At 45.2% G+C, this 1,153,433-nt stretch overlaps 8 protein-coding genes across 15 annotated transcripts; 4 read left to right on the top strand and 4 right to left on the bottom strand.

The window, feature by feature from the left end:
- Positions 1–70,743: 70,743 nt before the first annotated feature.
- On the top strand, positions 70,744–239,262 carry LOC140197502 (growth hormone receptor-like). Of its 2 annotated transcripts, XM_072257511.1 has the most exons (13): positions 70,744–71,132; positions 101,087–101,174; positions 178,593–178,710; positions 184,088–184,242; positions 190,040–190,218; positions 192,170–192,332; positions 197,224–197,353; positions 201,473–201,642; positions 210,593–210,771; positions 213,212–213,365; positions 222,277–222,367; positions 229,036–229,105; positions 231,118–239,262. In XM_072257511.1, exons 2-13 carry the CDS (start codon positions 101,105–101,107, stop codon positions 232,081–232,083), a joined length of 2,445 nt encoding a protein of 814 aa, XP_072113612.1. In that variant the 5' UTR covers positions 70,744–71,132; positions 101,087–101,104; the 3' UTR covers positions 232,084–239,262. The 2 variants fall into 2 exon arrangements, with proteins under 2 accessions (XP_072113612.1, XP_072113613.1); XM_072257512.1 differs by lacking the exons at positions 210,593–210,771; positions 213,212–213,365.
- A 115,973-nt stretch (positions 239,263–355,235) lies between these two features.
- LOC140197471 (coiled-coil domain-containing protein 152-like) lies at positions 355,236–384,630 on the top strand. Its single transcript, XM_072257431.1, has 5 exons — positions 355,236–355,310; positions 357,321–357,423; positions 358,929–359,056; positions 378,977–379,066; positions 384,508–384,630. The coding sequence occupies exons 1-5, from the start codon at positions 355,236–355,238 to the stop codon at positions 384,628–384,630; spliced, it is 519 nt and encodes a 172-aa protein (XP_072113532.1).
- Positions 384,631–393,791: 9,161 nt separating this feature from the next.
- Positions 393,792–409,437, bottom strand: LOC140197501 (selenoprotein P-like). The gene is made up of 5 exons (XM_072257510.1): positions 409,329–409,437; positions 405,746–405,957; positions 398,982–399,194; positions 396,600–396,717; positions 393,792–395,107 (listed from the first exon to the last, which is right to left on the bottom strand). The coding sequence occupies exons 2-5, from the start codon at positions 405,937–405,939 to the stop codon at positions 394,889–394,891; spliced, it is 744 nt and encodes a 247-aa protein (XP_072113611.1). The 5' UTR covers positions 405,940–405,957; positions 409,329–409,437; the 3' UTR covers positions 393,792–394,888.
- A 219,953-nt stretch (positions 409,438–629,390) lies between these two features.
- Positions 629,391–678,038, top strand: LOC140197170 (intestinal mucin-like protein). Its single transcript, XM_072257083.1, has 8 exons — positions 629,391–629,724; positions 637,490–637,604; positions 640,863–641,026; positions 651,675–651,782; positions 654,197–654,319; positions 657,740–657,791; positions 669,460–669,533; positions 676,706–678,038. The coding sequence occupies exons 1-8, from the start codon at positions 629,455–629,457 to the stop codon at positions 676,979–676,981; spliced, it is 1,182 nt and encodes a 393-aa protein (XP_072113184.1). The 5' UTR covers positions 629,391–629,454; the 3' UTR covers positions 676,982–678,038.
- Positions 678,039–687,726: 9,688 nt separating this feature from the next.
- Positions 687,727–745,948, bottom strand: LOC140197500 (UDP-glucuronosyltransferase 3A1-like). Its single transcript, XM_072257508.1, has 8 exons — positions 745,807–745,948; positions 744,873–745,007; positions 721,227–721,328; positions 717,711–717,831; positions 712,232–712,763; positions 706,448–706,679; positions 698,059–698,278; positions 687,727–693,874 (listed from the first exon to the last, which is right to left on the bottom strand). Exons 2-8 carry the CDS (start codon positions 744,964–744,966, stop codon positions 693,610–693,612), a joined length of 1,566 nt encoding a protein of 521 aa, XP_072113609.1. The 5' UTR covers positions 744,967–745,007; positions 745,807–745,948; the 3' UTR covers positions 687,727–693,609.
- Positions 745,949–748,759: 2,811 nt separating this feature from the next.
- Positions 748,760–779,487, top strand: capslb (calcyphosine-like b). 6 transcript variants are annotated; one of them, XM_072257505.1, is made up of 7 exons: positions 748,770–748,804; positions 750,594–750,773; positions 751,948–752,135; positions 759,151–759,328; positions 762,995–763,204; positions 765,674–765,796; positions 770,380–770,452. In XM_072257505.1, exons 3-6 carry the CDS (start codon positions 751,999–752,001, stop codon positions 765,773–765,775), a joined length of 627 nt encoding a protein of 208 aa, XP_072113606.1. In that variant the 5' UTR covers positions 748,770–748,804; positions 750,594–750,773; positions 751,948–751,998; the 3' UTR covers positions 765,776–765,796; positions 770,380–770,452. The 6 variants fall into 6 exon arrangements, with proteins under 6 accessions (XP_072113608.1, XP_072113603.1, XP_072113607.1 ...); XM_072257503.1 differs by having other exon boundaries at positions 751,945–752,135; XM_072257507.1 differs by lacking the exon at positions 750,594–750,773 and having other exon boundaries at positions 748,760–748,804; positions 751,945–752,081.
- Positions 779,488–780,445: 958 nt separating this feature from the next.
- On the bottom strand, positions 780,446–1,091,482 carry cplane1 (ciliogenesis and planar polarity effector 1). Of its 2 annotated transcripts, XM_072257500.1 has the most exons (52): positions 1,091,417–1,091,482; positions 1,083,432–1,083,540; positions 1,075,446–1,075,581; positions 1,074,739–1,074,858; positions 1,066,173–1,066,405; positions 1,059,092–1,059,198; positions 1,042,840–1,042,996; positions 1,023,887–1,023,990; positions 1,020,479–1,020,661; positions 1,012,600–1,012,849; positions 1,003,528–1,003,662; positions 1,002,518–1,003,230; positions 1,001,351–1,001,562; positions 998,179–998,259; positions 997,879–998,028; positions 973,594–973,734; positions 964,007–964,235; positions 956,644–956,798; positions 954,903–955,120; positions 950,659–950,823; positions 946,927–947,065; positions 940,581–940,690; positions 933,769–933,933; positions 932,989–933,097; positions 928,365–928,686; positions 924,939–925,842; positions 921,945–922,078; positions 921,293–921,438; positions 910,986–911,116; positions 895,827–896,704; positions 890,838–891,018; positions 889,748–890,002; positions 879,548–880,105; positions 877,911–878,086; positions 875,659–875,767; positions 875,096–875,156; positions 873,624–873,788; positions 858,968–859,042; positions 853,189–853,263; positions 831,571–831,689; positions 829,855–830,044; positions 828,936–829,174; positions 812,403–812,484; positions 806,457–806,873; positions 801,008–801,038; positions 800,773–800,895; positions 792,980–793,133; positions 790,250–790,308; positions 789,419–789,595; positions 782,738–782,853; positions 782,107–782,231; positions 780,446–781,691 (listed from the first exon to the last, which is right to left on the bottom strand). In XM_072257500.1, the coding sequence occupies exons 2-52, from the start codon at positions 1,083,510–1,083,512 to the stop codon at positions 781,554–781,556; spliced, it is 10,233 nt and encodes a 3,410-aa protein (XP_072113601.1). In that variant the 5' UTR covers positions 1,083,513–1,083,540; positions 1,091,417–1,091,482; the 3' UTR covers positions 780,446–781,553. The 2 variants fall into 2 exon arrangements, with proteins under 2 accessions (XP_072113601.1, XP_072113602.1); XM_072257501.1 differs by lacking the exons at positions 780,446–781,691; positions 782,107–782,231; positions 782,738–782,853; ... (2 more) ...; positions 792,980–793,133; positions 801,008–801,038 and having other exon boundaries at positions 800,779–800,895.
- Positions 1,091,483–1,093,941: 2,459 nt separating this feature from the next.
- il7r (interleukin 7 receptor) lies at positions 1,093,942–1,141,627 on the bottom strand. Its single transcript, XM_072257498.1, has 8 exons — positions 1,141,513–1,141,627; positions 1,128,745–1,128,877; positions 1,124,856–1,125,019; positions 1,123,171–1,123,325; positions 1,107,577–1,107,754; positions 1,102,899–1,102,977; positions 1,100,573–1,100,648; positions 1,093,942–1,095,446 (listed from the first exon to the last, which is right to left on the bottom strand). Exons 1-8 carry the CDS (start codon positions 1,141,583–1,141,585, stop codon positions 1,095,003–1,095,005), a joined length of 1,302 nt encoding a protein of 433 aa, XP_072113599.1. The 5' UTR covers positions 1,141,586–1,141,627; the 3' UTR covers positions 1,093,942–1,095,002.
- Between the last annotated feature and the right edge of the window lie 11,806 nt (positions 1,141,628–1,153,433).

Raw genomic sequence — 1,153,433 nt, 5'->3', positions numbered from 1 at the left:
AGAGAGAGAGAAAGGGGAAAAATAAAAAATAATAAATAAATAACAGATGGGGTAAGAAGGGGAGGAGGGGCATTAACATAAGCTAGAGAAGTCAATGTTCATGCCATCAGGTTGGAGGCTACCCAGATGGAATATAAGGCGTTCTTCCTCCAACCTGAGTGTGGCTTCATCTTGACAGTAGAGGAGGCCGTGGATAGACATAGCAGAATGGGAATGGGATGTGGAATTAAAATGCGTGGCCACTGGGAGATCCTGCTTTCTCTGGCAGACAGAGTGTAGGTGTTCAGCGAAACGATCTCCCAGTCTGCGTCGGGTCTCACCAATATATAGAAGGCCGCATTGGGAGCACCGGACACAGTATATCACCCCAGCTGACTCACAGGTGAATTGTCGCCTCACCTGGAAGGACTGTCTGGGGCCCTGAATGGTGGTAAGGGAGGAAGTGTAAGGGCATGTGTAGCACTTGTTCCACTTACAAGGATAAATGCCAGGAGGGAGATAGGTGGGAAGGGATGGGGGAGACAAATGGACAAGGGAGTCGCGTAGGGAGCAATCCCTGTGAAAAGTAGAAAGTGGGGGGGGGGGGGGAGGAAAGATGTGCTTAGTGGTGGGATCCAGTTGGAGGTGGCGAAAGTTACGGAGAATTATATGTTGGACCTGGAGGCTGGTGGGGTGGTAGGTGAGGACCCTACCTCTAGCAATTCCTCCAGCTCTGCCGCAACTGCCCTCAGGATGAGGCTTTTCATTCCAGGACAAAGGAGATGTCTTCCTTTTTTAGTCTAGCATGACTCACCACTCTCAGTGTAAAGAATCTACTGCACCTCTGATACTCCCCCCCCCCCCCCCCATACTTTCCTCCAAACACTTTAAATGGATGTCCTCTGGTATGGCCATTCTGTTCTGTGTAAAAGGCACTGGCTGTCCACCTGATCTATGCCTCTTATCATTTTGCACATCTCTCATCCTCCTTCACCCCTAAGACAAAAGCACTACTTGCTCAATCCATATTCACAAGAAACACTCTCCAATCCAGGCACCATCCTGGTAAATCTCATCTGCACCCTCTCTAAAGCTTCCACATCCTTCCTATATTTACTGAACACAACATAAGTGTAGTGTTATCAGAGTTTTATAGAGGTGTAACATTACCTCATGGCCCAGTTGGTTAAATTCTTGCTCTATGACTGTGTCATTCTGAACATTATAGCTGAATAAAGGTTGTAATTAATAACTAAAATCAGGCATAAATTAGAGAATATAAAGTTGTGTTTCCTGTTTTTTGGTAACATAGCCCCAAGAATATTGTCATTACTGCAGTTTCAGCTGTCATTTCAGTCTAAAGATGGAGACATGCAATTTAGAGTAAAACCAGTATTTTGTGATTTCAACTCAGAAAGACACAAGCTCTCCTCCACCCTATCCTCAGTTATTAGCTTCAGTATCCCTGGATTAGGAACATTAAAATTAGCCAGGGTTTGTCATGCAGTAATTTCTTAAACTCAATGTAGATTTGCATAATGATAGGAGAAATGAGGATAAATATTCAAAAACTCAACTTTATAATTTTCAATGGACTTCTAGAACAGCTAAATCCAGAGAATGTTAAACCCAAATTTTAGAAAGCTGTACGACAGGTTGATGATCATACATTAGTGAAAATAATTCTTAGCTTTATTAATAAAGTTATATGACACAACAACAAACAAGTTAAACTTTTATTTATCAATAATTAGGACTCAGTTTTAAAATACTCTTCCAACTTTAGACACCAATCTTTAAGAAGAAAGAGGGTTGAAAAGGATAAGGTGAAGATGGTACTTAATAGAGAGGGCTTCAGCAAAGTGTAGACTGCAGAAGCTTAGGTTACCTGCTTTAAAGTAATGAAAGTTGAGGGAAGATAATCGATGGGAGAGTATTAAGGGGCTGTAGGAAGATGCCCATAGATTGTTAAATGTAAAACAGATTCATTGCTTAATACGGCCTTTGGATTGTCTGTTTTATTATCAGCTGCAGAATATTGTTGCACCCAGAGATGGTAGGGGTTTGGGCAGAAATATAAAGTGAGGTAGAAACCCCCATCACATTATTAAAGAGTACTTGAAGAGCTTTGATCTCCAGGGTCACAAACTAATTGTTGGAAAGCAGAATTAGCCTGGCTCCATAGAACCATAGAACTATAGAACATTACAGCACAGAAAACAGACTATTCGGCCCTTCTAGTCTGTGCCAAAACTTTATTCTGCTAGTCCCATTGACTTGCACCCAGTCCATAACCCTCCAGATTATTCCCATCCATGTATCTATCCAACTTATTCTTAAAACTTAAGAGTGAGCCCGCATTTACCATGTCAGATGGTAGCTCGTTCCACACTCCCACCACTCTGTGAGTGAAGAAGTTCCCCCTAATGTTCCCCCTAAACCTTTCCCCTTTCACTCTAAAGCCATGTCCTCTCGTATTTATCTCTCCTAATCTAAGTGGAAAGAGCCTACTTGCATTTACTCTGTCTATACCCCTCATAATTTTGTAAACCTCTATCAAATCCCCCCTCATTCTAATACGCTCCAAGGAATAAAGTCTTAACCTGTTCAATCTTTCCCTGTAACTCAACTCCTGAAGACCCAGCAACATCCTAGTAAATCTTCTCTGCACTCTTTCAATCTTACTGATATCCTTCCAGAACTGCACTCTATACTCCAAATTTGGCCTCACCAATGTCTTGTACAACCTCACCATAACGTCCCAACTCCTATACTCAATACTTTGATTTATGAATGCCAGGATGCCAAAAGCCTTCTTTACAACCCTGTCTACCTGCGACGCCACTTTCAGGGAATTATGTATCTGAACTCCCAGATCCCTTTGTTCCTCCGCACTCCTCAGTGCCCTACCATTTACTGTGTATGTCCTACCTTGGTTTGTCTTTCCAAAATGCAACACCTTACACTTGTCTGCATTAAATTCCACCTGCCAATTTCTGGCCCATTTTTCCAGTTGGCCCAGATCCCTCTGCAAGCTTTGAAAGCCTTCCTCGCTGTCCACAACGCCTCCAATCTTAGTGTCATCAGCAAACTTGCTGATACAATTTACCACATTATCATCTAGATCATTGATATAGACAACAAACAACAATAGTCCCAGCACGGATCCCTGAGGCACACCACTAGTCACAGGCCTCCAGTCTGAGAAGCAATCATCCACTACCACTCTCTGTCTTCTCCCATGCAGCCAATTACGAATTCAGTTTACAACCTCTCCATGGATATCTAGTGACTGAACCTTCTGAACTAACCTCCCATGTTGGACCTTGTCAAAGGCCTTACTAAAGTCCATGTAGACAACATCCACAGCCTTTCCTTCATCTACTTTCTTGGCAACCTCCTCGAAAAACTCTACGAGATTCGTTAAGCACAATCTACCAGGCACAAAGCCATGCTGACTATCCTTAATCAGCCCTTGGCTGTCCAAATACTTGTATATCCGATCTCTCCGAACACCTTCCAATAATTTACCTACTACTGATGTCAGGCACACCGGCCTGTAATTACCTGGTTTACTTTTGGAGCTTTTTTTAAACAACGGAACAACATGAGCTACCCTCCAATCCTCCGGCACCACACCTGTGGCTAAGGACATTTTAAATATTTCTGCCAGGGCCCCTGCAATTTCTACACTAGTCTCTCTCAAGGTCCGAGGAAATATCATGTCAGGCCGGGGGTTTATCTACCTTTATTTGCTGTAAGGCAGCAAGCACCTCGTCCTCTTTAATCTCTATATGTTCAATGACACTGCTGCTTGTTTCCCTTCCTTCCATACACGCTATGCCAGTGTCCTGAGTAAATACTGATGCAAAAAAACTGTTTAAGATCTCCCCCATCTCGTGAGGCTCCACACAAAGATGACCACTCTGATCTTCTAGGGCACTAATTTTGTCCCTTACTATCCTTTTACTCTTAATATACTTGTAGAAACCTTTCAGGTTTACCTGCACATTATCTGCCAAAGCAACCTCATGTCTTCTTTTTGCCTTCCTGATTTCCTTCTTTAGTATTTTCTTACATTTTCTGTACTCTTCAAGTACCTCATTTGTTCTTTGTTGCCTATACCTGCTATACACCTCTCTCATTTTCTTAACCAGATCACCAATATCCCTTGAAAACCAAGGTTCCCTATGCCTGTTAACTTTGCCTTTAATCCTGGCAGGAACATGCAAACTCTGCACTCTCAAAATTTCACCTTTGAAGGCCTTCCACTTACTGAACACATCCTTGCCAGAAAACAACTTATCCCAATCCACTCTTCCTAGATCCTTTCTAATTTCCACAAAATTGACCCTTCTCCAATTTAGAACCTCAGCTTGAGGACCAGACCTATCCTTATCCATAATTAACTTGAAACTAATGACATTATGGTCACTGGACCCAAAATGTTCGACAGAAAGTGACTTCCGTCACCTGACCTGTCTGGTTCCCTAATAGGAGATCAAGTATTGCATCCTCTCTTGTTAGTACTTCTATATATTGCTTTAGAAAACTTTCCTGAACATATTTGACAAACTCCTCGCCATCTAGCCCTTTCACAGTGTGGGAGTCCCAGTCAATATGTGGAAAGTTAAAATCCCCTACTATTACAACTTTCTGTTTCTTACATTGGTCTGCTATCTCTCTGCAGATTTGCTCCTCCAATTCTCTCTGACTATTGGGCGGTCTATAATACAACCCTATTAGTGTGGTCACACCTTTCCCATTCCTCAGCTCCACCCATGTGGACTCTGTAGACAAGCCCTCCGGGATGTCCTGTCTACACACAGCTGTGATATTCTCCCTGACTAGTAATGCCACTTCCTCCCCTTTCATCCCTCCCCCTCTGTCACGTCTGAATCAACGGAACCCTGGAATATTAAGCTGCCAGTACTGTCTCACTAATGGCAATAATGTTGTAATCCCATGTGTCAATCCATGCCCTTAGCTCTTCTGCCTTACCTACAATACTCCTTGCATTGAAATAGATGCACCTGAGAACATTTCTATCACGTATAAACCTTTGATTTCTATCTATACATGCACTCCTCGCATGACCTTTATCCTCCTCCACCTCACTATCTGCTCTAACACTTTGGTTCCCCTCCCCCTGCAAATCTAGTTTAAACCCCCCCGAGCAGCACATGCAAACCTTCCCACAAGGATGTTAGTCCCCCCCCCCCCCACCCCAGTTCAGGTGCAAACCGTCCCGTCGGAACAGGTCCCACCTTCTCTGGAACAAGGCCCAATTGTCCAGAAACATGAAGCCCTCCCTCCTGCACCATCTCCTTAGCCACGTATTTAGCTGCATTACCTTCCTGTTTCTAGCCTCACTAGCACGTGGCATGGGTAGCAATCCTGAGATTGCAACCCTGGAGGTCCTTCAACTTTGCACCTAACTCCCTAAACTCTCTTTGCAGGACCTCCTCCTCCTTCTTATCCACGTCATTGGTCCCTACATGGACCACGAAATCTGGCTGCTCACCCTCCCTCCTGAGAATACCAAGAATTTGACCCGAGATATCGCGGACCCTGGCACCAGGGAGGCAACAGACCATCCGGGATTCTCGATCTCTCCCACAGAACCTCTTATCTGTCCCCCTAACTATCGAATCCCCTATCACTACTGCTCTCCTCTTTTCCCTCCTTCCTTTCTGAGCTGAGGGTCCAGTCTCGGTGCCAAAGACGTGACCACTACAACTTGTCCCTGGTAGGTCGTCCTCACCAACAGTATCCAAAAGGGTATACTTATTATTGATGGGAACGGCCACAGGGGTGCCCTGCTCATTGTGTCTATTCCCCTTCCCTCTCCTGACAGTCACCTGCCTCCTGACACGTGACTTTTAGTGTTGACTATCTCCCTGAAACTCCAGTCTATTTCTGCCTCTGCCTCACGAATGATCCGAAGTTCATCCAGCTCCAGCTCCAGTTCCCTATCTCGGTTTGTCAGGAGCTGCAGCTGGATGCACCTTTTACAGGTGTAGTCATCAGGGACAATTGTGCTGTCCCTGACTTCCCACATACTGCATACAGACCACTCAACTGCCCTAACTGCTGCCTCCATTACCAACTCCTAAGTTAATTAAATTAATTAAAGGAACTTACTGGGCCTGACCTCACTGGGAGCAGGCTCGTCCTCAGCATCTGCTCACCGAAGCCTCTCGAACCAAAGCCTCAAAGCTCCACTCCTACCCTGAGCCACTCACACATTGGCCGCTCCTCTTCAGTTACCCCTCCTTTTATTTGTCCCTGCCAATTATCTCAATTACTCACTCCCTCCAATCAACAGTCTGTTTAACCCTTCGGTTGCCCTCCACGCTCCTTTTTAAAGCACACTCACCTGAGCAGCTTCCCAGCACTGAGCACTCTCCCGAGCCCCTCTCTCCTCCTCCTGCTGCGACCCTTCCTCGATCACACTGTCCCACTTTATGACCTGGCAATGACACAATAAGCTAAATGACTTCATTCTTTGTAACAGGTTTTCTAAGAGTCATTAGGCACCACAGCGTAGCGATTAGCATGACGTTATTACAGCTCTGGGTGTTGGAGGTTTGGAGTCCAATCTGGTGTGATCTGTGTGTATGTTCTTCCCGCGAGCACATGGGTTTCCTCTGGGTTCTCCGGATTCCTCCCGGGTTCCAAAGATGTAGAGGTGAGGAGGTTAACTGATCTTTGTAAGTGGGTCACTCAGCTAGGGTTAAGTTGCTGGGTTGCTGTGTGGTGCAGCTGGAAGACTCTGTTTTGCACTGTCTCGCCAAATAAATAACATTTTAAAAATGAACATAGTTCATCGGTATGCAGCCAAGAAGGGAACAGATGACACAAAATAATCCTTCATTTTCTTCTTTATAGAATCACCTACGTTTGTCATAAGACATCAGTGATCACTGATCCAACGAGCAGAATAGGTGACTGCTCTTACTTTCACTGGTCCATAATTCTGAGCAGAGCTGGCTGATTCCAAGTGTGAAGACTTCATTTATTAGTTTTATTTCATTTAGTGATACAATGTGGAGTGGGCCTTTCCAGCCTTTTGAGCTGTGCGACTCCAGCAGCCCCCGACAAACCCGATTAAACCTAACCTAATCATGAGACGATTTACAATAACTAATTAACCTAGCCAGTAGGTCTTTGGACTGTGGGAGGGAACTGAGGCACCCGGAGAAAACCCATGCATTCCACAGGGGGGGACTTACAGAGGACTCCAGAACTGAATTCTGAGCTCTGATGCCCCGAGCTGTAAAAGCGTTGCAGTAAACACTATGATACCGTGATACTGGACTTTGGCTTGGACTGTCAGAGAGAGACTATAGAGCGGTATAGCAAGGATTGAGACCCTTTGGCCCAATAGGTTATCCTCACCACAGTGCCGACACAGTTAGTTCCCATATCCCTCTAAGGCACACTTATCCAAGTGCTTCCAAGGCATCATGTCTCAGAGGGCCTCTGCTCACTGATACCATCACACATCAGCAGCTATGCTTCGTTAGGAGGTTGGGGAGATTTGACGTGTCACCAAAGACTTGTAGGTTTCTACAGTGGAGACCATTCTGACCGGGTGCATCACTGTCTGATACGGAGGCTCCATTGTGCAGGATCAAGAGAAGCTGCAGAGGATTGTAAACTCAGCCAGCTGCATCACAGGCATAACCCTCCCCACCATCGATGACGTCTTCAAAAGGTGGTGCCTCAAAAAGGTGGCATCCATCTTTAAAGAACCTTGGCATTTAGGACATGCCCTCTTCTCGTTACTACCATCAGGGAGGAGGTACAGGAGCCCGAAGCCACACGCTCAATAATTCAGAAACAGCTTCTTCCCTTCCACCATCAGATTTCATGAACCCATGAACACTAACTCACAAATGCTTTTTTGAAATATTGATTTATTTACATTTTGTATCTTATAGAAATTATGCCTTGCTTTGTACTGCTGCTACAAAACAACAGATTTCGTGTCAGTGGTGATAAACCTGATTCTGGTTCTGATGTTTGGATTGTACTATTGCACCTGCCTCAACTACTCACTCTGGCAGCTTCTTCCATACGCTCACCCAGCTCTGTGTGAAAAGGTTGTCCCTCACATTCCTTTCAAGTCTTTCCTCGCTCACCTTAAATCGTTGCCTTCTGGTCTTCCCTAGCCTGGAAACAACATAGAATTAAGTTCTAAATAGTATCGAATACTTCGGCACGTGGATGGCAAACTGTGACAGAGTTTTATTTCAGGACAGTCTGAAAGAGGGTGAACTTTTAGCTGCTATTACACTGTCGTGTCACCTCTCAGCTTCCTTTGCTCAAGTGAAAGCAAATCCAACATGTCCAATCCCTTATAACCTGAAGGCTGCAATCTAGGCAATGCGAATCCTATTTGTCCCAGTCAAACTTCGTCACATCTTCCCTTTTGTGTGGTGACCAGATTGCATCTAATATTCTGTGTGCCCTAACCAAGCTCTTGTAAAAACTGCAAAATGACATGGCAACTCTTATACTCCATGCCTCAGCCAATTAAGGCAAGAAGAGAGAGAGACAGAGAGAAAGAGAGAGAGGGAGAGAGGGGAAGAGAGAGAGAGAGATGGACAGAGAGAGAAAGTTGGAGGGTGAGAGAGAGAGACGGAGAGAGAGGTAGAGATAAAGAGAGAGAGGACACGTGGCATTTGGGAATACACTGACGGTGAAAGGCATGGTCTGTATTCGGGTTGACAATCAGCAGAGAAATCGCAAGAGCTCGATGTTGAAATAAGTAAACTGCGCATTGAAAATGTGGCACTGGGAAGAGTGCCAGTCAGGAGGACTGTTAATTAATCTGCTGAATCAGGGACATGGATCTGGAATTGGGCAGCCTTCCCTGTGTATGTCTTTCCCTCGAGCAGATAGTACAGAGGGTGAGAGAGATAATATCATTCTTTTGGACTCATCTTGTGATTTATAACATGCCAGTTTTTGTTAGCAATCACCATTATTTCTCATTTCATGAGGACTACAGATGCATTATCAGCTTAAAGCAGCTTCCATTCAGGAAGGGATTTAACGTTCCCCACTGATTGAGTATTTTCCTTTATTTTGGCCGATGCACCCCTCATGACATCACACTGACTTTTGCCCCACTCCATTCATAGCACAGCTTGTTTGATTCACATACTAACACACCCAACCTCCTTGACACCCTCTACTCATCCTCAACAAGAATCATTTTACCTGACCTCCACTTCACTCCTCGGGCTTCTCAGATTGTTTGATCCCTTTATATTTTTGGCTGCTAATTTTATTGGTTTCTTCAATCTCTTTCCAATCTTAGCTCAGCTAAGTCTCCTATACTTACACAGTACGAACTATTAACTGTTTGTCCTCCTTTATACAATTAATTAACCCTGAAATACAATTATAGTTTTCACAATTTCATCTTCCTAAGGCAATGACTCTTATTAATGTTTTGTCTACTGGTACCTACATGAAGAAAAGAGATTGAAAGACTTTGGGTAAGTGTGATTCGGACATTTTGCTTATGTAAAGGGCAAATGAACAGTTCTATGGATCTCATCTACACTCTTGGAGATACAAAATACTGAATGCCTGACTCTTGAAGCTGAGGTGAGCTAAGATTAAGTTGTCACTGACTGGCTACCCAATTTTACCCTTCTTTTCCCTTTCAACACATTTAGATTAGATTATGAGAACACTCAGTCCTCTTTTATTGTCAATTAGAAATGCATACATGTATTAAGAAATGATACAATGTTTTTCCGGAGTGATATCACAGAAAACAGGACAAACTAAAGACTAACACTGACAGAGCCACATAATTATAACATATAGTTACAGCACTGCAAAGCAATTCCATAATTTGATGAAGAACAAACCATGGGCACGGTAAAAAGAGTCTCAAAAGTCCCCAAGTCGATCGACCCGAGTCCCCGATAGCAGGCGGCAAAAAGGAGAAACTCCCTGCCATAAACCTCCAGGCACCGTCAACATTGGAGCATAAACCAGAGAAACAACGTAAAGCACCTCTCACATTTTTCCTCTCTGCCTGAAACAGTAACTCACACAGAAAAAATCACGTCACTTTAGGTTAAAGGTACATCCTTCCTAGCCTGGGCCCCTCAGACCAGCATTCCATTCTATCTTAAAGGAATGTCACTACATTTCTAACTTCTTTAACATATTGGCTTTGAGTGAGAAGCCAGAGTGGGAGTAGATGGTAGCCTCTGTGACGAGTGGAGTTCGACAGGGATTGGTGCTGGGTCTATTGTTGTTTGTCATCTATATCCATGGTCTGGATGGTAATGTGGTTAACTGGTCAGCAAACTTGCGCACGACACCAAGTTCAGGGGTGCGGTGGACAACGAGGGAGGCTATCATGGCTTGCAGAGGGATCTGGACCAGCTGGGAAAATGGGCTGAAATAGAAGATGGAATTTACTGCAGATAAGAATGGTGTTGCACTTCAGTACGACCAACCAGGGTGAGTTTTAGATATGAACAGTATAGCACTGCGGAGTGTTGTAGAACAATGGGATCTGAGAATACAGGTCCATAATTTGTTGAAAGTGCCATCACGGTTAGGGAAGATCGTAAAGAAATCTTTTGGTACATTGGTACTTTTGGTGCATACCTCCATAAATCAAAGTATCGAGTATAGGAGATGGGATGTTATGTTGAAGTTGGTTTAGATGTTGGTGAGGCCTAATTTGGAGTACTGTATGCAGTTTTGGTCACCTAACTACAGGAAAGATGTAAATAAATTTGATAGAGTAAAGAAGTAAAGAGTAATTAGGTTTGAGGCTGTGACTAAACACATTGATGAAGGTAGAGCAGTAGATGTAGTGTATATGGAGTTCAGCAAGGGATTTGATAAGGTACCCCATGCAAGGCTTATTGAGAAAGTACGGAGGCATGGGATCCAAGGAGACATTGTTTTGTGGATCCAGAACTGGCTTGCCCACAGAAGGCAAAGAGTGGTTGTAGACGGGTCATATTCTGCATGGAAGCCAGTGACCAGTAGTGTGCCTCAGGGATCTGTTCTGGGACCCCTTCTCTTTGTGACTTTTATAAATGACTTGGATGAGGAAGTGGAGGGATGGGTTAGTAAATTTTCTGATGACACAAAGGTTGGGGTATTGTGGATAGTGTGGAGGACTGTTAGAGGTTACAACGGGACATCGATAGGATGCAAAACTGGGCTGAGAAATGGCAAATGGAGTTCAAACCAGATAAGTGTGTGGTGATTCATTTTGGTAGGTCAAATATGATGGCAAAATATAGCATTAATGGTAAGACTCTTGGCAGTGTGGAGGATCAGAGAAATCTTGGGGACCGAGTCCATAGGACACTCAAAGCTGCAACGCAGATTGACTCTGTGGTTAAGAAGGCGTATGGTGCATTGGCCTTCATCAACCATGGGATTGAGTTTAAGAATTGAGAGGTAATGTTGCAGCTATATGGGACCCTGGTCAGACCCCACTTGGAGTACTGTGCTCAATTCTGGTCATCTCACTACAGGAAGGACGTGGAAACTGTAGAAAGGGTGCAGAGGAGACTTACAAGGATTGGGGAGCATGCCTTATGAGAATAGGTTGAGTGAACTTGGCCTTTTCTCCTTGGAGCGACGGAGGATGAGAGGTGACCTGATAGAGTTGTACAAGATAATGAGAGGCATTGATCGTGTGGATAGTCAGAGGCTTTCTCCCAGGGCTGAAATGGCTAGCATGAGAGGGTGTAGTTTTAAGGTGCTTGGAAGTAGGTACAGAGGAGATGTTGGGGTATGTTTTTTTTTACACAGAGAGTGGTGAGTGGGTGGAATGGGCTGCCGGAGGCGGTGGTGGAGGCGGAAACGATAGGGTCTTTTAAGAGACTCCTGGATGGCTACATGGAGCTTAGAAAAATAGAGGGCTATGGGTAAAGCCTAGGTAGTTCTAAGATAGGGACATGTTCAGCACAGCTTTGTGGGCCGAAGAGCCTGTATTGTGCTGTAGGTTTTCTATGTTTCTATGTTTCTAAAAAATTCACAAGGATGTTGTCGAGATTGGAGGGCCTGAGTTATGAGGAAGGATTGGATAGGATTGTTAGGATTGTATTCCTTGGAATGTGGAAGAATGAGGGGAGATTTGATATAGGTATACAAAATTATGAAGAGTATAGATAAGGTAAATGCAAGTAGGCTTTTTCCACTAAGGTTGGGTGGAACTCCAATTAGAGGTCATGGGTTAAGGGTGAAAGGTGAAAGTTTAAGGGAAACATAGAACATAGAACATAGAAATTCTACAGCACGTTACAGGCCCTTTGGCCCACAATATTGTGCCAACCATGTAACCTACTCTAGAAACTGCCTAGAATTTCCCTACCGCATAGCCCTCTATTTTTCTAAGCTCCATGTACCTATCCAAGAGTCTCTTAAAAGACCCCGTTGTATCCGCCTCCACCACCATCACTGGCAGTGCATCCTACGCACTCATCTGTCTCCGTGTGAAAAACCTTCCTCTAACATTCCCTTGTACCTACTTCCAAGCACTTTAAAAATATGCCCCCTCATATTAGCCATTTCTACCTTGGGAGAAAGCCTCTGGCTATCCACATGATCAATGACTGCCATCATCTTATACTCACATCAGGTCACTCACATCCACCATCACTCCAAGGAGAAAAGGCCAAGTTCACTCGACCTATTCTCATAAGGCATGCTCTCCAATCCAGACAACATCCTCGTAAGTCTCCTCTGCACTCTCTCTACAGTATCCACATCCTGCCTGTATTGAGGTGACTAGAACTGAGCACAGTACACCAAGTGGGGTCTGACCATGGTCTTATATAGCTGTAACATTACTTCATGGCTCTTGAACTCAATCCCATGGTTGATGAAGGCCAACCTGCACGGTAGCTTTGAGTGTCCTATGGACACAGACCCCAAGATCTCACTGATCCTCCATATTGCCAAGAGTCTTACCGTTAGTATTATATTCTAACTTCAAATTTGACCTATTGAAATGAACCACTTCACATTTATCTGGGTTGAACTCCATCTGCCACTTCTCAGCCCAGTTCTGCATCCTATTGATGTCCTGCTGTAACTTCTGATAGTCCTCCAGACTATCGACAACACCCCCAACCTTTGTGTCATCAGCAGTCTTACTCACCCACCCTTCTACTTCTTTATCCAGGTCATTTATAAAAATCGCAAAGAGGAGGATTCCCAAAACAGTCCCCTGCAAAACTCAACTGGTCTCCAACCTCCATGCAGGATATGGACCATCTACAACTACCCTTTGCCTTCTGTGGGCAAGCCAATTCTGGATCCACAAAGCAAGGTCTCCTTGGATCCCATGCCTCTTTACTTTCTGAATGAGACTTGCATGGGGAACCTTATCAAATGCCTTACTGAAATCCATATGCACTACATCCACTGCGCTACCTTCATCAGTGTGTTTTGTTGCATCCTCAAAGAATTCAATCAGGCTTGTAAGGCACAACCTGCCCTTAACAAAGTCATGCTGATTATCTCTAATCAGATTATGTCTTGCCAAATGCTCATAAATTCTGCCTCTCAGGATCTTCTCCAATAACTTGCCCACCATTGAAGTCAGACTCACCAGTCTATAATTTCCTAGGTTATCTCTACTCCCTTTCTTAAACAAGGGGACAACTTTGCAACCTTTCAACCCTTTGGTACTTCTTCCATCCCTATTGATGATGCAAAGATCATCACTAGAGGCTCAGCAATCTCTTCTCTCACTTCCCACAGTAGCCTGGATATATCACTTTCAGATCCGGCAACTTATCTAACTTAATACCCTTCAAAATCTACTGCATATCCTGTCTCTTAATGTCTAAACACTAAACGTGAGGGAAAACGTCTTCACTCAGAGGACTGTGAGAGTGTGGAATGAGCTGCCAGCACAACTGGTACACGCAAGCTCGATTTCAATGTTTAAGGGAGGTTTGGATAGGTACATGGATGGTGGAGATATGGAGGGCTATGGTCACGTGCAGGTTAATGGGAGTAAGCAGTTTAAATGGTTCAGCATGGACTAGATGGGTTGAAGGGCCTGTTTCTGTGCTGTACTTTTCTATGACTCATTTCAATGTCTACTTTTTCAAAAAGGAGGAATGATGTTATTGCTCCTTGTATATGATAATCAATTGCATTTATATCTCGAGTTTCCTATACTTGTTTACGTGCCCCCTTTCTTTAAACGGAAGGCCCACATTTATATGCCACAGAACTTATTATTTTTTTCCTTGATCCTCTTGCTTATCTCCTTCATCTATCACCTCTGATCAATTCTGCCTATTTCCCAGTCTCACCTCCAATCCATTCTGCCCATTTCCCAATCCCACCTCTCACCTGTCCAGCATCTAGTCTCATCTCTCACCTGTCCATTTCCCAGTCTCAGCTCTGATTCATTCTGTCAATTTTTGAGTTTCACCTCTCACCTGACATTCCTCAGTCTCACATCTCACCTGCCCATTTCCCAGTCTCAGCTCTGATTCATCCTGTCTATTTCCCAGTTTCACCACTCACCTGTCCATTTCCCAGTCTCACCTGACATTTCCCAGTCTCACCACTCACCTAACATTTCCCAGTCTCACCTCTCACCTGTCTATTTCCCGGTCTCACCTTTCACCTATCCATTTCCTAGTTTCACCTCTCACCTGACATTTCCCAGTCTCAGCCTTGATCCATTCTGTCAATTTTTCAGTTTCACCTCTCAGCTGATATTTCCCAGTCTCACCTCTCACCTGCCCATTTCCCAGTCTGACCTCTCACCTGCCCATTTCCCAGTCTCACCTTCAATCAGTTCTGCCTATTTCCCAGTCTCACCTTCAATCAGTTCTGCCTATTTCCCAGTCTCACCTCTCACATTCCCATTTCTCAGTTTCACCTCTGATCTATTCTACTTATTTCCCAGTCCCATTACGACTATTTCCAGCATTGACATCAGTCCCTCCACACCTCCATTTGACATCAGGTTGGTCCAAGGCTTTAACCAGTCATCCACCAGTAACAACTTTTTCACCCAGCCAAACTTATTCTTACTATAAGAAACTTCTCCTTTAACTCAACATATTTTCTCCAAATCAAAGATGTGGCTACAGATACCCCATGGGATTTGGAGATACGTGGAGCAGTGATCGATTTATGGTCTTCTGAATATCTCCCCTGCCACTGTTGTAAAGCCATACAGCACAGAAACATACACTTGCATGACAATGGCTCTGCTGTCTATCAAATACTTACCTACACTAACTCCATTTACCAATACTTGGTCCATTGCCTTCTATGCCTTCGTAGTTCAGAGACTCACACAAATTACTTTTAAATATTATGCAAGTTTCTTCTCAGAGAGTGTGTTCCAGGTTGGAACCTACACCTGGGTTAAAAAAGAACAATCCTGATCTGATCAAACCTTCTCACTCCTCACCTGAAAGCTATGCTCTCTGGTTTTTGAATCCTCTTTATGGAGAAAAGTTTCTCACTATACAACCTACCTTTGTCTCTCATTAATTGTGTAAACTTTTATTGGGTCTCCTGTCAACTTCCTCTGAGCAAAACAAACACAATATATCCAATCTCTCTCCACAAGAACTCTTACAGGATAGTGATCATAGTAAGATAGAAATCACCCAGTAGTTCGAGAGGGAGAAGCTAAAGTCAGCTGGATCAGTATTACAGTGCAGTAAAGGGAATTACAGAGGCATGAGAGAGGAGCTGGCCAAAGCTGATTGAAAGGGGACACTAGTAGGGATGATGACAGAACAGCAGTGGCTGGAGTTTCTGGGGGCAATTTAGGAGGTGCAGGATAGATACTGTACATTCCAAAGGTGACTAAGTATTCTAAAGTGTGGCTGACAAGGGAAGTCAAAGACAGCGTAAGAGGAAAAAAGAGGGCATATAATATATCAGAAATTAGGGAGAAGTTAGAGGATTGGGAAACTTTTAAAAACCAACAGAAGGCAGCTTAAAAAACCATATGAAGGCAAACTAGCCAATAATATAAAAGAGGATACTAAAAGTTTTTCAGATATACACAGAGTAAAAGAGAGGCGAGAGTGGGTGATGATGCTGGAGAGGTAGTAATGGGGGTAAAGAAAAGGCAGATGAACTTAATAAGTATTTTAAGTCAGTCTTCACTACCGATCAAGGTTGTACCTGCGCAGATCACTCCCACTGTCAACATCTTCTGGATAGACCATGAAAATATATCTCTTTACTCTTTGGAGAAAAGGAGGATGAGAGGAGACATGATAGAGGTGTACAAGATAATAAGAGGAATAGATAGAGTGGATAGCCAGCGCCTCTTCCCCAGGGCACCACTGCTCAATACAAGAGGACATGGCTTTAAGGTAAGGGGTGGGAAGTTCAAGGGGGATATTAGAGGAAGGTTTTTTACTCAGAGAGTGGTTGGTGCGTGGAATGCACTGCCTGAGTCAGTGGTGGAGGCAGATACACTAGTGAAGTTTAAGAGACTACTAGACAGGTATATGGAGGAATTTAAAGTGGGGGCTTATATGGGAGGCAGGGTTTGAGGGTCGGCACAACAATGTGGGCCAAAGGGCCTGTACTGCGCTGTACTGTTCTATGTCTATATATATATATTTCACTTCTTTTATGTCTTTTACGTTTGTTTTCATCTTGAATGTGATCCTGGAACTGTTGGAGCCTGTAAATTTAGAGTTTGGAGATGGTTTGAGTGTTTCAGCGCTCTGCGGTCTCTGAGGGGATTCTGGGAGGCAGAGGCAGCATGCGTGAACCTTGTGGTGGTAAGGCTGCAAGCCGATGTTCGACTTGATTTCGCCGATTAAAGCAATGAGGGAGATTGAAGCATCGAGGCAAAGCCGGTCTTTTGTTTGCTGAGGGATCTCTCTGCTATGGAGAGAGAAGACTGCATTTTGATCGCAAGTGGGAACATTCTGCTGCCAGAGAGGGGAGAGGTTCCCGTTGTCCCGGGAGAATGTTACTCAGATTTTCAGTGTTTTGGATATAGCCTTGACTATGGACGTTTTTCATTAGACCATAAGACCACAAGATATTGGAGCAGAATTCGGCCATTTGGCCCATTGAGTCTGCTCCACCATTTCATCATGGCTGATCCATTTTCCCTCTCAGTCCCAATCTCCTGCCTTCTCTCTGTATCCCTTCAAGCCCTGACTAATCAAGAACCTATCAACATCTGCCTTAAATATACATAAAGACTTAACTTCCACAGCTGCCTGTGGCAAAGAATTCCACAGATTCACCACTCTCTGGCTAAAGAAATTCCTCTTCATCTTTGTTCCAAAAGGATGCCCCTCTATTCTGAGTCTGTGTCCTCTGGTCTTAGACTCTCCCATCATAGGAAACATCCCCTCCACATCCACTCTATCAAGGCCTTCTTCTCCATGGATTGTCACCTTGTCATGGTGGAGAAGCTTGTGTGGTCCTGAGATCCTGAGAGCAATGCTGTCTGGAACTATGCTCCTGGTAGGGTCACCCATGGTGGTAAGGTCGAGAGTAAGGTCCCTGACAAAGAACAATCCAACCAAGACCTCAACAGTGGAACAGGTGGACGAAGTTACTTCGAACTCAACGGCTGTGAAGGTGGATGAAGGCTGCAACAAATCCATCAGCTCCAATCGTCCTGGTTTCCATGCCATTGGAATCAGTTGGTTGATTTGTGAAGTATCCTGTGCTTCTTGGAGTGCAACATCAAGTACACATTAAACAAATACACGCACAGGCATCTTCACTCTGTGGGCCACTTCTTCAGAACAAAGACCATCACCCTCAACCTCAAGGGATAGCCACGACGATCAAGGCCTTCACCACTTGATAGGTTTCAATGAGGTCTCCCTCATTCTTCTGAATTCTAGTGAATACAGGCCCAGAGCCATCAAATTCTCATCATATGACAAGCCATTCAATACTGGAATGATTTTCAGTCTTATAATTTTTTCATATTCTGTGCTTTTTGCCTGATCTTTCTCATTTTTCATGCACAGAGAAGGGGGATTTGGCAGTTGATATTCCTGTTCCGATTTAATTCGTTTTGAGGGGCTTTGGGGGTTGAGAATTAAATACTTTGATAATAAATGAACCGTTGAGCCTTTGGACTGTGGAAGACAGTAGCAGTATTTCAGGGGGCAGAAATGAATGTAGTCGCTATTACTAAAAAGAAATTTCTGGGGAAGTTGAAAAGTCTGAAGGTCGACAGGTCACGTGGATCAGATGGACTAATCCCCAGGGTTCTGGAAGAGGTCACTGAAGAGATTGTGGAAGCATTAGTAATGATCTTTCAAAAATCATAAGTTTCTGGAATGGTTCTAGAAGACTGGAAAATTGCAAATTTCATTCCACTCTTCAAGCAGGGATAGAGACAGAAGAAAGGAAACTATAGGCTAGTTAACCTGGCCACAGTAATTGGAAAGATGTTGGAGTCTTTTACTAAGGATGAAGCTACAGTGTACTTAGAAGCACGATAAAATAGGCCAAAGTTAGTACGGTTTCCTTAAAGGGAAATCTTGCCTGACAAATCTACTGGAATTCTTTGAGAAAATAACAGGCGGGGTAGAGAAGGACAGTCAGTGGATGTTGTTCATGTAATTGGATCTTTGGAAGGCCTTTGACAAGGTAGCACCGCTGCTTAACAAAATAAGAGCCTGCGATATTACAGGAAACATACTAGCACGGTTAAAAGATTGGCTGATTGACAGGAGGCTCTTTCTTGTTGGCTGCCGGAGGCTAGTGCTGTTCCACAGCAAGTGGATTTGGAACTGCTTCTTTTCACATGGTAGGTAGGTGATTTGGATGAAGAGGTCGATGGCTTTGTGGCCAAGTTTTCGGATGACAAAGATAGATGGAGGGGCAGGTAATGGTCAGGAAGCAGGAAGTCTGCAGAAGGACTTGAACAGATTGGGAGAATGTGCAAAGAAGTGGCAGATGGAATACAGTGTCGCTAGGTATATGGTCATGCACTACGGTAGAATGAATAAATGTGTAGACTATTTTCTATACAGGAAGAAAGTTCAAAAATCAGAAGTGTAAAGAGACTGGGAGTTCTTAGCAGGATTCCGTAAAGGCTAACTTGCACGTTGAGTCAGTGGTGAGGAAGGCAAATGCAATGTTAGCATTCACATTGAAAGGACTAGAATATTAAAGCAGTGATGTGATGCTGAGGCATAAGGCATTGGTCACACTTGGAGTATTGTGAACAGTTTTGGGCCCTTTATCTAAGAAAAGATGTGTTAATATTTTCCAGAGAAGGTTCATGAGAATTATTCTGGGAATGAAAGGGTTAACATATGATGGCTCTGGGCCTGTACTTGCTGGAGTTTAGAAAAATGAGCGGGGATCTCACTGAAACCTATCAAATATTGAAAGGCCTAGATAGAGTGGATGTGGAGAGGATGTTTCCTAAAGTGGATCAGTCTCGGACCAAAGAGCATAACTTCAGAACAGTCCATTTAAAACAGACATGAGAAGGAATTTCTTTAGCCAGAGGGTAGTGAATCTGTGGAATTCATTGCACAGACAGCTACGGAGGCTAAGCCATTTGGTTTATTTAAAGTGGAGATTGATAGGTTCTTGATTAGTCGGGGTGTCAAAGGTTCCGGGGAAAAGACAGAAGATTGGAGAGTTAATAAATCAGCCATGACAGAATAGAGGAGAAGACTTGATGGGCCAAGTGACCTAATTTTGCTCTTATGTCTTAGGATCTTATCAAAAAGAAGGAAAACTGATTGCAAACCTCCGCTGCTTTGAGACTACTCACACATGGGGAAGGCTTCGGGAGTAAACCCTGAGGAAAAATCTGAAGTTGGAGTCCCTAAGGCAGTCTCACGTTGAGTTCAATGCTGACTGGCAAATCTTGAGATGCGCTGGTGCCAAACTGTATTGGTCTCTGCCATTCCTTTGGATTGAATAGACAGCTGCGTAGAGAGGAGGAACCTGCTGCATGGGCTATAGGTCACTCTCCATATTGTACTGCCTTGGCTTGCGTATTGACTTTGATGTAAACAGCTGGGACGCAACATCCATGGTCAACCCCGTCCAATACAGGCCACACTTCACAGCATCATCAGACACAGGAGCAGAAGTAAGCCATTTGGCACATCGAGTCTGCTCCACCATTCAATCATGGGCTGATCTAATTCTTCCAGTCATCCCCACTCCCCTGCCTTCTCCCCATACCCTCTGATGCCCTGGCTAATCAAGAACCTTATCTATCTCTGCCTTAAATACACCCAATGACTTGGCCTCCACAGCTGCTCGTAGCAACTGCCTAAAGTAATTTCTCTGTATCTAAATGAACGTCCTTTAATCCTGAAGTTGTGTCCTCTTGTTCTAGGCTCCCCTACCATGGGAAATAACTTTGCCATATCTAATCTGTTCAGGCCTTTTAATGTTCAGAATGTTTCTATGAGATCCCCCGTCTTTCTCCTGAGCTCTAGGGAATACAGCCCAAGAGCTACCAGACGTTCCTTATATGGTAACTCTTTCATTCCTGGAATCATTCTCTTGGATCTTCTCTGAACACTCTCCAACGTCAGTATATCCTTTCTAAAATAAGGCCCCAAAACTGCATACAATACTACAAGTGTGGTCTTGCGAGTGCCTTATACAGCCTCAACATCACGTCCCTGCTCTTATATTCCATACCTCTAGAAATGAATGCCAACATTGCATTTGCCTTCTTCACCACCGACTCAACCTGGATGCTCAGAAAGAGCAGTGTTTTTGGCTATTAAAACAGCATAACTGTATCACACCATTTGTAAGCTCATGTCCTGGCATATCGCTCTGCCAATAAAGCCAAACCAGGAGATGAGCTAGTGGGTGCTGAGCACGGGAGAGTATTCTGTAATAGCACCAGGAAAACTACAAAATGAGGTGCTATCCTCGTGAAAGTAATAACTCTTTAGGGACTGTGTTCATATGCACAAAGGAGGCTAATTGTGGTTGGAAGGCAATCACCAAATTAGTGCCAGAGGAAGAAAGTTCCAGCCTAATAAGTTCTGTGTTGGATTAGCAGGTCTGAGCCTGGGTATCTAGCAGTGAGTGATTCATCTCCTAATTCTCCAAATTCTTTCCACTATTTACAAGGCAAAATTCATGAGTGTGTCTTGCCTAGAGGAAAGCAACACAACTAACATTAAAATAGACTGAAATCATCCAGGATAATGCAGTTCATTCGAATTTTTTTCCACCAACCTGATGCTTACTTCCTCCTCAAAAGGCATCCCCTTCCAACCTCATTTACAATGCACACAAAATGCTGGAGGAACTCAGCAGGCCAGGCAGCATCTACGGAAAGGAGTACAGTCCACATTTCCAGTGGAAACCCTTCAGCAGGACTGGAGAGAAAAAGCTGAGTAGTAGGTTTGAAAGATGGGGCGAGAGAAGGAAGAAAAAAGGGGATGGCGGGGGGGGGAACACCAGAGGGGGGGCAAAGAGATAACATGTGAGAGGGGAAAGGGGATGGGAAATGGTGAAGTGGGGGAGTGGGGAAGTCATTACTGGAAGTTTGAGAAATCGATGTTCATGCCATCAGGTTGCAGGCTACCCAAAAGGAATATAAGGTATTGTTCCTCCAACCTAAGCGTGGCCTTATCCCAACAGTGGAGGAGGGAATGGGAGCAGGAAGTGAAATTAAAATGGGTGGCTGCTAGGAGATCCCGCTTGTTCTGGCAGTTTGGAGGAACAACACCTTATATTCCATTTGGGTAGCCTCCAACCTGATGGCATGATCACCCATTTCTCAAACTTCTAGTAATGTCCCCCAACCTCCCCCCCTTCACCATTTCCCATCCCCTTGTCTCTCTCTCTCTCATGTTATCTCCTTGCCTGCCCATCGCCTCCCTCTGATGCTCCTCCCCCACTTCCTTTCTTTCTTCCCTGGTCTTCTGTCTCTTTCACCAATCAACTTCCTAGCACTTTACTTAATCCCTCCCCCCTCCTAGTTTCACCTATCACCTGGCGTTTCTCTCTCGTCTCCCCCCCACCTTTCAAATCTACTCCTCAGTCTTTTTCTCCAGTCCTGCTGAAGGGCTTTGGCCTGAAAGGTCGACTATACTTTTTTCCCTAGATGCTGCCTGGCCTGCTGGGTTCCTCCAGCAGTTTGTGTGTGTTGCTCGGATTTCCAGCATCTGCAGATTTTCTTTTGTTTGCAATCCTCATTTAGAATATGAAATACTGTTACTTCCTAGGGCTAGTCTTGCCTGAAGTGTTCACCTCCAGTCCAGAGACAGTATAGTGGACACATGGGAATCACAACTATTGTTCACACCTACCATACGGAAATGGAATATCATCATCATTTTTACACCATTGAGCGATTTTATTGTTTTGGATGCCCTTAGAAGAATGGAGGGGGGCGGAACGGGGAATGTGTTCTATCAGATATTGAAAGGTCTAGACAGAGTGGACGTGGAGAGGATGTTTCCTACAGTGGATGAGTCTAAAACCAGAGGGCACAGAGTCAGAATAGAACATTTCTTTAGAACGGAGATGAGGAGGAATTTCTTTCGCAAGAAGGTGGTGAATCTGTGAATACATTGAGTATATTTAAAGAGGAAATTGATAGGTTCTTGATTAGTTAGGGTGTCAAAGGTTACAGGGAGAAGGCGGAAGAATGGCATTGAGTGGGATAATAAATCAGACATGATGGAATGGCAGAGAAGACTCAATGGGCCAAATAGCGCGATTCTACTCTTACGTCTTATGGTCTTATTTCACCTGCTTTTCTTCCTAATTCCTTTTAAAGAATCAGAATCATGGACCTACTTTATGTGGCATGAAATCTAATCTGTCTAAGTCCTTCTGTAGCCCCTCTACTTCCTCAAAACTATCTACTCCGACACCTATCTTCATATCATCTGCAGACTTTGCAACAAAGCCATCAATTCCATCATCCAAATCATTGACGTATAATGTAAAAAAAATTGGTCCCAAAACTGACCCCTGTGGAACACCAATGGTCAACCAGAAAAGGCTCCCTGTATTCCCAGTCTTTGCTCCTGCCAATCAGCCACTGGTTTTTCCATGCTAGAATCTTTGCTGTAAATACCATGGGCTCTTAACTTGTTCACTAGTCTCATGTGTGGCATCTTGTCAAAGTCCATCTGAAAATCCAAGCACACAACATCAACTGATCCTCCTTTGTCTATGCTGCTTGTTACTTCTTCAAAGAATTCCAAACGATTTGTCAGACAAGATTTTCCCTTGAGGAAACCGTGTTGACTATGGTCTGTTTTATCATGTGCCTCCAAGTACCCTGAGACCTCATCCTTAATAATAGACTCCAACATCTTCCCAACCACTGAGGTCAGACTAACTGGCTTATAGTTTCCTTTCTTCTGCCTCTCTCTCTTCTTAAAGAGCGGAGTGACATTTGCAATTTTCCAGCCTTCTGGAACCAATCCAGAATCTAGTGATTCTTGAAAGATCATTATTAATCTGTGCACACAAAATACTCTGCAGATGCTGGGGTCAAAGCAACACGCACAACACGCTGGAAGAATTCAGCAGGTCGGGCAGCATCCGTGGAAACGAACAGTCAATGTTTCGGGCAGAGACCCTTCATCAGGACTGAAGAGGGAGGGGGCAGGGGCCCTATAAAGAAGGTGGGGGGAGGGTGGGAAGGAGAAGGCTGGTACTCCACCACAATAGACAGGATCTCCTGGTTGACACTCACTTCAACTCTGCTTCACATTCCCATTTGGATATGTGCATACATGGCCTACTCTACTGCCATGATGAGGCCAAACTCAGGTTGGAGGAGCAACATCTCATATACCGTCTGGGTAGTCTCCAGCCCCTTGGTATGAACATAGAATTTTCCAGCTTCCGGTTATTCCCTCCCCCTCCCTTCTCCTATCCCTATTTCACTCTACCCCCTCCCCCAGCTGCCTATCACCTCCCTCATGGTTCCACCTTCTTCTACTACCCATTGTGTTTTCCCCTATTCCTTCTTCACCTTTCCTGCCTATCACCTCCCTGCTTCCCCTCCCCTCCCCACCCCTTTATCTTTCCCCTTACTGGTTTTTCACCTGGAACCTACCAGCCTTCTCCTTCCCACCCTCCCCCCACCTTCCTTATAGGGCCTCTGCCCCTTCCCTCTTCAGTCCTGACGAAGGGTTGCAGCCCGAAACGTTGACTGTTTATTTCCATGGATGTTGCCTGACCTGCTGAGTTCCTCCAGCGTGTTGTGCGTGTTGTTTTGACCCCAGCATCCGCAGAGTATTTTGTGTTTACGATTCGCTACTCCGCTGCAAAGTCTCTTTGAGGTATGCTTACTCTGAAGAAATTTAAATCTTCCTTTCGACGGGAGTTCAGTGAGACCCTCTCTCACTGCTCCCCCTCTGCGATCTCCGTCTCTCTCTGACTCTTCGACTAGATCCTGACTCAGACCTGCTACCACAGCCATGTCTCCTTCCTGGGAACGTACCTCCGCTGCCATCTTGTACCGCAAGATTCCAGCTTTGGTTCCAGGACTCCCAGTTCGGGCCCAGCATGGATCCCAGGTACCTCCGTTTCATTGACCGCTGCTCCCGCCGGATTTTCCTCGCCATGCTCACTGCCATGTGGAGATACCTACGGGCCCTGTCCCTCTCTCTCTGCCACCACTCCGGGCCTCGCTCTCCACTGTCTGCCATGGACCACTCCTACACTTCATTCTCTGCCAGATTCACGCCTCCAACTGCCGTTTCTTCTCCTTCCTCACATCCAAGAAGGACCACAATCTCCAGCCCGGACCCCGACCCCTCGGACCTCGACTTCTCAGGCCTTCGGCAGGCCGAGGACCCATCCACCTCTGATTCTGAACCCGACTGGAACCACGGCCTCCCGGACATGGGCACCAGCCCCGGCGGGCCATGGACTCACTCGCCTCCGACTCCAACCTCAGTTCTGGGGCCCTGCAGGCCACAGGCTCTGCCACCCCCAGCTCCGGATCCAGTTCGGACCGAGGTCCCGACCCTCTCTGGACCGGGACCTCTCTTACTGCCGCTGGGTCCTACCGCCCGTCTGATTTCCCCCACTACCCTCTATCCTCCTTGCGACTCCCAACCTTCCCTCTACCCCTCATCACCCCTCCATTCCTCTGATCCCTCATCCTCCCCTAACCCCGCTCTCCCTGAACATCCTAACCCCCCCTCTCCCTGCTGAGACCTCCCACTCTTCACCCTCTTCCGATCCCAGCCCCAACCCTTGCCGTGTCTTCACCATCCCCTCTCTGAGGCAGAACGTTCTGTCCTTAGCAAGGGCCTCACTTTTGTCCCCCTCTGTCCACACCTCAATGAGTTCCGTGCCCGCCATGACACTGAACTCTTCTTCCGTTGCCTACATCTCCGAGCCTACTTCTTTGGCAAGGATTCCCCTCCCCTCCCTACTGATGACCCCTTTCTCCCATCTTCAAACCTCCTCCTCCTCCTGGACACTCTGCCCGGGCCTTCTACCTGCACTCGATCTTTTCATCTCCAACTATCGCCGAGACATCAACTGTCTCAACTTCACCACTCCTCTCTCCTGTTCCAACCTCACTCCCTCTGAACGCACTGCCCTCCACTCTCTCCGCACTAATCCCAACCTCACCATCAAACCCGCTGACAAAGGTGGTACCGTAGTAGTCTGGCGGATGGACCTCTACCTCACTGAGACCAAACGGCAGCTCTCTGACACTTCCTCTTACTTACCCCTGGAACAGGACCCCACCAAAAAACATCAAACCATTGTCTCCCGTACCGTCACCGCCCTTATCAACTCCGGAGACCTTCCATCCTCAGCCGCTAAACTCATTATTCCCACACCCCGCACCGTTCGGTTTTACCTCCTCCCCAAGATACAGAAGCCTGACTGTCCCAATAGACCCATAGTTTCTGCCTGCTCCTGCCCCACTGTACTTGTATCTGCCTACCTGGACTCCATTTTCTCACCCATCGTTCAGTCCCTCCCCACCTACATCCAGGATACATCCCATGCCCTCCAACTCTTCAATGACTTCCAGTTACCCGGTCCAGGCCGCTTCATTTTCACTATGGATGTCCAATCCTTATACACTTCCATTCCCCATCAAGATGGCCTCAAAGCTCTCCATTACTTTCTGGACAATAGACCTCACCAGTTCCCCACCACCACTACCCTCCACCGGTTGGCGGAACTGGTTCTCACTCTTAATAACTTCTCTTTTGGCTCTTCCCACTTTCTTCAGACCAAGGGTGTAGCTGTGGGCACCGCATGGTCCTGAGCTATGCCTGCCTCTTTGTTGGTTATGTGGAACAGTCTGTGCTCCAAACCTATACTGGTACTGCTCCCCAACTTTTCCTTCGGTACATTGACGACTACATTGGTGCTGCTTCCTGCACCCATGCTGAGCTCGCCAATTTCATCGACTTTACTTCTAACTTCCACCCAGCCCTCAAATTCACTTGGTCTATCTCGGACACTTCTCTCCCTTTTCTCGATCTCTCGGTCTCCATCTCTGGAGACAGACTGTCCACTGACATCTTCTATAAGCCCACTGACTCTCATAACTACCTCGACTATACCTCTTCCCACCCCGCCACATGCAAAAATGCCATTCCCTATTCCCAGTTCCTCCGTCTCCGCCGCACCTGCTCCCAGGATGAGGCTTTCCGTTCCAGGACATCTCAAATGTCCTCTTTCTTTAAAGATCGTGGTTTCCCTTCTGCTGTCATCAATGATGTCCTCACCCGTATCTCCTCCATTTCCCACACTTCGGCCCTCACTCCATCCTCCCATCACCACAACAGGGACAGAGTTCCCCTTGTCCTCACCTATCACCTCACCAGCCTCCGGATCCAACACATTATCCTCTGCAACTTCCACCACCTTCAACAGGACTCCACCACTAAGCACATCATTCCCTCTCTATCCCTTTCCCCTTTCCTCAGGGATCATTCCCTCCGCGACTCCCTGGTCCACACGTCCCTCCCCACGGATCTTCAAGTCATCAACCTGACATCCGAATATGATATTTCACTTTCACCAAGTTTAAGTCCTGGAACTCATTTCAACAACACCATGGGAACATCTTCACTGGAAGGACTGCAGCCATTCAAAAGTCAGTTCAGCACCATGTTCTCCCAACAATTAGGTACAGGCATGACGTTCTGCTGTTTCCTCTGTCCTGAAAGTGAATATTAAAAAAAGATCTCCTTGCCTTATTTTATCTACTTCCCTTTCTAACTCCTTAAAAGTTGCCAGGAAAACTTTATTTTATTGATCTTGGAAGTTGGCTCTGGGTGGGCACCATGGTCCATATGGACTGGTTGGCCAAGAGACTTGTATCTGTGCTGAATGGCTTTATGCCTGTATCTTAACAAGTACGCCCGCCACCACCTTTCTCACACAGAATAGTCTGCAAATACTGCATTAGTAGCAGTGGAAGAACAGATTTAGGGGCCTAAGGGTGTTGTGGAATAGGACTGCAGATGTATTGTGGCACACTAGAAAGAGCGGCTGGCACATTTCCAGCGATCTGGGTTTGATTGCCACGGCTGCCTCTGCGGAGTTTGTGCACTTGCCCTGCAACCCATGCATTTCCTCTGGTTCTTCAATTTCTTCACGCCTCATAAAGAGGTGTGAAGTTAACTTGCTGCCATAAGTTATCCCTGGTGTCTAGGCGCATGGCTGAATCAGAAGGAATGTGGTTATAATGAAGTTAGTTCAGGGTTGGTGGAGAAGTAGATGTTTGATGGGCTGAAGGGCCCGTGTAACTCTAATGATACATGACTGGATGAGTGCCCTCCACTTGTGTACAGACAACCCCTGCGTTACGGGGCAGTTACATTCTGAGAAAATGGTTCATATCACAACTTTCTCAGCTGAAACAAAGCACAGGAACAAGCCATTCATCCCAGCTTATCCATGCTGACCATAGTGCCCGCCAAGTTAGTCCCATTGGATCACTATCACTCTAAGCCTTTCTTATCCATGTTGGTTGAGGCACTCTGTTGGTCAGGGTTGACCATAGATGTAGCAACCTCGCTGTCTACACGATATACAAGCCAGGGGAGTACAATATGGAGTAGGCAGATGATGGGTCCAAGGGAACAGCATAGACTGTTACAGATTGGCACCAGCGGCGTTGAGGAATTACCAGTCAGCATTGAACTCAATGTAGGACTGCCAGCTCTAGATTTCCCTGGGGGTTTACTCCTGAAGCCTTCCACAAAGCAGCAGAGGTTTGAGATCAGAGTTTTCCTCCTCCTAGATCAGCTGCCAACCACGGCTGATGAGCCTCATCTACCCGAAGCGACTGGTTTCCTTTTCCTGTCAGTCAGAATGGTTCTGTCAGGCTTAGAAACTAAGCCACACACGAAGACCAGGAGTTGGACATGTTTGTCAGAGGCTATTTGAGATGCATGCAATTGGGAGCTTATATCCATTACCACCTTGGGCTGTAACAACCTGTATCTATGTGCCCGTATAAATATATTTTAAACATTATAACTGTAATTAGGTTCACCACATTTTTGGCAGCATATTCCATATGCCCACCATCTTCTGTGTGAAAAATGTGCTCCTTATGGCCCCTCTCCTCTGATCCCTCTTGTTTTCCTGGGGTACAGTCTGTGACCATCAGCTGGTCAATGGAGAATGGGCTCTGAATGCAACTGGGATGAATCGCTTCAAATCGAGGCTCACCACTTTATCAGGGGTAATTAGAGCAGGCAATAAGTACTGGTTTTGTCAGAGACCCCAGACCCCGACCATAAATAAAACGAAATCCAGACCACCCCCACCCAATCACGCCACCTCACACTTCGCCACGAATCGACTTTAGACAAGCTGCACATGCTCCGTACCCGCCGTCTGCGCCTCCACCCGTGCACATGCGCACTGGTGCTCCGTCGGCGCGGGAAGACGACGGGACGTGGCGGCGGCGATTTTTGGTGCGCGTGCAACTGTGCACATGCGCACTGGCGCCCCGTCGGCGCGGGAAGACGACGGCAGGTGGCGGCGGCGGTGTTCGGTGCACCGTGGACGAGGGAGTTTGGCGCCGTTAACAACAGGCCGCGGTGTGCTTTGGTGCCCCTTGTCCTGGCAGACTGGGGAGGGGCTCCACTGCGCTACGTTATCCAGTACTGTACCGGACCTCCGGGGTAAGAGAAAAATTGCACGGCGTACACTCAGGCAGACGACACCGAACTCTCCCCATGTGGCGAGCGCACACGGCACGCGGTTCATGGCGGTAGCCGGCTGAGCAGCCCGTTGGGAAGCTGATATGGACAAAGTGAAGCGCTGCACTAGGGAGATCGACTATAAGGATACGCTTGGTAGTGTTGCTGTGCAAATGGACCTTGGAGTCCAAGCCCATAGCTCCCTGAAAATGGCTGTACTGGATGATAAGGTGGTAAAGAAGGTCAAAGAATTGGGTTTAAGGCAGAAAGAATTGGTTTGATTGGCCTTTTGATTACATATAAATTATTTTCTTTAGTTTGGCACAATATTGTGAGTTGTAGGGCATGTGGCTGTGCCTGGTAGTGGAAGGGTCAAAGGTTGGGGGTAGCAGGCATAAGGAGTGACACCAGCAATGATTTTTTCTGCTGCATGTGTTTTCAATCTGGATTGAATGTCTGGAGGCAGCCTTGATTGAAAATTTCAGGAAGTCAATGGACTTGATTAATCAGGACATATTGGCACCTGTACATTTTGGCCTAATGAGCCAAAGTTTCATGAAAATAGTTAAAATGTATTAAAAAAAAGAAACAACCATTTAACTAAGTAATAAATTGTGTATTTAACTGAAATACAGAACAAATTAGAACACCAACCATGTCACTACAGTACTATAAAACTGTGTATCAGTTCCTAATAGTTATTGACAGAAGAATTCATCCAGTGTATGCAGCTGTGTTTTCTTGATAGACTTTAAATGAACAAAATCAGTGTAGACATTGAGTGCAGGTAACGAACTGCCTTCATCAGTGTCCTGCAAAATGTCAAAATAAATAACCAAAATGATCAAAAATCATTACTTTTTGAATCAGTATCTGTCAGCCCAAATGGATAATGTAACACACGAACTCACAACTGACCCTATTTAAAAATTGTTCTGTCCGTAGTGTCTAATGGTCAAAAATGTGTACTTGACTGATGCTAATCCCCTATCCCAGTTAAGTGGCACACTGTTTCACTTAAACAGAGGAAATCTCAGCCATTTACTCAATGAGTTCTTTGTTATTTAAAAGTTGTCCCAAATAAATGGCTGCTCTGACTACCCAGTGACGCTATTAACCGAAGTTATTGGTGCTGGAATCCATCCAGTGTATACTGTCGTGTTCCTTTGATTGATTCATTGAAGAAAATCTGCACAGACACCTAGTTCAGACAATGGACTGCAGGCAAACAATGCTTTTGGCAATTGCATCTTCTAAGTCTTCATTTTCTTTGTAACATTTAAGATGATTTTGATACCTTCAAATTCTAACTTGTTGAAGTAGTGAAATTGTTTTGTTTCATTTCTGGCCTTTTCTGGCATCTCCAAATCTGAATGCTTGAAACCACAGTGAACAAAATAATTTTTAATACAAACACATGCAACTGACACTATTTTAAAACTGTTCACTCTGAGCACAGTGTAGTGTCTAACGGTCTCACAATTAAACTGTTTGGCAACAGCCTCCTGTCCAAATTAAGCCATACAGTTTCCTAAATAAACCAAGAGAATCCCGGTTGTTTTCTCTATTTTTGTTCTATAAGATTTTTCCCAAATAAGTGGCTGCCCTGATTAACTGAAGGTGCTATTAACTGGAAGCCATTGCATTTAGTGATGAAAATATTACAGGGCTATGAAGAAGCGGTCATGTGGACACATTGATGAAGGTAGAGCAGTGGATGTAGTGTATATGGATTTCAGAAAGGCATTTGATAAGGTTCCCCATGCAAGGCTCCTTCAGAAAGTAAGGAGGCATGGGATCCAAGGGGACATTGCTTTGTGGAACCAGGATTGGCTTACCACAGAAGGCAAAGAGTGGTTGTAGATGGTTTGTATTCTGCATGGAGGTCGGTGACCAGTGGTGTCCTGCAGGGATCTGATCTGGGACCCCTCCTCTTTGTGATTTTTATAAATGACCTGGATGAAGAAATAGAAGGGTGGGTTAGTAAGTTTGCTGATGACACAAAGGTTGGGGGTATTGTGGATAGTCTGGATGGTTGTCAGAGGTTACACCGGAACATTGATAGGATGCAGAACTGGGCTGAGATGTGGCAGACGGACTTCAACCCAGATAATTGTGAAGTGGTTCATTTTGGTAGGTTAAATTTGAAGACAGAATATAATATGAATGGAAGGACTCTTGACAGTGTGGAGAATCTGAGAGATCTTGGGGTACGTCTCCATAGGACACTCAAAGCTGCTGCGCAAATTGACAGTGTTGTTAAGAAGGTGTATGGTGTGTTGGCATTCATCAACCATGGGATTGAGTTCAAGAGTGTGAGATAATATTACAGCTATATAAGACTTAGTCACTCGGAGTACTGTGTTCAGTTCTGGTCACCTCACTACATGAAGGATATGGATACTATAGGGAGATTGCAGAAAAGATTTACAAGGATGTTGCTTGGTTTGGAGGGCGTACCTTAGAATAGGTTGAGTGAACTCGGCCTTTTCTCCTTGGAGTGACGGAAGATGAGAGGTGACCTGATATAGGTGTATAAGATGATGAGGGGAATTGATCATGTAGATAGCCAGATGCTTTTTCCCTGGGCTGAAATGGCCGACACAAGGGGGCATAGTTTTAAGGTGCTTAGAAATAGGTACAGAGGAGATGTCAGGGGTAAGTTTTTCACACAGAGAGTGGTGGGTGTGTGGAATGCACTGTCAGTAAAGGCGGCAGAGGTGGATACAATACGGTCTTTTAAGAGCCCCTTAGGTACATGGAGCTTAGAAAAATAGAGGGCTATGTGCTAGGGAAATTCTAAGCAGTTTCTAGAGTAGGTTACGTGGTCGGCACAACATTGTGAGCTGTAGGGCCTGGAATGTGTTGTAGATTTCTATGTTCTATGTGTTTTGTAGGGGTGGTGCCAGTTGGAATCAATGACTTCTTCAGGTAGAGGGGTAATTGCAACATAGTGGGCCAGATGGCCTCCTTCAATGGTGTGGTTGATTCAATGACTAGAACATAGCATGATTCTTGAAGGATGGAGGCAGCCTTTCTAGGATCTGAGAAGACAAAGTACTTATAGAATTTTAAAAATTGTGGCTGTGTTTTTTTTGTTAATTTAGTTATACAGCACGATAGCCGGCCTTTCTGGCCCAACAAGACCGCAGTGCCCAACTGCACCCATGTGACCAATTACCCACACGTCTTCGGAATGTGGGAGGGAACTGGAGCAACCAGAGGAAACCGATGTGGCCAAAGGGAGAACGTACAGACAGCAGCAAGATTGAACCCAAGTCCCTGGTGCTGTCAACATGAGAAAATCTGTAGATGCTGGAAATCCAAGCAACACACACAAAATCACAAGCAAGAGAAAATCTCAAGATTGTGCTTGAACACACACAAAATGCTAGAGAAACTCAGCAGGCCAGGCAGCATCTATGGAAGAGAGTACACAGTTGACATTTTGGGCTGAGACCCTTCATCAGGACTCTTAACTCTAACTACTAGGTTATCATGCCATGGCTTGTGTCAGAATATCAACCCAGCTGTTAACAGAGCAGTAAAACTTCAGCTTTTTGCTCTTGGGTTGTGAGGCCATTTGATAAGATTCTTGTAACCAGCTCTGCTGAAACAGTGAGCTGTACTGAGGAAAGATTACTTAGTAGTCACTTAATATAAAATGGTCATTGTATTCCTGTATCTTTGTCAAACTAGTTCTGAATATCGTATTCCTACTAGCAGTGGAAACATTATTCAGATATAATTCCTAGAGCCACAAATCTATGATCCGTTACAGTTTTGTCAATCTGTTTAATTACACATTCCCTGTCAGAAACAGCCTGCCCTGGGGTTGGAGGACTGTGTGTGTTAGGGAGGAACAGAGCTTGTTTCGCCGTTGTTGAGCATAGATGAGGTGATGGGTTGCAGTCTCCCATGGTTGGGGAGTCTAAAGCTAGAGGGTATAGGTTAAAGGTGAGGGAAAAGCTAGAGGGTATAGGTTAAAGGTGAGGGAAAAGCTAGAGGGTATAGGTTAAAGGTGAGGGAAAAGCTAGAGGGTATAGGTTAAAGATGAGGGAAAGCTACAGGGAACAACAGGAATTCTGCAGATGCTGGAAATTCAAGCAACACACATAAAAGTTGCTGGTCCTGACGAAGGGTCTCGGCCTGAAACGTCGACTGCACCTCTTCCTAGAGATGCTGCCTGGCCTGCTGCGTTCACCAGCAACTTTTATGTGGAAAGCTACAGGGTATAGGTTTAAGGTGAGGGAAAGCTGAAGGGTATAGGTTTAAGGTGAGGGAAAGCTGAAGGGTATAGGTTTAAGGTGAGGGGGTAAAGCAACAGAGACTGAGATAACAAGTGGCAACCCCATCACCAGAGCAATGGAGTGTACTACCTAGTTTATTCCCAGAGCATAGAATCGATATGGTCACAGTACAATAGACATGGTCCAACCAGGGCTTGGCTTAGTGTTGTGGAAGTTTTTAGCCCAGGAAGTTCAAACACTTTAGATTAAGCCACCATTTGATCAGTCTTATTTCCTGTACCTGGTCAAGGTATTTTAATGATCCAGCCTTTCGACTGAGGTGAAAAGTATAAATATTCTAATTGATCTTTTTTTGGTTAGCATTGTCTTAGTAGTCAAATGACATTCATCTGTTTTTATTATGATTTTATATATTGGCCTTGCCATCTCATTAGATGTAGTTAATATTGGTCTCCTAAGGGCCTGTATTGTGCTGTAGGTTTTTCTCTGTTTCTAACTCAATTTTGTCTGGTCAATAGTTGTTGGAGGCGATGGATTTGTTTGCATGGCCCTCAGTATAATGAACTAGAAAGACAAATATGTAGAGAACACGGTGTGCAGACTCAATGTAAATAACAAAGCAACCAAAGTGACAGGCAATTCTGTTGTCTTAACTGTCTGAAAACGTGTGTAACAGCAACAGTAACCTCATGCTGAAATCCAATAAATTGATCTTTTGATTTTTTTTTGTTCTATAAAAGTAGAAAATGTTGGCCGGTTATTTCTAGCTTTAATGGCTGATTCCCTGTCATTTTTCTCTTCCATATGATCACCCTTGGCTCCCTATCCTCTTTATTATCTCTCTGTGCCAACTCCCCCATCTCACTTGCTCCCTTTCCACTCCTGGTCCCTTAAATCTTGCCTCAGTCAACTCCCTATCCATACCTGTGAGTGCAATAACTATTTTTAAAAGAAGTAAAGTTCTTTTCTGGGATCTGGCTATTGCCAGCAAGGCCAACATGTTTGCTCATTGCTTGAGAAGGTGGAGGTGAGTTATCGGCTTGAGGCATTGCACCCCTTTCTAAGTGAAGATGCTGGCATGATGCCATTCAGCAGGAAGTCCAGGTTGCAGATCAAGCAACAAACAAGGAATGTGGGTCAGGGTGGAATGTGACTTCGAGGGCAACATACACGGGTGACTTTCCCAGGCTCCTGTCCTTGCTAGTGGAGATTGTAGACGCTGGAGGTGCCTGTGATGAGCTACAGTGCATTTTTCAAGGTGGTACACCCCGAAGCCATTATGAGCTAGTGGCAGAGTGTGAACATTTAGGGTGCTTGGTAGGTTGTTTTATCCTGGATGGCCGTGAGCTAATCTGCAGATCTGCACACTCACAGCCAGCCTCTACCCCATCTCCAATTTTGCATCTGTTCAGAGATTTTAAATTAAAAGGCACCTCCAAAAGATTAAGAAAGTGGACAAATCTATTCCTCCACACATGTGTATGTGGTTTCAATAGGTACATTTAATGTCAGAGAAATGTATACAATATACATTCTGAAATTCCTTTTCTTTGCAAACATCCACAAAAACAGAGGAGTGCCCCAAAGAACGAATGACTGTTAACTCCCCCCAGCTCCCTCCTCCCACGCACAAAGAGCAGCAAGGCAATGACCCACCCCACCAGCAAAAAGCATCTACACCCACCACTGAACACTCAAGCATGCAGCATATCACCAATAAAGACATAGACTTGCGGTACCCCAAAGACCACTCGTTCACTTGGTAATTCAACAAACCACAGGCTCTCCCTCTCTCTCTAATAAGGGAAAAAGAGGTGTCCCTGTTTCACAGTGACAGGGGAAACATAAAAAAGCAACTGGCTGATTTATGATGTTAAAAGTCTGCTGCACTGTTTTTTCCAGGCTCTGCACCCAGAGAGTTGGCACCAAAGAGCTGCAGCTCTCCGGGCGCACAACCCACGGCAGCTAACTTGCTGCTCCCATTGTTCCATGTTCTCCCACAGTGATTCAGTCAGGGTCACTGACCTAGAATCAGCTCGTCTCCAGAGGCACGAAAATCCAGCGTCCTGAAGGCATGCTTGTCTTCCAGGCCGCATCCTTGAGGTATCAAAAAGCAGCCAGTCGTGAAGCCCTGAGAGCGGCTCCATTCCCACAAAGAACCGAAGTCAGAGTGTAACTCCGGGTCAGGGTCTTCAAAAGATCCTTGAAAAGGAAAAAAAGAGATATGAACGATAGAAATAGAGCTGTTTCTGAAGATGCAAGCAAAGGAGTTGCCATTTAGCGCCATCATAACTTGGCAGCATGTTCCTCACAGTGTGACTTCAGCATTTTAAAGTGTTGATTTGTCATTCAATGTTCCCCAAAGCGTTAAACACCAGAAAGACAAACAAAATCTGGTGTTATAAGTCCAAAATGGAGCTTTCTTGGGTAGTGATTTAAGTGGAGGTGTAATCAGTGTAAGAGATTTGTCTCTAGCCTTCGGGGTTTTCAAAAGTGGTGTGTGTGGTGAGAGAGGCAATGGTGAAAATGGAAAGAATAATGTTCACGTGGATAACGAGCATGAATGAGAATAATGCTCTTGTGCACCTCACATCAATTCAAGCCAAGACTATGGAAGTGTATGGTGTGGTGAGGGAACAGCCACAAACTAAGGAACATTTACAGCTTGCAGAAGGTGGTTCAATAACTTTGGGAAAGGTTTCTCTTTTAATTATGTGAGTTTACAGGGGAGGCAGCATTTACATACCATGTGGTTGCTAGAGGCTTTCTGAAGCAGGTACAGAAACCTATTGAGGTAAGAGGGCATAAATGTTATCAAGTGTTCAATGCTGAACAGTCTGCATTCATGTGCAAGTGAATGGCAACTCAAAACATGTCTCAAGTTGGCAATGAACCTCAGGTCTCAAGTCCAGAATGGACCATTTGAATATGTGGTGATGATAAAAGCCATGCTTCTTGGTCATTCCAACAACCGTCATGTTTAAGGGGAAAAGGCAAGATATGTTGCTTGTGTGAAGTGGCAATGCCTATGTTTTTTTGATGCTTCATAAAGGAGATAGAGAAATATTTACAAGATACGTCTTCCTTTTTTAAACATCTGCTCCCAGGATGAGGCTTTTCATTCTAGGACGAGGGAGATGTCTTCCTTTTTTAAACATCTGCTCTCAGGATGAGGCTTTTCATTCTAGGATGAGGGAGATGTCTTCCTTTTTTAAACTTCTCGCAATTCCTCTGTCTCCGCCGCATCTGCTCTCAGGATGAGGCTTTTCATTCTAGGACGAGGGAGGTGTCTTCTTTTTTTAAAGAAAGGGGCTTCCCTTCCTCCACTATCAACTCTGCTCTTAAACGCATCTCCCCCATTTCACGTACATCTGCTCTCACTCCATCCTCTCGCCACCCCACTAGGAATAGGGTTCCCCTGGTCCTTACCTACCACCCCACCAGCCTCCGGGTCCAACATATTATTCTCTGTAACTTCCGCCACCTCCAACGGGATCCCACCACTAAGCACATCTTTCCCTCACCCCTCTCTCTGCATTCCGCAGGGATCGCTCCCTACACAACTCCCTTGTCCATTCGTCCCCCCCATCCCTCCCCACTGATCTCCCTCCTGGCACTTATCCGTGTAAGCGGAACAAGTGCTACACATGCTCTTACACTTCCTCCCTTACCACCATTCAGGGCCCCAAACGGTCCTTCCAGGTGAGGCGACACTTCACCTGTGAGTTGACTGGGGTGATATATTGTGTCCGGTGCTCCCGATGTGGCCTTTTATATATTGGTGAGACCCGACGCAGACTGGGAGACCGCTTTGCTGAACATCTACGCTATGTCCGCCAGAGAAAGCAGGATCTCCCAGTGGCCACACATTTTAATTCCACATCCCATTCCCACTCTGACATGTCCATCCACGGCCTCCTCTACTGTAAAGATGAAGCCACACTCAGGTTGGAGGAACAACACCTTATATTCCGTCTGGGTAGCCTCCAACCTGATGGCATGAACATCGACTTCTCTAACTTCTGCTAAGGCCCCACCTCCCCCTCGTATCCCATCTGTTACTCATTTTTATGCACACATTCTTTCTCTCACTCTCCTTTTTCTCCCTCTGTCCCTCTGAATATACCTCTTGCCCATCCTCTGGGTCTCCCCCCCCCCTTGTCTTTCTTCCCTGACCTGTCCCATGATCCTCTCGTATCCCCTTTTGCCTATCACCTGTCCAGCTCTTGGCTCTATCCCTCCCCCTCCTGTCTTCTATCATTTTGGATCTCCCCCTCCTCCTCCAACTTTCAAATCCCTTACTCACTCTTCCTTCAGTTAGTCCTGACGAAGGGTCTTGGCCTGAAACGTCGACTGCACCTCTTCCTACAGATGCTGCCTGGCCTGCTGTGTTCACCAGCAACTTTGATGTGTGTTGCTTGAATTTCCAGCATCTGCAGAATTCCTGTTGTTTGATAATATTTTATGTCTTGCACTGTACTGCTGCCACAAAACAACAAATCTTATGACAAGTGTCGGTGATAATAAACCTGACTCTGACTATGAACACAGGCAGACGGGTTAGCTCGGGTAGACGTGTGTCGGCGGTGATAAACCTGACTCTGACTGTGAACACAGGCAGACGGGTTAGCTCTGGTAGACGTGTGTCAGTGATAAACCTGACTCTGACTGTGAACACAGGCAGACGGGTAAGCTCGGGTAGACGTGTGTTGGTGATAAACCTGACTGACTGTGAACACAGGCAGACGGGTTAGCTCGGGTAGACGTGTGTCGGCGGTGATATTGACTGTGAACACAGGCAGACGGGTTAGCTCGGGTAGACGTGTGTCAGTGATAAACCTGACTCTGACTGTGAACACAGGCAGACGGGTAAGTTCGGGTAGATGTGTGTCAGTGATAATAAACCTGACTCTGACCGTGAACACAGGCAGACGGGGTTAGCTCGGGTAGACGTGTGTCGGTGGTGATAAACCTGACTCTGACTGTGAACACAGGCAGACGGGTTAGCTCGGGTAGACGTGTGTCGGCGGTGATAAACCTGACTCTGACTGTGAACACAGGCAGACAGGTTAGCTCGGGTAGACGTGTGTCAGTGATAATAAACCTGACTGACTGAACACAGGCAGACGGGTTAGCTCGGGTAGACGTGTGTCAGTGATAAACCTGACTCTGACTGTGAACACAGGCAGACGGGTTAGCTTGGGTAGATGTGTGTCGGTGATAATAAACCTGACTATGACAGTGAACACAGACAGACGGGTTAGCTCGGGTAGACGTGTGTTGGTGATAATAAACCTGACTCTGACTGTGAACACAGGCAGACGGGTTAGCTCGGGTAGCCAACTTGGACGGCACTGACACGGTCTGTTTCTGAGCTGTACTCTGAAGTCTTTCACCCTGAGCTTCAGTAATGTTGGAAAGGAATGAGTGCAGATCAACTTTCTTTTTAATTACATATATTCCGCTCTTGGTCGCCATGTTCCAGAGGACAATCCCTTTCTGATCTCTGTTAATGTAGCAGAACCATGAATCTGGAGTTCTGAGGAAAGCCAGCGAAGAGCAGGAAACAGTTCTCATTCTAATTCCACCTTTCCATCCATTTGAGAAGAGCCTAGTCCTTGTTTGGCAATTCTGAACGTCTGCGGAAGTGGATAAAATGTTCGTTAAAGTTCAAAGTAAATTTATTATCAATGTACGTGTAGTTACAAAGATAAACAAAAGTTTATCATTTTGCCGGCATTCACAGTAAATACAAGAAGTACGATAGAATCAATGGAGGGCCACGCCCAACAGAACAACTAGTGTGCAAAGCGCAATAAACTGTCCAAATACAAAAAGAAATAATGATAATAATAAATAAATATAGGAATGCGAGATGAAGGATCTTTGAAAGTGAGTCCATAAGTCGTGGGCAAATCACGAACAGAAGAAAATCTGCAGATGCTGGAAATCCGAGCAACACACACAAACTATTGGAGGAACTCAGTAGACCAGGCAGCATCAGTGGAAATAAGTACAGTTGGGGTTTCAGGCTGAAACCCTTCAGCAAGACTCACTGGAGAGGGTTCAAAGGAGGTTCACGAAAATAAATCCAGGATTGAATGGATTGTCATATGAAGACCGTCTGACTATCTGAGTCCTGCCAAAGGGTTTCTGTCTGAAACACCAACTTTACTTTTTTCCATTAATGCTGCCTGGCCTGCTGAGTTCCTCTAATAGTTTGTGTGTGTTGCATATGTAACTCTCGTTTCGGCTAGTGGCTTAATATAGGAGGTGATAGCCCCTTGCCCAGCCAAACTTAAGAAATCTTGTTTGGGTGGATGCTGCGCAGTATGTCCCGTTACAAATCAGTACCCTGAAATAACAAACAATACACAATATGCGATTAAGCTTTATAATTCTTACTTTGACTATATGTTTAGTAAAGAAACAGAAAAAAGGGCCCAATCTTATTAAACAGTCTGTGCGCAATGTTGGAGCTCACTGATAAGCCAGTTGTTCACCGTCGACCTCCTCCGATCGTTGCTGCCCTTCGGACCCTCGCTCCAAGTCCACCCCTTCCGCCAGTCTACCAATTCTCTCCATTCACGTCTTCTCTCCTCATCTCTCCCTGGCAAAAGAGCAAAAATCTCTCTTCCAGACTCACAAGAAAGAACACAGCATTCCAAACCCTGTTATCACTAGTCATAACCCAAACATTGCTGCTACAGAGAAACCATTACATTATCAGTGAAACCTTACGACATGTTACACAGCAGTGAAACCCTACAGCTGTGGGAGCAGTTCAGTATTGGGGCAAGACCCTGATGGCTGGGGGTAATAACTGTTCCTGAACCTGGTAGTATGAGTCCTGAGTTTCCTGTACCTTCTTCCTGAAGGTAGCAGTGAGAAGAGAGAATGACCTGGGTGGTAGGGGTCCCTGATGATGGATGCTGCTTTCCTGTGACAGTGCTACATGTAGATGTGCTCAATGGTGGGGAGGGCTTTACCCATGAAGGACTGGGCCACATCTACTACTTTTTGTAGGAATTTCCACTCAAGGGTAGTGTGTTTCCATACCAGGCTGTGATGTAACAGGTCAGTATACTCTCCACCACACATCTATAGAAGTTTGTCAAAGCTTTAGATGATATGCTTAATCTTTACAAACTTCTAAGAAAGTGTAGGTAACATACAAAATGCTGGAAGAACTCAGCAGGCCAGGCAGCATCTATGGAAAAGAGTAATTAGTCAGTGTTTTGGGCTGAGACCCTTCAGCAGAACTTTCTTGGTAACGACACTTAGATGTTGCAATGAGAACAGATCCTCTAAATGAAGGAATTTAAAATTTCTGACCCTCTCTGTCTCTGTTCTCCCAATGAAGACTGCATTGAGCACACTGCTGGATTGGAAAGCAATGAGGAAGAAATTCACAGAGTATATTCCCTGGCAGCTATTCTCTATTACTTAAGGATAGTTTAGTTAAGTAGACAGCTTTGTGTCAGAAAATTGTATGCTCAAACACAATATGGGCATTTTGAGCTCATAATATAGCCTGACAGTCTGACCATGAATGTAGTCTTATTGTATGAGCTAAATTTTGGATAGTTTTGCACTGATAGTTCATGTGAATGTTAAAAATCAAATAGTACTATAACAAAACGCTGTTAAACAGAATGCTGGCCAACATTTCTTCCATCACCAAAAACAGATTTATTCTATTTCTATTAATCATAGGTAAACACTGGCACAGGTTCAGGAGTGGGAAACAATTTCACTCCCTGGACTATGAAGAAGAAATGTGACAACATGAAACAAACACCATCAGACATGGCAAAGACAAACACTGTCAAACTAATGGTGCCTCTAGCTCATTTTGAGCCTCTCATACTGTGCTTCAGTAATCCCGTGAAACTACGTACTGTCATTTTCACAGAACTGTTGTGGAGGCCACATTATTGATAAATTCATCAATTATTTACCATGGAACATTGCACAGAATTACAGAATGAAATAGTTCATCAAAATATAATTTCTTTGTCTTTACTTCTCCCATTATAGAAACAAATGAGAGAATCAAATAAATACCTAGCCAGCAATGAAGAGAAAATGTTGGATAAATTATGGGACTGCTTTTGTAAACTAAATTCATACCACCATCGTAAGACCATAAGACAAAGGAGCAGAAGTAGGCCATTCGGCCCATCGAGTCTGCTCTGCCATTTTATCATCAGCTGATCCAATTCTCCCATTTAGTCCCACTCCCCCGCCTTCTCACCATAACCTTTGATGCCCTAGCTACTCAGATACCTATCAATCTCTGCCTTAAATACACCGAATTACTTGGCCTCCACTGCTGCCCGTGGCAAGAAATTCCATAGATTCATCACCCTCTGGCTAGTTTCTTCGCATCTCTGTTCTGAATAGGTGGCCTTCAATCCTTAAGTCATGCCCTCTCGTACTAGACTTGTACTAGATTGTATGGGAAACAATTTTGCGACATCCACTCTGTCCATGCCTTTCAATATTGGAAATATTTCTATGACATCCTCCCTCATTCTTCTAAACTCCAAGGAATACAGTCCAAGAGCGGACAAACGTTCCTCATATGTCAACCCTCTCATTCCCAGAATCATTCTAGTGAATCTTCTCTGAACCCTCTCCAACGTCAGACATTCTTTCTTAAAAAAGCAGCCCAAAACTACCCATAGTACTCCAAGTGAGGTCTTACCAGTGCCTTATGGAGCCTAAACATCACATCCCTGCTCCTATACTCTATTCCTCTAGAAATGAATGCTTACATTGCATTCGCCTTCTTCACCACCAACTCAACCTGGAGGTTAACCTTAAGGGTATCCTGCACGAGGACTCCCAAGTCCCGTTGCATCTCAGAACTTTGAATTCTCTCCCCATTTAAATAATAGTCTAATAGTTTATTTCTTCTGCCAAAGTGCATAAGCATACACTTTCCAACATTGTATTTCATTTGCCACTTCTTTGTCCATTCTCCCAATCTATCCAAGTCTCTCTGCAGACTCTCTGTTTCCTCAGCACTACAGGCCCCTCCACCTATCTTTGTATCATCAGCAAACTTAGCCACAAAGCCATCTATTCCATAATCCAAATCGTTGATGTGCAACGTAAAAAGAAGCAGCCCCAACACGGACCCCTGTGGAACACTACTGGTAACCGGCAGCCAACCAGAATAGGATCCCTTTATTCCCACTCTCTGTTTCCTGCCAATCAGCCAACGCTCTATCCAAGTATGTAACTTTCCCGTAATTCCATGGGCTCTTGTTAAGCAGCCTCATGTGTGGCACCTTGTCAAAGGCCTTCTGAAAATCCAAATATACAACATCCACTACTTTTCCCTTGTCTAGCCTACTTGTAATTTCCTCAAAAAATTGCAATAGGTTTGTCAGGCAGGATTTTCCTTTAAGGAAACCATGCTGAGTTCTGCCTATCTTGTCATATGCTTCCAGGTACTCCGTAACCTCATCCTTGACAATCGACTCCAACAACTTCCCAACCACGGATGTCAAGCTAACAGATCTATAATTTCCTTTTTGCTTCCTTGCCCCCTTCTTAAATAGCAGAGTGACATTTGCAATCTTCCAGTCCTCCGGAACCATGCCAGAATCTATTGACTTCTGAAAGGTCATCGCTAATGCCTCTGCAATCTCCACAGCTACTTCCTTCAGAACAGGAGGGTGCATTCCATCTGTTCTGGGAGATTTATCTACCCTTAGACTATTCAGCTTCCTGAGTATTTTTTCTCTCGTAATTGTGACGACGCACACTTCTCTTCCCAGACGCCCTGGAGTGTCCGGTATACTGCTGATGTCTTCCTCAGTGAAGACTGATGCAAAATACTCGTTCAGTTCCTCCGGCATCTCCTTACCTCTCATTACAATTTCTCCAGCATCATTTTCTATCAGTCCTATATCTACTCTCACCTGTCTTTTACTCTTTATATACTTGAAAAAGCTTTTAGTATCCTCTTTGATATTATTTTCTAGCTTCCTTTCATAGTTAAACTTTTCCCTCTTAATGACCTTCTTGGTTTCCTTTTGTAAGCTTTTAAAAACTTCCCAATCCTCTGTCTTCCCACTAATTTTTGCTTCCTTGTATGCCCTCTCCTTTGCTTTAACTTTGGCTTTGACTTCTCTTGTCAGCCACGGTTGCATCCTTTTTCTATTCGAAAATTTCTTCTTTTTTGGAACATATCTGTCTTGCACCTTCCTCACTTCTGGCATCCACTCCAGCCACTGCTGCTCTGCCGTCCTTCCTGCCAGTGTCCCTTTCCAGTCAACTCTGGCCAGTTCCTCTCTCATGCCACTGTAATTTCCTTTACTCCACTGAAATACCGACACATCGGATTTTGGCTTCTCTTTCTCAAACTTCACAGTGAACTCAATCATGTTATGATCACTGCCCCCCAAGGGTTCCTTCACCTCAATCTCTCTGATCACCTCTGGTTCATTACACAACACCCAATCCAGTACAGCTGATCCCCTAGTGGGCTCAACAACATCATTTTGTAGATCAAGTATTATGAGCTCCAGTTTATGGAAGCAGCCAAGTCTGCTATGGAAACACCAATGCCCTTGAATGGAATGTCCTACAAAAAATTGTGGATAAAGCCCAGTGCATCACAGGTAAAGCCCTCACCACTATCAACATGGAACGCTATCACAGGTAAAGCCCTCCCCTCTATCAACACAGAGTGCTGTCACAGGAAAGCAGCATCCATCATAGAACATAGAATAGTACAGCACGTTACAGGCCCTTCGGCCCACAATGTTGTGCCGACCCTCAAACCCTGCCTCCCATCTAACCTGTCTAGTAGTCTCATCAGGGGCCCCCGCCACTCAGGCCATTCTCTCTTCTCACTGTTGCCATCAGGAAGAAGGTACAGGAGCTTCAGGACTCACACCACCAGGTTCCTCCCACACAAAAATGAACAAAAATGGAACCGGCACATTGACTGCCGAATCCCCCTCCCCTGCACACAAAAAATGAGGAAGATTGGGTGGGTAACACAGAATATAAAAAACTATAACACTGAAACAAAAGTCTATAGTCCAAGTCCATAACTAAATGCTGAAAACCTGGATAACATTCTCAGGGCACAGCGGCAGGCTTTTCCCTCTCCATAGCAGAGTGATCTCACCAGGATCAAAAAGCAGTCTCCACTCGCCATTACAGAACAATCCTACCAGGATCAAAAGGCAGCCTCCACTCTCTGTAGCAAAGTGATCCCACCAGCGATCAAAAGGCAGTCTCCACTGTCCATTACAGTGCAATCCTACCAGGATCAAAAGGCAGTCTCCACTCTCCATTACAGTGCAATCCTACCAGGATCAAAAGGCAGTCTCCACTCTCCATAGCAGAGTGATCCCACCAGCATCAAAAGGCAGTCTCCACTCTCCATAGCAGAGTGATCCCATGTATGTTTCAATCTCCCTCGTTGCTCTAATTGGTGAAAAATGGAAGCTTTAATAGGCAAAATGGAGTGGAATATTGGCTTACGCCCCGACTGCAGCCTTCTCGCCACAAGGTTCACACACACTGCCTCTGCCTCCCGGAATCCTCTCAGAGACTGTAGAACGCTGAAACACCCAAATGATCTCCAAACTACAAATCACAGGCTCCAACAGTTCCAGAATCACATTCAAGATGGAAAAACAAATGTGAAGGATGAAAAAGAAGTGAAGTATATGGTTTCATGATCTATCCAGAAGATGTTGACTGAAGGAGTGTTGTACACAGGCGCCATCTTGACTCAACTTCACTCACCCCATCACTGAACTGTTCTCGCAACCTGTAGACTCACTTTCAAGAACTCTTCAAAGTTCAAAGTAAAATTTATGATTAGAGTACATACGTGTCACCACATACAAACCTGAGATTCCTTTTCCTGTGGGCATACTCAGCAAATCTATCTAAAGAATAGTAACTGTAAACAGGATCAATGAACAATAAACTATGCAAATACAAATATAAATAAATAGCAATAAATATTGAGAGCATGAAATAACAAGATAAAGAATCTTTAAAGTGAGATCTTTGGTTGTGGGAACATCTCAATAGAATGACTATAGTTAACCTATTTTGTTCATGAACCTGATGGTTGAGGGGTAGTAACCGTCCTTGAACCTGATGGTGGGAGTCCTGTACCTTCTACCTGATGGCAGCTGCAAGAAAAGAGCATGGCCTGGGTGACGAGGATCTCTGATGATGGATGCTGCTTTTCTATGGCAATGTTTCAAGTAGGTGTGTTCTATGGTTGAGAGGGCTTTACCCATGATGTACTAGGCCAAATATACTATCTTTTGTAGGATTTTCTGCTCAAAGTCATTGGGGTTCCTATACTAGGCCATAATGCAGCCAGTCAGCACACTTTCCACCACACACCTATAGACGTTTGCCAAGGTTTTTGATGACATACTGCATCTCCGCAGAATCCTGAGGAAGTAGAGTCACTGTCGTGCTTTCTCTGCAATAAAATTTGTGTGGTGTGTCTGGGTCAGGTCCTCTGAGATAGTGACACCACAGAATTTAAAGTTACTCCTCGATTTTTATTGCTTATTTATTTATTATTATTGAATCTTTATTTTTTCTCAGCTCAAGCTGGTAAACCCTGAGATATGGGTGTAGCCAAGCACATTCATTTATCAATTGCTGGTAACTTTCGGACTATTCTAGTGATGTTTGGTATTGTGGCTTTCTGGAGATTTACATAGATAATACTGTGTAAGTTTAATTGTTTACTGTAATGCTATTGTGAGTGATTTGGGATGATGCCAGTTATAGATGTTACTGTCGGGATAATGTATACCCTGTTCATGTTCCCCAGTCTTTCAATTTCCTCTTTTAATTCAGCATATTTCTGGTGTTTTTCACTGAGTGATTTCTGTATGTTGTGAGTGTTTGGAGTGGCTTAATCTATTAAGTAAGTTGTCCTTGCTTGTTTATCCTGTAATATTATCTCCGGCTGGTTATTATGGAATGCCCTATCTGTAAAAACCGGTTAGTCATAAGTATAATTTGTGGGATTCTGGCTCTAAAACCGGATCAGGTTTGTATTTATAGTAAGGTATGGTGCCTTTTATGAGTTTATATTTTAAAGCAGGATTTTGTGAATGATGTTTTGCCACTTGACTGTGCCTGTGTAAATGATCAGATTGAGTTAAACTGCTACGGGATCCTGTAATGTGGTGGATTGCTTCTGGAATATCTTGACATTTTCTACATTTATCATCTTCACTTTGTTGGTCTTTTATTGTGTAGTTTTGACATCATCTGACCACAGATGTCCTTTCATTACACATTCACGTCGTTTTACAAATCTCAACAAGATCTCCTCATTCTTCAATATTCCAGTTGGTCTAAGTCCAAATGCTCAACATCTCTTCTATTTCAGAAAAGAACCCAGTAAATCTTCTCTGAACTGCCTCCAATAAAAGTATGTCCTTTCTTTAATAAAGTCCAAAACTGTACACAGTATCCCAAGTCTGATCCTACCAGTGTGCTCTGCAATTGTAGCAAGTCTTCCCTACTTTGAAAATCGATCTGCTTTGCTCTGAAGGCCAATGTTCCTTTTGGCTTCTGAATTACATAACCTCACTATTTTGCACTCCTTTTAGATTATTTATGTAGTTTTATATATTATTGTAATTTATAGTATTTTTATAAATTATATGTGTACTGCTGCCACGAAACCACAAATTTCACGACATATGTCAGTGATAATAAACCTCATTTTTATTCTGATTGTGTTACAAGAATGCTAAGGTTCCACACCAATTAAATCTCCCTCAACATATTCCATTTCAAAGGAAACAATTTTGCTTCAGTTAATATTCTCTAGTTCTGACAACAAGCTCATAAATCTTCAATTGAAGACAAATAATAAAATTAGGCCTAGATACAATGGATACAAAGGATCTATTTTTCTTAGTTTGTCAATAACGGGAGTTCATTTACCTGTACCATCCCATTCTTTGCATAACCACAACTTGAATTTTGAATCTATTTGCCAGGATTTCTCATTACTTTTAGTCCTGATCTTCTGTAACTATCTTGCAAACTCTGTAGAGCCATCAGCAAATCAAACAAGCTGATAAGTTATTTCAATGCTCCGATCATTTGTCTGGTTCAGAAACACAAACTGCACATACTAATCTTTGACAAACTTAGCATTCATTCCTTGAGTTGATTCATTCATAGTTCAGAGAAATTTATCTCCCAGAGGACAGGGTAAGGATAGTTTCATTATTGTGTGGAGGAAAACCTACTAAAAGCTACAATGTCAATGTAGATAAGGGTTTAATACCTAGAAATGTATTGGATATATTTAGAAATTATATTTGGACTTAAATTTCGCTTATCACTCAGATCAATCCACTGACCATGCAATAGCCTCTGCCCTCCACTCCAGAAACATAGAACATAGAAATTTACAGCACATTACAGGACCTTTGGCCCAAAATACTGTGCTGACCATGTAACCTACTCTAGAAACTGCCTAGAATTACCCTACCTCATAGCATAGCCTCTATTTTTCAAAGCTCCATGTATCTAAGAGCCTCTCTAAAGGCCCTATTGTATCTGCCTTTACCACTGTCACTGGCGGTTCATCACTCACTCCTCTGTGTGAAAAGCTTACCTCTGACATCCCCTTGTAACTATGCCCCCTCATGTTAGCCATTTCAGCCCTGGGAAAAAGTCTCTGGCTATCCACACAATCAATACCCCTCTGTCCTGTCCCACCTGGAAAATGGGTCTCATGTGCCAGACTGCTGTTTATAGACTTCATTTCAGCCTTTAACACCATCATGCCCCCAAAACTGGTAGGGAAACTGTCCTCATTGGATCTCGACACCTCCTTCTGTAAGTGGGTACTGGAATTTGTAACAAAAAGGCCACACAGTCAGTCTGGGCAGCAACGTCTCTAATCCCAACGCACTGAGCACTGGCACTCCCCAAGGATGTGTGCTCAGCCCGCAGCGGATGCATGACTGTATCGCAGGATCCAACTCAAACCGTGTCATCAAGTTTGTGGATGACCCAACAGTGTCAACAAAAATGATGAGATGGAGTACAGAGAGGAAGTGGAGCAGCTGGTGGGTTGGTGTGAGAAGAGCAACCTAAGTCAGAACGTGGAGAAGACTAAGGAAATCATTGAGGACTTCAGGAGGGTGTAGACAAACCATCCCCCTCTGCGAATACATGGCTCCTCCGTAGAGTGAGTTAAATGTACCAAGTATCTGGTGTTCACATCATGGATGACCTCACCTGCCCCCTTAATATCATGTCTCTAAACGAGAAGACACTGAAGAGCCTCCACTTCCTATAGAGAGTGTGGAAAATGAGGTTCCCACACCCCCATCTTAACTCAGCTTCTTCCACCAGGCCAGCAGACTGCTTAATGTATCTACGTTGATATGCTGACGTTGGAGAGGGTACAGAGAAGATTCACTAGAATGATTCCGGGAATGAGAGGGTTAACATATGAGGAACGTTTGTCCGCTCTTGGACTGTATTCCTTGGAGTTTAGAAGAATGAGGGGAGACCTCATAGAAACATTTCGAATATTGAAAGGCATGGACAGAGTGGATGTGGCAAAGTTGTTTCCCATAATGGGGGAGTCTAGTACGAGAGGGCATGACTTAAGGATTGAAGGGCGCCCATTCAGAACAGAAATGCAAAGAAATTTTTTTAGCCAGAGGGTGGTGAATCTGTGGAATTTGTTGCCATGGGCAGCAGTGGAGGCCAAGTCATTGGGTGTATTTAAGGCAGAGATTGATAGGTATCTGAGTAGCCAGGGCATTAAAGATTATGGTGAGAAGGCGGGGGAGTGGGACTAAATGGGAGAATGGATCAGCTCATGATAAAATGGCAGAGTAGACTCGATGGGCTGAATGGCTGACTTCTGCTCCTTTGTCTTATGGTCTTATGGTCTTAATTCATACTGACACAACTATGTTTCTGTGTATACCAACTATCCTGTTGTACATTCTATTTATTATAAATTACTATAAATTGCATATTGCACATTTAGATGGAGATGTAATGTAAAGATTTTTACTCCTCTGTATATGGAGGATGTAAGTAATAAAGTCAATACAATGCAATTCAATTCTTTGCCCATTCTCCCAAACTGTTCTAGACCTTCTGCCGACTCCCTGCTTCCTCAACGCTACTTGCCACAAAGCCATCCATTCCATCATCCAAATCATTGATATACAATGTGAAAACATTAGAAGTAGGAGGCAGAGTAGGCCACCTGGCCCACCAAAGAATCGGTCCCAACACCGACCCCTGCAGAACTGCACTAGTTACCGGCACTCATAGAAATCTACAGCACATTACAGGCCCTTCAGCCCACTCTACTCTAGAGACTACCTAGAATTACCCTCTCTATTCTTCTAAACTCCATGTACCTATCTAAGATTCTATTAAAGGAACCTATTGTACCCGCCTCTACCACCGTCACTGGCAGCGCATTCCTCGCACCCACCATTCTCTATGTGAAAAACTTACCCCTGAAATCCCCTTGTATCTACTTCCAAGCACCTTAAAACTGTGCCCTCTCATGCTAGCCATTTCAGCCCTGAGAACAAGCCTCTGACTATCCACATGATCAATGCCTCTCATTATCTTATACATCTCTATCAGGTCATCTCTCATCCTCCGTTGCTCGAAGGAGAAAAGGCCAAGTTCACTCAACCTATACTCATAAGGCATGCTGCCCAATCCAGGCAACATCCTTGTAAATCTCCCTTTATTCCCACTCTTTGCCTCCTGCCAATCAGCCAATCTTCTGTATTTGATCCTGATGAAGGGTCTCGGCTCGAAATGTCAATTGTTTAATCCCTCCATAGATGCTACCCGAGCTGTTGAGTTCCACCAGCATTTTGTGGGTGTTGCTCAAGGTTTCCTGTATCTGCAGAATCTCTCGTGTTTCTAACAATACCAACATCTATCTGGTAATACTCTCGTTGGACAGAGTTGTAGGGAGATCGGATGCCCATGATGAAATGAGCTGGTTAATATCAGGACATTGGAAACTGAATGTGAGTATGACAGTGAACATGATATTCCTGATGGGGTCACGTGCAAAGGAAGGTATGAGGAAGTGCTGTGGTGCAGCCAGTAGGACCACTGCAGTTCCATCTGCTTTATTCAACACTCTCCTGTGCTGGTATTAGCGCAGTGGTTAGTGCAGCACTTTATAGTGTCAGCGATCACCGATCAGGGATCGATTCCCGTCACTGTCTGTGCCTCGGGGATCTGCTCTGGGACCCTTGCTCTGTGATTTTTATAAATGACCTGGATGAGGAAGTGGAGGGATAGATTAAGTTTGCTGATGACACATAGGTTGGGGGTGTTGTGGATAGTGTGGAGGGCTGTCAGAAGTTACAGCGGGACATTGATAGGATGCAAAACTGGGCTGAGAAGTGGCAGATGGAGTTCAACCCAGATAAGTGTGAAGTGGTTCATTTTGGTAGGTTAAATACGATAGCAGAATATACAGTATTAATGGTAAGACTCTTGGCAGTGTGGAGGAGTAGAGGGATCTTGGGGTCTGAGTCCATAGGACACTCAAAGCAGCTGCGCAGGTTGACTCTGTGGTTAAGAAGGCATACAAAGGTGTATTGGCCTTCATCAATAGTGGAATTGAATTTAGGAGCCAAGAGGTAATGTTGCAGCTATATAGGACCCTGGTCAGACTCCACTTGGAGTACTATGCTTAGTTCTGGTCGCCTCACTACAGGAAGCATGTGGAAGCCATAGAAAAGGTGCAGAGGAGGTTTACAAGGATGTTGCCTGGATTGGGGAGCATGCCTTATGAAAACAGATTGAGTGAACTTGGCCTTTTCTCCTTGGAGCGACGAAGGATGAGAGGTGACCTGATAGAGGTGTATAAGATGATGAGAGGCGTTGATCATGTGGATAGTCAGAGGCTTTTTCCCAGGGCTGAAGTGGTTGCCATAAGAGGAAACAGGTTTAAGGTGCTGGGGAGCAGGTACAGGGGAGATGTCAGGGGTAAGTTTTTTACTGAGAGAGTGATGAGTGCGTGGAATGGGCTGCCGGCAATGGTGGTGGAGGCGGATACGATAGGGTCTTTTAAGAGACTTTTGGATAGGTACATGGAGCTTAGAAAAATAGAGGGCTGTGGGTAAGTATGGTAATTTCTAAGGTAGGGACATGTTCGGCACAACTTTGTGGGCTGAAGGGCCTGTATTGTGCTGTGGGTTTTCTATGTTTCTATGTTCCTAAATGTTTGTATTTTTTGGTAATATTATGTCTCGGCACTGTGCTGCTGTTGAAGTCAATAAATTTCACATCATCCTAGGTCAGTGAAAAAGTAATACACGCAAAATGCTGGAGACATTTTGCAGGCCAGGCAGCATCTGTGGAAATGATTAAACAGTCGACATTTCATCCAAGACCCTTCATCAGGACTAATGACTAATGAGTCCTGATGAAGTGTCTTGGCCCAAGACATTGACTGTTTACTCTTTTCCGTAGTTGCTGCCTGTCCTGCTGAGTTCCTCTAGTATTTTGCGTTATTTTGATTTCCAGCATCTGTGGATTTTCTCTTGCCAGTGACAGTGAACATGATTCTGAGGTCCCAGCAGTGTTAAAGTCCCTCTATTGTGGCTGAAGACAACAGAGAGCAGATTAGCTTGGCACTCTGATGGAATTAGAATATGTCTGGGCCTGCCAATTTTCCCTGAGCTTCCTTTGTGTAAGAATGTAAAAGGCATAATGTTCTGAAATTTAACGCGTCCTCTTTTCCTCAGAGCACAATTGTAGAGAGGAAATCCTCCAGCTCTTGGTCCCCCAGTAACTGCATCTGGTAACATGTTCTACACACTGTGTGTAAAAAATCTATCTCTGACAGTACCCCCAATACTTCCCTCTAGTCACCTTAAAATTCTGCCCTTCCATGGTAATGCCTGCAAGAAATTTAATCTGAAGGTACTACAGTATATTGTGAGATAGAACCATAGCAACTACAGCACAGAAACAGGCCCTTTGGCCCTTCTTGGCTGTACCGAACCATTTTCTGCCTAGTCCCACTGACCTGCACACGGACCATATCCCTCCATACACCTCCCATCCATGTATCTGTCCAATTTATTCTTAAATGTTAAAAAAAGAACCTGCATTTACCACCTCGTCTGGCAGCTCATTCCATACTCCCACCACTCTCTGTGTGAAGAAGCCCCCCCTAATGTTCCCTTTAAACTTTTCCCCCTTCATCCTTAACCCATCTCCTCTGGTTTTTTTCTCCCCTTGCCTCAGTGGAAAAAGCCTGCTTGCATTCACTCTATCTATACCCATCATAATTTTATATACCTCTATCAAATCTCCCCTCATTCTTCTACGCTCCAGGGAATAAAGTCCTAAACTATTCAACCTTTCTCTGTAACTGAGTTTCTCAAGTCCCGGCAACATGCTTGTAAACCTTCTCTGCACTCTTTCAACCTTACTTATATCCTTCCTGTAATTTGGTGACCAAAACTGAACACAATACTCCAGATTCGGCCTCACCAATGCCTTATACAACCTCATCATAACATTCCAGCTCTTATACTCAATACTTCGATTAATAAAGGCCAATGTACCAAAAGCTCTCTTTACGACCCTATCTACCTGTGATGACACTTTTAGGGAATTTTGTATTTGTATTCCCAGATCCCTCTGTTCCACTGTACTCCTCAGTGCCTTACCATTAACCCTGTATGTTCTACGTTGGTTTGTCCTTCCAGCGTGCAATACCTCACACTTGTCAGTATTAAACTCCATCTGCCATTTTTCAGCCCATTTTTCCAGCTGGTCCAAGTCCCTCTGCAGGCTCTGAAAACCTTCCTCACTGTCTACTACACCTCCAATCTTTGTATCATCAGCAAACTTGCTGATCCAATTTACCACATTATCATCCAGATCATTGATATAGATGACAAATAACAATGGACCCAGCACTGATCCCTGTGGCACACCACTAGTCACAGGCCTCCACTCAGAGAAGCAATTCTCTACTACCACTCTCTGGCTTCTTCCATTCAGCCAATGTCTAATCCAATTTACCACCTCTCCATGTATACCTAGCGACTGAATTTTCCTCACTAACCTCCCATGCGGGACCTTGTCAAAGGCCTTACTGAAGTCCATGTAGACAATATCCACTGCCTTCCCTTCATCCACTTTCCTGGTAACCTCCTCGAAAAACTCCAACAGATTGGTCAAACATGACCTACCACGCACAAAGCCATGTTGACTCTCCCTAATAAGCCCCTGTCTATCCAAATGCTTGTAGATTCTGTCTCTTAGTACTCCCTCCAATAACTTACCTACTAATGACGTTAAACTCACTGGCCTATAATTTCCCGGATTACTTTTCGATCCTTTTTTAAATAATGGAACAACATGAGCCACTCTCCAATCCTCCGGCACTTCACCCGCAGACAGCGACATTTTAAATATTTCTGCCAGGGCCCCCGCAATTTCAACACTAGTCTCCTTCAAGGTCCGAGGGAACACTCTGTCAGGTATATACACTTCAATGATAAATTTACTGTGACCCTGATTTGACTTCCATCCGGGGGAAAAGTTGCTGGCTACCCACTTGATTCAAAGATTCAAGGTATATTTATTATCAAAGTATGCATAAATTATACAATCTTGAGATTTGTTTGCTTACAGAACCTAATGAAAAATAGACCAACATCCAATGTGCTGCAAAAGTGAAAAAAAACACAAATCATGCAAATAAAAGAAACATTCTGAACCAAACAGACCAAAATCTCGGAACAGCCGGAGGCCAGAGCAAGCTGCACCAGGAGCCCCGGCCTCTCGTTCAGCACACAGCGGGGCAAGCTGCAGCAAAGTAGCTATGGGGGAAGACTCACAGTCTCAGCGCCTCTGAGAGAGGAGTGAACATGGTGGGAGAGCCAGCAAAATCAGCCCGACCCTCACCTCCGGTCCAGGCACCCTGCCTAATCTGGGCCGGCATTTAAATCATCCAAACACCAGACCATGCCCCGCTGGGCCCCGGCCACCCAGCCTGAAGCCACTCTCAACCACTCCAAATCAGCTCAATGCTTAGAGCAAGCAACTTCTTTTCTCCAGCCCTGTCTCGACCCGAATCGTCGGCTGTACTCTTTTCTATACGCGCTGCCTCTCCTGCTGAATTCCTCCAGCATTTTGTGCATGTTACTTCAACTCCAGCTCTGTCTCTGAAACCACCTCAACCGCGTTGTGCCCTGACTTCGCAACACACCAGCACAGCTCATCCCTCAAGTCAGCTTCATCTCCCTTCGCCTCTTCGTTGTTGGCAGTGATAGTTTACCTCAAAAAATATTCTTAATGATGTTTTTAGTTGTATTTCTTGCCTTCTGAACTGCCAGTGAGCTGTTGTGCAACTTCAGTAGCCATCTTAAACCTGAATCTATGCCAGAGGTCAATGCCTTGTATCATCTGATACAGCTCAATCAAATTACCTCTTCATTCCAAACAGAAAAGCTCTCACTTGCTCAATCTCTCCTCATAAAACATGTTCTCCACTCCAGGCAGCATCTCCGCTGGATCCTCTCTAAAGCTTCCACATCCTTCCTATAATGAGATGCCCAGAACTGAGCAGCTGGGCATGTGGACAAAGTGGCAGGAGCCCAGCATAATGCTGGGCCCAGATTGACTGAGATTTCATAGGGTTCCTGCCTTCCACAGTCACACATATCATAACATGCCCCAACCTATCAAAATAAGCTATAGATATGCAGAATAAACTGCTGGAGGAACTCAGCAGATCACACAGCAACACGTTGATGCTGTAAGACTTGGTAACTTCCAGCAGTTTTTGATCCTGGTTCCAGCATCAACATGAACACAAGAGATTCTGCAGATGCTGTAAAGTCCGGAGTAACACACACAAGAGGTGTTGGAGAGTATGGGGTATCCAGAGTAACACACACAAGAAGTGTTGGAGAGTATGGGGTATCCAGAGTAACACACACAAGAAGTGTTGGAGAGTATGGGGTATCCAGAGTAACACACACAAGAAGTGTTGGAGAGCATGGGGTATCCGGAGTAACACACACAAGAAGTGTTGGAGAGCATGGGGTATCCGGAGTAACACACACAAGAGGTGTTGGAGAGTATGGGGTATCCAGAGGAACACACACAAGAAGTGTTGGAGAGCATGGGGTATCTGGAGTAACACACACAAGAGGTGTTGGAGAGCATGGGGTATCCAGGGAGGGGCAGCACCTCTGGTGGTGAGCGTGTCATGCTTCGCCCTGGGGCATCTTGTTCCCACCGGACACTCAGCTCTCACCTGTGGCTCTAAGTAACTGCTTACACGTGTCAGTGGCCATACGCCGGTACACTGCTTCAACAGGCAGGCTAAACCAAGTGAGAGTAGCTGGGAAACACCAACCCCGGTGAGATAGGGAGATGATTACCCCAGCATGTGAAGCCAGTTCCGGTAGACTGGGCATATTAGATCAACATTAATCCCATTTCCCCAATATATTCTCCTTGCCTTGCCGATTTAGGTCTAAATGCCTCCTATAGGAAGGATGTGGAAGCATTGGAAAGGGTACAGAGGAGATTTAACAGGATGCTGCCTGGTTTAGAAAGTATGCATTATGATCAGAGATTAAGGGAGCTAGGGCTTTACTCTTTGGAGAGAAGGAGGATGAGAGGAGACATGATAGAGGTGTACAAGATAATAAGAGGAATAGATAGAGTGGATAGCCAGCGCCGCTTCCCAGGGCATCACTGCTCAATACAAGAGGACATGGCTTTAAGGTAAGGGGTGGGAAGTTCAAGGGGGATATTAGAGGAAGGTTTTTTTACTCAGAGAGTGGTTGGTGCGTGGAATGCACTGCCTGAGTCAGTGGTGGAGGTAGATACACTGGTGAAGTTTAAGGGACTACTAGACAGGTATATGGAGGAATTTAAGGTGGGGGGTTATATGAGAGGCAGGGTTTGAGGGTCGGCACAACATTGTGGGCCGAGGGGCCTGTAATGTGCTGTACTATTCTCTGTTCTATAACTACTAACTGTATCTGATTTCACCCCCTCTTCTGTCAACACGTTCCAGATAACACCACTCCCTGTGTGTAAAAGAAAAATCCCTCCTATCTCCTTTAGCACTTCTTCCTCGTACCTTATCTCTATGCCCGAGCAAACTTAACCCTAGGAAATATGTATTCTGCTGAAGGGTTTCAGCCTGAAACGTTGACTGTACTTTTTTCCTTAGATGCTGCCTGGCCTGCTGAGTTTCTCCAGCACTTTGTGTGAGTTTCTTGGATTTCCAGCATCTGCAGATTTTCTGTTGTTTGCCATAGGACATATTTATTGTATGTTTCCCTTTCTATGCCTCTCAATCTTGTACATCCCACCAGGTCTCCCTTCTGCTACCTTCACTGCTTGGAAAAGGAACAACACCAGTCCTGTTCCTCCACATAACTAAAGTCTTCACAAACCAGGCAGCATCGTGGAGTGTCTACAGTAATCTGCTGGAGGAGCTCCTCTGGTTGGATAAGAATCAGATTCAATATCACCAGCACGTTGCGAAATTTGTTAACTTCACAGCGAGAGAGAGAGAGAGGGAGAGAGAGAGACTGAATTACAGTTAAAGATGTGTGTGTGTGTGTGTGTGTGTGTGTGTGTGTGTGTGTGTATATGTATATATTAAATAGTTAAGCAAAAATAAGTAGTGGAAAAAACAGAAATTAAAAGTAATGAGGTAATGTTCATAGATTTAATGTTCATAGAAATCGAATGGCAAAGGGAAGATGCTGTCCCTGAGTCACTGAGTGTGTGTCTTCAGGCTTCTATACCTCCTCTCTACGGTAACAATGAGAAGAGGGCATGTTCTGGGTGATGGGTGTCCTTAATGATGGACACCACCTTCCTAAGGCACCACTCTTTGAAGATGTCTTGAATACTCCGGAGGCTGGTACCGATGATGGAGCTGACTGACTTTACAAGTTTCTGCAACTAACTCTGATCTTGTGTAGTAGCTCCCACCCCCTATCCCCATACCACAGACAGTGATGCAGCCAGTCAGAATGCTCTCTATGGTACATTTGTAAACCTTTTCAAGTGACAAAAGAAATCTCCTCAAATATAGCTGCTGTCTTGCCTTCTTTATAGCTGCATCAATATATTGTGCTCCGGTTCGGTCATCTGAGATAGTGACACCCGGGAAGTTGAAGCTGCTCACTCTCTCCACTTCTGATCCCTCTATGAGGACAGGTGTGTGTTCCCTCGTCTTACCCTTCCTGAAGTCCACAATCAGCTCTTTGGTCTTACTGATGTTGAATGCCAGCTTGTTGCTGCAACACCACTCAACTAACAGGCATATCTTACTCCTGTATGCCCCCTCATCTGAGATTCTACCAACAATCAGCAAATGTACAGATGCTATTTAAGCTATGCCTATCCACACAGTCAAGGATATAGAGAGAGTGGGGCAGTGGGCTAAGCACACATCCCTGTGATGTGCCAGTGTTGATAACAGGATGGAGATGCTATTTCCAATCCACCCAGATGGTGGTTTTCCAGTTAGTCAAGGATCCAATTGCAGAGGAAGGTATGGACGCCCAGGTTCTGTAGCCGCTTGATCAGGACTGTATGAGTGATGATGTTAAATGCTGAACTGTAGTCAGAATCAGAATCAGGTTTATTATCACCGGCATGTGACGTGAAATTTGTAAACTTAGCAGCAGCAGTTCAATGCACTACATAATCTAACAGAGAAAAAAATAATAAGTAAAATGAAAATAATAATAAATAAACAAGTAAATCAATTACAGTATACATATATTGAATAGATTTTTAAAAAGTGCAAAAACAGCAATACTGTATATTAAAAAAAAGTGAGGTAGTGTCCAAAGATTCAATGTCAATTTAGGAATTGGATGGCAGAGGGGAAGAAGCTGTTCCTGAGTCGTTGAGTGTGTGCCTTCAGGCTTCTGTACCTCTGTCCTGATGGTAACAGTGAGAAAAGGGCATGCCCTGGGTGCTGGAGGTCCTCAATAATGGACGCTGCCTTTTTGAGACACCGCTCCCTAAAGATGTCCTGGGTACTTTGTAGGTTAGTGCCCAAGATGGAGCTGACTGGATTTACAACCTTTTGCAGCTTCTTTCGGTCCTGTGCATGTCACAAGGTGGGCTCTGGGAACGGACCCAAATGCAAGACACAGACACTGAAGTACTAGGGACAGGACTTGACTAGAGAACTAGAGTTAGGGATGGGACAGGATGGAGACAAGGAGTTGGGACAGGAACACAGACTAGGCTAGGGAAGCAGGACCAGGACGAGGGACTGGGAACAAGGAGCCTGAGTGTGGACTCCAAGCCAGAGACTGGACAAGGACCCAGAACCTGGGTCTTGACTTGGGCTCGGACCCCAAAACTAAGCGAAGACATGGCGAGGCTTGAGTTCCTGGAGGCTGGGGTCTTGAGGCTTGAGTTCCTGGAGGCTGGGGTCTTGGAATGCGGAGGCTGATAACTCGGAGGCTGGAGTTTGGAGACAGACTGGGAACTGTACATCGACATAGAGCAGGGACTTATCCTTCGAAAAGCCGGGACTCATCTTTAACATGATGCTAACATGAGACTGGACAGTACATAGACACGGAGCTGGGACTTATCCTTAGACAAGCCAGGACTCAACTTTATTTCCACACCAAGATGGGACAGGTCCATCTGTCGGGTAACGGTAGAATGGCCTGACTTACCCAGAGGCAAAGACAAGACAGATCCCCCTGCAGGGCAACGGCAGAATGGCCTGACTTACCCCATGGAGGCGAGGACAAGAAGAGACAGACACCGAAGACCAACAGACAGTTCCATCTCTGCTCTGAGTCGCAGTTACGGCCAGCAACCTCGGCTGGCTACGGAAACAGCCAGATCCCTACCTAGCTTGGAGTGCTGATGGCCACTCAGCTGGCCCGGGTAGCGGCTGAACCCACACCGCAAAGACAGCTCTGACTACCGACAGCAAGGCTCCATGAAGCGATGGTTCTCTAACGTGGCCTAAAGATGGCAAGTGGCCGCTCTAGCCTTCCACCGGCAGGTTGCTCCCAGGGAATCTTGACAAGGTGAACCAGCAGCCCACACTCAACCCCAAGGCTACTTATATTCCAAGCCTCAAGTTGGGAATCAGGTGCCTATGATTAACCCAGCCAAAACAAAGGACAGCTGGAAGACCTGGAGTCCTGAGTCCACGGACTGGACCATGAACCGGAATACGATCTTCACAGACCCGACCATGAACCGGAATACGGTCTTCACAGACCGGACCATGACAGTGCAGTTGCCCCTCCATACCAGACTGTGATGCAGCCTGTCAGAATGCTCTCCACGGTATAACTATAGAAGTTCTCGAGTGTATTTGTTGACATGCCAAATCTCTTCAAACTCCTAATGAAGTATAGCCGCTGTCTTGCCTTCTTTATAACTACATCAATATGTTGGGACCAGTTTAGATCATCAGAGATCTTGACACCCAGGAACTTGAAGCTGCTCACTCTCTCTACTTCTGATCCCTCTATGAGGATTGGTATGTGTTCCTTCGTCTTACCCTTCCTGAAGTCCACAATCAGCTCTTTAATCTTACTGATGAAAAACAGCATCCTGATATAGGTATTTGTATTGTCCAGGTGATCCAAGGTTGCTTGGAGAGCCATTGAGATCACACCAGCTGCAGACCTATTGTGGTGATAGGCAAAATGCAGTGGGTCCAGGTCATTCCTGAGACCAGTGTTAATTCTAACCATGACCAGCCTCTAAAAGCATTTCATTTCATTACCATAGATGTGACTGCTACTGGACTCACGATGCTCTTCTTGAGCTCTGGTATAATTGTTGCCCTTTTGAAGCAGGTGGGAACTTCTGACCATAGCAATGAGAGATTGAAGATGTCTTTGCATACCCCCACCAGTCGGTTGTCACAGTTTTCCAGTGCTTTACCAGGTACTCCATTGGGTCCTGCCGTCTTGCGAGGGTTGACCTTCTTGAAAAACAGCCTGACATTGCCCTGTGAGACAGAGATAAAAGGGTCACTGGATAGTGCAGGTATCCTCATAGCTGTAGTTTTGTCCTCCCTTTCAAAGTAAGCATAAAAGGCATTGATGTTGTCTTGTAGTGAAGCATCGCTGCCATTTATGACGCTGGGTTTTGCTTTGGAGGAAGTAATGGCCTGCAAACCCTGCGAGAGTTGACATGCATCTGATGTCTCCTCCGATGTCTCCGGGAATTGTTTATTAGCTCTGGGATTAGCCCAGAACAAGTTATACCTTTTGTTGTTGTACAGATCTGGGTTGCCAGGCTTAAGTGCCACAGGTCCTGAAGAGTGAATTCAGGGAGTTGGGCAGGGTAGTAATCTCAGGAGTGCTGCCTGTGCCACATGCTAACGAGCACAAGAATAGCATGATCAGGCATATTAATGTGTGGCTGAGAGACTGGTGTAGGGGGCAGGGCTTCAGGTTTCTGGATCACTGGGGCCTCTTCTGGGGGAGATACAACCTGTACAAAAAGGATGGTTTACATCTGAACCCAAAGGGGTCCAATATCCTAGCAGGCAGTTTTAATAGAGCTGTTAAGGAGGGCTGTGCTGGATTGGGTGTTATGCAATGATCCAGAGGTGATAAGAGAGCTTAAGGTTAAGAAACCCTTAGGGAATGGTGATAATATGATCGAGTTCCCTTTGAAATTTGAGAAGGAGAAACTAAATTCCAGTGTGTTGGCATTTCAATGGAATAAAGGAAATTACAATGGCATGAGAGAGGAACTGGCCAAAGGTGACTGGAAAGGGACACTAGCAGGAAGGACAGCAGAACAGCAATGGCTGGAGTATCTGTAGAAAATGAGGGGAGTGCAAGACAGATGTATTCCAAATAAGAAGAAATTTTCTACTGGAAGGATACTACTGTGGCTGACAAGTGAAGTCAGAGCCAAAGTAAAAGCAAAAGAGAGGGTATACAAGGAAACCAAAGCTAGTGGGAGGATGGAGGATTGGGAAGCTTTTAAAAACTTGCAGAAGGAAACTAAGAAGGTTATTAGGAAGGAAACGATGAATTATGAAAGGAAGCTGGTGACTAATATCAAAGAAGATACCAAAAGCTTTTTTAAGTATATAAAGGGTAAAAGAGAGCCGAGGTAGATACAGGACCAATACAAACTGACACTGGAGATATTGCAATGAGAGACGCAGAGATGGCAGAAGAACTGAATATGTATTTTGCATCAGTCTTCACAGTGGAAGACGTCTGCAGTATACCAGACATTCAAGAGTGTCAGGGAAGTGAAGTATGTGCAGTGAAAATTACGAATAAGAAGCCCAGGAAGCGTAATGGTCTTAAATCTCCTGGACCTGATTGAATGCACCCTCGGGTTCTGAAGGAAGTAGCTGGAGAGATTGCAGAGGCATTAACAATGATCTTTCAAGAATCGATAGATTCGGATATTGTACTGATGACTGGAAAATTGCAAACGTTACTCTGCTATTTAAGAAGCGTGGGAGGCAGCAGAAAGGAATCTACAGACCTGTCAGCCTGACATCAGTGGTTGGGAAGTTGTTGGAATCGATTGTTAAGGATGAGATTACGAAGTACCTGGAGGCACATGACAAGATAGGCCAAAGCCAGCATGTTTTCCTGAAAGGAAAATCCTGCCTGAGAAACCTACTGCAATTCTTTGAGGAAATTACAAGCAGGGTAGATAAAGGAGATGCAGTAGATGTGGTGTACTTGGATTTTCAGAAGGCCTTTGACAAGGTGCCGCACATGAGGCTGCTTAGCAAGAGAGACCCCGTGGAATTACAGGGAAGTTACTAGCATAGGTGGAGCATTGGCTGATCGGCAGAAAACAGAGAGTGGGAATAAAGGGATCCTATTCTGGCTGGCTGCCGGTTACCAGTGGAGCTCTACAGGATTTAGTGTTGGGATTGCTGCTTTTTACAATGTATGTCAATGATTTGGACTATGGGATTGATGGATTTGTGGCTAAATTTGCCGATGATACAAAGATGGGTGGAGGAGCGGGTAGTGTTGAGGAAACAGAGAGCCTGCAGAGAGACTTATAGATAGTTTAGAGGAATGGGCAAAGAAGGGGCAAATGAAATACAATGTTGGAAAGTGTATGGTCAAGCACTTTGGTGGAAGAAATAAACGGGCAGACTATTATTTCGATGGGGAGAGAATTCAAAAAGCAGAGATGCAAAGGGACTTGGGAGTCCTTGTGCAAGATACCCTAAAGGTTAACCTCCAGGTTGAGTTGGTGGTGAAGAAGGCGAATGCAATGTTGGCATTCATTTCTAGAGGTATAGAATATAAGAGCAGGGATGTGATGTTGAAGCTCTATAAGGCACTCGTGAGACCACACTTGGGGTATTGTGTGCAGTTTTGGGCAAAGGATATACTGACATTGGAGAGGGTTCAGAGAAGATTCACAAGAATGATTCCAGGAATGAAAGGGTATGAGGAATGTCTGGCAGCTCTTGGGCTGTATTCCCTGGAGTTCAAGAGAATGAGGGGGGATCTCGTCGTAACATTCAGAGTGTTGAAAGGCCTGAACAGATTAGATATGGCAAAGTTATTTCCCATGGTAGGGGATTCTAGGACAAGAGGGCACGACTTCAGGATTGAAGGATGTCCATTTAGAATGGAGATGCAGGGAAATTACTTTAGTCAGAGGGTGGTAAATCTGTAGAATTTGTTGCCGCAAGTCATTGGGTTCATTTAAGGCAGAGATAGATAGGTTTTTGATTAGCCAGGGCATCAAAGGGTATGGGAAGAAGGCAGAGGAGTGGGGATGACTGGAAGAATTGGATCAGCCCATGATTGAACGGTGAAGCAGACTCGATGGACCGAATGGCCTATTTCTGCTCCTATATCTTCTGGTTTTATGGTCTTATATCTAGTCCTCAGCTGTATACGAACTTCCTGGTTCACCATGGCTATTTGTTTGGGAATGTACAGTAGGTTTTTGTAGGCTCCCACTCATCCACACAGAGTTTAATGAAGTCAGTGACAACTGTGGTATGCTCATCCAGACTCAAAGATTACTCCCTGAATACTGTCCAGTGGTTGAGTAGTATCAGGGTCTGTGGGAGGAAAGGAATTGTTGAAGTTTTGCGTTGAAATTTGGTGCAGGGTTTTGATCTGAAACTCAGTAACTAACTCTTTTCCTCCCACAGATGCTCCTTGACCTTTCACCACGATTATCCGCAACACTGGAGGCCCTCTTGTCTATTTATTCCTTGTACACCCAAAAACTATGTGGGTAGGTTTTGCTCCTAATCCACCTACAAATCTGCAGAAATGCAACTATAGAAGGCTGGATGAGTTGGAGAACAGGCAGGAGACAGAGAGCTGAGTGACACAGTGTCAAGGCAACAACCTTTCCCCAGATATTATTCATTTGCTATGTGCATGTCATATGACATCGTCATTTGTGCCGTGTCTTATGACATCATCATTATGTGCCATGTCGTATGACGTGGGCAATCATGACCATGATTCTTTTTGACAATTTTTTCTGCAGAAGTAGTTTGCTAATGCCTTCCCCTGAGCAGTGTCTTTACAAGACGAGTGACACCAGCCATTATCAATACTCTTCAGAGATTGGCTGCCTGATATCAGTGATCACATAACCAGGAATTGTGATATACACCAGCTCCTCATACGACCACCCACCACCTGCTGCATGTGACCCTGATATGGGGACGGTGGGGGTTTTGTAGGTGTTACACCTTGCCCAAGGGTGACCTGCAGGCTTGCTGAGGGGAACGCCTTATACCCATTTGGTAGAGACATACCTCCCACCTCCACCCTGTGAAAGGCCTTGACAGAGTGGATGTGGACAGGGTGTTTCCTATGGTGGGAGAGTCTAAGACCAGAGGACACAGACTCAGAATAGAGGGGCGACCTTTTGGAACTGAGATGCGGAGGAATTTTTTTAGCCAGAGAAAGGTGAATCTGTGGAATTCTTTGCCACAGGCAGCTGTGGAAGTCAAGTCTTTATGTATATTTAAGGCAGAGGTTGATAGATTCTTGATTAGTCAGGGCATGAAGGGATACATGGGGAAGGCAGGAGATTGGGGGTGAGATGAAAAATGGATCAGCCATGATGAAATGGTGGAGCAGATTCTATAGGCCAAATGGCCTAATTATTGATTCAGGAACAGCTTTTTCCCCTCTGCCATCCGATTCCTAAATGGACATTGAACCATCGAGCACTACCTCACTTTTTGATATATATTATTTCTGTTTTTGCATGGTGTTTAACCTATTCAATATATATATATATATATATATATATATATATATACTGTAATTATTTGATTTATTTTATTATTTTCTCTTCTATATTATGTATTGCATTGAACTGTTGCTACTAAGTTAACAAATTTCACGACACATACTGGTGATAATAAACCTGATTCTGATTCTGCTCCTACATCTTACGGTCTTCCGGCAATTCATCAATATCAGCGAAACAAAAAAGCTGGTCATTACGTTCTGAAAGTGGGGCAGAACACATATCAATGATGCTGTGGTCGAGATTATTGAGGGCTTCGAGTTCTTACGAGTAAATATCAGTTACAGCTTGTCCTGGTTTAACCACTTAGACACTGTGGACCAGAAAGCTTGCCAGCGTCTTGAGTTCCTCATGGAAATGGTGATACTGTCTGCCTTCCTGAAGCAACGTACTGTGAAGATGGATGGAATGGAAGGATGCGATGGACTGGGCAGTGCTTACCCCTTTCTGAGGAGAGCAGTTGCCACCCCAGGCTGAGAAGATCCAAACTGTCACAATAACTTCTATGGCGTTCAAGAGAATCCTTGTGGATAAGCCATATCTTCTCAGGTGCCCAAGAATGTACTTTTTTGCATTGCGTCAACATGGAGAGAGCTGGTGAGGTTGTCAGCGTCGACCATCAGTAAGACAGCACTGTTGATGAGGATAGGGTTCTGTCCACTCTCCACTCCCCACTCCCCACTCCCCACCCTGCTAGCACTTCCATTTTATTTCCTTATAACCCTCTCAGACTTCAAATCTGTAAAGAGGCCTAGACGTGTCATTTCTCCTCTGCCACTCTTGGGACTGCTTCAGTGAATCCTGGCTTCTCTCTTCTGTCACGTGCATGTACTGTTTTAAGGCAGGATGGCCAAAGCCGTAGGCAGTTACTTCAGCTGCAGTTGTACCAATTGTTTCTCTCATACTGTACCCAAATCCTCTGGCAGGAACGGTAGGCCTACTGTTTGCCTACGTAATTGATTGTGACACCTGCCCAGTACCTTTTGGTGATTTGCATACAAGGACACTTTGGTGCTTGTGAACATCAACGTTGCCCAGTCTGACACCACTTGGCAAACTGTCAGTGTTTCTGCTTAGTGGATTCACACTCTTCCACGCCTGCCCATCTCACTGACACACTCAGCTTGTCTCCATCCCCTGAGCTGCTGCTCCTCACTGATAAGCCAGCAGGTTTTATATCATTGGCAAGCTTGGAACCACAAGATAGAGTCACTAACCTTCATTAATGTAAATTTCTTTTCCAGAAGATCAGGAATTGCTCCAGTTCATCATATTCTGCCAATCTGTCAAAGATCCCTCGTTACAGCACATTTGGAAAGTGGTGAAATCATCGGACAAAATCAGCATGGATTTGTGAAAGGAAAATCATGTCTGACGAATCTCATAGAATTTTTTGAGGATGTAGCTAGTAGAGTGGATAGGGGAGAACCCCAGTGGATGTGGTATATTTGGATTTTCAAAAGGCTTTTGACAAGGTCCCACACAGGAGATTAGTGTGCAAACTTAAAGCACACGGTATTGGGGGTAAGGTATTGATGTGGATAGAGAATTGGTTGGCAGACAGGAAGCAAAGAGTGGGAATAAACGGGACCTTTTCAGAATGGCAGGCAGTGACTAGTGGGGTACCGCAAGGCTCAGTGCTGGGACCCCAGTTGTTTACAATATATATTAATGACTTAGATGAGGGAATTAAATGCAGCATCTCCAAGTTTGCGGATGACACGAAGCTGGGCGGCAGTGTTAGCTGTGAGGAGGATGCTAAGAGGATGCAGGCTGACTTGGATAGGTTAGGTGAGTGGGCAAATTCATGGCAGATGCAATTTAATGTGGATAAATGTGAAGTTATCCACTTTGGTGGCAAAAACAGGAAAACAGATTATTATCTGAATGGTGGCCGATTAGGAAAAGGGGAGGTGCAATGAGACCTGGGTGTCGTTATACACTAGTCATTGAAAGTGGGCATGCAGGTACAGCAGGCGGTGAAAAAGGCGAATGATATGCTGGCATTCATAGCAAGAGGATTCAAGTACAGGAGCAGGGAGGTACCACTGCAGTTGTACAAGGCCTTGGTGAGACCACACCTGGAGTATTGTGTGCAGTTTTGGTCCCCTAATCTGAGGAAAGACATCCTTGCATAGAGGGAGTACAAAGAAGATTCACCAGATTGATTCCTGGGATGGCAGGACTTTCATATGATGAAAGACTGGATCGACTAGGCTTATACTCGTTGGAATTTAGAAGATTGAGGGAGGGATCTTATTGAAATGTATAAAATCCTAAAGAGATTGGACAGGCTAGATGCAGGAAGATTGTTCCTGATGTTGGGGAAGTCCAGAATGAGGGGTCGCAGTTTGAGGATAAAGGGGAAGCCTTTTAGGACCGAGATGAGGAAAAACTTCTTCACACAGAGAGTGGTGAATCTGTGGAATTCTCTGCCACAGGAAACAGTTGAGGCCAGTTCATTGGCTATATTTAAGAGGGAGTTAGATGTGGCCCTTGTGGCTAAAGGGATCGGGGGTATGGAGGGAAGGCAGGTACAGGGTTCTGAGTTGGATGATCAGCCATGATCATACTGAATGGCGGTGCAGGCTCGAAGGGCCGAATGGCCTACTCCTGCACCTATTTTCTATGTTTCTATGTTTGCATTGGGGAGGCTCTGACGAGTCACAAACATTGTGGCTCTGGGGTAGCTGATAGCTCAGATCAGTAGGATGGCAGATTTCTTCCTGTTGGGCAATAAGGAACAAAAGATTACCTTTGTTTGTCACATGAACATTGAAACATACCTTGTTTGTGTTTATGATTAACACAGTCAGAGGTTGTGCTGGGGACAGCCCGCAAGTGCCACCATCAACACAGCATGTCCACAACCACAACTTACTAACCCTAACCCGTACGTCTTTGAAACTGTACTCAGAGGAAACCCACACGGTCACAGCGCGAACGTACAAACTCCTTACAGACAGCAGCGGAAACTGAAGCCTGAGTGCTGGTGCTGCAAAGCTTTACGGTAATCGCCATGGTGAACAAGATGAGGCAAACACGATAGGGATATTTAAATTAGAACATAGAATAGTACAGCACAGTACAGGCCCTTCAGCCCACAATGTTGTGCCGACCCTTAAACCCTGCCTCCCATATAACCCCCCACCTTAAATTCCTCCAAATACCTGTCCAGTAGTCTCTTAAACTTCACTGGTGTATCTGCCTCCACCACTGACTCAGGGAGTGCATTCCACGCACCAACCATTCTCTGAGTAAAAAACCTTCCTCTAATATCCCCCTTGAACTTCCCACCCCTTACCTTAAAGCCATGTCCTCTTGTATTGAGCAGTGGCGCCCTGGGAAAGAGGCACTGGCTGTCGACTTTATCTGTTCCTCTTAATATCTTGTATACCTCTATCATGTCTCCTCTCATCCTCCTTCTCTCCAAAGAGTAAAGCCCTAGCTCCCTTAATCTCTGATCGTAATGCATACTCTCTAAACCAGGCAGCATCCTGGTAAATCTCCTCTACCCTTTCCAATGCTTCTATATCCTTCCTATAGTGAGGCGACCAGAACTGGACACAGTAGTTCAAGTGTGGCCTAACCAGAGTTTTATAGAGCTGCATCATTACCCTGCGACTCTTAAACTCTATCCCTCGATTTATGAAAGCTGATGCTCCATAAGCTTTCTTAACTACCCTATCCACCTGTGAGGCAACTTTCAGGGATCTGTGGACATGTACCCCCAGATCCCTCTGCTCCTCCATATTACCAAGTATCCTGCCATTTACTTTGTACTCTGCCTTGGAGTTTGCCCTTCCAAATTGTACCACCGCACACTTCTCCGGGTTGAACTCCATCTGCCACTTCTCAGCCCACCTCTGCATCCTATCAATGTCTCTCTGCAATCTTTGACAATCCTCTACACTATCCACAACACCACCAACCTTTGTGTCGTCTGCAAACTTGCCAACCCACCCTTCTACCCCCACATCCATGTCGTTAATAAAAATCACGAAAAGTAGAGGTCCCAGAACCGATCCTTGTGGGACACCACTAGTCACAACCCTCCAATCCAAATGTACTCCCTCCACCACGACCCTGTGCTTCTGCAGGCAAGCCAATTTTGAATCCACCTGGCCAAACTTCCCTGGATCCCATACCTTCTGACTTTCTGAATAAGCCTACTGTGTGGAACCTTGTCAAATGCCTTACTAAAATCCATATAGATCACATCCATTGCACTACCCTCATCTATATGCCTGGTCACCTCCTCAAAGAACTCTATCAGGCTTGTTAGACACGATCTGCCCTTCACAAAGCCATGCTGACTGTCCCTGATCAGTCCCTGATTCTCTAAATGCCCATAGATCCTATCTCTAAGAATCTTTTCCAACAGCTTTCCCACCACAGACGTAAGGCTCACTGGTCTATAATTACCTGGACTATCCCTACTACCTGTTTTGAACAAAGGGACAACATTCACCTCCCTCCAATCCTCCGGTACCATTCCCGTGGACAACAAGGAGATAAAGATCCTAGCCAGAGGCTCTTTAATCTCTTCCCTCACCTTCTGGAGCAGCCTGGGGAATATTCTGTTGGGCCCCGGGGACTTAGCCATCCTAATGTATTTTAACAACTCCAACACCTCTTCTCCCTTAATATCAACATGCTCCAGAACATCAACCTCACTCATACTGTCCTCACCGTCATCAAGTTTCCTATCATTGGTGAATACTGAAGAGAAGTATTCATTGAGGACCTTGCTCACTTCCACAGCCTCCAGGCACATCTTCCCATCTTTATCCCTGATCGGTCCTACCTTCACTCCTGTCATCCTTTTGCTCTTCACATAATTGAAGAATGCCTTGGGGTTTCCCTTTACCCTACTTGCCAAGGCCTTCTCATGCCCCGTTCTTGCTCTCCTCAGCCCCTTCTTAAGAAATATAAATGAATAAATGGTGCGAAAAGAGGGCAAGATAATGAGGTTGTCTTCATGGGTTCACCGACTGTTACTGAGTACCCTCGCCCTCATTTACGGTAAAGTTTTTATAAATGGGGGCAGATCATGGGAATCTGGACATGAAGGGATTTGGGAGCACACAGTCTGTGTATTCACTATCGTATCAGGGGTTTTTAGTCAAACTACCTCATGGTTGGCAAATGGTATATAGGCAAAATATGATTTAGATCAGATTAGTAGACACCTGGGTTCATTGAGATCCCTTGCTGACAAGAAGCTGAGAAGGAAAATAGTGTGGATAAAAGTAAGAATGTGACAGTGACGAGTGCACAACGGAACGTGCAAAGATTGGAGTGCTTTCTGAAGTGCGCAAAACAAAACGCTAAAGGGACAGACCGAGCGTCACTTTATACATTTAACCTGAGTGTATATAACTTATGTATTTATATTTATTGTGTTTCTTTAATTATTGTGTTCTTAATGTTACTTTTACTGTGTCCGGAGTTACAATTATTTCTTTCTCCTTTACACTGGAAGTGGCATTAAATAATGTTGAATACAACAACAGACGAACACACACACCTCGGGTGCTGCCCGAGGTGCGGAGATCCCCCGATTTTTGTGTGTCTCCCTCGGGATATCCAGCATCTGTACAATCTCTTGGGTTCGTGAATGACAGATGAGGAGCAGTTAAGGGTTGGATGACGGGAAGGGGTTGAGAGAGAGGTGGTTGGTTTAGCAGCGGCGAAAAAAACTGTTCTTGAATCTCAAGTAAGAGAAAATCTGCAGATGCTTTTCGTCTGGGCTTTCAGGTTCCTGTATCTTCTCCCAGAAGGTAGAGGAGAGGGAAGCGAATGCCCAGGTCGGCGGGCAGCAGACTCAGACTGTGTCTGGAGTCACTGGCAGTGATCATTTTTGTGCGCCTCTCATTTACGTCTCTATTTCCAAATGGGAGCGGCTTGCTGGTGTTTGAAGTGGCGGTGTGTATGTGTGTTATCAGAAGTGGCCGTGTTACCGTCTGCAAGCTCCGCGTTGTGCACAGAGGGCGCAGTTCCGCAGACTGTGCAGCGCAGGCTGGGAGGGAGGGCTTCAAGTTTCTGACTTGCTGCTGACTCGCAGTTTTGCTTGCGGGCTGACAGAGGGTTCGTAGGGTTCAGTGCGGAATCGCATAACGCTCTCCGGCGTGCCTGCGGCCAGTTCGGCCCCACTGCGGTCTCCCCGCCCATGGACGCCGTCCCTCGGGGAGAGGCGAGGGACAGCCAACCTCGGCAGCAGATCGGCGCCTGATACCGAGCTTGCCCACTGCCCCCGGGAAGAACTCCGATCGGGGTTGGGGGGTGGGGGGTAGAGCACACGGATCGCTGTGGATACACAGAGGGAAAGGAAGACGGGAGAAACAGTGGACAGAGTCGACCATCCCGCCGAGGCCAGCACGGCACGGCTCAGCTCGGCCTGGCTTAGCCCGGCCACCGCCAGGTAACAACACATCAGCCCGGAATCCGAGTTTGCCACGGTGTTTGTGTACTAAACCTGATCCATACAGATTGAAGCTCACACCACCGACGTCCACATAGCGCCTTGTGTTCAATAAGTTCAGCCTTATCCTGCCGTATTATTTCGAATTGAAATCACAGCCTTCGGCTCCCCAGTTCTTTTCCACATCTGTTAGCAATTTTTGAACGTTTTGACCCTTCCGTCCCCAAACAATTCATGTTTTGTTTGTAACTTTTGGCGAACTTGTGGGCCCTCAGAGAGAGAGAGCGAGTGCGCCAGTTTTAAGGGGGATGGGGGAGTGCCGCCTTGGAAATATTAGAATCAGGTTTTTATCACAGGCTTAGATGACGTGAAATTAATTGTATTGCAGCAACAGTACAGTGGAAAAAACATAAAATTACCATAAATAAAATAAAATACCAATAACTAGTGCAAATATAGCGGAAGAGTCTGTTCTCGAACCCTTGAGTGTGGATCTTCAGGCTTCTGTACCTCCTCCTTGATGGTAACAATGAGAAGAGGGTATGTCCTGGGTGGGGAGGGCTGTTAGAGATGGATGCTGCCTTCTTGACCATGTCCTCATGGTAAAGAAAGAGTTAAACCATGTGCTGGTCTACTCTTTATTCTCCTCCATAGACGCTGCCTGACCTGCTGAGTTCCTCCAGCATTTTGTGGTGCTGCTCTGGATTTCCATCATCTGCAAAATCTGTGGTGTTTGGTGTTTAGTGTTGGTGAAATGTCTTTTTGGCAGGGAAGAGAGAAGGATGGTTCTTTAACCAAAGTGGTTGTGATGTGGTTTATTCTTTCATAACTGAATAAACAGTGAAAATTGAAGCTTTATTTTCTACCAATATGATAACTATCTCTTAGTGAATCACCCGTCCGTTCTAATCACCGCTCAGAATGGACAGATTATATTGAGGCCCATGGAGGGCTATAGCTTAGCGGTTAGCACGACGCTATTACAGCCAGAGTTGGGAGTTCAATTCCCACCGCTGTCTGTAAGGAGTTTGTGTGTTATCCCTATCAGCGCATGGGTTTCCCCTGGGTTCTCTGGCTTCCTTCCACAGCCCAAAGATGCACTGGTTAGTCGGTGAATTGGGCATTGTATAATTAGGCTCAGGTTAAATGGGCAGATTGATGGGTGGTGTGGTTCATTGGAATGGCTTGTTCTGCACTGTATCTCTAAATAACAAAAAATAAACAGAACCAATGTAGGGAGTGAGCCAGCACGACTCCCCTTGGGGATAATTAAAGGGTACATTTTTGAATAATCCGTTAGCTTTTTATATTTAATGATTGAGAGTGAGAGAGAAGGTTTCCAAAGTTAGGACGAATGTAAAGGTTTTCACACATTGGTAAAGGAACAGTGTATTAGATGCCATGGTTTATTGTGGTATCCCTGGCTGTGATTAACACACCACCATAACACAAACCTTGAATTAGAAACCCGGAGATTTCTTTCAGAAAAATCTTGTCATATAGTGTGAACAACCAGAGTGGGGAGCCTGAAGTTGGAGGAATTATAATGGCAAACTTTTTATTACAGCCTGTACACTAAAAAAAGTACTTCATTGGTTCAGAGCAATTTGGCCAATCATCGCTGGTGTTATACAATTGTCAGGCTGTTACCTTTCCAAAGTAAAATGCATTAACTAGTTGGTGGTTTTGATATTTGAATGCAAGTAAAACAAAACCTGCAGATGCTGGAAATTTGAAACCAAAGCAGAAGCTGCTGGAAGAAGTCAGCAAGTTGTGCAGCATCTGTGACAATAGAAACAGTCAAGGTTTCAGTTTGTAACGGGGAAAGAAAGAGATACACATAGGTTTCAAGTAGGAGGGACGATGGGACAGGGATGTGTTACAACAAAGGGAATGGTTGTGATAGGCTAAGTTGAAGTGGTTTAATGAGGACAGGTATCTGCTCATTAAGCTACTAGGCAAGTGTTATGAGTTTTCAGATTTGCCCTGCAGGCAAAGTTTCTGCATGTAGTGTAGGATAAGAAAAACAAAACAGGAAGCATCTGTGGAAAGGGAAACAGTTAGTGCTTCGGATGACGGATCCTTCTTCATACCTGGATGGGGTATGTTCACTTTCCCCAGACACAGGAGGATGAGATTTAATTAGACAGAATGATGGTGATGAATTTGTTTTAAATATTTGGTTGAAGTTGTTAATGTTAGTTTTGTTTAAAATTCATTCCTGATACAGCCCTATTGATTTTTAATTCTCAAATTTTTTTTTAAAATACTGAGAGCTGCCACTTTGCATGGCCCATTGAGCGGGGGCATGAAGCTTATACTTTAACCCCACCAGGGATTAAGAAGCAAGAGTTTGCAGATGTGTGGGATCTACCACCATGAGTTGTCTTGAGATATCTAACTGTATTCGAGTTAATACTGTCATTATGTTAGTGTGCTTCATGCACAGGAGAAGTATTATGAAGTTGCTTTATCTGGAAATATTTCAGCAAGCGGGAGTAATCATGTTTTGGACAGATGCCAAGGTACAGACTATAAACTGTTTTTCCAAAAGGTCACAGGAATAAAATGAGAATCAGGTAAGTCAGGCTTCTCTTGAACGCTTCAGAAATGTAAAGTGCACCCTAGGTCATTAATGCGTTCCTCTGAAACTGACAAGATGAAAATGAGGTAGAGTGCTTAGGTGGTCAAGATGATGGCAAACATGAGGAAATCTGCAGAGGCTGGAATGTCAAGCAACACACATAAAAGTTGCTCGTGAACACAGCAGGCCAGGCGGCATCTCTAGGAAGCGGTACAGTCGACGTTACGGGCCGAGACCCTTCGTCCTGATGAAGGTCTCGGCCCAAGATGATGAAAGTTGACTTTGTTACTTGTCTCAATCTTAACTGAGGCAATTTTGCTTGAGTTAAAACTTTAAACATCATTGCAGAATTTGATTGCGGGCAGGCTCTGTGAGAGGAGGCTTTCCAGAGGAACACTAACTGCCTTTCCATTTGAAGAGGAGAACAGCATTTGAGGTCTCTGTCTTTGGCTTATGCATTTGATGAAGTTGATTTCAGGAGCTGGACTTCTCTGTAGACTTTCACTTGAACAACTCAGCTGCTAAGATATTAGCATAGATTATGTCCAACTATTTCTATTGTACAAGTATCTTAAGATGGACAAAATGCCCACCTTGCCGGCATCCAACAAACCTGGAGAGGAATTGCAATGAGAAAGCTATGAGGTACTGAAGAAACCGTCCATAATGGGTGTAGTCCTGAGAGTGTTGTTGTCTATGTGGGGCCATTTGGCCTGGTGAACCAAAACCAGTTTAATATAAGAATTCCATCAATCCTATCTCCCTTTACTGATTTACAAATACTTTCCTTTTTGATACTTTATCCAGCTCTTTTCCTAACTCCATATCTACTCCTGACAGTGTACAAATTGTGCATTTTTTTTTACTGTTGATTTCCCTCCATGGATGCTGCCTGACCTGCTGAGTTCCTCCAGCATTTTGTGTGAGTTATTCTGCATTTCTAACCTCTGCAGAATCTCTTGTGTTTATGCTTTTTTTTCTTGGGTTACTTTTGATTCTCCTGCAGGTCCTGGTTCCTGACCCCTCTGGCAATGTGGACTGTTTCTCACCATTTATGATTTTTAAAACCTCTACCACATTTGTTGCTGGGTACCAATCCAACTTCCCCCTCTACCCCATTCCCTTTGTTCCTGAGTATCAATCCAACTTCCCCTCTACCCCATTCCCTTTGTTCCTGAGTATCAATCTAACTTTCCCCCCTACCCCATTCCCATTGTTCCTGAGTATCAATCGAACTTTACCTCTACCCAATTCCCTTTGTTCCTGGGACTCAGCGATTCAGCAACACCTTCTTCCCCTCTGCCATCTGATTTCTAAATGGACGTTGAATCTTCGGACACTAACTCACTTCTTAATGTACAGTACTTCTGTTTTGCATTTAAAAAAAAATCTATCAATAAACATAATTGATTTACTTGTTTATTATTATTTTTATTTTTTTCTCTCTGCTGGATTATGTATTTCACTGAACTGCTGCTGCTAAGTTAATGGATTTCACGTCACATGCTGGTGATAATATAGCTGATTCTGATTCTGATTCTAACTTGGTTCTGTGGATTCAGAATTGCCTTGCCCACAGAGGCAGAGGATGGTAGCAGATGGAGTGAATTCTGTCTGGAAGGCGGTGACCAGTGGAGTTCTGCTCAGTTCTGTTCTGGGTCCCCTGCTCTGTGATTTTTAAAAGATAAGTGAATAAGATGAGGAAATGGAAGGGTGGGTTATCAAGTTTGCAGATGCATGAAGGTTTGTGGTGCTGTGTATAGTTTAGAAGGTTGTCATAGGCTACAATGAGACTGACACAATGCAGAGCTGGACTGTGGAGTTTAATCCAGAAACGTGTGATGTGATTCACTTTGGAAGGTTGAATTTGATGGCAGAATACAGGATTAATAGCAAAATTCTTAGCAGTGTGGAGGACCAGAGAAATCCACCTTCATAGATTGCTCAACGTTGCTGCGCAAGGTGATAGGGTGGTTAAGAAGGCGAATGGTGTGTTGGCTTTCATTAGTCAGGAGACTGAGTTCAAGAGTCACAAAGTAATATGCAGCTTTATAAAACCCTGTTAGACCATGCTTGGACATGCGTGTCAGTTCCTGAAAGGACATAGAAGTTTTAGAGATGGTGCACAGGATGTCAGAATCAGGTTTAGTATCACCGGCATGTGACGTGAAAGCAGCAGCAGTTTAATGCAATACATAAATTAAAAGAGAAAAAAAATAATAAAATTAAAAAATAAATAAGTAAACCAATTGCAGTATACGTATATTGAATAGATTTTAAAAAGTGCAAAAAACAGAAATACTGTATATTTAAAAAAAAGTGAGTTAGTGTCCAAGGGTTCAATGTCCATTTAGGAATCGGATGGCAGAGGGGAAGAAGCTGTTCCTGTTGCTTGGATTAGAGAGTATGTCTTATGAGTGTAGGTTGAGTGACCTTGGGCTTTTTGCCTTGGAGTGAAGGAGGATGAAAGGCGACTTGATAGAAGTGTAAAAGATGATAAGAGATATAGATTGAGTGGACAGCCAGAGACTTTTTTTACAGAGCAAAAATGGCTAACACGAGGGAGCATAATTTTGAGCAGATTGAAGGACAGTATGGGGGGGGGGGGGTGTCAGAGTTAGTCTTTTTTTACATGGAGAGTGGCAGGTGTTTGGAGCGCCCTACCAGGGGTGGTGATAGAGCTATCGGGGGTATATAAGAGACTCTTAGATAGGCACATTGATGATGGGAAAATGGAGGTGTATGTGGGAAGGAAGGATTAGATTGATCTTGCAACAGGCTATAAAGCTGGCACCTCACTGTGGGCCAAATGGCCTGTACTGTTCCATGATGTTCTATGTTCTACAAGTTGACACACTCAGTGATTCATGTTGAGTTATCATGATGCTTTCATCCTGGAATACCATGTTCTTACATTATAAGGTCCGGTATCCCATATACTTTTTTATCAACCTTCTGAATGCACCTGCCACATTCAGTGAATTGTGCAGGTCCCTCTGATCTTGTACTTATTTTAGAATTGTGTTCTCTTAATTAAAATTGCCATTGTCATTCTGCCAATCAAAACGCAGTGCTTAACACTTCTCAGGAGTAAATTTCATTTGCCACCTGTCCGCCCATTGCACCAGTCTGTCTCTGTCTCTGTCTCCTTGGATTCTAATAATGCCCTTACAGCTGACTCTGACTCCAATCCAGCAGGAGCTCCTGGATTGACCCGACGGACAGCTGACTCTGGCTCCAATCCAGCAGGAGCTCCTGGATTGTCCGGACGGACAGCTGACTCTGACTCCAATCCAGCAGGAGTTCTGGATTGTCCAGAGGGCTGACTCTGACTCCAATCCCGCAGGAGCTCCTGGATTGTCCGGACAGACAGCTGACTCTGACTCCAATCCAGGACAGGTTTCCCTTCCTGAGAACTATCCCTAAATTAGAAATGAACAGCAACAGCATGTGGGAGAGGGTCACAGACCAGCTGACAGGAGAATGAGCAGGAGTGGGGAGAGCCTCTGTCAGTCAATGAGTCTCCCCAGAGCTCCCAGCTCAGCCAGGCTCCCCTCAGCCCTCAATGTTGTGGCTGGTCGGAGTGACAGAACATGGAAATGTCTCGCTGTCACTCGGCAGACACGTGCAGCACCCCAGCTACTGGTGAATCTGTCCCCATCCATCACGCCATGTTCTCAAATGTAGATTTGTACGTACCATTAGCTTTATTTGTCACCTGTACATTGAAACACAGTGAAATGCATCATTTGCGTCAGTGACGACACAGTCCGTGATTGTGCTGGGGGCAGCCCGCAAGTGTCTCCACAATTCACTAACCCGAACCTGGAGCACCCAGGGGAAACCCACACAGTCACAGAGAGAACATACAAACTCCTTACAGACAGCCATGTCACTAGCTAGCATTACACTAGCTAGTAAGCAAGTTGGGCACCTGTGGCCCTTCACTACTTTCCAGTGCAACTATATTCAAAGATTCAAAGCACGTTTATGATCAAAGAATGTATAAGTTGAACGTCTTGAAATTTGTCTGCTTACAGGCAGCCACAAAGCAAGAAACTCGAATATACCCAAGTTAAAAAAAGACCTAAAACCACCGCACAGAGAGAGAGAGAGAGAGAGAGAGAGAGAGAGAGAGAGAGAAAGAGAGAGAGAAAAGGAAAAAAAAACACACACACATTGTACAAACAATAGAAGCAAGCCAACAGCATTCGGAACCAGACTGAATCCCAGATCCACTCCTGGAGCAGCTAGAGTAGGCCGGAGCCGGATCAGTTTGGCACCACGGAGAAAGGAATGAACATTCGCAGGAGAGCAGGTGGAATTAGCCTGACCCTCGCCTCTACACCTGACACTCGGGGTTCCAGTCTATCTGGGCCAGCATTTAAATTGTCCAGCCACCAAGTAGTGCCATGTTCCACGATCCAAATCCAGGTTCCTCGATACGCCTGGGCCACCTGCCCGAAGCCGTTCTTGATCTCACGCAACAGGCTCAGCGTTTAGAGTGATCCAACCTCGCAGGCTCGTACATGAACACGTCGTACCTCGCAATGCGCCAGTACAGCTTATCTCCTGAACCGGCCTTGCCTCTGCCTGTGGCGATAGTTCACCACAGTTTGCTTCATGAAAGATGTTATAAGTAATGTTTTTAGCTGATTCTCTTGCCTTATGATTTACCAGTAAGCTATTGCACATCTTCGGTAGTGCCTTCTTAATCTGATCTTTGCCTTCGACCCACTTTCCTGCTTACACTTGGTGGTCCTTAACTTCCTTATCATTGGAAATCTTCCTTGATCTGAATCTATTTCATGACTCCGTCTCTATAGGTTTTGGGTAAATAATTCCAAAAATTCATGCCTTCACAGAACATATTCTTCACCTGAGTGGGAAATATTTTCTCTGTCAAGACCCCCCTGAATTTGATATTTCAGAAGATTAGCTCTCACTCCCTTTGGAGTCGGAGGGAGATGTAACGGAGGAGCCCTCTAGGTTCACACTGACCATCAGCCACACATTTACTCTGATCCAGTGATAGACATCCAGCCCCCTCAAGATTTCCTTGGAAGACAACAATCCTTTCATAAGCACAGGAGAATCTGCAGATGCTGGAAATCTGGAGCAACACACACAAAAAGCTGGAGGAACCCAGCAGGCCAGGCAGCATCTGTGGAAGAGTACAGTCAACGTTTCAGGCCGTGACCCTTCATCAAGACTGGAAAGGAAGGGGGAGGAGGCCAGAATCAGAAGGTGGTGGTAGGAGGTGAAGGAGTACAAGCTGGCAGGTAATAGTTGAGACCAGGTGAGGGGAAGTTGGTGAGGGGGTGGAGAGAGAAGCTGGGAGGAGACAGGTTGAAGAAGAAGGAACAACGAAGACTTTCTTGCCTTCCTCATGCTTTGCTGCACCCCGTATGAGGACGCCTTGGTCCTTCTGTTCAGTAGGGTGGCATGGTAACATTACAGTTAGCACAATCCCTTCATAGTGCCAGCAATCACCGATTGGACTTTGTTTTCTGCTCCTCTCTGTAAGGCGTTTGTACATTGTCCCCGGGACCATGTGGGTTTCCTCCCACGTTCCAAAGACACTCGGGTTAGGATTAGTAAGTTGTCGGCTTGTTATGTTGGCACTGGAAGCATGGCAACACTTGCAGGCTGCCCCAGCATATCCTCACTGATTTGATTTAACTTGAGTGACACATTTCACTGTACATGTGACAAATAAAGCTAATCTTTAATTAATTAATTAAGTTATTCAGAGCTAAAGCACGGAATAGGCCCTCCAGCCCTTTGAGCCGCATAGCCTAGCAATCTGATCTAACCCTAACTCAATCACGGGACAGTTTCTACTGATCAATGAACTTACCCGGTACGTCTTTGGACTGTAGCGTGCTGGGAAAATCCGTGCATCCCACAGTGTCGCCTCACCTGGGGGGACTGTTTGGAGCCCTCAGTGGTGGCGAGAGAAGAGGTGCCGGGGCAGGTCTTGCAGATTTAAATGGCAGGAGGGAGATCAAGGGTGTCACATATAGCACGTCCCTACAGAAAATGGAGAGTGGGGGGGAGTAGAAAGATGTAGGATCCTGTTGTAGATGGTGGAAGTTATGGAGAATTCTGTGCTGGATGCAGAGGCTCATGGTGTGGATACTATGTCATCCACAACCTGTGAACCTTTCGAGGACCTTTCATCTCATGTTCTCAGTGTTTTTGCTTTAATTTTTTCTCACTCTTTTTGTAGTGCACATTTTTGTTGTCCTTTGCACATTGGTTATTTGTCCACCTTGTGTGCAGTTTTTCATTGATTCTGTTGTGTTCCCAGGTTGTATATGGTGACGTGTACTTTGAAAATAAATGTACTTTGAACTTTGAGTAATGTGCTGGATAAGGAGGCTTCTGTTGACCTTAATTATGTGCTACAATCTCTGTGCCTGTCCTGTTTTCAGATATTGTGGAATTTTCCCTTTGACCCACATGACCTTTTAATGGGCACCATACTCAACTCTAATTTTGAGGGAAAGTCCTCTGCCCTCCCTTCCTGACATTTACCTCTTAAAGGTGTCTCTAGCTCAAAGACTGAGTGTGACTAAGAACAGAGAGGCTGTGCTTTTGTTGATGATGTGTGAATAGTTATTACAGGTTAAGCACTCTTTATTCAAAATGCTTCGAGCCGGAAGTGCTCTGGATTTTGGAATAGTTTGGGAATGGGACCCATGTCTAAACACAAAATCCATTTGCATTACATATATAGCTTTTACATTTACCCTGAGGGTGGTTTTAGATAATATTTTCATAATTTTATACAAAAAACCAATAATGCATGCATTGAACCATCAGTAAGTATCACTACTTCGGACCCGTGGGTTAACAGTCAGTGGCTTTTTGTTATCCTGGCTCTGAATTTATTTGCTACTGCTAAGCAGTCAGTGTCTTACATGCGTTCATCAGACATATGCACTTGACAATAAAAATTATTACATATCATTAATGTAACACGTGCATGGTAACAAAAGCAGCACCATTTGTATAAGTGTTCAAAACAGTTTGGATTTTGGAGGTTTTTGGATAAGGGGTGCTCAACCTGTTCTTGTAGTGCTGCTTATAATTTTCAAACAACTAGTAAACTACTGAAAGGTCTCTGATTTGAAACATAAACTGCTTCTCATTTCCACAGATGCTATTAGATTAAAGAGTGTTTACAGCATTTGGTTTCCACCTTGTAGATTTCTTTGACATTTACGGTTACTTTCTACGTACACCGTCAGTTGTTATTATTATTTGAAAGTTTTGGTTAAATGACTCCTAAATTTAATGCCAGGGAATGTGTCCATCAGGAGTTAGTAAATTCTTCCGTGACCATGTTGGTTTCCCCTGGGTTCTCTGCTTTCCTCCCATAACGCAAAGACATCTGAGTTAGCAGGTTTATTGCTCATGTGGGAGCATTTGGGCAGCATGGGCTTGTTTGCCCAGAAGGGTCTATTACCTATCTCTAAATTAAAAATTAAATGAAACCTCTAGTTTGTGTAACATCTCCTGTAACTGGATTGTTTGGTCTGTTGGATCGCACTCGCTCCAAGGCCAGTGTGTTTTCCCGATAGTCTGTAGTTATGCATTGCTGCTGACTCTCCTGACCTCTGCGCCATAATTTCTATTCCCATATCCTTTAAATATAAATAACAGAATATCATTGTTTTCTGTCCCTGTCCATTATATTTGTATTGATCTACAGTATGTACAATAACCTTCCGATCTCTGTGGGCATTCAGCACTACTAGCTTTTAAATACTTAATAAAATTGCACTGGATGAGGACAGATCAACTTTACCTGAAGTAAAATCTCTTTTATGAAGACACAATTGCATGGAGGATATCAACAACTCCATTTACTCCACCGATACCACTTGAAAACTGTTTACTGCAGTTTTGACTATGTGTTCAATCTGTTATTATCTTAATGGTGTAAGATTCCTTCTGCAATCTCAGTAAATTTTGTAATCTTGGAAATGTGGTTTTAAAGTCATAGAACACTACAGCACAGAAACAGGCCCTTCAGCCCTTCTGGTCTGTGTTAAACCATTAGTCCGCCTTGTCCCATTGACCTACACCCACACCATAGCCTTCCATTTTTTAATTTTTGTGTGCTATACTCTGCCAAAGCCTCGGCAACCACTTTTCAAGTGGTTGTCTTGGAGGAAAGATTCTGTGAGTGGTCCCCCACATCCTTCTCACAGCCGCGCAGATTTTTTTAACGAGGCCGAGTTGCGAGCTTGACACTCAACCCGGCATGGATGGAAAGCGTGCCTGGGAGCGGCCCGACTGGATTTGAACTCGGGAACCTTCGCTCCGGAGTCCGGCGCTGATGTCACTGCGCCACCAGCCAGCCCTCCATACCCCCCCTCTAATCCATTTACCTGTCCATATTTCTCTTAAATGTTGAAAATGAACCCACATCCACCTCTCGCTGGTAACTTGCTCCACATTCTCATCACCCTCTGAGTGAAGAAGTTTCCCCTCATGTTCCTCTTAAATATTTCATCTTTCAACCTTAACCCATGAGTTCTAGTTGTAGTGGAGAAAGCCTGCTCGCATTTACCCGATCTATAGCCCTCATAATTTTGTATACCCCTATCAAATCTCCCCTCATTCTCCTACGCTCCAGAGAATAAAGTCCGAACCTATTCAACCTCTCCCTATAACTCATGTCAAGTCCCGGCAACATCCTTGTAAATTTTCTCTGCACTCTTTCAATCTCATTTACATATTTCCTGTAGGTAGGTGATCAAAACTGCACATCAAATTAGGCCTTGCCAATATACCTTCTACATAACATCCCATCTCCTGTACTCATTGATTTATGAAGGCCTATGTGCCAAAAGCTTTCTTTACAAACCCATCCACCTGTGATGCCACTTTCAAGGAATTATGGACCTGTATTCCCAGATCCCTTTGTTCTTCTGCAGTCCTCAATGCCCAAACTGGTCACTCCCAAAGTCTAATACCTCACATTTGTCTGCATTTCCAGCTGGTCCAAATCCTGCTGTAAGCTTTGAAAATCGTTCTCGCTGTCCAGTATACCTGTAATCTTGGTATCTTCCACAGTTAACTGCATTATCATCCAAATCATTGATACAGATGACAAACAACAAAATACCCAGCACGGATCCCTGTGGCACACCACTGGTCACTTGCCTTCAGTCAGAGAGGCAACCATTTACTACCACTCTCTGGCTTCTCCCGCAAATCCAATGTCTAATCCAGTTTGCCTCATCCTGAATGCTGAGCAACTGAATATTCTTGACCAGCCTCCTATGTGGGACTTTGTCAAAGGCCTTGCTAAAGTCCATGTAGCCTTCCATTATCAACTTCTGTGATAACTTTCTCGAAAAACTCTATAAAATTGGTTAGACACGACTTACTACGCATTAAACCATGTTGACTATGCCTATTCAGTCCTTGTCTATCCAAATTACTGATATATTTGGTCTTTAGAATACCTTCCAATAATTTCCCCACTACTGACTCACCAGCCCTGGCTTATTGTTAGATCCTTTCTTAAACAACAGGCAAACATTGGCCAACTTCCAATCTTCCAGCACCTTACCATGGCTAAGGATGATTTAAATATCTCTGCAATTTCTGCATTAGTCTCCCGCAGGGTCCGAGGGAACACCTCGTCAGGCGCTGGGGATTTATCCAACAAAATTTGCATCCAGCCAGCAAACACCTCCTCCTCTGTAATCTGTACAGGGTCTATGACTTCTCTGCTGCTTTGCCTCACTTTTATAGACTCTGTGTCCATCTCCTGAGTAAATACAGATACAAAAAATTAATTTAAGATCTCCCCCATCTCTTTTCACCCCACACATAGATTAACATTCTGACCTTTCAGAGGACCAGTTTCTTCCCTGCAATCCTTTTGCTCTTAATATTTTTGTAGAATCCCTTAGGATTCTCCTTCACCTTGTCTGCTAGAGCAACTTCATGCCTTCTTACAGCCCTACTGATTTCTTTTTTAACTTTTCTCTTGCATTTCTTATACCCAAGTACCTCACTTGTTCCTGCCTCTCTTCACCTGCTATGCACTCCTTCTGTTTATAATCTTGTCAAATATCTCAATATCTGTCAAAAACCAAGGATCCCGAAACGCGTAATTCTTGCCTTTGATTCTAACAGGAACATACAAACTCTGTACGCTGTACCATGAAATTAGTGGCGTTATGATTACTGGATGCAAAGTGTTCCCCTAGACAAACCTCTGTCATCTGCCCTGTCTCATTCCCTCATAACAGATCCAGTATTGCACACACTCCAGTTGGGACTTCCATGTACTGATTCAGGAAACTTTCCTGAACGCATCTGACAAACTCTTTCCCATCCAGCCTTTTACAGTATGGATGTCCCAGTCAATATGTGGAAAGGTAAAATCACCTACCATCACAACTTTATGTTTCTTACAGCAGTCTGCGATCTCTCTGCAAATTTGTTCCTCTAAATCCTGCAGACTGTTGTATGGTCTATAATATAATCCCATTAACATGGTCATCCTTTTCTTATCCCTCATTTCTACCCGTAAAGCCTCACTAGACGAGCTCTCTAGTCTACCGTGTCTGAGCATTGCTGTGACATTTTTCTTAACTAGTAACGCAGCCCCTCCCCTTTAACCCCTCCCACTCTGCAACTCTCATTTAACCCCTCCCCCCAGCAAATCTTCCTGCTAGTAGTCTTCTACTTTATGGCAACAGAGCATTGTAAACTCAGCCAGCTCCAGCTCCAGCTCCATCATGGGCACTAGCCTGTCCAGCATTGAGGATACCTGCAATAGATGATGCCGTAAGAAGGCAGCATCCATCATTAAGGACCCAGCTCGTTTTTCTCAAGGAGGAGGTACAGGAGCAGGAGCCTGAGCAAACACACTCACCGTTTGATGAACATCATCTTCCCTTCTGTCATCAAATTTCTGAATGCCCCACGAACACTACCTCACTATTTTGCTCTCTTTTTGAAATTCTTATTTACTTATTCCTTCTTGTAACTTACATTATTTTTTATGTATTGGACCATACCATAAGACCATAAGACATATGAGCGGAATTAGGCCGTCTGGTCCATCAAGTCTGCTCCGCCATTCAATCATGGCTGATCCTTTTTTTCTCTCCTGCTCAACCCCAGTTCCCAGCCTTCTAACGGTAACTTTTGATGCCATGACCAATCACGAACCTATCATTCTTTGCCTTAAATACACCCAATGACCTGGTCTCCACAGCTGCATGTGGCAACAAATTCCACAAATTCACCACCCTTTGGCTAAAGAAAGTTCTCCGCATCTCTGTTTTGAAAGGGCACCCCTCTACCCTGAGGCTGCGCCCTCTTGTCCTGGACTCTCCCACTATGGGAACCATCCTTTCCACATCTACTGTGTCTAGGCCTTTCAACATTCGGAAGGTTTCAATGAGATCCCCCTTCATCCTTCTGAATTCCAGCGAATACAGACCCAGAGCCATCAAACGGTCCTCATATGATAACCCTTTCATTCCTGGAATCATCCTTGTAAACCTCCTCTGGACCTTCTCCAACACCAGCACATCTTTTCTAAGATGAGGGGCCCAAACTGTTCACAATACTCAAAGTGAGGCCTAACCAGTGCCTTATAAAGCCTCAGCATCACATCCTTGTTCTTGTATTCAAGACCTCTTAAAATGAATGCTAACATTGCATTTGCGTTCCTCACCATCGACTCAACCTGCAGGTTACCCTTCAGGGTGTTCTGCACAAGAACTCCCAAGTCCCTCTGCATCTCAGATTCCTGGATTTTCTCCTCATTTAGAAAATAGTCCACACATTTATTTCTACTACCAAAGTGCATGACCATGCATTTTCCAACATTGTAATTCATTTGCCACTCTCTTGCCCATTCTCCTAATATATCTGTGTCCTTCTGTATCCTACCTGTCTCCTTCTCACTGTCTGCCCCTCCAACAATCTTCATACCATCTGCAAACTTGGCAACAAAGGGTCTATTTCGTCATCTAAATCATTGATATACAGCATAAAAAGAAGTGGTCCCAACACCAACCCCTGCGGAGCACCACTAGTAACTGGCAGCCAACCAGAAAAGGATCCTTTTATTCCCACTCGCTGCCTCCTACCAATCAGCCAATGCTCTAACCATGTTAGTAATTTTCCTGTAATACCATGGGCTCTTAACTTGGTAAGCAGCCTCATGAGTAGCACCTTGTCAAAAGCCTTCTGAAAGTCCAAATATACAACATTCACTCCATCCCCTTTATCTATCCTACTTGTAATCTCTAAGAATTCCAACAGGTTCATCAGGCAGGATTTTCCCTGAAGGAAACCATGCTGACTTTGCACTATTTTGTCCTGTGTCACCTCATCCTTAACAATTGACTATTAACATCTTCTCAACCACTGAGGTCATGCTAACTGGTCTATAATTTCCTTCTGCTGCCTTCCTCCTTTCTTAAAGAGTGGAGTAACATTTGCAATTTTTCAGTCCTCTGGCACCATGCCAGGGTCCATTGATTTTTGAAAGATCATTTCTAATGCCACCACAATCTCTAACGTGACCTCTTTCGGAACCCTAGGGTGCAGTTTATCTTGGTCCGGGTGACTTATGTACCTTTAGATCTTTCAGCTTTTTGAGCACCTTCTCTGTTGTAACAGTAACCGCACCCACTTCTCTTCCTTCACACACTACAACATCTGGCACACTGCTAGTGTCCTCCACAGTGAAGACTGACGCAAAATACTCATTTAGTTCATCAGGCCTCTCCTTGTCCCCTGCTATTATTTCTCTTGCCTCATTTTCTAGTGGTCCTATATCCACTCTCATTTCTCTTTTATTTTTAACATACTTGAAAAAACTTTTACTCTCCACTTTGATATTATTTGCTAGCTTGTTTTCATATTCCATTTTTTCCCTTCTAATGATTTTTTTAGTTGCTTTCTGTAGGGTTTTAAAAACTCCCCAATCCTCTGTCTTACCACTAATTTTTGCTTTGTTGTATGCCCTTTCTTTTGCTTTTACAATAGCTTTGACTTCCCTTGTCAGCCATGGTTGTACTATTTTACCATTTGAGTATTTCTTTATTTTTGGAATACACATGTCCTGCACCTTCTTCATTTTTTCCAGAAATGCACACCGTTGCTGCTCTGCTGACATCCCTGCCAGCAGCTCCTTCCAATTTACTTTGGCCAACTCCTCTCTCATACCACTGTAATTTCCCTTACTCCACTGAAATACTGCTACATCAGACTTTACTTCCTTCATATCAAATTTCAAGTTGAACTCAATCATATGGTGATCACTGGTTCCTAAGGGTTATTTTACCTTAAGCTCCCTAATCGCCTCTGGTTTATTTACATAACGCCCAGTGCAGTGTAGCTGATCTCCTAGTAGGCTCAACGACAAACTGCTCTAAAAAGCCATCTCTTGAAGGCATTCGACAAATTCACTCTCTTGAGATCCATTACCAACCCGATTTTCCCAATCGACTGGCATGTTAAAATTTCCCATGGCTACCATAACATTGCCCTTTTGACTCGCCTTTTCTATTTCCTGTTGTAACTTGTGGTCCACCTCCCTGCCACTGTTGGGAGGCCTGTATATAACTGCCATCAACGTCCTTTTACCTTTGCAGTTTCTTAAGTCGACCCACAAAGATTTAACATCTTCCGATCCTATCTTTCTACTGATTTGATGCAATTCTTTACCAGTAGATACACCACCCCGTCTTGTCTACATTCCTATCCCTCCGATACAATGTGTAACCTGGGACATTCAGCCCCCAACTACAACCATCCTTCAGCCAGGATTCAGTGATGGCCACAACATCATACCTGGCAATCTGTAATATTGTACTGCTGCCACAAAACAAGAAATATCTCAGTGACTGTCAGTGATAGAAAACCTGATTCTGATTCTAGTTACCTTTGAAGTGGATTAGGAACTGTCCCTATTACAGATTCCTGTGGGACCATAGTTGGCATAATACCATCTACTTCATGCTGTTCGGCCAGATTACTAACTAGTTTGGTACCTTGCATTTGTTTTCATCACACAATTCCTATGAAAGATTTCACCAATTTTTCTTCTGGAAGTTTTAGATAATGCCTTTAATATCCACAACCTGGATACTTCCTCACCTTTCCAAAGCTACTTCATCAAATGTGATGTACTGCTTGCATTCACGGTGAAGAATTAAAAATTATCAATTTATCCTTAATGATGGACTCCAAATGTCAGCCAACAGCTTACTTTTAAGCGCTCTACGACTCATGTTCATGATATTTATTGCTTGCTTGTTTATTTATTTATTTGTTGTTTGTTTTGTATTTGCACAGTGTGTTGCCTTTTCACACTGGTTGTTAACTGATTCTATTGTGTTTTTGTGAATACCCACAAGAAAGTTAACCTCAGGATGGTATATGGTGATGTATATGTGTTTATGTATATGTACATACATTTACTTTGGACTTTGAAATAGCTTCCAAGGTGATATTTTAGTGACAGATGTGTGATACCCTTCCACTCGTCCTGGCCAACGCTGAATTTTCAGCCTTTAAAGGATGGTTCTCAGGTGGGGTTGAAAGTGATACTGTGGCCATTTGTGGTGTGTGGGTAAATTATTGTGCTGCCAATATTATAGCAGTTTTTGCAATTTCAATAAATTGTTCATTGGCTGGGAGTGTTATGGGAATCCAGAGCTCAGGGAGTGCACCGTAATTCTGAACTGGGATAGGAAGAAGGAAGTGATTCTCTTGATTTTTAAGCATTCTCTGAGTGCTGTGTTTGAAAGCAGGTCCCAAGTACAAGAAGGCTTCGTGCTGAGTTTGACTTTGGGAGAATTGAGTAGTTCTAAGGTCAGCTGTTAAATGTAAGTCAATAGTGTAATAAATCAACTCATTGCTGGCAATTCTGTGTGTAAACAGCACAGCCATTTTGCATTTCACTTGGCTTGTGAATCCAGGCCAGACACATTCTGTTTTGTGAAGTCTTTTTACTGAAAACCTAAATAACAATACGAGACCTCAAGGACAACACTGCGCTGGGGATAAAACAACTGGTGCATACTAGTCAGTCTAGTTGCTGTGAAGACTTGTGAGCCATTGTAGGAGTAATTGAGAACTGAGGGAGGTGATTGAGCCGTGGTTTTGAAGTGTGGTTCGACGTACACCCCTTCTGGTGGTGCTGCGGCTATTTTGAAATGGTGGATTATTTCCAGCTCAGATGTAAAAACGTTATGGGCCGTATATTACAGATTGTGGATCTTTATTGTAGAGTAATTCTTTATTGGAGCCACAGAACATTACAGCACGGATACACGCCCTTTGGTCCAACCAATTCATGCTGGCCACAGTGCCCACCCAGCTAATCCTAATTCCTGCATTCAGCCCAAATCCCTCCACGTACTTGTGCAAGTCCTCCTTAAATGATGCTCTTGTACCTGCCTTGTCCATTTCCTTGGGCAGCTTATTCCATACACTCTGTGTGGAAAAAATTCTCCTGGGTACACTTTAAACCTTTCCCCTCTCACCCTAAACCTGTGCTTCCTAGTCTTGGACACTCTTACTCTCAGGAAAAGACAACCTTCCGCCCATCATGATTGTAAGTATTTCTATAAGGTCGCCCCCTTATACTCGGATATTCTGAGGAGTAAACCTAGCCTGGCCATTCTCTTCTTGTCATTCAGACCCTTGAGTCCTGGCGACATCCTCATAAACCATCTCTGCACAGTACAGACTGACCACACCGTTTCTATAACAGGGTGACCAGACTGTACACTGTACTCAACTACAGACTGACCACACCGTTTCTATAACAGGGTGACCAGACTGTACACTGTACTCAACTACAGACTGACCACACCGTTTCTATAACAGGGTGACCAGACTGTACACTGTACTCAACTACAGACTGACCACACCGTTTCTATAACAGGGTGACCAGACTGTACACTGTACTCAACTACAGACTGACCACACCGTTTCTATAACAGGGTGACCAGACTGTACACTGTACTCAACTACAGACTGACCACACCGTTTCTATTACAGGGTGACCAGACTGTACACTGTACTCTAGTACTCAAAGACATACACAACTGCAACATGTTGTCCCAGCTCCTATATTCAGTGCACTGACTGATGAAGCCAACATGCTAAATGTCTTTTGCATCACGTTGACTGCTTATGGTTCTGCTTTCAACAAACTATGCACTAGTACTCCTTTGTCCCTCTGTCTCATTACATATCAGAGCATAACTCCTATGCTGGTTGAACTATCGAAGGGACTGAGGAGGGGTTCCTTTTTCCAGAGGGTGGCGAACCTGTGGAATACTTTGCCACAAGTGGCTATGGAGGCCAGGTCCATAAGGCAAAGGAGCAGGAGTCAGCCATTCAGCCCATCGAGTCTGCTCTGCCATTTTATCATGAACTGATCCATTCTCCCATTTAGTCCCACTCCCCTGCCTTCTCACCATAACCTTTGATGCCCTGGCTACTCAGATACCTATCAATCTCTGCTTTAAATACACCCAATGACCTGGCTTCCACTGCCGCCCATGACAACAAATTCCACAGATTCACCACCCTCTGACTAAAAAAAATTTCTTTGCATCTCTGTTCTGAATGGGCGCCCTTCAATCCTTAAGTCATGCCCTCTCGTACTAGACTTCCCCATCATGGGAAACAACTTTGCCACATCCACTCTGTCCATGCCTTTCAACATTCGAAATGTTTCTATGAGGTCTCCCCTCATTCTCCTAAACTCCAAGGAATACAGTCCAAGAGCGGACAAACGTTCCTCATATGTTAACCCTCTCATTCCCGGAATCATTCTAGTGAATCTTCTCTGTACATCCTATCAGCACATCCTATCTTAAATAAGGAGACCAAAACTGCCCACAGTACTCCAAGTGAGGTCTCACCAGTGCCTTATAGAGCCTCAACATCACATCCCTGCTCCTTTACTCTATTCCTGTAGAAATGAATGCCAACATTGCATTCGTCTTCTTCACCACCGACTCAACCTGGAGGTTAACCTTAAGGGTATCCTGTACGCGGACTCCCAAGTCCCATTGCATCTCAGAACCTTGAATTCTCTCCCCATTTAAATAATAGTCTGTCTGTTTATTTCTTCTGCCAAAGTGCATAACCATACACTTTCCAACATTGTATTTCATTTGCCACTTCTTTGGCCACTCTTCCAATCTATCCAAGTCTCTCTGCAGACTCTCTGTTTCCTCAGCGCTACCGGCCCCTCCACCTATCTTTGTATCATCAGCAAACTTAGCCACAGAGCCATCTATTCCATAATCCAAATCGTTGATGTACAATGTAAAACGAAGCGGCCCCAACACGGACCCCTGTGGAACACCACTGGTAACTGGCAGCCAACCAGAATAGGATCCCTTTATTCCCACTCTCTGTTTCCTGCCAATCAGCCAACGCTCTATCCAGGTATGTAACTTGCCCGTAATTCCATGGGCTCTTGTTAAGCAGCCCCATGTGTGGCACCTTGTCAAAGGCCTTCTGAAAATCCAAATATACAACATGCACTGCATCTCCCTTGTATAGCCTACTCGTAATTTCCTCAAAAAATTGCAATAGGTTTGTCAGGCTGGATTTTCCGTTAAGGAATCGATGCTGAGTTGTGCCTATCTTGTCATATGCCTCCAGGTACTCCGTAACCTCATCCTTGACAATCGACTCCAACAACTTCCCAACCACCGATGTCAAGCTAACAGGTCATTGGGTATATTTAAAGCAGAGGTTGATATGTAACTCACCCAAAATGCCGGAGGAACTCAACAGATCAGGCAGTGGCTATGGACATGAATAAACAGTCAATGTTTTGGGCTGTGACCCTTTTGATTAGTAAGTTTGTCAGAGGTTACAGGGAGAAGGCAGAAAATGGGGTTGACAGGGAAAATAAATCAGCCCTGATTGAATAGTGGGGCAAACCTCATGGGCCAAGTGGCCTAATTCTACTCCCATGATTTATGGTCTTATAGTCTGTGCATTGCTGTTGAGGAGAGTGCTCCTATTTGGCAGAAAGATCGTGAGAATATGAAGAAATGTTAACTCCCAATACCTGTGGTTAAGTTAGCTCAGACTTGACTTGCACTCAGTGACCTTTTATTTTTCCTGTGACTGAGTTTCAATCTGTGTCGGCAGGTACACAAGCATATTAATTTGCACAAGACAGGTTTGGCTGAGTACAACTTACAAGTTAGAAGAGGGGACTCAAGTTTGCAAAGCAGTTTGCATGAATTTATAAAATCATAGAAAAGTACAGCACAGAAACAGGCCCTTCAGCACATTTAATCTGTGCTAACCCATTTAAACAGCCTACTCTAATCAACCTGCACCGAGACCGTAAGCCTTCATACCCTTCCCATCCATGTATGTATCTAAACTTCTCTTGAATTTTGAAATCGAGCTCACATGCATCACTTGTGTTGGCAATTTGTTCCACACTGTCACCATCCTTTGAGTGAAGATATTCCCCTCATGTTCCCCTTAAATATTTCACTTTCACCCTTAACCCATGACTCCGAGTTCTAATCTAAAGAATGAATAATCTATGCTTCTCATAATTTTAAACACTTCTATAAGGCAGCCCTTAACACTGCAGAAAGATTTGAAGACAGGAGATGATCCTAACGTGAAGGTGTTGCTGGATCAGAGTGTACTGGATAATAGACAGACAGTAAGCTGAGGCACAGTCAAGGCTGAGTTGCGGACATGATCTCCTCTCAATCTTCTACATTCCAACCTATTCAATCTTTCCTTATAACTCAGGTCCTCCAGTCCCAGCAACATCCTTGTAAATATTTTCTGTAAACTTTCAACCTTAAATTGACATCTTTCCTGTAGGCTGGTGACCAAAACTGCACATAATACTCCGAATTAGGCCTCACCAATGTTCAGTGGTTCAATATCAGATAATGTATACAGTGTACAACCTGAAATTCTTGCTCTTCGCATACATCCATGAAGGAGAGGAAAAACCCAAAGAATGAATGACAGAAAGCATTAGAACTCCAAACCCCCTCCCACTTACAAGCAGCAGCAAACGGATTAACCCTCCTGTTTCCCCCTCCCCCCACTTTCTCCAGTCCCCCCCCACCACACACCATGCAAGCAATAGCAAAACCACCAGAGACCATGATCTCACGTCCCATCGAGGTACTGTCCATCCCAACACTTTGACATCTCAACAGGCCCTCTCTCTCACTAACAAGGGGGGGAAAGAGATATCGCTCCTGCCACAGTGAGAGGGAAGGTCAACAGCTCGCTCTTCTGGTGTTACAGTCTGCAGTGTCACTTATTCGAGTTCCCCAATCTCGAGAACCAAACTCTCACTCACCGTTGTGAGAGAGAGAGATACTGCTCGAATGCAGAGGCCTCTGACAGCTGTGCCCGCTGTCTCAGTGTTTCGATCAGCCATGACAGTTCCGTCAGTGACATCGGTGAGGAATTGGGTTGTCCACAGGGCCACATTCCCAAGGTGCATGTTTACAAGGCCGCTCCTGGGGATCCCAAAGTGCAGGCTGCTCGGCGAGTTCCGAAAGCCACTGCTCATGAACAACGCAGTTTGAACACAGCTGTAGATCATGGACTCCGACAGGACCCCAGCCAGCCTGAAAATGTAAGATAAAAATATGAGAAAAGGAGATTTAAACTGTTTCACAGACAAACAGGAAGAAGTCACTCAGGTCCCCAAAGACCTTTGGCTCCATCTTTAGTTCCTCCCGTTCCACATTTTGTGTAATATCTTATACAACTTCAACATGACATCCCATTTCCTCTACTCAGTACTTTGAGATATGAAGACCATGTGCTAAAAGCTTTCTTTATGATGCCATTTTCAACAAATTATTCCCAGATCCCTTTGTCCTACCACACTCCTCAGTGCCCTACCTTTCACTGTGTAAGACCTGGTTGGTCCTACCGAAGTGCAAAACCTCGCACTTGTCTGCATTAAATTCCATCTGACATTTTTCAGCCCATTTTTCGAGCTGATGCAGATGTCTCTGCAAGCCATGATAGCTTCCTCACTGTCCACTACACCCCTAGTCTTGGTGTCATTCGCAAATTTGCTGGTCCAGATAACCACATTATTATCCAGATCATTGACATAGATGACAAACAACAGACCCAGCATTGATCCCTTTGGCACATCACTAGTCACAGGTCTCCAGTCAGAAAGGCAACCATCTGCTACCACTCTGTGGCTTCTAACACAAAGCCAATGTCTAATCCAATTTACTACCTCATCCTGAATGCCGACCAACTGAACCTTTTTGACCAACCTCCCATGTGGGACCTTGTCAAATGCCTTACAAAGGTCCACGTTGGAACAACTTCCACAGTCTTACCTTCATCCGCTTTCCTAGTAAACTATAAAATTGGTTTGACACGACCTACCACACATGAAGCCATGTTGACTATCCTTAATGAATCCATCTCTATCCAAGTACTTATAAATCTGGTTCCTTGGATACCTTCCAATAGCTTACCCACAATTGATGTCAGACTCCCTGGTTTATGTTTAGAGCCTTTTTTAAACAGCAGAAAAACATTGGCTATTCTCCAATCCTTTGGTACCTCTCCTGTTGCTAAGGGCATTTTAAATACCTCTGCTAGGGCCCCAGCAATTTCTGCACTTGCCTCCCACAGGGTCCAAGGGAATACCTTGTCAGTCCCTGAGGATTTATCCACCCTGATTTGCCTGAAGACAGAAAAACATCTTTTCCTCTGTAATCTGTGCAGGGCCCATGAAGTCAATGCTGCTTTGCCTCACTTCTAAGATTCAGGAGAGTAAATACAGTTGCAGAAAATTATCTGAAGATCTCCCTAGTCTCTTTTGGCTCCACACATAGATTACCATTCTGATTTTCCAGAGGACCAATTTTGTCCCTTGTAATCCTTTTCCTCTCTATCTCAGTTTTGTCAGCAAGGATAGTTTAACCATGCCAGAGGGCGTAAGTAAGGAAAATAATAAAGAAAATATCAAAAGTGAAGACACTGTACTTGAATGCATGGCACATTCATAAATGTTGTTCTAATAGGTTGTTTCTTCTGAAGGTAAGTATTTACCAGATCCTCTGACATGGAGCTCAGTATCTTGTTGGGCAATTTCAGAGTGCACCCTGTTCTGGTCGCATTACTGCGGGACTAGAATCAGCTGGGAAGAACACTTCCTTCCCTTAGGATTTCCCATTACTATTTGTGAGCCAATGGTTTTGTGATCATCGGTATTGATGCTAGATCTTAAAGATGAAAGATTCGCTTTTATTTGTCAAATGCATATTGAAACATCAAAACATACAGTTTGCGTCAATGACCAACCTTGTCTGAGGATGTGTTGAGACCAGTGTGTAAGTGTCACCACCAAAATAACATGCGTGCAGCTTATAACCCTAACCCGTATGGAATGCTATAACCCTAACCTGTATGGAATGTTGGAGCACCCGGGGAACCCACGCGATCACAGGCAGAACGTGCAAACTCCTTGCAGGCAGTGATGGGAACTGAACCTGATCGTCGGTGCTGTAAAGCTTTGTGTTAGCTACTATGTTACCATGCTGCTTTTTAATTAAATTTTTATTTTAATTATCGGGAGGGCGGGGAGGAGTACAAGCTGTTTGGGGATAGGTGAAACCAGGTGAAGGGGAAGGTAGGTGGGTATGGGGGAAGGGAGGATGAAGTTAGATTCTAGGAGGGGATAGGTGAGACCAGGTGAGGGGGAAGGTAGGTAGGGTTGGGGGAGGAGGATGAAGTTAGATTCTAGGAGGGGATAGGTGAGACCAGGTGAGGGGGAAGGTAGGTGGGTATGGGGGAAGGGAGGATGAAGTTAGATTCTAGGAGGGGATAGGTGAGACCAGGTGAGGGAGAAGGTAGGTAGGGTTGGGGGAGGAGGATGAAGTTAGATTCTAGGAGGGGATAGGTGAGACCAGGTGAGGGGGAAGGTAGGTGGGTATGGGAGAAGGGAGGATGAAGTTAGATTCTAGGAGGGGATAGGTGAGACCAGGTGAGGGGAAAGGTAGGTGGGGTTGGGGGAAGGGAGATGAAGTGAGATGTTGGGAGGGGATAGGTGAGACCAGGTGAGGGGGAAGGTAGGTAGGGTTGGGGGAGGAGGATGAAGTTAGATTCTAGGAGGGGATAGGTGAGACCAGGTGAGGGGGAAGGTAGGTGTGGTTGGGGGAAGGGAGATGAAGTGAGATGTTGGGAGGGGATAGATGAGACCAAGTGAGGGGGCAGGTAGGTGGGTGTGGGGGAAGGGAGGATGAAGTGAGATGTTGGGAGGGGATAGGTGAGACCAGGTGAGGGGGAAGTTAGGTGGGTGTGGGGGAAGGAATGAAGTGAGAAGCTAGGAGGAGATAAGGAGATAAAATGTAGAGCTGATGAAGAAGGAATGTGATTGGAGAGGAGAGTGGACCATGGGAGTAAGGGAAGGAGGAGAGACACTACAGGGAGTTGATGGACAAGTGAAGAGAAGGGGTGAGAGGGGAACCAGAATGGGGAACTGAAAAAGACAGAAAGAGGAGGGGGACAACTCCTTCCCCTCCACCCATCTCTTATTCTGACATCTCTCCCTTCTTTTCCATTCCTGAAGAAGGGTCTTGGCCCAAAGTGTTGACTGTTCATTTCCATAGTTGCTGCCTGATCTGCTGAGTTCCACCAGCATTTTGTGTTTATTGCAGTACTTGGGTAGAATATACAGAGTACAGGCAGAAACGGGCTCTTTGGCCCATGATGGTTGTGCTGACCATGATGACTTTGCAAATGCAATTAAATTCTGTCTCTCATAATCCCCTCCAGTAAGTTTTCCACACTGATATTCCCAGCAGGCTCACAGACTGTAGTTTTCACTAACCTGTCCTCCACACTGATATTCCCACAAGTCTGTAGTTTTCCTAGCTAAACCCCACTCAACTTGTCAGGCAGCATCTATGGAGAGGAATAAACAGTGGATATTCTGAGCTAACTGAAATGTCAACTGTTTGTTCCTTTCCACAGGTGCTGCCTGACATGTTGAGTTCCTCCAGTATTTTGTGAGTGCCACTGGATTTCAGCTGCCCATTCCTGATACCCCTCCTGTTTGCTGACCGGACCTTAATTATGTATTTTCAACCAAGGATGGTAATCTTGCAGGCCTTGCTGTTTACTGTAACTAGAACATGCTGGTTTAGGCTCCTGAAAACATCCCACTTTTTGGATGTCCCTTTGCATGCCAACTCTACCTCCCAAGCAACTTTTGCAAATGCTGTCCAACACCATCCTAATGAGCCTTTAGGGCTTTTGTCTGAAGTACCAGCCCTGTGTCTTTCCATCACTCAGCTGGCAAACTGGTTCGTCATTGTCACAGACACCGAGTTACACTGGAAAAACTTGTCTTGCATACTGTTCATACCTATCAGTTGATCACTGCAGTGCATAGAGGTTATTCAGCTTCAGGTTCTGGTGTTATTGAACCATTCACATGAAAACAGTCAAACAAAACAGCGTTCCATAAGATTTAGGAGCGGAATTAGGACATTTGGCCCATTGAGTCTGCTCCACCATTTCATCATGGCTGATCCATTTTCCGTCTCGGCACAAGTCTCCAGCCCTCTCCGTATCCCTTCATGCCCTGACCAATCAAAGATCCATCACCCTCTGCCTTAAATACACATAAAGGCTTGGCTTTCACTACTGCCTGTGGCAAAGAATTCCACAGATTCACTACACTGGCTGAAGAACTTCCTCTTCTCTGTTCTAAAAGCATGTCTCTCTATTCAGAGGCTGTGCACTCTGATCTTAAGACTTTCCCACTATAGGAAACATCCTCTCCATATTGACTCTATCAAGGCCTTTCAACATCCGATGGGTTTCAATGAAGTCCCTCCTCATTTTTCTGAATTCTAGTGAATACAGGCCCAGGGCCATCATATGACAAGCCGTTTAATGCTGGAATCATTTTTGTGAACAAGAGAAAATCTGCAGATGCTGGACCCCCTGCAGTTTCAACACATCCTTTCTGAGATAAGGGGCCCAAAAGTGCTCTCAGTACTCCAAGTGAGGCCTCACCAGTACTTTATAAAATCTCACTATTACATGCTTGCTTTTATATTCTTCTCCATTCTATCACAAAGTTCCTCTGGGGCCAAGGTACAAAACGCAGTACCTACAGTCATATACAGCACGTAGCACATATAGCTCATATAATTATGACAACAGTAAAACATACATGTACAAAAGTTTAACAAATAATAATAATATAGCCCAATCTGTGAGTGACATGGCCTTCAGACTGAAGTTCTCTTGGAGACACGTCAGTTGCAGCAGTTGCTCATCTTGCGCGAGCGTAGCTGCAGACCAACACAACGCAGCTTGTCATCCCAGGAGCAAACACTGGAGAGCAGCACTGACAGGAGGGGCAGTCCCCAACCCATCCCGATTCCAGTGGCACACAGCCAGCCCTTCCCTCAGGCGACCCCCGAGGCCTTGCAGCTCCCCAACTGTCCGTCTCACCAATGAACCATGAATCATACTCTCAGTATTCCACATTACCAATGTCCATCAGGATCTGGTGATCACAATAAGAAGTCCAAACCAGTCATCTTCACTGTTTTGTTGGACCGTGTGCTGCCGCGGCACATTTTTTTTTTACCTTGTCCAAGATTAAACAACGACAGTATGCAGAATATAGTGTTAACAGTTCCAGAGAAAGAGCAAAGCAGGCAGACAATTAGATGCAAAATTATAACCAGGTAGATTGTGAGGCCAAGGATCCATTTTATTCTCCTGGGGAACTGTCCAATAGTCTTTATGATAGCAGGGTAGAATCTGTCCTTGAACCTGGTGGTACATGCTTTCAGGTTTTTGTAACTTTTGCCTGATGGAAAAGAGGAGGTAAGAGAGAATGTCCAAGATGGGTGGGTTTTTTAATTATGCTGGCTGCTTTACCGAGGCAACAAGAAGTGTAGACAGAGTCTGTGGAGGGGTTGCTGGTTTCTGATGGGCTGACCTGTGTCAGGGTGAGTGTGTGTTAGGGTGGAGGTGTAGATGAGTCCGTGAAGGGGAGGCTGGTTTCTGATGTGCTGAGCTGTGTCAGGGTGAGAGTGTGTTAGGGTCAGGAAGTACAGACAGAGTCCGTGGAGGGGAGGCTGGTTTCTGATGTGCTGAGCTGTGTCAGGGTGAGAGTGTGTTAGGGTCAGGAAGTACAGACAGAGTCCGTGGAGGGGAGGCTGGTTTCTGATGTGCTGAGCTGTGTCAGGGTGAGAGTGTGTTAGGGTCAGGAAGTACAGACAGAGTCCGTGAAGGGGAGGCTGGTTTCTGATGTGCTGAGCTGTGTCAGGGTGAGCGTGTGTTAGGGTCGAGGTGTAGACGAGTCCGTGGAGGGGAGGCTGGTTTCTGATGTGCTGAGCTGTGTCAGGGTGAGAGTGTGTTAGGGTCAGGAAGTACAGACAGAGTCCGTGAAGGGGAGGCTGGTTTCTGATGTGCTGAGCTGTGTCAGGGTGAGCGTGTGTTAGGGTCGAGGTGTAGACAGAGTCCGTGAAGGGGAGGCTGGTTTCTGATGGGCTGACCTGTGTCAGGGTGAGAGTGTGTTAGGGTCAGGAAGTACAGACAGAGTCCGTGGAGGGGAGGCTGGTTTCTGATGTGCTGAGCTGTGTCAGGGTGAGCGTGTGTTAGGGTCAACGTCCGTGGAGGGGACGTAAACTGAAGTATGTGCAACACTCCCCTTCCTGTAGTTAACGACCAGCTATTTTTATTTATGTCTTGCGCTGTGCTGCCACCACAAAACAACAAATTTCATGACACAACCCTCCCAACCATCGAGGATATTTTCAAAAGGCGATGCCTCAGAAAAGCAGCATCTATCATTAGGGATTCCTATCACCCAGGACATGCCCTCTTCTCATCACTACCATCAGGGAGGAGGTACAGGAGCCTGAAGACACACACTCAATGATTTAGGTACAGCTTGTTCGCTTCTGCCGTCAAATTTACGAATGGTCCACGAATCCATGAATACTACCTCACAGTTATGCTTTTTCTTTGCGCTGCTGATTGATACTTTTGTATTTCTCACTGTTACACAGTAACTTTCTATGTATTGGAATGTACTGCTGGAACAAAACAACAAATCTCACAACATAGGCCTGTGATATTAAACCTGATTCTGACTATTGAGTCCCCCTTTCGTTACTGCTCACCACGACTTTGGCCTTCTCGCTGTATAACAGAGCCAGTTGTTGTCCAAGTGATTGGCTGCTGTTGTTTTCTCTTGAGAGGTCACCTACCCGCCACCCTGAGGCTGTATCTACTGGCCTCCCCTCCTGGCAACACCAGTGCCCTTGAACGGAGGATCCTACAAAACGTACTGGATGTGGCACAGTCCATCATGGATAAATCCCTCCCCACCATTGAGCACATCTACATGGAGCGATGTTGCAGTAAAGCAGCATCCATCATCAAGGACCCCCACCACCCTGTTCACGCTTTCTTCTTGTTACCATCATGAAGAAGGTGCAGGAGCCTCAGGACCCACACCACCAGGTTCAGGAGCAGTTAATACCCCTCAACCACCAGGCTCCTGAACTGCAGGGGATAACTTCACCGACCTCATCACTGAACTGTTGCCACAACCAATGGACTCACTTTCAAGGACTTTTCATCTCATGTTCTCCATATTTATTGCTTATTTATTATTATTTTTATTTTCTTTTTGTATTTGCACAGTTTGTTGTCCTTTGCACTTTGGTTGTTTGTCCACCTTGTAGTGTGTGGTTTTTCACTCAGTGGCCACTTTGTTAAGCACACCTGTTGGTTAATGTAAATATCTGATCAGCCAATCATGTGGCAGCAACTCAGTGCATTAAAGCATGCAGACGTGGTCAAGAGGTTCAGTTGTTGTTCAGATCAAACATCAGAATGGGGAAGAAATGTGATCTAAGTGACTTTGGCCGGGGAATGATTGTTGATGCCAGCTGGGGTGATTTGAGTATCGCAGAAACTGCTGATCTCCTGGGATTTTCACACACAACAGTCTCTAGAGTTTACAGAGAATGGTGTGAAAAACAAAAAGAAAATCCAGTAAGTGGCAGTTCTGTGCCTTGTTATTGAGAGAGTTCAGAGGAGAATGGCCTGACTGGTTCAAGCTAATGGGAAGGTGACTGTAACTCAGATAACCACACGTTACAACAGCGGTGTGTAGAAGAGTATCTCTGAACACACAACACATGAACATTGAATTGGATGGGCTACAGCTGCAGAGACCACGAGCATGTACTCCTGTACTTAATAAAGAATCTAATGCATGAAAGGGACATGACAGTAGAATATTTAATGTAGGTCTTCCTCTTTGCAGGTCAATCTGGATTGAAAAATGGCTGCACCATGGTTAATCTGGTACTTGCTGGCTGTGGCTTTCATTGACTCTGCTCACTCCTCTGATGGTAAGTTAATTGTTGAGATTTTCTCAGTTATATGATTAAAATCAGGAAATCATCTTGTAACATTGTGCGTGAGTTAGATGCCCAATTTTGTCTGTGTGGAGTTTGCACTTTCTCCCTGCGACCTTGTGGGTTTCCTGTGGATCCTCTGATTTAGCCCGACGTCCCACAGAATAATTGACTGACATAAATAGAATCATGTGTAGAATCTGGAGGCAGTTGTTGGGAATGCAGGGAGCGTTAAATGGGATTAATCTCGGATTAAATAGGTGGCTGATAAACTCAGTTGTACCCACATAGTATCTCACCCTAATCTCCAGGCAACCTGGCGGTCATAAAGCAAATGGGAGGCAGAGTCTGGGTTGGACCAGGAATACCATTAAGGATCAGGTAACGTGGGAAACGGGTATAAAAATGAACAATTAATATGGGATCTCTAAAAAAAATGGTTGTGTTGGAGGCATTGTGTGCGAGAGGGGACAGATATAACAAGGATTACTGGAGTCTGGAGAGGTGAGGGAAAGTGGGCATGTTCTCCTTGAGTTGTGCTGCAGAACAACTGCAGCCCTTGCGAGCTGCGGCAGGTATAATGAACATGTCATTGACTCTGTGGATGTAACGTTTATCATCAACATAAACCTATTAGTTTGCATGGTGATTTTTGTACTGTAAATTAACTCAAATCTTTGCAAGATCCAAACAATTAATAGGCTTGACAATGATCCAATTGGGTATGGTAATTTTACCTTTCTGTCGATAGTATCAGAACGTTGGCAATCTGTCAGTGTCCAGTGTCTCCAGTATTTACTGTGCCCATAAAATCTATTGTATGGATATCTGTCTGCTAATGAGATTGGAAGGCTTAAGATAGATGAGGGCAGATGTGCTCAAGTACTCCACCAGACAATTGGCTCCTTTACTGCTCCAACATAGATCGCATTGTCAGCCTGAGTCGCTGCAATTTGGATCATTTGTATTGCCGTGTGATGCTGACTTGTACACTGGTATGATGCTTTTTTCCATCTGTATTTATTGAAATGAAGAAGTTCTGATGCACTCAGGGGCCATTACTCTCTGACTGATGACACTCTGATGTTCTCAGCACTCTAATCTAATTATCTGGCTGAAGACTGAGAGACCAGAAACAAAATGTCCAGAGGAATAACAGTGGTCTGTGAATGCAAGTTAGTGAAGGATAGCTGAGCCAGGTCGTTGTTTGTAACATCGGTGTGCAGTCATTACTTTGTCATGTCCACTTCGCAGTTTCCTGGTTTAAAAATCTCAAGGCTTTAATGTGATTCATTTATGCATAGAACACAGAACACTCAACACAGTACAGGCCCTTCAGCCCATTGTGTTGTGCTGACTCTTTTAACCTGCTCTAAAATAAATCCAACACTTCCCTCCTATATATCCTTCCACTATTCTTTCATCCACGTGCCTATCTGAGAGTCTATTAAATGTCCCTAATGCTTCTACCATCTCCCCTGGCATTGTGTTCCACGTAATCTCCACTTCTGTGTCAAAAAAAAACTATTTCTTAACACCCTTAAAAAAATGTGGCTAATGTGAACGTTGGTCCCTTGGAGGATGAGAAGGGGGAATTGATATTAGGTAATGAGGAAATGACAGAGGCTTTGAATGACTATTTGGTGTCGGTCTCCATGGTGGAGGACACGTCTAACATGCCAAAGAGAAATGTTATGGATGCGATGGGAGGTGAGGACCTCGATATAAGAGCTATCACTGAAGAGGTAGCGCTGAGCAAACTTGCGGACCCGAAGATAGACAAGTCCCTTGGTCCTGATGGAATGCATCCCAGATACTGAAAGAAATGGCAGAGGTTATAAAAGAGGCTTTGGTGATAATTTACCAAAATTCTCTGGACTCTGGGCAGGTCCTAGCGGATTAGAAGACAGCGAATTTCACACCACTGTTCAAAAGAGGATGTAGGCAAAAGGCAGATAACTATAGGCCAGTAAGTTTAACATCTGTAGATGGGAAAATGCTTGAAGCTGTCATTAAAGAAGAAATAGTGAGGCAAACTCAGCAGGATTCAGCAAAGGAAGGTTCTGTTTGACAAACTTACTGGAGTTCTTTGAGGATGTAACAAGCGCAGTGGATAGAGGAGAACAGATGGATGTTATTTACTTGGATTTCCGGATCTCCGGATTTCCAGAAGGCGTTTGATAAAGGTGCTGAGTAAAATCCATAAGGTTAGGATGCATAGAGTTGGGGATGATGTATTTGCATGGATAGAGGATTGATTAACTAACAGAAAGCAGAGGGTTGGGATACATGGGTGTTACTCTGGTTGGCAATCAGTGGTGAGTGGTGTGCCACAAGGGTCAGTGCTGGGCCTGTAACTGTTCACAATATACACTAACGATTGGATGAGGGGACCGAATGTAGTGTATCTAAGTTTGCTGATGACACTAAATTGAGTGGAAAAGCAAATTGTGCAGAAGGTACCAAGAGTCTGCAGAGAGATATAGAGAGGTTATGTGAGTGGGCAAGGGTCTGGCAGATGGAGTACAATGTTGGTAAATGCGAGGTCACCCACTTTGGAAGGAAAAATGGAAGAGCAGATTATTATTTAAATGGTAAACATTTGCAGCATGCTGCTGTGCAGAGGGACTTGGGAGTGCTTGTGCATAAATTGCAAAAGGTTGGTTTGCAGGTGCAGCAGCAGGCAATCATGAGGGCAAGTGGAATGTTGACCCCCATTGCTAGAGGGATTGAATTTAAGAGTAGGGAGGTTATGCTGCAACTGTACAGGGTACTGGTGAGGCTGCAGCTGGAGTGCTGCATGCAGTTCTGGTCTCCTTACTTGAGGAAGGATATACTGGCTTTGGAAGTGGTGCAGAGGAGGTTCACCAGGTTGATTCCAGAGATGTGGGGTTTAGACTATGAGGAGAGATTGAGTTGCCTGGGACTGTACTCGCTAGAATTCAGAAGAATGAGAGGAGATCTTATAGAAACCTATAAAATTATGAAAGGGATAGATAAGATAGAGGAAGGAAAATTGTTTCCACTGGTAGGTGAGACTAGAACTAGGGGACGTAGCCTCAAGATTTGGGGGAGTGTATTTAGGATGGAGATGAGGAACTGCTTTTCCCAGAAGGTGGTGAATCTGTGGAATTCTCTGCCCAATGAAGCAGTGGAAGCTATCTCAGTAAATATATTTAAGACAAGGTTGGATAGATTTTTGCATAGTAGGGGAATTAAGGGTTATGGGGGAAAAGGCAGTTAGGTGGAGGTGAGTCCATGATCAGCCATGATCTTATTGAATGGCGGTGCAGGCTCGACGGGCCAAATGGTCGACTCCTGCTCCTATTTCTTATGCTCTTAGGTTTTTATGTTCTGACATTCCCCCCTGTGCATTATTCCAAACACCCTAAACTGATGCCCCCTTGTTTTACTAATTTCTGCTCTGGAAGCTAGTCTCTGGCTGTCCACTCTATCAACGTGCCTCTCATCACCTTGTGCACCTCTGTTAAGTTGCCTTTCATCCTCCTGCGCCCCAAAGATAAAAGCCTTAGCTCTCGCAACCAACCCTCACAAGGCATGCTCTCTAATCCAGGCAGCATCCTGGCAAATCTCTTCTGCACCCTCTGTAAAACTTCCACGTCCTTCCGATAAGTAGGCGACCAGAATTGTACACAAGTGTGTTCTAACGTGGTTGGTGGTGTTGTGGAAAGTGCAGAAGATTATCATGGCAAATGTCGCCGTGCTTCCGGTGCCAATTTAGCGTGCCCACAACTCACTAGCCTGTAGGTCTTGGGATCGTGGGTGGGAAGCAGAGTACCCAGAAGAAGTCCGAGCAGTCACAGAGAGAATGTACAGAGAGAGAGAGCGAGAGCAGTGGGAATTGAACTGGGTTGCTAGTGCTGTAATGGTGGTGTGCTGGCAGTTACAATACTGTGCTCCCCCATGGTTAAATAAAAGATCACCTCATCTGCTTTAAATGGATGATTCCTGGCGGTTGAAACAGTCACCCTCTACCACCCTTCCTCCTCTGCTTGTGTCACCCACAGGAGGAAATCTCCTTTCCATATCTTGTTTGTGAAGATCAGTCTAGATGCCTTCATCCTTCCGATCTCCAGCAGTTAGGAGCCTAGACAGCTTTTCCTCATAAGTCAGTCTGCCAATGCTAGGTATTGGTCTTGCTCAATCTTGTGTGCCTGCTTCTGTGATGTGCTTCTGTTTTAGAACAGGCCGACCCGACCCAGCATCCAAGGCGTGAACCACGGTGCCTCTGATCCCGGGAATCCTGGTTTAAGGTTTCCCGTTCCCGTAGGTACAGGTGCTGAACTCCTGACTGCAGAGCAATTCACGTGAGACCCCGAGCTCCACCTTTACCTCTGAAAACTTCACTTTCGCAAATATTGCCTGTTGCTGAGATTAATTTAGCTGCAGTCGCTAATAGAACAGCTCACAGCCCGTAGCTACCTAGACAATAAGCTCCAAATTTCAAATATGTTATTTGTTTACTGGCCGTTAATGGTGGTTAATTTGACAGTCAGCAAGCCGGCTGTGTGAGGCTTTATCCACCGTCCGCATTTACAGGGAATTTCCTGTGGTGTGTTGGTGTGACATGCAAGAAAAACACCCTTCATCAATTATAACAAATAAACAAATCTATAAAAAATAAAGAAAGCTAATAATGTTGGGGGTTAATGGACAGATAAAGAATAAAATGTGCATAAATAAATAAATCCCAGCATGTAAACGGCATTGTAAAAGGTGATTAAATGTATTTACAGCACAGTGCAGTGGCGGGGGTAATAGACAGAGTGGAGTGGAGAACTAGAATGGTTGATCAGATTAACTGCCCAGGAGAAGAAACTTTTAGGGTGGTGTGTAGTTTTTGATTTAATAGCCCGATAGCACTTTTCAGAGGGAGTTTTTGGAAAAGGCAGTTGGCAGGGTGGGTAGTGCCTGCAATGGTTTTTCCTGCCGCTTCTCGCCCTGGGTTACATACAAGCCCTGCGGGACAGTGGGCTGCAGACAGTGACCTGACAGTTTACTGTCGTTTTGTGTGTCGCGAGAGGATGTTGCAGCAAACCAGACAGTCAATGTTGATGTGAGGATGCTGTCTCTGATGGCAGTGTGGGATTGCGCCAGTACTGTACCAGCTGCAAGACGGACATCCTCTGCCGAGCCTTTTTGTTAATGGTTCTCCCACACGAGATCCTGGGAAGCAATGTTGCCCAGGAAGCTGAACGTTGAAACAGGGCTGACTGTAGAGTTGTTGATGGATGTGTCTCTAACTGTTAGAAAGGCCCTCCTCTCGGAAGCCCTCGGAGCACGCTGGGGAAAATCCAAGTACTTCCATTGATGTCAACGAACAGGCTTCATCTGACTTTGGAGATGTCGTCGTGTCCCTGTGTCCTGGTCATTGTGGCCTTCTGTACTTTGCATGCAGATCACTGTGTGCGTTTGCTCTGACTGAGTGGGTGTGCCCAGTATTGATCTAGGTGTGCGCTGATTGCCATGGTGAAGTGATCCACACCGCCGAGGCACCTGAGCAGACGTTTGTTGGCAGAGTTGATGTGGTAATTCAGGAATGTAATCTACTTACTAAGTAACTGTTCAGTATTGTTCACTGTGACCTTCCTCTGGCTGTCCCTTGTGAAGCTTAGACCTGAGCGTTTATAACTACGGCAGATTAAAGCAAAGAACATGACATGAATCGAATGGAAATACCGATGTTGGAAAATTGACCTAACACTGTATTGACATCCCTCCAGGAAATTAGGAGATATTATTTGTCTTAATTATTTGCACAGGAGGTAATAATGTCCCCATCAGGTTCATGGAAATGTTAAAGGCAGATTTCCTTAGGAGAGATTTTCAAGATTCAAGATTGTTTAATGTCATTTTTAGGACACAAGTCAAAGGAGAACAAAATAGTTGTAAACATGAGAAAGTCTGCAGATGCTGGAAATCCAGAGCAGCACACAGAATGCTGGAGGAACTCAGCAGGTCAGGCAGCATCTACAGAGAGGAATAAACGGTTACCTGCCAAGACCCTTCCTCAGGACTGGAAAGGAAGGCGGAAGGTGCCAGAATAAGAAGTTAGGGGAGGGGAAGGAGGCTAGCTAGAAGGTGACAGGTGAAGCCAGGTGGGTGGGAAAGATAAAAGGCTGGAGAGGAAGGAATCTGATAGAACCATGGGTGAAAGGGAGGGAGGAGGGGACACAGAGGGGGTTGATAGGCAGGTGAGAAGAGGTAAGAGGCCATAGTGGGAATCAGAACAAGAGGGGAGAGAATTTTTTTTGCCAGAGGGAGGAATTGATATTCATGCCATCAAGTTGGAGACTACCCAGATGTATACAAGGTGTTGCTCCCCCACACTGATGGTGGTCTCATCTTGGCACAAGAGGAGGCCGTGGATGGACATGTCAGAACAGGAATGGGAATTAGAATGAAAGTGTTTGGCCACTAGGAAGTTCTGCTTGTGGTGGATGGAGTGGAGGTGCTCGACGAAGCGGCCCCCAATTTAGTTTGCGGTGAAGTATTACCTCACTTATAAGGACTGTTTGGGGCCCTGAATGGAAGTGAGGGAAGAGGTGAATGGAGGTGAGGGAAGAGGTGAATGGCAGGTGAGGGAAGAGGTGAATGGAGGTGAGGGAAGAGGTGAATGCAGGTGAGGGAAGAGGTGAATGGAGGTGAGGGAAGAGGTGAATGGAGGTGAGGGAAGAGGGAGGTGAATGGAGGTGAGGGAAGAGGTGAATGGAGGTGAGGGAAGAGGGAGGTGAATGGAGGTGAGGGAAGAGGTGAATGGAGGTGAGGGAAGAGGGAGGTGAATGGAGGTGAGGGAAGAGGTGAATGGAGGTGTAGCACTCAGGCCACTTGCAGTAGAGAATGATGCGTTGGATGCGGAGGCTGACGAGGTGGTAAATAAGGAACTCTATCACTGTTAAGGCGGCAAGAAGATGACGTGAAGGCAGATGTTTCTGAAATGGAAGCATTGGAGTGAGATCAGCAGCAATGGTGGAGGGAAGGAAACCCTGTTCTTTGAAGAAGGAGGACATGTCTGATATGCTGGAAAGGAAAGCCTCATCCTGGGAACAGATGCGATGGAGAAAAGGGCACAATGCTTTTATGGGAGACAGAGTGGGAAGAGGTATAGTCAAGAAAACTGAGAGAATCAATAGCTTTATAAAAGATGTCTGCCAACAGTTTGTCTCCAGAGATGGAGACAGAGAGAGGTCAAGAAGGGGGGGGGGAGTGTCAGAAATAGATGGACCAAGTAAATTTAAGGGTAGGGTGGAAGTTAGAGGCAGTTGATAAAATTGACAAGCTCAGTATGGACGCATGAAGCAGCATCAATGCAGAAGTCAGTGTAGCAGAGGAAGAGTTGCAGAGCATTACCGGGGAAATAATTGTTACTCTAGGTCCAATGCAAGGTAAAAAAACACAATACGACAAAGAACACAATAATAAAAACACAAAATAAATATGAATACATAAGTAACACACATCAAAGTTGCTGGTGAACACAGCAAGTCAGGCAGCATCTCTAGGAAGAGGTACAGTCGACGTTTCAGGTCAAGACCCTTCGTCAGGACTAACTGAAGGAAGAACTAGTAAGAGATTTGAAAGTGGGAGGGGGAGGGGGAGATCCAAAATGATAGGAGAAGACAGGAGGGGGAGGGATGGAGCCAAGAGCTGGACAGGTGATTGGCAAAAGGGATATGAGAGGATCATGGGACAGGAGGCCCAGGGAGAAAGAAAAGGGGGAGGGGGGGAAAACCCAGAGGATGGACAAGGGGTATAGTCAGAGGGACAGAGGGAGAAAAAGGAGAGAGAGAAAAAGAATGTGTGTATATAAATAAATAACGGATGGGGTATGAAGGGGACGTGGGGCATTAGCGGAAGTTAGAGAAGTCAGTGTTCATGCCATCAGGTTGGAGACTACCCAGACGGAATATAAGGTGTTGTTCCTCCAACCTGAATGTGGCTTCATCTTGACAGTAGAAGAGGCCGTGGGTAGACATAGCAGAATGGGAATAGGACGTGGAATTAAAATATGTGGCCACTGGGAGATCCATAATATAGTGTATATACAGTATGTCCATAAAGTGACACTAGACACAGGAGTGTCTGTACATAAGGTGACTAACAGGAAATGATAAAGTAGTGGTGGTTGGGGGTGTGGAGGGGTGGGTTAGTGGGTGGAGGTGTTGATCAGCCTCACTGCTGGTCTGCCCAAAATATTTCAGATTATTTGGAAGTTAACTCAGTTTACAACTCTCAGTTAAAGCTAGGTGCAGGAGTTATTTCAGGGTGAAAGTACAGCACAGAAACGGGCTGTTCAGCCCATGTAGTCCATGGCAAACCTCCCATCGACCTGCACCAGGACCATAGTCCTCCAGACGGTCCATGTACCATGCACCAATCCAAACTTCTCTTAAATGTTGAAATCGAGCTCATGTGGAGGGCTATAGGTAATTGTAGGTAATTTCTAAAGTTAGTACATGTTCGGCACAGCATTGTGGGCTGAAGGTTTTGTGCTGTAGGTTTTCTTCTGTGTTTCTACATGCATCACTTGCACTGGCAGTTTGTTCCTCACTCTCACAACCATCTGAGTGAAGAAGAGAGGTGAGTACAGATGGGTAGGATGTTACGTGGTGCTGGGTTTAACCTCCACAGGCAGAATCTAAATGATAATCATTGAAGCTGTTTTCAGCGCGCAATGTGGCTGTACACAAGGACTGTTCTGGCCAGTGATAACCTCAGTCCAGATCAGAATATTTACAAAAAATGACTTTGAAACAGAGTAAAATTATCTTTTTTGTCCCAATCGATACCACAATCAATACCTCAATCTGTCTATCCTCAATCAATTTATCCTAAGTCATTACTACAGAGACGGATGATCTGATTGGCAGTGTAGTGATTACTGTCACGCTGGTACAGAAATGGATGATCTGATTGGTGGTGTAGTGATTACTGTCACGCTGGTACAGAGACGGATGATCTGATTGGTAGTGTAGTGATTACTGTCACGCTGGTACAGAGTCAGACGATCTGATTGGTAGTGTAGTGATTACTGTCACGCTGGTACAGATTTGGACGATCTGATTGGTAGTGTAGTGATTACTGTCACGCTGGTACAGAGACGGACGATCTGATTGGTGGTGTAGTGATTACTGTCATGCTGGTACAGAGTCAGACGATCTGATTGGTGGTGTAGTGATTACTGTCACGCTGGTACAGATTTGGACGATCTGATTGGTAGTGTAGTGATTACTGTCACGCTGGTACAGAGTCAGACGATCTGATTGGTAGTGTAGTGATTACTGTCACGCTGGTACAGATTTGGACGATCTGATTGGTAGTGTAGTGATTACTGTCACGCTGGTACAGAGTCAGACGATCTGATTGGTAGTGTAGTGATTACTGTCATGCTGGTACAGCAACAGCAACATGGCTTCAACTTCTGCCATAAACACAGGAGATTCTGCAGATGCTGGAAATCCAGAGCAACATGCACAAAGTGCTGGAGGAACTCAGCAGGTCTGGCAGCGTCTATGGAAAGGAATAAACAGTTAATGTTTCAGGCAGAGACTCTTCATCAGGAATGATAAATGGTCTCAGCCCAAAACATTGACTGTTTATTCACTTCCAGCCACTGTCAGTTGGGAGTTTGTTTGTTCTCCCTGTGACTGCATGGGTTTTCTTCGAGTGCTCGGGTTTCCTCCCACATTCCAAAGATGTATGGGTTTGGGGTGGTAAGTTATGGGCGTGCTGTGTTGGCACCGGAAGTGTGGCGACATCCTCAGACCACGTTGGTCATTAACGCAAACCACACATTTCACCATATGTTTCGATGTACATGTGACAAGTTAAGCTAATGTTCAATAGTAATAGATCGCTGAATGTAAACTGCCTTGCTGCAATGTTTGCAATTCACAAGGTACCTGCTTGTGAATTGTAGGTGTGTGTGACCTAATTGTGTGTGTGGTGACACCACGTCACACAGAGGATAACATTATTGATAGATTAAAGAGACATTTTAGATCAAGGTAAATCTAGTCTTTGAATTGGTTGGTGCAAGAGTACTTGAGATACCAAAACATGCCTTACAACATTATTGTTTACCAAGGACATTCATAGCAACACCATTTCTCAGTGATGTGGCAGCTGTTGAACTTTGGATTCTACTGTTTCTGCCGTACAGAGTGTGTGTAAATGATGCATAACATCTTGTCTCCTCTTCTCTCTTGTATTGAAATCACAATTCCTCTCACACTACCTCTGGCTCATTCAAAAGAGATAGCAGATAAATGGTCATAGAAGCATACTCTTTGGCCCTCCTCCTCCATGCAGACCTTAGCCAGTCCCATTTGCCAGCATTTGGTCTATATTCCGCTAATCTTTCCTATCCATGTACCTGTCTAAATTCCTTTTAAATCAAATCATTAGCAAGAGGTGACATAGGTTAGGAAGGTGTTGATTTATTGTGGATAGAGCTAAGGAACTGCAAGGCAAAAGGACCCTGATTGGAGTTGTATACAGGCCCTTAAACAGTAGTAAAGATCTGGTCTACAAATTACAATGGGAGATAGAAAATGTATGCCAAAAGGGCAATGTTACAATAGTCATGGGGGATTTCAATATGCAGGTGGTTCGGAAAAATCAGGTTGGTGCTGGATTTCAGGAGGGGGAATTTCTAGTGTGCCAACGAAATGACTCTTTAGAACAGCTCATGGTTGAGCCCACTAGGGGGTCAGTTATTCTGGATTGGGTGTTGTGCAATGAACCGGGCAGCATGGGCTTGTTGGGAAGGGCATGATACTGTGCTCTCCTCTCCTTTCTCTGGTAGCTCATTCCATACTCACATCCACCGCATGAAGAAGTGGCATCTCAGGACCTTTTAAATCTCTCATGTTCTGATTTCTCAACCATTGGAGATAGACCGTGCACAGTTTCCCTATCTGTACTTTACATAATTTTATTCCTATCTATTTGGTCATCTGCCTGTCTCCTACATTCCAAAGGAATAACGTCCAACCACTCACAATTTGGGCCCTTTGGTCACATTCCAGAGGAATAAATATTAAATTCTTACGTACCTATACTCACCTGCCTTAAAGGTTAAATCAGCGGTCCCCAACCACCGGGCTGCAAAGCATGTTACCGGGCCGGGAGGAAACGATATGAGTCAGCTGCACCTTTCCTCATTCCCTGTCACGCACTGTTGAACTTGAACATAGGGTTGCCAACTGTCCCATATATGCCGGGACATCCCGTATATTGGGCTAAATTGGTTTGTCTCATACGGGACCGCCCTTGTCCCGTATTTCCCCCACTAAGGTGGAACGTTCCTATGAAACCTTTCATGCCGAAATTAACTTATATGGGAAAAATTTTTAAGCGTTTCCAGACCCAAAAGATAACCTACCAAATCATACCAAATAACACATTAAACCTAAAATAACTCTTAACATATAGTAAAAGCAGGAACGATATGATAAATACACAGCCTATATAAAGTAGAAATAATGTATGTACAGTGTAGTCGGGAAGATTAAGCCAAAACCCATTTGTGGAAAAAAACATGCACGTATGCACATGCGCACGTCACGCATGCGCACACAGGTGCCTGTGCAAGCCTTCATGGTCATGGTAGCCTTTCTCAGGGTAAACACAAGTGTCCCGTCAACACATACAAAAAGTGCTGGTGAACTCAGCAGGTCAGGCAGCATCTATAGGAAGAGGTACAGTCGATGTTTTGGGCCAGGACCCTTCGTCAGGATTTGACTGCTACTTTTGTCCCTTATTTGAGAGTGAGAAATTTTGCCACCGTAACTGTAAAAGACATGTTAAGGTGAGTTTAGCCCTACTTGAACACCGCCCCCCCCGGGTTGGCCGGTCTGCAAGAATATTGTCAATATTAAACCAGTCCGCGGTGCAGAAAAGGTTGGGGACCCCTGGGTTAAATGCTGAAAAAAACTTACAGTTTTGCGAGCTATGTCCTGATGCTGGGCTTTGATGGCTGGATGTCTTGATGTCTCCTTTCCCCCTCCACAGATGCTACTCGACCCTCTGAAATCCTCCAGCAGATTGTTGTTGATCTCTGTTCCTGCATTTGCGATCTGTCTTTTGTCAATGTGATTTTCTTTTCAGAAATCTGTGTTAATTTTGTACAGTTCCATTAATCATTTCTGAGAGTCCTGCTTCGCCATCCTTTATAATAGCTTCATGCTGTTCATTATTGCTGACTTTGGGCTAACTGACCTGTGGTTTCTAATTTTAAAGTTAAAGATTAGACACATGTATATTGAAATATTGTAACATACAGTGAAATCTGTCATTCTGTGTCAACAACCACCGCAGTCCAAGGATGTACTGGGCACAGCCCGTAGGTGTTGCCATGCTTCGTGCCAGCATGCCCACAACTTACTCCCCTAACGGTGTGTCTTTGGACTGTGGGAGGGATCCCGTGCGGTCACGGGGAGAACGTACACACTGCTTACAGGCAGTGGCGGGAATTGAACCCTGGTCGCTGGTTCTGTGACGGATCGCGCTAACTGCTGGGTGACAGTGGTGCCTTATTTTTTAAAAAATTGCAGCATTCCATTTGCCAGCTTTCAATTTGCAGGAATTATTTGATAATTTATACAACTGTGGAAAATGCTAACTGGTTTACCCACTATTTCAATGACTATCTCTTGTACCGTTTATGGATGTAAATTGCAGTGCCCAACAGCAGGAGTTCCCAACCTTTTTTATTCCATGGACCCCTACCATTAGCCAAGGGGTCCGTGGACCCCAGATTGGGAACCCCTGCCCAGCAGGTTAGATCATAAGACCATAAGATGTAGGAGCAGAATTAGGCCATTCGGCCCTTTGAGTCTCCCCTAGTATTCCATCATGGCTGATTTAATTTCTCTCTCAGCCCCAGTCTTCTGCCTTCTCTCCGTATCCCGTCATGCCCTTATTGATTTATTGATTGTCAATTCCATTATTTTCCTTCTGTTGCCAAGTTCCATTAGTTCATTAGTTTCTTGGTTTCCTAATGTCTCAGGGAAGGTGCTTGGGTTTCTCATGACACAGAACAGTACAGCAGAGCAGCAGGCCATTCTGCCCATAATGCTGTGCTGGCTCTGTGCGGCTAGACATAGCTCAAATGCCATCTATAAAGTCGCCGATGATGTGACTGTTGTTGGCAGAATCTCAGATGGTGATGTGGAGGTGTACAGGAGTGAGAAAGATCAACAACCACAACAGCCACCTTGGACTCAATGTCAGGAAGACCAAGGAATTGATTGTGGACTTCAGGAAGGGGAAGTTGCGGGAATACACACTAGTTTCAAGTTCGTGAGTGAGAACATCTCTGAAGAGCTATCTTGGGTCCGGCATATGATGCAGTCCTAAAGAAGGCACAGCAGCAGCTACTTTTCATGAGGAGTTTGAGGAGCTTTGGCGTGTCACCAGAAACTTCAGCAAATTGCTGGAGACGTACGGTGGAGAGCGTTCTAACTGATCGCATCATCAGCTGGTATGGAGGCTGCGATGAACAGGATTCGGAAAAAGCTGCAGAAGGCTATAAACTTAGCCAGCTCTATCACGAGTACCAGCTTCCCCACCATCACGGATATCTTCAAAAGGTGATGCCTCAAAAAGGTGGCATCCATCATTAAGGACCCCCCCCCCCGCCAAATCACCCAGAACATGCCCTTTGTGAGCTGTCTATCTATGGTGAGCATATGGAATCTGTCAGAGGAAATGGCTGAGGCAGGTACAATATTATCATTTAAGAAGCACTTAGACAGGTACACAGAGGGCTGGGATTTGGACGGATATGGACCGGACACAGGAAACTGGGACTAGCTCAGTAGGCACTGTGGTCGGCAGGAACTGGTTGGGCCGAAAGGCCTGTATTGCATTGCTCTATGACTCTACATGTAAAAGAAATCATCTAAGCATGCAGCTAGTGGCCTGTAATACTGTGTGCAGTGTCCCTAACTCAGCCAAGCAGGCAGGCGTGTCGTGGAGCAGAGACTAGCATCTTCGAGGAGAAGTTATACCTATTTGTGGAGTCTCGGCAGAGTTGCTTACAGTGATGAAGTATTCAGTCCCTGGCTGCAGACCCTGTAACTCAAGCATGAAGCCAAAAATAAACTTCCATATGAAGTTTGGAAAATCGGCTGGGGTAGCTGGTGTGGTGATCACTTTCAACACTGCTGTTAGTACTTCAGTGCTACAGGTCTCAGCTGCAGAGACACCCCAGGATTTTGTTAGGAATATAAATTTTGTAAAATGGCTGTTCCTGGGATAGCCTGGCTCTCGATTATTTCACTTTATTTTGGATTGTGGGTTTTGTTGTGTCTTATTTATTACCACCGTAGCAAGGGAAGTTGATGTGTGGAAGAGATGTGTTTTAAGATTTGTCATTAAGTGTGATAGGAAGAGTCATTATTTAGTGGCATATCAGACAAAGGGAGGCACCTGGTAGGTCATCCTCCCAGCCTCCAAAGGTTCTGCACAAAAATGCTATTTCAGATAGTCCTAGGGTCATAGAACACTACAGCAGCGATACAGGCCTTCTGGCCAATCCAGTCTGTGCTGAGCTCGTCCCACTCACCCACACCTGGACCATCGCCCTCCATAACCCTCCCATCCATGTAACTATCCAAATTTCTATCAGATGCTGAAATTGAATCTGCATCCACCACTTCTGCCCTCACATCACCCTCCAATACTGCAAATTCGACCTCATCGTTGTCTTATACAACTTCAGCATTACCTCCCAACTCTTGCAGTCAGTGCTCTGATTTATTCGCTGTTTCTCTCTATTGAATGTAATGAATTGATGCTCATAAGACCATAAGATATAGGAGCAGAAGTAGGCCATTTGGCCCATCGAGTCTGCTCCACCATTCAATCATGGGCTGATCCAATTCTTCCAGTCATCCCCACTCCCCTGCCTTCTCCCCATACCTTTGATGCCCTAGCTAATCAAGAACCTTATTTCTCTGTCTTAAATACACCCAATGACTTGGCCTCCACAACCGCTTGCGGCAACAAATTCCACAGATTTACCACCCTCTGATTAAAGTAATTTCTCCGCATTTCAGTTCAAAGAACGTGCCCTTCAATCCTGAAGTTGTGCCCTCTTGTTCTAGAATCCCCTACCATGTGAAATAACTTTGCAATATCTAATCTGTTCAGGCCTTTTAACATTTGGAATGTTTCTATGAGATCCCTGCTCATTCTCCTGAACTCCAGGGAATACAGCCCAAGAGCTGCCAGACATTCCTCATACAGTAACTCTTTCATTCCTGGAATCATTCTCGTGAATCTTCTCTGAGCCCTCTCCAATGTCAGTATATCCTTTCTAAAATAAGGAGCCCAAAACTGCACGCAATACTCCAAGTGTGGTCTCACGAGTGCCTTATAGAGCCTCAACATCATATCCCTGCTCTTACATTCTATACCTCTAGAAATGAATGCCAACATTCCATTTGCCTTCTTCACTACCAACTCAATCTGGAGGTTAACCTTCAGGGTATCTTGCACAAGGACTCCCAAGTCCCTTTGCATCTCTGCATTTTCAATTCTCTCTCCATCTAAATAATTGTCTGACTGTTTATTTCTTCCACCAAAGTGCATGACCATACATTTTCCAACATTGTATTTCATTTGCCACTTCTTTGCACATTCCCCTAAACTATCTAAGTCTCTGCAGGCTCTGTTTCCTCAACACTACCCGCTCCTTCTCCTATATAACATATAAGCATATAACAATTACAGCACAGAAACAGGCCATCTTGGCCCTTCTAGTCCGTGCCGAACTCTTACTCTCATCTAGTCTCACTGACCTGCACTCGGCCTACAACCCTCCATTCCTTTCCTGTCCATATATCTATCCAATTTAACTTTAAACGACAACATCGAACCTGCCTCAACCACTTCTGCTGGAAGCTCGTTCCACACAGCTACCACTCTCTGAGTAAAGAAGTTCCCCCTCGTGTTACCCCTAAACTTTTGCCCTTTAACTCTCAAGTCATGTCCTCTTGTTTGAATCTCCCCCTTTCTCATGGAAAAAAGCCTATCAACGTCAACTCTTATCAATCCCCCTCATAATTTTAAACACCTCTATCAAGTCCTCCCTCAACCTTCTACGCTCCAAAGAATAAAGACCTAACTTGTTCAACCTTCCTCTGTAACTTAGGAGATGAAGCCCAGGCAACATTTTAGTAAATCTCCTCTGTACTCTCTCAATTTTATTGACATCTTTCCTATAATTTGGTGACCAGAACTGTACACAATACTCCAAATTTGGCCTTATCAATGCCTTATACAATTTCAGCATTACATCCCAACTCCTATACTCAATGCTCTGATTAATAAAGGCCACCATACCAAAAGCTTTCTTCACCACCCTATCCACATGAGATTCCACCTTCAGGGAACTATGCACCATTATTCCTAGATCCCTCTGTTCTACAGCATTCTTCAGTGCCCTACCATTTACCATGTATGTCCTATTTTGATCAGTCCTACCAAAATGTAGCACCTCACATTTTTCAGCATTAAACTCCATCTACCATCTTTCAGCCCACTCTTCTAACTGTCCTAAATCTCTCTGCAAGCTTTGAAAACCTACTTCATTATCCACAACGCCACCTATCTTAGTATCATCTGCATACTTACTAATCCAATTTACCACCCCATCATCCAGATCATTAATATATATGACAAACAACATTGGACCCAGTACAGATCCCTGAGGCACACTGCTACACACTGTCCTCCAATCTGACACACAGTTATCCACCACTACTCTCTGGCATCTCCCATCCAGCCACTGTTGAATCCATTTTACAACTTCGATATTAATGCTAGCGATTGAACCTTCCTAACTAACCTTCCGTGTGGAACCTTGTCAAAGGCCTTACTGAAGTTCATATAGACAACATCCACCGCTTTACCCTCGTCAACTTTCCTAGTAACCTCATCAAAAAATTCAGTATGATTTGTCAAACATGACCTTCCACGCACAAATCCATGTTGACTGTTCCTAATCAGACTCTCTCTATCTAGATAATTATATATACCATCTCTCAGAATACTTTCCGTCAACTTACCCACCACTGACGTCAAACTCAGAGGCCGATAATTGCTAGGTTTACTCTTAGAACCTTTTTTAAACAATGGAACCACATGAGCAATACGCCAATCCTCTGGCACCATCTCCGTTTCTAATGACATTTGAAATATTTCTGTCAGAGCCCCTGGTATTTCCACACTAACTTCCCTCAAGGTCCTAGGGAATATCTTGTCCGGACCTGGAGACTTATCCTCTTTTATATTCCTTAAAAGTGCCAGTACTTCCTCTTCTTTAATCGTCATACTCTCTATAACTACCCTTCTTGTTTCCTTTACCTTACACAATTCAATATCCTTCTCCTTTGTGAATACCGAAGAAAAGAAATTGTTCAAAATCTCCCCCATCTCTTTTGGCTCTGCACATAGCTGTCCACTCTGATTCTCTAAGGGACCAATTTTATCCCTCACTATCCTTTTGCTATTAATATAACTGTAGAAACCCTTTGGATTTATTTTCACCTTACTTGCTAAAGCAGCCTTGTATCTTCTTTTAGCTTTTCTAATTTCTTTCTTAAGATTCTTTTTACATTCTTTATATTCCTTGAGCACCTCATTAACTACAAGCTGCCTATATTTATTGTAGATCCCTCTCTTTTTCGGAACCAAGTTTCCTAACTCTTGGTATCATCGACAAATTTAGCCACAAATCTATTAATGCCGTAGTCCAAATCATTGACATACATCGTAAAAAGCAGTGGTCGCAACGCCGACCCCTGTGGAACTCCACTGGTAACCGGCAGCCACCCAGAATAGGATCCTTTTATTCCCACTCTTTGTTTTCTGCTGACCAGCTAATGCTTCATCCATGCTTGTAACTTTCCTGAAATTCTCTTAGCTCTTATCTTGCTAAGCAGCCTCATGTGCGGTACTTTGTCAAAGGCCTTCTGAAAACCCAAGTACACCATGTCTACTGCATCTCCTTTGTCTACCCTGCTTGTAATTTCCTCAAAGAATTGCAGTAGGTTTGTCAGACAGGATCTTCCTTTCAGGAAACCATGCTGGTTTTAGCCTATCTTGTCATGTGCCTCCAGGTACTCTGTAATCTCATCCCTAACAATCGATTCCAGCAATTTCCCAACCACTGATGTCAGGCTAGCAGGTCTATAGTTTCCTTTCTGCTGCCTCTCACCCTTCTTAAATAGCGGAGTAACATTTGCAATTTTCCAGTCATCTGGTACAATGCCACTGTGTACATACATCTGTTGATGCTTCTGGACACATCTTCAGTGATGTTCCTGGAATCATCGGGTGTTTTGGGTCTTTCAACATTCTTGAAAGATCATCATTAATGCCTCCACAATCTCTCCAGCTACTTCCTTTAGAAACTGAGGTGAGGGTTATCAGGTCCAGGAAATTTATCCACCCTCACATCATTAAGCTTCCTGAGCACCTTCTCAGTCGTAATTTTCAGTGCACAAACTTCACTTTCCTGACACTCTTGAGTGTCCGGTATACTTCAGCTGTCTTCCACTGTGAAGACTGATGCAAAATATACATTCAGTTCCTCTGCCAATCTCTGCATCTCTCATTACATTATCTCCAGCATCATTTTGTATTTGTCCTATACCTACCCTTGACTCTCTTTTACCCTTTATATACTTAAAAAAGCTTTTAGTATTTTCATTGATATTAGTCACCAGCTTTCTCTCTTAATTCATCTTTTCCTTCGAAATGACCTTCTTAGTTTCCTTCTGCAAGTTTTTAAAAGCTTCCCAATCCTCTATCTTCCCACTAGCTCTGGCTTCCTTTTATGCCTCTCTTTTGCTTTTACTTTGGCTCTGACTTCACTTGTCAGCCACAGTAGTGTCCTCCTTCCCTTTGAAAATTTCTTCTTATTTGTAATATATCTGTCTTGCACTTCCCTCATTTTTCACAGAAACTCCAGCCATTGCTGCTCTGTTGTTCTTCCTGCAAATATCCCCTTGTAGTCAACTTCAGCCAGTTCCCCTCTCATGCCATTGTAGTTTCCTTTATTCCACTGAAACACATTGGATTTTAGTTTTTTCCCCTCTCAAATTTCAGTGTGAGCTTGATCATATTGTGATCACTGTTCCCTAAGGGTTCCTTAATCTCAAGCCCCCTTATCACCTCCGGATCATTGCACAACACCCAATCCAGTACAGCCGATCCCCTAGTGGGCTCAACAACAAGCTGTTCTAAAAAGCCATCCCTTAGACATTCTAGAAATTCTCTCTCTTGAGGTCCATTACTGGCCTGGTTTTCCCAATCCACTTTCATGTTAAAATCCCCAATGATTATCATGACATTGTCTTTCTGACACGCCTTTTCTATGTCCAGCTGTAATTTGTATCTTCTGTGAGGAGTGGCTGTTGTCTTGTACTTTTGGCCTATTGAATGTTCTCTGCCATTCAAGCATGCCTGATTTCTATTTCAACGCCATTTTCCAACCTTTCCCCTATAACCCTTAATCCTGTTACCAGTCATTCTCTGTCTTAAATCCAGCCACTGACTTGGCCTCCACAGCCATCTGTGGGAACAGTTGCCTCGGATTCACTATCTTCTGGCTGAAGAGATTCCCCCTCACCTCAGTCTTCAAGGAACAATCCTTTATTCTGAGGCTGTGCCCTTGCATCCTAGACTTCCGTACTATTCTCTCCACTTTCACTCTATCACAGCCTTTCAATATGCTTTAGGTTACATAGAACATAGAACAGTACAGCACAGTACAGGCCCTTCGGCCCACAATGTTGTGCCGACCCTCAAACCCTGCCTCCCATATAAGCCCCCACCTTAGATTCCTCCATATACCTGTCTAGTTGTCTCTTAAACTTCACTAGTGTATCTGCCTCCACCACTGACTCAGGCAGTGCATTCCATGCACCAACCACTCTCTGAGTAAAAAACTTTCTTCTAATATCCCCGTTGAACTTCCCACCCCTTACCTTAAAGCCATGTCCTCTTGTATTGAGCAGTGGTGCCCTGGGGAAGAGGTGCTGGCTATCCACTCTATTTATTCCTCTTATTATCTTGTACACCTCTATCATGTCTCCTCTCATCCTCCTTCTCTCCAAAGAGTAAAGCCCTAGCTCCCTTAATCTCTGATCATAATGCATACTTTCTAAACCAGGCAGATCCTGGTAAATCTCCTCTGTACCCTTTCCAATGCTTCCACATCCTTCCTATAGTGAGGTGACCAGAACTGGACACAGTACTCCAAGTGTGGCCTAACCAGAGTTTTATAGAGCTGCATCATTACATCCCGACTCTTAAACTCTATCCCTTGACTTATGAAAGCTAACACCCCATAAGCTTTCTTAACTACCCTATCCACCTGTGAGGCAACTTTAAGGGATCTGTGGACATGTACCCCAAGATCCCTCTGCTCCTCCACACTACCAAGTATCCTGCCATTTACTTTGTACTCTGCCTTGGAGTTTGTCCTTCCAAAGTGTCCCACCTCACACTTCTCCAGATTGAACTCCATCTGCCACTTCTCAGCCCACTTCTGCGACCTATCAATGTCTCTCTGCAATCTTTGACAATCCTCAACATTATCTACAACACCACCAACCTTTGGGTTGTCTGCAAACTTGCCAACCCACCCTTCTACCCCCACATCCAGGTCGTTGATAAAATCACAAAAAGTAGAGGTCCCAGAACAGATCCTTGTGGGACACCACTAGTCACAATCCTCCAATCTGAATGTACTCCCTCCACCACCACCCTCTGCCTTCTGCAGGCAAGCCAATTCTGAATCCACCTGGCCAAACTTCCCTGGATCCCATGCCTTCTGACTTTCCTGAATAAGCCTACCGTGTGGAACTTTGTCAAATGCCTTACTAAAATCCATTAAGATCACATCCACTGCACTACCCTCATCTATATGCCTGGTCACCTCCTCAAAGAACTCTTATCAGGCTTGTTAGACACGATCTGCCCTTCACAAAGCCATGCTGACTATCCCTCATCAGACCATGATTCTCTAAATGCCTATAGATCCTATCTCTAAGAATCTTTTCCAACAGCTTTCCCACCACAGACGTAATGCTCACTGTTCTATAATTACCCGGACTATCCCTACTACCTTTTTTGAACAAGGGAACAACATTCGCCTCCCTCCAATCCTCCGGTACCATTCCCGTGGACAACGATGACATAAAGATCCTAGCCAGAGGCTCAGCAATCTCTTCCCTCGCCTCGTGGAGCAGCCTGGGGAATATTCCGTCAGGCCCCAGGGACTTATCTGTCCTAATGTATTTTAACAACTCCAACACCTCCTCTCCCTTAATATCAGCATGCTCCAGAACATCAACCTCACTCATATTGTCCTCACCATCATCAAGTTCCCTCTCATTGGTGAATACCGAAGAGAAGTATTCATTGAGGACCTCGCTCACTTCCACAGCCTCCAGGCACATCTTCCCACCTTTATCTCTAATCAGTCCTACTTTCACTCCTGTCATCCTTTTTTTCTTCACATAATTGAAGAATGCCTTGGGGTTTTCCTTTACCCTACTCGCCAAGGCCTTCTCATGCTCCCTTCTTACTTTTCTCAGCCCCTTCTTAAACTCCTTTCTTGCTTCCCTATATTCCTCAATAGACCCATCTGATCCTTGCTTCCTAAACCTCATGTATGCTGCCTTCTTCCACCTGACTAGATTTTCCACCTCACTTGTCACCCATGGTTCCTTCACCCTACCATTCTTTATCTTCCTCACCGGGACCAATTTATCCCTTACATCCCGCAAGAGATCTCTAAACATCGACCACATGTCCATAGTACATTTCCCTGCAAAAACATCATCCCAGTTCACACCCGCAAGTTCTAGCCTTATAGCCTCATAATTTGCCTTTCCCCAGTTAAAAATTTTCCTGTCCTCTTTGATTCTATCCTTTTCCATAATAATTATAAAGGCCAGGGAGCAATGGTCACTGTCCCCCAGATGCTCACCCACTGAGCGATCTGTGACCTGACCCGGTTCATTACCTAGTACTAGATCTAGTATGGCATTGATAACAACCCTGTTATTTTTGCACCTTTCCAAAATCTGCCTCCCAATCTGCTCCCCTGTATCTCTGCTGTTACCAGGGGTCCTATAGAATACCCCCAGTAGAGTAACTGCTCCCTTCCTGTTCCTGACTTCCACCCATATTGACTCAAAAGAGAATCCTGCTACATTACCCACCCTTTCTGTAGCTGTAATAGTATCCCTGACCAGTAATGCCACCCCTCCTCCCCTTTTTCCGCCCTCTCTATCCCTTTTAAAGCACTGAAATCCAGGGATATTGAGAATCCATTCCTGCCCTGGTGCCAGCCAAGTCTCTGTAATGGCCACTACATCATAATTCCATGTATGTATCCAAGCTCTCAGTTCATCACCTTTGTTCCTGATGCTTCTTGCATTGAGGTACACACATTTCAGCCCTTCTGCCTTACTGTCTTTACACCGTTTATTCTGCTTCTCTTTCCTCAAAGCCTCTCTGTATGTTAGATCTGGCTTTACTCCATGCACTTCTTTCACCGCTCTATCGCTCTGGGTCTCATCCCCCTCACAAATTAGTTAAAACCCTCCCGAACCATGCTAGCAAACCTACCTGCAAGGATATTGCTCCCCCTCGAGTTCAGGTGCAATGCATCCAATCTGTACAGGTCCCACCTTCCCCAGAAGAGATCCCAATGATCTAAAAATCTAAAACCCTGCTCCCTGCACCAACTTCTCAGCCACGCATTCAACTGCCATCTCCTCCAATTCTTACCATCTGTCACGTAGCACCGGCAGCAATCCTGAGAATGTCACCCTTGAGGTCCTGTTCTTCAGCCTTCTGCCTAATTCTCGAAACTCACACTTCAGGACCTCATCCCTCTTCCTGCCTATGTTGTTGATCCCAACATGTATCACGACTTCTGGTTGCTTTCCCTCTCGTACCAGGATGTCGTGCACCCGGTCAGAGACATCCCGGACCCTGGCACCCGGGAGGCAACAAACCATGCGGGTGTCCTTCTCACGTCGACAAAATCTCCTGTCTGCTCCCCTGACTATAGAGTCTCCAATGACGACAGCTCTCCTCTTCTCCATCCCACCTGTCTGCACCACAGGGTCAGACTCAGTGCCGGAGAACCTGCCACCATGGCTCACACCTGGTCGGTCGTCCCCGCCAACAGTATCCAGGATGGTAAACTTATTATTCACGGGAATGGCTACAGGGGTGTTACAGTGAGATTCACCCCCCCACCATCCTACTGAACTCTACTGCTCACAGACCAGAGATGGCAAATGCTCCCCACACATTCAGCGCATCAAAGACCCGTTGTATGTTATGAAATTATAAATGGCAGGCAAGAGTACAGTCCTGGAAACGGAGGACGCATGTGGAAACAGTCCTGGTGAAGGGTCTCTTGCAAAACAGCGACTGTTCATCTTCCTCCTGTCTGACCTAGAGAGCAACACAATAGAGCAGTGATGAGCTGTAAGATGAGGGTTCAATTCCCGCTGCGGCCTGTGTGTTCTCCCCGTGACTGTGCTCCCGTTTCCTCTCACGTACAGGTTAAGGTTAGTACGTCGTGGATGCTGGAAGTGTGGTAACACTTGAAGGCTTCCTCAGCAGGTTCTTGGGCTTGGCATTCCAGTTTAAGATTCCGCTGGAGATGGCCGGAGATGGCCAGAGATGACTTACAGGTGGCAAACAAAACAAAGAAAACAAAGTGGAGGCTAAGCTGTGGTTGAAACAGAGTCGAGGTGTCCCTGAGAGCTAGGAAAGACTTGATGTTTGATCGCTCTTGTTTTGTGGCTGCCTATAAGGAGACGAATTTCCAGGTTGTATAACATACACGTACTTTGACATAAATAAACTTTGAAGTTTGGACTAAGTTGGCCATTGACGCAAACGACACGTTTTATTGTGTTTTGATGTATGAGTGACAGGTAGGAGTTGTTGAGGAACACTGCTCTGTGCTGTCTTGACTTTGGGATGTAGCAGGCATCTTACTTCATCAGATGATGCAAATGCAAATATTTGTCTGACAGTAATTGAGTCCATTGATTTATTTTCAAAGGTAGATGTGGATAACTATATGCCTTTTTAATTATGAATGAATATTTACTTCCAACAGTGAAATGAGTTGTTAATTACCTCAATATCTCAGAGCAAAAGTACCATATTAGTATTGTTGATGGTACTGAATTAGTGACAGTCCTGTGGGAAATGTAGAAATTTGTCTGGACAGGTTTAAAACAAGTCCTTGACAAAGAAAGGACGATCTAATTTCTGAAAGCAGTAGAAATTTGCAATAATGCTTGTAAGTATAGAAGAAGCAGGAGGCAGTCTGGCGAGTGATATCAATGGTGTGAAGTTTCAAATGGAGAATTACAGTCAGTCTTTCCATGATAGCCGCACACTTCTTCCAACATGATCTGCTGGAGTGATAGAACACTACGGCACAGAAATAGGCCCTTCAGCCCATTTCGTGTGTGCCAAACTATTAGCTTGCACCCAGACCATAGTCCTCCATTCCCCTCTCATCCATGTACCCATCCAAATTTCGCTTAAATGCTAAAATCGAACCCGCATGCACCTCTGTCGCTGGCAGGTTCATCCAGACTGTCGCCACCCTCTGAGGGAAGAAGCTCTCCCTCATGTTCCCCTTAATCATTTCACCTTTCACCCTTAACCAATGACCTCTAGTTCTAGTCTCGCCCAACCTGAGTGGAAAGAGCCTGCTTGCATTCACCTTATCTATACCCCTCATCATTCTGCACACCTATTACTGTGTGCCCTCAGTTTAAAATCAAAGTTGGTATGTTCCGTAGATCAATTGTTCCGGTTAATATCAGAGAATTTATACAATATACAACCTGAAATTCTTGTTCTTTGCGGACATCCATGAATACAGATGTGCGGCAAAGAATGACAGTAAAAACGTGAGGACCCCAAGCCCCCCCCATGCACAAGCAGCAGCAAAGCAACAACTTTCCCCCTCCCCCATTTACCTCAGCAAAAAAATTCCATCCACCAAGCAAGCAAAGGCAAAGACTATCATTTGCAGTACAACACAATTCAGTACCCAACAATTCGACATACCACAGGTGCGTGTTCTCTCTCTCCCCCTCTCCCCCTCTCCCCCTCTCCCCATCTCCCCATCTCCCCATCTCCCCATCTCCCCCTCCATCTCCCTCCCTCTCTCTCTTTCCCCCTCAATGTCCCTCCCTCCCTCTCTCTCTCTTTCCCTCTTCCCCCTCCATCTTCCTCCCTCCCTCTCTCTCTCTCTCTTCCCCCTTCCATCTCCCTCCCTCTCTTCTGATCCCCCTCCATCTCCCTCCTTCCCTCCCCCCTCTCTGTCTCTGTTCCCCCTCCATCTCCTTCCCTCTCTCTCCCTCTCTCTCCCTCTCTCTTCCCCACTCCATCTCTCTCCCTCTCTCCCTCTCTCCCCCAATAACAGGCATGGAGGTGTCACCCATCCACAGTGAGAGAGGGGATACCAATAAAGACAAACAGCTCGCTGACTTATGATGTTAAAGTCTGAGGTGTCGCATTTTATCTGAGTTCTCTGACTCAAGAATCAGCAACAAACTCTCCTCCACAAACAAGAGGGAGAGAGGAGGCGCGATCTGAGTACAGAGTACCCAACAGCTGATCCGCTGTTCCCAGTATTCTGTTTTCTCCCACGATGCTTCAGTCAGTGGCACTGGAGTAATGTTGCTTTCTCATTATTCCAGTTAGTTCAATACAACCATCCCTATCTTTTCCTCGATTGTGAATCAACCTGTTAACCCTCTGTCCTCTAATACTATTCCTGGAGAGTCTTCAAAACTCGATGATACCTCTTCAATGGGTGCGGTGATCGAAGAGCTAGTCCTGACGGTTCGGTAATTGAAGTGTTGGTCCTGATGGTTTGGTAATTGAAGTGTTGGTTCTGATGATTTGGTAATTGAAGTGTTGGTCCTGATGGTTGGGTAATTGAAGTGTTGGTCCTGCTGGTTCGGTAATTGAAGTGTTGGTCCTGCTGGTTCGGTAATTGAAGTGTTGGTCCTGCTGGTTCGGTAATTGAAGTGTTGGTCCTGCTGGTGTTGATCCTGATGGTTGGGTAATTGTAGAGCTGGTGCTGGTGGTGTGGTAACTGAAGTGACAGTCCTGATGGTTCGGTAATTGAAGAGCTGGTGCTGGTGGTGTGGTAACTGAAGTGACAGTCCTGATGGTTCGGTAATTGAAGAGCTGGTGCTGGTGGTGTGGTAATTGAAGTGTTGGTCCTGCTGGTCGGGTAATTGAAGAGCTGGTGCTGGTGGTGTGGTAACTGAAGTGACAGTCCTGATGGTTCGGCTACTCAAGTGCTGTGGTCACGGAAGTGCCAGTTCTGAGGAGTTAGAAAGGAAGAAACCATCCAGTGAGCCACTTCTGTCTACTGTGGAATGATTCACTGAGTGTTATGGTAAGGCGAGGGTTAAAGATAATATCTGCGACTGTGTGTAGTTAACTCAGGCAAGGCAGACCACATTGCCAGAGACAGCCTTGCTTACAGTAGACACAGTAAGAGAGGATGACTGGCCGTGTGTAGTCAAACTAGGCTAGTGGGGCCTCTGAAGTGAGATCTTTTCTAGAAAGACCCAGGAAGGACATAAGTTCCTTTTACATGGTTCAGGAGTGCTGGAGACAGATATGATAGGAATAACGGAAGGAGGTGAATGATATGTATTTCACATCCTTCTGTTATTCAGATGTCTCATCTGTCTCCAGCACTTAACAACTAAGTTACAATTGTTTTACTATCCTCAAAATTTCATCGGTTGTCAATTTGCAGTTTCTACTGACTTTTAACAGCTGTATTGTGAATGGCAATTGATCATGCAATCAGGAGTCAAACATATACATCTACCAAATGATCAATTTCCATAACTGATAAGCCAATACTGTATAAAAATGGCAGTTTTATGTCCTGGCTTCAGTACAACATAGTGACAGGGGCCTCGATGATCTCATTGTGCACAAGTAAAGTAAAGTGTGGTTGAGTCATAAAAGAGTGTGTGTTCTGGGTCCAGTTTGATTATTGATAACTTAATGATTATATTATTATCAGCGATGACAGTTCCTCTGGAGAAGTACACAGGTGTGAATGTCACTTAAGAAGAGTAATGCTTATATCTAATAGATGGATATACTTTATTGATCCCGAGGGAAATTGGGTTTTGTTACAGCTGTCCAACCAAGAATGGAGCATAAATATAGCAATACAAAAACCACAAACAATCAAACAACAAAATGCAAACTATGCCAGATGGAAATAAGTCCAGGACCAGCCTACTGGCTCAGGGTGTCTGACCCTCCACGGGAGGAGCTGCAAAGTTTGATGGCCACAGGCAGGAACAACCTCCTGTGACGCCCAGTGTTGTATCTCGGTGGAATAGGGCTGGAGTCCAACAGTAAAAAGTTCAATATCCGGTCTACAAACACGTTCCTCGATCGTAATATGACCCGGATTGCACCATCCGTTGTTAACCAGTTACCGCTCTCAGTGCACTTCCGGTCAGCCCAAACGGTCTGGAAGCCGTCCATGGAAAAGTTTTGATTGGGTATGTCGGTAATGTATCGGTAATGTATGCAAGTCACGCATGCTATGGACAATTTCTACAGCAGACGCTGTAGTTTCAAGTATGTTTAGGTTAAACTTGCTACAAGTGGGATGGAAGGTTGCACAATGATAAAAAAACCATAAAATCTGAGTGGTTAAAAATGACAAAGTTCATCTCCAGATTGATAAGCAAGTATCACTTCTTCGGCACGCCTTCCCCACCAGTTTGGGGCAGCAGTCAGCATGATGCTATTACAGCTTTGGGGCAAGGGTGTTCAAGGTTCAATTCTGGCAAGGAGTTTATACATCCTCCCTGTGACCGCGTGCGTTTCCTCCGCACTTTCTAGTTTCCACCACCGTCCAGAGATGCACCAGTTAGTAGGTTAATTGGTCATTGTACATTGTCCTGTGATTAGGCGAGGGTTAAATAGATAGGTTGCTGGGCAGTGCGGCTTGTTGAGCCAGAAGGGCCTGATTGACACTGTATCTCGAAATAATAAAAGTAAATAATAAATATTATTGCTTCCCATTTGCAGCTAGATAAAAAGGTTGATTTACTGATCTGTGATATATGCATATACTTCCCCAACTTGGATGTTTCTCAGCAAACTCATCACTATCTTATCACTTAATGTCAAATTGGAGACTGTTTACAGATAGACTGAAACAAGCCAGAGAATCACCACAGGCAGATGCACACAATGTTTGTTTAACGTCTCTCATGACTCAGTCTGCAACTTCATTTGTACTTAAAGACCCCACTTATCATTCTACTTTCACATGATAATCTGAAGTATTATTCCCAGCTAATTTTGTTTCCTATACTATTTGCAGTCTTCATATCCTCAATCCCATCATTGTAGTTGGAAACCCCCAAGATTCTGCTGTGAGTGTGAGTGTGTAGAGCTTGAAGATAAAAAGATGAGCTTTCTTTGCCATTGTTTGTGTCCGTGAACACGGTCCAAGGATGTGCCGAGGGAAGCTTGGAAGTGTCAGAATGCTCCCGGCACCAGCATAGCATACTGCAACTTACTAATGCGACATCTGTGGAATGTGGGAGGAAACTGGGGCACCAGGGAGAAACCCACACGGTCACAGAGGGAACGTACAAATTTCTTCATCTGGAAAATGCTGTATTCTAGAAAGATATTACCAAATCAGAAAACTGAGCAGCTTTATGGTCATGACTATAAAGATGAAGAATATTTATTTTTAAGTTAAATTATTGATCTCAATTTGAATTCCATAAAGATTAAAAGTTAGCTTTATTTGTCATATGCAAGCAAAACATACAGTCAGAGCTGCATTAACCCCATACACTTGGAACACTGACCAAGAGACGTGGTCCGATTAGAACGGAGATGGTGAACCCCATACACTCAGAATACTGACCAGAGAGGCACGGTCTGATCAGAACACAGCCTAAAGTTGAAAGAGCAGTTTAATCGGAACGAAACCCGGCACTTGCAGTGGGCATGAACAGCGCTGGCAAATGATTAAGGGTCGTTTAGCCTTGGTTCTCGGCAACCACTGATGGTGCCTCATTCGGAACCTCAGAGCAACTGCACTTGCTTATGTAGTCAGGTTTTAGTTTAGGACTTGCTGACTGTGAGTTGTGGTTGTTAGCATCAGAGAAAGGGTTGTGATTTACAGCAGCAACTGCTACTTATGTAAGTTTGTAGGCCACATGGCAGCAACGCTCGCCTTCTGCTCTGATGATAATCTGATAGCAGCAGTGGCTGCCATTGGAGGTGCTGGCTGTTAGGATCATCGACTGATTATTTGTTGGGCTCTGATCGGTGAGAGTAAGGGCTGAGTTTTCTTCCCCTTGTAGATGGGATGACAATTCACGATTAAATATCAGATTCGCTTTGTCTGTCACTGCATGTTACATCGAAACACTGTCAGAAGTGCATCCATGGCCAACACAATCCGAGGACGGGCAAGTGTCGTCACACTTCCGGTGCCAATATAGCATTCCAGAGTCAGAACCGGGTTTAATATCACCAGCAGATGTCGTGAAGTTTGTTAACTTAGCAGCAGCAGTGCAATGCAATAGCTGAAATGGAGAGAAAACCTGTGAATTACAGCAAGTCAGACTCAGACTCAGGTTTAATATCACCCGTGTTAACTGTGCAGCTATACATGGTAATATAGAGGGAAAAAATAAATAAGTAAATCAATTACGGTATACGTATGTTAAGTAGTGACATCAAAAATAGTGCAAAATTAGAAAAACTAAAAGCGAGCTGGTGTGCAAGGGTTCAGTGTTCATTCAGAAATCGGATGGCAGAGGGAAGGAAGCTGTTCCTGAATCGCTGAGTGTGTGCCTTCAGGCTTCTGTACCTCCTCCCTGATGGTAGCAATGAGAAGAGGACGTGCCCTGGGTGGTGGGGTCCTTAATGATGGACGTTGCCTTTGTGAGGTGTTGCTCCTTAAAATTGTTTTGGATTCTATGGAGGTCAGTGCCCAAGATGGAGCTGACTAACTTTACAACTTTCTGTAGCTTCTTCCGATGTTATGCAGTAGCCCTCTCCCATTTCCAGAGAGTGATACAGCCAGTCAGAATGCTGTACATGGTACATGTGTAGAAGTTTTCGAGTGTCTTAGGTGACAAACCAAATCTCCTCAAACCCCTAACGAAATACAGCTGCTGTCTTGCCTTTTTCATAGCTGCATCAATATGTTGGGACAACACACATAAAAGTTGCTGGTGAACGCAGCAGGCCAGGCAGCATCTCTAGGAAGAGGTGCAGTCGACGTTTCAGGCCGAGACCCTTCGTCAGGGTCTCGTTAGTCCTGACGAAGGGTCTCGGCCTGAAACGTCGACTGCACCTCTTCCTAGAGATGCTGCCTGGCCTGCTGCGTTCACCAGCAACTTTTATGTGTGTTGCTTGAATTTCCAGCATCTGCAGAATTCCTGTTGTTTTTCAATATGTTGGGACCAGATTAGATCCTCCGAAATCCTGACACCGAGGAACTTGAAATTGCTCGCTCTCTCCACTTCTGATCCCCTATGAGGATTGGTTCGTGAACCCTTGTCCTACCCTTTCAGAAGTCCACAATCAACTCTTTGGTCTTACTGATGTGGAATGCAAGGTTGGTGCTGCGACACCACTCAACTAGCTGGTATATCTCGCTCCTGTACGTCCTCTCATCTCCATCTGAAATTCTGCCTACAATGGTTGTGTCATCAGCAAATTTACACTACCTCATTACTTTTTTATTTCTGTTATTTTGCGCTACTTGTTTAATTTAACTATTACGTATGTTCACGGGCTCAATGTCCATTCGAAATTGGATGGTAGAGGGGAAGAAGCTGTTTCCGCAATCAACTTAACCTAGCCTATAGGTCTTTGGAATGTGGGAGGAAACTGGAGCACCTGGAAGAAACCTACACAAGTTCTTTAGAGACAGTAGTGGGTATTGAACTCCAGTCTTACAGATGGCACCGTCAAGTGTTAGGCTAATCGCTACACTGCCATGTAACCCTTCTGTGTACAGAATCTGAATCACGCTTTATATCACTGGCATATGCCATGAAATTTATTGTTTTGCGGCAGCAGTACAATACAATACAATAAAAAACTATGTTACAATAAGATATGTATATAAATTAAATTATGCAGTGCAAAAAGAGAGCAAAGAAGTAGTGAGGTAAAGTTCGCAAACACAAGGAATTTTGCAGATGCTGGAAATTCAAGCAACACACATAAGAGTTGCTGGTGAATGCAGCAGGCCAGGCAGCATCTCTAGGAAGAGGTACAATCGACGTTTCAGGCCGAGATCCTTCATCAGGACTAACTGAAGGAAGAGTTAGTAAGAGATTTGAGAGGGGGAGGGGGAGATCCAAAATGATAGGAGAAGACAGGAGGGGGAGGGATGGAGTCAAGAACTGGACAGGTGATTGGCAAAATGGATACGAGAGGATCATGCGACAGGAGGCCCAGGGAGAAGGAAAAGGGGGAGGGGGGGAACCCAGAGGATGGGCAAGGGATATAGTCAGAGGGACAGAGGGAGAAAAAGGAGAGTGAAAAAAAGAATGTCAGGATGAGGCTTTTCATTCCAGGACGAGGGAGATGTCCTTTTTTAAAGAAAGGGGCTTCCCTTCCTCCACTATCAACTCTGCTCTCAAACGCATCTCCCCCATTTCACGCACATCTGCTCTCACTCCATCCTCCCACCACCCCACTAGGAATGGGGTTCCCCTGGTCCTCACCTACCACCCCACCAGCCTCCGGGTCCAACATATTATTCTTCCTAACTTCCGCCACCTCCAACGGGATCCCACCACTAAGCACATCTTTCCCTTCCCCCCACCTCTGCTTTCCGCAGGGATCGCTCCCTACGTGACTCCCTTGTCCATTCGTCCCCCGCCCCCCATCCCTCCCCACTGATCTCCCTCCTGGCACTTATCCTTGTAAGCGGAACAAGTGCTACACATGCCCTTCCTCCCTTACCACCATTCAAGGCCCCAGACAGTCCTTCCAGGTGAGGCGACACTTCACCTGTGAGTTGGCTGGGGTGATATACTGCGTCCGGTGCTCCCGATGTGACCTTCTATATATTGGCGAGACCCGACGCAGACTGGGAGACCGCTTTGCTGGATCTCCCAGTGGCCACACATTTTAATTCCACGTCCCATTCCCATTCTGACATTCTATCCACGGCCTCCTCTACTGTAAAGATGAAACCACACTCAAGTTGGAGGAACAACACCTTATATTCCGTCTGGGTAGCCTCCAACCTGATGGCATGAACATCGACTTCTCTAACTTCTGCTAATGCCCCACCTCCCCCTCGTACCCCATCCGTTATTTATTTTTATGCACACATTCTTTCTCTCTCTCTCCTTTTTCTCCCTCTGTCCCTCTGACTATACCCCTTGCCCATCTTCTGGGTCCGCCCCCCCACCTTGTCTTTCTCCCCGGACCTCCTGTCCCATGATCCTCTCATATCCCCTTTGCCAATCACCTGTCCAGCTCTTGGCTCCATCCCTCCCCCCCCCCCCCCCCACTTCTCCTATCATTTTGTATCTCCTCCTCCCCCTTTCAAATCTCTTACTAACTCTTCCTTCAGTTAGTCCTGACGAAGGGTCTCGGCCTGAAACGTCGACTGTACCTCTTCCTAGAGATGCTGCCTGGCCTGCTGCGTTCACCAGCAACTTTGATGTGTGTTGAGTGAGGTAAAGTTCATGGGTTCATTGTCCATTCAGAAATTTGACGTTGGAGGGGAAGGAGCTGTTCCTGAAAGAGGTTGAGTGTGTGTCTTTGGGCTCCTGTACTTCATCTCCTCCCTGATGTTTCAATGAGAGGCGGCTTCAGCATTCTTGGGCTCTCGCTCTTAAAGACAGCTGTTTACCAATTCATAGAGCTAACCATTTGCAAGTGAAGAACTTGGGTTTAGAAAGGACTAGGGTAACATGGTTGTAGGCTCAACTGACCCAAATTATGCTGCAGGCCATCTACTCAGAAAGTACGTCTATGAAGATGGATTGAGTGAGCTAGGGGTTTTCCCTCCTCAGCAGAGAGGTGACTTGATAGAGGTGGATAAGATGATAAGATCAATAGATAAAGTGATCCCCCAGGGACTTTATAAGATCAATAGATAAAGTGGTCTCCCAGGGACTTTATAAGAGCAATAGATAAAGTGGACAGCCAGGGACTTCATGAGATCAATAGATAAAGTGGACAGCCAGGGACTTTATGAGATCAATAGATAAAGTGGACAGCCAGGGACGTTTTTTTCCCGGGTGGAAATGCTAATACGAGGGGACATAATTTTAAGGTGATTGGAAGAAAGTCTGGGGGAGATCTCAGAGGTAGGTTTTATGCAGAGAGAGTAGTGGCTACCAGGGCTGGTAGTAATCATTTGGGGTACTTTGGAGACAGTATATTTGGTACAGAGTAATGGAGCCAACTACTGGTCGTGTTCCACCATCAGGAATCAATGCAGCCACCCATAGCGGTGGCTGCTTCGAAGATATCTGCACTCTTTGCTCGGCGGAATCCTCCAGATCACCAAAGTGGCATATCATTTAGTCAGCTCAAAAGTATATCCTTAAAAAAGGAAATTGTAGGCTGCAATCGATCGTGTTCAGAAGAAGTATATTTAGAAAAAGAGCTATCACTGGTGCCATCTTGCCACTGAAGAGCTGCCTGCCTGCAAAAAGAGAGATTTGTATGTATCCTCTACACATTCTTTGATAAATACACTTTGAACTTTGAAACTCTTGTGGCATGTGGATAATAGAAAATAGAGGGCTATGTGTGAGGGGAGGGTTAGATTTATCTTGGAGCAGGTTAAAAGGTTGGCACAACATCATGGGCCCTGTACTGTGCTGTAGAGTTCTACGTTCTACTTTCTGACCTGCTATACATCTCACTGTTTGGTAATTGATGATTTCATTGCAGGTCGTTTCTTTTCCTTTAATAAGGTCAGAAATGGTAAGATCTGGCCGCTCCATTTAGAGGAGTGGGGGGGGGATCAAGGCAGAGCTGAACACCGTTCAGGCTTTGCCTTACTGCACACTGTGCCATTTACCATTTTACTGCCAAATTGTGGCTATAGCTTTGCAAAATCCAAATGTTGCAAAACTATCCCAGCAAAAAGTCAAGAGGTTTTGCAGATGCTGGAAATCCAGAGCAACACACATGAAATGCTGGAGAAACTCAACAAGTCAGGCAGTGTCTATGGAGAGAAACAGAGCCTACTCCCATTTGGATAAAGAGGGCAGCACTGTTGAGGGTCATGTGTTTTGATTTCCCAATTGTCTTCAATACCATACAGTCCTCATTGTTGAGGAAAAAGCTCCATGCAGTGCAGGTTGGCACTTCCATTGTATCCTGGATAATGGACCACCTGACTGACAGACCATAGTTTGTCGGGTTTCAGAGCTGTGTGTCAGACATAGGTGTAAGTAGCACTGGGGCCCCACAGGAAACTGTATTGGCTTCCTTCCTGTTTACCCTGTATACTTCCAACTTCAGATACAACACTGTCATGTCATCTGCAGAAATTCTCTAATGACTCAGCAGTAGTTGGGGGTATGAAGGGAGGATGGGAGGATGAATACAGGGTCCTGGTGAAGGACTTTGTCAAATGGTACAAGCTGAAACATCTGCAGCTCAACATCAGTGAGACAAAGGAGATGGTGATGGACTTTAGGAAGACCAAGCCTGCACTGCTCCCTGTTACTGTTGATGGCGAGGACGTGGATGTGGTGAGGACCTACAAGTGGTGAGGGAGGAAGCACGAAGTAAGAAGCTGGGAGGTGATAGGTGGGAAAGGAAAGGGGCTGGAGAAGAAGGAATCTGATTGGAGAGTGTAGTTAAAGCCCAACAGATAGATTGACACTCTCTCTGGAGACAAGACCACAGACCAATTAGCTCTTCCAAATCTTTTGGGGTTGGGGGGAATGTTGAAATCAGTAAAAAGTGATTTGTTCTTTGGGATTGAATATTCAGATTCAGGGTTGTTTATTGTCAATAAACAATAAAATTCCATGTTTGCATGAGTTAAGAGTATACTGGGCACTGGGAGGAGGGGGGAGGGAGGATAGACACTAGGAGGAGGGAGAAGGACTAGGAGGAGAGAGGAGGGAGGAAAGACGGAGGAAAAAGAAGGGCACTGGGGGAGAGAGGAGGGAAGATGGAGACTGGGGTGAAGGAGGATGGAGGATACACACTGGGAGGAGGGAGAAGGACAGTGGGATGAGGAAGAAGGGTGTTTTTAAGCTCTCTCCTTCCCAAGTTGCACCTTTTATTTTTGTTTAGGTATCTAATCCTGTCACTGAAAACACATTCTGTGGGCAGCACTTCTTTCTGTGTGAGTTCAGCCTGTGCAAATACATAAAAGATGAAAGATCAATACATGCAGTGAAATGTGTCATTCTGTGTCAACACAGTACAATACAGCCCAAAGGTGTGTGTGTGTGTGTGTGTGTGTGTGTGTGTGTGTGTGGTGGGGGGAGAGACAGCCCACAAGTGTCACCACCTTTACAGTGTCAATGTAGCATGCCCACAACTCCCTAGCCTGCCTTTGGAATGTGAGAGGAAAGCAGAGGATCCAGGAGAAGCCTACAGGGACATGGGGAAACGTACAAACTGCTTACATTGTCTGCCCAGGCCAACATGGTGCTGGAAATCAAGGTGCTCTCCCATTCCACCTCATTCTCCACCTAATAGGTCAGCTTCTCTCTAACTGTCCCAATAAAAAAAACTATACTCAGAACTGATGTTGCAATCAGGTTATTTGAGCCTCTGTAAACAAGCAGGCCGGGGCTGGGTGCCTGATATGAATCCAGTGAGACTGCCCAGCTGCAGAATTATCAGCGTGCACTCCCAGCTTTGACATCTCACAGTCTTTAACCACTCATTCATAAGCTGTGCATTTACACAAACCTCTGACATGACGTATCTTGTAACTGATATCAACGTTCAAAGTAAGTTTATTATCAAAGTACAAACCCCATTTCCAGAAAAGTCAGTATATTTTCCAAAATGCAATAAAAACAAAAATCTGTGATATGTTAATTCACGTGAACCTTTATTTAACTGACAAAAATACAAAGAAAAGATTTTCAATAGTTTTACTGACCAACTTAATTGTATTTTGTAAATATACACAAATTTAGAAATTGATGGCTGCAACACACTCAACAAAAGTTGGGGCAGAGGCATGTTTACCATTGTGTTACATCACCTTTCCTTTCAATAACACTTTTTAATCGTTTTGGAACCGAGGATACTAATTGTAGTAGATTTGCAATTGGAAATTTTGTCTGTTCTTGCTTGATATAAGACTTAAGCTGCTCAACTGTCCGTGGTCTCCGTTGTCTGATTCTCCTCTTCATGATGCGCCATACATTTTCAATAGGAGATAGATTTGTACTGGCAACAGGCCAGTCAAGCACATGCACTCTGTGTCTACAAAGCCACGCTGTTGTAGCCCGTACAGAATGTGGTCTGGCATTGTCCTGCTGAAATAAGCATGGATGTCCCGAGAAGAGACATTGCCTTGATGGCAACATATGTCTCTCTGAAATCCTAATATACGCCTCAGGGTCAATGGTACCTTCACATACACGCAACTCACCCATGCCGTGGGCACTGATGCACCCCCATACCATCACAGATGCTGGCTTTTGCACCTTTCACTGACAACAATCTGGATGGTTGTTTTCATCTTTGGCACGGAGAAGTCGATGCCCGTTTTTTCTGAAAACTAGCTGAAATGTGGACTCATCTGACCACAGCACACAGTTCCACAGACTTTCGGTCCATCTGAGATGAGCTCGGGCCCAGAGAACTTGCCGGCGTTTCTGCATAGAGTTGATGTATGGCTTCCTCCTTGCGTAATACAGTTTCAAGTTGCATTTCTGGATGCAGCGACAGACTGTGTTGAGTGACAATGGTTTTCCGAAGTACTCCCGAACCCAGGTGGCTATAATTGTCACAGTAGCATGACGGTTTCTTAGGCAGTGCCGCCTGAGGGCTCGAAGATCACGTGCATTCAACAGTGGTTTCCGACTTTGCCCTTTACGCACTGAGGTGTCTCTGAATTCTCTGAATCTTTTCACAATATTATGTACTGTAGATGTTGAAAGACCTAAATTCTCTGTAATCTTGCATTGAGGAATGTTCCTTTTGAACTGACTAACAATTCTCTCACGAGTTTTGGCACAAAGGGGTGAGCCACGACCCATCCTTGCTTGCAAAGACTGAGCCTTTGATGGACGCTACTTTTATACCCAGTCATGATACCTCACCTGCTACCAATTAGCCTGCTTAATGTGGAGTCTTCCAAACCGGTGTTACTTGAATATTTTGTGCACTTTTCAATCTCATTTTAACTCTGTCCCAACTTTTGTTGAGTGTGTTGCAGCCATCAAATTCTAAGTTTGTGTATATTTACAAAATACAATTAAGTTGGTCAGTAAAACTATTGAAAATCTTTTCTTTGTACTTTTGTCAGTTAAATAAAGGTTCACGTGAATTAACATATCACAGATTTTTGTTTTTATTGCATTTTGGAAAATATCCCAACTTTTCTGGAAATGGGATTTGTACATACATGTCACCATATACACCCCTGAGATTCATTTTCCTTGCTGGCACTCATTGTAAATACAAGAAGCACAATCGAATCAGTGAAAGTCCACATCAGCAGGACAGACAAACATTCAATGTGTAAAAGATAACAGACTGTGCAAATGCAAAAAGAATAAAATAAGAATTGATAATAAAGAAGCAATAAATATCGAGAGCATGAGATGAAGTGCCCATGAATAAGTTGTGGGAGCAGTTCAGTAATGGGGCGAGTGAAGTTACCTCCTTTGGTTCAAGAATCTGATGTTTGAGGGGTAATAACTGTTCTTCAACCCGGTGGTATGGGCCCTGAAGCTCCTGTACTTTCTTCCTGTTGGCAGCAGCGAGAAGAGAGCATGTCCTGAGTGGTGGGGGTCCCTGATGACGGGAAGCACTGGTTTGTTTGATGACAAGATGTTTGAAGTTTCTTGGTGAAGGCATTTCATTGAAAGATCTCATGTTCTGTGCCTACGCTCTTCAACATGACTGAAGGAAATCTGCCTTCCCTGAAGGATATGAAGGTTTGTGAAAGGTAGAGAAGGGGGCTTTGATGTGACCTTGTGTATTGTACACTTGCTGTGCTGTCCACAGAACGGACAGTTCCACATAGTTGGTGTATTGACGCAACACGTTGATGCAATCATTGGGAAGGGATGGCAGCAGCTCTACTTCATGAGGAGTTTGACGAGATTTGGTATGTCCGCCAATGTTTAGGTGTACGGTACTGTAGAGAGAATTCTGACTGGCAGTATCAAATTTCAAAGTAATTTTTTATATCATAGTACATGATACTTAATACATATTTATCATATACGTCCCTGAGATCCATTTTCTTGTAGGCATACTCAGTAAATCCAAGAAACACAATAGATTCAATGAGAGACTGCATCCAATAGGACAAACAGCCAATGCGCGAAAAGCAACAAACTACAAATACTAAAGACAGAATAAATAAGCTATAAATATGGAGCACATGAGACGTAGAGTGGGAACAGTTCAGTGAAAGGGCAAGTGAAGTTAAGTGAAGTTATTCCCTTTGGCTCGAGAGCCTGATGGTTGAGGGGTAATAATTCTTTCTGAACCTGGTGGTATGGGTCCTGAGGCTCTTGTACATTCTTCCTGGTGGCAGCAGTGAGAAGAGAACATGTCCTGGGTGGTCTTGATGATGGGGGCTCCAATGCAGAGGGTCACAAAAGGGGCAGCAGAGGGTTGTAGACTAAGCTAGCTCCATCACGGGCACCACCCTCCTCACCATTGAGGGTATCTTCAACGGACAATAACTCATGAAGGCACCATCCTGCACTCAGGACGCTCACCATCTGGGGCATGCCCTCATCTCATTACCACCGTCGGGGGGAGGTTCAGGGAGCTTGAAGACCCACACTCAACAATTCAGGAACAGCTTCTTCCCCTCCGCCATCGGGTTTCTGAACAGTCCATGAAGGCTATATGTTGGAATTATTTATTTCTTTTGTGTTTAGAGTAATTTTATGTTGTACTGCTGCCACAAAACAAATTTCACACAAGATGTCTGTGATAATCATCCTGATTCTGATCTCCATATCTAATGGACACCCTAACTGCAGCCAAGTTTTACACTCAGCGGGGACATTTGCGCAGTTGCTCAGTGGGTTAAAGAACAATCCCAGAGCTTGGTGACGAAGGAGGGGTGCTGGCACAGACAAGAAACAATTATCTGCAAGATAAAATCTGGCCACCCACTGTTAAATTGCAATGGCCCAGAAGCAAGTGGGTCTGTCCTTTGAGTGCCTGCTGTGCAGACTTGGTGATAGCAGGACAAGTAGAAGCCATACAGAAGGAGGCAAGGTTCTGACCCCTGCAGCTGGTTTGATGCTGAAAGTGTGCATTGTGCAGACCATTCTGCCCAACCCATATCCATCAGCCGCTGGGCACCCACTTGGATCAATCCGAGATTCAAAGTTCATTTATTATCAAAGTATGTGTACAGGATACAACTGTGAGATCTATCCTCCCAGGGGCAGCCTTGAAATAAAGAAGCACCATGGAACATCAAACACCCAACACGCACAAAAGAACAAACTGTGCAAACAACACAAAGGGAGGAAGACTGGTCAAACGCAGGCACTTGGTGCTGAACGCCTGCCCATCCTCCGCTTTTGTCTTCGTCGACTTCAATCTTGCTCAACGCCTCAGTCGGAGAGAAGTAATAGAGTCGATCATGGGCTCGCAGGCCTACAGGCTTCGAGGACGCATACTCTGCACCAAACCTCACTGAACTCCTTTGGAAACAGCAATTGCTCAACTGGCCCAAAAAAAGCACCAGCAAAATGTAACTGGTAACATATGTCAATATCACTGACAGGTCATGACATTTCTTATTTTGTGACAGCAGTACAGTGCGTTACATAAAAAATACCACAAGTAGATATTTACTGTGGATTCTGAGTAATTGGGCCATCGGTTAATTGGGGCAGCTACTTATTTGGGACAACTCTTAAAGAACAAAAACTAACTGAGAGAATTGCCAGTATTCCATTTCTATGAGGCACTATACCACTTAATTGGTGCAAGAGTTCTAATTAGTGTCAGTTACTGTTGTGTGGCTGTTAGGGGAGTGTGGTGGAACAACGAGATCTGGGAATACAGGTCCATGGTTTATTGGAAATGGCATCAGGTGGATAAGGTCGTAAAGAAAGCTTTTGGAACATTGGCCTTCTTAAATCGAAGTACTGAGTACAAAGTCATTTGTAAGGCCAGTGATGTTGTGGGGATGGAACTGGACTCTCTGACGGTGGTGTCTGAAAAGAGGATGCTGTCCAAGTTGCATGCCATCTTGGACAATGTCTCCCATCCACTACATAGTGTACTGGTTGGGCACAGGAGTACATTCAGCCAGAGACTCATTCCACCGAGATGCAACACAGAGCGTCATAGGAGGTCATTCCTGCCTGTGGCCATCAAACTTTACAACTCCTCCCTTGGAGGGTCAGACATCCTGAGCCAATAGGCTGGTCCTGGACTTATTTCCTGGCATAATTTACATATTACTATTTAACTATTTATGGTTTTATTACTATTTAATTATTTATGGTGCAACTGTAATGAAAACCAATTTCCCCTGGGATCAATAAAGTATGACTATGACTACAGAAGATAGGATGTTATGTTGAAGTTGTATAAGACAATGTAAGTTGTTACATTGGTGAGGCCGAATTTGGAGTATTGTGTGTCGTTTTGATCATCTACCTACAGGAAAGATGTAAATAAGATTGACAAAGTACAGAGAAAATGTACAAGGATGTTACTGGGTCTGGGTGACCTGAGTTATAAGGAAAGATTGAATAGGTTAGGAGATTATTCCTTGGAACGTCAAAGATTGAGGGGAGATTTGATAGAAGTATACAGAATTATGAGGGATATAGATAGGGTAAATTCAAGCAGGCTTTTTCCACTGAGGTTGGGTGAGACTACAACTAGAGGACATGGGTTAAGGGTGAATTGAAAAGTTTAAAGAAAACTTGAGGAGAAACTTATTTACTCAGGGTCATGAGAGTGCAGAACAAGCTGCCAGCACAAGTGGTGCATACAAGCTCGATTTTGACATTAAAGAGAAGTTTGGATAGGCACATGGATGGTAGGGGTATGGAGAGCCATGGCCCTGGTGCTGATTGATGAGGGTAGGGCAGTTTTAATGGTTCGGCATGGACTGGATGGGCTGAAGTACTTTTCTATAACTCTCAATGGCTGGGAGTGAAAATGAAACAAATTCACTGCTTCAACAAGTTGGAAACTGCAAAGAATTTAAAGGTATTGACAATCATTTTGAATATTACAATGAAAATGAAGATTTGGAGGATGTAGTCACTGATAGTATTGTATAAAGCAGTCCATTATCTACACTAGGTGTCTGTGTTGATTTTGTTTATTTTGTACACTGGATGAATTCCTCTGTTGATTAATTTTAGGTACTAATACACAGTTTTATTGTACTGCAGTAGTATTGACGGTGTTCTACTTCGTTCTGTATTTCATTTAAATAATTTGTGGCTCAGAATTATCTTTTTTATACCATTTTAACTATTTCATAGAGACTTCAGTGAATTGGGGCAGCCACTTAATTTTTCCTGCCATTTACAGGAAAAATAAGGAGACACAATAGAATTTACAAAAAACTTTATGTAAACAAAGACTGACAAACAACTAATGTGCAAAGAAGACAAATTAAACCACAAGACATAGGAACAGAATTAGGCCATTCAGCCCATCGAGTCTGCTCAGCTATTCATTATGGCTAATGCTGGATCCCTCTCGACCACATACACCTGCCTTCTCACCTTATAGTTTGATACCCTGACCGATCAGGAAACAATCAACTTTCGTCTTAAATATACCCACGGACTTGGCCTCCACTGCAGTCTGTGGCAGAACATTCCACAGATTTACTATTCTCTGGCTAAAAAAATTCGTCCTTACCACTGTTCTAAAAGTTGCCCCTCAATTTTGAGGTTGTGCTTTTCAGTTCTGGATGCCCCCACCAGAGGAAACATCCTTTCCACATCCACCCTTTATAGTCCTTTCAACATTTGGTAGGTTTCAATGAGAACCCCCAGCGTTCTTCTAAATTCCAGTGACTACAGGCCCAAAGCTGCTAAATGCTCCTCATATGTTAACTCCTTCATTCCTGGAATCATTGTTGTGAACATCCCCTGGGCTCTCTCTAATGACAACACATCCTTTCTGAGATATAGGGCCCAAAACTGTTGACAATATTGCAAGTGCGGCCTGACTAGTAAAGTCTCAGCATTATCTCCTTGCTTTTATATTTTATTCTCCTTGAAATAAATGCCAACATTGTATTTACCTTACTTACCACAGACCCAACCTGTAAATTAACCTGCAAACAACAGGAATTCTGCAGATGCTGGAAATTCAAGCAACACACATCAAAGTTGTTGGTGAACGCAGCAGGCCAGGCAGCATCTATAGGAAGAAGTACAGTCGACGTTTCAGGCCGAGACCTGAAACGTCGACTGTACCTCTTCCTATAGGTGCTGCCTGGCCTGCTGCGTTCACCAGCAGCTTTGATGTGTATGTTGTAAATTAACCTCTTGCATGAGGATTCCTAAGTCCTTCTGCACCTCTGATGTTTGAATCTTCTGCCCATTGAGATAGTACTGTGCACTATTGTTCCTTTTACCAAAATGCATTATCATACATTTCCCAACACTGTATTCCATCTGCCACTTTTTTACCCATTCTTCCAATTTGTCTAAGTCCTGCTGCAATCACATTGCTTCCTCAGCACTACCTGCCCCCCCACCTATCTTCGTATCGTCCACAAACTTTGCCACAAAGCCATCAATTCCATTATGTAAATCATTGACAAACAATGTGAAAAGTAGCAGTCCCAATACTGACCCCTGAGGAACATCACTAGTCACTGGCAGCCAACCAGAAAAGGCCCCCTTTATTCCCACTCGCTGCCTCCTGCCTGTCAGCCACACATCTATCCATGCCAGTATCTTTCCTGTAACGCCATAGGATTTTATCTTGTTAAGCAGCCCCATGTGTGGCACCTTATGAAATGCCTTCTGAAAATCCGAGTAAGTGACATCCACTGCCTCTCCTTTGTCCACCTTGCTTGTTACTTCCTCAAAGAACACTAACAGATTTGTCAGGCAAGATTTCCCTTCACAAAAACCATGCTGACTTTGACTTATTTTATCATTAGTCTCCAAGTACCCCGAAAAACTCATCTTAATAATAGACTCCAACAATTTTCCTGCCACTGAGGTTAGACTAACTGGCCTATAATTTCCATTCTTTTGCCTTCCTCTCTTCTTAAAGTGGAGTTACATTTGCAATGTTCTAGTTCTCCAGGACCATGCCAGGATCAAGTGATTCTTGAAAGTTCCTGGCCAATGCATCTGTTATCTCTTCAGCAACCTCTCTCAGGACTCAAGGATGTAGTCCATCTGGTCCAGGTGACTTGTCCACCTTAAGACCTTTCAGTTTGCCTAGTACTTTTACATTCTAGTCCTCTTGAAATGAATGCTAACTTTGCATTTGCCTTCCTTACCACAGACTCAACCTCCAAAGTAACTAACGGAATCCTGCACAAGGACTCCCAAGTCCACTTGGGACTCATTTTTTTTGTATTTTCTCTTCATTTAGAAAACAGTCAACACTTTCACTTCTGACAAATTGCATGGCCATACATTTCCTGAAACTGCATTCCATCTGTCCCTTCTTTGCCCATGCTCCAAATCTCTCAGTCCTTCTGTAGCCTCTCTACTTTCTCAAAACTACTTGTTCCTCTACTTATCTTTGTATCATCTGCAAACTTTGTAAAAAAGCCATTAATTTTATCATCCAAATCGTTGACATATAACATAAAAAGAATTGGTCCCAACATAGACCCCTGTGGAACACCACTATTCACCGGCAGCCAAACGGAAAAGGCCCCCTTTATTCCCACTCTTTGCCTCTTGAACATGAGGAAATCTGCAGATGCTGGAAGTTCAAGCAACACACACAAAATGCTGGTGGAACGCAGCAGGCCAGGCAGCATCCATAGGAAGAAGTACAGTCGACGTTTCGGGCTGAAGATCTCAGCCCGAAATGTCGACTGTACTTCTTCCTATGGATGCTACCTGGCCTGCTGCGTTCCACCAGCATTTTGTGTCTTACTTTGCCTCCTGAATTCAGTCACTGATTTATCCATGCCTGAGTCTTTCCTGTAATACCATAGGCTCGTAGCTTGTTAAGCAGCTTTATGCGTGGCACCTTGTCAAAGGCCTTCTGAAAAACCAAATACACATCAGCTAATTCTCTTTTGTCTATCCGTCTATCCTGCTTGTTATTTCTTCAAATAGTTTCAACAGATTCGCTAGGCAAGGTATTCCCTTGAGGAAACCATGCTGATTATGGCCTATTTTATCATGTGTCTCCAAATACCCCATAACCAAATCCTTAACATTCAACTCCAATATCTTTCCAGCCACTGAGAACAGACTAACTGGCCTATAATTTCCTTTCTTCTGCCTCTCTTCCTTCTCAAAGAGTAGAATGACATTTGCAATTTTCCAGTCTTTTGGAACCATTCCATAATCTGGTGATTCTTGAAAGATCATTACTACCACAATTCTTCAGCCACCTCTTTCAGAAGCCTGGAGTATACATCGTCTGGTCCAGGTGACTTATCTACCTTCAGACCTTTCAGTTTCCCAAGAACCCTCTCTCTAGTTATAGTAACTTCACAATTTCATGACCCCTGACATCTGGAACTTCCACCGTACTGCTAGTATCTTTCACAGTGAAGACTGATGCAAAAACTTATTCAATTCGTCCGCTAATTTGTCCCCATTACTTCCTCTCCAACATCATTTTTCGGCGATCCAATATCCACTCTTCCCTCTCTTTTACACTTTATGTATCCGAAAAAACTTTTGGTATTTTCTTTAATATTATTGGCCAACTTACTTCTGTGTTCCATCTTTACCTTCTAAATGACCTACAACTTAATAACCTACAGCTTATTATGGAAAGTGAGCAGGAGGTAGATAGGAACTACAGGGAGTTAGTCACCCCTAGGTTGCAGGAGTTAGATGTGGGTGACTGTCAGGGAAGGGATTGGAAGAGCTCAGATAGGAGAGAGCTCCCCTGTGGCCATCCCCCTCAGTAATCGTTATCTCGTTTTGGATGCTGTTGAGGGAGGTGACCTGACAGAGGACGACCACGGCGATTAGGTCTCTGGCACTGAGCCTGGTTCTGTGGTGCAGAAGAGAGAGAAGAAAATGAGGAATATGGTAGTCATAGGAGATTCCATAGTGAGGGGAACAGAGAGGAGGTTCTGTCAGTCTGATAGAGATATCTGCATGGTGTGTTGCCTTCCAGGTGCCAGGGTACGGGATGTCTCGGATTGGGTGCAGAGTATTTTGAAGAGAGAGGGTGATCAGCCAGAAGTTTTGGTACACGTTGGTACCAATGACATAGGTAGGAAAAGGGAGGAGGTCCTGAAGAGAGAATTCAGGGAGTTGGGTAAGAAGCTGAAAACCAGGACCTCCAGGGTAGTTATCCCAGGATTGCTGCCTGTGCCACATGCTAATGAGCTCAAGGATAGCATGATCAGGCATATTAGTGCGTGGCTGAGAGACTGGTGTAGGGGGCAGGGCTTCGGGTTCCTGGATCATTGGGGCCTTTTCTTGGGGAGGTACGACCCGTACAAAAAGGACGGGTTACCCTTGAACCCAAAGGGGTCTGATATCCTAGCAGGCAGGTTTACTAGAGCTGTTAGGGAGGGTTAAACTAACTTGACAGGGGGATGGGAACCAGAGTGATTGGGCTGAGGAAGGGGAAAACAGAAATAAATCAAAGATAGCGTACACCAGAGATGATAGGAAGGACAGGCAGAAGATGAGGCATAATCACAGTCAGTGGGATGATTTTCAACAGAAAGCAAGAAATACTGGACTGAAAGTGTTATATCTGAATGCACACAGCATAAGAAATAAATTGGACGATCTTGAAATTCAGCTACTGATTGACAAGTATGACGTGGCCATCTCTGAAACTTGGCTAAAGGATGGCTGCCATTGGGAACTGAACGTCCAAGGTGTCTTGGAAAGATAGGTTAGTAGGCAGAGGGGGTGGTGTGGCCTTGTGTTTAAGAAATGCTGCCGCTACTGTGTGATCCGAAATCTCCGGAGGGGAAAGCCCCGAATCCTTGGCTTTGTTTGTTGCTTAGTGGCCGGGGCCAGGGTCGAAGCGCTCGGCAGAGATGGTGCTCAGTGCTCGGTGTCGGAGGGCTGGTTAGAGGCTCGAAGTTTTCAGACGGACTCGGAGTCGGACTGTGGTCGGGTACTTCCAGGGTGCTGCATCGGCAAGTTTGCGGAGCTAGAAGCTCATGGCAGGGAGAGTTTCTCCCTTCTACCGTCTGCGTGAGATGTTGGGGCTATCAGGACTTCGAGACCTTTTTTTTTAACCATGCCCATGGTCTGCTCTTATCAAATTACCGTATTGCTTTGCACTGTTGTAACTATATGTTATAATTATGTGGTTTTTGTCAGTTTCAGTCTTGGTCTGTCTTGTGTTTCTGTGATATCATACTGGAGGAACATTGTGTCATTTTTTAATGCATGCATTTCTAAGTGACAATAAATGAGGACTGAGTGTCCTCATAATCTAACCTAATCTAATATTAAATCATTAGAAAGGGATGACATAGGATTGGAAGGTGTAGAGTCTCTGTGGGTTGAGTTAAGAAATGGCAAGGGTAAAAGGACCCTAATGGCAGTTGTATACAGGCTTCCAAACAGCAGCCCGGATGTGGATTACAAATTACGGCAGGAGATAGAAAAGGCGTGTCAGAACGGTGATGTCATGATAATCGTTGGGGATTTTAACATGAAAGTGGATTGAGAAACCATGCCAGCACTGAACCTCAAGAGAGAGAATTTGTAGAATGTCTAAGGGATGGCTTTTTTGAACAAATTGTTGTTGGGCCCACTAGGGGATCGATTGTGCTGGATTGGATGTTGTGCAAAGATCCGGAGGTGATAAGAGAGCTTAAGGTTAAAGAACACTTAGGGAACAGTGATCACAATATGATCGAGGAAATTACAATGGCATGAGAGGGAAATTGGCCAAAGTTGACTGGAAAGGGGCACCAGCGGGAAGGACAGCAGAACAGTGATGGCTGGAAAAATGAGGGAAGTGCAAGACAGATATATTTCTAGTAAGAAATTTTCAGATGGAAATAGGACACTACCGTGGCTGACAAGTGAAATCAGAGCCAAAATAAAAGCAAAAGAAAAAGTACAAGGAAGCCAAAGCTAGTGGGAAGATAGAGGATTGGGAAGCTTTTAAAAACTTGCAGAAGGAAACTAAGAAGGTCATTAGGAAGGAAAAGATAAATTATGAGAGAAAGCTGGTGACTAATATCAAAGAAGGTATGAAGAGCTGTTTTAAATATATAAAGAGTAAAAGAGAGTCAAGGGTAGATATAGGACCAATAGAAAATGATGCTGGAGATATTGTAATGAGCAACCCAGAGGAACTGAATGCGTATTTTGCATCAGTCTTCACAGTGGAAGACATCTGCAGTATGCTGGACATTCAAGAGTGTTGGGGAAGTGAAGCTTGTGCAGTGAAAATTATGATTGAGAAAGTGCTCAGGAAGCTTAGCGGTCTGAGGGTTAATAAATCAACTGGACCTGATGGAATGCATCCTCGGGTTCCGAAGGAAGTGGGTGAGCATCTGGGGGACAGTGACCACCGTTCCCTGGCCTTCAGCATTATCATGGAAAAGGATAGAATCAGAGAGGACAGGAACATTTTTAATTGGGGAAGGGCAAATTATGAGGCTATAAGACTAGAACTTGTGGGTGTGAATTGGGTTGATGTTTTTGCAGGGAAATGTACTATGGACATGTGGTCGATGTTTAGAGATCTCTTGCAGGATGTTGGGGATAAATTTGTCCCGGTGAGGAAGCTAAAGAATGGTAGGGTGAAGGAACCATGGGTGACAAGTGAGGTGGAAAATCTAGTCAGGTGGAAGAAGGCGGCATACGTGAGATTTAGGAAGCAAGGATCAGATGGGTCTATTGAGGAATATTGGGTAGCAAGAAAGGAGCTTAAGAAGGGGCTGAGAAGAGCAAGAAGGGGGCATGAGAAGGCCTTGGCGAGTAGGGTAAATGAAAACCCCAAGGCATTCTTCAATTATGTGAAGAACAAAAGGATGACAGGAGTGAAGGTAGGACCGACTAGAGATAAAGGTGGGAAGATGTGCCTGGAGGCTGTGGAAGTGAGCAAGGTCCTCAATGAATACTTCTCTTTGGTATTCATCAATGAGAGGGAACTTGATGATGGTGAGGACAATATGAGTGACATTGATGTTCTGGAGCATGTTGATATTAAGGCAGAGGGGGTGTTGGAGTTATTAAAATACATTAGGACGGATAAGTCCCGGGGCCTGACGGAATATTCCGCAGGCTGCTCCATGAGGCGAGGGAAGAGAATGCTGAGCCTCTGGCTAGGATCTTTATGGCCTTGTTGTCTACGGGAATGGTACCTGAGGATTGGAGGGAGGCGAATGTTGTCCCCTTGTTCAAAAAAGGTAGTAGGGATAGTCCGGGTAATTATAGACCAGTGAGCCTTACGTCTGTGGTGGGAAAGCTGTTGGAAAAGATTCTTAGAGATAGGATCTACGGGTATTTAGAGATCAGGGTCTGATCAGGGACAGTCAGCATGGCTTTGTGAAGGGCAGATCGTGTCTAACAAGCCTGATAGAGTTCTTTGAGGAGATGACCAGGCATATAGATGAGGGTAGTGCAGTGGATGTGATCTATATGGATTTTAGTAAGGCATTTGACAAGGTTCCACACGGTAGGCTTATTCAGAAAATCAGAAGACATGGGATCCAGGGAAGGTTGGCCAGGTGGATTCAGAATTGGCTTGCCTGCAGAAGGCAGAGGGTTGTGGTGGAGGGAGTACATTCAGATTGGAGGGTTGTGACTAGTGGTGTCCCACAAGGATCGGTGCTGGGAACTCTACTTTTCGTGATTTTTATTAACGACCTGGATGTGGGGGTAGAAGGGTGGGTTGGCGAGTTTGCAGACGACACAAAGGTTGGTGGTGTTGTAGATAGTGTAGAGGATTGTCGAAGATTGCAGAGAGACATTGATAGGTTGCAGAAGTGGGCTGAGAAGTGGCAGATGGAGTTCAACCTGGAGAAGTGTGAGGTGGTACACTTTGGAAGGACAAACTCCAAGGCAGAGTACAAAGTAAATCGCAGAATACTTGGTAGTGTGGAGGAGCAGAGGGATCTCGGGGTACATGTCCACAGATCCCTGAAAGTCGCCTCACAGGTGATAGGGTAGTTAAGAAAGCTTATGGAGTGTTAGCTTTCATAAATCGAGGGATAGAGTTTAAGAGTCGCGAGGTAATGATGCAGCTCTATAAAACTCTGGTTAGGCCACACTTGGAGTACTGTGTCCAGTTCTGGTCGTCTCACTATAGGAAGGATGTGGAAGCATTGTAAAGGGTACAGAGGAGATTTACCAGGATGCTGCCTGGTTTAGAGAGTATGGATTATGATCAGAGAATAAGGGAGCTAGGGCTTTACTCTTTGGAGAGAAGGAGAATGAGAGGAGACATGATAGAAGTGTACACGATATTAAGAGGAATAGATAGAGTGAATAGCCAGTGCCTCTTCCCCAGGGCACCATTGCTCAATACAAGGGGACATGGCTTTAAAGTAAGGGGTGGAAAATTCAAGGGAGATATTAGAGGAAGGTTTTTTATTCAGAGAGTTGTTGATGCATGGAATACACTGCCTGAGTCAGTGGTGGAGGCAGATACACTAGTGAAGTTTAAGAGACTACTAGACAGGTATATGGAGGAATTTAAGATGAGGTGTTATATGGGAGGCAGGGTTTGAGGGTCGTCACAACAATGTGGGCCGAAGGGCCTGTACTGTGCGGTACTATTCTATGTTCTATGTTCTAGCTGGAGAGATTACGGAGGCATTAATAATGATCTTTCAAGAATAGACAGATTCTGGCATTGTACCGGATGACTGGAAAATTGCAAATGTTACTCCGCTATTTAAGAAGGGTGGGAGGCAGTAGAAAGGAAACTATAGACCTGATAGCCTGACATCAGTGGTTGGGAAATTGTTGGAATCGATTGTTAGGGACGAGATAATGAAGTACCTGGAGGCACATGACAAGATAGGCCAAAGCCAGCATGGTTTCCTGAAAGGAAAACCCTGCCTGACAAACCTACTGCAATTCTTTGAGGAAGTTGCAAGCAGGGTATGCAAAGGAGATACAGTAGACATGGTGTACTTGGATTTTTGAGAAGGCCTTTGACAAGGTGCCACACATGAGGCTGCTTAGCAAGATAAGAGCCCATGGAATTACAGGGCAGTTACTGGCATAGGTGGAAGATTGGCTGGTCAGCAGAACCAGAGAGTGGGAATAAAGGGATCTTATTCTGGCTGGCTGCCGGTTACCAGTGGAGTTCCACAGGGGTCATTGTTAGGACTGCTGCTTTGTACGATGTATGTCAGTGATTTGGAGTATGAAATTAATGGATTTGTGGCTAAATTTGGTGATGATACAAAGATAGGTGCTGGAGCGGCTAGTGTTGAGGAAACAGAGAGCCTGCAGGGAGACTCATGAGACCACACTGTGTGCAGTTTTGGGCTCCTTATTTTAGAAAGGATATACTGACATTGGAAAGTGTTCAAAGAAGATTCACGAGAATGATTCCAGGAATGAAAGGGTTACCGTATGAGGAATATCTGGCAACTCTTGGGCTGTATTACCTGGAGTTCAGGAGAATGAGGGGGGATCTCATCGAAACATTCCGAATATTAAAAGGCCTGAACAGATTAGATATGGCAAAGTTATTTCCCATGGTCAGTGAGTCTAGGACAAGAGGGCATGACTTCAGGATTGAAGGACATCCATTTAGAAAAGAGATGCGGAGAAGTCAGAGCGTGGTAAATGTGTGGAATTTGTTGCCATGAACAGCTGTGCAGGTCAAGTCATCAAACGGTATGGGGAGAAGACGGGAGTGGGGATGACTGGATCAGCCCATGATTGAATGGTGGAGCCCATTCGATGGGCCAAATGGCCTTCTGCTACAAATCTTAAGGTCTTACGACTTTTTTAGTTGCTTTCTGTTGGTTTTTAAAAGCTCCCAGCCTCTAACTTCCCAATATTTTTTGCTCTATTATATTCCCTCTCTTTGGCTTTTATGTTGGCTTTGATTCCTCTTGTTAACCACGGTTGTGTCATCTTGACTTTAGAATACTTCTTCCTCTTTGTGCCTTCCAAATTGCTTCCAAAAATTGCAGCCATTGCTACTCTGCCATCGTCCTTGCCAGTGTTCTTTTCCAGTCAATTCAGGCCAACTCCTCTCTCATGCCTCTCTAATTCCCTTTATTCCATGCTAATAGTAATATATCTGACTATCTGTAATTGTATAAATAAAATTAATAATACTGCGAACACGTGTTCCTGTTGGTTGTGGAATAATTTCAGAACTGAGTTATTTACTTTTGATTTGTGTATTTGGTTTCTCCCTCATCACCAGGGATACCATTGGTTATCAAAACTCCATTCTTCATAACTGTTTACTTTTGAGGAACTATTACATTTTTACCGCTTTCCTAACTTAGGAACAGCCTATTCTACAACTAAGAAAGATAGTAGCCTAACTCGGCAGACCCACTTTCTTTTTGTTACAAATCTCCTTGTTTCAGAATTGATTCGGTATTAGTTGCAATTCACTCTGTGCTGTGTTCCTTAGACTATGCTTTAGTCAGCGTACTGTCAAGATGGGAATATTTTCCTTCTGGATACACTGCAGATGTTGGAATCTTGATCAACAAACACATTTTTGGAGGAATTCAGTAGGTCAGGCAGTGTCCATGGAGGTGAAGGGTTGTCTGATGTTTAAGGTTGAGACCCTGTACCAGGACTGAGAATGTAGAGGGGTGGTCACCAGTATAAGAAGGTGGAAGAGAGGAGTGAGAACAGAGCAGGGGCTGGTGATGGGCAGGTGGAACCTGGTTGGGGAAGGGTCAAAAAACCCATAAATGTGAGAGATTTTGCCGATGCTGGAAATGCATCGCAATCTGAGCAGGTCAGGCATGCTGTTTCTGTCTTGTGTCCTCTCCTCAGTGTCCTGGTACAGATCCCACTGGGCACTGTGGACTTTTCCACAGAACACCCAACATCTCCTCCACCTGACCTCCCCTTCATCCATGTCCTTTCCACAATTTATGCTTTCTTCCTTTAATTTGTAGGAATTTGTCAATGGCTTGAATTGCAGGCAGTTGTTTGGTACCTGGTGTATCATGTGATTCTGCGCAGTTCCATGCTTCATGTCCATGTGGAATATATGACTTTTCTCCGGGTGTTCCGGTCTCTTCCCACACTCCAAAGTTCAAAGTACACTTATCAAAGTATGTGTACATTATATAACCTTGAGATTCATCTCCTAACAGGTAGCCATGAAACAAAGAAACCCAGAAGAACCTATTAAAAAAAAGACCATCAAACACCTAATGTGCTGAGAGAAAAAAAACAAATCATGCAAACAGTAAACAAGCAAATAACTTTCTGAACTGAAGTCCACCAAGAGAGTCTGTCCACAGAGCCTTAGTTCAGTGCAGAGCAGAGCAGTGAGCTGATCCGGCCTGCCACTCACCTCAGGCCCCGGCACCCTGACCTTTTCAATCTGGCCGGGTGCCTAAATGGTCATCTAAACATCGGGTTCAGTTGCTTTCATATGCTCTGGGACCTGGACCCCACCACCTCGACTTGATCTGTATCTGACCTTTCCAATTCGGCCTGGTACTTTAATCTCGGGTCTTCCTCACTCTTGGGGACAGGCCTGCTGCCTCACCTCGCCTCGGTTCTGCCTCCAAGTCCACAGGGAAGTTAAAGGTGCTGATCATTTACAACCAGCCAGAAGTTGCTGAGATTCTCCAGCACTATCTTGAACTGGAAGCCCATTTTAAACCGTAAGACGTTTTGGTGAATAAACTAATTGTTCTGTGATGTGAATGAGGCTGGGATTAAACCAGAAACAGAGGAGAATCAGGTTTAATATCATGTGCATATGCCACGAAATTGTTTTGTGGCACCAGTACATTGCAATACATTAAAAAAACAATCTATGCATTACAATATGACAATAAGTGTAAATATATAGTTAAATAAGGGGGGAAACAATAGTGAGGGTAGTGTTCATGGGTTCATTTGCAGATGACACAAAGCTGGGTGGCAGTGTGAAATGTGAGGAGGATGTTATGAGAATGCAGGGTGACTTGGACAAGTTAGGTGAGTGGGCAGATGCAGTTTAATGTGGATAAATGTGAGGTTTGGTGGCAAGAACAGGAAGGCAGATTACTACCTGAATGGTGTCAAGTTAGGAAAAGGGGAAGTACAGCGAGATCTGGAAGTCCTTGTTCATCAGTCACTGAAAGTAAGCATACAGGTATGGCAGACAGTGAAGAAAGGTAATGGCATGTTGGCCTTCATAACAAGGGGAGTTAAGTATAGGGGCAAAGAGGTCCTTCTGCAGTTGTACAAGGCCCTGTTAAGACCCCACCTGCAGTATTGTGTGCAGTTTTGGTCTCCAAATTTGAAGAAGGACATTCTTGCTATGGAGGGAGTTCAGTGTAGGCTCACTGGGTTAATTCCAGGGATGGCGGGAATGTCATATGTTGAAAGATTGGAGCGACTGGGCTTGTATACACTGGAATTTAGAAGAATGAGAGGGGATCTGATTGAAACATATAAGATTATTAAGGGAGGGGGGAGTCCAGAACCAGAGGCCACAGTTTAAGAATAAGGGGTAGACCATTTAGAACAGAGTTAAGGAAAAACTTTTTCACACAGAGGGTTGTGAATCTGTGGAATGCTCTGCCTCAGAAAGCAGTGGAGGCCAATTCTCTGGATTCTTTCAAGAAAGAGTTAGATAGAGCTCTTAAAGATAGAGGAGTCAAGGGATATGGGGAGAAGGCAGGAACAGGGTACTGATTGTGGATGATCAGCCATGATCACAGTGAATGGCGGTGCTGGCTCGAAGGGCGGAATAGCCTACTCCTGCACCTATTGTCTATTGTCCATTCAGAAATCTGATGGCGGAGGGGAAGAAGTTGTTCCTGAATCATTGAGTGTGGGTCTTCAGGCTCCTGTACCTCTTCCCCAATGGTAGTGAGGAGAAGAGGGCATGTCCTGGGTGATAGGGGTCTTAATGATGGACAGCACATTTTGAAGGTGTCCTTGATGCTGGGGAGGCTAGTGCCAATGGTGGAGCTGGCTATGTTTACAACTTCCTGTGGCTTTTTCTGATCCTGTGCTGTGGTCTCCCTCATACCAGACAGTGATGCAACTGGTTGGAATGCTCTCCACAGTACACCTGTAAACACTTGTGAGTGTCTTTGGTGACGTACTAAATCTCAAGCTCCCGGTAAAGTGTAGCTACCATCATTTTAATTGCATCAATATTTTGGAGCTTAGCAGGTCAGGCAGCATCTATGGAAAAGAGTATATTCGACATTTCGGGCCGAGACCCTTCACAGGATCCTGCTGTTATCTGGGGTATCAACTGCTCATGAGTTAAGAGAGCCAGGTCAGTTGGGTATGAAATGAAACTGAACATTGTGAAAAGCTGGTTAATGATTTGTGCTATGTGTCAGGCTGGACGTGAGGACTGCAGTTTTCTGTTTGTTGTTCTGTGCAGAAGCTTGATAAAGATACAATGGCTTTCGAAAGAAAGGCTGAATGGAGCAAAATTTTACAAGGACACAGGATAAAGGGTAGTGGGACAAACCAAATAGTTTTTTCAAGAGATATGTGCCGACTTAAAAGACTAGGATAAGGAAGAACAGAACACAAATTTTAAAGCAAATTTATTATCAGTCCATATGTGTTACCATATACAACGCCGAGATTCATTATCTTGTGGATATGTACAGGAGAATTTAGAAATAATTTTAGAAATAAAGCAATACATAAACAAAGACTGACAAATAACCAACATGGAAAAGACATATTGTACAAATAAAAAGGGATAAATCCTGAGATCGAGTTGCAGGTTGTAGAATCCGTCCAGTGTTGAGATGAGTGAAGTTATCCACACTGGATCAGGAGCCTGATGGTTGAGTGGTAATAACTGCTCCTGAACCTGGTAGTGTGAGACCCAAGGCTCCTGTACCTCCTGCCCGATGGTAATAGTGAGAAGAGAGCATGGTCTGGGTGGTGGGGATCTTTGATGATGGATGCTGCTTTCTTGTGGCAGTGCGCCGTGTAAATGTTCGCAATGGTGGGGGAGACTTTTCCTGTGATGGGCCAGGGTGTGTCCACCACTTTCTGTACATTTATAGTATATTCACAGGAACAATGATCATACAGTGGTGGGTAAGTGTGTGTGTGTGTGTGTGTGTGTGTGTGTGCACGCGCACGCGCATCCAGAGGAGCCTTTAAAACTTTTTACATCTAACATGTAAACATGTGACCCTCTAGAACCAGAGAAAGCGATTTTAGTAGATCTTATGTGATCTACCAACATCAGGGAAATTAACAAACACACACACACTCAATCCCAGAGTGCCAAGACCTTGAGTCAGAGGTGTAAGAAAAATGGACCTTGAATATCTAGGGCCTGAAGTGATCCCAGTAAAGACCAGAGGGGTTGGCGAAAGGTTAGATCTCCAGGAACTGAACATTTATCAATGAACAGAGCAGAAAATTTACAGGGCAGCAAACAAGAACACAAGATCTCTTTAAAAACATTTACAATCTGAACCAAAACGTCTGTCTGATTGTACATATGATGGGCCTCCAGGACCTTGCCCAATGATAAAACTAGCATTCATTAACAAAGTACAAAGGGGAAAGTAGTGGTAGATCAGTGGTCTGTATTGTCAGTCTCCTGGCCAGCAGTATCTGTGAATAAGCACCCTATATAATGCATTCCATAATAAGCATGGTTACTTAGCAACCTGCCAGACTTTGACACCGCGTAACGGAAGAACGTGAAACCAGTGTTTAAAATATGCTTAATGATCATTCCTTCAAGCACAGACCTTCACAGCAAGTTTCTTGACAAAGCAGCATTTCAGATTTCTTCGTAAACAATTTCTTCGTAAATGCCTTTGACTTCCAACACCAGCACATGAATCAGAGAGTGGATAGGCCGAGCTCAAAGCTAAACAAATAAAAAGATGACCAAGTAAACAGAGTTTGTACTTCTGCCACACTGCTGATAACCTGAGGGTGTACATTATTTATTGATCTAGTTTGACTTTAATAACCATATGCTGTTTAACTTGAATGTAAGGTGGGAGGACCTGCCGCGTCCTCATTGCTACCCTCAAGGAGGAGGTAGAGGAGCCTGAAGACAAACACGAGATGGTCAGAGACAGCTTCTTCCCCTCCACCATCAGATTCCTGAGTGGTTCATGAATTTATCAGAATCAGGTTTACTATCACTGGCATATATCGTGAAATTTGTTGTTTGGGGCAGCAGCACATTGCAATGTATAATAATAAAAATCTATAAATTACAATAAGAAATATAGATGAAGATTAAATTAAATAAGCAGTACAAAAATGAGAGCAAAGAAGAAGGAAAACAGTAGTAAGATGATGTCCTTGGTTTCACTGTCCATTCCGAAATTGGAGGTGGAGGGGAAGAAGCTGTTCCTGAAACATTGGGTGTGTGTCTTCAGGCTCCTGTACCTCCTCCCTGATGGTAGCAATGAGAGGAGGACATGTCCTGCGTGATGGGGGTCTTTAGTGATGGATGCCTCCTGTTGAGGCATCGCCTATTGAAGGTGTCCTCGATGCTGGAGAGGTGAATGCCCATGATGGGACCATTTATTTACTTACAGCACAAAATAGACCCTCCCAACCCTTTGAGCTATGCTGCTCATCAATCCCTCAATTCAATCCCAGCCTAATTACGGGACAATTTACAATGACCAATTAAAATACCAACTGGCACGTCTTTAGACTGTGGGAGGAAACGAGCACACAGAGAAAATCCTCGTGGTCACAGGGAGAACAAACAAAGCCCTTAAAAAAGCAGAGCAACACATACAATGTGCTGGAAGAACTCAGCAGGCCAGGCAGTATCTATGGTGTTTCGGGCCAAAGCCCTTCAGAAGGACTGGATTTCAGTCCAAATTGTCGACTGTACTCTTTTCCAAAGATGCTGCCTGGCCTGCTGAACTCCTCCAGCATTTTGTGTGTGTTGCTTGAATTTCCAGCACCTGCAGATTTTCTTTCGCCTGTCCTCAGGCTGTGGAAGGAATTGAAGCCAGGTCATCTGTACTGTAAAGTGTTATGCTAACCTCTATACTACCGACTGGTGTACTCCAGTGGTCCTGGGTTTTGTCAATTTCTGCAGTGGCCCCTCCTTACCAGAGAGCAAGGCAACCAAGTAGAATGTTCCCCGGGTTACATCTATGTGACTATTTCCCTTTTTCATTTTAAAAAAATTTTTGCAACTCATAGTAGTTTTATGTCTTGCTTGGAAGGGATGTACACGGACACTGGTGTGGAAGGGGTGTACACAGTTATCTAATTAAACTAACAAAGAAATACATTTTACATGCAGCAAAGTTGAAAATGCTGAGAATACTTGATTTGAAGTGGTTGATCTTGCCGGTGGGTTTGGAAGCCTGTAAGACGCCTCATCTGTAATGATGGATGAGGCTGGGGAAGGGTTCTGTTTTCCCTCTGCTGCAGGTGTAGTTTGACCTGTGCTGTGCCAAGAGTGGATGGAATTGGAGGAAGATTATTGGGAAGAATTATACTGAGATTCAGCCAGCATTGTCTGTCTAAAGATGTGAGTGCTGGTGAGAGAAGGCATTGTGGGTATTGGATAGGGATTGGCATTTGTTGTTCAATGGGGGATTTAGGATTGGGATAATCAGCATAGTAACATATTGCTATGGCAGCACCTGTGACCTGGACTATATGTTTTGCCACTGGTCTATAAGGAGTTTGTACTTTCTCTCCGTAACTGTGTGGGTTTCCTCAGTGTGCTCTGATTTCTTCCCACATTCCAAAAATGTACGGGTTATGGTGAATGAGTTGTGGGAATGCTTTATTGGCCCAGAAACACGTTGACACTTGTGCTCTGCCCCTGACTCATCGTTGGCCATTGATGGAAACAACACATTTCACTGTATATTTTGTTGTTTCAATGTATGGGTGACAAATAAAGCTCATCTTTAATCTTTGTGTCCATTCGATTCATGAGGATAGGGATTATCAGTGGAGGTGTGCTGAAGTTGGGGTTTGAGAGGAGGTGAGTAGATGTTTTCACACCGTGGGCTGGAGGTGGGAAGAAAGGATTGAGGGGAAGTATCTTCTTCACAAGAAAATATTCCAGCCTGGTGTACTCCAGTGGTCCTGGGTTTTGTCAAGCGACAGGCTTCACAGGGCCAGCCTGGCCTTGGCCCAAGATCCCTCTGTAGTATTCCAGAAGGAGCATTACATAGATAATGAAGTCAACCCCACGAGCACTGACGTGGATATAGCTTTGGAAACATGAGGCTGATGGATGACTAAATGTGCCTGGTCACATTTCACTTCACAGTCAAAAGCATTGCATCACAGCCTGGCATGGAATGTGATGCACCAGAGACTACAGAGAGTGGTGGAGAGTACCCCAGGGTACAACTCTTGCCCACCTCAAGGACATCTACAAAAGTCAGTATCTCAGGAAGGCAATATCCATCATCAGGGACCCCTACCATCTGGACCATGCCCTCATCGTGATGCTGCTATCAGGCAGGGGGTAGAGGAGCCTGAAGTCCCCCCCATCTATCCCTATCCCCAAGCCTATCCCCATCCCCCCTTCCCTCCATCCCCCCCATCCCCAATCGTTCTGCTTAGCATTGCTCTAGATCACTGCAATTGATTTTTTTTTTCCATTGCCATCCCCATGACAGAGGGCAGTGTGGTGCAGCAAGGCAGCTTGGTGGATGTTGAGTATGAGATCCACTTTCCTGTTTGTTCTGGCGAAAGCACTGGCAATAACTGAGAGCACAGTCTCTAAACGTGTTCATACAGGTGCCATCTGTACCTTGCAACTCAACCTGCTGAAGGGTCTCAGCCCGAATCGTCAACTGTTTCTTCCTCCTCATGGATGCTGCCTGACCTGCAGACCCATCACCTATCACCTGCCACCTAGTACTCCCTGAACCCCCCCCCCCAACCTTCTTATTCTAGCTTCTGCTCCCTTCCTTTCCAATCCTGGTGAAGGGTTTCAGCTGGAAATGTCAACTGTTTATTTATTACTTATTTCCATAGACACTGCCTGACCTGCTGAGTTCCTCCAGCATTTTGTGTGTATTGCTCTGGATTTGCAGCATTTTCAGACTTCCCCGTGTTTGTGATTGCAGTTCAAAGTGCAAGAACTCAGATTTAATTGTGTTTATTTTGCCACCTCTGCTTTCTGCAGCAATCATTGCAATCGTGGTCACACCATGATTTACTCAGGACTGCCATCGGTTTCTCTGGCCCACAATTCCGATTGATCTCACACTGCCTTCATCTGTATTCATTGCTCTTGTACCTATTGATCACATTGGGGTACAGAGTGTTTGAGATCTCTGCAGCACCAACTGCAAAGCAGTCAAATCTAACTCAATGCCTGCATTAATTGGGAGTAAGTTAGACTCAGCTAAGCTCTGCATTCCTATCACAACTACTCGTCCTTCTGTAGCACCTTTTCTTTAAAGGTAAAGATTAGTTTCATTTGTCACATAGAAAACATAGAAAATAGGTGCAGGAGTAGGCCATTCGGCCCTTCGAGCCTGCACCGCCATTCAGTATGATCATGGCTGATAACCAACTCAGAACCCTGCACCAGGCTTCCCTCCATACCCTCTGATCCCCCTAGCCACGGGGGCCATATCTAACTCCCTCTTAAATATAGCTAATGAACTGGCCTCAACTGTTTCCTGTGGCAGAGAATTCCACAGATTCACCACTCTCTGTGTGAAGAAGTTTTTCCTAATCTCAGTCCTAAAAGGCTTCGCCTTTATCCTCAAACTGTGACCCCTTGTTCTGGACTTCCCCAATATCGGGAACAATCTTTCTGCATCTAGCCTGTCCAATCCCTTTAGGATTTTATACGTTTCAATCAGATCCCCCCTCAATCTTCTAAATTCCAACGAGTACAAGCCCAGTTCATCTAGTCTTTCTTCATATGAAAGTCCTGCCATCCCAGGAATCAATTTGGTGAACCTTCTCTGTACTCCCTCTATGGCAAGGATGTCTTTCCTCAGATTAGGGGACCAAAACTGCACACAATACTCCAGGTGTGGTCTCACCAAGGCCTTGTACAACTGCAGTAGTACCTCCCTGCTCCTGTACTCAAATCCTCTCGCTATAAATGCCAGCATACCATTCGCCTTTTTCACCGCCTTCTGTACCTGCATGCCCACTTTCAATGTCTGGTGTATAATGACACCCAGGTCTCGTTGCACCTCCCCTTTTCCTAATCGGCCACCATTCAGATAATAATCTGTTTTCCTATTTTTGCCACCAAAGTGGATAACTTCACATTTATCCACATCAAGTTGCATCTGCCATGAATTTGCCCACTCACCCAACCTATCCAAGTCAGCCTGCATCCCCTTAGCATCCTCCTCACAGCTAACACTGCCGCCCAGCTTCGTGTCATCCGCAAACTTGGAGGTGCTGCATTTAATTCCCTCATCCAAGTCATTAATATATATTGTAAACAACTGGGGTCCCAGCACTGAGCCTTGCGGTACCCCACTAGTCACTGCCTGCCATTCTGAAAAGGTTCCGTTTATTCCCACTCTTTGCTTCCTGTCTGCTAACTAATTCTCTATCCACATCAATACCTTACCCCCAATACCGTGTGCTTTAAGTTTGCACACTAATCTCCTGTGTGGGACCTTGTCAAAAGCCTTTTGAAAATCCAAATATACCACATCCACTGGTTCTCCCCTATCCACTCTACTAGTTACATCCTCAAAAAATTCTATGAGATTCGTCAGACATGATTTTCCTTTCACAAATCCATGCTGACTTTGTCCGATGATTTCACTGCTTTCCAAATGTGCTGTTATCACATCCTTGATAACTGACTCCAGCAGTTTCCCCACCACCGACGTTAGGCTAACCGGTCTATAATTCCCCGGTTTCTCTCTCCCTCCTTTTTTAAAAAGTGCGGTTACATTAGCCACCCTCCAATCCTCAGGAACTAGTCCAGAATCTAACGAGTTTTGAAAAATTATCACTAATGCATCCACTATTTCTTGGGCTACTTCCTTAAGCACTCTGGGATGCAGATCATCTGGCCCTGGGGATTTATCTGCCTTTAATCCCTTCAATTTACCTAACACCACTTCCCTACTAACATGTATTTCGCTCAGTTCCTCCATCTCACTGGACCCTCTGTCCCCTACTATTTCTGGAAGATTATTTATGTCCTCCTTAGTGAAGACAGAACCAAAGTAATTATTCAATTGGTCTGCCATGTCCTTGCTCCCCATAATCAATTCACCTGTTTCTGTCTGTAGGGGACCTACATTTGTCTTTACCAGTCTTTTCCTTTTTACATATCTATAAAAGCTTTTACAGTTAGTTTTTATGTTCCCTGCCAGTTTTCTCTCATAATCTTTTTTCCCCTTCCTAATTAAGCCCTTTGTCCTCCTCTGCTGAACTCTGAATTTCTCCCAGTCCTCAGGTGAGCCACTTTTTCTGGCTGATTTGTATGCTTCTTCTTTGGAATTGATACTATCCCTAATTTCTCTTGTCAGCCATGGGTGCACTACATGTGTATCAAAGCATACAGTGATGAGCATACGTGATGAGCTGGGGACAGCCCATTAGTGTCACCGCGCTCCTGGTACCAACAGAGCATGCTCACAACTTACTAACCCTAACCAGACCGTCTTTGGGTTGTGGGAGGAAACGAGAGCACCCACAGGAAGCCCATGCGGTCATGGGGAGAGCACTAATTGAACAGCAATCACTGGCACTGTAACACGTCATGCTAACTGCTACGCTACGCTACACTACCGGGCCGTCATTTCAGAGAAGGAAAATAACCTTGGCAACGATCATTTACATTCACCTGGGGCCTTTAATGTGGTTAAAACCATGAAAGTAAAAGTGGAATATGGCCAATCAGCCCATCGAATAAGCTCTGCCATTTCATCATGGCTGATCCATTTTCCCTCTCAAATCCTTTCTCCTATCTTCTCCCCATAACCCTTGCACCCTGACTAATCAAGAACCTACCACTTCAGAGTAGCTAAGATCAATACTGAGTGAGAGGCTCCAGGACGGGGAATGAAATCTCACCACAAAATTACAGGAACTGGTTTGTCAGGATTTTTGCTCAGTGTAACTATTGTATCAGTTAATCTGCCCAAATGTAGACTGTGCAATTAAAGACCTGAAAGTATATCCCCTGAGAGAATTCAATGCTATTTAAAGAATTCTTCATTTTCTTTAATTTTTCACTTTCTGTTTGTGTCCTATTTCTCTAATTATTGAATGATTAGCGCAGGGGTTCAGCTCTGTCGTAGCTTACATGATACTGTGTAGGTGAGAAGTGGGAGGGGTGCTTCAGACTGAAGGATGCAGGTGTACAACAAGAACTATTGAAAGGAATTTGTGTAGCTGCAGCAGGGTACGTAGGAATGGAAATCAGAAACTACACATGGTGAACACGAGATCCTGCAGATCCAGATGCTGGAAATCTAGAGCAACACACACAAAATGTTGGAGAAGCTCGGCAAGTCAGGTAGTGTCAATGGAGAGGAATAAACAGTCAAGTTTTGGGCTGAGACCATCAGAACCGGAAAGGAAAGGGGAAGAAGCCAGAAGAAGAAGGTGGTTGGAAAGGGAAGGAGTTCAAACAGGAGATGTAATAGGTGAACAGTACTCCAAGTGAGGCCTCACCAGTGCTTATGAAGCCTCAACATTATATCCTTCCTTTTATATTCTAGTCCTCTCAAAATGAATGCTAACATTGCATTTGCCTTCCTCTCCACTGACTGAACCTGCAAGTTAACCTTTAGGGAATCCTGTATGTAGATTCCCAAGTCACTTTGCACCTCAGTTTTTAAAATTTTCTGCCTGTTTAGAAATAGTTGACGCTTTTGTACCATCTACCAAAGTGCATGGCATTTGATAAGGTAGCCCATGCAAGGCTTATTGAGAAAGTAAGGAGGCATGGGATCCAAGGGGACATTGCTTTGTAGATCCAGAACTGGCTTGCCCACAGAAGGCAAAGAGTGGTTATAGATGGGTCATATTCTGCATGGAGGTCGGTGACCATGATTGCCTCAGGGATCTGTTTTGGGACCCCTTCTTTTCCTGATTTTTATAAATGACCTGGATGAGGAAATGGAGGGATGGGTTAGTAAATTTGCTGATGACACAAAGGTTGGGGGTGTTGTGGATAGTGTGGAGGGCTGTCAGAGGTTACAGCGCGACATTGATAGGATGCACAACTGGGCTGAGAAGTGGTAGATCGAGTTCAACCCAGCTAAATGTGAGGTGGTTCATTTTGGTAGGTCAAATATGATGGCAGAATATAGTATTAATAGTAAGACTCTTGGCAACCAAGGCCTCAACGGTGGAACAGGCAGATGAAGTTACTTCGAACTCAACAGCTGTGAAGGTGGATGAAGGCTGCAACAAATCCATCAGCTCCAATCATCGTGGTTTCCATGCCATTGGAATCAGTTGGTTGATTTGTGAAGTATCGTGTGCTTCTTGGAGTGCAACATCAAGTACACGTTAAACAAATACACGCACAGGCGTCTTCACTCTGTGGGCCACTTCTTCAGAAAGAAGACCATCATCCTGGACCTCAAGGGATAGCCACGACGAGGACGACTTGGCAGTGTGGAGGATCAGAGGGATATTAGGGTCTGAGTCCATAGGATGCTCAAGGCTGCTGTGCAGGTTGACTCTGTGGTTAAGAAGGCACATGGTGCATTGGCATTCATCAATCGTGGGATTGAGTTTAGGAGCCAAGAGGTAATATTGCAGCTATATAGGACCCTGGTCAGACCCCACTTGGAGTACTGTGCTCAGTTCTGGTTTCCTCACTATAGGAAGGATGTGGAAGCCATAGAAAGGGTGCAGAGGAGATTTACAAGGATGATGCCTGGATTGGGGAGCATGCCTTATGAGAATAGGTTGAGTGAACTCGGCCTTTTCTCCTTGGAGCGACGGAGGATAGAAGTGACTTGATAGAGGTGTGTAAAATGTTGAGCAGTGTTGATCGTGTGGATAGTCAGAGGTTTTTTCCCAGGGCTGAACTGGCTAACATGAAAGGGCACAGTTTTAAGGTGCTTAGAAGTAGGTACAGTGGAGATATCAGGGATAAGTGTTTTATGCAGAGAGTGGTGAGTGCGTGGAATGGGCTGCTGGCGACGGTGGTGGAGGCAGGTACAATAGCATCATGACCAATTGAATAATTACTTTGGTTCTGTCTTCACTAAGGAGGACATAAATAATCTTCCAGAAATAGTAGGGGACAGAGGGTCCAGTGAGATGGAGGAACTGAGCGAAATACATGTTAGTAGGGAAGTGGTGTTAGGTAAATTGAAGGGATTGAAGGCAGATAAATCCCCAGGGCCAGATGGTCTGCATCCCAGGGTGCTTAAGGAAGTAGCCCAAGAAATAGTGGATGCATTAGTGATAATTTTTCAAAACTCGTTAGATTCTGGACTAGTTCCTGAGGATTGGAGGGTGGCTAATGTAACTCCATTTTTTAAAAAAGGAGGGAGAGAGAAACCGGGGAATTATAGACGGGTTAGCCTAACGTCGGTGGTGGGGAAACTGCTGGAGTCAGTTATCAAGGATGTGATAACAGCACATTTGGAAAACGGTGAAATGATCGGACAAAGTCAGCATGGATTTGTGAAAGGAAAATCATGTCTGACGAATCTCATAGAATTTTTTGAGGATGTAACTAGTAGAGTGGATAGGGGAGAACCAGTGGATGTGATATATTTGGATTTTCAGAAGGCTTTTGACAAGGTCCCACACAGGAGATTAAAGTGCAAACTTAAAGCACACGGTATTGGGGGTAAGGTATTGGTGTGGGTGGAGAGTTGGTTAGCAGATAGGAAGCAAAGAGTGGGAATAAACGGGACCTTTTCAGAATGGCAGGCGGTGACTAGTGGGGTACCGCAAGGCTCAGTGCTGGGACCCCAGTTGTTTACAATATATATTAATGACTTGGATGAGGGAATTAAATGCAGCATCTCCAAGTTTGCGGATGACACGAAGCTGGGCGGCAGTGTTAGCTGTGAGGAGGATGCTAAGGGGATGCAGGGTGACTTGGATAGGTTGGGTGAGTGGGCAAATTCATGGCAGATGCAATTTAATGTGGATAAATGTGAAGTTATCCACTTTGGTGGCAAAAATAGGAAAACAGATTATTATCTGAATGGTGGCCGATTAGGAAAAGGGGAGGTGCAACGAGACCTGGGTGTCATTATACACCAGTCATTGAAAGTGGGCATGCAGGTACAGCAGGCGGTGAAAAAGGCGAATGGTATGCTGGCATTTATAGCGAGAGGATTTGAGTACAGGAGCAGGGAGGTACTACTGCAGTTGTACAAGGCCTTGGTGAGACCACACCTGGAGTATTGTGTGCAGTTTTGGTCCCCTAATCTGAGGAAAGACATCCTTGCCATAGAGGGAGTACAGAGAAGGTTCACCAAATTGATTCCTGGGATGGCAGGACTTTCATATGAAGAAAGACTGGATGAACTGGGCTTGTACTCGTTGGAATTTAGAAGATTGAGGGGGGATCTGATTGAAACGTAAAAGATCCTAAAGGGATTGGACAGGCTAGATGCAGGAAGATTGTTCCCGATGTTGGGGAAGTCCAGAACGAGGGGTCACAGTTTGAGGATAGAGGGGAAGCCTTTTAGGACCGAGATTAGGAAAAACTTCTTCACACAGAGAGTGGTGAATCTGTGGAATTCTCTGCCACAGGAAACAGTTGAGGCCAGTTCATTGGCTATATTTAAGAGGGAGTTAGATATGGCCCTTGTGGCTACGGGGGTCAGGGGGTATGGAGGGAAAGCTGGGGCGGTGTTCTGAGTTGGATGATCAGCCATGATCATAATAAATGGTGGTGCAGGCTCGAAGGGCTGAATGGCCTACTCCTGCACCTATTTTCTATGTTTAAGAGACTCCTGGAAAGGTACATGGAGCTCAGAAAAATAGAGGACTGCGGGTAACCCTAGGTGATTTCTCAGGTAAGGACATGTTTGGCACAGCTTTGTGGCTGAAGGGCCTGTATTTTGCTGTAGGTCTTCTATGTTTCTATGTTCGAATTCCCTTTACTCCACTCTAATACAGATAGATATGAGTTTAGCTTCTGTCTTTCAAATTGCAGGGTGAATTCTATCATATTATAATTACTTGCAGTGGACAGTGAGGAATGCTATCAAACTTGCAGTGGTATATGGGTCAGTTGGAAAGATGGCAGATAGAATTTAATGTAGGTAAGTGAAAGGTGTTGCAGTTTGGAAGGACCAACCAGGATAGGGCTTACATGGTGAGCATTAGGACACTGAGGAGTATGGTGGAACAAAGGGGTCTGGGAATACAGGTCCACAATTCCTTGAAAGTCACGTCACATACAGATAGGGTCATAAAGAAAGCTTTTGGCACATTGGCCTTCATAAATCTATGTATTGAGTGCAGGAGTTGGGATATTATGTTGAAATTGTATAAGATGTAGTGAGCCCTAATCTGAAGAATTATGTGCAGTTTTGGTCACCTTGCAGAGTAAATTTCGAAGGATGTTGCTGGTACATGAGGACATGAGTTATATGGAAAGGTTGAATAGGTTAGCACTTTATTCCTGAGAACATAGAAGATTGAGGGGAGATTTTATAGAGGTATACAAAATTGTGAGGGGTATGGATAGGGTTGGTGGGATGGAGATATGTCTCTGCCAAAGGAGGTTTAAGGTGCTCCTTCCCACCGCTGGTCTACAAGTCACTCTTAGGCAAGGTGTAGCATCTGTTTTGGTCCCTGATCAGGGTCTCGTGAAGCCATTGGCACAGTTGGTGGATGGTTGAATGAGCAGTTGGTGCATATGGCAAGTCCTGGTTATGCGACCACTGATGCCAGGCAGACAATCTCTAATGAGTATTGATGATAGCTGGGGTCACCCATCTTGTAAAGATGCTGCCCAGAAGAAGGCAATAGCAAACCACTTCTGTAGAAAATTTTGCCAAGAACAATCATGGTCGTGGAAAGACCATGATCGCCCATGTCATATGACATGGTACGGAATGATGATTATAGATAGGGTTAATGCAAACAGGCTTTTTCCACTGAGGTTGGGTGAGACTACAACTAGGGGTCATGGGTGAAAGGTAAAATGTTTAAAGGGAACATGAGGGGGTCTGTTTCTGTGCTATAGTGTTCTATGAAAAAGAAACAAAATAACAAGAAAGAGATTGCAGGTTCATAGATCATTCAGTATTGTTTTGATGGAGGGGAAGATAGTATTTCTCAATGTGCATCTGATACTTCCTCGCCAATCGTATTAACGAGAAGAAAGCATGTCCTAAATAATGAGGGTTCTTCGTGATAGATGCCACCTTCTTGATGCATGGCCTTTTGAAGGTGCCCTCAATGGTGGGGAGGGTTGTGCCCATGTGGGAGCTGGCTGAGTCTATAGTCCTCTGCAGGCTCTTGCAATCCTGTGCATTGGACCCTCCGTGCCAGGTGGTGATGCAACCAGTCAGCTGTGTACATACATCTATTGATGCTTCTGGACATATCTTCAGTGATGTTCCTGGAATCATCGGGTGTTTCGGGTCTTTCAACATCATACAACCTCCTCCAGGTGACCCAGCCGGGGCTGATCAGACCCCAGCTTATGTCCAGATGGCTAGCTACTTATGACTCCATGGCTCCCCTCTTTTGAGCCACAGCCATCTTGAGGCCCTCTCTGCTGCATCGGTGGTACTGCGGGTGGCTCTCCTGTTCCTCTCTCCCTCGATGCCCAAAATGCTGAAGGCTCTAAAGAATGGGCTACGAATCCCCTACAGCCAGCCTTCACTGGGAGACACCTGGCTCTCAATCCAGCCTGCTGACAGTTGCTGACCAGTCCTGCGTACTTGGAGAGCTTCCTTTCAAAAGCCTCCTCCAAGCTATCTTCCCATGGGACTGTCAGCTCCAGCAGCACCACTACTTGCTTAGTTGAATGCTCTCCACTGTACATCTGCACAAATTTGGAAGTGCCTTGTGACATCAAATCTCTTCAACCTCAATGAGATTTCTAATTCTTGTTGAGTGACTCAATAATTTATGGAGGATCAGTTTACATTATGATGTAGTGTTTATGTACAGATAAGAATTTGTTCAGCAATCAGAATTTTGATTATATTAGCAATTAGATCTAAAGAAGACCACAGACTGCTCCATGTTGCAGATATATAATTTTGGTGTGTATATAGCAATCTGTCTGGTAAAGAAAACCATTCAAATAAAACTAGAGGAAAAGAATTTTAACGACGTTAAAGGTCTCACTCTAAGTAAGAACTGGAATTCAATTGTAAACAAAGTGGGAGAGCGGAAACCTGATTGGATGAGGACTAACCAATCAGGAGGGGTAGACGACGGGGTATGAATACCACCAGACTAGACAGGCCCAGGCATCACCCCTGAAGAAGATGGCAGAGCGTGTCATCAAAATGTTGGTTATAATCGATATCTGTACCCAGCTGGAAGCCCGAGAAGAGTTTGTTCATCGATATGGCAACATCGTTTGCGTAGCTGGAGAATACCATTCACCACAGTATTGTAGACACTACCCCTGCCACCCTCCTGGCAACTTCGTTTGACTCCTTCTCAATTTCAGCGAAGGGTCTTTACCTGGAAATGTTGTCTCTGTTTCTGTTCCAAAAGGTGTGGCCTCCTTTGAGCATCGTGCCTTTTCTTCTGATACAGTATACGAATGCTTCAGCATTGTTTTTAGCACTCACTCGCTGAACCCTGCCAAAACTCAGAACGTTACCTTGTTAACTGTATCATCATCCTCCAACATTAGATTAGATTAGATTAGATTATGAGGACACACAGTCCTTTTTTATTGTCATTTAGTAATGCGTGCATTAAGAGATGATACAATGTTCCTCCAGTATGATATCACAGAAACACGAGACAAACCAAGACTGGAAAAACTGACAAAAACCACATAATTATAACATATAGTTACAACAGTGCAAAGCAATACTGTAATTTGATAAAGAACAGACCATGGGCACGGTGAAAAAAAGTCTCAAAGTCTCTTGAAAGTCCCATCATCTCACGCAGACGGTAGAAGGGAGAAACTCCCTGCCATGAACCTCCAGCGTTGCAAATTTGCCGATGCAGCATCCTGGAAGCATCCAACCACAGCTGATTCTTGGGTCCCTCCGAAAACTTCGAGCCTCCGACCAGCCCTCCAACACTGAGCACCGACCACCATCCCTGCCGAATGCTTCGACCCTGGCCCTGGCAATAGGCAAAGCCGGGGATTTGGGGCCTTCCCCACCACAGATTCTCAATCACACAGTAGCAGTGGCAGCGAAGCAGGCATTTCAGAAGTTTCTCCAGATGTTCCTCCGTGCTTCTCACGCCTGTCTCCATCAAGTCAGGATTGTGCACGGCCCCTACTTAACAAATACGATATCATTTCGGAGCAGCCGCGCGCACTGCGTCGTGCTGCCATCTTCTCCTCCCCCTCTTAGTTATCCCACATGTGGTAACATGTGGTAAGGGATGAGTTTTCTTTGTCAAATATCCATCAAAACATCCAGTGAAGTGCTTTGCTTGTGTAGGGGATGTGCTGGGGCAGCCTGCAAGTGTTGCCTTGCTTCCAACATTACATAGCATGCCCACAGCTTACTAACCCTAAGCTGTACGTCTTTAGAATGTGGGAGGAAACTAGAGCGTCTGGAGGAAATCCTTGCAGACAGCAGCGGGTATTGAACCGCGAATGGTGATGGCTGCCATTGTGCTAACTGCTACACTGGATGGAAAAGTTCAGATCTGATCCATGGGTTGTGGGTTTGGTTAGCAGAGGTAGTCCTTATTGCAGTTTCATCGGGTCATACAGTACAGAAATGGTTCTTCAACCCAAATCATCTGTGCTAACCAAGGTGATCCCATTTACCCCGTGTTTAGTCCATGTTCCTCTAAACATTTACCATCCGCGTATCTGTCTAACACACACGAAATGCCAGAACAACTCAGCCAGTCAGGCAGCATCTATGGAGAAGAATAAACAGTTGACGTTTCAGGCTAAGACCCTTCATCAGGGCTGGAAAGGAAGGGAGTGGAAGCCAGAATAAGAAGGTGGGGAGGGGGAGGAGTACACACTGGCAGGTGACAGGTGAGGGGGAAGGTGGGAGAGTGAGGATTGAGTAAGAAGATGGGAGGGGGTAGGATGAAGAGTCTCAGCACGATACAGCAACTCCATAGATGCTGCTTGACTAGTGTTTCTCCAGCATTTTGAGTGTATTGCTTAAGATTTCCAGCAACTACAGAATCTCTTGTATTAATGTACTTACTAAATGTCTTTTAAACGTTGCAATTGGGCCAACCTCTGTGACTTCCTGTGACAGCTCATGCCATATTCCTAGCACGCTTGGTACAAAAAATGTTGCCCCTCAGGTCCATAAGACCATAAGACACAGGAGCAGAATTAGGCTATTTGGCCCGTCAAGTCTGCACTGCCACTCATTCATGGCTGATCCTTTTCCCCCTCCTCAGCCTCACTCCCCAGCTTTCTTCCCATAACCTTTGATGCCTTGTCCAGTCAAGAACCTATCACTCTCTGCCTTAAATACACCCAAACAACCTGGCCTCCACAGCTGCCTGTGGTAACAAATTCCACAAATTCACTACCCTCTGGCTAAAGAAATTTCTCCCCATCTCTGTATTAAATGGATGCCCCCCTATCCTGAGGCTGTGCCCTCTTGTTCTAGACTCTCCCACCATGGGGAAGCTTCCTTTCTACGTCTACTCTGTCTAGGCCTTTCAACATTCGAAAGGTTTCAGTGAGATTCCCCCCCCCCCCCCATCCTTCTGTGTTCCAGCGAGTACAGACCCAGAGCCGTCAAATATTCCTCATATAACCCTTTCATTCCCAGAATCATCCTCGTGAACCTCATCTGGACCCTCTCCAATGTCAGCACATCCTTTCTACAATACTCTAAGTGAGGCCTCATCAGTGCCTTATAAATCCCCAACATGGACTGAACCTGCAAGTTAACCTTTAGGGTGTTCCGCACAAGGACTCCCAAGTCTCTTTGCATCTCAGAGTTTTGGATTTTCTCCCCATTTGGAAAATAGTCCGCACATTTATTTCTACTACCAAAGTGCATGACCATGCATTTTCCAACATTGTATTTCATTTGCCACTTTCTTGCCCAATCTCCTAAGCTGTTTAACTCCTTCTGCAGCCTTCCTGTTTCCTCAACACTGCCTGCTCCTCCACCAATCTTTGTATCATCTGCAAACTTGGCAACAAAGGCATCTATTTAACTTTAAATGTTACCCCTCTCACCTCTTGCCTGCACTCTCTAATGTCAGACTCCCCTACCCTGTGACCGTCCACCTTATCTGTGCCCCTAGTGATTTAAACTAAGAAAGCAGTCACATCGCGTCAATAACTGAAGCCTTGGATTCCTGACAATATCTTTGTTACCCTCTCTAGCTTCTCACATGGTAACCTGGGTGTGCAGTTCTGGGTACAGTGACCATAAGTTCACTCAGTAGTCCAAGTGCAGTCTCATCAATCAATGCCTTGTGCAGCTGTAATGTGATGTCCCAACTTTTCTGCTCAAAGCCCCAGACAATGAGGCAAGCATGCCATTTAAACACGAGGAATTCTGCAGATGCTGGAAATTCAATCAAGCCAAGAGCTGGACAGGTGATTGGCATATCTCTCATATCCCTTTTGCCAATCACTTGTCCAGCTCTTGGCTCCATCCCTTCCCCACCTGTCTTCTCCTATCATTTCAGATCTCTCCTTCCCCCTCCCACTTTCAAATCTCTTACTAGCTCTTCCTTCAGTTAGTCCTGACGAAGGGTCTCGGCCTGAAACGTCGACTGTACCTCTTCCTAGAGATGCTGCCTGGCCTCCTGCATTCACCAGCCACTTTGATGTGTGAAGCATGCCATGTACCTTCTTTCCATCACTGTGTGTGTTGCCACTTTCAGCAAACTATGTACTTGTACCCTGAGGTCTCGCTGTGTGCTGGCAAGTGGTTAAGGCGTTGGACTAGTGATCTGAAGGTCGTGAGTTCGAACCTTCTGCTGAGGCAGTGTGTTGTGTCCTTGAGCAAGGCACTTAACCACACGTTTCCCCCAGTGGCGGCGGTTGGTGCAGTATGGACAGCACAAGAGTGGCACGGTAGCGTAGTGGTTATCACAACGCTTTACAGTATCGCTGACCTGGGTTCGATTTCCGCTGCTGTCTGTAAGGAGTTCTCCCCGTGACCACGTGGGTTTCCTCCATGTGCTCCGGTTTGCTCCCAGGCCGAAGACATACTGGTTGGTAGATAAATGGGTCTTTGTGAATTGTCCTCTGATAAGGCCAGGGTTAAATAGGGGGCTGCTGGGCGGTGCAGCTCGGTGGCCTGAGATACCTGGTCTGTTCGGTATCTCAATCAGCTCGGTGGGCCGGAAGGTCCTGAGATACCTGGTCCGCTCGGTATCTCAATCAGCTCGGTGGGCCGGAAGGGCCTGAGATACCTGGTCCGTTCGGTATCGCAATCAGCTCGGTGGGCCGGAAGGGCCTGAGATACCTGGTCCGCTCGGTATCGCAATCAGCTCGGTGGGCCGGAAGGGCCTGAGATACCTGGTCCGCTCGGTATCGCAATCAGCTCGGTGGGCCGGAAGGGCCTGAGATACTTGGTCCGCTCGGTATCGCAATCAGCTCGGTGGGCCGGAAGGGCCTGAGATACCTGGTCCGCTCGGTATCTCAATCAGCTCGGTGGGCTGGAAGGGCCTGAGATACCTGGTCCGTTCGGTACCGCAATCAGCTCGGTGGGCCGGAAGGGCCTGAGATACCTGGTCCGCTCGGTATCGCAATCAGCTCGGTAGGCCGGAAGGGCTTGTGATACCTGGTCCGCTTGGTATCGCAATCAGCTCGGTGGGCCGGAAGGGCCTGAGATACCTGGTCTGCTCGGTATCGCAATCAGCTCGGTAGGCCGGAAGGGCCTGGTCCGTTCAGTATCTCAATCAATCAAAGACAAGAGAAAGTAAGGAAAGGTAAAACTGTATCTCAGGTATTTCTAGAGTTGCTGAGCTTTTCATCAAAAGTAAGACAGCCAGGTTGTGGACAGCTGTTGTGCTGATGGGCACAGATTTCAGTTACACGTGACATTTGTAGGTGCTGGTATGGCTTGTTCTGCCTTGCTGAGAAAGACTCCGACAATTCCTGGAAGCATTTACTGTGAGAACACGCCAAGGTAATTTTCAATTAATCCAATCAGTGACCAGTGAGAAGTGTTTGTTGCTGATTGAATAATTCTCTGCTTTTGTACCTGTCAAATGGTTTAAAATGTGTGTCTGTAGTGATCAGAAGCACAGCGATTTTGCAGATGCTGGGATTGATAACTGCTGGAGGACTGCAGCAGACCGAGCAGCATCCACGGAGAGGAATAGGTAGTCAATATCTTGTTTAGTCAGCATTGGGCAGGAAGGTGGAAGAAGCCATTAACTGAGGGAGAGGAAGGATTGCAGGCTGGCAGGTGATCAGTGATGGTGGGAGGATGAAGTGAGAAGCTGGGGGGGTGGTAGCTGGAAAACGTAAAGAGCTAAAGAAGAAGGCATCTGATAGGCGAGGACAAAGAAAGGGAAGGAGGAGGGGATCCAGAGGAAGGTGTAGGGCAGGTGAGGAGGAGAGAAGGGGTAAGGGGGAGACTGACTGGGGAATGGAAAAGAAGAGAATGGAGGGGGGGGGTAGAAATTACTGAAATTAGAGAAATCAGTGTTGATGCCATCAGGTTGGAGGCCACTCGGATGGAATATGAGTTGTTGCTCCTCTGACCTGAGTGTGGCCTCATCTTGGCTCTAGAGTCTCTGTAGTGATGTGGGAACAGACATTTTCCATTTAAGTACAAGGTATCCTGGTCAATGCCTGACCACTTGTTTAAACTATCTGTATGTTTTCTGTGGTTCAGCAATTGATGGCTTTCAGTATTTCCTTCCCTTCCTCTTCAGCAATCCAGTAACTGTCCACACATCTCACTCTCTGTTCGTGTTTATAGCAAAAGGTCTCTTGGCTTTCCCTTAGGAAAGGTATAGCTCCCCCCGCCCCCGACCTACTTCCATTTTGTACTGTGCTGGCATTGGAGTGTATCCAGAGAAAGTTCCCAGGAACAAAAGAGTTAACATCTGAGTAGTGTACTTGTGGGAGTTTAGAAGAATGAGGATTGATTTAATTGAAACCTATCAAATATTGAAAGGTCCAGATAGAGTGGATGTGAGGAGGATATTTTGTATTTCGATTAGTGGGTGGGTCTAGAAGCAAAGGGCACAGCTTCAGAATAGAGGGAAGTCCAATTAGGACAGAAGTAAAGAGGAATTTCTTCAGCCAGAGGGTAGGGAATCTGTAGAATTCATTGCCACAGGTGAGGCGGCTGTGGAGATCAGGTCATTAGATGTCTTTAAAGCAGAGAAGCTTACTGTTCATCTGGATGGACTCTTATTGACAACAGCTCAGCATTCAGTAATATCATCCCCTAAGAACTAATCAAAAAGCTTCAATACCTCCTTGTGCAATTAGATCCTCAACACTTTAAATTCCTCAGTGTTACTTTTTTGGCGGATACGTCCTGGCCCAGCACATAAGTGCAATTATGAAGAAGACAATTCCTGAGGAGTTTGCAAAGATTTTGCATTACATCTAAAACTTTGACAAACATCTATAGATATGTGGTGGAGAGTATATTGACTGGTTGCATCACAGCTTGGTATGGGAACACCAATGCCCTTGAATGGAAAATCCGACAAAAAATAGTGGATTCAGCCCAGTATATCCCAGGTAAAGCCTCCCCACCATTGAGCACATCTACACAAAGCATTGTCACAGGAGAGCAGCATCCATCATCGGGGACCCCCACCGCCCAGCCTATGCTCTCTTCTCACTGCTGCCATCTGGAAGGAGGTACAGGAGGCTCAGGACCCCCACCACAAGGTTCAGGAACAGTTATTGCCCCTCAACCATCAGGCTTCACTCACCCCATCACTGAACAGTTCTCACAACCTGTGGGCTCTTCATCTCATGTTCTTGGTGTATATTGCTTATTTATTTATTAGTTTTTTTCCCTTTTGTATTGACACTGTTTGTTGTCTTTTGCACACTAGTTGTCTGCCCTGATGGTGCAGTCTTTCATTGATTCTGTAATGGTTATTGGATTTACTGAATATACCCGTGAGAAAGTAAATCTCAGGATTATATATGGTTTATTTTGAACTTTGAACATGCATCTTGAGAGGTTCTTGATTAGTCATCAGGGCATCAAGGGTCATGGGGAGAAGGCGGGAGAATGGGGTTGAGAGGGATAATGAATCAGTCTTGATAGAATTGCAGATCAGGCTCAAAGGGCTGAATGACCTAATTCTGCTCTTGTGGTCTTACGGTATTGAAGGCTCGCTGCCGTAGCTCTCCCACAGAGCTTGGGGTAGTGGATCTGGGGCTTTGGCCTTAAAATAGTTGAAAAGTTCATAAATAAATAAATAAATAAATAAGGATCTTTGAAAAAAAATTTAAGGTAAATCTGTTGAAAGTTGAATTCATATTGAAAAATCTCAGCATGAATTAATGTGAAAATAAGAACTGGATGGGATTATGCTGGAAATGCCAGTCATGATTAGCATACAGCTAACGGGCAAGATCCTCATACACAATATGTGGTGACACTTGCGGGCTGCCCTCAGCACATCCTCAGACTGTTGATCATTAATGCAAACGACCCATGTTTCAATGTACACATGATAAATAAATCTGAATCAATCAGATACAGAAAACTCTGTGAGATATTTCCTCAGGAGATTGACTGTGATTTATGTTCATATTCCATGGAAGTACCATCCTTTGGGACTCTTGATTCTATTCATCAGTAATTTAGCAAATAACCATGTACTATTGTGTTGATTGTGTTGAGAATGGTGGTGGCATATAGTGTTTAAGCTGCTGTGCTCATCATAGAGTAGAAATAGCCCATTCAGCCCAGCAAGCTTTGCTATTCCATCATGGGTGATTTATTATCATACTCAACCCCATTCTCCTGACTTCTCCCTGTAACCTTTGACGCCCTTTCTAATTGGGATGAGCCCTGAACTAAGGAACTATATGTAAGGTTTTGAAAGCTGGAATCGGTTGGGTGGGGGGAGGGCCCTAGCGGAATAGAAATGAAGCAGGAGGGAAATCAACAGGGTAGCTGGGGAAAGGGTAGGAGCACTCTATGACAAAGGAAGAGTTATGCCTCCTACCAGGGGAAGTGGGTAATGTACTAAATCAGTATTAACCGACGAGAAGGAAATGGGTGGTAGTGAGATTATGGAGGGGTGTATTGAATTCTAGGGCGTGCTGATATCAAGATGGAGGAGGTGTGTTATTGAGATGAATAAGTCCCAGGCACTGGTGGGATCTATTCCATGTTATTGAGGGAGGCAAAAGAGGTGATTGTTGAGACCTTGACAGAGATCCTTGTGTCCTCATTGGTCTCAGATGACATCCCAAAACCTGGAGAAGAGCCGTTGTTTGTTTGTTTAAGGTGAATGGGACAAACCAGGAGATAATGGGTAGGTGAGCCTATCAGTAGCAGGGCAATTATTATAGAAGGTGTGTAGGGATAGGATCTACTAACATTTGGAAAAGAACAGGGATTAATGATGAGAATAGAGAGGCTTTGTTCTAGGAATGTCATGTTTTAGGAACTTGGTTGAGTTTTTTGAGGAGGTAACAAAGATGATTGGTGAAGGTTAGGGAAGTGGATGGTGTCTACATCCATGTAATCCTTGAGCGCACTCGGAATCTGTTTTTTCTATAATAATTTGGGATCAAAAACAGGAGAGGAAATTTGTCTCTTGCCTCATGATAACCCTTCTTTCTCATCTTCTTCAAAAGGACCTAGCATCACAGAATGCCGCTCACCAGAACAGGAGACCTTCACGTGCAGTTGGAGTGCTGGAAGCATCCAGAATCTGACTGAACATGGCCAGCTGAAGTTCTTTTATGCAGAAGGGTGGGTATTGATTTGCTTTTTCTCCCCATGTTTGGATGATTATTTTATGCCATAACTGAGTCAGTGTCTACGGTTGATACTCACCAGCACAATTAACCAGTCATGTTGCTTGTAAAATAAGTGGATTAATTCAGTGAAGCAGCTCTTCCTTTTCAGACTCGTGTTGGCAGTCCATTGTTGAGCAAAGTGTGAGAATCTTGAGAATTTCTCCCCATGTGAGAAATAGAAACTTCAACACATGAAATAAAAACCAGCACAGCTCCATTTTCTACATGTGGGGTTTTCTGATTTTACACAAATCCAAGTGCCGCACTACCAGAAAAGGAAAGCACTGCCTTCATCTCTCTCTGGGTCCCCTCCTCTACCCCTTCTTCCCATGGTCTACTCTCCTCTCCTATCAGGTTCCTTCTTCTCCAGCTCTTCACCTCTTCCACCTATTGCCTCCCAGCTTCTGACTTCATCCCCCCTTCCCTCACCCACCCACCTTGCCCCTCACCTGGCCTCACCTATCACCTGCCAGCTTGTACTCCTTCCCCTTCCCCCTCCCCCAACCTCTTATTCTGGCTTCTGACACTGTTTGTTCCAGTCTTCATGAAGGGTCTCAGTCTGAAAAGTCAACTGTTTATCCCCCTCCACAGACACTGTTTGTCCTGCTGAGTTCCTCCAGCATCTTACGTGTGTTCCTGTGGAGGGCAAATGCCAGATTGGCACCTGAGGAATGGAACTAGAATTTGTGTAGAGACTGGAAAAGCTGATTGAGGTGCTGATAGTCATGAAAGTGTTTTGTAGTTAGCATTTAGAGTTTTAAATTCACTTAAATCTTGTAGGTTTTTCACAGCGTAAGTCAGCAGTGCACAAGATGTTGGTTACACGGTGGAAGAGGTGGTAATCCCAACTGCAGGCCCTTCAAAATGGAATTGTGCTTTTACATAACACCGCTTACGCAGAGTACAAACTTTTGATTTCTGTCAGTGGGAGGATTTATTGAAGTGGAGAAGTCAGAAGTTTATTGTCCTCTGCACGGGTACATGCATGGATGCAGTGAGAATCTGATGCAAGGCACAAATTGTAGCATTTACAAGAAAAACATACACTAAGTTTTACATGAGTGAAGATGATTAGAACAAAAAAAAACAAGTCTATTTTAGTGCAAAGTGATCTAAATGGGCATAGTGCTGCTAAATTGTAGTGATAAGGGTTGTGTCAGTTGGTTCAAGAACAGAATGGTTGAAGGGAAGTAGCTGTTCCTGAACTTGGAGCTGTGGGACTTCAGGCTTCTGTACCTCCTGCTCATTGGCAGGTATAAGAGAAGGCATGGCCTGGATGGTGGGGATCTTTGACGATGGATGTTTTCTACCTCGATATAGAACATAGACTATTACAGCACAGTACAGGACCTTTTGGCCTCTGATCTTGTGCCAATCTGAGATCAACTTAACCCTTCCCTCCCACATAGCCCTCCATTTCTCTTTCATCCATCTGCCTATTTAAGAGTCTCTTAAATGACCCTAATTTATCAGCATCTACCAACACCCCTGGCAGGGCACTCCATGCATCCCCATTCTCTGAGTAATGAACTTTCCTCTGCCAACCCACTATAATTTTCTCCAATCACCTTAAAATTATACCCACTGGTGTTAGCCATTTCTGCCCTGGGAAAAAGTCTCTAGCAGTCCACTCGATCTATTACTGAGGGAGTGCCTCCTGTAAGATGGTGGAGAGGGATGTGCTGTAATGTATTGGGCTGTGTTCTCTACTCTCTACAGCTTCTCGTGTTCCTACTCTACCGAACTGCGATGCTCTTGTACTTCCATTGAGAACGAGGGACAACTCGAAGGGAGAGATTAGAAAACAGAAAAGACTAGAATGAGGAAGAGGAATTTGTTTTTACAAAAAGGTAGCAAAAGGAAAAGGAGAAGTTTAGGTAGTGTGCAGTGTTAGAGGAAGTAAAGTCAAGGAGTTAGTTGACTGATTCAGCTCACCGCAGGGGACTGAGCAGGTTGAGAGAGTACTGTTAAATTCCTTTTCCTAAAAGCCCTTTCTTTCACCTATATATTACCCATTAACCACTGGCTGTTGCTTTTGGATACAGTGACTTGTTCTTTTTCAACTACAAGTTCAATTGTTGTTCAACCATACATCAATAAACATGAATACAGCCAAATGAAACAGCATTCTTCCAGGGCCACGATGCAAAACACAGTACCAGCAGTCTCACACAGCACAAGGCACGTATACTATATATAGAACATAGAACTCTACAGCACATTACAGGCCCTTCGGCCCACAATGTTGTGCGGACCATGTAACCTACTCTAGAGACTGCCTAGAATTTCCCTAGTGCACAGCTCTCTATTTTTCTAAGCTCCATGTATCTATCTAAGAGTCTGTTAAAAGACCCTATTGTATCCGCTTCCACCACAGTCACTGGCAGTGCATTCCACGCACCCAACACTCTGTGTGGAAAAACTTACCCCTGACATCCCCCTTGTACCTACTTCCAACCACCTTAAAACTGTGCTCCGTCGTGTTTGCTATTTCAGCCCTGGGGAACAGCCTCTGGTCAATGCCCTCATCATCTTGTACACCTCTATCAGGTCACCTCTCATCCTTCGTCGCTCCAAGGAGAAAAGGCCGAGTTCACTCAACCTATTCTCATAAGGCAAGCTCTTCAATCCAGGCAACATCCTTATAAATCTCCTCTGAACTTTCTCTATGGTTTCTACATCTTTCCTGTGGTCAGGTGATCAGAACTGAACACTCCAAGTGGGGTCTGACCAAGGTCTTATATGGCTGTAACATTACTTCACAGCTCTTGAACTCAATCCCACGGTTGATGAAGACCAACACACGCTCCGCCTTCTTAACAACACCGTCAGCCTGCGCAGCAGCATTTGGACATGGACCCCAATATCTCCCTGATCCTCTCATCTCTGATTTTCTGGCATAATTACAATGGCAGTAAAAATAGCGTCAAAAAGTTAATAGTAATAATGAAGCCCAAGTCCCTGAGTGTCACGTCCTGTAGATTGATGGTGCTTGAGATGTTGTTGGCAGGAACAAGCCTGCAGCAGTCCAATCATCATGTGCTAGTGCAGCCGCAGACGATTGCATTGCAGCTTGTCTTCCACCAAGTGAATACTGGAGGGCGGTACTGATGATAGGGGTTAGCCCCTAACCAGCATTGACACTGTACCACATCACCTTCGGCACGGGTGAGCTGCAACAGACCACCCCGCGGCATGAGGGCCTGGTCCATGCTACATCCGAGCTCAGACAGCTCCCCTGCCATCGGCCTCACCAATGAACCACTGAAGGGGTTTTGCAGTATAAAGTAATAGAGTATAAAGTATAAAAAGTACTATCCTACGTATCAAGTAATTCTGTAAAATGTTGCAACACACATCAAAGTTGCTGGTGAATGCAGCAGGCCAGGCAGCATCTGTAGGAAGATGTCCTGACGAAGGGTCTGGGCCTGAAACGTCGACTGCACCTCTTCCTACAGATGCTGCCTGGCCTGCTGCGTTCACCAGCAACTTTGATGTGTGTTGCTTGAATTTCCAGCATCTGCAGAATTCCTGTTGTTTGCTGTAAAATGTTGCCTTCTTTTTGAATCAGCTCCAGTGTAGTTTTACTTTACATATTCACAAATCCATCCAATTTACTGCAGACCAGAAAATCCATGGCCATTTTAGTTATTCTTTCTTTAATATTCGCCTCCAGAGTAGTATTGGGTGAATGAATGCACCTTGTTAATTAAATCTGGCTGCAAGCTGTAAGAGCCATAGTCCCATGCATGTGAACACTCTACCAACTCCTCCTGACTCCTCATGATGACAGAGAGCCACTAAAAGAGGCAGCTTACTTATTTGGCACCACAACTATCCCTATAACTGTTTCCAGTTTAGCAGTTAAATTGTTAAACTGACTGGTTGGTATATCTATGCTGCTTTAATTTCCATAAGACATAGGAGCAGAATTAGGCCATTTAGCCCATCGAGTCTTCACCAGTCCATCATGGCTGATTTATTATCCCTCACAACCCCATTCTCCTGTCTCTCTATGTAATCTTTGACCTCCTGATTAATCAAGAACTTATCAAACTCCGCTTTAAATATACCCAATGACTTGGCCTCCAGAGCCATCTGTGGCAATGAATTCCACAGATTCACCACCGCCTGGCTTAAGAAATTCCTTCTCATCTCTGTTCTAAATGGATGTCTCTCTGTTCTGAGGCTGTGCTCTCTTGTCCTAGATTCTCCCACTATAGGAAATATCCTCTCCACGTCCGTTCTGTGGGGACCTTTTAGTATTTGATAGGTTTCAGTGAGATCCCCCTCATTCTTTGAAGCTCCAGTGAGTCCAGGCCTGGAGCTATCAGATGCTGCTCATACATTAACCTTTCATTGCCGGGGTCATCCTTGTGAACCTCCTCTGGACCTTCTCCAATGCTAGCACATCTTTTCATCAAATACTTTAAAATAATTCTTAAATATAATTATATTATTTTCCTGTTGCTGCCTCCTCTGCAATGGAGAGACCCATCGTAAACTGGTGGACTACTTCGTCCAGCACCTCTGCTCCATCCGCCAAAAGCGGAACTTCCCAGTGGCCAAACATTTTAATTCTGATTCCCATTCCCATTGCTACATGCCTGTCCGTGGCCTCCCCTTGTGCTAAGAAGAGGCCACCCTCAGGACTGAGGAGCAACACTCTATATTCTATTTGCGTAGCCGCCAACGATTTCTCCTTCTGGTAAAAATCAATTCCCTCTCTCTCCCCTCTTTTTTCCTTCTCCACTTAGGTCTCTTACCTCTCCTCACCTGTCTTATCACCTCCCCCTGGGTCTCCTCTTTCCCTTTCTCCCATGTTCCACTCTCCTTGTTATCAGATTCCTTCCTCTCCAGCCCTTTACCTCTCCCGCACATCTGGCTTCACCTATAACCTTCTAGCTATTCTCCTCCTTCCCCCCACCTTCTTATTCTGGCATCTTCCCCCTTCCTTCTCAGTCCTGAAGAATGTTCTCAGTCCAAAACGTTGACCGTTTATTCATTTCCATAAATGCTGCCTGAGCTGCTGGGTTCCTCTAGTACTTTGTGTGTGTTGCTCTGGATTTCCAGCATCTGCAGAATCCCTTGCATTTAAAATTATGATCAATGCTTCTACCATTGCTATCTTTGCTTCTTTCAGCTATCTAAGATTAATTCCATGTGGGCCAGGTGAGATTACCAACCACACTGTTGTGTTATTTATTAAATACTGGCAATAGTTGTTATATCCACACTGACTCTTATCCAACGTATCTAACTTGCGTTGTACTTAACACAGGGAACAGTTATATGTCAGATTGTGTAATTGATTGTTATTTTCTGTCCAGGGATGATCCCAACTGGAGAGAATGCCCAAAGTATATTGCTAGAGAAAATAGCTGTTACTTCAATCAGACCCATACTTCAGAGACTGAGTACTGTGTCCAACTAAAGTCCGGTAACATCACACACGACCAGCGATGTTTCGTACTTGCTGAAATTGGTAAGTAAGCAAGACATGACAAGATTCAACATTGTTTAATGTCACTTCCAGTGCACAAGGTTAAAGGAGAACAGAATAATTGTTACTCTGGACCTGATGCAGCACAAAAAACATAAAAATAAAAACACAATAAATATAAATACATAAGATTGATTGATTGTGTATCCACAAAGTGACGCTAAGGACAGGAGTGTCTGTACGTAAGGAGATTGATAAGAAACGGTAAAGTAGTGGTGGTTGGGGGTGTGGAGGGGTGGTTTAATGGGTGGACGTGTTGATCAGCCTTACTTCTTGGGGAAAATAACTGTTTTTGAGTCTGGTGGTCCTGTGGATGCTACGTAGCCTCGTTCCTGATGAGAGTGGGACAAATAGTCCATGAGCAGGATCCTTTGTGATGTAACTGGCCCTTGTCCAGCATCTTTCTGTATTATGTCCTTGATGGTGGGAAAGATGGTGATGGGGAAGTGTTGAATAGTTTTGAATACTGTTGTAGAGCCTTCCTATCCAGCAACAGAAGAGGACTGCATTTATTGTTGCAACTTACAAGTACTGCCTGTGGTGTATATGTTTCAGTTTTACTGTCCCGACGGGAAACTGAGTTTGAAACTTGTTCTGTTACTGTTGTCATCCACCAGCGCCCCATAACACATGTAAAACGTTCTTGTTACATCGAGGTGCCAATGACTCAAGCAAAGCCACCGATTCTAAATCCTATCCTCATATTGTAGAACAGTACAGCACAGGCCCTTTGGCCCATGACGTTGTGCTAGCTACTGAACCTGCTCTCAGTCAATCCAACCCCTCCTACATAGCTGCTGTTTTTCTATCATCCATGTCTCCAATGTATGTAAGAAAGGAAGTTTTTTAATGACCTACGTAGGAGACCATTGAGTTGATTTTTATTTTATTTATATCAAGGTGTAGCTTGGCAACAGGCCCTTCCGGCCCGAGTCTGTGCTGCCCAGTTACACCCTGTGACCAATTAACCTACAACCCGCCCCGAGTCGGTGCTGTCCAGTTATACCGTGTGACCAATTAACCTACAACCCGCAAGCGTCTGGACTGTGGGAGCAAACCAGAGCACCCAGAGGAAACTTGCATGCCCACAGGGAGAACACACTAACTCCTACACACAGCGGTGGGAATTGAACCTGGGTCACTGGCGCTGTAATAGAGTTATACTAATCGCGCTGCAACTGTGCCACCCCACTCTCAGACTGTCCCATTATAATAATAATTTATTATTAGAAATAAAGTATTATTTATTTATTTGCTCAGTTTGTCCGTCTTTGTGTAGTTTCTCGTTGATCCTATTGTATTTCTCTGTTCCGCTGTGAATGCCTGAAAGAAAATTAATCTCAAGGTGACATGGTATATGGTGACATATACATACTTGCATAATAAATTTACTTTGAACACTTATATCCTGGCAAACTTTCTCTTACATATATCCATCAACTCTCCTGATACCCCTACACTATGCACAACCCACAGTGGCCAGTTAACCTCCCAGCATAGCCCTGCAGTGTGGGAGGAAATAAAAGCACCTGCCAGAAGTCCACACATTCATAAGCAGAGTCCCCGAACTCCACACTGAACTCGATAATGAGCCCAGGCTGCTGGAGCTGTGTTATAGCAGAGTCACAGAGCCGTAAAAAGAAAAAAAAGAACACAGCGAGTTAGGAACGAAGCTGAGAAGCAGGACCACAAGGGTAGTAGCCTCGGGATTGTTGCCTGTGCCATGCGACACTGAGGACAGGAATAGACTGAGGTGGCAGATAAATGCGTGGCTGAAGAACTGGAGCAGGGGGCAGGGATTCAGATTTCTGGATAATTGGGACCTCTTCTGGGGCGGGTGGGACCTGCACAAAAGGGACAGGTTGCACTTAAAATTCAATATTCTTGTGGGCAGGTTTACCAGAGCTGCTGGCAATGGTTTAAACTAATATGGCAGGTGGATGGGAACCAGGATGATAGAGCTGAGGATGAGCCAGCAGGGTTACAAGTAGATGATGGGTGTAACATGAATGTCAGGAAGGGCAAGCCAGTGATTGGGTACAAATACAGACAGAGCAAAGAGTTAAATTGTTTCACAGAGGCAAAATTCAAAAGGGCGAAGAATGCGGGACTGAGATGCTAACTGCACATAGCATTCGAAATAAGGTGGACGAACTTGTGGCACAATTAGAGATTGCGTTGTGGGCATCACTGAGTCGTGGCTGAAAGAACGCCATAGTTGGGAGCTTAACTTCAAAGGATATACTTAGTATCGAAAGGATAGGCGGTGGTGTAGTTCTGTTGGGAGGAGATGGAATCTCTTACATCTTGAGAAAGAGGTGACATAGGATCAGATAATGTCGAATTTTTGTGGGTGGAATTAAGAAACCTTAAAGGGTAAAAAACCATTATGGAAATCGTATATAGGCTTGCAAATAGCAGCTAAGATGTGAGGTTGAGATTGCAAAGGGAGCTGGAAGGGGCATGTAATAAGGGTAATGACACAATTGTAATGGGTGCTTCAATATGCAAGGAGATGGGAAAATCAAGTTGGTGTTGGATCGCAATGGAGGGAATTTGTTGAATGCCCACGAGATGGCTTTTTAGAGCAGCTTGAGCCTACTCAGGGAAAAGGTATCTTAGATTGGGTGTTGTGTAATAATCCAGATTTTATTAGGGAGCTTAATGTAAAGGAACCCTTAGGAGGTAGTGATCATAAAATGATTGCATTCATACTGCAGTTTGAGAGGGAGAAGCATGTTATATGTATCAGTATTGCAATGGACTAAAGGGAATTACAGAGGCATGAGAGAGGAGCTTGCCCAGGTGAATTGCAGGAGGATACTAACGGGAATGACAGCAGAGCAGAGATGGCTGAAGTTTCTAAGAGTAGTTCACAAGGCACAGGATAGATATGTCCCACAGAGGAAGAAATTCTCAAATGCAGGCGTAGGCAGCTGTGCTGGACAAGAGAAATTAAGGACTGCATAAGTGCCAAGGAAAGGATCATATAAGTTAGCAAAAGTGAATGGGAAGTTGGATGATTGGGAAGCTTTTAAAATCCAGTTAAAGGCAACTGGGAAAGCTATAAGAAGGGAAAAGATGAAATTTGAGGGCAAACTAACCAATAATGTAAAGCAGGATACTAAGAGTTTTTTTCCTATATAAAGAGTGAAAAGGAGGTGAGAGTTGATATTGGAGTTCTGGAAAATGATGCTGGTGAGGTAGTAATGGGGGACAAAGAAATGGCAGGTGTACATAATGTGTACTTTGCATCGTTCTTCACTGTGAAAGACACTAACAGTGTGCCAGAGGTCCGTGAGTATCAGGGAGCAGGAGTGAGTGCCTTTGCTATTACAAAGGAAAATATTTAGGCAAGCTCAGAGTACTTAAGGTGGGTAAGTCACCTGGACCAGATGGACAACATCCCACAGTCCTGAGAGAGGTTGCTGAAGAGATGACAGATTTATTGGTCATGATCTTCCAAGAATCAGTTGATTCTGGCATAGTCCCTGAGGACTGGAAGATTGAAAATGTCACTCCACTCTTTAAGAAAAGAAGAAGGCAAAAAAAAGAAATTATGGGCCAGTTAGGCTAACCTCAGTGGTCGGGAAAATGTTGGAGTCTATTGTTAAGGATGAGGTTTCGGGGTATTTGGAGACTACTGATAAAATAAGACTAAGTCAGCATGGTTTCTGTGAGGGGAAATCTTGTCTGACAAATCTGTTAGATGTCTTCAAGGAAGTAACAAGCAGGGTGGACAAAGGAAAGGCAGTGGATGTCATTTATTTGGATTTTCAGAAGGCATTTGTTAAGGTGCCACACATGAGGCTGTTTAACAAGATAAAATTCGATGGAATTACAGGAAAGATACAGGCATGGATAGAGGAATGGCTGACAGACAGGAGGCAATGACTGGGAATAAAGGGGGCTTCTTTTTTTTGGCTGCTGGTGACTTGTGGTGTTCCTCAGGGGTCAGTATTTGGACCACTGAGGTATCCAGAACTCAAGGGCATAGGCTCAAAATTGAGAGGAGACCTTTTAGATTAGAGGTACGGAGGAATTTTTTTAGCTAGAGAGTAGTGAATCTGTGGAATGCTCTGCCACACACTGAGGTGGAGGCCAAGTTTGTGGGTATATTTAAGACAGAAATTGATTGCTTTCAGATCAGTGAGGGCATCAGAGGATATTATGAGAAGGCAGGTGTATGGGGTTGAGTGGGATCCCAGGATCAGCCATGACAGAATGGCGGAGCAGACTCAATGGGTTGAATGGCTTAATTCTGCTCCTACATCTTATGGTCTTGTAAGGAGAGTATCCAAACTCCACGCTGAACTCTATAATGAAGCCAGGTCGCTGGAGTCATGTTACAGCACAGAGAAAGGACCTTCATACAACCACATCCATGAGAATAGTTTTGCCCATCAATAGTTGTCCTGAGAATATTCAAGATTCAAGACTGGTTATTACAGGAAAGATTCTAGTTTGGATAAAGCTGACTGGCAGGAGGCAAAGAGTGGGAATAAAGGGAGACTTTTCTGGTTGGCTGGTGGTGACTAGTGGTGTTCCACAGGGGTCTGTGTTGGGACTGATTCTTTTTATGTTGTATGTCACTGATTTGGATGATGGGATTGATGGTTTATGTTGCAATGTTTGCAGATGATATGAAGATAGTTGGAGTAGCAGATAGTTCTGAGGAAGTAGAGAGGCTACTGAAGGACTTAGATTAGGAAAATGGTCAAAGGACTGGCAGATAGAATACAGTGTCGGGAAGTGCATGGTCATCCACTTTGGTGGAAGAAATGGAAGGGTTGACTATTTTCTAAATGGAGAGGAAATACAAAAAAACTGAGGCACAAAGGGACTTGGGAGTCCTTGTGCAGGATTCCCTAAAGATTAATCTTCAGGTTAATTTGGAAGTTATAGGAAGTCATTCCTCCCTGTGGCCATCAAACTTTACAACTCCTCCCTTGGAGGGTCAGACACCCTGAGTCAATAGGCTGGTCCTGGACTTATTTCCTGGCATAATTTACATATTACAATTTAACTGTTTATGGTTTTATTACTATTTATTATTTATGGTGCAACTGTAACGAAAACCAATTTCCCCCGGGATCAATAAAGTATGACTATGACCTGCATTGGGACCATAGCTCTCCACACCCCTACCATCCATGTACCTATCCAAACTTCTCGTGAACCTTGAAATTGAGCTTGCATGCACCACTTGTGATGGAAGCTCATTCCACACTCTCACCACCCTTTGAGTGAAGAAGTTCCCTCTCATGTTAAACCTCACCTTTTACCCTTAACTCATGACCTCTAGTTGTAGTCCTACTCAACCTCAGTGGAAAACGCTTGTTTGTATTTACATGGAGCAGTTCAGCAGGTCAGGCAGCTTCTGTGGATGAAGGGTCTCGGCCCGAAACATCGACTGTACTCTGTTCCATAGATGCTGCCTGGCCTGCTGGGTTCCTCCAGCATTGTGTGTGTGTTGCTCGGATTTCTAGCATCTGCAGATTTTCTCTTGTTTGTGTCCAGTACTCAGTACTTTGATTTATGAAGGCCTTTGTGTCAAAAGCTTTCTTTACGACCCTGCCTACTTGTGATACCACTTTGAATGAATTAAGGACTTGTATTATAGTAGACAGATCTCTTTGTTGTACCACACTCTTCAGGGTCTATGTAAGATCTACCCACACCAGTTAGTGTTGCCTGCCCTTGTGTCTCACTATGTGTCTTTTGCTCTATCCTTGACTTCCATTGTAACTGACTGTACTCTTTTCTCTCATTGTGCCAGTGAAACCAGATGCTCCAATCTCATTGAACTGGTCGTTGTTGAACATTAGCCAGTCGGGATTGATCATGGACATACAGCTGTGGTGGGCAGTGTCAGTGAATGCCGATGCCAGCTCTGGACGGATCCCACGTAAATTTGGAATCCACTATAAGCTCAGCCAGGCTGAGCACTGGAGTGTGGTAGGTATTTCAATTACTAGAGACAAAGTTAACAGATGCTTTACTCTCAGTCAAGATCTGCATCTTGGTCATTCTCACAATGGTGAAAACCATCTCTTTCATCAGGTTATTAAATTTTCCACTTGTCACCACCAAAACCAAGCAGAAACAAGAGATCCCAACATCCCTGACTTGATTGATCAGAGATGTTCTGCAAAGGACTCTCCCAATCTGTGTTTGGTTTCTGCAATGTACAAACACAGACAGGATCAGGCAGAGGAGGGTTAGTATCATCAGCCTTAATGTACAAACACAGACAGGATCAGGCAGAGGAGGGTTAGTATCATCAGCCTTAATGTACAAACACAGACAGGATCAGACAGAGGAGGGTTAGTATCATCAGCCTTAATGTACAAACACAGACAGGATCAGGCAGAGGAGGGTTAGTATCACCAGCCTTAATGTACAAACACAGACAGGATCAGACAGAGGAGGGTTAGTATCATCAGCCTTAATGTACGAACACGGACAGGACCAGACAAAGGAGGGTTAGTATCATCAGCCTTAATTACGAACACAGACAGGATCAGGCAGAGGAGGGTTAGTATCATCAGCCTTAATGTACGAACACGGACAGGACCAGGCAGAGGGGGTTGACACCATCAGATGAACACATAGACAATGTTAGAGTGTCACAGTAGCTCAGGGGTTAGCACGACACTATTACAGTTAGGAGTTCAATTCCGTACCATTCTGTAAAGAGTCTCTGTACATCTTCCCCATGGAATGTCTGCGGTTTTCCCAGGTGCTCCAGTTTCCTCCCACGTACTGGGTTGGTTAATTGGTCGTTGTAAATTGTTCTATGCTTAGGTTAGAGTAATATGAGCTGGGAGTTTGCTGGGGTGGTGGGGCTCAAAGGGCTGGAAGGCCCTACTCGATGTTTAATTGCTAAATAAATAGATAAATAACGCTGGGGGGATTCAGCAGGTCAGGAGAGGGATGAACAGTCGACACTTTAATTTCAAGTTTAATTGTCATTCAACCATGTACATAGCCAAATGAAACAGCACTCTTTTAGGGCCAAGGTACAAAACACAGTACCAACAGTCACACACAGCACAAGGCAAATAGAGCACATATAAGGTAGCAGTAAGCATGCAGTCACACAAAGAAAATCTAGCCCATGTCCTATAGATTGATGGTGCATGGATAGTGTTGGCACCAACAAGGCCGCAGCAGCCCACAGACAGACACAATCCAGATTGTCTTCCATTGAGTGAACATTGAAGAGCAGCACTAACCGGAGGGGCCAACCAGACCCCAGCCAACACGGGCACTGCGCCACTGCGTCACACCGTCACTGGTGTTTCCTCTCGTGGCCAGCCCAGCACGGGCCCTGCGTCACTGCGTCACACCATCACCAGTGCTGCTTCTTGTGGCCAGCCCAGCACGGGCACCGCGTCACTGCATCACACCATCACCAGTGTTTCCTCTCGTGGCCAGCTGCAACAGGCGATCCCACGGCAGGAGGGCCTAGTCCGTGACACAACCGAGGCCAGGCCGCTCCCTCGCCATCAGTCTTGCTAATGAACCTGTGAACCAGACTTGCAGTATTGGAGTTGAGACCCTTTATCAAGACCGGAAAGGAAGGGGGCAGAAGCCAGGAGGTGAGGGGAGGGAAAGGAGTACAGGCTGGCAGGTGATAGGTGAAGCCAGGTGAGGGGTGGCTGGAGGAGGGGCTGAAAAAGGAATCTGATAGGAAAGGAGACTGGGCCATAGGAGAAAGGGAAGGGACAGGGCGCCAGAGGGGGGTGCTGTGTTTTAAATGTTTCACTGTTGAGAAAAAACCATGTAGTCAGATGATGGCAGAGGTTTTTCAGAAAATCTAATGCTGTCTTTTTCTAATTCTGCTCCTGCAGCCTTGTTGTTTCAACGACTAATACAAAACTTTCTAAACTCTCTGTCTTCACAGATTGAAACCTTACCTGGCCTGCGTCCACCTCAACCTCTTTACGGCCTTGCGACAGGGAAAGAGTACGCTATCCGACTGAAGTGCAGTTACCACAACGTTGGCAATTTCAGTGAATTCAGCGACATTTTATACGTCTACCTTCCAACTCCGCACTCGGTAGAAGGTGAAGGAAACTTTACCACCGTGTATAGCTAAGTGTGAAAGTGTGTACATACAAATTGTTTTGAGATGTTATTTAACGATTGCATGATTAACTGATAACTCTCAGTGCCAACCTCCAAGAGGATCGCAACCTTGTCGTAGAGTTTGGAGGCTTGCGTGCCTGAATGACCTGGAGAGGTCATTGTTGGCTGGAATCAGGGCCTTGTGTATTGGCTGTTGGTAGGGTCACCCATGCCAAACAGGTCAAAGTGCAGAGGCCAAACTAAGAGTGGTCCACCAGGTACTAGGGTCCAGCTCTGGGCCAACAATCCTGACGGGTTGTTATCGGAAACAGCAATGAAGAATCCTTCTATACAAAGATGGAGGACCTTCATTGCTGCCCTAAATAGCAGCGGTGGAACGGGCAGTAAGGGAGACTTAGTGCTAGCTGATAGATCAGGAAATATTGTAATATCGTGGTTGTGCTCGTTGTTAGGACATGCCACTCTCACCTGGTCCCTCAACACCACCTCCTTAGGAAGTAAGCTCATCAGTGTCTACTTCCTGAGGAGATTGAAGTGAGTGAGATCCTTCCACCCATCCCATTCTCACCATGGAGAGTGCCCTGAGCAGCTGCATCACGTCTGGTATGGGAATTGCAAGGCATCTGGCCGTAAATCCCTATAAAGCAGTCTGAGGACTGCTGAGAGAACAGTCAGGGTCTCTCCTCCACTCATCAGAGATACTTATCAAGAGCACTCTATATGCAAGGCCCTTAGCATCAGTGATCCCTCCCATCTGTCCATCAATCTCTTTGAATCCCCCCCCCCCACCCATCTACCATCAGGCAGGAGGTTCCATTAGCATTAGGACAACTGTTAGGATGGGAAAAATCTTCTGTCCTCAGGCAATGAGATTAATGAACTTACTGCTAACACCCAGGTCTCATCATGTACTGTTTTTTTTTTAACTTGTGTCATAAATGCACCTTATTATTTGTTCACTTATTTGTGGTGATGTTACTTTCTGTGTTGTGTGTGAGTTATACGTACTGTGTTGTGTGTAAGTTATATGTACTGTGTGTGTGAGTTACACGTACTGTGTTGTGTGTGAGTTACACGTACTGTGTTGTGTGTGAGTTATACGTACTGTGTTGTGTGTGAGTTATACGTACTGTGTTGTGTGTGAGTTATACCTACTGTGTTGTGTGAGTTGTACGTACCGTGTTGTGTGTGAGTTATACCTACTGTGTTGTGTGTGAGTTATACGTACTGTGTTGTGTGAGTTACATGTACTGTGTTGTGTGTGAGTTACACGTACTGTGTTGTGTGTGAGTTACACGTACCGTGTTGTGTGTGAGTTATACCTACTGTGTTGTGTGTGAGTTATGCGTACTGTGTTGTGTCTGAGTTATACGTACTGTGTTGTGTGAGTTATATGTACTGTGTTGTGTGTGAGTTACACGTACTGTGTTGTGTGTGAGTTACACGTACTGTTGTGTGTGAGCTATACCTACTGTGCCGTGTGTGAGTTATACCTATTGTGTTGTGTGTGAGTTATACGTACCGTGTTGTGTGTGAGTTACACGTACTGTGTTGTGTGTGAGTTATACGTACTGTGTTGTGTGTGAGTTATACGTACTGTGTTGTGTGAGTTATATGTACTGTGTTGTGTGTGAGCTACATGTACTGTGTTGTGTGTGAGTTACATGTACTGTGTTGTGTGTGAGTTACCTGTACTGTGTTGTGTGTGAGTTATACCTACTGTGCTGTGTGTGAGTTATACGTACTGTGTTGTGTATGAGTTACACGTACTGTGTTTGTGAGTTACACGTACTGTGTTGTGTGTGAGTTATACCTACTGTGTTGTGTGAGTTATACCTACTGTGTTGTGTGTGAGTTACACGTACTGTGTTGTGTGTGAGTTATACGTACTGTGTTGTGTGAGTTATATGTACTGTGTTGTGTGTGAGTTACACGTACTGTGTTGTGTGTGAGTTACACGTACTGTGTTGTGTGTGAGTTATACCTACTGTGCTGTGTGTGAGTTATACGTACTGTGTTGTGTGTGAGTTATACGTACTGTGTTGTGTGAGTTATATGTACTGTGTTGTGTGTGAGTTACACGTACTGTGTTGTGTGTGAGTTATACCTACTGTGCTGTGTGTGAGTTATACGTACTGTGTTGTGTGTGAGTTACACGTACTGTGTTGTGTGTGAGTTACACGTACTGTGTTGTGTGTGAGTTATACCTACTGTGTTGTGTGAGTTATACGTACTGTGTTGTGTGAGTTATATGTACTGTGTTGTGTGTGTGTTACACGTACTGTGTTGTGTGTGAGTTACCTGTACTGTGTTGTGTGTGAGTTATACCTACTGTGCTGTGTGTGAGTTACACGTACTGTGTTGTGTGTGAGTTACACGTACTGTGTTGTGTGTGAGTTACTTGTACTGTGTTGTGTGTGAGTTACACGTACTGTGTGTGTGAGTTACACGTAATGTGTTGTGTGTGAGTTATACCTACTGTGTTGTGTGTGAGTTACACGTACTGTGTTGTGTGTGAGTTACACGTACTGTGTTGTGTGTGAGTTACACGTACTGTGTTGTGCACCTTGGTCCAGGGCGACGTTGTTTCATTTGGTGGTATACATGTATATGGCTGAATGACAATAAACTGAACTTGAAATTGGTCAAGTTGAAAGAAACTGGATCTGTAAAGAGGAAGATTGCTAGATTTGCTATACGTATCCTTACTAGAAAATGCATTGCCCATCCCAGGCTGGTGAGAACACAATGGGTCTTTCAGGCTGGTGAGGACACAATGTGTCTTCCAGGCTGGTGAGAACACGACGGGTCTTCCAGGCTGGTGAGAACACGACGGGTCTTCCAGGCTGGTCAGAACACGACGGGTCTTCCAGGCTGGTGAGAACACGACGGGTCTTCCAGGTTGGTCAGAACACGACGGGTCTTCCAGGCTGGTCAGAACACGACGGGTTTTCCAGGCTGGTCAGAACACGACGGGTCTTCCAGGCTGGTCAGAACACGACGGGTCTTCCAGGCTGGTCAGAACACGACAGGTGTTTCTGGCACAGGAAAGTCCATCTCTGGGTTATCTTATGAATAAAATCCACGGTTTTTGTCTTAATATGTTGTTTTTCCTCTTGCATACTTCAACACATAGCTCAGTATAGTTCCCCAGGGATTGGTGACAAATAGCCTTTTGCTATTTGTCATCTACACTTTGTGGCCACTTTATTAGGTACAGCTGTACTTCTGCTTGTTAAGGAATATATCTAATCAGCTAATCATATGGTAACATAACAGCATGAAGGCATGGTCAGTTGTTGTTCAGAATGGGGTAGAAATGTGATCTGAGTGATTTTGACCATGGAATGATTGTTGGCTCAGGCAGAGTGGTTTGAGTAGCTCAGAAACTGCTAATCGCCTTGGATTTTCATGCACAACAATCTCTAGAGTTTACAGAAAATGGTACAAAAAACATCCAGTGAGTGGCAGTTCTGTGGGCGAAAAAGCCTTGTTAATGAGAGAGGTCAGAGAAAAACGGCCAGACTGGATCAAGCTGACAGGAAGATGACAGTATCTCAAGTAACCACACATTACAATAGTGGTGCGCAGAAGAGCATCTCTAAACATACAATGCATCGAACCTTGTAGTGAAAGGGCTACAGCAGCAGAAAGGTACACCGGGTTCCACTCTTGTACCTAATAAAATGGCCACTGTGTGTATATCAATGGTTTGGATGACAATGTACAAAACATGGTTAACAAGTTTGCATATAACACTAAAAGAAGTGACGTCAGGCAGTGAAGATGACTATCAGGATATACAGAAAGATCTTGATCAGATGGGTAAGAGGAATGGCAAATGGGGTTTAACTTGGATAAATGTGAGGTTTTACATTTTGTGGAGACAAGAGAAGGTAGAAATTTTACAGTGACCCTGGGGTATGTTGTAGGACAGAGGGACCTACGCTTACATGGTTCCTGAAAGTGGAGTCATAGGAACACAGGGTGGTGAAGAAGGCTTTTGGCACACAGGAGTACATCTTCTAGGGCATTGAATTCAGAAATAGGGATATTATTTTGCAGTTGGGAAGGACTCATTTGGAATATTGTGTTCAGTTCTGTCACCAGTTGGAACAGTGCCATGAATCTAGAAAAAACAACAGAGGTTTACAAGAATGTTGCTGGGACTCAATGGAGTGAGTTATGGAGAGAGTTTCAGAAGGTTGGCATTTTGTTCATTGGAGCCGAGGGGTGGTCATTTCAAGGTGTATAAAATCATGAAGGGCACGGATAGGGTAAATGTACAGTTGGGTTGGGGAATCGGGTGCTAAAGGGCACAGGTTTAGGGTAAGGGGGAGAAATTTAATGGGAAACTGAGGGGGATATTTTTCACCAAGAGATTGGCCAGAGGAAGTGGCTGAGGCAGGTACATTAACAACACTTAAAAGGTGCTTTGACAGATACAGGGATGTGGGCAAACAATGGCACATGGGACTGGTGAAAATGTGAACGTGAGTTGCCATGGACCAGATGTGCTGTATGTCTCCATGACTCTATTATTGTTCACTGTCTGTGACTGATGCCAGTCTTCTGGCTGAAAGGGCCTTTCAGGAGTCTGTAAGAAAACCATCAGGTAAGGCCAGTGTTCTTTCTTCTCCCATCAGTGTCAAGGTCGACACCTAAAGAACGTGCCAGGATCCTTGGTCAAAAGGGGGCACTGAAGCGAAAGGCAGGGCCATGGTGCTGAAGATTCTTGTATGGCCATTGTCATGTGACTGACCGATCCAGGTGATACAGTGGCAGGGTTGTCCAGGTCTGAGAAGACCAGCGGTATGGCCCCCTGGAGCTTGGTGATGGTTTCTGACTTGTACTGCTGTTCTCTTGCAGATCCGTTAGAAAGGCCCAGCATTATCGAGTGTCGCTCACCCGAGCAAGAAACTTTCACATGCAGGTGGAGCAGTGGAACTTACCAAAACCTGACAGAACACAGGCAGCTGAGATTCTTTTATACAAAGGGGTAAGATATGTTCACAAGAATAATTCCAGTAGGAGCATTTGATGGCTGTAGGCCTATACTCACTGGAATTCAGATGAATGAGGGGGGGGATCTCATTGAAACCTATCGACTATTCCAAGGTTTCGATAAGAGTGAATGTGGAGAGGATGTTTCCTATGGTGGAGGGAGTCTAGGACTGGAGGGCATAGCCTCAGAATAGAGGGACATCCAGTTAGAACAGAGATGAAGAGGAATTTCTTTAACCTGGAATTCATTGCCACAGATGGCTATGGAGGGCAGGTCATTGAATATATTTAATGTGGAGGTTGATAGATTCTTGATTAGTAAGGGGATCAAAGGTTATCGAAGCAGGAGAATGGGGTTAAGAGGGATAATAAGTCAGTCATACTGAAATTACAGAGCAGACTCAGTGGGCTGAATGGCCTAATTTTGCTCCTATGTCTTATGGATTGTTGAAGTGCATTTTGCAGTATTCATTTTCCTGCACCTGTGATTTTTCTTTGTAAGAGAGAATGAATCTTCCTGTTTGAGAACATTCCCAGCTACTTCCAACTCTCCATGCCATTCAGGTTTAGATGGCACCAAACTGGGCTCTCAGCTGAGGTTGTAGTTCAGACTGAGTTGATTTTTAAGCAATACATAATTAATTGAATCACACCCTTTCAAAATCAATCTTTCCTCTCATTGTCCTTCAGATGACTATTGAATGATTTATTTTAAAATACCAAATAAATGTTTGTACACTTTAATTCAAATAAAAATCAAGAATTCTGTTAGATTTTTGCAGAAGTTTTATTAGAGTCAAAGGCCTTACTAAAGTCCATGTAGACAAAATCCACTGCTTTGCCTTCATCCACTGTCCTGGCAACTTCCTTGAAAAACGCTATAAGATTGGTTAGATGCCACTTACCACACACAAATCCATGCTGACTATTCCTAATTAGTCCCTGTCTCTCCAAATATTTATATATCAGGACCTTTAGAATACCTTCCAATAACTTTCCCACTACTGATGTCAGGCTCACCAGCCTATAATTTCATGGTTTAATTGTAGAGCCTTTCTTATTCCTTTACTCCTCAGCTATCCTCCGATCCTCCAGTACCTCACCTGTTGCTAAGGATGATTTAAATATATCTGCGAGAGCCCTTGCAATTTCTGCACTTGCCTCCCACAGGGTCCGTGGAAACACCTTGTCAGGACCTGGGGATTTGTCCTCAAAGGTAGCAAACACCTCCTCCTCTGTAATCTGTACAGGGTGCATGGCCTTGCTGCTGCTTTGCCTCACAGCTGGAAAGTCTGTGTCCGTCTCCCAGTGAATACAGATGTAAAATTATCCATTTCAAATCTCCCTTATCTGTTTATCTTCACAAACAGATTGCCATTCTGATCTTCCCAAGGACTAATTTTGACCCTTGCAACTCTTTTGCTCTTAACATATCTATAGAATCCCTTAAGATTCTCCTTCACCTTGTCCACTAGGGCAACCTCATGCCTTCCTACAGCCCTACTGATTTCTTTCTCGTGTGTCCTCTTGTATTTCTTATACTCCTAAAGTACCTCATTTGTTCCTGCCTGCCTATACCTTCTATGCATCTCATTGTTTTCCTTAACCAGGTTCTCAATATTACTTGAAACCAATGCTCCCTAAACCTGATATCCTTGCCTTTTATTTTGACAGGAACATACGAACTCTAAACAGAAAACAGCCTATCCCAATCCATTCTTGCCAGATTCTTTCTAATACCATCAAAATGGTCTTTCTCCAATTTAGAATCTCAACCTGAGGGCAAGACCTATCCATTTCCATAATTACCTTGAAACTAATGTCATTATGATCACTAGATACAAAGAGTTGCCCTGCACAAACTTCTGTCATCTGCCTGTCTCATTCCCTAATAGGAGATCAAGTATCGCACTCTCTCTAATTGGGACTTCTGTGTACTGATGAAGGAAACTTTCATAAGCACATTTGACACTCTTTCCCATCCAGCCTTTTTACAGTATGGGAGTCCCAGTCAATATGTGGAAAGTTAAAATCACCTACCATCACAATGTTATGTTTCCTGCAATAGTCTGCGATCTCTCCACAAATTTGTTCCTTTAAATCCCGTACACTGTTCTATGGTCTATAATATAATCCCATTAACATGGTCATACTTTTCTTACTCCTCAGTTCTATCCAAAAGCCTCCCTAGATGAGCTCTCCAGTCTGTGACTGAACACGGCCGTGACATTTTCCTTGTCTAGTAATGCCACCTCTCCTCTTTTAATCCCTCCAGCTCTATCACGTCTAAAACAACGGAACCCCAGAACACTGAGCTGCCAGTCCTGCCCGTCCTGCAAACAAGTCTCACTAATGGCTCCAACGTCATAATTCCATGTGTTGATCCATACCCTGAGATCATCCACTTTTCCTACGATGCTTACTACATTAAAATATACGCAGCTTATTCCCACAATGCTCAACTTTTTAGGCCATAATACATAGGAGCAGAATTAAGCCATTTGGCCCATTGATTCCTGACTTTGTATGCAGGCTTAACATCTTTCTCCACAACCACTGTCTGCTCTGGCGCTCTGGTTCCCATGCCCCTAATATTATTGCTGTTATAGTTGTGGGATAAGGGGTATTAAACATGCTTTCACGCGCCGACCATCAAACACCTATTTCATACTAATGCTACCGCACATTCAACTCTGGCTGTGTTCCATCAGCTCCCTGCCCCTTCCCACACTCACCCATGCGGTGGGGGAATTTACACTGACCAATGGGCGTCTCCCCCACTCCCCGTACATTTTCAGATGTGAGAGGAGACTGGAGCATCTTCAGAATGAGTTGTGGATTGAATGGGCTTTCCTCAAACATGATTTCTAGTGTATATCTGAGACATCTTTTCCTCCTTTACTTAATTTTTAAAAAAACGCCACTAAAGCAACTAGCTGGAGGTTTAGGCTTCTAATTATGGATCTGCACTGAGCCACAATTATTGTAAATTGTCACTGTAAATGGCATCTGATTGGATCATTTGTAATTTCTTTCTCCTTGGAGACGGTTTCTGGCAGTCAGTGACTCCCTGCAGTTTCTCATCACAACAGAGGAAGGAGGAGTTAAGGCTGATGTTTACACCAGCAATTTCGAGTTCTGTAGGCTTAAGCAAAGATGAGGTTTGGGTCTGTCTGTTCGCTGTATTATATTGATTTGTGTGAACCAGTAACGTTCTGCTACTGATGCAGTCACTGACATCCAGAAGGTAGTTTCCAACAGAATGTCAATGAGCAGTCTGAACCTCACCTGCCTTACTCAGTCCTCTCACCTGGATTCACCTGTCACCCTCCCTCACCTGCCTTTCTCAGCCCTCTCACCTGGATCCACCTGCCTTACTCAGCCCTCTCACCTGGATCCACCTGCCACCCTCCCTCACCTGCCTTTATCAGCCCTCTCACCTGGATCCACCTGTCACCCTCCTTCACCTGCCTTTCTCAGCCCTCTCACCTGGATCCACCTGTCACCCTCCCTCACCTGCCTTTCTCAGCCCTCTCACCTGGATCCACCTGCCTTACTCAGCCCTCTCACCTGGATCCACCTGTCACCCTCCCTCACCTGCCTTTCTCAGCCTTCTCACCTGGATCCACCTGTCACCCTCCCTCACCTGCCTTTCTCAGCCCTCTCATCTGGATCCACCTGTCACCCTCCCTCACCTGCCTTTCTCAGCCCTCTCACCTGGATCCACCTGTCACCTTCCCTCACCTGCCTTTATCAGCCCTCTCACCTGGATCACCTGTCACCCTACCTCACCTGCCTTTATCAGCCCTCTCACCTGGATCCACCTGTCACCCTACCTCACCTGCCTTTATCAGCCCTCTCACCTGAAACCACATAGAGAATGAAAGCTTTCGCTTCATCTCTTTATTCCTCCCCTCTTATTTATTCTGGCTACCTCCACACTTCCCAGGAGATCTGAAACTGTGACCATGCATTTACTTCCATAGATGCTGCCTAATCTGCTGAGTTCCTGCGGCATTTTGCACGTTGCTTGTGACCACGGGATATTGAGTTGTTTCCCGTTTTGGAATAACTGCTGTTTTCGGAAGATCCTAACAAACTCGTGTCTCTTCAGGAATAATGCTGACTGGAAGGAATGTCCAAAATACTTGCACAACAAAAGCTCCTGCTACTTCAACCAGACCTACACCTCCATCTGGGTTTCTTACTGCGTACAGTTGAAGTCCGAACTTCAGGGTCAGGACATCACTTTCGATAAACGCTGCTTCTCCATAGACAACATAGGTAAGATGTCGGCTTGGGTGAGGTAAATTGTCTTGTCAGTGGTTCTCTCTCTATCCTTATTTGTTCATTCCTCATCTGTTAGGGCATAGCAGATTAGTGAGACTGCCTCCAGGGGCATTGTTTTGTACTCTGTTTAGGATGTGGGAAGTCTGGGAGACTGAAGGCGAGAATTGGGGGTGATGAAATGTGTGAGGTAATCTCCCATTACTTAGGGAGAAGGTTCTTGGGAAACTGAAAGGTCTTAAGGTAGATAAGTCACCTGGACCTGATGGTGTACATAGAATAGTACAGCACAGTACAGGCCCTTTGGCCCACAATGTTGTGCCAACCCTCAACCCCTGCCTCCCATATAACCCCCCACCTAAAATTCCTCCATATACTTGAATGTGTATAGCCAAGGTTTCTAAAAGAAGTGGTTGAAGGAATAGTAGAGACATTAGTAATGATCTTTCAAGAATCACAAGGTTCTGGAGTGGCTCCAGAAGACTGGAAAATTGCAAATGTCAATCCACTCTTCAAGAATGGAGAGAGGCAGAAGAAAGGAAGTTATAGGCCAGTTAGTCTGATCTCAGTTGTTGGGAAGATATTGGAGGCGATCGTTAAGGATGTAGTTTCAGGGTACTTGGGGGCACATGATAAAATAGGCAGTAGTCAGCATGGTATTCTCAAAGGAAAATCTTGCCTGACAATTCTGTTGGAGTTCTTTGAAGAAATAACAAGCAAGCTAGACAAAGGGGAATCGGTTGATGTTGTGTATTTGGTTTTTCAGAAGGCTTTCGTGCCACACATGAGGATGCTTAAGCTACGAGCCATGGTATTACAGGGAAGATTCTAGCATGGATAAAACAGTGGCTGATTGGCAGGAAACAAAGAGTGGGAATAAAAGGGGGCTTTTTCTGGTTGGCTGCTGGTGACTAGTGTTCTATAATTGTCTGTGTTGGGACCGCTTCTTATTATATGTCAATGATTTGGATGATGGAATTGATATTGCAAAGCTTGCAGATGATATGAAGGTAGGAGGAGAGGCAGGTAATTTTAAGGATGTAGAAGAGTACAGAAGGACTTAGATTAGGAGAATGGGCAAAGAAGTGGCAGATGGAATACAGTGTCGGGAGGTATGTGGTCATGTACTTTGATAGCAGAAATGAAAGGGTTGACTATTTTCTGAATGGAGACAAAATACAGAAAAATGAGGCACAAAGGGACTTGGGAGTCCTTGTGCAGGATTCCCGAAAGGTTAATTTGCAGGTTGAGTCTGTGGTGAGGAAGGCAAGTGCAGTGTTAGCATTCATTTCAAGAGGACTAGAATGTAAAAGCAAGGATGTAATGTTGAAACTTTATAAAGCTCTGGTGAGGCCTCATTTGGAGTATTGTGAGCAGGTCTGGGTCCCTTGTATTTGAAAGGATGTGCTGAAACTGGAGATTGGTCAAAGGAGGTTCATGAAAATCATTCCAAGTTTGAATTGCTTGTCGTAGGAAGAGTGTTTGATGGCTGTGGGCCTGTATTCACTAAAATTCAGAATAAGGGGTGACCTCATTGCAAGCTTGAAGGGCCTTGATTGAGTGGATGTGATGAGGCTGTTTCCGTGGTGGGAGAGTCTAAGAGTGTTTAGCCCGAGAGTGGTGAATCTGCTGAATTCTTTGCCTCAGGCAGCTGTGGAGGCCAAGTCTTTACGTATTTTTAAGGCAGAGGTTGACAGATTCTTGACTGGTCAGGGCATGAAGGGATACGAGGAGAAGGCAGGGAATCCAACGGGATCCCACCACTAAGCACATCTTTCCCTCCCCCCCTCTCTTTGCATTCCGCAGGGATCGCTCCCTACACAACTCCCTTGTCCATTCGTCCCCCCCATCCCTCCCCACTGATCTCCCTCCTGGCACTTACCCGTGTAAGCGGAACAAGTGCTACACATGCCCTTACACTTCCTCCCTTACCACCATTCAGGGCCCCAAACAGTCCTTCCAGGTGAGGCAACACTTCACCTGTGAGTCGACTGGGGTGATATACTGCGTCCGGTGCTCCTGATGTGGCCTTTTATATATTGGCGAGACCCGACGCAGACTGGGAGACCGCTTTGCTGAACATCTACGCTCTGTCCGCCAGAGAAAGCAGGATCTCCCAGTGGCCACACATTTTAATTCCACATCCCATTCCCATTCTGACATGTCTATCCACGGCCTCCTCTACTGTAAAGATGAGGAGGCTCAGGTTGGAGGAACAACACCTTATATTCCGTCTGGGTAGCCTCCAACCTGCTGGCATGAACATCGACTTCTCTAACTTCCGCTAGGCCCCACCTCCCCCTCGTACCCCATCTGTTATTTATTTTTATGCACACATTCTTTCTCTCACTCTCCTTTTTCTCCCTCTGTCCCTCTGAATATACCTCTTGCCCATTCTCTGGGTCCCCCCCCCCCCTTGTCTTTCTTCCCGGACCTCCTGTCCTATGATCCTCTCATATCCCCTTTTGCCAATCACCTGTCCAGCTCTTGGCTCCATCCCTCCCCCTCCTGTCTTCTCCTATCATTTTGGATCTCCCCCTCCCCCTCCAACTTTCATATCCCTTACTCACTCTTCCTTCAGTTAGTCCTGACAAAGGGTTTCGGCCTGAAACGTCAACTGTACCTCTTCCTAGAGATGCTGCCTGGCCTGCTGCGTTCACCAGCAACTTTGATGTGTGTTGCTTGAATTTCCAGCATCTGCAGAATTCCTGTTGTTCAGCAATGATGAAATGGCAGAGTAGACTTGATGGGCCAAATGGTCTAATTCTGCCCCTATGTCTTATGGTCTTCCTCTGAGGGTCTGGTAGGGCAGAGATTGGAGTAATTACATCAGAAGAGTTTGTACCTGTCACCTGCCAGCTCCCCCTCCCCCACTTTCCTATTCTGGCATCTCTCCCCTTCCTTTGCAGTCTTGATAAAGGGCATAGGCTTGAAAGTGTTGACTAGTTCATTACCTTCCATAGACGCTGCCTAACCTGCTGGGCTCCATCTGCATTTTGTGCGCGTGAAGGAGCAGAAGTATTTGGGACCTTGTATATTTACACTCCTCGTCTCTGTTAAGTTGTGTTTTTCCTCTTGTCAGAGGTATTTCCAGTCGGAATCAGAATCAGGTTTACTATCACTGACATGTTGTGAAGTCTGTTGTTTTGCTGCAGCAACAAGACGTAACGTTACTAAAAATTACAAAAGGAATATATGAGAAATAACCATGTGGGCTGAATGAGAGCAGAATGCTGAGGTAGAGTTCATTAGTTCATGGTCCATTCAGGAATCTGACGGTGGAGGGAAGAAATTATTCCTAAAATGCGGAGTGTGTGTTTTCAGACTCCTACTCCTTACCTCTGATGGCAAGAATGAAAAGAGAGTATGTCCTTGGTGGTGGGGGCTGCATTTTTAAGGCATTGCCTTTTGAAGATGTCCTTGATAGTGGAGAAGCTGGCGCCCGTGATGAAGCTGTCTTGAGTCTCCACCCTCTGCAGCTTTTTCTGATCCATTGCATTGGTGCCAGCAAACCAACCAGTCTCTATGCAGAGGGTTCTCCGCAGTGCAGCTGTAGAAATTTGCCAGAGTCTTTGGTGATTTACCAATTCTTCTCAAACTCTGATTGAAATAGAGCCACTGGTATGCCTCCTTTGCAATTGCATCAGTATGTTGGGCCCAAGACAGAACTTCAGAGATGTTGACACCAAGGAACTGTTCACCCTTTTCTCTGCTAACCCCTCGATGAGGACTGGTGTGTTCCCTCAATTTCCCCTTCCTGAAGTCCACAATCAGTTCCTTGGATTGCTGATATTGAGTGTGAGGTTGGGTCTTAGACTGATCATTATTGTTCACTACAATAGTCAAATGGAGGATTTCATATGCAAGTAGATTGTGAAAATCAGATTGGTGCTGAATTACCGAGATACAACAGTGGGCGTCACGGGAGGTTGTTCCTGCCTGTGGCAACTCTGCAGCTCTCCTCCTCCCGTGGAGGGTCAGACACCCTGAGCCAATAGGCTGGTCCTGGACTTATTTCCATCTGGCATAGTTTGCATATGGTTGTTGTTTGATTGTTGATTGTTTGATTGTTTGTGGTTTTTGTATTGCTATATTTATGCTCTATTCTTGGTTGGTGCAGCTGTAATGAAACCCAATTTCCCTCGGGATCAATAAAGTATATCTATCTCTCTATATATCTATCTATCTAATTACATTGGAGGAGTTTCTAGAGTGCCTACAAGAGGAGCCCGTGGTTGAGTAGAAGATCAGATATTCTGGATTGGGTGTTGAACAATGAAACAGAATTGATTAGAGAGCTTTATTCAATATAATGTATCTGGTATTATTATATTTTTTCTTTTGTTTTATAATATGTATTTTCTTGGACTCTGTATTCTGCTATATAGAAATTAATAAAAATATTGAAAAAGAAAAAGAGAGCTTAAAGTAAAAGAATCCTCTGGGGAAAGTGTTCACAATATGATCAATATTCACCCTGAAATTTGAGAAGGAGAAGCTAATGTCAGATCTACCAGTATTACAGTGGATTAAAGGGAATTACAGAGGCATGAAAGAGGAGTTGGCCAAAATTGATTGGCAAGGATGACAGCAGAGCAGCAATAGTTGGAATTTCTGGAAGCCATCTGGAAGGCACAGGATATATACGTCCCAAAGAGGAAGAAGTATTCTAAAAGAAAGATGACACTGCCGTGGCTAACAAGAGAAGTCAAAGCCAACATAAAAGCCAAAGAGAGGGTATATAATAGAGTAAAAAGTAGTGAGAAGTTAGAGGATTTTAAAAGCCAGAAGGCAACTAAAAAAGTTATTAAGAAGGTAAAGATGGAATGTGAAAGTAAGCTAGCCAATAATATCAAGAAGTTACCAAAAATTTCTTCAGATACATAAAGTGTAAAAGAGAGGCGAGAGTGAATAAAACAATGCTGGGGAGGCAGTAATGGGGGACAACAAAATGTTGGATGAACTGAATAAGTATTTTGCATCACTCTTCACTGTGGAAGACACTAGTCAGGTCACTCGTCTGAGTGCTACTGGTACCATGTAACCCAGTACTGCATGGTCGGGTGGTCAGCGACTAAACCGGCTCCCCCACCAGGCTTGCCTGCTGAGGAGGGTGGCTAGACACCCTGCAGGATGAAAAACAAGACCTGTCAAAGGGCAGATGAACCCTCTCGTAGGGTCAATGGCCATCTAGCAAACACATGCCGTGAAGTGTGGAAAGGGCATCCCTTGCATCGAAGCTTGGTCTGGCCATTCGCTGCAACAGAACATCCCCCAGCCGTCTTGGACCCTACCATGCCACTGGATCTGGGAGGGGATGTCGAGAGGTGGGTCTGGACCCGTGCAACCCCCTACTCATCCATTCATGCACACGCTGTTCCTTTCTGAGGAGTGGAGTACCACCCCACTAACTGACTGAAAGGAACCATCATCATCCTATGGGATGGATAGCCAGAGAGAGAGAGAGAGAGAGAGCAATATGGTGAAAGTTCCAAATGTCAGAGGCAATGAAGTGTGTGAAGTTACCATAACTAGAGACAAAGTTCTTGGGAAACTGACAGGTCTAATGGTAGGTAAGTCACCTGGACCAGATGGTGTACACACCAGAGTTCTGAAAGAGGTGGCTGAAGGGATCATGGAGGCATTAGTTATGATCTTTCCAGAATCTCTAGATTCTGGAATGGTTCTGGAAGTCTGGAAAATTGTAAATTTCACTCCACTTTTCAAGAAGAGAGAGAGGCAGAAGAAAGGTAGTTATAGGCCAGTTTGTCTGATGTCAGTGGTTGGTAAGATGTTGGAGTCAATTGTTAAGGATGTATTTTCAGGATACTTGAAGGCACTTGATAAAATAGACCATAGTCAGCATGGTTTCCTCACGGGAAAATCTTGTCTGACAAACCTGTTGGAATTCTTTGAAGAAATAACAAGCAGAATAGACAAAGGAGAATCAGTTGATGTTGTATACTTGGATTTTCAGGCCTTTGACAAGGTGCCACACGTGAGGCTGCTTAACCAGCCTCAAACCCAAGGTATTCCAGGAAAGATTCTGGCATGGATAAAGCAGTGGCTGATTGGCACATGGTAAAGAGTGGGAATAAAGGGAGCCTTTCTGGCTGGCTGCCCTTGACTAATGGTGCTCCACTGGGATCTGTGTTGGGATGGATTCTTTTTATGTTATATGTCAATGACTTGGATGATGGAAATGATGGCTTTGTTGCAAAGTTTGCAGATGATATAAAAATGGATGGGGTGCAGGTAATTTTGAGGAAGAAGAGAGGCTACAGAAGGGCAGAGACAGATTAGAAGAACGGGCAAAGAAATAGCAGATGGAATATTGTGTTGAGAAGTGTATGGTCATGCACTTTGGTAGAAGAAATGAAAGAGTTGACTATTTTCTAAATGGAAAGAAAATACAAAAAACTGAGGTGCAAAGGGACTTGGGAGTCCTTATGCAGAATTCCCTTAAGGTTAATTTGCAAGTTGAGTCTGTGGTGAGGAAGGCAAATGCAATGTGAGCATTCATTTCAAGAGGACTCGAATATTAAAGCAAGGATGTAATGTTGAGACTTTATAAAGCACTGGTGAAGCCTCAAATCAAGTATAGTGAGCAGGTTTGGGCCTTTTATCTTAGAAAGGATGTGCTGAAAGTGGAGAGAGTTCAAAGGAGGTTCATGAAAATGATTCCAGGATTGAATAGCTTGTCATATGAGGAGTGTTTGATGGCTCTGGGCCTGTATTCACTAGAGTTCAGAAGAATGAGGGTTGACTTCATTGAGACCTATCAAACAGTGAAAGCCTTGATAGAAGATGTTTCCTAGGAGAGAATGCTTCCAATGGTGCAAGAGTCTAATACCAGAGAACACAGCTTCAGAATAGAGGGGCGTCCTCTTAGGACAGAAATGAAGAGGAATTTCTTTAGCCCACGAGTGGTGAATCTGCTGAATTCCTTGCCTCAGACAGCTGTGGAGTCCAAGTCTTTATGTATATTTAAGGCAGAGGTTGATAGATTCTTGATTGGTCAGGGCATGAAAGGATATGGGGAGAAGGCAGGAGGTTGAGGTTGAGAGGAAAAATAGATCAGTCATGATGAAATGGTGGAGCAGACTCGATGGGCCAGATGGCCTAATTTTGGTCCTGTATCTTATGGTCTAAACTCTCATTGGTTCAGATTCACGTTTATTTATCATGTGTACTTGGAAATATACTGGTTAATGTGTCATTTGCATTCACAAATAACATAGCCAAGGGGTTGTGCTGGGTGCCACACAATGCTATGCCAACATAGCATGTCCACAGTGCTCAACAGAACAACACAGAACACAACAAGCTACTAAATCACAATAGCAAAATGGGTTCTATTTCTCCCAGACCCCCAAACATATGAGGGTCGTCCAACTCCAGGACTGGCTTCCAGCCTTTGGTCATCAAGTTTTGACTTTCAGACTCCTGATCAACCTTCAGGCTCCGATTTTTGTTACTGACCCCAGACTAGCTGATGAGAGGGCCCTGACCTCTAGGCTCAAACGCTCATGCCTCCTGCTCACATGGACATTGATCTCAGGCACACCTACTGGAAATCCTGATAACCTTGGATGTCCTGTGTCAGCCACCCACACCGCTGGACTTCAGATACGGAGTGGGAGCCTGGACTGCGGATGTCCTGTGTCAGCCACCCACACCGCTGGACTTGGAGTGCAGAGCACGGAGCAGAGACTCCTCCACATCCCTGTCTCTAAACCCTAACCTGACCTCCAACTTCACTCTCTGTCCCCAAAACATTCCTGCACACTTCCCTCATGACTTGTATTGCCCCTGAGTGAAAAGTTCTCCTGACAACTTACTCTTTCCCATTTCAATTTGTGTTGTCTAGGATTTGCACCCTTCACACCAAGAAACAATTTACTTAATTGGGCTGTTGAAGACAAAGGCAGAACAACAGAATTGTTTGATTTGCTTTCACAGTGGTTTGGTTTATCTAGAGCTATTTCAGTTCCCATGTTAGATTCCTGGAACTTCCAATTAACAAGACCTTTCAAAGAATACTGCAAATATCTGATTTCATTTGTTTGTGGATGTACAATATGACAGATGCTGGTATATATTAGAGAAGGATATGTCAGGAAATTGTCTAAAGGTGCAAATAGATAGATACATAGATAGGTAGATACAGTGAGTAGAGAAAAAGAAGGGGAAGTGTTCATGGGTTCACGGTCTGTTCAGAAATCTGATGATGGAGGGGCAGGAGCTCTTGGTAAAACATTGAGTGTGGGTTTTCAGCTCCTGTAACTCCTCCCTAATGATACTGCAGAAAAAAGGTGAGGTAGTGTTATTGGCTTCATGGACATGGATACAGCAATGTAATTAATCACTAACATATCAACTCGATACACTTCTGCAAACCACAATGTTCACTCATCAATGACACCTGGCTTTCCAATCCCTTAACAGTGAGCTGTTTGTCCACGTCCTCACCCATCTCACTATCAGAGACACGTGGTGAGCTGTTTGTCCACGTCCTCACCCATCTCACTATCAGAGACACGTGGTGAGCTGTTTGTCCACGTCCTCACCCATCTCACTATCAGAGACACGTGGTGAGCTGTTTGTCCACGTCCTCACCCATCTCACTATCACAGACACGTGGTGAGCTGTTTGTCCACGTTTTCACCCATCTCACTATCACGGACACGTGGTGAGCTGTTTGTCCACGTCCTCACCCATCTCACTATCACAGACACGTGGTGAGCAGTTTAACCATGTCCTCACCCATCTCACTATCACAGACACGTGTTGAGCTGTTGAGCATATGTTACTGTCTTGTCCGGTCTCTTGGTGTGTGTTACTTGGTGTTCTGTGCTGTAATTGGTACTTGGTTTCTCATTTATGTTCTCACTGTCATTAAAATGAATATTTTTATTGACCTTAGTTTCTGCTCTGACCTTTACAGTGAAGCCGGATCCACCAATTTCACTGAACTGGACGCTGCTGAATATCAGCCAGTCGGGCCTGCTTGCTGACATCCAGATGTGGTGGGAGCCTCCACCCACAGCTGATATTAAAAACGGATGGATTTCTCTCAAGTATGAAATCCAGTATAAAACCAGCAAAAGTAACCACTGGGACTCGGTATGTTCAAGTTAATTCCACGTGTTCTTATTTACTTAGAGATACAGGCCCATCCAGCCCAGTGAGCTACACTACCAGCAACCTACCTTTTTAACACTAGCTCAGTTTACAATGGCCAATTAACCTACTAATCAGTACGTCTTTGAAGCACCCAGAGGAAAACCACGTGGTCTTGGGGAGAACGTTCAAACTGTTTACAGATGGCGCCAGGACTGAACTCTGAAAGCCCTGCGCTATAGTCGTGTCACACTAACCACTACAATATGGTCTTGCATTTTCTTTGTTGCTGGTGTGAGTATAAGAGAAACGAATAGCAAATGTGAACCACTGAGCGAACATGCACTTTGGATCTAAAAGGTATAGAACAGGAAACTTTCTGAATGCTAACACATCAGAAATACTAAAGGGCCTGGTAGCCCAAACACAATATCTATAAGATATCAAGTTCAAGTTTAATTGTCGTTCAGGCATACATGAGAATACCCATGTGTCTAGCCAAATAGAACAGCGTTACTCTGGGGCCGAAGTACAAAACACTGTACTAACAGTCGTACACAGCACAAGGCACATACAGCAGCTTACAGTCACACAAAAAATATACATGTAGCCCAAGTCCCTGAGTGACATGTCCTGTAAGTTGATAGTGCATGGGTGTTGCCGTCAAGAACAAGCAGTTATCAATAGTCCTCAGACGAATGTATGCACGCAATCCAGCTTGTCTTCCCTTGAGCAATCACTGGAGGGCAGCACCAATGGAGTCGCCAGCACGGACGCCGCACTACAGTGCCTCTAAGGCCTCCACTCATGGACTGCTAAAATAGGTATGCCCGCAGCTTGAGACCTAGTCCTTACTACAACCAAGGCCACGCAGCCTCCCCACTATCAAGGGAAAGGGAAACAAACTTACAGCATTTTGCATTACCAATATTGAACAGGGTCTTGCAATTGCAAGACAAATGTACAAGACAATCACTTGTTGGTCTGCACACCCTTCGCTCACTGACTAAATGCATTTCCGTAGCAGGCAGTAATATGATCTGCACCATCCAACTTCTCTGCCAATGAACAAATCACTGATGGGGTAGACCTGCAGTACTTGAAGTTTTTAATATCCAGCCTTGTCCTATAATCATAAAAAAGATGTTTAAAATAACCAAAACACTGTTGGATGGCTCCCGAGAGGCTGCTGCATCCGAACACACTGCCATCTTACTGGACAAGTATAGAAAATAATCACAAACAGTAGAAGTTCTGCAGTTGCTGGAAGTCCAAAGCAGTGTACAGAATGCTGGAGGAACTCAGCAGGTCAGGCAGCGCCTATGGAAATGAGGGAACAGTCTATCTTACAGGCTAAAACCCTTCTTCAGGATGGGGAAGGAATAGGAAGGATGCCAGAATAAAAAGTTGGGGGGAGGGGAAAGAGGCTGGCCGGAGGTGATAGGTGAAGCCAATAAGTGAGAAAGGTCAGGGCTGGAGAAGAAAGACTCTGATAGGAGAAGAGAGTGGACAGTAAGAGAATGGGGAAGGACGAGGAGACGCAGGAGAGGTCATAGCAGGTAAGAAGAAGTGAAAGGTCAGAGTGGGAAATGGATGGGGGTGTGGAATTTGTTCAGCAGAAGGAGAAATCAATATTCATGCCATCAGATTTGGAGGCTACCCAGAGGGAATATAAGGTGTTGCTCCTCCACCCTGAGGGTAGCCTCATCTTGGTACAAGAGGAGGCCATGGATTGACACGTCGGAATGGGAACGGGAATCAGTATTAAAATGTTTGACTACTGAGAAGGCCCGCTTGTGGCGGACATTGCAGAGGTGTTCGATGAAGTGGTCTCCAATTTACAACTGGCTTCACTAATATGGAGGAGGCTGCATTGGGAACACTGGGCAACCTAATCATCATAGGCTGTCAAACCTCGTGGTTTGAAGTTACACATGTTACTGCCTCATTATATCACACCTGGGCAACTGAGGTTTCTAAGGGCCACGCCATGTGGAGAGGGGCCAGGTACAGAGATTAACAGAATAGCACATCTGAAAGTTAATCTGTTTTACTGGGAACTTTAAAGAAGAAGATTAGCTTTATTTCTCACTTGTACAATGAAACATTGTAACGTACAATGAAATAGATCATTTGCATCAACAGCCAACATAGTCCAAGGATGTTCTGGGGGCCAACTGCAAGTGTCGCCATGCTTCAACATCATTAACCCTAACATGTACAACTTTGGACTGTGGGAGGAAACCGGAGCACCTGGAGGAAACCCACGCGATCACAGGAAAAATGTACGGACTCCTTACAGACAGCGGTGGGAATTGAACCCTGATCACTGGCTCTGTAAACCGCTACTCTACCATACCTGTATCAACATGCCACTCTTCCTACCCTTTCTGGTTTCTCATTTGAAGATCAGTAACTAATTTATTTATCCCACCTATCGCAGATTGAAGCTTTCTCCACCACCCATCCGGTGTATGCTCTTGGTACTGGCAAGAGTTATGACGTCAGGCTCAGATGTAAGCAGATTGCCAATGGGGAATTCAGCGAGTTCAGTGACACCTTGCGGATCTTTATTCCAGCACCTCAGTCTGTGGAAGGTAAGCGGAATGATAGTCTCCGACAGCCTATGGTGTCTTTGAAGGCTTGGCTACCACTAATGGAATGCCCATCAGTCACGACACTGAGTACAGGATTTGGGACATTCCGTTGTAGTTGTGTAAGCCATTGGCGAAGCTGCACTTGGAGAACCGTGTACAATTTTGGTCACCCTGTTGTAGGAAAGATGTGATTAAACTGGAAAGAGTGAGTAAAAAATTTTCTGAGCATTGTCAGTTGCCAGTACTAGAAGGTCTAAGTTATATGGAGACGTTAGTCAGGCTGGGCCTTCATTTCTTGGAACTAGGAGAATGTTTAAAATTATGAGAGTCTTGGGTAAGGTGGGCAATAATATAATTTTCCCTGGTGTTGTGCATGTGGTATTTGAGTAATCTGGTACAGTACATCTACTGGTTGATGAAGTATTCTTGGTCACTTAAGCAATTCATTACGAGTTATACATGTAAGTACGTGAATTGCAAACGTCATGACGCTACCATGTGATATATGCACACCTCGCTTAAGTTAAAGAATGGTGTTAGACTCGCATTCTCCACCGTCTTGCTTTTCTTCCAATTAATTTAATGTTTTGAAGTTACAAAATATAACAGTGGCAAAGAGGTATTTTTAAAATGAACCCAAGATGGCTAGCGACCCATTGAAATGCAGTGAGGTGTTTGAACTAAAAAATATATGCAGGAGGAACGATGAGTAAAAAATGCAGTCCAACATGTGTATAGACCATCGAGTTAAAAAAAAAAGCATGTATTCTTCAGAAGCGAAGACACAATTGAATTTATTTTTAAATAAGGAAACAGAAGAAATCATGGGTTCATGAAGAGTGAGTACCAGGTGATAATAATCATTTAAAAAATCAGCAGAAATGTTTGGCTACATCAGAAAGATAGACACATTTGACTCCACAAGAGATAGCTGGCTCATGTATACTGAGCTAATTGAACAGTATTTTGAAGTAAGTGAAATAGGCAATGAGAAATGAGTACCAATTTTGCTGAGTGCATTGGGTTTAAAGACATACAGTTGGCTTTGCAGTTTAAATGTTCCAACCAAACCATCCAAAATAAGCTTTGCTGCTATTGTGAAAGTAATACAGGAACATTTAGAAACAAAACCATTGTTGATTGCAGAATGCTTTAGGTTTCATAAGCTGAATCAAAAAGAAGGGGAATCCATTTCAGCGTACACAGCTGAATTGAAAAAGTTGAGCATTGTGAGTTCAGTGATGCACTGAGGGGTTGGTTAGTTTATGGAATCTTACCAGAAAGCATTCAAAAACAGCTGCTAACCAAAGCACAACTTACACTTAAAAAAGCAGTCAAAATTACTGTATCAATGGAAACGGTAGACAGAGACACAACAGAGTTGCAGTCAGGAATGAAAGGCACTGTGAACAAAATTGCAACAGGGGCTCACATGTACCAGATCAGTGCAGGTTTAAGGATGAACTTGCAGAAAATACACAAAGCAGGACAGATACAAAGAGCATGTTGGACAGAAAAAAATAAACAGACTGCACAGAGAAAAAGATAAGTCAAGTTGCAGTTTCAAAAAGAGCACTAATCTGCATGGTGTTGCTGAAAAATCTGATAATGATGAGAATGACACAGGACTGAGTAGCTTTGAGATTTACAATATGAAAACCAACAACAGACCATTAATATGGCTCACAGCAGAGGTGAATGGCAAATTAAAATGGAATTGGATACTGGCTCGGCTGTGTCAGTCATTCGACAAAATGAGTTTGAATGACATTTCAAAGATATCAAATAAGCCTGCAGAACTATACTGGAGAAAAGTTAACCCCTGTGGGAATGGCATTTTTAACAGTGAACCACACTGGGCTTCTATATGATAAAAGCAGGAGGGCCAGCATTGTGGGGATGGGAGAGTGTGAGACAACTACAATTTGATTGGAGATCCATTCTCCATTTACATACCACATCCCCTGTAATAAAGTAAACTAAAAATGAATTAAGAAAGGAACTGGATGATCCCTCAGCTGTCTCCATGCCGAATGCCATGAACAGTTGCCCCACAGAGGACAAACAGGTGTTGGTGCAAACCGCTGTGCCTCTGGTTGGAAAGCATATTGGACCAAAGATGGACCATGCTGCTCAGAGGAATGGTGAAAGTGATGAAAGCAGTGATCCGACTGCAACAGTTTTTGCAGGCAACATATCTAGGAAAGCTTCTGATATGTTAATCAGACAGTTACTTGTGAAATGTGGCCTGGTTTTGCTGGAAGAGAGTTCAAGGAGCTTCAGAAAAGTTGCAAGAATTCGGCTTTTGTGCGTAGAAAGAACCAGAATCTACAGTACTCTGTGAGCTTTAAGGAGACTAAAAGTTGCTTGTAAAAGTAGATGCAAAGATGCAAAACCCAGCTGGATGAATGGAAGGCCAAAATGAAAGGAGTCAATGGAGACACAAAAACAGAGGATTTGTCAGATAATGTTGTGGATGAGGAAACCAAAAGGAGAGATCAGATCATAAAGGGAGCAATAGAAGGATTAATAAGAGAATAGTTCAGTGAGCTAAATGGATCTTCCCAAGTAAAGCTGCACAAGCTAGAAGAAGAAAAAGAAAGGAGAAGAAATGTGTCTTGAACTAGCAGAACAATTTCTTGCAGTCCCAGAGTCAACTCCTGCAACCACCACGGAGGAGGCCTCAGGACCTGAAATTGTTTCACAGCCACAAGTCTCACCTGTTAAGCAGAGTGACACCCTTGTCAGGAAAAAACATATCCAACAAGAATAAGAAAGCCTCCACAGCGATTAAATCTTTATGCCTGATGGGACAATTTAAAATTTACTATGCTGTGCAAGTCTGTACAGTAGTTGTAGCATATAATATACTGTGGATTTAGTTGAGATGCATTCTATGCTAAGTTTGTGATAGCTCAGCAGAGATGAGTGTTGTGTATTTAATATTTAAACAATATTTGAGTAATCTTGTTTAATTAAGCATTCTTGTTTGTTTATATAATTCATTATGAGCTCCATGTATAAATACATGAATTACATACATCATGACGCTACCACATGATATACACGCACCTCACTTAAAATAAAGAATGGAGTTAGACTCGCATTCTCTGCTCCCTTGTTTTTCTTCCAATTAATTTAATGTTTTGAAGTTACAGAACATAACACCTAGGGGGTGTAGATTTAGGCTGAGAGGGGTAAGATTTAAAAGGGACCCGAGAGATAACTTTTTCACCCAGAGCATGGTGAGGATATGGAGCGACCTGCCAGAGGAAGTGGTTGAGGCAGGTACAATATTATCATTTAGGAAGCACTTGGACAGGTACTGGGGCTGGGGCTTGGACGGATATGGGCTGAACACAGGAAACTGGGATGAGCTGAGTGGCCAGTATGGACTTATTGGGCCAAGAGGCTTGATCCATGCTGTATTGATCTGTGACTCTGTGATGAAATCTGGAAATTCCTGCAACACGGATTGTGGATGAGTCTAGAGCTGGAATGGGTTACAGAGGTGGAATTGGGTGAGTCCAGAGGGGAGTTCAACTCCATTCCAAAATTACTTTCTTGCCCAGTTTTTGATGGGTGCAAATCTTTGGATAGTTCTGCAGTGGGAATGTGATTGGAGAATTGTGAGCAGTTTGGGGTCCCTTATCTGAAAAAGATATGCTGGCATTGGAGAGGGTCCAGAGGAAGTTCATAAGAATGATTCTGGGAACTAAAGGGTTAATGTATGAAGAGCATTTGATGGCTCTGGGCCTGTACCCGCTGGAGTTTAACAGAATGAGGGGGGAATCTTACTGAAACCTATCAAATATTGAAAGATCTGGATAGAGCAGATGGGGAGAGGATGTTTCATGTAGTGGGGGAGTCTAGGACCAGAAAGCATAGCCTCAGATTAGATGGACCTCCATTTAGAACAGAGATAAGGAGGAACTTCTTTAGCCAGAGGGTGGTGAATCTGTGGAATTCATTGCCACTTCTGGCTATGGGGGCCAAACTGAGTATATTTAAAGCAGAAGTTGATAGGTTCTTGATTAGTCAGGATATCAAAGGTTATGGGGAGATAGCAGGAGAATGAGGTTGAGGGGGATGATAAATCAGCCATGATGGAATGGCTGAGCAGGTTGGATGGATTGAATGGCTTAATTCTGCTCCTATATCTTATGATCTTATGGAACATGTGACAACTCGTAAAAGAGCCCTTCAGCTCACTGGCCCATGGTTTCAGACCAAAGTAGACAGTTTGGATTCGCCAGCGTGTCCTTAGAGTTAAAGCATGTGGCCATAGCACCATCAATGTCTTTCAGAAAGTTAAAGGAGAGACCATTTGTTTAATGCTGTGTATATGAAACATTAAAATAATTGTACACTTGGCTTGCTGATTCCAGGGTTACTGTTGGAGATTTATTATCTCAGTTTATGGAAGAAGCTTGAGTCCAGTAAATTATTATGTGGAGTGCATTATTCACATAGCATGACAGCTGGATCAACAAAATAATTCACAAGCTGCACGGCTCAGACTACCTCCCTTTCTATATCATTGCAAGTTGTCAGTAGCTGGCAAGGGAAGCATGACAAGAGTGAGAGTGAGAGTGATTGCTACTTTCCTCATGCCTCCTGGCTGTGTCAGAACTACTTTACCACATATGGCAATGCTGGCGCCTTCAGAATCAGGTTTAATATTACTGTATGTTGTGAAATTTACTGTTTTGCAGTTGCCGTACCGTGCAGTACATGATCACTTAAAGACTATAAATTACAATAAGAAATATATTTTAAAATTAAATTAAATTAATAGTGCAAAAAGAGAGCAAAAAAAGAAGAAAAAATATTGAGGTAGGGTCCATGGGTTCATTGTCCATTCAGAAATCTGATAGCAGAGGAGAAGCTGCTGCTCGTGAAACGTTCCTGTACCTCCTCTGCGATGGTAGTAAAGAGGGCACGTCCTGGGTGATGAGGGTTCTTTTTGAAGCATCACCCTTTGAAGATGTCCTCAGTGCTGGAGAGGCTGGTGTCTGTGCCTCTCCAGATTCACTGAAAACAAAGAGTTCCCAGCCTGGGTCCACAGACCCCTTGCTTGACGATATTGGTCCATAACATAAAAAAGCATTTACAGTGTAAACCCTGGGTGCAAGTTCCATTTCTCATTAAATCCCAAAGTCTAGCTGTCACTTTCGAACTAATTTGAAGCTTTTGTTTTTATTGCCACACCTTACTGGGATGAGAGCCACCGCACATTTCATTCAGGCTTCCACAGAAGCTGGACAAGAATGAAACAAAACCAGTTTTCTACAGGGCCATCCTTGTGATAAAGCAACATTATTAGTAATTAGTTCTACTCTGCCATACACAGAGCAGTCTTAGAACATAGAACAATGTAGACTTTCAGCCCACGATGTTGTACCAACCCTTTAAGCTACTCGAAGATCAATCTAACCCTTTGCTTCCACATATCCCTCCATTTTCCCATCATTCACGTGCCTAAATGCCCTTAATGTATCTGTCTCTACCACCACCCTTGGCAGTTCCACGTACCCACTACTCCCTGTGTAAAAAAGCTTACCTCTGACATTGCCCTATATTTTCTTCCAATCACCTTAAAATTATGCCCCCTCATATTAGCCATTGCCTCCCTGATAACTGGATCTCCACTCTTATCAATGCCCCTTATAATTTTGTACAAGGTTATCAAGTTTTCTCTCATCCTCCTTCCAGAGCTCTAAGTTGCTCAGCCTAACCTCATAAGACATGCATCCTGGAGAATCTCCCCTGCACCTTCTCTAAAGCTTCCACATCCCTCCAGAGGTGCCCAGGACAACACACAATATTCTAGGTGTGTCTAGTTGAACCAGAGTTTTAAAGAGCTGTACCATTTCCTTGAGGCTGGTGAACTCAATCCCCTGACTAATGAAGAGCAACACACTGTATGTCTTCACCACCAACTTTGAGGGACCTGTCATTCCTTTGACCATCTGGAGAAGGGGTTTTCTTGCTGCAAGCAGTAAGCCACCAAAAGGTTACCTCATTCGAAGATAACTTTATTGTGTTGGATAAACTTTATAGTGTTAAGCTTTTGGATACTGTAGAGCGCAGAGGGGATTTACAAGGATGTTGCCTGGATTGGGGAGCATGCCTTATGAGAATAGGTTGAGTGAACTTGGCCTTTTCTCCTTGGACTGACGGAGGATGAGAGATGTACAAGATAATGAGGGGCATTGATAGTGTGGATAGCCAGAGGCTTTTTCCCAGGGCTGAGATGGCTAACTCGAGGGGCATAGTTTAAAGGTGGTTGGAAGTAGGTAGAGGGGGATTGTCAGAGGTAGGTTTTTCACACAAGAGTGGTGAGTGTGTGGAATGCACTGTCGGCAGCGGTGGTGGAAGCTGATACAATGGAGTCTTTTAAGAACCTCTTAGGTAGGTACGTGGAGCTTACAAAAATAGAAGGCTATGCAGTAGGGAAATTCTCGGCAGTTACATGGTCAGCACGACGTTATGGGCTGAAGGACCTGTATTATGCTCTATGTTCTATGTGTAATTGGATGCACAGCAGCCAGAGTTCAGACAACTTATTCTGGAAGAACAGCACTCACTGCATCTTCCTGGGCTCCTCGTTCCTCCTTATTCCATTCCTGGAGGGATTTCTTGGTTGTGCATTCACTGCGGAATTCAACCTCCATTGCTCACAGCAAAGCAGTCAAAAGATGTACGTTATCATTTTCTTGCAGGCATTTACAGAAAAATAAAGAAATACAATAGAGTTTATGTAAGACTGTAAACAAAGGCTGACAAACAACCAATGTGCAGAAGACAAACTGCAAAAATTAAAAAGAATGCTGAGAACATGAGTTGTGAGGAATTGGTGACAGTGAGTCTGTAGCTCAGTGTTGAGGTGAGTGAACATGTCCCTCAGGTTCAGGAGCCTGATGGTTGGAGGTTAATAACTGTTCCTGAATATGGTGGTGTGGAACCGAATGCTCCTGCACCTCCTGCCCGACGGTGGTAGTGAGAAGAGAGCACGGCCTGGATGGTATGGATGCTGCTTTCCTGTGGCAGCGTTCCATGTAAATATGCTCAGTAGTGGGGAGGGCATCTCCTGTGATGGACTGGGCTGTACCCATCACTTTCTGTATCCCTTTTCTGATCCTGAGTGTTGGTATTTCCATACCTGGCCATGATGCAACCAGGTAGGATACGCTCCACTGTGCACCTAAAGACATTTGTCAATGTTTTTGGTGATAAGCCACATCTACACAAACTTCTAAGAAAGTAGAGGCATATTCTATATAATCAAACAACTAGAAACAGTTTAAGTGACTATCTTGTTTAGTCCTCAGAGATCCTTGGCTTCAGAGGGCTGCAGTGGCTAGCTGTCACTGTCTGGAGAACAACTAGAGATGGCCATAAGGGCTGGCCTTACCAATGACACCCACCTCCCAAACAATAAATAAATAAATACAATCCCTGTCATCTATTTAAATGTTTCACAAGAAATTATTCTTGCTTCAGATCCCAGTTCCCTTTCGGGCTGCACTGGCAGTGTTTGACACTACCTCTTTGCCGTGAGTTGTGTCCATTATGCTATTTGCTGTCACTATATCAAACTACAGTCAGTACTTCCTGTACCTTATAAAGTGGCCACTGAATGAATGCTTGTGGTCTTAGCTTCTGTAGCCCATCCACTTCAAGGTTTAGTGTGTTAGGCATTCAGAGATGTTCTTCTGCACACCACTGTTACAATGCATGCTCACTTGAGTTTCTGTTGCCTTCCTGTCAGCTTGAACTAGTCTGGCCGTTCTTCTCTGACCTCTCATTAGCAAGGTGCTTTCGCCCACAGAACTGCAGCTGACTGGATGTTTTGTTTGCTTTCTGTACCATTCTCTGTAAACTCTAAAGACTGTTGTGTGTGAAAATCTCAAGGAGATCGGCAGTTTTTGATGCTCACGTCAATTTGACTGCTGTGAGCAATGAAGGTTGAATTCTGCAGTGAATGCACAACAAAGAAATCCCTCCAGGAATGGAATAAGGAGAAATGAGGAGCCCAGGAAGATGCAGTGAGCGCTGATCTTCCAGAATAAGTTGTCTGAAGTCTGGCTGCTGTGCATCCAATTACATATAGAACATAGAAATCTACAGCATAATACCGTGATTAACCAACTATCACTCCATGGTTAAAATTACTTAGGTCACATTTTTCCCCATTCTGATGTTTGGTCTGAATTACAACTGAACCTCTTGATCATGTCTGCATGCTTTTATGCATTCAGTTGCTGGCACATGATTGGCTGATTGGATATTTTCATTAAAGAGCAGGTGCACAGGAGTAACTAATAAAGTGGCCTCTGAGTGTATTGTGCAACATGATGAGGAACTGAATGCTTCGATGAGACGAAGAGAAGGATTTCATTTGGTTATTTGGGTATGTGTATAGTCATAGTCATAGTCATACTTTATTGATCCTGGGGGAAATTGGTTTTTGCTACAGTTGCACCATAAATAATTAAATAGTAATATGTAAATTATGCCAGGAAATAAGTCCAGGACCAGCCTATTGGCTCAGGGTGTCTGACCCTCCAAGGCAGGAGTTGTAAAGTTTGATGGCCACAGGCAGGAATGACTTCCTATGACGCTCTGTGTTGCATCTCGGTGGAATGAGTCTCTGGCTGAAAGTACTCCTGTGCCCAACCAGTACATTATGTAGTGGATGGGAGACATTGTCCAAGATGGCATGCAACTTGGACAGCATATGTGTATGTTCCTGCCTGTACACAATCTGTGTTGTATGACAGATTATCAAACCGAAGGCTAACTTGGTGTCTCTCTCCAAAGACAGTAACTGACACGCTTAGTACTTCTAACATTTTCTTGTTTCAATCTTTAAGGCTGTTTTTTTTTCTGTGTTTGTTTCTGACAGAAGCCGGACTGTTGTTCAGGTTAATCCTGGCCTTTGCTTCACTGGGCATAGCCCTGATAGTATTCTTGTTCCTGTACACCAAGAACCAAAGGTATGTATGACACAAGCATAGTGATCGGTGCAGTTACTAGACATGAGTGCCAAGAAGCACATAGTGCGACATGTTAGATTCAGATTCATGTAAATCAAAACATACTTTGAAATAGGCTGTTTGTGTTAACAACCAACACAACATTAGCATGTTCTGGGGCAGCCAACAGTGTCGTCACACTTTCCAGTACAAACATAGGATTGCCACAGTGTTCAGCTGAACACAGCAAGCAGCAACATGATAAGAGCAAAACGAGCCCCTTTCTTATAGTTTCAAATACCAACTACATTTCCCCATGGATATCTGCATTCACTGTTTCTCAGGCTGGAAATTATAACTGATTCATGTCATTGAATCTGCAGTAAATTACCCAAAATTTTACTACACAACCTTTGCTAGTGGGAACACTTTCTCTATTTAATGTTGGTGAGATAAATTGCCATGTCTTGAGTTCCAAATCCCAGTTATATGAAGCTATTGAGAGGCCACTAAGTGCTATCTGTCTGTCTGCCAGAGCATTTATATGGTGTAGATAAAATCCCGAGTGAATGCTATCCACTCATTCTGCACACTGTTAGAGTTATAGCATAGACCTCACTTGGAGTACTGTGGGCAGTTTTGGTCTCCTTATTTAAGAAAGGATGTGCTGACGTTGGAGAGGGTACAGAGAAGACTCACTAGGTTCGTAAGTGTCAGGGAGCAGGAGTGAGTGCCATTGCTATTACAAAGGAAAAAGTGCAAGGCAAACTCAAAGGTCTTAAGGTGGTCTTAATGTTGAAAGGCATGGACAGAGTGGATGTGGCAAAGTTGTTTCCCATGATGGGGGAGTCTAGTACGAGAGGGCATGACTTAAGGATTGAAGGGCGCCCATTCAGAACAGAGATGTGAAGAAATTTTTTTAGCCAGAGGGTAGTGAATCTATGGAATTTGTTGCCACGGGCGGCAGTGGAGGCCAAGTCATTGGGTGTATTTAAGGCAGAGATTGATAGGTATTTGAGTAGCCAGGGCATCAAAGGTTATGGTGAGAAGGTGGGGGAGTGGGACTAAATGGGGGCATGGATCAGCTGATGATAAAATGACGGAGCAGACTCGATGGGCCGAATGGCCGACTTCTGCTCCTTTGTCTTATGGTCTAATACAGCGCAGAAACAGGGCTCCATGCTGCCCACACCATCCTCCCTGCTAGCCTCACCTGCCTGTGTTTAGCCCATAACCCTCTAAGCCCCTCCCCTCCATGTACTTATCCAAATGCCTCTTAAACATTACACTTGTACCCACCTTAACCAATTTGTCTGGCAGCTCATTCCAGGTGGTCACTACCCTCTGTGTAAAGAAGAGACCTCTCAGGTCGATTTTAAATCTCATTTCTCTTATAAAAGTCAAGCGTGGCCACACTCTCCCTATAACTCAGGCTTTCTAGCCCAGGCAGCATCATTCACTAAGGAGAAGGATATTGAATTGTGTAAGGTAAGGGAAACAAGTAGGGTAGTTATGGAAATTATGATGATTAAAGACAAGGAAGTACTGGTGCTTTTAAGGAACATAAAAGTCGATAAGTCTCCTGGTCCTGACAGGATATTCCCTAGGACCTTGAGGGAATTTAGTGTGGAAATAGCAGGGGCTCTGACAGAAATATTTCAAATGTCATTAGAAAGAGGGAAGGTGCCGGAGGATTGGTGTATTACTCATGTTGTTCCATTGTTTAAAAAGGGTTCTAAGGAGTAAACCTAGCAATTATCCGCCTGTGAGTCTGATGTCAGTGGTGGGTAAATTGATGGAAAGTATTCTTAGAGATGGTATATATAATTATCTGGATAGACAGGGTCTGATTAGGAACAGTCAGCATGGATTTGTGCATGGAAGGTCATGTTTGACAAATCTTATTGAAGTTTTTGACGAGGGTAAAGCGGTGGATGTCTGTATGGACTTCAGTAAGGCCTTTGACAAGGTTCCACACGGAAGGTTAGTTAGGAAGGTTCAATCGTTAGGTATTAATACTGAAGTAGTAAAATGGATTCAACAGTGGCTGGATGGGAGATGCCAGAGAGTAGTGGTGGATAACTGTTTGTCATGTTGGAGGCCGGTGACTAGTGGTGTGCCTCAGGGATCTGTAATGGGTCCAATGTTGTTTGTCATATACATTAATGATCTGGATGATGGGGTGGTAAATTGGATTAGTAAGTATGCAGGTGATATTAAGATAGGTGGAGTTGTGGATAACGAAGTAGGTTTTCAAAGCTTGCAGAGAGATTTAGGCCAGTTAGAAGAGTGAGCTGAAAGATGGCAGATGAGGTTAATGCTGATAAATGTGAGGTGCTACATTTTGGTAGGACTAATCAAAGTAGGACATACATGGTAAATGGTAGGGCATTGAGGAATGCGGTGGAACAGAGGGATCTAGGAATAATGGTGCATAGTTCCCTGAAGGTGGAATCTCATGTGGATAGGGTGGTGAAGAAAGCTTTTGGTATGCTGGCCTTTACAAATCAGAGCATTGAGTATAGGAGTTGAGATGTAATGTTGAAATTGTACAAGGCATTGGTGAGGCCAAATTTGGAATATTATGTGCAGTTCTGGTCACCGAATTAGAGGAAAGATGTCAACAAAATTGAGAGAGTACAGAGGAGATTTACTAGAGTGTTACCTGGGTTTCATCACCTAAGTTACAGAGAAAGGTTGAACAAGTTAGGTCTTTATTCTTTGGAGCGTAGAAGGTTGAGGGGGGACTTGATAGAGATATTTAAAATTATGAGGGGGATAGATAGAGTTGACGTGGATAGGCTTTTTTCATTGAGAGTAGGGGAGATTCAAACGAGGACATGAGAGTTTAGGGGTAATATGAGGGGGAACTTCTTTACTCAGAGAGTGGTAGCTGTGTGGAACGAGCTTCCAGTAGAAGTGGTAGAGGCAGGTTCGATGTTGTCATTTAAAAAAAAAATTGGATAGGTATATGGACAGGAAAGGAATGGAGGGTTATGGACTGAGTGCAGATAGATGGGACTAGGTGAAGGTAAGCATTTGGCACGGACTAGAAGGGCCGAGATGGCCTGTTTCCGTGCTGTAATTGTTATATGGTTATAGCTCTTCTACACCCCTTCAAGTTTGACAAAGTCTTTCCTATATCTAGATGACCAAAACTATACACAACGCTCCAAGTGTGGTCTCAGCAATGATTTATATAGCTGCAAGATAATGCTTAAGCTTGATGCCCTGAGTGACGAAGGACAGCACGTAACCCCTTCTTCACCACCCTGCCTGTTGGCATGGCTGCGTTCAGCAAACTGTGATTTGTGTTTTCAGGTCCCTCTGTTCCACAACACTTGTCAGTGCCCTACCATTCGTCGTTCAGGTCTGACTCTGGGTTGACTGTCCAAAATGCATCACCTCACATGTATCTATGTTGAATTCCATGTTTGCCATCTCCATAACTGATCAAAATGTTTTTGCAATTTTACTACCAGGAAACTTATTAATAACACCATAAGACATAGGAGCAGAATTAGGCCATTTGGCCCATCTGTTCCACCACTCAATCATGGCTGATTCTTTTTTCCCCTCCTCAGTCCCAATCCCAGGCATTCTCCCTGTAACCTTTTGATACCATGGTCAATCAAGAACCTGTCAATCTCTGCCTTAAATACACCCAACAACATGACTTCCACAGCTGCCTGTGGTAATGAATTCACCGCCCTCTAGCTAAAGAAATTTCTCCTCATCTCTATTTTAAATGGACACCCCTCTATCCTGAGGCTGTGCCCTCTTGTCCTAGACTCCCCCACCATGGGAAACTTCTTTTCCACACCTACTCTATCTAGGACTCCCAAGCCACTTTGCATCTCAGATTTTTGGATTTTCTCCCAGTTTAGAAAATAGTCTGCACATTTATTTCTACTACCAAAGTGCATGACAACCATGTTGACTATTCTTATTCAGGCCTTGCCTACCCAAATGATGGTAGATCTTTTTCCCTCAGAATTCCCTTCAGTACTTTCCCTAAAACTGAAGTTAGTTTCACCGGCCTGTACTTCCCTGGCCTGTTCTTGCTACCCTTTATGAATGATCTAAAACAGAACAATTTTTTTTAACCAAATTAACCAAAACATTAGCTACCTTCCAGTCTTCCGCAACTTTACCTGTTATCACACTTGATATTAGAGGATTGTCTAAGAAATGTATCCATCTATGTTCTACTATAACATCTAGGAGCAGAATTCGACCATTTGGCCATCAAGTCTGCTCTACCATTACATCATGGTGGATCCAATTTTTCTCTCAACCCCAATCTGCTGCCTTCTCCCCGTATCCCTTTATGTGCTGACTAATCAAGAATTTATCAACCTCTGCCTTAAATATACGCAATGAGTTGCTATCCACAGCTGCCTGTGGCAATGAGTTCCACAGATTCACCACTTTCCTCTCTGCTAGCCTGCAGGTCACCCTTGGGCAAGGTGTAGCGCCTGCTTAGACCCCCTGTCAGGGATCAAAGCCACAGGAGCAGGTGGTCGATGTTCGAATGAGCAGCTGGTCCTGGCTATGCGAGCACTGACACCAAGTAGACCATTTCTGAAGAGCCAGTGTTCTGTTCTTGGTGTCAGATGTGGGATGTCCAGGAAACTTCCAGCCTCCCTGATGGCCACATCTGCACCAGGTGCATTGAGATGCAGCTCATGAGAGACTGTGTTAGGGAACTGGAGCTGCAGCTCAATGACCTTTAGCTTGTTAAAGAAAGTGAAGAAGTGATAGACAGGAGCTACAGGGAGGTAGTCACCCCAAGACTACAGGAGATAGACAAATGGGTGACTTGTCAAGAGAGGGATGGGAGAATGTCAGTTCGTGGAGAGCACACCTGTGGCTGTTGCCCTCAACAATAAGTACTCCATTTTGAGAACTGTTGGAGGGGTCAAACTTCCTGGGGGAAGCAACAGTGGCCGTGCCTCTGTCACTGGCCCTGTGGCTCAGAAGGGTGGGGAACTGAAAAGGATGGCAGCAGTAATAGGGGACTCTATAGTCAGGGGAACAGACAGGTGATTCCGTGGACACGAAAAGGAAACACGGATGGCAGTTGTTCTGACAGGTCCCAGGGTCTGCGTTGCTTCTGAATGTGTCCACAATATCCTGAAGAGGGAGGGTGAGCATATTGGCATCAATGACAGAGGTAGAAAAAGGGAGGAGGTCCTGGACACAGAATACAGGAAGTTAGGAAAGAAGTTGAGAAACAGGACCTCAAGGGTAGTAATCTTGGAATTGCTACCTGTGCCACGTGACTGTGAGGATAGGAATAGAATGAGGTGGCAAATAAATGCGTGGCTGAAGAATTGGAGCAGAGACAGGGATTCAGATTCCTGGATAATTGGGACCACTTCAGGGGGCAGGTGGGACCTGTACAAAAGGGACGAGTTGCACTTGAATCCGAGGGAGACCAATATTCTTGAGGGCAGGTTTACAAGAACTGTGGGGAGTAATTTAAACTAATATGGCGGCGGGGGGGGGGTGTTGGAAACCAGTATGATAGAGCTGAGGATGAGCTAGCAAGTTTACAAGGAGATGATGGGTGTAACATGAATGTAAGGAAGGACAAGCCAATGATTGGGTACAAATGCAGACAGAGCAAAGAGTTAAATTGTACCACAGAGGAAAAATTCAAAAGGGCGAAGAATGTGGGACTGAAGGTGCTGTATTTAAATGCATGGAGCATTCAGAATAAGGTGGATGAATTCATGGCAGAATTAGAGATTGGTTGGTATAACATTGTGGGCATCACTGAGTCATAGCTGAAAGAAGGTTGAAAATGATGCTAGTGAGGTAGTAATGGGGGACATAGAAATGGCAGATGAAATTAATGGGTATTTTACATCTGTCTTTACTGTGGAAGACACCAGCAGTGTGCTAGAGATCTGTGATTGTCAGAGAGGAGTGAGTGCCATTGCTATTACAAAGGAAAAAATGCCTGGGAAGCTAAAAGGTCTGAAGGTGGATAAGTCACCTGGCCCAGTTGGACTACATCCCAGAGTCCTGAGAGAGGTTGCTGAAGAGATAACAGATGTATTGGTCATAATCTTTCAAGAATCACTTGATTCTGGCAGGGTCTCAGAGGACTGGAAGATTGCAAATGCCACTCCACTGTTTAAGAAAAGTGGAAGTCGAAAGAAAGGAAATTATAGGCCAGTTAGCCTAGCCTCAGTGTTTAGGAAAATGGAGTCTATTATTAAGGATGAGGATTTGGGGTACTTCGAGACTAAGGATAAAATAAGTCAAAGGCAGCATGGTTTCTGTAAAATCTGTTAGAGTTCTTCAAGTAAGTAACAAGCTGAATGGACAAGGGAGAGGCAGTGGATGTCATTAACTTGGATTTTTAGAAGGCATTTGATAAGGTGCCACATATGAGGCTGCTTAGCAAGATAAAATCCTGTAGTATTACAGGAAAGATGCTGGCATGGGTAGAGGAATGGCTGACAGGCAGGAGGCAGTGAGTGGGCAGTGATCTTATAATGCTGGGCTCACCCATCTTGTAAAGTCACTGCCTAGAAGAAGTCAATGGCAAACCACTTCTGCAGAGAAATTTGCCAAGAACAATCATGGTCAAAGACCATGATCATTTACATCATACAACACAGCACATAATGATGTATTTTAATAGGGATCTAACATTCTGCAATACTGCTTTTCAGACTGAAGCTGTTTTTTCTGCCTCCTGTGCCTGTGCCCAAAATCAAAGGAATTGATTCAGATCTTCTCAAGGTAATTGAAATCTTGGCAAGCTACGTCATTTCTGTAAACTAAGGACAAGCCTAAAACCTGAATCAGATTTGCTATCACTGACATCTGTCATGAAATGTATTGTTTTGCAGCCACAGTACATTGCAATACAATATAATAAACAAAAGCTGTAAATACCTGGGTGATGAGGGTCCTTCATAATGGATTCCGCCTTTTTGAGGCATCGCTTTTTGAAAATGTTCTCGATGCCCATTTCTACTTGCGCTTAAGTAGTTTGGGATGAACTCCTTTCTTGAACCACTGAAGTAGTATTGGACTGGGAGTCCCAGGATTCAGGATAAGCAGTGTGATTCTTAGTTAGGATGGAAGGGTGCAATTTGGGAGGTGCTTTCAGAATAGCCTGGGGTTGACCGCACTGGGTCATTCAGATATTATTGTTGGTCAAGTGCTAGGCTGGTGCATCAGAACATTGTGGATCTCTCACAGAGAAACATAGATAACAATCAGGTTTATTATCACTGATTTATATGTTAAGATATTTGTGTTTTTGAGGCAATACAGTACACAGTTCTAAAATACATTGTGTAAAACACAGAATAACAAAATAGTATTCATGGGTTCAGGGACCATTCAGAAATCTTCTAGTGGAGGGTAAGAAGCTGTTCCTAAAACACTGAGTATGTGTCTTCAGGCTCCTGTATCTCCCCTTAATAGTAACAATGAGAAGAGGGCATGCCCTGGGTGATGGGAGTCTTAATAATGGATGCCTCCTTTTTTGAGGCACCGCCTTTTGAAGGTGTCCTTGATGCTGGGGAATCCAGTGACCGTGATGGAGCTGACCGAGTTTGCAACTTTCTGCAGCTGTTTTCAATTCTGCTGATACCAGGCAGTGATGCAAACAGTCAGAATGCTTGCCATGTGTACATTTGCAATAATCTTTGATGACATACTAAATGTCCTCAATTCCCAATGAAGTATAGCTGCTGGCATGTGTTTATCAAAGGAAGGTGGTTAGATCCTTCAAGAGAGTGCCATTGCTGTCACTTTTGAGGCTTGAATGTTACTTTAAGTTAGGAGCCCATCCTGAGTGTTGTCTGGGTTAGGGTGTGTACAGCTTCATTGCCTGAGGAGTTATGAAGGGATCATCAGAAAACATCCCTACTTCTGAAGTTAAAATAAGTAGAACAAAAAGAGAATGAAATAACAAAAAAAAATAGTGAGGTAGTATACATGAATTCATTGTCTATTCAGAAACTGGAGGGGAAGAAGCTGTTCCTGAAACGTTGAGTATGTGTCTTCAGGCTCCTGTACCTCCTCCAGTAAAAAGCTTGTCTTGCATACTGTTCATACAGATCAAATCATAACACAATTCATTGAGGGACAACAATAACAATACAGAAAACATACAGCCTAGAGTCAAATATGCCAGCTGATTGTACAACAGCATTTTGGGACTGATTTTAACGGATTCATTGACATTTGATAGTGGAAAGGAGACATTAATTAATTCCTCAGCAGTCCTCTTTCCGCTGCCTCAGGAAAGCAGGCGGCATAATTAAAGACCCCTCCTACTCTGGACCCTTTCCTGTTGGGCAGGAAATACAAAAGCTGGGAAACACAAACCACCAGGCTTAAGGTCAGTGCTACCCTACTGTCATAAGACTGTTGATTGGTCTTTAGTACAATAAAATATCCTCTTGGCCTCACAATCAACAGTATCTTGTTACAACCTTGCACCTTATTGCCTGCATTTTTCTCTGTAGCTCTTACACTTTATTCTGCATTGTTATTGTTTTACCTTGTTCTCTCTCAATGCACTGTGTAATGATTTGATCTGTTTGCAGTTTGCAAGACAAGTTTTTCACTGTACCTGTGACAATAATATTCCAATTCCAGTTCCAAAAAGCATCTATTCTAAAGATAAATTTGTCCTGTGTATTTCCACCATTTTCTGCGAACTTTTCAACGTGTAGTATTTTGATGCTAATGATACTCCTTTAACTCCTTATCAACATTTGATATTTTTGTTACAGAAAGGTAAAATGGATGAAGTGAACTCAATCTTTGCAAACCACCTGAGCTACAAATCTGACGTGTATATCGACGATCCCTGGATCGAATTCATTGATACTGACTTTGATGATGTGGATGAAAAGACGGAAGTGTTGGATACAGACCGACTCCTGGGGTCTGCCCACCCCAAGACCGACAATTGCCTCAATGTCAAGGATGATGATTCTGGCCGCGACAGTTGTTATGAACCAGACGTTTCTGAAGCAGAAGGTGCTGGATGTAGGCCGAGTGCCAACGAGTTAACCAGCTTTCAACTGAAAGCCAGTGATGAGATAGAAGACGCGAAGGATGCGACGGGGATTCCTGTGGGCACATCAGATGCAGATGATCAAAGGAGCCTGCAGGCAAGCGATGAGGAATGTGACTGTAGCCAAGTGCAACAGGGTATCACAGCCTCCACCAAAACTGAGGTCACTCATCCACCTGTTCATAGCCAGCTCAGCAACCAGAGCTCCTTCGGGAAGATGGACTTTTACGCACAGGTAAGCGACATCACACCTGCAGGTGGTGTCCTCCTTTCCCCAGGGCAGCAGAACAAAGCGGAGGTAGCGCCAACCAAAGAAACCTCAGCTGTTCCAAAGGCAAGTCAGAAAGGCACGCACCCAGACAGTGCCTACACTTCAGAAGGCGACATGAGGCAGTTCTGTGCCAGCAGCGTGAGCAAAGAAAACCTATTGGGCACAGAGAAAAACCTGAATCAAAGCAACTACTTCACCACAGAGAGCCTCGCAACTACCACGATCGGGTCTTGTAAAGAAGCAGAAAACGCCAGGCAGCCAAAGTTACCTGTGCCAGACTATACCTCGATACACATGGTGGACTCCCAGCAGAGCCTATTGTTGAACCCAAATGTGCTGCCCAGCAAGAGCCAGCCCACCCTTGCTGGGTATCTGATGCCTGAACAACTTGGCAGTGTTGTCCCCTAGTTAGTTCACTGCACTGTTACAAGAGTGTTCAGATAAACTCTGTATAATATCATGAAAGTATTAGCTCGCAAAAAAAAATACACACAACGGTACCACCATAAAGAAATATTATAACTGATAAATCAAGAATATGAATTATTTTTAAATGTCAGCTATATTTGTTAGTGAGAAAAGACTGTATTTTTATAAAGCTAAAACAGTTCCCATATAAAGAAGCTGGAAGAAAGTTCTCTGCCAATTGGACTAGGAATACTGTTTCTTAGTAAGCCATTTTTCTAATTCTTGGAAATATCTGCTGCAAATGGATTGTAATGTTCCAAAAGAATTTGGGGGTCAAGGATAGGCACAATGCCCTACAATCTTGCATCCCTCAAACATCAACCCCCTATAATCGGTGGAACTGAACCTGGAGGCAGGAGTACAATGCAAATCCCCCTCTGCTTTGTGATGAATTCTCAGTCGGAACTTGGTCAAGCCCCCAACTCATCCCTGTGCTTGTGACAGCCCTCATTACACCTCTGCTCACTTTAGATGGACAACTGGCAGGAATATCTAACCGAAGCTTTACCGTACAGTGGATCTCAGGAACAAAGTCAATATTGCTAATGAAGGAACTCAGACATTAGTCACCTTCCCCATAGAGGTCACTTAGCTCTTTAAAGGAGAACTCCCTGGGCAAACACACTCTACGTTTTCACTCTGTTTTGTCTCAAATTACTGTGGATGTAAGAGCCATGCTGAGGTGGATCTCAGTTGTAACACCAGTTCAATTCTGAAACATCTCAGTGCGGACTTATCTGTTAACTTAAAATCTCAGTCCTCCAGACAATCAAGGCCCAAAGTAATCTGTTGAAACTTCTTTTAAATGGAAACCATATACACAAGAGATTCTGCAGGTGCTGGAAATCCAGAGAAACACACAGATAATGCTGGAGGAACTCAGCAGTGTAAATTACTCCCATCCATAGATGGTACGGTGTGGCGCGACACGGCACCATAGCAGTTAGCGCGACACTTTACTGCGCCAGCTGTCAAGATCAGTGTTCAATTCCCACTCCGCTGGTGTACACTCTCCCTGTAACCACGTGGATTCCTTTCAGCTCTTCCCATTTCCTCCCACATTCCAAAGACATATGGTTAAAGTTACTGAGTTGTGGGCGTGCTGCATTGTCACCTGAAGCATGGCAACGCTTGTGGGCTGCTCCAGCACATCCTCACTGATTTGATTTGATGCAAACGTCATTTTTCACTGTATGTTTCTATGTACATGTGACAAGTAAGGCTCCTCTTTAGATCTTTATCTTTACTCCCTCCATAGATGCTGCCTGACTTGCTGAGTTCCTCCAGCATTTTGTGTGTATTGGTTTAAGTGAAAACCCTCTCTTACATCAGCCATGAAGCTCCGTCACTGTTCATAGAGAATAACTGGGAAGTTTACCTGGAGAGAATGGATCCTTCCAGCGTACCAACCCCCGAATAACCCTAGTCTAATCACAATGAATAATTAACCTATGAAATGGTATACTTTTAGACTGTGGGAGGAAACCAGATCACCCAGAGGAAACGCACATTTTCTGCGCGGAGGACTTACAAGCCCCTTACCAACGGTACCGGGATTGAACTCCAAGCTCCAACACCCCGAGCCGTAATAGCGCCACATGAACCATTACACTGTCATGGTGTCCCGCGGATAAACTCCTGCCACCCTATCGACATGTGATTCAGGTAAAGCAATCAGAAAAAAAGTCTTCAACTGACTTCTCGATATTAGTTTAGCGAGTAAGAGTTCTGTCCATTCACCCTGCGTTTAATGTGTTGGCCTGTTTAAATAGCTGAAGAAACTCCAGTACATAGTTGTGGGCAGTGGGATTAGAGTCATCGATGGAACGTTCTGCAGTGGCTCTCCCACCCTGCCAGTTGAACGCATTGCAACTAAGAAATCCAACTCTTTGCAAATAAGAAATTTGATCCTATTACTAAACTGTGAAAATAGTATTGCTCAGATATGCATTTATAAATTCAGAGTATACTTTCAACCAAATATTCCATAGCTTCATAGAATTACATAGCATGAAAATAGGCCCTTTGGCCAACTGATCCATACTGACCAAGATTCGTATCAATACTAGTCCCATATCCCTAAACCTCCCTTGTCCAAATGCCTTTTAAATGGGGCACTATGGTAGTGTAGCCTTTAGCTCGATACAAGTACAGTCAGGAATCGGAGTTCAGAGTCCAATTCCAACTCCATCTTTAAGAAGTTTGTACATCCTTCCCATAAGCACGTGGGTTTCTTCCAAGTTCTCCAGTTTCCTCATATAGTCTAAGGAAGTACTAGTTAGTGGGTTAATTGTCCTGTCGTTAGGCTAGGGTTAAGTCGGTGGGTTGCTGGGTGGAGTGGGCTCATTGGACCGGAAGAGCCTGTTCCGTGCAGGGTCTCTAAATAAATAAAATGAAAAATGTAGTTACTGTAGCTGCCTTTACCATTTCCTCAGACAGCTCGTTCCATATACACACCACCCACTTTACCTCAGATCTCATTTCATTCCCTCCTCTCACCATAAATCTAGCTTTACATTCGCTGCCCTGGCAGAAGGACTGTGACTGTTACTCTGACTGTCTATTCTGTCTATGCTCCTCAGATTCTATAAAGTTATCCCTCAGTCTCCTTTGCTCGAAGGGAATCAATCCTCCAAAGCAAGCCCTCCTGTACCAGTAGCATCCATATGAATCTTTTCTTCACCTTCTCTACATCCTGAGGTGCCCAGAACTGCACTGTATACTCCATGTGTGGTTTCTAGGAGCATAGGTTTAGGGTGAGGGGCAACATTTCACACAGAGGGTGGTGTCTGTATGGAACGAGGTGCCAGGTTGAGGCAGGTACATGGAAGGATATGGGCCAAACTCAAGAAGTTGGGACTAGGTAGGGCCGCACTGTGGTTGGCATTGACTGGTTAGGCCGAAGGGCCGGTATTCAATCTGTAATGCTCCATGACCCTTGCCTGTAGTGAAAGAAGATACAAAGCTATCTGTCAATGGCAGGTGGGGCTCATCAGCTGAGGTTAGCAGCTCATTTAGGATAAGGAAACACTGATCTCAAACCTCTACTGCCTTGCGTCTACACCCACTCAAGGGGAAGGCTTCAGGAGTAAAGCCAGAGGAAAAATCCAGAGTTGGATTTCTTAAGGTAGTCCTATGTTGAGTTCAGTGGTGACTGGCAACTTCTGCCAGCTGTATGGAGAGGGGAAGCCTGCTACATGGGCAACAGCTTGCTCTCCATATCATACTGCCCTAATGTGTGTATCCACCCAGCTTGGACGCAACATCCATGGTCGACCCCGACTTCAAAAAGGCCCCAGTTGTTGGCCTAAAACGTTAATGTCTGTTTCCCCTATGTAAATGCTGTTCAATCCTTGTTATACACAAGACCGTCAGTCATCAACAGTACAGTTTTATATTTCTCTGATTTGTGTCAGTAGATTTAAGCATGTAGTTAAGAGCTACAGTCACTGTGAGAACATTCCTAACCAATTTGCTACTCCATTTCCACCCCTAGCTCTTCCCCAGGGTGTGGTGCTGCTACTGTTTTCTCAGTAAGATACATGGGAAAATATTATGTCTGTAGGAGCTCCCGAGTTCCACTTGCCAACGAGTGTAGAGTTATCCTTCGATCTTCACAAAGCCATTCACCTACAGCCCACCCTGTCCCAGTAATGTTGGCGTAGGCCCCAGCCATTCAGTTGTATTACATGTTCGTTCCAGGATGCAGTCATAGATCCATCCCACAATCGGGCGCCACAAATTCCAGCGTAGGGAATCTGCTGGGCCGGCCCAACTTGTCCATGCAGACTGTGTTGTCCAGTGAGCTTGTCCCATCTGCCTGAGTTTGGCCTATAGCCCTCTAAACCTCTCCTACCCATGTACTTATCGAGAAAGCTTTTAAATGTTGCTCGTGTTGTCTGCCCCAAGAGCTGTTTCTGGCAGTTCATTCCATATCCGCACCACCTTTTGTGTGAAGAAGTGCCATGGTGTCCCCTTTAAACCTGTGCTCCTCCCTGGGTAAAAATGCTGCGCGCTTTCACACTCTTGGCTCCTTACCACTTTATGTGCCTCTGTCAGGTCACACTTCAATCTCCTACGTTCTGGGAAATAAAGTCCTGGTGTACACCATTGTACACGATATACTTCGAGTCATAGAAACAGGCCCTTTGGCCCCTCTAGTCTGTGCCAAACCATTAATCTGCCTAGTGCCATCAACCTGCGTCTTTACTTTAGCCCTCCATACCCCTTCGATCTATAGTATGTACCCGTCCAAACTTCTCAAATGTTGAAATCAAACCCACATCCACCACTTCTGCTGGCAGCTTGTTCCACACTCGCACCATCCTCTGAGTGAAGAAGTTTCCCCTTGTGTTCCCCTTAAATATTTCATCCTTCACCCTTAACCGATGATTCTCGCCTGCTCTCAATAGAAAATGCGTGAAGAGGCCTTTGGATGCATCTAGTCCGCTTGTGATCGCCGACCCTTTCACAGGCCTGTTAGCAGTTGCATTGCACTAGCTTCCTTACTCCCGTTTATAAATTGATTATATGTTAGTCAGTCCTTGATTAACTTTCTAGCTGTTTCAGACAAGTGCGTTGAGTTGCTGACTGAATAGCTGAAGGGCAGATAAGCTATTGAAATTTCTGGCTGACACCAGGCCTCACTCAGGGACTGTAATGGTGCCTTGCCATTGCTCTATTTTATTGAATTTTTTTTAAACAAGTGCTCATTACCTCCCTGGATAAAATGTGAATCCCACAAAGTTCAAACCAAATCAGTAAATGGGCATATTATTGTCACATGTGCTGAGGTACAGTGAAAAACGAGTCTTACATACTGTTCAGACAGATCAATCCATTACAACGATGTAGTGACGGAGTACAAAGTAAAACAATAGCAGAGTGCAGAATAAAGTGTCACAGAAAGGACGGCTCTGGCAGATGTTAAGGTGCAAGGCCATAACGAGGTAGGATATGAGTTCAAGAGTTCATCTTATTGTACTAGGGGACTGTTCAATAGTCTTACAACAGTGGGTGTACATTTCTAGAACAGAACACTACAGTGCAGAAACAGGTCCTTTGACACATTCTGAACTATTAATCTGCCCTGTGCCAGTAACCTGCACCCGGACCATAGCCCAACATACCCTCCCATCCATGTACCTCTCCAAATCTCACTGAAATGGTGAAATGGAACCAGCACCCACCACTTGCACTGGCAGCTCACTCCACACTCTCAACACCCTCTGAGTGAAGATAGTCCCCTTTCGCCCTTCGCCTATGACCTCTAGTGGAAAAAGCCTGCTTGTATTTACCCTATCTGTACCCCAAAATTTTCCTCATTCTCCTACACTCCTGGGAATAAAGTCCAAACCTATTCAACCTTTCCCTGTCACTCAGGCCAAGTCTGGGCAACATCCTTGTAAATTTTCCCCGTACTCTTTCAATCTTATTTACATAGTTCCTGTAGGTAAGTGACCGAAACTACACACACTACTCCAGATTAGATCTCACCAATGTCTTAGAACTTCAACACAACATCCCACCTTCTGTGCTCAATAATTTGATGTATGAAGGCCAATATGCCAAAAGCTTTCTGTATGACCCTATCTACCTGTGCACCACTTTCAAGGAACTCTACGAGACATACTCCTGTAAACCACCTTACTCTGCAGACGGGAGGGTAAATCTGGGGGAGGAGACTCAAACAGCCTCTTATCCTTGTTCCACATTCACTTCACCTTAACTTGTCTCCATTAACTTGCTTCCCATTCTCAGTGGAGTATTGTTATCCTAAGGGTCACATCCTAGCTAAAGGTTTAATGTAGCCACCACAAGGTTGGGTAATTGTTGCTGCAAACTGAACGAATATAAAAGTCAATTATAAAATAATGGTTCTTTTAAAAATTGCCTCAGTAAAGAACAGTGTTCCTTCAACGTAGTTTACAGTGGGACTGGTTTTGGAGGCCTCCTTTAATCCATCACAGTAATGACACCACGGTAAGTGTGGCAGTTAGCATGATGCTATACAGCTCAGGGTGTAAAGTTCGGAGTTCAATTCTGGCACCGCCTGTAAACAAGTTTGTATGTCCTTCCCGTGAGCGCGTGGGTTCCCTCCCATAGTCCAAAGACCTATGGGTTAGTAGGTTAATTGGTCAATGTAAGTTGTCCTGTGACTAGGCTAATGCTGAATAGGTGGTTTGCATGGTAGGCAAGGGCCTATTCTGCTCTGTATCTCTGAATAAATAGATCAAAAGCTGTTCTTTCTGTAAGGAAATGTCACCTATCTGAGCACTGCTGATTTGACTTCAGGCTCTCTATAGAGGTCTTACGGGAGTTACCCCATTTGATCTGTATGCTGGTATATTTGCTTTTCTATCTATGGATGAACTGAGATTTGGACCTGACCTTGTAACCTCCTTAAAACATGCCACCATTTCTCAGTGTTTCCGAAAGACCTGTAATTTCAGAAGCAGCAATCTGTATCACAGAATGATCACAGCTTGTCATGTTCCAGATCTCCTCCAGAGCAATCACCAGTTCCACACCACCCCTGCCTCGCCCCACCTTTTCTCCATAGCTTAGAAAAATTTCCCCCACCCTATATTTGTCCAGTGCCCTCAAAGTGGAACCTGTCTCTCCCACATTTGGAGGCAATACATTCCAGATTCCAACCACATGCTGTGAAAAATCATCTCTCCTTATATCACATTTGATTCTCACCTCCCTCGACAATGATTTCTGTGACCACTACTCAACTTCTCCAACAGTTCACCCCTTACCACTTCATATACATCTCCCAGATCTCTCTGCATCCCGCTCTCAAAACAGAGTCAGTTCCTCCAAACTATCTTTGTGTCTCATCTCCTGGTCTTTTCTGAACTCTCTCCAATGCCTTCTCGCCCTCTCTACAATGAGATAACCAGACTCAAGTTCAACTTTAATTGTCATTCAACCATGTGCATGAATACAGGCAAATGAAACCGTGTTCCTCTGGGACTAAGGTGCCAACAGTCAGGCACAGCACGCATATTGTACGTATGATTATGATAGCAGAAAAACGTACAGTTACAAAGATAATAATAATAATAGACTGAAGGCAATATTCCAGCACTCACAATGCGCTGGAGGAACTCAGCAGGTCAGTCAGCATCAGTTGAAAAGATTAGTCGACGTTTCAGGCCGAAACCCTTCGTCAGGACTGAAGGAAGAACTTTGGGGAGGGTTTGAAGAATGCTGGTAGTTGAAAAAAAACAGTAATTTGAAAGACAAAGGGGTGGGGGAGGGGAAGCAGGGAGGTGATTGGCAGGAGAACAATTGTAGAAGGAGGCGGAACTATGAGGGAGGTGATGTGAAATAGGGATAGAGGAAGGGAGGGGGAGGGAATTACCAGAAGTTGGAGAATTCTATGTTCATACCAAGGGGCTGGAGACTACCTAGACGGTATATGAGGTGTTGCTCCTCCAACCTGAGTTTAGCCTCATCATGGCAGTAGAGGAGGCCATGTATGGACATATCTGAATGGGAATGGGAAACTGGGTAGTCTCCAGCCACTTGGTATGAACATAGAATTCTCCAACTTCCGGTAATTCCCTCTCCCTCCCTTCCTCTATCCCTATTTCACATCACCTCCCTCATAGTTCCGCCTCCTTCTACTACTTTGCATTGTTCTCCTGCCAATCACCTCCCTGCTTCCCCTCCCCCACTCCTTTGTTTTTCAAATTACTGTTTTTTTTCAACTACCAGCATTCTTCAAACCCTCCCCAAAGTTCTTCCTTCAGTCCTGACGAAGGGTTTCGGCCCGAAACGTCGACTAATCTTTTCAACTGATGCTGACTGACCTGCTGAGGTCCTCCAGCGCATTGTGAGTGTTCCTTTGACAACAGCATCTGCAGATTATTTTGTGTTTAATATTCCAGTACAGCTTGGAGCAGTGCTTTTTAAAGACAGAATATAAATTCCTTGTGTTTTCAGTCTGTGCCAAAGTTGTAACTGCCTTACTAACCCCTGTCATAACCTGCCCTGACCCTTCAGTGATGTGTATTCATTTTGTCCGGACACACTAGTCCTGCACCCCTTTTGGAACAACAGTTTCTATATTGCCCTCTTCTTCCTACCAAGGTGCATCACTTCACACTTCTTCACACTGCCCAGTCCACCAGCCTGTCTATCTTGCTGTAGCTTGCCATCACCCTCTTTGCGATTGCTAGGTATTCCTTGCCACTTTTCACAGACTTGGCATTTAAAAAAAAATTTATTTGGAGATACAGCGCGGAACAGGCTCCCCCCGGCAACCCGCCAACTTCATCCCAGCCTAATCACAGGACAATTTACAGTGACCAATTCTCTTACTAACTGATAGGCCTTTGGACTGTGGGAGGAAGCTGGAGCACCTGGAGGAAACCCACACGTTCAGTAGTTCCATTTTATATCAGACAATGTATACAATATACAACCTGAAATTCATACTCTACACAGACATCCATGACACTAAAAAAAAAGAATGAATGACAGAAAATGTTAGATCCCCAAAGTTTCATGGGGAAACTTTGTATAAATGGCGTTGGAATTGAACTCCAAACTCCAATGCCTCAAACTGTAACAGTGTCACTCTAACCATGGTATGGCGCCAATGTTGGCACTTTGTTGGAAATGGTTCAGGTGGCCACAGGGTCAGATCATACACAGGGGTATACAAGCATCCTGTGCCATCATTGTGTACCTGTACTGCTTAAGTAAGCAACATGCTCAAGCTGCTTCATGTCAATGACGGGAGCAGCCGACAGCAAGTTTCTTTCTCCCTCAGCTCAGATAAAAACAACACCATTAAATAATCTTAACTTGAGAGGTTTGTCTGAATGAGGACAGGTGTGTATGATAGTGCAGAACATCTCTCGTCAGCCCACTCCCTGTTTTACCACACACACACACACACACACACACACACACACACACACACACACACACACACACACACACACACACACACACACACACACACACACACACACACACACACACACACACACACACACACACACACGTTTCTGAGCAGAACAGAAGCTGGATGTCCAGAGTTCACTTTCCTCTTCTCTCTGAGTATTCAAGTCCTCACACCCAGGAACACACAGATATTCATTCTTAAAATCAAATGGCTAAAGAATTCTTAAGGGTCCAGGCTTGGTACACTGAATTAGTGGGAGGAGGATTTATTTTGAAGGCATATTGTCATGAAATACTCATCTGTTCCAAAAGATTGTACGCAAATGAGCTAACATACAGATAAGGGCCGTCTCTGTGCCACTGTGGAGTATACACTGCTGTACTGGAAATGACAATGAAAGGTGAAAGAGCTTGAGCCTTGTCTACGTAGGACAGGGTGTATTGTGGCTGCTGCTCCCGTTGGGGTCTGTTTAGTACATGAACCAAATTATTTGTGTTTAGTAAGCGATTGATTTCTACATTATGTGTGGGTACCATGACCCTCCAACTTCGACAGTGTTTTTTAGGTTATAAATAAGGTTAAACAAATATCTTATATGAAGTTTGCTGCTATGAGCGTGTGACCCTAACAGTAACACACAAAGCCACTCTTCACCCCGCTGACTGTGTTCATATAGCCAGCTCAATCAGATTTTACGCACCGGTATTATGCATTAACTATACTAAATGTACACACTAACTAAGGCAGCACGATATTAACTGGTGCAGCAGCAAGCTCTTTCAAGAATCTAAAACATTTCACATTCATTATTTTCAAAAACAAAGATTTATTTAAATGAATGCATTCTCAGTGTTATCCTTTGTGAAGATGGATGAGTTTTCCCTGTTAACGACAACACGTTGTATCCACATTCCCACCGTCCCTGGGTGATACGATTACCAGGGTGGCAGGCTGAACTGACCTCACTTCATAACCTCTATTAGCTTTGTTCTTCCCATAAACCCAAAGCAAAAACTAGTAAATGTACATGGATGATGCCAGGACTTGAGGGCCTGAGTTATAGGGAAAGGTTGAATAGGTTAATACTTTATTCCCTGGAGTGTAGGGGAATGAGCAGAGAGTTGACAGAGGTATACAAAATTATGAGGGGTATTGATAGGGTAAATGCAAGTTGGCTTCTTCCACTGAGACTAAAACTAGAGGTCATAGCTTCAGGGTGAAATGGGGAAAATGAGGGGGAGCTTCTTCACTCAGAGTGTGGAACAAGCTGCCAGCAGAAGTGATAGATGTGGGTTTCATTACGACACGAGAAGTTTGGAGAAATCATGGATGGTAGGGCTATGGTCTGGGTGCAGGCTGATAGGACGAGGTAGGCAGGTTAATAGTTCGGTCTAGTTTCAGTGCGGTAGTGCTCTTTGACTCAAGCTCAGCAGGCTAAGACAATTAAACATACAGTACATTACAGGAACAAAATATGAAATGCTGCACCACGTTCTTAATGCAAGAACTGAGCCCTAAACACGGACTTTCCTCCCACTATGAGTGTCTCTGAATTCTGCCACCACCATTAAGTCCAGCAACAGTTCAACTTTCATTGGATTGTAGTTAACGAAATACAGATACAAAGTCAAGGTGGCCAACCACATCCCTCTGTTGTCTAGTAACAGAAAGTGCTCTTGTTTTTCCAGCAGTGAAGAGTACTGTTTATGCTGCGAATGTTCACTGTCTTAAAAGCACTTTATAAAATTAATTCAACTATTATCAGCACTTTTGAAATCTTTGCTATCATTTGTAGATAAAATGATTAAAGATAGAAATATATCCCTCAGTTACAAGGAGTATATTCATGCAACATGAATTAAGGGGATCATATTTTGGTTTAATGTTTTCTATAGCAAACTATTCCTTGTGGGCCCAGTCCAAGGCCCTGCAGAATGTAAGCATCAGTCTGTTTTCAGGATCTGATAGGGCTACACAGGGGAATTAACCAACTTGTCCACAACTCATCCACTCCAGAGAAAAATACAGTGAATAGCACTGTAGTCAGACTAGTCCCCTGGCTTAAATCCAGTGCACGTGAAGCTCCCAAGGTTGGAGATTTAACACAGCACAAACCCTTTGTGCTCGGCCCGGTGATGACAAATAATTCTGGTACCATGACTGGAAGTGATTAACATTGTACCAGCTGATCACCAGAACTAACAACCTTCACCTTTATAAAGAAAATGAGTTTGAATGCTTGAGGATTATAACTGGTCTTGGGCATAAAACAGTACAAGCCCTTCTGCCCACCATATTGTGCTGTCCCCATAACCTGCTCCAAGATCATTTTAACCCTTTCCCCAAAACATCTGTGCTGTCCCCATAACCTGCTCCAAGATCATTTTAACCCTTTCCCCAAAACATCTTCAAGCTATGCCCCGTATCAAACAAATCCTAGAGATTTGATTACAGCTGATAGGAATTTAACTGATGTTTTAAAATTAGTAAAACATATTGAGACAGTTAAGGGGATGGGTTATGAGCAAGTATGGAAGATCTCTAAGCCTCACACAATAACATCAGCCTCTCTGGGGTTGTGTTCCTGTGATCCTGCCCTCTGGATTCTGGTTAACTTGCTGCTGCAACAACACACAAACCATTTCAGAAATAGAACGGACTTGCCTCATCGACAGTGTTCTTTCAATGTGAAAAGTCTAAGACAGGTGTCAAAGAACCACTGTCCCTGCTCAACTATCCAAAGCTGTGAGAGATGGTACTGCCTCACAAGGTGCCCCCCCACCTTTGTCATTGCCTACCCCATTAACTGCCTTTTCCCATGCACCTTGTCCATTGACTTCACCTCCATCTTCCTCTGTGCCAGTGAAATATTTAAAGCCTTTGCAGAAGGCAACATCTGATTTTTGGAAGTTGGAGGTGGAATTTAACCCTGGCTGAACAGTCAGTGCATCACCTGCTCAGAAGGAATAACTTAGAAATTTTTTTTTTCTCTCTGCCCTAGATTTGTATTTTAAGTATTAAATTTTGAAAGGTGCAAAAGTACAGAAATCAACATTTGTGAAGTATATTGTGGGTTATATATTATTTTTAATCCAGAAAAACTGCATGTTCTATTTTTGAGAAGTGCTTTGCCTTTTGTCTATGTATAGCTTAAAGTTTTGTAAACTGATTGCATTGCTCTGATTTATTGATTAAAAACTAAAACTCACCTCAAAAAACAATGACTGGGCCATTTGTAATCCAACTCTGACGTGACGTGTCACTGAGAAAGAACTGCTTGAATCCATTATTAAACATGTACGTATAGTAGGAGGACATTTACAGTAGAAAATAGTTAAACATGAGGGATTCTGCAGATGTTAGAAATCCAGAGTAATAGACAAAATTGCTCAGCAAGCCAGGCAACATCTATTGGAGGGGAGTGGAATAAACAGTCAATGTTTTGGACTGAGACCCTTCATCAGGACTGGAAAGGAAGCCAGAATAAGAAGTTAGGGGAGTGAAAAGAAGACAAGCTAGAAGGTGAGAGGTGAAGTCGGGTGGGTGGGGGAGGAAGGATGAAATAAGAAGCTGGGAATTGATAGGTGAAGAGGAAGGAATCTGATAGGAGAGGAGAGTGGATCATGGGAGAAAGGGAAGGAGCAGGGGCACCAGAGGGAGGTGATAGGCAGGTGAGAAGATGAGGAAACGAGAGAGGGGAGATAGAGTGGGAAATGGAGGGAGTAAGAGAAATTGATGTTCATGTCGTCTGGTTGAGGTTGCTCCTTCAAGCTGAGAGTGGCCTCATCATGGCTGAAGAGGAGGTCATAGACCAACATGTCAGAATGGGAATTGGAATTAAAATGGTTAGCCACAGGGAAGTTCCACCTTTTGTGTTAAATACTGGTCAAATACCTGAGCAGATTGAGCATTGTTTTATGAATGAGAAATCAGGTTTGCCATGGGGTGACATGCACCTCCCCAAAAAAGTAACTGACGTGTCGTGGTGACACAGACCACAACTGTGATTGGTCTGCTTGGTAGCATCGCATTTCTGGTTGCTTTTCTCCGCGTCTTTACACTGATGAGAAATAAATGGTTGGAGATGATGAACAAAATCGTCAAATCTACCTGCGGACATCCGAAAATATTTGAAATGCATTTCCTCATCATGAAGAAACCAAACACAGTGGTATAGAAACCCCATTGCCAACTAGCATTTTGTCGGTGAATTGCAGAGTGACACAGACACAACAACGTATGCTTGCTATGGCATAGGGCTACACAGAAGTATAAATCAGGCATAAGAGGTCTATAGTTTCCATTCTGCTGACTCCCACCCTTCTTAAATAGTGGAGTAACATTTGCAATCTTCCAGTCATTGATTCGTGAAAGATCATCATTAATGCCTCCGCAATCTCTCTAGCTACTTCCTTCAAAACCCAAGGGTGCATTCCATCAGGTCCAGGATATTTATCCACACTCAGAGTATTAAGCTTCCTGAGCACCTTCTCAGTTGTAATTTTCACTGCACAAACTTCACTTCCCTGACACTCTCGAATGTCTGGTATACTGCAGACGCCTTCCACTGTGAAGACTGATGCAAAATATGCATTCAGTTCCTCTGTCACCTCTGAGTCGCTCATTACAATATCTCCAGCATCATTTTCTATTGGTCCTTACCTACCCTCAGCTCTCTTTTAACCTTCATATACTTAAAAAAAAAACTTTTAGTATCTTCTTTGATATTAGTCACAAGCTTCCTTTCATAATTCATCTTTTCCTTCCTAATGGCCTTAGCTTCCTTCTGCAACTTTTTAAAAGCTTCCCAATCCACTATCTTGCCACTAGCCGTGGCTTCATTGTATGCCGTCTCTTTTGCTTTTACTTTGGCTCTGACTTCACTTGTCAGCCACAGTAGTGACCTTCTTCCATTCAAAAATTTATTTTTATTTGGGATATATCTGTTTTGCACTCCCCTCATTTATCGCAGAAACTCAGCCATTGCTGCTCTGCTGTCCTTCCTGCAAATGTCCCTTTCCAGTCAACCTTGGCCAGTTCCCCTCTAATGCCACTGTAATTTTCTTTATTCCACTGAAATACTGACACATTGGAATTTAGTTTCTCATTCTCAAATTTCATAGTGAACTCGAACATATTCTGACCACTGTTCCCTAAGGGTTCCTCAACCTTAAGCTCTCTTGTCACCTCTGAATCATTGCACAACACCCAGTCCAGCTCAGCCAATCCCCTAGTGGGCTCAACAACAAGCTGTTCTGTAAAGCCATCCCTTAGATATTCTACAAATTCTCTCTCTTGAGGTCTAGTACTGACCTGGTTTTCCCAATCCACTTTCATGTTAAAATCCTCAACAATTATCATAACATTGCCTTCTGACATGCCTTTTCTATCTCCTGCTCTAATTTGTAATCCACATGCCAGCTGCTGTTTGGAGGCCTGTATACAACTGCCATTAGGGTCCCTTTACCCTTGCCATTTCTTAACTCAATCCAAAGAGACTCTACATTTCCCGATCCTACGTCATCCCTTTCTAATGATATAAATATATACACAGGACCACACCACCCCCTCTGCCTACTAACCTATCTTTCCGATATACTGTATAGCCTTGGACATTCAGCTCCCAATGGCAGCCATCCTTTAGCCAAGTTTCAGAGATGGCCACAATGTCATACATGTCAATCTGTAGCTGAATTTCAAGATTGTCCATTTTATTTCTTATGCTGCATGCATTCAAATACAACACTCTCAGTCCAGTATTTGTTGCTTTCTGTTGAAAATCATCCCACTGGCTGTGATTATGCCTCATCTCCTGCCTGTCCTTGCTATCATCTCTATTGCACACTATCTTTGATTATTTCTGTTTTCCCCTTCCTCAGCCCTATCACTCCGGTTCCCATCCCCCTGTCAAATTAGTTTAAATCCTCCGTAACAGCTCTAGTAAACCTGCCTGCCAGGATATTGGACCCCTTTGGGTTCAGGTGTAACCCATCCTTTTTGTATGGGTCGTACTTCCCCCAGAAGAGGCCCCAATGATCCAGGAACCCGAAGCCCTGCCCCCTACACCAGTCTCTCAGCCACGCATTAATATGCCTGATCATGCTATTCTTGCACTCGTTAGCACGTGGCACAGGCAGCAATCCTGAGATTACTACCCTGGAGGTCCTGGTTTTCAGCTTCTTACCCATCTCCCTGAATTCTCTCTCTAGGACCTCCTCCCTTTTTTTTACCTATGTCATTGGTACCAATGTGTACCAAGACTTCAGAATACTCTGCACCCGATCCGAGACATCCCGTACCCTGGCACCTGGGAGGCAACACACCATGCGGATATCTCTATCAGGCTGACAGAACCTCCTCTCTGTTCCCCTGACTATGGAATCCCCTATGACAACCACATTCCTCATCTTCTTCTCTCCCTTCTGCACTATGGAACCAGGCTCAGTGTCAAAGACCCAGTCACCGTGGTCATCCTCTGTCAGGTCACCCCCCCCTCCCACAACAGCATGCAAAACAAAACAGCGTTTACTGATGGGGATGGCCACATGGGGTGTTCTGCACTATCTGAGTTCTTCCCTTCCCTTCCCTGACAGTCACCCACTTATCTAACTCCTGCATCCTCGGGGTGACCAACTCCTTGTAGCTCCTGTCTATCTCCTGCTCACTGTCCCTAATAAGCAGTAGGTCATCAAGCCGCAGCTCCAGATCCCTAACACGGTCTCTCAGGAGCTGCATCTCGGTGCACCTGGCACAGATGTGACCATCTGGAGGACTGGAATATTCACAGAATTCCCACATCTGACACCCAGAGCAAAGTACTAATCCTGCAGACATGCTCTCTATTCCTCAAAAAATGCAAGGAAAAATGAAGTCCACTTACTCATTATCGCCGAAGCCCGAATGAGCCAACGCCCTCCCACTCTGTCTCAGACCACTCCATCAATGACCGCTCCACTAGGCAGTGTCTTCCTTTTATGCCTGAACCTTCCCTGCTCTCCAACTCACAATTGGTGTGCCGGTTATAGCCGAGTTCCCGCGAAGCTTTCCCCTTCTAAACTTCGCTCCCGGACCCGTGTGCCACCTCCTCACTCATAGCTATCCAAATTACGATTGGGGCACCAGTTATGGCTAAATGTGTTAAGTGTGGAACCCAACAATATGGTGTATTATATTTTCAGAAGATATTTTAATAGGTGCAGCATAAAATTAATGGTACAAGAAATAAATGAGCACAAACTAACAGCCACCAGAGAGATGTGGTTATAAGGTGAGCAAATTTCACAGATAAATTTGGAATTAAACTTTCAGAAATAAATTAGGATCCGGACATGGATGATAGGGGCCTATGTGAGAGGGAAGGGTTAGGCTGATCTTCGAGTTGGCTAAAAGGTCGGCACAAAGTGATGGGCTGAAGGGCCTGTACTATAGTGTTCTGTGTTTGACGCTTCAGGAAATACTCAGCATCTCGCTCCAGCTGCAAAAGTGTTGCTCAGTGCCAAGATTTCAGAATCAGGTTTATTATCATTGACATACGTCAAGGAATTTGTTATTTTGCGGCAGAAATACATTGTAAGCCATAAAAAAGTTACTGTAAGTAACAAGGATGTCACATTATTAAGGCATCCGTTAGTCTTGCGAGACCATGGATCTGCGCCTGGAAAGTCTTCGCTCTCCAGGGTGCAGGCCTGGGCAAGGTTGTGTGGAAGACCAGCAGTTGCCCATGCTGCAAGTCTCCCCTCTCCATGACACCGATGTTGTCCAAGGGAAGGGTATTAGGACCCATACAGCTTGGCACCAGTGTCATCGCAGAGCAATGTGTGATTAAGTGCCTTGCTCAAGGACACAACACATTCCCTTGGTTGGGGCTCGAACTCACGACCTTCAGGTCACTAGTCCAATGCCTTAACTACTTGGCCACGTGCCTACATAGCGTAGATGTCACATTAGCGTAGCAGTTAACACGACGTTTTACAGTATCAGTGACCCAGGTTCAATTCCTGCCACTGCCTGTATGTAAGCTGTTTGTCCACCTGTGTTTCTTCCAAGTGTTTTGGTTCCCTCCCACAATCCAAAGACATACCAGGTGGAAGTCTAACTGGTCAATGAAAATACCCCGTGATTAGAATAGGGTTCAATCGGGGGATTGCTAGCGGTGCAGCTTAAAACGCCAGAAGGGCTTATCCCATGCTGTATCTCAATAAATAAATAAATAAATAAATAAATGTGTTTTTTAAATAAATAAATCGAGCAAAATGGTGAGGTAGTGTTCATGGACCATTCAGAAATCTGATGGCAGCAGGGAAGAAGTTGCTTCTAAAACATTGAGTATGTCTTCGGACTCCTGTACCTCCTCCTTGCTGAGGTGAGGGCATGTCCCGGGTGGTGGGGTTCTGCAGCTACTCAGGCAACTTTGATGGCCGTTGTTACTGATGGAGCTTCACATTCAGGAAGGAACGTTCCTACCTGATGGTCCCTCAGCCCGTTCTGGAGGGATAGCAGAGAAAGAAGAGGCAGCTCGATGGGGAGTGCACATGAGAGTCTGCGATTAAGGTCAAGACGTGAGGCTCGGAGGGAAGCCTGCAGCCCTCCCTGGGAGAATGCATGGGTCTGTGAGGTGTTCTGAAGAATTATGCAGGTGGTTCACTCTGCAGCCACGGTCTGGAAGTAATGGAGAGAATACAGGTTGTTAGAGATAAAGAATAGCTTTATTTGTAATATCCACATCGAAACATAAAGTGAAATGTGCCATTTGCTTCAATGCCCAGCGCAGTTCAAATAGTGCTGGTGAGTCAACCTGCAAGTGTTGCCATGCTTCCTCTGCCAACAAAATACACCAGGTAACGTGGTGGCTAGCCTAAAAATTTACAGCACCAGTGACTGGGGTTCAATTCCCACCGCTGACTGTAAGGAGCCTGTACATTTATTTTTATTTATTTACTGAGACACAGCACAGAACTGGCCCTTCAAATCTCTCTGCTCAGCAACCCCTGATTTAATCCTAGTCTAATCAGAGGACAATTTACATTGACCAATTAACCTACTAACCGGTACATCTTTGGACTGTGGAAGGAAACTGGAGCACCCAGAGGAGAACGTATCAGCTCTGTTCTCCCCATGACTGCGTGAGGTTCCTCCACATTTCAAAGACGTACAGGTTAGGGTTAGTGAGTTATAGGCACATGATGGTGGTGCAAAGCGTGCCAACACTTGCAAGCCAACAAATCCTTAGACCATGTTGGTCATTGATGCAAACAACGCATTTCACTGTATGCTTTGATGTTTCAATATATGTGTGTCAAATAAAACTCACCTTTAACCTTTTCCCTTTCTGATGCACGCATTCTGACTCCCTCCTGCCCCTCACGTTCTTTGGTACTGCAAAATCTTGTTGTCTCATTCAACAGAACAAATCATACTTTGTTTATAAGTCTTCCTTCCAGTATGGATAACCTCACAATTCCCAATTCCCAGCATTATGCTCCATCTGCTAGCTCCTTGCCTGCTCACTTAGCTTGTTGATAGTTCTCTGCCAACTCTTGGTATCCGCCTCTTGCTAACCCACCTCTCTTGGTATCTGCAGTGAGTCTGGCTACAGTGCACTCAGTCAGCGTAGGCTGTAGATAATTGTGTCTAGCACCGATCCCCATGGCACCCACTAGTTCCTGACTGCCTGTCTAAAGGTTGTTATGTTCTTGTGATTTCAAAACATTAAACTAATTCAAAGGAAGACACAGGTGTCCAAAATGTGAAACTTAGTCTGTTCTTTAAAGCGAGGCACGCAGGTATCACATGGTAGTGTGATAACGCATGTAATTTATGTATTTATACATATAACCTCTAATGAATTTATGATATGGTTATGAGGACACGCAGTCCCCTTTTATTGTCATTTAGTAATACATGCATTAAGAAATGGTAAAATGTTTTTCCAGAATGATATCACGAAAACATATGACAAACCGACTTAAAAACTAACAAAAACCACATAATTGTAACATATAGTTACAACAGTGCAAAGCAATACCGTAATTTGATAAGAACAGACCATGGCACAGTAAAAGTCTCAGAGTCTCTCGAAAGTCCCATCATCTCACGCAGACGGTAAACCTCCAGCGCCGCCAACTTGCCGATGCAGCATCCTGGAAGAATCCGACCACAGTCCGACTCTCAGTCTGTCCAAAAAACTCCGAGCCTCCGACCAGCTCTTTGACACTGAGCACCATCTCTGCCGAGCGCTTTGACCCCGACCCTGGCAACAGGCGATATGCAAAGCCGAGAATTTGGGGCCTTCGTCTCCGGAGATTCTCGATTGCACAGTAGCAGTGGCAGTGAAGCAGGCGGAATTATTTAAACAAACAAGAGTGCTTAATCAATGTATGGATATCTATATAGTATTATTCAAATATTACTGAAATATTAAACACACAACACTCCTCCCTGCTGAGCTATAAACGCCAGCACAATGGAGACTGTATCTCCACTATAAACACAGTATACTCTACAACTACTGTATACAGACATCCATAGCTTACTAAATTTTAAATTGTCCCTTTCAGCAAATGGGAAATTTCTTACCCTTGAGCGATAGCATCTTTCCTGGGGATCACTCTGCTTGGCAGGTGAAACTTGTGGCTGTGAAACAATCTCAGGTTCGGGAGCCTCTCATTGGTGGTTGTAGGAGTTGATCCTCAGACTGCAGGAAGTGGCTGACAGCTCTGGGCACCTTTCTTCTGCTCACTTCAACTGATCGATGTGTTGTCTTGAGGTGATATCAGACGCAATCTCCACTGTGTAGGAGAGTGGTCCAGTTCTGTCCTTAATCTTTCCAAGTACCCATAACACATTAAAACAAAGGAGCAGAAATTAGGCCATTCAGCCCATCGAGTCTGCTCCGCCATTCCGTGATGGCTGATCCCAGATCCCACTCATGCCACACACCTGCCTCCTCGCCATATCCTTTGATGCCCTGACCGATCAGGAAACGATCAGCTTCTGCCTTAAATATACCCACGAACTTGGCCTCCACCGCAGTCTGTGGCAGAGCATTCCATGGATTCACTACTCCCTGGCTAAGAAAAAATTCCTCTTTCCCTCTGTTCTGACTGGTCACTCCTCAATTTTGATGTTGTGACCTCTAATTCTAGGTACCCCCATCATAGGAAACATCCATATCTGCCCTGTCTAGTCCTTTCAACATTCAGTCGGTTTCAATGAGATCTCCCGCATTCTCCTAACTTACAGTGAGTACAGGCCCAAAACTGCCAATCGTTCCTCATATGCCAACCCCTTCATTCCAAGAATCATCCCCATGAACCTCCACTGGACTCTCTCCAATGACAGAACATCCTTTCTGAGATGTGGCGCTCAAAACTGTTGACAATACTTGAAGTGCAACGTGACCCGTGTCTTATAAAGGCTCAGCATTATCTCCCAGCTTTTATATTCGATTCCCCTTGAAATAAATACCAACATTGCATTTGCCTTCTTTACCACAGACTCAACCAGTAAATTATCCTTCTGGGGTCTCGCACAAGGACTCCCAAGTCCCTCTGCACCTCTGATGTTTGAACCTTCTATCCACTTCAATAATAGTCTGCACAGGGTTGTCGTGATGGGAGGTTTTAATTTTCCCAATATTGATTGGCATCTCCCTAGAGTGAAGGGTTTAAATGGGGTGGAGTGTGTTAGGTATGTTCAGGAAGGTTTCCTGACACAGTATGTAGATAAGCCTACAAGAGGAGAGGCTGTACTTGATCTGGTATTGGGAAATGAACTTGGTCACGTGTCAGATCTCTCAGTGGGACAGCATTTTGGAGATAGTGATCACAATTCTATCTCCTTTACCATAGCATTGGAGAAGGATAGGAACAGACAAGTTTAAAAAGCGTTTAATTGGAGTAAGGGGAAATATGAAGTTATCTGGCAGGAACTTGGAAGCATAAATTGAGAACAGATGTTCTCAGGGAAATGTATGGCAGAAATGTGGCAAATGTTCAGGGGATATTTGTGTGGCGTTCTGCATAGGTACGTTCCAATGAGACAGGGAAAGGATGGTAGGGTACAGGAACCATGCTGTATAAAGGTTGTTGAAAATCTAGTCAAGAAGAAAAGAAAAGCTTACAAAAGGTTCAAAAAACTAGGTAATGATAGAGATCTAGAAGATTATAAGGCTAGCAGGAAGGAGCTTAAGAATGAAATTAGGAGAGCCAGAAGGGGCCATGAGAAGGCCTTGGTGAGCAGGATTATGTAAAATTCCAGGACATTCTACAGTTATGTGAAGAGTAAGAGGATAAGACGTGTGAGAATAGTACCAATCAAGTGTGACAGCAGAAAAGTGTGTATGGAACCAGAGGAGATAGTGGAAGTACTTAATGAAAAGGACTTTGGCAATTGTAGCGATGACTTACAGCGGACTGAAAAGCTTGAGCATACAGACATTAAGAAAGAGGATGTGCTGGAGCTTTTGGAAAGCATCAAGTTGGATAAGTCACCGAGACTGGACGAGATATACCGCAGGCTACTGTGGGAGGTGAGGGACGAGATTGCTGAGCCTCTGGCAATGATCTTTGCATCAATGGGGATGGGAGATTCTGGAGTATTGGAGGGTTGCAGATGTTGTTCCTTTATTTGAGAAAGGGAGTAGGGATAGCCCAGGAAATTATAGACCAGCGAGTCTTACTTCAGTGGTTGGTAAGTTGATGGAGAAGATCCTAAGAGGTAGGATTTATGAACATTTGAAGAGGCTAAATATGATTAGGAATACAGTAGTCAGTATGGCTTTATCAAAGGCAGGTTGTGCCTTATGAGCCTGATTGATTTTTTTGAGGGTGTGACTAAACACATTGATGAAAGTAGAGTAATTGATGTAGTGTATATGGATTTCAGCAAGGCATTTGATAAGATACCCCATGCAAGGCTTATTGAGAAAGTAAGGAGACATGGGATCCAAGGGGACATTGCTTTGTGGATCCAGAACTGGCTTGCCCACAGAAGGTAAAGGGTGGTTGTAGGCAGGTCATATTCTTCATGGAGGTCCGTGACCAGTGGTGTGCCTCAGGGATCTGTTCTGGGACCCCTCCTCTTCATGATTTTTATAAATGACCTGGATGAGGAAGTGGAGGGATGGGTTAGTAAATTTGCTGATGACACAAAGGTTGGAGGTATTGTGGATAGTGTGGAGGGCTGTCAGAAGTTACAGCGCGACATCAATAGGATGCAAAACTGGGCTGAGAAGTGGCAGACGGAGTTCAACCCAGATAAGTGTGAGGTGGTTCATTTTGGTAGGTCAAATATGATGGCAGAATGTAGTATTAATGGTAAGGCTCTTGGCAGTGTGGAGGATCAGAGGGATCTTGGGATCTGAGTCCATAGGACACTCAAAGCTGCTGTGCAAGTTGAATCTGTGGTTAAGAAAGCATATGGTGCATTGGCCTTCGTCAATCGTAGGATTGAGTTTAGGAGCCAAGAGGCAATATTGCAGCTATATAGGACCCTGGTCAGGACCCACTTAGAGTACTGTGCTCAATTTCCATCACCTTACTACAGGAAGGATGTGGAAACCATTGAAAGGGTGCAGAGGAGATTTACAAGGACGTTGCCTGGATTGGGGAGCATGCCTTATGAAAATAGGTTGAGTGAACTCGCCTTTTCTCCTTGGAGCGACGGAGGATGAGAGGTGACCTGATAGAGGCATTGATTGTGTGGATAGTCAGAGGCTTTTTCCCAGTGCTGAAACAGCTAGCACGAGGGGGCACAACTTTAAGGTGCTTGGAAGTAGGTACAGAGGAGATATCAGGGTTAAGTTTTTTTCAAAACGCGGAGAGTGGTGAGTGCGGGGAATGGGCTGCCGGTGACGGTGGTGGAGGCGGATATGATAGCATCGTTCAAGAGACTCCTGGATAGGTACATGGAGCTTCAAAAAATAGAGGGCTATGGGTAACCTTAGGTAATTTCAAAGTAAGTACATGTTTGGCACAGCATCGTGGGCCGAAGGGCCTGTATTGTACTGTAGGTTTTTATGTACCTATGTTTCTATTGTTCCACAATACATTATCGTGCATTTTCCAACTATGTATTCCATCTGTCAATTTTTTGTCCATTCTTACAATTTGTCTAAGTCCTGCTGCAATCACATTGCTTCCTCAGCACTACCTACCCCTCCACCCATCTTCATATCATCCGCAAACTTTGCCATAAAGCCATCAATTCCATTATCTAAATCATTGAAAAACAATGTGAAAAGTAGCGGTCCCAATACTGACCCCTGAGGAACACCACTATCCAAACAGAAGAGGCCCCTTTCATTCCCATTCGCTGCTTCCTGCCTGTCAGCCATTCCTCTATCCATGCCAGTATCTTTCCTGTAACATCATAGGATTTTATCTTGTTAAACAGCCTCATGTGTGGCACCTTATCAAACACCTCCAGTAAATCGAAGAAAATAACATCCACTGCCTCTCCTTTGTCTACCCTGCTTGTTACTTCCTCAAAAAACTCTAACAAATTTATCAGGCAGGATTTCCCCTTACAGACACCATGCTGACTTTGACTTATTTTATTATTAGTCTCCAAGTACCCTGAAACCTCATCCTTATAACAGACTCCTACACTTTCCCAGCCACTGAAGTTAGACTAACTGGACTATAACTCCCTTTCTTTTGCCCACTAAATTCATCTGCCATTTCTTTGTCCCCAATTACTACCTCACCAGCATCATTTTCCAGAGGTCCAATATCAACTCTCACCTCCCTTTTACTATTCATATAACTGAAAAAACTTTCAATATCCTGTTTTATATTATTAGCTAGTCAGCCCTTATATTTTGCCTCCCTGGTGCCAGGGTCCGGGATATTTCTGATCGTGTCCAAGATATCCTGAAGTGGGAGGGTGGGGAGCCAGAGGTCGTGGTACATATAGATACCAATGAGATAGGTAGGAAAAGGGAAGAGGTCCTGAAAGGAGAATATAGGGAGTTAGGAAGGGAGTTGAGAAAAAGGACCGCAAAGGTAATAATCTCGGGATTACTGCCTGTGCCACGTGACAGTGCGAGTAGGAATGCAATGAGGTGGAGGATAAATGCGTGGCTGAGGGATTGGAGCAGGGGGCAGGGATTCAAGTTCTTGGATCGAGACCTCTTTTGGCGCAGATGTGACCTGTACAAAAAGGACGGGTTACACTTGAATCCTAGGGGGACCAATATCCTGGCAGGGAGATTTGCGAGGGCTACTGAGGTGACTTTAAACTAGAATGGTTGGGGAGTGGGAATCAAATTAAAGAGACTAGGAGAGAGGAGGTTAGTTCGCAACAGGGGGATGGGAACAAGTGCAGAGAGACAGAGGGGTGTAAAACGAGAGTAGAAGCAAAAAGTAGTAAGGTGAAAAGTAAAAGTGGCAGGCCGACAAATCCAGGGCAAAAATCAAAAAGGGCCACTTTTCAACATAATTGTATAAGGGCTAAGAGAGTTGTAAAAGCGAGCCTGAAGGCTTTGTGTGTCAATGCAAGGAACATTTGTAACAAGGTGGGTGAATTGAGAGTGCAGATTGTTATTAATGAATATGATATAGTTGGGATCACAGAGACATGGCTCCAGGGTGACCAAGGATGGGAGCTCAACATTCAGGGGTATTCAATATTCAGGAGGGATAGACATGAAAGAAAAGGAGGTGGGGTAGCATTGCTGGTTAGAGAGGAGATTAACGCAATAGAAAGGAAGGACATTAGCCGGGAGGATGTGGAATCAATATGGGTAGAGCTGCATAACACTAAGGGGCAGAAAACGCTGGTGGGAGTTGTGTACAGACCACCTAACAGTAGTAGTGAGGTTGGGGATGGTATTAAACAGGAAGTTAGAAATGCGTGCAATAAAGGAACAGCAGTTATAATGGGTGACTTCAATCCACATATAGATTGGGTGAACGAAATTGGTAAGGGTGCTGAGGAAGAGGATTTCTTGGAATGTATGCGGGATGGTTTTTTGAACCAACATGTCGAGGAACCAACTAGAGAGCAGGCTATTCTAGACTGTGTATTGAGCAATGAGGAAGGGTTAATTAGCAATCTTGTTGTGAGAGGCCCCTTAGGTAAGAGTGACCATAATATGGTGGAATTCTTCATTAAGATGAAGAGTAACATAGTTAATTCAGAAACAAAGGTTCTGAACTTAAAGAAGGGTAACTTTGAAGGTATGAGACGTGAATTAGGTAAGATAGACTGGCAAATGACACTTAAAAGGTTGACGGTGGATATGCAATGGCAAGCATTTAAAGATCACATGGCTGAACTACAACAATTGTTCATCCCAGTTTGGCAAAAGAATAAATCAAGGAAGGTAGTGCACCCGTGGCTGACAAGCGAAATTAGGGATAGTATCAATTCCAAAGAAGAAGCATACAAATTAGCCAGAAAAAGTGGCTCACCTGAGGACTGGGAGAAATTCAGAGTCCAGCAGAGTAGGACAAAGGGCTTAATTAGGAAGGGGAAAAAAGATTATGACAGAAAACTGGCAGGGAACATAAAAACTGACTGTAAAAGCTTTTATAGATATGTGAAAAGAAAAAGATTGGTTAAGACAAATGTAGGTCCCCTACAGACAGAAACAGGTGAATTGATTATGGGGAGCAAGGACATGACAGACCAATTGAATAACTACTTTGGTTCTGTCTTCACTAAGGAGGACATAAATAATCTTCCGTAAATAGTAGGGGACAGGGTGTCTAGTGAGATGGAGGAACTGAGGGAAATACATGTTAGTGGGGAAGTGGTGTTAGGTAAATTGAAGGGATTAAAGGCAGATAAATCCCCACGGCCAGATGGTCTGCATCCCAGAGTGCTTAAGGAAGTAGCCCAAGAAATAGTAGATGCATTAGTGATAATTTTTCAAAACTCTTTAGATTCTGGACTAGTTCCTGAGGATTGGAGGGTGGCTAATGTAACCTCACTTTTCAAAAAAGGAGGGAGAGAGAAACCAGGGAATTATAGACTGGTTAGCCTAACATCGGTGGTGGGGAAACTGCTGGAGTCAGTTATCAAAGATGTGATAACAGCGCATTTGGAAAGCGGTGAAATCATCGGACCAAGTCAGCATGGATTTGTGAAAGGAAAATCATTTCTGACGAATCTCATAGAATTTTTTGAGGATGTAACTAGTAGAATGGATAGGGGAGAACCAGTGACTTTTGACAAGGTCCCACACAGGAGATTAGTGTGCAAACTTAAAGCACACGGTATTTGGGGTAAGGTATTGATGTGGATAGAGAAGTGGTTAGCAGACAGGAAGCAAAGAGTGGGAATAAACGGGACCTCTTCAGAATGGCAGGCAGTGACTGGTGGGGTACCGCAAGGCTCAGTGCTGGGACCCCAGTTGTTTACAATATATATTAATGACTTAGACGAGGGAATTAAATGCAGCATCTCCAAGATGACACGAAGCTGGGCGGCAGTGTTCGCTGTGAGGAGAATGCTAAGAGGATGCAGGGTGACTTGGATAGGTTAGGTGAGTGGGCAAATTCATGGCAGATGCAATTTAATGTGGATAAATGTGAGGTTATCCACTTTGGTGGCAAAAACAGGAAAACAGATTATTATCTGAATGGTGGCCGATTAGGAAAAGGGGAGGTGCAACGAGACCTGGGTGTCATTATACACCAGTCATCGAAAGTGGGCGTGCAGGTACAGCAGGCGGTGAAAAAGGCGAATGGTATGCTGGCATTCGTAGCAAGAGGATTCAAGTACAGGAGCAGGGAGGTACTACTGCAGTTGTACAAGGCCTTGGTGAGACCACACCTGGAGTATTGTGTGCAGTCTTGGTCCCCTAATCTGAGGAAAGACATCCTTGCCATAGAGGGAGTACAAAGAAGGTTCACCAGATTGATTCCTGGGATGGCAGGACTTTCATATGATGAAGGACTGGATCAACTAGGCTTATACTTGTTGGAATTTAGAAGATTGAGGGGGGGATCTTATTGAAGCGTATAAAATCCTAAAGGGATTGGACAGGCTAGATACAAGAAGATTGTTCCTGATGTTGGGGAAGTCCAGAACCAGGGGTCACAGTTTGAGGATAAAGGGGAAGCCTTTTAGGACCGAGATGAGGAAAAACTTCTTCACACAGAGTGGTGAATCTGTGGAATTCTCTGCCACAGGAAACAGTTGAGGCCAGTTCATTGGCTATATTTAAGAGGGAGTTAGATATGGCCCTTGTGGCTAAAGGGATCGGGGGTATGGAGAGAAGGCAGGTACAGGGTTCTGAGTTGGATGATCAGCCATGATCATACTGAATGGTGGTGCAGGCTCAAAGGGCCGAATGGCCTCCTCCCGCACCTATTTTCTATGTTTCTATGTTTTCGCTTTTTAAATTGCCCTTTGTTGAATTTTAAAAGCTCCCCAATCATCCAAATTCCCACTCACTTTTGCTAACTTATATGCCCTTTCCTTGGCTTTATACATCCTTCACTTCCTTTGTCAGCCATGGTTGCCCCTGCCATCTGAGAACAACTTCTTCTGTGGAACACATCTATCCTGCACCTTGTGAACTATTCTCAGAAACTTCAGGCACCTCTGCTCTGTCATCATCCCTGTTAGTATCCTCCCTCAATCCACTTTGGCAAGCTCCTCTCTCATGCCTCTGTAATTCCATTGCCATACTGATACACGTGAGTTATGCTTCTCCCTCTCAAATTGCAGTATGAATTCAATCATATTATGATCACTGCCTCCTCAGGGTTCCTTCACGTTAAGCACCCTAATAAGATCTGGGTTATTACACAACACCCAATCTAAGATAGCCCTTCCCCTAGTAAGCTCAAGCAATTCTAAAAGCTCATAGGCATTCAACAATTCCCTCTCTTGCGATCCGACACCAACCTGATTTTCTCAATCCCCTTGCATAGTGAAGTCTCCCATTACAATTGTGTCATTACTCTTATTACATGCCTTTTACAGCTCCCTTTGCAATCTCAACCCCACAACCCCACATCTTGGCTACTACTTGGAGGCCTATATATGATTTCCATAGTGTTTTTTTTTTACCTTTGCAGTTTCTTAGCTCCACCCACAAAGATCCAACATTCTCTGACCCTATGTCACCTCTTCCTAAAGATGCAATGCCATCTCTTACTAACAGGGCCACAGTACTGCCAACGCTTTCCTGCCTGTCCTTTTGATACAAAGTACATCCTTAGATGTTAAGCTCCCAACTATGACCTTCTTTCAGCCAGAACTCAGTGATGCCCAATGTCATACTGACCAATCTGTAACTGCGCCGCAAGTTCATCCACCTTATTCGGAATTCAACACCTTCTATGCCCGCTTTGAAAGGGAGAATATAACTACAGCTGTGAAGATCCCTTCTGCACCCGGTGACTCTGTGATCTATGTCTCGGAGGCCGATGTTAGGCTGTCCTTAAAGAGAGTGAACCCTCGCAAGGCTGAAGGTCCCGATGGAGTACCTGGTAAGGCTCTGAAAACCTGTGCCAACCAACTGACGGGAGTATTCAAGGACATTTTCTACCTCTCACTGCTACGGGCAGAAGTTCCCACTTGCTTCAAAAAGACAACAATTATAACAGTGCCTAAGAAGAACAATGTGAGCTGCCTTAACGACTATCACCCAGTAGCACTCACGTTTACAGTGATGAAATGCTTTGAGAGGTTGGTCATGACTAGACTGAACTTCTGCCTCAGCAAGGACCTGAACGCTTTCCAATTTGCCTATTGCCACAATAGGTCAATAGCAGATGCAATCTCAATGGCTCTCCACATGACCTTAGACCACCTGGACAATACAAACACCTAGGTCAGGATGCTGTTCATCGACTATAGCTCTGCATTTAACACCATCATTCCTACAATCCTGATTGAGAAGTTACAGAACCTTTGTCTGTACCTTCCTCTGCAATTGGATCCTTGACTTCCTAACAGAAGGACCACAATCTGCGGATTGCCAATATCTCCTCCCCACCGACGATCAACACTGGTGCACCTCAGGGGTGTGTGCTTAGCCTACTGCTCTTCTCTCTCTATACCCATGACTGTGTGGCTAGGCATAGCTCAAATACCATCTATAAATCTGCCGGTAGAATCTCAGATGGAGACAGGAGCAAGATATACCAACTAGTGGAGTGATGTCACAGCAACAACCTTAAACTCAATGTCAATAGATGAAAGAACTGATTGTGGACTTCAGGAAGGGTAAGACGAAGGAACACATACCAATCCTCATAGAGGGATCAGAAGTAGAGAGAGTGCGCAGTTTCGAGTTCCTGGGTGTCAAGATTTCTGAGGACCTAACCTGGTCCCAACATATTAATGCAGCTATAACGAAGGCAAGACAGCGACTATACTTCATTAAGAGTTTGAAGAGATTTGGTATGTCAACAAATACACTCAAAAACTTCTATAGATGTACTGTGGAGAGCATTCTGACAGGCTGCATCACTCCCCCGGCATGGGAGGGGTTTACTGCACAGGTTCGTAAATTTAGTCGGCTCCATCTTGGGTACCAGCCTGCAAAGTACCCAAGACATCTTCAAGGAACGGTGTTTCAGAAAGGCAGCGTCCATTGTTAAGGACACTTCCCCCCCCGCCCCCCAGCACCCAGGGCATGCCTTTTTCTCATTATTACCATCAGGTAGGAGGTACAGAAGCCTGAAGGCACACACTTAGCGATTCAGGAACAACTTCTTCCCCTCTGCCATCTGATTCCTAAATGGACATTGAACCCATGAGCACTGTCAGAGTCAAAGTCTGTCCCGAGCCTTTGTGGCCCATCAGGTCAGTGCTTATGCCCTTTTCTCATGAACATTGCCTCACTTTTTCTAATATATATTATTTCTGTTTTTGCACAATTTTTAATCTATTCAATATGCATATATATATAATGCATCTATAATGGACTATAATCTATAATGGCATGGTGTCAGGATAGAGGGGTGCCCTTTCAAAACAGAGATGCAGAGAAATTTCTTTAGCCAAAGGGTGGTGAATTTGTGGAATTTGTTGCCACGTGCAGCTGTGGAGGCCAGGTCACTGGGTGTATTTAAGGCAGAGATTGATAGGTTCTGGATTGGACACAGCATCAAACGTTACAGGGAGAAGGCCGGGAAATAGGGTTGAGGAGGAGATAGGAAAAAAGGATCAGCCATGATTGAATGGCGGAGCAGACTCGATGGGCCAGATGGCCTAATCCTGCTCCTATGTCTTATGGTAATCTATTTATTTATTTACTTATTTATTTTCTTCTATATTAGGTATTGCATTCTACTGCTGCTGCTAAATCAGCAAATTTCACGACATGTGCCAGTGATAATAAACCTAATTCTGAGTCGGTGGTAAAGAAGGTAAAGGGAAAGTTGGCACTTATTTTGGGTGGACTATAAACGCAAGGATGTAGTGCTGAGGCTTTATAAGGCATTGGTCAGATCGCACTTGGAATACATTGAGCACCTGGATGTGCTGGTGTTGGAGGGGGTCTGGAGGGGGTTCACAAGAACGATCCCAGGAAGAGGAGTGTTTGATGGCTCTGGGCCTGTACTCGCTGGAGTCTAGAAGAATTTAGGGGGAATATCACTGAAACCTCTCCAATACTGAAAGGTTCAGACAGAGTGGATGTGGAGAGGATGTTTCCAAGAGTGGGGGAAATCAAAGACCAGTGGGCACAGCTTAAGAATATCAGGACATTCCTTTAGAACAGCGATGAGGAGAAATTTCTTTCACCAGAGGCCAGTGAATCGGTGGAATTCATTGCCACATTCGGTTGTGGAGGTCAAAGCATTAGGTATATCTAAAGTGGAGGTTGATAGGTTTTTGACAATACGTGGGTATGTCAGAGGTTACAGGGAGGAGGAAGGAAAATATGGTGGAAAGGGATAATGAATCAGTCATGCTGGAATGGCAGAGCGGACTCAATGGGCTGAATGTGCTAATTCTGCTCCTATGTTTTATTTCTTTATTGTCATATGAAGAAATGCATACACTGTACGCACAAATGCAATGAAAATTTTAACTGTGATAACATCAATTGCACAGAGCATCAGATGAACAATATTCACAAAATAACAGAAAACCTACAGCACAATACAGCCTCTTCGGCCCACAAAGCTGTGCCGCACATGTCCTTACCTGAGAAATTACCTAGGTTACCCATAGCACTCTATTTTTCTAAGGTCCATGTACCTATCTAGGAGTCTCTTAAAATACCCTATTGTATCCGCCTCCACCACCGTCGCTGGCAGCCCATTCCACGCACTCACCATTCTCCGCGTAAAAATCTTACCCCTGACATCTCCTCTGTAGCTACTTACAAGCACCTTAAACCTATGCCCTCTCGTGCTTGCCATTTCAGCCCTGGGGAAAAGCCTCTGACTATCCACACGATCAATGCCTCTCATCATCTTATACACCTCTATCAGGTCACCTCTCATTCTCCATCGCTCCAAGGAGAAAAGGCCGAGTTCACTCAACCTATTCTCATAAGGCATGCTCCCCAATCCAGGCAACATCCTTGTAAATCTCCTCTGCACCCTTTCTATAGCTTCCACATCCTTCCTCTAGTGAGGCGACCAGAACTGAGCACAGTACTCCAAGTGGGGTTTGACTAGGGTCCTATATAGCTGCAACATTACCTCTCAGCTCCTAAACTCAATCCCACGATTGATGAAGGCCAATACACTGTACGCTTTCTTAACCACAGAGTCAACCTGAGCAGCAGCTTTGAGTGTCCTATGGACTCGGACCCCAAGATCCCTCTGATCCTCCACACTGCCAAGAGTCTTACCATTAACACTATATTTGGCCATCACATTTGAACTACCAAAATGAACCACCTCAGACTTATCTGGTTGAACTCCATCTTCCACTTCTCCACCCAGTTTTGCATCCTATCGATGTCCTGCTGTAACCTCTGACAGCCCTCCACACTATCCACAACACCCCCATCAGCAAATTTACTAACCCATCCCTCCACTTCCTCATCCAGGTCACTTATAAAAATCGTGAAGAGTAGGGGTCCCAGAACAGATTCCTGAGGCACACCACTGGTCACTGACCTCCATGCAGAATATGATCCATCTCTTTGCCTTCTGTGGGCAGCCATTTCTGGATCCACTAAGCAATGTCCCCTTGGATACCGTGCCTCCTTACTTTCTCAATAAGCTTTGCACGGGGTACCTTGCTGAAATCCATATACACTACATCTACTGCTCTACCTTGATCAATGTGTTTAGTCACATCCTCAAAAAATTCAGTCAGGCTTGTAAGGCACGACCTGCCTTTGACAAAGCCATTCTGACTATTCCCAATCATAATTATGTCTCTCCAAATGTTCATAAATCCTGCCTCTCAGGATCTTCTCCATCAACTTACTAATCACTGAAGTAAGACTCTCTGGTCTATAATTTTCTGGGCTATCTCTACTCTCGTTCTTGAATAAGGGAACAACATCTGCAACCCGCCAATCTTCCGGAACCTCTCCCGTCCCCATTGATGATGCAAAGATCATTGCCAGAGACTCAGCGATCTCCTCCCTCACCTCCCACAGTAGCCTGGGGTACATTTTGCTCGGTACCAGTGACTTATCCAACTTGATGCTTTCTGAAAGCTACAGCACATCCACTCTCTTAATATCTACATGCTGAAGCTTTTCAGTCCACTGCAAGTCATCCCTGCAATCGCCAAGATCCTTTTCCATAGTGAATACTGAAGCAAAGTATTCATTAAGTACCTTTGCTATCTCCTTTGGTTTCATACACACTTTTCCACTGTCACACTTGATTGGTCCTATTCTCTCACATCTTATCCTCTTGCTCTTCACATACTTGTAGAATGCCTTGGGGTTTTCCCTAATCCTGTTGGCCAAGGCCTTCTCATGGCCCCTTCTGGCTCTCCTAATTTCATTCTTAAGCCCCTTCCTGCTAGCCTTATAATCTTCTAGATCTCTATCATTACGTATTTTTTGGAACCTTTCATAATCTCTTTTTTCCTTCTTGACTAGATTTACAACAGCCTTTGTACACCATGGTTCCTGTACCCTATCATCCTTTCCCTGACTCATTAGAACGTACCTATGCAGAACTCCATGCAAATATCCCCTGAACATTTGCCACATTTCTTCCATACATTTCCCTGAGAAAATCTGTTCCCAAGTTCCTGCCTGATAGCCTCATATTTCCCTTTACTCCAATTAAATACTTTCCTAACTTGTCTGTTCCTATCTCTCTCCAATGCTATGGCAGAGGAGATAGAATCGTGATCACCATCTCCAAAATGCTCTCCCACTGACACCTGACCAGGTTCATTTCCCAATACCAGATCGAGTACAGCCTCTCCTCTTGCAGGCTTAACTCCATATTGTGTCAAGAAACCTTCCTGAACACACCTAACAAACTCTACCCCATCTAAACCCTTTGCTCTAGGGAGCTGCCAATCGATATTTCGGAAATTAAAATCTCCCACCACAACAACCCTGTTATTATTACTCCTTTCTAGAATCTGTCTCCCTATCTGCTCCTTGATGTCCTTGTTACTATTGGGTGGTCTATAAAAAACACTCAGTAGAGGTATTGACCACTTCCTGTTCCTAACCTTCACCCACAGAGACTCCATAGACAATCCCTCCATGACTTCTTCCTTTTCTACAGCCATGACACTATCTCTGATCAACAGTGCCATGCCCCCACCTCTTTTGCTTCCCTCCCTGTCCTTTCTGAAACATCTAAAGCCTGGCACTCGAAGTAACCATTCCTGCCCCTGAGCCATCCAAGTCTCTGTAATGGCCACAACATCATAGCTCCAAGTACTGATCCACGCTCTAAGCTCATCCACTTTGTTCCTAATACTCCTTGCATTAAAATAGACACCTCTCAAACTATCGGTCTGAGCGCGTCCCTTCTCTATCACCTGCCTGTCCTCCCTCTCACACTGTCTCCAAGTTTTCTCCATTTGTGAGCCAACCACCTCTTTCCCAGTCTCTTCCGTTCGGTTCCCACCCCCCAACAATTCTAGTTTAAACTCTCCCCAATAGCCTTTGCACAACTCCCCGCCAGGATATTTGTCCCCTTGGGGTTCAAGTGCAACCCATCATTTTTGTACAGGTCATGCCTGCCCCGAAAGAGGTCCCAATGATCCAGAAATCTGAATCCCTGCCCCCTGCTCCAATCCCTCAGCCACACATTTATCCTCCACCTCATTCTATTCCTATACTCACTGTCACGTGGCACAGGCAGTAATCCCGAGATTACTTCCTTTGTGGTCCTGGTTCTCAACTTCCTTCCTAGCTCCCTGTAGTCTGTTTTCAGGACCTCCTCCCTTTTCCTACCTATGTCATTGGTACTAATATGTACCACGACCTCTGGCTGTTCTCCTTCCCACTTCAAGATATCGTGGACGCGATCAGAAACATCCTGGACCCTGGCACCTGGGAGGCAAACTACCATCCGTGTTTCTTTCCTGCATCCACAGAACCACCTGTCTGACCCCCTAACTATAGAGTCCCCTATCACTGCTGCCATCCTCTTCCTTTCCCTATCCATCTGAACCACAGGGCCAGACTCTGTGCCAGAGACACGACCACTGTTGCTTCCCCCAGGTAGGTCGTTCCCCCCAACAGTACTCAAACAGGAGTACTTATTGTTAAGTGGGACAGCCATTGGGGTGCTCTCTAGTATCTGACTCTTGCCCTTCCCTCTCCTGTTACCCACTTATCCCTCTCACGAGGCCCCGGTGCGACTACCTGCCTATAGCTCCTCTCGATCACCTCCTCACTCTCCCTGACCAGACAAAGGTCAATGAGCTGCACCTCCAGTTCCCTAACGTGGTCCCTAAGGAACTGCAGCTCGATGCAATCTAAACATAAATGACCTACAGTTTTTACAAGAAAAAATACTACAAAGCGATAAACTACAGTGATTGGGGTTGTGCTAGTTGAAGGGAGGTAGCTATTTCTGGGCCTGGTGATGTGGGACTTGTGTACCTCCTGCCCGATGGGAGCTGTGTAGGCCGGATGGCAGGGATCTTTGATGACAGATGTTGAGGCAGTGTCTCCTGTAGATGGTGGGGAGGGATGTGCCCGTGATATGTTGAGGTGAGTTGACTACTCTCTGCAGATTCTTACATACCTGTGTATTCAAACTTCCATACTAGACCATAACAATACTTCCAACAGAACATCTGCAGCAATTCGTTAGCGTGTGTGGTGACAAACCGAAGCCCTTTAACCCAATCTCCATTTCCATGTCCCCAACCCATGCACATTTATTACCCCCAGCCCCACATGCTCTTACCAATGTAAACATTCTTGCTTATTGTAGTTTCCCCAAGTTGCCAATGGCCAGATCAGAGTCATTCAGCTCTGACGACCAAGTAAAGTACAAGTGGTCCAGGTGCAATCTCTGGAAAGCCACCTCACATGTGAAGTGGCAATTCTGGACCAAACTAGATGCTCAACAGCTGCGGAAGGGCTTGAATGCATCACCTCTTATAAAATAAGAACCGAGCGACATAGTGAAAACAAGGTTTCGCTCCCACGTAGCTCAATGCCTCTTATGCTCGCTTTGACTGTCAAAACATGAAGGAACCTTCACAAACCCACAGCCCCCAACGACCCTGTGATTTCAGTCTCTGAGGCCGATATGAAAGCATCCCTCAGGAGGGTGAACTCAGAAATCATCTGGCCAAGATGGGGTACCTGACCAAGTACTAAAGACCCATGCAGATCAGCTGGCTGTAATGTTCACTGATACCTTTAACCTCTTGCGTCAGCAGCCTGAGGAATCCTCTTACTTCAAGCAGGTTTCATTTAAACCAGTGCACAAGAAGAATGTGGTAACCTGCCTGTATGGCTATCGCCCAATCGCACTTACATCCACTGTGATGAAGTGTTTTGAGAGGTTGGTGATGAAACATATCAACTCCTGCCTGAGAAATGACTTGGATCCACTCCAATTTGCCTACTGGCTCAACAGGTCAACAGCAGATACTATCTCATTGGCTCTTCACTCAACCCGGGAGCACCTGGACAGTGAAGATGCATACATCAATATGCTCTTTCTGGACTACAGGTCAGCATTCAATACTCTCATCTCCTTAAAACTAATCAATAAGCTTTAAGACCTTAGCTTCAACACCTCCTTGTGCAAATGGATCCTCGATTTCCTCACTTGCAGACCCCAGTCAGTTCAGATTGGCAGCATCTCCTCCTCAATCTCCAGCAGCACAGGTGAAACACAAGGCTGTGCTTAAGCCCCCTGCTCTACTTGCTTTAAGCTCATGACTCTGAGGCTAGGCACAGCTCCAATGCCATACTTTAAGCTTGCTGATGACACCACGGTTATTGGGCAAATTAAAGGCGGTGATGAATCAGCACATCGGAGGGAGATTGAAAATCTGGTTGAGTGGTGCCACAACAACTCATTGTCAGCAAGACCAAGGAGCTGATTAGTGACTTGAGGAGGAGGGAACAAGAGATCGATGAGCCAGTCCTCATCAGGGTATCAGAGGTGGAAAGGACAAGCAACTTCAAATTCTTTGGTGTTATCATTTCATGAGATCTGTTCTGGGTACAGCACGTAAGTCAAGTGATAAAGAAAGCATGACTGTGCTTCTACTTTCTTGAGAGTTTGTGAAGATTTGGTATGAGATCTAAAGCTTTGGCAAACCTCTATAGATATGTGGTGGGGAGCATATTGATTGGCTGCATCACAGCCTGGTATGGAAACATCAGTGCCCTTTGAGAGAAAAACGCACAAAAAGTGGTGGATACGCCCCAGTCCATCTCGGGTAAAGCCCTGAGCACATCTACATGGAGTGCTATTGCAGGAAAGCAGCATCCAATATCAGGGAATCCCACCACCCAGGTCATGCTGTCTTCTCACTACTGCCATCAGGAAGGTACAGGAGTCTCAGGTTCCACACCACCGAAGTTCAGGAACAGTTATTACTCCTCAACAATCTGGATCTTGAACCAAAGGGGATAACTTGATAACTGTTACTGAACAGTTCCCACAACTGATGGACTCCGTTTCAAGGCCTCTTCATCTCATGCTCAATATTTATTTATTATTATTATTGTGTTTTCTTTTTGTGTTTGCACCATTTGTCTTTTGCAGATTAGTTGTTTCTTTGTCTTGTTGGGAGTGGTCTTCCATTGGTTCTTGAGAAACGTAATAGAATTGATGAAAGACTACGACTGCCCACAAGAAAATGAATCTCAGGGTTGTATATGGTGACATATATGTTCTTTGATAATAAATTTACTTTGAACTATAATATCTAAAGTTTATTATTTGAATTTTACGGGTTTAATCTGATTCAGGCTCTGGATAAATGAAGTTCTTGATGACAAACAGATAAGACAAGCGTCATGTCAAGGGTATGCTCAATGTTCAATGTGGCAGGAAGGCAAAGGGGCTCCGTCTGTGGACTGAAGAATACGGGGTGAACGTATACTGTACGGCGAGGCAGCAAACAGCTGATGGAAGATGCACCACCTTACTCAGTGTACACTGTCTCACTGCCCTCAGGCTCAGAAGGTACAAAAGTTGAGTTATGCAAGGCTAACAACGATAGAATCAGAATCGGATTTAACATCACTGACACGTCATGAAATTTGCCGATTTGCTTAAGCAGTATAGTGCAATACATAAAAAAACTATAAATTACAATAAGAAATACATGTAAAAATTAAGTTATATAAGTAATGCAAAAAGAAAGCAAAAGTAGTGAGGTAGTGTTCATGGGTTGGTTCATCGTTCATTCAGAAATCTAATGGCAGAGGGGAAGAAGCTGTTTTTAAAACATTGGGTGTGTGTCTTCAGGTTCCTGACCCTCCTCCTGAATGTTCCCCAATGAGAACAGGGCATGTCCTGGGTGATGAGGGCCCTTAATTATCAATGCTGCCTTTTAGAGGATCGTCTCTCCAAGGTGTTCTTCGTGACGGGGACGCTGGTGCCTGTAACAGAACTGCCTGAGTTTACAACTTTCTGCAGCTTTTTCCGATCCTCTCCATACCATATACCAGGCAGGTAGCCTCTGAACAGAGAGCACAGATGTTACGGAGGAAGGAGGCTACCTGATCCTTCGACCCCACTCCTCCATTGGTCGAGAATGTAAAGCTCCCCTCATCACTCTTCTGAACTGCACCGACTGGGAGTGAATCACTTCACAGTATCATTTTGGAACATTTTGAGTCCAATAACACAAATAATTATCAATAATTAATGGCTAATAATGAAGCACAGAACTGAGCCTGTTGTATTGTGGTGGACCACAATCGTTTTACCCCCAGAGTGATGTTTTCCAACAAGATACAAGGAATAATTAAGCATAGAATGTCCAATTCTAAGTCGAGTCAATATGATTCCTTCCCTTCTTGTTTTATCACATTCTCCCATCAACAAAACACTTAAATATTCTGTAAAGTTGTGTGGTCTTTTGCCTATTATCTCACAGGTCTTGCTATAATCTCCTAATTCTTAGCCCCACCAACCCCTTAGCTTCTTATTTGCTGAGTGGAAGGTCTATATCCATAGATGAACTTTTAACAGCTTTTTAAGCCAAATTAACCCGCTCATTCCCCTCAACACCTCCATGTGCAGGGTTCTATAAGAAACGGACATGTAAATCAATACTTTGAATAAGAAATAAGTTTGAAGAGCTTCCAGCAGTAAACCTGATCTACTGCTGGAATAGTCTGTTTTAAGACTAGTCAAAACCAAAAAAGAATCTGAACAAATTATAACTTTGTAGACAGATTTTCCCTGCCCACTGTAAGCCCAAAATGATGGCAACCAGCTCTGTAGTATGCAATGATAAATGGTTAGTACGATGTTTCTTTATTGTTACCTGTAATTCAGGCACAAAAACAGCCACACCAACATTTATATCACAATAATTTTCCTTAACATACTGACGAACAATCGGACTCTCGGGCATATGAGGATCCTTGGGATTCATTAAATCATGCAACCTAAAATCACTGGCAAAAACCACGGCGGGGTTACCAATAAAGCTACAGTGGGACATATTGCATAATCCAGCAAACCCATATTCCTAGCATGATGAGAACACCAGCCACCCAAAACTAAAAACACTCTTCTTGTGATGTTGCCAAGGTCTTCCAACACACTTTTAACCAGGTGATCATTCCTCTGCCCCCTCAGATTAATCCAGAATGTTAACAACTTCAAGCTCCACAACTGTAAAGGTAATTGTCCCATTTCAACCAGTAGAAGGACGACCTTACTGCACCACAACTCATTCTGAAAGCCTGTGCATGTATCACATCCAAACATTTTAAATTTGAAGATGAAGCTGATCCATAAGCCACATAGCCATAATCATGTGCAAATCTAATGAAACAAACATAAATAGTCAACAGAGATTTTTGTGTAGCACTCCAAGAATACCCACATAGACACCCAAGGATATTTAATGCCCCTTTATATTGGTCAACTATCTTACTGATACGGTGCTTCCATGTCAGCTTATTATCCAGCCACGTGCCAAGAGATCTTCCCACTGACACTTCTTCAAGAGTTTGACTATACAATATCAAATTGAGTGCAGGTCTATTGATCCTCTTTGTAAAACATATAACTTGTGTTTTAGCTACTGAAATCTTAAAACCTCATCTATTTGCCCAATGTTTGACCTTATCGCTAATTGCATCCTATATAACCATATAACAATTACAGCACAGAAACAGGCTATCTCGGCCCTTCTAGTCCGTGCCGAACTCTTAATCTCTCCTAGTCCCACCAACCTGCACTCAGCTCATAACCCTCCATTCCTCTCCTGTCCATTTATCTATCCAATTTAACTTTAAACAACAACATAGAACTTGCCTCAACCACTTCTGCTGGAAGCTCGTTCCACACAGCCACCACTCTCTGAGTAAGGAAGTTCCCCCTCATGTTACCCCTAAACTTCTGTCCTCTCTCAACTCATGTCCTCTTGTTTGAATCTTCCCCACTCTCAATGGAAAAAGCCTAACCACGTCAACTCTATCTATCCCCCTCATAATTTTAAATACCTCTATCAAGTCCCCCCTCAACCTTCTACGCTCCAAAGAAATATCAATTCAATATCCTTCTCTTTAGTGAATACTGAAGAAAAGAAATTGTTCAAAATCTCCCCCATCTCTTCTGGCTCCACACATAGCTGTCCACTCTGATTCTCCAAGGGACCAATTTTATCCCTCACTATCCTTTTGCCACTAACATAACTGTAGAAACCCTTTGGATTTATTTTCACCTTACTTGCCAAAGCAGCCCCGTATCTTCTTTTAGCTTTTCTAATTTCTTTCTTAAGATTCTATTTACATTCTTTATATTCCTCAAGTACCTCATTAACTCCAAGCTGCCTATATTTATTGAAGATCCCTCTCTTTTTCTGAACCAAGTTCATAACACCTCTTTAAAACCATGGCTCTCTCAAACTTTTAAACTTTCCTTTCAACCTAACAGGAACATAAAGATTCTGAACCTTGTCCCCTATATACAATTAAATTGAAATTTCTACCTCTGATCGTTAAAGCCCTATCAGCTGCAAAAAGTGATTTACCCAACCCAGTACCTATCTCAGAGAAAAGATCATTAATCATAATATTAAACAATTAAGGGCTACAAATACTGCCTTGTGGGGTCCCATTCCCTATCTCATAGAAACTCGAATATACGTTATCTACCCTTACCTGCATAAACCCTAACCTAATGATGGGGCAAATTACAAGGACCAGTTAACCTACCTGGTATATTTTGAATGTGGGAGGACCTGATAATCATGGGTTTCACCTTCGAGCCTTGACTTCTGGGGTGGTACAGAACATTTCGTAACACAGAGCATTGAGGTGTAACACAGAGCAATAACAGAACGCAGAAGAAAGAGTCAGAGGAAGTGCAGTGCAGGTAGCTTTTCTCTGGTATTGACAAAGGGTCTTTGACATGAAACAAAACCCTGTTTCTGCCTCCACAGATGCTGCCTGACCTGCTGAGGATCCCCAGTATCTTTTTACTTCGACTTTGGATATTGGTCAAGAAGCTGAACTTGCTATGTTGGCACAAGAGATTCTGCAGATGCTGGAAACCTACAGCAACACACACAGAATGTTGGAGCAACTCAACAGGTCAGGCAATGTGTACGGAGAGGAATAAACAATCCTTTTGGGCTGAGAACCTTCATCAGGACTGGGAAAAAGGGGGTAGAAGTCAGAAAAAGGTGGAGGGAGGGGGAGGAATACTACAGGGAGGTGATGGACATGGGTGAGAGAAGGGGGGCAAGGGAAGGTGTGGGGGGGCAAGGGAAGGGAAGGGGCCTCCCTGTGCCCAGGATGAGGCTTTCCTTTCCAGGATATCAGAGATGTCCTCCTTCTTCAAAGAACAGGGGTTCCCTCCCTCCACCATTGATGCTACCCTCACCCACATCTCCTCCATTTTCTGAACATCTGCACTCAGTGCATCTTCCCACCACCTTAACATTGATAGTTGCCTTTGCCTTACCTACCAGCCTATGAGCCTCCACATCCAACACATCACCCCCCACAATGTCTGCCATCTCCAAAGGATGGATTAGCTTTATTTCCATCCCCAGCCAACATAGCATTACCTCCCCTGCCCCACTTTCTGCAGGGAATCACTCCCTCTGTGATCCCCTTGTTCATTCTATACACCCCCCCCCCCCACAGACTAATCTCCCTCCCGGCACTTATTTCTGCTAGCAACCCAAGTGCTACACCTGCCCATTCACCATCCCCCTCACCTCCACTCTAGGCCACAACCAGTCCTTCCAGGCAAGGCAACACTTAATCTGCAAATCTGCTGCGGTCATCTATTGTGTCCGGTGCCTCCTCTACACTTGTGAGACCCATCGTAAATTGGAGTTCTGCTTCGTCGAGCATCTCCGCTCTGTCCAAAGCGGAAATTCCTGGGATCCAGACTTACTAATTCTGATTCTCATTCCGACACGTCAGTCCATGGCCTCCTCTTGTACCACGACCAGGGCACCCTCAGGGCAACACCTTATATTCCACCTGGTTAGCCTCCAACCTGATGGCATGAATATCAATTACTCTTTCTGGTAAAAACAAATCCCTCCCTGCCCCTTCCTCTTCTATTCCCCACTCTGGCTACCACCTGCCTATCACATCCCCTCCCCTCCCCTCCCCTCCCCTCCCCTTCCTTTCCTTTCCCACCCTCCCCTCCCCTCCCCTCCCCTCCCCTTCCCTTCCCATGTGATTCCTTCCTCCCCAGCCCTTTATCTTTCCCACCCTCCTGGCTTCACCTATTTCCTTCCCCTTCTCCCTACTTTTTTATTCTGCCTTCTGCCCCTGTCTCTCTACTTCTGAAGAAAGGTCAACTCTATATTCATATCCGTAAAAGCTGCCCGACCTGCAGAGTTCCTCCAGAGATCGTGGGCGTAACCGTGGCAACGTTTCTGATTGATGGGAGGGCGTGATCCCTGAAGCGGAGCTGTTGCTGATTGGCAGGGCTGGGAAAGTAATGGGCGGGGCACGCAGGTGATGGACAGGTTCGGGAAAAAGTTTTTTTCCGTTGTGGCCGGTCAGCTGGTCACGCGACGGACGAGACGCCAAGAGCTTGCAAAGGCGGGATGTGATTGGTGGGAGTGCCGAAGGGGCGGAGTCAATCCAAACAAGGCATTGTGGAACCGCTGGCGATCGTGTGGGCGGGAAAGCCGAAGTGAGAGGCCGGTCTTGCTTCGCCGCCCTGCGGCTTGCGGTACGGCGCAGCCGGCGGGAAGGGTCGTGTGAGGAAAAAACCGGGAGAAAGACGGGAACGTGTCGGGAATTGGACCAGGAGAAGGAGGGGAAAATAACGGAGTAGGGGGTGGGAACGCTTGAATAAAGAGGGAAATCTGGTCCAGGGGAGAATATCGGGATGGGGTGGGGGATGTGGACACTGGGGTAAGGAGGGAAAACAGGGAGTGGGTGGATAGAGACACAGAAATGGTAAGGAAAACCGGGAGAGGGACTACTAGGTTAGAGATATGGAATACTAGGATAGGGAAAACTGAGTGTGATGGAATACCAGGGATGGAAAGGGAATACTGGGATAGAGAGAGCAGATACTGGTACAGTATATGGAGAGAGAAACCCTAGGAATGCGATCCCCTAAGGTAAAGGAAGAAATAACCCATTTTAGTGGGTGGAAAAACATGTAATTGGGGAGAAGGAACGTGTGTATAATTAAAACGTTATTAAGATAGGCTCATTGCAAAATGGGTGGTTGATGGTCAGGATCTTTTTTTTCCCCAGTCTTGATGAAGAGTCACTGCCCAAAATCTCAGTTGTTTACTCTTCCCTACATGCTGCCTGACCAGTTGAGTTCCTCCAGGATTTTGTGTGTATTGGTTGATGGTCAGAGTTGGTGTGCATTTCGTTGACCAAAGTGTGTGGTATCTATGACTATGAAAATACCCAGGAGAGAGTGAATCCCCAGGATAAATAAAGAGGAATTGAAATTCAGAAGAAAATTAAGTCTGGGATTGAGGAAATCAGAAATAGTGACAGTAATAAAAACCAAGATTGAGAAAGAGAATCGGGAATGGGCAGCGACAGAGGAAACAAAGGAGAGGAAATTTGAAATGGAGGAGAGAAATCTAGGAAAGGGAGGGAGGGTGAAAGAATTTGGGATAGAAAGAGAAATGGAATTTGACAAGAAGAATCTGAGGTAAAGAGGAAAGTTAGGATAGAAAGGGTGGGGAAAATCCATGCTTGAGAAAGAAATGAAGGATAGATGGGATGTGAATTTGGATTAGAGAAAAGCCATGACAAAAGGGGACCCAAAATTGGGAAAGACGATGAGAGGGAAATGTCCAGGAAAATGTTGTATAATGGAGAAACATACAGTATCTATAAAAAATATTCAGTCCTGCCCCCCCCCCCCCCCAGAATTTTTCATATTTTATTGTTTTACAACATTGGAATCACAGTGGATTTAATTTGGCTTTTTTGACACTGATCAACAGAAAAGACTCATGTCAAAGTGAAAATGAGTTTCTACAACTTGGTCTAAATTTATTACAGTTATTAAACACAAAATAATTGATTGCATGATTACTCACCCCCTTGAAGTCAGTATTTAGTGGATGCACCTTTGGCAGCAATTACAGCCTTGAGTCTGTGTGGATAGGTCTCTTATCAGCTTTGCACATCTGGACATTGGCAATTTTTCCCCATTCCTAACAAAACTACTCAGGCTCTGTCAGATTGCATGAGGATTGTGAGTGAACAGCCCTTTTCAAGTCCAGCCACAAATTCTCAATTAGATTGACTCTGACTTGGCCACTCCGGGACATTAACTTTGTTGTATTTAAGCCATTTCTGTGTAGCGGAACCCTAACCCTAACGTGACTGTATTGAGGTCATTGTCTTGCTGGAAAGCAAACCTCCCAAGTCGCAGTTCTCTTGCAGGCTGCATCAAGTTTTCGTCCAGAATTTCCCTGTATTTTGCTGCATTCATTTTACCCTCTACCTTCACAAACCTTCCAGGACCTGCTACAGAGAAGCATTGCCGCAGCATGATGCAGCCACCACTATGCTTTATGGTAGAGATGGTGTGTTTTTGATGATATGTGGTGTTAGCTTACACCAAACATACCATTGAGCCTGATGGCCAAAAAGATCAATTTTTGTGTCACCAGACCACATAACCCTCTTCCAGCTGACTTCAGGGTCTCTCACTTGCCTTCTAACAAACTCTAGCCAAGATTTCATGTGGGTTTTTTTCAACAGTGACTTTCGTTTTTGCCACACTCCCATTAAGCTGCAACCGGTGAAGCACCCAGCCAACAATTGTATGCCCAGTCTCTCCCATCTCAGCCACAGAAACTTGTAATTTCTCCAGAGTCATCATAAGTCTCCTGGTGGCCTCTCTCACTAGTTTTTTCCCTGAATGTTTACTACATTTCTGCCATGCATTTCCCTGAGAACATCTGCTCCCAAGTTCCTGCATAATAGCATCATATTTGCCCTACCTCAAATATTTTCCCAAATTGTCTGCTCCTATCCCTCTCCAGCACTATGGTGAAGGAGACAGAGTTGTGATCATTACCTCCAAAATGCTCTCCCACAGAGAGATCTGAGACCTGACCAGGTTCATTTCCCAATACCAGATCAAGTACAGCCTCACTTCTAGTTGGCTTATCTACATATTGCGTCAGTAGACCTTCCTGAACACACCTAATAAACTCCACCCCATCTAAACCCCTTGCTCAAGTGAATAGCCAGAGGCTTTTTCCTAGGGCTGAAATGGCTAACACAAGGGGGCATAGTTTTAAGGTACTTGGAAGTAGGTACAGATGGATGTCGGGGGTAAGTTTTTCACACGGTGATGGGTGCGTGGAATGCACTGTTGGTGACGATGATGGAGGTAGATCAAAAGGGTCCTTTAAGAGACCTGGATAGGTACACGGAGCTTAGAAAAATAGAGGGCTCTGTGGTAGGGTAATTCTAGATGTTACATGTTTGGCACAACATTGTGGGCCGAAGGGCCTGTAAAATGCTGTAGATTTCTATGTTCTATGTCCTCTTCTTGCACAGTCACTCTCAGTTTTTGAGGACAGCCTGCTCTAGGCAGATTTACAGCTGTGCCATATTCTTTCAATTTCTTGATGATTGAACTGTACTCTGTTATTTAGTGGCTTGGAAATTTTCTCGTATCCATCTCCTGAATTGTGGTTTTCAATAACTTTTTCGAGGCGTTGCTTGGAGTGTTCTTTTCTTTTTTCCACAGTTTTCTGTCCTCTCCAATTAGATGTCCCCCTTCTCCAGCCCTGTATCTCTTTCTCCAATCAACTTCCCAGCTCCTTACTTCACCCTCCTGGTTTTCCCTATCATCTCCAGCATTTTGTGGTGTTGCAGTGAAATGTACAATTTGGTTGAGTGGTGTCACAGCAATAACCTTGCACTAAAGGTCAGCAAGACCAAAGAGCTGATTGTGGGCTTCATAAAGGGTAAGCTGAGGGAACACAAATCAATCCTCAACATCATCATCATCAGGTGCCATGCCCAGTTTGAGCTTTGACTGCCATGGCCCACACACTCCTGTTTCGGGTCAAGTGCCTGTGACTAGTGGTGTGCCACAGGGATCAGTGCTGGGTCCATTGTTATTTGTCATCTATATCAATGATCTGGATGATAATGTGGTAAATTGGAACAGCAAGTTTGCTGATGATACAAAGATTGGAGGTGTAGTAGACAGTGAGGAAGGTTTTCAGAGCCTGCAGAGGGACTTGGACCAGCTGGAAAAATGGGCTGAGAAATGGCAGATGGAGTTTAATACTGACAAGTGTGAGGTATTGCACGTTGGAAGGACAAACCAATGTAGAATGTACAGGGTTAATGGTAAGGCACTGAGGAGTGCAGTGGAACAGAGGGATCTGGGAATACAGATACAAAATTCCCTAAAAGTGTCGTCACAGGTAGATAGGGTCGTAAAGAGAGCTTTTGGTATATTGGCCTTTATTAATCGAAGTATTGAGTATAAGAGCTGGAATGTTATGATGAGGTTGTATAAGGCATTGGTGAGGCCGAATCTGGAGTATTGTGTTCAGTTTTGGTCACCAAATTACAGGAAGGATATAAATAAGGTTGAAAGAGTGTAGAGAAGGTTTACAAGGATGTTGCCGGGGCTTGAGAAACTCAGTTACAGGGAAAGGTTGAATAGGTTAGGACTTTATTCCCTGGAGCATAGAAGAATGAGGGGAGATTTGATAGAGGTATATAAAATTATGATGGGTATAGATAGAGTGAATGCAAGCAGGCTTTTTCCACTGAGGCAAGGGGAGAAAAAAACCAGAGGACATGGGTTAAGGGTGAGGGGGGAAAAGTTTAAAGGGAACATTAGGGGAGGCTTCTTCACACAGAGAGTGGCGGGAGTATGGAATGAGCTGCCAGATGAGGTGGTAAATGCGGGTTCTTTTTTAACATTTAAGAATAAATTGGACAGATACATGGATGGGAGGTGTATGGAGGGATATGGTCCGTGTGCAGGTCAGTGGGACTAGGCAGAAAATGGTTCGGCACAGCCAAGAAGGGCCAAAGGGCCTGTTTTTGTGCTGTAGTTTCTATGGTTCTATGGTAGGTGGATCAATTCATTGGTATTCACTTCCAGTTTTCTGGCTGCTGTCTCCATCATCATTTGTCTTTGTCTTCCTCTTGCTTTCTTCCCTTCAATCTTTCCCATAATTACCGTGCATTTTAACTCCTCTTTCCTAATCACATGTCCAATGAAGTTACGTTGCCTTTTCATGATCTCATACATTATTTCTCTTTTTGTGTTTGCTCTGTTCATGACATCCTTGTTAGATATTTGTTTCATCCATGATATTCTTTGCATCCTCCTCAAAAACCACATCTCTGCTGCTACAATTCGTTTCCTCATGTTACTAGATATTGCCTAACATTCTGAGCCATATAACATTACTGGATAAACGTAACGTTTCAGTACTCTGAGGTGGGTTGTTATGCCTAGTTTAGTATTGGTCAATATACTCTTCATTCTCGTAAAGGTGTCTTTTGCCGTCCCTATTCTTCTGATGTCCAAGTTGCACCTGCTATCTGATGTCACCCAGCTTCCTAAGTAGCAAAAGTTCTGTACTTGTTTTATGTCTTCCCCATTTATTCTCAGCCTGCAGATAGGATTCTCCTTCTTTTTGGATATCACCATGCTGTCTGTCTTTTTGCAATTGATAGATAGACCCATTTTTGCACTTTCTTCAACAATTATATCAATTAAGTTTTGTAGTGCTTCCTCCGTACTTGCAATTAACACAGTGTCATCTGCATATCTGAAATTATTGATGTTTTCATTGCCAACTTTGATTCCCAAGATGTCTCTTATTTCTTGTAATATTGTTTCACTGTACACATTAAATAAATCAGGGGAGAAAACACACCTTTGTCCTGACGAAGGGTCTCGGCCTGAAATGTCGACTGCACCTCTTCCTACAGATGCTGCTTGGCCTGCTGCGTTCACCAGCAACTTTGATGTGTGTTGCTTGAATTTCCAGCATCTGCAGAATTCCTGTTGTTTTTGTCTAATACCTCTCTTGATTTTCGTAAACTGACTCACTTCTCCATCTGTTCTTACAGCGGCAGTTTGTTTCCAGTACAGATTTCTGATTAGGCAGAGGTCTTTCGAATCTAGATCTAGAGTTTTCTGTAATATTTCAAATAACTTATTGTGCTTCACTTTATCAAATGCTTTTGTGTAGTCGATAAAACAAACAAACAAATCTTTTTGCACTTGAATAGCTTGCTCTGATAGTATCCTTAACATCAATATTGCGTTTCTTGTACCTTTGTCTTTCACAAAACCACATTGTTCTTTGCCTATTTCAGCTTTTATCTTACTTTTAGCTCTTGTCATCAAAATTCTTAGAAGTGTCTTGGTGATATGACTCATTAAACTTATAGTCCTATGTAATTCACAATTCTGTTGCTCCAGCTTTCTTAGGAAGAGTGATAAATACTGATTTTTTTCATCTCTTCTGGTGTTATTCCAGTCTCATAAATGTCATTGATTAAATCAGTAAGTTTTTCAATTTCATAATCTTCAAGGGCGATAATTTGTTCTATTACTAATTCATCAGGACCTGCTGCCCTTCCCTTCTTCATCTTATTTATTGCATTACAAACTTCGGATTTTAAAATCCTTGAACCTTCAATGTTTTTCTTAATTTCTGGTTTTTCGCCTGGATTGTCTTCAAACAATTCCTGAATATACTCAGTCCATCTGTTGATAATCTCATCTTTTTCCATGATAATGGTACTGTCCTTTGCTTTCAAACATCCACCTGAAGAACAGAGGAGCTTTTTACCAGTGATATTCTTGATTTGTTGATGTAACCTTTTTGGATCAGTAATAGGGATTCTTTCTATTTGCTCACATTCCTGGTTTAACTATTCTTCTTTGGCTTTTTGACATAAGCTTTTAATTTTTTTTTAATCTAAGGGCTTATGTTCTATAGGATTTGCTTTCTTCCTTCTCCTTTCTTCCATTAGATTTCTGATTTCATCTGCCATCCATTTATTCTTTGTGCTTTTTTCTTTTTTTGGAATCACTGACTTTGCTGATTCTACCAAGGCATCCTTTAGAGAGTTAAATTTCATTTCTACGTGATTGCTATCATCTTCAACAGATTCTATTTCTAGACTTTGAAATCTATTCCTTACTTCAATTGTAAATTTTTGTCTTAAGTTTTCTTCTTTAATTAATTGCAAGTAGTCAAAGGATTGTTCAGCTTTTTGCTTCTTTAGTGTTTTAAGTTTTACTTTTACATGATACTATTGGGTTATGGTCACTATTACAGTCAGCACTTGGATATGTTTTGCATTGAGTCACTGAGTTTCTAAATCTTTGGTTTATAGTAATAAAGTCAATTTGATTTCTAGTGTTATCACCTGGACTTTTCCAGGTCCACAAGCATCTCGGGTGGTTTTTAAAATAGGTATTCATAATGACCTGATTATTCATCTTGCACCATCCTACCCATTTCTCACCTCTTTCATTTCTTTCCCCTAGTCCAAATTTTTCTATTGTGGCAGCTTGCCCACGCGGCAAGCGAACCGGCTCCAGCAGTCGCGAGCGAGTCAGCAGCCAGCAGCAACCGAGAGGGCTCTGAGTGCGGGGCAGACCTCGGCCTGGAAGGTGACGTGACTTCTGCCCCACAAGGAGTGGGGGATGCTGGGAGCGGGCACTTAAGCGCACGCGGATTGAAACAGTAAACAGTTTGACCAGACCCTGCTCGAGTCAGTGTGTTGTTTTCACTCGTTGCACATCAGCGCAACTACATTGGTGACTCCGACGGTCCAATAGCATTTGGACCCAGCATGAACGACTCAGCTCTGTAGAATGCAGTTTCCCTTAAACTGCCGACCTTCTGGATCACTCAGCCCCTGGTCTGGTTCGAAGAAGCAGAGGCCCAGTTCCAGGTCAGGCAAATTGTCTCAGACGCCACCAGGTATTACTACATGGTGGGCGCCCTCGACCAGGAGACAGCGGGCCATGTTATCGATTTTATGCATCAGCACCCGGCAACAGACAGGTACGAGGCACTCAAGGCCCTGTTAATCCGCACATTTGGCCTCTCCCGCCACGAACGGGCCACACGGTTACTGTATATGGACGGCCTGGGCGACCGCGTGCCATCAACCCTGATGAGCGACATGCTAGCACTGGCAGACGGCCATAAGCCTTGCCTGCTTTTTGAACAGATCTTCTTGGAGCAAATGCCACAAGACATCTGCCTCCTGCTAGCAGATGAAGACTTCAGAGACCCGTGCAGGGTGGCTGCCTGCGTGGACGACTTTGGTGCGCCAAACAAAATGGCGGAACCACCATCGAAATTAGTGCCGCGGCACGGCCGAAAGCCCAGCCCTCCCACACCCCAGCCCAGCGGATCACGTAACACCCACACCAAGAGACGGCACCACTTCTGGCTCTTGGTGTTTTTATCATCAAAGGTGGGGTTCCGGGGCCTGCCGCTGCCGACGGCCATGCTCGTTCCAGGGAAACGCTGGGACCAGCTGTCGCTGATGGCTACAGCAGCTGGTCTACGTTTGGGACAAGCACTCCAGGCGTAGGTTCCTGGTGGACACGGGCGGAAATCAGTGTCCTACCTCCCTCGAGCCACGATACCCCAACTAGAAGAACAGGACCGGAACTTACGGCAGTCAACAGCAGCACCGTCCGCACCCACGGCATAAGAGCCATCCCCTTGCAGTTCGGTTCCAGCTGCTTTACATGGACATTTATGCTGTCCGCAGTATCACAGCCATTGCTGGGTGCGGACTTCCTCTGCGCTCACTGCCTGCTTGTGGATTTGAAGGAACGACAATTGGTCGATGCGAAGACGTTCCAGATTTTCTCCCTTGATGAGGCCAGGTTACTGGCCCCGCAGCTGGACTCCGTCACTTATTCCGACAATGACAGCTGGACTCTGTCACTTTTTTCGCCAGAGTGTTATCGGAGTTCCCATCTATTATCACGCTGCAGCTTTCCTCAACAGACCCCAAGCATGGCGTGATGCACCACATCCCCACACAGGGACCTCCCCTTCATGCCCGGGCCTGCAGGCTACCGACTGACAAACACTGCCTCGTGAAAGAGGAATTCAAGAAGATGGGGATTGTGCGGCATTCCGACAGCCCGTGGGCCTCCCTACTCCATATGGTGCCCAAGTCCACGGGAGGCTGGAGACCGTGTGGCGACTATAGGAGGCTGAACGACGCCACCACGTCCAATTGCTATCCGGTACCACACATCCAGGACTTTACGGCCAACCTGCACGGGTCGCGCATCTTTTCGAAGATTGACCTTGTCCGAGGGTATCATCAGATCCCAGTCCACCCGGACGATGTACCCAAGATGGCCCTCATTACCCCCTTTGGCCTGGTTGTGTATCAGTGCGACTACACTATAATATTTCCATCAACACCTTGTCCTACTTTAGCATTTAGATCTCCCATGACAATAACAATATCTTGAAATTTGTATCCATTCTTTGCTTGTTCAAGCTCTTCATAGAAGTTATCTATATCCCCATTTGCTCCATCTGTTGTTGGTGTATATACCTGTATAATTGCTAAATCAAATAGTTGTCCTCTGAATCTAACAAGGAGCACTCTTTCTGATATTGCCCAATGTCCTAAAACACTTTTTGCCATGTTTTCATCCATAAGAATTCCTACGTCATTAGTATGGGATGTTCCACAAGAATAAACTAGTGTTTTATTTCTAAACTGACATGTTCCAGCATCTATCCAATGAACTTCGCTAATTCCCATGATGTTAATCTTTAGTCTTTCCATTTCATTTATCACCTTGTCTAATCTTCCCGCTTGATATGGGGTTCTTACATTCCAAGTGGCAATAATTTTGTTTTGTGTTACTTGAATTTTATGAGCAGTAGCTTGATGACGGTTGGGGATCCCCCGCTGGCCAGAATCAACTACTGAGCGAAGCATCATCAGAGTTGTCTTGAAGAAAGAGTGGATCTCTCTGGGTGGTAAACTGCTTGAAGAAAGAGTGGATCTCTCAGGGTGGTAAATTGCTTGAAGAAAGTGGATCTCTCAGGGTAGTAAACTGCTTGAAGAAAGAGTGGATCTCTTAGGATGGTAAAATGCTTGAAAGAGTGGATCTCTCAGTGGTAAAATGCTTGAAGAAAGTGGATCTCCCAGGGCAGTAAACTGTTTGAAGAAAGTGGATCTCTCAGGGGGTGGTAAACTGCTTGAGAAAGAGTGGATCTCAGGCTGGTAACTGCTTGAAAAAAGAATGGATCTCTCCATGTGGTAAACTGCTTGAAGAAAGAGTGGATCTCTTGGGGCGGTAAACTGATTGAAGAAAGTGTGGATCTCTCGGGGCAGTAAACTGCTTGAAGAAAGAGTGGTTCTCTTTAGGAGGTAAAATGCTTGAAGAAAGAGTGAATCTCTCAGGGAGGTAAACTGATTGAAGAAAGTATGGATCACTCGGTGGTAAAATGCTTGAAGAAAGAGTGGATCTCAGGGTGGTAAACTGAAGAAATTGTAGATCTCTCGGGGTGGTAAAATGCTTGAAGAAACAATGGATCTCTTAGGGTGGTAAACTGCTTGAAGAAAGAATGGATCCCTCGGGGTGGTAAACAGCTTGTAGAAAGAGTGGATCTCTCGGGGTGGTAAACAGCTTGAAGAAAGAGTGGATCATCAGAGTGGAAAACAGCTTGAAGAAAAAGTGGATCTTGGGCTGGTAAGCAGCTTGAAGAAAGAGTGGATCGTAGGGTGGTAAAATGCTTGAAGAAAGAGTGGATCTCATGGTGGTAAAATGCTTGAAAGAGTAGATCTGTCAGGGTTGTAAACTGCTTGAAGAAAGAGTGGATCTGTCAGGGTGGTAAACTGCTTGAAGAAAGAGTGGATCTCTCGAGCTGGTACACAGCTTGAAGACAGAGTGGATCTCTTGGGGTAGTAAACGGCTTGAAGAAAAGATGGATCTCACAGTGGTAAACTGCTTGAAGAAATTGTGGATTTCTCAGGGTGGTAAACTGATTGAAGAAAGTGTGGATCTCTCGGGGCAGTAAACTGCTTGAAGAAAAAGTGGATGTCTCGGGGTGGTAAACTGATTGAAGAAAGTGTGGATCTCTCGGGGCAGAAAACTGCTTGAAGAAAGAGTGGATCTCTTGGGGTTGTAAACTGCTTGAAGAAAGTAGATCTCGGGGCAGAAAACTGCTTGAAGAAAGAGTGGATCTCTTGGGGTTGTAAACTGCTTGAAGAAAGTAGATCTCGGGGCAGTAAACTGCTTGGAGAAAGATTGGATCTCGGGGTGGTAAACTGCTTGAAGAAAGTGGATCTCTCAGGGTGGTAAACTGCTTGAAACAGTGGATCTCAGGGCGGTAAACTGAAGAAAGAATAGATCTGTCAGGGTGGTAAACTGCTTGAAGAAAAAGTGGATCTCTCAGGGTGGTAACATGCTTAGAGCGGATCTCTCGGTGGTAAAATGCCCGAAGAAAGAGTGGATCTCGGTGGTAAACTGCTTGAAGGAGTAGATCTCTCGGGGCAGTAAACTGCTTGAAGAAAGAGTGGATCTCTGGGGGTGGTAAACTGCTTGAAGAAAGAGTGGTTCTCTCGGTGCTAAACTGCTTGAAGAAAGAGTGATTCTCTCAGGGTGGTAAACTACTTGAAGAAAGAGTGGATTTCTCATGGTAGTAAACGGCTTGAAGAAAGAGTGTTTGTCTCGGGTGGTAAACAGCAAGAAGAAAGAGTGGATCTTTCCGGGTGGTAAACTGCTTGAAGAAAGAGTGGATCTCTCGGGGTGGTAAACTGCTTCAAGAAAGAGTGGATCTCTTGGCGTGGTAAACAGCTTTGAGAAAGAGTGGATCTCACGGGGTGGTAAAGTGCTTGAAGAAAGAATGGTTCTCTCAGGGTGCTAAACTGCTTGAAGAAAGAGTGATTCTCTCAGTATGGTAAACTGCTTGAAGAAAGAGTGGATCTCTCAGGGTGGTAAACTGCTTGAAGGAGAGTGGTTCTCTCAGGTGGTAAACAGCATGAAGAAAGAGTGGATCGTCGGGGTGGTAAACTGCTTGAAGAAAGAGTGGATCTCTCAGGGTGGTAAACATAGTTCCCTCTACACAGTGCGCGTGTGTGTGCAAACACGTTTTTCAACCAGTGCGCAAAGGAAATTAATGTGCGCACAGAAGGTTAGTTACCTAAAATAATGTAGTAGTTAATAATTATACTTATTGAAAATAATCTTTTAGCTAACTTTCTGTTAACTAATTAGTTGGTTTTTCAAATACCACAAAACACGTCACTAATTTACGTCATGTCACCTATCCTGTTCCGGTTTGTCCAGCTGCATCACGGTGACAGCCATGTTTGGCGCACAGTGTTCTGTTTCAAATCCTGTAGATAGCTTACTAAGTTTTTATTGGAAAAAATATTGATTCACTATGTCAAATTCAAAAGAAGCAAAGGGCGTGAAGCTTAAAAGAACTGCAAGTTTGTTTAAAGTTGAATGGCTTAACAAAATAGTAGAAACTGCTACACCGAAAGCTCATGAGGTCATGAACCTTCAGCTACGAGAAATATTTATGTATGATTTGGAAACTGGAGTTATCTATATTGTCGTGATGCGAAAGTTGTTGGAGAATTTGCTAGTGGAAAGAAATGGGATGATATTTGGAAACTTGACTTTTTGAAGCATCATTTGGCAAGTAAATCGCATTTGGATAGTGTACAAAAGCTCAGGCAACAGAACCCATCATTACCCATTACAGGAGTGCTATGCATGTTACGGTTGAGTGCAGATGAGCGAGAGCGAAAACGATCAAACCCAGAGGAAATCAAAATTGAGGTACAAGAATGGTCAACTTTTGATTTCTCTGCAATTTCAGATTATGACTTCACATTTGGCGATGAACAAGTTAATGCCTCATGTCTAAAATATCATGAATTTCTAGCTGAAAATATTGTAATAGACAGTTTAATGATTTCAAATGTTCCGTGCAAGAAAAAATTAAATCCAACTGATTTCAAACTTTGCTCAAATGGTGGCGTTTGTACTTCAAAATGAACAGTTTTGCGACCATGCACAGTTGATGGACATTGGGGGAACCTTTCTTGCGTCTAGTGCAGACTGTGAGCGAGGTTTTAGCCTAATGAATCAACTCAAAAACAAGCTGAGAAACCGTTAAGGTGAATGTCATTTGGATATGTTAATGAGAATCAAAAGCTATCAATGGGATGGAAGTTCTATTAGTTGAAATAGTTTACAAAGAATGGGTAAATGCCAAAGACAGGAGAGAGAAAAAAATAACTGACTTAAATATGATAAAAATTAAGTATCTCCAACCTGATGGCATGAACATTGACTTCTCCAACTTCCATTAATGCCCCTTCTCCCTTTTGTATCCCATCCCTTATCTATCTATTTATCATTAATTTTTTCTTTCTCCTTTTTTATCTCTCTTTTTTCTCCCTCTGTCCCCCTCACTATAACTTGTTGCCCATCCTCTGGGCTTCCCCCTCCCCTTTCTTTCTCCCTAGGCCTCCTGTCCCATGATCCTCTCATATCCCTGTTGTCAATCACCTGTCCAGCTGTTAGCTCCATCCCTCCCCCTACTGTCTTCTCCTATAATTTCGGATCTCCCCCTCCCCCTCCCACTTTCAAATCTCTTACTATCTCTTCTTTCAGTTAGTCTTGATGAAGGGTCTTGGCCTGAAACGTCAGCTGTACCTCTTCCTATAGATGCTACCTGGCCTGCTGTGTTCACCAGCATTTTTTGTGTGTGTGACTTAAGTTTTATGTCAAATATTTTGTAAACCTACATAAACTGTCCCATGTGTGCATTCAGTGCGCACATACTTTTGTCACAGAAAAAAAATTTGTACAACATAAGATTTTTGTGCACACTGACTCCTATAGAGGGAACATTGGTGGTAAACTGCTTGAAGTAAGAGTGGATCTCTCGGTGGTAAACAGCTTGAAGAAAGAATGGATCTCTTGGGGTGGTATACTGTTTGAAGAAAAAGTGGATCTCGGAGTGGTAAATTGCTTGAAGAAAGAGTGGATCTCTCAGGATGGTAAACTGCTTGAAGAAAGTGGATCTCAGGGTGGTAAACTGCGTGAAGAAAGAGTGGATCTCTACATGGCAAACTGAAGGAAGAGTGAATATCTTGGGGTGGCAAACTGAAGACAATGAATCTCAAAATGTTTGAAGAAAGAGTGGATTTACAGAGATGAAAGGGAAGATAAAATAGACTACCCTCAAAATTGTTAGAAAATATACATTCCCCCTGCGTAATGTGCAAAGGAAATCTAGAATGTGGGGTACTATATCTTGACTAAGTTAATTGAGTGGAAAAATTGAAAAACATTCTTAGGAAATATTGCTTTCAAAACATACATCTGAGTTAAGATGTGGAGATATTGTTAAACATTTAAAAACAAAATCAAAAATACGGGTACACTGGTTCATACTATTTAAGATTCAGGATGTTAATGTATTTAAAAGAAATATTAAGATATTTGATAAGACTAAGTAATATTTTTGTTAACACTAAATTTAGCAGCAAAATGGAGGAGAAGATGAAGAAGATAACACATGCATCAAATCTGGACAAATTTGTTGAAGACTATGGGCTTTTGGAACAGGTATGCAGAATGTGCCCGTGAGTAGCTTAGCAATAGGGTGTACTAATGGTGACTAAGACGATCAACGTTTCTCCCCATTGTGCAGAAGTTAGATTTAAAAAAAATTGAACTTCAAAACCTTTAGCAATACATGTGTAATTGGATATAGATAAACACAATGGACTTGATGGGGTTTTAAAATGTGCGAGTATAAAGCATTTTTGGCAAAAATGGTGTTGCCAGTTTCGCAGTCAAAACTGGACATCTACTGATCATCTGAACAGTGAGTAAAAGACTATTGTGGAATGGATGGGTCAGGTCACAGGTCACAGGCAACACCTCTGCAAGTTGTGCAGTACCAGACTCAACATGAATGAAATAAAATCAATGCTTTCAAATGACAAAGCTCTGAGTGTGTGAATGCAGGGGTGGAAGTTGGTTTTATTATCACTGGCATGTATCATGCAATTTGTTAACTTAGCAGAAGCAGTTCAATGCAATACATAATAGATAAGTAGAAAAAAATTAATAATAGTAAATAAATAAGTCAGTTCCAGTATATGTATATTGAATAGATTAAAAATTGTGCAAAAAAAACAGAAATAAAATATATTAAAAATAGTGAGGTGTGCTTACAGGTTCAACATCCATTTAGGAATTGGATGGCAGAGGGGAAGAAGCTGTTCCTGAATTGCTGAGTGTGTGCCTTCAGGCTTCTGTACCTCCTGCCTGATGGTAACAGTGAGAAAAGGGCATGCCCTGGGTGCTGGAGGTCCTTAGTAATGGACGCTGCCTTTCTGAGACACCGCTCCTTGAAGATGTCCTGGGTACTTTGTAGGCTAGTACCCAAGATGGAGCCAACTAAATTTACAACCCTCTGCAGCTTCTTTCGGTCCTGTGCAGTAGCCCCCCCCCCCCACCCCCGTACCAGACAGTGATGCAGCCTGTCAGAATGCTCTCCACGGTACATCTATAGAAGTTTTTGAGTGTGTAGTCAAGCTCCTAATTAAGTATAGTTGCTGTCTTGCCTCCTTTATAACTGCATCGATATGTTCGGACCAGGTTAGGTCCTCAAAGATCTTGACACCCAGGAACTTGAAACTGCTTACTCTCTCCACTTCTGATCCCTTTATGAGGATTGGTATGTGTTCCTTCGTCTTACCCTTCCCGAAGTCCACAATCAGCTCTTTCGTCTTACTGATGTCAAGTGCCAGGTTGTTGCTGTGACACCACTGCACTAGTTGGCATATCTTGCTCTTATATGCCCTCTTGTCACCACCTGAGATGCTACCAACAATGGTTATTTATCAGCAAATTTACAGATGGTATCTTAGCTACACCCAGCCATACAGTCATGTATATATAGAGAGCAGAGCAGTGGGCTAAGCACACACCCCTGAGGTGCACCAGTGTTGGTCGTCAGCGAGGAGGAGATGTTATCACCAATCCACACAGATTGTGGTCTTCCGGTTAGGAAGTCGAGGATCCAATTGCAGAAAGAGGTACAGAGGCCTAATCAATCAGGATTGTGGGAACGATGGTATTAAATGCTGAGCTATAGTCGATGAACAGCATCCTGAGATAGGTGCTTGAATTGTCCAAGTGGTCTAAAGCTGTGTGGAGAGCCATGGAGATTGCATCTGCCATTGACCAAATGCGGCAATAGGCAAATTGCAGTGGATTCAGGTCCTTCCTGAGGCAGGAGTTCAGTTTAGTCATGACCAACCTCTCAAAGCATTTCATCACTGTAGATGTGGGTGCTACCTGGTGTTAGTCATTAACGTAGCTCAAGGGGGGGTGGGTGGGAGGGTGAGCAAAATTGAAAAGGTGAAGCTGTTATATTTGAATGCAGGCAGTATACAGAATAAGGTGGCGCAGTTAATTGGCAGCTATGGCGTTATGGCCATTACTGAGATGTGGCTGAAAGAACATAGTTGGGAGCTTAACATCGAAGGGTACACATTGCATTGAAAGAACAGCCAGGTAGGCAGAGGATGGGTTGCCTCTGTTGGTTAAAAAAATGAAATCAAATCCTTAGAAAGAAACAGAACACCTACGGCACAATACAGGACTTTCGGCCCACAATGCTGTTCCAGACATGTACTTATTTTAGAAATTACCTAGGTTTACTCATGGCCCTCTATATTTCTAAGCTCCATGTAGCTATCCAGGAGTCTCTTAAAAGACCCTATCGTTTCCGCCTCCGGCAGCCCATTCCACGCACTCACCACCCTCTGTGTAAAAAAACTTGCCCCTGACATCTCCTCTGTACCTACTTCCAAGTGCCTTAAAACTGTGCCCTCTCTTGCCTGCCATTTCAGCCCTGGGAAAAAGCCTCTGACTATCCACACGATCAATGCCTCTCATCATCTTATACTCCTCTATCAGGTCACCTCTCATCCTCCGTCGCTCCGAGGAGAAAAGGCTAAGTTCACTCAACCTATTCTCATAGGGCATGCTCCCCAATCCAGGCAACTTCCTTGTAAATCTCCTATGGACCCTTTCTATAGTTACCACATCCTTCCTGTAGTGAGGTGACCAGAACTGAACACAGTACCTCAAGTGGGGTCTCACCAGGGTCCTATAAAGCTGTAACATTACCTCTCGGCTCTTAAACTCAATCCCACGGTGGATGAAGGCCAATGCACTGTATACCTTCTTAACCACACAGTCAACCTCGGCAGCAGTTTTGAGTGTCCTATGGACTCGAATCCCAAGATTCCTCTGATCCTCCACACTGCCAAGGGTCTTACCATTAATACTATATTCTGCCATCATATTTGACCTACCAAAATAAATCACCTCACACTTTTCTGGGTTGAACTCCATCTGCCACTTCTCAGCCCAGTTTTGCATCCTATTGATGCCCCGCTGTAACCTCTGACAGCCCTTCACACTATCCACAACACCCCCAACCTTTGTGTCATCAGCAAATTTACGAACCCATCCCTCCACTTCCTCATCCAGGTCATTTATAAAAATCACGAAGAGAAGGGGTCCCAGAACAGATCACCGACCTCCACGCAGAATATGACCCAACTACAACCAGTCTTTGCCCTCTGTTGGCAAGCCAATTCTGGATCCACAAAGCAAGGTCCCCTTGGATCCCATACCTGCTTACTTTCTCAATAAGTTTGGCATGGGGTACCTTATCAAATGCCTTGCTAAAATCCATATACGCTACATCTGCTGCTCTATCTTCATCAATGTGTTTAGTAACATCCTGAAAAAATTTAATCAGGCTCGTAAGGCACAACCTGCCTTTGACAAAGCCCTGCTGACTATTCCTAATCATATTATGCCTCTCCAAATGTTCATAAATCCTGCCTGTCAGGATCTTCTCCATCAAATTACCAACCATTGAGGTTAGACTCACTGGTCTATAATTTCCTGAGCTATCTCTGCTCTCTTTCTTGAATAAGGGAACAACATCCACAACCCTCCAATCCTCCGGAATCTCTCCCGTCCCCATTGATGATGCAAAGATCATTGCCAGAAGCTCAGCAATCTCCTCCCTCACTTCCCACAGTAGCCTAGGTTATATCTCGTCCGGTCCCGGTGATTTATCCAACTTGATGCTTTTCAAAAGCTCCAGCACATCCTCTTTCTTAATGTCTATATGCTCAAGCTTTTCAGCCCGCTGTAAGTCATCCCTACAATCGCCAGGGCCTTTCCTGTGGTGAATACTGAAGCAAAGTATTCATTAGGTACCTCTGCTATCTCCTCCGGTTCCATACACACCTTTTTCTACTATCACACTTGATTGGTCCTATTCTCTTATGTCTTATCCTCTTGCTCTTCACATACTTGTAGAATGCCTTGGGGTTTTCCTTAATCCTGCCCGCCAAGACCTTCTCATGGCCCCTTCTGGCTTTCCTAATTTCATTCTTAAACTCCTTCCTGCTAGCCTTATAATCTTCTAGGTATCTGTCATTACCTAGTTTTTTGAACCTTTCTTAAGCTTTTCTTCTTGACCAGATTTTCGACAACGGTTGTGCGGCATGGTTCCTGTACCCTACCATCCTTTCCCTGTCTCATTGGAGCATACCAATGCAGAACATCATGCAAATATCCCCTGGACATTTGCCACATTTTTGACTTACATTTCCCTGAGAACATCTGTTCCTAATTTATACTTCAAGTTCCTACCTGTTAGCTTCATATTTCCCCTTACTCCAATTAAACACTTTCCTAACTTATCTGTTCCTATCATTCTCCAATGCTATGGTAAAGGAGATAGAATTGTGATCACCATCTCCAAAATGCTCTCCCACTGAGAGACCTGACACCTGACCAGGTTCATTTCCCAATACCAGATCAAGTACAGCCTCTCCTCTTGTAGGCTTATCTTCACATTGTGTCAGGTAACCTTCCAGAACACACCTAATAAACTCCACCTCATCTAAACCCTTTGCTCTAGGAAGATGCCATTCAATATTTGGGAAATTAAAATCTCCCACCACGACAACTCTGTTATAGAACATAGAATAGTACAGCACAGTACAGGCCCTTCAGCCCACAATGTTGTGCCGACCCTCAAACCGTGCCTTCCATATAACCGCCCACCTTAAATTCCTCCAAATACCTGTCCAGTAGTCTCTTAAGTTTCAGTAGTGTATCTGCCTCCTCCACTGACTCAGGTAGTGCATTCCACGCACCAACCACTCTCTGAGTAAAAAACCTTCCTCTGATATCCCCCTTGAACTTCCCACCCTTTACCTTAAAGCCATGTCGTCTTGTATTGAGCAGTGGTGCCCTGGGGAAGAGGCGCTGGCTATCCACTCTATCTATTCCTCTTAATATCTTGTATACCTGTATCATGTCTCCTCTCATCCTCCTTCTCTCCAAAGAGTAAAGCCCTAGCTCCCTTAATCTCTGATCATAATGCATACTCTCTAAACCAGGCAGCATCCTAATAAATCTCCTCTGTACCCTTTCCACATCCTTCCAATAGTGAGGCGACCAGAACTGTACACGGTACTCCAAGTGTGGCCTAACCAGAGTTTTATAGAGCTGCATCATTACCTTGCGACTCTTAACCTCTATCCCTTGACTTATGAAAGCTAACACCCTATAAGCTTTCTTAACTAACCTGTCTACCTGTGAGGCAACTTTCAGGGATCTGTGAACATGTACCCCCAGATTACTCTGCTCCTCCACACTACCAAGTATCCTCCCATTTACTTTGTACTCTGCCTTGGAGTTTGTCCTTCCAAAGTGTACCACCTCTGACTTTCTGAATAAGCCTGCAGTGTGGAATCTTTATTACTAAAATCCATGTAGATCACATCTACTGCACTACCCTCATCTATATGCCTGGTCACCTCCTCACTATTACACCTTTCCAAAATCTGTCTCCCTATCTGCTCTTCGATGTCCCTGTTACTATTGGGAGGTCTATAAAAAACACCCAGTAGAGTTATTGACCCCCCTTCCTGTTCCTAACTTCCACCTGCAGAGACTCAGTAGACAATCCCTCCATGACTTCCTCCTTTTCTGCAGCCGTGACACTATCTCTGATCAACAGTGCCACACCCCCACCTCTTTTGCCTCCCTCCCTATCCTTTCTGAAACATCTAAAACCTGGCACTTGAAGTAACCATTCCTGCCCCTGAGCCATCCAAGCCTCTGTAATGGCCACAACATAGTATCTCCAAGTACTGATCCACGCTGTAAGCTCATCCGCTTTGTTCATGATGCTTGACATAACATGACATATGATCAGAAGATATAGAATCCATGTGAGTAGAGTTAAATTGGAAGGGTAAAAAGATGCAGATGGGAGATATATACAGGGCCCTGAATAGCAGCAAGGATATGGGGTACAAATTAGAACATGAGATAGAAAACGCATGTCAAAAGGGCAGTGTTATGATAGTCATGGGGATTTCAATATCAGAACCAGGTTTATTAACACGGCATGTGATGTGAAATTAGTTAACTTAGCAGCAGCAGTTCAATACAATACATAATATAGAAGGAAAAAACCCATAATAATCAATCAATCAATTACAGTATATGTGTATTGAATAGTATAAAAATCATGCAAAAACAGAAATACTGTATATATTAAAAAAAAGTGAGGTGGTGTCCAAGGGTTCAATGTCCATTTAGGAATCAGATGGCAGACTCTATAGATCTATACTGACAGTATATAGTAAACCCATTGATCTGAATCGCTGCATCCGGTATGGAAGGGGTTAACCAGAATTCCATTAAAAAAAGAACACACGTGGTCCTAATGTCCCTCTGATTCAGCACCCTAGCTCTGAGATCATCGATTTTATCACCAGAGACTGCACGTAGAGGAGATCAGGAAAACCAGGTTGCAGGACCCCAAGAGAGGAAATTTGTAGAATGGCTGCAGGATGACTTTTGAGAGCAGCTTATGATTGAACTCTTTAGGGAAAAGGCAGTTCTGGATTGGGTGTTGCGTAATGAATCAAATTTGATTAGGGAGCTCAAGGTAAAGGAACCTAAAGAGGTAGTGATCATTATATGATAGAATTCACCCTGCAGTTTGAGAGGGAAATGGTAAAGTCAGATTTATCAGTATTACGGTGGAGTAAAGGGAATTACAGAGGCATGAGAGAGGAGCTGGCCAAAGTTGATCGGAAGGGTTGATCAGAATCAGGGTTAATACCACCGGTATATGTTGTGAAACTTGTTGTTATATGGCAGCAGTACATCACAATACATAATAATAAAAACTGTGAATTACAGTAAGTATATGTATAATAGTTGAAATTAAAATAAATACTGCATAAAAATTGAAGAAGAAGAAGAAAGCCCTTAATTTGGCGTGGAGTCATCAAGACAGGCTTTCTTATTTTTACGAGGCCGAGTTGCTAGCTCGACACTCAACCCAGTACGGATGGAAAACTTGCAAGGGAGCCGGCTGGATTCGAACTCAGGAGCCTTCACTCCAAAGTCCAATGCTGATGCCGCTATGCCACCAGCCGGCTGCATAAAAATTAGTGAGGTAGTATTCATGGATTCAATGTCCAATCTGATGGCAGAGGGGAAGAAGCTATTCCTGAATTGTTGAGTGTGTGCCTTCAGGCTCCTGCACCTCCTTCCTGATAGTGGCAATGAGAAGAGGGCACCTTCTGGGTGATGGGGGTCCTTAATGATGGATGCTGTCTTTTTGAGGTATCACTCCTTGAAGATGTCCTGAATGGTATGGAGGTTAATGCCCATAATGAAGCTGACTGAGTTCACAACTATCCTGAGCAGTAGCTTCCCCCACCCCCCACAACCCATATCAGATGGTGTTGCAGCCAGATAGAATGCTCCCCAGCAGATATTTGTAGAAATTTGCAAGTGTCATTGGTGACATACCAACCCTCCTAATAAAATATAGCTACTCTTGCGCCTTCTTTGTAACTGCATCAATCTGCAGAGATAGTGGCACCCAGCAACTTGAAATTGCTCTTTCCACTTCTGACCCCTCTATGAGGACTGGTGGGTGTTCCCTTGACTTACCCTTTCTGAACCATAATTAGTTCTTTGGTCTTACTGGTACTGAGTGCAAGGTTGTTGCTGTGACACCACTAGCTGATATATCTCACTCCTGCATGCCTTCTTTCACCATCTGAAATTCTGCCAACAATAGTTGTGTCATCAGCAAATTTACAGATGGCATTTGAGCTGTGCCTAGCCACAGTCATGGGTGTAGTAGAGATGACAGCAGAACAGCGATGGCTGGAGTTTCTGAGAGCCATGTGGAATTCTGAGAGCGGGAGAGATACATCACAAAGAAGAAGTATTGTAAAGGGAGGATGAGGCAATTGTGGCTGACGAAAGGGAAGTCAAGGACAGCATAAAAGTAAAAAGAGGGCATATATTATAGCAAAAATTAGTGGGAAGTTAGAGGACTGGGAAAATTTTAAAAGTGAGCAGATGGCAACAAAAAGCCATAAAGAGAAGAAAGATGAAGATAAGCTAGTCACTAATATCAAAGAGGATACAAAGGGTTTTTCAGATATACAAAGAATAAAGGAGGCAAGGCTGGACCTCTGAAAAATGACCCTGCAGAGTTAGTAAGGGAGATAAAGAAATGGCGGGTGAATTTAATAAATATTTTGTGTCTTCACTGTGGAAGAAACTGGCAGCATGCCAGAAATTCAAGAGTGTCAGGGGACGAAAGTGAGTGAAGTTACTATTACTAAGGAGAAGCTGCTTGAGAAGCTGAAAGGTCTGTAGGTAGGTAAGTCACATGGACCAGATGGACTTCCCGTAGGGTTCTGTAAGAGGTAGCTGAAAAGTCTTTGGAGGCATTAGTACTAATCTTTGAAGAATCACTAGATTCTGGAATGGAAAATTACAAATGTCAGACCGCCCTTTTAGAAGGGAGGAAGGCAGGAAAAAAGATAATTATGGATACAAGAGGTACTGCAGATGCTGAACGCTGGAAATCTAGAGCTCAGCAGGTCAGGCAGCATCCAGTAAACAGTTGACATTTTGGGCTGAGACCCTTCACCGGGACTTGGCGGAATTATACGCCAGATAGCCTGACTTAAGTGGTTGGGATGATGTTGGAGTTCATCATTAGGGATGACATTTCAAGGTCCTTGGAGGCACATGATAAAATAGGCCAAAGTTAGCATGGTTTCCTTGAGGGGAAATCTTGCCTGACAAATTTTATAGAATTCTTTGAGGAAGTAACAAGTAGGATGGGCAAAGTAGAATCAGTTGATGTTGTGTTCTTGTATTTTCAGAAGGCCTTTGACAAGGTGCTACACATGAGGCTGCTTAACAAGATTAAAGCCCCAGGGTATTACAAGAAAGATACATGCACGGATAGAAAATTGGCAGTTATTTATTGCTTATTTATTTATTTTTGTATTGTATTTGCACAGTATGTTACCTTTTGTGCACTGGTTGGTTGTCCGTCTTTGTCATGTATGGTTTTTCCGTGATTTTATTGTGTTCCTTTGTATGTACTGTGAATGCCTGAGTAGTATATAGTGACATATATGTACTTGAATAATAAATTTACTTTGAACTTTTGAACTTTGGCAGGAGGCAAAGAGTAGGATTAAAGGGAGCCTTTTCTGGTTGGTTGTTGATGGCTAGTGGTGTTCGACAGGTGTTGGTGTTGAGAATGCTTTCCTTCAAGTTATATGCCAATGATTTTGATAACGGAATTGATGGCTTTGTAGCCATGGTTATGGATGATATGAAAATAGTTGAGGTGGTAGGCAGGGACTATGCAGAAGGACTTAGACAGATTAGGAGAATGGACAAAGAAGAGGCAGATGGAATATAGTGAAGAGAAGTTTGTGGTTATGCATTTTAGTAGAACGAATAAAGATTTTCCAAATGGGGAGAACATTTTAAAAATCAGAGGTATGAAGGGACTTGGGGGTCCCTATTGGCTAACTTGAAGATTGAGTCAGTGGTAAGGAAGGCAAATGCAATGTTAGCATTCACTTCAAGAGGTCTAGAACATAAGAGCAAAGATCTAATGCTGAGAGAGATTTCAGGCATTGGTCAGACCAGTTTTGGGTCCCTTATCTAAGAAAATATGTACTGGTGTTGGAGAGGTCAGAGGAGGTTCACGAGAATTATTCTGGGAATGAAAGAGTTAACGTATAAGGAGAATTTGATGGATCTGGGCCTGTACTCACTGGAGTTTAGAAGAATGAAGGGGATATCTCACCCTCTACCGTACGATTCCTAAATGGGCACTGAACCCATGAACACTATCTCACTTTTTAAATTATTATTTCTGTTTTTCTATCATTTTTAATTTAACTATTAATGTTCATATATAGATATACTTACTGTAATTAATTTACTTATTTAACTTGTTCCCTATATTATGTATTGCATTGTGCAAGGGGTGATTGATAAGTTTGTGGCCTAAGGTAGAAGGAGTCAATTTTAGAAAACATAGCACATTTATTTTTCAACATAGTCCCCTCCTACACTTACACACTTAGTCCAGCAGTCGTGGAGCATACGGATCTTGGACCTCCAGAAAATGTCCACAGCAGGGGGGATTGATAAGTTTGTGGCCTAAGGTAGAAGGAGATGCACATGCAGTTCAACTCTTTGAGTGATTATGCAGAAAGTTTGAAGTTAATAACTCATCAGGGGTGACAGATATGTTTGTGGCCTAAGGTAGAAGGAGATGAATTATTAACTTCAAACTTTCTGCATAATCACTCAAAGAGTTGACCTGTAAGTGCATGTAACGAGAGATGTATAACTCATCTGGTTCTGCAGCTTTCTGGATCAGGACTGGAGCTTGTTGATTAGAACTAAGGGCATGATTGTGTTGAATGCTGAGCTGTAATCAATAACCGTCATCTTGATGTAGCTAATGCTTTTGTCCAGGGGATCCAAGGCTGAGTGGAGAGCCAGTGAGATTGTATGCATCGTAGACCTATTGTGGCAATAGGCGTATTGTAGTGGGTCCGGCTTCTTTCTTTGACAGGAGTTGATTCTGGCAATGACCAAACTCTCAAAGCACTTCATCAAAGTGGATGTGAGTGTAACTGGAGAATTGTTTGTGAGACTGTACACCCTGCTCCTCTTGGTATGATTGTCATCCTTTTGAAGCAGGTGGGAACTGCCAATAGCAACAGTGAGAGATTTAAGATGCCTTTGAAAACTTGGCATGGGTTTTCAGAGCCCTACCAGCTACATCTTCAGGGCCTGAGCATGCGGGGGTTCACCCTCTTGAAAGATATTCTGACATTGGTCTCCAAGACAGAGATCCCAGGGTCACCAGATGCAGTTTAATTCTCCCTTTCGAAGCATGCATAAAAGATGTTGTTCTCATCTGGGAGTGAAGCATCATATCCATTCATGATGTGATGATGAATGTAAACCCTGGATAAAGGCCTGAACTCCAGGTCTTGAACGCCAGACTCACCGATGATGGGACTTGGGAACCAAACTCCTGTCTTGACAATGATGGAACCCCAAATGTCCTCACCAGTCTCTCTGTCATTTAATTCCCCCACATCTCTGTTGCTATGACCACAAGAGATTTGAGCAGAATTAGACCATTCAACCCATTGAGTCTGCTCCGCCATTTCATCATGACTGATTCATTTTCCTTCTCAACCCCATTACTTACCTTTTCCCCGTAACCTTTCACGTCCTGTCTAATCAAGAACCTATCAACCTCAGCCTTAAATATACTGTGATAAACCATATATATGTTGTAACTGGGTTACCTGTCTGGACACGCCCCTCTGCTGACTGCCCCTGTGGCTCCTCCCACAGAATTCTGTATAAAGGTGTTTCGCCTTGCCCCACCCCTCAGTCCGGGGGCAGACACGCAGCATGGAAGTCGTATTGTACAGCGAATAAAAGCCTTTCAGTATTTTACCCAACCTCAGTCTTTTGGAGTTATTGAAGGTGCTTCAATTTTATTCGCTGTACATTTTAAAGCATGGAACACACGCTGAGACCCGACAAGTTAGACCTAAATCCGCAAACGCCTGAAGCTGGAAACGCTTTCGAACTCTGGCTGGCCTGCTTCGAAGCGTACCTAGAGGAGATTAAAGCGACCGATCCCGTTGCGAAGCGCAGAGTTCTACTCTCCAGGGTCAGTCCACGGGTCTATTCGCTGATCAGAGACCAGCTGAGCTACGATGGTGTGATGAACGCCCTCAAAAGACAATACCTGTGGCCGATAAACAGCGTCTATGCTTGGCACCGCTTAGCGACATGGCAACAATGGCCTGGCGAATCAAGTGCTGAGTTCGTCCAGGCCCTACGGACACTTGTGCGAGCATGCAATTGCCAGGAGCTGACGACGGTGCAGCATGCAGAGCTCCTAGTAAGAGATGTCTTCATCATGGGGACCAGATTAGTGTATGTGCGCCAGCGGCTGTTGGAAAAAGCCGATCTTACGTTAAGTTCGGCGATCAAACTGGCCGACATGCTGGAGGCTGCTCTGCATAACTCCGAGGCTCTCCAGGCACATGAACCCCCAATGGTCTCGTGGGCGCCGCAGACCCCTCAACCCGCTGGCAAATCGACCTTGGCTGCCGCCAGTCACAAGTCTCTGCAACCCACCGGCGAATCGATCTCGGCTGAGAGGGGGAATATGGTGGATTTGACCAGGGGGCTGGCCTTGTCTGCGTAGTTAGAGACCCATTGGGCGTAATATGAAAAGAAGCCCAGGCACCTTTCGAGGGCTCTGAGGGTGTTGGGAAGAGGGAGTTCCAACAGGGGGTGCATACGGTTGGGGTCAGGGCCAATGACTCCATTCTCCACAACACACCCAAGAATAGCAAGTTAGGTGGTCCTGATTACACACTTGTTCTTGTTATAGGTGAGATTGAAAGCTTTGGCCGCTTGGGGAAATTTTTGGAGGTTGTTGTGATCCTGCCGGTCGTGACCACAGATGGTGATGTTATCCAGATATGGGAACGTGGTCTTCTTGAAGAATGGAAGGACACTTTTATGCTGCCTTTGACTTCCTTTGTCAGCCACATTTGCCTCATCTTTCCTTTAGAATGCGTCATCTTTGGTATACATTTACCTTGCTCCCAGAATTTTGAATTACTCCAAGAAACTCTAGCCATTGCTGTTCCACCATCATCCATGCTAGTGTCCCCCTCAAATCAACTTTGGCCAGCTCCTCTCTAAAATTCCCTTTACTCTACTGTATACTAATACATCTGACTTTAGCTTCTCCATCTCAAATTACAGGGTGAAATCTATCATTTTATGATCACATCCTCCTAAGAATCCTTTACCTTAAACTCCCTGAACAAACCTGGTTCACTACACAATACCCAGTCTAGAAAAGCAAATCCACTAGTGGGCTCAAGCGCAATCTACTCTAAAAAATATCTCATTGGCATTCCACAAGTTCCCTCTCTTGGGATCCAAAATCATCACCAATCTGTTTTTCCCAATCTACCTGGATATTGATATCTCCATGACTGTTATTTTATTTTGGTGGGAACCGAACTGAAGAGACAGAGGAAGAGATGGTTGGCTCACAAATAGAGGAAGCTTGGAGACAGTGCAAGTGGGAGGATAGGCAGGTGATAGAGAAGGGACGTGCACAGACCGATGGTTTGAGATGTGTCTATTTTAATGCGAGGAGTATAATGAACAAAGCGGATGAGCTGAGGGTGTGGATCAGTATTTGGAGCTATGATGTTGTGGCCATTACAGGGAATTGGATGGCTCAGGGGCCAGAATGGTTACTTCGAGTGACAGGTTTTAGATGTTTCAGAAAGGACAGGGAGGGAGGCAAAAGAGGTGGGGGCATGGCACTGTTGATCAGAGATAGTGTCACGGCTGCAGAAGGGAGGAAGTCATGGAGGGATTGTCTACTGAGTATCTGTGGGTGGAAGTTAGGAATAGGAAGGGGTCAATAACTCAATTGGGTGTTTTTTATAGACCACCCAATAATGACGGGGACATTGAGGAGCAGATATGGAGACAGATTCTGGGAAGGTGTAATAATAACAATGTTGTTGTGGTGGGAGATTTTAATTTCCCAAATATTGATTGGCATCTCCCTAGAGTGAGGGGCTTAGATGGGGTAGAATTTGTTAGGTGTGTTCAGGATGGTTTCTTGACACAATATGTAGATAAGCCTACAAGAAGAGAGGCTGTACTCGATCTGGTATTGGGAAATGAACCTGGTCAGATGTTGGATCTCTCAGTGGGAGAGCATTTTGGAGATAGAGAACATAATTCTGTCTCCTTTATCAAGGCATTGGAGAGGGATAGGAAAAGACAAATTAGGGAAGTGTTTAATTGGAGTAAGGGCAAATATGAGGCTATCAGGCAGGAACTTGGAAACATAAATCGGGAACAGATGTTCTCAGGGAAATGTACAGAAGAAATGTAGCAAATGTTCAGGGGATATTTGCTGGAGTTCTGCATAGGTACGTTCCAATGAGACAGGGAAAGGATGGAAGGGTTACAGGGACTGTGGTGTACAAAGGCTATTGATAAGCGGGTTAAGAAGAAAAGAAAAGCTTACAAAAGGTTCAAAAAACTAGGAAATGATAGAGATCTAGATTATAAGGCTGGCAGGAGGGAGCTTAAGAATGAAATTAGGAGAGCCAGAGGGGTCCGTGAGAAGGCTTTGGCAGACAGGGTTAAGGAAGACCTCAAGGTATTTTACAAGTATGTGAAGAGCAAGAGGTTAAGACATAATAGAATATGACTAATCAAGTGTGACAGTGGAAAAGTATGTATGGAGCCAGAGGACATAGCATAAGTACTTAATGAATACTTGGCTTCAGTATTCACTACAGAAAAGGATCTTGGCGATTGTAGGGATGACTTACAGTGGACTGAAAAGCTTGAGCATGTAGATATTAAAAAAGAGGGTGTGCTGGAGCTTTTGGAAAGCATCAAGTTGGACAAGTCACCGGGACTGGACGAGATGTACTCCAGGCTACTGTGGGAGGTGAGGGAGGAGATTGCTGAGCCTCCGGCAGTGATCTTTGCATTACCAATGGGGACGGAAGAGGTTCCAGAGGATTGGAGGGTTGGGGATGTTGTTCCATTATTCCAGAAAAGGAGTAGAGATAGCCCAGGAAATTATAGACCAGTGAGTCTTACTTCAGTGGTTGGTAAGTTGATGGAGGAGATCCTGAGAAGCAGGATTTATGAACATTTGGAGAGGCATAATATGATTAGAAATAGCCAACATGGCTTTGTCAAAGGCAGGTCGTGCCTTATGAGCCTGATTGAAATTTTTGAGGATGTGACTAAACACATTGTTGAGGGTAGAGCAGTAGATGTAGTGTATATGGATTTCAGCAAGGGGTTTGATAAGGTACCCCATGCAAGGCTTATTGAGAAAGTAAGGAGGCATGGGATCCAAGGGGACCTTGCTTTGTGCCCACATAGAAGGCAAAGAGTCGTTGTAGCCGGGTCATATTCTGCATGTAGATTGGTGACCAGTGGTGTGCCTCAGGGATTTGTTCTGGGACCCCTACTCTTCGTGATTTTTATAAATGATGTGGATGAGGAATTGGATCGGTTAGTAAATTTGCTGATGACACAAAGGTTGGGGGTGTTGTGGATAGTGTGGAGGGCTGTGAGAGGTTACAGCGGGACATTGATGGGATGCAAAACTGGGCTGAGAAGTGGCAGATGGAGCTCAACCCAGATAAGTGTGAAGTGGTTGATTTTGGTAGGTCAAATTGATCGTAGAATATAGTATTAATGGTAAGACTCATGGTAGCGTAGAGGATCAGAGGGATCTTGGGGTCCGAGTCCATAAGACACTCAAAGCTGCTGCGCAGGTTGACTCTGTGGATAAGAAGGCATATGGTGTATTGGCCTTTATCAATCGTGGGATTGAATTTAGGAGCTGAGAGGTAATGTTGCAGCTATATAGGACCCTAGTCAGACCCCACTTGGAGTACTCAGTTCTGACTACAGGAAGGATGTGGAAGCCATAGAAAGGGTGCAAAGGAGAATTGCAAGAATGTTGCCTGGATTGGGGAGCATGCCTTATGAGAATAGGTTGAGTGACCTCCGCCTTTTCTCCTTGGAGATACGGAGGATGAGACGTGACTTGATAGAGGTGTATAAGATGATGAGAGGCATTGATCGCGTGGATAGAGGATTTTTCGCAGGGCTGAAATGGCTAGCACAAGAGGAGACAGTTTTAAGGTGCTTGGGAGTAGGTAGAGAGAGGTTGTCAGGGGTAAGTTTTTTACACAGAGAGTGGCGAGTGTGTGGAATGGGCTGCCGGCGATGGCGGATAAGATAGGGTCTTTTAAGAGACTCCTTGATAGTTGCATGGAGCTTAGAAAAATAGAGGGCTTAGGTAATTTCTCAGGTAAGGACATGTTCGACACAGCTTTGTGGGCTGAAGGGCCTGTATTGTGCCGTAGGGTTTCTATGTTTCTATTTCCCTTTTGACATGCCTTTTGTAATTTGTAGCCCACAGTCACCGCTCCCTAGCATACTCCTGGCTAACGTTCAGTCCCTGGATAACAAGCTTTGTGAACTGAGAGCCAGAATCTCCTATCAGCGGGAAACAAAGGAGTGCAATGTTTTGTGCTTAGTGGAGACCTGGCTGACGGAGGAGATACCAGATCATTCCATCGAGCCCTCTGAGTTCTCCCTGTTCTGGGCAGACAGGTTGAGGAACCTCTCTGGGAAGAGTAAAGGAGGAGGGGTGTGCTTTATGGTCCACAATGCTTGGTGCGACCCCCAGAATGTGCATGCCCTCAAATCCTTTTGTTCCCCTAATCTGGAATACCTGGTGCTGTTGTGCAGACCCTTCTGGCTGCCTTGGGAGTTCACGGCTGTTATCATCACATAATCCGTGAGCCAGGATCCCAAATTTGGGCCACCGGTACCATCTGGGGGGAATAATTCTTATTGTGATTTTTGGCAAAGTATACGGCTAGAAAATATGTGATGGCATTGCAGTGGTAGCTTTCTTGCCTGCAAACAGAACCTGGTGTGGACACTTGCAAGGCAAACAGATCCAGAGAATCAGATAATTCCAAGCTGGACTAGTTTTAATATCAGCACCAGGGACCAAGAACCAATCTCACAAGATATTGTTGGGTATCTGCCAACCATCAATTCACCAGCCACAGAGTTGACCACAGTATTTGAAATCCTAAACCAATCAGAGCTAATCAGGAAGGAACTTCATCTAGAAACAATTGTGGTAGTCATGGATCAAGCACTCTATGCAAAAGCCACTGAAGTTGCATGGAAGCACAAAGAGTGCTTCTCCAACATTCTTCTCAGATCAGGACATTCCATACCATATGTAATGCCTTAGCCATCCTAGGAAAGTGATTTCAGGATGCTGGTCTGAAGGACGTGTGCATTGAGGCTGGAATCATCGCAGAGGGGTCCATCAATGGAGTCCTTGATGGTAAACACTACAACCGTGGTGTCAGGGTCCACAAGTATATCTATGAAGCACTGATGAGACTCGCATGGGCAGAGTTCACACCATGGGTTGAAGACAACGCTCCAGAGAGGAGTGGGATGATCAGATCATTCTTAGACCATGTGAACGACATGGCCAGTGACTTGAACCAACAGAAGATGAACAGATGGGTCTTTGTTTGGACGCATCATAGTGATGGCACAAGGGCGCAGTCTACGTATGGAGGATGTCCTTTCTCATCCCCTTGGACCATTGCCCTAGGCCCTGTCCACACCAGAAGGATTGCTGAGAAAGAAAAATAAAGCTACTTTAGCCACAACCTTGCAGGAAAAATGTAGCAGTAGAAGAGAAACTCCCAGGAAACTCTGCTACATTGGTTGATGGAATGAACTGGCTGTGGTGAGGTGATGGAACATAATTTGCAGGACTATGAGGGAACTGAGCTGGATTACTGGACAAGGAGCTGATACAGACTCAGTGAGCTAAATAGCCTCTATATGTAAACAACCACATGCTTTTAAGATTCCATCAGAAATTTACTCAGTTTGCTAACTGTTTTTAGCTAAATCAGATTCAGGATTATTATCACTGACTGAGAGTAAAGAACACTAAGTTCCTGGACCCACAAAACCACCTCAATCTGGTAAAATGGTGGCCTGCTCTACAGGGCTAACCAAAGGTGATTTTGTCTCTTTAAAACATCTTTTGCAATCACAAGACCCTGCTGGACATTAAGGACATAAAGTATTACAGGTCTACCCCATTAGCGAGTTGCTTGTTGACGAATAAACTGCAGGAGCTGGGCGGTGCAGACCATGTTGTTGCCTGAGTCATTGGGTTTTTGGAGGAGTTGGTGTGTGAAAGCGGTGTGCGGTCTGACAGCGAGTGATCGTCTTAGTTGCTTTTCTTGTGATCACAAGATCCTGTTGGACATTGTTAATGTGGACTGCTGCAAATCTGATTCACTGATTTCCTGACGAACGGTGGGGGAGGGGGAAAGCCGTATGGCCTCAGTCGTAGCAAGGTCTCGGCCTTAAGCTGTGGTGTTGCCTGTTTACAACTGCCCAGGAGAGAGGGATTGGAATCGGTGTACCCCACTAGAGTGCCGGGGGTGGTGTGGCATGGCACCCAAGGTGAGTTGGTGCTGTCCCCCAGTGTTTGCTCAGCAGAAGACAAACCATTTTGTGTTCGGCTGCAGACTGTTGCAACATTCATGGTCTCAGGGTCTTAGGCTATTATTTTTTGTTTGACTGTATTTTTCTGATAGATGTGGTTGTTGTCTTGTATGTGCCTTGTGCTGTTGGTACTGTGTTTTGCACTTCGGCCCCAGAGCAACACTATTTCGTTTCGCTGTATTCATAAGTATTCATGTATGGTTGAACAACAATTAAACTTGAACTTGATTATTCAAGAAGGTACAGCAGCGTCTACACTTTCTGAGGAGATTGAGTTGTGCAAGGCTCCTGCCGCCATTCTAACAACTTTTACAGGAGGACTATCGAGCATGTCCTGTCTGGTTGCATCTTTATGTGGTACAAAAGCTGAAAGGTATCAGACTGCAAGACCCTACAGTGGATAGTGAAAACCACTATGAGGGTCACTGGAATCTCCCTCCCCCATATTTGTGACATTTACCAGGAGCATTGTATGTAAAGTGCCCAAGGCATTGTTGAGAATGCCCACCACTATCCTACAATCTCTTTGACTCACTACCATCAGAAGGGAGTTACAGCAGCATCAGGATGAGGACTGCCGACTGGGTAACAGTGTCTTCCCTCGGGCTGTGCAGCTAATGAATACCCTGTCACCACTGAGATCTTGTCACTAGGACAGTGAGCTGTTTACTGTACTTCTGCTGAATACCTCACATGCATTTTGAATTATATTTTGTTAATTTATTATGGTAATATTTTGTTTTATATGCTGTGTGGAATATATGTATTGTGGGTACACCTTGGTCCTGAGGTATGTTGTTTTCTGTGGTGGTATATATGTATAGTCAGATGATGATAAACTTGAACTTGAGATATAGAAACATAAAAAACCTACAGCACAATACAGGCCCTTCAACCCACAATGCTGTGCTGAACGTGTACTTATTTTCAGAATTGCCTAGGGTTACCTATAGCCCTCTATTTTTCTAAGCTCCATGTAACTATCCAGGAGTCTCTTGAAAGAGACTCCACCACAGTCGCTAGCAATCCATTCCACGCACTCACCACTCTCTGCGTAAAAAAACTTACCCCTGACATCTCCTCTGTACCTACGTCCAAGCACCTTAAAATTGTGCACTCTCATGTTAGCCATTTCAGTCCTGGGAAAAAGCTTCTGACTATCCACATGATCAACGCCTCTCATCATCTTATACACCTCTATCAGATCACCTCTCATCCTCCGTTGCTCCAAGGAGAAAAGGCCAAGTTCACTCAACCTATTCTCATAAGGCATGCACTCCACTCCAGGCAACATCCTAGTAAATCTCCTCTGTACCCTTTCTATAGCTTCCACATCCTTCCTGCAGGAAAGCGATCAGAACTGAGCACAGTACTCCAAGTGGGGTCTGACCAGGGTCCTATACAGCTGTAACATTACCTCTCGGCTCCTAAATTCAATCCCACGGGAAGGCCAATGCACCGTATGCCTTCTTAACCACAGTCAACCTGCGCAACAGCTTTGAGTGTCTTATGGACACGGACCCCAAGATCCCTCTGATCCTCCGCACTACCAAGAGTCTTACCATTAATACTATATTCTGCCATCATATTTGACCTACCAAAATGAACCACCTCACACTTATCTGGGTTGAACTCCATCTGCCATAGCTCAGCCCAGTTTTGCATCGTATCAATGTACTGCTGTAACCTCTGACAGCCCTCCACACTATCCACAACACTCCCAACCTTTGTGTCATCAGCAAATTTACTAACCCCATCCCTCCACTTCATCATCCAGGTCATTTATAAAATTACAAAGAGAAAGGGTCCAGAACAGATCCCTGAGGCACACCACTGGTCACCAACCTCCAAGCAGAATATGATCTGTCTACAACCACTCTTTGCCTTCTGTGGGTAAGCCAATTCTGGATCCACAAAACAATGTCCCCTTGCATCCCATGCCTCCGTACTTTCTCAATAAGCCTTGCAAAGGGCACCTTATCAAATGCCTTGCTGAAATCCATATACATTACATTTACCACTCTATCTTCATCACTGTGTTTAGTCACATACTCAAAAAATTCAATCAGGCTCATAAGGCACAACCTGCCTTTGACAAAGCCATGCTGACTATTCTTAATCATATTATGCCTCTCCAAATGTTCATAAATCCTGCCTCTCAGGACCTTCTCCATCAGCTTACCATCTACTGAAATCAGACTCACTAGTCTATAATTTCCTGGGCTATCTCTACTCCCTTTCTTGAATACGGGAACAATATCTGCAACCCTCCAATCTTCCAAAACCTTTCCCATCCCCATTGATGATGCAAAGATCATTGCCAGAGGCTCAGCAATCTCCTCCCTCGCCTCCCACAGTAGTCTGGAGCCCCAACTCTTATGTCAGAATGCTGTTCATTGACTTTAGTTCGGCATTCAATACTGTGATCTCCTCCAAGCTGATTGCCAAACTTCGCCAGCTTAGTATCAGCTCATCCCTCTGCAATTGGACTTTAGACTTTCTGACTAACAGACCCCAATCAGTTAAGTTAGACAACCTCTTCTACTCCACTCTCACCCTAAACACTGGCGTGCCTCAAGGCTGTGTGCTGAGCCCTCTTCTGTACTCCCTTTTCACTTATGATTGCGTTCCTGTACATGGTTCTAACTCCATAATCAAGTTTGCAGACGACACCACGCTGGTTGGCCTGATCAGAGGGGATGACAAGACGGCCTACAGAGACGAGGTCCAGCACCTGGCTGCGTGGTGTGCCGATAACAAATTGGCCCTTAACACCGAGAAGACCAAGGAGATCATTGTGGACTTCAGGCATGCTAAGAGTCACACTCACTTCCTCATCTACATAAACGGAGCTGTAGTGGAGCGTGTATCAAGCTTCAAGTTCCTTGGTGTCCACATTTCCGAGGATCTCACCTGGTCCCTGAACTCCTCCATCCTGGTCGAAAAGGTGCAACAGCGCCTTTATTTCCTGTGGAGCATGAAGAAAGCTCACCTCTGTCCCAGGATACTGACGGACTTTAACTGCTGTACCATTGAGAGCATACTCACCAACAGCATCTCAGTGTGGTATGGCAATTGTCCCGTATTGGACCGCAAAGCACTCCAGTGTGTAGTGAAAACTGCCCAGAGGATTATTGGCACACAATTGCCCACCATTGAGAACATCTACCGTAAACACTGCCTGGGCAGGGTGAAAAGCATTATCAAGGATACATCTCACCCTAACCATGGACTTTTTATTCTCCTCACATCCGGTAGGCTCTACAGGAGCCTCCGCTCCTGCACCAGCAGGCTCAGGAAGAGCTTCTTCCCTGAGGCTGTGACCCTGCTGAACCTCACATCACAGTGCTAAGCAGTATTGCACCCATATTGGACTGTCTCAGTACTTTTATATTTGTGTGCTGTAGAACTTTTTCTTCGCAGTTACTTTGTAAATAACACTATTCTTTGCATTTCTGGTCAGATGCTAATTGCATTTCATTGGCTTTGTATCTGTACTCGGCATAATGACAATAAAGTTGAATGTAATGTAATCTAATGTTGTCTGGTCCTGGTGACTTATCCAACTTGATGCTTTCCAAAAGCTCCAGTAATCCTCTTTTTTAATGTCTATATGCTCAAGCTTTTCAGTCTGCTGTAAGTCATCCCTACAATTGCCAAAGTCCTTTTCTGTAGTGAATACTGAAGCCAAGTACACATTAAGTACCTCCGATATCTCCGGTTCCATGCACACTTTTCCACTGTCACACTTGATTGGTTCTATTGTGTCACATCTTATCCTCTTGCTCTTTACATACTTATGGAATGCCTTGGGGTTTTCCTTAATCGTGCTTGCCAAGGCCTCCTCATGGCCCCTTCTGGCTCGCCTAGTTTCATTCTTAAGCTCCTTCCTGCTAACCTTATAATTTTCTAGATCTCTATCATTACCGAGAGTTTTGAAACTTTTGTAAGCTTTTCTTTTCTTCTTGACTAGATTTTCAACAGCCTTTGTACACCATGGTTCCTGTACCCTACCATTCATTCCCTTTCTCATTGAAATGCCACACAAATATCCCCTGAACATTTGCCACATTTCTGCCGTACATTTCCCTGAGAACATCAGTTCCCAATTTATGCTTCCAAGTTCCTGCCTGATAGCTTCATATTTCCCTTTACTCCAATTATACGCTTTCCTAACTTGCGTGTTCCTATCCCTCTCCAATGCTATGGTAAAGGAGATAGAATTGCGATCATGACAAAATAGATTGATAGATTAGATTTGATTGGATTAGATTGATAGATAGTTGGTGCAAAAAGAGCAAATTAGTGAGGTCGTGTTTATAGAGAGTTAAATCTAGTGGCAGACGGGAGGAAATGTTGAGTGTGTGTCTTCAGGCTCCTTTACCTCCTCCTCGATGATAGTAATCAGAAGAGAGCATATCTTGGGTGGTGTGTATCCTTAATGTCTTATATTTAAGCTCCTGTTTTATGAAATAATTAATTATTACAAGCTTAGTACTTTTAATTGTGCAGTAGGGGAACACTTTCATTCAAGGTTTGTTAATTTTGGAGCTGACTTTAAACTCACAGATGGCTACGTCTATGTTCTTCTTGCCTGTTAAAGTTAGTCTTGTGCCTGAGTCAACAAGTCAACTACTCTTCATTTATTTAGAACTTAGAAGAGTTCCTATTACTTATCTCGCAAGCAAAGTATCGTTAGCCAGTTTGTGCATAGGACCTACACTCAGTTGCTACTTTATTAGGTACACCTGTATTCCTGCTTGCTAATTCAAATATCTAATCATATGGCAGCAACTCAGTGCATAAGAACATCCACACATGGTTAAGATGTACAGTTGTTGTTCAGACCAAACATCAGAATGGGGAAGAAATGTAATCTAAGTCAGGTTGACTGTGGAATGATTCTTGGTGACTGTCAGGGTTGTTTGAGTATCTTTTCAGGCACAACAGTCTCCTAGAGATTGCAGAGAAGGTACAGAAAAAACACAAATAGCATCCAGTGAGTGGCAGTTCTGTGGGCAAAAACGCTCTGTTAATGAGAAAGGTCAGAGGAGAATGGCCAGACTGGTTCAAGCTGACATGAGGGTGACAGTAACTCACATAGCCATGTGGTACGGTTTTTCCGCCAGCCTAATCGAATTGGGTGCAAGAGAGGAGGGAGCTCACAGGTTCTTGAGTAAGTTTTTAAAAAGGAGCACATGTGGAGTTTTGGTGTTTTCCGGCAGTCCAATCAAATAGCAATTCATTAGCAAGGAGAAATAAAAATAAGGTAGGTACAAGTAGAGTGGCCATTGTTGGAGTGCACCAATGTTAGAATGGGGAGGCTTTGGCTTATTAGGCTTCAGTGAATACAGGGGTGGGTGAGTTACACATCTGGTAAGTTCCTTCTTTTTCATTCTTAATTCTTTATCTGTTAGTACGTAGCTAAAGCACTGAAAGTGGCTCCAGGGGCTGTGTTGTGTTCTTTCTGTGAGATGTGGGAATTCTGGAAGACCTCTAACCTCCTGGATAACCACTTCTGTACTGGGTGCACTGAGCTGCAGCTCATCAGAGAACATATTGAGAAACTGCAGCTGCAGCTGGTGACCTTTGACTCATATGGGAAAATAAGGAAGTGATAAATAGGATCTACAGGAAGGAAGTCACCCCAAGGTTGCAGAAGGCAGGTAACTGGGTGTCTGTCAGGATAAAGAAGGCAAATGAGCAGCTGATGCAGAGTACCCCAGTGGCTGTTCCCCTCAATAATAAGTATACCTTTGGATATTGTTGTGGGGGGGGGCGGTAACAACCTACCAAGGGAAGACAACTGGGTTATTGGCACTCAGTTTGGCGCTGTGGCTCAGAAATGAAGTAGGAAGAAGAGGACTACAGTAGTGATAATGGATTTCATAGTTAGAGGAGTAGATAGCAGAGTCTGTGGACACGATAAAGACACCAGGATAGTATGTTGCCTCGCAGGTGCCAGGGTCAGGACATCTCAGATTGAGTCCACAGCAGTCTAAAGGGGAAGCGTGAGCAGGGAGAAGTCTTGCTACATATTAGCACCAATGATATTGGTAGGAAAACGGAAGAGGTCCTGAAGAGAGAATTTAGAGAGCTGAAAAGCAGGACCTGCAGAGTAGTAACCTCTGGATTGCTGACTGTGCCTTGTGCCTGTGAGGGTAAGAATAGGATGATTTGGTAGATGAACACATGGCTGAGGAACTGGTGCAGGGGGCAGGAGTTCAGGTTTCTTTATCATTGGTATCTCTTCTGGGAAGGTATGAGCTGTACAAGAGAGGCAGCTGGAGGTTAGCTGGAGCTGTTCAGGGGGGTTTAAACTAATTTGGCAGGGGGATGGGAACTGGAGTGATAGGGCTGAGGATGGGGTAGATAGTTTACAAGCAGAGGCAGTGTGCAGTGAGACTGCAAGAGAGGAGAGACTAATGATAGGGCAAGACTTGCAGTCACTGGGATGAGTTGCAGTGTAATAGTAGGAGAAAATTGAAAAGGGTGATGAATACAGGACCAAAGGTATTATATTGAATGCATGCAATATATTGAATAAGGGAGATAAACTTGAAGCAAAATTACAGATTAGCGTGTATGATATTGTTGGCATCACTGAATTGTGGCTGAAAGAAGATTATAGCTGGGAGCTTAACATCCAAGGATACCCATTGTATCAAAAGAACAGGCAGGTAGGCAGAAGGTGTGGGGTGGCTCTGTTAGTAAAAAAAAAATGAAATCAAATCATTAGCAACAGGTGACATGGGATTGGAAAGTGTAGAATTTTTGTGGGTAGAGCTAAGAAACAGCAAGGATAAAAAGATCCTGATGGGAGTTATGTACAGGCGTCCAAAGAATAGCAAAGATATGATCTACAAATTACAATGGGAAATGGAAAATGCATGTCAAAAGAGCATTGTAAAAAAGATGGACAGCAGAAACCTGATTGGATGAGGATTAACCAGTCAGGTGGGATGGATGATGGGGCTATAAATACCATCGGACTAGACATGCCCAGGCATCATCCACGGTGATGGCAGAGCTTGTTATCGAAATGTCGATTAAAATCGGTACCTGTACCTGGCTGGAAGCCGGAGAAGAGTTTATTTGTTATAAAGTCAGATGTATCTGTTTTACAATGGAGTAAAGGGAACTACAGAGCCATGAGAAGTGAGCTGGCCAAAATTGATTGGAAGGGAACATTAGCAGGGTTGATGGCAGAGCAGCAATGGCTGGAGTTTCTGGAGCAATTTGTTAGGCGCAGGAAAGGTACATCCTAAAGAAGAAGAAATATTCTAAATGCAGAATGTTGCTACTGTGCCTGACAAGAGAAATCAAAGCCAACATAAAAGCTAAAGAGAGGGCTTATAATAGACCACAAATTGGTGGGAAGTTAGAAAATTGGGAAGCTTTTAAAAACCAATAGAAACAACTGAACAGTCATAAAGAAGCAGATGGAATACAAAGGTATGCTAGCAAATAATATTAAAGAGGATATCAGAAGTTTCTTCAGATATAAAGAAGTTTAAAAGAGAGGCGAAGAGATATTGGACTGCTGGAAAATTATGCTGGAAAGGTAGTAAGGAAATAGTAATTGCAGGCAAACTGAATGAGGTAATTTGCATTAGTCTTCACTGTGGAAGACTCCGGCAGCATGCCGAAAGTTCAAGAGTGTCAGGGCAGAAGTGAGTGAAGTTGCCATTACTAGTGACAAGGTGCTTAGGAAACTGAAAGGTCTGAAGGTAGATAAGTCACCTGGACCAGATAGCCTACACTCCAGGGTCTGAAGGAGGTGGCTGAAAAGATTATTGAGATATTAGTAATGATCTTTCAAGAATCAATGGATTCTAGCCTGGTTCTGGAGGACTGGACATTTGCAAATGTCACTCCACTATTCAAGAAGGGATCGAGGTAGCAAGGAAATTATAGACCAGTTAGTCTGACCTCAGTAGTTGGGAAGGTGTTGGAGTCGATTGTTAAGAACATGGTTTTTGGGGTACTTGGAGGCACATGATACAATAGGTTGAAGTCAGCATGGTTTCCTTAAGGGAAATTCTTGCCTGACAAATCTGTTGGAATTCTTAGAAGAACTAACAAAGCAGGAGAGACAAAGGAAAATGGTAGATGTTGTGTACTTGGGAATAAATTAGTGGGAATAAAGGGAGCCTTTTCTGATTGGCTGCCGGTGTTCCACGGGATTCTGTGTTGTGACCGCTTCTTTTTACGTTATATGTCAATGATTTGGATAACTGATCTGATGGTTTTGTGACCAGTTCTATGGATAATATGAAGATGGATGGAGGGGCATATTTCTTCCACCAAAGTGGTCATGCACTTTGGTGGAAGAAATAAAAGGATAGACTAATTTCTAAATGGAGAGAAAATTTAAAAATCTGAGATGCAAAGGGACCTGGGACTCCTCATGCAGCATTCCCTAAAGGTTAATTTGCAGGTTCAGTTGGTGGTGAGGAAGGCAAATGCAATGTTAGCATTTATTTCAAGAAGTCTAGAATATAAAAGCAAGGATATCATGTTGAGGCTTTGTAAGACACTTGGAATATTGTGAGCAGTTTTGGACCTATTATCTAAGAAAGGATGCACTGAAACTGGACAGGGTTCAAAGGAGGTTCATGAAAATGATTCTAGGATTGAAAGGCTTATCAGTTGAGTAACGTTTGATTGCACTGGGCTTGTACTCACTGGAACTGTAAAGAATGAGGGAGGGGGCCTTTTTGAAGCCTATCAAATGTTGAAAGGCCTTGATAGAGTGGATGTGGAGACTTTCAGTAAGATGGTGTGTGTGCAAGCTCGGCAGCCTGTCAGGGGACAACCAAAGGTACTTACTTCTTTGTAAAATAGTTCGTTATGATCCAGAGATAATTCTACTCTGAGAACACCGGGTACTGCATGGCTACTCCATCAGTAAGCTGCTCGTAGATCGGAGTAGCAGGACTGGTGTTGGTGGCCGAGCCGGTCAGGATGTTGGAGGAGCTGGTTGGGATATTGAAGGAGTTGGTCAGGATATCAAATGAGTCAGTCAGGATATCGGAGCAGCCCATCATGATATTGGAGGAACCCATCGTGATATTGGAGCATCCATCGGGATATCGGAGGAACCCATTGGGATATTGGGGCAGCTGTCGGGATATTGGAGCAGCCATTGGGGTATCAGAGTAGCTCGTCGTGATATCGGAGGAGCCCGTCGGGATATCAGAGTAGCTGGTTGGAGTGTTGGAGGAGCCATTTTGGGGTCGGAGAAGCTGAGCTGGCTGCAAGCAGTGTTGCTGCCCACTACTCGGAAATGTCGGAGTTGGTGCAGTATAACCATGGGAGATTATCTTGGACATTTCACTTGCAATTACAAGACTCTTTTGGACAGTGATAATGTAAGTTGCCACAGGGTTGTTATTCTTGTCTCGTGGAGGGGCAGTCAACATGGGAGCTGTGTAGCCTCGGGCTTGCCTGTCGCTGCAGATCAGGTGAGAGACGTGGAAACGCTACATGTGGTTGAGCTCAGTTGGGGCCTGGCCTCGTCTGTCAGTGTTGCCCTCCCATGTTCGTGTGGTGGAATGACAGGCTGGAATGCATGCATCTGTACACTGCCGAAAGACTCTACCATTGATCGCTGGACTTTGTCACTCAGGGTCTTGGACTATATATGATTTTTTTTTTAGAATGGATTTGCTTCTTTGCCCAATATCTTGAATTGTGTTACCCACTACTTTTGAATGTTTGCTTGCTGTTTTGAATGCTTTTCACCTTCGCCCCAGAAGCATGCTGTCTCATTCAGCTGTGTCTAAGTTTGGTTTGAATGATAATTAAACTTGATTTGATCTGATTTGATGTTTCCTATGGTGGGGGAGTTTAAGACCAAAGGACACCTCCTCAGAATAGAGGGATGTCCATTTTGAGCAGAGGTGAGGCAGAATTTCTTTAGACAGAGCATGGTGACTCTGTGGAATTGATTGCCACATATGGCTGTAGAGGCCAAGTCATTGGGTATATTTATGGCAAAGGTTCTTGATTAGTCAAGGCATAAAAGGATACGGGGAGAAGGCAGGAGACTGGGATTGAGAGGGAAATGGATTAGCCATGATCAAATGGTAGACGAGACTCGATGCACCAAATGGCCTAATTCTGCTCCTATATCTTATGGTCTTATAGGTTGCATAGCTCTCTTGGTAAAAATTGGAATCAGACTTTAGAAGGAGGTGATACAGGATCAGAAAATGTAGAATTATTGTGGGTAGAGTTTTGTTTATGTTGTACATCAATGATTTGGATTATGGAATACATGGCTTTGTGGCTAAATTCACTGATGATACAAAGATAGGTGGAGGGGCCGGTAGTGCTGAGGAAACAGAGAGTCTGCAGAGAGACTTGGGTAGATTGGGACAATGGGCAAAGAAGTGACAAATGAAATACAATGTTGGAAAGTGTATGGTTATGCACTTTGGTAGAAGAAATAAACGGGCAGACAATTATTTAAATGGGGAGAGAATTCAATGTTCTGAGATGCAACAGGACTTGGGAGTCCTCGTGCAGGATACCCTTAAGGTTAACCTCCAGGTTGAGTCGGTGGTGAAAAAGGCGAATGCAATGTTGGCATTCATTTCTGGTGGAATAGAGTATAGGAGCAGGGATGTGATGTTGAGGCTCTATAAGGCACTGGTAAGACCTCACTTAGAGAACTGTGGGCAGTTTTGGGCTCCTTATTTAAGAAAGGATGTGCTGACATTGGAGAGGGTTCAGAGAAGATTCACTAGAATGATTCTGGGAATGAGAAGGTTAACATATAAGGAACGTTTGACCGCTCTTGGACTGTACTCCTTGGAGTTTAGAAGAATGGGTGGGGGACCTCATAGAAACATTTCGAATATTGAAAGGCATGGACAGAGTGGATGTGGCAAAGTTGTTTCCCATGTTGGGGGAGTCTAATACAAGAGGGCATGACTGAAGGATTGAAGGGCGCCCATTCAGAACAGAGATGCAAAGAAATTTTTTTTAGCCAGAGGATGGTGAATCTGTGGAATTTGTTGCCACGGGCAGCAGTGGAGATCAAGTCATTGGGTGTATTTAAGGCAGAGATTGACAGGTATCTGAGTAGCAGGGCATCAAAGGTTATGGTGAGAAGGCGGGAGAGTGGGACTAAATGGGAGAATGGATCAGCTCATGATAAAATGGCGGAGCAGACTCGATGTGCCAAATGGCCCACTTCTGCTCCTTTGTCTTATGGTCTTATGGTCTAGAGTTAAGGAACTGAAAGGGTAAAAAGAAGTTATATACAGGCCTCGGAACAGTAGCCAAGATGTGGGCTACAAATTACAAGGGGAGATAGAAAATGCATGTCAAAAGGGAAATGTTACGATCATTACAGGGGATTTCAATATTCAGGTAGATGGGAAGATCAGGTTGCTGTTGGATCTCGAAAGGGGGAGTTTGTACAATGCCTATGAGATGGCTTTTAGAGCAGCTTGTGGCTGAGCTCAGCAGGGGATCAGATACTTTGGATTAAGTGTTGTGCAAAGAATCAACTTGATTCGAGTTTGAGGTAGGGGAAAGCTTAGGAGGCAGTGTTGCCACAAGATGGCTTTTTAGAGCAGCTTGTGGTTGCATCCTCTACCCATCCCTTTCTCCCCTCTCTCACCTTATCTCCTTGCCTGTTCATCAACTTCCTGTGGTGCTCCTACCCCCTTTTCTTTCTTCAATGGCCTTCTGTCTTCTCCTATTAGATTCCCCCTTCTCCAACTTTCTATTTCTTTCACCAATCAACTTCCCAGCTTTTTACTTCACCCCTCCCCCTCCCAGTTTCACCTTGTGTTTCTTCCTGCCCTCCCCCATCTTCTAATTTACTCCTCATCTTTTTTTCTTCAGTCCTGCTGAAGGAGCTCAGCTCGAAGTGTCGACTGTACTTGTTTCCATAGATGCTGCCTGGCCTGCTGAGTTCTCCAGCATTTTTTGTGTGTTGCATAACAGCTATTCTAGATTAAGTGTTGCTTAATGAATTAGATTTGATTAGGGAGTTTAAGGTAAAGGAACCCTTAGGGAACAGTGATCATAATGTGGTTGAATTTAGCCTGCAATTTGTGAGGGAGAAGCTAAAGTTAAATGTATCAGTACTACTGTGGAATCACAGGGGCATGAGAGAGAAGCTGGCCAATGTTGATTGGAAGCAAACAATAGCAGGGATGACAGCAGAGCTGTATGGCTGGAGTTTCTGAGAGCAATTCAGAAGGCGCAGGATGGATACATCCCAAAGAAGAAGTATTCTAAAGGCAGGATGACACAAATGTGGCTGACGAGAAGGCAAAGCCAACGTGAAAGCCAAAGAGAGGGAATATAATAGAGCAAAAATTAATGGGAAGCTAGAGGATTTGGAAGCTTTTGAATACCAACAGAAGGCAACTAAAAACGCCATAAGGAGGGAAAAGATGAAATGTGAAAGTGAACTAGCCAGTAATATCAAAAAAGGATACAACACGTTTTTCAGATACAAGGGGTGATGGATAATTTCATGGCCTAAGGTAGAAGGAGTCAATTTTAGAAAACCTAGCACATTTATTTTTCAACATAGTCCCCTCCTACATTTACACACTTAGTCCGGCGGTCGTGGAGCATACGGATCCCTTCTTTGTAGAAGTTGGCGTCTTGGACATCCAGAAATTGGTCCAGAGCAGGGGTGATTAGTTCGTGGCCTAAGGTAGAAGGAGACGAGTTAGACAGCTCTCGTTACCTGCACGTGCAGTTCAACTCTTTGAGTGATTATGCAGAAAGTTTGAAGTTAATAACTCTATTTAAGACAGAGGTTGATAGATTCTTGATAAGTCAGGGCATGAAAGGTTACAGGGAGAAAGCATAAGAATGAGATTAAGAGGAAAATGGATCGGCCAACATCAAATGCCGGAGTAGACTTGCTAGGCTGAGTGGCTTAGTTCTGCTGCTATGTCTTAGGGTCACAACAGTGGTGTGCAGAAGGGCATCTCTGAACACACATGTTGAACCTTGAAGAAGACCACTCCTGTACCTAATAAAGTTGCGACTGTGTGACCTGTATATCTATTCTTAATTAAGATGTAAAATTTAATGCCGCTGTTACATTGAAATGATTCTTTTCATTGCTTCAGAAAATAGCTGAAATTCAGGGGAGAAATCGTCTCCTTGAAATCCAGCTGGAGGAAGCAAACCGTTTGGTGAAACTGACACAGGCTAAAGAGAATTCTTTGAAAGAAGGTAACTGGAGGCTGACTGATGGAAATGCTTCATTTTTTTCTTTGTAACTTTTACTTCAATTTTCCCTCTGGCTTCTGGGTAGGTGCAACTGAATAATTTTCTTTGTGACATTTACAAAACCCATGAGTGAAGGTGACACAGGGTAAGTCCTGGGCATCTCACGTATTGAGTGTGTGTGAAAGATAGCTTGTCACAAATTTGAAAAGATGTTTTTTAAGCTCAAAATGGAATTTGTAATAAAATCCACAAGTCAGTTGGAGGCTTGGAGGGCTGTCCTGGGTTTGGAGGACTGTGTGTGTGTGTGTGTGTGTTAATTAGTAGTTGGGTAGGTGGAAGGAAAGGAGCTTGTTACAGCACAAACAGGGTCTTCAGCTTACGATGTTGTACTGATCTTATAATAGGTGAAAAGATCAATCTAACCCTTCCCTCCCTTTATACCCTCCATTTTTCTATCATCCATGTGCCTATCTAAGAGACTCCTAAATGTTCCTAGAAACTCTGCCTCTACCATCACCCATAGCAGAGTGTGCCATGCACTCACTACTCTGTGTGAAAAAAAACCTACCTCTAACACCCTCCCTATGCTTTTCTCCAAACACCTTAAATGGAGGTCCTCTGGTACAGTACATTTCTGCGCTGGGATAAAATCTCTGGCTGTCCATCCTATCAAGGCCTCTTATCATTTTGTGCACTTCTATTGTCTCCTCATTTTCTTTAGCTCCTAAGAGAAAAGCTCTCACTCGCTCAACTTATCCTTATAAGACATGCTCTCTAATCCAGGCAGCATCTGGTAAATCTTCTGTGCAGCCTCTCTCAAGCTTCCACATCCTTCCCATAATGAGGTGACCAGAACTGAATTCAATATTCCAATTGTGGTCTACCTAGGGTTGTATATAGCTGCAACATTATCCTGTGGCTCTTGAGCTCAATGCCCCAACTAACGAAGGCCAGCACACCAAGCCCTATCAACTTGTACAGCATCTTAGAGGTGAGACAAATGTTTTTGAGGAAGGTAGATGATTACACTAAAGAGAAAGGAGTAGAAGGATTAAACTGAGTGAATTTTCAAACTTTAGTACATAAAAACATAAGAAATAGAAGCAGGAGTAGGCCATCTGGCCCATCGAGCCTGCCCCACCATTCAGTAAGATCGTGGCTGATCTGTCCGTAAACCCAGCTCCATCTGCCTGCCTTTTCCCCATAACCCTTAATTCCCCTACTATATAAAAATCTATCTAACTGTATCATAAATATATTTAGTGAAGAAGCCTCAACTGCTTCCCTGGGCAGAGAATTCCACAGATTCACCACTCACTGGGAAAAACAGTTTCTCCTCATCTCTGTCCTAAACCTTCTCCCCTGAATCTTCAGCTAATGTCCCCTAGTTCTAGTCTCACCTACCAATGGAAACAACTTTCCTACTTCTATCTTATCTACTGCTTTCAAAATTTTATATATTTATATAAGATCCCCTCTCATTCTTCTGAATTCCAGAGAGTATAGTCCCAGGTGACTCAATCTCTCCTCATCCCTGGAATCAACCTGGTGAACCTCCTCTGCACTGCCTCCAAAGCCAGTCTATCCTTCCTCAAGTATGGAGATCAGAACTGCACACAGTACTCCAGGTGCGGCCTCACCAGTACCCTGTATAGTTGCAGCATAACCTCCCTGCTCTTGAATTCAATCCCTCTAGCAATGAAGGCCAACATTCTGTTTGCCTTCTTAATAACCTGTTGTACCTGCAAGCCAAATCTATTTGCGATTCATGAACAAGCACTCTCAAGTCCCTCTGTACAACAGCATGCTGCAATCTTTCACCATTTAAATAATAATTTGCTTTTCTATTATTCCTACCAAAGTGGATGATCTTGCATTTACCAGACCTTGGCCCCTCATTTAACCTATCTATATCCCTCTGTAGACTCTCCGCATCCTCTGTACCATTTGCTTTTCCACTCAGTTTGGTGTCATCAGCAAATTTTGCTATGCTACACTCAGTCCCCTCTTCCAAATCATCAGTGGTAAACAGCTGCGGGCCCAGCACCGACCCTTGTGGCATCCCACTCACCACTGACTGCCAACTGGAGAAACACCCATTTATACCAACCCTCTGCCTTCTGTTGGTTAACCAATCCACTATCCATGCCAATACACTTCCTCCGACTCCATGCATCCACATCTTATTTGTAAGTCTCTTGTGTAGCATCTTATCAAACTTTCTGGAAATCCAAGTATACGACATCCACCTGTTCCCCTCTATCCACTGCACTCATTATGTCCTAAAAAGAACTCCAGTAAGTTTGTCAAACAGGACCTGCTCTTTCTGAATCCATGCTGCGTCTGTCTAATGGAACCACTCCTTTCTAAATGTTTCGCTATTTCTTCCTTAATGACAGCTTCAAGCATTTTCCTGCCTATAGATGTTAAGCTAACTGACCTATAGTTGCCCATCTTTTGCCTACATCCTTTTTTAAAAATGTGGCGTGACAGCTGCTGTCTTCCAATCCTCTAGGACCTGCCCAGGGTCCGGAGAGTTTTGATAAATGATTACCAACGCGTCTACTATAACTTCCGCCAATTCCCTCAGCACCCTGGGATGCATCCTATCAGGACTAGGGGACTTTTCTACCTTCAGGCCCTCTAGTTTGCTCATCACTATCTCTTTAGTGACAGTGATTTTATCAAGGTCCCCACCTCCCACTTCGTCTATAACATCATTCTTTGGCATATTCTCTACCATGAAGACCAACACAAAATAGTCGTTCAATGCCTCAGCCATTTCCTTATCACCCAACATCAATTTCCCTTTCTCTTCATCCAAGGGATCTACGTTGACTTTAGCCACCCTCTTCTGCTTTATATATTTATAAAAACTTTTGCTATCTGTTTTTATATTTTGTGCTAATTTACTTTCATACTCTATCTTCCCATTCCCACTACTCTTTGCAACTTTGTACACATGAACTTTTAATTTGATACTATCTTTCATTTCTTAGTTATCCAAGGCTGGCTCTCCCCACACTTACTGTCCTTACTTTTGACTGGAATATACTTTTGTTGAGCACTGTGAAAAACCTCTTTGAAAGTATTCCGCAAACAGGAATTCTGCAGATGCTGGAAATTCAAGCAACACACATCAAAGTTGCTGGTGAACGCAGCAGGCCAGGCGGCATCTCTAGGAAGAGGTACAGTCGACGTTTCAGGCCGAGACCCCCTTGGTCAGGTCCTGCAACTTTGATTTGAAAGTATTCCACTGTTTTTCAACTGTCCTACTGTGCTCCCAATCCACATTTACCAACTTCTCCCTCATCCCGTTGTAGTCTCCCTTGTTCAAGCATAATATACCAGTTTTTGATCTATTTCATAGTATAGGCAGTTCTTTGAAATGTATATTTTGTGTAATTACTTGCAAGCAGTCAGTCTTCACCTTCAAACCATTTGTTAGAAATTACCAGAAGAGTAAAGAGGAAAAGAAAAATGACTGCACAGTGGCGAACAGGCAGCTTTAATCAGACTGAACAGTAAAGTTATTAGCTGCACTTAACCCCAATGATCTGAGCCAATGCTTGTCAATTGCTTTGAGGCCTGTGCTTCTCTTGTCCATACTGCACCAACTGCCGCCGCTGGGCTATAAATGTGCAGGAGCAATTTGTGGTTAAGTGCCTTGCTCAAGGATACAACACAGTGCCTCAGCTGAGGCTTGAACTCGCAACCTTCATATCACTAGTCCAACGCCTTAACCACTTGGCCACGCGAACATCTTGTATTTTTACAGATTGTTTTAGGGTAGTTCACAGCTAGCTAAAGCATGTTCTGCTCACAGGTGTGAAACTTCCTACACTTACCTATCCGAGGTAAATATAAAATATGGTAAAATGAAAAGCCATAAGTGTGCTGCCTCAGTAGGCCTGTCTCTCCACTCCATTTCACCTCTTTATATTGAACATCTTCCTGTCCCATCCTCACACCAGATGCAGGGTTTTGGCTCAAAACGCTGACTGTTCCAGAAATATATCGTGAATGATCAACATTTGAAGAAAGAAAAACTGGGAAATTCCTTGCCAGAACATGGAATGCTGATGTTATTCACCAGGTCATATGGTAATTTGGAGAATCAAAGTTAATATTTCCAGTCATCGATCTTCAGTCAAAACTAGAAAAGTTAGATATTAACATTTTTTTAAAGAGTTGCAGATAGGTGGGTGTGGTAGGTGCGGGTGATGAATGCTGAAAATAAAGGATGAATAATAGTGGGGAGACAGAGAGTTGACTTCATTTGGAAATAAAGCACAGAACAGATCTTTCCAGCCACCTATTTAACCCTAGCATAATAACAGAACAATTGACAATGACCAGTTTATCTATTAACATATAAGGTTTATCCATCGTCATCGATGAAGACCTCAACACCATTAGGACTTTTTACGAGGTCGAGTTGCTAGCTCAACACTCAACCTGGCATGGATGGAAAGCGTGCCTGGGAGCAGCTCGACTAGGTTCGAACTTGGGAACCTTCGCTCCTGGAGTCCGGCGCTGATGTCACTGTGCCACCAGCCTGCTTGATGGTGTGGAGACAAGCGCTTGATTTGGATTTAAGTGAGGGAGAGTTGTGCAGCGTCAGCCTCATTCTCTCTTCCCAATTCCCATCTGGACCCAGTGGCAAGACAAGAGTCGAGACAGCTGGAGATGGGACTAGGCGCGGTGGATGACCAGGATGTCTTCTGTGTCTTGTCCTGCTCTACACGTTCCACGACGCTTGCAGAGACTGCCTTCTTGACCGTTGGACCTTCCATTGGTCTCATCCGCTCGATCCGCTGGAGTTTTGTCTTCACCTACTGGGATAGACAACTCCCTATCTCACCGAGGGTTTGAGACCCGTCGGCTACCCTCACCTGGTTTAGCCAGCTTGTCAAAGTCGTTGCCCGGGGTGTGGCTGCTGTCGCATGCAAACAGCTACGGGGAGCCACAGGTGAGAGCTGAGTGCCAGGTGGGGACCAAAGGTGGACTAACCATCTTGAAAAGGATGTGACATGTTCCCCCACCAGAGGTGCTACCCCTCCCTGACACCCCATACACCTATTAACATAGAAACATAGAAAACTTACAGCCCAATACAGGCCCTTCGACCCACAATACTATGCCGAGTATGTACTTACTTTAGAAATTACCTAGGGTTACCCATAGCCCTCTATTTTTCTAAGCTCCATGTACCTGTCCAGGAGTCTCTTAAAAGACCCTCTTGTATCCGCCTCTACCACCATTGCCGGCATTCTATTCCATGCACTCACCACTCTCTGCATAATAAAAACTTACCCCTGACGTAGAACCATAGAACACTACAACAGAGAAAACAGGCTATTTGGCCCTTCTAGTCTGTGCCAAAACATTATTCTGCTAGTCCCATTGACCTGCATCCAGTCCATAACCCTCCAGACTTCTCCCATTCATGTACCTATCCAATTTATTCTTAAAACTTAAGAGTGAGCCTGTATTTCCCATGTCAGATGGCAGCTCGTTCCACACTCCCACCACTCTCTGAGTGAAGAAGTTCCCCCTAAACTTTTCCCCTTTCACCCTAAAGCCATGTCCTCTTGTATTTATCTCTCCTAATCTAAGCGGAAAGAGCCTATTCACATTTACTCTGTCTATACCCCTCATAATTTTGTAAACCTCTATCAAATCTCCCCTCATTCTTCTACGCTCCAAGGAATAAAGTCCTAACCTGTTCAATCTTTCCCTGTAACTCAACTCCTGAAGACCCAGCAACATCCTAGTAAATCTTCTCTGCACTCTTCCAATCTCGCTGATACCCTTCCTATAGATAGGTGACCAGAACTGTACACAATACTCCAAATTTGGCATCGCCAATGTCTTATACAACCTCCCCATAACATCCCAACTCCTATACTCAATACTTTGATTTATGAATGCCAGGATGCCAAAAGCCTTCTTTACAAACCTGTCTACCTGTGATGCCACTCTGTATCTACACTCTGTACCGTACTCTGTACGCCACATCTCCTCTGTACCTACTTCCAAGCACCTTAAAACTGTGCCCTGTCGTGCTAGCCATTTCAGCCCTGAGGAAAAAAGCTTCTGACTATCCATATAATCAATTCCTCTCATCATCTTATACACCTCTATCAGGTCACCTCTCATCCTCCGTCGCTCCAAGGAGAAAAGGCCAAGTTCACTCAACCTATTCTCATAAGGCATGCACCCCAATCCAGGTAACATCCTTGTAAATCTCCTCTGCACATTTTCTATAGTTTCCACATCCTTCCTGTAGTGAGGCGACCAGAACTGAGCACAGTACTCTAAGTGGGGTCTGACCAGGGTCCTATATAGCTGTATCATTACCTCTCGGCTCCTAAACTCAATCCAGCGATTGATGAAGGCCAATGCACTGTATGCTTTCTTAACCACAGGGTCAGCCTGCGCAATAGGTTTGAGTGTCCTATGGACTCAGACCCCAAGATCCCTCTGATCCTCCACACTGCCATTAATACTATATTCATCAATACCATTAACACTATAACATGCACTTCTTTGCAATGTGGGAGGAAACCGGAACATGTGGTTCACGGGGGGGACATACAAACCAAGTTGTAATAGTGTTGCACTAACCACTCTGCTACTGTGGTGTCATGGATTAAGGGTGAAAGGTGAAATGTTTAAGGGGAACATGAGGTGGATCTTCACTCAGAGAGTGTGCAACAAGCTGACGAAGGGTTCCAGCCCGAAACGTCGACCGATCTTTTCCACGGATGCTGCCCAACCTGCTGAGTTCCTCCAGCGTGTTGTGCGTGCAACAAGCTGCCAGCGGAAACGGCGGGTGTGAGTTTGATTTCAACATTTAAGAGAAGTTTGATACATGGATGGGAGGGGTGCAGGTTAATGGCACCAGGCAGAATAATAGTTCGGCATGGAATAGATAGGCAAAAGGGCCTGCTTCTCTGCTGCAGTGTTCTATGACTATGACTTCTTCAACTGTTCCCAGCTTTTCAACGTATTCTCAGTCTATCTCAGTCCATGTTATTACATTGAACGATACACACAGAAACAGGCCTTCAGATGCTGCAAATCCAGAGCAATGCTCATGAAATGTTGGAGGAGCTCAGCAGGTCAGGCAACATCTATGATGAAGGGTCCCAGCCTAAAATGCCCACTGTTAATTCCTCTCCATAGATGCTGCCTGACATGCTGAGTTCCTCCTGAATTTTCTGTGTGATTTAGACCATAAGACCAAAAGACATATGAGCAGAATTAGGCCATCTGGCCCATCAAATCTGCTCCGCCATTCAATCATGGCTGATCCTTTTTTTAAAATCTTCTCCTCAACCCCAGTTCTCGGTCTACTCCCCGTAACCTTTGATGCCATATCCGATCAAGAACCTATTCATCTCTGCCTTAAATACACCCAATGACCTGGCCTCTACAGCTGCATGTGGGAACAAATTCCAAATGCCACAAATTCACCACCCTTTGGCTAAAGAAATTTCTCCGCATCTCTGCTTTGAAAGGGCACTCCTCTATCCCGAGGGTGTGCCCTCTTGTCCTAGACTCTCCCACCACAGGAAACCTCCTTTCCACATCTACTCTGTCTAGGCCTTTCAACATTTTAAAGGTTTCAATGAGATCCCCCTCTCATCCTTCTGAATTCCAACAAGTACAGACCCAGAGCCATCAAACGTTCCTCATATGATAATCCTTTCATTCCGGGATTTTCAGAAGACATTTAAGAGGTGCAGCATAAAATTAATGGTACAAGAAATAAATGAACATAAACTAACAGCCACCAGAGAGATGACGTTATAAGGTGAGCAAATTTCACAGATAAATTTGGAATTAAATCAGGAATCCCATAGAGACAGCTACATTAGGGACAATCTGATACTTAGATAAGCACATGGATGTTAGAGAAGTGGAGGCCTATGTGGGAGTGAAGGGTTAGATTGATCTTGGACAACATTATTTGGTCTAAGAACCTGCTCTGTACTGTACCGTTCTATGTTCTAATTAAAAATGATTAAGTGCTGCAGTAGTGTAGCAGTTAGCATAATGCTATTACAGCCTGGGGTATCAGAGTTCAATTCTGGTGTGAGCTGTAAGGTGTCTCTGTATGTCATCGCTGGAAAGCGTGGGTTTCTCCGGGTTTTCTGGTTTCCTGAAACAGTCCAAAGATGTACCGGGTAGGTTAATTGGTTGTTGTAAATTGTGCCATGATTGGGTTAAATTGGGGTTGATGGATAACATGGCTTGAAGGGCTGGAAGGGTCTATTCAATGTATCTCTAAATAAATTACAATTTATTTTACTTCAGTGCCTCCACAAAAGTGGGAAGGGCATTCATTTCCACAGCATGTTCAGTGCTTCTAAATTCCCAAGCTAGTATAATTTATTAATTGTACAGAAATTCACATTTCTGTAGTTTCAGGACACAACAAAATGCTGTGCAGTTATTGTGGCATAGTAAACACAACGTGGTTCTACAGACAGCAGTGTGATAATAACCAGTTATCTGTCTTAGAGATGTTGGTTGAGGACTAACTATTGCTCAGGACACATGTCAACATTGCTTGTCTCTTCCCTCCCCACCACATTTCACTTGGAGTAAGACCTTGGCATCTCAGAGGTACAACTAAATAGGGCAAGTGTTCAAAGGGACCAGGTGGGGAGGTGGACATGTTCAAAGTTCAAAGTAAATTTATTATCAAAATACATATGTCACCATATACGACTCTGAGATTCATTTTCCTGCAGGCATAGACAGTAAATACAAATAGAATCAATGAAAAAACACACACAAAATGAACAAACAGCCAATGTGCAGAAGACAACAAACTGTGCAAATGCAAAAAGATAATAATAATAATAAATCATTAAATATTGAGAGCATGAGATGAAGAGTCCTTGAAAGCGGGTCAATAGGTTGTGGGAACAGTTCAGTGTTGCGGTGTGAGAGCTGGGTTAAGATCAGATCAGAACAATCTTATTGGTTGACAAGGCAGTAAGTATGGATTTTACAGGCTCCTCTTTCTCATGGCTTTATATTCTCCAGCATGGCATCAGAAAGGCTTCCCCCATATATTTAAGCATTATGCATTGAAATTCTGTAGTTCATTACAAACTGTTTTCTAACAGAATAGATTACACGTACCTACATACACCTATTGCACAAACCAATACATTAGTTACTTCTGCCATGAACAATATTTTGTCAAAGTTAAAAGAAATTTCTGATCTTTTTCCATTCTCTCCATTGCCTGGTATGCTCAAGATGAAAATGACTACAGTTGAAGTCAGAAGTTTACAGACACCTTAGCCAAATACATTTAAACTCAGTTTTTCACAATTCCTGACATTTAATCCTAGAAAACATTCCCTGTCTTAGGTCAGTTAGGATCACTACTTTATTTTAAGAATGTGAAATGTCAGAATAATAGTAGAGAGAATGATTTATTTCAGCTTTTATTTCTTTCATCACTTTCCCAGTGGGTCAGAAGTTTACATACACTTTGTTAGTATTTGGTAGCATTGCCTTTAAATTGTTTGACTTGGGTCAAACGTTTTGGGTATGCATTCCACAGGCTTCTCACAGTAAGTTGCTGGAATTTTGTTCCATTCCTCCAGACAGAACTGGTGTAACTGAGACACGAGGAAATCTGCAGATGCTGGAATTTCAAGCAACACACTTAAAAATTGCTAGTGAACGCAGCAGGCCAGGCAGCATCTATAGGAAGAGGTACAGTTGACGTTTCGGGCTGAGACCCTTCATCAGGACTAACTGAAAGAGATAGTAAGAGATTTGAAAGTGGGAGGGGGAGATCCGAAATGATAGAAGAAGAAAGGAGGGGAAGGGATGGAGCCAAGAGCTGGAAAGTTGATTGGCAAAAGGGATATGAGAGGATCATGGGACAGGAGGCCTAAGGAGAAAAAAAGGGGGAGGGAGGAAGCCCAGAGGATGGGCACGGAGTATAGTGAGAGGGACAGAGGGAGAAAAAGGAGAGAGAGAGAGAGAGAGAAAAAAAAATTAATAATAATAAATAAATAAATAGATAGATAACGGATGGGGTCCGAAGGGGAGGTGGGGCAATTAACGGAAGTTAGAGAAGTCAATGTTCATGCCATCAGGTTGGAGGCTACCCAGACGGAATATAAGGTGTTGTTCCTCCAACCTGAGTGTGGCTTCATTGTCCCCTTCTCACAATTCCTCCGTCTCCGCCACATCTGCTCTCAGGATGAGGCTTTTCATTCCAGGACGAAGGAGATGTCCTCCTTTTTTAAAGAAAGGGGCTTCCCTTCCTCCACTATCAACTCTGCTCTCAAATGCATCTCCCCCATTTCACGCACATCTACTCTCACTCTATCCTGCCGCCACCCCACTAGGAATAGAGTTCCCCTGGTCCTCACCTACCACCCCACCAGCCTCCAGGTCCAACATATAATTCTTCGTAACTTCCACCACCTCTAACGGGATCCCACCACTAAGCACATCTTTCCCTCCCCACTTCTCTCTGCTTTCCGCAGGGATCGCTCCCTATGCGACTCCCTTGTTCATTCGTTCCCCCCCCCCCATCCCTTCCCACCGATCTCCCTCCTGGCACTTATCCTTGTAAGCAGAACAAGTGCTACACGTGCCCTTACACTTCCTCCCTCACCATCATTCAGGGCCCCAGACAGTGAGGCGACACTTCACCTGTGAGTCGGCAGGGGTGATATACTGCATCCTGTGCTCCCGATATGGCCTTCTATATATTGACGAGACCCGACGCAGGCTGGGAGACTGTTTCGCTGAACACCTACGCTCTGTCCGCCAGAGAAAGCAGGATCTCCCAGTGGCCACACATTTTAATTCCACATCCCATTCCCATTCTGATATGTCTATTCACGGCCTCCTCTACTGTCAAGATGAAGCCACACTCAGGTTGGAGGAACAACACATTATATTCCGTCTGGGTAGCCTCCAACCTGATGGCATGAACATCGACTTCTCTAACTGCCCCTAATGCCCCACCCCCCCTCGTACCCCAACCGTTATTTATTTTTGTACACACATTCTTTCTCTCACTCTCCTTTTTCTCCCTCTGTCCCTCTGACTATACCCCTTGCCCATCCTCTGGGTTCCCCCCACTTGTCTTTCTCCCTGGATCTCCTGTCCCATGATCCTCTCATATCCCCTTTGCCAATCACCTGTCCAGCTCTTGGCTCCATCCCTCCCTCTCCTGTCTTCTCCTATCATTTTGGATCTCCCCCTTCCCCTCCCACTTTCAAATCTCTTACTAACTCTTCCTTCAGTTAGTCCTGACGAAGGGTCTCGGCCTGAAACGTCGACTGTACCTCTTCCTAGAGATGCTGCCTGGCCTGCTGCGTTCACCAGCAACTTTGATGTGTGTTGCTTGAATTTCCAGCATCTGCAGAATTCCTGTTGTTTCAGTTACACCATTTCTGTCTGGAAGAATAGAACAAAATTCCAGCAACTTATTGTGAGAAGCTTGTGGAAAGCTACCCAAAATGTTTGATCCAAGTTAAACAATTTAAAGGCAATGCTACCAAATACTAACAAAGTGACCCACTGGGAAAGTGATAAAAGAAATAAAAGCTGAAATAAATCATTCTTTCTACTATTATTCTGACATTTCTCATTCTTAAAATAAAATAGTTATCCTAACTGACCTAAAACAGGGAATGTTTTCTAGGATTAAATGTCAGGAATTGTGAAAAATTGAGTTTAAATGTATTTGGCTAAGGTGTATGTAAACTTCTGACTTCAACTGTATCTTTGGAAGCTTGACAATGAAGCCGATCACGTTCACTTTTGCTTTTATTCTTTCCAGAAAGAGTTGATTGCCACTAATTTGTAACCAATTGGTTCTCAGCAATAGAACAGCACCTTGCCTTAGTGTCTAAATAATCCCTGCTGCAACAAGCTGACCTGCTTCTTACTGGCTTCTTCAGGAAGGCAAATGCAGTGTTAGCATTCATTTTGAGAGGACTAGAATATAAGAGCAAGTATGTAATGCTGAGGCTTTATAAGACATTGGTCAGATCACACTTGGAGTATGTGAGCAGTTTTGGGCCTCTTATCTAAGAAAGGTTGTATTGTCTTTGGAGGAGGTCCAGAGAAGGTTCAAGAGGATGATCTAAGGAAGGAAATGGTTAATGTATGAAGAGCGCTTGATGGCTCTAGGTCTGTGCTACTGAAGGATGAGGGGGATCTCATTGAAACTACTCGAATATTAAAAGGCCTATTTAGAGTGCCAAGGAGGTTTCCTGTGGTGGGGTAGTCTAGGACCAGAGGGCATAGCCTCAGAATAGGAGATGAGGAGGACTTTTTTTAGTCAGAGGTAGTGAATCTGTGGAACTCATTGCCAAAGTGATTGTTGAGGCCAATTCAATAAGTATATTTAGAACGGTGTTTGATAGGTTCTTGATTAGTCAGAGTATCAGACCAATGATGTTGTGGGGATGGAACTGGACTCTCTCACGGTGGTGTCTGAAAAGAGGATGCTGTCTAAGTGCATGCCATCTTGGTCAATGTCTCCCATCCACTACATAATGTACTGGGTGGGCACAGGAGTACATTCAGCCAGAGACTCATTCCACCGAAATGCAGCACTGAGCGTCATAGGAAGTCATTCCTGCCTGTGGCCATCAACTTTACAACTCCTCCCTTGGAGGGTCAGACACCCTGAGCCAATAGGCTGGTCCTGGACTTATTTCATAATTTACTGGCATAATTTACACCTTACTATTTAACTATTTATGGTTCTATTACTATTTATTATTTATGGAGCAATTGTAACGAAAACCAATTTCCCCCGGGATTAATAAAGTATGACTATGACTATGACTATTACAGGTTACGGGGTGATGGCAGGAGAACGGGGTTGAGAGGAATAATTAATCAATCATGATGGAATGGTGGAGCAGAATTGATGGGCCAGCTGGCCTAGTTCTGCTCCTTTGTCTTATGGCTCTCTTTGTTGTCTTTAGATGGTCTGAATGACCAACAGGTTGATATCTTGCATCCCTCTTCAGGCCACCAATCTACTTGACAGCGTCTCACTACTAATGGACGTCAATATCATGTGGAAGCAGATTGAAGCCCTTCGAACAGCAGCATGTCAGCAACTTGAAGTCCTGTTTGAATAACAGGCTGCTGTTCCTGAGCAGACTGTGGCTCCCAGTAACACAGAGATGCCACCAGGATAGAAGGGCTGATGCACATGAGCAGCTGGTCTTTCTCCATGAAAGTGTGATGCTTCATGCGAGCAGAATGCTCTCCTGCATGAACTGAGAGACATTATTCATGAACAGAGAGCACTTGTTTACTAGCTGCAAAATGGCATGCATACATTCATCTTCTGTAGGAGCACACTTCCCCCACCACCCCTCCTCATCACACATCTTTATAGTGAGCAACCCTGTTCTGAATGCACAAATAGTAGTGGATACAGCCTAGTCTATACATGGGTAAAGCCCTCCACATAACTGAGCATAGAGCGCTGTCACAGGAAAGCAACATCCATCATCAAGGACCCAACCACCCTGGCCATGCTCTCTTCTTGTTGTTGCCATCAGGAAGAAGGTGCAGAAGCCTCAGAGCCCACACCAACAGGTTCAGGAACACTTATTACCCCTCAACCATCAGGAACTAACTTCACTCAGCCAGCACTGAACTGTTCCATCAACCTATGGACTCATTTTCAAGGACTCATTACCACATGTTCTTGATGTTTATTGCTCATTTATTTATTTTTTTTAATTATTATTTATTATTATCTTTTTGCATTTGCAGAATTTGTTTTTTTGCACACTAGTGTTTGTCTGACTTGTCTTTCATTGATTCTATTGTGATTCTTTGTATTTACTGTGAATGCCCTCAAAAATAAATCTCAGGGTTGTATATGGTGACATATAGGTTCTTTGATAATACATTTACTTTGAACTTTGGCTGATTCAAAGAAGAATGAATATATCACTCTTCCTGAAATGTGATTCCCAGATGGCTTCCTAGATGCCAGGGTCTGGAAAATCTTGGATCAAGTCCTCAGTGTTCTTAAGTGAAAAGGTGAGCATCCAAAGGCCATGGTCTATGCAGGTACCAATAGCATAGGTAGAAAGACTGATGAATTTCTAAAGTGATTTCAGGGTGTTAGAACCAGGTTATAATTTCAGAATTGCTACCTGTGCTATGTGCTAGTGAGGCCAGAAATAGGAAAATCATACAGTTTGACACGTGGCTAAAGAGTTGGTGTGGGAAGGAGGCATGAGATTTTTGGATCATTAGGCTCTCTTCCAGGGAAAGTGGGACCTGTACAGAAGAGATAGTTTGAATCTGAGCTGGAGGGGGACTTAAATCCTAGCAGGAAGGTTTGCTAGTGCTGCATGGGGGTGGGAGGGTGTTAAACTAGAATTACAGGGGGATGGGAACCAGAGTCCCAGAACAAATGCTGGGGAGATTGTGGAGACAGAAGTTGTTAAGACCTCAGGCAAAGTCAGGAGTCAAAAGGTTGAGCATGGTGTAACTAATATTCTGAGCTGTGTATATTTCAATGCAAGAAATATTGTATGAAAGGAGGATGAACTCAGGGCATGGATCATCACAATGGAGTTATGATCTTGTAGCCATTAGTGAGACTTGGTTGTCGGAGGGGCAGGACTGGCAGTTCAATATTCCATGGTTCAGTTGCTTTAGGAGTGACAGAGTAGGAGAGCTGGCATTACTAATCAGGGAAAATGTCTCAGCTGTTCTCAATCAGGGCAGACTGGACAACTCAGCTAGTGAGGCTTTATGGGTAGAAATGAGGAATAAGAAAGGTAAGACAACATGAGGGGGTCTGTATCAGTCCACGGCATTTAGAGGAACAAATCTGTAGAGAGGTCGTAGGTCAAGAAATGTAAGGTTGTTATAGCAGGCGATTTTAAGTTTCCACTATTTTTTGGGATTCCCATACTGTGAAAGGACTAAATGGGATAGAGTTTGTCAAATGTGTTCAGGGAACATAGAACATAGAATAGTACAGCACAGTACAGGCCCTTCGGCCCACAAGGTTGTGCCGACCCTCAAACCCTGCCTCCCATATAAGCCCCCACCTTAGATTCCTCCATATACCTGTCTAGTAGTCTCTTAAACTTCACTAGTGTATCTGCCTCCACCACTGACTCAGGCAGTGCATTCCACACACCAACCACTCTCTGAGTAAAAAACCTTCCTCTAATATCCCCCTTGAACTTCCCACCCCTTACCTTAAAGCCATGTCCCCTTGTATTGAGCAGTGGTGCCCTGGGGAAGAGGTGCTGGCTGTCCACTCTATCTATTCCTCTTATTATCTTGTACACCTCTATCATGTCTCCTCTTATCCTCCTTCTCTCCAAAGAGTAAAGCCCTAGCTCCCTTAATCTCTGATCATAATGCATACTCTCTAAACCAGGCAACATCCTGGGAAATCTCCTCTGTACCCTTTCCAATGCTTCCACATCCTTCCTATAGTGAGGTGACCAGAACTGGACACAGTACTCCAAGTGTGGCCTAACCAGAGTTTTATAGAGCTGCATCATTACATCGTGACTCTTAAACTGTTTCCCTCGACTTATGAAAGCTAACACATCATAAGCTTTCTTAACTACCCTATCCACCTGTGAGGCAACTTTCAGAGATCTGTGGACATGTACCCCGAGATCCCTCTGCTCCACCACACTACCAAGTAACCTGCCATTTACTTTGTACTCTGCCTTGTACGTAGAAGTCCCAATGAGAGCGTCTTCGATACTTGATTTTTTATTAGGGAATGAGAGAGGACTGGCAACAAAAGTTTGTGATGGGGAACATTTTGCATCTAGTGATCCATAATGCCTTTAGTTTCAAAGTAAAGATGGAAAAAGATAGATCTGGTCTGTGGGTTGAGATTCTAAATTGGAGAAAAGTCAATTTTGATCGTACCAAAAAGGATCTGGCAATTGTGGATTGGGACAGGCTGTTTTCTGGTAAAAGTGTACTTGTTAAGTGGAAGTCTTCAAAAAGTGAAATTTTGAGAGTACAAAGCTTGTATGTGCCTGTCAGATTAAAAGGTAAAGATAACAGATTTAGAGAATCTTGGTTTTCAAGAGATATTGAGGCCCTGGTTAAGAAAAACAGGAGGTGCTTAGCAGGTATAGGCAGCTAGGAACAAATGAAGTCCTTATGGAGTGTAAGGACTGCAAGAGAGCACAAGAAAAAAATCAGGAGAGCTAAAAGAAGGCAGGAAAGGTGAAGGAGAATCATAAGGGATTCTACAGATAATGTTATGAGCAAAAGGATTGCAATGGACAAAATTGGTCCCTGGAATATCAGAATGGTCATCTATGCATGGAGCCAAAAGAGATGGAGAGATCTTAAATGGATTTTTTTGCATCTGTATTTACTCGGGAGATGGACGTAGTCTATTGATGTGAGTTAGTGCAGCAACGCGGTCATGGACCCTATACAAATTATAAATGAGGAGGTGTTTGCTGTCTTGAGGCAAATTAAGGTAAATAAATCCCCAGGGCCTGACAAGGTGTTCCCTTGGACCCTGTGAGAGACAAGTGCAGGAAATTCAGGGGACATAGCAGAGATATTGAAATCATTCGTAGTGTCATCAAGGTACTGGAAGATTGGAGTATAGCTAATGTTTTTCCACTTTTTAGGAAGCCTCTAAAAATAGCTTGATGTCAATAATGGGAAAGTTATTGGAAAGTATTCTAAGGGACCAGATTTATGAATATTTGGATAGACATGGACTGATTAGAGTTAGTCATGTCTTTGTTCGTGTCTAACTAATATTATAGAGTTTTTCGAGGAAGTTACCAGGAAAGTTGAATAAGGCAAGGCAGTGTTTCTTGTCTATATGGTATTTAGTAAGGCATTTCACAAGGTCCCGCATGGGAGGTTGGTCAAGGAGGTTCAGTTGCTCTGCATTCAAGATGAGTTAGTAACTTGCATTAGACATTGGCTTTGTGGGAGAAGCCAAAGAGTGGCAGTAGATGGTTGTCTCTCTGACTGGTGGCCTGTGACTAGTGGAGTGCCACAGGGATCAGTGCTGAGTCCATTGTTGTTTGTCATCTATATCAGTCAACTGAAAGATAATGTGGTTGACTGGATCAGCAAATTTGCAATAACAGCAAGTTTGGGGGTGTACTGGAAGACTATCAGAACTTGCAGCGAGATCTGGACCAGCTGGAAAATTGGACTGAAAAATAGTAGATAGAATTTAATGTAGACAAGTGTGAGGTGTTGCACTTTAGTAGTACCAACCCGAGTAGACTTACACAGTGTGGTAGGGCACTGAGGAGTGCGGTACAACAAAGGGATCTGTGAATACAAGTCCATAATTCAGCTTTTGCCAGTTTGACCTTCATAAATCAAAGTATTGAATACAGGAGATGGGATGATATGTTGCAGATGTTGGTGAGGCCTATGTCGCAGATGTTAGTGAGGCCTAATTTGGAGTATTATGTGCAGTTTTGGTCACTTACCTATGGAAATATATTAATAAGAGTGAAAGTACAGAGAAAATTTACAAGGATGTTGCTGAGTCTGGAGGACCTGAGTTATAAGGAAAGATTGAATAGGTTAGACTTTATTTCTTGGAACGTGGAAGATTGAGGGGAAATTTGATAGAGGTGTACAAAATTATGAGAGATTTGGATAGAGTAAATGCAAGCAGACTTTTTCCACTGAGGTTGGATGGAACTACAACTTGAGGTCATAGGTTAAGGGTGAAAGTTCAAAAGTTTAAGGGGAACATGGGGGGAGGATGATCTTCTTCACTCAGAGGGTCATGAGAGAGGAATGAGCTATCAGTGCAAGTGGTGCATGCAAGCTGGATTTCAACATTTAATGTTGATTAATGTTGCAGCTATATAGGACCCTGGTCAGACCCCACTTGGAGTACTGAGCTCAGTTCTGGTCGCCTCATTACAGGAAGGACGTGGAAACCATAGAAAGGGTGCAGAGGAGATTTACAAGGATGTTGCCTGGATTGGGGAGCATGAATTATGAGAATAGGTTGAGTGAACTCGGCCTTTTCTCCTTGGAGTAACGGAGGATGCAAGGTGACCTGATAGAGGTGTATAAGGTGATGAGAGGCATTGATCATGTGGATAGTCAGAGGCTTTTTCCCAGGACTGAAATGGCTGCCACAAGAGGACACAGGTTTAAGGTGCTGGGGAGTAGGTACAGAGGAGATGACAGGGTTAAGTTTTTTTGCGCAGAGAGTGGTGTGTGTGTGGAATGGGCTGCTGGCGATGGTGGTGGAGGTGGATACGATGGGGTCTTTTAAGAGACTCCTAGATAGGTTCATGGACCTTAGAAAAATAGAAGGCTATGGGTCACCCTAGCTAATTTCTCAGGTAAAGACGTGTTCGGCACAGCTTTGTGGGCCGAAGGGGCTGTATTATGCTGTAGGCTTTCTATGTTTATTTGTGAATATTGTTCATCTGATGCTCTGTGCAACTTTGAACAAGGGGAGATAAAACAGTGTCGAGGTCCCCATCCCTTATTTATTTATTTATTTATTTATTATTTATTATTATTTTCCTCTTTTTTTCCTCTCTCTCTTTTTACTGCCTCTGTTCCTCTCAATATAACTCCTTGCCTGCTCTCGATCCTCTGGGCTCCCCTCCCCGTTTCTTTCTCCCTAGGCTTCCTGTCCCACGATCCTCTCCCTTCTCCAGCTTTGTATCCCTTTTGTCAGTCAACTTTCCAGCTCTTAGCTCCATCCCTCCCTCTCCTGTCTTCTCCTATCATTTCGGATCTCCCCCTCCCCCTCCCACTTGCAAATCTCTTACTATCTCTTCTTTCAGTTAGTCGTGACGAAGGGTCTCCGCCCGAAACGTCGACTGTACCTCTTCCTAAAGATGCTGCCTGGCCTGCTGCGTTCACTAGCAATTTTTATGAGGGATTGTTGATGGGTTTACAGACTGTTCTGCAATCTGATGGCAGAGCAGATGGGATAAAATTTTCAGCAAGTTGGATGTAAGGAAAACAATTGTTTTGCATCAGTTTCTTTCTGATGTACAACACTGTTGATAAAGGTGTGTGGAAGGAGAATCAAGCATGGTTTTACAAGATGCATTTGGGTAGGCATTGTTGGAAAATAATCTGCTGGGCCAGCATAGATTTCATGAGCCAAATGAGCTCCTAAGCTAGAACAATTCTGTGATTCATTGAATTTACTACCTAAAGACTTCACACAGGTACTTCTGGCCCCCAAGGATAATCAAGTCAAATACTCAGGCCCCAATCAACCCATTTTGTCTTGGTAGTATGAATGGGTGAAATTTTAATCTCCAAAAAGATATGGTTGGTTTGAATTTGATTGAATGTTGGTGTTCCCAGATTGAACATTCAACTTAAAGCTACCTTTTTCTGAAGCTAAGTGGTAATGACATGAGACTGGAATCCATGACATCTGCCTTCAGTGTCTCCCCAAACTCGGCACTATCTACTTAAGAGGGTGGTGATCCAACTTTCCTCCCAAACAGATTGGGACCTTGCCCTTACAGTGTCCTGTAGAAATCTTCAGCTCTGCTCTTATGCTTAGTTTCCTCTGCAGTACTCCTTACCTAACCTTTTTGAGGAGACACAAGAAACAGTAATTTCTGTGGGTTGCAGGTTGATGGGACTAGGTAGATTAATGTTTCAGCACATGGTGGATAGGCCGAATGGACTGTTTCTGTGCTGTAGTGTTTTATGACTCTACTGGACATGAGCTTCTGCAGATGCTGGAACTCTTGAGGAACACACACAAAATGCTGGATGGACTCAGCAAGTCAGGCAGCATCTATGAAGGGGAATAAACAGCTGACATTTCAGGCTGAAGTCCTTCATCAGGACTGGAAAGGAAGTGAGTAGAAGCCAGAATAAGAAGGTGCGGGGAGGGGAAGAAGTACAGTTGATAGGTGATAGGTGAGACCAGGTGAAGGGAAGTTAGGTGGATGGAAGTGGGGGGAGGGGGAAATGATGTGAGAAGCTGGAAGGAGATAGGTAAAAGAGCCCGAAGAAGAAGAAATATGAGAGAAGAAATAGGTGAGGACAGTAGGCTATGGAAGAAAGGAAAGGAAGAGGGGAATCAGAAGGAAGAGTTGGCCAGGTGAGAAAGGATGAGAGGGAAGCCAGAATGGGAAGTGTAAAATTGAGAGAAGAGGGAGGGGGGAGAAGTTACCCAAAGTTCGATACATCAATGTTCATGGCATCAGCACAAACTGCTGAAAGAACTGCATAGGCCAAGCTGTATCGGTGGAGGCAAAGATGTTGTTGTGCAGGGTCTCGACCCAAAACTTCAACCAATCCTTTACCTTCACAGATGCCATGTGACCCACTGAGTTCCTCCAGCAGATTGTTTCCAAGCAGCGCCAGGTTGGGAAAGCAATACTGTGGAGTCAGTTCTCAGAAGCTTGTGTGGGAGCCAGACTTCGGGTATCCTGCCAAACCCACCCCTGTCCAAGTCAGAGCTGAAAAAGTGACCTTAGTACATGTATTTCTTACCCAGTGATGGATATTTTTGCTCTGCAGAATGTGTTTCATTGCATGGAATGGTGATGGATCTGCAGGACACCATCCAAAAACAATACGATGTACGAGGTGAGAGTCCATGGTAAATTCGACTAGAAGTAATTAAATGCTGTTCCATTGATTTAGCTACTACCCCAACCTGATGGCATGAACATTGATTTCTTGAACTTCTGGTAATGCCCCCCCACTCCTTCACCATTCCCCATTTCTCCCTCTCACTTATCTCCTTACCTGCCCATCACCTCCCTCTGGTGCTTTCCCCCCTCCCTTTCTTCCATGGTCTGCTCTCCTCTCATATCTGATCCCCCCTTCTCCAGCCCTTTATCTCTTTCAGATCGACTTCCCAGCTCTTTGCTTCACCCTTCCCACTCTCCCATTTTCACCTATCACCTACTACCTGGTATTTCTTCCTCCCTTCCCCTCACCTTCTTATCTGACTTCTCATCTTTTTTCTCAACCCTGATGGAGGGTCTAGGCCCAAAACGTTGACTGTTTACTCTTTTCCATAGATGTTGTCTGGCCTGCTGAGTTCCACCAGCATTTTGTGTGTGTTGCTTCGATTTCCAGTATTTGCAGATTTTCTCTTGTTTGTGTTTGGACCCCATTCTTTTTCTCCTCATTCTCAATCATCTGGTAAAAATCAACAACTCACTGACAAGAGATCCTGCAGATGCTGGAAATCCAGAGTAACACACACAAAAAATGCTTAGGGAACTCAGCAGCTCAGGCAGTATCTATGGAGAGAAATAAACAGTTGACATTTTGGGCCGAGACGCTTCATCAGGACTCTCTGGCAAAAATGCTGACTGTTTATTCATTTCCATAGATGTTGCCTGACAGGTTGAGTTCATCCAACATTTTGTGTCTGTAACTCACTGACATAATAAGAATTGTGCTGAAAAGGTGTTTTAATACTGAGGTTTGAGCTGATGCTGAATTGATGTCCAATGTTTTAGCAGTGCAAAACAAGAGATTCATCTTCTTTATGCACTTTAGTCTTTGAAAGTGAGTCCATAGGTTGTGGGAACATTTCAATTGATGGGGCAAGTGAAACTGAGTGATGTTATGCCCTTTGGTTGAGGTGTAATAACTGTTCCTGATCCTGTTAGTGTGAGTCCTGAGGCTCCTGTACCTTCTTTCTAATGGCAGCAGCAAGAAGGGAGCATGTCCTGGGTGGTGGCTGATTTTAGTTTCAACCCATTCTTCTACTTTCTTCCTGTAACCCTTATCCTCCATTCTAATCAAGAACTTATCAATCTCTGCCGTAACTTATCTAATGACTTGGCCTACACTGCCCTCTGTGACATGTATTCCACAGATACGCCACCTCCTGATGCTTGGTTTTCCTGCTAATGGAAGTAGTGTTCATTCTATCAGTATCAGGCAGGTTTCAGTGAATTTGCCCCTCAACCATTGATTTCCACTGTATACAGTCCCAGAGACACCAAATATCCCTTACATAGTAACCCCGTAATTCCTAGGATCATTCTTGTGAACCTTCTCTGGAGAAGGTTCCTCCCTTAGATACAGGGCGAAAAGTTTTTCATGATATACCAAATGTGGTCTGACCAATTCTTTATAAAGCCATAACAATTCTTCTCAGAATCTGGTTTATTTTTGCTGACATATGTGGTGAAATTTATTGTTTTGCAGCAGCAATACAGTGCAATACATTAAAAATCATTATAAGTTACAATAAGAAATATAAAAATTTAGTGCAAAAAGAGAGCAAAATAATGAGGTAATAACAGAAACATAGAAAACCTACAACACAATACAGGCCCTTTGGCCCACAATACTGTGCCGAACATGCCCCTACCTTAGAAATTACCTAGGGTTACCTATAGCCCTCTATTTTTCTAAGCTCCATGTACCGATCCAAAAGTCTCTTAAAAGATCCTATCGTATCCGCCTCCACCATCGTTGCCGGCAGCCCATTCCATGCACTCACCACTCTCTGCGTAAAAACCTTACCCCTGACATCTCCTCTGTACCTGCTCCCCAGCACCTTAAACTTGTGCCCTCTTGTGGCAACCATTTTAGCCCTGGGAAAAAGCCTCTGACTATCCACACGATCAATGCCTGTCATTATCTTGTACACCTCTATCAGGTCACCTCTCATCCTCCATTGCTCCAAGGAGAAAAGGCCAAGTTCACTCAACCTATTCTCATAAGGCATGCTCCCCAATCCAGGCAGCATCCTTGTAATGTTCATGGGTTCATGGACTGTTCAGAAATCTGATGGTGCAGGGGAGAAGATGTTCCTAAAGCACTGAACGTGGGTCTTCAGCTCCTGTACCTCCTCTCTGATGGTATTAATACAAAGGGGTTATGTCCTTGGTGGTGAAGGCCCTCCATGATGGATGCCGCCTTTTTTAAGACATCACCTTTTGAAGATGTTCTTGATGGTGGGAAAGCTAGTGCCCATGATGGAGATGCATGGGTCCAACAACTTTCTGCAGCTTTTTCTGATCCTTTGCTGTGGCCCCTTCATATACCTTCATTTCTATATTATAATCCCCTTGAATATACTCGTCTTCCAGAAGTTGCTTATCAAATTGTTAAGAAGCAGTTTTTGACCAATGCTTTTGACCCAGCTTTTTCTTCTGTCCATTTGTTTGGCATCTGGAAGCCTACCTGATATCCTATCCAAGTGACCATGAGCAGCAAGTTGTTACTGGGTTACTGAAAGAGTTTATATTGCACAGACTTTCCCACACAATCAACAAGAATGCTTGAAGAAAACTTGCATGCCCTAAGTGATCTTTGTAAGAATAATAGCAGTGATTATAGTCACTGCTCTCCTGACATCCCTATCTACTCCTAGTTTCCTTGTCATCCATTCTCCAACTCTGTTCTAGACAAAGGAACTGGTTTTCCCACCCATCAACCCAATGAGCTGCCTTTCGGTGCTTGCTCAGTTCAGACAGCAAAGTCTTGAATATTGTCCCTCCATGGAAGTGGTTCAAGCCTATTGCTAGTGCCTCCAGGCCACTCCTTCAACTACCACCATGCCTAACCGCATGTGAAAGCTGAGGGCGAGACGTCTAGTATACTCTGTTCGAGCATGTTCCTCAATCATCAAACTGAATCATAGAACACAGAACACAAAACAGTACAGGCCTTTCTGCCCATGATGTTATGCTGAGGTTTTAACCTATTTTAAAATCTATCTAACCCTTCCCTCCCATATAGCCCTCCATTTTTTTTATCATCCAAGTGCCTATCTAATAGTCTCTTAACTGTCCCAGTGCATTAACGTACGATAATAAACCTGCCAGGGGTGGTGGAAGAGGCAGATTCCACCACCCCACCAGGTTTATTATGGCAGATCGTGAAATCTGTTTTGTGGCAGCAGTACAATGCTAGAAAAAACTATCCTGACTTACAAAGTAAATAAATAGTGCAAAAGACACTCTGTTCGGCAAAAAACTGATTTGCTAGAGGAACTCAGTGAGTTGAGCAGCAACTGTGGGGGTTGGTGAGATGTTGAGGAACTGTCGACATTTCAGATCAAGCCCCTGCCTCAGGACTGTGAGTGGAGAAGGAAGATAGTCTGTGTATAGACAAAGTGAGGAGGGGGAAACAGGGGTTGTAGATGATAGGTGGAGTGAGGTGAGTGGGAGGGGGGGAAATGAAGAAAAGCACTCTGCCTTGCTTATCCACCTAACAATGGTAAATTCATACTGTAACTTAAGAAAAAAGTTAGTGATCATAATGCATTAAAGTGAAATCAACACTGCTATACAGCTGGTTGTCAGTAACAACACACTAAATACTGGAGGAACTCAGTGTGCTGGTCAGCATCCGTAGAGAAAAATGGACAATCTACGTTGCAGGTCAGGAACCTTTGTCTGGAGTGATGAGGGAAGATAGTACATAGAAAAGGGGGAGACAGATGCTGTAGGTGATAGGTGGATAGGAAGACTGGAAAATTGCTGATATCACCCCACTCTTAAAGAAGGGAGAGAGGCAGAAAAGAGGAAACTATAGGCCAGTTAGCCTGACCTCAGTGGTTGGGAAGATGTTGGAGTCGATTATTAAGGATGAGGACTCAGGGCAGCTTGGGCACATGATAAAGTAGGCATGCTTTCCCCAAGAGAAAATCTTGCCTGACAAATCTGTTGGAATTCTCTGAAGACATAACAAGCAGGATAGATAAAGGAGAATCGGTTGATGTTGTGTACTTGGACTCTTAGAAGGCCTTTGATCAGGTGCCACACATGAGGCTGCTTAACAAGCTACGAGCTCATGGTGTTATAGGAAAGATTCTAGCATGGATAAAGCAGTGGCTGATTGACAGGAGGCAAAGAGTGGGAATAAAGGGAGCCTTTTCTGGTTTGCTGCCAGTGACTAGTGGTGTTCCGCAGGGGTCTGGGTTGGAATCAATTCTTTTTATGTTATATGTCAACGATGGAATTGATGGCTTTGTTGCAAAGTTTGCAGGTGATATGAAGATAGGTGGAGGGGCAGGTAGGTTTAAGGAAGTAGAGAGGCTGCAGAAGGACTTAGACAGATTAGGAGAATGGGCAAAGAAATGGCAGATGAAATACAGTGTTGGGAAGTGTATGGTCATGCACTTGGGTAGGAGAAATGAAAAGGTTGACTATTTTCTAAATGGAGAGAAAATATTAAAAAACTGAGGTGCAAAGGGATTTTAGAGTCCCTATGCAGATTTCCCTAAAGGTTAATTTGCAGGTTGAGTCTGTGGTGAGGAAGGCAAATGCAATGTTCGCATTTATTTCAAGAAGACTAGATTATAAAAGCAAGATGTAATTTTAAATTTTGTAAAGCACTGGTGAGACCTCACTTGGAGTATTGTGAACAGGTTTGGACCCCCTATCTGAGAAAGAATGTGCTGAAACTGAAGAAGGTTCTAAGGAGGTTCACAGAAATGATTCCAGGATTGAATGGCTTGTCATTTGAAGAGCATTTGACGGATCTGGGCCTGTATTCACTAGAATTCAGAAGAATGAGGGTTGACCTCATTGAAATCTATCAGATGGTGAAAGGCCTTGATAGGATGGATGTGAAGAGGATGTTTCCTATGGTGGGAGAATCTGAGACCAGACACAACCTCAGAATAGAGGGGTGTCCGTTTAGAAAGGAGATGAGGAGGAATTTCTTTTAGCCAGAGAATGGTGAATCTGTGGAATTCTTTGCCACAGGCAGCTGTGGAGGCCAGGTCATTGGGTGTATTTAAGGCAGAGGCGGATAGATTCTTGATTGGTCAGGGCATGAAGGGATACGGGGAGAATGGGGCTGAGAGGAAAATTGGATTAGCCATGATGAAATGGCAGAGCAGAATTGATAGGCCATATGGTCTAATTCTATTCCAACATCTTATGGTCTTATGGTTTTATACGATATTTCTGACTGAGTCCACAACACCCTGAAAAGGGAGGAAGAACAGCCACAAGTTGTGGTATATATTGGAACCAATGACATAGGTAGAAAAAGGGAGGAGGTACTGAAAAAAGAATACAGGGTGTTAGGAAGGAAGCTGAGAAGTGGGTCTTCAAGGTAGTAATCTTGGGATTGCTGCCTGTGCCACATGACAGTGAGGATAGGAATAGAATGAGGTGGCAGATAAACGTGTGACTGAAGAATTGGAGCGGGGGCAGGGATTCAGATTTCTGGATAATTAGTAACTCTTCTGGGACAGGTGGGACCTGTACAAAAAGGACAGGTTGCACTTGAGTCCGAGGGGGATCAATATTCTTGCGGGAAGGTTTACTAGAGCTGTTGGGAGTGGTTTAAACTAGTATGGCAGGGGTATGGGAACCAGGATGATAGAGCTGAAGATGAGCCAACAGGCTTACAAGAGGATGATAAGTGTAACATGAATATAAGGAAAGCCAATGATTGGGTGCAAATGCATACAGAGCAAAGAGTTAAATTCAAAATGGCAAAGAACGCAGGACTGAAGGTGCAGTATTTAAATGCGAGTAGCATTCGGAATAAGATGGACGAACTTGAGGTGCAGTTAGAGATTGTGGGCATCACTAAGTCATGGCTGGAGAAGGTCATTGTGAGGAGCTTAACATCAAAGGATATACTTTGTATCGAAAAGACAGGTAGGAAGGCATAGGCGGTGGTGTGGCTCTGTAGGCAAGAGATGGAATTAGACCTTTAGGAAGAGGAGACAAAGGTCAGAGGATGTTGGGTGGAGTTAAGAAAATGCAAGGGTGAAAAAACCAGTATGGGAATCATATATTGGTCTCCAAATAGTCAAGATGTGGGGCTGAGTTTGCAAAGGGAGCTGGAAAAGGTGTGTAATAAGGGTAATGTCACAATTGTAATGGGGACTTCAATATGCAAGGGGATTGGGAAAATCAGGTTGGTGTGGGATCGCAAGAGAGGGAATTTTTTGAATGCCTACGAGATGGTTTTCAGAGCAGCTTGTACTTGAGCCTACTCAGGGAAAGGCCATCTTAAACTGGGTGTTGTTTAATAACCTAGATCTTATGTAAAGGAATCCTTAGGAGGTAGTGATCATAATATGATTGATTTCATACTGCAATTTAAGAGGGAGAAGCAGAACTTACATGTATCAGTATCGCAATGGAATAAAGGGAATTACAGAGGCATGAGAGAGGAGCTTGTTTAGGTGAATTGGAGGAGGATACTGGCAGGGATGATGGCAGAGCTGAGATGGCTGAAGTTTCTAGGAATAGTTCACAAGGCGCAGGATAGATACAGTATGTCCCAAATGGCAGGGGTAGCCAACCATGGCTTGACAAAGGAAGTTAAGGACTGCATAAGAGCCGAGGAAAGGGCATATAGGGTAGCAAAAGTGAGTAGGAAGTTTGATGATTGCAAAGCTTCAACAAAAGTCAACTAAAAAAGCTACAGGGAGGAAAAGGTTAACTATAAGGGCAGACTAGCCAGTAACATAAAGAAGGATACCAAAAGTATTTTCAGTTATATAAATGCAAGGGAGTTTCGATTTTTATGTTACTGCGGAGGCTAATTAAAGTAGCGTCTTTGTTATGTTAATCTGGGGAATGCGGCTTTGTTGTCTTAAACGCCGAGAAAGTTTGCGCTAGCAGCTTGTTGTGGTTTAGAGGGTGATAAGAAATACATTATTAACCAATTGGGATAGTTGTTATGGTTTTGGTGTATTTGAAGATACTGTTTGCGAGGGGGTTTTGGGAGCAGAAGGCGGGAGAGCGAGACAGAGGATGGACGAGGTGCTGTGAGTCCGCTAACGGGGTCGGACCCCGAGCGGGACGTTCGGCAAGGAGACGGAGACGGATTCGTGTGGAGCGTCTGGTCGACCACCGTTGTTGGTCCCAGGCGGCAGGTCGAGGTGGTCCGAGGGGGTCGCAGGGTGAAGAAGAAGGTCCTTGAGCTCCGACGGGTTTTTTTGTGCACGAAGAGATTGAACTTTGATAAGTGTGGCGCCTTTTATTTTCCTATTATATTTTATTCTCTTTTAATTATGTAGTTCCAGTAATATCTATAAACTGTATATCATTTAATTGCATCTGGTGTATTATCTGTTATTTGGGCGGGGTGGGGTACCTCACACAGCATCCACACAAACTAATTACCCAGTTTGGCGGGGCCGAGGCTGTTTCCCTAGACGACAGCGAGCCGAGCGACCCTGAGGGTGGCCAGGGGGGGGCTACATAAACAATAAAGGGAGGTGAGAGTTGATATTGGGTCACTGGAAAATGATGCTGTTGAACTAGTAATGGGGGGTGGGGAGTAAAGAAATAGCCGGTGAACTTAATGGGGACTTTGCATCTGTCTTCACTGGAAGGCATGAGCAGTGTGCCAGAGGTCCGTAAGTGTCAGGAAGCAGGAACGAGTGCCATTGCTATTACAAAGGAAAAAGTGCGAGGCAAACTCAAAGGTCTTAAGGTGGACACGTCGCCTGGATCTGATGCACTACGTCCCAGAGTCCCGAGAGAGGTTCCTGAAGAGATAAGGGATGCATTGGTCATGCTCTTTCAAGAATCACTTGATTCTGGCATGGTTCTGGAGGACTGGAAGATTGGAAATGTTACTCCACTCTTTAAGAAGGGAGGAAGGCAAAAGAAAGGAAATTATAAGCCTGGTAGCTTAATCTCAGTGGTTGGGAAAGTGTTGGAGTCTGTTTTTAAGGATGAAATTTCGGTTACTTGGAGACTAATGATAAAATAAGTCAAAGTCATTATGGTTTCTGTCACGGGAAATTGTGCCTGACAAATCTGTTAGAATTCTTCAAGGAAGTAACAAGCAGGGTGGACAAAGGAGAGGTAGTGGATGTCATTTACTTGGATTTTCAGAAGGCATTTGATAAGGTGCCACACATGAAGCTGCTTAACAGGATAAAGTCCTATGGCATTACAGGAAAGATACAGGCATGGATAGAGGAATGGCTGATTTTTCAGGAGGCAGCGAGTAGGAATAAAAGGAGCCTGAACTGGAGGGGGACTAACATCCTTGCGGGAAGGTTTGCTATTGCTGCTCCGGGAGGTTTAAACTAGATTTGCAGGGGGAGGGGAACCAGAGTGTTAGAGCAGATAATGAAGTGGAGGAGGATAAAGGTCATGTGAGAACTGCAAGTATAGTTCATGTAGTAAAGCCAGATCTAACATATAAAGAGGCTTTGAGGAAAGAGAAGCAGAATAAAGGGTGTAAAGGTAGTAAGGTAGAAGGGCTAAAGTGTGTGTACTTCAATACAAGAAGTATCAGGAACGAAGGTGATGAACTGACAGCTTGGGATACATACATGGAATTATGATGTAGTGGCCATTACAGAGACTTGGCTGGCACCAGAGCAGGAATGGATTCTCAATATTCCTGGATTTCAGTGCTTTAAAAGGGATAGAGAGGGGGGAAAAGGGGAGAAGGGTGGCATTACTGGTCAGCGATACTTTTACAGCTACAGAAAGGGTGGGTAATGTAGCAGGATCCTCTTTTGAGTCAGTATGGGTGGAAGTCAGGAACAGGAAGGGAGCAGTTTCTCTATTGGGAGTATTCTATAGGCCCTCTGGTAGCAGCAGAGATACCGAGGAGCAGATTGGGAGGCAGATTTTGGAAAGGTGCAAAAATAACAGGGTTGTTATCATGGGTGACTTTAACTTCCCTAATATTGATTGTCACCTGATTAGTTCCAATGGTTTAGATGGGGCAGAGTCTGTTAAGTGTGTCCAGGATGGATTCCTGTCACAGTATGTTAACAGGCCAACCAGGGGGAATGCCAGACTAGATCTAGTATTGGATAATGAACTGGGTCAGGTCACAGATCTCTCAATGGGTGAGCATCTGGGGGAGAGTGACCACTGCTCCCTGGCCTTCAGCATTATCATGGAAAAGGATAAAGTCAGAGAGGACAGGAAATTTTTTAATTGGGGAAGGGCAAATTATGAGGCTATAAGGCTAGAACTTGCGGGTGTGAATTGGGATGACGTTTTTGCAGGGAAATGTACTATGGAAATGTGGTTGATGTTTAGGAATCTCTTGCAGGATGTTAGGGATAAATTTGTCCCGGTGAGGAAGATAAAGAATGGTAGGGTGAAGGAACCTTGGGTGACAAGTGAGGTGGAAAATCTAGTCAGGTGGAAGAAGGCAGCATACATGAGATTTAGGAAGCAAGGATCAGATGGGTCTATTGAGGAATATAGGGTAGCAAGAAAGGAGCTTAAGAAGGGGCTGAGGAGAGCAAGAAGGGGGTATGAGAAGGCCTTGGTGAGTAGGGTAAAGGAAAACCCCAAGGCATTCTTCAATTATGTGAAGAACAAAAGGATGACAGGAGTGAAGGCAGTGAGCGAGGTCCTCAAATGAATACTTCTCTTCGATATTCACCAATGAGAGGGAACTTGATGACGGTGAGGACAATATGAGTGAGGTTGATGTTCTGGAGCATGTTGATATTAAGGGAGAGGAGATGTTGGAGTTGTTAAAATACATCAGGATGGATAAGTCCCTGGGGCCTGACGGAATATTCCCCAGGCTTCTCCACGAGGTGAGGGAAGAGATTGCTGAGCCTCTGGCTAGGATCTTTATGTCCTCGTTGTCCTTGGGAATGGTACCGGAGGATTGGAGGAAGGCAAATGTTGTCCCCTTGTTTAAGAAAGTTAGTAGGGATAGTCCGGGTAATTATAGACTGGTGAGCTTTATGTCTGTGGTGGGAAAGCTGTTGGAAAAGATCCTTAGAGATAGAATCTATAGGCATTTAGAGAATCATGGTCTGATCAGGGACAGTCAGCATGGCTTTGTGAAGGGTAGATCGTGTCTAACAAGCCTGATAGAGTTCTTTGAGGAGGTGACCAGGCACATAGATGAGGGTAGTGCAGTGGATGTGATCTATAGGGATTTTAGTAAGGCATTTGACAAGGCTTATTGACACGGTAGGCTTATTCAGAAAGTCAGAAGGCGTGGGATCCAGGGAAGTTTGGCCAGGTGGATTCAGGATTGGCTTGCCTGCAGAAAGCAGAGGGTCGTGGTGGAGGGAGTACATTCGGATTGGAGGGTTGTGAGTAGTGGTGTCCCACAAGGATCTGTTCTGGGACCTCTACTTCTCGTGATTTTTATTAACGACCTGGATGTGGGGGTAGAAAGGTGGATTGGCAAGTTTGCAGATGACACAAAGGTTGGTGGTGTTGTGGATAGTGTAGAGGATTGTCGAAGATTGCAGAGAGACATTGATAGGATGCAGAAGTGGGCTGAGAAGCGGCAGATGGAGTTCAACCTGGAGAAGTGTGAGGTGGTACACTTTGGAAGGACAAACTCCAAGGCAGAGTACAAAGTAAATGGCAGGATACTTGGTAGTGTGGAGGAGCAGAAGGATCTCGGGGTACATGTCCACAGATCCCTGAAAGTTGCTTCACAGGTAGATAGGGTAGTTAAGAAAGCTTATGAGGTATTAGCTTTCATAAGTCGAGGGATAGAGTTTAAGATTCGCGATGTAATGATGCAGCTCTATAAAATTGGTTAGGCCACACTTGGAGTACTGTGTCCAGTTCTGGTCGCCTCACTATAGGAAGGATGTGGAAGCATTGGAAAGGGTACAGAGGAGATTTCCCAGGATGCTGCCTGGTTTAGAGAGTATGCATTATGATCAGAGATTAAGGGAGCTAGGGCTTTACTCTTTGGAGAGAAGGAGGATAAGAGGAGACATGATAGAGGTGTACAAGATAATAAGAGGAATAGATAGAGTGGACAGTCAGCACCTCTTCCCCAGGGCACCACTACTCAGTACAAGAGGACATGGCTTTGAGGTAAGGGGTGGAAAGTTCAAGGGGGATATTAGTGGAAGGTTTTTGGTGTGTGGAATGCACTGCCTGAGTCAGTGATGGGGGCAGATACACTAGTGAAATTTAAGAGACTACTAGATACATATATAGCGAAATTTAAGGTGGGAGGGTTATATGGGAGGCAGGGTTTATGGGTTGGCACAACATTGTGGGCCGAAGGACCTGTACTGTGCTGTACTATTCTATGTATCTGTACTTTTCTGGTTGACTGCCAGTTACTTGTGGTGTTCCTCAGGGGTAAGTATTGGGACTGCTGCTTTTCACATTGTTTGTCAATGATTTGGAGAATGGAACTGATGGCTTTGTGGCAAAGATTGTGGATGATACAAAGATAGGTGCAGAGGTAGGTAGTGCTGAGGAAGCAAAGCAATTGCAGCAGGACTTGGATAAACTGGAAGAATGGGCAAAAAGTGGCAGATGGAATACAGTGTTGGGAAATGTATGATTTTGGTAAAAGCAGCAATCGTGCGGACTATTATCTAACTGGGGAGAAGGTTCAAATATCAGAAGGTTCAATACGCAGGGGGACTTGGGAGTCCTCATGCAATAGTCCCAGAAGGTTAAATCTATGGTAAAGGAGGCAAATGCAATGTTGGCATTTATTTCAAGGAGAATAGAATATAAAAGCAAGGAGATAATGCTCAGCCTTTACAAGACACTAGTCAGGCCACACTTAGGAGATTGTCAACTGTTTTGGGCCCCCTATCTCAGAAGGGATGTGTTCTCATTGGAGAGAGTCCAGAGGAGTTTCACGAGGATGACTCCATGAATGAAGGGTTAACATTTGAGGAGTGTTTGGCAGCTTTGGGCCTGTACTCACTGGAATTTAGAAGAATGTGTAGGTATCTCATTGAAACCTACCAAATGCTAAAAGGTCTAGATAGGGTGGATGTGGAGAGGATGTTCCCTGTGGTGCGGGTATCCAGAACTAGAGGGCATGGCCTCAAAATTGAGGGGCGCCTTGGACAGCAGAGGGAAGGAGGAATTTTTTTAACCACAGAGTAGTGAATCTGTGGAATGTTCTGCCACGGACTGTGGTGGAGGCCAAGTCCGTGGGTATATTTAAGACAGAAGTTGATTGTTTCTTGATCGGTCAAGGCGTAAAAGGATATGGTAAGAAGGCAGGCGTATAGGGTTGAATAGGATCCAGAATCAGCCATGATGGAATGGTGGAGCAGACTCGATGGGCTGAATGACCTAATTCTGCTCCTTTGTCTTGTGGTCTCCTGGTCTTATAGATCGAGAGGTGGGTTGCATTTACTGCCAGCATTGATGCAAGGACATCCAACACTGCCATCTTCCGAAAAAACAGAGACACTGCAACTACTCTCAGTGGGGTGAAAATGGCCAGTGCTGGATGTGAATTCAGTGAAGTAATGCACAGTGCACTGAACCTCATTTGGAAAAAGTGTAAATATGCCATTTCCCATACAGAAGTGGTTATCCTCAGCTCCCAGATGGGTGGGATCCACTTCAACACTCTTTCTCACTCTGACAAATCTACGCTTCTCCTTCTCCACTGCCAAGCTGAGTCCTAATGAATAGTCACAACACACATCAAAGTTGCTAGTGAACACAGCAGGCCAGGCAGCATCTCTAGGAAGAGCTACAGTCGACATTACAGGCCGAGACCCTTCGTCAGGACTAACTGAAGGAAGAGCTAGTAAGGGATTTGAAAGTTGGAGGGGGAGGGGGAGATCAAAAATGATAGGAGAAGACAGGAGGGGGAGGGATGGAGCTAAGAGCTGGACAGGTGATTGGCAAAGGGATATGAGAGGACCATAGGACAGGAGGCCCAGGGAGAAGGAAAATGGGGAGGGAGGAAAGCCCAGAGGATGGGGAAGGGGTATAGTCAGAGGGACAGAGGGAGAAAAAAGAGAAAGAGAGAAAGAATGTGTGTATATAAATAAATAACGGATAGGGTATGAGGGGGAGGTGGGACATTAGCGGAAGTTAGAGAAGTCAATGTTCATGCCACCAGGTTGGAGGCTACCCAGACGGAATATAAGGTGTTGTTCCTCCAACCCGAGTGTGGCTTCATCTTTACAGTAGAGGAGGCTGTGGATAGACAAATCAGAATGGGAATGGGATGTGGAATTAAAAAGTACCTTGTATTTCCACCTGGGTATCTACAACCCACTGGTAACCCTTATCTCCTGTGTTATTATTCCTTCTCATCCACCCCAGACCATTTCATTTTGGACCACTTTCCATAAGTCTCCTCCAGTCTCCATCGCCCACGTTCATTCCCTTCTCCTGATTGGTACTATCCACCATCTATCCACACATTTCAACTACTGGTTCCTCTTTCATTTGGTTCACCTTCCTTCCTTCTCAGATTCCAGCACTGGTGGCCATAGTGCTCCCACTAGCCACCCTCTTGCAGCTGTCTCCACCTTCATCCTCTTCCACCCCACCACCTCCATCTTTCCTTTACTTTGTTTCATTCAGAGTCAGTTATTTATCAGATGTACATCGGAAGATGCACTGAAATGCACAAGGTGCTGGGGCAAAGCCCACACATTCTGGTGCCAACATTGCATGACTCCCACACTCAGCACAAGACTCAACAAAACAGAACACACAAAGCATCAAAACAACAACAGCAAAACAAACCCTTTAGATATATAACACTAACACACGCACACACACACGCACACACACACTCCTTCAACCACAGGACAGGCTTCTGGGTCTCCATTCCGTAAGACCATAAGACATACTGTAAAAGCATAATTATCATAATTAGGCCATTCAGCTCATTATCTGCTTTACCATTCCATCATGGCTGACTTATTATCCCTCCCAACCCTGTCCTCCTGCCTTCTCCCCATAACTCTGATGCCCTGACTAATCAAGAACCTATCAACCTCTGCTTTAAATCTACCCAATGACTTGGTCTCCACATCTGATTGTGGCAATGAATTCCACTGATTCGCCACCATCTTGCTGAAGAAATTTTTCTGCATCTCTATGTTAAATAATCGTCCCTCTATTCTGAGGCTGTGTCCTGTGGTCCTAAAATCACCCACTATAGGAAAAATCACTCCCAAAGGGCCTGTACTGTGCTGAACTGTTCTGTATTTTATGGACATGAATACCAGTCTCTCTGTTCAACATTCTTCCACACCATGTACTGTGTATTTTCTACTCCTATTTGCCTTCCTAAAATTCACCAGTTTATAGCTTTCAGGATTAAATTCTATCTGCCACTGCTTCACTCAATTTTCCAAATGATCTGTTGTAGAATTAGACAACCTTCCTCATACACCACCAATTTCTTAGTTATCTGCAAGTGTACTAATTGTGTGGGGAAGGGGGTTTATGTGTCTGTGTAGAGGTTAGTGGATTGCTGCTTCTGTGAGTTATGCTTGTGTGGGAATCAGCACGTGTGTTGTGGGGAGTGTGTTCGGATTTACACATGACCTTGTAAGCACCTGAATGAGTGCTTGCAGCTAAACATGATCCAAATTACCATTGAAATAAATTCATGTATTTTTAAAAATCACGATGTTTGCAGATGAAAATGAAAAGCTGAAAAGAAGGATCAACTTCTTAGAAGAGAAGTTAAAAATGGTTGAACAGGTAGGATGTTCAAAATGCAACTTTACACCGTTCCTCTGGCTGTGATTGTCCACTCAGCCGCTGAGGGTTAAATTTACACATGTGATTTTATTACAAGTTAGCAATTGCACATGTCAATTTATTCCTCTATATGATATTCTGTACGATTGACTAGTATAGCAAGTACAGATTATCATTTGATAATCTACTTTCATTATGTTTGACTTTACTTTAAAATTGGCTTCACTGTGTATTTGAAGGGAGTCCTGATTCTCCAGATGCCTATATTAATCCCATTATTTCAAAGTTCTCACTATAACCATCGAGAAAGTTATTCCTTCGGTTACAGCTTTAACAAATGTAAGGGGGTTCTCTGTAATGCTAACTGCTGAGGTAATAGGTTTTTCTCTAGCTGAGATGTTTGGGTTATAACTACAGATAACAGGGAACTAACCAATGGTGGGGGGGAAAGCATGTTATTCTATCTTGTATGTCTGGGAACCGAGCTTGTTCACGGTCTTTTCGTCGAGGAGAGGAGAAGAGGTAGGACACGCTCGGAACGCTCTGGTAGACCACCGGGGGCGGTCCCAGCCAAGGGTTGTCGGAGTTTGGAGGAGATCGATTGGTGGAAAGGAGATCTGGTTCCGTGAGCTCCAACTAATTTATTTGTGCACAGACTGTTTAAAACAAAATATAAGTGGCGTCTTTTTCTTTTATGTTTTGTTTCTCTACTACCCACATAGTCACAGTAAGATTTATAAAGTGTGATTATTTAATCGCTTATTGTGTACTGTCTGATTTTTGCATTGTGGGTCTGTACTGGGGTACATTACACAGCATCCACACAAACTTGATTGCACAGTTTGGCAGGGCTGAAGGCCGCTTCCCCTAGACGAACACGAGCTGAGGCTTACACAAAGTTTGACTTTGTGTCAAAAACAAAACTGACTGCAGATATGAAATCTGGACCAAAAAGAGCAGAGAACTGGAAGAATGTAGCAGGTCAAACATCATTCTCTGAAACTGAAACTCCTGATGCAGGGTCTTCACCAAAGCATCAACTTACACTTATGTTATTTTAAAATAGCTGAAATAACAGGGCCCTGAGCACACATACTTTATTTTACTTGTGCACAGTGAGAACAGTGGGGCCCCTCTCACCATGCTGTTCTGAAGCCAGGACAGAAAACTGCTATTCGTATACAGAATTGGCTTATCAGTTATGGATATTTGGTAGACTGTGTATGTTTGAATTCCTTATTGCATGATCAATCACCATTCACATTAGAAATGTTAAAAGTCAACAGAAACAACAAGCTGACAACCAATGACAATTGTTCCTTAGGTGGTGTGTGTGCCTTGGATCACTTATCCCATTACGAGACCCCTGGTGTACAAAGGGAATCTATGCTCTTCAAAGACCTTTCTTGCCTGAGCTGTCTGTGCTCTATCTGCAGTATATGCTTGCCTGGATTTTATAACACCATTAGACATAATAGCAGAATTGGCCCATTGAGTTTGCTCCACCATTCAGTCATGGCTGATCCTTTATCCCCCTCCTCAGCTCCACTCCCCAGACTTCTCTCCTTAACACTGAAATTTAGAATGCGGGGGGGATCTCATTGAAACCTACCGAATGTTGAAAGGACTAGATAGGGTGGATGTGGAGAGGATGTTTCCCATGGTGGGGGTCTCCAGAACTAGAGGGCACAGCCTCAAAACTGAGGGGCGACCTTTTTGAACACAGATAAGAAGGGAGTTTTTTAGCCAGAGAGTAGTGAATCTGTGGAATGTTCTGCCACAGAGAGCGGTGGAAGCCAAGTCTGTGGGGATATTTAAGGCAGAAGTTCATAGTTTCCTGATCAGTCAGGGCATCAAAGGATGTGGCAAGAAGGCAGATGTGTGGGGTTGAATGGGATCCAGAATCAGCCATGATGGGATGATGGAGCAGACTCAATTGGCTGGATGGCCTAATTCTGCTCCTACGTCTCATGTCTTATGGCTTTGAGCTTGATCACGATATCCTTATAGGAGGAAAAGGACCATGTCAAGAGTTTGGTATTACAGCTGAAAACGATGGAGCAGGAGCAACAGTTGGAGCGGGCCGAGATTCAGCAAAACTTGAACAGGCGGTGTAAGTACATTCCTGAATACAGTACACAGTGATATGTGCCCACACTCCCCTTCCCGTTCACTTCTACAAATTGAAGAAGTCCTGTTCCTGGACTGAAGATCATGGATGTACATTGATGGGAGAGTTATGGGTATCAGTCAATAGGATTAGAAACATAGAAACATAGAAAATAGGTGCAGGAGTAGGCCATTCGGCCCTTCGAGCCTGCACCGCCATTCAGTATGATCATGGCTGATCATCCAACTCAGAACCCTGTACCAGCCTTCCCTCCATACCCCCTGATCCCCGTAGCCACAAGGGCCATATCTAACTCCCTCTTAAATATAGCCAATGAACTGGCCTCAACTGTTTCCTGTGGCAGAGAATTCCACAGATTCACCACTCTCTGTGTGAAGAAGTTTTTCCTCATCTCAGTCCTAAAAGGCTTCCCCTTTATCCTTAAACTGTGACCCCTTGTTCTGGACTTCCCCAACATCAGGAACAATCTTCCTGCATCTAGCCTGTCCAATTCCTTTAGAATTTTATACGTTTCAACAAGATCCCCCCTCAATCTTCTAAATTCCAACGAGTATAAGCCTAGTCAATCCAGTCTTTCTTCATATGAAAGTCCTGCCATCCAAGGAATCAATCTGGTGAACCTTCTTTGTACCCCCTCTATGCAAGAATGTCTTTCCTCAGATTAGGGGACCAAAACTGCACACAATACTCCAGGTGTGGTCTCACCAAGGCCCTGTAGAACTGCAGTAGTATCTCCCTGCTCCTGTGCTCGAATCCTCTTGCTATGAATGCCAGCATACCATTCGCCTTTTTCACTGCCTGCTGTACCTGCATGCCCACTTTCAATGACTGGTGTATAATGACACCCAGGTCTCGTTGCACCTCCCCTTTTCCTAATCGGCCACTATTCAGGTAATAATCTGTTTTCCTGCTCTTGCCACCAAAGTGGATAACCTCACAGTTATGCACATTAAATTGTATCTGCCATGAATTTGCCCACTCACCTAACCTATCGAAGTCACCCTGCATCCTCTTAGCATCCTCCTCACAGCTAACACTGCCGCCCAGCTTCATGTCATCCGCAGACTTGGAGATGCTGCATTTAGCTCCCTCGTCTAAGCCTGCCATTCTGAAAAGGTCCCGTTTATTCCCACTCTTTGCTTCCTGTCTGCTAACCAATTCTCTATCCACATCAATACCTTACCCCCAATACTGTGTGCTTTAAGTTTGCACACTAACCTCCTGTGTGGGACCTTGTCAAAAGGATTATGCAGAATAATAATTGGGCATGGACTAGATGGGCTGAAGGACCTGTTTCTGTGTTGCAGCACACTATGCCTCTATGACTGTTTGTGGGTATGCGGTATTGAGATAGAGAATCAGCCATGTCAGTGCTGAATGGTGGAGAAGGCTTGAAGAGTTGCATGCTTTTATCTGCTCATGTTTACCTTGTTTCTTTGCTTTGCCCTCTCTCTGTTTTTCTGAACTTGTCATTAAATTTTTGCCAGTTGAAGTAAAGGAAGCTGAACTCAACAGCGTTATTGATAAAAAGGAGGCAGAGATTCAGCGACTGAACAGACAGTTATCTTCTCAAGAGAGGGAGAAGCAGAGTGAGATCATCAAATTGCAGATGGAGGTAAGTACAGGATTGTTGTAACATAGATCACTGCAGGTCCGGTTCAAAGGTTCACTTGTGAGAATGGCAGTGGGGAAACTGCATTGCATTGGTTGTGGCAAGGACCAGGCCTGGGGCATGGGGTCATCTGCTGCAGTTGCCCAGGGGAGGAGATGCTGTGGCGGTGTGGGAGAGGCTTCTGTGGGCATACTGGAATCCATTCTGGGTTTGGGACTGGCTCCTTCACTCGGTGCTTCTCTCCGGCGTTCGCTCGATTGAAGAACAAGTTGGACACTCTTTTTCTTTGTGACTGTATTTTTTTCTGAAATCGTAATGATGTGTGTTATGTTGCGGTGTGCAGTGTGCTGTGTTTTGCACATTGGCACCGGAGGAATGCTGTTTGGTTTGGCTGTATTCGTCTGTAAGACCATAGGACCATAAGACATAGGAACAGAATTAGACCATTTGGCCCATCGGGTCTGCTCCACCATTCAATCATGGCTGATCCTTTTTATCATGGTTGAATGATAATTAAATTTGAACTTGTCCATAATTATGTAAAGTAGATCATCCTTGTGTAGTTTCAGCCTGTTATTGAAGAAGGTGTGGTGAGGCAGGAGAGGTGTGGGGCTGCCAAGCGTTCTTCCCAGAGAAATTGATTGGTCAAGGTAGCAGTATCTGATACATTCAGCAGTGTTATCCATACGTCATTGTTTCCAGTGACAGAGGACGTCACTTCGTTACCAAAAAGGACGACACGGTAGTGTACTGGTTAGCACAATGCTTTACAGTACCAATGACCAGGGTTCAATTCCTGCGGTTGTCTGCAAGGAGTTTATACATTCTCCCTGTGACTGTGTGGGTTTCCTCCAGGTATTCTAGTTTCCTCCCATAGTTCAAAGATGTACCAGTTGATAGGTTAATTAGTCATTGTAAATTGTCCTGTGATTAGGCTGGGGTTAAATCGAGCATTGCTGGGCATCACAGCTCTTAGCTGCAAGGGCCTGCTCCGTGCTGTGTCTAAATAAAATACAACAGAATCTCAACATCTTCACTTTATCAACTGTCAGGTCAGAATCAGATTCCTTATCACTGACATATGTCATGAAATTTGTTGTTTTGTGCCATACATAAATAATAACTATAGCTTACAATAAGAAGTATGAAATAAGTAAATTATGAAAAAAGTGAGATAGTGTTCATGAACTGTTCAGAAATCTGATGGCGGGTGGAGGGGAAGAAGCTGTTCCTAAAACACTGAGTGTGTGTCTTTGTGTGCCTGTACCTCCTCTCTAATGGTATTAATGAAAAGAGGACATGGGGGTTTAATGAGGCAGACATTCAGCTGTTCTTGAGGCGTCGCCTATTGAAGATGTCCTCAATGCTGGAGAGGCTAGTGCCCATGATGGAGCTGGCTCAGTTTATTTTTTTTTCCAATCACTGTGCTTTTCAGACATCAATTACTGAACAAGCTGAAATTTCTTCATCTAGGTATAAGAAAGACTAGTACGGAGATATTTATATGCCTTCCCATTGCTTAAGCACAAAAGGCTTTTTTTTTGCCTCTGCATAAGCAGTTCGCTAGCGGTAATAGAGTGGCTTAGTGTGTTTTTCAAAGAAAAAAGCGAACTGATAATTAGAATAAGCAAAGTTGTAGGCCTAACAAAGTGGGACTAAGAGTTGCTTTGTGGTATACGGTAGTTTACCAGCGGAGAGAGCAGAGTTTACTGACTTTGGCTCAAGAGGCTTCAGTGAAGAAGCAGAGGTGAGTCGTGGGTAAAGCTTTTGTAGTGGTTGAAAAGTCACCAAACTACAACTAATTAAATGAAGTAGGGAAGATGCAGGATCAGCTTATATTGATGGTGATCACATCTGCAGCAAGTGTTGGCTGCTTGAGGATCTTGGGCTCAAAGTTGATGACCTGGAATCTGAAGTTCAAACACTGTGGCACATCAGGGAGGGGGAGAGTTACCTGGATTCTCTGTTTCAGGAGGTAGTCACACCCATTAGATTAGCTGCCTCAAATTCGGTCTGTGATCAGGGTCAAGAGGGTGTGACTGTAAGTGTGGTGGATAGTGGAATCCAAGAGACAGTGCTGGAGGAGCCTCAGCCCTTGAGCTAGTCCAACAGGTCTGAGATTCTTGCTCCCTGTGTGGATGACAGTGAGGGCTGTAGGAAGGATGAGCACCCTAACTGTGGCACCGTAGTTCAGGGAGCCACTCAAAAGGATGGAAAGAAGAGAAGTGTGGTGGTAATTGGGGATAGTATAGTCAGGGGAATAGGCAAAGTTCTCTGTCGTGTGGATAGAGCATCCCGAAGAGTGTGTTGCCTGCCTGGTTCCAGGGTTCAGGACATCTTATCTGGCCTGAAGAGGAATTTGCTGTGGGAGGGGAAAGATCCATTTGATGTGGTCCATGTGCGCACCAATGACATGGGTAGAACGAGGAAAGAGATTCTGCTGAGGGAATTTGAGCAGCTAGGGACTAAATTAAAAAGCAGAACCAAAAAGGTGGTCACCTCTGGATTACTACCTGAGCCACATGCAAATTGGCATAGGGCCAAGTAGATTAGAGAGTTAAATGCGTGGCTCAAGGATTGATGTGGGAGAAGTGGGTTTGAATTCATGGGAAATTGTCACCAGTATTGGGGAAGGAGGGAGCTGCTCTATTGGGATGGCCTCCACCTGAACCATGATGGGACCCGGATCCTAGCGAATCACATAACTAGGGCTGTGGATAAGGCAGGGGGTTCCACAGACTGGAGAAGTATGGATAAAGTAAAAGAGAAAAGTGTGGATAAAGATAGTAAAAACAAAAGTTAAAAAAGAGAAAAGTAAGAGTAGAGTGCAGAAAAGTCAAGCACAAAAGAGAAAGATTACTAGATTTTAAAAGCACAACGAGTATCAGGGCACTTTATCTGAATGCCCATAGTATTCAGAACAAGGTCAGTAAACTTGTGGCACATATCAGTATAAAGGGGTATGATTTAGTGGCCATTACAGAATCGTGTTTGCAGGGTGGAGAGGACTGGGAATTAAATATCCAAGGGTACCAGGTAATACGGAAGGATAGGCAGGAAGGTAAGGGCGGTGGGGTAGCGCTCTTAATTAAAGATGAGATCAAGGTGATAGTGAGAGACGATACAAGATCTAAGGAGCAGAATGTTGAATCCATCTGGGTAGAGATTAGGAATAGTAAAGAGAAAGAAATCACTGGTGGAAGTTGTCTATAGGCCACCAAATAATAACATTACAGTGGCACAGGCCATAAACATAGAAATATCTGAGGCACGTAAGAATGGAACAGCAGTTATCATGGGGGACTTTCACTTGCACATACTGTATATTGGGTGAAGCAAGTTAGTTGAGGCAGTCTTGAGGAGGATGTCATAGAATGCATCCGTGATGGCTTTCTTGAACTGCATGTTACTGAACCTACAAGGGAACATGCTTTATTGGATCTGGTCCTGTGCAATGAGACAGGTAAAATTAGTGATCTTGTAGCTAGGGATCTTCTTGAAAGTGTGATCACAATATGATGGAGAGTGATCACAGTATGATTGTGAGTTCAATGTCCAAGGTTGCACGTTATATTGGAGGGATAGGAAGGTAGTCAGAGGGGGTGGTGTGGCTCTGCTGGTAAAGAATGGCATTAAATCAGTAGAAAGATGTGACATAGGATCGGAAGATGTTGAATCCTTGTGGGTTGAGTTAAACTGCAAGGGTAAAAGGACGTTGATGGCAGTTACTGTATATACAGGCCTCCCAACAGCGGCTGGGAGGTGGACCACAGGTTACAACAGGAAGTAGAAACGACGTGTCAAAAGGACAATGGTATGGTAGTCATGAGAGATTTTAATATAGAGGTCGATTAGGGAAAATCAGGTTGGTAATGGATCTCAAGAGAGTGAGTTTATTGAATGCCGAAGAGATAGCTTTTTAGAGCAGTTTGTCATCGAGCCTAATGGGGGATCAGCTATTCTGGATTGGGTGTTATGTAAGAACCAGAGGCGATTAAGGAGCTTAAGGTAAAATAACTCTTAGGAACCAGTGATCACAATACGATTGTGTTCAACTTGAAATTTGATAGGGAGAAAGTGAAGTCTGATATAGCAGTATTTCAGTGGTGTAAGGGAAATTGCAGTGGTATGAGGAATTGGCCAAAGTAAATTGGAAGGAGCTGCTGGCAGGGATGTCAGCAGAGCAGCAATGGCGTGCGTTTCTGGAAAAAATGAGGAAGGTGCAGGATAGATGTATTCCAAAAATGAAGAAATACTCAAATGGTAAAATAGTACAAAATAATACAAAAGGGAAGTCAAGGCTATAGTAAAAACAAGAAAGGTCATACAACAAAGCGAAAATTAGTGGGATAATAGAGGATTTGGAAGTTTTTAAAAACCTACAGAGAGCAACTAAGAAAATTATTAGAAAGGAAAAGATGAAATATGAAAACAAGCTAGCAAATAATATCAAAGTGGATAGTAAATGTTTTTTTCAAGTATGTTAAAAACAAAAGAGAAATGGGAGTGGATATAGGACAGCTAGAAAATCATGCAGGCGAAATAATGACTCGGGACAAGGAGATGACTGATGAACTAAATGAGTATTTGGCATCAGTCTTCACTGTGGAAGACATTAGCAGTATGCCTGTTGTAGTGTGTGAAGGAAGGGAAGTGAGTGCAATTACTGTTACGAGAGAAACTGCTCAAAAAGCTGAAAGACCTAAAAGTACATAATTCCGGACCAGAGGAACTGCACCCTAGGGTTCTGAAAGAGGTAGTGTTAGAGATTGTGGTGGCATTAGAAATGGTCTTTCAAAAATCATTGACTCTGGCATGGTGCCAGAGAACTGGAAAATTGCGTATGTCACTCCACTCTTTAAGAAAGGAAGAAGGCAGCAGAAAGGAAATTATAGACCAGTTAGCCTGACCTCAGTGGTTGGGAAGATGTTAGAGTCAATTGTTAAGGATGAGGTGACACAGGACAAGATAGTACAAAGTCAGCATGGTTTCCTTCAGGGAAAATCCTGCCTGACAAACCTGTTGGAACTCTTTGAGGAGATTGCAAGTAGGATAGATAAAGGGGATGCAGTGGATGTTGTATATTTGGACTTTCAGAAGGCCTTTGACAAGGTGCCACACATGAGGCTCCTTACCAACTTAAGAGCCTATGGTATTTCAGGGAAGTTGCTAACCTGGTTAGAGCATTAGCTGATTGGTAGGAGACAGTGAGAGGGAATAAAAGGATCCTTTTCTGGTTGGCTGCCAGTGACTAGTGGTGTTCCGCAAGGGTCAGTGTTGGGACCACTTCTTTTTATGCTGTATATCAATGATTTAGATGATGGAATAGATGGCTTTGTTGCTAAGTTTGCAGATGATACGAAGATTGGTGGAGGGGCAGGTAGTGTTAAGGAAACAGGTAGGATGCAGAAGGACTTAGATTAGAAGAACAGGTAAGAGATTGGCAAATGAATTAAATTTTGGAAAATGCATGGTCATGTACTTTGGTAGTAGAAATAAATGTGCGAACTATTTTCTAAATTGGGAGGAAATCCAGGAATCTGAGATGCAGAGGGTCTTGGGAGTCCTTGTGCAGAACACCATGAAGGTTAACTGGCAGGTTGAATCGGTGGTGAGGAAGGCAAATGCAATGTAAGCATTCATTTCAAGAGGTCTAGGATACAAGAGCAAGAATGTGATGCTGAGGCTTTATAGGGTACTGGTGAGGCCTCACCTTGAGTATTGTGAATAGTTTTGGGCTCTTCATCTTAAAAAAGATGTGCTGGCTTTGGAGAGGGTCCAGAGGAAGTTCACAAGGATGATTCCAGGAATGAATGGGTTATCATATGAGGAACGTTTGATGGTTTTGGGTCTGTACTCGTTGGAATTCAGAAGAATGAGAAGGAAAATCCAAGTAAATAATGTCTATCTGTTTGAAACCTGTTTGGCTATCTCATTGAAACCTTCAAATGTTGAAAGACCTAGACAGAATAGATGTGAAAAGGATGTTTCCCATGGTGGGAGAGTCTAGGACAAGAGGGCGCAGCCTCAGGATAGAGGGGCAGCCTTTCAAAACAGAAATGCAGATGAATTTATTTAGCCAAAGGGTGGTGAATTTGTGGAGTTTATTGCCACATGCAGCTGTGGAGGCCAGGTCGTTGGGTGTATTTAAGGCAGAGATTGAGAGGTCCTTGATTGGACATGGCATCAAAGGTTACGGGGAGAAGGCCGGGAACTGGGGTTGAAGAGGAGAAAACAAAAGAATCAGCCATGATTGAATGGCGGAGCAGACTTGATGGGCCAGATGGCCTAATGATTGAGCTTCTCATATAAATGGAGGGCTCAATAGTTCAATCTAAAACCAGTGTATTATGCCTAAACAAGGGAGACTACAATGGGATGAGGAAGGAGTTGGATAGGATAGACTGGGAACACAGGCTATATGGCGGGAGGGTTGAAAGAAAGATGGGATGTGAGGTGAGGACCTTGATACAATAGCTATCACTAAAGAAGTAGTGTTGAGCAACCTTGTGGGCCTGAAGATAGAAACGTCCCCTGGTCCTGATGGAGTGCATCCCAGGGTACTGAAAGAAATGGCAGAGGTTGTTGTAGAGGTTTTGGTGATGATTTACCAAAATTCTTTGGACTCTGGGCATGTCTCGGCAGACTGGAAGAAGGCGAATATCACGCCACTGTTCAAAAAAGGATGTAGGCAAAAGGCAGATGACTATAGGCAGTTAGTTTAATATCTGTAGTTGGGAAAATGCTTGAAGCTATCACTAAAGAAGAAATAGCAAGGTACTTAGAAAGAAATGGATCTATCAGACAGATGCAGCATGGATTCAGCAAAGACAGGTCATGTTTGACAAACTTACTGCAGTTCTTTGAGGATATCATGAGCACAGTGGATAGAGGGGACATTATTTGCTTGGATTTCCAGAAGGCATTCGATAAGGTGCCACATAAAAGACTTGTCCATAAGTTGAGGATGCATAGAGTTGGGGTTGATTTATTAGCATGGATAGAGGATTGGTTAACCAATAGAAAGCAGGGTGTTGAGATAGATGAGTGTTTCTCTGGTTGGCAATCAGTGGAGAGCAGTGTGCTGCAGGGCCCACAACGGTTCACGATATACATTAACAATCTGGAAGAGGGGACCGAGTGTAGTGTCTCCACATTTGCTAATGACACTAAATTGAGTGGAAAAGCAAATTGTATAGAAGACACGGACAGTCTGCAGAGAGATATAGATAAGTTAAGTGAGTAGGCAAGGGTTTGGCAGATGGAGTACAATGTTGGTAAATGCAAGGCCATGCACTTTGGAAGGAAAAATGGGAGACCAGATTATTATTTAAATAGTAATAGAATGCAACATGCAGTTGTGCTGAGGGACTTGGGAGTGCTCGTGCATGAATCACAAAAGGTTGGTTTGCAGGTGCAGCAAATTTCAAGGCAAATTGAATGTTGTCTTTCATTGCTAGAGGGATTGAGTTTAAGAGCAGGGAGGTTATGCTGCAACTGTACAGGGTACTGGTGAAGCCACACCTGGAGTACTGTGTGCAGTTCTGGTTTCCTTACTTGAGGAAGGATATACTGGTTTTGGAAGCAGTGCAGAGGAGGTTCACCAGGTTGATTTCAGAGTTGAGGGGGTTAGACTGTGAGGAGAGATTGAGTTGCCTGGGATTGTACTCACTAGAATTCAGAAGAATAAGAGGGGATCTTCTAGAAACATATAAAATTATGAAAGGGATAGATAAGATAGAGACAACAGGAATTCTGCAGATGCTGGAAATTCAAGCAACACACATCAAAGTTGCTGGTGAAAGCAGCAGGCCAGGCAGCATCTCTAGGAAGAGGTACAGTCGACGTTTCAGGCCGAGACCCTTCATCAGGACTAACTGAAGGAAGAGTGAGTAAGGGATTTGAAAGTTGGAGGGGGAGGGGGAGATCCAAAATGATAGGAGAAGACAGGAGGGGGAGGGATGGAGCCAAGAGCTGGACAGGTGATTGGCAAAAGGGGATACGAGAGGATCATGGGACAGGAGGTCCGGGAAGAAAGACGGGGGGGGGGACCCAGAGGATGGGCAAGAGGTATATTCAGAGGGACAGAGGGAGAAAAAGGAGAGTGAGAGAAAGAATGTGTGTATAAAAATAAATAACAGATGGGGTACGAGGGGGAGGTGGGGCCTAGCGGAAGTTAGAGAAGTCGATAGATAAGATAGAGGCTTGTTTCCACTGGTAGGTAAGACTAGAACTAGGGGACATAGCCTCAAGATTTGGGGGAGTAGATTTTGAATGGAGATGAGCAGGAACTACTTTTCCCAAAGAGTGGTGAATCTGGAATTCTCTGCCCAATGGAGAAGTGGAGGCTACCTCAGTAAATATATTTAAGATGAGGTTGGATAGATGTTTGCAAAGTAGGGGAATTAAGGGTTATGGGGAAAAGGCGAGTAGGTGGAGATGAGTCCATGGCCAGATAAGCCACGATCTTTCTGAATGACGGAGCAGGCTTAATGGGCCACCTGGCCTACTCCTGATCCTATTTCTTATGTTCTAACTACATCCCCCTCCCTGGAAACTGACAGAAGTGGAATAAGAATGGAAAATAATCAAGTACCACAGATGCTGAAAACAAGAAATAAAATCACATCACACTCCTTGGGTCTGAAAACATCAGTAGAAAGAGATATAGAATTAATCCTGCAGGTCAAAGCCCTTTGACACAGCAAGAAATAAAACATAGAACATTACTGCACATTTCAGGTCCTTCGGACCACAATGTTGTGCTGACCTTTTAACCTGCTCCAAGATCAATCTAACCCTACCCTCCCACATACCCCTCCATTTTTCTTTCATCCACTTCCTAATCAATCCAACCACCAGCCCAAGCAGCCCATTCAACACATCCACCACTCTCTGTGGAAAAAATGTACCTCTCACATCTCACCTGTACTTTCCTCCAATCATCTTAAAATGTACCCCCTTCCACCTTTCTGCGACCCCCCCCCCCACCGCCGCCCTGTAGGAAAGCTGGTGTAGAGCTCTGGTCAGAACGTTACAGGGAAATGTGGCAACAATAGAAGAAGAGCAGGAGAGATTCCCCAGGACACTGCCATACTGCCTCAAACAGGAGGGACTGGATATACTGGGCCTTTGCTCAATGTAACATAGGAGGCAGACTGATGTCTTTATAGAGGCACAGTAGACAAAATTATGAGGGACATAGATTGGGTTCTTGGACAGAATCTTTTTTTCCAGGGGAAAGGAATTTAAAATTTGAGGGGAGAGGTTTACAGTGAGAGGGGAAACATTAAAGGGAGACCTGAGGGGCAAGTTCTTCAGACAAGAGTTGGTGGGTATATCGAACAAGCTGCCTGAGGTAGATATAATTAAAATGATGAAAAGATGTTTGGACAGGTGTGTGGATAGGAAAGGAATGGATAGAGAAAGCTACGAACAAAATGCGAGATAATGGGATTAGTGTTCATATGCATGGACCATTTCAATAGATATTGGTTTATAATTATCACTCTCTCTCACACTCACAATATTTTCTCTCTCAATATTCTCTTTCTGAATATTCTTTCACCCTCTCTCAGTATTCTCTGTCAATAGCCTCACGCTGTCTCTCAATATTCACCTTCACTCAATAATTTCTCTCTCTCTCAATATTCTCTCCCTCAATATTCTCTTTCCCAATATTCTTTCTCTCAATAGTCACAATCAATATTCTCTCACACTCAATATTCTGACTAACAGACCCCAATCTGTTAAGTTAGACAACCTCTTCTCCTCCATTCTCACCCTGTATAACAGCGTGCCTCAAGGCTGTGTGCTGAGCCATCTTCTGTACTCCCTTTTCACCTATGACTGCGTTCCTGTACACGGCTCTAACTCCATAATCAAGTTCACAGACGACACCACGGTGGTTAGCCTGATCAGAGGGGATGACGAGACGGCCTACAGGGATGAGGTCCAGCATCTGGCCGCGTGGTGTGCCGACAACAACCCGGCCCTTTACACCCAGAAGACCAAGGAGATTATTGTGGACTTCAGGCATGCTAGGAGCCACATTCATGTCCCCATCTACATCAACGGAGCTATAGTGGAGCGTGTATCAAGCTTCAAATTCCTTGGTGTCCATGTTTCCGATGATCTCACCTGGTCCCTGAACTCCTCCATCCTGATCAAAAAGGCGCAACAGCCCTTTTATTTCCTGCGGATAATAAAGCTCACCTCTGTCCCAGGATACTGATGGACTTTTACCGCTGTACTATTGAGAGCAGACTCACCAACTGCATCTCAGTGTGGTATGGCAATTGTCCTGTATTGGACTGCAAAGTACTCCAATGGGTGGTGAAAACTGCCCAGCAGATAATCGGCACCCAATTGCCCACCATTGAGAACATCTACCATAAACGCTGCCTGGGCAGGGTGAAAAGCATTATCAAGGATGCATCTCACCCTAACCATGGACTTTTTGCTCTCCTCCCATCCGGTAGGCACTACAGGAGCCTCTGTTCCCGCACCAGCAGGCTCAGGAAGAGCTTCTTCCCTGAGGCTATGACCCTGCTGAACTTCACATCACAGCACTAAGCAGTATTGCACCCATATTGGACTGTCTCAGTAATTCTATATGCTGTAGCGCTTCTTATTCACAGTTATTTTGTAAATAATACTATTCTTTTGCACTTCTGGTCAGATGCTAATTGCATTTCATTAGCTTTGTATATGTACTCGGCACAATGACAATAAAGTTGAATCTAATCTAATCTAATCTAGTCTAATTCTCTTGCTCTCAATATTCTCTCCCTCGCTCTAAATACTCTCTCCCTCTCTCTCAATATTCTCTCTGTCTCTCTTAATACTCTTTCAATAATTTCTCTCAATATTCTCTCTCTGTCAATAATTTCTTTCTCTCAATATTACGTCCCTCTTTCACACTCAGTAATTTCTCTCTCTCAACATTCTCTGTCTCTCAATATTCTTTCTCTTTCTCTCTCGACAGTCAGCCTGTCTCTCTGTCAATATTCACCCCTTCTCTCTCAATGTTTTCTCACTCTACATATTCTCCCTTTCAATATTATCTCCTCCTCTCTCAATATTCCCCCATTCTCTCTTCTGCTATTCTCACTCTCTCTCTCTCTCTCTCTCCTAATATTCTCCTCCTCTTCTCTCTGAATGTTCTCTCATTCTCTCTCTCTCTTTCTCACTATTCTCTCTCTCTCTCTCTCTCTCAATAATCTCTTACAATATTCTCTCCTCTCTCTCAGACTTCTCTCTGTCAATATTCCCTCTCTGTCAATATTCTCTCTCACAATATTCTCTGAATATTCTGTCTCTCATTGATTTCTGTCTCTTTCAATATTCTCCCTCTCAATATTCTCCATTTGTTTCTCTCCATATTCTGTTCCAATATTCTCTCTGTCCACATTCTCTCTCAGTAATCTCTCTCTCAATATTCTTTCTCTCACACAATATTTTCTCGATATTCTCACTGTCAATGATTTCAGACTCAGTATTCTCTCCTTCTCTTGCGCTCTCTCTCAATATTCTCTTTATCAATGTTCTCTCAATAATTTCTCTCTCAATATTCTCTCTCCCACAATATTTTCTGTCTCTCAATATTATCTTTTTCACTCTCAATGCTCTCTCAATGTTCCCTCTTTCTCTCAATATTCTCTCTCTAGCAATAATTTCACTCACTCTTTGAATATTCTATTTCTTTCTCAATACTCTCTCCTCTTTCAATAGTCTCAATCTCGCCCTCTTAATATTCTCTCTCAATACTTTCTGACTCAATGTTCTTGCTCAATATTTTCTCTCTCTTGCAATATTCACTCTCTTTCAATATCATCTCTCTCTCAGAATGTTCGCTCTCAATAAATTCTCTCTCCCTCTCAATATTCTCTTTCAGTACTTTCTCACTCTCTCAACATTCTCTCTTGCTCAATATTCATCCTCGATATTCCATCTCTCATTCAATATTCTCTCTCAATATTTTCTCTCTCAACATTCTTTTGCTGTGTATTTTCTCTCACATAATATTCATTCTCTCAATAATTTCTCTCTCTCTCTCTCTATGGAACAGATTGTTGTTGAACCTACTAGGGGATCAGCTGTGCTGGATGGTGTTGTGCAATGATCTGGAGGTGATAAGAGAGCTTAAGGTTAAGGAACCCTTAGGGAACAGTGATCACAATATGATCGAGTTCACATTGAAATTTGAGAAGGAAAAACTAAATTCCAATGTGTTGGTATTTCAGTGGACTAAAGGAAATTACAGTGGCATGAGAGGGGAACTGGCCAAAGTTGACTGGAAAGGAACACTAGCAGGAAGGACAGCAGAGCAGAAATGGTTGGAGTTTCTGCGAAAACTGAAGGAAGTGCAAGACAGATATATTCCAAATAAGAAGAAATTTTCGAATGAAAGAAGGACACTACTGTCAAGTGAAGTCAGAGCCAAAGTAAAAGCAAAAGAGAGGGCATACAATGAAGCCAAAGCTAGTGGCAAGATAGAGGATTAGGAAGCTTTTAAAAACTTGCAGAAGGAAACTAAGAAGGTCATTAGGAAGGAAAAGATGGATTATGAAAGGAAGCTGGCAACTAATATCAAAGAAGGTACTAAGAGCTTTTTTAAATATATAAAGGGGAAAAGAGAGTCAAGAGTAGATATAGGACCAATAGAAAATGACGCAGGAAATATTGTAATGAGAGACGCAGAAGATGGCAGAGGAACTGAATGCATATTTTGCAAAAAATCTTCACAGTGGAAGACATCAGCAGTATACTGGACAGTCAAGAGTGTCAGGGAAGTGAAGTATGTGCAGTGAAAATTACAATTGAGAAGCTTAATGTTCTGAGGTTGGATAAATTTCCTGATCCTGATGGAATACACCCTCGAGTTCTGAAGGAAGTAGCTGGAGAGAATGCGGAAGCAATAACAATGATCTTTGAATGGATAGATTCTGGCATTGTATCAGTTGACTGGAAAATTTCAAATGTTATTCTGCTATTTAAGAAGGGTGGGAGGCAGCAGAAAGGAAACTATAGGCCTGTTAGCCTGACATCAGTGGTTGGGAAGTTGTTGGAATCGATAGTTAGGGATCTGATTACAGAGATCCTGTATGCATCAGAGACCTGGACAACATACCAACGACATCTGAAGGCACTTGAAAAGTTCCAACAACGCTTTCTTCGAAACAACTTAAATATCAGCTGGGAAGATAGAAGAACCAACATCAGCGTGCTAAATGAAGCAAAAACAACAAGCATTGAAGCTTATGTCATCAAGAACCAACGAAGATGGAGTGGTCATGTTGTTCGGATGAAAGACGAACGTCTGCCAAAACAAATCTTCTACTCCCAGCTGAAAGAAGGCAAACGTAAAAGAGGCGGACGACAGAAGAGATTCAAAGACGTCATAAAAGCCAACATGAAGAAATGTAACAGCGACATCAACAATTGGGAAACCAATGCCAAGGACAGGAAGCTCTGGCAAGCCAGCATCTGAGAAGGAACAGCAATTTTCGAAGCCAACAGATGTGCAGAATTAGAAGAAAAGAGAAGAAAATGGAAAGAGAGGCAGCAACAACCAAAGCCCGATCTGCCATCTGAAACTACCTGTCCTGGATGCGGAAGAACTTTCAAAGCCAAGATTGGACTCATAAGCCACTTGAGAGCTCATAAATAGATCAGCGGAACGAAGGCATCATCCTCGACCTCAAGGGATAGCCATGATGATGACCTGGAGGCACATGACAAGATAGACCAAAGCCAGCATGGTTTCCTGAAAGGAAAATCCTGCCTGACTAACCTATTGCAATTTTTTGAGGGAATTACAAGCAGGGTAGACAAAGGAGATGCAGTAGACGTGGTGTACCTGGATCTTCAGAAGGCCTTTGATAAGGTGCCGCACATGAGGCTGCTTAAAAAGATAAGAGCCCATGGAATTACAGGGAAGTTTAGCATGGGTGGCGCATTGGCTGATTGGCAGAAAACAGAGAATGGGAATAAAGGGATCCTATTCTGGCTGGCTGCCGGTTACCAGTGGAGTTCCACAAGGTTCAGTATTGGGACCACTGCTTTTTATGATGTATGTCAATGATTTGGATTATGGGATTAATGGATTTGTGGCTAACTTTGCTGATGATACAAAGATAGGTGGAGGAGTGGGTAGTGTTGAGGAAACAGAGAGCCTGCAGAGAGAGACTTAGATAGTGTAAGGGAATGGGCAAAGAAGGGGCAAATGAAATACAATGTTGGAAAGTGTATGGTCATGAACTTTAGTGGAAGAAATAAATGGGAAGACTATTATTTAGATGGGGAGAGAATTCAAAATGCAGGGATGCAAAGGGACTTGGGATTCCTTGTGCAGGATTCCCTATAGGTTAAACTCTTGAGTTGGTGGTGAAGAAAGCGAATGCAATGTTGGCATTCATTTCTAGAGGTATAAAATATAAGAGCTGGGATGCGATGTTGAGGCTCTATAAGGCACTCGTGAGACCACACTTGAAGTATTGTGTGCAGTTTTGGGCTCCTTATTTTAGAAAGGATATACTGACATTGGAGAGGATTCAGAGAAGATTCACAAGAATGATTCCAGGAATGAAAGGGTTCCTGTTTGAGGAACGTCTGGCAGCTCTTGGGCTGTATTCCCTGGAGTTCAGGAGAATGAGGGGGTGGGGGGATCTCATAGAAACATACCGAATGTTAAAAGGCCTGAACAGAATAGATATGGCAAAGTTATTTCACATGGTAGGGGAGTCTAGGACAAGAGGGCACGACTTCAGGATTGAAAGACGTCCATTTAGAACAGAGATGAAGAGAAATTACTTTGGTCAGACGGTGGTAAATCTGTGGAATTTGTTGCCACGAGTGGCTGTGGATGCTAAGTCATTGGGTGCATTCAAGGCAGAGATAGATAGGTTCTTTATCAGCCAGGGCATTAAAGGGTATGGGGAGAAGGCAGGGGTGTGGAAGAATTGGATAGGCCATGATTCAATTGCGGAGCAGACTCAATGAGCCAAATGGCCTACTTCTGCTCCTATGTCTTATAGTTTTATGGTCTAATATTCTCTCTCTCGCTATATTCTCTCTTCAATATTCTCTCTCACGCACACACTGTTTCTCCCAATCAATATTCTCTCACCCTCTCTCAATATTCTCACCCTCTCTCTGTCATAAGGGGACGCTGGTGGCAGACCCAAATACAAGGCACAGACATTGACATACTAGGAACCAGACTGGGAGTGTCAAGAAGGCAAGGGAAGTTGGGAGGAAACAATGCTGGACATGGACACAGACCCTGGTGGAGCCAAGGACTGGGCCTGGGCTAGGACTTGGACTGGGAGCGAAGGACCTGGACGAGGAACTTGAAACAAGGAGCCTGGACTAGGACTCCGAGCCAGAGACTGGACAGGGACCCGGAACATGGGTCTTGACTCGGGCTCGGAATCCAGATCCAGGCGAGGACTTGGGGCTAGGAGCAGACGAGACACAAAAATAGTACAGGGAATACGAAGCCTTGACATGGACTGGACGAGGCTGTAGGACAAGGCTTGGAACAGGAGAGGTTCTTGTGCGTGACGAGAGACTCCAGGATGGGACGAGGAATTCCCAGCACAGGACGAGGTACTCCAGCACTGGGATGGGTGTGGAACTCCGGATTCAGCTGGACTCGGCTCTTGACTCTTGGAACGGACGAGGTACTCCTGGTTGGGATGTGTCTCCAGGACCTGGCTTGGCTTGGCTCTTGGGTACTTGGCTGGGCTCGGCTCTTGGCTACATGGCTGGGCTCTTGGGTACTTGGACTGGGCTTGGCTGGCTCGTGGGTATTTGGCGGGGCTCAGAGCCGGGACTCCTCCTTGGGGCTCCGAGCCACCGGAACCCTTCTAGGACACAGGGCTGGGATGGCTGCCGAGGTTACTTGCCATGGTAACTGCCGAGGTACTTGCCGTGGTAACTGTCAGGGATACAGAAGGAAGGGAACAGTCCAGTAGCCAGAGGCTGGATCCTGAAGCTATTTATGAAGTCAGCCCAAACGAGAATCAGCTGCCTCAACAGAAACTGGGGAAAACTGGAAAACTAGGAAAACCTGGAATAGGGAATGATGGACCAGACCGTGAACCGGAATGCGGACATCACGGGCTGGAACATGACACTTTCAATATTTCTCTTTCTCTCTCTCTCTCTCTCTTTCTCTTCCCCCTCCCTCCCCCTCCCTCTCCCCCTCCCCCTTCCTCTCCCCCTCCCTCCCTCTCTCTCAATATTCTATCCCTCTCTCAGTATTTTCTCTCTCTCAATATTCCCTCCCTCAATATTCTCACCCTCTCTCAATGGTCTCTCCCTCTCTCAATACTCTCACCCTCTCAATATTCTCTCTCTCTCAATATTCTCTCTCTCTCAATATTCTCTCCCTCTCAATATTCCCTCCCTCTCAATATCCCCACCCTCTCTCAATATTCTCCTCCTCCTCTCAATATTCTCCTCCCTCTCTCAATATTCTCCTCCCTCTCTCAATATTCTCTCTCCCTCTCTCAATATTCTTTCTCTCTTTCAATGTTCTCTCTTACATGTTATCTGTCTCATGATATTCTCTCTCTCTCTCTCTCTCTCTCTCTCTCAATATTCTCACTCTCACAATATTTTTTTCTCTCTCTCTCAATGTCCTCTCAATATTTCCTCCTTTACTCTCTGAATATTCTCTTTCTCAATATTCTCTATCAAATACTCTGTCTGTCAATATACTTGTTCTCAATAATTTCTCTTTCAATTTTTCTCTCTCTCAATATTCTCTCTTTTTTCAATGATTTCCGACTCTCAATTTTCTTCCTTTCTTGGTCCCTCTCACTATGTTCACTGCATCTCAATATTCTCTCTTGCTGTATATTCTCTCCCTCTCTCAATATTCTCTCCTTCTCTCTCTTTCTGTTAATAATCTCTCAATAATATCTCTCTCAATATTCTCTTACAATGATTTCCGACTCCTAATTTTCTTCCTCTCTCAATCTCTCTCACTATATTCACTCCCTCTCAATATTCTCTCTTGCTGAATATTCTCTCTCACTTTATATTCTCTCACTCAATATTCTCTCTCCCTCTCCCCCCCTCAATATTTTCTCTCTCGACATTCTCTCTTTCAATATTCTCTCACTCAATATTCTCTCCTGTCTGACTATTCTCTCTTTTTCTCTCTCAATATTCTCTCCTTCTCCCTCAGTATTCTCTTTCTATTTCTCTCAATTTTCTCTCCTCACAATTTTATTCCTTTTTCTCTCTCTCACAGTATTCTCTCCCTCCATATCCTCTCCTTCAGTATTCTCTCCTTCTCTCTCAGTATTCTCTCTCACTCTCTCAATATTCCCTCTCTCTTAAATATTCCTATCCCTCTCCTCTCTCTTTGTTTCTCCCCTTCAGCTAATGTCAGTGATGGTCTGAGCCCCGTCTGAACTTTTCCCTCTTCCATGCCACCTGTCAGAGAACCAGCACCACCTTATCTCCTCATTCTTGAATTCCCAGAGGATCAGTTCAGAAGCCTCCAGGTTACATCTTCTTGTACAAGCAGCCAGCTAGTAAGTGAGGAGTTAGCCATTGACGATTTAATGAACCCCAGACAGCTTATCGCGTCAGTGCTTCCTGAAAAACAACTTGTACGTGTCATTCTTAGAAAGCACTCAGCATGCTTTATTCCCAGAACAGTCCAGCAAGTTGTCATTGTAGAGAAAATACTTCTTTCTTTAAATGTAATTATTTCTGAATTTCATTTAAGCATAAAATTCACCAAGAGAACTACTGATATTTAATTAATGTTAGTTTTATCATCAGAACAGTTTTTCTGGTAGTCTAGAGTCTCATACTCTCAGTCACTTCACACCACAGAAACCGGCATAAGCACCAGCCTGATGGACCACAAGGCTCGGGACAGACTTTAACTTTTAACTGTGCTTATAGTGATCTTGTAAAGCCACCCAATTCCATGAGGACGAGAGGCTGGAATGATATTCCTGATGTTCTATTTTATTTGGAGATGCAGCACAGTAACAGACCCTTCAGCCCAATGAGCCTACACTGCTATGCGACCAATTTCTAACCCCATACATCTTTGAAATGTGGGAGGAAACTGGAGCACCCGGTGGAAACCCACACAGTCACAGGGAGAACTTACAGACTGCTTACAGGCAGCATCAAGTATTCAACCATGGTCACTGCCGCTGTTAAGTGTTGCACTAACCTCTACACTACTGTGCCTCCTTGAGTAGATTCTGATTTTATCTCACTGATGTCCAGCTCACTGTCTGCAATTACCTGAACACATTATATGCTCATTTTTAAAAATTGTATATGTTACATTAAACATGAGACTATAAGCCATAGGAGCCGAATTAAGTCATTCAGCCCATCGAATCTGCTCCACCATTCTATTATTATCCCTTTCAACCCATTCTCCTGCCTTCTCCCCATAACTTATGATGCCCTGACTAAACAAGAAACTATCAACCTCTGCTTTAAATATACCTAATGACTTGGCCTCCATAGCCATCCGGGCAATTAATTTTACAGGCTCTCCACCCTCTGGCTAAAAAAATTTCTCTCCATCTCTGTTCTAAATAGACATCCCTCTGTTCTGAGGCTGTGCCTTCTGGCCCTAGACTCACCCATTCTCCCTATCCACTCTATCTGTCATTCAATATTCGATAGGTTTCTATGAGATCCTCCCTCATTTTTCTAAACTCCAGTGAGTACAGGCCCAGAGTCATCAAACACTCCTCATAATTTCATTCCTGGTGCAATTCTTGTGAAATTCTTAAGGACCCTCTCCAATGCCAACGTATCTTTTCTTAGATAAGGGGCCAAAATCTCAGCACGATACTCCGTGCAGTATGATCAATGCCTTATAAAGCTCCAGCATTTTTTCTAGTGCTCTCGAAATGAATGCTAACATTGCAATTGGCTTCCTCATCACCGACTCAACCTGGAAGTTAACCTTTTGGGAATCCTGCACAAGGACTCCCAAGCCCCTCTGTGTTCCAGATTTTTGTATTCTCTCCTCATTTAGAAAATAGTCTACACTTTTATACCTTCTACCAAAGTGCATGACCACACACTTCCTTACACTATATGCCATCTGCCACTCTCTTGCCCATTCTCTTAACCTGTCTAAGTCCTTCTGTAGCTTCCCTGCTTCCTCAACACTACCTGCCCCTCCATCTATCTTTGTATTATTTTCAACCTTTTTTATGCCATGGACCCCACCATTAACTGAGGGATCCGTGGACTCCACATTGGGAACCCTGGCCTAGATGTTCCCCAGATTGCTCTGAACTGTAAAGGCAATCCATCCATGGTTATAACATGTAAAACAAGAACTGTTGATCATGTTGCAACTCGTAAAGCTGCGTCAGCTTCCCATACATAGCTTATTTTATGTACACACTGTATCCAGCTTGTGGATGGTGTTGTCCAAGCAGGAATGTAGTCTGTGCAGTGAAGTTTAATTTTGAGGCAAAGAGTGAACTGAAGGTTATGGAAAGGTAGGCAGGAAGGTTTATAAATACTTGTCAGGCCTGTACAGGCAGGCAACTCCCAGTTTCCACCCAGCTAACAGGAGTCACCTGACACACATTTCCAACTCATCACCTGCAGCCCATTTAAACCCAGCTCTCATCCGTGCTCCTTGTTCACTCTTCCAAACCTCCAGTTACCCTCTAGAGTTAAGCATCTGTTTTCTCTTATTCTGTGGCCCTTGAGGCTTGTTATTTTGCGGTCTGTTACTAAAGCTAAATTGTCTCTGCTTTTGGGTCAAGCCTTCCTTACATACTGTATCCTGATACACTGGTCCACTATCTGTTTCTGCTGCTGGGATTGTTTTATGTTCAAGGCAATAGGATTGGGAAATGTTACATTGTGTGTCATAATGATAAGTCTATTGTACTGTTTACGCAGTTTAACTCCAAGCTTGTGAAGATCCAGAGCACCTCAATGAAATCTCCACATCACGATCTGTCTGTTTTACCTCACAATATCTTCAAGAGGGTGAGTTTCTGAGTAAAAATGTTTCCTGGATGGACTAATATCGCTTACGTTTTCATAGGGCATGAAACAGCACAGCGCAGTACAGGCTTATGGCTTACGATATTGTGCCGGCCTTTAAACCTACTCCAAGTCAATCTTACTTTTCCCTCCAACATAACTCGCTAATTTTCTTATCTTTCATGTTCTTATCTAAAAGTTTCTTAAATGTGCTTAATAGATCTGCCTCTACCACCACCCTCCACACAGCCACCACTCTGTTAAAAAAAAACTTACGTCTAACATCCCTCCTATACTTACCTCCAATCACCTTAACATTATACCAGCTTGTAGTTGGCATTTCTGCCTTGTGAAAAGCGTTTCTAACTGTCCAATCTTTCCATGTCATTTCTGCATTATTTTTAAGCAGGCCAGTTAGCCCATTATATTTCGCAACTATTCCCCGATAACCTATTCACCATTCTTAACAAACCACCTCCAGTTGTCCCACCAAACACCTCACACAAAGGGAAGTTGTTTGGGATCTGGGAGGGAATGCACATAGTCACAAATAGAATTTGCAATTCCCACTGGAGAGCAGGGGAGGTCATAATCAGACCTAAGTCACTGCGAAACAACACTGCACTACTACCTGTGCTGTCACCCCACCACCAGTTACAGCTTTCGGTTCCAGTACCAACTGGGCAATTTTAAACTCCTCATGGCCCTCTGTCATGGCAAGCTGTACTTGCTGCTGACCTGGTCCTCAATCATACTGATGATGACTCATTCAGTTCAATTTAGATTAGATTTATTTATTACATGTACCTCAAAACATACAGTGAAATGTGCTCACAACAGGAATTCTGCAGATGCTGGAAATTCAAGCAACACACATCAAAGTTGCTGGTGAACGCAGCAGACCAGGCAACATCACTAGGAAGAGGTGCAGTCGACGTTTCAGGCCGAGACCCTTCGTCAGGATTAACTGAAGGAAGAGCTAGTAAGAGATTTGGCTCTTATTGCATTAGCGAGCAATAGAGTTCGAGAATCTGCTTGTGTCACCACACTTCTGGCATCAATGTAGCATTCCCACAATGTTCAGCAGACAACATACAGCCAACATACAACAAGACAGCCACAACAGAAAAACAAACCCTTCCTTGCTGCAACTCCCATTGGGGTTCGCTGCCTTCTTTTTCAGAGCCCACCGACTATAGCCCTTTGGGATCATAGGCCTTTGTCATCAGCACCCGTCAACCTGACCTCTGTCCTTAGAGATCGCTGAAGTCTAATATCTGGACCTACCAACCCACCTTGTAACATCAGTGGATCTTTGACCAGAAGAATTTCTTCAACCAGAGAGTGATGAATCTGGAATTTATTGACGTGGGTAGCTGTGGAGGCCAAGTTACTGGATATATTTCAAGTGGAAGTTGATAGGTTGTTGATTAGTCAGGGTATCCATATAAAGATTATAGAACATATAGAATAGTACAGCACATTACAGGCCCTTTGGCCCACAATGTTGTGCTGACGCTCAAATCCTACCTCCCATATAACCCCCCCACCTTAAATTCCTCCATATACCTGTCTAGTAGTCTCTTAAACTTCACAAGTGTATCTGCCTCCACCACTGACTCAGGCAGTGCATTCCACGCACCAACCACTCTCTGAGTAAAAAACCTTCCTCTAATATCCCCCTTGAACTTCCACCCCTTACCTTAAAGCCATGACCTCTTGTATTGAGCAGTGGTGCCCTGGGGAGGAGGTGCTGGCTATCCACTCTATCTATTCCTCTTATTATCTTGTAAACCTATATCATGTCTCCTCTCTTCCTCCTTCTCTCCAAAGAGTAAAGCCCTAGCTCCCTTAATCTCTGATCATAATGCATACTCTCTAAACCAGGCAGCATCCTGGTAAATCTCTTCTATACCCTTTGCAATGCTTCCACCTTCCTATAGTGAGGCGACCAGAACTGGACACAGTACTCCAAGTGTGGCTTAACCAGAGTTTTATAGAGCTGCATCATTACATCGCGACTCTTAAACTCTATCCCTCGACTTATGAAAGCTAACACCCCATAAGCTTTCTTAATTACCCTATTTTCCTGTGAGGCAACTTTCAGGGATCTGTGGACATGTACCCCCAGATCCCTCTGCTCCTCCACACTACCAAGTATCCTGCCATTTACTTTGTACTCTGCCTTGGAGTTTGTCCTTCCAAAGTGTACCACCTCACACTTCTCCGGGTTGAACTCCATCTGCCACTTCTCAGCCCACTTCTGCATCCTATCAATGTCTCTCTGCAATCTTCGACAATCCTCTACACTATCTACAACACCACCAACCTTTGTGTCGTCTGCAAACTTGCCAACCCGCTCTTCTACCCCCACATCCAGGTCGTTAATAAAAATCACGAAGAGTAGAGGTCCCAGAACAGATCCTTGTGGGACACCACTAGTCACAATCCTCCAATCTGAATGTACTCCCTCCACCACGACCCTCTGCTGTCTGCAGGCAAGCCAATTCTGAATCCACCTGGCCAAACTTCCCTGGATCCCATGCCTTCTGACTTTCTGAATAAGCCTACCGTGTGGAACCTTGTCAAATGCCTTACTAAAATCCATATAGATCATATCCACTGTACTACCCTCATCTATATGCCTGGTCACTTCCTCAAAGAACTCTATCAGGTTTGTCAAACACGATCTGCCCTTCACAAAGCCATGCTGACTGTCCCTGATCAGACCATGATTCTCTGACTGCCCGTAGATCCTATCTCTAAGAATCTTTTCCAACAGCTTTCCCACCACAGACGTATGGCTCACTGGTCTATAATTACCCGGACTATCCCTGCTACCTTTTTTGAAGAAGGGGACAACATTCGCCTCCCTCCAATCCTCCGGTACCATTCCCATGGACAACGAGGACATAAAGATCCTAGCTAGAGGCTCATCAATCTCTTCCCTCACCTTATGGAGCAGCCCAGGGAATATTCCGTCAGGCCCCGGGGACTTATCCGTCCTAATATATTTTAACAACTCCAACACCTCCTCTCACTTAATATGAACATGCTCCAGACCATCAATCTCACTCATATTGTCCTCAGCATCATCAAGTTCCCTCTCATTGGTGAATACCGAAGAGAAGTATTCATTGAGGATCTCGTTCACTTCCACAGCCTCTAGGCACATCTTCTCACCTTTATCTCTAATCGGTCCTACCTTCACTCCTGTTATCCTTTTGTTCTTCACATAATTGAAGAATGCCTTGGGGTTTTCTTTTACCCTACTCGCCAAGGCCTTCTCATGCCCCCTTCTTGCACTTCTCAGCCCCTTCTTAAGCTCCTTTCTCGCTTCCCTATATTCCTCAATAGACCCATCTGGTCCTTGCTTCCTAAACCTCATGTATGCTGCCTTCTTCCACCTGACTAGATTTTCCACCTCACTTATCACCCATGGTTCCTTCACCCTACCATTCTTTATCTTCCTCACCGGGACAAATTTATCCCTTACATCCCGCAAGAGATCTCTAAACATCGACCACATGTCCATAGTATATTTCCCTGCAAAAACATCATCCCAATTCACACCCACAAGTTCTAGCCTTATAGCCTTATAATTTGCCCTTCCCCAATTAAACGTTTTCCTGTCCTCTCTGATTCTATCCTTTTCCATGATAATGCTGAAGGCCATGGAGTGGTGGTTACTATCCCCCAGATGCTCACCCACTGAGAGATCTGTGACCTGACCTGGTTCATTACCTAGTACTAGATCTAGTATGGCATTCCCCCTGGTTGGCCTGCCCACATACTATGACAGGAATCCGTCCTGGACACACTTAACAAACTCTGCCCCATCTGAACACTTGGAACTAATCAGGTGCCAATCAATACCAGGGAAGTTAAAGTCACCCATGATAACAACCCTGTTATTTTTGCACCTTTCCAAAATCTGCCTCCCAATCTGCTCCTTTGTATCTCTGCTGCTACCAGGGGGCCTATAGAATACTCCCAATAGAGTAACTGCTCCCTTCCTGTTCCTGACTTCCACCCATACTGACTCAAAAGAGGATCCTGCTACATTACCCATCCTTTCTGTAGATGTAATAGTATCTCTGACCAGTAATGCCACCCCTCCTCCCCTTTCCCCCCTCTCTATTCCTTTTAGAGCACTGAAATCCAGGAATATTGAGAATCCATTCTTGCCCTGGTGCCAGCCAAGTCTCTGTAATGGCCACTACATCATAAGTTCATGGATGTATCTCAGCTCTCAGTTCATCACCTTTGTTCCTGATGCTCCTTGTATTGAGGTACACACACTTCAGCCCTTCTACCTTACTACCTTTACACCCTTTATTCTGCTTCTCTTTCCTCAAAGCCTCTCTGTATGTTAGACTTGGCTTTACTCCATGCACTTCTTCCACTGCTCTATCGCTCTGGGTCCCATCCCCTTTGCAAATTAGTTTAAACCCTCCCGAACCATGCTAGCAAACCTACCTGCAAGGATATTGCTCCCCCTCAAGTTCAGGTGCAACCCATCCAATCTGTACAGGTCCCACCTTCCCCATGGGGAGAAGGCACTAGAATGGGTTTGAGAGGGATAGTAAATCAGTCATGATGGAATGGCGGAGTAGTTTTGATGGCCCAAAGTGCCTTATTCTGTTCCTGTATTATAGTCTTACGGTCTTAAATCGCCTCTGCCTCCTTTCCATCTTATATCAGAGGTCTTTCCTATATCAGAGTGATCAAAACTGAAGATTATATTCCTAAAGTGGCCTGAACAATGTTTTGTACAACTTCATATAACATTCCACCTTCTGTACTTAATGCACTGACTAATGAAAGTCTGCATGCCAAAATCTTTCTTCTCCACTCCATCCTGTCTACCTATGAATCCACTTTCAGGGAACCATATTTTTGTATTTCTATGCCTCTCTGTTCTACCACGGTCACCTGGGCGCTGCCGCTCACTGTGAAGTCCTACCATGGTTTGTCTGCTCAAATGCAGCACCTCACCCTTATCTGAATTAAACTCCATTTGCCATTCATTGGCCAACTTACCCAGCTGATGAAGATCCCTCTGTATATCCTGATAACTGTCTTCACTGTCAATGCCACCACCTAGTTTCATGTCAGAAGAAAATATGTGGGAGGGAAGGTTTAGATTGATCTCAGAGTAGATTAAAAGGGTGTCTCAACATTGTGGGCTGAAGAACTGTGTTATAATGTTCTATCCCTTAGCCAATTACACCTTCAGGTTATCATGTCCCTCTTCCCTTTGAAAAGTATACCTTTAGTAAGTGCCTGTACTAACTTCATCCATACTTTCTGTTATGTCAGCGACATCAGTACAGTTAATTCAATGAAATTTGCCCTTAACATACCTGATGTTGTTAACACGTCTCAAGTGTTCGTCCCATTGTCAGACTGACCAACCTGTTGGTCTGTTTCTCTTCTGACAGAAGTTACAGCATCTCCAGGAAGAGAAGAACCGGGAGGTTGCAGCGCTTCGCCGAACCATTCGAGAGCTTGAACAGCAGCAAGGCTTCACTCACACCTTACAGCTGAAGCGTAGGAAGATTTAGCATCAGTTCATTTTGTTGCAGAATCTTGCTAGATGCGAGGTGTGGATTGAAGCTGGTGTTGAGATGCTCTCGCTGAGTTGCACTTGGTCTTAGGTTTTCTGCTACAGAATAATTCATTTTACACTAAACGTGTGTCAGAGGGTTAGTGGCTGGCTGCTCATTCAGATCCACCAGGGTCAGAGACTGACGGGACAATATTGAGTAGACCAGAGGTTGTTACTCCTGCAATGCTTTGAACCAGAAATGACTTCCTCCCTCTGTATGTTTAACCACATATTTCAGCTTGTAAGGTTCTTTCATTCATTGTTCAAGTGAATTTAAATAAATGTTACAGATCTGATTAAGCATTTGTAATGAGTTTTAGCTTGTGAAACAAGATAGAGACAGTGTTAAAGGCACCATTAAAACACTTTGCAGACTGCAAGATACTGTCGATGGGCTGGCAGAATGAACACACTTTGCAGTTATAAGAAACTCTTTAACAGGACTTTTATGAGACTCTTTGGGTAGGCACATGGATGATAGAAAAAAGGAGAGCTGTGTGGAAGGGTCAGGTGCCAGGCAAAGCATTGTTGAGGATCCCCACAACCCAACTTACAATTTCTTTGACTCACTACCATCAGGAAGGAGGTTCAGGGGCATCAGGACTAGGACTGCCAGACTGGGTAACGGCTTCTTCGCTCAGGCTGTGAGACTGATGAATAACCTGCCACCACCGAGGTCTCTTCATTAGGACAGTGAGTTGTTTACTGTATTGTTGAGTGCCTGCTGGTTACCTGTGCTACATACTGCATGTACCTTGAATTATATTTTATTAACTTATCTGTGGTAATATTTTGTTTTATGTACTGTGTGTGATGTATGTTTTGTAGGTAACTGGCCCAGAGAAATGCTGTTTTGTTTGGTTGTATATATAGAGTCATAGAAAAGTATAGCACAGAAACAGGCCTATCAGCATATCTAATCTGTGTCAAGCCATTTAAATTGCCTACTCCCATAGCCCTCCATATCCCCACCATCCATGGACCTATCCAAACTTCTCTTAAATGTTGAAATCGACCTTGCATGCACCACTTACGGTGGCAGCTTGTTTCACGGTCCCACGACCCTGAGTGAAGAGGTTCCCCCTTATGTTCCCCTTAAACTTTTTGCCTTTCATCCTTAACCCATGACCTCTAGCTGTAGTCCCACCCAACCTCAGTGGAAAAAGCATTTACCCTATCTATACCTCTCATAATTTGTATACCTGTACCCCTATCAAATCTCCCCTCAATCTTCTATGTTCCACAGAATAAAGTCTGATGTACAGTCAGGTAAGAATAAACTTGAACTTGAACTATTACGGATGGATCCCACTGGTCAGTGGTGGCCATTCTCCATGCTGTATAGTTTCATGATTTTCATGAGGCTAAAGCACTATTCCATTGCTGATGAACATTACTGTTGTTGGATGAGTCCCAAGGTGTGATGGGTCAGCGTACAGGAGCGAGACAGGACACCTGGTTGAGTGGTGCCGCAACAACAACCCCTTGCTCAACTTCAGTAAAACTAGAGACGATTGTTGACCGCAGGGAGGAGAAAGAAGGTGTATGTGCCAGTCTATACGTATTGGGGGTTTAGCAATGGAAATAGTCGGCACATTTAACTTCCTGAGCATTGACATAATGGATGACTGTCCTGGACCAACACATAAATGCAATTACAAGGAAGGCACACCAGTATCTTTACTTTCTTAGGAGGTTTGACATGTCACCGAGCACTCTAACAAACTTCTACAGATGTACTGTTGAAAGTATTCTGGATGGCTGCATCATCATCATCAGGTACGACAATTTGAATGTGTAGAAACACAAGAAGCGCAGAGAGTGGTAAACTTAGCCCACTGAATTGTTGGCACACCCCTCCCCACCATCGGTAATATATACAGGAGGCACTGCCTCAAGAAGGCAACATTCATCAAAGATCTCCACAATCTGTGCCGTGCCATCTATTGAGCAGGAGGGACAGAACACTGGAGTGCCACACCAGGTTCGGGAACAGCTACTTCCCTTCAACTGCCTGGCCTGCTGAGTTCTTCCAGTATTTTCTGTGTGTTGCTTGGATTTCCAGCATCTGCAGATTTTCTCTTGTTTGTGATTGGACTTCCCTTCAACCGCTAGGTTCTTGAACCAGCCAGTACAACCTTAATCATTCCCTCAATATATCAACAATATGACCACTTTGGAATGTATTTTTATTCTAATCGTGTTCCCTTGTGAAAGATGTGTCTAATTTACGTTTAATTTATGTTTTTCTTGTGAATGCTGTGAACCTATGATGCTGTGCTTGTGTATACATGGACTTGTGCAGATGAAGAACTAAATTTTGACTTTGATATCAAACATATGGTGCTTAAAGCATTATGTTGACAGGTTTGTTAAAGGCGGACAAGTCCCCATGGCCTGATGAGATATACTACAGGTTACTGAGAGAGGCAAGTGATGAAATTGCTGGGGGCTGAACAAGAACTTCATGTCCTCTCTAATCACAAGCAAAGTTCTGGAGGACTAATGAATGGCTAATGCTCTATGACAGAGTTCCTGTGGGTGGCTGGGGGGTGGGGGGGCGCTGGTTCATGTGATGTGATGTGCTGAACTGCGTCCACAACTCTCTGCAGTTTATTGTGGTCATGGGCAGATAACTACTAAGCTGCTTTCTATAGTGCATCAATAAAAGATTGGTAAGAATCAATGGAAATATGACAAGTTTCTTTAGGTTCCTGGGGAAGTAGAGATATTAGTAAGCTTTCTTGTCCTTGACATCAACATGATATGTCCAGGGAAGCTGTTGATGATGTTCACGCCTAGGAACTTCCAGTTCTCAATTTCAACACCATTAATATCAACAGAAGGATGTGCACCACCTCTTCCTGAACTTCTATGATCAGTTCTTATGCTGATGTTGATGAAGGTGGAGCTGTAGATGTTGTTTATATGGATTTAGAAAACTATTTTGACAAGTCCCTCATGGGAGTCTCATCCAGAAAGTTAGGATGCATGCAATCCACCTGATTGATGCGACTTATTCTAGTTGGGCTAGTGATGTTCTACAGGGATCCATACTGGGTCTGCTGCAGTTTGTGATTTTATATAGGAATAGAGATAGAGACAGATCTGAATGAAAGTGTGGACTAGTAAGTTCGCAGATAATACAGAGATAGGTGGTGTTATAAATACGTTGAAAGTTGATGATACTAATCACCTGTCATAAGGTGGTGGCTGGGTACGGACCCAAGTGCAACACACAGACACTGAAGTACTAGGGACAGGACTAGGATACAGGGTGAGGGCTAGGACATGGACAAGAAAACCAGGAACCCAGAACAGGACAGGACAAGAGAGCTAGGAGCCAGGGCTTGGACTCCGAGCCAGAGACTGGATAAGGACCCAGAACCTGGGTCTTCCCTCTGGCTCAGACCCCAGAACTAGGCAAGGATGTGACTTGGCTGGCAGGCAGGATGAGGCTGGAGTCTTCAGGCTTAAGACTTGAGGCAAGGCTAGGGACCAGAGGCAAAGCTAGGGACCAGAGACTTGAGGTGAGGCTTAGGACCAGAGACTTGAGGTGAGGCTTGGGACCAGAGACTTGAGACGAGGCTTGGGACCAGAGGCTTGAGGCTTGGGGGTCGGCTCGGCTAAAGACTCGAGGCGAGGCTTGGTTAGAGGCTTGGGGTCTTGAAGCTCCTCCTGGGCAGGGTGCAGATCTCCACCCGACGGAGGCAAAGGACAGGAAAGGACATAACCCACCGCAGGGTAACGGCAATCTGGCCTGGCTTACCCGACGGAGGCAAGGGACAGGAAGGGTCAGAACCCACCGCAGCATAACAGCAATCTGGCCTGACTTACCCGACGGAGGCAAGGGACAGGAAGGGACATAGATACAGGGTGGCTCCAAAACAAGACTTCAGGCGAGGCGAGGTGAGAGTTACCGGCAAGACAAGGCAAGGCTTCCAGCAATGCAAGGTGAGACAAGAGCTTCAGGCAAGGCGAGGCAAGGCTTCCGACAATGCAAGGCAAGACAAGAACTTCAGGCGAGGCGAGAGTTACCGGCAAGACCAGGCAAGGCTTCAGGAAAGGAAACAGAAGGCAGGGGAAGGGATACAAGGAGTAAGGACAAGAACAATCCAGCTGCCACGCCCTGGTCTCGAGGTATTTATGCAGCCAGCCCCAATGAGAATCAGCTGCCTCACTTAGTGCTCAACAGGAACAGAAACAGGGTAGACAGGAAAACCTGGAGCAAGGATCGATGGACCGGACCGTGAACAGGAATGCGGAGTTCACGGACTGGACCATGACATCACCTGCAGATATGGGCAAAGAAATGGCAGATGGACTTTACCCCAGTCCAATTTGAAAAATAGCACTTTGTCAGATCAAATGTAAAGAGACAGTACACTGTTCATGGCAGGACTCTTAATAGCATTAAGCAGGATAGATAAAGGAGAATTGGTTGATATCGTGTACTTGGATTTTCAGAAGGCCTTTGACAAGTTGTCTTACATGAGGCTACTTAACAAGCTACGAGCCCATGGTATTACAGGAAAGATTCTAGCATGTATAAAGCATTGGCTGATTGGCAGGAGGCAAAGAGTGGGAATTAAGGGAGTTTTTTTCTGGTTGGCTGCCAGTGACTAGTGCTGTTCCACAGCGGTCTGTGTTGGGACCAATTCTTTTTATGTTATATGTCAATGATTTGGATGACAGAATTGATGTCTTTGTGGCCAGGTTTGTGGATGATGCGAAAATAGGTAGAGAGGCTAGTAGTGTTGAGGAAGCAAGGAGGTTGCAGAAGGATATAGACAGATAAGGAAAAATGGCAAAGAAGTGGCAGATGAATACAGGGTCAGGAAGGGTATGGTCATGCACCTTGGTAGAAGAAATAAAAGCCATGACTATTTTCTAAATGGAGAGAAAATTCAAAAATCTGAGGTGTAACGAGACTTGGGAGTCCTCGTACAAGATCCCCTAAAGGTTAATTTGTGGGTTGGTTCAATGGTGAGGAAGGCAAATGCAATGTTAGCATTCATTTTGAGAGGACTAGAATATAAAAAGAAGGATATAATGTTGAGTCTTTATAAGGCACTGTTTTCGGCTCCTTGTCTGAGAAAGGGTGTGCTGAACATTGGAAAGGGTTCAAAGGAGGTTCACGAAAATGATTCTGGGATTGAAAGGCTTATCATAAGAGGTGCATTTGATGGGTCAGGGCCTGTCCTCAGTGGAATTCAGAAGAATGAGGGGGAATCTCTTTGTAACCTATCGAATGTTGAAAGGCCTTGATTGAATGGATGTTGAGAGGATGTTTCCTATGGTAGGAGTGTCTAAGACCAGAGGGCACATCCTCAGAATAAAGAGGTGTCCTTTTAGAATAGAAATGAGGAAGAATTTCTTTAGCCAGAGAGTGGCGAATCTGTGGAATTCTTTGCCACAGGCAGCTGTGGAAGTCAAGTCTTTATGTATGTTTAAGGCAGAGGTTGATAGATTCTTGATTGGTCAGGACATGAAGGGATGTGGGGACAAGACAGGAAATTGGGAGTGAGAGAAACATTGTGTCAGCCTTGATGAAATGGTGGAGTAGACTTGATAGGCCAAATGGCCTAATTCTGCTCTTATATCTTATGGTTAATGTTTATAGGAATCTTTGGGTCCAAATCCAGTGCTCCCTGAAAGTTATAGGGTGGTAACCAAGGTAGGGAGTTAGATATGGCCCTTGTGGCTACGGGGATCAGGGGGTATGGAGGGAAGGCTGATGCAGGGTTCTGAGTTGGATGATCAGCCATGATCATAATAAATGACAGTGCAGGCTCAAAGGGCCAAATGGCCTACTCCTGCACCTATTTTCTATGTTTTCTATGTATATGGCATGCTTACTTTTATTAGTCAAGGAAATATGTTAAAGAGTTAGGACTTATGCTGCAGCTTTATTGAACTGTAGTTAGGCTGATCTGGAGTACTGCATACAGTTCTGGATGCCTCATTGTAAGAAGAATGTGTGGTATTTGGAAAGGAGGTAGAAGTTCACCAGGGTGTTGCCTAGATTAGATGACATGTTATCAGAAGAGTTTGGACAAATTTGCTTGTTCTATCTGAAAAAAAAAGAAGGATCAAGGATGCTCAACAGTTGTGGCAGGGCTTGAATGCTATCATTTCTAATAAAGCAAAAATCAAGCGACATAGGTGAAAACAGGGCTTTGCTTCCAGATGAGCTCAATGCCTTGTATGCTTGCTTTCACTATCAAAGCATGGAGGAGCCATCACAAATTCCCTCAGCCCCTAATGATCCTGTCATTCAGACTCTGAAGCCAACATCAAGCAGCCATCAGGAGGAAGAACCCATAAAAAGCATCCCACCCAGAACAGGGTACCTGGCCAAGTGCTAAAGACCTGTGATGATCAACTGGCTAGAGTGTTCACTAAGATCTTTAGCCCCTCATTCAGAAGTCTGAGATACCCATCTGCTTCAAGCAGACTTCACGTATCAGAATGTGGTAACTTGCCTCAATGACTATCATCCAGGAGCACTTACAGTGATGAAGTGATTTGAGAAGTTGGTGATGAAACATATCGACTCCTGCTTGAGAAACAATTTGGATCTACTCTACTTTGCCTACCGGAGCAACAGGTCCACAGCAGATGCCATCTTATTAGCTCTTCACTCAACGCTGGGACATCTGGACAACAAAGATGAATACTCAGGATGCTTTTTGTTGACTTCAGCTTGGCATTTAATGCTATCATTACCTCAAAACTAACCAATAAGGTTCAAGGCCTTGGCTGCTTGTGCAATTGGATCCTGCATTCCCTCACTTAGTTCAGATTGGCAACAGCATCTCCTCCATGATCTCCTTCATTTTACAAACTACACCACAAGGCTATGTACTTAGTTCCTGGCTCCACTCACTTTACATTGAGTGGCTTTACACTCACTTGACTGTGTGGCTAAGCACAGCTCCCATGGCATATTCATGTTTGCTGACAACACCACTGTTGTAGGCTTATTCAAAGGTGGTGACAAATCAGCAGATAGGAGGATGATTGAAAATCTGGCTGAGTGGTGCTACAACAACCACCTCTCACTCAATGTCAGCAAGGTGAAGGAGCTGCTTATTAACTTAAGAAGGAGGAGGAAACCAGAGGTCCATGAGCCAGTCCTCATCGGGGGATCAGAGGTGGAGAGGGTCAGCAGCTTTAAATTCCTCATATTTGTCATTATGGAGGACCTGTCTTGGCTGCAGCATATATGTGTAATTACAAAGAAAGCATGGCAGCACCTCTACTTCTTGAGGAGATTGGCATCTAAAACTTAAACTAACTTCAATAAATGTGTGGTGGAGAATATATTGACAGTCTGCATCACAGCCTGGAATGGAAACACCAATGTCCTTGAAAGGAGAATTCTACAAAAAGTAGTGGATATGACCCAGTCCATCGTGGGTAAAGCCCTCCCCACCATTGAGCACATTTACCTGGAACATTGTCACAGGAAAGCAGCATCCATTATCAGGGGCCCCCACGGCCCAGGTCATGATCTCTTCTCACTGCTGCCATCAGGAAGAAGGTACTGAAGCCTCAGGACCCACAGCACCAGGGTCAGGAATAGTTATTACCCCTCATCCACCAGGCCCATGAACCAAAGAGAATAACTTCACTCAATTCACTTGCCCATCTCATTGAAATGTTCCCATGACCTATGGACTCACTTTCAAGGAAACTACATCTCATGTTCTCAATATTTATTGCTTATATATTTCTTCTTATTATTTATTTCTTTTTGTATTTGCACAGTTTGTGGTCTTTTGCACGTTGGTTGAACACCCAAGTTGATGTGGTCTTTCATTGATTCTATTATGGATTTATTGAGTATGTCCACAAGGAAATGAATCTCAGGGGTGTATATGGTGACGTATATGTACTTTGATAATAAACTCACTTTGAATTGAAATTGGAGGAGGCTGAAAAAAAACCTAATGAAGTTTATAATGAGTGGCATAGTTAGCTGGTAATTTTTTCTCAGAGTCAGAATGTTAATATCAGAGAATACTTTTCCATGGATGGCTTCCAGACCATTCGGGCTGACCGGAAGTGCACTGAGAGCGGTAAGCGTAAAGGAGTTGGGGGCTTACTGTTCTGGTTAACAATGGATGGTGCAATCCGGGTCATATTACGATCGAGGAACGTGTTTGTAGCCCGGATATTGAACTTTTTGCTGTTGGACTCCAGCCCTATTCCACCGAGATACAACACTGGGCATCACGGGAGGTTGTTCCTGCTTGTGGCCATCAAACTTTGCAGCTCCTGCCGTGGAGGGTCAGGCACCCTGAGCTAATAGGCTGGTCCTGGACTTATTTCCATCTGGCATAGTTTGCATATTGCTGTTTGATTGTTTGTGGTTTTTGTATTGCTATATTTATGCTCTATTCTTGGTTGGTGTGGCTGTAACGAAACCCAATTTCCCTCGGGATCAATAATGTATATCTATCTGTCTATGTGTACTTAAGGTGAGGGGGGAGGTTCAAAGGAGTCTCTACACAGAGTGGTGGGTGCCTGGACTGCACTGGAGGCAAATATAAAAGAAATGTTTTCAAGGCTCTTTGATGGATATATTAATGTGGAAGAAATAGAGGGATATCGACATTGTGTAGGCAGGTGAGGCTAGTTTAATTTTGCATTTAGTTACTGGTTAAATTGGTTCAGCACAGTGTTGTGCGCTGAAGGGCCTGTTCCTGTGCTCTACTCTTCTGTGTTCCACTTAAAAAATAATATATCTGTTCATACTTTCATTAAATATGACTGGAATGTTTGGAGACAGAAAGGATTAATCTTAACACAAGAGATTGTATGGATGCTGGAAATCCAGAACACACACAAAATGCTAGAGGAACTCAGCAAGTCATGCAACATCTATGGAAATGAATAAATAGTCCATATTTCAGGCCAAGACCCTTCATCAGGACTGGAAAGGAAGAGGGAAGATGCCAGAATAAGAAGGTGGGGTGAGGAAAAGGAGTACATAGTAGAAGATGATAGGTGAAGACAGGTGAGGATTAATCTTTGAATTGTCACGTTTAATATTAGTTAATTGATGTGACTATTAGTAAAACTGTTCCCAAGAACACAGCTGTACAAGGATTTCCAGAAGCAGACATTTTATTGACTTTTTTTTACACTTTCTGTGCATTACAATCCTTCCAGGTACGTAATCTGCCTGCATTTGCCATAGTGGGATTTCAGGTTAACTAGGGTCACAGTTTCCCTAGTAACTGTCATGAAGTATGGCACTTGCCTTCAAACAGATCACATGTATTTCTTCATCTTCTCTTTTGTTTTTTAACTAAATGCCTTTCTGTGGTCTGCTAGTTGGACATTGACAATTATGTTAATTTCTTTGATAGACCATAAAGCAAATGGGAAAATGATGTATTTGAGATGAGATTCAGTTTGTACTCTAGATGTGTTTAATTCCAGTAACTTTAGCTGTTAATTGCTCACTGTTAAGAAACGCACTTGGTTGCTTCGCGCAGCAGAATTTCATGGGATAATGCAAAGTAGAGAAATTTACGTTTTCAAAATTCTTGCAGTAAAAGCAGATGGATTAGAATGCAGATTGGTTGATTTGGTAAGTTGTTGCAGGCTGTGAAGATTAGCTTCTCCATTTTACTCATTTTCCCTTTGTGCTTGTCTTAAATCAGCTAGCAGCTACTACAGTGTAGTTTGTGCTGCTGTCCTCATAGAAACAACCACAAGGAGTGGGAAAAGATGCAAAATGGACAAGGACTAACCTGGATGTCATACTGATGGGGCAAGTAATGCTGTTTGGTCCTCACGATGGAGTATAGGACTTGCAGAAAATCCTAAAGTTGAAATCCAAGTGGTTTCAAACTTAGGAAAATGAACAGCAGTTTACATTCCGATGAGAGCGCTTACTGCTGCCCATTTTGTCATTCTCAGTTTCTGCTTGGTTGTCACTGGTCCTGCTGCAGCACAGTGCGGTCTGGTCAGAGCGCAGACAGCAGCCGTCACTGTCAGGATTCAGACAGCTTCACCCCATCAACCTCTACCTGTCACTGTCAGGATGATGACCGCTTGCTGCACTGTCAGAATACTCCCTCATTTGAAGAGTTCTGGTGGTGCAGTTGACGGCAGTATCATCATCACCTGATCCCTATTAGAGCTGACATGCCGCTGGGCTTTCAGCTGTACATCCTCTTTCACCTCTGTGTGTCTGCTCATGAATCTACCAGGTCGTGTGAGTGCTGGAAATGATGGTGATTCTGCTGATGCTTGTGATCACCCGAGTCTGAGTGGGTTCTGTCCTTGGGGACAGGACGTCTCACAGCTTTTTTATGGGAATGATGTACGTGGCTGTGACGGTGGCCTTGACGGCCATCTACTTCAGTTCCTCTTTGTTCCTCTATACTTCTGACATTGCATTCTGAGGGCTGGTCCTGAGGGTGGAAAGAAAGAATATTTCAAATGCTGTAAATGTTCCTCACACTTCTAATTGCTTTTAATTCAGAATCCATGTATACATTATAAGTGTGGCAATTAAAGTAATCATGTAATCATGGTTTTCAAATAAAAACATGATGCAGTCTTACCAGATGAATCTCCCCGCTATTCTGCTGCAAAACAACTAATTTCACACCTTAGAAGACAGTGATAATAACCTGAGGTACTAATTCGCTAGAAGTTTCAAGTTCAAGTTCAGTTTCTTGTCGTTCAACAGTACACATGTATACTGCCAAACGAAACAGTGTTCCCCTGGACCAAGCTATACCACACAGTACATATAACTCATGAAGTAATATTACCACAAATAATAAGGTGCACTTACGACACAAGTTAAAAAGTAAACAGTATAACACTACTGGCACTTCATAAGTGATGAGACCTGAGTGGTGACAGGGAGTTCAGAATTCTTACTGTCTGGGGGAAGAAGCTGTTTCATATCCTAACAACTCTAATACTTTGGTACCTCCTGCCTGATGTTAGGGGGGCAAAGAGATTTTTGGACAGAGGACAGATGGGAGGTATCATTGACAATGCTAAGAGCCCTGCATATGCATCGTCCCTGATAAATATCTCTGACAGGTGGAAGGGACACCCTAATGATCCCCTCAACAGTTCTTGCAATCCTTTGTAGGGATTTGTTCTCAGAAGCCTTGCAGATGAATGTGTTACAAAGGTGCTAAATATATTGCTGCAGCATAACCATGGTTCCAGCCTGAAATTTAAATCCTATGAGGGATACATAGATGGACCCTCGCAGGAGACCTAGGACTAGTTCTTCTGCACATGTCTGCTCACAGCAGTAGGGGTGACACTCCATGCAGTTGTACATAGGGGCAGGAAGAGCAACCACGCTGGTGAGAGAGCAGAGGCTTTCCGTCTTTCTCTGAAAAGTGCATTAGAGATAGACATCATTCTTTCTCTCTTTATATCTGTACATGATCACATACAGACATGTCAGTGTGACAGCTCCTGTATGTCCGATCTGAAGGTAAAGATTAACTGTTAGGTCTGTTCCCACAGGCACCTCCCAGTCTCCACTCAGCTAACAGAATTCACCTGTTGCTCATTCCAGTCTCATCACCGGCAGCCTATTTAAACCCAGCTCTCAGCCACAGTCTGTGTTCATTCATTGGACTAACCAGCCTCCTACCTTTCACTCTCCCTGCCTAAAGTTTACCTTGTTACCTGTTGTGTTTAGTTCCTGTTTCTCTCTCATTTTTGTGGCCCCTCATGGCTTGTTATTTTGCAGACTAACATTAAAGTTATCATTCACCGCTGAATCGATTCTGCTGCTCTGCATTCGACCCAATATTGTAAGATTTCCTTCTCCACCATCTGATCCACTACCCAGGTTCTGTCCCAGGACTTCTGTCACTGGCATTCCCACCAGAGTAATACAGGGCAAATTTACAACTTGATGCTTACCGCCGAAGAACAATTGCTGCAGACTGTTTCACAATATGTTTGCTTAATTCCATTCTCCACATATGCTTGCTTGAGGTCGGTGTATGGCAGTTCCAAGTGAAAGGTCTTTTGGCCACACCTGTTGGATATATATGCACATACCAATCAATAAATGGCTTTAGACTGATAGAGCACCACAACACAGGAGCATGCCCTTTGGCCCATCTAGCCTGTGCTGAACTGTTATTCTGCCTAGTCCTATTGACCTGCACCCAGACCATACCCCTTCCATCCATGCACTTAACCAACTTCTCTTAAATGATGAAATTGAACCCGCATCTGCCACTTAGACTGGCAGCTTGTTCCACACTTTCACCGCCCTCTTGAGTGAAGAAGTTGCCCCCTTATGTTCCCCTTAACCATTTCACTTTTCACCTTTAACTCATAACCTCTAGTTCTAGTCGGACCCAACCTCAGTGGAAAAAGCCTGCTTGCTTTTACCCTACCTATACCCCTTATAATTCTGTTTACCTTTATTTACTTGTTTATTATAAAGCAGCAGAGGGCCATTCGGCCCACCAGATTAATACTGGTTCTTAGCAGAGGAATCCCATCACCCCCATTCATCCTGTATCTCACATGCTCAGCACTGCCACTTTAATCCTTTTGCAGGGAGGAGCATGAGGATGTCAGTATTTAAAAGATGAAAGTGTTAGATGTCTTGGAAAGCAAAAAGGTGGATAAATAGTGGGTGGTAAGGATATGAAGGAGCTGCAGAGGGAATGGTGGAGGCAACTTTACAGCATTGAAAAGACGTTGGGACAGGTACGCAGATGGGAATGGATTAGAGGGATACAGGCTAAACATAAACATAAACAGGTCACCAAATTATAAGAAAGATGTCAACAAAATAGAGAGAGTACAGAGAAGATTTACTAGAATGTTATCTGGGTTTCATCACCTAAGTTACAGAGAAAGGTTGAACAAGTTGGGTCTTTATTCTTTGGAATATAGAAGGTTGAGGGGGGACTTGATAGAGGTATTTAAAATTATGAGGGGGATAGATAGAGTTGATGTGGATAGGCTTTTTCCATTGAGAGCAGGAGAGATTCAAACAAGAGGACATGAGTTGAGAGTTAAAGGGCAAAGGTTTAGGGGTAACATGAGGGGGAACTTCTTTACTCAGAGAGTGGTAGCTGTGTGGAACGAGCTTCCAGCAGGAGTGGTTGAGGCAGGTTCGATGTTGTCGTTTAAAATTAAATTGGATAGATATATGGACAGGAACGGAATGGACGGTTATGGGCTGAGTGCAGGTTGGTGGGACTAGGTGAGAGTAAGAGTTCGGCATGGACTAGAAGGGCCAAGATGGCCTGTTTCCATGCTGTAATTGTTATATGGTTATTATATGGTTATAGGTAAATGGGACTGGCTTATCTTGGTCGGCATGAGTGAGCTAGGTGAAAGAGCCTGCTGCTCTTGTGTATATACGTCTCTAGACTAGTCCAGAAGATGAAGGCAGAGGGCAGCTGGCTAATTGGATCCAAACTTGGGTTGGCAATAGGAGGTGCAGGGTATCGACGAAGGGATGTACACACGAGAGAGAGAGATTGCAGACACTGGAATCTGGAGCAACAGACAATCAGCTGGAGGAACTTAACAGGCTGAGCAGCATCCGTGGAGGAGATGGAACTGCTGACGTTTCATGTTGAGACCCTGCACCAGCAGATTATTCTGATAGGAAGTCTGTGACCTGCAGTGTGTGATAGGGATCAATTGTGTGAGTTTTTTTCCCCACAGAGAGTGATGCATACTTGGAGTGGACAATTAGAGGTGGTGGTGAAATCAAAAATGTTTGTGGTGTTCAGGAGCTTGTTAGATGGAGGTACAGTATGACAGTGCAGAGAATGGAGGGGCATTGACGATGTACAGAGAGAAAGGACTGAGTTTAATTTGCCATAGTGTTTTGTGTAAATATTGTGGGCTGAACAGCCTGTTGTTCTGCTGTACTGTGTAGTAAGCTGCTGTTTGCTCTTTTTCTATCTATCCATTTACTTCCCTGCCTGCTTGCTTGTGTATTTATTCATTTTATTTTTAGTGATACAGCACAGTAACAGGCCCTTCCGGCCCGAGGATCCTGCACCGCCCCACTACACCCATGTGACCTGGTAACCCGAATGTGTTTGGAAACCCACGTGGTCACGGGAAGAACCTCGTCGACAGCAGTGGGAATTGAACCCAAGTCCTGGCGCTGTAATAGTGTTACACTAACTGCTAATCAATGGTGCTGCTACATTACCTATGTAGTAGTGAGTGTGTGCGGGGTAATTGCCGATCCATGTGTCCATTTCACTGTACGGCAATAGCTGGAAAACCATCAGACACTCACACAATGTGAAAACTGACCTGTCGTAGATGAGGAAGTCATCCTTCTTGCCTTGCAGTAGTGTCCACACATCACTCTGATTCTCATCTTGTTGGTACACTGGCAGGGCTCCTGCCAGCTTTGCATTCAGCTGTTGGTAAAGTTCACGGGACTTGTTTCCCTGGTGATTTACCACCATGTAGGAGATGTTCAAGAAACCCTCATGATCCAGTCTCTGCTTCAGGCGCCTCAGACTGCAATGATAAATCACACAGTAACACAGTGACAAAGCTGTAACCTGATGTAAATCAGGCCAAGCTGGATGTGCCTGGATGTTTTACTGAGCTACAAATATTAGACCATAAGATATAGGAGCAGAATGAGGCCATTCAGTCCATCGAGTCCGCGCCGCCATTCCATCATGGCTGATTTATTTTCCCTCTCAACCCTATTCTCCTTCCTTCTCCCTGGAACCTTTGACACTCTGACTAATCAAGAACCTATCCAATCCAGAGGCCTGTGTACTCTGAATTGTAGCGTTTGTTTCACAGTACAAGTCAGTCGGTTTCAAAACCTGGCCACTGTTCCACTCCATACAACTTCTCACAGTGATCCAGTTCATCACTCTGAGTGACTGAGACAGTGAGACCACAGTCATTGCACTGTCTCAGTCACTCAGTGTGAACAGTCTCACCGTCTCAGTGTGAAGTCACAGTGTCTCAGTCACTCAGTGTGAACAGTCCCACTGTCTCAGTCATTCAGATGTGATGAACAGTCTTACCGTCACCAACACACAGCTAATACTGGAGAAACTCAGCAGGCCAGGCAGCATGTATTGAAGACTACAGTCTTCATTTTGGGCTGAGACCCTTCATTAATCTCAGTCTGGCAGTGTGAACCGTCTCAGGTTCTCAGAGAGCGATGATTAAACTGTCTGAGTTGTTCATCTATGTTAAAGACTGCAATGAGCACCTCTGCCAACCTGCCAGTCGGGAGCAGCATGCTTGCTGCAGCTACAGAGGCCCTCTAGTGGTAATACTGCTGCATTACAGTGTCGCTGTGCCAAGGCAGCTTGCATGGCCATTTACCCCATTCAGTGTTAGCACTTGTCTTTAGACAGCTCCTAAATTAGATGGTGAGTTAAAAAAAAATGTAAGCTCTTATACTCTGAGGTAACAATAATAAAAATAAGTACGTAATAAAATAACATAATAAAATAAGTACACAAAGGCAATTCTATGGACACAGGAAAGAAACTTAGATGGTAGTTTACGTCCCAGCTGCCAGGGTCCGGGATGTTTCAGATCGTGTCCAAGATATCCTGCAGTGGGAGGGAGAACAGCTAGAGGTCGTGGTACATATTGGTACCAACGACATAGGTAGGAAAAGGGAAGAGGTCCTGAAAACAGACTACAGGGAGTTAGGAAGGAAGTTGAGAAGCAGGACCACAAAGGTAGTAATCTCGGGATTACTGCCTGTGCCACATGACTGAGTATAGGAATAGAATGAGGAGGAGGATAAATGCATGGCTGAGGGATTGGAGCAGGGGGCAGGGATTCAGATCTCTGGATCATTGGGACCTCTTTTGGGGCAGGTGTGACCTGTACAAAAAGGACAGGTTGCACTTGAATCCCAGGGGGACCAACACCCTGGCAGGGAGATTTGCTAAGGCTACTGAGGAGAGTTTAAACTAGAATTGTTGGGGGGTGGGAACCGAACTGAAGAGACTGGGGAAGAGGAGTTTGGCTCACAAATAGAGAAAGCTTGTAGACAGTGCGAGAGAGAGGATAGGCAGGTGATAGAGAAGGGATGCGCTTAGACCGAAGGTTTGAGATGTGTCTATTTTAACGCAAGGAGTGTTGTGAACAAAGCAGATGAGCTTAGAGCGTGGATCAGTACTTGGAGCTATGATGTTGTGGCCATTACAGAGACTTGGATGGCTCAGGGACAGGAATGGTTACTTCAGGGCTGGGTTTTAGATGTTTCAGAAAGGACAGGGAGGGAGGCAAAAGAGGTGGGGGTATGGCACTGTTGATCAGAGATAGTGCTGCAGAAAAGGAGGAAGTCATGGAGGGATTGTCTACGGAGTCTCTGTGGGTGGAGGTTAGGAACAGGAAGCGGTCAATAACTCTACTGGGTGTTTTTTATAGACCACCCAATAGTAACAGGGACATCAAGGAGCAGATAGGGAGACAGATTCTGGAAAGGTGTAATAATAACAGGGTTGTTGTGGTGGGAGATTTTAATTTCCCAAATATCAACTGGCATCTCCCTAGAGCAAGGGGTTTAGATGGTGTGGAGTTTGTTAGGTGTGTTCAGGAAGGTTTCCTGACACAATATGTAGATAAGCCTACAAGAGGAGAGGCTGTACTTGATTTGGTATTGGGAAATGAACTTGGTCAGGTGTCAGATCTCTCAGTGGGAGAGCATTTTGGAGATAGTGATCATAAGAAAAGCTTACAAAAGGTTCAGAGAGCTAGGTAATGTTAGAGATCTGGAAGATTATAAGGCTAATAGGAAGGAGCTTAAAAAGGAAATTAGGAGAGCCAGAAGGGGCCATGAGAAGGCCTTGGCGGGCAGGATTAAGGAAAACCCCAAGGCATTCTACAAGTATGTGAAGAGCAAGAGGATAAGACGTGAAAGAATAGGAACTATCAAGTGTGACAGTGGGTAAGTGTGTATAGAACCGGAGGAAATAGCAGAGGTACTTAATGAATACTTTACTTCAGTATTCACTATGGAAAAGGATCTTGGTGATTGTAGTGATGACTTGAAGCAGACTGAAAAGCTTGAGTATGTAGATATTAAGAAAGAGGATGTGCTGGAGCTTTTGGAAAGCATGAAATTTGGTAAGTCTCCAGGACTGGATGAGATGTACCCCAGACTACTGTGGGAGGCCAGGGGGGAGATTGCTGAGCCTCTGGCAATGATCTTTGAATCATCAATTGCGATGGAGGATTGGAGGGTTGCGGAAGTTGTTCCTTTATTCAAGAAAGGGAGTAGAGACAGCTCAGGAAATTATAGACCAGTGAGTCTTACCTCAGTGGTTGGTAAGTTGATGGAGGAGATCCTGAGAGGCAGGATTTATGAACATTTGGAGAGGTATAATATGATTAGGAGTAGTCAGTATGGCTTTGTCAAAGGCAGGTCGTGCCTTACGAGCCTGATTGAATTTTTTGAGGATGTGACTAAACACATTGATGAAGGTAGAGCAGTAGATGTAGTGTATATGGATTTTAGCAAGGCATTTGAAAAGGTACCCCATGCAAGGCTTATTGGGAAAGTAAGGAGGCATGGTATCCAAGGGGACATTGCTTTGTGGATCCAGAACTGGCTTGCCCACAGAAGGTAAAGAGTGGTTGTAGACAGGTCATATCCTGCATGGAGGTCAGTCACCAGTGGAGTGCCTCAGGGATCTGTTCTGGGACCCCCTACTCTTCGTGATTTTTATAAATGACCTGGATGAGGAGGTGGAGGGATGGGTTAGTAAGTTTGCTGATGACACAAAGGTTGGGGGTGTTGTGGATAGTGTGGAGAGCTGTCAGAGGTTACAGCGGGATATTGATAGGATGCAAAACTGGGCTGAGAAGTGGCAGATGGAGTTCAACCCAGATAAGTGTGAAGTGGTTCATTTTGGTAGGTCAAATATGATGGCAGGATATTGTATGAATGGTAATACTTTTGGCAGTGTGGAGGATCAGTGGGATCTTGGGGTCCGAGTCCGTAGGACACTCAAAGCAGCTGCGCAGGTTGTCTCTGTGGTTAAGAAGGCGTATGGTGTATTGGCTTTCATAAATCATGGAATTGAATTTAGGAGCCGAGAGGTAATGTTGCAGCTATGTAGGACCCTGGTCAGACCCCACTTGGGTACTGTGCTCAGTTCTCGTCACCTCACTACAAGAAGGATGTGGAAGCCACAGGAAGGGTGCAGAAGAGATTTCCAAGGATGTTACCTGGATCGGGGAGCATGCCTTATGAGAATAGGCTGAGTGAACTCGGCCTTTTCTCCTTGGAGCGATGGAGGATCAGAGGTGACCTGATAGAGGTGTATAAGGTGATGAGAGGCATTGATCGTGTGGATAGTCAGAGGCTTTTTCCCATGGCTGAAATGGCTGCCACAAGAGGACACAGGTTTAAGGTGCTGGGAGTAGGTTCAGAGGAGATGTCAGGGATAAGTTTTTTACTGAGAGAGTGGTGAGTGCGTGGAATGGGCTGCCGGCAACGGTGGTGGAGGCGGAAACGACAGGGTCTTTTAAAAGACTTTTGGATAGGTACATGGAGCTTAGAAAAATAGAGGGCTATGGGTAAGTATAGTAATTTCTTAGGTAGGGATATGTCCGGCACTACTCTGTGGGCCGAAGGGCCTGTATTGTGCTGTAGGTTTTCTATGTCTCTATAATGGACAATAAAATACAAAAAATAAATCTAACATTATATTTAACCATTTCATGACAGGATTTGTCTGAATTAATTCTACCCCCAACAACAAGAATCATTAAAAACTGGTTCTAATCTTGATGGAAGTTTGTCAATTCGTATTCAATGTGAAAAGTCCGATGATTTTCCATATCAAGTCCTGGACCACACGCCATCTTCCCTCCTGAGATGAGTACAAAAAGGACGAAGTTCCAAGCACTATCTTTCTTGGGGAATGTATAAACTTTACACAAGGGATGTTTATCTCTGCAGGCACATTTGTTAAAGCTGTTGCGGAGGGGTTAAGCCAGTTGGGCAAGGGGATGGGAGCCAGAATCTTACACTTTGATAGATTTTCTCTTTGGAGTGAAGGAAGATGAGAGGAAACTAGCCAGAGACTTTTTCCTGGGGCGGAAATGGTTAATTCAAGGAGGTATAATTTAAAGGTGAAAGGGGTATGTCATCGGTAGGTTTTCCGAAGAGTGTTGTTGGGCGGCGTGTGGAATTCCTGCTAAAGGTTGCGGTAGAACCAGACACATTAGGGACATTTAAGAAACTCTTGGATGATAAGAAAATGGAAGGCTATGTTGGAGGGAAGAGTTAGATTGATCTTAGAGTAGGTTAAAAGGTCAGCACAACATCATGGAAGGTGCTGTAATGTTCTGTGTTCTAGCTTTAACTAGTATTAAGCAGGAGAGAGCTACACATTCAGAGGTGGGCTCCTGCAAAACTGAGCTGACTGTTGTGCTGAACATAAGAACATAAGAAATAGGAGCAGGAGTCAGCCATCCGGCCCATCGAGCCTGCCCCGCCATTCAATAAGATCATGGCTGATCTGTCCGTAAACTCAGATCCACCTACCTGCCTTTTCCCCATAAACCTTAATTCCCCTACTGTGTGAAAAGTACATACAGCGAACGAAGATTTCTTCATGTTCTCACCAGCAACGCTGAGATCAGCAGTCGTGTGGTGTCTCTGTCTTTGTTGATGAGCAGGTGGATGCTTCCCTGCTGTCAGGGATTCTTGATTACCTGACTGGCAGACCACAGTACGTGTGCTTGCAACGCTGTGTGTCTGACAGAGTGATCAGCAGCACTGGGGCTCCACAGGGGACTGTCTTGTCTCCTTCTCTCTTCACCATTTACACCTCGGACTTCAACTACTGCACAGAGTCTTGTCATCTTCAGAAGTTTTTGGATGACTCTGCCATAGTTGGATGCATCAGCAAGGGAGATGAGGCTAAGTACAGGGCTACGGTAGGAAACTTTGTCACATGGTGTGAGCAGAATTATCTGCAGCTTAATGTGAAAAAGACTAAGGAGTTGGTGGTAGACCTGAGGAGAGCTAAGGTACCGGTGACCCCTATTTCCATCCAGGGGGTCAGTGTGGACATGGTGGAAGATTACAAATACCTGGGGATACGAATTGACAATAAACTGGACTGGTCAAAGAACACTGAGGCTGTCTACAAGAAGGGACAGAGCCGTCTCTATTTCCTGAGGAGACTGAGGTCCTTTAACATCTGCCGGATGATGCTGAGGATGTTCTACGAGTCTGTGGTGGCCAGTGCTATCATGCTTGCTGTTGTGTGCTGGGGTAGCAGGCTGAGGGTAACAGACACCAACAGAATCAACAAGCTCATTCCTAAAGCCAGTAAAGTTGTGGGGATGGAACTGGACTCTCTCACAGTGGTGTCTGAAAAGAGGATGCTGTCTAAGTTGCATGCCATCTTGGTCAATGTTTCCCATCCACTACATAATGGACTGGTTGGGCACAGGAGTACATTCAGCCAGAGACTCATTCCACCGAGATGCAACACAGAGCATCATAGGAAGTCATTCCTGCCTGTGGCCATCAAACTTTACAACTCCTCCCCTGGAGGGTCAGACACCCTGAGCCAATAGGCTGGTCCTGGACTTATTTCATAATTTACTGGCATAATTTACATATTACTATTTAACTATTTATGGTTCTATTACTATTTATTATTTATGGTGCAACTGTAACGAAAACCAATTTCCCCGGGGATCAATAAAGTATGACTATGACTATGACAAAGGTATTACCGTGGTTCTGTGTTTTTGGATTGCGGACTTTCTTAGATTTATGGGTTTTATATTCTGTGTGTTTCACCTGGGGAAGGAGGGATTTGGGGTTGATGATCGGGATGCCATTCTTTAATGTGCAAGAGGTGGGTTTGATGTTCCTCTCTGAACCATTTCCATGCTGTTTCTTTGTTTCGTGGCTATCTGGAGAAGACGAAACTTAAAAGTTGTATATGGATATATACTTTGATAATAAATGAACCTTTGAGATTCTACAAGTGATTATCAAAATAGTTTATGTTATTCACAAAATTAGGAGCAACTGTTTACTTCAGAGTCCTTACCTGGCTGCCTGTACCAGACAGAACTGTCAGCTAGCCTGGAATAATGCCACCACTGTCACTTTCCCCAGCGAGTCTTTCATGGGGTCTTTGGATGCAATCGTCCATGCTGATGGTTTCTCACATTGTCCCTGACTCTCTGCCCAGCCCACAAGGAGTAGGCAGAGAGTCAGGGCAATACCCAGGCCCTTCTGCATTGATGCAGAGGGCTTTGGCTGAAACAGAAGCAGAGATGTACAGGTTCAATCTCATCTTCAACACGACATGCCTCCTCAGCTAAACATTCATCACGTGATTCATGGAAAGTTCACCTGTGGCATAGTTTGTTGAGAATGGAGGGGGTGGTTTCAGATTAGTGTAATTCCGTTGATCAGAGTTGTTTTGATTGGATCACAGTCTGATGCATCTTCAGACAGACAATTTTAAATTCTCAATAAAGGACTCAATTTCTCAACCTGTCTCTAATTGACACATAACATTGGAGCAACTGATCAGTCTGGGGAATTATGCTCTGTTGTTCTATGTTGGAATGAGTGCCAGAGTCTGCTGTTAGTTCACCGATTCTGAGAGGTTTCCTGGTCATTTGGGAATTATATTTTGCGGTACTACCCCACATATACACAAGAGTGCTGGAAAAGAGCCAGTAACATCATGAAGGATCTCACCCACCCTGCTCATGGACTGTTTGTCCCACTCCCATCAGGGAGGAGGCTACGTAACATCCACACCAGGAGCACTGGAATCAAAGACAGTTGCTTTCCCCAAGCAGTAAGGCTGATCAACACCTCCACCCACTAACCCACCCAGACACATCCTCACCATCCACTACTTTATCATTTCCTGTCAGTCTCCTTATGTACAGACACTCCTGTGCTTAGAGTCACTTTATGGACACACAATCAATCTATGTATATAAGCTATTTGTATTTATGTTTATTGTGTTTTTTTATTATTGTGTCTTTTGTTGTGGTTTTTGACGCTGAGTCAGATCTGGAGTAACAATTACTTTGTTTATACTTGTGTATTGGAAGTGACATTAAACAATCTTGAATCTTAGTAAGTAATTTTATTAGGATATGGCAACTTAAAAGATGAAATTCATTTGTCATCAGAGAAGTTCCAGTGATTTAATTTTGTTTCCATCTGAAAACATTTCGATGCCTGCAATGCCTATACTTTATACTAAAATGGGCATTCTTTTGTACAATTATCTTCTTTCTTGTAAAAGTTGTGTTTCATTTACATTTAGTTTTTGTTTTTTCCTATGAATGTTGCTTATATGATAAAACACACACAAAATACTGGAGGAACTCAGCAGGTCAGGCAACATCTATGAAGAGGAATGAACAGTCGATGTTTCAGATTGAGACCCTTTAGCTTCTCTCCTCCGTATCTGCTCATCACCTTCCTCTGGTTCTTGCCCTCCTTCCTTTTCTTTCATGGTCCACACCCCTATGCTATCAGAAGCCTTCTTCAGCCCTTTATCTCTTCCAGCTATCATCTCCCATTTTCTTGCTTAATCCCCCCCCCCCCCCCGCTTTCCCACTCACCCACCTCCCCCTCCCCGGCCTCACCTATCACCTGCCAGCTTGTACTCTTCCCACTCCTTCCACCTTCTTATTCTGGATTCTTCCCTCTTCCTTTCCAGTCCTGATAAAGATGCTGCCTGGCCTGCTGAGTTCCTCCAGCATTTTTCAAACATCTGCAAACTTTCTTGTGTTTCTGATTTGCTGTATATCTGAGGTTCTGTGCCTGTGCGGGAGAAGCAAATAGTTTTTTCATTGCACTCGTGCACATGACAATAAACGTGACTTTGACATGTCATGTGAGGATTTATCAAAGATCTTTAGATAGGCACATGAATGTAAGGGAAATGGAGGAATATGGACATTGTATAGACAGAAGGTATTAGTTTAGTTAGCCATTCGATTACTAATTTATTTGGTTCAACACAACATTGTGGGCTGAATGACCTGTACTGCAGTACTGTTCTGTGTTCTTTACAACAAAATGTTGTGCATTCCTGATATCTAATGGTCAAACAGGGAGATCAGGTGCCAGTTATGGCAGAACTAGCATCTCAGTGTCTTAAACTGATTATCCTTTGTCCAACCCTTGAAAAAAATGTCCTTGAACTGATCCCATCTGTTCTCAGATGTTCCTCAGCTGGTCTACATTTCCAGTATGATCCAATTTGGTGTCAACAGCCTCTGAAGCAACAGCACATTTTAATCATTGTTTAGCTGGAATTATTTATAGTTGGTAGAGACAACAAGGTCATTGGTTATTAAACAGGACCAAATATGTCTGTGATATTAGTTCAGCCCTCCCTCATTGCTACCATCAGGAAGAAGGTACACAAGCCTGAAGATTCGCACTCAATGATTCAGGAACAGCTTCTTCCCCTCTGCCATCAGATTTCTGAACAGGCAATGAACCCATGAACACTACCTCATTATTTTGCTTTCTTTTTGCACTTTTTTTTTAATATATATATTTCTTATTTGAACTTGCGGTACATTTTTACGTATTGCACTGTGTAGCTGCCATAAAACAAATTTCACGACCTGCTTCGGATTAAACTTTTTTGCTTCATTCCAAATTTGGCTGACTTCCAAGCATAAAATATCCTTACAAACACTGGTGGGTGACTGTCAGAAAAGCGAAGCAATGTTGTATATTCTTTGTGTATTAAATGGTGTGGAAATAGGTGAAACTCGTTAACTATGACAGTCGGCTGAGATACGGGAAAGGTGCGCTCTCAATACATAATACCGCACTGCTCTCGTACAAAAAGGGCAAAGTTCTGAGTATCACATTAAGCATCAGCCTGTTGCGCAGTCAGAAGCGAAGTTGGCCGACGGCTTCTATTACTGACAGTCGCTCATTACTGTGTGTGAGAACGCCCTAATAAACTCAAGCAGTATTGCAATGCAAAGCTGCAGCACAGCTTCTTTCAAAAATTAGCACAACAAAGATTGTCATGGATTTGCAACCTACTGCAGCACAGAAATAGTTTATTTAGTCGATCAGGAAACTGCTGGCACTTTCCCCACATCTTTGCAATATTTTCTTCTGCAATTACAGTATTTATCCAGTTTCCTCACTTTTTTAAGTCTACTGTCAGTGGAAAATTATTTTCTTTCCTTACTGTTGATGACTTTAAACGCTCTGTAAAATTCTTCTCTTTTCTAACAATCCCAGATTTTCAGGTCTCTTTACCTAGTTGCCCCTTAATCCAGAACCGTTTCAGTAACAAATAATTACCACATAATCTAACACTACAATGTTAGTGTGGGTCAAATCTGTTAGTTTTGTGTGGCAAAACAACTTCTGAAAATTAATGCAATAAAAGTAATCAAAATTATTCCAGAATTTAGAAGGTGTCACCCACTGGTTAAAACACTCGGTGGGTTGCAATGAAGAACGCAACACACTGCCCGAGTAAACTGAGCACATTAACAAATTCAGGCAATTTTGTTTTCCTGAGATCATTGATATTTACAAATTTCACAAAGCTTTAAAAATTAAATCCTTTATACTCTGACAAATGGATGAAAAAAAGATGATAAAATAACGGTCTTACGTGTTCTTGTTCACTGCTCCTTCCTGTACTGGTCTGCTTTCTCTTGCTATTCAGATCCCAGATGTTCTCGGCTATTTATACTGTTGTTGATTTCTCTCTCTCTCGTTTTGCAGTCACATGATTTGGCTCAAAGTTCAGATGTGTCAATCAAGAAATAAAAACAACAGTTCATTTGCCAACTTCTTGTTTCTGCTTTTTCCTTTATTCTGGAATTCTGAGCTCCTTTCAGTGAAGAAAAGGAATCTATCAGCCAGCTAGCTACAGAGGGCTCCAAGCTTTATTCACCTTTGCATCAAAACAAAAGTTAATTCACAGATTTTCTGTTGTAGGCTACCTGAATATAGTTGGTTTAAAGCTTTGGCAAAAAAAATGCTCCCTTTTATCACACGGGATTTGGAGAAATTTCCAGAATCACACATTGTAACTAGCACTGAGGCTGAAGCTGGATGTGTGATACATGTACCAGATGTGAAGGTCTTGTTGAGGCATGATGTATTTTGGAATAATGCACATGATTCAAAAGGTCAAAGATCTTTGAGAGACTAAACTGAGCATTTGCATTGTTATTCACATAAAATACCAGAGGAATTCAGCAGGAAAAGACAACATTTCAGGCCGAGGCCCTTCATTAGGACTGGAAAGGAAGGAAGAAGAGACTTCTTTTCCAGCTTCTCCCCTCTTCATTTTCAGTCCTGGTGAAGGATTTTGGCCTGAAATGTCAACTGTTTATTCATTTCCATTGATGCTGCTTGACCTGCTGAGTTCCTCCAGTATTCCGTGCGTGTTGCTCTAGATTTCCAGCATCTGCAGAATCTCCTGTGATTCTCATTTGCATTGTTATAAAAGCAAGGATATAATACTGAGGCTTTCTAAGACATTGGTCAGAGCACATTTGGAATATTGTGAGCAGTTTTCAGCCCCATATCTAGGAAAGGATATGCTGGCATTGGAGGGGTTCCACAGGAGATTCCTGAGAATGGTCCAGGAATGAAAAAATTAACAGGCAAGGAGTGTTTGATGACTCTGGGTTGTACCTGCCGGAATTTAAAAGAATGGGAAGGGGGTCATCACTGAAACTAACCTAATACTGAAAGCGCAAACATGAGGAAATCTGCGGATGCTGGAAATTCAAGCAACACTCACAAAATGCTGGTGGAAAGAAGAGATGTCTCTTCCTTCAGTTAGTCCTGACGAGGGGTCTCGGCCCGGGGCGTCGACTGTGCCTCTTCCTATGAGTGCTGCCCGGCCTGCTGCGTTCCACCAGCGTTTTGTGTGTGTTGCTAATACTGAAAGATCTAGATAGGGTGAACATGCAGATCATGCTTCCAATAGTGGGAGAGTCTAGGTCCAGAGGGCACAGCCATAGAATAGAAGGATGTCCCTGTAGAATAGAGATGAAGAGGAAATTCTTTTGCCAGAGCGCGGTGACTCTGGGGAATTCATTTCTGCAGACAGCCATGGAGGCTAGGTCACTGAGTATACTTAAAGTGGAGACTGATACATACTTAATTAACACACATCAAAGTTGTTGGTGAACGCAGCAGGCCAGGCAGCATCTCTAGGAAGAGGTACAGTCGACGTTTCGGGCTGAGACCCTTCGTCAGGACTCGTCAGGTCCTGACGAAGGGTCTCAGCCTGAAACGTCGACTGTACCTCTTCCTAGAGATGATGCCTGGCCTGCTGTGTTCACCAGCAACTTTGATGTGCGTTGCTTGAATTTCCAGCATCTGCAGAATTCCTCGTGTTTGCGTTTTTAAATTCACTACTGCGAAGCCTCTTCTGGTGATGCCTACACTGAAGAAGTTTAAATCTTCTCTTCGAAGGGAGTTCAGTGAAACCATCTCTCACTGCTCCCCATCTGTGATTTCTTTGTCTCTTCAACTTTTCGACCACATTTTGACTCAGACTCGCTATCACAGCCATATATCCTTTCTTGGAACGTGGGTCCTGATGAAGGGTCTCAGCCTGAAACGTCGGCTGTACCTCTTTCTAGAGATGCTGCCTGGCCTGCTGCGTTCACCAGCAACTTTGATGTGTGTTGTTTGAATTTCCTGCATCTGCAGAATTCCTCGTGTTTACATACTTAATTAGAAAGTGTGTCAAAGGTTACGGGGAGAAGACACAAGTATGGAGTTGGGAGAGATAATAAACTAGCCATGATCAAATGGCAGAGCAGACTTGAATCAGAATCTGGTTTATTATCACCGGAATGTGTGGTGAAATTTGTTAACTCAGCAGCAGCAGTTCAATGCAATACATAATACAGAAGAATGAAAAAAAATAAATCAATTACAGTATCCATCTATTGAATAGATTAAAATTCGTGCAAAAACGGAATGTCCATTTAGGAATTGGATGGCAGAGAGGAAGAAGCTGTTCCTGAATCACTGAGTGTGTGCCTTCAGGCTTCTGTACCTCCTACCTGATGGCAACAGTGAGAAAAGGGCATGCCCTAGATACTGGAGGTTCTTAATAATGGACACTACCTTTCAGAGACACTGCTCCTTGAAGATGTCCTGGGTACTTTGTAGGCTAGTAGCCAAGATGGAGCCGACTAAATTTACAACCCTCTGCAGCTTCTTCTGGTCCTGTACAGTAGCTCCCCCCCGCCATCCACCCCCATAACAGACAGTGATGCAGCCTGTCAGAATGCTCGCCATGGTACATCTATAGAAGTTTTTGAGTGTTTTTGTTGACATACCAAATCTCTTCAAACTCCTAATGAAGTATAGTTGCTGTCTTGCCTTCTTTATAACTGCATCGATATGTTGGGACCAGGTTAGATCCTCAGAGATCTTGACACCCAGGAAGTTGAAACTGCTCACTCTCTCCACTTCTGATCCCTCTATGAGGATTGGTATGTGTTCTTTCATCTTACCCTTCCCGAAGTCCACAATCAGCTCTTTTGTCTTCCTGCGGCACTACTCCACTAGTTGGCATATCTTGCTCCTGTATGCCCTCTCATCACCACATGAGATTCTACACAGTGTATGGTGCACTCCCGTGCCTGTGAGGCCTCCGAGAGAGATAGCCTCTTTCCTGTTAAACTATTTATAGAGCAAGGTAGATCAGTTGGTGGCGTTGCAGCAACAACCTTACACTCAACATCAGTAAGACCAAAGAATTGATTGTGGATTTCAGAAAGGGTAACACAGGGGAACACACACAAGACCTGTTTGAGGGATCTGAAGTGTAAAGAGTGAACAATTTTAAGTTCCTGGGTGTCCACATCCCTGAGGATATATCCTGGGCTCAATATATCAAAGGAGTTGCAAAGAAAAGGCTTGACACTGCCTACATTTCATTGGGAGTTTGAGGAGATTTGGCATGTCACCAAAGATACTTGCAAATTTCTACAGATATACCATGGAAAACTTTCTAACTGCTTGCATCACCATTGGGTATGGGGAGTGGGGCTTGGCACAGGATCAGGAAATGCTGCAGAAGGTTGCAAACTTAGCCAGCTCCACCATGGACACTTACCTCCCAAGCATTGAGAACACCTTCAAAAGGCAACGCCTCAAAAAGGTGACATCCATCATTAAGGACCCTCATCAACCAGGACATGTCCTCTTCTCATTGCTACCATCATGGAGGATGTACAGGAGCCTGAAGACCCACATTGTGAAAGGAAAATGAATCCATGTACACTGCCTCATTATTTTCTTCGTTTTTTGCATTACTCATTGAATTTTTATTTACTTCTTTATTGTATTATTGTAAGTTATAGTTTTTTATACAGTGTATTGAAATGTACTGCTGCCGCAAAACAACAAATTTCAAGGCATAGGGCACTGATATTAAACCTGGTTCTGGTTCTGACTCTGAATGTGGTTGATAGAGAAAATAAATCGGCCATGATGGAAAGGCAGAGCAGAAACAATGGGCTGAATGGCCTAATTATGCTCCTATGTCTCATTACTCTTTCTGCCCTTTGCAAATCTACAAGATTTTGTCTTACTATACCAGTACTCTTCAGCCCTGAGGCCTGAGGAAGGTGCTGAGGGAGTGTTTATTGTTCTAGGCTTGGACCTGCTGTATCTTTTCAGTCTGGACTTGATGCACTATGAAAGGGTGCAAGGTCAAGGGAATTTGTGAAGTGCCTCAGTCAGCAGTCTGACTATCAGCTGATATAATCTCTTCCATGGTTTTGTTCTGAGAAACCGTAGGAAGGAGTTGCTTACTTTTCAGCACAACACTAGCAGTGAGGATAGCTATTATCTCTGGATGATCTGTGTACACCTGCTTGAGAAGCAATGATCCCAAAACATTTGGGAAAGGCAGAGGGCAGGGGGTTAAAAAAGGAAAAAATGAACAGCACAAGTCTCAGCCCACAGCATCTCAAAGTCATGGAGTCATACAACATGGAATGACTCAATTTGTCCAAGCTGAGCAAGACTACCGCCTCAACTAGTCCCACCTGCCCACATTCTTTAAACCTTTCCTATCAAGTGCCTTTTAAATGTTGTTAATGTACTTGTCTCAACCACTTCCTCTGGCAGCTCATTCCATATCTGGACTTCCCTCTGGGTGAAAAACATATCCTTCAGGTTCCTACTAAATCTCTCCCCTCTCACCTCAAATATCTGTCCTCTATTTCATGAATCCCCTGTGACCATGTGGGTTTCTTCTGAGAACTCCCGTTTCCTCCCACATTCCACAGATGTACGACTAGGGTTAGTGAGCTGTGGGCATGCTATTTTTGTACTGGAAGTGTGGTGATCCCAAGCACATTCTTGAGCTGTGTTTGTCACTGACTCATTTGATGTACAAGTGACAAATGAAGCTAATCTTTCTTTCCTTCTTCAGAATCAAGGTGCCTCAATACCGAGGATGACTTGCTTCCATTTCTGACAATCCCAAATGCTGTCTGATGAAGCAGTGTGGGACCCACAGTCTTGACTGTGGATACGGCAGGAGGTGGGTGCTATGTTTCACCTACCAGTTGTGTTGCAGTTCCATGTGCATCTGATGGACAGACTGAAGAATCTCACTCCCATCCATGTCTGAATTTGGAATACAGTATACAGTTCTGTGCAAAAGTCTTCGACATATGTAAAAAAAATCTGTAAAGTGAAGATGCTTTCAAATATAATGAACTGAAAAGTTACTAAATATCAAAAAAAACTACAAAAATCAGTAAACAGTAAAAAACTAAATCAAATCAATGTTTGGTGTAACCACCTTTAAAACTGCATCAATTCTCTCAGGTATGCTGTTGTGCAGTTTTGTAAGAAAATCGATTGGCTGATAGGTTGTTCCAGACATCTTGGAGAACTTGCCACAGTTCTTCAGCAGACATTGGCTGTCTCCTTACTTCTGTCTCTCCAGGTAATTCCAGAGAGCCTCAATGATGTTGAGATCAGTGCTCAGTGGAAGCCATACCATCTGAAACCATTTAAAACATCGAGGGTGCCTAAGAATTTTGTGCAGTGCCCTAGTCACTAAATATCAAAGAGGATGTCAAAAGGGAATCATCTAACCTATTCAAACTTTCCCTGTAACTCAAGTCCTCATGTCCCGGCTGCAGCCTTGTAAATTAAGGAGGATATCAAAGGAAAGATATAGGGAAAGGTTGAGTAGGGGAATGAGTGATAGTGCTGAAGATAAGGTAGCTGGTTTACAAACAGAGGTGATGTACAGTGACTCTCCTAGCAAGGAGAGGCTGACGATCGGGCAAAATTGCAGTCAACAGGATGATTTCTAATGTAAAAGGCTGATAAAATCAAAAAGGGTGAATACAGGACACTAGACACTAGAATACGAGAGCACAGTACAGGCCCTTCAGCCCTCGATGTTGTGCCGACCCATATATTCCTTAAAAAAATGTACTAAACCCACACTACCCCGTAACCCTCTATTTTTCTTTCATCCATGTGCCTGTCCAAGGGGCTCTTAAATACTCCCAATGTTTTAGCCTCCACCACCATCCCTGGCAAGTCATTCCAGGCACCCACAACCCTCTGTGTAAAAAACTTACCCCTGATGTCTCCCCTAAACTTCCCTCCCTTAACTTTGTACATATGCCCTCTGATGTTTGCTATTCGTGCCCTGGGAAACAGGTACTGGCTATCCACCCTACTGAAGATGTTATATTGGAATGTGCACAGTATATGGAATAAAATGAACTTGTAGCGCAGTTACAGTTTGGCCTGTATAATGTTGTAGGCATCACTGAATAATGACTGAAAGAACATTATAGCTGGCAGCTTAATGCCCAAGGATACACATTGTATCGAAAGGACAGGCAGGAAGGCAGAGGGGTGGTGTTGCTCTACCAGTAAAAAATGAAATCAAATGATTGGAAAGAGGTGACATAGAGTCAGAATCTCTTGCATCATTGCAGATAGAGCTAAGGAACTGCAAGGATAAAAAGACCCTGATGGGAGTTATATACAGACACCCAAGCAGTAGTAAAGATGTGGTATACAAATTACAATGGAAGATAGAAAATGCATGCCAAAAGGGAGATGTTACAATAGTCATGGGGATTTCACTATGCAGGTAGATTGGGAAAATCAGGTTGGTGCTGGATTCCAAGAGGGTGAATCACTAGACTGCCTGTGAGATGGCTTTTTATAGCAGCTCGTGGTTGAGCCCACTAGGGCATCAGCTGTTCTAGATTGGATGTTGTGTAATGATATGAAATTGATTAGAGAGCTTAAGTAAAAGAACCCTTAGGGGAAACTGATCATAATATGATCGGATTCACCCTGACTTTTGAGAAGAAAATAAAGTCAGATGTATCACTATTACAGTGGAGTGAAGGGAATTACAGAGGCATGAAAGAGGAATTGGCCAAAATTGATTGGAAAAGAACACTGACAGGAATGATGGAACAGCAGCAATGGCTGGAATTTCTGGAAGCAATTTGGAAGGCACAGGATATATACATCCCAAAGAGGATGATGCATTCCAAAGGCAAGATGACACAATCGTAGCTAACAAGAGAAGTCAAAACCATCATAAAAGCCAAAGAGAGGTTATATAATTGAGCAAAAATTAGTGGGAAGTTAGAGGATTGGGAAGCTTTCAAATACCAACAGAAACCAACTAAAAAGTCATAAAGACAGTAAAGATAGAATACAAAAGTAAGCTAGATAATAATATTGGAGGATGCCAAAAGTTTCTTCAGAATTATAAAGTATAAAAGAGAGGTGAGAGTGAATATCAGACTGCTGGAAAACGATGCTGGAGACATAGTAATGGGGGACAAGGAAATGGCATGCAAACTGAATAAGTATTTTGCATCAGTCTTCACTGTGGAAGACACTCACAGTATGGTGGAAGTTCCAGGTGTCAGGGGTCATGAAGTGTGTGAAGTTACCATTACTAAAGAGAAGGTTCTTGGGAAACTGAAAACTCTGAAGATAGATAAGTGACCTCAGAATCAGAATCAGGCTTATTATCACCGGCATTTGTCGTGAAATTTGTTAACTTAGCAGCAGCAGTTCAATGTAATACGTAAGATAAATAAATAAATAAACGAGTCAATTACATATATGTATGTTGGAGTTTAAAAATCACGCAAAAACAGAAATAATATATATTGAAAAACTGAGGGAGTGTTCACAGGTCAGTGTCCATCTAGGAATCAGATGGCAGAGGGGAAGAAGCTGTTCGTGAATCACTGAGTGTGTGCCTTCAGGCTTCGGTACCTCCTACCTGATGGTAACAGGGAGAAAAGGGCACCTAGACCAGATGGTGTACACCCAGGGTTCTGGAAAAGGTGGCTGAAGAGATCGTAGTAGTAATGATCTTTCAAAAATCACTAGGTTCTGGAATGGTTCCGGAAGACTGGAAAATTGCAAGTGTCACGCCACTTTTAAGAAAGGAAAGAGGCAGAAGAAAGAAAATATAGGCCAGTTAGTCTGACCTCCGTGGCTGGGAAGATGTTGGAGTTGATTATCAGGGTACTTGGAGGCAGCATGATTTTCTTAAAGGAAAACCTTGCCTGACAAATATGTGGGAATTCTTTGAAGGAATAATAGTCAAGATAGATAAGGTAGAATCAGTTGATATTGTATTTGGATTTTCAGAAGACCTTTGACAAGTTCCCACACATGAGGCTGTGTAACAAGCTACGAGCCCATGGTATTACAGGGAAGATTCTAGCATGGATAAAGCAGTGGATGACTGGCAGGAGGCAAAGAGTGAGAATAAAGAGGCCTTTTCTGGCTGGCTGCTGGTGGCTAAAGGTGTTTCACAGGGGTCTGTACTCAGACCAATTCTTTTTTACGTTATATGTCAATGATTTGGATGATGGAATTGATGGCTTTGTTGCAAAGTTTGCAGACAATATGAAGATAGGTGGAGGGGCAGGTAGTTCTGAGGAAGTAGAGAGGCCTCAGAAGGACATAGACAGATTAGGAGAATGGGCAAAGAAGTGGCAGATGAACAGTGTCGGGAAGTGTACGGTCATGCATATTGGTCGAAGAAATGAAAGAGTTGACTATTTTCAAAATGGAGAGAAATTATAAAACTGAGGTACAAAGGAGCTTAGGAGTCTTTGTGCAGGATTTCCTAAAGATAAATTTGCAGGTTGAGTTTGTGGTGAGGAAGGAAAATGCAATGTTAGTATTAATTTCTGGAGGACTAGAATATAAAAGCAAGGATGTAATGATGAGACTTTATAAAGCACTGGTGAGGCCTCACTTGGAGTTCTGTGAGCAGTTTCGGGCCCCTTATTTTAGAACGGATGTGCTGAAGCTGGAGAGGGTTCAAAGGAGGTTCATGAAGAAGATTCCAGGATTAAATGGCTTATCATCTGAAGAGCATTTGATGGCTCTGGGCTTCTATTCACTGGAATTCAGAATGGTGAAAGGTTTGATAGAGTGGATGTGGAGAGGATGTTTCCTGTGGTGGAGAATCTATGACCAGAGGGCACAGCTTCAGAATAGGAGGGCATCCTTTTAGAACAGAGATGAGGAGGAATTTTTTTAGCCAGAAAGTGGTGAATCTGTGGAATTCTTTGCCAGAAGAAACCGTGGAAGCCAAGTCTGTATATATTTAAGCAGAAGTTGATAGATTCTTGATTGATCAGGGCATGAAGGGATACAGGGAGAAGGCAGAAGATTGGGGCTGAGAAGAATATTGGCAGAGCATACTTGATGGGCCAAATGTCCTAATTCTGCTACTATATTTTATTGTCTTATGTAGTACACTGTAATTCTAGAAATCATTCAGTCAAGTGTGACTTATAAGATTATTGCACGAAGTAAGAGCAGACAGGTTGAGCTAGATTATGACATGGAAAGAGGATTAGTTAATGAAAGGTACACAGGCAGACGATGATTTTGAAGAAGGTTGTTCTAAAGTATAGCTAGGAAAGTTATCAAAGCAGTGGTTGAAGGAAATTAACTTTGAACTATTATGTGCAGCTATGGTCACCTATCTACAACTGAAAGAGTACAGAGGAAATTGACAAGGATTTTGCTGGGACATGAGGATCTGAGATATAGGGGAATGTTGGATAGGACCTGAGATATAGGAGAATGTTGGATACGTTCTGATTGGACCTGATAGGACCTGAGATATAGGAGAATGTTGGATACGTTCTGATAGGACCTGATAGGACCTGAGATATAGGGGAATGTTGGATACGTTCTGATAGGACCTGATGGGGCCTGAGATATTGGGGAATGTTGGATAAGACCTGATAGGACCTGAGATATAGGAGAATGTTGGATACGTTCTGATAGGACCTGAGATATAGGGGAATGTTGGATAGGTTCTGATAGGACCTGAGATATAGGGGAATGCCGAATAGGTTCTGAATTTATTCCCCCGAGCGTAGGTGAATGAGGGGAGATTTGACTGAGGTGTACAAAATGATGAAGAGTACAGATTGGGTAAATGCAAGCAGTTTTTCCCACTGAGCTTGGGTAAGATTAGACCTGGAGGTCATGGGTTAAGGGTGAAAGGTGAAATATTTAAAGGGAACATGGGGGTGGTGGGGGGAACTTCTTCACTCAGGGTAGTGAGAGTGTGGAACGAGCTGCCAGCAGACACTCATGCTTGCCTTGTAAAGAAAGCTGTGTTTAGCTTTGCATATGACCCAAGCATTGCAGTCCCTTCTTTCGTGCTTGACCCTGCTTCCTCATGCCCATGTCCTCATGATGGGGGGGGGGGTGGTGGGGTCTGCTGGCCCCCACCCCGTGGTGCATCATTTCATCATTTCAGTTCTCCTGGTAAAAACAGACTTAACAACGTACTTTTTGACCTGATTAACTGGGACCTGGATTTGTTATTTGTCAATTCTTGGCAATGTGAAGCAGAGGAGGGTTGGAGTGCAGGTCAACAAGTTACAAAATACTCAGTTTCAAGGCTGTAAAGATTGAGAAATCCCTGGTGTGGCACAGCGCCCAGGCACTGTTTAATGCCTGGTTAGGAAATCCATTGAGTCAGACGTCTCCTGTGAACCTAGGTCCTTTCAAATGAGACAAGAGCTTTAACAGTGTTGATGAGTCGAGGGATCTTGGCGTCTAAGTTCATAGCTCCCTGAAAGTGGCTACGCAGGTCGATTGGGTGGTTAAAAAGGCATATGGCAGGCTTGTCTTTATTAGTTGAGTCACTGAGTTCAAAAATCAGCAAGTTATGTTGCAGTTTTATAAAACTCTAGGCTGTATCTGGAGAATTGCACAAAGATATGGTTACAGGACGATTGTCGAGGGTTGGAGAGGGTGCAGAAGAGGTTGCTTGGATTGAAGGGCATGAGCTTTAATGAGAGGTTGGACAAAGTTGGCTTGTTTTCTCTGGAGCAGTGGAGTCTGCGGGGAGATCTGATAGAGGTTTATAAAATTATGAGAGGCAGAGATAGAGTAGACAGACAGTATCATGCATTTAAGATGAGCGGGGGTAGTTTTCAAAGGAGGTGTGAGAGGTAAGTTTTTTACTCAGAGAATGGAGGGTGCTGCCTGGGGTGGTGCTAGATGTAGATATTTTAGGGACTTTTAAGAGATGTTTGGATAGGAGCATGAATGTTGGGAAACTGGAAAGTTATCAAGGATGTGATAACAGCACATTTGGAAAGCGGTGAAATGATCGGACAAAGTCAGCATGGATTTGTGAAAGGAAAATCATGTCTGACGAATCTCATAGAATTTTTTGAGGATGTAACTAGTAGAGTGGATAGGGGAGAACCAGTGGATGTGGTATATTTGGATTTTCAGAAGGCTTTTGACAAGGTCCCACACAGGAGATTAGTGTGCAAACTTAAAGCACACGGTATTGGGGGTAAGGTATTGGTGTGGGCGGAGAGTTGGTTAGCAGACAGGAAGCAAAAAGTGGGAATAAACGGGACCTTTTCAGAATGGCAGGCGGTGACTAGTGGGGTACCGCAAGGCTCAGTGCTGGGGCCCCAGTTGTTTACAATATATATTAATGACTTGGATGAGGGAATTAAATGCAGCATCTCCAAGTTTGCGGATGACACGAAGCTGGGTGGCAGTGTTAGCTGTGAGGAGGATGCTAAGAGGATGCAGGGTGACTTGGATAGGTTGGGTGAGTGGGCAAATTCATGGCAGATGCAATTTAATGTGGATAAATGTGAAGTTATCCACTTTGGTGGCAAAAATAGGAAAACAGATTATTATCTGAATGGTGGCCGATTAGGAAAAGGGGAGGTGCAACGAGACCTGGGTGTCATTATACACCAGTCATTGAAAGTGGGCATGCAGGTACAGCAGGCGGTGAAAAAGGCGAATGGTATGCTGGCATTTATAGCGAGAGGATTTGAGTACAGGAGCAGGGAGGTACTACTGCAGTTGTACAAGGCCTTGGTGAGACCACACCTAGAGTATTGTGTGCAGTTTTGGTCCTCTAATCTGAGGAAAGACATCCTTGCCATAGAGGGAGTACAGAGAAGGTTCACCAGATTGATTCCTGGGATGGCAGGACTTTCATATGAAGAAAGACTGGATGAACTGGGCTTGTACTCGTTGGAATTTAGAAGATTGAGGGGGGATCTGATTGAAACGTAAAAGATCCTAAAGGGATTGGACAGGCTAGATGCAGGAAGATTGTTCCCGATGTTGGGGAAGTCCAGAACGAGGGGTCACAGTTTGAGGATAGAGGGGAAGCCTTTTAGGACCGAGATTAGGAAAAACTTCTTCACACAGAGAGTGGTGAACTGTGGAATTCTCTGCCACAGGAAACAGTTGAGGCCAGTTCATTGGCTATATTTAAGAGGGAGTTAGATATGGCCCTTGTGGCTACGGGGGCCAGGGGGTATGGAGGGAAGGCTGGGGCGGTGTTCTGAGTTGGATGATCAGCCATGATCATAATAAATGGCGGTGCAGGCTCGAAGGGCCGAATGGCCTACTCCTGCACCTATTTTCTATGTTTCTATACAGACATTGTGCAGGCAGAGGAGATTAGTTAGTCACTTGATTACTAATTTAGTTAGTTCAGCAGAACTTTGTGGGCTGAGGGCCTGTCCCCATGCTGTACTCTGCTATCAAAGTGAGCTGGATAGCAACAACACAGCCTACAAGTTACTTGTACAGGATAGACTGAGGTTTCTGCTGCTGCCTTCTACCAATGAACAATTAGCTGATAAACGTTTAACTTTTATAGTTTAGTGTAACAATTTGTTACTGTCTGTGCGTAGGAAACAGAGGAGGGATTCTTATCAGGGTCAGTCAGTACTGGCAATATCTATCGTCCAGCCCATTTTCACAAACGTGTTTTGTAAAGAATTCATTGCACATTCCAGCTGAAATGAAATGAGCTAATGTTCAAAGTTCAAAGTGCATCTGTGTCACCACATACAACCCCAAGATTGGTTTTCCTGCGGTTATTCTCAGTAAAATCTATAATAGAACAATGACCATAACTGAATCAGTGAAAGACCTCACCAGCTAAATAACAACATGAAAAACAGAAAACACATTTAAAGTAGAAAAAGATGCTTCAAAGCTTTCAATTGCTATGTACACTGAGTGGCTGCTTTACTAGGGTCCTCCTGAACCTAATAAAATGGCCACTGGGCGTACGTTCATAGTCTTCTGCTCCTGTAGGCCTTGTGTTTCAAGCTTCAACATGTGCATTCAGAGATGTTCTTCTGCACACTGAATGTAATCAGAGAATTTAAAGCACAGACAGACTATTCAGAGAGGTGATTATGTTTTTGAAGAGGATTTACATAAACTAAATGAGCTGTGCAGACAGGAAATGGAATTCACTGAAACAGGGCATTAAGAGAAGTGAATGGGAGTAATTCATAGGTCTATTAGACCAGAAGACCACAGGGGCAGAATAAGGCCATTTGGCCCATCAAGTCTGCTCTACCATTCCATCATGGCTGATTTCTTATCCCTCTTAACCCCATTCTTCTGCGTTATCCCTGTAACCTTTGACACCCTTACTAATCAAGAACCTATCAACCTCCACTTTAAATGTACTCAACAACTTGGCCTCCACAGCTGTCTATGGCAATGAATTCCACAGGTTCACCACCCTCTGGCTGAAGAAATTCCTCCTCATCTCTGTTCTAAATGGACGTCCCTCTATTCCAAGGCTGTGCCCTCTGGTTCTAGACTCCCCCACAACAGACCTTTTAATATCTGGTCCCCTCTCGTTCTTTTGAACTCCAGTGAGTACAGGCCCAGAGCCATCAAACACTCCTCATACATTAACCCTTTCATTCCTGGAATCATTTTCGTGAACCTCCTCCAATGCCAGCACATTTTTTTTTCTTAGATAAGGAACCCAACAGCTCACAATATTCAAACTGGGAAAGAGTAGGGAAATGGGACTGACAAGATGACTTGTTCCAAGCAAGCTCATCTCCAGCCTCCTTGACCTGAGACTTAACTCCTCCCTTTGCTGCTGGATCCTTGACTTCCTGACCTTCAGACCACAGTCAATAACTCCACTACGATTACCCTCAGCACAAGACCACATCCTTAGGCCCCTGCTGTACACTCACAATTTTAGTCATAGTCATAATCATACTTTATTGATCCTGGGGGAAATTGGTTTTCCTTACAGTTGCACCATAAATAATAAATAGTAATAAAACCATAAATAGTTAAATAGTAATATGTAAATTATGCCAGGAGATAAGTCCAGAACCAGCCTATTGGCTCAGGGTGTCTGACCCTCCAAGGGAGGAGTTGTAAATTTTGATGGCCACAGGGAGGAATGACTTCCTATGACGCTCTGTGTTGCATCTCGGTGGAATGAGTCTCTGGCTGAATGTACTCCTGTGCCCACCCAGTACATTATGTAGTGGATGGGAGACATTGACCAAGATGGCATGCAACTTAGACAGCATCCTCTTTTCAGACACCACCGTCAGAGAGTCCAGTTCCATCCCCACAACATCACTGGCCTTACGGATGAGTTTGTTGACTCTGTTGGTGTCTGTTACCCTCAGCCTGCTGCCCCAGCACACAACAGCAAGCATGATAGCACTGGCTACCACAGACTCGTAGAACATCCTCAGCAGAACCTCTAACGAGTTAGGGTTCTCTCAAATAATATAGCTGTTCATACCTCAGGTAATGATGAGTCAAAGTACAGGAGGGAGACAGACAGCCCAGTGACGTGGTTTTCCCACAAAGGCAGCAAATCACTAGAGCTGCTCATTGACTTCAGTAAGGATGTGCTGTGCATGATCCTGCTTACATCAAGAGTCCCGAGAGCTACGTGTTTCTTTGAATAAACAATAGCAATAGCCTGTCCTGGTCCGAATTTGTAGTTTACCAGAGCCTCTATTTCCACAGGATACTGAAGAAATCGGGCACCAGTTGGACCTTTTGACCTGCACCAGTTGTTACAGATGCACAATGGAAGGCTTCCTACATGGATGCATTACGGCTTGGTGTGGCCGCTGCTTTCCGGAGACTGCAAGAAACTGCAGGGAGTGATGGACACGGCCCAGCAGAGCTCAGTAAACAGTCCCTCCTTCCATGGGCTTTATCTGATTTCCTTTTGCCTTGGTAAAGCAGTCAACATAACCAAAGACCCCTCTCCCGCCGCCATCCCAGACATTCTCTCTTCTCCTTCCCATTCAGCAGCAGATGCAAAAGCCTGAAGTACATACCCCTGTGCTCAAGGACAGCTTCTCTCAAGCTGTTTTTAGACTATTGAATGGTCCTCTAGTAGGTAAAGATGAACTCGATCTCAAAGTATATCTCATTATGACCTTGCACCACACTATCTGCCTGCACTGCACTTTCTCTGTAACTGTAACACTTTATTCGACACTCTGTTATTGTACTACCTCGATGGGCTGTTGTAATGAAATATCTGTATGGATGGAAAAGCTTTTCACTATACCTCGGTACATGTGACAATAATAAACCAACGTACTAGGTGCTGGCATGGGCCAAGAGGCCTTCTCCTATAGAGTAATAACAGAGGGATCTGGGAATACTGGTCCATAATTCCTGGAAAATGACGTCACATGTAGATAGGGTTATAAAGAAAGCTTTTGGTACATTGGCCCTCATAAATTAAAGTATTGAGTATGGGAGTTGGGATGTTATGTTGAAGTTATATACATAAGATAAGAAAGTTATCAATAAGATTGAAAGAATACAGGACGTTCCCAGGACTTGAGTTATAGGGAAAGGTTTGGACTTTATTCCGTGAAGTGTCAGATGAAGAGAGATTTGATAGAGGTATACAAAATGATGAGTGGTATAGATACGGTAAATGCAAGCAAGCTTTGTCCACTGAGACCACAACCAGAGGTCATAAGTTACGGGTGAAAGGTGAAGTAATTAAGGGGAACCTGATGGGGAACTTCTTCACTCAGAGGGAGGTGCGATTGTGGAATGAGCTGCCGGCCGGTGGAAGTGGTGAATGCAGGATTGAATGCTATATTTTAGAGAAGTTCAGAGAGATACATGGGTGGTCTGGGTGCAGATCAATGGTAATGGGAATGGGCTGGATGTGCCAAAGGGCCTGTTTGTATGCTGTAGTGCTCTATGACTATGAATTGGTGCCCTCATATAGGAGACCATCAATATATTTCACCTGCACACTCTACAATGTCTCAGGGGTCCAACTAAGAAATGGTCCAGAGATTTGCTAGATGAATATCTGATACCAGCACCAGTTCAGAGTTATAAATGCAAAGATGAATTTTATTTGTCACGTATACATCAACATCAGTGAGGAATTGCTGGGGGCACCCCACAAGCGTCACAATGCTCCTGGTGCCAGTGTGACATGCCAACAACTCATTAATCCTAACTCTAACCCTTATGACTTTGGGCTGTGGGAGGAAACTGGAGAACACAGAGGAAAGGTCTCCTTACTTGAGGAAGGATATACTGGCTTTGGATGATTCCAGAGATGAAGGGGTTAGACTATGAGGAGAGATTGAGTCGCCTGGGACTGTACACGCTGGAATTCAGAAGAATGAGAGATGATCTTATAGAAACGTATAAAATTATAAAAGGGATAGATGAGATAGAGGCAGGAAAGTTGTTTCCACTGGTAGGTGAGACTAGAACTAGGACATAACCTCAAGATTCGGGGGCTTAGTTTTAGGATGGAGGTGAGGAGAAACTGCTTTTCCCAGAGAGTGGTGAATCTGTGGAATTCTCTGCACAATGAAGCAGTGGAGGCCACCTCAGTAAATATACTTAATAGAACATAGAATAGTACAGGCCCTTTGGCCCACAAAGTTGTGCCAACCCTCAAACCCTGCTTTCCATATAAGCCCCACCTTAAATTCCTCCATATACCTTAAACTCTATCCCTTGACTTATGAAAGCTAACACCCCATAAACTTTCTTAACTACCCTATCTACCTGTGAGGCAACTTTCAGGGTTCTGTGGACATGTACCCCCAGATCCCTCTGCTCCTCCACACTACCAAGTATCCTGCCATCTACTTTGTACTCTGCCTTGGAGTTTGTCCTTCCAAAGTGTACCATCTCACACTTCTCTGGGTTGAACTCCACCTGCCACTTCTCAGCCCACTTCTGCATCCTATCAATGTCTCTCTGCAATCTGCGACAATCCTCTACACTATCTACAACACCATCAAAATTTGTGTCGTCTGCAAACTTGCCAACCCACCCTTCTACCCCTACATCCAGGTCGTTAATAAAAATCAGGAAAAGTAGAGGTCCCAGCACAGATCCTTGTGGGACACCACTAGTCACAATCCTGCAATCTGAACTCCCTCCACCATGACTCTCTGCCTTCTGCAGGCAAGCCAATTCTGAATCCACCTGGCCAAACTTCCCTGGATCCCGTGCCTTCTGACTTTCTGAATAAGCCTACCATGTGGAACCTTATCAAATGCCTTTACTAAAATCCACATAGATCTCATCCACTGCTCTACCCTCATCTATATGTCTGGTCACCTCCTCAAAGAACTCTATCAGGCTTGTTAGACACGATCTGCCCTTCACAAAGCCATGCTGACTGTCCCTGATCAGACCATGATTCTTTTCCAACAGCTTTCCCACCACAGACGTAAGGCTCACTGGTCTATAATTACCCAGACTACCCTACTACCTTTTTTGAACAAGGGGACAACATTCACCTCCCTCCAATCCTCCGGTACCATTCCCATGGACAATGAGGACATAAAGATCCTAGCCAGAGGCTCAGCAATCTCTTCCTTCGCCTCGTGGAGCAGCCTGCGGAATATTCCGTCAGATGAAGTTGGATAGATTTTTGCAAAGTAGGGGAATTAAGGGTTATGGGGAAAAGGCAGGGAGGTGGAGGTGAATCCATGGTCAGATCAGCCATGATCTTGTTGAATGATGGAGCAGGCTCGACGGGCCAGATGGCCGACTCCTGCTCCTATTTCTTATGTCCTTATGAAGCCCATGTAGACACAGGCAGAACGTACAAACCCCTTACAGGAATTGGGGAAATTAACCCTGATTGGTGACTGCTAATGCGCTAACCACTACTCTATTGTGCTGGATAGGTGTGTGGTCTTTAATCTGGCTGGATTACAGTTTCGAATGGGTCTGTATTTTATTTAGCTTTATTTTTGGGTTTAGTGCTTTGTAGCTGAATCCATCGACACCAGTGTCTGACCGTAGCAAATGATAACAACAGGCAGAACTTAAATTTACATGAATTTGAGTGAACAGATATGTAAAAAGTGACAATTTCCTGGGAGCTCCGAGCAGTTAAGAGAACTGTGCTTTGCTACCAAATGGAAAAGGCAAAAAAAAGTTCCCAAGGTTAAAATGTAGCTTTTGGAAACGATAACTATTAGCCAATGGGTTCAATGACCATTCAGTACAAAAGGGCTGTCCCCTGTAAACAACGAGATATGATGTACAAAGTATCTCCTGTGACTATCTTACAGCAATGTAGAGAATGCCATCTGCCACAGTAAACTGATAGGGATAAAGGTTTATTCATTTATTTCCAAGAAGGTTAGAAATAGACAGATTAGACAGCTGTTATCTTTTTCCCTGGGTCCAAATATCCAGTACGAGAGGGCATGCATTTAAACTGAGTGGGTTAGCTTAAAGCAGATGTAACACACACAAAATGCTGGAGGAACCCAGCAGGTCAGGCAGTATCTGTGGGTCTATGCCTTCTTTCTCTTTCTCCCATGGTCCACTCTCCTAGAGTCACAGAAATCATCAAATACTACAACTCTTCTATTACCCTTCGGCCAATCTAGTCTGTGTTGAAACATTATTCAGCCTAGTCCCACTTACCTGCATCTGGACGTAAGTGTCCTTACCCTTTCCATTTGTGTAACTATCCAAATTTCTTTTAAATGTTGAAATCAACCCCACATTCGCCACTTGTACTAGCAGCTCATTCCGCACTCTCACCACCCTCTGAGTGATGATGTTATTCATCATGTTCTCCTGAAACATTTCACCTTTCACCCTTCATGCATGACCTCTGGTTCTAGTCTCACCCAACCTCTGGAAAACATCTGTTTGTATTTACCCTATCTAAACCCCTCATAATTTTGTACCATCAACATTATGTGCCTGTCATATGATGTGGGTGATCATGATCTTTGACCAAGATTGTTCTTGGCAACTATCTTTACAGAAGTGCTTTTCCATTTGCCTCCTTCTTCATGGCAGTGTCTTTACAAATTGGGTGACCCCAGCCATCATCAAGTACTCTTCAGAGATTGTCTGCCTGGTGTCAGTGGTGGTATAAACAGGACTTGTGATACGCACCGACTGCTCTTACCACCTGCTTCCATGGATTCACGTGACCCTGATCAGGGGAGGGATGGATGCTATGTAGGTGCTACATGTTGCCCAAGGCAAACTAGCAGGCTAGCAGAAGGAACGAGCCACCTTACACCTCCTTTGGTCGAGACATATCTCCACCCCACCACCCAATAATTTTGTATACATCCATCAAATCTCCCTTCAATCTTCTATGTCCTAGGGAATAAAGGCCCAACCTATTCAACCTTCCCCAAACTGACAGTCACACGCCCACTCCCGATGTCTTCCCCTGTCCTGTACAGTTCCCTCACAGTCACACGCCCACTCCCAATGTCTTCTCCTGTCCTGTACAGTTCCCTCACAGTCACACGCCCATTCCCGATGTCTTCTCCTGTCCTGTACAGTTCCCTCACAGTCACACACCCCATCCCCGATGTCTTCTCCTGTCCTGTACAGTTCCCTCACAGTCACACACCCATTCCCGATGTCTTCTCCTGTCCTGTACAGTTCTCTCACAGTCACACACCCCATCCCCGATGTCTTCTCCTGTCCTGTACAGTTCCCTCACAGTCACACGCCCACTCCCGATGTCTTCTCCTGTCCTGTACAGTTCCCTCACAGTCACACACTCATCCCCGATGTCTTCTCCTGTCCTGTACGGTTCCCTCACAGTCACAACCCCATCCCCGATGTCTTCTCCTGTCCTGTACAGTCCCTCATGGCCTCATACTGTACACTTGATTCCTGAATATGCATATTGAGTCAGACAGTGTGTATGAAAACAGAGATCAAGTTTCAAGTCAATAACCCTTGGTGGGAATGAGAGCTGGAGTATATACCACCGAATATCATGTCAGTAGTGGGAAATCTAGTTGGGAGGTTTTGTAGGACAGGATATATGAGCATTTAAGGGCAGTTGCATGGTTTTGCTGTGGGCAAGTGGTGGCTTATTAGTTCAAGTTTAAGTTCAACTTTATAGTCATCTGAGTGTACGTATATACAATGAAACAAAAGAGCATTCCTCTAGACCACGGTGCACCCACAATTCACAGCATATAAAATGAAATATTACCATAAACAAATATCATTCAAAATGCGCACAGTGCACAGCACGGGTAAGCAGTGAACAGCTCGCTGACCTGGTGACAAGACCTCGGTGGTGACGGGGTATTCACTAGTCTCACAGCCTGAGGGAGGAAGCTGTTCCCCAGTCTGACTGTCCTAGTCCGGATGCTCCTGAACCTGGTACCGACAGGAGTGGATGAAGGAGGTTGTGGGACAGGTGGTGGGTTGTTCCCCAGTCTGACTGTCCTAGTCCGGATGCTCCTGAACCTGGTACCGATGGTAGTGGATGAAGGAGGTTGTGGGACAGGTGGTGGGTTGTTCCCCAGTCTGACTGTCCTAGTCCGGATGCTCCTGAACCTGCTACCGACAGGAGCGGATGAAGGAGGTTGTGGGACAGGTGGTGGGCATCCTCAGCCATGCTTCAGCCTCTTCATCTGCAACAATTACTCAGGGTAAATGTCACAAATAGGGGTGAGGGATCCCCAGTGATCCTCACAGTGGATTTTACTGTCCTCTGTAGGGTTTGTGGTCTGATGCCTTTGCTAACTTGATTGAGTTTTTCAAGCTGATGAAGGCGAGTGTGTCATAAAGTGGGGCGTTGGGAACGGACCCAAATGGAGGACACAGACACTGGAGTACTAGGAACAGGAGTTGACTAGCGAGCTGGGACAAGAACACAGACTTGGGCTAGGACATTGGCTAGGCAAATGGGACCAGGACAGAGAACTGGGAACTAGGAACCTGGGCTAGGACTCTGAGCCGGAGACTGGACAACCTGGGTCTTGACTCGGGCTCGGACCCCAGAACTAGGCGAGGACATGACGTGGCTACAGGACTGGACATGGCTTGGGTTCTTCGAGGTGAGGACGTGACGAGGCTTGGGTTCCTCGAGGCGAGGACGTGACGAGGCTTGTGTTCCTCGAGGCGAGGACGTGTGGAGGCTTGGGTTCCTCGAGGCGAGGACGTGAGGAGGCTTGTGTTCTTCGAGGCGAGGACGTGAGGAGGCTTGGGTTCCTCGAGGCGAGGACATAGAGACATAGAAACATAGAAAATAGGTGCAGGAGTAGGCCATTCGGCCCTTCAAGCCTGCACCGACATTCAGTATGATTATGGCTGATCATCCAACTCAGAACCCTGTACCAGCCTTCCCTCCATACCCACTGATCCCTTTAGCCACAAGGGCCATATCTAACTCCCTCTTAAATATAGCCAATGAACTGGCCTCAACTGTTTTCTGTGGCAGAGAATTCCACAGATTCACCACTCTCTGTGTGAAGAAGTTTTTCCTAATCTTGGTCCTAAAAGGCTTCCCCTTTATCCTCAAACTGTGACCCCTCGTTCTGGACTTCCCCAATGTCGGGAACAATCTTCCTGCATCTAGCCTGTCCAATCCCTTTAGGATTTTATACGTTTCAATCAGATCCCCCCTCAATCTTCTAAATTCCAACGAGTATAAGCCTAGTTCATCCAGTCTTTCATCATTTGAAAGCCCTGCCATCCCAGGAATCAATCTGGTGAACCTTCTTTGTACTCCCTCTATGGCAAGGATGTCTTTCCTCAGATTAGGGGACCAAAACTGCACACAATACTCCAGGTGTGGTCTCACCAAGGCCTTGTACAACTGCAGTAGTACCTCCCTGCTCCTGTACTCGAATCCTCTTGCTATAAATGCCAGCATACCATTTGCCTTTTTCACCACCTGCTGTACCTGCATGCCCACTTTCAATGACTGGTGTATAATGACACCCAGGTCTCGTTGCACCTCCCCTTTTCCTAATTGGCCACCATTCAGATAATAATCTGTTTTCCTGTTTTTGCCACCAAAGTGGATAACTTCACATTTATGCACATTAAATTGCATCTGCCATGAATTTGCCCACTCACCTAACCTATCCAAGTCACCCTGCATTCTCTTAGCATCCTCCTCGCAGCTAACACTGCCGCCCAGCTTCGTGAAATCCGCAAACTTGGAGATGCTGCATTTAATTCCCTCATCTAAGTCATTAATATATATTGTAAACAACTGGGGTCCCAGGACGTGACGAGGCTTGGGTTCCTCGAGGCGAGGACGTGATGAGGCTTGGGTTCGGACTCCGAGCCAGAGACTGGACAAGGACCCAGAAGCTGGGACTTGACTCGGGCTTGGACTCCGGAACTAGGCGAAGACATGACGTGGTCTTGGGAAACAGGAACCTTGGAAAACAAAGCCGGAAGTCTTGACTTGGTCGAGGGAGAGACAGGAACGCAGAGCCTTGGTCGAGAGAGAGACAGGAACACAAGGACATGGAACACAGAGCTGGGCCTCCTCCTTGGGAACAGGACTTAGGGCCGGGACTCATACACAGAATGCTAAACACGACAAGATAGTTTCCAACACTAGGTAGCGGCAAACGGCCAGACCTACCTAGTGAAGGCGTGGACACAGAGACAGTTCCCAACACTAGGTAGCTTTGATTTATGAAGGGCATTGTGCCAAAAGCTTTCTTTATGACCTTATCAATCTGTGACACCACTTTCAATGAATTATGAACCAATATTCCCAGATCCCTTTGTTCTACTGCAGTCTTCAGTGCCGGACTGTTCATTGTGCAAGACCTACTCTGGTTGGTCCTACTGAAGTGCAACACCTCACACTTACCTGCAGTAAATTCCATCTGCCATTTTTCCAGCCAGTCCAGATCATGCTACAAGCTCTGATAGTCTTCCTCGCTGTCCGCTACACCCCCAATCTTGGTGTCGTCTGCAAATGTCATGTTTCATTTTTTCTCTCCTTCTGGCTTTTTTAGTTGCTTTCTGTTGGTTATTAAAAGCTCCCCAATATTCTAACTTCCCACTAATTTTTGCTCTATTTTATGCCCTCTCTTTGGCTTTTATGTTGGCTTTGAATTCCCTTGTCAGCCACAGCTCTGTCATCTTGCCTTTAGAATACTTCTTCTTTGGGACAAATTGTATCTATTCTGTGCTTTCAAATTGCTCCCAGAACTCTAGCCATTGCTGCTCTGCCATCATCTCTACTAATGTCCCATTCCAATCAATTTTGGCCAGCTCATCTCTCATGCCTCTGTAATTCCCTTTACCCCACTTTAATACACCTGTCTTTAGCTTCTCTCCTCTCAAGCTGCAGGCTGAATTCTATCACATATAATTATCATTGCCTCCTAAGGGTTCCTTTATCGTAAGCAAATCAAATCAAACCGGTTCATTATCCAGAACAGCTGATCCTCAAGTGAGCGCAATAATCCTCTAAAAAGCCATTTCGTAGCCATCTCTAGAACTTCTCTCTCTTTGGATCCGGCACCCAATTTAATTTTTCCAATCTACCTGCATATTGAAATCCCCAGTGTCTATTGTAGCATTGCCTTTTTGACATGCATTTTCTATATTCCATTATAGTTTTCACCCCACATCCTGGCTACTGCTTGGAACCTTTATATAGCACCCATCAGGGTCTTTTTATCTTTCACAAACACGAGAAAATCTGCAAATGCTGGAAATCCAAGCAACACACACAAAATCACAAACAAGAGAAAATCTCCAGATTTTGCTTGAACACATGAAGGTCTAGGAACACATGAAGGTCTAGAGCAGCCGTTAGTTCCTTGACAGCTGGGTGTTATTTGGCAGCATCTTTTAGGAGGTAGTCTCCTCAAATTGAGTGGGGAATCTTGGCAGAGGAGGAGGACCAGGCAATGTAGACTCCAAGTGCAACATAGTAATATTTATTCATCTCAGTAATTTAAATTTGTGATGGGGTTGTATTTAAAGTGGAGATGGATGATATTTGATAAATTGATGAATAAAGGGGTATGGATTTATGGCGCAGATGATCAGTCACAATCATACTGAATGGTGGGGCAGTCTTCAAAGTTTTATGCTCTTGTCACTGAATATTCTTTTGCCCATGTGCAGCTATTGTTGAGTGTTTGCTTTACCTGTGGCATGCAGTAGAGGGAAGTATTTTCTGGCATTACACTACAGAAAACTTACAAATATTGTGATGTCAGAAATTTATAATGCCTGTGTCCAATGCAAAGGTACTCAGGAATTATATCATTCACAAAGCACTTTGCACCTTTTGTTTGCTCAGATATAGAACACATTTGAGTAAAATTTCAGTAATTTTTCACTAGTTTTGTGAATCTATGAACTATGAAGATGAGAACAGTCAGTAATTTTTTATCTTTATTTATTATTTATGCATTCCATTTTCAGGAAAGGGGATTCACTGGCAAGGTTAATTTTTTTTGATTAAAACATTTAATAGCCTGTGAGTTCTTGATGTGATAACAGCACATTTGGAAAGCGGTGAAATGATCGGACAAAGTCAGCATGGATTTGTGAAAGGAAAATCATGTCTGACGAATCTCATAGAATTTTTTGAGGATGTAACTAGTAGAGTGGATAGGGAAGAACCAGTGGATGTGGTATATTTGGATTTTCAGAAGGCTTTTGACAAGGTCCCACACAGGAGATTAGTGTGCAAACTTAAAGCACATGGTATTGGGGGTAAGGTATTGGTGTGGGCGGAGAGGTGGTTAGCAGACAGGAAGCAAAGAGTGGGAACAAACGGGACCTTTTCAGAATGGCAGGCGGTGACTAGTGGGGTACCGCAAGGCTCAGTGCTGGGACCCCAGTTGTTGACAATATATATTAATGACTTGGATGAGGGAATTAAATGCAGCATCTCCAAGTTTGCGGATGACACGAAGCTGGGTGGCAGTGTTAGCTGTGAGGAGGATGCTAAGAGGATGCAGGGTGACTTGGATAGGTTGGGTGAGTGGGCAAATTCATGGCAGATGCAATTTAATGTGGATAAATGTGAAGTTATCCACTTTGGTGGCAAAAATAGGAAAACAGATTATTATCTGAATGGTGGCCGATTAGGAAAAGGGGAGGTGCAACGAGACCTGGGTGTCATTATACACCAGTCATTGAAAGTGGGCATGCAGGTACAGCAGGCGGTGAAAAAGGCGAATGGTATGCTGGCATTTATAGCGAGAGGATTTGAGTACAGGAGCAGGGAGGTACTACTGCAGTTGTACAAGGCCTTGGTGAGACCACACCTAGAGTATTGTGTGCAATTTTGGTCCCCTAATCTGAGGAAAGACATCCTTGCCATAGAGGGAGTACAGAGAAGGTTCACCAGATTGATTCCTGGGATGGCAGGACTTTCATATGAAGAAAGACTGGATGAACTGGGCTTGTACTCGTTGGAATTTAGAAGATTGAGGGGGGATCTGATTGAAACGTATAAGATCCTAAAGGGATTGGACAGGCTAGATGCAGGAAGATTGTTCCGATGTTGGGGAAGTCCAGAACGAGGGGTCACAGTTTGAGGATAGAGGGGAAGCCTTTTAGGACCGAGATTAGGAAAAACTTGTGGCTACGGGGGTCAGGGGGTATGGAAGGAAGGCTGGGGCGGTGTTCTGAGTTGGATGATCAGCCATGATCATAATAAATGGTGGTGCAGGCTCGAAGGGCCGAATGGCCTACTCCTGCACCCATTTTCTATGTTTCTATGTTTCTATGTTTCTTGACAATGTGAACGTGAAAGGATGTCTCTTCATGTCTTCGTGTGGAAAACTAGGATTCATCCTGTAAACTTAAAGAGTCATCTATTTACCACAAAGGTGAGGCAAAATAATTTTTCTCAGATGGCGGTGAAACTTTGGAATTCTTCAAGGGCAGTGGTAGTAGAGTCTTTGAATGTTTTTAAAGCTGTTTGAAGATGAATGGTTGAAAGCAGAAGGTGAAAGTTTACTGGGGGCGGCAAGAATGTGGAATTGAGCAATCCCACATTCCCGGGAGCAGAGCATTCCAGCGATTCGTCGCCTACTGTGATGGGAAATTCTTCAAGCAGAAGTCTCAGCTTCCACGGACAGTCAGGTCAACCAAGATCTTACTATCTGGTGCAGTAGGCTTGAGAGGCTGTGGCCTAGTCCTGCTCTAATTAAATATGGTCATAAAATACTGACATGGAAACAAGGATGAAATTTTCAGTCTGATGAAGGGTCTCGGCACAAAACGTCGACTGTCTATTCATTTCCACGGATGCTGCCTGACCTGCTGAGTTCCTCCGGCATTTTGTGTGTGTTGCTCTGGATTTCCAGCACCTGCAGAATTTCTCATATTTATGAAATTTTCATCTTTAGTGGAAACACTGAAAAATGTCATATATACACAAGTGATATTATGTTGCTACGATATTTCATCCAAGTTACAATTTTAGAGTTAATATTGATACTCATGCCTTAAGATCAAAAGATTCTGAATTTAAGGTTCACTTTTGGGACTTGACCACTAGTTTGACGAGCAGTGCAACATTAAATATTTTATCGTGCATTTCTGTAAATAAACGTGCATTACCGCTCTTACCCATTAAAAGCAGACATAACAGGAGGTGAAGGGACGGGGAGTTGCACGAACAATCAGGGATAATACCATAGCTGTATTCAGCGGGAACATAATGGAAGGTTTATTCACTAAGTCTTTATGGGTAAAACTCAGGAATAAGAAGGTTGCATCACTCTGACTACAGACTGTTCTGATTTTCATTTACAGGCGGGGACAAGCATGCTCATGGCACGGTCAGAGTTGCCAAGGGGTGCCTGGGGAAAATGGCGGAATGCTCCTTTAATGTTGCTATAAAAGTGGTCCTCAAGTGTGGGGCAGCTAATTGTCTGATTTTGTTTCATGATGCGATGGTTAAAATCCCCTATAATGACAGTACTGAGAACTTATTTTCCAAATTATAAATATTATCAGCCAATCAGAAACACTGCAAACACAGGGCCATCAACATCATCAATGATCTCTCCCACCCATCCAGAAGGCTATTTGACCCCCTACCGGCAGTCAGGAGACACCGCGGCATTAGCACAAGGACAGTTCAGCTGGGAAACAGCTTCTTCCCCAGGCTGTGAGACTATGAACTGCCTGCCATCACCCAGCTCTCATCATGTATGAAGCACCAGTGGCGTTACTGTTTACTTTTCAACTTGTGTGGTAAGTGCACCTTATTATTTGCTAATTTACTTGTGGCGGTGTTACCTCCTGTGTTGTGTGTGAGTTATATGTACTGTGTTGTGCACCTTGGTCCAGAGGCACATTGTACATTTGGTGCTATACGTGTGTACGGCTGAATGACAATGAACTGAACTTGAACTTGAACTTAAGGGCAAGACTCTTAACAGAGGGAACTTGAAGTCTAAATTCATAGCTCCCTGGCTACACAGGATGGTAGGTGGTTAAGAAGGAATATGGCACACTGGCCTTTATTAGTTGAGGTATTGAATTCAAAAGTCAGGAAGTTATGTTGCAGCTTTATGAAACTCTAGTTAGGCAGCAGCTGTATTGTGTACGGTTCTGGTTACCCCACTATAGGAAGGATGTGGAGGCTTTGGTGAGGGTGCAGAAGAGGTTGACCAGGATGCTGCCTGGATTAGAGGGCATGTGCTGTAAGGAGAGGCTGGATAAACTTGGGTTGTTTTCTCTGGAGTGCTGAGGGGAGACCTGAGAGGTTTATATACCTAACCCTAAGATTCGGCTCATAAAGGAAACTGAGGAGATGATAGATAGAGCCATAGAACCACAGAACACTACAGCACAGAAAACAGGCCATTCAGCCCTTCTAGTCTGTGCTGAAACTTTATTCTGCTAGTCCCATTGACCTACACCCAGTCCATAACCCTCCAGACCTCTCCCATCCACGTATCTATCCAATTTATTCTTAAAACTTAAGAGTGAGCCCGCATTTACCATGTCAGATGGCAGCTCGTTCCACACTCCCACCACTCTCTGAGTGAAGAAGTTCCCCCTAATGTTCCCCCTAAACCTTTCCCCTTTCACCCTAAAGCCATGTCCTCTCGTATTTATCTCTCCTAACCTGAGTGGAAAGAGCCTACTCACATTTACTCTGTCTATACCCCTCATAATTTTGTAAACCTCTATCAAATCCCCCCTCATTCTTCTATGCTTCAAGGAATATAGTCCTAACCTGTTCAATCTTTCCCTGTAACTCAACTCCTGAAGACCCGGCAACATCCTAGTAAATCTTCTCTGCACTCTTCCAATCTCGCTGATACCCTTCTTATAGATAGGTGACCAGAACTGTATACAATACTCCAAATTTGGCATCGCCAATGTCTTATACAACCTCCCCATAACATCCCAACTCCTATACTCAATACTTTGATTTATGAATGCCAGAATGCCAAAAGCCTTCTTTACAACCCTGTCTACCTGTGACGCCACTTTCAGGGAATTATGTATCTGAACTCCCAGATCCCTTTGTTCTTCCGCACTCCTCAGTGCCCTACCATTTACTGTCTATGTCCTACCTTGATTTGTTCTTCTAAAATGCAACACCTCACACTTGTCTGCATTAAATTCCACCTGCCATTTTCTGGCCCATTTTTCCAGTTGGTCCAGATCCCTCTGCAAGCTTTGAAGGCCTTCCTCACTGTCCACAACGCCTCCAATCTTAGTGTCATCAGCAAACTTGTTGATCCAATTTATCACATTATCATCTAGATCATTGATATAGACAACAAACAACAATGGTCCCAGCACAGATCCCTGAGGCACACCACTAGTCACAGGTAGGTAGTCACCCCCATGTTGCAGGAGGCAGGAAAATGGGTGACTGTTAGCAGAGGGAGGGAAATGGGCCTCCAGTGCAGGGTACCCCAGTGGCCATTCCTCTCAGCAATGTGTTCCTTCTTAGACACTGTTGAGGGGGATTACCAACCGGAGGAGTCTGGTGCTGTGGCTCAGAAGGGAAGGGGGGAGAAGAAGACTGCAGTTGTGATAGGGGATTCCATAGTTAGAGAAGTAGACACAAGATTCTGAGAACGCGATAGAGACACACGAACGGTGTGTTGCCTCCCAGGTGCCCCAGTCAGGGACGCCTCGTATTAGGTCCATGGTATTCTAAAAGGGGAGGGGAGTGGCCAGAAGTGTTGGTACATATTGCCAACAATGACATCGCTAGGAAAAGCAAGGAGGTCCCGAAGAGAGAATTTAGGGAGCTCTTTTGAAAGCTGAAATGCAGGACCTCCTGTGCCAGTGGGAGTAAGAATAGGATGATTTGGCAGATGATTGCGTGGATGAGAATCTGGTGCAGAAGGCAGAGTTTCAAATTTCTGGATCATTGGAATCTCTCCTGGGCAAGATATGACCTGTAGAAAAGGGGCAGGTTACACCTGAACCAGAAGGGGACCAATATCCTTGTGGTCAGGTTTGCTGGAACTGTTGGGGAGGGTTTAAGCTAATTTCACAGAAGGATGGGAACCGCAGTGATAGGACTGTTGATAGACAACTATCCTTGTTTATAAGGAGAGCTCTGCGGGCATTCGGGCTCGTTCTGGCGGCCCCAATAAACAGCAGGAGCAGGCCACAGTGCAACGTTTCTTCCAGGTTGGCAATGCTTGTTGAAAAGTAGAGAAGAGACAAGCAGAGTGACCATTGTTGGGAGTAGGCAAGTGGTCGGAGTATGAGTGTCAGGCTTTGGCTCAAAGGAGGCTTGACGCGAAAGAGGGGTTGGCTCTGGGTAAGCTCCTGTTAAGCTTCCCTCTTTTTTCTCTTACTGTAGTAAATGGCTGTTGCATGTTCTTTATGCCAGAAGTTGGACTCCTGGGAGACCCAGAGCCTCCCAGGGAACTATATCTTCGGGAAGTGCATCCAGCTGCAGCTCCTTGGAGACCGTGTAAGGGATCTGGAGAAGCAGCTGGATGACCTCTGGCTTGCATGGGAGAGTGAAGAGAGAATCGATCAGAATTGCAGGGAAGGAGTCACCCCGAAGCTGCAGGAGCCGAGTAGCTGGGTGACCGTCAGGAGAAATGGAAATGTGAATAGATAGTTAGCACAGAGCACCCCAGTGGCCATTCTCTTCAATAATAAGTGTACAGTTTTGGATACTTATTGGCAAGGGAAGTCAAAGCCAGTGTAAAAACAAAAGAGAGGGCATACAACAAAGCAAAATTCAGCGGGAAGACAGAGGATTGGGAAGAGAGCAACTAAAAGAGTCATTAGGAGGGAAAAAGATGAAAGATGAAAGCAAGCTGGTAAACAGGACCACTAGAAGATGAGGCCAGAGAAATAATAATGGGGGACAAAGAGATGGCAAATGAACTAAATGAGTATTTTACATCAGTCTTCACTGTGGAAGACACTAGCAGTGTTTCAGATGTTGTAGTGTGTGAAGGAAGAGAAGTGAGTGAAGTTACTGTTACAAGGGAGAAGGTGCTCAAAAAGCTAAAAGACCTAAGGGTACATAAGTCACCCGGACCAGATGGACTGCATCCTAGGGTTCTGAAAGAGGTAACGTTAGAGATTGTGGAGACATTAGTAATGATCTTTCAAAAATCATTGGACTGTGCCAGAGGACTGGAAAATTGGAAATGACACTCCACTCCTTAAGGAAGGAGGGAGGCAGAAGAAAGAAAATTATAGACCAGTTACCCTGACCTCAGTGGTTGGGAAGGTATTGGAGTCAATCGTTAAGGATGAAGTACTTGGTGACACAGGACAAGATCGGACAAAAATCAGCATGGTTTCCATGCCTGACGAACTGTTGGAATTCTTTGAGGAGGTTACAAGTAGGACAGATAAAGGGGATGCTGTATATTTGGACTTTCAGAAGGCCTTTGACAATGTGCCACGTATGAGGCTGCTTACCATTTAAGAGCCCATTGTATTACAGGAAAGCTACTTGTGTGTCAGTTGCTATTACTAGGGAGAGGATGCTTTGGAAATTGAAAGGTCCAAAGGTAGGTAAGTCACCTGGACCAGATGGACCACACTCCAGGGTCCTTTAAGAGATATCTATAGAAATTGTGGAGACAGTAGTTATAATCTTTCAAGACTCACTAGATTTGGAATGGTTCTGGAGGAACATTGGTGAGGCCTAATTTGGAGTATTGTATTCAGCTTTGGTCACTTACCTACAGGAAAGATGTAAATGAGGTTGAAAGAGAACAGAGAAAATTTACGAGGATGTTGACAGGTCTGGAGAACCTGAGTAGTGCCACAACTGGAAGTGAAGGGTGAAATGTGAAAAGTTTAAGGGGAACATGAGGGGAAACATCTTCACTCTGAGATGATCGACAATCATCTTCTTGGTTTTGGTGACATTAAGCATCAAGTTGTTATCCCTGCACCAGCTCTCTATGTGTTTGACCTCCTCCTAATTGAATTGGATTTGGGCTGAAGGGCTCGTTCCTGTGCTGTACTGTTCTCTGTTCTATGTTTTATACCCCTAGGTCTCTTGGTTCTAAAGCACTCTTCAGGGCTCTACCTGTAAGTCTTGCACAGGTAACATTCAAGATGCTCTGATATGATATTGCCATCATTGCTGTACTGTTGGATCAATATTCATGAATGTACCATGCCCAAAATGCTGGAGGAACTCAGCAGGTCAGGCAGGATCTATGGAAATGAGTACAGTTGATGTTTTGGGCCAAGACCCTCGATGTACGTTGTGATACCTGCTCCTGACCTGCTGAATTTCTCCAGCATTTTACATTTGTTGCGCTGGATTTCCAGCATCTTTGTGATACCAACAGTACATATAAAAACTACGGCATTGCCTTACCAAACCCATCTTTGCTGCAATCTCTCACCGACAGCTGGAGTGCTGACAGCTACGGAACTACGTGTTGACAGTTGATAGTGCCTGTATTTATTTTAGGTTTTTAGCACCAGAAATCCCAAAAATAGAACTTGTGGATTTAGTAAATGTAATAAAAACTGGAGACTGTGAATTAAACATTAAAGTAACATTATTCATCCTGTAATGATTACACTCAAAAAAGAAGCTTAGAAAATAGCCGGTGTCCTGGTTAACTTTTAAATCACTGAAAAAGTACAGAGCGTATTCTCTGAAGTTATGAACAGTTTGTACAGAACAGGTATGTCATTTTCACTATTTCTCAGATTCAGGTTCCTCGTTTTAACTCTGTGATGAAAATGAATGCTCTATTGATATCATTACTATATTTCCCCACTAAGGTCTTTATAATTTCTTAGTTTATAGTTGTGCTGGTTCTCGGAGAGAGCATGATAGATGGAGAAAGCATAGACTAAGATCAAGGATCCATTTGCGAAGGGAAGTGTTGAGTGCATGGTCTAGGAGTTTAGAGGTGAGTTTGCTTGGAATTACAGTACTGAAGGTGGAGCTGTAGTCAATGAACAATAGTCTAAAATAGATGCCTTTAGTGTCGAGATGTTCCAGAGATGAGGGATAGACCTTTCTCGAAGATAGGGCAAATTGCAGTGATTGAGTTTGTCCTGTGGGCTGAAGTTGGTGAGTACCATGACCAGCCTTTTGAAGAACTTTATTATGGTAGATATCAGGAACAGAAGTCATTAAGACACACTACATTTTTGTTATGACATAGATAAGACACGCCTCTTGAAGAACTGAAGACCAGGTACAGCAAGCACTCTCACTGTGTCTTTGCCATAAGGGACCAGGACCAGTGGTAAATGTTCTCAGCCAGTCATGTCTAAACTTGTGTGATCTTTCTGAACATTTCTCTAACAAAGAGATTGAAGTTTTCATTAGAAAATCCTTACCCCCTGCACACATCTTGCCTGAACAGAGGAGCACTTTCAGTAATAGACTAAGCCAACTGCACTGCTTCAAAGAGCACTATATGATGTCATTCTTACCCTCGGCCATTAGGCTCTATAATGAGTCAGCCTATAGCCGGGGCAACAATCTTGTACATCTTATCTTTAAGGTAACTTATTTTTATTCTTTCTTACTTCTCTTCTAATATTTGCATATATGTGCACTTGCAATGCTGCAGTGACACTGTAATTTCCTTTGGGATCAATAAAGTATCTATCTATCTATTTGCATGTGAACTGAAGGGAAGACACCAGGATGTATTGTATTTCTCCATGGTCAAATGACTGTTGCTGTATGTGATGTTCCTTAGTTCCATACAGTTCCTGTACAATCTTTGGGAGGATCTAGTATGTTGACAGGCTGACTAGGGGGAATGCCATACTAGATCTAGTACTAGGTAATGAACCGGGTCAGGTCACAGATCTCTCAGTGGGTGAGCATCTGGGGGACAGTGACCACCGCTCCCTGGCCTTTAGCATTATCATGGAAAAGGATAGAATCAGAGAGCACAGGAAAATTTTTAATTGGAGAAAGGCAAATTATGTGGCTATAAGGCTAGAACTTGCAGGTGTGAATTGGGATGATGTTTTTGCAGGGAAATGTACTATGGACATGTGGTCGACGTTTAGAGATCTCTTGCAGGATGTTAGGGATAAATTTGTCCCAGTGAGGAAGACAAAGAATGGTAGGGTGAAGGAATCTGTGGACACGTACCCCCAGATCCCTCTGCTCCTCCACACTACCAAGAGACTAGTGAGGTGGAAAATCTAGTCAGGTGGAAGAAGGCAGCATACATGAGGTTTAGGAAGCAAGGATCAGGTGGGTCTATTGAGGAATATAGGGAAGCAAGAAAACAGCTTAAGAAAGGGCTGAGAAGAGCAAGAAGGGGGCATGAGAAGGCCTTGGTGAGTAGGGTAAAGGAAAACCCCAAGGCATTCTTCAATTATGTGAAGAACAAAAGGATCACAGGAGTGAAGGTAGGACCAATTAGAGATAAAGGTGGGAAGATCTGCCTGGAGGCTGTGGAAGTGAGCGAGGTCCTCAATGAATACTCCTCTTCGGTATTCACCAATGAGAGGGAACTTGATGACAGTGAGGACAATATGAGTGAGATTGATGTTCTGGAGCATGTTGATATTAAGGGAGAGGAGGTGTTGGAGTTGTTAAAATACATTAGGACGGATAAGTCCCCAGGGCCTGACGGAATATTCCCCAGGCTGCTCCACAAGGCGAGGGAAGAGATTGCTGAGCCTCTGGCTAGGATCTTTATGTCCTCGTTGTCCACGGGAATGGTACTGGAGGATTGGAGGGAGGCAAATGTTGTCCCCTTGTTCAAAAAAGGTAGTAGGGGTAGTCCGGGTAATTATAGACCAGTGAGCCTTACGTCTGTGGTGGGAAAGCTGTTGGAAAAGATTCTTAGAGATAAGATCTATGGACATTTAGAGAATCATGGTCTGATCAGGGACAGTCAGCATGGCTTTGTGAAGGGCAGATCGTGTCTAACAAGCCTGATAGGGTTCTTTGAGGAGGTGACCAGGTATATAGATGAGGGTAGTGCAGTGGATGTGATCTACATAGATTTTAGTAAGGCATTTGACAAGGTTCCACACAGTAGGCTTATTCAGAAAGTCAGAAGGCATGGGATCCAGGGAAGTTTGGCCAGGTGGATTCAGAATTGGCTTGCCTGCAGAAAGCAGAGGATGGTGGTGGAGGGAGTACATTCGGGTTGGAGGGTTGTGACTAGTGGTGTTCCACAAGGATCTGTTCTGGGACCTCTACTTTTCATGATTTTTATTAATGACCTGGATGTGGGGGTAGAAGGGTGGGTTGGCAAGTTTGCAGATGACACAAAGGTTGGTGGTGTTATAGATAGTGTAGAGGATTGTCGAAGATTGCAGAGAGACATTGATAGGATGCAGAAGTGGGCTGAGAAGTGGCAGATGGAGTTCAACCCGGAGAAGTGTGAGGTGGTACACTTTGGAAGGACAAACTCCAAGGCAGAGTACAAAGTAAATGGCAGGATACTTGGTAGTGTGGAGGAGCAGAGGGATCTCGGGGTACATGTCCACAGATCCCTGAAAGTTGCCTCACAGGTAGATAGGGTAGTTAAGAAAGCTTATGGGGTGTTAGCTTTCATAAGTTGAGAGATAGAGTTTAAGGGTCGCGATTTAATGATGCAGCTCTGTAAAACTCTGGTTAGGCCACACTTGGAATACTGTGTCCAGTTCTGGTTGCCTCACTATAGGTGGAAGCATTGGAGAGGGTACAGAGGAGGTTTACCAGGATGCTGCCTGGTTTAGAGAGTATGTATTATGATCAGAGATGTAGGGCTTTACTCTTTGGAGAGAAGGAGGATGAGAGGAGACATGATAGAGGTATACAAGGTAATAAGAGGAATAGATAGAGTGGATAGCCAGCGCCTCTTCCCCAGGGCACCACTGCTCAATACAAGAGGACATGGCTTTAAGGTAAGGAGTGGGAAGTTGAAGGGGGATATTAGAGGAAGGTTTTTTACTCAGAGAGTGGTTGGTGCGTGGAATGCACTGCCTGAGTCAGTGGTGGAGGCAGATACACTAGTGAAGTTTAAGAGACTACTAGACAGGTATATGGAGGAATTTAAGGTGGAGGGTTATATGGGAGGCAGGTTTTGATGGTCAGCACAACATTGTGGGCCGAAGGTCTTGTACTGTGCTGTACTATTCTATGTTCTATGTTCTATCTATAGTCAAAGAGCATATTCTGAAAAGTCCTGTCTCTGCGCAGCAGTGATTATCGTCCCCTGACACCCATTCCTTATCCTCATTGTACTTCTCTTTTGGAGACCAGGCCAAAATCGTGTGCTCTCATAAAAGCTATAGTTTATTCAGGATTCAATAGATGGCAGTGAAGATTAAAATCCAGTTTGGTGTGTATCGAAAGGTGCCTGGGATGGTGCATACAGTGGAATCGTGTCTCAAATCCTTGTGGATTCTCCACCACGTTCCTAAAGTTGGCATGGCTGTCTTTAGAGTCCAGATGAAGCAAAGTAAGAAGCTTAGAAAGAGGTTTAACCACAAACAAGAGAAAATCTGAAGATGTTGGAAATCTGAGCAACACACACAAAACGCTGGAGGAACTCAGCAGGCCAGGCAGCATCTATGGGAAAAAGTACAGTCGACATTTCGAACCAAAACCCTTCGGCAGGACAGTTCAGCCCTTAGTCCAAGTTACTCTGCCCCGACATTAACCTTAAAACCTGTTCAGGCTATGGGAAACAAGGAGAAGCAAATGGAACTTGCAACAGAATTGGATACCATCAGTATATTCCAGTTAAGCAGTCAATTAATAATGGCAGCAGATAGATATATTGGAATAATTTTTTGGGGGCAAATTGATTATGGAAATACATATATATTCTTGTACTGAGGAATTGTTTAGTAGTAATGTTACAGTGAGACTGCTTGCCTGCAATCTTATGTATGCATGAGTTATTTGGAAGCATTCACTGAAGAGGAAAGTATATCCAGAGTACAGTTTAAGTAGTGGAAAAAATTGGCAAGGGATAAAAGATTTTACACAACGTTATTTTCTAAGCACAAGCTGATCCTGTCTCTCAGACAATTAAACACGAGGTACAAAGTTGCAGACTATTACGGCAGCTCCAGGTATCAAGTTTGAGTTAGTGAATTGTCAGATTGTTGTGAAGGCCATCGGTATAATGAAGTCTATACTCATTCTTCAAGCAATCCAGTCCGTCCCATTCCCCTCTCCTGTATGTTGTGGATTATTCTCCCACCATCATCTGCCCAATGCCCTTTTGAAAAGCCCTGGTTGACAACAGAAATACTTTAGTAATTAAGCCTCTGATATCACCCATGATCAATGGAAGATTTGTTTTAAAATGATTGAAATATTAGGTTTATTTGACGCTGGAAAATCTGAAGTAAAAGGGAAAAATTGCTGGAAACATATAAAACTGAAGATTAGCTTTATTTGTAATGTGCATCGAAACATACAGTGAAATGTGTTGTTTGCAACAACAACCGACACAGTCTGGGGATGTTCTTGTGGCAGCCTGCAAGTGTCATCACACTTCAGTGCCAACGTAGAGTGCCCACAGTTTAACCTCAAGTCGTTGGACAGTGGGAGGAAAGCAGAGCACCCGGAGGAAACCTGTGCAGTACGAACTCCTTACCGGCAGCAGCAGGATTCAAACTGCGATCGTCTGATCACTGGCACTGAAAAGCGTTACAGAGCTGTGCCACTGTAGCAGTGCCGCTACACTACTGTGCGACCCCCTGCAGAATACAGTGCAATATACCATCATCTAGATTATACTGTAAAGTTTCATTTAACCTCAGAAACTTCCACCTCCTCAAAAAAACCTAGTAAAATCTGCGAAAAGGGACCTCTCCCGCACAAAGCCATATTGACTATCCCAAATAAATCCAAGTGTGGGCAAATCCTGTCCCTAAGAATATTCTCAAAGTAAATTTATTCTAAAAGTACATCTATGTCACCATGTACAATCTTGAGATTCATTTGTACATAGCCTGCAGAATGTCACTGGTGTCACTTTAAAAAAAAGATTCTGAAGATATTGAAGTCAGCAAGGAATTCTTCAGTTACAGGCACAGAATACTGGAGGAACTCAACAAGTCAGACAGCACCTATAGATGGGAATAAACAGTTGTTATTTCCCTTCAACAGATATGGAAAAGAAGAAGGCAGAAGTCAGAATTAGAAGGTAAAAGGACAAAATGGTCGGGTTACAGATGAACTGGATAGGGTTCTGAAAAACTCCAGCTACAGTCAGTCACTAACGTGGAAGTAAAGGATGTGTGGATAGCTTACTGGATTGTTATAACTCAAGTCACTGGCAATGCTGGCCTAACAGTACTTCCTGTAGACTAGAAAAATGTGTGGTGTTGTCCAAATGGCATGCTTTGTGTTTCCACAAACAAATCAATGGAAACTGGAGCAACACACACAAAATGCCAGAGGAACTCACAGATCAGGCAGCATCTATGGAAGTGAACAATCAGTGGAAGTTTCGGGCTTGGTCCCTTCTGGATACTGTGAGTGCATCATCTGTTCCAAGAAGAGAAGCCTCTGAAGGGTTAAACAAAAGACAAAATGTACACGGAAAAGAGAGAGAACTCCCTTCATTGGTTAATTATTTTTATGTACAATGTCATGATACATTAACTTTGGGACAAACATTTAACTGCATACACAGATATACCTCATTAGATCTCCACCAATTTGACTGAATCATGTATTTAAAGGATTATCACAAATTACATTTGGATAGCTTGGTGGTTACATAAAGGATTGAGGTTAGTTTCATGCCAACAGTCAGGGCTAATGAATTTCAGTTAAGTATTGATTAACTAACAGAATTTGGAAGCTGTGGACAAAGAGAGGTTAAAACACCAGAGATTCTGCAGATACTGGAAATTCAGAGCAACATGCACAAAATGCTGGAGGAACTCAGCAGATCAGGCAGCATCTATGGAGGGAAATAAACAGTGGACATTTTGGGCCAAGAAGTTAAAAGCATTGTGCCATTTTAATGCCTTTTGAATAGAAAAGACTTTTTCTCAAAGAGAGGTCAGATGCCATTTTGTGGGAGAACATGAGCAATGTTAATTTCATTGCAAACTGGAATTTGGAAGGAAATCTTTGAACTTTTCCATGAGGTTCCCAGTTAAATGATTACTCAGCATTTCTAACAAGGTTCAGCCGTGCCTGTGGTTGTGTAGACAGGGAATCCATTTTATTCCTGAGCATTACTCACCTTGGATCGTCCTTAAGAAGTTGGTGAAGGGGTGAAGAGGTATATGAACCTGAGAAGAGAAGAGTAGAGTCTGGAGCAGGCCGCATGGTGAGCTCAACAACTCTGACAGAGCGACCTTGCCTGGAGCCCTAATTCATATTCCCACCTGATCTTCATGTGCCTTGGCCAGAGATGTGCCAGTGTTCTTATGGTACTGAGACAACCCCCTTAGAACTGTCATCATTCGACTGCATTATTCCCCTGTCTCTGATCCGTTTCCTCGTATACATGGAATGTGTTGAGTGGGGTAAAGATTGGTGATGACGGAGTGTATTGAGTGAGGTAAAGATTGGTGATGACGGAGTGTATTGAGTGGGGTAAAGATTGGTGACGATGGAGTGTATTGAGTGGGGTAAAGATTATTGATGATGGAGTGTATTGAGTGAGGTAAAGATTAGTGATGACGGAATGTATTGAGTGAGGTAAAGATTGGTGATGACGGCGTGTATTGAGTGAGGTAAAGATTGGTGATGACGGAGTGTATTGAGTGGGGTAAAGATTATTGATGATGGAGTGTATTGAGTGGGGTAAAGATTGGTGATGATGGAATGTATTGAGTGGGGTAAAGATTGGTGATGGAGTGTATTGAGTGGGGTAAAGGTTGGTGATGATGGAGTGTATTGAGTAAGGTAAAGATTGGTGATGACGGAGTGTATTGAGTGGGGTAAAGATTATTGATGATGGAGTGTATTGAGTGGGGTAAAGATTGGTCATGACGGAGTGTATTGAGTGAGGTAAAGATTGGTGATGACGGAGTGTATTGAGTGAGGTAAAGATTGGTGATGACGGAATGTATTGTGTGAGGTAAAGATTGGTGATGACGGAGTGTATTGAGTGAGGTAAAGATTGGTGATGACGGAGTGTATTGAGTGAGGTAAAGATTGGTGATGACGGAGTGTATTGAGTGGGGTAAAGATTGGTGATGACGGAGTGTATTGAGTGGGGTAAAGATTGGTGATGACGGAGTGTATTGAGTGGGGTAAAGATTGGTGATGACGGAGTGTATTGAGTGAGGTAAAGATTGGTGATGACGGAGTGTATTGAGTGAGGTAAAGATTGGTGATGACGGAGTGTATTGAATGGGGTACTGCAATGGTGTGAGTATCAGGACTCTGAGGTGAATCATCCACTGAGCACTTCCACACAACATGGTCATGCCTCGCACTCACATGCAAGTCTGTGCCTTCATTGGCAATTGGCATGCCTATTGAATTCTCTGCTGTTGGTTGGCACCAGACTTTCCGAGCTTTTGTACATAATAGCCACTACCCTGTCACTTTTTACGAAGCCTGGGTCCGTCTCCTGGGAATACCACACAATGTGGTCAATGCTATGAAACCATAGCCATTTCTTTAAGCACGGTGTGATGGTTGGAGTGGTCAGCTTCCTGCTTGCATTATCAGCAAGTTGATGAGCTTCGGTTGAGGTCAAGTAACTTATTCCCTCATCTTAGCTCTCTCTTTGCCTGTTGCAAGATTCAAGATTCAAAATTCAAAAGTGTAAAGGAGAACAAAATAATTGTTACTGCAGATCTGATGCAGCACAAAAATGCAATAAGATAATGAACACAATAATAAACACAGTAAATATAAATACATAAGATAGCTGACACACATGGATTGATTGTATGCCCATTAAGAGACACTAGGTACAGGAGTGTACCTAGTGATTGACAGGAAGTGATGAAGTAGTGGGAGTTGAGGGTATGGAGGGGTAGGTTAGTGGGTGGAGGTGTTGATCAGCCTTACTCGGGGAAAGTAATTGTTTTTGAATCTGGTGGTCCTGGTGTGGATGCCACGTAGCCTCCTCCCTGATGTGAGTGGGACAAACAGTCCATGAACAGGATGGGTGGGATCCTTCATGATGTTACTGGCCCTTTTCCAGCTTCTTTCTGTTTATACAGTATGTCCTTGATGGCGGGTTGGCTGATGCTGGTGATGTGTTGGGCGGTTTTGACTACCCATTGCAGAGCCTTCCTGTCCACCACGGTGTGGAGTTTTCCTGATTGTGGGTCCACGAGAGGTAGTGTGAGACGTGCACTCCCCAGGAGTTCGAAGCTGCTTGCAGTTCCCACTGCTGCGCCGTCGATGTAAAGAGGAGTGTGAGTGGTGCGAGTTTGCCTAAAGTCGATAACCATCTCCTTTGTCTTGTTGACTTCGAGGAAGAGGTTTCTTGCCTGGCACTTGGCCCCGAGCTCTTTCACCTCCTCTCTGTAGGCCATCTCATTGTTGTTGGTGATGAGCTCCTCCCCTGCCAGTTCATCAGTAAACTTGCTGGAGAGCATTCTGATAGGGACAAGAAAAGTGATATATAATGTAATTCTTTTGATCTTTTGGATCCATACCTGCAGACCTCCAGGTGTAGGTGATACAAGTTCCCACTGGGCTGCAGGTATATCATTTAGAAGCGAAGTATGGCTAATTTTCCTTAGTGAAACATGCAATCTGCAGGTCAGCAGGATGGCAGTAAATCACCTGGGCAATGTGTTTCCACGGTGACCACTGAGGAGAAGAATGCACTGAGACAGTGTGAGCTTACACATTCCTCCAGCTGTATAGAAACACGAACACAGACATATCCAGGTAGGGAAACCAGGTGAACTTAGACTAGGTATCACAGCCTGAAAGGTGAGGACCAGTTGTTGGTGACAGAGGCAGGGTGTTAACAGTAAGCTGCATGAGTGCGCGGCCACGCATTGACTAAAATGCTCCCACACACATAGCTTTTGTTGCTGCACAGCTGGAATTTTCTTTTAAATAATGTTAATATAATTTTGAAATCTATGTAAATATATTCATGAAATATACTGTAATTGATTGTGGTAATGAAACATAGAAACATAGAAAACCTACAGCACAATACAGGCCCTTCGGCCCACAAAGTTGTGCTAAACATGTCCCGACCTTAGAAATTACGAGGCTTACCTATAGCCCTCTATTTTTCTAAGCTCCATGTACCTATCCAAAAGTCTCTTAAAAGACCCTATCGTATCCGCCTCCACCACCATTGCCGGCAGACCATTCCACGCTCTCACCACTCTCTGAATAAAAAACTTACCCCTGACATCTCCTCTGTACCAACTCCCCAGCACCTTAAACCTGTGTCCTCTTGTGGCAACCATTTCAGCCCTGGGAAAAAGCCTCTGACTATCCACGTGATCAATGCCTCTCATTATCTTATACACCTCTATCAGGTCACCCCTCATCCTCCATTGCTCCAAGGAGAAAAGGCCGAGTTCACTCAACCTATTCTCATAAGGCATGCTCCCCAATCCAGGCAACATCCTTGTAAATCTCCTTTGCACCCTTTCTATGGCTTCCACATCCTTCCTGTAGTGAGGTGACCAGAACTGAGCACAGTATTCCAAGTGGGGTCTGACCAGGGTCCTATATAGCTGCAACATTACCTCTCAGCTCCTAAATTCAATCACACGAATGATGAAGACCAATGCACCGTATGCCTTCTTAACCACAGAGTTATCCTGCGTAGCTGCTTTGAGTGTCCTATGGACTTGGACCCCAAGATCCCTCTGATCCTCCACACTGCCAAGAGCCTTACCATTAATACTGTATTCTGCCATCATATTTGACCTACCAAAATGAACCACTTCACACCTATCTGGGTTGAACTCCATCTGCCACTTCTCAGCCCAGCCTCTGACAGCCCTCCACACTATCCACAACACCTCCAACTTTTGTGTCATCAGCAAACTTACTAACCCATCCCTTCACTTCCTCATCCAGGTCATTTATAAAAATCACAAAGAGTAGGGGTCCCAGAACAGGTCCCTGAGGCACACCGCTGGTGACCGACCTCCATGCAGAATATGACCCGTCTACAACCACTCTTTGCCTTCTATGGGCAAGCCAGTTCTGGATCTACAAAGCAATGTCCCCTTGGATCCCATGCCCCCTTACTTTCTCGATAAGCTTTGCATTGAGTACCTTATCAAATGCCTTGCTGAAATCCAAATACACTACATCTACTGCTCTTCCTTCATCAATGTGTTTAGTCACATCCTCAAAAAATAATGAATATAATTCATGAATTTTCTAAATAATAAACAAACCACAATCTTTACTATTACAAATTGTAACAATAAACACAGAATGGAAGTTGGTAGCTCCATCTAGTCAATATTCATAGAATGCATATTACAAAAAAAACATTTAAAGTGCCATGCAGTTTTCAAGCCGTGTAAAAATGTCCTGATCAGAGCCAAGGTTGGCCTGTGCAGCTGTAAAAAAGAATTGGAGGGAACGTTTGTGAAGGGCTTGGCTGGAGTGGAGCTCCAATAACCACAGATTGGTATGTAAAAGAGAAGTTTGTTCCTGAGAGTTGTTAATTTGTTGAATCATTTCGTATAAGCAGTAATCTAGTGCTCTGATTTGTAGTGAAGTGTCCACTTATGGCATTCCTGAAGAGCTCTAAAACAGTGCTTCAGGAAGTTTCAAGGTTTTCAAATGAAAAGTAGAAAGGGTTAATTTGACACAAAAACTTCAGGAATTCTGAACAGTGCTAATGTAGAAAAATTGCTCCTTGCTCAAGAGAATGTCTAAGCAGAGGAGAAGCTGAGTATAGTATGTGAAATCAAAATGGCAATATCTGTTTTTCATACAAAGTTTTCTGAAGAACTGTGTTTGACTTGAAATGTTAAATCACGTTTTTTAAATGAAAGATTAAAGAAATTAAGTGATGTTGTCTGATCTGCTGAATGTTTCCACAATCTTTGTGTTTCCGTATTAGATGAACTGACCATGAGCAAAACAGAATATCTCATAATTAATCAGGTTTCAGTTTGGTGAACTTGACTGTGCCAAATCCCCAGCATTTTAGGTTCAAGTTCAGTTAATTATCATTAACCATACACATATATACCACCAAATGAAACAACGTCCCACAGACCAAGGTGCACAAGGCAGTATATATAATTCACACACACAGGATATAAAGTAATATTATAACAAATAAATTAACTATGTAAATGTGAGTCCTCTGCAGCTCAATTAAAAGTTAAACAAAAAGATGTATGTACAAGGAGCTGACAACAATGTTTTAAAGGAACTGTGATCATATACATTGCTTCCAGTTATTTATTTCCTGATGTTGAAACACGTCTCATCCACCTGTTGTGTCACATGGATATGAGGTGTCACATGGATATGAGGTGTGCATAAAGGTTGGAAAGCAGATAAAGCAGATGAATTGGATGAGGGAGGAATGCGATGGAACCTTACAGAATAATCCCTCACTTAACCAGGTTGAGCCTCCCCTCTGGAATGCCTGCCATTAGTTCACTCTTCCTTGCTCTCTTTATCCTGGCACAAACAGGTATTTGAATTGTGTTTATTAATAGATATCAACTAAAGTTTTGTTTGTCATATCATTGGCAAAATGATCCATGTTTTCTATATAATCATTGTGCTTCAGATGGAGCATTGAATATTTGCTGACTGGGATATTTTTAGGAATGTAGGTTTTTACTTTGCTTTGCCTTTCCCCTTCTGATGAAGTCTTTGCCCTCAGGTGTGAGTACTAACTGTCTTCTGACATCTTGAACGGTTTCTATACCTGAAAAGTGGGCACAAATAACATGCATAAATTACAGCTGGTCCTTGTTACATGCATAGTTTGTAATAGCTGTTATTTGGCTGATTTTGATTATCAATAGTTGGAAGCTGACAATAATTAGTTGATGGCACATTGTAGGCATAGAATTGGGGATCTCTTTGCCCTATTTGTATAGCATCTAGCATTAGCATTCCTATCATGCCAATAGTAATAATAATAATAATATTATAATACTTTATTCGTTGACACTTTTCATACAGACAAAGTGCTTTACAATGGGATAAGTTTAAAACATGAAAATAAAATTTTAAAAGATGTCAGTTAAAAACAAGGTTAAATAACTAGGGTTTGAGCTGGTGTTTAAAAGTGTTAACTGAGTCTGCATCCCATCAGGCAGGAGGTACCCGTAGCATTAGGACAAGGACTATTAGTATGGGAAACAGCTTCTTCCCCTCCAGACTGTGAAACTACTAAACTCCCTGCCACCACCCGGGTCTCATCAGGCGTGAAGCGCTGGTAGCATTATACGGTTTACTTTTTAACTTGTGTTGTAAATGAACCTTATTATTTGCTAATTTATTTGTGGTGATGTTACTTTATGTGTTATGTGTGTGAGTTATATGCCCTGTGTCCAGAGGAACATTGTGCTGTTTGATTTTAGACCTGGCCTGAACCATCCACATGCATGGTTAAATGACAATGAACTGAATTTCAATTCCACAATTTAAGAGCAGAGTTAAAAAATAACAGACCTGCAAAATTTCTTTTGAGGGTGGCAGTTAAAATTGAAGAGACCGGCAGAAGAATAGCTGAGAGATCAAGCAGGATTATAAAGTAGGATCTTAGTCTTGTGGTTCATTGTTTCCAGGTGACATAGTAATAAAGTTTAGCAAGCAGTGTAGTTTTAATTGGGAGTATGCTCAGCTTAAAGAATGGCCACTTACTGAGCAAACAAATTCAATGACTCTTGTGAAGTTGCTGGTTGGACTATTAAAATCATAGATTTAAGCTACTAATTGTTTAGATAATGCAGAGTTAAGTAGTTATTAATTTGGTACGGTATTTGCATTTTAATTTTTCAAATAAATGAAGACATCTTTATGCTGCAGAACTCAATTCTTATGTCATGCAGGAAATTTGGGATGCTTTTCACTTCTTAATCAATCACACATGCAGGAAATATTTGTCAGCTGGAACAGATCAACGTCTAAATTTTAAACATCATAGTAGAGCATTCGCAAAAGAATTACCCTCTCTCACGTTAAAGGCATAGCCTCGGGTATTAGACATTGCAACATTGAGAAAAATTATTGGCTGTCTACTCTTCCTATGCCTCTCATGACAGAACCTTTACCTGAACAGCAGGTTCCAGAAAGTTGTCGCCAAACAGCTTTAGAGTTTCTGAAAGCGAGCGATCAGTTGACATACTGGGCCCATCGCGTTGCAGGCCAGATCACATGCGATCCAGAGTGAGATAGCAAAGGAGACAGAAAGTTGCCTTGGTAGCAGGTGGTATAGAGGGCTGCTCTTCAGATTAGAAACCTGTAACCAGTGCTGTGCTGCAGGGATCAGTGCTGTCTTTTACTGCACTCCATTTGTATTAGTGACAGCAGAGAATGTAGCTGGCACGATCAGCAAGATTGGACATGACACTAAAATTTGTGAAGAAGTTTTCCAGGATTACAACAGGATCTAGATCGACTAGGAGGGTGGAAAAGAGAATGGCTCGTGGAATTTAATTCAGACAAGTGTAAAGTGATGTATTCAATCAGACAAGCTCACATATAGTGGGGACCTAGTGAACAGAGATTAACTTACTGGAAGGTTTATCCAGAATCAGAATGAGATTTATTGTCAATGATTTAGATGTGAAAATTGTTTTACAGTAGCAGTACAGTGATTTACTATAAGTCACAAAAATAAATAAATATTGCAAAGGTAAACAGAATAACGAAGTAGTGTTCATGGGCTCGTGGACATTTTAAAAATCTGATGGTGGAAAGGAAGAAGCTGTTTTTGAGTCATTGACAGTGAGAGTTTATGGTGGAGCTGAGAAATACGAAGAGGCTGGTCACCTTTCTGGGATCGTAACGTAGACCCTCGAATAGTCATCATGAATTAGAGGAACAAATATGCAGGGAGATTGCAAAAAGTTGCAAGAATAAGTGAGATGTCACAGTAGGGAATTTTAACTTTCCCAGTTTTTTACTAGGCGCGCATAGTGCTGAGGGCCGAGATGGGTCAGAATTTGTTAAATGTATTCAGGAAAGTTTCCACAGGCAGTATATAGAGGGCAGAACTTGGCCTATTGTTGGCAAGCAGGGCAGGACAAGTGGCTGAGGGGACAGCAGGAGAGCACGTTGGTATCAGTGACCATTGTTCCATTCGTTTTAAAGTAGTGATGGAAAGGGACATATCTGGTCTACAAGTTCCAAATTAGGGCAAGGCAAAATGTTGACAGTATTAGACAGGAACTGACACAACCTTTTATTTTGTGTAATCATTGTTCGGAAACTGGTTAAGGTCAGCAGCTAAGATGGTTGCAAACTGCCACCTTGAAACATCATAATGCTTGCTGTGTAGGTGCCAGTGTCTTAACGAAAAGGGAGATCTCATATTTTGGCCAAGGAGCAATAGGTTTTCAAGACAGTTTGATAGGGAATTTGTAGAGGAACTATCTTTAACTGATAGTTGTCCTACGTACCTGAAGCTGCTGTCATTCCTGGTGGGAAGAGGCTGTCGTGTTGGAGTAGTCTGTCTGAGTAATTGCAATGCATTTTGTAGAAGATACATTCTGCAGCCAAAGTGCAGTATGAAAGAACAGTGAGCTGGATGTCAAGCAAGCTGAATAATGTCCTGTTCGTCAGTCCATTCATCCAAGCAACACAGGCAGCATTTAATCATGCTCCTGATTCGTAGTTGGTGGCAAGGCTTTGGGGTATGAGGAGACAGGTCATGTGTCACAACACACTCAGCCTCTGTTCTGCTCTTGTGGCCAGAGTATTTATCTCTCCGTGTATATCCACTGGTACCATTTCACTTCCAACATGTCCACATGTGCACTGATACCAACTCCACCTGGCTGCAGTTCTCTTCAGCCCACAGCTGCTGCTGGTATATCAGGCTGCTTATCTCACATCAAGTATGGCCAGGAGTGGTGTGGAATATGAGATTGACCAGGAGTGGTGTGGAATATGAGATTGACCAGGCGTGGTGTGGAATATGAGATTGACCAGGAGTGGTGTGGAATATGAGATTGACCAGGAGTGGTATGGGATATGAGACTGACCAGGAGTGGTGTGGAATATGAGCTTGACCAGGAGTGGTATGGGATATGAGATTGACCAGGAGTGGTGTGGAATATGAGATTGGCCAGGCGTGGTGTGGAATATGAGATTGGCCAGGAGTGGTGTGGAATATGAGGTTAAAGGTAATAAATGTAATTTTCTGAGCTAAGGCAGGGCTGGGCAGGAACTGGGCAATGCTTAGAGGAGTTGCAAGTGGACCGTATGAGTCACGTTGGGGTATTTGGATCTTCAGCTCGTCTCTGCGTCAAATTTGCAGGTTGCTGTTGAGAGTTGGCAGGAAGAAGTATGAAGTCACTGGTTCAGGCAATTTGAGGCAGGATCTGAAAATTATAGTTTTTTGTGTTCCTGATATTCAATTGCGAAGCATTTCTCTCATTCATACTTGATGTGAGATAAGCAGCCTGATATGCCAGCACCAGCTGTGGGCTGAAGAGAACTGCAGCCAGGTGGAGTTGGTATCAGTGCACATGTGGACATGTTGGAAGTGAGATGGTACCAGTGGATATACATGGAGAGATAAATACTCTGGCCACAAGAGCAGAGCAGAGGCTGAGTGTGTTGTGACACATGATCTGTCTCCTCATACCCCAAAGCCTTGCCACCAACTACGAATCAGGAGCATGATTAAATGCTGCCTGTGTTGCTTGGATGAATGGACTGAAGAACAGGATATCATTCAGCTTGCTTGCCATCCAGCTCACTGTTCTTTCATACTGCACTTTGGCTGCAGAATGTATCTTCTACAAAATGCACTGCAATTACTCAGTCAGACTACTCCAACACGACAGCCTCTTCCCACCAGGAATGACAGCAGCTTCAGCTACATAAGACAACTATCAGTTAAAGATAGTTCCCCTCCAAATTCCCTATCAGACTGACTTGAAAACCTATTGCTCCTTAGCCAAAATACGAGATCTCCTTTTTCATTAAGACGCTGGCACCTACACAGCAAGCATTATGATGTTTCAAGGTGGCAGCTTGCAACCACCTTAGCTGCTGACCTTAACCAGTTTCCGAACAATGATTACACAAAATAAAAGGCTGATTCCAGGGTTGAAAGGGTTAAGGAAAAGGTTGAGCAGGTTAGGCCTAATCCTTGGAGTTTAGAAAAGTGAGATGTATAATATTCGCAAACAGCAGGAATTCTGCAGATGCTGGAAATTCAAGCAACACACATAAAAGTTGTTGGTGAATGCAGCAGGCGAGGCAGCATCTCTAGGAAGAGGTGCAGTCGACGTTTCAGGCCGAGACCCTTCGTCAGGACTAACTGAAGGAAGAGTGAGTAAGAGATTTGAAAGTTGGAGGGGGAGGGGGAGATCAAAAATGATAGGAGAAGACAGGAGGGGGAGGGATGGAGCCAAGAGCTGGACAGGTGATAGGCAAGAGGGATACGAGAGGATCATGGGACAGGAGGTCCGGGAAGAAAGACAAGGGGGGGGGACCCAGAGGATGGGCAAGGGGTATATTCAGAGGGACAGAGGGAGAAAAAGGAGAGTGAGAGAAAGAATGTGTGTATAAAAATAAGTAACAGATGGGGTACGAGGGGGAGGTGGGGCATTAGCGGAAGTTAGAGAAGTCGATGTTCATGCCATCAGGTTGGAGGCTACCCAGACGGAAAATAAGGTGTTGTTCCTCCAACCTGAGTGTGGCTTCATCTTTACAGTAGAGGAGGCCGTGGATAGACATGTCAGAATGGGAATGGGATGTGGAATTAAAATGTGTGGCCACTGGGAGATCCTGCTTTCTCTGGCGGACAGAGCGTAGGTGTGCCAATATATAAAAGGCCACATCGGGAGCACCGGACGCAGTATATCACCCCAGCCGACTCACAGGTGAAGTGTTGCCTCACCTGGAAGGACCGTTTGGGGCCCTGAATGGTGGTAAGGGAGGAAGTGTAAGGGCATGTGTAGCACTTGTTCCGCTTACACGGATAAGTGCCAGGAGGGAGATCAGTGGGGAGGGATGGGGGGGACGAATGGACAAGGGAGTTGCGTAGGGAGCGATCCCTGCGGAATGCAGAGAGAGGGGGGGAGGGAAAGATGTGCTTAGTGGTGGGATCCCGTTGGAGGTGGCAGAAGTTACGGAGTTTGCCAATATATAAAAGGCCACATCCGGAGCACCAGTTTGCCAATATATAAAAGGCCACATCGGGAGCACCGGTTTGCCAATATATAAAAGGCCATATTGGGAGCACCGGTTTGCCAATATATAAAAGGCCACAATGACGCAGACTGGGAGACCGCTTTGCTGAACACCTACGCTCTGTCCGCCAGAGAAAGCAGGATCTCCCAGTGGCCACACATTTTAATTCCACATCCCATTCCCATTCTGACATATCTATCCACGGCCTCCTCTACTGTAAAGATGAAGCCACACTCAGGTTGGAGGAACAACACCTTATTTTCCGTCTGGGTAGCCTCCAACCTGATGGCATGAACATCGACTTCTCTAACTTCCGCTAATGCCCCACCTCCCCCTCGTACCCCATCTGTTACTTATTTTTATACACACATTCTTTCTCTCACTCTCCTTTTTCTCCCTCTGTCCCTCTGAATATACCCCTTGCCCATCCTCTGGGTCCCCCCCCCTTGTCTTTCTTCCCGGACCTCCTGTCCCATGATCCTCTCATATCCCCTTTTGCCAATCACCTGTCTAGCTCTTGGCTCCATCCCTCCCCCTCCTGTCTTCTTCTATCATTTTGGATCTCCCCCTCCCCCTCCAACTTTCAAATCCCTTACTAGCTCTTCCTTCAGTTAGTCCTGACGAAGGGTCTCGGCCCGAAACGTCGACTGCACCTCTTCCTAGAGATGCTGCTTGGCCTGCTGCGTTCACCAGCAACTTTTATGTATAATATTCGTGGGGATTTGACATAGTGATTATTGGGAGAATAGAATAAGAGGAAGTCGATTCAGAATTCAGCAGATTGTGTGGAAGAATTCAATAGATTGTGTTCATCCAGCAAGCATTTTGTGTCATGTATGCACTGGTATTAAGTTCTGATGGGATAAACCAACCAATTTGTTGCAATATGCAATGTTTACTATAAAAATAGTTTTTTTTAAATAAATTTCCTTTTGGCTTTCAAGGTTTAGCAGAAAATGACACTGATGTTTTGAAGAGAGACATGACGAGGTAAGAGAATTTTGATCATTCACGTGAAGACGTTGATGAATTAGCAAAGCAGGGTCAGTAGGCAGGAAACTATGAAGGTGTGGTATTGAAAATAAATGTCGGCTTGACTGAGCAAAGGACTTGTGAGTTTCCGCCCTCACTTGCCCAGACCTCCTTTACGCATGTTTCTTAAACAGAATTCAACTTCTCAAATCACCCCAGCTAACTTATAAGATTATAAAATCAAAGGAACAGAATTAGGCCATTCGGCCCGTCACATCTGTTCCGCCATTTCTTCATGGCTGATCTAATTTTCCTCTCAGCCCCAGTCTCTCCTCCCTCCTCTCCCCGTATCCCTTTTATGCCCTGACTAATCAAGAACCTATCAACATCTGCCTTAAATATACATAAAGACTTGGCCTCCACTGCTGCCTGTGGCAAAGAATTCCACAGATTCACCACTCTCAGGCTGAAGAAGTTCCTCCTCTTCTCTGTTCTAACAGGATGCCCCTCTATTCTGAGGCTGTCTGAGACTCTTCCATCACAGGAAACATTCTCTCCACATCTACTCTAACAAGGCCTTTCACCATTCAATAGGTTTCAATGAGGTCCCCCTCATTCTTCTGAATTCCAGTGAATACAGTTTCAGATACATCAAAAGCTCCTCATGTGACAAGCCATTCGATCCTGAAATCATTTTCGTGAATGTCCTTTGAACCCTCTCCAGTTTCAGCACATCCTTTCTCAGATGAGGAGCCCAAAACATCTCACAATATTCCAAGTGAGGCCTCACCAGTACTTTACAAAGCCTCAACATTATATCATTGCTTTTATATTCTAGTTCTCTTGAAATAAGACCATAATATCATAAGACATAGGAGCAGGATTAGGCCATTTGGCCAATTGAGTCTCCGCTATTCAATCATGGCTGATACATTTTTCTCCTCCTCCGCCCCATTCCCTGGCCTTCTCCCTGTAACGTTTGATGCCGTGTCCAATCAAGAACCTACCCAACGACCTGGTCTCCACAGCTGCCTGTGTTAATAAAGTCCACAAATTCACCACCCTCTGACTAAAGAAATTTCTCTGCATCTCTGTTTTGAATGGACACCCCACTATCCTGAGGCTGTTCCCTCTTGTCCTAGACTTCCCCACCATTGGAAACATCCTTTCCACATCTACTCTGTCTAGGCCTTTCAACATTTGAAAGGTTTCAATGAGATCCCCCCACATCCTTCTAAATTCCAGCGAGTACAGACCCAAAGCTATCAAATGTTCCTCGTATAATAACCCTTTCAATCCCAGAATCATCCTTGTGAACCTCCTCTGGACCCTGTCCAATGCCAGCACATCTTTTCTTAGATGAGGAGACCAAAACTATTCACAATTCTCAAGGTGAGGCTTCACCAGTGCCTTATAAAGCCTCAGCATCACATCTCTGCTCTTGTATTCGAGCTCTCTTCAAAGGAATGCTAACATTGCATTTGCCTTGCTCACCACTGACTCAATCTGCAAGTTGACCATTAGGGTGTTCTGAAGTCACAAGGACTCCCAAGCCCCTCTGCATATCAGAATTTTGGATTTTCTCCCTATTTAGAAAATAGTCTGCACATTTATTTCTACTACCAAAGCGCATGACCAGGCATTTTCCAACAGTATATTTCATTTGCCACTTTCTTGCCCATTCTCCCAATTTGTCTAAGTTCTTCTGCATCCTACCTGTTTCCTCAACACTATCAGCCCCTTCACCAATCTTCATATCATCTGCAAACTTGGCAACAAAGTAATCTATCCCATCATCTAAATCATTTATATACACCTTATCAAAGGCCTTCTGAAAGTCCAAATATGCAACATCCACTGCATCCCAGGTGTCAGGGTCCCAGATGTTTCAGAATGTGTCCACAATAGCCTGAGAAGGGAGGGTGAGCAGCTGGAAGTTGTGGTACATATTGGTACCAGTGTCATAGGTAGAAAAAGGGAGGAGGTCCTGAAAGAATAATACAGGAAGTTCAGAAGGAAGTGAGAAGCAGGACCTCAAGGATAGTAATCTCAGGATTGCTGCCTGTGCCACACGACAGTGAGGAGAGGAATAGAATGAGGTGACAGATAAATGTGTGGCTGAAGAATTGGAGCAGAGAACAATTGGGACCTCTTCTGGGGCAGGTGGGACCTGTACAAAAGGGACCGGTTGCTCTTGAATCCGAGGGGGACCAATATTCTTGTATCCTTGCGTGGAATGCACTGCCTGAGTCAGTGGTGGAGGCAGATACACTAGTGAAATTTGAGAGACTACTAGACAGGTATATGGAGGAATTTAAGGTGGGGGGTTACATGGGAGGCAGGGTTTGAGGGTCAGCACAACATTGTGGGCTGAAGGGCCTGTAATGTGCTGTACTATTCTATGTTCTATGCAAGGCTAGAACTGTTGGGAGTGGTTTATGGCAGGGGGATAGGAACCAGGATGATAGAGCTGAGGATGAGGCAGCAGGTTTACAAATAGATGATAAGTGTAACATGAATGTAAGGAAGGACAAGTCAATGACTGGGTACAAATGCAGACAGAGCAAAGAGTTAAATTGTACTACAGACGCAAAATTCAAAAAAGCTAAAGGATGCAGCATTGAAAGTCCTGTGTTTAAATGCACATAGCATTCAGGAATAAGGTGGATGAACTCGTGGCGCAATTAGAGACTGGTTGATATGACGTTATGGGCATCACTGAGTCGTGGCAGAAAGAAGGCCATAGTTGGGAGCTTAACATCAAAGGATAATCTTACAAAAGTTGATACATTCTGGCATGGTTCCGGAGGACTGGAAGATTGCAAATGTCACTCCGCTATTTAAGAAGGGGGCAAGGAAGCAAAAAAGAAATTATAGACCTGTTAGCTTGACATCGGTGGTTGGGAAGTTGTTGGAGTCGATTGTCAAGGATGAGGTTACGGAGTACCTGGAGGCATATGACAAGATAGGCAGAACTCAGCATGGTTTCCTTAAAGGAAAATCCTGCCTGACAAACCTATTACAATTTTTAGAGGAAATTACCAGTAGGCTATACAAGGGAGATGCAGTGGATGTTGTATATTTGGATTTTCAGAAGGCCTTTGACAAGGTGCCACACATGAGGCTACTTAACAAGATAAGAGTCCATGGAATTACGGGAAAGTTACATGCGTGGATAGAGCGTTGGCTGATTGGCAGGAAACAGAGAGTGGGAATAAAGGAATCCTATTCTGGTTGGCTGCCAGTTACCAGTGGTGTTTCACAGGGGTCCTTGTTGGGGCCGCTTCTTTTTACATTGTACATCAACGATTTGGATTATGGAATAGTTGGCTTTGCGGCTAAGTTTGCTGATGATACGAAGATAGGTGGAGGGGCTGGTAGTGCTGAGGAAATGGAGATTCTGCAGAGAGACTTGGATAGATTGGAAGAATGGGCAGAGAAGTGGCAAATGAAGTACAATGTTGGAAAGTGTATGATTATGCACTTTGGCAGAAAAAATAAACGGGCAGACTATTTTTTAAATAGGGAAAGAATTCAAAGTTCTGAGATGCAATGGGACTTGGGAGTCCTCGTACAGGATACCCTTAAAGTTAACCTCCAGGTTGAGTCAGTAGTGAAGAAGGTGAATGCAATGTTGGCATTCATTTCTAGAGGAATAGAGTATAGGAGCAGGGATGTGATGTTGAGGCTCTATAAGGCACTGGTAAGACCTCACTTGGAGTATTGTGGGCAGTTTTGGTCTCCTTATTTAAGAAAGGATGTGCTGACGTTGGAGAGGGTACAGAGAAGATTCACTAGAATGATTCCGGGAATGAGAGGGTTAACATATGAAGAACGTTTGTCCGCTCTTGGACTGTATTCCTTGGAGTTTAGAAGAATGAGGAGAGACCTCATAGAAACATTTTGAATGTTAAAAGGCATGGACAGAGTGGATGTGGCAAAGTTGTTTCCCATGATGGGGGAGTGTGGTATGAGAGGGCATGACTTAAGGATTGAAGGGCACCCATTCAGAACAGAAATGCGAAGAAATTTTTTTAGCCAGCGGGTGGTGAATCTATGGAATTTGTTGCCACGGGCAGCAGTGGAGGCCAAGTCATTGGGTGTATTTAAGGCAGAGATTGATAGGTATCTGAGTAGCCAGGACATCAAAGGTTATGGTGAGAAGGTGGGGGAGTGGGACTAAATAGGAGAATGGATCAGCTCATGATAAAATGGTGGAGCAGACTCGATGGGCTGAATGGCCTACTTCTGCTCCTTTGTCTTCTGGATATACTTTGTACTGAGCAGACAGGCAAGAAGGCATAGGCGGTGCTGTGGCTCTGTTGGTAAGAGATGGAATTACATCCTTAGGAAGAGGTAATGCAGGGTCAGAGAATGTTGAATCTTTGTGGGTGGAGTTAAGAAATTGATAGGGTAAAAGAAAACATTATGGAAATAATATATAGGTCTCCAAATAATAGCCAAGATATATGGTTGAGATTATAGAGGGAGCAGGGGAGGGAATTTGTTGAATGCCTATGAGATGGCTTTTTAGAGCAGCTTATACTTGAGCCTACTTGAGGAAAAGCTATCTTAAATTGGGTGTTGTTAATAACCCAGATCTTATTAGGGAACTTAACGTAAAGGGAGCCTTAGGAGGTTGTGATCATAAAATGATTGCATTCATACTGCATTTTGAGAGGGAGCAGCATAACTCACATGTATCTGTATCGCAGTGGAGTGAAGGGAATTACAGAGGCATGAGAGAGGAGCTTGCCCAGGTGGATTGGAGGAGAATATTGGCGGGGATGATGGGGATGGTTGAAGCTTCTGGAAATAATTTGCAGGACACAGGAACGATATGTCCCACAGAGGAAGAAGTTCTCAAATGGCAGGGTAGGCAACCATGGCTGACAAAGGAAGTTAAGGACTGCATAAAAACCAAGGAAAGGGCATGTAAGGTAGTAAAAATGAGTGGGAAGTTGGATGATTGGGAAGCTTTTAAAGTCCAACAAAACATAGAACATAGAACAGTACAGCACAGTACAGGCCCTTCAGCCCACAATGTTGTGCTGACCCTTAAACCCTGCCTATAGAACATAGAAAAGGCAACTAAAAAAACTATTAGAAGAGAAAAGATGACAAAGGAGAGGCAGTGGATGTCATTTACTTGGATTTTCGGAAGGCATTTGATAAGGTCCCACACTTGAGGCTGCTTAACAAGGTAAAATTCTATGGCTTAATGGAAAGGTACTGGCATGGATAGTGGAATGGCTGACGGACAGGACGCAGCAAGTGGGAATACAAGGGACCTTTTTTTGCTGACTGCCAGTGACTAGTGGTGTTCTTCAGGGGTCAGTATTGGAACCACTACGTTTCACATTGTTTATCAATGATTTGGATAATGGAATTGATGGCTCTGTGGCAAAGTTTGTGGATGATATGAAGATAGGTGGAGGGGTAGGTAGTGCTGAGGAAGCAATACGATTGCAGCAGGACCTAGACAAATTGGAAGAATGGGCAAAAAAGTGGCAGATGGAATTCAGTGTTGGGATTTGTATGATAATGCATTTTGGTTAAAGAACAATAGTGCTAACTATTATCTAAAAGGGGAGAAGGTTCAAACATCAGAGGTGCAGAAGGACTCTGGAGTCCTTGTGTAAGACTCCCAGAGGTTAATTTACAGATTGAGTCTGTGGTAAAGAAGGCAAATGCAATGTTGGCATTTATTTCAAGGGGAATAGGATATAAAAGCAAGGAGATAATGCTGAGCCTTTATAGGACACTAGTCAGGCTGCTCTTGGAATATTGTCAACAGTTCTTGAAGAGTGGAGTGACATTTGGAATTTTCAAGTCTTCCGGAACCATTCCAGAATCTAGTGATTCATGAAAGGTCATTACTGATGCCTCCGTAATCTCCTTAGCCAACTCTTTCAGAACCCGGGGGTGTACACCATCTGGTGCAGGTGACTTATCTACCTTCAGATCTTTCAGTTTCCTAAGCATCTTCTCCCTATTTTTGGTAACTTCACACTTCATGACCCCTGACACCTGGAATTTCCACCTCACAGCTACTGTCTTCCACAAGGAAACTGATGCAAAATATTGATTCAGTTTGTCCGCCATTCCCTTGTACCCCATTTTTACTTCTGCAGCATCGTTATCCGGTGGTCTGATATCGACACTTCCTGCTCTTTTATTAATCGCATATCACTGCTTCATCCTATATCCTTATTAATGTACCCTTATTTTAATTACCATTGTTTTCATTTCAGGAAGAATGTCACATTACAGGAGCAAACAATAGAGGTAAATTAATTCAAAACTTTACACATCATTTTAAACAATGCAAAAATGCTTATCCTCAGGGCATAATACATGGGGGCATAATTTTAAGGTGATTGGAGTAAATTATCGCGGGGGATGTCAGAGGGAAGTTTTTACACAGAGAGTAGTGGGTGCACAGAATGCCCTGCCGGGGTGGTGGGAGAGGAAAATGCTTACGAGACTCTTAGATAAGCATAGTGATGATAGAAGAATGGAGGAGTAGGAGGGAAGAGTTAGATGGAATAGTTTAAAAGATCGACAGAATATTGTGGGCTGAAGGGCCTATACTGTTCTAATCAGAAGTTTATTTTGATGCTATTGGTGATTTAAGATCATTTGTGCCCTGATTTCAATCTGGTCTTTATCCATGATTCTGGAAATGCCCTAATAAATGACCAGGGTATCCTGTCACTCCTTATTAAGACTCAAAGACTCATCATCATCATCAGGTGCCATGCCCAGTTTGAGCTTTGACTGCCAAGGCCCACACACTCCTGTTTTGGGTCAAGTGGATCAATTCATTGGTATTCACTTCCAGTTCTCTGGCTGCTGTCTCCATCATTTGTCTTTGTCTTCCTCTTGCTTTCTTCCCTTCAATCTTTCCCATAATTACCGTGCATTCTAACTCCTCTTTCCTAATCACGTCCAATGAAGTTACGTTGCCTTTTCATGATCTCATACATTATTCCTTTTTGTGTTTGCTCTGTTCATGACATCCTCGTTAGATATTCATTTCGTCCATGATATTCTTTGCATCCTCCTCAAAAACCACATCTCTGCTGCTTCAATTCATTTTCTCATGTTACTAGATATTGTCCATCATTCTGATCCATATAACATAACTGGATAAATGTAACATTTCAGTACCCTGAGGTGGGTTGTCATGCCTAGATTAGTGTTGGTCAGTATACTCTTCATTTTCGTAAAGGTGTCTTTTGCCATCCCTATTCTTCTTTTGATGTCCAAGTTGCACCTGCCATCTGATGTCACCCAGCTTCCTAAGTAGCAAAAGTTCTGTACTTGTTTTATGTCTTCCCCGTTTATTCTCAGCCTGCAGATAAGGTTCTCCTTCTTTTTGGATATCACCATGCTGTCTGTCTTTTTGCAATTGATAGATAGACCCATTTTTGCACTTTCTTCAACAACTATATCAGTTTTCTAGTTCTTCCTCCGTACTTGCAATTAACACAGTGTCATCTGCATATCTGAAACTATTGATGTTTTCACCGCCAACTTTGATGCCCAAGATTTCTCTTTTTTTTGTAACATTGTTTCACTGTACACATTAAACAAATCAGGGGAGAAAACATACCCTTGTCTAACGCCTCTCTTCATTTTCGTAAACTGACTCACTTTTCCATCTATTCTTACAGTGGCAGTTTGTTTCCAGTACAGATTTCTGATTAGGCGGAGGTCTTTCGAATCTAGATCTAGAGTTTTCTGTAATATTTCAAATAACTTATTGTGCTTCACTTTATCAAATGCTTTTGTGTAGTCGATAAAACAAACAAACAAATCTTTTTGCACTTGAATAGCTCGCTCTGATAGTATCCTTAACATCAATATTGCTTTTCTTGTGCCTTTGTCTTTCACAAAACCACATTGTTCTTTACCTATTTCAGCTTTCATCTTACTTTTAGCTCTTGTCATCAGAATTCTTAGAAGTACCTTAGTGATACCACTCATTAAACTTATGGTCCTATGTAATTCACGTTCTATTGCTCCAGGTTTCTTGGGAAGAGTGATAAATACTGATTTTTTTTTCATCTCTTCTGGTATTATTCCAGTCTCATAAATGTCATTGATTAAGTCAGTAAGTTTTTCAATTCCATAATCTTCAAGGGCAATAATTTGTTCTATTACTAATTCATCAGGACCTGCTGCCTTTCCTTTCTTCATCTTATTTATTGCATGATGAACTTCAGATTTTAAAATACTTGGACCTTCAATGTTCAAAGACTCATACAGCATGGAAGCAGCACATGTCCACACTGACCAGTGGACACCCACCTGTACTAACCCTGTCTGGGAAATTCGGCTGCTGTTGTAGAACCTTCATAGATGCTGTCAGTGACTCTACTTCCACTGCTCTCCCTGGCAATGTATTCCAGGTACTCACATCTCCCTGGGTGAAACAAAGTTCTTTTCCAATACAGCAATTCTTCTTTACTTCCCCACTCCGGAATGGACAATGATCCCTACCTCATCTTTCCACCATGCCAAAGACAAGAAGGCTTAGTGTTCATCTCGTCTGGAGGAGGGTTTATCTATATGCAAAGGGTGGGTTGCATCTGAACTGGAGTGAAACTAGTATTCTTGAAGGAAGATTTGCTCGTGCTACTTGAGAGTGTTTAAACTGGCGAGGCCGAGGGGCTGTCAGTGCAGCAGAGGTGCAGATTGACCAGTATGTACAAAATAACATGGGAGAGTCCAGTAGAAAGAGTAGGCAGAGTCATGAGGGGAAACGTGGGACGGTCTGCGGACCATAGGAAGATATTTGAAGGGGCAGATAGTGCTGAGCAAGTAGAGAGTGTGCAGAAGAACTTAGACCAGCGGTTCCCAACCTGGAGTCCATGGCATAAAAACGGTTGGCTCTTATTGAATATTGAAAGGCCAAGATAAAGTGAATGTGGTGAGGATGTGCACCCATAGTGGGGGAGTCTAGATTAGAGGGCACCGCCTCAGAATAGAGAGCTGTCCTTTTAGAACAGAGATGAGAATGGGTAAAGAAATGTCAGATGGAAATAGTGTCGGGAAATGTATAGATGAACTTTTGTAGAAGGAATAGTGGTATGGACTAATTTCTAAATGGGGAGAAAATTCAAAAATCAGTGATGCAAAGGGACTTTGGAGTCCTCGTGCAGGGGTCCCTGAAGCTTGCAGGTAGAATCGGCAGTGAGGAAGCCAAATGCGATGGGAGCATTCATTTCAAGAGGGCTCGAATACAGAAGCAAAGATGTAATGCTGGGGCTTTATAAGGCATTGGTCAGACCACACTTGGAGTATTGTGAGCAGTTTTGAGCCCCTTATTTAAGAAACGATGTGCTGACATTGCAGAGGATCCAGAGGAGGTTCACAAGAATGATTCTGCTAATGAAAGGGTTAATGTATGAGCAGTGTTTGATGGCCCTGGGCCTGTACTCACTGGAGTTTAGAAGGATGAGGGCGGATCTCATTGAAACCTATCGAGCATTGAAAGGGCTAGCTGAAGTGAATGTAGAGAGGATGTTTTCTACAGTGGTGGGGGGGGGTCTAGGACCAGAGAGCACAGCCTCAGAACAGAGAGATGTCCTTTTACAACAGAGATGAGGAGGAATTTCTTTAACTAGAGGGTGGTGAATCTGTGGAATTCATTGTCACAGACGGATGTGGAGGCCAAGTCATTTTAAAGCAGAGGTTGATAGGTCCTCGTCCCGATGAAGGGTCCCGGCCCGAAACGTCGACCGATCTTTTCCACGGATGCTGCCCGACCTGCTGAGTTCCTCCAGCGTGTTGTGAATGTTGCTTTGACCCCAGCATCTGCAGATTGTTTTGTGTTCTCGATAGATAAAGTTGAAAAAGGTTCCAGGGAGAGGGCAGGAGAGCGGGGTTGAGAGGGATAATAAATCAGCCATGAATGGATGGCAGAGCAGACAGTGGGCTAATCAGCCTATTTCTGCTCCTGTGCCTCATGGTCTTATGGTCTATGAGCTGGTGGTTTATTTTAATGCAAGTAGTTTCAGTGGTAAAACAACTGAGCTGAGAGATCACATTGGATTATGGACAAGTTGCAGTCATGTAAACATCGAGGGAAGGGTGGGACTGACAGCTTAGCGTGCTCGGGAATAAGAAGTTTGAAGCTTGACAGAGAGGGGTACAAAAGTAGAATAATTACTTCACAGGTAGATAGGGGTTACAGGTGCTTAGATCAGCTAAACAGTTGGACGGTGGGGCTGCAGATGAAAATTAATGGAGGTAGGTGTGGTGGGATAATGCACTTTAGATATAAATGGCAGGGATCAGAGGATTGTTGGTGTACTGAGAAACATTGGGATGCAAGTGCTTGGTTCCCAGAAAGTGGTAAAATGAGTGGAAAAGAGAGTTAAAATACACATGGTTTAGCTTGTCTAGGCTCAGACATTGAGTATAAGGTTCAAAGTTCCAAAGTACATTTATTATCAAACTATGTCTGCATTATACAACCCTGAGATTCGTCTTCTTACAGACAGCCACAAAACAAAGAAATCCAAAAGAACCCAGTAATAAAAGAAGAGAGAGAAAAAACAAAACCCACAAACACTAAAAACAAGCAAATAGTATTCTGAACTGACGTCTACCAACAGGGTTTGTCCACGGACCCTGGGGCTCGTTCGAAACATTGGTTAGCCTGTAGGGAGTATTGTGCCACATTACAGGAAGGATGTCGTCGCAAACAGAAGAGTGCAGGAAATTGAACCGGCTGCTACTGCCAGAGAGGGCTGCACTTATAAGGAGAGATTGGCTGGGTGGTTTTATTCTTTCTGCAGCTATAAGTTTGAGGGGTGATGGTGTAGTGGTTAACAAAATCTGCAGGAAGCACCTTGCTCCCTGTGAAAATTGAGGGGCATAGACAGGATATGTAGCCAGAATCAATCTCCCAGGACAATAGAGTGTAGTAGTAGAGGGGAAAGGTTTAAAATAAGAGGAGAGAAATTTAAAGTTTGCCCACACTGAGGAGGTGGTGGAAGCAGATACATTAACGATGTTTGAAAGGTTGATAGACAGGTATTGAATGGATATTGAACCCATGAACACAACTTCACTACATTTTTATTTCCTATTTTTGCACTAATTTAATTTCACTATTTAATATAATATTTAATTCACAGTTTTTTCTACATTATCATGCATTGTCGGCACAACACTGTGGGCCGAAGGGCCTGTACTGTGCTGTACTATTTGTAATGTTCTATGTTTGTAATGTCCTGCTGCTGCAAAGTAAGCAAATTTCCTGACTTATGCTGGTGGTATTAAACTGATTCTGATTCTGATTCTGAAAGGCATAGAGCAAGGGTTTCCAAACTTTTTTAGGCCATGGATCACTACCATTAGGCAAGGGCTGCGTGGAGCCCAGGTTGGAACCCGTGGTGTAGAGGGATACAGATAGGCACCACAGACAGCATGGACAAAGTGGGGCCATTTCTGTCCCGTACAATTACAGAACAGAGAGTACTTTGCAATAAAAAATATTGTCCTATTAACACCCAAAGGTATGATAGTGAAGGTAAACCCGAAGGGTTTCGACAAGTATATTAAGAGTAAAAGAATAGTAAGGGACGAAATTGGTCCCCTAGAAGATCAGAGTGGTCGTCTATGTGTGGAGCCTCACGAGATGGGGGAGGTCTTAAACAGTTTTTTTGCATCAGTATTTACTCAGGAAACTGGCATAGCGTATATGGAAGGAAGGGAAACAAGCAGTAGTGTCATAGAACATATAGAGATTAAAGAGGAGGAGGTGCTTGCTGCCTTACAGCAAATAAAGGTAGATAAATCCCCTGGGCCTGACATGATATTTCCTCGGACCTTAAGAGAGACTAATGTAGAAATTGCAGGGGCCCTGGCAGAAATATTTAAAATGTCCATAGCCACAGATGTGGTGCTGGAGGATTGGAGTGTAGCTCATGTTGTTTTGTTGTTAAAAAAGGTTCCAAAGGTAAACCAGGTAATTACAGGCCGGTGTGCCTGACATCAGTAGTAGGTAAATTATTAGAAGGTGTTCTGAGAGATCGGATATACAAACATCTGGACAGCCAAGGGCTGATTAAGGATAGTCAGCATGGCTTTGTGCATGGCAGATCGTGTTTAACGAATGTTGTCGACTCTTTCGAGGAGGTTACCAAGAAAGTAGATGAAGGAAAGGCTGTGGATATTGTCTACATGGACTTTAGTAAGGCCTTTGACAAGGTCCCACATGGGAGGTTAGTTCAGAAGGTTCAGTCACTAGATATCCATGGAGAGGTTGTAAACTGGATTCGAAATTGGCTGTGTGGGAGAAGACAGAGAGTGGTAGCGGATAATTGCTTCTCAGACTGGAGGCCTGTGACTAGTAGTGTGCCTCAGGGATCTGTGCTGGGACCATTGTTGTTTGTTGTCTATATCAATGATCTAGATGATAATGTGATAAATTGGATCAGCAAGTTTGCTGATGACACTAAGATTGGGGGTGTTGTGGACAGCTAGGAAGGCTTTCAAAGCTTGCAGAGGGATCTGGACCAACTGGAAAAATGGTCTAGAAAATGGGAGATGGAATTTAATGCAGACAATGAGGTGTTGCATTTTGGAAGGACAAATCAAGGTAGGACATGCACAGTAAATGGTAGGGCACTGAGGAGTGCGGATGAACAAATAGATCTGGGAGTTCAGATACATAATTCCCTGAAAGTGGCATCACAGGTAGACAGGGTTGTAAAGAAGGCTTTTGGCATCCAGGCATTCATAAATCAAAGTATTGAGTATAGGAGTTGAGATGTTATGGTGAGGTTGTATAAAACATTGGTGAGGCCAAATTTGGAGTATTGTGTGCATTTCTGGTCACCTAACTATAGGAAGGATATCAGTAAGATTGAAAGAGTGCAGAGAAGATTTACTAGGATGTTGCTGGGTCTTCAGGAGTTGAGTTACAGGGAATGATTGAACAGGTTAGGACTTTATTCCTTGGAGTGTAGAAGAATGAGAGGGGATTTGATAGAGGTTTACAAAATTATGAGGGGTATAGACAGAGTAAATGCGAGTAGTCTCTTTCCACTTAGATTAGGAGAGATAAATACAAGAGGACATGGCTTTAGGGTGAAAGGGGAAAGGTTTATGGGGAACATTAGGGGGAACTTCTTCACTCAGAGAGTGGTGGGAGTGTGGAATGAGCTGCCATCTGACATGGTAAATGTGGGCTCACTCTTAAGTTTTAGGAACAAATTGGATAGATACATGGATGGGAGAGGTCTGGAGGGTTATGGACTGTGTACAGGTCAATGGGACTAGTGGAATAGAGTTTCGGCACAGGCTAAGAGGGCTGAATGGCCTGTTTTCTGTGCTGTAGTGTTCTACGGTTCTATGGTTCTAGTGCTTTTGCTGTTAAAGAGACTGGGAATATAAGCACTGACTCGCTAAGCCTGTTTGCCTCATATAGTAGATCCAAGGAAGCAAGAAAGGGTTGGGAGTGAAAATGAAGCAAAATCTCATAAGTCACATCACTTTGTGTCATTATGTTCATAGGATAAAGGAGACATGGTGGATCGAATAAGAAAATCAAACTCAACTGGTGAAGAATTTATTAGAGTTGAAGGTAAATGAAGTTTCAGTAATTGAGGATGGGCTATCAATGTTCAAAGTAACTTTATGATCAGAGTGCATACATGCCACCACATGCACCCTGAGATTTTTTTTACTGTGGGTGTACTCAGCAAATCTGCACTGGAGCAGAGTGAAGGGCCTCCTCTACTCAGTGTCTTGTTGGCGAATGTGCAGCCAATTCCAGGGCAAGGCTGCTGTATCAGAGGCAGATGAGACAGGTCTCAATTGTTTGTTACACTGAGACTTGGTTAACAGTGAATATGCTGGACGATTTTCAGAACGGATCCAACTGCAAACTCTGGTAAGGAAAAAGGTGGCAGCGTGTGCTTTTTAGTCAATTCTCGCTGGTGTTCGGACGTTGGGGTTATGTCGACTTCTTGTATCTCTTGGGTCCTGACAAAGGGTCTCGGCCTGAAACGTCGACTGCACCTCTTCCTAGAGATGCTGCCTGGCCTGCTGCGTTCACCAGCAACTTTGATGTGTGTTTCTTGTATCTCTTGTTCCCCTGCTTAGAGCACCTGACTATCAAACGTAGATTATTCTATTTGCCTTGGGAGTTCTACTGACCGTGATCCTGACTGCAGTTTTTATACCACCAGCGACAGATTATAAGCAAGCACTCATGAAACTGTGTGATATCCTCTGCAGGCCAGGAACAGCCCATTCTTATGCTTTTCAGATTATACTTGGTGACCCTGCTCTATTATTACCAACATGTAACCTGTTGCACCAGTGGGCCCAACACACTAGACCAACGCTACACTATGATAAGGAGTGCCTGGACCACGTTTTGGCAAATCAGACCATTTGACTGGACTCCTACTACCTGCATGCATACAGATCCTGAACAGCAAGGCTCCCATGATCCAGACAACTCAGGTGGTCACGGGAGGCAGAGGAACGGTTACAGGATTGCCTTGAGTCAGTGGACTGGGCCGTGTTCAGGCACTTATCTGAGGATCTAAGTGACTACACCAAGGTCATAACAGACTTTATTAAAACAGCTGTAGGTGAGTGTGCCCCCACAAAGTCTTTCAGGATTTACCCCAATCAGAAGCCCTAGATTAACCATGAAATCCTGAATTTGCTGAGGGCCAAATTCAAGTCTGGAGACCAAGAATGCTACAAGAGGTGCAGGTATGATGTCTGGAAAACCATCTCATGGATGAAGTGGAGATTCCGGACTGGACTGGAATCAACGAGGGATGCTTGACAGCCATAACCTCCTACAAAGTTAAATCTAGTGACATAGGGGACAGCAGAGCTTTGCTTCCAGATGAGCTGAATGCCTTCTGTGCTCGCTTTGACCACCAGAACATGGAGGAACAATCGCACACCCCCATGTCTCCCGATGACCCTTTGGTCTCAGTAGCTGAAGATGACATGTGGGCTGCCTTTAGAGAGTGAATCCAAGGAAAGCATCCAGTCTGAATAGAGTACCTGGCCGAGTACTGAGGACCTGTGCTGACCAACTGGCTGGTGTGTCCACAGATACCTTTAACCTCTCACTCTGGCAGTGTGCGGTACCCACCTGCTTCAGGCAGGCTTCAATCATACCGCTGCCCCAGAAGAGCGTGGTAACCTGCCTTGAGGACGATTGCACAATGGTGCATACATCCACAGTGATTAGGGGTTTTGAGAGGCTAGTGTTGAAAGATATCAGCTCCATGAGTCTATCCTGAGTGTATGGAGGATATCATACAGAAGATTATTGTGACTTTGCCTCTCTTGTCACTTTTCTTCAGATCACACTTAAAGCACTTTTTCTCTATCAAGTTCAAGTTTATTGTCACCTAATTGTACAAAATAATATCAGTGACCAGTCTGGCACCCTGGTTCCCATCCCAGTTCAACTCTAGTTTAACTCCCACCATGTAGCATTAATAAAGCTTCCCACTGGGATATTAGTCCCACTTCAGTTCTGGTGCAAGCCATCTCTTCTGTACAGATCCCACCTTCCCTGGAAGAGAGCCCAATGATCCAAAAATCTCATGCCCTCCCTCCTACACCAACTTCTTGTCCACGTATTAAACTGTATAAAGTTCCTAGATCTGGCTTCACTAGCACGGGCAGCCAGAACTAGATCACAACCCTGGAGGTCTTGCCCTTTAATTTAGCACCTAACTCGCTGAACTCTCTATGCAGAACATCATCACGTGCCCTACCCATGTCATTGGTAGCTACATGGTGCACGACTTCTGGCTGTTCACCCTCCCACATGAGAATGCTGAGGACTCGGTTTGAGATATTCATGACCCTGGCACCTGGGAGGTAACATGCCATCCGGGAATCTCGTTCTCGCCAGAGAACCTCCTGTCTGTTCCCCTGTCTAATGACTCCCCTATCACCATAGCATGCCTCTTCTTTCCACTCCCTCCTCTGAGTCACAGAGGCAGACTCGGTGCCAGAGAGCTGACGGACTGCTGTGACTTTCCTCTGTTCGGTCATCTCCCCCGCTCCCCCACCAAAGTGATATACTTTTTGTTGAGGGGAATGGCCACAGGGCACTCCTTAACCCCTTTCCCCTTCCTGACTCACCCAGTTCCCTATGTCCAGCAGCTTGGGTGTACCAACCTCTCTACATGTCCTGTCTATCACCTCTCAACCTCCCGAATGATCCTGAGTTCATCCAATTCCAGCTCCAGCTCCGTAACACGGAAATTTAGAAGCTGCAGGTGATGCGCTTCTCGAAGTTGTTGTCGTCAGGGACACCGGAGGTCACTCTGCCATCCCAGATCCTGCAAGAGGAGCATTCAACTATCCTGCCTGGCTTCTCTGTTGTCCGAGCTGAGCAGATACAAGGAAAAGCAAGGAAGGAAAGAAAAACATAACCTTGGGCTGTCTTTTCTTTGCTTTCTCTGAGTGAAGCCTCTCTTCACTGAAGCTTCGAAGAGCTGAAGCCTCAAGATCACCACTCTGACTCTGTCCACCCAGACGATGGCCGCTGTGCTTGCCCCTGCCTTCCTTTAATTTGCTCTTACTAATCAATCCCAAACGTGGACTGGTTTCTGGTCAAAGCTCTTCTGTTACACGCTGTGTTCTGAGTTGCTCTGCTGAACGCTGTGGGCGTGCTATGCTGGGACCGGAATGTGTGGCGAACCTTGCGGGCTGCCCCCAGCACACGCTGAGATGTGTTGGTCAGTAACGCAAAGGATACATGTCACTGTACATGTGATAAGTAAATCTGAATGTGAAAATTATATAGAAACTACCAGTCACAACTAATATATGTCTGCATGACTTCTACAGGTGAGAAGGAACTTCAGTGTTTAGTAACTGGCATTGGGAACACGTATGTCTCCACATTCAGTGAAAGTCAGTTTGAGTTTCGTGGGCACTGCATGTATATGTTACTCACTGAATTTAAAAAACCCTCCACCTTCAGCATTATGGTAAGTTAACAGATTTCACATCACGTGCCAGTGATAATAAACCTGATTCTCAGCAAAAGCTGATGCGCCAATGAAAATGGTGATAGCCTGTTTTATGCCAGACACCAGCTTTAGGTTCCCTCTCTCTCTTCAACTAGCAGACCACCATCACTGTCAGTTTTCAACTTCCCTCTGTTTATCAATTCTGAATAAAACAACCATGAGGCAACAAGTTCAGTGTGACCTCCGAACGAGGCAAGAGATGCACTGAACTACAGTCAATATTTCAGGCTGAGACCCTTCAGCAGGACTGACTATCCTCAATCAGTCCACGTCTATCCAAATACTTATACTGTATATCAGATCCCTTAGAATACCTTCCAATAACTTTCCACCTCTGATGTCAGACTCACGGCCTGTAATTTCCTGCTTCCTGTTTAGAGCCTTTTTGGAACAGCAGAACAACATTGGACAATCCTCTGGTACCTCTCCTGTTGCTATGGATGTTTTAAACATCTCAGCTTGGGCCCTGATCATCTCTGCACTTGCCTTCTCTAGGGTCGGAGGGAATTCCTTCTCAGGCCCTAGGGATTTATCCACCCTGATTTGCCTCAGGACAGCAAACGCCTCCTCCTCTGTAATCTCTACAGGGTCCATGAAGGTGCTGCAGCTTTACCTCACTTCTACAGACTCTATGTCCATCTCCTGAGTTAACACCACTGCAAAGAATGCATTTAAATTTTGGCTCCATGCCTGGATTACCATTCTGGTCTTCCAGAGGACTAATCTTGTTCCTTGTGATCCTTTTGCTCTTAATGTATCTGTAGAATCCGTTAGGATTCTCCTGCACCTTGTTTGCCAGAGCAGCTTCACTGAAGTCAGACTCACTGGTCTATAATTTCCTGGGTTATCTCTACTCCCTTTCTTGAACAAGGGAAAAACATTTGCAACCCTCCAATCCCCTGGTACTTCTCCTGTCCCTATTGATGATGCAAAGATCATCGCTAGAGGCTCAACAATCTTCTCCCTAGCCTGGGGTAAATCTCATCCGGTCCCGGTGACTTACCCAACTTAACGCTTTTCAAAAGCTCCAGCGCATCACCTTTCTTAATGTCTATATGCTCAAGTGTTTCAGTCCACTGTAAGTCATCCCCACAATTGCCAAGGTCTTTTCCCTGGTGAATACTGAAGCAAAATATTCATTAAGTACCTCCGCTACTTCCTCCGACTCCATGCACACGATTCCACTACCGCACCTGATTGGTCCTATTCTCACACGACTCATCCTCTTGCTCTTCACAGACTTGTAGAATGCCTTGGGGTTTTCCTTAATCCTGTCCGCCAAGGCCTTCTCATGACCCCTTCTGGCTCTCCTAATTCCATTCCTAAGCTCCTTCCTAGCAACTTCGTAATTTTATAGAGCTCTCACAGTACCTAGTTTCTTGAACCTTTTGGGTGCTTTTCTTTTCATCTTAACTAGATTTTCTACATACTCTGTACACTATGGTTCTTTAACCCTACCATCCTTTCCCTGCCTCAGTGGAACATACCCATGCAGAGCTCCATGTAAATGTTCCCTGAACATTTGCCACATTCCTGCTGTGCATTTCTCTGAGAACATCTGCTCCCAATAGCTTCATATTTCCCCCTACCCCAATTAAATGTTTTCCCAAATTGTCCACTCCTATCCCTCTCCAGCGTTATGGTGAAGGAGATAAAGTTGTGGTAACTTCCTCCAAAATGATCTCCCACCGAGAGATCTGACACCCGACCAGGTTCATTTTCCAATACCAGATCAACTACAGTCTCTCCTCTGGTTGTTTTTGCCTATATATTGCGTCAGGAAACCTTCCTGAACACACCTAACAAACTCCACCCCATCTGGGGAGATGCCAATCAATAATAGGAAAGTTAAAATCTCTCATCAAAACAAACCTATTATTAATACACTGTTCCAGAATCTGCCTCTCTATCTGCTCCTCGTTCTCCCTGTTACTATTGGGGCATCTATAAAAAAGCCCAGTACAGTTATTGCCCTTTTCCTGTTTCTGACTTCCACCCACACTGACTCAGTAGACAATCCTTCCATGACTACCTCCTTTTCTACAGATGTGACATTATCCCTGATTAGCAATGCACGCCCCCACCTCTTTTGCCTCCCTCTCTGTTCTTTTTAAAAAGTCTAAAGCCTGGCACACTCAGCAGCCATTCCTGCCCCTGAGACATCCAAGTCTCTGTAATGGCCACAGCGCCATAGTTCCACGTGTTGATCCAAGCTCTTTAAGTTCATTCGCCTTGTTTATGATTCTCCTTGCATTAAAATAGACACATCTCAAACCATCAGGCTGAGAGCATCTTTGCTCTATCATCTGCCCATCCTTCCTCACAAACTCCCTACAAGCTGTCTCTGCTTGTGCTGCAACCTCCCCATCCTCTCCCCTTTTCACTTCGGTTCCCACCCCCTGCAATTCTAGTTTAAACTCTCCCCAACAGCATTAGCAAACCTGCCCAGGATATCGGTCCCCCCCCCCGGGTTCAAGTGCAACCCATCCTTTTTGTACAGGTCACACCTACCCCAGAAGAAGTCTCAATAATCCAAAAATCTGAATCCGTGCCCCTGCTCCAATCCTTTAGCCACGCATTTATCCCCCACCTCATTCTATTCCTATGCTCACTGTCGTGCGGCACAGGCAGTAATCCTGAGATTACTCTCTTTGAGGTCCTGCTTCTCAGCTTCCTTCCTAACTCCCTGTTTTCTGCTTTCAGGACCTCCACCCTTTTTCTACTTATGTCATTGGTACCAATATGTACCACGGCCTCTGGCTGCTCACGCTCCCATTTCAGAATATTGTGGACACGCTCAGAAACATCATGGACCCCGGCACCTGGGAGGAAAACTACCATCCTTGTTTATTTTTCATGTCCACAGAATCACCTGTCTGTCCCCCAAACTATAGAGTCCCCTATTACCGCTGCCCTCTTCTTCCTTTCCCTACCCTTCTGAGCCACAGGGCCAGACTCCGTGCCAGAGGCACGACCACTGTTGCTTCCCCCAGGTAGGCCGTCCCCCGCCAACAGTACTCAGAATGGAGTACTTATTGTCAAGGGAGACAGCCACAGGGGTGCTCTCCACTACCTGACGCCCTCCCTTCCCTCTCCTGACGGTCACCCACTTATCTGTCTCCCGTGGCCCCGGGGTGACTACCTGTCTGTAGTTTCTGTCTATCACCTCCTCACTCTCCCTAACAAGCTGAAGGTCTTCAGGCTGCAGCTCCAGTTCCCTAACTTGGTCTCTAAGGAGCTGCAACTCGATTCACCTGGCGCAGATGTGGCCATCAGGGAGGCTGGAAGTCTCCTAGACATCCCAAATCTGACCCCCAGAACAGAAAACTGGCCTCGGAGTCATACCCACTGTTCTAACGCACTGAGCCCCGCGAAACACTCCTTTTTAAACTTTCCTCCCCGACCTGCACAAAGCTCTCTCTCCCTTCAAATCGATTGGTCTGCTGAGGAGCCTGACAAATTTGAGCCAGCACATAATTCTCCCTACCTTCCACCATCTCCAGTGGAATCCCTCCACCAAGCACATCTTTCCCTCCACCCCTCGAACTTTCTGCTTTCCACAGGGATCGCTCCCTACACGACTCCCTTCTCCATTCATTCCTCCCCACTGATCTCCCTCCTGGCACTTATCCTTGCAAGTGCACCTGCCCCTACACCTCCTTCCTCAGTACCATTCTGGGCCCCAAACAGTCCTTCCAGATGAGGCAACACTTCACCTGTGAGTCTGATAGGGTCATCTACTGCATTGGGTGCTCACGGTGTGGCCTCCTGTACATTGGTGAGACTAGATGTAGATTTGGAGACTGCTTCGCCGAGCACCTTTGCTCCATCGGTCATAAAAAGCAGGATCTCCCAGTGGCTACACACTTCAATTCTACTTCCCATTCCTATTCCAAAATGTCCGTGCTTGACCTCCTGTACTGCCAAAATGAGGGCACACTCAGGCTGGAGGTGCAACACCTTCTATTCAGTTTGGGTAGCCTCCAATCTGATGGCATGGATGTCGATTTCTCGAACTTCTGATAATTGCTCCCCGCTCTACTTCACCATTCCCTACTCCCTTTTCCCTCTCTCATCTTATCTCCTTGCCCGCCCATCGCCTCCTCCTGGTGCTCCTCACCCTCATTTCTTCCATGATCTTCTTTCCCCTCCTATCAGATTCCCACTTCTCCAGCCCTTTATCTCTTTCATCGGTCAACTCCCCAGCTCTTTACTGCACCTCCTCCCCCTCTCTCAGTTTCACCTACCACCTGGCTCCCTGTACGTCTTCCTCCCCTACCCCAGCTCCTTTACCCCTTCCCTTTCCTTCCAGTCCTGATGAAGGGTCTCGGCCCAAAACGTTGACTATTTACTCTTTCCTATAGATGCTGCCTGGCCTGTGTGTTTCTCTGGCAGTCTGCGTGTGTCACACTATATATGGACTTGATGTGTCACAGTTTAAGGTGTTTTGTAGTTTGCTGTTCCCTGGAAATTATCAACAACCAATGTGAATGAACAACAGCAGCATGAAATCAAAATGGAAATTGCTGCAAACACTCAGTATGACTGGCAGAATCTGAGGAGAGAGAGGGTGAGGGGGAGAAAGAGAGAGAGAGGGAGAGAGGGAGAGAGGGGAGAGAGGGGAGGGAGGGAGAGAGGGGAGAGAGAGAGGGGAGAGAGGGGAGGGAGGGAGAGAGGGGAGAGAGAGAGGGGAGAGAGAGAGGGGGTAGAGAGGGAGGGGAGAGGGAGAGGGGGGAGAGAGGGGAGAGAGGGAGGGAGAGGGGGAGAGAGGGAGGGGGAGAGAGGGAGGGAGAGAGGGAGGGGGTAGAGAGGGAGGGGGAGAGGGAGGGAGAGAGGGGAGAGAGGGAGGGGGTAGAGAGGGAGGGGAGAGGGAGGGGAGAGGGAGAGGGAGGGAGAGAGGGAGGGGAGAGGGAGGGGGAGAGGGAGGGGGAGAGGGAGGGAGAGAGGGAGGGGGGAGAGAGGGGAGAGAGGGAGGGGAGAGCGAAGGGGAGAGGGAGGGAGAGAGGGAGGGGCAGAGGGAGGAGGGAGAGAGGGGAGATAGGGAGGGGGAGAGAGGGAGGGGGGGAGAGGGAGGGGGGGGAGAGGGAGGGGAGAGAGGGAGGGGGGGGAGAGAGGGAGAGAGAGGGAGAGAGATGTTTCATGACAATTCCAGTATCAGTCGTTTACTAATCATTTTCCACTGAAGAGTTGTATTAAGTGTGAAGCTGATTTATTAGCTCGATGTCTACTTTATTTTTGATTATAGCTTGACCAACAAGAGGACTGTCTGAAAGGAAAGTGCACCCGTAACATCATGATAAGCAAAGGCAATTTGCCTCGACTGGAGCTGATAAATATGACACTCTTCATTCAACAATATGGGTGAGAAAGAGTTACACGATGCAACCTTCTGTCTCTGGTTTTACATGTCCATGTCTTAAAATTATGGATTTATTGAGTACGCCCTCAACGAAATGAATCTCAAGGTTGTATGTGGTGACATCGATGTACCTTGAAAATAAGTTTACTTTGAACTTTGAAAAATGTTTCCAACACAAGTGTTACACAGCCTGGAATTTCGCTTCTTCCACCACAAGTAAGAGGAATGATTAGATATGTTGTTTCACAGTACAAAAGTTCAAAGGTAGATGTATTATGCTGGATGTCTCAGTAGCTTAAGCAGAAAGGAATAAAAAGTTGACGTTTCAAGCTAAGAGCCTTCAACAATTAACAACCAGTCCTATGGTTCAATTTAATATCAGAGAATGTCTCCTGTGTACAACCTGAAATCTTACTCTTTGCAGACATTACGAAACAGAGAGAAAAAAAATTGGAAGCCCTGCTGTGTCAGATATTAATAAGAAACTATTCATGTTTGGCAAATTTTTTTCAATAAGGAACAGAATATTCAAGATTGTTTAATGTCATTTCCTGTACACAAGTGTAAAGGAGAAAGAAACAATTGTTACTCCGGTTTGATGCAGCACAAAAAAACACATTAAAAACAGAATAAATAAGAATACTTAAGATAGCTTATATACATCGATTGATTGCATGTCCATAAAGTAACACTAGGCACAGAAGTGTCTGTACACAAGGTGACTGACAGGAAATGATAAAGTAGTGGTGGTTTGGGGGATGGGTTAGTGGGTGGAGATGTTGATCAGCCTTACTGCTTGGGGAAAGTAGCTGTTTTTGAGTCTGGTGGTCCTGGTGTGGATGCCACTTAGCCTCCTCCCTTATTGGTTTAGGACATAGAGTCCATGAGCAGGGTGTGTGGGATCCTTCATGATGTTACTGGCCCTTTTCCGGCACCATTCTGTACATACGTCCTTGATGGCAGGTAGGCTGGTGTCAGTAATTTGTTTCATAGAAGAGAAGAAGAAGAATAGCCCTTAACTCAGCAGAGGATTTATCGGGGCACCATCATGATGGTGTTTCCGTAGCAAGCTATTCTTGTTTTTACGAGGCCGAGTTGCGAGCTCGACGCTCAACCCGACTTGGATTCGAACTCGAGAACCTTCGCTCCGGAGTCCGTTGCTGATATTATTACGCCACCAAGTGGGACTAATTTGTTTCATATCAGAATACTAAAGTCGTAGATTTGAACACCATCTTTAGAGACATAACTAAGTGCATAATTAGTTTGGATGTCCTATATGCTAGAATGCTCAAATGGACAATGAATGATGAGTGTGTTGTGCCTGTGTTGCAAACTTTCTTATCTTATTTACTGGTACATGCTGCTAATGTTCATTTTCAGATAAAACCTGCTGAAGTACGACTCACTTCTCAGTGTAATGGAGAGGGAAAGAAACCAAAGTGTTTATTTATAAATGTATTATTCAATCCACAGGCAGTCCTTTCCCATTTCCTACAGTGGAATGTATATCTATGGGACACAGGAAGAGCTGCTTATCCAAATTAACAAGCATCTGACAGTCCACTGGAATGGAAAGGGAACAGTTATCGTTTCTTTGAAGAAGCAGGAAGATTTCACTGGTCTTTGCAGCTACTCAAATGGTGAGGAATGTTTCATGGGTTTAAGATTGGTGGCATGCAGAAATGTGCTACAGCGGACAAATCTAGAGGTGACAGCACGTGGTTGGAGATTTCAGCTTCAGATGATGTGAGGCAAGGGTGGAACTGATTTCAGAAATAGTCTTGGAGCAACACAGCTTTGTAGTCAATAGCCAGCTGATGATGCCAAGGTCAGAGGATGCAAGCCGAGTATGTATATCAGGGCACACAGTGACTTCTGTCTATTGCATTTTCAGTGGAAGACAACAATCCGACAAATTCCAAATTCCAGATGGAAGTTCCGTATGTCAGGGATCATGAAGTGTGTGAAGTTACTGTAACTAGAGAGAAGGTTCTTGGAAGTCTGAGAGATCTGAAGGGAGATGAGTCACCTGGACCAGATGATGTATACCACAAAGTTCTGAAAGAGGTGGCTAAAGAGATTGTGGAGGTATTAGTGATGTTCAAAGGAGGTTCACAAAAATGATTCCAGGTTCTCAGGCAGAGATAGATACCTGATTGATCAGAGTGAAGGGATATGGGGAGAAGGCAAAAGATTGAGGATGAGAGGGAACTAGATGAGCTGTGCTGAAGTGGCAGAGCGGACTCGGTGGCCTAGTTCTGCTCCTATATCTTATGGACTAAATTACAGAGAGTGGGGGTACTGTAAGCAGTCAGGCTGATCAACACCACTACTCACGAGCCCACCCCCTGACACCCCGAATCACCACTACTTTATCATTTCCTATCAGTCATGTTAAGTACAGACACTCCTGTGCCTAGCATCACTTCATGGACATACAATAAATCTATGTATATAATCTGCCAATGGAAACTAGGATGTTTCAATTATTATTGTGTTCTTTATCTTATTGTGTTTTTTTGTGCTGCATCAGATCCAGAGTAACAATTATTTAATTCTTCTTTACACTTGTGTACTGGAAATGACATTACACAATGTTGAATCTTAAAGAGCCATATAGTATCAAAACCCATCACTTCCATGCTGACCTTTTGGCCTACACTAATCCTATTAGCCTGCATTAATTTCTTCATTGTCCATCTGTTTATCAAGCACATTCAAAATGCTGAGGGAGCATGTATAGGTGGGAAATAGGAGAGGATCGAAGATAGACCCACTGGTATGGAATCACCAATGCCTCAGAACAGAAAAGTCATCAGACTGTATAGTTTTCCACAGATCATCACAGGCAAAGTCCTCCCTACCAGTGAGCACATATATGTGAAGTGTGCCACAAGAAAGCAGCATCAAAGACCCTCACCGCTTCCACTGGACAGGGTTGCAGAAACATTAAGTCCATCACCACAAAGTTCAGGAAAACAGTTATTGTCTTGTAACCATGAGGTTCCTGAACCAGGGTGGGTAACTTCACTCAACTCAGCAATGAACTGATTCTACAACCTACACACTCACTTTCAAGCACTCGACAACTCATGTTCTCGGCACTACTTATTTACTTTATAATTTGTACAATTTCCTTTTTTGCACATTGGTTATTTGTCCTCCTTTGTTTATACATAGTTTTTGATAAATTCTATTGATCTTATTTATTTTCCTATTAATGCTTGCAAGGAAATAAGTCTCAAGGTAAGATATGGTAACAGGTAGCGACAGCATGTTGATAATAAACAAAGGTGATGAACTGATAGCTGAGATACATACATGGAATTATGATGTAGTGGCCATTACAGAGACTTGGCTGGCACCAGGGCAGGAATGGATTTCAGTGCTTTAGAAGGGATAGAGAGGGCAGGAAAAGGGGAGCAGGGGTGGCATTACTGGTCAGGGATACTATTACAGCTTCAGAAAGGGTGGGTAATGTAGCAGGATCCTCTTTTGAGTCAATATGGGTGGAAGTCAGGAACAAGAAGGGAGCAGGTACTCTACTGGGGGTATTCTATAGGCCCCCTGGTAGCAGCAGAGATACAGAGGAGCAGATTGGGAGGCAGATTTTGGAAAGGTGCAAAAATAACAGGGTTGTTATCATGGGTGACTTTAACTTCCCTAATATTGATTGGCACCTGATTAGTTCCAAGGGTTTAGATGGGGCAGAATTTGTTAAGTGTGTCCAGGATGGATTCCTGTCACAGTATGTGGACAGGCCGACCAGGGGGAATGCCATACTAGATCTAGTACTAGGTAATGAACCGGGTCAGGTCACAGATCTCTCAGTGGGTGAGCATCTGGGGGACAGTGACCACCGCTCCCTGGCCTTTATAATTATCATGGAAAAGGATAGAATCAAAGAGGACAAGAAAAGTTTTAATTGGGGAAAGGCAAATTATGAGGCTATAAGGCTAGAACTTGCAGGTGTGAATTGGGATGATGTTTTTGCAGGGAAATGTACTACGGACATGTGGTCGATGTTTAGAGATCTCTTGCAGGATGTAAGGGATAAATTTGTCCCAGTGAGGAAGATAAAGAATGGTAGGGTTAAGGAACCATGGGTGACAAGTGAGGTGGAAAATCTAGTCAGGAGGAAGAAGGCAGCATACATGAGGTTTAGGAAGCAAGGATCAGCTGGGTCTATTGAGGAATATAGGGAAGCAAGAAAGGAGCTTAAGAAGGGGCTGAGAAGTGCAAGAAGGGGGCATGAGAAGGCCTTGGCGAGTAGGGTAAAGGAAAACCCCAAGGCATTCTTCAATTATGTGAAGGAAAAAAGGATGACAGGAGTGAAGGTAGGACTGATTAGAGATAAAGGTGGGAAGATGTGCCTGGAGGCTGTGGAAGTGAGCGAGGTCCTCAATGAATACTTCTCTTCGGTATTCACCAATGAGAGGGAACTTGATGATGGTGAGGACAATATGAGTGAGGTTGATTTTCTGGAGCATGCTGATATTAAGGGAGAGGAGGTGTTGGAGTTGTTAAAATACATTAGGACGGATAAGTCCCCGGGGCCTGACGGAATATTCCCCAGGCTGCTCCACGAGGCGAGGGAAGAGATTGCTGAGCCTCTGGCTAGGATCTTTATTGTCCTTGTTGTCCACGGGAATGGTACTGGAGGATTGGAGGGAGACGAATGTTGTTCCCTTGTTCAAAAAAGGTAGTAGGGATAGTCTGGGTAATTATAGACCAGTGAGCCTTACGTCTGTGGTGGGAAAGCTGTTGGAAAAGATACTTAGGGATAGGATCTATAGGCATTTAGAGAATCATCGTCTGATCAGGGACAGTCAGCATGGCTTTGTGAAGGGCAGATCATGGCTAAGAAGCCTGATAGAGTTCTTTGAGGAGGTGACCAGACATATAGATGAGGATAGTGCAGTGGATGTGATCTATATGGATTTTAGTAAGGCATTTGACAAGGTTCCACACGGTAGGCTCATTCAGAAAGTTGGAAGGCATGGGATCCAGGGAAGTTTGGCCAGGTGGATTCAGAATTGGCTTACCTGCAGAAGGCAGAGGGTGGTGGTGGAGGGAGTACATTCAGATTGGAGGATTGTGACTAGTGGTGTCCCACAAGGATCTGTTCTGGGAACTCTACTTTTCGTGATTTTTATTAACGACCTGGATGTGGGGGTAGAAGGGTGGGTTGGCAAGTTTGCAGACGACACAAAGGTTGATGGTGTTGTAGATCGTGTAGAGGATTGTCGAAGATTGCAGAGAGACATTAATAGGATGCAGAAGTGGGCTGAGAAGTGGCAAATGGAGTTCAACCTGGAGAAGTGTGAGGTGGTACACTTTGGAAGGACAAACTCCAAGGCAGAGTACAAAGTAAATGGCAAGATACTTGGTAGTGTGGAGGAGCAGAGGGATCTGGGGGTACATGTCCACAGATCCCTGAAAGTTGCCTCACAGGTGGATAGGGTAGTTAAGAAAGCTTATAGGGTGTTAGCTTTCATAAGTCGAGGGATAGAGTTTAAGAGTCGCGATGTAATGATGCAGCTCTATAAAACTCTGGTTAGGCCACACTTGGAGTACTGTGTTCAGTTCTGGTCGCCTCACTATAGGAAGGATGTGGAAGCATTGGAAAGAGTACAGAGGAGATTTACCAGGATGCTTCCTGGTTTAGAAAGTATGCATTATGATCAGAGATTAAGGGAGCTAGGGCTTTACTCTTTGGAGAGAAGGAGGATGAGAGGAGACATGATAGAGGTGTACAAGATAATAAGAGGAATAGATAGAGTGGATAGCCAGCGCCTGTTCCCCAGGGCACCACTGCTCAATACAAGAGGACATGGCTTTAAGGTAGGGGGTGGGAAGTTCAAGGGGGATATTAGAGGAAGGTTTTTTACTCAGAGAGTGGTTGGTGCGTGGAATGCACTGCCTGAGTCAGTGGTGGAGGCAGATACACTAGTGAAGTTTGAGAGACTACTAGACAGGTATATGGAGGAATCTAAGGTGGGGGCTTATATGGGAGGCAGGGTTTGAGGGACGGCACAACATTTGGGCCGAAGGGCCTGTACTGTGCCGTACTGTTCTATGTCTATGTTGTCTTTGAGATCCTTGAGGTAAACATATATAGTTCCTGATGGAGTCAAAGCAGAGCTGAGTTTATTAACTAAGTTCTGATACAAGAAAGGTTTCACAATAAAGCATGTCATTCATCGATGTTGTTGTTCAATGGAGATGCTTTACATTTTTACCCAGCAAGCTTTTTATGCTACCCTAGACTCATAACAGTGTGGGTGTTTCCAAACTTCCCTCTAAACTGGAGCCAGACACACGATGAGTAAGTCTAGGACCAGAGGACACATGGTGGGAGAGTCCAGGACTGCTCACAATACTCCAAGTGAGGCCTCACCAGTGCTTTATAAAGCCTCAACATTATATTCTTGCTTATATCTTCTCGTCCTCTTGAAATGAATGCTCACATTGCATTTGCCTTCTTCACCACTGACCCAACCTTCAAATTAACCTTTAGGCAATTCTGCACAAGGACTCTTAAATCCCTTTGCTTCTCAGTTTTTTGTATTTTCTCTTCATTTAGAAAATAGTCTACCCTTTCATTTCTTCTACCAATGTACATGACCATACACTTCCTGACACTGTATTCCATCTGCCACTTCTTTGCCCACTCTCCTAATCTCCTAATCTGTCTGTCCTCTGTAGCCTGTCTACTTCCTCAAAACTACCTGCCCCTCCACCTATCTTTGTATAGTCCACAAACTATGTAACAAAGCCATCAATTCCATCATCCAAATTGTTGGTAAAAAGAATCGGTCCTAACACAAACCCTAATGGAACACTACTAGTCACCGGTAGCCAACTAGTAAAGTCTCCCTTTATTCCCACTCTTTGCCTCCTGCTAATCAATCAATGCTTTATCCATGAAGAGCCCTGTAATACCATGGACTTGTAGCTTGTTAAGCAGCCTCATGTGTGGCACCTTGTCAAAGGCCTTCTGAAAATCCAAGTACACAACATCAACTGATTCTCCTTTGTCTATCCTGCTTGTTATTTCTTCTAAGAATTCCAACAGATTTGTCAGGCAAGATTTTTCCTTGAGGAAATCAAGCTCCCTACGGCCTATTTTATCATGTGTCTCTAAGTACCCCAAAACAATATCCTTGGCAATCATCTCCAACATCTTCCCCAACCACTGAGGTCAGACTAATTGACCTATAACTTCCTTTCTTCTGCCTCTGTCCCTTCTTGAAGAGTGAAGCAACATTTGCAATTTTCCAGTCTTCTGGAACAATTCCAGAATCTAGTGATTTCTGAAGGATCATTACTAATGCCTCCAAAATCTCTTCAGTTGCTGTACCTCTTTCAGAACCCTGCGTGTATTCCATCTGGACCAGGTGACTTATCTACCTTCAGATTTTTCAGTTTCCCAAGAGTCTTCTTCCTTGTAATGACAACTTCACACATATCTGAGCCCTAACACTCTCGAATCTCCAGCATACATGCTAGTGCCTTCCAAAGTGAATACTGATGCAAAATACTTATTCAATTTGTCTTCCATTTCCTTGTCCCCTATTACTTGGTTTTGATCAAGGCACGACTGTGCAAGTACGGGGATGTCAGCCAGTTAGAACTGCAAAAAGATTTTAAAAAGCAGACAGCTTTATAGAATGAGCTAAAGAGTAGAGGGAGACAGAGTAGGAGGGCTTTGGCTCAACAGGGCTTAGGCGATAATGGGTCTAGGCGCGGTAGGTTGGCTGTGTAGAATAGAGACAGAAAGTATGTGTGTGAGGCCGGTGTTCTGTACTGGGTGTCAGATGTGGGAAGTCAGGGAGACTCCCAGTCTCCAGGACGGCCACATCTGTGCCAGGTGTGTTGAGCTGCAGCTCCTTTGGGACTGCATTAGGGAACTGGAGATGCAGCTCGATGACCTGCGTCTGGTCAGGGAAAGTGAGGAGGTGATAGAGAGGAGCTATAGGCAGGTAGTCACACCGGGGCCTTGGGGAACAGATAAGTGGTAACAGTCAGGACAGGAAAGAGCAGGAGTCAGATACTAGAGAGTACCCCTGTGGCTGTACCCTTTAACTATAAGTATTCCTGTTTGGGAACTGTTGGGGATGGGGGAAATGACCTGCCTGGGGGAAGCAACAGTGGTCACGCCTCTGTCACAGAGTCTGGCCCTGTGGCTCAGAAGGGTGGGGAAAGGAAGAGGATGGCAGCAGTGACAAGGGACTCTATAGTTAGGGGATCAGATAGGCGATTCTGTGGACGCAGGAAAGAAACGCGGATGGTAGTTTGTCTCCCAGGCGCCAGGGTCCGGGATGTTTCTGATCGCGTCCACGATATCTTGAAGTGGGAAGGGGAACAGCCAGAGGTCGTGGTACATATTGGTACCAACGACATAGGTAGGAAAAGGGAGGAGGTCCTGAAAACAGACTACAGGGAGTTAGGAAGGAAGTTGAGAAGCAGGACCTCAAAGGTAGTAATCTTGGGATTACTGCCTATGCCACATGACAGTGAGTATAGGAATAGAATGAGGTGGAGGATAAATGTGTGGCTGAGGGATTGGAGCAGGGGGCAGGGATTCAGATTTCTGGATCATTGGGACCTCTTTTGGGGCAGGTGTGACCTGTACGAAAAGGGCGGGTTGCACTTGAATCCGAGGGGGACCAATATCCTGGCAGGGAGGTTTGCTAAGGGTATTGGGGAGAGTTTAAACTAGAATTGTATGGGGGGTGGGAACCAAAATGAAGAGACGGAGGAAGGGGCGGTTAGCTCACAAATACAGAAAACTTGTAGACAGTGCGAGAGGGAGGATAGGCAGGTGATAGAGAAGGGACACACTCAGACTGGTGGTTTGAGATGTGTCTATTTTAATGCAAGGAGTATTATGAACAAAGCCGATGAGCTTAGAGCGTGGATCAGTACTTGGAGCTGTGATGTTGTGGCCATTACAGAGACTTGGTTCAGGGATAGGAATGGTTACTTCGAGTGCCAGGCTTTAGATGTTTCAGAAAGGACAGGGAGGGAGGCAAAAGAGGTGGGAGCATGGCACTGTTGATCAGAGATAGTGTCACGGCTTCAGAAAAGGAGAGAGTCATGGAGGGATTGTCTACTGAGTCTCTGTGGGTGGAAGTTAGGAACAGGAAAGGGTCAATAACTCTACTAGGTGTTTTTTATAGACCACCCAATAGTAACAGGGACATCGAGGAGCAGACAGGGAGACAGATTCTGGAAAGGAGTAATAATAACAGGGTTGTTGTGGTGGGAGATTTTAATTGCCCAAATATTGATTGGCATCTCCCTAGAATAAGCGTTTTAGGTGGGGTAGAGTTTGTTAGGTGTGTTCAGGAAGGTTTCCTGACACAATATGTAGATAAGCCTACAAGAGGAGAGGCCGTACTTGATCTGGCATTGGGAAATGAACCTGGTCAGGTGTCAGATCTCTCAGTGGGAGAGCATTTTGGAGATAGTGATCACAATTCTATCTCCTTTAACATAGCATTGGAGAGGGATAGGAACAGACAAATTAGGAAAGCGTTTAATTGAAGTAAGGGGAAATATGAGGCTATCAGGCAGGAACTTGGAAGCATAAATTGGAAACAGATGTTCTTAGGGAAATCTATGGCAGCAATGTGGCAAATGTTCAGGGGATATTTGCATGGAGCTCTGCATAGGTATATTCCAATGAGACAGGGAAAGGATGGTAGGATACAGGAACCGTAGTGTACAAAGGCTGTTGTAAATCTTGTCAAGAAGAAAAGAAAAGCTTACGAAAGGTTCAAAAAACTAGGTAACGATAGAGATCTAGAAGATTATAAGGCTAGCAGGAAGGAGCTTAAGAATGAAATTAGGAGAGCCAGAAGGGGTCTGGAATGTTCACTGAGATCTTTATCCTCTTGCTTCGACAGTCTGAGTTACCCATCTGCTTCAAGGAGGCTTCAATTATACCCGTGCCTAAGAAGAACGTAGTAACCTGCCTCAATGACTATCGTCCAGTAGCACTTACATCCATGGAGATGAAGTGTTTTGAGAGGTTCGTGATGAAACCCATCCATTCCTGCCTGAGAGGTGACTTGGAACAACTCCAATTTGCCTACTGGCACAACGGGTCCACAGCAGATGCCCATTGGCTCTTCACTCAACTCTGGAACATCTGGACAGTAAAGATGCATACATCAGGGTGCTCTTTATCAACCACAGCTCAGCAATTAATACTATCATCCCCTCAAAACTAATCAATAATCTTCAAGACCTAGGCCTCAATATGTCCTTGTGCAACCAGATTCTTCATTTCTTCACTTGCAGACTCCATTCTGTTTGGATTGGCAACAACATCTCTTCCACAATCTCTATCAGCAGAGGTGCACCACCAGACTGTGTGCTTAGCCCCCTGTTCCACTAACCTTATACTTTTGATTGTGTGACTAAGCTCAGCTCCAATACCATATTTAAGTTTGCCGACAACACTGCTATCGTTGGCGGAACTTAAGTGGTGATGAATCAGCAGTTAGGAGGGAGGTTGACAATATGGCTGACTGGGGCCACAATAACAACCACTTATTCAATGTCAGCAAGACAAGAAGCTGATTATTGACTTCAGGAGGAGAAAAGAGGTGGTTCATGAGCCAGTCCTCATCAAGGGATCAGAGGTGGGGAGAATCAGCAACTTTAAATTCCGTGGTATGAACATTTTGCATCAATCTTCACTGTAGAAAACACTAGCGGTATGCCAGAGGTTCGGGAGTGTCAGGGGATAGGACATAGAACACAGAACATTGAAGACTACAGCACAGGAACAGGCCAATCATCCCACAATGTTGTGCCAAACCAGCTAAAAAGCAAATCAAAACACCCAAACACTAATCCTTCTGACCTACACAATGTCCATATCCCTCCAGCTTCCTTACATCCATGTGCCTATCCAAACGTCTCTTAAAAACCTCTAATGTATTTGACTTTAGCACCACATCAGGCAGCACGTTCCAAGTTTTATTCGCACTCATCCATGACTCTGAGTAAAAACACTTACCCATCACATCCCCCTTGAACCTACCATCTCTCACTTTCAATGCCTGCCCTCTGGTGTTAGAGATTCGAAGTGTGTGAAGTTACCATTAACAGGGAGCAGGTTCTTGGGAAACTGAAAGGTCTGAAGGTGGGTAGGTCAGCTGGACCAGATGGTGTACACCCCAGGGTCCTGGAGAAGGTGGCTGAAGAGATTGTGCAGGCATTAGTAATGATTCTTCAAGAATCGCTAGATTCTGGCATGGTCCTGGAGGAATGGAAAATTGTAAATGTCACTCCACTCTTTAAGAAGGGAGAGAGGCAGAAGAAAGGAAACTATAGCCCAGTTAGTCTGACCTCAGTAGTTGGAAAGATGTCAAGTGTGTAGTTTTGGGGTACTTGGAGGCACATGGTAAAATAGGCCCAAGTCAGAATAGTTTCCTCAAGGGAAAATCTGGTAGAATTCTTTGAAGAAATAACAAGCAGGATAGAAAAAGGAGAATCGGTTGACGTTGTGTACTTGGATTTTCAGAACGTCTTTGACAAGGTGCCATACATGAGGCTGCTTAACAAGCTACTAGCCCATGGTGTTACAGGAAAGATTCTAGCATGGATAAAACATTCGCTGATTGGCAAGAGGGAAAGAGTGGAAATAAAGGGAGCCTTTTCTGGTTGGCTGCTGGTGACTAGTGGTGTTCCACAAGGGTTTGTGTTAAGTCTGCTTCTTTTTAAGTTATGTATCAAAGACTTGGATGACGGAAGTAATGGCTTTGGGGCAAAGACTGCAGATAATATGAAGATCGGTGGAGGGGCAGGTAGTTATGAGGAAGTAGAGAGGCTACAGAAGGACTTAGATAGATTATATAGATTAATGCAAAGAAGTGGCAGATGGAAAACTGCATCGGGAAGTGTATGGTCATGCACTTTAGGAAAAGAAATAAAAACGTAAATTATTTTCTAAATGGAGAGAAAATTCAGAAATCTGAGATGTAAAGGGACTTAAGATTCCTTGTGCAGGCTTCCCTAAATGTTCATTGCAGGTTGAGTCGGTGGTGAGGAAGGCATATACAATGTTAGCATTCATTTCTGCAGGACTAGAAAGCAAAGATGTAATGCTGAGGCTTTATAAAACAGTGGTCCCCAACCTCTGGGCCGCGAAGAACGCAGCGGTAGCCGGAACGCACCCAGCACATCTTTAAGAAAAAAGCCGAAATAAACAAGCTAATTAATTAGGTGCTGCCCAGCTGATCTGGCTGACCGAGGCTGATCTGGGCCGACATTTACATGCCGGGCTGCACCTAATTAATTAGCTTGTTTATTTCAGCTTTTTTCTTAAAGATGTGCTGGGTGCGTTCCGGCTACCACTGCACTGCTGCATTCTTCGCAGCAATGTATCAGTCTGCGGCCCGGAGGTTGGGGACCACTATAAAGCATTGGCAAGGCCTCACAGAGTACTGTGAGCAGTTTTGGGCTCCTTATCTAAGAAAGGATGTGCTGACATTAGAGAGGATTCAAAGGCGGTTCATGAAAATAATTCCAGGTTGAAAGGCTCGCCATATGCAGGGTGTTTGATGACTCTGGGCTTATACTCACTGGTATTCAAAAGAATGAGAGGTGACCTTATTGAAACCTATCAAATGTTGAAAGGCATTGATAGAGTGGATATGGAGAGGATGTTTCCTGTGCAGGGGGAGTCTAAGATCAGAGACACAGCCTTATAATGGAGGGGCACCCTTTTAGAATGGAGATGAGGAGGAATTTCAATAGTCAGAAATGAGCGAATCTATGACATTCATTGTGACAGGTGGCTGTGGAGGCTAAGTCTTTACATATATTTAAGGTAGAGGTTGAGAGATTCTTGATTTGTGTCAGGGATCCAATTGCAGACCCAGTCCTGTGCACACAGTGATATTAATTCAATAACAAATCCCAAGGTGTGTCAAAATTCAGGCAGAGATCAAAACATCCAGAGAAATCCAAAAACCAGAATCTGGAAACAGGGAGAATCGATATTCAGACAGACAGAGTACAGATACAAATACTGGAATGGCTCAGGAAAATTCACTAGCACAATCTGGCAACAAATAGGTGAAAACACAGGACTGAAATCCACTGAGAATAAACAGAGAGGCAGATGATAGGTGGAGCACAATGAGACCAAGGTGGCAGCAATACAGGTAATAATGAGAAACAGGTGAGAGACGGAGTACTCAGTAATACAGGGGCCGGAGTAGAGCAGGAGTGGGGACAGGAGCACATGGCAATACAAAACCACAGACTGACAGCTAGGGGGAAACACACAAAAAGACAGAGATCAACTGGAGATACTGACAATTAGTCAGAGCATGAAGGGATACAGGGAGAAAGTAGGAGATTAAGATGAGAAGGAAACTGGATCAGCCATGATGAAATGGTGGAACAGACCTGTTGGGCAAATGGCCTAAATCTGCTCCTATATCTTACGGTGTTTTGAACCTGCCCCTCCATTATAAGATCAGCAGCACCTCTAGTTTCCAAAGATTTGGCATGACATAAAAACTTTGACAACCTTGTGTAGATGCGTGGTGGAGAGCTTATTGTCTGGTTGCATCACGGAAACAACAATAGCCTTGAATGGAAATTCCGATAAAGAGTGTGGATGTAGTCTATCCATCACAGTAAAGCCCCCCTCACCAGTGAGCACATCTACTCGGAGTGTTGTCAAGGGAAAGCAGCATCCATCATCACGGACTCCCACCACCCAGGCCATGCTCTCTTCTCACTTCTGCCATCGGGAAGGAGGTACAGGACCCTCGGGACCCACACCACCAGGTCAAGAACAGTTATTACCCCTCAACCATCAGGCTTCCGAAGCAAAGTGGATAACTTCATTCAACTTCACTTGCCCCATCGTTGATTTGTTCCCATAACCTAAGGACTTGTTTTCATGGACTCTACATCTCATGTTCTTGATATTTATTTATTTATCTATCTATCTGTCTATCTAGTTATTTATTTGTTCATTCATACACCCACTTACTGGTCAATTAATTACTTACTATTTCTTATTTCTTTTTGTACTTACACAGTTAGTTGCCTTTTGCACATTGGCTGTCTGTCCAGTTAATAGAACCATAGAACCATAGAGCACTACAGCACAGAAAACAGGCCATTCAGCCCTTCTAGTCTGTACCAAAACTTTATTCCGCTATTTCTGCCTTTCTGAGACACCACTCCCTGAAGGTGTGTTGGATACTTTGCAGTCCTGGGTTGGTGCCAGCTTCCATTGACTGTATTACAGTTATTGGATTTATTGAGTATGCCTGCAAGAAAATGAATCTCAGGGTTGTATATGGTTACATATATGTACAGTACTTTTATAATAAATTTACTCTGAACTGATGAATGCAGGGCTCAGGGCTAGACATTTGAAAATTTAAATTGTATTCATTTAATAAGCATGGTTTGGTTGCAATAATTATGTTGAGCATTGAAGTTTAAAATGCACTTCCTATTCTTGTGCTTTATCTCATTGTTAAAGATGTTCTGGGCCAGACGGTTGCTGCAATGTGGGAGTTAAAAATGAAAGGGAGGTCCTGCATTACCAAGTTTGCCGAAGATCATCAGCTGTGTCAGGTGGGGAGATGCGACCTTTTTTTTCAGTCACAAATACTTTTCTTCTGTGTATTTGGTTTATGTAAAACAAAAATGTCAAGTCGATGAATGATTTCTTCATTTCAGGCTTCAGTAAATTGCTTGGACAAAGGGAATTATGACCGATGTCCTTTGAAAACGTTAAGCATTCTCCAGCGCGCCTGTAAGAATGATGTCTGCTGGTGAGTTCCTGTATTTTGGCCATGAGAGGCAATTGAACCCAAATTTAAATATAAGACCATAAGGCATAGGAGCAGAATTAGCCCATTCAGTCTATTGAGTCTGCTCTGCCGTTCCATTGTAGCTGATTTAATATTTCTCTCAACCCCACTCTCCTGTCTTTTCTCCATCACCTTTGATGCCCTGATTAGTCAATAGCTGATCAACCTTCATATAAAATGATGGCATGAACATTGACTTCTCTAACTTCCGCTAATGCCCCACCTCCCCCTCGTACCCCATCCGTTATTTATTTTTATACACACATTCTTTCTCTCTCTCTCCTTTTTCTCCCTTTGTCCCTCTGACTATACCCCTTGCCCATCCTCTGGATTTCCCCCCCCTCCCCTTTTTCCTTCTCCCTGGGCCTCCTGTGCCATGATCCTCTCGTATCCCTTTTGCCAATCACCTGTCCAGCTCTTGGCTCCATCCCTCCCCCTCCTGTCTTCCCCTATCATTTTGGATCTCCCCCTCCCCCTCCCCCTTTCAAATCTCTTACTATCTCTTCCTTCAGTTAGTCCTGACGAAGGGTATCGGCCTGAAATGTCGACTGTACCTCTTCCTAGAGATGCTGCCTGGCCTGCTGCGTTCACCAGCAACTTTGATGTGTGTTGCTTTAAAATATACCCAATGACTTAGCCTCCACTGCTGTCTGTGGCGATGAATTCCACAGGTTCACCACCGTCTGGCTAAAGAAATTGCTTTTCATCTCTGTTCTAAAAGGGCATTCTTCTATTCAGGGGCTGTGTCTCTGATCCCAGACCCTCCCACTATAGGAAACATCCTCTCCACATCCACTCTAAATAGACCTTTCAATATTTGAATCAGAATCAGGTTTATTATCACAGGCATGTGACGTGAAATTTGCTAACTGAGCAGCAGCAGTCCAATGCAATACATAATCTAGCAGAGAAGAAATATAATAATAATAAATATATTATATAATAAGACATAAACAAGTAAATCAATTACGTATATTGATAGACTTTAAAAATGTGCAAAAACAGAAATACTGAAGATTAAAAAGAAGTGAGGTAGCATTCGAAGATTCAATGTCCATTTAGGAATCGGATGGCAGAGGGGAAGAAGCTGTTCCTGAATCACTGAGTGTGTGCCTTCAGGCTTCTGTACCTCCTACCTGATGGTAACAGTGAGAAAAGGGCATGCCCTGGGTGCTGGAGGTAATGGATGCTGCCTTTCTGAGACACCACTCCCTGAAGATGTCCTGGGTACTTTGTAGGCTAGTCCCCAAGATGGAGCTGACTAGACTTACAACCTTCTTTCAGTCCTGTGCAGTAGCCCCTCCATACCAGACAGTAATGCAGCCTGTCAGAATGCTCTCCACAGTACAACTATAGAAGTTTTTGAGTGTATTTGTTGACATACCAAATCTCTTCAAACTGCTAATAAGGTCTTGCCTTCTTTCTAACTGCATCGATATGTTGGGACCAGGTTAGATCCTCCGAGATCTTGACACCCAGAAACTTGAAACTGCTCACTCTCTCCACTTCTGATCCCTCTATGAGGATTGGTATGTGTTCCTTCGTCTTACCCTTCCTGAAGTCCACAATCAGCTCTTTCATCTTACTGATGTTGAGTGCCAGGTTGTTGCTGCTACACCACTCCACTTGTTGGCATATTTCACTCCTGTACACCCTCTCGTCACCATCTGAAATTCTACCAACAATGGTTGTAACATCAACAAATTTATAGATGGTATTTGAGCTATGCCGAGCCACACAATCGTGGGTATGTAGAGAGTAGAGCGGTGGGCTAAGCACACACCCCTGAGGTGCACCTGTGTTGATCGTCAGCGAGGAGGAGATTTTATCACCAATCCGCACAGACTGTGGTCTTCCAGTTAGGAAGTCGAGGATCCAATAGCAGAGGGAGGTACAGAGGCCCAGGTTCTGCAACTTCTCAATCAGGATTGTGGGAATGATGGTATTAAATGCTGAGCTATAGTCGATGAACAGCATCTTGACATAGGTGTTTGTGTTGTCTAGATTGTCTAAAGCCGTGTGGAGAGCCATTGAGATTGCAACTGCTGTTGACCTATTGTGGCGATAGACAAATTGCAATGGGTCCAGGTCCTTACTGAAGCAGGAGTTCAGTCTAGTCATGACCAACCTCTCAAAGCATCTCAAAGACCACCCCCATCATTTTTTCTAAACCCCAGTAACTACAGGCCCAGGGCCATCAAATGCTCCTGTATTCCCAGAATAGTTCTCATGAACCTCCTCTGGACCCTCTCCAATGCCAGCACATCTTTTCTGAGATGATGGGCCCCAAACTCCTCACAATATTCTGTATATCTTGTGACCAATGCCTTATGAAGTCTTAGCCTTACATTCTTGCTCCTATATTCTCACCCTCTCAAAATATATGTTGAAAGAATATAAAAGCAAGAACCCAAAATCTCGGAGATTCCATGCAGTTGTAGGACATAGAAACAGAATCTGCAGCCCACTGCATCTCGCTGGCCATCACACCCATCTGTACTAATCCCACTTCATCTCGCTGGCCGGCACACCCATCTACCGCTGGCCATCACTCCCATCTGTACTAATCCCACTTCATCTCGCTGGCCGGCACACCCATCTACCGCTGGCCATCACACCCATCTATACTAATCCCACTTCATCTCGCCGGCCATCACACCCATCTATACTAATCCCACTTCATCTCGCCGGCCAGCACACCCATCTATACTAATCCTACTGCATCTCGCCGGCCATTACATCCATCTATACTACTCCCACTGCATCTCGCCGGCCATCACACCCATCTATACTAATCCCACTGCATCTCGCCGGCCATCACACCCATCTATACTAATCCCACTGCATCTCGCCAGCCAGCACACCCATCTATACTAATCCCACTGCATCTCGCTGGCCATCACACCCATCTATACTAATCCCACTTCATCTCGCCGGCCAGCACACCCATTTATACTAATCCCACTGCATCTCGCCGGCCAGCACACCCATCTATACTAATCCCACTTCATCTCGCTGGCCAGCACACCCATCTATACTAATCCCACTGCATCTCGCCGGCCATCACACCCATCTATACTAATCCCACTGCATCTCGCTGGCCAGCACACCCATCTATACTAATCCCACTTCATCTCGCCGGCCATCACACCCATCTATACTAACCCCACTGCATCTCGCCGGCCATCACACCCATCTATACTAATCCCACTTCATCTCGCTGGCCAGCACACCCATCTATACTAATCCCACTGCATCTCGCCGGCCATCACACCCATCTGTACTAATCCCACTGCATCTCGCCGGCCAGCACACCCATCTATACTAATCCCACTTCATCTCGCTGGCCAGCACACCCATCTATACTAATCCCACTGCATCTCGCCGGCCATCACACCCATCTGTACTAATCCCACTTCATCTCGCCGGCCATCACACCCATCTGTACTAATCCCACTGCATCTCGCTGGCCATCACACCCATCTATACTAATCCCACTGCATCTTGCTGGCCATCACACCCATCTATACTAATCCCACTGCATCTCGCTGGCCATCACACCCATCTATACTAATCCCACTGCATCTCGCTGGCCATCACACCCATCTATACTAATCCCACTTCATCTTGCCGGCCAGCACACCCATCTATACTAATCCCACTGCATCTCGCTGGCCATCACACCCATCTATACTAATCCCACTTCATCTCGCTGGCCAGCACACCCATCTATACTAATCCCACTGCATCTCGCTGGCCATCACACCTATCTATACTAATCCCACTGCATCTCGCTGGCCAGCACACCCATCTATACTAATCCCACTGCATCTCGCTGGCCATCACACCCATCTATACTAATCCCACTTCATCTCGCCGGCCAGCACACCCATCTGTACTAATCCCACTTCATCTCGCTGGCCGGCACACCCATCTACCGCTGGCCATCACTCCCATCTGTACTAATCCCACTTCATCTCGCTGGCCGGCACACCCATCTACCGCTGGCCATCACACCCATCTATACTAATCCCACTTCATCTCGCCGGCCATCACACCCATCTATACTAATCCCACTTCATCTCGCCGGCCAGCACACCCATCTATACTAATCCTACTGCATCTCGCCGGCCATTACATCCATCTATACTACTCCACTGCATCTCGCCGGCCATCACACCCATCTATACTAATCCCACTGCATCTCGCCGGCCATCACACCCATCTATACTAATCCCACTGCATCTCGCCGGCCAGCACACCCATCTATACTAATCCCACTGCATCTCGCCGGCCATCACACCCATCTGTACTAATCCCACTGCATCTCGCCGGCCAGCACACCCATCTATACTAATCCCACTTCATCTCGCTGGCCAGCACACCCATCTATACTAATCCCACTGCATCTCGCCGGCCATCACACCCATCTGTACTAATCCCACTTCATCTCGCCGGCCATCACACCCATCTGTACTAATCCCACTGCATCTCGCCGGCCATCACACCCATCTATACTAATCCCACTGCATCTTGCTGGCCATCACACCCATCTATACTAATCCCACTGCATCTCGCTGGCCATCACACCCATCTATACTAATCCCACTGCATCTCGCCGGCCAGCACACCCATCTATACTAATCCCACTTCATCTTGCCGGCCAGCACACCCATCTATACTAATCCCACTGCATCTCGCTGGCCATCACACCCATCTATACTAATCCCACTTCATCTCGCTGGCCAGCACACCCATCTATACTAATCCCACTGCATCTCGCTGGCCATCACACCCATCTATACTAATCCCACTGCATCTCGCTGGCCAGCACACCCATCTATACTAATCCCACTGCATCTCGCTGGCCATCACACCCATCTATACTAATCCCACTTCATCTCGCCGGCCAGCACACCCATCTATACTAATCCCACTGCATCTCGCCGGCCATCACACCCATCTATACTAATCCCACTTCATCTCGCTGGACAGCACACCCATCTATACTAATCCCACTGCATCTCGCCGGCCATCACACCCATCTATACTAATCCCACTGCATCTCGCTGGCCATCACACCCGTCTATATTAATCCCACTGCATCTCGCTGGCCAGCACACCCATCTATACTAATCCCACTGCATCTCGCTGGCCATCACACCCATCTATACTAATCCCACTGCATCTCGCCGGCCAGCACACCCATCTATACTAATCCCACTGCATCTCGCCGGCCATCACGCCCATCTATACTAATCCCACTTCATCTCGCTGGCCAGCACACCCATCTATACTAATCCCACTTGCTTGTGTTAATGTCATATTCTTCTGTACTCTGCTCATTCAAGTACCTGTCCAGTAACCTCTGAAATATTGTTCCTGTCCCTGCCTCCACTAACTCTTCTTGCAGCTCATTCCACCTCCCCTTTCCAGACACTAGTTATCTACTAGTTATCAAAGTTCAACGTAACCTTATGATTAAAGTACCTATATGTCATCATATACAATCCCAAGATTCATTTTCCTGCAGGCATTCACACTAAATACAAAGAAACGCAATAGAATCAATGAAAAACTACATGCAAACAGCGACAGACAAACAACCAATGTTCAAAAGACAATAAATTGTGCAAATCCAAAAAGAAAGAAAAGAGTGCAGGTTGCGTACCCCTTATCCAAAATAGAAATTTTCCATCCATATAATGAAATAGTTTGAGATGGGACCCAAATCTAAACACAAAATCCATTTGCATTACATATATAGCTTTCACATTTATCCTGAAAGTAGTTTTAGATAATATTCTAATAACTTCATACAAAAAACAATGATGTATGCGTTGAACCATCAGAAAGGTACGTTATCACTATCTTGACCACCCAAGTGAACAGTCAGTGGCCGTTTGACATCGCCAGCATTCCTGACTCTGAATTAATGTGCTACCAGCTGGCAGTCAGTGCCTTACACTTGTTCATCACACATATCTACTGTGCAGCCGTCGGAATTTCATCAGTGATGATCTTGGAAACTCAATGAATTTCTCTGCTGCTTCACGATCAGCAGACACTTTATCACCACAAATCTTTAAAAATTTAACGCCATGCCTTTTCTTAAATATCTGCAAGCAGCATGCTGAATATTCACAATTACCTTCAACTTTTAGATAGATCTTTGATAGATCTTTGCTTGCTTCATGATCAGCATACCGTTTAGCAGCATATGTTCACTCTGATGCTGACAAATCCACTCTTTCAACACACAATTGAGATTTTCACTTTATGCAGTGTTTTCCCATTTTTCATTAACTTCTATTCATTAGATACGAGTGACCTCGTATCTGAGGTCACTGCTCAGAACTGTCTGCTGTGCTGAGACTCCAGTGCATTGTCTGGGAACCTTCCCAGTGCCTCTTGCAATTTTCCATTTGTGATGTCATGTCCGTACTCAAAATAATGTGGGATTTTGGAGGTTTTCAGATTTTGGAATTTCGGATAAGGGATGCTTAACAATGACAATAAATAAGTAAAGAAATAATATTAAGAACATGAGTTATCTACTCTAGGATAATTATCTACCCTCTTATTATCTCTGATCATTTTCTAGACCTCAGACATGTCAATTCTCAGACTTCTTTGCTGCAGAGAAAAAAGATCCAGTCTATTCAGTCTCTTCTGATAACCCAAGCCCCCTAGTCAAGGCGAATTCCTTGTGAATATTTTCTGAGTCTCTCTAGCTTAATCACATCTTTCCTGTAGAGTGGTAATCAGTACTGCTCACAGTACTCACAAGGGCAATCAAACCAACATTTTGAATGTAGGACTACGATGTTACATTATTCAAAACTCCTGTACTCGATACCTTGGCCAATGGTGGAAAGGATACCGTATGACATGTCCTCATTGACCCTCATCAATTTATTTATACTGATGTATCACAGCTTGGTATGGCAAATGCTCTGTCTGTGACCACCAGAAACTGCAGAGGGTTGTGGACACAGCTCAGCACATCACGGAAACCCAACCTCCTCACCAGCAGCTCTGTCTACACTTGCTGCTGCCTTAGCAAAGCCGTCAGCTTAATCAAAGATACCTCCTGTCCTGGACAGTCTCCCTTTTTGCACCAGTAGACAGGGTGGCAATTGGAATAGGTGTATTATTCCACAATACATTGTACTAAGAAACAACAAACCTCGAAGCCGACCATTACAAATCGTTTGAAAACAAGTACATGGAGCTAGTGTGAGGGTAAAGCAATAACAGAATGTAATTTTATGCTACAGTCACAATTAACAGGTCAGCATACGCCCTCCCCACTGCCCCTTATCATCTCATTTCTTTCCCCTTCACCCATTCTACCCACATCACCAATCGACTCCTCCCTCTTGGTCCCCCCAGCCCCCCCACTGTTCCCATCTCCCTTATTTGGTTCCATACTCCATCTTCCTTTCCTATCAGATTTGACTATCTGCAGCCCTTTGTTGCCTCCTCCTGTCATTCTCAGACTTTATCAACATTTCTACTCTTCCGCATCTACTTGTCCCCTGATCTACCAACTCTTGCCAGCTCTTGCCCCAACACCTTCTCCTCACCCCTTTTTTACTGGCTATCACCCCTCTATATTTCAGCCCAGATAAAAGGTCTTGAGACAATACTTCCACTATCTATTTCCCTCCACAGACCCTGTCTTGTTCCTCCAGCAGTCTATAGCTCCATCTTCCAGCATCTGCTGTCAATTGAGTCTCTTTCCCCACTTCTGCACAGTAGGCCTGAATGAAATGTACCACAGCTTGCTTTGGGCAATTGGTTTGGTGAAACTGGTGAGCTTGTTGGCCTACACTCAGAGTTCAGAGAGAGAAATGAGAAAGAATGGGAAAAGCGAAGAAGTGGAGTGAGCTGAAAATGGAAAGAAGGGAACAGAGAAAAGAGCGAAAGGACTGAGATGCACAAGAAAATGAGAAGCAGTAATAGATAGAAACATAGAAAACCTCCAGCACACTACAGGCCCTTCAGCCCACAACACTGTACCAAACATGTACTTTAGAAATTACCTAGGGTTACCCATAGCCCTCTATTTTTCTAAGCTCCGTGTGCCTGTCCAGGAGTCTCTTAAAAGACCCTATTGTATCTGCCTCCACCACCATCACTGGCAGCCCATTCCACGCACTCACCGTTCTCTGTGTAAAAACTTACCCCTGACATCTCCTCTGTACCTACTTCCAAACACCTTAAAACTGCGCCCTCCCGTGCTAGCCATTTCAGGCCTGGGAAAAAGCCTCTTGACTATCCACATGATCAATGCCTCTCATCATCTTATACACCCCTATCAGGTCACCTCTCATCCTCTGCCGCTCCAAGGAGAAAAGGCTGAGTTCACTCAACCTATTCTCATAAGGCACCCTCCCCAATCCAGGCAACATCCTTGTAAATCTCCTCTGCGCCTTTTCTATAGTTTCCACATCCTTCCTGTAGTGAGGCCACCAGAACTGAGCACAGTACTCCAAGTGGAGTCTGACCAGGGTCCTATATAGCTGCAACATTACCTCTCGGCTCCTAAACTCAATCCCACAATTGATGAAGGCCAATACACTGTATGCCCTCTTAACCACAGAGTCAACCTGCGCAGCAGATTTGAGTGTTTTGTGGACTCGGACCCCAAGATCCCTCTGATTCCCCACACTGCCAAGAATCCTACCATTAATAGTATATTCTGCCATCATATTTGACCTACCAAAATAAATCACCTCACACTTGCACAGAAAGGAATGGAGAAATATGCAGAGAGAAAAGAGAGGGTGAAAGAGTGTTGGTAAAAGGGGAAGAGAGAAAAGGTAAACACGAGGAATTCTGCAGATGCTGGAATTTCAAGCAACACACATCAAAGTTGCTGGTGAACGCAGCAGGCCAGGCAGCATCTCTAGGAAGAGGTATAGTCGACGTTTCAGGGTGAGACCCTTCGTCAGGACTAACTGAAGGAAGAGCTAGTAAGAGATTTGAAAGTGGGAGGGGGAGGGGGAGATCCGGAATGATAGGAGAAGACAGGAGGGGGAGGGATGGAGCCAAGATCTGGACAGGTGATTGGCAAAAGGGATATGAGAGGATCATAGGACAGGAGGTCCAGGGAGAAGGAAAAGGGGGAGGGGGGAAAAACCAGAGGATGGGCAAGGGGTATAGTCAGAGGGACAGAGGGAGAAAAAGGACAGAGGGAAAGAATGTGTGTATATAAATAAATAACGGATGGGGTACGATCCCATTCCCATTCTGATATGTCTGTCCATGGCCTCCTCTACTATAAAGATGAAGCCACACTCAGGTTGGAGGAACAACACCTTATATTCCGTCTGGGTAGCCTCCAACCTGATGGCATGAACAATGACTTCTTTAACTTCTGCTAATGCCCCACCTCCCCCTCGTACCCTATCTGTTATTTATTTATATACACACATTCTTTCTCTCTCTCTCCTTTTTCTCCCTCTGTCCCTCTAACTATACCGCTTGCACATCCTCTGGGTTTTCCCCCCCTCCCCCTTTTCCTTCTCCCTGGACCTCCTGTCCTATGATCCTCTCATATCCCTTTTGCCAATCACCTGTCCAGCTCTTGGCTCCATCCCTCTCCCTCCTGTCTTCTCCTATCATTCCGGGTCTCCCCTTCCCCCTCCCACTTTCAAATCTCTTACTCGCTCTTCCTTCAGTTAGTCCTGACAAAGGGTCTCGGCCCGAAACATCGACTGCACCTCCTCCGAGAGATGCTGCCTGGCCTGCTGCATTCACCAGCAACTTTGAAGAGAGAAAAGGATTGGGTTTTACTATCAATGGATAGGGAGGATGAGTTTAAATGGTTAGGGAAGGTGGCTTTATTGTCATACACACCAGGGTGCAATAAAGTTCTTTATTCATGTGAAAAATGCAGAAGTGGTCAGAAATAGAGGGGAAGAGGGCAGTAAGAAGGATATTAAATGAAAATTGTTCGGCAAAGAGTATAGACTTGGAATATTTAAAAAGTCCAAGAAACTTGATTGGGGACCTTGGAGCAATGGTGTACATGAAGGTGATATTTATGAAACTAAATACAAGGCTACATAAATATTCTGGAATTTTGGTTCACCAACTTTAAAGGAATATTTGAACAATATCTTCCCTCAGAAGATCAAATGGACAGAACACTATTCAAACCAGGATAATCTGAACTTGAGGTAGTGTCCAGACACTGTGTGAGTGGATTAAGTGGTCTCTAGAGTCCATAATGTGGGTAGGGATTAATAGGCAACTCGTGACCAGAATTAGATGCTGAAACATTAGCTGCTAAAATGGCATCATTCTTCCTCTCTGGTGTTGTAATAAAATGATTAACTATTTACAAATAGTAAATCAATACAGCACAAAGATATTAAAATATAGTAATGTGGTTAGCAGGTACAATCAGTTCTGGTTTCAAAAGGTCTGCCTTTATTGAAATTTTTGATTTGTTGTAGGGGTAATGAAATCTGTTCATCACGTTTAACGTTGCTGAAACAATGTGCTATGGGTGGATTGGAAAACCATATAACAGCAGAAACGAAGCACTGTTTTCCAGGTAACTCCAACATCGCCCATTCAGTGGAGAAGTACTTTCAGAAACTTTCTCCACAGGCAATCGAGTCAGTAGCAAGGACATAAGTTGACGATCACTCCATGAGATTGAAGGAAAAATGATGAGAATGTATTTTACACAGCGAATGCTTAGGATAAAGAGAACACTGAATTTGTTAGGGGACACACAAAATGCTGGAGGAACTCAGCAGGCCAGGCAGCAGCCACTGAGGGGAATAAACAGACAATGTTTTGGGCCAAGACCCTTCATCATGTCAACTGTTTATTCATTTCCATAGACACTGCCTGACCTGCCGAGTTCCTCCGGCATTTTGTGTGTGTTGTTCTGGATTTACACCAGCTGCAGAATCTCTGGTTTTTATGATGTAGACACAGTGCGTCCTGTTTGTGATGATTAAAGCGTGCATCCAGCACTAGCTTCACATGGATTGGTCCCTGGAAATTGTGGGTAGACATATATCAGAAGTACTCTTCTTGTGCTTACCCTGAACAATTTCTCTTTCGATTCCTCCCACTTGCTACAAATTAAACCTGTACCCATGGGTGTTCACATGGGTCCTAGCTGTGCCTGCCTTTTCATTGTCTACATGGAACACTCTTTGTTCCAAACCTACTCTTATCTCGGTGCACAAATATTGCTTAAAGACCACAAGACAATAAGACCTAGGAGCAGAATTAGGCCACTCAGCCCATCGAGTCTGCTCTGCCATTTCATCACAGCTGATCCCAGATCCCACTCATCCCCATTCACCTGCCTTCTCGCCATATCCTTTGATCAGGAAACGATCAACTTCTGCCTTAAATATACCCACGGTCTTGGCCTTCACTGCGGTCTGTGGCAGAGCATTCCACAGACTTACTACTCTCTGGTTAAAAAAGTTCCTCCTTACCCCTGTTCTAAAAGGTCGCCTCTCAATTTTGAGGCTGTGCCTCTAGTTCTGGAGACACCCACCATAGGAAACATCCTTTCCACATCCACCCTATCTAGTCCTTTCAACATTCAGTAGGTTTCAATGAGATTCCCCCCCCCCACCCCACTCCCGCATTCTTCTAAATTCCAGTGAGTACAGGCACAAAGATGCCAAACAATGTTAACCCCTTCATTCCTGGAATCATCCTCATGAACCTCCTCTGGACTCTCTCCAATGACAACACATCCTTTCTGAGATATGGGGCCCAAAACTGATGACAATACTCCAAGTGCAACCTGACTCGTGTCCTATAAAGCCTCAGAATTATCTCCTTGCTTTTATATTCTATTCCCCTTTAAATAAATACCAACATTGCATTTGCCTTCTTTACCGCAGACTCAAGCTGTAAATTAACCTTCTCTGAGTCTTGACAGAGGACTCCTAAGTCCCTCTGCACCTCTGATGTTTGAATTTTCTCCCCATTTAGATAATAGTCTGCACTGTTGTTCCTTTTACCAAAATGCGTTATCACACATTTCCCAACACTGTATTCCACCTGCCACGTTTTTGCCCATTCTTCCAATTTGTCTAAGCCCTACTGCAGGCGCATTGCTTCCTCAGCACTACCTACCCCTCCTCCTATCTTCGTATCATCTGCAAACTTTGCCACAAAACTATCAATTCCACTGTTTAAATCAATGACAAACAATGTGAAAAGCAGCAATCCCTATACTGACCCCTGAGGAACACCACTAGTCACCAGCAGCCAACCAGAAAAGGCCCCCTTTATTCCCACTCGCTGCCTCCTGCCTGTCAGCCATTCCTCTATCCATGCCAGTATCTTTCCTGTAATGCCATAGGATTTTATCTTGTTAAGCAGCCTCATGTGTGGCACCTTATTAAATGCCTTCTGAAAATCTAAGTAAATCCATTGCCTCTCATTTGTCCACACTGCTTATTACTTCCTCGAAGAACTCTAACAGATTTGTCAGGCAAGATTTCACTTCGCAGAAACCATGATGACTTTGACTTATTTCATCATTTGTCTCCAAGTACTCCGAAACCTTATTCCTACTGATAGACTCCAACACTTTCCCAACCACTGAGGTTAGGTTAACTAGCCTATAATTTCCTTTATTTCTCCTTCCTCCCCCCTTAAAGGGTGGAGTGACATTTGCAATCTTCCAGTTGTCTAGAACCATGCCAGAATTAAATAGTCTTGAAAGATCATGACCACTGCATCTCTTCAGCAACCTCTCTCAGGACTCTGGGATGTAGTTCATATGGTCCAGGTGACTTCTCCACCTTAAGACCTTTGAGCTTGCCTAGCACTTTTTCCTTTGTAATAGCAATGGCACTCACTCCTGTTCCTTGATGTACACGGAGAAGACAGATGCAAAGTAGCCATTACGTTCATCTGCCATTTCTTTGTCCCCTATTATTACCTCACTAGCATCATTTTCCAGTGGTCCAATATCAGCTCTCATCTCCCTTTTACTCTTTACAAAATTGAAAAAGCTTTTGGTTTCTTATTTTATATTATTGTCTAGTTTGCCCTCATATTTCATCTTTTCTCATTTTGTAGCTTTTTTAGTTGCCTTTTGTTGAATCCCAATCATCCGACTTCCCACTCACTTTTGCTACCTTATACGCCCTTTCCTTGGCTTTTAAGTTCCCTTGTCAGTCATTTGAGAGCTTCTTCCTCTGTGGGACATATCTATCCTGTGCCTTGTGAACTATTCCCAGAAACTTCAGCCATCTCTGCTCTGTCATCATCCCTGCCAGTATCCTCCACCAATCCACCTGGGCAAGCTCCTCTCTCATGCTCTGTAATTCCCTTTATTCCATTGCGACACTGATACATGTGACATGCTTCTCCCTCTCAAGTTGCAATATGAATTCAATCATATTATGATCACTGCCTCCTAAAGGTTCCTTTACATTAACCTCCCTAATAAGATCTGGGTTAAACAACACCCAGTCTAAGACAACTTTTCCCCTAGTAGGCTCAAACAGAAACTGCTCTAAAAAGCCATCTCATCGGCATTCAACAAATTCACTCTCTTGTGATCTGACACCAACTTGATCTTCCCAATCTCCTCGCATATTGAAGTCCCCCATTTGAATTGTGACATGACCCTTATATGCCTTTTCCAGCTCCCTTTCCAACTCAATCCCACATCTTGGCTACATCTTTCCATAACGGTTTTTAGCCTTGCAGTTTCTTAACTCCACCCACAAAGATTCAACTTTTTCTGACTCTATGCCACCTCTTGTTAAAGATGTAATTCCATCTCTTACCAATAGAACCACACCACCGCCAATGCCTTCCTGCCTGCCCTTTTGATGCAAAAGTATATCCTTTGATGTTAAGCTCCCTACTATGGCCTTTTTGCAGCCATGACTCAATGATGCCCATAAGTCATATCAACCAATCTCTAATTGTGCCACGAGTTCGTCCACCTTATTTCGAATACTACCTGCGTTTAAGTACAACACATTCAGTCCTGGATTCTTCACCCTTTTGAATTTTGCCTCTGTGGTACAATTGAACTCTTTGCTCTGTCCAGTCATGGGCTTGTCCTTCCTTACACTCATGTTACACCCATCATCTATTTATTTATTTAGAGATACATCACAGAAGGGGCCCTTTTGACCCAATGAGCCAACTGCCCAGCAACCCAACTATTTAACCGTAGCTAATCACAGAACGATTCCCAATGACCAGTAATCTACGAATTGGTACATCTTTGGACTGTGGGGGGAAACCCACATGATCACGGGAAGGACATACAATCTTCTTAAAGAGGACACAGGAATTAGCTCTGAATGACTCCCTGAGCTATAATTGTACATTGTAAAAACACTAATGCACGGTGATAATAATAAAAATGTAAAATCATGAAAGTAACTACCCAAACTAATGGGACCAAGATGTAAAGAACCCCTGAATCTAATGGGTTGTATCAAGTGCATCCAGAGAAAGCCCATGAGGCCAAGGAGAGAGAGAATACAAATCCCAGGGTTGTGAGGTACTGTCTGCCAACCTGACTCACTGTCATAGGCATCACAGATAAAGTTCTGTTCCACCCCACCCCTACCCTCCAACAACTCATAGTCTTGAGTGTGAATTGAGCTTTCTGCAATTTTTGATGGCCTAATTTTGTTTCATAGCATTGAGCGAAGAGCTATTTTAAATTTTAAATCTTCCTCGTTTCTCTCTTTGTTCCTTAGAATGTCGTCCCTCATACTATTTCAGTTCCAACGTCAGTATTTGTCCCAAAACATGTCAGACCTACTGGAACAATGTTCAGTGCAAGGGGCGAGCTCTCATGGGATGTGTTTGTCCTGACGGTAAGAGAAAATATGAAAATATCAGATTTACTTTTGTCCAGGGAACTTCATTAGATATGAATATTAGTTGAATTTAAGGTTAAATGTTTACTTCCTGTTTGTATACAGTAAATGTATGGGACATTGCATGATTTTTCCAAGCATTGAATATAACAATAGTAACTAACTGATATTATGGATACAAATTCAGTTTCTCAACATCTATCCCAGTAGTCGAGTGCATTTGAATTGGTGGAATGTACATATTTCTGATATGTATTACCCTTAACCACTGAGTGTACAAAATAATAAGAGGAATAGATAGAGTGGATAGCCAGCGCCTCTTCCCCAGGGCACCACTGCTCAATACAAGAGGACATGGCTTTAAGGTAAGGGGTGGGAAGTTCAAGGGGGATATTAGAGGAAGGTTTTTTACTCAGAGAGTGGTTGGTGCGTGGAATGCACTGCCTGAGTCAGAGGTGGAGGCAGATACACTAGTGACGTTTAAGAGACTACTGGACAGGTATATGGAGGAACTTAAGTTGGGGGCTTATATGGGAGGCAGGGTTTGAGGTTCGGCACAACATTGTGGGCCGAAGGGCCTGTAATGTGCTGTACTATGTTCTATGTTCTATGTTTCAACACCAATTCAAAAACCGATAAAGACTCATGGAGTTACAGAACATGGTCCTTTGGCCCATCTAGTCCATGCTGAACTATTAATTTGCCTTGTCCCATCAACCTGCAACTGGACCACACCCACCCCCAAATACCCCTTCCATCCATGTACCTAGCCAAATTTCTCTTAACCTTTGAAATTGAACCCATATCCATTACTTCCACAAGTAGTTCATTCCACACTCTCACCTTCCTCTAGGTGAAGAAGTTACCCCCTCATGTTCCCCTGAATCATTTCACCTATGAAGTCATGAGGGCTAGAAGAAGGCATGAAGTTGCTCTCTCTCTCTGTCTTTGGCTATCCATCCCGTAGGATCATGATGGTTCCTTTCAGTCAGTTAGTGGGGTTGACCCCACTCCTCAGAAAGGAACAGCCTGTGCGTGAATGGATTTTAGGTGAGTAGAGGGTCCAGACCCACCCTCTCGACATTCCCTTCCGGGTCCAGCAGCATGGTGGGGTCCAAGACGGCTGGGGGATGTTCCGTTGCAGTGAATGGCCAGACCAAGCTTCGGTGCAAGGGATGCCCTTTCCGTGCTTCACGGCACGTGTTTGCTAGGTGACCGTTGACCCTATGACAGGGTTCATCTGCCCTTTGACAGGTCTTATTTTTCGTCTTGCAGGGTGTCTAGCCACCCTCCTCAGCAGGCAAGCCTGGTAGGGGAGCCGGTTTAGTCGCTGACCACCCGACCATGCGACAGGTAGTACTGGGTTTCATGGTACCAGTAGCACTCAGATCAGTGACCTGACCTGCTCCAGAAGACAACATAAAGGAGAATCCTAAAGGATACTATAAATATGTTAAGGGCAAAAGGATTGCAAGAGATGAAATTGGTCCTCCGGAAGATCAGAATGTGTGGAGCCAAACAGATGGAGATCTTAAATAATTTTGTTTGCATCTGTGTTTACTCAGGAGGTAGTGGGTAGTGGCTCCATATGTCACTACTACAGGGCGTGACAACCCTGCCTTACACCAGTCCTGGGCTCAGCTGGCTCTGGCTGACAGTACCCGATATGGGTCCCTATCCAGGGTCACGGATCCCACTGCCTTGTGGGTACCTTCGGGAGAAGAGAAGGCTGAGGAGTAAACCCTACACAATCCGGAGTGGAGCCCCTAAGGCGGTTGGATGACGTATCACGTCACCTCCCGGCAGCTCCTGCAGCCAAGCTGATGTCAAATGTACTGCTTCGCATTCCTTTGGACCACTTCCGCGAGGCCGAGATGGGGATCTTGATGTCTGGGCAGCCCAGGATCTCCATATTCATCGCCCAGGTCTGCGCCCCGGAACGGGCACATCCATTGTCTACTTAGACAGACGGAGCCATGATGATGATATTTACTCAGGAGACAGACCCAGTGTCTATAGAAGTGAGACAAAGTGGCATCAACTTCATGGAGCCTGTACAGATTGCAGAGGAGGAGGTGTTTGCTGTCCTGAGGCAAATCAGGGTTGATAAATCTCCAGGGCCAGACAAGGTGTTCCCTCTTATCCTAAGGAGGCAAATGCAGTAATTGCTAGGGCCCTAGCAGACATATTTAAATCATCCTTCGCGACAGGAGAGGTACCAGAGGATTGGAGGACAGCCAATGTTATTCTACTGTTTAAAAAAGGCTCTAAACATAAACCGGAAATTATAGGCCGGTAAGTCTGACATCAGACACAAGACTCCAAATTAGGCCTCACCAATGTCTTAAACAACTTCAATATAACACCCCAACTCCGGTACTCAGTACTTTGATTTATGAAGGCCAATGTGCCAAAAGCTTTCTTTACGACCCTCGCAACACACATCAAAGTTGCTGGTGAACGCAGCATCTCTAGGAAGAGGTACAGTCCACGTTTCGGGCCGAGACCCTTTGTCAGGACCCTTTATGACCCTATCTACCTGTGACACCACTTTCAAGAAATTGTAGACCTGTATTGTCAAATCCCTTTGTTCCACCACCCTCCTCAGTACCCTGCTGTTTACTGTGTAAAATCTACTCTGGTTGGTCCTACCAAAGTGCAACACCTTGCTCTTGACGGCATTTAAGTATCTCTGCTGGAACCCCTGCAATTTCTGCAGAAGCCTCCCATAAGATCCGAGGAACATCTTGAACAATTTATCCACCCCATTTTGCTTCAAGACAGCAAACACCTCCTCCTCTGTAATCTGTGTTGGGTCTATGACCTTGTTACTGCTTTGCCTCACTTTGTGTTCATCTCCCTCATATCTCTGGATTTTAAATGGATTTTTTGCATCCGTATTTCTGTGGGTTAAGGTTTCACACAAAGACCTGACTGGGAAAGAATAACACATTTCCTTCTCACAGCTAATTTTGTCAGTGTCTCCATTCTGTCACCAGCAACCGCTCCACACTTGTCAGTCACAGCTTCATTGAAAATCGATGTGAGAAGCAGATTGTTTGACCCATGATTGAGAAAGAGATCCTAACCTGACCACACTTTCCTGCAGAGGTCCTTAGCCCTGCTCATGACTCTTCATGTACAGACCCAAGATCTCCTTTGTTCCAAAGGAAGCAAACTCAGAATATCCAGTTCTTCATTACTGCAAGTCAAGTCTATTGTTATTCAGAAGCACAGGTGAAGTGAAAAACTCATTTCTAGCAGCATCACAGGCACACAGTATCAGATATACACCATTCATTACAAAGTTAAGCATATATTGGACATAAATGATACATGAATTCAGAAGTCCATTGCAGTGTAAAATGAGTAGAGTAGTGAGGTTGAAGGGAAGTAACAGTTCTTGAACCTGGCTATGAGGGACTCAGGCTTCTACGCCTTCTGCCTGAGAAGATGGCATGGCCTGCATGGTGGGGAGCTTTGATGACCGGTGTTGTTCTTGAGCCAGCACCTCCTGTAGATAAACCAACAGGAGAAAATCTGCAGATGCTGGAAATCCAAAGAAACATGCAGGAACTCAGCAGTCCTGAAGAAGGGTCTCAGCCTGAAATGTCAACTCTTTTCCACTGATGCTGCCTAGCCTGCTGAGTTCCTCCAGCATTTTGCGCGTGTTACCTCCCGTAGATAATACTGATGGTGGGTGCTCCATTGATGTGGTTGGTTCCCTCACCTCTTGTAGGTACCATCAATGGTTCCCTCACCTCCTGTAGATACCACCAATGGTTCTCTCACCTCCTGTAGATACCTCCAACGGTTCCCTCACCTCCTGGAGATATCATTCAATGGTTCCCTCACCTCCTGTAGATACTATCAATGGTTCCCTCACCTCCTGTAGATACCACCAATGGTTCCCTCACCTCCTGTAGATACCTCCAACGGTTCCCTCACCTCCTGGAGATACCAACAATGGTTCCCTCACCTCCTGTAGATACCAAGAATGGTTCCCTCACCTCCTGTAGGTACTACCAATGGTTCCTTAACCTCCTGTAGGTACCAACAATGGTTCCCTCACCTCCTGTAGATACCAACAATGGTTCCCAAGTTAGAGCAGTAGTTGTAGAACTGCTGGAAGAAAGAGTTGATATGAAAAATATGTCAGAGAATGGGTTTGATACATATTATTATTGCAGTAGAAGAGAGCTATAATGAGAGAGCTAAGGAAGAGAAATCTTGATGAATAGTGAGGCAATATCTCAGGCAAAAGTCAGACATAATCTGTCTAGGTGATCTCAGGCGTCATCTCTGATTTTGTTCAAACAAAGAATAGACATAAATGGGCAATTTTGTTGGATAGACAGATATAGTGTGAAGTGTGCCACAGGGATTGGGCCAGACCCTCGAAATGTTAAAAATTATATGTAAGACTTGAATAATGTGCCAAATGTATGGCTGTGAAATTTGCTGATCCCACATGCAGCAATGATAGGCTGTAAGGAGTACAGAAGGAGATGTTAAGGGATATAGATAGGCTCAGTGAGTGGGCAAAGATTTGCTATACTGTATATAGTATAATGGGACAAAGTGTGAAATTGTTTATTTTTTCTTGGACAATAAAGCCCCATGGTGACATACTGCAGGGCTCTGAGATACAGAATGCAAGCAGGATTCTTGGGAACACTGTCGTACAAAGAAATCTTGGGATCACAGAGAGTTAGCTTGTTTTCTCTAAAATACCAGGCACTACAGGGAAATCTGACAGAAGTTTATAAAATTGAGAGGCATAAACATAGAAACACACACAAAATGCAGGAGGAACTCAGCAGGACCCTAAGACCATAAGACATAGGAGCAGAATTAGGCCATTCGGCCCCTTGAGTCTGCTCTGCTATTCCATCATGACTGATCCTGTATCCCACTCAAAATCTGCCGCTTTGCCATATCCTTTGATGCCCCGGCTGATCAGGAAACCATCAACTTCTGCCTTAAATATACCCATGCACTTGTCCACTATGGCAGACTGTGGCAGAGTATTCCACAGATTTACTATTCTCTGGCTAAAAAATTCCTTCTTGCCTCTGTTCTAAAGGGTCTCCCCTCAATTTTGAGATGGTGAATTGAATTGAATTGTGCCCTTTAGTTCTGGATACCCCCACCATAGGGAACATCCCCTCCACATCCACCCAATCGAGTCCTTTCAACATTCCATAGGTTTCAATGAGATCCCCCCACATTTCTCTAAGTTCCAGTGAGTACAGTCCCAAAACTGCCAAATGCTCCTTATATGTTAACCCCTTCATTCCCAGAATCATCCTTGTGAACCTCCTCTCGACTCTCTCCAATTACAACACATCCTTTCTGAGATATGTGGCCCTAAACTGCTGAAAATACTCCAATTGCAGCCTGACTGGTGTCTTATAAAGGCTCAGCATTATCTCCTTGCTTTTATATTTTATTCCCCTTGAAATAAATGCCAACATTGCACTTGCCTTCTTTACCACAGACTCAACCTGTGAATTAACCTTCTGAGAGTCTTGCACGAGGACTCCCAAGTCCCTCTGTACCTCTGATGTTTGATCCTTCTCCCCATTTAGATAATAGTCCACACGATTGTTCCTTTTATCAAAATGCATTATCATACATTTCCCAACACTGTATTCCACCTGCCACTCTTTTGCCCATTCTTCCAATTTGTCTAAGTCCTGCTGCAATCGCATTGCTTCCTCAGTAATACCTACCCCTCCACCTATCGTCGTATCATCTGCAAACTTTGCCACAAAGCCATCAATTCCATTAAATCATTAACAAACAATGTGAAAAGTACTGGTTCCAATACTGACCCCTGAGGAACATCACTAGTCATGAGTAACCAACTAGAAATGGCCCCTTTTTTTCCCACTCGCTGCCTCCTGCCTGTCAGCCACACATCTACCCATGCCAGTATCTTTCCTGTAATGCCATAGGATTTTATCTTGTTAAACAGCCCCATGTGTGGCACCTTGTCAAACGCCTTCTGAAAATCTAAGTAATTGACATCCATTGCCTCTCCTTTGTCCACCCTGCTTGTTACTTCCTCGAAGAACACTAACAGATTTGTCAGGCAAGATTTCCCTTTACAGAAACCATGCTGACTTTTTTCCAAATATCTGGAAACCTCATCCTTAATAATAAACTCCAACAATTCTCCAACCACTGAGTTTGGGCTAACTGGCCTACAATTCCTTTCCTTTGTCTTCCTCCTTTTTTAAAGAGTGGACTGACATTTGCAATCTTCCAGTCCTCCGGGACCATGCCAGAATCAAGTGATCCTTGAAAGATCATGGCCAATGCATCTGTTATCTCTTCAGCAACCTCTCTCGAGGCTCTGGGATGTACTGCATCTGGTCCAGGTGACTTATCCACCTTAAGACTTTGAGTTTGCCTGGCACTTTTTCCTTTGTAATAGCAATGGCACTCCCTCCTGCTCCCTGACCTACATGGACCTCTGGTACATTGCTAGTAACTTCCACAGTGAAGACTGATGCAAAGTACCCATTAGGGTCAGGCAACACCTATGGGAGTGAATAAATAGTGAATGCTTTGAGCTGAGACCCTTCTTTAGGGCTGAAAACAAAGGGGGAGGATGTCAGAATAAAAAGGTGTGAGGGAGGAGGAGGCTAGCTAGAAGGTGATAGGTGAAGCCTGGTGGGTGGGAAAGATAAAAGGCTGGAGAGGAAGTAATTTGATAAGAGAAGAGAGTGGACCGTAAAGAAAGGGAAGGAGGAGATACACTTGTGATAGACAATGGACAAGTGATAGAAGGAAGGGAACCAGGGAGATGTGATAGTCATTTGAGAAGAGGTTAGAGGCCAGAGTGGGGAATAGAAGAAGAGGAGAGGGGGAGGATAAATATTTTTACTGTAAGAAGAAATCGATAATCATGCCAATGTTGGAGGCTACCCAGACAGAATATAAGGTGTTGCTCCTCCATCCTGAGTGTGGCCTCATCATGGCACAAGAGGAGGTCATGGACCGACAAATTGGAATGGGAATGGGAATTGGAATTAAAATGTTGGCCACTGGGAAGTTCTGCTTTAGGCAGATGGAGGGGTGGTGCTTGATGAGGTGGTCCCTCAATTTACAAAGGGCTTCACGATGTAGAGGAGACCCCGAGGAGGTACTGGACACAGTAGATGACCAGAGCAAATTCAGAGGTGAAGTGTGGTGCCTCGCTGGACAGACTGCTTGGGGCCCTGAATGGAGGAAAACCATCTCTGTTTGTTTTATTTGCAAGTCCAGTGCCGTTCCATAGAAAGGCAAGAGGTGGTAAGTCTAATCGTCCTGCAGCATAAATTAGGGAATGTCAGTCGATATCCATAACTTTTCCTGTTCATTTAAAGAATGCATATTCATTTAAAGAACATTTTGGAGATTGTTGTCAGGAAATGCTAAATCAGGTCAAACATTTGCAAAATCATCCTGAGAGAAAATACAAGTAAAAAGCAAAAAATGAAACAAAAGTGCAGTAAATATTCAGCAAACACGAGGAACTCTGCAGATCAAGCAACACACATCAAAGTTGCAGGTGAACGCAGCAGGCCAGGCAGCATCTCTTGGAAGAGGTACAGTCGACGTTTCAGGCCGAGACCCTTCGTCAGGACTAACTGAAGGAAGAGCTAGTAAGAGATTTGAAAGTTGGAGGGGGAGGGGGAGATCCAAAATGATAGGAGAAGACAGGAGGGGGGAGGGATGGAGCCAAGAGCTGGACAGGTGATTGGCAAAGGAGATATGAGAGGATCATGGGACAGGAGGCCCAGGGAGAAAGAAAAGGGGGGGGGACCCAGAGGATGGGCAGGGGGTATAGTGAGAGGGACAGAGGGTGAAAAAGGAGAGAGAGAGAGAAAGAATGTGTGTATATAAATAAATACCGGATGGGGTACGAGGGGGAGGTGGGGCATTAGCGGAAGTTAGAGAAGTCAATGTTCATGCCATCAGGTTGGAGGCTACCCAGATGGAAAATAAGGTGTTGTTCCTCCAACCTGAGCGTGGCTTCATCTTTACAGTAGAGGAGGCCGTGGACAGACATATCGGAATGGGAATGGGATGTGGAATTAAAATGTGTGGCCACTGGGAGATCCTGCTTTCTCTGGCGGACAGAGCGTAGGTGTTCAGCAGGTTGGACAGTATCTGCAGAGAGAAAAATTCTGCCAGAAAGCTCATTGACTTCCTTTCTTTATGTTTCAACATTTTACGTTTTATGACAAAATTTAGATTCAGATTCAGATTTATTTGTGTACATCAAAACATAGTGTGACATGTATCATATACATCAACAACCAACATACCCAGGGATGGGCTGGAGGCAGCCAGCAAGGGCTGCCATCTATTCTGGCGCCAACATAGTATGCCCACGATGCAGGACATGCAGTAGCAACAACAAAGCAAGCCCCTTTCCCACCCTCCCACCCACTCACACTCACGGACTAACCCCAGGACTGGGCAACTCTGGGCATCCAGTCCTTTCCCCCAGCCTCTCAGACTTGCCCCCACTCGGTACGTCACTTCAACTCTGTCACAGCGGATGAGTTTGTTGATTCAATGGTATTTTCATACGGATAACTCATTGTGAATACTTGTGTTCAGGTTTAGTCTCTTATCATGGGAAGTGCATCCAGCCTGAAGACTGTCCGTGTTCATATAATGGACAAGTGTTTGAAAGTGGGAAGAGTGTACAGTTGCATTGTTTCAAATGGTAAGCTGTATCATGTTAATTATTCACCGGGTTCAGGAAAAGTACAATGAGTAGTCTATTCGTAGCTGTGTTTTGCCCTTGGGTATCAGTCTTATATTAATGACAATGATGGGATAGTCTGTCATGGCAGATCCTGACTATCATAGTGTGGACTGAGTGTTCTCCAAGGGTATCACAAATACTCTGAGGACTGCTATCAAACCATTTTTGTTACGTGCAACCTTTGTTATTTTCCACAATATTTGCTGTGTCTATTGTAATTATTTTTTGAAATGTTTTTTTCTTATGAAAAACAATTATCACTGGAAAAGAGCTCTGCAAACATTTAATTGCTGGATGGTAAATTTATCCACTACAGTAGATATTGGAGAAAGCATTAATTCTAAAAATGTGCAGTTGAAATGGGCATAGAGACTAATGTTTACAAATCTGACCAGCACAGTGTGCTGGTCACTACAAGGCTGAGATTGTATTGCATTGCAGCATTTAACCAGTGTTAAATGTGAGCAATTAAGGGGAATCATTCGAAGTTCAAAGCAAATTTGTTAATGAAGTACATATTCGTCATCATATACAACCCTGAGATTCATTTTCATGCAGCATACGCAGTAAATCCAAGAAACACAATAGCATCAATGAAAGACCATAGTCAACAGAGCGGACAAACAACCAATGTGCAAAAGACACCAACTGTGCAAATCCAAAAATAAATAAATCAACCAACCAACCAACCAACCAACCAATCAGTAAATAAATAATCAATCCAGCAAGCAAGCAATAAATATCGAGAACATGAGATGAAGAGACATTGAAGGTGAGTCCGTGGGTTTTAGGAATGGTTCAGTGTTGGGGTGAGTGATGTTGAGTGAAGTTATCCCTTGTGGTTCAGAAGCCTGATGTTCCTGAACCTGCTGGTGTGGGTCCTGAGGCTCCTGAAGCTTCTTAAGGGGTTATAAAAATAGAAATCAGAAGATCAGTGGTTTTAAAATAATAGAAACACATAATTCATTAGCTTAATTAGCTCTCTTCTTCATTTGTCCTTCTGATGCGATGCATTGGTTTTCTTTTGCAGTGATTGCTACGCCGGGCAGTTGGAATGCAGTGAGTCAGAATGCCCAGGTAATGTTTATACTTTCTTCAAACTCTGTTATTACTGATAATGGTAACAATCTAGTAAGTTAATCACTCTCAGAAAGACAGAACCAGTGACTTCCTCTTTTGTTTTGAAATACCTAAGATAGTAACATCTCTTCTCCAGAATAAGGGAGTCCAAAACTGGAGTCATAGGTTTTGGGTGAGAAGTACACATGAGGGGCAACTTTTTCATGCAGAGGGTGCTGAGTAACTAGAAGGAGCCAAAGGATGTGGTTGAGGCAAGTGTAATATCACCATTTAAAATAGGCCTTGGCTTCCTCTTCTGCCACAATGAGTCCACACTTAGGCTAGAGGAGCAACACTTCATAATCTGTCTAGGTAGTCTCCAGCCTGATGGTATAAACTTCCACTAACCCCCCCCACCCTTCCCTCTTCATCTATTCCCCACTATAGCCTCTTACCTCTTCTCCTCACCTGCCTCTCACCTCCCCCAGTGCCCCTCCTGCTTCCCTTTCTCCCATGGTCCACGTTCCTCTCCTATCAGATTCCCTCTTCTTCAGCCCTTTACCTTTTCCACCTATCACCTCCCAGTTTCTTACTTCACCACCTTCTCCCACGGAGCTGACGTCACCTATCACCTTCTAACTTGCACTTCTTCCCCTCCCCCCACCCACCACCTTATTCTGGCATCTTCCCCCTTGGTTTCCAGTCCTGAAGAAGGGCCTCAGCCCAAAACGTTGACTGCTTACTCATCTCCATAGATGCCGCCTGACCTGATGAGTTGTACCAGCATTCTGTGTGTGTTACTTGGATTGGTACTTGTTTATGAGCCAAATGCAAGAAATTAGAATTGCCTTTTGGGGAGGGAGGGGATTCGTATCGTGGTAGGCATGGACTCGTTGGCATCTTTCTGTATGATTCATTTTATTTCAAAATGCCTGTGATTGCTGCTTCCTTGTTGTTTCATGTAACTATTCTCCTGTTTCTTATTATCCTGCAGTGGTTTGTTCCGTCACCGGCAGTCAGTACATCACGACCTTCGATGGGCTTCAATATTACTTCTACGGTGGATGTGTTCATATCTTAGTGAAAGCTGATGCGTTTGTCATCTACATTGGCACAAACACATGTCAAAAGGTAGGCAGAGGGTGTGGTAATAATGATGTATGGGCTTATATTCTTCATTTTAAATGAAAGAGTAAGAAATAGGAGCAGGATTAGGCCATTTGGCCCATTGAATCTGCTCTATTATCTGCTGAAATGATAATTTTTCATTTAAGGCAAGAAATTCCTTACCTCATATCCATCCTCCAACCCCTTCCTTCCCAGTTCTGCCTCGGCCTGCCTCATCACCCCCCCCACCTGCCTCGGCCTACCTCATCACCCTCCACCTGCCTTGGCCTACCTCATCACCCCCCCACCTGCCTTGGCCTACCTCATCAACCCCCACCTGCCTCGGCCTACCTCATCACCCCCCACCTGCCTCGGCCTACCTCATCGCGCCCCCCACCTGCCCTGGCCTACCTCATCGCCCCCCCCCCACCTGTCCTGACCTACCTCATCGCCCCCCCCCCCACCTGTCCTGACCTACCTCATCGCGCCCCACTTGCCTCGGCCTACCTCATCGCCCCCCACCTGCCTCGGCCTACCTTATTAACTTCAACTGCCTTGACCTACCTCATTGACTCAAACTGCCTCACTGAACTTTTCTGACAAAATTATGCACAAGCATGTCACCTTTATGCAAGAATAAAGTCTCTGTCTGACTGCTGCATTCTTTACCACGACGTATTTAATCTTCCATTGTATTCTGTGGATTTGAAAACTTTCACTACATCGAGTATGATTAGTTTCCGAAACTGGATCAGGTTTAATTTCACTGGACTGGCATATGTTGTAAAAATTGTTGTTTTGTGGCAGCAGTACATTGCAATACGTAATAAAAGAAAATTTATAAATTACAATAAGAAATATGTAAGAAAATTTATAATAATCAGTGCAAAAAAAAAAGAAAAACATGAGGTAGTGTTCATGGGTTCACTGTCCTTTCAGAAATCTGTTGGCGGAGGGGAAGAAGCTGTTCCTGTAACACTGAATGTGTGTAATCCAGTGCCTGTACCTCCTTCCTGATGGTAGCAATGGGAAGAGGGCATGTCCTGGGTCATGGTGGGGGAGGGGTGGGCTTGGGTCTTTAATTCTACCAATTGCTTTATGAGATTCAGCACTTCTGTTAAATTATTTTGAACATCCTGTTTGCAAAGAGCAAGTTTTGCTGCACTGAGAGGTTCTGAGTGGAACCCAGGGATCCATCCACAGCACTGAATAATAAATTGTTCTCCTCCCTCAGTACTTCACTTTGCAGTGATACGTAATTGCAGCATTGGGACGGGGAACAGCGGTGCTCCTGACTGCGACAGGGGCTCAGGCACCATCCATGAAGGAGAATGGAACTCCTGACTGGAGCGAAAGTCCAGACCTGATGCATTCTCAGACATTGTAGGAAATTAGAGAGGAAGCTGTGAATGCCCTTGCAGAGACTTTTTCTTCATCTCTGGCCACACATGGAGGACGGGTGCGAGGCTGATGAGGTAGTTTGTTTACACAGAGTGTGGGAGGTGTGTGCAACACACCTGCCGGTGGTGGTAGAGAAACTCTCAGATAGACAGATGATGTTAGAAAAACAGAGGGCTATCTGGGAGGGAAGTGTTAGATAGATCTTGGAGTAGGTTAAAAGATTGGCGGAACATCGTGGGCTAAAGGGCCTGTACGGCGCTGTAGTGCTCTATGCTTAAAACTGCAGAATTGCTGGATGTGATGGTATTAGGGGAAGTTTGTTAAGTGTGCATTGAAGTTTTACAGTTGAAGAACTTTTACAGTTGTAAATGTCGAACTGAAAGTGATTCTGATTGGAGCTGAAAACAGTCGTCAAAATTCAAGGAAGAGATGTACTGTTCTGTATGCATACTGCCACAGACCTGTTGCTGAGTCTAATCTGAGGTTTTGTTTTCCTTAGGCTGAGAATGGTAACTGTATTGAATACATAATTCTAGCAATCAAGGAACTTGGAATATCAATTAAGATGACCAAAACCGGCCGTGTCTTTCTTGGACAGAAAGAGATTGGGCTTCCCTATGTCTACGATGCAGGTAAATCCCCCATCTCCGCAGATTAAAATGTGTGACTTGGAATTTCTGTTTGTTAATCTCTTGGCCTCCAGTATTTCTGCATTTTGTTTTACAATCCCAGTTTTGGTTGCCAAAGCCTCTTGACATCACCAAAAGAGAGTTGTGTGAATTCACTCGTATTCATTTTGTAGTCATTTCTACTTGTTTTTCTTGTTATACTGCTAGAACTATCAGTTAGGAAAAGGACTGAAGAAAGTACTTGTGTGTGTGTGTGTGTGTGTGTGTGTATATATATATATACACACACACTAATACTTTATACTTTATTGTCATCAAACAATTGGTACTAGAACATACAATCATCACAGCGATATTTGAACCTGCACTTCACACTCCCTGGATTACAAATATTAAATATTAAAAATAGTTAATATTAAAAATTTAAATTATAAATCATAAATAGAAAATAGAAAAATAGGAAGTAAGGTAGTGCAAAAAACCGAGAGGCAGGTCCGGATATTTGGAGGGTACGGCCCAGATCCGGGTCAGGATCCGTTCGGCAATCTTATCACAGTTGGAAAGAAGCTGTTTCCAAATCTGGCAGTACGAGTCTTCAAGCTCCTGAGCCTTCTCCCGGAGGGAAGAGGGACGAAAAGTGTGTTGGCTGGGTGGGTCGTGTCCTTGATTATCCAGGCAGCACTGCTCCGACAGCGTGCGGTGTAAAGTGAGTCCACAGACGGAAGATTGGTTTGTGTGATGTGCTGCGCCGTGTTCACGATCTTCTGCAGCTTCTTCCGGTCTTGGACAGGACAACTTCCATACCAGGTTGTGATGCACCCTAGAAGAATGCTTTCTACAGTGCATCTATAAAAATTAGTGAGGGTTTTAGGGGATAAGCCAAATTTCTTTAGTTTTCTCAGGAAGTAAAGGCGCTGATGGGCCTTCTTGGCAGTGAACTCTGCTTGGTTGGACCAAGTCAGTTCATTTGTGATATTGACCCCGAGGAACTTAAAGTTTTTGACCTGTTCCACTTGCGCACCACCGATGTAAATTGGGTCATGTGGTCTGCTACTCCTTCTGAAGTCAACAACCAATTCCTTCATCTTGCTGACGTTGAGGGATAGGTTATTGTCTTCGCACCATGCCACCAGGTTCTTAATTTCCTCTCTGTACTCAAACTCATCACTACCCGAGATACGGCCTACAATTGTTGTGTCATCAGCAAACTTATATATTGAGTTTGATGGAAACTTGGCTACACAATCATGGGTGTACAGCGAGTACAGCAGGGGGCAGACTACACAGCCTTGTGGGGCACCAGTGCTCAGAGTGATTGTAGAGGAGAGCTTGTCCCCTATTTTTACAGCCTGGGTCCTGTCTGTGAGGAAGTTGAAGATCCAGCTGCAGATCTGAGTGCTAAGGCCCAGGTTCTGGAGCTTAGGAATCAGTTTATTTGGAATGATGGTATTAAAGGCAGAGCTGTAGTCAATGAAAAGGAGCCTTACGTATGTGTCTTTATTCTCCAGGTGTTCTAAGGAGGAATGTAGGGCCAGAGAGATGGCGTCTGCCATTGACCTGTTGCTCTGGTAGGCGAATTGCAAAGCGTCGAGGTTGACTGGTAGGCTGTGGTTGATGTGTGCCATAACCAATCGCACGAAGCACTTTATAGCAATTGATGTCAGAGCCACAGGTTGATAGTCATTCAGGCATGCCACCTTGCTCTTCTTCGACACTGGGATTATCGTTGCCTTCTTAAAACGCAAGGGGATCTTAGACTGAAGCAAGGAGCAGATGTCAGCAAACACTCCACCTAGCTCGCTTGCACAGGCCCGGAGAACCCGTTCTGCGATGCCATCTGGGCCCGACTCCTTTCTTGGATTTATCTTCTGGAAGGCTCTTCTAATGTCCTCCTCGGTGACGATGAATCTCGATGCCACCAGGTCCAGTTCATCTGGGGGGAACGGGACGCTCCTCTTCTGTTCGAATCTTGTGTAGAATACGTTAAGTTCGCCAGCAAGAGAAGCACCATAGTTATTGATATTCCCGGCCTTTTCTTTGCGCCCAGTGATCCACTTAGACCCTGCCGTAGTCTACTGGCATCCCTTTGGTTAGCCTGTGCTTCCAACTTGGCTTGATATTGCCTCTTGGCGCCCTTAATGGCATTCCGGAGTTCACGCCTGGATTCCGCGTAGCGACTGGTATCCCCGGACCTAAAAGCCGCAGCTCTAGCCTTCAAAAGGGACTTGACCTCATAATTCATCCAAGGTTTCCGGTTAGGGAATACCCGGATCATCTTGCGAGACACACACACACACACACACACACACACACACACACACACACACACACACACACACAGACACACACACACATATATAGATCACCGTATATAATCCTGAGGATTCATTTTTTGTGAGCATTCACAGTAAATCTATAGAATAGTATCCATAACAGAATCAATGAAAGACCCGCCCCCCAACCTGGGTGTTCAACCAGAGTGAAGAAGACAACAAACTGTGCAAATACAAAAAGAAAGAAATAATAATAACAAATATCAAGAACATGAGATGAAAAGTCCTCGAAAGTGAGTCCATAGGTTGTAGGAAGATTTCCGTGATGGGGCAAGTAAAGTTGAGTGGCATTATCCACTTGAGTTCAAGAGCCTGACAGTTGAAGGGTAATAACTGTTTCTGAACCTGGTGGTCTGGGTCCTGAGGCTCCTGTACCTCCTGCCTGATGGTTGAAGGGTAATAACAGTTCCTGAACCTGGTGGTCTGGGTCCTGAGGCTCCTGTACCTCCTGCCTGATGGTCGAGGGGTAATAACAGTTCCTGAACCTGGTGGTCTGGGTCCTGAGGCTCCTGTACCTTCTTCTTGATGTCAGCAGTGAGAAGAGAGCATGGCCTGGGTGGTGGGGGTTCTTGGTGATGAAGGCTGCTTTCTTGCGACAAAGATCTGTGTAGTTGTACTCAGTGGTGGGGAGAAATTTACCAGTGATAGACTGAGTCATATCTGCTACTTTTTGAAGGACTTACTGTTCAAGGTGTTTCATAGTAGTCATAGTCATACTTTATTGATCCTGGGGGAAATTGGTTTTTGTTACAGTTGCACCATAAATAATTAAATAGTAATAAAACCATAAATAGTTAAATAGTAATATGTAAATTATGCCAGTAAATTATGAAATAAGTCCAGGACCAGTCTATTGGCTCAGGGTGTCTGACCCTCCAAGAGAGGAGTTGTAAAGTTTGATGGCCACAGGCAGGAATGACTTCCTATGACGCTCTGTGTCGCATCTCGGTGGAATGAGTCTCTGGCTGAATGTATTCCTGTGTCCACCCAATACATTATGTAGTGGATGGGAGACATTGTCTAAGATGGCATGCAACTTAGACAGCATCCTCTTTTCAGACACCACCACACTTTCCATATTGGGCTGAGAATTATACAGAAGTTCTTGCAAGATCTTGTGATGTGAGCAGCAAATCACACTAGAATAGGTTTCAGGGATTGTAGCGAGAGAGGTGGACTGGAGAGAGAATGTACATAGGAGAAGAAGGGTTGAGCTTAGAAAGGGGTATAAAATTATGAGGGGCATAGATAGGGTGAATGCACACTCTTTCTGCCAGAGTTGATGAATCATAGAACTAGAGGGCACAGGGTTAAGGTGAGGGGGTGATATTAAATAGGAACCCGAGAGGTAACTTTTTCCACACAGGGAGTGATCAGTACATGGAAAAAGCTGCCAGAGGAAGTAACTGAGGCAGGTATATTAAAAACATTTAAAATGTACATGAATAGGAAGGGTTTAGAGCAGGGACTCCCAATCTGAGGTCGCTGTGGTGATAGGGGATTCATCAGTTAGAGGAACAGACAGGAAGTTCTGTGGGCGAGAACAAGATTCCCAGATGGTATGTTGCATCCCGGGTGCCAGGGTTCGGATATCTCAGATCAAGTGTTTATCATTCTTAATTGGGAGGGTGAGCAACCAGCAGCCGTGGTCCATGTAGCTACCAATGACATGAGCTGGACGAGTGTTGAGTTTCGGCATAGGGATCCCAGGGAGTTAGGTGCTAAGTTAAAGGGCAGGACCCCTAGGGTTGTGAATTCTAGATTGCTACACATGCAACGTACCCGTGAGGCCAGAGCTAGGAAGATTTTACAATTTAATACATGGCTAAGGAGTTGGTATAGGAAGGAAGACAAATGCCATGTTGGCATTAATTTCAAGAGGGCTAGAATATAAAAGCAAAGATGTAATATTGAGACTTTATAAAGCCAGAGGGGTGAATCCGTGAAATTTTTGCCACAGGCAGCTGTGGGGGCCAAGTTTTTATGAGTATTTAAGGCAGAGGTTGCTAGATTCTTGAATGGTCAAGGCAGGGAAGAATATGGGGTGAAGGCAGGAGATTGGGGGTGAGGGGAAAATTGGAACAGCCATGATGAAATGGTGGAGTAGACTCGACAGGCCAAATGGCCTAATTCTGCTCCTGTATCTTACAGTCCATGGACCCCTCAGTTAATGGTAGGTGTCCATAGCATCAAAAGTGTTGAAAACCCCTGGTTTAGAGGGATATGGACCCAAAGCAGGGACATGGGTCTATCTTGGATGGGAATCTTGGTTGGCATGGGTTAGATGGGCTGAATAGCCTGTTAACCTGCTCTATTACTCTATCACTTCAACAAGAGCATTAAGGTGAGTTCAGAACTTTATCTCCATGTCTCTCATATAGTATTTACATTTCCTCTTCCTCACTACATTCAATAGTACCCACCCCCTTCATCCTGCACCCTACACTCATTCACATTCAAAGCACACCACTTTCTTTGCTGTCACCATAGATTTGTGAGAATGGAAGATAAAGAAGGAGGCTTTTTGGCTCATCATGCCTGTGCCATCAAAGAAAAAAGAGAAATCTATCCTAATAACATCACAAAGTCCTCGGTCAGCATGAACATCAGAGGCTGGAGGAGCTGTTTCCATGCTGTGTTATTTTCCCTTAGCTAACTCTCAGCCTCCTCGTCCAACCCTCCTCCTATAAATACTTGATTCCATTCTCCTACTTCTGTTATCTATATTTGCTCTCATTCAAGATTCGAGATCGTTTCGCATCATTTCCGGTACACGTGTAAAGAAGACCAGGTTAATTGTCGCTCCACATCTGACGCAGCACCAAGAAAAACAATAAGATAAAAGAACACAATAATAATAAAACACAATAACTATAAATACATAGATTGATTGTATGTCCATAAGGTTCGTCCATCATCATCGATGAAGACCTTGACACCATTAGTACTTTTTACGAGGTCGAGTTGCTAGCTTGACACTCAACCTGGCATGGATGGAAAGCGTGCCCGGGAGCGGCTCGACTGGATTTGAACTTGGGAACCTTTGCTCCCGGAGTCCGGCGCTGATGTCACTGTGCCACCAGCCAGCTTGATGGTGTGGAGACACGCGCTTGATTTGGATTTAGGTGAGGGAGAGTTGTGCAGTGTCAGCCTCACTCTCTCTTCCCAATTCCCATCTGGACCCAGTGGCAAGACAAGAGTCGAGACGGCTGGAGATGGGACTAGGCGCAGTGGATGACCAGGACATCTTCTGTGTCTTGTCCTGCTCTACACGTTCCACGACACTTGCAGAAACCGCCTTCTTGACTGTTGGACCTTCCATTGGTCTCGTACGCTCAATCCGCCGGAGTCTGTCTTCACATGCTGGGATAGACAACTCTCTATCTCACCGAGGGTTTGAGACCCGTCGGCTACCCTCACCTGGTTTAGCCGGCTTGTCGAAGCCGTTGCCCAGGGTGTGGCCACTGTCGCATGCAAACAGCTACGGGGAGCCACAGGTGAGAGCTGAGTGCCAGATGGGGACCAAAGGTGGACTAACCACCTTGAAAAGGATGCGATATGTTCCCCCACCAGAGGTGCTACCCCTCCCTGCGCCCCATACACCCCGTACATCCATAAAGTGACACTAGACACAGGAGTATCTGTACATAAGATGACTAACGGGAAATGATGAGGTAGTGGTGGTTGGGGGTGTGGAGGGGTGGGTTAGTGGGTGGAGGTGTTGATCAGCCTTACTACTTGGGGAAAGTAACTGTTTCTGCGTCTGGTACTCTTGGCGTGGACGTTATGTAGCCCTGACCCTGATGAGAGTGAGACAAACGTCCATAAGGAGGCTGGGTGGGATCCTTCGATGTAGGGGTGTTGATGAGCTTTGTTGATTGTGTGGGATGAAACTTGATGGAACGTTTTGTACAGGTGCCTCTGAAATGTCTTCCTAAACTGTGATTTCCCCTCTACCATTATTAACAAAGTCCTTGATCACATCTCATCCACTTCCCAGGCTTCTACTCTCACAGGAATGGAATAAGAATAGAGTTCCAATGGTCCTCACATTCTGTCCCAGCAATCATGCCCTATCATTTCCAAAATCTTCAATGAGAAGACACACTAGTGTCTCGGTGTACGCTGGTAAAGACTGAACCTAAGTGTAGAGCAAAGAAAAATTCCCAGGTAGAGTCAGCAACCAGGTTTATTGATAAGTATTCCAGCAAAACATTGATTACTCAGCTGAGCAACACTGTGAGATGTAACATTCTCGAAGCTAGAACGTGCAGGGTGCGATGAGTGCCAATCAGGTGTCTGCTTAAATAATTGCACAACCCTGAAAACCCGAGCTAGTCAAAATAAAGTTAATAAAATTAAACAGAAAGCTTCAGGGATTAATGACTCTTGTTCAAACAACAATTAAAAAACTTAGGTGCTTTAGAAACCTCAGAGCCTAATGATCTCTGGGCCCCCACATTGGCCCGGAGAGCTCATTGCACCATACACGTCTCCCCTTTCAGCATTCTGTTTGTAACTCTTGTGTTCAATCTTCCTTTTCCACAAGGACTCCCCTTCAAACAACACTTTGCCTGATGATGGAACACCTGTCCTTTCACCTCTTCCCTTCACACCAAACAGTCTCTGCAGGAGAGGCATCCGTTCACATGCACTGTTTCCAGTCCAGCGCAATGCAGTGTTCACAATGCGGTCCATACTGGAGAAACCAAACATAGATTGGGTGATCATTTTTTTAACTGTCTATAGAGGTGACGCTGAGCTTCCCCTTCCCTGTCATGTTAATTTCCCATCCCGTTCCCATTTGATTTATTGTTCTGTGGCTTCCAGTACAGCCACAGTGAAGTCCAACACTTGGGGAGCGACACTTCATCATTTGTTGACACCTTGCAGCTTCCTGGAATTCTGCAAATATGAAATTCTGCAGCTTTAGGTAATTTGATTCCTAATCCTGATGCAGGGTTTTGACCCAAAGCATCAACAATTTCTTTTCATCCCAAAGATGCAGCTCAACCCACTGAGTTCTTCCAGCAAATAGATTTTTGCTCCAGATTCCAGCATCTGCAATCTCTGCTGTCTCTAACTTGATTTTGTTCTGATATCCATCAGTGAGATAGGCTCAGCTTGCTTTGCCATGGTAGTGTAGCGGTTAGCACAACTCTATTTCATCTCGAGTGTCAGAGTTTGGAGTTCAATTCAGGCACCAAATGGAAGAAGTTTGTACGTCCTTCCTATGACCACATGGGTTTCCTCCAGGTGTTCCAATTTCCTCCCACAGTCCAAAGATGTCATAGTTAGTAGGTTAATTGGTCATTGTAAGTTGACCTGTGATTAGGCTAGGGTTGGTTGGCATCCGTCTGTCTCGAAGGACAATGGGTGATGATGATCATCATCACAAGCCTGGGTGGAAGGTTTGGAGATCCTGAGATACCCAGTCATCAAGGTCCCCCTCTCAGCCTCACCTGTGTAGTCCAAAGGAAAGCTTATGAAGCAATACATTTGACACCAGCTTGGCTGCAGGAGCTGCCGGAAAGTTGTTCAATGACATCCAGCCAACTTAGAGGCTCCACTCTGGATTTGCTGTCTGGGTTTAGTCCCGTAGCCTACGTCTCTCCTGAGGCTGCCCACAAGGCAGTGGGGCTATTTACCTACAGCTGGGGATCTGGGTCATGAGCACCCGGGCATGTCCACGCTCCAGTGACTCTGCAGGGGCCAGACCTTCCTCCCCATCCTCCGTAGTTTAACCCGAGGCTGGTTTCCGTGTGTCCCCAGCGAGGAGGCACTACATGAGGCTTGCTATTGGAGAGACTATGTACTGGCAGGGAGAGACTTGCACGTTTAGCTCTCCTTTTCCCAAGACTTCTTGCCAGTGGTGGAAGCTGAAAGTGAGATCAACGAGCACTGCCCTCTACACTACCACACTAGGCACATCTCATCAAACATCTTGGTGGGTTGCTAGCAGCCGGACAGGCCTATTCTGCACTCTGTCTCTGAATAAGTGAATAAAATTAAGTAAATATTCTGCATTTTGAAAATCCTACATTCTTCTGACTATGTTTTCATTTTCTAATTGCTCATTGGTCAGATAACTTTATTTACTCCTTATCTCTATGACCCTATGATAGACATCCCCATTCTCCAACCATCCATCCCCACAGCTGAAGGAGCTTCTCATTTCTCCTTCCCAGCTCTGGTGAGGGGTTTTCCACCTGAAATGTTAATTCTGTTTCTCATTCCACAGATGCTACCTGATCTCATGTTTTTAATCTTAATTCAGGAGCTCTCCAACCACATTAGGAATACTCTTACTCCAATGATTGAAGTTGTTCAAAAGGAAAAAAAGAAAATGGTGATTGAAGATGGGAAATAAATGCTGTGATAGATACCTACTGTACATCCCAAAAATGGATACAATTGTAAAAGGCATCGGCTCAAAGTTTCAATGGTGCTTATAAGGGGAACGTGTTTGGTGAATAAAATATAAGAACCTTCATGAATTGGAAAACAATTTACCGAAGAATTTCTTTCATCTTTCTTTCCAAAAGTATTCAGATTCTCTCTTTGTCATTTCAATGTAGAAATTCCACAGGATTCCCACTTTCATTCCTAACTTCTTTTTTGTGCAGCCTCTTTCTTGAGTGTTCGCCTGGCAACTTCAATATTCCTGGAGATACTGAGTGCATCTGGTGTGCATATCCAGTATGATTTCAAAGGTGGCAGAGTCTATGTAATCATCGAACAATATACAATCGGAGAAACTCTCGGGCTTTGTGGAACGTTTACTAGGGATCACCTGAGTAATTTAATGTGAGTAAATAACATCATGTTATTTAGGTATATCGATATTAGTACTTCCAACGTTTGATGCTGTTCATATGGTAATTTGTTCATTGGGTGGGTCTCGGTGTTTCATCGTAATACGCAGATTTAGCTACTGATCTAATAATCCAGAAACATCAGTTTTAAGTATGTTGAATTCCAGTTAATTGGGACCATTGGAACCACTACATTTTGGCTCATTTTAGCGGCTGCCCCAGTTACCCAATTGTTGAAGAAAGTGTTTAGCACGCTTAGTCAGGGCATTGTGTATTGGAGTCAGGACGACATGTTACAAATGTATAATTTGTTGGAGTATTGTGTATAGTTGTGGTCATCTCGCCATAGGAAGGATATGATCAATCTGCAGTGGAGGTTCTCAAGGGTGTCACTGGAACTGGAAGGTTTGAGTTACAAGTAACTGGATAGGCTGAGACTGTTTTCCTCTTGATCATAGGATGTTGAGGGTGACTTTTTATAACCATGAGGGGCACAGAGAACAGAATACATACAACTGAACAGCACAGGAACAAGCTCTTCAGTCCACAGTAGATGGAAGCTCCGCTTGGTCCCTTCCACAGATCTATGTGCCTACCTAAAAGCCTCTAGAACATTCTACTTTCCTCTACCACCCCTGGCAGTGTGTTCCAGGCACCTACCATTCTGTAAAACAAAAATTTGCCCTGCACATCCCCTTTTTTTCCATAGATGCTGCCTGGCCTACTGAGTTCCTCCAGTATTCTGTGTGTGTTCCCTTTATCCTGGGAGTCTACCCTACCAATCATCTCCTTTAAATGTTTCCTTCTCACATTAAAGCCATGCTCAGAGGGAGATCCTGGCTGTTTACCCTCTCTATGCCTCCCATAATTTACGAACTTTTATCACAACTTCCCTCAGCTTTCATCGTTCCAGAGAAAATAACTCTCATCCTGCTGAACCTCTTCCGTACACCCTCCAAAATCTCCACATTTCTCCTGTAGTGAGGTGACCAGAGCTCCACACAAGACTCAAGTGCAGACTAACCAAAATTTTATACAATAATGACATGACTTGGCCACTGTGAGACTCAGTGCCCTGAGAGATAAAGGCAAGCATGCCATGTGTCTATTCACCTACATTGCCACATTCAGGATGATGTAACGTAAGTAAGTGGAAGGTGTGGACAGACCCCATCCAGGGTTCCTCTGTACATCAATGCTGGCAATATTCCTGCCATTAACTGGATGCCTTGATCTTCCAGCGTGCTTCATGTCACACTTGCCCAGATTAAATTCCATCTGCCATTTCTCTGCTCATCTATATCCTGCTCGATCTTTTGTCAACCTTCCGCACTGACCACAAATCTACCAGAACGTACTCCTCACACTCAATAACGATTCTCCTGGAAGCATTGAGTAGAAGATTGGGCCAGGGTTAAATTGGGGTTTTGCTGGGGTGGCAGGAAGAGCCTACACTGCATTGTATTGTCAAATAGATAAATGGAAACAGCAAACCATCCAGTTGATACTAACAGAGTTGTCGTCAGCATCCAGACGTCTCGAGAGACGATGGTGTGACACTTTTTTGATGGTTCTTGGGGTTGTAGACCTGGGGCTACTTGTACTTTCTGGAGTGGCTGTCCAGTGACAGTCTCTTTCACAGCGGCTGCAGCTGACTGAGGAGGGTGCTCTGGGTGATGAATCTCTGGCTTTCCTCCTGGCTCTCTTGCTGATTAGCATGTTGGTCCTTGCTACCTCAGTCCATTGAGCACTGCTTTTGGCTGTGGCCCTCCGTGCTGTCTGTGTCACCAGGTTCGGATATGGCCCAGGTGCGGAGTGAGAGACACTGAAGGGGGTCAATAGTTCACAGAACTTTAATGCGAATGGTGTTCAAGGGAAAATAAAACAATGAATGCGAGGCCAAACAGGGCTGTTAACTAAAACCCTCAAACAGGAAACGAAGCCTACACTGCGGCTGAAAAGAATAGCTAAACATTAAGTGAATACTGCCAGTCTTCAGAGCCAGTTGACTCAACAGTCCAATTTCTCAGGCAAGGCCGATGCAAACAGGCAGCGAAGCATTGCTATAATCTGTCCAAGTCTCGACAAGCACTACGACGACAAGTATGGAGTTAAATACTATCACAATTAAATATTAATTAGCCGACACAAGCAAATTCACAAGTGCAATTGTCGTATCTACTGCGCTGCCGAATCCATGGTTGTGACAGTCTGGTCTTCAACTGTTTCCTCCCATGTGTTGAGGTCGATGGCAGCCAGGTTTATATCGCGTTTGCAGACATCCCTGTAGCGGAGGCATGATCTTCCTCATGGGCAGTAACCCTCCCTCACCTCGCATGCAGCATGTCCTTGGGAATGCATCACTGATCCATTTGTTTGACATGACCCAACTATTTGAGGTGTCTGTGGCTGAGCAGTGCGTGGATGCTGGAGGTGTCAGCCCACTGCAGAGCCGTTGTGTTGGTGATTCCGTCCTGCCAGGAGATGTGCAAGATGCACCTGAGGCAGCGTAGGTGGAATGAGTCTAGCCTGTTCTCTTGGCTGATATATGGTGTCCAAGCCTTGCTGGTGTAGAGGGACAGGGAGGTGGTGATGATCAACCCAAGATAGGTGAAGGAGTTGACTACATTAAGAGAGCAACCATCAGTGGAGATGACTGGGGGAGATTCAGCACCCAGGGCATGATGTTTCTCTTCTTCAGACTGATGGTTAACCAAAAGCCCTTGCAGGAGTAGGCGAAGCAGTTAATGAGTTGCTGAAGTCTGCTTTCAGTGTGTGACGTCAACGCTGCATCATCCACAAGCAGCATCTCACGGATGAGGGCTGTCCGAATTTTGGTCTTGGAGCACAAGCGAGCAGTATTGCACAGCTGGCCATCAGCTCTTGTGAGAAGGTAGATGCCTTCAGTGCAGTTTGCGAAAGCGTAGTGAAGGAACACGGAGAAGAAGAAGATTCCAAAGAGAGTCGATGCCAGGACACAACCTTCTTTCACTCCGCTGCTCACTGGAAAGGCATCAGAAGTTGCTCCATTGGAGCAGACAGTGCTGACTCTGTCCTTAAGGCAGGAAGATATGGTGATAAATAAAAATGAAAACAGCAAACCATCCAGTTGATACCGACAGTGAACTCAGAGTAACACACACAAAAATGCTGGAGGAACTCAGCATGTCAACAAGCATCTGTGGAGGGGAACAGGCAATTGATGTTTCAGGCTGAGACCCTTCATCAGGACTCAAGAGGAAGGGGGAAGATGCCAGAATAAGGAGATGTGGGAAGGGGAAGGAGTACAAGCTGGGAAGATAGGTGGGAGGGAGAGGAGGGATGAAGTAAGAATCTGAGAGATGATTGGTGGAAGAAGTAAAGGGTTGAAGTAGAAATAATCTGATTGGAGAGGAGAGAGGACCATGGAGAAAGGGAAGGAGGAGGGGCACTGGGGAAGGTGTGAGCAGATGAGGAAAGATAAAGGGTAAGAAGGGGGCCAGAATGGAGAATGGAAGAAGAGAGAAGGGGAAGGGGGAAGCGGGACAAATTATTGGAAGTTATAAAATTCAATGTTCGTGCCATCGTTTGGAGGACACCCTGACGGTGTAGATCCATGTAGCTCCCCAGTCTGATGGTGCTTCTCTGTGGCAGTAGAGGAGGTGTTGCCTGACCTGCTGAGAGTTCCTCCAGCATCTTGTTTGTATTACTGTGGATTTCCAGCACCTACAGAATCTCTTATGTTTATCGACAGTGAGCTCATAAAACTTTGTACCAAAGTGGACAAAATGGCCAAATTTTATCTAGGTTGTGCATACACTTTCTCGAGAGCTGAAAATGTCACTGAAGAATTTTATGCTTCCCGATTCTCCGTCTGGGAAAGGGCTGCATGCACTAAAAGGATTTTTATGACAATCAAATGACATCGTGGTTGCAATACTGAGATTTTTTTGGTTTTAAGTTTAAGCTCCAGGTTTATTTTTGTGATTGAAGTTAAATTCCCCTGCTTCATGGTGAGATTCAAATTTTAGCAGTAGTCACACCTCACTAGGTCAGTGATCCAGAATCCTGTCTACTAGCCCATAAACAAATCACTTTGCCCGCTCTACCAGTGTAGGAGTGAAAGACAAGCTAGGTAGTTCAGTAATAACTACCATGTTATTATTTATTCTACAGGTCTGCAAATTACTTGATTGATTCTGTGCCAAGAGTTTTTGTCAACTCTTGGAAAGCTAGTCCACAGTGTATTGACATACCCCCAATGCCAGTGTATGCCCCTTGCAAGGCTAACCCTCAGAAAGGTAAGAGATTCTTTATTTCAACCGTACACTCGAGCAGGTATTCACGAGAGGATCAGAAGGCCAGATATTGCAGGCTTGTCACTTGAGTAATCAGACTGACAAATGCATATTCTCTCCTGTTTTTTCCCCACAAAATGCATCTAGAATAAAAGTAATGATAACACAAATCTGATAGTGCAAAACCATAGAATCATAGAGGTATACTGCATGACAATATCTGCAGATGATGGAAGTTCAAAGCAACACACATAAAATGCTGAAGGAACTCAGCAGGCCAGACAGCATCTGTGGAAGAGAGTAAACAGTCAACTGACTCAGCCTGCAAGTTAACCTTTAGGGTGTTCTGCACAAAGACTCCCAAATCCCTTTGCATCTCTCAGATTTTTGCATTTTTTCTCCATTTAGAAAATAGTCTGCTTATTTATTTCTTCTACCAAAGTGTGTGACCAAGCATTTTCCAACATTGTATTTCACTTGCCACTTTCTTGCCCATTCTCCAAACCTATCTAAGTCTTTCTGCAGCCTTTTTGTTTCCTCAACACTACCAACCCCTTCACCAGTCTTTGTATCATCCTCAATCTTGGCAACAAAGCCATCTAGTCCATCATTTAAATCATTTATATACACCATAAAAAGAAGTGTCCCAGCACCGACCCCTGTGGAACACCATTAGTCACTGGCAGCCAACCAGAAAAAGGTCCTTTTATTCCCACTCACTGCCTCCTACCAATCAGCCAATGCTCTAACTTTCCTGTAATACCATGGGCTCTTAATTGGTGAGCCATCTCATGTGTGGCACTTTGTCAAAGGCCTTCTGAAAGTCCAAATATACAACATCCACTCCATCCCCTTTATCTATCCTACTTGTAATCTCCTTAAAGAATTCCAACAGGTTCATCAGGCAAGATTTTCCTTAAGGAAACCATGCTGATTTTGTCCTATCTTGTCCTGGGTCACCAAGTACTCCATCACCTCATCCTTAACAATTGACTTCAATATCTTCCCAACCACTGAGGTCAGACTAACTGGTCTATAATTTCCTTTCTGCTGCTTCCCCACTTTCTTAAAGAGTGCAGTGACATTTGCAATTTTCCAGTCCTCTGGCACCATGCCAGAGTCCAATGATTTTTGAAAGATAATTTCTCATGCCACCACAATCTCTAATGCTACCTCTTTCAGAACCCTAGAGTGCAGCTCCTCTGGTCCGGGTGACTTATGTACCTTTAGGTCTTTCAGCTTTTTGAGCACCTTCTCTCTTGTAATAGTAACTTCCTTCTCTTCCTTCACACACTACAACATCAGGCATACTGCTAGTGTCTTCCACAATTTATGCTTCCAAGTTCTTGCCTGATAGCCTCATATTTCCCCTTACTCCAGTTAAACGCTTTCCTAACTTGTCTGTTCCTATCCCTCTCCAATGCCATGATAAGGGAGGTAGAATTGTGATCACCATCTCCAAAATGCTCTCCCACTGAGAGATCCAGCACCTGAACAGGTTCATTTCCTAATCCCAGATCAAATACAGTCTCTCCTCTTGTAGGCTTATCAACATATTGTGTCAAGAAACCTTCTTGATCACACCTAACAAACTCCACCCCATCTAAATCCCTCGCTCTAGGGACATGCCAATTGATATTTCAGAAATTAAAATCTCACACCATGACAACCCTGTTATTATTACACCTTTCCAGAATCTGTCTCCTTATCTGCTCCTCGATTTCCCTGTTACTCTTGGGTGGTCTATAAAAAAACACCCAATAGAGTTATTGACCCCTCCCTGTTCCTAACTTCCACAGGGACTCTGTAGACAATCCCTCCATGACTTCCTCCTTTTCTACAGCGGTGACACTATCTCCGATCAGCAGTGCCACGCCCCCACCTCTTTTGCCCCCCTCCCTGCCCTTTCTGAAACATCGAAAGCCTGGCACTCTAAGTAGCCATTCCTGCCCCTGAGCCATCCAAGTCTCTGTAATGGCCATAACATCATAGCTCCAAGTGCTGATCCACGCTCTAAGCTCATCCGCTTTGTTTATAATACTCCTTGCATTAAAATAGACACATCTCAAACCATCAGTCTGAATGCGTCCCTTCTCCATCACCTGCCCATCCTCCCTCTCACACTGTCTTCAAGCTTTCTCCATTTGTGAGCCAACCGCCTCTTCCCCAGTCTCTTCAGTTTGGTTCCCACCCCCCAGCAATCTTAGTTTAAATTCTCCCCAATAGCCTTAGCAAATCTCCCCATCAGGACATTGTTCCCCCTGGGATTCAAGTGCAACCCGTCCTTTTTGTACAGGTCACTCCTGCCCAGAAGAGGTCCCAATGATCCAGAAATCTGAAGTCCTGCCCCCTGCTCCAATCCCTCAGCCACACAATTATCCTCCACTGAACTCTATTCCTATTCTCACTGTCACGTGGCACAGGCAGTAATCCCAAGATGACTACCTTTGTGGTCCTGCTTCTCAACTTCCTTCCTAGCTCCCTGTAGTCTGTCTTCGGGACCTCCTCCCTTTTCCTATCTATGTCATTGGTACCAATATGTACCATGATCTCTGGCTGTTCTCCTTCCCACTTCAGGATATTGTGGATGCGATCAGAAACATCATGGACCCTGACACCTGGGAGGCAAACTGCCATCCGCGTTTCTTTCCTGCATCCACAGAATCGCCTGTCTGACCCCCTGTCACTGCTGCCATCCTCTTCCTTTTCCTACCCTTCTGAGCCACAGGGCCAGATTCTGTGCCAGAGGCGCGGCCACTGTTGCTTCCCCCAGGTAGGCCGTTCCCCCCAACAGTACTCAAACAGGAATACTTATTGTCAAGGGGTACAGCCACAGGGGTGCTCTCTAACATCTGACTCCTGCCCTTCCTTCTCCTGACAGTTACCCACTTCTCTGTCGTCCTAGGGCCTGGTGTGACTACCTGCCTATAGCTCCTCTCTATCACCTCCTCACTCTCCCTGTCCGGACGAAGGTCATCGAGCTGCATCTCCAATTCCCTAACGCGGTCCCCAAGGAGCTGCAGCTCGATGCACCTGGTGCAGATGTGGTCGTCCAGGAGGCTTGGAGTCTCCAGGACCTCCCACATCTGACACTGAGCACAGAACACCGGTCTCACACACATTTTCCTTTCTGTATTCTACACAAGCAACCTACCTCGCCTCAACCCATTATCTCTGAAGCCCCGTTGAGCCAAAGCCTTTCTACTCTGTCTCCCTCTACTCCAGTGCCCTCTCCTCCAATGCCCGCTCTATAAAGTGTCTCCCTTTAAACTCTTCTCGCTATTCTCACTGGCTGACATCCACGTGCTTGCGCAGTCGTGCCCTGATCAAAACGCTGAAGAAATAACTCTTATACCTTTACCTTAAGCTCTCTAAATGCCTTCATTTCATTACATAACACCCAGTCCGGTATAGTTGATCCCCTAGTAGGCTCAACAACAAACTGCTCTAAAAAGTCATTTCATAGGCATTCAACAAATTCACTCTCTTGAGATCCATTTCCAACCTGCTTTTCTGTGGTCCACTTCTCAGATACTTTTGGGAAACCTATATATAATGGCCATCAGGGTCCTTTTACACTTGCAGCTTCTTAACTCAACCCAGAGGGATTCAACACCTTAAGATACTACATCACATCTTCTACAAATCTGATGCCATTCTTTACCAGTAGAACCACACCACCTGCTCTGCCTACCTTTCTATCCCTCTGATATTATGTAACCTTGGACGTTCAGTTCCCAACTACAACCATCCCTCAGCCACAATTCAGTGATGGCCACAACATCATACCTGACCATCTGTAAAAGTGCAACAAGATCATCCACCTTATTTCTTATACTCTGTGCACTGAGATAGAACACTTTGAGTACTGTATTTGCTATCCTTTTGTCCCATCATCTGCCTGCCCTTCCTGACAGTCTGACTGCACGTTATCTTTACTTTTTTACCATCTGTCCTATCCTGAGTACCTTCACTCCAGTTCCTACACCCCGGCCAAATTAGTTTAACCCCCACCAACAGTTCTAACAAACCTGCCTATGAGAATATTGGTCCCCCTTGGGCTCAGTTGCAATCCATCTCTTTTGAAGACGTCATACCTCCTCCAGAAGAGAACCCAATGATCCAAGAACCTGAAACCCTGCCCCCTGCACCAGCTTCTCAACCACACATTAATTTGCCAAATCAGCCTGTTTCTACCTTTGCTGACACATGGCACATGCAGCAATCCAGAAATTACTCCCCTGGAGGTCCAACTTCTCAGCTTTCTACCTAGTTCTCTAAATTCTTTCTTCAGGACCTCTTTGTTTTTCCTTCCTATGTCATTGGTACCAATATGTACAAAGACATCTGGCTGTTCTCCCTCCCGCTCCAAAATCTTGTGGACGTGATCCGAGATATCCCTGACCCTGGCACCTGGCAGGCAATATACCATTTGTGTGTCCCATTCATGTCCACAGAATCTCTTTCTGTTCCTCTAAGCTATTGAGTCCCCTATCGCAACCGCTCCCCTCTTCTCCCTCTTTCCCTTCTGCACCACGGTACCATGCTCAGCGCCTGTACCCCGGTTTCTGTGGCATTCCCCCAGTATGTCATCCCCCTCAACGGTATCCAAAATAGTATATTTCTTTTTGAAAGGAATGGCCACAGGAGTGCTCTGCACTAACTGACTGTTCACATTTCCATTTTTCCTGAGGGTCACCCAGCGACTCGCCTCCTGAAACTTCGGGGTGACCACTTCCCTGTAACTCTGATCGGTTATCTCCTCACCCTCCCGTACAAGCCCAAGGTCATCCAGCTGCTGCTCCGGATCCCAGCCGAAGGTCATCCAGCTGCTGCTCCAGATCCCTAACACGGTCTTCAAGGAGCTGCAGCTGGATGCACTTCATGCAGATGTAGTTACGTGGGAGGCCCTGGGTCTCCCAAGGCTGTAACATCAGGCATGAAGAACACATAATGGCCATTTAAACTATACCTAGTACCGCTGACACAGTGAGAAAAAAGTGAAGCTTAGCAGAAACTTACCCCGGGCCAATGGCTGTTCTGAGCCGAAGCCTGACATTCCCGCTCTCACTACTGCCCCACTCTCAACAATAGCCGCTCCAACAATGGCCTCTCCACTTGACCCTTCTGTACTTTCATTTACTCGTCTCTGCACTGCTCCTGCCACGGACTGGGCTGCAGGAATGACACCAAACACCCATGAAGGTCTGCTTTTAAATGGGCGCCACTGACCTGCGAGGAACTTCCTTGCTGTGTGCTGCCCTTGCTGTTGATTGGGCCATCAGAATAACAGGTTTCAATGAGGTCACCCCTCATTCATCTGAATTCCAGTGAATACAGGCCCAAAGCCGTCATACGCTCTTCATATGACAAGCCATTCAATCCTGGAATCATTTTCATGAACCTCTCAACCCTCTCCAGTTTCTAAGATCAGGGGCCCAAAACTGCTCACATTATAACGTCACAATATTACATCCTTGCTTTTATAATTTAGTCCTCTTGAAATGAACGCTGACACCACATTTGCCTTCCTCACCACAGGCTCTACCTGCAAATTAACCTTCAGGGAATCCTGCACAAGGACCATATACTTCTGAACACTGTATTCCATCTGCCATTTTTTTGCCCATTCTCTAATTTGTCTAAGTCCTTCTGTAGCCTCTCTACTTCCTCAAAACTACCTGTGTCTCCACCTATCTTTGTATTGTCTGCAAACTTTGCAAAAAAGCCATCAATTCCATCATCCAAATTATTAACATATAGTGTAAAAAGAATTGGTTCAAATACAGGCCCCTGTGAAACACTACTAGACATGGGCAGCCAACCAGAAGAGGCCCTCTCTTACCAATCAGCTTTACCCATGCTAGAATCTTCCCTGTAATACCATCCATGGGCTCTTAGCTTGTTAAGCAGCCTCACTTCTGAAAATCCAAATACTCAAAATTAAGTAATTCTCCTTTGTCTATCTTGCTTGTTACTTCCTCAAAGAATTCCAACAAACTTAGAAACGTTGAAACATAGAAAACCTACAGTACAATACAGGCCCTTTGGCCCACAATGCTGTGCTGAATATGTACTTACTTTAGAAATTCCCTAGGGTTACCTATAGCCCTCTATTTTACTGAGCTCCATATACCTATCCAAGAGTCTCTTAAAAGACCCTATCATATCTGCCTCCACCATCGTCACCGGCAGCCCATTCCATGCACTCACCATTCTCTGCGTAAAAAATACTTACCCCTGACATCTCCTCTGTACCTACTTCCAAGTACCTTAAAACTGTGTCCTCTCATGTTAGCCATGTCAGCCCTGGGAAAAAGCCTCTGACTATCCACACGATCAATGCCTCTCATCATCTTATACACCTCTATCAGGTCACCTCTTATTCTCCATCGCTCCAAGGAGAAAAGGCCGAGTTCACTCAATCTATTCTCATAAGACATGCTCCCCAATCCAGGCAACATCCTTGTAAATCTCCTCTGCACCCTTTCTATAGTTTCCACATCCTTCCTGTAGAGAGGTGACCAGAACTGAGCACAGTACTCCAAGTGGGGTCTGACCAGGGTCCTATAAAACTGTAACATTACCTCTCGGCTCTTGAACTCAGTCGCACGGTTAATGAAGGCCAATACTTCATAGGCCTTCTTAACCACAGAGTCAACCTGCGCGGCAGCTTTGAGTGTCCTATGGACTTCGACCCCATAGGACACTCAAAGCTGCCGAGCAATATTTGTCAGGCAATATTTTCCCTTGAGGAAACCATGCTGACTATGGCTGATTTTATCATGTGCCTCCAAGGACCCTGAGACCACATCCTTAATAGTCAACTCTAACATCTTCCCTACCACTGAGATCAGGCAAACTGGCCTATAGATTCCTTTCTTCGACCTCTCTCCCTTCTTGAAGAGTGGAGTGATATTTGCATTTCTCCAGTCTTCTGGAACCATTCCAGAATCTTGTGATTTTTGAAAGATCATTACTGATGCCTCCACAATCTCTTCAGCCACCTCTTTCAGAACCCGGGGTGTACACCATCTGGTCCAGGTGATTTATCTACCTTCAGACCTTTCAGTTTACCAAGATTTCATGACCCCTGACAACTGGAACTTACACCATACTGCTAGTGCCTTCCACAGTGAAGACTGATGCAAAAAACTTATTCAGTTCTTCTGCCATTACCTTGTCTCCCATTGCTACCTATCCAGCATTGTTGTTCAGTGGTCTGATATCTCCTCTTGCCCCTCTTTTACACTTTACATATCTGAAGAAACTTTTGGTATCCACTTTAATATTATCGGCTAGCTTACTTTCACTTTCCGTAAGGGTTCTTCGACTCGAAGCTTTCTAATCAATTCTGAATTATTGTACAACACCCAATCCAGAACGTGTCATCCCTGATTAGGCTCAACCACGAACTGCTCTAAAAAGCCATCTTGCAGGCACTCTAGAAATTCCCCCTCCTGGAATCCAGCACCAACCTGATTTTCCCAGTGAACTGGCATATAGAAATCCCCCATGACAAATGTAACATTGCCCTTTTGGTATGAAAAAAAGTCATAACCCTAATCACAGCTTCAGCAAAGCAACAATGATAGCCTTAAATGATAATGGAGATTTTTGAGTTCTAATTATGTTCTTTCTTGTGTGTAATTGATGTTTTTCGTGTGAATGCTGTGCCCGTGATGCTACTGTATGTACGTTTTTCATTCCACCTATATATACAGTTGTGGGGGACTGTGCTTTAGTGTACAGTATTTCTGCAGGTGACAGTCACTGACATGTGCTTTAGTGTACAGTATTTCTACAGGTGACAGTCACTGACATGTGCTTTAGTGTACAGTATTTCTGCAGGTGACAGTCACTGACATGTGCTTTAGTGTACAGTATTTCTGCAGGTGACAGTCACTGACATGTGCTTTAGTGTACAGTATTTCTACAGGTGACCGTCACTGGCCTCTGCTTTACTGTACAGTATTTCTGCAGGTGACAGTCACTGACATGTGCTTTAGTGTACAGTATTTCTGCAGGTGACAGTCACTGACATATGCTTTAGTGTACAGTATTTCTACAGGTGACAGTCACTGGCCTCTGCTTTAGTGTACAGTATTTCTACAGGTGACAGTCACTGACATGTGCTTTAGTGTACAGTATTTCTGCAGGTGACAGTCACTGGCCTCTGCTTTAGTGTACAGTATTTCTACAGGTGACAGTCACTGACATGTGCTTTAGTGTACAGTATTTCTGCAGGTGACAGTCACTGACATGTGCTTTAGTGTACAGTATTTCTGCAGGTGACAGTCACTGACGTGCTTTAGTGTACAGTATTTCTACAGGTGACAGTCACTGACGTGCTTTAGTGTACAGTATTTCTACAGGTGACAGTCACTGACATGTGCTTTAGTGTACAGTATTTCTGCAGGTGACAGTCACTGGCCTCTGCTTTAGTGTACAGTATTTCTACAGGTGACAGTCACTGACATGTGCTTTAGTGTACAGTATTTCTACAGGTGACAGTCACTGACATGTGCTTTAGTGTACAGTATTTCTACAGGTGATGATCACTGACGTGCTTTAGTGTACAGTATTTCTACAGGTGATGATCACTGAAATGTGCTTTACCCTATTTCTTTCTTTCTTACAGAGTCCTATGCAAAAGAGAAATGCAGCATCATCAAGAGTCACATATTTAAACGTTGTCATTTCATCAGTCCGGACCAGTTCTATGACCAGTGCATGCAATATGTTTGCAGTTGTTCAGACCCTCAGAAATGTATGTGTTTAGCTCTAGCCAACTATGCCCACTTTTGCCTTCTCTATGGTGTCTACATTGATTTCCGAGCTGCAGTTCACGAGTGTGGTAAGTGCCCTTGATTATAATTTGTATAGTGTGTATGAAAATCATTGGCATGTTGTTTTCCTATACCACCCCGTGGGCACTGTCGTAGCACAGCAGCTTGTGTGACGCTATTGCAGCTCAGAGTCTCAGAGTTTGGAGTTCAATGCCAGCGTCCTCCGTAAGGAGCTTGTATGGCCTCCCCATGAAATGGATAGTTTTCCTCTTGTGGTTCCGGTTTCCTCAAACATTCCACAGACCTACTGGTTCGTAGGTTAATTGGTTATTGTAAATTGTCCTGTGATTAGACTAGCTTTAAATCGGGGTTTGCTGGGTGGCTCGGCTTGAAAGACCAGAATGGCCTTCTATGCACTGTATCTCTAACTAGATGAATAGTCAAAAATAACTATTTAATTTAATACATTAGGTATAGCATGGTGTTGTTTAAGTTTAACAATTAAATTAGTCATTGCAATTCACTGAACTTTTTCAGTGTTATGGAATCACTGACCTTTTTGGCATGGACTCAGCCCCATCCAAGGGCAGTCCCATTTCCCTGCATTTGGCTCATTGCCCTCACATTTTCTTTTCATGTGTCAGATGACATTTTCATTCAGGAGTCCACGGGGGAAGTGGGGGTTCCAAGGTAGAGAAGAGACTGGCACAACACTATTTCAGTTCAGGGCTTTGGAGCTCAGAGTTCAATTCTGATGCCTTATGTAAGAAGCTTGTATATCCTTCCTCTGAGCGTGTGGGTTTCTTCCGGGTGCCCCGGTTTCCTCCCACAGTCTAAAGATGTAATTTCCATACATCAGAGGAGGAAGGAACATAATGATGTCTCAGAGGAGAACTGCTTGACCAATGAGCCTTCTTCAACTCAATACGTATGAACACTTAACGTTTCAGGAACAACTTTTTTCCCTCAACCCTCAGATTTCCCATTGGTCCATGAACACCACCTCACCATTTTGCTCTGTTTTTGTATTCTTTACTTAGTGTTGTATTTCTTACTTGTGACTGCCCAGCACCTGACCAGCATCAGCCTGCCCACAGTCAAAGACATACAGTGACATCACGAAGGATCCCACCCACCCTGCTCATGGTCTGCTCGTCCCACTCCCATCAGGGAGGAGGCCACATAACATCCACTCCAGAGCCATCAGACTCAAAAACAGTTATTTTCCCCAAGCAGTAAGGCTGACCAACACCTCCACCCACTAACTCCTCCACTACTTTATCATTTCTTGTCAGAGTCACCTTATGTACAGAGACTCCTGTACTGGGGTCACTTCACAATCAGAATTAGGTTTAATATTATTAGCAAATGTTTTGAAATCTGTGGTTTTGCAGCAGCAGTACATTGCAATACGCAATAATAAAAATATATAAATTACAATAAGAAGTATATATGTATAAAGGAATAGATTAGATTAGATTATGACGACACGTAGTCCTCTTTTATTGTCATTTAGTAATGCATGCATTAAGAAATGATACAATATTTCTCCTGAATGATATCACAGAAACACATGACAAACCGACTGAAAAACTGACAAAAACCACATAATTATAACATATAGTTACAACAATGCAAAGCAATACCGTAATTTGATAAAGAACAGACCATGGGCACGGTAAAAAGTTTCAAAGTCTCTCGAAAGTCCCATTATCTCACACGGATGGAAGAAGGGAGAAACTCTCCCTGCCATGAACCTCCAGCGCTGCAAACTTGCCGATGCAGCACCCTGGAAGCATCTGACCACAGTCTGACTCCGAGTCCGTCCGAAAATTCCAAACCTCCGACCAGCCCTCCGACACCAAGTACCATCTCTGCCAAGTACTTCAATCCCAGCCCCGGCAACAGGCAATAGGCAAAGCCGAGGATTTGGGGCCTTCCCCTCCAGAGATTCTCGATCGCACAGTAGCAGCGGCAGCGAAGCAGGCATTTCAGAAGTTACTCCAGGTGTTCCTCTGTGCTTCTCACGCCTGTCTCCATCAAATCAGGATTGTGCATGGCCCCTAGTTAACACATATGATATCATTCGGAACAGCTGCGCGCGCTGCGTCGAGTCACCATCTTCTCCTCCCAATGCAAAAAGAGCGGGGAAAATACTGAGGTAATGTTTGTGGCTTCGTTGTCCATTCAGAAATCTGATGGTGGAGGGGAAGAAGCTGTTCCTGAAACATCAAGCGTGTGTCTTCAGGCTCTGGTACCTCCTCCCTGATGGTAGTAATGAGACGAGAGCATGTCTTGGGTGATGGGGTCTTTAATGATGAGAGCCTCATTTTTGGGTGTCCTTGATGCTGGGGAGGCTAGTGCTGGCTGAGTTTACAACTTTCTGCAGCTTTTTCTGATCCTGCACAATGCCTCTACCACCCACCCCACCAGACCAGACTGTGATGCAACTAGTTAGAATGCTCTCCACAGTACAGCTGTAGTCTGAGTGTCTTTGGTGATGTACTTATTCTCCTCAAACACCGAATGAAATAGAGTCATAGTCATAGTCATGCTTTATTGATCCCAGGGGAAATTGGCTTTCGTTACAGTTGCACCATAAATAATAAATAGTAATAGAAATAGTAATAGTAATACTACTATTAGTAAACAGTAAATAGTAATAGTCATGGAAATAATAAATAGTAATAGAATAGTAATAGAAAATAGTAATAAATAGTTAAATAGTAATATGTAAATTATGCCAGTAAATAAGTCCAGGACCAGCCTATTGGCTCAGGGTGTCTGACCCTCCAAGGGAGGAGTTGTAAAGTTTGATGGCCACAGGCAGGAATGACTTCCTATGACGCTTTGTGTTGCATCTCGGTGGAATGAGTCTCTGGCTGAATGTACTCCTGTGACCAACCAGTACATTATGTAGTGGATGGGAGACATTGTCCAAGATGGCATGCAGCTTGGACAGCATCCTCTTTTCAGACACCACCGTGAGAGAGTCCAGTTCCATCCCCACAACATCACTGGCCTTACGAATGAGTTTGTTCGCTCATGAGAACGAGCCACTGTGGTGTCTTCGATATGTTGGGTGTAGGATGGGTCCTCAGATGTTGACGCACAGAACATTGAAACTACTCACACTTTCCTCGGTGACGGCTGGTTTGTGTGCCCAGGAACTCCTCATCCTGTAGTTCACAAATAATTCCTTGATTTTGGCATTGACTGCAAGGCTGATCTGTCTCTCTCCTGTACACCTCCTCGTCAGCATCTGAAACTCTGCCAACAGTAGTCAGCAAATTTAAAGAAGGAGTTTGAACTGATCCTAGCCATACAAATTTATAGAAGGAATTTGAACTGATCCTAGCCATACAAATTTATAGAAGGAATTTGAACTGATCCTAGCCACACAAAGAACATAGAAGCTGTCTTGCATACATAGAAGCTATCATATAGTATGTGTAGAAGCTACCTTACACATTTAGATTTACTGCGTTTTTTAACATTTTTATTGTGTTCTTAAATTTATTGTGATATCTTTTTGCTGTATTGGATGCAGTAACAATTATTTCATTCTCCTTTACACATGTACTGGAAATGAGTCTTGAAAATAACAAATTCTACAATATATGTCAGTGATAGCAAAGCTGATTCTGATTCGAGACAATCGTGTTACTAATTGTTCTCTTCTTTACATTTGTCACAGCGGTGAATTGCGCTAATGGCATGGAGTACACTGTAGACAACTATACGTGTGAAGGAAACTGTTACCACCTGAGTACTGGGAAAAGCTGCCACTTTCTCCCATCATCAGGTCTCATAGAAGGATGCAGGTGCCCTGAGGACATGTACTACAATACAGACACTCAGACCTGTTCTGACACCATGTGAGCAAACATCTATAACTTCAGAGAGATCAAAGTCTCAGAAAATTCAGAATATGATATCTTGCTCCCCAGCTGTTACGGTCCACACATTTCTGATTATTTTGAATTTGCTGACTTTAATTAGTGATAAGTTTAGTACAACTGCAGCTTTTTTTTTCTTGTTGACGACTTCATTTCATTTTGTAGCTCAGTTTATTAATTTTTTCTTCCTTTTTCTTGAAGAATGGATTGTCCTTGTTACTTGAATGGATTGGTGTATAAACCTGGTGAGAAGACACCGTCACCTTCTCCGAGGAAGTACCAAGACTGGTGAGTGTATGTAGCAGAGAAGTATTTACTCTCCTGTACATTTATGTCTGAGCGTGTGATGACATTCCTCGCAATATTAACTGAACACAAAGGAGAACGGCTATTTGACTACATAGGTTGACAGAGTGGTTATGAAGGCAGTCAGCATGTTGCTTTATTAGTCGAGGCATTGAGTTCAAAAGTCAGGAAATTATGTTGCAGCTTTATAAAACCCTAGTCTGGCTGCATCTGGAGTATTGCTCCATTATAGTAAGAATATTGAGGCTTTGGAGAGGGTGCAGAAGAGGTTTCCTAGAAAGTTGTCTGGATTAGAGGACGTGTGCCTGAAAGATTAGGCAGCCTTAAGATGTTTTCTCTCAAGCAGCTGAGGCTGACGGGAGAGCTGATAGATTGTGAAGGGCACAGATAGAGTGGAGAGATGGTATCTTTTTCCAAGGGTTGAAATGTCTAATAACAGAGGGTGTGCATTTAAGGTAGGTTCAAAGGAGATGTGAGGGGCATGTTTTTTTTTACACAGAGAGCGGTGGGTGCATGGAATGCACTGCCTGGGAGGTGGTAGAGGCTGATACATTAGGGACCTTTAAGAGACGTTTAGATAGGCACATGGATGTGAGGGAAATGGAGAGATATGGACATTATGAAGAGATTAGTTTAGATTACTAATTTAATTTGTGAGGCAAAACAACAGGCTGAAGACCTTGTTCCAAAGTTGTACTGTCACATGTTCTACATTTTAATTTGCCCTCGAGCTCCCAAACTCCTGAATTGCAACCATTGGAAGCTTTCAACACCTTTGATATTTTAGACATGATGAGTAGAGCAGTGCTTGTATTTGTTTTTGATAATTTAACAGTGAAGTAGCTTGTGAGGTTTGTGAAAATATTCTGTGAAAAGATTTAGTTAGTAAATTTAGCACAGATAGTTCTCACAGCATTTGTTAGTTTTGATAACAAATTTACGGATTTTTATGGAGTTTGTACTTGTTGGTTTGGGCATTCTGTATTCTGATATTTCCATGGCTTGGGTAGCAAAAGGAGGTATTATTCCTATACCCAATAAGGACAGTGCATTAAGGGTTTGGTACATTACTCCTGGACAGAGAGTCCAGGATTTGGGAATTTACTCCTCTCCCCCGTCAGGACAATGAGTACAGGATTTGGGAATTTGCTGCTCTCCCCCATCAGGACAGTGAGTACAGATTTAGGACATTACTCCTATACCCAGTCAGCCAAGGACTTACAAACTTCTCGTAGAGGACACTGGAATTGAACTCTGAACTCTAAGACCTGTAATAGTGACACACCAGCCTCTATGGTACCATGGCTCCCACAACGATCTTATCTGAACTGATGTGAATATTAAAGGCTAGTTGTCGGAACTATTGATAATTCTGTTTCAGAATGTGGCCCCAGTTTCCACATTCAGTGGATCATCATCATCTGTGATTCCTGCCACCTTCAACAATATTCCACAGAACACATCTTCTCCTTTCAGCATTTCCTCTACAATTCCTCTGGTCTGATCTTCCATTTCCACAGCCCCCCTTTCCCATGCATCTCCAGGATCCCTGGTCTTCCACCATCCAGGGATCCAGTGTTCTCGGTGAAGCAGATTAACTTGCACTTTCTGTTCACTGTACTGCCTCCCAGTGCTCACAGTGCAACCTCCTCTGCACTGGAGAAAGAGTGAACGTCGATTGGTGACTTCTGCAAAGGACTTCTCACCAGCCTGCAAGGGTGTCCATTAGCGTCCAGTTGTCTGTCACTTTGATTGTCCGCTCCACTTCCATTCTGGACTGAATGTTTCTCTGTAAAGTGGTCAGCCCCTCTGCATTTTGTTTCTGCAATGATTAGGTCACCACATTGTGAACATTGGAATGAGTGCGTGTGAAATGATGATTCACCTGGAGGGAGAATTTGAATCTTTGGAGTGGGAAGGGAGGCGAGATAAAAAGGACAAATAAGGAGAGGAAAGTTCCCTTTGCTTTCCCATCTCGAGCAAGAATAGAGTTCCAACAAAAACTGTCTGGGCAGAGAATCTCACCTTTCATCTTGGCATTTTGGGGACTTTACAACAATTTTAGGTAACCAGTTATGCCAGGACCAGTCAATCCAGCTGCAACATTGACTCATGGTTTCTCTCTCTGATGATGTTACCTGATATGTGGAGTGTTTCAAACATACTCTTTCAGTGTAGACTTTGACGACCACTGGCTCTGCATCTCTCCATTCCAGAATTGTATTTTATCTCTCTGGGCCAGCAGCCGGTGTGCAAAAGACAACAAACTGTGCACAACAAAGAAAGAAAAGGAAATGAATAGAGTGTGGTGAATGGAGTTGGTGAACTTGTGAATCTTGTCTATCACAATTAAACAAAAAGATATTTGGGAAGCACTCAGTAAGTTGAGGATTTAGGCCAAGACTTGTCCTGATTCAAAGCGCAAAGTAAATTTATTATGAAAGTGCATATATGTCACCATAGACAACCCTAAGATTAATTTTGCTGCAGGCATTCACAGTAAATCCAACACCTATGACAGAATCAATGAAAGATTGCACTAACAGGGTGGACAACCAGTGTACAAAAGACAACAAACTGTAAATACAAAAAGAAGGAAAAAGGAAGATATAATGATAATTGATAAATAAATACATAAATAAGCATAAATATCAAGAGCATGAGAAGAAGAGTCCTTGAAAGTGAGTCTATAGATTGTTGGAACAAGTGATTGGGCAACCCAGAGAAGTGTGAGATGGTACACTTTGGAAGGACAAACTCCAAGGCAGAGTACAAAGTAAATGGCAGGATACTTGGTAGTGTGGAGGAGCAGAGGGATCTGGGGGCACATGTCCACAGATCCCTGAAAGTTGCCTCACAGGTGGATAGGGTAGTTAAGAAAGCTTATGGGGTGTTAGCTTTCATAAGTCGAGGGATAGAGTTTAAGAGTCACGATGTAATGGTGCAGCTCTATAAAACTCTGGTTAGGCCACACTTGGAGTACTGCGTCCAGTTCTGGTCACCTCACTATAGGAAGGATGTAGAAGCATTGGAAAGGGTACAGAAGAGATTTACCAGGATATTGCCTGGTTTAGAGAGTATGCATTATGATCAGAGATTAAGGGAGCTAGGGCTTTACTCTTTGGAGAGAAGGAGGATGAGAGGAGACATGATAGAGGTGTACAAGATAATAAGAGGAATAGGTAGAGTGGACAGCCAGCGCCTCTTCCCCAGGGCACCACCGCTCAATACAAGAGGATGTGGCTTTAAGGTAAGGGGTGGGAAGTTCAAGGGGGATATTAGAGGAAGGTTTTTTACTCAGAGAGTGGTTGGTGTGTGGAATGCACTGCCTGAGTCAGTGGTGGAGGCAGATACACTAGTGAAGTTTAAGAGACTACTAGACAGGTATATGGAGGAATTTAAGGTGGGGGCTTATATGGGAGGCAGGGTTTGAGGGTCGGCACAACATTGTGGGCCGAAGGGCCTGTAATGTGCTGTACTATTCTGTGTTCTATGTTCTATGTTAAGTGAAGTTGAATGAAGTTACCCCTTTCGGTTCAAGAGCCTGATGGTTGAGGAGTAATAACTGTTTCTGAACTTTGTGGTGTGAGTCCCGGGGCTCCTGTATTCTCTTCCTGATGGCAGCAGCAAGAAGAGAACACGACCTGGGTGACGGGGTCCCCGATGATGGATGCTGCTTTCCTGCGACAACACTCCTTGTAGATGTGCTTAGTGGTGAGGAAGGCTTTATCCGTGATAGACTGGCCCATATCCATGACTTTTTGAAGGGTCTCGGCCCAAACCATCTGTTTATCCCCTGCCATAGATGCTGCCTGACTTGCCGAGTTCCTCCAGCGTTTTGTGTGCGTTGCTCAATATTTCCAGCATCTGCAGAATCTCTTATGTTTACATCAGAGAAGTACTGGAGTGGAAAGTCTCAACATCAGAGCTGGTATGACAAAGAGAGGAAGCATTAGGACAGTGTATGGGTGTGCATGAAGCAATGTGGATGGAAATATAGTCACAATTGCTATAGAAATCCGTGGGCTTGTTATCAAATTTACTAGCCTATCTTCTCCCTGGATGAAACTACCCCTTGGAGAAGGTGAGTGGGTTAAATTTGTTTGATAGGAAGGTTAGCTGATTGGGCCTCTGTTTAAGAGAGAGGTGTAGGGCCCTCAGACCCTCCTGGTGTCGTATTAAGGAATTGTGGGACTGCACTTCAAAGATGAGTTTTAGTGAATCAGGAAGATGGAGACTGTCAAAATGACAAAGAGCTTTAGAGGTGATATGGATCTAACCGGCAAAGGGGAGAAAGAAGAGACTCAAAGTTGGACGAGGTAGACTGTAGTACTGGAGTAAATAATCTCTTGATTGGCATTTAAAATGTTATGAAGTGAATATGTGTATAGAAATACATTAATTGCTTTGTATCATTAACTGCAGTGTCTGCAAGGCGGCTGAAATCAACTGTTCACAAGTTTTAGTTTATCGGAAAGGTAAGAAAACATAGAGAAATGAATATATTAAACTTCTCCATTGCACACTGCAATTTCATTTTTGCCTATGCTTTTTTTCATCATTACAGAAGGTGCATTTTACACAATGCTGCAGGTTCAGTCTCATCAGGGCCCCATATAGCTGCTGTAAGACATCTTTACTTCCGTTTTGTTTCACTGGTGTGTTCAGTTCCTTGCTGCAACAACATGTTGGTTTTCAGTCACCTGTGTTCAAGCACATCGACAATATATAATCCCAGACCATTTAAAAAATTCTCCATGTTGTATTTTGTGACGCAAATTGAATAAATTCACGTATTTCCATGTTATATTCCTTTTGCCATCTTCTTACCGACTTAATTATCTTGACTAAATTCCCTTGAAGGCAATGAGTCTTTAAATATCGCTCTTTATCTTGCAAAAGTTCAAATATATCACATCTACTTGTTTCCCTAATTTATTCAACAAGAGATATCCTCAAAGAACTCCAGAAGATCAGCCAAACGCAATTTTCTTTTCATTAGTCCACACTGGTTCTGCTCAATCCTACTAAATAGGTTGAGATAATGAAAATCTGAAATACCTGAAGGGGAGGGACAGAAAAGAATTAATTCTTGAAAATGGCTAATATTCTGAAATTGAATGTGTAGAACAAATTTCATGACATACGTGAGTGATGATAAACCTGATTCTGATATGAGTCTTTATTGTGGACTGAGAGTGGGAAGGGGTCAGGGAGAGGGAAATCATGGTTGGGAAAAGGGGAAGGGAGAGGGGAGGAAGTGGGAAGTACCAGAGAGTCATTCCGTAATGATCGATAAACCAATTGTTTGGAATGAAATGGCCTTGCCTGGTGTCCCAGGGCTGGGTGTGTCTGCACCTGCGTCATTCCCAATGACCACCCCAACACTCCTCCTCTGCCACCTGTCCCACACCCCTCCTGTAGTGCTCCACCTCACCATTCCCAACATCCTTTGCTCCCACCATATTTATAAACTTGCTCTCTGCTCCATGTTGACAAATAGTGTACTATGCAAAATTCTTTGGCACCCCAGCTGTATAAATGTGCCTGAGACTTTTGCACAGTACTGCAGCAATCTACATTCAGTTGCTTAAGTCCCCAGGCAACTGAAAGGAAAAAATAAAAAGGGAGTTGTATTTCATCACATGAACTGCCTACTGGAATATGTTTTCTCTGGAGCAGATTAGATTAAGAGGGGACATAATTGATCTATATAATATTGTGATTAGTAAAACTTTCTCCCCTTTTCAGAGGTGAATAAAACTACCCTCTATCCTCTGTGTGAAAAACTTGCCCCTCAGGACCCCTTTAAAATGTTCCCATTGTTTACACCTATGCCCTCTAGTTTTAGATTCCCCTATTCTAGGGAAGAGACTGTGACTATTCATTCCTGCCTCTCATGATACCATATACCCCTCTAATGTCATCTTCAATCTGGGCAAAATAATCCTTATTACTCTGGCCCTCCAGTCCCAACAACAATCTGGTGAATCTTTTAATAAGACCATAAGAAATAGGAGCAGAAGTAGGCCATTCGGCCCATTGAGTCTGCTCCGCCATTCAATCATGGGCTGATCCAATTCTTCCAGTCATCCCCACTCCCCTGCCTTCACCCCATACCCTTTGATGCCCCGACTAATCAAGAACCTATCTATCTCTGCCTTAAATGCACCCAATGGCTTGGCCTCCTCAGCCGTTCATGGCAACAAATTCCACAGATTTACCACCCTCTGACTAAAGTAATTTCTCCACATCTCAGTTCTAAATGGACATCCTTCAATCCTGAAGTCGCGCCCTCTTGTCCTAGAATCCCCAACCATGTGAAATAACTTTGCCATATCTAATCTGTTCAGGCCTTTTAACATTGGGAATGTTTCTCTGCGATCTCCCTTCATTCTCCTGAACTCCAGGGAATACAGCCCAAGAGCTGCCAGATGTTCCTCTTACAGTAACCCTTTCATTCCTGGAATCATTCTTGTGAATCTTCTCTGAACCCTCTCCAATGTCAGTATATCCTTTCTAAAATAAGGAGCCCAAAACTGCACACAGTACTCCAAGTGTGGTCTCACGAGTGCCTTATAGAGCCTCAACATCACATCCCTGCTCTTATATTCTATCCCTCTAGAAATGAATGCCAACATTGCATTCACCTTCTGCACCACCAACTCAACCTGGAGGTTAACCTTTAGGGTATCTTGCACAAGGACTCCCAAGTCCCTTTGCATCTCTGCATTTTGAATTCTCTCCCCATCTAAATAATAGTCTGCCCATTTATTTCTTCCACCAAAGTGCATGACCATACACTTTCCAACATTGTATTTTATTTGCCACTTCTTTGCCTATTTCCCTAAACTATCTAGGTCTCTCTCTAGGCTGTCTGTTTCCTCAACACAACCTGCTCCTCCACCTACCTTTGTATCATCGGCAAATTTAGCCACAAATCCATTAATACCGTAGTCCATATCATTGACATACATCATAAAAAGCAGTGGTCCCAATACTGAACCTTGTGGAACTCCACTGGTAACCGGCAGCCAGCCAGAATAGGATCCCTTTATTCTCACACTCTGTTTTCTGCTGATCGGCCAATGCTCCACCCATGCTAGTAACTCCCCTGTAATTCCATGGGCTCTTATCTTGCTAAGCAACCTCATGTGCGGCACCTTGTCAAAGGCCTTCTGAAAATCCAAGTACACCACATCTACTGCATCTCCTTTGTCTACCCTGCTTGTAATTTCCTCAAAGAATTGCAGTAGGTTTGTCAGGCAGGATTCCCCCTTCAGGAAACCATGCTGGCTTTGGTCTATCTTGTCATGTGCCTCCAGGTATCCATAATCTCATCCCCAACAATTGATTCCAAAAACTTCCCAACCACTGATGTCAGGCTAACAGGTCTATAGTTTCCTTTCTGCTGCCTCCCACCCTTCTTAAATAGCAGAATAACATTTGAAATTTTCCAGTCATCCAATACAATGCCAGAATCTATCCATTCAAAGATCATTGTTATTGCCTCCACAATCTCTCCAGCTACTTCCTTCAGAACTCGAGGGTGTATTCCATCAGGTCCAGGAGATTTATCCAACCTCAGAACATTAAGCTTCACAGTTGTAATTTTCATTGCACATACTTCACTTCCCTGACACTGTTGAATGTCCGGCATACTGCAGATGTCTTCCACTGTGAAGACTGATGCAAAATACACATTCAGTTCCTCTACCGTTTCTGCACCTCTCATTACAATATCTCCAGCGTCATTTTGTATTCGTCCTATATCTATCCTCGACTCTGTTTTACCCTTTATATACTTAAAAAAAGCTTTTAGTATTTTCTTTGATATTAGTCGCCAACTTCTTCTCAGAATTCATCTTTTCCTTCTGAATGACCTTCTTAGTTTCCTTCTGCAAATTTTTAAAAGCTTCCCAATCCTCTATCTTCCCGCTAGCTCTGGCTTTCTTGTATGCCCTCTCTTTTGCTTTTACTTTGGCTCTGACTTCATTTGGCAGCCATAGTAGTGTCCTTCTTCCCTTTGAAAATGTCTTCTTATTTGGAATATATCTGTCTTGCACTTCCCTCATTTTTTGCAGGAACTCCAGCCATTGCTGCTCTGCTGTCCTTCCTGCAAAAGTCCCTTTCCAGTCAACTTCGGCCAGTTCCCCCCTCATGCTATTGTAGTTTCCTTTATTCCCCACTGAAATACCAACACATTGGATTTTATTTTTTCCTTCTCAGATTTCAAAGTGAACTCAATCATATTGTGATCACTGTTCCCTAAGGGTTCCTTCACCTTGAGCTCTCTTATCACCTTCGGATCATTGCACAACACCCAATCCGGCACAGCCGATCTCCTAGTGGGCTCAACAACAAGCTGTTCTAAAAAGCCATCCCTTAGACATTCTACAAATTCTCTCTCTTGAGGTCCAGTACTGACCTAGTTTTCCCAATACAATTTCATGTTAAAATCCCCAACGATTATCACGACATTGTTTTTCTGTGACGCCTTTTCTATTTCCTGCCGTAATTTGTAATTCACATCCGGGCTGCTGTTTGGAAGCCTGTATACAACTGCCATTAGGGTCCTTTTACCCTTGCCATTTCTTCACTCAACCCTTAGAGACTCTACACCTTCCAATCCTATGTCGTCTTTTTCCAATGATTTAATATTTAACATTAATATAATATATAATGATATAATATTATTTCTTATACACAGAGCCACACTAGCCCCTCTGCCTACTAACCTATCTTTGTGATATATCATTTATCCTTGGACATTCAGTTCCCAGTGGCAACCATCCTTTAGCCAAGTTTCAGAGGTGGCCACAACGTCATATTTGCCAATCTGTAGCTGAATTTCAAGATTGTCCATTTTATTTCTCATGCTGTGTGCATTCAGATATAACACTCTCAGTCCAGTATTTGTTGCTTTCTGTTTTAACTGCACCATGCTTCTATTGCCCTGTAACTCATCCCACTGGCTGTGATTAAGCCTCATCTCCTGCCTGACCTTTCTATCATCTCTGTTGCATGCTATCTTTGATTTATTTCTGCTTTCCCCTGCCTCAGCCCTATCACTCCAATTCCCATTCTCCTGCTAAATTAGTTTAAACGCTCCTTAACTGCTCTAATAAATGTGCTGGCTAGGATATTGGACCCCTTTAGGTTCAGGTGTAACCCGTCCTTTTTATACAAGTCATACCCCCTCCCAGAAGAGGCCCCCATGATCCAGGAATCTGAATCCCTGCCCCCTACACCAGTCTCTCAGCCACACATTAATCTGCCTGACCATTTTCTGCACCATCTCTCCCTTAATCACATCCTTCCTATAGTGTGGTGATCAGAACTACTCACAGGATGCCAGTACATCTTGTGCAGCTATAATGTGCCGTCACAACTCCTGATTTCAGCGTGCCAAAAAGCTGTGTCTGCCTTATCTACCTGTGTCACCGCATTCAGAGAACTACATACCTGAATTCCGGGTGTCTTTGTTTACAACATCCTCCAGGACTCTATCATCCACTGGGGCCGAGCTATGTCTCTCACTTTGTGAGATGCATAGACCAGTCCTTGTGCTTACTTACTCCAGCAATAAATAATAACATTTTAGAGTAACACACACCGGGAAACCTCAGCAGCGCAGGCAGCATCTAAGGAGGTGAATGAACAGTCGATGTTTGGGGCTGAGACCCTTCATCAGGACTGGAAATAAAAAACACTTTATTAGCTTTCCTAATTATTAGCCATAACTACATTTCGCCCTTGGTAGGTTCTGCAGTAGGACACTGGAATCCCCCTGCACCTTAGAGCTCTTCAGCCTCTCACCATTTATGTGGCATTCTGCTATGTTCATATTTCCTCTCAGAACAGGCAGTCTTATATTTTTCACACATTATGCTCCACTTGCCCATTCACTGAACCTATCTATATCCACCTATGACCTCTTTGTGCCCTGCTTTCCTATCTTTGAGTCATCAGCACCTTGTGGCTAAAGGGATCAGGGGATATGGAGAGAAGGCAGGTACAGGGTTCTGAGTTGGATGATCAGCCATGATCACACTGAATGGTGGTGCAGGCTCGAAGGGCCGAATGGCCTACTCCTGCACCTATTTTCTATGTTTCTATGTTTCTATTACTATGACTCAACCCTCATCAAGTGGAAAAATGCCTGTGAATTGGTTATGGAGCCCTGGAGTAATAAAGCATGGAAACATGCCCATCGGGGCGTGGATTCCTTTCCAAAGAAACGGGCGCGGAAGAGCTCCAATTCAGAACTCACTGTTACAAAGGCGTACAATTACTTTTTACTGAGCTCCTCTGTAGCTGAATTGCCACTGGAGAACTTTAGGTCTGGCAGACTAAAGTTACAATACTACGTTTCTGATGTGAAATTTTACACTTTACAGAACAGTGCACGAAAGATGAAGTGTACATAAACTGCACCAGTAATGAAGATGGGGAGAAGTGTGAGCCAAGCTGTGAGAGCCTCAGCAACAAGCACCACTTGTGCTCTTCCACCTGTGAAGAAGGCTGCATGTGCAAGCCAAAGTAGGTGGTCTTCAATCGCACAAGGAGATCATTACCTTTAAACATTATCAAGCCATGAAATATATTGACCAGGGAAAACAAGCACCTAGTGAAGGTAGAGTTAGATTTAGTACCAGAAATGGGAGAGTTACATGGAGAAACTGAAGAAGCCTGGGACAGTTGTTCCCAGAACAGAGTTGGTAGGGAGATTTGATCAAGATATGTGAAATCATGAATAGGTTTCAGAAGTAAATATGGAAAAAGCTTTTTCTCATGACTGGGAATTCCTCAGTGACAGTAGATGGAGCAGAACTTGTTTGGTGCTTCCAGGAGACTTTCATGAAGTCATACCATAATTCCAAACAAACACATCTCCAACCTCCTAGACCCAGGACTCAGCACTTGTCATTGTATCTGGATCCTTGACTTGCTGGCCATCAGGCTACAATTAGTAAGATGAGGCAGCATCAATACTGCTACCATTACTTTCAACACCGTGTCCTCAGCTCCCTTCTTTACAAATCATGAATATAGGGACAGCACAGTAGTGTAGCAGTTAGAGCAATCCAGCAATAACTAGTTGCTGTTCAAATCCCACCATTGCCTGTAAGGACATTGCTCATTCTCCCTGTGACTACTTGTGTTTCCTCTGGATGCACAGTAATGTAGCAGTTAGTGCAATCAGTTCACAGGCTAGTGATAACTAATCAGTGTTTGATTCCCACCATTGCCTGTAAGGACATCGTTCATTCTCCCTGTGACTACATGGATTTCCTCCGGATGCTCTGGTTTCCTCCCACATTTCACAGGACATGTGGTTAGGGTGTGCATCAGTAAGATACACAGGACACGTGGTTAGGGTGTGCATCAGTAAGATACACAGGACATGTGGTTAGAGTTTGGGTCAGTAAGATACATGGGACATGTGGTTAGGGTGTGGGTCAGTAGGATACACAGGACACGTGGTTAAGGTGTGGGTCAGTAAGATACATTGGACATGTGGTTGGGGTGTGGGTCCGTAAGCTGTCAGCATGCTATGTTAACCTACGATTGTGTCCCTAACACAATCCATGTTATTTAATTTGACATTTAACTCGATGTTTTGATGTTCAGATGTACATGTGATAAATAAAGCGAATCTCTTTTTGGTCACCAAACGTAGTAGGATGAGTGACCATCTGAAACACTACTGTTTCCAGTTCTTATTGTATAACGTTTCTCCAACAGCTTTGTTCGAAGCCCAGAAGGTAGATGCATCAACAAGAACAAGTGCCCATGTAATCATGCTGGCTTGTTATACTTTCCGGGAGAAGTCTTCCTGGACGACTGTAATGTGTGGTAGGTTCTAAAACGTGGCTGATTCTTTGAGCTTGGCTTGGAAATTTGTTTGCATGTTGTGATCGGATATGCACTGCTCCAAAGTTGTGAAGAGGAAATGAGTACAGACGTTTCAGTGACAAAGGACACAGATATAACATGGCTGACAGAAGAATCAAACACAAGGGAATGTGTTGTGGTCTGTAAACTGTACCAGGTCTGGTCCTGGTGGCTTGGGCAGCCCACGATATCCTCTTGTTTGATCAGTTGACAGATGGGTATGCATGTACCAGGTAGTCAGCAGGTGGTGTAGTGGCATCAGCACCAGACTTCAGGGTGAGTGGTCCCGGGGTCAATCCAGCCAGCTCCTTGCACATTTTCCATCCATACTGGGTTGTGTCAAGCTAGCATCTCAGCCTCGTAAAAAAAAAAAAAGACAAAATGCCAAAGAAGCAGCTAGGTTGTCACCCAATGCACCACAAGGCATGGAGAGGAACATAACATCTACCAGGTATGATATCAAACATCTTAAAGTCAGCCAGACCTTTTAATTGAATTGAATTGACTTTATTTCTTACATCCTTCACATAACCTTTACGTTACGTCTCTGTCTGAATGTGCAATTTATAGTAATTTGTAATAAATAGTGTGTACAACTGAAAAGTCAATAGAATAGAAATACAGTGTGAATTAATCAGTCTGAGGCCTGGTGGAAGAAGCTGTCCCGGAGCCTGTTGGTCCTGGCTTTTATGCTGCGGTACTGTTTCCCCGATGGTAGCAGCTGGAACAGTTTGTTGTTGGGGTGACTCGGGTCCCTAATGATCATTCGGGCTCTTTTCTTACACTTATCTCTGTAAATGTCCTGAGTAGTGGGAAGTTCACATCTACAGATGCGCTGGGCTGTCCGCACCACTCTCTGCAGAGTCCTGCGATTAAGGGAGGTAAAGTTCCCATACCAGGCAGTGATGCAGCCAGTCAGGATGCTCTCAATCGTGCCCTTATAGAAAGTTCTTTGAATTTGGGGACCCATACCAAACTTCTTCAATAGTCTGAGGTGAGAGAGGTGCTGTTGTGCTTTTTTCACCACACAGCCGGTATGTACAGACCACGTGAGATCCTCAGTGATGTGGATGCTGAGGAACTTAAAGCTGTTCACCCTCTCAGCCCCAGATCCATTGATGTCTATAGGGGTTAACCTGTCTCCATTTCTCCTGTCCACAACCAGCTCCTTTATTTTTGTGACATTGAGGGAGAGGTTGTTTTCTTGACACCACTGTGTCAGGGTGATGACCTCTTCTCTGTAGGCTGCCTCATTATTATTTGAGTTTAGGTCAATCAGTGTAGTGTCATCAGCAAATTTAATTAGCAGATTGGAGCTGTGGGTGGCGACACAGTAATAGGTTTACAAAGAATAAAGGAGGGGGCTTAGTACACAGCCCTGAGGGGCTCCTGTGTTGAGAGTCAGAGGGGCAGAGGTGAGGGAGCCCACTCTTACCACCTGCTGGCAATCTGACAGGAAGTTCAGGATTCAGCTGAGCAAGGCAGGGTCAAGACCAAGGTCTTGGAGCTTCTTGTCGAGCCTGGAGGGGATTATGGTGTTGAATGCTGAACTGTAGTCCAAGAACAACATTCTCACATAAGCATCCTTCTTCTCCAGATATGTAAGGATGGCGTGTAGAGCTGTGGCTATTGTGTCATCTGTTGATCAGTTGTGTTGGTAGGTGAATTGTAGGGGGTCCAGCTTGGGTGGTAGTTTGCTGCAGATGTAGTCCTTGACCAGCCTCTCAAAGCATTTGCTTATTATTGAGGTGAGTGCGACAGGACGCCAGTCGTTCAGACATGTTACCTTAGTCTTTTTAGGTACAAGAACAATGGTGGATGTTTTGAAGCAGGAGGGCACGCTACACTGGGAGAGGAAGAGATTAAAAATATCTGTAAACACACCTGCCAGTTGTGCCACGCACATCTTGAGTACCCGCCCTGGGATGCCGTCCGGTCCTGCAGCCTTGCGACTGTCCACTCGCTGGAAACACCTGCGTACCTCAGCCTCAGAGATGACCAGGGTGCAGGTGGCTTTCCTCAGAGGCTCAGTGGTGGCAACATTGAACCGAGCGTAAAAAGATTTAGCTCATCTGGGAGAGAGGCAGCCATGTTAGAAACTCGACAGCGTTACGCTTTGAAGTCTGCGATGGTGTGCTGACCTTGCCATAAGCTGCGTGTGTCGGTGGAAAGTTGTGTCTGGGTCTTGTCCCTGTATTGTCGTTTCGCAGAAATTAGCAACATGGTAAAGTCGGTGCAGAGCTCACAATATGGCTGCCGTACACAGAGCCATCTTGTTGTTTAAACAGGTGTATGTGCTCTGGCTGGATGCACAAAGGAATCTTGTGCCACATCAGAGGGTAAGGATAGATAACCACATACCCTCACCCCTGGCAATTAGAACTCCATATTTTTGAGCTGGAATACTGGCTGAAGTACTTCAGTAAGGCTATGAATTTGGGCATGCACGTTTAGGGAGGTGGTCACACTGCAGTTTAATCAAGAGCAGCAAAGGGGTGTACATGACAGTGGGGACAGAGCTGAGGTACAGGGAGATCGTGCAACTGCACACCAAGCGCGCCCACTCCAGAACACGTTTTTCCTTTTGGAAGATGTGAGGGAGAGGATTCCACAGGGAGGGACCGTGAGGGAGAGGATTTCACAGGGAGGGACTGAGAGGGAGAGGATTCTACCGGGAGGGACTGTGAGGGGGATGATACCACAGAGCAGAACTGTCAGGGAGATGATTCCACAGGGAGGGACTGTGAGGGAGAGGATTCCACAGGGAGGGACCGTGAGGGAGAGGATTTCACAGGGAGGGACTGAGAGGGAGAGGATTCCACAGGGAGGGACCATGAGGGTGACGATTCCACAGAGAGCATTCCACAGAGCGTGACCTTTGCACTATAAACGACTTCACTGGTTGCTGGGCTCGGCTGGGCACTGCGATGAATTACGAAGTCTGGTTTAGGCTGGAATTCCAGTGCGATTTGGTTTTGTGATCAGCGTAGATAAGGTCTGGTCGACTGACATCATGAGTGTATGAATAAGCTGCCAGCAGTGTAGGATTGCTGGACGACAGGGTCCTGGATGATCCTCCTGGCAACAGGTACGGCTGGTGCAGCCAGGGATGGTAACTCTCCATCGTAACCATATCACATACTGCACTATGTGACTATTTAAATGGTCCTCACCATTTCAGTAGCAGTGATGCAGGTTGTTTCTTTAATTCCAGCACTTGCCAGGGTGGACTGGTGAACTGCAGAGAGGCTGATTGCAGCAAGACCTGTGTTGCCTATGGAGAGTCCCAGTATGTTCTGTTTGATAAACTTTGGCTGGAATACCAAAGCAATAACTGCAAAGTTTTGTTGACTGAAGTGAGTATCCACTACTTGCTCACAAACCTGTTCTAAAAATTTAGACTGTCTGATCAGTCTTCTCTGGGTGATGACAGGAGATTCTTTGTCATCCGCACAAGACTTTGAATGAGAGTGTAGTTGGCAAGTTTAGTAGGGCACCAACATTGATGCTTCAGTGACTCTCTGACCACTTTTAAATATTTTCCTCTCATTTTAAATATGTCCCTCAAGCCCAGAGCCAATCAAGTGCAATTTATTGGTTAACCCTTTCCTGTCATCATTCTTGTGAACCTCCTCAGCATCCTCTCCAATGCCAGTGCATCCTAAGCGCTGGAATAAGTGGCTCAAAACTCCTCACAATACTCATAGATCGTCTGACCAATGCCTTAGAAAGCCTCAACGTTACACCCTTGCTTTTATATTCTAGTCCTCTTGAAATGAATGCTACACTGTACTTGCCCTGCTCACCACCTGCACGAAGACTCCCAAGTCCCTTTGCACTTCCAATTTATAAATTCACTCTCCATTTAGAAAATAGTCTACACTTTTATTCCTTCTGCTGAAGTGCGCAACCATACACTTTCTGACACTGTGTTCCATCTGTCACTTTATCCAAGTCTCTCTGCAGACTTCCTCAACACGACCTGCTCCTCCGATTCTGGTCACACAGCTACAAAAATCAGGTTATTAAGATGGGAGTGCAGAAAAGAAATGCAAGACTGGGAGAGTCTAAAACTTGGAGGCACTGGTTTAAAATGAGAGGGGATCAGAGAGGCATCTTCTTCACATGGAGGTGGGGGAGCAGGTGGGCAAGCAGTAGAATCAGGCAGCATCTGTGGAAATGAAACAGTCGGTGTTTCAGGCTAAGAACAGGAAAGGAAGAGAGCAGAAGCCAGACAGTAATAGGCCCCCCTTCCTCCCTCACCTGCTCCCACCAATCAGCAGCCAACTTGTACTCCCCCAACCCCCAGCTACTTATTCTTATTCTGTCCCCTTTCTTTGCAATTCTCATGAAGGATTTCAGCCCAAAATATGCCTGAATTGCTGAGATATCCAGGAACATAGGACCACCAGACTCAAAAACTGTTAGTTTCTCCAAGCAGTAAGGCTGATCGACACCTCCACCCACTGACCCATCCCTCCACACCCCCAACCACCAATACCTTATCATTTCTTGTCAGAGTCACCTTATATACAGACACACCTGTGCCTAGTGTCACATATATATACAAATAATCAAAGTTCGAAGTGCATTTACTCTCAAAGTATGTATACATTATATCTGTCATATGCACTTATATTTATTGTGTTTTTACCTTTATCTTATTATACTCTTTTGTGCTGCATCGGATCCAGACTAACAATTATTTAACTCTCCTTTACACTTGTGGACTGGAAATGACATTAAACTGCCTTGAATCTTGAATCAGAATCAGATTTAACACCACTGGTATACGTCATGAAACGTGCAATACAGAATGATAAAATACTGAATTATGATAAGAAGTAGTGCTTAAAACAATGTTACTTACTGAAGTACCATGGCTGTGACGGTCGATTTCAGCCGAACAGGAATATTTGACGATTCCCATTGGCACTGCGTGCAGCGAGTCGCCCCTTGTTGGCACCAGCTGTTCCAGTTTGGATGAGCCCATCCACACTCACCCATCTCGAACGAGTTTCCATGCTGTCTAAGAGGAGGACTTTACTACCCTCTTCTCAAAGGCATTTAAGGATGGGCTATAAATGCTGGTAAACATAGAAACATAGAAAACCTACAGCACAATACAGGCCCTTCGGCCCACAAAACTGTGCCCAACATTGTCCCTACCTAAGAAATTATTAGGCTTACCTATAGCCCTCTATTTTTCTAAGATCCATGTACCTATCCAAAAGTCTCTGCCTCCACCACCGTCACCGGCAGCCCATTCCACGCACTCACCACTCTCTGTGTAAAAAACTTACCCTGACATCTCCTCTGTACCTACTCCCCAGCACCTTAGACCTGTGTCCTCTTGTGGCAACCATTTCAGCCCTGGGAAAAGGCCTATAAAAAAAAGTATGGACCATGATGGAGAATGAATGCAAAAGTAGCTTGGAACGTCAGCTGGGAGAAGGTTACAAGGAATCTAGATCAATGAAGTGAATGTGCAAAAGATTATTCTGTGCATGTGGGGAACTAGAAGGTTGTTGTCTTTGGGAGGAAGAATTGAGAGGCAGAGTGTGTTTCTCCTAGAGTGGAGGAAATGACTGTATACTAAATTGTGAATGGTATAGCAGGTACCTTTACCCCAGACAGAGGTGAACAAAATGAGAGGGCATGGTTTAGGGTAAACGATTTTAAGGAGTTTACCAGAGAGGGGTGAGAGCCTGAAATGCATGGCTGGGGAGAGTGGTGAAAGCAGAGCTACTGAGAGCACTTACAAAGTGACTAGACGAGCACTTGATCACTTAGACGTACAAGGCCATGGGCCAAGTGATAGACCATGGGATTAATGTAGAAAGGTTAGCATGGGTTTGGTAGGCCGAATGGCCTGGTTCCATGTGCATGGCTCCAGAATGCTGTTGATAAAATGGATAGAAACTGGAAAGAGTGGATGAAGGGCAAAAGTAAAGACAGAAACTAATTTTAAAAGTAATTTTTAAAGAAGCTTTCCTGAAATGTTTACTCTACTATGTTCTTTCTTTTCCAATAGTCAATGCCGAACACCACAGACGTTCCCTTCAAGGTGGAGGTGCAAAATGCTGCCTGCGTTAGCTTTGGAAGTGGCATTTGCAGGAAGAATGTTTATATCACTGTTGGCGCTGTTACCCTAACACTGGATAGCACAGATGGGGTGAGAACCATCACCTTTTTGTAAAGTGATGTAACTAAAAGGGGTGCAATGTAGTCAAAGTGTACGTTAGACCAATTAGTGTTTACACTGAGAACAGATGATTCAGAGTAATCCCATGTTTGGAAATGGGAACTGGAAGGCAACTGAGACCTTTACTGGAATTCAACGAAATGGGGGGTGGGGGGGGGGGAGAATTAAACCTGAGGTTAATTGTATAAACAGGGCTTCTTTGAAAGCTGGAAGAAGGTGTAATCGGCACTAATTATGGATCCACCTCGAATCAGCCTGTTCCCCTGGTCATACCTGGATCAATCTCTCTGAGAAATGGAATCATTTAACACTTTACATTGAGTCGTAGAACACTACTGCTCAGAAAGAGGCCTTTCAGCCCATCTAGTCCGTGCTTCTATTAATCTGCCCAGTCCTATCAACCTGCACCTGGACCATCCCCCTCCACACCCCTCCTATCCATGTACCTATCTAAGTTTCTCTTAAATGTTGAAATTGAACGCACATCCGCCACTTGTGCTGGCTGGTGTGTTCTTTATATTCACACGTACTGTGGGTTACTAATAAAGAACCATGTTCTGGAAAAATAGAACTTTTATTTAACAACAACCACCACCTGTTTTACAATGCCATGTTTCTAAATCTTTCTATCATTCCTGTGCATGCTCGGAACTCTCTCCAATCACGTTCTTACACGTCATACCGCCACATCTTCCTTTTCTTAAAAAGAACAACAATTAGCAACACTGACCAGAGCAAATGCATAAATTAAACATGTCTCTATCAGTATCTCTGGGGGTTTACAAACACGAGTGGACCTTCTAAGTGGTTCACACAGTTCTTGTGTTTCGTTGTTATTTCCATGTTTTGTCTGGTCTGCATCAGTTAACTGAAACTCTGAAGCTGGCTCTTTCTTGAGGTCTTTGCGATTTCTTCTTAACGCTGCTCCTTCTTCTGTTTGGACCATGTATGATCTGTATTGTACTTCTTCAAGTACTGTAGCTTTCTGTGTCCATGTGTTCATTTTGTCTTGTATTCTCACTTCATCTCCTTGGTGTAGTTCAGGTAATGGACAAGAACATCTGTCAAAGTATGTTTTCTGCTTTACTTTGTGTTCATCTTTCCATCTTTTCACTTGTTCACCTCCCTCTGTTCTCAGAAGTCTCTCATCTATTGGCAGATTGGATCTCAAATGGCGTCCCGTCAAGAGCTGAGCAGGTGAAGATCCACATTTAAGTGGAGTACTGTGATAGGCTGACAAAGCTTTATAAAAATCACCTCCACTATCTTTTGCTTTGTGCATCAGTTTCTTGATAATTCCTACCGACTTCTCAACTAATCCATTGGACTGAGGGAAAAATGGACTAGATGTTGTATGAACAAAGCCCCATTCATGAGCAAAATGTCTCATGCATTCACCATTGAAATGTGGACCATTGTCTGTGAAAGCTTCATCAGGTACACCAAGTCCGAGAAAAACTGATTTCATGCATGTAATTACATTCTCTGCTGTTGTTCTGCTCAGACCACACACTTCAGGATACAATGAGTAGTAATCTATTATTAATAGATAATACAAAAAGATCAATGCCTACCTTCTGATAACGTCTCCGAGGACTAAGATGTGGATGCAGTGGCTCCTTAGGGTTGTTAGGTTTGTATTTAAGGCATATTTGACAAGAAGACACCAATTCTGCAATTTCTTGATTCATCCTGGGCCAAAACATCACTTCCTGTGCCCTTCCCTTACATTTTTCAATACCTAGGTGGCCTTCATGAATCTTCCCAAGCATTTATTTTCGGAGACTTTTAGGAATCACAATTCTGCTACATTTGTACAATGTCCCATCCACAACAGAAAGTTCTGATCTGTGGTTCCAATATTCTTGTACTTCTGAGGTACAGTCATGTTTATTATCTGGCCATAGAAACCATAAAAACTACAGCACAGAAGCAGGCCCTTTGGCCCTTCTTGGCTGTGCCGAACCATTTTCTGCCTAGTCCCACTGACCTGCACACGGACCATATCCCTGCATACACCTCCCATCCATGTATCTGTCCAATTTATTCTTAAATGTTAAAAAAGAACCCGCATTTACCACCTCGTCTGGCAGCTCATTTCATACTCCCACCACTCTCTGTGTGAAGAAGCCCCCCCTAATGTTCCCTTTAAACTTTTCCCCCCTCACCCTTAACCCATGTCCTCTGGTTTTTTTCTCCCCTTGCCTCAGTGGAAAAAGCCTGCTTGCATTCACTCTATCTATACCCATCATAATTTTATATACCTCTATCAAATCTCCCCTCATTCTTCTACGCTCCAGGGAATAAAGTCCTAACCTATTCAACCTTTCCCTGTAACTGAGTTTCTCAAGCCCCGGCAACATCCTTGTAAACCTTCTCTGCACTCTTTCAACCTTATTTATGTCCTTCCTGTAATTTGGTGACCAAAACTGAACACAATACTCCAGATTCGGCCTCACCAATGCCTTATATAACCTCATCATAACATTCCAGCTCTTATACTCAATACTTCGATTAATAAAGGCCAATATACCAAAAGCTCTCTTTACGACCCTATCTACCTGTGACGACACTTTTAGGGAATTTTGTATCTGTATTCCCAGATCCCTCTGTTCCACTGCACTCCTCAGTGCCTTACCATTAACCCTATATGTTCTACCTTGGTTTGTCCTTCCAACGTGCAATACCTCACACTTCTCAGTATTAAACTCCATCTGCCATTTTTCAGCCCATTTTTCCAGCTGGTCCAAGTCCCTCTGCAGACTCTGAAAACCTTCCTCACTGTCTACTACACCTCCAATCTTTGTATCATCAGCAAACTTGCTGATCCAATTTACCACATTATCATCCAGATCATTGATATAGATGACAAATAACAATGGACCCAGCACCGATCCCTGTGGCACACCACTAGTCACAGGCCTCCACTCAGAGAAGCAATTCTCTACCATCACTCTCTGGCTTCTTCCATCGAGCCAAAGCCTAATCCAATTTACCACCTCCCCATGTATATCTAGCGACTGAATTTTCCTAACTAACCTCCCATGCGGGACCTTGTCAAAGGCCTTACTGAAGTCCATGTAGACAATATCCACTGCCTTCCCTTCATCCACTTTCCTGGTAACCTCCTCGAAAAACTCCAACAGATTGGTCAAACATGACTTACCACGCACAAAGCCATGTTGACTCTCCCTAATAAGCCCCATAGATTTCATGCCAGTTTCCTTAGTAAATACAGACGCAAAAAACCTATTTAAGATCTCCCCCATTTCCTTTGGTTCCGCACAAAGCCGACCACTCTGATCTTCAGGAGGACCAATTTTATCCCTTACAATCCTTTTGTTCTTAATATACTTGTAAAAGCTCTTTGGATTATCCTTCACTTTGACTGCCAAGGCAACCTCATGTCTTCTTTTAGCCCTCCTGATTTCTTTCTTAAGTATTTTCTTGCACTTCTTATACTCCTCAAGCACCTGATTTACCCCCTGTTTCCTATACATTTCATACAACTCCCTCTTTTTCTTTATCAGAGTTGCAATATCCCTTGAGAACCAAGGTTCCTTATTCCTATTCAATTTGCCTTTAATCCTGACAGGAACATACAAACTCTGCACTCTCAAAATTTCCCCTTTGAAGGCTTCCCACCTACCAATCACATCTTTGCCAGAGAACAACCTGTCCCAATCCACGCTTTTTAGATCCTTTCTCATTTCTTCAAATTTGGCCTTCTTCCAGTTCAGAATCTCAACCCTAGGACCAGATCTATCCTTGTCCATGATCAAATTGAAACTGATGGTGTTATGATCACTGGAACCAAAGACTTCTGTCACTTGCCCTAATTCGTTTCCTAACAGGAGATCCAATATTGCATCCCCTCTAGTTGGTCCCTCTATATATTGATTTAGAAAACTTTCCTGAACACATTTTACAAACTCTAAACCATCTAGACCCCTAACAGTATGGGAGTCCCAATCAATGTATGGAAAATTAAAATCCCCTACCACCACAACTTTATGTTTCCTGCAGTTGCCTGCTATCTCTCTGCAGATTTGCTCTTCCAAGTCTCGTTGACTATTGGATGGTCTGTAATACAATTCCACTAATGTGGTCATACCTTTCCTGTTTCTCAGCTCCACCCATAAGGACTCAGTAGACAAGCCCTCTAATCTGTCCTGCCTGAGCACTGCTGTAATATTTTCCCTAACAAGCAATGCTACTCCCCCACCTTTCATTTCTCTGCCTCGGTCACATCTGAAACATCGGAACCTGGAATATTAAGCTGCCAGTCCTGCCCCTCCTGTAGCCAAGTTTCACTAATTGCTACAACATCATAATTCCACGTGTCAATCCATGCCCTCAACTCATCCGCCTTCCCCGCAATACTCCTAGCATTGAAATATATACACCTCAGAAGATTTTTACCACCACTCACAACCTTTCTATCAGCGGATTTGCTTAAACTTTCAACATCATTTATTTTCACCCCAGCCACACTGTTAGCTCTGGCACTCTGGTTCCCATCCCCCTGCAAATCTAGTTTAAAGCCTCCCCAATAGCACCAACAAACCTCCCTGAAAGGATATTGGTCCCCCTGTGGTTCAAGTGTAACCCGTCTCTCTTGTACGGGTCCTACCTGCCCCAGAAGAGGTCCCAATGATCCTGAAATCTGAAACCCTGACCCCTACACCAGTTCCTCAGCCACTTGTTCCTCCTCCAGAGCATCCTATTCCTACCCTCACTGGCACCTAGCACAGGTAGCAATCCTGAGATTAGCACCCTTGAGGTCCTGCTTTTCAACTTCCTACCAAGCTCTCTATACTCACTGTCCAGGACCTCCTCACTCTTCCTTGCTATTGTCATTGGTACCGATGTGCACCACAACATCTGGCTGGTCACCCTCCCACTTCAGAATGTCATGCAATCGATCAGAGACATCCTTGACCCTGGCACCTGGGAGGCAACAAACCATCCTGGATTCTCTGTCACGACCACAGAACCTTCTATCTGCACCTCTAACTATCGAGTCCCCTATCACTACCGCTCTCCTCTTTTTCCCCCCTCCCTTCTGCACTGCAGAGCCAGACTCAGTGCCAGAGATCCAGCTACTGCAGCTAGTCCCAGGTAAGTCATCCCCCCCAACAGTATCCAATGCAGTATACTTGTTGTTGAGGGGAATGGCCACAGGGGAACCCTGCTCTGCCTGCCCTTTCCTCTTCCCTCGCCTGACAGTGACCCAATTTCCTGTCCTCTGCTCCTTTGGCGTAACTACCTCCCTATAGCTACGATCTATAATCTCCTCATTCTCCCGAATGATCCGCAGGTCATCCAGCTCCTGCTTCAGTTCCAGTTCTCTAACGCAGTTTGTCAGGAGCTGCAGCTGGAAGCACTTCTTGCAGGTGTCGTTGTCAGGGACACTGGAGGTCTCCCTGACTTCCCACATCCTGCAAGAGGAGCATTCCAACATCCTGCCTGGCATTCTCACTGCACTAAACAATCTGAACAAAAAACTTACTGGAACCTACCCTAGCCTCAGCCTGCTCTCGCCGAAGCCTGTTTGAGCCAAAGCCGTCCCACTCTGACTCAGTCCACTCCGACGATGGCCGCTGTATATGGTGGTCTGCTTTTTAAACCTTGGCGCGCTACGTCATGCGCCTGCGCAGTGCAGACCCTTCTCCCCGAGTAGTTTTTAAAAAAAAACGACTTTTTCTACCCGATTTCTTCATTCCTTCTCAGCTGCTTCCTTCGACTGAAACAAGAACCATTGAAAATTTCTCTTTTCATCCATCCATCACCACTTGTATTACCTGACTGAGAACTTTGTCCTTCTCTGTCTCAAGATGCAGCAGTTCCAACTTTTTGGGAGCAACAGGTACAGTTTCTATGACCGTATCAATAAATACCTGAACATCAGTAACGTTCCTGTGACTGTCTTTTGTTGTTGGTTCCACAGCTCTGGAAAGTGTGTCAGCCGTATACATGAATTTTCCAGGTGTGTATGACATATTCAATACATATCTTTGCAATTCGATCATCATTCGCTGAATTCGCAAATGACAGTCAGTTAAAGGTTTGTTAAACAATGCAGTCAGAGGCTTATGATCGGTTTCAACATCAATAGATTGCCCTGACACAAACTGATGAAATCCCTCACAAGCAAGCATAATGCTGAGCAATTCTTTTTCAATTTGGGCATACCTTGTTTCTGGATCAGATAATGAACAAGATGCATATGGCACTGGTAGCCATTCCTGACCGTGTTTTTGGAATAATACTGCCCCTACGCCTACTTGACATGCATCACATGAGATTTCGATGGGTCTCTCAGCATCATAGAATTTCAACACAGCTTCTTTGGTGAGCACTTTCTTGAGATTTTGCCATGCCTCCTCCTGTTCATGATTCTAGCTCCATTCATTTTTCTTTTCTGTTAGCTGCTTCAATGGAGCAAGCTGTTCTGAAAGATTGGGTATGAATTTTCCCATGTAGTTGACCATTCCCATAAACCTTTGAACATCCTTTTTACATTGCGGTCTTGGCGTGTTCTCAATAGCAAAAACTTTCAATGGATCAGGACGCAGACCCTCTTTGCTGATGCTATCACCCACAAAGGTAAGTTCGGTCACTCTTAGCTGACATTTGTCTTTATTCAACTTCAGGTTTGCCTTGCGTGTTGCCTCTAAGACTTGTCTAAGTCTGGCGTCATGCTCTTGTTTAGATGATCCCCAAACAATAATATTGTTCATGGAGGTACCCACGCCCTCAGTGTGCTCATACAGCATGTGAATGGTTTCATGGTACACCTCAGGAGCTGATGTAATTCCAAACAGAAGCTGAAGAAAACGGTATCTGGCAAAAGGAGTGTTAAATACACACAACTTTGAACTCGGTTCATCTAGTTTAAGTTGCCAGAATCCAGAGGATACATCTAATTTACCAGAGTACTTCGCATTAGCAAACTGTGACATAATTTCTTCATGAGTGGGCAATTTGAGGTGCTCTCTTTTAATGGCTCGATTCAATTCTCTCGGATCTAAGCAAATCCTCAGTTTTCCATCTTTCTTGTCAACAATGACAAGCGGATTGACCCATTCAGTCAGTTCATCAATTTTTATATGACTCCTAGCCGTTCCATTCTGTCAAGCTCTGTTTTCAGTTGATGACGTAATGCAAAAGGTACTTTTCCACATGGATGTACTGCGGGTGGCACTGTGTCGTCAATTTTAATCGTGTGCTCTCCTGGAAGACAACCAAGCCCTCTGAACAAGTCCTCATACTCTTTCATCAAGTCACTGTATTCTGACTCTGTGTCACTGTCCAGGACTAAGACACTTTTCACCAAATTCAGTCTTTCACAGGCAGATAAACCCAGTATTGACTGTACATTCTTTGGTACCACCCCAATGAAAGCGTGTGCACAATATTTTTGTGTGATACTTTTGCCACACATTTTCCTTTCACTGAAATGTCTGCACCTGAATACCCAGTCACCTTTATATTTATCTTATGTAACTTTGGTCTTGGCTTTAATGCATTAAACTCAGATTCTGCAAGAACATTTACTTGTGCTCCAGTATCAAATTTAAACAGAATAATGTTTTGGTTCACTTGCAATGGAATAATCCAGTCATGCTTACTTTCTTTATTTTCACAAAGCACATCTATATAAAATTCCTCAAGTTCATTTTCAAGCACTGCATTTACTTGTTTTATTTCCTTTCTACTTCTGCAACAGCGTGAAAAATTATTACTATTACCGCAGTCGTTGCACATTTTTCCATACACTGGACGTTGTTTTTGCTGATGCTGCCACCCACAGCAATCACATAGCTTTTTTTCTCTCAGATGACATCTTGCTCTCTGACGGTTTTGTTGTTGTTTTATTATTTTTTCTAATATGTTTGCGCTTCCTCACAGCGTCTACGGTCTCAGTGAAAAGTTCTTTAGCCTGTGACGTCACAGTTTCCAAAGCTTTGCAGAGCAACAAAGCTTTTTCCAAGTCTAAGTCTTGTTCTCTTAACAGTCTTTCTCTTGGACCATTATCCAGAATGCCACAAACAATTCTGTCTTTAATGAGAGAGTCTGTCAGTTCTCCAAACTTGCATGTTTTACTCCAGTGCCTCAACTCAGTAACAGATTGATCAATAGTTTTACCAGCTCTCTGTGTGCATGTAAAAAATTTATACTGCTCGTACGTCACATTACTCTTCGGTATACAAAATGCTTCAAATTTGTCCATTATTGATTTTAAATTTAAATTATCTCCATTTTCAAAAGTAAAATGATTATATACCTCAATTATATAATTACATGGAGCAGAAGTGCAGCTTTTGTTTCTTCTGGTTTTCTATCCGCTTCGATTGCTGATAAATATAATTCAAAACCTTGCTTAAATTTTCTCCAGTTCTCAGCTACGTTCCCAGACAATTGAAGTGTCGATGGAGGCTGCAGCCCTTCCATTTGTAAAACTGTTAGCAAACACCAAAACAGTTCAAACTCTTTTTTCAGAAAATTATCTTCGATTCTCCCGTGTTAGGAAACGTATTATTCTTCCAGTCCGACTTCTGACGCCATGTTGTGTTCTTTATATTCATACGTACTGTGGGTTACTAATAAAGAACCATATTCTAGAAGAATAGAACTTTTATTTAACAACAACCACCACGTGTTTTACAATGCCATGTTTCTAGATCTTTCTACATGCTCAGAACTCTCTCCAATCATGTTCTTACACGTCATATCACCACACTGTCAGCTCATTCCACACTCTCACCACCCTCTGAGTGAAGAAGTTTCCCTTCATGTTCCCCTTAAAGATTTCACCTTTCACCCTTAACCCTTAAGGGGTAGTGGAGGTATAGTTTGTCCATCTGTGCTGATTACCCTATCCTTGACTAAACTGTTCCACTGTGATGATCTGTTACGAGTCAACATGATGCTTTCAGATCAGGTCATGCATAGCACATACCTCCGCCGCACTGCTCCAGTGTGTTTCTGGGGTACAGGGGCTAGCCACCCTTGTTCCTGTCTTGTGTTCTGTCTCTGAGCAGCAGTGAACCATCTGATTGGCGTATTCTCTTTGGGAACTAGTTGACTTGATCAGCATTTCCGATCTGGCTATTGTTCACAATTGCACTGAATAAAAAAAAACCCTTGACCTCTAGTTATACTTCAGTGGGAAAAGCCTGCTTTCCAAAGCCTGAAGGTATTTAGTACTTACCTTATCTACACACCCCATAATTTAGTAATGCTCTATCAAACCTCCCCTCGTTCTCATACACTCCAGGAATAAAGTCCTAACCTATTCAACCTTTCCCTATAACTCAGGACCTCACAGGACTCAAGTTCATTTACAGTTCATACCAGAAGAAGGCTACGGGCTGGTTCAGACAAGGTGACAGTAGACTGTTCGAGATTGCAGTGATGGAGCTACAAAACGTGAACACCCCTTTTCAATTCCAGTTTTTGCACCTTGTGAACAAGGGCTCCCACCAATTGCCCTGCTGTGAGTCGGTTAAAAGCCTCACTGAGTTTGGTTAGAATCACTCAGTGGCCACCTCGTTAGGTCCAGGAGTGGAACCTGGTGTGCTCTTCTACTGCAGTAGCCCATCCACTCCAAGTGTGCATTCTGAGATGCTCTTCTGCACACCACTGTTGTAACATGTGGTTATTTGAGTTACTGTCACATTTCTGTCAGCCATTCTCCTCTGACCTCTATCATTAGCAATCCACAGAACTGCAGCTCACTGGATGTTTTCTTTGTTTTTCACACCATTCTCTGTAAAGATCTCGAGACTGTTTGTGAAAATCCCAGGAGATCAGCAGTTTCTAAGATACCCAAACCATCCTGTTTGGCACCACGGTCAAAGCACTTAGATCACATTTCTTCTCCATTCTGGTGTTTGGTCTGAACAACAACTGAACTTCTTGACCATGTCTGCATGCTTTTATGCATTGAGTTGCTGCCACATGATTGGCTGATTAGATATTTGCATTAAGAATGTAATAAGGGTTCCTTTTGCTTTAAATATGTGCCTTTTTAGAATTTATCCAAGTGCAAGGTTATGCACTTTGGGAGGTCAGGTTCTGTTAGGATTTGTAAATGATAGGTGATTTCAAGTACTGATGCATAGAGGGACCTTGGGTGAAAGTCCATAGCCCTCTGAAAGTGGCAACACAGGTGTCCCCAGCAGTGAAGGTATCTGATATTGTTAAATTCGTAGGCTGAGGCAATTCATTACTATGAGGAATTCTGCAGATGCAGGAAATTCAAGCAACACACATCAAAGTTGCTGGTGAATGCAGCAGGCCAGGCAGCATCTCTAGGAGGAGGTACAGTCGACGTTTCAGGCCGAGACCCTTCGTCAGGATTAACTGAAGGAAGAGCTAGTAAGAGATTTGAAAGTGGGAGGGGGAGGGGGAGATCTAAAATGATAGGAGAAGACAGGAGGGGGAGGGATGGAGCCAAGAGCTGGACAGGTGATTTCCCTCTCCCCGGACCTCCTGTCCCATGATCCTCTCGTATCCCCTTTTGCCTATCACCTGTCCAGCTCTTGGCTCCATCCCTCCCCCTCCTGTCTTCTCCTATCATTTTGGATCTCCCCCTCCCCCTCCCACTTTCAAATCTCTTACTAGCTCTTCCTTCAGTTAATCCTGACGAAGGGTCTCGGCCTGAAACGTCGACTGTACCTCCTCCTAGAGATGCTGCCTGGCCTGCTGCGTTCACCAGCAACTTTGATGTGTGTTGCTTGCAGTTCATTACTAGTTCAGTTGTTTTAGCACAACAGTTGGCAGAAAGGCCTTTTCTTGCACTGTCCTCCATGTCCTGTCTGGGGTTTGCCTAAAACAAGAATCCTCTTGTCAAAAATATCAGAATCAATGAAATAAAAATTTAGCCAGCATTGTCCTCTCTCTCTCTCTCTATTGCCACAGATCATTCCGTATCCAGAAGACCCAAGCTCTCCATTCCGAATATCTCATCTTGGCTTCTTCGTCATTGTGGAAACTGTAGTCGGCCTGACGGTATTATGGGATTTACAGATGCAAGTGCTAGTTCAAATTAAACCTGAACTCATGGTGAGGTTATAATTCTTAAAATTAAAAATGAATATGCTTGTTTTACTTTTGCCCTGTATTTAATTGAGTAGCTGTGAGCGGCGGGTGAATACACTTTGTGCATTACGCCTGTCACATTTAACACAGTGCTCAGCTAGTTATTAAACCGCCTATCGCTGGTGGAATGGGCAGAGCAGGCTATTGAAGGAACAATCCCTGGTACACAGGTAGGTCATAGACAGGCATTGTCGGAGGGCTTAAAATAGCACTTAGTGATTTGTAATCCCTCCTTAACGAGTATCCAATACCTCTCAGTCTGTGGGCATGAGATGTATTTTTTTCCTATTTACCCAAATGGGAAACTGCTGTTTCTCATTAGGAAAGTTTAAACAAATATTCTGCCCCTACAGGAAGGTTAATGGTGTTGGGGAGTGTAGAAAGTTGTCGTAGGTTACATTAAGACACTGACTGAATGTAGAACTAAACTGAGAATTAGCAGATGGAGTTCAATCCTGGAAAGTGCAAAGTGATACAACATACACAAAGTGCTGGAAGACCTCAGCAGGCCAGGCAGCATCTATGGAAATGAACAAACAGTCAACGTTTCAGGTCGACAATAGACAATAGGTGCAGGAGTAGGCCATTCGGCCCTTCAGCCCTTCGAGCCAGCACCGCCATTCACTGTGATCATGGCTGATCATCCACAATCAGTATCCAGTTCCTGCCTTCTCCCCATAACCTTTGATTCCGCTATCTTTAAGAGCTCTATCCATCTCTTTCTTGAAAGCATCCAGAGAATTGGCCTCCACAGCCTTCTGGGGCAAAGCATTCCATATATCCACCACTCTCTGGGTGAAAAAGTTTTTCCTCAACTCCGTTCTAAATGGCCTACCCCTTATTCTTAAACTGTGGCCTCTGGTTCTGGACTCACCCACCAGCGGGAACATGCTTCCTGCCTCCAGTGTGTCCAATCCCTTAATAATCTTACATGTTTCAATAAGATCCCCTCTCAGCCTTCTAAATTCCAGTGTATACAAGCCCAGTCACTCCAATCTTTCGACATATGACAGTCCTGCCATCCCGGGAATTAACCTTGTGAACCTACGCTGCACTCCCTCAATAGCAAGAATGTCCTTCCTCAAATTTGGAGACCAAAACTGCACACAATACTCCAGGTGTGGTCTCACCAGGGCCCTGTACAGCTGCAGAAGGACCACTTTGCTCTTATACTCAATTTCCCCTGTCATGAAGGCCAGCATGCCTTCATAACCCTTCATCAGGAAAACACACACAAAGTGCTGGAGGACCTCAGCAGGCAGATGAATAAAGAGTCAATGTTCCTGGAGAGTCTCGGCCCAAAACGTTGACAGTTTGTTCATTTCCATAGATGCTGCCTGAACCTCTGATTTGCTCCAGCATTTTGAGTGTGCTGCTTTGGATTTCCTGCAACAGCACAATTCCTAGAGTTATTGATGCACTTTGTAAGGTAAAACTTGATGGCAGAGTACAGGGTTAATGGCAGGATTCAGTGTGGAGGATCAGAGGGATCTGGGGTTCCGCATCCAAAGATCCCTCACGGTTGAGGCACTAGTTGAGAGGGTGGTTAAGAAGGCGTAGGTTGAGTTGGCCTCAAGGCACACTTGGAATGTTATGCTTAGTTCTGGTCATCTCACTACAGGAATGATATGGAGGTTTTAGAGAGAATACAGAGGAGACTTACCAGCATGCTGCTTGATTGGAGAATGTGTCTTGTGAGGCTAGGTTGAGCGAGCTAGGGCTTTTCAATTTGGAACAAAGGAAGATAAGAGGAGGCTTGATAAAGGTGTATAAGATGATGAGGCACAGAAGAATGGACAGTCAGCACCTTTTCCCGGGCTGGCAATTGCAATAGTGGTAAAGGTAATGGTCTTATGAGAGATAAATCACTTTTAACTAATGTGCACACTTTGATGAGGTGATTCTCAAGGTAGATTAAGGTCGGCCACTAAGCTTGCTACATCTATGAAGTTTTAAAAGATACAGATCATTGTCCCAATCTGTGGTAGCAGCCTGGTTACTTGGAATAACCTGTCTAACACTGTTCTCCATATTCCATTCTGTAATCAGTCATCTTTGCCGGTATTTATTCTGATATTCAGTTTTGAAACTTTGAAAAGCAGTGATTTGGCTCATTAATTTCTGACTTATTATCTTCCTGGAAATCACATTTGGACATTTTCCTGAGTTGAACTTTCTATTTAAATAGTTAGCTTTTGTTTGTATTTTTCTCATGCATTGTGGCTTGTTGACTGAGAATAAGCATTGTGCAAAAAGAAATTAAGCATGGACCTTTGTAATAATTATGTATCTTCTTCTCCAGAAATACGTGCATGGTTTTTGTGGAGAGGGCGATGAATCGGTGTCAGCTCATCTTCACAACATCAAAACCCTTGGCTCAGGTTATGGTAAACAGTGGGTTAAATCCACGGTGAGTGTGCAGGGTTCTTTGGGATAGGGTGTTCTCCATTCTTCATGTTATTTAAACATAGCGTCAACCTTCAGGCAAGGACAGCAATTCATCTACCTTCAGATCTGGGTTTCAGCTCTACTGAGGATTTCAACTGTGATAACTTGTGCGCCACTTCCTCAGCTACTTATATATTTGTGCTGCTGTGAATATGATACTTTATGTGTACTGAGCTGCAGTGAAAAGCTATCCATTCAGATCACACTAAACAGAAATACTTTGAGCTAGTACAAAAGGAAAAAAAAAATCATGCTATAGTTACCAAGAAAGCAGGTAGAAAAACTTCATGCAGTTGTACACACAGCTCAGCCTGTCACAGAGTGCAGCCTCTCCTCTGTGAGCTCTCTGTACACTCGTCACTGCTTCAGTAAGAAACCAACAGAATCAAAGGTCCCAACAACACAGACTTTCTCCTTTCTTCTCCCTACCGTCGGGCAGAAGATATAAAGAGCACATATGACCATGCTCAAAGATAGCTTCAATCCTGTTCACCAGTTCCCCAGTATGATAAAATAGACTCTTGACTTCACAATTTACCTCATTATGGCCTTTTGCCTTATTGTCTGCCTGCACTGTGATCGTCTGCCTGTGCTGCACTCTCTCTGTAACTGTAACCCTTTATTCTGCACTCTGTGATTGTTCTCCCCTGTACTGCCTCAATGCATTGTGTAACGAAGTGATCTATGTGGATGGTATGCAAAACTAAGTTTTTCACTGTAAATCAGTACACATGACAGTAATAGACTAATTTACGAATGTAAGTAAGGTGTAAGAATCACTATATTCTGGAATGGTTCTGGAAGACTGGAAAATTACAAATGTCACTCCACTCTTCAAGAAGGGAGGGAGTGGGGGCTGAAGAAAGGAAATTATGGGACAGTTAGCCTGACCTCAATGATTGGGAAAATGTTGGTGTTGATTATTAAGGAAAAGGTCTCAGGGTACTTGGAGGCTCATGATAAAACAAGCCAAAGACAGCATGGTTTTCTCAAGGGAAAATCTCGCCCGACAAATCTACTGGAATTCTGAGGAAATAACGTGCAGGATAGACAAAGGAAAATTAGTGGACGTTGTGTATTTGGATTTTCAGAAGGCCTTTGACAAGGTGCCACACATGAGGCTCCTTAATAAGCATGTGCCCATGGTATTACAGGAAAGATTCTAGCAAGGATAAAGTGGTGGCTGATTGGCAGGAGACAAAGAGTGGGAATAAAGGAAGCTTTTCTGACTGGCTGCAGTGATTAATGGTGTTCCACAGGAGGCTGTGTAGGGGCCACTTCTTTTTATGTCATATGTCAATGATTTGGATGATGGAATTGATAGCTTTGTGGCCAATTTTGCCATGATACAAGGATAAGTGGAGGGCAGGTAGTGCTGAGGAAGCAGGAAGGCTGTAGAAAGACAGACAGATTAGGAGAATTGGCAATGAAGTGGCAAATGGAATAAAGTTCTGGGACGTGTTTGGTCATGCATACTGGTGGAAGAAATGAAAGCATAGACTCTTTTCTGAACAGGGAGGAAATTCAAAAATATGAGGTGCAAAGGGACTTTGGAGTCCTTGTGCAGGATTCCCTAAAGTTTAACTTGCAGGTTGTGTTGGTGGTGAGAGAGGCAAATGCAATGTTAGCATTCATTTTGAGAGGACTAGAATATAAAAGCAAGATGAAATGTTGAGGCACTGGTGAAATCTCACTTGGAGTATTGTGAGCAGTCTGGGCCCCTTATCTTAGAAAGGATGTGCTGACATTGGAGAGGGTTCAGAGGGGGTCCATGAGAATGATTCTGGGAATGAAGGGGTTATTGTATGAGGAGAGTTTGATGGCTTTGGCCCTGTACTCGCTGGAATTTTGAAGAATGGTTGCGGGGGGGGGGGGGAGAATCTCATTGACATCTATCATTATGTTTGGATATGGCCTAAGTGTGGAAAGAGAGAAACTGAAGCAGGGAAACTGTTCAGTAGCTTTAATGAGACCTGTTGTGGAATTTAAAGAATAACAATAAATGCTCGGCCAGCAGGGCCATTAACGAAAACTCTCAGACTGAAATTTAAGCACTGGCGTGGTGGCTGGAAGCAATAACGAATACCACTCCTTTACAGCGTCAGTCAAAACAGTAACCCTTTTACCCAGACAAGTACGAGGGTAAGCAGGGAGGACAAGACTAGAATGAAAAGAAGGGAGTTAAATGCCATCAGAATGAAACAGTAAATAGCTTGAACATGCATATTCATGAGCGCAATTGTTGAGTATGTTGCACAGCCTGGCTGTGTGGGTGCATAGAGCCTGTGGATGTGACAGAGCCCCCGCCTCCCTTGGAGCTTCTGTGCCTGCTGGAAGTCCTGGTTGAGAGTTTTGTCAAGGATGTCATCGGCCATCACTCGAAACGTTCCTGAGGACCATAGCCCTCCCAATCCACCAGGTATTGGACCTTGCCCCACACTTGGCGAGATGCCAGAAGGTGTCACACGGTAGAGAGCAGGGAAGCGTCCACTAATCAGGGAGGAGGGGGAGGTGGGGTGACTGGAGCCGGGGGCGGGGGGGTGCCGGGGCAGGTGGTAACTGGCTTGAGCTGGGAAACATGGAACACGGTGGATTTTCATTGATGCTGGTGGACACAATCTATACAAGACCTTGCTGATAGCCCTTTCCACTACAAATGGTCCCACATAACATGGGGCCAACTTGAGGCTGTCAGCTTTCAAGTCAAGCCAAGTCAAATTTATTTATGTAGCACATTTAAAAACAACCCACATTGACCAAAGTGCTGTACAGATCAGAGCAGATAGCTGAAATCACAAATACGAGAAACACAGACATAACCAACAGGGCAAACAGCTTATAGGCACAAAAGAAACAACACAAGGGCCTAGGCACAAGCCAAAAATCAGCCACATGAGGAAGATTCAAACGCTAGTGAATAAAAGTAAGACTTGAGCCTGAATTTAAAAGAGTCGATGGAGGAGGCAGATCTGATAGGGAGGGGAATGCTGTTCCACAGTCCAGGGGCTACAACAGCAAAGACGCGGTCACCCCTGAACTTAAGTTTAGATTGCAGGACAGCCAGGAGCCCCAAGTCAGCCGGCCTGAGGGACCTGGAAGTAGAATAAAGGGTTAGAAGGTCTGTGATATAAGGGGGAGCCAGCCCATTTAGGGCTTTATAAACAAACAGGAGATTCTTAAAATCAATTCTGAACCGTACTGGTAGCCAGTGGAGGGAGGCCAGGGTAGAAGTAATATGGTCACACTTCCTGGCACCTGTCAGGAGCCTGGCCGCGGCATTCTGGACCAGTTGCAGACGGGACAGGGATGACTGACTAATCCCAGTATACAGGGAGTTGGAGTAGTCCAAGCGGGAGGATATAAGGGCGTGGATGACTTTCTCGAGATCTTTGAAAGAGAGAAACTGCTTGATTTTGGCAATAGTACGAAGCTGGAAAAAACTGGCTTCTACTACTGCATTAATTTGCTTGTCAAACTTAAAGGTGCAATCAAATATCACACCAAGGGATTTAACATGGGGTTTGACAAGGGTGGACGGGTTAACAAGCCTGTTGGTAATCACTTTGATGGAGTCAGGGGAGCCAAATAGGCCAACTTCAGACTTGCCTTCATTCAGCTGTAGGAAGTTTTGTGCCATCCAACACTTTATGTCCTCAAGGCAGTTCATGAGGCTGGCTAGATTTGACTGGTCGTTTGGTTTCAGGGGGAGATAAAGCTTGTGTCGTCAGCATAACAGTGGAAAGAAATGTTGTATTTTTGAATGATTTGGCCAAAGGGAAGCATATATAGAGAGAAAAGAATGGGGCCTGGGATGGAACCTTGTGGGACCCCGCAGGAGAGACTAGCTGGGGGAGAAGAGAACTTGCCAATGTTGACAGAGAAGCTGGTGAACGCAGCAGGCCAGGCAGCATCGCTCGGAAGAGGTACAGTCGACGTTTTGGGCCGAGACCCTTCGTCAGGACTAACTGAAGGAAGAGCTAGTAAGAGATTTGAAAGTGGGAGGGGGAGGGGGAGATCCAAAATGATAGGAGAAGACAGGAGGGGTAGAGATGGAGCCAAGAGCTGGACAGGTGATTGGCAAAAGGGATATGAGAGGATCATGGGACAGGAGGCCCAGGGAGAAGGAAAAGGGGGAGGGGGAGAAAAAAGCCCAGAGGATGGGCAAGGGGTATAGTGAGAGGGACAGAGGGAGAAAAAGGAGAGAGAGAAAAAGTATGTGTGTATATAAATAAATAATGGATGGGGTCTGCATTGGTGCTGCTTCCTGCACGCATGCTGAGCTCGTTGACTTCATTAACTTTGCCTCCAACTTTCACCCTGCCCTCAAGTTTACCTGGTCCATTTCTGACACCTCCCTCCCCTTTCTAGATCTTTCTGTCTCTATCTCTGGAGACAGCTTATCTACTGATGTCTACTATAAGCCTACTGACTCTCACAGCTATCTGGACTATTCCTCTTCTCACCCTGTCTCTTGCAAAAATGCCATCCCCTTCTCGCAATTCCTCCATCTTCGCCACATCTGCTCTCTGGATGAGGCTTTTCATTCCAGGACGAGGGAGTTGTCCTCCTTTTTTAAAGAAAGGGGCTTCCCTTCCTCCACTATCAACTCTGCTCTCAAATGCATCTCCCCTATTTCACACACATCTGTTCTCACTCCATCCTCCCACCACCCCACTAGGAATAGGGTTCCCCTTGTCCTCACCTACCACCCCACCAGCCTCCGGGTCCAACATATAATTCTCCGTAACTTCTGCCACCTCAACGGGATCACACCACTAACCACATCTTTCCCTCCCCCCCTCTGCTTTCCGCAGGGATCACTCCCTACGCGACTCCCTTGTCCATTCGACCCCCCCTCCCTCCCCACCGATCTCCCTCCTGGCACTTATCCTTGTAAGCGGAACAAGTGCTACACATGCCCTTACACTTCCTCCCTTACTACCATTCAGGGCCCTAGGCAGTCCTTCCAGGTGAGGTGACACTTCACCTGTGAGTCAACTGGGCTGATATACTGCATCCTGTGCTCCCGATGTGGCCTTCTATATATTGGCGAGACCTGACGCAGACTGGGAGACCACTTTGCTGAACACCTATGCTCTGTCCGCCAGAGAAAGCAGGATCTCCCAGTGGCCACACATTTTAATTCCATGTCCCATTCTGATATGTCTATCCACAGCCTCCTCTACTGTAAAGGTGAAGCCACACTCAGGTTGGAGGAACAACACCTTATTTTCCGTCTGGGTAGCCTCCAACCTGATGGCATGAACATTGACTTTTCAAACTTCCGCTAATGCCCCACCTCCCCCTCGTACCCTATCCGTTATTTATTTTTATACACACATTCTTTCTCTCACTCTCCTTTTTCTCCCTCTGTCCCTCTGACTATACCCCTTGCCCATCCTCTGGGTTCCCCCCGCCTTTTCCTTCTCCCTGGGCCTCCTGTCCCATGATCCTCTCATATCCCTTTTGCCAATCACTTGTCCAGCTCTTGGCTCCATCTCTCCCCCTCCTGTCTTCTCCTATCATTTTGGATCTCCCCCTCCCCTTCCCACTTTCAAATCTCTTACTAGCTCTTCCTTCAGTTAGTCCTGACGAAGGGTCTCGGCCCGAACGTCGACTGTACCTCTTCCTAGAGATGCTGCCTGGCCTGCTGTGTTCACCAGCAACTTCTATGTGTGTTGCTTGAAATTCTAGCATCTGCAGAATTCCTTGTGTTGACAGAGACGCTTCTATTTTTGAGGTAGGATATAAACCAGTTCAAGGCAGTGCCATCAACACCAACCCCGTACTGGAGACAGTCTATTAAAATGGCGTGATCCACAGTATCGAACGCTGCGCTGAGGTCAAGAAGAATCAGAATGGCAGAGTTACCCGAGTCGATAGAGAGGAGCAGGTCATTGTACACTTTCAGCAGGGCAGACCCTGTGCTATGTTGAGCCTTAAAACCTGACTGAAATCTTTCCAAGATGTTGTTTTGGTGTAAGTAAGGCAGCAATTGACTGAAAATAGCCTTCTCGAGAACCTTTGACAGGAATGGAAGTTTAGAAATAGGTCTGTAGTTACTCGGTACGGTAGGTTCTAAGTTGGGTTTTTTTTCAGGAGGGGCTGGACCACGGCACGCTTGAAGCAGGTTGGAACGATACCAGTGGCCAGGGAGCTGTTGATAATAGAGAGGATGCTGGGACCGGCTACGTCAATGACATCCTTCAGGAGGGCAGTGGGGACAATGTCAAGGGGGCAGGTTGCAGGTTTCATGGTGGACTCAATCTTTGTAAGGAGGGGAAGCTGGTGGGTTGGAAACAGTCCAGTTTAGATGAACAAACCAGTGAGAGAGCTAGGTCACGGGTTGGGGGGTGGGGGGAACGTTCATTCTAATGTCCTCAACTTTGCAAATGAAGAATTTAAAAAATTCTTTGCACTTAGCAGGGGACACATCTAAGCTGATACGAGGGGTGGGACAAATGACAGAATTTATGGTACTGAATAAGAGCTTGGGATTATGAGAATTGTTAGAAATTAGGTCAGAAAAGGATTTTGCTCTCGCAGCTTTAACTGTTTCCCGATATTTGTGAAGATTGTTTCTCAAAATTTCAAAAGAAATTTGAAGCTTATCACACTTCCACTTTCGTTCGGATATTCTACACTCCCTCCTCAGGGCTCTGGTGGTGTCATTAAGCCAAGGCAGACCTTTCAGGGGAAGATCCCTCGATGACAGCCAGACCTTGAAAGGGCTCACCTGTCGGTGGAGCTGACCAGCCGCCGGGGATGTTGTTTCAGAAAGCACACAGCAGCAGAAACTCCACATCAGTCTCCTGGTCAGGCAAGAGCAGCGACTGGAATTCCTTCTGGCATTTAAAGGGGGACTTACCTGTGGAGGAAGACTGGAGGTTATTGTGGGCGGCCTCTGCCCAAACCAGCAGGGAGCTCCAGAACATGGGACAAGAGGCAAGGCAGAACAGGGTTGTCTCCAGCTCCTGGTTTACGCATTCAGTCTGGCTGTGGAAACCAGATGAGCGGCTGGCTGTGGCTCCGACAAAAGAACATACCTTGATAGTAAATTTACTTTGAACTTCGTCAATCCAATTGTCCATGAACCTCTCTAAGCAGTAAGGCTGATCAGCACCTCCACCGACTAACCCACCTCTCCACACCCCCAACCACCACTACTTTATCATTTCCTGTCAGTCACCTTATGTACAGACACTCCTGTGTCTATTGTCACTTTATAGACATACAATCAATTTATGCAAATAAGCTATCTTATTTATTTATATTTATTGTGTTTTTTTTATTATTGTGTTCCTTTTTGTGTTTTTTTTCTGCTACATTAGATCCAGGGTAACAATTATTTCGTTCTCCTTTACAATGTGTACTGGAAATAACATTAAACAAACTTGAATCTTGAAGCTTTGTGGCTAATCCTATGGCCATTTGGAAATCCTTTCTTCTCAATCTCACAACCTCAGATTTGGCTCTCTCTCTATTAGGCTAAAATCCACAAAACCATAAGATATAGGAGCAGAAGTAGGCCATTCAGCCCATTGAGTCTGCTCTGCCATTCAATCATGGGTTGATCCAATTCTTCAAGTCATCCCCACTCCCCTGTCTTCATCCCATACTCTTTGATCCCTTGGCTAATCAAGAACCTATCTATCTCTGCCTTAAATACACCCAATGACTTGATCTCCACAGCCACTCGTGGCAACAAATTCCACAGATTTACCACCCTCTGACTAATTTCTCTGCATCTCAGTTCTAAAAGGATATCCTTCAATCCTGAAATCATGCCCTCTTGTCCTAGAATCCCCTACCATGGGAAATAACTTTGCCATATCTAATCTGTTCAGACCTTTTTAACATTTGGAATGTTTCTATGAGATCCCCCCTCATTCTCCTGAACTCCAGGGAATACAGCCCAAGAGCTGCCAGACATTCCTCATACAGTAACCCTTTCATTCCTGGAATCATTCTCGTGAATCTTCTCGGAACCCTATCCAATGTCAGTATATCCTTTCTAAAATAAGGAGACCAAAACAGCACGCAATACTCCAAGTGTGGTCTCACGAGTGCCTTATAGAGCCTCAACATCACATCCCTGCTCTTATATTCTATACCTCTAGAAATGAATGCCAACATTGCATTCGCTTTCTTCACAACCGACTCAGGTTAGTAATTTCCAGATCCCATTGTCAATACTATTTTATATTGAGCTCGAACCTGATTAAATCCACTTTCTTATGTTTCTTTTTCATCACAGTGCAAACCTCTTCTAGTGGGCATTCCGAAGGCAGAGGACATAGACTATGCAGAGACTCAGTGTAATCAACTGTTGGATAAACAGTTCTCCTCATGTCATCAAGAGGTAAGAGTCACAACTCATGCTAAACCTTTACAACTACAAAAATGTGCACGATGCAGAATTGTATAGGAAACGTACTTTCAGTGATATGGACAAGCTGATGGATGTTGGGGTATTTGGACAAGCTGATGGACGTTGAGGTATTTGGACAAGCTGATAGATGTTGGGGGATTTGGACAAGTTGATGGACTTTGGGGGATTTGGACAAGCTGATTGGTATTGGGAGATTTGGACAAGCTGATGGACGTTGGATTTGGACAATATGTTGTACTTTGGGGGATTTGGACAAGCTGGTGGACTCTTGGGAATCTGGACAAGCTGATGGACGTTGGGGGATTTGGACAAGCTGATGGACTTTAGGGGATTTGGACAAGCTGATTGGTATTGGGGGATTTGGACAAGCTGATGGACGTTGGATTTGGACAATATGTTGTACTTTGGGGGATTTGGACAATCTGTTGTATTTTGGGGGATTTGGACAAGCTGATGGACTTTGGGGTATTTGGACAAGCTGGTGGTCTTTCGGGGATTTGGACAAGCTGGTGGACCTTCGGGGATTTGGACAAGCTGATGGACATTGGGGGAATTGGACAAACTGATGGACATTGGGGGATTTGGACAAGCTGATGGTCTTTGGGGCATTTGGACAAGCTGATGGTCTTTGGGGCATTTGGACAAGCTGGTGGACATTGGGGGAATTGGACAAACTGATGGACATTGGGGGATTTGGACAAGCTGATGGTCTTTGGGGCATTTGGACAAGCTGATGGTCTTTGGGGCATTTGGACAAGCTGGTGGACTTTGGGAAAGAAGATGTCTGATGGAAAAGCTATGAGTTGGTGAGATCTGGAATATAGGAGGAGCAATGGAGCAAATTCAGCTCTAGCTATCCAAAATATAAGCAGAAAAATATCTGTAAGTTTCGAGTTGGGAAGAATGCAGTGAGCAGCTCTTGTTTAAAATCAGTATACACTCAATAGTTTGAGTTGGTTTCCTTTCATGTTCTAATCAATCTATTTTTGTGTGGACATGCAGAGTAAATCTTAAATAGAGTAGCAAATAATCATCATAGTGTTGGATATTATGTGTCATAAATTCTTGAACGGGCAGATGGATTTCTGTCAAACAGGACAGCAGGGAAAAATGGAACAAGGATGATATGATTTTCTTTGATTTATTGGTGCTCGAATTGAGAGATTAGTTTTGTCCTTCATTCCCTCCACATTCTAATTTTAGCTGCCATTAATTTCTTTTGGCACTGTCAACTTCTTGTTTTTCTAGATTCATGTTGACCAGTATTACAAATCCTGTAAAACAGTGACTGCAAAGTGCTACAAAGGAAAAGGGGATATGTGTTACTGTGGCTCCATTGCTGCCTACAGCCAAACATGTTGCCGGCGGGGAATCACCATTGACTGGAGGAAGCCATATAACTGCCGTAAGCAAAATCACTTGCTGACTGTACTTTCTTATAAATTGTACAGTTTTGAAAATCATCTTTCTGCTTTTCATTAAAATAAATAAGGAAATAACAGTCTTATTATGGACCACCTTGTTTTCTCAGTGATCTTGAAGCATTTCATACAGTCAGTTACATTTAGAACAGAGAATTAATTTTATACACTTTGACTTCATTGTCTTGAATTCAATGCATGATGAGTGATGGGAGTTACATACAGGCCCTGAACAGTCAGAATGTGGGATATAAATTTCAATGGGAGACAGAAAAGGCATGTAAACTGGGTAACGTTATGATAGTCATGGGGGATTTCAATATACAGGAAGATTGGGAAAATCGGGTTGGTGCTGGATTCCAAGAGGGAATTTCTAGAATGCCTACAAGATGGCTTTTTAGAACAGCATGTGGTTGAAATCACTATGGGGAAAGGCAATTCTGGATTGGGATTTTTGGAATGAAGCAGATTTGATTAAGAAGCAATACACATAAAAATTGCTGGTGAACGCAACAGGCCAGGCAGCATCTCTAGGAAGAGGTACAGTCGACGTTTCGGACCGAGACCCTTCGTCAGGACTAACTGAAGGAAGAGCTAGTAAGAGATTTGAAAGTGGGAGGGGGAGGGGGAGATCCAAAATGATAGGAGAAGACAGGAGGGGGAGGGATGGAGCCAAAAGCTGGACAGGTGATTGGCAAAAGGGATATGAAAGGATCATGGGACAGGAGGCCTAGGGAGAAAGAAAAGGGGGAGGGGGAGAAAAGCCCAGAGGATGGGCAAGGGGTATAGTGAGAAGGACAGAGGGAGAAAAAGGAGAGAGAGAAAAAGAATGTGTGTATATAAATAAATAGCAGATGGAGTACGAGGGGGAGGTGGGGCATTAGCGGAAGTTTGAGAAGTCAACGTTCATGCCATCAGGTTGGAGGCTACCCAGACGGAATATAAGGTGTTGTTCCTCCAACCTGAATGTGGCTTCACCTTTACAGTAGAGGAGGCCGTGGATAGACATATCAGAATGGGAATGGGATGTAGAATTAAAATGTGTCGCCACTGGGAGATCCTGCTTTCTCTGGTGGAAGAGCATAGGTGTTCAGCAAAACGATTTCCCAGTCTGCGTCAGGTCTCGCCAATGTATAGAAGGGCACATCGGGAGCACCGGATGCAGTATATCACCCCAGCCGACTCACAGGTGAAGTGTCGCCTCACCTGGAAGGACTGTCTAGGGCCCTGAATGGTGGTGAGGGAGGAAGAGTAAGGGCATGTGTAGCACTTGTTCCTCTTCCTAGAGATGCTGCCTGGCCTGCTACGTTCACCAGCAACTTTTATGTGTGTTGCTTGAAATTCCAGCATCTGCAGATTTCCTCGTGTTTGCGTTGATTAAGAAGCTTCAGGTAAAGGCACCTTTAGGGGACAGTGATCATAATATGATAGAACTCATGCTGCAGTTTGAGAGGGAGAAAATAAAGTCAGATGTATCAGTTATACCATAGAGTAAAGGGAATTGTAAAGGCGTGAAAGAGGAGCTGGCCAAATTTGATTGGAAGGGAACACTAGCTGAGATGATGGTAGAGCAGCAATGGCTGGAGTTTCATGTGGCAAATCAGATGGTGCAAGGTACATACATCCCAAAGATGAAGAAGTGTCCTAAAGGCAGGAGGAGGCGACTGTGGATGAGAAGAGATGTCAAAACCAACATAAAAGCAAAAGACAAGGCATATAATAGAGCAGGAATGAGCGGGAAGTTAAACGGTTGGGAAGCTTTTAAAAACCAACAGAAGGCAACTGAAAAATGAGAGAAAAGATAAAATATGAAGTTAAGCTAGTCAATAATATCAAAGAGGATATCGAAAGCTTTCTCAAATACGTAAAGAGTAAAAGAGAAACTAGAGTAGATATCAGACTGCTGGACAATGGTGCTGAAAGGGTATAAGGAAATAGCAGATGAACTGAATAAGTATTTTGTGTCAGCCTTCACTATGGAAGACATTAGCAGTATGCCAGAGATTTGAGAGTGTCAGGGAGCAGAAGTCAGTGTAGTTGATATTACCAAGGAGGAGGTGCTTTGGAAGATGAAAATTCTGAAGGTAGATAAGTCACCCAGATCAGATGGACTATACCCCAGGGTTCTGAAAGAGGTGGCTGAAGAGATTATGGAGGCATCAGTAATGATCTTTTAAGAATCACTAGATTCTGGAATGGTTCTGGAGGACTGGAAAACTGCAAATATCACTTCACCCTTCAAGAAAGGAGGGTGACAGAAGAAAGGAAATTATAGGCCAATTAGCCCCCCTTCAGTAGTTGGGAAGCTGCTGGAGTCTGTTTCAGGGTAGTTGGAGCCACATGATAAAGTAGGACAAAGTCAGCATGGTTTCCTTAAGGGGAAATCTTGCCTGACATATCCATTGGAATTCTTGCAGGAAATAACAAGCAGGATAGACAAAGGAAAGTTAGTGGATGTTGTTTACTTGGATTTTTCAGAAGGCCTTTGACAAGGTGCCACACATGAGGCTGCTTAATAAGGCAAGAGCCCATGGTGTTACATGAAAGATACAAGCATGGATAGAGCTTTGGCTGATTGGCAAGAGCAAAGAGTGGAAATGAAGGGATCCTTTTCTGCTTGGTTGCCTGCATTCAGTGGTATTCCACAGGAACCGATTTTGGGACCGCTTCTTTTCACATTATATGTTAATCATTTGGATGACCAGAAGACCATAAGATATAGGAGCAGAATTAGGCCATTTGGCCCATTGAGTCTTGTCCGCTATTTCATCATAGTGGATCCAATTTTCCTCTCAGCCCCAATCTCCTGCCTTCTCTATGTATCCCTTAATGCCCTGACCAATCAAGAATCTATCAGCTTCTGCCTTAAATATACATAAAGACATGGCCTTCACAGCTGCCTGTAGCAATGAATTCCACAGATTCACACATCTCTGTGGCTAAAGAAATTCCTCATCTTCATTCTAAAAGGATACCCCCCTATTCTGAAGCTGTGCCCTCTAGTTTTAAACGCTCTCACCATCGGAAACATCCTCTCCACATCCACTTTATCAAAGCCTTTCACCATTCGATAGGTTTCAAAGAGGATGCCCCTCATTCTTCTGAATTCCAGTGAATACAGGCCCAGAGCCATCAAATGCTCTTCATATGACAAAATATTCAATCCTGGAATCATTTTCATGAACCTCCATTGAACCCTCTCCAGTTTTAGCACATCCTTTCGAAGATAAGGTGTCCAAAATTGCTCACAATACTCCAAGTGAGGCTTCACCAGTGCTTTATAAAGTCTGAACATTGTATTCTTGCTTTTATGTTCCAGTCCTCTTGAAATGAATGCTGAAATCGCATTTGCCTTCTTCACCACAGACTCAACCTGCAAATTAACCTTCAGGTCTTCAAGTTCCTTTGTGCCTCAGCGTTTTGTATTTTTTGTATTTTCTCCCCATTTGGAAAATAGTTTACCCTTTCATCTCTTCTGCGAAAGTGTATGACTACTAAGGAAATATACTAAGGAAATAAAAGATAGTATCAAATTAAAAGCTCATGTGTACAAAGTTGCAAAGAGTAGTGGGAGACTGGAGGATTGGGAAAACTTTAAAAAGCAACAGAGAACAACTAAACAAGAAATAAGGAAAGGGAAGATAGAGTGTGAAAGTAAATTAGCACAAAATATAAAAACTGATAGCAAAAGTTTTATAAATATATTAAGTGAAAGAGGGTGGCTAAAGTCAACGTAGGTCCCTTGGAAGACGAGAAGGGGAAATTGATATTGGGTGATAAGGAAATGACTGAGACATTGAATGACTATTTTGTGTCGGTCTTCATGGTGGAGGACACGTCTAATATGCCAAAGAAGGATGTTATGGACGAAATGGGAGGTGAGAACCTCAATAAGATCACTGTCACTAAAGAGATAGTGATAAGCAAACTGGAGGGCCTGAAGGTAGATAAGTCCCCTGGTCCTGATGGGATGCATCCCAGGGTGCTGAGGGAATTGGCGGAGGTTATAGTAGACACGTTGGTAATCATTTATCAAAACTCTCTAGACTCTGGGCAGGTCCCAGTGGATTGGAAGACAGCAAATGTCGTGCCACTTTTTAAAACAGGATGTAGGCAAAAGACGGGCAATATAGGCCAGTTAGCTTAACATCTGTAGTTGGGAAAATGCTTGAAGCTGTCATAAAGAAAGAAATAGCGAAACATTTAGAAAGGAGTGGTTCCATTAGACAGACGCAGCATGGATTCAGAAAGGGCAGGTCCTGTTTGACAAACTTACTGGTGTTCTTTGAGGACATAATGAGTGCAGTGGATAGAGGGGAACAGGTGGATGTCGTATACTTGGATTTCCAGAAGGCGTTTGATAAGGTGCCGCACAAGAGACTTATAAATAAGATACGGATGCATGGAGTCGGAGGAAGTGTATTGGCATAGATAGTGGAGTGGTTAACCAACAGAAGGCAGACAGTTGGTATAAATGGGTGTTTCTCCGGTTGGCAGTCAGTGGTGAGTGGGATGCCGCAGGGGTCAGTGCTGGGCCCACAGCTGTTTACCATTTACATTGATGATTTGGAAGAGGGGACTGAGTGTATGTAGCAAAATTTTCTGATGACACCAAAATGAGTGAGTGGAAAAAACAAATTGTACAGAGGATGTGGAGAGTCTGCAGAGAGATATAGATAGGTTAAGTGAGTGGGCCAAGGTCTGGCAGATGGAGTACAACCTTGGTAAATGCAAGATCATCCACTTTGGAAGGAATAATAGAAGAGCAGATTATTATTTAAATGGTGAAAGATTGCAGCATGCTGTTGTGCAGAGGGACTTGGGAGTGCTTGTGCATGAATCGCAATAAATTGGCTTGCAGGTACAATAGGTTATTAAGAAGGTAAACGGAACTTTGGCCTTCATTGCTTGAGGGATTGAATTCAAGAGCAGGGAGGTCATGCTGCAACTATACAGGGTACTGGTGAGGCCGCACCTGGAGTACTGTGTGCAGTTCTGGTCTCCAGACTTGAAGAAGGATATACTGGCTTTGGAGGCAGTGCAGAGGAGGTTCACCAGGTTGATTCCAGAGATGAAGGGGTTAACCTATGATGAGAGATTGAGTTGCCTGGGACTGTACTCTCTGAAGTTCAGAACAGTGAGAGGGGATCTTATAGAAACATACAAAATTTTGAAAGGGATAGATAAGATAGAAGTAAGAAAGTTGTTTCCATTGGTAGGTGAGACTAGAACTAGGGGACATTGCCTAAAGATTCAGGGGAGAAGATTTAGGATGGAAATGAGGAGAAACTGTTTTTCCCAGAGAGTGGTGAATCTGTGGAATTCTCTGCTCAGGGAAACAGTTGAGGCTTCTTCACTAAATATATTTAAGATACAGCTAGATAGGTACTTACATAGTAATTAAGAGTTATGGGGAAAAGCCAGGTAGATAGAGTTGAATTTACGGACAGATCAACCATGATCTTATTGAATGGTGGGGCAGGCTTGATGAGCTGGATGGCCTACTCCTGCTCCTATTTGTTATGTTCTTATGACAGGTAGTGTTGAGGAAGCAGGGAGCCTGCAGAAGGACTTGGACAGATGGGGAGAATGGGGAAAGAGGTGGCAGATGAATATAGTGTAGAGAAGTGTATGGTCATGCACTTTGGTAGAAGAAATAAAGACATAGACTATTTTCTAAATGGGGAGAAAATTCAATAAGCAAAGGAACTTGGGATTCCTTGTGTTGGACTCCCTGAAGTTTAACTTGCATGTTGAGTCAGTGGCAGGGAAGGCAAATCGAGAGAACTAGAATACAAGTACAAGATGTAATAATGAGGCTCTATAAGGAAATGATCAGACCACACTTGAAGAACTATGAGCAGTTTTGCGCTCCTATCTAAGAAAATATGTGCTAGCATTGGAGGGGGCCCAAAGGAGGTTCATGAGAATCATTCAGGAATGAAAGGGTTAACGTATGAGGAGTGATTGATGGCTCTGGGTCTGTACACACTGGAGTTTAGAATGAGGGGGGCGATCTCATTGAATCCCATTGAATATTGAAATGTCTAGAGGGGGTGGATGTGGAGAGGATGTTTCCTATTGTCAGTGAGTCTAGGACCAAAGGTCACAGCATCAGAATAGAGGGATGTTCAGTTAGAACAAATATAAGAAAATTCTTAAGGCAGAGTGTGGTGAATCTGTGAAATTCGTTGCCACAGACGGTTGTGGAGACTAAGTCGTTGGGTATATTTAAGATGGAGGTTGATAGTTTTTTGTTAGTCACAGAGTCAAAGGTTACAGAAAGAGAACAGGAGAATGGGGTTGGGAGGAATAATAAATCAACCATGATGGGATGGTGGAGAAGACTCGAGGGGCCAAGTAGCCTAATTCTGCTCCTATGTCTTACGGCCTTATTGGCATTCTTACTTTAGTAATGGTCAGATACTTGCCTTATTCCGCATCTTCTGGAAATGTCTCAAAGCAAAAGAACTTTAAAAATATCAGGTACCAACTTGTTAATTTCTTGTCATTATTTCTGTAAACCTCTTGCACGTAGTTCCTGGATAATATTGTGAGTATCATAAGCTCATCACTCTGCAATGTTATCACCACATCTGCACATATGAATTCAGACCAGGAGTAGGTCACTTTACTGCTCGAGCCTGTTCCACTATTCAACAAAACCCAGGCTGATCAGATTGTTATCTCAATGCCCTTGATAGCTTTAAAATCAATAATTCTACTTCCAGCATTCTTTAAGGAACAAAGTTCTAAAGATTCATTGTCCTCTGAGAGAAAAAAAAATCACCTCATCTTTTGCTTAAATAGTGAAAACGGCAATCCCTGGTTCTAGGTTTTTCCATGTCCACCTCAGCAAGACCACTCAGAGTCTTAGATGTTTTAATTCAACTCTCACTCTTCTCAACTCCAGCAACACAAGTCAATCCCACCAACTTGTCCTGATAGGACAACTTTCTGAACTCAAGACTGTAGAGCTTCTCAAGTTGCAACACACAAGACGCCTGGAGGAACTCGACGAGTCAGACAGCATCTATAGAGGGAAATGGACAGTCAATATCTCAGATTGAAACTCTTCATTGGAACTATCCATTTTCCTCTATAGATCCCAGCTGACCTGCTGAGTTCCTCCAGGTCTCGCTCTCTTTCTCTCACTTCTCCCAAAGGAAGGTCCTTGTGTTTGAGTAAGGGAGTCCCTCTCCCTCAATGCTGTTGGTGGGTGGGGCCAGACAAGGTTTAATCGACTTGAATTATAGATTTGAACTCGAATTTAGGTTTATGATGCGTTCTCATTCTAGTTTAGTTTGTTACTACTTTTGGGCGATTTTTGAATCGGGGTGGCCTGCAGATAATGATATATGCCTTTTGATTTTATGTTTTATATTCTGTGTTTTCACTCTTTCTTTGTTGCCATCTGTGTGATATTTTCACATGGGGGGCGGGGGGAAGGAGCGGTTGATGCTTGAAGTTTTTCTTTGACCAGGTTGGTTCCATGGTGTTTCACTGTTTCATGGCTGGCTGTGGGGAAGATGAATCTCGGGGTTGGATACTGCATTCACACTTTGATAATAAATGTGCTTTGAACCTTTGAATGTTTCTGTGTTGCTCCACATTTCCAGTATCTGCATTCCCTTGGGTCTCCAAAGCTTCTCCCGCCTCTGATTTGTAAATGTCATCACGAGTTCCTGACTTGATATTGTCCAGATCACACAAAGGATGCAAAAATCCGTCTACCTAATTCCTTTGGAAATAAGTTATCATAAATAACCAATAGTTTATCATAGCATAAAACAGAATGAATAAATGAATTTATCACAGAATGAATCTCAGGGTTGTATATGGTGTACATATAAGTAATTTACTTTGAACTTTGAACAGGGGCACCTTTTGGTCAACCATACCAAATGTGAGACACTTAGAACTGTAAGTTTGAGCTACCTGTAAAATTAATAGCAGGATTTCTGCAGCATATATCTCAATCAGTTTTTGTCTATGTAATACTTTTAACAAAAGTCAAATTATAATTGAAAATATCTTTGCTCTGTGTTTCAGCATCTCACTGTGAGAGTTATAACCGAGGTATGTGGTGCTTTCCTTGCCTGACATTCGTGATCTGAGTAAGCAGGGCCTTCATTCTGTGTTGATGTGTCAGATAGAGAAAGCTGTTCATCATATAAGGAGCAGTTATGTTGCAGTGACTTTTACTATGAAACATCATTCACATATTCAGGAAAGCTCTTCATTGTTCTGAGTTTAAACATTGTACAAAAGTAATGTGAGTCGCAGGGATCGGTACTGGGTTTGTTCTTTATAATCTGTCTCAAATATTTAGATGAAAATGTGGAGAACTATCAGCTAATTTGAGGATGATACCAAGACCGAGGGTGCTGTGGATATCCAAGTGATCAGGATCAGCTGAAAATCGGCAGATGGAATTCAATGCAGACAAGAGTGAGGTGCAGGGTTTACATGGTGAATGATAGGGCACTGAGGTGTGAAGTGGGACAATGGGACCTGGAAATACTGATTCATAATCCAGAATTCCCTGGCAGTGGCATCACAGGTAGACGGGCTCATAAAGAGAGTTTTGGCACATTAGCCTTTATAAATCAGATTACCGAGTACAGGAGTTGAGATGTGATGTTGATGTTGTATCAGACATTGATGAGGCCAAATTTGGAGTATTGTGTGTAGTTCTGGTCACCTACCTACAGGAAAGATGTCATTAAGATTGAAAGAGGGCAGAAAAAACTTCCGAGGATGTTGCCAGGAATTGAAGACCTGCATTACAGAGAAAGATTGAACATAGAACATAGAATAATACAGCACAGTACAGGCCTTTCAGCCCACAATGTTGTGCTGACCCTTAAACCCTGCCTCCCATATAACCCCCCACCTTAAATTCCTCCATATACCTGTCTAGTAGTCTCTTAAACTTCACTAGTGTATCTGCCTCCACCACTGACTCAGGCAGTACATTCCATGCACCAACCACTCTCTGAGTGAAAAACCTTCCTCTAATATCCCCCTTGAACTTCCCACCCCTTACCTTAAAGCCATGTCCTCTTGTATTGAGCAGTGGTGCCCTGGGGAAGAAGCGCTGGCTGTCCACTCTATCTATTCCTCTTATTATCTTGTACATCTCTATCATGTCTCCTCTCATCCTCCTTCTCTCCAAAGAGTAAAGCCCTAGCTCCCTTAATCTCTGATCATAATGCATACTCTCTAAACCAGGCAGCATCCTGGTAAATCTCCTCTGTACCCTTTCCAATGCTTCCACATCCTTCCTACAGTGAGGCGACCAGAACTGGACACAGTACTCCAAGTGTGGCCTAACCAGAGTTTTATAGAGCTGCATCATTACATCGCGACCCTTAAACTCTATCCCTCGACTAATGAAGGCTAACACCCCATAAGCTTTCTTAACTACCCTAGCTACCTGTGAGGCAACTTTCAGGGATCTGTGGACATGTACCCCCAGATCCCTCTGCTCCTCCACACTACCAAGTATCCTGCCATTTACTTTGTACTCTGCCTTGGAGTTTGTCCTTCCAAAGTGTACCACCTCACACTTCTCTGGGTTGAACTCCATCTGCCACTTCTCAGCCCACTTCCGAATCCTATCAATGTCTCTCTGCAATCTTTGACAATCCTCTACACTATCTACAACACCACCAACCTTTGTATTGTCTGCAAACTTGCCAACCCATCCTTCTACCCCCACATCCAGGTCGTTAATAAAGATCACGAAAAGTAGAGGTCCCAGAACAGATCCTTGTGGGACACCACTAGTCACAATCCTCCAATCTGAATGTACTCCCTCCACCACCACCCTCTGCCTTCTTCAGGCAAGCCAATTCTGAATCCACTTGGCCAAACCTCCCTGGATCCCATGCCTTCTAACTTTCTGAATAAGCCTACCGTGTGGAACCTTGTCAAATGCCTTACTAAAATCCATATAGATCACATCCACTGCACTACCCTCATCTATATGCCTGGTCACCTCCTCAAAGAACTCTATCAGGCTTGTTAGACACAATCTGCCCTTCACAAAGCCATGCTGACTGTTCCTGATCAGACCATGATTCTCTAAATGTCCATAGATCCTATCTCTATGAATCTTTTCCAACAGCTTTCCCACCACAGACGTAAGGCTCACAGGTCTATAATTACCCGGACTATCCCTACTCCCTTTTTTGAACAAGGGGACAACATTCACCTCCCTCCAATCCTCCGGTACCATTCCCGTGGACAACGAGGACATAAAAATCCTAGCCAGAGGCTCAGCAATCTCCTCCCTCAACTCGTGGAACAGCCTGGGGAATATTCTGTCAGGCCCCGGGGACTTATCCGTCCTAATGTATTTTAACAACTCCAACACCTCCTCTCCCTTAATATCAACATGCTCCAGAACATCAACCTCACTCATATTGTCCTCACCATCATCAAATTCCCTCTCATTGGTGAATACCAAAGAGAAGTATTCATTGAGGACTTCGCTCACTTCCACAGCCTCCAGGCACATCTTCCCACCTTTATCTCTAATCGGTCCTACCTTCACTCCCGTCATCCTTTTTTCTTCACATAATTGAAGAATGCCTTGGGGTTTTCCTTTACCCTACTCACCAAGGCCTTCTCATGCCCCCTTCTTGCTCTTCTCAGCCCCTTAATCTCCTTTCTTGCTTTCCTATGTTCCTCAATAGACCCATCTGATCCTTGCTTCCTAAACCTCATGTATGCTGCCTTCTTCCACCTGACTAGATTTTCCACCTCACTTGTCACCCATGGTTCCTTCACCCTACCATTCTTTATCTTCCTCACCAGGACAAATTTATCCCTAATATCCTGCAAGAGATCTCTAAACGTCGACCACATGTCCGTAGTACATTTCCCTGCAAAAACATCATCCCAATTTACACCCGCAAGTTCTAGCCTTATAGCCTCACAATTTGCCCTTCCCCAATTAAAAATTTTCCTGTGCTCTCTGATTCTATCCTTTTCCATGATAATGCTAAAGGCCAGGGAGCGGTGGTCACTGTCCCCCAGATGCTCACCCACTGAGAGATCTGTGACCTGACCCAGTTCATTACCTAGTACCAGATCTAATATGGCATTCCCCCTAGTCGACCTCTCCACATACTGTGACAGGAATCCGTCCTGGACACACTTAACAAACTCTACCCTATCTAAACTCTTGGAACTAATCAGGTGCCAATCAATATTAGGGACGTTAAAGTCACCCGTGATAACAACCCTGTTATTTTTGCACCTTTCCAAAGTATGGCTCCCAATCTGCTCCTCTGTATCTCTGCTGCTACCAGGAGGCCTATAGAATACCCCCAATAGAGTAACTGCTCCCTTCCTGTTCCTGACTTCCACCCATACTGACTCAAAAGAGGATCCTGCTACATTACACACCCTTTCTGTAGCTGTAATAGTATCCCTGACCAGTAATGCCACCCCTCCTCCCTTTTCCCCCCTCTCTATCCCTTTTAAAGCACTGAAATCCAGGAATATTGAGAATCCATTCCTGCCCTGGTGCCAGCCAAGTCTCTGTAATGGCCACTACATTATAATTCCATGTATGTATCCAAGCTCTCAGTTCATCACCTTTGTTCCTGACGTTTCTTGTATTGAGGTACACACATTTCAGCCCTTCTATCTTACTACCTTTACACTGTTTATTCTGAATAGGTTAGGATTTTGTTCACTGAGAATGAGGAGAGATCTTACCGAGGTACAGTAGACAAAATAATGAGTGGCTTTGATGGGGTAAGTTCAAGCATGCTTTTCCCCCTCAGGTTAGGTGAGACTAGAACTAGAGGTGAAAGGTGAAATATTTAAGGGGAATCTGAAAGAGAACTTATTCACTCAGAGGGTGGTGAGTGTGGAATGAGCTGCCAGCACAACTGATAGATGGGGTTTTAATTGTAACATTCAAGAGAAGTTTTGATAGGTACTGTATATGGATGTGGTCTGGTTGCAGATGGATGGAACTAGACAGAAAACCAGGCTGATATGGGTGAGATGGGCTGAATGATCCCTGTTTCTGTGCTATAGACTCTGTGAAAAGGTGTTTCTATTTTTCATTGCACTGAAATGGAGTTAACCATCAGCCCCAGCACTTACTTCACAGATTAACTCAAAGTGACAGCTTCAGGACCGGAGACTGGAGACGGAAAATCCTAGGATGATAGATGCTGATATCATAGAATCTATAAACTTTACAGCAAGACAGGGGTCACTCAGCTCATTATGTCCAGTCTTGCCAAAAGTAGAGTTACCTAGGGTTTAAATACAATAGGCTGTAAAAATGAGATTTTAAGTTGATAACATTATTACTTTCTCGCTCTGCTGTCCAGGAGTCTGACATCGCATGCCGCAAGGAAAGAGATTTTGAAATTAGTGAGGTTAGATTCTAAATGATAAATGACAAATGATGTCTATCCTTTTCCCTTTCAGAACCTGGCAGTGGACCGTTTTCCATCTTTAATAAGAATGGTCAGACCATTTCAGTGCGGACGTCCACCCAAAGTCTGTCATTAGAAAAGCTGGGCAACTGGAAGGAACTGCAGACAAGCTTCATGGTCACACCGGCTCTGTACAAAGGCATTGCCGGTAAGTGAGATGTTCTGACAGAGCCCACATTGTGTGCTAGCAGTTGCTTTCTTACCTTAACTGTGGCTTAGAGTCATGGAGCGATAGAACACTACAGCTCAGAAACAGGCCCTTCAGCCCATCTACTCCATGGCAAACTGTTATTCTGTCAAAGAGTCATTAAACACTACAGGCCCTTTGGCCCATCTAGTCTGTGCCTGGTCCCATTGACCTGCACCCAGACCATCCCCTCCACACCTACCATCCATGTACCTTCACACTAGGCCTCATGGCTGTTGAGATATTTTTTAATACAGGCCAAAGCAGATTTAATCACCTTCTAGCTTATGTTCCTTCCCCTCCACCCACCTTCTTATTCTGGCATCTTCCCCCTTCCTTTCCAGTCCTGATGAAGGGTCTCAGCCGGAAACATTGACTATCCTTTCCATAGATGTTTCTGATGACGTGCCGAACTCCTCCAGCATTTTGCGTGCACTGCTCTGGATTTCCAGCATCTGCAGAGTCTCTTGTATTGAATTTTTAAAAACATTCCTTTCCTTCCGGGTGATCCGCTGGGAAAATCTCTGTCTTTTTTCAGGAAGAGTGGGGGTGAGGATTAGTAGTGGGTAAGAGGACATTTCCCCAGAACAGGTGGTGGCCCAGAAACATATATAACCATATAACCATATAACAATTACAGTATGGAAACAGGCCATTTCGGCCCTTCTAGCCCATGACGAACGCCTACTCTCTCCTAGCCCCACTGACCTGCACTTGGCCCATAACCCTCCATTCCTTTCCTGTCCATATATATATATATCCAATTTAACTTTAAACGACAACATTGAACCTGCCTCAACCACTTCTGCTGGAAGCTCGTTCTACACAGCTACCACTCTCTGAGTAAAGAAGTTCCCCCTCATGTTACCCCTAAACTTTTACCCTTTAAATCTCAACTCATGTCCTCTTGTTTGAATCTCCCCCACTCTCAATGGAAAAAGCCTATCCACATCAACTCTATCTATCCCCCTCATAATTTTAAATACCTCTATCAAGTCCCCCCCCCTCAACCTTCTACTCTCCAAAGAATAAAGACCCAACTTGTTTAACCTTTCTCTGTAGCTTAGGTGATGAAACCCAGGTAACATTCTAGTAAATCTTCTCTGTACTCTCTCAATTTTGTTGACATCTTTCCTATAATTCGGTGACCAGAACTATACACAATACTCCAAATTTGGCCTCACCAATGCCTTGTTACAATTTCAACATTACATCCCAACTCCTATACTCAATGCTCTGATTTATAAAGGCCAGCATACCAAAAGCTTTCTTCACCAACCTATCCACATGAGATTCCACCTTCAGGGAACTATGCACCATTATTCCTAGATCCCTCTGTTCTACTGCATTCTTTAATGCCCTACCATTTACCATGTAAGTCCTATTTTGATTAGTCCTCCAAAAATGTATCACCTCACATTTATCAGCATTAAGCTCCATCTGCCATCTTTCAGCCCACTCTTCTAACTGGCCTAAATCTCTCTGCAAGCTTTGAAAACCTTCTTCATTATCCACAACTCCACCTATCTTAGTATCATCTGCATACTTACTCATCCAATTTACCACCCCATCATCTCCAATGTTGTTATGTAAAGCAGCTGCCTTGCATATCATCAGTGCATGCAGGGTCCACCATGTCCAATAATTGATCAGCACAGGGTCTGGCCCATCAGTGGACTCTGAATGGTAATGGCTAATATGGGGGGCATAATTTTAAGATGGATAGAGTAACATATCGGGGGGATTGCCAGAGGTTCGTTTAAACATGGATAGAGCCGGGTGTATGGAACATGCTCCTAGGGCTGCTGTTTGACACAGATACATTTGGGACACTGAAGAGACACATAGATGAAAGTACACATGGGCTATGTAGGAGGGTAGGGTTAGACTGATCTTAAAGTAGACCATACTGGCTGTGTGGTGAAAAAGGCACAGCACCTCTTTCACCTCAAATGGTTGAAGAGGTTTGGTATGGGGCCCCCAAATCCTAAGAACTTTCTATAGGGGCACAATTGAGAGCATCCTGACTGACTGCATCACTGGCTGGTATGAGAACTGTACCTCCCTTAATCACAGGACTCTGCAGAGAGTGGTGTGGACAGCCCAGCGCATCTGTAGATGTGAACTTTCCACTATTCAGGACATTTACAAAGAGAGGTGTGTAAAAAGGGCCTGAAGGATCACTGGGGACCCAAGTCACCCCAACCACAAACTGTTCCACTTGTTACCATCCGGGAAACGGTATCGCAGCATAAAAGCCAGGACCAAAAGGCTCCGGGACAGCTTCTTCCACCAGGCCATCAGACTGATTAACTCATGCTGACACAACTGTATTTCTATGTTATATTGACTCTCCTGTTGTACGTAATATTTATTTTAAATTACTATAATTGCACATTGCACATTTAGACGGAGATGTAATGTAAACATTACTTTTCATGGATATGAAGGAAAATAATAAATTCAATTTGATTCAATTCATAAGACCATTGGAGTTAGGAGCAGAATTAGGTCATTCTGCCCACCGAGTCTGCTCTGCCATTTTGTCATGGCTGGTCCATTTTCCTCTCAACTCCATTCTTCTGCCTTCACTCTGTTCCCTTTCCCACGCTGACTGATCAAGAATCCATCAACCTCCACATTAAATACACCCATTGGCTTGGCCTCCACAGCCACCTGTGGCAATGAATTTCACAGATCCCCACCCTCTGGTCCTCTTCTCTGTTCTAAACTGGCATCACTCCATTTTGAGGCTGTGTCCTCTGGTCCTGTCCATTATAGGAAACATCCTCTCCACATCCACTCTATTGAGGTTTTCCAATATTCGACAGGTTTCATCAAATGCTCCTCATACAATAACCCTTTCATTCTTAGAATCATTCTTATGAACCTCCTCCAAATCCTCAACAATGTCAGCACATCCTTTCTTAGATAAGGGGCCAAAAACTGCTCAGAGGACTCCAAGTGAGGCCTCACCAGTGCTTTATAAAGCCTCAACATAACATCCTGGCTTTTATATTCCAGTCCTCAAGAACTGAATGCTTACATTGCATTTACCTTCCTTACCACTGGCTCAGCCTGCAAATTAGCCTTTAGGGAAGCCTGCACAAGAACTCCCAAGACCTTTTCGCGCATCAGATTTTTGAATTTTCTGCCCATTAAGAAAATAGTCTTCACTTTTCTTCCTTCTACCAAAGTTCATGACCGTACACTTTCTGACACAATATTCCATCTACCACATCTATGCCCATTCTCCTAATCTGGGTAAGTCCATCTGCAGCCTCCCTGCTTCCTTATCACTACCTGTCCCTTCACCTATCTTCATATTGTCTGTAGACTTAGCTATGTCATCAATTTCATCATCCAAATCATTGACATATAACGTAAAAAGAACTGGTCCCAACACCAAACCCTGCAGAACAACACTAGTCACTGGCAGCCAATCAGAAAAGGCTCCTGTTATTCTCACTCTATGCCTCCTGCCAATCAGCCAATCTTCTACCCATGCCAGTATCTTTCCTGTAATACCATGGGCTCTTATCTTGCTAAGCAGCCTCATGTGTGGCACCTTGTCAAAGGCCTTCTGAAAATCCAGGTACACCACATCCACTGACTCTCCTTTGTCTATCCTGCTTGTTATTTCCAACAGAATAATCAGGCAAGATTTTCTGGTCCGGGTGGCTTACCTAACCTCAAACCTTTCAGCCTCCCAAGCACCTTCTCCCTAGGAACAGCAATTGTACTCACTTCTATCCCCTGATATTCTCAAACCTCCTGCATTCATTAGTGTTTTCAACAGTGCAGTCTGATGCAAAACACTTACTCCATTCATCCACCATTTCCTTGGCCTGCATTGCTACCTCCCCAGTGGCCTAATATCTACTCTTGCCTCCTTTTACTCTTTATACATCTGAAAAACCTTTGGTATCCTCTTTGATATTATTGGCTAGCTTACCTTTATATTTAATCTTGTACTTCCTTGTGGCTTTTTAGTTGCCTTCTGTTGGTTTTTAAAAGTTTCCCAGTCTTCTAATGTTTGCTCTATTATATACCCTCCCTTTTGCTTTTATGTTGGCTTTGACTTCCCTTGTCAGCCTTAGTTGTGCCATCCTGCCTTTAGTATACTTCCAATTTAGGATGTATCTATTCTGCGCCTTCTGAATTGCTTCCAGAAATTCCAGCAATTGCTGTTCTGCCGTCGTCCCTGCACATGTCCCCTTCCAATCAATTTTGGCCAGCTCCTCTCATATGCCTCTAATTCCCCTTACACTACTGTTATACTGATACACCTGACTTTAGCTTCTTCCTCTCAACAAATTGCAGGGTGAATTCTACTGGGCTGTTGTCCCAAAGCCTCCCCACTCTGACACTGTTCCACTCACACAGTGGCCGCTCCAACAATGACCATTCTGCTTCTCCCTGCTTGATTTTTATTTACCCTTGGTAACGAATCGCGATTTGGTTCAGCAGCTGAAGAAAAAGAGTTGGTTAAAAGGTTAGCACAACATTGTGGGCTGAAGGACTCTCCTGTTCTGTGTTCTACCTTCTACGCCTCACTTTTGAGTCAGTTTGCTGCTGCAATATGATCACCTATTCATCATCAGTTCTAGGAGTTTAAATATGCAAGCATAAATACATGGTAAACAGCAAGATCTATGACAATGCCTTTCCACTGTCGAGCCAATACAGACAGCACCTTACAGACGAAGGCCTTTGGATCTGAAATGTTAATCCTGTTCCTATCTCCGCAGATGCTGCCTGACCAAGTATTTCCTGAATTTTCTGATTTTATTCCAATATTGCATTTTCTGTTTTATACTGGCTAGAATATCTTTCAGTCCTGTTGTCTAAATATTTCTCTTTGAATTTTCAGCATCACCCAACTACATTTCACTGGAATCTGTGAAGTACCCTAACTATTTTGTCCATTATTATGATAATGGGACAGTTTCTCTTGAGAAGTGGCAGATGGCTATTGTGTTTCTGAAACAAACCTCATTTGTTGTCCATAAGAATAAATGGTATGACAATTATGATGCGTTTGAATCATACATTTCTCCAAACCGTTATCTCACTGCTGATCCAAATGGACATTTGTCAATGAGAGACTATTCTGCCGGGAGTGAAGACAACATGAGCTTCATGTTCACAGGTAATTCTTCTTTAGCTTATTTTCAGAACGTAAGCATCTCCAGAAAAAAATCATGCTTCACTTGCGTTGATGATGCCCATCTGGAGTGCCGTGTACAGTCACGGTCTCCTTACTTAGAGCCAGATCGTGCAGCCCATCATGTCCACACTGGCCTGTGGGCGCCTGTCCATATTAATCCATGTCCCATGGCCTGAGCTGCCTCGTCAATTCTGGTCCTATCAGTACTGTCAGCAAATCTGCTTCTGCCACTCTCTCCGACAGTGCCTTCACCACTGTCCGGGTGAGAAAGACCCTCTTAAATCTCTCACTCCAAGTCTAAGCTGTCTAGTATTATTCATCTCTGATAAGAGAAAGTTCGAGATAAGAGATCTATCTATACCCCTCATAGTTCTATACAACTCAGTCATGTCCTCTGGTAACTTCCTCCACTGCAGGGCAAACAGACCCAATCTCTCCATTCTCTCCTCATCCTAAAGCTCTCCATCCCCGGCAACGTCCTGCTGAATCTCTTACAGGCCATTACGTCTTACACGCCATTGTCCCTCTGTTCCTCAGTGCTGTCTGGAAGGGCTAAAATTGGTAAATTTGCTTATTACTGTCACATGTACCAGATGGATCCAACCAAAGTTTTCTAGAGCAGCAACATTATATCTCAGCTCTTGAACCCAATCCCCAGCTAATGAAGGCTTCCACACCATACATCTTCTTATCTACCCCATCAACTTGCGCGGTAACTGAGGGATCTATCGACATGGACTCAGAAGATCTGTCTGTTCTTCCACACCACTAAGAATTTAGCCATTAACCCTGTGCTCTGTCTTCAAGTTAAACGTCCAACATTCATCACTTCACACTTTACTGGATTGAACTCCATCTACAAACGTACCATACCGAGCACTGCCACTTAAGGGAAAGCATCAACCTCCATGTGCAAAAAAGACAAATCGCATAAACAGTAACAAGTACATCGAACATCAAACCCCAAACCTCAAGTCATCGATAACAGAGGGTTTAAAGTAAGGGGTTAGGAGAATTGGTGGAGATTTGGGTATTAGAGGATAGTTACAACATTTAAGCAGCATTATGATAAGCCTGTGAATCACTAAGGCATTGCAGGTTTATGGTCTGTTGGGAAGTGATAGTTATATAGATAGGCATTGGATGACCAACATATGATGGGCTGAAGAGCCTCTTTTCCACGGTTGATATTTTTATAACAAAATGTAGGCCTGATCCATTTTCTGCTCATCATAGATTTAAAGCAGACCCAGTCAGTGAGCCTCCATGAGCTCAGATATCCCAGTCTCACATTGATGACTTGTGGGACAGGCTTCCTGCATGGAGAATAATTGATCATGTCTGCTAACGTGGAGATAAAAAGGAGTCTTTTGTCTATTGACTACAAACTTCAGAACTGAAATTGTTGCAAACACATGAAATACTTCCCTTACCTGGCGAGTAATTTTATTTATTTACTTTATTTGGAGATATGGCGTCGGCCAGGCCCTTCTGCCCGTCGAGCTACACCATCCAGCAACCCAACTATTTAACACTAGCCTATTCACAGACAGTTTACAATGACCAATGTAACTGGTACGTCTATGGACTGTGGTAGATAATTCCACAAACCTTCAGCAAACTTAGCTTGAAAACTTTTGACAGAATAATGATGATTGTCTGAACATCAGGGTATTTCATATCTACACAGATGCAGAGATTAGTCGATGAATTGACAACTGTAAGTTGCCCCTAATGTAGGTGGGAGGCTGGAGAATCGAGGAAGGGGAGCTGATGGAGGTACAAGGGAACTGGGATCGGTAACAGTGTAGATGGGAGCAGAAGCTGTGTTTCTGTGTTCCAGGATTCTCCATCACTCCGTCCTCTGTGACCAGAATGATCATCAAGGAAATCATCTGTTTTTATTCTTTAAGCAATATAAACCTTTTTGCGAGGAAGGAAAATTAATTGCCAACATTTCTTATTCTGTTGCATTTGCAGAGAGTGACCCTGTGATGACAAATTACGTCCCGTGTAAGTGGAGGTATCGACCATGTGAAAACCCCTGTACAAAGACCTGCCAAGATCCAATGGGAACCAAGTGTACACTAATATTAAAGTAAGTGTATAGTCCCCGCACAAGCTACACTTCCCTTGGAAAAAAGCACCATCGAGTGAAAAGCATGAGGGCAGCACGCTAGCATAGCGGTTTTTCCAACTGGACTTCAGTTTCTGCGGTGTCTGTAAGGAGCATAATGTTTCTCCTTGTGACTTTTCTTCGGCTGCTCCGATTTACCCAAAGGATATGCTCTGTGCCACTGAAGGCATGGACATTTGTGGGCAAGGACGTAATGCTGAGACTTTATAAAGCACCAGTGAGGCCTCACTTGGAGCACTGTCAGCATTTTCAGGCCCCTTATCTAGGAAAGGATGTGCTGATGCTGGAGAGGGTTCAAAGGAGGCTCACGAAAAGGATTTCAGAATTGAAAGGCTTGTCGTATGAAGAGCATTTGATGGCACTGAGCCTGTATTCACTGGAGTTCAGAAGAATGAGGGGTGACCTCATTGAAACCTATCAAATGGTGAAAGGCCTTGTGAGAGTGGATGTGGAGAGGATGTTTCCTGTGGTGGGAGAGTCTAGGACCAGAGGCCACAGTCTCAGAATAGAGAGGCGTCCTTTTAGAACAGAGATGAGGAGGAATTTCTTTAGCCAGAGGGTGGCGAATCTGTGGAATTTGTTGCCACAGGTGGCTGTGGAAGCCAAGCCTTTATGTGTATTTAAGGCAGAGGGTGATGGAACTTTGATTGGTCAGGGCATGAAGGGATACGGTGAGAAGGCAGGAGACTGGGCTGTGAAGAAAATTGGATCAGCCTGATGAAATGGCGGAGCACACTCAATGGGCCAAATGGCCTAATTCTGCTCCATATATAATGGTCATGTGATCTAAATTCGAGTTAAATTATCATTCTCCATGCATGGGTACAGCTGAACAAGACAGTGTTCCTCTGGGGCCAAGATGCAAAGCACACAGCACTTTCACAACAGGGAGCACACACACTGTGATGCAAAAAACATATATATGGCTGAGGTCCCTGAGTGACACGTCCCACAAGTTAATGATTAAACTCCGGGCAGAGCACAGACAAAAATACGCATGCAATCCAACCTGTCATTCCGCTGATTAAGCATTGGAGGGCAGCACTGAGGGGAGAGGCCAACACCCAACCGAGCACAGACGCCACACTACACTGCCTCTGGTGTCTCCTCTCCTGGACTGCCGCAGCAGGCACGTCTGCGGCTAGAGGCCATGCAGCTCCCTCACCATCTGTCACGCCACAAAGCAAGGGAAACAGGCCTGCGGCATCTTATATCATCAGTGTACACCAGGCTCTTGTAATCACAAAAAAAAATCCCAGACAATCACCCACGTTACACTATCGCTGCTTTGACACACCAACTCTGACGCCTCCTGGTAACAGGCAGCAATGCGGTCTGTAGTCTCCGATACCCCGTCCAGCTACAAAGGCAGCAACACAGTCTGCAGCCTCTGACACCCCATCCATCTACACAGACAGCAATGCGGTCTGTACAATATATTTTAAAAGGCATATGGATAAGCACATGTATAGGAGGGGTTCAGAGGGATATGGGCAAATCGGACTAGTCTGGTGGGCACATGGTGAGTTGGGTGAGGGGCTGTTTCTGTGCTGTAGAACCATAGATAACCTACAGCACAATACAGGCCCTTCAGCCCACAATGCTGTGACGAATATGTACCTGCTTTAGAAATTACCTAGGGTTACCCATAGCCCTCTATTTTTCTAAGCTCCATGTACCTATCCACGAGTCTCTTAAAAGACCCTATCGTATCTGCCTCCACCACTGTCACCAGCAGCCCATCCACACACTCACCACTCCCTGCATAAAAAATTTACCTCTGACATCTCCTCTGTAGCTGCTTCCAAGCACCTTAAACCTATGCACTCTCATGCTAGCCATTTCAGCCCTGGAAAAAAGCCTCTGACTATCCACAAATCAATGCCTCATTACCTTGTACACCTCCTTTGGGTCACCTCTCAACCTCTGCTGTTCTAGGAGAAAAGGCCGAGTTCACTCAACCTATTCTTATAAGTCATGTTCCCCAATTCAGGCAGCATCCTTGTAAATCTCCTCTGCCCCCTTTCTATAGTTTCTACATCCTTCCTGTAGTGAGGTGACCAGAACTGAGCACGGTATTCCAAGTGGGGTCTGACCAGGGTCCTATATAGCTGTAACACTAGCTCTTGGCTCTTAAACTCAATCCCACGATTGATGAAGGCCAATACACCGTACGCCTTCTTAACCACAGAGTCAACTTGTGCAGCAGTCTTGAGTGTCCTATGGAGTCAGACCCCAAGATCCCTCTGATTCTCCACACTGACAAGAGTCTTACCATTAATACTATATTCTGCCATCATATTTTAACATGAACCACCTCACATTTATCTGGCTTGAACTCCGCCTGCCATTTCTCAGCCCAGTTTTGCATCCTATCGATGTCCCGCTGTAACCTCTGATAACCCTCCACACTATCCACAACACCCCCAACCTTTGTGTCATCAACAAATTTACTAACCTATCCCTCCACTTCCTCATCCAGGTCATATATAAAAATCACGAAGAGAAGGGGTCCCAGAACAGATTCCTGAGGCACACCACTGGTCACCAACCTCCATGCAGAATATGACCCGTCTACAACCACTCCTTACCTTCTGTGGGCAAGCCAGTTCTGGATCCACAAAGCAATGTCACCTTGGATCCCATGCCTCCTTACTTCCTCAATAAGCCTTGCATGGAGTACCTTGTCAAATGCCTTGCTGAAATCCAAATACACTACATCTATTGCTCTTCCTTCATCAATGTGTTTAGTCACATCCTCAAAAAATTAAATCAGGCTCGTAAGGCATGACCTGCCTTTGACAAAGTCATGCTGACTATTCCTAATCATATTATGCCTCTCATAAATCCTGCCTCTCAAGATCTTTTCCATCAACTCACTGGTCTATAATTTCCTGGGCTATCCCTACTCCCTTTCTTGAATAAGGGAACAACATCTGCAACCCTCCAATCCTCCAGAACCTCTCCCATCCTCATTGATGATGCAAAGATCAATGCCAGAGGCTCAGCAATCTCCTCCCTCGCCTCCCACAGTAGCCTGGTGTACATCTCGTCCGGTCCCAGAGACTTATCCAACTTGATGCTTTCCAAAAGCTCCAGCACATCTTTTTCCTTAATGTCTATATGCTCAAGCTTTTCAGTCCACTGTAAGTCATCACTACAATTGCCAAGATCCTTTTCCGTAGTGAATACTGAAGCAAAGTATTCATTAAGTACCTCTGCTATCTCCTCCGGTTCCATACACACTTTTCCACTGTCACACTTGATTGGTCCTATTCTCTCTCCTCTTATCCTCTTGCTCTTCACATACTTGTAGAATGCCTTGGGGTTTTCCTTAATCCTGCTCGCCAAGGCCTTCTCATGGTCCCTTCTGGCTCTCCTAATTTCATTCTTAAACTCCTTCCTGTTAGCCTTATAATCTTCTAGATCTCTATCATTACCTGGTTTTTTGAACCTTTCAAAAGCTCTTCTTTTCCTCTTGACTAGATTTTCAGCTGCCTTTGTACACCACGGTTCCTGTACCCTACCATCCTTTCCCTGTCTCACTGGAACGTACCTATGCAGAACGCCACGCAAATATTCCCTGAACATTTGCCACATTTCTGCCATACATTTCCCTGAGAAAATCTGTTCCCAATTTATGTTTCCAAGTTCCTACTTGACAGTTTCATATTTCTCCTTTCTTCAATTAAACATTTTCATAACTTGTCTGTTCTTATCCCTCTCCAATGCTATGGTAAAGGAGATAGAATTGTGATCACTATCTCCAAAATGCTCTCCCACTGACACCTGACCAGGTTCATTTCCCAATATCAGATCAAGTACAGCCTCTCCTCTTGTAGGCTGATCTGCATATTGTGTCAGGAAACCTTCCTGAACACACCTAACAAACTCCACTCCATTCAAACACCTTGCTCTTGGAAGATGACAATCAATATTTGGGAAATTAAAATCTCCCACCACGACAACCCTGTTATTATTACACCTTTCCAAAATCTGTGTCCCTATCTGCTCCTCAATGTCCCTGTTACTATTGGGTGGTCTATAAAAAACACCCAGTGGAGTTATTGACCACTTCCTGTTCCTAACCTCCACCCACAGAGACTCTGTAGACAATCCCTCCATGACTGCTTCCTTTTCTGCAGCCGTGACACTATCTCTGATCAGCAGTGCCACACCCCCACCTCTTTTGCCTCCCTCCCTGTCCTTTCTGAAACATCTAAAGCCTGGCACTCGAAGTAGCCATTCCTGCCCCTGAACCATCCATTCGTGCTGTCAGTTCAAGTAAACAGAAAACTACTCACTGTCCGAGTGACGAGACCTCAGTGGTTTCAGGGTATTCATTAGTCTCACAGCCTGAGGGAAGAAGCTGTCACCCAGTCTGACAGTCCTAGTCCTGATGCTCTTGTACCTCCTTCCTGATCGTAGTGGGTCAGAGAGATTGTGACATGGATGGGATGTTTTGGGTCTACAACGTTCCTGATAAATGTCACAAATGGGAGGAGGGAGACCCGATGATCCTCTCGGCAGTTTTCACTATGACCATCAACTGTGATCTTTACTGGAGAAGTAAGTGTACAAGCACGGTGGGAAAGATATCAATCACTGTTAGTTTCCCATTTCGTGTAATTCCTGCATCTTGATCTTCTCACTGAATGGCATGTCCCCATTTTCTTCGACAGAATTGAAGGCTGTTTTCCATATTGTCCGGAAAATACACTACTGGATGAAATAACACACAGATGCGTGCGTCTGGCTGACTGTAAGTTTGCAAAAATGCCAATCAAAATGGCGTTCCTTTACTTAATCGGAGTTCAAATAATAGTGTAATGATTCATTTAGGGTCTGAAGCTTGAAATCAAAGCAAGTGTGAAAATTGGCTAAAATTGGATATTTTCAGGTAGCTGGCACAGTGCCATAGGGGTTAACACAGGCTATTACATTGCCAGCAACCCTGGTCCAGTACCCACCACTCTCTGTACATTCTCTCCATGGGTTTCCTCTGGGTGCTCTGGTTTCCTCCAACAATCCAAAGGCGTACCGGTTGGTAGGTTAATTGGTTACATGGGTGGGGCAGTGGGACCCACTGGGCTGGAAGGGACTGTCACCTTGCTGTGTGTATGTGTGTTCACCCCTAACTCCTGGTGGAGTTGTCGGGGCGCCTTCATGACAAGCTGTTCTGGTATGCTCATACGGCATGTCTTGGGCGTCTGAAACCTGGTGGAGCCCATCCCTCTCCAGGTTTTTTTTACGAGGTCGAGTTGTTAACTTGACACTCAACCCAGGCACGGATGGAGAGCGTGCAAGGGAGCCGGCCAGATTCGAACTCGGGACCTCTCGCCCCGAAGTCCAGCGCTGATGCCACTACGCCACCAGACAGTACGTTACTGAACTTCTAAATAAAATAACATATAAATAAATAAATAGAATGTCAACTCTTGCCAGAGCAGATCTATTGAATCAATAATAACTGAACCTCACTGAAACGTTAGACCAGTGAGCAACATGTATGAATAGTGGGGTTTTAAGGACAGCTTTGTGAGGAGGAAAGAGTCTGAAAGGTTTATATGCTTGGTAGCCAGAGACTTATCTGTCAGAGGTGGTACAATTCCATTTGGGAAGATCAAGGATATAGAACAGGGAATCTGCAAATCAGGGGTGCAGGAGAATTGGATAATATAGAGGGCAGATTGATCGAAGGATTTGAAAACCAAAGTGAGAACATTCAACCAGAGATGTGGTTTTCACTGGAACCAGCCTTGGCCGTGAAGCAGAGGGAAAGTGAGTGAAGAGAATTTGGCTCAAAGCAGGATACCAGAGTGTCTAAGTTGGACCTCAGAGCCGTAGAGTATGTTCAAAACATAGATTAATAGATATCTGATATTCTATAATTCCCTATGACTTGTGAGACCACGTAGCCCATTAAATTAATGCTCATTCAGCAACCGATCCCAATCCCTCACTCATATTCCATGTAACATATTCTACTCATCAAATCTCCTATCCACACTACACCAGGAATGACTTAAATGGCCAATTACCCTACCAACCAGCACGTGAAGAAGGCACATGGCATGCTTGCCATCATTGTGGCATCTGCAGGAATTGGGATGTCATTAACGTTGTACAAGATGTTGGGCAGACTGTGCTCCAACACTGTCACCACACTATGGGACGATGTAAGTAAACTAGAGCAGTGTAGAAGAAATTCACAAGAATGTTGCCAGGACTGGAGGTCCAGATTTATAAGTCAGATTCAGATTTATTCAGAGTGAAATGTGTTATTGTATTAACTCCCAACACACCCAAGAACGTGCAGGGGTGCAGCCTGCAGGTGTTGCCACATGTTCCAGCACCACTCCACAGTGTTCAACAAAATAACACAAACAACAACAACAGAACAAACTCGAGACCGGATAGGATGTAAAACTCTGGAGTGAATGAGACAGAAGGGTGACCATATAGAAGTTTATAAAATCACGAGGGACATAAATAGAATAGATAGACACAATATTTTTTCTCAGGGTAAGACAGTCTAGAACTAGCAGGAGCAGGTATAGAAGAGAAGGGAATGATTTAAAGGGGATCTGAGAGGAAAGTTGTTGACACAATGATTAAGGTGTAGTTGAAATCAGCTGTCAGAGCATGTTGGCACATGGCCAAATGGTTAAGGCGTCGGTCTAGTGATCTGAAGGTCGCTAGTTCGAGCCTCAGCTGAGGTAGTGTGTTGTGTCCTTGAGCAAGGCACTTAACCACACATTGCTGTGCGACGACACCAGTGCCAAGCTGTATCAGCCCTAGTGCCCTTCCCTTGGACAACATCAGTGGTGTGGAGAAGGGAGATTTGCAATGGGCAACTGCTGGTCTTCCATACAACCTTGCCCAGGCCTGTACCCTGGAAACCTTCCAAGGTGCAAATCCATGGTCTCACGAGACTAACGGATGCCTATTGTCAGAGCATAATGTATTCTGTTTAAAAGATATTTGGACAGTTTCATGGATATGAAAGGTTTAGAGGGATATGTACCAAATACAGGTGAATAGGGTTCAAATATATGGTTGAATATTTATGTTGTCTTCCTGGTGCCAGGATTAGGGATGTCTCAGATCATGGCCATGGTATTCTCAAGAGTGAGGGTGAGCAGCTAGATGCCTTGGTACATATTGGCACGAATGAGATAGGTAGACAAGGTGAGGAAGTCCTGAAGAGAGATTTTAGGGAACTAGAGAGATTTGAGGAAAGCTGAGGAAAAAGGACCTCCAGGGTAATAATCTGCGGATAGCTGCCCGTGTCACACACCAGTGAGGGTAAGAATTGGATGATCTGGCAGCTGAAAGCCTGGCCGAGGAACTGGTGCAGTGGGTAGGGGTTCAGATTTATAGATCATTGGGATCTCTTCTGGGGAAGATATGACCCGTAAAAAAGGGTTACACCTGAACCCGAGGGGGTCCAATATCCTTGTTCAGGAGGGTTTAAACTAATTTGACAGGGGGTAGTTGGTTTACAAACAGAGGCAGTATGTAGTGAGATTCCTGGCAAGGAGAGGCTGATAATAATGTCACAATGGGTGCGCTGGAAGTGGACCCAAATGCGAGACACAGACACTGAAGTACAAGGATCAGGACTTGACTAGAGTAGGGACGTGACAGGATACAGACAAGGAGCAGGGACAAGAATGCAGACTTGGGCTGGGACAAGGACAAGACAGGGAACCCGGACAAGGAACTAAGAACTAGGAGCCTGGGCTAGGGAGAGAGGGACCAGGACTAGAAACCATGGACTAGGAGACAAGGCTTGGACTCCGAGCGAGAGACTGGACAAGGACCCAGTACCTGGGTCTTGTCTCGGGCTCGGGCCCGAGAACCAGGCATGGACATGACATGACTGCAGGACTGGAGGCTGGGGTCTTGAGGCTTGAGCTTGGAGACAGGCTTGGGGTCTTGAGGCTTGAGGCTGGGAGACAGGCTTGGGGTCTTGAGGCTTGAGGCTGGGAGACAGGCTTGGGGTCTTGAGGCTTGAGGCTGGGAGACAGGCTTGGGGTCTTGAGCCTTGAGCTTGGATATGGACTCCGAGCCAGGGACTGAGCAAGGACCCAGAACCTGGGACTTGACTCGGGCTTGCACTCCAGAAATAGGCGAGGACAAGACGAGGCTACACGGCTGGACATGGCTTGGGTGAGGAACTCCTGGGTAGGGCGAGACACAAGGACAGGTAAAGGCACATGGACAGGACTCGGATAGGACTGGACTAGGCATGGACTGGACGAGGGCCTTCAGGAGCACGGAGCCTTGGACTAGAAGAGACAGGAGCACGGAACACAGAGCCGGGACCCCTCCTTGGGAACAGGATGTAGGGCCAGGACTCACACACATAACACTGAACATGAAGAGACGGATCTCAACACAAGGTGGCGGCAAATGGCTGGACCCACCGAGGGAAGGCAAGGACGCAGAGACAGTTGCAAGGTCTGCTGATTATATGAAGATAGGTGGAGGGGCAGGTAGCTTTGAGGAAACAGGAAGGCTACAGAAGGACTTTAACAGATTAGGAGAATGGACAAGGAAACGGCAGATGGAATACAGTGTCAGGAAGTGTGTGGTCATGCACTTTGAAAAAAGAAATGAAAAGGTTGACTATTTTCTATATGGAGAGAAAATACAAAATCTGAGGTGTAAAGAGATTTGGGAGTCCTTGTGCAGGATTCCCTAAAGGTTAATTTGCAGGTTGAGTCTGTGGTGAGGAAGACAAATGTGATGTTAGCATTCATTTCAAGAGGACTAAAATATAAAAGCAAGGATGTAATGTGACTTTATAAAGCACTGGTGAGGCCTCACTGGGAGTCTTGTGAACAGTTTTGACCCCCTTATCTTGGAAAGTATGTGCTGAGACTGGAGAGGATTCAAATGAGGTTCATGAGATGATTCCAGGATTGAATGGTTTGTCATCTGAAGAGTGTTTGATGACTCTGGGCCTGTATTCACTAGAATTTAAAAGAATGAGGGGTGATCTAATTGAAACCTATCAAATGGTGAAAGGCCTTGATAGAGTGGATGTGGAAAGGATGTGTCCTGTGGTGGGAGAGTCTAAAAGCAGAGGACACAGCCTAAGAATAAAGGGTCATTCTTTCAGAACAGAGATGAGGAAGAATTTCTTTAGCCAGAGAGTGGTGAATCCTGTGGAATTCGTTGCGTGGAAGCTAAGTTTTTATGTATATTTAAGGGAGAGGTTTTTAGATTCTTCATTGGTCAGGGCATGAAGGGATGTGGGGAGAAGGCTGGAGATTGGGGCTGAGAGGAAAAATTGAATCAGCCATGATGAAATGGTGGAGCAGACTCGATGGGCCAAATGGCCTAATTCTGCACCTATATCTTTCAATGGTTTCAAAGGTACATTTAATGTCAGAGAAATGTATACAATATACATCCTGAAATGCTTTTTCTTCATAACCATCCACGAAAACAGAGGAGTGCCCCAAAGATTGAATGACAGTTAAATGTTGGAACCCCAAAGTCCCCCCCAGCTCCTCCCTCCCGTGCATAAGCGGCAACAAGCAACGATCCTGCCTCCCCCCACCAGCATAAAAAAGCATCCGCACTGTCACCGAGCACTCAAGCATGAGCAAAGCAACAGCGAAGACACAGACTTGCAGTTACCCCAAAGACTACTTGTTCACCCGGTCTTCGACATATCACAGGCTCTCTCTCTCTCCCTAATAAGAGAAAAAGAGATGTCTCCATTTTCACGGTGAGAGGGGAGACATAACAAACAACTCACTGCTTTACGATATTAAAAGTCCATTGCATAGCTTTACTGAGGTCTGTGTCCAAAGGGTGTCTGGGCACACAGCCCAGATCTTCCATCTCCCATGACACACCGATCTGCCCGGCCACCGACCTTCGATCCACCCACCTCCAGAGCCACAAGATCTCGGCCCTCCGAAGGCCAGCTAAGGTCTTAGGCCGAGCCCTTGGCATGCCAAATAACGGCCAGTTGTGAAACCCCAAGAGCAGGTCCTATTCCCGCAAAGAACCATAGTCAGTGTGTAACTGCAGGTCAGGGTCTTCAAAGAACCCTGAAAGGGAAAAATAGAGATGTTAAAGATGGAAATGGAGCTGTTTCCGAAGATGCAAATAAAGGAGTCGCTGTTAGGCGCCGTTACTCCTCCTAAGCTCCGCCTTCTTATGGTCTGAATATTTTTGAGGAACGTGAGGGGAAATGTCTTCACTCAGAGGATGATAAGAGTTGTGGATGCGGTTTAAATTGAACATTTAAGAGAAATGTGGATCGGTAGATGGATGAGAGCGGTATGGAGGACTGTGGTCTGGTTGCAGGTTGATTGGACTAGGCAGATTAATGGTTTGGCATGGACTAGGTGATCCGCAGGCCCTGTTTCTGTGCTGTCGTCTTCTACGACTCTATGGTCAGCACGACTGCATTGGGCCAAAGGGCCAGTTTCCATGCCGACCACCATGTTTTGGAATGTGGTAGGAAACTGGAGCACCTGGAAGGAACCCCTGGGAGAAAGTGCAAACTCCATGTAGGCAGCATCAGCACTGGGGAAACCGGAACAAGGATCTGGCGAAGGCAAGCTTTCTTGGAATGTTACCTCTCAAGGAGTGGCAAAACCACCTTGTGATGGTGGCAGCCCCACTGTTTCTCCACTGGGTATCCTGTGCACTCTGGTTAAACACGAGAAATTCTGCAGTTGCTGGAAATCCAGAGCAAAACGCACACAAAATGCTGGACAAACTCAGCAGGTCTGGCAGCATCTATGGAAATGAATAAATGTTGACCGTCTACTGCTGCCTGACCTGCTGAGTTCCTCCAGCACTTTGTGTGTTCATTTTAAAGTTGTCTTCAAGGCAGTGCAGGTACTGATTTAAATGTCAGCAAGTACCCATCTACTGGAATCTGGGTTTCAAGCAATGCATTGCCTGGCCTTAAACTGGCCTATGGGCATGGACAGGCAGGGAGAGTTCTGAAGCTTTCATGTTGTAACCTCATACCCTCCTGTGGCCCCAATCATTTTGTCTAGAATGAGGACCACCAGTATCCCGGCCAATGTAACTGTTGTCACAGTGCCATCTAAGGTAAGTGTGGATACTTCTAGAAACCAAATTGTTACATTGGTCCGTAGTGAATTTTGAAATGGAATCCAGTGACCAAGGTATCACTGTATCATGAATAAGTGGTTTATTCATAATAAATTAAATTTAAGAATAATTCTATTATGAATCATTAATTATAAATAATTGTTGCTAAAGTTTCAATTATAATTCAAAGGATATCTTTCAAGACAGACAAAATTCAAATCAGTGGAACATTTCTCACTTCTCCAGGCAACTCACCTGCAACATCGCTTGTAATGGATCCAGGAGCTGACAGTGAATCCATGGCCACTGACAAGGCAGTTGAAACAACTGGCTCCAGTTCACAAGCATTTGAACCCAAACTCGCTGAGAACTATGCAAACTCTTCCTCAGCTACTGCCACCAACATAAATGAAACTGGTTCAGAAACTGTGGCAATTCACACCATTGTTAATAAGGAATTCTCCACCAAAGACACGACCCCTCTAACGTTGGGCAACCACTCCACCGCAGAGTCTTTTGATACTGTCAAAATCTCGACCAATAGAACTCCGGAAGACAGGGATACAAAGAAGAGTACCATTCACCCAATAGGAAGCAGCCACGCTAATGAAACCGCTCCAAGAGCAATGGGCATTCTCCGTAATGAAACTACTCACAATACAAGCAGAATCAAAGTCAAGGGCAACGCTGCTGCTCTGGAAAATTACTCCAGTACAGCCTCTCCTGCAACTGAAGGCATTCAGCTGAAAATAACTGCTCATGAAAATACAGCCACCTACAACAATGCAACCAATCTTGTGACAAGGGAGTCCCATGCCACTGTAAGCGATCCTGAAATGAGGGAACCCCAAGCTCATGCAACCAATCCTGAACGTAATGACACTCACGCCAGTGTAATTGGTCCTGAAACTGGAATCATTCGCACACATACAGCTAATTCTGAAACTACAGGTGTCAACTATAGAGCCACCCCAGTGATTACAGGTAATGACACGGTCTCAGTTTTCCGCGAGACGCGCAGCATTAACAAAGCCACTCCAGGAACTTTGTCCAACGATGTTGATACATCTTCTTTTGAACCTAGAAGGAATCATGATAATATAATTATTTGGGGTACCAAAAGATTCCACAGTAATAAAACTGTTCAGGATATGAGGAACGTACCTAGTGGCTATAAAACTGCTCCACTAACAATTCATCATTCTTCTGCTGGTCCAGTAACCCCTGAATCAAGGGAAAGAGTCATAATCAAAATCACCTCAAGGAACCTGAGAGACATCAGGGTAATCACTGCAAAAGCTCCCCAAGGTAAGAGGGTGGAAGCCCACACCTTGGTAGCCCATGCAGCTGCTGCCGAAACTAGTCTGCAACATGTCTCAACACTCATCAACATGTCTGCTCCAGAAACTAGATTCACTCACACCAACACAACACATAACCACACTAATACATTCCCTGAAATTAACATGAACCTTACCAATGCATCCATTCCTAATAATGTCACAATTCATGCCAGTGAAATTACCCTTGCGAGCTGGCACACACACAGCAATGCCACTGAGACAAGAGACGTGGGATCCAGTCCATCCGCCACTGGGATTAGTGTCAATCACACCACTCTAACCAGGCAAGATAACATCATTCTCAGAAAAGCAAGCTCTCCTGAAATCAGTGCAGCCTACGCCAACGTAACAGCTCCTGAAGCTAGTGTCACCCACGTCAGAGTAACCACTCCTGGAAATAGTGATCTATATATGAACACAACTACTTCTAAATCTGTTGGTACCCACCGCAATGAAAGCAACCAAGAAGCTAACATCACCTGGAAGCATGCATTTGCTCCTGAAGCTGGTGCCAGCCAGTCAAACGAGCGTGCTGCAGGTTCTAGTCCCATCCACAATGTAATGACTACCGCAGGCAGTTCTGTGCTTGCAGCTACTGAAAGTGACATCACCCACACCAGTTCAACAGGTGATGGAAATACAACTGCTTCTGACCACAAGGCAGCATCTCCAGAAATGGTGGGGACCTCTGCAAACGCAACCAGTTCTGAAGCTATTGCTGCCTCTCAGAAAACCAGTAACACGCTCATAGATGGCATCAGTCGTATGGTTTCTGAACCTGGTGCCATCCACTCCAAAACAACCAATTATGAAGTTAGCAAGGCAAACTCAGATGAAATCAGTCCTATATACTCAAATGTGTCTGCCCTCACAAGTGCACCTGAGAATAGTTTTGCCCACAACAATGCAACCATCGCTGAAGCAAGTGTCACCTTCACCAATATGACCTATATTGAAGCTAGGGGCAGCTGGGAAAATGAGACCGCTCCTGAACCTCGTGACACCTACACCAGCACAGCTCTCAAAACGAATCTCTTACATACAGATGCAGCCTCTCCAGCATCCGCCATCATCCACACCAATGTTCCTAAAACAAGTGATGCCCACAACAGTCCCGAAACTAGCATCATTTTAACTGGTAGAACTTCTGAAGTTAGTGGCACCTACACCACGACAGCTGGAATTGTCCACATCTCTGCATTCACCCCAGGATCCAGAATAACCCATAATTCAGCCCCTCCTGAAAATAGTGACGTCCACACCAAAAAAGCTGTTCCTGCTGGCAGTGTCATTGACATTAACACCACCAACCATGAAACCAACACCACCTACACCATTGTAAGAGTTCCTGAAACAAGAGGCAGCAATTACAATGCAACTTCTGCTGAAATTGTTGACACCCCCACCAGTCCTGAATCTGCTGTCACCCTCAACAACGCAACCTCTTCTGGTTTCGGTGCTCCTCGAACTGGCATCGATGTAGCTGCTCCTGAATCTAATGTCACCCATGTCAATGCTGCCAGTCCAAATGCCAGTACCAGCCCCAATAATTTCTCTGCTGAACCTAGTGCTGCCTACGTCAGTGTAACTGTTCCTGAAAGGACTGTGGCCGACACTAATGCAACAGCTCAGGAAATTCGTGTGAACCATCCCAGTGCAACCAGTCAGGAAATATATACCAATGCATCTTTCACTGGAACCAGACACAGGCAGAAAAATTCAACTCTTGTTGAACCTAACATCCATACTAATATAACTGCCTCTGAAGCTGGCATCCTCTATGTCAACACAACAGCTGGTGAAGCAAACCCCATGCCCTCCGATGCAGCCACAGAAACTACCGATACACTCTCTCCTGAAATTGCTGGCCTCTATAACAAAGCAACAATTCCTCAGACCACTGCAAGCTATGCCAATACAGCTCCTATCAAGAACAATGTAACCCACACCAGTAAAACCTTTACCAGTACATCTGCCCCTGAAACTGCCACCCCTGTCAATGAAACTAGCATCACCAACACCTCTCCACCTGAACATCGTCTCGTCCATGTCAGTGGAAACTCTCCTGAGACTGACAACCCACAAACCAATAGAACTGCTTTTGATTCAAATGTCAACCACACAGATGCACCTGTCCTTAAAACTAGCGACACCCACATTAATGCAACGGCAGATGAAACTCACGTCAGCAGCACCAATGAAAATTCTCTTGCAACTACCAGTAGTTACGGAACTGAAATTAGCATCAACCACGCTAATGCAACAGTTCAGGAAATGAGTTTCACTTACACCAATGCAAGCCCTGCTGAAGTGACTAGTTCACAAGCCATTGTAACTCCCCCTGAAAGCTGGAATCCTCCCACCAATGCAGCAGGTCCTGAGGGTAGCATTGTATATGCCAGTGGTGACATCAGTGCAACCAATATTAATGCAACTTCTGTAAATAGTGTCACTTACACCAATGCACCCACTCCTGATTCATATGTCATGCACTCCAATGTAGTGGGTTCTGAAACTGCCGTCATCCGAACCAATGAACTTAGGTATGTCCACACCAATACAACAGCTCTTGAAACAAAGCACACCAACAGCAATATATCTGATCATGGAATTAGGGACATTAATGTCCATTTACCAATGGGGAATTATACTGATTCAGCCCCTCTTGAAACTAGTGCAGCTGGACAAAGGGAAACGACTGTTTCTGAAGTGCTGAGCAGCTCCACCAATACTACTGCCCCTGAAACTATGGATTACGAGCTCAATACAACAGATCAAATGACTTTGAATACGATCATCAATGCACAGGTTCGTGAAAACTTTAGCATCGAACCCAATAGAACAACTCCTGAAACCAGAGACGCTGCCCCTTCCGTAAACTTCCATGAAGTGTTTAGTGCCCACAGGAATATCAGGAACTACATGGTAATGGACAATATCATTACTTTCATGGGTCTGAGGACACAAAAAACCAAAAGCAATGCAAGAGCATTGGAACTGGATCTCAGCAGTTCAACAAAAACGCCTGAAACTACAGCTATCAAATCTAGTATGGGTACTTCTGAGATAAAGGGCTCCAGGACAAATACAACTGGCCATAACAAGAATTCCACTGCTCCTGAGACCATTGACAATGATCTGCTCATTGCTGGACCTGTGGTCACCAGCTACAGCACAATGGATCATTTAACTGGCATCATTCCTGGTTGTTGCAACAACAGGGATACCCTTACAATTGTGGATAATACCACTCATGAGAGTAGAGTCACCGAGATCAATTCAACTTCTCCTAAAACTGTGATCAACAACACAAATTCATCTACTCCTAATGACTCCAGCACAATTGTTCCTGAATCATGGAATGCTGACAGAAATGAGACCTTTCCAGGCTCTATGGACAATGCCACCAAAGGAACCACTCTTGGAATTAGTGACTCCCACCCTAATGCAGTCGCCCTGCTAACCATGGGTAATGACACTGGTATGATCACACCTGAGATCTCAGAGCCATCAATGCTGACCGTGGGTAATGACACTGGTATGATCACACCTGAGATCTCAGAGCCATCAATGCTGACCGTGGGTATTGACACTGGTATGATCACACCTGAGATCTCAGAACCATCAGTCACTACATTTAATGTAACCATTACTGACATTCTACCTAGCAAAGTTAATGGAACTTCAGAGATGAAGGGTGTCAAGGACAATGCCACCACTGTTGAATCTGTGGGCAATTCCATTGGTTCAACAATGATCAATACTAATGTCACTTCAGTTGCTTCTAAAACCAGGAGTGCAAACATGATTAGTCCTGAGTTCATAGACATTAACACCGATATAGGTGCTCTGGAGCTTATGGACATCTACTCTAACCAAAGCACTACAGAAGCTATAGGAGTCAGAAACAACGCCATGATTTCTGTAACCACTTCAAATGCAGAACCTACAAGCAAAAACACTGGCGTAAGTACTACTGAATCGATGGGCATTAACCCTGTTGTAAAAAGCACAGAAGATAGACCCAATGGCACTAATTTAAGCACTCCCCCAATTACAAGCATCTCCAGCAATCCTACTCCTCCTCACAGTATGGGTACTGAGACCAATTCAACTGGAGGCATCTCCACCAATACAACAGCTCCTGAAACTGTGAGTACTGAGGCTAATTCAACCATTCTAGGAACTAGAAAGATTGTCACTAATACAACAGCTCATAGAACTGCAGTTCTGCAGACCAATTTGCCCACTCCTGGAACTGGTATCTCCACCAACACAACGACTCCTGAAACTGCGGTTACTGAGACCAATTCAACTGTTCCCAGAACTAGAGGAATCTCCACTAGTATGACTCCTAAAACCGTGAGTACTGAGATCATTTCTTCCTCTCCTGAAATTAGAAACATTGACGTCCTAGTGAAAGTTTCCAAAAGTAGTTTTCAGTATTAAAATAACTATTTATGAGACCAGTTCAGAACACATTTAATGAGCAAATTGCTATAGAATTCTAGGGTAAAAAAAATATTATGAACTCTAATATCCTGAATCAGTTAATGTGCTGATGGTGCCCTTCACTTGCTCTGCCATTGTCAGGTGAACATTGGAAAAGAAGGTTGGGTAATGGTGGAATGGGCACGGTACTGGGGATTGGCTCTGGCTATTAAGGAGATCAGAGTTAGCTGCAAGGCTTCAACTCAAGGACTTTTCAAAATTGTGGTGTATGAGGCACATAAACAATAATGCTTAATGCTTACTCTGTGTGTGTGTGTGTGTGTGTGTGTGTGTGTGTGTGTGTGTGTGTGTGTGTGTGTGTGTGTGTGTGTGTGACTGTGCGCGCACACAAGTGTGTGTGTGTGTGTGTGTGAGAGTGACTGTGTGCGCACACAAGTGTGTGTGTGTGCGCGCGTTCATGGGTGCGTGTGAGTGAGTGAGTGAGTGAGTGAGTGTGTGTGTGTGTGTGTAACATATTTAGAGGAATTCTTACCAAGGGATCATTAGAACAAAGCAATCTTTGTTGAGGCTGTGGTGGACAGCGAGGAAGACTATCATGGCTTACAGTGGGATCTGGTTCAGCTGAAAAAAGGGTTGAAGATGGCAGATGGAATTTAATGCAGACAATTGGAAGGTGTTGCACTTCAGTAGGACCAACTAGAGAAGGTCTAACACAGTGAACGGTAGGGCACTGAGGAATGTGGTACAACAAAGAGATCTGTGAATACAGGTCCATAATTCATTGAAAGAGGCATCACAGGTAGATAGGGTCCTAAAGAAAGGTTTTGTCTCATTGGCTTCATAAATCAAAGTACTGAGTACAGGAGATGGGATGTTATATTGAAGTTGTATAACCCATTGGCGAAGTCTAATTTGGAGTATTGTGTGCAGTTCTGCTCACCTCCCTACAGTCTAAGGGGCACATGAGGGGAATCTCCTTCACTCAAAGAATCTCGAGAGTGTGAAATGAGCTGCAAGCACAAGTGGTGCATGTGAGCTCAATTTCAATGTTTAACAGAGGTTTGGATTGTTACAAGGAGTGACTGGGGGTGAACCCATGTGCAGGACACAGGCACGTAGTTAGGGTTAGGAGGTGCTTGCACAGTCGCGAACGTGGAACAGATAACCAGGAGGAATCTTGACACGGAGACGGGGTTTTCATGGAATAACCTGAAACTAGAGCTGAACTTAGAACCAACGGTTCTAAGCAGTCGGGAAATGAAGTTATCACACAGGAATAGACCAACGAACTGGCGACCCGTGGTTGTGATGCCAGAGTTCTTATCCTGCAGTCACTGACGGAAACCAGGTGTGGTGTAATTAAGTGAAATGCAGCAATTGAGAATCTAATGACTGGAATTAAGGCATAATCAAGGATATAGGAGCAAGATGGGGGACAGCCAGATGGGACTATGACAGTACTCCCCCGCAACAGGATTCTCCAGGCGATCCCCCAGGCTTGTCTGGATGGTCCCAATGGAAGTCACGGATGAGGGAAGGGTCCAGGATGAACGAGTGGGGAATCCAGGAACGTTCCTCTGGGCTGTATCCTTTCCAATCGACAGGTGCTGAAGGCCCCTGCCCCTACGGCGCCCATCCAGTAACCGCCGGATGGTGTACGCCGGGTGGTCGTCAATGATCCGGGCAGGTGGAAGGCGTTCGGTCGGAGAGCACAAGGGGCTGACAGAAACCAGTTTTAATTGGGAAACGTGAGATGTAGGATGGATGTGCATAGATTTAGGTAGTTTGAGTCAAACCGCCGTGGGGCTGATAATACTCTCAATCTCGAAAGGTCCCAGGAAGCGAGGGGCGAGCTTCTTGGGCTCATTCTTGAGAGGAATGTCTTTAGGTGAGAGCCACACCTTCTGCCCATGTCGATACTCAGGTGCAGGAGTCCGATGGCGATCGGCAATCCTCCAGTTGCGGTCGGCTGAGCGAAGCAGGGCTGTGCGTATGTCTTCCCAGACCTCGCGGCACCAACGGATATGGGCCTGAACAGAAAGCACCGCAATATCCTCTTCCTGAGCAGGAAACAGCGGGGGTTGGTAACCAAGAGAGCATTCAAAAGGAGATCTTCCGGTGGCGGTGCTGACCAGAGAGTTGTGGGCGTACTCTACCCACACGAGGTGGTTGCTCCAGGTAGAGGGGTTGTTGGCTATTATGCAACGTAGCACCGCCTCCAAATCCTGGTTGACCCATTCCGTTTGCCCGTTCGTCTGTGGATGAAAGCCGGACGACAGGCTAACTGAGGCACCCAGGGCTCAGCAAAAGGATCTCCAGAGTTGTGAAACAAATTGGAGGCCCCAGTCGGAGATAATGTCCGAAGGAATTCCGTGAAGGCGGAAGACATGGCGGACGAGAAGGTCTGTGGTCTCCTGAGCGGAAGGGAGTTTAGGGAGGGCTACAAAGTGCACAGTCTTGAGAAAATGGTCCACCACAGTGAGTACGGCGGTGTTCCCATGTGAGGGGAGTAATCCCGTGACAAAATCCAGTGCTATGTGAGACCAAGGACGACTAGAGACAGGTAGGGGATGAAGTAATCCAGCAGGTGGCCAGTGGGAGGCTTTTCCACGGGCACAAATGGAACATGTAGAGACAAAGGAACCAGTATCGGCATCCATGGAAGGCCACCAAAAGTGTCTTTTCAGAAGAGACAGTGTCCGATCACTCCCAGGATGGCAGGCGAGACGAGACGTGTGCCCCCACTGGAAGACCTGAGATCGAACGGAATCGGGCACAAAAAGGCGATTGGTGGGTCTGTTGCCAGGGTTAGGGTCATCCTGTTGGGCCTCTTACTATGGCCTCGATATCCCAGGTGAGGGCAGCCACTACACAAGATGGTGGAAGGATGGTCTCTGGGCTGGAAAGGTCCTCCTCGGAGTTGTATTGACGGGATAGCGCGTCAGGTTTCCTGTTCTTGGACCCCGGACGATAGGTGAGTGTAAATCTGAAATGATCAAAAAATAATGCCCAACGGGCCTGGCGGGAATTCAGGCATTTGGTGGTCTGGATATACGCAAGGTTCTTGTGATCGGTCCAGATGATAAACGGGTGTTCCGCCCCCTCCAGCCCGTGCCTCCATTCTTCCAATGCCAGTAGCTCCCGGTTCCCCACGCCGTAATTTCGTTCAGCGGGGGACAGCCGGCGAGAATAGAAGGCACAGGGATGAAGTTTCTGATCAGGACCTGAACGTTGGGACAGGACCACTCCCACCCCGGAGCAGGAGGCATTGACCTCCACAATGAATTGCCAGGAGGGGTCCAGTTGGACCAGGATGGGAGCGGATGTGAAACGCCTCTTCAGTTCAGCAAATGATGAGTCAGCCTCGGAGTCCCAAAGAAAAGGTGTTGAAGGTGAGGTAAGTCAGGTAAGGGGTTCCACCACCCGACTGTAATCCCTGATAAACTGACGATAGAAGTTCACAAACCCCAGAAATCGCTGGAGTTGCTTGTGGGTCGTGGGTCTGGGCCACTCCACCACCACCCGGATCTTCTCAGGATCCGCCCTCACTCGCCCGCTCTCGGTGATGTAGCCCAGGAAGCTGACTGAGGGGATGTGGAATTCACACTTCTTAGCTTTAATGAATAATTTGTTCTCCCACAGTCTCTGTAGGACTTGACGGACATGATGAATATAGTTCTGGAGACTACTGGAGGAGATTAGGATGTCACCCAGATAGACAAACACAAAGCGGTTAATAAAGTCTCTCAGCACATCATTAATCAAGGCTTGAAAAACAGCGGGGGCATTGGTGAGGCCAAACAGCATGACCAAGTACTCGAAGTGGCCTAAGGGGGTATTGAATGCTGTCTTCCACTCGTCCCCCTCCCTTATTCGGACCAGATGGTGGGCGCTTCATAAGTCTAACTTCGAGAAGATGGTGGGTCCGTGAAGCGGTTCAAATGCCGAAGTTATGAGGGGCAGTGGGTACTTGTTTTTAACAGTTATATTGTTAAGGCCTCAGTAATCGATGCAGGGACGTAGTGACCTATCCTCCTTCCCCACAAAGAAGAACCCCTGTGCCCACCGGGGAGGATGAGGGCCGAATAATGCCTGCCGCGAGAGACTCACTGATGTACTTCTCCATGGCTTCCCTCTCAGGCTGGGACCAGTTATACAGGTGACTGGTGGGTAACGATGCCCCGGGGAGAGGGTCGATAGCACAATTGTATGCTCAGTGTGGAGGCAGGGAAAGAGCCCGTTGTTTACTGTCCGTGACGTACGTACACGGCTGCTGCTCAAAAACCAAGCAGCATTGCAGTAAGAAAGCCCGGCACTTCCCTTGGTCCCCAGCGTAGGGTTCCGGTTCGGGAGCATGCGGCTGTCTTGGTGATTGTGTTGCCAACCCATCGGGCGTTGCCGTCCCAGGCTGTGTGGGTTGGTCAGACCGGGTTCTTGGAAGGGACGGAGTAAGGGGAGCGGGTACTCGACCTTCTTTACGTTCTCGGACAGGGCACGGAGGTTCTCCATGACCACTCTGAGTAGCTGATCGTGTAGGCCCAGTGGGGCACCCTGGCTGGCGAGGGCCTGTTATCATAGTGATAGTCATAGTCATACTTTATTGATCCCGGGGGAAATTGGTTTTTGTTACAGTTGCACCATAAATAATAAATAGTACTGTTGCAGGGCATTTGTGTCCGCTGGGTTCGTTCTTGGCCAGTTTGTTCTGTTACAAGGAGTGACTGGGGGCGAACCCAAGTGCAGGAAACAGGCACGGAGTTAGGGTTGGGAGGTGCTTGCACAGTCGCAAACGTGGAACAGATAACCAGGAGGAATCTTGACACAGAGCTCTGATACAGAGTCTTGACACGGACACGGGGTTTTCATGGAATAACCTGAAACTAGAGCTGAACTTAGAACTAACGGTTCTAAGCGGTCGGGAAACGAAGTTATCACACGGGAATAGACCAACAAACTGACGACCCGTGGTTGTGACGCCAGAGTTCTTATCCTGCAGTCGCTGACGGAAACCAGGTGTGCTGTAATTAAGTGAACTAGCAGCAATTGAGCATCTAATGACTGGAATCAAGGAGATAGGAGCGAAATGGGGGACAGCCAGATGGGACCATGACATGGATAGGGACATGGAAGGTAGGGTTATAGAGGGCTATGGTCCTGGTGCAGGTTAATTGGAGTAGGCAGTTTAAATGGCTTGGCACAGACTAGATGGGCCAAAGGGCCTGTTTCTGTGTTGTACTTTTCTATGACTCTATGACTAAAGCAGTTAAATTTATTTGTAGAGAGAAGGAATTTGGGGAAGTACCAATGAAAACCATTTGTCAAGGTCACACATTGTAGGCTGGTTCAGAAGGTCAAGGTCACACATTGTATGTAGGCTGGTTCAGAAGGTCAAGGTCACACATTGTAGACTGGTTTAGAAGGTCAAGGTCACACATTGTAGACTGGTTCAGAAGGTTAAGGCACAGGAGATCCAAGCAGAGCTGGCTAATTGGTCCCAACAGCAGGGTGACGATGGGAGGCCAGGGTAATTGTGGACGTTTGTGACCAGAGGGGTGTTGTTGAGTTTGGTTCTGGTTTCACTGCTGTTTACTATATATATTTGGTGAGAATGTAGATGACATGTTTAGTAAGTTTGCAGATGACACCAAAATTGGTGTATAATGGACAGTTTAGAAGGCTGTCTAAGGTTACAGGTTGGGAAAGTAGACCAGAGAATGGCAAGCAGAATTTAACTCAGACAAGTGTGCAAGTTGCATCTGGCATGTTAAACCAGGCAGGACCATGTGTGGTAGGTCAAAGAGATCTAGGGGTGCGCAGTTGTCTGAAAGTAACTTCACAGATTGGTGAAGATAGCATATGGCATGCTTGCTTTCATTGGTTGGGGCTTTGAGTACAAGGGTTGGGACATCTTGCTATAGCCATACAAGATGATGGTAAGGAAGCACCTGAATATTGTGTGCAGTTCTGATTGCCATACTTAAGTTAGAAATGGTGCAGAAAGGATTCACTAAAAATTTTACTGGACTGAAGGGGTTAGGTTGTAAGGAGAGGGTGGATTGGCTAGGATTGTTTTCCCTGGAGGGAAGAGGCAGAGGGGTTGATGAAACCAAGATTTCAAAATGATGAAAGACATAGGTAAGCTTTCCGTGCAGTTGATGGTGGACATTTGGACAGCTATATGGGTTGGAAATGTTAGAGGGATATGGGCCAAATGTAGGCATCCATTCAATTCTGGATCAACCTGCACAACACTAATCACTTAATAGATGATAGTTTATCTGTTCTAGTTGTGTTCTTTCCTGTATAATTTATGCTCAGTTTATGTTTTTCTTGTGAATGTTGTGGTCTGTGATTCTCTGTGCCTGTGGTACTCCTGCAAGGCAGTTTTTCATTACACCCATCCATACATGTACTTGTGCATCTGTCAGTACACTTGACTTTGACTTTGAACTCAGGTAGGTGCCTTCTTTAGCATGAAGTAATGGGCCGAAGAGCCTTCTTCTAGAATATAGAACCTACAGTACAGGAACAGGCACAAAGTTGTGCTGAAGTAATTAAGCTAATGACACTGAATCCCTTCTCCCTGCACATGGTCCATATCCCTCCATTCTCCTCAGAGCCTCTTAAATGCCACTATCATATCTGCCTCCAACACCACCATTCTTTACCACTCTCTGTAAAAACATCTTGCCTACGTTTCTCCTTTAAATCTTACCTGCTTGCCCTCTAGAATTAGACGCTTCAACCCTGAGAAAATGATACTGCTGGGCAACTCTGTCTATGCCTCCTATAAGATTACAAACTTTCATCAGGTCTCCGTCTCCTTCCTCTCCAGAGTAAACAACCTCAGTTTGTCCAAACTCTCCCTCCAATCCAAACGGTATCCAGGTAAACAGCTTTTGCACCTTCTCCAAAGTTTGTGTCTTTCCTAAGGGTTGTCCAGATTGAATGCAGTACTCCAGATGTGGCTAACCGGAATGTTATATGGTTTCTATGCTGTGCAACGATGGGAGTCTTAAGCCAAGGTGCCCACCTACATTTCCCAGAATGCTGAAGCACCAAGTGGCTCTGTGCTGTTGAAACTTAGAGAACTACCCTCAGGATTCCACTTGATATATTTCCAGGATCATAGTCATAGTCATAGTTATACTTTATTGATCCCGAGGGAAATTTGGTATAATAGAATCGTGCATCCTATTGCTGTCTGCGGGAGTTTGTTGCACCATATAGTCACAGAGTCATAGAAAGGTACAGCCCAGAAACAGGCCCTTCAGCCCATCTAGTCAGTGATGAACCATTTAAACTGCCTAGAACCATCGACCTGCACTGGGACCACAGCCCTCCATACCTCTACCATCCATGTACCTATCCAAACTTCTCTTCGGCATTGAAACCGAGCTCACATGCATCACTTGTGCTGGCAGCTCATTCCACACTTTCACAACCCTCTGAGTGAGGAAGTTTCCCTTCATGTCCTCCTTAAACCTTTCACCTTTTACCCTTAACCCATGACCTCTACCCAGCCTCAGTGGTAAGAGCCTGCTTGCATTTACGCTTTCTATACTGTATGTGAAAGCACTTTAGTGTCTGGATAACACTTTCAGGGAATCCTGATCAGTGATGTGTGTAAAGAAATCAATTAGTTTAAATATTTTCTCTTCTTTTCTTTTATTAGCTTTCCTGTGATGAAACAAAATGTGCCCATCCTCGCACCTGTGATAAGTATGGAGAAGCCCCTATTTATTCAGTGGCAAATGTCAGTGATCCCTGTTGCAATATTACAACGTGTGGTAAGTATGATATTTCTCCTTCATTTGTGTGTACAGTCGGCCCTCCTTATCCGTGGGTTCCACGTGCGCGGATTCAACCGACCGCGGATCGGGAAAACCCGGAAGTTTTCTCTCTGGCACTCGTTGTTTGAGCATTGTTTGCCTTGCGTCTCATGTACAGACTTCTTTTTTCTTGTCATTATTCCCTACACAATACAATATAACAACTATTTACATAGCATTTACATTGTATTAGGTATTATGAGTAATCTAGAGATGATTTAAAGTATACGGGAGGATGTGCGTAGGTTATATGCAAATACTGCTCCATTTTATATAAGGGACTTGAGCATCCGCGGTTTTTGGTATCCGCGGGGGGGTCCGGGAACCAATCCCCCATGAACAAGGAGGGCCGACTGTATTGTGGGCTGTCGGTTAACAAATTCATTAATGTGGGAATTGGGAAAACAAGTATTGCTTAATTTGTTTATCCATTTATATTTATTTAGAGATACAGTTCCGAACAGGCCCTTCGGGCTCACTGAACCGTGCTGTCCAACAACCCACCTGTTAACCCCAGGACAATTTACAATGACCAATTAACCTACTAACCGGTACAATTTTGGACTGTGGGAGGAAACCCACACGCTCATGGGAAGAATGTACAAATTTCTTACAGAGGATGCTGGAATTGAACTCCAATCTCCGATGTCCTGAGCTGTAATAGTGTTGCACTAACCACTGTGGCACCCCTAGTTCTTGTATAAACTGTTACTCCGAAGAGCTATGTGGGCAAAATTGCTGGTGGGTTATGTTTCTCCCAGTTGGGGAGGATCAGTGGTGATATTTAATTCCTCACTGGGGAATGTAAGATGTTTGAGCTTCACCCTTATCCCGCGATCACAAGACACGGGAGAAACCCACCCTCCTCCTCTCCTCCACACGCAGCTTCCACTCTTCAACAACGTGTGGAAGAGTGGGGGGGTCCTTATGCAGAATGTAACATAGATATATAATTGAAAATTATTACTCAGAACACCAGCTTACTGCTTAAGTTTTCAAAACATTAATAACTTCAGTCTCTGTACATCAAAGCTATTCAAAAACAATCAAAATTTTGAAAGACTTCTTGCAGGCAGCTACTAAACAACAAAACACAATCAAACCCATTTTTATTAAAAAAAACAGATAACAAAGACCGGCAAACATCCAATGTGTGACAAAAAGAACAAATTATGCAGACAGTTTCTTTGCACGACTTATTTAACTATTTCATATTTACTGTGATTCACGTTTTCTTTTTCCGTTATTATGTATTGTACTGTACTGCTGCCACAAAGTTAACAAATTTCACGACATATGCCGATATGAACCTGATTCTGAACAATAAAAATATAAACAAATAAACCGCAGAGTCCATGAAGGTGAACTCAGAGCAGCGGTTCAGCACTGACTCCTGTCTCTCTCGTATAGAAGCTTGAAGTTACAGTCTGGATGCAATCTGACTATTTACGTCTCATTAAACTTTTTAATCTATTTATTCAAGGGAGTCCTCAGGGCTCCTTCTCTTTGCATTACAGAACAGTAAATCCAGTGGGAAGCCACTGGATTGTGTTTAATCTGGCTCTTCTCAAGAGCAATAAGGGCAAAGAGACGGTAATGTTTCTTCTCACACTCAACAGCACAATAGCGCATGTACAAAGCCCAGGACAAAGGGTGGGCCAATGACCTTATCTGAAAATGTGCTCACGGCCGTTGCTAATACCTTGTTACTGGGTAAGAAGGAGGTGAGGGTTCAATAAAGATCACTGCTGACACAGCTACAGAAATCAGGAGAGTAGATTGTCATATTTTATTAAAATGCTAATCATTTTAGCGCGTGGCCAAGTGGTTAAGGCGTTTGTCTAGTGATTTGAAGGTCACTAGTTTGAGCCTTGGCTGAGGCAGTGTGTGTGTCCTTGAGCAAGGCACTTAATCACACAGTGCTCTGTGACGACACCAGTGCTAAGCTGTATAGGTCCTAATGCCCTTCCCTTGGACAACATCGGTGGCGTGGAGAGGGGAGACTTGCAGGATGGGCAACTGCTGGTCTTCCATACAACCTTGCCCAGGCCTGCGCCCTGGAAACCTTCCAAGGCGCAAATCCATGGTCTCATGAGACTAACAGATGCCTATTTAATCATTTTAGAAATAGACAGAGTGGACAGCCAGAGATTTTTTCTCAGGGCAGAAATGGCTAATACAAGGGGCATCATTTTAAGATGATTGGAGGAAAGTATCGAAGAGAATATGAGGGCAGGTCTTTTACAGAGTGGTAGTTGTGCGGAATATGCTGCCAGGGCAGTGGGAGAGGCGGATACATTAGGGACATTTAATAGTTGCTGAGATAGGCACATAGGTGATAGAAAAACGGAGGGCAATGTGGGAGGGAAGGTTTGGGCTGATTTTAGAGTAGATTAAAAGGTCAGCACAACATTGTGGGCTGAAGGGCCTGTACTGTGCTGCAGTGTTTTATGCTCTGTGTTCAAACCTATAATAGTCTGGACATTGCAAATGTGAAATGAAAACAGGAAATGCCAGAACATTGCAGTATGTGAAGACTGTTGGGAATTTGGGAATGATCCTTCCTCAGAACTCATTCCAAATGAGCAAGAACGTTGCTAAGACAAATATAAAAATACTTCAAACCTCATCTGCCCAGTGGAAAGCGAGAAGAAGAATGTAGTTGTTATGTTTCCGCTGCCTTCCTGCAGTAAGGGAGAGACAAGACATGTAGTTTAATGGGAGGGAGAGGTGCTCTCTGCAGCCCCAACTAGTTTGACTTGTGGTAGACGGCTCCCCCTTGAGGAGACTAAGAGAACATCTCCCACAGCAGAGCAAGATCACTTCTGTTCTGATCTTGTGTAACTGGTGGGAGAAGGGTACCAAATGTCCTGTCTGCTTGGTTTTCTAACCACATGATGGAGAGCTTTCTACTTTGTAAATTAAAAATCAAAAGTGACAGGTTTGGGAAATCAGAAATAAAAGCAAAGTGCTGGAAGTCTCAGCAGGTCAGGCTGCATCTGTAGAGCTACACACTTCCTATTTCCTGTTTCTGCTCTTACAGTAATTGTTAAATTTTGTCCATCTGGGGACAAATATTTTAATTGCAGTTTCCATAAAGGCCTCCCCTAAATTCAAATGCAGGAATTTGATTTGAAAAGGCAATGCGCACACTTACTGCTGATCTAGCTGAGCAGCATGATAGCAGAGGAATGAAGCATGATTTTTCTCTCACAGGTCCTGTGTGTTCTTTCAATAACACTTTCATCATGCCTGGCCAAACCAGACAGCACTACGATGGACAAGTCTGTACCACATTCACTTGCACCAATGAACTCAACAGTGATGGATTCCTGATATTAAATGTGTCCACGCAGACGTGCGAGACATCTTGTGAGCAGGTAATATTTTCTCATTGCTTAGCAATGCTACTGCTGACTGCTACACAGTATTGAGTGAGAAAATGTTAAATCATACTCCCTAGACGTTGACTCTTGGACACAGAACAATGGCTGGGTCTTCTGCCACATTAATAAACTTCATCTGGTTCCATTGTAAGAGTGATAAGTTGCCGGGACCGGATGAGATGTACTCCAGGCTACTGTGGGAGGCGAGGGAGGAGATCGCTGAGCCTCCGGCAATGATCTTTGAGTCATCAATGAGGATGGGAGAGGTTCGGGAGGATTGGAGGGTTGAGGATGTTGTTCCTTTATTCAGGAAAGGGAGTAGGGATAGCCCAGGAAATTATAGATCAGTGAGTCTTACCTCAGCGTTTGGTAAGTTGATGGAGAATATCCTGAGAGGCAGGATTTATGAACATTTGGAGAGGTATAATATGATTAGGAATAGTCAGCATGGCTTTGTCAATGGCAGGTCGTGCCTTACGAGCCCGATCGAATTTTTTGAGAATGTGACTAAACACATTGATGAAGGAAGAGCAGTAGATGTAGTGTATATGGATTTCAGCAAGGCATTTGATAAGGTACCCCATACAAGGCTTATGGAGAAAGTAAGGAGGAATGGGATCCAAGGGGACATTGCTTTGTGGATCCAGTACTGGCTTGCCCACAGAAGGCAAAGGGTGGTTGTAAACAGGTCATATTCTGCATGGAAGTCAGTGACCAGTGGTGTGCCTCAGGGATCTGTTCTGGGACCCTTACTCTTTGTGATTTTTATAAATGACCTGGATGAGGAAGTGAAGGGATGGGTTAGTAAATTTGCTGATAACACAAAGGTTGGGGGTTTTGTGGATAGTGTGGAGGGCTGTCAGAGGTTACAGGGGGAGTTTGATAGGATGCAAAACTGGGCTGAGAAGTGGCAGATGGAGTTCAACCCAGATAAGTGTTCATTTTGGTAGGTCAAATATGATGGCAGAATATAGCATTAATGGTAAGACTCTTGGCAGTGTGGAGGATCAGAGGGATCTTGGGGTCCAAGTCCATAGGACGCTCAAAGCAGCTGCACAGGTTGACTCTGTAGTTAAGGAGGTGTATGGTGCATTGGCCTTCACTAATCATAAAATTGAATTTAGGAACTAAGAAGTAATGTTGCGGCTATATAGGACCCTGGTCAGACCCCACTTGGAGTACTGTGCTCAGTTCTGGTCACCTCACTACAGGAAGGATGTGGAAACTATAGAAAGGGTGCAGAGGAGATTTACAAGGATGTTGCCTGGATTGGGGAGCATGCCTTATGAGAATAGGTTGAGTGAACTCAGCTTTTTCTCCTTAGAGCAACAAAGGATGAGAGGTGACCTGATAGAGGTGTATAAGATGATGAGAGGCATTAATCATGTGGATAGTCAGAGGCTTTTTCCCAGGGCTGAAATGGCTAACACAAGAGGGCGCAGGTTTAAAGTGCTGGGGTGTAGGTTGTTGTTGTTGTTCGTCCTTCGTAGTCGAAGATGACCATGGCTTCAAATGGGAGACTGGTGGCTGTGGGTCCAGAGGTGACTGATGAGGCCAATCCGGGCCCTGAAGGCTCGCCCACATGTGGGACACAAGTGGGTGGGTGCTGTCGTGACAGTGGATGCTGCTTGGGCCTTGCGCACAGCACGCTTTCGTTGCGCCTCAATGATGCGCCTGACTTCAGCTGCACGGGCTCCTGTGGTGATCTTGCTGCGCCAAGCTGGACGGTCAAGGGCAAGCATCTCCCACGTGTTGATGTCGACACGCCTTTGAGGGACACTTTCAGGCAGTCTTTGTAACGTTTCTTCTCCCCCCGCCCCGACTGAGCGGTTGCCCTGACACAGTTCTCCGTACAGCAGCTGCTTAGGCAATCGGCTGTCTGGCATTCTGACCACATGTCCAGCCCACCTGGCTTGGGCTTTCAGCAGGAGGGTGCAGACGCTGCAGAGCCCGGCTCGTTCCAGGATTTCCATGTCGGGGACTTTGTCCTGCCACCTGATGTGGAGGAGTCTCCCAAAGGCGGCGCTGGCTTTGGCAATCCTGTTGTTGACCTCAGCGTCTATGTTCACTGCGCGAGAGAGTATGCTGCCCAGGTAGGTGAAGTTGTCGACTGCCTGGAGGTTCTGGCCCTTCACCGTGATGCGCGCCTCCTGGTATGGTTTTCCTGGTAGGTACAGAGGAGATGTCAGGGGTAAGTTTTTTATGCAGAGAGTCTTTTAAGAAACTTTTGGATAGCTTAGAGAAATAGAGGGCTATGGGTAACCCTAGTAATTTCTAAAGTAGGGACATGTTTGGCACAACTTTGTGGGCTGAAGGGCCTGTATTGTGTTTCTATGTTATGTTGAAGTTGTATAAGACATTGGTGAGGCTTAATCTGGAGTATTCTGTGCAGTTTTGGTCACCTACCTACAGGAAAGATATCTATAAGATTGAAAAAGTGCAGAGAAAACTTACAAGGGTGTTTCTGGGACTTGAGGACCTGAGTTATAGGGGAAGGCTGAATACGTTAGGACCCTGTTTCCTGGGCTATAAGAGAATGAGGGGAGATCATATAGAGATGTTCAAAATTATGATGGAACTACAGTGAGGATAAATGCAAGCAGGTTTCTTCCACTGAGTTTGGATGAGACTACATCAGGTTCAGGGTGAAGAGTAAAATGTTTAAGGGGAAAATGAGGGGGTATGCCTCACTCAGAGGGTAATGTGATCATGGAAGAACTGGCAGCAAGTGCTAGATTAAGAGTTTGGGTAAGCACATGGATGGGAGGAGTATGGAGGGCTCTGGTGCATGTGGGTGACTAGGTGAAGAGACAGGTCAGCACAGACTAGATGGACCAAAAGGTCTGTTCTATAACTCTGACAGGTGCTATTCATCTTGACTCTGGCTCTAATAATGGGCTCATTATTAGATGGGAAAGGGAAGAAGAAGCACATAGTCTGTCTGAACATAATAATATGTTCATTATTTTAATTAGTATTAATGCTCTTAATTTATATACATCAGTTGCATGTTGAATACATTTAGCGTGTATTTTAGTATGTTTAGTTGATTTAAGTCAATCTGAACAGTTTTTGGGTATCACAGATTACAAAAGCAGTGGTGAACAAGGCTTTAGATAGACTTTTGTCTGGTTGTACAGAGGCATCACTGAGGTGTATTATGTTCAGATTTGTCCCCCTGCTATAGGGAGAGTGTTATTTAAATTGGAAAGAGTGCAGAAAGGATTAACTGTACAAGGATGTTGCCAGTATTGTGTATTCAATATCTTAGCAGTGTATGAATAATATTGTAAATATATTGCTTGATTAAGCATTCTTGTTAATTTAAATAATTCATTCCAGTTTGTATGTAAAAGTACGTGAATTGCACACATCATCACACTACCATGTGATAAGTGCATGCCTTGCTTAAAGTGAAAATGAAACTAAGACATACTTTCCTGGGCTCCCATCTTTTTCTTGCAATTAGCTTTTTATGTTTTGGAGTTAGAAAACATGAAAATGGTGACAAGGAAGTTTTAAATGAATCCAAGATGACTACCTACTTGTTTAAGCACAGCGAGATGTTTGAGTTTTTAAAAAGCGGTCGAGGAAAAAACAGCATAGCAAGTGTTTCTTTGGGAACAGACGGAGACTGTGGAGTTAAAATAAAAGGGAGAAAACAGAAGAATGCACGGGTTCATAAACAGTGAGTACCAAGTAATAATAATCATTAAAAAAACAGAAATGGCTAGCTACATCAGAAAGATAGACATCTTCGATTGCACAACAGATATCTGGCTCATGTATACTGAGTAAATTGAGCAGTATCTTGAAGCAAATGAAATAACCAATGTGAAGCGTGTGCCAGTTTTGCTGAGTGCGTTGTGTGGAAGAGCATACAGTTTGCTTCAAAGTTTAATTACTCCAACCAAATCAACTGAAATGAGCTTTGCTGATGGTGTGAAAGTGATGCGGGAACATCTAGAACTGAAACCATTGTTGATTGCAGAATGCCTTAGGTTTCATAAGCAGAATCAAAAGGAAGGGGAGCCCATTTCAGCGTATGTAGCTAAATTGGAGAACTTGTCTGAGCATAGGAAAGATGTTAACAAAATAGAGAGAGTACAGAGAAGATTTACTAGAATGTTGCCTGGGTTCATCACCTAAGTTACAGAGAAAGGTTGAACAAGTTGGGTCTTTGTTCTTTGGAGTGTAGAAGGTTGAGGGGGGACTTGATAGAGGTGTTTAAAATTATGAGGGGGATAGATAGAGTTGACGTGGATAGGCTTTTTCCATTGAGAGCAGGGGAGAATCAAACAAGGGGACATGAGTTGAGAGTTAAAGGGCAAAAGTTAGGGGTAACACGAGGGGGAACTTCTTTACTCAGAGAGTGGTAGCTATGTGGAACAAGCTTCCACCAGAAGTGGTTGAGGCAGGTTTGATGTTGTCGTTTAAAGTTAAACTGGACAGTTATATGGACAGGAAAGGAATAGAGGATTATGGGCTGAGTGCAGGTCAGTGGAACTAGGTGAGAGTAAGAGTTCGGCACGGACTAGAAGGGCCGAGATGGCCTCTTTCCATGCTGTAATTGTTATATGGTTATATGGTTATATTGTCAGTTCAGTGATGGGCTTAATAATGCACTGGAAGATCATTTAGTTTGTGGAATTTTACAAAAACATATTCAAGAAGGGCACCTAACTGTTGTCCAACAGAGGCCAAATGTTGTCTCTGGTTGAAAAAGATATTGAACCAAGGAACGTCCATGCAGCTCGGATGAATTGTGAAAGTGATGAAAGCAGTGGTCCGACAACAATTTCCGTGGGTAACTTATTGAGAAAGCCTCTAATATATTAATCAGGCAGTTACTTGCAAAATGTGGGTTGGTTTTAAGCTGGCAGAGAGTTTAGCAAGCTTCAGGAAAGATGCAAGCATCTGTCTTTTGTGAGTATAAAGAATTAAAATCTACTCTGTGTGCATTAAGGTTATTGCATGAAGTTCAAGTGTGAAACAAAAAGTAGATGCAAAGACCAAAACCCAGCCCGATGAATAGAAAGCCAAAAATTGATGATAAACTGGACTGGTCAAAGAACACTGAGGCTGTCTACAAGAAGGGTCAGAGCTGTCTCTATTTCCTGAGGAGACTGAGATCCTTTAACATCTGCCAGACGATGCTGAGGATGTTCTATGAGTCTGTGGTGGCCAGTGCGATCATGTTTGCTGGTGTGTGCTGGGGCAGCAGGCTGAGGGTGGCAGACACCAATAGAATCAACAAACTCATTCGTAAGGCCGGTGATGTTGTGGGGATGGAACTGGACTCTCTCACAGTGGTGTCTGAAGAGAGGATGCTGTCTAAGTTGCATGCCATCTTGGACAATGTCTCCCATCCACTACATAATGTACTGGGTGGGCACAGGAGTACATTCAGCCAGAGACTCATTCCACCGAGATGCAGCACAGAGTGTCATAGGAAGTCATTCCTGCCTGTGGCCATCAAACTTTACAACTCCTCCCTTGGAGGGTCAGACACCCTGAGCTGATAGGCTGGTCCTGGACTTATTTCATAATTTACTGGCATAATTTACATATTACTAATTAACTATTTATGGTTCTATTACTATTTATTATTTATGGTGCAACTGTAAGGAAAACCAATTTCCCCCGGGATCAATAAAGTATGGCTATGACTATGACTATGACTAAGACTAAAAGAAAGGAGTCAACGGAGATACAGAAACAGAGGATTCATCAGATAATGTTGTGGATGGGGAAACCAAGAGGAGAGATCAGATTGCAAAGGGAGTAAAAGAAGGGTTAATAAGGGAATACTCCAGTGAACTCCCCAAGCTCAAGATACACAAACTAGAAGGAAAAGGAAGGAGAAGAGAGGTGTCCAGGGCTGTCAGAACCACCTCCTGCAGACCCAGAGTCGACTCCCACAACCAGTACGAAGGAAGCCCCAGAACCTGAGATCGATCCACAGCCACAAATCTCACCAGCCAGAGTGACCGTCCATGTTAGGAAAGACATTATCCCACAAGAGTTAAGAAATCCTCCACTCAGGCCTAATCTTCCTTAGGTCAGAATGGGACAATTTAAAATTTACTGTGCTGCAGATGTCTGTATACAGTACCTATAAAATGTATTCACACCCCCTTGGAAGTTTTCAGATTTTATTGTTTTACAACATTGAATCACAGTGAATTTAATTTGGCTTTTTTGACACTGATCTTTCGTGTCAAAGTGAAAACAGATCTCTACAAAGTGATCTAGGTTAATAACAAATGTAAAACACAAAATAATTGATTGTATAAGTATTCACCCTCCTTCAAGTCAGTATTTAGTAGATGCACCTTTGCCAGCAATTAACCACCTTGAGTCTATGTGGATAGGTCTCTATCAGCTTTACACATCTGGACATTGCAACTTTTCCCCATTCTGCTTTACAAAACTGCTCACACTCTGTCAGATTCCATGGGGATTGTGAGTGAACAGTTCTTTTCAAGCCCAGCCTCAGATTCTCAATTGGATTGAGGTCTGGACTCTGACTTGGCCACTCCAGAACATTAACTTTGTTGTTTTTAATCTATTCCTGTGTAGCTTTGGCTTTATGCCTGAAGTCGTAGTCTTGCTGGAAAACAAATCTACTCCCAAGTCACAATTTGGGACTGCATCAGCTTTTCCTCCGGGATTCCCCTGTATTTTGCCGCATTCATTTTAGCCTCTACCTTCACAAGCCTTCCAGGGCCTGCTGCAGTGAAGCATCCCCACAGCATGATGCAGCCACCACCATGCTTCATGGTAATGCTGGCGTGTTTTTGACGATGTGCAGTGTTTGGCTTATGGCAAACATAGTGCTTAGAACCTTCTTCCAGCTGACTTCAGAGTCTCCCACATGCTTTCTGGCAAACTCTCGTCAAGATTTCATGTGAGTTTTTTTTTCAACAGCAGCTTTCTCTTTGCCACTCTCCCATAAAGCTGTGACTGGTGAAGCACCTGGACACAGTCTCTCCCGTCTCAGCCACTGAAGCTTGTAACTCCACCAGAGACGTCATAGGTGTCTTGGTGGCTTCTCTCACTAGTCCCTTTCTTGCATGGTCACTAGGTCTTTGAGGACGACCTGCTTTCAGCAGTTTACAATTCTGCCATATTCTTTCCATTTCTTGATGATTGACTTAACTATATTCCAGGGGATATTCAGTGACTTGGAAATGTTCTTGTATCCATCTCCTGACTTGTGCTTTTCAATAACCTTTTGCAGAGTTGCTTGGAGTGTTCTTTTGGCTTCATGGTGTAGTTTTTGCCAGGATACTGACTCACCAGCAGTTGGCCCTTCCAGACTGCACACAAGTGATCTCCATTTCTTTTTCAATCTTTTTAGTAGCTTCATAAAGATAAACATAACATGGTAGATCTCCATTTAACTGATTAATTGATTGCATAACTATTCACCCCCTTTAATATGACACACCAAATCATCACTGGTGCAGCCAATTGGTTTTAGGAATCACATATATTTTATATTTATATTTGTGATTAATTTAGATCACTTTGTAGAGATCTGTTTTCACTTTGACACAAAAGAGTCCTTTTCTGTTGATCAGTGTCAAAAAAAGCCAAATTATATCCACTGTGATTCAATGTTGTAAAACAATAAAACGTGAAAACTTCCAGGGCAGGGCGGGGTGGGTGGGTGTGCGAATACTTTTTATAGGCATGGTATATAGTATACTGCATATCTAGTTGAGACTTGTTTTCCTGAGCTCCAATCTTTTTCTTGCAATTAGTTTTCCTGTTTCAGAGTTACAAAACATAATGGTCAGGTCTCCAGGAACTGAGTTATAAGGAGACGTTGAGTGGGCCAGGATTTTATTCCCGGCGTGTAGGAAACTGAGAGGTGAGCATACAGAGGCGAATAAAATCGGGACCAGCAGACGGAGGGAGAATGCACACAGTCTGTTTCCCAGGGTTGGGGAACCAAAACCTAAAAGGCATAGGTAGGTTTAAGGTGAGAGGGGAAAGTTTTAATAGTATCTTGAGGAGTGACAATTGAGAAAGAGTGAACAATTCAAGTTAGGTCTGAGGACCTAACCTGGATCCAACATATTGATGCAGCTATAAAGAAAGCAAGACAGTGGTTATATTTCGTTGGGAGTTTAAGGAGATTTTGTATGTCACCACAAACACTTGCAAATGTCTACAGATGTACCATGCAGAACATTCTGACAGGCTGGATCACCATCTGGTATGGAGGTGGGGTGGCTGGGGTTCTGACTTTGTTTTTACATAAAGAGTGGTTATCTATGTGGTTCTGCAAAGTGGATATAGCCAGGGGTGGTAATGGGAGAAGCTCCCACGACCTATTAAATGCTCCCATTGACATGTGTCTCAAATAGCCTCTGACAACCAAGTCCAGCTCCTGGCCTTCATGTGTGGCTTAGCTACAAAGCCCGGAGGAACCATTTCTACTAGCAGCAGTGGGGCAGAGATGGTTACTGGCACCTTAATACCAGTTGGTTTGGGCAGGTGGGGCTGGTCAGCCGTGGTTGGCAGCTCAGCGAGGAGATGGAAAACTCTGACCTCTTGCAGCTATACTCACTCATGGGGAGGGGTTCGGGAGTGAAGCCCGAGGGGAAAAGCCAGAGTCGGAATCCCTAAGGCAGTCCTACGTTGTGTCCAATGATGACTGAAAACTCCTGTAATGCGCTGGTACCAAGCTATGTCGGTCTCTACTGTTCCTTTGGGTTCATCAGCTGCGTGGAGAGGGGAAGCCTGCTACATTCTCAACAGCTTGCTCTCCATATCGTACTGCTCTGGCTCACGTATCATGTACACAGCTAGGCCGCACCATCCATGGTCAACCCCGGCCTCAGTTATTATGTATGTTGTCAGTGTGTACGCTGCCAAAGGAAGTGGTTGGGGAAGATACAATAACATTTGGCCAGGTACATGGATTAGAAGGGTTTAGAGTGGGGTTCCCAACCTCTTTATGCTGTGGACCCTGCCATTAACTGAGGAGTGTGTGGACATCAGGCTGGGAATCTCTGGTTTAGAGGGATTTGGGCCAATCAATGACATGTGAGACGAGCATGAATGGGGCGGTTTGGTCAGCGTGGACCAGTCAGGCTGAAGACTTTGTGTCTGTGCTGTCCGAGTCTGACTGTTTGACAATGGTAACTGTCTGAGGGCGGTGCCAAGCTGTTGCTGTGCTGTTTGGGATATCTGTGGCATCATCAGTTCGACTGGACCCATGCAGTGCTAAATAGTTAAAACAGCCAGTTCTCTTCACTTGTACAAACTAACGGTGCAGAATGCAGGAACATGGTGCAGTATTTTCAAATTTCCGTCCTGTTTACCTTGTTACTATTTTCTTCTTCTCTTTATTATTTCTTTATCTTCTCATTATTATTTCTGCATGCATTTCCCAAACACTCCAATCCCCCCACCAAACCTGCCGTCATGTTCCTGCCACAACCATCCTCACAGAGGAAATACAGCTATAGTTCTTCTAATGTTGTTTCAACACTTGGCCTTTCTTATTCTTGTTGCTGTTCTATTTAATCCTTTGTATAATTCTTGAATGTTATGTGTCGCGTACCCCGTGATGGGTTAAAGAACCAGCAGAAATGGAAAAAAACTTTGGAGTCCAGTATTGCTATTAACTAATATTATTTATTAGTAACTACGCATTACAGTAATTTAAATGCAGATAAATCAAACAGGTTAGCAATGATTATACATAAGTAAGTGTGGAATATATATGAAAACCAAGCTTCTTCAAGTCTAGGGGTAAATAGATTCAATCTTACGACGATGAGTAAAGTTCGGTTCAGTTCGTGATATTGAGTTGAGTAGTGATGGAGAGAGAGAGAGGGAGAGATTTGAGTCTTCAAATGAGCTGACGCCATCGATCTTCCAGTTGTCCTCCGAAATCCCTTAATGGTCACCGACTGTGATTTCAACAAAGGGGACCGTTTTTCTGTGGTGGAGCTATCCCCTCAGGCAAGGGTTGGACACATCGACAACTCCCCACCGGTCAATCCCTTTTCTCACTGCAAGAGCCACTGATTGATCTGCCCGATCGATCCTCCAAAACCCACTTTTTCTGTGGGCACAACAAAGCTCATTGTGTCCAAAAATCATGTGCCTCAGGTCTATCCTCTAACCTTCTATTTATCTCACCGTACTGAGTACCAACTGTCATTCAAATAACTCCTCCCATCTCTGTCTGTGTAAGAATGCGCTAGCAGGCCATGTCCTTGGGAAGTATAAACACACTCCAGAGAAACTATAACAACGATTGTCCATCAAATAACGCCGCCCTCGGTCACCATAGCGACTTACGAGCTGCTCGGTGTTCTCTCTCTCCAACTCAGCAGAAATCCAAAAGTTAGTCTTCGTCTCTCTCTCTCTCTCTCTTTCTTTCTCTCTCTCTTTTCAAAAGCACAGTTCATAGGGGTAATTCAGGACCCTGTCACATATCTCCACTTTGTAAATATGTGCACGGTGTACCCATCCAAAACCATCTTCTGTGTGCACAGTTACAAAATACATGATGAAGAGAAAACTTAGCCAAGAAAGAGGCTTGTACATTGTTGAAAAGTAAATTAAATCTGAATTCAAATATTTTTCAAAGTTTGTTTTTTTTTCAATCCCCCAGGGTTTTGAGTTAAGGAGGTCACAGGACAATAATGTATGCTGTCCAGAGTGTGTTCAAGTAAACTGTGCTTACATCTCGCCAAATTCTTCTGAAATCATCTTGATCAAGGTATGGATCTGCTCTCAGGCTACAGAACAAAACATACTGCTGATAGATTATAAACTTCTAATCCTGGCACCAGTGTTATAACCACAGTTGTAAAATGATTTAATTAGAGGAAGACAGAGAAATACCAGGGTGAGGAGGAGATGGTCTAAATTAATGCTCAGAGTTGGGGCCATGGTGCAAGAGAATGTTGTGTTGGGATGGGAGATGTGGTGTCCAAGTGTTCAGTACTGGGGTAGACGCGGTTTGGGAGATGTGGTCTCCAGGTGTTCGGTACTGGGGTTCGTGCAGTTTGTGAGATATAGGACCATAACATGTTCATCGTTGGGACTTGTTGTGGAATGTACAGTGTGCTGGTGTGGTGTTAGAGTGTATTTGGTAAAGGTGGTTTGGTGCTGAAGAATATGGGAAATGTAATATTTAAAATGCTGAATATGAAAGTCCTGGCATTAGAGAGTACTCGATAAGGCGTTATTTTCATTGTGGTGTCTCTTGGGTCTGGATCTATGATATTGGAAGCTGGTTATTTTGGGTTGGATGGTATTAGAAATATTCAATATGATGTTGCTCTTGTGTAGAATGTAGCACTGGAAAATGTAATGATCAGTGATTATCAACGTGTATATCCAGAGATTTATGTTAGTGTGGATATGGGTCACTGTGTGACACCTGGTTCTCTGGTCATTTATTCCCCGCCTAGAAATATCACGGAGCCATTGCCAATAAGTTCAACCATCATTAAACACAAAACTCTCAGCAATGTACAGGCCCTTCAGCCCACAATGTTGTGCCGACCATTTAATGTACTCTTAGATCAATCTAATGTTTCCCTTCTCCAAATCCCTCCATCCATCTGCCTGTGAAAGAGTCTGATAAAAACCTCTAATGTGTCTGCATCTGCACCACTCCTGGCAGCATGTCCCACACAACCGTCACTCTGTGTAAACAAAACCTATCTTTCACCTCCCCTTCATGCTTTTCTCCAAACACCTCGTAGTAGCCATTTTCACCCTGGGGAAAACCTCTGGCTGGACACTCTATCTCTGCCTCTTATTAACGTGTACACATCTATCAAGTTGCCTTTCTTCCTCCTCCTCTCTAATGAAAAAAGTCCTAGCTCACTCAAGCTGTCCTCATAAGGCATGTAAACTTTATCATGTTTACTGAGTTACGGCTGGCATCATTGCTCCTCTGTATCACTGAAGTGTCGAAGATTACAGTGTAGCATAAACACAGGAGGTCCTGCAGATGCTGTGAATCCAGAGCAATACACACGCAAAATGCTGGAGAGACTTAGCTGGTCAGGCAGCGTCTATGGAGGGGAGTGAACAGTTGATGTTTCAGACTGAGAACCTTCATCAGGATTGCAGAGGAACAGGCCGTGTCTGCGGTAACAGTGATAATAATTTTAAATAATCTAATCTTCCTGTCTAAATGTTGCTACTGCATGTTTCCACTGCTTGCCCACCCACCCCCAGCAGCCTGTTCCAAACACTCCCTGTATGAATCTGTTTGAAATACTGCCCCATCTTAAAGCTATGCCCGCCAGTATTTATTAATTAATTTATTCTGATATACAGCAGGGATTAGGCCCTGCTGCCCAGCAACCCCTGACTACCCCGATTTAACCCTAACCTAATCATGCGACAATAATTAACTTACCCAGTACATCTGTGGACTGTGGGAGGAAACCGAGTCATCCCGAGAAAACCCACACATTCCACAGGGAGAACAAAATAATTCATTACAGATGGTGTTGGATTTGAACCCAAAACTCCAGCTGTAATATCGTCATGCCAGCCACTATGCCACTGTGGTGCCCATCGTCCTCAGCAATCACACTCTCACTACTTCGCCTGCCTATGCAGCCTGTATCAGTGGAGCTGAAAATGCCACCTACTCCCTTAGTTGAGGAAATCTGGTGGCAGGTGCCTCCGGGCATGGTGTTTGACAGCAGGGAGGCTGGTTTTCAGTGTACAAAGATGATATGCTTCGAGTTAAATCCAATCCATTGTATTGCTTAAACTGCCAAGATTGTTCTTAGCAGTCTGAAGAAAACTTAACAGAGATCACAATGTACAGTTGAAGTCAGCAGTTTGGGAAAATGATGTAAGAAATAAATAATTCTCTCTACTATTATTCTGACATTTCACATTCTTAAAATAAAGTAGTGATCCTAACTGACCTAAGACAGCAAATATTTTCTAGGATTAAATGTCAGGAATTGTGAAAAACTGAGTTTAAATATATTTGGCTAAGGTGTCTGTAAACTTCTGACTTCAACTGTAACTTGGATTACACTGACATTGTTGGTGATACTTTCATAATCATAAGTCATTCCTCGTTGCTATGTTCTCAGATGAAGAGATTAAAGGTTGTAAGGTTCAGTGAATGGGAATCTCTGTTGTCTTTTTCAGTTACGTCAGACATACATTGTCGATAACTGTACCCGTGTTCTCTGTGTGGAGATTGACGGTCACCTTGTCACAGAGGTAGAATCTGTAATTTGCCCGGAATTAGATGAAGTTGTCTGCAGAGTGGTAAGGATGAGAAATACAAATTCATTTTGTAATGGGGGCTGACAGCATTACATTTTTTTTTGTAATATAATTTTTATTGAATTTTCAAAAGGAATACATGAAAAAATAGAATCTACCCTCCCCCCCCCATATAAAGTCCTACCTAAAAAGGAAGAAAGGAAGAAAAGAGCCGCCTGGGTATTGGAAGGTTTCCACGTGCTCCATGGGATTCAAAATAAATTTGGTATAATTATTCGTTACTTTCCCCAAGTGACCAAAGTCTTTATCGGAGCACTTCAATATGCCATCCTATCTTTTGTAAATAAGGGCGCCAAATATTCAAAAATGTTACATATTTGTCTCTTAAATTATAAGTAATTTTTTTGAGTGGAATAGAACTAGCCATTTCATTATTCCAACGATCCATACTTAAATACGAATCAGATTTCCAAGTAACTGCTATAGTCTTCTTAGCTACTGCCAATGCAATTTTTATAAATTCTTTCTGATATTTATTCAATTTAAGTTTAAAACAAATGCATTTAAATGCTATACTAACTTACAAAGCTCCCATTTGTATGAAAATGACTGGCAGACAAAGTAACATGAGTGATTTTTCTGAGTACTATTTGTTGACTAGATATCCTGCCAGGCCGACAGCTGACAATATATTTATGCCATTTGCTTGATGAACAGTACAATCTGTACTCAGTAGGGCGTGACATTTACCGACATCTCCCAACACTGTCTGCCCAACGTGACCAGGTCCTCTTGTTGGCCTGAGGAGAGCTGGAGGGACCTGTGTTTGTGAAGAGTTTATTCTCACTGTGAGAAAGATTGAGCTGACAGCTCGGATCACAGAACAATACAGGCCCTTCAGCCACATGTTGTGCTGACCTCATATCTTACTCAATCCATCTAACCCTTGCCCCTGCATAGCCACCACTTTTCTGTCATCCATGGGCCTATCTAAGAGTCTCTGAAATGTCCCAAAGCTTCTGTCAGGCATGAAAGTTCCCCTACAGCCTTCCTGGAGCAAGAGTCTCATGATTCCAGTACTTGGGAGTGTTGTACTCCTGGGGCCATCAGTGCGGGTCAGGCAGCGTTTGTGGAGGGGAACTGGTTAGAAAGATTTCTCCCCTCTCTACCATGGACACGCCTTTCCAGGTAGTACTGAACCCAAAAAATTACTCCCTCTCACACGGGTTTGGACTGATATAGTCCAACTCTGATTGGGTTGTTCCTGGATGTCGACATACAACATCCAAAACGCATGATGGGTGAATTACAGAATGTTTAGAACATCAGACATAGGAGCAGTATTAGGCCATTCTGTCCATCACTCTGCTCTGCCGTTCCATCATGGCCCTTTCAACCCCATTCCCCACCTTCTCCACATAACCTTTGCCCTGACTAATCAAGAACCTATCCTTAAATATACCCAATGACTTGGTCTCCATAGCCATCAGTGGCAATGAATTCCACAGATTCACCACTCTCTAGCTAAAAAAGTCCCCCACATCTTTGTTCTAAATGGATGTCCCTCTATTCTGAGGTTGTGCCCTCTGGTTTTAGACTCCCTCACCAAAGGAAACATCCTCTCCACATCCAATCTATTGAGGCCTTTCGGTATTTGATAGGTTTCAATGAGATACCCCTGCATTCTTCTAAACTCCAGTGAGTACAGACCCAGAGAGATCAAACACTTCTCATATGTTAACCCTTTCATTCTCAGAACATTCCTTGTGAACCTCCTCTGGACCCTCTCCAGTGCCAGCTGTGTTTACATCACACAGAGAGCCTGATCAGCAGCGTTGAGTCCATACCCCTGCAGAAATCACTCTTCAGATATACCGTACATCCCAGTACTGGTACATGACACAACCCAAGACATCAACTGTCCACTTCCCCCCACAGATGCTGCTTGACCTGAGTTCCTCCAGTATCTTGTGTATTTTGTTTAACGAGCAAGTTCTGCTTAAATGTAACAAACATTACAGCATTTCTCAGTGCATTGTGCAGTCCCACCGCCCTGTGGATGAAAAAGGTTCAAAACTGACTGGGGGAAAGGAGAGAGTACAGGAATAAACAGGAGGGCAGACAGTGATGAGCAAGGTAGTGCTCAAACTCAGCTGTTCGCATTAAACACTGTGCTTTGATTGAGAACACTGAATGGAATATTTCTAATTCAGTCAATGACATGAAACCGGGTGGGATTGAATTCTGATCCTTCCCAGGCACATTATACTACACAAAGCCCCAACTGCGAATTCAATTTCTTTATTGCAAATGTAGATCATACTGTTCAGCAGATGATAATCTGAACTATTTATCTGATTATAGGAATTGTTTTAACAATGGTAATTTATATGTAGTTTTAAGTTATTGATCGTAGTTTGCTTGAAGTTTAGAATGAACTGCTTTAAGAGAGAGGTGGGAAATATAATCCCGTGTTCAGCGGCCAGTTACTTTCGTGCCTTTCCTTGGTAGCACATTTTCACCTTTTTCCAATTAATGATTTGGCTTATTTTATTTGGCTGATTAATTCATTTCTGACAGTTCCATCACTCCCCAAACCACTGACAATTCCATCTACCCTCACACTGCCCCGATCGCTGAACTGTTGGAAATATTCTTGACTGAGATGCACTGACTCTGTGCTGAGTTCCCTTTCCTTCCTCCATGGCCTCTCCCTGTTTGAGGCAGATCCAGATTTCACTGAAAATCCATATCTGTCATTTGCTGTTGTTTCCGATGAAGTCTTCCATCAGATCACAGAATTCTCCAGCAGAGAAATAGGCCATTTGCCTACATGTGGGTATGATATATATTTAAAATCCACAATGCCCAACACTTGGCCCATACCTGTCCGTGCTTAAGGATTGGTATTGTGATGCTCTGTGGTGGGGTTGGGCTTTGCCAACAACCCGCCCCAGCTTTCCTAGTGGCCAGCACTATTTATTGTTCTTGTTTTAAAATGCTGTTGTGGGATTATGGTGGGATGTTCAAATTCACTTATTGTTACATTTTAGCTTGGGTTATACAATTATTCGCATGTGTTTTCGGGTCACCCTGGCTGTAACCAGGCTGTGTGATAATCCCCTGGCCTGTCTGTAAGAGACTGAGTGGGTTCTCTCCCTGGGTCATAGTGCACGGTTTGTTCTTGTGCTTTTTGCAGTATAAACGGCTGGAAAGTTAAACAATCTTCTCTCGTCTGTCATCATGGACAAAATGCTCGCCGCAGTATGTTCGTCTGGACATTCCTGAAATGTTGTCAGACACCCAGCTTCAGCCATTGTCTCAGGCAGAGCGCCCTGGCTCTGTTTTACTGCATTACCTTGGACTCATGCAGTGTAATTATTGGGCTGTAAGGCTGACAGGCTGCAGTGGGGAAAAACAAATAACGTTATTTACATTTCAACTCTGTATTGTTCTCCTCAGTCTGGTGGCGAGGTTGTCGTAGATTCTCCCAACTGCTGTCGACATTGTACCTGTAAGCAAAATATCATTTTCAGTACTAATCATTCAACACAAACTGGTTACCGTTTGTCCCTTCAGTCTGTCCTATCCTTTGGAAGAGGTCGTTAATCCCCTCTCTGTTCTGTCCTTACATCCTTCCAGTGTATTCGATCATTAAATGTACATCTGCAAATCCTTGGCTGAGACATTCATTGGCAGTTTGCTAACAAACATTTTGAATCGCTCCTGCAAGGTTCTCCAGAGTCATGTATAAAACAAAAATGAACAGCAATACCTTAACACACACACACACTTTCACTCTCACTAACATTCTCACAACACACACACACACTTTCACTCTCACTAACACTCTCACAGCACACACACACACACACACACACACACACACACACACACACACACTTACTTTCACTCTCACTAACACTCTCACAGCACACACACACACACACACACTCACTCACACTCAGGTAAATACTAATTCACAGGTTGCAGCTGTGTGAGAGTTGTATAAAGTGCGGCACCTTGCTGGTACGAGGTCGGGGCGAGAGTGAACACAATTCCTATTTGGTCAGGAGAGTCCTAGGATTAAGTCACACAGCACAGAACAAGTGCTGCGGCCCACTCTTGTCTATGCTGACCATCAATCACACATCCATACCATCCCATTAACCATTCCTGATGTCATCCATCCCTTTGTCTCCACAGATGCCTTTTTGACCCATTAGGTTCCTCCAGAGTTTTGATTGAACCAACTTTTGATCAGTATCATAGAACATAGAACATAAAAATCTACAGCACATTACAGGCCCTTCGGCCCACAATGTTGTGCCGACCATGTCACCTACTCTAGAAAGTGCCCAGAATTTCCCGAGCTCATAGCCCTCTATTTTTCTAACCTCTATATACCTATCTAAGAGGTTTTTAAAATGCCCTAATGAATCCACTTCCACCACCGCCGCTGGCAGCCCATTCCATCCACCCACCACTCTCTGTGTGAAAAACTTACCCCTGACATCCTCTCTGTACTTACTTCCAAGCACCTTAAAACTGTGTCCCCTCGTGTTAGCCATTTCATCCCTGGGAAGAAGCCTCTGACTATCCACACAATCAATGCCTCTCATCATCGTATACCCCTCTATCAGGTCACCTCTCATCCTCCGTCGCTCCAAGGAGAAAAGGCCAAGTTCACTCAACCTATTCTCATAAGGCATGCTCCCCAATCCAGGCAACATCCTTGTAAATCTCCTCTGGACTCTCTGCATAGTATCCACATCCTTCCATTAGTGAGGTGACCAGAACTGAACACAGTACTCCAAGTGGTGTCTGACCGAGGTCGTATATAGCTGCAACATTACCTCTCGGCTCTTGACTCAATCCCATGGTTGATGAATACCAACACACCACACGCCTTCCTAACAACACTGTCAACCCACGCAGCAGCTTTGAGTGTCCTATTGACACGGACCCCAAGATCTCTCAGATCTTCCACACCGTCAAGAGTCTTACCATTACTGTTATATTCTGTCATCATATTTGACCTACCAAAATGAACAACCTCACACTTACCTGGGTTGAACTCCATCTGCCACCTCTAAGCTAGTTCTGCATCCTATCAATGTCCCACTGTAACCTCTGACAACCCTCCACTATCCACAACACCTCCAATCTTTGTGTCATCAACAAATTTGCTAACCCACTATTCCACTTCTTCACCCAGGTCATTATAAAATCACAAAGAGTAGGGGTCCCAGAACAGATCCCTACGGAACATCACTGCTCACCGACCTCCATGCGGAATACGAACCATCTGCATCCACTCTTTGCCTTCTGTGGGCAACCAGTTCTGGATCCACAAAGCAAGGTCTCCTTGGATCCCATGCCTCCTTACTTTCTCAATAAGCCTTGCATGGGGAACCTTATCAAATGCCTTACTGAAATCCATATACACTACATCCATAGAAACCATAGAAACTACAGCACAGAAACAGGCCTTTTGGCCCTTCTTGGCTGTGCCGAACCATTTTCTGCCTAGTCCCACTGACCTGCACATGGACCATATCCCTCCATACACCTCCCATCCATGTATCTGTCCAATTTATTCTTAAATGTTAAAAAAGAAACCTGCATTTACCACCTCGTCTGGTAGCTCATTCCATACTCCCACCACACTCTGTGTGAAGAAGCCCCCCCTAATGTTCCCTTTAAACTTTTCCCTCCTCACCCTTAACCCATGTCCTCTGGTTTTTTTCTCCTCTTGCCTCAGTGGAAAAAGCCTGCTTGCATTCACTCTATCTATACCCATCATAATTTTATATACCTCTATCAAATCTCCCCTCATTCTTCTACGCTCCAGGGAATAAAGTCCTAACCTATTCAACCTTTCTCTGTAACTGAGTTTCTCAAGTCCCGGCAACATCCTTGTAAACCTTCTCTGCACTCCTTCAACCTTACTTATATCCTTCCTGTAATTTGGTGACCAAAACTGAACACAATACTCCAGATTCGGCCTCAGCAATGCCTTATACAACCTCATCATAACATTCCAGCTCTTATACTCAATACTTTGATTAATAAAGGCCAATGTACCAAAAGCTCTCTTTACGACCCTATCTACCTGTGACGCCACTTTTAGGGAATTTTGTATCTGTATTCCCAGATCCCTCTGTTCTACTGCAGTCCTCAGTGCCTTACCATTAACCCTGTACATTCTACGTTGGTTTGTCCTTCCAACGTGCAATACCTCACTCTTGTCTGTATTAAACTCCATCTGCCATTTTTCAGCCCATTTTTCCAGCTGGTCCAAGTCCCTCTGCAGGCTCTGAAAACCTTCCTCACTGTCTACTACACCTCCAATCTTTGTATCATCAGCAAATTTGCTGATCCAATTTACCACATTATCATCCAGATCATTGATATAGATGACAAATAACAATGGACCCAGCACTGATCCCTGTGGCACACCACTAGTCACAGGCCTCCACTCAGAGAAGCAATTCTCTACTACCACTCTTTGGCTTCTTCCATTGAGCCAATGTCTAATCCAATTTACCACCTCTCCATGTATACCTAGCGACTGAATTTTCCTAACTAACCTCCCATGCGGGACCTTGTCAAAGGCCTTACTGAAATCCATGTAGACAATATCCACTGCCTTCCCTTCATCCACTTTCCTGGTAACTTCCTTGAAAAACTCCAATAGATTGGTCAAACATGACCTACCACGCACAAAGCCATGTTGACTCTCCCTAATAAGTCCCTGTCTATCCAAATGCTTGTAGATTCTGTCTCTTAGTACTCCCACCAATAACTTACCTCCTACCGATGTTAAACTCACCGGCCTATAATTTCCCGGATTACTTTTCCATCCTTTTTTAAACAACGGAACAACATGAGCCACTCTCCAATCCTCCGGCACCTCACCCGTAGACAGCGACATTTTAAATATTTCTGCCAGGGCCCCCGCAATTTCAACACCAGTCTCCTTCAAGGTCCGAGGGAACACTCTGTCAGGTCCCGGGGATTTATCCACTTTAATTTTCCTCAAGACAGCAAGCACCTCCTCTTTTTCGATCTGTACAATTTCCATGATCTCACTACTTGATTCCCTCAATTCCATAGACTTCATGCCAGTTTCCTTAGTAAATAAAGAGGCAAAAAACCTATTTAAGATCTGCTGCTTTACCTTCATCAATATGTTTTGTTACATCCTTAAAGAATTCAATCAGACTCATAAGGCATTGTGCGGAACCAAAGGAAATGGGGGAGATCTTAAATAGGTTTTTTGCGTCTGTATTTACTAAGGAAACTGGCATGAAATCTATGGAATTGAGGGAATCAAGTAGTGAGACCATGGAAACTGTACAGATTGAAAAGGAGGAGGTGCTTGCTGTCTTGAGGAAAATTAAAGTGGATAAATCCCCGGGACCTGACAGAGTGTTCCCTCGGACCTTAAAGGAGACTAGTGTTGAAATTGCGGGGGCCCTGGCAGAAATATTTAAAATGTCGCTGTCTACGGGTGAAGTGCCGGAGGATTGGAGAGTGGCTCATGTTGTTCCGTTGTTTAAAAAAGGATGGAAAAGTAATCCGGGAAATTATAGGCCAGTGAGTTTAACGTCAGTAGTAGATATTATTGGAGGGAGTATTAAGAGACAGAATCTACAAGCATTTGGATAGACAGAGGCTTATTAGGGAGAGTCAACATGGCTTTGTGCATGGTAGGTCATGTTTGACCAATCTGTTGGAGTTTTTCGAGGAGGTTACCAGGAAAGTGGATGAAGGGAAGGCAGGGGATATTGTCTACATGGACTTCAGTAAGGCCTTTGACAAGGTCCCGCATGGGAGGTTAGTTAGGAAAATTCAGTCACTAGGTATACATGGAGAGGTGGTAAATTGGATTAGGCATTGGCTCGATGGAAGAAGCCAGAGAGTGGTGGTAGAGAATTGCTTCTCTGAGTGGAGGCCTGTGACTAGTGGTGTGCCACAGGGATCAGTGCTGGGTCCATTGTTATTTGTCATCTATATCAATGATCTGGATGATAATGTGGTAAATTGGATCAGCAAGTTTGCTGATGATACAAAGATTGGAGGTGTAGTAGACAGTGAGGAAGGTTTTCAGAGCCTGCAGAGGGACTTGGACCAGCTGGAAAAATGGGCTGAAAAATGGCAGATGGAGTTTAATACTGACAAGTGTGAGGTATTGCACGTTGGAAGGACAAACCAAGGTAGAACATACAGGGTTAATGGTAAGGCACTGAGGAGTGCAGTGGAACAGAGGGATCTGGGAATACAGATACAAAATTCCCTAAAAGTGTCGTCACAGGTAGATAGGGTCGTAAAGAGAGCTTTTGGTACATTGGCCTTTATTAATCAAAGTATTGAGTATAAGAGCTGGAATGTTATGATGAGGTTGTATAAGGCATTGCTGAGGCCGAATCTGGAGTATTGTGTTCAGTTTTGGTCACCAAAGTACAGGAAGGATATAAATAAGGTTGAAAGAGCGCAGAAAAGGTTTACAAGGATGTTGCCGGGACTTGCGAACTCAGTTACAGAGAAAGGTTGAATAGGTTAGGACTTTATTCCCTGGAGCGTAGAAGAATGAGGGGAGATTTGATAGAGGTATATAAAATTATGATGGGTATAGATAGAGTGAATGCAAGCAGGCTTTTTCCACTGAGGCAAGAGGAGAAAAAAACCAGAGGACATGGGTTAAGGGTGAGGGGGGAAAAGTTTAAAGGGAACATTAGGGGGGGCTTCTTCACACAGAGAGTGGTGGGAGTATGGAATGAGCTGCCAGACGAGGTGGTAAATGCAGGTTCTTTTTAAACATTTAAGAATAAATTGGACAGATACATGGATGGGAGGTGTATGGAGGGATATGATCTGTGTGCAGGTCAGTGGGACTAGGCAGAAAATGGTTCGGCACAGCCAAGAAGGGCCAAAGGGCCTGTTTCTGTGCTGTAGTTACTATGGTTCTATGGTATGGTTCTATGGCACAACCTACCCTTGGCAAAGCCATGCTGACTATCCCTAATCAGATTATGTCTCTCCAAATGTTCATAAATCCTGCCTCTCAGGATCTTCTCCAACAGCTTGCCCACCACTGAAGTCAGACTCACTGGTTAATTTCCTGGGTTATCTCTACTCCCTTTCTTGAACAAGGGAACAACATTTGGAACCTTCAAATCCTCTGGTACTTCTCCTGTCCCTATTGATGATTCAAAGATCATCAACAGAGGCTCAACAATCTCCTCCCTTGCTTCTCACAGTAGCCTGGAGTACATCTCATCCGGTCCCGGTGACTTATCTAACTTAATTCTTTTCAAAAGCTCCAGCACATCATCTTTCTTAATGCCTATATGCTCAAGCATTTCAATCCACTGTAAGTCATTCTTATAATCGCCAAGGTCCTTTTCCGTAGTGAATACTGAAGCAGAGTATTCATTAAATATCTCTGCTATCTCCTCCAGTTCCATACACACTTTTCCACTGACACACTTGATTAGACCATAAGATATAGGAGTAGAAGTATGGCATTTGTCCCGTCAAGTCCGCTCTGTCATTCAATCATGAGCTGATCCAATTCTTCCAGTCATCCCCACTCCCCTGCTTTCACCCCATACCCTTTGGTGTCCTGGCTAATCAAGAACCTTATCTATCTCTGCCTTAAATGCACGCAATGACTTGGACTCCACAGCCACACGTGGCAACAAATTCCACAGATTTACCACCCTCTGACGAAAGTAATTTCTCCGCATCTCTGTTCTAAATGGATGTCCTTCAATCCTGAAGTCGTGCCCCCTTGTCCTAGACTCCCCTACAATGGGAAATAACTTTGCCATATCTAATCTGTTTCTATGAGATCCCCCCTCATTCTCCTGAACTCCAGAGAATACAGCCCTAGAGCTGCCAGACGTTCCTAATATGGTAACCCTTTCATTCCTCGAATCATTTGTCAATCTTCTCTGAACCCTCTCCAATGTCAGTATATCCTTTCTAAATTAAGGAGCCCAAAACTGCACACAATACTCCAAGTGTGGTCTCACGAGTGTCTTACAGAGCCTCAACCTCACAACCCTGCTCTTATATTCTATACCTCTAGAAATGAATACCAACATTGCATTCACCTTCTTCAGCACCAACTCAACCTGGAGGTTAACCTTTAGGGTATCTTGCACAAGGACTCCCCATCTAAATAATTGTCTGCCTGTTTATTTCTTCCACCAAAGTGCATGACCATACACTTTCCAACATTGTATTTCGTTTGCCACTTCTTTGCCCATTCCCCTAAACTACCTAAGTCTCGTTGCAGGCTCTCTGTTTCCTCAACACTACCCACTCCACCACCTATCTTTGTATCATTGGCAGATTTAGCCGCAAATCCATTAATCCCATAGTCCAAATCATTGACATACATCAGAAAAAGCAGCAGTCCCAACACTGACCACTGTGGAACTCCACTGGTAACCGGTAGCCAGCCAGAATTCCTACTCTCTGTTTTCTATCGATCAACCAAAGCTCCAACCATGCTAGAAACTTCCCTGTAATTTCATGGGCTCTTATCTTGCTAAGCAGCCTCATGTGCAGCATCTTGTCAAAGGCCTTCTGAAAATCCAAGTACACCACATCTACTGCATCTCCTTTGTCTACCCTGCTTGTAATTTCCTCAAAGAATTGCAGTAGGTTAGTCAGGCAGGATTTTCCTTTCAGGAAACCGTGCTGGCTTTGGCCTATCTTGTCATGTGCCTCCAGGTACTCTGTAATCTCATCCCTAACAACCGATTCCAACAACTGATGTCGGGCTAACAGGCCTACAGTTTCCTTTCTGCTGCCTCCCACCCTTCTTAAATAGTGGAGTAACATTTTCCATTTTCCAGTCACCCGGTACAATATCAGAATCTATCGGTTCTTGAAAGAACATTGTTAATGCCTCCGCAATCTCTCCAGCTTCTTTCTTCAGAACCAGAGAGTGCATTCCATCAGGTCCAGGAGATTTATCCACTCTCAGACCATTAAGCTTCCCGAGCACCTTCTCAGTCATAATTTTCACACTCTGTCTCTCTCATTACAATACCTCCAGCGTCTTTTTCTATTGGCCCTATATCTACCTTCAACTCCCTTTTACCCCTTATATACTCAAAAAAGCAGTTCGTATCTTATTTGATGTTAGTCGCCAGCTTCCTTTCATAATTCATCTTTTCCTTCCTAACTAATGACCTTTTTAGTTTCCTTCTGCAAGTTTTTATAAGCTTCCCAATCCTCTATCTTCCCACTATCTTTGGCTGACTTGTATGCCATCCCTTTTGCTTTTACTTTGGCTCTGACTTCACTTGTCAGCCACAGTAGTGTCCTATTTCCATTCAAAAATTTCTTCTTATCTGGAATATATCTGTCTTGCACTTCCTTCATTTTTCACAGAAACTCCAGCCATTGCTGCTCTGCTGTCCTTCCTGCAAATGTCCTTTTCCAGTCAACTTTGGCCAGTTCCCCTCTCATGCCATTGTAATTTCCTTTATTCCTCTGAAATACTAACACATTGGATTTTATTTTTTCCCTCTCAAATTTCAAAGTGAACTTGATCATATTGTGATCACTGTTCCCTAAGGGTTCCTTAACCTCAAGCTCTCTTATCTCCTCCGGATCAATGCACAACACCCAATCCAGCACAGCCTTATTAGAACAGCCACCCCTTACACATTCTACATATTCTCTCTTTTGAGGTCCAGTACTGGTCTGGTTTTCCCAATCCACTTTCATGTTAAAATCCCCAATGATTATCATGACATTGCCCTTCTGACACACCTTTTCTATCTCCTGCTGTAATTTGTAATTCACATCCCGGCTGCTGTTTGGAGGCCTGTATACAACTGCCATTAGGGTCCTTTTATCTTTGCCATTTTTTAACTCAACCCATAGAGATTCTACACCTTCTGATCCTATGTCATCCCTTTCTAATGATTTAATAGTATTTCCTATACACAGGGCCACACCACCCCCTTTGCCTACTAACTTATCTTTCCAATACATGGTATATCCTTAGACATTCAGCTCCCAATGGCAGCCATCCTTTAGCCAAGTTTCAGAGATGGCCACAACATCATACTCGCCAATCTGTAGCTGAATTTCAGGTCACTCCCTCCCTCAACAGAATCTAAAACAAGATAACAATTACTGAGGGGGATGGTCACAGGGGTGCTCTCTACTATCTGAGCTCTTCCCTTCCCTTCTCTGACAGTCACCCACTTGTCTAACTCCTGCAGCCTCGGGGTGACCAACTCCTTGTCTATCTCCTGCTCACTTTCCCTGATAAGCAGTAGGTCATCAAGCTGCAGCTCCAGATCCCTAACACGGTCTCTCAGGAGCTGCATCTCGGTGCACCTGGCGCAGATGTGACCATCTGGAAGACTGGAAGATTCCCAGGATTCCCACATCTGACACCCAGAGCAAAGTACTAATCCTGCAGACATGCTCTCTATTCCTCAAAAAATCCATGGAAAAAACGAAGTCCAGCTACCCACTTACCTTGCCGGAGCCCAAAATGAGCCAAAGCCCTCCCACTCTGACTCAGACCACTCCGACAATGACCGCTCCGCTCGGCAGTGTCTCCTTTTCACACTGGAACTTTCCCAGCTCTCCAACACACGATTGGTGCATCAGTTATAGCTAAGTTCCCACAAAGCTTTCCCCTCTTAAACTTCCCTCCCAGACCCGTGTGCCCCCTCCTCTCTCATAGCTCTGCAACATACGATTAGTGCGCCAGTTATAGCCGAGTTCCCGCGAAGATTTCCCCTTTTAAACTTCGCTCCTGGACCCATGGACCGCCTCCTCTCTTGTAGCTCTCCAACTCACAATTGGCACGCCTGTTATAGCCCAATTTCCAAGGTCTTTTTCCCTGGTGAATACTGAAGCCAAGTATTCATTAAGTATCTCCGCTACCTCCTCCGACTCCATGCAGACGTTTCCGTTATCACACCTGATTGGTCCTATTCTCACACGACTCATCCTCTTGCTCTTCACGTACTTGTAGAATGCCTTGGGGTTTTCCTTAATCCTGCTCACCAAGGTCTTCTCATGGCCCCTTCTGGCTCTCCTAATTCCATTCTTAAGCTCCTTCCTAGCAACCTTGTAACTTTCTTGAGCTCTCACAGTACCTAGTTTTGTGAACCTTTTGGGTGCTTTTCTTTTCATCTTAACTAGATTTTTTACATACTCTCTACACTATGGTTCTTTAACCCTACCATCCTTTCCCTGCCTCAGTGGAACATACCCATGCAGAGCTCCATGCAAAGGTTCCCTGCACATTTACCACATTTCTGCCATGCATTTCTCTAAGAACATCTGCTCCCAATTTATGCTCCCAAGTTCCTGCCTAATAGCATCATATTTTCCCCACCCCAATTAAATGTTTCCCAAATTGTCTGCTCCTATCCCTCTCCAGTGCTATGGTGAAGAAGATAGAATTGTGATCACTATCTCCAAAATGCTCTCCCACTGAGAGATCTGACACCTGACCAGGTTCATTTCCCAATACCAGATCAAGAACAGCCTCTCCTCTTGTAAGCTTATCTACATATTGTGTCAGGAAAACTTCCTGAACTCATCTAACAAATTCCACCCCATCTAAACCCCCTTGCGCTAAGGAGATGCCAGTCAATATTAGGAAAGTTAAAATCTCCCATCACAACAACCCTTCTGTCTCAGTGATTCAGGTGCTCATCTAGATTCTTGCACGTATCTGTCACCACTTCCCCGGCCAACAGGCATTGTGTTCTCATCCCACCTCTCTCCTCTACTCCACTGCCAATCTCCCCAGTGTCCAGGGCAGCGCAGTGTTGCAGCAGGTAGTGCCACTGCCTCTCAATCCTGACCTCAGATGCTGTCTGTGTGGAGCGCGTATGTTCTCACTGTGAGTGTATGGGACCCTCCTGGGCCCTCCAATTCCCACCCATGTCCCACAGATGTCCCAGTTGGTGGATAACTTGGCCCCTGCAAATTGCTCCAAGTTTGTGGGTGAATTGGGGGAGGGGGCTGGGGATTACAAGAAATAAAAAGTTTGATGTAAGATTAAAAGTAAATTTATTATCAAAGTACATATATGTCACTATATACAACACTGAAATTGATTTTCTTTTGGGCATTCACAGTAAATACAAGAAACACAATAGAAATAATGAAAAACTGCACAGAACAAAGACGGACAAACAGCCAATGTGCAAAAGACAACAAACTGCAAAATCAAAAAAAAATCATAGTCAATAAATAAGAAATAAATATCGAGAACATGAGCGAAAGAGTCCTTGAAAGTGAGTCCGTAGGTTGTGGGAACAGTTCAGTGATGGGGCAAGTGAAGTTGAGGGACGTTATCCCCTCTGGTTCAGGAGCCTAATGGTTGAAGGGGTAGTAACTGTTCCTGAAGCTGGTGGTGTGAGTCCTGATCAGTGGTAAATTGAAGCTCAATCATTGTCCTGGCCTCACTAGGCTGGGTAGCCTGTATCTCTGTCTTGACAACTCTACGTTTCTCCTTGTCATCTCATCTGGCCCCTTCTTCCCAGCTTCATTATCTGCTCAGGCTATCCTAATCATATTTCTGAGCATGACCCCCATGCCCTGATCATCTTCTCAGACTCACACCTGCATATCTCTCCTTGCATTTATCATCTGCTCCAAACTCCATCTTCATTGTCTCCTATCCACAGTCTCCACCCTGCCCCCCAGGTTCAGCCATTTCCTGAGCCAACCATCTTCATTGGCACCACAGCACAAATTATTTGTCCCTTCCCTTGCTCAGATCCTTTCACTTTTGGTGAGGTTAGAGTAATGCAGTTTGCTATATCTCCACAGTTTCTGATGTTGGGGACTCAGAGAGGACAGGCAATCATGTTTGTTTGCGTCTGTAATGTTAATTCCATTACATGGTTTGCCTGGGCCTGGTGTGCAGCAAAACTGAGTAATGTCTCAACACAGTGAAGAACTTCCACACAGAAACTTCAAATAAATTAAATTTCCTAATCCCGAGCACTGCTGCAAGAGACAAACATCACTGTTTCAGCCCAACTTTTGAAAATGCTGAGGGGATGGTGAGACTGTGAAAGTGGCACTGAGGTAAAAAATCTTACCGAAGGCCAGAATGAAGCCAGGCGACCGACTCCTGTTCCTGTGCCTTATATCTTCTGTTCTGTTTCCAGATCAACAGACGATTGCACAATGCAGTAAGACAATGAAGAACGTCAAATTGATGGCTGGATCCTGCTCTGCAGAGGTAATGTACACATCAGACTGACTGACACAGGTCCACACTGTGCTCACATATGAATGCTTCACTGATAGAACACAGCACAACACACAACATTATCCTCCAGCTTCAATTCTTCAAGACACTGACAAGTAAATCAACTGTTCAGAACTCTGTAACGAGTTCATCTTCCATATTTACACATTTTTAAACAAATTAATGTCCATTTACTCATGTTCTTGTCCTCAGAAACACCATGACAACTTGTTTTTACTCAATTGGAGCTACAGAGTGAGACAAGGTGCTTCACAGAAGCGTTAGAAAGACAGAGAGTATGTGTGTGAGGCCGGTTTCCTGTGTTCGGTGTCAGATGTGGGAGATCCAGGAGACTCCCGGCCTCCTGGACGACTGCAGCTCGATGACCTTTGCATGGTCAGGGAGAATGAGGAGGTGATAGAGAGGAGCTATAGGCAGGTAGTCGCACCGGGACCACAGGAGACAGAGAAGTGGGTAACAGTCAGGAGAGGGAAGGGCAAGAAGCAGGTACTAGAGAGTAACCCAGTGGCTGTCCCCCTTAACAATAAGTACTCCTGCTTGAGTACTGTTGGCAGGGACAGCCTTCCTGGGGGAAGCAACAGTGGTCGTGCTTCTAGCACAGAGTCTGACCCTGCGGCTCAGAAGGGTAGGGAAAGGAAGAGGATGGCAGCAGTGATAGGGGACTCTGTAGTTAGGGGGTCAGACAGGCGATTCTGTGGACGCAGGAAAGAAACATGGATGGTAGTTTGCCTCCCAGGTGCCAGGGTCCGGGATGTTTCTGATCGCTTCCATAATATCTTGAAGTGGGAAGGAGAACAGCCAGAGGTCATGGTACACAGTGGTACCAACGACATAGGTAGGAAAAGGGAAGCAGTCCTGAAAACAGACTACAGGGAGTTAGGAAGGAAGTTGAGAAGCAGGACCTCAAAGGTAGTAATCTCGGGATTACTGCCTGTGCCACGTGACAGTGAGTATAGGAATAGAGTGAGGTGGAGGACAAATGCGTGGCTGAGGGATTGGAGCAGGGGGCAGAGATTCAGATTTCTGGATCATTGGGACCTCTTCTGGGGCAGGTGTGACCTGTACAAAAAGGACCGGTTGCACGTGAATCTGAGGGGGACCAATATCCTGGCGGAGAGGTTTGCTAAGGCTACTGGAGAGAGTTTAAACTAGAATTGCTGGGGGTGGGAACCGAACTGAAGTGACGGAGGAAAAGGAGGTTGGTTCACAAATAGAGAAAGCTTGGAGACAGTGAGAGTGGGAGAATAGGCAGGTGATAGAGAAGGGATGCGCTCAGTCCGATGGTTTGAGATGTGCCTCTTTTAATGCAAGGAGTATCATGAATAAAGCGGATGAGTTTAGAGCGTGGATCAGCACTTGGAGCTATGATGTTGTGGCCATAACAGAGAACTGGATGGTCAGGGGTAGGAATGGCTAATTCAAGTGCCAGGCTTTAGATGTTTCAGAAAGGACAGGGAGGGGGGCAAAAGAGGTGGGGGTGTGGCACTGCTGATCAGAGATAGTGTCACGGCTGCAGAAAAGGTGGATGTCATGGAGGGATTGTCTACGGAGTCTCTGTGGGTGGAAGTTAGGAACAGGAAGGGGTCAATAACTCCACTGGGTGTTTTTTTATAGACCACCCAATAGTAACAGGGACATTGAGGAGCAGATAGGGAGACAGATTCTGGAAAGGAGTAATCATAACAGGGGACAACAACAGGAATTCTGCAGATGCTGGAAATTCAAGCAACACACATCAAAGTTGCTGGTGAACGCAGCAGGCCAGGCAGCATCTCTAGGAAGAGGTGCAGTTGACGTTTCAGGCCGAGACCCTTTGTTTCAGGCCTGGCCTGCTGCGTTCACCAGCAACTTTGATGTGTGTTGATCATAACCGGGGTATTGTAGTGGGGGATTTTGATTTCCCAAATACTGATTGGCATCTCCCTAGAGCAAGGGGTTTAGATGGGATGGAATTTGTTAGGTGTGTTCAGGAAGGTTTCTTGACACAATATGTAGATAATCTACAAAAGCAGAGGCTGTACTTGATCTGGTATTGGGAAACGAACCTGGTCACATGTCAGAACTCTCAGTGGGAGAGCATTTTGGAGATAGTGATCACAATTCTATCTCCTTTACCATAGCATTGGAGAGGGATAGGAACAGACAAGTTGGGGAAACATTTAATTGGAGTAAGGGGAAATATGAGGCTATCAGGCAGGAACTTGGAAGCATAAACTGGAAACAGATGTTCTTAGGGAAATGTACGGCAGCAATGTGGCAAATGTTCAGGGGATATTTGTGTGAGGTTCTGCATAGATACGTTCCAATGAGACAGGGAAAGGATGGTAGGGTACAGGAACCGTGGTGTACAAACGCTGTTGTAAATCTAGTCAAGAAGAAAAGAAGAGCTTACAAAAGGTTCAAAAAACTAGGTAATAATAGGAACCTAGAAGATTATAAGGCTAGCAGGAAGGAGTTTAAGAATGAAATTAGGAGAGCCAGAAGAAGCCGTCAGAAGGCCTTGGTGAACAGGATTAAAAAAAGCCCCAAGGCATTCTACAAGTATGTGAAGAGCAAGAGGATAAGAGGTGAGAGAATAGGACCAATCAAGTGTGACAGTGGAAAAGTGTGTATGGAGCTGGAGGAAATAGCGGAGGTACTTAATGAATACTTTACTTCAGTATTCACTATGGAAAAGGATCTTGGTGATTGTAGTGATGATTTGCAGCAGACTGAAAAGCTTGAGCATGTAGCTATTAAGAAAGAGGATGTGCTGAAGTTTTTGGAAAGCATCAAGTTGGATAAGTCACCAGGACTGGATGGGATGTACCCCAGACTACTGTGGGAAGCGAGGGAGGAGATTGCTGAGCCTCTGACAATGATCTTTGCGTCATAAATGAGGACAAGAGAGGCTCTGGAGGATTGGAGGGTTGCGGATGTTGTTCCCTTATTCAAGAAAGGGTGTAGAGATAGCCCAGGAAATTATAGACCAGTGAGTCTTACTTCAGTGGTTGGTAAGTTGATGGAGAAGATCCTGAGAGGCAGGATTTGTGAACATTTGGAGAGGTATAATCTGATTAGGAATAGTCAGCATGGCTTTGTCAAAGGCAGGTCGTGTCTTACGAGCCTGATTGAATTTTTTGAGGATGTGACTAAGCACATTGATGAAGGTAGAGCTTGTGCTGTAGATGTAGCGTATATGAATTTCAGCAAGGTATTTGAAAAGGTACCCCATGCAAGGCTTATTGAGAAAGTAAGGAGGCATGGGATCCAAGTGGACATTGCTTTGTGGATCCAGAACTGGCTTGCCCACAGAAGGCAAGGAGTGGTTGTAGACGGGTCATTTTCTACATGGATTCTGGTGACCAGTGGTGTGCCTCAGGGATCTGTTCTAGGACCCCTACTCTTTGTGATTTTTATAAATGACCTGGATGAGGACGTGGAGGGATGGGTTAGTAAATTTGCTGATAGCACAAAGGTTGGGTGTGTTGTGGATAGTGTAGAGGGCTGTCAGAGGTTACAATGGGACATTGATAAACTGGGCTGAGAAGTGGCAGATGGAGTTCAACCCAGATAAGTGTGAGGTGGTTCATTTTGGTAGGTCAAATATGATGGCAGGATATAGTATTAATAGTAAGACTTTTGGCAGTGTGGAGGATCAGAGGGATCTTGGGGTCCGAGTCCACAGGACACTCAAAGCTGCTATGCAGGTTGACTCTGTGGTTAAGAAGGCATACGGTGTATTGGCCTTCATCAATCGTGGAATTGAGTTTAAGAGCCGAGAGGTAATGTTGCAGTTATATAGGACCCTGGTCAGACCCCACTTGGAGTACTGTGCTGAATTCTGGTTGCCTCACTATTGGAAGGACGTGGAAACCATAGAAAGGGTGCAGAGGAGATTTACAAGGACGTTTCCTGGATTGGGGAGCATGACTTATGAGAATAGGTTGAGTGAACTCAGCCTTTTCTCCTTGGAGTGATGGAGGTGACTTGATAGAGGTGTACGAGATAATGAGAGGCATTGATCGTGTGGATAGTCAGAGGCTTTTCCCCAGGGCTGAAATGGCTAGCACGAGAGGGCATAGTTTTAAGGTGCTTGGAAGTAAGTACAGAGGAGATGTCAGGGGTAGGTTTCTTACTCAGAGAGTGGTGAGTGCGTGGAATGGGCTGCTGGCGATGGTGGTGGAGGCAGAAACGATAGGGTCTTTTAAGAGACTCCTGGATGGCTACATGGAGCTTAGAAAAATAGAGGCTATGGGTAAAGCCTAGGTAGTTCTAAGGTAAGGACATGTTCAGCACAGCTTTGAGGGCTGAAGGGTCTGTACTGTGCTGTAGGTTTTCTATGTTTTTTTCTGTGTACACATACTAAGACAACTTGATTAAGACTGTTGATTTTATAATGTTAAAACTGACAGCACTTAACCAACGTTAACCCCAACAGGCAGTTTCTGGTTAGTTAAATCTCTGATCCATGTAGCATTCTGGTAAATCTCCTTTTCGCCCTCTCTAAAGCTTCCACGTCCTTCCTGTAATGAGGTGCCCGGAGCTGAACGCAATATTGCAAGTGTAGTCTAACCAGAGGTTTAAAGAGCTACAACATTAACTTGCGGCTCTTGAACTCAGTCCCCTGACTAAAGAAGGCCAACACACCAGATACCTTCTTAACCAACCTATCAACTTGCATGGCAAATTCGAGGCATCTAAGGATCTGGACCAGAAGATCTCCCTGTTCTTCCACACTGCTGAGAAACCCAACAATAATCTTAAATCCTGCTTTCAAGTTGGACCTTAAAGAGTGTACCACTTTTATTCTTGCAGAGGAGAATACCTTTGACCCTGACATTAGGAGCAACAATGTAAATGTGAATAAATAAGTGAAAAAGAATGCACCCACTCAGCCTCATGAACCTGCTCTACCAGTAACTTCCATCCTCACACTTTCATCTACCCAGCACAACCTTTCACCCCTCCTCCTTGATTACTGAGTCTCATTCATTGTTTGTCTTAAAGGTATTCAGAAATTCTACTTTCACTGCCCTTTACGGAGTGATTTTCAAAGATTCGCCACCCTCTGCAAGAGAACATTTTGTCTCATCTGTCATAATTGGACAACTCTTTAATGTTAAACTGATCCCTGCTTCTGTTTCCTTCTACAAGAGGGAAAACCCTTTCCATCTCTACTTTTCAACACCCCTCAGGATCTTGTCATCTCTCCCTCTGCTAAACTCTGGTGGATATAGACCAAGCCCTTCAAAACCAACTCTCTGCCCTGGATCTGCTTTGGAGGGATGTAAAAATATTCCTATGCTTAGATAGATAGATACATAGATAGATATACTTTATTAATCCCGAGGGAAATTTGGTTTCGTTACAGCCGCACCAACCAAGAATAAAGCGTAAATATAGCAATACAAAACCCCCCAACAATCAAACAACAAAATACAAACTATGCCAGATGGAAAATAAGTCCAGGACCAGTCTATTGGCTCAGGGTGTCTGACCCTCCACGGGAGGAGCTGCACGTTCGATGGCCACAGGCAGGAACGACCTCCCGTGCCGCCAAGTGTTGTATCACGATGGAATGTGGCCGAAGTCCAACAGTAAAAAGTTCAATATCTAGTCTGCAAACACATTCCTCGATCGTAATATGCCCCAGATTGCACCATCTGTTGTTAACCAGATCAGTAAGCACCCAACTCCTTTACGCTTACCGCTCTCAGAGCACTTCCGGTCAGCCGGAACAGTATTACCCACTGAACTCCTCTTCTCCGTAAGTCTCTGTTGTCTTGACCCGGTCCTCTTTCCTTGGTTTTGTGATCCCCCTCTGTGTGTTTTCCTCCGGATTTCAGCAGGGGTGTCCGCCACTCTGCTCGCTAAACCGGCCGGTCTTTGCTGGTCCGTGGAATACACAATGCGACCTTGCTTCTGTCCCGCGTGTCGGAATGTAACCATTTCCAGAGCTAAAGAAAACCCAAATAAAACTCTCTCTACCAGCATATTAGAGAGGGTGCAGCTTCGACGTGTTACCGTGAGAAAAAAAAACAAAAAAATAACGTAAATTAAAAAGTAAGAAGAAGAACGTAAGAATGGATCGGAACGGCTGTACCAGGCTGCATGCACGACCGGCGCATACGCACTAAAAATGCTTACTGTCACGTACCCCGTGACGGGTTAAAGAACCAGCAGAGATGGAAAACACTTTGGAGTCTGGTAGTGCTGTTAACTATTGGTATTTATTAGTAACTACGCAATACAGTAATATAAATGTAGATAAATCAAACAGGTTAGCAATGATTATATATAAGTAAGTGTGGAATATATATGAAAACCAAGCTTCTTCAAGTCTAGGGGTAAATAGATAGTCTTACGATACTGAGTAAAGTTCAGTTCAGTTCGTGGTATTGAGTTGAGTAATGATGGAGAGAGAGAGGGAGATTAGAGTCTTCCGGTGAGCTGACGCCGTCAATCTTCTTGTTGTCCTCCGAAATCCTTTAAAAGTCACCGACTGTGACCACAACAAAGGGGACCGTTCTTCTGTGGTGGAATTATCAACCCAGGCAAGGGTTGGATGCAAATAACTCCCCACCGGTCACTCCCTTTTCACACTGCGAGAGCCTCTGATCGATCCTCCAAAACCCACTTTTTCTGTGGGCACAACAAACCTCATTCAGTGTCCAAAATCTTGTGCCTCAGGTCTATCATCTGACCTTCCGTTTATCTCACCATGCCGAGTACCAACTGTCTCTCAACCAACTCCTCCCTTCTCTGTCTGTGTAAGACTGTACAAGCAGGCGATGTCCCTGGGAAAGTATAAACAAACTGTGAGCAGCCTTCGTCTCTCTCTCGCTCTTAAAAACAAGATGTCGGTGTTAAATATCTCTCTCTCTCTCTTTTGAAAAGCACAGTTCATAGGGGTAATTCAGGACCCCGTCACATTACACAGACTGCCAAAACATTTGTAAATCTGATTGGGAAACTTGGTTCAAACATTGACAAAGGTGCGTGGAATGGGCTGCCAGTGACGGCTATGGGTAACCCTAGGTAATTTCTAAAGTAAGGACATGTTCGGCACAGCTTTGCGGGCCGAAGGGCCTGTATTGTGCTGTAGGTTTTCTATGTTTCTAGGGGTTCAGCCTCTAAGTTTGTGCTCTTTAAATGTACAGGCAGTTATCGCAGTTTGTGAGGGGCAGTGTTCCTCCGTCACCTGCTACGACCCATCCTCGGAGCACATGGCAACGCACTGTCTACCAGACGGTGCCAGCTCTACAGAAATCATCTTGACCTGTACCAACGGCAAAACCCACAGATACACCATTACCGAACCGGGTTCCTGCCGCTGCTGGACCAGCAACTGCACAGACTTTGGATTCAACGACGAACCAATGCAAAAGCATTCTCAAAATTCTTCACCCAGTGTCACAAAAAGGATGTCACAATAACCTGGAAAAGTGGTTGTTGAAGGACAGTGTCACTTTGAAATTATTGCAGTGGTGTGAATGGCTTGCCTGTAGTTTTGCATTGCATAAATCATATTTTCTGAATAAATCTCTCTCACTCTGTATTTCTGCTATGTGGTTCTGAGCCAATGAGCACTTAGTGAAAGACTTTGGTGCCAGACAGAATAAAAACCGATCTAAACACTGTAGGTGAGAAGTAGAAATTTACATGTCAGCATACAGAGACAAGTCTAGCATAGCTCAGGCCAAGTATCACATCAGCTTGACCCACTTCCAGCAGATTGGGCTTTTTTACCTACCACTTCAGTTCACCAGTCATCGTGGAATCTTTTCTTACCACTGCCCTTTTCTTTATGTTGGAAATCTCACCTCTCCTCCCTCAGTCTTGATGCAAGGTTTTGATCCAAAGCTTCAGCAATTTTATTTTCCTCTCACTGGTATTGTGTGACGCACTGTTCTCCCAGCAGATTGTGGCTCTGTATATCACAGTCTGATCCTAGAAACACAAGTAGTCCCCCTAGAGTGTCTGTACACTCTGACATTCCAAATTCTGGCTGGATTGTGGCAGATATTATCCATTTAAAATCCCAAAATGCAGCTGGAAACAAAAACGACTGATTTTCCTTTTGACAGTGCAAAATGGGAGATGTGTGAGGTTTTGAAGTTAAAAAAACACATGATGGCTTTGCATATTTTATGATTGAAATAGATTGATGAAATATTTAGAACACGGTGACAGGTGCTTCTGATCCACCTAATTATATCCATATGACCAATGAACCTACTAACCCACCCATCTTTCAAGTGTAGAAGGAAACCAGAGCACTCGGAGGAAACCCACGCAGTCACAGAGAGAACATACAAACTCCTTACGGACAACAGCAGAAACTGAACCCAAGTCGCTGGCACTGTAATCGTGCTCCACTACCGTGCTGCCCCGAGACTCCCTTCGATAAATATTATATATTCTTAGAAAGGCTTTTCTTCAGTTCACCTTTGTAAAATTAAGCTGTAATGAATGAATTATACATTCACTTTTAGTTCTGTTAATTTCTTGAAATAAATGATATGCAACAGGAAAATGCTTACATGTTTCAAAATTGGGTCATTATCATTCCAGTGCCAAAGAATTGCTCATAGAAGTTATTCTTGAAATTGATCCAAGCTAATAATCTCCAATGAGTATCAGAGAGAGACGGAGAATGGTAAACTATCTATTGGATTCAAAATACAAGATAGAACGGTGGAGGGATGTATCTCTGGCTGGTGTTCCTTGCCAAGACCTCTCTTGTTTGTGATGTAAATGATTTGGATGAAGGTGGACTTATGACTTTGAATATGACACCAAGAATTGGTGGCTTTATGGGCAGTGAGAAACATAGTCAAAGCATACAGCAAGGATATAGACCAGTTGAAAATGTGGACAGACAGAATGGTAGATCGAGTTTGATTTGGACAAGTATGAGGAATGACACTTTGTAAGGTATCAAATAAAAGGGTAAATGGCAAGACCGTGAGGAACTTTGATGGACAGAGCAATAGTTCCCTGAAAATTGCAATACAAGTACTGTAGCTAGGTTGGTAAAGAAGGTTTGTGGCATACTTGCCTTCATTGCCCAGGGTGCTGAGTATAAAATTCAGGAAATCATGCGTGGAATGTGCTGCTAGGGAAAGTGGTGAAAGCAGATCTGAGAATGTGTTTGAAAGGCATTTGGGCATATAAACAGGCAAGGAATGTTCAGGCATGTGTGCAGGCAAATGAATGAGTTTCACTCAGTACACAGATGATGGGTTGCAGGGCTGTACCGTATTCTTGTCCCTTCTGCTCTCTTGACAAGGTTGACCACATCATCACATCCAAGGTGATTAGCTGGGAATGCACTCACCTGAATCCATCCTCACCCAGATGGTCCCGTGCCAGACCAATGAAGAGGTCTCAAGTGATCTTTCACTGACCCCCCTCCCACTTCTCAACTCTGCCTGACAACTCACTACCTTAGGATCATTCTTGTCCCAGAGCTGAGCATGGGATCATGTGTGAATATGGTCAGGTTTCTATGTGACATGAAAAATAGCGTTGTTGAAGGCAAGGATAGCCCTGGATTACAAAATGGTAAAGAAAGCAATGACAGAAAGGATTTAATCCCACTAGGTGCGAGGGAATGCATTAATACCAGAAGATATACACAATGAATGTGGGCATTAAACAATACAGGCAGTCCCTGAGATCTGCTTATGAACTGAGCTTCCCCCAAGTTAGAAACATCTGTTGCTGGGTTTACTGCTCTACACACACACAACTCTTATCTCAGTGAATATTCACTTAACATTACCCATGATTAAACTAATGGAATATTTATTCTGTACAGTCAAAACGCTATTACTCTCTTGAATAATTCCTAAAGTATGTATGGGAGAATTTGTGTAGAGATGGATTTCCGTAAATCGGGTGTCCTGCATCAAGAATGAGAGATGTTGGTGTACTGTCCCAAAAGTCCCTGAAGGTGGCAGCATAGTTAAGGTGGTAGAGAAGACATTTTGGATATTTGCCTTCAAATAAAGATTCAAAGTAAATTTCTTATCAAAGTATGTGTACAGAATACAACTCTTGAGATTTGTCCTCCCATGGGCAGTGCGAAACCTGTTCAAGAAAACTTCAAACACCCAATGTGAAAAAAACAAATTGTGTAAATGGCAAAAAGCAAGCGGGCGACACATACAATATCAAATATCAGAGCAGTAGTATCCTGTCTCGTTCAGTTCAGTTCTGCGTCGCTAGCCAATGACGTCGCAGGACAATTCTTCGCCAAAGTGCCCAGTCTGTTCCATCAATTACAGACATGGAGGTCACGGTACGACACAGCTGGATACCAGGTGCAGTTCTGGAAAGATATGATTGCCTTGGCGAAGGTGTTGAGGAGATTCACCGGGGCTTTACCTGGGCTGGAGCATATCAGTAACGAGGAGAGACTGGGGTTTGGTTTGTTTCCATCAGTATAGTGCACAAAATTATGTTGATGGAGAGGAGACAAAATGGAAGCTTTTCCCCCATAACAGGAGTTGTCAAAACCTGTAAAAAGATAGATTCATGGAGTTATGTGGCATAGAAGCAGGCCTTTTGGCCCATCGTACCTATGCGACTGGATGAACAGCTATGGATGAGAATGTTGGAGGCATGATCAATTCAGGATGTCGGATAGAGCTATCCCAACAGGAATGAGGCAACTCTGAATGACAAGGCAAGTCAAAGACAGCATAAAAGCAAAAGAGAGGGTATATAATAGAGCAAAGGTTACTGTGAAGTTAAAGGATTGGGAAGCTTTTCAAATCTAACTGAAGGCAACTAAAAATCCATAAGGGGAAAAGATTAAATATGTAGGTAGGCTAGCAAAAAAAATAAAAGAGGATACCAAAAGATTATTCAGATATATAAAGTGTAAAGTGGGCATGTAGGTCCAGCAGGCGGTGAAAAAGGCGAATGGTATGCTGGCATTCATAGCAAGAGGATTCGAGTACAGGAGCAGGGAGGTACTACTGAAGTTATACAAGGCCTTGGTGAGACCACACCTGGAGTATTGTGTGCAGTTTTGGTCCCCTAATCTGAGGAAAGACATTCTTGCCATAGAGGGAGTACAAAGAAGCTTCACCAGATTGATTCCTGGGATGGCAGGACTTTCATATGATGAAAGGCTGGATTGACTAGGCTTTTACTCGCCGGAATTTAGAAGATTGAGGGGGGATCTTATTGAAACGTATAAAATCCTAAAGAGATTGGACAGGCTAGATGCAGGAAGATTGTTCCCAATGTTGGGGAAGTCTAGAACGAGGGGTCACAGTCTGAGGATAAAGGGGAAGCCTTTTAGAACTGAGATGAGGAAAAACTTCTTCACACAGAGAGTGGTGAATCTGTGGAATTCTCTGCCACAGGAAACAGTTGAGGCCCGTTCATTGGCTATATTTAAGAGGGAGTTAGATATGGCCCTTGTGGCTAAAGGGATCAGGGGGTATGGAGAGAGGCTGGTACAGGGTTCTGAGTTGGATGATCAGCCATGATCATACTGAATGGCGGTGCAGGCTCGAAGGACCGAATGGCCTACTCCTGCACCTATTTTCTATGTTTCTATGTTTCTATGTAAAACAAAGGCAAGAGTGGATATCGGAGTGCTGGAAAATGATGCTGAAGAGGTAGTAATGGGAGGACAAAGATGTGGTGGATGAACTGAATAAGTCTTTTGCTTTTTCACTGTGGAAGATAATAGCAGGACATGAGAAATTTGGGAGTGTCAGGAGGCAGAAGTGAGTGTGGTTGCTATAAATAAGAAAGTAAAAGGTCTGGAGGTAGCTAAGTCACCTGGATCAGATGGACTATGCCCCATGGTTCTGAAAGAGGTGGCTGAAGAGATTATGGAGGCATCAGTAATGATCTTTCACGAATCAACAGATTCTGGCATGGTTCCAGAGGACTGGGAGATCACAGACGTCAGTCCTCTCTAAGCAGAGAAGGAGGCAGATGATAATTGGCTGGTTAGTCTGACCTCAGTGGCTGGGAAGATGTTAGCGTTCATTATTAAGGATGAGATTTTGGGATAAAACAGGCCAAAGATAACATGGTTTCCATTGGGGGAAATGTCGCCTGACAAATCTGTTGGAATTCTTTGAGGAAATAGCAGGCAAGACAGACAAAGAGTTAGTGGATTTAGATTTTCAGCAGGCCTTTGACAAGGTGCCACACATGAGGCTGCTTAACAAGATAAGGGCCCAATTATTACTAAAGATACTAGCACGAATGGAGCTTTGGTTGACTGGCAGAAGGCAAAGAGTGGAAATAAAGGGGGCATTTTCTGGCTGACTGCTGGTGACCAGTTTAGTTCAGCAGGGGTTGGTGTTGAGACTACTTCTTTTCACGACATATACCAGTGATTTGGATGATGAAATTGATGGCTTTGTGGCAAAAATTGTGGATCATATGAAGGTAGTTGGAGGGGCAGGTAATGTTGAGGAAGCAAGGAGTATGCAGAAGGACTTGGACAGCTCGGGACAATGGGCATAAAAGTGGCAGATGGAATACGCTGGAGGGAAGTTTATGGTCATGCACTTTGGCAGAAGGAATGAAGGAGCAGGCGGGGTGAAAAATCCACAAATCAGAAGTGCAAAGGGTTTTGGGAGTCCTCATGCAAGATTCTCTAAAGGTTAATTTGCAGGTTGAGTAGGTGGTGAGAAAGGCAAATGCAATGGTAGCACTCATTTCAAGAGGACTAGAATATAAAAGCAAGGATGTAACGTTGAGGCTCTATAAGGCATTGGTCAGATTGTACTTGGAGTATTGTGAGCAGTTTTGGGTCCTTTATCAAAGAAAAGATCTGTTGATCTTGGTGACGGTCCAGGGGAGATTCACAAGAAGGATACAGGTATTATGTATGAGTAATACTGGGGAGGTCGGAATCTGCTGGGATCTGTAGGTGTACTGGAGCGGTAGGAATCTGCTGGGATCTGTGGGTGAATAGGAGTGGTGGGAATCTGCTGGGATCTGTAGGTGCACTGGGGCAGTAGGAATCTGCTGGGATCTGTAGGGGCACTGGGGGTTAGGAATCTGCTGGCTTGGGTTTTGAATTCATCACAGTCAACAATTGAAATTGATTTCCTCCTGATTTGGTTTTCTCTGATGGAGTGGGGAACTTTTTTCTTGAAAATAAAATCTCCCCTCACTTCCACGATGGTCTTCTCCAGAGCCTGGACACCTCTTGTAAGATAAGGCACCCAGAAAAAGTTTTGTTAATGGCGCCCCAGTAGTATAGCAGTTTGCGTGACATGACTACATGTTGGGGGATTGGAGCTCGGAGTCCAATTCTGGCAGCGTCTGTACGTCCTCCGTAGAGTGAGTGAGTGGATTTCCTCTGGGTGCTCCGGTTTTGTCCCCCAAACCAAAGATGTACTGGTTAGGTTAATTAGTCATTGTAAATTGTCAATAGACAATAGACAATAGACAATAAGTGCAGGAGTAGGCCATTTGGCCCTTCGAGCCAGCACCGCCATTCACTGTGATCATGGCTGATCATCCACAATCAGTATCCAGTTCCTGCCTTATCCCCCTAACCTTTGATTCCACTATCTTTAAGAGCTCTATAAATCTCTTTCTTGAAAGCATCCAGAGACTTGGCCTCCACTGCCTTCTGGGGCAGAGCATTTCACATATCCACCACTCTCTGGGTGAGAAAGTTTTTCCTCAACTTCGTTCTAAATGGCCTACCCCTTATTCTTAAACTGTGGCCTTTGGTTCTGGACTCACCCATCAGCGGGAACATGCTTCCTGCCTGCAGCATGGCCAATCCTTTAATAATCTTACATGTTTCAATAAGATCCCCTCTCAGCCTACTAAATTCCAGAGTATACAAGCCCAGTCGCTCCAATCTTTCGACATGTGACAGTCCCGCCATCCCGGGAATTAACCTTGTGAACCTACGCTGCACTCCCTCAATAGCAAGAATGTCCTTCCTCAAATTTGGAGACCAAAACTGCACACAGTACTTCAGGTGTGGTCTCACCAAGGCCCTGTACAGCTGCAGAAGGACCTCTTTGCTCTTATACTCAATTCCCCTTGTTATGAAGGCCAGCATGCCATTAGCTTTCTTCACTGCCTGCTGTACCTGCATGCTTGCTTTCAGTGACTGATGTACAAGAACACCTAGATCTCATTGTGTTTCCCCTTTTCCTGACTTGACTCCATTTAGATAATAATCTGCCTTCCCGTTCTTACCACCAAAGTGGATAACCTCACATTTATCCACATTAAACTGCATCTGCCATGCATGCATCCACCCACTCACCCAGCCTGTCCAAGACACCCTGCATTCTCATAACATCCTCCTCACATTTCACACTGCCACCCAGCTTTGTGTCATCGGCAAATTTGCTAATGTTACTTTTAATTTCCTCATCTAAATCATTAATATATATTGTAAACAGCTGCGGTCCCAGCACTGAACCCTGCGGTACCCCACTAGTCACTGCCTGCCATTCCGAAATGGACCAGTTAGTCGCTACTCTTTGTTTTCTGTCAGCCAGCCAATTTTCAATCCATGTCAGTACTCTGCCCCCAAATACCATGTGCCCTAATTTTGCCCACTAATCTCCTATGTGGGACTTTATCAAAGGCTTTCTGAAAGTCCTGGTACACTACATCCACTGGCTCTCCCTTGTCCACTTTCAGAGTTACATCCTCAAAAAATTCCAGAAGATTAGTCAAGCACGATTTCCCCTTCGTAAATCCATGCTGACTCGGACCAATCCTGTTACTGCTATCCAGATGTGTCGTAATTTCATCTTTTATAATTGACTCCAGCATCTTTCCCACCACCAACGTCAGGCTAACCGGTCTATAATTACCTGTTTTCTTTCTTCCTCCCTTCTTGAAGAGAGGGACAACATTAGCCACCCTCCACCACAGGAACTGATCCTGACTCTATGGAACATTGGAAAATGATTACCAATGCGTCCACGATTTCTAAAGCCACCTCCTTAAGCACCCTGGGATGCAGACCATCAGGTCCCGGGGACTTATCAGCCTTCAGACCCAACAGCCTATCCAACACCATTTCCTGCCTAATATAAATTTCCTTCAGTTCATCCATTACCCTAGGTCCTTTGGCCACTATTACATCTGGGAGATTGTTTGTGTCTTCCCTAGTGAAGACAGATCCAAAAGAACATGTTCAACTCGTCTGTCATTTCCTTGTTCCCCATAATAAATTCACCCGTTTCTGTCTTCAAGGGCCCAATTTTGGTCCTAACTATTTTTTTCCTTTTCACATACCTAAAGAAGCTTTTATTATCCTCCTTTATATTCTTGGCTAGTTTACCTTCGTACCTCATTTTTTCTCCGCTTATTGCTTTTTTAGTTACCCTCTGTTGTTCTTTAAAAGTTTCCCAATCCTCCGGCTTCCCACTCGTCTTTGCTATGTTATACTTCTTCTCTTTTATTTTTATGCTGTCCATTACTTCCCTTGTCAGCCACGGCCTCCCCTTACTCCCCTTAGGATCTTTCTTCCTCTTTGGAACGAACTGATCCTGCACTTTCCGCATTATTCCCAGAAACACTTGCCATTGCTGTTCCACTGTCATCTCTGCTAGAGTATTGTTCCATTGAACTTTGGCCAGCTCCTCCCTCATAGCTCCATAGTTCCCTTTGTTCAACTGTAATACTGACACTTCCGAGTTTCCCTTCTCCCTCTCAAATTGTAAGTTAAAACTTATCATATTATGGTCACTGCCTCCTAATGGCTCCTTTACCTCGAGGTCCCTGATCAAATCCGGTTCATTGCACAACACTAAATCTAGAATTGCGTTCTCTCTGGTAGGCTCCAGTACAAGCTGTTCTAAGAATCCATCTCGGAGGGACTCCACAAACTCCCTTTCTTGGGGTCCGGTACCAAGCTAATTCCTCCAGTCTACCTGCATGTTGACACACGGCCGTGCTACGGACACACATGTAAGCGCTAGAAAGAGCACTTGGCGTGACGGGAAGCCCAATGCAGTTTATGATGGGGTTTCAGGACATGTTTCAGGAGAAGGGGTGAAGCTTTCTGCCTACGTTTTTTGACTAGAGAGGCAGCTAAATTGATGGCGGTGTAGAGGGGCCATTCAAACGGCTGAGGTGAATCCGTTAAGAATGGACCGAATAGTGAAAGGCGCCCAGTTCCAGGACCTGATCACTTGGGGTCTCCGACTGTCTCGAAAGAAGCGCCCCCTCCCTGGTTTGTTGAGTTGATCAGAGAAGTACTAGAGGAGGCGAATGCATCAGAGTCACAGGGAGGGGGGTCTCTGTCAGTAGGTACAGCTCTCAGTAGTGGCCCTCTGCCCTGATCGCCCATCCCCGGGAGCGGTAAAGGAGCTCGTGGCAGAGTTGAGAACTGAGATGTCCTGGTTGTTATCAGAGGGTGTGGCTGTCTTGCACTACAAAGTCGACAGGGAGTAGGACCCCCCCCCCCCCCCGAGGGGACGGACTAAGCAGAGGGCTGCTAGTGAACGGGGTCCTGTGAGAAGGAGAGCGATCGGTATTGTCTGTTTTAACCGTGGTGAAGAAGGACACGTCAGGCGGGAGTGTGAAGGATGGGGAACCCCTCAGAGAGCGAGCTAAGAGGAGATACCCAGTGAGGGAACAGCCTGGCATCTCGAGGGGAACACATTCCCAGCAATATATCAGGGAACACCCTAAAGCAAAAAACACCATTCAGGAAGGCAAGGTGGGACCTAACTCCAGTGTATTGTTATGGATCGAGGGTATTTATGCTGAGCCACACTTGACACTGGCTCTCAAGCTACTCTGTGGTACTGTTCATTTTACAACCGGTATTTGACGCAGTTACCATTGACGCCACTCAGTGCGCTAGACATCTGGGTCTTAGTACGGGTGACTATCCCTATGATAGTTACTTGTTGAAACTGGAGCTTTCAGAAGCAGATGTGGGAGTAGGTGAGGTCCTTGATACATTAGTGTTGGTTTGTCTGGACCTGGTCAAGAAGGAGAGAGCTTCAGTTCCCGTGGGGTCAGATTGTGGGGAGGCTAATGGGGACCTGCAAGGAGAAGGTTGGAGAGAGCTTTCTGAAAACATTCTCCATTCACCCCGTGTTTCGAGCTGGGTTTAAGGAAGTGCGTGGCTGCACTGGGCAGGTTGATGAGCATAAACGAAGGACTGAGTGGTTCACCCAGTCAAAACCAGTCACGTTACAACCTGGGGAAGTAGTGAGAGTGATGGGAAACCCATAATGAGGAATCAGGCTTACCTGCTGGAGTACCGGTGAGGCCTGAACTGCAGAATCCCCCGGTTGTACAGGTGACCAGGATGACAGTGAGTGTCAGGAACACCTCAGAGCAGGAGGTCACCCTCAGGCGGGGGATGCCAATGGTGCACCTCTTCCCGGTGATGGTAATGTCTAGTGTCCCTTCTGAGACAAGCCGGGCTGTCATCATTTGTGTCAGTTTCAAATTCAAGGTCACCCAGCTATTCTCTGGCAAACTCTTCTTTGGAGTAAGCTCAAGCTTGTGGGTTAAAACAACTTTGTCTGCTTCACTAACAAACCTCCGCAGGGTGGCAGCATCTTCTGCATCCAGGTATGCCCTTACATCATCAGGAACACAACTTTTAAATTCATCACACAAGACAAGCCCTTCTGAGCTGTAAAAATAATCAGGGTCCGACACTAAACCTCTCAGCTGCCACATCTCCCTTTTAAACTGTCTCTGTTTTTCTGCCTCTTCTCTCTCGAGCTGTTTCAGTTGCAACTCATGCTGTCTTTTCCTATCCTCAGCCTCCAGCCTGCACTTCTCCACCCCAAGCTGAACCTCAGCCTCAGTAAGTTTACCTCCAGCAAATAACTCTAACACCTCCTCTCCAAACGTTCCCTTAGCTATAGAATGCTATTATCGTCTGCATCTCAGCTTTCCTCATTATAGTGGCCACCTTTAGTCTTAACTGTTGAGCAATTCCCAACAGCACAACCCTCGTAGCATCATCCAACGCTTCCGGGGCTGGTTCCAACAGAAACTCCTCAACACTAACGTCCATTTCTGCTGTATTTCCACACAACCAGATCAAAAGGGATTTTCCCCAATCAATTCAAACAAGCCTCCCACAACTTGTTCATACCCCGGACACAGGTCCCAATTTTGTCACGTACCCCATGATGGGTTAAAGAACCAGAAGAAATGGAAAACACTTTGGAGTCCAGTATTACTATTAACTAATAATATTTATTAGTAACTACACAATACAGTAATATAAATGTAGATAAATCAAACAGGTTAGCAATGATTATATAAAAGTAAGTGTGGAATATATATGAAAACCCAAGCTTCTTCAAGTCTAGGGGTAAAAAGATACAGTCTTATGATGATGAGTAAAGTTCAGTTCAGTTCAGTTCAGTTCAGTTCGTGGTATTCAGTTGAGTAGTGATGGAGAGAGAGAGGGAGAGATTTGAGACTTCAGGTGAGCTGACGCCGTCAAACTTCTCATTGTCCTTCAAAATCCTTTAAAAGTCACCAACTGTGACCACAACAAAGGGGACCAGTTTTCTATGGTGGAGCTATCAACCCAGGCAAGGGTGGACACATGGACAACTCCCCACTGGTCACTGCCTTTTCTTTTCACTGCAAGAGCCACTGATCAATCTGCCTGATTGATCCTCCAAAAAACTCACTTTTTCTGCGGCACAACAAAGCTCATTCAGTGTCCAAAACATGTGTCTCCGGTCTATCCCCTGACCTTCTAAACATGTGTCTCCGGTCTATCCCCTGACCTTCTAAACATGTGTCTCCGGTCTATCCCCCAACCTTCTATTTATCTTCCAGAGCTGAGCACCAACTGTCTCTCAAATAACTCCGCCCTTCTCTGTCTGTGTAAGAACACAAGCAGGCCATGTCCTTGAGAAGTATCAACACGCTACCAAAAAATCATAACATCGATTGTCCATCAAATAACACCACCCTTGGTTACCATAGCAACTTACGAGCTGCTCGGTGCCATCTCTAACTCAGCAGAAATCCAAAAGTTAGCCAGTTCTTTCTCGTGCCTTAAAGTGACAGTCCAACAGTTAGTCTTTGTCTCTCTCTCTCTCTCTTTTCAAAACAACATGTCGGTGTTAAATAACTCTCTCTCTCTTTTCAAAAGCACAGTTCATAGGGGTAATTCAGGACCCCGTCACAGTACTATCAGAGGTTCATAAAGGACTACTCTAATGTGAGTCACCCTTTAAATCAGCTTCTTCCTTGGGGGAAAAAAGGGAGGATGAAAGGAGAGGATGGTAAAGATTATCTTAGCCCCTCAGAGCCTTTTGGAGTGAGATGGGATACAGAATGTGAAGAGGCCTTTCAGCTGCTGACGAAAGCACCTGTGCTGGATTTTGCAGGACCCCCCCCCCCCCCCGGTTGCCGTATGTACTGCATACAGATGCCAGCAGAGGGGGTTTAGGGGGTGTCCTGTATCAGGATCAAGGCACAGGGTTGAGACCCATTGTGCTTGTCAGCCGGAGTCCATAACTCTCTGGGCAAAACTACCCCACACACAAGTTGGAGTTCCTGGCATTGAAATGGGCTGTGGTGGATAAGCTAAGTGACTATCTATATGGTGCCAAGTTTGAGGTGATGACTTACATCCTGACCTCAGCGAAGCTGGATGCCACAGGCCATTGGTGGTTGGCGGTGTTGACTGCCTATGATTTCAGTCTGAAGTACTGGCCGGGAAGCCGGAACGCTGATGCCGATGCTTTGGATTGGGGTGGGAGAGCTATCTTAATCGCATGGATTTGGCGGGACCGGAGTGTGTCTTCCCTAGACTTACGCAGCCAAGGAAACCTACAAGGTTTCACTAACATGAGAAAATGTTTCTGCTTTAAAATTTTATTTGCCTTTAAACCTAGCTTACATAGTACCTGTTCACTGTACAGCAGCTTCGATATCAATGTAACCCTTGAGCTTGATGGTTTTTATCAAGAGTTGAAATATCCTTATCAAGTTGTGACAGCAAAAGCGGTTTCTGTTTTTTCTGAGTGTGTGGTTCACTGCACTGAAACCTATTTCAACAAAGTAACAGGATGCAATGTGAGCAGTTTGGCTCTTCTCCAAAGACCAGGAAACTGTGTGACAGTGTAGTCACATACCACAAAAACTGATGCTTATGAAAAGCATTTTTGCTTTTTCATCATTCTGAATTTTGAACATTTCTTCTTGCAAGATCTCTTCCTGTTCTTCCACCTTACAAAGAAATGGGTTAGTTACCCAGTCTGGAATTCCCAGGTCCTTCAATTCCTGAATCGATTGTGAAAATCCTTATTCAGTGACTGCAGGCGAAAGTAGTACTCTTGCAAATCACCAACTGTGAAAGAGAACCATAGAACAATAGAACCATAGAACACTACAGCACAGAAAACAGTCCATTCGGCCCTTCTAGTCTGTGCTGAAACTTTATTCCGCTGGTCCCATTGACCTGCACCCAGTCCATAAATCTCCAGACCTCTGCTGTCTATATATCTATCCAATTTATTCTTAAAACATAAAAGTGAGCCCGCATTTACCAGGTCAAATGGCAGCTCGTTCCACACTCCCACCACTCTCTGAGTGAAGTTCCCCCTAAACCTTTCCCCTTTCACCCTAAAGCCATGTCCTCTCGTATTTATCTCTCCTAATCTAAGTGGAAAGAGCCTACTCGCATTTACTCTGTCTATACCCCTCATAGTTAGAGTGCCATACTTTCTATACTTTCATACTTTCTATGTAGGGAAACTGTGAGAACTTTCTTTTCCCCATGTTTTGCTTATATATTTCCAATTTCCTGATGAAAGTGGATGCTGCACTTTTTACCTGGATTAAATTGAAATTTTCACCCTGCAGTTTCATATTTAATGTGTTCACTTTGTCATATAGATCAGCTACATATTCCACTTTTCCATGTCGAAATTCAATCTTCTTTCCCAAGCTCTTGTTGACTCCAACAAAAATTCAACCACAGTGTCAAAAAAAATCAAAGAAATATTTTAAGCAGCAGCCTTTTGACAGCCAACCCATTTCGGTGTGAAGAAGCAAGTGTTCAAGCTCTTCATCGTTATCTTGGCAAAATTGGTGAAATATTCTGCTTTTTAATGGATGAGCTTTATTTTTGTTGATAGCAGATATTACAAGAATCATGCTTGAACAAAGTTGCTGGCTGAGGTTTTTGGCTGTGAGATGTTGATGATGAATTACACAATAGATTGCAAACAGACTTGGAATTTCTTTTTTCATGAAGGCCTCTCAACCAGCATGGTAACCTGTTCTCCACCTGTTCAACTGGTTCTCCACCTGTTGCACAAGAAATCGTGTTCCTAATCGCAATTCTTTTATCCTCAATATACATTTTGAGCTTGTCATAGACTTATTCTCTGTTTTTAACTTTTTACAAAAGAGAATCTCTTCAGAAGCTTTTCCGTTTTAGTTAAATCAAACACGTGCCATTAGCAATGCCTCATTGTCTCGCACCTTGACTTATCCAGTTGTATCCCAAATTCTGTATTTTGTAGCTCTGTGTGTAGTTGTGTTGGTCAGAAAGAATTACAGTCTGCAAATCGGTGAATTTGAATGAATTAAGGACAATGGAAGCAGACTGACCAATTGCCTTTGTTCTTGCCCTAAGAGAGGAGATGGAGGCTGCCATTTTATGAAGCACTCTGTTCTCCATTTTCTGAGTTAGTCGTTTGGCTTAATCAGTGTTTTAAAGTCGACACAATGATGCTTCAGGTAATCTGCTGAACTACGGATCATTTCCAAATAAGAAGTTGTTTGTGAGGTGTTCTTTGGTGTGTATTACATGCAGGTTTGTGACAGCTGGGGTTTCTATCTGTTCTGCGTGATTCAAGCCTGCTGCTGATCGAGAATAAACAGCCATCAATTACCGATTGTCACTTGCTGGGAAGAGGGCAATACATGCACGCTGACCTGGAGCAGAGCCAATAACAAGGTGTGAAAGGTCAGCACATGAGCTGTGGGAAATGACACTGGAATGTAACATTTGAATTGGTAAGGAATGGTTTAAGTGTGACGGCAGAGATGACTCTGTAGAACGACTATCATGGATATGAAGAGCCCCATGGACATGTGGAGATTTGAAATGGGATGATGAGGAACATGTAGCCAGCAGCAGACACTCCTTTTTAACAGGTATAATCGTTTTTGGTCTTTGACTGGTCACTGAAGGTCCGGAAAACATAGCAGGTGTGCACACAGGTATTCAGTTGTGTAAATTCACATGTTCTTCTGTTGAGACAATAAAAGTACTTGTTGGTATTTACAGATTCTCTTTGAGTCTCCCTGATCATCATTACAAGGGGTGATTCTTGTAACCATTGATACTCAATGTCTTCCCTCATTTTGTCAATACGATGAGCTACAGAGTTATTACTCAGAGGAATTGATTTTAAAATACTGGTATCCATTTTGGGAACAGTGGTGAGCACTTCTGATACAGCAGGCATTATTAATCTCTCACCAGTTGTATGAGATTTTCCACACTATGCTGTCATTTTGGAGATGTTATAAGAAGCAATGAGACCACTATCAAGGTCATTTTAGCTTCTTGGTAAATGACTCGAGTGTGCAATACTTTTCAAATGCTTCTTTCATCTTCTGGAACTGAGTAATACCACAAGTAGCCTTTTCAGCTTGTCCTTTACAGAAGTGTTCCTGCAATCTTGATGGTTTCAAGGACTGTGTAGTATTACAAATAAGAAATATGTGGCATCCACCGCTGCTCTGCTGGGAATGGAATAAAACCACGCTCCTGGTATGTAACATTGTACTGACGCACCGTCCATACTTTCTGTTTCTTAGCAGGATTAGAATTCAGGCGTCACTGCTTACAGACTCAGACATCACGCCGTATCTGTTTATCCATCATATGAAGCGGAGGTCACTTTGAACACCTCAAGAGGAATCCTTGGGGTCGGCAGGTTCACCGATCGGCTCTGTTTCACCATTTAGTTCCGGCCCCCGCTGTATCGTTGCGAGACCTGTTTTCCATAGATCTGCAGAGAAAGCTGAGAAGGTGAACTTTCTTACCAACTGTGAAACTCGTTCTGTGCCGCGAGTCAAGGGGAACTGTTGGGCACCCTGGTTGCTAATGTATGCATCCCCAATGATGTCTTTTTGGTTGGTACGGTTGGATGAGATTGCTGAGTTTCAGATGCGCGCTCACCGCCTGCAGATCTATGGTTCTTCTGGTGTTCCAGGGCCTCATCCTTTTACTTTTGGAAATGCCTGCTCTACTAATGGTTCGTCAGGTCTTGTGCCTCAGGTTCTGGTGGCCCCACCCCAAGAATCTTGAATGCTTCCCCCCCCCAACTTCTATTTTCCCTAATGCCCCCACAGGACATGCGCCAATCAGGAACGTCTGGTTTAGATGTTTCAGCATGGATTAGATGGACAAAAGGGCCTGTTTCTGTGCTGTGCATTTTCTATGATTCTTTGATGCTATGAAGGACCCTCACCACCCAGGACATGCCCTCTTCTCATTACTGCCAATGAGAATAGCTACAGGGGCCTGAAGACCCACACTCTACACCTTAAGAACAGATTCTTTCCCTCCACCAGATTTCTGAATGGCCCATAAACCTACAAACACCACCCTGCCATTTTTTTGCACTATATTTGTTTTTGAAATTAGTAATATATATCTTTGCACTGCACTGCTACCAAAAATCAACAGATTTCACATCATTATAAACACAGGTGATCTAGCAAATGCTGGAAATCTTGAGTAACTTATAGAAAATGCGGGAAGAACTCAGGCAGCATCTGTGGAGGGAAATGAAATTGATGATTCAGTCCGAGTCCTGATGAATGGTCTCAGCCTGAAATATGACCGCTTATTCCCCTCTATAGATGCTACCTGACCTACTGAGTTCCTCCAGCATCTGATGTGTTTTGCTCATGTCATCTAAGTCAGTGACAATATATCTGATCAGGAAACCCAAGATAATCACTCCATCTCTTACATGGGGCCCCAATCAAGTCCCAAAGCTCTGCAAGACGAACTAGCTCCTTTTAAAAAGAAGTTTAAATCTGGGCTGTGCGTTCACCAGCAGACATTTCAATCCTTTTTCACTTTTCCAACCCTCTTCAGGCAGCACACAACCCTGAGCATGGCGTAGACCAACACGGAGGCGCTGCCCAGCAGGAAGAGGATGACATCGAGGAGATGGTATTGATACCAGGGCAGCTGCAAACCATAGGGTCTCAGATGATCACCTCCTTTAAGCTCCAGCACGTGCTCCAGCCACCGCACCAGGCGCTGGCGTGGGGGAAATGGGTACGAGCGATGGACGCGGCTCAGAGTCTCTGCTGAAGCTTTGTACCTGTCGGGAAACACAGATATAATTGTAACCGGATCAGACAGCCATTGCTGGAGTCCAGATCAAACACCGGTTCTTTACATTGCCAAGGTACATCCTCACTTTATGGGCGTCCCTGTCTCAGGTCATGTATTTTAGTCCGAGTTACACAGAGCAAAGACAGAACAGCGAAGTACAGCCCTTTGATCCATAATGCTCTGGCGACCCTTTGACCTGCTCCAAGATCAATCTAACCCTTCCCTCCTACTTAACCCTCCATCCTTGTGCCTAAGAGCCTGTTAAATCTCCCTCAGGTACCTGCCTGCACCAGCACCCCTGGCAGTGCACTCCACAAACCCACAGAGGGAGGTTAGTGTAAATGTGCCTACCTCTGATATCCAGTCACCTTGTATCAGCCAGCTTCGCCCAGGGAAAAAATCTTTGGGTGTCCACTTGATTGAAGACTCTTATTATCTTATACACCACTATCAATTCACCTCTCATCATCCGTCACTCCAAAGAGTAAAGGTCTAGCTCGCTCAACCTATCCTCATAAGACATGCTGTCCAATCCAGGTAGTATCCTGGTCAATCTCCTCTGCACCCTCTTTAAATGTTCCACATCTTTTAGTGTAGTGGTGGGTGCCTGGAATGAGGTGGTGGAGGCAGATATGACAGAGGTGTTTAAGAAACATTTAGCCAACACATGACAGATTTAGGGAATGTTGGTTTTCAAGTGACACCGAGACCTTGGTTAAGAAAACAAAGGAGGTGCGTAGCAGGTATAGGCAGGTAGGAACAAATGAGGTGCTCATGGACTATAAGAAATGCAAGAAAACACTTAAGAAAGAAATCAAGAGGGCTAAAAGAAGGCATGGGGTTACCCTAGTAGACAAGGTGAAGGAGAATCCTAAGGGATTTTACAAGTATGTTAAGAGCAAAAAAATTGCTAGGGACATAATTGGTCGTCTGGAATATCTAAATGGTCATCCATGCATGGAGCTAAAAGAGACTGGGGAGATCTTAAATGAAATGTTTGCATCTGTATTTGCTTAAGAGACAGACACAGAATCTATAGAAGTGATGCAAAGCAGCATTGACTTCATGGACCCTAAATATTACAGATGAGGATGTGTTTGCTGTCTTGAGGCAAATTAGTGTAGATAAGTCTCCAGGTCCTGACAAGGTGTCCCTCAGACCCTGTGGGAGGCAAGTGCAGAAATTGCAGGGGTCCTAGTAGAAATATTTAAATCATCCTTAATGACAGGTGAGTTACCAGAGGACAGCTAATGTTATTTTGCTGTTTAAGAAAGACTCTAAAAATAAACCAGGAAATTATAGGTTGGTGAGCCTAACATTAGTTGTGGGAAAGTTATTGGAAGGTATTCTAAGGGACAGGATATACGAGTTTTGGATAGACGTGAACTGATTAAGGATCGTCAGCATGGCTTCATGTGTGGTAGGTCTTTTCAAACCAAACTAATAGAGTATTGAGGACATTACAAGGAATGTTGATAAAGATAAGACAGTGGATGTTATCTACATGAACCTTAGCAAGGCAAATGAGAAAGTCCCACATGGGAGGTTGGTCAAGAGCGTTCAGTTGAGTGGCATTCAAGCTGAAGAAGTAAATTGGATTTGAATTGGTTTGTGGGAGAAGCCAGAGAGAGCTAGTAGATGATTGCCTCTCTGACTGGAGTGCCACAGGGATCGGTGCTGGGTCTGCTGTTGTTTGTCATCTATATCAGCCATTCTCAACAGGGGTCATATGGCCCCCTTGGGGGCCCTGGCACATTTGAAGGGAGCCACCGACTGAAAACTGTGAGAAGGGGAGCCCCAGGGGTTTATGGGGGCCCTGGTAACTGAACCGATGAAATACCCAAGCAGCAACTTTCATTGGAGTCAATAGTTTCCCTCCTATTTATAATAGCTTTCCAACACACCGTTTGAATTCAGCGCATCTGGTAAATTGCTTAAGCTCCTCCCACACAGCCTCACTTCAGAATCAGTCGCCAATCAGACTGCACCGGGTCAACGTATTCAGTCAAGGGTTCTCACATCCATTATTGCCGTACTTCATTCCCCGAAGATCAGCGTGTCTGCTAGGCCTTTTTTAGCCTAGTAACTTTAAAGTATATGTGTTTGGATATATTATATGTTCAGGTAGGTTGTGAAAACCAAGTAGAGGCAGAAATTCAAGAGAGTTTGATTGATCTTCAGAGTGACAGAACTGCACGTTGTCAGTTCAGTCAATTTCAAAAAGATTTTTGGATCAAGAGTGATCTGTCGAATAAATTTACAACATTGTGGGAAAAAGCCCAAAGATTTTTTATTGCCTTTCCCTCAACATATTTGGTTGAGATTCTGCAAGGAGACAAAATCCAGGAACAGAATTGATATCACAACAAGCGGTGACCTCCGACTGTCATTGTCTAATTTGGAGCCCGATATCATGAAACTTGCAGAAAAGCACCAAGCTCAAGGATCGCATTAGGCCTGATAGATGTTTAATTTCATAGTCTTATTTTAAGTTTTGTCCAGTATGCTGGAATGCTCAAGTTTTCTTGGTGTTCAATAATAAATGATTTTCAGTCTATCTGTTCGTGTTGTATCCCTGTTTGAAAGGGGGGCCCTGGAACCTGAGAAGAGCTCCTAAGGGGGCCATGGCCATAAAACGGTTGAGAATCACTGTGCTAAATGAATTGGCAAATTTGCAGATGGCACCAAGATTGGGGGTGTAGTGGATAGCTAAGAAATGGGATCTGGACCAGCTGGAAAAATGGGCTGAAAAAGGTGGCAGATGGAATTTAATGCAGACGAATGCGAGGCGTTGCACTTTGGTAGGGTCAGCCAAGGTAGGATTTACACAGTGAACAGTAGGGCTCTGGGGAACACTGCAGAACAAAGGAATATGGGAATACAGCTAACAATTCATTGAAAATGGATCATAAAGATAGGATTGTAAAGAAAGCTTTTGACACATTGGCCTTCATAAATCAGAGTATTGAGTACAGGAGATGGGATGTTTTGTTGAAGTTGTATATGATATTGGTGAGGTCTAATTTGCAGTATTGTTTACAGTTTGGTCACTGATGTAACAGTAAAGATTTAAGTAAGGTTGAAAGATTACAGAGAAAATTTACAAGGATGTTGCTGGGACTGGGTGACCTGTGTTATAAGGAAAGATTGAATAGGTTAGGACTTTATTCCTTGGAATGTAGAAGACTAACGGGATTTGATAAAGGTATACAAAATTATGAGGGGTATAGATAGGATAATTGCAAGTAGGCTCTTCCCACTGAGGTTGGGTGGTACCACAACTAGCGGTCATGGGTTAAGGGGATAAGGTGAAAAGTTTAAGGGGAATATGAGAAGAACTTTTGTCACTCGGAGGGCTGTGAGAACATGGAATAAGCTGCCATTGTGGAGTGGTGCATGCAGGCCTGAATTCAACCTTTAAGAGAGGTTTGGATAGGTACATGGATGGGGAAAGGTGTGGAGGGCTATGGTTTTGGTGCAGGTCGATGGGAGTAGGCATTTTAAATAGTTTGGCATTGACTAGATGGGCCGAATGGGCTGTTGCTGTGCTGTACTTTTCAATAACTCTATCTTCAAGGGAACTCACATGGTCACAAGGAGAATGTGCTGGACACCAATGCGGTGGAGGCCAAGTCTGTGGGTATATTTAAGGTGGAAGTTGATCGTTTCCTGATCAGTGAGGGCATCAAAGGATATCACAAGAAGACAGGTGGATGGGGTTGAGTGGGATCCAGGATCAGCCATGATGGAATGGCAGAGCAGACTCGATGGGCTGAATGGCCTAATTCTGCTCCTATGTCTTATGGTGTAATATCCTCTGCCATGATTCCATTCACCCACAACATGTAGTTAAATGCCGAGCTGTACAATTTCTCAGAGCCTTTTGTATAAAACCTCTCCCACCTTTGCCCTGAACTTCAGGGACAGTGCAGAACCTCCAGACAGAGGAGATGGAGAGAAGGTAGGAAGTTCAAATCCCAACTTGCCAGAGGGATCCACATCAAGCAAACACTCAGACATATCCATCACACGCACAACACACACATGGACACACACCGACAACAGGGACACGTGCATATACTTGCAAGCAGGCACATGAACAGGTATATATACACATAAACAACCACACACACACAACCATACACAAACAGTCCAACAAGTTGCACATACCTTTTGTCCTTGATGACAGTGGCCATGGTGTGACTCAGGTGGTCTGCCTGTACTTGGGTGACATGTACAGTCAGCCCGAGGCCCTTGGCCTCCACCCGCACCATGTTATCGAACTGATCTCCGAAGAGTGGGATGCCAATCACAGGCACTCCATGGTACACTGCCTGCTGCAGGCTGTTCATGCCCCCGTGTGTCACCAGGAGACGAACCTTGGGATGACCTGTCAGCCCAGACCAAAGTACAGTGAGAGACATCTTCAACCCATTAACTCTGCAAAGAAGCACCCGCCATTTCCCAAAGAAAATCAGACAGATACTCCCAAAGCCAGTGGAGAACAGATCAACAGTAGCATAAGATTATAAGACCATAGATAGAAGAGTGGAAAGAGACCATTTGGCCCATCGAGTCTGCTCCACCATTTCATTATGGATGATCCATTTTCCCTCTCAGCCCCAATCTCCTGCCTTCTTCCCGTATCTCTTCATGTTCTGACAAATCAAGAATCTATCAACCTTTGCCTTAAATATACCCAATGACTTGGCTTCCACAGCTGCCTGTGGCAACAAATTCCACAGATTCACCACTCTCTAGCTAAAGGAATTCCTCCTCATCTCTGTTCTAAAAGGATGCCCCTCTATTCTGAGGCTGTGCCCTCTGGTCCTAGACTCTCCACGATAGGAAACATCCTCTCCACATCCACTTTATCTTGGCCTTTCAATATTCGATAGGATTCAATGAGATCTCCACTCATTCTTCAAAATTCCAGTGAGTAGAGGCACAGATCCATCAAATGCTCTTCATATGATAAGCCATTCTATCCTTGAATCATTTTTGTGAAGCTCCTTCGGACTCTCTTTAGCGTCGGCATATTCGTTCTCAGATAAGGGGCCCAAAACTGCTCACAATACTCCCAGTGAAGCCTCACCTGTGCTTTATAAAGCCTCAGTATTACATCCTTGCTTTCACATTCAGCCCTCCTGAAATGAATGCTAAAATCACATTTGCCTTCCTCACCACTGACTCAACCTGCAAATTAGCCTTCAGGGAATCCTGTACAAGCACTCCCAAGTCCCTTTGCATCTCAGATTCTTGAATTTTCTCTTAATTTAGAAAATAATTGATGCTTTTATTTCTTCTACCGAAGTACATAACCATACACTTCCCTACACTATATTCCATCTGTCACTTCTTTGCCCATTCTCTTAATCTAAGTCATTCTGTAGCCTCTCTACTTTCTCAAAACTAGCTACAGCTCCACCTATCTTTTTACTGTGTGCAGACTTTGCAAGAAAGCCATCAATTCCATCATCCAAATCATTGACATACAGTGTAATACGAAGCAGTGCCCACACAGTCCCCTGTGGAACACCACTAGTCACAGGCAGCAAACCAGAAAAGGCTCCCTTTATTCCCACCCTTTGCCTCCTGCTAATCAGCCACTGCTTTATCCATGCTAGGATCTTTCCTGTTCTACCATGGGTGCTGAATTTGTACAGCAGCCACACGAGTGGCGCCTGTCTTTCTGAAAATCCAAGTACACAACATCCACCGACTCTCCTTTGTCTGTCATGCTTGTTATTTCTTCAGAGAATTCCAAAAGCTTTGTCAGGCAAGATTTCCCCTTGAGGAAACCATGCTGACCACAGCCTATTTTATCATGTGCTTCAAGAGTACCTTGAAACCACATTCTTAAGAATTGACTCTAACATCTTCCAACCACTGGGGTCAGTCTAGCTGGACTATAATTTCCATTTTTCTGCCCTTCTCACTTCTTCAAGAGTGGAGTGACATTTGCAATTTCCAGTCCTCTGGAACCATGCCAGAATCTAGTGATTTTTGAAAGATCATTACTAAAGCCTCCACAATCTCTTCAGCAAACTCTTTCACCATCTGGTCCCAGTGACTCATCTACCTTCAGATCGTTCAGTTTCTCAAGAACCTTCTCCCTAGTAATGGCAACTTCACACACTTCTGGTCCAATATCCCAAACTTCCCTCATACTGCTGGTATCTCCCACAGTGATGACTGATGCAAAATACTTATTCAGTTTGTCCACCATTTCCTTGTCTTCCATTACTACCTCTGCAACATCATTTTCCAGTGGTCTGATATCTACTCTCACCTCTCTACTACACTTTGTATATCTGAAGAAACTTCTGGTATCCTCTTTAATATTGCTGGCTAGCTTACTTTCATAGTCCATCTTTACCTTCTTACTAACTTATTTAGTTGCCTACTGTTGGTTTTTAAAAGTTTCCCAATCGTCTAACTTCCCATTAATTTTTGCTCTATTATATGCCTGTTCATTGGCTTTTATGTTGACTTCCACTTCTTTTGTTAGCCACAGTTGTGTCATCTGGCCTTTAGAATATTTCTTCCTAAAACATAAGAACATAAGGACGTAAGAAGTGGGAGCAGGATTCGGCCATCTGACCCGTCGAGCCTGCTCCACCATTCAATAAGATCATGGCTGATCTGACCATGGATTCATCTCCACCTTCCTGCCTTTTCCCCATAACCCTTAATTCCCCTACTGTGCAAAAAATCTAACCAGCCTCGTCTTATATATAGTTACTGGGGGGGTAGCCTCCACTGCTCTATTGGGCAGAGAATCCCACAGATTCACCACTCTCTGGGAAAAACAATTCCTCCTCATCTCCACCTAAATCTACTCCCTCAAACCTTAAGGCTATGTCCCCTAGTTCTAGTCTCACCTACCAGTGGAAGCAACTTTCCTGCCACTATCTTACCTATTCCTTTAATAATTTTATATTTTTCTACAAAATCTCTTCTCATTCTTCTGAATTCCAGTGAGTACAGTTCCGGGCACTTCAATCTCTCCTAATACTCCTAATAGTCTAACCCCCGCCCCCCCCCCGCCACCCACCTCTGGAATCAACCTGGTGAACCTCCTCTGCACTGCCTCCAAAGCCAGTATATCGTTCCTCAAGTAAGGAGACCAGAACCACACGCAGTACTCCAGGGGCAGCCTCACCAGCACCCTGTACAGTTGCAGCATAACCTCCCCACTGTTAAATTCAATCCCTCTAGCAATGAAGGCCAACATTCCATTTGCCTTCTTGATAGACTGCTGCACCTGCAAACCAACCTTTTGTGATTCATGCACAAGCACTCCCGTCCCTCTGCACAATTTTTCACCATTTAAATAATAATCTGATCTTCCATTTTTCCTTCCAAAGTGGATGATCTTGCATTTACCAACATTGTACTTCATCTGCCAGACCCTTGCCCGCTCACTTAATCTATCTATATCTCTCTGCAGACTCTCTGTATCATCTGTGCAATTTGCTTTTCCACTCAACTTAGTATCCTCAGCAAACTTAGATACACTACACTCAGTTCTCTCTTCCAGATTACTAATGTATATTGTGAACAGTTACAGGCCCAGCTCTGACCCCTGCAGCACATCGCTCACTGCTGATTGCCAACCAGAGTAACACCCATGTATCCCAACTCTCTGCTTTCTATTGTTAACCAATCCTCTATCCATGCTAATACATCACCCCCAACTCTGCATCATTATCTTATGGATAAGTCTTTTATGTAGCAACTTATTGAACACCTTCTGGAAGTCCAAGTAAATAACGTCCATCTGTTCCCCTCTAACCACTGCGCTTGTTATATCCTCAAAGAACTCCAGTAGGTTTGTCAAACAGGACCTGCCTTTGCTGAATCCATGCTGTGTCTGCGATGGATCCATTTCTTTCCAGATGCCTTGCTATTTCTTCTTTAATGACAGCTTCAAGCATTTTCCCAACTAATCGGCCTATAGTTACCTGCCTTTTGCCTACATCCTTTTTTGAACAGTGGCATGACATTTGCTGTCTTCCAATCCACTGGGACCTGCCCAGAGTCCAGAAAATTTTGGTAAATTATCACCAAGGCCTCTACTATAACTTCTGTCATTTTTTTCAGTACCCTGGGATGCATTCCATCAGAACCAGGGAACTTATCCATCTTCAGGTCCACAGGTTTGCTCAGCACTACCTCTTTAGTGATAGCTATTGTATCGAGGTCCTCACCTCCATCGCATCTGCAACATCTCTGCTCGGCATGTTAGATGTGTCCTCCACCATGAAGACTGACACAAAATAGTTACTCAAAGTCTCTGACATTTTCCCATTATCCAATATCAATTCCCCCTTCTCATCCTCCAAAGGACCTATGTTCACTTTAGCCAACCTTTTCTGCTTTATATAATTATAAAAACTTTTACTATCTGTTTTTACATTTTGTGTTTGTTTATTTTTACAATTTAGCTTCCCCTTCTTTATTGCTCACTTAGTGGTTCCTTGTTGATTTTTAAAGCTTTCCCAATCTTCCAGTATCCCACTACTCTTGTTGACTTTGTATGCACGAGCTTTTAGTTTGATGCCTTCTTTTATTTCCTTAGTTATCCAAGGCTGGCTCTCCCCACCTTCACTGTCCTTGCTTTTAACTGGAATAAACTTTTGTTGAGCTACGTGAAAAATCTGTTTGAAAGACCTCCACTGTTTCTCAACTGTCCCACCATATAGCCTGTGTTCCCAGTCTACACTAGCCAAACCCTCCCTCATCCCATTGTAGATTCCATTGTTTAGGCATAATGCAATGCTTTTAGATTGAGCTATTGCATCCTCCATTTTGTATGAGAAACTCAATTATACAGTGATCACTCTTTCCAAGAGGACCCTAACTACAAGATCACTAATCTTAACCTGTCTCATTGCACAGATTAAAACAGTGCAGTCCCTTGTAGGTTCCGTAGATTCAATCCCCTTCCTGTGTATCCTGTGCCTTCCAAATTGCTTCCAGAAATTCCAGCCATAGCTGCTCTGCCATCATCCCTGCCAGTGTCCTTTCCAATCAATTTTGGTCAATTCCTTTCTCATGCCTCTGTAACTTCCTTTACTCCACTACAATACTGATACATCTGATTTTAGCTTCTCTTTTTCAAATTGCAGGGTGAACTTTATCATAATATGATCATTTTCTCCAAAGGGTTCCTTTACCTTAAGGTCTCATTGCACAACACCAAATCCAGAATAGCTGATCCCCTAGAGGGCTCAACTACGTGCTGCTAAAAACGGCCATCTTACAGGCATTCCAGAAATTCCCCTTTTGGGATCCAGCACCAACCTGATTTTCCCACTTTACCTGCATATTAAAATCCCCGATGACTATCGTAACATTGCCCTTTTGGGATGCATTTTCTATCTCCTGTTAGAATCTTTACTACTGTTTGGGGGTCTGCATATAACTCCCATCAGGGTCTTTTTACCATTGCAGTTCCTTACCTCTACCCATAATGATTCAACACCTTCCAATCTGATGTCACCAATTTCTAAAGATTTGATTTCCCCCCCAACAGAGCAATGCCACCCCCTCTGCCTTCTTGTCAGTTATTTTTTTAAATTAAGTGCAATTGTGAACAATAGCTAGAAATACTGATCAAGTCAATTAGTTCTCAAAGAGAACTGTGATCGGCCAATCAAGGGGGAGAGGACCCGGAGCGATAGAGCAGTGAAAGAAGTGCATGGAGTAAAGCCAGATCTAACATACAGAGAGGCTTTGAGGAAAGAGCAGTAGAATAAACAGTGTAAAGACAGTAAGGTAGAAGGGCTGAAATGTGTGTACCTCAATGCAAGAAGCATCAGGAACAAAGGTGATGAACTGAGAGCTTGGATACATACATGGAATTATGATGTAGTGGCCATTACAGAGACTTGGCTGGCACCAGGGCAGGAATGGATTCTCAATATTCCTGGATTTCAGTGCTTTAAAAGGGATAGAGAGGGTGGAAAAAGGGAGGAGGGGTGGCATTACTGGTCAGGGATACTATTACAGCTACAGAAAGGGTGGTTAATGAAGCAGGATCCTCTTTTGAGTCAGTATGGGTGGAAGTCAGGAACAGGAAGTGAACAGTTACTCTATTGGGAGTATTCTATAGGCCCCCTGGTAGCAGCAGAGATACAGAAGAGCAGATTGGGAGGCAGATTTTGGAAAGGTGCAAAAATAGCAAGGTTGTTATCATGGGTGACTTTAACTTCCCTAATATTGATTGGCACCTGATTAGATCCAAGGGTTTAGACAGGGCAGAGTTTGTTAAGTGTGTCCAGGATGGATTCCTGTCACAGTATGTGGACAGACTGACCAGGGGGAATGCCATACTAGATCTAGTACTAGGTAATGAACCGGGTCAGGTCACAGATCTCTCAGTGGGTGAGCATCTGGGGGACAGTGACCACCTCTCCCCGTCCTTTAGCATTATCATGGAAAAGGATAGGATCAAAGAGATCAAGAAAATTTTTAATTGGGGAAGGGCAAATTATGAGGCTATAAGGCTAGAACTTGCGGGTGTGAATTGGGATGATGTTTTTGCAGGGAAATGTACTATGGACATGTGGTCAATGTTTAGGGATCTCTTGCAGGACGTAAGGGATAAATTTGTCCTGCTGAGGAAGATAAAGAATGGTAGGGTGAAGGAACCATGGGTGACAAGTGAGGTGGAAAATCTAGTCAGGTGGAAGGCGGCAGCATACATGAGGTTTAGGAAGCAAGGATCAGATGGGTCTATTGAAGAATATAGGGTAGCAAGAAAGGAGCTTAAGAAGGGGCTGAGGAGAGCAAGAAGGGGGTATGAGAAGGCCTTGGCGAGTAGGGTACAGGAAAACTCCAAGGCATTCTTCAATGATGTGAAGAACAAAAGGATGACAGGAGTGCAGATAGGACTTCCTGGTAAATCTCCTCTGTACCCTTTCCAATGCTTCCACATCCTTCCTATAGTGAGACGACCAGAACTGGACACAATACTCCAAGTGTGGCCTAACCAGAGTTTTAGAGAGCTGCATCATTACCTCGTGACTCTCAAGCTCTATCCCTCAGCTTATGAAAGCTAACACCCCATAAGCTTTCTTAACTACCCTATCCACCCGTGAGGCAACTTTCAGGGATCTGTGGACATGTACCCCGAGATCCCTCTGCTCCTCCACACTACCAAGTATCCTGCCATTTACTTTGTACTCTGCCTTGGAGTTTGTCCTTCCAAAGTGTACCACCTCACACTTCTCCGGGTTAAACTCCATCTGCCACTTCTCAGCCCACTTCTGCATCCTGTCAATATCTCTCTGCAATCTTCGACAATCCTCTACACTATCTACAACACCACCAACCTATGTGTCATCTGCAAACTTGCCAACCCACCCTTCTACACCCACATCCAGGTCGTTAATAAAAACCACGAAAAGTAGAGGTCCCAGAACCGATCCTTGTGGGACACCACTAGTCACAGCCCTCCAATCTGAATGTCGCCTGCTCTGAAGGCGGAGTCACGGGTCCTCAGCAGTGCACGCGCCTCCGCGGTCATCCATGGCTTCTGGTTAGCGCGTGTAGTGATGGTCTTGGCCACGGTGAAGTCATCAATGCACTTGCTGATGTAGCTAGTCACCGATGCCGTGTACTCCTCTAAGTTGGTAGAGTCGCCATCGGTTGCAGCCTCCCTGAACGTGTGCCAGTCAGTGTGCTCAAAGCAGTCTTGAAGAGCAGAGATGGCTCCTGCTGGCCAGGTTTTCACCCGCTTCTGAACTGGTCTGGAGTGCCCGACGGGCAGTCTGTATGCTGGGATTAGCATAACAGAGATGTGGTCTGAGTAACCGAGGTGGCCCCGCCCGGTACGCATCGGGAATGTTGTGTAAACAAGGTCCAACGCGTTCTCCCCTCTCGTTGCAAAGTCCACGTTCTGATGGAATCTGGGGAGCACTGACTTAAGGTTCGCATGGTTAAAATCTCCAGCGACAATGAACAGTCCATCAGGGTGTGCATTCTGCAGTTCGCTAATAGCCCTATACAGCTCACAGAGCGCCTCCTTAGCGTTAGCGCTGGGGGGAATGTAGACACCGACTATAAGGACAGTGGTGAATTCCCATGGTAAATAAGATGGTCTGTATCTAACAGTCACAAACTCCACTAGCAATGAGCAGTATCTGGAAATGTGCTACTTTCTTGTGGCAGTGCTCCATGTAAGTATGCTGAATGGTGGAGAGGGTTTGCTGTGAAAGACTGGGCTGTATCCATCACTTTCTGTAGACTTCCAGTGTTTTTATAGCAAACAGTGATGCAATCAGTTCAAATTTCTGCGTACATTTATTATCAAAGTATGTATACCATTTAGAACCTTAATACTTTGCACTATGCATCTATACAAGTCTTTTTTTTAACACCAGATTCCACTATCTGAGACCTTTGTTGCTTCCAGCTGTCACCTTCCAGCCTCTGATGTCATCTTCACTCCTTCCCCTGCCCATAACCCCTCCTCACCACCCCTCTTCCTCACTTCTCCAGGGTCCAGGAACTCATCTCCGCGAGGGACCACTGGTGGGCTGGTACTCACCAAGCAGATCATTCTGCGGGAGCCAATCGAGCAGCTTGACGTTGGGGGCAGGTTGGAGATCACTTGGCCAGTGACTGTGCAGTTGTCTCCAGATGATCAGCTGGGGGAGCTGGGCAAAGGCAGCGTTCATCTCTTTCAGCAGCTCCGGGAGGCTGACGGACATCAGCATAGAGCCAAAAGCCACCACCACAAAGCCATTCTCTCCAGCGGTCTGCAGGAGATATTCCAGTTCCTGACAACAGCAAGGACAGGTCAGCACTCGAACCCCCAACAGAACAAGACCAGCAGATTACATTGGGTGCCATGAGTAAAGTAAGGTAGCCCAAGCTGTCGGGGCAAGTCCAAGGTGGTGCAGGCAGAAGATTGGAGTGGAGTGGAGTGGAGACCCTTCAACAGGTCTGGAAAAGAAGAGGAGAAGTCAGGATAAGAAGGCGGGGAGGGGAGGAAGAAGTACAAGGTGGCAGGTGATGGGTGAAACTGGGAGAGGGGGAGGGGCAACAACTGGTGAAAGAGATAAAGGAAAAAAGAAGTGGGAATCTGATAGGAGAGGGCAGAAGACCATGGAGAAAAGGAAGGGGGAGGCGCACTAGAGGGAAAAGATGGGTAGGTAAGGAGAGAAAGGGAAACAGGAATGAGGAATGGTGAAGCAGGGAGGGGTCAATTCCTGTTTGTTCAAGAAATTGATGTTCATGCATTCAGGATAGAGGCTACCTGCACGGAATATAAGGAGTTGTTCCTCCAACCAGAGCGTGGCCTCATCCTGGCAGGAGAGGAGGCCACGGGTGGACATGTCAGAATGGGAATGGGAAATAGAACTGAAATAGATGGTCAGCGGGAGATCCACTTTTTCTGGCAGTTGGAGTGAAGGTGCTCGTTGAAGTGGTCTCACAATCTACGTCGGGTCTCATCAATATACAGGAGGCCATGCCAGGAGCACTGGGTATAGTAGATGATCCCAACCGACTTTCAGATGAAGTGTTGCCTCACCTGAAAGGACTGTTTGGGGCCCTGAATGGCAATGAGGAAGAAGGTGTAGGAGCAGGTATGGTTCTTGTCCCACTTGCAAGCACAAGTATCAGGAGAGAGATCAGTGGGGAGGGGTGAGTGGACATGGCAGTCATGGGGGGAACGATCCCTGTGGATGCTGCCTGGCCTGCTCAGTCCCTCCAGCATTTTGTGTGTGTTGCAAGATGGATCAGCAGGTTGAGTGGCGATGCAGCAACAGCATTGCCCTCAGCTTCAGTAAGACCGAGGAATTGATTGTAGGCTTCATGAAGGGGAAGTCAAGGGAAAACACAACAGTCACCATTGAGCGAACAGAAGTAGAAAGGTGCAGCGGTTCAGATTCCTGGCTCTACATCTCTGAGGATCCACCCTGGGACCAGCACGTTAATGCAATCACAAAGAAGGCATGACAGTGGCTATATTTCATTAGGAGTTTGAGGAGAATTGATTTGTCACCAAAGACACCTGCAAATTACTACAGATACCGTGGAGAGCATTCTAACTGGTTACATCATTGTCTGGTTTAGTAGGTCCACCGCACAGGATCAGAAAAAGCCTTAAAGAGTTGTAAGCTCAGCCAGCTCCATCATGGGCACTAGCCTCCCCAGCATCCAGGACACCTTCAAAAAGGGGCGAGCATCATTAAGGACTCCCATTATCCAGGACGTACCCTCTCTCATCAGGGAGGAGGTGCAGGTGCCTGAGACACACACTCAAAATTCAAGAATAGCTTCTTCACCTCAAACATCAGATTCTTGAATGGACAATGAACCCAGGAACACTCGCATAATATTATTATTATTTTTCCCTCTCTACTTACACTACTCATTTAATTTATTGTTATATGTACCTGTGCTCTTACTGTAATTGATATTTTTATTGCATGTGATCCCGGCCCATAGGGCGCCCACTGCTGCACTACAGGGACGTTTGTAAACGTGACCTGAGGTCTGCTGATATCAGGGTGGACACCTGGGAAGAGACAGCTGCAAATCGCTGTACCTGGCGACAGGCTGTACATAGAAACATAGAAAATAGGTGCAGGAGTAGGCCATTCGGCCCTTCGAGCCTGCACTGCCATTCAGTATGATCATGGCTGATCATCCAACTCAGAACCCTGTACCTGCCTTCCCCCCATACCCCTGATCCCTTTAGCCACAAGGGCCATATCTAACTTCCTCTTAAATATAGCCAATGAACTGGCCTCAACAGTACATACAGGGATCACCAATGCAGAGGAAAAACGAACTCGACTGTGGTCGGACAGAAGAGAGAAGGAGAGCTGTGGCAGTGACTATCCAGCTGCAGCCATCAGCCTTCGTGTGCAGCGGCTGTGCCAAGGACTGCCACTCAAGAATCGGCTTATTCAGCCACAGCCGACGCTGTTCCACACCCAACTGAGTCCTAAACCGGGCGCATCCATTGTCTACTTAGAGAGACTGCTGCTACAAAACAACAAACGGGGTTAGCACAGTAGCGTAGTGTTTAGCACAACAATCGACAGTACCACTGACCCAGGTTCATTTGCCACTGCTGTCTGTAAGGAGTTGGTACATTCTCCCCAGACTCGCGTGGATTTCCTCCAGCTGCTCCGATTTCCTCCCACAGTCCAAAGACGTAATGGCTGATGGGTTAAAAAGTAATCGATAATTGCCCCTTGATTAAGAGAGGGATAAATCGGAGATTGCTGGGTGGCGTGGCTCAAAGGGCTGGAAGGGCCTATTGCGTACTGTATCTCAATAAATAAATAAACTGATAAAGACACTACCAGGATGCCGGAAGTTTGAGAGTGTCAGGGGGCAGAAGTGTGTGAAGTTGCTATTACTAGGAAAGTGGAACTTGGCAAGCAGATAGACCAGATGGTGTAGACCCCAGGGTTCTGAAAGAGGTGGCTGAAGAGATCGTGGAGGCATTAGTAATGATTTTTCAAGAATCACTAGATTCTGGAATGTAATTGCAAGTGTCACTCCACTCTTCAAGAAGAGAGGGAGACAGGAGAGAGAAAACTATAGGCCAGTTAGTCAGTGTTTGGGAAAACTTTGGAGTCAATTATTAAGGATGAGGTCTCAGGGTACTTGGAAGCACCTGATAAAACAGGCCGTAGTCAGCATGGTTTCCTCAAGGGGAAATCTTGCCTGACAAATCTTTTGGAATTCCTTGAAGAAATAACAAATAGGATAGACAAAGGAGAATTGGTTGAAGTTGTGTACTTGAATTTTCAGAAGGCCTTTAACAAAGAGGCTGCTTGACAAGCTACAAGCCCATGGTATTACAGGAAAGAAGCCAGTATGGATATAGCTTCGGCTGATTGGCAGGAGATCAAAGAGTGGGAATAAAGGGAGCCTTTTTTTGGTTGGCTGCCAGTGACTATTGGTGATCCAATGGGGTTTGTGTTGGGACTGATTCTTTTTATGCTATATGACAATGATTTGGATGATAGAATTGATGGCATTGTGGCCAAGTTTGCAGCCGATATTAAAATAGGTGGTGGGGAAGGTCGTTTTGAGGAAGTAGAGAGGCTTTAGAAGGACTTAAACAGATTAGGAAAATGGACAAAGAAGTTGCAGATGGAATGCAGTGTTGGGAAGTGTATGGACATGCACCTTGGTAGAGAAATAAAAGTGCAGACTATTTTCTAAATGGAGAAAAAAATTCAAAAATTTTGGAGCCCTTGTGCTGGATTCCCTCAAGGTTAATTTATATGTTGATTCGGTGGCGAGGACGGTAAATGTGATGTTAACATTCATTTCAAGAGGACTAGAATATAAGAGCAAGGATATAATGCTGAGGCTTTATAAAGCACTGATGAGGCCGCACGTGGAGTATTGAAAGTAGTTTTGGATCCTTAATCTAAGAAAGGATGTGCTGACGTTAGAGAGCTTTCAAAGGAGGTTCATGAAAATGATTCTGCGATTGAAAGGCTTGTCATATGAGGAGTGTTTGATGGCTCACTGGAATTCAGAAGAATGAGGGGCGACCTCATTGAAGCCATCGAATGGTGAAAGGCCTTGATAGAATGGATGTGGAGAGGACGTTTCCTATGGTGGGGGAGTCTAAGATCAGAGAACAGCCTCAGAATAGAGGGGCATCATTTTAAAATGGAGATAAGGAGGTATTTGTTTAGCCCGAGAGTGGTGAATCTGAGGAATCTGTTGCCACAGGTGCCTGTGGAGGCCAAGTCATTGGGTATATTTAGGGCAGAAGTTGGTAAGTTCTTGATTAGTCAGGGCATGAACGGATATAGGGAGAAGGCAGGAGATTGGGGCTGAGAGGGAAATTGCATCAACCATGATGAAATGTCACAGCAGATGATGGGCCAAATGGCCTCACTCTGCTCCTCTCTCTCATCCTCTTATGTTAAACCTGATCCTGAGTCTGAGATTTAGAAATACAAAACAGAGACGGCAAGCAGACACACTGGGTCTAGGGAGTCAATCCTGCAATGGACACAAACACAAAGTGTAGAGAGGTACTACGGGACTGGATACACACACACACAAACTCACACACACACACACACACACACACGCATGCTGGCTCTAGGGAGACCTTTTCAAAATGGCAGGCAGTGACTAGTGGGGTACTGCAAGGCTCAGTGCTGGGACCCCAGTTGTTTACAATATATATTAATGACTTAGACGAGGGAATTAAATGCAGCATCTCCAAGTTTGCGGATGACAGGAAGCTGGGTGGCAGTGTTAGCTGTGAGGAGGATGCTAAGAGGATGCAGGGTGACTTGGATAGGTTGGGTGAGTGGGTAAATTCATGGCAGATGCAATTTAATGTGGATAAATGTGAGGTTATCCACTTTGGTGGCAAAAACAGGAAAACAGATTATTATCTGAATGGTGGCCGATTAGGAAAAGGGGAGGTGCAACGAGACCTGGGTGTCATTATACACCAGTCATTGAAAGTGGGCATGCAGGTACAGTAGGCGGTGAAAAAGGCGAATGGTATGCTGGCATTTATAGCGAGAGGATTCGAGTACAGGAGCAGGAGGTACTACTGCAGTTGTACAAGGCCTTGGTGAGACCACACCTGGAGTATTGTGTGCAGTTTTGGTCCCCTAATCTGAGGAAAGACATTCTTGCCATAGAGGGAGTACAAAGAAGCTTCACCAGATTGATTCCTGGGATAGCAGGACTTTAATATGATGAAAGACTGGATGAACTAGGCTTATACTCATTGGAATTTAGAAGATTGAGGGGGGATCTTATTGAAACGTATAAAATCCTAAAGGGATTGGACAGTCTAGATGCAGGAAGATTGTTCCTGATATTGGGGAAGTTCAGAATGAGGGGTCACAGTTTAAGGATAAAGGGGAAGCCTTTTAGGACAGAGATGAGGAAAAAATTCTTCACACAGAGAGTGGTGAATCTGTGGAATTCTCTGCCACAGGAAACAGTTGAGGCCAGTTCATTGGTTATATTTAAGAGGGAGTTAGATATGGCCCTTGTGGCTAAAGGGATCGGGGGTATGGAGAGAAGGCAAGTACAGGGTTCTGAGTTGGATGATCAGCCATGATCATTCTGAATGGGCGGTGCAGGCTCGAAGGGCCGAATGGCCTCCTCCTGCACCTATTTTCTATGTTTCTATGAGACAGTCTTGTGATAGACACACACACACCCACCCATACACACACACAGTAATTGGATGTACAGGGGGACTGTGGGACTGGAGACACATACACTGGGTCTAGGAAGACAGTCCTGTGATAGACAGACACGTGGATGGACTGAAGATGGAGAAAGCCTCTAAATGAGAGACTGTTGCACTTACCCGTGGGAGTGGCTTTGACGGTTTTGCAAGCAACCCTCCAACACAAATCACATTAGGGGGCAGCGGCTGTGAGAATTCCAGGGTAAAGTCAGTGTTGTAGATTGCCAGCTGGGCCTTCGTGTATAGTTTGGAGAGGCTGATGTCAGTTCCAGGGAAATGTTCCCTGATGGCTTTTTCGAACCGCGCCTGGATCCTCATCTCAAACCCAAGAGCGCCAAGGAACATTAAGGAATTCTTCAGCCGTTGCCAGAAATCCATGCGATCGGTGAGTAGAGAGCGATGGATGGGAACAAAGGAGAGAGGGCCTGCCATCCCCCACTGGTGAACATTCCAGAAATTCCCCCCATGCATGGTGACAAATTGTAAACCCAGCTTCTCGGCCACCAGGAATGAGCAAGGAGTAAAGGCATCGATCACTGCAATGTCAAAGTGCTCACCTCTTAAAGAGTTCATGATATTAACATCACCCATTATCCACTCACACTGCAGTGCAAAATGGTCCATTAAATCCAGGAACATGTCCGGAGTATCTCTGAAACCAGGAGGGTAGAGCTGGTTAGAGTCTATTCACATCAATCAGGCAAACCTGTGAGATCAAATTCTCTGCCGCAGTCCCCTTTTCATCTCCGCCAATCCATACCATAGAAAGGTAGTGTAGTGGTTAGAGTAACGCTTTGCAGTACTAGTGACCAGGGTTCAATTCCCACATCTGTCTGTAAGGAGTTTGTACATTCCATCTATGGCTGTGTGGGTTTCCTCTGGGTGCTCTAGTTTCATCCCACATTCCAAAGATGGACATTATTTCCCTCCAGCTTTTTCCACTGAGGCTGGGTGAGACTAGAACTAGAGGTCATGGGCTAAGGGTGAAAGGTGAATTGCTTAAAGGGAACCTGAAGGGGAACTTCTTCACTCAGAGGGTGGTTAGAGTGTTGAATGAGTTGCCAGCGGAAACGGTAGATGTCCGTTCAGTTTCAGCATTTCAGAGAAACTTGGATAGGAACATGGATGGGAGAGGTTTGGAGGGCCATGTTTTGGGTGCAGATCAATGGGACTTGGCTGATTAATGGTTCATCACAGGCTAGATAGGCTGATTAACCTGTTTTGCCGCTATGACATTCTATTACTCTACGACTGTGTGCTGGGGGCAGCTTGTGTCAAAGTTCAAAGCGTATATTTTGTCAAAGTACATATATGTCACTGTATATAACCCTGAGATTCATTTACCCTACCTATACCCTTCATAATTTTTTATACCTCTATAAAATCTCTCCTCAATCTTCTATGTTCTAGGGAATACAGTTCTATCCTATTCAACCTTTCTCTATAACTCAGGTCTTCCAGTCCCAACAACATCCTTGTAAAATTTCTTTCTGCACTTTGTCAATCTTATTTACAGCCTTCCTATAGGTAAGTGACTAAAACTCAAAGCTTTATTTATAATCAAAGCATGTATCCCTATAAAACTCTGAAATTTGTCTTTTCCAGATAGCCATGAAACAAGAACATGGAAGTTGTTCAGAGAGGAATATCAAACCCACCCCCCCATTTAAAAAGAACAGTACCCTGATCATTAAACCCCTCCCCTGCACAAAATGGAACAGAAACATTGAACCCCCCCCAAAAAAAATCCCTGTTCACACTAAATTGTCTTATACAATATCAACAAAACATCTGAACATTGATTTATGAAGGATGATGCACTAGAAGCTTTCTTTGCAACCGTATTTACCTGTACCACGTCTTTCAAGGAATGTGGATCTGTATCCCTGATCCTTTTTTTCCTACCACACTCTTCAAAGCCCTACTGTGCTCTGTGTAGAACCTACCCTGGTTGGTTCTCGCAAAGTGCAACACCTCACACTTAAATTCTACGTGACTTTTTCACCCTGTTTTTCCAGCAGGCCTAGATCTCACTGCAAACTTTGATAGTCTTCCTTGCTGTCCACTACACCCCCAATCTTGGGGTCATCCACAATCTGCTGATCCAGTTTGCCACATTATCATCCAGATCATTGATGTAGATGCCAAACAAAACCAGAACCGCCACTGATCCCTGTGATACACCAATAGTTACAGGTCTCCAATCAGAGAGGCAACCATCTAAAATCACTCTCTGGCTTCTCCCACAAAGCCAATGTCCAATCCAATTTACTACCTCATTTTGAATGCCGAGCAACTGAACCTTCTTGACCATCCTCCATGTGGGACCTTGTCAAAGGCCTTGCTAAAGTCCATGTACACAACATCCACTGCCTTGCCTTCATCCACTTTCATGGTAATTTCCTCAAAAAGCTCTATAAGGTTGGTTAGATACAACTTACCAAGCACAAAGCCATATTGACTATTCCTAATCAGTCCCTGTCTATCCAAATGTTTATATATCAGGACTCTTAGAATACTTTCCAATAACTCTCCCACTGCAAAAGTCAGGCTCTCCGGCCTAAAACTTCCTGGCTTATTCTTAGAGCCTTTCTTAAACAACGAAACAACATTAGAAATGCTCCAATCCTCCAGCACCTCACCTGTGGCTAAAGATGAATTAAATATCACCACTGGGGCCCCTGCAATTTCTGCTCTTGCCTCGCACAGGACCTGAGTGAATACATTATCAGGCTTTGGGGTTTTAGACAGCAAACACCTCCCCTCTGTAATCTGTAGAGGGTCTACCACCTTGCTGCCTCGCACCTATAGACTGTGTCCATCTCCAGAGTAAAGACAGATGCAAAAAATCCACTTCAGATCTCCCCCATCTCTTTTGGCTCCACACATAGAGTACCATTCTGACCTTCCAGAGGACCCATTTTGTGTCTTGCTATCCTTTTGCTCTTAGTATATCTGTAGAATCCCTTAGGATTTTGCTTCACCTTGTCTGCTAGGGTAACGCCATGCCTTCTTTTAGCCCTCCTGATCTCTTTCTGAAGAGTTTTCTTGCATTTCTTATTCCTTCAAATACCTCATTTGTTCCTACCTGCTATGCACCTTCTTCTTCTATAAGCAGGGCCTTGATATAAGTCCATTAAGACTATAAGACATAGGAGCAGTAGCAGGCCACTCAGTCCATCAAGCCCGCTCTTCCGTTTCATCATGGCTGATTCTGGATCATGAAAACCAAGGTTCCCTAAACCTATTATTCTGACAGGAACATATAAACCCTGTACTCTCAAAATGTCATTTTTGAAGGCCTCCCAGCTACTAAGTACAACTTTATCAGAAAACATTTGCCAGATCCTTTCTGATACCATCAAAATTGGCTTTTCTCCAATTTAGAATCTCAACGAGGACCAGACCTATCTTTTTCCAGAATTACCTTGAAACTCTTGTCATTGTGGTCACTGGATGCAAAATATTCCCCTGCACAAACTTCTGTCACCTGCCATGTCTCATTTCCTAATAGGAGATCCAGTATCACACATTCTCTGGTTGGGACTTCTGTGTATTGATGAAAGAAACTTTCATGAACACATTTAACAGACTCTTTCCCATTCAGCCCTTTTATAGTATGGGAATCCCAGTCAATATGTGGAAAGTTAAAATCACCTACTACCACAACAAGGTTGCTTACGTGAGAATGCTGTTCTTGGACTACAGTTCAACATTCAACACCATAATTCCCTCCAGGCTTGACAAGAAGCTCAGCAGTGCCTCTTTCACCTCACACGGTTCAAGGAGTTTGGTATGGGTCCCCAAATCCTACAGACTTTCTACAGGGGCACAATTGAGAGCATCCTGACTGGCTGCATCACTGCCTGGTATGAGAACTGTACTTCCCTTAATCGCAGGATTCTGTAGAGAGTGGTGCGGACAGCCCAGCGCATCTGTAGATGTGAACTTCCCACTATTCAGGACAGTTACAAAGACAGGTGTGTAAAAAGGGCCCAAAGGATCTTTGGGGACCCGAGTCACCCCAACCACAAACTATTCCAGTTGTTATCATCCGGGAAACGGTACCGCAGCATAAAAGCCAGGACCAACAGACTCCGGGACAGCTTCTTCCACCAGGCCATCAGACTGATTAATTCACACTGATACAATTGTATTTCTATGTTATATTGACTATCCAGTTGTACCTACTATTTATTACAAATTACGAGGGGTGATTGATAAGTTCGTGGCCTAAGGTAGGAGGAGTCAATTTTAGAAAACCTAGCACATTCATTTTTCAACATAGTCCCCTCCTACATTTACATACTTAGTCCAGCGGACGTGGAGCAGACGGATCCCTTCTTTGTAGAAGTCGGCATCTTGGACCTCCAGAAAGTGGTCCACAGCAGGGGTGATTGATAAATTTGTGGTAGAAGGAGATGAACTAATAACTTCAAACTTTCTGTATAATCACTCTAAGAGTTGAACTGCACGTGCATGTAATGAGAGCTGTATAACTCATCTCCTGCTACCTTAGACCACAAACTTATCAATCACCCCTGCTGTGGACCATTTTCTGGAGGTCCAAGATGCTGATTTCTACAAAGAAGGGATCCGTATGCTCCATGACCGCCGGACTAAGTGTGTAAATGTAGGAGGGGACTATGTTGAAAAATAAATGTGCTAGGTTTTCTAAAACTGACTCCTTCTACCTTAGGCCACAAACTTATCAATCACCCCTTGTGCTATTAAATTGCACATTGCACATTTAGACGGAGATGTAACATAAGGATTTTTACTCCTCATGTATCTGAAGGATGTAAGTAATAAAGTCAATTCCATTCAAATCAATTCAACCTTATGTTTCTTGCAACAGTCTGTGATCTCTCTAAAGATTTGCTCCTCTAAATCCAACAGATTTTTGAGTGGTCTGTAATAGAATCCCATTAACATGGTCATATCCTTCTTATTCCTCCGTTCTACCAAATAATGCCTCAGTGGACAAACATTCCAGTCTGTCCTGACTGAGCACTGCCGTGACATTTTCCCTGACTAGTGATGCCACCCCTCCGCCGTTAAACCCTCCCGCTTTATCACGTCTAAAACAATGGAACTCCAGACACTGAGCAGCCAGTCCAGCCCCTCCTGCAACCAAGTCTCAGTAATGGCTACAACATTATAATTCCATCTGTTGGTCCATGCCCTGAGCTCACCCGCCTTTCCTATGATACTTTATTGCATTGAAGAAGTGTCAGCTCAGAACATTAGTCCCACCGTGCTGAACCTTTTGATTTCTGATTTTATATGTATGCTTAACAACAACTTTCTCCACAACCTCTCCACTATCTGTTCCGGTGCTCTGTTCCCATCCCCCGGCAACTCGAGTTTAAACACCCCACTGTGCAGCATTAACAAACCTTCCTGCTGGGATATCAGTTCCCCTCCAGTTCAGGTCAAAACTATCTCTTCTGTAAAGGCCCCTCCTTCCCTGGAAGGGAGCCCAATGGTTCAAAAATGTCAGGCTGCCTTGGTCATTGACCCAAACAACGCACTTCACTGTATGTTCTAATGCTTCAATGTAGATTTCACAAAGAAAACTAATCGATCGTAGCTGTACCTGCCCAGGAAGAACTCTCGCTGCTTCTCCATGAACCACTGCTCATGTCTAGACAGATATTCCTCACTTGCAGACCACACTGTAACCCGGTAACTGTTGTTTCTCGCAGTGTAGTTTAAACCTGTAGCAATGAGAGAATTGTGGTGTGTTCTTACAGGCAGAAGTTAAACTGATCACTAACAGTGAGGTCTAATCCCTCAGGGGAGGGGGGAGGACTCACTTTCAAATTGCCCTCCTGCCCTCCATCAATTTGTGGGTTACTTGGCCCTTGTCCATAAGACCATAAGACATAGAAGCAGAATTAAGCCATTCAGCCCATTGATTCTGCTCTGCCATTTCATCATGGATCCCACTCAACCCCATGCACCTGCCTTTTCGCCATATTCTTTGATGGCCTGACCGAACAGGAAACTATCAACTCCTGCCTTAAATATACCCATGAACTTGGGTCTCCAGCACAGTCTGTGACAGAGCATTCCATAGATTCACTACTCTCTGGCTTAAAAAAATTCTCCTTGCTTCTGTTCTAAACAGTCGTGCCTAAATTTTGTGGCTGTGCCCTCTAGTTCTGGATGTCCCCACCATAGGAAATATCCTCTCCATATCCACCCTATCTAGTCCTTTCAACATTCGGTAGGTTTCAATGAGATCCCCCTGCACTGTTCTAAATTCCAGTGAGTACAGACCTAAATGCTCCTTATATGCTAATCCCTTCATTCCCAGAATCATCCTCATGAACCTCCTCTGGATTGTCTCCAATGATAACACATCTTTTCGATCCTCACCACTGTGGGGGTAATGTGGGAAGTTAATAGAAATGAGGGGTTAGTGTAGGACGGGTGTAAGTCAGTTCTTGGTGGTTATTATGGACAAGTTCAAGTTTAATTGTCATTCAACCATGCACATGAATACAGGCAAATGAAAGAGTGTTCCTGTGGGGCCAAGGTGCAAAGCATTGGGCCAACAGTCAGACACAGCACGCTGCACATATACTTATGATAGCAGAACATATAGTTACAAAAAATATTTAAAAAGTAATAATATAGCCGAGTACCCTGAGTTTCATGGCCTGTACACTACAACTCAGCATTCAACACATTTATATCCTCAGTTCTAAACAACAAGCTCCAAAACCTGGGCCTCTGTAACTCCCTCTGCAACTGGATCCTTGACTTCCTCACTGGCAGACCACAATCTGTGCAGATTGGAAATAACATCTCCACCTCACCGACAATCAACACTGGTGCACCTCAAGGAGTTGCGCTTAGTCCACTGCTCAAGAACACCAAAGGAATTGATTGTGGAGTTCAGGATGATGAGGTCGAGGGAACACACACCAGTCTTTATCGAGGGATCAGAAGTGGAAAGGATGAGCAGTTTCAAGTTCCTGGGTGTCACCATCTCTGAGGACCTATCTTGGGCTCAACACATTGATGCAATTACGAAGAAGGCTCAACAGCAACTACATTTCATTAGAAGTTTGAGGAGATTTGGTATGCCACCAAAGACACTCACAAATTTCTACTGATGTACTGTGGAGAGCATTCTAACTGGTTCCATCAGCACCTGGTATGGAGGTGATTGGGGTTGGGAAAAGCTGCAGAAACTTGTAAACTCAGCCAGCCCCATCGTGGGCACTAGCCTCCCCAGCATGCAGAAGACCTTCAAAAGCAGATGCCCCAGCAAGGGGGCATCCATTATCAAGAATCCCCATCATCCGGGAAATGCCGTCTCTCACCAGGGGGAAAGTACAGGAGCCTAAAGACACACATTCAACATTTCAGGAATGGCTTTTTCTCTCCACCATCTCATCTCTGAATAGACGGTGAACCCATGAATACTTCCTCAGTATTTTCCCCTCTCTTTTTGCAGGACTTATTTAATTTACTTTTAACACATCTATTGTAATTTATATTATTATGTACTGTAAAACAACAAACCATGTCAAATGTTGGTGATGTTAAACCTGATTCTGATTCTGAGATTGATGGTGCATGGCCGTTGTCCTGGGGCCATGTTCCTGCAAGAAAAGCTCGCAGCAGTTCCTCATGTCATGCAGTGCAGCTGCAGGTGAAGGCAATCCAGCCTGGCTTCCTGGCAGCGAACCCTGGGGGACAGCACCAACAGGAGGGACTAGCTCCCCACCCAGTGCAAAATCCAGTGGCGCACAGCCAGCTCCAGCGTTTCCTTCGCCCCCGACCGCAACAGGCAATCCCGAGGCATGCAGGAACCTCCAGCACCCTCCCTGGTGTAAAGGTGACTGAGCTTTTTTTTTTACTGACAGTGAAACTACGGGCAGATTCTCCTTTATTTTAATGTTCCCCCTCTCCACGAGGGTCCTGTGCCTCTCTAACATTCTGTGAATCCAGACATTTTGTAAGATAATTTTACGTTTATTGTGCTGTGTGTTGTTTGTGTGATGAGAGGGGAGAGAGCATCGCACAGTCTTCAATGTAACAGAAACATCCTCCTTCCGAATGAGCAAGATGCAAATTTTATTTTTAGAACTCATTTTAATCGATCTGGAAATCAAAAGTAATGAAATAAAAGTTCTTGGTTTTATATCCTGCTTGGTGATTTATCTCCTGCATGGTGTTGGTCTTGCCAATGAACCGACGAATCAGACTCAGTATTCTACACTATCAATGTCCAACAGGGTCTTGTGATCACGACAAGTCCAGCCCCACCGGTATCCTGCAACTCATTAGTGGGATAGTCCTGCAGTATGTGGTTCTCTTCGTAACCAGCAATTTGAAAAAGGATGAACAATTACACTCCCGTTTGGACCCAGAGAGGCTACTGCGTCGGACTGTGCCGCCATCTTACTGGACAGGCTTACTCAGGGGTCAAAAGGTCCTTTGAACAGCTCATTCCCTGTTGTAGCACCATGAGGTGAGTGACCCTCCAGGCCAGGGTGAGGGGAAGTGGTCACCACTCATCCAAGCCCTGGGACTTGAACACACACATCACTTGCCCCCTTGAGCTGTTCCATCTTTCAATTCAATCCTGGCTGATCTAACTGAGTGGAAGTTGGGTCAGGGGACTAGCTGAGGGGGTTGCGCAAATTAGATTATCAGAGGGAAGGGTTTAGTGGTGGGGAGGAAACAGAGGTAGAGTGGGCTGCTGTGAGGAGGGCAGGGGGAGCAGGATGCAATCGAATCATCAGTAACAGAGCGATACGGTTAAATACTGAAGCAACACACAAAATGCTGGAGGGACTCAGCAAGCGAAGCAGCACCTGTGGATTAGAGTAAACATTTGGGCTGAGACCTTTCATTAGGGCTCCAGGTTAAACACTAAATGGGGGATAGTGAGACCTCCTTGGAAAAGGAGTGGGAAGGGGTTGGGGGGTGGTCAGTAGATGTAAATGCCTGCAAGAAAATGAATCTTAAGGTGGTATATGGTTACATATACACAGTGTACTTTGATAATAAATTTATTTTGACGTTTTGACTTTGAGAGTGGATGAGTAGGCTGTGTCTGGAGCCTGCCTGACAACTGATTCTGAACAATTACCTTTAATTCGTGGGACACCAAGCTGAAGCAGCATGTTCACGTCATGGCCACTCTGGTGAAGTGTGTGAGAAATCTCATCAAACAGCAAGTAGTGGCTTCCCCCTGTGGACAGAGCAAGCAGTAAGTCAGAACGGCAGATCTCACCCTGGTTCCCCTAACCAGGCTGACAACGGAGCAGAAAATGTGGTGGATGCAGCCCGGCCCATCACAGACAAAAGCCTCCCCACCACTGAGCACACTGACACGGAGCACTGCAACATCCATCATTAAAGGTGACCATGCTCTCTTCTTGTGACCATTGGGCATAAGGCACAGGAGCCTTGCGTTGCACACTACCAGCTTCAGGAACAATTATTACCCTACAACCACCAGGCTCTCGAACCTTAGTGGATAGCGTCACTTGCCTCAATGCTAAACTGATTCCACGAGGTGCAGACTCACTTTAAAAGTCTCTACAACTCATGCTCTCAGAATTATGTTTTCATTTGCAAAGTTTGTCTTCCTTTGCACATTATAAACACAAGAAATTCTGCAGGTGCTGGGAATCCAGAGCAACACACACAAAATGCTGGAGTAACTCAGCAGGTCAGGCAGCATCTATGGAAATTAATAAACTGTTGGCATTTGGGAGCGAGACCCTTCTCTGGTCCCAAAGAACAGTTTCTCCAGCAATTAGTGTGTGTTCTTTTGCACATTAGTACTTCATCAGTCTTTGTTTACATATTGTTTTTCATAAAATTCTATTGTATTTTTCTTTTTTCCCTGTGAATGCCTGCAAGAGGATGAATCTCAAGCTAAGATATGGAATGCTACAAAGGATCGTGATCTGCTGCGAGGATCATCAATATCTCTGTTCCACCTATCTGAGATATTTATCAAAACGCTGTAGATACAGGGCCCTTAGCATTGTAAATGATCCCTCCCATCTGTCCTACAATCTCTTTGACTCCCTACCATCAGGCAGCATTAGGACAAGGACTGTTAGGATGGGAAACAGCTTCTTCCCTCACACCATAAGACTAGTGAACTCCCTGCCAGAGTCCCATCACGTATGAAACGCCAGTCGCCATATACTGTTTACTTTATAGCTTGTGTTGCAAATGCACTTTATGCTAAATGTCAATCTTCTGGAAGATATTTGATTACTTATTAACATTCATGGAAATATGACTTTACGTGTTGTGTGTGAGGAGGGACATTGTTTTGTTCGGTGGTATACCCGTGTACGGTTGAATGACAATAAACTTGAACTTTAACTTGTCACATATATGCACTTTGATAACAGATTTGCTTTGAACCTTTGAGTCTGTAAATAGTGCTTCTCCAGTTGGTGCTGAGTGGTGAGCGGAGTCTCGCAGGGGTCGGTCCTCTTCACAATACCCAACATCGAACTGGAAGAGAGGACTGAGTGCAGTGTACCTAAGTTTGCTGATGGCACTGAATGAAGTGGTAAAGCAAATTGTATAGAGGATGCAGAGAGTTTGCGAAGAGATAGAGATAGGTTAAGTGTTTGGCAGAATGGAGTATAATATTGGGAAATGTGAGGTCATCTACTTTGGAAGGAAAAACAGAAGACCAAATTATATAAATGGTATAAGATTGCAGAAGGTTGTTGTGTAGATGAACTTGGGAGTGCTTGTGCATGAAGGTTGGTTTGCAGGTGCAAAAGGTTATCAAGAAGGTAAACAAAATGGTGGCCTTCATTGCTAGAACAATTGAACATAAGAGCGGGGATGTTATTCTACATCTGTACGAGGTATTGTAACAGAGTGGATGTGGATGTAGAGACGATTTTTCCTATGGTGGGGGAGTCTAGAACCAAAGGGTATAGTCTCCGAATATGAGGACATCCCTTTAGAACAGAGATGAGAAGGAATTAATTTAGACTATAAGACACCAGAGCAAAATTAGGCCATTCGGCTGATTGACTCTGCTCTGCCATTCCATCAAGACAGATTTATTATCCTCCTCAACCCCATTCTCCTGCTTTCCGAATATACCGAATGACTTGGCCTCCACAGCCATCAGTGGCAAGGAATTCCACTGATTCACCAGCCTCTGGCTAAAGAAATTCCTCCTCATCTCTGTTCTAAATGGACGTCCCTCTATTCTGAGGCTGTGCCCTCTGGTCATAGACTCACCCACCATAAGAAACACCTTCTCCAGATCCACTTTGTTCAGGCCTTTCAGTATTCGATAGCTTTCAATTAGATCCTCCCTCATTCTCCTAAGCTCCAAGAGTTGAAAGCGCAGCAGTGTTTCTACTTCCTTAGAAGTCTGCGAAGATACGGCATGACATCTACTGCTTTGACAAACTTCCACATACGCGTGTGGAAAATATATTGACTGGTCACAGCACAGCCCGCTATGGAAACACCAATGCCTTGAACGGAAAATCCCACAAAAAGAAGTGAATACGGCCCAGTCCATCACAAGTAAAGCTCTCCCCTCCACTGAGCACATCTGCACAGTGATGTTGCAGGAAAGCAGTAGCCATTGTCAGGAGCCCCCCACCACCTGCGCCACGCTCTCTTCTCTCTGCTGCTGCCTTCAGGCAGGAGGTACAGGAGCCTCAGGACCCACACCACCAGGTTCAGGAACAGTTATTACCCCTCGACCATCAGGCAGGAGGTACAGGAGCCTCAGGACCCACACCACCATGTTCAGGATCAGTTATTACCCCTCAACCATCAGGCAGGAGGTACAGGAGCCTCAGGACCCACACCACCAGGTTCAGGAACTGTTATTACCCCTCGACCATCAGGCAGGAGGTACAGGAGCCTCAGGTCCCACACCACCAGGTTCAGGATCAGTTATTACCCCTCAGCCATCAGGCTCTTGAACCAGAGGTGATAACACGGATACAAACAAAGGGGCGCGTGAGTATTAGTGCTCAGAACACAGTGAGAGATGCTTAGTCAGGAAAGTTGATGACTTTGATGGTGCTCATGAGGACTGGGAATCTTATGTCAAGTGGGTTGAACTGTATTGTAATGCAAACCATGTGGATGAAGAAAAGACAGTATCCACACTTCTTAGCTCAGTGGGTGCTAAAACATACAGGCTTTTAAGCGATTTAATTATCTCCAGAAAAGCCAGCAAACAAGACATTCAAATTGTTACAATTTCACAAAATCACTTGAGCCCTAAACTGCTGATAATAGCTGAGAGATTTAGATTTAATAAAAGGAACCAGTCAAAGGATGGCCAATGCTGAATACGTTGCAGAACTACGCTAGCACAATGACTAGAGACTTTCTGATGCATTAAGGGACAGGCTTGCATGTGGTAAAACTCTCAAAAGAGGCTGCTAATAGAAAGAGACCCAACCTTAGAATGGGCATTGCCCATTACGATATCGTTAGAGACTGCAGAAAAGGATGCGTCAGACCTACAGAAATGTACCAAATGTTCCTGAATGGTACAAAAAATCAAAAATGTTATCAGTGTGGCAAATCCCCCTATGACGCAAATGACTGTTGGTTCAAAGAAAAAGGTTGCAGGAGGTGTCACAGACAGGTTCACAGAGAGAGAGAGTTCAAGGCAGACAAAATTCACAACCAAAGAGAAAAACACACAAAGTGAAAAGTTTTAAACACAAAACTAAGCAAAAACATAAAGTGACCTAATGTGAAACTGCCTCAGATAACGCAGAGTCAACAGAAGTGAGCTATCATGCCTAGAGCAGCATTAATGAAGCAAATCACTGAACCTTATGGATCACAACAGATGTGTCAGGTGTAAAACTGAAGGCAAGGGATATAGTCAGATGGACAGAGGGAGAAAAAGGAGAGAGAGAGAAAGAATGTGTGTACAAAAATAAATAATGGATGGGGTACGAGGGGGAGGTGGGGCATTAGCAGAAGTTAGAGAAGTCAATGTTCATGCCATCAGGTTGGAGGCTACCCAGATGGAATCCTTCCAGGTGAGGCAACACTTCACCTGTGAGTCGGCTGGGGTGATATACTACGTCCGGTGCTCCCGATGTGGCCTTCTATATATTGGTGAGACCCGACGCAGACTGGGAGACCGTTTTGCTGAACACCTACGTTCTGTTGGCCAGAGAAAGCAGGATCTCCCAGTGGCCACACATTTTAATTCCACATCCCATTCCAATTCTGACATGTCTATCCACAGCCTCCTCTACTGTAAAGGTGAAGCCACACTCAGGTTGGAGGAACAACACCTTATATTCCGTCTGGGTAGCCTCCAACCTGATGGCGTTAACATTGACTTCTCTAACTTCCGCTAATGCTCCATCTCCCTCTCGTACCCCATCCGTTATTTATATACACACATTCTTTCTCTCTCTCTCTCCTTTTTCTCCCTGTATCCCTCCGATTATACCCCTTGCCCATCCTCTGGGTTCCCCCCCCCTTTGTCTTTCTCCCCGGACCTCCTGTCCCATGATCCTCTCACATCCCTTTTGCCAATCATCTGTCCAGCTCTTGGCTCCATCCCTCCCCTTCCCGTCTTCTCCTATCATTTTGGATCTCCCCCTCCCCCTCCTACTTTCAAATCTCTTACTAACTCTTCCTTCAGTTAGTCCTGACGAAGGGTCTCAGCCTGAAACGTCGACTGTACCTCTTCCTACAGATGCTGCCTGGCCTGCTGCGTTCACCAGCAACTTTGATGTGTGTTGCTCAAAGGAAGTGAACTGGATAAAGTAGCAACAGCAAGGTTCCATAAAGTGTGTCAGTGCCTTATGCACTATGTCCGAAAGTGGATGCTGAAATTCAGAGCTTGGGGGTGTTCTCCAAGGTTGAGTGGAGTGGCTGGGCCACATTCATTCTACCGGTGATCAAGAAAGGAAGGCCGGAGCTGTTCGCCTATGTGGGGACTTCAAAGGGAGCATGAACCCTGTGCTGCGAACTGTGCCACAAATAAAAGACAACTTTGCATCTTTGGCAGGCAGGAAGAGGTTTTCAAATATTGACTTGTCACAAGCTTATCTGCAAATGGAGAGTGAGGAGTCTAGCAGGAAGTTCCTCACAATCAACTCTCACAAGGGACTATTCCAGTATAATTGTCTCAACTTCGGTGTCATATCAACCCCAGCATTCTGGCAAAGAGCAATGGATCAAGTGCTGCAAGATGTCCCAGGGACACAATATGACCTTGACGACATCATTGTGATTGGTAAGAATGATGAAGAGCACCTCCAGAACCTTGGTAAAATGTTTACCAGGCTGCGTGAGTATGGTCTGTGTGCAAAGAGAGAGAAATGAGAGATTTTCAGAAATGAAATCTCATATTGTGGACATGTCATTGACAAGAATGGCTTACATAAGTCACAAGAGAAGATTGAAGCAACACTGCAGGCACCCAAACTGGAAACTATGTCACAACACAGGACATACCTGGGGCTTGTAAACTACCGCCACCAGTTTCTCTCAAATGTTGCTACAGTGCTGCATTCATTGAACACACTGTTGCAGACAGGATCAAAGTGGGAATGGTCAGAAAAATGTGAAAGCATTCAAGGAAACAAAGAGACTAATAATCTCAGATGAACTGCTCACCCATCATAACCCATCTCTGCCCATCAGACTGGCATGTGATGCGTCCCCTATGTCATTGGTACCGTATTGTCAGACACTATGAAAGACGGATCTGAATGTCTGAATGTGTTTGCTTCCAGATCACTGATGAGCGTAAAATGCAACTATGCACAAATCGACCAAGAAGCCCTTAGTCTAGTATGGGGAATAAATAGGTTCCACCACTACCTCTACAGACAAAAGTTTACTCTAGTAACAGACCACCAGTCTGTTGTGTCCATTTTCAATCCCAGTGACGTCTGCTACCTGGCTGCAATGTTGGGTACTTTTCCTAGGAGGCAAGACAATGGTGAAAAACAACACGGCAACTGAAGAAGAAAAGTCTTCATGGCTAACATGAGGGGACATAGTTTTAAGGTGCTTAGAAGTAGGTACAAGGGGAATGTCGGAGGTAAATTTTTCACACAAAGAATGATGGGTGCATGGAATGCACTGCTGGCGATGGTGGTGGAGGCGGATATGATAGGGTCTTTTAAGAGACTCTTGGATAGGTACATGGAGCTTAGAAAAATAGAGGTTTGTGCACTAGGGAAACTCCAGGCAGTCTCTAGAGTAGGTTACATGGTCAGCACGACATTGTGGGCCGAAGGGCCTGCAGTGTGCTGCAGATTTCTATGTTCTATGTTCTATACTGTGACCTAGCAGAATGCTGACGTGTGGGTCTCATGTGGTGGTTTCCCTCTAAACTGTGCACCAGGGTGTTAGAGTGTCTGCATGAAGGACACGTAGGTGCAGTCAAGATGAAGAATTTCACCCAGAGCTATGTGTGGTGGCTGGGAATAGATTGACAGATTGAGGACTTGGCCAAAAGCTGTTTGGGATGCCACAAAGTTCAAAATGCACCCCGTCAGGCACCGTTACACCCATGGAAACGGCCGTCTTCACCATGGCAAAGAGTGCATGTTGACTTTGCAGGCCATTTACGAACTTTACGTTTCTGATTGCTGTGGATGCTCATTTGAAGTGGCTGAAGGTCATACCCGGTAAGTCAACCACCTCACAAAAGACTGCTCTGAGGGCTATCCTCCCAAGAAACGGCTTACCTGACCGAACTGTGAGTGACAACAGGCCGCAATACACATCAGAAGAGTTCAGGCTATTCATGAAGAAAAATGGCATCAAACATTTCAAGTCGGCTCTTCCCCACCCAGCAATGAATGGATGAGCTGAAGGGTTTATCCAAACCTTCAAGAAGTCCATTGAAGTGATGGACAAGGAGAACATTTTCTCAAGAGAGAGAATTTGTGGAATATCTAAGGGATGGCTTTTTAGAACAGCTTGTTGTTGAGCCCACTAGAGGATCGGCCGTGCTGGATTGGGTGTTGTGCAATGAACCAGGGGTGATAAGAGAGCTTAAGGTTAAGGAACCCTTAGGGAACAGTGATCACAATATGATCGAGTTCACATTGAGATTTGAGAGAGAAAAAATAAAATCCAATGTGTTGGTATTTCAGTGGAATAAAAGGAAATTACAATGGCATGAGAGGGGAACTGGCCGAAATTGACTGAAAAGGACATTTGCAGGAAGGACAGCAGAACAGCAATGGCTGGAGTTTCTGCGAAAAATGAGGGAAGTGCAAGACAGATATATTCCAAATAAGAAGAAATTTTCAAAGGGAAGAAGGACATTACCGTGGCTGACAAGTGAAGTCAGAGCCAAAGTAAAAGCAAAAGAGAGGGCATACAAGGAAGCCAAAGCTAGTGGGAAGACAGAGGATTGGAAAGCTTTTAAAAACTTGCAGAAGGAAACTAAGAAGGTCATTAGGAAGGAAAAGATGAATTATGAAAGGAGTCTGGTGACTAATATCAAAGAAGATACTAAAAGCTTTTTTAAGTATAATAAAGGGTAAAAGAGAATCAAGCAATACAAAATGACGCTGGAAATATTGTAATGAGAGATGCAGAGATGGCAGAGGGACAATGTGTATTTCGCATCAGTCTTCACAGTGGAAGATGTCTGCAGTATACCGTATATTCAAGAGTGTCAGGGAAATGAAGCTTGTACAGTGAAAATTACGACTGAGAAGGTGCTCAGGAAGCTTAATGGTCTGAGGGTGGATAAATCTCCTGGACCTGATGGAATGCACCCTCAGTTTCTGAAGGAAGTAGCTGGAGAGATTGCAGAGGCATTAATGATCTTTCAAGAATCGATAGATTCTGGCATTATACCAGATGACTGGAAAATTGTAAATGTTACTCCGCTATTTAAGAAGTGTGGGAGGCAGCAGAAAGGAAACTATAGACCTATTAGCCTGACGTCAGTGGTTGGGAAGTTGTTGGAATCGATTGTTAGGAATGAGATTACTGAGTACCTGGAGGCACATGACAAGATAGGCCAAAGCCAACATGGTTTCCTGAAAGGAAAATCCTGCCTGACAAACCTGCTGCAATCCTTTGAGGAAATTACAAGCAGGGTAGATAAAGGAGATGCAGTAGACGTGGTGTACTTGGATTTTCAGAAGGCCTTTGCCAGGGTACCGCACATGAGGCTGCTTAGGAAGATAAGAGCCCATGGAATTACAGGGAAGTTACTAGCATGGGTGGAGCATTGGCTGTTCGGCAGAAAACAGAGAGTGGGAATAAAAGGATCCTATTCTGGCTGGCTGCCGATTACCAGTGGAGTTCCACAGGGGTCAGTGTTGGGACCACTGCTTTTTACAATATATGTCAATGATTAGGACTATGGTATTAATAGAATTGTGGCTAAATTTTCCGATGATACAAAGATAGGTGGAGAGGCAGGTAGTGTTAAGGAAACAGACAGCCTGCAAAGAGACTTAGATAGTTTAGGGGAATGGGCAAATAAAATACAATGTTGGAAAGTGTATGGTCATGCACCTTGGTGGAAGAAATAAATGGGCTGACTATTATTTAGATGGGGAGAGAATTCAAAATGCAGAGATGCAAAGGGACTTGGGAGTCCTTGTGCAAGACACCCTAAATGTTAACCTCCAGGTTGAATCAGTTGTGAAGAAGGCATATGCAATATTGGCATTCATTTCTAGAGGTATAGCGTATAAGAGCAGGGATATGATGTTGAGGCTCTATAAGGCACTCGTGAGATCACTTGGAGTATTGTGTGCAGTTTTGGGCTCCTTATTTTAGAAAGGATATACTGACATTGGAGAGGGTTCAGAGAAGATTCACAAGAGTGATTCCAGGAATGAAAGGGTTACCATATGAGGAACATCTGGCAGCTCTTAGTCTGCATTCCCAAGAGGTTAACTTGTGTATTCACATTGCACAGAGAGAGAGAGAGAGAGAGAGAGAGAGAGAGAGAGAGAGAGAGAGAGAGAGAGAGCAGATTAATGCACATGCATAGCTACTAGTCCATAATCATTGCTAAGGGGAGTTTTTGCACTAAAAGAAACCTTACAATGTTGGGAAGTGTATGGTCATGCACTTTGGTGGAAGAAATAAATGGGCAGACTATTATTTAGATGGGGAGAGAATTCAAAAGTTCAGGCAATTTCTGAGGTTCCAACCAGTAAAAAAGCTCTTAGAAGATCCCTGGGAATGGTTGGATATTATCACAAGTTCTGTAAGAACTTTGCTGATGTTGCTCTCACATTGACTAACCTCCTGAAGAAGAGTGAAAGGTTTGTTTGGAGTGCTTTTATTTATTTAATTGACATCCAGTTGTACAAACACATTGCTTGTTTGTCCACCCTGTTGGGTGCAGCAGTTCATTGACTCTATTATTGTTCTTGGACTTACTGAGTGTGCCTGTAAGAACACAAATTTCAGGGTTGTATATGGTAACAAATATGAACTTTGAAAATAAATTTATTTTGAACTTTTATGTACAGGCCCAGAGCCATCAAACCCTCCTCACACATTAACCATAAGACCATAAGATATCGGAGCAGAATTAGGTCATTTGGCCCATCGGGTCTGCTCTGCCATTTCATCATGGCTGATCTAATTTTCCTCTCAGCCCCAAATCTCCTGCCTTCTCCCCGTATCCATTCATACTCTGACCAAGCAAGAATCTATAAATCTCTGCCTTAAATATATATAAAGATTTGACCTCCACAACTGCCTGTGGCAAAGAATTCCACAGATTCATCTCTCTCTGACTAAAGAAATTGCTGCTTATCTCTGTTCTAAAAGGTTGCCCTTCTATTCTGAGGCTGTATCCTCTGGTCTTAGACTCTCCCATCATAGGAAACATTTTCTCCACATCCACTCTGTTAGATTTGCTAGATTTTAATGAGGGCACCCCTCATTCTTCTGAATTCCAGTGAATACAAGCCCACAGCCATCAAACATTCTTCATAAGACAAGCCATTCAATCTTGGAATCATTTTCCTGAACCTCCTTTATACTCTCTCCAGTTTCAGCACATCCTTTCCAAGATAAGGGACCCAAAACTGCTCACAAGTGAGCCCTCACCAGTACTTTATAAAATCTCAACATTACATCCTTGCTTTTATATTCCAGTCCTCTTGAAGTGAATGCTAACATCACATTTGCTTTCCTCACCTGCAAATTCATCTTTAGGGAATCCTGCACAAGAACTCCCAAGTACCTTTGCACCTCAATTTTTTGTATTTTCTCTCCTTTTAGAAAATAGTCAATTCTTTCACTTCTTCTACCAAAGTGCATGACCATACATTTTTCAACACTGTATTACATCTGCTACTTCTTTGCCCATTCTCTGAATCTAAGTCTTTCTACAGTCTACTTCTTCAAAACTACCTGCCCCTCAACCCATGTCCATATCGTCTGCAAACGCTGCAACAAAGCCATCAATTCTATCATCCAAATCATTGACATATAACGTAAAAAGAATCGGTCCTAGCACAGATCCCTGTAGAATACCACTAGTCATCAATAGCCAACCAGAAAAGGCTCCCTTTATTACCACTCCTGCCATTCAGCCACTTTTTTATTCATGCTGGAATCTTTCCTGTAATATCATGGACTGGTAGCTTCTTAAGCAGCCTCATGTGTAGCATCTTCTGCTACGTGACCACTGTTTCGTTTTGGACTGCAAACTTCCACATTCTCTCTCTCTCTCCCCTCTCAAAAGTCCTAGTGGTCTGTTGCAGCTTGTTATACTGATGTCATAGTTCCACCTCATCCAGGCATTTTAAAGTGACGCCCACAGTAAACAAAACAGTGGTCATGTAACACCTCCCCCCAAAAGGTAAAATTTTGATCTATAAGAGTAAAATTTTAACTGCAAACCACAATATGTGAAACAATACATTTACGGTTACTATATAGCATACTACAGAGTAATATAACATACTGCAGAAGTGAATATAAATAGTAAATCTCACTCCACTATTAAAAGTACATTGCAACTTAACATCTGGAAAGACAATCGGCAATTATATTATCCTTGCCTTTAATGTGAGTTATCATGAAATCACACTCCTGCAAAATCAGACTCCAATTCAACAACTTTCTATTTTTGTTTTTCACCTTACTCAAGAACACCAATGGATTATGATCTGTATAAACCACAAGTGGTTTCTGAGCTGGGCAAACATAAACGTCAAAATGCTGCAAAGACAAAATAAGTGATAATAATTCCTTCTCGGTGGTGGAATAATTTCTTTGATGCTCATTGAATTTCTTTGAAAGGTAAGCCACAGGATGGTCAACATCATCATAACCATCCCTTTATAGTAACACTGCCCCTGCAGCTTCATCACTGGCATCCACAGCTATGGAAAATGGCTTTGCAAAGTCAGGTGACCTGAGCACAGGTTGGTGACATAAGATGGCTTTCAATTTATCAAATGCCTCCTAACAAGGCTCTGCCCAAACAAACTTTTCACCCTTCTTCAGGAGGTTAGTCAATGGGAGAGCAACATCAGCAAAGTTCTTACAGAACTTACGATAATATCCCCAGGGATCTTCTAAGAGCTTTTTTACCGGTTGGAATGGGAACCTCAGAAATTGCCTGAACTTTTGCCTGAACAGGAGCCAGCCGGCCTTGACCTACTACATATTTATGTTATGTACCTGCAGCAGGGGTCACAAATTGAGTCAGGCTTTAATGTTAAAACCACTATATTTATTAGTATCTACTCAAAATATAGAAAATTAAATGAAATAAACAGAAGTTACTTATAACAGAATATAACAGAACAGTGTTATGTGTGTGTGGCTCCCAATCTGTCAAGCTTAGGAACAGTTCTTAAAGTCTTAAGATGACAAACTAGAAAGGTCCAGTAATCCACGGAATAAATGAGGGGAGAAACTTGCAAATCCACAGCAAAACGTAGTGAGGAGGCGATTATGAAAGATTCCACAGGTTCCACGCTGGGAAAAGGAAGTAACAGTTGCTGAAGAGCTTATCCGTCGAGTCATCCCGAAATCCACGTAGAAATATCCCCAAAGGTGACAGCCACGGAATATTCCTTTAGCACAAGTGGTTACCACATAGCACACCCAAATCCATGTAAGGGTTAACAAAGGTGGTCGCCACAGGGTACTCCAACAAAATCCACGTGTGGATCATACGAAGTGACAGTCACAAGTCCACTCTGCACTGGGTGCTGTTGATCAACCCATTTCTCAGGGCATGGGAAAGTATCAGACTTTACCCATTGCTGCAGCAAGCTCCTGCCAGCAGCTTGCAATCCAAAGCTTCCACATTCTCTCTCTCTCGCTCCTTCTTTCCCAAAAGTCCTAGTGGTCTGTCACAGCTTGTTATACTGATTTCATAGTCCCGCCTCATCCAGGCATTTTAAAGTGACACCCACAGTAAATGAAACAGTGGTCACGCAACACTTCTCAAAGGCTTTCTGAAAATCCAAGTTCACAACATCAACAGATTCTCCTTTATCTATCCTGCTTGTTTTTTCATCAAATAATTTCAAGAGATTTGTCTGGCAAGGTTTTCACTTTTGGAAATCATGCTGACTATGGACTATTTTATCATGTCCCTCCAGCAACCCTGAGCCTTCATTCTTAACAATTGACTCCAGCATCTCCCCAACCACTGAGGTCAGACTAACTGGCCTATAGTTTCCTTTCTTCTGCCTCTCTCCCTTCTTGAAGTGTGGAGTGATTTTTGCAATTTTCCATTCTTCTGCATCCATCCCAGGATCTGGTGATTCTTGAAAGATCATTACTAATGCCTCCACAATCTCTTCAACCACCTCTTTCAGAACCCTGGGGAGTTCACCATCTGGTCCAGGTGACTTATCCACCTTCAGACCTTTCAGTTTCCCAAGAACCTTCTCTCTAGTCATGGCAAGTTCAAGCACTTCATATCCCCTGACACCTGAAACTTCCACCACACTGCCATTGTCTTCCACAGTGAAGACTGATGCAAAATACTTATTCAGTTCATCTGCCATTTCCTTGACCCCCATTACTACCTCTCTAGCATCATTTTCCAGTGGTCCAATATCCACTTTTGCCTCTCTTTTACACTTTATGTATCTGAAGAAACTTTTGGTATCTTCTTGAATATTACTGGCTGATTGAAATACAAAAGTATTACCTTCTTAATAACTTTTTTAGTTGTCTTCTGTTGGTTTTTATAAGCTTCTCACGAATTTTGCTCTATTATATCCCCTCTCTTTGGCTTTTATGTTGGTTTTGACTTCTCTTGTTAGCCACAGTTGTGTCATCTTACCTTTAGCATACTTCCTCTTTGTGATGTAAATATCCTGTGCCTTCCGAATTGCTTCCAGAAATTCCAGCCATTGCTGCTCTGGTGTCATCCCTGTCAGTGTTCTTTGTAATGTCTCTGTAATTCCACTTACTCCACTGCAATACTGATACATCTCAAATTTCAGGGTGAATTCTATCATATTATGTTCGCTGCCCTAAGGGCACTTCTACCTTAAACTCTCTAATCAATTCTGGTTCCTTGCACAACACCCAATCCAGAATAGCTGATCCTCTTGTGGGGTCAACCACGAGCTGTTCTAAAAAGCCACCTCATAGGCAGTCTAAAAATCAGCACCAAACTGATTTTTCCAATCCAGCTACATGTTGAAATCCCTCATGACTTTTGTAACATTGTCCTTTTAGCATGCATTTTCCATCTGCTATTGTAATTTGTAGACCACAACTTTACTACTGTTTGGGGTCAGTATATATCTCCCATCAGGGTCTTTTTACACTTGCAGATCCTTAGCTCTATCCACAATGATTCAACACCTTCCAACCCCATGTCACTTCTTTCTAATGATCTGATTTCATTTTTTTTTAAACAACCAGAGAAATGCCACCCCCTCTGCCTTCCTACCTGTCCTATTGATACAACTTGTATCCTTGGACATTAAGCTTCCTGCTATAATCTTCTTTCAGCCATGATTCAGTGATGCCTACAACATCATACATATCAATCTGCAACTGTGCTACAAGTTCATCTACCTTATTCCGTATACAGCACCTTCAGTCCTGTATTCAGCCTTTACAATTTTGTCCATCTTTTACGTTGCAACTCATCCTATTGACTGCAATTTTGCCCAATCAACAGCCTCTCCTCACAGTGCCTCTGTTTGTAAGCCAGTTACCTCATCTTCAGCACTATCAACCTCCTTTCCTACGACATTTGTTGCATTGAAATATAGGCAGCTCAGAACACTAGTCGCATCATGCTCAACCTTTTGATTCCTAACTTTGTCCGAGGTCTTACCGACATCTGCCTCCACAACCTCTCCACTAACTGTCTGGCACTCTGGTTCCCATCCCACTGCAAATTTTGTTTAAATCCCACCGTGCAGCATTAACAAACCTTCCTACTAGGATATTAGACCCCATCCAGTTCAGGTGCAAACTGTCCCTAATGTACAGGTCTCATCTTCCCTGGAAAAGAGCCCAATGATCCAAAAATCTTATGCCCTCCCTCCTACACCAACTCATTATCCACATATTAAATTGTATAATCTTCCCAGTTCTGTCCTCACTAGCACGTGGCATGGGTAGCAATCCTGAGATCACAACCTTGGAGGTCCTGCCCTTTAACTTAGCACCTAACTCTCTGAACTCCCAATGCAGAACCTCGTCACTCGTCCTACCCATGACATTGGTACCTACATGGACCACGACGTTCTAGCTGTTCACCCTCCCACTTAAGAATGCTGAGGGTTTGATCTGAGATACCCCACACCCTGGCACCTGGGAGGCAACATACCATCCGGGAATCTCCTTCTCACCCACAGAGCCTCCTGTCCGTTCCCCTGACTAACAAATCCTCCATCACCACTGTGTGTCTCTTTGCACCCCTCCCCCACCTTCCCTTCTGAGTCACAGACCCATACTCAGTGCTGGAGACCTGACTACTGTGAGTGTCCTCTGTTAGGTCAACCCCTACAACAGTATCCAAAGTGTTACTGAGAGGGATGGCCACAGGGTTGCTCTACACTGGCTCCTTAACTCCTTCCTCCTTCCTGACTCAATCGATAACAATTTTTATTCCTAAATCCTTTTTTAGATACTATTGATTCTAAAATTTCCCCTTATATACGGCAAAATAAAAATCCCAGATTAAGTAAAAAAATACCTACAGAAATCTAAGAAAGAGGATGGTTTGGCATTGCCTAATCTAAGATTTTACTACTGGGCAATTAATATTCGATATTTAATATTTTGGACGCAAGATTGGAATATAACTCCAAGCCCATATTGGGTAAACCATGAAGGCCATTCTGTACAAGGGTTTCCTTTAGCCTCCATTTTAGGAACTTCACTTCCTTTTGTACTATCTAAATTGAATAAACAAATGTTTAACCCTATAGTTAAACATACATTGTGAATATGGTTTCAATTTCGTAAATTTTTTGGCCTGAATGAATTTATGCTATCAAGTCCTATTATATATAATTTCTTTTTTCAACCCTCGGTAATGGACCAAGCCTTTTTGATATGGAAAACTAAAGGTATAATATGTTTTCGCAACTTATTTCTGGATAACTGTTTTATGTCTTTTGAGCAGTTAGCTAAGAAATTTGATTTGCCTAGATCCCATTTTTTTAGATACTTACAAATAAGAATTTTTAAAAATACTACGTTGCCTACCTTTCCGACTTCAAATTCTACTGATATTATTGATAAAATTTTAGGTTTAAATCCTTCTCAGAAGGGATTATTTATGATATAATTATGAAATTACAGCCAGGTATATCTGATAAAATTAAAAATGAATGGGAAAGGGAACTTCAACTTTGTCTACCTATAGAGAAATAGGATAAGATTTTTCAATTAGTTAGTACTTCTTCTATATGTGCTAAACATACATTAATACAATTTAAAGTAGTACATAGAGCCCATAAGTCCAAAGATAAATTGGCTCGTTTTTATTCCCATATAAGCCCCACTTGTGATAGATGTCACTCTGAAGTGGCTTCTTTAACATATGTTTTGGTCCTGTCCTGTTTTGGAAAAATATTGGAAAGATATTTTTGATATTATTTCAACAGTTCTATGTTTTGATTTAAAACCCCATCTTATTATGGCAATTTTTGGATTGCCAATGGTAGAACATAGATCTTTGTCTTCTTCAGCCTGTCGGATGACTGCATTTGTTACTTTAATGGCTAGAAGATCTATTTTGTTGAACTGGAAGGAAATCAATCCTCCTACTACATTCCAATGGTTTTCTCAAACTATATTAAGTTTAAATTTAGAAAAAGTTAGAAGAGATATTTTTGATCCTTCAGTTAAGTTTGAAGAAACTTGGAAACCTTTTATGCAACATTTCCACATGATGTAATCTGACCTTTCCGAATCTTTTTTTTAACTTAAATTATATGAATAGGGGAGTGGAGTTGACGACATTACTGAACATGTTTGATTCAAGATATTGGTCTAGCCCTGTTTTGTTCTGTTTCTTTTTGGGTTTTTTTCTTTTTCTTTTTCTTTTGGGGATTTTTCTTTGTTTACATATATATATTTTTTCTTATTATTTCTTTTTTTTAAGACTAATTTCATTATGAGCTTGGAAGTCTATTATACCTATGTTACCTAAAATCCTTTTTGTATATGCTGATTAAGATTATTCCAATCTCTTTGTACCAACTTTGTTATTGAGTTTATAATTTTGAAAATTAATAACAAGATTTAAAAAGAAAGAAAGAAAGAAGTGCTGTAGCTGATCTTGGAGGTAATCAGATATCTCGACAAATAATCTCCAACAACCTCTGATGCTGTTTGTTACCACAGAGACACAAGTTTGGAAATATTCTCTTGACTGCAGTTTGCTTGGGAGGTGACGGGACTGAGGACATACAAGCCTTTTCACCATCCCATCCCAGCTGTCAGAAAAACTGCATTGTTTAAGAACCGGTGAGAATATGCAATCAGTGACTGTAGGCCTGCTTTTATATTCCTGTTGTATCTGACCCACTTGAGAATGAGACCAGACCCTGCCTGAGTGGCTAACATTTGGTTCTTAAACCAACCTGAAAAACCCTATATTTCTGTTTCCTCTCCCTTAACTTGCACTGTTTTTATATTTGTTTCAAAGACATTTGTTTTATTTGTCACATGTAAGACCATAAGACATAGGAGCAGAATTAAGCCATCAAGTCTGCTCTGCCATTCCATCATGGCTGATTTATTATCCCTCTCTCAACCCCATTCTCCTGCCTTCTCCCTGTAACCTTTGGCATCACTGCTAATCAAGAACCTATCAACCTCCACTTTAAATATATCCAATGACTTGGCCTCCACAGCCGTCTGTGGCAATAAACACCGGTTGTTAGTGAGAGTGAGAGTGCAAGTGAGAGAAAGAGAGAGAGAGAGAGAGAGAGAGAGAGAGAAAGAGAGAGTGAGAGAGAGAGTGAGAGAGAGAGAGTGTGAGGGAGAGAGAGAGTGAGAGAGAGAGAGAGTGAGAGAGAGAGTGTGAGGGAGAGAGAGAGAGTGAGAGTGTGTGTGTGTGAGAGAGTGAGAGAGAGTGTGTGAGAGAGAGTGAGAGTGAGTGAGAGTGAGAGAGAGTGTGAGGGAGAGAGAGAGAGTGAGAGTGTGTGTGTGAGAGAGAGAGTGTGTGTGAGAGGGAGAGTAAGAGACTGTGAGAGAGAGAGTGTGAGGCAGAGAGAGAGAGTGAGAGTGTGTGTGTGAGAGAGTGAGAGTGTGTGAGAGAGTAAGAGAGTGTGAGAGAGTGAGAGAGTGTGAGAGAGTGTGAGAAAGAGAGAGTGAGAGAGTGTGTGAGAGAGAGTGAGAGAGTGTGAGAGAGAGTGAGAGTGAGTGAGAGTGAGAGAGAGTGAGAGTGTGTGAGAGAGTGAGAGGGAGAAAGAGAGTGTGAGAGAGTGAGAGTGAGTGAGAGTGAGTGAGAGTGTGTGTGAGAGAGAGAGTGAGAGTGTGTGAGAGAGTGAGAGTGAGTGAGAGTGTGTGTGAGAGAGAGACAGAGTGTGTGAGAGAGTGAGAGCATGTGAGAAAGAGAGTGAGAGAGTGTGAGAAAGAGTGAGAGTGAGAGAGAGAGTGAGAGTGAGTGAGAGTGTGTGTGTGAGAGAGAGAGTGTGAGAGAGTGAGTGTGAGAAAGAGAGTGTGAGAGAGTGAGAGAGTGTGTGAGTGAGAGAGTGTGTGTGAGAGAGAGTGAGAGTGAGTGAGAGTGAGAGTGTGTGTGTGAGAGAGAGAGAGTGAGAGAGTGTGAGAAAGAGAGAGTGAGAGAGTGTGTGAGAGTGTGTGAGAGAGAATGAGAGAGTGAGAGTGAGTGAGAGTGTGTGAGAGTGTGTGTGTGTGTGAGAGAGAGAGAGAGAGAGAGACTGAGACTGACTGACTGACTGTGGGATGTCAAAAACGATGGAGTGAACAGTTAGTTTTTGATGTACTGTAGAGCATAGTCTCTCTTTGGGGGCTTTGCTGTTGTTGGCATTGTGGGTGGTGGGAATGCTGATGCTTTATGCTAGAAAAAGTGGAGGAGAGTTGAAGATATTTGCTGTGCATGGGAGAGGGGCAGAGGTTTTGGGGTTCTGACAATTTTTCTGTCATTCATTCTTTGGGGGTTTTCTTCTGTTTCAAGGATGTCTGCGTAGAGTAAGAATTTCAGGTTGCTTATTGTAAACATTCTCTGGCATTAAATGGAACTACAGAACTATAGGAAAGATCCTCGCCATATCTACTCTATACAGACCTTTCAATAATCAATAGGTTTCAATCAGATTTCTCCCTCATTTTAAACTCTAGAGAATACAGGCCCAGGGCCATCAAACGCTTCTCATATATTAATCTTTTCATTCCTGGAATCATTCTCGTAAACCTCCTCTGGACCCTTTCCAACACCAGCACTCCTTTCCTTAAACAAGGGGCTCAGAACTGCTCACAATACTCTGTGTGGTCTGACCACTGCCTTACGAAGCCTCAGCATTACACCTTTGCTTCTGTATTCTAGTCCTCTCTAAGTGAATGCTAAGGTTCACTACACTTCTGACACCAACATAGCATGCCCACGACTCGCTAACCCTAACCTGTAGATCTGTGAAATGTTGTGAAAGTTATGTATATTTATGTTATTTTATGTCTGAAATGTACTGCGCTGCTACTGGTAAAAGGTGAATTTTCATGGGCGGTTATACCCTGAGTACGTGTGTGTGCCTGTGACAATTTTGAACTTGAAGGAATCCAGATACAATCAGCAATCTCAGCTGTGTGAGGGCCCCACAAACAACACAACAGGGCTGCAGCCATCCCAAGGGGAAATCCAGCAACATCTTCCAAGAGGAGACCGGTAAACAAGACCCTGGCAGGGACGTCATGTCGCAAGCATGAATTTAAAAAGAACTCACAAAACTTATTTACCTACTAACCTAGAAGTGTGAAAGAGGGTAAAGGAGATAGATTTCAATGTTACTGGTACTCCTGGGCCATAGAACAGTACCACACAGGAAAAGATCGTTCAGCCCTCAATCTCACTACTGGCCACGATGCTAATTTGAACTAATCCATCCCGCCTGCACATGACCCATATTTCTCCATTCCCTGTCTAATGCCTCTTAAACATCACCACTGTATTTGTTCTCCACCACCACCCCTTGTGGCACAGTAGCGTAGCAATTAGCGTAATGATTTGCAGAGCTAGCGATCCAAGTTCAATTCCCGCCACTGTCTATGAGAAGTTTGTATATTCTCCCTGTAACAATGTGGGTTCCCTCCAAGTGCTCCTGTTCTCTCCCGCATCCCAAAGATGTACGAATTAATGTTAGTAAGTTGTGGGCATACAATGTTGTCATGGCGACACTTGCAGGGAGTTCCCAGCACATCCTTGGACTGTGTTGGTTGTTGTGACAAATGAGGCAGTTCGCTGTATGTTTCGATGTACATGAGATGCATAAGCAAAGCTCATTTTATCTGTAGAATCTTTTGTTTTAATCTCCTGATTTCCAGCATCTACAGAATATCCTTTGTTTACTCTTGACCTTTAATGCATTGTAGACAACCACCACTCTCTGAGCAGAATAACTTGCCTCACAAACTTCCTTTAAATTTCGGCCCTCACCTTAAATCTCTGCCCTCCAGTATTTGACATTCTGGCGCTGGGAAAATCTCTGACTACCCAAGATGGTGTTGGAAAGAGGTGACTCACTGTGCGCTGCTCTCAACATTGACTCATCACATCGAATACCGGGTGAACAAGTAGTCTTTGGGGTAACTGCAAGTCTGTGTCGTTGCTGTTGCTTTGCTCACGACTGAGAGCTCGGTGGCGGTGCCGATGCCTTCTTTGCCGGTGGGGGGAGGGGAGATTGTTGTTCTCTACCGTTTATGTGCGGGAGGGGGGAGCTGGGGGGGGACTTTGGGGTTCTAACATTTAACTGTTGTTCATTCTTTGGGGAACTCTGCTGTTTTCATGGATGGTTGTGAAGAAAAAACGGCATATACATTGTATGCATTTCTCTGACATAAATTGTGCGTTTGAACCTTTGAGATTTGTCGGGCAAGATTTTCCTTTCCAGAAACCATGCTGAATTTCCCTGCTGTCATGGATTCTTGATTACCTGACTGGCAGACCACAGTACGTGTGCTTGCAACACTGTGTGTCCGACAGAGCGATCAGCAGCACTGGGGCTCCACAGGGGACTGTCTTGTCTCCCTTTCTCTTCACCATTTACACCTCAGACTTCAACTACTGCACAGAGTCTTATCATCTTCAGAAGTTTTCTTATGACTCTGCCATAGTTGGAAGCATCAGCAAGGGAGATGAGGCTGAGTACAGGGCTACGGTAGGAAACTTTGTCACATGGTGTGAGCAGAATTATCTGCTGCTTAATGTGAAAAAGACTAAGGAGCTGGTGGTAGACCTGAGGAGAGCTAAGGTACCGGGGACCCCTGTTTCCATCCAGGGGGTCAGTGTGGACATGCTGGAGGATTACAAATACCTGGGGATACGAATTGACAATAAACTGGACTGGTCAAAGAACACTGAGGCTGTCTACAAGAAGTGTCAGAGCCGTCTCTATTTCCTGAGGAGACTGAGGTCCTTTAACATCTGCCGGACGATGCTGAGGATGTTCTACGAGTCTGTGGTGGCCAGTGCGATCATGTTTGCTGTTGTGTGCTGGGGCAGCAGGCTGAGGGTAGCAGACACCAATAGAATCAACAAACTCATTCCTAAGGCCAGTGATGTTGTGGGGATGGAACTGGACTCTCTCACGGTGGTGTCTGAAAAGAGGATGCTGTCTAAGTTTCATACCATCTTGGTCAATGTCTCCCATCCACTACATAATGTACTGTGTGGGCTCAGGAGTACATTCAGCCAGAGACTCATTCCACCGAGATGCAGCACAGAGCGTCATAGGAAGTCATTCCTGCCTGTGGCCATCAAACTTTACAACTCCTCCCTTGGAGGGTCAGACACCCTGAGCCAATAGGCTGGTCCTGGACTTATTTCATAATTTACTGGCATAATTTACATGTTACTATTTAACTATTTATGGTTCTATTACTATTTATTATTTATGGTGCAACTGTAATGAAAACCAATTTCCCCCGGGATCAATAAAGTATGACTATGACTATGAATTTGACTTATTTTATTATTAGTCTCCAAGTACATCAAAACCACATCCTTAATATCAGGATCTCCCAGTGGCCACACATTTTAATTCCATGTCCCATTCCCATTCTGACATGTCTATCCACGACCTCCTCTACTGTAAAGATGAAGCCACACTCAGGTTGGAGGAACAAAACCTTATATTCCATCTGGGTAGCCTCCAACCTGATGGCATGAACATTGACTTCTCAAACTTCCGCTACTGCCCCAACTCCCTGTTGTACCCCCTCCATTATTTATTTATATACACACATTCTTTATCTCTCTCTCCTTTTTCTCCCTCTGTCCCTCTGACTATACCCCTTTCCCATCCTCTGGGCTTTTCTCCCCCCCCTCCCCCTTTTCTTTCTCCCCGGACCTCCTGTCCCATGATCCTCTCGTATCCCCTTTTGCCAATCACCTGTCCAGCTCTTGGCTCCATCCCTCCCCCTCCTGTCTTCTCCTATCATTTTGGATCTCCCCCTCCCCCTCCCAACTTTCAAATCTCTTACTAACTCTTCCTTTAGTTAGTCCTGACGAAGGGTCTCGGCCTGAAACGTCGACTGTACCTCTTCCAATAGGTGCTGCCTGGCCTGCTGCGTTCACCAGCAACTTTGAATTATAGACCAGTTAGCCTGACATCAGTGGTGGGGAAGATGCTGGAGTCAATTATAAAAGATGAAATATCGGCACAAATGGATACCAGTAACAGGATTGGTCCAAGTCAGCATGGATTTACAAAGGGGCAATTTTTCTTCAGGAATCTTTTGAGGATGTAACTGTGAAAATGGACATGGGAAAGCCAGTGGATGTAGTGTACCTGGACTTTCAGAAAGCCTTTGATAAGGTCCCACATAGGAGATTAGTGGGCAAAATTGGAGCATGTGGCATTGGAGGTAGGGTACTGACATAGATAGAAAATTAGTTGGCAGACAGAAAACAAAGAGTAGGGATTAATGGGTCCTTTTCAGAATGGCAGGCAGTGACTAGTGGGGTACCGCAGGGTTCAGTGCTGGGACCGCAGCTGTTTACAATATATATTAATGATTTAGATGAAGGGATTAAAAGTAACATTAGCAAATTTGCAGATGACACAAAGCTGGGTGGCAGTGTGAAATGTGAGGAGGATGTTATGAGAATGCAGGGTGACTTGGACAGGTTGAGTGGGTGGGTAGATACATGGCAGATGCAGTTTAATGTGGATAAATGTGAGGTTATCCACTTTGGTGGCAAGAACAGGAAGGCAGATTACTATCTGAATGGTGTCAAGTTAGGAAAAGAGGAAGTACAACGAGATCTTGGTGTCCTTGTTCATCAGTCACTGAAAGTAAGCATGCAGGTACAGCAGGCAGTGAAGAAAGCTAATGGCATGCTGGCCTTCATAACAAGGGGAGTTGAGTATAGGAGCAAAGAGGTCCTTCTGCAGTCGTACAGGGCCCTGGTGAGACCACACCTGGAGTATTGTGTGCAGTTTTGGTCCCCAAATTTGAGGAAGGACATTCTTGCTATTGAGGGCGTGCAGCGTAGGTTCACAAGGTTAATTCCCGGGATGGCGAGATTGGAGCTATTGGGGTTGTATACACTGGAATTTAGGAGGATGAGAGGGGATCTGATTAAAAATATACGATTATTAAGGGATTGAACACACTAGAGGCAGGAGACATGTTCCTGATGTTGGGTGAGTCCAGAACCAGAGGCCACAGTTTAAGAATAAGGGGTAGACAATTTAGAACGGAGTTGAGGAAAAACTTTTTCACCCAGAGAGTTGTGGATCTGTGGAATGCTCTGCCCCAGAAGGCTGTGGAGACCAATTCTCTGAATGCTTTCAAGAAAGAGTTAGATAGAGCTGTTAAAGATAGTGGAGTGAAGGGATATGGGGAGAAGGGAGGAACGGGGTACTGATTGTGGATGATCAGCCACGATCACAGCGAATGGCGGTGCTGGCTCCTGCACCTATTGTCTATAAAGTGTCAGGGATGGGGAGCGGTGAGATCAGGGAGTTAGGGAGAGAGAAAGCAGTTAGGGGTGGGGAGGGGAGGTTGTGTTTCGTGGTTGGCATCATGTTTAAAGTCGGAGTTGGCGGGTTTGGGGGAGACTGTATGTTGAACAGCACTCGGTCTGGAGCTGCCGGGTCTGACTTACCGACCAGGGCGATTATCAGGATTTTAGCCGACTGTGAAGACGCCAGAAGTGCGAACGTGCACGCCACTGGAAGGAGCAATCTGTGTTTCTGCATGTCTCAGCCGTTGGCAAGCTCTCCCCACTGCGGAAGCCAAACTGAGATGTGAAGATTGAGAAAGAATTCAGTGACCTCAGCGGCAAAACAAACTGCCTCAGATCAGGAAGGAAAACAGATTCAGGGGGGCTCCCGGAGAGCAGCACTGGCCGGAAAGAGCCGGGGTCGCACAGCGGTGGACAGCCGAGAGAACCACTGGAGTTACGCGGACTCCTGGTGACCCGCCGGAGGGAGGGACTGGGACCGAGTCCATGGCTGTTCCTCCGCCCCCCCCAACCCCCCAGTCGCTGGGAGGAATGGCTCACACCCCGGGCTCGGCCAGAATTGCGATCTGCTCACTATCTCGGTCCCCAGACCCAGTACTTCCCCTCCCACATCTCCGACCTCCGGCCCGGTCTGCGGACACTCATACAGGGCTGGGGATCGGGCGCCCCGCCGCTCCCAGCCCCTTCCCTGGGATCGTGCTGTGCACTGGGGCTAGCACCCACAGCCCCGAATCCTCGCCTGCAGAGATCCGGAGCGGGGAGGCTCCTGCCGCTGTGGGACTGCAGCATTCCCCACCCGCTTCTGTTTAACCCTACACTCGCCCACACAGTCCCACGCGACCTCATCTTCCTCATCAGCCTGACATGCGGGACTTCGTCAAGGGGCTGACTAACTTTTATACAGACAACCTCCACTTCATCGGTCCCCTCAACTACCTCTACGAAAACTTCAAAAGATTCTTCAGATATGACCCCCCCCCCCCCACGTACTATTCCTGATCAGGCTTCCACTTCCCAACTGATGGCAGACCTGTCCCTCAGCATGAAGTCGGATTGATCCTGGATTTGTCCTTACCCCGCTTCTTGAATAGCCACTCTGCTTCAATCCCTGCTCCTTCCAGTCACTCATCGCCCCGATTTGGAAATCTGTCACCGTTTCTAGACACCGTCGCCGGGTCTGAACCCTGCAACGCCCTGCCCAACATCACCGTGAGATCACCTTCACTCGCACTTCAGCGGGACAAGCGGGCCCTTCACTCCCCACCTTTGGGCGATTCCGGATGGGCAGACTGCCAATTTCGAAGCGAGATGAAATCCCCATGTTTAATCCCAGTATCCCCTCCTGTCAGAATTGCCAGAGCCCACAATTGTGAAGACAACATATTCTATTCACTCAAAACACACAAAATGCTGGGGGAAATCAGCAGGCCAGGCAGCATCTATGAAAAAAGGGTACAGACAACTTTTCGGGCCGAAACCCTCCAGTCCTCCTGAAGCGGTTGGACCCTGAACGTCGACTAAACTCTTCTCCATAGATGCTGCCTGGCCTTCTGAGTTCCTGCAGCGTTCTGTGTGTTTTGCTCAGATTTCCAGCATCTGCAGGTTTTCTCTTGTTTGACATTCTATTCACTATCTTCCCTCTCACTCCGTCATCCTCCGCACCACCTACTCTTTACTTGTGGGTCTGGGAAGTCACAAGGTCAACTTCAAGGGTTGGTGATATCACTTCCTTTCTATTGCAGGTGATTGCCACGGAAACCAGGGAGTGGGGATAAACTTCAAACGACCGTCCACCCCAAAACAGGTCATGGGCCGACAGACATTGCCCTGGGTTTCCATGTAAATGTCTGGACACCCTGGACTTCTGTGTCAAACACCTGGAGCCACAGGATTTCTGCGTCAAGCATCTGGATGCACAGGGTTTCTGTGTGAAACATCCGGATGCCTGGAATCCATTTCAAACGGCTGGATGCCCAGGGTTTCAGCATCAAATGTCTGGATATCACTTGTACATTTGAAGGGATCCAAGTCAAACCACTGGATGTCCAGAGGTTAATGTCAAACTTCTGGATGTTCAGGGTCTCTGTATCAAACATCTGGATGCTAACAGATTCTATATTATACTACGGATTCTTAGGATTTCTATCTGAAACATCTGGATACCAGATAGCCCCATTGACCTTCAGCTGGACCACAGTCCTCCATAACCCTCCCATCCATGTTCTTACACAAGATTCTCTTAAATGTTGAAATTGAACCCACATTCACCATTTCTGCTGGCGGCTCGTTCTGCACTCTCACCGCCCTCTAAGTGAAGAGTTCCCCTTCGTATTGCCCTAAGACATTTCACCTTTAACCTATGACCCACCCAACCTCAGTAACCCTCTAGATACACCTCACGATTTTGTATACCTCCATCAAATCTCCGCTCATTCTCCTATGCTTCAATGTCCAATGTCTTTCCTTCATCATTTTGTTTCCTTTTTTTATGTCAGTTCTCACCTATTCAATCTTTCCTTGTAACTCAGGTCCTCAAGTCCTTGTAAATGTTCTCTTTCAACCTTACTTACATCTGTCCTCTAGGCAGGTGACTACAACTACATACTATACCCCAGATTAGGCCTCACCAATGTCTTACACAACTCAGCAGAACGTCCCATTTCCGGTACCCAATATATTGATTTATGAAGGCCAATGTGCCAAAAGCTTTCTTTACGACTCTACTAACCTGCAATGCAACTTTCAAAGAATTATTTATCTGGATTTTCAGACCCCTTTGTTGTACTGCACTCCTCAGTTCCCTACCTTAAAAAAAAGGCATCTGTTAGTCTTGCGAGACCATGGATCTGTGCCTGGAAAGTCTTCACTCTCCAGGGTGCAGGCCTGGGCGAGGTTTTATGGAGGACCAGCAGTTGCCCATGCTGCAAGTCTCCCCTGTCCATGACACCAATGGAGAAGGGCATTAGGACCCATACAGCTTGGCACCAGTGTCGTCGCAGAGCAATGTGTGATTAAGTACCTTGCTCAAGGACACAACACACGTTGCCTCGGCTGGGGCTCGAACTCACGACCTTCAGGTCGCTAGTCCAATGCCTTAACCACTTCACCACGTGCCCACACTGTGTAAAACCTACCCTTGTTGGTCCTCCCAAAGTGCAACACCTCACACTTGTATGCTTTAAATTCCATCTGCCAATTTTCAGCCCATTTTTCCAGTTGGTCCAGATCCCACTGCAAGCTTTGATAGTCTTCCTCGCTGTCCACTACATCCCCAATCTTGATGTCACCTGCAAATTTACTGAACCACCTTATCATCCAGATCATTGATATAGCTGACAAACAACAATGGACCCAGCACCAATCCCTGTGGCACTCCACCAGTCACAGAGACAACCCACTATACTACCACACTCTGGCTTCTCCCACAAAGCCAATGTCTATCTCAGTTTACTACTTCATCCTGAATGCCGAGTGACTAATCTTTCTTGACCAGCCTCCCATGTGGGACCTTGTCAACTGCCTTTCTAAAGTCCATGTAGACAACATCCACTGCCCGTCCTTCATTTTCTCCCCTTTTTATATGTCAGTGATAATAAGCCTGATTCTAATGTTGGCTCCTTTGCCTCACACGACTTGGCTTTAACTGTTGGCATGGGAACGTTCCCGAGGGAAGGTTCATTGTTTTAGTTGCTATACAAATAAAGGTTGATGTTGGCTCCAGTTCCTGGGCGGCCCCGGGCAGCAAGCCTCCACCTTCCCCACCCCCCAGCTTCGCTGCCTCCCCCAGCCACAGCCCTGCCCTGCCCGTATCTCCCCGACTCCGAAAGCACCCCCAGCCGCCGCCGCCGCCTGCGCTCGGCAAGGCCCCACCGTCGCTCCGTTGACCGTTTCCATAGCAGCGAAATCGCGCCGTCAATCCGAAGGCGGGGTTCACAGTAGTGATTGATGGTTTAGTGTACCAATCATAATAGGAGACCATTGATGGACAGCGGACGTTGGCCAATAAGCGTATAGTTGTGGGCAAGTCCAAACTTAGTGGTCCGAGCACCCAACTCGAAGACGAAGGAACGGAGGTGAGTTGGGGAGGGAGAGGGGCATTGATTGAGAGAGGAGGAGGAGGTGCGGCGAGATAGGTAGTGAGGGGGAGATGGGTAGGCGGGGTGGGAGGGAGGAGGTGGTGGAAGGGAAGGAGGAGGGGAGGGACTGATAGGAAGAAGGGTTATTGATAGTCATAGTCATAGTCATACTTTATTGATCCCGGGGGAAATTGATTTTCGTTACAGTTGCACCATAAATAATAAATAGTAATAAAATCATAAATAGTTAAATAGTAATATGTAAATTATGCCAGGAAATAAGTCCAGGACCAGCCTATCAGCTCAGGGTGTCTGACCCTCCAGGGGAGGAGTTGTAAAGTTTGATGGCCACAGGCAGGAATGACTTCCTATGACGCTCTGTGTTGCATCTCGGTGGAATGAGTCTCTGGCTGAATGTACTCCTGTGCCCACCCAGTACATTATGTAGTGGATGGGAGATATTGTCCAAGATGGCATGCAACTTAGACAGCATCCTCTTTTCAGACGCCACCGCCAGAGAGTCCATAGGAGAAGGATTATTGATGGGAAGAAGGGTTATGAATAGTAGGAGGGGTAGTGGGAGATAGAAGGGGTGATGGAAGGGGAAGAGGAGCGGTGGGGGTGTTGGGAGAGGGTGGGGATGAGGAGAAGGAGGATGGGAAGGACTGATAGGAAGAAGAGTTATTGATAGGAGAAGGGTTATTGATGGGAAGAAGGGTTATGAATAGTAGGAGGGGTGATGGGAGGGGAAGAGGAGCGGTAGGGGTGTTGGGAGAGGGTGGGGATGAGGAGGAGGAAGCTAGGAGAAGTAGGAGTGATGTGCGGAAGGTTTGAGTGCTGGGAGGGAGAGGGGAGGATCGGTGGGGAGGCACACTGGGCCTCAGTTTTGACTCTGGCTAGACCTCAGCATCAACGGGAATCAGTAAGGCAGCTCCCCTCAGACACTGTCTCACCACCTGTTAGCCCCCATGAGCTACAGAGTCAATGGGGAAATAAAACCAGAAACACTCAACAGATCAAGCAGCATCTGTGGGAAGAGACAGTACATCAGGTTCAAATCCTCCAGAGTTTACTGGCAATGGCCAGGATCTTGTGGCTTCTCCACTGCGAAAACCAGACCTGCTTGTTTAAGATGAATTAGGAGCTGCTTATTTTCAAACACCAGCCACTCCTCAGAGGACAAAAGTAGCTGTACAGATACATGGAGGTGGGGGTCCTGCAGAAACCCCACGCCTTGGAGAACAGAAGGTGGGCAGGGAAAGCACTTGATGTGGAGCAACTCACTGTAAGACACAAGTTCTTCACAAACACAATGAATTCTTCAGCCCATCAATATCTTTGTTTCATTGTGTGCCAGAAACAGAGGAGAATCAGGTTTAATATCGCTGTCATATATCACAAAATTTGTTGTTTTGTGGCAGCAGTACATGTACAGTACTTAAAAAAACTAACAATAACAACAAGAAATATATTTTAAAAAATCATTTAAGTAAGTAGTGCTAAAAGAGAGCAGAATAAAAATACTGGGGTAGTGTACATTGTCCATTCAGAAATTGGAGAACCAAGGGGAAGAAACCGTTCCTGAAACATTGAGTGTGTGTCTTCAGGCTCCTAGATGGTAGCAATAACAAGAGGGCATGTCCTGAATGATGGGGATTCTTAATGATGGATGCTGCCTTTTTGAGTCATCACCTTTAGAAGGTATTCTCGGTGCTGTGGAGGCTAATGCCCATGATGGAACTAATGGAGTTTACAACTTTCTGCACCTTTCTCTGATCCTGTTTAGAATCCACCCCCCCCTCCATACCAGATGGTGATGCAACCAGTTAGAATGCTCTCCATGGTACATCTGTAGAGATTTGCATCAAGGACGGAAAGGCACTCAATGCCTCTTGTAGGAACATTTTGAAGACCTCCTCAACTTGAGACTCTGTGTTTGATGTGACTGCTCTTAACTGGCAGCCAGGTAACTCGGTCCTTCTCACTGGATCAGCAAACAATTGTAAATTCTTAAATTAAATCCAGCAGGACCTCGGGAGAACATGGCTTTCTCTGGTAAAAATTTAATCCTTCGCCATGGACAGCTTCAATCACAAGTATCAGGGAAACGAGTTCTCAGGAAATGCCATAGGTCCTGTAATCATAACTGGTCACAATCACTGATATATTTTATTTATTTAGAGATACAGTGTGGAACAGGCCCTCCCAGTCCAACGCGACACACCATCCAGTAAACCACTTATTTAACTCTAAACTAATCACATGACAATTATATACAGAAAGGTGCTGGAAAAGGGCCTGTAACATTATAATGGATCTCACCCACCCTGCTCATGGACTGTTTGTCCCACTCCCATCAGGGAAGAGGCTGCATAGCAATGGCACCAGGACCACCAGACTCATCGATAGTTACCTTCCCCAAGCAGCAAGGCTGATCAACACCTCCACCCACTAACACACCCCTCCAGATCTTCAATCACGACTACTTCATTAATTCCTGTCAGTCGCCTTATGTACAGACACTCCTGTACCTAGCGTCACTTTATTGACATACGATCAATCTATGTATATGGTATATGAGCTAGCTTATGTATTTATATTTATCATGTTTTCTTATTGTTAACGTGTTCTTTATCTTAGTGTGTTTTTGTGCTGCATCGGATCTGGAGTAACAATTATTTCGTTCTCCTTTACAGTTGTGTACTGGAAATGACATATTACTATCTTGAATCTTGAACCTTAAACAATCTTGCATTTACAGTGACCAATAATCATGGGGTAGTGCATGTGAGACATTGATGAGGAACCATTCTGAAGGAATCTAATAAAGGAATTGTTGGTGCTGTGAGGGGACAGGGTATTTAAGAACTTAGTAGAAGAGGGGAGGTGGAGACAAGGCTTTAGTCCACACAGACTGAGGGGTGCCTAAGGTTTCCTTTATAGGCAGATTTGCAAGATGGGCTAGGTTGAGGGAAGCTCAGGAGAATTCTACTGCAGTGCAACCTGGTTCTGAGCACTGTCTCAATATCCTGTGGCCCTCATTCAATGTTGAGGTGTCCACAGCAGTGTGGGCCTTGAGACCAGTTCCACTACCAGACTCGGCTATTTCTGACAGGTTTTGTTCCTGTTCTGTTCAGCAGCACACCAGAGAGAGTCCTGGGACGAATTGACTGCGGATACGCTGTGAGAAGATGGCGGGAACTGCCAGACATGACCGTGAAATGGCGATGAACGCCAAGAAGAAATTGCAGCAGTGCACGGACCCGATTGAAAAGTTACGTCTACAGTGCCTATCCCGGGGTTCTGCCGGAATCAAAGGGCTGGGCAGGTAAAGGTGGGGAGTCTGATCACTGTGGGGCAGGTTACACATAGAGTACTACAGCACAGAAATAGGCCTTTCGGCCCACTGAGTCCATAGCAAACCTGACAGGAAATGTGACATCTCACCTGATGTGCAGTGTTTGTCAGCCCTTTGACAGCACAAATCCATGTCAGTGATATCATTTGCCTGGTGGTGGTGGGGAGAGGTATTTGATAGTGCCATGTGTTTGGAAGAGTTTTCCCCCAGTACTGGGTTGGGATATTTGCCCATGTGTGGGTAATGGAGCATTTGTTTGAGGTAATGTTTGTCCCCAGTTTGGGTGAGGGGAATGTTTACCCCTGGTACAGGGGAGGGGAGTGCTTGTCGCTGATATGGGTAGGGTGAGTTTACCCTCCCCAGTGTTTATGTGGGAATGTTTGTGGAAGTGTGGGTGAGGAGAGTGTTTGCCCCAAGTGTAGGTTTGGGGAGTGTTTGCCTGCACACAGAGTGGGTGGGGAAGTGTTTACCCCTAGTGTGGGTGGGGAAGTGTTTACCCCCAGTGTGGGTGAGGGGAATGTGAGTGTAGGTAGTGTTTTCCCCAGGTGTGAGTGAAGTGGTGTTTGCCCCCAGTGAGGGTGAGAGGGAGTTTGCCCCTGGTTTGGGTGAGAGCAGTATTTGCCCCCAGGCGTGGATGAGGAAGCGTTTTCCCCAGTGTGGGTGACAGAGTGTTTGTCCCCAGTGTGGGTGGGGGATTGTTATCTTCCAGTGACTGTCGCTAACTTGTCTCCTAGCCCAGTGTGTACAAGCTGACTGTGCTTGTGTATAAACAACATTATCATAGCAACTAATGGCTGCATAGTCATTCGGTTTGTGTAATTACCAAACCTCAGCACCAAGCAGTCATGAGTAATTTACAGCTAGAAAGATAAAGAGGTTAGCTTTATTTGTCACATGTACATGCAGTGAAATAGGTTGATTGTATGAAAATCAAATCAGTGAGCACTGTGCTGGCTGGGTTGCCACATCTCTGACACTAACAGCTGAGTCTGAGGCCTCCATCGGTCAGGCTAGACAACGGATGTTGTGTCCTAGCTGGCTCACCCTCTCCATGCATCTGACAACCCAAAGGAACTGCAGAGACCAACAGTTTGGCACCAGCAGCAGCAGCACAGGAATCAGCGCCAGTCAGCGTTAAACTCAACACAGGACCACCTGAGGGACTCCAGCTCCAGAATTTTCCCTCGGGGTTTACTCCTGAAGCCTTCCTCCTGAGTGAGTAGTGGAGGGCTGAGATCAGAGTTTTCCTTCTCCTAAATGAGGTGCCAACCACAGCTGACGAGCACCATCTGTCCAAGGCAACTGATTTTAAGGTGCCAGTAACCCATCTTTGCCCCTTCTCCCGTCAGTGGAAACTGTTCGGCTGGATTTAGTAGCTACGCCACACATGAAGGCCAGGAGCTGGACTTGGTTGTCAGAGGCTACTTGAGGCGCACACCATTGGGAGCATTTGACGGGTAGTGAGAGTTTGTCCCCATTACCACCCCTGGCTATAACAACCGTATGACAACCTAACACAGCATGCCCACAACTCACTAACGCTGACCCTTGGAATCTGTGAGGAAACTGGATCACCTATAGGAAACCCACGTGGTTACGGGGAGAACGTACTAACTCCTTAAAGACAGCCGGGGGAACTGAATCCCGATCGTACAGCTGGTGCTGCAAAGTGTTCAAAGTTCAAGGTGAATTTATTGTCAAAGTATGTATATGTCACCATATACAACCCTGAGATTAATTTTCTTATGGGCAATCACAGTAAAGACAATAACCATAAGATATAGGAGCAGAAGGCGGCCATTTGGCCCATCGAGTCTGCTCTACCATTTCATCATTTTCCTCTCAGCTCCAATCTCCTGTCTTCTTCGTATCCCTTCATGCCCAGACAAATCAAGAATCTATCAACCTTTCCCTTAAATATACCAATTACTTGACCTCCGCAGGCGCTGTGGCAATGAATTCCAGATTCACTATCCTCTGACTAAAGAAATTCCTCCTCATCTCTATTCTAAATGGTCACCTCTCTAATCTAAGACTGTGTCCTCTGGTCCTAGACTCAACCCATCGTAGGGAACATCCTTTTCACATTCAATCTATCTAGGCCTTTCATCATTCATGTGACAGGCTTTTCAATCCTGGAATTATTTTTGTGAATCTCCTTTGGAGCCTCGCAATGCCAGTGCATCCTTTCTTAGATAAGAGACCCAAAACTGCTCACAATGCTCCAAGTGAGGCCTTGCCAGTACTCAACATTACATCCTTGTTTTCATATTCTGGTCCTCTCAAAACGAATTTACCTTCATCCCACTGGCTAAATCTGCAGATTAACCTTTAAGGTATCCTGCATAAGGACTCCTTTGTACCTCTGATTTTTGAATTTTCTCTCCATTTAGAAAAAAGTCTTTATTTCTTCTACCAATGTGTATGACTCTACATTTCCCAACACCGTATTCCATCTGCCACTTCTTTGCCCATTCTTCTAATCTGTGTGAGTTCTCTGTAGCCTTGCTATTTCCTCAATACTACCTGCTCCTCCACCTGTTTTCATATTGTCTACTAACTTGGCCACAAAGCCATCAATTAATTCCATCATCCAAATCATTGGCATACAATGTATAAAGAAGCAGTTCCAACACAGACCTCCTGTGGAACACCACTAGTCACTGGCAGCCAACCAGACAAGGCTCCCTTTATTCCCAGTGTTTGCATCCTGCCAATCAGCCAATGCTGTTTCCATGCTAGTATCCCTCCTGTAATAATATGGGTTCTTAATTTGTTAAGCAGTTTCCTAAATCAGCGGTCCCCAACTACCGGGCTGCAGAGCATGTGCTACCGGGCCGCGAGGCAGCGATACGATTTGGTCAGCTGCACCTTTCCTCATTCCCTGTCACGGCCACTGATCAGCCATTATGCATGCGAGGTCATGACCCGCACGTCATCCGTGTCAGGGCGGGAAGGCGATCAACTCCTCAAGCTTGCAAATGACGACGGGCTGAAAAGTTTGTTTGACATAACATCTCTGCCGGCATTCTGGATGAAAGTCAAGGCTAAATATCCTGAGATAGCCACGAAAGCACTGAAAACGTTGCTTCCATTTCCAACATTTTTCTGCGAAGCGGAGTTTTCTGCAATGAATGCAACTAAAACTAAACTGCGGAACAGATTGGACATCAGGAACCCCCTTCGAGTATCGCTGTCTCCCATCACCCCTCGTGTTGTTGCAGGGAAACAAGCCCAGGACTCCCACTGATTCAGCGATATTGGTGTGTTGCAATGATTTTATGTATTCATACGGGGAAAATATGTGCTGTGCATTTAAGATCCAAATATTACTTAAAATGTTATGATGCTATTGACTTATAAGTGGCCTATATAACCATATAACAATTACAGCACGGAAACAGGCCATCTCGGCCCTTGTAGTCCGTGCCGAACGCTACTCTCACCTCATCCCACCGACCTGCACTCAGCCCATAACCCTCCATTCCTTTCCTGTCCATATACTCATCCAATTTTTCTTTAAATGATCATATCGAACCTGCTTCTGCCACTTCTACTGGAAGTTCGTTCAACACTTACTTCAAGCTCCCCTGTCCTCCCCTGATAATTGACTTTTCATGTGAGGAAAATATGCGCTGTGTTTAATATTAAATTCGTTAGATAAACCTTTTTAGAAACAAAATTGATAGTATTACCCAGTTATCACCTATATTCCGGTAGTGATTAACACCCACCCCCACGAACAGAATCGTCAAAAAGGATTTGCTCGGGGGGGGGTGGGGGGAGGAAGCGGCAGCTCACGACGTGCGTGCACATTGGTGCCCGCGCAAGGCTTCATGGTCATTGTAGTCTTTTGGGTAAACTACGCATTTGACTGCTACTCTTGACTGCTATTCGTTGGCAACCCTACCCACCCCCGGTCGGCCGGTCCACAAGAATATTGTCAATATTAAACCGGTCCGCAGTGCAAAAAAGGTTGGGGACCCCTGTCCTAAATGGCACCTTGTCAAAAGCCTTCTGAAAGTCCAAGTACACAACATCCACTGATTCTCCTTTGTCTAGTCTGCTTGTTAATTCTTCAAAGAATTCCATTAGATTTGTCAGGCAAGATATTCCCTTAAGGAAACCATGCTGATTTCGGCCTATTTTATCATGTGCTTCAGGGTTGAAATGTCTAATACAACAGGGCATGTATCGAACGTGAGAGGGGGCAGGTTCAAAAGGGATGTAACGGGTAAATATTTTACTCAGAGAGTGGTGTATGTCTGGAATGCATTGCCTGGGACAGTGGTAGAGGCAAAATCAATAGAAACTTTTAACAGACATTTAGATAGACACGTGAATAAGTGGAAGATGGAGGGATATGGACATTGTGTAGGCAGGAGGGATTAGTTTTTTGTTTTAGTTTACTTTTTAGCTTGTTTGGCACAACACTGTGGGCTGAAGGGCCTGTTCCTGTGCTGTACTGCTCTACGTTCTATCTCCAAATATACCGTAACCACATCCTTAACAATCTTCCCAACCACTGAGGTCAGACTAACTGGCCTATAATTTCCCTTCTTCCACCTCTCTCCCTTTTTGAAGAGTGGAGAGACATTTGAAATTCTCCAGTCTTCCTGGACCATGCCTGAATACATGATTCTTCAAAGATCATCACTAATGCCTCCACAACCTTTTCAGTCTCCTCTTTCAGAACCCTAGGATGTACACCATTTCATCCAGGTGACTTATCTACCTTCAGACCTTTCAGTTTCACAAGCACCTTCTCTCTAGTAATGGAAACTGCACTCACTTCTACCCCCGACACTCTCAAACCTCCAGCATAATGCCAGCATCTTCCACAGAGAAAACTGATGAAAAATACTTACTCAGTTTGTCCACTATTTCTTGTCCCCTATTACTACCTCTCCAACACCATTTTCCAGTGGCCTAATATCTTCTCTTGTCTCCCTTTTACACTTTATATAGCTGAAGAAAATTTTGGTATCCTCTTTAATATTACTGGCTGGCTTACCTTCGTATTCCATCTTTTCCTTCTTTATGACAGTTTTTAGTTGCCTTCTGTTGGTTTATAAAAGCTTCCCAAACCTCTAACTTCCTAATATTTTTTGCTCTACAATATGCCCTCTCTTTGGCTTTTATGTTGCCTTTGACTTCTCTTGTCAACCATGGTTGCATCACTCTCCCTTCAGAATACTCCTGTGGGATGTATTAATGTTGTGCCTTATGAATTTCTCCCAGAAACTCCAGCCATTGCTGCTCTGCTGTCATCCCTGCTGGTGTCCTCTTCCAATGAGCTTTGCCCAGCTCCTCTCTCATGCCTCTGTAATTCCCTTTACTCAACTGTAATATCTATATATGTCAAACCCCTGCTTTCCTGTCTGTCCTTTAGATACAATGTGTATCCCTGGCCATTAAATCTCCCAGCTATAATCTTCTTTTAGCCACAATCCGTAACTGTGCTACAAGTTCATCTACCTTATTCTGTATGCTGCGTGCATTCAAATAACACACTTTCAGCCCTGTATTCATCACCCTTTTCGATTTTATCTCAATTTTACATTGCAACTCATCCTTTTGACTGCAGTTTTATCCGATCACCAGCCTCTCCTTGCCAGCAGTTTCACTACACACAGTCTCTGTTTGCAAATCAAATACCCAATCCTCAACTCTGTCACCAGTTTCCATCCCCCTGCCTCCCATAATAGAATCAATGAAAGAGCACACAACCACCGTGCTAAAGGCAGCAAACTGTGCAAATACAAAGAAAGAAATAATAATAATATCAATAATTAATAATACATAAATAAGCAATAAATATTGAGAACATGAGATGTAGAGTCCTTGAAAGTAAGTCTGTAGGTTGTGGCAACAGTTTACTGATGGGGTGAGTTTTCCCCTCTGGTTTAAGAGCCTGATGGTTGAGGGATAATAACTGTTCCTGAACCTGCTGCTGTGAGTCCTGAGACTCCTGACCTTTGAGCTGTGCTTAGCTACACAGCTGTGACTGGTACACTACCATGCCGCTGCATTGGTGCACAGTCTCATTTGCCCCGTGTCCCCAGCCTGAGCATCCTCTTGTCACTCTCAGATCTTGTTCCAGTCATGTTGCTGATGGTGAACGTTGTTACTGACTACCCGATCCCTCCGGGTGAAGTTGTGAGTCAGCCACTGGGGAAGAGGGGTGCGAAGCGGGTGGTGTGAGTGCCAGCTGGGGACTAGACTGCTGCTGCAGAGAGCTGGCAAGGGATCCATCCACAAAATGCAGAATTTCATGGTGGCTAACATTTTAATCCCCATTCCCATTCCAACATTTCGGTCATGGCCTCCTCTTCTGCCACATGGAGGCCTCTCTCAGGGTGGAAGAGCAACCTCAGATTCCATCTAGGTAGCACTCCCCCTGAACCTCTTCTTCAAATCCAGGTCTGGCATCTGACATCTTCTCCTCACCAGCCTATCACCTCCCTCTGGGGACCCTCCTCCTTCCCTTTCTACCATGGTTCACTCTCCTCTCCTATCAGATTCCTTCTTCTCCAGCTCTGTACCTTTTTTCACTCATCACCTGCCAGCTTCTTACTTCATCTCCCCTATCTGGCTTCATCTATCACCTTCTAGCTTGTCCTCCTTCCCCTTAGGCAACACACACAAAACGCTGGAGGAACTCAGCAAGCCAGGCAGCACCTATGGAAAAGAGCACAGTTGACGTTTCGGGCAGTCCTTCCCCTCCCCTATATTCTTCTCCTTCTGGCACCTTCCCCTTCCTTTCTAGTCCTGATAAAGAGTCTTGGCCAAAACATCCACTGTTTATTCACTTCCGTAGATGCAGCCTGACCTGCTGAGTTCCTCCAGTGTTTCCAGTATTTTGTTCTGGGTTTCTAGTATCTGCAGAATCAGTGTTGATGAGATACAGATCTTCTTCAGTGCCACGATGCTGCTTATGATTCTGCCCGGCCATCACCAGTGTGTTTCTGCTTGTGTGATGCAGGGTGTTCCGCATCATGGACGATGACAGAAACCGGACCCTCGACTTTAAGGAGTTTGCGAAGGGTCTGAATGATTATGGTGTCCTGTTGGAGAAGGAGGACATAGAAGCCGCCTTCAAGCGCTTTGATAAGGATGCAAGTGGAACAATTGACTATGACGAGTTCCTCATGACATTACGGGTGAGTGTCAGACATCGAGTAGTTGATCGACAGCGGGAGACAGAGCACAGTTGGAGTAGATTGCCTTTAACCACAGCCCACAGAACACCTGCCTTTAATGTGGCTAAAGCTTGATTTCTTTTTGTCACACGGAGACCACCCAATCAACCTTCCTTTTCCTTTTCTCCCCAGAACCGCCGGGCCAGATTATCCATCAGATTACCGTATGAGGACCGATTGATGGCTCTAGGCCTGTGTTCCTTGGAATGGAGAATAATGAGGGGGGATCTCATTGAAACTCATCGTATGTTGAAAGGCCTCGTTAGAATTGATGTGGAGAAGATATTTCTAGGACCATAGGGCACAGCCTCAGAGTAGAGGAACATTTAGAATGGAGATGAGGAAGAATTTCTTTCGCTAGAGAGTGGTGAATCTGTGGAATGTATTGCCACAGGCAGCTTTGGAGGCCAAGTCGTTTAAGGCAGAAGTTGATAGATTCTTGATTATTCAGGGCATGAAGGGTTACAGTGAGAAGGCAGGAGGTTGGGTCTGAGAGGGAAATGGATCGGTCATGATGAAATGGTAGAACAGACTCGATGGGCTGAATAGCCCAATTCTGTTCCTACGTCTTACAGTCTTATCCAGTTTCTTTCCAGTCGCATCTTTCTCCAGTTTCTCTGCCCCTGCAAGCTCGTCATGTCCTTCAAACCCACCTGTTGCTCCCTCTACTCCAGTGCTTCCAATTTCCTCTACTTGGGATTCCCTTACCCTGGGTTTGATTCCCGCTACTGCCTGTGTTTGTGTGGTTTCTTCTGGGTGCTTCAGTATCCTCCCACATTCCAAAGATTTATGGATTAGTGGGTTAATTGGTCGCATATGTGTAATTGGGTGGCATGGACTTGTTGGACCGGAGGGGCCTTTTATCATGCTGTATCTCAAAATAAATAAAATAAAATAAATAATTGACAGGAAGAATAATTGTGCCTGTTCATTTCCCACACTTCGCTGACAAAACAAGGATAGGATCCCCCTTGCCCTCTGCACCAACACACTAGTCTCCACTTTCACCGGATCCTTCCTAGGTTTCCTTATGGTGTCCCTCCAGTCACTGCAGCAACAACCTGACAGACATTTGCTCTGTAACTCCCTTGTCTGCTCTTCCATCCACTCCCACTTCCCTTTTCACAGGACCTCCTCATACAACCACAGGAGGTACAACACTACACTTCCCCTTTTTCGCGATCTAGCAACCCAGGTATTCCTTCCCAGTGAAGGAACCTCCTCTCATTGCCACCATCAAGGAAGTAAAGGAGCCTGAAGACACACACTCAATCAGGAAAAGCTTCTTCTCCTCCACCATCAGATTTTTGAATGGCCAATTGTCACGAACCCCGTGACGGGAGTTAAGAACCAGCAGAGATGGAAAAGACTTTGGAGTCCAGTATTGCTATAAACTAATAATATTTATTAGTAACTATGTAATACAGTAATATAAATGTAGATAAATCAAACAGGTTAGCAATGATTATATATATAAGTAAGTGTGGAATATATATGTATGAAAAACCAAGCTTCTTTAAGTCTAGGGGTAAAAAGATACAGCCTTACGATGATGAGTAACGTTCAGTGGTATTTAGTTGAGCAGTGATGGAGAGAGAGAGAGAGAGAGAGAGAGATAGATTAGAGTTTTCAAGTGAGTTGATGCCGTCGATCTTCTCGTCACCCTCCGAAATCCTTTACAAGTCACCGACTGTGACTTTAACCAGGGGGACCGCTTTTCTGTGGTGGAGCTATCACCCCGGCGAGGGTGGACACATAGACAACTCCCCACCAGTTAACCCCTTTTCCTCCTTCCACTAGAGGAACAATTGGATCAATCCGCCTGATCGATCCTCCAAAACCCACTTTCTCTGCAGGCACAACAATGCTCATTCAGTGTCCAGATCATGTGTCTGAGGTCTGTATCATCTGACCTCCCATTTATCTCACTGTACTGAGCATCAACTGTCATTCAAATAATCCCTCCTTCCTTTGTCTGTGAAGAAATGCAAGCAGGCAACAAGACCTTGAAGAAGTAATATCAACAATGTCCTGCCTTCGGTCACCATAGCAACTTTCCAGCTGCTCGGTGCTGTCTCCAAACCCAACTCAGTAGAAATCCAAAGTTACTTCCAGTGCCTTAAAGTGACAGTCCAACCGTTAATTTTCGTCTCTCTCTCTCTTTTCAAAAGCAACATATTGGTGGTAAATAACTCTGTCTCTCTCTCTCTTCAAAAGCACAGTTAATGGGGGTACTTTCACATCCCTCACACCAATGAACCTATGAACATGATCTCACTTTTTTTTCTCTCTTCCCTTTTGCATTTCTTATCTCAATTAATTTTTTAATACTATATTCCTCATTACAATTTTATAGTTTTTTGTTATTACATATTACAATGTTCTGCTGCTGCAAAACAACAAGTTTCACAACAGAAGACAGTGATATTAATTCTGATTTTGATTCTGAAATCATTTGTTCTTCTTCCAGTCTAGTGTAAGGCATCCAGGACTCGGAGTGGCAAATTATGTTGATGGTGAGAGACTGCAGGGTCTGAGATGCCGACGGACCTAGGCGCCCTTGAACATGGTTCATAAAAGAGCAGTACTCAGCTGCCGACACAGTGTTCATAGTTATTGTTTGGGGAAATGAATGCAAACAATTGGAGGGTATACATCATCTGTAAACACAAAAGATTCTGCAGGTATACACAATTATGAGGGAGTTAGGTAGGGTAAAAGCAAGCAGATTTTTCACTGAGGATGGATGAGACTACAATTAGAAGTTATGGGTTAAGGATGAAAGTTGAAATGTTTAAAGGGAACACAAGGCTGAACTTCTTCACACAGATGTTAGTGAGGGTGTGGAATGAGCTGGCAGCAGAAGTGGTGGATGCAGGTTTCGACTTCAACATTTTAGAGAAGTTAATAGCTAAGTACAGACTAGATGGGCCAAAGGGCCCGTTTCTGTGCTGTAGTGTTCTATGATTGTATGACTTATGAGAAGTTTGGATAGGTATATGGATGAGGAGGGTATGGTCCAGGTAAATGGAACTGGGCAGGATAGCAGTTTGGCACTGACTTGATGGGCTGAAGGGCTGTTTCTTTGCTATAGTGTTATACCACAGTTCAGCACAAAGTTGAAGGGCCAAAGGGCCTGTTTCTCTGTTGTGGTGTTCTATGACTAACCATGAAGTAACTTGTATTCCATGAGTTGAGGCAAGGAGGAGGTAGGTGTGCTGGAGAGGATATGGGAGAAATGAGGGGTTTGGAAACCTTACCGAGGATGGTCCCAAGCCCGACTGCAAAAGGAAGAGGGTTTGGTATGGGACTAGCAATCTCATCCCATAAAAAACCTAGAGCTACAGAAATGCCAACCGAAGCTCCAAAGACCTCATCCCTGAGAAAGAAAGGATACACCAAAAAGTTGGGCTGCACCTAGGGACAACTGGAAAGAACGGCTCAGGGCAGAGGACTCTGGCAAGCTGCTGTTGGCGTAAGGGTGATGGGCTAAAAAATGAAAGTTTTGGTTGTGTAATGATAGTTTGATGAAGATCCAGTCCTGGTATTGGATATGTATTGGGATTATACTGTGTTAGAGAGTATGGTTTCACTCTTTTTATCTCCCTCTCTCACGCTCTCTCTCAGCCGCCCATGTCCAACGCAAGAAAGGAGGTCATCACACAGGCCTTCCGTAAGCTGGACAAGACAGGAGATGGTGTGATCACCGTCGAGGATCTGCGAGGGGTGTACAATTGCAAACATCACCCCAAGTATCAGAATGGGGAAATGACAGAGGAGCAGCTCTTCCGCACATTTCTCGACAACTTTGACTCGCCCTATGATAAGGATGGAATTGTAAGTAGAGAAAGAGAACTGACCCCTCGATAACTCAGGGGTCTTGGGACACCCTGCTGTAGTTTAACCGAGTCTCTGATAGCTGACAGGATGTTTGTTATGTCCAAACCATGGGCCCTGTTCAGTAGACCCTCAGCATCATCCTCAAAGTGGGTACCTCAGCCACCGCTACTTTATCATTTCTTATCAGTCGCCATATGTACAGACACTCCTGCGCCTAGCATCACTTTATAGTCAATCTATGTAGATAAGCCACCTTATGTATTTATATTTATTGTGTTTTCTATTATTATAGTATCTTATTGTGTTTGTTTTTGTGCTGCATCACACTTTGCACTTGTGAACTGGAAATGACCTTAAACTATCTTGAGTTCAGTCTGAGGTGTGGAAGAGAAGTAATACAGTCGGGAGAGGTGTTGGGAGTTGGGTTGGTGTCAGGAAGGGGTTAGTTTGGAAATGGGAATGGTGCTGGGGAGGGGTAGAAAATGGGATTGTTGTTGGGTGAGGGATTAGGAATGGGGCTGGTGTTGGGGGTTGAGCTCGGAATGGGGTTGGTATCGGGGGTATGTTGGGTTGGTGCCAGGGGAGGGATTGGGTTGGGAATGGGGTTGGTGTCGGGAGGAGAGTTGAATTGAGAATAGGGTTGGTGTCGGCAGAAGAGTTGGGTTGAGAATAGGGTTGGTGTCGGGAGGAGAGTTGAATTGAGAATAGGGTTGGTGTCGGGAGAAGAGTTGGGTTGAGAATAGGGTTGGTTTCGGGAGAAGAGTTGAGTTGAGAATAGGGTTGGTGTCGGGAGGAGAGTTGGGTTGAGAATAGGGTTGGTGTCGGGGGAAGGGATGGGTTGGGAACAGGGTTTGTGTCGGGAGAAGAGTTGGGTTGAGAATAGGGTTGGTGTCGGGGGAAGGGATGGGTTGGGAATAGGGTTTGTGTCGGGAGAAGAGTTGGGTGGAGAATAGGGTTGGTGTCGGGGGAAGGGATGGGTTGGGAATGGGGTTGATGTTGGTATCAGGAAGGGGTTGGATTGAGAATAGTGTTCGTGTCAGGGAGGGGCTGGGTTGCAGATGGGGTTGGTTTTGGAGGAGGGGTTGGGTTGGTGATGGGGTTGATGTCGGGGAGTGTTGGATTGAGAATGAGGTTGGTGTTGGGAAGGGGATTAGGAATGCAGCTGGTGTTGGGGGTTGGTGTCAGCGCAGGGTTGGGGATGGGGTTTTGGGGGAGGGGTTGGGTTGAGGATGGGGTTGATGTTGGAGGGGTTGGGTTGAGAACAGGGTTGGTGTTGGGGTGGGTTTGGGAATGTGGTTGGTGTTGGGTTGGGTAGGGGGGTGGTGTCAAGGAGTGTTTGGGTGATAATAGGTTAGTGTTAGTGTTGGGTGTGGGAATCGGGGTGGTGTCGGTGTTTGGGTGTGGGACTGGGGCTGGTTTGGGAATGGGGTTGGTGTTGGGTTGTGGAGGGAGTTTCGTGTTGGGGAGGGATTAGGAATGGGATTGGTGTCAGGGGAGGGGTTGGGTTGGGGATGGGGTTGGTGTCAAGGAGGAGCTGGGTTGAGATTGGAATTGGTGTCAGGGTGGGTTTGGGAATGGGGTTGGTGTTGGAGTGGGTTTGGGAATGCGGTTGGTGTTGGGGTGGGTTTGGGAATGTGGTTGGTGTTGGAGTGGGTTTGGGAATGGGGTTGGTGTCAGGGGTGGGTTTGGGAATGGGGTTGGTGTTGGATAGGAGTTTGGGAATGGGGTTGGTGTCGGGGGTGGGTTTGGGAATGGGGTTGGTGTTGGGGTGGGTTTGGGAATGTGGTTGGTGGGTTGGGTAGGGGGTGGTGTCAAGGAGTGTTTGGGTGAGAATGGGGTTAGTGTCAGTGTTGGGTGTGGGAATCGGGGTGGTGTCGGTGTTTGGGTATGGGACTGGGGTTGGTTTGGGAATGGGGTTGGTGTTGGAGTGGGTTTGGGAATGTGGTTGGGGTGGGTTTGGGAATGAGGTTGGTGTTGGGGTGGGTTTGGGAATGGGGTTGGTGTTGGGGTGGGTTTGGGAATGCGGTTGGTGTTGGAGTGGCTTTGGGAATGGGGTTGGTGTTGGAGTGGGTTTGGGAATGGGGTTGGTGTCGGGGGTGGGTTTGGGAATGGGGTTGGTGTTGGGGTGGGTTTGGGAATGGGGTTGGTGTTGGAGTGGGTTTGGGAATGGGGTTGGTGTCAGGGGTGGGTTTGGGAATGGGGTTGGTGTTGGGTTGGGTTTGGGAATGGGGTTGGTGTCGGGGGTGGGTTTGGGAATGGGGTTGGGGTTGGTGTTGGGGTTTGGGTATGGGAATTGGGTTGGTGTTGGGGAAGTAGTTTGGTTGGGATGGACTTGGTGTTCGGGCGGGGTTGTAAATCAGACAGGGGTTTGTGGTCTCTGCTCCTGCCACTTTACCCTGCCATGTTCCTTCCACATATCGGTGAACTGATGTGTAGTGTGGTAACCCCTGTTTGATGTGACTGTAGGTGACAATGGAGGAGTTTCTAAATTACTATGCGGGTGTCAGTGCTTCCATCGACACGGACGTCTATTTCATCGTCATGATGCAAAATGCCTGGAAACTTTAACAGGCATCCTTGTGCCTGGGGGTAAACACTCTCTGTTCCCCTCACTCTCTCACCCACCAGGGTTATACAAATCACCAACTCTGCACTCTGATGAGAATAACCTGGCCCCAACATATCCACAGCTCGGCTCAGTGAGAATCCCAGTCCCAGACAGGCAGTGGGACAGGATCAGAATGTTCTCGACTAACCTGGCGATGAAAATCGGGCATTCCTGACAAACAGTGAAGCGGCTCATTGAACCATTCTGCTGTACGCAGAGCGTGGGAGAGAAACCTTGGGTTATTTCATCAGAGTGTCAGATTTGCCGTTTCCCTGAAGCTCACCTTCTGTCTCTGCGGCTGTCATGTGTGTACATGTAGATCGCGGTTTACCTGGAGAGGGGAGGCAGAAGCTGCCTGCTGTAGCACTGTGATTACTGGACCACTAGCTCCCTCTGGCTGTTGGTGCTATACTTTCCACTAACCTGTGTTCACTGCTGTACCGGTAAATTTTATGCCGAGCATCTGACATGTTGAGGGGGCTTTGCCATCCAGCAGTATGCCCATCTTGCACCAGGGTGAGTGTTAGCCTGGGCCACCGGCTGACACCCTGCAGCAGGATCACCTGGAAATCTGGTCTGTGCTTTTCAAAATAAGGACAGAGAATGCCTGAAACACTCAACAAGTCAGGCAGCACCTGTGCAGAAACAGTCACATTCTGGGTTGAAGGTTTTTCATTGGAATGGGAAAAGGTGAAAATAAGTTTTAATTTGCTGAGTGAACTGGGAGGAATATGGAGAACCTCACTGAGGGGCGGTGGTTCTGTGGGAGAGTGTAGACCAGGAGAGATTGACACTGCCTGTGGGAAGGTACCTGGAAGAGGAATCAAGATCAGAAGTTAAAACTCGCATGTTAGAGATGTGAGGTGCAAGGCTGGAGGGTGGCATCCGGAGGTCTGCAGTGATGCCAGTCAGAAGGTGAGGTGCTGTCCTTGGGCTTTGCATTGAGTTTAATTGGAGTGAAGTCAGATACCAAAGGAAGCGTCAAAGTTGGGAGTGGGATGGGGAATTAAAGTGTCCAACGACAGGAAGGTCTGGGAAAACCCTCTGGACTGAAGTCAAAGTGAAAGTAAGTTTATTCAAAGCACATACACTACCTTGAGATTCATTTTCTTGCAGGCATTGATAGGAAATAAAGAAATACAATAGAATTTATGAAAAGTATGCATAAACAAAGCAGGTCCTCTACAAAGCGATCACCCAGTCCACTGTAGTACGGACGCAATACACTGAATAGGTCTGTGCCTGGTTTCTCCAGTGCGGAGGAGACATCAGTATGAAAACCAGTGTGAGTGAGTTGTTTGGGCCCCCAGGTGGTATGAAGGGAAGAGGTGAAGGAATAGTGGTGGGAGGAGGTATGGTCAGGAGGCTGGTGGGTCTCCTGCTTGAGGAGTTATTGCATTGACCTTCTGCATTGAAGACTTGGGGTCTTCAGTCAGTCAAGCCCTAACTTGAGCCCAGAACCCCCTCGGACTGATGGCAAAGCCCCTTTCAATTACTGCGGGAAGAGGGCGGGCTTGGGCAATGATGGACTGCAGGACCCTCACACGGAGGGGCGCTGCGCCTGAAGTTGCTGTGACTAACCTGGCAGACTGCATCATTGTGATTCAATGGCACCTCAACTTCCCAACTACCACCCCCCACACCCCGTCCTCATTCCCAGCCTAATCCCACACAACTTCCCAAACAAGTGTCATTGAATCTGAATTTGAAGTTACTACTAACACCCAGTTGACTGGTGCCAGGTCAGAGTGACAGGTCTGGCCTAGTAATCTGAGCTCGGAGCAACAGTCAATAAATGTGTACATATGTGTAGAGGCACAGGAAAACCAGTATTCTCAGTGCCAAACTGTAAACGTTTAGACTATGGAGCACGCAGTGACAGACTGGGGGGAGAGGCAGTGGGAGATGGTCATGTCTAAGGCAACACGTATGAGCCCATGGAGTGTGGTCAGTGGGTGTGGAGGATGCTGGTATTTTACAGAGTCTGTATGAGTATCCTGTGTTCTTCGGAGTGTACCAGACTGTGTACGTTCTGCGCGAGTGAGCATGGGAGGTGCGTAGGACAGTGTGTGGGCGCGAAGAGCATGTAGGACCGTGTGCGCATCCCTTGGAGGATAGGTAAGTGGGACGCCCATGTTCCACAGGCTGTGAATCAGGCCGTGTCCTGACCAGAGAATGTGTGGCCCATGGATGGAGCACTCCGCACTGTGTATGCATGCAGGACTGTATGTGTAGTGCAGGTGTCCTGTATAAGTGTATGTGTTCTGCAGAACATAGAAAACCTAGAGCACAATACAGGCCCCTTGGCCCACAATGCTGTGCCGAACATGTACTTACTTTGAAATTACCTAGTGTTAACCATAGCCGTGCCACTCTGCGTAAAAAACTTTGCCCTGACATCTCCTCTGTACCTACTTCCAAGCACCTTAAAACTGTTTTCTCTCGTGCTAGCCATCTCAGCCCTGGGAAAAAGCCTCTGACTATCCACACGATCAATGCCTCTCATCATCTTGTACACCTCTATCAGGTCACCTCTCATCCTCCGTCACTCCAAGGAGAAAAGGCCAAGTTCACTCAACCTGTTCTCATAGGGCATGCTCCCCAATCCAGGCAACATCCTTGTAAATTCCCTCTGCATCCTGTCTATAGTTTCCACATCCTTCCTGTAGTGTGGTGACCAGAACTGAGCACAGTACTCCAAGTGGTGTCTGACCAGGGTTCTATATGGCTGTAACATGACCTTTTGGCTCTTAAACTCAATCCCACGATTGATGAAGGCCAATACACTGTATGCCTTCTTAACCACAGAGTCAACCTGCACAGCAGCTTTGAGTGTCCTATGGACTCGGACCCCAAGATTCCTCTGATCCTCCACACTGCCAAGAGTCTTACTATTAATGCTATATTTTGCCATCAAATTTGACCTACCAAAATGAACCACCTCACACTTATCTGGGTTGAACTCCATCTGCCATTTCTCAACTCAGTTTTGCATCCTATCAGTGTCCCGCTGTAATCTCTGACAGCCCTCCACACTATCCACAACACCTCCAACATTTGTGTCATCAGTAAATTTACTAACCCATCCCCCCACTTCCTCATCCAGATTATTTATAAAAATCACAAAGAGAAGGGGTCCCAGAACAGATCCCTGAGGCACACCACAGGTCACCGACCTCCATGCAGAATATGACCCATCTACAACCACTCTTTGCCTTCTGTGGGCAAGCCAATTCTGGATCCACAAAGCAAGATCCCGCTGGAACCCATGCCTCTTTACTTTCACAATAAGCCTTGTATGGGGTACCTTATCAAATGCCTTGCTAAAATCCATATATACTACGTCTATTGCTCTACCTTCATCAATGTGTTTAGTCACACCCTCAAATAATTCAATCAGGCTTGTAAGGTACAACCTGCCTTTGACAAAGCCATGCTGACTATTCCTAATCAGATTATGCCTCTCCAAATGTTCATAAATCCTGTATCTCAGGATCTTCACCAACCACTGAAGTAAGACTCACTGGTCTATAATTTCCTGGGCTATCTCTACTCCCTTTCTTGAATAAGGGAACAACATCCGCAACCCTCCAATCCTCCGGAACTTCTCCCATCCCCAATGATGATGCAAAGATCATTGCCAGAGGCTCAGCAATCTCCTCCTTCACCTCCCAGAATAGCCTGGGGTACATCTCATCTGTTCCTGGAGACATCCTACTTGGTGCTTTCCAAAAGCTCCAGCACATCCTCTTTCTTAATGCCTATATGCTCAAGCTTTTCAATCCGCTGTAAGTTATCCCTACAATCGCCAAGATCCTTTTCCATAGTGAATGCTGAAGCGAAATATTAAGTATCTTTGCTATATCAGGGGTAAGTTTTTTATGCAGAGAGTGGTGAGTGCGTGGAATGGGCTGCCGGCGACGGTGGTGGAGATGGATAGGATGGGATCTTTTAAGAGACTCCTGGACAGGTATACGGAGCTCAGAAAAATAGAGGGTATGGGTAACCCTAGGTAATTTCTCAGGTAAGGACATGTTCAGCACAGCTTTGTGGGCCGAAGGGCCTGTATTGTGCTACAGGTTTTCTATGTTTCTATCTCCTCCGGTTCCATACACACTTTTCCACTGTCACTCTTGATTGGTCCTATTCTCTCACGTCTTATTCTCTTGCTCTTCACATACTTGTAGAATGTAGGTTTTCTTTAGTGCTGCTCGCCAAGGCCTTCTCATGGCTCCTTCTGGCTCTCCTAATTTCATTCTTAAACTCCTTCCTGCTAGCCTTATAATCTTCTAGATCTCTATCATTACCTAGTTTTTTGAACCTTCCGTAAGCTTTCATGTATTGCAAAGTATGTGTCTCTGAGCTGTGAATCTGTGCACAGTCTGACTGTAACCATGTGTTTTCCAGAGATGTGGGACTATGCATGTTCCTTTGGCAGAGCGATGGAGAAGTGTGTTCTGCGTGAACCTTGGCCTAGTGTGTGTGTTCCTCAGGTGTACAGAGTGTGTAGAGGGTATTCTCGGCTGTTACTCTGCTTCCAGCTCATTCTCCTGTTTATTTGCAGGTCACCCAATTTGAATTTATTAATTATTATTCGGGAGTGAGTGCCTCTATTGACAATGATGCCTACTTTATCCTAATGATGAAGTCCTGCTGGCGGATGTGATCAACGATGACGTTATCGTTTGGGGAAGTGCAGACTGATGAGATGGATGTATCACTGTGTTTCCAGGTCAGGGGCTGCCTCTCTGCCCTTATACACGGCGCTGCGGCTGACTTCACCTCTGCTCTCTGTACCGAGGCCACCTAATCCGTTGCTGGCTGGGCTGATTACCCTGTACAGAGCCTTGATACCGTCCACCCTCTGACACCATCCCCGCTGATCGGGGCATTGCCAGAACTCAGATCCCTTTTAAATTTCTTACCCTCTCTCATATAAACATCACAATTCAGTACAGCACAGCCTCTTCTGGAAGACCAGGCTAACATCTGCTCAGAACTGAAGTGCCCACCCTGATTAAACAACATCCGAAAACCCCAGAGACCCTCAGCAGGTTGGGGTCAGCAGACGCAACATTTCAGGTCAAAACCTTTCAGTCAGGCAGGCTCTGCGATTCTCTAGCACAGAATTCCACTTCACCTCACCTTGTCCATATCTATCCTAACCCTGTGGTCTTTAGCCTGTGTCTGGCCCACCTTGTCAATGTCTACACTAACCCTGTGGTCTTTAGCCTGTGTCTGGCCCACCTTGTCAATGTCTACACTAACCCTGTGGTCTTTAGCCTGTGTCTGGCTCACCTTGTCAATATCTACACTAACCCTGTGGTCTTTAGCCTGTGTCTGGCCCACCTTGTCAATGTCTACACTAACCCCTTGCTCCAGCCTGTGTCTGGCCCACCTTGTCAATGTCTACACTAACCCCTTGCTCCAGCCTGTGTCTGGCTCACCTTGTCAATGTCTACACTAACCCTGTGGTCTTTAGCCTGTGTCTGGCCCACCTTGTCAATGTCTACACTAACCCTGTGGTCCTTAGCCTGTGTCTGGCCCACCTTGTCAATGTCTACACTAACCCTGTGGTCTTTAGCCTGTGTCTGGCCCACCTTGTCAATGTCTACACTAACCCTGTGGTCTTCAGCCTGTGTCTGGCTCACTTTGTCAATATCTACACTAACCCTGTGGTCTTTAGCCTGTGTCTGGCTCACTTTGTCAATATCTACACTAACTCCTTGCTCCAGCCTGTGTCTGAGGTGACTCAGGTGTTCGTTTGCATCTTTTAGCAACATTGTGAGAGCCCCTGTGCCCCAGGACAGAGTTCCATTCCCAATATCCCTGTGAATCTCCTCTGCACACCCAGCTACCTCGAGTAGTGTTGTGAGCAGAACTGCAGCCATGACTCCAGCGTGGCCGAACCAGTGTTTTGTAGAGTTGTACCATGGCCTCCTTACCCTTATAGTCTCTGTACTGATCAATGACAACAAGTATCCTGTTTATTTCTGCCTTGCACATAGAACACTACAGCACAATATAGCCCTTTGGCCCATGATATTGTGCCAACCTTTTAACCTACTCTGAAATCAATCCAACCCTTCCCTCCTACATAACCCTCCATTATTTTCATTCATGTGCCTATCTGTAAATCTCCCTAATTTATCTGCCTCAAACACCACCCAGTAGTGCATTCCATTGTGTAAAAGCCATACCTCTGACAACCACCCCTACATTTTCCTCCAGCCACCTTGGAAGATATGCCCCCTGATATTGTCGATTTCTACCCGCGGAAAAAAAGTCTCTGGTGTCCATTCGATATATGCTTCCTATCAGCTTGTACGTCTCTTTCAAGTCACCTCTCATTGTTCTTTGTTCTAAACAGAAACACCCCAGCTTCCTCAATCTTTCATATGTACCCAAAGATCCCTTGTTCCTCACTCCCACCATCCATGGTTTATATTTGACCCTAAGTCCTCCCCAAATCCACCACCTTACATTTGTCAGGATTAAGTTCTTTCTGCCATGGCTGTGCCCAAGTGACCAACTTTCTCTCTTAGAACAGAGAAAAACAGATGTTCAAACTCATTTTGGTATTGATAAGACTTGCCAAGGAGAAAAAAAACAGCCTCTAGTGAGTCAGTAACCAGGGAGCATGGCTATACCACCAGAGAGATCATGATTCTATATCTAACTCATGCCACCATAATCCAGAAATCAGTCATTAATGTGAAGAAGGAGCTTCACTCTGCGTCTGGGAGTGTGTGGTGGGACAGTATAAAGGAACTTTCACTGTGTCTGATCACAGGGAGTGTGTGATGGGATGTTGTGGAGGGAGCTTCACTCTGTGTCTTACACTGGGATTGTGTGACGGGTCAGTGTAGAGGAAGCTTCACTCTGTATCTGACCCTGGGAGTGTGTGATGGGAGGGTGTAAAGGGAGTTTCATTTTGTGCCTGATGCAGGATGTGTGTGATGGGACAGTGTAGAGGGAGCTTCACTCTGTGTCTGATCCCGGGACTGTGTGATGGGAAGGTTTAATTTTAATTTCACTATGTCTGATGGTTTAGTTTTACTATGTCTGACATAGTTTTACTATGCCAGTTTAATTTTACTGACGGTTTAGTTTTACTATGTTTGACGCCGGCAGTGTGTGATGGGACGTTTGGTTTCACTGTGTCTGACGCTGGGAGTGTGTGATGGGATGGTTTACTCTAACTTGTACTGTGATTATTGTGACACAATCTTATCTCTATTAGTCATACACAAGAGAACAGGCTATCTGTGCTGACCCTCACACATTTACACCAACCTTACATTAATCCCCATTTTCCATTCTCACTCTCCCATCTACTCCCTCCAAATCCACCTGTCACCCACGTACTGGGGACCATTTACTGTGGCCAGTTAACCCACTGGCATGCACATCTTTGGGATGTGGGAGGAGACCGAGCTATCTGAGGGAAACCCATGTGATGATGGAGAGAATGTGTAAACTCCACACAGACACCACTGGAGGTCAGGTTTGAACTTCGTTGCTTGACCAGCAGCACTAATCTGTCCTGGTACAGTATATCAAGCCAAGGCTAGAGCTTCACCACCATCAGCTTTCCTTTGGAGCCTATAGTATCAGCTGCCATCCCGATTCCGTGTCCACATCAATTACTTCGCTGTGCTTCACTCTCGGACCTGTCCCTTTTCATCTTTCACTCACTCGTGCACAGGCTCTCAGTCGAGCAGTGGGTTCATGTTAACATTCTTTCATAGCCTAGACCATCCCTTACTCTTCATCTTTCTGGCCTTCTGATTTTCCCTCAATGTGTCTCTCCACCATTGGCCACCATTGCCCAAGTGTCAATACCTGTCCCTCAACTTTCCTCCCCAAATCTTTCTTTCCTTTACATTGCAGAATCACACCTGTCCTCAATAGGTACAGCAGAGAAGGTGCACGTTATACTGGTAGGATTGGATGGAATTGTTTGGGCCAAGCGTACAGTACAGACATACCATGAGCATGAAGTGGGTTGTTTCTGCAAAGCAGGTTTCACATTTCTCTGGCTCAGTGTCAGGTTGAACAAAGGAACCTTGCAGTACAATAACATGGTTCCCTATGAGTGAAGAGACATGTAGAAAGCTTTTGGCACGTTGGCACTCATCAGTCGAGACACCAAGAAACTGAGATGTTGCAGTTGTAGTATTTTGAAGCTACACGTCGAAAACTGTGTTCTGTTCTGGTTGCTCTGTGATGGGAAAGATGCCATTTAGCTGGAGAGTCGAGACTTATGACTGAGTTATAGTGAGAGTTTGAGGAGGCTAGGACTTTATTCACTGGAGCATAGGAAAATAAGAGGTGTATATAAGTCTGAACGGCATAAATTAATGTGCACAGCCTTTTTCCCAGAGATGGGAATTAAAAATGAGGGGCAATGGCTGAAGGTTTGAGGAGACAAATCTAATAGGAATGTGAGAGACAAGTTCTTCACACAGAGAATGATCAGTATATGGAACGAGCTGCCAGAGAAAGTGGTTGAGGCAGCCACATTAACAACTTTTAATAGAAACCTGGACAAGAAAGGCTAACATAGAACATAGAATAGTACAGCACAGTACAGGCCCTTCGGCCCACAATGTTGTGCCAACCCTCAAACCCTGCCTACCATATAACCCCCCACCTTAAATTCCTCCATATATCTGTCTAGTATTCTCTTAAATTTCACTAGTGTACCTGCCTCCACCACTGACTCAGGCAGTGCATTCCACGCACCAACCACTCTCTGAGTGAAAAAGCTTCCTCTAATATCCCCCTTGAAGTTTGTCCTTCCGAAGTGTACCACCTCACACCTCTCTGGGTTGAATTCCATCTGCAACTTCTCAGCCTACTTCTGCAGCCTATCAATGTCTCTCTGCAATCTTCGACAATCCTCTAAACTATCTACAACACCACCAACCTTTGTGTTGTCTGCAAACTTGCCAACCCACCCTTCTACCCCCACATCCAGGTCATTAATAAAAATCACGAAAGGTAGAGTTCCCAGAACCGATCCTTGTGGGACACCACTAGCCACAACCCTCCAATCTGAATGTACTCCCTCCACCACAACCCTCTGCCTTCTGCAAGCAAGCTAATTCTGAATCCACCTGGCCAAACTTCCCTGGATCCCATGCCTTCTGACTTTCTGAATAACCCTACAGTGTTGGGCATGTGGCTAAGTGGTTAAGGCATTCATCTAGTTACCTCAAGGTTGCTAGTTCGAGCCTCAGCTGTGGCAGCGTGTTTGTGTCCTTGAGCAAGGCACCTAACCACACATTGCTCTAGTCTGTGCGAGGAGTGGCGCCCCACACAGACTACCAATCTGTGCCTTGTAAGGCATGAAAATGCCTGATGCAGACCTCTCACGGTCTGAGACGACGTTCCCTCCTTACCATGTGGAACCTTGTCAAATGCCATACTAAAATCCATGTAGATCACATCCACTGCACTACCCTCATCTATATGCCTGATTACCTCCTCAAAGAACTCTATCAGGCTTGTTAGACACGATCTGCCCTTCACAAAGCCATGCTGACTGTCCCTGATCAGACCATGATTCTCTAAATGCCTATAGATCCTATCTCTGAGAATCTTTTCCAACAGCTTTCTCACCACAGACGTAAGGCTCACTGGTCTATAGTTACCTGGACTATCCCTACTACCTTTTTCGAACAAGGGGACAATATTCGCCTCTCTCCAATCCTCTGGTACCGTTCCTGTGGACAACAAGGACATAAAGATCCTAGCCAGAGGCTCAGCAATCTCTTTCCTTGCCTCGTGGAGCAGCCTGGCGAATATTCCGTCAGGCCCCGGGGACTTATCCGTCCTAATGTATTTTAACAACTCCAACACCTCCTCTCCCTTAATATCAACATGCTCCAGAACATCAACCTCACTCATATTGTCCTCACTGTCATCAAGTTCCCTCTCATTGATGAATACTGAAGAGAAGTATTCATTGAGGACCTTGCTCACTTCCACAGCCTCCAGGCACATCTTCCCACCTTTATCTCTAATCAGTCCTACCTTCACTCCTGTCATCCTTTTGTTCTTCACATAATTGAAGAATGCCTTGGAGTTTTCCTTTACCCTATTCGCCAAGGCCTTCTCATGCCCCCTTCTTGCTCTTCTCAGCCCCTTCTTAAGCTCCTTTCTTGCTTCCCTATATTCTCAATAGACCCATCTGATCCTTGCTTCCTAAACCTCATGTATGCTGCCTTCTTCCACCTGACTAGATTTTCCACCTCACTTGTCACCCATGGTTCCTTCACCCTACCATTCTTTATCTTCCTCACAGGGACAAATTTATCCCTAACATCCTGCAGGAGATCCCTAAACATCGACCACGTGTCCATAGTACATTTCCCTGCAAAAACATCATCCCAATTCACACCCGCAAGTTCTAGCCTTATAGCCTCATAATTTGCCCTTCCCCAGTTAAAAATTTTCCTGTCCTCTCTGATTCTATCCTTTTCCATGATAATGCTAAAGGCCAGGGAGCGGTGGTCACTGTCCCCCAGATGCTCACCCACTGAGAGATCTGTGATCTCACCTGGTTCATTACCTAGTACTAGACCTAGTATGGCATTCCCCCTAGTCGGCCTGTCAACATACTGTGACAGGAATCCGTTCTGGACACACCTAACAAATTCTGCCCCGTCTAAACCCTTGGAACTAATCAGGTGCCAATCAATATTAGGGAAGTTAAAGTCACCCATGATAACAACCCTGTTATTTTTGCACCTCTCAGCTCCTCTGTATCTCTGCTGCTACCAGGAGGCCTATAGAATACTCCCAATAGAGTAACTGCTCCCTTCCTGTTCCTGACTTCCACCCATACTGACTCAAAAGAGGATCCTGCTACATTACCTACCCTTTCTGTAGCTGTAATAGTATCCCTGACCAGTAATGCACCCCCCCCATCCCTTTTAAAGCACTGAAATCCAGGAATATTGAGAATCCATTCCTGCCCTGGTGCCAGCCAAGTCTCTGTAATGGCCACTACATCATAATTCCATGTATGTATCCAAGTTCTCAGTTCATCACCTTTGTTCCTGATGCTTCTTGCATTGAGGTACACACACTTTAGCCCTTCTACCTTACTACCTTTACATCCTTTATTCTGCTTCTCTTTCCTCAAAGCCTCTCTATGTTAGATCTGGCTTTACTCCATGCACTTCTTTCACTGCTCTATCGATCGCTCCGGGTCCCATCCCCCTTGCAAATTAGTTTAAACCCTCCTGAGCCATGCTAGCAAATCTACCTGCAAGGATATTGCTCCCCCTCGAGTTCAGGTGCAACCCATCCAATCTGTACAGGTCCCACCTTCCCCAGAAGAGATCCCAATGATCCAAAAATCTAAAACCCTGACCTCTGCACCAACTCCTCAGCCACACATTGAACTGCCATCTCCTCCAATTCTCACCATCAACATCACGTAGCACTGGCAGCAATCCTGAGAACGCCACCCTTGAGGTCCTGTTCTTCAGTCTTCTGCCTAGTTCCTGAAACTCACACTTCAGAACCTCATCCCTCTTCCTGCCTATGTCTTTGGTACCAACATGTAAGAGGGACATGGGGCAAACGTTGACAAATGGGAGTAACTTGGATGGGGCATCTTGTTTGCATGGATGATGTGTCAAAGGACCTGTTTCTGTGCTGTATAATTATAACCAATTAATCTAATGCTGATAAGAATTTCCTTGCAACATGGCTATTAATACCAAAATATTATGACAAAGGATCTTTGGCCTGAAACATTAACTCCATTTCTCTTTCCCACACTTGGGGCCTGACATGCTGAATAGTTCTGCCATTTTTTGTTTTTATTATAAATACTGGGGCCTCTCCACAGACAGAGGGAAAATCTGCAGGCAGCATCTAAGCATCATCGTGTTCTTGATTTTTGGGCACAGAATGGCTGATGTGGGATCACTGAGTTCACCTTCCCTGCACTGTGGGGCAGAGTATGCATACCGTCACTGTTGTGCACACTCACTCCCCAGTCTCTCTCAGTACCTGTCCTGCTCACTGCAAGGTGCTGGGTCCCTCAGGTCTACAGACAGCAGGGAACCCATGGTATTGAATTCTCTCTACGGGGACAAGCTGAGAATACTCACCCTGCCAGTCAGCATCTGTGCAGAGAGCCAGAGCTAACAACTTAGGTTATCAATTTTTCATCAGCGATGGCAGGGAAAGTGGGAGGGCAGAAAGGCTCCTTGAGATGGAGATGAGGAAGAGAAGAGGGTGGGAAAGTGGTGTTGAGGCCAAGACTGGACTTGCCATGGCCCACAAAGTTCAAAGGCTCATTTTACTATCAAAGTATACAACTCAGAAATTCTTCAGTTCTCCGGGTAGCCATGAAAGGCAACACGATCATCAAGCCCAATATCCCACCTCCCCACACAAAAACAAACAAAAATGAAGCAGGCATGTCAGCCCCCAAATCTCCCCAACACAAAAAAAACGAACAAAACAGATCAGGCAATATACCATAGAATATAAAAGCTGTAAGACTGAAAAACAGAATCTATAGTCCAAAGTCCAAATGGAAAAATGAAGAAAAACCTGGATAATACTGACTGAGCCCAGGCACAGCAGCAGGTTATTCCCTCTCCATTACTGATCACAAGACAAGCAGCTCCTGCTCACCCTCTGCACTCGCTTCGATACTTCAATCGCCCTTGTCGCTTTAATTGGTGAACAGTTGGAGCTTAAATCGGTGAAATGGAGCCAAACATCGGCTTTGCTACATCCTGCAGCTTGTCTGCTATGATACTGCCTCCTGAGACTGCAGAGTGCTGGGCCACCCGAACGAACTCCAAAATTCCCCAGCCTCCTCGACGTTTCAATCTACCTCGTCGCTTTAACTGATGAAAAATGGAAGCGTTAATCGGTGAAATGGGTCAAACGTTGGCCTGCAACCTTCTCACCATGAGGCGTGCTCACGCTGCCTTTGTCTCCCGTAACCTCAGAGACTGTAGAGTGCTGAAGCCCCCAACTGATCTCCAACAGTTCCAGAACCACATTCAAGATCAGAAACAAACGTAAAAGACATAAATGAAGTGGCGGGGGGAAAAGGTTCCATAATCTATTCAGAAGATGTCATCAAAGGAGTGTTGTATGCAGGCCTTGACCTTCAGCTTTTTTCTGCCTGTTTCACTGGGATAATACCCATTCTCTACTGAAATCTCTCTCCATTGCTGTCACCTTTTACATTACTATATCCTGCAGGCTGTGGAGAGGGGCCATTAAAGCTGAAAACATTCACATTATTTTGATTAGAAGACAAAAGTCTGGCTTCAGAGCAACGCTCAGGACCAGAACCACGCTGACTATTACTGTTAATCTTCCCAGCGTTGTGATTTGTTTTATAAGATGTCCAGTTTGGTGATAGCGTTAAACAGAATCTGTAATGTGCAAATTATTGAGTTTTTAGGTGAGGCACTATGACTCATCTTTCTCCGGGTACACTGAGTGGGGGCAGGACTGCGTCACACAGCCCACCACGGCAGACAGTCAGTCAGCCTCTAATCATCTCTCGCTGACCCAACCTGCCAAAGGATCTGGGCACACAAGAGACCGTAGAAGCAGGAATCTGGAGCAATCAAGTTACCTTTCTTTGAAAATATTGTTCTACTGTAAAAATTTATTAAAATTGCTCTTTGAATCATGTAGCAGCAGTGTCCTGCCACAGTGAATTTTATTTTGATGATAGCATCATGTGTGGGGATTTGAGTGTGAAGATTTCAACCCAGATGGTTAATGGAGACCCTTTAAAATTAATCCCAGTCCTCCTTTAGAGATGTTCCTTTAAGTTTATCATATTCAGTAAGTTAACATTTTATTTGGTATAGAAGGTTGAGGACTGATTTTTTCCATGGAAACAATCCTGTCTAAGTTTGGTGTGAACCAGTAGTTTGATGCCAGCCTAGTGGCCGAAAGATGATTTTCCAGTAGGCCTGCGTGCTGCTGTTCTAGAAAACCAAGTCCATGCCGCTGGACTCTCGCAGCAGCATCTGTGAATATCAATTGTAGCCCCTCTTGTTTAATATCCCCTCTATAATGTGACAACTTGAACCGCTCACAACATTCCAGATACTGTTCACCAATATCTTTACAGCTACAGTATAACATGACATCCCAACTCAGTCAGCTACCTACACCTGATGTATGCCTTCTTTTTTCCTGACTCAAACCTCAATATCCCTTTATTTGAAACCTTATGAAATTATGGTCACTAATCCCACGGCATTTCAGCCACTCCTTTCCTAAAAGGAGACTGAGAACTGTATTGAGAACATTCCTGGACAAATCTGATCCCATAGCAGTCCCTGTCCATATCAGGGAAGCTAAGATTGCTTGTTATTACTACCCTATTATTCCAACACTTCCTACATGTTTGTAAAATGGACCTGGCCTCGCTGGACGTTCATGCAAAGATATCCTCTCTAACTAATGCTGTGGAACAATACTAAAGCACTGGATGTACTGAGGGAGACACCCCTCGGGATCTCGGTGCCCCTCTGATGGATAGCTGGCTGTGATCTCTCTCCCAATGGGGCGGAGAAGAGACCAGTGAGTTACAGGCGCAATGTGCAGCTTGTTATGTTGCAAGACTTTATTGGGGGATTGTAAAATAGTACAAAATCTACAAATAAATATTCCCCAGTTTGCAGTCCTTCCAATAACAGAAAGTTGGCTCACAAATAGTTGTTCTCACCGCTGCATATGGACTATTCCAAGTGTTCCGCTTTTCCTGGGACAGTGGACCACAGCTGATCCAAAGGTACAAAATGCTCGCTCATGTTTAGAGTACGGTTTACTCAGAGTGAGGGTCGTTTAATGCGTAGCCGAAGTCACAAGAGTCACACGCAATGCAGTTGTACATTACTGAGAGGGTTAAGTTTGTCTTTGCAGGTTTACCATGGGTGCTGTACAGTGGGGTTGGGGAAAATAAGGAGGGGTTACAATGTTGATTTACGTAGGGGTTTGGAGAACTTACTGTGTGTTTTTGGAATGTAATGTGGGATTCTGGTGGACTTGGGGAGGGATCTGCAATGTCCGGTGTCTGTAGTGTAAGGTGCGTTTTGGAGGTGTACAGTGAGTCTGTGGTGTGAGGTGCGTTTCGGAGGTGCACAGTGAGTCTGTGGTGTGAGGTGTGTTTGTAAGTGAGGTAAGTGTACAGTGTGCCAGGGTAAGGGAGTTGATGCAGAGATGTGGGGAGTGAGTTAGAGCAGAATGCCATGGATTTAGAAAAGTTACAGTGGGTTTCTGAGTTTTGAGGGCCGATGGTGGGAATGGAGAGTGATGGTGTGTTCTATGGTCTATTGTGCTGAGGAAGAGTGCAGGAGTATAGAGTGAATTCAGTGTACAGCAATCTATTGGTGTGCGTGGCAGGGTGTCAGATGGACAACAGGGAGCTCTGTGGGTGTAAAGTGGATTCAAATAGGTTATGGAAGCCTTGCACAGTGTGGGGGGTAAACGATGTGTGGGGGCAGTGTGGACGTGTACAGCAAGTTCCCAGTGTGTACAGGGGGATGTGTAGATTAAGCTCTGGGTGTGTACAGGGGAGGAGGAGGTTGTACAGCGAGCTCCGGGTGTGTACAGGGGAGGAGGAGGTTGTACAGCGAGCTCCGGGTGTGTACAGGGGAGGAGGAGGTTGTACAGCGAGCTCCGGGTGTGTACAGGGGAGGAGGAGGTTGTACAGCGAGCTCCCAGGCTTCACAGCTCTCCCATACCACCCACCATGTTGTTAACGACGTTCCAGTCCAGGTTACACAGGATGGTGTCGGTGGTGTCAGACTGAACTTCACACAGGTCCGGCTCTGCCCCAGGCGCCCTCTCTTCCTCGTCACCTTCCTGGGGGCACAAAGCATAGAAAGAGCCCAGCTCAGCTGCGTCATAAGCCCTCACTGACTGACCGACACCGCCCCCCCCCCGCCCACCACACACAGTCACAGTTAGACCAACTGGTCCATCCTGACAGAGTCCTACCTAAACTGTTTCCATTTCCCCACGTTTGACCCATATCCCTCTGAACCTTTCCAATCCGTTTCCCTGTCAAAGTACTTTTTAACTGTTAATGTATCTGCCTCAACCACTCCTTTTGGCAGCCCAAACCATCCCTCCCCACCACACTGACTGTCCCACCCGCATCCCACCCCACTACTATACCAGACGTCCCACGATCCCACTCCTCACCCTGATTTCTGACACTCCCCTCCCGTGAGCACACCCTGCTCCCCCCGCTCCCCACCCCCACCCGGGCAGTTACCTGTAGGAAGGGGTGAGTCTCCTGTTCCAGGATATCCCGGATATATTCCGGGGGGCTCCACGGTGACAGCGAGTCGGAGTCACTCTGATCCTCGGCAGGAAGGTGGTCTTGGAGCGTGGGGCCGTCTGGGGGAAGCAGGCAGACGGGTCAGTCACACTGACACTGGCCAGTGATCCACCATGCCCCACACTGCTGAACCCACCCCCACGGACCCGGTGTCGGGATCTGTTCCATCAGGATGCACCAGTCAGTGACACCCAGAGCTCAGCCACGATGAGGGGAGGGGAGGGACGTGATGGAGCCGAGCAGCACGGGTCTGTCCTCACCCAGTGCAGTCCTGAGGCTCCAACAGCAGCACAGGGCACAGGGCAGGGGGAGTGCAGTGTCAGAGAGACAGGAGGTGGTAGAGGTGGGGTGAAAGTGAGGGGTGAGATCTGGGAGGGAGAGGGTCCGGGCTGTTGTACCCTCAACAGAGCCCACTCTGAGGACGCAGCCTCGGCCATGGCCCCAACCCCAACCCCAACCCCAGACAGAACCCCTAGCACCTCCAGTGTCACTCGCTCACCCCTGGGGTACAGAATCATTAAACATAACACCCATTGGTACAGGGGGAAGATGACCACGTGCTCACCCGGTTGGTGCCCCCGTCCTGGTGAGGAGACTGGACAAGCCCGTCCCATGGAGAAGGTGCTCGAGAGGCTGCGACGTGTTCCAGAGGCCGACATACTGCGGGAGGCAGCACCCCTCCTGCAATGGAATGGAGGATGAGAGTGTGGGACACGTACGTGCGCGTGCGCGCACACACACACACACACACACACACATCACATGTGGGCACGTGTACACGTACAGCTATATGAATACATGTACAATGCACATGTGTAACAGTGCACGTGAATGCACACACCCTGCACATGAATACATGCAGTGTACTTGCACAGTGCACACGAATACAGATAGTGCACATGCAGACATGCGTACACACAGAGTGCACATCTAGACATGTGTACACACAGTGAACATGTAGACACACACACAATGTACATGCAGACACACACACAATCTCTCCCTATCCCAGTGCCTCCCGCTTCAAAACATCCACCATTGTTCCTGTACCTAAAAAGACCAAGGTAATATATCTGAACGACTGGCATCCTTGTCGTATTCACCTCAATGATAAACACATGCTTTCAAAGGCTGGTCAAGGACTACATTTGCAGCATGCTACCACTCAAAATGGATGCCCTACAATTCGCCTACCGACACAACCAGTCGACAGATAACACAATAGCCACAGCTCTACACACCGTCCTTACACATCTGGAAAAGAGGGATGCTTATGTAAGAATTCTGTTCTTGGACAACAGTTCAGCATTCAACATCATAATTCTCTCCAGACTCGACAAGAAGCTCAGAGACCTCAGCCTTGACCCTGCCTTGTGCCCCTGGATCCTGGACTTCCTGTCAGATCGCCAGGTGGTGGTAAGAGTGGGCTCCCTCATCTCTGACCCTCTGACCCTCAACACAGGAGCCCCTCAGGGCTGTGTACTAAGCGCCCCCCCTTTACTCTCTGTATACCCATGTCTGTGTCACTGCCCACAGCTCCAATTTGCTAATTAAATTTGCTGATGATACTACATTGATTGGCCTAATCTCAAATAATAATGAGGCAGCCTACAGAGAAGAAGTCATCACCCTGACACAGTGGTGTCAAGAAAACAACCTCTCCCTCAGTGTCACAAAGACAAAGGAGCTGGTTGTGGATTACAGGAGGAATGGAGACAGGCTCACCCCTTTTGACATCAATGGATCTGGGGTTGAGAGGGTGAACAGCTTTAAGTTCCTCGGCATAAACATCGCCGAGGGTCTCATATGGTTTGTACATAGCGGCCGTGTAGTGAAAAAAGCACCACAGCACCTCTTTCACCTCAGACGGTTGAAGAAGTTTGGCATGAGTCCCTAGATCGTAAGGATTTTCTACCAGGGCACAATTGAGAGCATCCTGACTGGCTGCATCACTGCCTGGTATGGGAACAGTGCCTCCCTCAATCGCAGGACTCTGCAGAGAATGGTGCGGACAGCCCAGCGCATCAGTAGATGTGAACTTCCCATTATTCAGGACATTTACAAAGACAGGTGTGAAAAAAGGGCCCGAAGGATCACTGGGGACCTGAGTCACCCCAACCACAAACTGTTCCAGCTGCTGCCATCCGGGAAACGGTACCGCAGTATTAAAGCCAGGACCAACAGGCTCCGGGACAGCTTCTTCCACCAGGCCATCAGACTGATTAATTCACACTGATACAACTGTATTTCTATGTTGTATCGACTGTTCTGTTGCACATACTATTTATTACAAATTACTATAAATTGCACATTGCACATTTAAATGGAGACAACGTAAAGATTTTTACTCCTCATATATGTGAAGGATGTAAGTAATAAAGTCAATTCAATTCAATTTAACATGAATACACACACACACAGTGTACATGCAGACATGTGCAGACACAAACAGAAAGACAAGGGGAGCAAGGTCTTGAGGAGAGGAATTGTAAATTGTAAGTTCAGTCAAAACAAAAGTGAGCATGCGTAAGGTTTAGGATACTGAGATTGGACAGGGCCTATGAGGAATCTAAAGCAGTGGTCCCCAACTACCGGGCCGCGGACCAGTACCGGGCCGCAAATCATGTGCTACCGGGCCGGGAGGAAACGATATGAGTCAGCTGCACCTTTCCTCATTCCCTGTCGCGCACTGTTGAACTTGAACATAGGGTTGCTAACTGTCCCGTATTAGCCGGGACATCCCGTATATTGGGCTAAATTGGTTTGTCCCATACGGGACCGCCCTCGTCCTGTATTTCCCCCGCTAAGGTAGAGCATTCCTATGAAACCTTTCGTGCCAAAATGGCGTAAAGTGAAGAAGCAATTACCATTCATTTACATGCGAAAAATTTTTGAGCGTTCCCAGACCCAAAAAATAACTTACCAAATCATACCAAATTACACATAAAACCTAGAGTAGCACTAACATATAGTAAAAGCAGGAATGATATGATAAATACACAGCCTATATAAAGTAGCAATAATGTATGTGCAGTATAGTCGGGAAGATGAAGGCAAAACTGATTTGTGGGGGAAAAATCGGCACATACGCACATGCGCACACAGGTGCCCGCGCAAGGCTTCATGGTCATGGTAGTCTTTCCTGGGGTAAAGTGTCCCGGGATTTGACTGCTACTTTTGCCCCTTATTTGGGAGTGAGAAAGTTGGCAACCCTAACTGTAAAAGACATGTTGAAGTGAGTTTAACCCTACTTGAACAACCGCGCCCCCCCCGGTCGGCCGGTCCACAAGAGTATTGCCAATATTAAACTGGTCCACAGTGCAAAAAGGTTGGGGACCCCTGATCTAAAGGAAGCAGGAGAGAACTTGAACGGGGAATTGAGCACCACAGGGGCCAGGAACTGTTCTTGGGGAGTGGGATTAAGGAGAATCACACGAGATTTTATACATAGTGCGAGTGTAGGACCTCTAAAAGAGAAAGGAGGAAGTGGGAGGTATTCAACAAGTACTTCATATTGATATTCAGCATGGAGAAGGCCATGGCAGCAAGATCAGGAAAGGTGTGGTAATATTCTGGGGCATGTCGTTATTTAGGAGATGTTGTGTCTCTTCAAAGTTCATGATTCCAGATTATTTAATGTCATTTCTTGTACACAAGTGTAAAGGAAAACAAAAGAACTGTTACAACACAATCATTTAAAAAACACAATAAATATTAATACATAAGATAGCTTATATACATTGATTGATTGTATGTCCGTAAAGTGACACTAGTCACAGGAGTGTCTGTACAGAAGGTGACTGACAGGAAATGATAAAGTAGTGGTGGTTGGGGGTGTGGAGGCGTGGGTTAGTGCAGGGGTCCCCAACCTTTTTTGCACCGCAGACAGGTTTAATATTGACAATACTCTTGTGGACCGGCCGACCGGGGTGTGGGTGTTCAAGTAGGGTTAAGCTCACCTCACCATGTCTTTTACAGTTAGGGTTGCCAACTTTCTCACTCCCAGATAAGGGACAAAAGTAGCAGTCAAATACGGGACAACTGTGTTTACCCCGAGAAAGACTACCATGACCATGAAGCATTGCGCGGGCACCGGTGCGCGCATGTGTGTACCTGCCGATTTTTTCCCCACAAATCAATTTTGGCTTCATCTTCCCCACTACACTGTACATACATTATTTCTACTTGATATAGGTTGTGTATTTATCATATCATTCCTGCTTTTACTATATGTTAGAGTTATTTTAGGTTTTATGTGTAATTTGGTATGATATGGTAGGTTACTTTTTGGGCCTGGGAATGCTCAAAAATTTTTCCCATATAAATGAATGGTAATTGCTTCTTCACTTTACGCCATTTTGGCACGAAAGATTTCATAGGAATGCTCTACCTTAGCAAGGGAAATACAGGACAAGGGCGGTCCCGTATGGGACAAACCAATTTAGCCCAATATACGGGATGTCCCGGCAAATACGGGACAGTGGGCAACCCTATGTTCAAGTTCAACAGTGCGTGACAGGGAATGAGGAAAGGTGCAGCTGACTCATATTGTTTCCTCGCTGCCCGGTGGTTGGGGACCACTGGGTTAGCGGACGGAGGTGTTGATCAGCCTTACTGCTTGGGGAAGTAACTGCTTTTGAGTCTGGTGGTCTTGGTGTGGATGCCACGTAGCCTCCTCCCTGATGGAAGTGGGACAAACAGTCCATGAACAGGGTGTGTGAGACCTCTCATGTTACTGGCCCCTCTTCAGCACTTTTCTGTATATGTGTCCTCGATGCTGATGATGCACTGGGCAGTCTTGACTATCCAGTGCAGAGCCTTCCTGCGAGCAGCAGTGCATTTCCCGTATCAAGCAGTAAATCAGCTTTTTGGGATGCTCTCTACTGCACACTGCAGAAGAATGTGAGTGTAGATGTGTACAGAGCATCATCCTCAGAAATAAAAGGAGTTGGTGAGCTTTCCTGATTGTATATAACCTTTCCAAGTCAGTTAAAGAGGATGAGCCCTGGGTGGGCCTGAGAGGATTTATCCCAGGATGAAAGAGGAGATGCTGTGGCCTTGGCTGAGCTCTTTGTATTCTTTTTATTCACGGGTGAAGTACCGGAAGACCAGGGAATAGCTGATGTTTGTTTAAGGAGGAATAATGAGAGTAGGAGAGTGGATATTGTCTGCATGGACTTTACTAAAGCATTTGACAAGGTCAGAACAGCCTGCCCAGCCAAGAGAGCGGGTAGTGTTGGTAGGCTGTTCTGTGATAAATGGTATCAGATTGGTCAGATAGTTTATTGTCGTAGACAGCAGGGTGAAATGAAATCCCTTGCTCGCATGAGTCTCACGCAGTCAGTGATTATAATAAGTTCCACGGGGATCAGTGCTGAGACCTCTGTTGTTTGTGATTGGTATTAATGACCTTCGTTAAGTTTGCAGATGTATAGAGAGTGAGGAAGGCTGTCAAAGGATACAGAGGAGGTAAAGTCACGGAGCAATAAAGGCCATTTAGCCCAACCAGTCCATGCTGACCATGGTGCCCACCTAGCTAGTCCCAATTTCCTGCATTTGACTGACCCATAACCCTCCAAGATCCCCCCCCCCCACATGTACCAGCTCCAGTGCTTCCAAAATGTACCTGTATCAACCACTTCCTTTGGCAGCTCATTCCATATCCTCACGACTGCCGATGTCAGTGTTGCCTTCCGGTCTCCTTTAAATCTTTTTCCTCTCACCATAAACCTATGCCCACTAGATTTGGTCTCCCCCAGCCTGGGGAAATGACTGTCAATGCCCACTGGGTTTGGTCTCCCCACCCTGGGGAAATGACAGTCACTGCCCACTGGGTTTGTTCTCCCCCACCCCGGGGAAATGACAGTCACTGCCCACTGGGTTTGTTCTCCCCCACCCTGGGGAAATGACAGTCACTGCCCACTGGGTTTGGACTCCCCTACCCTGGGGAAATGACTGTCACTGACCCTAGATTTGTTCTCCCCCACCTGGGGAAATGACCATCACTGCCCACTGGTCTTGGTCTCCCCTACCCTGGGGAAATGACTGTCACTGCCCCTAGATTTGGTCTCCCCCACCCCGGGGAAATGACTGCCACTGCCCACTGGGTTTGGACTCCCCTACCCTGGGGAAATGACCGTCACTGCCCACTGGGTTTGGTCTCCCCTTCCCGGGGAAATGACTGTCACTATCCACCTTCTCCAAGCCACTCATTATTTAAACATTTCTATATTTCGCCCTTAATTCTCCTTCTTTCCAGGGACCTATTTTGGCCAACTACTCCACGTAACTCAAGCCCTCCTGTCCTGGTATGTTCTTAAACACCTTCTCTGCATCCTTTTCCATTTAACCTCTTTTCTGTAATAGGGTGTCCAAAACCATACAGAGTATTCTAAGGAGCCATGTCGGCACCATAGGTGAGGCAACCCTTGTGGGCTGCCTCCAGCACATCCTCGGTCTGTGTTGGCTGTTGACACAAGTATTGCATTCCACTGTATGTTCTGATGTACATGTGACAAATAAAGCTAATCGTTATCTTCAATCTCATTTCAGGAAGTGAAATGTAAACATATAATAAGAGATAGCATCCGTACAGCACTGATATACCGAGGTGCAAATACAGAGCTGCCTAAGGTGAGAAGGAGAGATTTCAAGTTCAAGTTTAATTGTCATTCAGCCAAATGAAACAGTGTTACTCTGGAACCAATATACAAAACACAACACCAACAGTCACACACAGCACAAGGCACATACAGCACATAAAATTGTGACAGCATAAAAACACACAGTCACAAACAAATAATAATAAAAAGGGCTAAGTCCTGAATGCCCTGGCCTGGAGATTCATGGAGCATGGGATGTTGTCCTAGAGCCACGTTTCTGCAAGAACGAGCCCTCAGTAGTTCCTCATCTCACATTAATGCAGCCATGAGGCAAGACATTCTTACAAAGAGAGAGTCGGTGATTGGAATGCACTGTCAGTGGAGGTGTGGAAGCAGATACGTTTAAGAAGCACTTAGGCGGGCACATGAACAGAGATGGGGTGGAGGGGTATGCACTGTGTGTAGACCAATGGGATTAGTGTAGATAGGTATCATGATCGGCAAAGACATGGGGCAGACAGAGAGAGACACTCCCCCCACCCTCCAGACACACAGAGAAGGACAGACAGACACCCACACCCATGCTTCCTCAACATTGACCACTGGGTATGACCCCCCACCCCAACCCCATGACCATCACTTACCCCCGCACCGAGCTGCCCGATCGGCCCTGGCCCTGGTTCCGCTCAGCAGTCCTGACTGGCCCTTCAGCTCGAGCCCTGGGCTGAGCACTGAAAAGTTGAGCAGAGTCGGACAACATCTCATTCATCAGGCGCAGGGCTGCGCGGGTCCGCTGCTCATGGTTCTCTATCAGAGTGACCCTAGGGAGAGGGAAAACCCCTGAATAACGGTTGCTTATCCCTGTGACAAGGAAATGTAGAACACACAGGTGCTACTCCAGTGCACGCTGGATTGATCACACTCTGTTGTGATATGCTCCAGTTACTGGAAAACAATTCCGAAGGACAAGATGAAGTTAGAAATGCACAGCTTGACCAGGGAAAAAACCAGCACAGCTTAATTCGTGGGAGATTATTGTCGAATTTGATGAGGCCAAGAGTCAGAACAGAACAGAAGATTGTCCCTTGAGAACAGAGATGAGCTGGAATTTTTTTAGGCAGAGAGTGGTAACTCTGTGGAATTCATTGCCACAGACGGCTGTGGAGGCCCATTCATTGGTTATACTTAAACCAGAGGTTGATAGCTTCTTGATTAGTCAGGGCATCAAAGGTTACAGGGAGAAGGCAGGAGAATGAAGTTGAGCAGGATAGTAAATCAGTCGTGATGGAATTAATGGGCCAAATAGCATCATACTGCTGCTGTGCCTTATGTTCTTGAGGAACTATCTAGAACAGCAAGTGAAATACCAAAGTTCAGAAAGTGATGGACCAAGTGCTGGTATAGGATTGGAGCAGTTGGGTATTTGGTTCCTGTGTTTCCACTCAGAGTGGATACAATGCACTAGTAACACCTACCTTTTCCTCATTGCTGTTTTCTTCTGATTTTCTTTGATTTCTCTGCTGCTAAAAGTTTTCTGTAATGGGAAAACAGAAAACGTTGGCACAGTGCAATCCAGTCCACGGTAGCGCGGCGTACAGTCCATGTTAGCGCGGCAGTACGCAGTCCACCTTAGTGCAGCGGTACACAGTCCACGTTAGCACAGTGGTACACAGTCCACGTTAGCGCAGTGGTATGCAGTCCACATTAGCGTAGTGATATCCATAAGACCATAAGATATAGGAGCAGAAGTAGGCCATTCAGCCCATCGAGTCTGCTCTGCCATTCAATCATGGGCTGATCCAATTCTTCCAGTCATCCTCACTCCCCTGCTTTCATCCCCATAACCTTTGATGCCCTGGCAAATCAAGAACCGATCTATCTCTGCCTTAAATATACCCAGTGACTTGGACTCCACAAGCTGCTCGTGGCAACAAATTCCACAGATTTACGACCCTCCGACTAAAGTAATTTCTCTGTATCTCAGTTCTAAATGGACGTCCTTCAATCATGAAGTCGTGCCCTCTTGCCCTAGAATCCCCTACCATGGGAAATAACTTTGCAATATCTAATCTGTTCAGGCCTTTTAACATTTGGAATGTTTCTATGAGATCCCCCCTCATTCTCCTGAACTCCAGGGAATACAGCCCAAGAGCTGCCAGACGTTCCGCATATGGTAACCCTCTCGTTCCTGGAATCATTATTGTGAATCTTCTCTGAACCCTCTCCAATGTCAGTATATTGAGGAGGAGAAGATAGCGCCATTCCAAATGAATATCGATTATGTGTAACTAGGTGTGCACAGTCTGGATTTGATGGAGGCAGCCGTGAGAAGTGCAGAGGAACATCTGGAGTAACTTCTGAAATGCCTGCTTCGCTGCCACTGCTACTGTGCGATCGAGAATCTCCGGAGACGAAGGCCCCAAATCCTCAGCTTTGCCTATCGCCTGTTGCCAGGGTCGAAGCACTCGGCAGGGATGGTGCTCGGCGCTCGGTGTCGAAGAGGTGGTCGGACGCTCAGAGTTTTTGGACGGACTCGGAGTCAGACTGTGGTCGGATGCTTCCAGGATGCTGCATCGGCAAGTTTGCGGCGCTGGAGGTTCACTGTCTGCGTGAGATGCTGGGACTTTCAAGAGACAAGATACCGTGCCATGGTCTGTTCTTATCAAATTATGGTATTGCTTTGCACTGTTGTAACCATATGTTATAATTATGTGGTTTTTGTTAGTTTTTAAGTCGGTTTGTCATGTGTTTCCGTGATATCATTCTGGAAAAACATTGTATCATTTCTTAATGCATGTATTACTAAATGACAATAAAAGGGGACTGCATGTCCTCATAATCATCATCATAAGCCTTTCTAAAATAAGGAGCCCAAAACGGCACACAATACTCCAAGTGTGGTCTCACAAGTGACTTATAGAGCCTCAACATCACATCCCTGCTCTTGTATTCTATACCTCTAGAAATGAATGCAACATTGAATTCACCTTCTGCACCACCAACTCAACCTGGAGGTTAACCTTTAGGGTATCTTGCACAAGGATTCCCAAGTCCCTTTGCATCTCTGCATTTTGAATTCTCTCCCCATCTAAATAATAGTCTGCCCATTTATTTCTTCCACCAAAGTGCATGACCATACACTTTCCAACATTGTACTTCATTTGCCACTTCTTTGCCCATTCCCCTAAACTATCTAGGTCTCTCTGTTTCCTCAACACTACCCGCTCCTTCACCTGTATCACTGGCAAATTTAGCCACAAATCCATCAATCCCATAGTCATTGACATACATCGTAAAAAGCAGTGGCCCCAACACCAACCCTTGTGGAACTCCACTGGTAACCGGCAGCCAGCCAGAATAGGATCCCTTTATTCCCATTCTCTGTTTTCTGCCAGTCAGCCAATGCCCCACCCATGCTAGAAACTTCCCTGTAATTCCACGGGCTCTTATCTGCTAAGCAGCCTCATGTGCGGTACATTGTCAAAGGCCTTCTGAAAACCCAAGTACACCACGTCTACTGCATCTCCCTTGTCTACCCTGCTTGTAATTTCATCAAAGAATTGCAGTAGGTTTGTCAGACAGGATCTCCCTTTCAGGAAATCATGCTGGCTTTGGCCTATCTTGTCATGTGCCTCCAGGTACTCTGTAATCTCATCCCTAACAATCGATTCCAACAACTTCCCAACCACTGACGTCAGGCTAACAGATCTATAGTTTCCATCAGAGAAACTGAGGGTGCATTCCATTAGGTCCAGAAGATTTATCCACCTCAGGCCATTATGTTTCCTGAGCACCGTCTCAGTTGTAATTTTCATTGCACATACTTTGCTTTCCTGACACTCTTGAATGTCCGGTATACTGCAGATGTCTTCACGCAAAATACACATTCAGTTCCTCTGCCATCTCTGCGTCTCTCATTACAATGGTCTTCCAGATATAGGACCATTTTCTATTGATCCTATATCTACCCTCAACTCTCTTTTACCCTTTATATACTTAAAAAAGCTTTTAGTATCTTCTTTGATATTAGTCACCAGCTTCCTTTCATAATTCATCTTTTCCTTCCTAATGACCTTCTTAGTTTCCTTCTGCAAGTTTTTAAAAGCTCCCCAATCCTCTATCTTCCCACTAGGTTTGGCTTCCTTGTATGCCCTCTCTTTTGCTTTTACTTTGGCTCTGAGCAGGACAGAACATTAGTCCCTCACCCTCTTATCCTTCGTAACGTAAGGTCTTCGTTCCCTTTCCCTCAGTTCATTCCGATTCCCCAGATAAGCTTCAAGTCTCTGCCGCCTCTTGCGTATCATCCACTCCTGGATCTCCTTCCGTTCCTGTTCACTTCTCTTTGGAACCTTGGAACATCTGCAGGGACACATCCAAACAAAGAGGTATCAGTGCACCATGATATTCAGAAAAGGCTGAAGCTACAGAGTGAAACTCTCTCTACACCGTCCCATCACACACTCCCAGGGTCAGACAGAGTGAAACTCTCTCTACACCGTCCCATCACACACTCCCAGGGTCAGACAGAGTGAAACTCCCTCTACACCGTCCCATCACACACTTCCAGGGTCAGACACAGAGTGAAACTCCCTCTACACTGTCCCATCTCACTCCCAGGGTCAGACACAGAGTGAAACTCCCTCCACACTGTCCCATCTCACTCCCAGGGTCAGACACAGAGTGAAACTCCCTCTACACCGTTCCATCACACACTCCCAGGGTCAGACACAGAGTGAAGCTCCCTCTACACTGTCCCATCACACACTCCCAGGGTCAGATACAGAGTGAAGTTCCCTCGACACCGTCCCATCACACACTCTCGGGGTCAGACACAGAGTGAAGCTCCCTCTACACCGTCCCATCATACACTTTCAGGGTCAGACACAGAGTGAAACTCCCACTACACTGTCCCATCTCACACTCCCGGGGTCAGACACAGAGTGAAGCTCCCTTTACACTGTCCCATCACACACTCCAGGGGTCAGACACAGAGTGAAGCTCCCTCTACACTGTCCCATCACACACTCCCAGGGTCAGATACAGAGTGAAGTTCCCTCGACACCGTCCCATCACACACTCTCGGGGTTAGACACAGAGTGAATCTCCCTCTACACCGTCCCATCACACACTTTCAGGGTCAGACACAGAGTGAAACTCCCACTACACTGTCCTATCAAACACTCTCGGGGTCAGACACAGAGTTAAGCTCCCTCTACACTGTCCCATCACACACTCCAGAACAACCCACTAAACGAGTAACATGCAGAGACCCATCCAAGGTGTTCTGTTGCAAACATCAGGACTGGCGGAAGAGTGTTAAGGGGGAGGGGGTGGTGGTGTAATGTTAAGCCCTGTACAGCCCTCTTCCCAATGCCTGCCCTGGTGAAACAGGTTTTTCAGACACCCAGAAATGCTCATCGGATGTGAAATGCCTGGGGAGCTGCCCAACTCTAAAGAAGCCGGAATTACACAGACTGCAATACAAGTCTGAAAAATCCAACCATCTTGTCCTGTCTCAGAGTGCACATAGACACAGATCTGTACTGACAGAGACAGCCACACAGTCACATACATGCACAGCCTCTCATGTGAGATGTGGCAGTCTTAGGGGAACACCCCTCTCCCACAGAGTCACATCTGCCGGAAGTGCATATGGCTGGGCGATCTGGAAGACCGTGTAAGGAATCTGGAGCAGCAGCTGGATGACCTTCGACTCATAAGGGAGAATGAGGCAGTCATAGATGAGAGCTACAGGGAGGGAGTCACACCTAGGCTGTTGGAAGCAGGTCGCTGGGTGACAGTCAGAGGTGGGAAAGCGAAGGTGAGCAGACAGGTAGTGCAGGGAGCACCCCTGTAGCCATTCCCCTGAAGAATAGGTTTACCGTCCTGGATACTGTTGACGGGGACGACTGACCAGGTGTGAGTCACTGTGGCAGGGCCTCCGGCACTGAGTTTGACCCAGTGGTGCAGAAGGGTGGGACGGAGAAGAGGAGAACTGTCGTCATTGGGGACTCGATAGTCAGGGGAGCAGACAGGAGATTTTGTGGACGTGAGAAGGACACCCGCATGGTGTATTGCCTCCCGGGTGCCAGGGTCGGGGATGTCTCTGACCGGGTGCACGACATCCTGGTACGAGAGGGAAAGCAACCAGAAGTCGTGATACATGTTGGGACCAACGACATAGGCAGGAAGAGGGATGAGGTCCTGAAGTGTGAGTTTTGGGAACCAGGCAGAAAGCTGAAGAACAGGACCTCAAGGGTGGCGTTCTCAGGATTGCTGCCAGTGCTACGTGACAGAGATGGTAAGAATTGGAGGAGATGACAGTTGAATGCTTGGCTGAGGAGTTGGTGCAGGGAGCAGGGTTTTAGATTTTTAGATCATTGGGATCTCTTCTGGGGAAGGTGGGACCTGTACAGATTGGATGGGTTGCACCTGAACTCGAGGGGGAGCAATATCCTTGCAGGTAGGTTTGCTAGCATGGTTCGGGAGGGTTTAAACTAAGTTGCAAGGGGGATGGGACCCAGAGCGATAGAGCAGTGAAAGAAGTGCATGGAGTAAAGCCAGGTCTAACATACAGAGAGGCTTTGAGGAAAGAGAAGCAGAATAAAGGGTGTAAAGACAGTAAGGTAGAAGGGCTGAAATGTGTGTACCTCAATGCAAGAAGCATCAGGAACAAAGGTGATGAACTGAGAGCTTGGATACATACATGGAATTATGATGTAGTGGCCATTACAGAGACTTGGCTGGCACCAGGGCAGGAATGGATTCTCAATATTCCTGATTTCAGTGCTTTAAAGGGGATGGGGGAGGGGTGGGGAAGGGGAGGAGGGGTGGCATTACTGGTCAGGGATACTATTACAGCTACAGAAAGGGTGGGTAATGTAGCAGGATCCTCTTTTGAGTCAGTATGGGTGGAAGTCAGGAACAGGAAGGGAGCAGTTACTCTATTGGGGCTATTCTACAGGCCCCCTGGTAGCAGCAGAGATACCGAGGAGCAGATTGGGAGGCAGATTTTGGAAAGGTGCAAAAATAACAGGGTTGTTATCATGGGTGACTTTAACTTCCCTGATATTGATTGGCACCTGATTAGTTCCAAGGGTTCAGACAGGGCAGAGTTTGTTAAGTGTGTCCAGGACGGATTCCTGTCACAGTATGTTGACAGGCTAACTTTTACTTTTACTTTCTAGTTTATTGTTGCCAAACAATTGATACTAGAACGTACAATCATCACAGCGATATTTGATTCTGCGCTTCCCGCTCCCTGGTTTACCAATACTAAATATTAAAAATATTAAAAATAGTTAAAATTAGTAGATATTAAAAATTTAAATTATAAATCATAAATAGAAAGCAGAAAAATGGAAAGTAAGGTAGTGCAAAAAAAATCCGAGAGGCAGGTCCGGATATTTGGAGGGTACGGCCCAGATCCGGGTCAGGATCCGTTCAGCAATCTTATCAGAGTTGGAAAGAAGCTGTTCCCAAATCTGGCTGTACGAGTCTTCAAGCTCCTGAGCCTTCTCCCGGAGGGAAGAGGGACGAAAAGTGTGTTGGCTGGGTGGGTCGTGTCCTTGATTATCCTGGCAGCACTGCTCCGACAGCGTGCGGTGTAAAGTGAGTCCACGGTTGGAAGATTGGTTTGTGTGATGTGCTGCGCCGTGTTCACGATCTTCTGCAGCTTCTTCTGGTCTTGGACAGGACAACTTCCATACCAGGTTGTGATGCACCCTAGAAGAATGCTTTCTAAAGTGCATCTATAAAAATTAGTGAGGGTTTTAGGGGACAGGCCAAATTTCTTTAGTTTTCTCAGGAAATAAAGGCGCTGGTGGGCCTTCTTGGCAGTGAACTCTGCTTGGTTGGACCAAGTCAGGTCACTTGTGATATTGACCCCGAGGAACTTAAAGCTTTTGACCTGTTCCACTTGCGCACCACTGATGTAAATTGGGTCGTGCGGTCTGCTACTCCTCCTGAAGTCAACAACCAATTCCTTCGTCTTGCTGACGTTGAGGGATAGGTTATTGTCTTCGCACCATGTCACCAGGTTCTTAATTTCCTCTCTGTACTCAAACTCATCATTACCTGAGATACGGCCTACAATTTTTGTGTCATCAGCAAACTTATATATTGAGTTTGATGGAAACTTGGCTACACAATCATGGGTGTACAGTGAGTACAGCAGGGGGCTGAGTACACAGCCTTGTGGGGCATCGGTGCTCGGAGTGATTGTAGAGGAGAGCTTGTCCCCTATTGTTACAGCCTGGGTCCTGTCTGTGAGGAAGTTGAAGATCCAGTTGCAGATCTGAGTCCTAAGGCCCAGGTTCCGGAGCTTAGGAATCAGTTTATTTGGAATGATGGTATTAAAGACAGAGCTGTAGTCAATGAAAAGGAGCCTTACGTATGCGTCTTTATTCTCCAGGTGTTCTAAGGAGGAATGTAGGGCCAGAGAGATGGCATCTGCCGTTGACCTGTTGCTCTGGTAGGCCAATTGCAAAGCGTCAAGGTTGTCCGGCAGGCTGTGGTTGATGTGTGCCATAACCAATCTCTCGAAGCACTTCATAGCAATTGATGTCAGAGCCACAGGTCGATAGTCATTCAGGCATGCCACCTTGCCCTTCTTTGGCACTGGGATTATCATTGCCTTCTTAAAACACGAGGGGATCTTAGACTGAAGCAAGGACCAGTTGAAGATGTCAGCAAACACTCCAGCTAGCTCGCTTGCACAGGCTCGGAGAACCCATCCCGGGACCCAATCTGGGCCCGTCGCCTTCCTTGGATTTATCTTCAGGAAGGCCCTTCTAAGGTCCTCCTTGGTGACGATGAATCTTGATGCCACCAGGTCCGGTTCATCCGGAGGGAACTGGACGCTCCTCTTCTGTTCGAATCTTGCGTAGAATACGTTAAGTTCATCAGGAAGAGAGGCGCTACAGTTATTGATATTCCCAGCCTTTTCTTTGCGCCCAGTGATCTCGCTTAGACCCTGCCATAGTCTACTGGCATCCCTCTGGTTAGCCTGGGCTTCCAACTTGGCTCGATATTGCCTCTTGGTGCCCTTAATGGCTTTCCAACTGGGGGAATGCCATACTAGATCTAGTATTAGGTAACGAACCGGGTCAGGTCACAGATCTCTCAGTGGGTGAGCATCTGGGGGACAGTGACCACCGCTCCCTAGCCTTCAGCATTATCATGGAAAAGGATAGAATCAGAGAGGACAGGAAAATTTTTAATTGGGGAAGGGCAAATTATGAGGCTATAAAGCTAGAACTTGCGGGTGTGAATTGGGATGACGTTTTTGCAGGGAAATGTACTATGGACATGTGGTCAATGTTTAGGGATTTCTTGCAGGATGTAAGGGATAAATTTGTCCCGGTGAGGAAGATAAAGAATGGTAGGGTGAAGGAACCATGGGTGACAAGTGAGGTGGAAAATCTAGTCAGGTGGAAGAAGGCAGCATACATGAGGTTTAGGAAGCAAGGATCAGATGGGTCTATTGAGGAATATAGGGAAGCAAGGAGCTTAAGAAAGGGCTGAGAAGAGCAAGAAGGGGGCATGAGAAGGCCTTGGCGAGTAGGGTAAAGGAAAACCCCAAGGCATTCTTCAATTATGTGAACAACAAAAGAATGACAGGAGTGAAGGTGGGACCGATTAGAGATAAAGGTGGGAAGATGTGCTTGGAGGCTGTGGAGGTGAGCGAAGTCCTCAATGAATACTTCTCTTCGGTATTCACCAATGAGAGGGAATTTGATGACGGTGAGGACAATATGAGTGAGGTTGATGTTCTGGAGCATGTTGATATTAAGGGAGAGGAGATGTTGGAGTTGTTAAAATACATTAGGACGGATAAGTCCCCAGGGCCTGACGTAATATTCCCCAGGCTGCTCCACGAGGCGAGGGAAGAGATTGCTGAGCCTCTGGCTAGGATCTTTATGCCCACATGGTCCACTGGAATGGTACCGGAGGACTGGAGGGGGGTGAATGTTTTCCCCTTGTTCAAAAAAGGTATTAGAGATAGTCTGGGTTATTATAGACCAGTGAGCCTTATGTCTGTGGTGGGAAAGCTGTTGGAAAGGATTCTTAAGAGATAAGATCTATGGGCATTTAGAGAATCATGGTCTGATCAGGGATAGTCAGCATGGCTTTGTGAAGGGCAGATCGTGTCTAACAAGCCTGATAGAGTTCTTTGAGGAGGTGACCAGGCATATAGATGAGGGTAGTGCAGTGGATGTGATCTATATGGATTTTAGTAAGGCATTTGACAAGGTTCCACATGGTAGGCTTATTCAGAAAGTCAGAAGGCATGGGATCCAGGGAAGTTTGGCCAGGCGGATTCAGAATTGGCTTGCCTGCAGAAGGCAGAGGGCATGGTGGAGGGAGTACATTCAGATTGGAGGATTGTGACTAGTGGTGTCCCACAAGGATCTGTTCTGGGACCTCTACTTTTCGTGATTTTTATTAACGACCTGGATGTGGGGGTAGAAGGGTGGGTTGGCAAGTTTGCAGACGACACAAAGATTGGTGGTGTTGTAGATAGTGTAGAGCATTGTCAAAGATTGCAGAGAGATATTGATAGGATGCAGAAGTGGGCTGAGAAGTGGCAGATGGAGTTCAACCTGGAGAAGTGTGAGGTGGTACACTTTGGAAGGACAAACTCCAAGGCAGAGTACAAAGTAAATGGCAGGATACTTGGTAGTGTGGAGGAGCAGAGGGATCTCGGGGTACATGTCCACAGATCCCTGAAAGTTGCCTCACAGGTGGATAGGGTAGTTAAGAAAGCTTATGGGGTGTTAGCTTTCATAAGTCGAGGGATAGAGTTTAAGAGTCGTGATGTAATGATGCAGCTCTATAAAACTCTGGTTAGGCCACACTTGGAGTACTGTGTCCAGTTCTGGTCACCTCACTATAGGAAGGATGTGGAAGCATTGGAAAGGGTACAGAGGAAATTTACCAGGATGCTGCCTGGTTTAGAAAGTATGCATTATGATCAGAGATTAAGGGAGCTAGGGCTTTACTCTTTGGAGAGAAGGAGGATGAGAGGAGACATGATAGAGGTGTACAAGATAATAAGAGGAATAGATAGAGTGGATAGCCAGCGCCTCTTCCCCAGGGCACCACTGCTCAATACAAGAGGACATGGCTTTAAGGTAAGGGGTGGGAAGTTCAAGGGGGATATTAGAGGAAGGTTTTTTACTCAGAGAGTGGTTGGTGCGTGGAATGCACTGCCTGAGTCAGTGGTGGAGGCAGATACACTAGTGAAGTTTAAGAGAATACTAGACAGGTATATGGAGGAATTTAATTTGGGGGCTTATATGGGAGGCAGGGTTTGAGGGTTGGCACAACATTGTGGGCCGAAGGGCATGTAATGTGCTGTACTCTTCTGTGTTCTATGACACACACACATACAGGCAGACATACATACACATACATAAATACATAGAGACTGACAGACAGACACATAGAAACACAGAAAACCTACAGCACAATTCAGGCTCTTTGGCCCATAAAGCTGTGCTGAACATGTCCCTACCCTAGAGCTACCTCAGCTTAACCTAGCCCTCTATTTTCCTAAGCTCCATGTACCTGTCCAGGAGTCTCTTAAAAGACCCTATCATTTCCGCCTCCACCACCGTTGCCAGCAGCCCATTCCACACACTCACCACTCTCTGAGTAAAAAACTTACCTCTGACATCTCCTCTGTACCTACTCCCCAGCACCTTAAACCTGTGTCCTCTTGTGGCAACCATTTCAGCCCCGGGAAAAAGCCTCTGACTATCCACATGATCAATGCCTCTCATCAGCTTATACACCTCTATCAGGTCACCCCTCATCCTCCATTGCTCCAAGGAGAATAGGCTGAGTTCACTCAACCTATTCTCATAAGGCATGCTCCCCAATCCAGGCAACATCCTTGTAAATCTCCTCTGCACCCTTTCTATGGTTTCCACGTCCTTCCTACTCTAAGCAAACACACACACACACACACACACACACACAGACAGGTACACACCTGGAAAGGTACTGGGCCTGCCCCTGGCTCAGACCCAAGGCCTCTGCGGAGAGTTTGCCCTCGTTGAGCAGATCGCCAATGATATCGCTGACCCCGCTTAGATCCAGCCGCTCGTCCGGGGGCCTATGGAGAGATGCAGAGGAAGAAACCAGTGAGGAGTGCCACCTCACTCCCCAGCATGTCACTGGGGTATGGTGTTTATCTCCCTGCCCTGGGATATGGTGAACATACGTACCTCTCCATTTCTCCGATTGGTCCACTGTGAGCTACAAAGGAAACAGATGTTTTGAATGACCCTTCGCTGAATTGCCCATCCAGAGGGAATCGTATCTGGGGCACCCCCCAACCAGCACATTATTCCACCCGGCACGTGAATACGAGCTCGAGACACCGCAGACCTGAATATTCCCAGGATCTGTGGGAAACTCTCAGCAGCTTCCAGGGTGAGAGGAACAGTGATCGTTCTCACAGGCAGAAATGGTGGGGAGGGCTGAGGTGGCAGATGAATTAGACCAGTACAGCACAGGAACAGGCCCTTCAGCCCATAACGTTGTGCCAAACCAATTAAACTAGCAATTGAAAGACTATCTAATCTCCCCTACCTACACAAAGCCCCATCGCTCCACTTTCCTCACATTCATGTGCCTATCTGTACGTTTCTTAAAACTCTCTATGTTCCTGCCTCTACCACCACCCCAGGAACCCACCTCTCTCTGTGTAAAAACCCTGCCCCTCACATCTTCTTTGAATCTGCCCCCCCCCCACCTTAAATGCATACCTTCTGGAATTAGAACCTTGGGATAAAGATACTTCCTGTCTTATCTATCTATGCTTCTCAAAATCTTATAAACCTCTGTCAGATCTCTCCTCAGCCTTTGCTGCTTCAGAGAAGGCAACTGAACTCTGTCCGAGTTAAAACGTGCCCTCTAATGCAGGCAGCATCCTGGTGAACCTCTTCTGCACCTTTTCCAAAGCCTTGATATTGGGGCAGCTGGCATCATGTTGTGCATGGAGAGGCAACGGAACATGTCCAGCAGGCCGGACTGTACTAACAGAGGAACAAAAGCTGAGCTATAGTGATACCAGGCAGAAGTGGCTCCTTCTGAGACTGACAGACAGAGTGAGTTAGAAACATAGAAAACCTACAGCACAATACAGGCCCATTGGCCCATAAAGCTGTGCCCAACATGTACTTACCTTAGAAATTACCTCAGGTTACTCACAGCCCTCTATTGTTCTGAGCTCCATGTACCTATCTAAGAGTCTCTTAAAAGACCCCATCATATCCACCTCCACCACCATCACCGGCAGCCCATTCCGCGCACTCACCACTCTGCGTAAAAAACTTACCCGACATCTCCTATGTACTTACTTCCAAGCACCTTAAAACTGTGCCCTCTCGTGCTAGCCATTTCAGCCCTGGGAAAAGCCTCTGACTATCCACATGATCAATGCCTCTCATCAATTTATACACCTGTATCAGGTCACCTCTCATCCTCCTTCGCTCCAAGGAAAAAAGGCCGAGTTCACTCAACCTATTCTCATAAGGCATGCTCCCCAATCCAGGCAACATCCTTGTAAATCTCCTCTGCACCCGTTCTATATTTTGCACATCCTTCCTGTAGTGAGGCGACCAGAACTGAGCACAGTACTCCAAGTGGGGTCTGAACAGGATCCTATATAGCTGCAACATTACCTCTCGGCTCTTAAACTCAATCCCACGATTGAAGGCCAACGCACCGCAAGTCTTCTTAACCACACAGTCAATCTGAGCAGCAGCTTTGAGTGTCCTACGGACTCGGACCCCAAGATCCCTCTGATCCTCCACACTGCCAAGAGTCTTACCATTAATACTATATTCTGCCATTATTTTTGACCTACCAAAATGAACCACCTCTCACTTATCCGGGTTGAACTCCATCTGCCACTTCTCAGCCCAGTTTTGCATCCTATCAATATTCCGCTGTAACCTCTGACAACCCTCCACACTATCCACAACCTTTGTGTCATCAGCAAATTTACTAACGCATCCGTCCACTTCCTCATCCAGGTCATTTATGAAAATCATAAAGATAAGGGGTCGCAGAACAGATCCCTGAAGCATACCACTGGTCACCAACCTCCATGCAGAATATAACCCATCTACAACTTCTCTTTGTCTTCTGTGGGCAAGCCAATTCTGGATCCACAAAGCAAGGTCCCATTGGATCCCACGCCTCCTTACTTTCTCCATAAGCCTTGTATGGGGTACCTTATCAAATGCCTTGCTGAAATCCATATACACTACATCTACTGCTCTTCCTTCACCAATGTGTTTAGTCACATCCTCAAAAAATTCAATCAGGCTCGTAAGGCACGACCTGCCCTTGACAAAGCCATGCTGACTATTCCTAATCAGATTATGCCTCTCCAAATGTTCATAAATCCTGTATCTCAGGATCTTCACCAACCACTGAAGTAAGACTCACTGGTCTATTATTTCCTGGGCTATCTCTATTCCCTTTCTTGAATAAGGGAACAACATCCACAACCCTCCAATCCTCCGAAACCTCTCCCATCCCCATTGATGATGCAAGGATCATTGCCAGAGGCTCAGCAATTTCCTCCCTCGCCTCCCACAGTAGCCTGGGGTACATCTCATCTGGTCCTGGAGACTTATCCAACTTGATGCTTTCTAAAAGCTCCAGCACATCCTCTTTCTTAATATCTATATGCTCAAGCTTTTCAGTGCGCTGTAAGTCATCCCTACAATTGCCAAGATCCTTTTCCGTAGTGAATACTGAAGCAAAGTATTCATTAAGTACCTCCACTACCTCCTCCGGTTCCGCTGTCACACTTGATTGATCCTATTCTGTCATGTTTTATCCTCTTGCTCTGCACAAACTTGTAGAATGCCTTGGGGTTTTCCTTAATCTTGCTCTCCAAGGCCTTCTCATGGTCCCTTCTGGCTCTACTAATTTCATTCTTAAGCTCCTTCCTGCTAGCCTTATAATTTTTTAGATCTCTATCATTACCTAGTTTTTTGAACCTTAAGTAAGTTTCTCTTTTCTTCTTGACTAGATTTTCTACAGCCTTTGTACACCGTGGTTCCTGTACTCTACCATCCTTTCCCTGTCTGTACCTATGCAGAATGCCACGCAAATATCCCCTGAGCATTTGCCACACTTCTGTCGTTCATTTCCCTGAGAACATCTGTTTCCAATTTATACATCCAAGTTCCTTTTGTTACCTGAAGTTGTAGAATTTGATACTGAGCCCTGCAGGTTGCAGTGTTTCCAGGTACACAGGGTGTTACATACAGAATAGCGGAAAAGCCCAGCAGAACACGCAGCATCTACAGAGCAGCCAGCTGAATGGTCTCAACTCGAACCATAACTGTCTATTTCCCTCCAGATATGCTGCCCAGCCCAGAGTTCCTCCAGGGCTCCAGATTCCAGCATCTGCAGTCTGTTGTCAAAGCAAATTTATTATCAAAGTATGTATATGTTACCATATACTACCTCCAGATTCATTATCAGGCAGGCATTTACAGGAAGTGGAAGAAATACAATGGAGGCCCTACGTCGATCGGGGTTAACTATGGACCCTCGCTCTCTATGTGATATCCAAGCCAGGGCAGTACGATATGGAGAGTGAGCTGTTGCCCGTGTAGCCTCTCCACGCATCTGATGAATCCAAGGGAACAGCAGAGACTGACAGTTTGGCACCAGCAGAGTCATAGGAATTGCTAGTCAGTGTTGAATTCAACATAAGATTGCCAGCTCCGGATTTTTCCTTCAGGTTTACTCCCAATGCCCTCCTCCTGGGTGGATATAGCCGCAAGGCAGCAGAGGTTTGAAATCAGAGTTTTCCTTCCTGTAGATGAGCTGCCAACCACAGGTGACAAGGCCCATTTGCCTGATGCAATTAGGTTTTAAGGCACCAGTAACCCACCTTTGCCCCTTCTCCTGTCAGTAGAAATGGTTCTGCTGGGCTAAGCCACATGTGAAGGTCAGGAGCTGCATTTGGTTGTCAGAGGCTATTTGAGGCACACACCACTAATAGGAAGTGGGAGCTTATCTCCACGACCTCCTTCAACTATGGCAACCTTAAGCAAACAAGAAATGCAATAGAATTTACAAAAAAACTACACATTAGCAAAGACAACTATTCTGCAAAAGAAAGCAAACTGTGGAAATAAAAATGAATAATACTAGAACATGAGTTGTAAAGAGTCCTTGAGAGTGAGTCTGTAGGCACAGGATCAGTTCAGAGTTTCGCTGAGTAGAGTTATCCACGGTTCGGGAACCTGATGGTTGAGGAGTAATAACTGTTCCTGAACCTGGAGGTGTGCGTCCTGAGGCTCCTGTACCTCCTTCCCTTCCCGGTGGTAGTGGAAAGAAGAGAGCATGGCCTGGGCGGTGGGGGTCTCAGATAATGGCAGCGCTCCCTGTAAATGTGCCCAGTGGTGAGGTGGAGGTGCAATGTGCTCCTTCCCTCCGCCAGCCTGCAAGTCACCCTTGGGCAAGGTGTAGCACCTGATTAGCTCCCCGATCAGGACCACGTGAAGCCATGGGAGTAGGTGGTGCATATCACAATTCTTGGCTATGTGACCATGACCGCCAGGCGGACAATATCTGAAGAGTATTGATAATGGCTGGAGTCACCAGAAGAAGACAATGGCAAACCATTTCTGTCGAAAAATTTGCCAAGAACAATAATGGTCATAGAAGAACCACAATCGCTCATGTCATGACATGGCATATAATGTTCAAACGAATAGTGGGGTGGGCTTTCCCTGTGATAGACTGGGCTGTATCCACTATTTACGACAGACTTTTCTATTCCTGGGCATTGCTCTTGTGTCTGCACAGAGAATGTCCTCCCCACTCAGGCCCCTGGTGAGATTAACAATCTGCTCAACTTCCCTTCTCTGTCAGTTGCTGCTGTTTCATTATTCTGGGTGAACACACTGACCCCTTGCTTTGAAAGATAAGGAGATTTAGAGGAGTTTTATTTGTTATATCTACACCCAAACATAATTAAATGTGTTGTTTAGTCAACCACCAACACAAACCGAGAACGTGCTGGCGGCAGCTCGTAAGTGCCGCCACGCTTCCGGTGCCGAAACAGCATACTTACAAAACTTACTAACCCTAACCCTAAGTCTTAGCAATGTGGGAGGAAACCCAAGCAATCACGGGGAGAATTATAAGCTCTTTACAGAGAGCAGATGGAACTTAACCCTGATCTTACAGCTTGTACACTAATCACTACGCCACTGTGCTGTCCTGATTGGATCCAGGTTGAAGTGGCTTGAAGGCTGGGTTCGCCCAACAGACACTCACCACACGTACACAGTCATTGAGGTACAGAGAGCTACAAAGCAGTGAAAGTCGGGATCAGAATGGGTGGCTACAGGGCTGAAGATCCTATTCCTGTGCTGGGTGACTCGAGGGATCACATGTTCTTCAGGAATCCAGCACCCTCAGTATAGCTCCACAGCCACCACCTTAAAACCTGCTCACACCCCTCACCCTCAGCCTCCTCCTCAGCACAAAGCCACCTTCAACCCTTCCTATCTCGGCTGGAAGACTCACCCCATCCAGCTGGCTGCTGATTCCCCTTTCTCCCTCACTACGTTGAAGAGGTCTCCCGCCCACCCTCCCCCGGCAGCAGCCATCCCTCACTCTGACAGCGGTTACCAGCACACTGCCGATTGTTATCAGCAGCAATGAGTGGTGTTGAGCGGTGGTCCCATCCTCCTCGCACCACCTTGAACCTTGGTTCCTCCTGGATGAGAGCCAACACGGGGGTGTGAGCTGGCTGCGGAGTGAGAGATGACCGGGAGGAGAGACGGGCCGAGCCGACACACCCCCTGGATCCCAGGGTAGCTGCTGCTGCTGCCAGCACTCGCGGACACCCGCCATCCTCCACATTGGTACGTCTACTTGAGCTCCAGTGCTCACAGCATCCGGTGGCCGGCTTTGCCTCACACCATCCCTCAGCTGCCTCCTGGGTGAACAGGAGTGGACATCTGCTCCCGCAGGATCTAGCAGCCTCACGCAGGGGACACTGATCCACAGCCTCCTCCTCAGCCGGCTCACATGTCACGCACGAATCTACCGCAAAACAAAATGGGTAAGGCCGAGGGTTATAGGTGCTAAACACAGTTTACCAGGGGAACTCAGTGAGTCAAGCAGCACCTGCAGGGTGGGGAGGAAGCATCAACCTTTTGGGTTGGGAGGAGGTTTGGGAAGCACATGCAGAGCAGACTGGGGCAGGAAAGAATATATAACATAAAACAGTCCAGCACAAGAACAGATTCTTTGGCCCACCAAGCTATGCTAAACTAATTAAACGTATAGATAAACTCAGCCCTTCTGCCTATACAATGTCCATATCCTTCCATTCTCTGCAAATTCATGAGCCTCTATCATTACTGCCATTCCAAGCACCCACCAGTCTGTAATAATCTGCCCCACACATCACCTTTGAACCTACACCTAGCATCTTAAATGGGGTTGATAGATGCAATACGCACAAAATGCTGGAGGAACTCAGCAGGCCAGGCAGCATCTATGAAAAAAGTACTATGAGGTTTCGGGCCGAAACCCTTTGGCAGGACTGGAGAAAAAAAGCTGAGGATTAGATTTAAGAAGTGGGGGGAGGAGAGAAAGAAAAACTAGGTGATAGGTGAAACTGGGAGAGGGAGGGATGAAGTAAAGTGCTGGGAAGTTGATTGGTGAGATGAGGTGAGAGGGAACGGGGATGGGAAACGGAGGGGGGGGGGGGCATTACCGGAAGTTAGAGAAGTCAATGTTCATCCCATCAGGTTGGAGGCTACCCAAACGGAATATAAGGTGTTGTTCCTCCAACCTGAGTGTGGCCTCATCATGACAATGGAGGAGGCCATGGATGGACATATCGGAATGGGATTGGGAAGTGGAATTAAAATGAGTGGCCACTGGGAGATCCCGTTTGTTCTGGCAGATGGAGCGCAGGTGCTCGGCAAAGCGGTCTCCTAATCTACGTTGGATCTCACAGATGTACAGAAAGCCACACCAGGAGCGCCAGAAACAGTAGATGATCCCAACAGAGTCACAGGTGTAGTGTCGCCTCACCTGGAGGTACTGTTTGGGGCCCTGAATAGTAGAGAGGGAGGACGTGTAGGGGCAGGTGAAGCACTTGCTCCGCTTGCAAGGATAAGTGCCAGGAGGGAGATCAGTGGGGAGGGACGACTGGAGAAGGAAGTTGAGTAGGGAGCGATCCCTGTGGAAAGCAGAAAGTGTGGGGGAGGGAAAGATGTGCTTGGTGGTGGGATCTAGTTGGAGGTGGCGAAAGTTTTGGTGAATTATACGCTGAATGCGGAGGCTGGGGGGGTGGTAGGTGAGGACAAGAGGAACCTTATCCCTGGTAAGATGGCAGGAGGATGGGGTAAGAGCGGATGTGTGTGAAATGGAGGAGATGTGGTGGAGGGCAGTGTTGATGGTGGAGGAACACCATCTGAGGTATCCAGATATGAGTTCAGTGGGGCAGGAACAAGCTGAAACAATGGGTCTATCTGGACAAGCAGGTTTGTGGATCTTGGGTAGGGGGTAGAGATGAGAAGTTTGGAGCGTTCAGGGATGGTGGGGTGAGAGGAAGATGGAGTCTCCAAAGGTTCAATAGAACAGCAGATTATTATTTAAATGGTGAAAGATTGCAGCATGCTGTTGTGCAGAGGGACTTGGGAGTGCTTGTCCATGAATCGCAAAAAGTTGGCTTGCAGGTACAACAGGTTATTAAGAAGGTAAACGGAATGTTGGCCTTCATTGCTAGAGGGATTGACTTCAAGAGCAGGGAGGTTATGCTGCAACTGTACAGGGTACTGGTGAGGCCGCACCTGGAGTACTGTGTGCAGTTCTGGTCTCCTTACTTGAGGAAGGATATACTGGCTTTAGAGGCAGTGCAGAGGAGGTTCACCAGATTGATTCCAGAGATGGAGGGGTTAACCTATGAGGAGAGATTGAGTCGCCTGGGACTGTACTCTCTGGAGATCAAAAGAATGAGAGGGGATCTTATAGAAACATACAAAATTTTGAAAGGGATAGATAAGATAGAAGTAAGAAAGTTGTTTCCATTGGTAGGTGAGACTAGATCTAGGGGACATTGCCTCAAGATTCAGGAGAGAAGATTTAGGACGGAGATGAGGAGAAACTGTTTTTCCCAGAGAGTGGTGAATCTGTGGAATTCTCTGCCCAGGGAAGCAGTTGAGGTTTCCTCACTAAATATATTTAAGAAACAGTTAGATAGGTTTTTACATAGTAAAGGAATTAAGGGTTATGGGGAAAAGGCAGGGAGGTGGACCTGAGTTTACGGACAGATTAGCCATGATCTTATTGAATGGTGGGGCAGGCTCGATGGGCCGGATGGCCTACTCCTGCTCCTATTTCTTATGTAGGTACAGGGTGCGGGAATTATGAGATTGGTGGCAGTGGATGGGAGATCCCCAGAGTCAATAAGGTTGGTGATAGTGTGGGAGACAATGGCCTGGTGTTCTTTAGTAGGGTCCTGCTCGAAGGGTAAGTAAGAGGAGGTGTCTGAGAGTTGTCGCTGGGCCTCGGCAAGGTAGAGGTCAGGATGCCAGACTACTACAACACCCCCCTTACCTGCGGGTTTGATGCTGAGGTTAGGATTGGTGTGGAGGGAGAGGAGAACAGAGCATTCGAAAGGAGTGAGGTTGGAATAGAAGAGAGGAGTGTTAAAGTTTAGATGGTTAATGTCCCATCGGCAGCTGGCAATGAAAAGGTCCAGGGCAGGCAGAGGATTAGGGCATGGTGTCTAGGAAGAGAAGGAGAGTTGAAAACGGGAGAAGGGGTCATCGGTGTGGGGTGTGGAGTCCTTGCCAAAGAAGTAGGCTAGGAGACAGAGGCGGCGGAGAGAAAACTCAGCATCGTGGTGGGCGTGGAACTCAGTGAGGTGTGGGCGCAGGGGGACAAAGGTGGGGACAGAACATTCTGCCTCAGAGAGGGAATGGAAATACCCGACACGGACGACAGCTGGGATCAGAGTGGGGAACGGGGTTGGCCGTGTCTGAGGAGGAGAGAGGTTTGGGGTGTTCAGGGATGATGGGGTGAGAGGAAGATGGAGCATCCGAAGGTTCAGTTCTGCTGAAGGGTTTCCACACTACTCTCTTCCACAGATGCTGCCTGTCTTGCTGACGTCCTCCAGCATTTTGTGTGTGTTGCTCGGATTTCCAGCACCTGAAGATTTTCTCTTGTTTGGAGTTGAGGAGTTCTTGATTAGTTACAGTGTCAAAAGTTATGGGGAGAAGGCAGCTGAGTGGGATTGAGAGAAATAATAAATCAGCCAGGATTGAATGGTGGAGCAGACCTGATGGGCCAAATGGCCTAATTTTGCTCTTATTATCTCATCATCCTTGTTATCTCCAGTTTGTAAGACATGATTTTTACCACACAAAGTTGTGCTAAGTGCTTTGCTAGCATCAAGAATGTACAGGAGCTTGACGAAGACACACACCCAACATTTCAGAAACAGCTTCCTCCCCTCTGCCATCAGATTTCTGAATGGACAATGAACCCATGTACCCACCTTGCTCTTTTGTACTACCTATTTAATCTTTTAAAGATACAATTCTTACTGTAATTTATAGTTTTTTAATAACCTATTGCAATGTATTTCTGTCTTAAATCAACAAATTTCACAATATACAGTGATATTAAACCTGATTCTGGTACTACCTGAGTATCTTCTCCGATAATTTCTCTACCAATGGATGAAAATGTCATTGCTTGTCCCGGCTGCTCATCTCAAACAGAACTGCTCACGGAAGACAGAGGGTAGTGGTTGATTGGACTCATTCTGGCTGGAGGCCTGTGACTATGGTGTTCTACAAGGATCTCTGCAGTCTGTGATTTATATGGGTGGCTTTGTACTTTTGCCAACAATGCAGAGATTGGTGCCATTGTGGATAGTGTAGAAGATTGCCAAAGCATACAGTAGATCAGATGCAGATATAGGAGAAATTACAGACGAGATAACCTGGCCAAGCGTGAGGTATTTGGGAGAGCAAATGTAAAGGGGGAGAACACAGTTAATGGCAGGACCCTTAACATTGCCTATAGACAGAGCAATCTTAAGGCCCAAGTCCACTGATTCATTAAGATGGCCGTACAGGTTGATAATTGCCAGAGTGGAAAAGAAGGTGTATGGTAAGTTTGCCTGAATTAGTCACATTGAGTTCAAGAGTCAGGAAGTGATGTTGCAGCTTTATAAACCTCTGGAGTACTGCAGTCACTTTGGGCTGCCTCGTTATAAACAGGATGTGGAGGTTTTGTAGAGGGTGCAGAAGAGGTTCTCTAGGATGCTGCCTGGATTTGAAGGACTGAGAGAGGCTGGACAAATTTATGCCTTTTCTGGAACAACAGAGGCTGAGGGGTGCCTGGTAGATGTTAATAAAAGTTTTGAGAGACATGGATAGGGTAGACAGCTGGTATCTTTTTCCTGACAGGATATGAGAAAAAAATAAGTAGGCCTCTGTTGAGTTCAGCAGAATTACTCCTAAGCCCTGGTTCGGCCTGGGAACCTCACATTTACTCTGTCAGTCCCCAGGGAAGAGACCCTGGGGTCTTTGAGTAAGGGGTTGGCTTCTCAGGGCTGAGTTCGGAGAGCGAGGGCTTTTCTCTTTGGAGAGGAGGAGGATGAGAGGTGACTTGATAGAGGTGTACAAGATGATAAGAGGCATAGATTGAGTGGACAGTCGAGACTTTTTCCTAGGGTGGAAATGGCTAATACAAAGGGGCAGAATTTTAAGGCGATTGAGGAAAGTATAGAGCAGATATCAGACGTAGATTTTTTACACAGAGAGTGGTGGGAGTGTGGACGGTGATAGAGGCAGATACATTAGGGTCATTTAGAAAGCACATGAATGATATAAAAATGAAGGGCTACGTGGAAGGGAAGGGTCAGATTGATTTCAGAGTAGGTTAAAAGGTTGGCACAATATTGTGGGTGAAGGGGCCTGTACTGTGTTGTAACGTACTATGTTCTACGAGAAGAAACGTTTTCACTCAGAGGGCAGTGAATGAGCCATCCCAAGGGGTGTAGAGACTCAGTCCCTGAGGATGTTTAGAAGCAAGACTGGTGGATTTCTAGACGTTAGGGAATGAAGGGATACAGGGATAGTGCTGAGTGAGGTCGAAGATCATCTCATTGAATGGTACAGCAGTCTTAAGGGGCTGAAAGGCCTTGCCATCCCCTATGTCTCATGGAAGTACTGGGCAGGCTTCGTTCGAAGAGGCATATGCAGCCAGGTGTTGACAGTGGCACAATGCTGCTGGAAGATGACAGTGGGTTCTCTGTGTGCAGAGATTTAATCAGTCATCACAGGATGTTTCTTACAGGAACAGTTTCTTTGTTCAGCTGCAGTCTGCTAGGGTCTGGCAGTGGTTTGGTTGCCTGTCTGAAGTATGCTTCCTGAGAATGCACGGCTCACAACAACAAAGGAAATGGGGGAGGAGGGTGTGGAAGTGTAACAGCTTCCTGCGTTGTCCTTATCTCGGTATGATTTTATCATCAACAACGAACTCTTGGCCACCCCCACATCCCACTGATCAGTGTCGCTTACTGTGACAAAAAAACCAGCGTACCCTGTGTCAGCGGTGAATTGGAGTGGTCTGCTGGTCCCCGCAGATCGACTGCACAGCCCAGGTGCTCGATGGTGTTTATCAGCTGTTGGGAAGAGAAAACTCAGCTTTTAACGACATGAGAACATGCAAAACAGTTGGCCATCCGGTCTGCCGTGCCTGCTCTGCCACTGCCACTCAATACGATGATAGCTGATCTGGCTGCGGATTCCGGTTCACCTAGCTGCCTTTTCCCAGAACCCTTAATTCCACCACTACACAAAAAGCTATCTAACTTTAAACACAAGCGATTCTGCAGATGATAGAAATCCATAGAAACACACATAGGCTTCTGGAGGAACTCAGCAAGTCAGGCAGCATCTATGAGGGGAATAAACAGTCGACGTACTGGGCCGAGACCCTTCGTCCGTGTAAATATGTATTATCTATATTTAATGAGGTAGCCTCTACTGCCTCTCTGGGCAGAGAATTCCACAGATTCACTACTGTCTGGGAAAAGCAATTCTGGTGATGTTAGCAAATACATCTGTGCTCCCCACTCTTGCTCCTCAGTATCAGGATGGGCAGACATGGGATAGGCGTGGAGGGGAAGGAATCATGTGCTTGGTCATTGTTAGGCACGATCACCGAATTCACACAGACCACACGAGCCCGTACAGAGGGAGAGAAGCGTTAACAGATTCGCAGCCTAACTTCAGAACCGCGTTCCACCCCTTCATTAATTGGCTAACTGCTGCCAGCAACCCTCACTAATATCCAATAGCTCCAGATGTGCCCATTCCATCCCACTCTCCTTCCTCTGGGAATACAGATCCATAATTCTGGGAAAGTGGCGTCACAGGTAGGTAGGGTTGTAAAGAAAGCTTTTGGCACAATAGCATTTGTAAATCAAAGCATTGAGTGCAGGAGTTGGGATGTTATGTTGAGTAGAGGAGTTGGGATGTTGAGTGGAGGAGTTGGGATGTTATGTTGAGTAGAGGAGTTGGGATGTTGAGTGGAGGAGTTGGGATGTTGAGTGGAGGAGTTGGGATGTTATGTTGAGTGGAGGAGTTGGGATGTTATGTTGAGTGGAGGAGTTGGGATGTTGAGTGGAGGAGTTGGGATGTTATGTTGAGTGGAGGAGTTGGGATGTTGAGTGGAGGAGTTGGGATGTTATGTTGAGTGGAGGAGTTGGGATGTTATGTTGAGTGGAGGAGTTGGGATGTTGAGTGGAGGAGTTGGGATGTTATGTTGAGTGGAGGAGTTGGGATGTTATGTTGAGTGGAGGAGTTGGGATGTTATGTTGAGTGGAGGAGTTGGGATGTTATGTTGAGTGGAGGAGTTGGGATGTTATGTTGAATAGAGGAGTTGGGATGTTATGTTGAATAGAGGAGTTGGGATGTTATGTTGAGTAGAGGGGTTGGGATGTTATGTTGAATAGAGGAGTTGGGATGTTATGTTGAGTAGAGGGGTTGGGATGTTATGCTGCGTGCAGGAAATGGGGTTTTTTGCTGAAGTTGCATAAGATGTTGGTGAGACCAACTTTGGAGTATTGTGTGCATTTCTAGTCACCTACCTACAGGGAAGATATCAATAAGATTGGAAGAGTGCAGAGAAAATTTACAAGGAGGTGCTGGGACTTGAGGACCTGAGTTGTAGGAAAAGGTTGAATAGGTTAGGATTTTATTCCCTTGAACATAGGAAAAACAGGGGAGATTAGATAGAGGTATACAAAATTATGAGTGGTATAAATAGAGCAAAAGCAAGCAGGCTTTTTCCACTGAGGTTGGATAAGACCATAAGGTATAGGAGAAGAATTAGGGTATTTGGCCCATATTGAGTCCACTCTGCCATTTCATCATGGCTAATCAAATTTCCCTCTCAACCCTAACCTGCTGCCTTCTCCCCATATCCCTTCACGACCTGACTAACTAAGTACACATCAACCTCCGCCTTAAATATACCCAATAATGGCCTCCACAGTGCCTGTGGCAATGAATGCCACAGATTCACCACTCTCTAGCTAATGAAATTCCTTATCATCTCTGTTCTAAAAGGACGCCCCTCTATTCAGAGTCCTCTGGTCTTAAGACTCACTCACCACAGGAAACATCTCTCCACATCCACTCTACCTATGGCTTTCAACACTCGATAGGTTTCAATGAGGTCACCCTCATGCAGTGAGTACAGGTCCAGAGCCATCAGACGCTCTTCATATGATAAGCCTTTCAATCCAGAATAATTTTCGTGAACCTCCTTTGAACCCTCTCCAATGTCAGTACATCCTTTCCCAGATAAGGGGCTCCAAACTGTACTCCATTTGCCAGACCCTTGCCCACTCACTTAACTTAGCTATATCTCTTTGCAGACTCTCCGTATCTTCTATACAATTTGCTTTTCCATTTAATTTGGTGTCTTCAGCAAACTTAGATACACTACACTCGGTTCCCTCTTCCAGATCATTAATGTATATCGTGAACAGTTGTGGGCCCAGCACTGACCCCTGTAGTACACTGCTCACCGCTGATTGCCAATCAGAGTGACACCCATGTATCCCAACTTTCTGCTTTCTATCAGTTAACCAATCCTCTATCTATGCTAATACATCATCGCCAACTCTATGCAACCTTATCTTATGGATAAGCCTTTTATTTGGCACCTTATCGAACACCTTCTAGAAATCCAAGTAAATAATGTCCATCTGTTCCCCTCTATCCATTGCGCTCGTTACATCCTTAAAGAACACCAGTTTGTCAAACAGGACCTGCCTTTGCTGAACCCATGCTGTGTCTGTCTGGTGGACCATTTCTTTCCAGATGCCTCGCTATATCTTCTTTAATGATAGCTTCAAGCATTTCCCTATCTACAGATGTTAAACTAACTGGTCTATAGTTCCCTGCCTTTTGCCTACATCCATGTTTGAACAGAGGCATGGCATTTGCCATCTACCAATCCACCAGGACCTACCCAGAATCCAGAGAATTTTGGTAAATTGTCACCAAAGCCTCTTCTATAACTTTTGCCATTTCTTTCAGTACCCTGGGATGCACTCCATCAGGACCAGGGGACTTATCCATCTTCAGACCGACAAGTTTGTTCAGCACTACCTTTTTAGTGATCGCTATTGTATTGAGGTCCTCACTTCCCATCGCATCCACAACATCTCTCTTTGGCATGTTATACCAACATCTTTCCACCGTGAACCCCAACACAAAATAGTCATTCAAACCCTCTGCCACTTCCTCATTACCTAATATCAATTCCCCTTTCTTGTCCTCCAAGAGGCTTATATTCACTTCAGCCACCCTTTACCGCTTTATATAATATAAAAACTTTTACCTTCCGTTTTCATATTTTGTACAAGTATATTTTCATTAATCTATCTTCCCTTTCTTTATTGCTTGCTTTGTGGTTCTTTGTTGCTTTTTAAAATCTTCCCAATCTTCCAGTTTCCCACTACTCCTGGCAACTTTGTTTGATGCCATTTTTTTATTTCCTTAGTTATCCAAGGCTCTCCTCACCCTTAGTCCTTGCTTTTAACTGTAATAAAATTTTGTTGAGCACTGTGAAAAATCTCTTTGAAAGTCTTCCACTGTTCAACTGTCCCACCATATAGTCTGTGTTCCCAGTCTACACTAGCCAAATCCTCTCTTATCCCATTGTAGTCTCCATTATTTAGGCATAATACACTAGTTTTTGATTGAACTATTGCACCCGCCATTTGTATGAAAGACTCAGTCATACTGTGATCACTCTTTCCAAGAGGATCCCTAACTACAAGATCACTGATTTTACCTGTCTCATTGCACAGGACCCATTGCACTAAGATAGCATGTCCCCTTGCAGGTTCAGTAATATCAAGCAACACACAAAAGTCGCTGGTGGACGCAGCAGGCCAGGTATCTGAGTAGCCAGGGCATCAAAGGTTATGGTGAGAAGGCGGGGGAGTGGGACTAAATGGGAGAATGGATCAGCTCATGATAAAATGGCGGAGCAGACTCAATGGGCAGAATGGCCAACTTCTGCTCCTTTGTCTTATGGTCATCTCTAGGAAGAGGTACAGTCGACGTTTTGGGCTGAAACCCTTCGTCCTGACGAAGGGTCTCGGTCCGAAATGTCGACTGTACCTCTTCCTAGAGATGCTGCCTGGCCTGCTGCGTTCACCAGCAACTTTTTGTGTGTTGCTTGAAATTCCAGCATCTGCAGATTTCCTCTTTGAGGTTCAGTAACATGCTGTTCAAGAAAGCCATCACGGATGCATTCTATGAAGTTCTCCTCAAGACTGCCTCGACTAACTTGATTCACCCAATCTATGTGAAAGTCCCCCACGATAACTGCTGTTCCATTCTTACATGCCTCAGATATTCTCTGTTTATTGCCTGTGCCACTGTAATGTTATTACTTGGTGACCAATAGACATCTCCCACCAGTGATTTCTCCCCTTCACTATTCCTAATCTCTACCGCCATGGATTCAACATTCTGCTCCTCACAGTCATAGTCATACTTTATTGATCCCGAGGGAAATTGGGTTTCGTTACAGTTGCACCAACTAAGAATAGAGTATAGATATAGCAATATAAAACTATAAATAATTAAATAATGATATGTAAATTATGCCAGGAAATAAGTCCAGGACCAGCCTATTGGCTCAGGGTGTCTGACCCTCCAAGGGAGGAGTTGTAAAGTTTGATGCCCACAGGCAGGAATGACTTCCTATGACGCTCTGTGCTGCATCTTGGTGGAATGAGTCTCTGGCTGAATGTACTCCTGTGCCCAACCAGTACATTATGTAGTGGATGGGAGACATTGTCCAAGATAGCATGCAACTTAGACAGCATCCTCTTTTCAGACACCACCGTCAGAGAGTCCAGTTCCATCCCCACAACATCACTGACCTTACGAATGAGTTTGTTGATTCTGTTGGTGTCTGTTACCCTCAGCCTGCTGCCCCAGCACACAACAGCAAACATGATAACACTGGTCACCATAGACTCATAGAACATCCTCAGCATCGTCCGGCAGATGTTAAAGGACCTCAGTCTCCTCAGGAAATAGAGACGGCTCTGACCCTTCTTGTAGACAGCCTCAGTGTTCTTTGACCAGTCCAGTTTATTGTCAATTCGTATCCCCAGGTATTTGTAATCCTCCACCATGTCCACACTTAGATCTTATATCGTCTCTCACTATTCCCCTGATCTCATTCTTAATTAAGAGCGCTACCCCACCTCCCTTACCTTCCTGCCTATCCTTCCACATCACCTGATATCCTTGGAAATTTGATTCCCAACCCTCTCCACCCTGCAACCACATCTCTGTAACGGCCTCTAAATCATTCCCCTTTGTACAGATTTGTGCCACAAGTTCACTGACCTTATTTCGAATACTACGGGCATTCAGATAAAGTGCCCTTACACTCATTGTGCTTTTAAAATCCTGTAATCTTTTTCTCTTTTGCACTTAATTGTTCTTTACTCCACTCTTACTTTTCTCTTTATCTTCTGCTTTTTCTTTACCTTTATCTACACTTTTCTCTTTTACTTTATCCGTACTTCATTCTCCAATCTGTTGACCCCCTCCCACTACTATTTAGTTTAAAGCCCTGTCCACAGTCCGTTATGCGATTCGCTAGGATCCAGGTCCCATCACAGTTCAGGTGGAGCCCGTCCCATTGGTACAGCTCCCTCCTTCCCCAATCCTGGTGCCAATTTCCCATGAATTCAAACCCACTTCTCCCACACCAACCCTGGAGCTTCACATTTAACTCTCTAATCTTCTTGACCCTATGCCAATTTGCATGTGGCTCAGGAGGTGATCCAGAGATTACTAGCTTTTTGGTTCTGTTTTTTAATTTAGTCCTTAAGTGCTCAAATTCCCTCAGCAAAACCTCTTTCCTTGTTCTACCTATGTCATTGGTATCCACATGGACCAAGACAACTTTCCCCTCCCACTGTAAATTCCTCTGTAGGTCAGATAAGATGTCCTGAACCCGGGAACCAGGCAGGCAACACAGCCTTCGGGATGCTCTATTCTTGCGACAGAGAACTCCGTCTATTCTCCTGCCTATACTATCCCCAATTACCACTACATTTCTCGTCTCTCCCCCCTTTTGAGTGGCTCCCTGAACTATGGTGCCACAGTTAGGGTGCTCATCCTTCCTACAGCCCTCACCGTCATCCACACAGGGAGCAAGAATTTCAGACCTGTTGGACTAGTTCGAGGGCTGAAGCTCCTCCAGCACTGTCTCTTGGATCCCACTCGCAGTCACACCCTCTTGTCCCTGGCCACAGACTGAATTTGAGGCAGCTAATCTAATGGGTGTGACTACCTCCTGAAACAGAGAAGCCAGGTAGCTCTCCCCCTCCCTGATGTGCCGCAGTGTTTGAAGCTCAGATTCCAGGTCATCAGCTCTGAGGCTGAGTTTCTCGAGCGGCCAGCACTTGCTGCAGATGTGGTCACCAGGAAGCACAATGGGGTTCACCGGCTGCCACATTATGCAGGTACAGCACATCACCTCATCTTATTTTCTTTAATGAATGCTAACAATGCACTTGCCTTCCTAACCACCGACTTGACCTACAAATTAACCTTTAGGGAATCTGCACGAAGACTCCCAGGTCCCTTTGCACCTCAGATATTTGAATTTTCGCTCCATTTAGAAAGTAGTGTATGCTTTTATTTCTTCTACCAAAGTGCATGAGGACCATATAATTCCCGACATTATTCCATCTGCTATTTCTTTACCCATTCTTCTAATCCATCGAAGTCCTTCTGTCGTCTCTCTACTTCCTCAAAGCTACCTGTCCCTCCACCTATCTTCGTATGGTCCGCAAACTTGGCCACAAAGCTATCAATTCCATCATCCAAATCATTGAAACATAATATAAAAATAATCGGTCCCAACACAGACCCCTGTGGAACACCACTAGTCACCAGCAGCCAATGACAAAAGGCTCCCTTTATTCCCACGCTTTGCCTCCTGTCAATCAGCCACTGCTTTATCCATTCTATTATTTTTCCTGTAATACCATGGGCTCTTAACAGCCTCATGTGTGGCACCTTGTCAAAGGCCTTCTGAAAATCCAAGTACACAACATCCACTGACTCTCCTTTGTCTATCCTGTTTGCTATTTCTTCAAAGAATTCCAACAGATTTGTCAGGCAAGATTTTCCCTTGAGGAAACTACGCTGATAATGGCTTATCTTACGTATCTCCAAGTACCCCAAAACCACATCCTTAATAATTGACCCCAACATCTTCCCAACCACTGAGGTCAGACTAACTGGCCTAATTTCCTTTCTTTTGTCTCTCTTGTTTCTTAAAGAGTAGAGTGACATTTGCAATTTTTCATTTCTCCAGAACCATGCCAGAATCAATTGATTCTTGAAAGATCATTATTAGTGCTTCCACAATCTCTTCAGCCACCTCTTTCAGAACCCTGGGGTGTATACCATCTGGTCCAGACCCTTCAGCTTCCCAAGAACCTTCTCCCTAGTAATGGCAACTTCACACACTTCTGCCCCCAGACACTCAAACTTTTCCCATACTGCTAGGTCTACCTGAACAGACGCTGGTGACCTTTTACCGCTGCACCATAGGGAGCATCTTAACATACTGCATCTCTGTGTGGTAGCTCAGCTGTACAGCAGCTGATAGGAAAGCACTTCAGCAGGTCGTCTCTAGTGCACAGAAGATCATCGGGACACAGCTCCCAGCCCAGGAGGACACCTACAGCTCACACTGCCTAAGGAAAGCTACAAGCATCTGTAAGGACAATACACACCCATGCAATCATCTGTTTGAACTTCTCCCATCTGGCAGATGTTATAAGATTTTCTATGCCCACAGATCCAGACTGAAAAATAGCTTTTTCCCCAGAACTATAATTGCTGTGAACGAATCGATCAAGCATCATCCATAAATTTGTTATATTGCTACTTTAATACTGGTTTTATGTCTGTCATGCATCTGAGTTGTGCTTTTGTACTGCTGAGCATTGCTTGTACTGACTGGTTACTTGATTTTCTTTATTGTTTATTTGTTTTATTTGTTGTTTTATAGCATTGAGTACGAGAGTTGCAAACTCATTTTCACTGTATTGGTGCACGATGAATTGTACTATGCAATGACAATAAAGATACTTTAATTTCAATTTCAGTATCTTCCATGTGAAGACTGCTACAAAATACGTATTCACTTCATCCATTTCCTTGTCCCCCATTACTACCTCTCCAACATCATTTTCCAGTGGTCCAATATCCACTCTTGCCTCTAGTTTACACTTCATCACTTTTGGTATCCAATTTAATATTACTGGCTTGCATACTTCCTATTTCATCCTTTCATTCTTTAAAACTTTCTAGTTGTTTTCTGTTGGTTTTTAAAAGCTTCCCAATCCTTTAACTTCCCAATATTTTTTGCTCTATTATACGCCCTCTCCTTGGCTTTTATGTTGGCTTTGACTTCTCTTGTCAGCCACGGCTCTGTCGTTCTGCCTTTAAAACATTTCTCCCTCTATGGGATGTATATATCCTGTGCCTTCCGAATTGCTTCCAATATTTCCAGCCATTGCTGCTCAGCCATCATCCTGCCAGTGTTCTTCAGAATCAGAATCAAGTTTATTATCACCGGTATGTGACGTGAAATTTGTTAACTTAGCAGCAGCAGTTCAATGCAATACATAATATAGAAAAAAACAATAATAACAATAACTAAATCAATTATAGTATTGAATAGATTAAAAATTGTGCAAAAAATAGAAACACTATATATTAAAAAAGTGAGGTAGTGTCCAAGGGTTCAATGTCCATTTAGGAAGCGGATGGCAGAGGGGAAGAAGCTGTTCCTGAATCATTGAGTGTGTGCCTTTAGGCTTCTGTACCTCCTGCCTGATAGTAACAGTGAGAAAAGGGAATGCCCTGGGTGCTGGGGGTCCTTAATAATGGACGCTGCCTTTCTGAGACACTGCTCCTTGAAGGTGTCCTGGGTACTTTGTAGACTAGTACCCAAGATGGAGCCAACTAAATTTACAACCCTCTGCAGCTTCTTTTGGTCCTGTGCAGTAGCCCCTCCATACCAGACAGTGATGCAGCCTGTCAGAATGCTCTCCACAGTACAACTATAGAAGTGTTTCAGTGTATTTGTTGACATACTGAATCTCTTCAAACTCCTAATGAAGAATAGCCACTGTCTTGCCTTCTTTATAACTGCATCGATGTGTTGGGACCAGGTTAGATCCTCAGAGATCTTGACACCCAGAAACTTGAAACTGCTCACTCTCTCCACTTCTGATCCCTCTGTGAGGATTGGTATGTGTTCCTTCGTCTTACCCTTCCTGAAGTCCACAATCAGCTCTTTCATCATACTGACATTGAGTGTCAGGTTGTTGCTGTGACACCACTCCACTAGATGGTATATCTCACTCCTGTACGCCCTCTTGTCACCACCTGAGATTCTGATAATGGCTGTATCATCAGCAAATTTATAGATGGTACTTGAGCTGTGCCTAGCCACACAGTCACGTGTATATAGAGAGTAGAGCAGTGGGCTAAGCACCAGTGTTGATTGTCAGCGAGCAAGATGTTATCACCAATCCACACAGATTGTGGTCTTCCAGTTAGGAAGTTGAGGATCCAGTTGCAGAGGGAGGTACAGAGGCCCAGGTTCTGCAACTTCTCAATCAGGATTGTGGGAATGATGGTATTAAATGCTAAGCTATAGTCAATGAACAGCATCCTGACATAGGTGTTTGTGTTGTCCAGGTGGTCTAAAGCCATGTGACCTATTGTGGTGATAGGAAAATTGCAATGGGTCCAGGTCCTTGCTGAGGCAGGAGTTCAGTCTAATCACGACCAACCTCTCAAAGCATTTCATCACTGTCAATATGATCAATTTGGCCTGTTCCTTTCTCATGCCTTTGTAATTCCCTTTATTCTGCTGTAATACTGATACATCTATCTTTAGCTATTCCTTCTCAAATAAGGGAACATGAGGGAGAACTTCTTCACTCAGAGGGTAGTGAGAGTGTGGAATGATCTTCCAGTGGAAGTGGTGGATTTCAGTTTGATTTCAACTTTTAAGAGAAATTTGGTACATGGTTGGGACAGGTATAGAGGGCCATGGTCTGGTGCAGGCCAATGGGACTTGGCAAAGTAACAGTTTGGCATGGACTAGATGGGCTGAAGGGCCATTAATGTGCTGTAGTGTTCTATATCCCTTTGATTCTGTACACTACTCTCTGTCCATACCCAAGCATCCGAAAAACACACCTGCGCCCTGGCCTCATCTTCCCTTCCTCTGTAGCCTGTTAGAGCCCCACCATTCCCTCTCCAGCCCATCTCTCTCAAACAAATGCAGAAAGGCCTGGATGTACTCATCAGACCAGGACGGAGAAAAAAAAGGTTTGTGTCTGTGACACAGTAAAGAGAGGCTTGACTGAAACACACAAGATTCTGAAGCTTTTTGTGGTGTGACTATAGAGGACAAAGGGTGAACACAGCCTCTTCTTATTACTACCACTGGGGAGGAGGCACAGGAGCCTGCAGACACACAGTCAATGATCTAGGAACTGCTTCTTCTTCTTTCCCCTCAGATTTCTGACAGTCACTGTTCCTTTAATGAAATTTATGGTTACTTTTATGCCTTGCACTGTACTGCTGCCATAAAACAGCCCATTTCACGTCGTGTAAGAGAATAATGATAAAGCAGATCCTGATTCTTTCTGAAGGTGTTTTTTTGCAAGGAATAATCTAAAACCAGTCATCATGATTTCAGAGTGAGTTAATCTTTGTCTTCCAGCAGGCGTTAAGTTCTGTTCTTGGAACTCCAGCAAGAATGATGTCAACGGAGCAGAGCAGATGTAGAGACACTGACAAGCGGAGGCGGAGCGTGGAGCTGAGATTACAATCAGATCAGCCACACTGCTGAGAAGTAACATCAACCACTCACCTCAGAACCCTGCCTCTTCAGAATGCCCTGCCTTTGGATGAGGCTCCTTAAGCAAGTTTGTTGAAAAGCTTTACCGTCCCTTGTTTCCATTTTATTATCAAAAATCTTAAACACCATCTGGGCCACACCGTCTTTTCACATCAGAAGTCCCACACCACCAGCTTCAGGAACCACTACTTCCCTTCAACCATTCAGTTTTAGAACCAAACAGCACAACCCTCATCACCAGGTCAGCATAGTCACCATGACCACCTTGACCATTTTACACTACAATGGCCTTTGTTTTTGTTCCAATTGTCTTCTTTCCCGTATAAAACATAGAACAAGCACCATGAACAAAGCGGATAAGCTTAGAGCGTGGATCTGTACTTGGAGCCATGATGTTGTGGCCATTACAGAGACTTGGATGGCTCAGGGGTAGGAATGGTAACTTCGAGGGCCAGGCTTTAGATATTTCAGAAAGGACGGAGAGGGGCAAATGAGGTGGGGGTGTGGCACTGCTGAGCAGAGGCAGTGTCATGGCTGCAGAAAAGGAGGAAGACATGGAGGGATTGTTTACTGAGTCTCTGAGGTGGAAGTTAGAAACAGGAAGTGGTTAATATGACATGGAGCTGAGAAAAATAGAGGGTTATGGGTAAGCCTAGTAAATCCAGGGTAGGGACATGTCCGGCACAGCTTTGTGGGCCGAAGGGCCTGTATTGTGCTGTAGGTTTTCCATGTTTCTATGGATCTAATAACCCGAGAAACCATAGAAAAGCTACAGCACAGAAACAGGCCTTTTGGCTCTTCTTGGCTGTGCCAAACTATTTTCTGCCTAGTCCCACTGACCTGCACACGGACCATATCCCTCCATACACCTCCCATCCATGTATCTGTCCAATTTATTCTTAAATGTTAAAAAAGAACCCGCATTTACCACCTCATCTGGCAGCTCATTCCATACTCCCACCACTCTCTGTGTGAAGAAGCCACCCCTAATGTTCCCTTTAAACTTTTCCCCCCTCACCCTTAACCCATGTCGTCTGGTTTTTTTCTCCCCTTGCCTCAGTGGAAAAAGCCTGCTTGCATTCACTCTATCTATACCCAGCATAATTTTATATACCTCTATCAAATCTCCCCTCATTCTTCTACGCTCCAGGGAATAAAGTCCTAACCTATTCAACCTTTCTTTGTAACTGAGTTTCTCAAGACCCGGCAACATCCTTTTAAACCTTTTCTGCACTCTTTCAACCTTATTTATATCCTTCCTGTAATTTGGTGACCAAAACTGAACACAATACTCCAGATTCGGCCTCACCGATGCCTTATACAACCTCACCATAACATTCCAGCTCTTATACTCAATACTTTGATTAATAAAGGCCAATGTACCAAAAGCTCTCTTTACGACCCTATCTACCTGTGACGCCACTTTTAGGGAATTTTGTATCTGTATCCCCAGATCCCTCTGTTCCACTGCACTCCTCAGTGCCTTACCATTAACCCTGTATGTTCTACGTTGATTTGTCCTTCCAACGTGCAATACCTCACACTTGTCTGTATTAAACTCCATCTACTGGGTGTTTTTTATAGACCACTCAATAGTAACAGGGATGTTAAGGAGCAGATAGGGAGACAGATTGTGGAAAGGTGTAATAATAGCAGGGTTGTTGTGGTGGGAGATTTTAATTTCCCAAATATTGATTGGCATCTCCCTAGCGCAAGGGGTTTAGATGGGGTGGAGTTTGTTAGGTGTGTTCAGGAAGGTTTCCTGACACAATATGTAGATAAGCCTTCAAGAGGAGAGGCTGTACTTGATCTGATATTGGGAAATGAACCTGGTCAGGTGTCAGGTCTCTCAGTGGGAGAGCATTTTGGAGATAGTGATCACAATTCTTTCTCCTTTACCATAATATTGAAGAGAGATAGGAACAGACAAGTTAGGAAAGTGTTCAACTGGAGTAAGGGGAAATATGAAGCTATTGGGCAAGAACTTGGAAGTATAAATTGGGAACAGATGTTCTCAGGGAAACGTACGACAGAAATGTGGCAAATGTTCAGGGGATATTTGCGAGGTGTTTTGCACAGATATGTTCCAATGACAGGGAAAGGATGCAAACAACAGGAATACTGCAGATGCTGGAAATTCAAGCAACACACATCAAAGTTGCTGGTGAACGCAGCAGGCCAGGCAGCATCTCTAGGAAGAGGCACAGTCGACGTTTCAGGCCGAGACCCTTCGTCAGGACAGGGAAAGGATGGTAGGGTACAGGAACCGTGGTGTACAAAGGCAGTTGAAAATCTAGTAGAAACGAAGAGTTTACGAAAGGCTCAAAAAACTAGCTAATGATAGAGATCTAGAAGATTGTAAGGCTAGCAGGAAGGAGCTTAAGAATGAAATAAGCCATGAAAATGCCTTGGGGAATAGGATTAAGGAAAACCCCAAGGCATTCTACAAGTATGTGAAGAGCAAGAGGATAAGAGGTGAGAGAATAGGACCAGTCAAGTGTGACAGTGGAAAAGTGTGTATGGAACCGGAGGAGATAGCAGAGGTACTTAATGAATACTTTGCTTCAGTATTTACTACGGAAAAGGACCTTGGCGATTGGAGGGATGACTTACAGCGGACTGAAAAGCTTAAGCATATAGACATTAAGAAAGGGGATGTGCTGGAGCTTTTGGAAAGCATCAAGTTGGATAAGTCTCCAGGACCAGATGAGATGTACCCCAGGCTACTGTGGGAAGAGAGGGAGGAGATTGCTGAGCCTCTGGCAAACAGCTTTGCATCATCAATGGGGATGGGAGAGGTTTCGGAGGATTGGAGGGTTGTGGATGTTGTTCCCTTATTCAAGAAAGGGAATAGAGATAGCACAGGAAATTATAGACCAGTGAGTCTTCAGTGGTTGGTAAGTTGATGGAGAAGATCCTGAGAGGCAGGATTTATCAACATTTGGAGAGGCATAATATGATTAGGAATAGTCAGCATGGCTTTGTCAAAGGCAGGTCATGCCTTACGAGCCTGATTGAATTTTTTGAGGATACGACTAAACACGTTGATGAAGGTTGAGTTGTAGATGTAGTGTATATAGATTTTAGCAAGTCATTTGATAAGGTACCCCATGCAAGGCTTATTGAGAAAGTAAGGAGGCATGGGATCCAAGGGGACATTGCTTTGTGGATCTAGAATTGGCTTGCTCATAGAAGGCAAAGAGTGGTTATAGATGGGTCATATTCTGCATGGAGGTTGGTCACCAGTGGAGTGCCTCAGAGATCTGTTCTGCGACCTCTTATCTTCGTGATTTTTATAAACGATTTGGATGAGGAAGTGGAGGGTTAGTAAATTTACTGATGACTCGGAGGTTGTGGATCGTGTGGTTACAGCTGGACATTGATTGGATGCAAAACTGGGCTGAGAAGTGGGAGGCGGAGTTCAACCTAGATAAGTGTGAGGTGGTTCATTTTGGTAGGTCAAATATGACGGCAGAATATAGTATTAGTGGTAAGACTTTTGGCAGTGTGGAAGATCAGAGGGACCTTGGGGTCCGAGTCCATAGGACACTCAAAGCAGCTGCGCGGGTTGACTCTGTGGTTAAGAAGGCATACGGTGCATTGGCCTTCATCAATTGCGGGATTGAGTTTAAGAGCCGAGAGGTAATGTTGCAGCTATATAGGACCCTGGTCAGACCCCACTTGGAGTACTGTGCTCAGTTCTGGTCACTGCACTACAGGAAGGATGTGGAAACTATAGAAAGGGTGCAGAGGAGATTTACAAGGATGTTGCCTGGATTGGAGAGAATGCTTTATGAGAATAGGTTGAGTGAACTCAGCCTTTTCTCCTTGGAGCAGTGGAGGATGAGAGGTGACCTGATAGAGGTGTATAAGATGATGAGAGGCACTGATCATGTGGATAGTCAGAGGCTTTTTCCCAGGGCTGAAATGGCCAACACAAGAGGACACAGGTTTAAGGTGCTGGTGAGTAGGTACAGAGGAGATGTCAGGGGTAAGTTTTTTACTCAGAGAGTGGTGAGTGCATGTAATGGGCTGCCGGCGACAGTGGTAGAGGCAGATACGGTAGGTTCTTTTAAGATACTCCTAGATAGGTACACGGACCTTAGTAAATAGAGGGCTATGGGTAACCCTAGGTAATTCCTAAGGTAAGTACATGTTTGGCACAGCATTGTGGGCTGAAGAGCCTGTATTGTGTCCTTTGGCTCACAATGCTGTGCTGACCTTTTAGCCTACTCCAAGATCAATTTAACCCTTCCCTCCCCATAGTCCTCCATTTTCCTTTCAACCATGTGTCTATCTAAAATTCTCTTAAATGTCCTGAAATGGGACGTCCATCTAGAACAGACATGAAACAGAATTTCTTTAGCCAGAGTGGTGAATCTGTGGAATCCACAAATGACAGTGGAGGCCAAGTCAATGGGTATATTTAAAACAGAGGCTCATAGGTTCTGAATTAGTCAAGGTGTCAAAGGTTACAGGGAGAAGGCAGGAGAATGGTTTTGAGAGGGATAATAAATCAGACGTGATGGAATGGCAGAGCAGACTTGATGGGGTGAATAGCCTAATTCTGCTCCTTTACCTTATAGTCTTATGGTCTACCTCTACACCACCCCTAGCAGGATGTTCCATGTACCACCACTGTGTGTGAAAAAAACTACCTCTGCCCTATACTCAAATCTGCCGTATAATTTATGTTAAATTCATGTTACTTTGTGAATGCTGCTTTTCTGATGATCTGTAAGTTTTTCATTGCACCTGTTCATACATGTACTTGTCTAGTGATACTTGTAGGCTGCGTCTAGCACATCCTTGGGTGTGTTGGTTATTAACATAAACCATTGGATATAGAGGCAGAATTCAATCACTTGGTCCATCGAATCTGCTCCACCATTCCATCATGGCTGATTAATTATCTCTCTCAAACCCATTCTTCCACCTTCTCCCCCATAACCTTGGACACCCTGACAAATCAAGAACCTATTAACTTCTGCTTTAATTACACTCAACGACTTGGCCTCCACAACCATCTGTGACAATGAATTCTACAGATTCACCACCCTTTGGCTAAAGAAATTCATCCTTACTGCTTTTGTAAAACAATGTTCTATTATTCTGAGGCTGTGTCCTCTTGTCCTAGACTCACCCACTAAAGGAAACATCCGTTCCACATCCAGTCTATTTGGGCCTTTCAATAATCAATGGGTTTCAATGAGATCCCCCCTCATTCTTCTAAACTCAAGTGAATACAGACCCAGAGCCATCAAATACTCTTCAAACATTAACCCTTTCATCGCTGGAGTTTTTTTGTGAACCTCCTCTAGCCCCTCTCTAATTCTTGCACATCTTTTCTTAGATAAGGGGCCCAAAATTGCTCACAATACTCCAAGTGCGGTCTGACCACCGCTTTATAAAGCCTCAGTATTACAACATTGCTAAACAATTTATTTTATTATTTGCTTCGATGTACATGTGATAAATAAATCTGAATAAACTGGAGCTCGACTTTGATTCCTGGGTGTAAACACACAGCTCTGAGAGGTCAGTTCCTATTCCCACATCTCCAGCCCCCAACTCCCGACCTCTGCAGGGTTAGTGAACATATACAATATCTCAGCTCCTTACCATTTTGGTGTTGGCAAAATCCTGCTCCATGCTTATGGCAATGTCCTGCAGGGCACTGAGCTGCAGTTCCATCTCACTCAGCTGGGCTGCGACCTGGTGGGTACCACGGGTAGAGGCTTGGCGGGGTGTCCACGCTGGGGAGCTCCTCTTCTGCAAGAGTTTCTGTGTTAGCTCATCCACAGCCAGCTGCTGCTCGCAGTCCTCAGGGCTGGACTGCACTGAGCCAGCGTGTGGGCTCTCTGAAAGCAAGAAGACACACTGAGCATGAAGCAGACCGCAAGCCCTGTGTGCTGGTCTTACTGAGCTCCCTGCTCAGCTCAACCATCTACAGTCGCTCCACTCACTGCCCGCAGAAGTCTTCACCTTCCAACAATACACATATCCTCCTCCACAAGGTATTCTGCAGAGCTGCTGGAGGAACCCAGCAGGCCAACGTAAATAAACAAGCAGTTGACATTTTGGTCCGAGACTCTTCATTGGGACTGGAAAGGAATATGGCAGAGGCCAGAACAAGTTTGGAGGGAGGGGAAGGAGTACAAAGCTGGCAGATGACAGGTGAGACCAGGAATAATGAGGTAGCACATCATTGACACAAGATACTGAAAATCCAGAGCATTACATACAAAACACTGGAGGAACTCAGCAATTCAGGCAGCGTCAATGGAGGGGAATAAATGGTCAATGTTTTGGGCTGAGACACTTCATCAAGACTGGAAAGGCTGTCTTCGGTGTTCAGCTGAGAGCCCATATTGATACGATGACAGGGAAAATCTAAGGGATGGGGCCACACGGCAGGTTTCCTGACCCTGTCCTGGTCTCCACTGCCCCCCCACCCCCACTCACTGCTGCTACCATACTTTCCACCAAATGGGGAGCATTCCCCTTGGCAACGGGCCACTACACTCGTCCGTACACTCACCCTGCAGCGGGCAAGTGCCCGGTGGAGCAGCGTTTGTCACTGAGGCAGCCATCATATGTAGAGCAGGAATGGACAAGGCCTCATCCTGTGCTGAGGGCGGTGGTTCGGTCTCGGCAGCGCTGGCTGGCAGATCAGGCAGCTCACTGGCATCAATGTCAACAATTGTCAGGAAGCTGTGACCGGGCAACGTCTGGGAACACAGACACATCAGGGGAGAGAGAAGTACCCATAGCACATCTGAACCCCAACCCCATTTATATCACCCATCTCCAAATCGCAACCCCATTTATATCACCCATCTCCAAATCTCAACCCCCTTTCTATCACCCATCTCCAAATCCCAACCCCCTTTCTATCACCCATCTCCAAATCCCAACTCTGTTTGTATCACCAATCTCCAAATCCCAACCCCCTTTGTATCACCCATCTCCAAATCCCAACACCATTTATATCACCCATCTCCAAATCCCAACCCCCTTTCTATCACCCATCTCCAAATCCCAACTCTGTTTGTATCACCAATCTCCAAATCCCAACCCCCTTTGTATCACCCATCTCCAAATCCCAACACCATTTATATCACCCATCTCCAAATCCCACCCCCCTTTCTATCACCCATCTCCAAATCCCAACCCTTTTTCTATCACCAATCTCCAAATCCCAACCCTATTTGTATCACCCATCTCCAAATCCCAACCCCCTTTGTATCACCCATCTCCAAATCCCAACCCCCTTTCTATCACCCATCTCCAAATCCCAACCCTGTTTGTATCACCAATCTCCAAATCCCAACCCCCTTTGTATCACCCATCTCCAAATCCCAACACCATTTATATCACCCATCTCCAAATCCCAACCCCCTTTCTATCACCCATCTCCAAATCCCAACCCTGTTTGTATCACCCATCTCCAAATCCCAACCCCCTTTCTATCACCTATCTCCAAATCTGAACTCCCTCTGTATCACCTATCTCCAAATCCCAACCCCCTTCGTATCACCTATCTTCAAATTCCAAACCTGTTTGTATCACACATCTCCAAACCCCAACACCCAGAAACACAGATATATCAGGGGAGAGAAGAGTACCCTTATCACATCGGAACCCCAACACTATTTACATCACCCATCTCTAAACCATAACCCTGTTTGTATCACCCATCTCCAAACCCCAATGCCTGGGAACACAGACACATCCAGGGAGACAGGAATACCCTAATCACATCTGAACTCCAACCCCATTTGCATCACCAATCTCCAAACCCCAACACCTGGGAACAGACACATCCAAGGAGTACCCTTATCACATCAAAACCCCAACACCACCTGCATCGCTCATCTCCACACCCCAACACAAACGTCCACGGCTGATACCTGCTCTCCTGCCTTCTCCCATAACCTTTGATACCCTTACTAATCAAGAACCAATCAACCTCGGCTTTAAATACACCCAACGACTTTGTCTCCAAAGGTGCCATACCCAAACCCCGCCTTTGTCAATCATCTCCACATGGGAATACTGAGACATTCAGGGCAGGAGTACCCTGTCACATTCCACCTGTGTCAGCTATCTAAACAGCCTACCCCATTCATCCAGCTTCTCCCTACGTCCCAACCACAGCTATCTACCCCACCCTCACAACATTCTATCCCACCCCCTCCCAGTCCACACCCAGCTCTCCACAACCATCCTGGCTGCCATGTGGGCTGACAGTTACCTGCTCAGACGTGGGTAGGAATTGGGATTCCTGGCATTCTTCACCTGGAAACCGGAGGTTCACAATGATGTCTGGAGGCAGGACCTGAAACTGAGGCTCGGCAGTCCGAGGCTGTGGAACTGTGGGCAAGAACAGAGAATGGGTGCACTTTATTATTCGACGATGCCAGACAAACATTAGTGGCATGTTGCTCAAGAACATGTCTGACATAATGACTCCACCAATAGAAGTCAGCTTCAATATACTACCCATCAATAGGAACCATGCCTGCAGCCCAAGCTGCCAATGAGAACGTATCTACCACAATCAAAGATGCATGGAGGCCCATGTTAGACAAAGGGCAATTTCTAAGATATTAGTGCAAGTTTCAAGATTCAAGATTGTTTTGTTGGCCAAAGGGACTACAGTCTACAAATCAGTAGATTGAAAAGAGCACAAATTACACTTGTGCGTTACAGGTTTAATTCGATATGTTGAGAATAATATAAATTCGAGTACTCAACAACCTCAGGTAGCTGAAACTACACCAGAATCTAACTGTAGTGAGACCCAGCATAACACAAAGGGGTAGGATTAGACCATAAGACCATAAAATATTGGAGTAGAAGGAGGCTATTCGGCCCATCAAGTCTGCTCCGCCATTCAATCATGGGCTGCTCCATTTCTTCCAGTCATCAACACTCCCCTGTCTTCTCCCCATACCCTTTGATGCCCTGGCTAAACAAGAACCTATCTATCTCTGCCTTAAATGTACCCAAAGACTTGGCCTCCACAGCCGCTCGTGGCAGCAAATTCCACAGAGTTACCACCCTCTGCCTAAAGTAATTTCTCTGCATCTCTGTTCTAAATGGACGTCCTTCAATCATGAAGTTGTGCCGTCTTGTCCTAGATTCTCCTACCAAGGGAAATAACTTTGCCCTATCTATTCTGTTCAGGCCTTTTAACATTCAGAATGTTTCTATGAGATCCCCCGTCATTCTTCTGAACTCCAGGGAATACAGCCCAAGAGCTGCCAGGCATTCCTCATACAGTAACCCTTTCATTCCTGGAATCATTCTCGTGAATATTCTCTGAACCCTCTCCAATGTCAGTACATCCTTTCTAAAATAAGCAGCCCAAAACGGCACACAATACTCCAAGTGTAGTCCCACGAGTGTCTTATAGAGCCTCAACATCACACCCCTGCTCTTATATTCTATACCTCTAGAAATGAATGCCAACATTGCATTCGCCTTCTTCACCACCAACTCAACCTGGAGGTATCTTTAAGGTATCCTGCACAAGGACCTCCAAGTCCCTCTGCAGCTCTGCATTTTGAATTCTCTCCCCATCTAAATAATAGTCAGCCCGTTTATTTCTTCCACCAAAGTGCATGACCATACACTTTCTAACATTGTATTTCATTTGCCACTTCTTTTCCCATTCACTAAGTCTCTCTGCAAGCTCTCTGTTTCCTCAACACTACCCGCTTCTCCACCTATCTTTGTATCATCGACAAATTTAGCTACAAATCCATTAATCCTATAGTCCAAATCATTGACGTACATCGTAAAAAGCAGTGGTCCCAACAATGATCCCTGTGGAACTCTACTGGTAACCGGCAGCCAGCCAGAATAGGATCCCTTTATTCCCACTCTCTGTTTTCTGCCAACCAGCCAATGCTCCAACCATGCTAGTAACTTCCCTGTAATTCCCTGGCCTCTTATTTTGCTAAGCAGCCTCATGTGTGGCACCTTGTCAAAAGCCTTTTGAAAATCCAAGTACACCACATCCACTGCATCTCTCTTGTCTACTCGGCTTGTAATTTCCTCAAAGAACTGCAGTAGGTTTCTCAGGCAGGATTTTCCTTTCAGGAAAACATGCTGGCTTTGGCCTATCTTGTCATGTGCCTCCAGGTACTCCATAATCTCATCCCTGACTATCGATTCCAACAACCACCAACCACTGACGTCAGGCTAATAGGTCTATCATTTCCTTTCTGCTGCCTCCCACACTTCTTAAATAGCGGAGTAACATTTGCAATTTTCCAGTCATCCAGTACAGTGCCAGAATCTATCGATTCTTGAAAGATCTTTGTTAATGCCTCTGCAATCTCTCCAGCTACTGTCTTCAGAACCCGAGGGTGCATTCCATCAGTTCCAGGAGATTTATCCACCCTCAGACCATTAGGCTTCCTGAGCACCTTCTCAGTCATAGTTTTCTCTGCACAAACTTCACTTCCCTGACACTCTTGAATGTCCGGTATACTGCAGATGTCTTCATGCAAAATACATATTCAGTTCCTCTGCCATCTCTGCGTCTCTCATTACAATGGTCCTCCAGATATAGGACCATTTTCTACTGATCCTATGTCTACCCTCAACTCTCTTTTACCCTTTATATACTTAAAAATGCTTTTAGTATCTTCTTTGATATTAGTCACCAGCTTCCTTTCATAATTCATCTTTTCCTTCCTAATGACCTTTTTAGTGTCCTTCTGCAAGTTGTTAAATGCTTCCCAATCCTCTATCTTGCCACTAGCTTTGGCTTCCTTGTATGCCCTCTCTTTTGCTTTTACTTTGGCTCTGACTTCACTTGGCAGCCACGGTAGTGTCCTTTTCCATTCGAAAATTTCTTCTAATTTGGAATATACCTGTCTTGCACTTCCGTCATTTTTCACAGAAACTCCAGCCATTGCTTCTCTGGTGTCTTTCCTGCTGGTGTCCCTTTCCAGCCAACTTTGGCCATTTCCCCCTCTCATGCCATTGTAATTTCCTTTATTCCACTGAAATACCGACACATTGGATTTTACATTCTCCCTCTCAAATTTCAAAGTGAATTTGATCATATTGTGATCATTGTTCCCTAAGGGTTCCTTAACCTTAAGCTCTCTTATCTCCTCCGGATTATTGCACAACACCATCCAGCACAGCCGATCCCCTACGGGGTTCAACTACAAGCTGTTCTAAAAAGCCATCCCTTAGACATTCTACAAATTCTCTCCTGAGGTCCAGTACTGACTTGGTTTTCCCAATTCACTTTCGTGTTAAAATCCCCAACGATTATCAAGATACATATTGCCTTTCTGACACGCCTTTTCTATCTCCTGCTGTAATTTGTAATCCACATCCGGGCTGCTGTTTGGAGGCCTGTATACAACTGCTATTAGGGTCCTTTTACCCTTGCCATTTCTTAACTCAACCCATAGAGACTCTACACCTTCCAATCCTATGTCATCCCTTTCTAATGATTTAATATTATTTCTTATATACAGGGCCACACCACCCTTCTCTGCCTATGCATTATCTTTCCGATACACCATATATTCTTGGACATTCAGCTCCCAATGGCAGACATCCTTTAGCCAAGTTTCAGAGATGGCCACAACATCATACTTGCCAATCTGTAGCTGAATTTCAAGGTCGTCCATTTTATTTCACATGCTGTGTGCATTCAAATATAACACTTTCAGTCCAGTTGTTTGTTGTTTTCTGTTTTAACTGCACCACGCCTCTATTGCCCTGTAACTCATCCCACTGGCTGTGATGATGCCTCATCTCCTGCCTGTCCTTTCTATCATCTCTGTTACATGTTATCTTTGATTTATTTGTTTTCCCCTTCCTCAGCTCTATCACTCTGGTTCCCACCCCCCCCTGCCAAATTAGCTTAAACCCTCCCTAACAGCTCTATTAAACCTGCCTGCAAGGATATTGGACTGCTTTGGGTTCATATGTAAACCATCCTTTTTTGTACAGGTCATACCTCCCCCAGAAAAGGCTCCAATAATCCAGGAATTTTGAAGCCCTGCCCCCTACACCAGTCTCTCAGCCACGCATTAATATGCCTGATCATGCTATTCTTGCGTTCGTTAGCACGTGGCACAGGCAGCAATCCTGAGATTAGTACCTTGGATGTCCTGCTTTTCAGCTTCCTGCCTAACTCCCTGAATTCTCTCTTCAGGACCTCTTCCCTTTTTCTACCGATATCATTGGTACCAATGTGTTCACCGTCTCCCTTCAGAATACTCTGCACATCTGAGACATCCCGTACCCTGGCACCCGGGAGACAACATAACATGCGGGTATCTCTATCAGGCTGACAGAACCTCCTGTCACTATGGAATCCCCTATGACTACCACATTCCTCATTTTCTTCATTCCCTTCTGCACCATGGAACCAGGCTCAATGCCAGAGACCCGATCCCCGTGGTCGTCCTCTGTCAGGTCACCCCCGTCACAGCATCCAAAACGAGATGACGATTACTGAGGGGGATGGCCACAGGGGAGTTCTCTACTATCTGAGCTCTTCCCTTCCCTTCCCTAACAGTCACCCATTTATCTAACTCCTGCAGCCTCGGGGTAACCAACCCCCTGTAGCTCCTATCTATCTCCTGCTCACTTTCCCTGATAAGCTGTAGGTCATCAAGTTGCTGTCTCAGTGTTAGGAGATGCAGGGAATTGGACACTTTGGTACCAGGGTACCAGCACAGGCAGATAATGTTGAATCTAACTGAAATGGTGCCTGAATGGTGCTCACCTACAACAAAACAATTATTTACTCACCTTATGAGAGACAACTCAGCAGGAGCGAGTTTAAGCCAGTCAAAGAGAGAAGGAAGAGAGGATTTCTGGAATGAGTGGGAGCAGGTTATGCATCGGGGTAGCAACAGTCAACACCCTAAATATAGCAGAACTAGAAAACCAGATACAGTGCCCTCCAGCAGAAAATAAGGGATATTACTGGAGAAAGTTATCAAGATCAGGTACTGATCAGATTGGTTGAGATGCATCCCAGGTAACTCCGAATGTGGTTAAGTTTCTCAAGTCCCTTCAAGACACAACAAATCTGATTATTGACTGCATAAAACTCATGTCTAAGGAAATGCAGAAAACTGAGACCTCTACTACATATGCTAGTTGGTTGCTTACCATGATCGGTACTAATTTGTTGAAACTTGATGCACATCAAGAAACATATTGGGTCTCAGATGAGCATCTAAAAGAATGGGTTGGAGAAAGAGTGCCATTGTATCATGTTAGAAGCCTTACGATAACCAACAGAGTACTCGGTATCTGTGATGATGGTAAAGGAAGGCTTTATGTTGGTGCAGTATTCCATATTTCCCAATGTGGAAATAATTCAACCTACCCTTTGAAAAGGGTTCAGAACATTGATAAATATCATAAGAATACATGGATATCCTTAACTAACTATCAACACATGAATGGTTGAATGGTACTGGGAAAGAGATAGATTTATCAAGATGCCATCAAGGGGGAGAAAACTGGTCTTGTCCAGAAGGAATGACAAACCAGAAGCTAACAAGTTGTGGTTTCAGTACTTACGAAAATTACTCATTGCCTATTTTGTTTATGAATAATCAGTCTGTTTTACAATATGCATTAGTGGGCCAGACATATTATAGAGCAACAGTGGCCACAGGTTACACCATGGAAACAATGCCCTTTGGAAAGTCACAATGTCACCATAGGGAATGTGACTTTAGATCTGGCCACTGGCGGACGAACTTTGCCTCAGCCAACAGGAGACACAGTACTGAAGGAGAACTTCAAGACCCAACACACAGATACAGATCAATATCTGTGGGATTATGTTCTTACTGAGTTGCCACCACTTCCTCACATGACTGCAGGCAGGACACATTTTGTGGCAGAGGAAAGGGAGATAATTCATTAATGGACTAAACCCACTAAAGTTATTAAAACATATGCTGGTAAGGAAACTGAAATACTGAGTGACCAGGTTTTTGGAGTAAGTTTAGGAATTGGGGGACAAATATTCAAATACATCCATGGGTAAGAATAGTATCACATGCCGCTGTAATACTAATTTTATGTACCCTGATAATTGTATTGCTCAATGTATATCAACTGAGAAGATGGAAGGCTGAAATAATTACCATTGCCAGCATAAAGTCGGTGAAGTTAGTTAGTAAATGTTAATATTATTTATAGAATGTAAGTGTTGCACACCTGCTGGGGTTCCATGGCTGTCCTATGGGCAGTCAACTGAATGAGAGGAGGATAATGATAAAGATAAATATCTTTGGATCAAGAGGAGGGAGATGTTGGCCAGAAGAAACTACAGTCTGATCAAGGATTGGATTTGATGAATCAAGGACAGGGGAAGTAGACAAACCAGTTGTCTTTGTTTCCTCCCATTTTGTGGACTCTGAACACTTTCTTGATCTGGGATAGTCTAATCAGAGCAATTGAATGTGGACACAAGGAGCTTCAGGTAATGATCTGAGTTGGATGATCAGCCATGATCATACTGAATGGCAGTGCAGGCTCGAAGGGCCGAATGGCCTACTCCTGCACCTATTTTCTATGTTTCTAAACCTGAGACTATTCTCAGACAAGTACCTAGTGTAATGCCCTGGTTCACATCTTTACTGTTATGTTGTAGGTATTTCTCTTAGCAGTTCTGTAAGTGCTGCTGTTCTGCTTTCAGGCTGTTTGGGTTATTGTTGAAGATAAGGGATGATGTGGAATGTGGTGCCGTCCAATTAGCAGGAGGTTTTCTGGGTGAGGGACAATAAGGTTGTGCTGGAGTTTTTTTTTGTTCGAGAGTGGATAGTGATGAAGAGAGAAGATGTTGGAAACAACCTGTCGTAGGTTACAATCCTGTGGGAGACCCGTTTGTTCCAGATGGATTGCGAGCAACATTTGGAAGGTGGTGTGTGTTTTCACGTTGACCGAGGGCCCAGTGCATGAGTGACAGAGAAGTTCAAGATGAACTCCGACTTGTGCACATTTGACTGAATGGGCCCTTTTCTTTTTGTTATTCTTTACTAACCCTTCAGTTAAGATTCATAAATATAATTCCTTTAATCGTATGCAGCGTAGTGTTTTTTGGCATTAATTTGTAACAGAGTAGCAAATGACACAGCGTCCACACAAACTGGAGGTTTGGGGTGGGATCAAGAGCGTCTCAATCTCACTAGTTTGGCAGGGCTAGAGGTTGTCTTCCCTAGGAGTTGGAGCTGGAACTGGATGAACTCCGATCATTCGGGAGGCTGAAGGGTTGATATATAGAGGGGTAGCTACTCACAAGGTGCAGGGCACAGGAAACTGGGTGACAATCAAGAAGGGGAAAGGGGTTGAGGAGCCAGTGCAGAGTACCCCATGGCCATCCCCCTCAACAACAAGATACTCTTCGGGGGTGGTGGGGTTTGGCGACGTAACAGAGGAAAGTCACTGTGGGTGGGTCTCTGGCATTGTCTTGCTTTGTGACTCAGAAGGGAAGAGGGGAGAAGAGGCATGCCGTGGTGATGGGGGTTCGTTAGTCAGGGGAATTGGACAGGAGGTTCTGTGGGAGAAAACGAGATTCCCGGATAGTATGTTGCCTCCAGGGTGCCAGAGTCCGGGATACGTGGGTTTGAGACCTCAGCATTTTTAAGTGGGATGGTGAACAGCCAGAAACCGTGGTCCACAGAGGTACTAATTACATGGGTAGGACGAGTGACGAGGTTCTGCACAGGGAGTTCAGAGGGTTAGGTGCTAAGCTAAAGGGCAGGACCTCCAAGGTTGTGATCTCAGGATTGCTACCCATACCACGTGCTAGTGAGGACAGAACTGGGAAGATTATCCAGTTTAATATGTGGATAATGAGTTGGTGTAGGAGGGGCAGCATAAGCTTTTTGGATCATTGGGCTCTTTTCCAGGGAAGGTGGGACGTATACAATAGATACAGTTTGCAGCTGAACTGGAGGGGGACTAATATCCTAGTGAGAAGGTTTGTTAGTGCTGGATGGTGGGGTTTAAACTAGAGTTGCAGGGGATGGGAACCAGAGTGCCAGAACAGTTAGTGGAGAGGTTGCGGGGGTAGATGTTGGTAAGACCTCAGACAAAGTTAGGAATCAAAAGGTTGAGCATGGTGCAAATAGTGTCCTGAGCTGCCTATATTTCAATGCAAGAAGTGTCGTAAGAAAGTGGATGATAGTGCTGAAGATGAGGTAGCTGGTTTACAGAGGCAATGTGCAGTGAGGAGAGGCTGCTGATAGGACAGAATAGCAGTCAACAGGATGAGCTGCATTGTAAAAGGTGGACAAATTCAAAAAGGCTGAATACTGGACTGAAGGTGTAATATTTGAATGTACACAGTACACAGAATAAGATAGATGAACTTGTAGCACAGTTACAGATTGACATGTATGATGTTGTAGGCATCACCGAATCATGGCTAAAAGAAGATTATAGCTGGAGCTTAATATCTAAAGATACACATTGTATTGAAAGGACAGGCAGGAAGGCAGAGGGTGCAGCATTGCTGTGCTGGTAAAAAATGAAATCAAATCATTAGAAAGAGGTGGCATAGGGTCAGAAGGTGTTGAATCATTGATGATAAAGCTAAGGAACTGCAAGGGTAAAAAGACCCTGATTGAAGTTGTATACAGACCTCCAAATAGTAAGGATGTGGTCTACAAATTACACTGGGAGAAAGAAAGTGCCTGCCAAAAGGGCAATGTTACATTAGATATAGGGATTTCAATATGTAGGTAGATTGGCACAGAATTTCAAGAGGAGAAATTTCTGAACTGCCTACTAGATGGTTTTTTTAGAGCAGCTTGTGGTTGAGTCCACTAGGGGAACAGCTATTGTGGATTGGTGTTGTGCAATGAACCAGAATTGATTAAAGAGCTTAAGGTAAAAGAACACTCAGGGGAAAGTGATCATAATATGATTGATTCACCCTGAAATTTGTGAAGAAAAAGCTAAAGTCAGATATATCTGTATCACAATGGAATAAAGGGAATTACAGAGGCATGAGAGAAGAGTTGGCCAGAATTAATTGGAAAAGAATACCAGCAGAGATGATGGCATCAGCATGGCTGGAATTTCTGAAAGCAATTTGGAAGACACAGAGTATATACATCCCAAAGAGAAAGAAGTATTCTAAAGGCAAAATGACATAACCGTAGATAAAGAGCAGTCAAAGCCAACAGAAAAGCCAAAGAGAGGACATATAATAGAGCAAAAATTAGTGGGAAATTAGAAGATTAAGAAGCTTTTAAAACTCAACAGAAGGCAATGAACAAAGTCACTCAGAAGGTAAAGCTAGCCAATAATACTTAAGAGGATACCAAAAGATTCCTCGGATGCATAAAATGTAAAGGACAGGCAAGAGTGAATGTCGGATCGCTGGAAAAACGATGCTGGAGAGGTAGTAATGGGGAACAAGGAAATGGCAGATGAACTGACTATGTGTTTTGCATCAGTCTTCACTGTGGAGGACATTAGCAGTATGGTGGAAGTTTCAGGTGTCAGGGGACATGAAGTGTGTGAAGTTACCATTACTAGAGAGAAGGTTCTTGGGAAACTGAAAGGTCTGAACATAGGGAAGACCTGGATCAGATGCTGTACACCCCAGAATTCTGGAAGAGGTGAAGAGATAGTGGAGGCATTGTGTACTTGGGTTCTCTGAAGGCCTTTGACAAGGCACCACATTTGAAGCTGCTTAATAAGAGCCCATGGTATTACAGGAAAGATTCTACCATGGATAAAGCAGAGGCTGATTGGTAGGAGGCAAAGAGTGGGAATAAAGGGTGCCTTTTCTGGTTGGCTGCTCACGACTAATGGTGTTCCACAGGGGCCTGTGTTGGGACCGATACTTTTTACGTTATGTATCAATATTTAGAAGATGTAATTGATGGCTTTGTTGCATAGTTTGCAGATGATATGAAGCTAGCTGGAGGGGCAGATAGATTTGAGGAAGTAGAGAAGCCGCAGGACTTGGGCAGATTGAGAGAATGGGCAAAGAAGTGGCAGATGGAATACAGTGTATGGTCATGCACTTTGGTAGAAGAAATGAAAGGGTTGACTATTTTTTAACTGGAGAGAAAATACAAAAAACTGACACGCAAAGGGACTTGGGGGTCCTTGTGCAAGATTTCCTAAAGGTTAATTTGCAGGTTGAGTCAGTGGTGAGAAAGGTAAATGCAATGTTAGCATTCATTTCAAGAGGACTAGACTATAAAAGCAAGGATGTAATGTTGAGACTTTATAAAGCACCGGTAAGGCCTCACTTGGAGTATTGTGAGCAGGTCTGGGTCCCTTATCTTAGAAAGAATGTGCTGAAACTGGAGAGAGTTCAAAGGAGGTTCACAAAAGTGACTCCAGGATTGAATGGCTTGTTGTATGAAGAGCGCTTGATGCAGGGTTTCTCAACCGGGGTTCCACGAGAGGTCGCTGGGGGATTTCATGAGAGATCATGATTTTAAAAAATAAACAATGTCTTTTGAACATCACGTGATGCGCAGTTCTAGAACTTGCAGCGATGGGCAGTGACTAAGTGGCTCTGTTAACAAGCTTGTTAGACTCTCAGCCCAGTAGGACTGTGTTTATTTGGTTATCCTTTCTCAGTTTTTGATGCGAGATAGGGGAAGCCATTCATAATTGGTGAGTGCTATATTGCACGAGGGGAGGATGGTAGGCCGATGAGGAATGCGAAGTGTGTTTTACAAGCATTGAATGGACTCACCCAACTTGCGCTGTGACATCAGCCTCTCCCTCCTGAGTTAACTCCCCCAAATTCCCCTTACGTACCACTGACTGACTTATGGGAGTGAACACACTACCAGAGTAGCAGAAAATTGAGCCAAAGCTTGACAGTCCTCCTCTCACCACTAGCCTACTCTCAACAATGGCCACCCCGATTGTCCCTTCACTTTTATTTAATTCACTGTGCTCTGTTCCCGCCGCTGTTTGGGCCTCCAGGATATCCGAATGCCCATGAAGCTCCCCTTTTAAATAAGTGTCACCGATCCGCGAGAAACCTCGTCGCTATGCTCTGCTCCAGCTGCCGACTGGGCCTCTGGAATGTCCAAACACCTGCAAAGCTCTCTTTTCTCTCCTTTTAAACATGTGTCGCTGACCTGCAAGAAACCGTGTTGCTGTGGCCTGCTCTCGCCACTGACTGGGGCTCCGGAATCATGGTGAAATTCAAGCAAACTTTTTTTATTGCAAAGAGCTGCCCGAAACAAGCAAAGACCAAGGTATATTTAATGTTTTGTCTTCATATCTGGAAGCAACAGGTCTGTCTTGGAGAAACTGTGTAGGCATCTGTACTGATGATGCCCCATCAATGGCTGGCATAAGAGAAGTTTCTTAGTAAGTTTCTCTTGTGAAAAAAGAAAATCATGACATTGTCACAACACATTGCTTTCTTCACAGAAAGGTGCTGATGCCAAAAACTCTTAGAGATGAAACGAAGAAAAGTTCTGGCAGGTGCTACAAAAATAGTTAACTTTATTAAATGAAGACCAGTTCATTCGAGAATGTTTAAAAAACTCTGTGAAACCTGGACAAAGAGCACACCAACCTACTGCTGCATACAGAAATCCATTGAATTAGCAGAGGGAGAGTTCTCAGCGGGGTGCTTCAGTTGAAAGGTGAACTGCTTTAGCTTTGAAGATGAAGAATGACTGCATATGAACCAGCTGAACAAGTCTCAACAGGGCCTGGAGAAAATGCTTCAACTTCAAGTGACAAGACTTTTTGGATTTAAAAGGAAACTGAATCTTTGGAAAAATATGTTACAAAAGGAAATCTTGAAAAATTTCAACTGCTACTTGGGCTTGAAAGAAAGAAAGGATATCAGAAAGTTTTGAGTCTTATTGAAAACCACCCGGAAGAACTGCAGAACAAAATTGAATAGTATTTTTCCTCCTTTTCAACACAAGTCTATGACTGGGTGAGGGACCTTTCTTTGAATCTTCTACTCAGCCTGAGAACTTGACTTTAGAGAAGAACATTGTGAGCTGCAGTTTGATCGTGCACTCAAGATGAGATTTACTGACCTGCACCTGAACAAGTTCTGAATTTCTGTTAAAGAAGAATTTCCTGCCATTCATCAGAAAGCAACAAAAATTTTGCTGCAGTTTTCAACTTCTTACATGTGTGAGCAAGCTTTTTTTTGTTTTGTGTAGCAAAAAACAAGCACAGGATTCACCTGTTAGGCCTATATTTGGTCTTGATCATGTCACTTAGTAAGAAAATGTTTTTTCAACGTCTTGCATAAAATTGTGTTTTAGGCTATATTTTTATTAATATTGCTTTGGCTTATGGTTTTTAATTACTTTAATATTCAACATTGTCAATAAATTTTCATGTTGTAAATAGCATTAATTAAAATCAATCTACAACCTTCATTTAAATTAAGCCTACTGAGTCTACCTTTAGGAAAAGTAAATCCCATTTTGGATTTAACCAGTTATTTAACAGAAATTTATTATAAGACCGTAAGACATCAGAGCAGAATTAGGCCATTCAGCCCATCGAGTCTGTTCCACGATTTCATCATGGCCAGTCCCAGATCCCATTCAACCCCATACACCTCCTCTCACCATATCCCTTGATACCCTAACTAATCAGGAATCTATCAACTTCCACTTTAAATATACCCATGGACTTGGCCTCCACCACAGTCTGTGGCAGAGCACTATTGTTCCTTTTACCAAAATGCATTATGACACATTTCCAAACACTGTGTTCCATCTGCCACTTTTTGCCCATTCTTCCAATTTGTCTAAGTTCGGCTGGAATTGCATCGGTTTCTCCACACTGCCTACCCCTCTACCTATCTTCATATCATCTGCAAACTTTGTCACAAGGCCATTGTCTAAATCATTGATAAACAATGTGAAAAGTAGCAGACCCAATACTGACCCCTGAGGAACACCCCTAGTCACTGGCAGCCAACCAGACAAGGCCCCTTTTATTCCCATTCATTGCCTCCTGCCTGTCAGCCATTCCTCTATCCATGCCAGCATCTTTTCTATGATATCATAGGATTTTATCATGTTAAGCAGCCTCACGTGAGGCACTTTATCAAATACCTTCCGAAAATATAAGTAAATGTCATCCACTGCCTCTCTTTTGTCCACCCTGCATGTTACTTCCTCGAAGAATTCTAACAGATTAATCAAGCAAGATTTCCCTTCACAGAAACCATACTGACTGACTTATTTAATCCTCAGTCTCCAAGTACCTCGAAACTTCATCGTTAATAATGAGCTCCAACATTTTCCCAAAATTATAGGCTAACTAGCCTATAATTTCCTCTCTTGTGTCTTCCTCCTTTCTTAAAGTGTGGAATGACATTTGCAATTTTCCAGTCCTCTGGGACTATGCCAGAATCAAGTGATTCTTAAAAAAATCACAACCAATGCATCTCTTCAGCAACCTCTTTCAGGACTCTGGGATGTAGTCCATCTGGTCTAAGTGACTTATCCATCTTTAAGACCTTTCAGTTTTCCTTGCACTTTTTCCTTTGTAATAGCAATGGCACTCACTCCTGCTCCCTGACACTCACAGACCTCTGTCAAATAGCAAACGTCTTCCATAGTATAGACTGAAGCAAATACTTAATTAAGTTCATCTGTCATTTTTTCGCCCCCCATTACTACCTCACCATCACCATTTTCCAATGCTCCAATATCAACTCTCACCTTTTTATAATTGAAGAACTTTTAGTATCCTGCTTTATATAATTGGCTAGCTTGCCCTCATATTTCATCTTTTCCCATCTTATGGCTTTTTCAGTTGCCTTTTGTTGGATTTTTAAAACTTCCCAATCATTCAACTTCCCACTAATTTTTGCTACCTTATATGCCCTGTCCTTGACTCTTATTCAATCCTTCAGTCACAGTTGCCTATTCCTGCCATTTGAGAACTTCTTCTGTGGGACATATTGATCCTGCACCTTGTGAGCTATTCCCAGAAACTTCAACCACCTCTGTTCTCCTGTCACCCCGGCCAGTATTTTTTAAAAATTTATTTATGGGATGCGGGCATCGCCAGCTAAGTTGGCATTCATTGCCTATCCCTAGTTGCCCTTGAGAAGGTGGTGATGAGTTGCCTTCTCGAACTGCTGCAGTCCCTGAGGTGTCGGTACACCCACAGTGCTGTTAGGTAGAGAATTCCATGATACTGACCCAGCAACAGTGAAGGAACAGAGATATGCTTCTAAGTTGGGATGATGAGTGACTTGGAGGGGAATTTACAAGTGGTGGTGTTCCCAAGTATCTGCTGTCCTTGTCCTTCTAGATGGTAGTGGTCGTGGATCTGGAAGGTGCGGCTTTAGGAACTTTGGTGTGTTGTCGTAGTGCATCTTGTAGATAGTACACACACTGCAACTGTTCATCAGTGGTGGAGGGATTGGATGGGTACCAATCAAGTGAGCTTCCTTGTACTGGATGGTGTTAAGCTTCCTGAGTGTTGATGGAGCTGCACTCATCCAGGTGAGTGGTGAGTATTCCATTACACTCCTGCTCTGAGCCTTGGCTTTAGGGAGTCAGGTGAGTTACATGCCACAGGATTCTTAGTGTTTGACCTGCTCTGGTAGCCGCAGCGTTTATATAGCTACACCAATTCAGTTTCCATCCAATGATAACCCCAGGATGTTGATATTAGGGGATTCAGTGTTGGTGATGCCATTGAATGTCAAGGGACAATGGTTAGAGCCTGTCTTGTTGGAGATGGTCATTGCCTGGCACTTGTGTGGCTTGAATGTTACCTGCCACCTGTCAGCCCAAGCCTGGATATTGTCCACGTCCTGCTGCATCTGGGTACGAACTGCTTCACTCTCTGAGGAGTCACAAATGGTGCAGCCATCTGCGAACATCCCCATGATGGAAGGAAGGTCATTGATGAAGCAACAGAAGATGGTTGGTCCTAGGACACTTACTTGAAGAATTCCTGCAGTGATGTTCTGAGGATGAGATGATTGACGTCCAACCACCACAACCATTTTCCTTTGTGTCAGGTATGATTCCAACCAGTGGAGGGTTTTCCTCCTCATTCCCATTGACTCCATTTTAACTAGGGCACCTTGATGCCATACTCAGTCAAATGTTGCCTTGATGTCAAAGGCGATCACTCTCATCTCACCTCTGGTATTTAGCTCTTTGGTCCATGTTTGGACCAAGGAGGTGATGAGGTCCTGACAGAACCCAAACTGGGCGTCAAGGTTATTGCACTGTTGATGACCCCTTCCATTCCTTTGCTTATGATTGAGAGTAGGTTGATAGGGTAGTAATTGGCTGGGTTGGACTTGTCCTATTTCTTGCGTACAGGGCATACCTGGGTAATTTTCCACATTCTCCAATATCCTCCTCCAATCCACCTGGGCAAGCTCCTCTCTCATGCCTCTGTAATTCCCTTTATTCCACTGCAATACTGATACATGTGACTTATGCTTCTCCCTCTCAAATTACAGTATGAACTCAATCATATTATAAACAAGAGAAAACCTGCAGATGCTGGAAATCTGAGCAGCACACACAAAATGCTGCAGGAACTTCAGCAGGCCAGGCAGCATCTCTGGAAAAGAGTACAGTCGACATTTTGGGCCAAAACCCTTCGGTAGGACTGGATAACAAAAGCTGAGAGTAGATTAGAAAGGTGGGGGTAGGGGAGAGAGAAACACCAGGCAATAGGTGAAACTTGGAGGGGGAGGGATGAAGCAAAGAGCTAGGAAGTTGATTGGTGAAAGGGACAGAAGGCTATGGAAGAAAGGGAAAAATAGGGGGAGAAGCACCAGAGGGAGGCAATGGGCGGGCAAGGAAATGAGGTGAGAGGGAAAGGGGGATAAGAAATGGTGGGGGGGGGGGCATTACTGTAAATTTGAGAAATCGATGTTCATGCCATCAGGTTGGAGGCTACCCAAATGGAATATAAGGTGTTGTTCCTCCAACCTAAGTGTGGCCTCAACCCGACAGTGGGAAGTGGAATTAAAATGGGTGGCCACTGGGAGATCCCGCTTGTTCTGGCAGATGGAGAGTAGATGCATGGCAGAGCACTCTCCCATCTATGTCGGGTCTCATCGATATACAAGAGGCCACACCACCAAACACATCTTTCCCTCCCCCGAACCCCCTTACTGCTTTCCGCTGGGATCGCTCCCTCTCTCATCCATTCGTCCCTCCCCACTGATCTCCTTCCTGGTACTTATCCTTGCAAGCGGAACAAGTGCTACACCTGCCCTACACTTCCTCCCTCACTACCATTTGGTGCCCCAAACAGTGCTTCTAGGTGAGGCGATACTGCACCTGTGAGTCTGTTGGGGTCTGGTGTGGCCTCTTGTATACCGGTGAGACCCGACGTAGATTGGGAGACCGCTTCGCCGAGCATCTACACTCCGTCCGCCAGAACAAGCAGGATCTCCCAGTGCCACCCATTTTAATTCCACTTCCCATTCCCATTCTGATATGGCCATCCATGGCCTCCTCCACTGTTGGGATAAGGCCACACTTAGGTTGGAGGAACAACACCTTATATTCCATTTGGATAGCCTCCAACCTGATGGCATGAACATCGATTTCTCAAACTTCCAGTAATGACTTCCCCACTCTTCACCACTTCCCAGCCCCTTTTCCCTCTCATGTTATCTCCTTGCCCGCCCATCGCCTCCCTCTGGTGCTCCTCCTCCCCACCCCCCCCTTTTTCCTTTCTTTCATAGCCTTCTGTCTCTTTCACCAATCAACTTCCTAGCCCTTTGCTTCATCCCTCCCCCTCCAAGTTTCACCTATTGTCGTGTTCCTTTCTTCCCTCCTCCCACCTTTCAAATCTACTCCTCAGCTTTTTTTTCTCCAGTCTTGCTGTAGGGTTTTGGCCCAAAATGTTGACTGTAATTTTTTTCCATAGATGCTGCCTGGCCAGCTGAGTTCCTTCAATCATATTTATGATTACTGCCTTCTAAGGGTTCCTTTACGTTAAGCTAATAAAATCTGGATTATTACGCAACACCCAATTTAAAATACCTTTCCACGAGTAGTCTTACATACAAGCTTCTCTAAAAAGTTATCTCGTAAGTATTCAATAAATTCTCTCTCTTGTGATCCAACACTAGCCTGATTTTCCTAATCCTCTTGCATATTGAAGTCGCCCATTACAATTGTGTCATTACCCTTATTACATTCCCTTTCCAGCTCCTTTTGCAATCTCAACCTCACATCCCGGAGGTCTACTATTTGGAGGCCTAAATATGATTCCCGTAATGTTTTTTAAACCCTTGCCGTTTCTTAACTCCACCAACACAGATTCGACATTCTCTGACTTCATGTCACCTCCTTCTAAAGATGTAATTCCATCTCTTACCAATTATGAGTTTTTAAAATTTATGAAAGGAAAAGGAAGATTAATTTCAATGGAGGTAAATTATGCTTAACTGCCTCATTTTTTTCTAGAAAGGTTGGCTAAAAATTCATTCTGTACTCAAAAGAGCATCAACAATTATTTTTGGATTATTAAATCTACAACTTACTGATGATGTTAACATACTGTGAGCTGTAGATATAATAATTTTCATGCAGGGGATTCCTGAGACCTGAAAATTATTTCACGGGTTCCTCCAGGGCAAAATGGTAAGCAAGGCTGGCTTAATGGCTCCAGGCCTGTATTCACTGGAATTCAGAAGAATGAGGAGTGACTTCACTGAAATCTATCGAGTGGTGAAAGGGTTTGATGGAGTGAATGTGGGAAGGATGCTTCCTATGGTGGGAAAGTCTAAGACCAGAGGGCACAGCCTCAAATAGAGAGGCGTCCTTTTAGTACAGAGATGAGGACGAAGTTCTTTAGCCAGAGAGTGATGAATCTTTGGAATTCTTTGCTACAGGCAGCTGCGGAAGCCAAGTCTTTATATATTTTTAAGCCGAGGTTGATAGATTCTTGATTGGTCAGGGAATGAAGGGATACAGGGGGAAGGCAGGAGATTGGACTGAGAGGAAAATTGGATCAGCCATAGTGAAATAGCAGAGCAGACTCGATGGGCCAAATGGCCTAATTATGCTCCTATATCTTATGGTAAAGGAGAATAAATAATTGTTACTCTGGATTTGATGCAGCACCAAAAACAAAAACACGCTAAGATAAAGACCACCATAATAATAATAAAAACATAATAAATATAAATAAGATGGCTTCTTTAGATAGATTGTGAACAAATGGTATTTGTTTGCTGGTACAGTTGGGGTGAGGCACGTGTCACTGGACATTGTGATCAATGCCCTTTCACCATACATTATCCATGGTGGTACAGGTTCAGGGGACAGAATGGCCTGGTCCTGCTCCCTATGTCTCAGCAACATGCAGCATCCCACATCCCCATAACATCCTCTCTGGGAGTGGGAGGAGAAATGCAGTACATTCAGATGGCATCTCACAAAACTCAGGAAATCTCTTCAGCAGTTTGAACGGGGCACGACTGCAAGCTCATGGAGGTCGGCCAGTGAGAACAGCGGAAAGAGTTTAAAAGCGAGCAGAGTTGAAAAGGTGACGGTTATTTCTTCAGCAGTTTGAACGGGGCACAATTGCGCAAGCATGTGGAGTTCGGCCAGTGAGAACAGCGGGAAGAGTTTAAAAGGAAGACATTTACAGAGCGGATGCCAGGACCGGGCAACGGAGTAGTGGGAACGAAGGCTTTGGCTCAACGGGGCTTCAGCGTTAAAGGGTCGCGGCCAGGTAGGTTATCTGTTTAAAATAAAGACAGAGTATGTATGTGTGTGAGGCCGGTTTTCTGTGCTCGGTGTCAGATGTGGGAGGTCCTAGAGACCCCCGGCCTCCTGGATGGCCACATCTGCACCAGGTGTGTCGAGCTGCAGCTCCTTAGAGACCGCATTAGGGAAGTGGAGATGCAGCTCGATGACCTTCGTCTGGTCAGGGAGAGTCAAGCCTCCTCTACATTTCCTGACACGCTCAGGACATCTAGTCTTCAAAGGAAGGAGTGGCAGATGTCTGTGGGAGGAAGGGTATCTGGGGGAATAGCTGACCTGCGTCACACACCATACCATCAGAATGTGCTGCACTCACCTGCTGCACAATGTCCAGGTCATTAGTTGAACACAGAACCTTTCTACCTGATACAGCAAGAGGCGGTACACAAACAGGCTGAGGGCCAGCTCTCCACAGAGAAATCTCATACAGCTGCTCCTTAGGAAGCGCCCACAGATGTAGTGTCGCCTCCTGGGAGTCTGAACAACGGCTGGGCTCTGAACTATTAATTCCTGAATAATTTAACAGAATTGGAGAGGATGCAAAGGTGCAGAGAAACAGGAAACAAGAGAGTCACGGCGACAAATAGATAAAAAAAAATAAGGAAAAACTAAGATGGAAAGATGAAGAGAGAAGTGACAGAAAGAGAAAGGAAGTGGATACATAGAGGACGGTGCAGGCAGAGAGAAAGAGGGTGAGAGGGAGAGAGAAAGAAAGATGGTGAGAGTGAGAGTCAGGAAGAGAGGGTGGCGAGAGAGAGATAGTGAGAGGGAGAGAGAAAGAGGGAGAAGAGGGACAAGGGAAGTGAGAGGGTGAGGATGGTAGAGGAAAGCAGAAACGTGTGCATAAGAGGGAAAGGGAGAGAGAGAAAATAGGGGTACTAAGACTGTTATCACAAAGGGCAGGGAAGATCCAAATGTTTTGTTAAAGAGGAAATGTGTGAAGTATTTGATAAGATAAAGGTTGGAAGAGAATTAGCACTGTATAAATCCCCAGGCCAGATGGAATATACCCCAGTTAACTGTGGATATTATTCCCATGTTTTACAAATTTCCCTCTGAGGAAGGGAGGAAGTGGTTATTGGAGTCAGCATAACATTGTGGGCTGAATGGCCTATTTTGTGCTATACTGTTCCATGTTCTATGATTATTACACACCAGGGACGAGTTAATGGTGAGCTTTCCAAGGGATGGTATAACCTTCATCTAGAAGGATGGAGATTGATCAGGGAAGGTTGTGTCTGATCCACGATTACATTTTTCCAGTGAGCTAAGGTGAGGGGCAGTACACTTGATACATGGATTACAGCACGACTTGGTGGTGGGAAGTACAGTGTAATAGTTAAACCATATAACAATTACAGCACAGAAACAGGCGATCTCAGCCCTTCTAGTCCATGTTGAACTCTTACTCTCACCTAGTCCTACCGACCTGCATTCGGCCCATAACCCTCCATTCCTTTCCTGTCCATATATCTATCCAATTTAACTTTAAACGACAACATTGAACCTGCCTCAACCACTTCTGCTGGAAGCTCGTTCTACACAGCTACCACTCTCTAAGTAAAGAAGTTCCCCCTCATGTTACCCCTAAACTTTTGCCCTTTAACTCTCAACTCATGTCCTCTTGTTTGAATCTCCCCTACTCTCAATGGAAAAAGCCTATCCACGTCAACTCTATCTATCCCTCTTATAATTTTAAATACCTCTATCAAGTCCCCTCTCAACCTTCTACGCTCCAAAGAATAAAGACCCAACTTGTTCAACCTTTCTCTGTAACTTAGGAGATGAAACCCAGGTAACATTTTAGTAAATCAATTTCCCTTGGGATCAATAAAGTATGACTATGACTATGACTAAATCTTCTCTGTACTCTCTCTATTTTGTTGACATCTCTCCTATAATTCGGTTAAAGGAAGATTTTGTGGGTTTCGTTTTTGATATATACAGTACATTAATTATTTGCATCTGAAAAGAAGTGGCATAACAACATGGTTTACTGACGACACAAAACTCGGGAGGGTGTTGAGTGATGTGGAGGAAGGAAGGTATCTTTGATTTACATCCACAAGAGAGGGGCAGAGGGAGAGGGGAGAGAGAGGGGGTAGAGAGACAGTGAGAGAGAGGGGAGACAGAGGAGGGAGAGATGGGGAAGGGGGAGGGGAAAGAGAGGGAGAGAGTGGGGAGAGGGGGGAAGAGAGGGGAAGAGGGGGAGAGGAGAGGGGGAGCGGGGAGAGGGGGATGGGAAGAGGGGAAGAGGGAGAGAAAGAGCAGGAGAGGGAGAGGGGGGAGAGAGAGGGGAAGAGAGTGAGGGAGATGGAAGGAAACAGATTCCAGATGGGGAGGGAAAGATGGAGAAGAGGGCAGAGACATTAAGGGGAGGGAGATGGAGAGGGGGGACAAGGAGATAGAGAGACACATAGAAAGATGGAGATACAAATCACCAGAATAATTGTGTTGGGGCAAATGTAACAACCAGAGATTGGAGATACCATCAGTCAGTGGTCGCAGGGAAACATTCACAGGGCCCCATAGCCAAGTGAGTGACATTCAGTCGGGAAGAGCCTGACACACCTCTGAAATGGAGGGCGCCTGCACTCTGGAGTTAGTGTGGGTGTGCCTGAGGTGGGTACACAGACTCCCGTGTTTGTCGTGGACTGGGCCCTGCCGAGGGAAACTGTCTTAGAAACACAGAAACATAGAAAATAGGTGCAGGAGTAGGCCATTCGGCCCTTCTAGCCTGCACCGCCATTCAGTATGATCATGGCTGATCATCCAACTCAGAACCCTGTACCAGCCTTCCCCCCATACCCCCGATCCCTTTAGCCACAAGGGCCATATCTAACTCCCTCTTAAATATAGCCAATGAACTGGCCTCAACTGTTTCCTGTGGCAGAGAATTCCACAGATTCACCACTCTCTGTGTGAAGAAGTTTTTCCTCACCTCAGTCCTAAAAGGCTTCTCCTTTATCCTCAAACTGTGACCCCTTGTTCTGGACTTCCCCAACATTGGGAACGATCTTCCTGCATCTAGCCTGTCCAATCCTTTTAGGATTTTATATGTTTCAATAAGATCTTCATGAGGCTTCCCTCCCCTACTGATAACCAACACACGTAGAGAGTCAGACCTGCAGCGGCTGTGGGTGGATGGTCCTCAATGTCAGAGCAGGCGAGAATCCCAGCGTCCCGGTATGATTTAGGAGCTGCAGGAAACAGAAGGGAAATAGACCAGTCAATCAAATGGCCCACACGTCAGGAGAAAGGGCTCATAGACACACAGGGACAAACTTCTTTACTCAGAGCATAGTACAACTGTGAACAAGCAGTCATCTTAATCTGAACCAGCCTGTAGTATTCTTCCGATATCAACTGTAAATGGGCTTGAGGAGCTGAGTTATGGGGAAAATTTAAATTAGGATCGGACTTTATTCCCTGGAGCACAGGAGAATGAGTGGAGATTTGAATTGAAATGAATTGACTATTTCTTACATCCTTCACATACATGGGGAGTAAAAATCTTTACATTATGTCTCCACCTGAATGTGCAATGTGTAAATTATAGCAACTTGTAATAAATAGTATGCACAGTAAGATATACAACAGAGCAGCATTTAATAGAGCATTACAAAATTATGAGGGGCATAGATGGGGCTTTTCCTGCTGAGGTTGGGTGAAACTCGAACTAGAGGTCATAGGTTAAGGGTGAAAGGTGAAATGTTTAAGGGAAACATGAGGGGGAATTGCTTCACTACGGGAGGTAAGCGTGTGGAATGAGCTGCCATCGGAAGTGGTGGATGTGGGTTTGATTTCAGCATTTCAGAGAAATTTGGAGAGGTACGTGGATGAGAGGGGTATGGAGGACTATGGTTCAGGTGCAGGTCAATGGGACTAGGCAGGATAATAACTCAGCATGGTCTAGATGGTCTCTGGTGTGGTGCTCTGAGGCAGAGCATCAGGGACCAGACAGGAGGAGAGAAAGAGAACCGAGGTACTCCACAGGGGAGGTGGCTTCACGAACTGTGAGACAGCCCAGCATGGCCAAGTTGGCAGAGGGTTCAGTAACACAATCGAGCAGAGAGACAGTCTCACTGTTACCATTTGTTGTTTCGTGGCTACAGTTCATTGCAATATGTTAAAAAAAAATCCCTATAAATTGTGGGCCGAAGGGCCTGTATTGTGATGTATGTTTTCTATGTTGCTAAATTACAATAGGAAATATATATGAAACATTAAATTAAATACAGTAAGTAGTGCAAAAGAAAGAAATTAAAAATGATGGGTTCATTGGTTCACTGTCCATTCAAAAATCTGCTGGTGGAAAGGAAGAAGCAGTTTCTGAAATGTTGAGTGTGTGCCTTCAGGCTCCTGTACCTCCTCCCTGATGGTAACAATGAGAAGAGGGCATGTCCTGGGTGATGGATGCAGCCATTTTGAGGTCATTCCAGATGTGTTTAGTGCTAAGACACTAGGGCTCATGATGGTACTGGTTGAGTTTACAACTTCCTGCAGCTCTCTCTGATCCTGTGCAATTGGACTTCCATACCAGAGAGTGATGCAACCAGTTAGAATGCTCTCCATGGTATGTCTGTAGAAATTTGCGAAAGTCTTTGGTGACATACCAAGTCTCCACAAACTCCAAGTGAAATATAGTCGCTGTCGTGCCTTCCTTGGGCTCAGGATAGATCATGAGAGATGTTGACATTCAGCAACTGGAAACTTCTTACATTTTCCACTGCTGATCCTTCAATGAGGGCTGGTGTGAGTTCCCTCAGCTTCACCTTCCTACAGTCCATAATCAATTCCTCGGTCTTACTGACAATGAGTGCAAGGTTGTTGATGTGACACCACTCAATCAGCTGATCCAACTCATTCCTGTTTGCCTCCTCGTCACCATCTGAAATTCTGCCAATAAATAGTTGTGTCGTTGGCAAGTTCATAGATGAAGTTTAAACTGTGCCTAGCCACACAGTCACGGATGCAGAGAGTAGAACAGTGAACTAAGCATGTATTTGGCCTGATCCCTCACCCAGCTGCTCACCAGACCTACAGAATCCAATTTCACCACTCATGTTGGAGTTATTTTAAACAACAAGCATGTTAACTGCTGTTCTGGACAATAATGCGGAGAAAGATCCGAGGAACCAAGGAACAGTGAAGGGACAGGATTGTGGCCAGAGGTCCCCAGACAGTCGGCAAAGATCCAAGGCAAATATTCAGCAAGTTTCTGAGCAGCTCTGCATGTCCAAGACAACAATGGTGGAGGATTCCAATCAGCTTGATTGACAGTAGTGGGATTTCAAGAGCTACCTTACAGCCAGACCAATTTACCTGGCTAAGAGATAGAGTCGCCAAGTCACGGAACAAAGAACATTGCAGTATAGTACAGGCCCTTCACCTCACAATGTGCCAGCCTTTTAACCTCGTGTAAGATCAACCTAACCCCTTAATTAATCCACAACTAATGAAGGCAACTCAACATCTGCTTTCTTAAGAAGCCTATCAACTTACGTGGCACCTTTGAGGGATTGATGGGTATGAACCCCAAGTTCCCAGCTGCAGGACTCCCCACTCTGAGCACATGTGGATTGATGTCGCTGTGAGAGTAAAGAATTCTGAGCTCACTGCACAGTCCACACCTACACATGAACCGTAACCCATTCACTCCACTGCCCAGGATCCGATTTCACAGCTGAGTCGCAGAGGGTTTAGCAAGGATGCAGCGGCCATGCTGAACCATCTTAGCCAAAACAAGGTGGCAGTTGTCGGGAAATGTAGGGGAGGCTTTACCCAAACACAGAGCAGCGGAAACGATTCTGCCGTGAATAGTCATAGTCATAGTCATATTCATACTTTATTGATCCCGGGGGAAATCGGTTTTCGTTACAGTTGCACAATAATAGATAGTAATAGAACCATAAATAGTTAAATAGGAATATGTAAATTATGCCAGTAAATTATGAAATAAATCCAGGACCAGCCTATTGGCTCAGGGTGTCTGACCCTCCAAGGGAGGAGTTGTAAAGTTTGATGGCCACAGGCAGGAATGACTTCCTATGACGCTCTGTGCTGCATCTCGGAGGAATGAGTCTCTGGCTGAATGTACTCCTGTGCCCACCCAGTACATTATGTACTGGATGGGAGACATTGACCAAGATGGCATGCAACTTAGACAGCATCCTCTTTTCAGACACCACCGTCAGAGAGTCCAGTTCCATCCCCACAACATCACTGGCCTTACGAATGAATTTGTTGATTCTGTTGGTGTCTGCTACCCTCAGCCTGCTGCCCCAGCACACAACAGCAAACATGATAGCACTGGCCACCACAGACTCGTAGAACATCCTCAGCATCGTCCGGCAGATGTTAAAGGACCTCAGTCTCATCAGGAAATAGAGACGGCTCTGACCCTTCTTGTAGACAGCATCAGTGTTCTTTGACCAGTCCAGTTTATTGTCAATTCGTATCCCCAGGTATTTGTAATCCTCCACCATGTCCACACTGACCCCCTGGATGGAAACAGGGGTCACCGGTACCTTAGCTCTCCTCAGGTCTACCACCAGCTCCTTAGTCTTTTTCACATTAAGCTGCAGATAATTCTGCTCACACCATGTGACAAAGTTTCCTACCGTAGCCCTGTACTCAGCCTCATCTCCCTTGCTGATGCATCCAACTATGGCAGTCATCAGAAAACTTCTGAAGATGATAAGACTCTGTGCAGTAGTTAAAGTCCGAGGTGTAAATGGTGAAGAGAAAGGGAGACAAGACAGTCCCCTGTGGAGCCCCAGTGCTACTGATCACTCTGTCGGACACACAGTGTTGCAAGCACACATACTGTGGTCTGCCAGTCAGTAATCAAGAATCCATGATACCAGGGAAGCATCCACCTGCATCGCTGTCAGCTTCTCCCCCAGCAGAGCAGGGTGGATGGTGTTGAACGCACTGGAGATGTCAAAAAACATGACCCTCACAGTGCTCGCTGGCTTGTCCAGGTGGGCGTAGACACAGTTCAGCAGGAAGACGATGGCATCCTCAACTCCTAGTCGGGGCTGGTAGGCGAACTGGAGGGGATCTAAGTGTGGCCTGACCATAGGCTGGAGCAGCTCCAGAACAAGTCTCTCTAGGGTCTTCATGATGTGGGAGGTCAATGCCACCGGTCTGTAGTCATTGAGGCTGCTGGGGCGCGGCATCTTCGGCACAGGGACGAGGCAGGACGTCTTCCACAGTACAGGAACCCTCCGGAGCCTCAGGCTCAGGCTGAATACATGGCGAAGTACTCCACATAGCTGAGGGGCACAGGCTTTGAGCACCCTGGTACTGACACCATCCGGTCCTGCAGCCTTGCTTGGGTTGAGACATTTCAGCTGTCTTCTCACCTGTTCAGCTGTGAAGCCCACCATGGTGGTTTCGTGTGGGGAAGGGGTACAGTCATGAGAGCAGGATGGGGGACTGTGAGGAGGGGTAGGAGGGGAGAGTGGAATGATAATCCAAATAATAGACTGCAAAATAACGAGCCATGAGGGGCCACAAAACAAGAGAGAACAGAAACTAAACACAACAGGCAACAAGGTAAACTTTAGGCAGGGAGAGTGAAAACTAAAAGCTACTGTTTTAGGCCGGCTGGTGCGATGAGCGAACAAGGTGTGTGGATGAGAACTGGGGTTATATAGGCTGCTGAAGATGAGTCTGGAATGAGTGACGGGAAGACATCAGCGGGAGCAGGCTTGAGAGCAGCGAGGGGAATTTGCACCCATCTCTAAATCCAGGCTGGGGAAAGACACTGCCCTTGGATGTGTGAGAGTTGTGGGCTTCAGGGAAGAAGGACAACCCCCTCCCAGCTTACACTGATACAATCTCCCCGGTTCCCCGGACTATGCCCCAGCAGTCTGATGTATCCAGCAATGAACTATCAGGGGATGTGGTATGGTGAAAGGAGTCTGAGAGATAATGAAGGCAAATGGAGATGGTTGGGACTAAAAGGTCAGCATGGACAGGTAGGGCCAAATAGACCAGTTTTTTTATTTTTCAATTTTATTTTGGAGACACAGTGTAGAACAGACCCTTCTGACTCACCAAGCTGTGCCGCCCAGTGATCCACTGATTTAACCCCAGTCTAATCACAGACAATGTTCAGTGACCAATTAACCTACTGACAGGTACGGCTTTGGGCTGTGGGAAGAAACTAGAGCACCCAGTGGAAACCCATGTAGTCAATGAAGAGGATACAACCTCCTTTCAGATGGTGCTGGAAATGAGTCCAAATGTATAATGCCCTAAGCTGTAATCACGTTGCACTAGTTGCTGGGCCACCGTGGCATCTAACCCATTTTGTAACTCCACTGCCATCAGGAGGCAGTAACACAAATGGTGGGGAGAAGGGAGAGATTTTGGCTTCCTATGGGCGTCTGGAAGTAGAGAAAGAAGAGAGAGGGAGGGAGGGAGGAAGAGAGGGGGGAGAGAGAGGGAGAGAGGGAGAGAGGGAGAGAGAGTGAGACAGAGAAAGCAAGAGAGATAGAGAGATGGAGAGAGATACGGAGGAGTGGTGAGAAGAGGACTGAAGACAGAGGGGCACAACAGGCAGAGAGTCACAGAGGCAGAAAGAAAAAGAGAGACACGAATCACCAAAATAATTATGTCTGGCACATCTGTAACGACCAGAGATCGGAGATATCATTTCAGTCAGTGGTCTCTGGATGACATTCACAGGTCCTGATTGACTGGCCCTGCAGCAATGCGAGTGGTATTCAGTCCAGAGGAGTGTGACACACCTCCTCAGTGGAGTCAGCTTGTGCTGAGGAGTTAGGGGGTTGTGCCTGATGTGGGTGCGCAGACTATAGGATTTGTCATGCCGAGGGAAACTGTCTACCCAACTGATAACCGAAGCATGAAACAACGGGTGGAAAGTCAGACCTGCAGTGGCAGTTGGTGGGTGGTCTTCAATCTCAGAGCAGGTGAGAATCCCAGCATCCCGGTACGATTTAGGAGCTACAGAAAGCAGAAGGGAGGAAAACCAGTCAAGCAAATGCCCAGCACATCAGGATGAAGGGCACATAGACACACAGACAAAAACTTCTTCACACAGAGGATGGCGTGAGTGTGGAATGAGCTGGAACTTAGTCTGAACCAACCCGTAGCCTTCTTCCCCTTTAATTCAGTCCGTATTCTTTCTAGATTTAGACTCAGATTCAGACATGGACATGCAGACTTGTCCTTACCAACTGTGTTGCCCAGTGAGCCAGTCCCAATGGCCTGCATTTGGCCGATAGCTCTCTAAAAGCTCTCCAAAAGGGCAATGTTATGGTGGTCATGGGAGATTTTAACATGCAGGTCGATTGCGAAAATCAGGATGGCAATGGATCTCAAGAGAGTGAGTTTTTTGAATGCCTAAGAGATAGCTTTTTAGAGCAGTTTTTAGAGCATTGAGCCTACTAGGGGATCAGCTATACTGGATTGGGTGTAATGCAGTGAACTGGAGGTGATTAGGGAGCTTAAAGTAAAAGAACTCTTAAAAACCAGTGATCACAATATGAAACTTGAAATTTGATAGGGAGAAAGTAAAGTCTGATGTAGCAGTGTTTCAGTGGAGTAAGGGAAATTACAGTGGTATGAGAGAGGAGTTGGCTAAAGTAAATTGGAAAGAGATGCTGGCAGGGATGACAGTAGAGCAGCAATGGCTTGAGTTTCTGGGAAAAATGAGGAAGGTGCAGGACTGTGTATTCCAAAAATGAAGAAATACTCAAATGGCAAAATAGTACAACAGTGGCTGACAAGGTAAGTCAGGTGTAAAAGCAAAAAAAAGGTCCTACAACAAAGCAAAAATTAGTGGGAAGATAGAAGACTTGGAAGTTTCTAAAAACCTACAAACAGCAATGAATAAAATCATTAGAATGAAAAGATGAAATACGAATAAGCCAGCAAATAATTTCAAGGTGGAGAGTAAAGGTTTGTTCAAGTACGTTAAAAATAAAAGAGAAATGAGAGTGGTATAGGACCGCTAGAAAATGAGGCAGGAAAAATAATAATGGGGGACAAGGAGATGGTTAATGAACTAAATGAGTATTTTGTGTCAGTCTTCACTATGGAAGACACCAGCAGTATGCCTGATGTTGTAGTGTGTGAAGGAAGAGAAGTAAGTTACTATTACAAGGGAGAAGGTGCTCAAAAAGCTGAAAGACCTAAAGGTACGTAAGTCACCCAGACCAGAGGAACTGCACCCTAGGGTTCTGAAAGAGGTAGTGTTAGAGATTGTGGTGGCATTAGAAATCATCTTTCAAAAATCATTGACTCTGGCATGGTGCCAGGGGACTGGAAAATTACAAATGTCATATCACTCTTTAAGAAAGGAGGAAGGCAGGAGGAAGGAAATTATAGACCAATTAGCCTGACTTCAGTGGTAGGGAAAATGTTACAGTCAATTGTTAAGGATGAGGTGATGGAATACTTGGTGACACTGGACAAGATAATACAAAGTCAGCATGGTTTCCTTCAGAGAAAATCCTGCCTGACGAACCTGTTGGAATTCTTAGAGGAGATTACAAATAGGATAGATAAAGGGGATGCAGTGGATGTTGTATATTTGGACTTTCAGAAGACCTTTAACAAGGTGCCACACATGAGGCTGCTTACCAAGTTAAGAGCCCAACGTATTACAGGAAAGTTACTAACATGGTTAGAGCATTGGCTGATGGGTAGGAGGCAGCGAGTGGGAATAAGAGGATCTTTTTCTGGTTGTCTGCCAGTGACTAGTGGTGTTCCGCAGGGGTTGGTGTTGGGACCAGTTCTTTTTATACTGTATATACATGATGTAGATGGTGGAATTTGTTGCCAAGTTTGCAGATAATACGAAGATTGGTGGAGTGACGGGTAGTGCTGAGGAAACAGGTAGGATGCAGAAGGACTTAGATTAGGAGAATGGGCAAGGAATTGGCAAAGGAAATACAATGTTAGAAAATACATGGTCATGCACTTTGTTAGTAGAAATAAATGTGCAGACTATTTTCTAAACAGGGAGAAAATCCAGAAATCTGAGGTGCAGAGGGACTTGGGAGTCCTTGTGCACAACACCTTGAAGATTAACTTGCAGGTTGAATCAGTGGTGAGGAAGGCAAATGGCACATTAGCATTCATTTCAGGAAGTCTAGAATACAAGAGCAAGGATGTGATGTTGAGGCTTTATAAGGCACTGGTGAGGCCTCACCTTGAGTATTGTGAACAGTTTTGGGTCCCTCATTTTAGAAAAGATGTGCTGGCATCAGATGAGGGGGGATCTCATTGAAACCTTTCGAATGCTGAAAGGCCTAGACAGAGTAGATGTGGAAAGGATATTTCCTGTGGTGGGAGGGTCTAGGACAAGAGGGCACAGCCTCAGGATAGAGGGCCACCCTTTCAAAACAGAGATGCGGAGAAATTTCTTTAGCCAAAGGGTGGTGAATTTGTGGAATTTGTTGCCACAAGCAGCTGTGGAGGCCAGGTTGTTGGAGGTATTTAAGAAGGGATTGAAAGGTTTTTGATTGGACATGGTATCAAAGGTTATGGGGAGAAGGCTGGAAACTGGGGTTGTGGAGGAGAAAAAAAGGATCAGTGATGATTGAATAGTGGAGCAGATTCGATGGGCCAGATGGCCTAATTCTGCTCCTATGTCCTATGGTATCAGAATCAGGTTTAATATGACTGGCCCACTGTACGTCGTGAAATTTGTTGTTTTTTTGGCAGCAGTACATTGCAATACATAACAGTGAAAAAAGAAGATAGATTACAATATGAAGTATATACAAAAATATAATTAAATAAGTAATGCAAAAAGAGAGGAAAAAATAGTGAGGTGGTCTTCATGGGTTCAATGTCCATTCAGAAATCTGATGTTGGAGGGAAGAAGCTGCTTCTGAAACACTGAGTGTGTGTCTTCAGTCTCCTGTACCTCCTCCCTGAGGGTAGCAATGAGAAGAGGGCATGTCCTGGGTGATGGGGGTCCTTAGGGATGGACGCTGTCTTTTTGAGGCATCGCTTTTTGAAGGTGTCCTGGATGTTGGGGGTAGGGAGAGGGGCTGGTGCCCATGACTGAGCTCATTGAGTTTACAACGTTCTCTGATCCTGTGAAGTGGTCTCCATACCAGACGCTGATGCAGCCAATTAGAATACTCTCCACAGTACATCTGTAGAAATTTGGTGAAATACCAAATCTTGTCAAACTCCTAATGAAATATAGCTGCTTTGTAATTGCATCAATATGTTGGACCAGGATAGATGTTCAGAGACGTTGACACTCAGGAACTTGAAAATGCTCGCTCAGCTGATTTATCTCATCACCACCTGAACTTCTACCAACTCTGCCTAGCCATACAGTCACGGATGCAGAGAGCAGAACAATGAACTAAGCACGTATTTTGCCTGATCCCTCACCCAGTTGCTCACCAGACCTACAAAACCCAATTTCACCACTCATGTTGGGGTTATTTAAAACAACAAGCATGATAATGAGAGGCATTGATCGTGTGGATAGTCAGAGGCTTTTCCCCAGGGCTGAAATGGCTAGCATGAGAGGGTATAGTTTTAAGGTGCTTGGAAGTAGGTACAGAGGAGATGTCAGGGGTAAGTTATTTTACTCAGAGTGGTGAGTGCGTGGAATGGGCTGCCAGCAGCGGTGCTGGAGGTGGAAACGTTAGGGTCTTTTAAGAGACTCCTGAATGGCTACATGGAGCTTAGAAAAATAGAGGGCTATGGGAAAAGCCTAGGTAGTTCTAAGGTAAGGACGTGTTCAGCACAGCTTTGTGGGCTGAAAGGCCTGTATTGTGCTGTATGTTTTCTATGTTTCTATGTTTCCAACTGCTGTGTTGGACAATAATGTGGAGAAGGGTCAATAAATCAGGCCTTGAGTTGCACCAAAGAAAGGTGAAGGGACAGGATTGTGGCCAGGGGTCTTCAGACAGTCAGCAGAGATCCAAGGTAAACACTCATAGAACATTACAGCACAGAAACAGGCCTTTAGGCCCACCTTGGCTGTACCAAACCATTTTTCTGCCTAGTCCCACTGACCTGCACCTGGACCATATCCCTCCATACACCTCTCATCCATGTATCTGTCCAAGTTTTCCTTAAATGTTAAAAGTGAGCCCACATTTACCACTTCATCTGGCAGCTCATTCCATACTCCCACCACTCTGTGTGAAGAAGCCCCCCCCCAATGTTCCCTTTAAACTTTTCCCCCTTCACCTTTAACCCACGACCACTGTTTTTTCTCTCCCCTTGCCTCAGTGGAAAAAGTCTGCTTGCATTCACTCTATCTATACTCATCATAATTTTATATACCTCTATCAAATCTCCCCTCATTCTTCTACGCTCCAGGGAATAAAGTCCTAACCTATTCAACCTTTCTCTGTAACTGAGTTTCTCAAGTCCCGGCAACATCCTTGTAAACCTTCTCTGCACTCTTTCAACCTTATTTATATCCTTCCTGTAATTTGGTGACCAAAACTGTACACAATACTCCAAATTCGGCCTCACCAATGCCTTATACAACCTCATCATAACATTCCCGCTCTTATACTCAATACTTTGATGTATAAAGGCCAATGTACCAAAAGCTCTCTTTATGACCCTATCTACCTGTGACGCCACTTTTAGGGAATTTTGTATCTGTATTCCCAGATCCCTCTGTTCTACTGCACTCCTCAGTGCCTTACCATTTACCTTGTATGTTCTACCTTGGTTTGTCCTTCCAAAGTGCAATACCTCACACTTCCCTGTATTAAACTCCATCTGCCATTTCTCAGCCCATTTTTCCAGCTGGTCCAAATCCCTCTGCAAGCTTTGAAAACCTTCCTCACTGTCCACTACACCTTCAATCTTTGTATCATCAGCAAATTTGCTGATCCAATTTACATTATCATCCAGATCATTGATATAGATGACAAATAACAATGGACCCAGCACTGATCCCTGTGGCACACCACTAGTCACAGGCCTCCACTCGGAGAAGCAATTCTCTACCACCACTCTCTGGCTTCTTCCATTGAGCCAATGTCTAATCCAATTTACTACCTCTCCATGTATACCTAGCGACTAAATCTCCCTAACTAACCTCCCATGCGGGACCTTGTCAAAGGCCTTACTGAAGTCCATGTAGACAACATCCACTGCCTTCCCTCCATTCACTTTCCTGGTAACCTCCTCGAAAAACTCCAACAGATTGGTTAAATATGACCTACCACGCACAAAGCCATGTTGACTATCCCTAATAAGTCCCTGTCCATCCAAATACTTGTAGATCCCATTTCTTAGTACTCCCTCCAATAATCTACTACTACCAACGTCAAACTTACTGGCCTATGATTTCTCGAATTACTTTTAGAGCCTTTTTTAAACAATGGAACAACATTAGCTATCCTCCAATCCTCCGGCACCTCACCTGTAGATACCGACATTTTAAATATATCTGCCAGGGCCCCTGCAATTTCAACAATAGTCTCCTTCAAGGTCTGAGGGAATATCCTGTTAGGTCCTGGGGATTTATCTACTCTGATTTGCCTCATGATAGCAAGCACCTCCTCCTCCTCAATCTGTATAGGTTCCATGAACTCACTACTTGTTTGCATTATTTCCATTGACTCCATGCCCGTTTCCTTAGTAAATAAAGATGCAAAAAAAACATTTAATATCTCCCCCATGTCTTTTGGTTCCATACACAGCCGACCACTCTGATCTTCAAGATGACAAATTTTATCCCTTACTATCCTTTTGCTCTTAATATACCTGTAGAAGCCTCTTTGGATTATCCTTCACCTTGACTGCCAAAGCAACCTCATGTCTTCTTTTAGCCCTCCTGATTTCCTTTAAGTATTTTTTTGCACTTTTTATATTCCTCAAGCACCTTATTTGCTCCCTGTTTCCTATACATGTCATACATCTCTCTCTTCTTCTTTATCAGAGTTCTAATATCCCTTGAGAACCAAGGTTTCTTATTTTTATTCACTTTGCCTTTAATCCTGACAGGAACACACAAACTCTGCACTCTCAAAATTTCTCCTTTGAAGGCCTCTCACTTACCAATCACATCCTTGCCAGAGAACAACCTGTCCCAGTCCACGCTTTTTAGATCCTTTCTCATTTCTTCAAATTTGGCCTTTTTCCAGTTTGGAACCTCAACCCGAGGACCAGATTTATCTTCATCCATGATCAAGTTGAAACTAATGGTGTTATGATCACTGGAACCAAAGTGTTCCCCTACACACACTTCTGTCACCTGTCCTAACTCGTTTCCTAATAGGAGATCTATAGACCATAAGACCATAAGACAAAGGAGCAGAAGTCGGCCATTCGGCCCATTGAGTCTGCTCCGCCATTTTATCATGAGTTGATCCATTCTCCCATTTAGTCCCACTCCCCCACCTTCTCACCATAACCTTTGATGCCCTGGCTACTCAGATACCTATCAATCTCTGGCTTAAATACACCCAATGACTTGGCCTCCACTGCCGCCCGTGGCAACAAATTCCATAGATTCACCCCCCCGACTAAACAAATTTCTTCGCATCTCTGTTCTGAATGGGTGCCCTTCAATCCTTAAGTCATGCCCTCTCGTACTAGACTTCCCCATCATGGGAAACAACTTTGCCACATCCACTCTGTCCATGCCTTTCAATATTCGAAATGTTTCTATGAGGTCTCCCCTCATTCTTCTAAACTCCAAGGAATACAGTCCAAGAGCAGACAAACGTTCCTCATATGTTAACCCTCTCATTCCCAGAATCATTCTAGTGAATCTTCTCTGTACCCTCTCCAACATCAGCACATCCTTTCTTAAATAAGGAGACCAAACTGCCCATAGTACTCCAAGTGAGGTCTTACTAGCGCCTTATAGAGCCTCAACATCACATCCCTGCTCCTATACTCTATTCCTCCAGAAATGAATGCCAACATTGCATTCTCCTTCTTCACTACCGACTCAAGCTGGAAGTTAACATTAAGGGTATCCTGTACAAGGACTCCCAAGTTCCGTTGCATCTCAGAACTTTGAATTCTCTCCCTATTTCAATAATAGTCTACCTGTTTATTTCTTCTGCCAAAGTGCACAACCATACACTTTCCAACATTGAATTTCATTTGCCACTTCTTTGCCCATTCTTCCAATCTATCCAAGTCTCTCTGCAGACCCTCTGCTTCCTCAGCACTACCGGCCCCTCCACCTACCTTTGTATCATCAGAAAACTTAGCCACAAAGTCATCAATTCCATAATCCAAATCGTTGATGTACAATGTAAAAAGAAGCAGCCCCAACACGGACCCCTGTGGAACACCACTGGTAACCGGCAGCCAACCCGAATAGGATTCCTTTATTCCCACTCTCTGTTTCCTGCCAATCAGCCAACACTCTATCCACGTATGTAACTTTCCCGTAATTCCATGGGCTCTTATCTTGTTAAGCAGCCTCATGTGTGGCACCTTGTCAAAGGCCTTCTGAAAATCCAAATATACAACATCCACTGCATCTCTCTTGTCTAGCCTACTTGTAATTTCCTCAAAATATTGCAATAGGTTTGTCAGGCAGGATTTTCCTTTCAGGAATCCATGCTGAGTTCTGCCTATCTTGTCATATGCCTGCAGGTACTCCGTAACCTCATCCTTGACAATCGACTCCAGCAACTTCCCAACCACCGATGTCAAGCTAACAGGTCTATAATTTCCTTTTTGCTTCCTTGCCCCCTTCTTAAATAGCGGAGTGACATTTGCAATCTTCCAGTCCTCCGGAACCATGCCAGAATCTATTGACTTCTGAAAGATCATCGCTAATGCCTCCACAATCTCCACAGCTACTTCCTTCAGAACACGAGGGTGCATTCCATCTGGTCCAGGAGATTTATCTACCCTTAGACTATTCAGCTCCTAAGTACTTCCTCTGTCGTAATTGTGACTGCGCACACTTCTCTTCCCTGCCACCCTTGAGTGTCCGGTATACTGATGTCTTCCTCAGTGAAGACTGATGCAAAATACTCGTTCAGTTCCTCCGCCATTTCCTTATCTCCCATTACAATTTCTCCAGCATCATTTTCTATTGGTCCTAGATCTACTCTCACCTGTCTTTTACTCTTTATATACTTGAAAAAGCTTTTAGTATCCTCTTTGATATTATTTGCTGGCTTCCTTTCATAGTTAATCTTTTCCCTCTTAATGACCTTCTTAGTTTCCTTTTGTAAGCTTTTAAAAACTTCCCAATCCTCTGTCTTCCCACTAATTTTTGCTTCCTTGTATGCCCTCTCCTTTGCTTTAACTTTGACTTTGACTTCTCTTCTCAGCCATGGTTGCATCCTTTTTCCATTCAAAAATTTCTTCTTTTTTGGAATATACCTGTCTTGCACATTCCTCATTTCTCGCATAAACTCCAGCCACTGCTGCTCTGCCGTCTTTCCCGCCAGTGTCCCTTTCCAGTCAACTTTGGCTAGTTCCTCTCTCATGCCACTGTAATTTCCTTTACTCCACTGAAATACCAACACATCGGATTTCGGCTTCTCTTTTTCAAATTTCACAGTGAACTCAATCATGTTATGATCACTGTCTCCTAAGGGTTCCTTCACCTCAATCTCTCTAATCACCTCCAGTTCATTACACAATACCCAATCCAGTACAGCCGATCCCCTAGGGGGCTCAACAACAAGCTGTTCTAAAAAGCCATCTCGCAGACATTCTACAAATTCTCTCTCTTGAGATCCAGTGCCGACCTGATTTTCCCAATCCCCCCATGTTAAAATCCCCCACAATTATCATAACACTGCCCTTCTGACAAGCCTTTTCTATTTCCTGTTGTAATTTGTAGTCCACATCCCTGCAGCTGTTTGGAGGCCTATAAATAACTGCCATCAGGGTCCTTTTACCCCTGCGATTTCTTAGCTCAACCCATAAAGATTCTGCACCTTCCGATCCTATGTCACCTCTTTCTAATGATTTAATATCATTTCTTACCAATAAAACCACGCCTCTCTCTAGTTGTATCCCCTCTAGTTGGTACCTCTATATGTCGATTTAGAAAACTTTCCTGAACACATTTTACAAACTCTAACCCGTCCAGACCTTTAACAGTATGGGAATCCCAGTCAATATGTGGAAAATTAAAATCCCCTACTATCACAACTTTATGTTTCCTGCAGTTGTCTGCTATCTCTCTGCAGATTTGCTCCTCCAATTCTCGCTGACTATTGGGTGGTCTATAATACAACCCCATTAATGTGGTCATACCTTTCCGGTTAGCCAGCTCCACCCATATGGCCTCGGTAGACAAGTCCTCTAATCTGTCCTGCCTGAGCACTGCTGTAACATTTTCCCTGACAAGCAACGCTACTCCCCCACCTTTCATTCCTCTGCCTCTATCACGTCTGAAACATCGGTACCCTGGAACATTAAGCTGCCAGTCCTGCCCCTCCTGCGGCCAAGTTTCACTGATGGCTATAATGTCATAATTCTATGTGTCAATCCATGCCCTCAGCTCGTCAGCCTTCCTCACAATACTACTTGCATTGAAACAGACACACCTCAGAAGATTATTACCACCACACACCACACCTTCCATTTGTGACTTTGCATGAACTTTTAACATCATTTATTTTCACCCCCATTCCACTATCTGCTCTGGCACTCTGGTTCCCATCCCCCTGCAAATCTAGTTTAAAGCCTCCCCAATAGCACTAACAAACCTCCTTGCAAGGATATTGGTCCCTTGTAGATCAGGTGTAACCCGACTCTCTTGTACAGGTCCCACCTGCGCCAGAAGAGGTCCCAATGACACTTAAATCTAAAACCCTGCCCCCTACACCAGTTCCTCAGCCACTTGTTCATCCACCAGAGCATCCTATTCTTACCCTCACTGGCACGTGGCACAGGTAGCAATCCTGAGATCACCACCCTCGAGGTCCTGCTTCCTAACTTCCTACCAAGCTCTCTACACTCACTCTTCAGGACCTCCTCACCCTGTCTTCCTACGTCATTGGTGCCGATGTGTACAACGACATCTGGCTGATCACCCTCCCACTTCAGAATGCTGTGCACGCAATCAGAGACATCCCTGACCCTGGCACCCGGGAGGCAACAAACCATCCGGGAGTCTCCGTCTCGACCGCAGAACCTCCTTTATGTACCTCTAACTATCGAGTCTTCTATCACTACCGCTCTCCTCTTCTTCCACCCTCCCTTCTGCACTGCAGAACCAGACTCAGTGCCAGAGATCCGGCTGCCACAGCTTGTCCCAGGTAAGTCATCCCCCCAACAGTATCCAAATCGGTATACTTGTTGTTGAGGGGAATGGCCACAGGGGAACCCTGCTCTACCTGCCCTTTCCCCTTCCCTCACCTGACAGTAACCCAATTTCCTGTGCTCTGCTCCTTTGGCATAACTATCTCCCTGTAGCTACTATCTATAATCTCCTCATTCTCCCGAATGATCTGGAGATCGTCCAGCTCCTGCTCCAGATCCCTAACGCGGTTTGTTAGGAGCTGCAGCTGGATTCACTTCTTGCAGGTGTCGTTGTCAGGGACACCGGAGGTCTCCCTGACTTCCCACATCCTGCAAGAGGAGCATTCCAACATCCTGCCTGGCATTCTCTCTACTCTAAACAAACAAAGCAAAACTTACCGGAACCTACCCTCACCTCTGCCTGTTCACACCGAAGCCTGTTAAGCCAAAGCCGTCCCACTCTGCTCCCTCTCACTCCACTGCCTGCTGTATATGGTGTTTTTTTTTAACCTTTGGCGCTCCACGTCATGTGCCTGCACAGTCTAGCCTCTTTTCCCTCAGCAGTGTAAATAAAAAAAGACTTCTCTCTGAGATTCCTCACTCCGTCACTCTCGGCCTCTTTCTCCAATTTAAAAAAGACTGTTGAAAATTCCTCCTTTTTAAACCTTTGGTGCTCCACGTCACATGTCTGCGCAGTCTAGCCTCTTTTCCCCGAGCAGTGTAAAAGAAAGTCTTCTCTCCGAGATTCCCCACTCCTTCACTCTCGGCCTCTTGCTCCGATTAAGCAAGTTTCTGAGCAGTCCTACAACTCCAAGTTAACAATGGTGTGGATTCCAATCAGCTTGGATAGTGGTAGTAGAGGTAGCAAGGGTTACAGAAAAGCATTCAAGGGCTACCTTACTGTGAAACAGCACTAAAATGTCCAGACCAACTTTACTTGGCTGAGAGATGCCAGTCACCAAGTAATGGAACAAAGAACATTGCAGTATAGTACGGGCCCTTCAGCTCACAACCTGCCAACCTTTTAACCTCGTGCAAGATCAATCTAACCCTTCCCTCCCACATAGCCCTCCATTTTTCTATCAGACATGACATATTGAATAGGTACTGTAATATATTGAGCTCCAGAACTTAATCCTCGACTAATGAAGACCAACTCAACATCTACTTTCTTAAGAAGCCTATCAACTTGCGTGGCACCTTTGAGGGATTGATGGGTATGAACCCCAAGTTCCCAGCTGCAGGACTCCCCACTCTGAGCACGTGGATTGATGTCGCTGTGAGAGTGAAGAATTCTGAGCTCACTACACAGTCCACACCTACACATGAACCGTAACCCATTCACTCCGCTGCCCAGGATCCGATTTCACAGCTGAGTCGCAGAGGGTTTAGCAAGGATGCAGCGACCATGCTAACCCATCTTAGCCAAAACAAGGTGGCAGTTGTCAGGAAATGTAGAGGAGGCTTTACCCAAACACAGAGCAGAGGAAACGACTCTGCCGTGAATGGTAATCCAAATAATAGACCGCAAAATAACAAGCCATGAGGGGCCCATGAGGGGCCACAAAACAGAGAACAGAAACTAAACACAACAGGCAACAAGATAAGCTTTAGGCAGGGAGAGTGACAACTAGGAGCAACCGAGGTTGGCTGGTTCGATGGGCGAACAAGGTGTGTAGATGAGAACTGGGGTTATATAGGCTGCTGGAGATGAGTCTGGAATGAGTGACGGGGGAACCCTGTTAGCTGGGAAGACTGGGATGTGCTGCCTGTGCAGGCTGGGAGGTGTCAGCGGGAACAGGTTTAAGAGCAGTGAGTGGAATTTGCACCCATCTCTAAATCCAGGCTGGGAAGAGATACTGGCCTTGGGATGTGTGAAAGTTGTGGGCCTCGGGAGGACAAATCCCTCCCTAGTTTATACTGGCAGTTCTGATGTGTCTAGCAATGAAACATCAAGGGATGTGGTATGGTGTAAGGAGTCAGAGATACTGCCCTCATGGGGTTGGTTGGACTAAAAGATCAGCATGGACAGGCTGGGTCAAAGGGCTTGGTTCTTTTATTTTTAAGTTTTATTTTAGGGATACAGCACAGACCAGGCCCTTCTGTCTTACCATGCTGTGTTGCCCAGTGACCCACTGATTTAACCCTAGACTAATTACAGGACAATTTACAATGACCAATTAACCTACTAACCAGTGCGTCTTTGGACTGTGGAAGGAAACTGGGGCACCTTTAGGAACCTTACACAGTTCTTGGGGACAACGTAGAAGTTCCCTACAGACTGCACGGAAATTGAACTCTGAACTCTGAGCAGTGGATGAACCAGGAGGTACATTGTCTGCTGAAGGCTAGATCTGTGACATTCAAGTCTAGCGACCCAGGCCTGTACCAGAAAACCAGGTATGATATGCGGAGGACTATTTCAAGAGCAAAGGGACAATTTTGAACAAGGTTGGAGGCGACATCGGATGCATGGCAACTCTGGCAGAGTCTGCAAGACATTACTTCCTACAAAGTGACACCCAATAGCATGAATGACAGCGATGCTTCACTACCAGATGAACTCAACGCCTTTTATGCATACTTTGAAAGGAGAGCACAACTACAGCTGCACATAATGACACTATGATCTCCGTCTCAGAGACCAATGTTAGGCTGTCTTTAAAGAGAGTGGACCCTCGCAAGGCGGAAGGTCCCGATGGAGTTCCTGGTCTGAAAACCTGTGCCAACCAACCAGCGGGAGTATGCAAGGCCATTTTCAACCTCTCACTGCTATGGGCAGAAGTTCCCACTTGCTTCAAAAAGGCAACAATTATACCAGTGCTTAAGAAGAATAATGTGGGCTGCTTTAATGATTATCACCCGGTAGCACTCACATCGACAGTGATGAAATGCTTTGAGAGGTTGGTTATGACTAGACTGAACTCCTGCCTCAGCAAGGACCTGGAACATTGCAATTTGCCTGACGCCACAATAGGTCAATGGCAGATGCAATCTCAATGGCTCTTCACACGGCTTTAGACCATCTAGACAACACAAACACCTACGTCAGGATGCTACTCATCGAGTACAGCTCAGCATTTAATACCATCATTCCCATAATCCTGATTGAGAAATTACAGAACCTGGACCTCTGTATCTCCCTCTGCAATTGGATCCTTGACTTCCTAACCAGAAGACCACAATCTGTGTGGATTGGTGATAACATCTCCTCCTCGCTGATGATCAACACTGGTGCACCTCAGGGTGTGTGCTTAGCCCACTGCTCTACTCTCTATATACCCATGACTGTGTGGCTAGGCATAGCTCAAATATCATCTATAAATTTGCTGATGATACAACCATTGTTGGTAGAATCTCAGGTGGTGACGAGAGGGCATACAGGAGTGAGATATGCCAACTAGTGGAGTGGTGTCACAGCAACAACCTGGCACTCAGCGTCAGTAAGACGAAAGAGCTGATTGTGGACTTCAGGAAGGGTGAGGCGAAGGAACACATACCAATCCTCATAGAGGGATCAGAAGTGGAGAGAGTGAGCAGTTTCAACTTCCTGGATGTCAAGATCTCTGAGGATCTAACCTGGTCCCAACATATCGATGTAGTTATAAAGAAGGCAAGACAGCAGCTATACTTTATTAGGAGTTTGAGGAGATTTGGCATGTCAACAAATACAGTCAAAAACTTCTATAGTTGTACCGTGCAGAGTATTCTGACAGGCTGCATCACTGTCTGGTATGGAGGGGCTACTTCACAGGACCGAAAGAAGCTGCAGAAGGTTGTAAATCTAGTCAGCTCCATCTTAGGTACTATCCTACAAAGTACCCAGGTCACCTTTAGGGAGCGGTGTCTCAGAAAGGCAGCATCCATTACCTCCAGCACCCAGGGCATGCCCTTTTCTCACTGTTACCAACAGATAGGAGGTACAGAAGCCTGAAGGCTCACACTCAGTGATTCAGGAACAGCTTCTTCCCCTCTGCCATCCGATTCCTAAATGGACATTGAATCTTTGGACACTACCTCACTTTTTTTAAAATATACAGTATTTCTGTTTTTGCACATTCTTAAAAAATCTATTCAATATATGTAATTGATTTACTTATTTATTATTATTATTATTTTATTTAGTATTACGATTGTTTCCCTCTCTGCTAGATTATGTATTGCATTGAACTGCTGCTGCTCAGTTAGCAAATTTCACGTCACATGCCGGTGATAATAAACCTGATTCTGATTCTGATTCTGTAATCACGTTGTGCTAACTGCTACGCTGCCACAGCACCTAACCCACTCTGGAACTCCACTGCCATTAACAGAGGGAGGAACGAGCGGAGAATGGAGAGGCTTTGGCTACCTGTGGATGTCTGGGTCAGGGTCTCGGCTCCCTGGTCGGTGTTGGTACTGGCGTCTCTCCTCTCCTCAGCATTCTTCCTGGTGGACGCAAAGCAGTGCAATTCTGCAGCAGTTATAAAGGGGGAGCTCGCCAAGTCCTGGTCAGGCAAGAGGGAAACACCTGGACCTGCACGGGTTCAATGCAACATTCAGAGCTTCAGGAACAGCAGCAGCACACGGGGGGTGGTGGGAGGGTCACTGTGGGGTTATGTGAGCAGTGAAGGAGAGCTGACAATAGGGGTGGAGATGGGGAAACAGTGTGTATTGTTGGGGGGAGAACAGAAGTAAAGGGAAGGAGAGGAGGTATAAGGGGATGGTAAGAGTGAAACTGGGGTAACAAGGGGATACTGGGCAGGGGAGAGGGAATGGCTGGACAGGCAGTGGAGTGAGGAAGGTGGGAGAGGGAAGGGAATGGATGGATGGACAGTGGAGTGAGGAAGGTGGAGAGGGAAGGGAATGGATGGACGGACAGTGGAGTGAGGAAGGTGGAAGGGGAAGGGAATGGATGGACGGACAGTGGAGTGAGGAAGGTGGGAGAGGGAAGGGAATGGATGGACGGACAGTGGAGTGAGGAAGGTGGGAGAGGGAAGGGAATGGATGGATGGACAGTGGAGTGAGGAAGGTGGAGAGGGAAGGGAATGGATGGATAGGGACAGTGGAGTGAGGAAGGTGGGAGAGGGAAGGGAATGGATGGACGGACAGTGGAGTGAGGAAGGTGGAGAGAGAAGGGAATGGATGGATAGGGACAGTGGAGTGAGGAAGGTGGAGAGGGAAGGGAATGGATGGAGGGACAGTGGAGTGAGGAAGGTGGAGAGGGAAGGGAATGAATGGACGGACAGTGGAGTGAGGAAGGTGGAGAGGGAAGGGAATGGATGGACGGACAGTGGAGTGAGGAAGGTGGAGAGGGAAGGGAATGGATGGACGGACAGTGGAGTGAGGAAGGTGGAGAGGGAAGGGAATGGATGGATAGGGACAGTGGAGTGAGGAAGGTGGAGAGGGAAGGGAATGGATGGACAGACAGTGGAGTGAGGAAGGTGGAGAGGGAAGGGAATGGATGGACGGACAGTGGAGTGAGGAAGGTGGAGAGGGAAGGGAATGGATGGATAGGGACAGTGGAGTGAGGAAGGTGGAGAGGGAAGGGAATGGATGGACGGACAGTGGAGTGAGGAAGGTGGGAGAGGGAAGAGAATGGATGGACAGACAGTGGAGTGAGGAAGGTGGAGAGGGAAGGGAATGGATGGACGGACAGTGAAGTGAAGAAGGTGGAGAGGGAAAAGGCTTGTGGAGAGGAGAGCAGGAAGATGGAATGGTGGGTCTGTGGGTGACAAGAGGGTCAGAGGAGCATGAGGCGGGGGAGTGGAAGAGCAGTGCAATGGATTGTTAAAGGGTGAGGTGGGGTGGCAATGACTGGGGGGAGGAAGGCATCAGACTCACCTCGCGGGACGGTCCCACATTCCGAAGGATCAGGTTCAGGTGGATCATCGAATGGTTCCTTCTGTTAAACACATATCACCCAAGTATTCAGCAGCCAGCACCTCCCAGCACAGACGCCCATCCCTAGACATCGGTGAGACCACCCACAGACCAGGCACCTTCACTCTGCCCACCACAGATGTCTGGAGCTTCTGATCCCTAGGTATTTAACTCCCACACCGCCCTGCTTGTGCTTGGCTTCTCCACTGCTGGAAGGGTATGGGGGGTGGGGAGCTACATGCAAATCAGAGAAATGGCCTCTCACAACCCAATGGCACAAACATTGACTGTTCCACTTCCTGGAGACCTGCTTCCCTGCTGTCCTTTTTCCCTCTCCTCCCTTCTACCCAGTCCCTCCCACACCCACTCTAACCCGCACCACCCTGCTTCCTTCACCCATCATCTGTCCATCACCCCTCCACCCCCCAAACACTCTCCCTCTGTTCCATACTCCCACCTCCTCCCCTATCAGACTGCATCACCTGCAGCCATTGCCAACCCACCCCGAGGGGTTTTGCACTCACCCTGCTTTCGGCTGGGGGAGAGGGTGGGTCAGGGCTGATCACAGACTGCTTGGGTTGTGGTGCTTTATGAACTGCCTTCTCTATTCTTCGTCTCTCTCGTCGCCTCAGCCTGGGGAAATAAAGAGCTGTAAATGATGGCCCCCTGACCTCCATAACGTCCTTAACCCCCGCCCCTCCCCCACCGTGAGTGCGCCAGTGGTCCAAGCCCGACTGTTCTTGCAGCACACATTACAAGGGGGGGACAGCAGGGTAACAATCTGTAAGACCAATCACAAACAGCAGAAAATCTGCAGATGCTGGAAATCTGAGCAACACACAGAAAATACTGGAGGAACTCAGCAGGCCAGGTAGCAACTATGGGAAAGGACAGTCGGCAGTTTTGGGCTGAAAGCCTTCGGTAGGACTCTGCAAGACCATCAGCCAGTAATTACAAGGTTCATGCTGTCAATACCCTTACCACCTCCCTTTCCATGCTACCCCTCACTTACACTCTTACAGTCCTGGGATGTGGAGGGTCACATACCATTCATACAGATCAAATCAATTACACATTGTACTGAGGAATGGTGGTTGCCCATAGTGTCCAATGATGACAGGAAACCGGTGTGGGAGAGTTTCTAAACTGGAAAAGCTATTGCACGGGGGCAGTTCCACTCTCCCGACCTCAGAAGTCCGAGTCCAGTGGTACAAACAAGTGTCACCAACCTGGAAATTCCTCGGTTGTAGTGGATGACCACGATATCTTCTGTGCCTCGTCATGCCTGTCTCACCAGGGTATGAGGCCGCCGGCTACCCTCACTTAGCTTAGCCCGCTTGTACTAGGGTGTGGCCGATTTCACAGGGAAATAGCTACTTGGAGTATGTGGTGTGTCTAGGGAGTGGTAGCACCTCTGGTGAAGGGGCAGCTCACTCACCTTTGGTCCCCACAGTCACTCAGCTCTCACATGTGGCTCCAAGTAGCTCTTTACATGTACTGAGCTAGTATAAGGGAAAACAACAGACAATAGACAATAGGTGCAGGAGTAGGCCATTCGGCCCTTTGAGCCAGCACCGCCATTCACTGTGATCATGGCTGATCATCCACAATCAGTACCCTGTTCCTGCCTTCTCCTGCTGAGCATTCCACAGATCCACAACTCTCTGGATGAAAAAGTTTTTCCTCAACTCCATTCTAAATGGCCTACCCCTTATTCTTAAACTGTGGCCCCTGGTTCTGGACTCCCCCCAACATCCGGAACATGCTTCCTGTCTCCAGTGTGTCCAATCCCTTAATAATCTTATATGTTTCAATCAGACCCCTCTCATTCTTCTAAATTCCAGTATATACAACCCCAGTCACTCCAATCTTTCAACATATGACATTCCTGCCATCCCTGGAATTAACCCAGTGAAACTAAACTGCATTCCCTCCATAGCAAGAATGTCCTTCCTCAAATTTGGAGACTAAAGCTGCACACAATACTCCAGGTGGGGTCTCACCAACAAGAAAATGCAGAATAAAGTGTTGCGATTACAGTGCAGGCAGACAATAAGGTGCAAGGTCATAACGAGGTAGGTTGTGAGGTCAAGATTGCATCTTATCATACTAGGGGACTGTTCGATAGGGGTAGAGCCTGGTGATATGTGCTTCTAGGCTTTTGTATCTTCTGCCTAACAGGAAGGGGAGAAGAGAGAATGCTTGGGGTGGGTGGGTCCTTGATTATGCTGGCTGCTTCACTGAGGTAGTGAGAAGTGTAGTCAGAGTCCAGGGAGGTGTGGCTGGTTTCCATGACATGCTGATCTGTGACATCTCTCTGCAGTTTCTTGCAGCCTTGGGCAGAGCAATCACTGGGATGCATCCTGATAGGATGCTTTCTACGGTGCAACGATAAAAATTGGTGAGACTCAAAGGGGACACGTCAAGTATCTTTATAGCCTCCTCAGAAAGTGTAAGTGCTGTTGAGCTTTCTTGGCCACTTTCTCACTCCTAGGAACTTGAAGTTCTCCTTATGTTCTCCCCACATCAGACACACATCCAATTCTTATCACTTCCCACTCCAATCTTCTTCCCTGCTGAAACCCTTCTCTGTCCACACTTCCTCTGGTCTCTACCTGGACTGTGTGGAAATCCCTTCTCTGTCTCCATCTCTTGTTGCTTGTCAGTTAGCTGCCTACACCCTTTCAACCGTGACTCCCCTCACCACCCCCATCCCTAAGCCAGGGTCACAGCAGCCGAGGCAGCTATGGTTTACTCAGCCCATGCACATTCCCACCTCTGTTTCCCATTGCGTTGAGTGCTGGGTTCGAACGGCTGCAGATTCACTCTCAGCATGTGGAAGGTTTCAGCTTGTGTCCCTCCTGGGCTTTGTTGAGCTCGGTGCAGACGGGCTTGTTCAAAGGCAATAATGTCCTGAGCCGGGACCAACCTCGGCGGGTGGAGCACAGACACCTGAAACACAGGACAACACTACAGTAGTGCTATATCATACCGAATAATGAGAAATCATAAACAAGAGAAAATCTGCAAATCCGAGCAACACATACAAAATACTGGAGGAACTCAGCAGGCCAGGCAGCATCTATGGCAAAAAGTTCAGCCGACGTTTTGAGCCGAAACCCTTCAGTTATCTTATGTATTTATATTTATTGTGTTTTATTATTATTATAATTATTATGTTCTTTATCTTATTGTTTTTTTCTGCTGCATCAGATCTGGATTAACAATTATTTTGTTCTCCCTTACACTGGAAATGACATTAAACCATCTTGAATCTTGTAAACTGGACAGAGCAATGGTAGATGGAACTTAATTCTGAATTTTTAATTTAATTCTCTCTGAGGAGAGCAAAGGGCATGACAAGACACAGAAAATGTCATGTTTACCCACTACAACCAAGGAAGACTCCAGTTTGTGATGCTTGTTTGTACCACTGGACCTGGGCCTCTGAGGAACTGCCCAGTGCAACGGCTTTTCCACTTTAAAAACAGGTGTTTTGTCACTGTCGTTAGTGATAGACCCCACCCTGACTCTAACGTGCAAACTCCTTGGAGACAGTGGCAGGAATTGAACCCAGGTCGCTGGCGCAGTAATAGTGCTAACTAACCATGACACTATTGGGCCATAGTAGTTTAGAGAGTCTGATGATGGTAGGGCTCTCGTGAATGACAAGAGCCTAGTTCCCTGGGGTAAAAGGGTGTAGGAGCAGCTCTGTAAAGCAATGATTTGCCACAGCTGGAGTACTGGGTGCATTTCTGCTTACCACATCACAAGGAGGTGACTACATAGGGAGGGTGCAGAAGAGATTGCCTGGAATGGAGCACGTCAGTTATAAGGAGAGATGGGGCAAGCTGGATCTGTTTTCCCAGGAGTGCAGGAGTGAAGGATGATGTGGGGGACCTGACAGAGGAGCATGGACATGGTAGACAGTAGAAGCGTTTGTCCATGGCAGGGATATTTAAGACCAAAGGGAATTTAAGTTGAGAAGTCAGAAGCTGGAATGTGCAATTCACGGCCTGAGAAGGTTATTGAGATTGACAGTTCCACAATATTTATCAAGCAACTGGACAAATATACGGATTGATAAGGCTGTGGACAACATGCTGTGGAAAGAAATTTGTGACAGACTGTGGAAGAAAGTTTGGTGGGCATGGACTCATTTGGCCAAAGGGCCTGTCTCTGTGCCGTGTACTCTGTGGTGGAATGGATCACAGAGCACTCAGAGAACCTTTCAATAACCAGCTTAGATATCTTTCTAGCTCTTGTTGTGGTACATGTTGGGAGAAGTCTGGCCGAGTCCCACAACCCTAGGCCACCTCCTTGATGCCTTCCTAGGCTACCTCACCGACTCCTGCCCAGGCCACCACCCCCGGCCCCTGTCCCTCCCACATCCCACATGGCCTCCAGCCTTACCTGAGGTTCCAGACAGCGGCTGCTGTAGCAGAGTGGGGTGGCGAGAAGCTTCTGTTGTGTGGGGAGGCACTGGGCCAGAGAGAGTGGGAAGAGCGGGGTGTGTGTGGGCTGAGGGAGGCGGAGGAGAGGCAGGGCTCGCTGCGGGGGGTAGAGGCTGTGCAGAGGGAGGCTCCGGGATCTTCCTGCCCTCAGTCCCTGATTCCTGGTCAGGCTCTCCCTCCACCCACCATCCTCAGCCCGGCTGGGCACCTCCGCCTTGTATGCAGCTGAGTTCAGGTGAGGGGGAATGGAGGGCTGTGACGCAAGGGTAGGGGGTGCCCAGGCCTCCCGTGGCTGAGGTTTGGCGAATGGGGGATGTCTCAGCTGACCCTGGGGCTGCAGGTGCAGCAGTGGGAGCCCACGGCTGGAACAGGGCCCAGGAATCGGCTGCCAGGGGGCTCCATGACCGCTCTTGAGTAGAGGCTGGGGCAGAGTCGTATGCAGAACCTTAGGGAGCTGTTGCCCTCCACCCACACCAGCGTCTTCAGGCCTCAGGTGCTCTGGTAAATTTTCTGGGCTCTGGAAATGAAAGGAGAACATCAGTACACTGATTTAAAGGACCATGTCCCCATAAACAACAACTTTTGCTGCAGAAATGAATGTGGAATAAATCCAGGGGGAGAGAGGGGGCAGTGCGACCAGCCTGGGGTATGGGCGAGCCTTACGGCTGGAAGATACAGGCTCACACTTAAGTCACTTGGCTCATCATGAAGCCATGGCCAAATTTTATTCAACCCCGTTCCCCCGCCTTCTTCCTGTAACCCTCAACCCTTTGACTGATCTACTATTACTACTACTACTACATCGACTCAGGCCTAGGGGGCCGGCGTCGGGCACGATGACAGACTCTCCACTTCTCCCTCTCCCTCATCGGTGTGTTCAGTTCATCTACATTAGCCGCACCGCTGTCTTCTAGGAGCATGTTGACCATAGTCTTGGGAGGGCGCCCAGGGTTCATCCTTCCGTGCTAGGGCTCCCATACGATGACTAGGCTGGCAGGTAGCTTGGGGTGGTGTAGACAGTGCCCCGCTAGTTACAGTCTTCTTGTCTCGATTTTAGTGGAGAGTATCGGTAGGTTGTTATAGAGTTCAACGTTCGTCATATGCTGTTGGCAACTCACATCAAGAGCCATCTGGAGGAGAGTCTGGGATCCGAGTGGACATGGAGGGGATGTCTGACTAATCAGGAACCTCTAAAAATGGTAGATACACCCAGCCCAACCATTCAGCACATCTACAAAGAGCATTGAAACAAGAAAGCTGCATTCATCATTAAGGACCTTACCATCCAGGCCATGCTCTCTTCTCACTGCTGCCATTGGGACAGGGAAACAGGAGCTTTAGTTCCACACTGCTAGGTTCAGAAACAGTTATACCCCTCAACCATCAGGCTTCCGAACCAGTGCGGATAACTTCACTCATCCTAACACTGAACCGATTCTACAACCTATGGACTCACTTTCAAAGCTCTACAACCCATGTTCTCATTATTTACGTACATATGCATTTATTTATATATTTATTTATTTATTCTGTGTTTGTATAGATTGTTATTTTGCACATTGATTGTCACTCTTTCATTGATTCTGTTGCACAGTATTTCTTTGTTCCACTGCGAATGCTTGCAAGAAAAAGAAGCTCGGGGCAGTTTTTCGTGAGATTCTTTGTTAACAAAATTTACTTTGAAATTGAATCACTGCCTTAAATACTCCATGCCTCTACAGCCATCTGTGGTAATGAATCCCACAGATTCAAAACCCCCTGGCTAAAGAAATTCCTCCTCATCTCCGTTTTAAACTGATAACATTTTCCTCTGAGGCTGTGCCCTCGGATCCCACTCTCCTCCTGAAGTAACCATCCGACACCTGTGCACTCAGATCCCAGACTCTCGTCCCGATGGACATTCGCTCCATGTCACTCAGATCCCAGACTCTCCTCCCGATGGAAACATCCTCTCCATGTCACTCGGATCCCAGACTCTCCTCCTGATGGACATTCGCTCCATGTCACTCAGATCCCAGACTCTCCTCCCGATGGAAACATCCTCTCCATGTCACTCAGATCCCAGACTCTCCTCCCGATGGAAACATCCTCTCCATGTCACTCGGATCCCAGACTCTCCTCCTGATGGACATTCGCTCCATGTCACCCAGATCCCAGACTCTCCTCCCGATGGAAACATCCCCTCCATGTCACTCAGATCCCAGACTCTCCTCCCGATGGAAACATCCTCTCCATGTCACTCAGATCCCCTCCATGTCACTCAGATCCCAGACTCTCCTCCTGATGGAAACATCCTCTCCATGTCACTCAGATCCCAGACTCTCCTCCCGATGGAAACATCCTCTCCATGTCACTCAGATCCCAGACTCTCCTCCCGATGGAAACATCCTCTCCATGTCCACTCTATCCAGGCCTTTCAGTACCCAATAGGTTTCAATGAGATTCCCCTTTATTCTTCTACAATACAGCAGGTTTGGCCCAGAGCCATCAAACACTTCTCATACATTAACCTTTTTATCCTGGAATCATTTTCATGACTCTCCTCTGCAACATTTCCGATACCAATACCTCTATCCTTAGATAAAGGGCCCAAAACTGCTCACAATGTTCCAAATGCGGTATGATCAACACTTTATAAAGCCTCAGCATTACATCCTTTGCTTGAGCAAAACAGACACAAAATGCTGGAGGAACTCAGCAGGTTAGACAGTATCTATAGAGATGAATGAACAGTCAACTTTTCGGGCTAAGTTCTCACTTGCTGGATAATCAATGTCAGGGGTGAGTCACCTTTCAACAGGACAGCGATTGAGATTTAAAAGGCAGAGCTTCGAGGCAGTTTCTCTGACTGGAGGAGCAACCGATCAGCAGGAGGCAATGTATAAAAAGAGCTACCTTTTAACATAGAACATAAAAATTTACAGCACATTACAGGCCCTTTGGCCCACAATGTTGTGCAGATCATGTAACCTACTCTACAGACTGTCTAGGATTTCCCTACTGCATAGCCCCATAGCTCCATGTACCTATCTAAGAGGATCTTAAAAGCCCCTATTGTACCCGCTTCCATCACTGCCGCCGGCAGTGCATTCCACGCACCCACCATTCTCTGTGTGAAAAACTTACCCCGATATCCCCTTGGTAGCTATTTCCAATCACCTTAAAACTATGCCCCCTTGTGTTAGCCATGTCATCCCCGGGAAAAAGCCTCTGGTTATCCATACGATCAATGCCCCTCATTATCTTTATCAGGTCACCTCTTATCCTCCGTAGCTCCAAGAAGAAAAGGCCAAGTTCACTCAACCTATTCTCATAAGGTAGGCTTTCCAATCCAGGTAACATCAGGTCAGGTCCACGTTGAAGATTCCTATCATGTTCCCCTTAACATTTCGCTCTTAAGCCGTGACCTCCAGTTGTAGTCCCATCCAACCTCAGCGGAAAATGCCTATTTGCCTTTACCCTATATATATGCCTCATAATTTTGTATACCTCTATCAAATCTCACCTCATTCTCCAATACTTCAAGGTATGAAGTCCTAACCTATTCAATCTTTCCTTATAACTCAAGTCCTCCAGTCCTGGTATAACTTTGTAAATTTTCAACCTTATTTACATCTTTCCTGTAGGTAGGTGACCAAAACTGCACATAATACACCAGATTAGGCCTCACCAATGTCTTAAACAACTTCAAAATAAAAGCACTTCTTCTGTATTCAACACATTGATTTATGAAGGCCAATGTGCCAAAAGCTTTCTTTATGAACCTATCTAACTGTGATGCCACTTTCAATGAATTGTGTACCCGTATTCCCAGATCCCTCTGATCTACTACACTTCAGTTTCTGGAACTGTTGGAGCCTGTGATCTGCGGTTTGGAGATCATTTGGGTGATCCAGCGCTTTGCAGGCTCCGAGAGGATTCTGGGAGGCAGTGAATGCGGGCCACAAGGCGACAAGACCGTGGGGCGTGCGAGCCAATGTTCGCCAATAAACGCTTCCATTGTTCACCGATTTAGGTGAAGAGGGAGATCGAAACATCAAGGTGCATGCAGAGGGTGAATGCCAGCTGCCTACCTTGTGATTGCTGGTGGAATCACCCTACAGTCTTATAGTTTTATATATTGTGCTTTTTGCCCGTTCTTTTTTATATGGGGAGTGGGATTTCAGGGTTGATGCTCTTGTCGCACTTTGTGCAGGGGGGGAGGTGGTGGTCGACGTTTTTGTTACAACTTTAGTTAGTTGCTTTGTGCGGTGAAGAAGGATTGGAAGCCGGTTCTTCTTTCATTTCAAGTGGGGGGGGGGCCAATGCTTTTGTTGCGCTTTGTGCGATGGAGGGGGGATTGGAGAGTGATGATCATGCTGCCCTTCTTTTTTGGTTTCATGGATATTTGGAGAAGAATAATTGCAGAATTTTATACTTTGATAATAGATGAATCCTTGAAACTTTAAGCAACACACACAAAAAATACTGGTGAACGCAGCAGGCCAGGTAGCATCTACAGGAAGCGGTACAGTCGACGTTTCTGGCCTGCTGTGTTCACCAGCATTTTTTGTGTGTGTTGCTTGAAATTCCAGCACCTGCAGATATCCTCGTGTTTGCTTTGAAACTTTGATTGGCATGTTGGAGGCATCATTGAATCATGGCCAAAATAAGATTATAGCTGGGAATTTAATGTTCAAGGATACACATTGTATCAAAAGGACAGGCAGGAAGGCAGAGCAGCCGGTGTTGTTCTGTTGGTAAAAAATGAAATCAAATCATTAGAAAGAGGTGACATAGGAAGGTGTTGAGCCAAGTAAGAAGACCCTGATGGCAATTATATAGACCCCCAAATAGTAGTAAGGATGTGGTCTACAAATTACAATGGGAGATAAAAAATGCTTGCTAAAAGGGCAATGTTACAATAGTCATGGGGATTTCAATATGCAGGTAGATTGGGACAAATAGGTTGGTGCTGGATTCCAAGAGGGGGAATTTCTAAAATACCTACGAGTTGGCTTTCTAGAGCAGCTCATGGTTGAGCCCACTAGTAAATCAGACCATTGAGTATAGGAGTTGGGATGTAATGTTGAAATTGTACAAGGCATTGGTGAGGCCAAATTTGGAGTATTGGGTACGGTTTTGGTCACCGAATTATAGGAAAGATGTCAACAAAATAGAGAGAGTACAGAGAAGGTTTACTAGAATGTTACCTGGGTTTCATCACCTAAGTTACAGAGAAAGGTTGAACAAGTTGGGTCTTTATTCTTTGGAATGTAGAAGGTTGAGGGGGGACTGGAGGTATTTAAAATTATGAGAGGGATAGACAGAGTTGACATGGATAGGCTTTTTCCATTGAGAGTAGGGGAGATTCAAACAAGAGGACATGAGTTGAGAGTTAAAGGGCAAAAGTTTAGGGGTAACGTGAGGGGGAACTTCTTTACTTAGAGAGTGGTAGCTGTGTGGAACGAGCTTCCAGCAGAAGTGGTTGAAGCAGGTTCAATGTTGTTGTTTAAAGTTAAACTGGACAGCTATATGGACAGGAAAGGAATGGAGGGTTATGGGCTGAGTGCAGGTTGGTGGGACTAGGCAAGAATAAGAGCTCGGCACGGACTAGAAGGGCCGAGATGGCCTGTTTCCGTGCTGTAATTATTTTATGGTTATATGGTTATAGATCAGCTGTTTTGGATTGAATGTTGTGCAATGAAAGTAAAAGAACCCTTAGGGATAAGTGCTGATATATGATCAAATTCACCCTGAAGTTTGAGAAGCTAAAGTCAGATGTATCAGTATTACATGGAGTGAAGGGAATTACAGAGGCATGAGAGAGGAGTTGGCCAGAATTGATTGAAAAAGAACACTGGCAGGGATGATGGCAGAGCAGCAATGGTTGGAATTTCTGGAAGCAGTTCAAAGGCACAAGACATATACATCTCAAAGAGGATGAAGTATTCTAAAGGTAATATGACACAACCATGGCTAACAGAAGGAGTCAAAGCTAACATAAAAGCCTAAGTAACATCAACTGTACTATTTTCCATAGATACTGCCTGGCCTGCTGAGTTCCTCCAGCATTTTGTGAGTGTAGCTTAGATTTCCAGCATCTGCAGATTTTCTCTTGTTTACAAAAGCCAAACAGACAGCATATAATAGAACTAAAATTAGTGGGAAGTTATAAGATTGGGAAGCTTTTAAAAACCAGCAGAAGGCAACTAAAAAAGTCGTTAAGAAGGTCAACATGGAATCTGAAAGTAAGCTAGCCAACAATATTAAAAAGTATATCAAAAATTTCTTCAGTGTAAAAGAGAGGCAAGAGTAGATAACAGACCACTGGGGAACAATGCTGGAGAGGTAGTAATGGGAGACAAGGAAATAATGGACTAACAGAACAGAAGTATTTTGCATCAGTCTTCACTGTGGAAGCACTCGCAGTATGCCTGATGTTGTAGTATCGAGGGTCATGAAGTGTGTGAAGTTACCATAACTAGAGGGAAGGTTCTTGGGAAACTGAAATATCTGAAGGTAGATAAGTCAACTAGACCAGATGGTGTACACCCCAGGTTTCTGAAAGAAGATTTTCAGTAGACCTTTGACAAGGTGCCACACATGAGGCTGCTTAACAAGCTATGAGCCCATAGTATTACAGGAAAGATTCTAGCATGGATAAAGCAGCGGCTGATTGGCAGGAGGCAAAGAGTGGGAATAAAGAGAGCCTTTTCTTGTGTGCTGCCAATGACTAGTGGTGTTCCTCAGGGGTCGGTGTTTGGACCGATTCTTGTTATATTTTATGTCAACGATATGGATGATGGAATTAATGGCTTTGTTGCAAAATTCACAATTGATATGATGATAGGTGGAGGGGCAGGTAGTTTTGAGGAAGTAGAGGGGCTCTAGGAGGACAGACAGATGAGGGAAATGGGCAAAGAAATGGCAGATGGGATACACGTCGGGAAATATATGGAAATGCACTTTGGTAGAAGAACTAGAAGGATTGACTTTTCTAAAAGGAGAGAAAATACAAAAAAAACGAGGTGCAAAGGTACTTGGGAATCCTTGTGTAGGAGTCCCTAAAAGTTAATTTGTAGGTTGAGTCTGTGGTGAGGACGGCAAACACGATGATGTCATTCATTTCAAACGACAGAATATAAAAGCACAGGTGTAATGTTGAAACTTTATAATGCACTGGTGAGGCCTCACTTGGAGTATTGAGAGTAGTTTTGGGCCCCTTTTCTTAGAAAGGATGTGCTGAAACCAGAGAAGGTTCAATGGAGTTTCACAAAATTGATTCCGGGATTGAATGGCTTATCTTATGAAGAGCGTTTGATGGCCCTGGGCCTGCATTCAGTAGAATTCAGAAGAGTGACGGGTGACCTCAATAAAACCTATCCAACGTTTAAAGGACTTGACAAGAGTGGATGGGAAGAGGATATTTTCCACGATGGGAGAGTCCAAGACCAGAGAACATATAGCCTCAGAATAGAGGGGTGTCCTTTTAGAATGGAGATGAGGAATAATTTCTTTAGCCAGAGAGTGGTGAATGTGTGGAATTCTTTGTCACAAGCAGCTATGGATGGCAGGTCTTTATGTGTGTTTAAGGCAGGGGTTGATATATTCGTGATTGGTCAAGGCATGATGGGATATCAGAATCAGGTTTATTGTCAGTGGCATGTGTTGTGAAAGTTGTTAAGTTAGAGCAGCAGTTCAACACGTAACACAGGAAGAAAAGTTCAACAATGACAGTGCAAGTGTGTTCAATACATTAAAAATCGTGCAAAAACCCCAGAAATAATATACACAGGTGTCCCCCGCTTTTCCAACGCTCGCTTTACCAAACCTCACTGTTACGTTAGTACCCTGCTTTCGCTTTCACAAGGTGTCTTCACTGTTACGAAAAAAAATTCAGAGTGCACTAACAGTCAGCGCGCGCCCCAAGCAGTCCTCACCCCCGGATTGGGAACTGGTTTGCTTTACCACGAGCCTGTGAGCAGCCGTTAGCAAGAGGAGCTCTATGGTATCGGGAAAGCCTGAAAGAGCTCGTAAGGGTGTTACACTTATGGTAAAACTAGACATACTTAAGCGTTTTGATCGTGGTGAACGAATTAAGGACAACGTGAGTTTGGCTTGTGGAAGCTGACGAACATGATGTTGAAGAGGTTTTGGCATCCCATCACCAAGAATTGACAGATGAAGAGCTGATGCAATTGGAAGAAAAAAGGATAACAATCGAAACCGAATGAGTAATGATAAAGTACAACTTTAATTTTGAAAGGTTACGTCAGTTTAGGGGATATTTGCAGGATGGTTTGAGTCCTTATTAAAGAACTGTGTGATAGAAAAATGCGGGAGGCTCAGCAGTCAAGCAAGCCTTCCACATCAGCCACAGCAGATGACGAACCTCGACCTTCGACATCGAGGCGGGCAGAGATAGAAGATGATGAGTTGCCTGCTCTAATGGACAGAGACAACGAGATGACACCCCGGTGTCCCACCACCCCAACCCCCAGGCCATGGACAGATACCGATTCGCGGAAAATGCAACAGTAGCCCGGACGCACACAGCACATCTTTAAGAAAAAACCCAAAATAAACATGCCGCCGACACATAATTGTTGGCCCAGATCAGAGACGACGCCATCGGAAATCGGCACTGATCTGGGCCGACAATTACGTGTCGGGCGGCACCTAATTAATTAGCTTGTTTATTTCGGCTTTTTTCTTAAAGATGTGCTGTGTACCTCCCAGCTACCGCTGGACCCCTGTGTGCTTCGTGGCAATGTATCGGTCGGCGGCCTGGAGGGTGGAGGCCACTGCGCCACCCAACCTGCGACAACTGAGTCTAACACACCCTCATCACTGTGCTCGGCGCTGTTTTCCCAATTCCGGTATGTGATACTACACTGTACATACATTATTTCTACTTTATATAGGCTGTGTATTTATCATATCATTCCTGTTTTTACTATATGTTACTGTTATTTTAGGTTTTGTGTGTTATTTGGCATGATTTGGTAGGTTATTTTTGGGTCTGCAAATGCTCACAAAATTTTCCCATATAAATAAATGGTAATTGCTTCTTCCCTTTACGACATTCCGGCTTACGAACCGTTTCCCAGGAACGCTCTAGCTTCGAACAGCAGGGGAAACCTGTATTAAAAAAGTGAGGTAGTGTTCAAGGGTTCAATGTCCACAGGAACTGGATGGCAGAGGGGAAGAAGCTCGACTCTACTCTACTCTATACTCTATTCTTGGTTGGTGCAAATGTAACGATACCCAATTTCCCTCGGGATCAATAAAGTATGACCATGACTATGACTATGATGACTGAGCTGTTCCTGAATCACTGAGTGTGTGCCTTCAGGCGATGGAATTATTCTGGGACTGATACTCGTCTGTGGGGAGGGTCATTTGGAACACGCTTCCATAGATTTGTCCTTTGAATCCTTTAAAATAAAGGGCCAACTTTTAGTTTCCTTTACAAAAGATTAGGATTATTTCAAAACTTCAGAGTAAATTTATTATCAAAATACATTTATGTCATGCAGAGATTCATCTCCTTGTGGGCATTCATAGTAAATACAAAGAAACATGATAGATCTAATGAAAAACTATACACACAACGGACAAACAACCAATGTGCCAAAAAGCAACAAACTGTGCAAGTACAAAAAGGAAGGAAAATAAAATAATAATAATAAACACCTAAGCAATAATATCAAGAACAGTGGACAGTGTTCTGCTGGTGATATCACTGCCAGAGGACAGTGCTCTGCTGGTGATGTCACTGCCAGAGGACAGTGCTCTGCTGGTGATGTCACTGCCAGAGGACAGTGCTCTGCTGGTGATGTCACTGCCAGAGAACAGTGCTCAGCTGGTGATGTCACTGCCAGAGAACAGTGCTCAGCTGGTGATGTCACTGCTAGAGGACAGTGTTCTGCTGGTGATGTCACTGCCAGAGGACAGTGCTCTACTGGTGATGTCGCTACCAGTGGACAGTGTATACAGCTTCAGGAGGGGTTAAGGGAAGTACAGCTTATGTTCTGATTCTGACCACAGAAACTGTGAGATGGATTGAGTTTTTGAGAATTCTAATGACAACACATTGAGACCCTGATTCAGCACTAAACACACAGACAGAGGGAAGTCTGTTAAAATTATGCAGTATTGACAAGTTAATATTTACCCTGAGGTGAACAGCTCTCTCTTCTGGTAGACTGCTGGGTCTCTGAAGGGGTAGACTGTCTTCCATAGGTACTTGCTTGCGCCCCTGTTCTCCTGGGGCAGCCTCGTGTTCGGTGGGAGGTGGGTTTGTGCTGGGACGAGGTGCTGCTGGAGCAAGGGTGTGGCTGGGTACAGACCCTGGAGGCTGAGAGCCAGGTACTTGCAGCAGTGACGATCCAACTGTCTGCAACAGGCTCATGAAGTTCATTTGCTGGAGCTGTGGGCAAAGACAGAGAGGAATAAAGAGGGGTGAGTGAGTTCCACAGGGATGGATGGAAAGGGGGTGGGGGGGGCGGGGGGAGAGAGAGAGAGAGAGAGAGAGAGAGAGAGGGAGGGAGGGAGAGAGAGAGAGAGAGAGAGAGTGAGAGAATGTGAGAATAAAGAGAAAGAAAGAAAGAGACAGTAACATAAGAAGTGGAGTGAGAGGGGTGCAGGGTGCGCCGGGGCTGTGGACTGAGTAGAGCAAACTGAAGGATATGGGGAGTGTGTGGCCGTGGGGAGTATGGCAGGAGTGTGTGGCCATGGGGAGTATGGCGGGAGGATATGGGGAGTGTGCGGCCGTGGGGAGTATGGCGGGAGTGTGTGGCTGTGGGGAGTATGGCGGGAGGATATGGGGAGTGTGCGGCCGTGGGGAGTATGGCGGGAGTGTGTGGCCATGGGGAGTATGGCGGGAGTCTGTGGCCGTGGGGAGTATGGCGGGAGGATATGGGGAGTGTGCGGCCGTGGGAAGTATGGCGGGAGGATATGGGGAGTGTGCAGCCGTGGGGAGTATGGCGGGAGGATATGGGGAGTGTGCGGCCGTGGGGAGTATGGCGGGAGGATATGGGGAGTGTGCGGCCGTGGGGAGTATGGCGGGAGGATATGGGGAGTGCTGGAAACACAGGATGCGGTTGTGCGGGTACAGAGTGAGGCCCCTTTGAGTGGGTGGGGGATGTGTACTCAGTGTGGAGTGAACACAGAGATCAAGAAGGTAAAGGTGAAGGGATGGGGAACTATGATGGCTTGTCGATGACAGGATGGGGCGAAAGAGACAGGGTTTCCATTCACATCACCTGAACCAGTTTAAACATCTCATTATGAAGCAAATGTCTGACGTCAGAGGTGATGGTTCCTTGAAGCACTGTTGCTGTGGCCTGGGTGACAGGGGTCTCCTTACAGGCATCAGTAACCTGTCCAGACATGGACTGACCACCTGAAGCAGCCTGCTCCAGGGAGGGGTACACCCAGTCAGAGCTAAGGGAGGAACAAAAGCCCATCAGATCCAAGTCACGTACAGCCCCAGCACCGTCACTGAGCTCAGGAACACGAACAGGAGGGAAAACCCAATCAGGTTGCTCCCACACACTGTACACATACTGCAGCACAGGATACTCCATTTTGCCCTAGACACTACACCCCTGTCTCAGACACTCAAACACAGGATAGGGCCCCTGTCCCAGACTCTCAAACACAGGATAGGGCCCCTGTCCCAGACAGTCATTCACAGGACAGGGTCCTTGTCCCAGATATTCAAACATAGGACAGGGCCCCTGTCCCAGACACTTAAACACAGGATAGGGCGCCTGTCCCAGACACTTAAACACAGGATAGGGCGCCTGTCCCAGACACTCAAACACAGGATAGGGCCCCTGTCCCAGACAGTCAATCACAGGACAGGGCCCCTGTCCCAGATATTCAAACACAGGACAGGACCCCTGTCCCAGACACTCAAACACAGGACAGAGCTCCTGTCCCAGACACTCAAACACAGGACAGGGCCCCTGTCCCAGACACTCAAACACAGGACAGGGCCCCTGTCCCAGACACTCAAACACAGGACAGGGTCCCTGTCCCAGACACTCAAACACAGGACAGGGCCCCTGTCCCAGACACTCAAACACAGGACAGGGCCCCTGTCCCAGACACTCAAACACAGGACAGGGCTCCTGTCCCAGATATTCAATCACAGGACAGGACCCCTGTCTCAGTCACTCAACCTGTCCTCACAACAGGGATTGTCTACGGAGTCTCTGTGGGTGGAAGTTGGGAACAGGAAGGAGTCAATACCTCTATTGGGTGTTTTTTATAGACCACCCAATAGTAACAGGGACATCAAGGAGCAGATAGGGAGACAGATTCTGCAAAGGTGTAATAATAAGAGGGTTGTTGTGGTGGGAGATTTTAATTTCCCAAATCTTGATTGGGGTCTCCCTAGAGCGAGGGGTTTAGATGGGGTGGAGTTGTTAGGTGTGTTCAGGAAGGTTTCTTGACACTATATATAGATAAGCCTACAAGAAGAGAGGCTGTACTTGATCTGGTATTGGGAAATGAGCCTGGCCAGGTGTCAGGTCTCTCAGTGGGAGAGCATTTTGGAGATAGTGATCATAATTCTATTTCCTTTACCATAGCATTGGAGAGGGATAGGAACAGATAATTAGGGAAACATTTAATTGGAGTAAGGGAAATATGAGGCTATCAGGCAGGAACTTGGAAGCATACATTGGAAACAGATGTTCCCAGGGAAATGTACAGAAGAAATGTGGCAACTGTTCAGGGGATATTTGCGTGGCGTTCTGCATAGGCACGTTCCAATGAGACAGGGAAAGGATGGTAGGGTACAGGAACCATGGTGTACAAGGGCTGTTGTAAATCTAGTCAAGAAGAAAAGAGCTTACAAAAGGTTCAAAAAACTAGGTAATGATAGGAATCTATAAGGTTATAAGGCTAGCAGAAGGAGCTTATGAATGAAATTAGGAGAGCCAGAAGGGGCCATGAGAAGGCCTTGGCGAGCAGGAACAAGGAAAACCCCAAGGCATTCTACAAGTATGTGAAGAGCAAGAGCAAGAGCATAAGATGTGAAAGAATAGGACCCATCAAGTGTGACACTGGAAAAGTGTGTATGGAACTGGAGGAGATAGAAGAGGTACTTAATGAATACTTTGCCTCAGTATTCACTATGGAAAAGGATCTTGGTGATTGTCGGGATGACTTGCAGTGGACTGAAAAGCTCGAGCATATAGGTATTAAGGAAGAGGATGTGCTGGAGCTTTTGGAAAGCATCAAGTTGGATAAATCACCAGGACTGGACGAGATGTACCCCAGGCTACTGTGGGAGGTGAGGAAGGAGATTGCTGAGCCTCTGGTGATGATCTTTGCATCATCAATGAGGACGGGGGAGGTTCTGGAGGATTGGAGGGTTGCGGATGTTGTTCCCTTATTCAAGAAAGGGAGTAGGGATAGCCAAGGAAATTATAGACCAGTGAGTCTTACTTCAGTGGTTGGTAAGTTGATGGAGAAGATCCTGAGAGGCAGGATTTATGAACATTTGGAGAGGTATAATATGATTAGGAATAGTCAGCATGGCTGTGTCAAAGGCAGGTCGTGCCTTACAAGGCTGATTGAATTCTTTTGAGGATGTGACAAAACACATTGATGAAGGTAGAGCCGTAGATGTAGTGTATATGGATTTCAACAAGGCATTTGATAAGGTACCCCATGTAAGGCTTATTGAGAAAGTAAGGAGGCATGGGATCCAAGGGGACATTGCTTTGTGGATCCTGAACTGGCTTGCCCACAGAAGGCAAAGTGTGGTTGTAGATGGGTCATATTCTTCATGGAGGTCATTGACCAGTGGTGTGCCTCAGGGATCTGTTCTGGGGCCCCTACTCTTCATGATTTTTATAAATGATCTGGATGAGGAAGTGGAGGGCTGTCAGAGGTTACAGCGGGTCATTGATAGGATGCAAAACTGGGCTGAGAAATGGCAGATGGAGTTCAACCCAGATAACTGTGAGGTGGTTCATTTTGGTAGGTCAAATATGATGGCAGAATGTAGTTTTAATGGTAAGACTCTTGGCAGTGTGGAGGATCAGAGGGATCTTGGGGTCTGAGTCCATAGGACATTCAAAGCTGCTACGCAGGTTGACTCTGTGGTTAAGAAGGCGTACGGTGTATTGGCCTTCATCAATCGTGGGATTAAGTTTAAGAGCCGAGAGGTAATGTTGCAGCTATACAGGACCCTGGTCAGACCCCACTTGGAGTACTGTGCTCAGTTCTGGTCACCACACTACAGGAAGGACATGGAAACCACAGAAAGGGTGCAGAGGAGATTTACGAGGATGTTGTCTGGATTGGGGAGCATGCCTTATGAGAATAGGTTGAGTGAACTCGGCCTTTTCTCCTTGGAGCAATGGACGATGAGAGGTGACCTGATAGAGGTGTACATGATAATGAGAGGCATAGATCATGTGGATAGTCAGAGACTTTTTCCCAGGGCTGAAATGACTAACATGAGAGGGCACAGCTTTAAGGTGCTTGGAAGTAAGTACAGAGGAGATGTCAGGGGTAAGTTTTTTTATGCAGAGAGTGGTGAGTGCGTGGAATGGGCTGCCAGCAGCAGTGGTGGAGATGGAAACAATAGGGTCTTTTAAGAGATTCCTGGATAGGTACATGGAGCTTAGAAAAATTGAAGGCTATGGGTAAGCCTAGGTAGTTCTAAGGTAAGGACATATTTGGCACAGCTTTGTGGGTCGAAGGGCCTGTATTGTTCTGTAAGTTTTCTATGTTTCTATGACACAAGCCTGTAATCCAAGCAGCACCCTGGTACATCTCTTCAGCACCCTCTCTAAAGCTTCCACATCTTCCTGTAATGAGACAACCAGAAGTGAACACAATACTCCAATACTCTGCCACCCAACTGACACACTCTCCCCTAGACCAGTCCCAAATCTCTCCAGCCGTATTCCTTATCCTCTTCCCTTCTCACCTTCTCATACACACCGTCCTCACCCTCACTTCCATCATGCCACCTACCAAGCACACACCTTCCCCCTTTCTCCGCACCCCAGCCCAAATAATCCCCCCATCACTTCCGCATACTCACATCCAGTCCTCAGCTCTCACATTGCCCACTCCCTCTCCACGTCCACAATCAGCTTTTGCTGATCCAGACCAGCTGATCACTGCAGCTGGCATGCTGGGGAGATGGGGGGCTAACTGTGTTTGTGCACACGGAGGTGGGGGGGATTGTTGAGGGAAGTTTGGTTAATCTGTTCTCCACTCACTGGCTTCCTGCGGCAGTCAGCAAGTGACCCGCCTGAATCCCCATGACATTTCTCTAAGGACGGATTGCCTGCGACTTCTCTGTTGAACTCAGCCTGTTTGATTACTGCGGTGACTACATCTCCATAGCAACAGCGGGAGCTGAGTACTGGTCAGGTGACCAGCAGTCCGGCCAAAGTACAATGGAAGTGGAGCCCTGTATTTGCTCATCATCCTAGAAACCCCCGTGACGCGCACTTTGGGCAGATGGGGCTTGTCGGCCGTGGTTGGTAGGTCACCTAGAACAACAACTGATCTTAAACCTCCACTGCCTTGTGGCTATACCCACTCACGAGGAACGTTTTGGAAGTAAACACCAAGGAAAGATCCGGAGCAGGAGTCCCCAAGGCAGTTTAAAGCTGACTCAAGGGTCCACATCCATGGTTGACTCTGACCAACAGAGGGCCTCAGTAACTGAGGGAGCCGAGAAACCCCAGCTTGCTGCACATGACCAAAGCCAGACTGACCAACGCAAGTTGCAGAGGCTGCAGAGGTGTCTATGTGCCTGCACAAAGCCAGTTGGTCAGTCCTCTCCAGCATGGAGGTGAAAGGGGAACATTCCCCTGACATCAGAATGTATAGCACCTAGCAACAGACAGCACCAGCCAATGCTCAGATATTGGGGCGCCATGGCAGTGTAGCAGTTAGTACAACATCATTACAGTGTGGGACGTCAGAGTTTGGAGTTCAATTCCAGAGTAAGAAAGTTCGTATGTCCTTCCCTTGTGCATGTGGGTTTTCTCCGGGTGTTCTGGTTTCCACCCACAGCCCAAAGTTAGGTTAGCTGGTCATTGCAGATTATCAGGTGATTAAATCGGTGGGTTGCAACATGGTGGGCCTGAAGAGCCTGTTCTGAACTGTATGTCTAAGTAAAAGTAAAATACAAAAACATACTGCCCACTGTCCTTTCCTCTCCCATCTCCTTAATGACCCATCATGATTGTTACAGTCAGGAACATCACCTTGCAGTCTTGTGTCCATTCAATTGCTGACCAAGGGCCTCAATTATGGGCTTATGCATCCATTCTCTGGGATCAGTGTCTCTGGGCTCATCCGTCTGCTCTCTGGGATCAGAGTCCATAGGCTTATCCAACTGATCTCTGGGATCAGTGCCCCTGGGCTTATCCATTCGATCTCTGGGATCAGTGCCTGCGAACTCATCCGTTCGCTGTCTGGGATCAGTGCCCCTGGGCTTATCCATTCGATCGCTGGGATCAGTGCCTGCGGACTCATCCGTTCGCTGTCTGGGATCAGTGCTCCTGGGCTTATTCATTCGATCTCTGGGATCAGTGCCTGCGGACTCATCCGTTCGCTGTCTGGGATCAGTGCCCCTGGGCTTATCCATTTGATCTCTGGGATCAGGGCCCGTGGACTCATCTGTTCGCTGTCTGGAATCAGGGTCCATGGGCTTATCCATTCGATCTCTGGGATCAGTGCCTGTGGGCTCATCCGTCTGCTCTCTGGGATCAGGACCCATGGGGTTATCCGACCGATCTCTGGGATCAGTGTCTCTGGGCTCATCCGTTCGCTGTCTGGGATCAGAGCCCCTGGGCTTATCCATTCGATCTCTGGGATCAGGGCCCCTGGACTTATCCGACCGATCTCTGGGATCACAGCCCCTGGGCTTATCCATTTGCCCTTTAGGATCTCTGCTTGTGAGTTTATTTTCCCTCTCTCTGTGACGCGAGCCCTTGGGTTTACTCCTCCTCCCTCTGCAATCTGCTCCTTTGGGATTATCTACTCGTTTTCCATGTTCTCTGGGATCCATGCTTACGGATCTGTCCAACTTTTCCCGAGGGTCTATCCTAACTGGCTCGTCCGGAGCACCCTCTGCATCCACCTGAAATCACAAAGCAAATACAACAAACGAAGTGATGAGTGTGAAATTAAACTGAACAGAGAATCAGACTGGCACATTGCCCAGCCCAGTCCTCACGGTCACACACCCGGTGTGAGGATAATCAGATTGGCACCTTGCCCAGCCCAGTCCTCACGGTCACACACCCAGTGTGAGGATAATCAGATTGGCACACTGCCCAGCCCAGTCCTCACGGTCACACACCCGGTATGAGGATAATCAGATTGGCACACTGCCCTCACCAGTCCTCATGGCCACACACCCGGTGTGAGGGTAATCAGATTGGCACACTGCCCTGCCCAGTTCTCACGGTCGCACAGAGGGACATTACCCAGTGACACACTCAGATCAGTCTCTCCCTGTCAGAACAATCAGTCCCTTCTAGAACCGGGTAGCTTAGTTCTAGACTGAGTTCTAGAGCAGAGGGAGGCAGCAGCTCCTGAGAGCTCAACATTGTCAATGGGTGAAGAATAGGTTCCAATCTTACAGCTCGCCAGGACAGGTCAGTACTTCCAGAAGAGTGAGATCTGGTAACCACAGTTAACTTCAATCAAAAGCAGCTTTAATATCACTGGCATATATCGTGAAATATGTTGCAGTACATTGCAATAAATAATTTTAAAACACCAAATTACAATAATATCTATAATTGTGGGAGGAGAAGATGGCGACACGACGCAGCTCACAGCGGCCACTCCGGTGGTGATGTTCGTTATTTGTCAAGTAGGGTGCCGCGCACAATCCTAATTTGATGGAGACGGACATGAGAGCACGGAGGAACATCTGGAGAAATTTCTGAAATGCCTGCTTTGCTGCTGTTGCTACTGTGTGATCCAGAATCTCCGGAGGAGAAGGCCCCGAGAACTCGGCTTTGCTTGTTGTTTGGCAGCCGGCGCGGTGTTGAAGCACTCGGCAGAGGATGGTGCTCGGAGAGGCTGTGCCGGAGGGGCTGGTCAGAGGCTCGAAGTTTTCGGATGGACTCAGAGTCGGCTGCGGTCGGGTGCTTCCAATGCGTCGGCAAGTTGTCGGCGCTTGGAGGTTCATGGCAGGGAGAGTTTCTCCCTTCTGCCGCCTGCGTTAGATGATGAGTTGATCGGGACTTTGAGACTTTTTTTTTACCGTGCCCATGGTCTGCTCTTTATCAAATTATGGTATTGCTTTGCACTGTTGTAACTATACGTATGTGGTTTTGTCAGTTTTAGTCTTGGTTTGTCCTGTTTTTTTTTGTGATATCATTCTGGAGGAACATTGTATCATTTTTTAATGCATGCATTTCTAAATGACAATAAATGAGGACTGACAGCCCTCATAATCTAATCTAATCTAATTAAATAACTTGTGCAAAATGAGAGCAAGAAAAAAATATAGTGACATGATATAAATGGGTTCATTGCCCATCCAGAAATCTGATGGTGAATGGGAAGAAGCTGTTCCCAAAATGTTTAGTTTGTGCCTTCAGCCTCCTGTACCTCCTCCTTGATGGCAGCAATGAGGAGAGAAAATGTTTAAGTGATAAGGGTCCTTAATGATGGATGGCACCGTGTTGAGGCGTGGCCTTTTGAAGGTGCCCTTGCCCTGTACACAATCACCCAGCTCATGCCTATACCTGAACCCCATTGATGGGATTCCTGCAACTTCCTGCAAAGTATCTGTTATTTACAAATACACATGCCTGGAAACTGGAATTTAATTGCAGTTTATGCATCTGAAAGTGCTGGAAATACTCAGTAAATCAGTCAATGTCCACCAAACAGAGAAATCAGATTCAAATTTCAAGTTGAAAATACTTCATCTGATCCCGGGGGTGTGAATTGGGATGATGTTTTTGCAGGGAAATGTACTATGGACATGTGGTCGATGTTGAGAGATCTCTTGCGGGATGTAAGGGATAAATTTGTCCTGGTGAGATAGATAAAGAATGGTAGGGTGAAGGAACCATGGGTGACAAGTGAGGTGGAAAATCTAGTCAGGTGGAAGAAGGCAGCATACATGAGGTTCAGGAAGCAAGGATCAGATAGGTCTATTGAGGAATATAGGGAAGCAAGAAACGAGCTTAAGAAGGGGCTGAGAAGAGCAAGAAGGGGGCATGAGAAGGCCTTGGTGAGTAGGGTAAAGGAAAACCCCAAGGCATTCTTCACTTATGTGAAAAAAAAAAGGATGACAGGAGTGAAGGTAGGACCAATTAGAGATAAAGGTGGGAAAATGTGCCTGGAGGCTGTGGAAGTGAGTGAGGTCCTCAATGAATACTTCTCTTCGGTATTCACCAATGAGAGGGAACTTGATGATGGTGAGGACAATATGAGTGAGGTTGATGTTCTGGCGCATGTTGATATTAAGGGAGAGGAGGTGTTGGAGTTGTTAAAATACATTCGGACGGTTAAGTTCCCGGGGCCTGATGGAATATTCCTCAGGCTGCTCCACGAGGTGAGGGAAGAGATTGCTGAGCCTCTGGCTAGGATCTTATTGTCCTTGTTGTCCACGGGAATGGTACTGGAGGATTGGAGGGAGGCGAATGTTGTCCTCTTGTTCAAAAAAGGTAGTAGGGATAGTCCAGGTAATTATAGACCAGTGAGCCTTACGTCTGTGGTGGGAAAGTTGTTGGAAAAGATAGGATCTATGGGCATTTAGAGAATCATGGTCTGATCAGGGACAGTCAGCATGGTTTTGTGAAGGGCAGATCGTGTCTAACAAGCCTGATAGAGATCTTTGAGGAGGTGACCAGGCATATAGATGAGGGTAGTGCAGTGGATGTGATCTATATGGATTTTAGTAAGGCATTTGACAAGGTTCCACATGGTAGGCTTATTCAGAAAGTTAGAAGGCATGGGATCCAGGGAAGTTTGGCCAGGTGGATTCAGAATTGGCTTGCCTGCAGAAGGCAGAGGGTCATGGTGGAGGGAGTACATTCAGATTGGAGGGTTGTGACTAGTGGTGTCCCACAAGGATCTGTTCTGGGACCTCTACTTTTCGTGATTTTTATTAACGACCTGGATGTGGGTGTAGAAGGGTGGGTTGGCAAGTTTGCAGACGACACAAAGGTTGGTGGTGTTGTGGATAGTGTAGAGGATTGTCGAAGATTGCAGAGAGACATTGATAGGATGCAGAAGTGGGCTGAGAAGTAGCGGATGGAGTTCAACCCGGAGAAGTGTGAGGTGGTGCACTTTGGAAGGACAAACTCCAAGGCAGAGTACAAAGTAAATGGCAGGATACTTGGCAGTGTGGAGGAGCAGAGGGATCTCGGGGTACATGTCCACAGATCCCTGAAAGTTGCCTCACAGGTAGATAGGGTAGTTAAGAAAGCTTATGGGGTGTTGGCTTTCACAAGTCGAGGGATAGAGTTTAAGAGTCGCGATGTAATGATGCAGCTCTATAAAACTCTGGTTAGGCCACACTTGGATTACTGTGTCCAGTTCTGGTCGCCTCACTAGAGGAAGGATGTGGAAGCATTGGAAAGGGTACAGAGGAGATTTACCAGGATGCTGCCTGGTTTAGACAGTATGCATTATGATCAGAGATTAAGGGCTTTACTCTTTGGAGAGAAGGAGGATGAGAGGAGACATGATAGAGGTGTACAAGATAATAAGAGGAATAGATAGAGTGGATAGCCAGCGCCTCTTCCCCAGGGCACCACTGCTCAATACAAGAGGACATGGCTTTAAGGTAAGGGGTGGGAAGTTCAAGGGGGATATTAGAGGAAGGTTTTTTACTCAGAGAGTGGTTGGTGCGTGGAATGCACTGCCTGAGTCAGTGGTGGAGGCAGATACACTAGTGAAGTTTAAGAGACTACTAGACAGGTATATGGAGGAATTTAAGGTGGGGGGTTATATGGGAGGCAGGGTTTGAGGGTCGGCACAACATTGTGGGCCGAAGGGCCTGTAATGTGCTGTATTATTCTAAGTTCTATGATTCTAGGAGGAGGAATTTTTAGAGTGCCTACAAGATGGCTTTTTAGAGAAGCTTGTGCTTGAACCCACGAGAGAATGAACTATTCTGGATTGTGTGTAATGCAATGAACCAGAATGGATTAGAGAGCTTAAGATAAAGGAACCCTTGGGGAAAGTGATCATAATATGATCAAATTCACCCTGAAATTTGAGAAGGAGAAGCTAAAGTCAGATGTATCAGTATTACAATGGAGTAAAGGGAATTACAGTGGCATGAGAGAGGAGCTGGACAGAATTATTTGGAAAAGAACACTGGCAGGGATGATACTAGAGCAGAAATGGCTGGAATTTCTGGAAGCAATTAGGAAGGCATAGGATATATATATCTTCAGCCCAAAGAGCAAAAAGTATTCTAAAGGTAAGATGACATAACCGTAGCTAACAACAGAAGTTAAAGCCAACATAAAAATTAAAGAGAAGGCATATACAGTAATAGACGAAAAATTATTGGGAAGTTAGAGGATTGGGAAGCTTTCAAAAAATCAACAAAAGACAACTAAAAAGTTATTAAGAAGGTAAAGATGGAATAGGAAAGGATAACAAAAGTTTCTTCAGATACATGAAGAGTAAAAGAGAAGTGAGAGTAACATTGGACCACTGGAAAACAATGCTGGAGAGGTAGTAATGGGGGACAACAAAATGGAGGACGAGCTGAATAAATATTTTGCATCAGTCTTCATTGTGGAAGACGCTAGCAGTATGGCGAAGTGTGTGAAGTTGCCATGACTAGAGAGAAGGTTCTTGGGAAACTGAAAGGTCTGAAGGTAGATGAGTCACCTGGACCAGATGGTGTACACCCCAGGGTTCTGAAAGAGGTGGCTGAAGTGATTGTAGAGGCATTAGTAATGAACTTTCAAGAAATCACTGGATTCTGGAATGGTTCTGGAAGACTGGAAAATTGAGAATGTCACTCCACCCTTCAAGAAAGGAGAGAGGCAGAAGAAAGGAAACTATAAGCCGGTTAGTCTGACCTCAGTGGTTGGGAGATGTTGGAGTCGATTATTAAGGATGAGGTTTCAAGGTACTTGGTGGAACATGATAAAAGAGGCCATAGTTAGCATGTTTTCCTCAAGAGAAAATCTTGCCTGACAAATGTGTTGGAATTCTTTGAAGACATAGACAAAGGAGAATCGGTTGATGTTAAGTACTTGGGTTTTCAGAAGGCCTTTGACATGGTGCAACACATGAGGCTGCTTAAAAAGCTATGAGCCCATAGTATTACAGGAAAGATTCTAGCATGGATAAAGGACTGGCTGATTGGCAGGAGGAAAAGCTTAGGAATAAAGGGAGCCATTTCTGATAGGCTGCCAGTGACTACTGGTGTCTGTGTTGGGACTGATTCTTTTTGCATTATACGTCAATGATTTGGATAATGAAATTGATGGCTTTTTTGCAAAGTTTGCAGACGATATGAAGATAGGTGGAGGGGCAGATAGTTTTCAGGAAGCATAGAGACTACAGAGTGACTTAGACAGATTAGGAAAATGGGCAAAGAAATGGCAGATGGAATACAGTGTTGGGGAGTGTATGGTCATGCACTTTGGTAGAAGAAATGAAAGGGTTGGCTTTTTCTAAATGGTGAGAAAATGCAAAAAACCTGAGGCGCAAAGGTACTTGGGAGTCCTTGTGCAGGATTCTCTAAAAGTTAATTTGCAGATTCAGTCTGTGTCAGGAAGGCAAATTTGATGTTTGCATTCATTTCAAGAGGACTGGAATATAAAACAGTGATTCCCAATGGGGGCAGCTATGTGTCCTAAGGGGAGGTTAGCGGAAACAGAAGTAGTTGGGGGACGCTCAAGATTCTTGGCGGGAGGGGGGAGGCTGCACCCAAACTTGAGGCACAAGACCTGACCAATCGTTAGTACAAAAAAAGATAAAACACTGGAACACAGGAATCACTATAGATCTGCAGGCGGTGAGCACTCATTGTCACCACACATCTGAAACTCAGCAATCTCGTCTGACCGTACCAACCAACAGAAATTATTAGGGATGCATAAATTAGCAACCACGGTGCCCAACAGTTCCCCTTGACTCACGGCACTGAACGAGTCAATACAATTTAACAGTTGCTAAGTACACCTCTCAACTTTTTCGACAGATCTACAGAAAACAGGTTGCGCAATAATACAGCGCTGGCCAGAACCAAGTGGTGAAACAGAGCCAATCAGTGAACCTGCTGATCCCAAGTATTCCTCTTGAGGTGTTGAAAGCAACCTTGGCTTCATATGTGCGGTCAAGTATCACCTTTGGGGATTATCAGATCTTCCGTGATTGGTCAACTGGAATAAAGGTAGCTTGCCAAACACCAGCTCTATACCCACCAGCATTCAGATTCCAGTCTGAATCTTTGTCAATGTCATTTTCGCTGTTGTAATCATCTTCATCTTCACCTTGCCGCTCCTTTGCATTCGCTACCATCATCCTATCCATGTCAACTCACTGCTGTCATCAATATCCATTTGGCATTCCCAGCTTGTGTTAATTATTAATTCCATCTTAGCCCAATTAATGATGAATGCGTACGGCACGATCTCTATGAGTCTGAAGGCAGTGAAGCCTTGAATTCTAATTCTGCTCAGAAACATTAACTACAGAAAGTGCGTCAATACAATGTTACCTACCAGGCGTATGGTTTTATTCCGTTCCCATCAGATGAGCAATACCCCATGTGTGTTATTTGTAATACCGTACTGTCTAATGAAACCATTAAACCAGCAAAATTGCCGGAACATTTCTGTAAAAGACACCCTGAAAAGGCTACTTATGGTATTACTCAGTTCCAGAAGATGAAAGAAGCATTTGAAAGCATTGTACACTCGAGTCATTAACCAAGAAGCTAAAAATGAACTTGATAGTGGTCTCATTGTTTCTTATAACATTTCCAAAATGACAGCAAAGTGGGGAAAATCTCATACAATTGGTGAGAGATTAATAATGCCTGCTGTATCAGAAGTGTTCACCACTATTTCCAAAATGGATACCAGTATTTTAAAATCAATTCCTCTGAGTAATATCTCTGAAGCTCATCGTATTGACAAAACGAGGGAAGACATTGACTATCAACTATGCACAGATCTACAAAAAACAGAATTTGGGATACAACTGGATGAGTCACTGTGTGAGACAACAAGACATATCCATGGCTTATCAAAAATGGAAGTTTATGAAGAGATTCTCTTTTGTAAAAAGTGAAAAATTAGCAACAGAGAATCAATCTACGACAAATTCAAAATGTATATTTAGGAGGAAATTAATCCAATTAGGAACACGATTTCTTGTGCAACGGATGGAGCACCATATACAATCGGCGACCATACTGGTTTAGTGGCATTTATGAGAAAAGAAATTTCAGGTCTGTTTTTAATCCATTGTGTAATTCATCATCAACATCTCGCAGCCAAAAACCTCAGCCAGTGACTTTTTTCAGGCATGACTCTTGTAATATCTGCTATCAACAAAATTAAAGCTCATCTATTAAACAGCAGAATATTTCACCAGTTATGCCAAGATAATGATGAAGGGTTTGGATGCTAGCTTCATCACAATGAAGTGCATTGGCTGTTCAAAAGCTGCTGCATAAAATGTTCCTTTGTGAGCAGCCAGAAGTAGTGAACATATTGGTACCAGTGACATAGGTAGGAAATGGGAGGAGATCTTGAAGAAAGAATATAGGGAACGAGGTAGTAAGCTGAAAAACAGGACTTTTAGGGCAGTAAACTGTGGATTGCTAGCTCTGCCATGCGCCAGTGAGGGTAAGAATAAGACGATTTGGTAGATAAATGTGTGGTTGAGAAGCTGGTGCAGGGCGCACGGCTTCAGATTCTTCGATCATTGGGATCTCTTCTGGGGTAGGTATGACCTGTTCAAAAGTGACAGGTTGCACATGAACCCAAGGGGGACCAATATTCTGCTGGGAAAGTTTGTTAGAGCCGTTGGGAAGGGTTTAAACTAATTTGGCAGCGAGGTGGGAAGCCGAATGAAGGCACTCAGGATAGGATGGATGGTAAAAAGGCAAGGATAGTGCGCAGTCAGACTGTGTGAAAGGGCGGGCAGATGATAGGACGTAATTGTAGCCAGCAAGGTGAATATCAGTGCATTAGGAATGCAAAATCAAAAAGGGTAGAAAATACTGTACTCAAAGTGTTATATCTCAATGCATAGAGTATAAGAAATAAGGTAGATGACCTTGTTGCAATATTAGAGATTGCCAGGTATGATGTTGTAGCCATCACTGAGTTGTGGCTGCAGGATGGTTGTAGTTGGGAGCTGAATGTCCAAGGTTACACGTTATATTGGAGGGATAGGAATGTAGGCAGAGGGGGTGGTGTGGCTCTACTGGTAAAGAATGGCACCAAATCATTAGAAAGATGTGATAGGATCGGAAGATGTTGAATCCTTGTGGTTTGAGTTAAGAAATTGCAAGGGTAAAAGGACTCTGATGGCAGTTATATACAGGTCTCCCAACAGTAGCTGGGATGTGGACCACAATTTACGACAGGAAATAGAAAAGGCAAGTCAAAAGGGCAATGTTATGATTGTCACGGGAAATTTCAACATGCAGGTTGATTGGGAAAATCAGGTTGGAAATGAATCTCAAGAGAGTGAGCTTGTTGAATGCCTACGAGATGGCTTTTTGAGCAATTTGTTGTTGAGCCTACTACAGGTTCAGCTAAACTGGATTGGATGTTACGTAATGAACTGGAGGTAATTAGGAAGCTTAAGGTAAAAGAACCCTGTGGAGGCAGTGATCTCAATATGATTGAGTTCAACTTGAAAGTTGATAGGGAGAATGCAAAGTCTGACATAGCAGTATTTCAGTGGAGTAAGTGAAATTACAGTGGTAAGAGAGGAGTCGGCCGAAGTAAATTGGAAAGAGATGCTGGAAGGGATGTCAGCAGGGCAGCAATGGCTTGAGTTTCTGGGAAAAATGAAGAAGGTGCAGGACATGTGTATTCCAAGAATGAAGAAATACTCAAATGGTAGAATAGGACAACCATGGCTGACAAGGGAAGTCAAAGTTAATGTAACAACAAAAGAAAGGGCATAAAACAAAGCAAAAATTAGCGGGAAGACAGAGGATTGGGAAAATTTTAAAAACCTACAGAGAGCAACTAAAGGAATCATTAGGAGGGAAAAGATGGAATATGAAAGCAAGATGGCAAACAATATCAAAGTGGATAGCAAAAGCTTTTCAAGTATGTCAAAAATAAAAGAGAGGTGAGAGTGGATATAAGACCGCTAGAAAATGAGGCTGAAGAGATAATAACAGGGGACAAGGAGATGGCAGATGAACCAAATGAGTATTTTGCATTAGTCTTCACTGTGGAAGACACTAGCAGTGTGCCAGATGTTGTAGTGTGTGAAGGAAGAGAAGTGAGTTCAGTTACTATTACAAGGGAGAAGGCGCTCAAATAGCTGAAAGGGTTCTGAAAGAGGTAGCATTAGAGATTGTGGTGGCATTAGCAATGACCTTTCTAAAATCATTGGACTCTAGCATGGTGCCAGAGAACTGGAAAATTGCAAGAATTACTCCACTCTTTAAGAAAGGAGGAAAGGAGCAGAAAGAAAATTATAGACCAGTTAGCCCAGCCTCTGTGGTTGAGAAGATGTTGGAGTCAATTGTTAAGGATGAAGTTATGGAGTACTTGGTGACACAGGACAGGATAGGACAAAGTCAGCACGGTTTTAAGGGAAAATATTGTCTAATAAACCTGTTAAATGATAATTAAGTTTAACTTGAACTTGAAATACAAGCTACCAAACAGTAGCTAAGATGTGGGCTACAAATTACAATGGGCGATAGAAAGGCATGTCAAAAAGGCAATGTTCCAATAGTCATGGGGATTTCAATATGCAGGTAGATTGGGAAAATCAGGTTAGTGCTGGATCCCAAGAGAGATAATTTGTAAAATGCCTATGAGATGGCTTTTTAGAGTAGTTTGTGGTTGAGCCCACTAGGGGAAAGGCACTTCTGGATTGGGTGCTGTGTAATGAACCAATTTTGTTTAGGGAGCTTAAGGTAAAGGAATCCATAGGAAGCATTGATCACGATATGATAGAATTCTCCCTGCAGTTTGAGAGGGAGAAAATAAAGTCAGATATATCAGTATTACAGTGGAGTACAAGGAATTACAGAAGCATGAGAGAAGAGCTGGCCAAAGTTGATTGGAAAGGAGCTCGAGCAGGATCGGTGGCAGAACAACAATGGCTGGAGTTTCTGGGGGCAATTCGGAAGGGACAATATAGATACATCCCAAAGATGAAGAAGTATACTAAAGGAAGAATGATGCAACCGTGACTGACAAGGAAAGTCAAAGACAGCATTAAAGCAAAAGATATAATAAAACAGAAATTAGTAGGAAGTTAGAGGACTGGGAAGCCTTTAAAACCAACAGAAGGCAACTAAAATTGCCAGAAGGAGAGAAAAGATATAATATTAAGGGAAACTAGCTAATAATATAAAAGAAGATACCAAAAGTATTTTCAAATATAAAAGAGAGGCGAGAGTCTATATCAGAATGCTGGAAAATGAAGCTAGAAAAGTAGTTGTGGAGGACAAAGAAATGGCAGAAGATTGTAATAAGTATTTTGTGTCAGTCTTCACTGTGGAAGACATTAGCCATATACCAGAAATTCGAGAGTGTCAGGGGGCAAAAGTGTATGCTGTTGCTATTACTAAGAAGAAGGTGCTTGGGAAGCTGACAAGTCTGAAGGTAGATAAATCACCTGGACCGGATAGACTACACCCCAGGGTTGTGAAAGAGGTGGCTAAAGAGAATATGGAGGCATGAGTAACGATCTTTCAAGAATCAATAGATCCTGGAATAGTTCTGGAGGACTGGAAAATTGCAAATATCACTCTACTTTTTAAGAAGGGAAGGAGGCAGAAGAAAGGAAATTATAGGCCACTTAGCCTGACTTCAGTGGTTGGGAAGATACTGGAGTCCATTACTGAGGTTGAGGTTTTGGGGTACTTGCAGGTACACGATAAGATAAGCTATCCTAAAGGGAAATCTTGCCTGACAGATCTGTTGGAATACTTTGAAGAAATAACGAGCAGGACAAACAAAGGAAGTCAGTGGATGCTGGGTACTTGGATCTTCAGAAGACCTTTGACAAGGCCGCACACGAGGATGCTTATGGTATTACTGGAAAGATACTAATATGGTTAGAAGATTGGCAGGAAACAAAGAGTGAAATAAAAGGGGCATTTTTTAGTTGGCTGCCATTGAGCAGTGGTGTTTCACAAGGATCAGTGTTGGGAGCGCTTCTTTCACGTTATATGTGAATGATTTGGATGACGGAATTGATAGCTTTGTGGACAAGTTTGCGGACAATATGAAGATAGGTGGAGGGACAAGTAGTGTTGAGGAAGCAGGGATTCTGCAGAAGGACTTTAACAAATTCAGAGAATGGGCAAAGAAGTAATAGATGGAATAAAGTGTTGGGAAGTGTATAGTCATGTACTTTGGTAGAAGAAATAAAGCCATAGATTATTTTCTAAATGGAGAAAACATTTAAAATCAAAGGAGCAAAGGGTCTTGGAAGTCCTGAGCAGGAGTCCGTAAAGGTTAACTTTCAGGTTGAGTCAGTGGTAGGAAAAGCAAATGCAATGTTATAATTCATTTCAAGAGGACTAGGATATAAAAGCTATGATGTAATGCTGAAACTTTATAAGACATTGGTCAGACTGCATTCGTAGCATTGTGAGCACTTTTGAGCCCCTTAACTAAGAAAGGATGTCCTGGGGTTAGAAAGGGTCAGAGGGGGTTCACAAGAATGACTCCTGGAATTAAAGAGTTAACATATGACTCTGCGCCCTTACTCACTGGAGTTTAGAAGAATGAGAGGGAATCTCATTGAAACATATGAAATATTGAAAGGTCTGCATAGAGAGAATGTAGGGAGAATGTTTCCTATAGTGTGTGAGTCTAGGACCAGACGGCACAGCCTCAGACCAGAGGGACTTCCATTTACAACAGAGATGAGGGGGAATTACTTTAGACAGAGGATATTAGAGGAAGGTTTTTCACTCAGAGAGTGGTTGGTGCGTGGAATGCACTGCCTGAGTCAGTGGTGGAGGCAGATACACTAGTGAAGTTTAAGAGACTACTAGACAGGTATATGGAGGAATTTAAGGTGGGGGGGGTTATATGGGAGGCAGGGTTTGAGGGTCAGTATAACATTGTGGGCCGAAGAGCCTGCAATGTGCTGTACTCTTCTATGTTCTATGAATCTGTGGAATTCATTGCCACAAGCGCATGTAGAGGCCATGTCAATGAGTATATATAAAGCAGAGGTTGATAGGCTCTTGATTAGTCAGGGCATCAAAGGTTACGGGAAGGAGGTACAAAAATAAGCAACACACACAAAATGCTGGTGAACGCAGCAGGCCAGGCAGCATCTCTAGGAAGAGGTACAGTCGACGTTTTGGGCCGAGACCCTTCGTCAGGACTAAATGAAAGAAGAGATAGTAAGAGATTTGAAAGTGGGAGGGGGAGGGGGAGATCCGAAATGATAGGAGAAGACAGGAGGGGAAGAGATGGAGCCAAGAGCTGGACAGGTGATCGGCAAAAGGGATACAAGGCTGGAGAAGGGAGAGGATCATGGGACGGGAGGCCTAGGGAGAAAGAAAGGGGGAGGGGAGCATCAAAGGAAGATGGAGAGCAGGCAAGGAGTTAGTAGTGATGGACAGAGAGACAAAAAAAGAGAGAGAGGGAGAAAACAAAAAGGGAATAAATAAATCAATCAATCAATCAGGGATGGGGTAAGAAGGGGAAGAGGGGCATTAACGGAAGTTAGAGAAGTCAATGTTCATGCCATCAGGTTGGAGGCTACCCAGACAGAATATAAGGTGTTGTTCCTCCAACCTGAGTGTGGCTTCATCTTAACAGTAGAGGAGGCCGTGGATAGATATATCAGAATGGGAATGGGACGTGGAATTAAAATGTGTGGCCACTGGGAGATCCTGCTTTCTCTGGCGGACAGAGTGTAGGTGTTCAGCGAAGCGATCTCCCAGTCTGCATCGGGTCTCGCCAATATATAGGAGGCCGCACCGGGAGCACCGGACGCAGTATATCACCCCAGCCGACTCACAGGTGAAGTGTCGCCTCACCTGGAAGGACTGTCTGGGGCCCTGAATGGTGGTAAGGGAGAAAGGTCTGGAATCCAAAAAGAAGCGGAGAGCTTTGAGACCTTCCAGGTGGGGGATGGACTGGACATCCATGGTGAAAATGAAGCGGTGGGGGCCAGGGAACTTAAAATCATTGAAAAAATTCAGAGTGTGAGAAGTGTCATGAACATAGGTGTGAAGGGATTGAACAAGGGGGGATAAAACACAGTCGAGGTATGCAGAAATGAGTTCGGTGTGGCAGGAGCAAACTGAGACAATGTGTCTACCTGGACCGGCAGGTTTGTGGATAACACAAAATAATCTGCAGATGCTGCGGTCAAAGCAACACTCACAACACGCTGGAGGAACTCAGCAGGTCGGGCAGCATCCGTGGAAAAGATCGGTCGATGTTTCGGGCCGGAACCCTTCGTCAGGACTGAAGAGGGAGGGGGCAGAGGCCCTATAAAGAAGGTGGGGGGAGGGTGGGAAGGAGAAGGCTGGTAGGTTCCAGGTGAAAAACCAGTAAGGGGAAAGATAAAGGGGTGGGAGAGGGGAGGCAGGGAGGTGACAGGCAGGAAAGGTGGCACTCTAGTCTCAAACGCATCTCTCCCATTTCACACACATCTGCTCTCACCCCATCCTCCCGCACTCCACCAAGGATAGGGTTCCCCTTGTCCTCACCTACCACCCCACCAGCCTCTGGGTCCAACATATAATTCCCCATAACTTCTGCCACCTCCAACGGGATCCCACTACCAAGCACATCTTTCCCCTTACTGGCTTTTCACCTGGAACCTCCCAGCCCTCTCCTTCCCATCCTCCCCCCACCTTCTTTATAGGGCCCCTGCCCCTTCCCCCTACAGTCCTGACGAAGGGTTCTGGCCCGAAACGTTGACTGACCTTTTCCACGGATGCTGCCCGACCTGCTGAGTTCCTCCAGCGTGTTGTGAGAGTAGGTTTGTGGATAAGATTGAGAGGGATAATAAACCAGCCATAATGGAATGATGAAACAGACTCAATCGTCTGATTGTCCTAATACTGCTCCTATGTCTTATAGGTCAGTGAGCTGAGGGACACAGCACTTGGATTAGTGGGCTGAGTCGCTGAGAATGGGGGTGATGAGGTGGATCCAATGTAAAGTTCCTGCTCCCCTCAGCTTCCTATTTGCAAACTTCCCCTTTTGCCCATGTATCATTACACTCACCATGACCCTGTCTCTGAGACTTGCCCTGGGCTTGGGTGTGATGCTGATGGACATACAGGGGCTGAAGGAAGTGCATAGTCCTGGCTCCCCCTCATCCTCCGCAACCACTCTGGCTACAGTGAGCTTGGCACCTGCATGTGCATAAAGATCCAGAGTCAGGACAACCACTCTGTGATAGCAAGGTCCGTATGCACACTGCTGACATTCAGATTTTCAGATCAGATTCTGGTTCATTTATTTATCGCACGCACATCAAAACATAAAGTGAAATGCATCATTTGAATTAACAACCAGCCAGAGGATGCGCTGAGAATATGCCACAATCTTCAGCAGAACAACACAAGCAGCAAGAACAATAACAACATAAAACATTAGCAAAACAAGTCTCTTTGCCACACACCCACTCACTCACACACAGGCCCACCAACCACAGCATTGGCTCTCTCAGCTCCACACCTCCAGTTCTCAGCGTGGAACTCTCAGGCTAACAGGCTTCCAATCTCCAACCTCTCGTCTGGACTCACAGACACCGGGCCTCTGATCTCCAGACAAGCTGAGCCAGGGGCTTTGACTTTTGAGTCCCAACCCCTGGACTCAGTTCACCAGTGCCACTGTTAGGGTCACAGAGTGTGACTTAGGACCAGCCACCATCAATGGAACTGAGCAGTACAGGGCCACCATGACTGTCAGGGTCACAGAGTGAGTGTGAGGAAAGCTCACAGTGGTCAGGTCTAACACTGAGTCTGGCTCTGTGACTCAGAAGGGAAAGGGGAAAGAAGAGGTGATTTGCTAATTAGGGGAACAGAAAGGAGGTTCTGTGGACGAGAACAACATTCCCGGATGCTCTGGAGGAGGAACAAGTGGCTGAGGAACTGGTGTAGGGGGCAGGGTTTCAGATTTCAGGATCATTGGGACCTCTTCTGGGGCAGGTAGGACCTGTACAAGAGAGATGGGTTACACTTGAACCACAGGGGGACCAATAGCCTTTCAGGCAGGTTTGTTAGTGCTATTGGGGAGGCTTTAAACTAGATTTGCAGGGGGATGGGAACCAGAGTGCCAGAGCTGACAGTGTGGCTGGGGCGAAAATAAATGATGTTGAAAGTTTAAGCAAATCCGCTGATAGAAAGGTTGTGAGTGGTGGTAAAAATCTTCTGAGGTGTATATATTTCAATGCTAGGAGTATTGCGGGGAAGGCGGATGAGTTGAGGGCGTGGATTGACACGTGGAATTATGATGTTGTAGCAATTAGTGAAACTTGGCTACAGGAGGGGCAGGACTGGCAGCTTAATATTCCAGGGTTCCGATGTTTCAGGTGTGATCGAGGCAGAGGAATGAAAGGTGGGGGAGTAGCATTGCTTGTTAGGGAAAATATTACAGCAGTGCTCAGGCAGGACAGATTAGAGGGCTTGTCTACTGAGTCCTTGTGGGTGGAGCTGAGAAACAGGAAAGGTATGGCCACATTAGTGGGATTGTATTACAGACCACCCAATAGTCAATGAGACTTGGAAGAGCAAATCTGCAGAGAGATAGCAGGCATCTGCAGGAAACATAAAGTTGTGGTGGTAGGGGATTTTAATTTTCCATACATTGATTGGGACTCCCATACTGTTAGGGGTCTAGATGGTTTAGAGTTTGTAAAATGTGTTCAGGAAAGTTTTCTAAATCAATATATAGAGGGACCAACTAGAGGGGATGCAATATTGGATCTCCTGTTAGGAAACAAATTAGGGCAAGTGACAGAAGTCTGCGTAGGGGAGCACTTTGGTTCCGGTGATCATAATACCATTAGTTTCAATTTGATCATGGACAAGGATAGATCTGGTCCTAGGGTTGAGGTTCTGAACTGGAAGGCGGCCAAATTTGAAGAAATGAGAAAGGATCTAAAAAGCGTGGATTGGGACAGGTTGTTCTCTGGCAAAGATGTGATTGGTAGGTGGGAAGCCTTCAAAGGGGAAATTTTGAGAGGGCAGAGTTTGTATGTTCCTGTCAGGATTAAAGGCAAATTGAATAAGAATAAGGAACCTTGGTTCTCAAGGGATATTGCAACTCTGATAAAGAAGAAGAGGGAGTTGTATGAAATGTATAGGAAACAGGGGGTAAATCAGGTGCTTGAGGAGTATAAGAAGTGCGAGAAAATACTTAAGAAAGAAATCAGGAGGGCTAAAAGAAGACATGAGGTTGCCTTGGCAGTCAAAGTGAAGGATAATCCAAAGAGCTTTTACAAGTATATTAAGAGCAAAAGGATTGTAAGGGATAAAATTGGTCCTCTTGAAGATCAGAGTGGTTGGCTTTGTGCGGAACCAAAGGAAATGGTGGGGACCTTAAATAGGTTTTTTGTGTCTGTATTTACTAAGGAAGCTGGCATGAAATCTATGGAATTGAGGGAATCAAGTAGTGAGACCATGGAAACTGTACAGATTGAAAAGGAGGAGGTGCTTGCTGTCTTGAGGACAATTAAAGTGGATAAATCCCCGGGACCTGACAGAGTGTTCCCTCGGACCTCGAAGGAGACTAGTGTTGAAATTGCGGGGGCCCTGGCAGAAATATTTAAAATGCCGCTGTCTACGGGTGAAGTGCCGGAGGATTGGAGAGTGGCTCATGTTGTTCCGTTGTTTAAAAAAGGATCGAAAAGTAATCCGGGAAATTATAGGCCGGTGAGTTTAACGTCAGTAGTCGGTAAGTTATTGGAGGGAGTACTAAGAGACAGAATCTACAAGCATTTGGATAGACAGGGGCTTATTAAGGAGAGTCAACATGGCTTTGTGTGTGGTAGGTCATGTTTGACCAATCTGTTGGAGTTTTTCGAGGAGGTTACCAGGAAAGTGGATGAAGGGAAGGCAGTGGATATTGTCTACATGGACTTCAGTAAGGCCTTTGACAAGGTCCCGCATGGGAGGTTAGTTAGGAAAATTCAGTCGCTAGGTATACATGGAGAGGTGGTAATTTGGATTAGACATTGGCTCGAAGGAAGAAGCCAGAGAGTGGTGGTAGAGAATTGCTTCCCTGAGTGGAGGCCTGTGACTAGTGGTGTGCCACAGGGATCAGTGCTGGGTCCATTGTTATTTGTCATCTATATCAATGATCTGGATGATAATGTGGTAAATTGGATCAGCAAGTTTGCTGACGATACAAAGATTGGAGGTGTAGTAGACAGTGAGGAAGGTTTTCAGAGCCTGCAGAGGGACTTGGACCAGCTGGAAAAATGGGCTGAAAGATGGCAGATGGAGTTTAATACTGACAAGTGTGAGGTATTGCACGTTGGAAGGACAAACTAACGTAGAACATACAGGGTTAATGATAGGGCACTGAGGAGTGCAGTGGAACAGAGGGATCTGGAAATACAGACACAAAATTCCCTAAAAGTGTCGTCACAGGTAGATAGGGTCGTAAAGAGAGCTTTTGGTACATTGGCCTTTATTAATCAAAGTATTGAGTATAAGAGCTGGAATGTTATGATGAGGTTGTATAAGGTATAGGTGAGGCCGAATCTGGAGTATTGTGTTCAGTTTTGGTCACCAAATTACAGGGAGGATATAAATAAGTTTGAAAGAGTGCAGAGAAGGTTTACAAGGATGTTGCCGGGACTTGAGAAACTCAGTTACAGAGAAAGGTTGAATAGGTTAGGACTTTATTCCCTGGAGCGTAGAAGAATGAGGGGAGATTTGATAGAGGTATATAAAATTATGATGGGTATAGATAGAGTGAATGCAAGCAGGCTTTTTCCACTGAGGCAAGGGGAGAAAAAAACCAGAGGACATGGGTTAAGGGTGAGGGGGGAAAAGTTTAAAGGGAACATTAGGGGGGACTTCTTCACACAGAGAGTGGTGGGAGTATGGAATGAGCTGCCAGATGAGGTGGTAAATGTGGGTTCTTTTTTAACATTTAAGAATAAATTGGACAGATACATGGATGGGAGGTGTATGAAGGGATATGGTCCGTGTGCAGGTCAGTGGGACTAGGCAGAAAATGGTTCGGCAGAGCCAAGAATGGCCAAAGGGCCTGTTTCTGTGCTGTAGTTTCTATGGTTCTATGGTTCTGTGGATGGTACAATACAATACCTAGGTTTGGGACATCTTGAATCAAGTCAGTATGCTCAAGTGGGAGGGCGAACAGCCAGAGGTCATAGTCCATGCAGGTACCAATGACATAGGTATGAAGAGTGATGTGACCACCAGGGTTATGATCTCGGGATTGCTGCCCACGCCACGTGCTAGTGAGGCCAGAAATAGGAAGATTATATAATTTAACACGTGGCTGAGGAGTTGGTATAGGAGTGAGGGTATCAGAGTTTTGGATCATTGGGCTCTCTTTCAAGGAAGGTGGGACCTATACAGAAGAGACAGTTTGCATCTGAAGTGCAGGGTGGGGTGGGAACCAGAGTGCCAGAACAGAAAATGGACAGGTTGTGGAGGCAGATGTTGTTAAAACCTCAAACAAATTCAGGTATCAAAAGGTTGAGCATGGTGTGACTAATGTCCTGAGTGTGTATATTTCAATGCAAGAAGCATTGTAAGTAAGGCAAATGAGCTTAGGGCATGGATCTGCACATGGAATTATGATGTTGTAGCCATCAGTGAGACTTGGTTGCAAGGGGGGCAAGATAGGCAGCTCAATATTCCGGGGTTTCATTATTTTAGACGTGGCAGAGTGGAAGGGATTAAAGGAGGTACAGTGGCTTTACTATTCAGGGAAAATATTACAGCAGTGTTCCGTCAGGACAGACTAGAGAACTCGACTAGTGAGAAATAAGAAAGGTATGACCATGTTCATGGGGCTTTGTTACAAACCACCCAACAGTTCTAGGAATTTAGAGGAACAAATGTGTCAAGAGATTGCAGACTGTTGCAAGCAACATAAGGTTTTTAAAGTAGGTGACTTTCACTTTCCGTATATTGGCTGGGAATCCCATACTGTAAATGGACTACATGGGATAGAGTTTGTCAAACATATTCAGGAAAGTTTCCTTAATCAGTATGTTGAAGTCCTAATGACAGAGTGCGTGATACTTGATCTGCTATTAGGGAATGTGACAGATGTTTACGTAGGGGAAACTTTACATTTAGTGATCATAATGCCATTAGTTTCAAAGTAAATATGCAAAAAGATACACCCGGTCCACGGGTTGAAATTCTAAACTGGAGAAAGACCAATTTTGACGGTATCAGTAAAAATCTGGCAAGTATGGATTGGTCCATCTGCTTTCTGGTACAGGTGTACTTGGTAAGTGGGAGCCCTTCAAGTGTGAAATTTTGAGAGGACAAAGCTTGTACGTGCTTGTCAGAATAAAAGGTAAAGATAACAACAGGTTTAGGGAGCCTTTGTTTTCAAGAGATATCGAGGTGCTGGTTAAGAAAAAAAAAAAAGAGGTGCATAGTAGGTATAGGCAGGTAGGAACAAATGAGGAAGAAATCCAAGAGAACACTTAAGAAAGAAATCAGGTGGGCTAAAATAAGGCACGAATTTTCCCAAGCAGACAAGGTGAAGAAGAAGCCCAAGAGATTCTACAGATATGTTAAGAGCGAAAGGATTGCGAAGGACAAAATTGGTCCTTGGGAAGATCAGAATGGTAATCCATGTGTGGAGCCAAAAGAGATGAGGGAGATCTTAAATGAATCTTTTGCACCTGTATTTACTCAAGAGATGGACACAGAGTCTATATGTAAGGCAAAGCAGAATCAATTTCATAGACCCTATAAAGATTACAAGAGGAGGTGTTTGCTGTTGTAAGCAAATCAGGATGGATAAATCCTCAGGGCCTGACAAGGTGGTCCTTCAGTCCCCATGGGAGGCAAGTGCAGAAATTGCAGGGGCCCTAGCAGAGATATTTAAATCACCCCTAGCGAAAGGTGAGATACCAGAGGATTGGATGATAGCTAATGTTGTTCTGCTGTTTAAGAATGTCTCTAAAAATAAACCAGGAAATTATAGGCCAGTAAGCCTGACATCAGGAGTGGGAAAGTTCTTGGAAGGTATTCTAAAGGACTGGATATATCGGTATTTGAATAGACATAGACTGATTAGGAGCAATCAGCATGGTTTCATACATCATGGGTCATGTTTAACCAATCTTATAGAGTTTTTCGAGGAAGATACCAGGAAAGTGGATGAAAGCAAGGCAGTGGATGTTGTCTACATGGACTGTAGCAAGGTATTTGACAAGGTCCCATATGGGAGGTTGGTCAAGCAGGTTCAGTTGCTCGGCTTTCCAAGATGAGGTCGTAAATTGAGTAAGGAGATGGGATGTTATGTACAAGACATCGGTGAGGCCTAATTTGAAGCATTGTGTGCAGTTTTAGACCATAAGACATAGGAGCAAAATTAGGCCATTTGGCCCATCGAGTCTGCTGTGCCATTAAATCATTGCTGATCGTTGTTTCTCCCTCCTCAGCTCCACTCCCCAGCATTCTCCCTGTAACCTTTGATGCCATGTCCAATCTAGAACCTATCAAGCTCTGCCTTAAATACAGCCAACAACCTGGCCTCCACAGCTGCCTGTGGTAACAAATTCCACAAATTCCCCACCCTCCGGCTAAAGAAATTTCTCCACAGCTCTATCTTAAAAGGTCGCCCATCTATCCTGAGGCCGTGCCCCCTTGGCCCACCACCATGGGAAACATCCTTTCCACATCTACTCTGTCTAGGCCTTTCAACATTTAGAAGGTTTCAGTGAGATCCGCTCCCCCCCCCCACAACATCCAGCGAGTGCAGAGCAGAGCTGTCACACTTTCCTCGTATGATAACCCTTTAATTCTCAGAATCATTTTTGTGAACCTCCTCTGAACCCTCTCCAATGCCAACACATCTTTTCTTAGATAAAGAGCCCAAAATTGCTCATAATACTCTAGGTGAGGCCTTACCAGTGCCTTATAAAGCCTCAGTATCATATCCCTGCTCTTATATTCTTGACCTTTGAAATGAATGCTATCATTGCATTTGCCTTCCTCACCTCTGACTCTACCTGCAAGTTAACCTTTAGGTTGTTCTGCACAAGGACTCCTAAGTCCCTTTGCATCTCAGAGTTTTGGATTTTCTCTCCGTTTAGCAAACAGTCTGCACATTTATTTCTACTGCCACAGTGCATGTCCATGCATTTTCCAGCATTGTATTTCATTTGGCACTCTCTTGCCCATTCTCCTAATCTGTCTAAGTCCTTCTGCAGCCTTTGTTTCCTCAACACTACCTGCCCCTCCACCAATCTTCATATCATCTGCAAACTTGGCAACAAAGCCATCTACTCCATCATCTAAATCATTGATGTACAGCATAAAAAGAAGTGGTCCCAGCACCCACAGATCACCTACCTACAGTAAATAAGGTTGAAAGGGTGCAGAGAAAATTTACAAGGATATTGCCGGGACTGGAGGACCTGATAAGGAAAGATTGAATAGATTAGGACTTTATTCCTTGTACTTAGAAGACAGAGGGGAGATTTGATAGATGTATACAAAATTATGAGGAGTATAGATTAGATAAATGCAAGCAGTCTTTTTCCACTGAAGTTGAGTGGGACTACAATTTGAGGCCATGGGTCAAGGGTGAATAGTGAAAAGTTTAAGGGGATCATGAGGGAAATCGGGGGCCGTGAGAGTGTGGAATGAGCTGTCAGCACAAGTGGTACATGTGAACTTGATTTCAATATTTAAGCCAAGTTTGGATAGGTACATGGATGGTAGGGGTGTGGAGGGCTATCGTACCAGTGCAGGTCGATGGCAGTAGGCAGTTTAAATGGTTGAGTACTGACTAGTTGGACTGAAGGGCCTGTTTCCATGCTGTAACTTCCACTCTGCTATGAAATTCACTTCGTCCATTTCTGACAAAACTCTCCCCTTTCTCAATCTGTCTCCATCTCTGGAGACAATTGTCAACTGATAAATCTACCGATTCCCACAGCTAACTTGACTTTACCTCCTTCCACTATGTAGTCAGTAAAAATGCCTTTCCCTTTTCTCAGTTCCTTCATCTCTATCACATCTGTTCCCAGGATGAGGCTTTCCTTTCCAGGACATCAGATATGTCCTCCTTCGTCAAAGAACGGGGTTTCTCTTCCTCCACCATTGATGCTGCTCTCACCCGCATCTCCTCCATTTCTCAGACATCTGTGCTCATCCAATCTTCCTGCTGCCCTAACAAGGAAAGAGCTCCTCTTGTCCTTACCTACCACGTCATGAGCCTCCGCATCAAACACATTATTCTCTGCAACTTCCACCACTTTCAACAGGACCCTACCACCAAACAGTTCTTTACCTCTCCCCACTCTCCACTTTCCGTGGGGATTGCTTCCCCGTGATTCCCTTGACCATTCGTTCTTCACTAATCTTCCTCCTCACACATATTCCTTCATGTGATGGTAATGCTTCACTTGCCCATTCACTTCCTGCCTCTCATGAGACCATAAGATATAGGAGCAGAAGTAGGCCATTCGGCCCATCGAGTCTGCTCTGCCATTCAATCATGGGCTGATCCAATTCTTCCAGTCATCCCCACACCCCTGCTTTCTCCCCATACTCTTTGATGCCCTGGCTAATCAAGAACCTATCTATCTCTGCCTTAAATGCATCCAATGACTTGGTCTCCACAGCCGCTCGTGGCAACAAATTCCGCAGATTTACCACCCTCTGACTAAAGTAATTTTTCCACATCTCTGTTCTAAATCCTGAAGTCAAGCCCTCTTGTCCTAGACTCCCTTACCATGGGAAATAACATTATTATATCTAATTTTTCAGGCCTTTTAACATTTGGAATGTTTCAATGAGATCCCCCCTCATTCTCCTGAACTCCAGGGAATACAGCCCAAGAGCTGCCAGATGTTCCTCTTACAGTAACCCTTTCATTCCTGGAATCATTCTTATGAATCTTCTCTGAACCCTCTCCAATGTCAGTATATCCTTTCTAAAATAAGGAGCTCAAAACTGCACACAATACTCCTAGTGTGGTCTCACGAGTGCCTTATCAAACCTCAACATCATATCTAGAAATGAATGCCAACATTGCATTTGCCTTCTGCATCACTGACTCAACCTGGAGGTTAACCTTCATGGTATCCTGCACAAGGAATCTCAAGTCCCTTTGTATCTTTGCATTTTGAATTCTCTCCCCCGTCTAAATAATAGTCTGTCCATTTATTTCTTCCACCGAAGTGCATGACCATACACTTCCCAACATTGTACTTCATTTGCCACTTCTTTGCCAATTCACCAAAACTACCAAAGTCTCTCTGCAGGCTCTCTGTTTCCTCAACACTACCCGCTCCTCCACCTATCTTTGTATTATCGGCAAATTTAGCCACAAATCCATTAATCCTATAGTCCAAGTCATTGACATACATCGTAAAAAAGCAGCGGTCCCAGTGGAACTCCACTGGTAACCAAGAGCCAGCCCGCTCCTCCACCTATCTTTGTATCATCAGCAAATTTAGCCACAAATCCATTATGCTCTCCTCCACTCTGGGTCCCAAATAGTCCTTCCAGGTGAGGTAATACTTCAGCTGTGAATCTGCTGGGATCATCTATTGTATCTGGTGCTCCCGATGTGGTCTCCTCTACATTGGTAAGACGCAACGTAGATTCGGAACCACTTTGACATGCACCTCCACTCCATCCACAAAAAGTAGAACTTCCTGGAGGCCAACTATTTTATTTCCAATTTCCATTCCTGTTCTGACATGTTGGTTATGGCCTCCTCTTTTGTTGCAATGAAGCCACCCGAAGTGGAGACGCAACACCTCACATTCATTCTGAACAGCCTCCAATCTGATGACATGAACATCTGTTTCCCCAACTTCCGATAATTTTTCCCCTCCCCTTCCCTCTTCAATTTTCCACTCTGGCCTCTTACCTGTTCTCCTCACCTGCCTATCACCTCACCCTGGTGCCCCTCCTCCTTTCCCTTCTACAATGGTCCACTCCTCTCTCCTCTCAGATTCCTTCTTCTCCACCCCTTTACCTTTTCCACCTATCGCCTCCCAGCTTTTTACTTCATTTCCCTGCCTCCCACCTTATCATCCTGGCATTTTCCCCTTCCTTTCCAGGCCTAATGAAGGGTCTTGGCCCAAAACGTCAACTGTGTATTCCTCTCCATAGATGCTGCCTTACCCGCTGAGCTCCTCGCAACACACACAAAATGCTGGAGGAACTCAGCAGGTCAGGCAGCATCTATGCAAAACAGTACAGTTGATGTGTTTGTCTTGTCCGCTGAGTTCTTCCAACACTTTTTTGTGCTGTTTAAAGAGTGTGATTTACGAAGAGCCTGAAACGGAATCTAGCTCTCCCAGTGGAGTTATGTTAGACTACAGAAACAGAGAGACATACCCTGTTCCGGAGCAGGTGACACTGGACCAACCCCCGACTCCTCTTCATCAGTTCTGCTGTCGGAATCTGACGTCATATCCTGTCTGCCGTGGAGATGATCCGCATCACCGGACTCCTGCACCTGAATGGTTTCTACATGATCCGACCTAGCAATAACAGAGCAGGGAAAAACAGATTTTTCTGGGAGATATTGGGTGAGAATCTCTTCCCCACTGGGCATAGCACTGAACACACCAAACCCCACCCGCCCCTCCCCATGGTTCAATTGGAGCTAGCTTCTGAACATATTACGTGCCAATTGTACTTGCCACACTATGACAGGTCTATCATTTATGGCCGTGTTCTGTGACTGAGCTATTGGTTATACCCCTAAACTGTAATTAGTATATCATTTATACACATGGACTGTGATTGGTCAAACAGTTACATCACTGCATGATGATTGGTGTATCAGTTACACCCCCATACTTTGATTAGTCTATCAGTTACACCCCCACACAATGATTGGTGTATTAGTTATATCCCTACACTCATTGGTCAGTCAGTTACATCCCCATACTGTGATTGGTGAATTTGTTCCACACCTTACCAATTGAGTGATTTCACTGCTGTCTCCTTCACACTGAGTGAAACCCAGGACCATTGTACTTACTGCTGGAAAAGTTCAACATTTCTGCCAACGTCAATCCCACACCCCACCTTGGGTATCCCAGAGGAGCCGACATTCCTGCCCAACCTCAGCCTGGGTTGGCAGACACAATCTGTAGCTCGCTCCTCTTCAGAGTCCTGCAAAGGAAACCATCGGTTAACCCAGGTAGGCAGCAACTTTAAATGGGCAAGGGATGCCCAGTATGCCCTCCATGGTCAGATATACTGTACAAGCACATGTATGCACATAACTGACTTGCAGCAACATCAAGTGTGCAGAGCAACAGATCAGCAAAACATTCACAAAAGAAACATAAACATATAAACACAAGAGATTCTGCAGATGCTGAAAATCTACAGCAACACACACAAAATGCTGGAGGAACTCAGCAGGTCAGACAGCATCTATGAATAAGCAGTCGACATTTCAGGACAAGACCCTTCTTCAGGACATAAATAATAGACAAAATGAAGAAATATTCATTTTGGTAAAATAATTCAACCATGGCTGACAAGGGAAGTCAAAGCTATTGTAAAAACAAAGGAAAGGGCATACAATTCAGCAAAAGTTAGTGTGAAGATAGAGGACTGGGAAGTTTTAAAAACCTACAGAGGGCAACTAAAAAAAAATCACTAGAAGGGAAAAGGTGAAATATGAAAGTAAGCTATAAAATAATATCAAAGTGGATAGTAAAAGTTTTTTCAGGTATGTTAAAAACAAAAGAGAGAGGAGAGTGGATATAGGACTGCTAGAAAATGAGACAGAAGAAATAATAATGGGGGACAAGATGGCTGATGAACTAAATGAGTATTTTGCATCTGCCTGATGTGTGAAGGAAGAGAATTGGGTGCAATTACTGTTCCAAGGGAGAAGGTGCTCAAAAAGCTGAAAGACCTAAAGATACATAAGCCACCCTCAGGTTGGAGGAGCAACACCTGATATTCCGTCTGGGTAGCCTTCAAGCTGATCAATTTCTCAAACTTCCGGTAATTGACACCCCCCCCCCCTTTACCATTTCCCATTCCTGTCTCCCTCCCACATCTTATCTCCTGACCTACCCATCACCTGCCTCTGGTGCTCATCCCCTTCCCTTCCTTCCATGGTCTTCTGTTCTCGCTCATCAGCTTCTCCCTTCTCCAGCCCTTTATCTCTTTCACCAAACAACTTCCCAGTTTTTTACTTCACCCCTTCCCCTCTCCCAGCTTCACCTATCACCTGCCACCTTGTACATCTTCCTCCCCATCCCCCACTTCTCTTTCTTTCCAGTCCTGACAAAGGGTCCCGGCCCAAAACGGTAAATGTTTCCACTTTTCCATAGATGCTGCCTGGCCTGCTGAGTTCCTCATGCAAACACACAAACAGCAGACACCTCAGCACAGGTCCCTGCATAACTCCACTAATTACAGACGTCCAACTCGAATAAGCCCCTTCAGTTATTGCCCTACCAAGATGAGGCACCTCACATTTATCTGGGTTAAACTCCATCTGCCATTTCTCACCCCATATACACAACTGATCGCACAACGTGCTGTATTCTTTGCCAGTCTTCTGCACCATCCAAAACTCCATCAACCTTGGTATCATCCGCAAACTTACTAACCCACCTATCTACATTTTCATCCAGGTTATTTATACACATTATAAACAGCAGAGTTCCCTGCCGAATTCCACTACTTGTAGACCTCCAGATTGAATAAGCCCCTTCATGCATTCTGTTCTGCTTTCTATGTGCAAGCCAGTTCTGAATCCAAACAGCCAATTCACCCATACATCTGAATCTAGATTAGCCTCCCATGAGGGACTTTATGAAATATCTTACTAAAATTTATGTAGACAGCATTCACTGCCCTACCCTCATCGATCTCCTTTGTCACCTTGTCAAAAAACTCAGTCAAGTTCGGTAAGGCACAACCTACCATGCCGTGTCTCCCTAATAAGGTTTCCAAATACGCATATATCCTATCCTTAAGAATTTTCTCCGGCAATTTCCCTATACCTGATGTGAGACTCACTGGTCTACAGTTCCCATGATTTTTCCTTGCTCCCTTCTTAAATAGAGGCACAGCATTAGCCTCTCGCCAGTCCTCCGGGACCTCACCTGTGGCTGGAGAGGACACAAAGATACTGGTCAAGGCCATGGCAATCTCGTCTCTTACCTTTGCCTCCTTCAATCTCGTCTCTTACCTTTGCCTCCTTCAATAACTTGGGGTAAATCCCATCAGAAGCTGGGGATTTATCCACCTTAACACTCATTAGGAGGCCCAACACTTACTCATTCTTGACCTCTAAACACCCTAATGTTTAGATACTTATGGACTGTATTAGCTGAGATTGTTTGTTATTTTCTTTGCAGCTTGACAATTAATTACCTGCTTGTATTTCATATAACCACTTATATACATGTAACTTTTTAGTAGGTTTCCTAGTGGTCACAGTATGTATATGCAATTTTTTTGTCTGTCCCCTAGTGATTACAGTACTTGCTATTATTCTGGAAAGTCCTGAAAGCTTCTCTGGTATTACATTATTTGAACAGGGGCTAACTCTTATCTATGAATTGTAATGGAATGTTTCTTATCTATGGCGGTACAAGAAACGTTGGCCATGTTGGTCCACCATCTTTTTCTTTAGCCTTCACTCTTTCTATTCTCTGTTCTTAGTTACTCGACTTCTGCAGCTCTACATTTCTAATTCTCTTTGTGCTTAATAAAACAAGCATATAGCAACAAGTTTTGTGCCTCTTTCCTGACCACTGAAAGAACCTTGGATTAAAAAATTCAGAATACAACAGCTGCCCCCTAACCTGTATGGAAGAGGAAACCCATGCGGCCACAGGGAGAAGGTGCAAACTCCTTACAGACGGTGGCAGGAATTAAATCCTGATCACAGGCACTATAATAGCTTTATGCTAACAACTACATTATCATGCCACCGTCTACTCTACCGACCATAGGAGAACAGACAGGAACAGGGAGGGGAAAGCTGAGGATTATGTACCTTGTAGGTATTCAAGCAAGATGTGTCAATGTCCAGGCTCTTGTCCAGCAGCCACAGGGAGTGAAGGATGGCAGCCACAGATGTCCTCACCCGGATGGCAGAGCTGTGGACGGGCAGCACCTCCACTCTGTGCGGCCCGTACAGCAGCCTCCGGTCTGACCATCGAACCATCCACTCCAGCAGTTTAGCCGTGTCTGGAAACCTGGCCTCCAATTCAGGAGTGAGGTCCTGGTTCAACAGGGATGTCATTGACTGACACTCAGGGGCGGGCAGACTGTCAGTCAGTGTACCCCACTGCCTGGACACATCTCGCGGAGCGGATACAGCCTGCGGCCATGAACCAAACAAACCCCTGGTTCTGCCCCTGCCCTGCGTGATGACAGCGGGAAAGCAGCTGTGAAAACTGCCCTCAGCAGGAGGCGCTGGTGAGCGGCTGGTGGAGTGGGGTGTGCCTGGAACAGGGGAGAAGGCAGTAGCCTTTGTCCTTTCTCCACAGCTCACGCTCTCGTTCTGAGGCAGTTCAGATATTAAGCTAGAAGTACTCCTTGCTGTGAAGGTGTCCTCAGACATTCTAAGTCTGCAATGCCGCCGCTTTAAGGTGCCCTGGACATGGAAAGCCAGCGAGTTGAGTTCTTGTTCCCTCAGGTACTCAGAGCAGCTGGTCAGCAGTGGGATGTTGGGGCCCTCATTCACGACTTGATCTCTCTCCAACAGGTAGATCAGGAACAGCTCCAGAAAGTCCACGTACTCCTCGTCATCAAGCTCAAACTCCCATGACCCCACTAGGGGCAGCTGAGGCTCATCATCCCCTATCTCCCCATCGATTTGGGATGTTCTGGACTCCCTGTACTCTGGGCCATCATCTCTGGCTCCCGATGTCCCTCGCTGACTGGACTGTGTGTCCCTGGAACACAGAGCACACTCAGTTACCATAAGACCAGAAAACGAAGGAGCAGAACTGGGCCATTTGGCCCATCGAGTCTGCTCCGCCATTCAACCATGGCTGATACTTCGTCCGCCGCACTCCAAACCCCACTCCCCACCCTTCTTCCCGTAACCTTTGACGCCATGTCCAGTCCAGAACCTATCAAGCTCTGCCTTAAATACACCCAACAACGTAGCCTCCATAGCTACCTGTAGTGACATTTGCAATTTTCCAGTCCTCTGGCACCATGCCGAAGTCCAATGTTTTATGAAAGATTATTACTAATGCCTCCACAGTCTCCACTGCTACCTCTTTCAGAACCCTACAGTGCAGTTCATCTGGTCTGGGTGACATATGTACCCTTAGGTCTTTCAACTTTTAGAGCACCTTCTGCCTTGTAATAGTAACTGCACTCACTTCTCTTCCCTCACACCCTTCAACATCTGGCACACTGCTAGTGTCTTCCTGAATAAAGGCTGATGCAAAAATACTCATTTAGTTCATCTGCCAGCTCTTGGTCCCCTGTTATTATTTCTCCAGCCTCATTTCCTAGTGGTCCTATATCCTCTCTCATCTCTCTTTTATCTCTTACATACTTGACAAAGTTCTTACTGTCCACTTTGATCTTGTTTGCTAGCTTGCTTTCATATTTCATCTTTTCCCTCCAAATGATTATCTTAGCTTCTCTCCGTAGGTTTTAAAAATCTTCCCAATTCTCTACCTTCCTGCTAATTTTTGCTTTGTTGTATGCCCTCTTTTTTTTGTTACATGATCTTATAGCCTGCAGAGATACACGGTTGAAAGAGAGTGCACAGGAGATTTACCAGGATGCTACCTGGATTACAGAGCAAGTCGTATGAGGATAGGTGGGTGAGGTGACGACAGAGGTGTGTAAGATGATAAGAGGCATAGAGAGGACAGGCAGAGACATTTTTCACGGTGTAGAAATGGCTAATACGAAAGGACATAACTTTAAGGTGATTGGAGGAAAGTATAGGTGGGAATGACACAGAGAATGAAAGGATTGGTGGTAGAGGCACCCTGCATTAGAGACATTTAAGGGACTCTTGCACAGGCACATGGATGATAGAAAAATGGAGGGTTATGGGGAGGGATCCATTAAATGGTTATATGGGTGGCCTGTAATGTTTTATGTTCTCAGGGGCCAGAGGCTAAAGTTAACTAAGTAGTTAAAAACAAACAAAAGCGTAAATGGAAGAACCTTATCCATGAATATATAAATTAAAAACTGTGCTGTGTGAGTCAGGAGGAGAGCAATGTGATTCCAAATAATGACATCTCAATAAGTTAGTAATCCAAGTGTCTGGATCAGGGAAAATTATACCACTTCGACTGACAGGTCATAAGCAGGTCTTTTGGCCCAACTCATCCATGCAAGCCAATGTGCTAGTTCCATTTCCCGGGTTTGGCCCATTTTTATTTCCATTTAGAGATATCGTGTGGAAAAGACCCTTCCAGCCCACTGAGCTATACTGCCCAGCAACTGATTTATAAACAAGACAATTTACAATGATCAATTAACCTACTAACCCATACCTCTTTGGACTGGAAGGAAACCAGGGCACCTGGAGGAAACACTCACAGTCATGGGGAGAACATACAAGCTTCCTCCAGACAGAAGCCAGAACTGAACTCTGCCACCCCAGGCTGTGACAGTGCTACCGTGGTGCACCGCAATATTTCTCCAAACAATCCCTCTTAGGATCAGCCCATTTTATTCTCCCCCAGGCTACACCACTCAACCACACCAGGGACAATTACAGTGATCAGTTAACCCACTTACCCATAAACAGAACATAGGAACAAGCCCTTTGGACAACAATGTTGTGGCAAACCAATTACAGTTGTAATCAAATGGCCAACTAAACTAATCCCTTCTGCCTACACAATGCCCATATCCTTCCATTTTCCTCACATCCAGGTGCCTATCTAAACATCTCTTAAAAGTTTCTCATGTTTCTGTCTCTCCTACCATCCCTGGTAGAGCATTGCAGACACTGTGTAAAAAACTTAACTCTCACATCTCCTTTCAAATTACCTGCTCTCACTTTAAATGCATGCCCTCTACTATTAGAAATTTCAACCCTTGGAAACAGATACACAGCATGCCTCTCATAATCCTATAAACCTCTATCAGATCTTCCCTCAGCCTCTGCTGTTCCAGAGAAAACAACCCAAGTTTATCCAACCTCTCATTACAGCATACACCCTCTAAAACAGGCAGAATCCTGGTAAACCTCTTCTGCACTCTCTCCAAAGCCTCAACATTCTTCCTATCAGGCAACCAGAACTGTATTCAATACTCGAGATGCGGCCTAACTAGAGTTTTATAAAAATTCCTGACTTTTGAACTCAGTGCTTCAACTTATCAAAGCAAACATGCCACATGCCTTCTTAATCACCCTATCACCATGTGAAGCCACTTTCAAGGATCCTAAGATTGCTCGGAAGGGTCTTGCCTGCACAGGCCATCACACTACCTGTCCGTGGTGCCTGCTTGCAGCCAGGCACTGCCCTGCCACTTGCTCATGTCGTGAAGCTCCACTGACACGCTGTCCGTTGTGTCCCCTTCACTCTGGGTCTGCGATCTCCAGGTGTCTGTCAGAGTGCTTCTGCTCAGACTGGTCCCTAAAGAGAACTGATCGTGCACCTCCTCCTCTCGTTCTCTCGAACCCTCTTCAGCCCGTTCCCATATATGCTGCTCTCTGGGGCCGATGTTCCGCACCACCCGTCTCAACATCTTCATCCTCTGCCGGTACAGTTCATGCAACACAACTGACATCATCTCCTCTCCATTGGGGCCTAGGGACCAGGACAGAAGCTGTAAGAACACAGAACAATACAGACCCTTCGGCCCACAATATTATGCCAACCCTTTAACCTACTCTCAGATTCCACATAGCCCTCCAGCTTTCTTTCATCCATGTGCCTATCTCAGAGTCTCTTTAATTCCCTCATGTATCTGCCTCTACCACCACCCCTGGCAGGGAGTTCCACACCCCCACCACTAACTGTGTAAAAACCTACCTCTGACATCCCATCTATTCTTTCCTCCTGGCACCTTAAAATTATGCCCCTTCATATTCGGCATTTGCGCTCTGGGATAAAGGCGTTGGCTGTCCACTCAATCTATGCCTTCTTTCACCTTATACACATCTACCAAGTCACCTTTCATTCTCCTTCACTGCAAAGAGAAAAGCTGTAGTTCACTCAGCCTCCATCATAAGACATGCTCTCTAATCCAGACAGCATTTGTAAATCTCCTCTGCATCCCCTCTAAAGCTTCCACATCCTTCTATAATGAGGCGACCAGAACTGAACACAATATTCCAAGTGTGGTCTAACCAGGGCTTTATAGAGCTGCAACACTACCTCATGGCTCCAGAGCTCAGCCCCCTGACTAACGAAGATCAACACACCATACACCATATTAACCACCCTGCCAACTTGCCAGGACCATCCATATCTTCCTCTGGATCACCTCATTTCATCTCATCCTTGTGGAGTCAGTGATTCAGCTGATGGTCTCCTGGATAGTGTCCTATTTCAAACTCCATAAATATGTAACTTCTTTCGGCCCAAGGCTGTCCATGCTGAACATCAAATAGCCATCTTCAATACATGGGCACTAGCTTCCCCAGCATTGAGGACATCTTCAAAGGGCAATGTCTAAAAAAGGCAGAATCCCTCATAAAGGACCCCCACCACCCAGGCATGCCCTCTTCTCATTACTACCATCAATGATGAAGTACAGGAGCTTGAAGGTACACACTCAATGTTTTAGGAACACCTTCTTCCCCTCTGTCAACAGATTTCTGAATGGACAATGAACCCATGTAATTACTCACCTTTTGCACAACTTCTTGAGTTTAATATACACAAAACAAGGAATTTCACAAAATATGCCAGTGATATGAAACCTGATTCTGATTCGGATTCACTCACGTGGTTGTTAAATTCTGCGGGTCTCTGCCTCCAACACAGCCTCAGGGTCTGCGTTCTATTTTACTTGCTAACTCTCCTTGGAAATCCTTATCACTAAAGTGCTATGGAAATCTAATGCTCCTCCGCTTCCCAAGTCCGCCTCTGAGGTACAGTGCTTCCCACAACCTTCCTCTGAAGGTGCTGTTTACCGTTCCTAAAAGGGCACTCACACCCATTAGACTGGAGCAGCAACACCTCATTTTCTCTCTAGGTAGCCTCCAACCTGATGGCATGAACATCGATTATTCCAACTTCGATAATTTTTCCTTTCCCCCTTCCTCCCTCTTCAATTCCCCTCTCTGGGTTCTTAGATCTCCTCCTCACCTGTCAATCAACTCTCCCTGGTGCCCCACCTCCTTCCCATCCTCCCATGATTCATTATAAGACCAAAGACACAGGAGCAGGATTAGGCCATCTGGCCCATCGAATCTGCTCTGCCATTCAATCATGGCTGATCCTTTTTTCTATCTCCTCCTCAACCCCAGTTCCAGGCCTTCTCCCTGTAACCCTTGATGCCATGACCAATCAAGAACCTATCAATCTCTACCTTAAATACACCCAACGACCTGGCCTCCACAGCTGTATGTAGCAACAAATTCCACAAATCCACCATCCTTTGGCTAAATAAATTTCTCCGCATCTCTGTTTTGAAAGGGCGCCCCTCTATCCTGAGGCTGTGCCCTCTTGTCCTAGACCCTCCCACCATGGGAAACATCCTTTCCACATCTACTCTGTCTAGGCCTTTCAACATTCGAAAGGTTTCAATGAGATCCCCCCCTCATCCTTCTGAATTCCAGCGAGTACAGACCTAGAGCCAACAAATGTTCCTCGTATGATAACCCTTTCATTCCTGGAATCATCCTTGTGAACCTCCCTTGGACCTTCTCCAACGCCAGCACACCTTTTCTAAAATGAGGGGCCCAAAACTGTTCACAATACTCAAGGTGAGGCCTCACCAGTGCCTGATAAAGCCTCAGCATCACATCCCTGCTCTTGTATTCTAGACCTGCTGAAATGAATGCTAACATGGCATTAGCCTTCCTCACCATCGACTCAACCTGTAAGTTACGCTTCAGGGTGTTCTGCAAAAGGACTCCCAAGTCCCTCTGCATCTCAGATTCCTGGATTTTCTCCCTGTTTAGAAAATAGTCCGCACATTTATTTCTACTACCAAAGTGCATGACCATGCATTTTCCAACATTGTAATTCATTTGCCACTTTCTTGCCCATTCTCCTAATCTGCCCGTCCTTTTGCATCCTACCTGTTTCCTCAACACTACCGCCCCTCCACCAATCTTCGTATCATCTGCAAACTTAGCAACAAAGCCATCTATTCGATCATCTAAATCATTTATATACAGCATAAAAAGAAGTGGTCCCAACACCAACCCTTGCGGAATCACTAGTCACTGGCAGCCAACCAAGAAAGGATCCTTTTATCCCCAATCACTGCCTTCTACCAATCAGCCAATGCTCTAACCATCTTAGTAATTTTCCTGTAATACCATGGGTTCTTAACTTGTTAAGCAGCCTCATGTGTGGCACCTTGTTAAAGGTCTTCTGAAAGTCCAAATATACAACATCCACTGCACCCCCTTTATCTATCCTACTTGTAATCTCCTCAAAGAATTTCAACGAGTTCGTCAGGCAGGATTTTCCCTGAAGGAAACCATGCTGACTTTGCACTATCTTGTCATGTGTCACCAACACCTCATCCTTAACAATTGACTCTAACATCTTCCCAACCACTGAGGTCAGGCTAACTGGTCTATAATTTCCTTTCTGCTGCCTTCCTGCAATTTTCCAGTCTTCTGGCACCATGCCAGAGTCCAATGATTTTTGAAAGATCATTTCTAGTAACACCACAATCTCTAATGCTACCTCTTTCAGAACCATAGGGTGCAGCTCCTCTGGTCCGGGTGACTTATGTACTTTTAGTCTTTCAGCTTTTTGAGCACCTTCTCTCTCATAACAGTAACTGCACCCACTTCTCTTTCTTATAATCACATATAACCATATAACAATTACAGTACGGAAACAGGCCATCTCGGCCCTTCTAGTCCATACTGAACTCCTACTCTCACCTAGTCCCACTGACCTGCACTTGATCCATAACCCTCCATTCCTTTCCTGTCCATATATCTATCCAACTTAACTTTAAACGACAACATCGAACCTGCCTCAACCACTTCTGCTGGAAGCTTGTTCCACACAACTACCACTCTCTGAGTAAAGAAGTTCCCCCTCATGTTACCCCTAAACTTTTGTCCTTTAACTCTCAACTCATGTCCTCTTGTTTGAATCTCCCCCACTCTCAATGGAAAAAGCCTATCCATGTCACTCTATCAATCCCCCTCGTAATTTTAAAGATCTCTATCAAGTCCCCCCTCAACCTTCTACGCTCCAAAGAATAAAGACCCAACTTGTTCAACCTTTCTCTGTAACTTAGGAGATGAAACCCAGGCAACATTTTAGTAAACCTCCTCTGTACTCTCTCAATTTTATTGACATCTTCCCTATAATTTGGTGACCAGAACTGTACAGAATACAGTTCCTTCACACACTACAACATCAAGAATACTGCTAGTGTCTTCCACAGTGAATACTGACGCAAAATACTCATTTAATTCATCAGCCATCTACTTGTCTCCCAATATTATTTCTCCTGCCTCATTTTCTAGTGATCCTATATCCACTCTCATTTCTCTTTTATTTTTAACATACTTGAAAAAACTTTTACTATCCACTTTGATATTATTTGCCAGCTTGTTTACACATTTCTTTTCCCTTCTAATTATCCTCCCTTATCAGATTCCTTCTCCAGCCCTTTATCTATTACCTCCCAGCTTCTTACTTCATACCCCCTCCCTCAATCACCTGGTCTCAACTATCACCAGCCAACTTGTTCTCCTCCCCCTCCCTCCCTCCCACCTCCTTATTACGGCATCTTCCCCTCCTCCTTTCCAGTCCTGAAGAAACATCTTGGACTGTAACATCAACTGGTTACTGTAATCATTTCTACAGATGTTGCCTGTCCTACTGAGTTCCTCCAGCATTTTGTGTGTTTTACTCACTCCCCACCCATACCGTGTAGAATGACCAGAGACTGCATTGCATCACCTTGCACTACGCTGTGTCGCAAACGCTGCTGCAATGTGTGGTGCTTGTCTCTCAAAGGCACCCGAACATCTTCTGCGTCAGGAAAGGCCCTGAGCACAATTTCAGCCACCTACAAAATAAGAAGTTGACTCAGGGCAGGTGATGGATAACACGAGGGGCTTCTTCCCATACAAAATATTACAGTGATCATAACTTTCATTCTCCCTCAACCACAATACTAACAATCCATTTTAAGTCCCTCTCTCTTACTCTTCTTGCCCTGGCGACAGCATCTCCGCCCTGTTATTCCCTCTCCCTCCCTTGTCTTCCAATGTATTGCCCTAAGCCCTGGCCACTCCTCCCTGCAGGGGTCACAGTCACTGTTACTTTCTTATGGAACAGTGACCTGGGTTCAATTCCTGCACAAGCTGTGAGGCATTTGTACGTTCTCCCCGTCATCGCGTGGCTTTCCTCCCGGTGCTCCGGTTGCCTCCCACGTTCCAGTCATACGGGTTACAGTTAGTGAGCTGTGGACATGGTTTGCTGGTGTGGAAGTGTGACGACACTTGTGGGCATCCCCGGACTGTGTTGGTCATTGATGCAAACGATGTGTTTCACTGCTTCAATGTACGTGTGACAGATAAAGTTAATCGTTACCTCTCTCTCCCTCTAGCTCTCCCCTGCATCCTTCCACCCAATATGTCTCCACATCTCTGTCAATCTGTGCTGCTTCACAAGATGCCCATCTCTCTGCCCCCCCCCACCTCTGTGCTAGAGACCTGCAGTACACCATCACCCTACCTTCCTGATGGGAGGAAGTTCATTAACCAGGCTGAGCACGATATCCTGCACGAGCTCTTCCACGTTCATGAACCTGGCAAAGGGCAGCATTCGACAGGCCCACTCCAGGGATGCGAGGCAATGGTCAACCACAGCAGCATCGTACTCAGCTGCCAGCTCACTGTCCTGGGAACACAGCAATCATCGGCATCAGTCAGTAATCCTCCCTCCAGGCAGAGAACTGCGGTCAAGCTGGTCAACGGCTGCATCAGAGCAGAGTGATGGGGACGGGCTGGGGCACAAAGAGGGCAGAGTAGTGGGGAGAGCTTGATTAGGGCAGAACACTGAGGGCAGTTCTGGGCTCAGCATGCAACCACAGACTTCACCAGCTCTGTTCCCAGGAGGAGGGAGTGGAACTCCCAGCAAAAATTGAATGTAACTGGTATAGCCATACTAGAACTTAGAGGAATAAAATGCAACCTCATTGATTCAGACAGTGCTTTTTGTCAATTCATTTTTTGATATTGATGATGTCTGCGAATCCACAAGCCCGCTGGAGGCGGAGGTCAAAGACGGCCTGTGCCAGGGTTAGAGGAATATGTATGTGTGTCGGAGGGAGAGGAGGAATGGCGCTTATTTTGGTGTTGCTGGCTGGACATACTTAACATATCCCCTACTAGTCGAAAACCTACCTAAAGTTCCCTTCAACATTGAAATCAAGTTCGCATGGACTACTTGTGCTGTCAGCTCATTCCACACTCTCACGACCCTCTGAGTGAAAAAGATTCCCCTCTTGTTCCTCTTAAACTTCTCACCTTTCACCCTTAAGTCATGACCTCTGGTTGTAGTCCCACCAAACCTCAGTGAAAAAGCCTGCTTGCATTTACCACATCTATACCTCTAATAATTTTGTATACCTCTATGAAATCTCCCCTCATTCTCCTATCCTCCAGGTAATAAAATCCTAACCAATTCAACCTTTATCTATAACCCAGTTACAAAATAACTGCGAATAAAAAAAGTGCTACAGCACACAAATATAAAAGTACCGAGACAGTACAATACGGATGCATATCATGCTGTACACTCAGACCCTACTTAACGCTGAGGACACGTTCCTTGGAGGTCAAGTCCTATTGAGACCAGCGCTGTGCGGGGTCATTATAACATTACATAAATGGATATGTGTGCCTGATTAAAAACATTAAACCTGAGATATATGATATATTATTTTATGTATACAGAGTAATCTGTGGAGTAACCTGTACATCAGTGGAGCAGCAACACATCACAGCAGAAGCACAGGGATGCAGGTGGTAGGCCCTCCTCTGACTTTGGCTTCTTCTTCAAGTAGGCGTCAAGATTTGACTGCCTTTTTTCAAGTTTCCTCTCATGAAGCAGTTCTCGGAAGCAGGAAATTATGTTGAGAACACCCCACTTTGCCTTATTGCTTCGCTCCCAGTCAGGGTCCTTGTTGATGAACTAGTCCATGATTTGTGTGGTTGTGGTAATGCTAGTGCTGAGGAATTTTGTGGTTAACTGGTTCTTTGCTAATGTATGTTTCTCTTCTCGAGAGATGAAATTATGAGGAGGAATTTAAGCCCATTTTTATCCATGTTGAAGACAAGCTCGGGAGGATAATCGTCCTTTTCAATTACGGCCTTCAGTGCTGCAGGAAAATCCTGGGCTGCCTTGTTGTCTGCACTAATCGCTTCACCGGAAATATGTATGCTATGAAAGTTACTGTGCTGTTTAAATCTATCAAACCAAACTCTGGCTGAGAATGTTACCGATGTACCTTCTTTTTCTTAAATTGAAGATGCTTCTTGCCTTTTCCATTATTATCAGCTGGTTTCGGGGCATGTCATTGCGTTTGGTCATCCACCCATATATTTAGTCTATTTTCCATTTTTTCAAGCAAATGGCTCCTTGAACGATGATAACTTTTGAGGCTGTTGTTTCAGAAGCTTTTATCTTGTCTGCATTCATAATAATTGTACTGATCATCAATATAGCCAATTTCAAAGATGCACCAACATCAACCTGACACCCACCAGCTTCCAAACACTGTATCACTTACAGCTTCACATTCACATCCACATCTATGCTAATGCTTTTCCTAGACATCTTAGATGTACTAGCCTAACTGGAAATTGCAAACATTATGGGTGAAAAAATGGAATAAATTAGCGAGGGAGCAAGAATGTTTACATATGCAGGGGAGGCAGAGTGTGAACTAATCCATGATTGTGTCAGGACACTGGAACAGGATCCAAACGTAGACCCAGTACTGTGCACACAGTGATACTAATTCAATAACAAATCCCAAGGTGCAAACAAAGTCAGCATCAAAGTTCAGGCAGAGATTAAAACGTCCAGAAAAGTCCATAAGACAGAATCGGGAAACAGGAAGAATCAATATTCAGACAGAGTACAGATACAAATGCTGGAAAGGCTCAGGAAAATTCACTGGCACAATCTAGCAACAAACAGGTGAAAACACAGGACTGAAACACACTGAGCAATAAACAGAGAGGCAGATGATATGTGGAGCACAATGAGACCCAGGTGGCAGCAATACAGGTAATAATGAGAAACAGGTGAGAGATGGAGTACCCAGTAATACAGGGGCCGAAGTAGAGCAGGAACGGGGATAGGAGCATGTGGTAATACAAAACCACAGGCTGACAACTAGGGGGGAACACACAAAAAGACAGAGTTCAACTAGAGCTACTGACATATTGGCTGTGAGTGGCTTAGAGTGTATGTCAAGTGTTCTCATTGGCTGATTGAATGTTCACTGTAATGGTGGCCGCCCTTGAGAAGTATTTTGTCATTTTTTAAAATTTAAATAAAGAATTGAATAACCACATTGTAATGAATATGCACTATGCAGGGTCTAAGTGTATCCCTAAATAAAATTAAAAGATGCCCAGGCCCTGACAGTTATTTAAATTTCATTACTATAGGTGAGTCACCAGAGGACTGGAGGATAACTGATGTACCATTATTCTCGAAGGATTTCCTAGGTAATTTCTAAGGTAAGGACATGTTCAGCACAACATTGTAAGATGAAGGGCCTGTATTCTGCCATAGGTTTTCTATGTTTCTAGGATATCAAGGACAAACCAGGGAACTGCAGGCTAGTGAACCAAGAATCAGTGCTGGGAAAGCTACAGGAGGGAATTCTGAGGGACTGGATCTATCCGCATTTGGAAAGGCAAGCGGTGATAGGGATAGTCAGCATAGCTTTGTGCATGGGAAATTGTGTTTTGTAAATTTTGCCCTACTTTTCTGAAGAAGTAACCAAAAGGATTAACAAGGACAGGAGAGTAGAATTGTCTACATGTACAGTAGCAAGGCCTTGACAAGATCCCAGATGACAAGTGGCCATAACATTAGGACATGTGGGGTCCAAAGTGAGCGAGCCAATAGTCTTGGTCGTAGGAGGTAGAGGTGATAGTAAAGGGCTGTTTATCAGACTGGAGGCCTGTACCACCGGAATCAGATAAGAATGCAGGTGGGATGATTAGTAAGTTTGTAGATGGCACTAAATGGTGCAGATCACGAGGAATTCTGCAGATGCTGGAAATTCAAGCAACACACATCAAAGTTGCTGGTGAACACAGCAGACGAAGGGTCTCGGCCCGAAACGTCGACTGTATCTCTTCCTACAGATGCTGCCTGGCCTGCTGCGTTCACCAGCAACTTTGATGTGTGAAACAGTGCAGAAGGTTGTTTAAGGTTACAGCAGCATTTAGATTAACTGAGGATAGTGGGCCAAGGAATAGCAAATGGCAATTAACTTGGACAAGTGTAAAGTGATTTTTTTTTTGCAGAAGTTAAAACAAGAAGGGGTCTGGGATGTGTGGTCGAACAGACATCGGTATGTCATAGAGTCATAGAAAAGTACAGGATAAAAACAGGCCCTTTGGCCTATCTAGACTGTACCAAACCATTTTAGCTGCCTAGTCCCATTCATCTGCACCAGGACCATAGCCCTCCATACCCCTGCCATCCATATACCTATCCAAACTTCTCTTAAATGTTGAAATCGAGCTTGCATGCACCACTTGCTCTGGCAGCTTGTCCCACACGCTTTGAGCTTCTGAGTGAAGTAGTTTCCCATCATGTTCTCCTTAAACTTTTCACCTTTCACCCTTAACCCATGAGCTCTGGTTGTAATCCCACCCGAGATACAAGTACATATTTCCCTGAAAGCAGCCGAGGCACTGGGTACAGGATTGAGGCACACTTGGAGTATTGTGTGCAGTTCTGGTCAGTAGGCTACAGGAAGGATGTGATACAGCTGCAGTGGGTGCAGCTAGGATTGGGTTATAAGGAGAGATTGGATAGAATAGCTCTGTTTCCCTGGAATGAAAGTGGCTGGGAGGTGTCTTGACAAGGACATAAAATTATGAGAAACACAGATCAGGAAGATAGATATAGTCTCTTTCCCACAGAAGGGTCTCTAAAAATATAAGGTAGAGGTTTAAAATGAGATGGAGGAGGTTTAAAAGGGATCTGAAACATAGAAAACCTACAGCACAATACAGGCCCTTCGGCCCACAAAGTTATGCTGAACATGTCCCTACCTTAGAACTACCTAGGCTTTACCCATAGCCCTCTATTTCTCTAAGCTCCATGTAGCCATCCAGGAATCTCTCAGAAAGAATCTATCGTTTCCGCCTCCACCGCCGTCACCGGCAGCCCATTCCACGCACTCACCACTCTCTGCATAAAAAAACTTACCCCGACATCTCCTCTGTACCTACTTCCAAGCACCTTAAAACTATGCCCTCTCATGTTAGCCATTTCAGCCCTGGGGAAAAGCCTCTGACTCTCCACACGATCAATGCCTCTCATCATCCTAACACCTCCATCAGGTCACCTCTCATCCTCTGTCGCTCCAAGGAGAAAAGGCTGAGTTCACTCAACCTATTCTCATAAGGTATGCTCTCCAATCCAGGCAACAGCCTTGTAAATCTCCTCTGCACCCTTTCTATAGTTTCCACGTCCTTCCTGTAGTGAGGTGACCAGAACTGAGCACAGTACTCCAAGTGGGGTCTGACCAGGGTCCTATATAGCTGCAACATTACCTCTTGGCTCTTAAATTCAATCCCACGATTGATGAAGGCCAATGCATAGTACGCTTTCTTAACCACAGAGTAAACCTGCGTAGCAGCTCTGGGTGTCCTATGGACTTGGACCCCAAGATCCCTCTGATCCTCCACATTGCCAAGAGTCTTTCTTTTCAAATCTTTCTATTGTTATATTATACAAAAGAAATAACACGAGTACATTGAAGTAACAACACTTACAATGTCTCAAAAAAAGACATTATCTTAAAGATTGAAAACAAAATTTGTGATAACAAAAAAAGCCTACTAAGCAGAAAAAGTGAGAAAAAAAAGGACCCATTAGGTGTACAACCCTGTAGCCATGCGTCATACAAAAAGCTTCTAAAAATAAACATCAAACCGTCAGCAAGAAAAGAAAATATACCAAAAAATTTACAATTAGATCGTGGAAAAAATCTATCAATTAGCTCAAATGATAATAACGAGCAAATGAGCCCCATCTTTTCTCAAAATCAAATAAAGGTTCAAAGGTTCGACTTCTAATTTTCTCCAAACTAAGACATAGCATCACTTGAGAGAACCATTGTGACAAAGTGGGAGCTGATGTATCCTTCCACTTCAACAAAATGGCCCTCCTAGCTATCAATGTAACAAATGCAATAACATGTTGGTCAGACACAGAAATACCATGAATATCATGTCTTTTTGGTTATATTGGGTTGATAAGAGTGATCGGTCAATTTGGGTAGACCTGGAACCGAAAGTTGAAAAACAGTTTTATTTAACCTCATTATTGAGAGCTGCTTTACCTACGCAATTAGCTAAAGTTGTTAATTTAAACCTATATCCTGTGATTAAGTATTCTTTACAAATTTGGCTCCAGTTCCGCAATTTTTTTCATCTTAAAAAATTTAAACTTTGTAGTTTAATTTATCGAAATTACTTTTTTAAGCCTTCTTTGAGTGACCCAATTTTTTTACTTTGGAAAAATAAAGGTATTAACTGCCAAGAGTCTTACCATTAATGTTATATTCTGCCATCATATTTGACCTACCAGAATGAACCACCTCACACTTATCTGGGTTGAACTCCATCTGCCACTTCTCAGCCCAGTTTTACATCCTATTAATATCCTGTTGTAACCTCTGACAGCCCTCCACACTATCCACAACACCCCCAACCTTTGTGTCATCAGCAAATTTACTCACCCATCCCTCCACTTCCTCATCCAGGTCATTTATAAAGATCACAAAGAGTAAGGGTCCCAGAACAGATCCCTGAGGCACACCACTGGTCACTGGCCTCCATGAAGAATATGACCCGTCTACAACCACTCTTTGCCTTCTGTGGGCAAGCCAGTTCTGGATCCACAAAGCAATGTCGCCTTGGATCCCATGCCTCCGTACTTTCTCAATAAGCCTTGCATGGGGTACCTTTTGAAATGGCTTGCTAAAATCCATATACACTCCATCTACTGCTCTTCTTTCATCAATGTGTTTAGTCACATCCTCAAAAAATTCAATCAGGCTCATAAGGCCTGCACATCTTATTCGAGTCCCTGTCAGTATCACAGTGTGCCTCCACACCAGCAATTTCAGCACACAACAGGCCCTGAGGTAAAGCAGTGTCCAAACAGAATGAACCCTGACAGTGGTGAGCAGCGAGTTCACGGCTTTAGCTGTGTGTGTGTGTGTGTGTGTGTGTGTGTGTGTGTGTGTGTGTGTGTGTGTGTGTGAGATTGGACAAACATACCTGAGAGGATCTGGCATTGTTTCTGGCTGCCTGGAACTTGCGACACCTCTCGCTCAGCTGCTCGCGAACATGGAACATCCAACACAATGCACAGAGGTCGCGGAAGGAGCCTGTTCAGGAAGACCTGATAGAATTCACATAGCCAAGCTCTTCCACCTTATTGTCTACCTGAACTGCACTTTCATCAGAAGTGGAACTGCTATTGCTTTCCTTGCTGCCACCCCCTCAGTGTCATAGTTACAGAGTGCTGCAGCAATAAAACAGGCCCTTCAGCCCATCTAGTCCCTGTCAAACTGTTATTCTGCCAGGTCCCATTGACTTGTACCTGGACCAGAGCCCATCCATACCCAACCCATCCAAATTTCTCTTAAATGTTGAAATCGAAATGCATCCACCTATTCTGCCTGCAGCTTGATTCAGTCGCACCAGCTTCTGAGTGCAGAGGTTCAAAGACTGATTTATACAACTCTGATAGCCACGACACCAAGAAAGAAAAGAACAGTAGCAGGGTCATCAACCCCCAAATCCCTCCTCCCCGAACAAAAATAATCAAAAATGGAACAGGCACATCCACCCTTAAATCCCCCTCCCCCACACACATTTTACATTTCACCTTTCACCATAAACCTATGACCTCAAGCAAGCTAAAGCATCCTTCATCATTTTGTCTACCCACATCACCACTTTCAGGGAGCTATGAACTTGCATCCCAGGGACCCTCTCTGTCATCAACACTTCTCAGCTCCTTGCCATTACTGTCTCTGTACAGAAAACTCAAAATTCACACATGTTGGGATGAACTTCCACCCACCATCAACTCTTCCCAGCTACCCCTCAGCCCTCTGTCACTCTATCAGCCAACCTTCTTTGATGTCTATGACTCCAACTGCTTTCATGCCATCAATAGGCTTATTAATCGTCTTTTTATTCCGGTGTCTTCCCCCTTCCTTCTCGGTCCTGATGAAGGGTCTCGGCCTGAAATATGGACAGCTTATTCATTTCCATAGATGCTGCTTGACCTGCTGAGTTTCTCCAGCATTTTGTGTGTGTCGCGTTGTTGGTATCAGTTCACATACATCCTGATACGAGATTGATCCCTGTGGTACAGACTTCCCATCAGAGTAACCCTGCACTACTACTCTCCCCACTGTATCACCCAAACAATTTACGATCCGTAGAATCATAGAGAGCTGTAGCACAGAAACAGGCCCTTCGGCCCATCTACCCCATGCTGAACTATTAATCTGCCTAGTCCCATCATCCTGCACCTAGACCATAGCCCTCCATCCCCCTCCTATCCTTGTACCTGTCCAAACTTCTCTTAAATGTTGAAATTGAACACACATGCACCACTTCCACTGGCAGCTCGTTACATATTCTCACTGTTATATAAGTCAAGAAGTCCCCCTCATGTTCTCCTTAAACAGTTCACTTTTCACCCTAAACCCAACCTCGGTGGAAAAAGCCTGCTTATATTTACCCTATCCATACATCTCCATTTTGAATACCCCTATCAAATCTCCTCTTGCTCTTCTACGTTCCATGCCACGACACTTCAGCACGCTAGGCAAGGGAGAAGGGGTTCAGTTCATACCATTGCTGCCCAGGGTGAAATACCCTGTGACACACACAAAATGCTGGAGAAACTCAGCAGGCCAGGAAACATATATTGAGAAGACTAAACAGTTGACTCTTCGGGCCGAGACCACAAGGCAAAGGAGCAGAACTACGCCTGTCAGCCCATCGAGCCCACTCCACCGCTGATGATCCTGGATCCCACTCAAACCTACACAGCTGCCTTCTCGCCATCTCCTTTTATGCCCTGACCGATCAGGAAATTATCAGCTTCCGTTTTAACTGTACCCACAGACTTGGCCTCTACCGCTGTCTGTGGCAGAGCATTCCACAGACTCACTACTCCCTCACTTAAAAAAAATCCTCCTTACCAATGTTCTAAAAGGTCACTCCTCAATTTTGAAGCTGTGCCCTCCAGTTCTGGATACCCCTAGCAGTGGATACCCTCACCATATCCACCTTATCTAGTGTTTTCAATATTCAGTAGGTTTCAACGAAATTCCCCCACGTTCTTCTAAACAGAAGTGAGTACAGGCCCAGAGCAGCCAAACGCTCCGCATATGTTAACCCCTTCAGTTCCTGGGTCATCCTCATGAACTTCCTCTGGATTCTCTCCAATGACAATGCATCCTTTCTGAGATGTGAGGCCCAAAACTGTTGACAATACTCCAAGTGCAGTCTGACTAGTGTCTTATAAAGGCTCAGCATTATCTCCTTGCTTTTATATTCTATTCCCCTTGAAATAACTGCCAACATAGCATTTGCCTTCTTTACCACAGACTCAATCTGTAAATTAATCTTCTGAGAGTCTTGCACGAGGACTCCTAAGTCCCCTTGCACCTCTGATGTTTGAATTTTCTCATTTACAGAATAGTCTGCAATATTATTCCTTTTGCCAAAATGCATTATCATACCTTTCCTAGCACTGTATTCCAGCTGCCACTTTCTTGCCCATTCTTCCAATTTGTCTAAGTCCGGCAGCAATCACATTGCTTCCTCAGCACTACCTACCCCTCCACTAATCTTCATATCATCCAAACTTTGCCACAAAGCCATCAGCTCCATTATCTAAATCACTGACAAACAATGTGAAAAGTAGTGGTCCCAATACTGACCCTTGAGGAACACCACTAGTCACTGACAGTCAACCCAAAAAGGCCCCTTTTATTCCCATTTGCTGTCTCCTGCTTGTCAGCCATTCCTCTATCCATGCCAGTATCTTTCTTGTAACACCACAGGATTTTATTTTGTTAAGCAGCCTCATGTATGGCACCTTATCAAATGCCTTCTGAAAATTCAAGTAAATGACATCCATTGCCTCTCCTTTGTCCACCCCACTTGTTACTTCCTTGAAGAACTCTAACAGATTTGTCAGACAAGATTTCCCGTGACAGAAACCATGCTGAATTGACTTACTTTACCATTTGTCTCCAAGTACCTTGAAACCTCATCCTGAATAATAGACTCCAACACTTTCCCGACTACTGAGATCAGGCTAACTGGACTATAATTGCCTTTCTTTTGCCTTCTTCCCTTCTTAAAGACTAGAAACTTGAAAGATCATGACCAATGTATCCATTATCTCTTCAGCAAGCTCTCTCAGGACTCTGGGATGTAGTCCATCTGGTCCAGGTGATTTATCCACCTTAAGACCTTTCAGCTTGTCTCGCACCATTTCCTTTATAATATTAATAGCATTCACTCCTGCTCCCTGACACTCACGGACGTCTGGCACACTGCTGGTGTCTTCCACAGTGAAAACTGATGCAAAGTACTCATTAAGGTCATTTGCCTTTTCTTTGACCCCCATTACTACCTAAAATCAGGACCCCTCATCTGGACTGGAGTAAAAAGACGAGAAGTCAGCCTAAGAAGATGGGGGGGAGGGGAGGAAGAATACAAGGTAGTGGGTGATAGGTGAGACCGGGAGAAGGGGAGAAGGGAAGTAAAGAGCTGGGAAGTCAATTGGTGAAGGAGATAAAGGGCTGGAGAAGGGGGAATCTGATAAGAAAGGACAGAAAGCCTTGGAAGAAAGGGAAGGGTTGGAGCACCATAAGGAGGTGATGGGCAGGTAAGGTGAGAGAGAGAAATGAGAATGTGGGGAATGGTGAAGGAGAGGGGATGGCAGCCATGACTGGAAGTTTGAGAAATTTATGTTCATGCCATCAGGTTGTAGGCTACCTAGACAGAATATAAGGTGTTGTTCCTCCAACCTGAGTGTAGCCTCATTACAACAGTAGAGGAGGCCAGGGGCTCACATGTCAGAATGAGAATGGGAAGTAGAATTAAAATGAGTGGCCACTGGGAAATCTCGCTTTTTCTGCTGGACGGAGCATGGGTGCTCGGTGAAGCGGTCTCCCAATCTACATCGGGTCATGTCAGGAGCACCGGATACAGCAGATGACCCTAATAGACTCACAGGTGAAGTGTTGCCTCACCTGAAAGGACTGTTTGGGGGCCTGAATGGTTTTGAAGGAGGAGGTGTATGGGTATGTGTAGCACTTGTTCCACTTGCAAAGACAAGTGCCAGGAGGGAGATCAGTGGGGAGGGACGAATGGACAAGAGAATAACGGAGTCGCGTAGGGAGCGATCCCTGTGGGAAGCAGAAAGTGGGGGGTGGGGGGGGCGCAGGGAAAGATGTGTTTGTGCTGGGATCCTGTTGGAAATGGTGGAAGTTATGGAGAAATATGTGCTGGACGCAGACGCTGGTGGGGTGGTAGCTGAGGACAAGTGGAACAGTATCCCTGTTGGGGTGGCAGGGCGATGGAGTGGGGACAAACGTGTGCGAAATAGAAGAAATACAGTTGAGGGTAGCGTTGATGGTGGAGGAAGGGAAGCCCCTTTCTTTGAAAAAGGAAGACATCCCCTTCGTTCTAGAATAAAAAGCCTCATCCTGAGAGCAGATGTGGCGGAGACAGAGGAATTGAGGGAAGGGGATGGCATCTTTTAAATACCCTGTGAATGTTTTAGCAGAGGGTATGGTGCCGTAGGGTATGGCATTTGTTAAGGAAGAAGGTAACTTCACTTTAAATATCTTATGTATCTAGTGTTTAGATTAGCAAGCAGTTAAGGGTATTGCACAGCAGGCTGCAGTTGCTAACTGGAGCTAGGTCAGAACCTACACTGTCTGGAGAGGGAAGAATTCGTGGGGTAGCGGTGCTGGCAAGGAAAATAGTGTGGTCTTATATTACAAATTATTCTGCAAACACAAGAGATTCTGCTGATGGCAGAAATCTTGAGCATACACACAAAACACTGCAGCAACACAGCAGGTTAAGCACCACCTATGGAGGCGAATAAACAGTTGACATTTCTGACCGAGACCCTTCATCAGGACTGGAAAGAAAGGGAGAAGATGCCAGAATAAGAGGCTGGGGGAGGGGAGAGGAGAACAAGCTAGAAGGTGATAAGTGGGGCCAGGTGAGTGGGGAAGGGGGGGTGGGGGGGTGGGGATGTGATAAGTCTCTCTCCACTAATCTCCCCCCAGGCACTTATCCCTGCAAGTAGCAGAAGTTCTACACCTGCCCACTCACCTCAGTTCAGGTGCCCAAACACTCCTTCCAGCTGAGGCAACATTTCACGAGCAAGTTTGTCATGGGTGTCTATTGTATCTAGTGCTCCCGAAGTGGCCTCCTCTGCATTGGTAAGACTGATGTAAATTGGGGGACCGCTTTGTTGAGCACCTCTGCTCCATCCAAAAGAAGATGGAATCTATCCCCATTGCTATTCTGACATGTTGGCCCATGCCCTCCTCTCCTGCTGTGATGAAGGCACTTTCAGGGTCGAGGAGCAACACCTCATATTCCGTCTGATGGCGTGAAAGCTGATTTCTCCAACTTCCAGTAATTCTTTTTTTTCTCCTCCCCTTTCCATCTTCATCAATTCCCTACTCTAGCCTCTTACCTCTTCTTTTCACCTACCTATCCTGCTCTTCCTCTTTCTCCCATGGTCCACTCTCCACGCCTGTCAGATTCTTTCTTCTCCAGCCTTTTACTTTTACCATCTATCACTAATTTATGTACTGTATACAAGCTATCTTATGTATTTAGATTTATTGTACTCTTTATCTTACGGTGCTTTATTGTGTTACATCGGATCCAGAGAAACAGTTATTTCATTCCCCTTTACACCTGTGTACAGGAAATGACTTCAAAGAATCTTGAATGTTGAATCTTGAGGGAGTCCCAGCAGAAAGCTCCCTGTGAAATGGTGAAAGGGGAGGAGGGGGGAAGATATGTCTGATGTTTGAATCTCGTTGAAGGAGGCAGAACCTGTTGGATGTGGAGATTAGTGAAGTGGAAGATGAGGACTGGAGGGTCTCTGACCTTGTGTTTGGAAATGCCCTCCTGACATCCTGGTAGGTACAGAATGTAAATCGTTTAAATCCTATCAATGTGGGTGGGAGAGAGGGAAAGGGGCTTGTTCTGCTGTTTTGTTGTCGTCGTCGCTGCTTGTGTTGTTCTGCTGAACACTGTTGGCATGCTATGTTGATACTGGATTGAGACGACACTTGCTCCTCAAGATGTGTTGGTTGTTAACGCCATCAATGAATTTCACTGTGTTTCGTTGTATCTATGATAAATAAATAAATCTGAATCTAAATCTCAATCATATCTGAGCAGCTATCAGAGCTCAGTCCCTTGGTCTTCCTGATATTTAATAACCATTTAAACCCAAATGAGGGGACGTAGTACACAGATCTGTACTGGCTACAAAAGTCCCACTGCAGCCACTTCCACACAGAAGAAGTGAAGGAGCTGTCATACTCACCAACAACCTTTACAGAGATTACATCAGAGTTTCCATGGTCCCCGGCTCCTGGTCTGAAGAAGCTACTCCGGGCTTTACCATACTGTAGCAGCGAGTTAGGGAAGGGACGAAGTGGGCCGAGACCAGACTTCTTCCTGATCTAATGACAAAGATGATCTGTCAGTGGCTCCTGGTCTGATAAACACAGTGAAAGCCCTCAGACATAGCAGGGCCTAATGCAACCACCCACCCCACCATTCCCTCCAGAAAAACGCAGACTAACAAAGACAGAAAACCAGCAGCAAACACTTTGAGATATAATGACACAGAACAAATACCACACAGAAGATAATGGTGAGGAATAAGCTACTGGGAAATAATATTGTGTATTGATAAAGGAAGAACAAAAGCCAGACACAGAATATAAAAAGCAAGGAGAGACACAGACAAAATGGCATGGAGGGTGCAGACATAACACAACTCCAGACCTAATCTTATGCAGTGAAATCAGGCAAGTAGTTGACCTTCTGCTATCTCCAGAGAAATCTTACCACCAAACACACCTGTACCTCTGCCCCACTATCCACTTTCCCCAGGGATCGCTCCCTCCATTATTCCCTTGTCCATTCGTGCTTCCCTACTCATCTCCCTGTTGGCGCTTATCCCTGCAAGTGGCCAAAGTGCAGCACCTGCCCATCCACCTCCATCCAGGTCCCCAAAGTGTACTTCCAGATGAGGCAACATTCTAATTCCCACTCCCATTCCCCTTCCAACATCTGGCATCCTCTTGTGCCACGACAAGGCCACCCTCAGGATGGAGAAGCAATACCTTGTATTCAGTTTAGGTAGCATCCAACATGATCTATTTCTCCTTCCAGTAAAAAAAATTTCCCTTCTACTCCTCTTTTCTTCTATTCCTACTTGGGCCTTTTATTGCTTCTCAAATGCCTGTCACCTCCCCTTGGGTCCCTTCCTCCTATGGTCCACTTTCCTTCCTATCAGATCCCTTCCACCCATGGTCCACTTTCCTTCCTATCAGATCCCTTCCACCCATGGTCCACTCTCCTTCCTATCAGATCCCTTCCACCCATGGTCCACTCTCCTTCCTATCAGATCCCTTCCACCCATGGTCCACTCTCCTTCCTATCAGATCCCTTCCACCCATGGTCCACTCTCCTTCCTATCAGATCCCTTCCCCCTAGGGTCCACTCTCCTTCCTATCAGATCCCTTCCCCCTAGGGTCCACTCTCCTTCCTATCAGATCCCTTCCCCCTATGGTCCACTCTCCTTCCTATCAGATCCCTTCCTCCTATGGTCCACTCTCCTTCCCATCAGATCCCTTCCGCGGCGGCCTTTTACTGTTCCTATCCACCTGCCTTCACTTTGAGCTAACCTCCTTCTCCAACCCTCCAACCTTTTCATTCTGGCATTTTCCCCTACTTTTCCAGTCATGAAGAAGTGTCGCCACCCAATGCGTCAACTGTTTATTCATTTCCGCAGATCCTGTCTGACCTGCTGAGTTCCTCCAGCATTTTGTGTGTGTTGCTCTGAATTTCCAGCATCTGCAGAACTTCTTGTATTTATGAGTAGCTGGGGTTACAGGGGAAGAGTAGCTTGGGAACAGATGCCATAACTCCACAGGTTTCAGATTAGTTGTGGATTGGAATGCTTGTCGTCTGAGTGCTGTGTGTGTGACTGCTGTCAGTATGCTATTGGAAGGATGTATGGACTTTTGAGAGGGAAGAAGAGGGTGTTACATATTATCGATTTGGGTATCTATGTTGGAGGTGTGATTGGTAAAGTTACAGATGATACAACAATTAATAGTGAGGAAGATAATCTGAGGTAACAGAACAATACTGATCATCTGGTAAACTGGGCAGAGGAACGTGAGATGAAATGTAATCTTGATAAGCGTGAGGAGACACACTTGGGGGCAGGGTCCAATAATGAACAGCTAGACCCAAAGTGCATTGAAGAACAAAGGGGCCTTGGTATACAACTCCATCAATCCCCAAATTTGGCAGCAAAGGTAGAAAAGGTGGCAAAGCAAGCATAAGAACATAAGAAATAGGAGCAGGAGTATGTCACCTGCTCTGCCATTCAATAAGATCATGGCTGATCTGGCCATGGACTCATCTCCACCTACTTGCCTTTACCCCATAACTCTTAATTCCCCGACTATGTAAAATTCTATCCAACACTGTCTTCAATATATTTACTGAGGTAGCCTCCGTCGCTCCATTGGGCAGACAATTCCACAGATTCACCACTCTCCAGGAAAAGCAGTTCCTTCTCATCTCCGTCCTAAATCTACTCCCCTGAACCTTGTAGCTATGTCCTCTAGTCTTAATCTCATCTACAAGTGGAAACAATACTCCTGCCTCTATATTATTTATCCCTTTCGTAATTTTATACGTTTCTATGAGATATCCTCTCATTCTTCTGAATTCCAGCGAGTACAGTCCCAGGCGATTCAATCTCTCCTCATCGTCTAACCCCCTTGTCTCTGGAATCAACCTGGTGAACCTCCTCTGCACTGCCTCCAAAGCCAGTATATCCTTCCTCAAGTAAGGAAACCAGAACTGCATGCAGCACTCCAGGTGCGGCCGCACCAGTACCCTGTACAGTTACAGCATGACCTCCCTGCTCTTAAATCCAATCCCTCTAGCAATGAAGGTCATCATTCCATTTGCCTTCTTGATAGCCAGCTGCACCTGCAAACCAACCTTTTGTGATTCACGCACAAGCACTCCCAACTCCCTCTGCACAGCAGCATGCTGCAACTGTTTACCATTTAAATAAAAACCTGCTTTTCCATTATTCCTTCCAAAGTGGATGACCACATATTTACCAATATTGTATTCCATCTGCCAGACCCTTGCCCATTCACTTAACCTATCTATATCTCTCTGCAGACCTTCCATATCATCTGCACAATTTGCTTTTCCATTCAATTTAGTATCATCAGAAAACTTAGATATACTACACTCGGTCCCACTCCCCACCCCCCAACAGTATCCAAAGTGGGATATTTATCATTGAGGGGAACAGACACAAGACTACACTATCTATTCCCTTTCCCACTCCTGACATTTACCCAGGTACCTCTCTGTAGCTCCTGACTACACCTCCTCATTCTCCTGTTTGAGCTGAAGACAATTAAGCTGCAACTCCAATTGCTTAACACAACCACTGAGAAGCTGTAGTTCAATGCACTTTGTGCCAACATAGTTATCAGGATGAATGGAGGTTTCCCAAATTTCCCAAGTTTCACGCGAGGAACAAACCACTACTTCTGGATCCATTCTCAGCACACTAGCTATGTACTGACAGTGAGAAAAAAAGCTTCCTAGAAACTTTCCTACTTCTGCCTGTGCTAACCCGAGGCAGTTCTGTAGAACGAACCGCCTACGGATGGGGGGAGCAAAGCACTGTCCTCAGGGGAACCATGTAAGAAAAGGCTATTGAGCAAGTGCGGGTAAATAGGATTGCTGTAGCAGTACAGACATGGTGATGGAGAGTGCCTGCCTCTGTGCTGAACACAGTGAAGAGCAGATCGTGAACATAAAATTTGGTGTCAGAGTGGCTGCGAGAATTGTAACGAGAAACTCAGTAGGGGCTGAGCCATTTAAAAGGTACAACAAGAGACAAATGGCTGAATTTCCTTAGTGCTGCTCAAATTTCTGCCAATAACTGACAGCAGAAGCAAGCAGCAGTGCCGGACTGCCCACCTATGATTAGCTTCTTTACCTTGTTCATGACCTTTCGACTGTGTTGGAGTTTACCAATGTACCAGCGAGCGGCTGGAAGGGAGCACCGGGCAGCCCTAAGGAGCAGAAGGACTCGCTGCAGGACCCCTGACAGTTTCTGCCGAGTTCCTCTCTCTCTGGATAAGGCGAGATCCTCCACACTACCCTAAAATTGCAGAGGCTGGCGTTAGTTCCAAAACTGGGCAAATAGATAGGACGATACTTGTTACTCAAATGAAGCTCTCTAACTATCAGTCCTGAAGGAGAGATTCAACCCAGAACGTCCACAGTTCCCTCTTGCACCCCGACATAAACTGCTCGCCCGCCCCCACCCTCGAGATTCTCCAGTGGTATGGTTAATACTCCCAAACACCAACCCCACAAATGTACAGATCATTCTGACAGCAATGGAGCCTGCGCTCCATCACTGACAGTACTGGACCCACACTCCATCACTCTGACAGTACTGGGACCACACTCCATCACTGACAGTACTGGACCCACACTCCATCACTGACAGTACTGGACCCACACTCCGTCACTGACAGTACTGGGACCACACTCCGTCACTGACAGTACTGGGACCCACACTCCGTCACTGACAGTACTGGACCCACACTCCGTCACTGACAGTACTGGGACCACACTCCGTCACTGACAGTACTGGACCCACACTCCGTCACTGACAGTACTGGGACCACACTCCGTCACTGACAGTACTGGGACCACACTCCATCACTCTGACAGTACTGGGAACACACTCCATCACTCTGACAGGACTGTACCCACACTCCATCCCTCTGACAGTACTGGGACCACACTCCATCACTCTGACAGTACTGGACCCACACTCCATCACTCTGACAGTACTGGGACCACACTCCATCACTCTGACATTACTGGGACCCACACTCCATCACTCTGACAGTACTGGGACACACACTCCATCACTCTGACAGTACTGGGACCACATTCCATCACTCTGACATTACTGGGACCCACACTCCATCACTCTGACAGTACTGGGAACCCACACTCCATCACTCTGACAGTACTGGGAACCACACTGCATCACTCTGACAGTACTGGGACCCACACTCCATCACTCTGACAGTACTGGACCCACACTCCACCACTCTGACAGTACTGGACCCACACTCCATCACTCTGACAGTACTGGACCCACACTCCATCACTCTGACAGTACTGGGACCCACACTCCATCACTCTGACAGTACTGGGACCACACTCCATCACTCTGACAGTACTGGACCCACACTCCATCACTCTGACAGTACTGGGACCACAGTCCATCACTCTGACAGTACTGGGACCACACTCCATCACTCTGACAGTACTGGGACCCACACTCCATCACTGACAGTACTGGGACCCACACTCCATCACTGACAGTACTGGGACCACACTCCATCACTCTGACAGTACAGGGACCCACACTCCATCACTCTGACAGTACTGGACCCACACTCCATCACTCTGACAGTACTGGGAACCACACTGCATCACTCTGACAGTACTGGGACCCACACTCCATCACTCTGACAGTACTGGGAACCACACTGCATCACTCTGACAGTACTGGGACCCACACTCCATCACTCTGACAGTACTGGACCCACACTCCATCACTCTGACAGTACTGGGACCACACTCCATCACTCTGACAGTACTGGACCCACACTCCATCACTCTGACAGTACTGGGACCACACTCCATCACTCTGACATTACTGGGACCCACACTCCATCACTCTGACAGGACTGGGACCCACACTCCATCACTCTGACAGTACTGGGACCACACTCCATCACTCTGACAGTACTGGGACCACACTCCATCACTGACAGTACTGGGAAAACACTCCATCACTCTGATTGTGCTGGGACCCACACTGCATCACTCTGACCGTACTGGGACCGACACTCCATCACTCCGACAGGACTGGAAACAGACTCCATCACTCTGACAGTACTGGACCCACACTCCATCACTCTGACAATACTGGGACCACACTCCATCACTCTCACAGTACTGGGACCACACTCCATCCCTGACAGTACTGGGACCCACACTCCATCACTGACAGTACTGGGACCCACACTCCATCACTATGACAGCACTGGGACCACACTCCATCACTGACAGTACTGGACCCACACTCCATCACTCTGACAGTACTGTGAGCACACTCCATCACTCTGACAGTACTGGGACCACACTCCATCACTCTGACAGTACTGGGACCACACTCCATCACTCTGACAATACTGGGACCACACTCCATCACTCTGACAGTACTGGACCCAGACTTCATCACTCTGACAGTACTGGACCCACACTCCATCACTGACAGTACTGGGACCACACTCCATCACTGACAGTACTGGACCCACACTCCATCACTCTGACAGTACTGTGAGCACACTCCATCACTCTGACAGTACTGGGACCCACACTCCATCACTGACAGTACTGGGAACCACACTGCATCACTCTGACAGTACTGGGAACCACACTGCATCACTCTGACAGGACTGGAACCACAGTCCATCCCTCTGACAGTACTGGGACCACACTCCATCACTCTGACAGGACTGGAACCACACTCCATCACTCTGACAGTACTGGGACACACACTCCATCACTCTGACAGTACTGGGACCACACTCCATCACTCTGACAGTACTGGAACCACACTCCATCACTGACAGTACTGGGACCCACACTCCATCCCTCTGACAGTACTGGACCCACACTCCATCACTCTGACAGTACTGGAACCACACTCCATCACTGACAGTACTGGACCCACACTCCATCACTGACAGTACTGGACCCACACTCCGTCACTGACAGTACTGGACCCACACTCCATCACTCTGACAGTACTGGGACCACACTCCATCACTCTGACATTACTGGGACCCACACTCCATCACTGACAGTACTGGACCCACATTCCATCACTCTGATAGTACTGGGACCCACACTCCATCACTGACAGTACTGGACCCACATTCCATCACTCTGACAGTACTGGGACCACACTCCATCACTCTGACATTACTGGAACCCACACTCTCCCTCTTGGCTCGAAACGTTGACTGTTTATTCCTCTCCGTAGATGCAGCCTGACTTGCTGAGTTCCCCCAGCGTTGTGTGTGTGTGTGTGTATAGATTCCTCCAGCGTTGTGTGTGTGTATAGATTCCTCTCCTATACTCGATCTGCTGCTGCTTCTCGGAGTTGGCCTGCCCCAAGGCTCTGTCATCCAGCCCCCAACGTGCTTCCCACCCCTTGCTGTATGTGGGCTTCAACTGGAGAGTATTTCAGGGAGTTTATCCAGGCTCTGCCCTAAATTTCCTGTTTGCCTTCCTTCTTGTGGATCTTGCAGCTTCCTAACAATGAGGTAAATTAATCTAACAATGAAATAAAACAGTCCAGGAATGCAACACCATAGGCCATGGAATAAATCCCAACACTCTGTGCCCTTTCAGTTGTGTGTACCACAATATATCTATCACCACAGTCATTGCTTCATACTGCCGCCTACTTCCATGTTTCTTGGAACCTTGGGCTTTGTATCTGCGAGTACTGAACACAGTATCAATTTAATTCCTGGTAAACACCCCTCTCTGTACCTTTCAGTGGTTCATTCATTCCACATAATATCAGAGATGCGTACATCTTGAAATTCTTTTTCTTCCCCCTTTATCCAACGGCCCACATCACTCCATCTTATGCCCTCCCCACTGTCCACCATCCTTTCCCTGTCACCCACACATTCCTCCTTCTGGTTTCACTTCTCACCTCCACGGTCAACTCTCCTTCCGATCAGATTCTATCCTCTTCAGCCCTTTGTCACTTCCACCCTCCCAGCTCCTTACATCATTTTCACTCTCCCCCTCCCTCATCTGCCTTTCACCCTCACTTTATCGGGATGCCCCCCGTCACCCACCAGGTCCTGCTCCAAGCCCCTCTGACTTCTTTCCCATCCCAATGAAGAGTCTTGACCTGAAGCTGTGACCGTCCATTTCCTCCCTGACCCGCTGAGTTCCTTCAGCATTCTGTGTGTTGCACCGGATTTCCAGCAATCTGCCATCCCTAGTGTGTTCCCAGCACAACCACGTTGCTCTGTGAAATAGGGGCCCTGCTGCATCCACTGGCACAGGGAGGTGCCAGGGGTGCCACCCACTTACTGACTGTTCATCACTGCCCAGCCTCACCTCACTGAGCACAGCTGGCTGAGGGCAATACAGCGGAGGAGCAGGCAGGTACAAGCCATCAGGCACCAGCCCGGGTAGCTGCGCAGCAAGGTCCTTCACCGCTTGCATCAGAAGGTCAAAGGTCCCTGACAGCACGTCTGCATCTGCCATCACAGCTGCCTTTAGGATTTCCTGTACTGAGTTGAACATCACATCGGCGTCCTCCTCCTCGATTGAATCTGCAAAGTGGGAGAGAGAAACACGGAGTCATAACATAGAACATAGAATATTACAGCACAGTTCACTACAATGGACGTGGGGAGGATGTTTCCTGGAGTTGGGAAGTCAAGGACCAGAGGGCACATCCTCAGATTAGAGGGACCATTTAGAACAGACATGAAGTGGATCTTTTGTAGCCAGAGAGTGGTGAATCTGTGGAATTGATTGCCACAAATGGCTGTGGAGGCCAAGTCATTTGGTATATTTAAAGCGGAGGTTGATAGGTTCTTGATTAGTCAAGGTGTCAAAGGTACAGGGAGAAGGCAGGAGAATGGAGTTGAGAGAGAGAATAAATAGGCCACGATTGAATGGCAGAGCAGACTTGATGGGCCAAATGGCCTAATTCTGCTTCTATGTCTTATGGTCTCATAACCTTTGGCCACTAACTTATGTAGCCCCCCTGGCCACCCTCAGGGTCGCTCAGCTCGCTGTCGTCTAGGGAAACAGCCTTGGCCCCGCCAAACTGGGTAATTAGTTTGTGTGGATGCTGTGTGATGTACCCCACCCCGCCCAATTAACAGACAATACACCAGATACGATTAAATGATTTACAGTTTATAGATATTACTGGAACTATATAATTAATAAAGAATAAAATATAAAAGGAAAATAAAAGGCGCCACACTTATCAAAGTTCAATCTCTTCGTGCACAAACAGTTGGAGCTCAGGACCCTTCTTCTTCACCCTGCGACCCCTTGGACCACCTCGACCAGCTGCCTGGGACCAACAACGGTGGTCGACCAGATGCTCCACACGAGTCCGTCTCTGTCTCCTCACCAAACGCCATCCTTGGGGTCCAACCCCGTTAGCAGACATCACAGCACCTGGTCCATCCTCTGTCTCTCTCCCACCTCCTCCCCCAAAACCCCGCGCATACAGTATCTTCAAATACACCAAAAACATAACAACTATCCCAATTGGTTCGTAACATATTCTTATCACACTCTAAACCAAAACAAGCTGCTAACGCAAAAACTTTCTCAGCGTTTAACATAACAAAGAAGCATTCCCAAGTATAACATAACAAAGAAGCCATTTTAATTAGCCTACGCAGTAGCATAAGAGACGAAACCCCCCTACACTTATAACCTACTTCAAATTGAACCTAACTCCTCCCTCACACATAGACCATTTTTCTATCATCCATGTGCCTACATAAGAGTTTCTTCAATGTCCCTATTGTATGTGGCTCTACCACCACCCCCGGCAGGGCAAGTCAAACACTCACCACTCTCTGTAAGCAACCTACCTCTGACATTGCCCCTATACTTTTCTTCAATCACCTTAAAATTACACCCCTCATGTTTGCCATTCCCACCCTGGGAAAATGTCTCTGGCAGTCCACTCTTATCATCTTGTATACCTCTATCAAGTCACCTCTCATCCTCCATCACGCCAAAGAGAAAAGCCCGAGCTTGCTCAACCTACCCTTGTAATACGTGATCTCTAATCCAGGCAGCATCCTGGTAGATCTCAGCTCACCTGTCAACAGTTTGGTGTCGGCACCTGGAGCCACGGTTAAATCTGGCAAAGCCACGTCTGTCTTTGGTGCATGACCCAACAGTGCCCGGAGTTTATCTTGGAAGATCTGGCATGGATGAAGTTCTCTTGTTAGATGGAGTGATCTCCAATGACTTCTGAAACATAAGGAGATAAGAACATAAGAAATAGGAACAGGAGTCGGCCATCTGGCCCATCGAGCCTGCTCCACTATTCAAGAAGATCATGGCTGATTTGCCCATGACCTGAGCTCCACCTACCTGCCTTTTCCCCATAACCTTTAATTCACCAACAATGCAAAAATCTATCTAACATTGTCTTAAGTATATTTACTGAGAGAGCCTCCACATCGCTCCATTGGGCAGAGAATTCCATAGATTCACCGCTCTGGGAAAAGCAGTGCTTCCTCATCTCCATCCTAAATCTACTCCTTTGAATCTTGAGGCTATGTCCCCTAGTTCTAGTCTCACCTACCAGTGGAAACAACTTTCCTGCCCCTATATTATCTATCCCTTTCATAATTTTATATGTTTCTATGAGATAACCTCTCATTCTTCTGAATTCCAGCGAGTACAGTCCCAGGAGATTCAATCTCTCCTCATCGTCTAACGCCTTCACCTCTGGAATCAACCTGGTGAACCTCCTCTGCACCGCCTCCAAAGCCAGTATATCCTTCCTCAAGTATGGAGACCAGAACCACACGCAGTACTCCAGGCGCGGCCTCACCAGTACCCTGTACAGTTGCAGCATGACCTCCCTGCTTTTAAATTCAATCCCTCTAGCAATGAAGGCCAACGTTCCATTTGCCTTCTTGATAGCCTGCTGCTGCACCTGCAAACCAACATTTTGTGATTCATGCACCAAGCATGCCCAAATCCATCTGCAAATCCTCATCCTCCAAGGGACCAAAATTCACTTTAGCTACCCTTTTCCGCTTTATATAATTATAAAAACTTTTACTCTGTTTTTAATATTTTGTGCTAGATTATTTTCATAGTGTAGCTTCCCTTTCTTTAGTGCTCGCTCAATGGTTCTTTGTTGCTTTTTAAAGTTTTCCCAATCTTCCAGTTTCCCACTACTCTTGGCAACTTTGTATGTGCGAGCTTTTAGTTTGATGCCACCTTCTATATCCTTAGTTACCCAAGGCTGGCTCCCCCCACCCTAACTGTCCTTGCCTTTAACTGGGACATACTTTTGTTGAGCACCAAGAAAAAGCTCTTTGAAAGTCTTCCACTGTTGCTCAACCATCCCACCATGTAGTCTGTGAAATAAAATTAAGTTGATAAACAAAGGTCAGTATTCCCATCGGAAGAAGAGACTAACCAAAATGGTAACTCTGTTTCCCTCTCCAGACTTGCTGAAAACTTACACGCCTTCTGTTTTATATCTTATAGCCAATTTAAGCGTCTAGCCAGATTAAAGATTAAGGCGTCAAGGCCAAGGGGGAGAATGAACTGGTATTCAGCTCACTACTCCATGTCAGCCAAGATCCCCCTCCTGAGCCTGTTCCACATGCCTGCATCTAACCCCTCTCTCTCTCTCTTCTCGCTTCCACCATCAAGTGCAAGGTGCAAGAGTCTTGATCAGCTGCACCCCTGTCAGGCCTGAACTGTCTCCCTGGCTGTGGCACGTAGCCATCGGCACTCCACTCAGCGCTGTCCAAAGGAGATCAATGTCTCCGTCACTGTGGACTCATCTTAGGAACTATGTGGTTCATGTTCTGTGTGTTATTTGTTTACATGGCTCAACCACTGGGAAAACTCAAATCAGAGGCTTCCCATTCTCGATCTGAAGGAAGTTGAGGGGTCTGGAGTTAGTACAGGGAGAGGCCGTTGAGGTACAAGCAGCAGTGATATCACGATCATGCAGAACGGACAGTGAGCTGAATGGACTCCTGTTTCTGGGACAGGTGTTTGGAAACTCAGGGTTACCCCAGCAGGCACAAGTTTAAGGGGAGAGTGGGGAACATTTAAAAGGGACCTTAAAGATATATTTTTCACACAGAATGTGAACGAACTATCAGAGGAAGTGAAAAAGGAGAGGACAATTACAGAGTTTAAAGGATATTTATACAAGTACAACGATGGAAAAGGTCTTGAGGCAAGTGAGCCAAGTGCAGGAAATGAGACTGGTTCAGTTAGGCATCGTTAACATCATAGATGTGTTGGGCCGAAGAGCCTGCATATTTATTTATTTTTCTTTGGTGATCCAGTGTGGAACAGACACATACAACCCAACGAGCTGCACCGCCCAGCAACACCCATACTTAACACTACCTTACACTTACCACCCACACCACACTCGGCGAGTAGGGTAAAGGAAAACTCCAAGGCATTCTTCAATTATGTGAAGAGCAAAATGATGACAGGAGTGAAGGTAGGACCGATTAGAGATAAAGGTGGGAAGGTGTGCCTGGAGGCTGTGGAAGTGAGCGAGGTCCTCAATGAATACTTCTCTTCGGTATTCACCAGTGAGAGGGAACTTGATGACGGTGAGGACAATATGAGTGAGGTTGATGTTCTGGAGCATGCTGATGTTAAGGGAGAGGAGGTGTTGGAGTTATTAAAATACATTAGGACGGATAAATCCCCGGGGCCTGACGGAATATTCCCCAGGCTACTCCACGAGGCGAGGGAAGAGATTGCTGAGCCTCTGGCTAGGATCTTTATGTCCTCGTTGTCTACGGAATGGTACTGGAGGATTGGAGGGAGGCGAATATTCTCCCCTTGTTTAAAAAAGGTAGTTGGGATAGTCCGGGTAATTATAGACCAGTGAACCTTATGCCTGTGGTGGGAAAGCTGTTGGAAAAGGTTCTTAGAGACAGGATCTATGGGCATTTAGAGAATCATGGTCTGATCAGGGACAGTCAGCGTGGTTTTGTGAAGGGCAGATCGTGTCTAACAAGCCTGATAGAGTTCTTTCAGGGGGTGACCAGGCATATAGATGAGGGTAGTGCAATGGATGTGATCTATATGGATTTGAGTAAGGCATTTGACAAGGTTCCACACGGTAGGCTTATTCAGAAAGTCAGAAGGCATGGGATCCAGGGAAGTTTGGCCAGGTGGATTCAGAATTGGCTTGCCTGCAGAAGGCAGAGGGTGGTGGTGGAGGGAGTACATTCGGATTGGAAGGTTGTGACTGGTGGTGTCCCACAAGGATCGGTTCTAGGCCCTCTACTTTTCGTGATCTTTATTAATGACCTGGATGTGGGGGTAGAAGGGTGGATAGGAAAGTTTGCAGACAACACAAAGGTTGATGGTGTAGTAGATAGTGTAGAGAATTGTCAAAGATTGCAGAGAGACATTGATAGGTTGTAGAAGTGGGCTGAGAAGTGGCAGATGGAGTTCAACCCAGAGAAGTGTGAGGTGGTACACTTTGGAAGGACAAACTCCAAGGCAGAGTACAAAGTACATGGCAGGATACTTGGTAGTGTGGAGGAGCAGAGGGATCTGGGGGTACATGTCCACAGATCCATGAAAGTTGCCTCACAAGTGGATAGGGTAGTTAAGAAAGCTTACAGGGTGTTAGCTTTCATAAGTCGAGGGATAGAGTTTAAGAGTCGCGATGTAATGATGCAGCTCTATAAAACTCTGGTTAGGCCACACTTGGAGTACTGTGTCCAGTTCTGGTCGTCTCACTATAGGAAGGATGTGGAAGCATTGGAAAGGGTGCGGAGGAGATTTACCAGGATGCTGCCTGGTTTAGAGAGTATGCATTATGATCAGAGATTAAGGGAGCTAGGGCTTTACTCTTTGGAGAGAAGGATGAGAGGAGACATGATAGAGGTGTAAAAGAAATTAAGAGGAATAGATAGAGTGAATAGCCAGCGCCTCTTCCCCAGAGCACCACTGCTCAATACAAGGGGACATGGCTTTAAGGTAAGAAGTGGGAAGTTCAAGGGGGATATTAGAGGAAGGTTTTTTACTCGGAGAGTGGTTGGTGCGTGGAATGCACTGCCTGAGTCAGTGGTGGAGGCAGATACACTAGTGAAATTTAAGAGACTACTAGACAGGTATATGGAGGAATTTAAGGTGGGGGGTTATATGGGAGGTAGGGGTTGAGGGTCAGCACAACAATGTGGGCCGAAGGGCCTGTACTGTGTTGTACTATTCTATGTTAACTATGTTAACACTAGCCTAAATGCAGGACAATTTACAATTTACAATGTTAAATGTACATCTTTGGGATTGTGGGGGAAACCAGAACACTCGGAGGAAACCCACAGAGAACATATAAACTCCTCACAGACTGCGCTGGAATTGAACTCCAAGCTGCGGTTCCACGAACCACTGCATTACAGTGGTGTATTGCTTCAGTGCCAAATACTCAAGAGACTGAACTCGAGACAGGCAGTCTGCACTGTATGTACCCAGTTCTACTCTCTGCATGACTGAATTGGAGATATTCAGTGATAACCCAGTTTACATTTGGTTACTGCAATGTACAGGAAGGTACATCTAATGAGAACTGATTGAATGGCAAGTTCACCCAGATTTGACTGTTTAACATAGAACATAGAATAGTACAGAAGGGGCCATGAGAAGGCCTTGGCAGGCAGGATTAAGGAAATCCCCAAGGCATTTTACAAGTATGTGAAGAGCAAGAGGATAAGACGTGAAAGAATAGGACCTATCAAGTGTGACAGTGGGAAAGTGTGTATGGAATCAGAGGAGATAGCTGAGGTAGTTAATGAGTACTTTTCTTCAGTATTCACTACGGAAAAGGACCTTGGCAATTGTAGGGATGACTTACAGCGGATTTGAAAAGCTTGAGCATATAGACATTAAGATGGAGGATGTGCTGGAGCTTTTGGAAAGCACCAAGTTGGATAAGTCACTAGGACCGGACGAGGTATACCCCAGGCTATTTTGGGAGGTGAGGGAGGAGATTGCTGAGCCTCTAGCAATGATCTTTGCATCATCAATGGGGACAGGGGTGGTTCCAGAGGATTGGAGGGTTGCAGATATTGTTCCCTTATTCAAGAAAGGGAGTAGAGATAGCCCAGGAAATTATAGACCAGTGAGTCTTACTTCAGTGGTTGGTAAGCTGATGGAGAAGATCCTGAGAGGCAGGATTTATGAACATCTGGAGAGGTATAATATGATTAGGAATGGTCAGCATGGCTTTGTCAAAGGCAGGTCGTGCCTTACGAGCCTGATTAAATTTTTTGAGGATGTGACTAAACACATTGATGAAGGTATAGTAGTAGATATAGTGTATATGGATTTCATGAAGGCATTTGAAAAGGTGCCCCATGCAAGGCTTATTGAGAAAGTAAGGAGGCATGGGATCCAAGGGGACATTGCTTTGTGGATCCAGAATTGGCTTGCCCACAGAAAGCAAAGGGTGGTTGTAGACGGGTCATATTCTGCATGGAGGTCAGTCACCAGTGGAGTGCCTCAGGGATTTGTTCTGGGACCCCCTACTCTTTGTGATTTTTATAAATGACCTGGATGAGGAAGTGGAGGGATGGGTTAGTAAGTTTGCTGATGACACAGAGGTTGAGAGTGTTGTGGGTCGTGTGGAGTGTTGTCAGAGGTTACAGCGGGTCATCGATAGGATGCAAAACTGGTCTGAGAAATGGCAGATGGAGTTCAACCCAGATAAGTGTGAGATGGTTCATTTTGGTACGTCAAATATGATGGCAAAATATAGTATTAATGGTAAGACTCTTGGCAGTGTGGAGGATCAGAGGGATCTTGGGGTCCGAATCCATAGGACACTCAAAGCTGCAGCGCAGGTTGACTCTGTGGTTAAGAAGGTGTACAGTGTATTGGCCTTCATCAACCGTGGGATTCAGTTCAAGAGCTGGGAGGTAATATTGCAGCTATATAGGACCATGGTCAGACCCCACTTGGAGTACTGTGCTCAGTTCTGGTCACCTCACTACAGGAAGGATGTGGAAACTATAGAAAGGGTGCAGGGGAGATTTACAAAGATAATGCCTTACGAAAATAGCTTGAGTGAATTTGACCTTTTCTCCATGGAGTGACGGAGAATGAGAGGTGACCTGATCAATGTGTAAAAGATGATGAGAGGCATTGATTGTGTGGATAGTCAGAGGCTTTTTCCCAGGGCTCAAATTGCTAACACAAGAGGGCAGAGTTTTAAGGTGCTTGGAAGTAGGTACAGAGGAGATGTCAGGGGTAAGTTTTTTTTACGCAGAGAGTGGTGAATGCGTGGAATGGGCTGCTGGTGACCGTGGTGGACGTGGATAGAATAGTATCTTTTAAGAGGCTCCTGGATAGGTACATGGAACTTAGGAAAATAGAGGGCTATGGGTAACCCAACGTAATTTCTAAAGTAAGTGGATGTTTGGCACAGCATTGTGAACTGAAGGGCCTGTATTGTGCTGTAGGTTTTCTGTGTTTCTATATGTCCTGCACCTTCCTCATTTTTCCCAGAAATGCACGCCATTGCTGCCCTGCTGACATCCCGGCCAGCACCTCCTTCCAATCTACTTTGCCCAACTCCTCTCTCATACCACTGCAATTCCCGTTACCCCACCGAAATACTGCTACCTCAGACGTTACTTTCTCCCTATCAGATTTCAAGTTGAACTCAATCATATTGTGATCACTGGTTCCTAAGGGTTCTCTTACCTTAAGCTTCCTAATTACTTCTGGTTCATTACATAACATCCACTTCAGTATTACTGATCCCCTAGTAGGCTCACTGACAAACTGTTCTAAAAATCTGTCTCTTTAGCATTCAAAAAACTTACTCTCTTGAGATACATTGCCAACCTGATTTTCCCAATCAACTTGCAAGTTAAAATCTCCCATGCTAGAATAACATTGCCCTTTTGACTTGCCTTTTCTATTTCAAGTTGTAACCTGTGGTCCACCTCCCAGCAACTGTTGGAAGGCCTGTATATAAATGCCATTAATGTCCTTTTACCCTTGCAGTTTCCCTGTGGCTCCCCATTAGTCACAGGCTTCTAGTCAGAGAGGCAACCTTCTCCTACCACTCTCTGGCTTCTCCCACAAAGTCAATGTCTAATTTAATTTACTACCTCATGCTGAATGCCGAACGAAAAAGTTCAAAAAAATTTATTTAAGATATCCCCACATTTCTTCCAGAGGACTAATTTTGACTCTTGCAATCTTTTTGCCCTAAACATATCTGCAGAATCCTTTAGGATTCTCCTTCAGCTTGTGTGCTAGAGCAACTTCATGCCTTCTTTTAGCTCTCTTGATTATCTAATCGTGTTACTTTGTGCTACGTTGGATCTGGAGTAACAATTATTTCGACCCCTTTACACCTATGACACTGAACAATCTTGAATCCTGCATATTTCCGCCTGTGCTGGAGGTAACCCAGGACAAACTGAGTATGCACGTACCGGGCGTACGGAGGAATCCGCTTCTCATACAGATTGAAAGCCAGGCCCAGCACCACTGCAGCCTTCCAGTCACCCAGTCTCAGGGCCACCCACACAGCTTCAGGGAGGAGCCTGGCAATCAGCATCAGCTCCACTGCACGTTCAACACTCCAGATGGCAGACAGGTGCTGCTCACGCACTGCTGCAGCTACACGGGCCCGATCGACGGGGACCAGCCGGGGCAGGCAACCTGTGACATAATGGAACAATCAGAGCACTAAGTGCAATCGTGGGGCAGTCACAGAACTAAACGTAACAACTGGGGTCAGTCGGGGATCGAACACAACAGTGGGTCATTCGGGGACCGAATGTGACACTGGGTCAGTGGGGGACCGAACGACGTGACACTGGGGTCAGTGGGGGACCGAACAACTTGACATTGGGTCAGACGGGGACTGAGCGTGACATGGGGTCAGTCGGGGACCGAACGTGATATTGGGGTCAGCCGGGGACCAAATGCGACACTGAGGGTCATCTGGGGACTGAACGCGACACTAGGGTCAGTCAGGAACCAAACATAACACAATTGGGGCATTCGGGGACCAAGCACAATGGATGAACAATCCACACCAGGGGTGTGTGAAAAGAGCTACTTTTTAATCAGGACAGAGATCAAGATTTTAGAGGAAGAGTTTCACATCAGTTTCTCTAAGTGGAGGAGTGACCAACCAGCAAGATGGATTTATTAAAAAAAAGGGCCAATAAAAGTCATTCAAGGGCAAGCAGAGCGGTCATCCTTGGAGAGGCCATGCTTTTTGAGTGTACCAGTCTTTAGAGTGGCATTGGCTCTCTGGGCTTCGATAAGGTAAATTGTCTTGTAAGGCTACTCTCTCTCTCCTTATTTGCTCATTCCTCATCTATTAGGGCATGGCAGTTTAGAGAATGGCTCGGGGGCAGTGTTTTGTACTCTGTGTGGGATACAGGAAGTCTGGATGACATCCAGTCTCCCAAATAAACACAATTACACCAGGTACACCAAGCTGCAGCTCCTGAGAGAACGTATTAAGGAACTGGAGCTGCAGCTCGATGATCTTCGACTCATATAGGAGAAGGAGGAGGTGATAGGCAGGAGCTACAGCGGGGTAGTTACCCCTGGGTTGCAAGAATCAGGTAACTGGGTGACTGTCAGAAAGGTGGGGGAGAATGCACAGCCAGTGCAGAGTACACCTGTGGCTGTTCCCCTCAATAACAGGTACTATTGAGTGGGACAACCTGCCAGTGAGGAGCCTCAGTGACCGGGTCTCTGGCACCCAGTCTGGTGATGTGGCTCACAAGAGCAGAGAGTAGTGAAGACTGCAGTGTTGTTAGGAGATCCCTTAATCAGAGGAACCGAGACGAGGTTCTGAGGGTGCGATAGAGAAACCCGGATGGGTTTCTTGCCTTCCTGGTGCCAGGATCGGGGCTGTCTCGGATTAGGCCCATGGTATTCTCAAGGGTGAGGGTGAGCAGCCAGAAGTCTTGGTACATATTTGCACCAAGGACATAGGAAGACAAGGTGAGGAGGTCCTGAATAGGGATTTTAGGAAGCTAGGTAGAAAGCTGATAAGGTAATTTGGCAGGCGAATGTGTGGCTGAGGAACTGGTGCGGGGGGCAGGAGTTCAGATTTATGGATCATTGGGATCTCTTCTGGGGAAGGTATGACCTGTACAAAAGGGATGGGTTACACCTGAACCAGAGGGGGTCCTATATCCTTGCAAGCAGGCTGGCTAGAGTTGTTTGGGAGGATTTAAACTAATTTGGCAGAGGGATGGGAACCAGAGTGATAGTGCTGAAGATGAGGTAGTCAGTTTACAAACAGAGGCGATGTATAGTGGGACTCCTAGCAAGGAGAGGCTGATAATAGGGCAAAATTGTAGTCAACAGGATGAGTTGCAATGTAAAAGGCAAACAAAATTGAAAAAGGTGAGTATAGGACCCAATGTGTTATATTTGAATATGTGCTGTACACGGAATAAGGTAGATAAATTTGTGGCACAGTGCAGATTAGCAGATATTGTGTTGTAGATATCACTGAATCATCGCTGAAGAAGATTATAGCTGGAAACTTAATGTCCAAATTGAATAGGAATAAGGAACCTTGGTACTAAAGGCAAATTGAATAGGAATAAGGAACCTTGGTATTAAAGGCAAATTGAATAGGAATAAGGAACCTTGGTTCTCAAGGGATATTGCAACTCTGATAAAGAAGAAGAGGGAGTTGTATGAAATGTATAGGAAACAGGGGGTAAATCAAGTGCTTGAGGAGTATAAGAAGTGCAAGAAAATACTTAAGAAAGAAATCAGGAGGGCTAAAAGAAGACATGAGGTTGCCTTGGCAGTCAAAGTGAAGGATAATCCAAAGAGCTTTTACAAGTATATTAAGAGCAAAAGGATTGTAAGGGATAAAATTGGTCCACTTGAAGATCAGTGTGGTCGGCTTTGTGCGGAACCAAAGGAAATGGGGGAGATCTTAAATAGGTTTTTTGCATCTGTATTTACTAAGGAAGCTGGCATGAAATCTATGGAATTGAGGGAATCAAGTAGTGAGACCATGGAAACTGTACAGATTGAAAAGGAGGAGGTGCTTGCTGTCTTGAGGACAATTAAAGTGGATAAATCCCCGGGACCTGACAGGGTGTTCCCTCGGACCTTGAAGGAGACTAGTGTTGAAATTGCGGGGGCCCTGGCAGAAATATTTAAAATGTCGCTGTCGACAGGTGAGGTGCCAGAGGATTGGAGAGTGGCTCATGTTGTTCCGTTGTTTAAAAAAGTATCGAAAAGTAATCCGGGAAATTATAGGCCGGTGAGTTTAACGTCAGTAGTAGGTAAGTTATTGGAGGGAGTACTAAGAGACAGAATCTACAAGCACTTGGATATACAGGGGCTTATTAGGGAGAGTCAACATGGCTTTGTGCGTGGTAGGTCATGTTTGACCAATCTGTTGGAGTTTTTCGAGGAGGTTACCAGGAAAGTGGATGAAGGGAAGGCAGTGGATATTGTCTACATGGACTTCAGTAAGGCCTTTGACAAGGTCCCGCATGGGAGGTCAGTTAGGAAAATTCAGTCGCTAGGTATACATGGAGAGGTGGTAAATTGGATTAGACATTGGCTCGATGGAAGAAACCAGAGAGTGATGGTAGAAAATTGCTTCTCCATGTGGAGGCCTGTGACTAGTGGTGTGCCACAGGGATCAGTGCTGGGTCCATTGTTATTTGTCATCTATATCAATGATCTGGATGATAATGTGGTAAATTGGATCAGCAAGTTTGCTGATGATACAAAGATTGGAGGTGTAGTAGACAGTGAGGAAGGTTTTCAGAGCCTGCAGAGGGACTTGGACCAGCTGGAAAAATGGGCTGAAAAATGGCAGATGGAGTTTAATACTGACAAGTGTGAGGTATTGCACGTTGGAAGGACAAACCAAAGTAGAACATACAGGGTTAATGGTAAGGCACTGAGGAGTGCAGTCGAACAGAGGGATCTGGGAATACAGATACAAAATTCCCTAAAAGTGTCGTCACAGGTAGATAGGGTCGTAAAGAGAGCTTTTGGTACATTGGCCTTTATTAATCAAAGTATTGAGTATAAGAGCTGGAATATTATGATGAGGTTGTATAAGGCATTGGTGAGGCTGAATCTGGAGTATTGTGTTCAGTTTTGGTCACCAAATTACAGGAAGGATATAAATAAGGTTGAAAGAGTGCAGAGAAGGTTTACAAGGATGTTGCCGGGACTTGAGAAACTCAGTTACAGAGAAAGGTTGAATAGGTTAGGACTTTATTCCCTGGAGCGTAGAAGAATGAGGGGAGATTTGATAGAGGTATATAAAATTATGATGAGTATAGATAGAGTGAATGCAAGCAGGCTTTTTCCACTGAGGCAAGGGGAGAAAAAAAACCAGAGGACATGGGTTAAGGGTGAGGGGGGAAAAGTTTAAAGGGAACATTAGGGGGGGCTTCTTTGCACAGAGAGTGGTGGGAGTATGGAATGAGCTGCCAGACGAGGTGGTAAATGCTGGTTCTTTTTTAACATTTAAGAATAAATTGGACAGATACATGGATGGGAGGTGTATGAAGGGATATGGTCCATGTGCAGGTCAGTGGGACTAGGCAGAAAATGGTTCGGCACAGCCAAGAAGGGCCAAAAGGCCTGTTTCTGTGCTGTAGTTTCTATGGTTTTCTATGGTCCAAGGATACACACTGTAACGAAAGGACAGGCAGGAAGGCAGAGGGGGCGGCATTGCTCTGTTGGTAAAAAATGAAATCAAATCATTAGCAAGAAGTGACATCGGGTTGGAAGATGTTGAATTGTTATGGATTGGGCTCAGGAACTGCAAGGGTAAAAAGATCCTGATGGGAGCTGTATACAGACCCCCAAACAATAGTAAAGATGTGGTCAAAACAAGTTACAACTGGAGACAGAAAATGCATGCCAAAAGGGCAATGTTACAATAGTCATGGGGTATTTCAATATGCAGGTATATCGGGAAAATCAGGTTGGTGCTAGATTCCAAGAGGGGGAGTTTTCTCGAATGCCTATGAGATGGCTTTTTAGAGCAGCCCCTGGTTGAGCCCAAAAGGGATCAACTATTCTGGATTGGGTGTTGTGTTATGAACCAGAATTGATTAGAGACCTTAAAGTAAAATAACCCTTGGGGAAAGTGATCCTAATATGAACAAATTCACCCTGAGATTTGAGAAGGAAAAGCTAAAGTCAGATGTATCAGTATTACAGTGGAGTAAGGGGAATTACTGAGGCATTAGAGAGGAGTTGGCCAGAACTGATTGGAAAAGAAAACTGGCAGGGATAATGGCACAGTAGCAATGGCTGGAATTTCTGGAAGCAATTCAGAAGGCACAGGATATATACATCCCGAAGAAAAGAACTATTCGAAAGGCAAGATGAGACAACCATGGCTAACAAGAGAAGTCAAAGGCAACATAAAAGCCAAAGAGAGGGCATGTAATAGAACACAAATTAGTGGGAAGTCAGACGATGGAAAGCTTTTAAAACCCAACAGAAGGCAACTAAAAATGTCATTAAAAAGGTAAAGATAGAATACAGAAGTAAGCAAGCCAATAATATTAAAGAGGTTAACAAAAGTTTCTTCAGATACATATAGTGTAAAAGAGAGGTGAGACTGGATATCCGACTGCTGGAAAACAAAAGTAATGAGGGAAAAGGAAATTGCAGATGAATTAAATAAGTATTTTGCATCAGCCTTCACTGTAGAATAGCGGTCCCCAACCACCGGGCTGCAAGGAAACGATATGATGTGGTGATATGAGTCAGCTGCACCTTTCCTCATTCCCTGTCACGCCCACTGTTGAGCTTGAATGCACGCGAGGTCATTACCCGCGCGTCATCCACATCAGCGCAGGAAGGAGATCAACTCCTCGAGCTTGCAAATGACGGAGGGCTGAAAAGTATGTTTGGCATAACATCTCTGCCAGCATTCAGGATCAAAGTCAAGGCTGAATATCCTGAGATAGCCACAAAAGCACTGAAAACGTTGCTTCCATTTCCAACATATCTCTGCAACGAATGCAACAAAAACTAAATTGAGGAATAGACTGGACATAAGGAACCCCGTTCGAGTATCACTGTCTCCCATCACCCCTCGATAGGACCGTCTTGTTGCAGGAAACAAGCCCAGGGCTCCCACTGATTCAGCGATATTGGTGTGTTGCAATGATTTTATATGTTCATACGAGGAAAATATGTGCTGTGTGTTTAATATCCAAACGTTACTTAAAAAGTTATGATGCTATTGGCTTACTTATATAACCATATAGCAATTACAGCACAGAAACAGTTGATCTCGGCCCTTCTAGTCCATGCCCAACGCTACTCTCAACTAGTCCCACCGACCTGCACTCAGCCCATAGCTCTCCATTCCTTTCCTGTCCATATACCTATCCAATTTTTCTTTAAATGATCATATAAAACATGCTTCTGCCACTTCTACTGGAAGTTCGTTCAACACTTACTTCAAGCTCCCCTGTCCTTCCCTGGTAATTGACTTATCACTATATTCATGCAAGAAATATGCGCTGTGTGTTTAATATTAAATTCGTTAGATAAACCCTTTTAGAAACGAAATTGAGTGTATTAGCCACTTATCACCTATATTCCATTCGTGATTAACATCACCCACCCCCCCACCGGAACAGAATCGCCAAAAACGATTTGTGGGGAAAAAAACCGACATGTACACGCATGTGCACTGGTGCCCGCGCAAGGCTTCATGGTCATTGTAGTCTTTCTTGGGGTATTTGACTACTACTCTTGTCCGTTGGCAACCCTACCCAGCCCCCGCCCCGCCCCCCCCGGTCGGCCGGTCCGCAAGAATATTGTCAATATTAAACCAGCCCGCAGTGCAAAAAAGGTTGGGGACCCCTGCTGTAGAAGACACGAGCAGCATGGTGGAAGTACCAGGTGTCAGTGGTCATGGAGTACGCTAAGTTACTATTACTAGCGAAGAGGTTCTTGGGAAACTGAAGGGTCTGGTAGACTGGAGGGCTAGAGGGCTGGAGGGCTGGAGGGCCGGAGGGCTGGAGGACAGAACAAAAGGACTGAAGGACAAGAGTTCAGGAGGCTGGGAGGACTGGAGGACAAGAGGGCTGGAGAGCTGGAAGAGTCGAAGACAGGAGGCGAGAAGGACTGGAGGACTGGAGCAGGGATCCCCGACCTCTTTTTGCCCCGCGGAGTGGTTTAATATTGACAATATTCTTGTGGACCAGCAGGGGGGGGTGGTGTTAATCACGACCAGAATATAGGTGATAAGTCAACTATAAGTCACTTGTAAGTGGCTAATACACTCAATTTCGTTTCGAAAAGGGTTTATCTAACGAATTTAATACTAAACACACAGCGCATAGTTTCCTCTCATGAATATAGTGATAAGTCAATTATAAGTCACTTATAAGTCAACAGCATCATAACATTTTAAGTAACGTTTGGATATTAAACACACAGCGCATATTTTCCTTGTACGAACATATAAAATCATTGCAACACACCAATGTCGCTGAATCAGTGGGAACCCTGGGCTTGTTTCCCTGCAACAACATCGAGGGGTGATGGGAGACAGCGATACTCGAAGGGGATTCCTTATGTCCAGTCTATTCCGCAATTTAGTTTTCGTTGCATTTATTGCAGAAAACCGTGCTTCGCAGAGATATGATGTTGCAAATGGAAGCAACGTTTTCAGTGCTTTCATGTCTATCTCAGGATATTCAGCCTTGACTTTGATCCGGAATGCCGGCAGAGATGTTATGTCAAACATACTTTTCAGCCCGTCGTCATTTGCAAGCTCGAGGAGTTGATCTTCTTCCCGCACTGACATGGATGACGCGTGGGTCATGACCTCGCGGGGGTAATGACCTCGTGTGTGTTCAAGTTCAACAGTGGGTGTGACAGGGAATGAGGAAAGGTGCAGCTGACTCATATCGTTTCATATTGCCAAATCATATCGTTTCCTCGCGGCCCAGTAGCACATGCTTTGCGGCCCAGTGGTTGGGGACCGCTGGACTGGAGGACTGGAGGACCGGAGGACCGGAGGACCGGAGGACCGGGGACTCTGGGTGACGTGAGTTATAAGAAGAGACTGAACAGGCTCTTACTGTTTTCTCAGGAACATTGGAGGCTGAGTGGTGACCTTAAAGAAGTTTATAAAATCAGAAGAGCCACAGATAACGTAGATAATCAGTTTCTGCTTCCCTGTGGTTGGATTGTCAAAAACTAAAGGGCATGGGTTTAAGGTGTAAGGAAGGAGATTTAAGGGAATCTCTGGGGTAACTATTTCACTCACAGAGTTGTTAGTATCTGGAATGAGCTGCCAGAGGAGGTGATGAGAGGCAGAGACAACAACAACATTTAGGACGAATGACTGAATAGGACACAGAGCAATGGAATTAATGTAGGCGGTGTGACGACCGGCATAGTGTTGATGGGCTGAAAGGCCTACACAACTCCATGATTCTGAATTACTGGAACCTGATGGCCCGGCCCCAAAGGTTTGGCAGGAAGTGGCTGCTGAAATAGTGGACCTAGACTGATGTTGAAAAGACTCTGAGACAGACATACAGATGATTAAAAAGGACAGCTATGTAGGAGGGAAGGGTTAGATTGATCTTGGAGTAGGCTAAAAGGTTAGTACAACATGGGCCGAAAGGCCTGTACTGTGCTGGAATGTTACATTCTCTGTTCTAAATGTTTCATCACAGACTCAATTTCAGATTGGAAAACAGCCAACTTGTTTGTTAGAATGAGAAGACAAGGGTGGTAGGGAAGCAGATCAACTATGATAACAGTGAATAGTGAGACAGGCTTAAAGGGCCATGTGACTTGGACATTGTTGCAGTTCCCAGGGCAGAGTTCTAGGCCTGACCATTCATCTTGTTTCACATCCAGCTGTTACTGAGGTAAACACAAAATACACTGCAGATGCTGGGGTCAAAGCAACATCCACAGCACGCTGGAGGAACTCAGCAGGTCGGGCAGCATCCGTGGAAACGATCAGTCAATGTTTCGGGCCGGAACCCTTCGTCAGGACTGTAGAAGGAAGGGACAGAGGCTCTATAAAGAAGGTGGGGAGAGGGTGGGAAGGAGAAGGCTGGTAGGTTCCAGTGAAAAACCAGTAAGGGGAAAGATAAAAGGGTGGGGGAGGGAAGCAGGGAGGTGATAGGCAGGAAAGGTGAAGAAGGAATAGGGGAAAACACAATGGGTAGTAGAAGGAGGCGGAACCATGAGGGAGGGGATAAGCCACTGGGGGAGGGGGCAGAGTGAAATAGGAATAGGGGAAGGGAGGGGGCCGGAATTACCGGAAGTTGGAGAATTCTATGTTCATACCAAGGGGCTGGAGACTACCTAGACGGTATATGAGGTGTTGCTCCTCCAACCTGAGTTTAGCCTAATCATGGCAGTAGAGGAGGCCATGTATAGACATATCCAAATGGGAATGTGAAGCAGAGTTGAAGTGGGTGGCAACCGGGAGATCCTGTCTGTTTTGGCGGACGGAGCGGAGGTGCTCGATGAAGCGGTCCCCCAATCTGCGTCGGGTTTCACCGATGTAGAGGAGGCCGCACCGGGAGCACCGGGAGACAGAGAGGACCAGCAGAGACAGTGAGAGGTGCAGAGGAACCTGGCTAACAGTGAGTCCTGATGAAGGGTCTCGACCTGAAACATCAACTGTTTACTCTTTTCCATAGATACTGCCTGGCATCCTGAGTTCCTCCAGCATTTTGTGTGTGTTGCTTTGGATTTCCAGCAACACACACAAATACAGATTTTCTCACATTTTTAACAACGTCTTTCTCAGTAGTTTGTACCGAATACCATCATCCTCAGAACTCAGGAAACACTTTTTCCTCCACTTGTCTTCACAGGTTCCAGGCCCCTCACCCCATCAAACACCATCCCACCTCAGTCCACATCACTTCACAGTACCTCATATAATACCCTCTCACACCACACACCATCCTCTCGCAGACAGCCAGAACCGTCTCCCTACACCCGGCACCCTCTGCAATCAACATGGTCACTTGGTCTGTGTGGAGCCCCTTACCCGGTCTGAAGTGCAGGGGAGGCAGTACGTCGATGTGGTGAGGGGGCAGCACATACAGAGGCTGGTTAGTGAAATAGAGGGCCATGAATCGAGACAGAGACTGAAGTACTGCCACAGCAGCAACATCGGCAATACCCAGGCCTGAAAAGACAGAAAACAAATACTCAGGACTCAGTCACTGTCCACACCAGTGTCCCAAACAAATTTTGACTCAATGTGCACACACAAATTGTCCCAAAATGAACACACTAACTGTCCCAAATTGTACACACGAACAGTCCCAAAGTGTACACACTAACGATCCCAAAGTATACTCGCTAAATGTCCCAATGTATGCACTAACTGTCCCAAAGAATACACACTAAAGGCTGATTTATACTTGTGTGTCAAATGTATGCCGTATGTATGGCGTAGCCGCGTACCCTACACTGTGCTCTACACTGAACCCTACGCCATAGCCTAATGCGCACCTCTCCCAAAATGTAACTACGCATCGTGGCAACACAGACCACAACAACTGTGATTGGTCCACTTAGTAGCATCGCATTTCCTCCTACACTGCAATAGCTTCCCATTGGGTGACTGAAGGGCAGGGAAGGAACTCTGGCTGCAATGCTTTCCATAAAGCTTTACAGACCTCCGAAATTATGGAGGACCGTGTGCTTGACGCCAGTTTGTAGCTGCTACAGCCTGTTGACTCCCACCTGAAGCTAAAACTCGAATGGTGATTGCCAGTCTCTGAGTATACTGTGCACACACTGATGCAAAATAATTGATTGGAGACGATGAACCAAATTTTCAAATCTACCTGCCGACATCCGAAAATATTTGAAATGCATTTCCTCGTCCATGTCTCTCAGTGGCCGGTCAAGCACAGAAAATTCACCCTCCTTCAGTTTCAGTTTCTTCATGTTGAGCTTCAACCCGAAGAAACTCAACACAGTGGCACAGAAACCCGACCGCCAACTAGCGTTTTGGCGGTGAATTGCAGAGCGACAGAGACACACCAACGCACAAGACACACCCACCCTGCTCTCATGACTATACCCCTTCCCCACACGAAACCACCACGGTGGGCTTCACGGCTGAACAGGTGAGAAGACAGCTGAAACGTCTCAACCCAAGCAAGGCTGCAGGCTCGGATGGTGTCAGCACCAGGGTGCTCAAAGCCTGTGCCCCTCAGCTATGTGGAGTACTTCACCATGTCTTCAACCTGAGCCTGAGGCTCTGGAGGGTTCCTGTGCTGTGGAAGGCATCCTCCCTCGTCCCTGTGCCGAAGACGCCGCGCCCCAGCGGCCTCAATAACTACAGACCAGTGGCATTGACCTCCTACATCATGAAGACCCTGGAGAGGCTTGTTCTGGAGCTGCTCCGGCCTATGGTTAGGCCACACTTAGATCCCCACAGGGGACTGTCTTGTCTCCCTTTCTCTTCACCATTTACACCTCGGACTTCAACTACTGCACAGCGTCTTTTCATCTTCAGAAGTTTTCTGATGACTCTGCCATAGTTGGATGCATCAGCAAGAGAGATGAGGCTGAGTACAGGGCTACCGTAGGAAACTTTGTCACATGGTGTGAGCAGAATTATCTGCAGCTTAATGTGAAAAAGACTAAGGAGCTGGTGGTAGACCTGAGGAGAGCTAAGGTACCGGTGACCCCTGTTTCCATCCAGGGGGTCAGTGTGGACATGGTGGAGGATTACAAATACCTGGGGATACGAATTGACAATAAACTGGACTGGTCAAAGAACACTGAGGCTGTCTACAAGAAGGGTCAGAGCCGTCTCTATTTCCTGAGGAGACTGAGGTCCTTTAACATCTGCCGGACGATGCTGAGAATGATCTACGAGTCTGTGGTGGCCAGTGCTATCATGTTTGCTGTTGTGTGCTGGGGCAGCAGGCTGAGGGTAGCAGACACCAACAGAATCAACAAACTCATTTGTAAGGCCAGTGATGTTGTGGGGATGGAACTGGACTCTCTCACAGTGGTGTCTGAAAAGAGGATGCTGTCCAAGTTGCATGCCATCTTGGACAATGTCTCCCATCCACTACATAATGGACTGGTTGGGCACACGAGTACATTCAGCCAGAGACTCATTCCACCGAGATGCAACACAGAGCGTCATAGGAAGTCATTCCTGCCTGTGGCCATCAAACTTTACAACTCCTCCCTTGGAGGGTCAGACACCCTGAGCCAATAGGCTGGTCCTGGACATTTCCTGGCATAATTTACATATTACTATTTAATTATTTATGGTTTTATTACTATTTATTATTTATGGTGCAACTAACGAAAACCAATTTCCCTCGGGATCAATAAAGTAAGACTATGACTATGACTAAATGCTCACAACGGCGTAGACCACTTGCGTAGGCTACGGCGTAAGCTAGTATGCACAAGTATAAATCAGCCTTAACTGTCCTGAAGTACACACTAACGGTCCTAAAGAGTACATACTAATGTTCCAAAGTGCACACACTAATTGACTGTGGAAGAATAAAGGATTGTTTATCTGATAGCACCAGAGTTGCTAGTACTTTTCCATTATGACCCTTAAGGTTACGAAAATATAAAACTTCCCTATTCCACTGGTGTTGCTAAAATTTTGCCCGTAGTCAGCTATAAAATCAGTCCATACTAGCTGGTTGAAGAATTTTTCTATTTGAACTTTGTAATCTAATGAACCTTTTTAACCCAATGTCCGAAGCTTAGACTTACAGCAGACAGTCTTTCGTAATCAGGAGGTAGCCTTAGTACAGAAAGAAGGAACATACGTTTATATGACAAAGCTACTGTCTATTCTATGATTAAAAATACCATGTGGTACGGATATACCCGCTTATTCCTGTTTTTACGTGCGGTTAAAGTGCAGTTAAGACTAAAGTTAAGAACATATGGATTCTATATTGCATAAAATAAGGAACTTTCCACTACTTATTTGGAGACCAAAACACCCTGATTGTGAGGTGGACTCATAGAACACAGAATAGTACAGCACAGTACAGGCCCTTCGGCCCACAATATTGTGCCGACCCTCAATCCCTGCCACCCATATAACTCCCCCACCTTAAATTCCTCTTGTCTAGTAGTCTCTTAAACTTCACTAGTATATCTGTCTCCACCACTGACTCAGGCAGTGCATTCCACACACCAACCACTCCCTGAATAAAAAACCTTCCTCTAATATCCCCCTTGAACTTCCCACCCCTTACCTTAAAGCCATGTCCTCTTGTATTGAGCAGTGGTGCCCTGGGGAAGAGGCGCTGGCTATCCACTCTATCTCTTCCTCTTAATATCTTATATACCTCTATCATGTCTCCTCTCATCGTCCTTCTCTCCAAAGAGTAAAGCCCTAGCTCCCTTAATCTCTGATCATAATGCATACTCTCTAAACCAGGCAGCATCCTGGTAAATCTCCTCTGTACCCTTTCCAATGCTTCCACATCTTTCCTATAGTGAGGCAAATGAGTACTATGTCCATGACTTTGCCAAAGTCTCTATGTTGTCTAACCACTGCCAAAATGATCTCTTTAGCTTATTCTTACCACTTATTCATGGGGGTGGGGGGGGGGGAGTGTTGCCCTTCATCTAATTTTCCTTTCTGCTCCAGGACTACTTGCTTTTTAGTTCGTGAACCCAGTTACCTGTTCTTGTTTCATTGGCTCTAATTCAGGCAGGCCTGCTGGTCTCTGGCCTGTGGTCGCATAGGGAGCAGGATCTTCCCTCTCTGTGAACTGTCATTCCATTTTCCTACCCTTGTGCTGCGCAGCCACCATTAGATAACATCCATCAGAGGGCCTCCCACCGGTTCCTCATTTAAAACCTTAGAGTACAGACCCATAGGAGGAGGAGGGTGATCCATTTTCTGTATTCTTTCTTCCTTTAATTTGGGTTTGGGTTTCAGTCACTGATATCTCTTCACCGGCCACCTCTTTCCACTTATTAAAACACCACATCGTATATTCTAAGTCCCATTCCTACCTTTGTCTCACCTTTCCAATATCGGATCTTTTTTAATTCAAAAGGAACCCCATAGGGCCAGTCTCCCTGACCCATCCATACAAATCACTGGAAAAAGTAATCACATACTTTCTCCTGTTTCCAACCATACCTTACCTCAGGGGTGGCCAACCTTTAACATTCCATGCAGCAATTTTTTCACGCACGAATTCTGTAGTAACATATTTGTACAAGAATTGAATAGGGGTAAAAGAGTTGTACGGTGCAGCTGAACTCGTGAGTGAAAAAATTGATGCATGGAATGTAAAAGGTTGGCCACCCCTGCCTTACCTTCTGGGGAGCCCGGGAGAACCAGAGGCTCGCCTAAAAGTTGTTTCATCTTTTGGTACTTTTTAACCCTCTTCTCCATGTGCTTGTTCATAGGGACTTTCGTTCGCAGATCTTTTGTCAATTGTTCTGAAGCTTCTTTTTTAAGTTCAGTACCTGCACTATTCTGTTTACTTTCTTTATTACACATTTCTCATCTTTTTGAAATTTATGCTACAAACAATTTGGTTAATTTATAAGATACTGGTTATTCAATTCCCCTTTTCCTGACCAGAAAACATACTAACTCTCGAAGTCCGACAGAATTGAGATTGCTTGATTCAGTTAAAGTTGGACTCCCTGTGGGCCTTGAACCCTGTCTTCCTTCAACCATCTTGCCCTCTCCAGAAGCTCAGGGATGGTCACTGGCAGGGTGGGCCCTTGTCGCACTGGTCTTGCCCATCTGGTCTGGTCCCCCCTGGAGACTCACAGCAGCTCACGGTCAAACGTTCCCCATGATCTCCTTGTCTACTGGTCTTGTTCACTGATCTCACTTCTCGAGCTCACAGTATAATAGTTCCCTGGACCATGTATCAAAGGGGCCCCACTTTGGGTGCTAAACTGTTAGTGAAACTAACTATTTTGATCAGACAAATAAATGCAGACCCCAAGAAGGCTAGGATCAGACTCACTTTATTTACGAGATGGCAGTTGAATGCGTGGTTGAGGAGTTGGCGCAGGGGGCAGGGTTTTACATTTTTAGATCATTGGGACCGCTTCTGGGGAAGTTGGGACCTGTACAGATTGGATGGGTTGCACCTGAACTCGAGGGGGAGCAATATCCTTGCAGGAAGGTTTGCTAGCATGGTTCGGGAGGGTTTAAACTAATTTGCGAGGGGGATGGGACCTGGAGTGATAGAGCAGTGAAAGAAGTGCATGGAGTAAAGCCAGATCTAACATACAGAGAGGCTTTGAGGAAAGAGAAGCAGAATAAACGGTGTAAAGACAGTAAGGTAGAAGGGCTGAAATGTGTGTACCTCAATGCAAGAAGCATCAGGAACAAAGGTGATGAACTGAGAGCTTGGATACATACATGGAATTATGATGTAGTGGCCATTACAGAGACTTGGCTGGCACCAGGGCAGAAATGGATTCTTAATATTCCTGGATTTCAGTGCTTTAAAAGGGATAGAGAGGGGGGAAAAGGGGAGGAGGGGTGGCATTACTGGTCAGGGATACTATTACAGCTACAGAAAGGGTGGGTAATGTAGCAGGATCCTCTTTTGAGTCAATATGGGTGAAAGTCAGGAACAGGAAGGGAGCAGTTACTCTATTGGGAGTATTCTATAGGCCCCCTGGTAGCAGTAGAGATACTGAGGAGCAGATTGGGAGGCAGATTTTGGAAAAGTGCAAAAATATTTTTAAACTGTCTGCAACTCAAGGTAGCTCATTCATTAAAATTGACCAATCTAGAACGGCAAAACATGGCAGGAAGTGATAACATTCCTAATATGGAGCCCAATGGACTGTTTACACATGGAAGTGAATCGAAGGAAGAGCATGTGCAGCAAGAGACAGGATTATGAAGGAAGGGGTCATCGAGGAGGATTTGATGAGAGAAGGGACAGCTGGAAGACAGAAGTCAGATGTGTGTCACAGGTGTGGAGGGAAAGGTCTCTGGGAACAAGAAAGTTGTAGCCAGGGGAGAGAGACAGGAATATGGAAGAGTGGAAGGCCTGATAAGAGAGGCGAATTTCTCCATGAATAATCCCTTTCCCCGAGTCAACAATAGGGGAGCCATGAGGGCCAGGCGATTCAGGCAGCAATGATCAGACTTTCAAGCACACCCCTAGTGGATTCTATAGCTGAAATCTGTTACAAGTATCACCCCTGATAATAATTATCAGAGAGGTAGAGAGAATCTGAATTTACCAACAAGTAACCTTTATTGTCTCAACTAAAACACACGTGGGTTCACAAACTATTTGTGCACACACCACTAGAATTCCCTGACCCTCCATGACCAGTCACTGACGAGAACAGGTATTACCCGGGAGAAGAGTCTATGCAAGCCAGGCGATCCTCATGGTCCCGATCTCCACGTGTCTTTGGGAACCTCCTCATCTGCAATGGTTGGTTTCTGGTTGTTGGAGCGTTATTGGCCCTGTGTATTTGGAGCTCCTCTCTTATAGTGTTCCTCATCAATTGAACTGGTGGATCTCCGTCCCATTGGCTCAAGGTCACCTGACCTACCTGGGTCATCTTCCTAATGGGTCTTGTACAGGGCTACAACCAGCATTGTTTCATGGTTCTGAACCCCTCCCAGCCTTGCATATTTGTGACTTTCAACTCTGACTGGTCCAAACCAATTAAATGAGGTGACCCAGACAGAGTCCAACAAGATTACAGATTGCTACTTTGAAAGGTCTGGCATGTTCCATAATAAAAAGCTACTCATCTAAGAATGGTCTCAGGTTTAGCAGGTCATTGTGTCCACATTCAATTGCTCTGATTACATTATCCCAGACCAAGAATCAGTTCAGAGTCCACAAAATAGTGGCGGGGGGGGGGGGGGGTGAACAAAGACACTTGGTTCCACTAATTTGTGGTCTGTAGTTCCCTCTGGCCAACATCTCCCTCTCTTCACCCAAAGATATAAATGGGATCATTATCCTCCTCTCATTTAGCTGACTGCCCGTAGGACTACCATGGAACCCCAGTAGGTGTGCAACACTTACATTCTATAAATACGAGCATTTACTTACTAAATTCACATACTTTATACTTGCTTCATGAAAGCATTATCGTCTATTTTTTCCCATTATTTCTGCCTTCCACCTCAGTTGACAAACAGTAAGCAATACAATTATCAGGGTATAGCAGCATCTTGCTGAGCTCCCTGAAGAGGCTGATATCATAGACATTCTCTGCATATGGGTCGCACAGAGCAAACTTGCTGCACCATGCTGGCTTAACCTTGCAATTATTCATTTCTTCCATTATGGACACCAAGGCATGGGAGTACTCACGCAGAGTCTCCTTCCCACTGCGTTCTATCAAAGAACTGCTTTCGTATCCTAGTAAGTGAACGGGCCTGCCATATATCTCTCTAAGGATCTCCAAAATGTTTTCAGGTTCTGACCATTCAGATCATGGGTGATATTCACCTCTTGCCTTGCTTCCCCTCCTAAATATTTATAAATATTTTGGGCCTTTTCAGCACTAGAAAAGGGACAAAGGCTTAACACTGTAATCAGGTAGTCTAGTCACTTGTAAAACACAGCACTGGAATCCCCTATCCCCTGAGAAAATCCTACACTTTCTCTCTTTTGGCAAGTATATCGATTTGCAATCCAGGGAGCACGAAGCTCAGAATCAAATATCATTGTGATGATTGTATGCTCTAGTATAAATTGTTTGGTGACAATAAAGTATATAATATATTCGCTGGCCTGAGGGGATTCACCTGATTTACCCTACCTGCTGGTAGGTCATTGTCAGAGGCACAAGGCAAGAGAGAGGTTACCCGCTCTGTTGCCTGTTGCTGTTCCTGTTCCAGTAACTGTGCCAACAAAGTCTCACTTATTTCTTTCAATTGCATCACAGCCTCCTAACCTGCCTGTACCCTTGCTCTAAGAGCCTGCAATTCTGCTGACATATCAGCATTAGATACTTTCAATATATGTAGCAAACAAATCAACAAGATAAACAAAACCAAACTTATTAATATTGTTCCACCTACCCTACACTGTCAAACAAGAAGACCGTTACTGAAATGATCATGGTGGCTCTCTACCAATGATCCTGCCCACCTTCTGTGCTGCCACTGCTTTGGCTAAACTATTTCTTCAGCACCACACCCTGAAGCACTGTGCAGATCGACCTGCCTCTCTGTAAACTCTCTTTCTCTAATTATAGCCTGCGCGCAGCGCCAATCTGTAACTATGGAGCCAGTAGTACAGGCAGGTTCTGGACTTCTTTAAGATTATAATAAATTTTATTAACAAACAGAGGTTTTGTTGAAAATGTTGCACATAGAGAGCTAAGTCAGATTTCAATTAAAATACAGCTCCTATAAAATGCAATAAAGTGTGTCAGGTAAAGTTACTACACCCGTACGATAAAGCGCATCAGTGCTTCAGGTTCTCATGGAAATTTAAGACTAGCCATACAAATACCACAAGCTCAAGATAAGCAAAACGAGTTAAATAAAAGGTTACAGCAGTCACTCACACAAAGACCAACACTCACTCTGCAGTGCACAGAAGGAGCTGCAGAAGCAACAAACCTCATCCAGGTACAAATGGCCACTTGCGTCCACATTCAATTGCTCTGATTACATTATCCCAGAGTAAGAATCAGGTCAGAGTCCTCAAAATGTAGGGAAAACAAAGACAATTGGTTTGTCGTCTTCCTCTGTTCTTGCTTTACTGGAATTCACTAATTTTCTGGAATCCACAACTTTCATGGAATCCACTAAAATAGAGCTTTGAGCAGTCAGAAGTTTGGAGAGGAGGGGACTTCAATCAGGTCCACAGTCCGAGGATACAGGGTACGAGCAGTTCGTGGCAGCATAACAGAGCTTTGACCAGTGGCCAATCAGCATTTGGGATTGATTAGTACGAGCAAATTAAAGGAAGGCAGGGGCAAGTGAAGCAGCTGTTGTCATAGAGTGGTGATCTTACAGGTTTAGCTCATCAAGGCTTCTTTAAAGAGAGACTTACTCAGAGAAAGCAAAGGAAAAAAAAACTCAAGTTTTTTCCTTCTCATTTTTACATCTGCTCAGCTAGGGAATTAGAGATGCCAGGCAGACTAATGCAATGCTCCTCTTGCAGAATGTGGGAAGACAGGGAGACCTCCAGTATCCCTGACCACTGCAACTGCGAGAAGTGCATCCAGCTGCAGCTTCGAACAAACCGTGTTCAGGAGCTGATGTTGGAACTGGGTGAACTCTGGATCATCCGGGAGGCTGAAGGGGTAACAGATAGGACATACAGAGAGAAAGTTACACTCAAGGTGCAGGACACAGGAAATGGGGTGACAGTCAGGAAGGGGAAAGAAGCTAAGGAACCAGTGCAGAGTAAACCTATGGCCATCCCCAACAACAACAGGTACATCACTTTGGATGCTCTTGGGGCAGATGACCTAACACAGGAAAGTCACAGTGGTCAGGTTGGGTCTCTGGCACTGAGTCTGCCACTGCGGCTCAAAAGGAAAAGGGGTTCGAAGAGGCACACTGTGGTGATAGGGGATTCATTAGTTCGGGGAACATACAGGAGGTTCTGTGGGCGAGAACCAGATTCCTGTATGGTATGTTCCCTTCCAGGTGACACAGTCCAGGATATCCCAGATCAAGTCCTCAGCATTCTTAAGTGGGAGGGTGAACAGACAGAAATCGTGGTCCATGTAGGTACCAATGACATGGGCAGGACGAATGATGAGGTTCTGCACAGGGAGTTCAGGAGTTAGGTGCTAAGTTATTAGGCCAGGTGCTCCAGGGTTGTGATCTCAGAATTGCTATTCGTACCATGTACTAGTGAGACTAGAACTAGGAAGATTATACAGTTTAATACATGGCCAAGGAATTGATGTAGAAGGGCGGGCATAAGATTTTTGGGTCATTGGGCTCTCTTCCAAGGAAGATGGGACCTGTACAGAGGGATGGTTTGCACCTGAACTGGAGGGGACTAATATCCTAGCCAGAAGGTTTGTTAATCTTGCAGTGGGGTTTGAACTAGAGCTGCAGGGAATGGGAACCAGAGTGGCAGAACAGTTAGTGGAGACGTTGTGAAGGCAGATGTTGGCAAAACCTCAGACAAAGTTAGGAATCAAAAGGTTGAGCATGGTGCGACAAAATTGAAAAGGCTAAAAACAGGACTGAAGGTGTTGAATGGGAATGCGCGCAGTATATGGAATAAGGTAGATGAACTTGCAGCACAGTTGTAGTATGGCGGGTGTGATGTTGCAGGCATCAGTGAATCATGGCTGAAAGACTATAGCTGGGAGCTTAATGTCCAACGATACACATTACATCAAAAGGACAGGCAGAAAGTCAAAGGGGGCAGTGTTGCTCTGTGAGCATAAAATGAAATCAGATCACTAGAAAGAGGTGACATAGGATCTGACAGCGTTGGACCTTTGTGGATAGAGTTAAGCAATTGCAAGGAATTGTATACAGACCCCCAAAGGATGTTACAGTAGTCACGGGAGACTTCAATATGTATGTAGATTGCAGAAGTCAGATTGATGCTGCATTACAGGAGGGGAAATTTCTAGAGTGCCTATGAGATGGTATTTTTAGAGCAGCACACGGTTGAACCCACTAAAGGATCAGCTATTCTGGATTCCGTGTTGTTCAATAAACCACAATTGATTAGAGAGCTTAAGGTAAATGAACCCTTGGGGGAAGTGATCATAATTTGATCAAATTCACCTTCAAATTTGAGAAGGAGAAGCTAAAGTCAGGTGTACTGGTATTACAGTGGAGTAAAGGGAATTAGTGAGGCATGAGAGAGGAGTTGGCCAGAATTGGAAAAGAACACTGGCAGGAATGATAGCACAGTAGCAATGGTTGCAATTTCTGAAAGCAATCTGGAAGGCACAGGACATAGACATCCCAAAGAGGAAGAAGTATTCTAAAGGAAAATGACACAACTGTGGCTAACAAGAGAAGTCAAAGCCAACATATAAGCCAAAGAGAGAGCATATAATACAGCAAAAATTAGTGGGAAGTTAGAGGATTGTGAAGCTGATAAAAACCAACAGGAGGCAACTAAAAAGTAATTAAGAAGGTAAACATGGAATACAAAAGTAAGCTAGCCAATAATATTAAAGAGGATACCAAAAGTTTCTTCAGATACATCAAGTGTAAAAGAGAGTTGAGAGTGTATATCAGACCGCTGGGAAACAATGCTGGAGAGGTAGTAATGGAGGACAATGAAATGGCGGACGAACTGAATAAGTATTTTGCATCAGGCTGCACTGTGGGAGAGACTAGCAGTATGATGGAAGTTCCAGGTGTCAGGGGGCATTAAGTGTGAGAAGTTACCATACTAGTTATACTGACACTTATACCAGGGAAGGTTCTTGGGGAAACTGAAAGGTCAGAAGGGAGGTAAGTCACCTGGACCTGAGGGTACACACCCAAGTTCAAAAAATAGTGGAGGCATTAAAAATGATTTTTCAAGAATAAGTAGATTCTGGAATTGTTCCAGAAGACTGGAAAATTGCAAATATCTCTACACACTTCAAGAAGGGAAAGAGGCAGAAGAAAGGAAATTATAGGCCAGTTAGTCTGACCTCAGTGTTTGGGAAGGTGTTGGAGATAGTTAATAAGGATAACACACAGGGTATTTGGAGGCACATGATAGTCAGCATGGTTTCCTCAAGGGAAAACCATGCCTGCCTGAAAAATCTCTTGAAATTCTTTGAAGAAATATCAAGGAGGATAGACAAAGAGAATCAGTTGACTTTGTTTACATGGATTTTCAGAATGTCTTTGACAAGGTGCCACACACAAGGCTGTTTAACAAGCTACAAGCCCATGGTATTACCAGAAAGATGCTAGCATGGATAAAGCAGTGGCTGACTGGCAGGAGGCAAGGAATGGTAATAAAAAGAGCCTTTTCTGGCTGGCTGCCAGTGACTAGAGGTGTTCCACAGGGGGACTGTTGGATGCAATGTTGGCATTTATTTCAAGGGCAGTAGAATATAAAAACAAAGAGATAATGCTGAAGCTTTATAAGACACCAGTCAGGCTGCACTTAGAGTATTGTCAACAGTTTTTGGCCCCTGATCTCAAAAAGGATGTACTGTCATTAGAGAGAGTCCAGAGGAGGTTCACGAGGATGATTCCAGAAGTAAAGGGGTTAACATATGAGGAGCATTTGGCAGCTTTGGGCCTGTACTCACTGAAATTTAGAAAGATGTGTGGGGATCTCTTTGAAACCTACTAAATGTTAAAAGGACTATATAAGGATAATAAGGTGGCACTGGAATCAATGAGGAGAAGATGTTTCCTCTGGTGGGGATATCCAGACCGAGAGGGCACAGTCTCAGAACTGAGGGGCAACCTTTTAGAACCGGTAAGGAGGACTTTGTTTAGCCAGAGAGTAGTGAATCTGTGGAATACTCTGCAACAGACTGCGGTGGAGGCCAAGCCCGTGGAGCTGAATGGACTCGATGGACTGAGTGGCCTAATTCTGCTCCTAAGTCTTATGGTCTGTGTTGGGACCGATTCTTAAGGAAGCGGATCTAGAAATCGTGGACGCATTGGTAATCATTTTCCAATGTTTTATAGACGCAGGATCAGTTCCTGAGGACTGGAGGGTAGCTAATGGTATCCCACTTTTAAAGAAAGGAGGGAGAGAGAAAACAGGGAATTATAGACCAGCTAGCCTGACATCAGTAGTGGGGAAGATGCTGGAGGCAATTAAAAAGATGAAATAGTGGCACATTTGGATACCAGTAACAGGATCGGTCCGAGTCAGCATGAACTTACGAAGGGGAATTCATGCTTGACTAATCTTATGGAATTTTTTGAGGATGTAACTATGAAAATGGACAAGGGAGAGCCAGTGGATGCAGTGTACCTGGGTTTTCAGAAAGCCTTTGATAAGGTCCCACATAGGAGATTAGTGGGCAAAATTACAGCACATGGTATTGGGGGTAGAGTACTGACATGGATAGGAAATTGGTTGGCAGACAGGAAACAAAGAGTAGGGATTAATGGGTCCCTTTCAGAATGGCAGGCGGTGACTAGTGGGGTACCGCAAGGCTCGGTGCTGGGACCACAGCTATTTACAATATACATTAATGATTTAGATGAAGGGATTAAAAGTAACATTAGCAAATTTGCAGATGACACAAAGCTGGGTGGTAGTGTGAAATGTGAGGAGGAAGTTATGAGAATGCAGGATGACTTGGAAAGGTTGGGTGAGTGGGCAGATACATGGCAGATGCAGTTTAATGTGGATAAATGTGAGGTTATCCACTTTGGTGGCAAGAACAGGAAGGCAGATTACTATCTGAATGGTGTCAAGTTAGGAAAAGGGGAAGTACAACGAGATCTAGGTGTCCTTGTTCATCAGTCACTGAAAGTAAGCATGCAGGTACAGCAGGCCGTGAAGAAAGTTAATGGCATGTTGGCCTTCATAACAAGGGGAGTTGAATATAGGAGCAAAGAGGTCCTTCTGCAGTTGTTAAAGAGCCCTGCTGAGACCACACCTTGAGTACTGTGTGCAGTTTTATTCTCCAAATTTGAGGAAGGACATTCTTGCTATTGCGGGAGTGCAGCGTAGGTTCACGAAGTTAATTCCCAGGATGACGGGGCTGTCATATGTTGAAAGATTGGAGCGACTGGGCTTGTATACACTGGAATTTAGAAGGATGAGAGGGGATCTGGTTGAAACATATAAGATTATTAAGGGATTGGACACGCTAGAGGCAGGAAACATGTTCCCAGTGTTGGGGGAGTCCAGAACCAGAGGCCACAGTTTAAGAATAAGGCGTAGGCCATTTAGAACTGAGTTGAGGAAAAACTTTTTCACCCAGAGAGTTGTGGATCTGTGGAATACTCTGCCTCAGAAGGCAGTGGAGGCCAATTCTCTGGATGCTTTCAAGAAACAGTTAGATAGAGCTCTTAAAGATAGCGGAGTCAAGGGATATGGGGAGAAGGCAGGAACGGGGTTCTGATTGTAGATGATCAGCCATGATCACAGTGAATGGCAGTGCTGGTTTGAAGGGCTGAATGGCCTACTCCTGCACCTATTTTTTTTTTATGTTATATGTCAATGATTTGGATGATGGAATTGATGGCTTTGTTGCAAAATTTGCTGATGTGTCAGGATGCTGGAGCAGGGATCTAATCGCAGACCCAATACTGTGCACACAGTGATATTAATTGAGTAACAAATTCCGCGGTGCAAACCAAGTCGGCTTCAAAGTTCAGGCAGAGATCAAAACATCCACAGAAATCCAAAAACCAGAATCTGGAAACAGGCAGAGTTGATATTCAGACAGACAGAGTACAGATATCTTGAGTTACCTGAACCCAATATGCCTTGATTTCAGCCAATGACGTTAAAGCAATCTGAGACTCAAAATGAGTCACCTGCTCTATGAGGTTGGCAGATAAAGGGAAATCCCTGGGAAAGTATACTGCAAACCGTGATTGAAAATGAAACTACACCAGGGGAGTTTTTACTGGGGCTAATGTTAACGCTATAAAATCTGTTACTGAGACACTTTTACAGCAAGCAGTGCTATGTAAGACGCAAAGCCCTTGCAATCCCCCCACATTGCCAATCCCTAAGCTAGGCAGGCCAGACAAATGGCGGTTTGTGCAAGATTTGCTGGCTGTCAACCAGATAGTACAGCCCAGATCCCTGGTTGTACCAGACACAAATGTTATTTTGTCCTCTATACCATCTGAATCTTGATGGTACACAGCGATTGACCTCTACTCCGCCTTCCCCTCTGTCCTTCTGCACGAGGACAGTCAATACCTGCTTGCCTTTACCTATAACGGACAATATATCTGGACAAGGTTGCCTTAGAGCTATACTGAAAGCCCAGCGGTATACACAGCTGCCGTACAAGATGATTTGAAAACATTATTGTTGCCAGGCACTAGCATTATTTTACAATATGGTTGATGACCTTCGTCTGGTCAGGGAGAGTAAGGAGGTGATCGAGTGGAGCTATAGGCAAGTAGTCACCCTGGAACCACAGGAGACAGCGAAGTGGGTAACAGTCAGGAGAGGGAAGGGCAAGAAGCAGGTACTAGAGAGTAACCCAGTGGCTGTCCCCCTTAACAGTAAGTATTCCTGTTTGAGTACTGTTGGGGGGGATGGCCTGCCTGGGGGAAGCAACAGTGGTCGCATCTCTGGCACAGAGTCTAGCCCTGTGGCTCAAAAGGGTGGGGAAAGGAAGAGGATGGCAGCAGTGATGAGGGAATTCTATAGTTAGGGGGTTAGATAGGTGATTCCGTGGACACAGGAAAGAAACGCAGATGGTAGTTTGCCTCCCAGGTGCCAGGGTCCGGGATGTTTCTGATTGCATCCACGATATCTTGAAGTGGGAAGGGGAACAGCCAGAGGTCGTGGTACGTATTGGTACCAATGACATAGGTAGGAAAAGGGAGGAGGTCCTGAAAACAGACTACAGGGAGTTAGGAAGGAAGTTGAGAAGCAGGACCTCAAAGGTAGTAATCTCGGGATTACTGCCTGTGCCACGTGACAGTGAGTATAGGAATAGAATGAGGTGGAGGATAAATGTGTGGCTGAGGGATTGGAGCAGGGGGCAGGGATTCAGATTTCTGGATCATTGGGACCTCTTCTGGGGCAGGTGTGACCTGTACAAAAAGGACGGGTTGCACTTGAATCCGAGGGGGACCAATATCCTGGCGGTGAGGTTTGCTAAGGCTATTGGGGAGAGTTTAAACAAGAATTGCTGGGGGTGTGGGAACCGAGGAAAGGGAGGTTGGCTCACAAATAGAGAAAGCTTGGAGACTGCGAAAGGGAGGATAAGCAGGTGATAGAGAAGGGACGTGCTCGGACCGATGGTTTGAGATGTGTCAATTTTAATGCAAGGAGTATCATGATTAAAGCGGATGAGCTTAGAGCGTGGATCAGCACTTGGAGCTATGATGTTGTGGCCATAACAGAGAATTGGATGGTACAGGGGTAGGAACGGCTACTTCAAACGCCAGACTTTAGATGTTTCAGAAAGGACAGGGAAAGAGGTGGGGGGGCATGGCAATGTTAATCAGAGATAGTGTCACGGCTGCAGAAAAAGAGTAAGTCATGGAGTCTCTGTGGGTGGGGGTTAGGAATAGGAAGGGGTCAATAATTCTACTGGGTGTTTTTTATAGACCACTCAATAGTAACAGGAATATTGAGGAACAGATAGGGAGACAGATTCTGGAAAGGAGTAATAATAACAGGGTCGTTGTGGTGGGAGATTTTAATATTGATTGGCATCTCCCTAGAGTGAGGGGTTTAGATGGGGTGCAGTTTGTTAGGTGTATTCAGGAAGGTTTCTTGATATAATATGTAGATAAGTCTACAAGAGGAGAGGCTATACTTGATCCGGTATTGGGAAATGAACCTGGTCAGGTGTCAGGTCTCTCAGTGGGACAGCATTTTGGAGATAGTGATCACAATTCTATCTCCTTTACCATACCATTGGAGAGGGATAGGAACAGACAAGTTAGAGAAATGTTTAATTAGAGTAAGGGGAAATATGAGGCTAACAGGCAGGAACATGGAAGCATAAATTGGAAACAGATATTCTCAGGGAAACATACGGAAGAAACGTGGCAAATGTTCAGGGGATATTTGCCTGGGTTCCAATGAGACATGGAAAGAATGGTAGGGTACAAGATTCGTGGTGTACAAAGTGTAAATCTCGTCAAGAAGAAAAGAAGAGCTTACGAAAGGTTCAAAAAACTGATAGGAATCTTTATAAGGCCAGCGGGAAGGAGCTTAGGAATTAAATTAGGAGAGCCAGAAGGGGCCATCAGAAAGCCTTGGCGAGCAGGAACAAGGAAAACCCCAAGGCATTCTACAAGTATGTAAAGAGCAAGAGGATAAGACGTGAGAGAATAGGGCCAATCAAGTGTGACACTGGAAAAGTGTGTATGGAACTGGAGGAAATAGCAGAGGTACTTAATGAATACTTTGCTTCAGTATTCACGACAGAAAAGGATCTTGGCGATTGTAGGGATGACTTGCAGTGGGCTGAAAAGCTTGAGCATGTAGATATTAAGGAAGAAGATGTGCTGGTGCTTTTGGAAAGCATCAAGTTGGATAAGTCACTGGGACCGAACGGCTACTGTGGGAGGCGAGGAAGGAGATTGCTGAGCCTCTGGCAATGACCTTTGCATCATCGAGGACAGGAGAGGTTCTGGAGGATTGGAGGGTTGCGGATGTTGTTCCCTTATTCAAGAAATGGAGTAGGGACAGCTCAGGAAATTATAGGCCAGTGATTCTTACTTCAGTGGTTGGTAAGTTGATGGAGAAGATCCTGAGAGGCAGGATTTATGAACATTTGAAGAGGCATAATATGATTAGGAATAGTCAGTTTTGGTTTGTCAAAGGCAGGTCGTGCCTTACGAGGCTGATTAATTTTTTTGAAGATGTGACTAAACACATTGATGAAGGTAGAGCAGTAGATGTAGTGTATATGGATTTTAGCAAGGCATTTGATAAGGTACCCCATGCAAGGCTTATTGAGAAAGTAAGGAGGCATGGGATCCAAGGGGACATTGCTTTGTGGATCCAGAACTGGCTTGCCCACAGAAGGCAAAGAAGTTCTGATGAAAAGAGTTGCTTTATGCACCAGCCTTAGGTATTCTTGACCATCCTGAGCCCTTCCAATGATATAAAAATGAAAAGGAGGGATTGGTGAATGTTATACTGGGTCAGGAACACGGTGGTCTATTATTCCACTCAACTACCACCCCTGGTGCATGGCGTGCTTCGCTGTCTACGAGCTGAAGTGGCAACACCTTTAATATTGCAGCACTCCTGTTCAGTGTTGACTCCTCATGCAGTAATGCTGCTCCTCAACTCAACGTTTACACCACGTTTTACAGCAGCAAGGTGAATAGGGCAAGAAATCATGCAATCTTTAAAGCCAAATTTGATTTTTAAGAGCGCCCGCTCTTCATCCAGCCACCCTTGTTCCCTGCTTCCTGCACGCATGCTGAGCTTGTTGACTTCATTAACATTGCTTCCAACTTTCACCCTGCCCTCAAGTTTACCTGGTCCATTTCTGACACCTCCCTCCCCTTTCTTGCTCTTTCTGTCTCTTATCTCTGGAGACAGCTTATCTACTGATGTCTACTATGAACCTACTGACTCTCACAGCTACCTGGATTATTCCTCTTCCTACCTTGTCTCTTGCAAAAATGCCATCCCCTTCTCAGAATTCCTCCGTCTCCGCCGTATCTGCTCTCAGGATGAGGCTTTTCATTCCAGGACAAAGGAGATATCCTCTTTTTATAAAGAAAGGGGCTTCCCTTCCTCCACCATCAAATCTGCTCTCAAACGCATCTCTCCCATTTCATGCACATCTGCTGTCACTCCATCCTCCTGACACCCCACTAGGAATAGGGTTCCCCTTGTCCTCACCTACCACCCCACCAGCCTCCGGGTCCAACATATAATACTCCGTAACTTCCGCCACCTCCAACGGGATCCCATCACGAAGCACATCTTTCCTCTCTCCCCCCCCACGCCCCGGCTTTCCGCAGAGATCGCTCCCTAAGCGACTCCCTTGTCCATTCGTTCCCCCCCCCCCATCCCTCCCCACTGATCTCCCTCCTGGCACTTATCCTTGTAAGCAGGACAAGTGCTACATGTGCCCTTACACTTCCTCCCTCACCACCATTCAGGGCCCCAGACAGTCCTTCCAGGTGAGGCAACACTTCACCTGTGAGTCGGCTGGGGTGATATACTGTGTCCGGTGCTCCCGAGGTGGCCTTCTATATATTGGCAAGACCCGAAGCAGGCTGGGGGACCGTTTCACTGAACACCTACGTTCTGTCCGCCAGAGAAAGCAGGATCTCCCAGTGGCCACACATTTTAATTCCACGTCCCATTCCCATTCTGATATGCCTATCCACGGCCTCCTCTACTGTAAAGATGAAGCCACACTCAGGTTGGAGGAACAACACCTTATATTCCGTCCGGGTAGCCTCCAACCTGATGGCATGAACATTGACTTCGCTAACTTCCGCTAATGCCCCACCTCCCCCTCGTACCCCATCCATTATTTATTTTTTTTCTTTCTCTCTCTCTCTCTCTCTCTCTCTCTCTCTCTCTCTCTCTCTATACTCCTTGCCCATCCTCTGGGCTTCCCCCTTCCCTCTTTCTTTCTCCCTCAGCCTCCCATCCCATGATCCTCTCATATCCCTTTTGCCAATCACCTGTCCAGCTCTTAGCTCCATGCCTCCCCCCTCCTGTCTTCTCCTATCAATTCAGATCTCCCCCTCCCACTTTCAAATCTCTTACTAGCTCTTCTTTCAGTTAGTCCTGACGAAGGGTCTCAGCCCAAAACGTCGACTGTGCCTCTTCCTATAGATGCTGCCTGGCCTGCTGTGTTCACCATCATTTTTTATGTGTGTTGCTTAAAAGACCCTATCGTTTCCACCTCCACCACCGCCACTGGCAGCCCATTCCACACACTCACCACTCTCTGTGTTAAAAACTTACTCCTGGCACCTCCTCTGTACCTCCCTCCAAGCACCTTAAAACTATGCCCTCTCGTGCTAGCCATTTCAGCCCTGGGAAAAAGCCTCTGACTATCCACATGATCAATGCCTCTCATTATCTTGTACACCTCTATCAGGTCACCTCTCCTCCTCTGTCTCTCCAGGGAGAAAAGGCCAAGTTCACTCAACCTGTTCTCATAAGGCATGCTCCCCAATCCAGGCAACATCCTTGTGAATCTCCTCTGCACCCTTTCTATAGTTTCCACGTCTTTCCTATAGTGAGGTGACCAGAACTGAGCACAGTACTCCAAGTGGGGTCTGACCAGGGTCCTCTATAGCTGCAACATTACCTCTGGGCTATTAAACTCAATCCCACGATTGATGAAGGCTAATGCACAGTATGCCTTCTTAACCACAGAGTCAACCTGCGTAGCAGCTTTGAGTGTCCTATGGACTCGGACCCCAAGATCCCTCTGATTCTCCACACTGCCAAGAGCCTTACCATTAATACTATATCCTGCCATCATATTTGACCTACCAAAATGAACAACCTCACACTTATCTGGGTTGAACTCCATTTGCCACTTCTCAGCCCAGTTTTGCATCCTATCAATGTCCCGTTGTAACCTCTGACAGCCCTCCACACTATCCACAACATTCCCAACCTTTGTATCATCAGCAAATTTACTAATCCATCCCTCCACTTCCTCATCCAGGTGATTTATAAAAATCACAAAGAGTAGGGGTCCCAGAACAGATCCCTGAGGCACACCACTGATCACCAACCTCCATGCAGAATATGACCCATCTACAACCACTCTTTGCCTTCTGTGGGCAAGCCAGTTCTGGATCTACAAAGCAAGGTCTCCTTGGACCCCATGCCTCCTTACTTTCTCAATAAGCCTTGCACAGGGTACCCTATGAAATGCCTTGCTAAAAGCCATATACACTACATCTACGGCTCTACCTTCATCATGTGCTTAGTCACATCCTCAAAAAATTCAATCAGGCTCGTAAGGCACGACCTGCCTTTGGCAAACCCATGCTGACTATTCCTAATCATATCATGCCTCTCCAAATGTTCATAAATCCTGCCTCTTAGGATCTTTTGCATCAACTTCCCAACCACTATGTATACTTATTGTAAATTTTAAGCCTGTATATATGTACAATACATATTTAGGCCATGCTTATGAGAATGCTAATCACATTAATGTGTCCAGTTGAATTTGCCTGCTGGAAAATCTTTCACACCTGTGGTCAGTAAGAAATTAACCAGTGGTGAAAAGTAAATATTTTACAGGATTGTACAGCCTGATTATAACAGATCTCATGTAAACATTACGAAATTGGAAGTCGGAGGGAACTTGGGCAGAGCCCCCAGATGATGGGAAAGAATCAGAACTAAAGGAGGAGGGAGTCCTGTAGGACAAAGCATCTGTGACCAGATGTTAATCACAGGATGGCAAAAGGGAACAAATTAAAACCACCCTCAACGGGACGGACAGGAATTGTGGAAACCAGCTGCCGAAGAATTGGACTGGGGAAGAAATCCATAATTATAACCCTCCCAGGGGACAGTGGCCTTTCAGGAAAATCTTTGGTGGGTGGTGGGGAACACAGCTATATTATGGAATTATTAAGACCATAAGACATTGGAGCAGAATTAGACCATTTGGACCTTTGAGTTTGCTCTGCCATTCAGTCATGGCTGATCCTTTTTTCCCCTCCTCAGCCACACTCCCCAACCTTTTCTCCACAAGCTTTGATGCCATGTCCAAACAAGAAGCTATCAAGCTTTGCCTTAAATACACCCAACAACTAGGCCTCCCCAGCATTCTCCTCGTACCCTTTGATGCTATGGGCAATTCAAAACCTTTCAATCTTTGCCTTAAATACACCCAACAACCTGGCCTCCACAGCTGCCTGTGGTGACAAATTCCACAAATTCACCTCCCTCTGGCTAAAGAAATATCTCCGCATCTCTGTTTTAAATGGACACCCCTCTTTCCTGAGGCTGTGCCCTCTTGCCCTAGACTCACCCACCATGTGAAACACCCTTTCCACATCTATTCTGTCTGGACCTTTCAACATTCTAAAGGTTTCACTGAGATCCTCCTCATCTTTCTAAATTCCAGCGAGTACGGTCCCAGAGCCATCAAACATTCCTCATATGATAACCACTTCATTCCTAGAATCATCCTTGTGAACCTCCTCTGAACCCTCCCCAATGCCAGCACATCTTTTCGTAGATGAGGTGCCCAAAACCGTTCACAATAGTCAAGGTGAAGCCTCACCAATTCTTTATAAAGCCTCAGCATCACATCCCTACTCTTGTATTCTAGACCTCTTGAAATTAACATTGCATTTGTCTTCCACAGTGAAGATTAATGCAAATTACTCATTTAGTTCATTTGCCATCTCCTTGACTTCTGTTATAATTTATCTGGCCTCATTTTCTAGCTACCTTCCTCAACACTATCTGCCCCCTCCACCAATCTTCGTATCAACTGCAAACTTGACAACAAAGCCACCTATTCCATCATCTAAATCATTTATATTCAACTGTCATGCGCTGTAATAACTTCTCTGTAATGTTTCACTGCTAAGGCTAATGAAATGGCTTCTCTGTAATGCTCTCTGCTGAGGTAACGGTTTCTCTGTAGCAACAATGTTTGGGTTATGGCTGGAGATAACAGGACCGTGGTATGCATGTTAGCTAATCAGGATCTTGGTGCTCTGTCTTGTGAACCTGGAAGGAGATTTTTCGCAGGCTTTTGCCGGGGAGAGACGAGGAGGGAAGACGCAAATGGAGAGATTTGGTAGACCACCGGACTGGGTGGACTCGGAGCAAGGGTCCGAAGGGCAGTGACAATCAGAGGAGGTCGATGGTGAACGATCGACTTATCAGTGAGCTGCAACTTTGCGCAACAGACTGTTTAATAAGACTGGCCCCTTTTTTCTGTTTCTTTATTAACCATATAGTCAAAGTAAGAATTATAAAGCTTAATCGTTTAATTGCATATTGTGTACTGTTTGTTATTTTGGGTACTGATTTGTAACAGGGGACACAAAGCGCAGCATCCACTCAAACGAGATTTCTTAAGATTGGCCGGGCCAGGGATTATCACCCCCTATATTACTCCTTTGGCTGTCCATCGATTTCGATGTTGACTGTTTACACACCTTGCACAGTAATAAAACAGACGGTGTTGTGCCCCACCATACAGTCTCTCTGGGTTTTCAAATCTGATGCTCAGTGGTACATAGGAGTGTAACAGACTGAGCGGATAAGGAAGTTGCCCCGCAGTGACAACTAACTAATCTAGCGATGCCGTCCGTTACCAGCACTCTGGTTCCTCTGCATGTCACCGGGGTGGCTGTACCATTGACCCTTTTGGATTCATCTGCCACAGACACCATCAGACGCCCTGCTACCGGCGTCTTCGTTGGGTGCAGCCTTTGCATGAAGGGGCATAATCTACAAAGCAGCAAAGGCATGCTTACCTCCTTGACTCAGCTAGCCACGATCCTACTACTAGAACTAGTCCAGTAGTATACCGATGGAACATCGCCTTCACGGCTAGGTTAGACCTGCCAGGGAACGAATCTCCGCTGCACTTTGCTGATGTTCGGCCAGTGTCATTCCTACGCCACAATGAGGCGCCAAGGTAGGCTCCTACTCCTTCTACCCTCTATATTAAGCAGTTAGCCGAAGAGAGAGTTACACAGCATAAAAACTGATCCCAACACTGAACCCTGCGAAATACCACTAGTTAATGGCAGCCAAGCAGAAAAGGGTACTTTTATTCCCACTCACTGCCTCCTACCAATCAGCCAAATGCTCTAACCATGCCAGTAACTCTCCTATAATACCATGGGCTCTTAACTTGGTAAGCACCTTGTAGAAATCTTTCTGAATGTCAAAATATACAACATCCACTGCATCCCCTTTACCTATCCTACCTGTGATCTCCTCAAACCAACAGGTTTGTCAGGCAAAATTTTCCCTTAAGGAAACTAATTTGACCTGTGACACCAAGTACTCCATAACCTCATCCTTAACAATTGATTCCAACATCTTCCCAACCACTGAGGTCAGGTTAACTGGTCTATAATTTCCTTGCTGTTGCCTTCCTCATTTCTTAAAGAGTGGAGTAACATTTGCAATTTTTCGGTCCTTGGCAGAGTCCAATGATTTTTGAAAGATCGTTACTAATCCCTCTACAATCTGTACCACTATCTCTTTCAGAACCCTAGGGTGCAGTTCATCTGGTCCAGGTGACTTATGTACCCTTAAGTCTTTCAGCTTTATGAGCACCTTCTCCCTTGTAATAGTAATTGTATATTCCTCAGTCCAAAGTATACATACTAATTGTCTCTAAGTATACACACTAAGTGACCCAAAGTGTACACACTGACAGTCCCTAATATACACACTGTCCCAAAGTGTACATTCTAAATTTTCCAAAGTATACACACTATAGTCCCAATGTACACAGTACAGTTCCAGTGTACCCAGTGTCCTGAAGTGTACATACAAACTGCTCCAAAGGTCACATACTAATTGTCCCAAAGAGTACATACTAAACCACCCGGTGTACACCCGCGGAGTAAACACTGTACCAAGGCATATACTTTTAATGTCCCATGTGTTAAACTGAAAATATTAACTTCCCCAGTGAACACATTAACTGACCCCCTATATACATTAATGCACTGTCTATAAAATCGCAGCACATCCCCACACACTCAAGAGCATCGTAAGCACCACTGTAATGGGGGTTATTTGTTTCTCACCTGGGGAGACATTTGTCTGCTCTGTACTCAGCATGTGCCTCAGAAGCTGGTCGCAGAGGTCCTGGGCAGCACTCAGGTTATACAGGTACAGGTGAGTGTAGAGAATGGCCAGGCTGTATCTAGTCTGCAGGTAGATCAGTCTCTTTCCTCCTGCAACCAGAAAAGACTGGTGATAGTCCACTGCTAAAGTCAATGTACGGACATAGAACTAGACAGCAAGTAGGATGGAGCAGAGGAAAATGAGGACAGGAGACAATAATGAGGTTTCCAGAGAGAAATGCAAAGAAATGCACCCTTTACCTCTGCCTATCTCCTCCTGCATGGCGGTCTTCCAGATCTGCACGGATTCCAGGTAGGAGCCCAAAAGGAAGTGCTCCTCACCTATAAAGAAAGGAACTGCTTTGAGAAGCCATTCTTGGTTGCCTGTTGTAAGACTGGACAGAAAGGTGGGCTGTCTACAGGCTGCAGCTTCCATGAGGACAGAAACAGGCAACCTTTCATGATCTTTTGTTGATTTATTTCCACTGCGGGGTGCTGTGGACATTTGTGATTTGTAAAACACCACACAAACCAAAAAGGACATGTTGCACCTAAACTGGAAGGAAACCAATATCCCAAGTAGCATTAGCAAATCTCACGGCCAGGTGATGAACATAGAGCATGGATCAATACGTGGAACTACAATCTTTTAGCCATTACTGAAACTCGGTTGAGAGAGGGGCGAAATGGATAATTAACATGCCAGGTTTTTGAAGTTTCAGAAAAGATAGAGGAGGAGGTAAAAGGGGGGGAGTAGGAGTTGCTCTACTAATAAGGAACACTATCACAGCTGCACTCAGGAGACATAATGGAGGACTCAGACATTGAGTCCATTTGGGTTGAACTCAGGAATACGAAGAGCGGAATCACACTGATGGGATTGTACTACAGACCCCCTAAAAGCCACCAGGATATGGAATCAGATTAAGGAAATGTGTAAAAATAATGGGTTGTCATGGGGGATTTCACCTTCCCTAATATAAACTGAGACCTTCTTAGTCTCAGGGGTTTATTTGTTAAGTGTATCCAGGAAGGTTTCTTAAATCAATACGTGGACGGTCCAATGAGAGGAGGATATGTACTGGGCCTGCTGTTGGGTAGTGAGCGTGGCCAGGGAACTGACCTTTTGGTAGATGAGTAGTTAGTGAGTGTCCACAACTCCTTACATTTCAAGACAAATATAGATAAGGATAGTATGGTCCTTGTGAGAGTATTTTAAATTGGAGTTGGGCAAATATACAAGGGCATTAGGCAGGAACTAATAAGCATTAATTGGGAACACCTTTCCTCTGGCAAGTCCACATCAGACATGTGGAGGATGCTTAAAGATCAATTGCACAGAGTACAGGAAAGGTATGCTCCTGTTAGAAGGAAGGATGGGGATGGAAAGATAAGAGAAGCTTGGATGTCTAGAGAGGTGAGATGAATTTAGTCAAGAAAAAGGCGAAGTATGTAAAGCCTCCAGTCAGAATCAAACCAAGCACATGAGGAGTATAAGGAATCCAGAAAAGAACTAAAGAAGGGAAAGCCAGGAGGGGTATGAAAAGTCCTTGGCAAGTAGGATTAAGGTGAATCCCAAGGCATTCTATACATACATCAAGAGTGAAAGGATAACTAGGGAGAGGGTGGGACCTCTCAAGGATAAAGAGGGGAACATTTGCTTGGCTGCAGAGAATGTGAGTGAGGTTCTTAATGAGTACTTTGCTTCAGAATTTACCAAGGAAAAGGATATGGAGGACCAGATCAGTGCAGAGTGTATAGATATACGTCAATGGTCAAGGAGAAGGAAGTGTTCGGCCACTGAAGGAGTACAAGGTGGGTAAGTACCCACGGCCTGATGGGATTTACCCTAGGTCATTGAAGGAGGCAACAGACAAGATTGCTCGCCAATATATAGAAGGCCACATCGGGAGCACCGGACGCAGTATATCACCCCAGCTGACTCACAGGTGAAGTGTCACCTCACCTGGAAGGACTGTCTGGGGCCCTGAATGGTGGTAAGGGAGGGAGTGTAAGGGCATGTGTAGCACTTGTTCCGCTTACAAGAATAAGTGCCAGGAGGGAGATCAGTGGGGAGGAATGGGAGGGACGAATGGACAAGAGTGTCGCGTAGGGAGCAATCCCTGCGGAAAGCAGGGGGGGGGTAGGGAATGATGTGCTTAGTGGTGGGATCCCGTTGGAGGTGGCGGAAGTTACGGAGAATAATATGTTGGACCCGGAGGCTAGTGGGGTGGTTGGTGAGGACCAGGGGAACCCTATTCCTAGTGGGGTGGCGGGAGGATGGAGTGAGAGCAGATGCGCGTGAAATGGGGGAGATGCGTTTGAGAGCAGAGTTGATAGTGGAGGAAGGGAAGCCCCTTTCTTTAAATGCACTGTGGAATGCACTGCCCGAGTCAGTGGTGGAGGCAGATACACTAGTGAAGTTTAAGAGACTACTAGACAGGTATATGGAGGCATTTAAGGTGGGGGGTTATATGGGAGGCAGGGTTTGAGGGTCGGCACAACATTGTGCGCCGAAGGGCCTGTACTGTGCTGTGCTATTCTATGTGCTATAGAAGTTTAAACTCAAGGATAAGAGATTTAAAGGGATCTGAGGAATATTTTTATGTGGCGCACACTGCCAGGGGTGGTGGTAAAGGCAGATACAGTACATTAGGGACATTTATGAGACCTTTAGACAGGCATACAGGTGAGAGATAAATGGAGGGCCATGTGGGAGGGAAGGGTGAGATAGAACTTAGAGTAGGTTCATTGTTGGCACAATACCATGGGCTGAAGGACCCCTACTGTGACCTTCTATGTTCTCTGTACATAGAACGTGGTCAATACCTTCTAAAATAAATGGTGGAACCAGATACAATCACTAAAGAGGTATTTAGAGAAGCATCATTAAATAAGGCATAGCAGGATACAGTCTAATGAGGGCCAATGGGAGTCGCATAGATGGGCAAAATGTTCAGTATGGACAGGGTGGACCACAAGGCCTCGGTCTGTGCTGTACAACACGATGGCTTTACAGTTCCTCACTCTCAAAGTTTGTGCACAAGTTGAAGAGACCCCCAGGCTTCCCGGGCATGGGGTGAAGTCGAGCAGGTCCTGGGGAGGAATCCGATGACCAGTTCCCCTCTAGTGGCACAGGTCAGTGATCACCCTGCTGCTCACAGGGACAATCCACACCTCTGGTGGTGGTCTCCTTCCTCGTATAGAGCACAGCTCACCTGTTCACAGCTCTGCTGACAGCTTGCCTGCTCACCTGGGCTCTGTGCTATCCTACATGTTTGACGCTGACCAGGATCTGACCCACATTTCCCAGTGGAATGGTCCTTTGTCACCCTGTTCTCCATCTGTCCAATTCTGACCTGACCAGCTGAGAGTTACCAGTATTTATTGATAGTTTTTATTTTCTGCTCTAGATGTTCAAGAACTCCCTTACCCATGAATGGTTTGAGCTTCTGCTGTGTTCCCAGTCTCTCTCCCATTGTCTGCAGGGCTGCCTGAGCCTGGGAAAGGACTGATGTTAGGAGATCCAATTCATGTTGAATTTTCTTCCTGGCGCTGCCTCTGTTTGACTGTCTCTGGAGTTTCCGGAGATGGGAATGATGTTGCAACACATGTTGGTACAAGAGTCGCCAGATAAAAGCTAGCCTGCACCAGCCAGATACAAAATAGTTACAGGAACATTCACAAAAAACACTCTCAACTTTGTCCTGAAACTGTCCCTCACCAAACCACTTCCCCAATCTTGTTCTCCTGTCCATCACCAAACTATTCCCTGAATCCTATCTCCCTGTCCCTCACCAAACTATTCCCTGAATCCCGGCTCCCTGTCCCTCACCAAACCATTCCCCCAATCTCATCTCTGTCCATCACCAAACTATTCCCCAAATCCCATCTCCCTGTCCTTCACCAAACCATTCCCCAAATCCCATTTCCTTGTCCATCACCAAACTATTCCCCAGATCCTATCTCCCTGTGAATCACCAAACCATTCCCCCAATCTCATCTCTGTCCATCACCAAACTATTCCCCAAATCCCATCTCCCTGTCCTTCACCAAACCATTCCCCAAATCCCATTTCCTTGTCCATCACCAAACTATTCCCCAGATCCTATCTCCCTGTGAATCACCAAACCATTCCCCAATCTGTCTCTCTGTATATCACCAAACCATTCCCCAATCTGTCTCCCTGCCCATCACCAAACCTTCGCCACTGCAATCTATGCCATTTATAAATAATACTGCAGTATTGCTGACCTTCAGGCTTTACCAGTAAGGAGGACAAGGAGAGAGGATACACGGGAAAATCACCTCCATCAGATTCCCTCTAAATACTGACCTGAAGATGTAATCACTATTGTTAATCACTGGCAAATCCAGATCAAGGAAGACCCATCCAATATCCCTGTGGGAAAACTTCACCAGAAGGTTGCATCAAACACCATCTCCTCAAGGACTATAAGATCTGGCCTGACCAAGATGCCCACATTCCATAGACAGATTCAAACCTTCTCATAATCCCAGATTACTGCCTCTCATCGAATCATTTCCAAACAGTATATTCATGAGTACTCCTGTGATGATTACTGAGCTCTGTTCTTACCTGTGTGAGGGCGCCTGGGCAGTTTGCATGGTCTGAAAAGGCAGCTCTTTTAGTGTTAGATTGCAAAGCTTGTTCTCAGGATCTGCTGCTGGGAGGGAGGTGGACACCCCGTCCGGGGAGAGTTGTGTGTTCTCCGCCTGCAGAGAATACACTGCATTCAGATGGAGGGAAGACAGCTTGAGCACCAGGAGGCTGCTCAGGAGTGACTGTGAGGAGGGTGACGCTCCCAGCTTTCCTGAGAGAATTAGTTTCACAATGCCAGACGAGAGGCTCACAACATGAGCAAGGCAATGTTTGTGTACCGAGTCCCAGTACAGCACAGTCAGGCAATACCGCAGCAGCTGCAGGGTCTGGTAAATGCCAGAGCTCCTTCTTAGGGCTTTGCTCACCAGCTTACCCCTCACATTTGCCACTGAGCTCGGCACAGAGGCCGGGGCAAATGGGAGCAGGCGGGCAAACTGCAGTATGGCGCGGACTGTGTACTGCATGAGCAGGTGCCTGCCCTCAACCTCCTTCATGGACGTCCCCAAACTCCAGGCCAGCAACAGGCTGTTCTGAACCTGCCCCAGCTTGGCCTCCAGCTGGTTGGCCTGTTCACCCCGCTTGGCGTGGAGGGTGTCAAACATACAGGCAAATTCCAGGTGGCCCTGGTCCATCACGCTGTGAGCCCTAGGGCATGGAGCATCATCTTCAGATTCATCACCTTCCTCGGCCTGAAAATGCAATGAGACATGACCTGAGAGAGCAGTAAAGATAAACATCAAAACATACAGTGAAATGCATTGCATGACTCTCTATTTCTCTACCTCCCTCCCCTCTCTCTTACTGCTCCATCTCTTTCCTCTCTTTCTCCTTCTCCTTTCATCTCTCCCCCTCCGTCCTTCTCTCTTCTCTCTCCCCTCACTAACTTCCCCTCTCCCTCATCACGGTGAGGAATATGCAGTAACATCTCATACTTTATAAAGCAACACAAGACAATGAGCACGGTGCCAACTTCAGCAAAGCTGTACCTCATCGTCTTCTGACTTTTGGTCCTTTAGGAATGGAGGAGGTGTCCACGTTCCAGGATCCTGTGTTTCCCATCCCTGTAGGACACTTCTGCTCAGGGAAGTCATGGGTGGTATCCAGCGCTTCGGGTCTGCCCCCTGCAAACAGAACAGCCGGTGTTAATGAGTACAGTAGCCACACACACACACACACACAAAGGAGCTGGAACTGAGTGGGTAAGGTAGCATCTGTGTAGGAAAATGGACATTCGATGATTCGGGTAGAGACCCTTCATCAGGACTGGAAAGGAAGAAGGGGGATAGCCAGTCTGAAATAGACAGCTGACATTTCGGAGCAAAACCCTTCATCGGGAGGAAGAGGGGAGATAGCTAGTATGAAAATGGACAGTCAACGTTTCAGATTGAGTACCTTCATCAGGACTGAAAAGGAACAGGGGAGATAACCAATATAAAAAGGGTCGGAGACACTAGATGGAGCAAGAGTTGACAGACAGGTGATAGGTGGATACAAATAAGGGGGGGGGGTTGGATGATGGAAAGGGAGAGCGGGAATAACGTAAGAAGCTGGGAAGGGATAGGGAGAAATGGCAAAGGGCTGAAGATGATGAAATCTGACAGGAGAGGACAGTGGACCATGGACAAAAGGGAAGGAGCTGGGGAGGGGAACCAGAAGGGGGAGTGTGTGGGTGATGGACAGATGGAGCTCGCAGGGTGGGGTAATGGTGATCAGTGTTACTGAATCCTCTGCGAACAGATCAATATCACCTGGAGAACCTGGACTGTTTTGGTCTTCTTGCCCAAGAAGGAATGGAATCGCCATGGAAAGAGTACAGTGAAGATTCAGGAATGGAAAGCTTGTCAAAGGAGGAAAGATTGAGTGGACTGTAACTGTATATACTCAAGAGTTTAGAGGAATGAGAGTGCTTAGAGGATGTGCAGACCAGCTAGCAGAGATTTTCACTAACATCTTCAACATCTCCCTGAGCAGCACCATTCCTACATGCTTCAAGGCCACCACCATCATCCCCATGCCGAAGAAGTCTTCAGTGTCCTGCCTCAATGACTACCATCCCATCGCACTCACATCCATCATCATGAAGTGTTTCGAGAGGCTCGTCATGAGGCACATCAAGACCCCTGCAGTTCGTGTACTGTCCCAACCGTTCAACAGACGACGCCATTGCCATCACCCTCCACCTGGCCCTAACCCACCTGGACATAAAAGACACATACATTCGAATGCTGTTCATAGACTTCAGTTCAGCATTCAACACAATCATTCCTCAGAAACTAACTGGAAAGCTGAGCCTACTGGGCCTGAACACCTCCCTCTGCAACTGGATCCTAGACTTCCTGACTGGGAGACCTCAGTCAGTCAGGATTGGAAGCAGCATCTCCAACACCATCACACTGAGCACGGGGGCCCCCCAGGGCTATGTGCTCAGTCCACTGCTGTTCACTCTGCTGACCCAAGTCTGTGCTGCAACACACAGTTCGAACCACATCATCAAGTTCACCGATGACACGAACGTGGTGGGTCTCATCAGCAAGAATGATGAGTCAGCATACAGAGAGGAGGTGCAGCGGCTAACGTACTGGTGCAGAGCCAACAACCTGTCTCTGAATGTGAACAAAACAAAAGAGATGGTTGTTGACTTCAGGAGGACACGGAGCGACCACTCTCCATTGAACATCGATGACTCCTCAGCAGAGATCATTAAGAGCACCAAATTTTTTGGTGTTCACCTGGCGGAGAATCTCACCTGGTCCCTCAACACCAGCTCCATAGCAAAGAAAGCCCAGCAGCATCTCTACTTTCTGCGAAGGCTGAGAAAAGTCCATCTCCCACCCCCATCCTCACCACGTTCTACAGAGGTTGTATTGAGAGCATCCTGAGCAGCTGCATCACTGCCTGGTTCGGAAATTGCACCATCTCGGATCGCAAGACCCTGCAGCGGATAGTGAGGTCAGCTGAGAAGATCATCAGGGTCTCACTTCTCACCATTACAGACATTTACACCACACGCTGCATCCGTAAAGCAAACAGCATTGTGAAGGACCCCACGCACCTTTCATACAAACTCTTCTCCCTCCTGCCATCTGGAAAAAGGCACCGAAGCACTTGGGCTCTCACGACCAGACTATGTAACAGTTTCTTCCCCCAAGCCATCAGACTCAATACCCAGAGCCTGGACTGACACCAACCTACTGCCCTCTACTGTGCCTATTGTCTTGTTTATTATTTATTGTAATGCCTGCACTGTTTTGTGCACTTTATGTAGTTCAGGATCAGAATCAGAATCAGAATCCTTTATTATCGCCAAGTATGTGGACGCATTCAGGGAATTTGATGCCGGTTTCCCTGAGCTCTCGTTGTACAGAATCAAAAAGCAAACATAACAATAGTGCAAATAATCGTGAACTATATACAATGAGGTGTACCGGTGTATGTACAGGTGGACTTGGTTTATAATAGACTAAAATTCAAGTGTTCATAAGACTGATGGCATACGGAAAGAAACTGTTCTTGTACCTATTTGTCCTGGCATACAGTGATCCAAAGCGCCTACCAGAAGGAAGGAGTTGGAACAGGTGATGTCCAGGGTGTGATGGGTCTACAATGATGCTGCTTGCTCGCTTCCTGACTCTAGATGCATATAAGTCCTGGATCAAGGGCAGCTTCACACCAATAATCCTTTCCACAGCCCTGACAGTTCTTTGGAGTCTATTCTTGTCTTGTTTGGTAGCTGTTCCAAACCAGACAGTGATGGACGAACAGAGAACAGACTGGATTATTCCTGAATAGAATTGAATCAGCAGCTCCTGAGGGAGGTTGTACTTCCTGAGTTGACATAAGAAATACAACCTCTGCTGAGCCTTTTTGATAAGAGTGTCCGCGTTGGGTGTCCACTTCAGGTCCTGGGAGATTGTGACACCCAGAAACCTGAAGGTCTCCACAGCAGACACAACACTGTTGAGTATAGTGAGTGGGGGGAGTATTGGGGGTCTCCTCCTGAAGTCCACTGTCATCTCCACAGTCTTGAGCGTATTTAGCTCCAGATTGTTCTGACCACACCAGAGGGCCAGCCGTTCCATCATCCATCTGTATGCAGACTCATCACCGTCTCGGATAAGGCCAATAACAGTTGTGTCGTCTGCAAACTTCAGGAGTTTAACAGATGGATCCTATGAGATTCAGTCATTAGTGTAAAGACAGAAGAGCAGTGGGGAGAGCACACATCCCTGGGGGGCACTGGTACTGATTGTCCGGGTGCTAGTTATGATGCTCCCCAGCCTCACTTGCAGGACCCTGTCAGTCAGGAAGCTTGTGATCAACTGACAGATGGTGGGGGAGACAGTGAGCTGGGTGAGTTTGGAGTGGAGGATTTCTGGGATGATGGTGTTGAACGCCATCTGGGTAGGTCTGTAGTCTAGTGTAGTTTTTATGTTTTTACGTAGTTCAGTGTAGTTTTTGTATTGTTTGATGTAGCACCGTGGTCCTGAAAAACGTTGTCTTGTTTTTACTGTGTATTGTACCAGCAATTATGGTTGAAATGACAATAAAAGGTGACTTGACTTGACTTGAGCTCTCATGGAAACACACAGAAACACACACTATGACTTTGTGGCCATTTCAGAGAGGCGGCTGTCACAAGGGCTGAAGTGGCTGCTGAATGTCACAAGGTTTAGATGTTCCAAAAAGGACAGAGAGGGAGATGAAAGAGGTGGAGAAGTGGCACTGCTAATCAGGGATAGCATCATAGCTGCAGAAAGAGAGGACGTCCTGGAGGAAATTCTACTGAGTCAGTATCGATGGAAGTCAGAAACAGGAAGGGAACAATCACATCTAGGCTCGCTCAATGGACTGAGTGGTCTACTGCTGCACTCTTTCTGGGTTGTTACCTCCTTTCTGCCTCAGTGAACACCTGCAACCAGGAATAAACATCTGAAAATCTGAAATGTACACGTTAAGTGCTGGCATAGTCAGCATCACAGCAACATCTATGTTAATGTTTGAGAAAAGACTTTTCCTGCTTTTATTCCAAATGTTTTCAACCATAAACCCATAAGATATAGTACCAGAATTAGGCCATTCGGCCTATCGAGTCTCCTCTGCTATTTTATCATGGCTCATTCAATTTTCCTCTCAACTCCAAACTGCTGCCTTTTTCCCCATATCCGTTCATGCCATTACGCCATAAAACATACGAGCAGAATTAGGCCATCTGCCCAACGAGTCTGCTCCGCCATTCAATCTCGGCTGATCTTTTTTCTTCTCCTCCTCAACCCCAGTTCCCAGCCTTCTCCCTGTAACTTTGATGCAATGTCCAATCAAGAACCTATCAACCTCAGCCTTAAATTTACCCAACCTGACCTCTACAGCTGCATGTGGCAACAAATTTCACAAATTCACCGTCCTTTGGCAAAAGAAATTTCTCCTCATTACTGTTTTGAAAGGGCGCCCCTCTATCCTGCGGCTGTGCCCTCTTGTCCGAGACTCTCCCAACATGGGAAACATCCTTTCAATAAGACCGTAAGATATAGGAGCAGAAGAAATGGTCTCTACACAGACCCCTGCGGAACACCACTAGTCACTGGCAGCCAACCAGAAAAGGATCCTTTTATTCCCACTCACTGCCTCCTACCAATCAGCCAATGTTCTAACCATGTTAGTGACTTCACTGTAATATCATGTGCTCGTAACTTAGTAAGCAGCCTCATGTGTGGCACCTTGTCAAAGGCCTTCTGCAAGTCCAAAAATACAACATCCACTGCATCTCCTCTATCTATCCTACTTATAATCTCCTCAAGGAATTCCAACAGGTTTGTCTGGCAGAATTTTCCCTGAAGGAAAACATGCTGACTTTGTCCTATCTTGTCCTGTGTCACCAAGTACTCCATCACCTCATCCTTATCAATTGACTCTAACATCTTCCTAACCACTGAGGTCAGGCTAACTGGTCTATAATTTCTTTTCTGCTGCCTTCCTCCTTCCTTAAAGAGTGGAGAGTGACATTTGCAATTTTCCAGTCTTCTGGCACAATACCAGAGTTCAATGATTTTTGAAAGGTCATTTCTAATGCCACCACAATCTCTACCGCTACCTCTTTCAGAACCCTAGGGTGCAGTTCCTCTGGTCCGGGTGACTTATGTACCTTTAGGTCTTTCAGCTTTTTGAGCACCTTCTCTCCTGTAATAGTAACTGCACTCACTTCTCTTCGTTCACACACTACATCAGGCATACTGCTAGTGTCTTCCACAGTGAAGACTGATGTAAAGTACTCATTTAGTTCATCAACCTTCTCAGTGTCCCTCACTATTATTTCTCCTGCCTCATTTTCTAGCCGTCCCATATCCACTCTCATTTCTCTTTTATTTTTAACGTACTTGAAAAATCTTACTATCCACTTTGATATTATTTGCTAGCTTGCTTTCATTTTTCATCTTTTCCCTTCTAATGATATTTTTCATTGCTCTCTGAAGGTTTTTTAAAATTTCCCATTCCTCTATCATCCCACTAATCTTTGCTTTGTTGTATGCCCTTCCTTTTGCTTTTACAATAGCTTTGACTTACCTTGTCAGCATTGTTTGTACTATTTTACCATTTGAGTATTTCTTCATATTTGGAATACAGATGTCCTGCACCTTCCTCATTTTTCCTAGAAACGCGTGCCATTGCTGCTCTGCTGACATCCCTGCCAGCAGCTCCTTCCAATGATCAACTCCTCTCTCATACCACTGTAATTTCCCTTACTCCACTGAAATACTGCTACATCAGACTTTACTTTCTTCCTATCAAATTTCAAGTTGAACTCAATCATATGGTGATCACTGGTTTTCAAGATGAACTCAATCATATTGTGATCATTGGTCACTGGCTCTGACCAATCAAGAATCTATCAACTTCAGCCTTAAATATACATAAAGACTTGGCCGCCACAGCTGCCTGTGGCAAAGAATTCTGCAAATTCACCACTCTCTGGGTAAGGAAGTTCCTCCTCATCTCCATTCTGAAAAATCGACCCTCTATTCTGAGACTATGTCCTCTGGTCTTAGACTCTCCCACCATAGGAAACATCCTCTCCACATCCACTCTGTCAAAGCCTTTCATCATTCGATGTTTCAATGAGGAGTCCCTTCATTCTTCTGAATTCGAGTGAATTCGGGCACAGAGCTATCTAATGCTCTTCAAGAGACAAGCCATTCAATCCTGGAATCATTTTCATGAACATCCTTTGAACCCTCTCCAGTTTCAGCACATCCTTTCTAAAATAAGGAGCCCAAAACTGCTCACAAGACACCAAGTGAGGCCTCACCAGTGCTTTATAGAATATCTGAGTACATATTAGCTCTTATATTAGTGTTTCCCAACCTTTTTTAGCTCATAGCTTGTTAAGCAGCCTCATGTGTGGCAACTTGTCAAAGGCCTTCTGAAAATCCAAGTACACAACATCAACCAAACCTCCTCTCAAAGAATTCCAAGAGTTTTGTCAGGCGAGATTTTCCCTTGATGACACCATTCTATATTACAGCCTATATTATCATCTGTCTCAAAGTGCCCTGAGACCTCATCCTTAATGATTGACTCCAACATCCCCCCAACTACTGAGGCCAGACTAACTGGCCAATAGTTCCCTTTCTTCTGCCTCTCTTTCTTGAAGAATAGAGTGACAGTTGCAATTTTCCAAACTCCGGAAACATTCCAGAACCTTGATTCTTGAAAGATTATTACTAATGCCTCCATAATCTCTTCAGCCACCTCTTTCAGAAGCCTGGAGTGTACAATACTTTCAGAAGTCCAGCTGACTTCTCTACACTTAGACCTTTCAGTTGTCCTACAACATTCACCTTAGTTATGGTAACTTTACACACTTCATGACCCGACACCTGGAACTTTCACCATACCACTAGTGTCCTCCACAGAGAAGGCCGACACAAAATACTTATTCAGTTCATCCACCATTTCCTTGTCCCCCATTGCTACCTCTCCATCATTGTTTTCCAGTAGCCTGATGTGCTCTCTTACCTCTCTTTTACACTTTATGTATCTGAAGAAACTTTTGTTATCATCTTTAATATTATTGGCTGGCTTACTTTCATATCCCATCTTTACATTTTTAATTCATTTTAATTGCTTCCTGACGGCTTTTAAAAGCTTCCCAATCCTCTAAGTGCTCACTAATTTTTGCTCTATTATATACCCACTCTTTGCCTTTTCTGTTGGCTTTGAATTCTCTTGTTTGCCATGATTGTATCATCTTTCTTTCAGAATATGTCCTCTTTGCGACGTATATATCTTGTGCCTTCCAAATTGCCTGCAGAAATTCCAGCCACAGCTGCTCTGCCATCATCTCTGCCAGTGTTCTTTTCCAATCACTTCTGGCCAACTCCTCTCTCATGCCTCTGTAAGTCCCTTTACTCCACTGTAATACTGATATACCTGTCTTTAGCTTCTCCTTCTCAAATTTCCACCTAGGGTTAATTTGCCCCAAAGGGTTCTCTTACTTTCAGGTCTCTAATCAATTCTGCTTTTTTGCAGACACCCAATGCAGAGTAGCTGAACCCCCTACCGGGCTCAACAATGGCCTGCTCATAACAGCCATCTCGTCGGCTCCCTAGAAACTCCCCCTCCTGGAATCCAGCACCAACTTGATTTTCCAATGCATATTGAAGTCCCCCATGACTGTTGTAACACTGCCTTTTTGGCATGCATTTTCTAACTCCCATTGTAATTTGTAAACCACATCCTACTACTGTTGGGGGGGCGGGGTGGAATCTGTATACAACTCCCTCAGGGTCTTCTTACTCTCGCAGTTCGATGATTCTGACCTGATGTCTCCTTTTCCTGATGCCTTGATTTTACCAACTGAGCAATGCTGTCCCTTCTGCCTTCCTGCCTGTCCTTTCAATATAATGTGTATCCTTGCACGTGAAGCTCCCAGCTTTAATCTTCTTTCAGCCATGATTCAGTGATGCCCACAACATCATATCTGCCGATCTGAAACTGTGCTACAAGTCCTCCTACCTTATTCCGTATTCTGTGTGCATTCAGATACAACGCTTCCAGTCCTTTTCAATTCTGTCCACCTTTTACATTGCAACTCATCCTGTTGACTGCGATTTTGCCCTATCAACAGGCTCTCCTCATTACATTGCCTCTGTTTGTAAACCAGCTACCTCGCCTTCAGCATTATCATCCGCCTTTCATACGACACTTCTTGCACCGAAATATACGAGGACACTATTTGCACCATGCTCAACCTTTTGATTCCTAACTTGATCTGAGGTCTTGCCAACATCTGCCTTCACAACCTCTCCACTAACTGTTCTGGCACTCTGGTTCCCATCCCCTGCAGCTCTAGTTCAAACCCCACCATCCAGCACTAACAAACCTTCCCGCTAGGATATTAGTCCCCCTCCAGTTCAGGTACAAACTGAACCTTCTGTACAGGTCCCACATTCCCTGGAAGAGAGCCCAATGATGAAAAATCTTGAGATAACAACCCTGGAGGTCCTGCCCTTTAACTTAGCACCTAACTCCCTGAACTTCCGATGCAGAACCTCGTCACTTGTCCTACCCATGTCACTAGTACCTATATGGACCTCGACTTCTGGCTGTTCACCCTCCCACTTAAGAATGCTGAGGACTTGATCAAGATATCCTTGTCCCTGGCACCTGGGAGGCAACATATCATCCAGGAATCTTGTTCTCGCCCACAGAACCTCTTGTCTGTTCCCCAAACTAACAAATCACCACAGCGTGCCTCTTCTCCCCCTCCCCTTCTGAGTCAGAGAGGCAAAGCCAGTGCCAGAGACCCAACCACTGTGACTCTCCTCTGTTAGGTCATCCCACTCAACAGTTTCCAAAGTGTTGTATCTGTTGTTGAGGGGCACAGCCACAGGGGTACTCTGCACTGGCTCCTTAACCCCTTTCCCCTTCCTGACTGTCACCCAGTTTCCTGTTTTCTTGCGCAACCTCCTTGATCTTACCTTCAGCAATGAAGTTACCATCTACTATCCATTAAGAGCAATCCTTTACTTAAAGGACACTAGTACTGTATACAATGTCCATACCTCAGAGCTCACTAGCAGGTTCCGTACATCCTCTAGGCCCTGGGTCACGTCCAGTAACAGGGACTTCAGAAGGGTTGATGCAGAAATGTGTTCTGCAAACCGCAGAACTGTAAACATATAACCATCGGACACAATGAGGTAGGGTAGGCAAGGATGGGCCGCCAGAGAAAAGCGCTGCCTCATTGAGTCACTTTCTGAAGTGGGGGAGCCACTGGTCCGTGTGTGGTCAGCGTCCAGTGGCACAGGCTGTCTGTAAAAGAGCACAACATTTATTTATATATACTTACTTTTTGATTGAGTATAGGTCCTTCGGGCCTTCAAGCCGCACTGCCCAGCTAATGACAGGACAATTCACAATGAACAATTAACCTACTAACTGGTACGTCACTGTAAGGGGGAGGAAACCGGGGCACCCAGAGGAAACTAAAACCCAAGCATGCATCAGGAGCAAAGTACAAACTGCTTACAAAGGACACTAGAAATAACTCTGACACCCAAGTTATAATAGCATGTCGCCGACAGTTATGCTACGGGAGCGCCGCACTGCACTCTACTGTTACGAACTACCCCAGGGGTAGACGCTGCCTCCTGTACACTGTTCCTTCAAACAAGATCAGAAGAGACAGGTGAGGAAAAAGTGGAGTGAGTGACGTAACAAGAGTGAGGTATTTCGAGAGGGAGTGAACAAGCAAGTATTTATGAACTTCGTGCACTTTACTGAGATCACTTGCAATCTTCTAAACCCTAGACAGTAAGTTTTCCTCAACAGAGAGGATTTGTTATAGAACATAGAAATTTACAGCACAGTACAGGCCCTTCAGCCCAAGATGTTGTGCCGACCATGTAACCTACTCTAGAGACTGCCTAGATCAAAACCAACATATGCAAGATGCTGGAGGAACTTAGCAGGTCAGGCAGCATCTACAGAGACGGATAAACAGTTGATGTTTTGAACCTTCTTCAGGACCGGAAAAGACTGTGCCCCATGCAAGGCTTATTGAGAAAGTAAGGAGGCATGGGATCCAAGGGGACATTGCTTTGTAGATCCAGAACTGGCTTGCCCACAGAAGGCAAAGGGTGGTTGTAGATGGGTCATATTCTGCATGGAGGACAGTCACCAGTGGTGTGCCTCAGGGATCTGTTCTGGGACCCTTACACTTCGTGATTTTTATAAATGATCTGGACGAGGAAGTGGAAGGATGGGTTAGTAAGTTTGCTGATAACACAAAGGTTGGAGGTGTTGTGGATAGTGTGGAGGGCTGTCAGAGGTTACAGCGAGACATTGATAGGATGCAAAACTGGGCTGAGAAGTGGCAGATGGAGTTCAACCCAGATACGTGTGAAGTGGTTCATTTTGGTAGGTCAAATATGATGGCAGAATATAGTATTAATTGTAAGACTCTTGCAGTGTGGAGGATCAGAGAGATCTTGGGATCCAAGTCCATAGGACGCTCAAAGCAGCTGCGCAGGTTGACTCTGTGGTTAAGAAGGCATACGGTGTATTGGCCTTCATCAATCGTGGGATTGAGTTTAATAGCCCAGAGGTAATGTTGCAGCTATATAGGACCCTGGTCAGACCCCACTTGGAGTATCGTGCTCAGTTCTGGTCACCTCACTACAGGAAGGATGTAGAAGCAAAGAAAGGGTGCAGAGGAGATTTACAAGGACGTTGCCCGGATTGAGGAGCATACCTTATGAGAATAGGTTGAGTGAACTCGGCCTTTTCTCCTAGGAGCGACAGAGGATGAAAGGTGACCTGATAGAAGTGTATAAGATGATGAGAGGCATTGATCATGTGGATAGTCAGAGGCTTTTTCCCGGTGCTGAAATGGTTGCCACAAGAGGACACAGGTTTAAGGTGCTGGGGAGTAGGTACATGGGAGATGTCAGGGTTAAGTTTTTTACTCAGAGAGTGGTGAGTGTGTGGAATGGGCTGCCGGCGACGGTGGTGGAGGTGGATACGATAGGGTCATTTAAGAGACTTTTGGATAGGTACATGGAGCTTAGTAAAATAGAGAGTTTATAGGTAAGCATAGTAATTTCTAAGGTAGGGACATGTTCGGCACAACTCTGTGGGCCGAAGGGCCTGTATTGTGCTGTAGGTTTTCTATGTCTCTATGTTTCTATGAAGGGGGGATAAGCCAGAATAAGGAGGAGTGGGAAGGGGAAGGAGTACAAGCTAGAAGGTTAGAGAGCAGCAGGTATCTCTTCCGGAGGCCCAATTGAATTAGGAGCAAGAGGGGAGGCAAATCACAAGTCCATGAGTGAGATTTAAAAAGGAGCATTCACGGGCTTTTGGCATTTTCCAGTGGCCCAATCAAATAGCGATTTTTGGCAAGGGCGAAAAAAAAAGGTAGGTTATGTGGAGCAGCCATTGTTGGAGTAGACCAGTGTTAGAGTGGAGAGGGTTTGGGTCATCAGGCTTGGGTGAAGTATGTATCTGGTAAGTTTCTTCTTCTTTATTCTTCATCTGTTAGAATATATTTAGTGCAGTAAGGATGGCTCCAAGGGCTGTGTTGCGTTCTTTGTGTGAGATGTGGGAATTCAGGGAGACCTCCAGCCTCCCAGATAACCACATATGCAACAAGTGCACCGAACCTCAGCTCCTCAGAGAACTGGAGCTGCAGCTCGAAGACCTTTGGCTCCTAGGGGAAACTGAGGAGGTGATAGGTAGGAGCGATAGGGAGGTGGTCACCCCGAAGTTGCAGAAGGCAAATACCTAGGTGACTGTTAGAAGAAAGAAAGGAAATTGGCAGACAGTGCCGATTACCCCTGTTTCTGTTCCCCTCAATATGTATAGCACTTTGAATACTGCGGGTGGGGGTGGGGGAATCTGCAGCATCCAAGTCTCTGGCACTGAGTCAGGCACTGTGGCTCAGAAGGGAAGGGGGTAGAAGAGGACTGCAATGGTGATAGGAGAGTAAACACAAGATTCTGTGATGTGATAGACACCCAGATGGCATGATGCCTCCTAAGTCCCAGGGTCGAGGACGTCTTGGATTGGGTCCAGAGCATTCTAATGGGGGAGGAGGAGCAGCCAGAAGTCTTGGTACATATTGATACCAATGGGAGGAAAAAGGGTAGGAAAAGGGAGGGAGTCCTGAAGAGAGAATATAGGGAGCTAGTTAGAAAGCTGAAAAGCAGGACCTCCAGGGTAGTAATCTCCAGATTGCTGACTGTACCTCACGGCAGTGAGGTTAAGAATAGGATGATTTGGAAGATGAATGTGTGGCTGAGGAATTGGTGGAGAGGGTGGGCAGGATTTCAAATTTCTGGATCACCGGGATCTCTTCTGGGAAAGGTATGATATGTACAAGCGACACATTACACCTGAACCCATGAGGAACCAATATCCTCGCAGGCAGGTTTACTAGAACTGTTGGGGAGGGTTTTAATTAATTTAGCAGGGTGATGGGAAACTGAGTGATAGAGCTGAGGATGGGGCAGTTGGTATACAAGAAGAGGCGTGTATAGTGAGACTTATAAAGAGCAGGCAGATGATAGGGCAAAATTTCAGATAGTGAGATGAGTTGCAGTGTAACAGTGGGATAGAATCGAAAAGGGTGATGAACACAGGACTGATAGTGTTATATTTGAATGCACACAGTATAGAGAATAAGGTGGATGATCTTGTAACGCAGTTATAGATTGGCAGGTATAATATTATGGGCATCACTGAGTCATATTTGAATTATAGATTGTAGCAGGGAGCTTAACATCCAAAGATATAAGGATGCACATTGTATTGAAAGGTTGGGCAGCTAGGCAGAGGAGTTGGCATGGCTATGTGGTGATTGTGGTGGAGTCCCACTAGGGTCAGCTATTCCGGATTGGGTGTTGTGTAATCATATGATTAGGGAGCTTAAGGTAAAGGAAGCCTTAGGAGGAGTGCTGCTTGATTAGGGAGCTTAAGGTAAGGGAAGCCTTAGCATGACTGCTACTTCAGAGGGAGAAGCTAAAGTCAAATGTTTCAGTCTTACAGTGAAGTAAAGGGAATTACAGAAGCATGAAGGAGAAGCAGACCATAGTTGATCAAAAGGGGATACCAGTAGGGATGAAGGCAAAACAGAAATGGCTTGAGTTTCTGGGAGCAATTCAGAAGGGGCAGTATAGACACATCCCAAAGAAGAAGTGTCCTAAAGGCAGGGTAACACAACCAGGGCTGACAAGGGAAGTCAAAGCCAATACAAAAGCATATAATAGAGCACAAATTAGTGGAAAATTAGAGGACTGGGAAGTTTTTAAAAACCAACAGAAGCAACTAAAAAGCAATAAGGAGGGAAAAGATGAAATATGCAGGTAAGCTTGCCAATAATATTAAAGAGGATACCAAACATTTTTCTCAGATAAAGAGCAATACAGAGGTGAAAAGAGATATAAGATCACTGGAAAACAATGCTAGAGAGGTCGTAATGGGGGACAATGAAATGGCAAACAAACTGAATAAGCATTTTGCATCAGTCTTCACTGTGGAAGACACATAGCAATACACCGGAAGCTCAAGAGCAGCAGGGGCAGAAGTGAGTACAGTTGCTATTACTCAAGAGAAGCTGCTTGGGAAGCTGAAAGATCTGAAGGTAGATAACTCATCTGGACCAGCTGGTATATACCCCAGGGCTTGAAAGAGGTAGCTGATGAGATTGTGGAGCATTGTTAATGATCTTTAAAGAATCAATAGTTTCTGGCATGGTTCCAGAACACAGGAAAATTGCAAAAGTCACTTCACTCTTCAAAAAGAGAGAAAGGCAGAAGAAAGGAAATTATAGGCCAGTTAGCCTGACCTCAGTGGTTGGGAAGAGATTGAAGATCTACAAACTGAGAGGGAGAAGGGAAAATTGGAAGTGTCAGTATTACAGTTGAACAAAGGGAACTATGGAGCTATGAGGAAGGAGCTGGCCAAAGTTCAATGGAAAAATACCCTAGCAGGGATGACAGTGGAACAACAGTGGCAGGTATTTCTGGGAATAATGCAAAAGGTACAGGATCAGTTCATTCCAAAGAGGAAGAAAGATCCTAAGGGGAGTAAGGGGAGGTCGTGGCTGACAAGGGAAGTAAAGGACAGTATAAAAATAAAAGAGAAGAAGTATAACATAGCAAAGACGAGTGGGATGCCGGAGGATTGGGAAACTTTTAAAGAGCAACAGAAGATAACTAAAAAGGCAATACGCGGAAAAAAAATGAGGTATGAAGGTAAATGGCAGGTGGTGACCAGTGGGGCACCGCAGGGTTCAGTGCTGGGACCGACGCGGTTTACAATATACATTAATGATTTAGATGAAGGGAGTAAAAGTAACATTAGCAAATTTGCAGATGACACAAATCTGGGTGGCAGGGTGAAATGTGAGGAGGACATCATGAGAATGCAGGGTGACTTGGACATGTTGGGTGAGTGGGCAGATGCAGTTTAATGTGGATATATGTGAGGTTATCCACTTTGGTGGTAAGAACAGGAAGGCAGATTATTATCTAAATGGAGTCAAGTTAGGAAAAGGGGAAGTACAACGAGATCTAGGTGTTCTTGTACATCAGTCACTGAAAGCAAGCATGCAGGTACAGCAGGCAGTGAAGAAAGCTAATGGCATGCTGGCTTTCATAACAAGGGGAATTGAGTATAGGAGCAAAGAGGTCCTTCTGCAGCTGTACAGGGCCCTGGTGAGACCACACCTGGAGTATTGTGCGCAGTTTAGGTCTCCAAATTTGAGGAAGGACATTCTTGCTATTGAGGGAGTGCAGCGTAGGTTCACAAGGTTAATTGCCGGGATGGTGGGACTGTCATATGTTGAAAGATTGGAGCGACTGGGCTTGTATACACTGGAATTTAGAAGGATGAGAGGGGATCTGATTGAAACATATAAGATTATTAAGGGATTGGACACACTGGAGGCAGGAAGCATGTTTCCGCTGATGGATGAGTCCAGAACCAGAGGCCACAGTTTAAAAATAAGGGGTAGGCCATTTAGTACAAAGTTGAGGAAAAACTTTTTCACCCAGAGAGTGGTGAATATGTGGAATGCTCTGCCCCAGAAGGCTGTGGAGGCCAAGTCTCTGGATGCTTTCAAGAAGGAGATGGATAGAGCTCTTAAAGATAGCGCAGTCAAAGGTTATGGGGATAAGGCAGGAACTGGATACTGATTGTGAATGATCAGCCATGATCACAGTGAATGGCGGTGCTGGCTCGAAGGGCCAAATGGCCTACTCCTGCACCTATTGTCTATTGTCTATTGTCTATTACTGAAGTCAATTGTTAAGGATGAGGTCTCAGGGTACTTGGAGGCACATAGTAAAATGGGCCAACGTCGTATGGTTTCCTCAAGGGAAAATCTTGCTTGACAAATCTGTTGAAATTCTCTAAAATATAACAGGCAGGATAGACAAAGGAGAATCAGTGGATGTTGTGAACTTGGATTTTCAGAAGGCCCTTGACAAAGTACCTCACGTGAGGCAACTTAGCAAGATAAGTGCCCATGGTAGAACAGGAAAGATTCTAGCATGGCTAGAACATTGACTGACAGGCAGGAGGCAAAGAGTGAGAATAAAAGGAGCCTTTTCTGATTGGCTGCAGGTGATTAATGGTGTTCCTCAAGGATTCATATTGGGACTGCTTCTTTTTACATTGCACATCAATGATTTGGATAGTGGAATTGATGGCTTCGTGGCCAAGCTTGCAGACCGTACAGAGATAGGTGGAGGGGTAGGCAGCTTTGAGTAGGCAGGGATGCCGCAGAGGGCCTTCGACAAATGAGGAGAACGGGCAAAGAAGTGGCAGATGGAATAAAGTGTTGGATGTGCATGGTCATGCACTTTGGTAAAAAGAACAAAAGCATAGACTATTTTCCAAATGGAGAGAAAATTCAAAAATCCGAGGTGCAAAGGGACTTGAGAGTCCTCGTGCAGGATTTACTGAAGGTTAACCTGCAGGTTGAGTCAGTGCTGAGGAAGGCAAATGCAATATCATCATTCATTTCACAAGGACTAAAATATAAAAGCAAAGGTGTAATGTTGACACTTTATAAAGCATTGGTAAGATCTCACTTAGGGTATGGTGAGCAGTTTTGGGCCCCTTATCTCAGAAAGGATGTGCTGACATTGGAGAAGGTTCAAAGAGGTTCACGAAAATGATTTTGGGAATGAAAGGCATATCATATGAGGAGTATTTGATGGCTCTGTGCTTATACTCACTGGAATTTAGAAGAATAAGAGTGGATCTCATTAAAATTTATGAAAATGTTGAAAGGCTTAGAGAGAGTGAATATGGAGAAGATGATTCCTATAGTGGGGGAGTCAAGGACCAAAGGACACTACCACAGAATAGAGGGGTGTCCATTTAAAACAGAGATGAGGAGGAATTTCTTCAACCACAGAGTGGTGAATCTGTCACAGGCAGCTGAGGAAGCCAGGTAATTGGGTGTTTTTAAGGAAGAGGTTGATAGGTTCTTTATAAGTCAGGGTGTGAAAGGTTACAGGGAGAAAGCAGAAGAATGGGGTTGAGAGGGAAATGGACAGCCATGATCAAATGGCGGAGCAGACTTGTCAGGCCGAATGGCCAAATCCTCCTACTATGTCTTATGTTCTTAAAGATCACAGAGGGAGAGCAGTGGGAGAGGGACTCTCTGAACTCCCATCAAAAAGCAAATTTAATCTTTTTCCGGTTTGACAGCCCTCTAAGAGATTTCGCAGTGGAGCAGCAAATCATACACAGAAGAGATTCTGCAGATGCTCGGAATCCAGACACAGAGCATTGTCCCTGTTCTTATGTTGCAAAGACGAGGAAAAATGGGACAAAGACTCCCACTGATCAGGCAATGAACCCGTTCCACTGCCTCCTTCACATACATTCATTATAATTGGTTCCTTTTAGAAAGGTGAAGCATCATCGTACCTGTACGTTATTAATGGATGCAGAGGGATGAATTCTGCTGGGCCAAACTCCACAGAGCTGCCAAACGTGGTGAGGGTCATCAGCTCCCCAAGTCGGGACAGGAGCAGCACTGATCCACGCTTCAGTATACAGACGAGGAAGAGGGCATCGTGTGTCCAGCTCACTCCTCCCACCCAGTAGGATCTGAGGGAAAGACCTTACAGTCACTGTCAACATCTTCCAGCCACAGCACAACCTCCCATGGTTCATGGAGTCAGGGCAGGTTGACCCAATCTGGGGATAGAGTTGGGGAGCAGCAGCACCAACAGCAGCCAGTGACACAGAACGGAAGAGTAAATTCTCCCCTCACTAACCTTCCAGTCTCCTTTGCCACGGTGATGCCAAACAAATGATGGAAGGACAGCACCTCATATTACACCTGGGAAGCATAGCGCCTGGCACAGCAATATAACGCTATTAGAAACCATAGAAAAACTACAGCACAGAAACAGGCCCTTTGGCCCTTCTTAGCTGTGCCGAACCACTTTCTGCCTAGTCCTACTGACCTGCACACGGACCATATCCCTCCATACATCACCCATCCATGTATCTGTCCAATTTATTCTTAAATGTTAAAAAAGAACCCACAATTACCACCTCGTCTGGCAGCTCATTCCACACTCCCACCACTCTCTGTGAAGAAGCCCCCCCTAATGTTCCCTTTAAACTTTTCCCCCTTCACCCTTAACCCATGTCCTCTAGTTTTTTCTCTCCCCTTGCCTCAGTGGAAAAAGCCTGCTTGCATTCACTCTATCTACACCCATCATAATTTTATATACCTCTATCAAATCTCCCCTCATTCTTCTACGCTCCAGGGAATAAAGTCCTAACCTATTCAACCTTTCTCTGTAACTGAGTTTCTCAAGTCCCGGAAACATCCTTGTAAACCTTCTCTGCACTCTTTCAACCTTATTTATATCCTTCCTGTAATTTGGTGACCAAAACTGAACACAATACTCCAAATTTGGCCTCACTAATGCCTTATACAACCTCATGATAACATTCCAGCTCTTATACTCAATACTTTGATTAATAAAGGCCAATGTACCAAAAGCTCTCTTTATGACCCTATCTACCTGTGACGCCACTTTTAGGGAATTTTGTATCTGTATTCCCAGATCCCTTCTGTTCTATTGCTATCCTCAGTGCCTTACCGTTAACCGTGTATGTTCTACCTTGGTTTGTCCTTCCAACGTGCAATACCTCACACTTCCCTGTATTAAACTCCATCTGCCATTTTTCAGCCCATTTCTCCAGCTGGTCCAAATCCCTCTGCAAGCTTTGAAAACCTTCCTCACTGTCCACTACAGCTCCAATCTTTGTATCATCAGCAAATTTGCTGATCCAATTTACCACATTATCATCCAGATCATTGATATAGATGACAAATAACAATAGACCCAGCACTGATCCCTGTGGCACACCACTAGTCACAGTGCCAACTGTAAGATCGTGGTTCAAATCCTACCATTATCTGTAAGGAGTTTGAAAATTCCCCCGTAACCAGGTGGGTTTCCTGCGGGTGCCCCAGTTTCCTCCCTCAGTCCAATCAGCTACAGATTAGGGTTGGTAATTTCTGCACGTTAGGTTTATGCTGGAAACATACCAACATTTACAGGCTGGCCCAGCACATCCCCTCTGACTTCATTTTACACAAATAACACTTTCCACCCTATGTTTCAATGTCTGTGTGACAGAAAAGGCCAATCTTTATGCAAACAATCAGTATGATCACTGGAGAGTGTGTCAGTATTTACCCAGGATGACTGAAGAGTGTGACAGTATTTATACAGGATCACTGGGGAGTGAGTCAGTATTTACCTGGCATCACTAGGGAGTGAGTCAGTATTTACCCGGCATCACTGGGGAGTGTGGCAGTATTTACCTGGCATCACTGGGGAGTGAGTCAGTATTTACCCAGCATCACTGGGGAGTGTGGCAGTATTTACCCAGCATCACTGGGGAGTGAGTCAGTATTTACCCGGCATCACTGGGGAGTGTGGCAGTATTTACCCAGGATCACTGGGGAGTGTGTCGGTATTTACCCGGCATCACTGGGGAGTGAGTCAGTATTTACCCGGCATCACTGGGGAGTGTGGCAGTATTTACCCAGGATCACTGGGGAGTGTGTCAGTATTTACCCGGCATCACTGGGGAGTGAGTCAGTATTTACCCGGCATCACTAGGGAGTGAGTCAGTATTTACCTGGCATCACTGGGGAGTGTGGCAGTATTTACCCGGCATCACTGGGGAGTGAGTCAGTATTTACCCGGCATCACTGGGGAGTGTGGCAGTATTTACCCAGGATCATTGGGGAGTGTGTCAGTATTTACCCGGCATCACTGGGGAGTGAGTCAGTATTTACCCGGCATCACTGGGGAGTGTGTCAGTAGTTACCCATAATCACTGGGGAGTGTGCTAGTATTTACCCGGTATCACTGGGGAGTGAGTCAGTATTTACCCGGCATCACTGGGGAGTGTGTCAGTATTTACCCATAATGACTGGTGACAGTGTCTGCATTTAGCCAGGATCACTGAGGAGTGTGTTAGTATTTACCCAACAGCATTGGGCAGTGTGTTGGTTTTTTCCGGGTGTCACTCAGGAGTGCGTCTGTCAGCCCTTCCATGCCTTTGAGCCACGCTACCTCAGCAACCCCCAACAAACCCAATTCACCGTCACCTTATTAAGGGACAATTTACAATGACCAATTCACCTGCCCGGTACGTCTTCAGACTGTGGGAGGGATCTGGAGGACCCAGAGGAAACCCACGCATTCCACAGGATGGAGGTACAGATATTCCTGATAGAATGGCACCAGAATTGAACTCTGAATCAGAACACCCCAAGCTGCAAAAGCGTAAAGCTAGCTGCATGCCAACATGGCGCCTAAGTATCATGGATCCCAGCAGAAAACAAGCAGGTAAGGTGCTTGGTGAGGTTCATACAGGCCTGCTCCACCAGTAGTTAGAGTCACAGAGAAGAACAGCATAGAAATAGGACCTTCAGCTCATCTCGACCATGCCGAACTATTTAACCTGCCTACCCCCATTGACCTGTCCTAGAACCACAGCCCTCCATTCCCCTAGTACCTGACCAACTACAGGGCAGCTCACCTAAAGATCTCCTTGCTCCACCAGTACTTCCTGACCAACTACAGGTCAGGTCAGCACATGATCTCTTTGCTCCCACCCCAATCTCTCTGCCGTGGTGCCCAAGTATTATAAATCCCAGCAGCAGACCTGAGCAGATGATGTGCTTGGAGAGGTTCATTCAGGTCCACCTACAGGGCAAGTCACCAAGAGATCTCCCTGCTCCACACCCACTTGGACATGGGGGCACACTGAGTGGCAGAGGTTCGTGTCACTCACCTGATAAAGTTAGTTGGCACAGGGCACTCACTGCTGCCACAACCCTGCAGGCTGCTCGACACGGCCACCCCATTCATAGGGTTCACAAACAGCACCTGAGAGGCCTGAAACCAAGATAGAACACATTGTCAATAAGCACACACATCACATTTACAGCACACTCATATATACATGCCCACACGCGAGAACACGTACTCAAGGGGAAACAGAATAAACATAACCCCACAAGACACAGGTTCAGAATTAGGTCATTCAGTCCATCCAGTCTGCTCTGTCATTCCATCATGGCTGATCTCAGATCGTGCTCAATCCCATACACCTGCTTTCTCACTTTAACCTTTGATGCCCTGACTGATCACGAAATGTCAACTTCCGCCTTAAATATACCTTTTGACATGGCCTCCACCGCTGTCTGTGGCAGAGCATTCCACAGATTCACCACTCTCTGCCTAAAATAATTCCTCCTTACCCCTGTTCTCAAGGGTTATCCCTGAATTTTGACGCTGTGCCCTCTAGTTCTGGATACCGCCACATAGGAAACATCCTTTCCACATCCACCCTATCTAGTCCTTTCAACATTTGGAAGGTTTCCTTTTCAATATTTTTATTAATTACTTGCAGAGACGAATACAAAATACATTATAGTATTATGAAAACAGAAACAAGATTGAATTTCCCCATAACTATGTATTGTAAATTAACCATAATATTGAAAAGGTATTTTTTATTCTAATCTAAAGCAAAATCAAAACCCCATAACAAAATAGAAAAAAAAGAGAAAAAAAAGCTGTTTGGTTAAAAGAAAAGAAAAAAAATCTGACATATAATCGTAAATTCAAACACATGACAGCGATCGTCATTGCTGACCAAATCGAAAATTGTGAAAGCAGTTCCAGAAAGGTCCCCATAATGTGAAAAAATCTTGTCTCGGTATAGAAATAGAACACCTAATCGTCTCTAGATTTAAACACGATGTAACATCAGTCAACCAATGGGCACGAGTCGGCAGAGCTGCATCTTTCCGTTTAAGCAATAAAACTCTTCTGGCTAAAAGAGAAATAAAAGCCAAAATATGCAAATCATTCAGCTTAAGAGTAAAATCAGATGAACAGATGAGCAGAGTTGATGACATTATTGAGTGTGGTCGATTTAAGATAATGGTCTAGACTTGTTTTGTTCCGTTTGCTTTTTTGGGTTTAGTATTTAGTTCTACTTTTTTGTTTCTTTTTGGGGTTTTTCTTTGTATTTTTTCTTTTTATTTCTTTTTTCTCTATGATTTTGAGTTTGGAAGGCTATTATACTTGTACTATTTGAAATCTTTTTTGCATATGCTTATTAACAATAAGATTATTCCAATCTCTCTGTATCAACATTGTTATTCTGTTTATAACTTTGGAAAATTAATAAAAAGATTTAAAAAGAAAGAAAGAGTAAAATCATTTCCTCCAACAATGCCAAACAAGACAGTCAGAGGGTTGGGTTTAAAGTTTACTTTAAAAAGTTCCAAGAAAGTTTGAAATACCTCTTTTCCAAAATTTATCAAGCCACAGGCAGAACCAAAACATATGAATTAGGAGGCCTCTTCGACATTACACCTATTACAGTACAGTGTGGAAAAAAATCTGGGGTCTCGGCCTGAAACGTCGACTGTACCTCTTCCTAGAGATGCTACCTGGCCTGCTGCGTTCACCAGCAACTTTGATGTGTGTTGCTTAAAACCGAGAGAGCTTATCTTTAGTGATATAGGCTCTATGAACTTCTTTAAATTGTAAAAGAGGGTGACGCGCACATAACGAAGAGGTGTGAACAAGTTTAAAATTTTCATTCCAAGTATCCTCATCAATTGAAATCTGTAGGTCATGTTCCCAGAGATTTTTAATTTTGTCTAACGGAATGTTTCTCAAAGCCAACAACCTATTATAAATATTAGATATAGATCCATTATGAAAAAGAATAAAACCCCCCGATTAAACAAAGTTCATCTTCAGAAAGCTACAAAAAATGGGTGATTAGCCCTACCCAATTTTAGGTTTTACTACTGGACAGTCAGCATACGCTACCTTACGTTTTGGATATACTACATTAATCGTGGAGACTGTCCGGTTTGGGCTTCTTCAGAACTTAATTCTGTTAATAAATTTTCTATTATTTCTCTTCTTGGTTGTTCAATTCCTCTATCCTTAAGTAATTTAACTGATAATTTTGTAGTTAAACATTCTTTGAGGATTTGGTTACAATTTAGAAAAATCTTTGGGTTATTTGGTTTTTCACTCTCTAGTCCCATTTTTTCTAATTACTTTTTTTAAACCTTCTTTGACTGATGTAGTTTTTAAAGAGTGGAATAGACTAGGTATTAAATGTTTTCAGGATCTGTTTGTGGAGAGAGTCTTTCCTCGTTTGATCAACTATCTATTAAATATAATCTTCGTAAAGCTCACTTTTTTAGATATTTACAAATTAGAGACTTCTTGCGTTCTCAACTTTATATATTTCCTAAATGTCCAGATAAGAATTTAATTGATACAATTTTTACTTTGAAACATTTGGAAGGTTTCAATGAAATTTCCCTGCATTCATCTAAATTTCAGTGAGTACAAGCCCAAATCTCCCAAAAGCTCCTCGTATGTTAACGCCTTCATTCCCAGAGGAATATCTCAGCAGGCAGGTTTAATAGAGCTGTTCGGGAGGGTTTAAACTAATTTGGCGGGGGGGGGGGATGGGAACTGGAGTGATAGGGCTGAGGAAGGGGAAAACAGAAATAAATCACAGATAGCATGTAACAGAGATGATAGAAAGGACAGGCAGGAGATGAGGCATCATCACAGCCAGTGGGATGAGTTACAGGGCAATAGAGGCGTGGTGCAGATAAAACAGAAAGCAACAAATACTGGACTGAGAGTGTTGTATTTGAATGCATGCAGCATAAGAAAATTAAATGGACGATCTTGAAATTCAGCTACAGATTGGCAAATATGACATTGTGGCCATCTCTGAAACTTGGCTAAAGGATAACTGCCATTGGGAGCTGAACATCCAATGATATACAGTGTATCAGAAAGATAGGTTAGTAGGCAGAGGGGATGGTGTGGCCCTGTGTATAAGGAATAATATTAAATATAAGAAAGGGATGACATAGGATCAGAAGGTGTAGAGTCTCTATGGGTTGAGTTAAGAAATGGCAAGGGTAAAAGGACACTAATGGCAGTTGTATACAGGCCTCCAAACATCAGCCGGGATGTGCGTTACAAATTACAGCAGGAGATAGAAAAGGCATGTCAGAAAGGCAATGTTATGAAAATCGTTGGGGATTTTAACATGAAAGTGGATTGGGAAAACCAGGCCAGTACTGGACCTTGAGAAAGAGAATTTGTAGAATATCTAAGGGATGGCTTTTTAGAACAGCTTGTTGTTGAGCCCACTAGGGGATCAGCTCTGCTGGATTGAGTGTTGTGCAAAGATGCGGAGGTGATAAGAGAGCTTAAGGATTAATTAAGCAACCCTAAGGGAACAGTGATCACAATATGATCGAGTTCACTTGGAAATTTGAGGAGGAGAAACTAAATTCCAATCAGTCAGTATTTCAGTGGAATAAAGGAAATTACAATGGCATGAGAGGGGAACTGGCCATGGTTGACTTGAAAGAGACACGAGCAGGAAGGACAGCAGAGCACCAATGGCTGGAGTTTCTGCGAAAAATGAGGGAAGTGCAAGATAGATATATTCCAAATTGATTATGTGGGTGAATTGATTATGGGGAGCAAGGACATGGCAGACCAATTGAATAATTACTTTGGTTCTGTCTTCTATCTATCTGAATGGTGGCCGATTAGGAAAAGGGGAGGTGCAACGAGACCCGGGTATCATTATACACCAGTCATTGAAAGTGGGCATGCAGGTACAGCAGGCAGTGAAAAAGGTGAATGGTATGCTGGCATTTATAGCAAGAGGATTTGAGTACAGGAGCAGGGAGGTACTACTGCAGAAGTACAAGGCCTTGGTGAGACCACACCTGGAGTATTGTGTGCAGTTTTGGTCCCCTAATCTGAGGAAAGACATCCTTGCCATAGAGGGAGTATAAAAAAGTTTCACCAGATTGATTCTTGGGATGGCAGGACTCTCATATGATGAAAGACTGGATGAACTAGGTTTATACTCGTTGGAATTTAGAAGATTGAGGGGGGACCTTATTGAAACGTATAAAATCCTAAAGGGATTGGACAGGCTAGATGCAGGAAGATTGTTCCTGATGTTGGGGAAGTCCAGAACGAGGGGTCACAGTTTGAGGATAAAGGGGAAGCCTTTTAGGACTGAGATTAGGAAAAACTTCACACAGAGAGTGGTGAATCTATGGAATTCTCTGCCACAGGAAACAGTTGAGGCCAGTTCATTGGCTATATTTAAGAGGGAGTTAGATATGGCCCTTGTGACTAAAGGGATCAGGGGGTATGGAGGGAAGGCTGGGACAGGGTCCTGAGTTGGATGATCAGCCATGATCATACTGAATGGCGGTGCAGGCTCAAAGGGCCAAATGGCCTACTCCTGCACCTATTTTCTATGTTTCTATGTTTCAAATAAGAAGAAATTTTTGAATGGAAAGAGGACACTACTGTGGCTGACAAGTGAAGTCAGGGCCAAAGTAAAAGCAAAAGAGAGGGCATACAAGGAAGCCAAAGCTAGTGGGAAGATAGAGGATTGGGAAACTTATAAAATCTTGCAGAAGGAAACTAAGAAGGTCATTCGGAAGGAAAAGATGAATTATGAAAGGAAGCTGGCAACTAAAATCAAAGAAGATACTAAAAGCATTTTTAAGTATATAAAGGGTAAAAGAGAGTGGAGGGTAGATATCGGACCAATACAAAATGACACTGGAGATATTGTAATGAGAGACACAGAGATGGCAGAAGAACTGAATGCGTATTTTGCATCAGTCTTCACAGTGGAAGACATCTACAGTATACCAGACATTCAAGAGCATCAGGGAAGTGAAGTATGTGCAGTGAAAATTATGACTTAGAAGATGCTCAGGAAGCTTAATGGTCTGAGGGTGGATAAATCTCCTGGACCTGATGCAATGCACCCTCAGGTTCTGAAGGAAGTAGTTGGAGATATCGCGGAGGCATAAAGAATGATCTTTCAAGAATCGATAGATTCTGGCATTGTACCGGATGACTGGAAAATTGCAAATGTTACTCTGCTATTTAAGAAGGGTGGGAGTCAGCAGAAAGGAAACTATAGACCTACTAGCCTGACATCAATGGTTGGGAAGTTGTTGGAATGGATTGTTAGGGATGAGATTATTGAGTACCTGGCAGCATATGACAAGATAGGCCAAAGCCAACCTGGTTTCCTGAAAGGAAAATCCTGTCCGACTAACCTATTGCAATCCTTTGAGGAAATTACAAGCAGGGTGGACAAGGGAGATGCAGTAGATGTGGTGTACTTGGATTTTCAGAAGGCCTTTGACAAGGTGCCTCACATGAGGCTGCTTAGCAAAGATAAAATCCCATGGAATTACAGTGGAGTTACTAGCATGGGTGGAGCATTGGCCGATCAGCAGAAAACAGAGAGTGAGAATAAAGAGATCCGATTCTAGCTGGCTGCCAGTTACCAGTGAAGTTCCACACTGGTCAGTGTTGGGACCACTGTTTTTTATGATGTATGTCAATGATTTGGACTATCAGATTAATGGATTTGTGGCTAAATTTGCCGATGATACAAAGATAGGTGGAGGAGCGGGTAGTGATGAGGAAACAGAGAGCCTGCAGAGAGACTTAGATAGTTTAGGGGAATGGGCAAAGAAGTGGCAAATGAAATACAATGTTGGAAAGTGTATGGTCATGCACATTTGGTGGAAGAAATAAACAGGCTGGCTATTATTTATTATTTACAGAATTCAAAATGCAGAGATGCAAAGGGACTTGGGAGTTCTTGTGCAGAATGCCCTAAAAGTTAGCCTCCAGGCTGAGTTGGTGGTGAAGAAGGCAAATGCAATATTGGCATTAATTTCTAGAGGTATAGAATACAACAGCAGGGATGTGATTTTGAGACTCCATAAGGCACTCATGAGACCACACTTACGAGTATTGTGTGCAGTTTTAGGCTCCTTATTTTAGAAGGGATATACTGACATTGGAGAGGGTTCAGAGGAGATTCATGAGAATGATTCCAGGAATGAAAGGGTTACTGTATGATGAACGCCTGGCAGCTTTGGGCTGTATTCCCTGGAGTTCAGGAGAAAGAGGGGGTATCTTTGAAACATTCTCAATGATAAAAAGGCCTGAACAGATTCCATATGGCAAAGTGATTTCCCATGGTAGGGGAGTCCAGGACAAGAGGGCATGACTTCAGGATTGAAGGACGTCCATTTAGATATGGAGAAATTACTTTAGTCGGAGGGTGGTAAATCTGTAGAATTTGTTGCCATGAGCAACTGCGGAGGCCAAGTCATTGGGTGCATTTAAGGCGGAGATGGATAGGTCCTTGTTTAGCCAGGGCATCAAAAGGTATGGGGAGAAGGCAGGAGAATGGGGATGACTGGAAGAATTGGATCAGCCCATGATTGAATGGCGGAGCAGACTCAATGGGCCAAATGGCCTACTTCTGCTCCTATATCTCATGGTCCTATGAATTTTGCCTCTGTGGTACAATTTAACTCTTTGCTCTGTCTGCAGTTTGACCCAATCATTAACTTGTCTTTCCTTTCGTTAATGTTATACCCATCATCTACTTCCAAACCTGTTGGCTCATCCTCAGCTCAACCATTCTGGTTCCCATCCCCCTGCCATAATTATTGAGGACATACACTGAGGACCCCTACACGAGGATGGGGTTCAGTCACTGAGTATGTGGATCAGTGCGGGTAAGTGACAGTCAATTATGGTGAAGGTCAGTGAGGGTGGGGGTCAGTGAGAGTGGGGGTCAGTGAGGGTGGGGGCCAGTCAGTGAGGGCGTGGGTCAGTGAGAGTGGGAGGTCAGTCGGTGACGGTGTGGGTTGGTGAGGGTGGGGGAGTTTGTCGGTGAGGGTCTGGGTCAGTAAGGGTGTGGGTCCTGAGAGTGGGGGTCAGTCAGTGAGGGTGTGGGTCAGTGAGAGTGGGAGTTCAGTCGTTGAGGGTGTGGGTCGGTGAGGGTGAGGTTCAGTCTTTGAGGGTGTGGGTCGGTGAGGGTGAGGTTCAGTCGGTGAGGGTGTGGGTCAGTGAGAGTGGGAGGTCAGTCGGTCAGGGTGTGGGTTGGTGAGGGTGGGGTCAGTCAGTGAGAGTGGGGGGAATCAGTCGATGAGGGTGTGGGTCAGTGAGGGTGGGGGGTCAGTCGGTGAGGATGTGCGTCAGTGGGGTGGAGTCAGTCAGTGAAAGTGGGGGTCAGTCAGTTAGGGTGTGGGTCGGTGAGGGTGGGGGACAGTCAGTGAGGGTGGTGTCAGTCAGTGAGAGTGGGAGGTCAGTCAGGGTGTGGGTCAGAGAGGGTGTGGGGCAGTGAAAGTGTGGGTCAGTGAGAGTGGGGGTCAGTCAGTGAGGGTGTGGGTCAGTCAGGGTGTGGGTCAGTTAGGGTGTGGGTCAGTGAGGGTGTGGGTCGGTGAGGGTGGGGGACAGTCAGTGAGGGTGGTGTCAGTCAGTGAGAGTGGGAGGTCAGTCAGGGTGTGGGTCAGAGAGGGTGTGGGGCAGTGAAAGTGTGGGTCAGTGAGAGTGGGGGTCAGTCAGTGAGGGTGTGGGTCAGTCAGGGTGTGGGTCAGTTAGGGTGTGGGTCAGTGAGGGTGGAGGGCAGTCAGTGAGGGTGTGGGTCAGTGAGGGTGGGGGCCAGTCAGTGAGGGTGTGGGTCAGTGAGGGTGGGGTCAGTCAGTGAGGGTGGGGTCAGTGAGGGTGTGGGTCAGTGAGGGTGGGGGCCAGTCAGTGAGGATGTGGGTCAGTGAGAGTGGGGTTCAGTCAGTGAGGGTGTGGGTCAGTGAGGGTGGGGGCCAGTCAGTGAGGGTGTGGGTCAGTGAGGGTGGGGGCCAGTCAGTGAGGGTGGGGTCAGTCAGTGAGGGTGGGGTCAGTGAGGGTGTGGGTCAGTGAGGGTGGGGGCCAGTCAGTGAGGGTGTGGGTCAGTTAGAGTGGGGGTCAGTCAGTGAGGGTGTGGGTCAGTGAGGGTGGGGGCCAGTCAGTGAAGGTGTGGGTCGGTGAGAGTGGGGGTCAGTCAGTGAGGGTGGGGGCCAGTCAGTGAGGGTGTGGGTCAGTGAGGGTGGGGTCAGTCAGTGAGGGTGTGGGTCAGTGAGGGTGGGGTCAGTCAGTGAGGGTGTGGGTCAGTGAGGGTGGGGGCCAGTCAGTCAGGGTGAGAGTCAGTGAGGGTGGGGGTCAGTGAGGGTGGGGGCCAGTCACTGAAGGTGTGGGTCAGTGAGGGTGGGGTCAGTCAGTGAGGGTGTGGGTCAGTGAGGGTATGGGTCAATGAGGGTGGGGGCCAGTCAGTGAGGATGTGGGTTAGTGAGAGTGGGGGTCAGTCAGTGAGGGTGTGGGTCAGTGAGGGTGGGGGCCAGTCAGTGAGGGTGTGGGTCAGTGAGGGTGGGGTCAGTCAGTGAGGGTGTGGGTCAGTGAGAGTGGGGGTCAGTCAGTGAGGGTGTGGGTCAGTGAGGGTGGGGGTCAGTCAGTGAGGGTGTGGGTCAGTGAGGGTGGGGGCCAGTCCGTGAGAGTGTGGGTCAATGAGGGTGGGGGCCAGTCAGTGAGGGTGTGGGTCAGTGAGTGTGAGGGTCAGTCAGTGAGGGTGTGGGTCAATGAGGGTGGGGGCCAGTCAGTGAAGGGGTGGGTCGGTGAGAGTGGGGGTCAGTCAGTGAGGGTGTGGGTCGGTGAGAGTGAGGGTCAGTCAGTGAGGGTGTGGGTCAGTGAGGGTGGGGGCCAGTCAGTGAAGGGGTGGGTCGGTGAGAGTGGGGGTCAGTCAGTGAGGGTGTGGGTCGGTGAGAGTGGGGGTCAGTCAGTGAGGGTGTGGTTCAGTGAGGGTGGGGGCCAGTCAGTGAGGGTGTGGGTCAGTGAGGGTGGGGTCAGTCAGTAAGGGTGTGGGTCAGTCAGTGAGGGTGTGGGTCAGTGAGGGTATGAGTCAATGAGGGTGGGGGCCAGTCAGTGAGGGCATGGGTCAGTGAGAGTGGGGTCAGTCAGTGAGGGTGGGGTCAATCAGTGAGGATGTGGGTCAGTGAGGGTGGGAGGTCAGTCAGTGAGAGTGTGAGTCAGTGAGGGTGGGTCCAGTCAGTGAGGGTGTGGGTCAGTGAGGGTGGGGGCCAGTAAGTGAGGGTGTGGGTCAGTGAGGGTGGGAGGTCAGTCAGTGAGGGTGTGGGTCAGTGAGGGTGGGGGTCAGTCACTGAGAATGGCGGTCAGTCAGTGAGGGTGTGGGTCAGTGAGGGTGGGGTCAGTCAGTGAGGGTGGGGTCAGTTAGTGACGGTGTGGGTCAGTGAGGGTGTGGGTCAGTGAGAGTGTGGGTGGTGAGGGTGAGGTCAGTCAGTGAGAGTGGAGGTTCAGTCATTGAAGGTGTGGGTCAGTGAGGGTGCGGGCCAGACAGTGAGGGTGGGGTCAGTCAGTGAGAGTGTGGGTCAGTGAGGGTGGGGTCAGTCAGTGAGGGTGGGGTCAGTGAGGGTGTGGGTCAGTGAGGGTGGGGACAGACAGTGAGAGTGTGGTTTGTTCAGAGTGGGGTCAGACAGTGAGGGTGTGGGTCAGTGAGGGTGGGGTCAGTCAGTAAGGGTGTGGGTCAGTTAGGGTGGGGGCCTGTCAGTGAGGATGTGGGTCAGTGAGGGTGGGGTCAGTCAGTGAGGGTGGGGTCAGTGAGGGTGTGGGTCAGTGAGGGTGGGGGCCAGTCAGTGAGGATGTGGGTCAGTGAGAGTGGGGTTCAGTCAGTGAGGGTGGGGGCCAGTCAGTGAGGGTGTGGGTCAGTGAGGGTGGGGGCCAGTCAGTGAGGGTGGGGTCAGTCAGTGAGGGTGGGGTCAGTGAGGGTTTGGGTTGCTGAGGGTGGGGGCCAGTCAGTGAGGGTGTGGGTCAGTTAGAGTGGGGGTCAGTCAGTGAGGGTGTGGGTCAGTGTGGGTGGGGGCCAGTCAGTGAGGGTGTGGGTCGGTGAGAGTGGTGGTTAGTCAGTGAGGGTGTGGGTCAGTGATGGTGGGGGCCAGTCAGTGAGGGTGGGGTCAGTCAGTGAGGGTGTGGGTCAGTCAGTGAGGGTGGGGTCAGTCAGTGAGGATGTGGGTCAGTGAGGGTGGGAGGTCAGTCAGTGAGAGTGTGGGTCAGTGTGGGTGGGGGCCAGTCAGGGAGGGTGTGGTTCAGTGAGGGTGGGGGCCAGTCAGTGAGGGTGTGGGTCAGTGAGAGTGGGGGTCAGTCACTGAGGATGTGGGTCAGTGAGGGTGGGGGCCAGTCCGTGAGAGTGTGGGTCAATGAGGGTGGGGGCCAGTCAGTGAGGGTGTGGGTCAGTGAGAGTGAGGGTCAGTCAGTGAGGGTGTGGGTCAGTGAGGGTGGGGGCCAGTCAGTGAAGGGGTGGGTCGGTGAGAGTGGGGGTCAGTCAGTGAGGGTGTGGGTCGGTGAGAGTGGGGGTCAGTCAGTGAGGGTGTGGTTCAGTGAGGGTGAGGGCCAGTCAGTGAAGGGGTGGGTCGGTGAGAGTGGGGGTCAGTCAGTGAGGGTGTGGGTCGGTGAGAGTGGGGGTCAGTCAGTGAGGGTGTGGTTCAGTGAGGGTGGGGGCCAGTCAGTGAGGGTGTGGGTCAGTGAGGGTGGGGTCAGTCAGTGAGGGTGTGGGTCAGTCAGTGAGGGTGTGGGTCAGTGAGGGTATGAGTCAATGAGGGTGGGGGCCAGTCAGTGAGGGCATGGGTCAGTGAGAGTGGGGTCAGTCAGTGAGGGTGGGGTCAGTCAGTGAGGATGTGGGTCAGTGAGGGTGGGAGGTCAGTCAGTGAGAGTGTGGGTCAGTGTGGGTGGGGGCCAGTCAGTGAGGGTGTGGGTCAGTGAGGGTGGGAGGTCAGTCAGTGAGGGTGTGGGTCAGTGAGGGTGGGGTCAGTCAGTGAGGATGTGGGTCAGTGTGGGTGGGGGTCAGACAGTGAGGGTGTGGGTCAGTGAGGGTGGGGTCAGTCAGTAAGGGTGTGGGTCAGTGAGGGTGGGGTCAGTCAGTGAAGGTGTGGGTCAGTTAGGGTGGGGGCCTGTCAGTCAGCGTGTGGGTCAGTGAGAGTGGGGTCAGTCAGTGAGGGTGTGGGTCAGTGAGGGTGGGGTCAGTCAGTGAAGGTGTGGGTCAGTGAGGGTGGGGGCCAGTCAGTGAGGGTGTGGGTCAGTGAGGGTGGGGTCAGTCACTGAGAGTGTGGGTCAGTGAGGGTGGGGGCCAGTCAGTGAGGGTGGGGTCAGACAGTGAGAGTGTTGTTTGGTCAGAGTGGGGTCAGTCAGTGAGGGTGTGGGTCAGTGAGGGTGGGGGCCAGTCAGTGAGGGTGTGGGTCAGTGATGGTGGGGGCCAGTCAGTGAGGGTGGGGTCAGTCAGTGAGGGTGTGGGTCAGTCAGTGAGGGTGTGGTTCAGTGAGGGTGGGGGCCAGTCAGTGAGGGCATGGGTCAGTGAGAGTGGGGTCAGTCAGTGAAGGTGTGGGTCAGTGAGGGTGGGGTCAGTCAGTGAGGGTGGGGGTCAGTGAGGGTGGAGGCCATTCAGTGAGGGTGGGAGGTCAGTCAGTGAGAGTGTGGGTCAGTGTGGGTGGGGGCCAGTCAGTGAGGGTGTGGGTCAGTGAGGGTGGGGTCAGTCAGTGAGAATGTGGGTCAGTGAGAGTGGGAGGTCAGTCAGTGAGGGTGTGGGTCAGTGTGGGTGGGAGGTCAGTCAGTGAAGGTGTGGGTCAGTGAGGGTGGGGGTCAGTCAGTGAGAATGGCGGTCAGTGAGGGTGTGGGTCAGTGAGGGTGGGGGCCAGACAGTGAGGGTGGGGTCAGTCAGTGAGAGTGTGGGTCAGTGAGAGTGGGGACAGACAGTGAGAGTGTGGTTTGTTCAGAGTGGGGTCAGACAGTGAGGATGTGGGTCAGTGAGGGTGGGGTCAGTCAGTGAGGGTGTGGGTCAGTTAGGGTGGGGGCCTGTCAGTCAGCGTGTGGGTCAGTGAGAGTGGGGTCAGTCAGTGAGAGTGGGGTCAGTCAGTGAGGGTTGGGTCAGTGAGGGTGGGGTCAGTCAGTGAAGGTGTGGGTCAGTGAGGGTGGGGTCAGACAGTGAGAGTGTGGTTTGGTCAGAGTGGGGTCAGTCAGTGAGGGTGTGGGTCAGTGAGGGTGGGGTCAGTCAGTGAAGGTGTGGGTCAGTGACGGTGGGGGCCAGTCAGTGAGGGTGTGGGTCAGTGAGGGTGGGGTCAGTCACTGAGAGTGTGGGTCAGTGAGGGTGGGGGCCAGTCAGTGAGGGTGGGGTCAGACAGTGAGAGTGTGGTTTGGTCAGAGTGGGGTCAGTCAGTGAGGGTGTGGGTCAGTGAGGGTGGGGTCAGTCAGTGAGGATGTGGGTCAGTGAGGGTGGGGTCAGTCAGTGAGGGTTTGGGTTGCTGAGGGTGGGGGCCAGTCAGTGAGGGTGTGAGTCAGTGAGGGTGTGGTTAAGTGAGAATGTGGGTTGGTGAGGGTGAGGTCAGTCAGTGAGAGTGGGGGTTCAGTCATTGAGGGTGGGGGCCAGTCAGTGAAGGGGTGGGTCGGTGAGAGTGGGGGTCAGTCAGTGAGGGTGTGGTTCAGTGAGGGTGGGGGCCAGTCAGTGAGGGTGGGGTCAGTCAGTGAGGGTGGGATGTCAGTCAGTGAGGGTGTGGGTCAGTGAGGGTGGGGGCCAGTCAGTGAGGGTGGGGGCCAGTCAGTGAAGGGGTGGGTCGGTGAGAGTGGGGGTAAGTCAGTGAGGGTGTGGTTCAGTGAGGGTGGGGGCCAGTCAGTGAGGGTGGGGTCAGTCAGTGAGGGTGGGATGTCAGTCAGTGAGGGTGTGGGTCAGTGTGGGTGGGGGCCAGTCAGTGAGGGTGTGAGTCAGTGAGGGTGGGGTCAGTCAGTGAGGGTGTGGGTCAGTGAGGGTGGGATGTCAGTCAGTGAGGGTGTGGGTCAGTGTGGGTGGGGGCCAGTCAGTGAGGGTGTGGGTCAGTGTGGGTGGGGTTCAGTCAGTGAGGGTGGGGTCAGTCAGTGAGGGTGTGGGTCAGTGAGGGTGGGATGTCAGTCAGTGAGGGTGTGGGTCAGTGTGGGTGGGGGCCAGTCAGTGAGGGTGTGGGTCAGTGTGGGTGGGGTTCAGTCAGTGAGGGTGTGGGTCAGTGAGGGTGGGAGTTCAGTCAGTGAGGGTGTGGGTCAGTGAGGGTGGGGGCCAGTCAGTGAGGGTGTGGGTCAGTGTGGGTGGGGGCCAGTCAGTGAAGGGGTGGGTCGGTGAGAGTGGCGTCAGTCACTGAGGGTGTGGGTCAGTGAGAGTGGTGGTTAGTCAGTGAGGGTGTGGGTCAGTGAGGGTGGAGGCCATTCAGTGAGGGTGTGGGTCAATGAGGGTGGGGGCCAGTCAGTGAGGGTGTGGGTCAGTGAGGGTGGGGGTCAGTCAGTGAGGGTGCGGGTCAGTGAGGGTGGGGGCCAGTCAGTGAGGATGTGGGACAGTGAGGGTGGGGTCAGTCAGTGAGTGTGGGGGCCAGTCAGTGAGGGTGGGGGCCAGTCAGTGAAGGGGTGGGTCGGTGAGAGTGGGGGTCAGTCAGTGAGGGTGTGGTTCAGTGAGGGTGGGGGCCAGTCAGTGAGGGTGTGGGTCAGTTAGAGTGGGGGTCAGTCACTGAGGGTGTGGGTCAGTGAGGGTGGGGGCCAGTCAGTGAGGGTGTGGGTCAGTGAGGGTGGGGTCAGTCAGTGAGGGTGTGGGTCAGTGAGGGTGGGGGCCAGTCAGTGAGGGTGTGGGTCAATGAGGGTGGAGGCCAGTCAGTGAGGGTGTGGGTCAGTGAGGGTGGGGGCCAGTCAGTGAGGGTGTGGGTCAATGAGGGTGGGGTCAGTCAGTGAGGGTGTGGGTCAGTGAGGGTGGGGTCAGTCACTGAGGGTGTGGGTCAGTGAGGGTGGGGGCCAGTCAGTGAGGGTGGGGTCAGACAGTGAGAGTGTGGTTTGGTCAGAGTGGGGGTCAGTCAGTGAGGGTGTGGGTCAGTGAGGGTGGGGTCAGTCAGTGAGGGTGTGTGTCAGTGAGAGTGGGGTCAGTCACTGAGGGTGTGGGTCAGTGAGGGTGGGGTCAGTCAGTGAGGATGTGGGTCAGTGAGGGTGGGAGGTCAGTCAGTGAGGGTGTGGGTCAGTGAGGGTGGGTCCAGTCAGTGAGGGTTTGGGTTGCTGAGGGTGGGGGCCAGTCAGTGAGGGTGTGAGTCAGTGAGGGTGGGGTCAGTTAGTGACGGTGTGGGTCAGTGAGGGTGTGGGTCAGTGAGAGTGTGGGTGGTGAGGGTGAGGTCAGTCAGTGAGAGTGGGAGTTCAGTCATTCAAGGTGTGGGTCAGTGAGGGTGGGGGCCAGACAGTGAGGGTGGGGTCAGTCAGTGAAAGTGTGGGTCAGTGAGAGTGGGGTCAGACAGTGAGAGTGTGGTTTGTTCAGAGTGGGGCCAGTCAGTGAGGGTGTGGGTCAGTGAGGGTGGGGTCAGTCAGTGAGGGTGTGGGTCAGTGAGGGTGGGGTCAGTCAGTGAGGGTGTGGGTCAGTAAGAGTGTGGGTGGTGAGGGTGAGGTCAGTCAGTGAGAGTGGGAGTTCAGTCATTCAAGGTGTGGGTCAGTGAGGGTGCGGGCCAGACAGTGAGGGTGGGGTCAGTCAGTGAGAGTGTGGGTCAGTGAGGGTGGGGTCAGTCAGTGAGGGTGGGGTCAGTGAGGGTGTGGGTCAGTGAGGGTGGGGACAGACAGTGAGAGTGTGGTTTGTTCAGAGTGGGGTCAGACAGTGAGGGTGTGGGTCAGTGAGGGTGGGGTCAGTCAGTAAGGGTGTGGGTCAGTTAGGGTGGGGTCAGTCAGTGAAGGTGTGGGTCAGTGAGGGTGGGGGTCAGTCACTGAGAGTGTGGGTCAGTGAGGGTGGGGGCCAGTCAGTGAGGGTGGGGTCAGACAGTGAGAGTGTGGTTTGGTCAGAGTGGGGTCAGTCAGTGAGGGTGTGGGTCAGTGATGGTGGGGGCCAGTCAGTGAGGGTTTGGGTTGCTGAGGGTGGGGGCCAGTCAGTGAGGGTGGGGTCAGTCAGTGAGGGTGTGGGTCAGTGAGGGTGGGATGTCAGTCAGTGAGGATGTGGGTCAGTGTGGGTGGGGGCCAGTCAGTGAGGGTGTGGGTCAGTGAGGGTGGGGTCAGTGAGGGTGTGGGTCAGTGAGGGTGGGGGCCAGTCAGTGAGGGTGGAGGCCATTCAGTGAGGGTGTGGGTCAGTGAGAGTGAGGGTCAGTCAGTGAGGGTGTGGTTCAGTGAGGGTGGGGGCCAGTCAGTGAGGGTGTAGGTCAGTGAGGGTGGGGCCAGTCAGTGAGGGTGTGGGTCAGTGAGGGTGGGGGCCAGTAAGTGAGGATGTGGGTCAGTGAGAGTGGGGGTCAGTCAGTGAGGGTGCGGGTCAGTGAGGGTGGGGGTCAGTCAGTGAGGATGTGGGACAGTGAGGGTGGGGTCAGTCAGTGAGGGTGGGGGCCAGTCAGTGAGGGTGGGGGCCAGTCAGTGAAGGTGTGGGTCGGTGAGAGTGGGTGTCAGTCAGTGAGGGTGTGGTTCAGTGAGGGTGGGGGCCAGTCAGTGAGGGTGTGGGTCAGTGAGGGTGGGGGCCAGTCAGTGAGGGTGTGGGTCAATGAGGGTGGGGGCCAGTCAGTGAGGGTGTGGGTCAGTGAGAGTGGGAGGTCAGTCAGTGAGGGTGGGGGCCAGTCAGTGAGGGTGTGGGTCAGTGAGAGTGAGGGTCAGTCAGTGAGGGTGTGGTTCAGTGAGGGTGGGGGTCAGTCAGTGAGGGTGTAGGTCAGTGAGGGTGGGGTCAGTCAGTGAGGGTGTGGGTCAGTGAGGGTGGGGTCAGTCAGTGAGGGTGTGGGTCAGTGAGGGTGGGGTCAGTCACTGAGGGTGTGGGTCAGTGAGGGTGGGGGCCAGTCAGTGAGGGTGGGGTCAGTGAGGGTGGGGGCCAGTCAGTGAGGGTGTGGGTCAATGAGGGTGGGGGCCAGTCAGTGAGGGTGTGGGTCAGTGAGAGTGAGGGTCAGTCAGTGAGGGTGTGGTTCAGTGAGGGTGGGGGCCAGTCAGTGAGGGTGTGGGTCAGTGAGGGTGGGGTCAGTCACTGAGGGTGTGGGTCAGTGAGGGTGGGGGCCAGTCAGTGAGGGTTGGGTCAGACAGTGAGAGTGTGGTTTGGTCAGAGTGGGGTCAGTCAGTGAGGGTATGGGTCAGTGAGGGTGGGGTCAGTCAGTGAGGGTGTGGGTCAGTGATGGTGGGGGCCAGTCAGTGAGGGAGTGGGTCAGTGAGGGTGGGGGCCTGTCAGTGAGCATGTGGGTCAGTGAGAGTGGGGTCAGTCACTGAGCGTGTGGGTCAGTGAGGGTGGGGTCAGTCAGTGAGGATGTGGGTCAGTGAGGGTGGGAGGTCAGTCAGTGAGGGTGTGGGTCAGTGAGGGTGGGTCCAGTCAGTGAGGGTTTGGGTTGCTGAGGGTGGGGGCCAGTCAGTGAGGGTGTGAGTCAGTGAGGGTGGGCTCAGTTAGTGACGGTGTGGGTCAGTGAGGGTGTGGGTCAGTGAGAGTGTGGGTGGTGAGGGTGAGGTCAGTCAGTGAGAGTGGGGGTTCAGTCATTGAAGGTGTGGGTCAGTGAGGGTGGGGGCCAGACAGTGAGGGTGGGGTCAGTCAGTGAGAGTGTGGGTCAGTGAGAGTGGGGTCAGACAGTGAGAGTGTCGTTTGTTCAGAGTGGGGTCAGACAGTGAGGGTGTGGGTCAGTGAGGGTGGGGTCAGTCAGTGAGGGTGGGGTCAGTCAGTGAGGGTGGGGGCCTGTCAGTGAGCGGGTGGGTCAGTGAGGGTGGGGTCAGTCAGTGAGGGTGTGGGTCAGTGAGGGTGGGGGTCAGTCAGTGAGGGTGTGGGTCAGTGAGGGTGGTGGCCAGTCAGTGAGGGTGTGGGTCAGTGAGGGTGGGGTCAGTCAGTGAGGGTGTGGGTCAGTTAGGGTGGGGGCCTGTCAGTCAGCGTGTGGGTCAGTGAGAGTGGGGTCAGTCAGTGAAGGTGTGGGTCAGTGAGGGTGGGGGCCAGTCAGTGAGGGTGTGGGTCAGTGAGGGTGGGGTCAGTCACTGAGAGTGTGGTTTGGTCAGAGTGGGGTCAGTCAGTGAGGGTGTGGGTCAGTGAGGGTGTGGGTCAGTGAGGGTGGGGTCAGTCAGTGAGGGTGTGGGTCAGTGATGGTGGGGCCAGTCAGTGAGGGTTTGGGTTGCTGAGGGTGGGGGCCAGTCAGTGAGGGTGTGAGTCAGTGAGGGTGGGGTCAGTTAGTGACGGTGTTGTTCAGTGAGGGTGTGGGTCAGTGAGAGTGTGGGTTGGTGAGGGTGAGGTCAGTCAGTGAGAGTGGGGGTTCAGTCATTGAGGGTGTGTGTTGGTGAGGGTGGGGGTCAGTCAGTGAGGGTGTGGGTCAGTGAGGGTGGGGGCCAGTCAGTGAGGGTGGGGTCAGTCAGTGAGGGTGTGGGTCAGTGTGGGTGGGGGCCAGTCAGTGAGGGTGGGAGTTCAGTCAGTGAGGGTGTGGGTCAGTGAGGGTGGGGGCCAGTCAGTGAGGGTGTGGGTCAGTGAGGGTGGGGGCCAGTCAGTGAGGGTGTGGGTTGGTGAGGGTGGGAGCCAGTCAGTGAGGGTGTGAGTCAGTGAGGGTGTGGGTCAGTGATGGTGGGGGTCAGTCAGTGAGCGTGTGGGTCAGTGAGAGTGGGGGTCAGTCAGTGAGCGTGTGGGTCAGTGAGAGTGGGGCCAGTCAGTGACGGTGTGGGTCAGTGAGGGTGTGGTCAGTCAGTGAGGGTGTGGGTCAGTGAAAGTGTGGGTCAGTGATGGTGGGGGTCAGTCAGTGAGCGTGTGGGTCAGTGAGAGTGGGGCCAGTCAGTGAGGGTGTGAGTCAGTGAGGGTGGGGTCAGTCAGTGACGGTGTGGGTCAGTGAGGGTGTGGTCAGTCAGTGAGGGTGTGGGTCAGTGAAAGTGTGGGTTGGTGAGGGTGAGGTCAGTGAGAGTGGGGGTTTAGTCATTGAGGGTTTGGGTCAGTGAGGGTGGGGGCCAGTCAGTGAGGGTGGGGTCAGTCAGTGAGGGTGTGGGTCAGTGAGAGTGGGGTCAGACAGTGAGAGTGTGGTTTAGTCAGAGTGGGGTCAGTCAGTGAGGGTGGGGTCAGTCAGTGAGGGTGGGGGCCTGTCAGTGAGCGTGTGGGTCAGTGAGAGTGGGGCCAGTCAGTGAGGGTGTGAGTCAGTGAGGGTGGGGTCAGTCAGTGAGGGTGTGGGTCAGTGAGGGTGGGATGTCAGTCAGTGAGGATGTGGGTCAGTGAGGGTGGGGGCCAGTCAGTGAGGGTGTGAGTCAGTGAGGGTGGGGTCAGTCAGTGAGGGTGTGGGTCAGTGTGGGTGGGGTCAGTCAGTGACGGTGTGGGTCAGTGAGGGTGGGAGGTCAGTCAGTGAGGGTGTGGGTCAGTGAGGGTGGGGGCCAGTCAGTGAGGGTTTGGGTCAGTCAGGATGGGGTCAGTCAGTGAGGGTGTGGGTCAGTGAGAGTGTGGGTTGGTGAGGGTGAGGTCAGTCAGTGAGAGTGGGGGTTCAGTCATTGAGGGTGTGTGTTGGTGAGGGTGGGGGTCAGTCAGTTAGATTATGGGTCAGTGAGAGTGGGGGGTCAGTCGGTGAGGGTGTGGGTCGGTGGGGTGGGGTCAGTCAGTGAAAGTGGGTGTCAGTCAGGGTGTGGGTCGGTGAGGGTGGGTCAGTTGGTGAGGGTGGGAGTCAGAGAGGGATGGTGTGGCTCTGGAAAGGAGGGGTGGGTCAAACAAGATCTAACCCATTTGTCCTTGTTGATGGAGAGCTGTCAAAGGGTGTGAGCACTGACAGGTTGGATACAAGAGGCATGACATCTTGTGAAGCAGGGTGAGGAGAGGTATGGAAAGTGTATCCAGGAAACAGTGCAAACAATCACGAGCTGTACCTTGGGATCATTCTGATTAATAACAACAGCCAGCACCAGTGCGTCCCCAGAGAAGGCAGACAGCAGAGCTCCTCTCAACTTCACCGGCTGACAGGCTGGGCTCAGGACCCCCAGAGTCTGGACCTCTGTTGTCCATTGTGCACAGAATGGCACAGCACTGGAAGGTAAGTGTCAGAAGTGAGTCCTGATGTCACACACTCACACACACTCTACGTACGCCATACACACATGTATACGCATTCCATACAGACATAAACTCATACACTCACACACACTCTACGTACGCCATACACACATTTATACGCATTCCATACAGACATAAACTCACACACACACACACTCTACGTACGCCATACACACATGTATACGCATTCCATACAGACATAAACTCACACTCAAATGCACTCTACGTACACACTTACACACGAATTAACACATGAACATTAACAATCAAGCTTACTTAAGCTAACATGCATATATTAGCACAGACAGAAGTACAGTACATATATACTTATGAAAACGAAGACTCAGTTTAACATCATATTAATGTAATGAAATTCCTTGCTCGTACGAAGCTCACAGAGTAATCCGTGTACATGGAAATAATAAATGCACAAAACTGATTAAGATTCATTTATTTATCAAGTTTACATGGAAAGATAGACCCAGCCGGTGGCGTAGTGACATCAGTGCCAGACTTCGGAATGAAAGGCCCCAGGTTCGAATCCAGCCAGCTCCCCTGCACGCTTTCCACCCTTGCTGAGTTACGAGGTGGTGATCTCTTTGGAAACTCACCTGGCAGAAGGCAATGGCACTGCCATAACTTGCCTCATACACAGTTCTCCACTGCATCAGAGAGGCGTGGAGGGAAATCGTCCGCTAACCGGAGAAACTCCAGATGCGACGTACCTTTCCTTTCCTACATGGAAAGATACAGTGAAATACAAAGCAAAGAGCTTGGACCAGCAGCCAATGCTGATATCGGAAGATCCACTGCCAGAGAATAAAAGGCCGCAGCGGGTTGCAGTAGCAAAAAAGAGCTTTGCCCAGCGACCAATCAGTGTTTGGGATTGATTAGTAAGAGCAAATTAAAGGAAGGCAGGGGCAAGCACAGCGGCCATCGTCTGGGTGGGCAGAGTCAGAGTGGTGATCTTCAAGACTTCAGCAAAGAGAAGCTTCAGTCAGAGAAAGCAAAGGAAAGATAAACTCAGGTTTTTTTTTCCTTCTCTTCTTTATATCTCCTCAACTAGGGCAGTAGAGATGCCAGGCAGGACAGTGAAATTCTCCTCTTGCGGGATGTGGGAAGGCAAGGAGATCTCCAGTAACCCGGATGACTACAGCTGCGAGTTGTGCATCCACCTGTAGCTTCTAACAATCCATGATAAGGAGTTGGTGCTGGAACCAGATGAACACCAGATCATTTAGGATGCTGAGGGGTGATGGATAGGACATGTAGAGAGGTAGTTACATCCAAGGTGCAGGACACAGGAAACTGGATGACAGCTAGGAAGGGGAAAGAGGTTAAGGAGTACCCGGTGGCATAAGAACGTAAGAAACTGGAGCAGGAGTAGACCATCTGGCCTGTCGAACCTGCTCTGCCATTCAGAAAGATGATGGCTGATCCACCTACTTGCCTTTTTCCCATAAACCTTTAATTCCCCTACTATGCAAAAATCTATCCAACTTTATATTAACTATATTTACTGAGGTAGCCACCACTGCTTCATTAGGCAGAGAATTCCACAGATTCACCATCTTCTGGGAAAAGCAGTTCCCCCTCATCTCTGTCCTAAATCTACTCCCTCGAATCTTGAGGCTATGTCCCCTAGTTCTAGTAGGAAACAACTTTCCTGCCTCTATCTTACCTATCCCTTTCATAATTTCATATGTTTCTATAAAACCTTCTCTCATCCTTCTGAATTTCAGCAAGTACAGTCCCAGGCGATACAATCTCTCCTCATAGTCTAACCCCCTCATCTCTGGAATCAACCTGGTGAACCTCTTTTGTACTGCTTCCAAAGCCAGTCTACCCCTCCTCAAGTAAGGAAACCAGAACTGCACGCAGTACTCCAGGTGCGGCTTCACTACTACCCTGTACAGTTGCAGCATAACCTCCCTGCTCTTAAACTCAATCCCTCTAGCAATGAAGGCCAAAATCCCATTTTCCTTCTTAATAGATTGCTGCACCTGCAAACCAACCTTTTGTGGTTCATCCACAACCACTCCCAACTCTCTCTGCACAGCACAGTGCTGCAACTTTTTACCATTTAAATAATAATCTACGCTTCCATTTTTCCTTCCAAAGTGGGTGACCTCGCATTTACCAACATTGTACTCTATCTGCCAGACCCTTGCCCGCTCACTTAATCTATCTATATCTCTCTGCAGACTCTCTGTATCATCTGTGCAATTTGCTTTTCCACTCAACTTAGTATCATCAGCAAACTTAGATACACTACACTCAGTTCCCTCTTCCAGATTACTAATGTATATTGTGAACAGTTACAGGCCCAGCACTGACCCCTGCAGCACATCGCTCACTGCTGATTGCCAACCAGGGTAACACCCATGTATCCCAACTCTCTGCTTTCTATTGTTAACCAATCCTCTATCCATGCTAATACATCACCCCCAACTCTGCATCATTATCTTATGGATAAGTCTTTTAAGTGGCACCTCATCTAAAACCTTCTTGAAATCCAAGTAAATTATTTCCATCTGTTCTCCTCTATCCACTATGCTCGTTATATCCTCAAAGAACTCCAGTAAGTTTGTCAAGCAGGACCTGCCTTTGCTGAATCCATGCTCTGCCTGATGGATCCATTTCTTTCCAGGTGCCTTGCTATTTCTTCTTTAATGATAGTTTCAAGCATTTTCCCAACTACAGATGTTAAACTAACTGGCCTATAGTTACCTGCCTTTTACCTACATCCTTTTTTGAACAGTGGCATGACATTCGCCATCTTCCAATCCACCAGAGCCTTTACTAAACTTCTGCCATTTCTTCCAGTACCCTGAGATGCATTCCTTCAGGACCAGGGGACTTACCTATCTTCAGGCCCACAAGTTTGCCCAGCACTACCTCTTTAGTGATAACTATTGTACTGAGGTCCTCAACTCCCATTGCATCCATAACATCTCTCTTTGGCATGTTAGATGTGTCCTCCACCGTGAAAACTGACACAAAATAGTCATTCAAAGCCTCTGCCATTTCCTCATTACCCAACATCAATTCTCCCTTCTCGACCTCAATGGACCTATGTTCACTTTAGCCAACCTTTTCTGCTTTATATAGTTATAAAAACTTTTACTATCCATTTTTATATTTTGTGCTGGTTTATTTTCATAATCTAGCTTCCCTTTTCTAGCCAAATCCTCCCTCATCCCTTTGTATGTTCCATTGTTTAGGAATAATACACTGGTTTTAGATTGAACTAGTGCACCCTCCAGTCATACTGTGATCACTCTTTCCAAGAGGATCCCTAACTATGAGATCATTAATTTTAACTGTCTCATTGCACAGGACCAGATCTAAGATAGGGTTAAGGCTACACACCGTCCTTACACACCTGGAGAAGATGGATGCTTATGTGAGAATGCTGTTCTTGGATTACAGTTCAGCATTCAACACCATCATTCCCTCTAGTCTCGACAAGAAACTCAGAGACCTCAGCCTTCACCCTGCCTTATGTAGCTGGATCTTGGACTTCCTGTCAGATCGCCGGCAGGTGTTAAGAGTGGGCTCCCTCACCTTTGCCCCTCTGACCGTCAACACAGGAGCCCCTCAGGGCTGTGTCCTAAGCCCCCTCCTTTACTCTCTGTATACCCATGACTGTGCCACCACCCACAGCTCCAGTATGCTAATTAAATTTGCTGATGACACTACACTGATTGACCTAATCTCAAGTAATAACGAGGCATCCTACAGAGAAGAGGTCATCACCCTGACACAGTGGTGTCAAGAAAACAACCTCTCCCTCAATGTCGCAAAAACAAAGGAGCTGGTTGTGGACTACAGGAGGAATGGAGACAGGCTAATCCCAATAGACATCAATGAACCTGGAGTTGAGAGGGTGAATATCTTTAAGTTCCTCAGCATAAACATCACCGAGGATCTCACATGGTCTGTACATACTGGCTGTGTCGTGAAAAAGGCATAACAGCACCTCTTTCACCTCAGACGGTTGAAGAAGTTTAGTATGGGACCCCAAATCCTAAGGACTTTCTATAGGGGCACAGTTGAGAGCATCCTGACTGGCTGCATCACTGCCTGGTATGGGAACAGTACTTCCCTCAATCGCAGGACTCTGCAGAGAGTGTTGTGGACAGTCCAGTGCATCTGTAGATGTGACCTTCCCACCATTCAGGATATTTACAAAGACAGGTTAAAAAGGTCCGAAGGATCACTGGGGACCCGAGTCATCCCAACCACAAACTGTTCCAGCTGCTACCATCCAGGAAACGGTACCGAGGCATAAAAGCCAGGACAGCTTCTTCCAACAGGCCATCAGAATGCTTAATTAGTGCTGACGCAATTGTATTTCTATGTTATATTGACTATCCTATTGGACATAATATTTATTATAAATTACTATAAATTGCATATTGCACATTTAGATGAAGATGTAACGTAAAGATTTTTACTCCTCATGTATATGAAGGAAGTAAATATTAAAGTGAATTCAATTCAAGATAGCATGTTCCCTTGTACATTCAGTAACATGCTGTTCAAGAAAGCCATCACTGATGCATTCTATGAAGTCCTCCTCCTCAACCAACTTGATTCACCCAATCTACTTGCAAGCTATTTGCAAGTCCCCCACGATAACTGCTGTACCATTCCTACATGCCTCAGATAATTCGCTGTTCATCGCCTGTGCCACTGTAACGTTATTATTCGGTGGCTGATCAAAATTGAATTAAGTTGACTTTATTTCTTACATTCTTCATGTACATGAGGAGTAAAAATCTTTACGTTATGTCTCCGTCTAAATGTGCAATATGTAATTTATAGTAATTTGTAATAAATAGTATGTACAGTTAGATATACAACAGAACAGTCAATATAGCTTAGAAATACAGTTGTGTCAGCATGAGTTAATCAGTCTAAGAGCCTGGTGAAAAAAGCTGTCCTAGAGCCTGTTGGTCCTGGCTTTAATGCTGCGATACTGGTTCCCAGATGGTAATGGCTGGAACAGTTCGTGGTTACATAGAACGTAGACTAGTACAGCACAGTACAGGCCCTTCAGCCCACAATGTTGTGCCGACCCTTAAACCCTACCTCCCATATAACGCCCCCCCACCTTAAATTCCTCCATATACCTGTCTAGCAGTCTCTTAAATTTCACTAGTGTATCTGCCTCCACCACTGACTCAGGCAGTGCATTCCACGCACCAACCACTCTCTGAGTAAAAAAACCTTCCCCTTGAACTTCCCACCCCTTATCTTAAAGCCACGTCCTCTTGTATTGAGCAGTGGTGCCCTGGGGAAGAGGCGCTGGCTATCCACTCTATCTATTCCTCTTATTATCTTGTACACCTCTATCATGTCTCCTCTCATCCTCCTTCTCTCCAAAGAGTAAAGCCCTAGCTCCCTTAATCTCTGATCATAATCCTTACTCTCCAAACCAGGCAGCATCCTGGTAAATCTCCTCTGTACCCTTTCCAATGCTTCCACATCCTTCCTATAGTGAGGCGACCAGAACTGGACACAGTACTTCAAGTGTGGCCTAACCAGAGTTTTATAGAGCTGCATCATTACCCCTCAGCTCTTAAACTCTATCCCTCGACTTATGAAAGCTAACATCCCATAAGCTTCCTTAACTACCCTATCTACCTGTGGGGCAACTTCCAGGGATCTATGGACATGTACCCCCAGATCCCTCTGCTCCACCACACTACCAAGTATCCTGCCATTTACTTTGTACTCTGCCTTGGAGTTTGTCCTTCCAAAGTGTACCACCTCACACTTCTCTGGGTTGAACTCCATCTGCCACTTCTCAGCCCACTTCTGCATCCTATCAATGTCCCTCTGCAATCTTCAACAATCCTCTATACTATCCACAACACCACCAACCTTTGTGTCGTCTGCAAACTTGCCAACCCACCCTTCTACCTCCACATCCAGGTCGTTAATAAAAATCACGAAAAGTAGAGGTCCCAGAACAGATCCTTGTGGGACATGACTCGTCACAATCCTCCAATCTGAATGTACTCCCTCTACCACGACCCTCTGGTTGGGGTGACTCAGGTCTCCAATGATCCTTCGGGCTCTTTTTAGACACCTTTCCTTGTAAATGTTCCGAAAAGTGGGAAGTTCACATCTACAGATGCGCTGCTTTCTCTGCACCACTCTCTGCAGAGTCCTGTGATTGAGGGAAGTACAGTTCCCATACTTCCCAGTGATGCAGCCAGTCAGGATGCTCTCAACTGTGCCCCTGCAGAAAGTTCTTAGGATTTGGGGGCCCATACCAAACTTCTTCAACCGTCTGAGAGTGCCTTTTTCACCACACAGCCAGTATTTTTATAGATGCACCGTAGAAAGCATTCTTTTAGGGTGCACCACAACCTGGTATGGAAGTTGTCCTGTCCAAGACCGAAAGAAGCTGCAGAAGATCGTGAACACGGTGCAGCACATCACACAAACCAATCTTCCGTCCGTGGACTCACTTTACACCGTACGCTGTCAGAGCAGTGCTGCCAAGATAATCAAGGACACGACCCATCCAGCCAACACACTTTTCGTCCCTCTTCCCTCCGGGAGAAGGCTCAGGAGCTTGAAGACTCGTACGGCCAGATTTGGGAACAGCTTCTTTCCAACTGTGATAAGACTGCTGAACGGATCCTGGCCGTACCCTCCAAGTATCCGGACCTGCCTCTCGGTTTTTTTGCACTACCTTACTTTCCATTTTTCTATTTTCTATTTATGATTTATAATTTAAATTTTTAGTATCGACTAATTTTAACTATTTTTAATATTTAATATTTGTAATCCAGGAAGTGGGAAGCGCAGAATCAAATATCGCTGTGATGATTGTACATTTTAGTACCAATTGTTTGCCGACAATAAAGTATGAAGTATAAAGGATGTACAGACCACATGAAATCCTCGGTCTTTTCAAAGTCAATTTTAAGCCTTATCCTCTGATGGCCCTATTTGGTATTGTTACCAGACAAGATATCAAGTTGAAGACATCTGATTTATATTTTGGCCTTTAGCTCTCTTATAGCTAGGAGGGCGCTTTTGTTTAAATAGAAAGATGCTTTTCCTCCTACTCATGCTCAATGGTTATGCGGCGTTATGTCATGCTTAGATTTAGAGAAGATTCATTTTTTCAATTTCTGAATCTCATCAAGACTTTCAAACATTGTGGGGACCTTTTCTGAATTATTTTCAAAACCTTCAATTCATTGTTTAAATTCAGATATTGGCTATTATTATTTTTTATTATATGAGAAGGTATTTTACCTTTTTTATTCTTAATAAACAGCTTCGGTCTTGGTAGGGGTTAGATTCTTTTTTTTTGTAATAAATTAACTATTGATTAACTTACATGAATACGGGGTAATGAGATTGTTATTATGAATAAATATAATGTAATTGGTAGTTTTTTAAAATCTTTTTTGACCTTTTATATATATACTTTCTTGTACTCTGTATTCTTCTATGTAGAAACTAATAAAAATATTGGAAAAAGAAATCCTCGGTGATGTGTATTTAAAGCTGTTCACCTTTTCAACCCCAGATCCATTGATGTCAATAGGGGTTAGCCTGTCTCTATTCCTTCTGTAGTCCACAACCAGCTCCTTTGTTTTTGCGACATTGAGGGAGAGGTTGTTTTCTTGACACCACTGTGTCAGGCAACTCCCACTAGTGATTTTTCTCCCTTTACTATTCCTAATGTAACCCTCAGGTCCGGCCGGTGGCATTAGTCTAGGGAAGGTAGTCCCTGTCCCGCCAAACATGTGAAATCTGAGGTGCAAAGCCTCTTGTTTGGGTGGATGCTGTGTGATCTGTTCCCCCGTTACAAATCAGTACCATGAAATAACAGAAGTCCACCGTATGCAATTAAACGATTTAGCTCTTTAATTCTTAATTTGACTAAAGAGTTAGTGCAGAAAAACAAAAAGAAAAGGGCCCATTTTAATGAAATGATCTATTGTGCACGTTGGAGCTCACGGTTTCCCTTCTGTTGGTCCTCCATCGATTTCCCCGGGCTTTGTCCACTCCCAGCCCCACTCCAAGTCCACTCTGTCCTCCTGTCTATGACCTCTCCTTTCTGGCGTCCTCTCTCCTCATTTCTCTCCAAACAAAAGACCCAGATCACCTCAGTCTCAGGCACACAAAAAGAAAAAACACTCCCTTCATTGGACGGTGCACATTCCAAAGCCCCTGTAATCTCTAGCCATAACCCAAACAGTGCTTCTACAGAAAAAACATTGCAGTAGCAGTGAAACCTTTCCCAGGGCGTTACACTAATGGATTCAACATTCTGCTCCTTAGATCTTATATCGTCTCTCACTATCGCCCTGATCTCATCCTTAACTAAGAGCGCTACCCCACCTCCCTTACCTTCCTGCCTATCCTTCCACATCACCTGATATCCTTGAATATTCAATTCCCAATCCTCTCCACCCTGCAACCTTGTCTCTGTAATGGCCACTAAATCATTTCCCTTTGTACTGCTTTGTGCCACAAGTTGGCTGATATTATTTCAAATACTACAGGCATACAAGTATATCGATTTGGATACTGTCCGGGGGGATGATCTAACAAAGTCACGGTGATCGGGTCTCTGGCACTCAGTCTGCCTCTGTAACTCAGAAGGGAAGGGAGTGGAGAAGAGACACACTGTGGTAATAGGGGATTCGTTAGTTAGGGGAACCGACAGGAGGCCTGTGGGCTTGAACGGGATTCCCGGATGGTATGTTGCCTCCTGGGTGCCAGGGCCCAGGATATCTTGATCGAGTGAACAGCCAGAAGTCCACGTAGGTACCAATGACATGGGTAGGGTAAGTGACAAATTTCTGCAGGGGGGGTTCAGAGAGTTAGGTGCTAAGTTAAAGGGCAGAACCTCCAGGATTGTGATCTCAGGATTGCTACCAGTGTCATGTGCTAGTGATGCTATTAATAGGAAGATTATACAGCTTAATACATGGCTGAGCATGTAGGAGGGAGGGCATAAGATTTCTGGATCATTGGGCTCTCTTCCAGACAAGGTAGGACATGTACAGAAGGGACTGGAGGAGGACCAATATCCTAGCAGTAAGGTTTGTTAATGCTGGCTGGTTAGACCTCAGACAAAGTTGGAAATCAAAAGGTTCGGCATGGTGTGACTAGTGTCCTGAGCTGCCTATATTTCATGTAATAAGTATCATAGGAAAGGTGGATAATGGCGCTGAAGGTTAAATTGCTGGTTTACAGAGGCCATGTGCAGTAAGGAGAGGCTGTTGATCGGGAAAAATTGCAATCAACAGGATGAGTTGCAATGAAAAAGGCTGACAAAATCAAAAAGGTTGAATACAAGACTGAAAGTGTTGTATTTGAATGCTGGCAGTATACGGAATAAGGTAGATGAACTTGCAGCACATTTGCAGATTGGCAGGTATGATGTTGAAGGCATCACTGAATCATGGCTGAAAGATTATAGCTGGGAGCTTAATGTCCAAGGATACACATTGTATTGGAAGGACAGGCAGGATGGCGGAAGGAGCGGCGTTGCTCTGTCGGTAAACAGTGAAATCAAATTATTAGAAAGAGGCAACATAGGGTCGGAAGGTGTTGAATCTCTGTGGATAGAGCTAAGAAACTGCAAGGAAAAGAAGAACCTGATGAGAGTTGTATACAGAACTCCAAACAGTAGCAAAGATGTGGCCTACAAATTACAACGGGAGATAGAAAATACATGCCGAAAGGTCAATCTTACAATAGTCATGGGGGACTTCAACATGCCAGTAGATTGGGAAAATCAGGTGGTGGAAGATTCCAAGAAAGCAAATTTCTGGAGTGCCTACGAGATGGTATTTTTAGAGCAGCACATGGTTGAGCCCACTAGAGGATCAGCTATTCTGGATTCAGTGTTGTTCAATGAACCACAATTGATTAGAGAGCTTAAGGTAAAGGAACCTTTAGGGGCTAGTGATCATATGATCAAATTCACCTTGAAATTTGAGAAGGGGAAGCTAAAATCAGATGTATCAGTGGAGTAAAGGGAATTACAGTGGCATGAGAGAGGAGTTGACCAGAATTGTTTGGAATGGAACACTGGCAAGGATGATGGCAGAGCAGCAATGGCTGGAATTTCTGGAAGCAAGTTGGAAGGTACAGGATATATACGTCCCAAAGAGGTAAAAGTTTTTTTTGCGTGTGTGTGCGTGCATGTGCACCTGCATGCATGCGTGATGTTGGCGGGACGATGTCTTTTTCATGCGCGGAGCGAGAGAGAGAAAGACTGTGTGGCGTGCCACTCCTCATACAGATATTTCGCAGTATTTTTTCCCTTTTATTTTACAAAGCCGAGTTGCGATCTCAACACTCAACCCGAAAAGCGTACTCAGGAGTGGCCCGACTGGGTTCGAACCCGGGAACCTCTGTTCCAGAGTCCGGTGCTGAAGTCATTGTGCCACCAGCCGGCCCAGGTAAAAGTATTCTAAAGGAAAGATGACAGAACTGTGGCAAACAAGAGAAGTCAAAGAAACATAAAAGCCAAACAGAGGGCATATAATAGAGCAAAAATTAGTGAGAAATTAGAGAACTGGGAAGCTTTTAAAAACCAATAGAAGGCAACGAAAAAGTCATTAAGAAGGTAAAGATGGAATACAAAAGTAAGCTAGCCAAGAATATTAAAGAGGATACAAAAAGTTTCTTCAGATCCATAAAAGAGAGGTGAGAGCAGATATCACACTGCTGGAAAATGATGCTGAAGAGGTAGTAATCGAGGACAACAAAACAGCAGATGAACTAAATAAGTATTTTGCATCTGTCCTCGCTTGGAGACATAGTAGTAGTTCACTTGGAGGCACATGATAAAATAGACTGTAGTCAGCATGGTTTCCTCAAGGGAAAATCTTGCCTGTTAGAATTCTTTTGAAAAATAACAATCAGGATAGTCAAAGGTTGATGTTGTGCCCTTGGATTTTCAGATGGACTTTGACCAGGTGCTACACATGAGCCTGCTTAAGGAGCTATGAGCCCATGGTATTATAGGAAAGATTCTAGCATGGACAAAGCAGTGGCTTATTGGCTGGAAGCAAAGAGTGGGAATAAAGGGAGCCTTTTCTTGCTAGCTGACGGTGACTAGTGGTGTTCCACAGGGGTCCATGTTGGGACAGATTCTTTTTACGTTATGTCAATGATTTGGATGCTGGAATTGATGGCTTTGTTTCAAAGTTTGCCAATGATATGAAGATAGGTATGAGGCAGGTAGCTTCGAGGAAGTAGAGAGGCTACAGAGGACTAAAGGCTGATTTATACTTCTGCGTAGTAGCCTACGCCGTAGCCTACGCTGTTGTGAGCATGTATACTTGTGCGTTGGTGTGTCTGCGTCGCTCTGCAATTCACTGCCAAAACGCTAGTTGGTGGTGAGGTTTCTGTGCCACTGTGGTGAGTTTCTTCGTATTGAAACTCAACACGAAGAAACTCAAACTTCAAACAATGGCGACTGAAACTGAAGGAGGGTGAATTTTCTGTGCTTGTCCGGCCACTGAGAGACATGGACGAGGAAATGCATTTCAAATATTTTCGGATGTCAGCAGGTAGATTTGACGATTTGGTTCATCGTCTCCAGCCATTTATTTTGCATCAGTGTACACACAGTATACTCAGAGACTGGCAATCACCACTCGAGTTTTAGCTTCAGGTACAAGTCAACAGGCTGTAGCAGCTAGCTACAAACTGGCATCAAACACAGGGTCCTCCATAATTTCGGAGGTCTGTAAAGCTTTATGGAAAGCATTGCAGCCAGAGCTCCTTCCCTGCCCTTCAGTCGCCCAATGGGAAGCTATTGCAGCGTAGGAGGAAATGCGATGCTACTAAGCAGACCAATCACGGTTGTTGTAGTCTGCGTCGCCGCGACGCGTAGTTACATTTTTGAGGAGGTGTGCGTCAGGCTACGGCGTAGGGTACGCGGCTACGCCGTACCTACGGCATAGATTTCACGCAGGAGTATAAATTGGCCTTCAGACAGATTGGGAGATTGGGCAAAGAAATGGTAGATGGAATGCAGTATCGGGAAGTGTGTGGTCATACACTTTGGTAGAAGAAATGAAAGGGTAAGACTATTTTCTAAATGGTGAGATTACACAAAAAACTGAGGTGCAAAGGGACTTCAGGAAGGGTAAGACAAAGGAACACATACCAATCCTCACAGAAGGATCAGAAGTGGAGAGAGTGAGCAGTTTCAAGTTCCTGGGTGTCAAGATCTCTGAGGTTCTAACCTGGTCCCAACATATTGATGCAGCTATAAAGAAGACAAGAGAGTGACTATACTTCATTAGGAGTTTGAAGAGATATGGTACATCAACAAAAACACTCAAAAACCTCTATAGTTGTACCATGGAGAGAATTCTGACAGGCTGCATCACTGACTGGAATGGAGGAGCTATTGCACAGGTCTGAAAGAAGCTGCAAAGGGTCCTAAATGTAATTGGCTCCATCTTGGGTACTAGCCTACAAAGTACCCAGGACATCTTCAAGAAGCAGTGCCTCAGGAAGACAGCGTCCATTATTAAGGACCTCCAGCACCCAGGGCATGCCCTTTTCTCACTGTTACTGTCAGGTAGGAGGTACAGAAGCCTGAAGGCACACACTCACCGATTCAGGAACAGCTTCCTTCCCTTCTGCCATCCGTTTCCTAAATGGACATTGAACCCTTGTACACTACCTCACTTTTTTAATATATATATTATTTCTGTTTTTGCACAATTTTTAATCTATTCGATATACATAAACTGTAATTGATTTACTTGTTTATTTATTTATGTTTTTTTTTCTTCTTCTTCTACATTATGTATTGCATTGAAATGCTGCTGTTAAGTTAACAAATTTCACGACACATGACGTCGATAATAAACCTGATTCTGATTTGGGAGTCCTTGTACAGGAATCTGTAAAGGTTAATTTACAGGTTGTCTGTGGTGAGGAGAGAAAATGCAATGACAGCATTCATTTCAAGAGGCCTGGAATATAAAAGCAAGGATGTAATGTTGAAACTTTATAAAGCACTGGTGAGGCATCACTTGGAGTACTGTGAGCAGGTTTCTGCCATTTACATTAAACTGGGGAGGGTTCAAAGGAGATTCATGAAAATCATCCCAGGAATGAATAGCTTGACATACAAAGAGCATTTGATGACTCTGGGCCTGTATTCACTAGAATTCAGAAGAATTAAGGGTGACCTCATTGAAACCTATCAAATTGTGAAAGGCCTTGATAAGATTGGAGGCCAAGTCTTTACGTATATATAAAGCAGAGGTTGATAGATTGTTGATTGGTCAGGAAAGGGATATGGGGGGAAGGCAGGAGATTGGGGCTGAGAGGAAAATTGGATCAGCCATGAAGAACTGACAGAGCAGACTCGATGGGCCAAATGGCCTAACTCTGCTCCTATATATTACAGTCTTATGGTCTAAATAAACTGTTTACGTTAACAACCAACACAAACCAAGAATGAGCTTGGGGCAGCTTGCAAGTGTGGCCAACGGTACAAGGATCACTCTGTCACCTGAGGTCGTCCAAATAAAATTGATCCACTGATAACAGTGATCCAGTGAAACGACAATGCAGGGACAAGATCCAGATACAACCCTCCACCAACAACACACGCAGCTTATGGCAAAGTCTGCACACCATCGCAGACTTCAAAGCTAAACGCAGCGGTGCTGCAGACATCGCTGCTTCTCTCCCAGATGAGATCTTTTTTACACTCGGTTGGATATGGCCAACAATGAGCTGAGGAGAGCTGCCGAAGCGACCTGCACCTTGGCCATCTCTGAGGCTGAAGTACACCGGTGTTTCCAACAAGTGGACAGCCACAGGCTGCGGGACCGGTCGGCATCCCGGAGCGGGTGCTCAGGATGTGCGCAGCACAACTGGCTGATGTGTTTACAGACATTTTTAATCACTCCCCTTCCCCTTCAGAATCAGGTTTATTATCACCGGCCTGTGATGTGAAATTTGTTAACTTAGCAGCAGTTCAATGCAATACATAAGCTAGCAGAGAGAGAGAGAGAAAAAAAATAAATTAAATAAAACATAATCAATAAACAAGTAAATCAATTATCTATATTGAATAGATAATTTTAAAATGTGCAAAAACAGAAATACTGTATATTAAAAAAAGTGAGGTAGTGTCCAAAGCTTCAAAGTCCATTTAGGGATCAGACTTTGAGGGGAAGAAGCTGTTCCTGAATCGCTGAGTGCGTGCCTTCAGGCTTCTGTACCTCCAACTGATGGTAACAGTGAGAAAAGGGCATGCCCTGGGTGCTGGAGGTCCTTAATAATGGACGCTGCCTTTCTGAGACACCGTGTCCTAAAGATGTCCTGGGTACTTTGTAGGTTAGTGCCCAAGATGGAGCCGACTAGATTTACAACCTTCTGCAGCTTCTTTCGGTCCTGTGCAGTTGCCCCTCCATACCAGACAGTGATGCAGCCTGTCAGAATGCTCTCCACGGTGCAACTCTAGAAGTTTTTGAGCGTATTTGTTGACTTGCCAAATCTCTTCAAACTCCTAATAAAGTATAGCCACTGTCTTGCCTTCTTTAAGACCACATCCCTATTGAAGCAGAGTGCCCTACTGCTTCAAAACATCCACCATTGTCCCGGTACCTGAAAAGACCAAGGTAAAATGTCTGAATGACTGGTGTCCTGTCGCACTCACCTCAATAATCAGCAAATGCTTTGAGAGGCTGGTCAAGGACTACATCTGCAGCTTGTTACCACCCAAACTGGACGCTCTACAATTCACCTACCAACACAACTGATCGACAGATGACGCAATAGCCACAGCTCTACATACCATGTTTACACATCTGGAGAAGAATGATGCTTATGTGAGAATGCTGGTCTTGGACTACAGTTCAGCATTCAACGCCATAATTCCCTTCAAGCATGTCAATACGCGCAGAGACCTATGCCTTCACCCTGCCTTTGTGTAGCTGGATCCTGTACTTCCAGTCAGATCACGGCAGGTAGTAAGAGTGGGCTCCCTCACCTCCAACCCTCTGACTCTCAATAGAGAAGGCCCCCCCCCAGAAGCCCCTTCCTTTATTCTATGTATACCCACGACTGTGTCGCCACCCACAGCTCCTATCTATCAATTAAGTTTGCAGATGATACTACATTGACTGGCTTTTTTTCAAATAATAATGAGGCAGTCTATAGAGAGGAAGTCATCACTCTGACACAGTGGTGTCAAGAAAACAACCTCTCCCTCAATATCACAAAAACAAAGGAGTTGGATATGAGTTACAGGAGGAACAGAGACAGATTCACCCCTATTGACATCAATGGATCTGGGGTTGAGATGGTGAACAGCTTTAAGTTCCTCGGCAAACACATCACTGAGGATCTCACTTGGTCTGTACATACCGGCTGTGTGGTGAAAAAAGCACAACAGTATCTCTCTCACCTCAGACAACTGAAGAAGTTCGGCATGAGTCTCTAAATGCTAAGGACTTTCTACAGGGGCACAACTGAGAGCATCCTGACTGGCTGCATCACTACCTGGTATGGGAACTGTACTTCCCTCAATTGCAGGACTCTGCAGAGAGTGATGCAGACAGCCCAGCGCATCTGTAGATGTTAACATCCCACTGTTCAGGACATTTACAAAGACAGGTATGAAAAAAGGGCTTGAAGGATCATTGGGGACCCAATTCACCCCAACCACAAACTGTTCCAGCTGTTACAATCTGGGAATCGGTATCACAGCATAAAAGCCAGGACCGACAGCTTCTTTCACCAGGCCATTGGACTGATTAATTCACACTGACATATCTGTATTTCTAAGCTATATTGACTGTTTTGTTATATATCCTACTGTACATACTATTTATTATACATTACTATAAATTGCACAGTGCACATTTAGATGGAGATGTAACGTAAAGATTTTTACTCCTCATGTATGAGAAGGATGTAAGAAATAAAGTCAATTCAATTCAACAGAATAAAGTGGTATGGATGCAGAATTAACACACACACTCATACACTTGCTCACACACACACGCACACAAACAATGAAGACATCCATACCTAACAGAGCGTTCCACTTGCTCAAACCACTTCAGTTTCAAGGTGGTCAACACCAGAGTGTCACTGGAGACAAAGGCAAAGGAGCAGAAGCAGCAGTCCCCCAGTACCTAGACACAAACACAAGTACACTGATGGTCAGTGTGTTGCCGTCAGTAACATCACTGGGCTGATATGTTAACCATGTGCCTCCCCTCACAACTACTGATCGGCTTCATCAATACTTTTCTCATTTTTCATTCATATTTCAGCCTTCCACAGTTTTTCCTTCCAAACAACCAGAAACAGCAGGGAGTTACAACACACTGCCAAGATACCTCTGTAAAACACAGAACATAGAACAGTACAGCACATAGACAGCTCTTTCAGCCCACAATGTTGTGCGGAACCAATTAACCTTTCCCCATCTCAGAGATATGCAAAATTAAAGGACACGGGATGGGGGGAAGATTTAATATTCAGGATTCAAGATTGTTTAATGTCATTTTCAGTGTAAAGAAAAACTAAATAATTGTTACTCTGGCTCCAATGCAGCAAAAAAACCCACAATAATAAAAAACACAATAAATACTGTATAAATAGATAAGATATAGATAGATTATATGTCCATAAAGTGACGCTATGCACAGCAGTGTCTGTACATAGGGTGACTGACAGAACATGGTAAATGTAGAGGTGGTTGGGGGTGTGGAAGTGTGGGTTAGTGGGCTGAGGTGTTGAACAGCCTTACAGCTTGGGGAACAGTAAAGCAAATAGAGGAACATGAGAGAGACCGTTCTCATGCAGAGTGCTGAGAGCCTGGAACCCACTGCTGGAGAAAGTGGTGGAGGCAGAGTCACTGGAACTCTTAGGAGGTGTCTGACAAGCATTTGAATCACCTGGGTATAGAGGCTATAGGCAAAGTACCTGAAGATGGGGTTAATACAGCTGGGTGATCACCAGTCCATGTGGACATGGATGGGCCAAAATCCTTGTTTCTCTGCTGTGCAACTCTATGATTGAAAATACCTCCCAGCCTGTTCCCACCATTCATTCTGTAGCATCACTTCCCTGTGGCTGGAAGGGTGCCTTTTGCTTCTTTCAAATTGTATCTGTGAGGCTAGCCAATGGCGGCTGTAATCAGCTTCATCTCACCAACAGAGAGCACAGTTCTGGAAATGATACCATCAGTGTGAGCATAGTGTTACTCAATGAAACCTGGCAGCATTCCTCTGTGACTAACCATTAAACACCTTTAGATTCAAGTGATGGGTGACCCACAGCTTTGCTTTACAACTATTAAAACACAGTACAGCACAGGAACAGGCCCTTTGGCCCACAGTGTTGTTCTGAACTAATTAAACTGATGATTTCTAATTTAACTAATCCCTTCTGCCTGTACATGGTCCATAATCCCTCCATTCCCTCAAGGGAAAGTCTTGCCGCACAAATCTGTTGGAGATCTTTCAAGAAATAACAAGCAGGATAGGTAAAGAATCAGTGGATATTGTGTACTTGTATCTTCAGAAGGCCTTTGACAAGGTCCCACACAAGGCTGCTTAACAGGTTAACATCTCATGGTATTACAGGAAAGATGGACAGAGCATTCACTGATTTGAGGGAGGCAAAGAGTGGGAATAAAGAGAGCCATTTCTGGTTGGCTGCTGGTGATTTGTGGTGTTCCACAGGTGTCTTTGTTGGGACCAATTCTTTTTACATTATATGCCAATGATGTGGATGATGGAATTGATGGCTTTGTTGCCAAGTTTGCAGGCGATATGAAGATAGGTGGAGGGGCAGGTAGTTTTGAGGAAATAGAGAGGCTACAGAAAGACAGAAGATTTCGGGAGGTGTAGGGTCAGGCACTTCGGTAGAAGGAATAAAAGTATAGACATTTTCTAAATGGAGAGAAAATTCAAAAATCTGAGGTGCAAAGAAACTAAGATGTCCTCGTGCAGGATTCCTCAAAGGTTAAATTGCAGGTTGAGTCGGTGGTGAGGAAGGCAAATGCAATGCTAGCATTTATTTTGGGAGGATTAGAATATAAAAGCAAAAATGTAATGTGAAAGCTTTACAAGGCACTGGAGAGGCTCCACTTGGAGTACTATGAGCAGATTTGGGACCCTTATCTAAGAAAGGATGTGCTGACATTGGAGATGGGTCAAAGGATGTTCACAAAAATGATTCTGGGATTGAACGGCTTATCATATGAGGAGTGTTTGATGGCTCTGAGCCTGTACCCACTGGAATTCAGAAGAATGAATGGGGATCTCATTGAAATCTATTTAATGGTGAAAGGCTTTGATAAAGTGGATATGGAGAGGATGCTTCCTATGGTGGGAGAGTCTAAGTCCAGAGGACATAGCCTCAGAATAGAGGGATGTCCATTTAGATCGGAGGTGAGGAGGCAGTTCTTTACCCAGAGAATGGTGAATCTGTGGAATTTGTTGCCACAGATGGCTGTGGAGTACAAGTCATTGGGTATATTTAAGGCAGAGGTTGATAGATTTGTTTAGTTAAGCCATGAAGGGATACGGGAAGAAGGCAGGAGATTGGAGCTGAGAGGGAATTGGATCAGCCACGATGAAATGGCAGAGCAGATTTACTGGGCCAAATGGCTAATTCTGCTCCTACATATTGTGGTCTTATTCTTTGCACATTCATATTCACCAAAGATCTGATTCTATCATCGCCTTGGGCAGTGCATTCCAGGTACCCACCATTCTGTGTGTGGAAAAACTCACCTGCACATCTCCTCTGAACTTACCCTCTTTCACCTTAAATGCTTACCCTTTGGTATTAGACATTTGGACACTTAGAAAATGTGTCTGCTGTCTCCTACATCTATACCTCTCACTATTTAAAAAAACTCCTCAGTCTCTGCTACTCCAGAGAAAACACATACCCTTCTTTTCACCACCATCCACTAAATGCTCCCTTCTCACTGCTGCCATCAGGAAGGAGGTACAGGAGCCTCAGGAACCACACCACCAGGTTCAGGAACAGTTATTACCCCTCGATCATCAGGCTCTTTAACCAGAGGGGATAAGTTCCCACAACCTATGGACTCACTTTCAAAGACTCTTCATTTCATATTCTTGATAGTTATTGCCTATTTCTTTGTTACCTTTTTTTCTTTTTGTATTTGCAGTTTGTTGTCCTTTCCACACTGGTTGTTCGTCCATCTTGTTGGGTGTGGTCTTTCATTGATTCTATCATGTTTCTTTGTACTTACTGTGAATGTCCGCCGCAAAATAAATCCCAGGGTTGTATATGGTGACACATATGTACTTGGATATTAAATTTACTTTGAACTTTGATTTCTATGACAAACAGTGGGATATGATGTGATGTAAACTGAATATTTCGCCGAGATGACACAACTCTAACAACTGAATATGGATCCTGATGCCAGCCCCGATGAAGGGTCTCGACCCAAAATGTCGACTGTTTATTTCTTCCCATTGATGCCGCCTGACCTGCTGAGCCCCTCCAGCATTTTGTTGTGTTAATAGACAATAGACAATACGTGCAGGAGTAGGCCATTCGGCCCTTCGAGCCAGCGCCGCCACAGGACTATATCCCTTGACTCCTCTATCTTTAAGAGCTCTATCTAACTCTTCCTTGAAAGCATCCAGAGAATTGACCTCCACTACCTTCTGAGGCAGAGCATTCCACAGATCCACAACCCTCTGTGTGAAAAGTTTTTCCTCAACTCTGTTCTAAATGGCGTACCCCTTATTTTTAAACTGTGACCTCTGGTTCTGGACTCCTCCAACATCAGGAACATGTTTCCTGCCTCTAGCGCGTCCAATCCCTTAATAATCTTATATGTTTCAATCAGATCCCCTCTCATCCTTCTAAATTCCAGTGTATACAAGCCCAGTCGCTCCAATCTTTCAACATATGACATTCCCGCCATCCCTGGAATTAACCCAGTGAACCTACGCTGCACTCCCTCCATAGCAAGAATGTTGTTCCTCAAATTTGCAGACCAAAATTGCGCACAATACTCCAGGTGGGGTCTCACCAGGGCCCTGTACAACTGCAGAAGGACCTCTTTGCTCCTATACTTAACTCCCCTTGTTATGAAGGCCAACATGCCGTTAGCTTTCTTCACTGCCTGCTGTACCTGCATGCTTACTTTCAGTGACTGATGAACAAGGACTCCCAGATCTCCTTGTACTTCCCCTTTTCCGAACTTGACACCATTCAGATAGTAATCTGCCTTCCTGTTCTTGCCACCAAAGTGGATAACCTCACATTTATCCACATTAAACTGCCTCTGCCCACTCACCCAACCTGTCCAAGTCACCCTGCATTCTCATAACATCCTCCTCACATTTCACACTGCCACCCAGCTTTGTGTCATCTGCAAATGAACCCATGAACACTACCCTCACTATTGTTTCCCCCCCTTATTTAACTATATATTTACACTTATTGTCATATTAGAAACATAGAAACATAGAAAATAGGTGCAGGAGTAGGCCATTCGGCCCTTCGAGCCTGCACCGACATTTATTATGATCATGGCTGATCATCCAACTCAGAACCCCGCTCCAGCCTTCCCTCCATACCCCCTGACCCCCGTAGCCACAAGGGCCATATCTAACTCCCTCTTAAATATGGCCAATGAACTGGCCTCAACTGTTTCCTGTGGCAGAGAATTCCACAGATTCACCACTTTCTGTGTGAAGAAGTTTTTCCTAATCTCGGTCCTAAAAGGCTTCCCCTCTATCCTCAAACTGTGGCCCCTCGTTCTGGACTTCCCCAACATCGGGAACAATCTTCCTGCATCTAGCCTGTCCAATCCCTTTAGGATCTTATACGTTTCAATCAGATCCCCCCTCAATCTTCTAAATTCCAACGAGTACAAGCCCAGTTCATCCAGTCTTTCTTCATATGAAAGTCCTGCCATCCCAGGAATCAATCTGGTGAACCTTCTTTGTACTCCCTCTATGGCAAGGATGTCTTTCCTCAGATTAGGGGACCAAAACTGCACACAATACTCTAGGTGTGGTCTCACCAAGGCCTTGTACAACTGCAGTAGTACCTCCCTGCTCCTGTACTCGAATCCTCTCACTATAAATGCCAGCATACCATTCGCCTTTTTCACCGCCTGCTGTACCTGCATGCCCACTTTCAATGACTGGTGTATAATGACACCCAGGTCTCGTTGCACCTCCCCTTTTCCTAATCGGCCACCATTCAGATAATAATCTGTTTTCCTATTTTTGCCACCAAAGTGGATAACTTCACATTTATCCACATTAAATTGCATCTGCCATGAATTTGCCCACTCACCCAACCTATCCAAGTCACCCTGCATCCTCTTAGCATCCTCCTCACAGCTAACACTGCCGCCCAGCTTCGTGCCATCCGCAAACTTGGAGATGCTGCATTTAATTCCCTCATCCAAGTCATTAATATATATTGTAAACAACTGGGGTCCCAGCACTGAGCCTTGCGGTACCCCACTAGTCACCGCCTGCCATTCTGAAAAGGTCCCGTTTATTCCCACTCTTTGCTTCCTGTCTGCTAACCACCTCTCCACCCACACCAATACCTTACCCCCAATACCGTGTGCTTTAAGTTTGCACACTAATCTCCTGTGTGGGACCTTGTCAAAAGCCTTCTGAAAATCCAAATATACCACATCCACTGGTTCTCCCCTATCCACTCTACTAGTTACATCCTCAAAAAATTCTATGAGATTCGTCAGACATGATTTTCCTTTCACAAATCCGTGCTGACTTTGTCCGATGATTTCACCGCTTTCCAAATGTGCTGTTATCACATCCTTGATAACTGACTCCAGCAGTTTCCCCACCACCAACGTTAGGCTAACCGGTCTATAATTCCCCGGTTTCTCTCTCCCTCCTTTTTTAAAAAGTGGAGTTACATTAGCCACCCTCCAATCCTCAGGAACTAGTCCAGAATCTAACGAGTTTTGAAAAATTATCACTAATGCATCTACTATTTCTTGGGCTACTTCCTTAAGCACCCTGGGATGCAGACCATCTGGCCCTGGGGATTTATCTGCCTTCAATCCCTTCAATTTACCTAACACCACTTCCCTACTAACATGTATTTCGCTCAGTTCCTCCATCTCACTGGACCCTCTGTCCCCTACTATATCTATATTGTAATGCCAGATTGTTTTTTTAATGTATTGCAATGTACTGGTGCCACAAAACAATTTCGTGGCATATGCACATGATATTAAACCTGATTCTCCTCTGTTTCTGGTTTAATCCCAGCCTCATTCGCATCACAGAACAATTAGTTTATTCACCAAAACGTCTTACGGTTTAAAATGGGCTTCCAGTTCAAGATAGTGCTGGAGAATCTCAGCAACTTCTGGCTGGTTGTAAATGATCAGCACCTTTAACTTCCCTGTGGACTTGGAGGCAGAACCGAGGCGAGGTGAGGCAGCAGGCCTGTCCCCAAGAGTGAGGAAGACCCGAGATTAAAGCAGGCCTAATTGGAAAGGTCAGATACAGATCAAATCGAGGTGGTGGGGTCCAGGTCCCAGAGCATATGAAAGCGACTGAACCCGATGTTTAGATGACCATTTAGGCACCCGGCCAGATTGAAAAGGTCAGGGTGCCAGGGCCTGAGGTGAGTGGCAGGCCGGATCAGCTCCCTGCTCTGCTCTGCACTGAACTAAGGCTCTGTGGACAGACTCTCTCGGTGGACTTCAGTTCAGAACGTTATTTGCTTGTTTACTGTTTGCATGATTTGTTTTTTTTTCTCTCAGCACATTAGGTGTTTGATGGTCTTTTTTTTAATAGGTTCTTTTGGGTTTCTTTGTTTCATGGCTACCTGTTAGGAGATGAATCTCAAGGTTGTATCATATACACATACTTTGATAAGTGTACTTTGAACTTTGGAGTGTGGGAAGAGACCAGAACACCCGGAGAAAAGCCACATATTCCACATGGACATGAAGCATGGAACTGCAGCCAACAAGACTCTTGACAATGACAGAAGTTGGATAGTATCTCACTGTCTGCTGAAGGACTAGCTGAGGGTCCCACACAAACATATCAGATACCATCGAATATGTACCCGTTGTGATTACACGTGGCAATGGACTCACCTCATCAGTGACAAAGACCGCATGTACGGCACTCTCCTTGTCCTCTTCCTGGGGAAGTCTGGCCTGGTCACTGGGTAAGATCTGAGCCCACTGCCCATTCAGCCGGAGTCCGGGAACATCTGGCAAATCTTGCTGCTCAGTACTTTCCCAAAGAAATGCTGTGCCTGTCTGACCGAGCAGGAGAACCCGCTTCCCATTGTTCGTCACAAACAAGAACAGCTTTACAGCAGACTCTGTGAGAGTGGGAGAACAAATACAGCTCGTCAACGAAGGAAGGGACACGGTAAACAACAGTAGGGTCTTGGTCAGAAATCCAGCAGCTCACATCTGTCTCCAACCCTAAACCCTGAGCAAAGATAAAACATTGAGTATTAGTGTGGAAGGAAGATAAAGCACAGTATTTGATGGCTCTGGGCCTGTACTTGATGAAGTTTTGAAGAATGAGGGGGGAACTCATTGAAACTCATAGTGAGAGGTACAGAAAGGGGTTTCTGTGGTAACAGGCGAGATTTAAGGATGGTGTGTCGCCTCCCTGGTGCCGGGATCAAGGATGTCACGGACCGATTGCAGGGAATCCTCAAGAGTGAAGGGGAACATCTGTAAGTGGTGGTACATGTCGGCACAAATGACGTGGGGAAGAAGAGGAAAGACATTCTACAGCACGATTTCAGAGAACTCGGAAGAAGGCTGAAAAGTAGGACTTCCAGAGTGGTTATCCCCGGTTTGCTTCCAGTTCCTCGTGCTGGAGTGGGCAAGAACAGGGAGATAATGGATCTGAATGTGTGGCTGAGAAACTGGTGCAGGAAGCAAGGATTTACATTCTTGGACCACTGGGATATGTTTCGGGGTAAGGATGAATTGTACAAAAGGAATGGGTTGCACTTAAGTGGGGCACCAGCATTCTGGCAGGCAGGTTTGCCTCCGCAACACGGGTGTGTTTAAACTAAGTAGTGGGGGGGAGGGGACGAACTGGAAATATAAGGATGGCGATAAAGGGAAAGGGAGAATAAGAAAAGTTAAGAAAGACAGCAGAATCAACAGAGCAGAAAGCTCAAGAAGGGATCGTACAGTATGGCCAAGTGAAATAGGAATTGATATGGGAGATGAGGGGAGTAATGAATTAAAAGTATTGTATATGAATGCACGGAGTATAAGAAATAAAGTAGATGAGCTTGAGACACAGTTGGAACTTGGTAAGTATGATGTTGTGGGAATAACAGAGACATGGCTTCAAGTGGACAGGGCCTGGGAAATGAATATTCAAGGGTATACGTCCTATCGAAAGGACAAACTGATGGGCAGAGGGGGTGGGGTGGCTCTGTTGGTGAAGAATGATATTCAGTCCCTTGCGAGGGGGGACATAGAATCAGGAGACGTAGAGTCAGTATGGATAGAACTGAGAAATTCTAAGGGTAGAAAGACCCTCATGGGAGTTATCTACAGGCCCCCAAACAGTAGTCTGGATGTAGGGTGTAAGTTGAATCAAGAGTTAAAATTGGCATGTCGCAAAGGTAATGCTACAGTTGTTATGGGGGATTTCAACATGCAGGTAGACTGGAGGAATCAGGTTGGTACTGGACCCCAAGAAAGGGAGTTTGTGGAGTCCCTCCGAGATGGATTCTTAGAACAGCTAGTACTGGAGCCTACCAGAGAGAATGTAATTCTAGATTAGTGTTGTGCAATGAACCAGATTTGATCAGGGACCTCGAGGTAAAGGAGCATTAGGAGGTAGTGACCATAATATGATTAGTTTTAATCTACAAATTGAGAGGGAGAAGGGAAAATCGGGAGTGCCAGTATTACAGTTGAACAAAGAGCTATGAGGGAGGACCTGGCCAAAGTTCAATGGAACAATACCCTAGCAGGGATGACAGTGGAATAACAATGGCAGGTATTTCTGGGAATAATGCAGAAGGTGCAGGATCAGTTAATTCCAAAGAGTAAGAAAGATCCTAAGGGGAGTAAGGGGAGGCCATGGCTGACAAGGGAAGTAAAGGACAGTATAAAAATAAAAGAGAAGACGTATAACATAGCAGACGAGTGGGAAGCCGGAGGATTGGGAAACTTTTAAAGAGCAACAGAAGGTAACTAAAAAGGCAATACGTGGAGAAAAAATGAGGTATGAAGGTAAACTAGCCAAGAATATAAAGGAGGATAGTAAAAGCTTCTTTAGGTATGTGAAAAGGAAAAAAATAGGTAAGACCAAAATTGGGCCCTTGAAGACAGAAGCCGGTGAATTTATTATGGGGAACAAGGAAATGGCAGACAAGTTGAACAGGTACTTTGGATCTGTCTTCACTAGGGAAGACACAAACAATCTCCCAGATGTAATAGTGGCCAAAGGACCTGGGGTAATGGATGAATTAAAGGAAATTTATATTAGGCAGGAAATGGTGTTGGATAGGCTGTTGGGTCTGAAGGCTGATAAGTCCCCGGGACCTGATGGTCTGCATCCCAGGGTACTTAAAGAGGTGGCTTTAGAAATCGTGGATGCATTGGTAATCATTTTCCAATGTTCTATAGAGTCAGGATCAGTTCCTGTGGATTGGAGGGTGGCTAATGTTGTCCCTCTCTTCAAGAAGGGAGGAAGAGAGAAAATAGGGAATTATAGACCGGTTAGCCTGACGTTGGTGGTGGGAAAGATGCTGGAGTCAATTATAAAAGATGAAATTACGACACCTCTGGATAGCAGTAACAGGATTGGTCCGAGTCAGCATGGATTTACGACGGGGAAATCGTGCTTGACTAATCTTCTGGAATTTTTTGAGGATGTAACGATGAAAATGGACAAGGGAGAGCCAGTGGATGTAGTGTGCCTGGACTTTCAGAAAGCCTTTGATAAAGTCCCACATAGGAGATTAGTGTGCAAAATTAGGGCACATGGTATTGGGGGCAGAGTCCTGACATGGATTGAAAATTGGCTGGCTGACAGAAAACAAAGAGTAGCGATTAACGGGTCCCTTTCAGAATAGCAGGCGATGACCAGTGGGGTACCGCAGGGTTCAGTGCTGGGACTACAGCTGTTTACAATATACATTAACGACTTAGATGAGGGAATTAAAAGTAACATTAGCAAATTTGCTGATGAGACAAAGCTGGGTGGCAGTGTGAAATGTGAGGAGGGTGTTATGAGAATGCAGGGTGACTTGGACAGGCTGTGTGAGTGGGCAGATGCATGGCAGATGCAGTTTACTGTGGATAAATGTGAGGTTATCTACTTTGGTGGTAAGAACAGGAAGGCAGATTATTACCTAAATGGAGTCAAGTTAGGAAAAGGGGAAGTACAATGCGATCTAGGTGTTCTTGTACATCAGTCACTGAAAGTAAACATGCAGGTACAGCAGGCAGTGAAGAAAACTAATGGCATGCTGGCCTTCATAACAAGGGGAATTGAGTATAAGAGCAAAGAGGTCCTTCTGCAGCTGTACAGGGCCCTGGTGAGACCACACCTGGAGTACTGTGTGCAGTTTTGGTCTCCAAATTTGAGAAAGGACATCCTTGCTATTGAGGGAGTGCAGTGTAGGTTCACAAGGTTAATTCCCGGGATGGCGGGGCTGTCATATGTAGAAAGATTGGAGCGACTGGGCTTGTATACTCTGGAATTTAGAAGGCTGAGAGGGGATCTTATTGAAACATATAAGATTATTAAGGGATTGGCCACGCTGGAGGCAGGAAACATGTTCCTGCTCCTGGGTGAGTCCAGAACCAGAGGCCACAGTTTAAGAATAAGGGGTAGACTATTTAGAGCGGAGTTGAGGAAAAACATTTTCACCCACAGAGTGGTGGATATATGGAATGCTCTGCCCCAGAAGACTGTGGAGGCCAAGTCTCTGGATGCTTTCAAGAAAGAGATGGATAGAGCTCTTAAAGATAGTGGAATCAAAGGTTATGGGGATAAAGCAGGAACTGGATACTGATTGTGGATGATCAGCCATGATCACAGAGAATGGCGGTGCAGGCTCGAAGGGCCGAATGGCCTACTCCTGCACCTATTGTCTACTGTCTATTGTCTATTGAGTTGGCCAAAATTGTCTGGAATGGGTCACTGATAGAGATGACGGCAGAGTAGCAATGGCTGGGATTTCGGGAAGCAATTCGGAAGACACAGGATATATACATCACAAAGAGGAAGAAATATTTTAAAGGAAAGATGATACAACCATGGCCAACAAGAGAAGTCAAAGCCAACATAAAAGCCAAACAGAGGGCATACAGTAGAACAAAAATTAGTGGGAAGTTAGAGAATTGGGAAACTTTTAAAAACCAATAGAAGGTAACTAAAAAGACATTAAGAAGGTAAAAATGGAATATGAAATTAAGCTATCCAAGGAGATACCAAAAGTTTCCACAGATACAAGAAGCGTAAAAGAGAGGCAAGAGTGAATATCAAACCGCAGGAAAATGATGCTGGAGAGGTAGTAATGGGTGTGACGGGGTCCTGAATTACCCCTATGAACTGTGCCTGATTACCCTTTATGAACTGTGCTTTTGACAAGAGAGAGAGTTATTTAACACCGACATGTTGTTTTGAGGAAGAAAGAGAGAGAGAAAGAAAGAGAAAGAGAGACGAAAACTAACTGTTAGACTGTCGATTTAAGGCTTGAGAAAGAACTGGCTAACTTTTGGATTTCTGCTGAGTTGGAGATGGTGCCGAGCAGCTCGTAGGTTGCTATGGTGACCGAAGGTGGCGTTATTTGATGGACAATCGATGTTATGATTTTTCAGTAGCGTGTTGATACTTCTCAAGGACATTCGCCTGCTTGTGCATTTCTTACACAGAGAGAGGAAGGAGAAGTTATTTGAATGACAGTTGATACTCAGTACGGTGAGATAAATAGGAGGTCAGATGATATAGACCTCAAACATATGTTTTGGATACTGAGTGAGATTTGTTGTGCCCACAGAAAAAGTGGGTTTTTTTGGAGGATCTATCAGGCAGATCGATCAGTCGCTCTTGCAGTGAGAAAAGGCCGTGAGCAGTGGGGAGCTGACCACGTGTTTAACCCTTGCCTGAGTTGATAGCTCCACCATCGAAAAACGGTCCCCTTTTTTGTGGTCACAGTCGGTGATTTTTAAAGGATTTCGGAGGACAACGAGAAGTTCGACGGCGTCAGCTCACCTGAAGTCTCAAATCTCTCCCTCTCTCTCTCCATCACTACTCAACTCAATACCACGAACTGAATTGAACTGAACTGAACTTTACTCAACATCGTAAGTCTGTATCTTTTTACCCCTGGACTTGAAGAAGCTTGATTTTCATATATATTCCACACTTACTTTTATATAATCATTGCTAACCTGTTTGATTTATCTACATTTATATTACTGTATTGCGTAGTTACTAATAAATATTATTAGTTAATAGCAATACTGGACTCCAAAGTGTTTTCTATCTCTGCTGGTTCTTTATTCCCATCATGGGGTACCTGACAAAATGGGTACGTACCAAAAGTTTCTACAGATACAAGAAGTGTTAAAGAGAAGCAAGAGTGAATATCAGACTGCAGGAAAATGATGCTGGAGAGGTAGTAATGGGGAATAATGAAATGGCAGGTGAACTGAATAAGTATTTTGCATCAGTCTTCACTGTTGAAGACACTAGCAGTATGGTGGAAGTTCCAGGTGTCACGGGTCATGAAGTGTGTGAAGTTATCATTACCAGGGAGAGGGTTAGAAACGTAGAAACATAGAAAACATACAGCACAATACAGGCCTTTCGGCCCACAAGCTGTGCGAACATGTCCCTACCTTAGAACTACCTAGGCTTTACCCATAGCCCTCTATTTTTCTAAGCTCCATGTAGCCATCCAGGAGTCTCTTAAAAGACCCTATCGTTTCTGCCTCTACCGCCACCGCCGGCAGCCCATTCCACACGCTCACCACTCTCTGTATAAAAAACTTACCCCGACGTCTCCTCGTAACCTACAAACGTTTGTACTTCCAAGCACCTTAAAGCTATGCCCTTTCGTGCTAGCCATTTCAGCCCTGAGGAAAAGCCTCTGACTATCCACACAATTAATGCCTCTCATTATCTTGTACACCTCCATCAGGTCACCTCTCATCCTCCGTTGCTCCAAGGAGAAAAGGCCAAGTTCACTCAACCTATTCTCACAAGGCATGCTCCCCAATCCAGGCAACATCCTTGTAAGTCTCCTCTGCATCCTTTCTATGGTTTCCACGTCCTTCCTATAGTGAGGCGACCAGAATTGAGCACAGGTTCTTGGGAAACTGACATGTCTAAAGATAGATAAGTCACCTGAACCAGATGGTGGACACCCCAGGGTTCTGAAAGAGGTGGCTGAAGAGATTATGGAAGCATTAATAATGATCTTTCAAGAATCACTAGATTCTGGAATGGTTCCGGAAGACTGGAAAATTGCAAATGTCACTCCACTCTTCAAAAAGGGAGAGAGGCAAAAGAAAAGAAACTATTGGCTAGTTAGTCTAACCTCTGTGGTTGGGAAGATGTTGGGAGTCGATTATTAAGGACGAGGTCTCAGGGTACTTGGAGGCACATGATAAAATAGGCCATTGTCAGCATGTTTTCCTCATGGAATTCTTTAAAGAAATAACAAGCAGGAGAGACAAAGGAGAATCAGTTGTGTAATTGGATCTTCAGAAGGCCTTTGACAAGGTGCCACATATGAGGCTCCTTAACAAGCTACAAGCCCATGGTATTACAGGAAAGATTCTAGCATGGATAAAGCAGCAGCTGATTGGCAGGAGGTAAAGTGCGGGAATAAAGGGACCTTTCTCTGGTTGGCTGCTGGTGACTTGTGGTGTTCCACAGCAGTCTTTGTTGGGACCGATTCTTTTCACATTATATATCAACGATATGGATGATGGAATTGATGGCTCTGTTGCAAAGTTTGCAGGCGATATGAAAATAGGTGGAGCGGCAGGCAGTTTTGAGGAAGTAGAGAGGCTACAGGGAGACTCAACAGATTGGAGAATCAACTAAGAAACGGCAGATGGAATACAGTGGCAGGAAGTGTATGGTCATGCACTTTGGTAAAAGAAATGAAAGGGTTGACTATTTTCTAAATGGAGAGAAAAAAACAAAAAACTGAGTTGCAAAGACTTGCAAGTGCTTATACAGGATTCCCTGAAGGTTAACTTGCAGGTTGAGTCTGTGGTGAGGAAGGAAAATGCAATGTTAGCATTCATTTCCAGAGGACTAGAATATATAAGTAAGGATGTAATCTTGAGACTTTATAAAGCATTGGTGAGGCCTCACTTGGAGTACTGCGAGTGGGTTTGGTCCCCTTAGAAAGGTTGTGCAGAAACTGTAGAGAATTCAAAGGAAGTTCACGGAAATGATTCCAGGATTGAATGGCTTGTCATATGAAGACTGTTTGATGACTCCGGGCCTTTATTCGCTAGAATTCAGAAGAATGAGGGGTGACCTCATTGAAACCTATCAAATGGTGAAAGGCTTTGATAGAGTGGATGTGCAGAGGATGTTTCCTACAGTGGGAGAGTCTAAGACTAGAGGACACAGCCTCAGAATAGAGGAGATCTTTTTAGAACAAAGATAAGGAGAATTATTTTTTAGCCAGAGAGTGGAAAATTTGTGGAATTTGTTGCCATAGGCAACTGGGGAGGCCAAGTATATTTCAGGCAAAAGTTGATAGATTCTTGACTGGTCAGGGCATGAAGTGATACAGAGAGAAAGCAGGAGATTGGGGCTGAGAGGGAAACTGGATCAGCCATTTGAAATGGCGGAGCAGACTCGAATTGTACAGTGTTATTGTCCTATGGACTCTGGATAACAGGCCATTGAAGCAAATTCCATCACGCACTAGCCTCCCCTCATCAAGGACATCTTCAAAAGGTGATGCCTCAAGAAAATGGCATCTATCATTAAGGACTCTCAGCATCTGGGACACACACCCTCTTCTCACTGTTATCAACCAGGAGGAGGTACAGGAGCCTGAAGGCCCACACAAGCAGCTTCCTCCTCTCCGCCATCAGATTTGGAAATGATCCATTACCTCATGAACACTGCCTATTTCACTCTCTTTTTGCACTTTTTAATACATATTCCTATTGTAATTTAATGTAAGTTTTATGTGTTGCAATGTACTGCTGCTGTGAAACGACAAATTTCACAACATATGTCGGGAATAATAAACCTGAGTCTGATTCTGAAGATCCTATTTGTAGGTGATGATAGCACCCATCCACTACATAATGTACTGGGTGGGCACAGGAGTACATTCAGCCAGAGATGCCGCACAGAGCGTCATAGGAAGTCATTCCTGCCTGTGGCCATCAAACTTTACAACTCCTCCCTTGGATGGTCAGACACCCTGAGCCAATAGGCTGGTCCTGGACTTATTTCATAAATTACTGGCATAATTTACATATTACTATTTAATTATTTATGGTTCTATTACTATTTATTATTTATGGTGCAACTGTAACAAAAACCAATTTCCCCCGGGATCAATAAAGTATGACCATGACTATGCTGTGGGATCAGGTGCCAGAACTGGCATCTCCTCATGGGAGGGCGGTGGGGGTTTTGGGCTCAGTCCAATTCAATCCCCTGCAATGTACCTACCCTGGGCAGCCGCTGTCAATGTGCCCACCTCTTCCACTGCCCCCACTGTCTTCAGACAGTCCGCATCCTTCTTCCACAGGAAGAGTTCTCCTGTCGTCAACACTCCTGCCAGCCAGGTACCTGCATGTCCAGAGAGAGAGAGAGGCAGACCACAGTCACTATCACACACAGAACGCCGCACCCACCTAAACACTAGCAGTGTACGCAGAATCATCAGCACAGTCAGAATTTTGGACTGGCACATGAATGGAGAAAAAATGGACGGCTATGTGGGAGGGAATGGTCAGATTGATCTTGGAGTAGGTTAAAAGATCAGCAGAACATTGTGGGCCTAAGGCCCTGTACTGCTCTATGTTCTATGTCCCGTAGTGCTCTGTGTTCTATGTTCTGTAGTGATCTCTGTTCTATGTTCTGTAGTGATCTATGTTCTATGTTTGAGAGATAGAGACACAAATGAGTAAGTTTGCAGATGACGTCAAAATTGGTGGTACAGTGACAAAGGTTGTCTAGTGTTACAAGAAGATTTGGATCAGCTGGGAAAGTGATTCAAAGAATGGCAAATGCAATTTAACACCAAGTGTTGTATTTTGGGATGTTAAGCCAGGGTAGGACTTGCACAGTGAATGGCCCGGATCGTTCAAGATGGAGACAAAGAAACAACCATGCTCTGATTTCATCTGTCCTTGAGCCCAATGACTTAAACTTACCGCTGGCAGAGATGGCAACACTCAGCACGTTCTTCAGTAGGGGCTGCACCTTGGGAATCTTCCTCTGTGTCCGGCCTGTAGACAGATTGAGCACGCTCAATCGCTGCTCATCATTCAGTAGAATGGCCTCCTTCTCCTGAGGGGTAACAGTAATCCACATTAATCCACTCAAGATTCAAGATGGTTTAATATCATCTCCAGTATACAGGTATACTGCAGAATGAAATAATTGTTACTCCAGATCCGATGAAGCACAAAGAAACACAATAATAATAAAAACACAATAAATACAGCATAAATACATAAGATCATTAATATACACAGATTGATTGTATGTCCAGAAAGTGGCACTAGACACAGGAGTGTCTGTACATAAGGTGACTGACAGGAAATGGTAAAGTAGTGGTGGCTGGGGGTGTGGAGGGGTGGGTTAGTGGGTGGAGGTGTTGATCAGCCTTACTTCTTGGTGAAAGTAACTGTTTTTGTGTCTAGTGCTCCTGGTGTGGATGCTGCATAGCCTCCTCCCTGATGGGAGTGGAACAAACTGGCCCTTTCCCAGCAGCTTTCAGTGTACAGGTCCTTGATGGAAAACACAGAGATGAAAGAGATAGAAACTCAGAGACAAAGACCTGATCTCAATACCTAATTACATCCTGTCCTCCAGCAGGCCAGTATTATTAACCAACTACCAGGAAGTACCCTTGGAGTGATCAGGTCAAACGGGGGTAAGGAAACCTCCTACTGATTACCACCTCCTCACCTCCCCACCTGATGAATCAGTGTTCCTGTATTTGGGACTTCAGGTGTCTCTATCTCCTGCCTGATGGTAGCTGCGAGAAGATGATGGGCATTTCTGACTTATGTTACCTTCCTGAGGCGACACCTCACACTGATATTACCAATGATAAGGAGGGATGTGTCCATGTCATGTAATAGGCTCTCCACTACTCTCGACAGCTTTTTATGTTCTTGCTCATTCAAATTGCCGTACCAGACCATGTTGCAACCAGGTCACATTTGATTGAGTGCAGCATCAAGCAAACTGGCAAACTGAAATTCAATGGGTAAGCACGGGAAACATTATATAGCAACATAGTTCAGCAATGGAAGTTTGCCCTTACAGAACTCACAAATCACTCCCCAGATAATCTGAGATAAGGACTAATATTCCCTCTGAAGGAGCAGATATTAGAAAAAGAATAAATAAACGTAATATTTCAGAATCAGGTTTAGTATCACTGGAATTTCTGGTGAAATATGTTGTTATGCAGCAGCTGTACATTACAATACATGATAAAAATAACTATATATTACAATTATATATACAGTGGATTCTGGTTGATTGAGCCATCGGTTAATCGGGGCAGCTGTTTATTTGGCTCAGCTCTTAAAGAACAAAACAATCAAGAAAATGATCAGGATGTCAGAGATCTGTCCCCCACTTTTCCTTCGCTACTTCGACGACTGCATTGGCGCTGCTTCCTGCATGCATGCAGAGCTTGTTGACTTTATTAACTTTGCCTCCAACTTTCACCCTGCCCTCAAGTTTACCTGGTCCATTTCTGACACCTCCCTCCCCTTTCTAGATCTTTCTGTCTCTGTCTCTGGAGACAGCTTATCCACTGATGTCTACTATAAGCCTACTGACTCTCACAGCTATCTGGACTATTCCTCTTCTCACCCTGCCTCTTGCAAAAACGCCATCCCCTTCTCGCAATTCCTCCATCTCCGCCGCATCTGCTCTCAGGATGAGGCTTTTCATTCTAGGACGAGGGAGATGTCTTCCTTTTTTAAAGAAAGGGGCTTCCCTTCCTCCACTATCAACTCTGCTCTTAAACGCATCTCCCCCATTTCACGTACATCTGCTCTCACTCCATCCTCCCGCCACCCCACTAGGAATAGGGTTCCCCTGGTCCTCACCTACCACCCCACCAGCCTCCGGGTCCAACATATTATTCTCCGTAACTTCCGCCACCTCCAACGGGATCCCACCACTAAGCACATCTTTCCCTCCCCCCCCCGCATTCCGCAGGGATCGCTCCCTACACAACTCCCTTGTCCATTCGTCCCCCCCATCCCTTCCCACTGATCTCCCTCCTGGCACTTATCCGTGTAAGCGGAACAAGTGCTACACATGCCCTTACACTTCCTCCCTTACCACCATTCAGGGCCCCAAACAGTCCTTCCAGGTGAGGCAAAACTTCACCTGTGAGTCGACTGGGGTGATATACTGCGTCCGGTGCTCCCGATGTGGCCTTTTATATATTGGCAAGACCCGACACAGACTGGGAGACCGCTTTGCTGAACATCTACGCTCTGTCCGCCAGAGAAAGCAGGATCTCCCAGTGGCCACACATTTTAATTCCACATCCCATTCCCATTCTGACATGTCTATCCACAGCCTCCTCTACTGTAAAGATGAAGCCACACTCAGGTTGGAGGAACAACACCTTATATTCTGTCTGGGTAGCCTCCAACCTGATGGCATGAACATCGACTTCTCTAACTTCCACTAAGGCCCCACCTCCCCCTCGTACCCCATCTGTTACTTATTTTTATATACACATTCTTTCTCTCACTCTCCTTTTTCTCCCTCTGTCCCTCTGAATATACCTCTTGCCCATCCTCTGGGTCCCCCCCCCTTGTCTTTCTTCCCGGACCTCCTGTCCCATGATCCTCTCGTATCCCCTTTTGCCTATCACCTGTCCAGCTCTTGGCTCTATCCTTCCCCCTCCTGTCTTCTCCTATCATTTTGGATCTCCCCCTCCCCCTCCAACTTCCAAATCCCTTACTCACTCTTCCTTCAGTTAGTCCTGACGAAGGGTCTCGGCCTGAAACGTCGACTGCACCTCTTCCTAGAGATGCTGCCTGGCCTGCTGCGTTCACCAGCAACTTTGATGTGTGTTGTAGGATGTCAGAGATAAGTTTTTCACACAGAAAGTGATGGGTGCGTGGAATGCACTGCCAGTGATAGTGGTAGAGGGGGATACAATAGGGTGTTTTAGGAGACCCTGAGATAGGTACATAGAACTTAGAAAAACAGGGGGCTACGCAGTAAGGAAATTCTCGGCAGTTTCTGGAGTAGATTACATGGTTAGCACAACATTGTGGTCCGAAGGGCCTGAAATATGCACAAGATTTCTAGAACATAGAAATCTTCTAAAATAGGCAGCATTCCATTTCTCTATTTGGGACACAACACCACTTAGTTGGGACAGGAGGCTGTTGCTGAACAATTTCTAACTAGCTCCAATCACTTGCACTTGAATGGCCGTTAGAGGGTTTTTAAATAGTATCCTGATGAAGGGTCTCAGCCTCAAAACGTCGACTGTTTACTCTTTTCCCCAGCTGATGCCTGGCCTGCTGAGGTTCCCCGGCATTTTGTTTGTGACGCAATTCACTGTATGTTTTGATGTACATAAGACCAGAAGACATAAAGGAGCAGAACTAGGCCATTCGGCCCATCGAGTGTGCCCTGCCATTCCATTCTTCAGCCCCATTCTCCTACCTTCTCCCCATAACCTTTCTCGCCCTGAATAATCATGAACCTGTCAAGCTCCACTTTGAATATACCCATCCACTTGGCCTCCACAGCTATCTGTAGCAAAGAATTCCGAGATTCACCACTCTCTGGTTAAAGAAATTCCTCCTCATACTGCAACTTGTGAGGGAGAAGCATAAGTCATATGTATCAGTATTGCAATGGTATAAAGGGAATTACAGAGGCAAGAAAGAGGAGCTTACCCAGGTGGATTGGAGGAGGATATTGGCAGGGTTGACGGCAGAGCAGAGATGGCTGAAGTTTCTGGAAATAGTTCACAAAATGCAGGATACAGATGTTCCACAGAAGAAGTTCTCAAAGGGCAGGGGTAGGCAACTGTGGCTGACAAAGGAAGTTAAGGACTGCATAAAGCCAAGGAAAGGGCATATAAGGCAGCAAAAGTGAGTGGGGAGTTGGATGATTGGCAAGCTATTAAAATCCAACAAAAGGCAACTAAAAAAGCTATAGGAAGGGAAAAGATAAAATGAGGGTAAACTAGCCAATAATATAAAGCAAAAGTTTTTTCAGTTATATAAAGAGTAAAAAGAGGTGAAAGTTGATATTGGACGACTGGAAAATGATGCTGGTGAGGTAGTAATGGGGGACAAAGAAATGGCAGATGAACTGAATGGTTACTTTGCATCTGTCTTCACTGTGGAAGTTACTAGCAGTGTGCCAGAGGTCCATGAGTATCAGGGAGCAGGAGTGAGTGCCATTGCTACTACAAAGGAAAAAGTGCTGGGCAAACTGAAAGGAAAGGTCTTAAGGTGGATAAGCCACCGGGACCAGATGGACTACATCCCAGAGTCCTGAGAGAAGCTGCTGAAGAGATTACAGATGCATTGGTCATGATCTTTCAAGAATCACATGATTCTGGCATGGTCCCGGAGGACTGGAAGATTGCAAATGTCACTTCACCCCTTAAGAAGGGAGGAAGGCAAAAGAATGGAAATTATAGGCGAGTCAGCTTAACTTCAGTGGTTGGGGAATTGAAGGAGTCTATTAATAAGGAAGAGATTTCAGGGTACTTGGAGACTAATGATAAAATAAGTCAAAGTCAGCATGGTTTCTGTAAAGGGAAATCTTGCCTGACTAATCTTAGAGCTTTTCGAGGAAGTAACAAGCAGGGTGGACAAAGGAGAGGCAGTGGATGTCATTCACTTGGATTTTCAGAAGGCGTTTGATAAGGCGCCACACATGAGGCTGCTTAGCAAGGTAAAATCCTATGGCGTTACAGGAAAGGTAGTGGCATGGATAGAGGAATGGCTGACAGGCAGGAGACAGTGAGAGGGAATAAAAGGGGCCTTTTCTGTTTGGCTGCCAGTGACTACTGGTGTTCCTCAGGGGTCTGTGTTGGGACCACTACTTTTCACATTGTTTGTCAATGATATAATAGAACTGATAGCTATGTGGCAAAGTTTGCGGATGATACGAAGGTGTAGGTAGCGCTGAGAGAGCAATGTGATTGCAGCAGGAGCTAGACAAATTGGAAGAATGGGAAAAAACATGGCAGATGGAATACAGTGTTGGGAAACACATGATGATGCACTATGGTAAAAGGAACAATAATGCAGACTATTATCTAAATGGGGAGAAGGTTCAAACATCAGAGGTGCAGAAGGACTTAGGAGTCCTCTTGCAAGACTCCCAGAAAGTTAATTCACAGGTTGAGTCTGTGGTAAAGAAGGCAAATGCAATGTTGGCATTTATTTCAAGGGGAATAGAATATAAAAGCAAGGAGATAATGCTGAGGCTTTATAAGACACTAGTCAGGCCACATTCAGAGTACTGACAACAGTTTTGGGCCCCATGTCTCAGAAAGGATGTGTAGTCACTGGAAAGAGTCCAGAGGAATTTCACAAGGATGACTCCGGGGATGAAGGGGTTAACATATGAGGAGCATTTGGCAGCTTTGGGCCTGTAGTCACTGAGATTTAGAAGAATGTGGGGTGGGGGATCTCATTGAAACCTACTGAATGTTGAAAGAACCAGAAAAGGTGGATGTGGAGAGCATGTTTCCTATGGTGGGGGTATCCAGAACTAAGGGGCACAGCCTCAAAATCGAGGGGTGACCTTTTAGTACAGAAGTAAGGAGGAAATTTTTAGACAGAGTGTAGTGAATCTGTGGAATGCTCTGTCACAGACTGCGGTGGAGGCCAAGTCCGTGAGCATACTTAAGGCAGAAGTTGATCGTTTTCTGATCAGTCAGGGCATGGCGAGAAGGCAGGTGTATGGGGCTGAGTGGGATCTGGGAGCAGCCATGATGGAATGGAGGAGCAGACTCGATGGGCTGAATAGCCTAATTCTGTTCCTATGTCTTATGGTCTTACCTCTGTTTTAAATGGACATATCTCTAGACTGTGCCATCTGGTCCTAGACTCCCATACGATAGGAAACATACTTTTCAAATCTACTCTATCTAGGCATTTCAATATTCAATAGATTTCAATGAGATCCCCCCCCTCATTCTTCTAAACTCCAGTGAGTACAGGCCCAAAGCTGCTAAATGCTCCTCATAAATTAACTCACTCATTCCTAGAATCATTCTTGTGAACCTCCTCTGGACCCTCTCCAGTACCAACGTACCTTTTCTTAGATAAGTGGACCAAACTGTGGTGGTCGCGAGGAGAAGATGGCAGGGTGACGCAGCGCGCGCAGCTCTCCGGTGAAATGATATCGTATTTGCAAGTAGGGTGCCATGCACAATTCTGATTTGATGGAGATAGGTGTGAGAAGCACAGAGGAATATCTGGAGAAAACTTCTGAAACGCCCAGTTTGCTGCTACTGCTACTGTGCAATTGAGAATCTCCGGAGGGAAGGCCCCAAAATCCCTGGTTTTGCCTGCTGCTGGTGACCGAGGCTGGGGTCGAAGCTTTTGGCAGAGATGGTGCTCGGTACTCGGTGTCGGAGGGCTGAACGGTGGCTCAAAGTTTTCAGACGACTCAGAGTCGGACTGTGGTCGGGCATGGCAGGGAGAGTTTTCTTCCTTCTCCCGCCTGCGTGAGATGTGGGATTTTCGAGAGACTTTGAACTTTTTTTCTGTGCCCATGGCCTGTTCTTCATTAAGTTATGGTATTGTTGCTCTGTTGTAACTATATGTTATAATTATGTGGTTTTTGTTAGTTTTTCAGTCTTGGTCTGTCCTGTGTTTCTGTGATATCACACCGGAGGAAATAATGTATCATTTCTTAATGTATGCATTACTAAATGACAATAAAAGAGGACTGTGTGTCCTCATAATCTAAAAAAAACTGCTCACAATACTCCGTGTGGTTGACCAGTGCCTTATAAAGTCTCAGCATTACATTACTTTTATATTCTAGTCCTCTTGAAATGAATGCTAACATTGTATTTGCCTTCCTCACCACCAACTCAACTTGCAAATTAACTTTTATGGAATCCTGCACAAGGTCTCCCAGGTCCCTTTGCACCTTGGAGAGTTTTATCCTCACTTAGAAAATAATCTATGACTTTATTCCTTCTATCCAAGTGTATGACCATACACTTTTCTAGTCTATTCCATCTGCCACTACTTTGCCATTCTCCTAATCTGTTTAAGTCCTTCTGTAGACTCAACACTACCTGCCCCTCCACTAATCTTTGTATCATCTGCAATCTTGGCCAGAAATCCGAGTACTTCCTCCCGATAACCTTATGAGTTTCATCTGGGTGCTCTTGTTTCCTCTCACATTGCAAAGACATATGGTTTAGGGTTAGTGAGTTGTGAGCTGCTATGTTGGCGCAGGAAGCATTTCAACACTATGCTTGGAGTATCATGTGCTGTTTTGGGCTCCTTATTTTAGAAAGGATACACTGAGATTGGAGAGGGTTCAGAGAAGATTCACGAGAATGATTCCAGGAATGAAAGGGTTACTGTATGAGGAATGTCTGGCAGCTCTTGGGGTGAATTACCTGGACTTCAGGAGAATGAAGGGAGATCACATAGAAACATTCCAAATGTTAAAAGGCCTGAACAGATTAGATATAATGAAGTTATTTCCCATGGTAGGGGATTCTAGGACAAGAGGGCACGACCCCAGGATTGAAGGACATCCTTTTAGAACTGAGACGCGGAGAAGTTACTTTAGTCAGAGGGTGGGAAATCTGTGGAATTTGTTGTCACGAGCGGCTGTGGCGGCCAAGTCATTCGGTATATTTAAGGCAGAGATAGATCGGTTCTTGATTAGCCAGGGCATCAAAGGGTATGAGGAGAAGACAGGGGAGTGGGGATGACTTGAAGAATTGGATCAGCCCATGATTGAATGGCAGAGCAGACTCGATGGGCTGAATGGCCTGCTTCTGCTCCTATATCTTATGGGCTTAACACTAATGGGCTGCCCCAGCACATCTTTGATGACTTGGTTTGATGTACATGTGAGAAATAAAAGCTAATGCTTAAATGGAGAGAATTACAGGCAGGAGAGAGCATGGTCAAACTGCTCACCTGTCCAATCCAGTGCAGGCGCGGCCAAGGTTTCTTCTGTTTAATGCTGGCAGACAGAAGCACCTCTAGTTTAAGGTTCATGATGCAAAAGGAACAACTCTGTCAGGCTCTGAAATGGAATCACAACCACTGTCACACAAGTACCTTCACCCCTCCGCACTGAGAGGCCACACACTCAGTACACCTACAAATTCTGTCCTCGTTCCAACTGAGACGAGAGTTTATCTGCTTCTTCACTGAAAGGCAGGGAAATGTCTCTGAGATCTTCCTGTTCAGCAGACATGTCCCCTCATTACAAAAGAGATGAGGAAGTTTTAGAGAGGGTACAGAGATTTACCAGGCTACTGCCTAGATTGGAGAGCGTGTCTTGTACAATTACACAAGCTCTTTGGTGAGAAGGAGGATGAGAGGTGAAAATATTGGTGTATGAGATAAAAGGCATAGATCAAGTTGGCAGCCAGCACCTTTTTCCAAGGGCAGAAATGGGTAATACAAAGGAGCATAAATTTAAGGTGTTTGGAAGAAAGTATAAGAGGGGATGTCGAAGTCAGATTGTTTTACAGAAAGTGGAACACGTTGCCAGGAGTGGTGGTGGAAGCAGATACATTAGGGATTCTTGGATAGGCACACGGATGGAAGGAAAATGGAGGGCTATGTGGGAGGAAAGGGCTAGATTGATCTTAAAGTGGGTTAAAAGGTCGGCACAACATCATGGGCTGAAGTGCCTGTACTGTGCTGAGTTCTACATGACAGGTGGCTGAAAGGCTGGTTTCCGGTTCTCTCACAGCTGATGGAATGGGTTTTAAATGCTGGTCATATTCTGCAGAAACCCTTCATTCAAGTCACTGCCAAGCCAGCTCTCACTGACCAGGCCTCATGCCTTCCTTACCTGCTGCAGCTGGGCAATCAGCAGTGAACATCCCCACGTCTGATGTTCTGATGGGGGGAAGGTCACTGATGAAGATGGCTGGGCCTAGGACACTCTACTGAGGACCTCCTGCAGTGATATTCTGGGCTGGGGCTGGACCTCAAACACCAGCACCCACTTTCCTCTGGGGCTTTACCTTCCTTCAAGCATTGGAATGTTTTCCCACTGATGCCATTCGGCTCTCAGGCCTGCTTTCCCATATAACAAGGTGATGGCCTATCTAATCTTGACTTCAGCATGACTTCTCACTCTCCCCACATACCTGAGGTTCAAATGTCCATCTCAACTTTGAAATGGCCCAGCACCTACACAAGAGCAACTTCATCCACTAAAGCAAGAATTCCCAGTGGCCAAACATTTCAATTCCAATCCACATTTCCATTCCAAGTCCTCTTTCACAATGAGACCACTCTCAATGAGGGGCAACACCTCATATTCTGTCTAGGTAGCCTCCAGTCTGAAAGCATGAACATCCAACTTCCAGCAATCTTTTCTCTCCCCCTTCCCTCTTCTTCAATTCCCTACTCTGGCCTCTTACCTCTTTTCCTCAACTGCCTATCACCTCCCACTGGATCCCCTTCCCCTTCCCTTTCTCCCATGGTCAACTTTGCGAAAAGATTCCTTTCTCTCCAGCCCTTTACTACTTCTCCTCACTTGCCTATCACATCACAGTTTCTTAGTTCATCCTCCTTCCCCCACCCATCTGGCTTCATCTGTCACCTTCTGGCTTATGCACCTTATTATTCTGAAAATCTTCCCTTTCTCTTCCCGGTCCAAAACATTGACCGTTTATTCACTTCCATGGATGCTGTTCGGCCTGCAGAGTTCCTCCAGCAATCTGTGTGTCTGGCTCTGAAACTAGAGTCCGAGGATCTAGGGGGGAGAGGAGAGGGGAGACAGGGGATCTGGGGGAGAGGAGAGGGGAGACAGGGGATCTGGGGGGAGAGGAGAGGGGAGACAGGGGATATGGGGGGAGAGGAGAGGGGAGACAGGGGATCTGGGGGGAGAGGAGAGGGGAGACAGGGGATCTGGGGGGTAGAGGAGAGGGGAGACAGGGGATCTGGGGGGTGGTGTGGGGAAATGGAATCGGGGGGGGACAAGGAATTTGGAGGGATGAAGGTGGGTGACGGGATCCAGGGAGTGGTGTAGAGAGACAGGGAAACTCAGGGGTGGAGAGGCAAGAGAGGATCTCGAGAGTGGAGAGGGGAGACAAGGGATCTGGGTGGTGAAAATGGGAGACAGGGGATCTGGGTGGTGAAGATGGGAGACAAGGGATCTGGGTGGTGAAGATGGAAGACAGGGGATCTGGGTGGTGAAGATGGGAGATGGGGATCTGAGTAGTGAAGATAGGAGACAAGGGATCTGGGTGGTGAAGATGGGAGACAGGAATCTGAGTGGTGAAGATGGGAGACAGGGATCTGAGAGGTGGAGAGAGGAGACGAGACAGTTTCTGCAATGTAGATAGGGGAGACGGGAGATCTCCGTTTGACCAATCTATTGGAGTTTTTCGAGGAGGTTACCAGGAAAGTGGATGAAGGGAAGGCAGTGGATATTGTCTACATGGACTTCAGTAAGGCCTTTGACAAGGTCCCGCATGGGAGGTTAGTTAGGAAAATTCAGTCGCTAGGTATACATGGAGAGGTGGTAAATTGGATTAGACATTGGCTCAATGGAAGAAGCCAAAGAGTGGTAGTAGAGAATTGCTTCTCCGAGTGGAGGCCTGTGACTAGTGCTGTGCCACAGGGATCAGTGCTGGGTCCATTGTTATTTGTCATCTATATCAATGATCTGGATGATAATGTGGTAAATTGGATCAGCAAATTTGCTGATGATACAAAGATTGGAGGTGTAGTAGACAGTGAGGAAGGTTTTCAGAGCCTGCAGAGGGACTTGGACCAGCTGGAAAAATGGGCTGAAAAATGGCAGATGGAGTTTAATACAGACAAGTGTGAGGTATTGCACGTTGGAAGGACAAACCAAGGTAGAACATACAGGGTTAATGGTAAGGCACTGAGAAGTGCAGTAGCACAGAGGGATCTGGGAATACAGATACAAAATTCCCTAAAAGTGGCGTCACAGGTAGATAGGGTCGTAAAGAGAGCTTTTGGTACATTGGCCTTTATTAATCAAAGTATTGAGTATAACAGCTGGAATGTTATGATGAGGTTGTATAAGGCATTGGTGAGGCTGAATCTGGAGTATTGTGTTCAGTTTTGGTCACCAAATTACAGGAAGGATATAAATAAGGTTGAAAGAGTGCAGAGAAGGTTTACAAGGATGTTGCCGGGGCTTGAGAAACTCAGTTATAGAGAAAGGTTGAATAGGTTAGGACTTTATTCCCTGGAGCATAGAAGAATGAGGGGAGATTTGATAGACGTATATAAAATTATGATGGGTATAGATAGAGTGAATGCAAGCAGGCTTTTTCCACTGAGGCAAGGGGAGAAAAAAACCAGAGGACATGGGTTAAGGGTGAGGGGGGAAAAGTTTAAAGGGAACATTGGGGGGGGGGGCTTCTTCACACAGAGAGTGGTGGGAGTATGGAATGAGCTGCCAGACGAGGTGGTAAATGCGGGTTCTTTTTTAACACTTAAGAATAAATTGGACAGATACATAGATGGGAGGTGTATGGAGGGATATGGTCTGTGTGCAGGTCAGTGGTACTAGGCAGAAAATGGTTCGGCACAGCCAAGAAGGGCCAAAGGGCCTGTTTCTGTGCTGTAGTTTTTCTATGGTTTCTATCTGGGTGGTGAAGATGGGAGACGGGGATCTGAGGGGTGGAGAGAGGAGACGAGACAGGATCTGCAGTGGAGACGGGAAAAAGGGGATCTGGGTGGTGGAGATGGGAGTCAAGGGATCTGAGGGGAGACGGGATCGGGGAGGAGGAGAGGAAGCAGGTGGTGCAGAGGGGAGACAGTGGAACTAGGGGATGGAGAGTGGAGGGGAATGGGGATCTGGGAGGTGGTGGTGAAGGCAGACAGGAGAACTGGGGAGATGGAGCAGGTAGACTGGGGATTGGAGGTGGCGGGGGCAAAGAGGGGCACAGGGGATCTGAGGGCAGGAGAGGGGAGCCAGATCTGTAAGGCTAGAGAGTGGAGACAGGGGATCGCCTGGGGGTTGGGGGGGGGGGAGAGGGGTGACAGGGATCTGGGAAGGAGGAGGGGTGGGCAACAGCAGACCTGGGGGCTGGGGAAGAGAGACAGGATCTGTGAGGTGGAGAGAGGAGACAGGAGATGTCGGGGTGGAGAGGGGAGGCAGAAGATCTGGGCGTGGAGATGGGAGACAGGTGGATAGGGTAGGATTTGGGAGTGGGAAAGGGGAGATAGGGGATCTGGGAAAGTGGTGGGGGGGAAGACAGCGGATCTGGGGTTTGGAGAGGAGAGATGGAACTTGCAAGGTAGAGATAGGAGATTTGCATGGTGCAGAGAAGGTTCACAAGATTGATTCCAGAGATGAGGAGGGACTGAGTCACCTGGGACTGTACTTGCTGAAATTCAGAATGAGAGGAAATCTCGTAGAAACATATAAAATTATGAAAGGGATAGACAAGATAGAGGCAAAAAAGTTGTTTCCACTAGTAGGTGAGACTAGAACTAGGGCACATAGCCTCAAGATTTCGGGGGAGTAGATTTTGAACATAGAAACATAGAAAATAGGTGCAGGAGTAGGCCATTCGGCCCTTCAAGCCTGCACCGCCATTCAGTATGATCATGGCTGATCATCCAACTCAGAACCCTGTACCTGCCTTCTCTCCATACCCCTGATCCCTTTAGCCACAAGGGCCATATCTAACTCCCTCTTAAATATAGCCAATGAACTGGCCTCAACTGTTTCCTGTGGCAGAGAATTCCACAGATTCACCACTCTCTGTGTGAAGTTTCTCCTCATCTCGGTCCTAAAAGGCTTCCCCTTTATCCTCAAACTGTGACCCCTCGTTCTGGACTTCCCCAACATCAGGAACAATCTTCCTGCATCTAGCCTGTCCAATTCTTTTAGGATTTTATACGTTTCAGTAAGATCCCCCCTCAATCTTCTAAATTCCAACGAGTATAAGCCTAGTCGATCCAGTCATTCATCATATGAAAGTCCTGCCACCCCAGGAATCAATCTGGTGAACCTTCTTTGTACTCCCTCTATGGAAAGAATGTCTTTCCTCAGATTAAGGGACCAAAACTGCACACAATACTCCAGGTGTGGTCTCACCAAACCCTTGTACAACTGCAGTAGTATCTCCCTGCTCCTGTACTCGAATCCTCTTGCTATGAATGCCAGCATACCATTCGCCTTTTTCATCGCCTGCTGTACCTGCATGCCCACTTTCAATAACTGGTGTATAATGACACCCAGGTCTCGTTGCACCTCCCCTTTTCCTAATCGGCCACCATTCAGATAATAATCTGTTTTCCTATTTTTGCCACCAAAGTGGATAACTTCACATTTATCCACATTAAATTGCATCTGCCATGAATTTGCCCACTCACCTAACCTATCCAAGTCACCCTGCATCCTCTTAGCATCCTCCTCACAGCTAACACTGCCGCTCAGCTTTGTGTCATCCGCAAACTTGGAGATGCTGCATTTAATTCCCTCGTCTAAGTCATTAATATATATTGTAAACAACTGGGGTCCCAGCACTGAGCCTTGCGGTACCCCACTAGTCACTGCCTGCCATTCTGAAAAGGTCCCGTTTATTCCCACTCTTTGCTTCCTGTCTGCCAACCAATACTCTATCCACATCAATACCATACCCCAATACCGTGTGCTTTAAGTTTGCACACTAATCTCCTGTGTGGAACCTTGTCAAAAGCCTTTTGAAAATCCAAGTATACCACATCCACTGGTTCTGCCCTATCCATTCAACTAGTTACATCCTCAAAAAATTCTATGAGGTTCGTCAGACATGATTTTCCTTTCACAAATCCATGCTGACTTCGTCTGATGATTTCACCGTTTTCCAAATGTGCTGTTATCACATCTTTGATGACTGACTCTAGCAGTTTCCCCACCACCGATGTCAGGCTAACCGGTCTATAATTCCCTGGTTTCTCTCTCTCTCCTTTTTTAAAAAGTGGGGTTACATTAGCCACCCTCCAATCCTCAGGAACTAACCCAGAATCTAAAGAGTTTTGAAAAATTATCACTAATGCATCCACTATTTCTAGGGCTACTTCCTTAAGCACTCTGGGATGCAGACCATCTGGCCCTGGGGATTTATCTGCCTTTAATCCCTTCAATTTACTAACACCACTTCCCTACTAACATGTATTTCCCTCAGTTCCTCCATCTCACTAGACCCTCGGTCCCCTACTATTTCCGGAAGATTATTTATGTCCTTAGTGAAGACAGAACCAAAGTAGTTATTCAATTGGTCTGCCATGTCCTTGCTCCCCATAATCAATTCACCTGTTTCTGACTGTAAGGGACCTACATTTGTCTTAACCAATCTTTTTCTTTTCACATATCTATAAAAGCTTTTACAGTCAGTTTTTATGTTCCCTACCAGCTTTCTGTCATAATCTTTTTTCCCTTTCCTAATTAAGCCCTTTGTCCTCCTCTGCTGGACTCTGAATTTCTCCCAGTCCTCAGGTGAGCCGCTTTTTCTGGCTAATTTGTAACGGAGATGAGGAGGAACTGCTTTTCCCAGAGAGTGGTGAATCTGTGAATTTCCTGCCTGATGAAGCAGTGGAGGCTACCTCAGAAAATATATTTAAGACAGCCTTGGATAGATTTTTGTATAGTAGGGGAATTAATAGGTGGAGATGAGTCCATGGCCAGATCAGCCATGATCTTATTGAATGGCGGAGCAGGCTTGACAGGCCAGACTGCCGACTCCTGCTCCTATTTCTTACGTTCTTATCTTCTTAAGAGACAGGAGAGACAGGGGATCTGGGGATGGAGAGGAAAAATGGGATCTAGGAGATGGAGAGGGGAAACGGGATCTGGGGATGGAGAGGGGAGACAGGATCTGGGGATGGAGAGGGGAGACAGGATCTGGGGATGGAGAGGAGAGACAGGATCTGGGGATGGAGAGGAGAGACAGGATCTGGGGATGGAGAAGGGAAACAGGATGTGGAGATGGAGAGGGGAGACAGGATCTGGGGTGGAGAGGGGAGACAGGGGATCTGTAGAAAGGGGAGATGGGGATCTTGAGGGAGGTGTAGGGGACACAGATGATCTGGGTTTGGGGAGGGGAGGCAGGAAATTTGGGGTTGGAGAGGGGAGTCGGGATCCGGGGGGTGGAGAGGGGAAACAGGAGATGGGGGGTGGAGAGGGGAAACAGGAGATGGGGATGGAGAGGAGAGACAGGATCTGGGGATGGAGAAGGGAAACAGGATGTGGAGATGGAGAGGGGAGACAGGAGATCTGTAGAAAGGGGAGATGGGGATCTTGAGGGAGGTGTAGGGGACACAGATGATCTGGGTTTGGGGAGGGGAGGCAGGAAATTTGGGGTTGGAGAGGGGAGTCGGGATCCGGGGGGTGGAGAGGGGAAACAGGAGATGGGGGGTGGAGAGGGGAAACAGGAGATGGGGATGGAGAGGGGAGACAGGATCTGGGGTGGAGAGGGGAGACAGGGATCGGGAGGTTGGAAAGAAGAGACAGCAGATCTGTGGGAGAGACAGGGGATCTGGACCATGCAGAACAGAAATGAGGATCTGGCAGGTGGAGAGGGGAGAGAGATGCAAGGGCTTCGAGGTGAGACGGAAAATCTCTCGGACTGAGAAGGGAGACGGGATCTGGGAAGATCGAGGGGGAGACAGGAGATCAGGGGTTGGAGAGGGGAGACGGGAATCTGTGGGAGAGACAGGATATGGGGTTTGCAGAACAGAGGTGGGTATCTGGCTGGGAATGGAGGGTGAGGACAGGGAATGGGATGGGGAGTACCGGAATTCCGGGCTGTGCATTGGGATTGCAGGGGTACGGGGGAGGGGTAACGGCAGATCCGGGGGTTGGTGGGAGTTGCGATCGCCCATCTCCCCACCCAAACCCCCAAGTGCCCCCTCGCACCCTCAGTCCTCCCGTCTCCCCTCCCGCACCCTCAGTCCTCCCGCCGACTCACCGCCGCCTCGCAACCTCTCCGGCGGGAGGGAGTCAGCCTGGCAACCGCCAACGAGCCGGCGGTGCGTCACGGCAAGAGCGTCGCCGGGAACCCGCCGGAGGACCAGTGACGGGAGGACTGGGGGTGGGCGGACGGTGGTGTTGCCGGGTGGGTGATGGGCAGGGGTGGATGAGCGAGAGGGAGTGTGGGGGGGGGGAGCGGGAAGGAAATGGGGGAGGGGGAAGGGAATGGGGAGAGTGGAAGAGGGGGAAGGGAATGGGGAGTGTGGGGGAGGAGGAAGGGAATGGGGACTGTGTGGGAGGGGGAAGGGAATAGGGAGTGTGGGGGAGGGGAGAGAATGGGGAGGGGGAAGGGAATGGTGAGTGTGGGGGAGGGGGAAGGGAATGGGGAGTGTGGGGGAGAGAATGGGGAAAGTGGGGGAGGGGAGAGAATGGGGAGTATGGAAGGGAGGAAGGGAATAGGGAGTGTGGGGGAGAGAATGGGGAGTGTGGGGGGAGAGAATGGGGAATGTGGGGGAGGGGAGGGAATGGGGGTGTGGGGGAGGGAATGGGGGTGTGGGGGGAGAGAATGGGGAGTGTGGGGGAGAGAATGGGGAGTATGGGGGAGGGAGAGGGAATGGGGGTGTCGGGGAGGGGGAAGGGAATGGGGACTGGGGGAGGGGGAAGGGAATGGGGACTGTGGGAGGGGGAAGTGAATGGGGAGTGTGGGGGAGGGGAGTGGGGAGAGGAGATTTGGGAGTAGGGAGAGGGTGGTGGCGGCGTGACAGGAAGTGGATGTTTGTGGAAGGGGAATGGGGGATTGGGTGGGGGTGGGGAGGTTTAAGAGTGGCTGGTGTTGGTGGGGTGACAGTGAGGTGCAGGAAGGGTTAAATGGAGGGGGCGGGTGAGGAGTATTTGGGTGAGATGGCAGGGATTGCGGTGCAGGGGATGGGAGTTACAGGTACTGGGAACCTGGAGCAACGCATTGACTCCCGGAGGAGATCAGCAGGCTAAGCGGACCGTCCTGGTGCAGAATGTTGCCTGACACACTGTCCCACTCTCCCTCCACCGGCATCTTGTTTTGGGAGGAGGGAAGGGAGCATTCCCTCAGTCTGGGCCCCTGATTGCCATGGCGACACATGGCTTAGAGCGCTGATATGTCTGGCACTTCCCATCCCTCAACATTACACTCCTCCACACTGTTCCTCCATCCCATCCCTTCTTCACTCCTCCACGCCCGTTCCTCCATCTCATTCCTCAACGTTACACTCCTCCATGCCCATTCCTCCATCCCATCCCTTCTTCATTCCTCCACGCCATTCCTCCATCCCATCCCTTCTTCACTCCTCCACGCCCGTCCCTCCATCCCATCCCTCAACCTTGACCTTGCCTCACAGAATGCTACAACAGACAGACTGGCCCTTTGGCCCATCTGCTCTGTGCCCGGCTGTTAATCTGCCCTGTCCCACTGGCCTGTACCAGGACCGTCGCCCTCCATATTCCTCCCATCCATGTACCTCATCGAGTTTCTCTTAAACGTTGAAATCAAACCCACATCCACCATTTCCGCAGACAGCTCGTTCCACACTCTCAACATCCTTTGAGAGGAGAAGTTCCCGTCAGGGTCCCTTTAAGTATTTCACCCTTCACCCTTGACCCATAACGTCTGGTTGTAGTCTCACCCAACTTCAGAGGAAAAGCCTGCTTGCATTTACCCTATCTATACCGCTCATCATTTTGTTTATCTCTATCAAATCTCTTCTCATTCTGCTACACTCCAGGGAGTAAAGTCCTAACCTATTTAACCCTTCCCTATCACTCACGGAGAGCATTCTAACTATTTGCAACACCATTAGGTTTGGAGAGTGGGGCTCTGCACAGGATCAGAAAAAGCTGCAGAAAGTTAAAACCTCAGCCATCCCCTTCATGGATGCTCGCCTCCCCAGCGTACAGGACACTTTCAAAAGGCGAGGCCTCAAAAAGACGGCATCCATCATTAAGGACCCCATTATGCAGGACACGTCCTCTTCTCATTGCTACCATCAGGGAGGAGCTACAGGAGCCTGAAGGCCCACACTCGATGGTTCAGGTACAGCTTCTTCCTCTGCACCATCAGATTCCTCAGCGGACAAAGAACCAATGAACACTACCTCTATTTTTGCACTGCTTATTTAATTTTTAATATATATTTACTGTAATTTGTGGTATATCTTTATGTCTTGCAATCTGCTGATGTCACAACACAACAAATTTCAGGACGTATGTCCGTGATCGTAAACCTGATTCAGATTCAGATTCGCCTGCCCCAGCAAGGGCTGCCCGCTGACCTGGAACAATGCAGATAAACGACCCACACCTCTCATTCCCCCACCCACCCTAACCCTCCAACATTACTATATGACTCTTGCCATGATCAGTCCAGCCCTAGATCCTGTCTGCAGTCCACCCTTAGCCCGAGGTTGCAGAGTCCCCACCTGCTCCACGGGGTTGGCAGTACACGGGTGGCTTTGGAACACCAACGTCCAACAGAACAAAGTACAACTGGCCTGGTGTGGAAGGTCTTTATTGCTTACTGACAGAACACAAGTCGAGTATTGGTGCCGAACATCACGCAAACGCCACGAACGAGGGGACGAGAGAGGGAGAGAGAAGGACAAAATGGGGAGAGGGAAGGACGGTCGGGAGAGGGAGGAACAGGGTAGGGAGAGGGATGGGGCAGGGAGAGGGAGAAGGACAGGCTGGGGAGTGTGAGGGGGAGGGGAAAGGGTGAGGGTAGGGACAAAGAGGAAGAGCATGGAGAATAGAAGGCTGGTAGGAGAGGTAGAGGGAGGGGGAACAGGTAGACAAATGGAGGGTGTTGGGGAGCAGAAAAAGTGGGTGTAGGGATGCAGAGAGGGAGGGAACGGAGAGGGGGTGCAGAGAAAGAGGGAGGGGAGGGGATGAGGTAAGAGAAGGAGGGGTTGCAGAGGGTGTACAATGGGTGGTTAGGATGAGGAGGGACTATGGAAAGGGTGATTGGGGAAGAGGTACTGAGGGGCAGAGGTAGTTACGGAGAGGGGGGAGGTGGGAAAGTGGTTACAGAAAGAGGAGGTTAAGGAGAGTGGGCGGAAGCTATTCCGAAACTCATTGGCTGGACCACTGCTCAGTGGGTGAGATTCAGGGTCCCGGTGATTGGGCTACACAGGGTGTAGGGATGATCAGGGAGTGGGGGCTTCACTGGAGGATGGGTATGGGTATATCTCCTCTGGCTAGCAGCTCAGTGAGGATCCTGTGGTCAGGTCTCTGCTACAGTGTTGGTGGGAAGGGGCGTGGTCAGATGCTCAGGGCAGTTTCCGGGCCGCTGGACCCCAGGGTATTGGGCCAGGAAGATGTGGGGACAATGGGTACCACCCTCTGAAATGCACACATGCAGCTGACTCTGGGGAGTGATAAAGACGAGACTCTGCAGATATTGGAAATCCAGAGAAGAAGGGTTTCACCCCAAAATGTTAACAGTTTATCTCTCTGCATAGATGCTGCCTGATGTGCTAAGCTTCTCCAGCATTTTGTGAGTGTTGGGGAGTGAGCTGTCTGTGGGATCAGACTGCATTTTTCCTGCCCCCCCACCCTCACTGTGTCTTGTACAGGTTTGACATGGTGATGTATGACTCGTCAGAGGGGGGAGCAGGAACCTGGGTGAGGGGACAGTTCAGGCCCCCAGCCTGGGCCTCGGCAGGTCTCCTGTGATCTGGTACACACGGGGAGGGATCCTGGGTCACAGAGAAGGGCGAAAAGCAGCTCGTCGGCTCCGAAGGCTGGGCCCACTCATCCTGGGAGCCTGTGGTGTCCTGCTGGCCCTGGTCTGAGGTGCTATCCGGCCCATCCACTGGTTCCACAGCAGTCTGCATCAGCAGTTTCCTCTCCGGGTCCGGGCTGCCGTCTCCAGCTGTCTCCGTGGGCAGGTCTGGGTAGGGGTAGCAGTGCCAGGGCCACACCCCCTTCACTGCCATCATGTCCACCCTGTTCTCCGTCACCTCCAGGAAGTGGCCGGGGTCAAAGCTCACCTCTGCCGCCTGCAACAGAAATGGGACGCTCAGTGCCACGTGGGACCCACTGTACCAGATGTCAGGGCTGTCGGAGGACTCTCGCTTCTCACTGCCACCATCGAGGGGGAGGTACAGGAGCCCGAAGACCCACCATGTAAGTGCAATTGCGAAGAAAGCACAACAGGGCCTCTACTTCCTTATGAGTCCACAGAGCAGACATCCCACCTCTCCCAGAACTTCTGGGAGTCTCCCGCATATTGATACTGGCTCACTGATGCCCGCAAATTATATACAATATCACGGAAATCAATTTTTTTGAGAGCCAGCGAGAGAAAAGCAAGAGAGAGCGCGAGAGAGGGAGCGAGAGCGCGCCATAGCAGAGTGTTCCAAAAAAAAAAATAAAACGTACGTCACCCCAGACTACACTAGGTGTACCCCTGCCTAATAGTGGTCAAAATAATGACAGTGTTGCTCGCTGCACTGTTTGCAACAGTGACTCTTCTATTGCCCATGGTGGGTTAAGACTGTAAAAGACATGTTGAGGTGAGTTTAACAGGTGTCATTCGTTCATTAGCATAGCTAACGTTATTTAAACTAGCTGGCTGGCTGCTAAGGAGCTGCTCTATTGCAGACATCCCACCTGTCCGGGAAGTCTCCCACAAATTGATGGTGCTACCTCCCTGAAATGAGTTTTTGCAGGGTGGGATGCCTGACAGAGATTTCATACGATATCAAAAACTTGGACAAGCTTCTATAGATGTGTAATGGAGAGTGTATTGACTGGCTGTATCACGGCCTGGTATTGGGAACACCAATGCCCTTGAACAAAAAGTAGTGGTTTCAGCCTAGTACATCATGAGTAAAGCCCTCCCAACCACTGAGCGCATTTACATGAAACACTGTCGTAGGAAAGCAGCATCCATCATCAGAGATCCCCGCACCCAGGCCATGCTCCTTTCTCACAGCTGCCATCAGGAAGAAGGTACAGGAGCCTCAGGACATGCATCACCGGGTTCAGGAGCAGTGCCCACCCCTCAACCATCAGGCTCTTGAACTAAAGGGGATAACTACACTCACTTGCACATCTGTTGAATTGTTCCCTTAATTATTGAATTAGTAATCTCACTTTACAGACTCTATCTTGTTATTTTATGCTCTTGTTATTTATTGCTATTTATGTATATTAGTGTATGCAGTTTGTTGTCTTCTGCATTCTACTTGATCTTTCTAATTTTTTTAGTCAGAGGGTGGTGAATCTGTGGAATTTGTTGCCACGGGCGGCAGTGGAGGCCAAGTCATTGGGTGTATTTAAGGCAGAGATTGATAGGTATCTGAGTAGCCAGGGCATCAAAGGTTATGGTGAGAAGGCGAGGGAGTGGGACTAAATGGGAGAATGGATCAGCTCATGATAAAATGGCGGAGCAGACTCAATGGGCTGAATGGCTGACTTCTTCTCCTTTGTCTTATGGTCTTTCATTGATCCTGTTATCGTTACTATTCTATAGATTTGCCACAGGAAAATGAATCTCAGGGGTTGTCTGTGGTAACATACTGCAAACATAGGCTAGTAATAAAATTTACTTTGAACTTTGAACTCAGTGCATCAGGAATGGTTCTTTCCCTCAGCTATCAGACATCTGAATATATAATGAACGTTACCTCACCAGTTTTTCCTTTTTTTTGCTCTCCATTTGCACTATTTATTTGATATAATTTATATGTATTTCTTACTATAATTTATAGTTTTAATTATTATGTATTGCAATGTACTGCTGCAAAAACAAAAAATTTCACAAAATTTGCTGGTGATATTAAACCTGATTCTGATTGAAGGCCAGGGACAGTGTGGGGCTGATTCAGAGCTCCAGGGACAGTCAGGAAAAGAAGTGAGGCTGGTCCTCAAGACAAAGGGGGAAGGCCAATTCCAGTCATAGGACAATATCTGGGAGGGGGTGGGATGGGAGCATCTGCTCAATGGAAATTCCTACTGAAAGGCCCAGATAGACTGGAAGTGCAGAGGGTGTTTTCTACAGTGGGAGAGCCTAGGACCAGAGGGTACAGCCTCAGAACAGAGCCATGTCCATTTAGAACAGTGATGAGGAGGGATGGTCGATGTGTGGGATTCATTGCCACAGGCGGTTGTGAAGGCCAAGTCACTGGGTGTATTCAAAGGCAAGGTTAATAGATTCTTGATTATTAAGAGAGTCAAAGTTTATGGGGAGAAGGCAGGGGAACGTGGTTGAAAGGGATAATAAATCAGCCCCGGTGGGATGAACAGCCTAATTCTGCTCCGATCTCTTACGGTCTGACTGTTGTTGAAAGCATGTCTGATAAATGGAGGTGTTTATGGGCGAGGTAGCAAGAGTTCAGATTCAGCACGTAACTGAGAGTAAGACACAGAGATGATAAGATTGGGGAAGTTTAGTTAATGAAGGCTGTTGAAGGTTTGATCAGGAAGTGAAGGAAGCGGGTGTCAAATTGAGTTTATTGTCATGTGCAATGAATCAGGATTATTATCACCGACATACATCATGAAATTTGTTTTGTAGCAAAACAAGTCTGCAGAGCAAATCTGCACATTGCATCATATAAGCAGCATTCACAAGAAAAACAGATATGCCTGGAAGCTACAGGCTGGCGGACCTCACACCAGTTGTTGTTGACTCCGAGAGATGGGACTCTCTCAAGTGGAGTGTAGAAAGGCTTTTGACAAGTGCCCATGTGGACTGGGCCAGAGAATCTGAGATGTGTTGGCAAAACTGGATCTGGTAATCAGGTCCATAATTCCTAGAAAGCGGCGTCACAGGTAGAAAGGGTCATAAAGAAAGCTTCTGGCGCATTGAATACATGCGTTGAGATGTGATGTTGAAGTTGTATAACACTGATGGGACCAAATTTGGAGTTTGTGTGCGGTTCTGGTCATCTACGTACAGGGAAGATATCTTATTAAATTTACAAGGATGTTGTTGGAACTTGAGGACTTGAGTTGTAGGAAAATGTTGAATAGGTTAGAACATTATTCCCTAGAATAAAGAAGGCTGATGGAAGATTTGATAGAGGTATACAAGATTATGAGTGGTACAGATAGGATAAAGGTAAACAGGCATTTTTCACTGAAGTCCGGTGAGACTACAACTAAACGTCATGGGTTAAGGGTGAAAGGTGAAAAGTTTAAGGGAAGCATGAGGGGAAGCTTCACGCAGAGGGTGGTGAAAATATGGGAAAAGCTGCCAGCGGAAATGGAGAAATACGGGTTGATTTCAACATTTAAGAGAAATTTGGCTTGGTACATGGATGAGGGATATGGAAGGCTTTGACCCAGGTGAAGGTCAATGGGATAAGGACAAGGCAATATCCTTGTAAATTTTCTCTGAACTCTTTCAATCTTGTAGATGTCTTCCCCGTAGGTAGGTGACCAGAACTGCACACAATACTCCAAATTTGGTCTCACCAATGTCTTCTACAACTTCAACATAACATCCTAACATCCCAATAGTTTGGCACAGACTAGATGGGCCGAAGGGCCTGTTTCTGTGCTACAGCTCTCTATGATTCTACGGATGGTAAATTGTTTGGGTGATTGAGTGGGGAGAGTAGTAGTGCAGGGTTACCCTGCTGGGAAGTCTGTACCACAGGCATCAATCTCGTATCAGGGTGTAGGTGAACGGTAGGTCTGCTGATGGCGTGAAAGCTGTTGGTGACATAGACAGTGAATAAGTTGTTTGATAGAACGACAGAGAACTGAGGGATAGTTATGAAGAATGACGGTGGATAGTAGTTCATCCCAACTTGCGTGAGGTAATGCATTTTAAGTTTTCTGTACATATACAGTAACTGGCAAAGAGGTGAGAAGCAGCACACACAAAATGCTGGAAGAACTCAGCAGGCCAGGCAGCATCTATGGAAAAGAGTACAGTTGACATTTCGGACGAGACCCTTCTGCAGGACTGGAAAAAAAAGATGAGGAGGAGATTTAAAAGGTAGGTGGAGGGGAGAGAGAAACTGGGAGGGGGTAAGATGAAGTAAATAGATGGGAAGTTGATTGGTGAAAGAGATACAGGGCTGGAGAAGGGGGAGTCTGATAGGTGAGGATAGAAGGCCGTGGAAGAAAGAAATGTCGACTGTGCTTTTTTCCATAGATGCTGCCTGGCCTGTTGAGTTCCTCCAGCGTTTCGCGTCTATTACTTGGATTTCCAGCATTTGCAGATTTTCTCCTGTCTGTGAAGGAGATGACAGAGAGACTCTGGGGTGCAAGTTCATCGCTCCCTGAAGGTGATGGCACAGGTAGACAAGATGGTGAAGGGTACAGTTAGCCTGTTTGCATTCACAGCTCTAGGCACTGAGTATTGGAGTTGGGATATCACATTGCAACGGCATGGAGCACAATAGATTCTGCAGATGCTGGAAATCTTGAGGAACACACACAAAATGCTGGTCGAACTCCGCAGGTCAGGCAGCATCTATGGAGGGGAATAAATAGTCTAACATTTCGGGCTGAGACCTTTCATCAGGATTGGAAACGAAAGGGGAAGAATAAGAAGTGGGGGGGGGAGCAGAAAGAGCACAAGCCGACAGGTGATGGGTAAGACAAGGTGACTTCTCCTTCGGGTTTGGACTCCTTCCTCTCCCCCCCCCCCACCCCAATATTCTGGCTTGTTTGCCCTTCCTCTCCAGTCCTGACGAAGAGTCTCGTCAGGTCAGACAGTGTCTATGGAGGGGAATAAATGACTATTGATTCTCCTCCATAGACGACAGTGTCTGACCTGCTGAGTTCTGTGTGTTGGAATATTGGTTGACTGCACTGGGAGTATCAGATACTGTTCTGGTCAGTGCACTACGGGACAGAACATGGCAGCAATAGAGTGCAGGAGAGACTCCCCAGGAGGGTGCCTGGAATGAGAGCTTTGGTTCAAAGGAGAGATTGCGCAGTCTAGGTTTGTTCTCACTGGGTAAGGGAAGCTGAAGACTGAGCTTATTGAGGTTTGTAAAGTTATAAGGTGTCTCTGGAGGCCTCCTGGGAACAGTAAACACTGCAGGAGAGTGTCGGGACACAGGATGGAAGTTCAAATTTGAGATCTACAAAAATAATCTGAAGATATGTTAATAAAATTTCTGAAGAAGCCAGGCCTTTAGAAACGACAGCTGGGACTCACCTTGTTGGAGCTGGTGTACAACTGTTTTTGAGCTTTCTTAGGGTTGGGAATCTGAGGCCAAATATAAGGCTTGATCCTGGAAAGAGAAGAAATTAACAGCCATAGTGTGGATAGGAGGGACGTAACTACTGTCCCACACAGGTTCCACTCACTGTTACACTCAGGTCCCATCCAACATCCCTCGCAAATCCCACCCACCGTCCTACACAGATCCCACCCACCATTCCACATGGGTCTCACCCACGGTCCCAAACGGGCTCCACCCACTCTGTCCCACACAGGTCACACCATAATCCCACACGGGCCCCACCCACTGTCCCTCACAGATTCCACCTGCTGTCCCACACAGGTCCCACAATAATCCCACACGGGCCCCACCCACTGTCCCACACAGGTCCCACACACAGACCCACACAGATTCCACCCACTGTCCCACACAGAACTCCCCCCACCGTCCTACATGGGTCCTACCCATTGTCCCACACAGACCCACACAGCTCCCACCACAATCCCACATGAGCCCCACCCACTGTCCCTCACAGATTCCACCCACTCTCCCACACAGGTACCACGCACAGACCCACACAGTTCCCACACGCCCCCCACCACCAGTCCATACGGTTCCCACCCATAGTCCCACGGGTCCCACCCACAGACCCACACAGGCCTACGCTGGTCCCACACACAGTCCCACACGGGTCCCATCCACATACCGAAAGAGGGGTTTGAGGAGTCATTGGGCAGTGGGAAGGATTTTGGTGGGTTTGGGGAGTCAGTGGGCTGAGGGGGAATTTCGGTGGGTTTGACGAGTCAGTGGGCTGATGGGGGATTTTGGTGGGTTTGGGGAGTCAGTGGGCTGAGGGGGAATTTCGGTGGGTTTGACGAGTCAGTGGGCTGATGGGGGATTTTGGTGGGTTTGGGCATGTCGGTGGATTTGAGGAGTCAGTGGGCTGAGGAGGGATTTCGGTGGGTTTGGGGGGTCAGTGGGCTGAGAGGGAATTTTGGTGGGTTTGGGGAGTCAGTGGGCTGAGGGGGGATATCGGTGGGTTTGACGAGTCAGTGGGCTGAGGGAGGGATTTCGGTGGGTTTGGGGAGTCAGTGGGCTGAGGGGGGATTTCGGTGGGTTTGTGGGGTCAGTGAGCTGAGGGGGGATTTCGGTGGGTTTGGGGAGTCACTGGCCTGAGGAGGGATTTTGGTGGGTTTGGGGAGTTAGTGGGCTGAGGGGGGATTTCGGTGGGTTTGGGGAGTCAGAGGGCTGAGGGGGAATTTCGGTGGGTTTGGGCAGTCACTGGGCTGAGGAGGGATTTCGGTGGGTTTGGGGAGTCAGTGGGCTGAGGGGGGATTTCGGTGGGTTTGGGGAGTCAGTGGGCTGAGGGAGGGATTTTGGTGGGTTTGAGGAGTCACTGGGCTGAGGGAAGGATTTCAGTGGGTTTGGGGAGTCAGTGGGCTGAGGAAGGGATTTTGGTTGGTTTGGGGAGTCAGTGGGCTGAGGGGGATTTCGGTGGGTTTGGGGAGTCAGTGAGCTGAGGGGGGGATTTCGGTGGGTTTGGGGAGTCAGTGGGCTGAGGGGGGATTTCAGTGGGTTTGACGAGTCAGTGGGCTGAGGGGGGATTTTGGTGGGTTTGACGAGTCAGTGGGCTGGGGGGGATTTCAGTGGGTTTGGGGAGTCAGTGGGCTGAGGGAGGGATTTTGGTGGGTTTGAGGAGTCACTGGGCTGAGGGAAGGATTTCAGTGGGTTTGGGGTGTCAGTGGGCTGAGGGGGGATTTTGGTGGGTTTGACGAGTCAGTGGGCTGGGGGGGATTTCAGTGGGTTTGGGGAGTCAGTGGGCTGAGGGAGGGATTTTGGTGGGTTTGCGGAGTCAGTGGGCTGAGGGAGGGATTTTGGTTGGTTTGGGGAGTCAGTAGGCTGAGGGATGATTTCGGTGGGTTTGGGGAGTCAGTGGGCTGAGGGGGGGATTTCGGTGGGTTTGGGGAGTCGGTGGGCTGAGGGGGGATTTCAGTGGGTTTGACGAGTCAGTGGGCTGAGGGGGGATTTTGGTGGGTTTGATGAGTCAGTGGGCTGGGGGGGATTTCAGTGGGTTTGGGGAGTCAGTGGGCTGAGGGAGGGATTTTGGTGGGTTTCTGGAGTCAATGGGCTGAGGGAGGGATTTTGGTGGGTTTGGGGAGTCAGTGGGCTGAGGGAAGGATTTCGGTGGGTTTGGAGAGTCAGTGGGCGGTGGGAGGGATTCAGTGGATTTGGGGAGTCAGTGGCAGAGGAGAGTGTCGGTGGTCTGTTGGTGGGTTTCTCTCCCTGAGGGTGACGATGCCATGGTTTGGTGAACCTCACCTGTTCTCCCACAATAGTACCAGTAGGCCCACGAGGAACAGCAGCAGCAGGAGCAACATGGAGAGAGTTACCTTCACACCTGCAGACAGACAGGACAGTGGGTATTATCTTGAGGGTAACATCCCAATCCCCCTCACTCAGTCCCTGCCTGTAGTACATTGTTCCCTGGCTCGTTCCCCCTCACTCAGTCCCTGCCTGTAGTACATTGTTCCCTGGCTCGTTCCCCCTCACTCAGTCCCTGCCTGTAGTAACGTGGTGCCCTGGCTCGTTCCCCCTCACTCAGTCCCTGCCTGTAGTACGTTGTGCTCTGGCTCGTTCTGCCCCAGCACTAGGGAGATGTGGAGATGAACACAATGGGACTTGGCATTCAGAGAGAGGAATGGGCTCTGGAATGGGTCTTGGTGCTGACATCGAGCAACCCACCCTCCCCGCCCAGCACAAGCATCGTTGGGTTGTGTAGAGGAGATGGGGAGTCAGTACTGTAGGGATTGGTGGAATATCTCCTGGGATAGGATTCAGGATTCAAGATTGATTAATGTCATTTCCAGTACACAAGTGTTACTCCGGATCTGATGCAGCACAAAAAAAACACAAGAAGATGAAGAACGCAATAATAACAATAAATAAATATCAGTAAGTAAGATAACTTATATACCGTACACAGACTGATTGTATGTCCAAAAGGTGCTGCTACACTTTACATAAGGTGACTGGCAGGAAGTAATAAAGTAGTGGGGGAGGTGTTAGTCAGCCGTACTGCTTGGGAAAAGAAACTGTTTTTGAGTCTGGTGGTCCTGGTGTAGATGCTACGTAGCCTCCTCCCTGATGTGAGTGGGACAAACTGTCCATGAGCAGGGTGGGTGGGCTCCTTCATGATGTTACTGGCCCTTTTCCAACACCTTTCGGTACATATGTCCTTGATGGTGGCTGTGCCGGTGATGCGTTGGACAGTTCTGACTACCCATCGTAGAGCCTTCCTGTCCGCCACAGTGCACTTTCCATACCAAGCAGTGATGCAGCTTGTTAGGATGCTCTCTACTGCATATCTGTAGAAAGATGTGAGAAAAGATCAATGTCCGGCTCTCTCCAGCCTCTGCAGGGAACAGAGGTGTTGATGAGCTTTCCTGACTGTGGAGGGTGTGAGATGCACACACCCCAGGAGTTTGAAATGGCTTGCAGTTTCCACTGCTGTGTCGCCAGTGTAAAGAAGGGTGAGAGTGGTGTGGCTGGTGACGACTGGCCCTGGTGTGTGTGCGATGAGATGTTATTCTGAGTCGGGGGCACGTTAGGTGGCATTGAGGGTATATAACTTCATGGAGACTGTGTGTTCCCTGTGCCCATGGCAAGTGGGCGGGGGTTCCCTGGATAGTTTCTAACAACTGCCGCTGTGTCAGATGAGGGTGTGAACACCCAGCTGCTCTCCCCATTCCTCCCCTGGGTTCAGCCTCACTCCATCCCATGGACTGTGAAGCTATGGCTTGCTGGCTCAGAGACCACTCTGGGCCGGCTGGGAGACATTTCCCCAATGCCCAGGCCTCGCAGATGCACTGCCAAGTGACCGACAAGCGTACAAACCCATACGACTTTGGAGTGTGGGAGGAAACGGGAGTTCCCAGAGGAACTCGCCTCGATCGCAGGGAGAACGTACAAACTCTGTTGAGACAGCGGCAGGAAATGAACTTGAGTTACGGAGCAGTAAACCGCAATTCAAATTGTTACTCTGCCATAACACCCCCTCAACTTCCAGGCAACAGCCCAGAACCTCACCACACCCAGGGCCACTGCTACACACAGTTACTCACCCAGGGCCACTCCAACAACACCAGGCAACGGCCCAGAACCTCACCACACCCAGGGCCACTGCTACACACAGTTACTCACCCAAGGCCACTCCAACAACACCAGGCAACAGCCCAGAACCTCACCACACCCAGGGCCACTGCTACACACAGCTACTCACCCAGGGCCACTCCGACAACACCAGGCAACGGCCCAGAACCTCACCACACCCAGGGCCACTGCTACACACAGTTACTCACCCAAGGCCACTCCAACAACACCAGGCAACAGCCCAGAACCTCACCACACCCAGGGCCACTGCTACACACAGTTACTCACCCAGGGCCACTCCAACAACACCAGGCAACGGCCCAGAACCTCACCACACCCAGGGCCACTGCTACACACAGTTACTCACCCAAGGCCACTCCAACAACACCAGGCAACAGCCCAGAACCTCACCACACCCAGGGCCACTGCTACACACAGTTACTCACCCAGGGCCACTCCAACAACACCAGGCAACGGCCCAGAACCTCACCACACCCAGGGCCACTGCTACACACAGTTACTCACCCAGGGCCACTCCAACAACACCAGGCAACGGCCCAGAACCTCACCACACCCAGGGCCACTGCTACACACAGTTACTCACCCAAGGCCACTCCGACATGTAGTTACTCACTCAGAATCACTCTGACAACACAGTCATTCACCCAGTATCACTCCAACCACAGTTACTCACCTAGGGTCACTCCAACAAAATGACGACTAAACACATTGATGAGGGTAGAGCAGTAGATGTAGTGTATATGGATTTCAGGAAAACATTTGATAAGTTACCCCATGCAAGGCTTATTGAGAAAGTAAGGAGGCATGGGATCCAAGGGGATATTGCTTTGTGGATCCAGACCTGGCTTGCCCACAGAAGACAAAGAGTGGTTGTAGATGGCTCATATTCTTCATGGAGGTCAGTGACCAGTAGTGTGCCTCAGGAATCTGTTCTGGGACCCCTACTCTTTATGATTTTTATAAATGACCTGGATGAGGAAGTGGAGGGATGGGTTAGTAAATTTGCTAATGACACAAAGGTTGGGGGTGTTGTGGATAGTGTGGAGGGCTGTCAGAGGTTACCACGGGATATTGATAGGATGCAAAACTGGGCTGAGCAGTGACAGATGGAGTTCAACGCAAATAAGTGTGAGGTGGTTCATTTTGGTAGGACAAATATGATGGCAGAATATAGCATTAATGGTAAGACTCTTGGCGGTGTGAAGGATCAGAGGGATCTTGGGGTCTGAGTCCATACGACACTCAAAGCTGCTACGTACGTTGACTCTGTGGTTAAGAAGGCAAACAGCATCGGCCTTCATGAATCGTGGGATTGAGTTTAAGAGCCGAGAGGTAATGTTGCAGCTACATGGGACCCTGGTCAGACCCCACTTGGAGTACTGTGCACAGTTCTGGTCGCCTCACTACAGGAAAGATGTGGAAACCATAGAAAGGGTGCAGAGGAGATTTACAAGGATGTTGCCTGGATTGGGGAGCATGCCTTATGAGAATAGGTTGAGTGAGCTCGGCCTTTTCTCCTTGGAGCAATGGACGATGAGAGGTGACCTGATAGAGGTGTATAAGATGATGAGAGGCATTGATCGTGTGGATAGTCAGAGGCTTTTCCCCAGGGCTGAATTGGCTAGCACAAGAGGGCACAGTTTTAAGGTGCTAGGAAGTAGGTACAGAGGAGATGTCAGGGGTAAGTTTTTTATGCAGAGAGTGGTGAGTGTGTGGAATGGGCTGCCGGCGGTGGCGGTAGAGGCAGAAACGATAGGGTCTTTTAAGAGACTCCTGGATGGCTACATGGAGCTTAGAAAAACAGAGGGCTATGGGTAAAGCCTAGGTAGTTCTAAGGTAAGGACATGTTTGGCACAGCTTTGTGGGCCGAAAGGCCTGTATTGTGCTGTAGGTTTTCTATGTTACTCAGCCAGGGTCACTCCAACACACAGTTACTCACCCAGGGTTACTCCGACACGGGGTGTATGGGGTGTCAGGGAGGAGTAGCACCTCTGGTGGGGGAACATGTCGCGTCCTTTTCAAGGCGGTTAGTCCACCTTTGGTCCCCACCTGGCACTCAGCTCTCACCTGTGGCTCCCTGTAGCTGTTTGCATGTGACAGCGGCCACACCCCGGGCAACGGCTTCAACAGCCGGCTAAACCAGGTGAGGGTAGCCGACGGATCTCAAACCTTCCATGAGATAGGGAGTTGTCTATCCCAGCATGTGAAGACAGACTGCGGTGGATTGAGCGGACGAGACCAATGGAAGGTCCAACGGTCAAGAAGGCGGTCTCTGCAAGCGTCATGGAACACGTAGAGCAGGACAAGACACAGAAGACGTCCTGGTCATCCACTGCGCCTAGTCCCATCTCCAGCCGTCTCGACACCGGATCCAGATGGGAATTAGGAAGAGAGAGTGAGGCTGACGCCATGCAACTCTCCCTCACTTAAATCCAAATCAAGCGCTGGTCTCGACACCATCATACTCATAATGATGTCGAGGTCTTCATCGACGAAGATGGACGAACAACTCCAACACTTCCCAGTGCTGCCAACTCCCCCTACCAAACACATTATTGGGCACGGGAGAACACCATCTTGTACTGGCTCCCCTCCTATTGAAGTTGGTGGGCACGGGAGAACTGCACCCAGGTTCCGCTCCTTTTCAGCACTATCCTGACTGGGAATGACCTCCCCATTCCTTCACCATCCCTGTATCCAAACCTGGGGCTGGGGTGTGGACTTTTAGCAAGGACCACGCAGGTCTCCTGCAGCTTCTCCCCACCGGGGTGGATGGGGACGTACCCTGTGGTACAAACACAATGTTAAGCCTGTGGCCATATCTTACCCGTACTGTTCAGCCGGTTGATAGATGGGACGGTAAACGTCACGGGCTTACTCCACTCACTCCACTCTCCCTTGAAGTACTTCTGGTTGGGACAGGATCGGATCTGGACAGTGTATTGGGAGCTGGCCACCAGATTCCTCATCAAGAGCCTCAGAGAGCGCACCGTAACATTCAGGTCCTGCAGGGAGAAACAAAGGGAATGACTTGCGGCCCTACAAGGGAGACTCTTAGGAAGTACGGGCAGAAGGCCACTCAGCCCCTCTAGCCTGACCCACCACCCTGTACGATTGCGGCTGATATGCCCCAGGCATCAACTCCTCGGGACCACCTCAACTTCAGCCTCAATCTCCTGATCTCTCAGACACTGAACGGGACAGCACAGGAACAGGTCATTCGGCTCTGATGCCAAGTCAAACTAATCTCTTCTGCCCGCTCATGATCCAAATCCCTCCATTCCCCAAATGTGCTAAGAGGCTTTTAAATGCCTCTATTGTATCTGCCAGCAGCACCACCCCAGGCAACGCATTCCAAGCACCCATGACTCACTGTGTGTAAAAAACTGCAATACTCATCTCCTTTGAACTTGCTCCCTCTCACTCTACAAACAAGAGAAAATCTGCAGATGCTGGAAATCTAAGCAACATACACAAATCCCCTTTGAAATTACCCTCCCACTTAAATACAGAGATATGTAGATACTTTATTGATCCCAGAGTCACAGAAGCATTACAACAGCACAGATATACAAATATTAGAAGAGAAGTAAGAAAGAATAAAAAATAAGTTATCTCAAACAGTCTAACGGGGGTGGGGGGGTCATTATTTCTCCAACTATAGTTTGACTCATTATAGAGCCTAATGGCCGAGGGTAAAAATGACCTCATTTGCACTCTTTGGAGCAGTGCAGTAGTCTTGGTCTATTACTAAAAGTGCTCCTCTATTCAGGCAATGTGGCATGCAGAGGGTGAGAAACATCGTCCAGGATGGCCATAGAACCATAGAACATTACAGCATAGAAATAGGCCTTTTGACCCTTCTTGGCTGTGCCAAACCATTTTTCTGCCTAGTCCCACTGACCTGCACACGGACCATATCCCTCCATACACCTCTCATCCATGTACCTGTCCAAGTTTTTCTTAAATGTTAAAAGTGAGCCCGCATTTACCACTTCATCTGGCAGCTCATTCCACACTCCCACCACTCTCTGTTTGAAGAAACTACCCCACCCCCATGTTCCCTTTAAACTTTTCCCCCTTCACCCTTAACCCATGTCCTCTGTTTTTTTCTCCCCTTGCCTCAGTGGAAAAAGCCTGCTTGCATTCATTCTATCGATACCCATCATAATTTTATATACCTCTATTAAATCTCCCCTCATTCTTCTATGCTCCAGGGAATAAAGTCCTAATCTATTCAACCTTTCTCTGTAACTGAGTTTCTCAAGTCCCGGCAACATCCTTGTAAACCTTCTCAACACTCCTTCAACCTTATTAATATCCTTCCTGTAATTTGGTGACCAAAACTGAACACAATACTCCAGATTTGGCCTCACCAATGCCTTATACAACCTCACCATAACATTCCAACTCTTATACTCAATACTTTGATTTATAAAGGCCAATGTACCAAAAGCTCTCTTTACGACCCTATCTATCTGTGACGCCACTTTTAGGGAATTTTGTATCTGTATTCCCAGATCCCTCTGTTCTACTGCACTCCTCAGTGCCTTACCATTTACCTTGTATGTTCTACCTTGGTTTGTCCTTCCAACGTGCAATACCTCACACTTGTCTGTATTAAACTCCATCTGCCATTTTTCAGCCCATTTTTCCAGCTGGTCCAAGCTTTGTATTAAACTCCATCTGCCATTTTTCAGCCTATTTTTCCAGCTGGTCTGCAAGCTTTGAATTTTCCATAGGATCCTTTGTTTTACCACATTCTCCAGTGTGTCCAGTTTGACTCTTATAACAGAGTAAGCCTTTCTAATCAGTTTATTGACCCTGTTGGCATCACCCATGTTGATCCCTGAGGCACACCACTGGTCACCAACCTCCATGCAGAATATGACCTGTCTACAACCACTCTTTGTCTTCTGTGGGCAAACCAGTTCTGGATCCACAAAGCAATGTCTCCTTGGATCCCATGCCTTCTTACTTTCTCAACTAGCCTTGCATGGGGCACCTGATCAATCACTGAAGTAAGACTCGCTGGTCTATAATTTCCTGGGCTATCTCTACTCCTTTTCTTGAATAAGGGAACAACATCCACAATACTCCAATTCTCTGGAACCTCTCCCCTCCTCACTGATGATGCAAAGATCATCGCCAGAGGCTCAGCAGTCTCCTCCCTCGCCTCCCACAGTAACCTGGAGTACATCTCATCCCGTCCCAGAGACTTATCCAACTTGATGCTTTCTGAAAGCTCCAGCACATCCTCTTTCTTAATGTCTGTATGCTCAAGCCTTTCAATCCATTGTAAGTCATCCCCACAATCGCCAAGATCTTTTTCCGTCGTGAAATGTACAGAGAAATGTATTATTTGCATCAATGAACAAGCAAACCAAAAGGCATGTGGAGCAGCCTACAAGTGTCTCTCTCCACACTTTCTGCTGCCACGATGTTCAGTAGAAAAACACAGAACACAATGAAACAGAATACAGCAAATAGCAAAATGGCTGACACCAGAGGGCACGGTTTTAAGATGCTTGGAAGTAGGTACAGAGGGGATGTCAGGGGTAAGTTTTTTTTACACAGAGAGTAGCCTCAGGCCTCCAGGCTCTGGCCATTGTCCTTCAATTGACCATGATCAGCTATTAACCATGAGACCAGAATTAGGCCATTTAGCCCATCAAATCTGAAACATAGAAAACCTACAGTACAATACAGGCCATTCAGCCCACAAAGTTGTGCCGAACAGGTCCCTACCTTAGAAATTACTAGGCTTATCTATAGCTCTCTATTTTTCTAAGCTCCATGTACCTATCTGAAAGTCTCTTAAAAGACCCTATCGTATCTGTGCACCACCGTTGCCGGCAGCCCATTCCACGCACTCACCGCTCTCTGAGTAAAAAACTTATCCCTGACATCTCCTCTGTGCCTACTTCCAGCACCTTAACCCTGTGTCCTCTTGTGGCAACCATTTCAGCCCTGGGAAAAAGCCTCTGACTATCCACATGATCAATGCCTCTCATCATCTTATACACCTCTATCAGGTCATCTCTCACCCTCCGTCACTCCAAGGAGAAAAGACCGAGTTCACTCAACCTATTCTCATAAGGTATGCTCCCCAATCCAGGCAACATCCTTGTAAATCTCCTCTGCACCATTTCTATGGTTTCCACATCCTTCCTGTAGTGAGGTGACCAGAGCTGAGCACAGTACTCCAAGCGGGGTCTGGCCAGGGTCCTATATAGCTGCAACACCATTTGCTACAACACAGTCTGCTACACCATTTCATCATGGCTGATCCACTTCCTTCTCAGCCCCATTCTCCTGCCTTCTCCCCGTATCCCTTTATGCCTTGACTAATCAAGAACCTACCAACCTCCGCTTTAAATATACCCAATGACTTTACCTCCACAATCGTCTGTAGAAAAAAATTCACAGATTCACCACTCTCTTGTTGAAGAAATGGATGTCTTTCTATTCGAAGGTCGGGCGTTTTAGTCCTAAGACTCTCCCCCTATAGGAAACATTATCTCCTCGTCCACTCTATCCAGGCCTTTCAACATTCGATAGGTTTCAATGAGGGAAAGATTGAATAGGTTAGGAGAATTCCCTGGAGCATAGGAGAATAAGAGATTTGATAGAGGAATAAAAAAAATAGATGGTGTAAATTCAAGCAGGCTTTTCTCATATAACCATATAGGAGCAGATTTCTTGAAGAATGCAGTGACATTTGCAATTTTCAGATCTTCTGGAACTATGCCAGAATCTAGTGATTCTTGAAAGATCATTACTAATGTCTCCACAATTTCTTCAGCCACCTCTTCCTGAACCCTGGGGTGACTTATCTACCTTCAGACCTTTCAGTTTCCCAAGCACCTTCTCTCTAGTAATGGTAACTTCACACACTTCTGACCCCTGACACTCTCAAATATCCTGCATATTTGCACAGTGAAGGCTGATGTAAAATACTGGCTGCCATTTCCTTGGCTCCCAGTATTACCTATCCAGCATCATTTCAGATGGTCCAAGATCCTCTCTCCCCTCTCTTTTACTCTCTATATATCTGATAAAACTTTTGATATGATCTTTGATATAATTGGCATGCTTACCTTTATATTTATCTTTTTGCTCCTTGTGGCTTTTTCATTGCCTCCTGTTGGTTTTTAAAAGCTTCCCAATCCTCTAATTTGCCAGTAATTTTTGCTCTATTATATGCCCTCTCTTTGGCTTTTACATTGGCTTTGATTTCCCTTCAACTTTTGCCAGTAATTCTCATGCCTCTGTAATTCCCTTTACTCCACTGAGCTACTGATATCTGACTTCAGCTTCTCCCTCTCAAGTTTCAGGGTGAATTTGTTCATATTATGATCACTGGAGGTTCCTTTACCTTAAGCTCCCTAATCAATTCTGCTTCATAACACAACACCCAATCCAGAATAGCTGATCCCCTAGTGGGCTCACCACAAGCTGCTCTGAAAAAAACATCTCATAGGCAATCTCCAAATTCTCCCTCTTTGCACCCAAAATCTACCTGCATATTAAAATCCCCCATGGCTATTGTAATATGGCCCTTTTGGCATGCATTTTCTATCTCCCATTGCAATTTGTAGTCCACATCCTAACTCCCATCGGGATTGTTTTACCCTTGAAGTTCCTCAACTCTACCCACAATGACTCCATATGTTCAGATAATATGTAACTGCTCTCTAAGGATTTGATTTGATTTTTTTTTAACCAACAGAACTATGCCATTCTCTCTGCCAATGTTCCATCTCGTGACCACAGTGCTGTGCAATTTTTTGCCGAATGATAACATGGGAATGCTGAATAGTTGATTGAATAAAATCAGTATAAATAAGCCAGTTCTAAAATCTGCAGACAAATCATCGCAAACTCCACATTGTCAACACCAGCCATATCAGAAACCGGAAAAGGAAATGTGATTGTGTATGATCGTGAAATATACTTAATATGCCAATGAGGTAGAGGGTAACAACCTTCTGTGTACAGTTTAACTGTCGCTGCTTGGCCTTAGCACTGCCATGTGTCGCTGGATTCTGGATTTCTTGACAGAGAGACCACAGTCAGTCCGTGTTGGCAGGAACATCTCTGACTCCATCACACTGAACACTGGATCCCCACAAGGCTGTGTGCTTAGCCCATTGCTGTTTACACTGCTAACACATGACTGTGCAGCCAAATTCAAGGAAACATAGAAAATAGGTGCAGGAGTAGGCCATTCAGCCCTTCGAGCCTGCACCACCATTCAGTATGACCATGGCTGATCATCCAACTCAGAACCCTGTACCTGCCTTCCCTCCATACCCCCTGATCCCTTTAGCCACAAGGGCCATATCTAACTCCCTCTTAAATATAGCCAATGAACTGGCCTCAACTGTTTCCTGTGGCAGAGAATTCCACAGATTCACCACTCTCTGTGTGAAGAAGTTTTTCCTAATCTCGGTCCTAAAAGGCTTCCCCTTTATCCTCAAACTGTGACCCCTCATTCTGGACTTCCCCAACATCGGGAACAATCTTCCTGCATCTAGCCTGTCCAATCCCTTTAGGATTTTATACGTTTCAATCAGATCCCCCCTCAATCTTCTAAATTCCAATGAGTATAAGCCTAGTTCATCCAGTCTTTCATCATATGAAAGTCCTGCCATTCCAGGAATCAATCTGGTGAACCTTCTTTGTACTCCCTCTATGGCAAGGATGTCTTTCCTCAGATTAGGGGACCAAAACTGTACACAATACTCCAGGTGTGGTCTCACCAAGGCCTTGTACAACTGCAGTAGTATCTCCCTGCTCCTGTACTCGAATCCTCTTGCTATGAGTGCCAGCATACCATTCACCTTTTTCACTGCCTGCTGTACCTGCATGCCCACTTTCAATGACTGGTGTATAATGACACCCAGGTCTCGTTGCACCTCCCCTTTTCCTAATCGGCCATCATTCAGATAATAATCTGTTTTCCTGTTTTTGCCACCAAGGTGGATAACTTCACATTTATCCACATTAAATTGCATCTGCCATGAATTTACCCACTCACCTAACCTATCCAAGTCACCCTGCATCCTCTTAGCATCCTCCTCACAGCTAACACTGCCGCCCAGCTTCGTGTCATCTGCAAACTTGGAGATGCTGCATTTAATTCCCTCATCCAAGTCATTAATATATATTGTAAACAACTGGGGTCCCAGCACTGAGCCTTGCGGTACCCCACTAGTCACTGCCTGCCATTCTGAAAAGGTCCTGTTTATTCCCACTCTTTGCTTCCTGCCTGCCAATCAATTCTCCATCCACATCAATACCTTACCCCCAATACTGTGTGCTTTAAGTTTGCACACTAATCTCCTGTGTGGGACCTTGTCAAAAGCCTTTTGAAAGTCCAAATATACCACATCCACTGGTTCTCCCCTATCCACTTTACTAGTTACATCCTCAAAAAATTCTGAGAGATTCGTCAGACATGATTTTCCTTTCACAAATCCATGCTGACTTTGTTCGATGATTTCACTGCTTTCCAAATGTGCTGTTATCACATCTTTGATAACTGACTCTAGCAGTTTCCCCACCACTGATGTTAGTCTAACCGGTCTATAATTCCCTGGTTTCTCTCTCTCTCCCTTTTTAAAAAGTGGGGTTACATTAGCCACCCTCCAATCCTCAGGAACTAGTCCAGAATCTAAAGAGTTTTGAAAAATCATCACTAATGCATCCACTATTTCTTGGGCTACTTCCTTAAGCACTCTGGGATGCAGACCATCTGGCCCTGGGGATTTATTTGCCTTTAATCCCTTCAATTTACCTAACACCACTTCCCTACTAACATGTATTTCCCTCAGTTCCTCCATCTCACTGGACCCTCTGTCCCCTACTATTTCCGGAAGATTATTTATGTCCTCCTTAGTGAAGACAGAACCAAAGTAGTTATTCAATTGGTCTGCCATGTCCTTGCTCCCCATAATCAATTCACCTGTTTCTGTCTGTAGGGGACCTGCATTTGTCTTAACCAATCTTTTTCTTTTCACATATCTATAAAAGCTTTTACAGTCAGTTTTTATGTTCCCTGGCAGTTTTCTGTCATAATCTTTTTTCCCCTTCCTAATTAAGCCCTTTGTCCTCCTCTGCTGAACTCTGAATTTCTCCCAGTCCTCAGGTGAGCCACTTTTTCTGGCTAATTTGTATGCTTCTTCTTTGGAATTGATACTATCCCTAATTTCCTTTGTCAGCCACGGGTGCACTACCTTCCTTGATTTATTCTTTTGCCAAACTGGGATGAACAATTGTTGTAGTTCATCCATGCGATCTTTAAATGCTTGCCATTGCATATCCACCGTCAATCCTTTAAGTGTCATTTGCCAGTCTATCTTAGCTAATTCACGTCTCATACCTTCAAAGTTACCCTTCTTTAAGTTCAGAACCTTTGTTTCTGAATTAACTATGTCACTCTCCAACTTAATGAAGAATTCCACCATATTATGGTCACTCTTACCCAAGGGGCCTCTCATGACAAGATTGCTAATTAACCCTTCCTCATTGTTCAATACCCAGTCTAGAATAGCCTGCTCTCTAGTTGGTTCCTCGACATGTTGGTTCAAAAAACCATCCCGCATACATTCCAAGAAATCCTCTCCCTCAGCACCCTTACCAATTTGGTTCACCCAATCTACATGTAGATTGAAGTCACCCATTATAACTGCTGTTCCTTTATTGCACACATTTCTAATTTCCTGTTTAATACCATCCCCAACCTCATTAGTACTGTTAGGTGGCCTGTACACAACTCCCACCAGCGTTTTCTGCCCCTTAGTGTTACGCAGCTCTACCCATATCGATTCCACATCCTCCCGGCTTATGTCCTTCCCTTCTATTGCATTAATCTCCTCTCTAACCAGCAACGCCACCCCACCTCCTTTTCTTTCATGTCTATCCCTCCTGAATATTGAATATCCCTGAATGTTGAACTTCCATCCTTGGTCACCCTGGAGCCATGTCTCTGTGATCCCAACTATATGATATTCATTAATAACAATCTGCACTTTTAATTCATCCACCTTGTTACAAATGCTCCTTGCATTGACACACAAAACCTTCAGGCGCGCTTTTACAACTCTCTTAGCTCTTATACAATTATGTTGAAAAGTGGCCCTTTTTGATTTTTGCCCTGGATTTGCCGGCCTGCCACTTTTACTTTTCACCTTACTACTTTTTGCTTCTACCCTGATAATTAAATTTGCAGATGATACCACAGTGGTGGGGCTCATCAGCAAAAATGATGAAACTATGTACAGGGAGGAGGTCAAACACCTAGAGAGCTGGTGCAGGAATAACAACTTGGTGCTTAATGTCACCAAAACCAAGGAGATGATCGTCGATTTCAGACGGTCTCAGCCTGAGCACACACCCCTCAGCATCAGCGGCTCCACAGTGACGAGAGCAGAACACATCAAGTTCCTCGGGGTGCAGATCTCAGACAATCTCACCTGGTCCAGGAACACCACTGGGATTGTGAAATGGGCCCAGCAGAGATTGAACTTTCTGAGGAAGCTTAAACAAGCATCACTCCCCACTAACACCTGAACTACATTCTACAAAGGCGTGGTTGAGAGTGTGCTGACCTTTTGCATCACAACCTGGTACTCCAGCTGCAGTGCTGTCGACAAAATAGCCTTGCAGAGGGTGGTTAGGGGAGCAGAAAAGGTTATTGGGGTCTCCCTACCTTCTGTCCAAGACCTCTTTCAGAGTCGATGCCTCCAGAAGACACGGTACATCGTTAAAGACCCCTCACACCCTCTCCATGAACTGTTTGTTCTTCTGCCATCAGGCAAACATTACAGGAGCATCAAAACTAAAACCACAAGGCTACTGAACAGCTTCCACAGGCAGTCAGACTGCTAAATAGCTGCTCCCCCTGACTCAGCTTTGGACACTTTTAACTTGCACTGGACACTTATAACTGATTTTAACTGACATGTGGCTGTTGTGTTTTACTATTTATTGTTATGTTTATTATTTAGTGTTGCGTGTGTTATGTTATGATTGCACTGCTCCTGAGAAACGCTGTCTCATTCTGCCCTGCAGAGCTGATGTATGGTTAGAATGACAATAAAGTTTTTTGAATCTTTGAATCTTAAATTCCTTTGTGTGCTAGTAAATTCCTTGGACGTTAAGCTCCCAACTATAACCTTCTTTCAGCTGACTCAGTGATGCCCACAATATCATAACTACCAATCTGTAACCACGCAAGATCATCTACTTTATTCCATATACTGCGTGCATCCAGATATATCACCTTCAGTTCTGTATTCACCTGCTTTGATTACACAGCAGCTCATTCCACTGACTGCAGTTTTGCCCTGTCCTTCCCGATAGTCTCACTACACTCTGCTTTTGCTTGTCTCCCAACTGCCCCATCCTCAGCCCTAACGCTTGGTTTCCCATAGCCCTGCCAAATCAGTTTAAACCCTCCCAAACAGCTCTAACAAACATGCCCACAAGAACATTGCCCCCCCACCCCCGTCCCGTTTGTACAGGTCTTACCTTCCCTGGAGGAGATCCCAGTGATCCAGAAATCTGAAACCCTGCTCCCGCACCAGTTCCTCAGCCACACATTTATCTGCCACCCCATCCTATTTTTACCCTCATTGGTGGACTTCTGCACTTCCTGTTGACTTTAGGCTTCAATCTTTGATTTCGACCTTGATGGTGGGATCTCCAAGCCTTAAATTTCAGACCATTTCTGGACTCCAGTGGCCAGCACTCCCAACATGAGTGTTGTGCTTACTCTGAACCAATGCTCTTCTAATTCATCCCATTCTCCACCCATCAAACTTGTAGCATAGGTACCCACAGGGGCCAGATCTGCCTGTTTTTTTCCCTGGCTACGTGGAGCAGCCATTGTTCCAGACTATTCTGGCATCACAGCCCAACTCTTTCTCCACCACTGCATTGGTACCATCTCCTGCACCCATGTACGACACGTCAAGACCAACAACTTTGTGACTAACATTCACCATGCCCTCAAATCTCCGACATCTCTCTTCTGTTCCTCGACGTTTGTTGTCTCCATCTCAGAAGACAGCTCATCCACAGCAACTTACAGCAAACCCACCCTGCTCCCTGTCAGAGCATCATCACTTCTCTCAGTTTCCTTGTCCCAACCACATCTGATCTCCAGATCAGTCTTTCCCTCCAAGATATCCTCCTTTTTCAGGAAACATGGGTTCTTCCTCACTCTCATAGTTGATGGATCCTACAAACTCCTCCTTTTCATTCAATTCTGCTCTGATCCCAGCCCTCTACAGACAGGGATCCTTCACCCAGCCAAGTTCTGCAGCCAGGACCTCATCAATACTTCCAGCAGATACACTGCCAAGTACACCATCCGTCTCCTCCCCTTCCACAGGGACTTCCTCTGTGTAACTTCCTGGTCGTTTATTAGCTCCCTCCTATAGCTATTCAGAGTGCACACCACTCTTGTAACATGTGAGTTACTGTCACCTGCCTGTCAGCTTGAACCAGCCTGGCCACTCACCTCGGACCTCACTCATTAACAAGGCGTTTATGCCCACTGAACTTCCGCTCACCGGATGGTCTGGTTTTACACACCATTTTTCGTAAACTCTGGAGGTTGTTTGTGAAAATCCCAGGGGATCAGCAGTTTCTGAGACACTCAAACCATCATCTGGCACTAACAATCATTCCACAGTCAAAGTCACTTAGATCTCACTTCTTCCCTGTTCTGATGTTTGATCTGAACAACTGCTGACCCACGTGACCATGTCTGCTTGCTTTTATGCATTGTTGCTGATTAGATATTTGAATGATCATGTGTCCTGGCGAATCTAATGACGTGGCCTCTGAGTCAGCCCTCTTCCCAGCACTTTCCCCTAACTACAGAGGTGTAATCCCTTCTCCTATACCTTCTCCCTCACCTCCAACAGGACACAAACAGCCCTTCCAGGTGAGGCAGCAACTCACCCACACCTCTCCCTACCACATTCAGTGCTCCCGAGATTTCCTCCCCTACAGTGGTGAACCCCAGGGCAGACTTTACCCTGTCCACCACGACCATCTCCAGGTCCCAGTTGTACATCTCCTCAACTTCCTACTCGGCATAGCATTGCTATTGTCATCCTTCACCATGGCTGCAGAGGCCTGACACAAACAGGAAGCACTCACATATGATTGGCTGTCCATACATACACCGACACACCCTTAGGTACCCATGCACACCCCTACACAAACTGCCTTACAAACCCCTACACACCCCTACACATCCCTACACACCCCTACACATCCCTACACACCCCTACACAAACTGCCTTACACACCCCTACACACCCCTACACATCCCTACACACCCCTACACATCCCTACACACCCCTACACATCCCTACACACCCCTACACAAACTGCCTTACAAACCCCTACACACCACTACACAACCCTACACACCCCTACACATCCCTACACACCCCTACACAAACTGCCTTACAAACCCCTACACACCCCTACACATCCCTACACATCCCTACACACCCCTACACACCCCTACACATCCCTACACACCCCTACACAAACTGCCTTACAAACCCCTACACACCACTACACAACCCTACACACCCCTACACATCCCTACACACCACTACACAACCCTACACACCCCTACACATCCCTACACACCCCTACACAACCCTACACACCCCTACACATCCCTACACACCCCTACACAACCCTACACATCCCTACACAACCCTACACACCCCTACACATCCCTACACACCACTACACAACCCTACACACCACTACACATCCCTACACACCCCTACACAAACTGCCTTACAAACCCCTACACACCACTACACAACCCTACACACCCCTACACATCCCTACACACCCCTACACATCCCTACACACCCCTACACATCCCTACACACCACTACACAACCCTACACACCCCTACACAACCCTACACACCCCTACACATCCCTACACACCCCTACACAACCCTACACACCACTACACAACCCTACACATCCCTACACAACCCTACACACCCCTACACATCCCTACACACCACTACACAACCCTACACACCACTACACATCCCTACACACCCCTACACAAACTGCCTTACAAACCCCTACACACCACTACACAACCCTACACACCCCTACACATCCCTACACACCCCTACACAAACTGCCTTACAAACCCCTACACACCACTACACAACCCTACACACCCCTACACATCCCTACACACCCCTACACAAACTGCCTTACAAACCCCTACACACCCCTACACAACCCTACACACCCCTACACATCCCTACACACCCCTACACAAACTGCCTTACAAACCCCTACACACCCCTACACATCCCTACACACCACTACACATCCCTACACACCCCTACACAAACTGCCTTACAAACCCCTACACACCCCTACACAACCCTACACACCCCTACACATCCCTACACACCCCTACACAAACTGCCTTACACACCCCTACACACCCCTACACATCCCTACACACCCCTACACAAACTGCCTTACAAACCCCTACACACCCCTACACATCCCTACACACCCCTACACATCCCTACACACCACTACACATCCCTACACACCCCTACACATCCCTACACACCCCTACACATCCCTACACACCACTACACAACCCTACACACCCCTACACAACCCTACACAACCCTACACACCCCTACACAAACTGCCTTACAAACCCCTACACACCACTACACACCCCTACACACCCCTACACATCCCTACACACCACTACACAACCCTACACACCCCTACACATCCCTACACACCCCTACACAACCCTACACACCCCTACACATCCCTACACACCCCTACACAAACTGCCTTACAAACCCCTACACACCACTACACAACCCTACACACCCCTACACATCCCTACACACCCCTACACAACCCTACACACCCCTACACATCCCTACACACCCCTACACAAACTGCCTTACAAACCCCTACACACCACTACACAACCCTACACACCCCTACACATCCCTACACACCCCTACACAACCCTACACACCACTACACAAACTGCCTTACAAACCCCTACACACCCCTACACATCCCTACACACCCCTACACATCCCTACACACCCCTACACAAACTGCCTTACAAACCCCTACACACCCCTACACATCCCTACACACCCCTACACATCCCTACACACCCCTACACAAACTGCCTTACAAACCCCTACACACCCCTACACATCCCTACACAAACTGCCTTACAAACCCCTACACACCACTACACAACCCTACACACCCCTACACATCCCTACACACCCCTACACACCCCTACACATCCCTACACACCCCTACACAAACTGCCTTACAAACCCCTACACACCCCTACACATCCCTACACACCCCTACACAACCCTACACACCCCTACACATCCCTACACACCCCTACACAAACTGCCTTACAAACCCCTACACACCACTACACAACCCTACACACCCCTACACATCCCTACACACCACTACACAAACTGCCTTACAAACCCCTACACACCCCTACACATCCCTACACACCCCTACACATCCCTACACACCCCTACACAAACTGCCTTACAAACCCCTACACACCACTACACAACCCTACACACCCCTACACATCCCTACACACCCCTACACACCCCTACACAAACTGCCTTACAAACCCCTACACACCACTACACAACCCTACACACCCCTACACATCCCTACACACCACTACACAAACTGCCTTACAAACCCCTACACACCCCTACACACCCCTACACATCCCTACACATCCCTACACAAACTGCCTTACAAACCCCTACACACCACTACACAACCCTACAAACCCCTACACATCCCTACACACCACTACACACCCCTACACATCCCTACACACCCCTACACAAACTGCCTTACAAACCCCTACACACCACTACACAACCCTACACACCCCTACACATCCCTACACACCACTACAAATGCCTACACAACCCTACAAACCCATGCACACCACTACACAAACTGCCCTACGAACCCTACACACACTGACACACCTCTACGCAAATGGGAAACTCTCACGTGCTTTTGGCCTGGGTGTCTGAAAACTGCCCACCCACTGCTCTTTCCACTCACCCATCATTGCCACCTTGCCCGTACATCCGATCACGCTCCTGCCTCTAACTCTACACCGACATAGACTGAGGGAAAACTTACAGCAGGATCCTCAGCACCCAAGAAATGTCCTCACCTCTTCACTACCAGTATAGGAAGCTGAAGAGCCACACTCAATAGCTGACGGACAGCTTCTCCTCTGCCATCAGTTTTCTGAATGGTCCATGAACCCATGACACACTGCCTCTAATTTACTCCCTTTTTGTGCTACTTATTTTTAATGTATTCTTGTTGTAATAATGGTAGTTACTGCCTTGCACCGGACTGCTGAAACAAAGCAACAAATTTCCCAACATGTGTCGGTGATGATAATCTGATTCTGAAACAGTGATCTACACTTTCTCCTTCAGACTCTGCCCCTCCTATTGAAGCCGCAGCCCTGGATTCTGGCAGTGGCCGTCACCTCACCCTCGTCCTCAGCAGACAGCCCAGTGAATCTCCAACACCCTCTCCCTGCATTGACACATCTCACCCTTGGGAGACAACCCAGTGAATCTCCAACACCCTCTCCCCGCATTGCCACACCCTGTCCTACACACCCCAACACACCCCTGCATGCACTGCCCTACACACCCCTACACACTTCTATACATCCCTACAGAGTTCTACACACCCCTACACCAACTGCCCTATATATGCCTACACATCTCTACGCACCCTAAACACCCCTGCACACCCCAACACCCCTACACACCCTACACCCCTACGCATCCTGTAGGGAGGGGTGGCCCTGGGATGAGGGATGGGTAGGGATGGAGTGAGCCTGGGTTGAGGGATGGGTAGGGAGGGAGCGGCCCTGGGTTGAGGGATGGACAGGGAGGGAGTGGCCCTGGGTTGAGGCATGGACAGGGAGGGAGTGGCCTTTGGATGAGGGATGGGTAGAGATGGAGTGAGCCTGGGATGAGGGATGGGTAGGGAGGGAGTGAGCCTGGGATGAGGGATAAACAGGGAAGGAGTGGCCCTGAGTTGAGGGATGGGTGGGGAGGAGGTGAGCCTGGGTTGAGGGATGGGTAGGGATGGAGTGAGGCTGGGATGATGGATGGGTAGGGAGGGAGTGAGCCTGGGATGAGGGATAAACAGGGAAGGAGTGGTCCTGGGTTGAGGGATGGGTAGGGATGGAGTGAGCCTGGGTTGAGGGATGGGTAGGGAGGGAGTGAGCCTGGGATGAGGGATGGGTAAGGTGCCAGTACATGTACCTGCCGATCCAACTCTGTGCTCCAGTACACCAGCTGGTGTAAGAGACTGTTGAAGAGCTGAGTAAAGCGAACCCTCGGAACATCCCACCTGACCTCCATCTCCTCAGCTTCCCTCAGGGCAGTGACGCTCAGGTTAAAGGGAGCGTCCGGCTTCACTGTAAAAGAAAGCTCTCCTCAGTCCAGCATGGGCAAAGGATCAGTGAGGGGAGAATTCAGAGCGGTGACAGAGCAGTGGGAGGGGAAGGGACTGGGGTAGTGGAGGGAAGGGGACTGAAATAGTGGAGGTGAGGGGACTGGGGTAGTGGAGGTGAGGGGACTGGGGCAGTGGGAGGTGAGGGGACTGGGTAGTGGAGGTGAGGGGACTGGGATAGTGGGAGTGGAAGGGACTGGGGTAGTGGGAGGGGACAGGGCTAGTGGTGGGGACTGGGGTAGTGGAGGTGAGGGGACTGGGGTAGTGGAGGTGAGGGGACTGGGATAGTGGGAGTGGAAGGGACTGGGGTAGTGGGAGGGGACAGGGCTAGTGGAGGGGACTGGAGTAGTGGAGGTGAGGGGACTGGGGTAGTGGAGGGGAGGGGACTGGGATAGTGGGAGGGGAGGAGACTGGGGTAGTGGAGGGGAGGGGACTGGGATAGTGGGAGGGGAGGGACTGGGGTAGTGGAGGGGAGGGGACTGGATAGTGGGAGGGGAGGGGACTGGGGTAGTGGAGGTGAGGGGACTGGGGTAGTGAGAGGTGAGGCGACTGAGGTAGTGGAGGTGAGGGGACTGGGGTAGTGGGAGAGGAGGGGACTGGGGTAGTGGAGGTGAGGGGACTGGGACAGTGGGAGGTGAGGGGACTGGGGTAGTGGGAGAGGAGGGGACTGGGGTAGTGGAGGTGAGGGGACTGGGGTAGTGGGAGAGGAGGGGACTGGGGTACTGGAGGTGAGGGGACTGGGACAGTGGGAGGTGAGGGGACTGGGGTAGTGGGAGAGGAGGGGACTGGGGTAGTGGGAGAGGAGGGGACTGGGGTAGTGGAGGTGAAGGGACTGGGGCAGTGGGAGGGGAGGGGACTGGGGCAGTGGGAGGGGAGGGGACTGGGGTAGTGGGAGGGGAGGGCACTGAGTGGAGGTGGACAAGGAGGAGTGGTACGGCTGCCCCAGGACAAGGAGAGTGTGACAGAGGTGCCACACACTGTGTGTCCACCGCACCTCCCACTCGCCCCGGTGAATGACAACACAGAAGTCAGCGTGACCTCTCCAGGATAGGATGCTCTCAAGCCATCAGGGGGAATGTAGGCTGAGACCAGAGGAATGGAAGGAGGGGTGGGACGTCCAAGTGAGGGTGAGGGATGAATGGGGTTTAGGGGGAGGCAGTGAGAGGGAGGAGGAGGGTAATAGGGAGGGAGAGAAGGTGCTGAGAGGAGAGAAACGGGGGAGTGGAGGAGTGGGGAGAGGGAGAGGACGGAGGGGTTGAGCAGTGTTGGGGTGATGAGGGTCTGGACTAAGGCATCAGGGAGTGGGTTTTGGGCAGTGTTTGAGATCAGGGGTTCATTGGGAGTGAATAGATTTCTTTATTGTGACAGGGTCAACGTTAAGGGTTGTGGGATCAGATTGGGGTTAGAGTTTGGTTAGGGGAGATTGGTCCGCTTGGGTCCTGTCCCAGTGGTGTGCTCCCTCCCTCACCACATCCCCACTTTACCCCAGACTCACCCATGTGTGTGATCCTCTGTTTGAGGTGACAGGGTCCATGGGAGTGGGAGCCGGGCCGGAGAGCATGGATGCAGCAGGTGTCGATCAGGGAGAAGCGTTTGATGGGGACTCTGCAGCTGAGAGCCGGGCCCAGGATCAGGCATCTCTCCGTTATGTTCTTCTCACTGTGAGAGAGAGACACGGTCAGCCTCAGCCTGGACACAGACCCCGACCCCCCCAATCACCCTGACATCACTGTCACCCCTGACCCTGTCACCCCTGAACCCATCACCCCCAACCCTGTCATCCTGACATCACTGTCACCCCTGAACCCATCACCCCCGAACCCATCACCCCCGACCCAGTCATCCTGACTTCACTGTCACCCCCGACCCAGTCATTCTGAAATCACTGTCACCCTTAAGCCCATAACCCTGACACCATCACCTCCAATCCTATCATCCTGACATCACTGTCACCCTTAAACCCATCGCCCCAACCCTGTCATCCTGACATCACTGTCACCCTTAAACCCATCACCCCAGACACCATCACCTCCAACCCTGTCATCCTGACATCACTGTCACCCCTAAACCCATCACCCCAACCCTGTCATCCTGACATCACTGTCACCCTTAAACCCATCACCCCAGACACCATCACCTCCAACCCTGTCATCCTGACATCACTGTCACCCCTAAACCCATCACCCCAGACACCATCACCTCCAACCCTGTCATCCTGACATCACCATCACTCCTGGCCCTGTCACCCCTGGACCCATCACCATCAACTCTGTCATCCTGACATCACCGTCACCCCGACTCTGTCACCCCTGAACCCATCACCACCAACTCTGTCATCCTGACATCACCGTCACCCCTGAACCTATCACCCCGACCCTATCACCATCAACCCTGTCATCCTGATATCACCATCACCCCTGACCCCATTAACCACAATCCCATTACCCAAACCTGTCACCCCTGACCCCATTAACCACAATCCCATGACCCGAACCCGTCACCCCTGACCCCATTAACCACAATCCCATTACCCGAACCTGTCACCCCATTACCCCATTAACCACAATCCCATTACCCGAACCTGTCACCCCTGACCCCTGAACAACAGGAATTCTGCAGATGCTGGAAATTCAAGCAACACACATCAAAGTTGCTGGTGAACGCAGCAGGCCAGGCAGCATCTCTAGGAAGAGGTGCAGTCGACGTTTCAGGCCGAGACCCTTCGTCAGGACTAGAGGGTCATTACCCCTGACCCTGTCATCTGAAGTTTACACATCGCCAAAAGCTGACGATGATCAAGATATTCAATGCTGTCATCACCAAACAAGAAATGGTCCATGCTATTGCATTTCAAGTCATAGTCAGGGACTTCAGTCAGGCTTGCTTGAAGAGATCTCTGCCGAATTATCAATAGCATGTAACCAGCAGCACCGGGGTCCCAACACACTAGATCACTGCCATGCTATACCTGTAATTAGGAATGCCTAATTTTCATGCCCAGACTGCGTTCTGGCAAATCTGCTCACTTGGCCGTCCTTCTCTTATCTGCATACGGGCAGAGGCAAAAGAGCAGAGCTGCAGAGATGAGCACAACAAAGAGGCGGTCTTGGGAGGCAGCTACGGGGCTGCTCCGAGTCGGTGGACTGGGACGTGTTCAAGGCCTCATCAGAGGATCTGAATGAATTCACCATGGTTATCACAGATTTTATTAAAACTGTTATAGATGAGTGTGCCTCCACAAAATCCTCCAGCGTCTTCCCCAACCAGAAGTCTTGGATGAACCATGAGATCAGCAATCTGCTGAGGGCCAGGCATTCAGGTCTGGTGACCATGTAAGATACAAGAGGTCCAGGTATGATCTCCAGAAAGCCATCTCACGCGTGAAATGCCAATTACAGACCAAACTTGAATCACTGGGGAATGCTTGACAGTTGTTGTAGTGGCTTCCCTGCTACCACCTCCTACAAGGTGAAAGCAAGCCACACACAGTATGGGACAACAGGGCTTTGCTTCCACATGAGCTCAATGTCTGTATGCTTGTTATTACTGCTAAAACATGGAGGAACCATCACAATCTCCCACATCCCCTGATGATCCTGTGACTTCAGTCTCTGAGGCTGACGTGCGAGCGAGCAGCGTTCAGGAGGGTGAACCCACGGAAAGCATCCGGCCCAGACAGGGTGCCTGGCTTAGCCCTAAAGACCTGTGCTGGAGTGTTCACTGAGTCCTCTAACCTCTCACTTTGGCAGGCTGAGGCACCCACCTGCTTCAAGCAGGCGTCGATTATACCTGTGCCTGAGAAGAACGTGCTAAGCTGCCTCAATGACTGTCGTCCAGTAGCACCTACATCCACAGTGATGAAGAGTTGCTGGTGAAACCCACCAATTCCTGCCTGAGAAGTGACTTGGATCTGTTCAATTTGCCTACCAGAACACAGGTCCAGGTCCATGGAAGATGACATCTTATTGGCTCTTCACAGAACCCTGGAAGATCTGGACAGCAAAGATGCATATAGCAGGATGCTCTTTATCAATAAGCTTCGAGACCCTGGCCTCAAAGCCTCCTTGTGCAAATGGATCCTCGATTTCCTCACTTGTAGATCCCAGTCAGTTTGGATTGACAACAACATCTCCCTCAGCACAGGAGCACCACAGGGCTGTGTGTTTAGCCCCTGCTCTACTGACTTTACTGTGACTGTGTGGCTAAGCACAGCTCCAACACCAGATACAAGTTTGCTGATGACACCACTGCTGTGGACCCTATCAAAGGTGGCGCTGAATCAGCATTCGGGGGGAGATTGAAAACTTGTCTGAGTGGTGTCACAACAGCAACCGCTCACTCAATGTCCGCGAGACCAAGAGGTCTACAGGAGGAGGGAACTGGAGGGGAAGGGGAGGGTTAGAGAGGTTTCAGGGATGGGAAGGGCTTCAGAGGCTATCAGGGTTGAGGGAGAGGGGAGGGGAGGATTTCAGAGGATATCAGGGTTGGGAGAGGCAGGGTTTGAGAGGGTATCAGGGGTGGGTGAGGGAGGGTTTGAGAGGGTATTGGGGTGGGAGTGGGAGGGTTTGAGAGGGTATCGGGGTGGGAGTGGGAAGGTTTGAGAGGGTATCGGGGTGGGAGTGGGAGGGTTTGAGAGGGTATCGGAGTTGGGAGAGGGAGGGTTTGAGAGGGTATCGGGGTGGGAGTGGGAAGGTTTGAGAGGGTATCGGGGTGGGAGTGGGAGGGTTTGAGAGGGTATCGGAGTTGGGAGAGGGAGGGTTTGAGAGGGTATCGGGGTGGGTGAGGGAGGGTTTGAGAGGGTATTGGGGTGGGAGTGGGAGGGTTTGAGAGGGTATCGGGGTGGGAGTGGGAAGGTTTGAGAGGGTATCGGGGTGGGAGTGGGAGGGTTTGAGAGGGTATCGGAGTTGGGAGAGGGAGGGTTTGAGAGGGTATCGGGGTGGGAGTGGGAAGGTTTGAGAGGGTATCGGGGTGGGAGTGGGAGGGTTTGAGAGGGTATCGGAGTTGGGAGAGGGAGGGTTTGAGAGGGTATCGGGGTGGGTGAGGGAGGGTTTGAGAGGGTATTGGGGTGGGAGTGGGAGGGTTTGAGAGGGTATCGGGGTTGGGAGAGGGAGGGTTTGAGAGGGTATCGGAGTTGGGAGAGGGAGGGTTTGAGAGGGTATCGGGGTGGGAGAGGGAGGGTTTGAGAGGATATCGGGTTGGGAGAGGGAGGGTTTGAGAGGGTATCGGAGTTGGGTGGGGGAGGGTTTGACAGGGTATCGGGGTGGGAGAGGGAGGGTTTGAGAGGGTATCGGGGTGGGAGGGGGAGGATTTCAGAGGGTATTGGGATTGGGTGGGGGAGTGGAGGATTTGAGGGGTTATCAGGGTGGGGAGATGATGTGCAGCACCTGACGATGAGGGTGAGATTCTCCCCCGGGTCGGGAGGCTCAGATAGTCGGCAGTTCATCCATTCAGTCTGTCCCCGCTCCTGGAAAGTGACGAAGCAGAGCAACTGTGGAGGGTCAGGCTCGTCGTCCGTGTCTGCAACACAGAGCAGGGTCAGAGCCCGACCCTTGATCCCTGACCCCACCCCGAAACCTGAACTCATCCCCGACCTCTGACTCCTGGCCCCTGCTCCCAACCACTGAATCTGCTGCCCTGGACACTGACCGTGACACCCAATTCCCTCAGCTGCTAGTGAAGTTGTGTATAACTCCCACAGATACACAAACCCCCTCCCTCACTGAGGAACGTGAGAAGGGGGAAATGTTGGGGGAGGGAGGAGGGGAGAAAGGGAACGGGGTGTGAGTGTACAGGGAGGTGTGGCGGTGGAAGGGTCCCGACTGGCGATGGGTGGGATGAGGTGACAGTCGCCTCCTGTGGCCTGGGTCCGGGTGTAGGGTGTAGCAGTGAGAGAGGACAAAAGGGCAGGGTTACAGGGGTGGAGGAGCAGGCAAATGGCATGATTGCACTGAGCTTCGGAAGGTTGTTGGCATACTGAGGGATCTTCATCAGCTGAATAACTAGGCTAAGGGATGGCAAATGGAGAAGGACAAGATACTGCACTTTGGAAAGTCAAATATAAGTACGATTTTTGACAGTAGACAGAACTCCCAGAACAGAGGGACCTTGGAGTACAAGTATTTATACGAGTATTTCCTGAAAGTAGAATTACAGGTAGACAGGATAGTGAAAAAACTATCTATCACACTTGCCTTCATCAGTCAGGGCGCTGAGTATGCAAGTTGGGAGGTTACTATGCAGTTGTACAGTTTTTGACATTCTGCGAAAGGGAAGATGTTATTAAACTGGAAGGAGTGCATTAAAGTTTTACAAGGAATTCACCAGGACTTGAGGGACGGGGTTTTACAGAGAGGTTGGACAGGTTAGGACCACAGGAGACTGACAGGAGATCTTATAGAGGTGCTTATGGTCAGATAGGATGAATGTACTCAGTATTTTTCACAGGGCTGGGGAATCAAGAACTGGAATACACAGGTTTAACGTGAGAGGAAGGAATGAGTGGCAACTGTTTTCCATGCGAAGGGTGGTATTTTTGTAGAATGAGCTGCCAGAGAAAGTGTTTGAGGAAGGTACAGAAATAACTTTTCAAAGACGGTCGGACGGATTGGAAAAGATGAAAGACTGGCTTGTTTTGTCACATGTACATCGAAACGTCATGTGCTATGGTAGTGAGTGGTTCGTGCAACACGACTGCAGCTCAGGGCGTCAGAGTCCAAAGTTCAATTCCAGTGATGTCTGTATGTTCTCTGTGTGACTGCAAAGGCTTCCTCCAGGTGCTCTGGTTTCCCCCACAGTCCAAAGACAACCAGTTTACTAGGTTAATTGGTCACTGTAAGTTGCCCTGTGATTAGGCTGGGGTTAGATAGTTAGGTTGCTGGGTGGACAGGTACTAGGTTAATAGTTACTGTAAATTGCCCTGTGATTAGGCCGGGTTAGATAGGTTGCTGGGTGGACGGGTACTAGGTTAATTGGTCACTGTAGGTTGTCCCGTGATTAGGCCGGGTTAGATAGTTACGTTGCTGGGTGGACAAGTACTAGGTTAATTGGTCACTGTAAGTTGTCCTGTGATTAGGCCGGATTAGATAGTTAGGTTGCTGGGTGGACAGGTACTAGTTTAATTGGTCACTCTAAGTTGCCCTGTGATTAGGCTGGGTTAGATAGTTAGGTTGCTAGGTGGTGCAGCTCGTTGGGCTGGAAGAGCCTGGTCAACACCATACCTCTAAATAAAAATAACACGCGGAGTGAAGTGCATCATTTGCATCAAATCAGATCTGGCACCAACATAGCATATTTACTAACAATCAACGCACACAACTCACTAACCCTAACCTGCACTTATTGAGAATGTGGGAGGAGACCATGGCTCCCAGAGGAAAGCCACATGGTTATGGGGAGAACACACAAACTTCGCACAGACAACAGCGGGAATTGAACCCAGGGCACTGGCGTTGCAATAAAAGCAGCAATAACAAATCTTAAAGTACAGCTGGACAGGTAGATGCATTGGGAAGGTTCAGATTTTGGGGCCGGGTGGGACAGAAGGGTGGCGTACCTCGTTCAGCCCGGAACAGTTAGACTGAAAGGCCTGCTTCCTGGCTGTATGTTGCTTTTTTATACAAAATATCTTTATTACAAATTCATTTCTACAATATATACAAACCAGTGACTAACACAATTACTACACTACAAATAGACAATACACATTAAACTAAAACGTTTCCACGTCTGTCAATGATAGCAATAACCCCCCGCGGAGCCCAACGGTCCCGGAACGCCTCTAAGGTCGCCGTGGACCGCGCGTGTTCCTTTCCAATATTCACCCGAGCACGAACATACTCCCTAAACACTGCCAGGCAGTCCGCCCGGGGAGATCCTCCCGCCACCCGCTTCCAGGAGCCATGCATGGCAGTTTTCGCCAGCCCCAGGAGCAAGTTGACAAAGACATCCTCATCCCTCTGTGCCCCCCTCCTTACTAACTGACCGAATATAAATAGGGTGGGGCTGAAATGCAACCAGCAGGTGAGAAACAGCCCACGCAAATACGCAAAAAGGGGCTGCAGCCTCGCACACTCCGTGTACATGTGATACACGGCCTCCTCCAGCCCGCAGAAGTGACACGCGGCTGGGAGATCCGTGTACAGACTAAAGAATTTATTACAAGGCACCGCTCTATGCAGCAGCCTCCACCCCGGATCCCCAAGGTGCATGGGAAGAACCCTCTCGTAAAGGGACTTCCATTGGGGACCTCCCTCACCTCCAGGTGGAAAGACCGACCGCCATGGCTTGTCGGGACGGTGGACAAGGGCAAGGAAGCGGAGGGTGTGGAACAGCAGCCCATACAGATACCTCCTACTTGCATCCCTGAATGGGATTGTGGGTGTCGATGAAAGACGGCTCAAGTTGTGTGGATTCGGCTCCCGGGTAAGGCTGCGGGGCCTGGGCCCAACGAGCAGCTCAGCCTGAGTCGATCCACACACCTGAGCCGTACTGACATCCGTTGAGGCAGGGCAAGCGTCGGCCAGGACCCCGCCCTCTGCCAGAAGAGGGGATTCCCGGCCTGAGACAACCATGTTCCAGACTCTCAGTAGGTCCTGCTAGAAGCCGGGCAGCCTCTGCAAAGCAGCATGGCTGACGGCCACCGGTGTTAGCTGCATATCGTCGTGAAGACAGCAGCCCCTCCGGAGGAAGAAAGTCGCCAACACGTGCCACCTGGGAGGGTGCTCGGCATACAGGAATCTCTGCAGAGTCCTGAGGCAGAGAGCTGCGTCGTGTGCGTACACTCACCAGCGACTGTCCGCCCTCTCCTACTGGGAGACTCAAGACCGCTGCGGAGACCCAGTGTTTCCTGTTTCCCCAGAAGAAGTCCACTAACTTCCTCTGTATTCTTGTGACAAAGGGGCAGGAGGGGACATCTGGTGCTCCACTCAAAAGCTCTCATCTCCTCTGGCAGGGAGTCCACCTGCCACTGACCCGCTAAGAGTTCGGAATATTTTGCCCAGTTGATCCTAGTGGAGAAAACTTCTTGGCACTCACGTATCCTCTGCAGGTCACTGGGATCTGTCACCACAAGCAGTACATCGTTGAAGTAGGCCGAGAGGACGACCTTAATGTTCGGTTCGCGCAGAACCAGACCCGTCGGCCTTCCTTGAAGAAGGTTCAGGAATAGCTCGACACAGGTCGCATACAACAGCGCTGAGCCAGGTCAGGTTTGTGAGCTCGATTGTTCTCCTCCTTTGAAAGTAGTTGTGGGAGGACATAGAGCAATAAAATGGCCGATAATGCATTTTGACAGGACAGGTCAGGACTTGGGAGAGGAGGGCTGGAAACAGCAATTAGAGGGGAAACACTGTCCAATAAGTGGGAGATGTTTACAGGTGAGGCAATAAGAGTTGAGAGCCAGCACATCCTTATGAGGATCAGAGACAGAGATTACAGAACCTCAACCAAAGATGAATATTAAAGGTTTAATCAGGGAAAGAAAGAAATGTGTGTCAGGTATCGGAAAATTGTACTGAGCCAAGTGGCATAGGGTTTATAGACCATAGAGGTTTATGGATCACTGGGCTCTCTTCTCGGGAAGATGAGACCTGTACAGAAGGGTCAGCTTGTACCTGAACTGGATATAACCATATAACCATATAACAATTACAACATAGAAACAGGCCATCTCGGCCATTCTAGTCCGTGCCGAACACTTACTCTCACCTGGTCCCACCGACCTGCACTCGGCTGATAACCCTCCATTCCTTTCCTGTCCATATATCTATCCAATTTAACTTTAAATGACAACATCGAACCTGCCTCAACCACTTCTGCTGGAAGCTCCTTCCACACAGCTACCACTCTCTGAGTAAAGAAGTTCCCCTCATGTTACCCCTAAACTTTTACCCTTTAACTCTCAACTCATGTCCTCTTGTTTGAATCTGCCCCACTCTCAATGGAAAAGGCCTATCCACGTCAACTCTATCTATCCCCCTCATAATTTTAAACACCTCTATCAAGTCCCCCCTCAACCTTCTATGTTCCAAAGAATAAAGAACCAACTTGTTCAACCTTTCTCTGTAACTTAGGCGATGAACTTAGGTTTACAGAGGAGATTTACCAGGATGCTGCCTGGTTTAGAGAGTATGCATTAGGATCAGAGATTAAGGGAGCTAGGGCTTTACTCTTTGGAGAGAAGGAGGATGAGAGGAGACATGATAGAGGTGTACAAGATAATAAGAGGAATAGATAGAGTGGATAGCCAGTGCCTCTTCCCCAGGGCACCACTGCTCAATACAAGAGGACATGGCTTTAAGGTAAGGGGTGGGAAGTTCAAGGGGGATATTAGAGGAAGGTTTTTTACTCAGAGAGTGGTTGGTGCGTGGAATGCACTGCCTGAGTCAGTGGTGGAGGCAGATACACTGGTGAAATTTAAGAGACTACTAGACAGGTATATGGAGGAATTTAAGGTGGGGGCTTATATGGGAGGCAGGGTTTGAGGGTCGGCACAACATTGTGGGCCGAAGGGCCTGTACTGTGCTGTACTATTCTATGTTCTATGTTCTATGAAACCCAGGTAACATTTCTAGTAAATCAATTTCCCTCAGGATCAAGTATGACAATGACTATGACTATGACCATGACTAAATCTTCTCTGTACTCAATAGAGGACATCTTTCCTATAAGTCGGTTAAAGGAAGATTTTGTGGGTTTCGTTTTTGATATATACAGTACATTAATTATTTGCATCTGAGGAGAAGTGGCATAACAACATGGTTTGCTGACGACACAAAACTTGGGAGGTCCCAGTGGTAAGGTTTATTAATGCTGCACTGTGGGGCTTAAACAAGATTTGCAGTGGGATGGGAACCAAAGTGCCAGAGAGTTAGTGGAGAGGTTGCGGGGGTAGATGTTGGTAAGACCTCAGACAAAGTTAGGAATCAAAAGGTTGAGTATTGTGTGACTAGTGTCCTGAGCTGCCTATATTTCAATGCAAGAAGCATCAGAGGAAAGACAGACAATAGTCCTGAAGATGAGGTAGCTGGTTTACAAACAGAGATAAAATATGTAGTGAGGAGAGCCTGTTGATTGGTCAACATTGCAGTCAACAGGATGAGTTGCAACATAAAAGGTTGATAAAACTAAAAGGGGTGAATACAGGACCGGAAGTGTTATATTTGAATGTGCACAGTATATGGAATAAGATAGATGAACTTGTAGCACAGTTACAGATTGACATGTATAATGTTGTAGGCATCACTGAATCATGGCTGAAAGAAGATTATAGCTGGGAACCTAAAGTCCAAGGATACACCTTGTAATAAAAGAACATGCCAGAAGGCAGAGGATGTGGTGTGGCTCTGTCGGGGAAAAAATGAAATCAAATTATTAGAAAGAGGTGACATCGGGTTGGAAGGTGTTGAATCATTGTGGATAGAGCTAAGGAACTGCTAGGGTAGAAAGACCCTGATGGGAGTTGTATACAGACCCCAAACAGTAGCAAGAAAGTGATCCTCAAATTACAATGGGAGATAGAAAATGCATGCCAAGAGGGCAACGTTACAACAGTCAAGGGGCACTTCAATATGCAGGTAGATTGGGAAAATCAGGTTGGTGCTGGTTTTCAGGAGGGGGAATTTCTAGAATGCCAACAAGATGGCTTTTTAGAGCAGCTCATGGTTGAGCCCAAAAGGAGATCAGCTATTCCGGATTGGGTGTTGTGCAATGAACCAGAATTGATTCGAGACCTTAAGGTAAAATAACCCTCAAGGGCAAGTGATCACAATATGATCGAACTCACACTGAAATTTGAGAAGGAGAGGTTAGAGTCAGATGTATCAGCATTACTGTGGAGTAGAGGGAAAGAGCAGAGGCATGAGAGAGGAGACAGCCAGAATTGACTGGAAAAGAACACTGGCAGGGATGACGAAAGAGCAGCGATGGATGGGATTTTTGGAAGGCACAGGATTTATACATCCCAAAGAGGAAGGAGTATTCTGAAGGAAAGTGACACAACTGAGGTTAACAAGAGAAAACAAAGGCAACATAAAAGCCAAAGAGAGGGCATAAAATCGAACAAAATTTAATAGGAAGTTAGAGGATTGGGAAGCTTTTAAAAACCAACAGAAGGCAACTAAAAAAGTCGTTAAGAAGGTAAAGATGGAACACAAAGGTAAGCTAGCCAATAATATTAAAGAGGTTAACAAAAGTTTCTTCAGCTATATAAAGAGTAAAAGAAAGGAAGTGGATATTGGACCACTGGAAAATGATGCTGGAGAGGTTGTAATGGGGAACAAGGAAATGACAGATGAACTGGCATTTTGCATCAGTCTTCACTGTGCAAGACACTAGCAGTATGGTGGAAGTTCCAGGTGTCAGGAGTCATGAAGTCTGTGATGTTACCATTACTAGAAAGAAGTTTCTCAGGAAACTGAAAGGTCTAAAGGTAGATAAGTCACCTGGACCAGGCGGTGTACACCCAGGGTTCTGAAAGAGGTAGCTGAAGAGATTGTGGAAGCATTAGTAATAATCTTTCAAGAATCACTAGATTCAGGAATGGTCCTGGAAGACTGGAAAATTGTGAACGTCACTCCACTCTTCCAGAAGGGAGAGAGGCAGAAGAAAGGAAACTATAGGCCAGTTAGTCTGACCTCAGTGTTTGGGAAGATGTTGGGGTTGATTATTAAGGATGAGGTCTCAGGGTACTTGGAGGCACATGATAAAACAGGACAAAGTCAGCATAGTTTCTTCAAGGAAAAATCTTGCCTGACAAATCTGGTGGCATTCTTTAAAGAAATAACAAGCAGTATATTCAAAGGAGAATCAGTAGATCTTGTGTATTTGGATTTTCAGAAGGCCTTTGACAAGGTGCCACACATGAGGCTGCTTAACAAGCTACAAGCCCATGGTATTACAGGAAAGATTCTAACATGGATAAAGCAGTGGCCGATTGGCAGGAGGCAAAGAGTGGGAATAAAGGAAGCCTTTTCTGGTTGGCTGCCAATGACTAGTGGTGTTCCACAGGTGTAGGAACCAATTCTTTTTATGTTTGGATGATGGAATTGATGGCTTTGTTGCAAAGTTTGCAGACGATATGAAGATAGGTGGAGGGGAAGATAGTTTTGAGGAAGTAGAGAGGCTACAGAAGGACCTCAACAGATCAGAAGAGTGGGCAAAGAAATGGCAGATGGAATACAGTGTTGCGAAGTGTATGGTCATGCACTTTGGTCGAAGAAATGAGAACATTCAAAGAGGAAACAAAAAGTTTTCTCAGATATATAAAGAGTAAAAGACATGTGAGTGGATATCGGATCACTGGAGAGGTGGTTGTGGGGAACAAAGAGATGGCAGACAAACTTAATAAGTATTTTGTATCAGTCTTCACTGTGAGGGACACTAGAAGAATGTGGAGGTATTAATAATGATCTTTCAAGAATCATTAGCAGTATGCCAGAAATTTGAGAGTTGCAGGGGGCAGAAATGAGTGTTGCTGCTATTAATAAGGAGAAGGTGCTTCGGAAGATGAAAGTTTCTTGTTTAACCAGAGCGTCAAAGGTTCTAGGGAGAGACTGGTGAATGAGGTTGAGAGGCATAATAGATCAGCCATGATGGAATGGCAGAGGAGACTCGAAGGGCCAAATGGCCTCATTCTAGTATGACTTTTGGTCTAATATAGAACCTATCAACCTCTACTTTAAATATATCAAATAACTTGGCCTCCACAGCTGTTTGTGACAATGAATTCCACAGATTCACCACCCCATGACTAAAGAAATCCCAGGGTTGCATTCTTATCCAAGTTACTTGCATAGGGGTCCTGTACTGACCCCTGCATTAAACCACTGGTTTCAGGCCTCTCAGTGGAGTAACGGCCCACCATTGCTCCCTGCCTCCCTTCTCTCAGCCAGTTTTGTATCCAGTTGTAAACACACCTCAGATCCCAAGTGCCTTTAACAAGTGACCTTGGCAAAGCCTTACTGAAGTCACATCCAGGACTCAGACCAGTACAGCAAAGAAAACAGGAACTTTGGGCCACAATAATAACATGGCCAACTGAACCAAATCCTGCTTTCAGAATGCCTATATCTGCCCACTTCCTGCACATTCACGTAACTGTCCTAAATATCTCTTACACACCCTGTCACGTCTGCCTCTGTCACCACCCCAGGCACCCACCGCTCGCTCTGTAAAAAACTTGTTCCTCACATCTCCTTTGAAATTACCCTCCTCTCATCTTAAATGCTTGCCCTCTGGTATTAAATATTTAGACCAGAGAAAAGATACTGTCTGTCTGCTCTATCTATAGAACATAGAATATAGAATAGTACAGCACAGTACAGGCCCTTCGGCCCACAATGTTGTGCTGATCCTTAAAACCTGCCTCCCATATAAGCCCCACCTAAAATTCCTCCATATACCTGTCCAGTAGTCTCTTAAACTTCACTAGTGTACCTGCCTCCACCACTGACTCAGGCAGTGCATTCCACGCACCAACCACTGTCTGAATAAAAAACCTTCCTCTAATATCCCCCTTGAACTTCCCATCCCTTACCTTAAAGCCATGTCCTCTTGGATTGAGCAGTGGTGCCCTGGGGAAGAGGTGCTGGCTATCCACTCTATCTATTCCTCTTATTATCTTGTACACCTCTATCATGTCTCCTCTCATCCTCCTTCTCTCCAAAGAGTAAAGCTCTAGCTCCCTTAATCTCTGATCATAATCCATACTCTCTAAACTAGGCAGCATCCTGGTAAATCTCCTCTGTACCCTTTCCAATGCTTCCACATCCTTCCTATAGTGAGACGACCAGAACTGGACACAGTACTCCAAGTGTGGCCTAACCAGAGTTTTATAGAGCTGCATCATTACATCGCGACTCTTAAACTCTATCCCTCGACTTATAAAAGCTAACACCCCATAAGCTTTCTTAACTACCCTATCCACCTGTGAGGCAACTTTCAGGGATCTGTGAACATGTACCCCGAGATCCCTCTGCTCCTCCACACTACCAAGTATCCTGCCATTTACTTTGTACTCTGTCTTGGAGTTTGTCCTTCCAAAGTGTACCACCTCACACTTCTCTGTGTTGAACTCCATCTGCCACTTCTCAGCCCACTTCTGCATCCTATCAATGTCTCTCTGCAATCTTTGACAATCCTCTACACTATCTACAACACCACCAACCTTTGTGTCGTCTGCAAACTTGCCAACCCACCCTTCTACCCCCACATCCAGGTCGTTAATAAAAATCACGAAAAGTATAGGTCCCAGAACAGATCCTTGTGGGACACCACTAGTCACAATCCTCCAATCTGAATGTACTCCCTCCATCACCACCCTCTGCCTTCTGCAGGCAAGCCAATTCTGAATCCACCTGGCCAAACTTCCCTCGATCCCATGCCTTCTAACCTTCTATGCCTTTCATAATCTATAAACTTCTATCGGATCTCCTCTCAGCCTCCACCATTCCAGAAAACAACCCAAGTTTATCCAGTTTCTCATTATAACCCATGCCCTCTAATGCTGGCAACATCCTGATAAGACTATTCCGCACCCTCTCCACATCGTTCCTTTCTATCTTTCCCACCGCCTGTAATTTCATTGACTTTTGAAGTCACCCTATCAACACCTTCAATAAAACTCGCACAAGGCCACACTGCCTCCTCTTAGTCAGTCCCTGCCTTTGCAAGGTGGTGGCAAGCACACTTATGAAAGGGATTTGGACAGGTTCTTGGATAGGGAAGGGAGAGGGATATGGGAATGTGGGAAATGGGATCAGTTAGCATGGAAGACATGATACAATTGAGGTTTCTGTCCTCATTCTCAGAGTCACAACGCCAACAGAACATATGTAGACTCAGCTCTTTGGCTCTATAATTCTTTCAATTTCTTTAACCACGGCTATTTGATCCCCTCACCCATTTCACCCATCACATCCTCAGGCAATCCTGACAGCATCGTCTACTGACTTTCCCTCCATAGATACCACAGACTCTGCCCTCTCTTCCTATTATTTCCTAAGTGGCTGATATCATACCTTTTATTACAGATTCCAAAGCATTCCAGACCATCAGTGACAGGAATGGAAGGGTTAACATATGAGAAGCATTTGATAGCTCTGGGTCTTTTATCACTGGAGTTTAGAAGAATGAGGGGGGAATCTCTTGCAACTTATCGAATATTGAAAGGCCTAGAAAGAGTGGAAGTGGAGAAGATGTTTCCTATAGCCGGGTGTCTAGGACCACAGTCTTAGAATAGAGATTTGTCAATTTCCTTAGCAAGAAGGTGGCTGTGGAGGCCAAGTCATTGGGTACATCTAAAGCAGAGGTTGATAGGTTCTTCATTAGTCAGGGCATGAAAGGTTACGGGGAGAAGGCAGAAGATTGGGGTTGAGGGGGAATAAATAAATCACCCCTGATGAATCTGCTCCTATGTCTTATGAACTTATAATGGATCAGCAGTTCCCAGACTGTCCTTCTACGGGTGAGATCTGCGGGAATACTTACTGTACCCACCGGCGACGTTCCTGTGACAGCGATCACATCTGTGTTCACCAGCTTGTGTGGGCACACGTGCACGGAGGTATGGATCCTATGACACTGACGTTCTGCCCACCCCGCCACATCTCGCTCTACCCCTGTGGCCCTCATTCCTGCAGATGGTTATTATATTTCTAAACTCAACGTCCAGCTTCTGTTCCCTGTCCCTCTGTCCTAGCCCTCCTTTCATTCCCCTCGTTCCCCTGCCAGGTTCTGTCTCGTGTCTTGGTAGATTACAAGAAGCTCACACATACAGCCTGGTTGTTGACCTGAAACTCAACAGGAGCAGCCACAGACAGCCTGGCTGTTAGGGGTTGGGAATCCTGGGGTCTGACTCACCTCCTGACACCCCAGGCTCTCTCTGCCATCCACAAGGCTCAGGTCAGGAGTGACGGAACATTCTCCACTTTGCTGGGTGACTGTGGCTCCAATGACCTCCAGGCAACAGCCAGAACACCACTGCCCACTCAATTGGCACCCCATCCAAACTACAGCCCACTCGATTGGCACCCCACCACATCACAGCCCACTCGATTGGCACCTCATCCACACCACAGCCCGCTCGATTGGCACCCCATCCACACCACAGCCTGCTCGATTGGCACCCCATCCACCCCACAGCCCGCTCGATTGGCACCCCACCACACCACTGCCCACTCGATTGGCACCTCATCCATCCCACAGTCCGCTCGATTGGCACCCCACCACCCCACAGCCCGCTCGATTGGCACCCCATCCACACCACTGCCCACTCGATTGGCACCCCACCACACCACTGCCCACTCAATTGGCACCTCATCCACACCACAGCCCACTCGATTGGCACCCCACCACATCACAGCCCACTTGATTGGCACCTCATCCACACCACTGCCCACTCGATTGGCACCTCACCACACCACAGCCCACTCGATTGGCACCCTATCCACACCACAGCCCACTCGATTGGCACCCCATCCACACCACAACCCACTGGATTGGCACCCCATCCACACCACAGCCTGCTCGATTGACACCCCATCCACCTCACTAAACGCTTTTCTCCTTGTAGCCCTGACACATAGTGAGCACATGCTGAGGGAGAGAGGTGGGGGCAGAGGGAGCTTGAGGAGGGGAGGGACACAGACTTCAATCCCCATTGAAATCCAAGGGGATGGATTGAAGGACCGGGGGATTCAGTAGTTACTAAAGATGTGCCCCCAACACACCAGCCTTAGAGAAAGAAACACCACTCCAACCGGCTGATGGAGATTGCCCGGGTGGGAGCCATAAGCTCTGAGCCAATGGTCTGTGTCAGCAGCCCCTTCCCATCTGGGCCCGCCCTCGCTTCAAACAGCTGAATGGTATCTTGGTGGTGCCCTCCTGACCACCTGCTCACAGCCTCTCTGTCACCCACAGGGCAGGGAGGGTGCAGAAAGACAGAGGGTGACAAGGGGAAAAGGGAGAGGCCAAGGGTATGGTGAGTGGGAGATGAGTGAGCTGGGACAGGAATGGTATGAGCCCGTGGGGGATCGAGCATGAGACAACGCAGCCTCCCGCCACCTGCACCACCCCACCCCGTCCATCCCCAATCACCGGCCGAGGCACCACCTCCCCGCGGGCACGGTGCGACCCCAGTGCCCCAGCCCTCTCACCATCAGAGCCGCTCTCGGCCAGCAGCAGGGAGACAGGCAGCAGCAGAAAGGGTAGCAAGACGTGAGCATCCATCTCCTTACTCCCAGCATCGGTCTGACAAACAGCAGCTCAGAAACCACATCCCGTACCGTCGCGGAAATTAACCCTTGCACCACTGAACTGCTCCGCCAATAGCTGCCACAGTTTCGGTGCCACGGCCGAGAGGCTGCAGAGAGGCAGAGGGGTGGGTAGGGAGCAGTCCACACCGTAGTTGTACGTCCCCTATGGGCAAGGCACACACAGAGAGGATTTGGCCCATTTGAGCCATCAAGTTTGTTCCAGCATTCAAAATCAGACTCAGGTTCACTGGCGTATGCTGTGAAATTTGTTATCTTTGTGGCAGCAGCACAAAGCAATACATATTAATAACATCTGTGAATTACATGAAGAAATATATATTTTAAAATAATTAAATAATTTGTGCAAAAAGAGCAAAAAATAGTGAGGTGGTGTACGTGGGTTCATCGTCCATTCAAAAATCTGATGGTGGAGGGGTGAAAGCTGTTTCTGAAACACTGGGTGTGAATCTTCAGGTTTCTGTCCCTCCCCCCGATGGTAGCAATGAGAAGAGGGCATGTTCTGGGTGGTGGGGGGTCCTTTGTGATGGATGCCACTCTTTTGAAGTATTCATATTTGAAGCTGACTTCTGGGTGCCCTGTTGGGGTGCAGGACTGTGTGGAGAGAGTGGGACAGTGGGATTAGTTTGGGGACTGATACAGGACTGTGTGGAGGGAGGGGGGGACAGTGGGGTTAGTTTGGGGACTGATACAGGACTGTGGGGAAGGAGAGCGAGGGACAGTGGGATTAGTTTGGGGACCGATACAGGACTGTGGGGAAAGAGAGAGGGGGACAGTGGGATTAGTTTGGGAACTGATACAGGGTGTGGGGAGAGAGAGAAGGGGACAGTGGGATTAGTTTGGGGATTGATACAGGGTGTGGGGAGAGAGAGAGGTGGGGGGGGCAGTGGGATTAGTTTGGGGTCCGATACAGGACTGCGTGGACAGAGGGCAGGGGGACAGTGGGATTAGTTTGGTGACTGATACAGGGTGTGGGGGGGGGACAGTGGGATTAGTTTGGGGACTGATACAGGGTGTGGGGGGGACAGTGGGATTAGTTTGGGGACTGATACAGGACTGTGTGGATAGAGAGAGGGGAGGGGGGTACAGTGGGGTTAGTTTGGGGACCGATGCAGGACTGTGTGGATAGAGAGAGGGGAGGGGGGACAGTGGGATTAGATTGGGGACTGATACAGGACTGTGTGGAGAGAGGGGGGGGACAGTGGGATTAGTTTGGGGACTGATACAGGACTGTGTGGATAGAGAGAGGGGAGGGGGGACAGTGGGATTAGATTGGGGACTGATACAGGACTGTGTGGAGAGAGGGGGGGACAGTGGGATTAGTTTGGGGACTGATACAGGACTGTGTGGATAGAGAGAGGGGAGGGGGGGACAGTGGGGTTAGTTTGGGGACTGATACAGGGTGTGGGGAGAGAGAGAAGGGGACAGTGGGATTAGTTTGGGGACTGATGCAGGGTGTGGGGAGAGAGAGAAGGGGACAGTGGGATTAGTTTGGGGACTGATACAGGGTGTGGGGGGGACAGTGGGATTAGTTTGGGGACTGATACAGGACTGTGTGGATAGAGAGAGGGGAGGGGGGTACAGTGGGGTTAGTTTGGGGACCGATGCAGGACTGTGTGGATAGAGAGAGGGGAGGGGGGACAGTGGGATTAGATTGGGGACTGATACAGGACTGTGTGGAGAGAGGGGGGGGACAGTGGGATTAGTTTGGGGACTGATACAGGACTGTGTGGATAGAGAGAGGGGAGGGGGGACAGTGGGATTAGATTGGGGACTGATACAGGACTGTGTGGAGAGAGGGGGGGACAGTGGGATTAGTTTGGGGACTGATACAGGACTGTGTGGATAGAGAGAGGGGAGGGGGGGACAGTGGGGTTAGTTTGGGGACTGATACAGGGTGTGGGGAGAGAGAGAAGGGGACAGTGGGATTAGTTTGGGGACTGATGCAGGGTGTGGGGAGAGAGAGAAGGGGACAGTGGGATTAGTTTGGGAACTGATACAGGGCTGTGTGGAGAGGGGGGGACAGTGGGATTAGTTTGGGGACTGATACAGGACTGTGTGGAGAGAGGGGGGGATAGTGGGATTAGTTTGGGGACTGATACAGGGCTGTGTGGAGAGAGTGGGGTACAGTGGGATTAGTTTGGGGACTGATACAGGGCTGTGTGGAGAGGGGGGGACAGTGGGATTAGTTTGGGGACTGATACAGGACCGTGTGGAGAGAGGGGGGGGACAGTGGGATTAGATTGGGGACTGATACAGGGCTGTGTGGAGAGAGGGGGGGACAGTGGGATTAGTTTGGGGACTGATACAGGACTGTGTGGATAGAGAGAGGGGAGGGGGGGACAGTGGGGTTAGTTTGGGGACTGATGCAGGACTGTGTGGATAGAGAGGGGGGGGGACAGTGGGGTTAGTTTGGGGACTGATGCAGGACTGTGTGGATAGAGAGAGGGGAGGGGGACAGTGGGGTTAGTTTGGGGACTGATGCAGGACTGTGTGGATAGAGAGAGGGGAGGGGGACAGTGGGGTTAGTTTGGGGACCGATGCAGGGTGTGGGGAGAGAGAGAAGGGGACAGTGGGGTTAGCTTGGGGACTGATACAGGGCTGTGTGGAGAGAGGGGGGGACAGTGGGATTAGTTTGGGGACTGATACAGGGCTGTGTGGAGATGGGGGGGACAGTGGGATTAGTTTGGGGACTGATGCAGGACTGTGTGGATAGAGAGAGGGGAGGGGGGACAGTGGGGTTAGTTTGGGGACTGATGCAGGGTTTTGGGAGAGAGAGAAGGGGACAGTGGGATTAGTTTGGGGACTGATACAGGGCTGTGTGGAGAGAGGGGGGACAGTGGGATTAGTTTGGGGACTGATGCAGGACTGTGTGGATAGAGAGAGGGGAGGGGGGACAGTGGGGTTAGTTTGGGGACTGATGCAGGGTTTTGGGAGAGAGAGAAGGGGACAGTGGGATTAGTTTGGGGACTGATACAGGGCTGTGTGGAGAGAGGGGGGACAGTGGGGTTAGTTTGGGGACTGATGCAGGGTGTGGGGAGAGAGAGAGGGGAGGGGGACAGTGGGGTTAGTTTGGGGACTGATGCAGGGTGTGGGGAGAGAGAGAAGGGGACAGTGGGATTAGTTTGGGGACTGATACAGGGCTGTGTGGAGAGAGGGGGGACAGTGGGATTAGTTTGGGGACTGATGCAGGACTGTGTGGATAGAGAGAGGGGAGGGGGACAGTGGGATTAGTTTGGGGACTGATGCAGGGTGTGGGGAGAGAGAGAGGGGAGGGGGACAGTGGGGTTAGTTTGGGGACTGATGCAGGGTGTGGGGAGAGAGAGAAGGGGACATTGGGATTAGTTTGGGGACTGATACAGGGCTGTGTGGAGAGAGGGGGGACAGTGGGGTTAGTTTGGGGACTGATACAGGGCTGTGTGGAGAGAGGGGGGACAGTGGGGTTAGTTTGGGGACTGATGCAGGGTGTGGGGAGAGAGGGGAGGGGGACAGTGGGGTTAGTTTGGGGACTGATACAGGGCTGTGTGGAGAGGGGGGGACAGTGGGATTAGTTTGGGGACTGATGCAGGACTGTGTGGATAGAGGGGGGGGACAGTGGGGTTAGTTTGGGGACTGATACAGGGCTGTGTGGAGAGAGGGGGGGACAGTGGGATTAGTTTGGGGACTGATGCAGGGTGTGGGGAGAGAGAGAAGGGGACAGTGGGATTGGTTTGGGGACTGATGCAGGACTGCGTGGAGAGAGGGAGGGGCAGTGGTTTCTGCTTGTGAAGACTGATTGAAAATGATTTAGAACCTCTTCCTTTTCTCTTTTTCCCTTCACTGAATCTCTCCCCCAAACTGAATGATGCTTGATGTTGTAATACCCTTTCTACAAATGTGCAGAAGCTCTCTCTGTCAGTAGTTCCATTTATCTTTTGCTTTCCTGTTGTCTATGAGATAATTGTCAGTTTCCTGAACTCTCGTCAGTGAGTGTTTCATCCTCTGGAATGATTTCGGTCATACATCCCCTCAAAGAGAAGGATTGCTCTGGTGTCCAGCATGGTCAGACAATGCCAGAGAGCTGGAGGGAGCCGTGAGCCGTATGTGCCAGCTCCAGCTCCTTCCCCTGCAAGTTTACAGGAATCTCTTGCATCAACAGTCTGTGCATTTCGGGGATTAACACTTCTCACGTCTCGTCCGCCTCTAGCTTTCTCAGACACAACCTCGTGTGGGTGGGTGGACCACATCCCTCTGGGTACACGGCTGGGGTCTGCGTCCTGGCATATCGACACCAGCTGCTGGAGGACAGCCCATTCCAGGATACAGCTTTGGAGAAGGAAACAGCAACAATTCCTGCTCTTCAGGCTAATAAACCAGAGGGAATTTAAGCAGGGAAACAAAAGAAAGCACAGGTGCACTCTAACTAAAACGAGACACGGGTGAAAATAACCTACTAATAATCGGGGGATGACAGTCTGAGCCTGGGGGACTGTGCTGCCCCCTGGTGATCAGAGCAAAGTATGACAACAGGAGGTCACTGACTGATAAATCAGTGTGGGAATAGAATGGATCGAACTGGTGGGACTTCAAGGTCATCTCTGTGCTCTGAGAACTGAAGACCCGCAAAGTGCTTGCCCATTCTGCGTTTGCTTTGTCCAGTGTAGGGGAGACTACTCTGCGAACACCAAATGCAGTACTCTAGGTTGGAGCCAGAGCAAGTGAACTGGTGCCTGGACACGTAAAAACGAGGAAATCTGCAGATGCTGGAATTTCAAGCAACACACACAAAAAATACTGGAGAACGCAGCAGGCCAGGCAGCAGGCCAGGCAGCATCTCTAGAAAGAGATACAGTCAACGTTTCAGGCCGAGACCCTTCGTCAGGACTAACTGAAAGAAGAGATAGTAAGAGATTTGAAAGTGGGAGGGGGAGGGGGAGATCCAAAACGATATCTCTCCCTTCCCCTCACACTTTCAAATCTCTTACTATCTCTTCTTTCAGTTAGTCCTGATGAAGGGTCTCGGCCCCAAAAGCCTAATATTTATTCCCCTCCAGAGATACTGCCTGACCTGATGAGCTCCTCCAGTATTTTGTGTGTGCAGTGTTTGGCAGGGATTATGGACTGAACCAGGGAGTCGGATGGGAGCGACTCCTTTGGAATGCTGAAGTCGGGAGGGAAAGAGACCCCCGTTGGTGCTGGAGCTGAGGAAGTCTTTCCCATGGGGAGGGGGTGAGAGTGGAGGTGTGGGTACATGGCCTCCCATCGTGGCACACACCCTCTGAGGGGCAGAACTGAGGGAGGGTCACACTGTGGGAGGGGTGGTACTGAGGGATGGCCACACCGTGGGAGGGGTGGTACTGAGGGAAGGTCACACCGTGGGAGGGGTGGTACTGAGGGAGGATCACACTGTGGGGGGGTGGTACTGAGGGAGGGTCACACTGTGGTAGGGGTGGTACTGAGGGATGGCCACACCGTGGGGGGGTGGTACTGAGGGAGGGTCACATTGTTGGGGGGGTGGTACTGAGGGAGGGTCACACCATGGGAGGGTGGTACTGAGGGATGGCCACACTGTAGGAGGGGTGGTACTGAGGGAGGGTCACACTGTGGTAGGGGTGGTACTGAGGGATGGCCACACCGTGGGGGGGTGGTACTGAGGGAGGGTCACATTGTTGGGGGGGTAGTACTGAGGGAGGGTCACACCATGGGAGGGTGGTACTGAGGGATGGCCACACTGTAGGAGGGGTGGTACTGAGGTAGGGTCACACTGTGGGAGGGGTGGTACTGAGGGAAGGTCACACCGTGGGAGGGGTGGTACTGAGGGTCACACTGTGGGAGGGGCGTTACTGAGGGAGGGCCGCACTCTGCGAGGGGTAGTACTGAGGGAGTGTGGTGCTGTGGGAGGGGCAGTAATGGTGGAAGGAGTGTCGCAGTGCGAGAGGCAAGATGATGAGAGCCAGTGAGGGATTGTTGCTGTTGCCGTCTCTCAGTCGCCATGTGGACGTGAGAGCAGGGTCTGTCCCCTAGGAATCGCAGTGGCTGAGGTTTGAGCGGAGGCCGTGTGTGTGCTGAGTAAATACGCAGATCACCACCCTGACCTACATTCTGCTCCGAGTTGTCTCCCACGGCTGCTCCTGGTGCCGAGGGTGAGAATGGTGACAAAATTGTAGCCTGCAAGGTGTTGCTCACCACTTGTTCTAGTCAGAGTGAGATAGCACAGAAACAGACCCTTCGGCCCAACTGTTTCATGCCAACCCATTTTCTAACTTTGGCCCACATCCCTCTAAATGCCTCATGCCCAGGTACCTGTCCAAGAATCTTTTACATGTTGTTATTGTACCTAGCCCAACCACTTCCTCTGGCAGCTTGTTCCATAAAACTCAGGAGCAGAATTAGGCCATTCAGCCCATCAAATGGGAGATATTAACTTGTTGATGGTGACCAGAAAGGTGAACCTGCCAAATCAAAGACCAGTGATGGATGAAACATTCAACAAGGGGGAGAAGAGATTTCAGAAAGAACTGGTAACTGGTAACTGGTAACTGGTAATAAACAGCAAGAGACTGAACAGATACATGAGAAGAAAGAGAATCCCTTTGGTTAAATATCTGCTGGATGACTGTTGGTCTTGCTAGCTGTGCAGTCACACAACTCCGTTACATCTAGATAGCCCAGTTTTTTTACACAGAGTGCTGGGTGTGTGGAACACACTGCCAGGGGTAGAGGAAGAAGCAGATATATTAGGGTTATTTGATAAGCACGTCAATAATAAGAAAAATGAAGCTAGGTCAGTTCTTCCATCCACAGCAATCACATAATTTTTTTCTCTCAGATGACGTCTTGCTCGCTGTCGGTTTCATCGTTGTTTCATTATTTTTTCTAATCTCTTCGCGCTTCTTCACAGCGTCTACATTGTAGTTTTTAATGAAAAGTTCATTAGCCTGCGATGTCACAGTCTCAGAAGCTTTGCAGAGTGCCACAGCTTTTTCCAAATTCAAATCTTGTTCTAACAGTCTTTCTCTCAGACCATTATCCCAAATGCCACAAACAATTCTGTCTTTCATGAGAGAGCCTGTAAGCTTCTGCAAACTCGCATTTTTTACTATGGTTTCTCAACTCCGTAACAAATTGATCAATCGTTTGACTAGGTCTCTGCCGACATTTGAAAAAATTGTACTGTTCATATGTCACATTGCGCTTCAGTATACAAAATGCGTCAAATTTGCCTATTATCACTTTTAGATTCAAATTATCTCCATTTTCAAAAGTAAAATGGTTATATACCTCAGTTGCGTCATTCCCTATCACATGAAGTAGGACTGCTGATTTCGTTTTTTCCGTTTTATCTTCTGCTCCGATCGCCGATAAATAAATCTCAAACCGCTGTTTAAATCTTTTCCAGTTTTCTTCTACGTTACCAGTCAGCTGAAGCATTGATGGGGGTTGCAAAACTTCCATTTTTAAAGCTGTTAGCAAACAATGAAAAAGTTTGCGCACTTTGTTTTTGCTAATCTTCGCTTCTCCCGCGTCAGCGAAACAAATTATTCTTCCAGCATATTTGACAAGAGGACACCAATTCTGCAATTTCTTGATTCATCCTGGGCCAAAACATCACTTCCTGTGCCCTTCTCTTACATTTTTCAATACCTAGGTGGCCTTCATGAATCTTCCCAAGCATTTATTTTCGGAGACTTTTAGGAATCACAATTCTGCTACATTTGTACAATGTCCCATCCACAACAGACAGTTCTGATCTGTGGTTCCAATATTCTTGTACTACGGAGGTACAGTCATGCTTATTATCTGGCCATCCATCCATCACCACTTGTATTACCTGACTGAGAACTTTGTCCTTCTCTGTCTCAAGATGCAGCAGTTCCAACTTTTTGGGAGCAACAGGTACAGTTTCTATGACCATATCAATAAATACCTGAACATCAGTAACGTTCCTGTGACTGTCTTTTGTTGTTGGTTCCACAGCTTTGGAAAGTGTGTCAGCCGTGTACATGAATTTTCCAGGTGTGTATGACATATTCAATACATATCTTTGCAATTCGATCATCATTCGCTGAATTCGCAAATGACAGTCACTTAAAGGTTTGTGAAACAATGCAGTCAGAGGCTTATGATCGGTTTCAACATCAATAGATTGCCCTGACACAAACTGATGAAATCCCTCACAAGCAAGCATAATGCTGAGCAATTCTTTTTCAATTTGGGCATACCTTGTTTCTGGATCAGATAATGAACAAGATGCATATGGCACTGGTAGCCATTCCTGATCATGTTTTTGGAGTAATACTGCCCCTACGCCTACTTGACATGCATCACGTGAGATTTCGATGGGTCTCTCAGCATCATAGAATTTCAACACAGCTTCTTTGGTGAGCACTTTCTTGAGATTTTGCCATGCCTCCTCCTGTTCATGATTCTAGCTCCATTCATTTTTCTTTTCTGTTAGCTGCTTCAATGGAGCAAGCTGTTCCGAAAGATTGGGTATGAATTTTCTCACGTAGTTGACCATTCCCATAAACCTTTGAACATCCTTTTTTCATTGCGGTCTTGGCATGTTCTCAATAGCAAAAACTTTCAATGGATCAGGACGCAGACCCTCTTTGCTGATGCTATCACCCACATCTTCCTTTCCTTAAAAAGAAAAAAAATTAGCAACATTAATCAAAACCAATGCATAACTTAACATGTCTCTATCAGTCTCTCTGGGGGTTTACGAACATGAGGAGACCTTCGAAGTGGTTCCCACAGTTCTGGTGTTTCTTTGTTATTTCCATGTTTTGTCTGGTCTGCATCAGTTAACTGAAACTCAGAAGTTCCTCTTTCTTAAGGTCCTTGAGAAGAAATCACAATTCATTCATTAACTGTGTAATCTCTTTTTTATGCTGAGACTTCATTTCAATAAAACTTCTCAATTCCTTCACTTGTGCTTTCACTTCCTCAATTGGACCCTGATTCTTGTCACTCTTTGGCTTCAGATCAGTATTGTACTGTACTGGCAAGTTTCGATTTGGTGGCAATGCTTTGTCAGCTGCTGGTAACAAGGGGATGGGTCTGGGAGCTTTCTTTATAACTTCTTTTATTTTTGCCACATTGGAATAAAATTCTGTTCTCGCTTGCTCTTTTGTCAAGTCACTGATATCACCCACAAGGGTAAGTTCGGTCACTCTTAGCTGACATTTGTCTTTATTCAACTTCAGGTTTGCCTTGTGTGTTGCCTCAAAGACTTGTCTGAGTCTGGCGTCATGCTCTTGTTTAGATGATCCCCAAACAATAATATTGTTCACGGAGGTATCCACGCCCTCAGTGTGCTCATAGAGCATGTGAATGGTTTCATGGTACACTTCAGGAGCTGATGTAATTCCAAACAGAAGCTGAAGAAAATGGTATCTGGCAAAAGGTATCTGGTTAAATACACACAACTTTGAACTCGGTTCATCTAGTTTAAGTTGCCAGAATCCAGAGGATGCATCTAATTTACCAGAGTACTTCGCATTAGCAAACTGTGACATAATTTCTTCATGAGTGGGCAATTTGAGGTGCTCTCTTTTAATGGCTCGATTCAATTCTCTCGGATCTAAGCAAATCCTCAGTTTTCCATTTTTCTTGTCAACAATGACAAGCGGATTGACCCATTCAGTCAGTTCATCAATTTTTATATGACTCCTAGCCGTTCCATTCTGTCAAGCTCTGTTTTCAGTTGATGACGCAATGCAAAAGGTACTTTTCCACATGGATGTACTGCGGGTGGCACTGTGTCGTCAATTTTAATCGTGTGCTCTCCTGGAAGACAACCAAGCCCTCTGAACAAGTCCTCATACTCTTTCATCAAGTCACTGTATTCTGACTCTGTGTCACTGTCCAGGACGAAGACTCTTTTCACCAAATTCAGTCTTTCACAGGCAGATAAACCCAGTATTGACTGTACATTCTTTGGTACCACCCCAATGAAAGCGTGTGCACAATATTTTTGTGTGATACTTTTGCCACACATTTTCCTTTCACTGAAATGTCTGCACCTGAATACCCAGTCACCTTTATATTTGTCTTATGTAACTTTGGTCTTGGCTTTAATGCATTAAACTCAGATTCTGCAAGAACACTTACTTGTGCTCCAGTATCCAATTTAAACAGAACAATGTTTTGGTTCACTTGCAAAGGCAGAGTCTAGTCATTCTTACTTTCTTTGCTTTCACAAAATCTCCTCTGCACCCTTTCTATGGTTTCCACGTGCATCCTGTAGTGAGATGACCAGAACTGAGCACACTACTCCAAGTGGGGTCTGACCAGGGTCCTATATAGCTGCAACATTACCTCTCGGCTCCTAAACTCAATCCCATGATTGATAAAGACCAGTGCACCATATGCTTTCTTAACCACAGAGTCAACCTGTGCAGCAGCCTTGAGTGTCCTATGGACTCAGACCCCAAGATCCCTCTGATCCTCCACACTGCCAAGAGTCTTACTACTAATACTATATTTTGTCCTTATATTTGATCTTCCAAAATGAACCACCTCAGACTTATCTGGGTTGAACTCCAACTGTCACTTCTCAGCCCAGTTTTGCATCCTATCAATGTCTCGCTGTAACCTCTGACAGCCCTCCATACTATCCACACCACCCCCAACCTTTGTGTCATCAGCAAATTTACTAATCCATCCCTCCACTTCCTCAACCAAATCATTGATAAAAATCACGAAGAGTAAGGGTCCCAGAACAGATCCCTGAGGCACTCCACTGGTGACTGATCTCCATGCAGAATATGACCCATCTACAACCACTCTTTGCCTTCTGTAGGCAAGTCAGTTCTGGATCCACAAAACAATGTCCCCTTGGATCCCATGCCTCCTTACTTTCTCAAGAAGCCTTGCATGGGGTACCTTGTCAAATGCCTTGCTGAAATCCATATACACTACATCTACTGGTCTACCATCATTAATGTGTTTAGTCCACATCCTCAAAAAATTCAGTCAGGCTCGTGAGGCATGACCTGCCTTTCACAAAACCATGCTGACTATTCCTAATCATATTATGCCTCTCCAAATGTTCATAAATTCTGCCTCTCAGGATCTTCTCCATCAACTTACCAACCACTGAAGTAAGACTCACTGGTCTATATTTTCCTGGGCTATCTCAACTCCCTTTCTTGAATAAGGGAACAACATCCCCAACCCTCCAATCCTCCGGAACCTCTCCCATCCCCATTGATGATGCAAAGGTCATCACCAGAGGCTCAGCAATCTCCTCCCATGCCTCCCACAGTAGCCTGGGGTACATCTCGTCCAGTCCTGGTGACTTATCCAACTTGATGCTTTCCAAAAGCTCCAGCACACCCTCTTTGTTAAGATCTACATGCTCAAGCTTTTCAGTCTGCTGTAAGTCATCCATACAATCGCCAAGACCCTTTTCCATAGTGAAAAGTACTCATTAAGAAACTCTGCTATCTCCTCTGGTTTCATACACACTTTTCCACTGTCACACTTGATTGGTCCTATTCTCTCCTGTCTTAAACTCTTGCTCTTCACATACTTGTAGAATGCCTTGGGGTTTTCTTTAATCTTGTCCACAAAGGCCTTCTGATGGCCCCTTCTGGCTCTCCTAATTTCTTTCTTGAGCTCCTTCCTGCTAGCCTTATAATCTTCTGACTCTCTATCATTACCTAGCTCTTTGAACCTTTCATAAGCTCTCCTTTTCTTCTTGACTAGATTTACAACAGCCTTGTACACCACGGTTCCTGTACCCTACCAATCTTTCCATGTCTCTTTGGAATGGAACAATGTAGAACATCACGCAAGTATTCCCTGAACATTTGCCA

This window comes from Mobula birostris, chromosome 5 (assembly GCF_030028105.1).
Source record: "Mobula birostris isolate sMobBir1 chromosome 5, sMobBir1.hap1, whole genome shotgun sequence".
Taxonomy (NCBI): Eukaryota; Metazoa; Chordata; class Chondrichthyes; order Myliobatiformes; family Myliobatidae; genus Mobula; species Mobula birostris.
The sequence above is the reverse complement of the archived record's forward strand: the minus strand, read 5'-3'. Positions and strand labels throughout refer to the sequence as shown.

Excerpts from the sequence above, each read along its gene's own strand:
- LOC140197170 (XM_072257083.1), top strand. The coding sequence starts at position 629,455 with ATGGGTACTGAGACCAATTCAACTGGAGGCATCTCCACCAATACAACA. Across the intron at positions 651,783-654,196 it reads CTGAAATCATCTTGATCAAG|TTACGTCAGACATACATTGT; the intron begins GTATGGATCTGC and ends TGTCTTTTTCAG. Across the intron at positions 669,534-676,705 it reads CTGGATCCTGCTCTGCAGAG|GCAGTTATCGCAGTTTGTGA; the intron begins GTAATGTACACA and ends TTAAATGTACAG.
- LOC140197471 (XM_072257431.1), top strand. The coding sequence starts at position 355,236 with ATGTTTGCAGATGAAAATGAAAAGCTGAAAAGAAGGATCAACTTCTTA. Across the intron at positions 355,311-357,320 it reads AGTTAAAAATGGTTGAACAG|GAGGAAAAGGACCATGTCAA; the intron begins GTAGGATGTTCA and ends ATATCCTTATAG. Across the intron at positions 379,067-384,507 it reads CTCACAATATCTTCAAGAGG|AAGTTACAGCATCTCCAGGA; the intron begins GTGAGTTTCTGA and ends CTCTTCTGACAG.
- il7r (XM_072257498.1), bottom strand. The coding sequence starts at position 1,141,585 with ATGGATGCTCACGTCTTGCTACCCTTTCTGCTGCTGCCTGTCTCCCTG. Across the intron at positions 1,100,649-1,102,898 it reads GTACTATTGTGGGAGAACAG|GATCAAGCCTTATATTTGGC; the intron begins GTGAGGTTCACC and ends TTCTCTTTCCAG. Across the intron at positions 1,095,447-1,100,572 it reads TGTACACCAGCTCCAACAAG|GCGGCAGAGGTGAGCTTTGA; the intron begins GTGAGTCCCAGC and ends TTTCTGTTGCAG.
- capslb (XM_072257506.1), top strand. The coding sequence starts at position 751,999 with ATGGCGGGAACTGCCAGACATGACCGTGAAATGGCGATGAACGCCAAG. Across the intron at positions 752,136-759,150 it reads GGAATCAAAGGGCTGGGCAG|GGTGTTCCGCATCATGGACG; the intron begins GTAAAGGTGGGG and ends TGTGTGATGCAG. Across the intron at positions 763,205-770,379 it reads CCTATGATAAGGATGGAATT|GTCACCCAATTTGAATTTAT; the intron begins GTAAGTAGAGAA and ends GTTTATTTGCAG.
- LOC140197502 (XM_072257511.1), top strand. The coding sequence starts at position 101,105 with ATGGCTGCACCATGGTTAATCTGGTACTTGCTGGCTGTGGCTTTCATT. Across the intron at positions 197,354-201,472 it reads AGATTCTTTTATACAAAGGG|GAATAATGCTGACTGGAAGG; the intron begins GTAAGATATGTT and ends GTGTCTCTTCAG. Across the intron at positions 201,643-210,592 it reads CTTCTCCATAGACAACATAG|TGAAGCCGGATCCACCAATT; the intron begins GTAAGATGTCGG and ends TGACCTTTACAG.
- LOC140197500 (XM_072257508.1), bottom strand. The coding sequence starts at position 744,966 with ATGCAGAAACACAGATTGCTCCTTCCAGTGGCGTGCACGTTCGCACTT. Across the intron at positions 717,832-721,226 it reads TGGTGTCCCACGAATTAAAG|GTTTAAACTACACTGCGAGA; the intron begins GTAATTGTTCAG and ends TCATTGCTACAG. Across the intron at positions 712,764-717,710 it reads CGAGAGTTCTTCCTGGGCAG|AGATACTCCGGACATGTTCC; the intron begins GTACAGCTACGA and ends TCCTGGTTTCAG.
- cplane1 (XM_072257500.1), bottom strand. The coding sequence starts at position 1,083,512 with ATGAACCTTAAACTAGAGGTGCTTCTGTCTGCCAGCATTAAACAGAAG. Across the intron at positions 1,003,231-1,003,527 it reads AAAAGTCAGAAGACGATGAG|GCCGAGGAAGGTGATGAATC; the intron begins GTACAGCTTTGC and ends TTGCATTTTCAG. Across the intron at positions 998,260-1,001,350 it reads GAAGCTCAAACCATTCATGG|GTGAGGAGCACTTCCTTTTG; the intron begins GTAAGGGAGTTC and ends CTTTCTTTATAG.